Source organism: Choloepus didactylus, chromosome 11, assembly GCF_015220235.1.
Source record: "Choloepus didactylus isolate mChoDid1 chromosome 11, mChoDid1.pri, whole genome shotgun sequence".
Lineage (NCBI taxonomy): Eukaryota > Metazoa > Chordata > Mammalia > Pilosa > Megalonychidae > Choloepus > Choloepus didactylus.
The window spans coordinates 64,491,959-65,645,391 of NC_051317.1; the positions used below are offsets into that span (position 1 = coordinate 64,491,959).

The window sequence follows — 1,153,433 nt, forward strand, 5'->3', positions numbered from 1 at the left end:
GGGTGCAATACCAGGAAATACACAGGGGTTCTGCACCAGGTTTTGACAAAGTTTAGTCTTCGGGAGCCAGGAGTCACCCTCTCTTTCTTTCCCACCCAAAGCATCCATCCATTTCTTTCTCCAAGGGTTTCAGGCTACAGTGCAGAGGATAGAAGATCTCCTGGCCAATCTGAAACTTGGCTATTTAAGTTTAAGATTGGTAGAAAGTGGCAGGTTCCTTTTTACTTCTAGGGCAAGCCCTACAAAGGTGGATTTTAGTATCTATTTTAAAACAGGATTCATTACTAAGTCTCTCAGATGAGATGGTGATTTTCTTCTCCTCAATGGAAAGAGATTTTTGCCATCATATTCACAAATATAAGGGTGTTCCTCAAAGCTGAGGGACAGTAAAGAAGGAGACAAAAAAATACACTTTTTGTTGAAGGTAGTTTAAATATTATGAAACTTATTTGGAAAAGTATTTATGATTTCTTTTTTATTATGCAAAAAATGAGTCAAATGCAAAAACATAAAATACACCTATATTTAAACAACCTTTCCCCATGATGGGAAAATTATTGAGAAATGTTTATTTTTCCCTCTTGAAAAGGTTAATCCAGGTAATAACATGGTTGCAGGTGGCAAATTCATAGTGCTTCCTTCATTGTTCCTCTCCCTTAAACCCACAAATCTTTCATATCCATGTACTGAGGTGCTGGCCGTCTCTTTGATATCCAGGTCTTACAGGCCTAAGGCCTAGTGGACAAACTCTTGTCCTCTACACCGGCCACCATGTTCTCAATGGCATTCCAATCAAGCTTGCTGAGGATGCTGCCAGTGCTCTCAGACATGCTGTCCACGCCACTCACCCCAAAAGGAGGCTCCAGCTCTTCTTCCTCAGTTGATGACAAGCTCTAGTAAATCAAGAAAGATAGTAAGATGTGGTCCCAACCCAAGAAAGAAAACTGAATCTGGACTCTCAACTAAGCTTTTCAAAGGTTCTAGGGTTGTTCATTCATCAGAGGGCTGGAGGAAATATGAAGGTATCCAGGGATGTGATTCTCTAGTACATCTAGACTGGCAATGAGATAAACATCATTTGACTCAATACTTGTGCTACATTAACTGTTCCTATGCTTTTGTTGTTTTTTAGCCAAAAAGAAAACACAAAGTCAAGAAGAATTCATATAAAAAAAAAACCAAAACTCTGGAGTAAGCCAGAAGTAGAGATGCCTTGAATCACTATCCCAAACTCACTAATAATCTTACATCTCCCCCACTCCCCCAACATACAAACACATAAAACTGAACACAGAGGAATCACTAGGCAAACTGGAGTCTGGAACAATGCTTACATGCAGAAAGGAACTGTGACTCTCACGAAGAATCTTACAGACTTCTGAAGGTAACACCCAGGGACTCACCACAGTCTCCTCTCTCTCATACTCTACACACACCTGCTTGGTTTGAGGTGCAAGCCCAGCACTTGCATGTCTTCTTTTATGCTGTGGGCTATGACATGGAGCATCAGAGCCTTTTAAGAGGGAAAGAACAAAGCACATACTGAGATTTACTCATTTGTTTGTTTATTGTGATTTTTATTATCAAAGGCAAGGAAATCACATTTTACCTAATATTTGAATCATAAGGTTTGGGTGTGGTTCATGTTAGAGATCTAACAATTCCTGTTGGTGTGTGAGAGGGAAATCAAATTCTGGCCACTTCTTTTGACGTGAAAAGTAATGGAAATTTCTAGAACAAGAGAATTGAGGGAGAAGAGGCCACAGATGTAAGGGAACTGTGGAGAATCCTGACTTCGAAGTTGGGTGAACTCAGAGAGCTGGGCCTCCCTTGGCTTCTTTGGAGAGACTGTGGAAGCTTCTTAGGAGCAATGTTTAGGCACCTTCATCCCGACCTCATTCCTACAGCCCGATTTTGGGCATGGGCATCAAGTTAAGTGCAATGACAAACAAATTACAGCCGCCTTCTGTGCTGTAAACTAGTATTGGTTAAAAAGAAATTTTCATCCCAGCCAGTGCCCACAGGCAGCTTTAGCAAACGTCAACCAACAGTGCTTAGATGCACAAGGCCCTACAGGAGCCTGCCCCACCGAATACAATTTATGTTCCAAAGGCAATGCTATATAGCACATTCTACTCCTTACCAAGGTGGCCTTTTGAAGAAAACACCCAAGACATGGGATAATATGGGAAGTAAATAGATCCCTGACAAGGAGTCACCTGGCTCCCTGAAGAGGGGAAGAGGTAGCAGAATGGTGAGGTCTGGGACAATCTGACCTTTTATAGCTTTACCAACCTCATATGCTTGAAGCTGAAGAAACAAGCACCCAAAACCAACAATAATGGCACATATTTCACCATTTACTATGGGCTAAGTGCTGTGCCAAGAGCTTTACCTACATTCAGTCCCTTGATCTTACCAAAGTGCCCCAGGGTCCTTGGTTATCCTACACATCTACACCCTCCCTAGTTGACCTCATACAGTCTCATAGCTTTAAATGTCATCTGCATGCTGGCAGCTCTCAAACTTTACCTCTACCTTAATAGAGCTAACTGTTTCTTGATATCTTCACTTGGATGTCCACAAACATCTCAACCCTAACATGCCCAAAACCAAACAGTTAATTTCTACCTCTAAACTCATTACTTCAATAGACTACCCATCCGAGAAGAGTCCATCCCTAATCCCTCTCTTTTTTACACCCCTTATATCCAATCCAACAGCAAGTCCTATTTGGTCTATTTTAAAAATATACGCTGCATCTAATCAGTTCTCCTCATTTCCATTGTTAAAACCCTAGTCCAAACAATCTCTCTCCTTTTCTGCCAGCTTCTGTTCTTTTCCTTCCACATGTTCTAAAACATAAATTATATTATCTCCCTGCTTAATTCCTCCTAACGGAGTCCCACTGGATCAAGAATAAAATCCAAACTCCTTGCCTTAGCCTACAATATCTAGCCTTTCTCTCCAGCTATATCTCCGGCCACTTTGCCCTATTGATATTTTCTGTCTGTCATACCAAGTATGTTTCTATATCAAGGCTTTAAACTTAACTGTTTTCTCTGCCTGGAACTGTTCTGCCTTATCTTTACATTGCAGCCCCTTTTCCTCATTCAAAATGTTCATGCCAATGTCACCTTCTCAAAGAGACTTTCTTTAACCACCCTAATTAAAGTAGCTCCCCCTAATCCAGCCACTTTTTCTCTTATTTACATGCCATTGTCTGTGTTGCTCATGAATACTCGTGCCTGGTATATAGAAGGAGCTCAATGGATGGCTGCTAAGTGAATACTCTTCATGATAATCCTATGGATTAACCATTTTGCAAATGACGAACACGAGGCTTAGAGAGATTTGCTCAAAATGATGCAGATGTTCTAACCCCAGAGGCTGACCAAATGTATTAACTTTCTATTCTTTGGAGTTGAAGGGAAAATAGTACTCAGAGGGCTTCCCTAGGATAATGTTTAATCTATAAGTGAGAAATTGATCTATTTATTTGGTTCCCCCAAACAGAAGCTTTCCAAAAGCTTACTTCTTGAATTAGTGCCGAAGAGGGGAGGGGATGGTATAAGAAGTCTTCGGGTTTCTCTTGACTAGCCCCAAGGGTCTATAAGAGAAACCATGCTAATGTCTTAGTAGCACCTATGGTTGCCACTTAAGCATCCCATGTGAGAGCTGGGCTTTAACTTAAAGAAGTTTCCCTTTTTTCCTGCTGTTTCAAGACACTACAGAGTATTATGGCATGCCACTAAAAGTTCAGAGGTAAAATAATAATAATTTCGGAAAATTTTACTAAGGAACAGGTTTTGAAAAAAAATTATGGAAGAAAAAAATCTATGGACAATGCAAATCCACGTGTGAACAAACACTGTGGTAAAAAAGAAAGCCGTTAAAGCACAGAAAAAGAGGCTGAATGATAAAAAAGAGAAACCAACAGGTGGTTAAGCAACACGGTAACCACACAGGTAGTCTATCTCTTCAAGGTAGATGGAAACAAATGGAGGCCTGGTGCTGAAGTTGTTCCTTTATGGATTCAGGATATGACAAGGGATTAACAAAGGCTGTAAATAACAACTAATTGCACCCCCTTTTTTGCTACAATTAATTTTGTATCTAGACTTCAAGACTCTTTTATTTATATATTTTAAAAAAATTTAAGCAGTTTTATTAAGATATATTCACACCATACATTCCATCCAAAGTGTAAAATCAGTGGTTCTCAGTATAATCACAGAGTGGTGCATTCATCATCACAATCAATACTCCAAAAAGAAAAACTCCATACCATTTACACCTCAGTATTGTTGACATTTAGCATTGGTGTGGTACCCTTGTTACAAGTGAAGGGAGAATAAAACATTATTAACTACAGTCCACGGTTTGCATTTGGTGAATTTTCCACATATACCACCCTTGTAATAACATCTTATAATAGTGATGTACATTTGTTCTAGTTTGTGAAAGAACATTCTTTTATTTACACAATTAACCACAGTCATCATCCACAACACAGTTCACTGTGTTATACAGTCTCATGTTTTTTCCTCCTGCTTTCCTTCTAGTGATATAATGGACCCTAAATTTCCCCTTTCCACCACACTCACACACAATTCAGCACTGTTAATTATACTCACAATAATGTGCTGCCATCACCTCTATCCATTTCCAAACATTTATAATCAACTTAATTAGAAATCTCGTACAGATTAGGCATCAGCTCCCTATTCTCTGTCCTCATTCTATCTCCTGGTAACATATATTCTAGATTCTAATACTATAATTAGTTCATATTCATGAGATCATACAATATTTGTCCTTTTGTGTCTGACTTATTTCACTCAACATCACGTCCTCAGGGTTCATCCATGTTGTCACATGTATCAGTACATATTCCTTCTTACAGCTGAATAATATTTCATCATATGTATGTACCACATTTTGGTTCTCCATTCATTAGTTGATGGACCCTTGGGTTACTTCCACATTTTGGCAATTGTGAATAATGCCGCTGTGGACACTGTTGTGCAAATGTCTGTTCACATCCTTGCTTTTAGTTCTTCTGAGTATATACCTGGCAGTGGGGTTGCCGGATCATATGGTAATTCTATACTTAGCTTCCTAAGGAACTGTCAACTGTCTTCCACAGCAACTGCACCATTTTGCATTCCCACAAGCAGTGAATGACTATTCCCGCTTCTCCAAACACTCTGCAACACTTGCAGTTTTCTGTTTTTTCAATAGTGGCATTTCTAGTGGGTGTGAAATGATATCTCATTGTGGTTTTGATTTTCATTTCCCTAAGAGCTAATGATGTTGAGCATTTTCCATGTGTTTTTTTTAGCCAATTTGTATTTCCTTTTTGGAAAAATATCTGTTCAAGTATTTTGCCCATTTTTAAATTGGGTTGTCTTTTATTGTTGAGCTGTAAGATTTCTTTATGTATTCTGGATATGAAAACCCATATCAGATAAGTGGTTTCCAAATATGTTCTCCCATTGAGTAGACTACCTTTTCACTTTCTTGACAAAGTCCTTTGAGAATCAGAGAGTTGCGAATTTTGAGGAGGTGCCATTTATCTATTTTTTCTTTTGTTGCTTGTGCTTTGGGTGTAAAGTCTAAGAAACCAGTGCCTAACACAAGATCTCGAAGACGCTTCCCTACATTTTCATCTGGGAGTTTTATGGTACTGGCTCTTAGATTTAGGTCTTTCTTCCATTTTAGGTTAATTTTTCTATAAGGTGTGAGATAGGGGCTCTCTTTCATTCTTTTGCATATGGATATCTAGTTCTCCCAGCACCATTTGTTGAAGAGATTATTTTGTCCCAGTTAAGTGGACCTGGCAGCCTTGTCAAAAATCAATTGACCAGAGCTTCCAAAATGGAGGAATAGGGAGTAAGTGGCAGAACCTACTTCTCCCGCCAAAGCAGCAAGTAGCCAGGCAGAAACTATCTGAATCAAGTGTTTTGGAAATTCAGAGACAAGGGGGTTCAGTTCAACATCTAGGGAAGTGTGGGATGAAGAGACTGAGAAACTGTGGTCAGAGACTGACTAATTCCATCCGTGGCTCCTGGCACCCATCTCTCACAATCAAGGTAAGTAGTAGCAGGTGACTTGATTCACTGCCTGGGCATTGACTGTTGATTGGGATGGCCACAAGAATCCTCTGCTACAAGTACAGAGGGGGAAATTGGAACATAAGATTACATAGTTCCAGCCTATCCTGGTCAGAGGCCAATGATTTGAACACGTCATAGGTAGAACTGGCAAAAAGCCATAAAAGTCTGCCTTTTAGGGCTGACGGGAATAGGTAAGTGAAGAATGCAATCTCCTAGGCAGGCCAAAAAGTGTAGCCTGGTGAAGTGGAAGGAGGAAAAAAAGGAGCTTTTTGGAGTCTTTCCCAACCCTCTCCTAGGGCTCTTTGGATCTGCTCTATGCCCCATATGTGGACACCTGGCCCTGTTTTGGTTGGGAAAAATTGACAAACCAAAGGACAAAGAAGAGCCTCAATACAAACACAATTGGGAAAGAAATCTTAAACAAGAGAAAAATCGACTTCCAGAATAAAACCATCAAGAAAATCAGATGCCCAGAAGTCAGCAAAGAATCACAAGCATAATGAAACATGGTAGATATGGCACCAAGGAAAAAATTAAAAAGTTGGAGGACATAAAGAATTTGGAACTAATCAAACATGTTCAAATAAATCTAATTCAATTCAAGAAGATGGCTAAAGAGATAGAGGATATTAAAAAGACATTGGGTGGGCATAAAGAAGAATTTAAGAGCATACAAAGAAAAATAATAGATCTTCTGGAAATGAAGGACACAACAGATTAAATTAAAAATATACTAGAGACACAAGCAGATTTAAAAAGGCAGGAGAAAAGTTCATTGAAGTGGAAGACAGAGCATTTGAATCAAACTGGCAAAAGAACAGATGGAGAAAAGACTGGGAAAATTGGAGCAGGAATTCAAGGAAATGACTGACAACACAAATCACAAATGCATCATAAGTGTCCCGGAAGGAGAACAGAATAGAGAAGGGCTGGAAAGAATATTTGAGGAAATAATGGCAAAAAATTTCCCAATGCTTAGAAAAGACATAAATGTGCAAATCGAAGAAGCCCAACATGCTCCAAACAGAAAAAATCCAAACAGACCCACCCCAAGACACATACTAATCAGATTGTCAAATGCCAAAGACAAAGAGAACATTCTAAAAACAGCCAAGAGAGAAGTGATTCACCACATACAAGGAAGCCAAATAAGATTAAGCGCAGATTTTAAATCATAAACCATGGATGTGAGAAGGCAGAGGTATGATATATTTAAGACACTGAAAGAGAAAAATTGCTAGCCAAGAATTCTTTACCCAGCAAAGCTCTCCTTCAAACTGAAGGAGAGTTTAAAATTTTCACCGAAAACCACATGCTGAGAGAATTTGTTAACAAGAGACCTGCCCTACAAGAACTACTAAGAGGAGCTCTACCAGCTGAGAAAAAAAGGAAGGAAAGAGAGGTCTGGAGAAGGGCACAGAACTGAAGAGTCTTGGTAAGGGTACCTTAAAGGAAATAGAGAAAGAGTGTAAAAATAGAGTTGACAAATAAAAGCCAAAGGATAAGACTGCTGATTCAAGAACAGCCTTCACAGTAATAACATTGAATATGAATGGATTAAACTCCTCAATTAAAAGATATAAATTGGCAGAATGGATTAAATAATATGATCCATCAATCTGTTGTTTATGAGACTCATCTTAGAACTAGTGACACAAAGAAATTGAAAGTGAAAGGATGGAGAAAATATTCCATTCAAGCTACAGCCAAAAGAAAGCAGGGGTAGCAATACTAATTTCAGATATAATAGACTTTAAATCCAAGGATGTTATAAGAGACAAAGAAGGATACTATATACTAATGAAAAGGACTATTCACCAAGAAGAAATAACAATCATAAATGTTTATGCACCCAATCAAAACGCTCCAAAGTATATGAGACAAATATTGGCAAAACTGAAGTAAGCAATACATTTCCACAATAACTGTGGGAGACTTCCCACAACACAACACTCTCTCCTATACATAGATCATCTATACAGAAGACCAATAAGGAAACTGAAAACTTAAACAATGTGATAAACAAATGAGACTTAATCGAAATATATAGAACATTACATCCCAAATTACCAGGATATACATTCTTCTCTAGTGCTCATGGAACTTTCTCCATGATAGATGATATGCTGAGACAAAAAACAATCCTCAATAAATTTTAAAAAATTAAAATTATACAAAACACATTCTCTGACCATAATGGAATACAACTAGAAGTTATTAACTATCAAAGAACCAGAACACTGACAAGTATCTGGAGGTTAAACAACACACTCCTAAACAATCAGTGGGTTAAAGATAAACTGCTAAATATCTAGAGGCAAATGAAAATGAGAACACAACATATCAAAATTTATGGGATGCAGAAAAGGTGGCACTGAGAAGGAAATTTATAGCTCTAAATGCATATATTAAAAAGGAAGAGTGGAAATCAAAGAACTAATGGAAAAACTGAAGAAGATAGAAAATGATCAGCAAACTAATCCTAAAGCAAGTAAAAGAAAAGAAATAACAAGGATTAGAGCAGAAATAAATGACATGGAGAACAAAAAAACAATAGAGAGAATAGATAAAACCAAAAGTTGGTTCTTTGAGATCAACAAGATTGACAAACCTTAGCTAGACTAACAAAGTAAAAAAGACAAAATAACCAAATAAAATAATAAATGAGAGGGAGGATATTAATACAGATCCTGAAGAAATAAAAAATATTCTAAGAGGATACTATGAACAACTCTAAGCCAACACACTAGATAATTTAGAGGAAATGGATAATTTCCTGGAAACAAATGAAAAACCTAGACTGAAGAAAGAAGAAATAGAAGAACTTAATAAACCAATCACAAATAAAGAGATCCAATCAGTTATCAAAAAGCTTCCTACAAATAAAACCCCAGATGCAGATGGCTTCACAGGGGAATTCTACCAAAATTTTCAAAAAGAACTGACACCATTCCTACTGAAACTCTTGCAAAAAAAATTGAAGAAAATGGAAAACTACTTAACTCATGTTATGAAGCCAACATTGCTCTAATACCAAAACCAGATAAAGATGCTACAAGAAAGGAAAACTACAGGCCACTTTCCCTAATGAATACAGATGCAAAAATTCTCAAAAAAACACTTGCAAATCAAATTCAAAGACACATTAAAGAAATTATACTCCCTGACCAAGTGGGGTTCATCCCAGGCATGCAAGGGTGATTCAACAAGAAAATCAATCAATGCAATACAACACATTAACAAATCAGAAGGAAAATATCAAATGATCATCACAATAGATGCTGAAAAAGCATCCTTTTAGGATAAAAACACTTCAAAACTTAGGAATTGAAGGAAACATCCTCAATATGATAAAGGGCATACGTGAAAAACCCACAGGCAGTATAGTACTCAATGGTGAGGGGCTGAAAGCTTTCCCTCTAAGATCAGTGTGCTGGTTTGGCTGTATTATGTCCCCCAAAATGCCATGTTCTTTAATGCAATCTTGTGGGAGCAGATGTATTAGTGTTGATTAGGTTGGAATCCTTTGATTATTTCCATGGAGATGTGACTCAATCAACCATGAATGAAAAGTTTGATTGGATTATTTCCATGGAGATTGGACCCTGCCCATTCAGAGTGGGTCTTGATTTAATCACTGGAGTCATATAAAAGAGCTCACAAACAGAAGGACCTCAGAGTAGCTCAGAGAGACATTTTGGAGATGGCTACTGAAAGCAGACTTTTGCTGACACTTTGGGGATGCTAGCCCAGTGTTTGCTCCAGAGAAGCTAAGAGAGGACAAAACACCCAAGAGCAATATTTTGAAGAGAGCACAGGAGCTGAGAGAGGAGATGGAACACAACCCTGGATCAGCAGATGCCAGTCTTCCCAGCTAACAGAGGTTCTGGATGTCATTGGCCTTCCTTCGATTAAGGTATACTCGTGTTGATACCTTAATTTGGAAATTTTCATGGCCTTCAGACTGTAAATTTGTAATCAAAGAAACCCCCTTTATAAAAGCCAATCCATTTTTTTGGTATTTTGCATAACAGCAGCATTAGCAAACTGGAACAATCAGGAATGAGACAACAATGCTCATTGTCACCACTATCATTCAACATTGTGCTAGAAGTTCTACCCAGAACAATTCAGTAAGAAAAAGAAATAAACGGCATCCAAATTGGAAAGGAAGAAGAAAAACTCTCATTATTTGCAGATGATATCTTATTCTTGGAAAACCCTGAGAAATTGACAACACACCTACTTGAGCTAATAAACAAATTTAGCAAAGTAGGTATATAAGATTAATGCACATGTCAGTAATGCTTCTATACAATAGAAATGACATAACTGAAGAGACACTCAAGAAAAAGATTCCATTCTCAATAGCAACTAAAAAAAATTAAGTACATAGGAATAAACTTAACCAAGGATGTAAAAGACCTCTACACAGAAAATTACATAACTCTACTAAAAGAAAGAGAAGGCAACCTAAAAAGATGGAGAGATATTCCATATTCATGGATAAGAAGGATCAATGTAGTTAAGATGTCAATTCTACCCAAACTGATCTATGGATTTAATGCAATTCCCATCAAAATTCCAACAATCTACTTTGCAGACTTGGAAAAGCTATTCATCAAATTTATTTGCAAGGGAAAGATGCCTCAAATTGCTAAAAATATTATAAAAAAGAAAAACAAAGTGGGAGGACTTACATTGCCTGTCTTTGAAGCCTACTATAAAGCCAAGGTAGACAAAACAGCATGGTATTGGCACAAAGATAGACATATTCATCAAAGGAATTTAACTGAGAATTTGAAAATAGACCCCCAGATCTACAGTCTACTGATTTTTGATAAGGCCCCCAAATCCACTGAATTGGGACATAACAGACTCTTCAACAAATGGGGCAGGAGAATTGAATATCTGTATCTAAAAGAATGAAAGAGGACCCCTTCCTCACACCCTATATAAAAATTAATTCAGATCTTGGCCGAGAGGCGGGGCAAGATGGCGGACTGGTGAGCTGTATGTTTTAGTTACTCCTCCAGGAAAGTAGGTAGAAAGCCAGGAACTGCGTGGAATGGACACCACAGAGCAATCTGACTTTGGGCATACTTCATACAACACTCATGAAAACGTGGAACTGTTGAGATCAGCGAAATCTGTAAGTTTTTGCAGCCAGGGGACCCGTGCTCCTCCCTGCCAGGCTCGGTCCCGTGGAAGGAGGGGCTGTCAACTCCGGGAAGGAGAAGGGAGAACTGCAGTGGCAGCCCTTATCGGAAACTCATTCTACTGATCCAAACTCCAACCATAGATAGACTGAGACCAGACACCAGAGAATCTGAGAGCAGCCAGCCCAGCAGAGAGGAGACAGGAATAGAAAAAAAAACAACACGAAAAACTCCAAAATAAAAGCGGAGGATTTTTGGAGTTCTGGTGAACATAGAAAGGGGAAGGGCAGAGCCCAGGCCCTGAGGCGCATAGGCAAATCCCGAAGAAAAGCTGATCTCTCTGCCCTGTGGACCTTTCCTTAATGGCCCTGGCTGCTTTCTCTCTTAGCATTTCAATGGCCCATTAGATCTCTGAGGAGGGCCCTTTTTTTTTTTTTTAATCCTTTTTTCTTTTTCTAAAACAATTACTCTAAGAAGCCCAATACAGAAAGCTTCAAAGACTTGCAATTTGGGCAGGTCAAGTCAGGAGCAGAACTAAGAGAGCTCTGAGACAAAAGGCAATATTCCAGTGGCTGAGAAAATTCACTAAACACCACAACTTCCCAAGAAAAGGGGGGTGTCCGCTCACAGCCATCATCCTGCTGGACAGGAAACACTCCTGCCCATCGTCAGCCCCATAGCTCAGAGCTGCCCCAGACAACCCAGTGTTATTTGAAGTGCTTCAAATAACAGGAACAAACCACAAAACTGGGCGTGGACATAAGCCTTCCCTGCAACCTCAGCTGATTGTCCCAGAGTTGGGAAGGTGGAGCAGTGTGAATTAACAAAGCCCCATTCAGCCATCATTTCAGCAGACTGGGAGCCTCCCTACACAGCCCAGCAGCCCAGAACTGCCCTGGGGGGACGGCACTCACCTGTGACATAGCACAGTCATCCCTCAACAGAGGACCCGGGGTGCAAAGCCTGGAAGAGGGGCCCACTTGCAAATCTCAGGAGCCATACGCCAACACCAAGGACTTGTGGGTCAGTGGCAGAGACAAACTGTGGCAGGACTGAACTGAAGGATTAGACTATTGCAGCAGCTTTAAAACTCTAGGATCACCAGGGAGATTTGATTGTTAGAGCCACCTCCCCTCCCTGACTGCCCAGAAACACGCCCCATATACAGGGCAGGCAACACCAACTACACACGCAAGCTTGGTACACCAATTGAACCCCACAAGACTCACTCCCCCACTCACCAAAAAGGCTAAGCAGGGGAGAACTGGTTTGTGGAGAACAGGTGGCTCGTGGACGCTACCTGCTGGTTAGTTAGAGAAAGTGTACTCCACGAAGCTGTAGATCTGATAAATTAGAGATAAGGACTTCAATTGGTCAACAAATCCTAAAAGAACCCTATCAAGTTCAGCAAATGCCACGAGGCCAAAAACAACAGAAAATTATAAAGCATATGAAAAAACCAGACGATATGGATAACACAAGCCCAATCACCCAAATCAAAAGATCAGAAGAGACACAGCACGTAGAGCAGCTACTCAAAGAACTAAAGATGAACAATGAGACCATAGTATGGGATACAAAGGAAATCAAGAAGACCCTAGAAGAGCATAAAGAAGACATTGCAAGACTAAATAAAAAAAATGGATGATCTTATGGAAATTAAAGAAACTGTTGACCAAATTAAAAAGATTCTGGACACTCATAGTACAAGACTAGAGGAAGGTGAACAACGAATCAGTGACCTGGAAGATGACAGAATGGAAAATGAAAGCATAAAAGAAAGAATGGGGAAAAAAATTGAAAAAATCGAAATGGACCTCAGGGATGTAATAGATAATATGAAAAGTCCAAATATAAGACTCATTGGTGTCCCAGAAGGGGAAGAGAAGAGTAAAGGTCTAGGAAGAGTATTCAAAGAAATTGTTGGGGAAAACTTCCCAAATCTTCTAAACAACATAAATACACAAATCATAAATGCTCAGCGAACTCCAAATAGAATAAATCCAAATAAACCCACTCCGAGACATATTCTGATCACACTGTCAAACACAGAAGAGAAGGAGCAAGTTCTGAAAGCAGCAAGAGAAAAGCAATTCACCACATACAAAGGAAACAGCATAAGACTAAGTAGTGACTACTCAGCAGCCACCATGGAGGCGAGAAGGCAGTGGCACGATATATTTAAAATTTTGAGTGAGAAAAATTTCCAGCCAAGAATACTTTATCCAGCAAAGCTCTCCTTCAAATTTGAGGGAGAGCTTAAATTTTTCACAGACAAACAAATGCTGAGAGAATTTGCTAACAAGAGACCTGCCCTACTGGAGATACTAAAGGGAGCCCTACAGACAGAGAAACAAAGAAAGGACAGAGAGACTTGGAGAAAGGTTCAGTACTAAAGAGATTCGGTATGGGTACAATAAAGGATATTAATAGACAGAGGGGAAAAATATGACAAACATAAACCAAAGGATAAGATGGCTGATTCAAGAAATGCCTTCACGGTTATAACGTTGAATGTAAATGGATTAAACTCCCCAATTAAAAGATATAGATTCGCAGAATGGATCAAAAAAAATGAACCATCAATATGTTGCATACAAGAGACTCATCTTAGACACAGGGACACAAAGAAACTGAAAGTGAAAGGATGGAAAAAAATATTTCATGCAAGCTACAGCCAAAAGAAAGCAGGTGTAGCAATATTAATCTCAGATAAAATAGACTTCAAATGCAGGGATGTTTTGAGAGACAAAGAAGGCCACTACATACTAATAAAAGGGGCAATTCAGCAAGAAGAAATAACAATCGTAAATGTCTATGCACCCAATCAAGGTGCCACAAAATACATGAGAGAAACACTGGCAAAACTAAAGGAAGCAATTGATGTTTCCACAATAATTGTGGGAGACTTCAACACATCACTCTCTCCTATAGATAGATCAACCAGACAGAAGACCAATAAGGAAATTGAAAACCTAAACAATCTGATAAATGAATTAGATTTAACAGACATACACAGGACATTACATCCCAAATCACCAGGATACACATACTTTTCTAGTGCTCACGGAACTTTCTCCAGAATAGATCATATGCTGGGACATAAAACAAGCCTCAATAAATTTAAAAAGATTGAAATTATTCAAAGCACATTCTCTGACCACAATGGAATACAATTAGAAGTCAATAACCATCAGAGACTTAGAAAATTCACAAATACCTGGAGGTTAAACAACATACTCCTAAACAATCAGTGGGTTAAAGAAGAAATAGCAAGAGAAATTGCTAAATATATAGAGACGAATGAAAATGAGAACACAACATACCAAAACCTATGGGATGCAGCAAAAGCAGTGCTAAGGGGGAAATTCATAGCACTAAACGCATATATTAAAAAGGAAGAAAGAGCCAAAATCAAAGAACTAATGGATCAACTGAAGAAGCTAGAAAATGAACAGCAAACCAATCCTAAACCAAGTAGAAGAAAAGAAATAACAAGGATTAAAGCAGAAATAAATGACATAGAGAACAAAAAAACAATAGAGAGGATAAATATCACCAAAAGTTGGTTCTTTGAGAAGATCAACAAGATCGACAAGCCCCTGGCTAGACTGACAAAATCAAAAAGAGAGAAGACCCATATAAACAAAATAATGAATGAAAAAGGTGACATAACTGCAGATCCTGAAGATATTAAAAAAATTATAAGAGGATATTATGAACAACTGTATGGCAACAAACTGGATAATGTAGAAGAAATGGACAATTTCCTGGAAATATATGAACAACCTAGACTGACCAGAGAAGAAATAGAAGACCTCAGCCAACCCATCACAAGCAAAGAGATCCAATCAGTCATCAAAAATCTTCCCACAAATAAATGCCCAGGGCCAGATGGCTTCACAGGGGAATTCTACCAAACTTTCCAGAAAGAACTGACACCAATCTTACTCAAACTCTTTCAAAACACTGAAGAAAATGGAACACTACCTAACTCATTGTAAGAAGCTAACATCAATTTAATACCAAAACCAGGCAAAGATGCTACAAAAAAGGAAAACTACTGGCCAATCTCCCTAATGAAAATAGATGCAAAAATCCTCAACAAAATCCTTGCAAATCAAATCCAAAGACACATTAAAAAAATCATACACCATGACCAAGTGGGGTTCATTCCAAGGATGGTTCAACATAAGAAAATCAATCAATGTATTACAACACAATAACAAGTCAAAAGGGAAAATCAATTGATCATCTCAATAGATGCTGAAAAAGCATTTGACAAAATCCAACATCCCTTTTTGATAAAAACACTTCAAAAGGTAGGAATTGAAGGAAACTTCCTCAGCATCATAAAGAGCATATATGAAAAACCCACAGCCAGCATAGTACTCAATGGTGAGAGACTGAAAGCCTTCCCTCTAAGATCAGGAACAAGGCAAGGATGCCCGCTGTCACCACTGTTATTCAACATTGTGCTGGAAGTGCCAGCCAGGGCAATCCGGCAAGACAAAGAAATAAAAGGCATCCAAATTGGAAAAGAAGAAGTAAAACTGTCATTGTTTGCAGATGATATGATCTTATATCTAGAAAACCCTGAGAAATCGACGATACAGCTACTAGAGCTAATAAAGAAATTTAGCAAAGTAGCGGGATACAAGATTAATGCACATAAGTCAGTAATGTTTCTATATGCTAGAAATGAACAAACTGAAGAGACACTCAAGAAAAAGATACCATTTTCAATAGCAACTAAAAAAATCAAGTACCTAGAAATAAACTTAACCAAAGATGTAAAAGACCTATACAAAGAAAACTACATAACTCTACTAAAAGAAATAGAAGGGGACCTTCAAAGATGGAAAAATATTCCATGTTCATGGATAGGAAGGCTAAATGTCATTAAGATGTCAATTCTACCCAAACTCATCTACAGATTCAATGCAATCCCAATCAAAATTCCAACAACCTACTTTGCAGACTTGGAAAAGCTAGTTATCAAATTTATTTGGAAAGGGAAGATGCCTCGAATTGCAAAAGACACTCTAAAAAAGAAAAACGAAGTGGGAGGACTTACACTCCCTGACTTTGAAGCTTATTATAAAGCCACAGTTGCCAAAACAGCATGGTACTGGCACAAAGATAGACATATAGATCAATGGAATCGAATTGAGAACCCTGACTTTGAAGCTTATTATAAAGCCACAGTTGCCAAAACAGCATGGTACTGGCACAAAGATAGACATATAGATCAATGGAATCGAATTGAGAATTCAGAGATAGACCCTCAGATCTATGGCCAACTGATCTTTGATAAGGCCCCCAAAGTCACTGAACTGAGTCATAATGGTCTTTTCAACAAATGGGGCTGGGAGAGTTGGCTATCCATATCCAAAAGAATGAAAGAAGACCCCTACCTCACCCCCTACACAAAAATTAACTCAAAATGGACGAAAGATCTCAATATAAAAGAAAGTACCATAAAACTCCTAGAAGATAATGTAGGAAAACATCTTCAAGACCTTGTATTAGGTGGCCACTTCCTAGACTTTACACCCAAAGCACAAGCAACAAAAGAGAAAATAGATAAATGGGAACTCCTCAAGCTTAGAAGTTTCTGCACCTCAAAGGAATTTCTCAAAAAGGTAAAGAGGCAGCCAACTCAATGGGAAAAAATTTTTGGAAACCATGTATCTGACAAAAGAGTGATATCTTGCATATATAAAGAAATCCTACAACTCAATGACAATAGTACAGACAGCCCAATTATAAAATGAGCAAAAGATATGAAAAGACAGTTCTCTGAAGAGGAAATACAAATGGCCAAGAAACACATGAAAGAATGTTCAGCTTCACTAGCTATTAGAGAGATGCAAATTAAGACCACAATGAGATACCATCTAACACCGGTTAGAATGGCTGCCATTAAACAAACAGGAAACTACAAATGCTGGAGGGGATGTGGAGAAATTGGAACTCTCATTCATTGTTGGTGGGACTGTATAATGGTTCAGCCACTCTGGAAGTCAGTCTGGCAGTTCCTTAGAAAACTAGATATAGAGTTACCATTCGATCCAGCGATTGCACTTCTCGGTATATACCCGGAAGATCAGAAAGCAGTGACACGAACAGATATCTGCACGCCAATGTTCATAGCAGCATTATTCACAATTGCCAAGAGATGGAAACAACCCAAATGTCCTTCAACAGATGAGTGGATAAATAAAATGTGGTATATACACACGATGGAATACTACGCGGCAGTAAGAAGGAATGATCTCGTGAAACATATGACAACATGGATGAACCTTGAAGACATAATGCTGAGCGAAATAAGCCAGGCACAGAAAGAGAAATATTATATGCTACCACTAATGTGAACTTTGAAAAATGTAAAACAAATGGTTTATAATGTAGAATGTAGGGGAACTAGCAGTAGAGAGCAATTAAGGAAGGGGGAACAATAATCGAAGAAGAACAGATAAGCTATTTAATGTTCTGGGGATGCCCAGGAATGACTATGGTCTGTTAATTTCTGATGGATATAGTAGGAACAAGTTCACAGAAATGTTGCTATATTAGGTAACTTTCTTGGGGTAAAGTAGGAACATGTTGGAAGTTAAGCAGTTATCTTAGGTTAGTTGTCTTTTTCTTACTCCCTTGTTATGGTCTCTTTGAAATGTTCTTTTATTGTATGTTTGTTTTCTTTTTAACTTTTTTTTCATACAGTTGATTTAAAAAAGGGAAAGTTAAAAAAAAAAAAAAAAGAAAAACAAGGAAAAAAAAAATGATGTAGTGCCCTCTTGAGGAGCCTGTGGAGAATGCAGGGGTATTGGCCTACCCCACCTCCATGGCTGCTAACATGACCACAGACATAGGGGACTGGTGGTTTGATGGGTTGAGCCCTCTACCATAAGTTTTACCCTTGGGAAGACGGTTGCTGCAAAGGAGAGGCTAGGCCTCCCTATGGTTGTGCCTAAGAGCCTCCTCCCGAATGCCTCTTTGCTGCTCAGATGTGGCCCTCTCTCTCTAGCTAAGCCAACTTGAAAGGTGAAATCACTGCCCTCCCCCCTACGTGGGATCAGACACCCAGGGGAGTGAATCTCCCTGGCAACGTGGAATATGACTCCCGGGGAGGAATGTAGACCCGGCATCGTGGGACGGAGAACATCTTCTTGACCAAAAGGGGGATGTGAAAGGAAATGAAATAAGCTTCAGTGGCAGAGAGATTCCAAAAGGAGCCGAGAGGTCACTCTGGTGGGCACTCTTACGCACAATTTAGACAACCCTTTTTAGGTTCTGAAGAATTGGGGTAGCTGGTGGTGGATACCTGAAACTATCAAACTACAACCCAGAACCCATGAATCTCGAAGACAATTGTATAAAAATGTAGCTTATGAGGGGTGACAATGGGATTGGGAAAGCCATAAGGACCACACTCCACTTTGTCTAGTTTATGGATGGATGAGTAGAAAAATAGGGGAAGGAAACAAACAGACAAAGGTACCCAGTGTTCTTTTTTACTTCAATTGCTCTTTTTCACTCTAATTATTATTCTTGTTATTTTTGTGTGTGTGCTAATGAAGGTGTCAGGGATTGATTTAGGTGATGAATGTACAAGTATGTAATGGTACTGTAAACAATTGAAAGTACGATTTGTTTTGTATGACTGCGTGGTATGTGAATATATCTCAATAAAATGAAGATTAAAAAAAAATAAAAAAAAATTAATTCAGTATGATCAAAGATCTCAATATAAGAGACTGCACCATAAAGCTCCTAGAAGATAATGTAGGGAAACATCTTCAAGGCCTTGTATTAGGAGGTTGCTTCTTAGACTTCACACAAAATGCACAAGCAATGAAAGAAAAAATAAATGGGAACTCCTCAGAATTAAAAGCTTCTGTACCTCAAAGGAATTTGTCAAAAAGGTAAAGATACACCCAACTCAATGATAGGAAATATTTGGAAACGATCTATCTGATAAGAGACTGATAGCTTATATATATAAAGAAATTGTACAACTCAATTACATTAGTACAAATGACCCAATTATAAAATGGGCAAAAGATATGAAAAGATATCTCTCCAAAGAGGAAATACAAATGGCTACAAAATACACAAAAAAATGTTCATCTTCACTAATTATTAAAGAGATGCAAATCAAGACCACAATGAGATATCACCTCACACCAATAAGAACGGCTGCCATTATACAAACAGGAAACTACAAATGCTAGAGAGGATGGGGAGAAATCGGAACTCTTATTCATTGCTTGTGGGACTGTATAATGGTTCAGCCATTCTGGAAGACAGTTTGGTGGTTCCTAAGAAAACTAGGTATTGAGTTACCCTATGATTCAGCAATTTCATGTCTCGGTATTTACCCAGAGAACCTGAAAGCAGTGACATGAACAGATATTTGCACACCAATGTTCATAGTGGCATTGTTCACAATTGCCAAGAGATGGAAACAACCTAAATGTCCTTCATCCAATGAATGGATAATCAAAATGTGGTACATCCATTTGATGGAATACTATGCAGCAGTGAAAAGGAACGAGGTCGTGTAGCATATGAAAACATGGGTGAACCCTGAGGACATAACATTGAATGAAATAAGTCAGTTACAAAAGGAGAGATATTGTATGTTACCACTAATGTGAATTCTGTGAAAAATGCAAAACAAGTGTATTATATTGTAAAATATTGGGGACCTGGAGATAGACAGCAGGTAGTGAAGGGGGAATGGTAATATAAACAGATAACATATTGAGGGTAATTTTAATGATACAGGAATGCTCAGGAATAACTATGGTCCATTAATTTTCTTGTGGTATCGTAGGAGCATACTGGAAGCAATGAAGTTATTTCAGGATATTTGTTTTTCTTATTCCTTTGCTATGTTTTATTTGGAATTTTTTTTATAAAGTTAAAAAAAGCTGTTTTTAAAAATAATGAAGTTTAAAATACTCACAGATAAACAGAAGCTGAGTGAGTTCATTAACAAGAGACCTGCCCTACAAGAAATACTGAAGGAAGTTTTGCCAGCTGAAAAGACAAGACAGGTAAGAGAGACTGGGAGGGGAGTGTAGAAATGAAGATTCTCAGTAAGGAAAACTAAAAGGATAAAAAGAGAGAAAAAATATCTGATAAATAAAAACCACAGGATAAAATGATTGAAGTATTGCCTTTACAATAATAAAATTGAATGTCAATGGGTTAATCTCCCCAATCAAAAGACACAGATAATCACTTTCCCTATCTTTAGGGATGTCTAGGCAATGACCACTGTAACTTGTTCATGTTGAGAAGGGGTGTCAACATTATGGGAGAAGCAGACATGACTGGTGGATGTTTTTCTGATGTTCCTGAAGAGACTGCTGCCTCTGGGATTTGGGACACAGTTGGCATAGAAGCTCTCTGGATGATTAAGTTTCTAAGAAATTTAAATAAGTCTCAAACAGGGACCTGGGTACTCTTTAGGTTTTTCAGAACTATTATTGACTTGGGCTTATCATACTGTGGCCATTTGGGATATCTAGCTGGACAGCCTCTTGACTTGATTTGAAATCTCTTGGCCACTGAAACCTTAGCTTGTTGCCTTTCTTTTCCCCCTTTTGGTCAGAAAGGCATTCTCAAACCCTTGATGCCAGGGTAAGGCTCATTTCTGGAATCTGTGTCCCATGTCACCAGGGAGACTCACTCAGCAGGGGAATCATGGCCCATGTCAGGGCAGAGTGATGAATTTATTTGCAGAGTTGGGCTTAGAGAGAAAGTCCACATTTGAGCAACAAAATAGGTTCTCTGGAGGTGACTCCTAAGCTGAATTATAGGTGGGTGTAGCCACCCCTTTACAACCATAAGTTTCACAAGAGCAAGCCTCAAGTTCAAGGGCTTGACTTATAAAATAAGGGGTTCCTAATTTCACATACCATATGTTCTGTCCACAACAATCTATCAATATCTCACATTATCATCACTTAGTTGTACAATCCTAATCACTCTCCACTTTAAACAATTATCATGACCCAAAACACCCATAGCTCTTTTCAGCCCTTAATTATTTGTCCCTAGTATTTATGTGGTACTAATAAGGTATTCCTACTAATTACAGTCCCTAATATGCAGTAGGTATATTTTCCCATATACCACTCTGTACCAGTGTCATGCCTTAGAAGTATATCATGCAAGCACCTATCTATATCTGTGGTGCTGACTGTGGGATACATGCCTTTAAACTACCCATTTCAATCCTACTTACCTTCAATGCACCTCTGATACTTATAATCCTATTAACAAACAATTATCACCCCCATCCATTCCCATACCTTTAAATTAACCCTCATTAACATATCTGAACATATTAGGTTATCATTCCCCCTTGACTAGCTTCTGCCTATCTCTAGGTTTCCAACAGCCTACATTTTAAGACATTGATTTTACATTGTTCAGGGAGTTCATAGTAGTGTTACCACACATAATATCTCAACTATTGTATCTGACTTATTTCACTAAGCATTTTGTCTTCAAGGTTCATCCATGTTGCTATGTTTCAGGATGCTGTTCTTTCTTACTGCTGCATAGTATTCCATCATATGTTTATACCACATTTTGTTTATAAACTCGTCTGTTGAAGGACACTTGGATTGTTTCCATCTCCTGGCAATTGTGAAAATGACTCTATGAACATTGGTGTACAAATGTCTGTTCGTGTCACTGCTTTCAGATCTTCTGGTATACAGTGAGAAGCAGAATTGCTGGATCATAGGGTAATTCAATATCACGTTTTCTGAGAAACTGACAAACTGTCATCCACAGCAACTGTACCAATATACATTACCACCAGCAATGAATAAGACTTCCAATTTCTCCACAACCTTTCCAGAATTTGTTGTTTCCTGTTTGTTTAAATGGCAGTCATTCTTATTGATGTGAGATGGTATCTCATGGTTTTGATTTTCATTTCCTTAATAGCTAGTGAAGATGAACATTTCTTCATGTGACTTTTAGCCACTTGTATTTCCTCTTTGGAAAACTGCCCTTTCATACTTTTGCCCATTTTATAATTGGGCTATTTGTACTATTCTGGTTGAGTTGTAGGATTTTCTTATATATGCAAGATATCAGTATCTATCAGATATATGGTTCCCAAATATTTGCTCCCATTGAGTTGGATGCCTCTTCACCTTTTTGACAATCTTTTGAGGTACAGAAATCTATTGATTTTGAGGAGTTCCCACTTATCTATTTTTTCTTTTGTTGCTTGTGCTTTGAGTGTAAGGTCTAAGAAGCCACCTCCTATTACTAGGTCTTGAAGATGTTTCCCTACATTATCTTCTAAGAGTTTTATTGTGCATCTCTTATATTGAGCTCTTTGATCCACTTTGAGTTAATTTTTGCATAGGGTGTGAGGTAGGGGTCCTGTTACACTCTTTTGGATACGGATATCCAGTTTTCCCCACCACATTTGTTGAAGAGACTCTTCTGTCCCAGTTCAGTAGATTTGGGGGTGTGCCGGTTTGAATATATTGTGTCCCCCAAATGCCATTATCTTTGTGGTCTTTTGGGACAGACGTTTTGGTGCTGGTTAGATTTGCTTGGAATGTGCCCCACTCAGCTGTGAGTGATGATTTTGATGAGATGTTCCCATGGAGGCGTGGCCCCGCCCATTTGGGGTGGGCCTTGATCGGTGGAGCCGTATAAATGAGCTGACTCAGAGAGAGGAAACTCACTGAGTGCAGCTGGGAGTGATGTTTTGAAGAGGAGCAAGCTTGCTAGAGAGGAACATCCTGGGAGAAAGCTGTTTTGAGGCTGGAGCTTTGGAGCAGATGCCGGCTGCCTTCCCAGCTAGCAGAGGTTTTCCGGACGCCATTTGCCATCCTCTGGTGAAGGTACCCGATTGCTGAGGTGTTACCTTGGACGCTTTGTGGCCTTAAGACTGTAACTGTGTAGTGAAATAAACCCCCGTTTTATAAAAGCCTATCCATCTCTGGTGTTTTGCATTCTGCAGCATTAGCAAACTAGAACAGGGGGCCTTTTCAAAAATCAGTTGACCATAGATATGGGGGTCTATTTCCAAACTCTCAATTCTATTCCATTGATCAATGTCTACCTTTCTGCCAATACCATGCTGTTTTAACCACTGTGGCTTTATCATAGGCTTCAAAGTCTGGAAGTGTAAGTCCTCCCACTTTGTTCTTTGTTTTTAGAATGTTTCTGATAATTCGAGGCCCGTTTCCCTTCCAAATAAATTTGATAACTAATTTTTCCAAGTCTGCAAAGTAGGTTGTTGGAATTTTGATTGGAGTTGCATTGAATCTGTAGATAAGTTTGGGCAGAATTGACATCTTAATGATGTTTAGCCTTCCTATCCATGAACATGGAATATCTTTCCACTTCTTATAACAATTTGTAAATTTCTGTGTGGAGGTCTATTTCATCCTTGGTTAAATTTATTCCTAGGTACTTGATTTTTTTTAGTTGCAATTGTGAATGGATTTTTTTTTTTTTTTTTTTTTTGCTTGCCTCTTCAGTTAGATCATTCCTGATGTATAGGAACATTACTGACTTATGTGCACCAATCTTGTATCCCACCACTCTGCTGGATTTATTAGCTCAAGTAGCTTTGTTGTTGATGTCTGTGCCAGTTTGGATATATTATGTCCCCCATGTTCTTTGATGCAATCTTGTGGGGGTAGATGTATTAGTGTTAAGTTGGAATCTTTGGATTAGGTTGTTTCCATGGAGATGTGACCCACCCAACTGTGGCTAATACCTTTGATTACACTGTTTCCATGGAGATATGGACACGGCCCATTCAGCATGGGTCTTGATTTAATCACTGGAGTCCTATATAAAAAGCTCACAAACAGAAGGACCTCAGAGCAGCTGCAGCTTAGAGAGACATTTTGGAGAACACTATTTTGAAACACAACCTAGGAGCAAGCAGACACCAGCCACGTGCCTTCCCAGAGAGAAAAAACAGAGGTTTTCCAGATGCCATCAGTGTTCTTCACGGAAGGTACCCTACTGTTGAGGCCTTCGTTTGGACATTTGCTTGGCAATAAGACTGTAACTTTGTAGCCAAATAAACCCCCTTTATAAAAGCCAATCCATTTCTGGTGTTTTGTGTAATGGTAGCATTAGCAAACCAGAACAATGTCTCAGGATTTTTCAAATATAAGATCATATCATTTGCAAATAATGACAGTTTTACTTCTTCCTTTCCAATTTGGATAACCTTCATTTCTTTGTCTTGGGGAATTGATCTGGCTAGAACTTCTAGCACAATGTTGAATAATAGTGGTGACAGTGGGCATGCCTGTCTCATTCCCAGTCTCAGGGGGAAGGCTTTCAGTCTCTCAGCATTTAATATTATGCTGGCTGTGGGTTTTCCCTATATGCCCTTTACCATGTTGAGGAAGTTTCCTTCAATTCCTACATTTTAAAGTGTTTCTATCAAAAAGGGATGCTGAATTTTGTCAAATGCTTTTTCAGCATCTATTGAGATGATCACTTGATTTTTCTCTTGATTTTTTAATGTGTTATATTACATTATTTTTCTTATGTTGAACCACCCTTGCATTCCAGGAATGAACCCCACTTGGTCATTGTGTATGATTCTTTTAATGTGCCTTTGGATTTAATTTGCAAGTATTCTGTTGAGAATTTTTACAACTATATTCATTAGGGGGATTATCCTGTAGTTTTCCTTTTTTGCAGTGTCTTTACCTGGTTTTGGTATTAGAGTGATATTGCTTCATAAAATGAGTCAGGTACTGTTCCTTTTTCTTCAATTTTTTGAAAGAGTCTGAGCAGGAATGGTGTCAATTCTTTTTTGAAAGTTTGGTAAAATTACCCCATAAAGCCATTGAGCCCTGGGCTTTTATTTGTAGGCAGATTTTTGATGACTGATTGGGTCTTTTTGCTTGTGATTAGATTGTTCAAGTCTTCTATTCTTGGGTCAGTCTAGGATGTTCATGTGCTTCCAGGAAATTGTCCATTTCCTCTAAATTGTCTAGCATGTTGGCATACAGTTGTTCATAGCATCTTCTTTTTTTTTTTTATTTCTTCAGGATCTATAGTAATTACGCTGCTCTCATTTCTGATTCTGTTTGAGTCTTCTCTCTTTTTGACTTTGTCACTCTAGCCAAGGGTTTGTCAATCTTGTTGATCTTTTCAAAGAACCAACCTTTGGTTTTATTTACTGTCTCTCTCTCTCTCTCTTTTTTTTTTTTTTTTTGGTTCCCCAGTTCATTTGTTTCTGCTTTAATCTTTGTTATTTCTTTTCTTCTATTTGCTTTAGGGTTAGTTTGCTGCTCATTCTGTAGCTTCTTCAGTTGTTCAGTTCGGTCTTTGGTTTTAGCTCTTTTTTGCTTTTTGATGCATGCATTTAGAGCTATAAATTCTCTCAGCACCATCATCACTGTATCCTTTATGGTTTTTGATATGTGGTATTCTCATTTTCATTCATCTCTCAAAATTTACCAATTTCTGTTGCAATTTCCTCTTTCACACACTAGTTGTTTAGGATTGTGTTGTTTAACCTCCACATACTTGTGAAAGTTCTGGTTCTTTGGTGGTTGTTGATTTCTAGTTACATTCCATTATGGTCAGAGAATGTGTTTTGAATAATTTTAATCTTTTTAAATTATTAAGACTTGTTTTGTGCCTAGCATATGCTCCATCCCAGAGAACATTACGTGAGAGCTAGAGAAGAATGTATGTTCTGGTACTGTAGGATGTAATGATCCATATATGTCTGCTAAGTCTAATTTATATTGTTTAGGTTCTCAATTTCCTTATTGGTCCTCTCGCTAGTTGTTCTATCTACAGAACAGAGTGGTGTATTGAACTCTCCTACTATTGTACAAATGTCTATTGCTTCCTTCAGTTTAGCCAATGTTCATCTCATATATTTTGGATCTCCTTGATTAGGAGCATAACATTTATGATTGTTATTTCTTCTTGGTGCATTGTCCCTGTTATTAATATATAGTGTCCCTCTTTGTCTCTTAAGACATCTTTGCATTTAAAGTCTATTTTTGTCTGATATTAGTAGAGCAGCTTGTGTAGAATATTTTCTTCCATTCTTTCACTTTTAGTCTCTTTTTGTTACAAGGACTAAGGTACATCTCTTGTAAACAGCATATCAATGGGTCAGCTTTTAAATCCATTTTCCAAGTCTGTCTTTTAATTGGAATCCATTCACATTCAAAGTTATTACTATGAAGGGAGTTCTTGAACCAGCCATCTTATCTTTAGTTTTTAGTTGTCATATCTATTTTTCCCCTCTTTCTCTTTTTTCCTTTAAGTTACCCTTACTAATACTCTTCAGTACTGTGCCATTCTCCAAACCCCTCTTCTCCTTACTTTTTTTTCTCAGGCAGTAGAACTCCCTTTAGTATGTCTTGCAGGGAAGCTCTTTTGTTAACAAATTCTCTCAGAATTTGTTTATCTCTGAAAATTTTAAACTCTCCCTCAATTTTGAAGGAGAGCTTTGCTGGATGAAGAATTCTTGTCTGGCAAGTTATCTCTTTCAGAATCTTAAACATATCATATCACTGCCTTCTTGCCTCAATGGTTACACTGAGTAGTCAGTGCTTGGTCTTTGTTGTTTCCCTTCTATGTGGCAAATTGCTTCTCTCTTGCTGCCTTCAGAACTTTCTCCTCTTCAGCATTTGGCAGTCTGATCAGTATATGCTTGGAGTGGGTTTATTTCAATTTATTCTATTTGGAGTTAGTTTGGCATCTTTGCATATTTATGTTGTTCAGAAGGGTTGGGACATTTTCCCCCAACTATGTCTTGAAACACTATTAGCCCTTTTCTCCTTCTGTGATACTAATGATTCTTATATTTGTGTGCTTCATGTTGTTCATCGTTTCCCTTAGATCCATTTCAAATTTCATTTTTTTCATCATTTGTTCTTTTTCGTATTCACATTCAATTGCTCTGACCTCTAGTTCACTTATCCTTTATTCTGCCTCTTCAAATCTGCTGTTGTGTGTCTCCAGTATATTTTTAATTTGATCAACAGTATCTTTTATTTCCATAAGAGCTGTTTTTTTAATCTACTCTTTCAATTCTTTTTTATGCTCTTCTACGGTCTTCTTTATGTCCTTTATGTCTTTAGCCATCTCATTGAAGTTGTCCTGGAGATTTGTACTTCTGTAATTACTTGCTCCAAATTTTGCGCCTCTTTCAGCTTTTTAATTTGTTCATTTGGCTTGTCCGTATCTTCTTGTTTCTTCAGGTGCTTTATGATTTTCTGTTGGCATTTGGGGCATTTGCATATCTTGGTAAGATTTATTTTCGGAAATGTAGGATTATTTGAGAATTTATATATAATTTGGCAGACCTACAGCTTGCTAGAGTGCGTTTTTCCTGCTCTTCAGGCAGTTGATACTCTTGAGCTGCCTTGTACTCTCAAGTCAGCCTTCCCCAAACTTCTCCTGTCCACTGGACAGGGTCCAAACCATGTGCAGATCCAATCAGTAAACCAGTTCTCCATGTGCACTGGGGTCTGCCTGCCCTTGGGATGTGATATGGGCCCTGTGCAGTTTGCAGGGAATCCGCTCAAGGGCACTCTGCAGCTCAAATGTGCCCCACTCCCTGCTTGCTGTACGCTCATGAGCCTCTGGAGTGTCGGAGGGGCTCCTTATGCTTCTGGTGGAGCCCTCTTCTATCCACGCTTCTTACCCATACACCCCCTGGACTTCCATGGCAAGGAAGTAAATGCCATGTCCTCTGCCTCACGGGTTCCATCATGGGAGCTCCCAGCTGTGTAGCTGTGGAGGACTATCTCCACAGTTAATTGTTAAGGGTGCATGGGATTGGAGAGTTGCTGCTCACTACCTTGCTTGGCAGCCATCTTGCCACTGCTAGCCTGGGAGGCAGTTTGGCCACCCCATCCCTCAAGGTGCAGTATCTCTGCCTTTCCATCCATGTCCCCACCAGGTACTACAGGAGTCCCTCTATGGCCACTCACACTCCGAAACTGTGGTTCCAGGCATCCTCAAGCCCCCTCTAGTTTCCTTCACAGAGAAGCCTGCTCTGCCCCACCCACTTCACCATCTTCCTGGAAGTCCTAAACTTTCCCTCAGTTTTGAAGGATAGTTTTGCTGAATAAAGAATTCTTGACTGGCAGTTTTTCCCTTTCAGTAACTTAAATACACCACTGCCTTCTTCCCTCTATGGTTTCTGATGATAAATCAGCACTTAATCTTATTGCTTTTCCCTTGTATGTGACAAATTGCTTTTCTTCTGCTGCTTTCAGGATTCTCTCTTTATCTTTGGCATTCGACCTGATTAGTATGTCTCTGAGTAGGTCTATTTGGATTTATTCTGTTTGAAGCATGCTGCACTTCTTGGACCTGCATATTTGTCTTTCATAATAGTTGGGAAATTTGGGGCCATTAGTCCTCAAATATTCTTTCTGCTCCCTTTCCCTTCTCTTGTTCTTCTGGCACATGTATATTTGTGCACTTCAAACTGTCATGCAATTCCCTGAGACCCTGTTCAATTTTTTCCATTCTTTTCTCTATCCGTTCTTCTGTTTGTGATATTTTGAATGTCCTATATTCCAGTGCACTGAGTCTTTCTTCTGTCTGTTCAAATCTGCTGTTGTATTCCTCTAGAGTATTAAAACATTTTTTGTGCCTTCATTCCCATATGTTCTACTATGCTTCTTTTCATACTTTCAAATTCTTCTTTATGCTTCCCCAGTGTCTTCTTAATATCCTTTTATCTCTTTAGCCATATTTTCCATCATTTCCTTGAATTGATTTAGGAGACTTGTTCGAACATCTTTGATTAGCTTCTGCAAATTGTTTGTTGTTAAAAATTAGTTGTTGCAAATCAGTTGTTGCAAATCTTCTCCAACTTTTTAATTTGTTCCTTTCACTGGGCCTTATTATCTTACTGTTTCTTAGTATGGCTTGTAATTTTTTTGCTAATGTGTAGGCATCTGTTATCTTGATGAGTTTACTCTGAAGGTTAGTTTCTCTCTAGGGTTTTCTTGTGGATTGCCTTGTGTTCAGTCTCTTCTTTGACACTTGGTTCATCAATATTTCCCAGTCAAAACAGAAACAGGGACCCATGAAGGGGGCAGAGCCCAGTTCCAAAGGGCCCTGGGGAAGGGATCAAAAAGGACACCTGTGTGGTTTGGAGAATGCCTGTCTATTATGTCCTCCAGAAAAGCCAAGTTCTTTAATACAATCTTGTGGGAGCATACTTAACTCTTTGTTAGGGTGTGACCTTGTGAGTGAATGTTTCCATGGAGATTCGACCCCACCCATTAAGGATGGGTCTGGATTAGTTCTCAGCAAGCTCAAGAGCCAACACAGACCCTGATGCTTGGAGATGCCTAGATATGCAGACAGAAGGATGTTTGGAGATGCTAAGCTAAGAAATGAAACTCAGAGTTTGCCCAGAGAAGCTAAGAGAGGACCCCCAGATGCTCAGAGGGAAAAGCCTTGAGAGAAAGAAGCAAGGACACATGGGAGCTGAGAGAGAGGAGCAAAGACAGAAGGCCAGAGGCATTTTAGAGAAAGCCATTTTGAAACAGAACCCTGGAGCAAAGGACCAGCAGATGCCAGCCATGTGCCTTCCCAGCTGACAGAGGTGTTCTGGACACCAACGGCCATTCTTCAGTGAAGGTATCCTCTTATTGATGCCTTAGAATCAACACTTTTATGGTCTAAAAACTGTAAATTTGTAAACTAATAAATCCTCTTTATAAAAACCAATCCATCTCTGGTGTCTTGCATAATGGCAGCTTTAGGAAACTGGAACAATGTAAAAAAGTCTTTCTGTCAATTCCTTGAGGCTGTACTTCTTTGGCTTGCTCATCAGATGGTGCTCTTTGACAAGCTGTTCCCCATATCCTTAGAAGGCAGTGTATTTTTAAATGTCCACCACTCTGCCCTTGTCAGTGGCGGGGCTGAAACAATGGTGTGGTAGCCCCTGTCTGGGGTGGACTAAAATAGTAGGACTCAGCAGTATAAATTCACAGAGCAAAAGGTATGATCTGCACTTGGCCACACATCCCCCCACCCCCTTCTTGGGTAGGAGAGCTTCCACATCCCTCTATGTCTGAAGCACTCAGTCTGTCAATGACTGGTCCCAAGGCTGCTAGCCTTGAGAGTAGGGGATGGGTTCCAGCAGACACTGAAGAGCAAGTTACTTGCAGTTTTTCACTGCAGTTTCTCAGCCTCTTTGTCCTGCTCTTCCCTAGAAACTGCACTGTGCTCCCCTGGCCTCTGGAGACCCCACAGCAGTGGTTTCAAACAGTTTCAGCCTGTCTAATAGCTGTCCCTGGAGGAGGAGTGAGCCCTACAGCTCCCTACTCCACCATCTACCCCAGAAGTTCTAGAATTCATCTCTGATCTTGTCAAGTGAACATAAGAATTGAAAACCACCATCAAGTCTGTTGAAATTAAGGTTAACAGTCCCATATTTTGGCATAAATCTTCATCTACTGGGAATCTACATACCTTGAGAGGATTATCATTGGCTTCCTCTCACCTTGCTTTTCCCAGAGACAGCTTTGTAGTTTCCTTCTCTTAAGATCTGTGTACACTTCTCTAGGACTTATTCATGATATCTATTCTTGATATAAACATGCAATACAGGGATCCAAGACGGCAGATTAGGAGAGACAGAGCAAAATTCTCCTCCATGGAAAACACTAGATAAAAGTCAGAAAGTGCTCCAGAATAGCAGTTCCAGGGTTCCACTGGCTGGGCAGGGACTTCTATACCCACAGTGAGTGTGTACCTGGAGAAACTGAGAGACTGTGTTCAGAGATATGTGAGTGTTCATTCGGTCTGGAAAGCTGCCAGGAAAATGCAACCAGAGTCACCGTTGAGCGCAATGGAGAGAAACCGAGAGACTGTGTTTGGAGACAGGTTAGTGTAAGATCCAGAAACCCTCTGGGGAAATGGCAGCCAGAGTCACAGTCCAGTGTGGTGGGGAAAAACTGAGAGACTGTGTTCAAAGGCGGGTTAGTGGAAGACCCGAAAAGCGGCTGGGGAACTGGCAGCTGGATCTGCAGTCAAATGTGGTGGGGAGAAACTTCCATGTCTCGGGTACCTGCCTCAGTATGTGGTGTGAGTGATAAATAACCCTGTGCACACTGGTAGCTAAAGATAAGAACCCCCAAGCCAGGAATGGGCTGCTGCAGCAGGCAGACGATGGCAGAAGTGGGTAGTTTCTATGCCTTGAGCAGCAATCTTTGCAGCTGGCTGGGAAACACCCCTTCACATTGCTGTGGCCAAGGGCTTCCTTGAGGGAATTCAGGATTCAGTGGGCTTGTGATGGCACACACGCCTCCTCCAAGGAAGCCTGCGTTGTGCACAGCCTGGAGGCAGGGTTGTCACAAGGAAGTGCCAGGAGCCCTACACCAGTCCCAGGGACTTGTAGGCCTATGGCAGGGAGGGACCGTGGGGAATCTGAGTTGAAGGGTTATACACATTCTGCAGCCCCAGGATATTCCACCAAAGCCCCAGGAATGGCTGGGACTACTGGGTCTTAAAGTGGCCTCCATGCCAACCTGCATAGGGCATTCTACCCTCTCACAGGGCTGACAGTCCACACTGCACATGGAAAATTGGTGCACTGATTGGACACCCACATGGTCTAGCTCCCACTCAGTGCATAGACAAAGTTGGGGAGAACTGGCTTGAGGGTAAGAGGTAGCTTGGGAGCACCGTCTGCTGGTAGGTCAGGAAAAGTACACTCCATCAAGCTGTAGCTCTGTCAAGTTATAGATAATTGTTTAAATAACTCTGCATATCCTAAAAGAACCCTATCAAGATAAGCAAATCCAAGAGGCCAAAAATAACAGAAAATTATAAAGCACATGAAGAAACCAGAAGATCTGAAAACCCAAATGCCCAAATTAAAAAACCAGAGGAGCCACAGAACTTGGAGCAACTAATGAAAGAAGTAACCACAAATACCAATACCATGGCTCAGGATATAAAGTACATCAAGAAGACCCTAGAAGAGCAAAAAGAAGAATTTGCAAGAGTAAATAAAAAAATAGCAGCTCTTAGAATAAAAGATACTGTTGATCAAATTAAAATGATCCTTGAGAGACATAACACCAGATTTGAAGAAGTAGGTGAAAGAAACTCGAAGACAGTGTGCTGGAAAGTGAAAGCACAAAAGAACAAATGATGAAAAAAATCAAAAAATTTGAAACGGATCCCAGGGAAATGATGCACAACATGAAACACAGAAATATAAGAATCACTGGTGTTCCAGAAAGGGAAGAGAAGGGTAAAGGACTAGGAAGAGTATTCAAAGACATAGTCGGGGAAAACTTCCCAATCTTTCTAAATGACACAAATACACAAATCATAGATGCCCAACAAACTTCAAATAGAATAAATCCAAATAAACCCACTCTTCATTCTGAATTCTATGTTTGAAATTTCTAAGAGCCTCCCATCCAAGCACTAACGAGGTCCGACCTGGGAATGCTCAGGTGTGACTACGGTTCATTAATTTTCTTTTGGTATTGTAGGAGTATATTGGAAGGAATGAAGTTATTTCAGGATATTTGTTTTTCGCATTGCTTTGCTTTGTTTGGAAATTGTTTTTATTTGATAAATAAAGCAATTTTCAAATAAAAAAATTTCTGAGTAATTTATGATTTTTTTTTAAATTTAGTATTATGTCCAAGAACTTTCTATTCTTTATTAATAACTTAACCTTTTTCAAAGGTAACTGAAGACTTCAGAGTCTTTTTTATTGATGTTTTGGCTCCAACAGCTTTTTTCAGTAAGGTAAAGTTAAAATTTCTCAAACACAGGCAAACTTCTTTACTCTTCAGTATGCGTGCATGACTTTTCACATATCATACTGTAAGTTCTTTGAGAGTAGAAATGTTCTTCTGATAAACTCTGAATCCACTCACCAAGCCCTGCTGAGTGTAGGGGCCCAATAATTGATGGTTGATTTGAACTAAGAAAGCACAACAGAAGTGCAGATGAAGGAAGGGAAAACTCTACTTTGACTCTTGGTATCCTCTCATGATAGCACAACTGTGGTCCTTTTTTGAAAGATAAATGCGCCTTGCCAACATCTCTGGCAACCCAAGAGGCTGGGGACACGAGCCTATTAGCAGTAAATGCCTAGACAAAGTGCCAAGTTAAATTTTATCAAGAAAGTGATTAACTAAGGTTTCTTACAGTCAAAGGTTAATAGCAACCATTAGTGTTGTCTATTTTATGAAAAATATTTTACTTAAAATCCTCAAAAACCCTATGGGGTAGGTTTAACTGGCATTCATTAAGTGTATTTAACATATCTGAGGGCAAGGAGTAAGTAACAGAACTGGGATTTTAACACAGGTCTGCCTGATTCCAAAGCTGGAACTTTTAAAAAAAATGCCTATGATGCCTCTCAGGTGCTTATCATATAGTCTTTATATTGCTTTTTGTAAAACTAAGCACAAAATAAGCAAAGTGAGGACTTAAAGTATAACAGTTTAAAGGCAAGGCTCAAACAAATAGCCAGAAGCTACACACTGCTTTACTAAAGACAGATAGCAACATACTGTCAGGCTCACAAATATCTTCAGATGAACTCTTCTTTCATAGATGTACTGTGGTGAATTTTAAAATCTTGATGGATCCTCACCTCCACATCTGTGCCATGACTGAACTTGCCCATGTGGGCTCAGGTTATCTGTATCATTGGCTAGGGAGGGGCCTGAGATCAGTCATGCCTGGGTTTCTCTCCCATTCTTTCCAAACTCTAGGAGACCAAAAGCTTCTGAATGTAGCCAGGTGATATGGCTGGGTTCTGGATGTGGTAGAGGTCACAGTAACTTCTCTAGGCAGAGAAGCTAATGTTCACAAACCCCTCAAATTGACTCTCTTTTATTTCTTTGCCTTAATGGTCTGGGGCAATTAAGTAACAGCTTGGCTGGGCAAACAGTAAAGCATATAGTGCTATTCTCTGACACAGTCTAAATACTACAATTACAGCCATTCATATCCTTGAACAGTAATTGGTTTACAAATAGCTACCTTTAAGCTAAAAGAGCTAAACAGACATTTTTTTCATTTATCCAACTATTTAATTATTTCATTTATTCAATTGAAGGGTAATATAAATATGAGGAAGAGATAGTTGCTACTATCAAAGAATTTAGTCTAGAATTTAGTCTAGAATGGGGTATAATAAGTTTACATGTAACTACAACATAAGGACTGTTGTGGTATAGGCTTCTAAAGGGGCATAGAAACATGTGATTGAGGGTTCAGAAGACAGAAATAAAACTAACTTTTCTAACTACCATTTATCTCTAATCTTCATAACAACCATGCAAGTTAAATATCATCCTTGATTTAAAAATGAGAAAATGAGAATTAAAACATTTTATCAGGTTGGAAGAAATAAAGAATTAAGATTATGGATATCTTCAAAGACACAGAGGTGAGGCATTTGGGGTTTAAGAAAGAATTTCAACTAAGGAATGGGAGCACAAGAACATGGCATGTGGTTGAAAATACCAGTCATACAAGACAGATAATATGGAGAAAGGAAGCTAAGGAGGCAGAAGAGGAACAATGGAAGACCTCTGGAAGGGTAGTTAGGGTCTTCACTTAGCTCAACGGGTATGGGAGTCTCTGAGAGCTTTTGAGCCCAGAAGTAGCAGTGGCATCTCATCAGGCAAAAGTTCAGCAAAGGCAGATGAGATGGAATGAGGGATGGATAGATACAGGGGAAGAAATTACATATTTTCATGTAACCCAAGACTTTTTCATCTGACGTAAAGAAACCATGATTTATTCCAGTGGACCAAAATGGCAGAGTGAGATGCTCCAGAGTTCTGTTCCCCAACAGAATTTTGAATAACTAGCAAAAACTGGCAGAGCCATGTTTCTCAGAGCTCAGTGTTAAAGGGTTGTAGTAACTGGGTGAGTGTTGGATTAAAAAAAGATAACTTAAAAATGGTAAAAAAAAAAAAAAATAATCATGGTACCCTTGCTTTCCTCTCTCTCACCCACTCCTGACTAGATTGAAAGGAAAAGACATTAGACAGTAGATAAAAGTGGCATAAAGAAATAAAGATCTCTGGTAAAGGTAATGCAATGGGTAAATATAAATGCTAGTAGTACTGTATTTTGGTTTGTAACTCCACTTTTTACTTCTTACAGAATCTAAAATGCTAGTGCATAAAAAGTAAAGATAAGTCTACGGTTTTGAACACACAATGTAAGTTATGTAATTTATGACAAGAACAACATAAAGGTGGGAGGAGAGAGAGGTATAGGAACACAGTTGGTGTAAGCTAATGAAGTTAAGTTGGTATCAAATCAATTGAGATTGTTCAATGTCATAGATTTAGGATGTTAAATTTAAGTCCATGGTACCCACAAAGAAAATACCTGCAAATATACACAAAATGAAAAGAGAAGGGATTCAAAATGATTCACTACAAAAGATCAACTAAATACAAAAGGCAGAAATGGAAGAATTAAGGGACAAAAAATGTTTAAGACTTGCAAAATCCAAAAAACAAAATGGCAGAAGTCTTGCATTATCAGTAGGTACTTTAAATGTAAAGGGATTAAATTCTCCAGTGAAAAGGCAGAAACAGAGAATGAATAAAAATGCATGATGCAACTACATGATATTTACAAAAAACTCACCTTAAATTCAAAGACACAAGTAGGTGGAAAGTGAGAGAAAGGGAACAAACTATTCCAGGCAAATAGAAAGCAAAAGAGAGTTGGGGTGGCTATACTAATACCAGAAAAAATTAAAATTAATTTAAAAACTCTTACAAGGGACAAAGAAGGATATACTACACACTGACGTAAAAGGGTCAATTCAAGAAGATATAAAAATTCTAAATATATATTCACCTAACAGCAGAGCCCCAAACTATATGAAGCAAATATCAAAAGACTTTAAGGTAGAAAAAGATGGTTCTATGTTAATAGTAGGAGACTTTAATACATTACTTTCAATAATGGATAGAAGATATTCATAGAAGATGAATAAGGAAATAGAAGACTTGACAAATACTATAAATTATCTAGTCCTAACAGACATATAAAAATCATTTTACCCAGAAGAGCAGAATACATATCATTCTCTAGAGCACATGGATCATTCTCCAGGATAGACCATATGTTAGGTCAAAAATCAAGTCTCAATTTAAAAAGACTGAAATCATACAATGTGTCTTCTCTGACAACAATGAAGCTAGAAATCAATAACAGGGAGAACTTAAAATTCACAAATATGTGGAAAATAAATAATACACTCAAACAACCAATGGGTCAAAGAAGAAATCACAAGTGAAATTAAGAAATATTCTGAGATGAATGAAAATGAAAACACAACATACCAAAACTTATGGGATGCAGCGGACAGTCCTGAGAGGTAAATTTATAGCTCTAAATGCTTACATTTAAAAAAAAGATCTCAAATCAGTACCCTAACCTCACACCTGGAGGAAACAGAAAAAGAGCAAACTAAACCCAATGTGAGCAGAAGGAAGGAAAAATACAGATTACAGTGGAGATAAATGAAAATAGAGGGAAAAAACACATAATAGAATCAATGAAACAAAAAGCTGATCAAATCCAAAAGATCAATAGAACTGAAAAACATTTGTCTAGGCTGACAAAGAAGAAAAGAGGACACAAATAACTAAAACCAGAAATGACAGGAGGGACATTACTATTGGCACCATAGAAATAAAAAGGATTGCATATAAGAGGATACTACGAACTGTATGTCAGCAAGTTAGATTACCTAGATGCAATGGACAAACACACAAATTACCTAAACCAACTCAGGAAGAAATAGAAGACCCCAGTAGGCTAATAACAAATAAAGAGATTGAATCAGTAATCAAAAACCTCTCAAAAAAGAAAAGTCCAGGACCAGATGGCTTTGCTGGTGAATTTTATCAAATAGTCGAAGAAGAATTAACACCAATCCCGCTCAAACTCTTCCAAAAAATTGAAGAAGACAGAACGTTTCTGTCTCATTCTTTAAGGCCAGCATCACCCTAATATGAAAGATATAAAGATAACAGAAGAAAATAAAATTAAACAATATCCCTTAAGAACACAGATGTGAAAATCCTCAACAAAACAAAAGCAAACTGAATACAATAGCACATTTAAACGATTATACACTATTATCTAGTGGGATTTATCCCAGTAATGAAAGGGTGTGGTTCAACCTAAGAAACTCAATTAATGTAATCGGTTTGGATATATTATGTCCCCCCAAAAGCCATATTCTTCAATGCAATCTTTTTTTTTTTTTAAATATTCATTTTATTGAGATATATTCACATACCACGCGGTCATACAAAACAAATCGTACATTCAATTGTTCACAGTACCATTACATAGTGGTACATTCATCACCTAAATCAATCCCTGACACCTTCATTAACACACACACAAAAATAACAATAATAATTAAAGTGAAAAAGAGCAATTAAAGTAAAAAAGAACACTGAGTGCCTTTGTCTGCTTGTTTGTTTGTTACCTTCCCCTATTTTTCTACTCATCCATCCATAAACTAGACAAAGGGGAGTGTGGTCCTTATGGCTTTCCCAATCCCATTGTCACCCCTCATAAGCTACATTTTTATACAATTGTCTTCAAGATTCATGGGTTCTGGGTTGTAGTTTGATAGTTTTAGGTATCTACCACCAGCTACCCCAATTCTTTAGAACCTAAAATGGGTTGTCTAAATTGTGCGTAAGAGTGCCCACCAGAGTGACCTCTCGGCTCCTTTTGGAATCCCTCTGCCACTGAAGCTTATTTCATTTCCTTTCACCTCCCCCTTTTGGTCAAGAAGATGTTCTCCATCCCACGATGCTGGGTCTACATTCCTCCCTAGGAGTCATATTCCATGTTGCCAGGGAGATTCACTCCCCTGGGTGTCTGACCCCACGTAGTGGGGAGGGCAGTGATTTTACCTTTCAAGTTGGCTTAGGTAGAGAGAGAGGGCCACATCTGAGCAACAAAGAGGCATTCGGGAGGAGGCTCTTAGGCACAATTATAGGGAGGCCTAGCCTCTCCTTTGCAGCAACAGTCTTCCCAAGGGTAAATCCTGTGGTAGAGGGCTCAGCCCATCAAACCACCAGTCCCCTATGTCTGTGGTCATGTTAGCAACCATTGAGGTGGGGTAGGCCAATACCCCTGCTCAATGCAATCTTATGGGGGCAGATTTATTTAGTCTGTTGATTAGGGTGTAAAAGTTTGATTAAATTATTCCCATGGAGATGTGGACCTCACCCATTAAGGATGGGTCTTAATTAAATCACTGGATTCCTATAAGAGAGCTCACAGACAGAAGGAGCTTAGAGCAGCTGAGAGAGACTCTTAGAGAGATGTTTGCTGAAACTTTGAAATGTTTGGAGAAGTTTGGAGATGCTAGCCAAGAGTTTGCTCCAGAGAAGCTAAGAGAGGACCCCGACACTTCAATGCACAAGAGCTGAAGAAGCTGAGACACAAGCCCAGAGACATTTTGGAGAATGCCATTTTTGAAATGCAATCTGGGAGCAAAGGACAAGCAGACACCAGCCTCGTGCCTTCCCAGCTGACAGAGGTTTTCCAGATGCCATCGGCCAGTCTTCAGTGAAGGTATCCGCTTGTTGATGCCTTAGTTTGAACACTTTTATGGCCTCAGAACTATAAATTTGTGACCTAAATGACGCTTTATAAAAGCCGATCCATTTCTGGTGTTTTGCGTAATGGCAATATTAGCAAACTGGAACACCACATTAATAGAATGAAAGAAAAAAATAACATGATACTTGTCCTCACACTTGACTGCCCTCCCTGTGCTTGTGTTCTGGCATCATCTGCTTATGTCCCTGGGATCCTTATTGTTGCTGCAGATTCTATCAGGTCTGTGCATCTGTTTTTCTCAGCACTCTATTCAGCCAGAAAAACGAAGAGATAGTTGACCAGAATCCTTGCAGCACAGAAAAAGGAGGGAAATCTCAACACGGGAAAAACTCTACTATGAAAATGAAAGAAAGCTTGAAAATCAAGTAAAGGTAGAAAATGAAGAACAGCCACAGGATGAAGGAAAGCTAGAAGTAGACTGTACACTGGAAGACAAGGAAAAGTTGGAAAATGAGGGAAAGACTAAAAACAGGGGAAAAACAGAAGATGAAGAAATGCTAAAGCCAGAGAAGGAGGGAAAGTCAAAGGGCAGAGGAAAGCTAAAAGCAGCAGGAACTCCAGAGACCCAACCAAGGGCTACAGGAAGCATCCAGTGCAGCATGAAGAAAAGCAAAAAGAAAAATCAACAAAGGGCTGGCCCAGTGCCTAAAGGAATATAAGGGGGCCTTACATGATGTGCATGTGAGCAAAGATGATAATAGAAAGTGATGAGATGACTAGTATAAAGGATGAGGTGAAAAAAACAAATAAACCCAGAAATTGGAGGAATAATATGGATGCAAAAAAGTTTACAGAAACCCTCCCTCAGAGGTGGCTGTAGGACCCCACGAGGGGACTTGAAGATTCCATATGTGTCCAGCCTTTGGGCTGTCTTATATTTTGATGGATTAGAACACTGCCAACACTGCTTTCTGATTCCTTGCATTTCCCTTGAAAGCATTTGCCAGGTACTGTGCCATTCTTCAGACATTCCTCCCATTACTAGCAACCTTTTGATCCAACTGCAGTGCTCTGTGTTCCAGGAGGGGATCTTCAGCCATTGCACAGAAAAAATTTTTATGAAGCATTGTTAAATTAAAAACAAAACAAAAATAGTACCATTTATTAAAAAAAAAAAGAAGTCCATCTGATCATCTCCATTGATGTGGAAAAGGCACTTGACAAAATTTAGTACCTGTTCTTGGTAAAAACACTCATAATAAAAATAGGAATAGATGGAAACTTTCTCAACATAACAACATGACAAAGGGCATATATAAAAAACTCAAAGCTAACATCATGTTCAATGACAAAAAACTGAAAGCTTTTCCCCCCAAAATCAGGAAGAAGACAAGGATGCACACTTTCACCACTGCTACTCAACACTGTACTGGAAGTTCTAGCCAGAGCAATTAGGCAAGGAAAATAAACAAAAAGTATTCCATATTGGAAAAAAAGAAGTAATACTATCCTTATTTATAGATGACATGGTCCTATACCGAGAAAATCCCGAAGATCAACACTCAAATATCAGTGGTATTTCTATACACTAGTAATAAATATTTCAACTATATCTTGATTGAGGTGTAACAGTGACTAAGAGAATCAAATATCTAGGAATAAATTTGACTAAGGATATATAGGACAAGTATTAGGAATATTGCTGAAAGAAATGAAAGAAGATCTAAATAAATGGAAAGATAGTCTATGTTCATGGATGGGAAGACTGAATACTGTCAAGAAGTCATTTCCACCCAAAGTGACTTACAGATTCAATGTGCTCCCAATCAAAATTTCAACAGATCTCTTTGCAGAAATGGAAAAGCCAATCATCAAATTTATATAGAGGATAAGGGGCCCCAAACAGCAAAATACATCAAATACTTGAAAAACATCAAAGCTGTAGGACTCATACTTCCTGATTTTAAAACTTATTACAAAGCTACAGTTATCAGAACAGTGTAACCTACTGTTACTAAGGATAGACATACAGACCAACGGAATTGAATAGAAAGTTCAGAAATAAACCATCAGATCTAAGGCCAATTAATTTTTGACAAGAGTGCCAAACCCACTCAAGGGAGTAAGAATGGTCTCTTCAACAAATGGTGCTTGGAAACCTAGATATTCACATGCAAAAGAATGGACTTCTACCTCATAGCATATATAAAAACTAATTCAAAATGGGTCAAAGACCTAAATATAAGAACTAAAACTATAAAAATTCCTAGAAAAAAACAGTAGAACATCTTCAATCCTTGTATTAGGTAATGGATTCTTAGATTCGATTTCAAAAGTACAAGCAACAAAAGAAAAAAAATAGATAAATGGGACCATCAAAATTTAAAACTTTTTGTACATCAAAGGACATTATCAAGAAAAGACAACTTACAGAATGGGAAAAAAATATTTGAAACCCTGTATCTGATATAGGATTAATATCCAGAATATATAAATAATACTCAGCAAAAAAGACAAATAACCCAATTAAAAAATAAAGGACTTCAATAGACATTTTTCCAAAAGAAGCTATACAAATGACCAATAAGCACATGAGAAGACACTCAATATCAATAGCCATTAAGAAATGCAAATCAAAACCACGAGATACCATTTTACAACCACTAGAATGGTTATTACTTTAAAAAAAAAAAGGAAAATAACAAGTGTTGGTGAGGAGGTGGAGAAATGGGAACCATTGTGCATTTTTGGGGGGGGGGGAACTTACAAAAACTATAATTTCAACTTCTGTGGGAAATAATTTGGTGGTTTCTCAGAAAGTTAAGTATAGCGTTACCAGATTACTTGGCAATCTCACTTCTAGGTATATACTTAAAAGAACTGAAAGCAGGGACATAAACAGATATTTGCACATTGATGTTCTTAGGAGCATTATTCAGAATTGCCAAAAGGTGGAAGCAACGCAGGTGTCCATCAACAGATGATGGATAAACAAAATGAGGTATATACGTACATACATTGCAATATTATTCAACCACAAAAAAAGAAATGAAGTACTGATACATGTGACAACTCTGATGAAACTTGAAGACATCATGTCTAGTTAAATGAGCCACATATAAAAGAATAGATATGTATGATCTCACTTATATGAAATAATTAGAATTCTGTCAAAAATTAGAATACAGGATACCAGGGACAGGGGTGGGGATGGAGAATGGGGAGTTAATGCTTAATTGGTACAGAGTTTCTGTCTGGAGTGATGGAAAAGTTTTAGTAAAGGCTGTGGTGATGGTAGCACAATATTGCAAATGCAATTAACAGCACTGAATTGTATATTTTTAAGTGGTTAAAAATGGGAAAATTTTGGTGTATATGTTACCATAATAAAAATTTAAAAAGAAGCATAGACTGTACAACACACAGAGTGAACCTTAATGGAAATCATGGACTACAGTTAATAATATAGTTATAATAATATTGGTTCATCAATTGTAACAAAGGTACCACACTTACGCAAAATGTAATTATAGGGAAAACTGTGTGGGGGGTGGTATATGGGAACTCTGTACTATTTGCATGATTATTTTATAAATCTGCAGCTGCTCTAATTTAAAAAAAAAGAAAACCATAATTCACTGTTTAGAAATTTTAGTTTAAAAAGAACAGTATTTTCTTATTGTAATTTGTCAACCAGAAGCAAAAGTTAACCAAAGTATTAAAGGCTATATCTAAAGGAAATGGAATTTATGGGAATTTCAGTTCTTTAAATTGAGGCAGCATATTGAAGTATAAGTCATAAGAGTGTGGGCTCTTGACCCAGACTGGCTTTCAATTCTGACTCTACCAATTCCTTGCTCTCTCATCTTGGGTAGGTTATTAAACTTCTGCCTAGGTTTCCTTATCTTAAAATGGGAGTATAACAGTACCTTTCTCACAGGGTTCCAATTAAAGCACTTAAACAGAATCTGGAACATAAGCTGGCTTTTAACATACATTTTTACTATATATATTTATACATAATACATGATAGCTATTACTATACATATTTTAATGTGCAATCATTTTATAAAAAAGTAAAATTTACTCCAGTAACCAAAACACAAAATGACAAAATTAAAGAAATGCTACCAGAAAATAACAGATATTATACTTTTTAAGGTGGAAAAGGATGTCAAAAGAGTAAAAATGTGATATTATTTCAGTTTGAGCATCTTAGCATTCCTTTTCTGTAATATATCCATCCTCTGATCTATCAGAATGTTTGTAAAAATGTGAACATCTTAAGACAGACATACAAAAGAATTCTATTACAAAAAGCCCATTTTAAAAAAGATTCCTAGATCATCTTATTTCAAAGCAGAACAAGATCCAAGAACAGCTTGGTCTTTATCAGTGCAAGGTCTTCATCAATGCCTTGCATTTTGTTGAAATGAGAATTGCTTTTTACTAGAAATATACAGAAATATAATGAAACTCAACTTTGTGGACAAGAAGGAATAGGTCTAAATCACACAATAGAAAAAAGCAGGAAATCTTACCACGTGGCCAAGGTGAATCTGAAGGTTGCCGAAAATGTTTTCCCTTTTGGGGTGCACAACTTGATTTGTAAATATATCTGACTTTTCCAGGTTGATTTATTGAAAAATTGTGTCCATGTGGATTCTCTCTAAAGTAGAAATTACATAATTATTATATTCCCAGATCTCTTATCAGTGATAAACTTTAATATCCAAAAGTACAAATTACAGCTAAGATTAATGCATTCACTTGACACTGCTTAGATTCTGTACCTTAGTGATATGTTTAGTGTAGAATAATCCTCAACTAATTGTTCTTTGTTTCTAGTACCATGAACTTCATTCTTTTTTTCAAAAAAAAAGTTCTTCTGGTTATCTCTTAACCCATTTTAATTTCTCCATGTCTTTGACAGTAGCTTTTATTTATGCATTTATACCCTGCTTTATTCTATAAAGGATTCAAGGAGAGTCTCTGGCATTTTGATTAAACCCCAAACTATGCACACAAGTGACTGATTATGTCTGGGTTTGTTGGTAGCATTTCCTCTAGGCTCATAGTTTATGTGATTATGTTTATAATCCTAATTATTTATTTTGTCAAAAGTGGTAATTTTTACCAACAGTGTAATTTTTATCAACAGGTAATTTTTATCAACAGCCAATTCATGTTCACCTTATGGATCACCAATGGATATAACTGCGTGTTTGTTTGCCATATATAAGAAACTTTATACTTGGGTACTCTTCTTAAACAGTCTATATTTAATTAACTCCTGCCTAACAGAATCATGTCCAAATCCACTGCATTTCATTACTGGATTTAAAATTAAAATATAGAACAGATCTATAATCTAAACAGCTTAACTAGGTGGGGTGGGAGGGATAACAAAGGGAAAAGCTGTGAGCTGATGGGGACTGGCTATTTCTGCAGGAGTAGAGACAAGTGGAGAAACAGGGAGAGCAGTTAAGAGGCAAATTACAGATACATATATTAATGAAAACTACAGAAAAGAATAGTACGGAACAGATATCAAAATAGTATTAGGTACACTGAAGTGCTTTGTTATATCTTTGTTACATCTTAGGTAGAGGCTTAACACCATTTTTTGCTTTTGCCCTTGGTAATTCTAGAAATTTATAAAAACCTTGTTATTATGAGGCTATCTTTTTTCTGCATTTCATCACCATAACACTGAGCAGGGTAGACAGATACACTGAGCTTGGGTCACAAAAGCACTTCATTTCTTCTAATCAGACCTGAAGATATCTTGTCAAATGACATTCCAAACCTTGTTCTTACCCTCTTAGAGAACGGGAGCATTGCTGTCTGGAAACTTGAGCAGTTCTGGGTTTGTTAGGCAAACGTTTCCATGCAATTGCTGGTGGCTGCACTGATTCAGACAACAGCTCATTCATGAGATTATATGCCTGTGAGATTCGACGACTATAGTGGTCAGAGAGTACCAATCTTAAAAAAAAGAGTTAAACATCATTTACTAAGAGTCACTTTCAATTTACATTTCTAGAGGGAACATACTGTTTGAAGACTCTAGCATTTGCTTTCTTCAATGCTTTTTAAATGCTTCTGTACATCAACGCTCTAAAAATCATTAGGCAGGATTATTAAAAGTACTTGCCATTAGGGCTTTTGGGGCATTTGTCATTTCCCAAATGCATGTACCTGTCTAGGTTGGGAGAAGGAAGGGAACAGAAGAAATAAAAGTCATAAACATTGAATGGAAATAATTATTTGAAAACAAATTCCTTAAATGAATTCCTAATAAATCTAATTTTTTTCTTTGCAGTGATTTCTCCCATAATTTTCTATTTATCAACAAAAAAGGGACAGTCATGAAAAATGGAATTCCAAAGTCATTTTCTATGCTAGGGTAGGCAAGCTACAGAACTGCTCAAAGCAGAACTACCAAACTCACCTATCTTTTTCATGCTTCATCTTCTGTCTCAGCCTGATTTCCCTTGAAGTCATGCAAAACTGCACAAGAAATATCCAGTTAGTTCATTATTGTACAGTTTATATATTAAACAATTATGATCCATGGAAAACATGAAATCCCACTAATCAATTTTAATGGGGGGTTAAAACATAGTTTTGCTATTTAGAAAAGAGTGCAAAAACATTGTCCTATTTGATGAAGCTTACTACCCCAGCACAACACATGAAAAAGTTAAATTGAAGTATCATGTAATTAAAGCAAAATTCAATTTAGTAAATGGAATGTAAAATCTGTTTTACTAGTTAAGGTAATGTATTTTCTCAAAAGAGGAGGACACTATCAGCTGCATTTAAAATGGAAAATAGGACCATTTTAGGGATGGACACACCTACACCCAAGACTCAGTTTTGTGATTAACTTCACCAAGAGCTTGGTTGATAAAGCAGAAATACATCACAATTAAAATAATCATTTTGATATTTTATAAAGTTTAACAAAACCTACTATAGCAAGCAACTTGTAAACTCTGCAAAATTTATGTTCCATAAGGCAAATTGACAAATGTCAGATATGTATATCTTATCATTCTAGAATTTCAAGTGATACTGTTACTAATGAGTTATTAATGAGGTTAAGTCTTTTCTGAGACAATTACATATACAAAAACGGGCACTCAGAAGTGAATTCACTTTCTCAAGGTCAGATAGAGAAGCAGTCAGTAATACATTAACAGTCTTATTGATTTCTGATAGAAATTAAAAAAAAATTTTAATTACATTAACCCCTCACTAATCCCAGACATTCACTCAAATAGAAGCTGTGATCTTGAAGCAGATGTCACAACGTCTATGAATGAAATACTCCCTATGCTCTCAGAGTTAATTTATTCTAAATTTGGACACAAAATTCTAATCATGTACTTTAGTTGTCCTGAAGATCTCTACCACATCTGTCTCTGGACCTATTAAGAAATGGGTATATTACCACCAATATGCTCTCCTCAGAGACAGGTTGGTAAATTGTACACTTTTGTACCATTCGATGCTTATGTAGGACAACCTCAACTGGAAAATTCACTTATCTTATAAAACTTGCTCCCCTAATTATGCTGAAAAATGAAGTGTTATATTTTATTTCAGAGAACAAAACAAAAGATAAACTGTAATTTAAGTGTAATATAAATGTGACTTTCATAGTAATGTGATTATCAGAGTAACATTGCTTTGTTTCATCTTTCAAAGAAAAATACTGCTAACCTAGCCAAGGTGATGCCTATAGCCAGGGCTTGTAAGTTAATGCTGACAGTTTAAAAGGCATTTAAAAAAAAAAAAATCACATACACAGAAGCACCATCATTCTATTGGTAGATGACTGGACCATAAAGTTTTTTCATATTCTTTGTAGATAACTTATGGATAGAAAAGTGATTTTTTTAAATAGGAGGAAATGATTTTAATATGCACATGGTCAACTGCTCAACTGCCATTGTATCTGGTTGAAAATTAAAGGAAAAACTCTAATTGGTCACCTAATCACTCAACTTCCTCATGTGGTTAATGCTAGAGCCATAATTATCCTGGATAAGAAATATTGAAGATAGTTGAATAGAACATAGTTTGTAGAACATGCTGCTGCATTAACTTTTCCTGACCTAAGTAAAATGCTGACTTTTATATATGCCATGATTATGTTACTCCTTTTTTTGAATATTAGCCAGGAAAAAGCTACATATAATTCTATGATAATTCCATTACCCTTGTACTAAAGACTTACTTGATTGCCTGTGGGGCAGAAAGGATCATGTTCTTGCCCTCTCTTTTCTGCCAGTTGATTTAAGTACTCTCTCATTCTTTCTTTTTGTTTTCTTTTCATCCAGACTTGAATCTGTCTTCTCTCCTTCTCAGTTCTCTGTGGACATCTGCCAGAAGTATGCTGAATCCTGAGAAATTCCACAGGTAGGACATCACTTGTTTTGAAATTTGTTATGCAGATAAGTATCACAAATAAATACTGTTTATTTAGAAAGACTGAAAAGTAGTATATACTTATGATCTCTAGTCAACTCACTCCAACCTGTCCCACTGAAATTCACTGAAAATGATCTCAGAAAAATTCCCAAATGGCCTCTTCAGTCTTCATCCCACTGAATTTCTCTTAAACATCTCACACAATCAGCTTTTCCTTTACCTTAAAACTCTCTCATGGGGGCAAGATGGTAACATAGAGAGGAGTAAAATTTAGTTAGTCCCCTGCAGCAACTAATAAACAACCAGGAATGACTACTAAATAATCTGGAATAACTGCTGGGGGACAACTGTGACTGTCTACACATTGTACATGAACCTGGATTAGGAGGAATGCCTGAGATCGCAGCAAAACTCTATAAGTAAAAACTGCAGAACTGTGCCGGGAGCCCCCTCCCCCCATGGCAGGCTGAACTGAAAAACCTCACTGTGGTAGAAAGCGGCACTCTTTGAGCAAGCGAATATAGCTCAGCCCAGCTCCAGCTGGGGTTTTAATTAACAAATGGGGACTGCTGAATACAAGCTACAAAATCTAACAAGCAGACATAGGCTTTTAGTGACGACTGACCTTAAAGAGCCAGAAGACTCCTCTGTTCCAGGAGGGGAAGCCCAGAAGACCAGGTGTTGCCTCTGGCCAATGGGTGAAGCCAGGGGCTGTGGACTGGCTCTGAAAGCGGGCTTTCTGTCCCTTTTTCTCTCTCTTAACCTGAGTGGCCCAGTGGAGAGAGCCTCAGCCATTTACAGTTCACAGCACTCTGACCCAGACAGGGGTGGGATAACAGAGTCAGAGAAACAAAGGAGCTATTCAAATGCAGATAACTCCCTAGAGGGTGTATTTTCCCTAAGAGGAAAAAGGTGGGGCCCAGCTTTACTACTGGCCTTCTGATCAGTATCAGACCCCAGAGCCTAGGGGAAAACAGCCAAAACAGAAATTAAAGGGGCCACACCTCCTTACACCAGTCAGGAGCAACAGGCTGATAGGCCTCACCTACTGGGCAAGTTAGGAAAAGCACAGCAGCTAGAGACCTCACAGGAAAGTCTGTCAATCTCTAAGACACACCTGCAGCGAGACTTGAAACTGAATATAACTCCATTCTGAGATCTGAACCCATTCTGCTCTGGGAAAATCTGACTGGGGTAACAAAGGTAACCAGATGCCTAGACAACAGATAACTACAATCTACACTAGGAAAAATGAGGATATGGCACACTCAAAGGAACAAACTTACACCTCAATCAAGATATAGTTGAAATATCGTTTCACTTTAATGAAACAATCTATTAAAGATTTTCAAACAAATATGCTAAATCAAATCAAAAACCAAATCAATGAGTTCAGGGAAGATATGGCAAAAAATATGAAGGCTATAAAGAAAACACTGGGTGAACGTAAGTAGAAATCAAAAGTTTGAAAAAACAACTGGCAGAATCTATGGAAATGAGAGGCACAACTCAAGAGATGAAAGACACAATGGAGACATACAACAGCAGATCTCAAGAGGCAGAAGAAAACATTCAGGAACTAGAGAACAATACAACTAAAATCCTATGCACAAAAGGACAGACAGGAAAAAGAATGGAAAACTATGAGCAAAGTCTCAGGGAACTGAATGATAACATGAAGTGCATAAATGTACATGTCATGGGTGTGCCAGAAGGAAAAGAGAAGGGAAAAGGGGCAGAAGCAATAACAGAGGAAATAATCAATGAAAATTTCCCATCTCTTATGAAAGACACAAAATTATAGATCCAAGTGCAGTGTACCCCAAAGAGAATAGATCTGAATAGACCTATGCCAAGACACTTAACAATCAGATTATCAAACATCAAAGACAAAGAGAGAATCCTGAAAGCAGCAAGAGAAAAGCAATCCATCACATACAAGGGAAGCTTGATAAGACAATGTGCAGATTTTTCTGTAGAAACCATGGGGGCAAGAAGGAAGCAGTGTGATATATTTAAGATACTGAAAGAGAAAAACTGCCAACCAAGAATCCTATACCTGGCACAACTGTCCTTCAAATATGAGGAAGAGTTTAAAATATTCTCTGAGAAACAGAAAATGCCAGAGTTTGTGAACAAGATACCTGTTCTACAGGAAATACTAAAGGGAGCACTACAGACAGATAGGAAAAGACAGGAGTGAGACGGAACACAATTTTGGGTGATGGTAGCACAGCAATGTAAGCACACTGAACAAAGATGACTGTGAGTATGGTTGAAAGAGGAAGGTTAGGAGCATGTGGGACACCAGAAGGAAAGAGGAAAGATAAAGACTGGGACTGTATAACTCAGTGAAACCTACAGTGCTCAACAATTGTGATAAAATGTACAAATATGTCTTTACATGAGGGAGAACAAATAAATATCAACCTTGAAAGCTGTGAAAAAATAGGGTGGTATTGGGGAAAAAGTACAATCAACACAAACTAGAGACTATAGTTAACAGTAACATTGTATTATGCTTCCTTTAATGTAACAAAGGCAATATACCAAAGCTAAATGCCTATAAGAGGGGGACATAAGGGAGAGGTATGGGACTCTTGGCATTGGTGATGTTGTCTGACTCTTTTATTCTACTGTAGTTTAATTCTATCTTTCCTTTTGTTGCTTTTAGGCTATCATTTTTTTCTTTCTTTTTCTTTTGTCTCTCTACCTTCTTGGACTCTTCCTCCTTCTTTGTGCAAGAAATGGAGATGTCCTTATAGAGACAGGGGTGATGGTAGTGAATACATAAATATGTAACTATACAGGGAACCATTGATTGTTTACTTAGAATGGAATGTATGGCGGGTGAACAAAACCATCTTAAAAAAAAAAAAACAATGGGTTGATGAAGAAACCTTGAGGGCACTATATTGATTGAGTAAAATAAGTCAGACACATAAGGACAAATATTGCATGGTCTCACTGATATGAACTAATGAACTAATTATAATATGTAAACTCATAGACATGAAATTTGTTACCAGGATATAGAATGAGGCTAAAGAATGGGGAGCGGTTGCTTAGTATGAGCAGAATGTTCAACTAGGTTAAACTTAAGTGTTTGGAAATGGAAAGAGGTGACGGTAGCACGTTATTGTGAGAATAACTAACAGTGCTGAATGGTGTGTGAATGTGGTAGAAAGGGGAAGCTTAGAGTCACATATGTCACAAGAAGGAAAGTTGGAGGTTAAAAGATGGGAATGTACGAAACAGTGAATCTTGTGGTGGACAATGTCTGTGATTAACTGTACAAATATTAGAAATCCCTCTCATGAACTAGAACAAATGTATGACACTATAACTAGAAGTTAATAGAGGGGTATATAGGAAAAAAATACACCTATTGCAAACTATGTACTACAGTTAGTAGTATTTTAACATTCTTTCATCAACAGTAACAAATGTACTATACCAAAACTATGAATCAGTAATGGAGGGGGGTGGTTAAGGGTATGAGAGGATTTGAGTTTTCTTTTTTTGTCTTTATTTCCTTTCTTGAGTAATGAAAATGTTCTCAAAATTGAAAAAAATTTAATTGTGGTGATGGTACCATGGGCAACTGATTGTGCATTTTGGATCTTTGGATAATTGTATGGTATGTGAACAATCTCAATAAAATTAAATTTTTAAAAAAGACAGGTTATATTACAATCACTTAGGAAAACTTTATGTTCAAGAAGCATTTCTAGTAGCCAAAAAGTGGAAACATCCCAATCATCCATCAGCTGATGCGTGAGTAAATAAAATGTGGTACAGCCACAAAAAGCAGTCTTAATTGGCAATTAAAAAATGAAGTACGATACATGCTGCAACATGGATGAACCTTGAAAACATTATGCTAATCAAAGAAGCAGGAAACAAAGAACCACATATTATATGACTGCATTTACACGAAATGTCCAGAACAGGCAAAGCCATAGATTTGCAGGAAAATGTGAAGGGCCTGATAATGGGTATGGGTTTTCTTTCTGGGGTGATGAAAATATTCTAAAATTGATTGTGGTTATAATTACACAATTCTGTGAATATACTAAAAGCCAGTGAATTGTATACTTTAAAATGATTAATTGAATAGTATTCTAGTTTGCCAATGCTGCCAGAATGCAAAACAACAGAGATGGATTGGCTTTTATAAAAGGGGGTTTATTTGGTTACACAGTTACAGTCTTAAGGCCATAAAGTGTCCAAGGTAATGCATCAGCAATTGGGTACCTTCACTGGAGGATGGCCAATGGTGCCCGGAAAACCTCTGTTAGCTGGGAAGGCATGTGGCTGGTGTCTTTTCCAAAGTTCTGGGCTCAAAATGGCTTTCTCCCAGGATGTTCCTCTCTAGGTTGCAGTTCCTCAAAAAACGTCACTCTTAGTTGCTCTTGGGGCATTTGTCCTCTCTTAGCTTCTCTGGAGCAAAAGTCTGCTTTCAACGGCCATCTTCAAACTGTCTCTCACCTGCAACTACTCTGTCAGCTCCTATGCATTTTTCAGTGTCCCTCTTGGCTGTAGCTCCTCTTCAAAATGTCACTCTCAGCTGCACTGAGTTCCTTCTGTTTGTCAGCTCATTTATATGGCTCCAGTGATTTAATTTAGACCCACCTTTAACGGGCGGGGTAACACCTCCTGGAAATTATCCAATCAGAGTCATCACCCACAGCTGGGCAGGGCGCATCTCCACGGAAACACTCAAAGAATTCCACGGAAACACTCAAAGAATTGCAATCTAATCAACACTGATAAGTCTGACCACACAAGATTACATCAAAGATAATGGCATTTTGAGGGACATACTACATTCACACCAGCACAAATAGTATGCATATTATATCTCAATAAAGCTGTTATTAAAACAAATAAACAAAATACAAAACTCTCTCTTACCTGTGTATTTTCCTAACTCTTAAAACACTGGCTCCTTTCTTCTCTGCTCACCATTTCATTATTAGTGTCTTTCAAAGTTCTGTTTTAGACTTGTTTGTCTATAATCTATTCCCTGGACTACCTCAATCACTTTCAAAACTTGGAATGCAGAGATGACTTCCAGGCACTGCCCTTTTAGATTTACCCCCATGCCACACTTCCCACAGCAGCTCCATTCCTGCAAGACTCAGGACTCCTCTGATGGGTGACTTTGGCTGAAGGTCTCACCACTGACCTTCTGAAACATCCTTAGAACTATACTGCACTCTGAGCTCTGCCTATCCAACTCTGCTTCTTTCCCTATCTCCTTCACAGGGAAGGGCCTGACCTGTATTGTGATCTGATACCTCTCCCTACTTTCTCTGTATTTGTTTTCCTCTTTCCCCTCACAGGTATTTCCCTCAGTAAGTCTCTGTATATCTAATCCCTTATTGGCTTCTGCTTCTCAGGAGATCCTAACTAATGCAAGTTGTACTAAAAGGGTCTGAGAAAATGGGCAGTGTTAGAGAGGGATTTGGGATAGACACACTTGTCACCCTGTAGGCAAAGAGGACACCATCCTAAATGGTAGATGAGCCACAGACAGTCCCTGGTAAAAGGAAGGAAATGCCACAGCATATGCGATATTTCAGGTATTTGGAAGATACTGGGAATTTGGGGCAGGAGTGGATGGGTACTGCTAAGTTTTATTGATAACAACAGAGGAATAAAGAGAAATTGAGAGCCATTAAAACAAGCAGTTAAAGGCTAAGTGTGAGAGTCAGAAGGCCTTTTTGGAAGTTACAAAAAGACCCTTTTCCTCTGCAGTAAAAAAGCAGCAGTGAAGATCTGACAGAGCCGATGAGCTCTAGAAAAGCCTGAATGCTAGCCAAGGAGGTCTGCTATGATAAGGTCAGAGGCCTGGCAGGAAAAACTTGGGCTCCTACATAGAAAGATGACATCTGGATGGATGCCCATGTGCATGTTGACTCTGAATATCCCCCTGAAACTTCAGAGCTTGCAGAAATGCCCTTCCCTTCCCTAGTAAGAATTAGCACTTCTGCTGTGCTGGAAGATGCTCCAGAGGCCTTTCCTATGAATGGCAAAAGATATCTGTCAGGAGCTGTCCCAAACAGTCTCCTGAATTCAAGTCTAATAACTAAAGTTAAATCCCAGCATAAGCCAACTGGGGATGTGCTGGGCTTGATAAGATAGAAGAGAGACTATACACCAAAGGTGTTACAAGAATTAGCTAGCATGCACCACTAGGAGCCAGGGAGGTACCCTAGAGGTAGAAAGTAGAGTTTAAAAAAAAAAAATACAGAGGCAAAACAGAAAAAAGAGAACAGATCAAGATCCCAGAAAAGCAACAGAGGAAAATTGCACAAGTAGTACCATCTTAAAAACTTGTATGGCATACACAGGGCAAGAATCAGAAGAGCTGAAAAAATCTGATCAGTTAAACATGGACAATTCTGTAGGTCTAGAATAAATTGAACCAAGGGACAAAGAAGATCCTTAACACAAAGCAATCAACAATAAAACCCTGGGCAAAAGAGAGAAACTGACCTTCAGAGTAAATTCATATAACATAATAAGATGCCTACACATAAGCAAAAAAATTACAAGCCATATCAAGAAACAAGAAGATAGGGCCCAGTCAAAGTAACAAATTCAAACCACAGAGGAGATACAGAATTTGGAAAAACTAAAGATGCTCAAACGAATTTCCTAAATCAATTCAAAGAGATGAAGGAATACATGTCTAAAGAGATAAAGGATATTAAGAAGACACTCAGTGCAAAGAAGAATTTGAAAACATAAAAAGAAAGATAATAGAAATGATGGGAATGAAAGACAAAATAGAAGAGATTAAAAATACATTAAAGGTGCACAACAGCAGATTTGAACAGGCAGAAGAAAGAATCAGTGAACCAGAAGACAGAACAATTGAAATTCTAAAGACAGAAGAAAAGAGAGAGAAAAGAATGGAACAAATTGAGCAGGGTCTCAGGGAATTTAATGACAACATGAAGCAAATATGCACACACAATATGGGTGTTCGAGAAGGGAAAGGGGACAGAAAGACTATTTGAGGAAATAATGGCCAAAAATTTCCCAACTCTTATAAACACATAAATATATGCGTCCGAGAAGTGCAACTTTCTCCAAACAGAATCCTAACAACCTGCTGCAAGATACATATTAATCAGAATGTCATTTGCCCAAGATAAAGAAACAATCTTGAAAGCAGTAAAAGAAAAGTGATTCAACACATACAAGCAAACCACAATAAGATTAAGTGCTGATTTCTCATCAGAAACCATAGAGGTGAGAAGGCAGTGATATGATAAATTTAAGGTACTGAAAGAGAACAACTGCCAGCAAAGAATCCTTAATCTCTCAAAACTGTCCTTCCAAAATGAGAGGCCTCTTGCCTCTCACCCCTCTTTTCCTGTGAGAGTGCCCACATGTCTTTTTTTTTTTTTTTAATTCAGTTTTATTGAAATATATTCACAAACCATACAGTCATCCATGGTATACAATCAACTGTTCACAGTATGATCATATAGTTATGCGTTCATCACCACAATCTATTTCTGAACATTTTCCTTACATCAGAAAGAATCAGAATAAGAATAAAAAATAAAAGTGAAAAGAGAATACCCAAACCATCCCCCCATCCCACCCTATTTGTCATTTAGTTTTTACTCCCATTTTTCTACTGATTTTTTTTCAATTTTTTAACTTTGTTTATCAAAAAATTAAAAACAAACAGGCAAACAACAACCAAAAAAACCCCACAACATTTCAAACAAAGCAATGGATTAAGGAAAACAAATAACCTAAAATAACTACTTTGCTTCCAATATGTTCCTACCATACCCCAAGAAAATTAATAAACCATGTCCAAACAGAGGAGTAAGAAAAACAAATAATCTAAAATAACTACATTGCTTCCAACATGTTCCTACCATACCCCAAGAAAATTAACAACCCCTAAGAAAACAAAGGAATAAGAGAAAAAAAAAACCCTAAAATAACTCTATTGCTTCCAACATGATCTTACTATATCCAAGAAAGTTTACAAACCATAATCATTCCTGAGCATTCCCATAACATTGAGATTACCCTCCATAGTTTATCTGTTCTTATTAGATTATCATTCCCCCTCCACTAATTGGTATCTCTAGGTCCCCTACATTCTACCGAATAAAACACTGTACATTTTTCACAGAATTCACATTAGTGGTAACATACAATATCTCTCTTTTTGTGCCTGGCTTATTTTGCTCAGCATTATGTCTTTTTTTTTTTTTTAATCTTCATTTTATTGAGATATATTCATATACCACGCAGTCATACAAAACAAATCGTACTTTCGATTGTTCACAGTACCATTACATAGTTGTACATTCATCACCCAAATCAATCCCTGACACCTTCATTAGCACACACACAAGAATAACAAGAATAATAATTAGAGTGAAAAAGAGAAATTGAAGTAAAAAAGAACACTGGGTACCTTTGTCTGTTTGTTTCCTTCCCCTATTTTTCTACTCATCCATCCATAAACTAGACAAAGTGGAGTGTGGTCCTTATGGCTTTCCCAATCCCCTTGTCACCCCTCATAAGCTACATTTTTATACAACTGTCTTCGAGATTCATGGGTTCTGGGTTGTAGTTTGATAGTTTCAGGTATCCACCACCAGCTACCCCAATTCTTTAGAACCTAAAAAGGGTTGTCTAAAGTGTGCGTAAGAGTGCCCACCAGAGTGACCTCCCGGCTCCTTTTGGATTCTCTCTGCCACTGAAGCTTATTTCATTTCCTTTCACCTCCCCCTTTTGGTCAGAAGATGTTCTCCGTCCCACGATGCCAGGTCTACATTCCTCCCCGGGAGTCATATTCCACGTTGCCAGGGAGATTCACTCCCCTGGGTGTCTGATCCCACGTAGGGGGGAGGGCAGTGATTTCACCTTTCAAGTTGGCTTAGCTAGAGAGACAGGGCCACATCTGAGCAACAAAGAGGCATTCGGGAGGAGGCTCTTAGGCACAGCCATAGGGAGGCCTAACCTCTCCTTTGCAGCAACCGTCTTCCCAAGGGTAAAACCTGTGGTAGAGGGCCCAACCCATCAAACCACCAGTCCCCTATGTCTGTGGTCATGTTAGCAACCATGGAGGTGGGGTAGGCGAATACGCCTGCATTCTCCACAGGCTCCTCAAGGGGGCACTACACTTTTTTTCCTTGTTTTTCTTTTTTCTTTTTTTTTTTAACTTTCCCTTCTTTTTTAAATCAACTGTATGAAAAAAAAGTTAAAAAGAAAACAAACATACAATAAAAGAACATTTCAAAGAGACCATAACAAGGGAGTAAGAAAAAGACAACTAACCTAAGATAACTGCTTAACTTCCAACATGTTCCTACTTTACCCCAAGAAAGTTAGCTAATATAGCAACATTTCTGTGAACTTGCTCCTACTAAATCCATCAGAAATTAACAGACCATAGTCATTTCTCGGCATCCCCAGAACGTTAAATAGCTTATCTGTTCTTCTTGGATTATTGTTCCCCCTTCCTTAATTGCTCTCTATTGCTAGTTCCCCTACATTCTACATTATAAGCCATTTGTTTTACATTTTTCAAAGTTCACATTAGTGGTAGCATATAATATTTCTCTTTTTGTGCCTGGCTTATTTCACTTAGCATTATGTCCTCAAGGTTCATCCATGTTGTCATATGTTTCACGAGATCGTTCCTTCTTACTGCCGCGTAGTATTTCATCGTGTGTATATACCACATTTTATTTATCCACTCATCTGTTGAAGGACATTTGGGTTGTTTCCATCTCTTGGCAATTGTGAATAATGCTGCTATGAACATTGGCGTGCAGATATCTGTTCGTGTCACTGCTTTCCGATCTTCCGGGTATATACCGAGAAGTGCAATCACTGGATCGAATGGTAACTCTATATCTAGTTTTCTAAGGAACTGCCAGACTGACTTCCAGAGTGGCTGAACCATTATACAGTCCCACCAACAGTGAATAAGAGTTCCAATTTCTCCACATCCCCTCCAGCATTTGTAGTTTCCTGTTTGTTTAATGGCAGCCATTCTAACCGGTGTTAGATGGTATCTCATTGTGGTCTTAATTTGCATCTCTCTAATAGCTAGTGAAGCTGAACATTTTTTCATGTGTTTCTTGGCCATTTGTATTTCCTCTTCAGAGAACTGTCTTTTCATATCTTTTGCCCATTTTATAATTGGGCCGACTGTACTATTGTCATTGAGATGTAGGATTTCTTTATATATGCAAGATATCAGTCTTTTGTCAGATACATGGTTTCCAAAAATTTTTTCCCATTGAGTTGGCTGCCTCTTTACCTTTTTGAGAAATTCCTTTGAGGTACAGAAACTTCTAAGCTTGAGGAGTTCCCATTTATCTATTTTCTATTTGGTTGCTTGTGCTTTGGGTGTAAAGTCTAGGAAGTGGCCTCCTAATACAAGGTCTTGAAGATGTTTTCCTACATTATCTTCTAGGAGTTTTATGGTACTTTCTTTTATATTGAGATCTTTGGTCCATTTTGAGTTAATTTTTGTGTAGGGGGTGAGGTAGGGGTCCTCTTTCATTCTTTTGGATATGGATATCCAACTCTCCCAGCCCCATTTGTTGAAAAGACCATTATGATTCAGTTCAGTGACTTTGGGGGCCTTATCAAAGATCAGTCGGCCATAGATCTGAGGGTCTGTCTCCGAATTCTCAATTCGATTCCATTGATCTATATGTCTATCTTTGTGCCAGTACCATGCTGTTTTGGCAACTGTGGCTTTATAATAAGCTTCAAAGTCAGGGAGTGGAAGTCCTCCCACTTCGTTTTTCTTTTTTAGAATGTCTTTAGCAATTCGAGGCATCTTCCCTTTCCAAATAAATTTGATAACTAGCTTTTCCAAGTCTGCAAAGTAGGTTGTTGGAATTTTGATTGGGATTGCATTGAATCTGTAGATGAGTTTGGGTAGAATTGACATCTTAATGACATTTAGTCTTCCTATCCATAAACATGGAATATTTTTCCAGCTTTGAAGGTCCCCTTCTATTTCTTTTAGTAGAGTTATGTAGTTTTCTTTGTATAGGTCTTTTACATCTTTGGTTAAGTTGATTCCTAGGTACTTGATTTTTTTAGTTGCTATTGAAAATGGTATCTTTTCTTGAGTGTCTCTTCAGTTTGTTCATTTCTAGCATATAGAAACATTACTGACTTACGTGCATTAACCTTGTATCCCGCTACTTTGCTAAATTTCTTTATTAGCTCTAGTAGCTGTATTGTTGATTTCTCAGGGTTTTCTAGATATAAGATCATATCATCTGCAAACAATGACAATTTTACTTCTTCTTTTCCAATTTGGATGCCTTTTATTTCTTTGTCTTGCCGGATTGCCCTGGCTAGCACTTCCAATACAATGTTGAATAACAGTGGTGATAGCGGGCATCCTTGTCTTGTTCCTGATCTTAGAGGGAAGGCTTTCAGTCTCTCACCATTCAGTACTATGCTGGCTGTGGGTTTTTCATATATGCTCTTTATCATGTTGAGGAAGTTTCCTTCAATTCCTACCTTTTGAAGTGTTTTTATCAAAAAGGGATGTTGGATTTTGTCAAATGCTTTTTCAGCATCTTTTGAGATGATCAATTGATTTTTCCCTTTTGACTTGTTAATGTGTTGTAATACATTGATTGATTTTCTTATGTTGAACCATCCTTGCATGCATGGAATAAACCTCACTTGGACATGGTGTATGATTTTTTTAATGTGTCTTTGGATTCGATTTGCAAGTATATTGTTGAGGATTTTTGCATGTATATTCATTAGGGAGATTGGCCGGTAGGTTTCCTTTTTTGTAGCGTCTTTGCCTGGTTTTGGTATTAGATTGATGTTAGCTTCATAAAATGAGTTAGGTAGTATTCCATTTTCCTCAATGTTTTGAAAGAGTTTGAGTAAGATTGGTGTCCGTTCTTTCTGGAAAGTTTGGTAGAATTCCCCTGTGAAGCCATCTGGCCCTGGGCATTTATTTGTGGGAAGATTTTTGATGACTGATTGGATCTCTTTGCTTGTGATGGGTTGGCTGAGGTCTTCTATTTCTTCTCTGGTCCGTCTAGGTTGTTCATATGTTTCCAGGAAATTGTCCATTTCCTCTACATTATCCAGTTTGTTGCCATATAGTTGTTCATAGTATCCTCTTATAATTTTTTTTAATTTCTTCAGGATCTGCAGTTATGTCACCTTTTTCATTCATTATTTTGTTTATATGGGTCTTCTCTCTTTTTGATTTTCTCAGTCTAGCTAGGGGCTTGTCAATCTTGTTGATCTTCTCAAAGAACCAACTTTTGGTGATATTTATCCTCTCTATTGTTTTTTTGTTCTCTATGTCATTTATTTCTGCTTTAATCCTTGTTATTTCTTTTCTTCTACTTGGTTTAGGATTGGTTTGCTGTTCATTTTCTAGCTTCTTCAGTTGATCCATTAGTTCTTTGATTTTGGCTCTTTCTTCCTTTTTAATATATGCGTTTAGTGCTATAAATTTCCCCCTTAGCACTGCTTTTCCTGCATCCCATAGATTTTGGTATGTTGTGTTCTCATTTTCATTCATCTCTATATATTTAGCAATTTCTCTTGCTATTTCTACTTTAACCCACTGATTGTTTAGGAGTGTGTTGTTTAACCTCCAGGTATTTGTGAATTTTCTAAGTCTCTGATGGTTATTGACTTCTAATTGTATTCCATTGTGGTCAGAGAATGTGCTTTGAATAATTTCAATCTTTTTAAATTTATTGAGGCTTGTTTTATGTCCCAGCATATGATCTATTCTGGAGAAAGTTCCATGAGCACTAGAAAAGTATGTGTATACTGGTGATTTGGGATGTAATGTCCTGTATATGTCTGTTAAATCTAATTCATTTATCAGATTGTTTAGGTTTTCAATTTCCTTACTGGTCTTCTGTCTGGTTGATCTATCTATAGGAGAGAGTGATGTGTTGAAGTCTCCCACAATTATTGTGGAAACATCAATTGCTTCCTTTAGTTTTGCCAGTGTTTCTCTCATGTATTTTGTGGCACCTTGGTTGGGTGCATAGACATTTACGATTGTTATTTCTTCTTGCTGAATTGCCCCTTTTATTAGTATGTAGTGGCCTTCTTTGTCTCTCAAAACATCCCTGCATTTGAAGTCTATTTTATCTGAGATTAATATTGCTACACCTGCTTTCTTTTGGCTGTAGCTTGCATGAAATTTTTTTTCCATCCTTTCACTTTCAGTTTCTTTGTGTCCCTGTGTCTAAGACGAGTCTCTTGTATGCAACATATTGATGGTTCATTTTTTTTGATCCATTCTGCGAATCTATATCTTTTAATTGGGGAGTTTAATCCATTTACATTCAACGTTAAAACCGTGAAGGCATTTCTTGAATCGGCCATCTTATCCTTTGGATTATGTTTGCCATATTTTTCCCTCTCTCTATTAATATCCTTTATTGTACCCATACCGAATCTCTTTAGTACTGAACCTTTCTCCAAGTCTCTCTGTCCTGTCTTTGTTTCTCTGTCTGTAGGGCTCCCTTTAGTATCTCCAGTAGGGCAGGTCTCTTGTTAGCAAATTCTCTCAGCATTTGTTTGTCTGTGAAAAATTTAAGCTCTCCCTCAAATTTGAAGGAGAGCTTTGCTGGATAAAGTATTCTTGGCTGGAAATTCCTCTCACTCAGAATTTTAAATATATCGTGCCACTGCCTTCTCGCCTCCATGGTGGCTGCTGAGTAGTCACTACTTAGTCTTATGCTGTTTCCTTTGTATGTGGTGAATTGCTTTTCTCTTGCTGCTTTCAGAACTTGCTCCTTCTCTTCTATGTTTGACATTGTGATCAGTATATGTCTCGGAGTGGGTTTTTTTGGATTTATTCTATTTGGAGTTCGCTGAGCATTTATGATTTGTGTATTTATGTTGTTTAGAAGATTTGGGAAGTTTTCCCCAACAATTTCTTTGAATACTCTTCCTAGACCTTTACCCTTTTCTTCCCCTTCTGGGACACCAATGAGTCTTATATTCGGACGTTTCATATTATCTATCATATCCCTGAGGTCCATTTCGAGTTTTTCAATTTTTTTCCCCATTCTTTCTTTTATGCTTTCATTTTCCATTCTGTCATCTTCCAGGTCACTGATTCGTTGTTCAACTTCCTCTAGTCTTGTACTATGAGTGTCCAGAATCTTTTTAATTTGGTCAACAGTTTCTTTAATTTCCATAAGATCATCCATTTTTTTATTTAGTCTTGCAATGTCTTCTTTATGCTCTTCTAGGGTCTTCTTGATTTCCTTCATATCCCGTACTATGGTCTCATTGTTCATCTTTAGTTCTTTGAGTAGCTGCTCTAGGTGTGTCTCTTCTGGTCTTTTGATTTGGGTGCTTGGGCTTGGGTTATCCATATCATCTGGTTTTTTCATATGCTTTATAATTTTCTGTTGTTTTTGGCCTCGTGGCATTTGCTGACCTTGATAGGGTTCTTTTAGGGTTTGTAGACCAGTTGAAGTCCTTATCTCTAATTTATCAGATCTACAGCTTCGTGGAGTACACTTTCTCTAACTAACCAGCAGGTGGCGTCCACGAGCCACCTGTTCTCCACAAGCCAGATCTCCCCTGCTTAGCCTTTTTGGTGAGTGGGGGAGTGAGTCTTGTGGGGCCCAATTGGTGTCCCAAGCTTGCGTGTGTAGTTGGTGTTGCCTGCCCTGTATGTGGGGCGTGTTTCTGGGCAGTCGGGGAGGGGGGGTGGCCCTAACAATCAAATCTCCCTGATGATCCTAGAGTTTTAAAGCTACTGCAATAGTCTAATCCTTCAGTTCAGTCCTGCCACAGTTTGTCTCTGCCACTGACCCACAAGTCTTTGGTATTGGCGTATGGCTCCTGAGACTTGCAAGTGGGCCCCTCTTCCAGGCTGTGCACCCCGGGTCCTCTGTTGAGGGATGACTGTGCTATGTCACAGGTGAGTGCCGTCCCCCCAGGGCAGTTCTGGGCTGCTGGGCTGTGTTGGGAGGCTCCCAGTCTGCTCAAATGATGGCTGAATGGGGCTCTGTTAATTCACACTGCTCCCCCTTCCCAGCTCTGGGACATTCAGCTGAGGTTGCGGGGAAGGCTAATGTCCACGCCCAGTTTTGTGGTGTGTGCCTGTTATTTGAAGCACTTCCGTCACTCTGGGTTGTCTGGGGCAGCTCTGGGCCATGGGGCTGGCGATGGGCAGGAGTGTTTCCTGTCCACCAGGATGGTGGCTGTGAGCGGACACCCCCCTTTTCTTGGGAAGTTGTGTTGTTTAGTGAATTTTCTCAGCCACTGGATTATTGCCTTTTGCCTCAGAGCTCTCTTAGTTCTGCTCTTGACTTGACGTGCCCAAATTTCAATTCTTTGAAGCTTTCTGTATTGAGCTTCTTAGAGTAATTGTTTTAGAAAAAGCAAAAAGGATTTAAAAAAAAAAAAAAAAAAACGGCCCTCCTCAGAGATCTAATGGGTTATTGAAATGCTAATAGACAAAGCAACCAGGGCCATTAAGGAAAGGTGCACAGGGCAGAGAGATCAGCCTTGCTTCGGGATTTGCATATGCGCCTCAAGGCCTGATCTCCGCCCTTCCCCTTTCTGTGTTCACCAGAACTCCAAAAATCCTCTGCTTTTATTTTGGAGTTTTTCGTGTTGTTTTTTTTCTATGCCTGTCTCCTCTCTGCTGGGCTGGCTGCTCTCAGAGTCTCTGGTGTCTGATCTCAGTCTATCTATGGTTGGAGTTTGAATCAGTAGAATGAGTTTCCGATAAGAGCAGCCACTGCAATTCTCCCTTCTCCTTCCTGGAGCTGACAGCCCCTCCTCCCCCGGACTGAGCCTGGCAGGGAGGGGCGCGGGTCCCCTGGCCGCAAAAACTTACAGATTTCGCTGATCTCAGCAGTTCCACGTTTTCATGAGTGTTGTATGAAGTATGCCCAAAGACAGATTGCTCTGTGGTGTCCAGTCCACGCAGTTCCTGGCTTTTTACCTACTTTCCTGGAGGAGTAACTAAAACATACAGCTCACCAGTCTGCCATCTTGCCCCGCCTCCTTCTTTAATTTCCATAAGATCATCCATTTTTTTTTTTATTTAGTCTTGCAATGTCTTCTTTATGCTCTTCTAGGGTCTTCTTCATTTCCTTTATCTCCCGTACTATGGTCTCATTGTTCATCTTTAGTTCTTTGAGTAGCTGCTCTAGGTGCTGTGTCTCTTCTGGTCTTTTGATTTGGGTGCTTGGGCTTGGGTTATCCATATTGTCTGGTTTTTTCATATGCTTTATAATTTTCTGTTGTTTTTGGCCTCGTGGCATTTGCTGAACTTGATAGGGTTCTTTTAGGATTTGTAGACCAATTGAAGTCCTTATCTCTAATTTATCAGATCTACAGCTTCGTGGAGTACACTTTCTCTAACTAACCAGCAGGTGGCGTCCACGAGCCACCTGTTCTCCACAAGCCAGTTCTCCCCTGCTTAGCCTTTTTGGTGAGTGGGGGAGTGAGTTTTGTGGGGTCCAATTGGTGTACCAAGCTTGCGTGTGTAGTTGGTGTTGCCTGCCCTGTATATGGGGCGTGTTTCTGGGCAGTCAGGGAAGGGGGGGTGGCTCTAACAATCAAATCTCCCTGGTGATCCTAGAGTTTTAAAGCTGCTGCAATAGTCTAATCCTTCAGTTCAGTCCTGCCACAGTTTGTCTCTGCCAGTGACACACAAGTCCTTGGTATTGGCGTATGGCTCCTGAGACTTGCAAGTGGACCCCTCTTCCAGGCCGTGCACCCCGGGTCCTCTGTTGAGGGATGCCTGTGCTATGTCACAGGTGAGTGCCGTCCCCCCAGGGCAGTTCTGGGCTGCTGGGCTGTGTAGGGAGGCTCCCAGTCTGCTGAAATGATGGCTGAATGGGGCTTTGTTAATTCACACTGCTCTACCTTCCCAACTCTGGGACAATCAGCTGAGGTTGCAGGGAAGGCTAATGTCCACGCCCAGTTTTGTGGTGTGTGCCTGTTATTTGAAGCACTTCCGTCACACTGGGTTGTCTGGGGCAGTTCTGGGCTATGGGGCTGGCGATGGGCAGGAGTGTTTCCTGTCCACCAGGATGATGGCTGTGAGCGGACACCCCCCTTTTCTTGGGAAGTTGTGGTGTTTAGTGAATTTTCTCAGCCACTGTATTATTGCCTTTTGTCTCAGAGCTCTCCTAGTTCTGCTCTTGACTTGATCTGCCCAAATAGCAAGTCTTTGAAGCTTTCTGTATTGGGCTTCTTAGAGTAATTGTTTTAGAAAAAGAAAAAAGGATTAAAAAAAAAAAAAAACAAAAAAAAAAACGGGCCCTCCTCAGAGATCTAATGGGTTATTGAAATGCTAAGAGACAAAGCAACCAGGGCCATTAAGGAAAGGTCCACAGGGCAGAGAGATCAGCTTTTCTTCAGGATTTGCATATGCGCCTCAGGGTCCTTCCCCTTTCTATGTTCACCAGAACTCCAAAAAATCCTCCGCTTTTATTTTGGAGTTTTTCGTGTTGTTTTTTTTCTATGCCTGTCTCCTCTCTGCTGGGCTGGCTGCTCTCAGATTCTCTGCTGTCTGGTCTCAGTCTATCTATGGTTGGAGTTTGAATCAGTAGAATGATTTTCCGATAAGGGCTGCCACTGCAGTTCTCCCTTCTCCTTCCCGGAGATGACAGCCCCTCCTCCCCCGGGACTGAGCCTGGCAGGGAGGGGCGCGGGTCCCCTGGCCGCAAAAACTTACAGATTTCGCTGATCTCAGCAGTTCCACGTTTTCATGAGTGTTGTATGAAGTATGCCCAAAGTCAGATTGCTCTGTGGTGTCCAGTCCACGCAGTTCTTGGCTTTCTACCTACTTTCCTGGAGGAGTAACTAAAACATACAGCTCACCAGTCTGACATCTTGCCCCGCCTCCCCACATGTCTTTTCTTTTTTTTTTTTTTTTCATTTTTATTGAGATTGTACAGATACCATACAATTATTCAAAGATCCAAAGTGTACAATATTTTGCCCCTCGGTACCCTCATACAGCTGTGCATCCATCACACTTAATTTTTGTTCAATTTTTAGAAACTTTTCATTACTCCAGACAAGAAATAAAGTGAAAGATGAAAAAAGAAAAAAAGAAAAGGAAACTCTAATCCTCCCCTATCCCTAACCAACCCCCCTCAATTGTTGACTCTTAGTACATTTTGATATAGTACATTTGATAGAGTACATTTGTTACGGTTTATGAAAAAATGTTGAAATACTACTAACTGTAGTATATAGTTTGTAATAGCTATATAGTTCTTCCCTATATGCCCCTCTATTATTAACTTCTAATTGTATTGTCATACATTTGTTCTGGTTCATGGAAGTGATTTCTAGTATTTGTACAGTTGATCAGGGACATTGCCCACCATGGGATTCAGTTTTATACATTCCCATGTTTTGACCTCCAACTTTCCTTCTGGTGACATATATGACTCTGAGCTTCCCGTTTCCACCTCATTCACATGCCATTCAGCACTGTTAGTTATTCTCACATCTTGCTACCTACACCTCTGTTTATTTCCAAACATTTAAGTTCGTCCTAGTTGAACATTCTGCTCATACTAAGCAACCACTCCCCATTCTTAAGCCACGTCCTGTATCTTGGTGCCTTATATTTCATGTCTATGAGTTTACATATTATAATTAGTTCCTATCAGTGAGACCCTGCAATAATTGTCCTAATGTGTCTGGCTTATTTCACTCAGTATATTGCCCTCGAGGTTTTGTCATCAACCCATTTTTTTAAAATATGGTTTTGTTCACTCACCATACATTCCATCCCAAGTAAATATTCGATGGTTTTCTGCATGGTCATACATTTATGTGTTCACCACCTTCACCACTATCTATATAAGAACATCTACATTTCTTCCACAAGGCAGGAGGGAGAGTCAAAGAAGGTAGAGAGGCAAAAGAAAGAGGAAAACAAAATGACAGCTAGGAAGCAGCAAAAGGAAAAATAACCTTAAATCAAAGTAGAATAAAGAATCAGACAATACCACCAATGTCAAGTGTCTAACATGCCTCCCCTATCCCCCCTCTTATCTGCATTCACCTTGGTATATCACCTTTGTTACATTAAAGGAAGCATAATACAATGATTCTATTAGTTACAGTCTCTAGTTTATGCTGATTGCATCCCTCCCTCAATGCCTCCCCATTTTTAGCACCTTGCAAGGTTGACATTTGCTTGTTCTCCCTCGTAAAAGAACATATTTGTACATTTTATCACAATTGTTGAATACTCTAGATTTCACCAAGTTACAAAGTCCCAGTCTTTATCTTTCCTCCTTTCTTGTGGTCTCACATGCTCCCCACCTTCCTCTCTCAACCGTATTCATAGTTACCTTTGTTCAGTGTACTTACATTGTTGTGCTACCGTCTCCCAAAATTGTGTTCCAAACCACGCACTCCTGTCTTCTATCACCCTGTAGTGCTCCCTTTAGTATTTCCTGTAGGACAGGTGTCTTGTTCACAAAGTCTCTCATTGTTCGTTTGTCAGAAAATATTTTGAGCTCTCCCTCATATTTGAAGGACAGCTTTGCTGGATACAGGATTCTTGGTTGGCGATTTTTCTCTTTCAGTATCTTAAATATATCACATCACTTCCTTCTTGCCTCCATGGTTTCTGCTGAGAGATCTTATTAAGCTTCCTTTGTATGTAATGGATCGCTTTTCTCTTGCTGCCTTCAGGATTCTCTCTTTGTCTTTGACATTTGATAATCTGATTTTTCAGTGTCTTGGCGTAGGCCTATTCAGATCTCTTCTGTTTGGAGTACAATGCGCTTCTTGGATCTGTAATTTTATGTCTTTCATAAGAGATGGGAAATTTTCATTAATTATTTCCTCTATTATTGCTTCTGCCCCCTTTCCCTTCTCTTCTCCTTCTGGGACACCAATGATACGTACATTATTGTACTTTGTTTCATCCTTGAGTTCCTGGAGACGTTGCTCATATTTTTTCATTCTTTTCTCTATCTGCTCCTTTGCGTGTAGGCTTTCAGGTGTTTTGTTCTCCAGTTCCTGAGTGTTTTCTTCTGCCTCTTGAGACCTGCTGTTATATGTTTCCATTGTGTCTTTCATCTCTTGTGTTGTGCCTTTCATTTCCATAGAATCTACTAGCTGTTTTTTTTAACTTTTGATTTCTGCCGTATACATGCCCAGTGCTTCCATTACAGCTTCTATCTCTTTTGCAATATTTTCTCTAAACTTTTTGAACTGATTTAGCATTAGTTGTTTAAATTCCTGTATCTCAGTTGAAGTGTACGTTTGTTCCTTTGACTGGGCCATAACTTTGTTTTTCTTAGTGTAGGTTGTAATTTTCTGTTGTCTAGGTATGGTTTCCTTGGTTATCCAAATAAGGTTTTCCCAGAGCAGAACAGGCTCAGGTCCCAGAGGGAAGAAATATTCAGTATCTGGTTTCCCTGAGGGTGTGTCTTAGAAAAGTGCTCCACCTTTTGATGCCTCAGGTCACTGTGCTTTTCTGTCCAGCAGGTGACGCCTGTTAGCCTATAATTCTTGACTGGTGTGAGGAGGTATGGCTGTGTTCTCCCAGGCCCTGGGGTCTGGTTCTGAATGGAAAGGGCCCTACCCCTTTCCTCCTAGAGAAGACAGACCCCCAGGTGGAGGTCATTAGCATTTCAATGGTCTTGCTCTCTGCTTGTGCTGTCTCCACCCTTCCCCGAGTCACAGCCCTGGAAACTGAAAATGACTGGGGCTTTCTCCACTGAGCCAAAAAAGAAACAGATAGTCCCCTTCAGACCCAGTACAATGCGACCCTCCGGCTCTCCAAGGTCAGTCGTCACCCAAAGCCTCTGTCTGTTTTTTGGGACTGCGTACCTGTAGTCAGCAGTTCACACTCGCTACTTAAAACCCCAGTTGGAGCTCAGCTGAGCTATATTCGCTTGCTGGGAGAGAGCTTCTCTCTGGCACTACGAGGCTTTGCAGCTCGAGCTATGGGGGAGGGGGTCTCACGACTTGGTTCCGCAGGTTTTACTTACAGATTTTATGCTGTGTTCTCGGGCATTCCTCCCAATTCAGGTTGCTGTATGATGAGTGGATGGTCTCGTTTGTCCCCCAGCAGTTATTCTGGATTATTTACTAGTTGTTTCTGGTTTTTTGTAGTTGTTCCAGGGGGACTACTTAGCTTCCACTCCTCTCTATGCCGCCATCTTGCCCAGATGGATCCCGCATGTCTTCTTACATGCGTATTCAATAAACTTTCTATCTGCTTACTCTATGCTGTGCTGTGCCCTTGAATTCTTTCTCGCGGCATGGCTAAGAACCTAGACATGAATCCTGGTGAGCTAGCCAGGAGACACTTCTCTCAAACCATCTAGACCAGTAAGTCATGGCTATTGGCTGGGAGGCATGGGACATGCTTTTGGTTTTTCGTCTCGCTTGGCTAATTGTTATCCTCTCCTATGTCCTCAGGCAACTCTGTGTCTCTAAGAATCTAGGGGCTCTAATCTGGTTCCCCTAGGACATAAACTAGGTCCACTCTGCACCTCTGGCTCCCTCCTTGGAGGTGGCAGGAGCCCATCTCCACACTGCAGATCCAAGGAGGCTCAGGGCAGCAGGTGATACTGCCCTTGGGACCTGACTGGGGACTTCTCCCCATGTCGAGTAGGAGTCCAATGGGAGTCAAATCAAGCCCCCCCCCCCAGTTCTCCTAGACTTCCCCCCACTCTCCTTTCCTCCCCTCTGCAGATCATCTCTTGATCCTCACTTACCTAAGATTTCCTGGCCCCTCAGATCCTTCCTCCTGCTGAATCTGTTCCTCTTTTCACCTTTTCCACTGAGGTCCTCCCCCCTGCCTCCATGACAGTCTCCTTTTTCCTCTGTGTGGCTTTCAATGCCTTCTGAGACATCTCATCTTTTGTATCAAACAAGGTGTTCTCTTTAACATTCTAGGGAGTCACCTTGGTTTATGCCAATAGGAGTGTCTCCCCTCCAGGCCTTAATTGTTTAGTTTCTATTGAGACCCTCTGCAGCCAAATATAAAGTTCCCCATTGTCCTGGAATTCTGGGCAAGGGTGGGGTTAAAGTCCCTGCCCTGTGTTTGGGGATGCCCTGGAAGTGTAGGTCCAGACATCTCTCAGGAAAGGTGACCAGGGGATGCCTGGTGACTGTACTCATGTTCCCAAGAGATTGGGCTAGTAGAGAGGGAATTGCCCAGCTCTAACGTGAGTTGGGACACCATGTAGTCACACTGGTGCTAGTGAAGCTCCTCTATTTCTTTTTCCAGAGGAAAAGGGAAATGCCAACAGTCAATATAAGCTAGAAGATGGGGAAGCATAGCCCTCCAATGGGACTCTCAATTGCAATACCATCCTCCAGCTTGTAAAAGGGAAAGTAGTCAGAAATTCCCTATGCCCAGATGTTTATGGTTCTCTATCAAAACAAGGACCTGAGAAGGACTTCTCACTTGTGTTATGTCCAGGTCTCAATTTCCGTTACAGGAAAAAATCTTCTTGATGATCCCTTTTAAAAGCTGTTTGCTAAAAGGCATGAAAAAAATGTACCACCAAGCCACTTAATTATAATACACTAAAGGAGATCACTCAGGAGAAAAAGGAAAACCTGGACCCATTCCAAGGGAAGTTAGTGGAAGCCCTAAAGAAGTATAATACTAATATATGCCCAGACTCCTGGGAAAGTCAGATTTTGCTGGGCAACCATTTCATCAGCCAATCTGCCCCTGACATTTGGAGAAAGCTGCAAAAGCTCTCCATTGGCTCTCAAACTCCCAGTAATGATCTATTAGAAACTGCCTTTTATATCTTTAGCAATTGGGACAAGGCCGGGGAGGAAGAGTAGGCAATGAAAGGTAAGCAGAAGACCAAAGAACAAGTTCAGCTTATGGCAGCCACTGTTAAAAGTTCCCTGCCCCTTCTAGGTCACCCGAATTGTGGCTCCAAACCTCAAAGGCCTTGCTTCAACTGTGGGATAGAGGACCACTGGCAAAGAGAGTGCCAGAAACCTCGAGATGATCCTCACCCTTCGGACCCACTGGGGTCTTGCCCCAGGTGCCACCAACATGAGACTGGGCCCAGGGATTGTACCTTATCCTGAAGTGGGGGGGCAAGACAGCCCCCGGAGCCCAGCTCATGGCAAATGAAGAAGACTGAGGGTGCTTGAGGCTGCTTACGGCTCTGCTGACTTCACATTTGAACATCAACCTAAGGGAGTCTCAGGTGATACTCAACGTGGCAGGAAAGATTATTAATTTCTTAATTAACACTGGACCACTCTGACCTGAATTGCCATTATGGGCCTACCTCCATTCAGACTTGCCTAGTTATGGGAATAGACAAGGAAGTCAAAACTAAGACCTTCACTACCCCTCTCCTTTGTAGGTTTGAGAAATTCCACTATCCCATCAATTTCTCATTGTCCCTGAATGCCCCACCCCCTTCTAGTGAGGGATCTTCACTCCCTGGGGACCACCTTAAGACTAGCAGATGGGGCTAGTGTTTAACCCTTTGTTTGCCCAGAGGCTCCTATTGGATCAGGGCTTCTCAGCATCCCAAAGGAGATCATTGAGCAAATAGCTCCACCTGTATGGAATGAAGGCATCCCGGGCAAGCCACTGAATAGCCTGTCTGCATTCAGGTTCTCAGTCCTAGATTTTCTTTTTTCTTTATTCTTCACCTTTTTGTATTCCTTTTGTATTCCTTTTTGTATTCTCCTTCACCTTGACTTTTTTTTTGTATTTTTATCTTTTTTTTGTATTCCTCTTCACCTTTTTGTGTACCTTCTGTATTCCTTTTAGTATTCCTCTTCACCTTGACTCTCAATACTTCTTTGCTTTTAAATGGCAAGGACTTAACAATAAGATTCCCACCCAACTCACTTAGTGCTGCCCCAAGGCTTTCAAAATATTTCCTATATCTTTAAGAATGCCTTAGCAGCAAACCTTACTGACCTCCAACTGCCTCAGAACACAATCTTGCAAGGTGTTTACTTTGTGATCTGATGTATTCCTAATGTGAAAGTGAATTTTGTTTGTTGTCATTGCTAACTACAAGCCCTAGACGTAAACAAAGAGTTGTGGAAAGTTTGGAAAAGTAAATCTTGTTAAAATAATTGTTAGCCTGCTCTTAATGAAGTTATAAAACAGTATTTCTTAAACATCTGAGTAGTCTGTCTAAAAGATAAAAATTTTATATCAGAATAATATCCTTGTTAATGTTTATGTTAACCTTACCTTTTATTTCAGAAGAATGTTTATGTTAACCTTATCTTTTATTTCACTCTTAAAGGAAAAATGTTACAAAGGATTTGTTCTTTCACCTTGTAAAAGTGAAGTGCTAAAATAGTTTAACATGTTACACAGAAAGTGTTTAGGAAGTATTACCATAATTTTCTATCCTTCTGTTAAACTAAAATTTGCCATATATTTGAAAATTGTATAAAATTCCTAAAAACTTAATGTGCTGGTTTGGATATATTATGTCTCCTGAAAAGCCATGTTCTTTAATGCAATATTGTGGGGGAAGATTTATTAATCTTTTGATTAGGGTGGAAACTTTCAACTGAGTGTTTCCATGGAGATGTGACTCACCCAACTATGGGTGATACTTGTGGTTACACTATTTCCATGGAGTTGTGGTCCTGCCCATCTGGGTGAGTGTTGATTAGTTTGCTGGAGTATTTATGAGAGAAGCTAAGAGCAGACACAGACCAGATGCTTGATGACAGAGACAGCTGGAGATGCAGATAGAACTTTTGATGTTGCTAAGGTGACAGATGAAGCCCAGAGTTTGCCCGAGAGAAGCTAAGAGAGGACACCCAGACCTTAGGGAGAAACACCCTGGGAGAAAGAAGCAAGGATGCACAGGAGCTGAGGGAGAGGAACCAAGACAGATGCCCAGAGACATTTGGGAGAAAGCAAACACAACCCAGGAGCAAAGGACCAGCAGCCACCAGACATGTGCCTTCCCAGCTGACAGAGGTGTTTCAGATGCCACTGGCTGTTCTTTAGTGAAAGCATCCTCTTGATGATACCTTAGTTTGGGCAATTTTATGGACTTAGGACTGTAAAGTTGTAACTTAATAAACCCTCTTTATAAAAGCCAACCCATTTTTGGTATTTTGTATAACGGCAGCATTAGCAAACCAGAACACTTAACAATGTTCTTACTGTCCATGACATATCCTAATACTGATCTGTGAGATGTTAGATGTTGTTATTCATGGTTTTAGTTATTCTTAGAAAAGTTACAGATCATAAAAACAATCTAATGCATCCTCATTTGACATGGAACATAAAATAAAAAATAAAATCTTAACCAGAAAATTAAAAGTATTTGCAAAGTCCCTTAAAGGACAAGGAAAAATGTGAAACTATTAAAATTCCCCGTCTGGGGAATTCCAACTTGCTCTTAAGCAATAAGGGCTCCCAATTATTTAATAAGACAATTCCTTAATCTTAAAGCTTGCCCTTATGAAACTTATTTCTGCAATAGCAAAACTAAGCCTACTTATAATGAATGCCTAAGAGTTAATCCCCAGAGAACTTTTGTTGCTCAAATGAGCTCTCTCTCTCTAAACCAAAACCTACAAATAAACGGACTACCTTTCTCCCTACATGGGACATGGCTTCCAAGGATGTAAGTCTCCTTAGTAATGTGAAACAAAACTCCCAAAGATGAGCCTGGATCTTGCATCAAGCCCCATCAAACAGTGTTCCTAAAAATTCTAAAAAATACCCTGAGCTCCATCTTGCTCCTGCTTCTGTTCAGAACACATATACAATTTCTCATCCAGTTTGTTTCTTCTAGATTAAATGCCTTTGACAAATTTCTCCTTGCCAGAGGCTATGCTCATGTTCCCCATGCTCAACCAGCCACCCTCAATAGCACAGTCAAAGACTTCTATGCTCCCACAAGTAGGGCCTGTGAACCACAGAGAGCTTAAAGCAATTACAGATGGTGGACCATCAGCCCAAATTCCCTTAAAATTAAAGGAGCTAGGAGGTGGGGCAAGATGGTGGCATAGAGACTTATGGAATTTAGTTAGTTCTCTAGACCAACTAGTAAACAACCAGGAACGAGTAAATAGTCTGGAACAACTGTTGGGGGACATCCGTGACTGTTCACACACAGTGCACCAGTCAGGAATAGGTGGAATGGCTGAAATCGCAGCATAAAAACTGAAAGTAAAAACTGTGGACAGGTGCCCCTCCCTCCAACAAGGCAGGCAGAGCTGCAAAACTTCATTGACGGAGAAAGAAGCAGTCCCTGCCAGGAGCAAAGGAATGTAGCTCAACCAAGCTCCAATTACAGTTTTAATTTAACAAATTTGGACAATTGGATCAACCCACAAGCACAGACAAGCCCTGAGCAAACAGGAATCTGTGGTTCCTCCCAGCAGAGAGGAGGCAGGGCTGAATAAAAAAAAGAAAATAAAAAATATATATACATAACTAAATAAAAAAAGAGGCTTTTGGAGATGGCTGAGCTCAGAGTACTGGAAAACAGCAGTGTCCAAAAAAAGGGGCACAGAGAACTGGATATAAACTCCGGTCGACCAGCGAAACTGAGGGGCTGGAGTCTGGCTCTAAAAAGGCGCTTTTGCTCTTTTTCCTTTTTTTTTCCTCTCATTCTAAGCAGCTCATTAGAGAAAGCCTCAGGCATTTTCAATTTTCAGCTGTTGACCCAAGCAGGGATGGAATTAAGACAGTCAGAGAGACAAAGGAGGAATTCAAGTGTAGAAGAGAACTCTCTGGGGGGTTTATCTTCCCAAAAAAGGGGGGTGGGGCCCAGCTCAAGTGGCGGCCCTCCCTCAGGGAACTCAGATCCCAGGGCCTGGGGGAAAACAAACAAACCAGAAACAATTTAAGCTTGGCTTCTGACACCCTTGGCTCCAGGCCAGGACTGGGTCAACTGTGAATTAAAGGGACCACACCTCTTTATGCTGGTGGGGAGCTGTGGGCTGACAAGTGCCACCTGCTGGGCAGGACAGGAAAAGCACTGAGTCTAAGAGGCCTCATAAAAAAGTTGGACAACCTGCTCCTTCCTCCTGAGACCTGAGCCAGTCTAGTCAGGGAAAATCTGAGTGGCTTAATCAAGGAAACCAGATGCCTAGACAGCAAAAGATTTCAAATCACTAGGAAAAACAAAGATACGGCCCTGTCAAAGGGACAAACTTACACTTAACTGAGATACAGTAATTGAAACAACTAATTATTAATCAAACAAATCTCACAAATGAATCCAAAAATCAGATCAATGAGTTAAGGTAAGATATAACAACACAGATGAAGGATAGAAGGAAGATATTGGGCGAACATAGTAAGAAACCGAAAGTGTGAAAAAAAAAAGAGGCAGAGCTTATGGGAATGAAAGGCACAATACAAGAGATTAAAAAAAACACAATGAAGACACACAACAGAAGATTTAAAGGGGCAGAAGAAAAGATTCATGAACTGGAGGCCAGGACAGATGAAATCCTAGACACAGAAGAGCAGATAGGGAAAAGAATGGAAAAATATGAGCATTGTCCTAAGGAACTAAATGACAATATGAAGTACATGAATGTACATGTCATAGGTTTCCCAGAAGGAGAAGAGAATGGAAAAGGGCCAAAAGAATAATGGAGGAAATAATCACTGAAAATTCCCCATCTCTTATGAAAGACATAAAATTACAGATCCAAGAAGCACAGAGTTCCCCAAACAGAATAGGTCCAAATAGACCTATGCCAAGACACTTAATAATCAGATTATTAAATGTCAAAATCAAAGAGAGAATTCAGAAGGCAGCAAGAGAAAAGCAATCCATCACACACAAGGGAAGCTTGATAAGACTATGTGAATTTCTCAGTGGAAACCATGGAGGTGAGAAGGCAGGGGTACGATGTATTTAAGATACTGAAGGAAGGAACTACCAGACAAGAACCCTATATCTGGCGAGGCTGTTCTTCAAAAAATGAGGGAGAGTTTAAAATATTCTCAGACAGACAGACACTGAGTTTGTGAACAAGATACTTGCTCTACAGGAAATACTAAAGGGAGCACTACAGACAGATATGAAGAGACAGGAGTGAGAGGTTCGGAACACAATTTTGGGTGATGGTAGCACAACAATTTAAGTACCCTGAACAAAGTTGACTATGAGTATGGTTGAAAGAGAAAGGTTAAGAGCATGTGGGACACCAGAAGGAAAGAGGAAAGATAATGACTGGGACTGTATAACTTAGTGAAACCTAGAGTGGTCAATAATTGTTATTAAATGTACAAATATGTTTTTACATGAGGGAGAACAAATGAATGTCAACCTTGCAAGGTTGTTAAAAATAGGGTGGTATTGGAGAAAAAAAATACAATCAATGCAAACTACAGTTTACAGTTGACAGTAAAATTATAATAGGTTTCCACTAATTGTAACAAAGGCAATATACCAAAGCTAATTGTCTATAAGAGGGGGATATAAGGGAGGGGTATGGTATTCTTGGTGGTGTTGTCAGACTTTTTAATTGTATTTTATTTTAATTTAATTTTTCTTCTGTTGCTTTTTAGTTGTCACTTTTTTTTCTTTTTCTTTTTTCACCTCTTCCTCTTTCTTTGTGGAAGAAATGGAAATGTCCTCATATAGATAGTGTTGGTGAAGGCATAACTATGTGATTATATAGGGAACCACTGACTTTTTACTTAGGATGGAATGTATGGTTTGGGAATAAAACTGTCTAAAACACAGAGGAATACAAGTGCTGGAGAAAATGTGGGGAGAGTGAGGCACCTAATCACCGTTGGTGGGGAAGCAGAATGGTGCAGCCCATTTGGAAGTCAGTGTGGTAGTTTCACAGGAAGCTAAGCATGGGGTTGCCTTATGGTCCTGCAACTTGGTTACTGAGTATATACTTGGAAGAACTGAAAAGAGGGACATGAAGGGGACATTTAACAGTGGAGTTTATGGTGTCAGTATTCATGATTTGTAGCGGATGGAGGTGACCTAAGGGTACATTGATGAATAGAATGAAGATCTGTGAATGGAATGTTGAACTGCTACAAGAAGGAGTAAAGTTGTGAAGTGAATGGACATCGAGGACAGTATGTTGAGTGAAATAAACCAGAAACAAAAAGAAAAATATTATAATGCCTCACTAATATGGACTAAATATAATGTGCAAACTCTGAGAATTGAGTCTGAGAGCATGAGTTATCAGAGGAAGATTTACTGTAAATGTTCCTAGATTGTAAGTTCTTATAGCAGTTACATCTAATCCTGAGCTATAATAGTTATTTTTAAATTCTGAGATGCTGAGCTCTTTGTGTATAACCTGGTCAGTCCCTGGAAATTTGGGTATCTGTGTGACACCTGAGACTCAGAGTCAGAGTCTGGCATCTATGAATGTCAGCATTACCCCATACAGCAAACGTCTTCAAGAGTCTGAAAAAAGAGATCAGACTTCAATTAGAGATATGAATGAAATGGACTTGGTTAGGACTGAAGGATAAAGGATGATATTGATTATGTTTTTGAAGCTTGAACTTCTGTGTGGGACCAAAAGAAGAGATATTTATTAGGTGCAAGACATACTTTTTGTAACACACTATATAATTTGACTTGCATGATCAATTTATTCAAACAACATAATTACATGGAGTGTTGACTGGGGAGCGAGGTCAGGTTGGTTTGTGCAGGTTAATGTGAAGCCCCAGTACATCCCAGAACAATTGTGGCAGAGAATGAAGTTGTGTTTGCAAAGCCCCCTTGAGGGACTAGGGGAAAATGTGGAAATATTAAATTTTCCCACCCGGGGAATTAATGATATTCTCACAAGCACTGGGGGCTACCAAATTAGAAGGCTGGGCCCTTGTTCTTGGGGCTTGCCCTTATGAAGATTGTTACTGCAAGGGAGAGGCTTAGCCTACTTAAAATAGTGCCTAAGACTCACCCCTAGAGAACCTCTTTTGTTGCACAAATGTGGCCTCTCTCTCTAAGCCAACTCTGCAGGTAAACTCATTGCCCTTCCTCTACATGGTACGTGACTCTCAAGGGTGTGGAACTCCCTGGCAATGTGGGACGTGACTCACAGTGATGAGCTTGGCCCTGGCACTGTGGGATTGCGAGAGCCTTCTTGGACCAAAAGGGGGAAGCAAAATGAAACAAAGTTTCAGTAGCTGAGAGATTGCAAATAGAGTTGAGAGGTCATTATGGAGGTTATTCTTATGTATTAAATAGATATCCTTTTTAGTTTTTAGTGTACTGGAAAAGCTAGAAGGTAATACCAGAAACTATTGAACTGTAACCCAGTAGCCTTGATTCTTGAAGATGACTGTATAATTATATAGCTTACAGTGTGACTGTGTGATTATGAAAACTTTGTGGCTCTCACTCCTTCTATACAGTGTATGGATAGATGAATAGAAAAATGAGGGCAAAAATTAAATGAATGATAGTGAGGGATGGGAGGTAGGATGTTTTAGGTATTCTTTTCCACTTCAATTTTTATTCTTATTCTTTTTTATGTATGGTAATGAAAATGTTCAAAAATTGAATGTGTTGATGAATGCACAATTATATAACGATGCAGTAAACTACAGACTGCACACCGGAGATGACTGTATGGTATGTGAATATATCTCAATAAAATTAAATTAAAAAAAAAAGATTAAGGGAGCTAGAAAATTTTTGAGGGGGGAATGAGAGGTGGCTTGGCTGAGCAATGGGAAAATTCTCAGAAGAGGTCAGCCTTCAAGGAGAAAGGTATCTCTAAGAACAGTAATAAATAGCACCTGGGTACAAAATGACCCCCACCTGAGTGAGTCATTTACTGAGAGGGTGGAGCCAACTGACCCAAATGTACTATCCACGCATCTGGAGAGAAGGGAGGGTAGGAGAAAGAGCCCCAAAGAAGGGGACAGAAGAAGTAAAGCTGATCTATGAAAGTAAATTGCACCACATATTCAGGGCCTCTTGCCTCTCACCCCTCTTTTCTTGCAAGAGTGCCAGCATGTCTTTTCACATGCATTTTCAATAAACTTTCTGTCTGCTTACTCTTAAAAAAAGAAAAAAACAAAAGAGGGGGAGTTTAAAATATTCAAGGATAAGAGAAACCGAGAGAGCGCATCAATGAGAGACCTGCCCTACAAGAAATACTAAATGGAGATCTGCAGGCTGAAAGGAGAAGAAAAGAGAGAGAGGTTTGGAGGAGAGTACAGAAATGAAGATTATCAGTAAGGGTAACTAAAATGGTAAAATCAGAGACAAAAATAAGATATGACATACAAAAACCAAAGGATAAAATGGGTGAAGTATGTACTGCTGTTACAGTAATAACATCGAATGTTAATGGATTAAACTTCAGAATCAAAAGATACAGATAGAATGGACAGCAAAGTATGATCCAACTATAAGCTCTCTACAAGAGACTATCCTTAGACCCAAGGACAGAAATAGGTGAAAGGCTGAAGGTGAAAGGCTGGAAAAAGATATTCCATGCAGACCATAAAAAAAAAAAAAAAAGAGCTGGAGTGGCTATCCTAATATCATACAAAATAGACTTAAAATGCAAAACTGTTAGAAGAGTCAAAGAAGGACACTATATATTAATAAAAAGGGCTATTTACCAGGAAGAAATAAAATCATAAATATTTATGTACCTAAAGACAGTCTAAAAATACATGAGGCAAACACTGGCAAAACTGAACAGAGAAACAGATGTCTCTACAAAAACAGGTGGAGACTTCAATACAACACTCTGATCATCAGATGGAACATCTAGACAGAGGCTCATTAGGGAAATGGAAAATTTGAATAATATGATAAATGAACTAGACCTAGAAGACACATACAGAACACTGCAACCCATAACAGTAGGATATACATGTTTCTCAAGTTCTCATGCATCATTCTCCAGGAAAAGACCACAAGTTGGGTCACAAAACATGTCTCAATAAATTATAAAAGACTAAAATTATACAATTCACTTTCACCGACCATAATAGAATGAAGCCAGAAATAAAAAACAAAACAAAACAAAACAAAAACAGGCAGAGAAATGGAGAATTCACAAGGATATGGAGATTAAACAACATACTACTAAAAAATCAGTGGGTCAGAGAATAAATTGCAAGAGAAATCAGTAAATATCTCAAGATGAATGAAAATCAGCACACAACCTATCAGAACTTATGGGATGCCGACAAGGAAGTGCTGAGAGGGAAATTTATAGCCCTAAAATCCCTACATATAAAAAGAAGAAAATGCTAAAATCAAAGACCTAACTGTATGCCTGGAGGAACTAGAGAAAAAAACAGGAAACTAAACCCAAAGCAAGCAGAAGGAAAAAATAACAAAGATTAGTGCAGAAATAAATGAAATTGAGAATAAAAAAACAATAGAGAGAATTAACAACACCAAAAGTTGATTCTCTGAGAGGATCAATAAAATTGACAAACTCCAGCTAGAATGGCAAAGAAAAAAGAGAAAAGATGAAAATAAATAAAATCAGAAATGAGAGGGGGACATTACTACTGTGACCCCACAGAAATAAAAAATCATAAAAGGATACTCTGAGGCTGAGGGAAGATGGCGGATTAGGACGCAGGGCAAAAAAAGTCTCTGTGAAAAACACTACATAAAAGACAGAAAGTGTTCCAGAATACCAGTTCCAGTGTTGCAATGACTGAACAAGGTCTGCTAAATCCACAAGGACTGTGCACTTCGTGAAACTGAGAGTCTGTGTTCGGAAACAAGTGAGTGAGGCTGTTAGGGAGCCAGCAGCCGTGCCGTGGTCGGGAGAAACTGGGGGTTGGCGTTTGTAGAGGGATTAGTTTAAAAACCCCAAAACTGACTGCGGATCTGGCAGCAAGAGCCGTGCAGTCGAGCATGGGGGGAGTGCCTTCCGCACCACGGGTACCCGCCTCAGTATCTGGCATGGATGATAGCCTTTTGCATACCTGTAGCTAATTGCCCCAGAGCTAGGAAGGCAGAGCGGGAAATTACCATGCCCCATACAGCCATCTTTTCAGCCAGCTGGGAACGCACCTCTGCGGCACTGCGGCCCAGAAAAATGCTGCGCAGTCAAGTGCAGCGGGAACTGGCTTCCAAACCCAGCACCCACCTCAGTGTCTGGCATGGATAATAGGCTTTCGCACACCCACAGCTAACTGTCCTGGAGCTAGGAAGTTGGAGGTCTGCTGAAGGGGGCATTCACCACGCCCCATGCAGCCAACATCTCAGCAGACTGGGAACGTCCCTGCGAGGCACAGCAGCCCAGAGCTTCCCTTAGAGACCGCGCTCACCTGTAACGTTGCATTGTCTTCCCTCCAGGGAGGCCCTTGGAGGTGGGACCCACGTGGAAATCTCAGGGGCCCTAAACCAATACCAGGGACTTGTGGGTCAGCAGCAGAGACAGACTGTGGGGAGACTGAGCTGAATGTTTTTACTCCTGCAACAGCATTAAGTCTCCAGGAAAGCCTGGGAGATTTGATTCTTAAAGCCGCCCTTCTGCCCTAACTGCTACACACCTCCAACATTCAGGGCTGGCAGCACCAACTACACATGGAAATCTGATGCACTAATTGGACCCCGACAAGATTCGGACCCCCAATCACCATGCAGACAAAGTTGGGGAGAACTGGCTTGAGGGTAACAGGCAGCTCGTGGGCACCATCCATTAGTAACTTAGAGAAAGTGCTTACCAACAAGCCATAGCACCAACAAATTAGAGATAATTGTTCAAATAAGCCTACATATCCTAAAAGAATCCTATCAAGGTGAACAAATGCCAAGAGGCCAAAAACAACAGAAAATTTTAAAGCACATGAAGAAACCAGAAGATATGAAAAACCCAAACCCAAACACCCAAATCAAAAGATCACAGGAGACATAGTACTTGGAGCAATTAATCAAAGAACTAATGACAAACAATGAGATCATGGCACAGGATATAAAGGACATGAAGAAGACCCTAGGAGAGTATGAAGAAGAATTTGCAAGAGTAAATAAAAAAATAGATGATCTAATGGAAATAAAAGAAACTGTTGATCAAATTAAAAAGATTCTGGTACTAGAATTAGAGGAAGCTGAGGAGAGAATCAGTGAGCTGGAAGAGGCCAGAACAGACAGTGAAAGTATAAAAGAAAGAATGGGGGAAAAAATCAAAAAAATTGAAATGAACCTCAGGGATATGATGGTCAACATAAAGTGTGCAAACATAAGGATCACTGCTGTTCCAAAACAGGAAGAGAACGGTAAAAGTCTAGGAAGAGTATTCAAAGAAATTGTAGGGGAAAACTTCCCAAACCTTTTAAACAACATAAATACACAAATCGTAGATGCACAACAGGCATGAAACAGAATAAATCCAAATAAACCCACTCAGAGACAAATTCTGATCAGACTGTCAAATGCTGAAGAGAAGGAACAAGTTTTGGAAGCAGCAAGAGAAAGCAATTCACCACATACAAGGGAAACAGCATAAGATTAAGCAGGGACTACTAAGCAGCCACCATGAAGGCAGGAAGGCAGTGGTATGACATATTTAAAATTCTGAAACAGAAAAATTGCCAACCAAGAATTCTTTATCCAGCAAAGCTCTCCTTCAAATTTGAGGGATAGCTTAAGTTTTTTCACAGACAAACCAATGCTGAGAGAATTTGCTAACAAGAGACCTGCCCTAAAAGAGATAGTAAAGGGGGCCCTACTGCCAGAGGAACAAAGAAAGGAGAGAGAGGTATGGAGAAAGGTTCAGAACTAAAGAGATTTAGCAAGGGTACATAAAAGGGAATTAAGAGAGAGAAAAAATATATTTGACAAACATAAACCAAAGGATAGGATGCCTGATTCAAGAAATGCCTTCAAAGTAATAACATTGAATGTGAATGGATTAAACTCCCCAATTAAAAGATATAGATTGGCAGAATGGATTAAAAAATATGAACCATCAATATGTTGCTTACAAGAGACTCATCTTCAACATAGGAACACAAAGAAATTGAAAGTGAAATGATGGAAAATATATTTCAGGCAAGCTACAGCCAAAAGGAAGCAGGAGTAGCAATATTAATCTCAGATAAAATAGACTTTGAATGCAAAGATGTTACAAGAGACAAAGAAAGTCACTACATACTAATAAAAGGGACAATTCAACAAGAAGAAATAAAAATCATAAATGTTTATGCACCCAATCAAGGAGCTCCAAAATACGAGACAAACGCTGGCAAAACTAAAGGAAACAATAGATGTTTGCATGATAATTGTGGGAGACTTCAATACATCACTCTCTCCTATAGATAGATTAACTGGACAGAGGACCAATGAGGAAAACCTAAACAATCTGATAAATGAATTTGAATTAACAGACATATACGGAACATTACATCCCAAATCACCAGGATACACATTCTTCTCTAGTGTTCATGGCACTTTCTCAAGAATAGATAATATGCTGGGCCATAAAACAAGCCTCAATAAATTTAAAAAGACTGAAATTATTCAAAGCACATGCTCTGATCACAATGGAATACAATTAGAAGTCAATAACTAACAGAGAATTAAAAAATTCACAAATATCTGGAGGTTAAACAACATACTCCTAAATAATCAGTGGGTTAAAGAAGAAATAGCAAGAGAAAATGTTAAATACAGAGAAATGAATGAAAATGAGAACACAACATATCAAAATTTATGGGATGCAGCCAAGGTTGTATTAAGGGGGAAATTTATAGCTCTAAAAGCATACATTAAAAAGGAAGAAAGAGCTAAAATCAAAGAACTAATGGAGCAACTGAAGAAGCTAGAAATTGAACAGCAAACTAATCCTAAACCAACTAGAAGAAAAGAAACAAGGATTAAAGCAGAAATAAATGACATAGAGAACAAAAAAACAACAGAGAGAATCACACCAAAAGTTGGTTCTTTCAGAAGATCACCAAGATTGACAAGTCTCTAGCTAGAGAGACAAAATCAAAAAGGGAGAAGCCCCAAATAAACAAAATAATGAATGAGCAAGTCGACATTGCTATGGATCCCAAAGAAATTTTAAAAATTATAAGAGGATATTATGAACAACTATGCCAAAAAACTAGATAATTTAGAGGAAATGTACAATTTCCTGGAAACACATGAATAACGTAGACTGAGGAGAGAAGAAATAGAAGACCTCAACCAGCCAATCACAAGCAAAGAAATCCAATCAGTCATCAAAAAGCATCCCACAAATAAATGCCCAGAACCAGATGGCTTCACAAGGGAATTCTACCAAACATTCCAAAAAGAACTGACACCAATCTTGCTTGAACTCTTTCAAAACATGAAGAAAGTGGAACACTACTTAACATATTTTATGAAGCTAACATCACTCTCATACCAAAACCAGGTAAAGATGCTACAAGAAAGGAAAACTAAAGGCCAATCTCCCTAATGAATATAGATGCAAAAATTCTCAACAAAATACTTGCAAATCGAATGCAAAGACACATTAAAAAATCATACACCATGACCAAGTGGGGTTCATTCTGGGCATGCAAGGATGGTTCAACGTAAGAAAATCAATCAGTGTATTAAAACACATTAACAAATCAAAAGGGAAACATCAAATGATCATCTCAATAGATGCTGAAAAAGCATTCCACAAAATTCAGTATCTTTTTTTTTGATAAAAACAACTCAAAAGGTAGGAATTGAAGGAAACTTCCTCAATATGATAAAGGGCTTATATGAAAAACCCACAGCCAGCATAGTACTCAATGGCAAGAGACTGAGAGCCTTCCCTTCAAGATCAGGAATGAGACAAGGATGCACACTATCACCACTGTTATTCAACATTGTGCTGGAAGTGCTAGCCAGAGAAATCCGGCAAGACAAAGAAATAAAAGGTATCCAAATTGGAAAAGAACAAGTAAAACTGTCATAATTTGCAGATGATATGATCTTATATCTGGAAAACTCTGAGAAATAAACGACACAGCTACTTGAGCTAATAAACAATTTTAGCAGAGCAACAGGATACAAGATTAATGCACAAAAGTCAGTAATGTTCCTATATACTAGAACTGAAGAGACACTCAAGAAAAAGATACCATTTTCAATAGCAACTAATAAAATCAAGTACCTAGGAATAAACTTAACCAAAGATGTAAAAGACCTATACAAAGAAAACTATATAACTTTACTAAAAGAAATAGAAAAGGACCTAAAAAGATGGAAAAATATTCCTTGTTCATGGATAGGAAGGTTAAATGTCATTAAGATGTCAATTCTACCCAAACTAATCTACAGATCCAATGCAATTCCAATCAAAATTCCAACAACCTATTTTGCAGAGTTGGAAAAGCTAGTTATCAAATTTTTTTGGAAAGGAAAGGTGCCTCGAATTGCTAAAAACATTCTAAAATAGAAAAACAAAGCAGGAAGACCTATACTCCCTGACTTTGAAGCTTATTATAAAGCCACAGCAGTCAAAATAGCATAGTACTGGCACAAAGATAGACATATTGATCAATGGAATCAAATTGAGAATTTGGAGATAAACCCCCAGATCTATGGTCGACTGATCTTTGATAAGGCCTCCAAAAGCACTGAACTGGGACATAACAGTCTTTTCAACAACTGGGGCTGGGAGAGCTGGATATCCATATCCAAAAGAATGAAAGAGGACCCCTACCTCACACCCTACACAAAAAATTAACTCAAAATGGATTAAAGACCTCAAAATAAAAGACAGTACCATAAAACTCCTAGAAGATAATGTAGGGAAACATCTTCAGGACCTTGTATTAGGAGGTCACTTGCTAGACCTTATATGCAAAGCACAGGCAACAAAAGAAAAAAATAGATAAATGGGAACTCCTCAAAGTTAAAAGCTTCCGTACCTCAAAAGAATTTGTCAAAAAGGTGAAGAGGCAGCCAACTCAATGGGAAAAAATGTTTGGAAACCATGTATCTGACAAAAGACTGATATTTTGCATATGTAAAGAAATCCTACAACTCAAGAACAATAGTAAAGACAGCCCAATTATAAAATGGGCAAAAGATATGAAAAGACAGTTCTCTGAAGAGGAAATACAAATGACCAAAAAACACATGAAAAAATGTTCCGCTTCTCTAGCTATTAGGGAGATACAAATCAAGACCACAATGAGATACCATCTCACACCAATTAGATTGGCTGCCATTAAACAAACAGGAAACTACAAATGCTGGAGAGGATGTGGAGAAATTGGAACCTTTATTCATTGTTGGTGTGGCTGTAAAATGGTACAGCCACTCCAGAAGACAGTCTGGCAGTTCCTAGAAAACTAACAGCATATACCCGGAAGGTCTGAAAGCAATGACGCAATCAGATATCTGCACGCCAATGTTCATAGCACAATATTCACAACCCAAATGTCCTTCAACAGATGAGTGGATAAACAAAATATGGTATGTACACATGATGGTATACTATATGGCAGTAAGAAGGAACGAGGTCATGAAACATACGACAACATGGATGAACCTTGAAGACATAATGCTGAGTGAAATAAGTTAGGCACAAAAAGAAGCATATTGTATGTTACCACTAGTGTGAACATTAAAAAATGCAAAATAAATGGTTTATATTGTAGAATGTAGGGGACCTAGTGATAGACAGCAAACAGTGAAGGGGGAACGATAATCTAATAAGAACAGATAAGTTATGGAGGGTAAACTTAAAGTTCTAGGAATGCTCAGGAATGACTATGGTTTGTTAATTTTGGGGGGGAATGGTAGGAACAAGTTCGCAGAAATGTAGTTATTTTAGGCTACTTGTTTTTCTTATTCCTTTGCTGGGTTATAGCCTAAATATTCTCTTGGAGTAGAGTAGGAACATGTTGGAAGTAATGTAGTTATTATAGGTTGCTTGTCCTTATTTCTTTATTTTGCTTTTGTTTGAAATTTTTTTTATTGTCTGTTTTTTAAAATTTTTTGAAAAAGTTAATTGAAAAAAAAATACAATGAAAAAAATAATATATGCAGAGCACCCCTAAGATGCTGGGGGAAAATGCAGAGGTATTGGGCTTCCTCACCTGGATGGCTGTTGATGTTCTCACAAACATTGAGGAGGTGGTGTGATGTGCCAAGCCCTCTATCACAGGACTTGTCCTTATGAAGCTTGTTACTGCAAAGGAGAGGCTAAACCTGGTTATAATTTTGCTTGAGAGTCTCCCCCTGAATACCTCTTTGTTGCTCAGATGTGGCCCTCTCTCTCTAGGTATGCCAACTTGGCAGGTTAAAACACAGCCCTCCCCCCTATGTGGGATCTGACACCCAGGGTTGTAAATCTTCCTGGCAACATGGGACATGATTCCTGGGGATGAATCTGGACCCTATATTGTCAGATTGAGAATGTCTTGACCAAAAGGGGGATGCGAAACGAAATAATGTTTCAGTGGCTGAGAGATTCTAAATGGAGTTGAGAGGTCATTCTGGTGGGCACTCTTACACACTAATAGATAAACCTTCTTAGGATTTAATGTCCTGGAATAACTAGAAGTAAACACCTGAAACTAACAAACTGCAACCCAGTAGCCTTGACTCTTGAAGATGTATGTATAACAACGTAGCTTACAAGGGGTGACTTGGGAAAGCCTTGTGGATCACATTCCCCTTTATCCAGTGTATGGATGGATGAATAGAAAAATGGGGACAAAAAGCTAAAGAAAAAATAGGGTGGGAGGAGGGGCGCGATGTGGGTGTTGTTTTTTTACTCATTTTTTAAAAATTCTTACCTTCACTTTTTCAAGTACAAGGAAAATGTTCAAAAAATAGATTGGGGTGATGAACAAACAACTATATGATGGTGGTGTGAGCAATTGATTGTACACTTTGGATGACCATGTGCTATGTGAATATATCTCAATAAAATTGAATATAAAAAAAGGGGGATACTATGAGTAACTGTATGTTAACAAATTAGATAACCCAGATGAATAGACAAATTCTTAGAAAAACACAAATTATCTACACTGACTCTAGACATAATGGAAGACCTCAACAGACTAATTACAAGTAAAGAGATTGAACCAGTAATCAAAAACTTTCAACAAAGAAAATCCCAGGACCAGATGGCTTCACATGTGAATTCTACCAAATCATTCCAAGAGTAATTAACACCATTCCTGCTGAAACTCTTCAAAAAAAAATTAAAGAGGAGGTCTTCACAGGTGAATTCTACCAATCATTCTAAGAATAATTAACACCATTCCTGCTCAAACTCTTCCAAAAAATTTAAGAGGAGGGAATACTAACCAGTTCATTCTATCAGGCAAAAATCACCCTAATACCAAAGCCAGATAAAGATATTACAAGAAAAAAAATTACAGACTGATCCAGTCTGCTAATGCTGCTGTTATGCAAAATACTAGAAACGGATTGGCTTTTATAAAGGGGATTTATTAAGTTAAAAATTTACAGTCTTAAGGCCATAAAAGTATCCAAACTAAGACAGCAGTAAGAAGACATCTTCACTGAAGAATGGCCAATGGCTTCCAGAACATCTGTTAGCTAGGAAGGCACATGGCTGGCATCTGCTGGTCCCTGGTTGTGTTTCAGCTCCTCTCTCTCAACTCCTGTGTGTCCTTCCTTATTTCTCCCAGGGCATTTCTTTCTAAGCATCTGGAGGTCCTCTCTTAGCTTCTCTGGGGCAAACTCTGGGCTTTATCTCTTTGCTTAGCATCTCCAAATGTCCTTCTGTTTGCATCTCCAAGCATCTCTGAGCATCTCTGTCAGCTCCCAAGCATCTCTGCAAAGGTCTCCCTTAGCTGCTTGCTCTGAACTCCTTCTGTCTGTGAGCTCTTTTATAGGACTCCAGTGATTTAATTAAGGCCCACCCTGAATGGGCCGGTTCCACATCTCCATGTAAATAATTTAATCAAATGTTTCTACCCTGTTCTAGTTTGCTAATGCTGCCAGAATGCAAAACACCAGAAATGGATTGGCCTTTATAAAGGGTGTTTATTTGGTTACACAGTTACAGTCTTAAGGCCATAAAGTGTCCAAAGTAACACATCAGCAATCGGGTACCTTCACTGGAGGATGGCCAATGGCGTCCGGAAAACCTCTGTTAGCTGGGAAGGCAAGTGGCTGGCTTTCTCCTGGGACATCCCTCTCTAGGCTGCAGCTGCTCTCCAAAATGTCACTCCCAGTTGCTCTTGGGCGTTTGTCCTCTCTTAGCTTCTCTGGAGCAAAAGTCTGCTAGTTCCAGTGTGCCCTTCAAACTGTCTCTCACCTGCAACTACTCTCTCAGCTTTCTGTGCATTCTTCAAAGTGTCCCTCTTGGCTATAGCTCCTCTTCAAAATGTCACTCTCAGCTGCACTCAATTCCTTCTGTTTGCCAGCTCATTTATGTGGCTCCAGTGATTTAATTTAGACCCACCTTGAATGGGTGGGGTAACACCTCCGTGGAAATTATCCAATCAGAGTCATCACCCACAGTTGGGTGGGGTGCATCTTCACGGAAACACTCAAAGAATTACAATCTAATCAACACTGACATGTCTGCCCACACAAGATTACATCAAAGATAATGGCATTTTGGGGGACATAATACATTCAAACCGGCACACACCCTAATCAACACAGTAATCAGTCTGCCCACACAAGACTGCACTAAAGAATATGGCTTTTGGGGGACATACTATATCCAAACCAGCACACAGACCTGATTTCTCTAATGAATATGGTTGCAACAATCCTCAACAAAACACTTCCAAATAGAATCCAACAGCACATTAAAAGAATTACACACCGTGTTAAGTGGATTTACTCCCAGGTATGCAAAGGTGGTTGTTCCACACAAAAAAATCAATTAATGTAATATACCACATGAATAAGTCGAAGGGGAATACCCACATGACCATCTTGATTGATGCAGAAAAGGCATTTAACAAAACTCATTCATCAACCAATGAATGAATTAACAAAATGTGGTATATACATATACAATGGAGTATTATTCAAGGAATAAGAAGGAATGAAATCCTGAAGCATGAGGCAACATAGATGAACCTTGAAAACATTATGTTGAGTGAAATAAGCCAGATACAAAAGGACAAATATTGTATGCTCTCACTGGTTTGAACTAATTATAATAAGCAAACTCATAGAGCTAGAATTTAGATTACAGGTTATCAGGAGATAGAATGGAGGAAGAGAATGGGGAGATAATGCTTAATTTGTGCAAAATTTCTATTTAGGTTGATTATAAAAGTTTGGAAATGGATAGTGGTGATGGGTAACACATTGTGGTGTAAGTAACAGTGCTGAATTATGTTCGTGAACATTGTTGAAAGGGGACTTTTGGGCCATGTATAATACTAGAAGGAAAGATAGAAGATAAAACATGGGACTGTATAACACAGTGAACCCTGCTGTGGACCATGACTCTGGTTAATAGTACAAAGAGAAGGATGCTGTTTCATGAATTGTAATAAATGAGCATCCCTATTACAAGGTGTTAATAATAAGGAAAATAATATGGGGCAAAATACACCTGTTTTTCTTTCATCAATTGTAACAAAGGTACCACACTAATGCAAAGTGTCAACAATAGCGGCGTATATGGAAACGCTGAATTTTTTACATGACTTTTATGTAAACCTACCACTTCTCTAATTAAAAGAAAAAAATAACAATTAAAAACAAAAACAAAAAAAAGCATTATGCTAAATGAAAGAAACCAGACAAAAATTACTACATATGGTATGATTCCATTTGTATAGAATGTAAATATAAATAAATCTATAGAGACAGAATTAGATTAGTGGTTATGTAGGGCTTGGGAATGATAGAGGGATTGAGAAGCGACTGCTAAGAGGTATGTGTTTTTTCTTCTTGGAGTAATGAAAATGCTCTAAAATTGATTGTGGTGATGAATGCACAACTCTGTAATTATATTAAAGGCCACTGACTGTACACTTTGGATGGAGTATATGGTAGGTGAATATATCTCAAAAAAACAGCTTTAAAAGAGAGAGAGAGAAGCATAGCATCCTCAGTGACAGAACAGATGGGCAGCCAATAAGGGTGCTCTTAACATCTACAATCAAAAATAGGGAAGAATGTTGGAACAGGAGGTTTAGAATGGTCGCCCCAATAAAAAGTCACAATCTCTTGCTGTTTCCCATCCCTGAGACAATTTTCAGACCTGGATTCCACTGACCATAGAAGTGGCCAGGTCTCTAGAAAAAAGACTCTAAAATACTTTGACAAGAACACACTTTTATGATTCTCCTAGTACTTCTCGCAAGGGGCCTACAATTCTCAGATAACTGTAGGCTATAAAAATGGGACTGCCAGAAATTTTAAGAACTTTTGGATGCAGGGCCTGAATGATATTAGGCTCTATCACTTCCCCATTTAATTTTCCAGTTTGGCCCCTGCAAATGAAACCAGATAGATGACTGCAGACCACTGTAGCCTTAACCAAGCAGTAGCCTTGATTGCAGCTGCTGTGCTGGATGACGTATTGTTCCTAGAGTAGATTAATAAGGCCTCAGGTATCTGGTATGTGGCCACTGATTTTGTGAATGTGTTCTTTTCCATTCTGATTTAAAAAGAAGATCAAAACTACTTTGTGTTCCTGTGGGACAGACAACATCCATTTACAGTTTTACCTCAGGGCTATGTTAACTGTCCTGCTGTCTGTCACAACATAATCTGAAGAGATCTGGACAGGCTGGCATCCCACAGAACATCGCACTGATCCATGATGACTCAGGGATCAGGCGCTTCAGTAAAGTTTTTAGATGTTCAGTGGTCAGGGAAATGCCAAAATATTCCCTCCAAAATAAAAAACGAACTGCTCCATTTTGCATCCCTTACCGAAAGGAAAGAAGCACAACACCTAGTAGGCCTCTTTGGGTTCTGGAAGCAACACATTCTATACCTAGGAATACTACTCCAGACTATATAATGGATGACACAAAAGACTGCCACTCTGAAGGGGGCCCAGTGCAGGAGCGCATTCTGCAGCAGCTTCAGCTGTAGTGCAAGCAACTTTGTCAACTGGGCCTCTTTACAAGGTTGGTCTTTGGCTAGTATCTGGGAACTTTGATTTCAGAAGGGTTCCCACCATTCTCAAAACTTTTAAGAGAGGCTCACACTGTTTGTACAAACAGTGTGGTTTACTCTGAACACCTGCTTTCCTTCCAAGAATCTTGACCTGCTCCCAATAAAAACCTTGGACACTGAGTAGTCTAATGAACTTCCCAGGTATACAACATTTCATACATATTGTCATAACTCATTGCTGGAAGAATTAAGCATGTCTTGTGTGGCTCCACAGCAAGAAACTTCTTGGAAGCTTTTTCCCCAGACTTCATACCATGCCCCTTTTCCCTTTGCTGATTTTGTATTGAACCATTTCACCATAATAAATTATAGCCATGAATACTACCCTGCGCTGAGTCCTGGGGTCCTCTGACACTGGGTCAGATCCACACTGGCATTGCAGTCTGGTGACTGTCTCCACCTCCTCTGGTTGCCTCTCCTTTTCCCTCACTGGCATTTCTCCAAACAAATCTCTTATGCTTCTAAATCCTATCTTGGCAACTTCTTCCTGAAGGACCTAAAACTAACCTGCCAATGAACATTACCAACTGAATATTCTCCTGGCACTCTACAACATATCTAAAACCACATTCTCTATCTTGGTAATTAAATTATCATCCTTTCAGTCATCCAAATTGAAAAACTATCATTCTCAACTCCTCTTGATAGTTTCCTGTATTTTTGTCCTGTTACCCTTCACTCTCCATTCCAATCCACCTAATCTCTAGATTAATGAAGTAAGTCTTCTGTCTAGCTCCCATTTCTAGTCTTCAAACCCTTTGCTGACTACCTCTTCTGCTTGCCAATACAGTGAACTCACTGAGTGCCTCTGGTCCCCAATCCTCAGCCAGCATTCCCAGTTAGCACCTCTCTCCCTCAGCAACCCACAAACTCCAGCCCTATTTAACTCCTTGCTCTTCACGGTCTACACACCTCTGCATATTATATTCCTTCTGCCTACAATATCCTTTCTTCCAGTTACCAGCCACATGAATTCCTATGGATCCTTTGAGATACAGCTCAAATACCATAACTGCTGAAGGTGCCTTCTTTGTCTGACTCTCTTCCCCTAAGCTTCTGTAGCATATAACTTGGTCTTATGTCATACTATGAATTCATAGTTCCTTCTCCATTCAAGGGTAGAAACCGTGTTTTATTTTTGTTCCAATTCTTGACACTTAATATAATATTGATGAAATATCCATAAAATGATCATAAACTTCAGAAAAAGAACAATACCTATATATATGATTGAAGGTAATCAAATGTGTTTTACAAAACAGAATAGGGTCTATATGCTCTCGATATAAGGTCATAACACAGAAGATAATTCCACTAATTAAATAAAAATTGTCTTTTATTCTTTTGTATACTATATCCAGGTAGCAGTCTTATAAATTCAATTATAATACATTGCCTTTTCATTGATGTGTTAAGTAGAATTGAACTAGGAAATAAAGAAGCATAGCTGACTATCTATAGGTTTGACAATTTTATATAAGCTAGCCAAGAAGCATATATGTATTTCAGGGAAGCATCAGTAGGAGAGTAAGCCTTCAATCTATGGGGAACCAGTTCCGGGCCAAGGAAGGGAAGCAAAGAAAAACATTTCAACTTTATGTTCCAAGGAAAAGCTATTTTAAATTAATTCCAAGGGTTAATATTTAGAGTACAATACAATGACTTTAAATCACTAATTACTTCTAAGAAGAAATAAAATTAAATTTATGTTGTGCCTAGAGTGATGAGACCTTGGAAAAACTCATAGGAGTGCTGTACTAGACAAATGAACTAGTCTACACACTGCTGGCGGAGGGGAAGAAATGACACATAAACATCACAAAATGAATTTATGAAGGAAAAAAATCTGTTCTGAGCTTACAATTTGTTTCATAAAAATCACATTAAAATATGGCCAATTTTGAACATTCTCAAAACATAATCATTTTAAATGGATTAAAAACCAAGTATTCAATGATTACCTGGATATAGTCTTAGCTTGTTGTTCAGTTAACCCAAGCTCTTCACTAGAAACTCCATCTTTTGTTATAAGGTCATCAATAATATCTGCAACATCAGTCAATCCAGTCATCTGGAGTGGATCTACTGAAACACTTAATTTGCAAATGCAATTTGAGAAATATAAGTCAGCATCTACAACTTAATTACATACAGAAAAATGCATGTTACCTCTAGGAGCATAAATGAATACAAAGAGATAAACATATTTACTCTTCCTTCTATTTCTGTAATTCCATTACCTCTCAGTGGAAAAGCCTAACTAACAATGACTGATGACTTGGTAGGTGCTCTAAAAAAAGCAAACATAGGACCACAGGTGAAAATCTCTACAGGGCTTGCCCATGGAATTTTAATACATATTTAGTAAAAACAAATGTAGACCACTGTAATCTAATAACCTGTGGAAAAACAATAAGAAACACAATTCTCAGTTTCTTAGAACACCCATTTCCAATGTAATTTATTATATTCCTTCAAACCAATAGAAGATTTGTGTAGTGTAGAATTTCACATATATATTACAACAAAATTTCTAGAAAACATAATTTATATCCAACTTTAAGTAAAATTGTGAACTAAGGGTATTTACCTCTCAAATAATCCATCACTGTTATCCATACCTTAAAAAAAGAAATATTATTATTAATAAAACTTTCAGTGTAGTTTTAAAAATTATTTACAACTATTAAATTGATTTAGAAATTATATAAGCAGAAACTGAAATATTTTTAAACCTCTAAAATTGGTTTTAAAATATATATGTTTAGAGGAGGCGGGACAAGATGGCGGACTGGTGAGCTGTATGTTTTAGTTACTCCTCCAGGAAAGTAGGTAGAAAGCCAGGAACTGCGTGGACTGGACACCACAGAGCAATCTGACTTTGGGCATACTTCATACAACACTCATGAAACTGTGGAACTGCTGAGATCAGCGAAATCTGTAAGTTTTTGCGGCCAGGGGACCCGCGCCCCTCCCTGCCAGGCTCAGTCCCGGGGGAGGAGGGGCTGTCAGCTCCGGGAAGGACAAGGGACAACTGCAGTGGCAGCCCTTATCAGAAACTCATTCTACTGATCCAAACTCCAACCATAGATAGACTGAGACCAGACACTAGAGAATCTGAGAGCAGCCAGCCCAGCAGAGAGGAGACAGGCATAGAAAAAAACAGCACGAAAAACTCCAAAATAAAAGCGGAGGATTTTTGGAGTTCTGGTGAACACAGAAAGGGGAAGGGCAGAGCTCAGGCCCTCAGGCTCGTATGCAAATCCCGAAGAAAATCTGATCTCTCTGCCCTGTGGAACTTTCCTTAATGGCCCTAATTGCTTTGTCTCTTAGCATTTCAATAACCCATTAGATCTCTGAGGAGGGCCCTTTGTTTTTTTTTTTAATACTTTTTTCTTTTTCTAAAACAATTACTCTAAGAAGCCCAATACAGAAAGCTTCAAAGACTTGCAATTTGGACAGGTCAAGACAAGAGCAGAACTAAGAGAGCTCTGAGACAAAAGGCAATAATCCAGTGGCTGAGAAATTTCACTAAACACCACAACTTCCCAAGAAAAGGGGGGTGTCTGCTCACAGCCATCATCCTGGTGGACAGGAAACACTCCTGCCCATCGCCAGCCCCATAGCCCAGACCTGCCCCACACAACGCAGTGTGACGGAAGTGCTTCAAATAACAGGCACAAACCACAAAACTGGGCGTGGACATTAGCCTTCCCTGCAACCTCAGCTGATTGTCCCAGAGTTGGGAAGGTGGAGCAGTGTGAATTAACAAAGCCCCATTCAGCCATCATCTCAGCAGACTGGGAGCCTCCCTACACAGCCCAGCAGCCCAGAACCGCGCTGGGGGGAAGGCACTCACTTGTGACATAGCAGAGTCATCCCTCAACACAGGACCAGGGGGTGCACGGCCCGGAAGAGGGACCCACTTGCAAGTCTCAGGAGCCATACGCCAATACCAAGGACTTGTGGGTCAGTGGCAGAGACAAACTGTGGCAGGACTGAACTGAAGGATTAGACTATTGCAGCAGCTTTAAAACTCCAGGATCACCAAGGAGATTTGATTGTTAGAGCCACCCCCCCTCCCTGACTGCCCAGAAACACGCCCCATATACAGGGCGGGCAACACCAACTACACACGCAAGCTTGGTACACCAATTGGACCCCACAAGATTCACTCCCCCACTCACCACAAAGGTAAAGCAGGGGAGAACTGGCTTGTGGAGAACAGGTGGCTCGTGGATGCCACCTGCTGGTTAGTTAGAGAAAGTGTACTCCACGAAGCTGTAGATCTGATAAATTAGAGATAAGGACTTCAATTGGTCTACACATCCTAAAAGAACCCTATCAAGTTCAGCAAATGCCAAGAGGCCAAAAACAACAGAAAATTATAAAGCATATGAAAAAACCAGACGATATGGATAACCCAAGCCCAAGCACCCAAATCAAAAGACCAGAAGAGACACAGCACCTAGAGCAGCTACTCAAAGAACTAAAGATGAACAATGAGACCATAGTACGGAATACAAAGGATATCAAGAAGACCCTAGAAGAGCATAAAGAAGACACTGCAAGACTAAATAAAAAAAATAGATGATCTTATGGAAATTAAAGGAACTGTTGACCAAATTACAAAGATTCTGGACACTCATACTACAAGACTAGAGGAAGATGAACAACAAATCAGTGACCTGGAAGATGACAGAATGGAAAATGAAAGCATAAAAGAAAGAATGGGGAAAAAAATTGAAAAATCGAAACGGACCTCAGGGATATGATAGATAACATAAAGCGTCCTAATATAAGACTCATTGGTGTTCCAGAAGGGGAAGAAAAGGGTAAAGGTCTAGGAAGAGTATTCAAAGAAATTGTTGGGGAAAACTTCCCAAATCTTCTAAACAACATAAATACACAAATCATAAATGCTCAGCGAACTCCAAATAGAATAAAACCAAACAAACACACTCCGAGACATATTCTGATCACACTGTCAAACACGGAATAGAAGGAGCAAGTTCTGAAAGCAGCAAGAGAAAAGCAATTCACCACATACAAAGGAAACAGCATAAGACTAAGTAGTGACTACTCAGCAGCCACCATGGAGGCGAGAAGGCAGTGGCATGATATATTTAAAATTCTGAGTGAGAAAAATTTCCAGCCAAGAATACTTTATCCAGCAAAGCTCTCCTTCAAATTTGAGGGAGAGCTTAAAATTTTCACAGACAAACAAATGCTGAGAGAATTTGCTAACAAGAGACCTTCCGTACTGGAGATACTAAAGGGAGCCCTACAGACAGAGAAACAAAGAAAGGACAGAGAAACTTGGAGAAAGGTTCAGTACTAAAGAGATTCGGTATGGGTACAATAAAGGATATTAATAGAGAGAGGGGAAAAATATATATGACAAACATAAACCAAAGGATAAGATGGCTGATTCAAGAAATGCCTTCACGGTTATAACGTTGAATGTAAATGGATTAAACTCCCCAATTAAAAGATATAGATTCACAGAATGGATCAAAAAAAATGAACCATCAATATGTTGCATACAAGAGACTCATCTTAGACACAGGGACACAAAGAAATTGAAAGTGAAAGGATGGAAAAAAATATTTCATGCAAGCTACAGCCAAAAGAAAGCAGGTGCAGCAATATTAATCTCAGATAAAATAGACTTTAAATGCAGGGATGTTTTGAGAGACAAAGAAGGCCACTACATACTAATATAAGGGGTAATTCAACAAGGAGAAATAACAATCATAAATGTCTATGCACTCAATCAAGGTGCCACAAAGTCCATGACAGAAACACTGGCAAAACTAAAGGAAGCAATTGATGTTTCCACAATAATTGTGGGAGACTTCAACACATCACTCTCTCCTATAGATAGATCAACCAGACAGAGGACCAATAAGGAAACTGAAAACCTAAACAATCTGATAAATGAATTAGATTTAACAGACATATACAGAACATTACATCCCAAATCACAAGGATATACATACTTTTCTAGTGCTCACGGAACTTTCTCCAGGATAGATCATATGCTGGGACATAAAACAAGCCTCAGTAAATTTAAAAAGATTGAAATTATTCAAAGCACATTCTCTGACCACAATGGAATACAATTAGAAGTCAATAACCATCAGAGACTTAGAAAATTCACAAATACCTGGAGGTTAAACAACACACTCCTAAACAATCGGTGGGTTAAAGAAGAAATAGCAAGAGAAATTGCTAAATATATAGAGACGAATGAAAATGAGAACACAACATACCAAAACCTATGGGATGCAGCAAAAGCAGTGCTGAGGGGGAAATTTATAGCACTAAACGCATATATTAAAAAGGAAGAAAGAGCCAAAATCAAAGAACTAATGGATCAACTGAAGAAGCTAGAAAATGAACAGCAAACCAATCCTAAACCAAGTACAAGAAAAGAAATAACAAGGATTAAAGCAGAAATAAATGACATAGAGAACAAAAAAACAATAGAGAGGATAAATATCACCAAAAGTTGGTTCTTTGAGAAGATCAGCAAGATTGACAAGCCCCTAGCTACACTGACAAAATCAAAAAGAGAGAAGACCCATATAAACAAAATAATGAATGAAAAAGGTGACATAACTGCAGATCCTGAAGAAATTAAAAAAATTATAAGAGGTTACTATGAACAACTGTATGGCAACAAACTGGATAATGCAGAGGAAATGGACAATTTCCTGGAAACATATGAACAACCTAGACTGACCAGAGAAGAAATAGAAGACCTCAATCTACCCATCACAAGCAAAGAGATCCAATCAGTCATCAAAAATCTTCCCACAAATAAATGCCCAGGGCCAGATGGCTTCACAGGGGAATTCTACCAAACTTTCCAGAAAGAACGGACACCAATCTTACTCAAACTCTTTCAAAACATTGAAGAAAATGGAATACTACCTAACTCATTTTATGAAGCTAACATCAATCTAATACCAAAACCAGGCAAAGACGCTACAAAAAAGGAAACGTACCGGCCAATCTCCCTAATGAATATAGATGCAAAAATCCTCAACAAAATACTTGCAAATCGAATCCAAAGACACATTAAAAAAATCATACACCATGACCAAGTGGGATTTATTCCAGGCATGCAAGGATGGTTCATCATAAGAAAATCAATCAATGTATTACAACACATTAACAAGTCAAAAGGGAAAAATCAAATGATCATGTCAATAGATGCTGAAAAAGCATTTGACAAAATCCAGCATCCCTTTTTGATAAAAACACTTCAAAAGGTAGGAATTGAAGGAAACTTCCTCAACATGATAAAGAGCATATATGAAAAACCCACAGCCAGCATAGTACTCAATGGTGAAAGACTGAAAGCCTTCCCTCTAAGATCAGGAACAAGACAAGGATGCCCGCTGTCACCACTGTTATTCAACATTGTGCTGGAAGTGCTAGCCAGGGCAATCCGGCAAGACAAAGAAATAAAGGGCATCCAAATTGGAAAAGAAGAAGTAAAACTGTCATTGTTTGCAGATGATATGATCTTATATCTGGAAAACCCTGATAAATCGACGATACAGCTACTAGAGCTAAAAAACAAATTTAGCAAAGTAGCGGGATACAAGATTAATGCACATAAGTCAGTAATGTTTCTATATGCTAGAAATGAACAAACTGAAGAGACAGTCAAGAAAAAGATACCATTTTCAATAGCAACTAAAAAAATCAAGTACCTAGGAATAAACTTAACCAAAGATGTAAAAGACCTATACAAAGAAAACTACATAACTCTGCTAAAAGAAATAGAAGGGGACCTTAAAAGATGGAAAAATATTCCATGTTCATGGATAGGAAGGCTAAATGTCATTAAGATGTCAATTCTACCCAAACTCATCTACAGTTTCAATGCAATCCCAATCAAAATTCCAACAACCTACTTTGCAGACTTGGAAAAGCTAGTTATCAAATTTATTTGGAAAGGGAAGATGCCTCGAATTGCTAAAGACACTCTAAAAAAGAAAAACGAAGTGGGAGGACTTACACTCCCTGACTTTGAAGCTTATTATAAAGCCACAGTTGCCAAAACAGCATGGTACTGGCACAAAGATAGACATATAGATCAATGGAATCGAATTGAGAATTCAGAGATAGACCCTCAGATCTATGGCCGACTGATCTTTTCATATGCTTTATAATTTTCTGTTGTTTTTGGCCTCGTGGCATTTGCTGAACTTGATAGGGTTCTTTTAGGGTTTGTAGACCAGTTGAAGTCCTTATCTCTAATTTCTCAGATCTACAGCTTCGTGGAGTACACTTTCTCTAACTAACCAGCAGGTGGCGTCCACGAGCCACCTGTTCTCCACAAGCCAGATCTCCCCTGCTTAGCCTTTTTGGTGAGTGGGGGAGTGAGTCTTGTGGGGCCCAATTGGTGTACCAAGCTTGCGTGTGTAGTTGGTGTTGCCTGCCCTGTATGTGGGGCGTGTTTCTGGGCAGTCGGGGAGGGGGGGTGGCCCTAACAATCAAATCTCCCTGATGATCCTAGAGTTTTAAAGCTGCTGCAATAGTCTAATCCTTCAGTTCAGTCCTGCCACAGTTTGTCTCTGCCACTGACCCACAAGTCTTTGGTATTGGCGTATGGCTCCTGAGACTTGCAAGTGGGCCCCTCTTCCAGGCTGTGCACCCCGGGTCCTCTGTTGAGGGATGACTGTGCTATGTCACAGGTGAGTGCCGTCCCCCCAGGGCAGTTCTGGGCTGCTGGGCTGTGTTGGGAGGCTCCCAGTCTGCTCAAATGATGGCTGGATGGGGCTCTGTTAATTCACACTGCTCCCCCTTCCAAGCTCTGGGACATTCAGCTGAGGTTGCAGGGAAGGCTAATGTCCACGCCCAGTTTTGTGGTGTGTGCCTGTTATTTGAAGCACTTCCGTCACACTGGGTTGTCTGGGGCAGCTCTGGGCTATGGGGCTGGCGATGGGCAGGAGTGTTTCCTGTCCACCAGGATGGTGGCTGTGAGCGGACACCCCCCTTTTCTTGGGAAGTTGTGTTGTTTAGTGAATTTTCTCAGCCACTGGAATATTGCCTTTTGTCTCAGAGCTCTCTTAGTTCTGCTCTTGACTTGACGTGCCCAAATTTCAATTCTTTGAAGCTTTCTGTATTGAGCTTCTTAGAGTAATTGTTTTAGAAAAAGCAAAAAGGATTTAAAAAAAAAAAAAAAAAAACGGCCCTCCTCAGAGATCTAATGGGTTATTGAAATGCTAATAGACAAAGCAACCAGGGCCATTAAGGAAAGGTGCAGAGGGCAGAGAGATCAGCTTTGCTTCGGGATTTGCATATGCGCCTCAAGGCCTGATCTCCGCCCTTCCCCTTTCTGTGTTCACCAGAACTCGAAAAATCCTCTGCTTTTATTTTGGAGTTTTTCGTGTTGTTTTTTTTCTATGTCTGTCTCCTCTCTGCTGGGCTGGCTGCTCTCAGAGTCTCTGGTGTCTGGTCTCAGTCTATCTATGGTTGGAGTTTGAATCAGTAGAATGAGTTTCCGATAAGAGCAGCCACTGCAATTCTCCCTTCTCCTTCCCGGAGCTGACAGCCCCTCCTCCCCCGGGACTGAGCCTGGCAGGGAGGGGCAGGGGTCCCCTGGCCGCAAAAACTTACAGATTTCGCTGATCTCAGCAGTTCCACGTTTTCATGAGTGTTGTATGAAGTATGCCCAAAGACAGATTGCTCTGTGGTGTCCAGTCCACGCAGTTCCTGGCTTTTTACCTACTTTCCTGGAGGAGTAACTAAAACATACAGCTCACCAGTCTGCCATCTTGCCCCGCCCTCCTCCCGACTGATCTTTGATAAGGCCCCCAAAGTCACTGAACTGAGTCATAATGGTCTATTCAACAAATGGGGCTGGGAGAGTTGGATATCCATATCCAAAAGAATGAAAGAGGACCCCTACCTCACACCCTACACAAAAATTAACTCAAAATGGACCAAAGATCTCAATATAAAAGAAAATACCATAAAACTCCTAGAAGATAATGTAGGAAAACATCTTCAAGACCTTGTATTAGGCGGCCACTTCCTAGACTTTACACCCAAAGCACAAGCAACAAAAGAAAAGATAGATAAATGGGAACTCCTCAAGCTTAGAAGTTTCTGCACCTCAAAGGAATTTCTCAACAAGGTAAAGAGGCAGCCAACTCAATGGGAAAAAATTTTTGGAAACCATGTATCTGACAAAAGACTAATATCTTGCATATATAAAGAAATCCTACAACTCAATGACAATAGTAGACAGCCCAATTATAAAATGGGCAAAAGATATGAAAAGACAGTTCTCTGAAGAGGAAATACAAATGGCCAAGAAACACATGAAAAAATGTTCAGCTTCACTAGCTATTAGAGAGATGCAAATTAAGACCACAATGAGATACCATCTAACACCTATTAGAGTGGCTGCCATTAAACAAACAGGAAACTACAAATGCTGGAGGGGATGTGGAGAAATTGGAACTCTTATTCATTGTTGGTGGGACTGTATAATGGTTCAGCCACTCTGGAAGTCAGTCTGGCAGTTCCTTAGAAAACTAGAAATAGAGTTACCATTCAATCCAGCGATTGCACTTCTCGGTATATACCCGGAAGATCAGAAAGCAGTGACACGAACAGATATCTGCACGCCAATGTTCATAGCAGCATTATTCACAATTGCCAAGAGATGGAAACAACCCAAATGTCCTTCAACAGATGAGTGGATAAATAAAATGTGGTATATACACACGATGGAATACTACACTGCAGTAAGAAGCAACGACCTTGTGAAACATATGACAACATGGATGAACCTTGAAGACATAATGCTGAGCGAAATAAGCCAGGCACAAAAAGAGACATATTATATGCTACCACTAATGTGAACTTTGAAAAATGTAAAACGAATCGTTTATAATGTAGAATGTAGGGGAACTAGCAGTAGAGAGCAATTAAGGAAGGGGGAACAATAATCCAAGAAGAACAGATATGCTATTTAACGTTCTGGGGATGCCCAGGAATGACTATGGTCTGTTAATTTCTGATGGATATAGTAGGAGCAAGTTCACAGAAATGTTGCTGTGTTATATAACTTTCTTGGGGTAAAGTAGGAACAGATTGGAAGTAAAGCAGTTATCTTAGGTTAGTTGTCTTTTTCTTACTTCCTTGTTATGGTCTCTTTGAAATGTTCTTTTATTGTATGTTTTTCTTTTTTATTTTATTTTATTTTATTTTTTTTCCATACAGTTGATTTAAAAAGGAAAAAAAGGTTAAAAAAAAAAAAAAAAACAAGGAAAAAAATATGTAGTGCCCCCTTGAGGAGCCTGTGGAGAATGCAGGGGTATTGGCCTACCCCACCTCCATGGTTGCTAACATGACCATAGACATAGGGAACTGGTGGTTTGATGGGTTGAGCCCTCTACCGTAGGTTTTACCCTTGGGAAGACGGTTGCTGCAAAGGAGAGGCTAGGCCTCCCTATAATTGTGCCTAAGAGCCTCCTCCCAAATGCCTCTTTGTTGCTCAGATGTGGCCCTCTCTCTCTAGCTAAGCCAACTTGAAAGGTGAAATCACTGCCCTCCCCCCTACGTGGGATCAGACACCCAGGGGAGTGAATCTCTCTGGCAACGTGGAATATGACTCCCGGCGAGGAATGTAGACCTGGCATCGTGGGACAGAGAACATCTTCTTGACCAAAAGGGGGATGTGAAAGGAAATGAAATAAGCTTCAGTAGCAGAGAGATTCCAAAAGGAACTGAGAGGTCACTCTGGTGGGCACTCTTACGCACAATTTAGACAACCCTTTTTAGGTTCTAAAGAATTGGGGTAGCTGGTGGTGGAGACCTGAAACTATCAAACTACAACCCAGAACCCATGAATCTCAAAGACAATTGTATAAAAATGTAGCTTATGAGGGGTGACAATGGGATTGGGAAAGCCATAAGGACCACACTCCACTTTGTCTAGTTTATGGATGGATGAGTAGAAAAATAGGGGAAGGAAACAAACAAACAAACAGACAAAGGTACCCAGTGTTCTTTTTCACTTCAATTGCTCTTTTTCACTTTAATTATTATACTTATTATTTGTGTGTGTGTGCTAATGAAGGTGTCAGGGATTGATTTAGGTGATGAATGTACAACTAGGTAATGGTACTGTGAACAATCGAATGTACGATTTGTTTTGTATGACTGTGTGGTATGTGAATATATCTCAATAAAATGAAGATAAAAAAAGAAAAGAAAAAAAATATATATATATGTATAGCATATTTATCCTCCTCTTGAATAAGCTATTTGGTAGTGAATACTGTACACATTTTAACATTACTCTAAAGCACTCTGGATAATAAACTTCAGGAGGGACAACCTTTCTTTGCTTAGTTCACAGTTTAGAACACTGTAGTGCAATTTATGACAACAACAAACAAACAAAAAACAACAGATAAAGCCTGTGGTGATCTGAAGGTAATAAATTTGTGAAAATATCTCATTTCAATCCAAGAATCATTTACTTGGAAGAAGCTGACATAAAGAATAATTATTAAGTTGTGTCTAATACTAAATACATGTTTTTCAAGCAAAACACTGTTTTCAATTTTCTGTATGTTTAAATCTCAAGAAAATTGAGTTTAATATAGGGAAAAGTGCTCTAACATCTCCTTTCAAAAACAATGTCCTTGTTAAGATTTTTTAGACTAAGATAAAACCAACCTGTCTCTTAAGACTTACACATTCACATCTGTTTAATATTAAATAAATCTGCTCTATTAAGAACGTTTTTCTTTTAATTTATTAATCCTTAAATTTATGATTTTACATTATCTTTGTTAGCAGTCTAGTATTTGTGAGTTCTTAATAGCAATTAACTAAATTTAACTAAGGGGGAAATACTTTATATAAATCTAAAATTACAGTAATAGTACCCATACTAGCTCTTATAACCTTTTGTTCATGAAGTAAAGGAAACTACTTAGAAAAGAGAGAGTACATTAAAAAGATACATCCTTTCAGTGCTTTCGTGGCCCCTACTGGCTTATTCCGAAAAAAGCGTGTGAGTTGCCTTCCAGTACTGGCTAAGCTGCAAGACTTACCCAAACTGCATAATAGGAAGTAGGTGAGATTTGCCAAAGATAGTGCCCTCTCAGGTTAAAGGCTGAGGTGACAGTCATCAAACACAGATGAACAAGTTGCCCTCCTTCTGCAGTTAGTGTGGTTAGACCATGACCATTACACCCACAAACCTAGGCAAATATAATACTTCCCAATCACTATGGCTAAAAGAGAATTTTTTTTTTGAACTCCAGAGCACTTTGATAACAAATCAATTGAACTTTCTTCCTAAATAGCTTCATGTTTAGAAATAAACTATTTTACATAATAGAATTTAATGCCTTTGGTCCCTTTCAAAGATCATCCTCAATTTGGTTATTATAAAGAAAAGCCTCAACTACTGAAAGAAAAAAATGATAGTGGTGAAAGTATATAACAACCATATATAAAAGGTGTTACTACTAAGAAATGAAACTGATTTCTTATAAGCAGGAAAATGTTACATCAAAATAAATATCTTTAAAAGTAGTTAAACAGGGAGATTCTATCCTTACTCCATTTTAAAGCCATTTTTGAACTCTTCCTTTGGGACTCCCTTCATAGTCAATTTACTAAACACAGGTAGATAGCCTTCTTTACTTGCTAACCAGGATTCGTTATTGTTAACTCAAACAGTGAACCTCAGCCTGATCACCTACTTCATGTACCAGAAATGCCTCTGAATTTTAGCTGTTACCAAAATTAAATTCTTCCTCTGTGGATAAATAATTGACACTATTAAGAATACTCAGAAGAATCTGCTAAGAAATGAAAGTCAATTTCAAAAGAGAAAAGGGAAACTTAATTTTGAGTATGAGAAGCAAGAGAATAAACATTCAGCTTCCCAGAATGCCAACTTTGGAGAACAACAAGTCTATTAGGATATCTAAAATCTGTGCTTTGCTTAAAAGTAACAATTCGGTTTCTTTTTTTAACTTATAATCATACATTGATTACTAGAGAAAAACATTTTAATTTATCCATCTTTATATGTGTTATGCTATTTATTAACATTTCTCCTATTTGTTTGCATCTTTAATTTGAGAAGCTATTACAATATTGAATGAATCATCTCCTTAACCTGGTTCCTTCAATTTCTCTTTTTCCACTATCTTCTTTCCTTCTGCCTTCATCAACACTGAAGAGTTTGTACATCTCCCCATAATGAAATAATTTTTGCCTTCACTTCCCTTCTGTTATCTCATTTCCTTTCTTTGTTTTACTTCAGAAACCCTGGTAAGTAGCCTATACTTAGAGCTTTTTGAACATACTTTTGTCCCCAGCCTGCCTTCTCTATTCTTGTAGCAACAATGAAAGTTCTCAAAGTCTTTGGAATTCAGTCTTGACTTTCTGGTGGCACATGGAACTGTCAGCCACTTCCTCCTTGCAAATCTCTTCTCCAGATTCTGCTTATTTGTCTCCCTCACAGGGGAAGCTCCCCTTCCTTGCTCTCTAATGGGTGATAATGTAACAAAGAATTTGGTCCTGCCCAGAGAGAGGTCTGGCCTTTGCCCTCAGCTTCTGGGAGGTAATCTATGTCACACCTGATAGAAGAATACTTGCTTAGGGTGGGGGCTGCTGCATGGGATCATTGGGTGGGGCCAGCCATGATAGTCAAGTAGGGGGCTGGCCACTCCAGAAAGATCAACCATGTGATTCTGGGTTATAAATTCAACCACCTGGGCAAATCAATCAATCAATCAATCATGCCTACATAATGAAGCCCCATTAAAAACTCTAGACACCAAAGCTCATACAAGTTTCCCTGGTTTCCAGTATTCCGGGTGTACTGTCACACACTGATGCTGGGAGGATAATGTGTCCTGATTCCACAGGAGAGTACAATAGAAGCTTCACATTTCTATCTTTGGCTTATTTTAATCTGTATCCTCTCCTTGTAATAAACTGTAACTATGAGTATAATAGATATCAGTGAGTTCTATGAGTCCTTCTAGCAAATTATTGAACCTGAGGATGGTTTTGGAAACTCCCCCAAACTTGCAGTTGGTGTCACAAGTGAGAGTGGTGGTATATATGTTACCACAATAAAAATTAAAAAAAAAAAAAAAAAAAAAAATTGAAGAAGTGAGGGTGGTCTTCTATGCAAAACTATGCCTTCAACCTTTGCAGTTTGGCTGATTCTAGGCAGTGACATTTCACAAGGCTGGTTCTTGGCTTTTTGCCCTTCTTCATTTTTTTTTTTTTTTCCAGACAACAGACTTAACTATGTAATTCAATAAAAAGCTCTTACATTTCTTTTCAAGCCTACACCTAGTATCCAAGCACCATTTCCATGTCTAAAATTCTATGCTGGATATGACCACTCATATATGCTAGCATCATTTTAATCTGTTAAATTTGGTCTCAAAGTGCTCTAGAGTTTGACATCAGACCTAGTCACATGACTAGCTCTCAGAGTCTGGCAATGCTAAAAAGTCATTCATTTTCTTCCTCTTTTATGCATCTAGTAACTGAGTACTGTAAGTTACTTATTCAGAATGTCTCTTGTATCCATCTGTTCCTTTTTCTTTCCCACAATAACCAAGCCTTCATTATTTCAAAGGTGAAATTAATTTAATAGCTTAATAATTGCTTCATGCCTTCATTCTAGTCTCCTCCAAACTGTCTCATTTTTCTTTTCTGCTCAGAATTCCCCAGTGATTCCCAGGTGTAAAACAGAGTATAAACTTCTCAGATGCAATTAAAACTCTCTACAACCTAGCCCCATGAATGCTGTTTAATCTCATTTGCCAATTTTCCCCCATAGGAGAGAAGATAATTCCCAATGACCAAGAACCTACAGGAATCAAACAGGTTTTCAGATAAAAGCTTTATATATGATATTCAAATTTCACAACAACTCTGTGAAATGGAAATTATTATCCTCTTATGTTGATGACTAAAATTCAAACAGAATCTAGGAAGAATGTAGAAAGAAATTACAAGATTTCAAAACTAGCTTCTTAAAACTTTTATTTATGTGACAGCAATGCCATTTAAAAATAGCATTTTTTACTGCTTATATTTTTTTAGTAAAAAAGTAAAACACAAAGGAAAATCCTCATTATTGACCATAAATGTCTGAGGATCAAAAAATATTTCCAAGCCACTGTCAATGGTTTAAATGTTTTATTCAATATACCCTATTATTCAATGGCAAAGTATAGTCATTGGGACTAATGAATAACATTTTTAATTGCTAGCTCTAAATGAAATGGAATCTATAGTGGCACTAAACTTTAAGTCTAAACTATCTCAAATGTAAAATGAAGATAATAATGGTAGATATCTCCCAGGTCAGCCTTAAACAAAGGCCAATACATATGAAACACTGCAACAATGCCTGGCACATGGGAGAGGCTCAATAAATGACAGACATCATTGTGTTTTCAAACTGAAGCTCAAAGTTTGCAAAATGGTACAGAGTTTGGATTTTTTAATTTTAGTAAAAATGAAATATTACAGCAATTTCAGTTTCATGTTAAATATGATGCATAGTTACAGTATATCTTAGGAAGAAGACAGATGACAGTTTTTTCAGTGTGAATGGAGCAATTTTTAAATTCCCTTCCCTTGAAATTAATAAATACTGCAAAAAGGCTTCACAAACCACAGATATATTCCCAGTAAATGCCCCAGTAACATTATAATAGAAAATAAAAATATAAATGAAATAAGTGAAGAACAATACCAAAAGAAGTAGTACGCTGATCACTGGAAAGGCTGACAACTGAGTCAGCAGAAGGAAACACACAGGCCTTCTGAGGAGGATGACTGTCTATTGCAGAAAAGTCAGCTTCTGAATTCCCCACTTTGATACTTTGATCTTCCTTATCCACATGAGTCAGGAAAGACACTGATCCAGAGTATATATTACAATGAAAATAAAATAGTGGAGAAAAAAAAATCATGTGGATAGATACGTCAATTAACAGTTTCACATGGCAACATTGATATATTAGAAGTTTGCAACATATTTTGATAGCTTTCTACTGTATAATAAATTATTAAGAAATTTAAAATTAAAACTCTTCAATATTAAAAAACAATTAAATTTATTGCAGATTGAGCTAAAGAGGACAGGCTCACACTCTGGCATAAAAACACAAAAATGCTAAATTTAAAAAAACAGTTTAATATACAACCAAGCCCTCTAAATGGAGCAAAACCCTAGTGCTAGAAAAGGAAAAAAAAAAAAAACAAAAAAAAAACAACCTCAAAGCTAGAGTAATAATTGGATAATGATGTTGAGACAGCCCACAGAGGAACAAGAGGTATGATTTTTGCAGATTGCAGTGAGGGGAACTGAGCTAACTACATATAGCCTAAAGCTTTGAAGGACAGCTCTGTCAGAAAATGGGGACAACAAAAACTCTGCCCCTGAGAAGGAGCAAAGAAATTTTCCATCTGCCTGGAGAGTGGGTGGTAAGTTCATAAGTCAACTCAGAGAAATCAAAACCCTAGCCTTGCCATGAGTAGGTGTGGGGACTGAATTTATGCTATCTCTAGCACAGCAACACTAAGCCAAAAAATTTACATAAAAACCTGTCCAAAACCTTTTTTTTTTGTTTCAACGACAGCAAGAAGTAAATGCAAAACCACTCCAAAGACAAACATACACAACCCAACAGAACTCCTGCTAAAAATAAGCCCATGATAAAAAAATTACGAACACATGAAACAACAACCAACCCTGAAAGTAAGTCAGTCTGCAGATTCAACAATTGAGAATTACGAGCACAATGAAATAAAATAATCTGAAAGGGTATAAAATGTGACTACAATTACCAAATAGATAAAAAAAAAAAAAAAAAAGGAAGACAAACCATAATAAAAGAACAGGACAATACATAAAAAGAACATATAGATTTGAAAAGGAAATAAACGGAACTTCTAGAAATCAAAAATGTAGTCACCAAAATCAAAATCCTAATGAATAAGTGAAACAGCAAAGAAGACACAACAAAAGAGATAATTAGTAAACTAAAAGACAGACCTGAGGAAATCACTCTGAGTACATCATTGAGAGATAAAGAGTTGGAAATTATGAAGGAGTGGTTAAAAGAAATAGGGGAGAGGACCCTGGGACCCTACCTCACAGACTCCCCTCCCTCAATCCCTGCCTGGCCACTGCCCTTTCCCTCCTACTGCAGCAGGGCTTCCACCAACCCCCTTGGAGTCTTGTCCTTCTTGCTCCATGACCCAAGAATTTCTTGAATTGTGTCATTCTGTTTGTCTTGATTTTTGCTGGAGGATGTGGTATGGAATCATTCTGGGTGTTAAGACACTGTTGTCAGTACTTCCAACACTCCTACTATTGCTTCTGCTACTTCTACTACTTTTTCATTTTTGAAAAAACTTTTTATTTTGAAATACTTTCAAACTTAGAGGACAGTTACAAAAATAATACAAACCCCATATGGAGAACTCCAGCATATCCCTACCCCCTGACCCCCATATACCCAGATCCACCAATTTTCACATTTTACCACATTTGCCATATCATTTTATCTATCCATTTCTGAACACTTGAGTGTAGGCTGCATACAACCTACTCCTTGAACACTTAATACTGCCATGTAAATTTCCTATGAACAAGGATGCTCACTTATGTAAACACCTTAAGTTCAATGTGACCCACTAGTTTAACCTGTCGACAAATCACACAGCTTCTACAAAGCTTACAGTCTATACTCCAATTTTTTCATGTGTCCCATTAATGTCCTTTTGAGCCTTTTCTGCTCTATTATTAGATTTCATCAAGGATCATGTATTGCATTTAACTGTCATTGTCTCTTTAGGTGCTCTTTCCTTTCCTTTTTTTTTTTTTTTTTTTTAATTGTGGGAACATACATCTCAACCACTCCCAAGCATACCGTTCAGTGGGATTAATCACATATACTATGTTGAAACTTCACCACCTCCACCACCTTCCATTACTAAAACTTTCCTATCTCCCCAAACAGAAACTCTACACCCATTAGCAAAGCGTGGTTTTAAAAAAAGAATAATTAAATTGCTGGCAAGAATGAATGAGTGAGAGAACCTAGATATAAACTGTAGGAACAATAGAAATTAAAAACGTAACTATCCTAATTTCATTTTTTCAATAAGAAATGAAGAACTTGATACTTTACTGCTGCCTGGCCATTTAACCAGAATTGCATACTCTGACTTGGCTGATAACCATGCATCTGCTCAGCAATCTCAGCACAAAGCTTTGTATAATTCTCAGCAATATGTGACCAGTGACTCTAGACCACAGAAATTAAGATCCAGCCCACACTGCCCCATTCTAGTATAAAAGCCAGAGGTTATACACAGCATTGGATTCTCAGGAAAAAAAAAAAAAAAGAAAAAAGAAAAAAGGCCTTGAGATGGGACCAGTCACATAGATTATGACAAAAATAATCCTAATCTAATAATTTGGGGTTAATGACTGCAGCTCACATATGAAAACTAATTCCTAGTTCTAGCACTCCAAAAGGCAATGCTTATTTTTTCACGTCAACCAGAGCAAAGCTTCAGTCTGCCCCCTTACTGACTCCCACAAACCTTCTTCAGAAATGCTAATTGTTTTTGAAGCCAATGCTTTATCCAATTCAGGGCCAGGAGACAACTCAATGTGATCCACTGGTTTAACCTGTTGAAAAACCACACAACAAAACAACAACTATAAATTTTATACTTTGTTACTTTCAAAATATTGTGAACAATTTTATGTAAGTTTTAAATATTTGCATTAACTAAACAAATGAAAGAATGGGATTAAATTCAACATGAGCTAAACATTAGGAATTAATAAAATGGGAAGAAATTTTTAATTATTTGTATGTAGCTTAACTGATTTAACTTTTTAAAAGGCTCAGGAAAATGAACACAATGGAGACTTACCATTTCATGCCTGGGGAAATCGTGCTGAATATTTTCAGCAATGTTCTGTATTGCTAACAGCTGTTCATCAATTTTCTGAAGCTTAGAGGTAAGATGCTCTAGTCGGCAAGCTGCAGGGCTTGGTGCAGGAGATGCAGCAGAGACATCCTGCAGTAGTTTCCACGACAGATGATCTTCTGCAGGTTCTGGTTTTGTGTTCCGTTCTTTGAATTGGAACTCTGGCTTTGGCAGATCTAAATGTTATTAATAATAGCAAAATTGGAATTGATTATAATTAAGGAAAAAGTAGATCTGATGAACTCATTTTTTTTTTTTGATGATTTCATTTTAAGGCAAATTGCATTCCTTCCAAATCAGTTTTAATTTAATAAACTTGAAAATTCCATTTCAGCCTCTTGACTTCTGAGATTTGTCTTTGTTGTGAGATAAGAGTACATAACAATATTATTGTTACCACATAGCTTCAAATACAAGGCAGTTTTTCCACATACTACAAAATATACTTCATCAAAAAGCAACCTTAATATTTTTATGGTGTTTTAAAACTACTTGAAAACCAGCAATGTCATACAGTAAAAGCTAGCCAATGTAGGCTATTACTACCTTTATGTGGGATCTCAAGCAAACATTAAATATCCCAAGACAAATTTTGTCACCAATATCAAAGCCAATGACTCTCCCTACTCTTAATCTCAGTTTCCTACTTTAATCACTTCCAAGTATAGAATTCAATAGGGTTAATTACAATCACAATGTTATGCTACCATCACCACCATCCATCACCAAAACTTTTCCACCACTCAGTCGATTCTCATCTCCTCCTGTGGCTTCTGGGTCACCTCCTTCCTGTATGACTCCTCCTTCTTAGTCTTCTTGGCCTCTTCTTCCTCTATCAACCCCTCTTACCCACCAGTATTTCCTAGGGTACCAGCCTCAGCTCACTTCTTTTCTCACTCTATTTATTTTCCCTTCGTTATGTCATTGATGCACAAATGACTCCCAAATCTATACAGCATTCTTTTTGAGCTCCAGCGCTTTATATCCATCTGTATGCCCTGGACATCCCATTTAGTTTGTCCTATAAGCCTATTAAACTGAACTCTTCTCTTCTGCGTCTTCCAACTTGTTCCCTCTTCCTTATTCCTCATCTGACTGAACAGCACTATGATTTCCCCAGTTTCCCAAGGTTCCTGTCTTTCCTTCATATTCAAAGTGACACCAAATATTGATGGGGCTACCTCCTAAATATCTCCTCCATTTCTACTACAACTGCTTAGCTGAAGACTTCACAATAGACGGAAGTCAAATGGTATTACTACCTCAAATTTATTTCACTTTTATCTAGTCCATTTTCCACACAGGCCCTAAAGAGACCTTTGAAAAACACAAATCTAATCTTGTTCCTTTCAAACCTGAAATTCTTCAGGGTTTCTCCAGTGCCTTCACTTTAAAAATCCAAATGCCTTATTATGACAATGACATATATAATCTTTGCTCTGTCTATATCTAAAGTTTCATCTCTTGCTATTCCTTAAAAAACAAAACAAATAAAATATATATATACTCCATTGCTTCCAAGCATAATCAACTTTAATTTTCTCAAACTCAGCAGATTCCATCAAAGCTCTCAGTCTTTACACAACATATTCTCTGTCTGAATGCCCTTTCTCTGGCTAATTCTTACTTTCCTTTAAGAATCCATTTAGCTGTCCCTCCCCTAAATGGCCCTAGTACTGCCTGAAATGGATTAGATGGTCTCCCTGTATAAGCCAATAATATCATCCATAATGCCATCACAGCACTTACCATGCCATATCATAATCATCTCTTTGTTTTCCTTCTCCCCCATAGGCATGCCCCATAGGCAGAAGCTGGTATTATTCTCTCCTTTAGCCCTAACTTAGTATTTACTAAATGAAGAGCCAGTCAAATGAAGATTATGATATCTGCCATACCTAGCTACTAGAGGTTTTGTGGCGATCAAACTATATGACAAAGTGCTCTGAAAAATATGAATTGTTAAACAAATACGCTTATTATATTTCAGTCCCAGTCTGAGATGAGGTGAACCGTTCTGTGAGAAGACAATGGCAAATTCCAAAGTTAGAAATGGCAGTTATATAATCTTTCTCTACCTTTATTTGGCTCTACCTTTTTTCGCTTGAATCTCACAGTACTTTACCATCTATTTCTGCTTCTTAGCAGCCTAAAGAGTCTCTCTTAATTATCCTCATGAAAGAAGTAGAATTTGGTACACACAAATTTCAAGTAGAAAATATAGCAAATGAAATGGACAAGCTCAAATTCCAGAACAGTTTAGACTTATAATAAAACTTTCCTTTCTCAGAGAACCTGCCTCAGTCCCACTCACTAACAGAGAAAGTCACCTAGGAGGGTTAAACACTGAGTTCCATTCACCTTTCAGTGCTTTCTGTGGGCCCAGAGAAGCTGTGCTTGGTATTACTGATGCTCTTCCTATTGGGAGATGGTTTCTAAAACAGGAAGCCACTTTCATTCAAAGGAGTGAGCATGTCTCACTAAACAGGAATTTTTTCTGTTTATTTTTTTTTCTTGTTTTAAATATTTAAGACCCTGCCCCTCCCTTCTCCCAGTCTTGTACTACACAGATCCCACTTAACTCTAATATCTGATTATATTTTGAGTTTTTAAAATATATTAGGTGTCATGACTGACACCTAATATAAAACTTCTCCCTTTAAATTGGCATTTTTAAGTTCTTTTCTTTCATAAGAGTAGAAGGGTCCACTGACATATCTTCTTGACCAGGCAGTCTCCACAGAGAAGGATCCCCCAAATTGTTGATTATTGACCTGATCTCATTGATTAAGAAAATTAACCTGTAGTTATGGTCATTTGAAATTCTGACTCAAAATACTCAAGAGTCTCAGGGAGATGGGTCTGGTTCCAGTTTGCCAGATTTTCAGAAGTAGCCTGGTGTGAAAAATGAAGAAAAACCAACAAGGTACTTAAGTAGCCAAAGACAGTTGGTTAGATGCAACCCTCACCACTACCCTGTGAGGCTGAACTTCACAGATACCGAAGTGAGGATTAGATAAAGTTAATTTACTTGCAAAAATTATCAAAGTTGTTATGTGACAGAGCTGAAAGCCTCTTTTCACTTCCCCACATACTTTCCCAGCTGAAAAAATGCCAGGTTGATATATCCACCCTCCAGTACCCTGAACCCTAGCAGCCCCATGACAGGACAGAGAGAGAGGGCAAAGGTTTCGAACTCTGAAATGTAAGCACTGACTTGCATACACAGCTGCAATACACATGTCCTCAGGCACCCCATAGTGGACCTTCTTGTCACTTGTCCCTTCCTGGTGCCTCATATCTCCTGAGTGCCCGCATTCAACACACAGTGAACAAGTACTAATGTACATGGTATCCAAGTATCTGAACACCATATAGCTGGGTGTAGTTTTCGCAACAACTATGGAAGCCAGATGAAACATTAGATCTCTATTGCAGGAAGTCTAATTGCATATTAGATTAATCTAATCATCTATGGGATATAACAACTAGGTTTCAAATAAACAATTCTTATAAATCTTGCAAATATTTTATAATAAAGCAATCTGATTTATGACTATAAAGCTGAATATTTTACTAATAAACTGTTGGCTACTATGTCTAAATCAAAACACTCATGAACTCCCAGGATATTTACTGTTAGCCTCCATTAACTGAGAAAACACATTTGCAAAAATAGATCTGTAATCTCCTTACAAAATATCCATAGGTCCCAGCTTTGGAACCACGACTCTATCTCATTTACCTAACTGCTTCCACTCTCCACAGCAAGGAAAAATCCTTTTTCTAGTTTCTTTTGCAACTATCCAGTTTTTTGTTTTCATTTTTTAACTATCCAGTTTTACTGCTTATATCTAATATAATAGTAATTTGTAATTCAGGGAAGCAGGGTTGCTATACATCTTGGCCATTTACCTCTGTTCTGATGTACTCCTGATGGTGTAGGTGAGGTGATACCAAGATCCTTTACTTCTGTAATACCTGCTCTCCAGATTCTTCCATCCAAACAGGATGGAGAGACTTTTGCAGGTTTAAAAAATAAATCCGTGGCAGAATTGGAAGATTCTATCAAGAATATGATAGGAATACAGAGATTGATTCTAAACTTCTAAACAAAGTGATCAGGAGATTAATAGAACATTTTAGAATATGAATATAAACATATAAAAGCACAGGAGGTTTGGGGGTTTGTAGGAAGACAGATAAAAGATGCAAATTAGGATAAAAATGCTATATTACAGAATTTTTCAAAATGTATTTAATATACTTAAGAAGTAGGAAAAAATTATTACCTTGACTTCTAAAATTATATGGGGAAACAGCATTAGTAACTGAAGCTGCCATATAATGTAACTCTGCAAAAGACGGGACTTTCAGATGATCACTTTGATGTTTGGTGATATCTGAAGGCTCTTCTTTGACAGGTAATTGTTGTAGAAGAACATCAGCTTCAATGTCAGTCACATTTATGTAAGTGTGTCCAACCTCAGTCAAAACATAAAATCAAAATGTTCACATTCTTTTTACTTTATCAAATACGAAATGTTTAATTCTTATCAATAACAAGGCAAGAAGAGCTTTTATGTGCCAAACTTAAGGAAAGCTATAGGAAGTATGTGTTATACAGTCTTAGTTTATGATATTTTGGGGCATTATACTTAAATTAATTTTTTTATCTTTTTAACAAAATTACATATATTAGATTTTTAGCCTTATTTTGTCTACACAACTGCATAAAGTCTTCATGACCATAAAAATTTTTATCATAAATGCATTATTAAAACTTCTAAATAAAATACAAACCAAATTTGGTAAAATATCAGATGTAGAAGGGGAGAGAAGTTTTTCTGATATTTCAGTGGAAAAATTGAGATTTAGATATACATCTGGAGCCAACAGCTGGGGAACATCCAAAGGTTCATGTTCTGAAAATTAAGAAAAGAAAAATTAAGAATACAAAAATTGTCTGTAAATAGCTTTTAAGTTATAAACTTTATGAGGACAAGTTAGCAACAAATTAAATGTATTTGTTGAAAATCTAAGCAGAAGATTTACGGGTATAAATAAACTATTCTGTTCTAAGGGCTCTCTATTCTAGAGTAATTAAAAACTGAATGCAGACTGAATAAGATCTGCTTTTCCCATATGAATGAGGCACAAGAACAATAAATTATCTAAATTATATCAAGAAAAAGCTATAACTTCCTATTTCTTTTTAAGACATAGTAATTCATGTTTGCTTACTTTATTCAGGAGAATCTCAATAAAGCCAAATTTTAGGAACTTAACCCATAACTAAATTTCTTCACTTTCAACACTTATTTTTGGTTTTATTTATCTGTTTTTATTAACAGTTATATTGAGATATAATCTACACTCCTTAAAAGGGTCTACTGCAATGGTTTTTGTATATTTACAAAGCCCATGACCAAATTCTACCACTTAAAATGGTTTAAAATCTAAATTTTACAGAAATCATTTGCTTCTTATTCAAAAGTAAAATAAAGAGGCCTGTTATAGGAGATCAGCAGACAGCCTACTCTGTGATCTTTTGTCCTAGGAGTCTACTTATATTTTATAGTACTGAATTTTTAATACTTTTAAATTTCACATGTAAAATATAACTCACTGTCATGCTGAGTACTGGAAACTTGGTAACGAGACTTAAATTTAAACCAAATGTTAATTTAAAAGCTGGAAGAAAACAGGAAAGTGAAAATATTTAAATTATCCTTCTATCTCCATTAAACCACCTAACTGACTTAACTATTTGTTTTTATGGGGGAGTGATAACTCCTGTTTTGGCATATGTAGAAATAATCTTTAATAAATCATGTTGTTCTCATAAAAGAAGAAAAAAATCACACCTGATGTGGAAGAAATAATTTCTTGATTTTTACCACAATCAGAAACAACTTGAGAAGCAGCTTCCTTATCTTGTAATAAATTAGAAGAATTGAGGCAAAAAGAGAAAATAGAAAAAGGAAAAGAATTTCACAAACACAAGAAAAAAATAAATGCAGATAATTAGATATTTTGTACAAAAGGTAGTGGAAAAGTAGAACAACAGCTTAACAATTTAATTTTTAAACAATATGATAATTTCCTATTTTATTATTGCTTTATTCTGGGACTGATTACCTGGATGAATAACAGACTCCTAGCAAAGAGGCTGCCTTCATTCTACAAAGCAGCAAAGGTAAAGGACGTCTAAAGGCTTTCTCAAAGCCTTGCTCAGGATGAAGAGCATTTAATAATGTTTCTCAAATGCATACTCATCAATGATATCAAAAAACTCTATACGTGCACAACAAAAGGAAATAAGAACAAGATGCCTTTGTTTAATCTATCAGATTGGCAAAGATAAAAAAAAAAAGTCAGGTAAATCATAGTGAGGATAAAAAAGACTCTCATTGCAGGAAGATACTTGTTGAAGTATTATTTACAGGAGGACAATGGGAACCTACCTACTGCATTCAACAATAAGAGATTAGTTAAATATTTTATTGCATAGCCATTAGAAGGGTCATGCTTACAAAGTACTTTTTGATGACACAGGCAAATGTTTGGCATAAGTAGATGTAAAAGTGAAAAGCAAAGGATACACACTGCAGGTATCTCTTGTTAATGAAATCTAATCCATTCCTGAAACTATGTTAGAGAGTGAATTTTCAGATACCAAGAAACTTTATTGCATTATTTTAAATGGAAATAAAAGGTGTCCCATTCAATTTTCACAAATATCATTAGACTACTCTTGAATGCCTAAATGCACCAAGGATTACTACATAGTATAAAGCATTTTAAACATCAGTTTTTAATTAACATTCATTTAACTCATTATGTGCAACAATACTGAACATATCAGATATGAAATACTTTCAATACTGCAGCCAACTTGTACTATAATGTAAGTACACACTGAAATAATATGTTAATGATACAATTTAATTTCAGACTGTTCCAATGTACCCAGAAAAAAACAGATTGGAAATCAAAGGGTTAAACTTTTGGAAGAAGCTAGGGAAGTTAGCAATAATATCTGATGGTGAGTATTCAGATAATGAGGGACCCTTGTGCTATTTACTGTATCTAACTATATAAAACACAAAAAGAAAAAATTGACGTGTTATTTCTAAGTAGTGTGATTATGGTTAATTTTCATCTTCTTCATAGTTTGCTATATCATCCAAATGTTCTGATGATCCTATACTATTTTGAAAATCATTTATAAGGTTTTGTATACAGTTAAGAAAAACTGTTTACACTGTGTCATAAAAAAGTATTACTAAGACATAATGATGAATTGTATTAATGAGGAGGATTATCAGGCACATTTCCAAGTAATAAATTCTCCAAGATTTATCACCTCTACTCTTGGATACATATATATGCACCCTTCCCACACTAAACCCAATCTAGTCCTCCTCCTAATTCAACTTGACTAGCCATAGCCCCAGGCCTCTCAATCTTAGACTGTCAATCTAGAGAAGATAACTAATGGTACAGAGAATCCAACTTGAAAATGTTATTTTTATTTGGCTTAGGATGTATTCTATGGCATTTCTGAACAAAAATATCTATTATGTTTTACTCATCATGAAATTAAAAATTTTCTTTTTTAGAGAAGCCATGGGTTTACAGAACAATCATACATAAAATACAGGATTCCCATACACCACCCCACCACCAACACCTTGCATTGGTGTGGAATATTTGTTAAAACTGATGATAGCATATTTTTATAATTGTACTATTAATTGAAGTCCATGATTTAATTTTAAATGTAAAATTTCTAAAGTATGTACCAGGGTTGAGGACAAGAATTTCAGTTGAGTAACTAATATCAAAAAACTTAAAAATTCTATTTAAATCACTACATTAAAGAAAAAAGTCTAAATACCTTAAATATTGTTTTAAAGAAAAACAGCATTTTTACCTGGGTCTGTATTTGTACTTGCATCCTGACTTTCTACAGCTTTCTTTCTTAAAGAGGCCATGAAATGCAATCCAGCTGAAGAAGTAATGTCATCCTGTAGCATTTCTTAAATATAACATCAAAAATTGGAAGTGATCATTGAGAAGCCAACATAATACTGGAACCCAAAGGCAGAGTCTCAAACTCCAGGGAGGTGAAGTGTCGGGTGTTAGGGTTTTATCAATATGGACTTTCTGAAGGAGGTGGTATCCACATTGGATCTCAAAGGTTGTTCGGTAGAATCAAAACCAAAATTATGGAGGACCATATGCCCAGACTAGAAATCTAAATGTTGTCCTGGCTGATGAATACCTATTGGAAATTGTTAAGCAGAGAAGTATCTATATTGTCAGTGTATGGACAATAGATTTGAGTGGATAAAATTGAAATAAGACAATCAGTTATAACAGGTTGCTACAGCAGTTCAAATAAGGACCTAGTAATGGTGAAGGATGGAAGAGAGAGGATAAATTTAAGAATTACGAAGGACATAAAACAGATAATAAGTGTATAACAAGAGAAAAAAACTAAAGATCCCACACTTGGTCAATGATGCCTTACCCAGCCCAGGTCTTTTTTGCATACACCCATGGGCTACTAATGTCCTTTTTGGGTAATGAATATCCAAGCTGTCCCTGTCAGATAATGCACCACAAAACTCTCCATCCCACTAGCCTGGAGCCCTGTCCAGTTTCATGGTGGCTCCAAATTCAAATAAATGCTTCTCAATCATATACCTGTCTGACCAATCACTTAAGTCCCAACCCTACAATGCTGTAAAAGGCATAGTCCCCATCCACGTGAGGCTTGGTTGAGCCTCCTGCTCCTGGTGCATTCCTCCATGTGCCCTACAAATTGGGCTGCGACTCTTTCTCTAGGACCTGTGAGTATAATAAGCTTTCTTTCAAATATCTCCTATGTTTCTCCTCCTTGCAGCATCTGACCATCCATAGTAAGATCCTCGCAAAACAAAGTGGCTATTTACTGACTAGATGAGAGGGGGAGGGCACAATTCAGACTAACCCATATTTGGGGTTAGGTTGGTAGTAGCACAATGTAGACAGAGGACATAGGAGACAAATTAGTTTGTATGGGGCTGGTGCTCGGAGGAAATGAGCTCATCCTGAGTATAGCAGTATGCCTGAGGTAATTTCCACCCAAGGGGATAAGTTCAGCAGGAAGCAGAATCAAAGCCCAAAATATATTATGGGAGCTTGGGTTTAGATGTGAATTCTCCTGAGCGATCTTACCAGGAAGAGTAAGTAGAATAAGAGAGTAGTGATTAGGACATATCAACCGGATAACTAGGCAATCATTGAAAATGACACTGTAGAAGAATACTTGGTGATATAGGAAGATATCTATATCTACTGGTATGTAAATATAAGTAAGTTATAAACAAGTATAGGAGCTATCTTTTTTATTTTATAAATATCCCTACATATTTTTATCTGTATATTTGCAGAAATATACACACACACACATGCGCACAGGGATATTCATAAAATAAAGTCTGCAGGAATATTAACACTGGTTATCTCTAGGCAAAAGCAGTATGAGAGATTTTAGTTTTCTTTTTTCCTATTTGAATTTTCTAAATTTACTCCAATAAATATGTATTACCTTTACGAAGGGAAGAAATTCATTTTTAAAAATGAAAAAGCAGTTTGAAGACAAACAGGTAGGAAAGAAAAATGCCAGACAGGTTAGGAAGTTGAGAGATTGAAGCTAAGCAGAGATCTCTGGTTAGTTTAGGCATGCAGAGACCTGATGAAGGGCAGTAGCAGTGAGAAAGGAAGGGAAGACCAGGTCAAGGACTAAGTGAATGAACAGGAGAATGGAGTACAGGGGCAAATCAAGGATGAGGTAAAAATTTGGCCAATTAGGAGACTAGTGGTATCAGTAACAGTCTCCTAATTTAAAATTTAGACATGTTGAATTTAAAGTGAAAGTAGAACAGAAAGATGAGAGAACACAGGACAGTACATGTATATTTGAGTGTCATCAAAACCATTTAAGAGCTCACAATGGCTATGTTTCAGTGAAACTTAATATACAAAAACAGGCATGGGTGCAATCTGGCAGGTGGGTTTGTCAACCACAGATCTATTGGATAACCTATCATAACGCACATACATAACATCTTGCCAAAGACAACATGAAAAGAATTTAGTCTCATTTTTATATTGTCCACCTCTCTAGAACGTATCATAATGCTGAACTTAGGCATTACACGAATCACGCATATACATACCAAAAGGAATATCAAAGCCATCCAAAGACTGGGAACCACGGTGTTCTGGTTGCTCCTAAATGAATCCCCAAACGATCAATCTGTGATTAACTCAAAGACACTTATTATTTTGGAAAAAATATTCAATGTTCAATTAAAATATTCAATAGCTATGAAGATTTTTTTTAATTCTTAGGCACAGGTTCAATTCCTATAACTCTAAAAATAAGAGGACTTAAACCTCTTTATTTACTCTATCCAAGTAACTCGACAAGAGTTCACTAAATTCTTAAGTCAAATAATAAAAAACAGCATTATCAATTTAATGCAGTTACTAAATTAGTATGCAATTCTCCCATGGAGAATAGCTTTGATACTCAATTAGTACCCACATTACATCAAAATCTTTCACTGACTCAACAAACATTTTTAACATGAGCCTACAGACATTTTAAAAAAATCCTTCTAAAAACAACTACATTCTGTTCCCTTAATCTGATGTTGCAAAAACAGCTAAATAGACTGTCACCAAATTTAGAAGTAATGTTTGAAAATATCTTAATTAAAACATAGGTTATATCACAAACAAAACTCATTTTGGGAAGTCCTAGAAGCACCTCAAACAGATATGTCAAACTGTAACTGGAGAAGCCCAAATAACATACAATATGCTTTAAGGTGTTCTAGAGAGGAAGAACAAAGAATGATCTCAAATACAAAAAAGTCAAAAAGGAGACAAACTACAGTTGTTGATTTGCCACCAAGCTGCTTCTCACACTCACAACTATATATCTACTTTTCCATGGAAGGAAGCAACAGGGACATATGTATTTAGTGATGTAAAAGATTCTCCTGATCACATTCAGAAGATTCCAACAATCAGAAGACTAGATAATTCCCAAATACTTTCCAAACTCTAAACATGCAAATGAGGAAAGAATCTATAAGTAGTTTTTTTATACCTTGGGTTTCATAACTATTTCTGAATCATTATCATTAATGATGGAGTCCTTTGGTTGGAAAGACACTCTTGGTTTTCTCCTCAGTTTCTCTAAATTTTTTTCTTGCAGCTCTTTCTCAGCTCGTCTTCTTTGCCTATAAAAACAATAGTACAAAACATGTTTTTACTGCTTCTGTAACATGTTTAATCATCGTTTTATCCTATTAAGGAGACAGTTATCAAAATTATGCTATATTATTTTCAATAGCATTTAACTAAATAAACAAGATATTCCTTTATAATACAAGCAAATATAAGCAAAAAGTCAAGGAAACACGAAATTTATTTCTAGTTCCTCTACTACTAAACTACTCTGTGTTAGTCATTGGAATCTCAGATCAGGGCTATATGTTTAGGTAACTTTCAAATGCTCTTTCTTCTGCAGATTCTAAGATAGAAATGGGACCAGATCTTTCTATCTGTCTATCTGAAGAATTTAAGCACACTTAGGCATCTCAGACATATCCCAGAGCATGGTGGAAAGAGGTCCCAAAAGCTAGGGGAAGACTTACTTTGAGGAGGAAATACATGGAAAAGGTGGAAGGAAGGAACCATTTCTGGAAAGAGCACCTGGTAGTAGATTTTAGGGTTTGATAAATGTGAAATTTTAAAAGTATTTTCTAGACTTAGTAATAATCTACCAGTCAACACATGTTGTTGAATATCCATTATGAGTAAAACGTCATAATCAGAGCTCTTCATCAGAAGTCAGAGCCTTGCTTTTTTTACACATACATTTCTTAGTACCTTGTGACAATTTACATCACCTACTTTGTGCTTATAAGATTCTGGAGGATATGTTAACATGAATAACAATGATTAATTATTAGCTCAATGCACTGAATAGTATGTGGAATATTACAAGATGCCAAATATTTGTGTTACAAAAGATGGCTGTTCATCCTGTTACAGAGAAAAATGCAAAGGAGTTCTTTAGCCTATGAATGGTGGGAAAGAATTCCTTAAAAGAACTGTAAAAATAACAGTATTTGCTTCGCAATATAAAAATTTTCCTCATTACAAGATGTGTTTAAACGCATGACACTTGACAAGGAAATTGTATATGCAATTATGTGTAGGTTCAGAGACTGAATCAAATGACTTCCATTTTAATGATTTTATAATAAATAAAGTAGTTGCTGGTATGTGATATTCTCAAATAAAGTCTCATTTAACACTTGCCTTTTTTTACTGTCCTTTCCTTGTCTTTCTTCAGATGGTTCTATTTTAACCTTTAAAAGCTGAAATTGTCCAAGATCGCCTTGTTCAAATAAATTATGTGTTAGTCCCTGTTGGCTTTGTTTAAATGAAATGAGATTTTCAAGTGGGATAAGTTGTGGTTTTTTGTACTATAAGAAAGAAAAAAGCATAATAATTCAAAATTACAAACCTGAATAATGCAATATGTTAACCAAAAATTGAGAAAAATATTTGTTTAAATTAAACTAAAATGTATAAGAGAGAGAACATATCAAAGATAAATTAATTTGGACTGGTAATCTGAGCACCTCAGTCTTAAAGAATAAATGATCTTAGAGTGCTGCAAGTTTCAGCTGGGTCATTGTATTTCGGAAATTAAGCGAGAAGTATTCATCGTCTTAATTTCTTTACCATATTAAAAATCTTCCTTCTTATAATTATAAAAGAAATAATATAATGTCTAGCCTTTGATTCAAAATTATCTGAGATGGGAAGAGAGAGGTGGGGCTGAGGATAGAACAGATTAGCAAAATGCTGATATTCCTGAAGTTGGGTGATGGGAATTTGGGAGTTCATTACAATATTCCCTCTAATGAAAAATTTAAAAATCTTTCTCAGAATGTCTATTTTTCTACTCCTTTAATCCTTTCTTCTTCCATTCATAATATGCTTGTTAGAAAAGTAGGTAGGGTAAATATCTTTCCTTAAAGGAATGGACATTTCTTTTTCCAGTACCAGAGAAAGAATTACTCAACTACTTCCCTAAGACAGCATAAACTCACCTAAAAAATTAGAAGCTAAACAATTTTAATTTTATCAATCACAGATTATACCTTTAAAGAGGACTTGGTGGCTTTATAAAGATTCAATTTTGTGTTTTAAAGTACTTTAAAAAGCTACCATTTTATTACATACACAACTACTTACAGGTCTGGGTCTATTTAACAAGTGCAATCCTTCACAGATTTGAAAACAATCATATAACAATTGCCAGGAACCTCAAACTCTTTCTCTCTCCACACACACACACACACACACACACAAAATAAGAATACCTGGTAATTTAATTTACTTATTCTCTGAGAGATGATATATCTATGAAAGAGTCCAGTAAATTTTGGTATTTATGTACAAGACCTAAAACCTTTAAATATCCAACAGTTATTTTAAACCTGATTTTATACATTATTTCCTATAACAGAAGCATTCTTTTAAAAAGAAAATGTGCAAGAGCTTTTCACTGAACAAACAGTATTTATATAGTATGAATAATGCAAGACTCGGCTTTTGTATCACCCTGCAAAAATTTATTACCATGATTTCTGGAGACAGACATGAATGGAGTAATGAAAGTCTTGGGCATTTTCTTTCTTCTGTTACAGTTCTGATGGGTACTGAGTGTATTGATGCTCTTGAGGCAGATGAAAACACAAAAGGAGGTTTAAATTGCAGGTGCAATAATGGAAGCCGAAAGGAATCCTGAGGAGATATCTCAAGGGGCCCGGGTTTAACATCAAGGAGTTTTTCTGGTTTTATAAATACTGAAGAGTCCTGCTGGGGTGTCAAGTTTTCTTGCCCAACGTACTGATCTAAGTTCAGATGTTTAGGGATTTCTGTATTTACAGTTTCTGCCCATTTTTTCTGCTCAACTGCCTTTTTTGTAGCCTCAGTATTATACTGGTTCAAATTCAAATGGGATATTGAAGTAGTGTGCACTGGTCTCTGAGGCAAAGGAGGCTGGAAGGAATCAGATAATCCCCAAATCACTCTAGGTTGTGGCAGAGGCCTAAAGGAAACTTGTGGGTCTCTTCTCATAGGTAAGAAAAGGGGTTTGAATTCATGCTGAGGCTGAAACTGAAGCAAAGGAAAACCATCACCAGGACTGACAGATTTTGCAGTTGGGATAAGTCTAGGCGTCTTCTGAATGGCAGAAGATGTAGACAAAAGGGGAAGGTGAGTATCTGCAGTAGAAGCTGGAAACAATGAAGTTGGTGATAATTTTTGAGATGTTGAAGTTAGTCCTCTATTCTGGGGTTGGCCTTCTAATTGAAATAAAGGAATACTCCCATTCTGTAAGAGGAAAAAGAGATATTATGTAAGTTTCGAATATATTACAAATTCCTTATTGTGTAAATGATGTTCAGTGTTCTGTCTTGAAGGGAGTGGAAAGTTATAATTGCCAAAAATGTTATTTACTCAAGTAACAAAGAACTAACATGTGAACTAGTAGGACAACTTTAATGGTACTTTTACATGCAGTACCTGTACATTTCCATTATTGTCTTGATCAGTTTGAACAATTCCTTTATGGAAGTGTGGGCTGTTCTTGCCAGACTCTCTGGTGTACTCTCCCACGGACTGCGATTTAATGAAAAATCTGTCCTTAAGATTTCCACTGGTATCTTCAACATCACCACTCCCTCTTATGGGGTTTGATACTTGGCTTCCCACCAAAGGCACAGATTGAGATTGCTGTACAATTTGATGTATATTCGGGAGGTTAGCAAAGGATGACCCTACTATCTGCATTAGGCTCATGAAGTTAATCTGTTGCAGCTAGAATAAAACAAAAAAAATTTTTTAATCTTAAAATAAAACGAAAAGAATCTAAGGAAGCATCAACAATCATCTGAATATTCCAAAGTAGTCATACCTCTGTCTCTATTTCTGTCAGACTCATGAATGCTGAGCAGTAGGCATAGCCAGGAGAGATGTAAAAGAAAAAGTGAAAAAAGAATAGTTTCCTATTCTCAAGCAAGCTGTCCATCGAGAATATGAACATGTATTCATCAATAAGACTTGGGAATTTTTATAAAGCAGTTTACCTAAACATCCCAGGGATCACAAAAGAGTGATCTGAGGGAGTGGGATGAAGATAATCAAAGAAGGAATCTTTGAATGGTGTCTTTGGTCAGGTTTTCGGAAGAGAAAAGAACATAGAGTACCAAACAAGTAAAGAGTAAATGTTTTCCTTGGAAGTACTGATTGGATAACAGGCAAAGGCATGCACCAGTGGTTCTCAAACTTTGCTGCAGTTATAATCACGGGAGCTTTTAAAACTCTCAATGGTCTGGTCATACCCCATACCAATAAAATCAGAATATCTGGTAATGGGAGCCAAGATCAGTCGTTTCAAAAGATGTCCAGGTGATTTCAATGTGCAGAAAAACTTTGTGAATCACTAGCATACACACTGGCTTAGCCTGAACAGGAAATTTATAACAAGGATAACAAGAAGATAGATCAGTACAGAAGTTCTCAAACTTGAGCATGCATCAGAATTACCTGAAGGATCTGTTAAACCACTGTGTGCTGAGCCCTGTTACTAAAGTGTCTGACTTAATAGCTCTGAGGTCGTACCTGAGAATTTGTATATCTTACATCTAAGGGATGCTGATGCTACTGGTCCAGGAATCACACTTTGAGAACACTGGACTTGTGAGAGTATGGTAGGAAAGGAATAAAAGTAAAGGCAGGTCATGAAGCATTCAAGGCCAACAGAAGAATTTGTACTTAATAAAACAACCCAATAGGGAAATGCTGCAGGTTAAAAAAAATACAAAAGTTTCTTTCAATTATAAAATAATTATATGCTTATTATAGAAAAAAGAGAAGTATGGAAAAAGAAAATAAAAACAATCAACAATCCTATCACTAGAAACAACTAGTATTGAAATTTTGGTGTATTTTTTTTCAGTCTCTGCATTTTTAGAACAAGATGATATCATATAATATACAAATTGTACTTACAAATTTACTGAACATTTTTAAATAGGAAAACAATAGTATTAAAACAATATCTGAAAAATATCCTAGAAAATGTATATATAACAAATTTTGGAGCAAAAAACAATGGAAGTTTGAAGTGCTAAGTATCTAAGGTTGGCTTTAGCCTTAGAAATAGCAAGGCTATGCTGATATAGTGTGGGCAAAAGAATCAATGGTGCATAGTAAAACACTGGATATGGGTAGTGAAAGAAGGCAAAGATGACCCTCTAAAACAGTGATTCTTAATCATTTGTGAGCATTAGAATTACTTGGAGAACTTGTTAAATATACAAGAAGCTGCATTTTAACAAGTCCCCAGGTAATCCATAGATTACACTCTGGGAAAAACGCTTTTAAAATATGAAGCTGGCAGAACAGGTTGTGCTACTAAAATAGGAAAGAGAAAGAAGGAACTAGGAGAATAAGAAAAAAATCAGTCTTAATAAATTTCATGTGACAATGGGACATGCTAAGGAAGTATTCTCGTCAGGGTCCAGAAGTTCACAGAGAAAATCAGTGCCAAGAGTCATCACATAAAAGGATATAGAAGTGAACCTACAGCAAACTGGTAGATTAGACTTGAGGGAAATTAATGTTGAAAGGATGAAAAAGAAAGAGAAATAAGAATTGCTGCAAAAGTGCTCCTGATGGCCTTATGGATGTCCGGACAACATCGGCAAGCCATATTGCTACATGAAATCGACATCCCCTCAGTTGGCTCTATCTGGGGAACTCTGAAAGCTATTTCCTCAATATAACATAGATATATTCACTTATAAATCCCCTAATCATGATCCTTCTACTTCTTTTATTTGAACCTGTAAATTTCAATCTATGCATTAAGTTTATTTCTCAGAGATTTAAAGCCTCCAGTTGAGCCTGAAACCCAGCAGGTATGTTGTGGTCAACTCCAGTTCTTCAGACCTGCCATGGACAGCTAACAAAATGATGATGATGGATCAGCCCCAGCCTGAAAGCAAGGAGTATCTTCAACTACAAGCAAAATAATTCCATTCCTCTGACCCACAATATCTATGTCCCTCAGCCTGTAGCAGCCAGAGTGGTCATCATCCCAAATACCTCAAGATTGAGGAATGAACAAACCTAAGGGGGGATTGTAACCACTGACAACAGAGGATTTATTGTTATTGTAGTTATTATCTTGTGTTAACTGAGTAATTTGTAACATTGCTATTTAAAAAGAGAGATAAAGGGACATGATAAATGCAAACTATTCTTAAAATGTTCAGGGGAAAAATAATGTGTAAATGTTAAACACTGGTGAATTTGGGTAAAGGGTATAAAAGACTTCTTTGTAATATCCTTGCAACTTTGTAAATTTGAGTTATTTCAAAACAAAACATATAAGAGGAAAGAACTGCTGGTTGACAGAGGAAAGGCTAACCAGGCAAGAGCAATATGATGGAAATCAAAGTGAAGAATACTTTGAAACGTAGCTGACAGTTTCAAACCAAGTTCAAAATATGATTTGAAGATAAGAAATACGGCATGACATAACATGATTACCATTCCCACCCCAACCCCCAACCTCGCTTTTATAAGCAGCTCTGGATCCCAAAGAGTTCAGTAAAAAGAAGCAATTGTGAGAAATAGGTAGCTCAGCCTAGACTCCAGGCCCTAGAGTCATGAACTTTTGAATGACATGTGAAGACTGCCAAAGAAGAGAAGTACCTGCAATTTAATTTTAACTTGTCCATTTCTGGAAGGTTGTTCTTATTTGAAAACCCTACATACATCATGCATAGATTTACTTACTTATATACCAATATACTCACCTGAACTAATTTAAACATTTCATTTTGGAGCATCTGCCTAACAGAATCTGAAGAGTCGGGTAATTGAGCCCCAGGTTCATTTTTCTGGGTCTTCCGAGGTGTTGAAACCAATGTTTTTGAAGCGACACTGACTCCATTTGATTCCAGAGGTGGAAATGAGAAAGATTTATCTTTAAATGCAGAAATCTGTGCACTATATGGAAGTATATAAATAAAAAAAAACACACATTAATCAACAAAAAAACAAATTAGATGTATATGATCTCAGTATTTTGATTGTACTTTTTTCTTCTAATTCAATGGTTACTTGGGTAGTTTTCAGATTTAAATCCTAGAACTGATTTCACTAGTGGGTGGGCCAGACACGTTTGTGAGTCAGCACAGTTTTTCATCTGAATGTCTTTACTAAGGGGCACATACTGTCTTGTCATTCGTGGTCCCCTCCCTATGGTGTTACCCTCAGAACTGTTCGAATATTTATTTTACTTGCCTGGTCCCTGAGTTTGAAACCTGTGCAATTGTTCTGAATAACTCTATAGACTATGTACTTTGGTTTGGGAATAAGTTATTAAAATTCATGATACAGAATTGAGGCAGGAAAACTGGAGAAAGAATGGGTTAAAAAAAATTAATTCTAGGATCAGGAGAACTACTACCAATTATCATTAAATGTGAAACAACAGTATTGTGACTATTTCATTTCCAAACATACCACAGACTTTACTTTTATAAAAACCCCACCAACCAAAATATTATGTGCTGAATAATGTAAGTTTATTTAGCAAATACAAAAAAAAACCAGGCATTACAACTGATCTGCCTATTTTTTTGTTTGTTTTTTTTAATCTTCATTTTATTGAGATATATTCACATACCACGCAGTCATACAAAACAAATCGTACTTTCAATTGTTTACAGTATGATCTGCCTATTTTAAGACAACTTTATTGGACTTTGCTTTCAACAAGATGAAAGGAGATCAATTCTAATTGTGCAGAATTTTTCTAAATCAAAGTTGTGTTATATAATCCTCTTATATCAGCAGGACTTCTAAACACTAAACATTCAAACTGTGTTACCTCTGTTCAACCTTGGTAAAAGAAATTCGAAAGACTGAATCAGATGAATCTGCTCTATGAGAGAATTAAAAGCATTTCAAACGCTGTTAGAAATATGTCAGAGGCTGAAAATAGGCAACAGCAGTATTTTTCAGTAATACATACATTGTTTCTTTTTCTTCAGATAAGACTTTTCTAAAATAGTTCCTGTATGTCTTAAAACACAACTGTTACAGTAAAACCCTCCAAATTAACTTAAAGGTACCAGAAATGTGCACCTATGTTGTTCTTTCAATGTTTTATGTTACTTTTAGTTTATTCTCTTAGCTTTTAGTAAAATCATTTAGTAATTACTACAGAATGTTATAGCAGGCATCATTTCATTCTCTTACTTATAAAAACATAATTATTTCAAATGGTACAGTAGGCAAAAATTCTTACCTAGAAATTTCTGAACTTGTATCTACACAGAGTGAATGAGGAATGGTGTGTTCAGGACTTGAAAAGGCTTCGATCATACTATAAATAAGATTAATAAGTAATTAGGAAGTAAAATTTTCTTCACATTATTTAAGGTAGAAGTGATCTAATTCTGAGCCAACTAAGAGTTGAACATTCTCTAATTCTCTGTAATGCTTAGCTCATAATTATAATCTATTTACATCTGTCTCCATAGCAATTAGTAACAGATTCAAACAAAAGCAAAGAATACCTTTGGATGACTTAACATATTATTTGAACACTGAGTACTCAACAACAAAAAACAACAGAATATAAATTGAGGGCATATGAGTTTAGCAGGGAACTCAAATTTCACCAATGGAGAGACAGATTCTTTGCTTAGGGACAGTAAAGAATCCATTGTCACATTTGAAACTGTAGACAAGTTTTTACTAAAAGAAGCATCTAAATTACATGTAAAGGCAAATAACATTAAATATATTCTTTTTGTTAATTATCCACAGAAGAACTGAACAATATTTGTGTACAGAGAAGAGAAAGAATCCAGTTATGTTGCTTCTTTTACCCAAAGTCAATCTAAAATTCCAAAACTACTAAAATTCTAAAAATTAAGAAATCATGTTCAAATTGCAGAAAATGAAAACTTCCTTCAGCTCCCCTTGAAAAAATAATAAGTTAGCTGGCAGAGTACATTTCCACAGCCCTAACAGTGTGTAGTAATCATATGCCACAATCTTTAAGTGAAAGATTTTCGTTTATGATTCATAATTGTTCTTTATTTAATGAAATCAAAATGGAAATGGTACGGTATGGTCTATTTACAGCTATATTTTATTTTGATAAAGCTGAATGTGATAGGGAAACAAAAGTCAATTTAGGTATCATTATTTATTACACTCCGTCAAGTATAATATTTATTAAAAATCATTATTTACCAATGCTATAAAATGAAGTTACAATTTCACTTAAACACAATAGCAACATAAAATATGTATTGTAAATTATGACAAAAGATGAAAGCTTCACTTAGATAATAAACAAGCCAATAATAATTTCCATATTTTTTCTCCTTACACTTTCTGTTCAGTCGATTTTTTCTCCATATTTGTCTCCAATGGGTCTTCCCTTGGACAATGAACTTCTCCTGTGGAATGCTGTTAAAATTAATAGCACCCAACAAGAAAAGAGGTGAAACAAATAGGTATTATTGTCTTGGATATTTTGAGTTTCACATTAGCCACTTGCCTAAAATAACAATAGTCTAAAAGTAAGTGAGCAATCAAATGTTAACATACAGTCCTTGCCCTGCTCTAACAAGACCCTGAGACTATATGAATTGTCTATGACCCATCACCCTGAGCCAGTGAGCATATAAAAATACAAAGACAACATGATGTCAGTAGACTAATACATTATTACATATACTCATCACCATGTGATTATTAATTACACTGTGAAAACAGCTATAAAATTAGGTAAAAAACTAACCTTTTTTAAAAAAGAATTCTTTCAACAATTAGAAATCATTACATTCCACCTGGAAATTCAGGGCATAGTTAAAACACTGAGAGAACAATAATACATAAAAGTGCATATATATGCACAAAATCTATATTCTACTAGCTGGATTATACTTTTTGAATAAAAGATACTTTCACCACTTTTCATTAAATTAACTTACTAAGGCAATTTATGAAACGAAAATTTCATTGCCCTAAATTCTTAAATCTTAGACAGCTAATGATAGAATTTTAGTGGTAGAAAAATGCTGCACAGCATATCTCTATTCTACAGTCCACAGCACACGTTTAGATGACAGCCTTAGCTTGATGTATTCAATAACAATGAATAAAAAAGCTTAAGGATAATTTAAATACTAGACAAAATTTAAAAATAATTTTATCCACTACTCACTGACTTACTTCTGAATGCTGTGGTAAAATCTGCCTGCAGATGGGACTTTCAAGACTTCCAATAGGCTCTTTGGTGTTTTCTACAGTGAGAAAAAAGAGGAAGAGGAAACTGACCATTTAAAACATAATCTATTGATTTTTTAGAAGGTTCAGGGAAAATTACAGGAGATAAATTTAATGGCAGGCACATTTTCTACTCTTCTAACAAAAATATTTTAAAAAACACCTGAAGATTATCCTCTTTTCATCAGGTAAATCCTAGATGAGCCTTTCAGAGGCCTCATATCAGTGTGAACAACTCTATGTAAAGCCCTAAGCATTTCTGTTTTAAGGAAGACTTCCAGGGAGAGGTTCCTAGAACTGATTCACAGAAATGAAGAGATAATTACATACAGTAAGAGACCCAATAATTTTAAGAGAGCTGTAACCATAAAATTACCTATGATGTTCTTGGTTTTACTGAAAACATTTATATTTCAAATTAATAAGTTCAACATTTCATAAATATTATATTCTCTTTTAATTTTATGTTTTAGGCTGTTGTAAACATACTAACCTAGAATATAAGACTAAGTAAGTTTATGCTAGGTAACCAATATTCATTATTATCAAATTAATAAAGTCAAAGAAACAGATTATCTAAATGAACTGACCTTCATAATCTGATACATGCAAATCCACTTTTTCATGTGTGAATGTTTTTACTACTTCTAAAAGATCTGCCTCAATATCTGTAAATTCTTTTTCAGTATCCTGAGTGACAGAAATAATCTCATTATCGATTTCTTTTATTTCAGGGTTTTTTGCCTCAGTTGGCATTCTGTTGACAAAATTGGAGAAGCTAAAATTATAACTCATTCTTGGAGACAAAGGGTTTGCTTACATTTGATTCAGTTTTTCAAAACCAAAGAACTTAGTTTTCATATTTATAAAAACAGAATTTTTTTTTAATTTTTCTAGAATTTTATTTGAATTTAAAATTACTGAACAATTGATACTTAAATACAGTGTAGTTTTCTTGGTAGTAAGTAGTTTTTTTTTTTTTTCAATTCAGTTTTATTGAGATATATTCACATACCCACAATCATCCATGGTGTACAATCAACTGTTCACAGCACCATCATATAGTTGTGCATTCATCACCCCAATCTATTTTTGAACATTTTCCTTACACCAGAAAGAATAAAACTAATAATAAAAAATAAAAGTAAAAAAGAACACCCAAACCATCCCTCCATCCCACACTATTTTTCATTTAGATTTTGTCCCCACGTTTCTACTCATCCATCCATAAGTTGGATAAAGGGAGTGTGATCCACAAGGTTTTCACAATCACACTGTCACCCCTTATAAGCTACATAGTTATGTAATCATAAAAACAGAAGTTTTTTAAACCATATCTGGTTATTTTTTATCATAGTTGAAGCTCAATAAAAGGCTGCTCAATGAAAGACCAAATGTCCTAGCTTTTATTTATCTAAAGATCAGAAAAATTTCACTTATCTAAACTGTTTGCCTGCTATAAGGGCTGTGTCCTTGGTTTTAAAGATGTAAAGATACTTGTTATTTAAATACTCATAGTATTGCTTCATATATAAAATGGATAAAATTATTTGTTCAACTTCCTCTGACATTGGAAATAATAAATTAATATAAATAAAAGGAACTCACAGTAAATTAGCCATGTAAATTAACTTGTAACTTCGGAAGATACAAGTTAGACCAACAGGGAAGAACCATAATTTGCAATGAATTGTTAAAGCACTTCAGAAAGTACTTACTTCTTCCCTAGTTCAAAGAAATGCTCATTCCTTTAACTTTCAATGGGTTCAATTCTTTCCTTTAAGCTCAAATATCAACAATGCATCTCCTATTGCAAGGGAGAATATAATCAACAACTTACTTCAAGATACTTTGACAAGCTTCGTCTTGATCATTTCTTTCCTCAGTCCCATCTTGAGATGGTACTGTAGCTAAACAGATGGCATCAGTTTTGCTCTCATTCTCAATACTAGGTCCAGCCTGACACTCAGTGTAATGCTTCTCTAGCCCCTAAAAAGAACCATGTATAGTACTTAGCATTCATTACTGAACCCCTTATTTTACATTATGTTTTTTAATTATTCATAATTTCTACAAAACCTCTGATTCATTCTCTCATTCATTCATCAACTATTTACTGCATTTCTACAACTCAATATTTGCTGATGAAGCACTGAGCAAATCTTTATTCCACCTGGAAAAATCAAATCTGACTTCTTAAATAATTTTCAAAAGCAATCAGTCTTACAAATATTTAAGGTATACTGTCATTGTTTTCAGGCCACAAAACACTGGCAATAAAAATGTAACACCATTTCATTTTATTTTCTTTCCTATTATAAAGACATACAGTCTTTATTTAAAAATGTGGGCAAAAAATACTTCCAGCTAAAAATACAAGGGATATATCCCTTTTGCTTATTTATTTAGAAATTTAGGTAAAATCACCTAGAAATAACTTACAAATTTTAATGATAAAAATATCAAAGTTACAAACTATCTTAGAATAACAGAAACTGGATTTAAAAAACCCCACAAGAAAACAAAAAAATAAAACAAAATAAAATCATACACACACACCACATCCTTCAACCTAGAATAAACTACTATGGAGAGACATTTTAAAGCAGAAAAAATATTAGATATTACTGAAATTCTCCAAACATGAAAAAGTCCATTCCCTAATTATTTTACTATACACCATAAGAAAATACAGAGATTTGTTTTTCTAAGAAAGTCATCCCCATCTTTTGTTTTGTTTTTTGAGTTGGAACAGCAAAAAATACTTGCTCTTTCAAATAGCTAAATTAAAAGAGAGGCTGCTACTTGTCATTGACTAGAGAAAAGAAAGAATAACTAATGAGCACTAACTCCTCTATTGAAACCCTTTTGCCTGTATAAGTTTGGTTCTCCAATCTCTTCTGGACAGAGAGCATGAGAAAGATGATCCTCTGATGGATTTGAGTTGACACCACTGATAAAACTGGATAGCTGCCTAGTCCTTCACCTGAACCAAAATCTGAAAGTCAACAGAGTTTAAAAACCACTTTAAAAATCACTTAGAATTATCTCCTTCCCATTGTCTTTCTTATAAACATGCATAAAATCCCCAAACCCCACAGCCTCTCTGAAAGGACTGTCAACCTCTGAGATTATTTTAAAGGAAGCACCTAATGAAGAAAAAAACAAAACAAAACATTAGGTAATATAGATTATAATCAACATTGTAATTAACTTCCAGTTATTTAAGTATTTCTTTAACAAACAGGGAAAAGTAAATATGGTTTTAATCTAAAATGAAATTCACACTTGTATTTTAAAAACAAATCATGTACTTACATTAATAATGGCATTTTTTGTTTTATGTGTGGCAAAATAGGGTTCTTCCAAAAGCCATAAGGATGTAAGAATGGCAGCTGTAGAGGTCTTTACACGAATTACTGGACTGTACTCACATGATGACTCAGTGATACTAGAATCATAGAGTAGTCTTCTATCTGACCATCTTATCATCCATTCCAGTAGTCTTCCTATACTGCCATATGTGTTATTTAGTACTTGAGGAAGATCTTCTTGAGGGTTAATATCATTGCTTTGAATTGCTTTGAACATACATCTTGTTTTAACAGGTTTGGAAGCCCAAAAAATGTGGTTTGGCAATTTGTGGAATAGAGGTTTCTCTAGATTGTCATCTTGGAGTCTATAAATTGACTTTTGTTTCAAACCAAACAATCCACTCTTTCCTTCATTTTTATGGACTTCATTTAAAGAGTTTACAAAAGGTCTGATGCCTTGATTAATCATTACTGAAGCTGAAAGCGCCTGGTTTTCTAAACTTAGAGCACATTCATTTTTTAAAGAGGATGAGTTTTCAGATTCACATGACTCAGGAGCAACAACAAAGCAAGAGCCAGCTCTAAATACATTCTGGCTTTTGATTTTGCCCTGACGTCTTTTTAATGTTGTATGTACATCAAAAAGTAAAGAATTAAGTTCATGTTCTCTAAGATGTGCAGAGAAACTGGTTAGAAATGGAATTCCAGGATCACTAGAACTAAGGAGGTCTCTTTCAAGAACATAACTCAAGAAGAGATCAAGGAATTTAATATATTCATCGTCATCACGTTCAAATTCCCAAACACCTATTACAGGAACTGCATTTTGTGATAACTTTTCATGATCTTTCTTTCTTTTAGGGTTTTCTTTCTGATTATGTATTTTCTTTTCTTTGTTGGATTTGACAACCAATGCCAATTCCGTGGGATTTGGAGCATTTCTATAGCAAAAAGAAATAGAGAAAGACAAAAAAATTAAAATAATTTAATCACTAAAATTAATTGTAGAACTGACAAGAAAAAATCATCTCCAAAGATTAAGTCATGTATCTTTTGTGCCTTGATTACCTATCTTTTAAATGAGGAAACTGAATTAAATGATCTTTAAGTGTTTTTGAGAGCTGAACTTTCTATGATTCCCCAAAACTACCAACATATTAATATCAAACAGGAATATTTGTACTAAAAGAGAATAAAATGTGTTCACAGAAATTTCATTATAAAACAACACAAATCCTTTTCTGAAATAAATAAATAAATAAGGTCCTTTAATGGATCCGAATAGAGAAATACAAAAATCAATGAAAATGCAAGCCAACAATATACATCTTGCTTGTGGTTTTTCATTTTGTGAAAAAAGAACATTGATAATGCTATTAAATATGGTTTAAGCAGATGCTTGAAGTAGTTGGAATTATTTCATGTAAAAAAGATTTAGAAGACTAAATTCCATTGGAGATAATGGAATTATAAAGAAAAAAAATAGGCTTAAATCACAATAACTCAGGTTTAGATAATAAGCAAGAACTTCCCAACAATTTATGGACAAGTTTCAAAGATTAAGGTGCAATTTCCTTTCTTGGAAGTCCTTAAAAATAGCATGGCCAACCCAATAATCCCAAACTATTTAGGTCTAAAGACTACTAAAAGAACTTAAAGTTCTCTAGTGGCCTTTATAATTTTACCTACTCATTTCATTTTATAATTTCAGATGGCAAGTTATTTCCCATCTCAATAATGTTTAAATGGGATTCGCAAATGTACAGTCTCATTGTACAATCCTAACATCCTTGTGAGTAGGGAGGGTGGTGCTTATTCATATTAATAGTACAGTCAGTGAGTGCAGCTGGTAATAGAAAATAGCTCATCAATTGCATGAAAATCTTGAAAACATTTTTTTCCAAGGGAAGGGAATGCTAGCTAATAAGAAATCTCAATTGTACCTTTGACAGAAATGTATCCTACTTTTTTCTTCAACTGACAAAGCTTCGGAGAAAGTATCTACTGTATCTGCATCACTGTGAACCAGAGAATTCCCAAGTTCTGTGAGCGTACTCCTGCTCAAACTAGTCCCCAGGGAAAACCTGTCAAAACCTGGAGCATCATCTGGTTTTTCTTCTTCGACTGGTTCCCATACATTCATCTCAAACGGACCTATATTTCTCCACACACGCTTGAGGGCTTTCACCCTCATTTTATGGATAGAATGCATGATAACAGACATCATTTCCTTAGTTTGGGGACCTAAAAAAGAAAAGAATGATAAGTCTTCTAGATGGTTGATTAAAATGTTTAGATCTGAACCAAAAGGGAATCCAATTCTGGTCCCTCCTGGTGATATGAAAGTTTACTGATGACTGAAGCTGAGGCTGAGGTTCATTCCAGCATTCTTACTGATCATGGTTTCTTTAGTTTTCATTAGAAAGCTATGGTCTATATTTTAAGGGAGAACTATAAAAGCTAGTGTGGATCCATTAAAGAACAATATTAGGGATGGTGGTATAAGACACTACCAGGAATGTTTCCCCTTAAATAAAAGGGCAGATTCAACTCACTTGGAATTCTGAAGGACAACAGAGGTTGGAGAAAGACCACAAATGCTGAACTGGATGTAAAAAAAAAAAAAAAAAAAAAAAAAATCACTACATACGCAAACAAGAGGTAGGAGAGGAGCGGAAACTTGCCAGTCCAGACCCCTGCCCTCACCGAATCCCATATGGTTTAAGACACACTTCAGTGCTCCAGTTAGGACACCTCATGCCATGATTCCTGGCCACAGAGCCACCCATGGAAGTGACTCAGAGTTCCATACTCAGGCACAGAAACCCGAAGACACATAGAACCAAGGAGGTGCCCTAGTGGTTGGCATGTATGTGCATACAAAGCAGTCCCCCAGAAACAGAGTGAATTGAGCAGAACAATTGCAGCCTGTGCCCAGTCCCTAATTGCAGGTGCACCTAAACAAAGAATTGGGTGTATTTAAACACTGACTCCATCTGGCTCTGTGGGTTGGGATCTCCTAACGCAGAAGTTACTGGAAACAGAAAAGCCTCAAAAAAGGGAAAACTGAATTGTTGTAAGGCAGGACAGACTTTGGGCTGAAAGCTGGTGTGAAAAGTTGGTCCATAACACAGGAGAGGAATTGAACAAATCAAAGACACTGGGGAGGAAAATTTGTATAAAAACAAAAAGAACTACCCAGGACTCCTGGAGGAAGAACTCAGGAAAGGAAATCCTCTCCTAAAGGGGAAACAGTTGCACATAACAGAGTAATCTTAAAAGTTACCATGTATACCCCAGGTAAGAAGCACATGCAGAAAGACCAGAGGAAATCTGAACTCTTAAACATATGCTACTCTAAAGTTCAGTGTAAACTGGATCAAGCATTGAAGAAGAGCCTTATAACACAGCCAATCTACATTAAAACCCTGACAAGAGGGAGAAACTGACTTCAGAGTTAGCACATTAAAAACAATTAAATGCCAAGACATCAACAAAAGATCACAACCATTAAAACAAACAAACAAACAAAGAAAAAACCAGGAAGATACATCTCATTCAAGAGAACAAATTAAAACATCAGAGGAAGCACAGACAATGGAACAAATAATCAGAGATGTCAGTCAAATCTCCCAAATCAATTCAAAGGACTAAAAGACAATATGGATAAAAATAAACTAGGAGGCGGGGCAAGATGGCAGACTGGTGAGCTGTATGTTTTAGTTACTCCTCCAGGAAAGGAGGTAGAAAGCCAGAAACTGCATGGACTGGACACCACAGAGCAATCTGTCTTTGGGCATACTTCATACAACACTCATGAAAATGTCGAACTGCTGAGATCAGCGAAATCTGTAAGTTTTTGCGGCCAGGGGACCCGCGCCCCTCCCTGCCAGGCTCAGTCCCGGGGGAGGAGGGGCTGTCAGCTCTGGGAAGGAGAAGGCAGAACTGCAGTGGCAGCCCTTATCGGAAACTCATTCTACTGATCCAAACTCCAACCACAGATAGACTGAGACCAGACACCAGAGAATCTGAGAGCAGCCAGCCCAGCAGAGAGGAGACAGGCATAGAAAAAAAAAAAACAACACGAAAAACTCCAAAATAAAAGCAGAGGATTTTTGGAGTTCTGGTGAACACAGAAAGCGGAAGGGCGGAGCTCAGGCCATGAGGCGCATATGCAAATCCCGAAGAAAAGCTGATCTCTCTGCCCTGTGGACCTTTCCTTAATGGCCCTAGTTGCTTTGTCTATTAGCATTTCAATAACCCATTAGATCTCTGAGGAGGGCCCTTTTTTTTTTTTTTTTTTTTTTTTAATCCTTTTTTCTTTTTCTAAAACAATTACTCTAAGAAGCCCAATACAGAAAGCTTCAAAGACTTTCAATTTGGGCACGTCAAGTCAAGAGCAGAACTAAGAGAGCTCTGAGACAAAAGGCAATAATCCAGTGGCTGAGAAAATTCACTAATCACCACAACTTCCCAAGAAAAGGGGGGTGTCCGCTCACAGCCATCATCCTGGTGGACAGGAAACACTCCTGCCCATCGCCAGCCCCATAGCCCAGAGCTTCCCCAGACAACCCAGTGTGACGGAAGTGCTTCAAATAACAGGCACACACCACAAAACTGGGCGTGGACATTAGCCTTCCCTGCAACCTCAGCTGATTGTCCCAGAGTTGGGAAGGTGGAGCAGTGTGAATTAACAAAGCCCCACTCAGCCATCATTTGAGCAGACTGGGAGCCTCCCTACACAGCCCAGCAGCCCAGAACTGCCCTGGGGGGATGGCACTCACCTGTGACATAGCACAGTCATCCCTCAACAGAGGACCTGGGGTGCACAGACTGGAAGAGGGGCCCACTTGCAAATCTCAGGAGCCATACACCAATACCAAGGACTTGTGGGTCAGTGGCAGAGACAAACTGTGGCAGGACTGAACTGAAGGATTAGACTATTGCAGCAGCTTTAAAACTCTAGGATCACCAGGGAGATTTGATTGTTAGGGCCACCCCCCCCTCCCCGACTGCCCAGAAACACGCCCCACATACAGGGCAGGCAACACCAACTACACACGCAAGCTTGGTACACCAATTGGGCCCCACAAGACTCACTCCCCCACTCACCAAAAAGGCTAAGCAGGGGAGAACTGGCTTGTGGATAACAGGTGGCTCGTGGACGCCAATTGCTGGTTAGTTAGAGAAAGTGTACTCCACGAAGCTGTAGAACTGATAAATTAGAGATAAGGACTTCAATAGGTCTACAAACCCTAAAAGAACCCTATCGAGTTCAGCAAATGCCACGAGGCCAAAAACAACAGAAAATTATAGAGCATATGAAAAAACCAGACGATATGGATAACCCAAGCCCAAGCACCCAAATCAAAAGACCAGAAGAGACACAGCACCTAGAGCAGCTACTCAAAGAACTAAAGATGAACAATGAGACCACAGTATGGGATATAAAGGAAATCAAGAAGACTCTAGAAGAGCATAAAGAAGACATTGCAAGACTAAATAAAAAAATGGATGATCTTATGGAAATTAAAGAAACTGTTGACCAAATTAAAAAGACTCTGGACACTCATAGTACAAGACTAGAGGAAGCTGAACAACGAATCAGTGACCTGGAAGATGACAGAATGGAGAATGAAAGCATAAAAGAAAGAATGGGGAAAAAAATTGAAAAAATCGAAATGGACCACAGGGATATGATAGATAATATGAAACGTCCAAATATAAGACTCATTGGTGTCCCAGAAGGGGAAGAAAAGGGTAAAGGTCTAGGAAGAGTATTCAAAGAAATTGTTGGGGAAAACTTCCCAAATCTTCTAAACAACATAAATACACAAATCATAAATGCTCAGCGAACTCCAAATAGAATAAATCCAAATAAACTCACTCCGAGACATACACTGATCACACTGTCAAACACAGAAGAGAAGGAGCAAGTTCTGAAAGCAGCAAGAGAAAAGCAATTCACCACATAGAAAGGAAACAGCATAAGACTAAGTAGTGACTACTCAGCAGCCACCATGGAGGCAAGAAGGCAGTGGCACGATATATTTAAAATTCTGAGTGAGAAAAATTTCCAGCCAAGAATACTTTATCCAGCAAAGCTCTCCTTCAAATTTGAGGAAGAGCTTAAATTTTTCACACACAAACAAATGCTGAGAGAATTTGCTAACAAGAGACCTGCCCTACTGGAGATACTAAAGGAAGCCCTACAGACAGAGAAACAAAGAAAGGACAGAGAGACTTGGAGAAAGGTTCAGTACTAAAGAGATTCGGTATGGGTACAATAAAGGATATTAATAGAGAGAAGGAAAAATATGGCAAACATAAACCAAAGGATAAGATGGCCGATTCAAGAAATGCCTTCACGGTTATAACGTTGAATGTAAATGGATTAAACTCCCCAATTAAAAGATATAGATTCGCAGAACGGATCAAAAAAAATGAACCATCAATATGTTGCATACAAGAGACTCATCTTAGACACAGGGACACAAAGAAACTGAAAGTGAAAGGATGGAAAAAAATATTTCATGCAACCTACAGCCAAAAGAAAGCAGGTGTAGCAATATTAATCTCAGATAAAATAGACTTCAAATGCAGGGATGTTTTGAGAGACAAAGAAGGCCACTACATACTAATAAAAGGGGCAATTCAGCAAGAAGAAATAACAATCGTAAATGTCTATGCACCCAATCAAGGTGCCACAAAATACATGAGAGAAACATTGGCAAAACTAAAGGAAGCAATTGATGTTTCCACAATAATTGTGGGAGACTTCAACACATCACTCTCTCCTATAGATAGATCAACCAGACAGAAGACCAATAAGGAAATTGAAAACCTAAACAATCTGATAAATGAATTAGATTTAACAGACATATACAGGACATTACATCCCAAATCACCAGGATACACATACTTTTCTAGTGCTCACAGAACTTTCTCCAGAATAGATCATATGCTGGGACATAAAACAAGCCTCAATAAATTTAAAAAGATTGAAATTATTCAAAGCACATTCTCTGACCACAATGGAATACAATTAGAAGTCAATAACCATCAGAGACTTAGAAAATTCACAAATACCTGGAGGTTAAACAACACACTCCTAAACAATCAGTGGGTTAAAGAAGAAATAGCAAGAGAAATTGCTAAATATATAGAGATAAATGAAAATGAGAAAACAACATACCAAAATCTGTGGGATGCAGCAAAAGCAGTGCTAAGGGGGAAATTCATAGCACTAAACGCATATATTAAAAAGGAAGAAAGAGCCAAAATCAAAGAATTAATGGATCAACTGAAGAAGCTAGAAAATGAACAGCAAACCAATCCTAAACCAAGTAGAAGAAAAGAAATAACAAGGATTAAAGCAGAAATAAATGACATAGAGAACAAAAAAACAATAGAGAGGATAAATATCACCAAAAGTTGGTTCTTTGAGAAGATCAACAAGATTGACAAGCCCCTAGCTAGACTGACAAAATCAAAAAGAGAGAAGACCCATATAAACAAAATAATGAATGAAAAAGGTGACATAACTGCAGATCCTGAAGAAATTAAAAAAAATATAAGAGGATATTATGAACAACTGTATGGCAACAAACTGGACAATGTAGAAGAAATGGACAATTTCCTGGAAACATATGAACAACCTAGACTGACCAGAGAAGAAATAGAAGACCTCAACCAACCCATCACAAGCAAAGAGATCCAATCAGTCATCAAAAATCTTCCCACAAATAAATGCCCAGGGCCAGATGGCTTCACAGGGGAATTCTACCAAACTTTCCAGAAAGAACGGACACCAATCTTACTCAAACTCTTTCAAAACATTGAAGAAAATGGAACACTACCTAACTCATTTTATGAAGCTAACATCAATCTAATACCAATAGCAGGCAAAGATGCTACAAAAAAGGAAAACTACCGGCCAATCTCCCTAATGAATATAGATGCAAAAATCCTCAACAAAATACTTACAAATCGAATCCAAAGACACATTAAAAAAATCATACACCATGACCAAGTGGGGTTCATCCCAGGCATGCAAGGATAGTTCAACATAAGAAAAACAATCAATGTATTACAACACATTAAAAACTCGAAAGGGAAAAATCAATTGATCATCTCAATAGATGCTGAAAAAGCATTTGACAAAATCCAACATCCCTTTTTGATAAAAACACTTCAAAAGGTAGGAATTGAAGGAAACTTCCTCAACATGATAAAGAGCATATATGAAAAACCCACAGCCAGCATAGTACTCAATGGTGAGAGACTGAAAGCCTTCCCTCTAAGATCAGGAACAAGACAAGGATGCCCGCTGTCACCACTGTTATTCAACATTGTGCTGGAAGTGCTAGCCAGGGCAATCCGGCAAGACAAAGAAATAAAAGGCATCCAAATTGGAAAAGAAGAAGTAAAACTGTCATTGTTTGCAGATGATATGATCTTATATCTAGAAAACCCTGAGAAATCGACGATACAGCTACTAGAGCTAATAAACAAATTTAGCAAAGCAGCGGGATACAAGATTAATGCACATAAGTCAGTAATGTTTCTATATGCTAGAAATGAACAAACTGAAGAGACACTCAAGAAAAAGATACCATTTTCGATAGCAACTAAAAAAATCAAGTACCTAGGAATAAACTTAACCAAAGATGTAAAAGACCTATACAAAGAAAACTACATAACTCTACTAAAAGAAATAGAAGGGGACCTTAAAAGATGGAAAAATATTCCATGTTCATGGATAGGAAGGCTAAATGTCATTAAGATGTCAATTCTACCCAAACTCATCTACAGATTCAATGCAATCCCAATCAAAATTCCAACAACCTACTTTGCAGACTTGGAAAAGCTAGTTATCAAATTTATTTGGAAAGGGAAGATGCCTCGAATTGCTAAAGACACTCTAAAAAAGAAAAACGAAGGGGGAGGACTTACACTCCCTGACTTTGAAGCTTATTATAAAGCCACAGTTGCCAAAACAGCATGGTACTGGCACAAAGATAGACATATAGATCAATGGAATCGAATTGAGAATTCAGAGATAGACCCTCAGATCTATGGCCGACTGATCTTTGATAAGGCCCCCAAAGTCACTGAACTGAGCCATAATGGTCTTTTCAACAAATGGGGCTGGGAGAGTTGGATATCCATATCCAAAAGAATGAAAGAGGACCCCTACCTCACACCCTACACAAAAATTAACTCAAAATGGACCAAAGATCTCAATATAAAAGAAAATACCATAAAACTCCTAGAAGATAATGTAGGAAAACATCTTCAAGACCTTGTATTAGCCAGCCACTTCCTAGACTTTACACCCAAAGCACAAGCAACAAAAGAGAAAATAGATAAATGGGAACTCCTCAAGCTTAGAAGTTTCTGCACCTCAAAGGAATTTCTCAAAAAGGTAAAGAGGCAGCCAACTCAATGGGAAAAAATTTTTGGAAACCATGTATCTGACAAAAGACTGATATCTTGCATATACAAAGAAATCCTACAACTCAATGACAATAGTACAGACAGCCCAATTATAAAATGGGCAAAAGATATGAAAAGACAGTTCTCTGAAGAGGAAATACAAATGGCCAAGAAACACATGAAAAATGTTCAGCTTCACTAGCTATTAGAGAGATGCAAATTAAAACCACAATGAGATACCATCTAATACCGGTTAGAATGGCTGCCATTCAACAAACAGGAAACTACAAATGCTGGAGGGGATGTGGAGAAATTGGAACTCTTATTCATTGTTGGTGGGACTGTATAATGGTTCAGCCACTCTGAAAGTCAGTCTGGCAGTTCCTTAGAAAACTAGATATAGAGTTACCATTCGATCCAGCGATTGCACTTCTCGGTATATACCCGGAAGATCGGAAAGCAGTGAAACGAACAGATATCTGCACGCCAATGTTCATAGCAGCATTATTCACAATTGCCAAGAGATGGAAACAACCCAAATGTCCTTCAACAGATGAGTGGATAAATAAAATGTGGTACATACACACGATGGAATACTACGCGGCAGTAAGAAGGAACGATCTCGTGAAACATATGACAACATGGATGAACCTTGAAGACATAATGCTGAGCGAAATAAGCCAGGCACAAAAAGAGAAATATTATATGCTACCACTAATGTGAACTTTAAAAAATGTAAAACAAATGGTTTATAATGTAGAATGTAGGGGAACTAGCAGTAGAGAGCAATTAAGGAAGGGGGAACAATAATCCAAGAAGAACAGATAAGCTATTTAACGTTCTGGGGATGCCCAGAAATGACTATGGTCTGTTAAATTCTGATGGATATAGTAGGAACAAGTTCACAGAAATGTTGCTATATTATGTAACTTTCTTGGGGTAAAGTAGGAACATGTTGGAAGTTAAGCAGTTATCTTAGGTTAGTTGTCTTTTTCTTACTCCCTTGTTATGGTCTCTTTGAAATGTTCTTTTATTGTATGTTTGTTTTCTTTTTAACTTTTTTTTTCATACAGTTGATTTAAAAAAGAAGGGAAAGTAAGAAAAAAAAAAAGAAAGAAAAAAAAAGAAAGAAAAACAAGGAAAAAAAAAAGATGTAGTGCCCCCTTGAGGAGCCTGTGGAGAGTGCAGGGGTATTCGCCTAACCCACCTCCATGGTTGCTAACATGACCACAGACATAGGGGACTGGTGGTTTGATGGGTTGAGCCCTCTACCATAAGTTTTACCCTTGGGAAGACGTTTGTTGCAAAGGAGAGGCTAGGCCTCCCTATATTTGTGCCTAAGAGTCTCCTCCTGAATGCCTCTTTGTTGCTCAGATGTGGCCCTCTCTCTCTGGCTAAGCCAACTTGAAAGGTGAAATCACTGCCCTCCCCCCTACGTGGGATCAGACACCCAGGGGAGTGAATCTCCCTGGCAACGTAGAATATGACTCCTGGGGAGGAATGTAGACCCGGCATCATGGGAGGGAGAACATCTTCTTGACCAAAAGGGGGATGTGAAAGGAAATGAAATAAGCTTCAGTGGTAGAGAGATTCCAAAACGAGCCGAGAGGTCACTCTGGAGGGCACTCTTACGCACACTTTAGACAACCCTTTTTAGGTTCTAAAGAATTGGGGTAGCTGGTGGTGGATACCTGAAACTATCAAACTACAACCCAGAACCCATGAATCTCGAAGACAGTTGTATAAAAATGTAGCTTATGAGGGGTGACAATGGGATTGGGAAAGGTATAAGGACCACACTCCACTTTGTCTAGTTTATGGATGGATGAGTAGAAAAATAGGGGAAGGAAACAAACAGACAAAGGTACCCAGTGTTCTTTTTTACTTCAATTGCTCTTTTTCACTCTAATTATTATTCTTGTTATTTTTGTGTGTGTGCTAATGAAGGTGTCAGGGATTGATTTAGGTGATGAATGTACAACTATGTAATGGTACTGTAAACAATCGAAAGTACGATTTGTTTTGTATGACTGCGTGGCATATGAATATATCTCAATAAAATGATGATTAAAAAAAATAAATCTAAAAACTATTAAATAAAAATTTTATTTAAAAAAAAAAAAAGCTGAGAGATTTCAAATGGAGTCAAGAGGTCACTCTGGTGGACATTCTTATGCACTATACAGATAATCCTTTTTAGGTTTTAATGTATTGAAATAGCTAGAAGTAGATATCTGAAACTACCAAACTTCAACCCAGTAGCCTTGACTCTTGAAGACAATTGTAAAACAATGTAGCTTACAAGGGGTGACAGTGTGATTGCGAAAACCTTGTGGATCACACTCTCATTATCCAGTGTATGGATGGATAAGTAGAAAAATGGGGACAAAAACTAAATGAAAAATATGGTGGGGGAGTGATTTGGATGTTCTTTTTACTTTTATTTTTTATTCTTATTTCTACTTTTTCTGGTGTAAGGAAAATGTTCAAAAATAGATTGGGATGATGAATGCACAACTATATGATGGTACTGTGAACAGTTGATTGTACACCATGGATGATTGTATGGTATGTGAATATATCTCAATAAAACTGAATTTAAAAAATAAATAAATAAATAAAAAAAACTAAATACGGATATAGAACTAAAGGATATAAAGAAGACAATGTATTAACAAAAAGAAGAAATAGAAAGGTTAAAAAGGAACACAGCAGAATTTATGGTAATGAAAACAAAATAAACGAGATTAAAAATACACTAGAGGCATATAAAAAATAGATTCGAATAGATGGAAGAAAGAATAAGCAAACTAGATGACAGGACAACTGAAATCATATAGTTGGAAGAGCAGATAGAAAAAAGAATGAAAAAAAGTGATCAGAGCCTAAGGGACCTGTGGGACAACATAAAGCATGCCAACATTTGCATTATGGGAAACCCAGAAAGACAAAAGAAAGTAAAAAGGGCAGAAAGACTATCTGAGGAAATAATGGTCAAAAATTTCCCAAATCTTACAAAAGACATAAATCTACATGTTCAAGAAGAGCAACAAACTCCAAACAATGCTAACAGATCTAATAGACCTATCAAAAGATACATACTAATCAAAATGTCAAATGCCAAAGATAAGAGAAAATTCTGAAAGCAGCAAGAGAAAAGTGACCATACATTGTTTACAAGAGACTCATATTAGACTCCAAAACACAAACAGGTTGAAAGTGAAGGGATGAAAAAATATTCCATGCAAATATTAAACACAAAAGAGATGGAGCAGCTAAACTAATATCGGACAAAACAGCCTTTAAGTCAAAACTGTTAAATGAGAAGAATTAGCACCAGTGTTCTCAAAATCTTCCAAACAACTGAAGAGATGGGAAGTCTTCCCAAATCATTCCATAAGGTCACCATCACCCTAATACCAAATCCAGATAAAGATATCACAAAAAAAGAACATTACAGACCAATATCCCTTATGAATATAGATGCAAAACTCCAACAAAATACAAGCAAAGTGAATCCAACACACATTAAATGAAATACACCATCATCAAATGGGACTGATCCTAATTATGCAAGGTTTGTACATCATATGAATTTCAATTAAGGTAATACATCACTTAAATAAGGGGGAAAAAACACATGATCATCTCAATTGATGCAGAAAAAGCATTTGACAAAATTCCTGATTAAAAAAACACTCAGACAGTAGGAATAGAAGGAAATATCCTTAACATGATAAAGGGCATATATGAAACACCTCCAGCTAACATTATGCTCAGCTGTCAAACACTGAAAGCTTTCCTTCTAAGAACAGAATCAAGACAAGGATGCCCACTGTGACCACTGTTATTCAACACTGTACTGGAAGGTAGAGCAATTAAGCAAGAAAAAGAAATTAAAGGCATCCAAATAAGGAAGGAAGAAGTAAAAATCTCCCTATTTGCAAAGTCATGATCATAATGTGTAGGGAATACTGAAAAATCCACAACAGAGCTATAAGAGCTTATAAATGAATTCAGCAAATTGGTGGGGTACAAGAGCAACATGCAAAACTCAGTGGTGTTTCTCTCCATTAATAATGAACAATCCAAAGAGGAAATTAAGGAAAAAATGTCATTTAAAACAGCAGTTAAAAGAATCAAATATCTAGTAATAAATTTGATCAAGGACATAAAGAACTTAAACATAGTAAACTAGAAAACATGGCTGAAATTAAAGGAGACCTAAACAAATGGAAGGACACTCAACGTTCAAGGATTAGAAAACTAAATATTGTTAAGATGTCAATTCTACCCAAATTTGATGTATAGATTCAATGCAATTCCAATCAAAATTCCAATAGCCTTCTTCACAGAAATGGAAAAGCCAATCATCAGATTCACATGGGAAGATAGTGGAATAAAGACAGGCAGAACTCACTGCTCTACCAAAACACCCAGAGAACAGACAAACTGTCCAAAGCAGGGGTTCTGGGGCTTGGGAGACCAGGGAAGGATCACTGTAACATAAAAGGAAGTGATGGATGAAAAACTGGAGAAATTGCAGTGAGTTAACTTGACTGTGGCCCCTGACCCTCATCCTCCATTCCCAAAGCCAGCAGCTATGGGCTGGCCTGGATCTTGCCACTGGCTGGCATCAATGGTCTGGGAGAGGCATGGAGGCCTTCCCTTGGGAAAAGAGGTGGACGCAGAATAGTCCTGATCCAATTGTTGGCTGGTGAGAGTGACCCTCTGGGTCCCATGGCCTTGAACATTTCCACACAGAAGCCCAGGTACTAGTGGCTTCACTATTTCCAAAAACAATGAAGCTGCAGAGAGTGAATGAACTCCACCATGGTTCCTGGTGCCCATCCACCACGCCAAGGCTGGCAGCTTTGGGCATGCATGGTTCTCACCTGGTTGGCTACTGCAGTCTGGGAGAGACAGAGAGGCCCTCACCTCAGGAAAAGAGAGGGATACAGAACAGTCTTGATCCAACTGTTACCCAGTGAAATAGGACGGTGGGGTCCACAGCCTTGAACCTTTTAGGACAGGTGCCCACAGTACCTTGGGGCCATTATCTCCACTCTACATAGAAACAGAGGGATCAGAGGGCTAAAACAATAACTTACATCGCCATATTCTGGGAAGGCTAGAAAAGTGCAGTTTGAGGAACTGCTTTCCTGAACCTTTCTCTAGGGACCTCTGGAACAAGTCAGAACCACACACTTGGGATGCTGGCCCTAGTTTGGCTGCGAAATACTGATGAATCAAGTGCCAAAGGAGACCCTCAACATGTTCCCAATCAACAACAAAGTTTTAGACAAGAGTGAGAAATCAACTTTCAATATAATATTATGAGATAATCAGATACCCAGAAACAAGCAAAAAATTGCAAAGCACATTAAAAAACAAGAAAATATGGCCAAGCCAAATGATCAAATTAAAAAGTAGCAGGAGATACAGAATTTGGAACAATTAATCAAAGATATTGAAACAAACTTCTTAAATAATTTAAATGAGATGATTAAAGAGGTAAAGGATATTAAGAAAATGTTAGGACTTACGGGAATATGGCAGAATAGGAGAGGCAGAAAAAACTTCTCCGTGAAAAAACTAGAGAAAAGGCAGAAAACGCCTGGGACAGTAGTTCCAGGCTATGAGTTGCCAGAGAAGGACTTCTAAAATACATACGGGGAGTTAGATGAAAAATCAGAGAAATTACGTCTGAAAGGACAGGGTGAGCTGATTCAACCAGAAATGCCAGGGGCTGGCAGTTGCAGCACGCTGCTGAGCAGGGAAGGGAGCAGCTCTCCACTCCTGTGCACTCATCTCAGCAATTAGCTAGGGAGACAATCCTTCTCAGCCCCACAGCTGGGAGCCGCCATGAGGAAACTTGGGAAACAGAAGACCTGTGTTGACTGCACACAGAAAACTTGATGCATTAATTTCTTCCAATGCATAAGCCCACCGATCATAAGAGATACTGTTAACAACTGTATGCCAATGAACAAGATAATTTAGAGGAAACTGTCCACTTACTGGAAACACATGAATAACCTAGAATGACTGGAGAAGAAATAGAAGACCTCAACAAACCAATCACAAGTAAAGAAATCAAATTAGTCATCAAAAATCTTCCTACAAATAAAAGCCCAGGACCAGAAGCCTTCAAAGAAGAATTTTACCAAACTTTCCAAAAAGAACTGACACCATTCCTGCTCAAACTCTTTCAAAAAATTGAAGAAAAAGGAACACTTCCTAACTCATGTTATGAAGCTAACATTACTCTAACACCGAAACCAGATAAAAATACTACAAGAACGGAAAACTACAGGACAATCTCCCTAATGAATAAAGATGCAAAAATTCTCAACAGAATACTTGCAAATCGAATCCAAAGGCACATTAAAAGAATTATACATCATGACCAAGTGGGTTTCATCCCAGGCCTGCAAGGGTGGTTCAACACAAGAAAATCAATCAATGTAATCTTCATTATTAGGGAAATGCAAATGAAGACCACAATAAGATATCATCTCACACCAATAAGAAAGGCTGTCATTAAACAAACAGGAAACTACAAATGCTGGAGAGGGTGTGGAGAAATTGGAACACTTATTCATTGCTGGTGGGAATGTATAATGTTACAGCGGCTATGGAAGACAGTTTGTCGGTTCCTCAGAAAACTAAATATCGAGTTAACCTATGACCCGGCAATTCCACTACACAATACATACCCTGAAGATGTGAAAGCAGTGACACGAACAGACATTTGTACAATGATGTTCACAGCATCATTAGTTCACAATTGCCAAAAGATGGAAACAATCCAAGTGTCCTTCAACAGAAAAGTGGATAAACAAAATATGGTATACAGATACAACAGAATACTATGCAGCAGTAAGAAAGTGTGAGGTCATGAAACATGTAACAACATGGATTAACCTTGAAGACATAATGCTGAACGAAATAAGTCAGATGCAAAAGGAGAGATATTGTATGTCATCACTAATACGATTTCCTAAATAATGTAAAATTGCTACCTATCTTATAATGTGGAACATAGGGGACCTTGAGATAGAAACTAGAGAAGGAGAAATGATTGTCTAATATGTACAGATCTGTTAATGGAGTTGAACTTAAAGGTATGGGAATGGACAGGGGTGATGATGGTTTGTTAATTGGGTTATGAGTATCAGTGCCACATTGAAGGTGAACATGATTGAAAGACGATGTTTAAAGGCTTGTATCCCAAAGATTAGCACTACAAATAAAAATAAATGCTTACATGATCTACTTCTAAGGTACCACACTGGTACAAACAGTTAACAACTGAGTGGTATATGGGAAAAACTACCTATTGCATACTATGGACTATATTTAACAGGAATACCTTACTAGCACCACACTAATACTAGGGATAAATAGTTAGGGGCTGATAAAAGCTTTGGGATGTTTTGGGCTATGATAATTATTTAAAATTGAGAGTGATGATTGTACAACTACGTGAAGATAATATCAGATACTGATTGTTTATCTTGGTCAGAATACATGCTGTGTGAAATTAAGCATCGCCTAATTAATAAGTCAAGCCCTTGATGTTGAGGCTTGCTCTTGTGAAACTTATGGCTGTAAAGGGGAGGCTAAACCTACCTGTAATTATACCTAAGGGTCACCACCAGAGAACCTCTTTTGTCACTCAGATGTGGCCTTTCTCTTTCTAAGCCCAACTCTGCAAATAAATTCATTACCCTCCCCCATATGTAGGACTTGACTCTTAGGGAAGTGAGTCTCTCTGGCGACATGGGACATGACTCCCAGGAATGAGCCCAGGTGATGTGGGACATTACTCCCAGGAATGAGCCCTGGCATTGAGGGACTGAGAGTGCCTTCTTGACCAAAAGGGGAAAAAGAAAGTAACAAAATAAGGTTTCAGTGGATGAGATTTCAAATAGAGGCAAGAGGCTAACCTGGAGATAGTCTTAGGCAAGCTTCAGCTAGATATTCCAAATGGCCATAGTATGCCAAGCCCAAATCAACGATAGTCCTGAAAATACTAAAGAATACCTGGGTCACTATCTGAGACTCTATAAAAGTTTCACTCACTAAGTTTATTTTTCAGAAACTTAAAACCTCCATTTTGTTCCTATGCCAGATAAGGCCCACAACACAGGCACCAGTGTCTTCAAGAATATCAACCAACTGCATCCCCCTTCCCCATAATGTTGACAACCCTTTTCAATATGAACAAGTTATGGTGGTTACTGCCCAGACATCTCTCAAGATTGAGACAGTGATCAAACAAGAGAAAGGGGTAGCAACAGACAAGGTAGGATTTAACAAAGGATTACGAATACTGACTCTTTATATAAATATTCTAATACGATATTAGAATAGCTAGAGGGAAATGACTGAAATGGCAGAAACGTAATGCATAACACTCTTTGAAATTTATTCTATAGCTACTTATTAAATTGTACTTTGAAAGTTATCACTTTTGTGTCTATATCTTATATTTCACAATAAGGAAATAACTGAAATTGTGGAACTGTAACCGAAAACATTTGAAATCTGGTCTCTACTAGTAAAAATGTACATTTTTCTGTATTGTATACTTTTCTGTATATATGTTGTATTTCACAATTAAAAATGTAAAAATAAAATAAAGAAACATTAGGAGAGCATAAAGAAGAATTTGAAAGAATACATAGAAAAATAGCTGCAAACCAGAGGACAGACCAACTGAATTTGAACACAAAATAGAAAAAATGGAGCTAAAAATGGAAAAATTTGTGCTGAGTCTCAGGGAAATAATTGAAAACATGACGCACACAAACATAAACATAATAAGAGTCCCATAAGAAGAGAAGGGAATAGGGCCAGGGAGACTATTTGAGGAAAAAAATGGCTGAAAAATTTTCCAACCCTTTTCAAAGACATAAACATTCAAATCAAAGCCCAATATACTCCAAACAGAATAAATCTGAATACACACACTCCAGGACACATAATAATCAGACTGTCAAATGCCAAAGAAAAGGAGAGAATCCTGAAAGCAAGTTAAAAGCAATTCAACATATATAATAATGTAGATTACAAGGGGTGACAGTGTGATTGTGAAGACCTTGTGGATCACACCCCCTTTATCTAGTGTATGGATGAGTGGAGGAATGGGGATAAAAACTAAAGGACAAATGGGGTGGGATGGGGGGATGATTTGGGTGTTTTTTTTCACTTTTATTTTTTATTCTTGTTCTGGGTCTTTCTGATGTAAGGAAAATGTTCAGAGACAGATTGTGGTGATGAACACATAACTATGTTATCATACTATGGACAGTGGATTCTATATCATGGATGATTGTATGGTGTGTGAATATATTTCAATAAAACTGAATTTAATTAAAAAAAAAGAAATTAGGAAAAAAAAAAAAAAAAGCAATTCAACACATACCAGGGAAGCCACATAAGGCTAAGTGCTGACTTCTTATCAGATACCATGGAGGGAAGGTGGCAGTGGTATGATATTTTTAAGATGCTGAAAGAGAAAAATGCCAGCTAAGAATTCTTTATCCAGCAAAGCTGTCACTCAAAAGTAATGAAGAGTTCAAAATATTCACAGATAAACAAAAGCTGAGAGACTTTGTTAACAAGAGGCCTCCTGCAAGAAATGCTAAGGGAATTCTGTCACCTTAAAAAAAAAAAAAGGACAGGAGAGAAAGGATTGGAGGAGAGTATAGAAATTATGATTATCAGCAAGGGTAACTAAAAGAATAAAAAGAGAGAAAAAATAGTTCTGAGAAATAAAAACCAAAGAATAAAATGGTCAAAGTCACAGATACTTTTACAGTAATAACACTGAATATTAATGGACTAAATTCACCAAACAAAAGATGTAGGTTTGGCAGAATGGATTAAAAAATATGACCCATCTATATGCTGTTTACAGTAGACTCATTTTAGAGCCAAAGATACAAATAGGTTGAAAGTGAAAGGATGGAAAAAGACATTCCACATAAGAGTAACCAAAAAAAAAAACACCTGGAGTAGCTATACTATTATCAGACAAAATAGACTTTTAATGTAAAAATGTTAAAAGACAAAGAAGGACACTACATAGTGAAAATGGGGCAATTTACCAAGAAGAAATAAAAATCATAAACATTTATGGGCCTAATCCATGTCCCAAAGTACATAAGGCAAAAAAAGGGGGGGGGGGGGCAAAACTAAAGGGAATAGGGAATAATAGATGTCTCTACAATAACAGTGGTAGACATCAACATACTACTCTATTCAATAGATAGAACATCAAAACAGGATCAATATGGAAACAGAGAACATAAACAATATGATAAATGGACTAGACCTAACAGACATATATAGAATTATACCCCAAAATAGCAGGATATACATTCTTCTCAAGTGCTCATGGAATATTCTCCAGCATAGAATACATGCTGGGGTACAAAACAGATCTTAATAAACTTAAAAAGACTGAAATTACAAAAAACACTTTCTCAGATCATAATGCAATGAAGCTCAAAATCAATAACAACTGGAGAACCGGAAATTTCACAAATATATGGAGGTTAAACAACTCACTCCTAAACAATCAATGGGTCAAAAGAAGAAATTGCAAGGGAAATCAGTAAATATTTTGAGACGAATGAAAATGAGACGAAAAAATATCAAAAGTTGCAGGATGTGGAGAAGACAGTGCTGAGAGGGAAATTTATAGCTCTAAACATGTACATTAAAAAGGAAGAAAGAGCTAAAACCAAAGACCTAACTGAACAACCGGAGAAACTAGAGAAAGAACAGCAAACTAATCCCAAAGCAAGCAGAGGGAAATAAATAACAAAAACTAGAGCAGAAATAAATGAAATTCAGAAATAAAAAAACAATAGAGAGAACAAATAAAACCAAAAGTTGGTTTTAAAGATTAGTAAAATCAACAAACTGTTAGCTATACTGACAAAGACAAAAAGAAGAGCCAAATAAATAAAATCAGATATGAGAGGGAGTTCATTACCAGGGAACCCAAAGAAATAAAAAGACATTAAGAGGATATTATGAACAACTGTATGTCAACAAACTAGGTAACTTAGATGAAATGGACAATTTCCTAGAAGCACACAAACAACACACATTGACTCAAGAAGAAATAGAAGACCATACAAACCAATCAAAAGTAGAGATTGAATGAGTCATCACAAACCTCCCAAAAAAGAAAAGCTCAGGACCAGAAGCTCAGGCTTCACAGGTGAATCCTACCAATCATTCCAAAAAGATCTAATATCATTCCTGCTCAACTCTTCCAAGAAACTGAAGGAGAGGGAACACTACTTAACTCATTCTATGAAGCCAACATCACCCTAATACCAAAGCATAATAAATATACTACAAGAAAAGAAACTACAAAGCAATCCTTCTAAAGAATATAGATGCAAAAATCCTTAACAAAATACTTGCAAAACAAATCCAACCACACGTTAAAAGAATTATACACCATAACCAAGTAGGTTTTATTCTAGGTATGCAAGGGTTGTTCAGCATAAAAAAATAAATTAAGGCAATACAGCACATTAACAAATCAAAAGGGAAAAACCACATGATCATCTCGATTGAGGCAGCAAACGCATTTGACAAAATTCAGCATTCTTTCTTGATAAAAATACTTTGAAAGGTAGGGATCAAAGGAAACTTCCTCAATGTAAAGGGCATATATGAAAAACCCATAGCTAACATCGTACTCAATGGTGCGAGACTGAAAAGCTTTCCCTCTAACATCAGGAAAAAGACAAGAATGCCCACTGTCATCAATGTTAATCAACATTATGCTAGAAGTTCTAGCTAGGGTGATTAGGAAATAAAAAGAAACATAAGGCATCCAAGTAACAGAGGAAGAAGTACAATTTTCACTATTTGCAGATGACCTGGTCCTAAATTTAAAAAATACTGAAGAAACCATGAGAAAGCTACTTGAGCTAATAAACAAAGTCAGCCAAGTGGTGAGAAACAAGATCAACATGCAACAATCAGTAGGGTTTCTATACACTATTACTGAGCTAACTGAGAAGGTAGTCAAGAAAAAACTTCCATTTAAAATAGCAACTAAAAAGAATCAAATATCTAGGAATAAATCTTACCAAGGATGCAAAGGAACTGTACACAGAAAACTACAAAATACTGCTAAAAGAAATCAAAGAAGACATAAATAAATGAAAAGACATTCTGTGTTCATGGATTGGAAGGCTAAATATCATTAAGATGTCAATTCTATCCAAAGTGATGTACAGAATCAATGCAACATCAATCAAAATTCCAACAGACTACTTTGCAGAAATTGAAAAGCTTATTTTCAAATTTATCTGGAAGACTAATGGGCTTAAAACAGCCAAAAACATCTTGAAAAAGAAGAATGAAGGGGGAAGACATATTTCTTGTCTTAAAGCATATTATAAGGCCACAGTGGTCAAAACAGCATGTTACTAGCATAAAGACAGATATATTGATCAATAGAATTGAATTGAGAGTTCAGAAATAGACCCTCAGATCTATGGTCAATTGATTTTTAATGAGGCTTCCAAACCCACACTCAACACGGAAAGAACTGTCTCTTCAATAAATGGTGATGGGAGAACTGGATATCCATATTTAGAAGAACAAAAGAGGATCCCTATATTATACTCTACATAAAAATTAACTCAAAATGGATGAAAGACCTAAATATAAGAGCCAGTACCACAAAACTCCTAGAAGAAAATGTAGGGAAGCAACTTCAAGGTTTAGTGATGGGCATCAGTTACTTAGACTTTATATCCAAAGCACAAACAATGAAAGAAAAATAGATAAATGTGAACTCCTCGAAGCTGAGTACTTCTGTGCTTCAAGGACGTTGTTAAAATGATGAAAAGGCAGATAACCCAATGGAAGAAAATATTTGGAAACCACATATCTGTTAAGGGTTTGCTATCCAGAATATATAAAGATTTCTACAACTCAACAATAAAAAGACAACCCAATTTAAAAATTGGCAAAACACACAAATAGTCATCTTCACAAAGATGAAATACAAATGGCTAAATGGAACATGAAAAGATACTCATCTTCACTAGTTATTAGGGAAATGCAAATCAAAGCCATAATGAGGTATCATTTCATACTTACTAGAATGGCCACTATTATTCTGAGTGTAATTAACAGTGTTGAATTATTTATGTGACCATGGTTGAAAGAGGAAGTTTTGGGTCATGTAAACTACTAGAATGCAAGTCAGAAGATAAAATATGTGACTGTAAAACACAGAGCAATCAGTCAGTAGATAAAGGAGTTTAATAACAGGGTATAGTAAGGCAAAAAGTCCTTCCAAAAGCAGTCATTCCAGGGTGACTATGGGCATACCCAAGGCTACACCAATTGAGGAAAAATATCAGAGACTTAACAGGGAAGGAGGAAAGGGGAGACATACTCCACTAAAATAATCTAATCAGTCATTAAATAAATAAACAAGCATATAGCAGTAATAAGCTCTGGGGGGGGGGGGGCGGGTAGGAACCAGTACCCAGAATTGCTATAATATATTATCTAAAATGCAAATTTCCAACAAAAGAAAAATCACAAGACATACAAAGAAACAGAGTGGCATAATCCATGAGCTGGAAAAAAATATAGGCAACCAAAATTGCTTGTGACAGCAGCCAGCTGTCAGATTTAACAGACAAAGGCTTCAAAGTAGCAGTTATAAATATGTTCCCAATAACTAAAGAAAACCATGATTAAAGAAGTAAAGGAAGGTAAGATGATGATCCTACATCAAATAGAGAATATCAATATAGAAATAGAATTTATTTTAAAAAAGAACCAAATGTAAATTCTGGAGTTGAAAAGTAAAATAACTGAAATGGAAAATTCACTAGAGGGAATTCAACTAGAGTTGAACTGGCAGAAGAAAGAATTAGGAAACTTGAAGATAGATTAATAGAAATTAAGCAATTTGAAGAACAGAGGGAAAAATGGACAGAGCATGAGAGAAATGTAAGACAATATTAAGCACATCAACATATGCATAATGGGAGTATCAGAGGAGAGAAGAGAGAAAAAAGGAAGAGGAAAAATAACTGAAGAAATATGGCTGAAAAGTTTCAAATTTATTCAAAAGAAAGTAATCTACAGATCCAGGAAGCTCAACTAACTCCACGTAAAATAAACACAAAGAGAATCACAAAGAGATACATCATAGTCAAAATGCTGAAATCCAAAGACAAGAAAAGCTTGAAAGCAACAAGAGAAAAATGATTCATCACTTAAAAGAGAAAACAGTAACATTAACAGGTAATGTCTCAGCAGAAAAAAATGGAGGCCTAAGGCAGTGGGACATTTAAAGTGCTCAAAGAAAATACTATCAAACAAGAATCCAATATCCAGCAATGCTATCTTTCAAAAATGAAGGTGATTGCCCTCCCCACTACGTGGGATCAGACACCCAGGGGAGTGAATCTCCCTGGCAACGTGGAATATGACTCCCGGGGAGGAATGTAGACCTGGCATCGTGGGACAGAGAACATCTTCTTGACCAAAAGGGGGATGTGAAAGGAAATGAAATAAGCTTCAGTAGCAGAGAGATTCCAAAAGGAGCCGAGAGGTCACTCTGGTGGGCACTCTTATGCACACTTTAGACAACCCTTTTTAGGCTCTAAAGAATTGGGGTAGCTGGTGGTGGATACCTAAAACTATCAAACTACAACCCAGAACCCATGGATCTTGAAGACAGTTGTATAAAAATGTAGCTTATGAGGGGTGACAATGGGATTGGGAAAGCCATAAGGACCACACTCCACTTTGTCTAGTTTATGGATGGATGAGTAGAAAAATAGGAGAAGGAAACAAACAGACAAAGGTACCCAGTGTTCTTTTTTACTTCAATTGCTCTTTTTCACTCTAATTATTATTCTTGTTATTTTTGTGTGTGCTAATGAAGGTGTCAGGGATTGATTTAGGTGATGAATGTACAACTATGTAATGGTACTGTGAACAATCGAACGTACGATTTGTTTTGTATGACTGCGTGGTATGTGAATATATCTCAATAAAATGAAGATAAAAAAAACACTGAATTTTAAAAAGACAAAAAAAAATGAAGGTGAAATAAAGACGTCTTATAAACAAAAACTAAGATAAACTGTTGCTAATAAACTTGCCATATAAGAAATATGAAAGGAAGTTCTTCAGGCTGAAAGCAAATGACCCCAACGGTAATTCAAATACACATGAGAAAACAAAGATCATCAGTGAAGGTAAATGTAATTATAAGACAAAAAAAAAAAAAAATGCTTATCTTTCTCCTTTCTTCTAATTGATTTAAAAAGCAACTGTATAGGCAGACTATTTCCACATTGAGTTCTGAACTCGCTGCCATTCAGAGCAGCTCCTGAATCCATTCAGAGAAGCTCCTGAATTCAGGGCAATGTGACTCAACTTCCCCACCCTGTAGATAAGGCCCATATTAAAAGCTCATGTCTCAGAACATATCTAGTGCTTTCTTTAGTCCTTTGGCTACAAAAGCCCTCTTGGGCTGTGACAACTGGCATGCCAGCCTGGAGACTAAAGAAATCCCAGACACTGATGACAGGAATTTGGGGAAGGGAAAGGGGAAGTCCCCGAGTGGGATATTGGGGTGGCCTGTGACATCTATGTGGGGAAGGGTGGCTATCCTCCTAGATGAATGGGGTCTGCCGAGGGAGTATGGAGATGTGTGTGACTCCCCGGCTGGACTAATAGCCCTCCTGCAACAGGCCACAGGACTAGCAGGATTTCATGAGAAAAAGGAAAGCCGCCAGGCTGCTGCAGCAGTAATCTGGCTATTCTTGGAGGCTTGTATGTGCAGCTACAGAAAACAGCTGATGTGGCAGTCTGCTGCTTAGAAGAAGAATTGAAGTTAGAAAGGGAGACACAATTGACCCAAGCACAACTGAAAGTTTAGAAATACTGGCAAGCCAGTACACTAGAGTAAGAGGGCATAAGCTGCCCAAAGAGCAAGTTCGGCATACCCTAGCTTCCCCTGACCCTAAAGTGGAGGACCCTGTTGATTCCTCATCGAAAGATGATGAGCCTGTCTGACCGAGAAATTAAAACTGAGGAAAGTAAGCATGCACGTCCTCTGGTCCAACAAAAGTTGCCTTCTCCCAGACGCACTGTGGCAATATATCAGTATAAATTACCAGGGTCATTTAATAGCCCTGTCTGGCCAATGAAAAAAACCAATGGTACCCGGCAAATAACTATTAATTATATTGAACTTAATTTAGTAACTACTTTGTTTGCAACCTCGTCAAATATAGCTACCTTGTTGCAGGACATGAGTACTCAATTAAGCCAATTTCACTTTGTGTTAAACCTGTTAAAGCTTATTTTAGTATTTTAGATTCCTCCAGCCAGACTGCGTCCACCTTCATGTGGGAAAAACAACAATGGACATTTGCTGTGCTTCCACAAGGATACCGCCACAGTCCCACCATCTGCCATGGACTGGTACCACAGGATTTAAAGAAAAGGACACCCCCTATGTTTCACTATAATGATGATATCATGCTAACCAGTAATTCTTTTCCAGATCTAGAAATTGCCACTAGGACAGTGGTTACCCACCTTCAAAGTCGAGGATAGGTGATAAATCAAAGCAAATTACAAGAGCCTGGACATTCTATCAAGTTTTTGGGTATTGTCTGATTGGGAAAAACTAAAGCTATTCCTTTAGCTGTTGTTAAAATACAAAGTTATCCTATACTGCTAACTCCTAAACAATTTATAACTTTTCTTGGTTTATTAAATTATTAGAAACTGTTTATACTCTATTTAAAAATTTTAAAACCTTTGTACACCCTAATTAGAAAAGGAAAAGCATGGGAATGGGATTTTCCATGGTGGGTTGTGTTTATAAAAGCTAAGCGAACTATCGAGCAAGCACAGGCTTTAAAGGGGGTGGACCCAATATATCTTGTGAATTGGATGTGGCCAGTGCCAATACTGGCTTTGGGTGGGGTTGTGGCAAAGGCATCAGGCTAAATGTGTAACTATTAGATTCTGGTCCCAACTTTGGAAGGGCACAGAACTCAGATATAGCCTGCTGGAAAAGCAATTGTATGCAGCTTATAATGCTCTGTTACAAGTCGAAGGTCTAAATCAAAGGTGCCCAATGACCTTACGGGTGGCCACACTCACACAGGGGTGGACACAGGAGACTATAATTAAGCCCCATTCGGGGAGTGTTCAGCTAAGCACGCTGACCAAATGGAAAGCCTACATCCTACAATGCTGAATTTTTAACAACAGCCCTGTGAGGGCAGAGATGCATGAAGTTTTAGGACTGGTTTCCCATGTGGAAGAGCAGCATGCCCTGCCTCCTGTTGATCCTCCTGAGGTGGCTCATCCCATGCCCACCACTGACAGACAAGGGAGTATACCTGACTCTTCATGGTATACTGATGGATTGGCACTTGGGCTACATGCTATCTGGATGGCCGTGACTGTCCAGCCAAGTACTGACTTCATCTGGTGGGAGACTGGAACTTTGCAAAGCAGCCAGTGGCCTGAGCTGCAGGCTGTATGGATGGTAACTGTCCATGAACCAGGAGACACCTTGACTGTCTGCCCAGATAACGGCCATATATCGAGGCCTAACAGCATGGATGGCCACGTGGAAGCAGGAGCAATGGATGGTGGCTGACCACCCACTACGGGGAAAGAAATTGGGGGAAGACATCTGGATGGCCTGCCAGAAATGTAAGGTAACTGCTTTCCATATTTCTGCCCATAATGTTAACTCATTGCCAGTTAATGCAGAAGTGGATGCCCTAGTGAAATTCTACAACCTAATACCAACTATGCATGACGCGACTGAATGGCTGCATCAGAAAACCAGGCAGGAGTAGAAAGAATTAAAAGGAGTAGAGGACGACGGCTGAGAATGCTTCTTCATTGGACCCATCCCATCGATGGCCCCATTGGCCGAGACCAGATTCCTCTCACCTGGTGGCAAGTAGACTATGTTGGCCCCCTTCCTCTGTCCAAAGGGGCAAAATATATATTCACCACTGTAGATATGGCTACAGGACTGCTGCTGGCCTTCCAGTGGGCAAGGCCAAATAACAAGCTAACATACATAGCTTAGAAAAACTAAGTGCCTTTTTTGGGGTCCCCACACACTTGGGCAGCAATAGGGGGACCCCCTTCACCAGGCAATTAATCCAGGCCTGTGCTACAGAACAATAACGTCCTTTGGATGTTTCACTTGCCTTATAATCCCACAGCAGCTGGGTTAATTGAAAGAGTGAATGGCCTTTTAAAGGAACACTTAAAGGATAATAGAAACCCCTTACAACAACGGGCTCAACAACTGTATCAGCATTAACTCCAGACCCAAAGCCGTGGCTCCCACTCCTGTGGAAATGGTTACTGCTGGGCCCATGCAGGCCTTACGAATTCAAATAAGGGGGGCCAGCTACCCTCAAGCCACAGCAAGTCAGCAATCATCATCTGCTCTTGCCTGTGCCACAAACACTAGAAATTGGGTATTAAGGTCAATTGGCTCTGGTTCTGGCCCACGCAGCCAACCTGGTTGAGAACCCTAAGCCCATGGGGTATTATGCCAAAGGTTATTTGAATTCCCCATCTGGGACCCCCATACCCCAGGGAAATATATGCATAACTTTGCAACCCCAAATTAACTGTAGATCTGACCACAAAGGACTCCCCGCAGGGGAAGAAAATATGTCATTTAAAAACCTCCTCATCTAGAACTCTTCTATCCACTAATGAAAACTCAGCTTATATATTGTTCCTACATGTGCTATTAATTCTTGTTAAAAAAAACTGTATATTAGTTTCAATAATGCATTAAAGTGTTTTAAGTATTTAGCATTATTCTAACAAGTTTTAATTTTAGTGGTAATTGTATGCTGTAGAATGTCTACTTGAAAACAGTTTCCAAATTTATTTTGGTAACTTAAGTATAAGAGGTATACAGGATGTTTTGTATGAAAAGGAATAGGAAAGTAGTTTTGTCCTAAATGATTGGCTGTTTCAGAATGGAAAACAGAAAATGTAGGTCAAAAACCTGTATGCATATAGAAAGTTGCAGAAAGTATGCAGAAAGGGAAATTTACTTTTGTGGACAAAGTTAGGAAATGGTAAAAAACAAACAAACAAACAAAAAACTAGTTATAGAATAAAGCAGACTGCCTGGTAGTTTTATCTGTTGGCTATTTTAGCCCCAGGTGTACCTGTGCTTTAATTAATATTCAATGTTGTGTTTATGTACCCAATAACTCACAAAATGTAACACAAGCTCTTGATCACATGCCACATTATACACAAAATATTGAACATTTATCTGATGATCGTTTGTCAAATGGTTTAATTCTTTAACTTGGCCATGGTGCCACTTGTTAATAGGATTACTGTCCATATGTACTGGTTTACTGGTACTCTGCTGTTCACTGTATTGTTGTTGTGGAATGTGGATGCAATGTCTGTCTAATGGTCAACACAAATTGCTGCATGGGGGTGGATTGTGGGAACATTCCCACATTGGCCTTGAAGACTGCAAACAGCAGCTTGCGTGACCTAGGTCACTTAAGTTTGACCTATTCTCCTTGTAAAATCAGGTGCTACAGTTGTCAAAACAGCATGGTACTGGCACAAAGATAGACATATTGATCACTGGAATTGAACTGAGAATTTGGAGGTATACCCCCAGATCTATGGCCGACTGATCTTTGATAAGGCCCCCAAAGCCACTGAACTGGGACATAACAGCCTTTTCAACAAATGGGGCTGGGAAAGTTGGATATCAATATCCAAAAGAATGAAAGAGGACCCCTACCTCACATCCTACACAAAAATTAACTCAAAGTGGATCAAAGATCTCAATAGAAAAGACAGTACCATAAAACTCCTAGAAGATAATGTAGGAAAACATCTTCAAGACCTTGTATTAGGTGGCCACTTCCTAGACCTTACACCCAAAGCACAAGCAACAAAAGAAAAAATAGATAAATAGGAACTCCTCAAGCTTAGAAGTTTCTGTATCTCAAAGGAATCTGTCAAAAAGGTAAAGAGGCAGCCAACTCAATGGAAAAAAATGTTTGGAAACCATGTATCTGACAAAAGACTGATATCTTGCATATATAAAGAAATCCTACAACTCAAGCATAATAGTACAGACAGCCCAAGTATAAAATGGGCAAAAGATATGAAAAGACAGTTCTCTGAAGAGGAAATACAAATGGCCAAGAAACACATGAAAAAATGTTCAGCTTCACTAGCTATTAGAGAGATGCAAATTAAGACCACAATGAGATACCATCTCACACCAATTAGAATGGCTGCCATTAAACAAACAGGAAACTACAAATGCTGGAGAGAATGTGGAGAAACTGGAACTCTTATTCATTGTTGGTGGGACTGTATAATGGTTCAGCCACTCTGGAAGTTAAGTCTGGCAGTTCCTTAGAAAACTAGATATAGAGTTACCCTTCAATCCAGTGATTTTACTTCTTGGTATATACCCGGAAGATCTGAAAGCAGTGACACGAACAGATATCTGCACACCAATGTTCACAGCAGCATTATTCACAATTGCCAAGAGATGGAAACAACGCCAATTGCTTTCCAACAGATGAGCGGACAAATAAAATGTGGTATATACACATGATGGAATACCACGCGGCTGTAAGAAGGAACGATGTCGTGAAACATGACAACTTGGATGAAACTTGAAGATATAATGCTGAGCGAAATAAGCCAGGCATAAAAAGAGAAATATTATATGCTACCATTCATGTGAACATTAAAAATTTTAAAACAAATGGTTTATAATGTAGAATGTAGGGGAACTAGTGATAGAAAGCAATTAAGGAAGGGGGAATGATAATCCAATAAAACAGATAAGGTATCGTGGGTAAATTTAACGTTCTGGGAATGCCCAGGAATGACTGTGGTCTGCTAATTTCTGATGGGTATAGTAGGAACAAGTTCACAGAAATGTTGCTATATTAGGTTACTTTCTTGGGGTAGAGTAGGAACATGTTGGAAGTAAAGTAGTTATCTTAGGTTAACTGTCCTTTTCTTACTCCCTTGTTATGGTTTGTTTGAAATGTTTTTTTATTGTATGGTTTTAAAAAAAAAATTTTAATATAGTTAATTTAAAAAAAAGTTAATTAAAAAAAAATCTGAAAAAAATATGCAGAGTCCCCTTGAGGAGCTGGTGGAGAATGCAGAGGTATTGGGCTTCCCCACCTCGATGGTTGTTAATGTGCTCACAGACATAGGGGACTGGTGGTTTGATGGATTGAGCCCTCTACCACAGGTTTTACCCTTGGGAAGACGGTTACTGCAAAGGAGAGGCTAGGCCTCCCTATAACTGTGCCTAAGAGCCTCCTCCCGAATGCCTCTTTGTTGCTCAGATGTGGCCCTCTCTCTCTAGCTAAGCCAACTTGGCAGGTGAAATCACTGCCCTCCCCTCTACATGGGATTTGACACCCAGGGGATTGAATCTCCCTGGCAACGTAGAATTGACTCCCGGGGAGGAATGTAGACCTGGCATCATGGGATGGAGAACATCTTCTTGACCAAAAGGGGATGTGAAAGGAAATGAAATAAGCTTCAGTGGCAGAGGGATTCCAAAAGGAGCTGAGAGGTCACTCTGGTGGGCACTCTTATGCACAATATAGACAACCCTTTTTAGGTTCTAGTGAATTGGAGTAGCTAGCAGTAAATACCTAAAACTATCAAACTACAACCCAGAACCATGAAGCTTGAAGATGACTGTATAAAAATGTAGCTTATGAGGGGGTGATAATGTGATTGGGAAAGCCATAAGGACCACACTCCCCTTTGTCTAGTTTATGGATGGATGAGTAGAAAAATGGGGGAAGGAAGAAAACAAACAAACAAAGGCACCCAGTGTTGTTTTTTACTTTAATTGCTCTTTTTCACTTTATTATTCTTGTTATTTTTGTGTGTGTAGTAATGAAGGTGCCAGGGATTGATTTTGGTGATGAATGCACAACTATGTAATGGTACTGAGAACAATCGAATGTATGCTTTGTTTTGTATGACTGTGTGGTATGTGAATATATCTCAATAAAATGAATTAAAAAAAAATTCAGGTGCTAAATGTAATAAATACCCAAAACTACCTCCTCCCTGAGACTCCCTGAGATACTGTAATCTACAAGATAATCTATAATCCTCCCCTTCTGCCTGTTGACTACAATCAGTCCCTCCCTACATCACAAGACCCATGCTCTCACCTTATGCTCTCATACCCATTGAAATATTGAGTCCTTATAACCAGCTTATTCAGCACCCCTCAAAGTGTGGACTATTTCCACGTTGAGCTCTGAACTCGCTGCCATTCAGAGCAGCTGCTGAATCCATTCAGAGAAGCTCGTGAATTCATGGTGACATGACTCAACTTCCCCACCCTGTAGGTAAGCCCCATGTCTCAAAAACAACAACAACAAAAAAAGCACCTGTATAAAACAATATGTATGTACTATATTGTTAGGCCTATAACATATGGAAATGTAATGTATTTGCTAATAACAGCACAAAGCAGGTGGGTGGGAGCAAAGCTGTACTGGGCTAAGAAAATGACTCTGGATGGTAATGTGAACTCACAAGAACAAAAAAAAAGAACCAGAATGATAAATATTACAAAAGCTTTAAATATATACTTGTTCTCCTTTCTTCTCTCAGCTTCTTTAAAAGACATAAAATTTATGTAAAGTAAGAATTGAACAATGTATTACATTTATAACATCTATAGATTTAATACAAATAACAATACCACCACAAAAATGGTGGAAGGAACTAGAGCTGTATAAGATAAACATATCTATATTTCAGTGGAATTAAGTTGTATAAATTTGAAGCTGCTTCTGATAAGTTAAGATGCACATAGTAAGTCCTGGAGCAATCATTAAAGAAATTAAAATGCTACATTAGAAAATATTCACTTAATACAAAAGAAAGCAGTAAAGGAGTAATAAAAAACATGAAACATGAGACAAAGTAAATTGGCAGACATAAATCCAGCTATATCTATAATAAAGTTAAATGTAAATGGATTAAACAATCCCATCAAGGGGTAGAAACTGCCAAACTGAATTAAAAAACAAAATCCAACTATATGCTATCTACAGAAGACACACTTTAGATTCAAAGACATAAACAGATTGAAAACAAAAGGACAGAAAAATGTTTATCATACAAACAGCAACTAAAAAACATCAGAATCTTCAGCAATTTATCTATTAGATATCTAAAAAAAAGACAATACCTTTCACAACACAGTGTCTGAGTCTCTGTTGAAGAGAGTAATATTTTTCTCTTAAAGAAACCCTTATGTCCTCAGGATTGGGAAATGCTTTAATGAAAATTTCTGCTACCTTCAGAAAAATTTAAAAATGAATTTTATGAGTAACATAAAATAAAAATCCTTTAAAATCTCTTATTCTAATCTAGTTTATTTTCACATATAATAACATTACCTTGCTGATCGGTGGCAACTCTCCAATAAGACTTAAAATTGTATCTTGAATAAGTTCTTCAATATTCAAAAATCGAGAGAAAGGAAGCATTCTATAAGCCCATTCCACTGCACTGAGGCAGTGCTCAATCATACAAGAATCAAACTCCACTTCAAGGTCCTAAATGGATATTGAAAAATTTATTTCCTTTTGAGTTTAGATTGATAGGCCAGAATGAGTTCAAAGAGAAAATTTTGCTACAACAGTAAAATCTCCAATTAAGCAATAATATTCTAAGTAATGTTTTTCATTTTTCTTATTCTTGTACAGGTAAATACCTTTTTTTCTCCCACATTTTCTCTTGCTTTTTGATATTGCCTGCAACAATAGGATAACTTTTCACGGATATGCAGCATCCAACACAAAGCACAAAGTTCTCTGAAGCAACCTAAATCAGGAACACAAATATGAAATAAAATTGTATGACTATGTATGTTAATAACATCCCCACCTCAAATGATAACTTTTTTTCAAAATAAGTATCTTTATTTGACTATAAAAGAAACCACATGCTTATTGTAAACTACCTTATTAAAAAGTCAAGTAGACTCTTTCTGAATTTTATACACATTGTTAACTTACTCTACTTACTATGAGTTTACTTGCTTTATAACTTCACAGAGTATTATGGATATTTTTCAAAGCCAATACTCAGAGCTCTACTTTCTATTGTTCTATTGTACAGGTAATTTATTTGGTAACTCACTTTTTGATGGGCACTAATGTTTTAAACTTTTTAACATTAAAAACAATCATTTGAAATATTAATTCTTACATTAAAAGCAATACAAGTACATAAACATATATATAAAATCATGCCTCATATGTTGTTTTGCAGCTAGCTTTTTTTCATGTCCTAAAGGTTGGATGGGTATCTTTCCAGGGTGGTAATACAAACATATTAAGTTTTTTTATTCCCAATATAGTATTCTGTTGTGTGGATTATCATGATTTAACTATGCACACTGCAAGGGCTTTACAATCCAGCTGGCAAAACATGTTTCCATTGTCCTGCTAATCTTAAATTTAATTTCCCTTATCATGACTAAAATGTGACCCATCAAGTAAGACCCATCCTCCCTGCTCACCTGTTCTGAGGTTAATGTTTTCCTGTGGAGAGAAAAAGGCAATCCCCTAAAACTTACTTAATTTTTTTTTTAGTGACCATATTTTTATAGTAAACTAACTTTTCCTAAAACAATTTTACTAAATTAACTTACTGAAATAATTTCAGTAAAATAATGACTAATGGACATTATTTTCATTTTACTTAGAAAGCTAGCTGATACATTTTTTAAACAACTATCACAAGTTGGTAAACACAGTTCAACATTATTTAAACTGAGCAGAAAACAAATCTCTACAAACCCTACCCACCATAGGAGAGCAGATGCAGGGTGGTGAGTACATGCCCCTGGGGGTTTATCAGGACCATGTATAAGTATTTTCAAACTACACTCCTTCCCTTGACACCAGATTCTGGTGGTTTTAAGAGAATCTACAGCCCAATCTTTTGAGAAAGGTACCATTACTGATGGATATGTTTCATTATTTCATATGGCATGCTGAGAACTAAGGCTAACAATCAGAGTACAACGTAACAGGTAGCTACTTATCTTCTAAAAGGATTTTTATCTGTGTTTTTTTAACCATGTTCAAAAAGACAATACAATAGAAAATATCATGCATGCACCACACATAGTAAGGATAAGGATAATTCATTAAACTTTCATTCCAGTTTTATAGGAGTGTGTGTATGTACTGAGTCTTGATATAAAATCTGCATCTTACTATAAGTAATGGTCAAAAAGTTTGAATACCAAAAAGATATAATCAACTTAAACCAGAATGTAAGGGGTTCTACAGAACAAATGATCTGGAATCATTAATAAATAAATGGCATGAAAACAATGGGCTAAGGAAAAGTTTATAGATTGAGACTTAATATTAACCAAAATGCAGTGTCTGAAGGATCTTGTTTGAATCCAGATTTTTAAAAAACTGTAAAAAGATATTTTTGAGAAAATCAAGGAAATTTAAACAGAATAGATAATATATGATATCAAGGAATTTCTGTAAGTTTTGTTAGGCATAATAGAATCGTGCATATTTAAAAAGTCATTATCTGTTAACTACATATATTGAAGTATTTTGGGTGAAATGATAAGACTGTTTCGGATTGGCTTTCAAATGTTGACAATTGTTGCAGCTGAGTGGTAGGTACTTGAGAATTCATTATATTCTCTTTACATCTACTTAAATTTTCTATAATAATAAGCTTCAAAATTTTTGAAAGCTATGATTTCAGATGATAATCTTGGAAAGGAAACTTTTAAAATTTAGCCAAATCTCTTCTCAACAATAAAACTGCAAAACTGGGTAAAACAGTAATGAAGTAGCGGACTTCAGTTAGGGTCAAAATGAAAATGTATGTTCAAATTCTTTTTTAAAATCATTTCAAAGGACTATGTTCTATTTATAAGCAACAAACTTTTAACTGGGATTGTAAATTTAACAGATCTAGATTTTAAAGAAATATACCAGTATTGTATATATATTTCTAGTTGACACCTGCCTCTTTCTTTTGTTAGACTGAACAGAAAATTTATGAAATTAAGCTCATGTCAGAAGAGAGAAGCAACTGAAAAGCATTTTATTGCCAATACTGTTTGAAAATAGCCTGTTTGATGAAGCCCAGGACTCTCAGTATTTTACATTGGTAGTAAGGTTGAATGAGATAGAAAGGCACATTTTCATCAAAGTCTAGAGATAAGATCAGGGCTTAATATAAATGGGACTGATAAGAATTAAGGATTAAGGAGAGAAGAGTAGAATGATAATTAAAAGTTTTACTTCTTTTTAATCTTGGTATGCAGAAAAACTGGACATAAACCATGAACAGACCATTTAAAAGAAGAAATATAAATAGCAAACTAAAGTATTCATGTAACCGGAAGTCAAAAGAAAGACACATTAAAATAAAATCACCATTTTTCACCCATTATATTAATCTGAAAAAAACTATAAAATTTGACATGCAATTCAAGAGATTTAAAACAGGCATACCCATTGATCCAGCAATTCCAATTCTGAGATTCTATTTTAAGGAAATATTTTAAAGTTTAAAAAGAAATAAATATGCCAGAGGCAACTTAAATGTACAAATAAAGAAATTTATACTATTACATACTACTAAAAGCCATTAAGAATAATTGATATGAAAGTTAATACAGTGGAAAAAAGCTTAGGTGGGGCATATTGTTAGAAAAGCAGGAGACAAAATTGGTAAGTCAAGATTGAAAGGTTTAGGCCTGACTCCTTAAAGTGGTTGGCAGCACATCCGAAGGGCAGGAAAATCACCAGGGAGTGGCATTCTTGAGGGCTAAAATTCGAAATTTAAATAATAAAGAAATGGCAATAATGTCATAGTTGTAAAGATTTGTTTTAAATAATAAATTCCTACTTCAATACAACATATAATATATATGTTTATACCTAGCTGTTAAAACAGTATTTTCTTGTAAACACAAAATAAAATATAGAACATGCTATACTCTGAAGAGTAACAATGCTTACCAACTTTCCCATATTAAACGTAAAATATATCATTATTCAAATTTAGGTCTAATTTCTTAGCATTCAGTTCACTTGGGCACAAACCTATTGCTTTACTGGAAACTTCATCAAGTTTGTGGTCTCCAGTTGCTCCAGGTCTAAAGTATGCTACACCTCCTTTACAGTAATAAAGTAACGACTGAGGGAAAGGACTCAATGAAGGAAGGGAACCTTTTATTCGAATCTGAAAGTAAAGAATGACAGAAGATTATCATTAATTATCAATAGTAGAAATTATCAATAGTAGAAATAGTAGAAATTAATTTTTAAGGAGACTATAGAGCAAGTAACAAGGCATGTAAGATAAACTATATAGATGGGAAATACAGAAAGGTTCCTACACTATGCAAGTAAAATACCAATGAAATTACCTGTACTTTCAGAAACTTAGCTCACAAATTTAATTCAAGAAATTCACTAGGTTATATCTCAAAAAGAGAAAAAAAAGGTTCTAACCAAATTCTTTATCCACTCTTATTCAATTTTGACTATATATAAGAAATTAATGCTATTCATCTCCACATTTCCCCACAAGCATAAAAAACTCTCATCCAAAATAAAACTATGTGCAGTGCCTAAAAGCAAATACAAAAAACATTTATCTACATACACAACTTTTTTAAAAACTAAACTATAAGTGAAAGAACTAGAAAGTCATCATTTGGCAACCTCTAATAAAATAACGGCTCTCAGCAAGAATCATTAATAAATGCTAAATTAAGTAACAGGCTGATGGGTTGATGGGGAACTTGACAAGGATCAGATCAGGCTAACATGACTTAAACTCACTGATCAATCTTACCATCACCAAAGGTGAGATAAACAGACATATGTACCACATGATATAATACAACAACACTTAACAAAGGAATTGTGTCTAAGAAAATTTGAACCTGAATCTAATCAAACCTCTAACATCTCAATAAGTATAGATTGATTACAGCACATAAAAGGAAAGAGGAATAAGTTAAATGACACTAAATGAGGGAACGTTCAAGCAAATTCAGAATATGTTACAGGACAAATTACTCTATTTCTGTAACAAGTCAAGAATAAAAAAATAAATCAAAAGGTATGGTTATAGAACTCTAAGAGACAAATTTTTACAAGGAGTGTCTTCAGCTGTGTTTCCAATTTTAAGAGAATCCACACAGTCCTTATATGCTTTTTGAGTTAATACATATTTTTAAACAAAGTTTTCTATAACAAACATTCAGTGTCAAGGCTGTATAAATCAATAGCTCTTGAAACTATTAAAATCAGTCTTTTAATAATACAGGAAAGCTCTTTGTTTTAATTAATATATTTAAAATCCACATTGTGATGACAAGACAGAATGAGTATAGTTTTAACATATATTTTTATAGTAGCTGTTTACAAATTTCACAAACTTTACTATCTAAAAAAAGTTAAATATCAAAAATATAGTTAAACAGCTTCCCAGATTTTTGTAAAGATCCCTACTAAAAAAAAGTTGTGGCTTCTGGTATTAACCTTAATTTTAATAAGAGCCAAATGGAAGATACTTGGGGCTGATAACATTTATTTTCACCTTTCAGTGAGAGAGTCAGAGAGCAGGCCTGCAGAGGACACACCAGCAGATGTCCCATCAGACTGTGGATCAGTTAAGAATGCTGTTTCAGCTCAGCTGAAGCCAGTAAAAAACAGGATAACAGCCCCAGAATAAAACAGAATTGCATAGCTCAGAAGATAGCTAGTGGGAGATCCTGACTAGTGGAACAACTGGAAGGAAACACATAGCCAAGAACTAACACTAATCTTCCAATGCTTTGATCCCACGTGAGCTCCCACAGAATGTAGACAACACCTCAGAGAGAAGTAGGGGAAAGCCTTGAAATGACTGAGTTTGAATGATCAACAATTGTACGGGCAGAACTATCTGGTCCGTCTAGGTTGCTTATTTGCAAATAAACCTGAAGTCTATGGATTTACTGGGCAGGACTCCTTGGGAAAATGTCACAAATGTAACTACTGTGTTAACAAATATTAGTATATTTAAGTTGTTCAGTAAAGCACATAAGTGACTAAGACACTTCCATACCTTCTGCATGACTTTTCTTGCCCACCTCAACTGCAAGATGTACCACTGTGCTGCAGGAAAAGAACACCGAGCTGCCCGGAAAAGCAGGAGAATACGCTGGAGGATTCCAGACACCTTTTGGCGATATTCTTTTTCAGCTTTTAAAAGAAGATCATCACCATCTTCCTGAGGAAAAACAATAATTTTTAGTAACTAGTAATATGGAAATTTAAAATGTTAAATTGAAAATAAATACAGGCTAATGATATTCAGTGCTTCTCAAACTAGAATGTTCCTGGAGAATTGTAAGTGAAATTCTGAAGCATGGCCTCTGAGATTTCATCTACAGCTGTTTCTAGAGTCAAGGAAACACAATTCTCTTTCGGCAAACTAATGTAGACGCTAAATTGACCCCAATCCCAAAACTTCCTCCTGGAACAGTTCAAGTCCATCACTCCTGATTCCATTGGTGGAAAGTTAAAGAGAGAGCTTCTTCTATTGAGAATACCCTTTCTCTTCTGCCTGGAAAATTCTACTCTACTTCAAAGTCACCTCCTCTGTGAAGTCCTCCCCCTCTGTGCTACTATGGCACTTTGCTCATGCCTCCATTACAGCTTTTACCATTTATTCTGTAAACATCAATGTATCTGATTTATACAGTATTTTCTGTATATTTTCTCTATTTTTGTACAGTATTTTCTGTAGTAAAAATTCTCAAGAGCAAGGACCTTATCCTTCATCTTTGTATTATCATAGTGCATAAACTACTCCATCATTTATGTTGAATGCCATTCAAACTGGTTGCTAAAGATTATTTTCCTATAGAATGAGATAATGTGAGTGCTGTAAACAATCTCTTTCCCAACAACCTTATCCCCTTCCCATTTGATAACAGTTTTTTTTGGGGGTATCAGCCTCTTCCCTAATAGTCCATATGATGCAGGGAAAGCTGATCCCACATTCCTAACTTCCAGGGAAGTCCCTAATTGATTGCCAATCAGTAATTTTCATTAGCCCTAGCCAAAATGACTGATTCAGGGGCAGGTAAGTGACCACCTCAGTACTGTAAGTCAGATGATGTGACAAACACTTTTGCTGTTTTTCCCTCTCCCTCTGGACATGGACAAGGTATCCCTAAAAGCTATCGGGGGCCATTCTGCTCCCACATGGGGAGCCAGCCTTAAGCTGACGCTGACACTTGAGAAAACAACCTAGAGAGAAAAAAAGAACTCAAGTCTGGTAACATAATTGAGTCAGAAACCTGCCCTAGCAGTGGGCTTCTCAATTTTGTAAGACAATAAATGTCACTATTGTTTAAGCCATTTTGACCATGTTTTCTATTACTTGCAACACAAGGGGTTCTAATTAATAAAGAGTGGCATTTGGGAGAAATCCTACTACTGAAGGAAGCTGTACAAGAAAAAAATAATAAAAGTAAGCACTATTAAGGATAGTAATCACTCAAACTAGTATCAGCATAGGATATCCAAAAATACCTTAAATGCTATTTATGATTTCTAAACCAATATATTAAACACTCAGATATGAGAGGAAAGATGAATTACCGAGAAGTGAATGAATTATTCATTCTTCCATTTGTAATACATTCCAGTTGCAGTAGCAACAAGTGAAATATTTTTACCTATCAAAACAACTCTAAATATAATAAATGAGAGTAAAGAAAAAATTAAATGCAGAAAGAAGTTGTTAATATTTTTAAAAGTAGAAGGTTACAAACCAATACCAGACACCACTTCAGAATATTAATCAAATATTGGATAATCTAAATGTAAATAATTTACAATAACATTTTAAATCATTAAATAATTTAAATCAATAATGTTAATTTCCAGTAAGAGCTGAGGAAAATTCCTAGGAAGAATACTGTGTTGTAATTTCTCAAACAGAACTATCAGTTGAACAGTGCAGGAAAGGAAAATGTTCAAATAAAAGAAAATCAAAATAAGTCTTTCAAAAGAGGGAAAGAGAATGAGGTGAACAAAAGAGTGAAATAATGTTATAAATTCTGACATTTGTTATGTTATTTCTTACCCTAAACAAATGTCTTTTGAAAATATTCTAAATACTGAGAAATATCTCTTAATTTTGTTCAATTAGTGCAATAACTCTAGCATTTACTGAATTCTTACTATGTGTCCCAGACCCTGAGATAAAGGCATTTACAGGATATCTCACTTGATCATCACAATAATGCTATGAGATAGGTTATTAGCATGTGCATTTTACAGACAAAGAAACTTCAGCTGAGCAGTTTAGTACACTGCCAAGATTATACAGTTAGTAAAGAGCAGAGCTGGCAGGGATCCACCATTTGTCTTTAGAGCGTGCATTTTTAAGCTGCATTTTAAGTTGATTTTTAAACACTTGAGATGAAATCAACCTTAAATTAATTAAAACTTTAATACGCTAAACTTACTTCACTAAGAATAGCTGGCTGAGGACAATATAATGGAGGAGCTGGAAGATACAAGCCTACTGGCACAAAGCCGCATAGTCTCTTACTGAAGTCCTTGGCAGAGTCTATCAGAAGCTGAAATGTCTCTGAAAGAATATCTGTATCAGCCATAACTGCTGCTTTCAGTACTTCTTGCACTGAAGCAAAAAGCAGATTTGCATCTTCCTCTTCAATGGGATCTATCAAAATGTGAAATAAGGTAAAATAGTTAAAATTTACATTATCCTTCTCATCCTATATTGTAGGATAAAATTTCAAAATGGAAAAATTTGATCAACAACGAACACACTAGTTGACATGCTAAACATCCAAACTTTTAGACAGAAATTTATGAACTATTCTGCTACTTTAAGATTATAGATTACTGATTATCAGAGCATGAGACTTTTTCCAAAATTACACAAGATATTGTAATAACAACTATATAATAAAATATTCTTGCAATGTAGTCCTGAGTTAAAAAAATAAAAATTGAAAAAAAATATTAACAGGAAAAAAGGATATCAAGAAAGATAGCAAAATAACTCAAAAAATTATGTGAATGCAGTGGGAAGAGCAATCTTTTCCTTTTCTTAATATAGTGCATGATAGTACCTTTGTAATAATAAGTTAATAAAAATTACTTATTTTTGAGGCTAAGGAAACAAAATACAAAATAGTTCTATAGTATGACTGAATCTACATGAATATCTGCGTATATATATGGACAAATCCTAGAAGGCAAAATGCAAAGAGACTAAATGGTAGAACTGGAGACAGGGTTTTTTTTTTCCTTTTATGAAATATTTTAAGCATACTTAAAACTCAAGTACACTTCCCAGCCTTTGTCAAATACTATCTTCCTATACGCAATTTAGTTATGTTAAAATAAAATATCACAGAAATAGCTAAATCCCTGGTATACCAAGCATATTCCACTCCCTCTCTCCCCAGAGGTAGCCACTATCCAGAATTTGGTGCGGACCTATTGGAATTCCTATGAGACATATGCTGTGTTTTCCTGTTCTATCTTCTCCGAAGTCTAACTTCTCTTTTGTATTTTCCAAATCTTTATCTCTATGTATATATTGTATAATTTACTCAGGTCCATCTTCCAGTTCACTACAACTTTCTTAAGCCAATCTAATACTTTAACAATCTGCTGAGATTTTAAGTCAGATTTATCAAGGTACAACTTACATACCATACAATTCTTCCTTTTTAAGTGTATAGTTCAAATCTATATAGCCCTATAAGAATATTTCTATTGCCCCAAAAAGCTCTTATGCCCCTTCGTAGTTAATTTTTCAACTCCATTTCTCCCTAGGCAATCACCGATCTGTTTCCCATCCTTATAGAGTTGCTTTTAATAAAATGTGACATAAATGGCATCATACAGTGTCTAGTCTTTGTTTCTGGCTTCTTTCATAAAGCATAATATTTCTGCAATTTAGCTATATTGTTATCAGAAGTTTGCTGCTCTTTATTATTAATTATTCCCTAGTATGAATATATTGCAATTTGCATTCACCAGTTGATGGACATCTGGGTTGTTTCCGGTTTCAGGACAGCATGAAAGAGTTGCCATGACCATTCATGCATGTAAAGATTGCTGTGCGGACATATGTTTTTGAATCCCTTGAATAAATATCTAGGAGTGGAATCTACTGAGTTTTTATTTCCTATTCATTTTTGATCTCTAGGAATTTCCCTCACTTTTTTAAAGCTCAGCCTTTAAAAGGATTTTAAAGTATTTCATCTAGAAATACATCTTATCCATTTTTTTTCATTTTTATTATAAAATATACATAACATAAAAATAACTTTAACCATTTCTAACTGCACAATTCTGTGACATTAAGTATATTGACAATGTTGTATAACTTTCACCACTATTTCTAGAACATTTCCATCATCCCAAACAGAAACTAGTACCCATAAAGCAATTTCCCAATTCCCCTTTGTTCCTAGCCTCTGGTAACCAATACTCTATGTTCCATCTTTAAAAATACGCTTATTGTAAGTATTTCTTGTAAGAGAAAATATACAATACTTGTCCTTCTGTGTCTAGCTTATTTCACTCAACACATTGTCATCAAGGTTCACCTATGCTATTATGTATTAGAACTTCTCTCCTTTCTAAAGCTGAATAATATTCTGTTGCATATGTACATCACCTTTTGTTTTTCCATTCAGCTGTTTTGTCTAATACAAGGTCCTCAAGATATTTCCCTAAGCTTTCCTCTGAAAATTTTATAACAATAGCTTTTTTTCTTTAATTTGGCTTTTTTTTTTTAACAATAGCTCTTATAATTAGGTCCTTGATTTGTTTTGAATTAATTTTTGTATACGGTGTGAGATAGGGGGTCCAACTTCAATCTTTTGCATGAGATATCCAGTTGTCCTTGCACCTTCTGTTGAAGAGGCTAGTCTTTCCCCATTGAACAGAACTGGCAACCTTGTCAAAAATCAACTGGCCATAGATGAGAGGGTTAGTTCCAGACTCTCAATTCTGTTCCCTTTATTCATATGTCTATCCTTATGCCAGTACCACATTGTTTAACTACTTTAGCGTTGTAGAAAGTTTTGAAATCGGGAAGCGTGAGTTGTCCAACTTTGGTCTTCTTTCTCAAGATTGTTCTGGCTATCTAGGGCCCCTTACAATGGCATATGAATTTGATAATTGGCTTTTCCATTCCTGCAAAAGAAGTTGCTGGAACCTTGATAGGTATTTCATTGAATTTGTAGATAGCTTTAGCTAGTATTAGCCTCTTAACAATATTAAATCTTCCAATCCATGAACATGGATGTGTTGTCATTTTTCTAGAGAATGTACTTGGAATAATTTCAATCTTTTTAAATGTATTGAGGCTTGTTTTGTGGCCCAGCATAGGATCTATTCTGGAGAAAGTTCTGTGGACACTAGAGAAGAATGTATATCCTGGTGATTTGGGATGTAATGCTCTATATATGTCTGTTAAGTTGATATCATTTATCACATTGTTTAGTTTTTCAATTGCCTTACTGTTCCTCTGTCTGACTGGTCTATCTATAGAACGGAGTGATGTATTCAAGTCTCCCACAATTACTGTGAAAACGTCTATTGTTTCCTTCAGTTTTGCCAATGTTTGTCTCATGTACTTTGGGGCACCTTGATTGGGTGCATAGACATTTATGACTGTTATTTCTTCTTGTCGAATTGTCCATTTTATTAGTATATAGTGTCCTTCTTTGCCCATCTCTGACATCCTTACATTTAAAGTCTATTTTATCTGAGATTAATATTGCTATTCCTGCTTTCTTTTGGCTGTAGCTTGCATGGAATATTTTTTTCTACCCTTTCAAATGCAATTTCTTTGTGTCTCTGGGTCTAAGATGAGTCTCTTATAAGCAACATATTGATGGTTCGAATTTTTTAATCCACTCTGCCAATCTGTATCTTTTAATTTGGGAGTTTAACCTATTCACATTCAATGTTATTACTGTGAAGGCAGTTCTTGAATACTATCCTTTGGTTTTTATTTGTCAGATATGTTTTTTAGCCATTCTCTCTTTGTTTCCTTTAACGTATCCTTACTAAAACTCTTTAGTTCTGTGCCCTTCTCCATACCTCTCTCTCCTTTCTTTTTTTCTCAGCCAGTAGAGCTCCCTTTAGTATTTCTTGTAGGGCAGGTCTCTTGTTAGCAAATTCTCTCAGCATTTGTTTGCCTATGAAGATTTTAAGCTCTCCCTCAAATCTGAAGGAGAGCTTTTGCTGGATAAATAATTCTTGGTTGGCAATTTTTCTCTCTCAGAATTTTAAATATATCATACTACTGCCTTCTCACCTCCATGGTGGCTGCTGAGTAGTCACTGCTTAGTCTTATGTCGTTTCCCTTGTATGTAGTGAATTGCTTCTCTCTTGCTGCTTTCAGAACATTCTCCTTCTTTTCAGTATTTGACAATCTGATAAGATATGTCTCGGAGTGGGTTTATCTGGATTTATTCTGTTTGCAGTTCGTTAGGCATCTATGATTTGCGTATTTATGAAGGGTTTGGAAGTTCTCCCCAACAATGTCTTTGAATACTCTACTTAGTCCCTCACCCTTTTCTTCCCCTCTTAGAACACCAATGATTCTTATATTTGTGAGCTTCATGTTGTCCATCATATTCCTGAGATTCATTTTGAATTTTCTGACTTTTTTTCACCATTTGTTCTTTCGTGCTTTCACTTGCCAACATACGCTCTTCCAGTACACTTGTTCATTCCTCAGCTTCCTCTAATCTAGTATTATGTGTATCAAGAATCTTTTTAATTTGATCAACAGTTTCTTTTATTTCCACAAGATCCTCTATTTTTTTATTTACTCTTGCAAATTCTTCTTTACACTCTTCTAGGGTTTTCTTGATGTCCTTTACATCCTGAACCATGGTATTGGTGTATTTAATTACCTCTTTGATTAATTTCTCCAAGTTCTGTATCTCCTCTGATTTTTTAATTTGGGCATTGAGTTATCCATATCTTCTGGTTTCTTCATATGCTTTATAATTTTCTGTTGTCTTTGGCCTCTTGGCATTTGCTTATCTTGATAGGGTTCTTTTCGGATGTGCAGACTTATTTAAACAATTATCCATAATTTCACAGAGCTACAACTTGATGCAGTGCACTTTCCCTGATCTACTAGCAGGAGGCACTCCTGAGCCACCTCTTATCCTCAATCCAGTTCTCCCCAAATTCGTTTATACAGTGAGGGGGGGTCCAAACCATGTGGATGTCCAATCAGTGTACCAATTTTCCATGTGCAATGGGGACCACCAGCCCTGTGGGTGGGGATTGTGCCCTCTGTAGTCTGGCAGGGAAGAGGGCTTTGGCAGTACTCCTAACCCTTCCCAGGGTTGTGGCTGTGAAACCCTGGGGCTGTGGCAGGCATCCACTCCTTCAGCTCATACTCACCTCAGTCCCTCTCTGTCATGGGCCCAGAAGTCCCTGGGCTTGGTGTAGGGCCCCTGTCCCTTCCTTGCAGCTTCTCTTCCTCTTGGCTGTGTACTCTGTGGGCTTCTGCTGAGGAGGAGTTGTGCTGTCACAAGCCAGCTGAATCCCAGGTTCCCTTGAGGAAGCTCTCGGCAGCAGCGCTGTGCAGGGGTGGCTCCCAGCCCTCTTCAAACCTAGTTGCATGTGGCTTGGAAAGTACCCACTTCCGCAATCGTCCACTTCCTCCAGCAGCTTGTCCCCAACTGGGGGGCCTTCATCTGTGGGTGTGCAAAGGGCTATCATCCACAACAGTTACTGAGGCAGGTGCCCGGGGCATGGAAGGCACTCACCGCCACAATCTACTGCAGCTCCCTCTGCCATCTCCCTGGCCTCTCCCTGGGTCCCACTCTGACCCACCTCCAAACACAGCGTGAGTCCAGCTGCTCTCTTCCCGGTGACTCTCTGGATCAAAGACTAACATGATTCTGAACGCAGGCTCTTGGCTTCTCAAATGACTCAATCACTACAGATGTTTAAGCCCCTGCCCAGCTGGTGGAACCCTGGAACCAGTATTCTGGAGCACTTTCTGTCTTTTATCTAGTATTTTTCATGGAGGAGAATTTTTCTCTGTCTCTTCTAATCTGCCATCTTGGATCTCCAAGTTCTTCCTTAATTTCTTTCATTAATGTTTTGTAATTTTCAGTGTACAAGTCTTTCAACTTCTCAAATTTACTCCTAGATATTTTATTCTTTTAGATACTATTGCAAATGAAATTGTTTTCTAAATTTCCTTTTCAGATGGCTTAGTAGTGATGTACAGAAACACAACTGACTTTTGTGTTAATCTTGTATCCTGCAACCATGCTTAATTCAGTAATTAGTTCTAGGAGCCTTCTTCCGAATTATTTGGGATCTTCTATATATAAGATCAATATGGATCGTTTTACTTCTACCTTGCCAATTTGGATGCCCTTTTATTCTTTTTCTTGCCTGCTTGCTCTGGCTAACACATCAGTACAATGCTGAGTAAAAGTGGTAACAGTGACCATCCTTGTCTTGTTCCTGATCTTGGGGGAGAAACATTCAGTCTTTCACCACTAAGTACATTTGCTATGGGTTTTTCATAAATGTCCTTTATTATGTTGAGAAAGATCCCTTCTATTCCTGGTTTTATGAGTGTTTTTAAAATGAAAAGATGTTGAATTTTGTCAAATGCCTTTCTGCATCAACAGAGATGACATGAATCTTTTCCTTCCTTCTATTAATGTGGTGCATTACATTAATTAACTTTCTTATGTTGAGCCCTTGGATTCCTGGAATAAATCCCACTTGGTCATGTGTGTAATATTTTAAATATACTGTTGGATTTGGTTTGCCAGTATTTTGCATCAATGAGGATTTTTGTATTTCTATACATAAGAGATATTGGTCTGTAATTTTCTGGTGCTTTCTTTATCTGGATTTCATATCAGGTTGATGCTTGCCTCATAAATGAGTTTAGGAAGTGTTCATTCTTCTATTTTTTTAGAAGAATTTGAGAAAGATTGGTGTTAATTTTCTTTGAATGTTTGGTAGAATTCAGCAGTGAGGCCATTTGGTCCTGAACTTTTCATTATTGTTTTCTGATTACTGATTCAATCTCTACTTGTTATAGGTCTGTTGAGATTTTTTATTTCATTAGTCTATTCAGACAATTTTTGTTTCCAGGAATATGTCCATTTCATCTAGGTTTTCTAATTCAGTGATGTACAATTGTTCCTAGTATTCTCTTATAATCCTTTTATTTTTGTAAGGTTGGTAGTAGTGTACCCATTTTCATTTCTGATTTTAGTTGTGTCCTCTCTCTTTTTTTCTTTGTAAGTCTGGCTAAAGGTTCTCAATTTTGTTAATCTTTCAAAGAACCAACTTTGGCTTCATTGATTCTCTCTGTTGTTTTCCTATTCTGTATTTCATTTATTTCTGCTCTAAATTTTACTATTTCCTTCTCTCTGCTATCTTTGGGTTTAGGTTATTCCTCTTTTTCTTGTTCCTCTAGTGTGAAGTTAGGTTATTGCTTTGTGATCTTTCTCCTTTTTTAATGTAGGCATTTCCAGCAGTAAATTTCCTCCTGAGAAATGCCTTTGTTGCATCACATAGTTTTGGTATATTGTGTTTCATTTTCATTCATTTCTAAATATTTTCTAATTTCCTTTGTGATTTATTCTCTGACCCATTGGCTAAAAGTGTATTGTTTAAAAATTAAATGAAACATAGGATGGGATGGGGGGATGGAATGCTTTGAGTGTTCTTTTTTACTTTTATTTTTATTCTTTTTTTTTTTTGGAGTAAGGAAAATATTCAAAAACTGATTGTGGTGATGAATACACAACTATATGATGGTACTGTGAACAGTTCGTTGTACACTGTGGATGACTGTATGGTATGTGAATACATCTCAATAAAACTGAATTTTATAAAAAAATAGAACAAAGTAAAAAAAAGAGTGTATTGTTTAATTTCCACATATTTGCAATTTTCCAGTTTTCCTTCTGTTATTGATTTCTAGCTTCATTCCATTTTGGTCAGAGAAGATACACTGTGTGAATTCAATCTTTCTATATTTATTAGATTTGATTTGTGGCCTACAATATTGTCTATCCTAGAGAATGATCCATATACACTAGAGAAGAATGTGTATTCTGCTGTTGTTGGGTGGACAGATCTATATATATGTTCATTAGTTGTAACTGGTTTATAATGTTGTTCAAGTCCTCCATTTTCTTACTGATCTTCTTTCTGGGTATTTTAACTATTATTGAAAGCGTTGTATTGAAGTCTCCAAATATGACCATAGAACGATTTCTCACTTCAATGCTGTCAATTTTGTTTCATATATTTTGGGGCCCCATTGTTAGGCAAGTATATGTTTACAGTTTCTTTTATATCTTCTTGCTGCACTGAACTTTTAATGAAAAATGTCTTTCATTAAATTTCATTAAATGCCACTGAATATATAATGTCTTTCCTTCTCTCTTGTAAACTTTTTTGAGTTAAAGTCTATTTTGATTGATAATAATATAGTTGTTTCTGTTCTCTTCTGGTTACTGTTTGCATGGCAGACCTTTTTCCATCCTTTTACTTTCAACATCTGTGTGTCTTAGTATCTAAAGTTATCTATCTTGGTATCTATGGGTGGCTATGGATGGCATACAGATGGATCATGTTTTTTCACCTATCTTTGCCTTTTAATAAGACAGCTTAATCCATTTACATTTCAGCTAATAATTGACAAAGAAGATTTACTTCTGCCATTTAGCTATTGGGTTTTTTGTTTTGTTCCTCAATAACTACATTACTGCCTTTTAAAAAGAATTCAATTGATTTTCTTGTAGGGTATCATTTTGATTCCTTTCTTCTTTCCTCTTCACCATATTTTATTACTATTTTCTTAGTTGCTACCTTTGTGATTACAATTGTCATCTTAAGATAATGACATCTAATTTCAATAATATCAACTTAAAAGTTTCAGTAGTACACAAATGCTCTACTTCTATGTATCTGATCATTCCCCTATAATATTATTCTCTCGATTACATCCTTATACATTGCATGCCCATTAACATAGATTTGAATTATTGCTTTGTACATTTGCTTTTAAAGTCATAAGGGAGAGGGTAAGCAGTTACAAACCAAAGTACAATAATATAGTATTTTATACTTACCTACATCATTACCTTTACCAATGTTCTTTATTTCTTCTTACAGTTTTGAATGACTGCCAAGTGTCTTTTTAATTCAGCCTGAAGGATTCCCTTTAGCACTTCTTCTAGGGTAGGCCTTAGTTTTTGGTCATTTAGCTTTTGTTTATCTATAAATGCCTTAATTTCTCCTTCATTGTTGACGGATAATTTTGCCAGATATAGAATTCTTGGTTACCAGGGTTTTTGTTTTTTTTTTTTCCTTAAGGACTTTAAAAATGGCATCCCACTTCCTTTTGGCCTCTGATTTCTGATGAGAAATCACCTGTTAAAATCTAATTGTGGATCCCTTGTGATAAGTCATTTCTCTCTTGCTGCTTTCAAAATCCTCTCTCTGTTTTAGATTTGACAATTTCATAATAATATGTCTTGGTGTATATCCCTTTGAGTTTATCCTGCTTGGAGTTCATTGAGATTCTTGTATGTGTATATTCATGTCTGTCTTGGGAATTTTTCAGCCATTATGTCTTCATATACTTTTTCTGCCACTTTCTCTGTGTCCTTCTGTAACCCCCAAGATGCATATGTTGGTATGCTTAATGGTGTCCCACAGGTCCCTTGGGCTCTGTTTGATTTTCTCTATTCTGCTTCCCATACTGGATAATTCCAATTGTCTTGACTCCAAGATTGCTAATCCTTTCTTCTGCCTGTTCAAACCTGCTGATGAAACTCTCTCGTGAGTTTTTCATTTCAATTATTGCATTTTTCAGCTCCAGAACTTCTGTTTGGTTCTTTTTTAATTTCTATATATTTTGTTCAGACAACATCTTCACAATTTATTTTAGTTCTTTGTCCACGGTTTCCTTTAGCTCATTGAACATATTAAAGGCAGTTGATTTAACCTCTTTACTAAGAGGTCCAATGTATGAGCTTCCCCAGGGATGGTTTCTAATTCTTCTTTTCCTGAGAATGAGTCACACTTATCTGTTTATGTATTTTGTAATTCTTTATTGAGAAATGGACATTCTGAATATTAAGTTGTAAGTCTGGAAATCTAATTCTCCCACACCTCTGTGATCACTGGGATTATTTAGTTGTTATTGAAGGCTGCAGCCATCCATTTGTGCCTTTTCCAAACTATTCACCTCTCAAATAGGGAAAGAAAAAAAGTATGTCTCTTTAAGACTCTCTGCCATTCTGCTTGTGGGGGTTGAAACAATAGCTGCCTTCTATGCTGGCCCCATAGTGGTGAAAAGCAGCAATAAAAAGCAGTGATCAGCAGTCATACCACACACTCCTGATTTTACAGCCTTCTCTGCCATCAGCAAGACACAGCTGAATGCAGGTTGTGGTCTCCACATATACCTCAGTTAAGGAATGGCAGATGGTAGCCACTACACCAGGTGGAATTCACCAATCTTAACTGAAATTGACCAGCCTCTTAATTCAGATCTTCCATGGATGCTGCAAGTGTTTCACTAGACTTCAGAGTTCCAAAACAGCTGATTCAGACAGTTCCTGTTAGTTCAATAGCTGTTTTGGTGGACGGACTGATTCCTGGAGCTTGCTACTTCGCCATTTTCCTACAATCCATCCTTATCTATGTATTTATTGTCAGAGGATTTCAAATCATTTAAAACACCACATTGCCAGAACTGGAAGTTCAGAATTAAGATTTTTTATTCTTTTTGGCAAAAACAACTTTCATGTTGTTATATTATCTTTTCATTAATGAAAATATTTTTAAAAAGAGCTGGACAGAAAATCACCATAGAAAAGTTTCTAGACAGATTCCCAAGTCTTCTAGGTTCTTTCCACAAGAAGCAGTAGGATTAAAAAGTTCCAGGGATCCAGAGTTAGAAGACTCATTCCTTAATGAGAAAGCACCAAAAAAACTACAAGTGCCTTCACAGTAGTCATGGTTTTACCACTAAATATATGACTTTAGATAACTTACTTCATTACTTTTGTTTCTGTTTTTTCATTTGTAAAACAGACAAATTTTACAGAGCTCCTGGTTAATCTATGTAATGCATATATTATATTATTCATAAAGTTTGTAATACCATCCTGAACTTTTCAAATAAAAAACAAAACAAAACTAAGGTTTATGTACGAGGCGATAGTTGGACTAAATTACTATTAATTACCCTTCCATGCCTGATATTCTATGATCCAAATGCAGAAAAGCATACATTATTCTAAAGATATATATGGAAAATCATTCACTGTTATAGACCCTTAAATTCTGAGCTAGGATCAGTTTTGCATGCTCCCACGATTAAGAATAAATAACTTATTTTTATTTTGATAAGTTTATTCAAACTGTTGATACCTTTGTGGATATTTATAAGCATCTGAAAGACAATAACAGTTATATTAATATTAATTTATATTAGTAAATTAATTTATATTAACTAACATGACATATGTCAGCACATTTGTAGGTAACACACCTGTAAATTGTTTGTATTTTGAGCCCATTTCATTTTTTGCTTCCAAAGAGTCTGGCTGGCCTAAAAAACACTGCAGTTTTTCCTTGAAAATCTGTACTGGAGTCATTTTTAATGGTAGATTCAGATCATTTTTCTTGGACCTAAAATCACAACAAATAAAGGGAAATGAACCCAATTTTTTTTTAAAAAAAAGAACAATTCACACATCAAGAACTAAATATGAACTTTTAAGAAACAATGGACTTCTCGTCATTCATCCTATATTTAAAAGAAAAAGTTCAATGAAATTTTGTATTAGAGCCTCCATAATTAAGGTCTCAATATGTCTCCCCAATCTTACTTCCCATTGCTGCCCTGTAGACTTATTCTATCCAAAACCACTGCTGCCCTATACTTACTCTATCCAAAATGAACCAAAATTTGTTTTTTACCACCCAAGCCTTTACACACACTTGGAATGTTCTTTCTCCTTATAGCTACTCAATTGTCAAGTTACTATCTACCCTACCATGCCCATTTCAAAGCACACCTCCTACTTAAAATACTTCCTGTTCTTCCCTCTTGATATCATTTGATAATTATCACCCTACCCATTGTATCATTGGTACTTTTCTTACCATTCTATGTAAATTATAGTAATGTTTTGCCCTATTTTCTCTACTAAATGGTAAGTGTCTTAAGCATAGAAACTGTTTGCCATTTAAGTTAATACCTATAGAATACCTGGCATAGAGCTTGTTACTGAATAAATACAGTTCCTCAATAAGTCAATACATATTGAATTATCAAACTGTAAAATATACATAATGCAGCAATCCCATAATATATGGAAAGTTAAAATAGTTTGATTAGTCTAAAACTGAAAAACTATTTGAGATAGACAAACTCTCCCATTATAGACTATATATCCATTGAAAGCATTACCATATATATAAGCATTCTAAATAAACATCTTAGCATGAATCAGTAAGCTGTGAAGGTGTCCAACATAGTAACCACCAGTTGTATGTGCCTATTTAAATGTAAATTTAAATTTAATTTAATAAAATTAAGTTAAACATTCAGATCCTTGGTCACACTAGCCACATTTCATGTGCTCAATAGTCACATGTGGCTAGTGGCTACCATACTGGACAGCACAGATATAGAACATTTTTAATATTGTAGAAAGTTCTATTGAACAGTGATGAAGTAAGGATTCCACATGATATGTAAATACCAGCAACAAAATATAGAACATATTTACCATTCAGATATTATCATTATACTATATAACTTTAACTTGCCTAAACACACCTTATGAAATTGCTATCATGTTTACAGAGCAGTTGGAAACCCACACCAATTGAAACAGATGTCTTCCAGTCTCCAAGTTTATGTGTCAACCACACGGCCTCTGGAATCAGGCCACCAATAAATAATAATTCAAGTGCATATTCAACAGTCCACACATTAGAGAGTTTCTGATCTCTAACACCACCAGCCACCTTAGAGTGTTCCAGAGGAATAAGTCGAAGGGAATGCTCTGTAAGTAAATCAGAGAAGTGAATATTACATTTATATGTAATCAAAACTCAGAATTTGGAGAGTTACTAGAATGTCTCATTAAATGAAAATTTTTATCTCTTCAACTGATTACTTAGTATTTTCTACACAAAACCATAACAGGAAGGATATGGGCTTTTAAATTAATTTTTAATAATAATACTTTAAAATAATTCTTCACATATTCTAGAACACTTTTAGTTTAACACCGAAGAATGGGCCTTAAGAACAGAAAGTACAGTGTATTACATAAAATAAAAGTAAATATTATTTAATGAAACTTTGTGTCATATCTATATATACACATTTATATATTCTGGGTCACAACGTACAATTTATTACTTTGGACTGCTCTGGATGTGTTTATTTCTCAAACTAGACTATGAAAATGTGGAGGGCAAAGACAACACTTTACTGACTTTGTATTCTCCACAGTGTCATTTAATAAAAAGTAATTTGAAATAATACCCAAGCATATTAGGTGTTCAATATACTGGTGCTCAATAGAAGTAGAAAAGTGTGATTTTCAATAATCCTGACCAAATGACAAGACTCTAATCAGTCCTGGAATTTAATACAAAGGAGTAACATCTCTCTCTTCATACTTCTGTACCTTTCCCTAATTAAAGTACCCTTGACAAAGCAACTTGAAAATATGACAGAGGTATTATTAAAGAATATATATTACTAGGATTTTTACTCCCTCAAAATTTTTTTTTAAGAAATTTTATTTTGAAATAAATTCAAACTTACAGGAACAGTTGCAAAAAACAGTTCAAACCCCATACATAGAACCCTAGCATACCCTGACCCCCTCCCGATACCCCAATCCACCACCTTTAACATCCTGTCACACCACTATTTCTTTCTTTCCCTCCCTCTCTCCCTCCCTCCCTCTCAATCTATCATCCATCATCTATTGCTCTGTCCTCTGAACATACGAGAGCAAGCTGCACACATCTTTGAACAAACACTATAATTCACATATACCTTTCCCATGGACAAAAACATTCTTTTATGCAATCCCATTAAGCGTAGCTAAGAAGTTCAAGAAACTCAACATTGATACAAAGCTTACATTCTATATTTCCTTTTTTTTTTTTTTTTTTTTTCCTTATGTCCCATCTGCGTCCCTTTCAGCCTCCTCTCCTCCATCCTCAGATCCCATCCAGGATCATCCTTGGCATTTAATTGTCATCTATTTAGACTGTCTTTTTTTTTTTTCTTCAATTGTGGAAACATATACACAGCCTAAATCTTCCCATTCCACCCCCTCCCTTGCATTCCATTAGTGTGATTAATCACATTTAGAATGTTGCAGTGCTATCACGTTCCCACCATCCATTTCTAGAAGTCTCCCTTCACCCCAAACAGAAACCCTACACTCATTTCTTAACTCCCCATTGCCCCTTCCCCACTTCTCAGAAGCCCTACTCTACTTTTCATCTCTATGGTCATATTCTCTGTTACTTTCTTTGTGTTTACCGTGGGGCTTAAATTTAACATCTTAAATCTATAACAATCTTGTTTTTCTTTGATATCAACTTAACTTCAATAGGACACATAAACTATGTTCCTTTATTCCTTCATTCCCCCACCTTTATGTAGATCTTGTCAAAAATTACATATTTTACATTGAGTCCAGAACCACCAATTAATCATTACAGTTTATGTATTTTAGATCCTGTAGGAAGTAAATAGTGGAGTTACAAATCAAAAATACAGTAGTATTGGTATTTATATTTACCATGTGATCTTTACTGGTAATCTTTATTTCTTCATGTACTCTCAGTCAATTGTTTAGTGTCCCTTCCTTTCAGCCTGCTCAACCCTCTTTAGCTTTTCTTATAGGACTGAAGTGAAGTCCCTCAGCTTTTTTGATTATCCAGGAATGTTTTCATCTTCCCCTCATTTTTACCCTCCAGGTGTTTGTGATTTCTCCAAGTCTCTGATGGTTATTGACTTCTATTTGTATTCCATTGTGGTCAGAGAATGTGCTTTGAACAAATTTGTTTCCAGTTTTTTTGTTTTTTTAATTTATTGAGGCTTGTTTTTATGTCCCAGCATATGGTCCATTCTGGAGAAAGATCTGTGATCACTAGAGAAGAATGTGTGTCCCAGTGACCTGGGATGTAATGTTCTATATATGTCTGTTAAAATTCTCTATATCTCTCTATCCTTTCTTTGTTTCTCTGTTGGTAGGGCTCCTGTTAGTATCTGAAGTAGGGCAGGTCTTTTATTAGCAAAATCTCTCAGCATTTGTTTGTCTGTGAAAAATTTAAGCTCCCCCTCAAATTTGAAGGACAGTTTTGCTGGATAAAGTATTCTTGGAAATTTTTCTCTCTCAGAATTTTAAATATGTCATGCCACTGCCTTCTCGCCTCCATGGTGGCCGCTGAGTAGTCACTACTTAGTCTTATGTTGTTTCCTTTTGTATATGGTGAATTGTTTTTCTCTTGCTGCTTTCAGAACTTGCTCCTTTTCTTCAGTATTTGACAGTCTGATCAGAATATGTCTTGGAGTGGGTTTATTTGGATTTATTCTATTTGGAATTTGCTGGGCATTTATGCTTTGTGTATTTATATTGTGTAGAAGGTTTGGGAAGTTTTCCCCAACAATTTCTTTGAATACTCTTTCTAGACCTTTACTCTTCTCTTCCCCTTCTGGGACACCAATGAGTCTTAAATTTGGATGTTCTATTTTATCTATCGTATCCCTGAGATCCATTTTGATTTTTTCCATTTTTCCCCATTCTTTCTTTTGTTCTTTCATTTTCTGTTCTGTGGTCCTCGAGGAGGCTGAGTTGTTGTTCAACTTCCTCTAATCTTGTATTATGAGTATCCAGAGATTTTTTAATTTGGCGTACAGTTTCTTTTATTTCCATAATGTCTTCTATTTTTTATTTACTCTTGCAATTTCTTCTTTATGCTCTTCTAGGGTCTTCTTTATGTCCTTTATTTCCTGTGCCATGCTCTTCTTCATGTCCTTTACATCCTGTGCCATGCTCTTGTTGCTTGTCTGTAGTTCTTTGATTAATTGTGCCAAACTGTGTCTTCTGATCTTTTGATTTGGGTGTTTGGGTTTGGGTTCTCCATGTTGTCTGGTTTTATCATATGCTTTAAGATTATCTGTTGTTTTTGGCCTCTTGGCATTTGCTTTACTTGATCCCTAATTTATCAGAACTGCAGCTTGGTGGCATATACTTTCTCTAACTAACCAGCAGATGGCATCCGTGAGTCAGCTAATCCCCTCAAATCAGTTCTCCCTAACTTTGTCTTTGTGGTGTGTGGGGGTCTGATTCCTGTGGGGTCCAATTGGTGCACCAAGTTTGAGTGTGTTGTTGGTGCTGTCCGCCCTGAATGTGGGGTGTGTGGCTGGGTGGTTAGGAAGACAGGGCAGCTTTGATAATCAAACGTCCCAGGTGTCCCCGGAGATTTAAGGCTGTTGCAGGAGCCTAAGCCTCCATTTCAGTCTTTCCACAGATTGTCTCTGCCCTGACCCACAAGTCCTTGGTATTTGCATAGGGTTCCTGGGGTTTCCGAGTGGGTCCCCATTCCCAGTTGTGCTCTTCCAGGACCTCTGCTGAGGGAGGGGGGGCCGTGCCACATCACAAGTGCACACTGGCCTCCAGGGAAGCCCTGGGTTGCCGGGCCGTGCAGGGGAGTTCCCAGCCTGCTTCAAAGATGGTTGAATGGGAGGGGTTAACTTACCCCTTTTCGCACCACACCAATCAGCTGTGGGTGCACTAAAGGCCACTGTACACAGCCGATATTGTGGTGTGTGTGCAGTGCTGCAGAAAAGATTCCCCGTCACACTGGGTTTCTTGGTGCGGCTCTGGGCTGTGGGTCTGGCCCGGGCAGGAGCGTCCCTTGCCTGCTGGGGGGGTGGCTGCAAGGAATGCGGTTGTTTTCTCCTTTTGGCTCCCCTCTGCTCCCCTGGTCTCGAGACAATCAGCAGCAGGTGTGGGCAGGGGTATCCTCCATGCCAGACACCGAGGCGTTAGCTCAGCCCACTCTCGCCAAGCTTCAATGCATGGCTCTCCCCATATCTGCAGCCGCTCCCAGGCTTTTTTTTTTTAAAAAAAAGAACTAGTCCGTCTCCAAACACCAGTCCATCGTTTCCCCACACAGCAGCATGGCTGCCAGACTTTCAGCCGGTTTACTCACTCGTTTCAGAATGCAGACTCCTGGTTTCACCAAATGCACATTCCCTGTGGATTTAGCAGACCTTGTCTGGCTTGTGCTACGCTGGAAGCGGTGTTCTGGGTCACTTTCTGGTTTTTATCTAGTATTTTTCATGGAGGTGTTTTTTTGCCCTGTCTCACCTAGCCGCCATCTTAGGTTCTCTCTCCCTCAAAAATTAAATATAAGTGGTGATAATTCTATCACCTTTCTTCCTAGATTGTAATAAATATCAACCTTTTATAAGTATGTAAAGTAACCTGTAAAGATAAAGATCATAAGCAAAGGCAGCAAAATTCCTGTAAATATCATAGGATAGGAAAGACAAAAAATGGAAACAAATTTTCCAAGTACTGGGATATTATATCTATTTTTTTTTAGATTTTTCAAAGACCATATAGAGTGATACCTTTCTCCTTCAGTAAAATATGTGGAATCATGATATAATTTACTTAAAATAGGAAATCAAAATGAAACATGCTCAAGTAAAGATTAAAAAAAAGAGAGCTTGAAGATAAAACTGCTAAATATCAAACAGTATTAAATCCACAATGAAATAAGTAATAAACATCTGAGAGTCTTGGTCATAGGAAAGCATATAGGTCAGAGAAAGCAGTACATGCTATTCTCAGGGAGAAAAAGAATCTGAGATCTAGCCAGGCAGAACAGGACACAGTGGAGTGGGATGGTAGAGAGGTCCAGACCCTGGAAGAGATTGAAGCATCTGTTCTCTGCTCTCACTAACTCCCAAAAAGAAGCCATAATCAGGTCAGGACCAACTCTTCTCCCCCAGGGAAGCAGGAACTTACTAGAAAAGAAATCACAAGAGAATTTCCCTACTGATCACACCCCCACACATGACTTTCTGGAGAAAGTCACAGAGATCACTGCTATTGTAGTGGTCCAATTGGGTGAGGAAAGTCCTTTATCCCTACCTACATCCTGAGACAATAACATAAGAGTTTGAACCCACAGTTTGAAATCTATGGTTCTATAATTGATTAAATTTTCTGACCACTTGCTGCTACCTCTATGTTATATCTTATCCTACTCTAACCTATGTGTGCCTTGTACATATTTATCAGTTCATGTTATTTCCTGCTGAAAGCCCTCCAATAACTTCCCACTGTACCTTGAATACATTCAGCTTCCTTACACTGGCTTACATTATCTGGCCCCTGCCTAAATCTGACCTTATCTCAGAACACTCTCTACCTTGTCCTTTAGGCTACAGCCATACAAGTGTTTCAGTTCTTCAAGCATGCCAAGTTTCTACTTGCTTGGGGCTTTTGAACAGGCTCAGGTTAGAATGCCTTAGCCCTGATGTGTCCATAGCTGGCTCTTTATTGTCATTAAGAGGCCGGCTTAAATATCACCTCCTCAGAGAGCTCTGAATTCCCAATCCAAAATAGCCACTTCGTCACTATTACATAACCTTATGTTAATACTCTGCATAACAGTTACAGCCATCTAACATTTTTCTTGTTTATATATTCATTTATTAAATTTTCTGTCTTTAACTATTGGAATGTAAACTCCATACAAGAAGAGAAAGAAGAGATACTTTATCTGTTTTGTTCACAGCAGTTCAGATAAATCTGCTTCATATTTAAAAAAAAAAAAAAAACTACAAATATTTTCATACTGTCAATTTCATATGGTACAATCTAACATGTTCCCTGTACTTAGAACACTGCTTGGCACATAGCAGGTTCAATAAAAGTTAAAAGAATGAGTATCATAGAAATTTGTGTGCATGTTTATCTTCTTGAGGACAGGACAATAATCTAGCACAGATTAGGTGCTATGCTGACCCTAGTAAAGAAATCCTAGAGGAAAGTAAATTGCCCAAATAAAATTAAATTATAAATTTAGCAGATATAGAAAATTTGCTGAATCTTCGAATTTCTGTATATAAGGCGGCAGTCCTTTCAATTTAAAGATGGAAACTATAAAATTCAATTTGCCTAAAACTTGTGACCAAAAAATCCATATTCACTAAAAATGAATCCATGAGATTAACTTGCTCAAATCCTCTTCACTCAGTCACTGAGCACCTACTATATGTGAGGCATTAAGCTAGAATAGTATTGTTTCCATAAAATAATGGATCACTATACAATATGATTTTAAATATTAGGTATAAAAACAAAGGAGAAAATTATTTGTTTACTACATTACCTGTTTTAATATGAAGTGGAGGAAGAACATTCACATTATGAGGCGGCGGAATGTAAAGTGGCTGATTGGTGAAATAGGCAGCCATGAAACGTGCCATGGCCTGTACAACCGTCACTGCCGCCTCCGGATGAACATTTCCAGGAACTTCAAACTCATAATAAGACTTCTCAGGAACTAAGGGATATAAAGCAAATAACTAAAGGAGAGTCTGATCAAACTAACAGAAAGTAATGATACTTAAGTTCCCGACATTATACAAGAAGAAAACTATAATTTTTTTCTGAAATGAACACCCCTGGCCTACATAAGCCAATTTATAACTGTTATCTATACATTTTGAAGACAATAAGAATAAAAATAATTAGTTCATAATTAGGAGAACATACACATAGGAACTGTTCACGACTTCAACAGTTTTATTTTAAAATATGGAGGATCTATACAAAACAATAAAGCCATGATGAACTTGGAAGCTTAGCATTTCACTGTTTATTTTCCCTTCTTACTTCCCTCTCCAAATTTTTTTTTTTTTTTTTTTTTTTTTTTTTTTGACTAAAGATAGGGAGAGGTTGACTACAAAAATAATCTGGAAAACACCAGAACAGTGACTCTTAATACTTTTTTCTGTATCATGAGATGTGGGAAGTATACTCCCATTAATAGAATAGCAGTGGCTCACTACCATAATATTCTTTTGGAAAGTAGTCCAAAGCATGTGGGATGAAAGGAGAAGGCCTAATGGGGAGATTTGTAACAGAATTTCTGGAGTGATTCTGATATGCCCTTGCAGGAGCAGAAGATATGGACCATTCCTAATGGATAATAAGAATTATAATTGAAACTGGCAATTAGAAATTTGAAAATAAATTGGTTGAAAACTACTAAACATAGATAAATACTAAGTTAACATTAATAGTTTGAAATATATGGCCACAACAGAAAAGACTTTCTTTCCTAAAAAGCATTTGGTACATATTCACTAGAAACTAAGTTTTATATGGACATGGATCATTCCTGTCTTGTTCACTGTATTCCCCAGAACCTACCATTGTTCCTCTCATATTGCAGGTGCTCAAAACAGTGTTTTTTAAAAACAATCTTGAGAAATTTTACTAGCTTTCAGGCAATGTCCTCATTTGGTCACTAAAATTTTGAGTAAATTGATACCATTTATTCATATTAAGTTAAAAATACATGAATAATCAGCAGGAGCCACTGGCTTTTAAAATGAAACTGAGAATCTTCAAATTTTAAATTAATAGAGGGAAGAATATATGCAGCGGTGTAGAAGGATGAAGCTGGAGAGTGAGGTGGGGATCAGATTTTTTAAATGTTTCTGTGTCATGCTAAATGGTCTAGACTTTAACCAGAACACAGAACACAGAAGCAGATTAGATAATTCATTCAAGGAAGGTTTGAGATGAGAAGGAAGAAAGAAGAAGAACTGTTTAGGGCATTAGTAGCAATCTGAGTGAGGCATAAAAGCTTGAATGAAGGTAATGAATGTGAGAATGAAGACAAGCAGATAGATAAAGGAGAAATTAAAGTAGAATAGAAATGACTCGATGATGTAATCTATGGGGCCTGGGGGATGAGTGTGAGGAGGGAACTGAAGATGAGTGTCAGGATTCTGACATGGAAGACTGAATGGATGATGGTGCCATTTACCAATGTAACAGAAAACGGGAGGAAGTTGGCGTGGGTAGCCCAGGCAGCAGCAGAGATTAGCTTAGTTTGGGGCATGTTGCATTCCACATGCTTGGGAAGATAACCAGAGATCTGGACAATGGAGCTAACTGGAGAGGTTGATTTGATCATACGTGAGAGCTCATATTAGGTGCTCAGTAAATATTTGTTGAATTAACATTAGAGTGGCTACAGCTTTTACCCTTGGTGTCTTCTACACATGCTTTGAAAAAAATGACCTAATTTTACTCAGCAGTAGTTCCAGCAGGTGGTGCTGACCTAAGCAATGTTTAATTCACAAATGGATTCTTGATGAAAGATCACCACTTATTTCTTGAGCAGACTGCACAAAGTTGGCCTTATTTGATTATTTTAAGTATTTTCCTGATTATTAATCAGCATCCTTGGTTGTGAAAAAATTATCTGGAGAAGCCTGAAGTTCCTCTCCCTGTGAATGGGTTTGGATATGCTCTTCCCAATGCTAGGGCTAACACACAGCCATTTGAAAAAGCCTGTTTATTACCAGTGGATCTATTTTTGGACACCTTTATAGGAGCTTCTTGGACACTCAAAAGGACTGGTGAGATGAATGCCTTAGAAAGTAGCACAATATATTAATAACATATCAGCAAATTCATTTTAGGGTCCCCAGGCCCTAACACATAATAGGATGCCCAGTTAATGTTGGTTGAATTAATGAATCTGTATGGTGCTTTAGACTACAAAGTGCTTCCTGACATGTTATTTTATTTGGTCTTCACAACCTTTCTTGTCAAGCCAAGTATTATTCTCATTTTAAACATGAGGAAATTCATATACTCTTGGCAAGAATGTTTTCTGTATCTCTGATACATCTGTGGACAGAAACAGCCCTGGCTGTCATCTCTTAATAACATATTTTATGTCCTAAGTAATATTCATAATTTAGCCATTGAAAGACTTGTGACACTTTGAGATGCTCTTATTATTTCAGAATGACTTAGGAATAAAGTTGACCTGAAGTTTTTGAGTGCAGTGCATCTTTTCTTGCCCCAATAGAGTGCTGGTTTATATTCATTGCAATGTAGGCTAGTTTACAAGTTAATGAGCAGCAACAATTTTGTGACATAATACTTATAACATGATTTGAGCATGAAAATGTGTAAGCTTGTCCAAGCACATGTCATATACTCCAGGCACACCTTTGCATACCTTCTTAAAATTCCCTTTCTGTCATAAAGTTCCTATGTGGTATATAATATGCTAAAAAAAAAAAAAAATACATGAATAAGAATTTTTTTTTCCTCCAGGGTAAAACCTAATATAAGAATTATATAAAGGCAAGACCTCCAGTATTTTTAATCATACGAAACTCATTATGTAAAATTCAGGAATAAGTCCCTTAAATAGGGAGCAATCTAATTATAAAAGATATGCTCACAGAGTAAACCTGCATCAATTCATTATAAAAAGTTGAAAGGGTAATTCTATATATGGCAAATGATGATGTTAATAATGACAATCTTATGCAATAAAAATTAAACTATAACTACATACAACAATATGGTAGGAGTGCAGAAAAGAGTTAAAATAGCAACCTTGACTGTTATCCTTCAAAAGTCCTGCTTACAAGGTTGACCCTTGACTAGAGTCTGGAAACTTGATTTTTAGGAGGGCTCCCACTACCCTAACTGATAAAAGTGGCTCACTGGGCCTGAACAACTGGAACAAACAGCATGGCTTATGCTCAACACCTGCTTTTCGTCAGGAGTCTACAATTTTGTTACATGCTAGGCAAAAGGGGGCTATGTGACCAGCCCCCACTAAAAACTCTGGGAACTAAGCCTCTAATGAGATTCCCTGGTAGCTAATTATATGTGTATATAAAACACATTTATATATGTTGTTACAACTCACTACTGGGGGAGTTAAGGGCATCCTGTGTGTCTCTAATGGGAAAGGACTCTGGAAGATTGTATCTGGTTTCCCACGGACTATACCTCATGTGCCTTTTCCTTTTTCTGGTTTTTCTCTATATCCTCTCATCACAATAAATCATAGCTGTGAGTACAATTATACCCTGAGTCTTAAGAGTTCTCAAATCATCAAAGCTGTGGTTGGTCTTAGGAATCCTTAATACAGCAGGGATATGTTTAATATATTTTAAACATGGCCATTAAAAATTAAAACAAATACATTATTAAAACTTCAACTTATATTGCAAGCTAAATCATGCAGTAATAATACTGGTGGGAAAAACGAAAAAATGACCAGTCATTTAAAGAGTCATATGGAGCAGGAACCCAGAAGAGAAAGAAAATATCACCGTGTGTACTGTCATGTGACAGAAAAATCAAAGAACTGCAAAGATTGTCAGCCAGCCAAAGATACCAACAGGGGAGAAAGCAAGCTTCTAGCCTCTGAAAAAATATTTTATGAGCTGCAATATCCCCAGATAAGTCATAGTGCTATTTCAGAAGAGCAAGAGGGGAATACAGAACAGAACGGAGTAGGCGTTACATGTGAAATATTGTCAAGGACACTGAAACTCCCGGTTCTGAAAGCTGACTTCTGGAGGCTCTTTGGCAAGCTATAGAATGCATATGGCTTATGGAAATTTCTACGTTTCTCATCTGATCCTAGCTTTCTGTGGATCTTCACTACAAGGCTAAATGGAATTGAAGCATCCTCATCTAGTCCTCAGACTCAAAGTTGTGGCTTGTTGGTTTTCAAAAAACCAATCCCTGGAATGACATAATCAACATGGCAACATAAGACATCCCTGCAAAAACTTCTCCAGAGATTCAGTGAATAAAAGGACAAATCCCACTTGCTTAAAACTCTGGAGGATGGTTGAGACTGGAGGACTCCACAAATACAGATGTGAAGAAAAAGAAAAATACCAGGTAGGAAATTGCTGTCCTGGAACATAAGTCCAACTCCCTCCCCTCACTCGGTCCCACACAGTTCAGGAGTCCCTGAAGACAGAGAGGCTGGGATCCCGCCATCCCACCGCGGTTACAGACTTTAGGGCCATTCGCAGGAGCCTGCCAGAGCCCCATGCATATCCAGGCACCGTGTCCCAAGTCAGCAGAGACCCAGAGTAGAGAACAAGCCACTTGAGAGTGCTGTATGCATAAGGGCCCAAGGGAGAAAAAAGGAAAGAAACAAAAAAAAGAAGCTGCAACTGGAAAGTGGTGCACTCACTCAACCCAACTGTTGGCTGGACTTCCTAAATGCAAAATGGACATTTCTGGAGTGACCCACCTTTCTGGATTGACCCCATCTGGCTACTCAGGGCAGGACACCATAAAGGGGAAGAAACTGGAGGCAGAAAAGCCTCAGGGGGAGGAAAACAAAAGGGGCATGGAATGAAATTGAACTACTGTAAGACAGGAGGTTCCCAAAACTAAAAAGTGCAAGGAAAACAGGGCACTGAGTGAGGGAAAGAATTTGAACTAATCATAGGAGCTGGGGATAAAATCCTGATCAACAAGAAATGGAAGGGAGGAGCTAAGATGGCGGCATAGAGAGGAGTGGAAGACTGTTAGTCCCCCCCGGAACAATTCATAAATGACCAAAAAAACGAGTAAATAACCTGGAATAACAGCGGGGAGACAAACGTGACTGTCCACTCATCAAACACCAACCTGAATTGGGAGGAATGACCGAGATCACAGCATAAAATCTGTAAGTAAAACTGTGGACCCACGCTGAGAGCCAAGAGCCAAGAGCCCCTCCCTCATGGAAGCCACGCGGTGCACTCTCTCAGTCCAGCTCCAAGTGAGGTTTTAATATTAACTGCTCAATACAGACAGCAAATCCTCAACAAGGAGACAGAGGCTTTTGGAGACAACTGACCTTGGGAGAGTCGGGGGACATACCTGTCTCACGACAGGAGCCCAGAGGATCGGGTGCTGTCTCTGGCTGATGGGTGAACCTGGGAGTTTTTCTGTCCCTTTCTCTCCCTGTGGAGAAAACCTCAGCTGTTCTCAGCCCGCAGCACTTTGCAGTAAAGACAGCCTCAGACATTTTTAAATCAAAACACTTTGATCAGCAGAGTCACAGAAACAAAGAACTTATTGATATGCAAATGACATCTCTGGAGGGGGCATAGCTTCCCAAGAGGAAAGGGAGGGGCCCAGCTCTACTGTCCATCTTTCAGTCTTTCCGGAACCAGACCCCAAAGCCTGGGGAAGAAGAGCCACAGGCCACACCCTCTTACACAGGCAGCGACAGGTGCATCTGTCCAGCACAATAGCACAGGTGTCTCAATCCTCTAAGAAAAGCCATCAGGGAAACCAGATACTGAAATATTACCTCTTTCTGTGACCTGAGCCTGTTCTCATCTGGGAAAACCTGATTGGGGTAGCCTAGGAGGTGAGATGCCTAGACAACAGAAAACTACAACCTACACTAAGAAAAACAAAGCTATGACCCAGTCAAAGGAACAAACTTACACTTCAAGTGAGATATAGGAATTTAAACAACTAATGTTATATCAATTAAAAAAGTTTAGAGAATATTTCACAAAAGAGATAGAGGCTGTAAAGAAAACACTGAGCATATATAAGGCAGAAATTGAAAGTTCAAAAAAACAACCAGAATATATGGAAATGAAAGGCACAACAAAAGAGACTAAAGACACAATGGAAACATACAACGGCAGATCTCAAGAGGCAGAAGAAAACACTCAAGAACTGGAGAACAAAACACCTGAAAGCCTACACACAAAGGAGCAGATGGAGAAAAGAATGAAAAAATATGAGCAATGTCTCCGGGAACTTAAAGATGAAACGAAGTACAATAATCTACGTATCATTGGTGTCCCAGAAGGAGAAGAGAAGGGAAAAAGGGCAGAGGCAATAATAGAGGAAATAATCAATGAAAATTTCCCATCTCTTATGAAAGACATAAAATTACAGATCCAAGAAGCACAGCGTACTCCAAACAGAAGAGATCTGAATAGGCCTACGCCAAGACACTTAATAATCAGATTACCAAATGTCAAAGACAAAGAGAGAATCCTGAAAGCAGCAAGAGAAAAGCAATCCATCACAAACAAAGGAAGCTTAAAAAGACTATGTGCGGATCTCTCAGCAGAAACCATGGAGGCAAGAAGTAAGTGGTATGATATATTTAAGACACTGAAAGAGAAAAACCGCCAACCAAGAATCCTATATCCAGCAAAGCTGTCCTTCAAATATGAGGGAGAGCTCAAAATATTTTCTGACAAACAGACAATGAGAGACTTTGTGAACAAGAAACCCACCCTACAGGAAATACTAAAGGGAACACTGCAGAGTGATAAGAGAAGATGGGAGTGTGTGGTTTGGAACACAATTTTGGGAGATGGTAGCACAGCAATGTAAGTACACTGAACAAAGATAGCTATGTATATGGTTGAGAGAGGAAGACTGGGAGCATGTGAGACACCAGAAGAAAGGAGGAAAGACAAAGACTGGGATTGTGTAACTTGGTGAAATCTAGAGTGTCCAACAATTGTGATAAAATGTACAAATATGTTCTTTTACAAGGGAGAACAAGCAAATGTCAACCTTGCAAGATGTTAAAAATGGGGAGGCATTGGGGGAGGGATGCAATCAATGTAAACTAGAGACTGTAACTAACAGAATCATTGTATTATGCTTCCTTTAATGTAACAAAGGCGATATACCAAGGTAAGTGCAGATAGGAGGTGGGGATAGGGAAGGCATGTTGGACACTTGACATTGGTGGTGTTGTCTGACTCTTTACCCTACTTTGATTTGGGGTTGCTTTTCCTTTTGCTACTTCCTGGCTATCATTTTTTTCCTCTTTCTTTTCCCTCTCTACCTTCTTTGATGCTCCCTCCTGCCTTGTGGAAGAAATGTAGATGTCCTTATATAGATAGTGGTGAAGGTGGTGAACACAGAAATATGTGACCATACAGAGAATCATCGATTATTTACTTAGGATGGAATGTATGGGGTGTGAACAAAACCATCTTAAAAAAAAAAGGGGAGGTTGATGTCAAAACCTCAAGGGCAATATACTGAGTGAAATAAGCCAGACACGTAAGGACAAATATTGTAGGGTCGCACTGATAAGAACCAATTATTATATGTAAACTCATAGACATGAAATATAAGGTACCAAGATATAGGACGAGGCTTAAGAATGGGGAGCGGTTGCTTAATATGAGCAGATGTTCAACTAGGATGAATTTAAATGTTTGGAAATGAACAGAGGTGTCAGTAGCAAGATGTGAGAATAACTAACAGTGCCGAATGGCGCGTGAATGAGGTGAAAACAGGAAGCTTAGAGTCATATATGTCACCAGAAGGAAAGTTGAAGGTCAAAAGATGGGAATGTATAAAACTGAATCCTGTGATGGGCAATGTCCATGATTAACTGTACAAATATTAGAAAACTCTTCCATGAACCAGAACAAATGTATGACAATACAACTAGAAGTTAATAATAGAGGGGCATATAGGGAAGAAATATATACCTATTGCAAACTATATACTACAGTTTGTAGTATTTCAACATTCTTTCATAAACAGTAACAAATGTAATATACCAACACTACGAGCCAACAATTGAGGGGGGTTGGTTAGGGATATGGGAGGATTCGAGTTTCCTTTTCTTTCTCTTTCTTTCTTTTTTTTTTTTTTTCCATCTTTCACTTTATTTCTTGTCTGGAGTAATGAAAAAGTTCTAAAAATTGAACAAAAATTAAGTGTGGTGGTGGATGCACAGCTGTATGAGAGTACCAGGGGCAACTGATTGTACACTTTGGATCTTTGGATAATTGTATGGTACCTGAACAATCCCAATAAAAATTAAAAAAAAAAAACAAAAAAAAAAAACAAATGGAACAGATCAAGATTCACAGGTAAGGAACAAAGGAAAGAAAGCTTTCTTCTGGATGTGAAACAACTGCACAAAAAGTACAATTTCAAAAATTGAACTGTATATCTAGGGCAAGAATCAGATGATAAGATCTGAAAAAATCTGATAAGTTAAACACAGGCTATTCTAAAGGTCTAGAATAAGGTGGACTAGGCATCAAGAAGAGCCTTAATAAAAAGCCAATCAATAATAAAACCCTGGACAACAGAGAGAAGCTGACCTTCAGAGTAAACTCATTAAGGTAACAATATACATGGATATTGGCAAAAAATTGCAAGCCATACCAAGAAACAGGAAGATATGGCCCAGTAAAGGGAACAAATTAAGACTTCAGAGGAAATACAGAATTGGAACAAATCATCAAAGATGTCCAAAAAAACCTATTGAATCAATTCAAGGAGATGAAGGAAAATATGGTTAAAGATATAAAGGACATTAGGAAGACATTGTGTTAGCATAAAGAAGACCTGGAAAGTATAAACAGAGAAATAACAGAAACTATGGGGATAAAAGCACACATAGATAAGATTAAAATACACTGGAAGAATGCAACAGAAAATTTGAACTGAAGAAGAAAGAATCAGTGATCTAGAAGACAGGAAAATTGAAATCTTACAGAAGAACAGAGAGAAGAGATGGGAAAAAATTGAGCTGTATCTCAGGGATCTAAGTGACAGCATGAAGCACACAAACATATGCAACCTAAGTTCCCAGAAGGAGAAGGGAAGGGAAAAGGGGCAGAAAGAATATCTGAGGAAGTAATGGCCAAAAATGACCCAGCTCTAGGGAAGAAATAAATACATACGTTCAGAAAGCACAACATACTCCAAACAGAATAAATACCAACAGACCTACTCAGAGACATACTAATCAGAATGCCAAATGCTAAAGAAAAAGAGAGAACTCTGAAAGCAGCAAAAAAAAAGCAATTTGTCACATACTAGGGATCCCCCATAAGGGTAAGTTCTAATTACTCTTCAGAAACTATGGAGGTGAGAGGGAATGGTAGGATGTATTTAAGGTATTGAAAAAGAAAAACTGCCAATCAAGAATTCTTTACCCAGCAAAATTCTCCTTCAAAAATGAAGGAGGATGCAGGGCAAGACGGTGGCATAGAGAGGTGTGGAATTTAAGTTAGTCCTCTAGAGCAACTAGCAAATAGCCAGGAACAACCAGTAAATAATCTGGAACATTTGTTGAGGAATATCCATGACTGCTCACATGTCATACATCATTCAGATATAGGAGGAACAGCTGAGATCACAGCATAAAGTAAGTAAAAACTGCAGACCAATGCCCCTTCCCCTGGCACAGTAGGCCAAACTGCAAAATTTCTGTTGTATGAGAAAGAAGCAGTCCCTGTCGGAGCAGGGAGGGGTGGCTCAGCCAAGCTCCAACTGTGGTTTTAATTTAACTGATTTGGACTCCTGAATACCACATACAAGCTCAGATAGGCCCTGAGCAAACAGGAATCTGTGGTTACTCCTGGCAGAGAGGAGGCAGGGCTGAAGAAAAAAAAGAAATAAAAATATATACACACACACACACACACACACATACACATATATATACATAAATACATACATGTACATAACTAAATAAAAAGAGAGGCTTTTGGAGACTGCTGAGCTCAGAGAGCTGGAGAACAGCTGTGTCCATAAAAAGGGACACAGAGAACTTGGTACAAACTCCAGTCAACTGGCAAAACTGAGGGGCTAGAGACTGGCTCTGAAAAGGGGCTTTTGCTATTTTTCCTTTTTTCTTTTCGCTCTCATTCTGAGCAGCTCATTAGAGAAAGCCTCAGGCATTTTCAATTGGCAGCAGCTGACCTAGGCATGGGTGGAGTTAAGAGAGTCAGAGACAAAGGAGAAATTCAAGTGTAGGAAAGAACCCCCTGTGGGTTGTATCTTTCCTAAGAAAAGGGGGACAGGGCACAGCTCAAGTGATGGCCTTCCCTCAGGGGACTCAAAAACAAACCAACCAACCAGAGACAACTTAAGCTTGGCTTCTGACATCTTCAGCCCCTGGCCAGGACTAGGTCCACTGTGAAGTAAAGGAACTGCACCTCTTTAGACTGGTGGGGAGCTGTAGGCTGACAAGCACCACCTGCTGGGCAGGATAGGAGAAGTACTGAGTCTGACAACCTGCTGCTCAGGGCAACCTGAAACTGAGTACACTGTCCTCCTGAGACCAGGGCCCCTCTGGTCTGGGCAAATCTGACTGGGGTAATCTAGGAAATCAGATGCCTAGACAACAAAAAATTGCAAGTCATACTAGGAAAAATGAAGATACTGCCCAGTCAAAGGAACAAACTTACACTTCAAAATGAGATACAGGAGTTGAAACAACTAATTAAAGATGTTCAAAAAAATGTGCTAACCAATTCAAAAATCAAATCAACATGCTGAGGGAAGAGAAGGCTAAAGAGATGAAAGATTTAAGGAAGACACTGGGCAAATTATAAGAAGAACTCAAAAGTTTGAAAACAATTGGCAGAACTTATGGCAATAAAAGGCACAACAGAAGAGATGAAAAACACAATGGAGACATCACAACAGCAGATTTGATGAGGCAGAAGAAAGAATTCATGATTTAGAGGACAGGACATCTGAAATCATATACACAAAGAACAGAAAAGGGAAAAGAGTGGAAAAAATACCAGCAGGGTCTCAGAGAATTGAATGATAACAAGAAGTGCATTAATATATGTGTCACAGATGTCCCAGCAGGAGAAGAGAAGAGAAAAGGGGGCAGAAAGAATAATGGAGGAAATGATCACTGAAAATTTCCCATCTCTTATGAAAGACATAAAATTACAGATCCAAGAAGCACAGCGTACCCCAAACAGAATAGATCCGAATAGATCTGGGGATTGCCCTTATGATGTTTGTTACTGCAAAGGAGAGGCTAAGCCTACTTACAACTGTGCCTATGAGTCACCCCCAGAGGACATCTTTTGTTGCTAAGATGTGGCCTCTCTCTCTAAGCCAACTTGGAAGATGGACTCCCTGCCCTCCCCCCTACATGGGACATGACTCCCAGGGGTGTAAATAACCCTGGCAATGTGAGACATGACTCCTGGGGATGAGCCTGGAACTGGCATCACGGGATTGAGAAAGTCTTCTTGACCAAAAGGGGGAAGATAAATGAAACAAAGTAAAGTTTCAGGGGCTGAGAGATTTCAAATGGAATAAAGAGGTTATTCTGGAGTTTATTCTTAGGCATTATATAGATATCCCCTTTTTAGATTTTAGTGTATTAGAATAGCTAGAAGGAAATACTTGAAACTGTTGAACTGCAACCCAGTAGCCTTCATTCTTGAAGACGAGTGTACAACTATATAGCTTATATAGTATGACTGTGTGATTGTGAAAACCTTGTGACTCACACTCTCTTTATCCACTGTATAGACAGATGAGTAGAAAAATGGGGACAAAAAGTAAATGAGTCATGGGGGAGATGGGGAGATGGGTTGTTTTGGGTGTTCTTTTTTTCACTTGTATTTTTATTCTTATTTTTAATTTTTTTGGAGTAATGAAAATGTTCATAAATTGATTATGGTGATCAATGTGCACTATATGATGATACTGTGAACAACTGATTGTACACTGTGGATGACTGTATGGTATGTGAATATACCTTAATAAAACTGAATTTTTTTAAAAAAAGTAGAAGGAGGTAAAAACAAATACTTAACTTCATGTTTGGAGGAATTAGAAAAAAACTGCAAAATAATCCCAAAGCAAGCAGAAAGAAAGAAATAAGAAAGCTTAGAACACAAATAAATGATATTGAGAATAAAAACCAAACAAAAAAATATACATAGAATCACCAACATCAAATGTTGGTTCTTTGAAAAGATCAATAAAGTTGGAGGAAAAAAAAAAAGCAACCCTTAGCTAGACTAACAAAGAAAAAGAGAAAATGCAAATAACGAAAATCAGAAATGAGAGGTGGGGGACATTGCTATTAACTCCACAAAAATAAAGAAGATAATAAGAGGATAGCATCAACAAGGCTATGCCAACAAATTAAGAGAACCTAGATGAAATGGACACATTCCTAAAAACACACAAACAACCAACACCAACTCTAGAGCTCATGGAAGACCTCAACAGACCAACTACAAGTAAAGAGATTGAATCAGTCATCAAAAACCTCCCAAAAGAACAATCCAGATGTTTCTGATGATCCAGAAGTCATCAGGACCAGATAGCTTCACATTTGAATTCTACCAATCATTCCAAGAATGAATACCAATCCTGCTCAAAGTCTTCCAAAGAACTAAAGAGGAGGGAACACTAGATAACTCATAATTCTATGAGGCCAAATGCACCCTAATACCAAAGTCAGATAAAGACATTACAAGAGAAGAAAATTCATGAACAATTTCTCTTATGAATATAGATGCAAAAATCCTCAACAAAGTAATTGCAAATAGAATCCACCAGCACATTAATAGAATTATACACCACGATCAAGTAGGTTTTACTCAGGTATGCAAGGATGGCTCAACATAAGAAAATCAATTAATGTAATAATATACCTCATTAACAAACAAAAGGTAAAAACCACGATTATCTCAATTGAAGCAGAAAAAGCATGAGACAAAATTCAGCATCCTTTCTTGATAAAAACACTTAGAACACTAGGAATAGAAGGAAACTTCCTCAATATGATAAGCTACACATATGAAAAACCCACAGCTAACATCATACTCAATGGCAAAAGACTGAAAGCTTTCCTTCTAAGATCTGGAACAAGAGAAGGATGCCTACTGTCACCACTGTTACTCAGCATTGTGCTGAAAGTTCTAGCCAGAGCAGTTAGGCAAGAAAAAGAAATAAAAGGCATCCCAATTAAAAAAGAAGTAAAACTTTCACCCTTGCAGATGACAGGCTACTATATACAGAAAGTCCCAAAAAATGTACAAAAAAAGCTACTAGAGCTAATAAACGTCATCAGCTAAGTTGCCGGATCAAGCGCAAACACAAAAATTAGCAGTGTTTCTATACACTAGTAATGAGCAATCTGAGGAAGAAATCAAGAAAAAAATTCTATTCACAGTAGCAACTAAAAGAATCAAATATCTAGGAATAAATTTAACCAAGGATATAAAGGATTTATACACAGAAGCTAAAAAACATTGCTAAAAATCATCAAAAAAGACCTAAATAAACGGAAAGACATTCCATGCTCATGGACTGGGAGACAAAATAGCAGTAAAATGTCAATTCTACCCAAATTGATTTACAAATTCAATGCAATCCCAATCAAAATTCCAACAGCCTACTTTGCAGAAATGGAAAAGCTATCTGGAAGTATAAGGGGCCCCAAAATAGCCAAAAACATCTTGAAAAAAGAATAAAGTTGGAGGACTCACACTACTTACTTTAAAACATATTACAAAGCTATAGTGATCAAAACAGCATGGTACTGGCATAAGGATAGATATACTGAACAATGGAATCAAATTGAGAATTCAGAAACAGACTTTCACATCTATGGCCAATTGATATTTGACAAGGCTGCCAAGTCCACTCAATTGTTAAAGAATAGTGTTATCAACAATTGGTGCTGGGAGAACTAGATACATCCACATTCAAAAGAATGAAAGAAGACCCCTTTCTAACACCATATATAAAAATTAACTCAAAATGGACCAAAGATCTAAAGATAAGAACCAGGAATAAAAAACACCTAGAATAAAACATAGGGTAGCATCTTCAAGATCTTGTGATAGGCAATGGTTTCTGAGACTTTACACCCAAAACATAAGCAACAGAAAAAAATAGGTAAATGGGGCCTCCTCAAATTAAAAACTTTTGCACATCAAAGGTCTTTGTCACAAATGTGAAAAGACAACCTACTAAATGGGAGAAAATATTTGGAAACCGTAAGGGTTTAATATCCAGAGTATGAAGAAATCCTACAACCCAACAATAAAAAGACAACCTAATTTAAAAATGGGCTAATGACTTAAATAGACATTTGCCAAAGAGGAAATAAAAATGGCTAAAAAGCACAGGAAGATATTTAACATACTAGCTATTAGGAAAATGAAAATCAAAACCACAATGAGATATCATTTCACACCCACTAAAACAGTCACTATTAAAAAACCAGAAAACTACAAGTGTTGGAGAGTTTCTGAAGAAATAGGAATATTAGTGGGAATGTAAAATGGTGCAGCCACTGTGGATGACAGTTTGACAGTTCTTCAGAAAGCTAAGTACAGAATTACCATATTACCTGGCAATCCAGCTACTAGGTATATAGGAAGAGCTGAATATTTGCACACCGATGTTCACTGCAGCATTATTCACAATTGCCAAAAGATGGAAGCAACTCAAGTGTCCATCAACTGATGAATGGCAAACAAAATGTGGCGTTCACACACACACACACACACACACACACACACACACACACAAAGGAATGTCATTTAGCCACAAAAAGGGATGAAGTCCCAATGCATGCAATAACATGGAAGAATCCTGAGGACATTATGTTGACGGAAATAAGTAAGACACAAAAGGACAAATTAACTAATTATAATCAGCAAACTCACAGAGTTAGAATCTAGAGTATAGGTCACCAGGAGATTCACCGGGGTTAAAGGATGGGGACTTGACGCTTAACTTGTACAGAATTTCTATTTAGGTTGGTCGTAAAGACTTGGAAATGGATGGTGGTGATGTTAGCACATTATTGTGCATGTAATCAACAGCACTGAATTATAAAGGTGAATGTGGTTAATAGGGGAAACTTTAGGATGTACATATTACTAGAATAAAAAGTAAAAGATAAAACATAGGAGTGTACAACACAGTGACCCCTATTGTAGACAATGGACTATAGTTAATAGTAAAAAGAATGTTCTTTCATGAATTGTAACAAATGTACGATACAAATACAAGGTGTTAATAATAGGGCAGCATATGGGAAAAGATCCACTGTAAATTATGGATGATAGGTAATAGTACGGGTTTAATAATCTTTCATCAATTGTAACAAAGGTAACTACTGTTTTAAAAAGTAGTACAATTATAAAAAAGTCCTGCCATCATTTGTAACAAATATTCCAAACCAATGAAAGGTGTTGGGGGTGGGGTAGTGTATTTTATGCACAATTGTTTTGTAAACCCGCAACTTCCCTAATAAAAAAAATTTTAATTAAAAAAAAAAAGCCATACATAATCTTTCACTCATACATAGTTAGTGGACCTTTCTAGAGGGCAATTTGATAACAAGAATCAAACATATTTAAACTGTGGATACTCTTTGACCCAGGAACCTCATTTCTAGGAATTTATCATAAGGAAATTGTTAGTCATGTTCATAAAAATTTATGTACACTGTAGTATTATTTTAAAATAGTAAATATGTGGCAACAACATAAAATGTGCAACAATGAGGAAAAGGATTAAATTTTTAAAAGAGTACTTATTGAGATTGGAAAATATTCATCATAATATTAAATTTATAAAGATTACAAAACACAGTATTACCACTGTATATGTATAGAAATACCCCCCAAAAAAGGAATTAGAGTGATAAGTGATTTTTTTCTTTATAGTTTTCCATATTTTCAAAATTGTCTAAAATGAACAAGTAATACTTTCATAATAAAAACATAAAGTTAAAAATATATAAAAGGAATAAATAGATAAATTTTATATAAAATATTTTTAAAAGGAAAAAATCATAAACCACTATAACAGTGGTTTAAACCATAAAGAACTAAGTTAGCATGACCTCCTTTCAGAAAGTTCTGATACACTGGGTCTTTCAGACACATTCATATGCACAGTATATGACTAATAGTCTCTCACCTTAGATCTCTTATAATATAGTTTGTTTTTGTCCACATATTTTTTTCCTTCTGGTCTTTGCTTAACTTTAATATATCTTGTAAAGGGGGGAATCCAAATACTGTGTTTGTAGGCTCTTAAATAGATAAAAATCCTCAGAACACCTCAGAAAGTGAATTTTATCAATTTACTAAACAATTTTAAGCAAAACTTAACTAAAATATAAATTATATTAAGGAAAAATACTTGGGTACCTGATTGTCTAACAAATATGACTAAACAAATTACATCAATTCAGCAGGCAATTGATGCTATGCCCTGGGGATCCAGAGAGAAAAAAGACATGGCCTTGCTATTGAGAAGCTCAGAGTTCAATCGCCATCAATTTTGTGTATAAGTAATTTCATGTCTAAACCTATAAATACAAATTAATGAGATTAAATATACTAATTTTTAAAAACCATACCTGAACAATCTTCATTTTGTTTTACATGTAAGTGGGACCATCTCAGTATTTCTCTTACCAGATGATCACACAATCCTTGAGCATCATTCAAATTATAGCTATAGAGGTGGCAGTATAAGAGAGAAAGACAATAGCGTATCTGAAGAAAGCATGTCCTTCTTCCTCCTTAAACAGGAAATAATTAAGCTTATATTAAAAATATGTTAGCAAGGTAATATTCTTGATCTGAATGCCAGTGAGATGGACATGTTCAATTTGTGAAAATTCCTCAAGCTATATACTCATAATATGTGAATTTTTCTGTCTCTATTTTATGTCAATAAAAAATTAAAAAAAAAAAACAAAAAACCATCATCAGTACTTTGCTTTTTTTCTTTTTACGTTCTGAACAATTTTATTTTCTTTCATCAGGACCTAGGATGTCTAAGATTTGATTCAAAGAGAACTACAAATCTTCATCATCTTAGCACTAAGGTCCACTAAAGACTTCTATCTCAAGTGCACACTGTATACAACAGAAGGGAGTATGCCATAAACCCTCAAGAAACCATATATATATATGACTCAAAGAGACTTCCTGAAGGAGAAGAAATAACTTTCCAATAAGATAGAAGTCCCTGACAGCTGACTTCAAATATCTGAACAGTATTTAGGACAGATACTATTGAGTCTGAGTGCCTCCCTTATCCATTAATCAGAGTTAGAGAGTTCTGATTTTATTTGGGGTTACAATGTAACCAGATCACAAAGATCACAGTTTCCTGCTAGATGTGACCATTTGAAAATGTAACTAAGTTCCAAACTAAAAGATAATATTGTGTAGAACTTCCATAAAAGCTGCTTAACGAGAGATAACTCAGCTGGGAGATGCAACCGTTCTTGTCCTTCCCTCCTTTCTCCTTTCTGCTGCCTAGAATATGGATGTGACAGCTGGTGCTCCAGCAGCCATCTTAGCCCATGTAACTCCATGTTTCTCTAAGTCTCTAGAAGACAGTAAAAGATCTGATCTTAAGTTTCCCATTTAGAGACATAGTCCCTCTAAATGACAAAATCAATATTTTATTTATGATCTAAATTTCCTCATTTTTCCCATCAGCAATCAATGACAGGTTCCATCACTAACCAAAAGAGGAAAGAAGGGTCCTTATCTACAGATAGCTGAAAATATTCTTGATGCTTCAGCTTCCAAGACTAATAATAATTTTAAATAACAATTTCTGATAGTCAAGGAGCCAACCATATATATATTATGAATATATGGAAATTGTGAGCACTCTGACATCTGGAATTATTTTTAAGCTCTGCAGCAAGCTAACATATGTTCTTATCAATATTATGGCAAGTATTATTTGTTAACATTACCTTACCTTTATCTTGGGTTTCCTGTAAAGCTTTCTTCCACAGTTGAACAGACTTTTCATATGAGCCTAATAGAAAACATTCTTCACCTAAAAAGTTTTTAACCAATTATTACTCATAATTACATTCCTTGAAAAAAATTTACTTTGTTTTAAAATTCAATGATAGGCTGGCGGGGCAAGATGGCAGACTGGTGAGCTGTATGTTTTAGTTACTCCTCCAGGAAAGTAGGTAAAAAGCCAGGAACTGCGTGGACTGGACACCACAGAGCAATCTGTCTTTGGGCATACTTCATACAACACTCATGAAAACGTGGAACTGCTGAGATCAGCGAAATCTGTAAGTTTTTGCGGCCAGGGGACCCGCGCCCCTCCCTGCCAGGCTCAGTCCCGGGGGAGGAGGGGCTGTCAGCTCCAGGAAGGAGAAGGGAGAATTGCAGTGGCTGCTCTTACCGGAAACTCATTCTACTGATTCAAACTCCAACCATAGATAGACTGAGGCCAGACACCAGAGACTCTGAGAGCAGCCAGCCCAGCAGAGAGGAGACAGGCATAGAAAAAAAACAACACGAAAAACTCCAAAATAAAAGCAGAGGATTTTTGGAGTTCTGCTGAACACAGAAAGGGGAAGGGCGGAGATCAGGCCTTGAGGCGCATATGCAAATCCCGAAGCAAGGCTGATCTCTCTGCCCTGGGCACCTTTCCTTAATGGCCCTGGTTGCTTTGTCTATTAGCATTTCAATAACCCATTAGATCTCTGAGGAGGGCCGTTTTTTTTTTTTTTTTTTTTTTAAATCCTTTTTGCTTTTTCTAAAACAATTACTCTAAGAAGCTCAATACAGAAAGCTTCAAAGAATTGAAATTTGGGCACGTCAAGTCAAGAGCAGAACTAAGAGAGCTCTGAGACAAAAGGCAATAATCCAGTGGCTGAGAAAATTCACTAAACAACACAACTTCCCAAGAAAAGGGGGGTGTCCGCTCACAGCCACCATCCTGGTGGACAGGATACACTCCTGCCCATCGCCAGCCCCATAGCCCAGAGCTGCCCCAGACAACCCAGTGTGACGGAAGTGCTTCAAATAACAGGCACACACCACAAAACTGGGCGTGGACATTAGCCTTCCCTGCAACCTCAGCTGAATGTCCCAGAGCTGGGAAGGGGGAGCAGTGTGAATTAACAGAGCCCCATTCAGCCATCATTTGAGCAGACTGGGAGCCTCCCAACACAGCCCAGCAGCCCAGAACTGCCCTGGGGGGACGGCACTCACCTGTGACATAGCAGTCATCCCTCAACAGAGGACCCAAGGTGCACAGCCTGGAAGAGGGGCCCACTTGCAAGTCTCAGGAGCCATACGCCAATACCAAAGACTTGTGGGTCAGTGGCAGAGACAAACTGTGGCAGGACTGAACTGAAGGATTAGACTATTGCAGTAGCTTTAAAACTCTAGGATCATCAGGGAGATTTGATTGTTAGGGCCACCCCCCCTCCCCGACTGCCCAGAAACACGCCCCACATACAGGGCAGGCAACACCAACTACACACGCAAGCTTGGGACACCAATTGGGCCCCACAAGACTCACTCCCCCACTCACCAAAAAGGCTAAGCAGGGGAGATCTGGCTTGTGGAGAACAGGTGGCTCGTGGACGCCACCTGCTGGTTAGTTAGAGAAAGTGTACTCCACGAAGCTGTAGATCTGATAAATTAGAGATAAGGACTTCAACTGGTCTACAAACCCTAAAAGAACCCTATCAAGGTCAGCAAATGCCACGAGGCCAAAAACAACAGAAAATTATAAAGCATATGAAAAAACCAGACGATATGGATAACCCAAGCCCAAGCACCCAAATCAAAAGACCAGAAGAGACACACCTAGAGCAGCTACTCAAAGAACTAAAGATGAACAATGAGACCCTAGTACGGGATATGAAGGAAATCAAGAAGACCCTAGAAGAGCATAAAGAAGACATTGCAAGACTAAATAAAAAAATGGATGATCTTATGGAAATTAAAGAAACTGTTGACCAAATTAAAAAGATTCTGGACACTCATAGTACAAGACTAGAGGAAGTTGAACAACGAATCAGTGACCTGGAAGATGACAGAATGGAAAATGAAAACATAAAAGAAAGAATGGGGAAAAAAATTGAAAAACTCGAAATGGACCTCAGGGATATGATAGATAATATGAAACGTCCAAATATAAGACTCATTGGTGTCCCAGAAGGGGAAGAAAAGGGTAAAGGTCTAGGAAGAGTATTCAAAGAAATTGTTGGGGAAAACTTCCCAAATCTTCTAAACAACATAAATACACAAATCATAAATGCTCAGCGAACTCCAAATAGAATAAATCCAAAAAAACCCACTCCGAGACATATACTGATCACACTGTCAAACATAGAAGAGAAGGAGCAAGTTCTGAAAGCAGCAAGAGAAAAGCAATTCACCACATACAAAGGAAACAGCATAAGACTAAGTAGTGACTACTCAGCAGCCACCATGGAGGCGAGAAGGCAGTGGCACGATATATTTAAAATTCTGAGTGAGAGGAATTTCCAGCCAAGAATACTTTATCCATCAAAGCTCTCCTTCAAATTTGAGGGAGAGCTTAAATTTTTCACAGACAAAGAAATGCTGAGAGAATTTGCTAACAAGAGACCTGCCCTACTGGAGATACTAAAGGGAGCCCTACAGACAGAGAAACAAAGACAGGACAGAGAGACTTGGAGAAAGGTTCAGTACTAAAGAGATTCGGTATGGGTACAATAAAGGATATTAATAGAGAGAGGGAAAAATATGGCAAACATAATCCAAAGGATAAGATGGCCGATTCAAGAAATGCCTTCACGGTTTTAACGTTGAATGTAAATGGATTAAACTCCCCAATTAAAAGATATAGATTCGCAGAATGGATCAAAAAAAATGAACCATCAATATGTTGCATACAAGAGACTCATCTTAGACACAGGGACACAAAGAAACTGAAAGTGAAAGGATGGAAAAAAATATTTCATGCAAGCTACAGCCAAAAGAAAGCAGGTGTAGCAATATTAATCTCAGATAAAATAGACTTCAAATGCAGGGATGTTTTGAGAGACAAAGAAGGCCACTACATACTAATAAAAGGGGCAATTCAGCAAGAAGAAATAACAATCGTAAATGTCTATGCACCCAATCAAGGTGCCACAAAATACATGAGAGAAACATTGGCAAAACTAAAGGAAGCAATTGATGTTTCCACAATAATTGTGGGAGACTTCAACACATCACTCTCTCCTATAGATAGATCAACCAGACAGAAGACCAATAAGGAAATTGAAAACCTAAACAATCTGATAAATGAATTAGATTTAACAGACATCTACCGGACATTACATCCCAAATCAACAGGATACACATACTTTTCTAGTGCTCACGGAACTTTCTCCAGAATAGATCATATGCTGGGACATAAAACAAGCCTCAATAAATTTAAAAAGATTGAAATTATTCAAAACACATTCTCTGACCACAATGGAATACAATTAGAAGTCAATAACCATCAGAGATTTAGAAAATTCACAAATACCTGGAGGTTAAACAACACACTCCTAAACAATCAGTGGGTTAAAGAAGAAATAGCAAGAGAAATTGCTAAATATATAGAGACGAATGAAAATGAGAACACAACATACCAAAACCTATGGGATGCAGCAAAAGCAGTGCTGAGGGGGAAATTTATAGCACTAAACGCATATATTAAAAAGGAAGAAAGAGCCAAAATCAAAGAACTAATGGATCAACTGAAGAAGCTAGAAAATGAACAGCAAACCAATCCTAAACCAAGTACAAGAAAAGAAATAACAAGGATTAAAGCAGAAATAAATGACATAGAGAACAAAAAAACAATAGAAAGGATAAATATCACCAAAAGTTGGTTCTTTGAGAAGATCAACAAGATTGACAAGCCCCTAGCTAGACTGACAAAATCAAAAAGAGAGAAGACCCATATAAACAAAATAATGAATGAAAAAGGTGACGTAACTGCAGATCCTGAAGAAATTAAAAAAATTATAAGAGGATATTATGAACAACTGTATGGCAACAAACTGGATAATGTAGAAGAAATGGACAATTTCCTGGAAACATATGAACAACCTAGACTGACCAGAGAAGAAATAGAAGACCTCAACCAACCCATCACAAGCAAAGAGATCCAATCAGTCATCAAAAATCTTCCCACAAATAAATGCCCAGGGCCAGATGGCTTCACAGGGGAATTCTACCAAACTTTCCAGAAAGAACTGACACCAATCTTACTCAAACTCTTTCAAAACATTGAAAAAAATGGAACACTACCTAATTCATTTTATGAAGCTAACATCAATCTAATACCAAAACCAGGCAAAGATGCTACAAAAAAGGAAAACTACCGGCCAATCTCCCTAATGAATATAGATGCAAAAATCCTCAACAAAATACTTGCAAATCGAATCCAAAGACACATTAAAAAAATCATACACCATGACCAAGTGGGGTTCATTCCAGGCATGCAAGGATGGTTCAACATAAGAAAAACAATCAATGTATTACAACACATTAAAAACTCGAAAGGGAAAAACCAATTGATCATCTCAATAGATGCTGAAAAAGCATTTGACAAAATCCAACATCCGTTTTTGATAAAAACACTTCAAAAGGTAGGAATTGAAGGAAACTTCCTCAACATGATAAAGAGCATATATGAAAAACCCACAGCCAGCATAGTACTCAATGGTGAGAGACTGAAAGCCTTCCCTCTAAGATCAGGAACAAGACAAGGATGCCCGCTGTCACCACTGTTATTCAACATTGTGCTGGAAGTGCTAGCCAGGGCAATCCGGCAAGACAAAGAAATAAAAGGCATCCAAATTGGAAAAGAAGAAGTAAAACTGTCATTGTTTGCAGATGATATGATCTTATATCTAGAAAACCCTGAGAAATCAACGATACACCTACTAGAGCTAATACACAAATTTAGCAAAGTAGCGGGATACAAGATTAATGCACATAAGTCAGTAATGTTTCTATATGCTAGAAATGAACAAACTGAAGAGACACTCAAGAAAAAGATACCATTTTCAATAGCAACTAAAAAAATCAAGTACCTAGGAATAAACTTAACCAAAGATGTAAAAGACCTATACAAAGAAAACTACATAACTCTACTAAAAGAAATAGAAGGGGACCTTAAAAGATGGAAAAATATTCCATGTTCATGGATAGGAAGGCTAAATGTCATTAAGATGTCAATTCTACCCAAACTCATCTACAGATTCAATGCAATCCCAATCAAAATTCCAACAACCTACTTTGCAGACTTGGAAAAGCTAGTTATCAAATTTATTTGGAAAGGGAAGATGCCTCGAATTGCTAAAGACACTTTAAAAAAGAAAAACGAAGTGGGAGGACTTACACTCCCTGACTTTGAAGCTTATTATAAAGCCACAGTTGCCAAAACAGCATGGTACTGGCACAAAGATAGACATATAGATCAATGGAATCGAACTGAGAATTCAGAGATAGACCCTCAGATCTATGGCCGACTGATCTTTGATAAGGCCCCCAAAGTCACCGAACTGAGCCATAATGGTCTTTTCAACAAATGGGGCTGGGAGAGTTGGATATCCATATCCAAAAGAATGAAAGAGGACCCCTACCTCACCCCCTACACAAAAATTAACTCAAAATGGACCAAAGATCTCAATATAAAAGAAAGTACCATAAAACTCCTAGAAGATAATGTAGGAAAACATCTTCAAGACCTTGTATTAGGAGGCCACTTCCTAGACTTTACACCCAAAGCACAAGCAACAAAAGAGAAAATAGATAAATGGGAACTCCTCAAGCTTAGAAGTTTCTGCACCTCAAAGGAATTTCTCAAAAAGGTAAAGAGGCAGCCAACTCAATGGGAAAAAATTTTTGGAAACCATGTATCTGACAAAAGACTGATATCTTGCATATACAAAGAAATCCTACAACTCAATGACAATAGTACAGACAGCCCAATTATAAAATGGGCAAAAGATATGAAAAGACAGTTCTCTGAAGAGGAAATACAAATGGCCAAGAAACACATGAAAAAATGTTCAGCTTCACTAGCTATTAGAGAGATGCAAATTAAGACCACAATGAGATACCATCTAACACCGGTTAGAATGGCTGCCATTAAACAAACAGGAAACTACAAATGCTGGAGGGGATGTGGAGAAATTGGAACTCTTATTCATTGTTGGTGGGACTGTATAATGGTTCAGCCACTCTGGAAGTCAGTCTGGCAGTTCCTTAGAAAACTAGAGATAGAGCTACCATTCGATCCAGCGATTGCACTTCTCGGGATATACCCGGAAGATCGGAAAGCAGTGACACGAACAGATATCTGCACGCCAATGTTCATAGCAGCATTATTCACAATTGCCAAGAGATGGAAACAACCCAAATGTCCATCAACAGATGAGTGGATAAATAAAATGTGGTATATACACACGATGGAATACTACGCGGCAGTAAGAAGGAATGATCTGGTGAAACATATGACAACATGGATGAACCTTGAAGACATAATGCTGAGCGAAATAAGCCAGGCACAAAAGAGAAATATTATATGCTACCACTAATGTGAACTTTGAAAAATGTAAAACAAATGGTTTATAATGTAGAATGTAGGGGAACTAGCAGTAGAGAGCAATTAAGGAAGGGGGAACAATAATCCAAGAAGAACAGATAAGCTATTTATCGTTCTGAGGATGCCCAGAAATGACTATGGTCTGTTAATTTCTGATGGATGTAGTAGGAACAAGTTCACTGAAATGTTGCTATAGTATGTAACTTTCTTGGGGTAAAGTAGGAACATGTTGGAAGTTAAGCAGTTATCTTAGGTTAGTTGTCTTTTTCTTACTCCCTTGCTATGGTCTCTTTGAAATGTTCTTTTATTGTATGTTTGTTTTCTTTTTAACTTTTTTTTTCATACAGTTGATTTGAAAAAAGAAGGGAAAGTTAAAAAAAAAAAAAAAAAGAAAAAAGACAAACAAGGAAAAAAAAAAAAACAAAAAAAAAAACGATGTAGTGCCCCCTTGAGGAGCCTGTGGAGAATGCAGGGGTATTCGCTTACCCCACCTCCATGGTTGCTGACATGACCACGGACATAGGGGACTGGTGGTTTGATGGGTTGAGCTCTCTACCATAGGTTTTACCCTTGGGAAGACGGTTGCTGCAAAGGAGAGGCTAGGCCTCCCTGTATTTGTGCCTAAGAGTCTCCTCCTGAATGCCTCTTTGTTGCTCAGATGTGGCCCTCTCTGTCTGGCTAAGCCAACTTGAAAGGTGAAATCACTGCCCTCCCCCCTACGTGGGATCAGACACCCAGGGAAGTGAATCTCCCTGGCAACGTGGAATATGACTCCCGGGGAGGAATGTAGACCCGGCATCGTGGGATGGAGAACATCTTCTTGACCAAAAGGGGGATGTGAAAGGAAATGAAATAAGCTTCAGTGGCAGAGAGATTCCAAAACGAGCCGAGAGATCACTCTGGTGGGCACTCTTACGCACACTTTAGACAACCTTTTTTAGGTTCTAAAGAATTGGGGTAGCTGGTGGTGGATACCTGAAACTATTAAACTACAACCCAGAACCCATGAATCTCGAAGACAGTTGTATAAAAATGTAGCTTATGAGGGGTGACAGTGGGATTGGGAAAGCCATAAGGACCAAACTCCACTTTGTCTAGTTTATGGATCGATGTGTAGAAAAGTAGGGGAAGCAAACAAACAGACAAAGGTACCTAGTGTTCTTTTTTACTTCAATTGCTCTTTTTCACTCTAATTATTATTCTTGTTATTTTTGTGTGTGTGCTAATGAAGGTGTCAGGGATTGATTTAGGTGATGAATGTACAACTATGTAATGGTACTGTAAACAATCGAAAGTACAATTTGTTTTGTATGACTGCGTGGTATGTGAATATATCTCAATAAAATGATGATTAAAAAAAAAAATGCAAAAAAAAAAAAAAAAAAAATTCAATGATACATCTCTGCCAGAAATTATTTGAAAAATAATTGTAACTAATTAATAAAATCAAAGCCAATTAACTCTATTGTTTATTCATGGAGTTAGAAACAGTTTATAAGATACTTACCATTTATAGATTTAAGTTCTGAGGTTTGGCTCAAGCGATCTCCAGCAGTCTGTAAGTTAGCTTGTATATGGCATAATAGGGACGTAACAATTGATGCTTCTTGTGTCAACTTTTCGACTAACCATGTGTCACTCTTAGGAACTCTTTGACTTAATTGTGTTTGATACCATAACGTTTTTTTGTACAATACTCTCCAGAGAACAATCAATCTGCACACAAAATTAGGCGATCATTAAAACCAAATTTCAGACAAAGTATAAGAGTGAATATAGCCCCTTCTTTGCCCAATTTTTAAATCTGTATTTTCACTAATGTAATAACATATATACAAACAATCAGTTTTAAATATAGTGGAAAGTCCACTGATCAAAAATGCATAACAAATGAAGAAATTCTTCATAAATGCACTTGGGGTCATTTTTCTCTAGTGTGCACCTAAACAAAAATCTTTTAATAATATCATGGTTGCCCAAAACTAATAAATATTTGTATAATTTGACATAAATCCTAAAATATTTTTAAATAGCATAAAATCTATAAGGCTGAGTACAAATGACTACAGGATTTCTTTAGGGACACTTCAGGAATTAGGTAGTCGTAATAATTGCACAATTTGGTCAATATACTAAAAAACAACTGAATTGCATGAACACTTTAAAATGGTTCCTTTTATGGTATGTGAATTACACCTCAATTTTTAAAAGAAGGAAAAAAAATCTATGATGCTGACAGTTTCATAATATTAGAGTAAGTAAGTATACCTGTGGCTTGGCTGTTGAACAAGATTTACTACTTGAGGATGCATCTTGAAAGAGGAATCCCAAGACCACTTGTCCTGAGAACAACTGACTTGAAACATTTGAAATATGGGTACCACCAGTGAATCTTGAGCTGCTGTTCTACTTCCATCAGATGATGTTGAAATAACTTCTGGTTGAAGTTTATACATGTCATTTAAACTGTCACCTACCATTTTGAGTAAATAAAAACAGGCTAAAAGTTTCTCTGAGAATAATAGACCCTGATGCTGCTGAGTCAGCAAAAGCTTTACAGTACATGAGGTCAGCTTTATCAAATGTCCCACATCTTGTTTGTATCTCATATCCCAATACTGGATTGATAAACACTGATGAAAAAGGTGAAAGATACAAAGCAGCCATGCATTATATCTTGGATTCTTGCTTAAAAAAAGATCAAGTTTGGGGGAAGGACATTTTACAAATTGAAGAATGTAGAAAAAATGAATAATACAAACTACTGTGTAATTTAACATTAAATTTTTTTCTGCCACATTTTTTGAAATTCCGACATTCCACGCTGCAAGGAGATTTTTTTGGATAGAATGCAGTTCTAAAATGGTTTTATCTATCTTCTTGATATCATCCTTTGCATGTATTGTATCAAACATAGATGCAAAGTCCAATCTTCCTTCTTTCAGACTACTAAATAATGGTTCTGTTTTCTGGTTCCAAAAAGTGAATGAGTTCTTAGGAATATGTTTGCTTTCATTTGTTCCTTCTGCTTCAAAATCCTAAAACATGAGGGAAAAAAATTATACTTAAGAATAATTAATGTCTTTTATGTAAAGTCACTTTGATGTTCTCAAATTTCTCCTCTCTTGAACAAGAGCACTGCTACTAAGTACCTGCAAATCTGTTGTTTTTTCAATTAACTCCACTGTTTCTTCTGCCTGCAAGAATCTGGGGATAGTAGTTTCAGCTGAACTTTCATTTCCTTGGTGTTTTAACAAACTAGACTTTAGGGAATCCAGTGATTGCAAATTCAGCTGTTTGCCTATGGGCTGAAGGAGAGAAGATAAAAGATTTCCAAGAGCAAAATTTTAATCAGTAATTCTATTACATGGAATTAAAAGTTCCACAGTCAACTATATGCAATGCAAAGGCATTATTATCACTAAGGTTTTAAATTTAAAAAGAATAAGAAGCCAACTTTAAAAAGTTATTTACCCTCTGAGACACCTGAAACTCAGAGCTAGAGCTCAGCAGACATGAATGTCAGTATTAGTGCATACAGCCACTGTCAAAAAAAAAAAAAAAAGCCCAAAAAGATCCCAGACTTCAATTAGTGATATGAATGAAGCAGATCTGGTTAAGACCAGGGCAAGCCAGGCCAAAGGGTAAAGGTCGAAACTGACTGTGTTTTAAAACTTCAACTTCCATATGAAGGGAAGAGATATCTATTTGGTACAGGATCTAAATTTTCTAAATGGTACAACTCTACAGTCGGTTTGCTCAAACACCACAATTGCATGCAACTTTGAATAGGAAGTGAGATATGGTAGGTTAGTATAGGCTGGAGTGAAATAGTGACACATCCCAGAGTAATTTGGGCAGATAATGAAAAATATATTTCCAGCCTCCCCCTCCCCAGCCCTGAGGATCTGGGGGAAGGTGTGGAAGTGTTGGACTTCCTCACCTGGACTGGTGCTGATGTTGTCACAAACATTGGGACTGGCGGTTTGATGTGCTGAGCCCTCGAGCATGGGACTTGCCCTTATGAAGCTCGTTACTACAAAGGAGAGGCTAAACTTGCATGTAATTGTGCCTAAGAGTCTCCCCGAGTTTGCTCAGATGTGGCCCTCTCTCTAACTGAGCCACCTCGACAGGTGAACTCGCTGCCCTCCCCCCTACATGGGTCCCGACTCCCAGGGGTATAAATCTCCCTGGCAATGCAGAATATGACTCACGGGGATGAATGTGGACCCGGCATCACGGGACTGAGAGTATCTTCTTAACCAAAAAGGGGATGCAAAATGAGACGAAATACTTTCAGTGGCTGAGAGATTTCAAATGGGGTCGAGAGGTCACTCTGATGGACATTCTTATGCACTATATAGATAACACCTCTTAGGTTTTAATGTATTGGAATAGCTAGAAGTAAATGCCTGAAACTACCAAACTCCAACCCAGCAGTCTGGACTCCTGAAGACAATTATATAATAATGTAGATTACAAGGGGTGACAGTGTGATTGTGAAGACCTTGTGGATCACACCCCCTTTATCTAGTGTATGGATGAGTAGAAAAATGGGGATAAAAACTAAAGAACAAATGGGGTGGGATGGCGGGGATGATTTGGGTGTTCTTTTTTCACTTTTATTTTTTATTCTGGTTCTGGTTCTTTCTGATGTAAGGAAAATGTTCAGAGATAGATTGTGGTGATGAATGCATAACTATGTTATCATACTGTGGACAGTTGATTGTATACCATGGATGACTGTATGGTATGTGAATGTATTTCAATAAAACTGAATTTAATAAAAATTAAAAAAAAAAATTAAAAAAAAAAATTTATTTACCAGCTTCCAGAAGATGGCGGTTAGGAGAGACAGGGTAAAAAAAAAAAAAACTTCTCCATGAAAAACACTAGATAAAAGACAGAAAGTGACCCAGAACACCAGTTCCAGTGATGCACGAACTGGACAAGGTCTGCTAAATCCACAGGGACCATGAACTTGGTGAAACCAGGAGTCTGCATTCTGAAACGATGGCATAAGCCTGCTGAGTAATCGGAAGCCACGCTGCAGTCTGGGGAAACCAAGGGTTGGTGTTTGGAGTTGGGATAGTTTTAAAAACCCAAAAGCAGCTGCGTTATGGCAGTGAGAACCGCACAGTAAAGTGCGGCAGGAAGTGCATCCCCACAACCCCTCAATATCTGCCATGGATGATAGCCTTTCGCGCGCCTGCTGCTAATTGTCTCGGAGCTGGGAAGGCAGACGTTAGCCAAAAGGGAAAATAACCGTGCCGCTTACAGCCATCTTCCTGGCAGTCAGGGAACACTCCTGCCCGGCGCCAGTGCCACAGCCCAGAGCTGTGACAAACAAACCAGTGCGGTGGGAAGCATTTCCAGCAACACGCGTACACGCCAAAATATGTGGCATGGACAATAGCCTTTCGCGCACCTGCAGCTAACTGTGCTGGAGCTGGGAAAGTGGAGCTGTCCGAAAAGGGGGAAATTAACATGCCCCATACAACCATCCTTACAGCAGGCTGGGAACGCCCCTATACGGCCTGCTGGCCCAAAACTTCCCTTGGGGGATGCCGCTCACTTGTGATGTAGCAGCCTTCCCTCAGCAGAGGCCATAGGAGGGCATGGCTTGGAAGAGGGAAACACTCAGAAGTCCCAGGGACCATATGCCAATACCAAGGACTTGTGGGTAAACGGCAGAGACAAACTGTGGTGAGACTGAACTGAAGGTTTAGACTCTTGCAACAGCTTTAACTCTCCAGGAACACCTGGGAGGTTGGATTACGAAAGCCGCCTTCCCTCGCTAACTGCACAGACACACACCCCACATTCAAGGCAGACAGCACCAATTACACACACAAACTTGGTGCAGCGATTGGACTCCCACAAAGACTCAGACCCCCACTCACCAGAAAGACAAACTTGGGGAGAACTGGCTTGAGGGGAATAGGTGGCTCGCAGATGCCACATGCTGGTTAGTTAGAGAAAGTGCATGCAACCAAGCTATAGATCTGACAAATTAGAGACAAGTATTTGAATAACTCTACATATCCAAAAAGAACTGCATAAAGTTAAGCAAATGGAAAGAGGCCAAAAACAATAGAAATTTTAAAGCATATGAAAAAAAACAGATGATAAGGATGACCCAAACCCAAACACCCAAATCAGAAGATTAGAGGAGACACAGTACTTGTAGCAATTAATCAAAGAACTAAAGACAAACAATGAGAGCATGGTACAGGATATAAAGGACATGAAGAAGTTCCTAGAGGAGCATAAAGAAGAAATTGCGGAGGCGGGGCAAGATGGTGGACTGGTGAGCTGTATGTTTTAGTTACTCCTCCAGGAAAGTAGGTAGAAAGCCAGGAACTGTGTGGACTGGACACCACAGACCAATCTGACTTTGGGCATACTTCATACAACACTCATGAAAACGTGGAACTGCTGAGATCAGCGAAATCTGTAAGTTTTTGCGGCCAGGGGACCCACGCCCCTCCCTGACAGACTCAGTCCTGTGGGAGGAGGGGCTGTCAGCTCCGGGAAGGAGAAGGGAGAACTGCAGTGGCAGCCCTTATCGGAAACTCATTCTACTGATCCAAACTCCAACCATAGACAGACTGAGACCAGACACCAGAGAATCTGAGAGCAGCCAGCCCAGCAGAGAGGAGATAGGCATAGAAAAAAAACAACACAAAAAACTTCAAAATAAAAGCGGAGGATTTTTGGAGTTCTGGTGAACATAGAAAGGGGAAGGGCAGAGCTCAGGCCCTGAGGCGCATATGCAAATCCCGAAGAAAAGCTGATCTCTCTGCCCTGTGGACCTTTCCTTAATGGCCCTGGTTGCTTCATCCTTAGCATTTCAATAACCCATTAGATCTCTGAGGAGGGTCCTTTTTTTTTTTTTTTTTAATCCTTTTTTCTTTTTCTAAAACAATTACTCTAAGAAGCCCAATACAGAAAGCTTCAAAGACTTGCAATTTGGACAGGTCAAGTCAAGAGCAGAACTAAGAGAGCTCTGAGACAAAAGGCAATAATCCAGTGGCTGAGAAAATTCACTAAACACCACAACTTCCCAAGAAAAGGGGGGTGTCCGCTCACAGCCACCATCCTGGTGGACAGGAAACACTCCTGCCCATCGCCAACCACATAGCCCAGAGCTGCCCCAGACAACCCAGTGTGACGGAAGTGCTTCAAATAACAGGCACACACCACAAAACTGGGTGTGGACATTAGCCTTCCCTGCAACCTCAGCTGATTGTCCCAGAGTTGGGAAGGTGGAGCAGTGTGAATTAACAAAGCCCCATTCAGCCATCATTTCAGCAGACTGGGAGCCTCCCTACACAGCCCAGCAGCCCAGAACTGCCCTGGGGGGACGGCACTCACCTGTGACATAGCACAGTCATCTCTCAACAAAGGACCCGGGGTGCACAGCCTGGAAGAGGGGCCCACTTGCAAGTCTCAGGAGCCATACACCAATACCAAGGACTTGTGGGTCAGTGGCAGAGACAAACTGTGGCAGGACTGAACTGAAGGATTAGACTATTGCAGCAGCTTTAAAACTCTAGGATCAACAGGGAGATTTGATTGTTAGGGCCACCCCCCCTCCCTGACTGCCCAGAAACACGCCCCATATACAGGGCAGGCAACACCAACTACACACGCAAGCTTGGTACACCAATTGGAGCCCACAAGACTCACTCCCCCACTCACCAAAAAGGCTAAGCAGGGGAGAACTGGCTTGTGGAGAACAGGTGGCTCGTTGACGCCACCTGCTGGTTAGTTAGAGAAAGTGTACTCCACGAAGCTGTAGATCTGATAAATTAGAGATAAGGACTTCAATTGGTCTACAAATCCTAAAAGAACCCTATCAAGTTCAGCGAATGCCACAAGGCCAAAAACAACAGAAAATTATAAAGCATATGAAAAAACCAGATGATATGGATAACCCAAGCCCAAGCACCCAAATCAACAGATCAGAAGAGACACAGCACCTAGAGCAGCTACTAAAAGAACTGAAGATGAATAATGAGACCATAGTATGGGAGACAAAGGAAATCAAGAAGACCCTAGAAGAGCATAAAGAAGACATTGCAAGACTAAATAAAAAAATGGATGATATTATGGAAATTAAAGAAACTGTTGACCAAATTAAAAAGATTCCGGACACTCACAGTACAAGACTAGAGGAAGTTGAACAACGAATCAGTGACCTCGAAGATGACAGAATGGAAAATGAAAGCATAAAAGAAAGAATGGGGAAAAAAATTGAAAAAATCGAAATGGACAACAGGGATATGATAGATAATATGAAACGTCCAAATATATGACTCATTGGTGTCCCAGAAGGGGAAGAAAAGGGTAAAGGTCTAGGAAGAGTATTCAAAGAAATTGTTGGGGAAAACTTCCCAAATCTTCTAAACAACATAAATACACAAATCATAAATGCTCAGCGAACCCCAAATAGAATAAATCCAAATAAACCCACTCCGAGACATATACTGATCACACTGTGAAACACAGAAGAGAAGGAGCAAGTTCTGAAAGCAGCAAGAGAAAAGCAATTTACCACATACAAAGGAAACAGCATAAGACTAAGTACTGACTACTCAGTAGCCACCATGGAGGCGAAAAAGCAGTGGCACGATATATTTAAAATTCTGAGTGAGAAAAATTTCCAGCCAAGAATACTTTATCCAGCAAAGCTCTCCTTCAAATCTGAGGGAGAGCGTAATTTTTCACCGACAAACAAATGCTGAGAGAATTTGCTAACAAGAGACCTGCCCTACTGGAGATACTAAAGGGAGCCCTACAGACAGAGAAACAAAGAAAGGACAGAGAGACCTGGAGAAAGGTTCAGTACTAAAGAGATTCGGTATGGGTACAATAAAGGATATTAATAGACAGAGGGGAAAAATATGACAAACATAAACCAAAGGATAAGATGGCTGATTCAAGAAATGCCTTCACGGTTATAACGTTGAATGTAAATGGATTAAACTCCCCAATTAAAAGATATAGATTCGCAGAATGGATCAAAAAAAATGAACCATCAATATGTTGCATACAAGAGACTCATCTTAGACACAGGGACACAAAGAAACTGAAAGTGAAAGGATGGAAAAAAATATTTCATGCAAGCTACAGCCAAAAGAAAGCAGGTGTAGCAATATTAATCTCAGATAAAATAGACTTCAAATGCAGGGATGTTTTGAGAGACAAAGAAGGCCACTACATACTAATAAAAGGGGCAATTCAGCAAGAAGAAATAACAATCGTAAATGTCTATGCACCCAATCAAGGTGCCACAAAATACATGAGAGAAACACTGGCAAAACTAAAGGAAGCAATTGATGTTTCCACAATAATTGTGGGAGACTTCAACACATCACTCTCTCCTATAGACAGATCAACCAGACAGAAGACCAATAAGGAAACTGAAAACCTAAACAATCTGATAAATGAATTAGATTTAACAGACATATACAGGACATTACATCCCAAATCACCAGGATACACATACTTTTCTAGTGCTCATGGAACTTTCTCCACAATAGATCATATGCTGGGACATAAAACAAGCCTCAATAAATTTAAAAAGATTGAAATTATTCAAAGCACATTCTCTGACCACAATGGAATACAATTAGAAGTCAATAACCATCAGAGACTTAGAAAATTCACAAATACCTGGAGGTTAAACAACACACTCCTAAACAATCAGTGGGTTAAAAAAGAAATAGCAAGAGAAATTGCTAAATATATAGAGACGAATGAAAATGAGAACACAACATACCAAAACCTATGGGATGCAGCAAAAGCAGTGCTAAGGGGGAAATTTATAGCACTAAACGCATATATTAAAAAGGAAGAAAGAGCCAAAACCAAAGAACTAATGGATCAACTGAAGAAGCTAGAAAATGAACAGCAAACCAATCCTAAACCAAGTAGAAGAAAAGAAACAACAAGGATTAAAGCAGAAATAAATGACATAGAGAACAAAAAAACAATAGAGAGGATAAATATCACCAAAAGTTGGTTCTTTGAGAAGATCAACAAGATTGACAAGCCCCTGGCTAGACTGACAAAATCAAAAAGAGAGAAGACCCATATAAACAAAATAATGAATGAAAAAGGTGACATACCTGCAGATCCTGAAGAAATTAAAAAAATTATAAGAGGATGCTATGAACAACTGTATGGCAACAAACTGGATAATGTAGAGGAAATGGACAATTTCCTGGAAACATATGAACAACCTAGACTGACCAGAGAAGAAATAGAAGACCTCAACCAACCCATCACAAGCAAAGAGATCCAATCAGTCATCAAAAATCTTCCCACAAATAAATGCCCAGGGCCAGATGGCTTCACAGGGGAATTCTACCAAACTTTCCAGAAAGAACGGACACCAATCTTACTCAAACTCTTTCAAAACATTGAAGAAAATGGAACACTACCTAACTCATTTTATGAAGCTAACATCAATCTAATACCAAAACCAGGCAAAGATGCTACAAAAAAGGAAAACTACCGGCCAATCTCCCTAATGAATCATAGATTCAAAAATCCTCAACAAAATACTTGCAAATCGAATCCAAAGACACATTAAAAAAATCATACACCATGACCAAGTGGGGTTCATTCCAGGCATGCAAGGATGGTTCAACATAAGAAAAACAATCAATGTATTACAACACATTAAAAACTCGAAAGGGAAAAATCAATTGATCATCTCAATAGATGCTGAAAAAGCATTTGACAAAATCCAACATCCGTTTTTGATAAAAACACTTCAGAAGGTAGGAACTGAAGGAAACTTCCTCAACATGATAAAGAGCATATATGAAAAACCCACAGCCAGCATAGTACTCAATGGTGAGAGACTGAAAGCCTTCCCTCTAAGATCAGGAACAAGACAAGGATGCCCGCTGTCACCACTGTTATTCAGCATTGTGCTGGAAGTGCTAGCCAGGGCAATCCGGCAAGACAAAGAAATAAAAGGCATCCAAATTGGAAAAGAAGAAGTAAAACTGTCATTGTTTGCAGATGATATGATCTTATATCTAGAAAACCCTGAGAAATCGACGATACAGCTACTAGAGCTAATAAACAAATTTAGCAAAGTAGCGGGATACACGATTAATACACATAAGTCAGTAATATTTTTATATACTAGAAACGAACAAAGTGAAGAGATACTCAAGAAAAAGATATCATTTTTAATAGGAACTAAAAAATCAAGTACTTAGGAATAAACTTAACCAAAGATGTAAAAGACCTATACAAAGAAAACTACATAACTCTTCTAAAAGAAATAGAAAGGGACCGTAAAAGATGGAAAAATATTCCATGTTCATGGATAAGAAGGCTAAATATCATAAAGATGTCAATTGTACCCAAACTCATCTACAGATCCAATGCAATCCCAATCAAAATTCCAACAACCTACTTTGCAGACTTGGAAAAGTTAGTTATCAAATTTATTTGGAAAGGGAAGATGCCTCAAATTGCTAAAAACACTCTAAAAAGGAAAAACAAAGTGGGAGGACTTAAACTTTCTGACTTTGAAACTTATTATAAAGCCACAGTAATCAAAACAGCATGGTACTGGCACAAAGACAGACATACTGATCAATGGAATCGAATTGAGAATTCGGAGATAGACCCTCAGATCTATGGCCGACTGATCTTTGATAAGGCCCCCAAAGCCAATGAACTGGGAGATAACAGTCTTTTCAATAAATGGGCTGGGAGAGTTGGATATCTATATCCAAAAGAATGAAAGAGGACCCCTACATCACACCCTACACAAAAATTAACTCAAAGTGAGTCAAAGACCTAAATATAAAGACAGTACCGTAAAACTCCTAGAAGATGATGTAGGAAAACATCTTCAAGACCTTGTATTAGGCGGCCACTTCCTAGACCTTACATCCAAAGCACAAGCAACAAAAGAAAAAATAGATAAATGGGAACTCCTTAAATTTAGAAGTTTCTGTACCTCAAAGGAATTTGTCAAAAAGGTGAAGAGGCAGCCAACTCAATGGGAAAAAATGTTTGGAAACCATGTATCTGACAAAAGACTGATATCTTGCATATATAAAGAAATCCTACAACTCAAGTACAATAGTACAGACAGCCCAAGTATAAAAAGGGCGAAAGATATGAAAAGACAGTTCTCTGAAAGGGAAATACAAATGGCCAAGAAACACATGAAAAAATGTTCAGCTTCACTAGCTATTAAGAGAGATGCAAATTAAGACCACAATGAGATACCATCTCACACCAATTAAAATGGCTGCCGTTAAACAAACAGGAAACTACAAATGCTGGAGAGGATGTGGAGAAACTGGAACTCTTATTCATTGTTGGTGGGACTGTATAATGGTTCAGCCACTCTGGAAGTCAGTCTGGCAGTTTCTTAGAAAACTAGATATAGAGTTATGCTTTGATCCAGCAATTCCACTTCTCCATATATACCCAGAAGATCTAAAAGCAGTGACACGAACAGATATCTGCACGCCAATGTTCACAGCAGCATTATTCACAATTGCCAAGAGATGGAAACAACCCAAATGCCCTTTGACAGATGAGTGGATAAATAAAATGTGGTATATACACACGGTGGAATACTGTGTGGCAGTAAGAACAAACGATGTCATGAAACATATGACAATATGGATGAACCTTGAAGAGATAATGCTGAGCGAAATAAGCCAGGCACAAAAAGAGAAATATAATATGCTACCACTAACATGAGCATTGAAATATGTAAAATAAATGGTTTATAATGTAGAATGTAGGGGACCTAATGAAGGAGAGCAATTAGTGAAGGGGGAATGATAACGAAGTAAGAATAGATAAGCTATCATGGGTAAATTTAATGTTCTGGGAATGCCCAGGAATGACTATGGTTTGTTAATTTCTGGTGGGTATGGTAGGAACAAGTTCAGAGAAATGCTGGTATATTAGGTTATTTTCTTGGGGTAGAGTAGGAACATGTTGGAAGTAAAGTAGTTATTTTGAAAAAAAAAAAAAAAAGTTATTTACCCATAATACCAAAAACACTATACCTTAGACAATACCAAACTTTGGTATGCTTTTTCAAGCCTCTGGGTTGAATCAAGTAGAAGTGATCTCATGAGCACTGATGGGGACAGGTTATCAAGCAATCGAAGGGTTGTGACCATGTATCCATCAGAAATAACTAGGTAGGGTAACCGTGAGTGTGCTTTTATAGAAAATCTCTGTCTCATAAAGTCATTGTCAGAAGGTGATGAATCCACAGAATTATCTGAATCTTGAAATGTAAACTGCTGTGGTCTAGCAAAAAAAAACAGAATTCAATAATCAGTAAGAGAAAAAACTTAAAAGAAACAATCATATTATTTCAAAGAAAAAGGAAAATAAGTAAATGTGAGAGAGAGATGACAAACTAAGCAAATGAAACAGGAAGGAAAAAACGAAATGTGTATATAACTGTCACAAAAACATATACAACTGACTAAGTATAGGTTTATATGTTTTTTTAATTTTTCTTGAATTGTGCATTTAAACTATTTTATTTTTACTTTATATAAATACCCAAACACTAATATAGTTATGAGCTATGAATATACTCATTAATAATGGGGAGAAGAAAAGAAACTGAGAAAGATGGTGGTGAACAAAATTTTATCAGTTTATGATTGAATTTGTTTAATTGAGTAATTTTTAATTAACATTTATCTGTTCTTATAGGTCTTCTAATCATCACCAAGTTGTTTTTAATCTCAAATTTCTAAAGTAAGACCATAATCACAGGTATTAGATGTTTTTCTATCAGAATCTCTAAATGTTACTACTCAGCATATTTCTAAAAATTAGTATAGAAAAAGACAAATGAGGTAAACATAGAGTATACTGGTTTCTTTGGATAAAAAGGAAGGCAGAGGGCAATAGATAAGGCAACATAAGTAGGGTAACCAAATAATTTATCATCCAAACCAGAGCACTGAGCTTCCATATAAATATATTTATTGTTATTATGCTGTACCTACTTCTGATTTCTCAATATTACTTTATTAATTTGGTAGCTTATAAATAAGGAAAACAAATCAATGAAATCAATTTTTTTTTCTGGTTAGGAAACTATTCAAATATAGATTTTATTAGCCAAAGGGCCAACAACAATAGTTTGGCTAATTATAGAATGTCTACACTACAGAAATCTATAGAATCATTAAAAAATAATGACTGACATAGAAAGATAAGTAAGATGTACTATTAAAATAAAAAAAGCAAAATAGTAAAAAGTATATATAATTTATTTTGTTTAAAAAACACAAGAAACATTATTATTATAAATGCTATGTGAGTATTTTTTAAAACTTAGATAACCCACTAAAATGCTAAAATTGTTATCTCTGAGGAATAGGATTACAGGAGTCTTTCACTTTCTAAATTATTTAGATTTGTAACATTTGATTTGAAACTGGGGGAGAATGCAGGGTGTTGGGCTTCCCTACCTCGATGGCTGCTGATGTGCTCACAGACATTGGGGACTGGAGGTTTGATGGGTTGAGCCCTCTATCACAGGACTTGCCCTTGGGAACACTGTTACTACACAGAAGAGGCTAGGCCTCCCTATAATTGTGTCTAAGAGCCTCCTCCCAAATGCCTCTTTGTTGCTCAGATGTGGCCCTCTCTCTCTAGCTAAGCCAACTTGGTGGGTGAAATCACTGCCCTCCCCCCTATGTGGGATCTGACACCCAAGGGTGTAAATCTCCCTGGCAACATGGAATATGACTCCCAGGGAGGAATCCAGACCCAGCATCGTGGGATGGAGAACATCTTCTTGACCAAAAGGGGGATGTGAAATGTAATGAAATAAGTTTCAGTCGCTGAGAGATTCCAAAAGGAGCTGAGGGGTCACTCTGGTGGGCACACTTATGCACAATATAGATAACCCTTTTCAGGTTCTCATGAATTGGAATAGCTAGCAGTAAATACCTGAAACTATCAAACTACAACCAGAACCCTTGAATCTTGAAGACGGTTGTGCAACAATGTAGCTTATGAGGGGTGACAATGAGACTGGGAAAGCCATATGGACCACACTCCCCTTTGTCCAGGGTATGGATGGATGAGTAGAAAAACAGGGGCAAAAAAAAAAGTCACCCAGTGTTCTTTTTCACTTTAATTTTTATTCTTATTATTTTTGTGTGTATAATGAAAATGTTCAAAAATTAATTTTGGTGATGAACGCACAACTATATAATGGTACTGTGAATAACTAAATGCACACTTTGTATGACTGCATGGGATGTGAATATATCTCAATAAAATTGAATTAAAAAAAGAAAAAAGAATGAACATGTATTAGTTTTTGTGATCACAAAAAGCAATCAATTTTAAAAGGCTCCAAATATTAATTTTGGAAGAGAATGTGAGGAAATTCAAGGCAATTAAGAATTGGACCATAAGCAGTAAGTGAAAAAATACCTTCACTGAAGGGAGTGAAAATTTTTCTATTAGTATTTTCTGTTGCTAAAAGAATAAGCATTACTTTTTGCTAAACATAAGCAAAGACACAAAGGTATAAATTTATAATAATAGCAAAGTGGCTTCTTTATTTTTATTGAGTCTTGTAAAATTTGCATTAGAACTTTTAAAAAAGGTACCTGTTCACAGCACAAAATGGAGAGTGTAATTAACAAGCACTGCATTGTGTGTGATTGTGGATGAATGGGGAGGTTTAGAGTAGACTATATGACTAGAAAGAAAGCTAGACGATAAAACAGGGGACTGCATAACACAGTGAATCCTGTGGTGGATAACGACTGTGATTAATACTAGAAATATAAAAATGTTCTTTCATGAACTAAAACAAATGTATGTATTACAAGGAGTTAATAATAGAGTGGTATATAGGGAAAAATGCACCTACTGCAAACTATCAACTACAGTTAACAGGAATGTTTTAATATTCTTCCATCAACAGTAACAAATATACCATACCAATGCTAAGGGTCAATAATGGTGGGATAAGGGGTATGGGAAGTGTTGGGTTTTTTGCTTGTTTTTGAGTAATGAAAATGTTCTAAAATTGATTGTGGTGAGGAAAGCACAACTATGTGATGATACTGTGAACCATTAATTGTACACTTTGGATGGATTGTATGACACGTTAGTATGTCTCAGTAAAACTGCTAGGAAAAAAAAAACACCTGTTCATAATCTCATTTTTCTCTTAATAATAGAGTTGAGACATAGAAACCCTGGGTGCTGGTCCTGGTTTTGCCACTGCCTTACATGGTGATCTTGAGCAAGCTATCCACCCTCCCTATACCCCTTTTCAGTTTCCTTTCCATAAAAAAAAGAATTAGATTAATTTCAAAGGTCTTTTCCAACTTTTCTGTTTTGTAAACAGTTGTATATAACTATCTGTCTTGCCATAAGAGCCACATTAACAACAAGTATTTACTGAGCACCTACTTTATGCAAGAACTGTGCTAAGTGCTTAATAAATATGTATTATCCTACTTTATTCCCTCGACATAAGAGACATATCCAATCATTGTCATCCTCATTTCACAGTAAAGGAAATAGAGGCTTAAAAAATAACTTACCCAAACTCACACAACTAATAAATAGAAGAACCAAATTCGAATCAACCTGTCTGACTCCAAAACCGAACTGCTACCCCATCTTACAACTGAAAGTTAAAATGTGGCAAAATTCTAAAATACTCTATCCACTTCCAACAATTTTTTCCCTTTGGGTAAAAAGTGGATAAATTCATGTGCCGTGTTAATTTTGAATTACTGATTTACCTAAGTGCCATTCTCTGATAACAATAAATGTCATATACTTTTAACTTTCATATGAAACAAGATAAATTTTCTAGTGCTATTGAATATTTAAATAACTTATACTTACATAGTCACAATGTCAAATTTTCAGCAGGATTAAGCCACAAAAAGAAATAGAAGAGAACTATAAATAAGAAACAGATATTGAGATGACAGACTCAAAGAAAGCATATGACAATTTGAAAGATGAAATTATTTTTAAAAAAACACACAGCAAAAGTAACACCAAAAGAGAGAAAATTTTGTAAAGACATTAAAACAGCTCAAATGTCTCACCTATATGTTATTAGTGGATGAAGAGGAATAAATTCTGCTGGTCCAAATTCTATAGAGCAACCAAATGTAATTAATGTTAGCAATTCACCCAGACAACTCAATAAAACCAGGGAGCCACGTTTTAACATGCAACCCAGAAGAAGACTATCATGTGTCCAGCTGATATCACCTACCCAGTAGGACCTAGAAAAAGCAAAAGACAACATTTTAGAAAGGACTCCCTACAATGTCTTTGACAATTATAATGGGCTGTATGAAGCAGGAATCAGGGCAAAGGAGTGGATAACAGGCAATTATCATACACATTTCATGTATTTTACTTTGTAGGAAAAAGGTAAGAAAAAAGTTCATTCATAAACATTTACTCCATATAATATATCAATTAGAAATTTTATTTGGATTAATAAGCAACTGATAAAATGAAAATACTCTCTAAAGAGTTGAACTATTTATTCACTCACATTTTAATTGGAATGAATTTTAATCCTATTGGAATCCATATTCAAGATCTACTTACAGATTTCAAGGCTAATGCCATACTTTCTTTCTCTGCAGTTTTCTAGAGTTCTACTAAGCAACAGACTCTCTCTTTTACCAAAGTCATCACTGTTATTACTCCTTAACTATCTTGTAATCTTAAAATTTCATAAGACTAAAAAGTACCACTCCTCATGAAAATGAAAGACACCCTACATCAAATAGACCAATGAACTGAAACAGTAAAACTTTTGGAAAGGAATTTTTGGAGAGGAAAGAAAATGAAGAAGCAGGGCTAGACAGACTTGAAAACTTTGGAAAGTAAAAGAATAGCACAGAAAAGGGTTCAGAAAAAGAAGTAAGAGGGCTGCAAGGGGAAAATTTCCTACTCTGCAATCCCACTTAGGTCCTGATGACAGCTAACATGCCATCCAATATCATCTCCTATGTTGAGATTAACCCATACACAGAGGACGCTGGCTCTGTTTAAAAGACTATAAGTACCCAGCCTCCCTGAGAAACTGGTCTTCCCAATTCAGGCTTTTTTCATTTCAGCCTCTCAGATTAAGCCAAATATTTTTCCACCCAATCATGATTCCATTCCTCCTGGAAAAAAAAAACATAGAAAAAAATGAAAGAGAAAGGAAAATCAGCTCATGTACCTTCCAATCCACCAGACCCTCACTGCAGGTTTGGATGTATTATGGCCCTCAAAATGCCATTATCTTGGATGCAATCCTGTGGGGCAGAATGATTAACCTTTTTGATTAGGGTGTGACCTTTTGATTGGATGTTTCCATGGAGATATGACCCACCTAACTGTGGGTGATGACTTTGACTGGATAATTTCCCTGTAGGTGTTACCCCACCCATTCAGGGTGGGTCTAAATTAAATCACTGAAGCCATATAAATGAGCTGACAAACAGAAGGAATTCAGTGCAACTGTAAGTGCAATTTTGAGAGAGCAACTGAGAGTGACATTTTGGAGGAGCTGCAGCTTACAGAGACATGTTGTAGAACTGAACCCAGGAGCAAGTGGATGCCTAGAGAGGAATGTCATGGGAGAAAGCTATTTTGAAACCAGAACTCCAGAGCAGATGCCAGCCATGTGCCTTCCCAGCTAACAGAGGTTTTCTGGATGCCACTGGCCATCCTTCAGTGAAGGTACCCTATTGTTGATGGCTTACCTTGGACACTTTATGGCCTTAAGACTGTAACTGTGTAACCAAATAAACCCCCTTTATAAAAGCCAATCCATTTCTGGTGTTTTGCAAAACAGCAGCATTAGCAAACTGGAACACCCTCCTTAAAAAGTACTTAAGATTTTCCTTATATAAAGCAGCTTTTAGAACCTATCCAGCACAAATGCAGAAGGTAAGTTGCATTATCTATCTAAATGATACCTATTGAAATATCTAGGCCTTAATCTTATTAAACTAATTGGAAAAGAAAAAAAACAAAACATTATTTAGAAACACAAGAGTTCTTACCTGATTAGTGTAGCTGGAACTACTGGATTCTTGTTACTACATCCTTTAAGGCTACCACAGAGGGTAACAAAATTCATTGTGTTTATAAATAATACCTGAGTGGCCTAGAAAGAAAGAAGACAACTTATCTTACTTTAATCTTACCTACCTTACTTTAATCATTCATTTACTTATAATTCTGGATACCTAGACATCTATCATTATATCAAACTTATCTTACTTTAATCATTCATTTACTTATAATTCTGGACACCTAGACATCTATTATTATATCAATAAACTATCTGGGGGGGGGGGGTCTTGCCAAGCAAGGCAAAGCTGACCCCCTAGTAGCCTCTCCCTCTTTATACCATCCTGCTCTTCTTTCCTCCTTTCCCCTTCTCTTCCCTTTACTTCTGAGGGCCAAGTTTTGAAAATTATACCAACTAATCTAAATAAATTTACCAATTCACAGTATTAAGTAAGATTAGAAAACACCAATTGAGAGAACAAAAAAATAGTATTAAAAGACAAAAAGTATCCTCAGGGGAAAAAAAATCTCGAAACTGAACTAAACTCTTTTTCAGAAATTACTTTCCAAGACAAACTACATTTACTGACCTTTGGGTCTTTCTGATTAAGAGTTACTGCCAAGGTAAGGCCATCTCTTGAAAAGGCAGAAATTAGAGCTCCTCTTGATTTAACTGATTCACATTTAGGAATTAGACTGCACAGAAAACAGTCTTGCTGTGTCCAGTGAACACGGTATGGCAATGATCTAAGAAAGAAATGAAATAAATGAAAATAGGAAGCATAGCAACTTTTAAATTAACAGATAGCTCACTAAAAACAAACGAAAGGGATCAAGATGGTGTAGTGAGACACTTCAAGGCTCCATCCTCCAGCAGAATCCTTAAATAATCAGTAAGAACTGACAGAAACATCTTTCTCAAAGCTCCAGAAAACAGTTAAAGGACTGTAATACTAGGGCAAGTGCCAAATCAGAAAAAAGGTTATGTAAAAGAGAGAGGACTTCATGGCATCCTGACTGACCCCTTCCCCACTTTCACCAGCTCAGCACTATGACAACCCACTCTACCAGTGTAGATTCCTGGTCCTGGTACTGGAGGGAGCAGAGTATCCCTGAAGTTCTTAGTAGCGTCTTGTATGTCTGACCCAATACATCTTGAGGTGGCCTGGGGGACTCATTGTTCCAGAACTTGCCCTGCATGAAGGAGGCAGCTCACAGAGCTTTCTTACAGAACACTGTGGGGGAGCAATCAAGTCATGGTGCCTGGGAAAAAGGATTGCTGGCTGTGGGCTATACAGTGCAGTACCCAGGACCATGAGGACAGTTTCCTGGGGAAGAGGGGACATTTGTAACTCTGTAAACGGGGGAATTCCAAGGGTCACTTGCATATGCCCAAGACAAGACGCATGCACAGAAAGGATCAGGGAGGCCCCTATGCTTTGGCCAGGAGCTATTCTCTAAACTAGTGCACTGTATGGATAAGCCCTGAAGGACAGCACTTGCACAGGTTAGTCTGCAAAGACTGTGAAAGGTGTTTTCTTCGTTCCTTTTTTTTTTTTTTTCCATTAGACCCTGACATTCAAGAAAGTTGTCATGACACTAGCTGGATACAAGCTTAAGGAACTCGAGGTCTCAATTTCAGTGATAACACATAAAATATCAAACTTCCAGGTTTCAATAAAATATTACAAAACACAAAGAAACAGGAAGTGATGGCTCAGGAAAAGAAGAAGATTAAAGTAAAAGAAACCATCAATGAGGAGGACCAAACCTAGGACATATGAGAAAAAGACTTTAGAAAAATGGTCTTGAATATGCTTTCCAAGTTTAACAAAAGACATGAATATATACATCCAAGATACTCAAAAAACTCCAAATAGGATACACCCCAAAACACCCATGCTGCAGCATGTTGCAATCAAACTGTCGAATGCTAAAGATAAAGAGAGACTTGTGAAAGCTGCAAGAAAGAAGCAACGTGTCACATACAAGGGAGCTTCAATAAGATTAAATGCTGACTTCACATCAGAAACTATGCAGTCAAGAAGGCAGTGGGATGACACATTTAAAGTGCTGAAAGCAAAAAACTGCCAACCAAGAATTCCATACCCAGCAAAAATGTCTTTCAAAATGAGAGATTAAGACGTTCACAGATAAACAAAAATTAAGGGAGTTTGTCACCACTACACTATACCTACAGGAGATGCAGGTTGAAAAGGAAGTACAATAGACAACAGAAGCCACATGAATAATGATCTCTGATGAGGGTAATGACATGGATAAATATAAATGCCAGTACTTTTGTATTTTTGGTTTGTAACTCCACTTTTTACTTCCTACAGGATCTAAAAGGCAAATGCATAAAATGCAATGATAAATCAGTAGTTTTGGACTCAATGTATAAACATATAATTTGTGACAAGAGCTACATAAACTGGGGGAACAAAGGGGTATAGGAACATAGTCTGTATATACTATTGAAGTCAAGTTAGTGCCAAAGAGATGGGAGGGAAGGGGAGGGAAGAGGAGGAGATGGACTGTAACATGGGAGGAGAAAAGGATCAAAGGGACATTACTGAGACACACGAAAAATTAAAACATAGACTATAAGCTTTTTATCAATGTTAAATTTCTTGAAATGGGTAACTACTTAAAGTGGTTACATAAATAAATATTCTTGTTATTAGTAAATGTACATGGCTGCATTAATTGTTCAAGGAGCATAATGTATACAGTCTATTCTCAAGTGTTCAGAAAAGGAACTGATGGATGGATGCATGGGTGGGTGGGTGGATGGATGAATAGATTAGACAGATAGACAGATACATACATACATAAAATGATAGGGCAAATGTGGCAAAATGTTAAAATTGGTAAATCTGGGTATCTTGGAGGTAGGGCTATGTTGGTCTTCTCTGTATGTGGTATTTCTGTAATTGTCTTGTAAGTTTGAAAGTAATTCAAAATAAAAAGTTAGTGCCATGTTTCCCAGCCAATGCCAAGTATACCTGTTTTTACTAAAGGTTTAGATACACATATTGCTACAACAATAGCAAAGATTTTTACAGGGATTAAAAAGGTACAGAAAAGGAAACTGTTTTATATTAAACCTGAGTGATGGTTGCACATGTGCATATATTTATCAAAATCCATCTAGTTGTACTTTAAAGATTTGTTCACTTTAATTTATGTAATTATACCTCAAGAAAGTATTGTCAGCATAAAAAAAAAGAAAACATAAAAAACAGCCAAATTTCTTAAATTATCCTAAGGCAATATATGCTTTTAATGCATTTTTTTCCTAATTTATTGGGCTTTTAAAAATAAATAGATATTTTTAACAGCAAGCACCTGAGCATATAAAAGGTACAATGGTGATTAAGCTCAAATAAATTATGCCCCTTTTAAATTTCAACTGGATTGTTTTTCAAAATAGTTATTTTTATAGTCTCAAGACAAGAAAGAGTTCAGCCTGCCTTATATTTCACATGTTCTTATTTCCAGGAAGAGAAACAAAACAAAAAGAAGACTTTCTAGATTAAACATTTAGAAATAAAAGCTGAAGAAATAGAGCAATAATTAAGGGAAGGATTTATAAAGCCTCAAAAATTGAAGTTCACATTGACATTTACCAAACTTATGTATATATTAGCCAAACAGTAATTTCTTTCAAAAGGAATAAAAGTAAAGAAGGAGGGAACATTTACCTTACCTTACAGGTGTAAATACATTCTCATGCCACCGAATTGCCAGAAATGTTAACTTCAGGTATTCCCCAGAATAAAAAGCAAATGAACACAAGCAGCAGTCTCCAAATAACTATAGATAAATTTAATATACTTTAGTATATTAATATAATTAAACAAAAAATAAATCTAGATATATAAACCATTTAAATATCCTTCTCATAGATGAAAAATATTGTAATTTTCCTTGTGATTTTATTCTTAACATTAAGTTAAAGACTAAGTATTTTTATTCTAAGCCAGAAGTATGTCCCAAATAGGAAATCAGATGGTATTTTACTTCCCTAAGAAAATACTGCTATTTACCATGGATATAATTGGAAATATTCTTACATATTTATTTTTCTTTTCTTATAAAGTTACATATTATTTAGAGTACCACTCTTTTGGGAGAGGAAGGGGGAAACAATAAAATTTCAAAATACAATTTCTAACAACAGTGGATTAGGTAAAAAAAAATCTTGGTCCATCCATCCATAGAGTACAAATCAGTAATTCAAAATGTTTTTAAACTACTCAATGAATTATTTCCAGGTAGTTAAATGGCTTACTTAACATCACCAATTCTAGCTTGTTAAACTGCAAAGCAAGTTATATTTTAAAACCAGGTAAAGAGAAAGGAAGCTCTAAATTCAAACCACTTTTAAGAAACATTAAAAAAAATGTAACCAAGAAATATAAAAATATCTTTTCCATTCAATAATTTCACAATTACTATGACGATTAATGATGAACTAAAATACAAAGCTATTTCTTACACACTGCAAAATAACTTCACAGATAAAGCTGTTCTTACAGTGTGAGATCACAACTCTTATAATACCTTGGCTGATTTAGATTTTACCTCATTTTTTATAAAAACAGCATGCACTGCAGCTTCTTTATCTTCAGTGGAAGGCAAAACAGCTGCTTCTTCAGGTATGATGTGGGACCACTGGCCCCCCAATGATGGGCTTTTAGAAGATATGATATTCTTGCATTCCAAATTCTCCCAAAGAAATATGCATCCGGAAGAAGTTGTAAGCAGAACTCTTTTCCCATTTCCAGATACATACAAGTACAGTCTCAAAGAGTTTGCTAAAAAAATAAAAGTAATTAAACCTCTGAAGTCTGAATTCTCTCCAGAAAGCCCATAATGCACTACTCTGACAATAAGAAACATCTAGGATATTAAAGCTAAGGCACTAGCAATAAATTACAAGTACAAATAATAGCAACACTTATAAAGCACTTATGTGATATTAGGAGCCCATCGTAAACAGATATGTTAGGCATCCCAAACTTTTCTTCTGCAAAATTAATCTAGGTATCACAGATAAATACCATCAAAAAAAAAAAAAAAAAAAAACACTCAACCCATATATATGTGCATACATGTATATATCTATATATTCTCATATATATTTATATACACAAATACATTTTTCAAATAGTAATAGAAAATGTTGCAACCTCTTTTCCTCCTTTTTATCAAGTAAAACCAATTTAAAAAATTAAAACATTCCCACACACTCAAAGAACATAAGGACAAATACTGAATGATATTAGAAATAGCAAATTTGTATAGCTATAAAGTAGATTATAGGTTGCCCAGGGATGAGAGGAGGGTGAAAGGGGATATTTGTTGCTTGATGGGTAGAGAATGTTAATAAATTTTGCAAATTTTTAAATAAAATTTTTTAATTATTAAAAAAATATACCCACCTACTGCAACTGTAATCATTTTCTTAGCCTCTTCAGTTGCTCGTATGGTCTTCAAACAATCTTGATCTTTGTTCCAAAGAAAAATCTCCCCTGTAGTGAGTACCCCAGCCAGCCAGGCATCTGTTTCCAAAAAAGAAATGTAATCCTTACAATCTACTACTTCCCTTAACCTATACCCCAATTATTAAAAAGTATAGTTAATATACCAATTTGAAATATCAGTACTACTTAACCATTATTGGACGTTGTTAGGACAATAACATCCTTCAACAAAGGCTGCAGACTGGGAATTTTCTTCTTTGTCCTTCCTGACAGCAAATTAATTTCATTTATGAATTTATCATCCAGAAGAAAAACAGCTTCATTTTTCTAAGGGAAGAAACATGGCAATGGCTTAAGAGGTGCCAAAATTCAATTCAACCTCTTCTCTAAGTAAATATCTCAGAAAGAAAAACAAAGCAACAACATTTTAAAAGATGATAGACATATATCACAGATGATAAAATGAATATTAAGGCTGTTACCCTAAAGAATGCAAAGATTTTTCATTCTATTTTAAAATACCTCTTATTAGAATTATAGGTAAGATGATCTAATGGTTGCATTTAAATTTCTTTGAAATTTAAAGTTATACAAGTGTCTTCCATTTCTGCTAGCCAAAATTGAGTTTTCTGCTGTTTAATTTCTTGCCCAATCTAATAAGAACAGACAAGATATGGAGGGTGAGCTTAATGATATGGGAATGCTCAGGTGTGACTATGGTTTGTTAATTTTCTTTGGTATGGTAGGAGCATATTGGAAGGAACGAAGTTATTTCAGGGTATCTGTTTTTCCCATTGCTTTGCTTTATTTTGTTTGGAAGTATTTTTTATTTGATAAATAAAGCAATTTTTTAAAAATCTCATCAATTTTAACAGCAGTATCGGCAAGTTTTAAAATTATATAATTAGATTAAAATGTAATGGTTTCTGAAACTAATAAACCTCTAACTTATCATTTTTTATCTAGAAAAAGAAGTTGCTTTAAATTAGCCTGTTTTCATATACTCTAATGCAGTGGTTTTCAAAGGTCAGTCACTGAATTGGAAGCATCAGCAATATATTTGAACTTGTTAGAAATGTAAATTTTCCAACTCAACTCCAGACCCACTGAATCAGAAATTTTGGGAATGGGGCCCAGTACTGCTCTATAAGTAAATTAATGGTATAATTTCTCACAGGAAATTTGATGTTTACTTTTTAATTTTAATAGTTATTATAAATTCTAAAAGGATTTTATAGATTTGCCACTTTCCCTAAGGTAAGGATATCTATCCCATATATTATGAATGGCATTTCTGTATTGTTAATGTATTACAGCTTATCTCTGCTACTCTAGCTCTAACAGACACTTTATAGCACACTCAAGGAAACTACAATTGGAGGAAACATGCCACTGACAGCTCTGATATGGAGGAGTTCTGGAGATTAAATATTCCCTTTTGATATATGTCATATCAACCTACTTAAACATAATATGAAAAAAAAATTAAGTAAAAGCTCTCTCCTAGACAGACCACTTAACTTTCTAGAAAAAATAACTTGCTAATTATAATAAAAAGAAAACACCCCCACAAAACTCTGTTCAGTGGGCAGGTGACCCTTCTAAAAATATTTTCTTTCTTTAAAGCCATATAACATTTCTAGATCTTAGAAGCAAAACACATATTTAATATGTGCTTAATACTATATATTATAAAGAAAAACTTACCTGTCCCAACCAGGAGACTCGTGGCCAGGGTTTCTTCTGCCTGATACTTGTTGATGTCAAAACTTCTAATTTTATCTCCATGATTATCAAGATAATCATTGACCAGTTAGTAAAAAACAAGTCACAAGAAACTGTAAATAATGATAATAACAAAGACAAATATGATATGGTCTCACATATGAAATTCCTAGAATAAGCAAATTCATAGAGAGAGAAAGCATATAACAGGTTATCTGAGGCTGGGCAGGAGAGTAAGGGAATTACTGCTCAACAGGTACAGAGTTTCTGTTTGAAGTGATGAAAAAGTTTAAGTAATGAATGTTGGTGATGGCAGCACAATATTGTGAATTTAATTAATACCACTGAATAGTGCACTTGAAAATGGTTACAATGTGAAATTTTGAATTGTTTATATGTTAATATAATAAAAAATCAGAAAAAAAAAAAAAGTTCTGAGACAACAGGAAGTGAGAGATGCCTGGCAAGCCTCTATACTGAATGTGGCAAAAAAAAAGTAGTGTCAGAGCCCTAGAAGGGTGAAAAGGATGTCACAAGGGTGGCCACAGTCCAGCATGGCGAGTCAGACCTCAAGCAGGGTGGGGAGAGTATAATCTTAGAAGAATGGCCCAGTGTGGGCTGTCAGAGCCCAAGGAAGGTAAGGAGGATGTTCATGCAGTGGGATAGTCTCGTAGTAGAGTGCACTGGTATAACCCATGGAATAAAATAGAAAACCATGAATCCATACAATGATACATAAATAAATGAATAAATTGAATAATGAGAATTGAGATATTTACATAGTTCAAAGTATCTCCCTAAGAATAACTTTACAGTAAAGAATCCAAGCAGAATCCATTTTAATCAAGTGGTTAAGATGAACATCATCAGAAATATGACAAACGGAAACTATGTGCCACCTGATAGGCGAAATGAGAACACAGAATCACTACTGTGACATATGTGCTATAGATACATAATCTCAACTGAATCATAAGGAAATATCAGACAAACCCAGACTGAGGGACATTCCACTAAATCACTGATCTGTAACGTTCAAAAATGTCAAGGTCAAGGATCAAGAAAAGACTGGAACCAAGCTGAAGACCCGACAACTAAACAAATGACCAATTGTGAACTTTATCTAGGAAATGTTTATATTTGTTCAGTGTAATTAATAACATCTTTAACAAAAATAAAGTTTTTAATATAGTAAGAATAAGCTTTAAATGAAAGACTACTCAAAAGCAGCACACAATGACCTATTAAGAGGCTACCTATTTGCATATTTTATAATGTTTTCCAATTGCTCAGAATCCTGATATTCTGAATGACAATTTCCATAGAAACTAATTATTTTTATAGCTATGAAAATTTAAAATTAAATATAAATATTATATACAAAAATTAAAAATAAAACATAATTTTAAAAAACAGCTAACCAAATGCAAAAGGAATGACAGAATTAGAAAAGCATCATTCTGCAGTCCATAATAAAAACTGATGTAGTCAATAGTATCAGTGTCTGCTACAACTATTAGGTGAAAGTAGGTGGGGAACTTTATAATCGATGGACCAAACCCACTGATCAATCTTAACATTACTAACAGTGAGACAGATACAAATTATATTCTTCCTGATACAATGCTGTGTACCTAGGAAGTACACAGAGCTATCTATGAAATATTCTTACAAAGATAAAAAATTAAAAACTGAACCTGAATTTATCTCTAAATCTGACCACCAGTTTACAGGAAATAAAGGGAATGAAGGAACATTTTAAACATACCAGGAGCATATGATCAACCAAACTGTAATGTGAGAAATTCTACATTTTGACAATAAAACTGAACTGAAAATAAGAAAAAGAAAGTTAGGGCCAAGATTGTAATCTCTTATTGCAGTCACATTTATTCCTGAGTTTTAAGTATTATTTATAAATTTTCAGATGCTGTGATCTATATGTATAATCTCGTATTTCCTTGGAATTTTGGGTACCTGTGTGACACTTAAGACTCAGTGTTAGAGTTCTGCAGCTCAGAAAGTCAGCATTACTCCATATAGCAAATGTTAAAGAGACAAAAACGAGATCAGACCTCAGTTAGAGATATGAACAAAGCTGATCTGGTTGGGACTAAGATAAATCAGAACACAGGGTAAAAGGCGATATTGTCTGTATTTTAGAAATTCACCTTTTGTGTAAGACCAAAGGAAGAGATGTTTACTATGTCCAAAATTTAAATTTTCTGTAGCACACAATCTAACTTAACCTGTGTAGCCAGTTTATTTAAACAACCTAAACACATGGAACCTAGACTAGGGAATGAAATCCTGTGTATCTGTGTAGTTTAATGTAATACCGATAAGTTCCAGATATTGTTGGGCAGATAATAAAAAATATTTGTAAAATCCCTTGAGGGACTAGAGAACAAAATATGGAACTTTTAAACTTCTCCACCTGGGAAATTTCTGATACCTTGTCAAGCATTAGGGGCTTTCTCTTATGAAACTTATTTCTGTAACGGAAAGATAAGTCTACCTATAGTTATGTCTAAGAGTCACTACCAGAGAACCTCTTTTGTTGCTCAAATACAGCCTCTCTCTCTCTAAGCTCAAACCTGCAAATAAACTCACTGCCCTCCACCCTACATGGGACATGACTCCCAGGTGTATAAATCTCCCTGGCAACATGGGACATAACTCCCAGAGATGCACCTGGTCTGGCATCATGGGAATGAGAAAGCCTTCCTGACCAAAAGTGGGAAAAGAAAGGTCATAAAATAAGGTTTCAGTGGCTAAGAGATTTCAAATAGATTTGAAAGGCCATTCTAGAGGTTACTCTTAACCCAAGTTTAAGCTAGATATTGCAATTTGCCATGGTATGTCATGCCCCAACCAACAGTATTCCTGAAAACCCTAAAGAATACCCAGGGCTATATTTGTGACTCCAAAAAGTTTCACTCACTAACTCTATTTTTCAGAAACTTACAATTTCCAGTTTGTTCCTATACCAGGTAAGTCCCAAAACCCAGGGGTATTGGTCTCTCCAAGAACATCAGCCAGTTGCATCCCCCTACCCCATAATGTCAATGCCCCTTCTCAAAATGAAGAAGTTAGAATGGTCATTGCCCAAATATCCTTAAAGATTGAAAAAATGGTCAAATGTGAGGGAGAAGATGTAACAGAGAAGACAGGATTTAATAAATGATTATGACTACTGAATCATTATATAGATATTTCTTTTTAGTCTCTAGTGTAATAGAACAGCTAGAAGGAAATAATTGAAATTGTGGAACTATAACCTATACCATACTTTGAAATTTGCTCTATAACTACTAGTTAAATTGTACTTTGAAAGTTATCTCTTTTCTGCATGTATGATGTATTTCACAATAAACAGTGTTAAATAAATATATATATATATATATATATATATATATATATATATATATATATATTACTGCTCATTGACAATGCATCGGTTACCCAAGAGATCTGATGGAGACATACAATAAGATGAATGTTTTCATGCCTGCTAACACAACATCAATTCTGCAGCCCATGGATCAGGAATCATTTTGACTTTCAAGTCTTTTATTTAAGAAATACATTTTGTAAGGTTATAGCTGCCATACCTAACGATTCCTCTGATGGATCTGGGAAAATTCAATTTAAAACCTTCTAGAAATGGTTCACAGTTCTAAATATCATTATGAATACTCATGATTCATGCCAGGAGGTCAAAATATCAACATTAACAGCTGTTTGGAAAACGCTGATTACACCCTGTGGAAGTCCTGGACCCAGGGCCTCCCTAAGAGCCTTGAAGACTGTGCACACAGCAGCTTGCATGACCTAGGTCAGTTAAGGTTTAACCTACCCTCCTTGTACAACTAGGCCTCCTGCAGCAAATGTAATCTATAGCTTACCTCCTTCCTGAACTCCCTGAGATACTATCACTAGTGTTATTATCTACAAGGTAACCTATAATCCTCCCCTCTTTCCTACTGAATACAATCAATCCTTCCTTATGCCACAAGATCCCCGTTCCCGCACTTATGCTCTCATACTCATTGGAATGTCTCTGTCTCAAGTCCCTATAACTGGCTTGACCAATTGCCCCCAAAGTGTGGCATACTTTCACACTGAGCTCTGAACTGGCCACCATTCAGAGCAACTTCACTGACGTCCTGCTCCATTCCGGTAAGTAAACCCCAAATAAAAGCTCATGTCTCAGACTGTGCCTGGTGCCTTCTTTAGTTCTTCCACTGCAAAAGCCCCCTTGGGCCAAGAGAAACCCTCACAGATGGCTTTGAGGGGTTCAAGACTTCCACGGAGCAAGTAACTGCAGATGTGGTGGAAATAGCAAAGGGAACTAAAATTAAAAGTGAGCTTGAAGATGTGACTGAATTGCTGCAGTCTCATGATGAAACTTGAAAGAAGAAGTAATTGCTTTTTTATGGATGAGGAAAGAAAGTGGTTTCTTGAGATGGAATCTACTCCTGGTGAAGATGCTGTGTACTTTGTTGAAAAGACAACAAAGGATTTGGACTATTACACAAATTTAGTCAATAAGGCAGCAGCAGGGTTTCAGAAGATTGACTCCAATTAGAAAGAAGTTCTACTGAGGCTAAAATGCTACCAAACAGCATTACATGCTACAGAGAAATCTTTCATGAAAGGAAGAGTTCATTGATGTGGCAAGCTTCATTGTCTTATTTAAGAAATTGCCACAATCACCCCAATCTTCAGTAACCACCATCCTGATCAGTCAGCAGCCATCAACATCAAGGCAAGAAACTCCACCAGCAAAAAGATTATGACTTAATGAAGGATCATATAATGGCTAGCATTTTTTAGCTATAAAATATTTTAAATTAAGGTAGGTACACTGTTTTTTAGACATAATGCTATTATTGCACACTTAATAGTCTACAGTACAGTGTAAACATAACTATTATTTGCACTGAGAAACCAAAAAATTCATTTGATGTGTTTTATTGCGATACTGTTTCTTGCAGTAATCTGGAACTGAACCTACAATATCTCTAAGGTATGCCTATATAGTATTCCAGTCAAAAAATGCAACTCTGAATCTAGCCACAAAGAAACATACAAATTGAGGATACTTCTACAAAATAACAGGCCGCTTCTCCTTAAAAACATCAATGTCATGAGAAACAAATGCTCAGCAGTTGTTTCAGATTAAAGATTAATACGACATAACAACCAAATGCAATATAATATCCTGAACTGTAACTGTACCAAAAAAGAAAATTTGCCATACAGAGTACTACTGAACAACTGGCAATACCTTACGGAGTATTAAGAAGTAAAGGGACATGATGTAGGCAACCTACTCTCAAATTGCACAGGAAAAATGTGTGTGCATGAGTGCATGTGTATAAAGAGAGGGACAGGGCAAACTGGCCAAAATATAAACAACTAGTCAACTGAGTAAAGGGTACAGGAGTTTTTTATGTTATTCTTGTAACTTTTCTGTACATTTGAAATTATTTCAAAATTTTAAAGACAGTCAAGAAAAATTTAACATGACTGGATATTACATGATATTAAGGAGTTAATATTAACTTAAGTATTATTTGGTAATTCTATCATGTCATGTTTTTAAAAAAAAAGTCCTTACCATTCTGAGACATGAGAAATATATACTTAAGTATTTACTGATGAAATGAAGTATTTGCTTTAAAATACTCCAGATGTACACTTATATATAACTTTTGCCATTAAAATATAAAGAATAAAGACCTGAAAGCTCTACAAGATTTTATGATGGATAGTCTTCGCACTGTTTAGAACTTTAAAACAAGTACTTTCCATTATGTAACAAAAGGTTATTTCTGCCACATACTGAACTGGCCTTAAAAACACTAACAGTGGATAATAATAAACATCAGGAAACAAGTAAAATTCATTAGTGGAAGAAATGGAAATAACCTCAATTACGCTCACAAAATACGTTAGGAGGAGTTAAGTCAATAAAATAAAAAAAAGTACCTTTATTTAAAAAGAATTGGCGAATGCAATTTCAAGAGAATTATCCAAGTCCTTCTGTGGCTTCCCCCACCGACGAGTCTTTAAGAACAGCGTTGACTCCTCAGTGCTGAATTTATCACCAACTAACGTCAAACAAATTTCGCCATGACCACCTCGGCCCAGTCAGGCCGAGGGACCCATCTGGGGTTTTCAGATGGATCCTGTGGGCAGGCTTGGCAGGGAGGGCCGCCTCGTAGCCCACCACTGCTTCTAGGTGCTGGAGGGGGGTGGAGACCACCACGGCGCCTGGGCCGGAGGAGCTGCAGGGCCGGGGCCGGGGCCGGGCCAGAGATCTGGCCCGAACCTGACCTCGTCCCACCGCCGCCGGGGCTGAGGATGCAGCGGCGAGTCGGGGACGCTTGGGAGACTGGGGAGGGCCCAGGAGCGAGAAGGACGCGCCAGGGCGGGGGGCAGTCGGAATGGCAAAAAGGGCTGGGTGCCGCGGCGGACGGCGACCGCTGAGGGAGGTCGCGGCGAGCAAGCTCAGGGGTGTTGGGAGAGGGCGCGGGAGGCCGGAGGGCGGGCGGCAGGCTGGGGCCAGAGCGGGAAGGAATCTGCGGGCTTTTACCTCCGCTGGGAGCAGGCCCATCAGGGCGGAGAAGGCGCGGCGAGGTCGAGGGCGAGGCGGCAGCGCGGCGGTGAAGTGAGGAGGCACAGGCGGCGACGGCGGCGGCGACGGCGCCTCAGGGGGCCCTGACGCGAGCCTGCGCCCTGGCGACCGCGGAGGGCGGGGAGGAAGGCGGGCGGCGCCAAGGCGCCTGCTCCGGGCCGGCGGGGAGCACGGGCGGGACGCTCCCAAGCGTAGTCGCCGTCTTCTTTCTTCCGCCAGTCTCTCGAAGCTCAGTCCCTCGGCCGCCTGCCCTCCTGGAGTTCCAGGCTCCATCCTCTCCTCTCGCACCACTCTCTCCTCCTCAGGTTGGTCTGTCCTATATTCACTCTCTCCACCATGGCGTCACTCAGACAGGTCTTTTGAATCTACTGTGCCAGGCTTTGCAGGGGAATCGTTTAGTAACCGACTAATAGGTAATTCACGAGTTGCATTCTCCCTGGTGGAGACCTTCACAAACCCGAAAATAAAGGAGTGGTATGATGCCTCCACAGAACAGGCAGGCATCTTACAACACTAATGAAAGTGTTTTCTGTACTCGCTATCCTTCTGACTTGTTTATTTACAACATTGTTTTCGCCTTGTCCTAGTCCAGCTGACGGACTTGGTAAATGAGTCACGAACTGACAGACCAAGACCATGTTTGGCCTGGAAAAGCATTTTTCTGTAGCTTAAATATGAATGCCTTAGAAGGTGGCATGCACTCTTCTTCTCTACCTGCCCTCCTCTTCACAAGTTTATTTTACTGGCCTGGTTTGGGGAAGTCTTTTTTGCTTGTTACCCTTGGTTAGGTATTTATCCTGTAAATGACCGCAACCCTGTCAATCGCAGAGCTATTGGTTTATTTTAGCAAACAATGGATACAGAGCAAAGAGGATTTCCCACACGGCATCATAACCACCCCTATCCCTGCGTCTCATAGTGTATCTGATTCTGATGTGGAAGCTCAACACCATTTATCCCAAAGGATATAGAACTGCGGTGGCTTAAGTCCGCCTGAAGTCATGAATCTCAAAGAATTAGCACAAAAACCCTCAAACAGAAAAAATTCAGGAACTAAGAAATCCTCACCTATTCCCACAATTCCATGTTCCCGTGGTAAAATATGCTAATAATGGGAAAACAGTGGCTGATCTTGCTTTGTGACCATCAGACCTACAGCTATTGGTGTAATTCTGGAGGCCACTCTCCACCCATCTATTTTTTAAAAACTATGGGAGTGACACAATTCACTAAAATAAAAATTACTGAACATCTGTTATGTGTCAGACACTATGTTAGGTATGAAGAGGGCAAGATGATGTGGTCCCTAAAGGAAAGAAATTCACAGACACTTTAATTAAGTGCGCTGATAAATACCATGATAGCAGTATGCACAGAGTACATTTTCTCTGTCTGGGAGATAGGGAGGTCAGAAACATCTAAGTGAGGTTCTGAATGCACATCCATTTTGTGGTGCCTGTGGGTGTCCAGGTAGAAATGTCTAGTAAACTATTAAGTATATGGTTCAAAAACGCAACAAAATGGCTTTAAATGTAGGATATATAACCCAACTATCAATTTTCCCTTCACCGTGCCCTGCACTTTGAAGAGTCACCTCTCTTTAATATATTTTGGGAAATAGATTTTGTGAAGAATATCAAATCTTATCAGAATGTCAGAGGGTTGGAAAAGAACCTGGAGAGTGGTGTCATGGAAGTCTAGGAAGAAAGAGTAAGATTTTCCACATGATAAACCAGAGTTAGGGCAAATAAAAATGTCTTGGAATTCTCCTATCAGATATGGTATTTCATGTTTATAGTAATAGTGCCAGATAAACAATAATTGAAGTCCCTTAGGAAGCAGATGACAAAATCAAATATGATTACCTTATGCAAGTAAGGGAAAATATTGTAAAGATTTTGGAGTATCACACATAATCACAAGAAGGGTTCCAACAACCAAGTCTTGGTAAGTGCTGGAACCAATGGATATTTTCCTAGAATGCTATCCAATAGAAATTTCTGTGATGATGAAAATATTTGATAGCTCCTCTGTTCAATATGGTAGCCATTAGTCACAAGTGACATTGAGCATCTGAAATGTTGCTAATATAACTGAGATACTTTTTATTTTATGTTAATTAAATTTAAGTAGCCACTTGCAGCTTCTTGCTCCTGTATTGTCAGTGCATTTTTAGAGCCTCGCCATTAATATGATTGAACTTTGGTTATTCTCTGTCTCTACCTGAGTCCAAAATTTCTAATTTTTTGGAGAGAAAAGCAAATGGGTAAGGGATCAGTTCCTGGATCAGTCAGCTATGGCCAGGATCACCTAGTACAGAATTGGCTGCTGAGGGCATGTGTGTCTGAAGCAATTCTTCCTCCAAAAAGGGAAATAATTAATTATAAGCTGAGTTCTGTTATAAGTTGGAGCAATGTATCATTTAGGGAAAGACTAAGCTTCTGTAACAAAAAGCTCCTACAATAAATCAGTGGCTTAAACAACATAAACATTTATTTCTCTCTTGGGTAACTATCACAAGGCGAGTGATTCATTTTGATGGAGTAGTTCTTCTCCACACAATTAGTCAGAGATCTGGGTTCCTTCCAGATAGTTGCTCTACCATTCCCCAGTGTCTTATGGCATGATTAAGACTGGGTCATATGGGTTGGGAAATGTAGATTAGCAATGTTCCCAGTAAGACAGAGAATTATTTTGGTTGACAATTAACAGTCTTCATCACAAGTAAGTAGAATACAAAAAAATAATAATGCATATATCCTGCCTTCAAGGATATCCCAGACTTGGCGGGAAGACATGAGTATTCAACTAGCAATGAATAAGGAACACGCTGTAAGAATCCAAAGAAAGGAATGACTTAGAAAAATGTTTGTCAGACTTTAATATGAATGTAAATCACCTAAGGATCTTGTTAAAATATTGAATCTGGGATGGGGCCTTGAAATCTGTATCCTTCCAGGTGATGCTGATGCTGCTCTTCAGGGACCATACTTTGAGAAGCAAGTGGTTGCAGATTCAGCAAACACCACAGAGGGAATGGCATTTGAGCTACACCTTTCTTTGTAATATGGTGTAGTGATTAAGAGCTCAGCTTTTCATGTTAGACATCCTATGTTCAAATCCCCGACTCTATGTATTACTGGTTGATTTAAATTGCTTTATATCTTCAAGCCTCAAGTTTTTCATTTGTAAAGTAGGGATAATAATAATGTTTACCTCATAGAGTTGTCATGAAAATTAAATGACAATGGATATGAAACAATTTAGTATAGTATCTGTCACACGGTAAACTGTTAACTAGCATTAGTAGACATCGTTCAAAAGATGTATTTCAAGTGTTTGCTACATACACGCAATATCCATTAGGATACTTTTGGTGGCAATAGAAAACCCCACACAAACTGACTTTAACAATAAAAGAAGTTGATTGGCTCATCAAAGCTGAGGTTGGGCAATTTCATGCAAGGTAAGCAGAGCTTTACTTCTATTTCTCTCTTATTCTCATGAATCTGCCCTTTGTCTTCAGGCTGGCTTCTTTTCTGGTAGAGTGAGAAGGTGGCAATTTTACACATGTTTTACAAAAGAAATGGAATTTGAAATTTTTTCTATAATTGAAACTTCTTAATAATCCTCCATATGTGTAGCAGGAAAAGTCTTTACTTTGACAATTAATGGTATCTCCATTTCTTTTTTGATAGTTAAGTCTCATTCAAATAAATGCTCTATCTTGCAGGTTTTCTTCCTTTCATTCTACTCATTCTACAGGGTGGATTCATGCTGATAGTAGAAGGAGTTATGTGACCTCACTGCAGTAGAGAAAAGAGTCCTGTATTTAAACTCTGTTTTCCATATTCTTTCCCATCACTGATTCAGTTGTCTGATGTTTGCTCGCAAGTCCCTTGCAATGGTATTTGCTGTGGTATAGCTAATAAACCTCTACTTTCCTTCTCGATGATGCTATAGTACCCACCAAGGATCAGCTGTATCTTTCGTCCCGCCTGTAGGTAAGCTTTCCATTCTGTTGCCTCTACAGTGGGATTATCTTACCCTTTGCTCTATGGTAGGTTCCTTGGCTCTTAACTACCAAAGGACACATGACAACTTCAGGTCCCTTGAATTTGGCATAGGAGTCAAGAGAAAATGAGAAATAACTCAGTTCCTTTCCTTATTTAAGCATCACATGCTTTCATGTTTTATTCTGTTGAAATCACCCCAAGTTGGGAGTGGTGGAGGGAGCATCCTTGGAGACAATTTTTTCCAATAACTGGGCAGAAGCTCCTCTGCTTTCAACTCTTTCCTCTAAACCTCATCTCTGACCCGGCATCGTGGGACGGAGAACATCTTCTTGACCAAAAGGGGGATGTGAAAGGAAATGAAATAAGCTTCAGTGGCAGATTCCAAAACGAGCTGAGAGGTCACTCTGGTGGGCACTCTTACGCACACTTTAGACAACCCTTTTTAGGTTCTAAAGAATTGGGGTAGCTGGTGGTGGATACCTGAAACTATCAAACTACAACCCAGAACCCATGAATCTCGAAGACAGTTGTATAAAAATGTAGCTTATGAGGGGTGACAGTGGGATTGGGAAAGCCATAAGGACCACACTCCACTTTGTCTAGTCTATGGATGGATGAGTAGAAAAATAGGGGAAGGAAACAAACAGACAAAGGTACCCAGTGTTCTTTTTTACTTCAATTGCTCTTTTTCACTCTAATTATTATTCTTGTTATTTTTGTGTGTGTGCTAATGAAGGTGTCAGGGATTGATTTAGGTGATGAATGTACAACTATGTAATGGTACTGTAAACAATTGAAAGTACAATTTGTTTTGTATGACTGCGTGGTATGTGAATATATCTCAATAAAATGATGATTAAAAAAAAAAAAAAAAAAAAAAACCTCATCTCTATGAGGTTTTACCTTGCAAAGCATGCATATATGACCTCTTGTTTCCGCTAAGCCAGAAAACACTTCCTCCTTCCTCTTCTTGCCTGGATGGTATCCTCCTACATGTATTCTGAGTCCTCTCTAGAATACCTCTTCATTGTGGCTTATGGTAAAACACTGTTCAGATTTCTATACTTTGAATTTTTTAATGCATTTTTTATTGTGGACTTTAACATGTATGCATAACAGTGATAGCTTTCAAAGTACAGTTTAACAAGTAGAGATCCATGCTTTTAATTTGATATATAACTTAAGAAATTTAGAGTGTTCTTTTCTCCATGAATAAAGCTGTACTGTCAAAATAGTTGTCTCAATAAACAAACAATCAAACAATAATTCTTCTTGGAGACTTAAAGCTGAAAATAAAACCTCTGTTCTAGGTGGCATCTATCTTCTATATAAAGGGGTGAATGTCACTGATTTGTTGAGTGGGTAGTGTGTAGTATGGTGGCTTTGTAATGTGTCAACTTGGCTAAGCTGAACTACATTTTCCAGAATTCCCTTTCCTGTATGTTTCTGGTTAGAGTGGGCCATGAGAGAGATTCTTTTGGGAGGTTGGAAGGGCAGAAGTGAAGCAGCAGCCGTGTTGTAGCTTACATATATGGTCATTTATTTACTGGCTAACCTCATTGTTGTGAGGCAGTGGCAAGGTTTGTATCTGCTCTTCCTTCCCTCGGATCCTCCTTCAGAGCCTCTAACTCCTGGGCTAGGTGTTAAGTGTTAGTTCTATGAGGGAGGACTCCAGCTCTGTGGTACCACCAAGGATAGAAGCAACAAGAACTGACATTAGTTTTGGTTCCTTCTCATGAGCTCCAGTTTGTGCTGTGGGTCTCTGCTTGTCCTTTGTGCTGGTTTGAATGTATTATGTCCCCCAGAAAAAGCCATATTCTTTGATTCAATCTTGTGGGGCAGACATTTTGGTGCTGATTAGATTTGCATGGAAATGCGCCCCACCCAGCTGTGGGTGATGACTCTGATTGGATATTTCCATGGAGGTGTGGCCCCACCCATTTAGGGTAGTCCTTGATCAGTGGAACCATATAAATGAGCTGACAGGCAGAGGGAAATCAGTGCAGCTGGGAGTGACATTCTGAAGAAGAGCAAGCTTGCTAGAGAGGAACGTCCTGAGAGAAAGCCATTTTGAAACCAGAACTTTGGAGCAGACGCCAGCCACGTGCCTTCCCAGCTAACAGAGGTTTTCCGGACACCATTGGCCATCCTCCAGTGAAGGTACCCAATTACTGATGTGTTACCTTGGACACTTTATGGCCTTAAGACTGTAACTGTGTAGCCAAATAAACCCCCTTTTTATAAAAGCCGATCCGTCTCTGGTGTTTTGCATTCCGCAGCGTTAGCAAACTAGAACATCCTTGTTTTCCTCTACTTTGCAGTTACCTTCCCTTGCTGCCTGACTGTTCTATGAACATCAAGCTGCAGCCGCAGACACAAAGACAACAGCCTTAAGGAGACTGCTTAAACTAGCACCCACAATTGCATAAGGTCAAATCCCTGTAAAAATCCATACACACACACACATTTTTTTTATTGCACCCTGGTATAGATAATGTGCAAGGCCACAATAAAGGATATGAAATTACTTCTCATAATATTCTTGAGAACTATCATCTCTGTTATTGTAACAAAAGTGATATAACCTTTGTTATGGTAACAAAAGGGTTGGAGCAAGCAGATGCCAGCCATGTACCTTCCCAGCTATCAGAGGTTTCCGGATGCCATTGCCATCCTCCAGTGAAGGTACCTGGTGTTGATGATGCCTTACCATGGACACTTTATGGCCTTAAGACTGTAACTTTGTAACCAAATAAACCCCCTTTGTAAAAGCCAATCCAGTTCTGGTATTTTGCATTAACGGCAGCATTACCAAACCAGAACACTGTCCTTTTGTTGATTTCACTCAATATAATGTCTACCATCTAAAAATCCATACACACACACACATTTTTTTTATTGCACCCTGATATAGATAATGTGCAAGGCCACAATAAAGGATATGAAATTACTTCTCATAATATTCTTGAGAACTATCATCTCTGTTATTGTAACAAAAGTGTTATAACCTTTGTTATGGTAACAAAAGGGTTGGAGCAAGCAGACACCAGCCATGTACCTTCCCAGCTAACAGAGGTTTCCGGATGCCATTGGCCATCCTCCAGTGAAGGTACCTGGTGTTGATGATGCCTTACCATGGACCCCTTTTTTGGGGGGGGGTTTATGTTTTTTGGATTTTTTATGTTGTGCCAGTTTGTATGTTATTATGTCCCCCAGAAAAAGGCCATGTTCTTTGATGCAATCTTGTGGGGGCAGATGTATTAGTGTTCATAAAGTTGGAACCTATTGACAGTGTTTCCATGGAGATGTGACTCAGTCAACTATGGGCAAGACCTCTGATTGGGTAATTTCCATGGATAAACAGAAGGAACTCGGGACAACTGAGAGCGATATTTTGGAAGAGCTGCAGCTAAGAGCAGACAAAACACCCCAAGAGCAACACTGAGGAATGCCATTTTTTTATTGTATGTTATTTATTGTAAGATAATTTACAAATATCTTACTGTCTTTAGTAATTTTAAACAATGAACCAACTGTTTCTTCTGACAAGGACAGCAGTAAGCTAAACAAAATCAGCTGGCTTAATTTCTCTTCTTTACCTCTTTTCTGAGGATGAAACTTGATTTTCATTAATCCAGAGCTGCCGCACCAGAGATTATTTCAATCAACCCTTTCGTGATGACAGCTTGGCGGGTGCTATTGAATGTCAAAGGCAATTTGTCAGTCATTTCAGAAGCATTCTTGCTAGCATTGTCCATGGCCGTCATCTGTGCACTTTGCTCGCTAGTGGTGAACTCCTTTAGAGAGTAGTAGATGATGTTTGCGAGACTGTATTCTTGGTAATTTTGCAGCACATCAACATCAATATCATCATAGATACTCATGCTCTCAGCACTTGCAGTGGTATTAAGAGAAAAAAATGGGCTTTTCTTCTGTCTTATAGGAGATGACAGATCTGAATTTATTAAAGGTGATAGATCCTTCATTAAATTCATATCCAGAGTTTAATAATTCAAGGGTAATGACTGATGCATCTCCAAATATAGGGGGTTTCCTTCCCACCTCTTTGAATGTCACCAGAAACTGGTCAGAATGAGTCCTATGAAGTATGCCCCTGATCTTATCACCAACTCCAACAATCATAATGTCTTTTCTAGCTGCTGTGAGTGCGGCCACCTCACTTTTCATCTGTTTAGTAACTGAGGAATGAGTAGCACCACAAAGTCCTTGATCCAAGGATACACCAATGATCAGGTGTTTTTTCTTATCTTCAGGCCCCTTAATATCAGCTTTTTCATACAGAGCCAAAGATCTTACTATATACTCGAGCCGGTTTCAGTCCCCTCTCAGCTCGAGCATATTTTGCTTCTGCTACCATTTTCATAGACTTGGTAATTTTCTGAATGTTTTTGATTGACTTTAGTCACCTGATAATGTCTTTCAAAGTTGCCATATTTCGAACATGGGTCCATTGCGGTTGCAGGGCCCAGGCCGAGACCCCAGTGAGGGTTGCCCGACGGAACAAGGTGGTAGCCGCCTTGCTGGAGGTCGGTCAGATGGGGAGAATGCCATTTTGAAATGCAACCTGGGAGCAAGCAGATGCCAGCCACGTGCCTTCCCAGCTAACAGAGGTTTTCTGGACACCAGTGGCCTTTCTCCCGTGAAGGTACCCTATTGTTGATGCTTTACCTTGGATACTTTATGGCCTTAAGACTGTAACTTTGTAACCAAGTAAACCCCCTTTATAAAAGCCAATCCATGTCTGGTGTTTTGCAAAATGGCAGGATTAGCAAAGCAGAACATATGTCATGTTATTATTTTATTATTATTTTTTACCCTTACTAATAGTCTTCATTTCTACACTCTTCTTGAAACCTCTCCTTCTTGTCTTTTCCTATCTGCCTGTGGTGCTCTTGTTCACAAACTCTCTCATTGTCTGTCTGAAAATATTTCAAACTCCCCTTCATTTTTTTTAGGTATACAGGTTGTCCATTTATTAAATAAGGAATAGTGTTTTCTTTCTGAAATAATATTTTCATAGACATTATCTTATTAAATCTCCCATTAATTGTGTGATGTAGCTATCATTAGTTATCACATTGTGGATAAGAAATTTAGGCAGGACTTCGGCCTATGGAAGTCTTTAAAGTCTTCTTACTTTAAAATCCCATCTTCTGTGAATTACATCTTAATTGGTGGAACCTCCAGTCTAAATTTTGTATGCAAGGTTGAGTTCATAGAAATCCCTTAATTTTTAAGACTTTCTATTACAAGAATTTAGTTTGCATTGGTATTTTTATTTCCAGAGTGCTGTAATAAAGCTCCTGCTTCATTCCAAATAACTACCTTGACTACTATTGTTGAAAATTTTACAATTACAGGTTTTTTTTCAGTCAGTTTTATTTAGATATATTCACATATCATACAGTCATCTGTGGTGTACAATCAGCTGTTCATAGTGATATCATATAGTTGTGCATTCATCACCCCAATCTATTTTTTTAACATTTTCCTTGTACCAGAAAAAGTAAAAATAAGAATAAAAAATAAAAGTAGAAAAGAACACTGAAATCATCCCCCCCCACCCTATTTTTCATTTGGTTTTTGTCCCCATTTTCTACTCATCCATCCATACACTGGATAAAAGAAGTGTGATCCACAAGGCTTTCACAATCACACTGTCACCCCTTGTAAGCTACATTGTTATACAGTTGTCTTCAAGATAGTTTCAGGTATTAACTTCTAGCTATTCTAGTACATTAAAATCTAAAAAGGGTTATCTATATAGTGCATAAGAATGTCCACCAGAGTGACCTCTAGACTCCATTTGGAATCTCTCTTCCTCATTTTTTTTAATTAAATTCAATTTTATTGCGATATATTCACATACCAATCATCTATAGTGTACAATCAGCTGTTCACAGTACCATCATATAGTTGTGCATTCATCACCCCAATCTATTTTTGACCCCTCTCCTTACACCAGAAAGAATCAGAATAAGAATAAGAAATCAAAGTAAAAAAGAACACCCAAATCATCCTCCACATCCCACCCTATTTTTCATTCAGTCTTTGTCCCCATTCTTCTACTCATCCATCCATACACTGGATAAAGGGAGTGTGATCCACAAGGTTTTCACAATCATACTGTCACCCCTTGTAAGCTATACTGTTATACAATTGTCTTCAAGAGTCCAGACTACTGGGTTGGAGTTTGATAGTTTCAGATATTTACTTCTAGCTATTCCAATACATTAAAACCTAAAAAGTGTTATCTATATAGTGCATAAGAATGTCCATCAGAGTGACCTCTTGAGTCCATTTGAAATCTCTCAGCCACTGAAGCTTTATTTCGTTTCATTTCACATCCCCCTTTTGCTCAAGACGATGTTCTCAATACCACATGCCAGGTCTGTATTCATCCCCAGTTGTCATATCCAATGTTGCCAGGGAGATTTATACCCCACATATGGGGGAGGGCAGCAAGATCACCCGCCAAGGTGGCTTAGCTAGAGAGAGAGGGCCACATCTGAGCAACAAAGAGGCATTCAGGGGGAGACTCTAAGGCACAATTATAAACATTTCCCTGTTAGGCTGTACTCTAAGATTCAATTCTGAGTTTACACGTTGTAGTTAGTCCATGTTGGTGAGGCATTATAGTGGTTGCCTTGGTTTCTGGCGTACTTCACTCAAAATGATGTCTACGGGATCCATTCACCTCGTGGCGTGTCTCACAGCTTCACTCCTTCTCGTAGTTGCTCAGTATTCCATTATACACATACACCACAGTTCACCATTCTGTTCCTCAGTCGGTGTACCCTTAGGCCACCTCCACCCATTGCAAATCATGAACACTGCCTCTACAAACACCACTGTGCAGTTGTCCATCCATGTCCCTGCTCTCAGTTCTTCTCAGTACACACCCCATAATGAGATTGCAGGACCCCATGGCCCCCACAAACTTAGCTTCCTGTGGAACCACCACACTGACCCCCAGAAAGGCTACACCATTCTGCCTCTTCAACAGTAAATGGGTATATCCCTCTCTCCACGTTTTCTCCAGCACTTTTACCTGTATTTATAATTTTTCCTACAATTTTATAGAGATATATTCACATGACATACAGTTATCCACAGTGTATAGTCAGTTGTTCACTGTATCATCATATATTCATACATTTATCACCACAGTCAGCACTAGAACATATTGTTTACTATGAAAAAGTATTTTTTTAGCAAATAATAAAAAAGATAATACAAAGAAAAATAAAACATCATACAATACAATATAATAGTAAGGATAGAAAACAACACTACTACCGAGAATCCCATATCCCTCCCTCATATCCCCTCTCATAAACATTTAACTTTGGTGTATTGCCTTTGTTACATTTAATGGAAGCATATTACAATGTTACTGTTGACCATAGACTCCAGTTTGCCTTGATTATGTTTTTTCCCAAATACCATCCCTTTTTCAACACTCTGCATGATTGACCTTCATTTGTTCTCCCACATGTAAAGACATTTTTATATTTGTACATTTAGCAACAGTCATTTGCCACTCCAGTTTTTGCCAAGTTATACAGTCCCAGTCTTTATCATCTATCTTTACCTCTGGTGTCATACATTCCCCTATCCCACCTCTTTCAGCTTTATTCACAGACATCTTTGTTCAGTGTACTTACATTATTGTGTTAACCATCATACAGTATTAAGCTATCTATTTCTGGATCTGTGCAAGCAATCCTGCCAAACATTCTGTAGTCCTTCAGCATCAAATGCCTGATCTCTACCCTCTTTCTATGTCCTGGTAGCCTGTGTTATCAGCTTTTAACTCTCAAAGTTTGCTCCTTAATGTTAGTCCATATTAGTGACACCATACAGTATTTGTCCTTTTGTTTCTGGCTAACTTCTCTCAACATAATGTCCTCAAGGTTCATCCACCTTATTATATGTTCCATGTCTTTGTTCTGTCTTACAGCTACATAATATTCCATCATGTGTATGTACCACAGTTTTTTTATCCCCTCGTCCGTTGATGGACATTTGGGCTGTTTCCATCTCTTGGGAATCATGAATAGTGCCACAATAAACATCAGTTTACAAATGTCCGTTTGTCTTAACTTTCAGTTCCTTTGAGTATATACCTAGCAATGGAATAGCTGGGTCATATGGCAAATCTATACTTAGCTACGTGAGGAACCTTCATGCTGTCTTCCAGAGTGGTTGCACCACTCTACATTCCTGCCAACAATGAATAAGTGTGCCTCCTTCTCCACATCCTCTCCAGCACCTGTAATTTTCTGTTTTTTGGATAATGGCCATTCTCGTAGGTGTGAGATGGTATCTCATCGTGGGTTTGATTTGCATTTCCCTAATAGCCAGTGAAGTTGAGCATTTTTTCATGTTTTTGAGCCATTTGTATTTCCTCTTCAGAAAAGTGTCTGTCCATGTCTTTTGCCCATTTTTAAATTGGGTTGTTTGTCTTTGCATTGTTGAGTTGTAGGATTGCTTTATATATTTGGAATATTAAACCCTTATCTGATATGTGGTTTCCAAATATTGTCTCCCATTGTGTCAGTTGCCTTTTTACTTTTCTAACAAAGTCCTTTGATGTACAAAAGTGTTTGATTTTGAGGAGATCCCATTTTTCTATTTGTTCTTTGGTTGCTTGTGCTTTCAGTGTAAGATCTAGGAAACCACCTCCTATCACAAGATCTTTAAGATCTTGCCCTGCGTTTTCTTCTAAGAGTCTTATGGCCTTAGCGCTTATGTTTAGGTCTTCGATCCAATTGGAGTTAATTTTTGTATAAGGTGTGAGAAAGGGGTCCTCTTTCATTCTTTTGGAAACAGATATCCAGTTCTCCAAACACCATTAATTGAAGAGGCTAATCTGTCCCCATTGCTTTGGCTTGACTGCCTTATCAAAGATCGATTGTCCGTAGATGTGAGAGTCTATATATGAACACTCAATTCAGTTCCATTGGTCGGTATCTCTGTCCTTATGCCAGTATCATGCTGTTTTGAGCACTGTAGTTTTGTAGTATGCTTCAAAGTCAAGTAGTATGAGACTTCCCATTTTCTTCCTCTTTCTCAAGATATTTTTGGCTATTTGGGCACCTTGCCCTTCCAAATAAATTTGGTTATTGATTTTTCTATTTCTGAAAAGTAAGTTGTTGGGATTTTAATTGGTATTGCATTGAATCTATGAATCAGTTTAGGTAGAGTTGACATCTTAATTATATTTAGTCTTCCAGTCCATGAACATGATATGTTCTTCCATTTTTTTTTTAGTCCTGTTAAATTTCTTTTATCAATTTCTTGTAGTTTTCTTTTAATAGGTCTTTTGTGTCCTTGGATAAGTTTATTCCCAAATACTTTATTCTTTTGGTTGCTATTATAAATGCCATTTTTTGTATTTCTTCTTATTATTGCACATCACTTGTGTATAAGAACACTACAGATTTTTGTGTGTTGATCTTATAGCCTGCCACTTTGCTGTATTCATTTTTAGCTCTAATATCTTTGCTGTAGATTTTTCTGAATTTTCTACATATAGAATCATGTCATCTGCAAACAGTGAAAGTTTCGCTTCCTCCTCTCCAATTTGGATCCCTTTTATTTCTTTTTCTTGCCTATTGCTCTAGCTAGAACTTCCAGCACAATGTTGAATAACAGTGGTGACAGTGGGCATCCCTGTCTTGTTCCTGATCTTAGAGGGAAAGCCTTCAGTCTCCTCCCATTGAGTACAATGTTAGCTGTGGGTTTTTCATATATTGCCTTTATCATATTGAGAAAATTCCCTTCTATTCCTATCCTTTGAAGTGTTTTCATCAAGAAAGGATGTTGAATTTTGTCACATGCCTTGTCTGCATCAATTGAGATGATCATGTGGTTCTTTTGCTTTGATTTATTGATGTGGTATATTACATTAATTGATTTTTTTGTGTTGAACCAGCCTTGCATACCTGGAATAAACCCCACTTGGTCATGGTATATAATTCTCTTAATGTGGATTTGATTTGCAACTATTTTGTTGAGGATTTTTGCATCTATATTCATTAAAGAGATTGATCTATAATTTTTTTTTGTAGTATCTTTGTCTGATTTTGGTATTAGGGTGATGTTGGCTTCATAGAATAAGCTGGGTAGCTTTCCCTCCTCTTCAATTTTTTTGAAGAGTTTGAGCAGGATTGGTATTAATTCTTTCTTGAATGCTTGGTAGAATTCACATGTGAAGCCATCTGGTCCTGGGCTTTTCTTTTTGAGGAGCTTTTTGATGACTGACTCAATCTCTTTACTTGTGATTGATTTGTTGAGGTCATCTATTTCTTCTTGACACAATGTTGGTTGTTCATGCTTTTCTAGAAAGCTGTCCATTTTGTGTAAGTTTTCCAGTTTATTAATGTATAGTTGCTCATAGTATCTTCTCATTATCTCCTTTGTTTCTGCAGGGTCAGTAGTTATGTTCCCTTTCTCATTTCTTATTGCATTTATTTGCATCCACTCTCTCTTTTTTTCTGTTAGCCTAGCTAGGGGTCCATCAATTTTGTTGATTTTCTCAAAGAACCAGCTTCTGGTTTTGTTGATTCTCTCTATTGTTTTCCTGTTCTCAGTTTCATTTATTTCTGCTCTAATCTTTGTTATTTCTTTCCTTCTGTTTGCTTTGGGGTTAGTTTACTGTTCTTTCTCTAGTTCCTCCAGGTGGACAGTTAATTCCTCAATTTTTGCTCTCTCTTCTCTTTTAATATAGGCATTTAGGACAATAAATTTCCCTCTCAGCACTGCCTTTGCTGTATACCAAAAGTTTTGATATGTTCTGTTTTCGTTGCCATTTGCCTTGAAGTATTTACTAATTTCATTTGTAATTTCTTCCTTTACCCACTAGTTTTCTAAAAGTGTGTTGTATAGTTTCCATATATTTGTGAATTTTGCAATTTTCTGCCTGTTGTTTATTTCCAACTTCATTCCATTATGATCTGAGATAGTGTTTTTTATAATATCAATATTTTTAAATTTGTTGAGACTTGCTTTGTGACACAGCGTGTTGTCTACCTTAGAGAATGTTCTATGAGCACTTGAGAAAAACGTGTATCCTGCTGTTGTGGGGTGTAGTGTTCTATAAATGTCTGTCAAGTCTAGTTCATTTATCATACAATTCAACATCTCTGTTTCCTTGTTGATCCTCTGTCTAGATGTTCTGTCTATTGATGAGAGTGGTGTATTGAAGTCTCCAACTATTATTGTGGAGTTATCTCCTTCTCCTTTCAGTGTTCTCACTGTTTGCCTCATGAATTTTGGGGCACTCTGGCTTGGTGCATAAATATTTATGATTGTTATGTTTTCCTGATGAATTGACCCTTTTGTTAATACATAAATGTCCTTCTTTGTCTCTTTTAATTGTTTTACTTTTGAAGTCTAATGTTGTCCAATATTAACATAGCTACTCCTGCTGTTTTCTGGTTGCTGTTCGCATGAAATGTCTTTCTCCAACCTTTCACTTTCAGCCTATTATTGTCATTGTGTCTAAAGTGAGTTTCTTGTAGACAGCATATACATGGTCTTGTTTTTTAATCCATTCTGCCAGTCTGTGTCTTTTTATTGGGGAGTTTAATCCATTGACATTTAGTGTTATTACTGTAAGGGCAGTACTTTCTTCTGTCATTTTGTCTTCTGGATTTTATGTCATGTCTTATTTTTCCTCACTCTCTTTTTACCCTTCCTGATAATCTTCATTTCTACACTCTTCTCCAAACCTCTTTCTCCTGTCTTTTCCTATCAACCTGTAGCACTGTCTTTAGTATTTCTTGTAGCGTTGGTCTCTTATTCACAAACTCTCTCAGTGTGTGTTTGTCTGAAAATACTTTAATCTCTCCCTCATTTTTGAAGGACAGTTTTGCTGGATATAGAATTCTTGGTTGGCAGCTTTTCTCTTTCAGTAACTTAAATATATCATACCATTGCCTTCTCACCTCCATGTTTTCTACTGAGAAATCCACACATAGTCTTATTGAGTTTCCTTTTTATGTGATGGATCACTTTTCTCTTGCTGCTTTCAGAATTCTCTCTGTCTTTGACATTTGATAATTTGATTATTAAGTATCTTGGAGTCTGTCTATTCAAATCTATTCTGTTTGGGGTGCACTGTGCTTCTTGATCTGTAATTTTATGTCTTTCATAACAGATGGGAAATTTTCATTGATAATTTCCTCCATTATTCTTTCTGCCCATTTTCCCTTCTCTTCTCCTTCTGGGTCACCCATGACACATATATTCATAAGCTTCATTAGTGTCACTCAGTTCATGAGCTGAGACTGTGCTCATAGTTTTCCATTCTTTCCCCTGTTCTTTGGTTTGTAGGATTTCAGCTGTCCTGTCCTCCAGTTCATGAATCCTTTCTTTTGTCTCTTTAAATCTTCTGTTGTATGTCTCTATTGTGTTTTTCATCTCTTCTGTTGTAACTTTTATTCCCATAAGTTGTGCCAATTGCTTTTCCAAACTTTGGAGTTCTTCCTTATATTTGTCCAATGTCTTCTTTTTTTTAATTTTAATTTTTATTGAGATTGTTCACATACCATGCAATTATCCAGAGATCCAAAGTGTACAGTCAGTTCCCCCGGTACCCTCATACAGCTGTGCATCCATCACCACACTTAATTTTTGTTCAATTTTTAGAACCTTTTAATTACTCCAGACAAAAAGACAAAGAAGTAAGTGAAAAGAAAAAGAAAGAAAGAAAAGGAAAGGAAAGGAAAGGAAAGGAAGGAAAACAAAAGAAAACAAAAGAAAACAAAAGAAAAAGAAAGGAAAGGAAACTCAAATCCTCCCATATCCCTAACCAACCCCCTCCATTGTTGACTCATGGTATTGGTATAGTACATTTGTTACTGTTTATGAAAGAACGTTGAAATATTACTAACTGTAGTATATAGCTTGCAATAGGTATATATTTTTTCCCTATATGCCCCTCTATTATTAACTTCTAGTTGTAGTGTCATACATTTGTTCTGGTTCATGAAAGAGATTTTTAATATTTGTATAGTTAATCACGGACATTGCCCACCATAGGATTCAGTCTTATACATTTCCATCTTTTGTCCTCCAACTTTACTTCTGGTGGCATATATGACTCTGAGCTTCCCCTTTCCGCCTCTTTCATGCACCATTCAGCACTGTTAGTTATTCTCACAATGTGCTACTGACACCTCTGCTCATTTCCAAATGTTTAGATTCATCCTAGTTGAACATTCTGCTCATACTAAGCAACCACTCCCCATTCTTTAGCCTCGTTCTATATCTTGGTATCTTATATTTCATGTCTATGAGTTTACATATTATAATTAGTTCCTATCAGTGAGACCCTGCAATATTTGTCCTTACATGTCTGGCTTATTTCACTCAGTATATTGCCCTCAAAGTTTCATCATCAACACATTTTTTTTTAAGATGGTTTTGTTCACATGCCATATATTCCATCCTAAGTAAACAATTGATGGTTCCCTGTATAGTCACATATTTATGTGTTCACCACACTCACGACTATCTATATAAGGGCATCTACATTTCTTCCACAAAGCAGGAGGAAGAGTCAAAGAAAGTAGAGAGGCAAAAGAAAAAGAAAAAAGGGGAAAAAATGACAGCCTGGAAGCAGCAAAAGGAAAGATAACCTTAAATCAAAGTAGAATAAAGAGTCAGACAACACCACCAAGTCAAGTGTCTCACACCCCTCTCCTATCCCCCTGCCATCTGCATTTTCCTTGGTATGTTGCCTTTGTTATATTAAAGGAAGCAAAATACAATGATTCTGTTAATTATAGTCTCTAGTTTACGCTGATTGCATCCCTCCCGCAATGTCTCCCCATTTTTAACACCTTGCAAAGTTGACATTCACTTGTTTTCCCTTGTGAAAGAACATATTTGTAAATTTTTTTACAATTGTTGAACACTTTTAGTTTCACCAAGTTACACAGTCCCAGTCTTTATCCTTCTTCCTTTTGTCTGGTGTCCCAAATGCTCCCAACCTTCCTCTCTCAACCGTATTCATAGTTATCTTTGTTCCGCATACTTACATTGTTGTGCTACCATCTCCCAAAATTGTGTTCCAAACCTCTCATTCCTGTCTTCTCCTATCACTCTGTAGTGCTCCCTTTAGTATTTCCTGTAGGACGGGTATGTAGTTCACAAAGTCTCTCATTGTCTGTTTGACAGAAAATATTTTGAGCTCTCCCTCATATTTGAAGGACAGTTTTGCTGGATATAGAATTATTGGTTGGTGGTTTTTCTCTTTCAGTATTTTAAATATATCACATCACTTCCTTCTTGCCTCCATGGTTTCTGCTGAGAGATCCGCACATAGTCTTATTAAGCTTCCTTTGTATGTGATGGATCGCTTTTCTCTTGCTACTTTCAGGATTCTCTTTTTGTCTTTGAAATTTAATAATCTGATTATTAAGTGTCTTGGCATAGGCCTATTCAGATCTATTCTGTATGGAGTATGCTGCGCTTCTTGGATCTGTAATTTTATGTCTTTCTTAAGAGATGGGAAATTTTCATTGATTATTTCCTCTATTATTGTTTCTGCCCCTTTTCCCTTCTCTTCTCCTTCTGGGACACCAGTGATATGTACATTCTTGTATTTCATTTCATCCTTAAGTTCCCTGAGATGTTGCTAATATTTTTCCATTCTTTTCTCCATCTGCTCCTTTGTATGTAGGCTTTCAGGTGTTTTGTTCTCCAGATCCTGAGTTTTTTCTTCTGCCTCTTGAGATCTGCTGTTGTATGTTTCCATTGTCTTTAGTCTCTTGTGTTGTGCCTTTCATTTCCATAGATTCTGCCAGTTGTTTTTTTTTTTTTTTGAACTTTCTATTTCTGCCTTATGTCTGCCTGTGTTTTCTTTATAGCCTTTATCTCTTCTGCCATATCTTCTCTGAACTTTTTGAATTGATTTAGCATTAGTTGTTAGTTGTTTAAATTCCTGTATCTCAGTTGAAGTTTACGTTTGTTCCTTTGACTGGGCCATAACTTTGTTTTTCTTAGTGTAGGTTGTAGTTTTCTGTTGTCTAGGCATCTGATCTCCTATGCCACCCCAGTCAGGTTTTCCCAGATGAGAACAAGCTCAGGTCACAGAAGGACAAAGTATTCAGTATCCAGTTTCCCTGATGGTGTGTCTTAGAGGATTGACACACCCTGTGCTTTTCTGCCCAGCAGGTGGTGCCTGTCAGCTTGTCATTGGCTGGTGTAAGGGAGTGTGTCCCATGGCTCTCCTTCCCCAGGCTCTAGGGTCTCTTTCTGAATGTAATGTGGGTAGTAGAGCTGGGCCCCTCCTCTTTCCTCTTGGGAAGCTATGCCCCTTAGAGAGAGGTCATTTGCATATAAATAGATTCTTTGTTTCTCTGACTCTGCTTTTGCCACCCTTGTCTGGGTCAGGGTGCTGCAATTTTTAAATGGCTGAGGACCTTGGTGCCAGGCCTCCACTGATGGTGCAAGCAAAGGCCCCTAGGCTGCAGAAATGGAAGCAAGTAGTAGCCAAGCCCTGGAGACCCCAACCCTCTTATTGAGGGTCCAATCTGCTAGTTGCTGATGTGTTTCAGGTGGAGTCCTGAGATGTTATTTTAGCTACTGGGCAGAGCCCTATTGGTGACTGCAGTGCCATAGAGAGCTGCAAACCTCTACTGTGCCTAACTTTGGGTTGATCCTTGGGAAGCAGCAAGAGATGGAGATGGAGCTGCTGCCAAACAACATGCTTCCAGGTCTCACATTCCACAGCTTCCACCTGTCCCCAGCTTACTGATGGGTCACTTATGTTTGTTCACACTTGCCCAGTCTGTTAGAAGACAGATTTATATAAGATGAGAAAGGCAGCTTGATGAAACTTGCTTCAATTGTGGAACAGAAATACCAGCTCCTTGATAAGATCAGTTTTCTCACAGGGCTTTGCAGAGACTGTGGCATCTTTAGATGTCAGACTAGAAAGAGACTTTAAAAATACCCAGCCTTGTTGATACCTATAGAAATACAAAGAGAATGAAAGTGATGGTGATGAGATTAACTTCCCTGGCACAAAAACTAAAGGAAGAGACAACCAAATGCTCTAAACTAAAAGAGGTGATAATGGAAATACTAAATACATGAAGTCTCTCAAAGGGGTCATGAGAACCACCACAGCATAAGACACTTTCCAAATCCAATGTGTGAGCTTATGTACCCTCTGAAGGCCCTTCCCCCAGGAGTGGGTCTGGGAGTTAAAGCAGTGCTGTCCCCTCCCCTCCACTCCACTCAGACCACAGGAGCCTCCAGACTGCGTTCACCCACCCACTCCTTCTGAAGCTCCTTGAGGGCAGTGGATACAACAGAACCCCTCCACTGGCTTAAGTTTCTCCACCTTCTCATCCTGGCTACAGCCATGGTCAATTCATCTTAGATGAAAAGACCATCAACTTAAACAAAAATACCAGGAAGTGTTGGACTTTCTTTTTTTTTTTTTTTTTTAATCTTCATTTTATTGAGATATATTCACATACCACGCAGTCATACAAAACAAATTGTACTTTTGATTGTTTACAGTACCATTACATAGTTGTACATTCATCACCTAAATCAATCCCTGACACCTTCAGTACCACACACACAAAAATAACAAGAATAATAATTAGAGTGAAAAAGAGCAATTGAAGTAAAAAAGAACACTGGGTACCTTTGTCTGTTTGTTTCCTTCCCCTACTTTTCTACACATCCATCCATAAACTAGACAAAGTGGAGTTTGGTCCTTATGGCTTTCCCAATCCCATTGTCACCCCTCATAAGCTACATTTTTATACAACTGTCTTCGAGATTCATGGGTTCTGGGTTGTAGTTTGATAGTTTCAGGTATCCACCACCAGCTACCCCAATTCTTTGGAACCTAAAAAGGGTTGTCTAAAGTGTGCGTAAGAGTGCCCACCAGAGTGATCTCTCGGCTCGTTTTGGAATCTCTCTGCCACTGAAGCTTATTTCATTTCCTTTCACATCCCCCTTTTGGTCAAGAAGATGTTCTCCGTCCCACGATGCCGGGTCTACATTCCTCCCCGGGAGTCATATTCCACGTTGCCAGGGAGATTCACTCCCCTGGGTGTCTGATCCCACGTAGGGGGGAGGGCAGTGATTTCACCTTTCAAGTTGGCTTAGCCAGAGAGAGAGGGCCACATCTGAGCAACAAAGAGGCATTCAGGAGGAGACTCTTAGGCACAAATATAGGGAGGCCTAGCCTCTCCTTTGCAGCAACCATCTTCCCAAGGGTATGGACTTTCTTTTGAAAGAAAGTTTGAAGTATCTCCAAATAGTGGAAAAAACTGCCACAATTTAAACATTTAATCAAATGGAAACTGGATCAAATTACATTTCCCAAAACAGTATTTTATAAGTATTATTTCTATATTGGTTATATTAATCATAAGTGAACTATTTATATTTTATTATTCTACTTACGTATTTTAAGTGTTGTATTGTAAGTTTAAAATATATATTGTTTAGCCATAAGTGACATTTAAAAATCAGCAACAATATTGTTTCGCAGAATTGATTTCCTAGTACAGTCACTCTTGAAGGCAGTTTGGCAGTTCCTCAGAAAATGAGATACCAAGTTACCCTACCATCAAGCAATTTCACTTCTCAGTATATACCCAGAAAATCTGAAAACAGTGACGTGAACAGATATTTGCACATCAGTGTTCACAGCAGCATTGTTCACAATTGATAAGAGATGGAAATAATCAAAACGTCCTTCAACAGATGAGCTGATAAACAAAATGTGGTATATACATACATGGAATACTGTGCATCAGAAAGAAGGAATGAGGTTGTTAAACATATGACAGAATGTTTTAACCTTGAAGACATAATGCTGAATGAAATAAACTAGACACAAAAGGAGAGATTTTGTATGTTACCACTAACGTGAACTCCATGAAAAATGTTAAATAAGTGTGTTATAATTTAGAATATAGGGGACCTAGAGATAGGCAGAAGCTAATGAAGGGATCATGATAATCTAATATGTACAGATACAATAATGAGGTTGAACTTAATGGTATGGGAATGGTTAGGTATGATTGTGGTTCGTTAATGGGATTATAAGTATCAGTGATGCATTGAAGATGAAAATGTTCATAAATGGCTGTTTAAGGGCATATAACCCAATGACTAGCACCACAAACCTTAATAACTGTTAGCATGATATACTTATAAGCTATGACACTGGTGCAGAGAGTTAGGAACAGAACAATATATGGAAAACTACCCATTATATATTAAAGACAATATTTAATAGGAATATTGTGTTGGTTAGGTTCATGTGTCAACTTGGCCAGGTGATAGTACCCAGCTGTCTGGTCAAGCAAACACTGGCCTAACAATTGCTGTGAGGATGTTTGTGGCTGGTTAATAAACCAACAGGCCGGTTTATTAAATCATCAGTCAATTGACTGCAGCTGTGACTGATGACTCACCAAAGGGTGTGTCTTCCACAATGAGAGAATGCAATTGGCTGGATTTAATCCAATTAATCAGTTGAAGACTTATAAGCCAGACAGATAGAGGACCTTCACTTCTTCTTCAGCTGCCCAGTAAAGCGTTCCCTGAGGAGTTCATTGAAGTTGCCAGTTTGTTTCCTGAGGAGTTCATCAAACACGTTTGTCGAAGATCCCAGTTCATTTCCTGAGGAGTTTGTCAAAGTTGCCGGTTCATTTCCTGAGGAGTTCATCAGATATCTTCCTTGGAGTTGATGGTTTGCTGACTGCTCTACAGAATTTGGACTCGTGCATACCCACAGTTACGTGAGTCACTTTTACAAATTTGATAGTCAGAGACACCTCTCATTGATTTTGTTTCCCTAGAGAACTGTAACTAATACAAATATCTTACCAACACTACACTAATACTAGGAGTGAATAATTAGCAGCTTATAAGCATATTATGTTAGGATAATTGTTTAAAATTGAGAGTGATGATGATTGTACAATTAAGTGAAGATAATTTAAGAAACTGGTCATTTAGAGGAGCTAAGATGGTGGCATAGAGAAGAGTGGAAGACTGTTAGTCCCCCCCGGAACAATTCATAAATGACCAAAAAGCTAGTAAATAACCTGAAATAACTGCGGGGATACAAACGTGACTGTCCACTCATCATCCACCAACCTGAATTGGGAGAAATGCCCGAGATCATGGCATAAAATCTGTAAGTAAAACTGCAGACCCGCACTGAGAGCCAAGAGCCGAGAGCCCCTCCCTCATGGAAGCCTTGTGGTGCTAGAGAGCAGCACTCTCTCAGCTCAGCTCCAACCGGGGTTTTAATGCTAACTGCTCAATACAGACAGCAAATCCTCAACAAGCAGACAGAAGCTTTTGGTGACAACTGACCTTGGGAGAGTCGGGGGACATATCTGTCTCAGGATGGGGAGACCAGAGGATCAGGTGCTATTTCTGGCTGACAGGTGAATCTGGGAGCTTTTCTGTCCCTTTCTCTCTCTGTGGAGAAAACCTCAGCCATTTTCAGCCCATAGCACTTTGCAGTAAAGACAGCATGAGCCATTTTTAAATCAAAACACTTTGATCAGCAGAGTCAGAGAAACAAAGAACTTATTGATATGCAGATGACATCTCTGGAGGGGGCATAGCTTCCCAAGAAGAAAGGGAGGGGCCCAGCTCTACTGCCCACCTTTCTGGAACCAGACCCCAAAGCCTGGGGGAGGAGAGCCACAGGCCACACCCTCTTACAAAGGCACTGACAGGCTGACAGGTGCACCTGCTGGGCAGAAAAGCACAGGTGCATCAATCCTCTAAGGAAAACCATCAGGGAAACCAGATACTGAATATTCCCTCCTTCTGTGACCTGAGCCTGTTCTCATCTGGGAAAACCTGATTGGGGTGGCCTAAGAGGTCAGATGCCTAGACAACAGAAAACTACAACCTACACTAAGAAAAATGAAGCTATGGCCCAGTCAAAGGAACAAATATACAATTCAACTGAGATACGGGAATTTAAACGACTAATGCTAAATCAATTCAAAAAGTTTAGAGACTATTTCGCAAAAGAGATAGAGGCTGTAAAGAAAACACTGGGCATACATAAGACAGAAATCAAAAGTTCAAAAAAACAACTAATAGAATCTATGGAAATGAAAGGCACAACACAAGAGACGAAAGGACATAATGGAAACATACAACAGTAGATCTCAAGAGGTAGAAGAAAACACTCAAGAACTGGAGAACAAAACACCTGAAAGCCTACACGCAAAGGAGCAGATGGAGAAAAGAATGAAAAAATATGAGCAATGTCTCTGGGAACTTAAAGATGAAACAAAGTACAAGAATGTACATATCATTGGAGTCCCAGAAGGAGAAGAAAAGGGAAAAGGGGCAGAGGCAATAATAGAGGAAATAATCAATGAAAATTTCCCATCTCTTAAGAAAGACATAAAATTACAGATCTGAGAAGTGCAGTATACTTCAAACAGAATAGATCTGAATAGGCCTATGCCAAGACACTTAATAATCAGATTATCAAATGTCAAAGACAGATAATCCTGAAAGCAGCAAGAGAAAAGCGATCCATTACATACAAAGGAAGCTTAATAAGACTATGTGCGGATCTCTCAGCAGAAACCATGGAGGCAAGAAGGAAGTGGTGTGATATATTTAAGATACTGAAAGAGAAAAACTTCAAAGCTGTCCTTCAAATATGAGGGAGAGCTCAGAATATTTTCTGACACATAATGAGAGACTTTGTGAACAAGACACCTGCCCTACGGGAAATACTAAAGGGAGCAAGCACTACAGAGTGATAGGAGAAGACAGGAGTGCATGGTTTGGAACACAATTTTGGGAGATGGTAGCACAGCAATGTAAGTACATGGAACAAAGAAAATTATGAATACGGTTGAGAGAGGAAGGTTGGGAGCATGTGAGACACCAGAAGAAAGGAAGAAAGATAAAGACTGGGACTGTGTAACTTGGTGAAATCTAGAGTGTTCAACAATTGTGATAAAATGTACAAATATGTTCTTTTACGGGGGAGAACAAGCAAATGTCAACCTTGCAAGGTACGGGGAGGCATTGGGGGAGGGATGCAATCAACGTAAACTAGAGACTGTAACTAACAGAATCATTGTATTTTGCTTCCTTTAATATAACAAAGGTGATATACCAAGGTAAATGCAGATAAGAGGGGGAATAGGGGAGGCATGTTAGACACTTGACATTGGTAATGTTGTCTGACTCTTTACTCTAGTTTGATTTAAGGTTACTTTTCCTTTTGCTACTTCCTAGCTGTCATTTTTTTTCCTCTTTGTTTTGCCTCTCTACCTTCTGGGACTCTCCCTCCTGCCTTGTGGAAGAAATGTAGATGCCCTTATATAGATAGTGGTGAGTGTGGTGAACACATAAATATGTGAACATACAGAGAACCATCGATTGTTTACTTAGGATGGAATGCATGGTGTGTGCACAAAACCATCTTAAAAAAAAATGGGTTGATGACAAAACCTCAAGGGCAATATACTGAGTGAAATAAGCCAGACACATAAGGACAAATATTGCAGGGTCTCACTGATAGGAACTAATTATAATATGTAAACTCATAGACATGAAATATAAGGTACCAAGATATAGGATGAGGATTAAGAATGAGGAGTGGTTGCTTAGTATGAGCAGAATGTTCAACTAGATGAACTTAAATGTTTGGAAATGAACAGAGGTGTTGGTAGCAAGATGTGAGAATAACTAACAGTGCTGAATGGCATGTGAATGAGGTAGAAAGGGGAAGCTCAGAGTCATATACGTAACCAGAAGGAAAGTTGGAGGTCAAAAGATGGGAAGGTATAAAACTGAATCCTGTGGTGGGCAATGTCCATGATTAACTATACAAATATTAGAAATCTCTTCCATGAACCAGAACAACAACTGTATGACAATACAACTAGAAGTTAATAATAGAGGGGCATATAGGGATGAAATATATACATATTGCAAACTATATACTACTGTTAGTAGTATTTCAACATTCTTTCATAAACAGTAGAAAATGTACTGTACCAACACTTCGAGTCAACAATGGAGGGGGTTTGGTTAGAGATATGGGAGGATTTGAGTTTCCTTTTTTTTTTTTTTTTTTTTTTTTATTTTTACATCTTTCACTTTATTTCTTGTCTGGAGTAATGAAAAGTTTCTAAAAATTGAACAAAAATTAAGTGCAGTGATGGATGCACAGCTATATGAGGGTACCAGGGGCAACTGATTGTACACTTTGGGTCTTTGGATAATTGTATGGTATCTGAACAATCCCAATAAAAAATTTAAAAAAAAGATAAAAAGAAAAGAAACTGGTAATTTATATTGGGATAGAATTTACATTAGTGAAATTAGTAACCCACTATTTAATAAATCAGGTTCTTGACTTGAGATTTGCTCTTGTGAAACTTAGGGATGTAAATGGGAGGTTGAGCCTTCTTGTAATTTTGCCTGGGAGGCACCTCCACAGAGCCTCTTTTGTTGCTCAGATGTGGCCTTTCTCTCTCTAAGCCCAACTCAGCAAATAAATTCATTAACTTCTCCCCACTCCTGAGAGACATGTCTCCCAGGAAATTAATCTTCCTGGTGATGTGGGGCATGACTCCTAGGAATGAGCCTGGCCCTGGCAGCAAGGGATTGAAAATGCCTACTTGTCCAAATTTGGGAAAATAGAAAGGTAACAAGCTGAGTTTATAATGGCTGAAAGATCCCAAATAGAGTCAAGAGACTACCCTGGAGGTTTCTCTTTTGCAAGCTCCAGCTAGACACCCCAAATATCCACAGTAGGCCATGCCCTTGCCAAGGGTAACCCCCAAATACCTGGGTCCCATCTTGAGATTCTATGGGAGATTTGCTCACTAGGTTTTTTCTCTTGGAAACTTAAGTCCACCAGAGTGTTCCAATGTCAGACAGGTCCTAAAACCCTGAGTCAACAGCCTCTTTAAGAATGACAAACAGATGCAGCCCCCTTCCCAATATTGTCAACACCCTTTCACTATGAACAAGCTAGGGTGATCACTGCCTAGACACCCTTGAAGATAGAGAAAGAGATTAAGTGAGAGAATGGGTTAGCAACAAGATAAGATTTAACAAGTGAAACTTTATATATATATATATGATACTGGGGTGTTGGAATAGCTGGAAGGAGGTAAATGACATGGTGGTACTGTAACCTCTAACATTCTTTGAAATTTGTGCTAAAGCTACTTGTGTACTCATTGAATTGTGCTTTGAAAGTCTTTACCTATCTGTATATAACATACATTGTGTAATAAGGAAAGAACTAAAACTGTGGAATTTTAACCCAAAACAATTTGTGATATTAACTATATATCTGCTTGTTGTGTTGTATATCAAAAGTTAACACCTTTATGTATGTCTGTTATTTTTTACAATAATGGAAATAGCTGAAGTTGTGGAACTGTGATTTGAGACATTCTTTGAAATTTGCTCTCTATTTGTTGAATTATACTTTGAAAATTGTCACTGCTATGTACATATATTAAAGTTCACAATAAAAATTTAAAAAAAATTTAAAAATTATCAATTGAAAAAAAAATGACTGAGGCTTCCTCTACTGCAAAGCACTGCGAGCTGAAAATGGCTGAGGCTTTCTCCACTGAGCCACCCAGGTTGACAGAGAGAGAAAGGGACAGAAAGCTCCCAGATTCACCCATCGGCCAGAGATAGCACCCGATCCTCTGGGCTCCCCATCCTGAGACAGATATGTCCCCTGACTCTCCCAAGGTGAGTCGTCACCAAAAGCCTTTGTCTGCTTGTTGGGGATTCGCTGTCTGTATCGAGCAGTTAACATTAAAACCCCAGTTGGACCTGGGCTGAAGTACACTTGCTTGTTGAGAGTGCTGCTCTCTAGCACCATGAGGCTTCTGTAAGGGAGGGGCTCTCAGCTCTTGGCATGGGTCCACAGTTTTTACTTACAGATTTTATGCTGCATCTTGGGCATTCCTCCCAATTCCCCAGGTTGGTGTATGATGAGTGGACAGTCACGTTTGTCTCCCCGTAATTATTCCAGGTTATTTACTAATTTTTCTGTCGTTTATGAATTGTTCCAGGGAGACTAACTTCCACTCCTCTCTATGCTGCCATCTTAGCTCCTCGCCCAAAGTCATCTTTATATCCTTTATCTATTTTTCCATAGCTTCCCTCAACTAATTGATTTGATTTTTTCATTGATTTAGGAGATTTGTTTATTAATAATTGCTTGTTTCAATTCCTGTATCTCAGTTGAAATGTAAGTTTGTTCCTCTGACTGGGCTATATCTTTGTTTTTCCTTCTGTGATTTGTAATTTTTTGTTGTCTCAGCATCTGGTTTCCTTGATTACCTCAATCAGATTTTCCCAGACCACATGGGCCTAGCTCAGGAGGAGTCTGTATTTAGTATCAGATTTCCCTGAGGGTGAGTCCTAGAAGATTTTCAGACTTACCTGTGAGGACTCTAGACTCTGCTTTTCCTATCCTGCCCAGCAGGTGACACTTGTCAGCTCAGAGCTCCCCATGGGTGTGAAGAGGTGTGGTGTATTTAATTCTCAGTGAACCCTGTCCTGGCCAGTGACTGAGAGTGTCAGATGCTAAGCACAGGCTGTTTTTGTTCCCCTGGTGTGCCCGGGGGTCTGAGATCTCTGAGGGAGGGCCACCTCTTGATCTGGGCCCTGCCCCTCCCCCTTTCTCATGAAAGATAAGCCCTTAGGGAATTGTCTCCTACAACTGAATTTTTCCTTTGGCTCTTTGAATATCTTAACTGCACACTTGCCTGGGTCAGTGCTGACAATTGAAACTGCCTGAAAATTTCTCAAATGGGATACTTCTGATGGGGCCTTGAGCAGAAATGATGAATGTGTTGTTGTGAACTGGAAGAAAGGCAATCCTTGTTTTAAAGTGGCAGAGAATTTGGCAAAATTGAGTCCTGGTGTTGGATGGAAGGAAGAATTTGAACGTGACCAGCTGGGATACTTGGCTGATGAAATTTCAAAACTAAAAGTTTTAGATATAGCATGGCTTCTCCTTGTAGCTTATAGTAAAATGTGAGAAGACAGAGATAAGCTGAGAACTCAACTTTTGGTTTCAAAGAAAGCAGAAATTGATGACCTGGAAAATTCTGAGCTTCCAGGGGGTGGAACCCTAGAAGTTACAGCCCCACATGAAGATTTAACCAAACATGGAAACTGACTGCCATTTAGTACAAGCCAAGATTGGAAATGGAGTTATCCAGAAAGGATTTGTGGAAAGTCCTATTGTCTGACAGCTTTGAAACTTGTGTGCTTCATGCAAACCCAACAGAATTTTTGTGAGATCTTTATAGTCAGAGCTGCTGCTGGTCTGGACTGGAGGAGACAGACAAGGATCAAATTGAAAGAAAAATTTCTTCCATGGAGGTTGAAGTCTGGAGTCAAGAGGTCTTGGGCTGGGACAGCAGTGACCCACATGCATTGAAAGAGTGAGTTTGCCCTGTAAGTTGAGGGTTGGCCTTCCACCTTGATGTTCAGGAAGAGTGTTGCCACCTCAGGCCTCAGAGAGGGTGGAGCACATTCCCACGGGACTGGGGGGAGCCTGGCCACAACACTACTGTTCTGAGGTTGAGCATGTACCCCAGAGATGGAAGAGAATCCGGATGCTGCCCTGATGTTTGAGGAGGGTGGGGCTGAGAAGGTGGTTTCCTCAATGTGTGGATATCTTGGAACACTCACCCCAGCATTTGGAGAGGAAAGGGCTGCCACAAAGGCCCTTGGGAAGGGTTAGACTCCTGCTCTCTCAAGCCACAAGGATGCAATGTCGTTCTGTAAATGATCTCAGACTTTGAAATCTAATGGAGTTTGCCCTGCAGGTTTTAGAAATTGTTTTGGTCTCTTAACCCTGTTTTCCTTTCAGTTTCTCCTTATGGCAATGGGAATGTTTATACTATGAATGTCCCACCTTTGTATATTGGAAGCAGATAACTAACTTGTTATGAGTTTCACAGGTACAGAGCCAGAGGGGGATTTTGCTTTTGGACAGGTCATGCTGGTAACTGATTTTTATGGGATCTTGTACTTCCTATTGTTACTGAAATGATTTAAGTTTTTGTGATATTGTGATGGATGAATGTATTTTGAATGTATGGAGAGATCATGTCATTTTGGGGTCCAAGGGGTGGAATGTGCCAGTTTGAATTTATTATATCCCCCAAAATGCCATCATCTTTGATGCAATCTTGTATTGGCAGACATATTAGTGTGGATTAGATTGTAATTCTTTGAGTGTTTCCATGGAGATGTGACCCACCCATGAGTGATAACTCTGACTGGATGATTTCCATGGAGGTGTGGCCCCACCCATTTAGCATAGGCCTTGGTTAGTTTACTAGAGCACTATATAAGCTATAGGAGCGAGCTTGCTACAGCCAAGAGGGACACTTTGAAGAATGCACATGAGCTGAGAGAGGGGCTGCAGACGAGAGACAGTTGAAGACAGCCGTTGAAAGCTGACTCTGGCTCTGGAGAAGCTAAGAAAGGACAAATGTCCCAAGAGCAACTTAGAGTGACATTTTGAAGAGGAGCTGTAGCCTAGACCGGAATGTCCTGGGAGAAAGCCATTTTGAAAACAGAATTTGGAGCAGATGCCAGCTACATGCCTTCCTAGCTAACAGAGGTTTTCTAGATGCCATTAGCCATCCTCCAGTGAAGGTACCCAACTGTTGATGAGTTACCTTGGACACTTTATGGCCTTAAGACTGTAACTGTGTAACCAAATAAACCCCCTTTATAAAAGCAATCTGGTGAGAACCTAAGATGGCGGCTAGGTGAGACAGGGCAAAATAACACCTCCTTGAAAAATACTAGATAAAAACCAGAAGGTGACCCAGAATACTGGTTTCAGTGATGCACCAGCTGGACAAGGTCTGCTAGAACCACAGGGGCCGTACACTTGGTGAAAATGGGAGTCTTCATTCTGAAACGAGTGAGTAAGCCAGCTGAAAGACTCGCAGGTGCACTGTGGTGTGGGGAAGCCAGGGCATTTGGATACAGACTGGTTCTTTTTTTTTTTAAAAAAAAAGGGAAAAACCAAGGAGCGGCTGCAGTTGTGACGGTGGAAACCGCGCAGTGAAGCATGGCAGGAGCAGTCTGAGCCAGCCTCTCAGTGTCCGGCATGGAGGATAGCCCACTCCAGATTCCCACAAGGCCAGGGGAGTGGAGGTGGGAGCTGGAAGGAGAAAGAAACCCCATGGCTTGCAGCCGCTCCCTGGCAGGCTAGAGATACTCCTGCCCAGGGCCATGCCCACAGCCCAGAGCTGCGCCAGTAGTCCTGGAGCTGGGAAGGAGGAACTGTACGAGGAGGGGTGGGTGGAGATGACCCATTCACCCATGTTTGCATCAGGCTGAGAGCACCCCTGCACAGCCCAGTGGCCCGGGGCTTCCCTTGAGGGACGGCACGCTCCTGTGATGTAGCATAGCCTTCCCTCAGCAGAGGTCCTGGAAGATCACAGCTGAGAAGGGGGGCCCGCTCGGAAATCCCAGGGACGCTACGTCAATGCCAGTGGTTTGTGGGTCAGCGTCAGAAAGAATCAGGAGCAGAAGTGAAATAAAAGCTTAGACTCTTGCAACAACCCTGACTCTCCGGGAACCCCTGGGAGGTTTGAATATTAAAGCTGACCTGCCTCCCTAGCCACCCAGCCACATACCCCACATTCAGGGCGGATGGCTCCAGCAACACACCCAAACTGAGTTCACCAACTGAACCCCACAAGAATCATTTCCCCACACACCACGGGGACAAGGTTGAAGAGAACTGGCTTGAGTGGAATAGGTGACTCGCAGATGCCATCTGCTGGTTACTTATAGAAAGTGTACTCCACCAACTTGTGTTTCTGAAAAATTAGATTGTTATCTTTTTTTTACAACTTGAAAGAACCCTATCAAGCAAAGCAAATCCCAAGAGGCCAAAAACAACAGAAAATCTTAATGCATATGATAAAACCAGATGATATGGAGAACTCAATTCCAAACACACAAATCAAAATATCAGAAGAGACACAGTACTTGGCACAATTAATCAAAGAACTACAATCAAGGAATGAAAACATGGCAAAGGATTTAAAGGACATCAAGAAGACCATGGCCCAGGATATAAGTGACATAAAGAAGACCCTAGAAGAGCATAAAGAAGACGTTGCAAGAGTAAATAAAAAAAATAGAAGATCTTATGGAAATAAAAGAAATTGTTGGCCAAATTAAAAAGACTCTAGATACTCACAATACAAGATTAGAGGAAGTTGAACAATGTCTCAGTGTCCTAGAAGTCCACAGAACAGAAAATGAAAGAACAAAAGAAAGAATGGAAAAAAAATCGAAAAAATTGAAATGGATCTCAGGGATACGATAGATAAAATAAAACGTCCAAACTTAAGACTCATTGGTGTCCCAGAAGGGGAAGAGAAGGGTAAAGGTCTAGAAAGAGTATTCAAAGAAATTGTTGGGGAAAACTTCCCAAACCTTCTACACAATATAAAAACACAAAGCATAAATGCCCAGAGAACTCCAAATAGAATAAATCCAAATAAACCCACTCCAAGACATATTCTGATCAGACTCTCAAATACTGAAGAGAAGGAGCAAATTCTGAAAGCAGCAAGAGAAAAGCAATTCAGCACATACAAAGGAAACAACATAAGACTAAGTAGTGACTACTCAGCAGCCACCATGGAGGCGAGAAGGCAGTGGCATGACATATTTAAAATTCTGAGAGAGAAAAACTTCCAACCAAGAATACTTTATCCAGCAAAACTCTCCTTCAAATTTGAGGGAGAGCTTAAATTTTCACAGACAAAAAAATGCTGAGAGAGTTTGTCAATAAAAGACCTGCCCTACTTCAGATACTAAAGGAGCCCTACCGACAGAGAAGCAAAGGAAGGAGGAAGAGATATAGAGAAGTTTAGCAGACATATATAGAACCTTACATCCCAAATCACCAGGACACTCATTTTTCTCTAATGATCACAGATCTTTCTCCAGAAGGGACCATAAGCTGGGACATAAAACAATCCTCAAGAAATTAAAAAAAAAAAAAATTGAATATATTCAAAGCACATTATCTGACCTCAATGGAATACAAATAGAAGACAATAATCTTTGAATTGTAACTCCACTATTTACTTCCTACATGATATAAAATACACAAACTCTAATGACAAATCAGTGGTTTTGAATTCAACGTAAAATATGTAATTTTAGACAACTATAAAAAGGTGGGGGAATGGAGGAGTATAGGAACATAGTTTATGTGTCCTATTGAAGTGAAGGTGGTACCAAAGAAAAACAAGATTTTTAATGATTTAAGAGGTTAAGATTTTTAAGGATTTAAGAAGTTAAGATTTTTAAGGATTTAAGAGGTTAATTTTAAGCCTAACAGTAAACACAAAGAAATTATCAGAGAATATGATCATAGAGATGAAAAGTAGAGTATGGGTTAAGAGAAATGGGGGAAGGGGCAATGGGGAGTTAAAAAATGAGTGTAGGGTTGCTGTTTGAGGTGAAGGGAAATTTCTAGTAATGGATGGTGGGGAAGAGCATTACAACATTCTAAATATGATTATTCCCACTAATGGAATGCTAGGGAGGGGGTGGAATGGGAAGATGTAGGCTGTATATGTGTTTCCACGATTGAAAAAAAAATGAAATAAAAAAGGCAGTCTAAATAGATGACAATTGAATGCTAAGGATGAACCTGGATGGGATCGGAGGATGGAGGACAGGAGGTTCAAAGGGACACAGTTGAGACATAAGGAAAAGGAAATATAGAATTTAAGCTTTGTATCATTGTTGAATCTCTTGTACTTCTTAGCTGTGCTTAATGGGATTGCATAAAAGAATGTTCTTGTTCATGGGAAGTGTATGTGAATTATAGTGTTTGTTCAAGGATGTGTGCAGCTAGCTATCATATGTTCAGAAGACAGCAATAGATGATGGATGATAGAAAGGGAGGGAAGGAGGGAGGGAAAGAAACAGTGATGTGACAGCCTGTCAAAGTTGGTGGATTGGGTATCGGGGAGAGGGGTCAAGGTATGCTGGAGTTCTGTGTATGGGGTTTGTATTATTTTTGCAACTGTTCCTATAACTTTGAATTTATTTCCAAAAAAGAAAAAGCCAATCCATTTCTTGTGTTTTGCAATCTGGCAGCATTGGCAAACTGAAACACTTAGAATGAGAGGGGGAAAAAAGGGAAAAAGCAAGAAGCCGCTTTTCAGAGCCAGTCCCCAGCCCTCCAGTTCACCAGGCAAGAACTGGAGTTAGTACCCAGTTCTGTGTGCCCCTTTTCTTGAGATACAGCCCTTTTCCAGTATTCCAGCCAACTCCAAAAGCCTCTGTTTTTATTTATTTATGTATTTTTTCTCATTAGCCCTGCCTCCTCTCTGCCAGGATAAACCTCCAAGTTCCTTTCTGCTTGCTCCGGGTTTATCTGTGCTTGTAGCATGTATTCAAGTAGCCTAAATTTGTTAATTAAAACCACAATTGGAGCTTAGTTGAGCTACATTCCCTTGCTCCCAGCAGGAACTGCTTTTTTCCACAGAGAAATTTTCCAACACAGCCTGCCTTGGTGGTGGAGGGTGCCAGCTCCGCAGTTTGGAGAGCTTTACTTACACTTCTATGCTGCAATCTCAGCTGTTCCACCCATTCCTGACTGGTGTATGATGTTGTCCAGTCATGGATGTCCCCCTATCAGATGTTTCAGACTATATTTTCATTGTTCCTAGCTATTTACTAGTTGACCTAGGGGACTAACTAAATTCCACACCTCCCTCTGCCGCCATCTTGCCACGCCTCCCCAATATTCTTACATTATAAGACATTGATTTTACATTGTTCAGATAGTTCATAGAAGTGGTAACATACAATATCTCTCCTTTTGTGTCTTGATTATTTCACTCAATATTATATCTTCAAGGTTCTTCCATATTGCCATATGTTTGAAGACCCTGTTACTTCTTACTGCTGCAAAGTATTCCATTGTATGCATATACATTTTGTTTATGCACTTCTCTGTTGAAAAACACTTGGGTTGTTTCCATCTCTTGGCAATTGTGAACAATGCTGCTATGAACATTGGTGTACAAATGTCTGTTTGTGTCACTTCTTTCAAATCTTCTTAGTATATACTGAGAAGTGGAATTGCCATATTATAGGGTAATTCAATATCTAGTTTTCAGAGAAAACACTTATTTTCTAGAGTGGCTGTACTGTCATACAGTCCCACCAGCAATGAATAAGAGTTCCATTTTCTCCACATCCTCTCCAGCATTTGTAGTTTCTTGTTTGTTGGGTGGCAGCCATTCTTATTGGTGTGAGATTATATCTCATTGTGGTATTGATTTGTATCTCCCTAATAGCTAGTGAAGATGAATAATTTTTCATGTGATTTTTAGTAATTTGTACTTCCTCTTTAGAGAGATGTCTTTTCACATCTTTTGCCCATTTCATAATTGGGATGCTTATACGACTTTCATTGAGTTGTAGGATTTCTTTATATATGCAAGATATTAGTCTTTCATAAGATACATGATTTCCAAATATTTTCTCCCATTGAGTTGGATGCCTCTTCACCTTCTTGGAAAATTCCTTTGAGGTATAGAAGCTTTTAATTTTGAGGAGTTTCCATTTATGTAGTTTTTCTTTCATTGCTTGTGCTTTGGGTGTAAGGTTGAAGAAATTACCTCCTAAATCTAGGTTTTGAAGATGTTTCCCCACATTATCTTCTAGGAGTTTTATGGTTCTGTCTCTTATATTGAGATCTTTCATCTACTTTCAGTTAATTTTTTTATAGGGTGTGAGGTAGGAGTCCTCTTTCATTCTTTTTGTTATGGCTATCCAGTTCTCCCAACCCCATTTGTTGAAGAGACTGTTCTGTCTCAGTTCAGTAGATTTGGAGGCCTTATCAAAAATCAGTCAATTGTATATCCAGAGGTCTGTTTCTGAGCTCTCAATTCAATTCCACTGATCAATATGTTTATCTTTATGCCAATACGATGCTGTTTTGACGACTGTAGCTTTACAGTAGGCTTCAAAGTCTGGAAGTGAAAGTCCTCCCATTTTGTTCTTCATTTTTAGGATGTTTTTAGCAATTTAGGGCCTGTTTCCCTTCCAAATAAATTTGATAACTGCCTTTTCCAATTCTGCAAAGTAGGTTGTTGGAATTTGGATTGGGATTGTGTTGAATCTGTAGATCAGTTTGGGTAGAATTGACAACTTAGCAATTTTTAGCCTTACTGTCCATGAGCATGGAATATTTTTTTGCCTATTTAGGTCCTTTTTTATTTCTTTTAGTAAAATTTTGTAATTTTCTGTGTAGAGTTCTTTTATGTCCTTTGTTAAGTTTATTCCTAGCTACTTGATTTTTTTAGTTGCTGTTGTGAGTGGAATTTTTTTGATTGCCCCTTTAGTTATGTCATTACTATTGTATGCAAACATTACTGATTTATGTACATTAACCTTATATCCATCATTCTGCTGAATTTGTTTATTAGCTCACGTAGCTTTGTGGTCGAATTCCCAGAATTTTTCAAATATAAGATCATATCATCTGCAAATAATGACAGTTTTACTTCTTCATTTCCAATTTGTATATCTTTTATATCTTTATCTTGGTGAATTGCTTTGGCTAGAACTTCTAGTACAATGTTGAATAATAGAGGTGACAGTGGGCATCCTTGTATCATTCCCAATCTTAGGGAGAAGGCTTTCAGCCTCTCAGCATTAAGTACTGTGATAGCAAGGGGTTTTTTGTATATGTCCTTTATCATATTGAGGAATTGTTCTTCAATTCCTACCTTTTGAAATGTTTTTATCAAAATGGGATGTTGAATTTTGTCTAATGCTTTTTCAGCATCTATCAAGATGATCATTTGATTTTTCCCTTTTGATCTGTTAATGTGTTAAATTACATTAATTGATATTCTTATATTGAACCACCCTTGCATGCCAGGATGAACTCCACTTAGTTGTGGTGTATAATTCTTTTAATGTGCCTTTGGATTCAATTTGCAATGTTTTTGTTTTGTTTTGTTTTGTTTTTAGAATTTTTGCATCTGTATTCATTAGGGAGATTGGCCTATAGTTTTCCTTTTTTGTAGTGTCTCTCTGGCTTTGGCAGCAGAGTCATATTAGCTTCATAAAATGAGTTAGGTAGTGTTCCTTTTTCTTCAATTTTTGAAAGATTTTGAGCAGAAATGGTGTTGATTCTTTTTGGAAAGTTTGCTAAAATTCCCCTGTGAAGCCATCTGACCCTGGGCTTGTATTTGTAGGTAGACTTTTGATGACTGATTGGATCTCTTTATTTCTGATTGGGTTGTTGAGGTCTTATTTTTCTTCTTGGGTCAGTCTAGGTTGTTCATGTGTTTCCAGGAAGTTGTCCATCTCCTCTAAATTGTCTAGCTTGTTGGCATGCAGTTGTTCATAGTATCCTCTTATGATTTTTTTTTATTTATTCAGGATCTGTAGTAATTATCTCCTCATTTTCTGATTCTGTTTATTTGGGTCTTCTCTCTTTTTGACATTGTCAGTCTAGCTAAGGGTCTGTCAATCTTGTTGATGTTCTCAAAGAAACAACTTTTTATTTATGCTATTGCTTTTTGTTCTCCTGCTCATTTATTTCTGCTTTAATCTTTGTTATTTCTTTTTGTCTACTTGCTTTAGCATTAGTTTGGTGATCATTCTCTAGCCTCTTCAGTTGTTCAGGTAGGTCTTTAGTTTTAGCTCTCTCTTGCTTTTTGATATATGCATTAGAGCTATAAATTTCTCTCTCAGCACTGCCTTTGTTGCATCCCGTAGGTTTTATGTTGTGTTCTCATTTTCATTCATCTCTATATATTTGCCAATTTCTGTTGCAATTTCTTTTTTGACCCACTGGTTGTTTAGGAGTGTGTTGTTTAACATCCATATATATGTAGAAGATCTTGTTCCTTGGTGGTTGTTGATTTCTAGTTGCATTCCTTTGTGGTCTGAGAATGTGCTTGGAATAATTTCAATCTTTTTAAATTTATTAAGACATTTTTTGTGCACCAATGTATGATCTATCATGGAAAACATCCCATGGCCACTAGAGAAGAATGTATATCCTGGTACTTTAGGATGAAACAATCTATATATGTCAATTAAGTCTAATTCATTTACCATATTGTTTAGGTTTTCAATTTCCTTATTGGTCCTCTGTCTAGTTCTATCTATAGAAGAGAGTGGTATATTTAAGGCTCCCACTATTATTGTAGATGTATCTATTACTCCCTTCAGTTTAGCTAATTTTTGTCTCATGTATTTTGAAGATTCTTGATTGGTGCATAAAGATTTATAATTGTTATTTCTTCTTGGTGAATTATCCCTTCTTTTTAAATATTCATTTTATTGAGATATATTCATATACCACGCAGTCATACAAAACAAATCATACATTCGATTGTTCACAGTACCATTACATAGTTGTACATTCATCACCTAAATCAATCCCTGACACCTTTATTACCACACACACAAAAATAACAAGAATAATAATTCATGTGAAAAAGAGCAATTAAAGTAAAACAGAACACTGGGTGCCTTTGTCTGTTTATTTTTTGTTTTTTTTTTCCCTTCCCCCCTTTTTCTACTCATCCATCCATAAACTAGACAAAGGGGAGTATGGTCCATATGGCTTTCCCAATCCCGTAGTCACCCCTCATAAGCTACATTTTTATACAATCGTCTTCAGGATTCATGGGTTCTGGGTTGTAGTTTGATAGTTTCAGGTATCTACCACCAGCTACCCCAATTCATTAGAACCTAAAAAGGGTTGTCTACATTGTACGTAAGAGTGCCCACCAGAGTGACCTCTCGGCTCCTTTTGGAATCTCTCTGCCACTGAAGTTTATTTCATTTCCATTCACATCCCCCTTTTGTATCCCTTTTATTAATATTTAGTGTCCTTCTTTATCTTTTATGACATCTTTGCATTTAAAGTCTATTTTGTCCAATATTAGTGTAGCTATCCCACCTTTCTTTTGATTGCAGTTTGCTTGGAATATTTTTTTTCCCCATCCTTTCACTTTTAGTCTCTTTGTGTCACAGGGTCTAAGATGAGTCTCTTGTAAACAGCATATCACTGGGTCTTATTTTTTAATCCATGCTACCAGTCTGTATCTTTTAATTGGAGGGTTTAAGCCATTCACATTCAAAGTTAATACTGTGAAGGGAGTTTTTGAACCACTCATCTTATCCTTTGCTTTTTAGTTGTTAGATCTATTTTTTCTCTTTTTTTCCTTTTAGTTACCCTTACTAATAACTCTTCACTTCTGTGCCCTTCTCCAGACGTTTCTCTCTGTTCTTTTTTTCTCAGCTGGTAGATTTCCCTTTAGAATTTCTTGCAGGGCAGGTCTCTTGTTAACAAATTCTCTCAGTGTTTTTTTGTCTGTGAAAATTTTAAACTCTCCCTCAATTTTGAAGGAGAGCTTTGCTGGATAAAGAATTCTTGTCTGGCAATTTTTCTCATTCAGAATCTGAAATATGTCATACTACTGCCTTCTGGCCTCCATGGTGCCTGCTAATTTGTCAGTACTTGGTCTTACATTGTTTCCCTTGTATCTGGTGAATTGCTTCTCTCTTGATGCTTTCAGAAGTCTCTCCTTCTCTTTAGCATTTGACAATCTAATCAATATATAAGTTTATTTCGACTTATTCTTTTTGGAGTTCATTGGGCATCTTTAATTTGAATATTTATGTCATTTTTATGGGTTGGGAAGTTTTCTCCAACAATTTCTTCAAATATGCTTCCTAGCCCTTTACTCTTCTTTTCCCCTTCTGGAACACCATTGATTCTTATATTTGTGTGCTTCATATTGTCCATCATTTCCCTGAGAACCATTTCAAATTTTTTTTATTTTTTTCATCATTCATTCATTCTTTTGTGCTTTCACTTTCCATCAACCTATCTTTGAGGTCACTAATTCATTCCTCTACTCCTTCAAATCTGGTGTTATGTGTCTCAAGTATATTTTAAGTTTGATAAATAGTATCTTTTATTTCCATAAAATCTGCTAATTTTTTATTTACTCTTGCAAATTCTTCTTTATATTTTCTAGGGTCTTCATGTCCTTTATATCTTAAGCCATAATATTGATATTTGTGAGTACCTCTTTGACTAATTGTTCCAAATTTTGTTTCTCTTCTGGCTTTTTAATTTTTTCATTTGGCTTGTCCATATCTTCTGTATCGTTCAATTGCTTTGTAATTTTCTGCTGGCTTCAGGGTATTTGCTTGTCTTTATTGGGTTATTTTGGGAAGTGCAGAATTAATTGAGTATTTCTATATGATTTGGTTTGCTGGGAGTATATTTTCCCAAGTCTACCAGCAGGTAGAGCTCTTGAAGAACAGTTTTCTGGAGTGCAGTTTCCCAATTCTACCAGGAGATGACATTCTCAAGTAGGTCTTCCCTGAATTTCTCCAGTGTGGTGGGGGAATCCATACCAGGTGGGGAACCAATCAGTGCACTGGATCTCTGTGTGCTCTGGGGAATCCCTTTTCCTGGGGCTGCAACATGGACCTTGAGTAGGCAGGCAGGGAGTTTGATCAAGGGCACCCCACAGGTGAGACATGAGCCTGCCTGCCAGTTCTCTGCATGCCCTGCACCGCCAATCACCAATATTGCACCTCTCCCTTCCCTGTTTCTCACCACTGCACCCCCTGGACTTCCATGGGAAGAGAGAAAATGCAGTCCATCAGGTTCTCTCATGGGAGCTCCCCTTGTCTGGCTGTTTAGGATCACCCCTAGGAAACTGTCAAGGTAGGTGAACGGGAGCAGAGAGCCACTGCTCAGACTCTTGTCTGGCAGTGGTTTTGCTGCTGCTGGCCTATTGGGGGGGGGTGGTCTGGTCAGGAATGACTCACCCCATTCCTTGAGCCTCCATCTCTCCTCTGTTTTGTTGTGTTTCTCCTCCATGTACTGTGGGGGTCCCTCTTTGGCCAGTCACACCCTGGAACCATGGTCCCTGGTGTTCTCTGTCCCCTTTCTAGTTACTCTGATGGAGGAGAAGCTCTCTGCCTCACCTACTCCATCTTCCCAGCTTGTTCCTCCTTCTTTGTCTCTTATAACAGCTTTGGACTTATATCTATTTTGTCTGATTTTATTATGGTTACTCCAGGTCTTTTTTGGTTACTATTTGCATGGAATATCTTTTTTCGTCCTTTCACTCTCAACCTATTTGTGTCTTTGTGTCTGAGGTGAATCTCTTAAAACAGTATATAGTTGGATCATACTTTTTTATCCATCCTGCAAATGGTTTGATTGGGGAGTTTAATCCATTAACATTCAGTATTATTCCTATAAAGGCAGTATTTATTCCAGCCATTTTGTCCTTTGGTTTTTGTCATTTTTTGGTCTTTCTTTTCCTTTATTGTAACCTCCTTTTCTGTATAGTTGATCTTTGGTGGCCTATCTGACTGATTTCTTTTTCATTTGTTTCTGCATATTTTTAAATACTTCCTTTGTGGTTACCCTGAGATTTGTATTATAAAATCTGCATCTATTACCTACTAATTTGAAAAGATACCAACATAGCTTCAATAGCATCATGTTCTCTGCTCCCATATCCCTCATTTCCTCTCTTTATGTTGTTTTTGTGCCACATTACCTCTTTATATTTTGTTTGTCCATTATCAGGAAATATTCCTTTTTCTTGTTCAATGTGTTATGACCCCTATAGTAATTAAAGAGTAGAATTGTATACTGAGGATATAGTACTATTGAATTTTGCATTTACCCTTTTAGTTTCCTTTATTGAAGAACTTCATTTCTTCACACCACTCTACGCCACTCTCTCCTGCTTTTTGCAAGTTCAGCAGCACCAGCAGCACCCCACTCCTGGTACCAAAATCTGTTCCAATTTGCTAATGCTGCCAGAATGCAAAACTCCAGAAATGGATTGGCTTTTATAAAAGGGATCATTTTGGTTACACAGTTACTGTCTTAAGGTCATAAAGTGTCCAGGGTAAGGCATCAAGAATTGGGGTATCTTCACTGGAAAATGGCCAATGGCATCTGGAAAACCTCTGTTAGCTGGGAAGGCCTGTGGCTGGCATCTGCTCCGGAGTTCTGATTTCAAAATGGCTTTCTTCCAGGATGTTCCTCTCTAGGCTGCAGCTTTCCTTTTCAAAGGAAATGTCACTCACAGCTGCTCTCTGTTCCTGCTGTTTGTCAGCTTTTTATATGGCTCCAGTGATTTAATTCAGACCTACCCTGAATGGGTGGTGTAACACCTCTATGGAAATCATCCAATCAAAGGTCTTTCCCACAGTTGATTGAGTCACATCTCCATGGAAACATTCAATCAGTAGGTTCCAACCTAATCAACGCTAATACGTCTGCCCCCCAACAAGATTGCATTGAAGAACATGGAGTTTGGGGACCTAATACATCCAAATTGGCACATACATTTAGTATTACTGAGGATCCCTTGTATGTGACTAATTGCTTTTCTGTTGCTGTTTTTGGAATTCTCTCTTTATCTTTTGGCCTTTGACACTCTGATTAGTATTTGTCTCAGAATAGGTGTATTAGGATTCATTATGTTTGGAGTATGTTGTACTCCTTGGACATGTATATTTATGCCTTATGTCCATAAGAGTTGGAAAGTTTCTGGAGTTATATACCAAAAAACACAATACAATATTACTGGCATTTATAATTACTCATATGGTTAATTTTATCATAGGTCTTTTTTTTCTTTATGCCACTTGGCTCTACTATCCAGCATCCTTTCCTTTTATTCTGAAGAACTCTCTTTAGCATTGCTTGTAGGGCAGGCCTAGTGGTAATGAACTCTCCCAGCTTTTGTTTATCTCAGAGTGTCTTAATCACTCACTCATTTTTGAAAGAATGTCTTCCTGGATATAAAATTTGGGGTTGGCATTTTTTTCTCTCAGGACTTCAAGTATTTCAACACACTGCCTTCTTGCCTCCATGTTTTCTGATGAGAAAGCAGCACTTAGTCTAGTTGAGACTCCCTTGTAAATAGCACATTACTTTTTTCTTGCAGCATTCAGGACTCTGTCCTTGTCTTTTGCATTAGTCATTTGGACCACAATGTCTATGGATATATTTCTCTTCAGGTTTCTCCTGTTTGGTGTTTGTTGGGCTTCTTGGAATGTATATATTCATGTTTTTCCTAAGTTTGTGAAGTTTTCTGTCATTATTTCTTTGAATATTCCTATTGCTCCTTTCTCTACTTCTCCCTCTGGGACTCCTATATGTAATTTGATATGCTTGATGGTGTCCCACAGGTCTCTTAGGATATTTTCACTTTCTAATTATTTTTTTCTTTATGTTCCTCTGCCTGACTCATGTCAACTGTCTTGTCTTTGAGTTCACAGATCCTTTATTCTGCCAGTTCTGATATGCTATTGAAACGCTCCTGGGAACTTTTCACTATGGTTATTGTGGTCTTCAACTCCAATAGTTTTTTGTTCTTTTAAACATCTCGTTTTCAAAATTCTCTTATTGTTCATTCATTTCTTCCGTGGTATCCTTTAGTCCTTTCTCTAAGTTTTTCTTCATCTCCTGGAGCATATTGAAGCTCATATCTTAAAAAATTCTTTGTCTGGCATGTCCACATTCTGGTCTTCTTTGTTGATGTTTTCTGCATTTTTACCCTCTTCCTTTGGAAGGGTCATAATTTCCTTTTTCTTTATCTTGTAATCATTTTTTTGCATACTGTACATTTTAATATTTTAAAGTGTTAACTTTGGGATTTAGTCCTTGAGCTCTCTGTTAATCTTGAATTTGCATCCAGCTAGTGATGTGATAGAGATTTTCTGTGCCAGGAGCTAACAGAACCAAACAAACCATTGCAAAAAAATATCTTTTACAGTCTTTGCAATGGCTTTATTTTGGCTAGTGCTCATCTTTATAGTTCAGTCCTCCTATGAAGAAGTTCAAACAAGGTGAATGCAAAGTGCAGGGTCTTCCTTGTCTTTTCTGAGTCTGTCTTGTCCTGGGCTTGTGCTTCCTAGTGGCCTTAAGAGTTCCCCTGTTGACTGGAATTGGAATGTCACCTCTACTCCTTAAGAACTGACCTTCTCCCTCTCCTGCAGGACTTAAAGCAGTAAGCTTTTGCCCCAGGAGCCTGACACAAGTGTTTCCTACACAGCTTTTGCTGTCCCAATCTGCTTTTGCCTGGAGAGCAAATTCTGGGTGGTGTGGGGCAAACTGGAGAGGAGTTTCCTATGTCAGCCATTCCCAACTGGAAGAAGTCCAGGGACTCACAAAGGGAGTGCCAGGTGGCTCCATAATGCCCTGGGGAGGGAGTGTGGACGTGGCCAGCATGGGTGCCAGTAGTTTCTCCTATAGCTTTTTCTTTATTTGGCACTTGTGCAGTAAATGCAGCCTTTAACTGTTTTCTGTACTTTGGAGGAAGTGTACTGTCTTTAAAACTCCTCTGTTATTTTTGCTCAAGGTGAATTGGAACAACACCCCCACCCCTCAAGCTGGACCCCAGCAATCTGAAGTAGCTGATCAAAAGCAGTGATCAGTGATCAAACTGCACACCCCTTGATCTTGGGGAACTAGGTCTTTATATCCCGCTGTGGCACCAGCAAGCTGCCCTAGGAATTGGGGCTGAGTATCTTACTGCTGCCTGCCATGAAGCTGGAGGATGGGTGATGATAGCTATTGCACGGAGAGTAAAATTCACTGGTCTTTATTGCAACTTCCCAGAATCTTCCTCCTGCTCTTCCCTGGATGCTGCACAGTGTTGTACTAGATTCTGGAGTTTCAAAATAATTGGCTCATACAGTTCCTGCCTATTTAATAGTTTTTCTGGTGGAGGGGGAATACTGGAAATTCCTACTGTCATCTTCCCACAATCCTCTCAAAAAGACTTTTCTCCCACTGAATTATCTTGGCACCTTTGTTGGAAATCAATTGTCTATACATGTGTGAGTCTATTTTGGTTTCTTTGATCAATGTCTTTTCTTATACCAATACATTATGATTACTCTACTTTATATCTTGGTATCAGTAGTATATATTCTCCAATTTTTATTCTTCCTCTTCAAAATTGTTTTGGTTAGTCTAGGACCTCTTATTTCCATATAAATTTTAGAATCAGCTCATCAATTTCTACCAAAGTGTCTGCTGGAAATTTGAGTGGGATTGCATTGAATCTATTAACCAATATGGCGAGAATTGATTATTAATAATGTTCAGATCTGTATATTTTTCATTTCAGACTACTTTAAATTTTTTCCAATATTGTTTTGTAGTTTTTGTTGTACAGGTCTTATACATATTTTGTTAAAATTAATCTTAGATTTTTTAAATGTCTTTTGATGCTATTTTATGATTTTAATTTCTGATTGTTTTAAGTGTATAGAAATGGTTTTGCTTTTTGTACATTGATCTTGCAAGACTAACTTATGAGTTGTAGTTTTAGTTAGTAATTCTAGTTTTCTGTATATTCTATAGGATTTTCTACATACATCACCTCTGTGAATAGACACATTTACTTCTGCTATTTTAATTTGTATGTCTTACATTTATTTTGTTTGCTATATTGCACTGGTCAAGACCTCCAATACTGTGTTGAAGTGGTGAATGGAGACATCCTTGTTTTGTTCCCAACTTTACAGAAGAGTCTTTTACCATTTAGCGTGATTTATCTCTTTGTTTGTTTTTAATAGGTGTCCTTCATCAGGCTGAAGAAGTTCCTTTTTAGGAAATGAAATAAGCTTCAGTGGCAGAGAGATTCCAAAAGGAGCCGAGAGGTCACTCTGGTGGGCACTCTTGCGCACACTTTAGACAACCCTTTTTAGGTTCTAAAGAATTGGGGTAGTTGGTGGTGGATACCTGAAACTATCAAACTGCAACCCAGAACCCATGAATCTCGAAGACAGTTGTATAAAAATGTAGCTTATGAGGGGTGACAATGGGATTGGGAAAGCCATAAGGACCACACTCCACTTTGTCTAGTTTATGGATGGATGAGTAGAAACATAGGGGAAGGAAACAAACAGACAAAGGTACCCAGTGTTCTTTTTTACTTCAATTGCTCTTTTTCACTCTAATTATTATTCTTGTTATTTTTGTGTGTGTGGTACTGAAGGTGTCAGGGATTGATTTAGGTGATGAATGTACAACTATGTAATGGTACTGTAAACAATCGAAAGTACGATTTGTTTTGTATGACTGCGTGGTATGTGAATATATCTCAATAAAATGAAGATTAAAAAAAAGTACACCTCGAAAAAAAAAAAAGTTCCTTTTTATACCTACTTTGCTGAGAATTTGATTATTATGTGCTTTGTTACGATCTTGTGTTGATTCTGTTCGGGTTATGGAACTTCTTGGGTTTGCGGGTTTACAATTTTCACCAAAGCACAGCAGGATGAGTGGTAAGTGATGCAGATGTAGGTATAGTGGACTGACATTGTGTGCACTGTATCTAATTCTTTAGGAAAGAAATTCTTTCCTGTTCTTTATGGTTTTGGTGATGTTCTTGTACTACTAAGCCTCAGGATTCGGTCCATGACTTGGGCTGGGTCAATGAGAGCCCCTTCGAGGACTTTTTTGTTGACATCTCTGAGAACTAACAGGATAAGGTAATTTGACACTGCACTTTCTCCAGAGTTATGGAGGAAACTGTGCAAAAAGATACAAAGAGAGAACAAAATGAAAAGCAGAACCCAACTAGAGAAAGCCTTGAAGATAATGAGGCTCTGGATCTAGCCATGTGGAAGTAGTGCTATACTTGGACTTCTTAGTTTTGAGGGCCAAAACCCAATTCTTTTGCTTAATTAAACTGGAGATATTTGTTATTTTAACTTTTGCTGAACTGCAATGGACTCCTTATAAGCCATGAAAAGAATGTGAAGTTTCTCCTGAGGGAAAAGTTGAGGGAATAACATTAAGATTTACATTTTTAAAAGACCACACTGACCTCAATGAGGAAAAAGGAATAGAGGGGTGAAATTAGAGGTAGAACACCACTTAGACACTATTATAATTATCCAAGTGAAATAGGACGGTGTGAATAAAACCTAAAGTAGTGAGACAATTGGACACATGGGGAATAAAAATGGCTTGCTTAGAAATTGCTGACAGACTGGATTTGGAGGGAGAGGGAAGAACTGAAAGATGACACCTGTATTTCTGATTTGGGTTACTGGATGACAAAGACTGAGCTAGAAAAGAAAGGAGGATGAATGTGGGTGAGCAGAGAGCCAGAAGATAGGATGAGTTCAAATTTCATGTTGTTTGGACTGAGGTGCTTTGGGGGGTGTCATCCAAGTGAAATGTCCACTAGACAGGTGGACATTTAAGTGTGGGTTGGAGATATGATATGGGTGAAGGTCCTGGCTGCCACATGGTAAATTAAGTTTAGAGTTAGTCTTCCTGCAGTTGGTTGATAAGAGCTGTCAAAATGCAAAAAGCATGACTGAGAGTTTTAAAACAAATATTTAACTTCAGACATACCATAATGCTCTAGAAATGTTTACTTGAATTAAAAAGAAAAAATAATGGTATTGTAACTACTCTGGTATTTGAAAGAGAATAACAAAACTGAATAAAAAATACATTCCTCTAGTTCTTACTAAACTGTGGGTTTATATATGAGAATAATAAAACTTAGAAAAGTTTAAACGATTTATTATAGAACTTAAAGATTGCAGTGCTTGGAAAAAAGTTTCATTATTAAGGAAATTTAAATAAGGACATTGATAGAAATTGAAAGGAAATTATGAGCCCTTTCAAGACCCAAGGATTGACTATTCTAGTTCTTTTATTTCCTTGGTATGACTGTATCACTATTGTCATTTTTCCCTCATGAACAGGAAGAAAAAAAGATGGAGATGGGAGAGCATCATGAGGAAGTGGATGAGTATACATCTGTGAAGAAAGTATCTGAAATGAAATTAACCACAAAACATACAAAAGTAGAGGAAGGTTAGTAGTCAGGTGTTCAAATGACCACATCTTTAGTAAATCAGCTGTTATAACTCACGGAATGCTGAACATATGTCACATACATCTCTGGGTCAATATCCTATATTCTGCAGTTATTCAAATTATATTTTTCTCTTCTTCCTATTTCCCATGCTAAAATGATCTACCAAAAAACAAAGACATTCAGTGACTTCCCACTGCCTACAATAAATGTGCTGTTTCACAGACTAATTATTCTACTAATTATTCATTGCCTATATATGTTTAATGGTCACAATACAGAAATAATGTATTGAATGAACACCAAGTATGAAGTATACTAACAGAGTGGATAAATGTGCTAGAGGCATACTAATCAAAGTTTGATCCATTAACTATTAGGAATCTTACCCTCCAAAGAGTATTGCAAATATCTGCTGTGGGGTTGGAGGTCTGAAACCTTCTCAAAAGATGTTATGTGAATAAAAGGGACAGTGTTCAGATTTCTGGTTCTTAGAGACCATTTAACAATGCTAGGTTACAGTCCCTTTAAACATGTAATTTAAGTATTGTGAGTTAAAAGTATATTTCACAAATTAATATGCTTGTATGTAAATGTCCTTAAAACAAAAATGAATATGTATATATCTAACAGAATTAGAATTAAACCTAAGCGATAGCATTTAAGCAAAACCTTCATTTTAAGTAGTCATGACAATATGTGGCATACATTCACTTTACATATTCAAAAAAGCTAACCTTAAGGAATGGAAAACTGAAAAATAGGAGAGGTAGTGGTACCTAGTGAGTGATGTTTTGACTTTCTGTTAAATATTTATTATACACTGAAGATTATAGGAGAAAGGTAGCTAAGTTCTAAGAGAAAAAATGTGGAGAGGACAATTCTTTGGTCTTTGGAAAAGATAAAACTGAGGAAAAGTATTTTCAAAATGTATTTTCAAAATTACTGTGTGAAGGGGCAAGATGGCGGCATAGATAGGAGTGGAAGCTAAGTAGTCCCCCTGGAACAACTACAAAAAACCAGAAACAACTAGTAGATAATCCAGAATAACTGCGGGAGGACAAACGAGACCATCCACTCATCATACACCAACCTGAATTGGGAGGAATGCCCGAGAACACAGCATAAAATCTGTAAGTGAAACCTGCGGCTCCAAATCGTGAGACCCCCTCCCCCATAGCCCGAGCTGTAAAGCCTCATGGTGCCAAAGAGAAGCTCTCTCCCAGCAAGCGAATATAGCTCAGCTGAGCTCCAACTGGGGTTTTAAGTAGCAAGTGTGAACTGCTCACTACAGGTACGCATCCCCAAAAAAGAGGCTTTGGGTGACGACTGACCTTGGAGAGCCGGAGGGTCACCTTGGACTGGGTCTGAAGGGGACTATCTGTTTCTTTTTTGGCTCAGTGGAGAAAGCCCCAGTCATTTTCAGTTTCCAGGGCTGTGACTCGGGGAAGGGTGGAGACAGCACAAGCAGAGAGAGAGACCATTGAAATGCTAATGACCTACACCTGGGGGGTCTGTCTTCTCTAGGAGGAAAGGGGTGGGGCCCTTTCCATTCAGAACCAGACCCCAGAGCCTGGGGGAACACAGCCATACCTCCTCACACCAGTCAAGAATTATAGGCTAACAGGCATCACCTGCTGGGCAGAAAAGCACAGTGACCTGAGGCATCAAAGGGTGGAGCAATTTTCTAAGACACACCCTCAGGGAAACCAGATCCTGAATATTTCTTCCCTCTGGGACCTGAGCCTGTTCTGCTCTGGGAAAACCTGATTTGGATAACCAAGGAAACCATGCCTAGACAACAGAAAATTACAACCTACACTAAGAAAAACAGTTATGGCCCAGTCAAGGGAACAAATGTATACTTCAACTGAGATACAGGAATTTAAACAACTAATGCTAAATCAATTCAAAAAGTTCAGAGAAGATACTGCAAAAGAGATAGAGGCTGTTAAGGAAACACTGGGCATATATACAGCAGAAATCAAAAGTTCAAAAAAACAACTAGTAGAATCTATGGAAATGAAAGGCACAACACAAGAGATGAAAGACACAATGGAAACATACAACAGCAGATCTCAAGAGGCAGAAGAAAACACTCAGGAACTGGAGAACAAAACACCTGAAAGCCTACATGCAAAGGAGCAGATGGAGAAAAGAATGAAAAAATATGAGCAACGTCTCTGGGAACTCAAGGATGAAACAAAGTACAATAATGTACGTATCATTGGTGTCCCAGAAGGAGAAGAGAAGGGAAAGGGGGCAGAAGCAATAATAGAGGAAATAATTAATGAAAATTTCCCATCTCTTATGAAAGACATAAAATTACAGATCCAAGAAGCGCAGCGTACTCCAAACAGAAGAGATATGAAGAGGCCTACGCCAAGACACTTAATAATCAGATTATCAAATGTCAAAGACAGAGAGAATCCTGAAAGCAGCAAGAGAAAAGCAATCCATTGCATACAAAGGAAGCTTAATAAGACTATGTGCGGATCTCTCAGCAGAAACCATGGAGGCAAGAAGGAAGTGGTGTGATATATTTAAGGTACTGAAAGAGAAAAACCACCAACCAAGAATCCTGTATCCACCAAAGCTGTCCTTCAAATATGAGGGAGAGCTCAAAATATTTTCTGACAAACAGACAATGAGAGACTTTGTGAACAAGACACCTGCCCTACAGGAAATACTAAAGGGAGCACTACAGGGTGATAGAAGACAGGAGTGCGTGGTTTGGAACACAATTTTGGGAGACGGTAGCACAACAATGTAAGTACACTGAACAAAGGTAACTATGAATACGGTTGAGAGAGGAAGGTGGGGAGCATGTGAGACACCACAAGAAAGGAGGAAAGATAAAGACTGGGACTGTGTAACTTGGTGAAATCTAGAGTGTTCAACAATTGTGATAAAATGTACAAATATGTTCTTTTACGAGGGAGAACAAGCAAATGTCAACCTTGCAAGGTGTTAAAAATGGGGAGGCATTGGGGGAGGGATGCAATCAACATAAACCAGAGACTGTAACTAATAGAATCATTGTGTTATGCTTCCTTTAATGTAACCAAGGTGATATTCCAAGGTAAATGCAGATAAGAGGGGGGGATAGGGGAGGCATGTTAGACACTTGACATTGGTGGTATTGTCTGACTCTTTATTCTACTTTGATTTAAGGTTATTTTTCCTTTTGCTGCTTCCTAGCTGTCATTTTTTTCCCTCTTTCTTTTGCCTCTCTACCTTCTTTGACTCTCCCTCCTGCCTTGTGGAAGAAATGTAGATGCCCTTATATAGATAGTGGTGAAGGTGGTGAACACATAAGTGTACGACCATGCAGAGAACCATCGATTATTTACTTCGGATGGAATGTATGGTGAGTGAACAAAACCGTATTAAAAAAAAAAATGGGTTGATGAGAAAACCTCGAGGGCAATATACTGAGTGAAATAAGCCAGACACATAAGGACAAGTATTGCAGGGTCTCACTGATAGGAATTAATTATAATATGTAAACTCATAGACATGAAATATAAGGTACCAAGATATAGGATGAGGCTTAAGAATGGGGAGTGGTTGCTTAGTATGAGCAGAATGTTCAATTAGGATGAACTTAAATGTTTGGAAATGAACAGGGGTGTTGGTAGCAAGATGTGAGAATAACTAACAGCGCCGAATGGTGTGTGAATGAGGTGGAAAGGGGAAGCTCAGAGTCATATATGTCACCAGAAGGAAAGCTGGAGGTCAAAAGATGGGAATGTATAAAACTGAATCCTATGGTGGGCAATGTCCCTGGTCAACTGTACAAATACTAGAAATCACTTCCATGAACCAGAACAAATGTATGACAATACAATTAGAAGTTAATAATAGAGGGGCATATAGGGAAGAACTATATACTACAGTTAGTAGTATTTCAACATTTTTTCATAAACAGTAACAAATGTACTGTATCAATACTACGAGTCAACAATTGAGGGGGGTTGGTTAGGGATAGGGGAGGTTTAGAGTTTCCTTTTCTTTTTTTCTTTTTTCATCTTTCACTTTATTTCTTGTCTGGAGTAATGAAAAGTTTCTAAAAATTGGACAAAAATTAAGTGTGATGGATGCACAGCTGTATGAGGGTACCCAGGGGCAAGTGATTGTACACTTTGGATCTTTGGATAATTGTATGGTATCTGAACAATCTCAATAAAAATGAAAAAAAAAATTACTGTGAGGCATGCAAATAGGTGAATGAACCTTGAGAACACTGTTGAGTGAAATGAACCAGAAATGAAAGGACAAATATTATAAGGCCCCACTAAAATAAAATAAATAAAGTAAAATGAGCAAATGCTGAGAACTGAATTCCAGATCATAAGTTATCAGAGGATAGAACATGGGCAGAGATTGAGTAATCAATGATACAGGAGTACAGAATGTGCAATAAGACTTATTGAAAAAGTTCCTAGATTGTAAGCTCTTACAGCAGTCACATCTGTTTCTGAGTTTTAATTGTTATTTAAGAGATGTTAATGTCACAAAATTTATATTCTCTGTAGCACACTATCTAATTTAACATGTGTGGTAAGTATATTTAAACAACATAGTTACATGAAATCTAGAATAGGGAATGAGATCCTGTAATTCTGTACAGGTTAATGCAATAGCCCAATACATCCCACAGTACTTTGGACAAAAAATAAAGTATTTGTCAAGTCCCCTTGAGGGACTGGGGAAAAATATGGAAGTATTAAACTTCCCCACTTGGAGAATTCCTGATATTCTTGCAAGCATTAGGGACTACCAATTTAATAACTCAAGGCCTCAATCTTAGGGCTTGCCCTTATGAAACGTATTCCTGCAAAGGAGATGCTAAGCCTACTTATAACTATGCCTAAAGGTCACCCCCAGAGAACCTCTTTTGTTTTTCAGATGTGGCCTCTCTCTCTCTCAGCCAACCTGCAAATAAACTCAATACCCTCCTCCCTGCGAGGGACATGACTCCCAGGGGTATAAGTCTCCCTGGTAACATGGGACATGATTCCCAGGGATGAGCCTGGCCCTGCATCATGGGATTGAGTGCCTTCTTGACCAAAAAGGGGAAGAGAAATAAACAAAATAATGTTTCAGTGGCTAAGAGATTTCAAACAGAGTTGAGAGGTCATTCTGGAGGTTATTCTTATGCATGATATAAATACACCTTTTTAGTTTCTAGTGTATTAGAATAGCTAGAAGGAAATACCTGAATCTGTTGAACTGTAATCCAGTAGACTTGATTCTTGATGAGGACTGTATAACTATATAGCTTTTATGGTCGGACCATGTGATTGTGAAAACTTTGTGACTGACACTCCCTTTATCCATTGTATGGGCAGATGAGTAATAAAAAAAAGACAAAAAGATCTATAAATATTAGGCAGGGATTAGGGCTATGGGATGTTTTCGGTGTTCTTTTTTATTTTTTTATTTCGGAGTAATGAAAATGTTCTAAAATTGCAGCGAATAATGCACAACTATATGATACTATAAGCCACTGACTGTATTCTTTGGATGGATTATATGATGTGTGAATGTATCTCAATGAAATTGCATTAAAAATATTAGGCATGCATTAGTGAATATAGATAGAAAGTAATTACTTTTGGTAGCATGAAAAGGGAAAGGGAAGAATTCCATGTTTTTTCTTTTTTGTTAGCTCTTGTCATTTCCAGACTTTTCTCCTCCTTCATTGTTGCCATGCCTTTGTAACACTTACTTTAGTCTCTCCAATTTTGTTAAAGACTAATTAAAACTACATTATTTAATTTTGCTTTATATATTTTGTTCTGGTTAAAACTCATCTGTTGTGGTTATTGGTGGAGGGTGGAACAGGAATCAGATAAGAGAGCTCAATTCATAAACCATATAAGGCAGTGTCCTCTAATACAGTGGAGTTCTCAAACTTGATATGCATCAGTATCCCCTAGATAGCTGATTAAAACATAGATTGCTGGAGGCTCACAGAAACTCTGTAAAGAAGGGAAGATATGATTACCTTCATTGTTTAGATGAGTAAGCTGAGGTTTAGAATATTTAGTGATTTTACACAAGATCTAGGTGGTCAAATATATGTGATCAAATGACAGGGGTTTATACATTCTAGGTTTTTGCTTTTCTTAGTATCTCACTAGCTAGTTCATAAATACTTTATCATTAACCAGAGATAGTCTCAATTTCAAATGCAAAGAAAAATCAACTTGTAAATACACAAAAATTCCAAGAACTAACAAGGAGAGCAGATTTGGGGCTATATAAAAAGAAGTGAAATTTTATGTTGGGACAAAAATGTAGAAGAATTAATGAAGATTAAAAGATGCCAAATGTACAAAGCTTTTCTCCCTTCCCTATTCTTGCTCACAAAGAACATTTTCTGAGTTTAATTTTACACTGCATGTTATCAGTATCTTTCTTTATAATAAAAAATGAGTTTTTAGAAGTGAAAAAACAAAAACAAAAACACAGATTGCTGGGCCTGACCCCCCAAACTTTTGATTCAGTAGGTTTGACATGGGGCCCAAGAAGTTATGCATCTAACAAATTCTCAGGTGATGCTGATGCTGCTACTTGATGTGTGCATCTTGAGAATCACTGCTTCTAATGAAAGCAGTAGTCACGAGGCCACAGAATAGCTGACAGTAAGGGAAAATAGTACCTCCCTGTGTAGGTTTGCAGGACCCAGAATGTTACTTATAAGTTTATTACCTGTTCAAAACAACCAGGTATGTATATAACTTAAAGGCTTGTAACTTTAACTGGCAGAAATTTTTTCCCAAAAATGAACCTTTTTTTTTTTTAAAAAAAAGAGACAGTGTTTATTGGCCTAGTCAGGAACTGCTGTTCAGCTAATCTAACCTATATGTTTTCATACCAATATCTTTGGACTAACCTGAAAATGAATTACATAAATTTAAAAATGATTTATGTATTTAAAAATTTTAATTTCTACCTGCAGTAAAATATTAAAAATGAGAGCTTTAAAATATTTTTTATCCTTGTGGTTACTTAGAGCATCATCTTATTTCAGTGGTTTTTTAACCTGATTATTAAAAACAAAATAGCAGTAAGATAAAATAATTCATTTGGCAAATGTACTGTTTGAAGATACTAACTACTTATTAAAAACACATTTCTGTTAAAATAGTTCTTAAATTCTTAGATTCAGAGCACCTGATATGTGGACCCAGCTGAGCTTTTATTTTACAGATCAAAATGCATAGATGAAAATACATTAAAACTAATGAAGCCGTTCTAATTTAGCTTGAAGACACTTAAAATTCCCCGTGATGGCTTGTACTGCTACTGAAGAGCTCATTGACTGGAGCTCAACCAGATAACCACAAACAGCATCCAAGCAGAGATTTGTAAATCTTCTTCTGTAAAGGAAAAGACACCTAATTAACTATTTATATATCCAGAAACATTTCCTATAGGCTTCTTCCCAACTCCTGTTAACCTTACTAACAGTCCCACAGAAAAGCAAAGGGATCCCATGATTAAATAAATGGCAAATAAAGGAAAACAGAGAAGGAAATTTAGCGAGTAGGTGTATTACCATATAACCACCATTTTCCATTTGAAGATTATTACAATGAGGAGACAGTGAGGGATGTTTCCTATTAATATTAAATTATTAAAATTATTTTGGCTTTTTCAAAAGAATATCCTTTAAAATGGCCAATAGTGTCAGAAAGGCTTAATTAGAACTGACTTGGTTCAATGTCACTAACCCAAAGCAAGAATTTAGAACTAATTAATAAATTATATTCTCACTTGTAGAAAGGATTCAGGACAAGCAATGCAAATGGAAAAAAAGCCCAACCTTTCATATATGCTGATAGATATCATTCAGATAGTTATTGCTAACGTACACAAGAGATTAAATATCATATACCTCTTTAAAATTTCTGTATCTTTCCCTATTTTCTCCAAATTTGTTACTTAGAAGCATTTAAGAGCTTTTGATATAAATCTATGTATAGTTACCTCTCACAATTTAAAACTTGGCTAGGATTCTCAACATATCTTGTCAATAGAACATGTATACAATCTAGAAGGTGCAGTGGCTTCTTCATTCTGTTCCAGAATGGATCCTATAAAGAAAATACACAACATAAATTGTAAGGCAAACTGTGTCAATTGATTTTTCAGTCATTTATGTTAATTTGAAAGCAGTTATCAGAGTCCAAGGTGAAATTCATTGCTATTAAAAAGCATTAAGTATCATTTGGTTACTAAATTATGTATCTGGTTATGGTAAATATTTGACTAAGTGAAAATTGCATTGGATATTATTTAGGAAGAATGTTTCATGTATTAATCAACTTTGTACAGCGGGTAAATTACCTGCTTTAAGAACCTGGATGTAACACCAGAGGAGAGAAAAATCCATCTCTCTCTATGGGCTGTGACACAACTTTTACTTTGATCTTATGCAGAATTAGTCTGATATAGTAAAGAGACTAAACTCATAGTCAAAGAATCACCAGTTACTAGCCATGTGACTTGAGCAAGTTATTTAACATTCTCTGCCATTTTTCTAATATGAGATGGGAATACTACAACTTGCTCATTTCCATTATAGGTTTATGTGAGGCTTAAATGAGATAAAGACATAAAAGTGCCTTGGAAAGCATTATATGAATGTTTTGATTATGCTACTATAAAAGATACAATCTAGTTCAACAAGATTTTATTTGGATCTTTTATCCCAAGGACAAAAATTACAAAATATATTCTACTAAGTTTCATATGGTGAGAACTATCTTTAAGCACTGATAATTTAGATGAGGTTAAAGTGAATAGATACACTGTTATTTTGTTCTTTTAAAATAAATGGTGATTCTTAATGTAATGTGATTAGCCCTTGTTTTGGGTTAGCCTATTCCACCAAGAGTAAAGCATATATAATTACATTTATTAATATTTTAAAATGATACCATTTCATTTTTATCATGCTAATATAGCAAATCTCTTACTTTTAAATTGATGTATGATCATTTCTGAAAAAATATTCAGCCAATAAGGCAGATCTCTGCTACAACTGTATTAGAATAAGTGATGAGATACTTATAAGCATGCAATCAAAATACTCTGCTCCTAGACCTAGATGAAATTAATTTTAACTAAATAATTTTATTTTACTTAATATTTCCTTACCCGTGATTTGAACAACTGATCATATACTTCCAGTAGTCTAGGTAATGGCACTCCAATTTCATTCATTGTCTGTATTACAAAGCCCACATCCCAGTTCAAAGTACAGACTTGTTGCTCTAAGAACTGTACAATAAAATCTGGGGAAGGAAAAAGATTGGAAATTAGGATTTTTACTCTTGATACTAAAAGGTAGACCTTAGTCATATCTGAGTAGTTTCCAGGGAGAAATCTTTTGATGACCAATTTTCTTTTCTTTCTCTTTCTTTTTTTATTTTTTTAAGAAAAGAAAGACATCAGAATAGGAAAATCTATAGGGAAAGAAAGTAGATTAGTGCTTGCTTAGGGCTGGAGGGTGGGGAATATAGGGAGTGACTGCTAATGGGAATGGGGTTTCTTTTTCAGGTGATAAAAATGCTCTAAAATTAGATTTTGATGATGCTTGCAAAACTGTGGATTTGTTAAAACCACTGAGTTGTACACTTTAAGTGGGTGAATTGTATGGTATATGAATTATATCTTGATAAAGCTACTGAGGAAAAAAGTATGACAACAGGTATTTTAGACAATGTGGAAAATACAGGGAAGTACAATAAGAAAACAGAATACTCACAATCCCACTCTTGGAGAAAACCCCTTGATGTTTTAATATTATAATATACTGTATCCTCAATTTCATAGCTTTTCAGAAATTTAATGTTATATTCTGAACAATTTCATGGTTTTCAATATTTTTCAATAACATAGTAGTGCTTACTATTCCACTATATGAATGTATTTATGTTGCTTCTATTTATTTTACAACTGAAGAAAATGTAGGTTGGCAAATGGCTCATATTTAAAAAATTACAGAGTCATCTAATAATTACAATCAGTATTTTTGGTTAAGAAAGGGATTCAAATAATTACATTTCTTAACACAATTATTTGTTATTTTAAAGAAAATTATACCTTCAATATAACAGAGAACAGCTAAACCATAGATTATCCATATACAGAAAAGCCATAATTTTTTTCTCTTCACAAATTTGTGTAAGGTTACAGGGTCTGTTAGTAAGCACTGCCCCAAGAGAGACACATAAACTTACAAGGCTACTCAGTATGTTTCATACCCAACATTCATCAGAAGTAATGCTATTCTTTGGTGATAGCAATTTCTGGAAAGGTATAATTAAACTTCTGAGCTAACTAGCAAAAATAAACTCTTAATTTCACTATAAAAAGTCATTATTTTTCCTTTGTCAATGAAGAAAACCATCAGAACAGAGAAAAGAAAACATGATAGCACCTAAGGTTACTACTTACCTAAAGGAAAGAAGCGAGGTGTGCCAGCATAAATTTTGCCAAGAAGCACAATCTTGAGACTAAGAGCATGCATTCTATCTGCAGAGCTCATCGTCACACTATCATTCAATTCTGAAAGAGACAAATCATTAGAATGCCAAATTATTTTTAATGTGAAAAGTTTAAACTGACAATTTTCATTCTGTTTCAAGGTTCAAAATACCCTACTGCTGATATTTGCATTAATAAAATTAACAGATTATAAGTTTCTGTTAGAGTATAATATACTCTCTCACTTTACCATCACAGCAGTTATAAGCTTCTGAGGGAAGTGTCCCAATATCCCTTATTAAGCAGAACAAACCACACACAAAAATGGCACATCCTTTTCACCGAGAGTCCTTCCAAAGTCCTTCACTGGGTTCATTCTCCACAAGGTGACCCTCCACCATATCCTAGTTTCTTCCACTTACCTTCTACTTAGGTATACACAATTTTCATGGAACTTAGATATATGAACCACTAACAGTTTGCATACCTCCACCAAGTCTTTAAAGAACTTATGCTAATATACCTATAATCAAATACATACCTTTCTCTATGATATCTTGCCAAAGTGTCTGCACCAATATAGGGTCTGAATAACCAGCACAATGAATTATTGCAAGTTTACACTCTGCAAGTTTAAATGGATCAGCAAATTCCCCATAAAGCTGTGGAAGAAAATCCCAAAATTAAACATCCAACTAGAGGTCAGCATTCAGAGATTAATATTGAAGCATGCCTTGAAAGTTAAAAATATGAAAAGTTTTTATCTAAAGTTTCTAAAATATGATATAAAGTTGGGATGGTATGTAGCTGTCATAACTCTCAATTAAAAAGGTGAATACACTCAAATAGGTTTCAGCATGTGTGCCTTTTGTGTGTGTGTGTGGGGGGGAACAGAATTGCTGCAATGACATTTCTTTTATAATTAGTGTTGTTTAAATGGGTGTTTAAAGAATCACAGAAATACTGACAAATCTCAGGGTGCTTTGGAGTACTTGGAGTTGGTACAAGAATAATTGAAGAGGAAGGAACTGCTCAGAAAAGGTAAAGCAAGAGACAGTGACTTTTTTTCAAGATAAAAAGCAAGGCCCATAAATTAGCTGTCATGGGTTTTCATATCACCTCCACGTGAGGCTGATAGCTTCCTGATAGCTGCTGGCCTAGACAGAGCAGCTCAGTCCTTTCTGGGAATCCAGTGTAGCAGTGGTAATTTGTCAGTCCAGTGACATGCTACCAAGGATGGTTATCTTATTTTGTAGACATAGATTAATCTTTTTGATGAAACAAAAAGCAAAATGTAAAAGAGAGAAGGTATTTCTACACTTTAGGTGACCACTACAGGAATTGTGCTCTTTTATTACCTTAGTTATGTCCATTAGCTCAGAATCCAGCTGAGAAATTGCATCCTGTACAGAAGAATGATGGGAATACTGCCTTTGTAGTGTCTCTTGTATCTGAAGTTGGATCCTAGCAACCTAATTTGGACAGAAAAAACTGAAGTCTTAATTTCTTTAAGATTGATGAACAGGTATTAGTAAGACTCCTAGTATTTGACTTGAAGCTTGTTAAAATAAAAATAATGTATAAAATAATGTTCTGTATCATAATTAACTAGTAACCTTTCATCACAACATAATAGATTCTTAGGAATTACATTGTGGCAGATTGTCCTTTCTGTCCACCAATATTCATTGTCTCCATAATTGTAACCAGACAAATGGCTAGACTGTATTTCTCAGTTAACCTGGCAGGAAGGAATGGCTACATGACTAAGTTTACTCCAAAGGAATGTCAGTGGTAGTAAAGGATACCGTTTCTGGGCTGGGGTTTTTAAGAAAGTAAATGCACTTCTTATAAGGTCTATTTTCCCTTCTTCCCTCTAAAAGATAAAGATAAGGTCCTCGTAAATGACAGAGCCAGAAAGTAGAAAAACTTGACTCTAAATCAACAATGTGGAGGAAAGCCACTTGCCAATCAGGAAATCCATTCTGGATTTATGTGAATGAGCAAGTTTTGCATTTTGGGCTATACCTTTTGGGGTCTCTTAGTTAAGGCAGTTTAGCCTATTCTAATTTATATCTACTTACTAGCTTCCAGAATAAAGGATGAGCATGATGTAGTCAGCTTGGGGTTGAACAGTTGGAAAAAACCTTTAGAAATGCCATGGAAATACTTTTAAACTACAGCAATGTCTCTATGACCCAAGGATTTGAGTACTTAAAAGTTAAAAAAAAAAAAAGAAAAAAACAAACAAAACTACACATGAAAATAAAGATGGGAATCAATAATAATGACTGCCATAGACCCATTATTTATCAAGGGAGTAAGGGAACATGGAAAACTATGTGGATACATTTAATATGGCATAGTACTAGTGTCTTTAGCACTTACTTCCATTTTTTCTTCTAATTCATGAAGGAATTCACCATCTGCAGCTATTGATGAAATAGCAGTGGAACTTTTGGCACTAAGAATGGCTCGAGCAATATACTCTAAGCGCTGCTGAAGTGAAATTTCTGTGCTAATGGGGGAAAAAACCTTATTTTTAGTTATTTTCAAATATGTCAATTAGGATGCACTATTTTACACCATATGAATATAAAATGACACTTAAAACTTGAAACAATTCAAATTTAGTATGCTTCTTATTAGTATTCACTATTTTAAACTTAAACTACTACTTTATATCTAGCACTGTACCTTTAAGATGTACGGAAGGACACAGTTTAAGATATGGCCGTGATCTCAAATATGACACTTATATAGGGGTTTAAAAATGGTTCACTGTTTAGAACTTAGGAATCTATTTTCAGGTTGACAGTAGTCAGGAAAGCATTCCTATAAGAAGGTAGGTATATAACACAATACATTTATTCATACTTTTTCAATCTCCTATTAACAGAGTAGCACAAATTATTAGAGGATTTCTAATAAAAGAGAGCCATAATTTAAGGCAACATATAAAGAAATGCTTATGTTCAGGTTAAAAAAATAAAGTAACTTCGATTATAAAACTTTAGTTGCAGTCAACCACTCAGTATATTAGAATGTGCATTCTTCTAAAATTAAATTAAGAAAAACATTCTTTATTACTCATCACATTCCTCACTTCTCTACCTTAGTTCAGCTAATACTAAATTTCATCTTCCACATAGTAACTAATCACTTTAAAAGCAAAAATCAGATTATATCATATGCTTTCTCAGAATTCTCCAATAGCCTCAACCTACTTCTTTAACCTCATCTCTCTCCACTTGCTCTCTTGTTCACTATCTCCAGCACCACTGACTTTCTTTTTGTACGCAATACATGATAAACTTGTACCTGATATGTGCCCTTGCATAGTCTGTTCTTTGTGTTCAGACCACTTTTCCTACAGTGCTTTACCTAGTGGCCTACTTGTCATTCAAGTCTTAAACCTAATAAACATATTTCTGAGGCCTTCTCCAATCAATCCTAACTAAAGAAACCCACTCCAAGGCAATTTCTACTATATTAACCTATTTTGAACTTATTCATAGATCCTGTACTCATTTATTTGTGTAGGTGTTTAGTTTTGGTCTTAACCTACCAGAATGTGAGCTTCTTTGGAGCAGGGATGCTGTCTATCCTGTTCACTGCTGCTCTGAACATAATAGATGCTCAAAAACTATTTGCTGGCTGATTGACTGACAGGTGTGAGAAAGCCCCAAGTAAGCATCCACCTCCATGATGCAGTCCTTTCTAATCCCCTCATTCGAGCAGACATGATCTTATAGAGTAGCTTGGCCTTAGAAACAAACTCATTTACTTGTTGGCAACCTCTCAGATTAACTAGTATGAAATTTACTTTTTGATCCACCAATTAATTTCAACCTGCATCAGAAAAAAAAAAAAACTGGCTTTCTTCTACTTTCAGAGAAACCTTACTTAAACTGCCCTTCTCTGTAGCTATGGTTCCTCTGTTTTTCTCCTCCCCACTACCCAAATCCCCCCTCCCCCCCAAAAAAAAACAAAAATCAAAAAACAAAAGAAAAAAGAATTAACTCTTTCTTTCTACTGTTTGACCTTTGAAAGTACAGGTATATATTACAGTTAATTAGCAGTACTCAGCTAATAAGGTTAAACATAAAGTACTCTGTATATTTAGGAGCCCTGTTTCTAAAAGGGCTTTTCCTCTTTTTCCTTCTGAAATATAAAAATCCCTACTTGAACCAAAAGTTTAAAAATTCACTAACATGTGCAAGTTATTTAAGATATAACATTCTATTGCTGACAATATATTTGGTGCAAACCTATATATGCAATATGCAATGCAAGAGCTGGAAAAAAATTTATTGCAGAAAAAAAGTAAGCTGAGAGCTGACATTGGATAGACAGGGTATCAAGCCTGAGAAGTAAATAGAATGAGAAAATTAGGTTGTATGTGTGTGTGAAGTGGATACAGATAATGGAGGCTCTTAAAAGAGAATTTCTAAATATTTTACAGTAAGAATATAATAATTTCTTATAACAAGAATAAAAGGTATACAAATATTAAAGGAATGGGTTTATATTTGAACTGATGGGCAATTAGGAGCCACTTTAAAATTTTTCAGCAATAACAGCATGATAAAATGGTTTACAATGATTTGTATGATAATGGTATATATGACAAAATAGGGGTAAAATGACAAGAGTAATCCAGAAATGGGATATTGAATGCTTGGATTAGAGCAGTCCATATGTACACCTAACAGAGTACAGTACATAATAGATGCTCAAACAGTGGATAAAAAAATGAATTAATCTTAAGATATATATAGTAACATGAAATATTTAATAATGCTGTCAGTTATTAATTATACAAACTATGAATTAACCAAAGTTTTTATTAGAAACCTACCTTTTAGGCCTTTAACAGCTTAATTTCCTCTTGTTAACCAAAGACAGAAATTAATGTCACTTACATACAGAACATCTGCATGTGAAGGGAACTGGCTTTAGAGTTCTTTTCAAGTAATTATTATAACCAAGTGGGAGGGAGGAGCAGCCAAGAAGACCTTAAAAGCAATCAACACACTCACACAAGCATGCACACATATCACATACACACACACACACCCCTATTAGTCATATCTGATTTCTTTAACCAACCATTCTGATCAACTTTGTTAAATAACAGCTCTGCCTCAGTTACCTTCTCTTCCTATGACCAATCCCCAGTTTTTAGGAATAGCACCTGTATTGTTTTGGCAAAGAAAATTCCTTATGAAAACAGAGGAACAAATTATGATCTGTCCAAGAATTTTAACTTGTATTTTGATATAATAATCTAATATACTCTAAAACTTCTCAGTAATTTAAGCCAGTGAGGGAGTAGATGTAATTAGTTTGGAATTAGTACAACATTTTAAATTATATATACTTTGAGAAGTAAATCTTGTCCTGCTAATTAAGAATTGTGATTAACTCCTGTTACTAGGAAAGAATTTAAGACACACTTCAAAGAAAAGAATTTAGAAGATCATTTGAATAGGAAGAGCCTAGTGAGTATTCTTTTAGTACCTCCAAACATTATTTAAAAACAAACACAAAGACATGGGGGTGCACGGCCTGGAAGAGGGAACCACTCGCAAGTCTCAGGGGCCATACGCCAATACCAAGGACATGTGGGTAAGTGGCAGAGAGAAACTGTGGCAAGACTGAAATGAAGGATTAGACTACTGCAGCAGCTTTAAATCTCCAGGAACACCAGGGAGATTTGATTGTTAGAGCTGCCCCCCCCCTCCCCGAAAGCCCAGACATGCGCCCCATATACAGGGCGGGCAACACCAACTACACACGCAAGCTTGGTACATCAATTGGACCCTTCAAGTCTCACACCCCCACTCACCACAAAGACAAAGTGGGGGAGAACTGGCTTGAGGGGAATAGGAGGCTCATGGACGCCACCTGCTGGTTAGTTAGAGTGTACGCCACGAAGCTGTAGATCTGACAAATTAGAGGTAAGGGTTTTAATAGGTTTACAAATTCTAAAAGAACCCTATCAAGTTAAGCAAATGCCAAGAGGCCAAAAACAACAGAAAATTTTAAAGCATATGAATAAACCAGATGATATGGATAATGCAAGCTCAAGCACCCAAATCAAAAGATCAGAGGAGACACAATACTTGGAGCAATTAATCAAAGAACTGAAGATGAACAACGAGACCATGGCACAGGATATAAAGGACATGAAGAAGACCCTAGAAGAGCATAAAGAAGAAATTGCAAGAGTAAATAAACAAATAGACAATCTTATGGAAATTAAAGAAACTGTTGACCAAATTAAAAAGATTCTGGATACTCATAGTACAACACTAGAGGAAGCTGAACAACAAATCAGTGACCTGGAAGACAACAGAATGGAAAATGAAAGAACAAAAGAAAGAATGAGGAAAAAAATAAAAAAAATCGAAATGGATGTCAGGTATATGATAGATACATAAAATGTCCAAATATAAGACCCACTGGTGTTCCAGACGGGGAAGAGAAGGGTAAAGGTCTAGAAAGGGTATTCAAAGAAATTGTTGGGGAAAACTTCCCAAATCTTCTAAACACCATAAATACACAAATCATAAATGCCCAGAGAATTCCAAATAGAATAAATCCAAATAAACCCACTCTGAGACATATTCTGATCAGATTGTCAAACACTGAAGAGAAGGAGCAAGTTCTGAAAGCAGCAAGAGAAAAGCAATTCACCACAAAGGAAACAGCATAAGACTAAGCAGTGACTACTCAGCAGCCACCACGGAGGCGAGAAGGCAGTAGCATGCCATATTTAAAATTCTGAGAGAGAAAAATTACCAACCAAGAATTCTTTATCCAGCAAAGCTCCCCTTCAAATTTGAGGGAGAGCTTAAATTTTTCACAGACAAACAAATGCTGAGAGATTTTGCTAACAAGAGACCTGTCCTACTTGAGATACTAAAGGGAGCCCTACCAACAGAGAAACAAAGAAAGGAGAGAGAGACTTGGAGAAAGGTTGAGTACTAAAGAGATTCAGTATGGGTATGTTAAAGGACATTAATAGAGAGAGGGAAAAAATACATCTGACAAACATAAACCAAAGGATAAGATGGCTGATTCAAGAAATGCCTTCATGGTTATAATGTTGAATGTAAAGGGATTAAACTCCCCAGTTAAAAGATACAGATTCACAGAATGGATGAAAAAAAAAAAAATGAACCATCAATATGTTGCATACAAGAGACTCATCTTAGACACAGGGACACAAAGAAATTGAAACTGAAAGGATGGAAAAAAAGATTTCATGCAAGCTACAGCCAAAAGAAAGCAGAAGTAGCAATATTAATCTCAGATAAAATAGACTTTAAATGAAAAGATGTTAAGACAGACAAAGAAGGCCACTACATTCTAATAAAAGGGGCAATTCAACAAGAAGAAATAACAATCATAAATGTTTATGCACCCCATCAAGGTGCCACAAAATACATGAGAGAAACACTGGCAAAACTAAAGGAAGCAATTGATGTTCCAACAATAATTGTGGAAGACTTCAACACATCACTGTCTCCTATAGATAAATCAACCAGATAGAAGACCAATAAGGAATTGAAAACCTAAACAATCTGATAAATGAATTGGATTTAACAGACATATATAGAACATGACATCCCAAATCACCAGGATACACATCCTTCTCTAGTGTTTACAGAATGTTCTCCAGAACAGATCATATGCTGGGACATAAAACAAGCCTCAGTAAATTTAAAAAAATTGATATTATTTAAAGCACATTCTCTGATGACAGTGGAATACAATTAGAAGTCAATAACCATCAGAGACTTAGAAAATTCACAAATACCTGGAGGTTAAACAACATGCTCCTAAACAATCAGTGGGTTAAAGAAGAAATAGCAAGAGAAATTGCTAAATATATAGAGACAAATGAAAATGAGAACAAAACATACCAAAACCTATGGGATGCAGCAAAAGCGGTACTGAGGGAGAAATTTATAGCACTAAATGCATATATTAAAAAGGAAGAAAGAGCCAAAATCAAAGAATTAGTGGATCAACTGAAGAAGCTAGAAGATGAACAGCAAACCAATCCTAAACCAAGTAGAAGAAAAGAAATAACAAGTATTAAAGCAGAAATAAATGACACAGAGAACAAAAAAACAATAGAGAGGATAAATAACACCAAAAGTTGGTTCTTTGAGAAGATCAACAAGATTGACAAGCCCCTAGCTAGACTGACAAAATCAAAAAGAGAGAAGACCCATATAAACAAAATAATGAATGAGAAAGGTGACATTACTGCAGATCTCAAAGAAATTAAAAAAATTATAAGAGGATACTATGAACAACTGTATGCCAACAAACTGGATATGTAGAGGAAATGGACAATTTCCTGGAAACATATGAACAATCTAGACTGATCAGAGAAGAAACAGAAGACCTCAACCAACCAATCACAAGCAAAGAAACATCAAAAATCTTCCCACAAATAAATGCCCAGGGCCAGATGGCTTCACAGGGGAATTCCACCAAACTTTCCAAAAAGAACTGACACCAATCTTACTTAAACTCTTTCAGAACATCGAAGAAAATGGAACACTACCTAACTCATTTTACAAAGCTAACATCAATCTAATACCAAAACCAGGCAAAGATGCTACAAAAAAAGAAAACTACAGGCCTATCTCCCTAATGAATATAGATGCAAAAATTCTCAACAAAATACTTGCAAATCAAATCCAAAGACACATTAAAAAAATCATACACCATGACCAAGTGGTGTTCAATCCAGGCATGCAAGGATGGTTCAACATAAGAAAATCAATCAATGTATTACAACACATTAACAAATCAAAAGGGAAAAATCAAATGATCATCTCAATAGATGCTGAAAAAGCATTTGACAAAATCCAACATCCCTTTTTGATAAAAACACTTCAAAAGGTAGGAATTGAAGGAAACTTCCTCAATATGATAAAGAGCATATATGAAAAACCCACAGCCAGCATAGTACTCAATGGTGAGAGACTGAAAGCCTTGACCCTAAGATCAGGAACAAGAAAAGGATGCCCGCTATCACCACTGTTATTCAACACTGTGCTGGAAGTGCTAGCCAGGGCAATCTGGCAAGACAAAGAAATAAAAGGCATCCAAATTGGAAAGGCAGAAGTAAAACTGTCACTTTGCAGATAATATGATCTTATATTTGGAAAATCCTGAAAAACTGACGATATAGCTACTGGAGCTAATAAACAAATTTAGCAAAGTAGCAGGATACAAGATTAATGCACATAAGTCAGAAATGTTTCTATATGCTAGAAATGAACAAACTGAAGAGACACTCAAGAAAAAGATATCATTTTCAATAGCAACTAAAAAAATCAAGTACCTAGGAATAAACTTAACCAAAGATGTAAAAAGACCTATACAAAGAAAACTACATAACTCTACTAAAAGAAATAGAAAGGGACCTAAAAAGATGGAAAAATATTCCGTGTTCATGGATAGGAAGGCTAAATGTCATTAAGATGTCAATTCTACCCAAACTCATCTACAGATCCAATGCAATCCCAACCAAAATTCCAACAACCTAATTTGCAGACTTGGAAAAGCTAGCAATGAAATTTATTTGGAAAGGGAAGATGCTTCGAATTGCTAAAGACACTCTACAAAAGAAAAACAAAGTGGGAGGACTTACACTCCCTGACTTTGAAGCTTATTATAAAGCCACAGTTGTCAAAACAGCATGGTACTGGCACAAAGACAGACATACAGATCAATGGAATCGAATTGAAAATTCGGAGATAGTCCCCCAGATATGGCTGACTAATCTTTGATAAGGTCCCCAAAGCCACTGAACTGGGACATAACAGTCTTTTCAACAAATGGAGCTGGGAGAGTTGGATATCCATATCCAAAAGAATGAAAGAGGACCCCTACCTCACATCCTACACAAAAATTAACTCCAAGTGGATCAAAGATCTCAATGTAAAAGTACCATAAAACTCCTAGAAGATAATGTAGGGAAACATCTTCAAGACCTTGTATTAGGTGGCCACTTTCTAGACTTTACACCCAAAGCAGAAGCAACAAAATAAAAAAATAGATAAATGGGAACTCCTCAAACTTAGAAGTTTGTATACCTCAAAGGAATTTGTTAAAAAGGTAGAGGCAGCCAACTCAATGGGAAAAAATTTTTGGAAACCATGTATCTGACAAAAGACTGGTATCTTGCATATATAAAGAAATCCTACAACTCAGCGACAACAGTACAGACAGCCCAAGTATAAAATGGGCAAAAGATATGAAAAGATGGTTCTCTGAAGAAGAAATACAAATGGCCAAGAAACACATGAAAAAATGTTCAGCTTCACTAGCTATTAGAGAGATGCAAATTAAGACCACAATGAGATACCATCTCACACCAATTAGAATGGCTGCCATTAAACAAACAGGAAACTACAAATGCTGGAGAGGATGTGGAGAAGCTGGAACTCTTATTCACTGTTGGTGGGACTGTATAATGGTTCAGCCACTCTGAAAGTCAGTCTGGCAGTTCCTTAGAAAACTACATATAGAGTTATGCTTTGATCCAGCAATTCCACTTCTCCATATATACCCAGAAGACACGAACAGATATCTGCACGCCAGTGTTCACAGCAGCATTATTCACAATTGCCAAGAGATGGAAACAACCCAAATGCCCTTCAACAAATGAGTGGATAAATAAAATGTGGTATATACACATGATGGAATACTGTGCGGCAGAAAGAAGGAACGATGTCGTGAAACATAGGACAACATGGATGAACCTTGAAGACAATGCTGAGCAAAATAAGCCAGGCACAAAAAGAAAAATATAATATGCTACCACTAATGTGAACTTTTAAAAATGTAAAACAAATGGTTTATAATGTAGAATGTAGGGGAACTAATGACAGAGAGCAATTAAGGAAGGGGGAATGATAATCCAATAAGAACAGAAAAGCTATCGGGGGTAAATTTAACGTTCTGGGAATGCCCAGGAAAGACTATGGTCTGTTAATTTCTGATGGGTATAGCAGGAACAAGTTCACAGAAATGCTGCTATATTAGGTTACTTTCTTGGGGTAGAGTAGGAACATGTTGGAAGTAAAGTAGTTATCTTAGGTTAGTTGTCCTTTTCTTACTCCCTTGTTATGGTTTGTTTGAAATGTTTTTTTATTGTATTTTAAAAAAAAATTTTTTTTTGATATAGTTGATTTAAAAAAAAAGAGTTAATTAAAAAAAACAATGGGAAAAAAAGAAAACTGTATTTCTAAGTAAATTGAAGTAAATGCCTAACAAATTCCATATAGGTATAACCTGAGGGAAATTTTATTTAATCTCCGAAATCTGGATATAAGTATCTCAGTTACCAATCATTCTTCACAATAACAATATCATGATTTTTCATACCTATGCATATCAGCCAATTTGGACAGGACACGAGCTGCATTACTAAAACTTCTGTTCTTCTCATAATATCTCCAGAGTAAATCCATATAACGGACTTTGTTTTGATCAACTTTGGCCATTCGGACTAGATGTGGCTCCAGAAATGGGGAAGTGATCTGGAAATTGTACACTTATTCAGAAACATTTTCTGACCACCTACTTGCTCTTTATGCAGTAAATACATTTTTTTAAATGCAATTTTATTGAGACATATTCATATGCCATATAATCCATCCAAAGTATACAATCAGTGGCTCAGAGTATCATCACATAGTTGTGTACTCATTGCCACAATCAATTTTAGAACCAGTAAATACATTTTTAAGACAAATACAGGTGCACCTTGCTTTTTGAAATAACAGGTCAATTATAATCTAAAATTAGTAGAAAAAAGAGAGGGAAAATTTTTCTCATTCTCTCATTACAAATGACTTTCTTCTATGGCAGTTCATTAGGGTGATAAAAATGATTTACTATAAACCGATAACAAATATTTTAATAAACACTGAGAACATGCTTATTGATTCCTAGACTGTAAGCTCAAAAAGGTTCCATGAAATTATCAAGTGCCATGTATTTCTTTTACAGACTGAGGAACACTGAGACTCAGGGTACTGAAAAGACATGTTTGAGGTCACAAAGTAAATTAGTGGCAGAGCTAAGATAAAGTTGAAGTCTCCTACTTCATAATCCAGTGATTTTTCACCCCACCATATAAGCTATCCCAATCAGCTTCTAAATAATAAGAAAATTAGAGGAATAGACTACTTTGTCCACCAGGAAAAGATACTGAATTACTTAGCTTTACACGAACATCTACTGAGTTTCCTAGACTATACATGTGCTTAACTCATTGAGTTATACTACTTATAAAATATTTAAAAGGATTTTTACCTGTAGCAGTTTATCTGCAAGGTCAGCTTGAATTAGCCAATTATAAAGGGCAATATTAAAGAGCTCATCTTTGGATCGCTGAGCCAATTTAAGCATTTGTTCAAACTAAAATAAAGAAAACAGTACAAATTGGCATGGTTAAAAGCTCTATTGCTGGGCATCACAACCCCATAGCCCTACAAACCACTGATAAGAAATCAAGAATCCTTAAATGATGACTTCTAAGAGATATTATCTTTCCCAAGATAATTATACCACCAGTACCCCAAAGAACACAATGTGCTTTAGAATGAAAAATATGTTATGTTCCTTACATGATGCCCTGCTTCTTCATTACTCAACATATTGGGATCAGATGACAACACTGGAGGACCAGGCTTTTTGGGTACACTAGGAGACTGAGGCGCAGCCTTACTTTGATTTACCAGTTCTTGGAGAGTGTCTGTTATGCATTTGTAGCTATTTATTCTGAAAATGAATGGAAAAGGAGGAATTATGTTATTTAATTACATAGCAATTAGTTTACCTTATTTAATTTAAATACATACAAGAATTTGCAGACTATTTGGAGAAAACATGTATACACTTGGTATTAAAAATAATGCAAATCATCTAACTTTTCAGACCAAGAGGGTTTGAGAAAAGTTTTGTTAAACATAATAAGTAAAGCCATAAAAATGAGTTAACAACAACAAAAAAGTGTCTTCAGTTACTTATTTCTTTTCTGAACATACATTTTTTTTCTCTTTAACAGTCTCTACTACTTTATTAGTAGAACCAGAAATGGGAGGAAAAAAACCAGTTAATTTTGTTTTCAAGAAGTGATTCCATTTAAAAATAATGTTCAAAAAGTTTCAGAGAAATCATAGAGACAGGTTCAAAAGCATTTTTAAGTCTTTAAGAATTTCTCACCCCATCTTTTTTCATCCTTAGGCTTACAATTAGAATCCTGATGGCCTCTGATAATACAAGAAGTCATTTTTAAGTAAAGGCATAATTCAATTTTATAAGGATTGCATGTGCAATATTTCCCTAACACTACTAATCAAAACTTTACACAAAGAAAAGAAAAGTCTGTATCCATAAAACTGACAATCTTCTAAGGTAATGTAACTTGCCTTTCTTGGAAAGCCTGAAATCCTACTATGTCCTCTTCTGGCTCTCCATGTTTATAGAAATGAAGTCCAAGACCCTGAGGATCTTTTTTCTCTGCAGCAGTGAGAGACAGCTCTACCACACCCTCATAAAAACGCACTAATAGGAAGGAAACAGGATAAAGACTTAAAGTTTATTAATAAGCTGGATACTCTCTTCCCTAACTGGTAAATACAAATACTGATCAAAATTATTGTGTCTCTTAAATGGTGCCTTCTAAGAGATATTAGAATGACTCTACATTGGTCACCATGGTGAAATTATCATATGAAATATTTCCATTGAGCCCACCAAAGAATAAAGTCCTAGTATGCATAGAAGGCAGCTTTTAAATATTTTCTTCACTGGGAATAATTAGAAATAAATGTAACCCAGAGAGCAATTTGATATCTATAGTAGCTTAATTAGATTAAAACTCCAGTCTTAAAAAATGAAGTATTTCAAGATGTAAAAAAGCATTATAGCTTTTGCAGAGGCCACTATAATAGCCATCAAATACTGAAACACAAAGAATGAAGTTCCTATGTCATATCACTTGGGCCACTGAAGTTGAAGGAAAACTCACCTCTCAGAAGATGCTCTCCATCATTTACTTCTTCTATTCATACACTGTCATTTGTTTCTTGAGTTAGGAAGATACGAAAACATTGTTTCTTACCTTGTCTGTACTGGACACAAACATTGGAAAGATCTACTTGATTGCTGATTTTTTGATACTCTTTTAATGATTCCCTTAACATTCTTTCTTTTTCAGTCTTATTTTGAACTTGTCGGGAACGCTGGAGCAACTCATTTGCCTAGCAGAGACAACAAGAATTTAAAAAGATATAAAATCAAGTAGATAGATAATTCTCACAGCATAATTTTTAGTCTATGTCTAATTTACATCTGATTTATTACCATTAAGAATAAAAACAACTCTACAAATTTACTTCTTCTTAATTTTAGGCAGAAAAGCTTTTGACCAAAAATATCCTAGCTATTCTTAATTCCTTTCACAAATATTTTAACCAACATAGCTTTTCTCTGGTAAATCTCTTGCCTAGTCAATACATTACTGGTCAGCAGACAGTCCATGCAACACTGATTTATTTATTTTTTTCACCTGTAGGAAAGGATCAATAAAAATTGCTCCATTAACTCTAATTCATTACAGACTTATTTAAAGTTTTAGTAATTTTCCTTAATTTCTAAGGAGAGTGGCATATTTAATCCTTGCCTTTTTAAAATACAGCCTAGAAATACTATCAAAGAGTCATATGCCTAATTTACAATTACAAAATCTTGGGTATATAAGGATTTCAAGAAAGTATGAATTCAAACCCCTTTTTTATAAAGGTGAGGAATCTGAGGTCAGGAGACATTAACAGACTACTGAAGGTCAGATATTTAGTAAAAGAAATAGGTTCTTGATTCTCATTTTAGAGTTCTTTTTATCATATCATGATACCTCCTGTAAGAATCATAGACATAGGTTAAAAAAAAAAAAATCATCGCACCTTTGAACAAACTGCATCATCAGTGCTATACAGAAGTGGACAGATATCCTGTAAGTGTAAGCTTATGCCATCAACAGCAGCATTATCTCTGATGTAGCAGTTGATAAGAGAAGAAATTAATGCCCCAGTCAATTCTTTGTCTCTGATTACCAGATCTTTAAAGGTGGTGATCTTCAATTGCTCTTGAAATTCCTGGAAGTATAAGAGAAAATCTTTTCTTTCTATCAAAAATACAGCAATACCATATTTCCACAAAGAATGAAATTTCTTTAATAATTAATCTATAAATCAATAGACTATAATACAAAAGCAAAAATATACCAAACTATACAAAGTAACAAATTTTTGCAAACTCACGTAGAATCATATAAACTTGAAAAAGAACCCATAGAAGGTCTAGTCCAAATCTACCATTTTATAAATGAGGAAAGTAAAGCCCAGGTAGACCAAGGTCTTCTAATTTCTTTTGTTATAAGCAGGGACTAAAAATCAATTATTTAAGGCTTTCTAACATTGGACTTTGTTTTGCATTGTGAAGAAACCTGCTTATTAAAATGGAGTTCCAAAGTACTGAGGCAATTTATACAAGAGTGAAATATTCTGTTTAGTGATCTGACTGCTATTTTATTTTTCTAAGTTTCAGTAAATATCCAATTAGTGTTCAAATTCTGGGGCTGATATTTAGTTTGCATTCCTTGAACACACAATCATTAAGAGATACAGCAAAGGAAGCTTGGAAGGTGGATCACAAAAGATGTTTGGGTTAAAAATGTATTGCTCTATAAAACTGAAAATCATTTTCCTACATAGCCTGGGAAACAGTTTTTATAATTAAACATATTAGCTTCAGTCTTTTATAAAGAAACCACCACCACCACCACCAACAACAAAAAACCCAAAATGAAACACTGGACACTACTAGAAAGAACTTGGGATCAATTCCTAATTCTGAAAAATGCTACTTAAAAGTAAAGAATTAAGCATTACAGGGTAATCAAATGGCCCTAAATGATAAGGGGAAACTTTTTTTCACAGAATTGCAGCTAATAAATATGGAAAGAATAAATAGAACCATTTCCTAATCCCAAAGGAAACAACTGGTTCAGGCAATCATTGGCAGTAGATGAAAGCTTGATAAAAGTGATGGAGAATTTGATAATGGAAGGACTGAACTTCCACTTGAACCCAGCGATCAATCTTAATATCACTACATGTGGAACAAATAAACATTGTGTGCCTCCTGATATGATATAGTCTGAAACAAATGCCACTACCTATAAAGTATTTTATTCTTCCTTAAGGAAATGATCTGAACCTAATCAAGCCTTTAAAACATGACTTCCATTTTACAGGGAATACGGAAGATAAAGGAACAAATTCAATGATGTTACAAGTAAGGTAAAACACAACTTCAGGATGTGGAATAGCAATAACAGTGATGACCACCTTCCATAAAGCAAAAGCAGGGGGAAAAAAGAAGGGAGGATTGCTTTAGATTAAAAGAGATTAAAAGAACAACAACTGAATTCAATGAGTGAACCAAGTGCTTAACATACTGATTTGAACAAAGCAATGTTAAAAGACATTTTGAAAAAAATCAGACAAATGTCATTATCAATTAGATTTTAGATCCTACCAGAGAATTACTGTTTATTTTGTTAAGTGTGGTAATGATATTGTCACTCAAGAAAATGTCCACCTTCCCTCAGAAATACATACTAAAGTATGCAGAAGTGAAATTACATGCCTGGGATTCCCTTTGAAATAATTCAGCAAAAAAGAAAAAAGATAGACTAAGTAAATATGGCAAAATCTGAATATAAGTAACGTGTATAAGGGCTAATGGTAGTATTTGCTCTACTTTTGTGCATGTCTGAAGATGTTCACAACTAAATAAAGGTAGGAATACATTACACCTAAATGTCATGGGTAACTTTTAAATGAATATCAATTACCATTATCCTTAGAGAGAACTGAAATGAGGATAGCGCATTGAAGAAACCATTCCTTTCCAACAATGGTAAATATCTTTCTTTAAAGAAGGAGTGTTTTTTAGTTGCTGGACATGCAGCATTCTCACATTTGCACAAATTTTGGTTGAAAGTACATGCAAAAATATTTGAATATGTACCTGTATGCATTTTTTTTTGAGGGTATGAAGGCATATTGCTTTCAGCATATTCCCAATGGAATCTGTAGCTCAAATAAACTGTTTTAAAAAATATTTTTGGTAAACTAAGATTGCATTCATATGCCACTATAAAGTTCTCATATACTGCAGAAACTTGTGGCTTTGACAAAATGGTACCCTGAAATTACCACTACACTCTTGTGCAATTTTCCTATAACATACTAACTTTATCATCACAACCTAAATGTCTCCCAAAATAATGCCCTCCCAAATCTAAGTTAAGATTAACACCCATTCAAAATGATCACTAGGCACTGTATTAACAGTATGGTCTTAAGAAAAAGAAAAAATTCCTACCTTCTGAAGTTCTCCTACAATGACAGTGAATTGATGTTCACAAAGAAGTTTCCATAAAGCCAGAGCCTGGTATGATTTTCGAACCAACTGCTGGATTGCTTGAAGTGAAACTTTTTCACTCAATTGAGCCTCTAATAACCAAACACAACTAATGAAGTTTTATAAAATGACATAATTGGTTTATTTCAAGTAAAACAAAATATTATAGATAAAGTCTAAGTCTCCATTGTTCCTCTTTCTTCTTCCACCATCAGCAATCATAATCATGAGTTGTAGTCATGTTTTTATCTTTTTATTACATATATTTTTGTGTTTGAATGTGTGTACACATACTAAAAAAAATTGCTATGTGTTTCTAACAATTTACACCTATTCTGAAAATTGCTTTTTCCACTCATGTTTTTGTAGATTACCCATACTGATAAATATAAATCTACTATATTTATTTTAATTGCTGCTTGTTCCTTCATGTAAATATAACAAAACTTAATTTGTTCATTTTCCACCTGAAGGACAAATTATTTCCAATGTTCTACTACTATAATGTTGCAATAAATATCTTTAATAAGGAATCCTGGAAAACATGGTCAAGTTCCTCTAAGACAGTTTCTCAAACCCTGCATTAAGATCCAATACAGCTTTTTCCTTTTTTTTAAATAAAAAAGGAAAGATATATTAGAGTGTAAAACATGTAGAGTTATTTCATGAAGCGTTGTTTCAATTGTGTGTGTATGCTTAATACATCTGGGACATAATGTAAAATGTATTTCTTCCCATGGAGGAAAAGAAATCTGATAAAGATAATTCTAGAATGTATAATTAACAGTGAAACTGCTGGCTTTAAGAATATATATTAACTTTTGAACTTTTACTAGCTGTTATCAAATTGCTTTTCAAAGTGGAAGTTTCAGTATATACTACCAAAAATTTGAATTTTCACATTTGCACAAATCACTGCTAATATTTGGTATTGTCAGGCTTAAGGCTTTACTAAAGTATTGTTAGCAGTTTTGAAAGCAGTAACAAAATGATGAACAGAAAACTAGGGCCAGCAGGAAGGGGAGAAAGAAGATTGGGACAGAAGTAAATAGCTGAGTCTTAATTAGAAAACACCTATCAGCCAAAATACTTTGTTCAAATAATATAAAACAAAAGAACTTAAAAAAGTTGAATGGCAGGTGAAATTTATCCAAGAATTTATTAATCCAATTCATATCTGGAGTAAGTAAAGATTGTGAGAATTTTTGAGCTCTCCTATCCTCTTTCCTTAGTTATTACTATTTATAATAGACAAAAAACGCAACCAAATATTTAGTTCACAATTGTAGCTCTATAAAAAGGTGTATGTTGTGTTTTCTGATGGGGGAAGGGGCAAAAATTTATGGGTTGAAAGAATTTTGAAAATACATGAAAAAGTACAAGGAAAGATTATCATTGTCTTATATGGCTTCCCGATATCCCTACTGTCGTATTTCCCAATCACACTGACAGTATTTTAATAAAAAATGTCAGTGTAATCATACCAACTAGATCTCACTGAGAAGCCTAATGTTATCTATTCATTTATTACAAAATCTACACTGGAGTCATGTGTATTTAACTGATTAGAAGCAATCATTACCATGAAACTTCCTCTGTAGCTCTTGTTGCATTTGCTGGGTATTTCCATTTTCAGGACGCATGAATCCTATCAGCCGTTGCTGCACTTTGGCAGTAGTACTAAAACAGAAATTCCAGAAGTTGTTTTCTTTAAGAGAATTTTTTTTCATTGATACATAATTCACACCCATACAATTCAACCTGTGAAAGTACACAATTCTTGGAGGATTGTATGTTATGTGAATATATCTCAATAAAATTATATTTAAAGAAAAAAGAAAAAAAGAAAGCACACAATTCAATGTTTTAAAATGTAGTCACAGAATAGGGTGGTATAGGGGAACTCTGCATCTTGTGCATGATTTTTCTGTAAACCTACAACTTCTCTAATAAAGAAAAAATATATATATTCATAGGATTGTGCAATCATAACCAAAATTTAATTTTAGAATATTTTCCTCTCCCTAACCAATTAGCAGTCAATCTCTGTTCTTTCCCCTTCCTTACCCCTACCTTAAGCAACCACTAATCGACTGTCTACAAATTTGCTTAATATAGACCTATCGCATAAATGTACTAGAATATGTTATAAATATTTTTCTCTTTAGACTTGTGAAATGGTCAATGACAAATCAAGATAACAATTTAAAATCTGAAGCATTTTCATCTCTCAGATGTTTCAAGTTTCAGTGAGAATAGATGGATAAAAGTAATAGCTTCCTTTCATTAAGCAATTGCTTTTTGCCTATATTGGTGAGGTATTAACTTCATGTAATACAACAGATCTGCAAGTTAAGTATTATTAATAATCCCATTTTACAGATGAAGAAACTTCAGGACACAAGTTAAAAGGAAAGATTCTGCTGTAAGAAAATACTGGCCAGCCTGAGGCAGTGGCAGTATTGCAGCCAATGAGGTTTATCTGAGGCACTTATTGTTTAAAAAAAAAAAAGAAATAGTGGCCACTGAGAGAAATGAGCAAATTAAAGAACGTGGTGAAAATCTGATCCTTTCGGTGGTTAACACAACTTCAGAAATGCTAGGAAAGAAATTATAAACTTTTATGAGAAAATTATGTCTGGTAACTGACATTTAGTAAAATATAAATTAAAATTACAATTTTAAAAGAATATGTTGCAAGCAATAGCTATTTAAAAAAAAAAGTATATGACAAAGGTAATCACTTTGGCACCACATATAATAAAACTGTAACATTACAGAGAAGATTAGCATAGCCCCTGAGCAAGGATGACATGCAAATCTATAAAGAGTTCCATATTTTTCAACTGAGCTAAAGTTGGTATCTTTTCAAATTAGTAGGTTATAGTCTTAGTTTGTGTAATATAAACCCCACGGTAACCATAAAGTATTTAAAAGATACAGAAATGGAATTGAGAAAGGGGTCATAAGATGAATCACAATAGATCAAATTACATAAAAGAAAACTTCAATAAAGGAAAAAAAAAAAGAGACAAAAAAGATAAAAGACATATAAAAACCAAAGGACAAAAGAGCTGAAGTAAGTATTGCCTTTACAATACTGAATGCTAATGGATTAAACTCCCTAATCAAAAGACACAGATTGCTACAATGAATAAAAAACATGATCCAAATATGTTGTTTATAAGAAACTCACTTGAGACACACAAGACACTAACAGGCTGAAAGTGAAAGGATGGAAAAAGATAATCCATGCAAATAGAAACCAAAAGAAAGCCGGGGTAAGCATACTAATATTAGGCAAAATAGACTTTTGTCAAAAGCTGTTACAAGAGACAAAAAGGACAATATATATTAAAAAGGGTCAATTCACAAAGAAGACAAAACAATCATACATATTTATGAACCTAACCACTGTGCCCAAAACACATGAAGCAAACACGGGCAAAACTGAGGGGAAAAATAGATGTCTCAACCATAATACTTGGAGACGTCAACACTTTCATCAATGGATAGACATCTAGACAAAAAGATTAAAAAAGAAACAAGAACTAGAATAATATGATAAATGAACTAGATCTAACAGACATATACAGATCATTGCACCCCAAAACAGCAGTGTGCCAGTTTGAATGTATTATGTCCCCCAAATGCCATTATCTTTGATGTAATCTTGTGTGGGTAGACCTATCAGTGTTAATTAGACTGTAAGTCTTTCAGTGTTTCCATGGAGATGTGCCCCACCCAAATGTAGGTAATAACTCTGATGAGATATTTCCATGGAGGCATGGCCCCACCCATTCAGGATGGGCCTTGATCAGTGAAGCCATATAAATGAGCTGACAAACAGAAGGGACTCAGTGCAGCTGTGAGTGACATTTTGAAGAGGAGCTACAGCCAAGAGGGACACTTTGAAGAAAGCACAGGAGCTGCACATGAGAGACAGTTTGAAGATGGTCGTTGAAAGCAGACTGTTGCTCCAGAGAAGCTGAGAGAGGACAAATACCCCAAGTGCCACTAAGAGTGACATTTCTGAGGAACTGCAGGCTGGAGAGGAACGTCCTGGGAGAAAGCCATTTTGAAACCAGAACTTTGGAGCAGACGCCAGCCACGTGCATTCCCAGCTAAGAGGTTTTCCGGACACCACTGGCCATACTCCAGTGAAGGTACCCGATTGTTGATGTCTTACTTTGGACACTTCATGGCCTTAAGACTGTAACTGTGTAACCAAATAAACCCCCTTTTATAAAAGCCAATCCATCTCTGGTGTTTTGCATTCCAGCAGCATTAGGAAACTAGAACAAGCAGGATATACATTCTTCTAAATGCACATGGATCATTCTCCAGAATAGACTACACGTTGGGTTACAAAACAAATCTCAATAAATTTAAAAAGAATGAAATTATACAACATATCTTCTCTGACCATAATGGAATGAAGCTAGAAATCAATAACAGGCGCAACAACTGGAAAATTCACAAATATGTGGAAGTTAAACAATACACTTTTAAACAATCACTGGGTCAAAGAAGAAATTGCAAGGGAAATTAGTAAGTATATTCAACAAAAGAATATATGAAGGAAAATGTGAACACAATATATCCAAAACTTATGGAATGTGGCAAAGGCAGTGCTGAAAGGGAAATTCATAGCACTTACATTAAAAAAATTTTAGCACTTACATTAAAATATTTAAACACTTACAGTAAAAAAGAAGAGCTAAAATCAAAGACCTTACTCCACATCTTTCTAGTTGTCTTTAAAATCAAAGACCAACTAGAAAAAGAATAGCAACTGAGCTCAAAGCAAGAAGGAAAGAAATTAAGATTAGAGCAGAAATAAATGAAATAGAGAATAAAAAACCAGAGAGCATTAACAAAACCAAAAGTTGGTTCTTTGAAAAGATCAATAAAATTGACAAACCCTTAGCTAGACTGACAAAGAAAAAAGGAAAAAAGATGCAAATAAATAAAATCAGAAATGGGGGGGAGGGGGACAGACATTGCTTGTGACCCCACAGAAATAAAAAGGATCATAAGAGGATACTAAGAACAACTGTATGCCAGAATATTAGCAACCTAGACAAAATGGACAAATTCCTAGAAACATATAAACAACCTACACTGACCCTAAAAGAAAAAGAAGATCTCAACAGACCAATTACAAGTATAGAGACTGAATCTGTCACCAAAGACTTCCCAATAAAATGAAGCCCAGGACCAGATGGCATCACAAGTGAATTATACCAAACATTCCAAGTATTAATACCAATACTGCTCAAACTCTTCCAAAGAACTGAAGAGGAGGGAACACTGCCAACTCATTCCATGAGGCTAACATCACCCTAACACCAAAACCAGATAAAGATACTAAAAGAAAAAATATTACAGACCAATATCTATTATGAATATAGATTAAAAAATCCTCAACAAAATACTTGCAAATAGAATCTAACAGCACATTAAAAGAATTATACACCATAATCAAGTGGGTTTTATCCAGTGGGATTGCAAGGATGGTTTAACATAGAAAATCAATTAATGTAATATACCAGATTAACAAAATGAAAGGGAAAAAAATAAACGATCATCTCGATTGAGGCATGTTCTACTTTGCTAACGCTGCCGGAATGCAAAACACCAGAAATGGATTGGCTTTTATAAAGGGGGTTTATTTGGTTACACAGTTACACTCTGAAGGCCATAAAGTGTCCAAGGTAGGTCATCAACAAATGGGTACCTTCACTGGAGGATGGCCAATGGTGTCTGGAAAACCTGTTAGCTGGAGAGGCACGTGGCTGGCGTCTGCTCCAAGTTCTGGTTTCAAAATGGCTTTCTCCCAGGATGTTCCTCTCTAGGCTCCAGTTCCTCAAAAATGTCACTCTTAGTTGCACTTGGGATATTTGTCCTCTCTCAGCTTCTCCAGAGCAAGAGTCTGCTTTCAATGCTGTCTTCAAACTATCTCTCATGTGCAGCTCCTGTGCTTTCTTCAAAGTGTCCCTCTTGGCTGTAGCTCCTCTTCAAAACATCACTCACAGCTGCACTGGGTTCCCTCTGTCCATCAGCTTCTTTATATGGCTTCAGTGACTCAACTTAGACCCATCCCGAATGGGCGAAGCAACACCTCCATGGAAATTATCCAATCAGAGTCATCACCCACAGCTGGGTGGGGCACATTCCAAAGAAACACTCAAAGAATTACAATCTAATCAACACTGATAACATCTGCCCACATAAGATTACATCAAAGATAATGGCGTTTGGGGGACACAATATATTCAAACTGGCACAAGGCAGAAAAGGCATCTGACAAGATACAGCAACCTTTCTTGATACAAACACTGTGAACCCTAGCAACAGAAGGAAAGTTCCTCATGATAAAGGGCATATATGAAAAATCCACAGCTAACATCATACTCTATGGTGAAAGACCAAAAACTTTCTGTCTGAGATCTGGAACAAAAAAAGGATGCCCACTGTCACCACTGTTATTCAACACTGTACTGGAAGTTCTACCCAGAGCAATTAGGCAAGAAAACGAAATAAAAGGTATTTGAATTTGAAAGGAAGAAGTAAAACTTCCCTTAACTGCAGGTGACATAATCCTATGCAAGTCCCAAAAAATCTAAAACAAAGCTACTAGAACTAAGTGGGGGTGAGGTGGGGAGGGGTACAAGATCAACACACAAAAATCAGTAATGTTCCTATACACTAGTAATGAGCAATCTAAGGAGGAAACTGAGAAAAAAATTTCTATTCACAATAACAACTAAAAGAATCAAAGATCTAGGAATAAATTTAAGCAAGGATATAAAGGACCTACACATGGAAAATGATAAAACTTTGCTAAAAGATATCAAAGATCTAAATAAATGGAAGGAAATTCCATAACCATGGATTGGAAGACTAAATATTGTTAAGATGTCAATCTACCCAAAATGTTTTATGGACTCAATGCAATTCCAAACAAAATTCCAACAGCTTATCTGCAGAAATGGAAAAGCCAATTATCAAATTGGAAGGGTAAGGGGACCTGAATAGTGAAAACAATCTTGAAAAGGAAGAACTAAGTTGAAGGACTCACAGTTCCTCACTTTTAAACTTTATTACAAACCTACAGTGGTCAAAAGAGCATGGTATTGGCACAAGGATAGTTACACAGAACTAATGGAATCAAATTCAGAATTCAGAAATAGACCCTCACATCTATGGCCAACTGAGTTTTGACAAGGCTGCCAAGTCCACTCAATTGGGAAAAAAACAGTCTCTTGAACAAATGGTGCAGGAGAATTGGGTATCTATATGTGTAAGAATGAAGGAAGAATGCTTTGTATAATTTCAATCTTTTTAAATATACTGAGACCAACATCTGGTTTTTCCTGGAGAATGATCCATGTGTACTTAAGAAGAACGTATATCCTACTGTTTGGGGGTGCAGTGTTCTGTATAAGTTTGTTAGATCTAATTCATTTATCATTATTCAAGTCTCTGTTTCCTTACTGATCCTCTGCCTAGATGTTGTATGGATGAGAGTGGTGTAAAGTCTCCAACGATTATGGTTGAGATGTCTGTTTCTCCCTTCAATTTTGTCAGTGTTTGCCTCATGTATTTCTGGGCAACCTTGTTAGGTACATAAATATTTATGATTGTTATTCCTTTTTGGCGGATTGCCCCCTTTATTAATATATAGTGTTCTCCTTTGTCTCTTTTAACAGTTTTGCATTTAAAGTCTATTTTGTCTGATATTTGCATAGCTGTCAACTTATTTTGGCTACTGTTTGCAAGGAACATCTTTCTCCAACTTTTCACTTTCAATCTATTTGTTTCCTGGGGTTTAAGGTGAGACTTGTAGATAGCATATAGATGGATCATATATTTTAACCCATTCTACCAGTCTACATCTTTTGATTGGGAAGTTTAATACATTAAAATTCAATGATATCACTATATAGGCAGTAATTATTTCAACCACTTTATCCTTTGTTTTTTACATGTCATCTTATTTCTGTCTCTCCTTTTACCCTTTTAGTTACGTTACTGATAAATTTCATTTCTACACTCTCCTCCAAACCTCTCTCCTGTCTTTTCCTTTCAGCCTGCAGAACTCCCTTTCATATTTCTTGTAGGGCAATCTATGGAGGAAATCAAGAAAAAGTTTGTCTTTTTGACAAACTGTTTCTGTTTATCTGTGACTATTTTAAACTCTCCCTCACTTTTTTTTAAAATCAGTTTTATTGAGATACAGTCACATAACACACAGTCACCCACAGTGTACAATCAACTGTTCATAGTACCATCATATAGTTGTGCATTCATCACACCAATGTATTTTCGAACATTTTCCTTACACCAGCAAGTATAAAAATAAGAGTAAAAAATAAAGGTAAAAAGGAACACCCAAATCGCCCCCTCATCCCACCCTATTTTTCATTTAGTTTTTGTCCCCGTTTTTCTACTCATCCATCCATATACTGGATAAAGGAAGTGCAATCCACAAGGTTTTCACAATCACAGTGTCACCCCTTGTAAACTACATTGTTTATACAACTGTCTTCAAGAGTCAAGGCTACTGGGTTGGAGTTTGATAGTTTCAGGTATTTACTTCCAGCTATTCCAATACATTAAAACTTAAAAAGGATATCTATATAGTCCATAAGAATGCCCACCAGAGTGACCTCTTGACTCCATTTGAAATCTCTCAGCCACTGAAATTTTACTGTTTCATTTCGCATCCCCTTTTGGTCAAGAATATGTTCTCAATTTCATGATACTGGGTCCAGATTCATCCACAGGAGTCATACTCTGCGTTGCCAGGGAGATTTACACCCCTGGGAATCAGGTCCCACGTAGAGGGGAGAGCAGTGAGTTCACCTGCCGAGATGGCTTAGCTAGAGAGAGAGGGCCACATCTGAGCAGCAAAGAGGCACTCCGGGGGATACTCTTAGGCACAATAAGCAGGTTTAGCCTCTCCTTTTGCAGTAACGAGCTTCATAAGGGCAAGCCCCAAGATAGAGGGCTCAGCACACCAAACTGTCAGTCCTCAATGTTTGTGAGAACATCAGCAACAACCCAGGTGAGGAAGTCCAACACTTGCGCATTTCCCCCCAGTTCCTCAGGGGGGCCCTGCATATATATCTCCCTCATTTTTGAAGGACAGCTTTGCCATATAAAAGAATTCTTGACTGCCAGTTTTTCTCTCTCAGTACCTATTCTGCTTGGCTAAAGCTGCTGGAATGCAAAGTAACAGAAATGGACAGGCTTTTATAAAGGGGATCTATCAAGATACAAATTTACAGTTCTGAGGTCATAAAAGTGTCCAAACTAAGGTATCAACAAGATGATACCTTTACTGAAGAATGGCTGATAGGAACCGGAACACCTCTGTCAGCTGGGAAGGCATGTGGTGACGTCTGCTGTTCCTTTGCTCCCAGGTTGCGTTTCAAAATGGCTTTCTCCAAAATGTCTTTGGGTCTCCCTTCACTTCTTCAGCTCCTATGCATCTAAGAGTCAGGGTCCTCTCTTAGCTTCTCTGGAGCAAACTCTGGGCTAACATCTCCAAACATCTCCAAGCTTCTCCAAGTGTCAGTGTCAGCTCTTAGCTTCTCTCCAAAGTGTCCCTCTCACATGCTCTGAGCTCCTGTTTGTGAACTCTTTTATAGGACTCCAGCGATTAAATCAAGACCCACCCTGAATGGGTGGGGTCCATTTCTCCATGGAAATAATTTAATCAAATATTTCACCTATAGTTGACTGAGTCATATCTAAATGGAAACAATCAAAAGATTTGAACCTAATCAATAGTAATACACCTGCCCCACAAGACTGCATTAAAGAATATGGCTTTTGGGGGGACATAATATATCCAAACTGGCACAGTACCTTAAATACATCATACCACTGCTTTTTCACCTCCATGATTTCTGATGATAAATTAGAACTTAGCCTTACTGGGTTTCCCACGTATATGACAAACTGCTTTTCTTTTGCTGCTTTCAAGATTCCCTTTCCATTTTTGGTGTTCTGGAATTCTGATTAGTATGTGTCTTGGACAAGGTTATTAAGATTTATACTGTTGGAAGTATGGTACACTTCTTGAACATTTATATTATGTGCTTCATAAGAGTTGGAAAATTATCCAGCCATTATTTTCTCAAATATTCTTTTTCCCCTTTTCTCTTCTGGGACACCCATGTGTATGTCTGTGTGCTTTGTGCTATGATTAAAATTCCCAGAGACCCTGCTCAAATTATCCTATTCTTTTCTCTATCTGTTCTTTTGTTAAGATTTCAATTGTCCTGTCTTTTAGCTCACTGATTCTTCCTTCTGCCTTTCAAATTTGCTGTTGTGTACCTCTAGTGTATTTTTAATCTCCTCTATTTTCTTTCACTCCCATCATTTCTGTTTTTTATGTTTTCACATTCTTCTTTGTGTTCACACAGTGTCTTCTTAGTATCCTTTATCTCTCTAGTCATATTTTCCTTCATCTTCTCGAATTCATTTAGGAGACTGGTTTGAAATCTCTGAACAGTTGTTCCAATTCTGTGATTCTATGAAGTTTTAATGTTCCTTTGGGCCACATTTTAAAAGTTTCTTAGTATGACTTGTAACTTTTTTGCTGGGGTCTACGCATCTGGTTACCTTGGTGAGTTTGCTCTGGAGGTCCGGTAATCTCCCTTTCCTAGGGATTTCATGTTGATTGACTTTGGGCTAAGTCACTTCTTTGACACTTCATTCAACTTTTTATAGACTTTAGAATAGCTTGTGTTTAACTCATCAGATTTTTTTCAGCTGTATTCATCTGATTCTTGCTCTTATTTATGGTACAATTTTTGAGATGGCACTATATGTGTAATTGTTTTGCCCCCCAGGAGAAGGCTTCCTTTCCATTCTTTCTCCTAGAATGTTGATATTTTCTATTTGTTTTCTATTTGTCTCTACAGTTTTTTAACACTCCTTCCATTTCTCTAGCTGCTTTTGGCTGGAGAGCAAATTCTGGGCAGAGGGACACCCCAGAGAGGACTTTCTAAGTCAGTATTTCCCAGTCAAAACTGGGCCAGGATTGTGGGATTGAGAAAGTCTTCTTGACCAAAAGGGGGAGGAGAAATGAAACAAAATAAAATTTCAATGGCTGAGAGATTTCAAATGGAGTTGAGAGATCATTCTGGAGGTTATTCTTATGTGTTATACAGATATCCCTTTCTAATTTTTAGTGTGTTGAAACAGCTAGAAAGAAACACCTGATACTGTCGAACTGCAACCCAGCAGACTTGATTCTTGAAGATGATTGTATAACTGTGTAGCTTACATGGTGTGCCTGTATGATTGTGAAAATCTTGTGGCTCATACTCCCTCTATCCAGTGTATGGATAGATGAGTAGAAAAATGGGAACAAAAATTAAATGAATAATAGGGGGGATGGAGGGACGGGATGTTTGGGGTGTTCTTCTTTACTTGTATTTTTATTCTTATTCTTATTTTTATTTTTATTTTTTGGAATAATGAAATATTCAAAAACTGAATTTGGTGATTGATACACAACTATATGATGGTACTGTAAACAACTGGTTATATACACTGTTGATGATTGTAGGGTATGTGAATATATCTCAATAAAACTGAAATAAAATTTTAAAAATTAAACCAGAATAAACAAAACAAAAAAACAGGGCCAGGGACCCATGAAGGGGGCAGAGATCAATTCCAAAGTACCCTTGGGAGGAGACCCAGAAGTGTGCTTTCCTGGCCTTCCCAGCAGATGGTGGCCTTCAGCCAACCGTTTCTGCAATCCCAGTGTGGTATTATTCACAATTGCCAAAAGATGGAAGCAACCCAATTTCCATCAACCAATGAATGCATAAGCAAAATGTGGTATATACATACAATAGAATATTATTCAGCAATAAGAAGGAATGAAATCCCGATGCATACAACAACATGGGTGAACTCTGCAGACACTGTGTTGAGTGAAATAAGCCAGTTACAAAAGGACAAATATTGTATGATTTCACTAATATGATCTAATTATAATTATAAGGAAGCTCATACGTTTACAATCTAGAATATAGGTAGATAGCTATGAGGGAGAGAATGGGGACATGATGCTTAATTTGTGCAGAATTTTTAATTAGGTTGATTGTAAATGTCTGGAGATGGATAGAGGTGATTGATGGCAGCACATTATTGAGTGTAATGAAAGCGCTGAATTATGCATGTGAATGCATGTGAATATGGCTGAAAGGGGAAGTTAAGGGATGTGTGTGTGTCACTAGAAGGAAAGCTAGAGGATAAAACATGGGACTATATAACATAGTGAACTTTGTTGTGGATAATGACTGTGGTTGTAACGAAGGTACCTCACCAATGTTAATTGCCAATAATAAGGAGTTATAAGGGGTGTGACGTTCTTCTTTTTGGAGTAATGAAAATGTTCTAAAATCGATTGTTGTGATGAATATACAACTCTAAATATACTGCGATCCATGGATTGTACACTTTGGATGGATTGTGTGATGTGTGAATGTATCTCAATAAAACTTTTTTTTTAAAAAAATAAAGAGAATGAAGGGGAATCCCTATCTCACACCATATACACATATTCACTAACAATGGATCAAAGAAATAAATACAAGTACCAGAACTATAAAATTATAAGAAATGTAGGGAAGTATCTTCAGGATCTTGTGTTAGGCAATAGTTTCTCAGACTTTAGCTCAAAGAACAAGCAACAAAAGAAAAAATAGATAAACAAAATCTTCTCAGAATTATAAACTTTTGTGCATGAAAGAACTTTGTCAAAGCGAAAAGACCACCTACTCAATAGGAGAAAGTATTTGTAAAGCGCATATCTCTTAAGGATTTGATATCCAAAAGAAATCCTACAACTTAACAATAAAAAGATAAGTAGCTTAATTAAACAATAAATGGGCAAAAGACTTGAATAGACATTTGTCCAAAGAGGATATACAAATGGCTAAAAAGCATATGAAAAGATGCTCAACATCAGTAGCTATTAGGGAATGCAAATCAGAACCATGAGATACCATTACATACCCATTAGAATGGCTACTATTAAAAAAATAGAAAACTACAAGTACTGGAGAGGATGTGGAGAAATAGGAACACTTATTTATTGTTGGTGGGAATGTAAAACGGCACAGCCACTGTGGAATACAGTTTGGCTAAATATAGAATTACCATATGACCCAACTGACTCTCTACTGTGTTATACCCAAAAGAACTGAAAGCAGGGACTTGACCAGATATTTTCATAGTGATGTTCATAGCGGCGTTATTCACAACTGCCAAAAATGGAAGCAACCCAAGTGTCCCTCAGTCCATGAATGGATAAACAAAATGTAGTATATACAGAGAATAGAATTTTATTCAGCAGTAAAAAGGAATGAAGTATTGGTTCACATGACAACAGGGGTGAACCTTGAAGAGGTTATGCTCTTATGCTGAGTGAAATAAGCCAAACACAAAAGGACAAATATTGTGTGATCTCACTGTTATGAAATTAGAATAAGCAACTCACTGAGTAAGAATCTAGAATATAGGTTACCGGGAGTTGGGTTGGGGGAAGGGAATGGAGAGTTAATGCTTAACTTATACAGAATTTCTATTTGGGTTGATTGTAAACTTTTGGAAATGGATGGTGGTGATAGTAGCATAAGATTGTGAGTGTAATTAAGAGCACTTAAGTATATATGTGAATGTGCTTAAAAGGGAAATTTTTTAGGTCATATATACATTACTAGTATAAAAATTAAAAGGTCAAACATAGGACTGTACAACACAGTGAACTCACTGTAAATGATGGACTACAGTAAATAGTACAATTATAATATTCTTCGATGAACTGTAACAAAGGTACCACACTAATGCAAACTATTAATAATGGGGGTAGGGAGATAAGGGAATGTTGTGTTTTTTACATGATTTTTCTGAAAACCTAAAACTTCTCCAATTAAAGAATTAAAAAAAAATTGTCCAAAAAATATCAGTAAAATACAGAAAATAAAACAACTGTTGAATCAAAAAACAGATTTCCAAATATCATGCTGAAGTGCTGTCTAGTCCTTCCAAGTGAAAGAAGGGTGTGATGTACCTTTGTGTGTTCTATAAGCTTCCTTCAGGCATGAGTTACAGTGCTGTCTGCTATGAATTCAATGTAAATGAATCAATACTTTATTTTATGAAATCCAATTACTTGTACTCTAATGTGATTTATGATTAAAATTGCTTGAAGTTCCCCCCCAAAGGTGAATTTTATACATGTGAATTACCTCTTAGAAAAAGAATACAATGAAAAGAAAAGAAATGAGTAAATAAACCCTACGTATTCTTACTTTGGATTTCCTAGTGGTCCTCCTGCAAATTGGGAGTTTCTGTCCAGAAATTCTTGCAAACCTTTTAGTTCTTGTAGCACTGACTCCAGCAGTTGAGAGGGAACACTACTTTCAATCTGTAAGAAAGGAAGACTTTTGAAAAGTTTAAAAACACTGAAAAGTATGTATATAAAAGAAATGTACTCTATCTACAATTCAATATAAACAGTTTTTATTTGGAGGTGCACTAACTTCATAAACAATAAAGTTATTTCTTTATTCTATCATTTAACATTTAGTAACCAGAAAAAAGGGTTAGATCCCTACATCTTCCCCCTCTGTTTGACTGAGGTATAATTTACAGAGAATAAAATACAGGCAAGTGAACATCTTGATAATTTTTTTACATTTGTATACAGCCACCACCCAGGCCACAACATTTTAGATTTCCAACATCTGAGAAAATTCCCTAAGGCTCCGTTCTAGTCATTAGCTATCCTATCTCTGATATAACTATTTTTCTTACTTCGATCACTATAGATTAGTTAGCCTGTTCTTGAACTTCATATAAATGGAATCATACATTATGTTAGATGAATATAGTCTTTATTTTAGAAATCTGAACTTAAAAAGAGTAGAGTTAAAAAGATATTTGGTATTTTTTTAATTTTAAGAAATAAAAAGCTTAAAATACATTGCATTCACATTCTAGATTTTTAAAAATAACTTATATCTGAATTTGTGATAATACAAAACAAAATTCTACAAGATATGTTTTTTTAAAGCAGTCTGGAAAGTATGGTAATGCATGGAAATTAGTATGTGGTCCAAAGAATATTGATACATATAAGCCAAAGCATTAAATAACTTGGAGATATATTAAGTATTAGGACTGGCTCTATTCCATCCCCACAACAACCTTACGACGGAGATATATTAATATACCCATTTTGTAGTGAGGTACCGGCTCTTAAAATGTTAAGAAATTTATTCAAGATCAAACTGCTATTAAGTGACAGAGCTTAGATTCAACCCAGAGGGTAGACAGTTTTTTAGACAACACACAAACATATACAGAGAAGACTAATCATTGCATGTTATTTATAACATCAAGAAATGTAAAACAAGCTAATTATTCATCAATGCCATAAACTGGTTATATACAAATAGTGAAATAATATATACACTTACTGCAGTGATCTCTCTGTTCCCACTCTTGAATACTCTCTCGACAACTAAACTAGCATCCCAAATGTTTCTGGAACAAAAAACATTTTAATGAGTGTGCTGTAAATGAATAAAAACAATTATAATACATAGTAAATTCCTTTCTACAGGAACTTGAGTGTTTATTCAGTTTTCAAAACTTAGCAATGATTTCATTTAATATTTTAGTAAGTCATCTAGAAGAATAGAAAATAGGAAAATTTCCAAATCTGATATAACCAAGTTATTTCAGATAATAAAACACTGCGGAAAAAAAGGCTCTAGGTAATGAATTATAAACAAGGGAGCCTATAAAGCTATATGTATTACATAAGATGTATTACAAAGAGGCTCTGAACTTTTTAACATTTTTAAGCAAATGAGTCAAATGAAGATATACATCTCTAACCTAAGAAAAATACATACTAGGCATGACAATTAGATACTTCGGTAGAGTGACTGCAAAGAGGGTGCAGTTCTTTACTCCTCTCTATACTTATCTACTTTGCAAGGGGGCTTTGATGTATTTCCCTTAAAGAAGTGGAGTCTATTTCGCCATCTTCTGAATCTAGGTAGGCCTCGAGAATTTCCTCTGGCCAAGCGAATGAGGAAAAAACAGTCATCTGCGAGTTCTGAGCCTAGGTATCAAGAGGCTTTGCATATTTATCCTCTCTCTCATGGAACCCTACCTTCACCAAAGTGATTAAGACCTGGGTAGCCTGTTGGATGATAAAGAGACCATGTGGAAAGCCCAGTGGTCCCAGCTGAGGCCACTCTAGACCCGCACATGTGTGAGTCCAGTTAAATGAGGAGAGCTCCCTCCCATCATATAGCTAACTAATACACATTAGTAAGTGCAGCATGACCAGAACTGCCCAGCTGACTTGTAGACTTGTTTCACTGACATATGGGGTAGTTTGTTACACCATATAATAATATGTATAAAGATGTATTTTGAAGAAATATATATGTAACAAGACACAGGATACAGGTGATTAGATAACAAAAAGGCTGAACGATAGAAAACAATCTCATCAATGGACAAGTAACCTAAAACTAAAAGTAAAATTTAAAAGGGATAAATAAGGTCCCAAATTTAGAGTTAAAAATATTCAACTGCTCAGTATAGGATGAGATGAGGATCAGTTAATTGTTTCGTGAAAAACTTACCCCATGATTCGAGAAAAGTAAATACAAATACCATTATGCTTTCCAGAGTACACAATCTCTGGTCCAGCCATACAACCCATACTTGTGGCCTGAGTTGTTGGGGTTCCTGCTGCATACACTGGTGTTGACATGGCAGGAGGCTGTAAACCTTGTACACATACAAGAAAAACAAAATTCAGAATTCCAATAACCCAAGTTTCTTGTATCTGGACCCATATTTAAGAATATTTACAACAATACTGGAATAAATAGATGTTTAATTTGGTTTTTCTTGACAAGAGAAACTCAGACTTGGATGGGTAAACCCTGGGGGAGTTTCAAGTGTCTGTCATGATAAGAAAAGGAAAGGAAACCTGAAATCTTTATTCCTACTAATCAGAGTGATCTCAGAGCCCAATTAAAAGTTTTGTACTCAAATAACGGGCTTTCTGGGCACATCACTGAAGGAGTCCCCATATAAAGGTACTCACGGTCAAATGACAATACTTGTTTGGATGTCACTTCTGTTAAAGGACATTATTTTCAAGGGAATAGGCCAAGTTAATGTTTCACACTAAGCACTAAGAATAATAACTCACATTATTATCTCTTCAAAAAGAACAGCAGGGGCAATCTAAAACAAAGAAATTAAAATAGGTACCTTGAGATGGTGTTCCCAAAAAGGTTGGATTTGGATATGGACTACCACTAGGAACAGGAGAACCTAAAAAGGAAAGAAGAATATAAAGATTTATAAAATAACCTTCCATTCTTTAGAATCTGATAAAAATTAGACATAGAAGTGGTTTCTAAGTATAAGATGAGGAGTAGCACCACCCATAATATATTCAAGAATTAGGGACTTAATTTCCCAGTAACTTTCTAACATTCCACATTTTGGAAAGTACTGATGTGGTAGTTTACTTCTTATTAAATTGCTGATCTCTCTTCCTTTGAATAATAAAAAAAATGAGTCCTATAAATACTATTGGTTACATCCTATTTTGCTCCCTAGTGAACGTGAAGGATACAATATTAACAGATAATCACTTTCAAGAGTCACGTTTATAGAATTATTCATCAAAAATACAGTAGCAACAACTTCTCTAAAAATAAAAAAAAGAAAATACAGTAGCAGTAAATAATACATAATAAAAAGTTTTATCCATTGAAATGTGCTAAAAAGTTTCTAAAAATCAAGCTGTATTAGAAACAATTTTCATTTCAATGTTTTTCATACTCACTAGAATAGACAGGAGACCCCAAGAGGGGACCAACATTACTCGGAGGGGGAAGAGTGGCTGGAAATCTCATCTGCGCTTCACCACCGTACCTATTTTTATGACAACAGAAACCGCATTTATTCACTAGAACTATCCATTATAAGAGCTGGAATTGTTCCAAATCCTGCTTAACTTCAAAGTAAATGCTTTAAACATTAGTCTTTAATGTATTATGTTGACAGTGAAATAGACATAGAGAATACATAATAAATACTTGTTCTGTAAATGCTGACTTGAAACTGTTATCGGAAAGAATTTGAACAGACTCTGGCAATTGCTAAAAAAAGATGGGCAATGCATAGGATTTACTTAATGATTAATGGTTAGACAGTACTTAAAAAATTTTTTTCTTTCACAAAATCACATTTCAATACTTATTCTTGGCAAAATATTTTCCAACTGAAAATATCTCTTTGAAACCAACTTTCCTTAAACTGATTCAGAATCCCTCAATACCAATGATAAACATAAAGCAAAATTGGTATAGTGTTTGAAGAAGTAAAGATGATAGAAGAGATGATAACTGAGGTAGAAAGAGGTATAGAAAGGGAGGCTAGATAGCAGAAGTTGGAGAAGAGAATCCAGAGAAAGGATAATAATGCAGGAGCTGCTATCAGGAATTATGCTAATCCGTATGCTTTCCAGATTTCACCTGTTTGCAAATAAATTTTAGGAACTTCGTATGTAATCACTCAACAATTTGTCAAGGCCTTACTACTACCAAATTGGCCAATGTAACCACTTAAAAAAGTGGCCAAATAAAGAAGAAAACTGACATATACCTGAAGAAAGCCCGAGTAGCCCAAGCAGATACTTCTCTATCACAGGCAGCAGTGGAGCAAGCAAGGATAAGACAAGTTGCACAAGCCTGGTCTTCCTGTAAAAAAGAGATTATCTTCTCTTATATCAAAGACAAACAATTTAAAAGTTTTGTTGACTGCTTTATCCAGTGTTCAGATGTGTACCAAGCACAGAGTTGGTGCTCAATAAATATTTTCTGACTGAATGAAATCAGTTGGTACTAAAAAGGAGAAGTGAACAGTACTAGTTTTAAATTTTATCACCCAGGCATTGGTATTAAAGGATGCTCTCTCTTTTCTTTTTATACTAAGATGCTAAACTAGTTTCTCATTTATCTCTTCAATTTTTATCTTGTAGTTTTCTTCTAACTTTTAGAACATAACAATGATAGCTAATATTTAATGAATACTTACCATGTACCAGCACTATTTTCAGAATTTAACATTTATTAATCCTCATACCATATAGTATTATAATGTAATGTATATTTTACATAAGAAGAAACTGAAGCCCTGGGGTTTCTAACACAGGTGGTTTGAATCCAAAATTTGTACCTGATATTCTTGTTTTTAAAAGAAAGTATTTCTGGTTTTACGTGATCTTTTCTAGTTATGGCTTTAAAATACCAATGTCTCCATCATCACTGCCTTGTTTTTTCCTTAGATCATTGTGCCAGTTTGGATATATTATGTCTCCCAGAAAAAGCCATGTTCTTTAATGCAATCTTGTAGGGGCAGATGTATTAGTGTTGATTAGGTTGGAACCCTTTGACTGATTCCATGGAGCTGTGACTAGTAACACCTTTGATTAGGGTGTGAACTGTTGATGGGATGGTTTCCATGGAGGTGTGGCCCCACCCATTTAGCTTGGGTCTTGATTTAATTACTGGAGCCCTATAAAAGCTGAGAAATAGAAGGACTTCAGAAGAGCTGTGGCTAAGAGAGGACAAAATGCCCCAAGAGCAACATTTTGGAGAATGCCATTTTGAAATGCAACCTGGGAGCAAGCGGATGTCAGCCATGTGTGTTCCAAGCTAAAAGAAGTTTTCCAGATGCCAATGGCCATCCTTCAGTGAAGGTACCTGTTGTTGATGCCTTACCTTGGACACTTTATGGCCTTAAGACTGTAACTTTGTAACCAAATAAACCCCCTTTCTGATGTTTTGAAAAATGGAAGCATTGGCAAACTGAAACAATAATTATGCAAAAAAAAAAAAAAAAAAGGATCTATCCATAATGTCTTCTGCTAATACAACTGCAATTATCATATAATGTGAACATCAGACTCTTGCTAATATATTTTAATGATAACAATAGAAAATAAAAATCTGAGTCTACTACAAACCTAATAATTTACATATTAAGCCTGCTTCTGAGTATCAGTATATATATAGTGATGTAAGTAAAGAAAGGAAGATTGGTAAGATTAACTGTATACTGTTTATTGCAGTATTTAACTGCCACTCCCAATGTTTCCTCGTTAAAAATATCATCACATTAAAAAAAAGCATAAATAATTACATATTAAAAAAAAAGTATAAATAATTACCTGGTGTAATTTAAAAAATCTTTCAATCTCTTCTCCATCTCCACCTACATTACTCACAAGTAGATGCCTCAACTGATCTACAGGTCTGAGTTTATGAAACATAAGACTTCCCTAAGAAATAAAAAAGAAAGAAAAAACATGAATAATAGATTGACCAAGTTTGGCCAGTGGGAATTGACACTGTTACCTTAGTTAATAAAATCTAAGAAAGAAAAATGAACTTCAAAAATAGAAGTAAACTGGTAAAAAAGACCATCTACATTTCAACTCCCAACCTACACCAGATTTATATAACCAGAGAGAATATTTAATAAGAAAACACTGTCCTCTCCCCACAGAAAAGTAGAAGCATACTGTCAGACTGAAGCATTTTATAAACCTTTATGTTATACATGGTAACAGCAAATGAATAGAGTTGGTTCAATGGAACAAAATAGAAAATTCTGATGTATGCTTAAATAAATACTGGAATTTAGTATATGACAAAAGCCACCATTCAAACCAAAGGGTTATAGTGAGATTATTCATTAATCATGTTGACACAACATATAGCCATTTAGAAAAATATGAAGCTAGAGCCATACTCATACTTTATTCCAGGATAAATTACAAACACAGCAAAGATTTAAAGGACAAAATAAAGCCATAAAAGTACTTAAAGAAGCTATAGATGGATTCTTTGATAAATCTCAGAATGGGGAAGGTTTTTAACTATCACGTAAATCTCAAAAAACAACCAATATTTCAACTAATAAAATAGTTTGCATGGGAAAAATCTCAATAAACAAAGTGAAGTAACACACCAGGAAAAAATACTGTCAACTAAAATCACAAGAATTTAGCTTACCTAATACATAAACAGTGTCTATAAATCATAAAGAAAACAGACAATTCAAAAAAAAAAAAAAAAAAAAGGTATGTATAGAATAGGAATAGATAGTTCACAGAAAACATATCCAAAAGTCAATCTAATGCTTATAGCATACTGTGCTGGGAGAGAGTGTGAGGGAACAGGTACTTAGAATCTTAATGAATGCAGAGAGGGAAATCTGGCAGTATCTGTCAAAATTATAAATGCACCTACCCTTTTACCAACAAGGGGCATTTCTACAGTTCTACTCACACACATGCAAAATGATATATGCACAAGGTTGTAGCATTATTTTCAATAGCAGAAGACAATCCATTTCTAGTTAAATATAGAAAATTCATACTCAGGAATACCTTTCAAATTTAAACAAAAAATGAGAAAGTACTTTATATGCTGATATGGAAAGATCTATAAAGTATACTATTCAAGTATAAAAAGCAAGGTATAGAACAGTGTATACAGTATGCTCCCATTTGTTTAAGAATTTATTTGTACTGTTTGCATATCCATAACACATCACTGAAAGTATGCACAAAATTATGGTTACATGGCTGTCTATGGGGAGAGCATCTGGACTGGAAGGGAACTTTTATATTACACTATACATTATATCATAAAATATACTATACCTTTTGAATTTTGTCAATGCATTACTTTTTTGGGTTTTGCTTGTTTTTTTATTATTATTTTTTCTACAGTTGGTCAAGCATGGTTGTTGGGGGAAACAATGCTAAACAGTTTAATAATAACTCACAACCCTCAGACCAACCAATGCATTACTTTTTAAAAACAGATGTTAAGAAAATGTTTTTTAACAAGATAAGTGAGAACAATAAATATTTTATTCCATTGTCCTTAGACATAAAACTTAGCTCATAGTATATTTTATGTTGCTGAACAATAGTGATAGAAATTCTACTTCAGAAACAGTGTAACACTTCTAAACAGCTAGTTCTTTTTTAGCATTTTTGGTATTTACAAACTACTCCTTAGGAACGCAGTAAGGGTAAACATTCGTAAGTACCTAAGTAAATGACTCTATGAAGTGACTACTGCAGAGTACTTGATAAAAACACTAATGATTGTTTCTCTTCTTTTGTTCTCCATTGTAACCAAGTATGTGCATACCTGTGCTGAGAGGAGAATAAATTTCTTTGGAGGCAACATGTGCTGCTGCACAACAACTGGTGAGTCAGTTATTGGAATATGATCCTTGTTTAATGGTGTAATTATCTTATCCACTTTCAATTCATCTATTGCAGAAAGAGCCCAGGAATGACCATCAACACGGATTGTCATCTAAATAAAAGAAATATATATACAGCTTTTTGAAGTTTCATAAGAAAAAGACCTACTCCCTAAGTAAACACTGAATTTAATAAATAATATATTAATCTGAAATACTGTCAAAAGTCAGTATTTAATTTTCTATTCCTCTATTATTTTAATCATCTCCTTTACTAATTAATAATGTTTTCATATTAGAGAACAAAGGAAAAATTTCCTCAAGATACATTGTAAATATTCTTTATTAGAATTATAATTCTCTCTGAAACTAAAGACTGGCTACTTTCTACCATATTCCCAACATAGGTCAACTGACATCCCTAGGTTTAGTGGTCATACTTTAAGTGCTTACAATTTGCTGGAATAGGTTTTTCTCTTCGGAAGTTAGATTTGCTTTCAAAGCTAAGATACTCTTTTTAAAAGTGTTTCAGTATTCTAAAATATTTTACAAAAAATTTCAAGCATACAGAAATCTTGAAAAGAACAGTAAATATCCATAAACCAAATACCCAGATTCAACAATTGTTAGCATTTACAATACATGTTTTCTCTTTCTATATATTGTTTCTTTACTGAACCATTTGGATGTAAGTTATAGACATCATGCTACATCACCACTAAATACTTCTGCATACATAACATAGAAATAAGGAAATTCTCTTACATAACCACTGTACTAGTATAACTTAGAGAATATTAACAGTAAGTCCCTAATAAAACATAATGCCCAACCAACATAAAATTTCCCCTATTGTCCCAATGTCTTTTATAGCTCTTAGCTTTTGGGATTTGCTTAAAGTCCATGCATTACATTTGGTGGTTATGTTTTTAAAGTAGTACTTTACTTTCAACTCAAGTATTATATAAATAAAATGATATGTCTGGTATTTGCTTTTAAAATATTAACTGTGTTGTGTGTTGTTATGTTTGCATACATATATGAAGGAGAGAGAAATGAAATAAGATAGGAAAAATGATGGTGATTCTTAAATAGGGGTTTCAATTTACTATTTCTTCTATTCTGATGTATGTTTGAAAATTTCTGTGATTTTAAAAATAAAAACTTAAAAATGTAGGCAAAACAACAAATTAAAGAGAACTTTAGAATACTATTCTTAGCCATAACTATAATTGATGGCCTCATAATTAAATCACTAAAAATACAATAGATTTAAATGGGAAAAAGATAATTTCAGAAGAGATGTATGCATTTCCAGATACTTTTTATAAAAACATCCTAAAAGAGTTCCAATATTTTCTTTAAAAGATGTTTTTTGTGATTACTACAAATATTTCTAACCAGACAGAAGGAAAAAAAAAAGGAATAACAGTATACACTTCTTTTCCATATGATTTCTAATCATAGAAAGATCATCAGAAGCAAGCCATAATAAATCAGAAGTTCCTTAACATACAATTCTTCACTTAAAATTATACACAAAAATATCTTCACAATTCTCAGGATAACTTACTTGGGTTTCCATCATTGGCTTTTGGAAAGGAAATGTATCATGGTTGATACACCACATAATATCATTGTCTTCATTTTCTGAGGCTGTCATCAATAGAATGCCTAAAAGTTCAACACACAAAATCTTATTATATGATATCGAACAGTACGCAACCCCAATAACCTTAATAAGATTAATTATTAATACGCAGCACATACTCAAAAAAAGCAAACACGTTACCAAATAAGCAAAAAGTAAATCCCCTTAAGGGATTTACAATCGTTGCTTGCATGCAATCATTAAATGTTCCAGATCTTATACCGTATTTTTTCAGGTAACACTTATTTTTTCACATTTTAACATTTCTGAAGTTAAGATATATTGCAATTAACAGGTTTATTAATTCAATTAAGAACTTTAAAAAATTATTAGCACATAAAATAATGTTTTGACTCACAATCAATGGTATCTAATAATCAGTGAAGTAGAATTTATATACTAGTTAATTCAAACATACCATGAATAAAAATGATGAGGGTGCTAGTGGAATGAAGAGATAAATGTACTATAAAAGGGGTAACTCAGCAAAACTAGATACTACTATTTGAATTTGAAATATACTCTCCTGTGCTCAATTCCAGCTCCTTTCTCTAACTTGCCTCCTTTCTACTGACTTTATTGTTACCAGTCTTGAACTCATTAGATGGTTTAAGCTGATGGGATGATAATTAATTCATAGAACATATAACTGGCTTGTGAATAACTGAGAGTAAGTTATATATATCAAGGTGGCAGAAAATGTTTCTTAGTTTTTAGCATATGAATGTTTGGAAACCTGTAATTTGATTAATTTGTGCTAATTAAAACCACAGATAAATTTTCCTCAATGACTTTCTAGCTTTATAATTTAATTCAAAAAGAATAAAATACTTAGGAATAAACTAAACAAAATTTAGGAATAAATTTTACAAACGAAGTGTAAAACTTGTACGTTGACAACTATAAACATTGTTGAAAGAAATTTAAAGGACTAAATAAATGGAAAGACTTGCATGTTCATGGATTCAAAGACTTAATATAAGATGGTAATCTACTCCAAATTGATGTATAGATTTACCTATCAAAATCTCAACTGCTTTTGTTTGTTTTTGCAGTGATCGACAAGCTGACGCTAAAATTCATAAGGAAATTTAAGAGATACAGAATAGTTAAAACAGTCTTGAAAATAAAAATGAGCAAAGTTGGAGGAGTCATACTTCCCAACTTCAAAATTTACTACAAAGTAACAGTAATTAAGACTGTGTGTTACTGATATGAGGACAGACATATATATAAACAGAATAGTACAGGAAACCAGAAATAAACTCATCCATTTATGAGCAATTAATTTTATACAGTGGTGCCAACACAATTCAATGGGAAAAGGATATTCTTTTCAACAAATGGTGCTGGGTCAACTGGATATACTCACACAAAAGAAAGAAGTCAGAGTCTTACCTCACATGATATACACAAATTAACTCAAAATGAATCAAAGACCTAAATGTAAGAGTGAAAAACTATAAAATTCTTGGAGTAAAACACAGGAGTAAATCTTTGGGGCCTCAGGTTAGGCAATGGCTTCTTAAATATGAAACCAAAACAACAGCAACAAAAGAAAAATTATAGAACTTTTGTGCTTCAAAGGACATCACCAGAAAGTGAAAAGACAACTACAAAATGGGAGAAAATATTTTCAAATCATATACCTGATAAGGGGCTTGTGTCTGGAATATACAAAGAACTCTTTATTATTTAATCGTAAAAAACCAAATAGCCCAATTTAAAAAAAAGCAATGGATCTGAAGTCATTTCTCCAAAGAAGAAGTATAATAGGCCAATAAACCACAAAATGATGCTCAACATCATTAGCTACCAGGGCAATGCAAATCAAATCCACAATGAGGCACTCAACTTATACTAATTAAGCTGGATATAATCAGACAGATAAAAAGATAACAAGTGTTGCAAGGATGTGGAGAAAACTGGAACTCTCATACACTGCTGGTGATAATGTAAAATGATGCAGTTGCTTTGGAAAACAGTGTGGCAGTTCCTCAGAAGGCTAAATATAGTTACCACCTGATCTAGCAATTCTACTCCTAGGTATATACCAAGATAAAGATATATGCCCATAAAAAACTTGTACATGAAGGTTCACAGCAGCATTATTCATAATAGCATAAAAGTGGAAACAACCTACATGTCCATCACTGATGAATACATAAACAAATGTGGTATATCTATTAAAGGAATATTATTTGGCCATAAAAAAAAAAGAATGAAGTGCTTGTACATGCTATAACATGGATGAACCATGAAAATATATTATGCTGAGTGATAAAGGCTGCATACTGCATTATTCCATTAATATGAAAATGTTCAGAATAGGCAAATCTTTAGAGATAAGGAGTAGGTTAGTGATTTCCTGGGGCTGAGAGAATGGGAAAATGGGGAGTGATGGAAACAGGGTTTCTTTCTGGGGTGATAAAAATATTCTGGAATTATATAGTGGTGATGGTTGCACAACTCTCTGAAAATACTGAAAACCTCTGAATTATACACTTTAAAAGGGTAATTTTATGTTATATGAATTGTATCTCAATAAATATGTTTTTTTGTTTTAACTTAATTATGAATCCAAAAGAGTTTGCCATGAAAATTGTGTATTGCTGGGCACAAAACTCCCCATAACTATATAGACAATGTCACAGCAGGCAAGAGTTAGCAGTCACTTGAGTCTAACTGTTCTGAAAGAAAAGAGTTCACAATCCATTATAATGGAAATTACACTGTGATAATGTCAAATGAGTTCATGTACAAGGCTGAAACTAAACAAAACATTACTTTGATATTTTGACAATACTATAGCTTTTATATATATGCAAACTGAATTGTTTGAAATACTATGTTAACATAAAAATATATTAAAAAACAGAGTACCTGGATATAAAAATAAAATAGTCTAATTGTTATTGGAAAACTTTTTGATGTTATTTTCAAATGCCTCAAAATGCCTTAAAATACCTTCCTAACAGTTTTAAGAAATTGATCTTAAATCTGACAGTATTTTAGGACTTACCTTTACTATAAAGAGCTTTATGCACTTTTGAAGGTTTTTCCACTGTTGACGATGCTGAGAATCCAGGAGGTAAGCGGACGTGAACCAGCATCAGTGTATTAGGCCTTGCTAACGGCTGTCTGAATGGACAACTGCTGAAATATAATCTTATACCTGAAGAAGGGGTAAAATTATACATCAGTCATAGAAAACAAAGGACCTGAGGTATATGTGTTATTGATGCAATTCCATATAGAAACATAGAACTCTATGAAAGCCATACATCAGTTTCCTGACTGGTCTTAAACCATCATATAGACTACTAGCTGAAATGAATTTCTAATAAAATATTACACAGGATTAAGAGGTCAATCAATACATTTCAGTAGGAAGAACTTGCAAGTATAAGCAAAGGGAGCTCGTATACCAATACAAGCTCTGTCACTGAATGTTAGCCACTTTACCTTTCAGGCCTAGTTTTACATCTATAAAATAAGTACACAGAAATGGAGAAATCTTCAAACTTTCAAAATTCTTAACTTTATAAATTATTAATATGGCTTGATACAGAAGTAAAAATGCATTTCTAATATCTTTCCAAATCAAAGAATGATAAACATTATTAAAAAAAATGGCAGATATATAAATAAAACAAACCTGCATGTGTGACAGCCAATAACTGACAGTCCAGTGATTCAGAATTTTCAATCACTGCTATTTGAACAATTGGCTTAAAAACAGAACGATCTATAGTCCTAAAAGAAAGGAGAAAAACTAAAGTGCATTTTAAAGATGTTTATTATATTATAAGGAACATTTTCCATCAGCACTTCTACATGTCTAAAACAACCTAAAACTAGCTTCTTAGCAAAGTGATAAAATAGCATCAAGAACTGGCAAGAACTCTTAAGCGTGTGTTATTTACATTAATCTTGTTAAGAGTAACCAACGCTTTTTTTCAAACAGAGATCATGAAAGGAGGCTAAATCTATTGGGTAAATGGTTGATGGGGTATGAGTTATTCTCACAACATCAAAATACCACTGTAAAGATTACCACTAATTAAAAAGGCAAATAATGAACCTTTCTAATGGAGAGATTTGGTGAACATAAATTTAACCAAGGGTTCAGTAGCGGGACAAATTGATATTATATGTCTTCTGATATAAAGCAGCAAGAAGTTTTCATCACTTATGTAATACTGGCTAAAAAAAGGTTACTCTGTATCTAATTATACAGAAAAAGACAAATCCAAAAATTGGGATAACCTATAAACAACTCTCCTGCCCCTCCTTCACTCCCAAATGCCAACAAGAAAAAGAAAAGAAGGAAGGAGTGCTGATCTACATTAAAAGAGACTAATGACCAATGTTAATTCATGAGCTCTGCAATCCTGGGGAAATTGCAACAAAAAACAAACAGCCATAGATTTTTTGGAAGTATTGGGTAATTTTAAAATTGACTATGGAAATACCAGATAACATTACAGACTTATTGGTAGTTTTCTTAGGGGTGGAAATATATCATGGTTATGTAACAGACTTAGGAGATAGAAGACGAAGAATTTAGGGTGTGATACCTGTAAATTACTCTCAAGTGACTCATAAGAAAGTGAATGAGCAAATAAGGCAAAATGTTAATGGGTGAATTCAGATAGAAGGTACATCAGTTTTTACCATAATGTTCTTTTAATTTTTCTGTGGATTTGAAAAAATTTCAAAAAAAAAGTTGAGGGAAGAAAAAAGAAACCATTAGTTTTAGATTGTCTCCCTTGAGATTTCCTTTTGTCTTTAAAGTCAATGAAAACATGTTGCTTTTCACTAGCATATCTGATTCTTAGCAATGACCAGATAACAAAAGCTGAAATTCTGAGTTCCTTGTTATGCAAAGGGAGTTTCTGGAGCTAAGTCAGTAGCGGTATATGCACGATATATGCGAACAGCATTGCACAGTATCTGAAAACTTGGTTTCAAGATTAAGTTCCAGCACTTACTTGGGAGTCAGAACTCAGGCAAATCTTAATGTTCCTGAGTTTCACTTTCCTCATGCATAAAATGAAGCTAATACAACTGTAAAATTCTGTATTCTCAAGTGGCACTTATATCAATTATAGATCAACCAAACTTGTATCAGGGAGGTCTGTTAAAAGGGAGGGGTGGTATAAGTGTGGGAACTTTGAGATGTGTAGCTTCCTAGTCACAGCACCTGTAATGCCTGTAACAGACCACCTGACTTAAAGTTCCAAGGAAAAACATGTCATGCTGTATTTTAGACTATAAAATTTGCCTGCCTTATGTTTCAAGCCATCAAAGATAAGAACATTGGCTAAGTAAAATGAAGTCTCTAGCAGCTCTGCTTCAAATATAACCCATGACCTATGAGCAGTTTCTTTCAACATACCTAACCTTTCAGAAATACTCTGAGGGAACAATATTAGTATACTGCATATAAACACTACAATGATACATACAAATGAAATGTCTGACAATAAATTACATATTACCTAGCAATGTTTCCAGCAGCAGAGACAATAGAATTCTGTGAAACAGAGGCAACTCTGCTCATTCCTTGTCCATCTTGGCCCAAATCATACACCTGTGAATAAAAATTGTATTCAAATACAATTATATACTGTATACATTTTATTAAACAACTTTTCCTGGTTAGGGATTTTTTATTTTGGTACTTAAAACAGACACAGAAACATGCAGAGATTGGAAATCTCATAAAAAGGAACCCTAAGAAGTAGTCTGGGGGTCCTTTTAACAAGCACAAGAGAATTCTGAAAAGTAATTGAATCTTATTCCTTTATAACAAAAATTTGCTCCCCCTCCCCAAATGGTGACATAATATTAATACTCACCTGTATTACACCTTTCTCCGATCGTGTATATAAAATATTCCTTGAATTATCAATTGCAATTTGAACAATAGGATCTAAAATTAAGGCAATGAATGAATGAATGAATAAATAAATGGCAAAAACAAAAAAGCCAAGAACACAACAATGAAGATTAACAAGTCAAACATAGGAGTCACAAAAAAATTTTTAAAAAGATGTTAAATACTATGTTTGGGTTAAGAGCAGCTTCACAAATAAGTTATTTAGTCCTCTACGTGACTTTTAGGGCAACCCAAAACAAGTTCTAGCTTACTTCTCATTCAACAAACATTCACTGAATGCTTACTATGTTTAAGGAACACATAGAAGAATTATATCTGGCCCTTTTCTTTAAGAGGCTTTCAGTTTAGTTTAAAAGTCATTGTATGAAGGGAAATAATACTAAAAAATCAGTCATATTATGATTTTGTAAGTGTACGTATCTTAACTTTAAAAAGCATTTAAAAATTGTTTCCCCTGTCTAAATCTCTCAGTGCATTCAAAACTCAGATATATTCATTTTATACTAGGAATCTGTAATAGAACAGACAAAACACATATTAGATACCTGAATGTCTCTCTCTCAATCTCTCTCTCTCTCTTTCACACACACACACACACACACACACACACACACACACACATTTTGGTTTAAGTATGTTTAGCTATTTTGGACACGTTATCTGATGCCATATTTATAGGAAATAAGTAACCTGAGAATAAAACGCATGCTGTCTCTATGTTATATAACCCCTTTTTTTCCTTTAAGAAACCTTATGAATGTATAACAAATACTATTTAACATGACTATTTAACATTTCAATTAACAATGACAAATTCTGGAGAAGATGTTAAGTCAAGGATATGTAAAAATTTGTTTACCAAATTTATTGCTTACTACTTACCATCTTCTGAGAATGTGAATTGTAACAAGGAAGGAACAAGGAAAGAAAGAGAGCTCTTTGAGTGGTTTATTTTCCTGCATCTTTGGCTAAACCAGCCTGCTTCTGCCTTAAATGAAAAAAAAAGAAAAAACAAAAAGACATAACTCCTTAATAGCAACTACTGTATATCATGTTTACAAGAATCCCAAAATTTTCATGAAACGCCAATGATTATTAATTAAGCAAGATATACTATTCAAAAGTAAGTATTGAGTTCAGCCCTGTAATTAAAAATAGAATATGCATTCAGACATAATCTAATCAATGCTCAATGAAATCAATGATGTCTGTTCTAGCAACCTCGGAAGTGCTGAGTTAGTGAACTTATATTTAAATTATTTCAAAAACTCATATTTGAAAGTAGTAAGGAAAATAATAAGCACAGTTTATAAGTGTCACAGGTATACTGGATGGAGTTACTTTGTCTCCAATTGTAACAGCAGCTACAACCACCACCACTCAACAATCTCTTCTCTCAATGATTGAGTTGTGGCATACTTTAATTTGTAGCAAAACTATTTTTTGTAGTGAACAAAGCCAAGAGAAACTGGGCAAGCAAGAGGTACAATGTAATATAAAAAGCAAGGCAGAAAGTTTGGTGATGATAGCATGACATTGTGAAAGTAATTAATAGCACTAAATTGTATATCTGAAAGTGGTTAAAACGGTAAATTTTAGGTTGTATATATGTTATCAGAGAAAAAATTTTAAAACCATAGAATTGTACAACAAAAAGAGTGAAACTTAATGTAAAATATGGACTATGGTTAACAGTAAAATTATAATAATATTGTAATATAAATTGTAACAAAGATACTACACTAATGCAAAGTGTTAATAATAGAAAAAACTGTGTGTTGGGGGGAGAGTGTATATGGGAACTTGGTACTTTCTGCATGATTTTTCTGTAAACCTTTTCTAATTGAAAAAAAAATGAGAAAATTAAAGGTGTTAAAAAAAAAAAGCAAGGCCAAATTGGGTTCTAACTTAGCTCTGCCACTAATTAGCAGTGTGACAAAGAAGTTTTTATTCTGTGAATCTCAATTTCCTAATTTTTGCCTATGAAAAAGGCAACAATGCAATGGGGGAAAAACAGGCAAAGAACACAAAAGGGCAATTTGGAGAAGACAAAATACAAATGACAAATAATTATATGAAAAGTAGCTAACCTACCAGCAATCAAAGAAAAACAATTTCTCTCCATCTGATTGGCAAAATTAATATAGTAAGTTTGATAATATCAATTTTAGTGAGAGTGGGGGGATAAGAGATAATATATTCATAGATGGCTGTCATCTATGAGGAGAATATGAGGATGGTTGAATGCATTAAATATAATTTTAAATGCATATACTCCATAATACAGCAATTAGAATTCTAGGTCTCTATAGAGAAATTATTTACATGTGCACAAGGAGACTAGCAAAAGAATATACATTATAGCATTATTTTTAAAAGGGAAAAATTGAAAACAACCTAGAAGTCTATCAAGAGAGGAAGTGCTAAATCACCATGTACATGCATAATATGGATTATTATACAGCAATCACAAAACATAACATATATCTACTAGATACTGGCAAGGAAAGACTTTCAAGACAAACTCTTTTAAGTGAAAAGCAAGTTGTAAAACAAAGTATAAGCAATGATACAAGTAAAAACATATACAAAAGTATATTATGTATACATACATACATCAATGTATGTATCATGTTCTACAGGGACATAAACGAACTGAAGTAGCTTTTACCTGGGAAGAAAATTGGGTTTTGTGGGGATGGTGAAATCATAGGACTATAGCCTTAACTATATGTGTGAATATTTTCCATCAAGAATTTATTAATGTACTGCAACCCAGTAACCTTAATTCTTGAAGACAAAGGTATAACAATGTAGCTTACATGATGTGACTGTGTGATTGTGAAAACCTTGTGGCTCACACTCCCTTTATCCAATGTATTAACAGAGGAGTAGAAAAATGGGGACAAAAATTAAATGAAATATAGGGTGCGATGGGGGGATGGAATGCTTTAGGTGTTCTTTTTTACTTTTATTTTTATTCTTAATTTTATTTTTTTTTTTGGAATAAGGAAAAATGTTCAAAAATTGATTTGTGATGATGAATGCACAACTATATGATAGTACTGTGAACAACTGATTATACACTGTGGATGATTGTATGGTATGTGCATATATCTCAATAAAACTGAATTTAAAAAAAAGAATCTATTAATGTGCTATTACAGCAAGAAAATAAAAATCAAATCCTATCTAACCCTACTCCATCAAAGAGAGGATAGAATGTTTGTAAATGCCAGACTTACTTGGTATGCTACTTCATATAAACAGCCATCTTTTCCAGCCAAGAAAATTCTGCCATTATCAGTGGAAGTTATTGTTAAAAGGTAAGTATTATCAGTGGGAAGAGAATATAAGGGATCGGGAAGCAACTGCATTCCACCAGACATACTGTCATTAAGAACTCCAGAACCTATTTTTTTATTTTTAAAGAAAGAATACAGAAATCAGTTTATCAGCTTTTTAATGTTTAAAACAATTCTGGCAGTATCTATAGAATTGATTTTCTTACTGAATTCTTATTGATATACTCAATTATTATAAAAAGTCTGAGATACAACCAATCTGATAACTCAAATCAAATAGAACCTATAGTATACACTAGAAAGCTATATAAATATATTGTGTAGCAAAACATCAAACAAATAAAGAACTAACCCAAATTATTAAATTTTGAAAAATGGCCTAAGGATGTAGGATAATCATGAAACTGAGTCATTGAATTCAACATTATTTTATCCAAAACAGATTGCCAGAATACAAAAGAAACCATTGAATCTGCTTGTAATAAATTGAGGACATCTTACTTTAAGGGATAGAATGGATAATGCATTATATTTCAGTGTTCTATGTGTTAAAATGGCCATTAAAAAAATGAGAGACAAGGAAACTGATAGCATTATTTAAAAACTCAACAGTGTTCAGTTATTTCTCTTCTACAACTTTCCATTTATTTTTGATGTTTAAGAACTACAAATTAACATGGTAAATATATCCAAAATAGTTTTTTTTTTTTGTAAACCAACTATTTCTGTAGGGAAATATTATTCTCCTGAGCAACTAGCCTGGAAAGTTAACTTAGTGAAACATACTACGTTTTAATTATGATATTAAATTGGCCAACATATCTTTATTTTAAAAAAGACAGCGTGAAGGTTACCATACCTGCCTGTAAATTAGTATAGCTGAGTCCAAGAATCACTATATCCACAGGGGTCGCCAAAACCAGGAGGTGTCGTACATGAGGTTGAAAAATGCCTAAGATAAGCAGATGTGGGATAGGAATTATTATCAGAAAAATAACCAGCATTTAAGCATTATTAGATTATGGATTTATCATTAAAATGAGTTACTGGTATACGAAAATATCTAATCCAGTTTAGCTAAATTTAATAAAACATTTAAAAATAAAGCAGTTATCTTAGGTTAGTTGTCTTTTTCTTACTCCCTTGTTATGGTCTCTTTGAAATGTTCTTTTATTGTATGTTTTTCTTTTTTGTTTTTTTTTTTTAATTTTTTTTTCATACAGTTGATTTAAAAAGGAAAACAAGGTTAAAAAAAAAAAGAAAAAAAAAAAAAAAAACAAGGAAAAAAATATGTAGTGCCCCCCTTAAGGAGCCTGTGGAGAATGCAGGGGTATTGGCCTACCCCACCTCGATGGTTGCTGACATGACCACAGACATAGGGAACTGGTGGTTTGATGGGTTGAGCCCTCTACCGTAGGTTTTACCCTTGGGAAGACGGTTGCTGCAAAGGAGAGGCTAGGCCTCCCTATAATTGTGCCTAAGAGCCTCCTCCCGAATGCCTCTTTGTTGCTCAAATGTGGCCCTCTCTCTCTAGCTAAGCCAACTTGAAAGGTGAAATCACTGCCCTCCCCCCTACGTGGGATCAGACACCCAGGGGAGTGAATCTCCCTGGCAACGTGGAATATGACTCCCAGGGAGGAATGTAGACCTGGCATCGTGGGACAGAGAACATCTTCTTGACCAAAAGGGGGATGTGAAAGGAGATGAAATAAGCTTCAGTGGCAGAGAGATTCCAAAAGGAGCCGAGAGGTCACTCTGGTGGGCACTCTTACGTACACTTTAGACAACCCTTTTTAGGTTCTAAAGAATTGGGGTAGCTGGTGGTGGATACCTGAAACTATCAAACTACAACCCAGAACCCATGAATCTCGAAGACAATTGTATAAAAATGTAGCTTATGAGGGGTGACAATGGGATTGGGAAAGCCATAAGGACCACACTCCACTTTGTCTAGTTTATGGATGGATGAGTAGAAAAATAGGGGAAGGAAACAAACAGACAAAGGTACCCAGTGTTCTTTTTTACTTCAATTGCTCTTTTTCACTTTAATTATTATTCTTGTTATTTTTGTGTGTGTGCTAATGAAGGTGTCAGGGATTGATTTAGGTGATGAATGTACAACTGTGTAATGGTACTGTGAACAATCGAATGTACGATTTGTTTTGTATGACTGCGTGGTATGTGAATATATCTCAATAAAATGAAGATAAAAAAATAAAAAAAATTAAAAAAATAAAACATTTAAAAATACATGATGTTAAAAAATTTACCACCTGTGATCATTTAAATAATGTTAGTAGAAAACAATCTCCTTTGGAGACAATCATTTCAGTATTTAATCCCTTTTAAAATCAGTGTTACATTACAAAATAATTTAAGTTTATAAAAATATAAAGATTTCATCTTGGAAATGGGGTGAGAGAAAATAAAATTTAGACTTATAATTATCTCCTGGGGAAATGTTAGCACTTTCATAGAATCTAGAGGGAAATTTATACAGAATCTACAGGGAAATTCATATACAGGTGCTCACCTTTTAGAAAAGATTGGCTGCTTCTCGCAAATGAATTTATGTATCAAAACCAGATAACCTGGGAGTTTCAGATGGGATATTAAACGAAGTACAAATATGTTTTTCCTGTTATTTTGAATATTCTTTAAAAAAACTTTTTTTATGCCAAGTTATTGTTTAACTTTAAAAAGTGTGGAGTGGTATGAAATGATATGTGCAATTCTCACTATCATGTTATGACATCCCAAAATAGTGACTCTGATAGAGGTAAAAAAGGGAAATACACCTCAGTATTTTGATTATGATTGGTGTGATTACATTTGGCCTACTTAAGGCTATTAAATGTCATAGAAAACACAACGAAGCTTATATTATCATTTGGTTTTATCCTCACTGATTACTATCAAGGGGCCCAAAAGCCCGTTTAGTGTATGAAGCTGAACATACACTTTCTACCTTAATCATGTTAACATACATATGATTTTCTATAAGTTCAATTAGAAAGTTTGAACTGTATGAAAACTTAAGATTTTCCTCAACAAACATCTTACTTTGAAGCACTTGGTCATACTACTACACGAAAGAAGTCACCTTTGATTCTAGAAACCTCAGTGGGTTAGAATCTTATTAACAGTAGAGCTGGTTTATGGCTTAAAGTAATTTAAGTAAAACAATGCCTCTGTCAAATGATGTCATCTTTTTCAAGATCTCTCATGATTTATTCAAATATTTTAAAATAGGCGATGGTAAAATTGGAAGCCAATTCCTTTCAAGGCTGACATTTCTCTGTTTCGACAACTCTCCTCATTGATCAAGTTCACGTTTTATAATCACCTTTCGGAAACTTCTATAATTGCATAGGTTTTTGAAATGGTAAAAATTTCATTGATGAATAAAATTTCAAAAAGAAAGTTTAGTACTTCTGTACAAATACGAACATGTATGATGCTTTGCAACACATCTATCTGTTAGTGCTACTTTAATGAAGAAATTCAACACAACCACTAACTTGTTGCTTTTTACAAAAGCATGCTCTGGCAACAAAAACTTGGCCAATGACATGTTCAATTTAAAGACAAGTCAATGAATTGGTGCCTTTTCAAGAGGTTTTGTGAAGAAATAGAAAAATACGAAGTTCTTCTCTTCTATTATGAATTTTACAGGATTTCTAGAAGTAGTTGACTAAACTTTAGGTAGGAGGTTTATTTTTCTGGCAAGACAGGGAAAGACCATTCTGAGAATAACCAGCAGGAAGGAATTTATACATGCTTTGACTTAGATGGCAGCTTTATTGTGTCATACCATAAGATACATCTTTTCACTCATGATGATATAATCACTATAACGGATATTGCCAAAAAAATGACATACTCTTTCGGCTAAATTATCTCTCTGAAAGATGAGATTAGAAACAGATAGCTATGTGAATCTTCTAGAAAATGAGAAATGCTTCTTAGAGCTGGAAAGTATGATTAAGCCTTGTCAATTCCTCTGTGGACAAAAACCTGCAAATGCTAGAAAACACTAAGGATTTCTTGTATTTTGCCCAATCATAATATTGAAACATGGACTCATTATCTACTTGCTTACATAGAAAGCATCAATATAGCAGATTCTTGCAAAAAAGCTTAAATGACTTGGAAAAAGATGAATTCAACTTGAATAATAATATTCCCTTGCACAAGATAAAGTAAGATATGGACTTTATTAGCTATATTTTTGAGAGTTAAAATTTTCAGCACTTGTTGACAGCAAACATTGTAATTGTTTAGTTATCAAAGGTGACATCTTCACTGCCATGTCAAAGACTATGACAAAATTTCAATTTTGCACTGAAATTTATATTTGAGCAGAATGAGATTTTATTACTTATTTTAGATGGGAAATTTGTATCTATTACAATAGGGGGACAAGAATAGCCACTGACTCTTATATGAATAAACTTATAAATGAAGAAACAAGACAGAGATACATTTATCATGATATTAAGACTGCTTTTAGATTCCATGTAAGGGAAATACATTTCTAGTGTATGCAAATAAATAGTGTCTAAAACTGCATGTTTGTACTGATGGGAATTGTTAGAGGGCTATGATCCTTTAATCCTTGCAAAAAACCCCAGAATATTATCTATTATTTGCTCTTGTAGGAAGACACATTAAATGTATCTATTTTAAATTTAAATCCATCAATTCTTCCTGTCAATAGCTCTAATAAAAGATCTGGCATAATAAAGTTGAAACAAAAGCTCTGACTTCTCCAAGATATATTCTGCACTGATCCCTACTTCCATAGGGTATGAAGACTTAAAAAATGCTGAGTCAAAAAAATTTTTTTACATTACATTTAGTAATTGATGAAAAAATCTATACTGCAAAAAACTTGGGATAAATCAAGAAAGAGCAGTACAAAGTAACCCAGATAAAATACAAGAATTATAGTTAACATTTTAAAATTCAGACTCACCTTTTCTATTAAAGTGGGTAAATTATGTTAAATATTCCTGATTATATTATGCAGTTCTAATGAGGATAAATTCAGAACACAACTTCAATCGGAAATTCAACTACTTAAAATGTGTTACTATGCAGTCCTAAAACATTTGGAGTCTCTGTATATACAAATAAAATCTCATCCTTATTTTTATTGCTTACCAGCTTTTGGTTTCACAAGCCCCACAGCCAGAATAGTCTCACTAAGTCCATCAAAATAGGCAAGGTCTCCACTGTCAATAGTTGAAGAAAAACATGTACATATATTAAAAAAAAACAACAAGGTTTTATCTTACAGTACTCTACTAAATAAATTTAGACTATAGAATATAATGAAAAAATAAGCCAGCAAACAAAAACTGTTTCAAATTTGAGATCCACAGACACAATGCTTGCCTATGGGTGAGCATGAACTAAGTCAACAGGAAATGCTGCTCCTCATTTGAAACATCCTTTTACCAGGCTGCAAGTATCAATTATCAAATAATAGTGATCTACTACCGGGGCTGGGGCAAGAGTATGGAGAAGACCCTCTCTGAAGCATAGACACAAAAGGAAAGTCTAGGACAGGGTATAACAGGAACATTAAGAAAAAATCTCTAGCAACCCAACCTGTTCCCTAGGGCAAGGTCATGTTAAAGGAAGCTGAAGGCTGTGGTGCACTGAGGGTAGTAACCACAGCAACAACAAAACCCAACTCAACTCCTCCTCTGGAAAAGTTACCCTCCCCATGCCCCACCCCCAAAAAAGGCCTACTTGCTAGCACTAGCAGCAGAAGAAGCATATACCCATTTCCAAGGAAATTTACCATTTACTGCAATCTCTATTGCCCTACACATGGTGCCTGGCTTTCAAACAAAAATTACAAGACACAAAAAAAAGCAAGGAAAAAAAAACCTACTGTCAAGAAACAAAACATACAATAACCAGAATCAGCTATGATCTACATGTTGGAACTATCAGACAGGGAATTTAAAATAACTATGATCAATATAGTAAAGGCTATAATAGAAAACATGGACTATATGCATGAACAGGTAAGGAATTTCAGCAGAGAGATGGAAATAATAAGAATTCAATGCAAATGTTAGGAATAAAAAGCACATTAATAGAGAAAAAGAAAGTCTGAAAAGGAATTGTCAGTAGGCTTGAGGAAAGAATCAGTAAACCTAAAGTTAGGTAAATATAAATTGCCTAAATTGAAACAGAGAAAAAAAGAGAGTGGAAACACAACAAAGCAGAATATCCAAAATCTGTTGGACAATATCAAACAGTCTATCAAAAATATAACTGAAATCTCAGAAGAGAGAAGAATGGGACAGACAAAATATTTGAAAATGATTGAAATAAATTTCCAAAAAATATGAAAGACATTCAATCAGCGATTCAAGAAGTTCAAATAACACCAAGAAGATAAATACCAAGGAGGGAAAAATGTGACCTAGACTTTAAAGAAAGCTTCTGGTTGTTCTGAAATGATTGTGTAAATAGGAAGAAAACACCTAAATGGCAACTAAATGTGGGCCAAGTTGCCTCATTCTCCTATGACCCAGTGTTACATAGGTCACTTTGATAACTGGCACAGTCACCCTAAGACTCAATACCTAAAAAGTTAGGGGTTAGAGAACAACAAATTGAACAAGATGGTTTGTACCATTCAGATGGAATTAGGACATAAAATGGAAAGTTAATTGAATAATTGAAACTAAGCCTAGTTAGTTTTTGCAGAATTGAATTTGTGGATTTATACCTTGTATGTGTGCCTTGATTTTTTTCAGTAAACATATTCTTCAGATAATTTTCCTTTAAGTGAGTTCTAGTTTGAATGAATGCAGTTGGACTGTAATGTTTCATGTGGGTAGGGACCGTGTTTTTCTCATTTAGTACTGTTCCTCACAAGGAACAGTGTCTGACACACAAGAGGCTCAATAAATATTTGTTAAATGAATAAATAACCTATATGTTAATGGAAATGTTAAAAAAAGGTAAAAAAATCTTTATAAAGATTCTCACAATTATCTATTCTGCAATTTTTTTTTTATTGGGTTTTCTTTAAGAGATACAAGCTTAAATGAAGAAGTTTTATTCTTTAGTATGTTATGGAAAAACAAACTCGGGCAAGGTGATTAAAGTTCAGATACATGAAGAACAATCACAAACATATATTACTGCTATTATGACTGCAAGATCATTATAATATTTCAACAATAAAAATAGCTTACGGAAACTCCTAGTAAAAAAATCACAATACAGAAATAATTTCCTATAAGCCATAAGTACAAGTTCACATTTAGTCCCAATTTTGAGTTAATGATACAATCTTTTCTGGGTACATTCCTAAGAATTGCATCAATTACTCGGGGCAAGAATAACATCTTAACTATGTGAGGCTTGCTATTGTTAGCTTACACCCCACCTAAGGATAATATGATGGAGAAGTGGAAGTAAATAAAATTTACCTCCTAAAACCAAGAGGGAGATTACCAAGTCAATATGCTTTATTTAAGGAACAGACTTTGGGACATCACTCAGACTCTGTAATAAATCTTTAATTTACATGCAAGGTCAAGTACACAGAATGATAACAAAATTGTAACGTTACTTCAATTAACTGTCAGACTGCCATATCACAGAAATGTCCAAACATCTTTCAAAGAGTTACTGATATATTATCTTTACTACAGGATTAAACCTTGGGACCTAGATTCTTGCTACTCAGAGTGATACCCAAATCAGCAGTACTGCCTGGGAACACGTTAAACCTGGGTCTCGCTCAGAACTACTGAAACAGAATCCACATTTTATCAAGATTTCCAGGTGACTGGCATGCATATTAATTGAGAAGCACTGACTCACATGTTAGAGGAATGAAAGATAAAGCAGGCAGTTTGTAATGAGTAGAACACTAGATGTGCTAAAGTTCATCTGAATTCTAAATTCTAACCATGCTAAAGCAAACCAGCCTTAATTACATACCCATCTTCATAGTTCCACATGAATATGTCACTGTCAATTGTGAGCCATGCTCTGCTGATTGGAGGGAACCACACCCATCATGCAGTTAACACTGCATATCTGAGGTAGTGTGGATGTAAGGTAGATCTTTGTTAACTTTTGAATTAAAATGCATGATTAAAAATCATAATTTGTTCACTCTTTAATATAAGACAAATGAAATATCTGAAGGAAAAATGTAATGTTCTTACCATTACCAACCTAAAAAAGAATACAAATTATTAATAACACCAACTGAGATTAAAACACTATCTTTTAAAAAATAACAACTTTTCCTGAACCATTTTCTATAACGTATAGGAGAAAGAGTAACAAAAAGCACATGGCATGCTGAAGTCACAGCCAGGTGACAATCTGTAGGCCTCTTATAAATAGTGTAATTGAATAATAGACAGAGAACTATGTTATGTAATTATAAGACAATGAAGCAACCACGGAAACAAAACCTTTTCCTAATTGAAGGAAATGTCTCTTCCATAGTATTATGAAAGGATTAAAGAAGAACATTAAGAAGAGAAGAAAGAGTAGAGCATGGGATAAAGTGTACTATATATCTACTAATATTAGTTTAGAAAGGCTCAGAAAAACACAAAGTTTTAGAGAAAAATATTCATTAGATTTTGCTAATTTTCCAACTTATTGCATAAGCATGTTTTGGAATTTTCCATTTGATTTTTTTTCTAAATCACTCTATTAAAATATGTACCACTTTACTCTTTAAATATTTACACATATTTTAAAAGTCTCGGATTAAATTTTTGCTTAATTAAAGTTTTTGCTTAATATCTTGATCTCTTTATGAGAGCTGTAGATTAATATAAATGCTTTCCAGCAAATAGCTACAAATTTGGTGCTTTAATAAGGCGTGCCACACTTTTTAGCTGTGTAGTCTAGGAATATGCCATTAGTAATCTACTTCCTTATACTTTTAAATACAAATTCTTATTGTGATCCTTAGGAATAAAACCACTTATAAACTTCATCAATTCCAAGTCTCCAGTATGTAAAATGCACACCATCAACTTTTTTTGGGGGGGGAGGGGACATGGCAGTTTTTTGTTTGTTGTGAACATTTTTAGAGCTGTATTCCAGCTTTAAAATGACAAAATATGGGAAAAACCAAAAATGAAAACATGAATCTTTGAACTAAGAAACTGTGGTAGTAAAAATTTCCTCATAAATAACCTAATTGGAAAGTAATACTTTGTAATAAATTATTCAAAAATGCAGAGTTCATTTTAAACAATTCACTCTCTTAGAAGTCCCCAAGGAATTAAAATGTGATTCAATTTCCAAAATCCAATTTTATAAGAAATTTTCTAGGTATAATCCAAATACCTAGACTCATGGACTTCAATATAGTTTAAATACAACCCTTAATTGTGTATATGTTCCCAATTATAAAACACTTATAATGAAAATACCAATTTTAACATTTTCTAAACAGTTAAATCCAAAGTAATGGGATACGTCCAAACTGTTCAACAAGCTCAGGTGGGAGAGGAACTCTTCGGATGGAACTGATCTCTGGAAGGTTGGGTACAGACAGCAAACCAGGTCCTTGTAGAGGATAATCCATATCTGACATGCCAGAAACAGTAGGATTATCTATAAAACAGTAAAAGCATTTATTTAAAACAAGACATTACTTATCAAGTGGGCATTTAGAAGCATTACAAGCTACAAAACAGTTATGTGTCTGGCAGTTCTAAAGGTACAAAGAGAATAAAGTAGTTCTGGCCTGACATAACATAGACCTGAGAAATTCCATGTTAGAGTACAACAGTTACTGGTTTCAGCCCTGAGTGGCAGGTTATCTTTCAAAAAGACTTACTCCATAACAAAGAAAATGTTTAGTTCAATAATTCAGTTTTTTTCTATCTATTTTACTAATCTTAAATAGGAAAATAAAACCATTTGGGATTTTCAGATAAAACAAAATTTTGACTGGTGAGACAAATATAACAACTAACTTACCCTATACCCACCCCTCATTTAAACAGCTATACAGTAAAACAATCTATGCCTTTTTTCCCCATTAGAATTCTTCCCCAGATCCTTACTCTAATTTTACCAGCCAATGTTCTTTAATCAGATAATACTGCATAAGCAATATTTTATTGGGGAAGAAAGTCACCTAGTAGTCTATAAAGTGTTCTCATTTGGGCAGCCTTTCTCTTCCTCTAAGACCCAGGTCACTAAAGGCAGGAGAGTGCTGGCTACTCAGTCTGTCCTGTCTGGTGCTGAACAATGCATTCATTAGACATGACTGATGGCCCATTTATCCCAGGCATCTCTTCAGACTTTCCAGAGTACAGAAGTGTTGGGGGGTGGGGAGTGAATTTACATATATAACAACTTAATAATTTATTATGGAAACTTAAAATATATATTGTGCTGGTTTGAATGTTATGTACCCCATAAAAGGCCATGTTCTCTCTTTTTTTAAATTCAATTTTATTTAGATATATACACATACTAGGCAGTCATAGAAAGCATAGATTAAGTTGTTCACAATACCATTATATAGTTGTGCATTCATCACCAAAATTAATTTTTGAACATTTTCATTACCACACACACAAAAATAATGAGAATAAAAATTAAAGTGAAAAAGAACAATTAAAGTAAAAAAGAATACTGGGTGCCTTCCTCCCCCCCCCCCCCCCCATTTTTCTACACTGGACAAAGGGGTGTGTGGTCCATATGGCTTTCCCAATTACATTGTCACCTCTCGTAAGCTACATTTTTATACAATCGTCTTCAAGATTCATGGCTTCTGGGTTGTAGTTTGATAGCTTCAGGTATTTACTGCTAGCTATTCCAATTCATTAGAACTAAAAAGGGTTATCTATAGTGTGCGTAAGAGTGCCCAACAGAGTGACCTCTCGGCTCCTTTTGGAATCTCTCTACCACTGAGCCTCATTTCATTTCCTTTCACATCCCCCTTTTGGTCAAGAAGATGTTCTCCATCCCACAAAGGCCATGTTCTCTTAATCCATCCCTGTGGGGACAGACCTATTGTTGGGTGGGACCTTTTGATTAGGTTATTTCCATGGAGATGGGATCCACCCAATTCAAGGTGGGTCTTAATCCTTTACTGGAGTCCTTTAAAAGAGCTCATGGAGAGAGAGAGTTGAGAAAGAAAATGCCCTGGAAGAAGCAAGAAGGACCAGACAAGCTGAAGGAGAAAAGCCCAGACACATTTGGAGACAGCCATTGAAACCAAAAGCCGGGAGAGAAGAATCAGCAGAAGTTTGCGTCTTCCCATGTGACACAAGAACCCTGGAAGCCATCGACCTTTCTTCAGAGAAGGTATCATCCTGTTGATGCCTTAATTGGGACATTTTCAGGGCCTTAGAACTGTAAATTTGTAACCGAATAAAACTCCATTGAAAAAGCCAATCCATTTCTGGTATATTGCATTCTAACAGCTTTAGCAAACCTAAACATATATACAAGTAGAGAAAAAAATATAATCAATCTCTATGCACTGATTACCCAGTTCCATGAATTACCAACACATGCCCAATCATCTTTTGTTAGTATCACTATTCACACTTTTTCCTTGGATTATTTTGAAGCAAATCCTAGACACCTCAGTTAATCCTGAAACATAATTTTAATAGAATATTGAAACATAAAGGATGATATTGATAACTTTGGTGAGGATGGGAATGGTTAAGATAGGCTTCACAAAGAAGGTGATATTTAAGGGACTCTGGAATAATAGTTTGTCAGGCAAAGACATAAGAAAGAAGATTCCAGGAACAATAATGAGCACACATAAAATGATGATTTCTTGAAGAGGGTGGCCTCTCATGGAAAACGTTAAGTTTAATGTGACTGGAGCAAGGGGGATGAGAAGATGGAGAAAATGGGGAGAGGATTAGGTTGAAGAGGTAGGTGTATGGAGAATAGGGTCAGGTATGAGGAAGGCCTTACTTCCAAACCTAAGCCCAAGTGAATAATGCTGTTCAAGATGATAGTTGCTAAGAGGCCACTCACTTCTTACAGGACAAGCCCACTGGTAAGTAACTACCAGGAACAAATACTATCCTCACTCTGTTTCTATCTTCTTTTTGATGACATGTCTACTGAATTACTGATTTTTATAAACTGCCAGAAATGTCCTGGTTATCCTGGTTAGATTATCTTGGTTCTTTGCACCGAAAATCTTGCCTCTATCTTACTTATGCTCTCTCTTTTTTTCCAATTTCCATCTCACTCACAAAGGGGGTATGTTTTTCTTGCTAACTTAAGTAATTCAGTAAGCCTTGAGGAGCCAGGTCACAATTTAAAATCGTTAAATGAAGTACTTTCCAGTCACCTCTCATTCCTTGGCACATACTATACTTTATCCTTCCTGCTCATCAGGACTACTGATTTCTCTGTCCTCTTCCTTTATTGTCCCAGCACTTCGTATTACACTGTCTACACACAATAAAGCATTTATTTGAGGGAAAATGGTAAGTTTCTAATTTAACTTCATTTGCTCCTCCGTCCTAGTCAAACATTAAAATGAGGAATGAATAAGGATAGGTCTTGAATCAGAAAAAAAAAAAAGAATTCAAACACTATCTCATCTGCCCTTAGCGATAAACACTTGGCAGTAATGAGGACCTTATTAGAGTTGGGTCCTAGCGTCCTTCTGCTTCAACTGAGGGCTTGCTCTTCACTTTGCTGCAATGAGGAAAGAGAGAACAGGTAAAAATGAAAATCGGCTCTTTCCAGCTCTTCAAAAATGCAGCAATAAACGCCCTAAATCACAGGATGTCTTTGCCGGAACCAGCACTGAGGACCAAGTTAGGAGTCAGACGCGAGGTCTTTTGGCTGAGAAAGCAGGGACACCAGATGGGCACCGATCACTCACTTGGTGCAGACCCCATGAGCAGCTCGCAAAGGTCCGGATACATGCGGTCTTCTAGCAACTGACGGTCGATGAGCCGCCCAGCATTTTCCAGAGCTTCCTGCAGGGCTGCGGCCGCGGCCGGAGTGGGGGCCGGTGTCGCCGGGCCCAGTACAAAAGACGGCATCTCGAAAACCAGAGACACAACAGAAGCTGTTCGAGAAACCAGTTTCCGGAAAAGGGCAAAAAAAGAGGAGAAATAAGAGAAGATCCGAGACCCAAGCTCAGATCCGCGGCTTAGGGCCCGCGCGCCAAACGAGGGCTTCGGCGATTCGAAATGACGCATTTCCGGTTCATCTGGTGGGGAATTTGAAGATGCCGTTTTGAAGCCGAAGAGGGAAAGCGGTTGAGGGAGCTTGACGTTAGCGGCTGGACAAAGGAGCGAGGGGGCTTTCTGGAGGTTGCAGAATGTTTGGGGATGGGGTGGGGTGGTAGAAACCGAAGAGGAGATTAGGGGCAAGAGAAGGGACCGTGGAGGGAGAGGGACGGGGAAGGGCGGAGTGGGGAAGGAAGAGGGAGCAGGGAGGTGGGACAGGGTAGGTGGGAGCCGGGTAAGTGCCGCGGACGGCGTTGGCTGCTCTGGGTGGGGTCGATTTAAGCGCGCGCTGGATCTTGGGCCTCGAGCTTCTCAGATCCCGAATCCTACGACTGCGTTAAAAGCGCGCGCCTCAATCTCCTTGGTGCTCCAAGTAACTTCTTTTCTGCGAGGGGTTAGGAGTTGGTAGCTGTTGTTAGAAACAAGTTACATATGAAACAGGACTTCACTACTTTCCTCCTCTATAGGCTTCGGTGTAAATTAAAAGTATCCGACTTTTCCACTTTGTGTGTCGCTACCGTTTGGTTTCATGGCCCGTTAATGTGAACAATTAGTTTTTTCTCAGGAGGCATTCGCTGTGTGCCTGGGCATTGCTGCCATTCTTTGTTTCCCATTATTGCAGAGAGGGATTCTAATTCATCTTTCCACTCCAAGCACATAGTACAGGGATGGGTATAAAGTAGACACCCAGTGTATCATCTAATCTTTGAACAGATACTGAATACCTAGTTCTTTTCAGACATTGAGCCTGATGCTGTGGCTACCAAATTGAGAAAACATTCCCTGTCCTAAAATTGCTTTGTGCGGAGACAGACAAAGCAAACCGTTAGAGTGAGTGCATCACTGTAATTTCTGTAATGGGTATGTATAGAAGGATAGGAGAAAGGAGTAAGGGTAGGCTGGAAAGGCTTCATCTCATACAGAAGGCAACCAGTGGATGAATCAAGGCTTTCTTTTTGGAAGAACTGTCCTTATTTAGAATGTCACATAAGTAAGCTTCATCAGTTATTTTATTTATAATTACTCTAAATTGGTCTTTTTGCCATTTCAATTACCTTTTACCTCTGTCATATAAGGAGTTGGCTAAATTTCTGACTATTCAAGGATCATGGATTTATATTGGTAACTTAAGACCTCATAGCAAATACCAGAAAAATTAGGTTAACTATTTTTGGTGTATGAATTGGCAGATGGATCTCCAGTTGTTAACTTACTTTTATTTGCTAGATTGCAGATTGAAAACAGATGACCTGGCAGAGAAATGTATGATTAGGAGTTGTCCTCTTGAACAATTGGATGATCTAGCAATACTGGTCTAATATTCCTGCATAACAACGTTACCAGGGATGTAGATCTGGCAACTCCTCTTCTTTAAGCATTATTTATGTCTGCTTTTGTACTGCATACCCCAAGTTGAGTAGTTGCTGCACAGACCAGAAGGGCTGGTTTATTAAACCACCACAAAATGTCCTTGCAGTAATGGTTAGGCCAGATTTGTTTGATCAGACAGCTGAGCACCGTCACCTGGCCAAGTTGACACATGAACCTTACCATCTCAGTGACTTATTTGGAAATATGGTCACTGCAAATGTAATTAGTTAAGGTAAGGTCATACTGGGTTCAAGTGGGCTCTAATTCCAATAACAGATGTCCTTGCAAGAAGAGGACAGGACACAAAAGAGACACAGAGATACACTCAGAGGGAAGAAGTCCATGTGAAGACAGGCAGAGATAGGACTGGTGTAGCTTCAAACCAAGGAATGCTAAGTATGATCAGGAGCCACCAGAGCTAGGAAGAGGAAAAAAAGATTCTTCCCATAGAGCCTTCAGAGAGAGTATGGCCCAGCTGACACTTTGATTTCAGGGTTCTGGCTTCCAGGATTGTGAGAGAATAAATTTCTGTTGTTTTAAGCCACCAAGTATGTGGTACTTTTTTACAGCTGCCCTAGGAAACTAATACAGCATCACAAGTGCTTTATGTATACTTCTCACTTTGTCACACTGAGTATTAAAAAGACATGTACTCAAGGGTCAAGGTTTAATAAAATTGATAATGTTTATGGCTCTATCAAGGACATTTTTAAGGGCAGCTGGTTTTGTTTGCAGTGGATGCATAGCAGTGAAGAACATAGTGACTACTACAGTAGTTTGCTTGCCACTGCCTTCATTTGTACTGAAGTGCCAGCACTTTTACCCACCATTGCTTTTGCATCATCAGTACAATTATCAGAAGAGTGAAAAAGGCAAATGATGTCTTAGTATTATTATGAAAAGTTTGTTCTCATGGGCCCCTTAAAAGCTGTCTGTGGACCACACTTTGATCAAGAACTACTGCTCAAGTAGCTTCCTTTGTTTCTGACAATTCAACTATCTATCCCTCATAAATATTTAAGGTTTTTAAAATGTCGTCATTAGAATAGAAACTCCATGAGGTCAGGGATTGTTTCATGTCTTCATTCTCATCACCAACTAGCAGTCAGCATTGGCCAACATTCATTGGGTATGTAATATATGCCAGGTACTCTTCTAATTGCTTTATGAGAAGTCATTCAATCACCAGAAAAACCTATGAGGTGATAGATATTTCTATCCTATCTATATCCTGTTATTATCATATCCACTTATGAGATGAGGAAACAGGCAAATAGAGGCTAAATAACTCATCCAACATTACACTGTCAGAGACAGGAAACGAACCCAGATATTCTGGTTCTAAAATTAATTTGCTTGACACTATGCTATACTGCCTCCCAAATTTATTTGATTAATGAATAAATTCATTTTGCTCCAAGAATTTCCCTGGTACACTTAACAGTTATTATTATGAAGCTGTTTCATGCCTACTGTTATAGTTTGATAATGCTGCCAGAATGCAAAACACCAGAAATGGATTGGCTTTTATAAAAGGGGGTTTATTTGGTTACACAGTTACAGTCTTAAGGGTATAAAGTGTCCAAGGTAACACATCAACAATCAGGTACCTTCACTGGAGGATGGCCAATGGTGTCTGGAAAACCTCTGTTAGCTGGGAAGGCATGTGGCCGGCGTCTGCTCCAAGTTCTAGTTTCAAAATGGCTTTCTCCCAGGACCTTCCTCTCTAGACTTCAGCTCCTCAAAAATGTCGCTCTTAGTTGCTCTTGGGGCATTTGTCCTCTCAAAAGTCTGCTTTCAAAGGCCGTCTCCAAAATGTCTCTGTAAGCTGAAGCTCCTCTCTCAGCTTATGTGCAATCTTCAAAGTGTCCCTCTTGGCTGTAGCTCTTTTTCAAAATGTCACTCTCAGCTGCACTGAGTTCCATTTGTCAGCTCATTTATATGGCTCCAGTGATTTAATTTAGACCCACCCTGAATTGGTGGGGTAACATCTCCATGGAAATTATCCAATCAGAGTCATCACCCACAGTTGGGTGGGGTGCATCTCCATGGAAACACTCAAAGAATTACAATCTAATCAACACAGATACCTCTGCCCACACAAGTACGTCAAAGATAATGGAGTTTTGGGGGACATAATACATTACCGGCACACAAAGTTTCAAAGACGTTTTTAAATTTGTCTGCTTAAGCCCTTCATTTTACCTGCCCTCTCTAGACCTCCCATCCCCCGAACCATTTGCTGGAGGTGTGAATTCATCATATGCTAGAGCTTCTACTGCTATCTGGAGAACTTTGGGCAAAAAACACCCTAATTCAAAAGTTTGAACTTGATACCCACTAATATGTCATCAAAGAACATGGCTTTTTCTGGGGGAGATAATATATACAAACTGGTATACCTGCCCAAACAAAAAAGTAGTTTAATATAGCAGTCACCTCTAGTGCAGTTATAGCCTCCATCCTTTATCAAGCGCAAATACATTTTCCTGTGATTTTTTTCTCTAATGACCGTGATTATTTGCTTCCACTGGTTGGTATCTATAATTTTTCTTTCTTTTTTTTTCAATATTTCATATTTTAAAATTTTAAATGTCATTAAGCTCTTAACAACAGGTCATTGACTACTGAGGAGCTAAAATAGGTATATATAATCTTAGAGTATGGGTTATATGGTGAACTATATTCGTAAAGTCTGTTCTAGTACTCAAAATGCTTATCTTTACTCAGGAGAGACAATGGCATTCATAATACCTGATTTCATCAGAGGCACAATGAACTAGACTTATTGATTGGAGTTCACATGACTTTCATGGTTTAATAACCTTTTGGGATGAAACCAAACCTTGTTATCCCAAGTTATACAACTTCTTGCACATAAGGGGAGTAGATTTTGCCTTCACAATTTCTCTCTAGTATTCACTCAATATTTCATTCACTCAATAAATACTGAGTACCTACCCAGCTAGGTATTGTTCTAGGAAGGAGATGTACTAGAGTACTTGATAGACAGAGGGTTTAACTTAGTTGGAGAAGGTCTATAGAGGTCTGTAAATGCTTACAAGAGCAAGTGAAGTTTAATTTGAGAGCTGAAGGATGACTAAAGCAAAATGAAGGTCATGGGGATTGGTGAAAAGTTAGAGGTTTCAGGACATCATATTCTGAGGCTGCTTGTAGAAATGAAAGAAGGCTGCAATAACTGGATAATTGGAAAAATGCTCAATAGAATCCTTTAGCTGGAAAATGCTTAGTATAGTCTTTGGTAGCTAGAAATGTTTATTATAATCATTTCATTCAAGCATCTTTGATTTATGTCAAGCCTAAAAGCCCTTGCTGGCATAGTTTGCTATACTAATAACATCAAAACTTTACTCTCTGCTCCTGGTTCCATTAATGAGACCTCCCAGCTCTGCTTTCAGGGATAAAGATAACATCCAAAGTGGGATGAAACACCATACGGACTAATAAATCAGCACCTTCCTCCTCTGAAGGACAAGATCAAAGGCTGAATAGTCAGCAAAGGGAGGAGATCCTATAATATAACAGGATATGCTGACCAAACAAAATGAAGCAGGCATCGATTGCTCAATTTTAATGAATTCTGTGACTCATATTTAGATTTTTTTCTTTCTTATTTTCTGTTTTCCTTTGGCTTCTTGCCATTTGTTTCCTTGTACTATAAAAGTTAAAATCACCTCCTGCTTCAAACTGGACTTGGAAAGTTTTCCTCCAGTTCCTTGTGAATGCGCTCAATAAGATTCACCTTCTCACCAAGACAAAGAGAATTGTTTGTCTGTTTAATGTGGGATCAGGCAGGCCTAACTATTAAAGACCGTGTTTTCTGATGGTGACACATGGTGTGGTGGAGAATAGAAACAAGACGAAGTGGGAAAGGAGGGAAAGTCTTTGGAGCCCATGTTAATATTTTATTCTAAGAGCAATTTAAGCAATGTTAGACTTGATCATTGTCATTTAGGGTGTTTAGATAAAGTAAACATTGAAATAGACTGAGGTTAGCAGTGGGTCTACTGAGTAACTTTATGAAAATATTTTTATTCAGCAACATTTATTAGTACTAGGAATGGTTTTACTAAACTTCAGAGATATAAAGACAACGTGCCATCTCTTCATTGCATAGATAAGGATTCAAGTTTTAAAGAAATTTAAACCAATATGGATTGACAAACAGAAAAGTGAACAAACAGCTGTGGGAACGCTTCCTGTGGGCTGGGAAGCTTTATAACCAAGCATGGTTAGTGCTCAGTGGGAACTTCGGGCTAAAGAGCATGAGCTCTAGAGCATTTTTCTGACAACTTTTTTTTTTTTTTTTTTAACCTATTCAGATCTTTGTGGGTGCTTTTGAGTCATGTAGTAGATACTTTTTGTTTCCTCCTTAAAATATACTCAAAGAGTGGATAACTGGGGTATTTCTTCATATGGAAGGATAAAACACAGAGAGAGGCTCTTAACTTCTCCATAGAATTCTGTGAGGAATAAGCGTCACCTTGGCAGTAAACACGTCTTAAGAAGTAAAGGGTGTTCAAAAGGAGTTGAGAGGTCACTCTGGAGGGCATTCTTATGCCCTATAGAGACATTCCTTTTTAGTTTTCAGTGTACTGGAATAGCTAGAAAGTTCAACCTGAAATTGTCGAACTGCAACTCAGTAGCCTTGATTCTTTTTTATGCTTTATCAAAAAATTAAAAAAAATTTTCAAACAAACAAAAAAACACAAAGGAATAAGGAAAACAACCTAAAATAACTACATTGCTTCCAGTAGCCTTGATTCTTGAAGACAATTGCATAACCATGTAGCTTACATAGTGTGACTGTGTGATTGTGAAAACCTTGTGGCTCGCACTCCCTTTATTCAGAGTTTGGACAGATGAGTAGAAAAATGCGGGCAAAAACTAAATGAAAATAGGGTGGGATGGGGGGATGGGATGTTTTAGGTTTTAGGTTTTCTTTTTTACGTTTTTTTGGAATAAGGAAAATGTTGAAAAATTGGTTCTGGTTTGAATGCACAACTATATGATGGTACTGTGAATAATTGGTTGTACGCTGTGGATGATTGCACGGTATGTGAATATATCTCAATAAAACTGTATTAAAAAAAAAAAGAGTGGATTCAGTTAGGAGGCAGCCTCGTGGGCGCTTTTTCCCCCGCCAGCCCGCTAGGGCGGCGCTGCGTCCGGAGCCACTGTCGGTCTGCGGGAGGAAACGCTCTTGGCGCTGGAGGAGGTGCTGAAGTTCTGAGGAGACAACTTCCTTCCGGTTTGCCGGGAGTCTTCAGCTGTTACTGGAACTGTGACTCGTTTTGCAGCCAGTGGCCCCTCATGGAGCGCCCGGGGCCCAGCGAAGGTGGGTTCTGTGTGGCGAGTCCCGGCGGGCTGGGCCGGCCGGGGCGCCACTGGCGCTGCACTAACGAGGTCTCTTCTCTCCTCTCTTCCTGACCCGTGACAGGTTCAGATACGTCGGGACCCGACCCGCAGCTGGCGGTCACCATGGGTTTCACGGGTTTCGGTGAGTAATTACGCCAGGCAGAGTCCCGACTCCTTTAACAGAGGTTTTAGTAGCGGTAGGTGGGGAGGGGAAACCGAGCTGACACTCCTGCCCCATGGCTTACTCTGCACCACCTCGGAATAACTTTACCTTACGTTTACACCTTTTAGTAATTTGACATCCTCTTTCCTATCTGTCCTCTAACTCTTGCTTTTAGAATGAGACCAGCTCAGATGACACTTTTGGGAAGTCTTGAGAGAGAGATTGCTTTTAACTCACTGGGAGAAAGGTGTTCGTTGATGGAGAGAGTTGTCCCTTTGCTCCCTGAGACCAAGAAAGCTAAGATCTGACAGTAGTCCTTAAAGTTGGTAGCAAAAGGGCCATTAAATGATGTGATAATATAAATAGTTATTCAATCTTTTTTGATTGAAGTCTTCTTCTCCAGAATCTTCATTTCAGTGTTCCTGAAGACACAAGTCATAGCATGTTATGTAAGATAAGAAAATGATCTCAAACTGAGATGTAGTCACCTGTCAAAAACTTTTTCTGTCAGCAAAAACCAAATGTAAATTGTTTCCCCACTTCTGTTGGATTGAAGAGATTACATGTCAAGCTAATGTATCTAGGACTTTTGTTCATTTATTCATTCATTCATTCATTTATTAAGCTTGTCTCTTGAGCCATCCATTTAGTATTTTCTAAGTGTTCACGTCTACAAAAGAGTAATCTCATTATAGTACTTAATTTTGTTTCAGTTGTTTAAGTAGCTTTTCCTCCTAATTTCAAAAGCAGCACTTATTAATAGCAGAAAATCTAGATAACATAAGTTATGAGGAAGAATGCAAAATTTCTTATAATCTCATGATCCAGAAATCAAGATTTAAAATTTTGTTTTTCAGTCTTTTCTGTGTGCATTTAAGAAAATTAAGTTCATATGTATATAGTTTATATTATTTTTAAACCTAATATTGTGAAGATTTCCCTATATTATAAAATGTTCTTCCAAAATGTGGTTTTTAATGCCTGAATAGTAACCCATCTTATAAAAATACTATAATTTGTATTATTTTAAGCTTCCCTTTATGTAGTTTCTAATTTTAACTTTTATAAATAATACTATGATGGACATTTTTATAAGTATTTCCTCTTGTATGGGGTCATCTTATGTATATAGTCCATCCTCATTATTAGCAGATTCTGTATTTGCAAATTCACCTACTCACTAATATTTATATTTTACATCATAATCAATACTGGCAGTGTTTTCACGGTCATTTTTGGACATGCACAGAAGCACAAAATAAAGTAGCTGATGTGCACATTGCCAGCTGAGGTTGAACAAGGTGATGCTCTGCTTTCTTGTTTCAGTTCTCACATGGTAAAGAAATGTTCTTTTTGTGGTATATTTAATGCCTTTTATTTATTTATTTATTTATTTTTATTTTGCCTTTTTGTGGTAGCTTAACTGTTTAAAATGGCCCCCAGGCATACTGCTGAAGTACTGTCTAGTTTCCTTGGCACTAGAAGAATGTGATGTGCCTTATAGAAAATATGTGTTAGATGAGATTCATTCAGGCTCAGTGAGTTCAATGTTAACACATCAGCACCTTGTTTAATGAGCTTCAATTACCTGCCTTCCATTGTGATTTATGATTAAACTTGCTTAAATTTATATTCAGAGGCTTTGTTTAAATGTTGCTCTAAAATGTTCGGAAAGTCTTGTTATTATTTCTAGATGGTGTTAATGGGAGCAACCTCTAAAAAGCTGGTGAAACAAAGAGTCTCTCAGGGAAACGTTGTATACAAATTTAGGGAGGAAGCAAAAGATATACAATGTCTTTAAACACATATAAGCACACATAAAACAAGGTCATGTATTGATCAATAACTTAGCCTTGTATTCCCCCTAGCAGGAATAATAAGTATTTGCTTAATTCAGTGTTCCTAGCTGCTTTTTAGAACATAACTACTGCAAATAATTAGAACTGACTATATTTCCATAGGGTAGATTTTTAAAGGAGAGATTACTTCATCCAGAAATATACATGTTGAAAGAAAAAAAAAAAAAAAAACTAAAAAATTTGGGTGTGTACCTTTTGAAAATTATTGAATTATTTTAATTATACCAAGGTCAACAGTATGTAAAAAGGCCATTCTTAACTTATCTCAACCAATATTGAGTAGGTATTTTTGTTTAAAGCAATTATAACAAAATTTTGCCAAGCAGATCCATGAAACATGCTTTCTCATTATTTTGCGTTGAAAAATTGTTAGTGGTATTCATTCAAACATTGGGATTTTTCCTGATTTCCATGATCTTTTTCTCAAGGTCTTGATGTCCTGTCTTGGCAACTATTATTACCTACTGGTAGTAATTAAACATTGCTTTTACGTGTTTGAGGCCTAAGACCTGCTGGCCTTGTGTTGTGTTCACATATACTTAGGTTTATAGTCTTTAAATCCTTCATTACAGTAACTCATTTCCATTTCAGAGTTTTACTAGTTTTGACAAAGTTACTGGGGACTGGCTCCAGTTTCTGCTGCTTTACTTCCCACATTTAGTTTTTGGTTCTTTGGGAGTTTCAATATTACATTTAAGATAAATTGCTAAAATAAAGTTGCCATTTATATTAGTTTTCTGTTGCTGTTGTAACAAATTATTACAAATTTAGTAGCTTGAAACAACACAAATTTATTATCTCAGTTAGGTATGTCAGAAGTCCAGGTGGTCTTGGTTGGTTTCTCTGCTCCATGTCTTTCAAGGCTGAAATCAACTTGCAGGCAGGCCTAAGTGCCTATCTGGAGACTTTGAGGAGAAAATTTGCTCCTAAGCTCATTCAGGTTGTTGGCAGAATTCAGTTGCTTATGGCTGTGGGACTAAGATCCCTGTTCTCTTGCTGGTTGTCAGCTGGGAACCTTCTAGCTTCTTAAGGCCACCTGCTGCATTCCTCATCATGTTACCCCCTCCATCTTCAAACCAACAACAGGATATCCAGCCCTTCTCATCCTGCAAGTCTGACTTCTGCTGAGTCTTTTTCATCCTTTAATTCTCTCTGATTTCTGTATCTCTTCTACCTCTTTGCTTTTAAGGACTCATGTGGTTAGATTGGGCCCACCAGGGTGATCTTCCTATTATAAAGTCTGTAACCTTAATTCCATCTGCAAAGTCCCTTTTGCCATGTAGTATAAGATATCACAGGTTCCAGGGATTATGGTATGGGCATTCTTCCTACCACACACATGTAATTTTAAGGGGTAAGGCTTTAGATGAATTAGAGGAGGATGGGAAAATTGGCTAGTTAATGGTACTTTGTGATGACATCGTTTTTAAAAAGCTTCCTGTGAAATAAACTTCCCTGGTATTTTGTGGTTATCTTAGAGCTATGCTATTAACTAGCATACCTAAGTGGTTATTGATCAATGAGTAATTATTAAGTACCTAAAGTTTGCCCAACTTAGTGCACAAGAGTCACAGGCTACCACTTGTTCCTGTTTTAGGAAAAAAGGCCCGCACATTTGACTTGGAAGCAATGTTTGAACAAACTCGAAGAACAGCTGTGGAAAGAAGTCGGAAAACACTGGGTAAGAAGTTGAGATCTCTGCCCTTTTATTGGCTTAAATGATGTCTGTACTGTATACAAGTATGTTGACAGTTATTACAAGACTGAAAAAATTTTGAAGTTGTTGAAAAAACCACTGCGAAGCAGGACTTGAGGGCTTTCTTTTCTTTTTTTCAACAAGGTAAAACTTGCATGTAAGTCGGTTAAGAAGGTATGATACTAAAATCTTTTAAAAGTGTGTCCTATGGATAAACAAGGATTCTAAGTTAATCTATAGAAATCAGAATACATTTCTTTATTACCTCTCCTCCCACCTTTGTCTGAGTCTCCTGTCATTTTTTCTTTTCTTGCTTACGGTGGAACCAGTATTTGGTAATTCTTGGCCAGAGGTGGGCTCTTGTAACCGTGTACACCACTGATTGTTGACACAGACAGTATAGAAAATTGTAGATGTACAGAAAGTGTGGGTTCTGCTGTTGAATCCCTGTATAAGACACTTAATGTTAAGATCTTAATTTTCAGACTGTCTGGTTTGATACCAGATAAGTGGCAATTTTAGGTGCTACTTCAGCGTTTTCAGAGGAGGACTGACTCTTATTAGCATTCTTTGGATCTATTTCAGATCATTCATATACTAGAGAAGGATAGCTGCAGCCTGATAGAGCAGAAGGGGCTAGGAATGGGAGACAGACAGTACTTCCAGAAAAATTTAATTTAAATTAATGTTGTTAAGGTACTTGTCGTTATTGATTTTAAAATGGTAAAAATGCCATAGCATTGTTATATAAATAAGCCAAAGATGACCTCTGTACAGTGGCGCTGTGTGTTGTTTACTTCTTCACAACACCCTGGGTCCCTTAAGAAACCAATTGATGCCAAATTCGAATTCTTACATAACCAGATGTTTAAGAAAATAGCCCAAATAATTTTTTTTTTTTTTTGCCTTTGAGGTAACCTGCTTTGATTGGGTAAGACTCTGCACTTATAAGGCCCCATTCTGCTTTAGCCCCTGGGAGCTCTTTGAAGCCCAGAGGCTCCCTACCATGCTGACTGTTTGGACATGTAAGCTCTCTTCCCTCCCTTTCTCCTCTCCTTTGGGAGTTTAGAAGTTTTCCCTTGTCCTGCTTCCCTTCTTGTGGCTCCCTGGCTGACCTCTGGAAGGTTACCAGCTATAAGGGACCTCCTCTCACCTGTACCTGTCAATGCAGTAGTCCCCCAGGAAGTAGCTTGTGTGTTACTGCCATCTAGTGGTCAAATTTTTTTAATTTGTCAATTCCAAAATCTTCAACACTCACAAGCAGTTGTATCGAATATTTAGACAGTGAGCTTGACACGAAATATTTTTGGTCTACAAAAGGAAAACAGTTTTTCTTTGTGGTGAGAAGACAGTTGTCCATGTACACTTTTTTTTTTTCCAGCACAGTACTCTATTTTTAGGAACATATACAAACCAAGCAATGATGTATGATAAAAGCATGATATGAATTATCAAAAGAAGAATCCTTTCCTTTCACAAATTTCAGAGACTAATGGCATCAAACGCCTTGAGAAGCATCACATATGCAAAAGAGAAATTAAATTTTAAAGAACTAGATGCTGATATATAACCTTTACTAACTTCTGAATTCTTATAGTCATACCAATTATCAGATCCTAGCCTATTGTCTTCTTTATATCACAGTTAACTAAATGATGGTCATATTGGTTTGAATATGCCTAAAACTAGCAACAATGTAAATCCATATTTTTGCAAGAACTTCCCTCCTTTTCCATCCCATATTTTTTAAGTTAATTAGCTTTATTGAGATATATTCACATACCATATAATCATCCAAGGTGTACAATCAACTGTTCGTAGTACCATCGTATAGTTGTGCATTCATCACCCCAATCTATTTTTGAACATTTTTCTTACAACAGAAAGAATCAGAATAAGAATTAAAAAAAAGTAAAAAGAACACCCAAATCATCCCCCTGTTCCCACCCTATTTTTCATTTAGTTTTTGTCCCCACTTTTCTACTCATCCATCCATACACTGGATAAAGGGAGTGCGATCCACAAGGTTTTCACAATCACACTGTTACCCCTTGTGAGGTACATTGTTATACAATCATCTTCAAAAGTCAAGGCTACTGGGTTGGAATTTGATAGTTTCATGTATTTATTTCTAGCTATTCCAATATATTAAAACCTAAAAAGAGTTATCTATGTAGTGCGTAAGAATGTCCACCAGAGTGACCTCTTGACTCCATTTGAAATCTCTCAACCAGTGAAACTTTATTTTGTTTCATTTCACATCCCCCTTTTGGTCAAGAAGATATTCTCAATCCCACGATGCTGGGTCCAGATTCATCCCCGGGAGTTATATCCTGCGTTGCCAGGGAGATTTACATCCCTAGGAGTCAGGTCCCACGTAGGTCACTTTTTTTTTTTTTTTAAATCTTCATTCTTATAGGAAATTTCAAACACATACAAAAGTACAGTAATGAACTCTCATGTACCTTTCGCTGAGTCATGACTAGTCTTATCTTTCCATCTATGTCCCCTCTCTCCAATTATTTTAAAACAAATCCTATATATATCATTTCATCCATAAATATGTTTGTATGTGTTTTTAAGAGATAAGGATTTTTTAAAAAAACGTAACCAAAATATCACACCTAAAAGGCTTATTTACGTTTTAAACAATTTATAAACATTTCGATGAATGCTATACTTTTAAGCACTTTATGCATGTGTTACAAAATGTTTTGAATATGCATTGTCTTGTTCAGCTATGTAAATTTTACAGTCCCTAGCACCATTTCTCAAGACCATGTTCTCCTTTTGATGTTTGTGAATGAATTAAATGTGTTGACCTTCCTTGATTTAGTATTATATCCTTGGACTTGGACGGCTGTTTCTATCCCAGCCTAAACATGGGATTTCAAATTGACCATCTCTTTGAAACATTTACTTAGCTAATAGTGGAAAGCACTATTGGGATAATTACTGGGAAGAATATAATAGTATTTATTTATGGTAAATTATTCATTGTAGGGATTTTTTTTTTTTTTTTTTTTTTTGGTCTTCTCTCAAGCTTGGCAATGAAATTACTTTAGACTATGGAATTGAAAGTTGATGTACAGTTTGACTCATTTTTCTTTAAAAGAAAAATTAAAAAATTCTGATAATGGCCTGATTTGTCTATTGAAATCTTACCCTGGACATTGACAGACTTGGGGACAGTAAGACTTTTTATCTTTTTAACTGGTAGTTCAGTTGTCTGAATGAACAATATATATGAACTGTTTTAGTTGCTAAATGCTCTGTTAGAAGAATGGATTACTATAAAACCTCAATAAAATATGCTTTGTGTAAATGTTAGGAAATAATGTTAAAATTTTTTTTTTAATGTTTCTTATGTTCCCAAAAGATATAAGTATTTTTATGATATAAGAAAGACATGGAACCTTTCAGAACCCATGCTAAGAGGAGATAAACTGGGAAGAAAATTTTTGTTTTATTCAAATGCTGGTACAACTGTGGTTTGGAGGACTATGGCCCTTCTCTGTAGCATGATTTGGAAAAAAATGATTTAAAGTAGGATTTGAATATTATCTTGACAATGATTTGATGACCCTGAGAAGAAAAATTATATTAGAAATTTTAGAAATTGGAAAAGCTTTAATTTTTTCTTTTTATTTTACTTGACACATTCTTCCTTGCTAGTTAAATCCTACCTCGTCATTTGAGGCCTGATTCACAGTTTACCTTTTCTAGGAATTGTTTCAAAACCTCTTTAGGAATAATAATTGTTCCTTGTCTGGGTTTCCATAATACTTTAAAACATATACATTTTTTATGAATATTACTCTTCATTTTTTGTATATAAATGCCTAGCACAGAGCTTTGTCCTAGTAAATACAACCCTAAATATTTAATAAAGTAACTTATGTTGTTAAGGTGTTCTCATGTAATTTTTATACTTCCTGGCATCTTCATATTAAATGAACAGGTTTTATGTAAATTTTTATGAAATTGGTACTTTTTGAGGCTAGAGAATCAATAAAGTAAGAACAACAAATGAAACATTTTAACAAGATTTAAGTCCTATGGATTAAAAGAATATCATGATTGGGTATGGTGGGAACAAGTTCACAGAAATGTTGATATATTAGGTTATTTTCTTGGGGTAGAGTAGGGACATGTTGGAAGTAAAATAGTTATCTTAGGTTAGGTGTCTTTTTCTTACTCCCTTGTTATGGTTTGTTTGAAATGTTTTTTAAAAAATTTTTGTTAAATATAGTTGATTTAAAAAAAAGGAGTTAATTAAAAAAAAAAATGGAAAAAATATGCAGAGCCCCCTTGAGGAGCTGGTGGAGAATGCAGGGGTGTTGGGCTTCTCCGCCTCGATGGTTGCTGTTGTGCTCACAGACATAGGGGACTGATGGTTTGATGGGTTGAGCCCTCTACCATAGGACTTGCCCTTGGGAAGACTGTAGCTGCAAAGGAGAGGCTAGGCCTCCCCATAACTGTGTCTGAGAGCCTCCTCCTGAATGCCTCCTTGTTGCTCAGATGTGGCCCTCTCTCTCTAGCTAAGCCAACTTGGCAGGTGAAATCACTGCCCTCCCCCCTACATGGGATCTGACACCCAGGGGAGTGAATCTCCCTGACAACATGGAATATGACTCCCAGGGAGGAATCTAGACCCAGCATTGTGGAATGGAGAACATCTTCTTGACCAAAAGGGGGATGTGAAAGGAAATGAAATAAGCTTCAGTAGCAGAGAGATTCCAAAAGGAGCTGAGAGTTCACTCTGGTGGGCACTCTTATGCACAATATAGACAACCTTTTTAGGTTCTAATGAATTGGAATAGCTAGCAGTAAATACCTGAAACTATCAGACTACAACCCAGAACCCATGAATCTCGAAGACGATTGTATAAAAATGTAGCTTATGAGGGATGACAATGTGATTGGGAAAGCCATATGGACCACACACCCCTTTGTCTAGTTTATGGGTGGATGAGTAGAAAAATGGGGGAAGAAAAAAAAAAGGCACCCAGTGTTCTTTTTTACTTCAATTGTTCTTTTTCACTTTAATTTTTATTCTTATTATTTTTGTGTGTGTGGTAATGAAAATGTCAAAAATTAATTTTGGTGATGAATGCACGACTATATAATGGTACTGTAAACAATTGAATGTATGCTTTGTTTTGTATGACTGCATGGTATGTGAATATATCTCAATAAAAATGAATTAAAGAAAAGAATATATCATGATTATAAAACATTTACCATAAGTTATGTTTCTAGTGATTTTATTTCCTTAACATTTTGTTTATCTTCACTCTTATTTCTTCCTGATTAAGTAGTTATAGTGATTGACTCTGAAATATTTAGGTGCCAAATTAAATGAATTTGAATCTGCAATTTGTATGAACCAGTCCAGATGGGACATAGTAGTTGTTTTAGTTTACTTACTAGGCTGTTTAAGTAAATACCATGCAATGGGTTGGCTTAAACAATGGGAATTTATTCACTGATGGCTTTGAGGCCAGGAAATTGTCCAAATAAAAGCATCATCAGGGCGATGCTTTTCCCCTGAAGACTGGTGTTCTGGGGTTGGCTGCTGGTGATTGTTGGGTCCTCTGTCACATGGCAAGGCACATAGTGGCGTTTCCTGGTCTTTTCCTTCTCTTATGGGCACTGTTTCAGCTTCTTGCTTCCTGTGGCTTTCTCTCTCTCTCTGTTTGAATTTCATTCTCTTAGGAGGACTCCAGTAGTAGGATTAAGACTTGTCCTGATTGAGGTGGCCACACCTTAATTGAAGAAACCTCACTTCACCCTTTGAACCCCCCAAATGCACATTATTTCTATTTGCAACATACATTCATTCCTTCATAATATCTCAAAAGCCTTAAGTCATTTCAGAAACAATGCTTAGTTGTTGACATTGCCCCAAGACTGCTGGCACCTGGGACATGTCTGTCACATGGGAAGGCACATGGCCAGCATCTGCTGGTCCTTCTCTCCCCGGTTTCATTGCTTTCAGGTTCTGGCTTCAGTGGCTCTTTCAACTTCTGTGGGTCCTTGCCTGTTTCTCCAGGGCTTTTCTCTCTAAGCTCTCTTGGCTTTTTCTGTCTTTTATCCTCTCCTAAAGGACTCTGGTGAAAGAAGACAATCCACCTTGAATGAGGTGGCTCACATCTCAATTGAAATAACATAACCAAAGGGTTCCACCTATACTAGGTCTGCACCCAAGGAATGTATTAAAAGAACGTGTCCTTTTCTGAAGTACTAGTTTGAAGCTAGTTTGAAGGTACTAGTTTGAAGCTTTTCTGAGGTACTAGTTTTCTGAGGTACTAGTTTGAAGCTAGTTTGAAGATACTAGTTTGAAGCTTTTCTGAGGTACTAGTTTCCTGAGGTACTAGTTTGAAGCTGAGGTACAGCTTCAAACTAGCATGGAGTGCATAACCTAAACCAACATGCTATTAGATATGTAGAGAAAGTTGTGGTTTTCTTAGCAAGGAAAAAAGGAGGAAATGGCTGTTGGGTAGACACTAGTAATGTCTGCCTCAATATCATTTCTTCGCTAGCTGAGCTAGTGTCCAAATACCCCTGCTAGAGGGTATGGAAGGATTGACTGGAGAAGCAGGGTAGAGGTAGGAGTCAAGCAGACTCACTCTTAAATCTGGATTCTATGCTTCTTTTTTTTTCTTCTTTATTTCTTCCAACCTCTTCTGGCATCAGAGTGTATAATTGTTGATTCCCAACGTATCTCAGTCCAGTGGAGAGGACAAAACAAAAACAGGAGCTGGCTCTATATCATTTGTCTTACTTCTGCCTGGAGAGTTACATCTCTCAAGTTTGAAATGAAAGACCTATGTCGTTCCTTGTTGACACTTGCTGGTTATGTCCTTCTTCCTCATCTTCCATATCCTAGCAACAAAAGACCCCAACTTTCCAATTAATAATTGCCATTTTTTTACTATTTCAACTTAGGATAATTAGTTTTCATTATTAAATGAAGGAAAGAACATTAAAGATTATCTCAGGTTACTGAGGATGGTGGTGATTCAGAACCAGACTGTTGAACACAATTCTTTCCCTTCTTATGGGCTCCCAATTGTATAGAAAGATTATCAGAGGAAAATAATGGAATTTTCTTGGATAACTTTTTTTTTGGTTTTTTCAAGGTCATCAACTCCCAGAAACCTAAAGTAGTCAAAATTTTCTCATGATTTCAGTAAATGGTTTCTCACCAAAATTCCAATGTTTGAAATTTGGAAGAGAATGAAGTGCTGAATTTCTAGTTAAAAATGTGAAAATAAAGTGAAATTACCCCAAATTTTATCTTCAAATACTTTCTCTTTTAAATATCACCTTCCACATCTTTTTCACAGTGCAATCGTGCTTCATTATTGCTTTATTTTGCTGTTTTTGCTTAGCATGTGCATTACATTTTCCCACATATCTGTATTCTTATCACTATTTTTGACTGTATTTTGTATTATGTTGATATACAGCAATCTTTGTCAATTATTTTCCTAATGTTAGATATGAAAAACTGTCTTGTATTCATGGATTGGAAGACTTTGTTAAGATGGCCGTGTCTGTAAATTCAATGTAATCCCTATTAGATTGATAATTTTTTTGCTGTTATACATAGTACAAATGGACATCTTGTGCTCATTTGTGTATCTTTATGTTAATATTCACCTTTTTAATGCTGATAAAATTTGAGGTCTAACTGTTGGAAAAACTTTTTAATCTATTTTCAGAAGCAAGAGAAAAAGAGGAAGAAATGAACAGAGAGAAAGAATTAAGAAGGCAAAATGAAGATACTGAACCAACACCGTCAAGTTCAAATGTAGTCAGAGATTGCTCGAAATCATCATCCAGGTGCCTGATTTTCTCAAAAGAATTCTATTAAACCATCATTTTCCACATGTTTATAACACAATTTTAAGCACAGTTCCTGATATTAAAAGTTTGCATAATTTCTCCTATTTTAGGCAATTGTAGATGCCCAGAGTCACGAAAAGTCCTATGTCATGCTATAGGACAATTTAGTTTTTCTAATGTGTTCTAGATATATTATTAAAAATCTGTGGCTTTTGGCTTCAGAGTGTAATTATATAAAGTTGGAAGATACTGACAGTTTATAATTTTTGCAGTTGTTTTTGTATTATCTTATATTTACATCTTTCATCACTTTTCCAAAAATTCTGTGTTCATGATAACATTTTTGGTTGGATCCTTTGTGGAAATGGATAATAGGAAAAATATGAATAGAGGTACATTATAGAGTTTCCTGAGCTATAGGAGAAAGCAGCCATTAAAATTCCTTTAAAGTGAAATTTAGCAAGCTGTAACTTAATTCATTACTAAGAACTTCAGAAAGTATAAACAGGTATATAGGTATTAAGCCTGGATGGAATAATAAAAGGAATCTAATGTAACTTAGGTGTATTTTTAATTATGAAATTAGTTCCATGAACTATACATTGGTCAAATATAATATCTTGGGAAAAATCTACCATTGGATCTACATTTCTTCTGTTTTTGGTGGAAAAAAAATGAAAACATAAATTCTCAAAATATCACTTACACTGTGTAATTTCATTTTTTGGTCATCTATTCCCTGGTGCAGATCTTTGGTGTCTCAGTCAAGAGCTTGTCCATGTTTTGAGCAGAATCTTGCTTTGTAATAAACTTGGTCTTTTTATTTTATAGCTTCTCTTTGTAGGGAAGGGGAATACCTAGATAGGCCTATAAGACTGGTTCTGGTTCTCTCTCTTTCTTTTCATAACAATGCAGTCCTAATGCCTGTTTGTTTAATCTCTAAAGCATATGGGTATGTATGTATATATAGGTATGTGTGTGTGTGTGTGTGTGTGTGTATGTCATGTACTATAAAAACTTCTGTAGTGTTTTCACAGATTCATTTTATTGCTATCATTTGACAAAAAATGATTCCACTAATTGAAATTATAAAAATTTTAATAGTTTTGTTGATTTTGTATTTTGCTGCAATACTTAACTTTAAAACAATAAGATAAAGAACATTCAGTAGTAGTATTTGGAAAATGTTTTACTGCTTTGACAAAACCCAAACATTACTTTTGCCCTTAGTGATTACAATTGCAGAACTACTTTTGACGTCATGCAAAATTATAAAATGCAAAGATGAGAATGATCACCAAAAGGGATATCATACAACTTTATCACTGCATTTTCATTGATCAAAGAATGGAGGTTTACTTACTGATATTTCAGAGGGTCTCAGATTAATTGTTCATAGCAGATGAATAGGCCTATCAAAAGGTCAGTTGGAAATATATTAATATGAGATATTTAATGTATATTTCTATATCCATTACTGGAGTCTTTAAGCTGTTTCTATGTATTGAATCATGTTACTATAAAAATAACTTCACTGTGGCTCAATTTAATTTAAACCTTGTTTGACGTCTATTTAATAAAAGACATTTCAAGAATGTCTGTATTACTTTACAATGCAATTCAAGATGTTGTCTACTACATTAGAATGCATATTATAAATTATTTCTAGAATCTAGCACCAGTATAAAAAATTCCCCTTCTTCTATAAATATATCCTTTTTTAAGACAAATAGAACACCATTGCCCCTTTGGCACCTAGGAATCTTGGAGCTCAATTTAGTACTATTTTATGATTATTTGAATCTAGTACTTCCGTTTGTGGAAAAACTTGAATGATAACTTTCAGCTAGGAATGAGAGGGTGTTCTTGTAATTGTTGGAACCACCTGACTGCAGATGAATGTTTATTTACCTGATATCTTTAGACTTTTACTTCCACTATTCAAAGTATTAATCAATGCTCCTAACATTTTCCATATTAAGGAAATACTTGGAAATGTCAAGAAATCAAGTAATTTTTATAAGGCCATAGAAATAAAATGACAGAATTGGTTATGAACTCAAACAAAATGTTGCTTTTCTTTTTTTTTTCTGCCCAGGAATTCTTTTTTAAGAAACATTTGTGAAGTATGTCCTATGGCCTAGGCACTGTTCTAGATTCTGGAGAAACAAAGACAGGTTTCTTATCATAAGAATATAACATACTAGTAATTCTTTATATTGCTGTGATTAGATCACTTTTATTCTTTTATGCAAATATTTTCTCCCATAAAAATTGCAAAGGATTGTCTTTTTACTCTCTTGATAAGGTCCATTGATGCATCAAAGTTTTGAATTTGATGAAGTCCAATTTATCCAGTTTTTTCTTGTGGTGTTTATGTTTTGGATGTTTATCTAAGAAACTGTTGCCTAATATAGTGTCCTGAGGATGTTTCTCTATGATTTCTTCTAAGGGTTTTTATAGGTTTAGTTCTTATATTTAGGCTTTGGTCCAGTTAATTTTTGTATATAGTTTGAGGTAAGGGTCCAACTTCATTCTTTGTCTGTAAATATCCAGTTGTCCCAGTACCATTTGTTGAAGAGACTGTTCTTTCTTCATTGAATGGGCTTGTCATTCTTGTCAAAAATCAACTGGGCAAAAAAAAATAAAAAAAAAATCAACTGGCCATAGATGTGAGAATTTATTTCTAAACTCTCAAATCTATTCTACTGATCCCTATATCTATCCTTATGCCAGTACCACACTGATTTGCTTAGTAAAGCTTTGTAGTAAGTTTTGAAATGGGAAGCTTGAGTCCTCCAACTTGTTCTTTTTTCAGATTGTTTTGTCTCTTTGGAGCCCCTTGCAGTTCCATAGGAATTTGAGGATCAGCTTTTCCATTTCTGCAAAAGAGGCTGTTGGAATTTAAACAGGGATTGCAGTGAATCTTGTGGATTGCCTGTGTTAGTACTGCCATGTTAACAATATTAAATTTTCTAAATCTATGAACATGAAATGTCTTTCCATTTATTTAGGTCTTTAATCTCTTTCAGTTTTCAGTGTACAAGTTTTGTTTTTCTCTGATTAAATTTAGTTCTAGGTATTTAATTCTTTTGGATGCTGTCGTAAATGGAGTTGTTTTCCTAATTTCCTATTCATGTTTATTGTATGGAAATACAACTGATCTTTGTGTTTTGATCTTGTAATCTACAATTTTGCTGAATTCATTTACTAGCTTTAATAGTTTTTTTTTTTTTTTGTGTGTGTGTGTGTGTGTGGATTCTTTAGAATTTGCTTTATATAAGATCATGTCTTCTGTGAACAGAGATAGTTTTACTTCTTCCTTTTCTGTTTGATTGCCTTTTGTTTCTGTTTCTTGCTCAATTGCTTTGGCTGGAACTTCTAGTACAATGTTGAATAGAAGTGGCAAAAGTGAGCATCTTGTCTTGTTCCTGATCTTAGGGGGAAGGCTTTCAGTCTTTCACCATTGGATGTGATTTTAGCTGTGGGTTTTCCAAAATTACCTTTTATCATGTTGAGAAAGTTCCCATGTATTCCTAGTTTTCTGAGTGTTTTTATCATGAAAGGATTTAGATTTTGTCAGATGCCTTTTCTGCATCAATTCAGATGATCATGTGTTTTTTTCCCCTGTGTTTTATTACTGTGGTGTCTTAGTTTCCCTGCTGGTAAAACAAATAACATACCATGGGTTGACTTAAACAATGGGAATTTATTGATTTTTGGCCGGGAGAAGTTTTGAGGCTGGGAGAAGTCCAAAATCAAGGTGTCAGCAGACGATGCTTTCTCTCTCAAGATCATGGCATTCTGGGGCTAGCAGCTGGCAATCCTTGGTTGTTGGCTTTTTGTCACATGGCAGTGCACATGGTGGTGTGTTCTCCTTTCTCATTGGGATTCTGTTGATTTCTGGCTGCTTCCCATGGCTTTTTTTATGTCTGAATTTCATTCTGTTCATAAAACACGAGTAATCCAGATAAAAGGCCACACTTTAACTGAAGTAACATCTTCGGGTGATCCAATTTACAAAGGGTCCATACCCTCTAGAGTGCAAAGACCAAGAATGTGTCCAAACTGTGGTATTCAATTCAGTCCACACATATGCTATATATTACATAGATTTGGTTTTCCTCTGTTGATCCACTCTTGCATTCCTGGGATAAATCCCATTTGATCACGGTGTATAATTCCCCAGCCCTTTTATTTTTAATTTTTTATCAGAGTAATACACAGTACAAAGTCAAACATTACAAAGCCCTTTAAAATTTATTTGCTTCTATATTTCTAAATTATATCACTTTATTACTGTCTTCATTTTATACTTTTATCTGTTGACTTCCTACACATACCTACTTTTCCTTGTGCAACATACACGTCTCTCCTACCCTCTGTTTCCTTCATTTTTTTTTGTCTTTTCATTTGATTTAGTGTCTTTCATGTTAGAGTTCTTCCTCAGTGATCCTCAATGGTTCTTGGTTTTTTGTATTTAAAAAGATTAAGGAACTAAAAAAGATCTGTGAAAACTTTGTCATTTATCCTTTTTCCAGCTTCTAAAATTTTGATGTTGCTTTTCTGGTTTGCCCTCTCCTTCTCTGTTTTCTTTGTTCCTGTAAAATATTTTATATTTACCGTTTCCATTGCACTTTATTCCTTCCTGAAGATTTGAGTTTCTATTTGTTTTTACTCTAACCTGAAAAACTTTTTTTTTTTAGCCATTCTTATAGTGCAGATCTCTTAGCAACAAATTCTTTTAGTTTTCATTTTCAGAAAATAATTTTATTTTGCCTTTATCCTTGAAAGAATATATCACCAGAAATATAATTCTGAGTCAATAGTCCTTTTATTTTTGACACTTTATAAATGTCATTCCACTGTGTTCTTGGCTTCTGTTGTTTTGGAAGAGAAGTTGGACATCATTTGTATGTGTAATGTGTGACTTTTCTTTGGATGCTTTCAAGATATTCTCTTTGTCTTTGGTTTTCAGCAGCTTGACTATGAAATGCTGAAGTGTAGTTCTCTTTGTATTTATAGTGCTTGGGGTTCACTGAGCTTTTTGAATTTATGTCCTTCACCAAATTTGGGGAATTTTCACCATTATTTCTTCAAATTCTTTTTCTGCCTCTTTCTTTTTTCTTGCTCTTGAATTACACATATCTTAGACCTTTTGATGTTGTCTTACAAGTCAAAGAGGCAGTATTATTTTTTGTTGTTGTTCTTTAAGTCTTTTTCTTTCTGTTTTTTTAGATTAATTTCTGTTGACCTATTTTGTAGTTTAATGACTTCTGCCAATTCAAGAGTGTTGTTAAGTCCATCCCTTTAATTTTTTAAAAATTTAAGATATTTTCAGTTATACTTCATAGTTGTATTTCTCTGCTGAGATATCCTTTCTGTTTTTTCATTATGAGCATATTTACTTTATGCCCTTAAGTATAATAACTGTTTTAAACTCTTTGTTTGCTCATTTCAATGTCTAGGTTTTTTCAGGATTGGTATCCATTGATGGCTTTTAAAATTGAACATGGCTCACATTTTTCTGTTTCATTGTGTGTCTAATGATTTTAGATCGTATCATGGACATTGTGGTTGATATGTTGTAGAGACTGGATTTCATTCTGTTCTCATCAAGGATAATGATTTTTTCTTTTAACAAACAGGCAGTTAATTTAACTGAGCTAAAACTTCATACTCTGTTTCCTCTGTAGTGGGCAGCAGTTGAAATTGAAATCTCTGTTCAGTTCTTTTAACCTTACCTGGATGTGTGGAGTCTGCCTTACGCATGTGTGTTTTAGGAATCAACTAGAGATTTGGGTAGAGTTTTACGCAAAATTTTCCTCCTCTTCCTTTGTAGCTTCCTCCTTTCAGGGATTTTCCTCCTCATTTTCCATCCTCAGCTCTGATTCAGACAGTAGGTTTCTATCCACGTTTTAGCTACCTAGCACAATTGGGGCCTGCTCTCAAGAGGAAAAACACTAAAAAAGGGACATTCACTCGGTGTCATTCTTTTGTTACAAGTGTCGTAATTCAGTTTCTGCCTGCTATTGTTTTATATTTTGCCCAGAATTTATAAGTGTTATCTGTGAGAGGGTTTTTTTTCCTATACCATATTTTTGGCTGTTATTGTAAGTGGAACTCATGTGATGTCTTTACAAAAATCTCTTTACCATCATCTGGTACAGTTGTAGAAGTAAAGTGATATAAATATGTTTGTTCAATTTGCTATGTTAAACTGGAAGCCTAGTTTTTTTACTTTTTGGTGGTTTAGTTCTTTGTTCCATTTTAGTGATTCTGATGTATAATGTAAGGTTTGATATCAAGGTAGTTTTCTATTTTATTTTATGAATGTTCCAGTACTTTCTTACCTTTTTAATGCATACTCATTATATATAAATTGTTTTTTTAGTAATCTGAATTCCTTTCTGGAATGCTCTTCTGCTCTCTTGGTTGTATTTCATTCAGTGCTATACATTTTAAATAACTCTGCAGTTTATTTTTTTCCTTACAAAACATACAAACAATTTTAAAAAATCTATGTTTTTTAATTTGGCTTAGAGAAAGATCTAATACTACCACTTTTATTGGTTTTAAACAAAAATTATATGGATTTAAGTTGCCATTCAAAAATGAAATGCTGGTAAAAAAAATATGTCATTTAACTGATCTACTCCAAATTTGTAAGGTAGGAATCATTTAGGTATTTACGTTTCCTTTTTAATCATTAATACTAGAACAGTGAATTTTACTTACGAATTTAGCTCCTAAGTTGGAATTGTGCAACTATACACCTCATTTAATGATTAGCTAAAATAAATCTCTTTGAAAAAATCAACTGCCTGACAAAAAAATTAGGGTTGACTCTAAACTATTTCTCTCATCCAATAAATGTTGTTTCTCAGCTCTGGTTCGTGTTTTGGCATTATATTGAATCAAGGCATATTTTAAACATGGAATGTACTCTGTTTTGTTTCAAGGACATTTTTGGACATAATTTCATGGACTTTGTTTTTCAGGATATTGAAGATATGTTAAAAATTCTTTATTTTTTTGGCTTTGCACATTTGAAGCAAAAAGCCAGAAATGGAATTAGAAGCGCCACAGAAACTGATGCATTCTGTCCAGATTCATATGGGTTTATGCCTTGATAATCAGCCATGAAATTAATGTGGATCCGTTTAGTTTTCAGTTCAAATGCTGACTTCTGAACTACTTTACAAAGTTAAAGCTTGGGTGCTAAGGATTATCATTTCAATTTTTAACTTTCTGTGGCCTGAATAATTTTGCATTACAAAAAAAGTTTGTGATTTCTAAACCCATATAACTGGAAATTTGTGCTTTAATTACAAAGGAGAAAATTTGAGAGCATGAATGGCTTAATAAAAACTTAATCAACTAGTATTTATTGAGCATCTGCTGTGGGTTAGCACTGTTTTGGGCACTGGGGATGCAATATTAGCAAGCCAGATTAGATCTTTTTTCTCAGTGAGCTCACATTGTAGTGGGGATATTTGAGAGACTGCATAGCAGATTATAAACAAGTAAATTTCTAATCAAGCAAGATAGTTTAGCTCAATGATTGTCTTAGTTTGTTAGGGCTTCTATGACAGAAACCACACACTGGTTGACTTAAACAACAGGAATTTATTGTCTTACAGTTTTGGAGGCTAGAAGTCCAAAGTCAAAGTATCACCAGGCCATGCTTTTTCCTGGAGTCTGTAGTATTCCGGTTATGATTTGCCAGCAATCCTTGACATTCTTTAGCTTTTAGGTGCATCTTTACATCTGTCACATAGCCATCACTTTCTCCTTCTCTGGTTTCTCCTAATTGTGTCAAATTTTCTCTGTTTGTAAGGACTTCAGCCATATTGGATTAAGGCCCACCTTGATTCAATTTGGCCTCATCCAACTAGTGTCTTCGACGGTCCTATTTACAAGTGAGTTCATACTCACAGGACCAGTGGTTAGAACTTAAACATGTCTTTGTTGGAGACATGATTCAATCTTTAACAATGATATGTTTAATAAAAATAAAACAAAGTAAGGTAATTATGTAATAGTGACTAATGTGTGTGTGGGGGGTGAAAGTTTAGAAAGAGTGGGCCCTGAAGGCCTCTTTGAGGAGGTAACGTTTGATCTGACCTGAACGATAGGAAAGAGACCACGTAATGATCTATGGGAAGAGTGATGCAGCAGAGGGAACTACAAGTGCACTGACTCATGCTGAACCAAGATTGGCCTATTCAGTTTTTAAGAAGTGGGACTGGGACACAGTGAGCTAGAAACTGGAAAACAAACAGAAACTGAAATCTTTTTGTTGATAGCCCCTACCTTTGTATAAGGTGTATGTAAGAATGTATTCCTTTCAATATTGAACCTAGATAAAAATAAAAGAAAAATTCCATTTTTTCCTTCAACAGATATTGAGTACCTACTATGTCATTCATAGTTTAGGTGCTGGGGACACAGCAATGAAAAAAGCAGACAAATTTCATGTATCAGAGATACTTCATTAGAAGGCAGCAACACTTCGAATCCTGCAAAATATTTGACAGACTGATTCATACAATTAGGAATGCAATTCTCACCCCTTTTGGGCAGGGTATGGGTGGTGGGAATGGATGGTGATAACTGTGACTTTCAGAATGCCTAGAAGTGTTTGATAACAGTTTAGTGGGAGTGTGTAATAGTCCTCAGTTGTGTTGGATAGAAAAACCGTTGAAAATCACTATGATATGCCTCATGTTTAGGCATTTTTAAAATCCAGGAATGCCACATTTAATGTTTTAGTAACTCAGCAAACTTGGATCAGCACTTCAAAAAAATTTGTATTTCAAATATATGTTGAAACATTTTGGTAATAATATTTACTTCCTTCTGTGACTGGCTTTATTTGTTCTTGTGGCAAACAGTGATCAGATTCAAATATAGTTAATAGAGGCATTGGTTATCTCACTGGTTTTATTTCTATGGATGTAGTATTTTTTAGTTTTTCTTCCATATTCCAGCTGTTCTACTGGTTCTTTGTGAGTGATAGTGATCTAAGCAACTTTGTATAGTTGTTGTGTCCTTTTAACTTTAATTTTTGTTTAAATAAGGTAAATTAGCTAAAAGAAGCATTTTGCTTTCTTAAGCTAAAATATTTGAGATTTGAATTTAATGTTTGAGTTATAAATACAAAAACATGCTTAAAAACTCAGTTTTTATTAAAAGGAGTGGCAGGGTTTTCTGAGAAATTAATACTATCTCTAGGGTTTGTTACCTGTTGCAGCAAAGAGTTTCTGTTTTTGTGTTTTCAGGAACACAAGCAGCAGTGAAAGTGAACAGAGTTCCAATTCTTCTGATGATGAGTTAATTGGCCCTCCCTTACCCCTCAAAATGACGGAAGAACCATTTAATCTTGAGGAAGATATCCTTGGTCCTTTACCCCCGCCTCTTTGTGAGGAAGAAGAAGAAGACGATGATGATGATGATTTGGAAGAGGAGGAAGTAAGTATTTTAGTGGTAATTTCAGAACTCATTGGAGTAATATCTTTAAAGTAGTGTAAAGATCAGTTCCTTGCTAAACTATCATACATGAATGAGAGCAAATTAAAAACCAACAACAAAATAAAAATAATCTAAGTGAGTTTACTACTGACAGTTCTTGCTAAAAGGACTATAAAGGACATACTTCAGGAGGAAGGAAACAACTCATAAATAGTAAATGGAGTTCAGGGTACAAATGTTAAGAAGGATACTGATAAACATTTTGTTAAACCTACATATCATAAGCATCGAGTGTAAAAAATAATGATGAATAATTTTAGGGGGATTTAAAAACAAAGTGGATCTAAAATTATGATCAACAATAATGTGAAACATGGGAGAATGGAATCAGAGTTCATTCATTTTGAGGTCCTTTTATTATTTGGGAGGAGGTCAGAGATTGTAATAAACATTAGATTAATTTGAGTCAAGTATGCAAGTTACAATTTTAAGTGTAACTTCACAAAGAATAGAAATAAAATATATGACCTCCAAAATAGTAAAAGGAAAAAAACGATAAAACAAAAACGCAGACTGATGATGTACTATGTGTATTTGATACTTGGAGTTGATAATTTTTTAATACCACCCTCCTCTATATGACAGATTATTTTCAGTAATAATTATGAAATGAAATAAATAATAATAATGGTTAGAAAAGAAACAGACAGCTTTTCCAAATCTGTCAATGACTTTGTCAAAATAGATCTTAGCATGTTCATGTTCAGTATATAGTGTACCAAATTTGTCAGTCTTTGCTCATAATTGATTAAAGAAAACTTAATTTTGAAAACTTCTTTCACATGAAACAATACATATATAATATATGTGCTCACATATACACACACATACATGTACATATAAAAAATTAAGAAAAGACAAATGTAAGGATAAATTTGGCAGTTTCATTAAAAATATTTCACAATAAATTGTAGAAATTGCATTGTTGACCATATCTTTTTTTCCCTTTGAAATCAATTCTATTGGCTTTTAAATATTTCTGTAATTAAAATATTTCCACTAAAATCTCTTCACCAGAAAATTAATCATTTTCTCTTATATTTTGTAACAACTTCTAAAGTTTTCTTCTTTAAAAATTAGAGAAAATAGCTTATGATAGCAAACATTGTCATTAAATGATCTATTGCTTTAGAACTAAGGTCCCCTTTTGGATAACAGTTGAGGCATTCAGACATTGCCCTTTTTAGTTCTTCTGGTAATTAAGTCCAGCATCTTTTGCTGTTTCTCCTCTCCTAGCATTCATAGAATGACAGAATTGAAGTTAAGTTTTGTTTCTTTGTCTTTTATAATCATGATTTGTTTTGAATCTACTGCTTAAGTGCAGAAATGTGTAGTATGACAGGGGTTGCAGATATGAAACTACATGAAGTATGCTTGAATTATTCTGAACCATTAAAAACATGATCTGGAAATGTGTATAGCTGAGTGTGTGTGTGTGTGTGTGTGTGGTGCAGGCTGTATAACTGGGAGTTCTCGAAATTAGCTACATGTAGAATACAATGTTTATTAAAGGATAGGCAATAAAAAGTTCTAATTTGAAGCTTACATATATATTAATACTCAACAGTAACCGTCCCAAAACCAACAAAAGCCATTTTTATACAGGAGTATTTTATCACTGACACTGATTAGAATTGCCAGTATATGGTAATAATAAAACACAGATGGATTTTTAGTTGATTTTATTATTGTTTTGAAGTTCTCTGTAGAAAATGTATCTTCTTAGTTCCTATACCTAGGGTGGACTGCTTCCACTGCATTGTACTTGATATGCCATTGAAGAAAATGCAGTCATTCCAATAAAAGCCAGGAAAGGAGAAAAAAGAAGTATAGGAAAATGTTGATAGCTAGATATCACAAAATATTATGATAGACATGAATACAAAGATATCAGTATTCACTATAAATGTAAATGGACCGAACTTGCCACTTAGAAATGCTCAGATTGGGTTAAATAATTCCAGCATATTCTCTTTATAAGTGATATACCTAAAATGCAATGACATGAAAGTAAAGGAATAGAAAAGATTATGGCAGGAAAATACTAACCAGAAGATAGCTGGCCAGTGTTAAAAAAATTTATATCAGACCAATATTCTTTAAGTCATAATCCTGTTTAGTAATGACAGTATTATTACTTAAAAGGATCAATTTATTTTCTAGAATATTTGGCAGTATTTAACCTCTGTGCATTTAACATAATATACTCAAAGTGTTTAAAGCAAAAATTGACAGTTGCAAGGAGAAATGAACAAATGCACAGTCATAATGAGAGATTCAGAAATTAAGACAGAATATAGATTTGAGCATACAAATGAACAAGTTTGATCTCTTGAACATATACAGAACTTTTACCCAGCATTTTCTCTTCAACGACACATGGACAACTAAAAACAACAACAACAACAACAATAAACACACATTTAGGCCCCCAAAATGCTATGGAAACATTAACTTTTATGGAAACATGATGAGGAAGACATACTAGTGTTGACTAGATTTTGGAATCCTTTGGGTGTTTCCATAGAGATGTGATTCAGGTAACTGTGGACAAGACCTTTGGTTGGCTAATTTCCATGGAGGTGTTGCCCCACCTATTCAGGGTGGGTCTGAATTAAATTACTGGAGCACTATATAAGCTCAGACAGAAGGAGCAAGCTTGCTACAGCCAAGAGGGACACTGAAGAATGCACAGAAGCTGAGAGAGTAGCTGCAGATGAGACAGTTTGAAGATGGCTTTTGAAAGCAGACTTCTGCTCTGGAGAAGCTAAGAGAGGACAGACGCTACAAGAGCAACTGAGAGTGACATTTTTGAGGAACTGTAGCCTAGAGAGGAATGTCCTGGGGGAAAGCCATTTTGAAACCAGAATTTGGAACAGACGCCAGCCACATGCCTTCCCAGCTAGCAGAGGTTTTCCGGACACCATTGGCCATCCTCCAGTGAAGGTACCCGATTGTTGATGCGTTACCTTGGACACTTTATGGCCTTAAGACTAACTTTGTAACCAAATAAACCTCTTTTATAAAAGCCAATCCATTTCTGGTGTTTTGCTTAATGTCAGCATTAGCAAACTAGAATAATGTGGTTAATTATTCTGGGTGGTTCAGAAAAGGTAATATTTTGGTTGAACTATGATATATGAGGATGGATTTGCAAGCTGACAAGGGGTTGGGGGACAGAAAGAGAAGAAGGAGGGGTGTTGCAAGAAAAAATTGCTGTAGTGAAGGCCCACATGTACACAAGTGAATGATGTGGTGAAAAAGCATGTGATTAGTGTATGACTGAGCTTTCTTACTAGAGGGAAGTGGAAAAGAGGAGGCTGATGAGATCAAATCCAAAGGCATGAAGAAAGACTTTCTGGCAGAGGTTGAATTTGAGTGAGCCTTGTAAGTTTACATTTTGATGGGGGTAGGGCACATCTTGTTTGATAAAAGTGAATGGCAGGAGAGAAGGTATTGGGTACAAGATTAGGTTCAAGATGGTAGGAAAATAGGCTCATCTAAAACAGAGACTTTGTAAAGAATACCAGACTTAAAACTGATGTATGAGTAAACCCAGAAGGCAGAGAAGTAAAAATTTGGCTGGGTAAGAGTCTCATTTATAGGTTTAGGCTTTCACAGCTGTAATTATAGTTATATCAGGAAACTGAATAATAAGCAGCTTTCTGGTTTTTATAAAATTATATGCATTGGTTCTTTTGGAAGCAAGTTTTTATGGTTGTGTGTTTTTTTTTGCAAATATGGTTAAAAATATTGCCACTAAACTAATATGCAGGTCAAGACAAGGCTGTTGGTGATATGTGTGTGCCAACTGCCTCAGTTTTCAAGTCTGCACTAACTGATAATGCGTAGTTAATTAGCAGTATTAGTGTGTGTATTAGGGTTCTCTAGGAAAACAGAATCAACAAGAGATATCTATAAATATAAGATTTTGTAAAAGTGTCTAATGTAACTGTGGGAATGCATGAGTCCAAATTCCGTAGGGGAGACAGCAAACCGGCAACTCCAATGAAGATGTTTGATGAACTCCTCAGACAGCGAACTGGCAACTTCGATGAATGTGTTTGATGAACTCCTCAGGAAATGCTTCACTGTTAGCCAAAGAAGAAGTGAAGGTCCTCTATCTGTCTCACTTAAAAGTCTTCAACTGATTGGATTAAATCCATCTGATTACATTCTCTTATTGTGGAAGACATGCCCTTTGTTGATGTGATCAGCCTTCTGGTTTATTAACCAGCTACAGATGTCCTTGCAGTAACGGTAGGTCAGTGCTTGCTTGACCAGACACTTGGGTACCGTCACCTGGCCAAGTTGACACATGAACCTAACCATCACAGTCTACCCCTTGTCAACTTGGCAGTTATACACATCACCTTAAACCATACTTTATCTCTAAGTAGAGAACAGTAACAGACATATATTTCGCCTAACAATACTCCGCCGTCCTGTGTACAACCAGAAACGCACTAAATCTCTCCAGAATAGGGTACAAGTCCTTGGGTGATATCAACTCTTAAAATTGATTTCCTTTAACTTAAATACTGCAAAATGAACAATACCGCTTATGTCGTATGATAAGGGGATAAAATAGAGAAGAAAGCAAAGGTATTTGCTTTATAGACAAATGCATACATGCTTATAACAAAACAAGGAGGAAATATTCATGCCGTCATAGTCCTCATTTCTGTAAGTGGTCATGTGGTCATAGTTCATATTTATCACTACCTTCTTCCACTACCCATTCCATGTTCCCTTTACCTTCAGCAAGCACTTGAACTGGCCGTGGTACTTTGCCTGGTGGGGTGACCCAAACCTTCATTCCTGAAGTTTCTTGGCCATTGGTAGTCCTGCCTGGATTGGATTGCTGTGGTTTTCCATTGACTTTAATCACAGGGCATGGTAGTACTAAGAGACACCTTAGGGGGTCTCCTGTATGCTAGGAAAACTCTTCCTTACCTCCACTGTGTAGCTGCAGGGCTATTTCCCCTTGATAGCCAGTATAGTAATCCCCTTCCTTGCCTGTTGCTTCAGAGACATGAGAAGCCCAAAGTGGCCAGGTGGCAGTCTTAACTTCCAGTTCAATGGAATTATCGTTGTGTTTCCTGGTGGAAGTACTCCTTCTTTTGGAACAAAGATTTGTAGACCAGCAGAGCTTAAGCTTGCAGGGACAGGAAGCAAAAATTTACTTAGTGGATCACTAGGAGTGGTAGTGAGTGTTGCCACTCCTGTTTCCACCCCTTGATTTCCTGGACCCGTGAATTCTGTCTATGGGAGAAACAGCACCACAGAGAGGATGCTGATTCAGAGCATACACAGGCTCCTGGAGAACAGCCCCAGCCCTGCAAGGTATTGCCACCTAGTTGGCGCCGTAATTGAGTCTTCAATAGGCCATTCCACCGTTCTATCAACCCAGCTGCCTCTGGATAATGGGGAACATGGTAAGACCAGAGAATTCCATGAGCATGTGCCCATTCCCTCAGTTCATTTTCTGTGAAGTGGGTTCCTTGGTTAGAAGCAGTGCTGTGTGGAATACCATGATGGTGGATAAGGCATTTTGTAAAGTCCACAGATGGTAGTTTTGGCAGAAGCATTGCATCCAGGGAAGGCAAACCCATAACCAGAGTATGTGTCTATTTCAGTAAGAACAAATTGCTGCCCCTTCCATGATGGAATTGGTCCAATGTAATCAACCTACCAGGTAGCAGGCTGATCCTCTCAGGGAATGGTGCCATATCGGGGACTGAGTGTGGGTCTCTGCTGCTGGCAGATTGGGCAATCAACAGTGGCTGTGGCCAGGTTGGCCTTGGTGAGTGGAAGTCCATGTTGCTGAGCCCATGCATAACCCCCATCCCTACCACCATGACCACTTTGCTCATGAGCCCATTGGGCAATGACAGGAGTGGCTGGGGAAAGAGGCTGACTGATATCCACCAAACGGGTCATCTTATCCACTTGATTGTTAAAATCTTCCTCTGCTGAAGTCACCCTCTGGTGAGCATTCACATGGGACACAAATATGTTTTTTGCCCACTCAGAAAGTTCCATCCACCTACCCCTTCCCCAGACTTCTTTGTTACCAATTTTCCAATCATGTTCCTTCCAAGTCCCTGACCATGCAGCCAAACCATTAGCAACAGCCTATGAATCAGTATACAGACGCACCTCTGGCCAGTTCTCCTTCCGAAAAAAGTGAACAACCAGGTGCACTGCTCGAAGTTCTGCCCACTGGGAGAATTTCCCCTCACCACTGTCTTTCAGGGACATCCCAGAAAGGGGCTGTAGTGCTGTAGCTGTCCATTTTCTGGTGGTGCCTGCATATCATGCAGATCCATCTGTAAACCAGGCCCGAGAGTTTTGTCTTCCTCAGTCAACTGATTGTAAGGAATTCCCCAAGACGCCATAGCTGTGGGCTGGGAAAGAGAAGGTAATATGGAAGGAGTGGGGGCTATGGGCATTTAGGCCACTTTCTCATGTCACTTATTTGTGTTTTCAGGACCTGCTTGCGCTCTGTCTCGTGTATGATGGGGTGCTGCTGTGCATGCCCAACTTTATGGCTTGGCATGTTGCTCAACACCCCGCTCATGATAAGTAACTCAGATCTCATGGTAACTGGGGCCCATGGTTAAGCATTCTGTCTCTACTAATGCTCAATAGTGGGCCAAAAGCTGTTTCTCAAATGGAGAATAGTTATCTGCAGAGGATGGTAAGGCTTTACTCCAAAATTCTAAGGGCCTGCGTTGTGATTTTCCTATAGGAGCCTGCCAAAGGCTCCAAACAGCATCTCTGTTTGCCACTGACACTAACAGCACCATTGGATCAGCCGGATCATATGGTCCAAGTGGCAGAGCAGCTTGCACAGCAGCCTAGACCTGTCGCAGAGCCTCATCTTGTTCTAGTCCCCACTCAAAACTAGGAGCTTTCCTGGTCACTTGGTAAATGGGCCAGAGTAGCACACCCAAATGAGGACTATGTTGTCTCCAAAATCCAATGAGGCCAACTAAGTGTTGTGCCTATTTTTTGGTCATAGGAAGGTCCAGATGTAACAGCTTATCCTTTGCCTTGGAAGGGATATTGTGACATGCCCCACACCACTGGGTAGAGTAGAAATTTTACTGAGGTGGAAGACCCCTGTGTTTTTGTTGGATTTATCTCCCATCTTCTGCCATGCAAATACCTTACCAACAAATCTAGAGTAGTTGCTACTTCTTGCTCACTAGGTCCAATCAACATGATATCATCAATATAATGGACCAGTGTGATGTCTTGTGGGAGGTAGAAACGATCAAGATCCCAGTAGACAATGTTATGACATATGGCTGGAGAATTGATATATCCCTGAGGTAGCACAGTAAATGTATACTGCTGGCTTTGCCAGCTGAATGCAAACTATTTCTGGTGGTCCTTACTAACAGTTGAGAAAAAAGCATTTGCCAGATCAATAGCTGCATACCAGGTACCAGGGGATGTGTTGATTTGCTCAAGCAATGAGACCACATCTGGAACAGCGCTGCAATTGGAGTCACTACCTGGTTAAGCGTACGATAATGCACTGTCATCCTCCAAGACCCATCTGTTTTCTGCACAGGCCAAATAGAGTTGAATAGGGATGTGTTGGGAATCACCACCCCTGCATCGTTCAAGCCCTTAAGAGTGGCATTAATCTCTGCAATCCCTCCAGGAATCCGGTATTGCTTCTAGTTGACTATTGTGCTAGGTGGGAGCAGTTCTAGCAGCTTCCACCTGGCCTTTCCCATCATAGTAGCCCTTACTCCACAAGTCAGTGAACCAGTGTGAGGATTCTGCCTGTTGCTGAGTATGTGTATTCTAATTATGCATGCCGGAACTGGGGAAATAACCACAGAATGGATCCAGGGACCCACTGGACCCACTGTGAAGTGGACCTGAGCTAAAACTCCATCAATCACCTGACCTCCATAAGCCCTAACTTTGGTGGACCAGAGTGATGTTTTGGGTCTCCTGGAATTAATGTCACTTCTGAACCAGTGTCTAATAATCCCACAAATATCTGATAGTTTCCTTTTCCCCAATGCACAGTTACCCTGGTAAGTAGGTCCCCCTGGGGAGGGCTGGTAGCCACGCCCACCTTGTGTTTGATAGTTAACTGCTGCCACATGGCTTCTCTGCCAACTTGAGATCCAATTATCCCCATTGTGTTTAAGGATTCAAGCTCAACGACAGCAGTTTCCACAGTAATATCTGACCTGCAGAGAAGGACAACTACAGAGCTCTTCAAGGGGCAACGGAGCTAGTCTCTCAAATTTATTCTTCACAGTCCTGGTAAAAGGTGTGTCCTCTGGACATTCCAGGGGTGTGTGAGCAGGTCTTCCTTGATAAATCTACCCTAACATTCCAATCTCTCTAAGCCTTTGAATCCCCTCCTTTACACTATACTAGGGCAGTTCTGGCGTTTTGACCTCAAGTAATGTCAGCCACCTTTTGATCCATGTTTCGGGCAACCACCCAAACTGTTAACGCCCTTTCTAAGCCCTCAAGCTACAACACTGAACGCAGAGTCTCTGCTTAGTGGGCCCATACTGGTAAATTCAGCCTGATCCAACTTTGTATTCCTTCCACCATTATCCCACACTCTTAATATCTATTCCCACAGTATTCTCATCATTTCTGTCTGTATAAGTTGGAAAACTCATACGGTTCTTTTGGATATACCGTATTTCTTCATGGGTCACACTTTGTACCTCACCCTTCGGGGCCTGTTGGGACTTTAGTCTAGTTATAGGTCTTGAAGCAAAGACTGGTGGTGGGATGGGTCATGAAAGGAATTAGAAGTATCCCTCAAGCCATTTACCTCTACATTCTGTTGCAGTTTCATCTCTTGAAACAGGATTAATCTCTCCAGATAGAGGAGTGAGGGCTGCTTCCTCAGGGGAGGTGATTACAGGTTTAAGAGGCACTGAAGGGTTAGTCTCTTTAGGTGAAGTTTGGATGGTAGGCTCCTCTTGGCAGACTGGAGGTTGGGAAGCTGTTTCCTTAGGGCAGACCAGTGCAGGTATATCTAACAAAGACTCAGCAGAATCCAGGGTTCCAGTGTCCTCACTGCCATTATTATCATTCCATATGTCCCCATTCCAAGTTTCAGGATCCCATTCTTTTCCAATCAATGCTTTTACTTTAACAGCAGATACCCTGTGAGGTTGAGATTTTAGTTAACGTTGTAAATCTGCTACTCGCACAATGAAACTCTGTGTCTGGTTTTCAGAAATCTCAAGTCTGTGGCCACAGGAAATAAGATTTTCTTTCAGGGCACACATAGAAACCATTACATCTGTCATACAGTGCTTAAGTTTGAAATTTGAAACCTTTAGCTTGTCCCTTCCTCTTACAACTCTATCCAGCATATCTAAGAGCAACCAGGCAACATCATTATACTTCTTAACTCTGCAAAACTCTGTTAACGTGTCAAAAACACTGTCACCCAGAGCATTGCTTTGTACAAGAGTATGATTAGGAGAATCAAATGGCTATATTTTGCATCTCTCCATTGCCAACTCACGAATTGAATCATTAGTGCCTTTGAATCTACTCTACAGAGTAGAAAACCAATTGTAAAAGCCCATTTTAAGATTCTCTTTCTCAAGAACCACTCCTGGTACCAAGTTGTATTAGTTAGCATTCTCTAGGGAAACAGAATCAACAAGAGATAAATATAAATATAAGATTTTGTAAAAGTGTCTCATGTAACTGTGGGTATGCACAAGTCCAAATTCCGTAGTGCAGGTAGCAAACTGGCAACTCCAATGAAGTGTTCTTTGAACTGCTCAGGCAGTGAACTAGCAACTTCGATGAACATGTTTGATGAACTCCTCAGGAAATGAACTGGCAACTTTGATTAACTCCTCAGGAAACACTTCTCTGGTTAGCTGAAGAAGAAGTGAAGGTCCTCCATCTGTCTTGCTTAAAAGTCTTCAACTGATTGGATTAAATCCAGCTGATTACATTCTGTCTGTGTGGAAGACATGCCCTTTGTTGATGTGATCAGTCACAGCTGCAGCCAATTGACTGATGATTTAATAAACCAGCCTTCTGGCTTATTTACCAGCTACAAATATCCTTGCAGTAACAGGCCAATGCTTGCTTGACCAGACACCTGGGTACCATCACCTGGCCAAGTTGACACATGAACCTAACCATCACAGTGTGTTAACTCTGAAACCTTTAGAAGGGAGAGAAAACAGGAGTGGGGACCTCCTTATTTCTTTTCCAGTTTTCCTTCTGTTTCTCTTTTTACCTTATAGTATAATCAGATATCCAAGTTTAAGGCAGAGATGGTGGGTGAAGCTGATACCTTGGAAATTTGAAAATGTTTTCAGTGTGGCTTTGTGGTGGCCTTCCTGGATTCCAATCAATTATATTGGCCTTAACGTGGAGGCTTTAAGTTTTCACTCCTTGTGGGTGGTACCTTCAGTCTGCTTTTCAGGTTCTGAATGAGAACACAACTTTTCTTTGTTATATTCTCATGCTGATTCAGATGTGTGGGATATTGGCAGCCTTCTAGATAAAACAATAATAGGGTTTAGGATATTAGGCAAAGGAGATCCCCTGATAAATATCTTGAATGTATATGTTATTGTGGGATCTAGACTGACAAGTTGGCATGATTTATTTCATGTAATTTGCACAGCAGTGTTTGACCTGTGGTTTAACTTTGAACTTGAAATATTTCTGACTTTTGAAGGAATTTTGTTTCTGTGGTTGTTTAAAATTAGCATCTGGTAGTTCTTTACTTGTTGATTCAGAAACTGAATTTAGTTGCAGTTTGAGGTAATGCTAAGCAAAATTATAAGAGATTGCATTACATATCAGAATGTTAATTATATGTTTACAGTTTGGTATATATCAGAATTGTCCCATCTACTTTTCAACATTTAACTGTTCTGTAGGTATCCTTGATTCACTCTCCTTTTTTCTCTCATATTTGGATTAATCACCAGCAACCCTTTGTGTGTTTTGTTTCTTCTTATCCTTTCACCTTTTTCCTTTCTACTTGCTTGAGGCTCTAAGCTTGCCAACACACTAAAATTTTCTTTTAATTTGGTTTCCCCTCCAAGCTACTATCTGACTTCCTTCTTTCTCTTTATTACCAAATATCTTGAAAGCAGTATCTATATTTGCCACCTCTACTTCATCACCATACATTTTCTCCTTCCTTCTTTGTTTTCACCGTCTGCTGTCACCATCCACTGCAACTCTTCTCATAGAGCTCCCCAGTAACCCAGTCCAAATATCTAAATTGAAAGGCCCTTTCTTAGTTCTCATTCTGCAATCTCTGCAGTATTTGACACTGTTGACATTTACCCTTTCTTGAAATTTTTCTTTGCCATTTCTTATTATTCTTGATTTGCTGCTTATCTCTTTGACTATTTATTCAACAAATATTTATTAAGCACCTGTTATGGGTCAGGCACTGTTCTAGGTGCTGGTGATACAGCAATGAATCAAGCAGACTAAAAAATCCTTGTTCTTATGGTGTTTATGTTTCTGTACTGTCTTTTTTTTGTAGTTTATATTTCCTTGCATTTCTTCAATCACAAGCATTCCCTAAGGAGTGCCTACCTTAACATTTCATATTTGGCCCAGGTGGACTTTCATACATCTTCCTTTCCTCATGACTTCTATTCAGTCAGTGCAACTGAAGACATTGTCCTGTCTCATTGAACTTGAGATCCAACTTTCTAACCACTCATGAATCATGTCCATACTTAAGCCCGAGCAATATTTTGAATTCAATATATCTAAGATCAAACCCAAGTTCTTATTTTGTCCTACTTGAACTTTTGTTGTAGTCACTTAGCTGGTTTTTGTCTATAGGATCTTCCATTTCAATTCCTTTTCCTCACTGCTACAAGATAAAACTATCCATAACACAATTCACATTGCAAATAATATTACTCATTCCCTAAATGAGGAAAACAAACCACTTCATAAAGCAGGTCTCCAGCTGGGGATTCCAGAATGCAGTTTGAGTTATATGTTGCTCAGAAACTTGCAAAGCACTGTTTTTCAGAGGGATATTCTGCTTAATATAAAGTAGCCAAGTTCACATACTTGAGAGGCAAAATATTTCAGCAAGTATTATTGAAGTGGAATACTGTTTTCAAAGCTAACTATTCTTTAATCCAGTGGTTCTTAGTTTGAATGTAAGAATCACCTTTGGTGCAATTAAAAAATACATATGCTTGGATCTCTGTAATCTGGTGATTGATTTAGGACTGGGGTTGATCCTGCCCCAATTCCTACAATCTGTGTTGTAACAAAAGATTCCACAGATAATTCTGATGCCCCTTCCCTCAGTCCAATTATGGCTCTTTACCTAAGTAGTCACTGTAGAGGGTCATAGGTTAACTATATTAGAGTATATCCATATGATCTGTGTCATGCTTCATAGGTACTTAAGGAAATGAGATACTACTTAGAAAGAAATGTGTCTTAAAAAGAGTGTTATGCAAACACTGCCTTTTTCTCTATGACAGTGAAATCTCTTTGAAGTTTTCGTATAAATCTTATAAGGATATTGTTTTCTCCAAAATACTTCAGAGGTAATATTTTTTTTTGATCATCATTTTATGAAAAATACTTCTTCCATAATATATGAAAGTAGATGTTTCTAGAGGTGTTAGTATTTAATTGCTTCTGAAGGTGACAGGGGAGAGGCTGTAAGCTCCTGGCCTATTGACTTTCAGTCAGTATCCTTTTAGTTCCTGGCCAGGTATTCAATAAATGTCTTGAATTATACCTTCATACTCTGTGAAGACTTATGAACAGGTAGATGCCCTAGGATAAAATCAACAACTCTGACAGTTACTGTTTTTCATTTTATTGAAACTTAATTACGAAGTATCAAGAGCTTTAAAAATGTTCATTTTCTTTAACCCAGTTATATCACTTCTAAGAATCTAAGAAATAATAAAAATTTGGAAAAATATCGATCCACAAAGATATCACAGCACTCCTTATAATAGTGGTTTTTTATAACACTATTGGGGATGGGGTGGGATTGGGTCCTTTATAACTATTTTCAAGCATGTCAGCTCTGTTTTGTGTTAGGCTTCCTCAGTGCTTTCTCTTGATGGAAGGGTTCCAAGAAAAATGCTTGAAAATATCTGACACATAAAATGCAGAATAATTGGAAATAATGTAAATAGATATTAGCAGAGAGAAGAATAATTGTGATGTAGTCATATAAAGATATTGTAGAATCATTAAATGCGTTTACTAAGGGATTTCAGTAGAACTGGGGAAAGGATGTAAAACTGTATAAACAGTATGATTTTAACAATTTAAAAGATACATACGAGTAGAAAAATGTACTCCTATTGCTCGTCTTTGGATTGTGGGAGTGAGGGTAATGTTTTTTTCTGCTGTATACTTTTCTATATTTTTCCAGTTTCCACACTGATCATAAGCTGTGCCTATAATTAGAAACAAATAATAGGATTACAAACAGTTAACAGTCTTCTTTGTAATGGAAATAACCTCAACTCAAAAATCTAGAAAACAGAGAAAAACCTGAAATAGAACAATATCAAACATGAATATAGAATTAGTCTTAAGTACTAATTAGTAAACTTATTTATTTATATTTTACCTTTTCCAGAAAGTATTTAATGAAGTGAAATGCTCTAAGAAAACTTAAATTAGGAGAAATGAAAAAGGAAAACTAAGGAACATGAAGTTAATATAAAGCATGGGAAATATTTTCCTAATACTCGCTATGGGTAGGTTATAAAACCTAGATGCCATCATTGATTCCTCTTTCCCTTGTGCCCCATATCTCATCTCTTAATCTACTAGAGAGTCTCATTGGTTTTATCTCCTGAGCCTATACCAGGTCTTTCTGCATTTATCTGGCTCTGCTGCTACCAGCTTAGTCTAATCCATTGTCACTTCAACGTCATTAGGCACTTTACCAGTGTCCCAGCTTCCACTCTTGATTGGACTACTGTAATATTATTCCAGGCAATAAAAAGTAGCAAAATACAGACACAGGGAGGCAATATAGAGTAGCGATTAAGAAAGCGTGGGTTCTGGAACCAGACTGAAATGTTTCACTTTCATGCTGTGTGACTATCGGCATATAACTTAACCTCTCTATACCCTTCTTTCCTCCTGTAAAATGGGGCTAAAAAAATATTCAACTCAAGTTGTGTGATAATTAGTCCATAGAATGATGCCTAATATTTAAAGTGCTTAATTAATGTTAGCTGTTACTATTATGGTCATGTATTTCAATGGATGGGAAAAAGGGAATTAAAACATTTAATACTGATTTCTCATAATAACATTTAAAAATGAAACTGAAAGGAAACTTTGATACATGTTAAATCATTTATTTCTGCTTCATACCAGCAGTCAGTGTTATACATAATTAAGGATCAACAGAGGTATTCCCTTTAAAATCAGGAAAACAACAACAACAAAAATAGTCATATTAGCCAGTTGAATGTATCAGACTGAAATAATAAAGACTACATAGTAGAAAGGAAGAGGTGAGAATATTGTTGTTGATATGACTATCTCTGAACGAAACAGGAATGAATCAAAATTGTAATAACAATTTAAATCAAATAATAAACAATAATAAAGTTTAATAGCATCCAGTTTAATGAGTTAAAAATGAAAAAAAAAAAGTTACCTGTTTTGCAACAGGAACAACAACAACATATTAGGAGTAAGGATAGAGAGAAATATGCCGGAATATAAAGAATACTATAAAGCTCTTCAATACATAAAAGAATTTGAATTCTTACAATAAGTAAGAATTTGAATAATTGGTGAATATTTCTCATTTTTCTTCCGCAGAGGTTAAATAATTCGCCCAATTGTATTTGCCCACTTATCTGGCTAGTAAGTGGTAGAGCTGTAATTCCAATCCAGGCTGTCTATACTCTTATCATTACTATGCTGCCTCCCATACTTGGAAGCCTGTAGAGTTGAGCCTTGAGCCCATTTTATGTGGTCCACCCACATACCAGTTGGTATGTTATTAATTTGGCTGCTGGGGACAAAAATGGAAAATAACAGTGGATTAAAAAAGATAGAAGTCTTTTTTCTGTCTCACATAAATGAAATCAGGAACTCAATGGACCAGAGCTGGTTTGCAGGTCCAAGATTCACAGATGCAGGATGCTTCTATCTTTTTGTTTGGCCATCCTCAGTACATGGGCTTCAAGATGCACATTCAAGCTCTAGCCATCATTTTTGTACTTTGGCCAGCAGATGGGTAAAAGGGAGAAAGAAGGCTACTCATTTTGAATTTCATATTGCTCTTTCACAGAAGAAATGTATTGTTTTACGTAGCCAGAATGCTAGCTAAAATTCCCTGTTTCCATTATAAAGGAGACAATTGATAATAAGGGCAATTAGCATCTTTGAGGTGAGCATAAATTTATACTCAGTGTTTGGTACTTTCATGACAGGTTATTTATTTACTTTGGATTTTTGAGTCTTTTTAGCATCGTAAATAGTCCTTTAATATTGTGTGATATCCATGTATATAATACCATGCTTATTTGACTTAATCTCATATATACTTATCTCATACATTGTGAATCTTAAATGTCTTTCTCCAAAGGAACAAAGACTCTCAAAGTTTATGGATACTAATGTAGTCCTTAAACTATTTTTTGGCGGTTTTATTGAGATATATGTCCTTAAACTTTTAGCATTTGGTTATTATGTCAGCATGTATCAAGTTCATTTGAATTTCTTTGTGTCCATTTGGTACTGCTCTTTAGTCATTGTGCTGGTTTTATTTCTTCAGAAATGAGATGCAGTCTTTTAATGCATTTTGATAAGAAAAGATTCAATAAAACTAACCTGGCTAAGATTTTGGCCAAGCTCAACTATATATTTCTGAAGTTCATTTATATCGAGCATAATTGAAACACTCAGCAGTACTGTGCTACCATCACCGAGTATTGTGCTAGCCATTTCTGGATCTATACACTGAATCCTCTTGAACATTCTATACTCCTTCAGCATAAAATGTCTGATTGCTACCCTCTTTCTATCTCTATGATATCTTCATTTCCATACTCTTCTCCAAACCTCTCTCTCCTGTCTTTTCCTATAGTCTGTAGCACTTTCTTTAGTATTTCTTGTAGAGGAGGCCTCCTGGTCATGAACTCTCTCAGTGTGTATTTATCTGTAAATATTTTAAACTCATTTTTGAAGGACAGTTTTGCTGCATATAGGATTCTTGGTTGGCAGTTTTTCTCTTTTAGTATCTTGAATATATCATACCATTGCCTTCTTGCCTCCATGGTTTCTGCTGAGAGATCCACACTTAGTCTTATCAAGCTTCCCATGTATGTGATGGATTGCATTTCTCTTTCTGCTTTCAGAATTCTCTCTTTGTCTTTGACATCTGACAATCTGTTTAGTGTCTTGGAGTAGGTCTGTTTGGATAAATTCTGTTTAGGATACGCTGCACTTCTTGGACCTGTAATTTTATGTCTTTCATAACAGTTGGGAAGTTTTCATTGATTATTTCCTCTATTATTCTTTCTGCCCCCTTTCCCTTCTCTTCTCCTTCTGGGACACCTGTATGTCACATATACTCGTGTCCTTCATGTTATCATTCAGTTCCCTGAAACCCTGCTCATATTTTTCCATTCTTTTCCCTATGTGTTCTTTTGTGTGTAGGACTTCAGATGTCTTGTCCTCTAGTTCACTAATCCTTTCTTCTGCCTCTCCAAATCTGCTGTTGTATGTCTCCATTGTGTTTTTCATCTCTTGTATTGTTCCTTTCATTCCCATAAGTTCTGCCATTTGTATTTTCAAGCTTATGAATTCTTCCTTGTAGTCACCCAGTGTCTTTCTTATATTCTTCATCTCTTTTGTCACATTTTCTTTCAACTCATTGATTTGATTTATAAGATTTTTTGAAATCTTTAATTAGTTGTTTCACCTCCTGAATCTCAGTTGAGGTATTAGTTTGTTCCTATGACTGGGCCATGTCTTCAAGTTTCCCGATGTGGCTCGTTATGTTTTGCTGTCTAGGCATCTGATTTTCTGGATTAGTTTATTCTGGAGGTTGTTTTCTCTCTTTTGCCTAGGGTTTTCTTGTTGATTGTCTTTGGTCTCTATCTTTTCTTTGTTTCTGTTGCTGGCCAGTTGTCAGATTGGCTCTGCCCCCAATCTTCCCCACCCCCCAAATTGAGCACCTACCATGGTCTGCCACAGGGATGGGAAGTAGGCACTGGGCACCCCAGGAAGTTCACTGTGTATGGTAATACAAATCTGCTGGCTTCCAGTGGTGCTCTTTTTTCTGCTGGCCAGCAAGATGTGGGTTAGTTTTAGGGCCCTGCTATAACAGTTGGGTCTTCCATATTTCTCAGCCAAAACAGGGCTGGATTCCTGTGTGGAGAGTGTAGAGCAGCTCCTGTGGTACTAAGAAAGGGTCTGAAGCATCTTTTTAAAAGTGTTTCAATTCCCTTGCACCTTCCAGACTGTCCAGCAGATGATGCTTTTCAGTAACTTAATATTCCTCAGAAATTGCTTTCCTCAGAAACAGGCTGTGTCTACACAGGTGAGCTGAAACTGTGGGATTCCTATGCCCTCGCTTTGCCGGCCTAACTCTGGCTTGATGTGGGGCTCCACCTGTGGCGGAGTACTCCCTCAGGTGACCCAGTACTCCAGCCATCCCCAAGGCAAGGAAATGGCCACTGGTTGCTGTTTTCAAGTGTGGAGGAAGGGCTTTCAGACCCAGGACTGGAAACAGTCTGTGTCCACATTTTCTTAGTCTCTTTGTCCCTCACTGAAATGTCCTCCCTTGTATCCCAGGTCTTCAAACAGTGGGGGTATGTCTCACTGTTGTGAGAGATTTTACAGTCTGTGTCCATGGTGGGAGGGGTCCCATCTGCTGATTTTGTGCCTTTCCCACATCCGTTAAGAATTCTTACCAGAGAAAGTGCATTTTAAATTCTATACTTTAGGCAATGTGCCTGTTTATTGAAACAAACTATAACTGTCAACAAAATAATTTCCCCTCAATTGAGTTTGTGGTTATCATATTGCTTAAAGGAGTTTTATCTCCCTTACCCCTTATTATTTTCCATAACAAATACATTATTCATTCCACAGTTTGCACTGGCTCTATCAGTAAATTCAGGAGATTTTTTTCCAGGACATGCTAATCTTTCGTCAGAGTAAGTTACTATATGGAAGGCCTGATTCATGAATGTTGCAGATCTCACCAATCCCTATTTGTCTGTTAATTCTCTCTGACAAAGGTGTCTGCTAGTTTTGAGTTAATACTGATGGAAATTTAATTCTTTCTTCTCATTCCTCCTGTTTCTTCTTGTTAAAATTCTGTCCAGCCTGTAGGACCATTTCAAATGCAGTTTCTTCCAAGCAGCCTCTCCATATCCCAACTGTATGTGCTACTTCCCTCCACCAGGCTTGGCTTCTGCCTCCTGTGGCAAGCTTGTTAAATCATTATTGGTATGGTTGTCTTAACTCCTCTACCTCCCCTATATAATCATATGTAAACATCTCAAGTACAGAGACTTGCTTTAAAAGGAATAGTAATTTTTAAAAACTCCTGCAGCTTCTAGTTCAGTGCTTTATATATATAGTATGTACAGAGTAAATATTTAAGTGGAATTGAATGTAGCTTTTTTTTGTTATTGAAAAGTTCCTTTTATGACTTTTGAGAGTGTTTTTTCTTTATGACATGCCAATCCTAAATTTTTACATGAAAAATGAAAGCAGGGATAGAAGACTGATAAATAGATCTTAGTGAACAGAGGAAATGTGAGTTTTGAAAGGTAAATGAACACCTGTTTCTGTAAGAACAATTATATGTGCCTTGTCCTAAGCTTATAATTTAGTTACATAGTAATTTAACAATTGTAAGAGCTGTCCCCAGATAGAGTGAGGTTAATGAGTTAAATTAATTGTGTAGATTATAACTGTGTATGAATTTACCTAGCAAATGAGACAGTAAAGTTGTAGTTTTCCCTTCTTAAAGCAGTCTCACAAAATTTTTTATAAAGTGATTGTTTTCAGTTATAATTTTTATATAATGTGCGTAGACATTAAGTATTTACTTTGATAAGTTTTGACAGTTGCATACACTGTATAACTACCACCCAAAATAGGATTTAGTATATTTCTGTCACCCAGATAGTTCCTTTTGCCCCCTTCCAGTCACAAAACTTTTAAAAAATGAGTTTTTGATAGCTCTAGAATTGGAAGGAAAATTACCAGAGTAGGTACATTATGAGCTAAACTGCCTGATTGTGAGTTAAAAAAAAAATAATGCATTTTACTTCACTTGTTGGTTAGATTACCTTGTTTTTTTTTGAATTTTATTTTGAAATAAATTCAAACTTACAGGAACAGTTGAAAAAACAATAGAAACCCCATACGCAGAACTCCAGCATACCCCAACCCCCCTCCACCGATACCCCAGATCCACCAACTTTAACATCCCATCACTCTACCATTTCTTTCTTTCCCTCCCTCCCTCTCTGTCATCCATCATCTATTGCTCTGTCTTCTGAACATATGAGAGCTAGCTGCATACATCCTTGAACAAACAATATAATTCACATATACATTTCCCATGAACAAGAACATCCATTTATGCAATCACATTAAGCACAGCTAAGAAGTTCAAGAAATTCAACATTGATACAAAGCTTACATTCTGTATTTCATTTTTTCCTTATGTCCCAACCGTGTCCCTTTGAGCCTCCTCTCCTCCATCCTTAGATCCCATCCAGGATCATCCTTGGCATTTAATTGTCATTATCTATTCATCCTTGGCATTTAATTGTCATTATCTATTTCGACTTTTTTTTTTTCAGTAGTGGAAACATATATACAGCATAACTCTTCCCATTCCAGCCCCTCCCAAGCATTCCATTAGTGGGATTAATCACAATCACATTGTTGCAATGCCATCATTTTCCATCATCCATTACTAGAAATTTCCCCTCACCCCAAACAAAAACCCTACGCTCATTTCTTATTAACTCCCCAACGTCCCTTCCCCCACTTCTCATAACCCATGCTCTACTTTTCATCTCTATGATCATATTCTCTGATACCTTCTTTGTGTTTACCATGGGGCTTAAATTTAACATCTTAAATCTATAACAATCTTGTTTTCTTTGATACCAACTTAACTTCAATAGGACACATAAACTATGTCCCTATACTCCTCCATTTCCCCACTATTATTTAGTTCTTATCAAAAATTACACATATTTTATATTGAGTCCAAAACCATTGATTTATCATTATAATTTATGTCTTTTAGATCCCGTAGGAAGTAAATAGTGGAGTTACAAATCAAAAATACAGTAGTGTTGGTATTTATATTTACCATGTGATCTTTACTGGAAATCCTTATTTCTTCCTGTGGTTTCAGTCAGCTGTTTAGTGTCCCTTCCTTTCAGCCTACAGTATTCCCTTTAGCATTTCTTATAGGACCCATCTACTGGTGATGAAGTTCCTCAGCTTTTGATTATCTGGGAATGTTTTCATCTCCCCCTCATTTTTAACCTCCAGGTGTTTGTGAATTTTCTAAGTCTCTGATGGTTATTGACTTCTATTTGTATTCCATTGTGGTCAGAGAATGTGCTTTGAGTAAATTCAATTTTTTTAAATTTATTGAGGCTTGTTTTATGTCCCAGCATATGGTCTATTCTGGAGAAAGTTCCGTGATCACTAGAGAAGAATGTGTATCCTGGTGATTTGTGATGTAATGTTCTATATATGTCTGTTAAATTTCTGTATATCTCTCTTTTCTTTGTTTCTCCATTGGTAGGGCTCCCTGTAGTATCTGAAGTAGGGTAGGTCTTTTATTAGCAGAGTCTCTCAGCATTTGTCTGTGAAAAATTTAAGCTCTCCCTCAAATTTGAAGGACAGTTTTGCTAGATAAAGTATTCTTGGTTGGAAATTTTTCTCTCTCAGAATTTTAAATATGTCATGCCAATGCCTTCTCGCCTCCATGGTGGCCGCTGAGTAGTCACTACTTAGTCTTATGTTGTTTCCTTTGTATGTGGTGAATTGCTTTTCTCTTGCTGCTTTCAGAACTTGGTCCTTCTCTTCAGTATTTGACAGTCTGATCAGAATATGTCTTGGAGTGGGTTTATTTGGATTTATTCTATTTGGAGCTTGCTGGGCATTTATGCTTTGTGTATTTATATTGTGTAGAAGGTTTGGGAAGTTTTCCCCAACAATTTCTTTGAATACTCTTTCTAGACCTTTACCCTTCTCTTCCCCTTCTGAGACACCAATGAGTCTTAAATTTGGGCATTTTATTTTATCTATCATATCCCTGAGATCCATTTTGATTTTTTCTATTTTTTTCTCCATTCTTTCTTTTGTTCTTTCATTTTCTGTTCTGTGTTTCTCGTGGTTGCTGAGTCATTGTTCAGCTTCCTCTAGTCTTGTGCTATGAGTATCCAGAGTCTTTTTAATTTGGTGAACAGTTTCTTTTATTTCCATAAGATCATCTATTTTTTTATTTACTCTTGCAATTTCTTCTGTATGCTCTTCTAGGGTCTTCTTTAAGTCCTTTATATCCTGTGCCATGCTCTTCTTCATGTCCTTTATATCCTGTGCCATGCTCTCATTGTTTGCCTCTAGTTCTTTCATTAATTGCTCCAAGTGCTGTCTCCCCTCTGATCTTTTGATTTGAGTGTTATCCATATCGTCTGGTTTTATCATACGCTTTAAAATTTTCTGTTGTTTTTGGCTTCTTGGCATTTACTTTACTTGATAGGGTTCTTTTAGGATATGAAGGATTATTGAAACACCAGACTCTAATTTGTCAGATCTACAGGTTGGTGGCGTACACTCTCTCTAACTAACCAGCAGATGGCATCCGTGAGTCACCTGTTCCCCTCAAGTCAGTTCTCCCCAACTTTGTCTTTGTGGTGTGTGGGGGTCTTGTTCTTGTGGGGTCCAGTTGGTGCACCAAGTTTGGGTGTGTTGTTGGTGCTGTCTACCCTGAATGTGGGGTGTGCGTCTGAGCCGTTAGGGAGGCAGGGCAGCTTTAATAATCAAACCTCCTGGGTGTTCCTGGAGATTTAAGGCTATTCCAAGAGTCTAAACCTTCAGTTCAGTCTCGCCACAGATTGCCTCTGCCTCTGACCCACAAGTCCTTGGTGTTGGCATATGGTCCTTGGGATTTCTGAATGGGTCTCTTTTCCCAGCCGTGCCCTTCTTAGGGCCTCTGCTGAGGGACGGCTGTGCTATGTCACAAGTGCGTGCAGTCCCTCAAGGGGAATTCTGGGCCGCCAGGCCATGCAGGGGCATTTCCAGCCCGCTGCAAGGATGGCTGAATGGAGCGTGTTAATTTCCCCCTTTTCACACAGCTCCGCCTTCCCAGCTCCAGGACAATTAGCTGTGGGTGCACCATGCCCTATATTGTGGCCTGTGCTCATGCTGCTGGAAACACTTTCTGTAACACTGGGTCCCTTGGCATGTCTCTGGGCTGTGGTGCCTATGCCAGGTAGGAGTGTTCCCAACCTGCTGGGAAGAAGGCCGCAAGGGGCATGGTTTTTTTCCTCTTTTGACTAACCTCTATCTTCCTCGTTCCAAGACAGTTAGCAGCGGGTGTACAAAAGGCTATCTTCCATGCCAGATATTGAGGCGTTTGCAAAGCCTCTTCCTGCTGTGCTTCACTGTGTGGTTCTTGCTGCCATATCTACAGCCGCTTTTAGGTGTTTTTTAAAAAAGAACTAGTCCGTCTCCAAATGCCAACCCATGGTTTCCCCACACTGCAGCACGGCCGCTGGACATTCAGCCGGCTTGCTCACTCGTTTCCGAACGCAGACTCCTGGTTTCACCAAGTGCATGGTCCCTGTGGATTTAGCAGAACTTGTCCAGCTGGTGCATCACTGGAACTGATGATTTGGGTGACTTTCTGGCTTTTATCTAGTATTTTTCACCGAGGTGTTTTTTTGCCCTGTCTCACCTAGCTGCCATCTTAGGTTCTCCCAGTTAGATTACCTTTTGGGTCTAGTGTTACTGCTGAAGTGACTGGATTGTAAATGTTAATGTTGTGCATTATAATTTCTTCTGATGACAGACTTGATTAGCACTCATTCTTCCTTTATTCCATTTTATCTATAATAGTAATAAAATTGCTCTTTCAAATAGAATGTAAATGAAAGTGGTATGCAAATGATTACTAAACTTTATCAAACTATACCAACTCGTAAATGTTCAGAAGCATTTACTGAGTATTAGAAGTTTTATTATTATTATTTCTCATCTTTGAACTGCTTCATTAGACAAAAATTCAGGTGAGTAGGGTTAGAGAAAAGAGGTGAAAGATCATTTTTCCCAAATGTTTCTATTACTTGTACATGTTTCAGATTTTTTATGGTAAAGAAGGTTGTAACTCATAATTAAGTGGAAACTTTGTGATTATTGAGTTTCCTTATTCTTGCTATCCTGTTTCCCAGTACTACAGAAAACTGGAAGTTGAATTTTTATGAGTGTAACTAAAGGCTAGATGTAACAGTGACTTTTTAGTTGTCAGCACCTGTTTTCTGTGAACTTTGTCTGACTCCCTGACTGGCACGTTCTGTAGTGGAGAGTCCAAGTTTGGGCTACCAGTGTGCTTCTCTGTTTGCTGGTCTTAGGCTTCTTATCCCCTTGGCCTTGATCACTGTCAACCACCTGTATCAGTCACTCTTTTTCCCTAACACATAGGAAAAGTTTGGAGAATTAAAAGTGAAAACAAAACAAAACAAAACAAAACCATGGAATGCTCTTTTAGTTCTCAGGAATTGTATGAGAATGATATGATTCATGCAGACACTTAACAGAGGGCTTGGCAGAGACTAAGCACTCAAAATTATCATCATTACCAACCTTTGGTTAATGACCACTTTTGATTAAATTGAAACTGACTGGGAAGACACGTTTTTAAAAAGCAATGGTGAGGAAGTTTAATGATTTTAACTTTAGAGGAAAATTAGTACTCTTTAAAACTGAACAAGTTAATTACTTCTGAAAGATTCTGTCGGCAGGGGATGCTAGAAGCTCTATTCCAAAATTCAGTCATGGGAGTTGGGTGTTCAAACTGCTGATGTGTGAAAGTCTTCATTCTTTAAAGTGGGCACTAGGGGGCAATGAAGGCATTTTGGCAGGAATCCAGTTTTTTCCAAATGTCTCCTGCCTAGAGTAGAAGGAAAAAAAATCTTTTATAATGTCTTCCACAAATTGGAACAAGTAAGATTTGTTAAGATTGATATTAATGCTAGAATAATAGCTTTTTTTGAAGAGCAATGCAATAAATTTTTTCTGTTCTTTTTTGCTTTGACAGTATTGTCATGTAAATATATGTAAAGTTTCTTACCTTGAAAAAAGTCCCCATATAGTAGGGACTTCAAGAAATATTTGTTGAATGAATGATGGAATGAATGGCTGTCCTAGGCTTTGGTGATGGTTACTCTCTTCCCCCTAAACATTTCATTGGCTCAAAGATAGCTTCTGGTCTACTCAACAGTTATCCTGTAGAAACTCAGGAGCCAATACTTCACCCTCATGTTTCCAGGCTGATCTTGTGCCAGCTCCTTTGCCAAAAGTATGTAGTCCTTTTTAAGTTCCCATTGCCAGGTGGGTTTTCGTATCCTCTCAAGTAGTTGCCAGAACAGTCTTAGTATGGACCGTTTGTGCCTCTGAGCAGTGGTTTTTATTAGGTTCAAATATTTTGTGCATCTGCTGTGTGACATTGTTAGTAATGGGAAAGACAGATAAGTTTATGCAGATAATACAAAGCATAATTTAAATGCCATGTGGAAGGTGGAGGGATACTTTTTATCTAAGTTTTTGATTGTAGATTCTTCAGTTACAAGTTGTTTTAACACAGAAGTACTCAACATTAAGCTTTTATAAACTTCTGGCAATAATAATGTATACTCGCAAATTTTGCTAAAGATGCAGAATTTCATTAAGTCTGTGGAAGTGATGTTTAAAGAAGTCTTCCATTCCCCCTAAAGTCATTTTCAAATGAGCATCTGGTTGAGTTAGACCAGATCCTAAATGAAAAGGAGAAAATTGACAAGGATGATAAATGATTTGAATATCATAGGTTAAAGACTCTTTTAGAAAATTGATATTTTTTGTAAAACAGCCCACTTAATAATAACTCAGGATGCCATGTTTTGCTTTCATAAAATTCAGTTGGGAAAATTACCTCATAATTCCTGTAAAATAATACCCAATTCATTCTTTGAATTCTAAGATTTAGAATAACTGATATTTGTTACAATAATAACTTAAATTTTGTTAAATATAAAATAAACTTCCATCTAAAAATTCAAATTTCATTTTCAGATATTTTACTCAAAATACTTTGTCACTCTCCCTTTTCCATAAAAGTGTGAATCTCCTTTTAAATTGATGACTTCCTTTGTAAACATGCAATAATGGTCTATTCTCTCTTGTATCCTTTAACCCTTCTCATAGCCATATTCCCTTCCTTCTAGATTCACAGAACTCTTGTTCCTGTCTCCAGAAATTACTTCACACATCTACTTTCTCAAAACTATTTCCCTTTGCCAAGGATACTTTCTAATAGTACTTTCTAGAAAGTAATGGAATCCTCTTCCTTTTTATCCTTTACTATAACTTCTCTTTTCCTCTTCCTGTTCCTTACTTCTTCCAACATATAACTCACTTCTTGTCTCTGCTTCACTCATGTCTCATTTTTCCTTATAGTTTTCTTTTCTTTTCTTTTCTTTCTCCTAAATTCAGTATAGTGAAAATCTCCCCCAATTTCTTTCTCTTCATTTATTTATTTATTTATTTTTAAATTTACTTTGGGCTGGTTAATTTATTGATCTCATTTTGCTGTATGCCTTCCCATGTAGAAAGTATTCTTAAGAACAGGGTCATGTAATCATTTTATGCGTTCCTCCAAAATGCAGTACTGTATACACAGGTATTCAAAAACATGCTTAAATTTTCTCAGTGTTAATGAAGACAGCCATAGAAACAGATACATATTTTTCAGTTTAGTAGGTAAAAACACAGTATTTGAAAGTAAAATACTTCACCCCTTCTATTTACATGGGGTAAATTTTGCATGGGGAAAAATTTCATGCGTCATTTTGAAAAGAAGATTTCTTAATGCTTTGGTCATTTTTTTGTTGTTGTTGTTGCTAAATAGCTTTATACAATCACTATCATAGATCAGGGCTACTGGATTACAGTTCCACAACTTCAGGTATTCCTTTCTGACTATTCTAAAATACTAGACACTAAAAAGAAATATCTATATAATGAGTCAGTATTTGCAGTCATTTGTTAAATCCTAATTTCTCAGTTATACCTCCTCCCTCCCATTTCATCTTTCTCTCAGTCTTTAGGGTTATCTGGGCATTGACCATTTTAACTTCTTCTTGTTGGGAAGGGGTGTTGACCTTATGGGATAGAGGCATGAAACTGGCTGATATTCTTGGAGAGATTGGTACCTCTGGGGGTCAGGGCTAATCTGGCATAGGATCAATCTGGAGACTTTACGTTTCTGAAAAAAATATTCTTACTAAGAAAACTTTTATAGAGACTTAGATAGAGCCCAGTTCACTTCCTAAGGTTTTCAGGAATACTGTTGGTTGGGGCTTGGCATACAGTTATAGTTTGCAAAATCTGGCTAAAGCTTGCATAAGAGTAACCTCTAGAATGACCTTTCAACTCTATTTGAAATCTCTTAACCACTGAAATTTTATGTTGTTCCATTTCTTTTCCCCCTTTTGGTCCAGAAGGCATTTTCAATCCCGTGATGCCAGGACCAGGCTCACCTTGGGAGTCATGTCCCACTTCGCCAGGGAGACTTACACCCCTGAGAGTCATGTCACATGTAGCGGGGAGTGTAGTGAGTTTATTTGCAGAGTTGGCTTAAAGGGAGAGGCCACGTATAAGCAACAAAAGAGGCTCTCTGGGGATGACTCTTAGGCATAATTACCTGGAGGCCTAGCTTCCCCATTGCAGAAATAAGCTTCATAAAGGCAATCATAAAGATTGAGGGCTTGGCTTATTAAATTGTGTGTTCCTAGTGCCTGAGAATATCAGGGATTCCCCAGGTAGGGTAGTTCAATAGTTGCACATTTTTCCCCAGTCCTAAAAGGAGACTTCGCAAATACATTTTTATTTTCTCCCCAGAATACTCAGGAATGAATCCGGGTATTACATTAACCTGTACAGAATAATAGGATCTCATTCCCTATTCTAGGTTCCATGTACTTAAGGTTGTTTTAAATAAAACTGACTAGACAGGTTACATTAAATAGTATGCTACAGAAAATTTAAAATTTGGACCAAATAAGCATCTCTTCCTTTGGTCTCACACAGAAGTTGAAGTTTTAAAATACAGACAATATCATCCTTTACCCTATATTCTGATTTACCTTAGTCCTAACAAGGTCCATTTCATTCATATCTTTAATTGGAGTCTGATCTCTTATTCAGCTTCTTTATCAGTTACTATATGGAGTAATGCTGACTTTCAGAGCTGCAGAATGCTAACTCTGAGTCTCAGGTTTCACATAGACACCCAATGTTCCAGGGAACTACCAGGTTATACAAAGAGCACAGCATCTCAGAATTTAGAAATAACAGTTAAAATTCAGGAATGGGTATGCATATATAAGAGCTTACACTCTAGGAACCTTTACAATGAGCCTTATTTGAATATTCTGTACTTTTTAATCATTGATTGACCAATATCTGCCCACTTTCTATCCCCTGATAATCTGTGCATTTGAATTCAATTCTCAAAGTTTGCTCATTATATTTAGTTTATATCAGTGAGACCATACATTATTTGTTCTTTTGCTTCTGGCTTATTTCATGCAGCATAATGTCCTCAAGGTTCATTTACCTGGTTGCATGCCACACGACTTCATTCCATCCTGCAATCGCTCCTCTGTTCCGTCATATGCATACACCTTGATTTGCCTTTCCGTTCATCAGACGATGTACCCTTAGGTCACCTCCATCCATTGCAAATTGTGAATAATGCCACCATAAACACTGGTGTGCGAATGCCTATTCGTGTCCCTGCTTTCAGGGACAGTCTCAAAGACTTTCCAAAAGACTTCCTTCCAAGTCTTTGTCTAATAACAGGGTTGTAGGATCATGTGGCAACCTTATACTTAACTCCTGTGGAACCACCACACTGCCCTCCAGAGGGACTGCACCATTTTTACTTCCTCACCAACAGTAAATAGGTACATCTCTCTTCACATCATCTCTGGCACTTGTATCCTTCTGTTTATTTTTTAAACAGTTTTATCCACACACTATAGAATCCATCCCAAGTGCACAATTAATGGTTCCTGGTATAATCACATAGTCATTCATTCACCATCACAATCTATATGACATTTCCATTTCTTCCGCAAAGAAAGAAGATGAGAAAAGAAAAAGAAAAAAGAAAGAAAAAACAAGAATCCCATACCCCTCCCTTAAATCCCCCATCTTATTGGCATTTAGCTTTGGTAAATTGCCTTTGTTACAATTAAAGAATACTACGATGTTACTGTTAACCATAGAACCCAGTTTGTATTAATTGTATTTTTTCCATATACCATCCCATTTTTAACACTTTGCAATGGTGACATTCAATTGTTCTCCCTCAAGTAAAAACTTTCATTTATTTGTACAGTTAATCACCATCCTTGTCCACTCCAGGTTTCACTATGTTATACAGTCCCAGTTTTTATCCTCTATCTTTCCTTCTGGTGTCATACATACCCCTAGCTTTCCTCTTTCAACCATACTCATATCCAGCTTTGTTCATTATACTTACAGTATTGTGCAACCATCACATAGTACTTTGCTATCCATTTCTGGATCTTTACAGTCAATCCTGCTGAACATTCTGTACTCCTTCAGCATCAAGTACCCAAGTTCTACCCTTTTTATATTCTCGACTTTAACTCTCAGAGTTTGCTCATTATATTTAGTTCATATTAGTGAGACCATACAGTATTTTTCCTTTGTTTCTGGCTTCTTTCATTCAACATAATGTCCTCAAGTTTCATCTAAGTTGTTGCATGCTTTGTGACTTTATTCTGTCTTACAGCTACGTAATATTCCTTTGTATGTTTATACCACAGTCTGTTTATCCACTCGTCTGTTGACAGACCTTTGGGCTGTTTCCATCTCTTGGCAACTGTGAATACCGCTATAAACATCAGTGTGCAAATGTCTGTTTGTGACCCTGCATTCATTTCCTCTGGGTATAACCTTGTAATGATATTGCTGGATCACATGGCAATTCTATGCTTAGCTTCCTGAGGAACCGCAAAACTGCCTTCCGGGGCGGTTGCACCATTCTACATTCTACCAATAGTGAATGAGTGTACCTCTTTCTTTACATCCTCTCCAACACTTGTAGTTTTCTGTTGTTTTGATAAAGACCATTTAAGTAGGTGTGAGATGGTATCTTATTGTGGTTTTGATTTGTGTTTTGTATTTCCCTAATCACTAATTGGTCATATGTTTTTGAGCAATTTGTATTTCCTCTTTCAAAAAGTTTCTATCCTTGTCTTTTGCCCATTTTTGAATTGGAAGTCTTTTTGTTGTTTAATCATAGTATCTCTTTATATATTCTAGATATTAAACCCTTATCTGATATGTGGTTTCTAAATAGTGTTTCCCATTGCATAGGCTGCCTTTTAATTTTCCTGTCAAAGTCCTTTGCTGGAGAAAAGTGCTCAATTTTGAAGAAGTCCCATTTTTCTATTTCTCCTTTCATTGCTTTTGCTTTGGGTGTAAGGTCAAGGAAACCACCTCTTATTACAAGATTCTTAAGGTATTTCCCTACATTTTCTTCTACATGTTTTATAGTTTTAGTTCTGAGGTTAGGTCTTTGCTCCATTTTGAGTTATTTTTTGTATAAGTTGTGAGATAGGGTCCTCTTTCATTCTTTTGGGTATGGATAGCCAGTTCTCTAAGCACCATTTGTTGAAGAGGATGCTTTGTCCCAGTTGAGTTGACTTGACCGCCTTATCAAAGATCAACTGTCCATAGATGAGAGTGTCTACCTCTGACACTCAATTAGATTACATTGGTCAGTACATCTATCTTTATGCCAGTACCATGCTGTTTTGACCACTGTAGCTTTGTAATATGCTGTAAAGTCAGGTAGTATGAGACATCCTACTTCATTTTACTTTCTCCGGATATTTTTAGCTTTTTTGGGCACCCTGCCTTTCCAAATAAATCTGATTATTGGTTTTTCTATTTCTGCAAAGTAAGTTGTTGAAATTTTAATTGGTATTCATTGAATCTATAAATCAGTTTGGGTAGAATTGATATCTTAACTATATTTAGTCTTCCATTCCATAAACACAGTATGCCTTTCCATTTATTTAGGTCTTTCTTGATTTATTTTAGCAATGTTTTGTAGTTTTCTATGAATAGGTCTTTTATGTCTTTGGTTAAATTTATTCCAAAATATTTTATTCTTTTGGTTGCTATTGTGAATAGAATTTTTTTTCTTGATTTCCTCTTCTCATTTCTCTTTACTAGTGTATAGAAATACTACTGATTTTTGCTTGTTGATCTTATATCCTGCCACTTTGTTTATTAGCTCTAGTAGCTTTACTGTAGATTTTTTTGGATTTTCTACATATAGGATCATTTCATCTGCAAACAGTGAAAGTTTCATTTCTTCCTGTCCAATTTTGATGCTTTTTGTTTCTTTTTCTTCCTGTAATTGCTCTAGCTAGAACTTCTAGCACAATGTTGAATACCAGTGGTGACAGTAGGCATACTTGTCTTGTTCCTGATGTTAGAGAGAAAGTGTTCAGTCTTACCACATTGAGTACGATGTTAGCTGTGGGTTGTTCCTATATTCCCATTGTCATAGTTTCCTTCTAGTCCTATCCTCTGAAGTGTTTTCATCAAGAAAGTTGCTGAATTTTGTCAAATGCCTTTTCTGAGTCAATCGAGATGATCATGTGGTTTTTCCTCTTTAATTTATTGAGGTGGTGTATTACATTAATTGATTTTCTTATGTTGAACCACCATTACATACTTCGAACAAAACCCACTTGGTCATGGTGTTTTATTTATTTATTTATTTATTTTTTATTGAGATTCTTCACATACTATACAATTATCCAAAGATCCAAAGTGTACAATCAGTTGCCCATGGTACCATTATACAGTTGTGCATCCATCACCACAATTAATTTTTTTTCAATTTTTATATCATTTTCATTACTCCGGAAAAGAAATAAAGACAAAAAAAGGAAACTGAAATCCTCCTACACCCCTAACTAGTCCCCCCTCCATTACTGATTCATAGTATTGGTATAGTACATTTGTTACTGTTGACGAAAGAACATTAAAATATTACTAACTGTAGTATATGGTTTGCAGTAGGTATTTTTTTCCCTATATGCCCCTCTATTATTAACTTCCAGTTATAGTGTCATACATTTGTTCTAGTTCATGAGAGAGATTTCTAATATTCGTACAGTTAATCATGGACATTGTCCTCCACAAGATTCACCGTTTTATGCATTCCCATCTTTTAGCCTCCACCTTTCCTTCTGGTGTCATATGTGACTCTGAGCTTACCCTTTCCACCACATTCACACACCATTCAGCACTGTTAGTTATTCTCACAATGTGCTACCATCAACTCTATCCATTTCCAAATGTTTAAGTTCACCCTAGTTGAACATTCTGCTCATAATAAGCAACCGTTACCCATTCTTTAGTCTCGTTCTATATCCTGGTAACATATTTCATGTCTATGAGTTTACATATTATACTTAGTTCATATCAGTGAGACCTTGCAATATTTGTCCTTATGTGTCTGTCTTATTTCACTCAATATAGTGCCCTCAAGTTTCTTCATCAACCCATTTTTTTAAAGATGGTTTTGTTCAGACACCATACATTCCATCCTAAGTAAACAGTCGATGGTTCCCTGTATAGTCACATATTTAAGTATTCACCACCATCACCACTATCTATATAAGGACATCTCCATTTCTTCCACAAAGAGGGAGGAAGAGTCAAAGAAGGCAGAGAGACAAAAGAGAAAGAAAAAGAGAGAGAGGGAAAACACGTAACAGTTAGGAAGCACCAAAAGGAAAGATAGCATTAAACTAAAGTAGAATGAAGAGTCAGGTAACATCATCAATGCCAAGAGTCCCCATACCCTTCTCACTTGCCCCCCGCACTGCCCAATATGCATTTAGCTTTGGTATTTTGCCTTTATTATATTACAGGAAGCATAATACAATGTTTCTGTTAATTATAGTCTCTAGTTTTCATTGATTGTATTTTTCCCCCAATGCCACCCTATTTTTAACACCTTGCAATGTTGACATTCATTTGTTCTACCTCATGTAAAAATATATTTGTACCTTTTATCACAATTGTTGAGCACCGTAGATTTCACTGAGTTACACAGTCCCAGTCTCTATTTCCTCTTTCCTTCTGGTGTCCCACATTCTCTTAACCTTCCTCCTTTAACCATACTCAGTCATCTTTGTTCAGTGTACCCACATTGCTGCGCTGTTATCTCCCAAAATTGTGTTCCAAACCTTTCACTCCTGTCTTTTCCTTTCAGTTTGTAGTGCTCCCTTTAGTGTTGCCTGTAGAGTAGGTATCTTGTTCACAAACTCTGTCATTGTCTGTTTCTCAGAGAATATTTTAAGCTCTCCCTCATATTTGAAGGACAGTTTTGCCGGATATAGGATTCTTGGTTGGTGGTTTTTCTCTTTCAATATCTTAAATATATCACACCACTTCCTTCTTGTCTCCATGGTTTCTATTGAGAAATCTGCACACGGTCTTATCAAACTTCCTTTGTATGTGATGGATCGCTTTTCTCTTGCTGCTTTCAGGATTCTCTGTCTTTGACATTTGATAATCTGATTATTAAGCATCTTGGTGTAGATCTATTAAAATCTATTCTGTCTGGGGTACACTGCACTTCTTGGATCTGTAATTTTATGTCTTTCATAAGAGATGGGAACTTTTCATTGATTATTTCCTCTAGGGAAGTTTTCATTGATTATTTCCCTTATTATTGCTTCTGCCTCTTTTCCCTTCTCTTCTCCTTCTGGGACACCCATGAAACATGCATTTCGTGTAGTCATTCAGTTCCCGGAGATGTTGCTCATATTTTTCCATTCTTTTCTCTATCTTTTCTTCTGTGTGTAGGCTTTCAGGTGTCTTGTTCTCTGATTCCTGCCTGTTTTCTTCTGCCTCTTGAGATCTGCTGTTGTATGTTTCCATTGTGTCTCTCATCTCCTATGTTGTGCCTTTCATTTCCATAAATTCTGCCAGTTATTTTTTTGAACTTTCTATTTCTACCTTATGTGCGACCAGTGTTTCCATTATACGCTTCATCTCTTTTGCCATATCTTCCCTAAACTTTTTGAATTGATTTAGTATTAGTTGTTTAAATTCCTGTATCTCAGTTGAAGTGTAAGTTTGTTCCTTTCATTGGGCCCTAACTTTGTTTTTGTTAGCATAGGTTGTAGTTTTCTATTGTCTAGGCATCTGGTTTTCTTGGTTACCCCAATCAGGTTTTCCCTGACCAGAACGGGCTCAGGTCTAGAAGGAGGCAATATTCAGTATCCGGTTTCTCTGAGGGTGTCTTAGATTGATGCACCGTGTTAGACCTCAAGTCACTGTGCTTTTCTGCCCAGCAGGTGGCGCCTGTCAGTCTGCAGCTCCAGACTTTTAAGGAGGTGTGGCCTGTGGCTGTTTTCCCCCAGCCTCTGGGTTCTGGTTCTGAATGGAAGGCAGGTGTTAGAGCTGGGCCCCACCATCTTCCTCTTAGGAAGATACACCCCGTAGGGAGAGATCATTAGCATTTGAATAGTGTCTCTGCCTGTGCTGTCTCCACCTTTGTCTGGGTCAGAGTGCTAGGAACTGAAAATGGCTGAGGCTTTCTCCACTGAGCTGGAAAAGGGACAGAAACCCCCCCTTCAAGGCCAAGTTCATGGCCACTCTCAGTTTCACCCATTGGCCAGAGACAGCACCCAGTCCTCTGGGCTCCCCCTCCTTCCAAGGGAGGTCATCTGGCTCTCCAAGGTCAGTCATCACCAAAAGCCTCTGTCTGCTTGTTCATGAGCTCTCTCAGTATCTGTTTACCTGTAAATATTTTAAACGCTCTCCAATTTTTGAAGGACAGTTTTGTCAGATACAGAATTCTTGGCTGGCAGTTTTTCTTTTTTAGTATCTTAAATATATCATATCACTGCCTTCTTGCCTCTACAGTTTCTGCTGAGAGGTCCACACTTAGTGTTAGTCAGCTTCTCTTGTGTGTGATGGCTTGCTTTTGTCTTGCTGTTTTCAGAATTATCCCTTTGTCTTTGACATTTGATAATCTGATGAGTAAGTGTCTTAGAGTAGTTCTTTTTGGATCTCTGCTGTTTGGGGTACATTGTGCTCTTTGGACCTGTAATTTTTTGTCTTTCATAAGAGTTGGGAAATTTTCAGTCATTATTTCCTCTATTTTTCTTTCTGCCCTTTTCCTTCTATTCTCCTTCTGTGATACCCATAATATATATATATATTTATGCTTATGTCATTCAGTTCCTTGAGACCCTACTTATGTTTTTCTATTCTTTTCCCTATCTGTATTTTGTATAAAGGATTACAGATGTCTTCCAGTTCACTAATCCTTTCTTCTGCCTCTTCAAATCTGCTTTTGCGTCTCCATTGTGCCTTTCATTCCCATAAGTTTCGTCATTTGTTTTTTCAAGGTTTCACTTTCTTCTTTATGGACACCGTGTGTCTTCTATATGTCCTTCATCTCTTTTGCACATTTTCCTTCAACTCACTGATTTGATTTAGAAGATTTGTTTGAACATCTTAATTAGTTGTTTCAATTTCTATATATCAGTTGAGGTGTTACTTTGTTCCTTTGGCTGGGCCATATCTTCATTCTTCCTGGTGTGTGTGGTGATTTTTTGCTGTTGTCTAGGCATCTGATTTTCTTGCTTAGTTTATTTTGGAGGTCGTTTTCGGTTTTTGTGCCTAGGTTTTTCTTGTTGGTTGACTTTCTTCTCTATCTGTTCTTGGTCTCTCTTGCCATCCAGTTATCAGTTTGGCTCTGCTTCCCAGTCTTCCCCCAAAACTATCCACGTTGCCTGCTTCAGGGATTGGAGGCAAGCACTGGGCACCACAGCATGGCTCTGTGAGTGCGTAAAAAAGTCTGCTGGCTCCTAGTGGTGCTCTGTTTTTTGCTGGCCAGCAAAACCTGGGTTTGTTTTAGGACACTGCTTTAACAGTTGGGTCATTTGTATTTCCAAGCCAAAACAAGGGCGGATTCTTGTACAGGGGGTCTAGACCAACTCCAGTGGTACTGAAATAATGTCTGAATGGTCTACGCAGAGCCCTTCATTTTCCCTTGCACTTTCTCATCTGTCCAGCAGATGGTGCTGTTTGGTAACTTAATCATCTGCGTTTGCCTCAGAGTCCATGCTGCCTTTGATTGGGAGGGCTGAAACTGCAGGTTTCCCTCACTTTGTTGGCCAAAATCTGGCTCAGTGTGGGACTGTGTCCCCCATTTATTTGTGGCAGAGGACTCCCCCAGGTGTATCAGTTTTCAGCTGTCCCCCAGGCAAGGATCTGGCTACCTTGCTGCTGTTTCAGGTGTGGGAGAATGGCTTTTGGACTCATGGCTGGAATAACAGTTTTTGTCCACATTTTCTCAGACTCTGTTGCTCACTGAACTGGGTCTTGAAATGACGTCCCCTATCCCCTGGGTCTCTGAACAGTGGGGGATCTATCTCACTGCTGTGAGAGAATTTATATTCTGTGTGCCCTGTGGGGAGGGGTGGGGAGCAGCTGCTCTTTCTGTGCCCTTCCTGAGCAGTGAGAGACTGAGTGAGGTTGAGAAGGGAGAGGAGCAGCCTGTCTGTGATGGGATTTTCCTACCTGATATTTATCTCTTCAATTCAGCATTTGTAGAGACCTTCTCCAGTCTATATCTTCCTCCAGAGTTCTGAACAATTCAAAATTGTCCCTTTTTTTCCATTGATTCTCTGGGAAAAGATCTTCAGTAGCTGTTTACATTGCCATGTTGACGATGTCACCCCCCTCAATGCTTTAGTCTTATAATTTAAAAAAAAGTACTTTTAGTGGAATTAGGTATTTTCCTCTTATCATAATTATATTTGAATAAATTTTATATTTTTAAGTGCCAAATTGGTATGCAAGTACAAGTATACAAGTACACGTCAAAGCAACCACAACAGAGTTGACATTTTTTGTTCTTTTATAGACCTTGGTCCTTATTTAGAAAGACATTTTGTTCATAGTATTTGTGCTGAGTGCTGAAAGTGCAGCAAATTGTGAATTTGAAATGAGACAAAGACCACCAAGTTGATTCACACAGCCTTGCAGGCAGCTGTTGGATTGTAATTTTGCCTTTCCACTCGTGATCTGGATTGGAATTGGAGAGTCTTTATTCACTTTTGTATCCCACAATGCCTTGCACACTGTAAATAGGGGTTAATTTTTTAAAAAAAATTTTTATGATTAAATAGAGAAGTTTGTGGAATAGTCTTGGTTTTTACTATCATAAAAAGAGATGCTTCAACATACCATGAATTCACTTTTAAGCCACATTTACTATACTGTTAGGGTACCTACTATATTCTAACGGAATTTGAATGATGCCTTGCCACCTCTTGTTGTTAAACTCAGTAGAGTTTGTGCATCTATAGCTAAATATAAAAAGACTGAAGTGATAGCTCTCTCCTTTTATTTAAGTGGCTATGAAATCTTAACTCAAAATACTACGGTATATAACTCATGTTTGCACTAATTCTGTACTGCATCTCTAAGATTCTAAAACTTGGTAAAACTTTGTCTAGCTGAAGTCTTTTTATATCTGGTCTCAAACATTTAAAAAAATGTGTATTTTCTAGGTAAAACATTTGTAGTCATAGGCTCATAAAAATCTTACTTTTAATGATTGATAATTATGAAATATTTTCTCATATTAACTCATTTGATCATCACGTAACACTGTGATGCTAACAGGGCAGATATTACTATTGAGGTATTATGATTAATAACACAGTCTTTGGTGCCAGACTTCTAAGCTCAAATTTGGTCATTAAACAGTTATGTGACCTTGGGCAAATTATTTAACCTTCTTTTTCCTCAATTTCCTCATTAAACAACCCTTCTATAGGGTTGTTTTGGGGATTAATTTACTTATATGTGGTGCTTAGAGCAGTGCCTGGCACATAGTATGCACCATATGTGCTAGCTACTGCTGTTATTATTTGTTTCTAGTCGATGGAAGAGGAAGTAGAGGGTCTGAGAAGAAAGGGTTTTCAGTCCTACCACTAGTAAGTAACAGACCCAGTTCTTGTCTTGTTTTTGCCCTGACTTTTTAATACTCTATGAATTTTTATTAAGTGGCTGTTGAATGGATTGTTGCAAGAACTGAAAAAAAAATTCCATGTTACCTATTAGTGTTGGAAATTTGAATTGTGGAGTAAGCTTTTTGCTGAGTAAAATTGACTTCCAGGATTTCAGAGTAGAATATCTTTCTTAGATTTTGGAAATTAACTCAAGGTGTGAGATGTAGCTCAGACAATATACTACCAAGCTCTTATAATAAGATTGGTAAACTTGCATTGCAGTAAGTGGCGATCTCAGGAAACCTTTGCTTCTGTAACTTTAATGTATGTACAGATCTCCTAAGGACCTTGTTAAAAAGCATATTCTGGTTTCGTCAGTCTAGAGTGAGCCCTAAAATTCTGCATTTCTAACAGGCTTCCAAGTGATGTCCATGCTGCTGCTCTTGTGGGTAACATCTTGAGTAACAAAACATTAGAGAACATTTTTAGCTTCTATGAGACTGTGGGAGCTATCAGGCTGAGGCTTGTGTTAATCTTTACTCCATTTGTAAAAAGATGCTTTTTTCCCCTAATGAATAAATCAATAAATACTTACTCTCTGTAGACAGAAGGCTATGGACTTGAAGCTTTGAGGGGGAATAATTAATTCAAGTTTTGAAGTTGTGAGAATGGTGTATAGTTGTTGCCGTGGTTACAGTTGAAGTGAGCCTAAGGGTAAAACCCCAGGGACCCAGTCTGAGGAGGATGAAATCCTCCACCCTTTATGGTGGTAAAAAAAAGCCTTCTATTTAGAGGGAGGGAGGGAAGGAGAGAGGAGTTTCATTACGGGGGTCCCAGAAAGCCAGTTTGCTACTTCTTAATTGCTGAGGACAGGCCTGCCTGTCCCTGGCAAGCTCAACTCCTCTGTTTTTCCATTCTTTTCTGGAATGGTTGATACTGTGGGTAAGGGTGGGCCCTTAATACATACGTTAATAAGTAATAAATGAAAAATAAATAGTGGCGCACATGATAGGAATATCGCTAAGCTTTTTAGTGATTAGTATCTTATTAGGGAAAAATGATCTATTAAATTATGTATGAAACTTCTTAAACTTTTTTTTAACTTGGAGCAGTATTTTATTCAAATGTGGAAAACTTTCTAAAATAAAAACATATGAATGCTGTGAAATTGCTACTAAAGGCAGTGGAGAGCCATTTAAGATTTTCAATGAAAAATGTTCTAGGAGGAACAATCTTGTGGTAGTGAGCATTGTAAAGAGAAGTGGGGAGGACTGAAGTCAGAGAATGACTTTTCAGTGACAGCACTGTGTTCACAGTTCAAGATGTGAAGAAGTTTAAGGTAAATCACATCATCATAGAATGTCACAAATTACCTAGTCGAACTCTTTCACTTTTATAAGTGAAAAAGCTGAGGTTCTACCCAGTTAAATGACTTACTGAAGTTTACAAGTGGAGTTAACTGCAGAATCCTGTCTATAGTCCAGACCTAACTTAACAGAACAAATAAGAGCAAGAGCTGAAATGTTCATAAAATTATAGGGTGTTAGGAAATGATAAGGCATATGCTTATGGTAGCATTTGAAATAAATGCTTTGTTTACATAAATTCTGCTGACTTTTTACCTGCCATTGTTATATGATACATAAACATAGGAAAGTTGTCATCTTGTGTTTTTGATAATGCCACACAGTTCTTTTTAAAAGAATATACTATCTAATAAAATATAAGAATGAGAACTATCCTACTTGTACACTAATGTTTGTAGCACATTACATTCACAATAGCCAGAAGGTGGAACAGCTCAAATGCCCATCAACAGAGGAGTAGATAAGCAAAATGTGGTATATTCATACAATGGGACACTATTCAGCTATAAAAAGGAATGAACTGATACATGCTACAACAGTGACGGACCTTGAAAATATTATGCTAAATGAAATAAAACAAATAAAAAAGGACAAATATTGTATGATTCCACTTACATGAAATATTTAGTATAAACAAATTCATATAGACAGAAAGTAGACCAGAGGTTAAAGGGGCTGGGAAGAAGGGGAATGTGTAATGGGTAAAAACTTTCTATTTTGGCAAATGAAAAAGTTCTGATAATGAATGGTGGTGATATTATCAAAACTAATTATATTTACATATTGTAAATATAATTAGCGCCTTTTAATTGTACACTTAAAAATGGTTAAAATGGGAACATTTATGTTATATATATATATATATATATATATATATATATATGGTACCACAATACAAATTTTGAAAAATGATTAGAAAGGAATGAGCTATCCTTTTTTACTTTCTTAGACTTCACACAGTATAGTAAAAGTTATTTAACTACGTATCTCAAGTCGTGTTACTGGGAAATGTGCTCCAGGGTTAAAGCTCACAAAAGGGAATAGATAGTATGAAGGTAATTTAGAGGTGACTTAGAAAAACTAATTGAAGGATTGGAACCAGCTGTGAGGTCTAGATAGGAAATTATTTTTTCTTCCTTCAATTTTTATAGATGTGTAACTTAACATTTTTAGAATAATATTTAAACATTTGGAGACTGATTTGTTTTGAAGCTTAACTAAAGTTTATTAGAGCTTTTAGAAATATATTTTCAGTCTAAATATTACACATCTTTTTAATCTTTTGCATCTAACATGTATCAACCTTTGTGGAAGAAAACAGCCAAACATACTTTTGTTGAACCTTTGGGTATGGAGTGAGTAGAATGAATTCATCAAAATGTTTAGCTTGATATTCATTTTATCTTTTTGTGCCCATAGCACTTGGTACAGTGTCTTGTAGATCATAGGCATTCAAGAAGTTTTATGGAGTAGCTATATAATAATAGGGTCTATCTCTTAAGAGAGGATTCTTGAGGATTAAGTAAGAAAATTCATTTAAAGAACGTAATATACTTTCAGATGCTGTCTTAGTTTGCTAATGCTGCAGAATGCAAAACACCAGAGATGGATTGGCTTTTATAAAACGGGGATTTATTTCGCTACACAGTTACAGTCTTAAGGCCACAAAGCGTCCAAGGCAACACATCAGCAATCGGGTACCCTCACCGGAGGATGGCCAATGGCCTCCGGAAAACCTCTGTTAGCTAGGAAGGCAGCTGGCATCTGCTCCAAAGCTCCGGCCTCAAAACGGCTTTCTCCCAGGACGTTCCTCTCTAGCAAGCTTGCTCCTCTTCAAAACATCACTCCCAGCTGCACTCTCTTTCTTCCCCCCAAGTCAGCTCATTTATATAGCTCCACTGATCAAGGCCCACCCCGAATGGGCGGGGCCACGCCTCCATGGGAACATCTCATCAGAATTATCTCCCACAGCTGGGTGGGGCACACTCCAAGCAAATCTAACCAACACCAAAACTTCTGCCCCACACAAGACTATAAAGATAATGGCATTTGGGGGACACAATACACTCAAACTGGCACATTCCACCCCCTGGAACCCAAAATGGCATTATCTTTCCAAATACAAAATACATTCATTTCACAAAAACTTAAATCATTTCAGTAACAAAAGTTAAGTACAAAATCCCATCAAAATCAGTTTAGGCTTGGTCAGTTCTAAGGCATAATTCCCCTCTAGCTGTGGATCTGTGAACCTAGAACAAGTTATGTGCTTCCAATACACAAAGGAGAGACATTCATAGGATGAACATTTCCATTGCCATAAGGAGAAACAGTAAGGAAAACAGGGTTAACAGGAGCAAAACAGTTCCTAAAACCCACAGGACAAAGTCCATTAGATTTCAAAGTCCGAGAGTCATTTCCTTGGGGCTTGAGAGAGTGGGAGCCTAACCCTTCCCAAGGGCCTTTTCGGCAGCCGTTCCTCTCCAAACACTTAGGTGAGTGCTCCAACATTTCCACACATTGGGGAGACCACCTTCTCGGCCCCACCCTCCTCAAACATCGGGGCAGCTCCCGGATTCCCTTCCATCTCCGGGGCACACGCTCAACCCCTTCCGAACAGTGTGGTGGCAGCCAGGCTCTCCCCAATTCCCTGGAAATGTGCTCCACCCTCTTTGGGACCTGAGGTGGCAAAACTCTTCCAGAGCATCCAGGCGGAAAGCCCGCCCTCAACCTCCAGGGCAAACTCACCCTTTCCATGCATGTGGGCTGCTCCGCTCTCCCAGCCCCAAACCTCTTGACTCCAGACCTCAACCTCCATGGCTCTGTCTTTGAAGAAGTTTTTCCTTTAATTTTTTCCTTGTCTGTCTCCTCCAGTCCAGACCGGCAATGGCTCCGTCTATAAAGATCTCGCAAAAATTCTGTTGGCTTTGCATGAAGCATGCAGGGGTCAAAGCCATCAGACAATAGGAGTTTCCACAAATCCTTTCTGCTTAACTCCTTATCCAATCTTGGCTTGTCCTCAGGTTGGGCTGTAGCTTCTGGGATTCTACCCACTGGAAGCCCGTAATTTTCCAAGCCATCAACTTCTGGTTTCTTTGAACCCAAGAGTTCAGTTCTAAGTTTATCTCTCTCTGCTCGCATTTTACTATAAGCTGCAAGGAGAAGCCAGGATACGTCCTCCACACGTAGTCTGGAGATCTCCTCAGCTAAGTATTCCAAGTTGTTGCTTCCAGATTCTTCCTTCCATCTGACACCAGGACTCAATTTTGCCAAATTCTCTGCCACTTTAAAACAAGGATCGCCTTTCTTCCAGTTTACAACACATTCATCATTTCTGTTCAAGTCCTCATCAGAAGTATCTTTAGAGTCCATATTTCCACAAACAGTCTCTTTAAAGCAGTTTTGGCCTTTTCTATCAAGCTCCTCACAACTCTTCCAGAAATTCCCCCTTATCCATTTAAAAAGCCATTCCAACATGTTTGGTATTTGCAAACTCAGCAGCAAAAGCACCCCACTCCTGGTACCAAAATCTGTCTTAGTTTGCTAATGCTGCAGAATGCAAAACACCAGAGATGGATTGGCTTTTATAAAACGGGGATTTATTTCGCTACACAGTTACAGTCTTAAGGCCACAAAGCGTCCAAGGCAACACATCAGCAATCGGGTACCCTCACCGGAGGATGGCCAATGGCCTCCGGAAAACCTCTGTTAGCTAGGAAGGCAGCTGGCATCTGCTCCAAAGCTCCGGCCTCAAAACGGCTTTCTCCCAGGACGTTCCTCTCTAGCAAGCTTGCTCCTCTTCAAAACATCACTCCCAGCTGCACTCTCTTTCTTCCCCCCAAGTCAGCTCATTTATATAGCTCCACTGATCAAGGCCCACCCCGAATGGGCGGGGCCACGCCTCCATGGGAACATCTCATCAGAATTATCTCCCACAGCTGGGTGGGGCACACTCCAAGCAAATCTAACCAACACCAAAACTTCTGCCCCACACAAGACTATAAAGATAATGGCATTTGGGGGACACAATACACTCAAACTGGCACAGATGCTTAAGATACATTATCTCATTTATCTTTTTTTCATGTAATCAGATCTATCAATTATTTCATTTATGAAATTTGCATTTTGCATCTTGCTTAGACAAGCTTTTTCTACCTGAGCATAAAAATTATAGATCTTTCTGATGCTGTTCCAGTTTTATTACTATTAAAATCATTGTCATGTATAGAATGTATGTTTCAGTAAGAGGTATAGTAAAATTATTTGTTTCCAAAATACATGATTTTTTCCCCCAAATGGCTATCTTGTTGTTCCACTACCATTTATTGGATAATTTAATCTTGCCCCCACTGATTTGAAAGTCCACTGTTGTCAGATAATAACTTTTCATGTATTCATGAAAATTGATATTTGTTCTGCTCCTACTATTCTTTTCTGTTGCCTTATTTATTCCTGAACTAATGCTAAATGTTTGATACAGTTTTATAACACATTTTAAAATAATATATTTTAATATCTGGAAGAGGTAGTTGCTCTGATTTATGTCCATTAATATTTTTAAAGTTTTCTCCATATAGGTCCTGCATATTTTAACCACATTTATTTTTATTTTAAAAATGATTGCTTCCATTATATTTTTAAATAGTTATTTTAGGAACTCTGTTGATTTTGGTTTATTTGTGTTCAGCTACCTTGTTAAATTTCTTTTTTATAGTTCTTAATAATGAATTTTCAGTTGCTTATCTTGAGTTTTCCAAACAAATACAACCAAAATATCTGCAAATGATGTTTTTTCCTCCTGCTTTCCAATATTTGTACCTCTATTACCTGTTTTTGCTTAATTGCCTACTGCTTCCACAACAGTGCCAAATAGCGCTGGTGATAGAGGGTGTCCTTGTCCTTTTGCTGGTATTAATGGCAGTGCTTCAAGGCTTCTGAGTGATTTCATCATTTAATCTGAGCCTAGCTTTGGCTTCAGAAATAAATATTTGTGATAATTTGTAACTATCCATCTAATCCTATTTTATTTGTATTTTTGTGTTAGGAATATATGATTGTGATTTTCTTAGAATGCTTTTTTTTTGAGCACCTATTACCATGATCATAGAGTTTTTCTTCCTTAATGTCTAATGTGATTATTAATAGATTTGCTAACAGGTGGTTATTAATAGATTTGCTAAAATAGAAACATTTTTATACACCTAAATTTAGTACACCGTTGAATTCCATGCAGTACTTTTTTCCCCAGAGTTTTACCTTGTTATTCATGAGTGAAGCTAGTGTAGTTTTATTTTCTTAATGCTGTCTTGTGATTTTTTTGTGTGATAGCTTTATTTTATTTTATTTTATTTTATTTTATTTTAATTTTTTTATTTTATTTTGAAATAAATTCAAAGTTATAGGAACAGTTGCAAAAACAATACAAACCCCATACACGGAACTCCAGCATACCCTGACCCCCCTCCCCCGATATCCCGATCCACCAACTTTAACATGCTGTCACACCACCATTTCTCTTTCCCTCCCTTCCTCCTTCCCTCCCTCCTTCCCTCCCTATCTGTCATCCATCATCTATTGCTCTGTCTTCTGAACATATGAGAGCAAGCTGCACACATCCTTGAGCAAACAATGTAATTCACATATACAATTCCCATGAACAAGAACATTCTTTTATGCAATCCCATTAAGTACAGCTAAGAAGTTCAAGAAATTCAACATTGATACAAAGCTTACATTCTATATTTCCTTTTTTTTTTTTTTCTTATGTCTCAACTGTGTCCGTTTGAGCCTCCTGTCTTCCATCTTCAGATCCTGTTCTAGTTTGCTAATGCTGCCAGAATGCGAAACACCAGAGATGGACTGGCTTTTACAAAAGAGGGTTTATTTGGTTACACAGTTCCAGTCTTAAGGCCATAAAGTGTCCGAGGTAACAACACATCAGCAATTGGGTACCTTCACTGCAGGATGGCCAATGGTGTCCAGAAAACCTCTGTTATCTGGGAAGGCACGTGGCTGGCGTCTGCTCCAAAGTTCTAGTTTCAAAATGGCTTTCTCCTGGGATGTTCCTCTCTAGGCTGCAGTTCCTCAAAAATGTCGCTCTTACTTGCACTTGGGGTATTTATCCTCTCTTAGCTTCTCCGAAGCAAGAGTCTGCTTTCGACGGCCGTCTTCAAACTGTCTCTCATCTGCAGCTCCTGTGCTTTCTTTAAAGTGTCCCTCTTGGCTGTAGCTCCTCTTCAAAATGTCACTCACGCCTGCACTGAGTTCCCTCTGTTTGTCAGCCCGTTTATATGGCTCCACTGATCAAGGCCCACCCCAAATGGGTGGAGCAACACCTCCATGGAAATTATCCAATCAGAGTCATCACCCACAGCTGGGTGGGACACATCTCCACAGAAACACTCAAAGAATTACAATCTAATCAACACTGATAACGTCTGCCCACACAAGATTACATCAAAGATAATGGCGTTTGGGGGACACAATACATTCAAACAGGCACAGATCCCATCCAGGATCATCCTTGGCATTGAATTGTCATCTATTTAGACTGTCTTTTTTTTTTTTTTTTTTTTCCAATTGTGGAAACATATATACAGCCTAAATCTTCCCATTCCACCCCCTCCCTAGCATTCCATTAGTGGGATTAATCACATTTAGAATGTTGTAATGCTATCACCTTCCCACCATCCATTACTAGAAGTTTCCCTTCACCTCAAACAGCAACCCTACACTCATTTCTTAACACCCCATTGCCTCTTCCCCCACTTCTTTTTTTTTTTTTTTTTTTTTTTTTTTTATCATCATTTTATTGAGATATATTCACATACCACGCAGACATACAAAACAAATTGTACTTTCGATTGTTTACAGTACCATTACATAGTTGTACATTCATCACCTAAATCAATCCCTGACACCTTCATTAGCACACACACAAAAATAACAAGAATAATAATTAGAGTGAAAAAGAGCAATTGAAGTAAAAAAGAACACTAGGTACCTTTGTCTGTTTGTTTGCTTCCCCTACTTTTCTACACATCGATCCATAAACTAGACAAAGTGGAGTTTGGTCCTTATGGCATTCCCAATCCCACTGTCACCCCTCATAAGCTACATTTTTATACAACTGTCTTCAAGATTCATGGGTTCTGGGTTGTAGTTTAATAGTTTCAGGTATCCACCACCAGCTACCCCAATTCTTTAGAACCTAAAAAAGGTTGTCTATATTGTGCGTAACAGTGCCCACCAGAGTGATCTCTCGGCTCGTTTTGGAATCTCTCTGCCACTGAATCTTATTTCATTTCCTTTCACATCCCCCTTTTGGTCAAGAAGATGTTCTCCATCCCACGATGCCGGGTCTACATTCCTCCCCGGGAGTCATATTCCACGTTGCCAGGGAGATTCACTTCCCTGGGTGTCTGATCCCACGTAGGGGGGAGGGCAGTGATTTCACCTTTCAAGTTGGCTTAGCCAGAGAGAGAGGGCCACATCTGAGCAACAAAGAGGCATTCAGGAGGAGACTCTTAGGCACAAATACAGGGAGGCCTAGCCTCTCCTTTGCAGCAACCGTCTTCCCAAGGGTAAAACTTATGGTAGAGGGCTCAACCCATCAAACCACCAGTCCCCTATGTCTGTGGTCATGTTAGCAACCATGGAGGTGGGGTAGGCGAATACCCCTGCATTCTCCACAGGCTCCTCAAGGGGGCACTACATCGTTTTTTGTTTTTTGTTTTTTTTTTATCCTTGTTTGTCTTTTTTCTTTTTTTTTTTTTTTTTTTTAACTTTCCCTTCTTTTTTCAAATCAACTGTATGAAAAAAAAAGTTAAAAAGAAAACAAACATACAATAAAAGAACATTTCAAAGAGACCATAGCAAGGGAGTAAGAAAAAGACAACTAACCTAAGATAACTGCTTAACTTCCAACATGTTCCTACTTTACCCCAAGAAAGTTACATACTATAGCAGCATTTCAGTGAATTTGTTCCTACTACATCCATCAGAAATTAACAGACCATAGTCATTTCTGGGCATCCCCAGAACGTTAAATAGCTTATCTGTTCTTCTTGGATTATTGTTCCCCCTTCCTTAATTGCTCTCTACTGCTAGTTCCCCTACATTCTACATTATAAACCATTTGTTTTACATTTTTCAAAGTTCACATTAGTGGTAGCATATAATATTTCTCTTTTTGTGCCTGGCTTATTTCGCTCAGCATTATGTCTTCAAGGTTCATCCATGTTGTCATATGTTTCACCAGATCGTTCCTTCTTACTGCCGCGTAGTATTCCATCGTGTGTATATACCACATTTTATTTATCCACTCATCTGTTGATGGACATTTGGGTTGTTTCCATCTCTTGGCAATTGTGAATAATGCTGCTATGAACATTGGCGTGCAGATATCTGTTCGTGTCACTGCTTTCCGATCTTCCGGGTATATCCCGAGAAGTGCAATCGCTGGATCGAATGGTAGCTCTATATCTAGTTTTCTAAGGAACTGCCAGACTGACTTCCAGAGTGGCTGAACCATTACGCAGTCCCACCAACAATGAATAAGAGTTCCAATTTCTCCACATCCCCTCCAGCATTTGTAGTTTCCTGTTTGTTTAATGGCAGCCATTCTAACCGGTGTTAGATGGTATCTCATTGTGGTCTTAATTTGCATCTCTCTAATAGCTAGTGAAGCTGAACATTTTTTCATGTGTTTCTTGGCCATTTGTATTTCCTCTTCAGAGAACTGTCTTTTCATATCTTTTGCCCATTTTATAATTGGGCTGTCTGTACTATTGTCATTGAGTTGTAGGATTTCTTTGTATATGCAAGATATCAGTCTTTTGTCAGATACATGGTTTCCAAAAATTTTTTCCCATTGAGTTGGCTGCCTCTTTACCTTTTTGAGAAATTCCTTTGAGGTGCAGAAACTTCTAAGCTTGAGGAGTTCCCATTTATCTATTTTCTCTTTTGTTGCTTGTGCTTTGGGTGTAAAGTCTAGGAAGTGGCCTCCTAATACAAGGTCTTGAAGATGTTTTCCTACATTATCTTCTAGGAGTTTAATGGTACTTTCTTTTATATTGAGATCTTTGGTCCATTTTGAGTTAATTTTTGTGTAGGGGGTGAGGTAGGGGTCCTCTTTCATTCTTTTGGATATGGATATCCAACTCTCCCAGCCCCATTTGTTGAAAAGACCATTATGGCTCAGTTCGGTGACTTTGGGGGCCTTATCAAAGATCAGTCGGCCATAGATCTGAGGGTCTATCTCTGAATTCTCAATTCGATTCCATTGATCTATATGTCTATCTTTGTGCCAGTACCATGCTGTTTTGGCAACTGTGGCTTTATAATAAGCTTCAAAGTCAGGGAGTGTAAGTCCTCCCACTTCGTTTTTCTTTTTTAAAGTGTCTTTAGCAATTCGAGGCATCTTCCCTTTCCAAATAAATTTGATAACTAGCTTTTCCAAGTCTGCAAAGTAGGTTGTTGGAATTTTGATTGGGATTGCATTGAATCTGTAGATGAGTTTGGGTAGAATTGACATCTTAATGACATTTAGCCTTCCTATCCATGAACATGGAATATTTTTCCATCTTTTAAGGTCCCCTTCTATTTCTTTTAGTAGAGTTATGTAGTTTTCTTTGTATAGGTCTTTTACATCTTTGGTTAAGTTTATTCCTAGGTACTTGATTTTTTTAGTTGCTATTGAAAATGGTATCTTTTTCTTGAGTGTCTCTTCAGTTTGTTCATTTCTAGCATATAGAAACATTACTGACTTATGTGCATTAATCTTGTATCCCGCTACTTTGCTAAATTTGTTTATTAGCTCTAGTAGGTGTATCATTGATTTCTCAGGGTTTTCTAGATATAAGATCATATCATCTGCAAACAATGACAGTTTTACTTCTTCTTTTCCAATTTGGATGCCTTTTATTTCTTTGTCTTGCCGGATTGCCCTGGCTAGCACTTCCAGCACAATGTTGAATAACAGTGGTGACAGCGGGCATCCTTGTCTTGTTCCTGATCTTAGAGGGAAGGCTTTCAGTCTCTCACCATTGAGTACTATGCTGGCTGTGGGTTTTTCATATATGCTCTTTATCATGTTGAGGAAGTTTCCTTCAATTCCTACCTTTTGAAGTGTTTTTATCAAAAACGGATGTTGGATTTTGTCAAATGCTTTTTCAGCATCTATTGAGATGATCAATTGATTTTTCCCTTTCGAGTTTTTAATGTGTTGTAATACATTGATTGTTTTTCTTATGTTGAACCATCCTTGCATGCCTGGAATGAACCCCACTTGGTCATGGTGTATGATTTTTTTAATGTGTCTTTGGATTCGATTTGCAAGTATTTTGTTGAGGATTTTTGCATCTATATTCATTAGGGAGATTGGCCGGTAGTTTTCCTTTTTTGTAGCATCTTTGCCTGGTTTTGGTATTAGATTGATGTTAGCTTCATAAAATGAATTAGGTAGTGTTCCATTTTTTTCAATGTTTTGAAAGAGTTTGAGTAAGATTGGTGTCAGTTCTTTCTGGAAAGTTTGGTAGAATTCCCCTGTGAAGCCATCTGGCCCTGGGCATTTATTTGTGGGAAGATTTTTGATGACTGATTGGATCTCTTTGCTTGTGATGGGTTGGTTGAGGTCTTCTATTTCTTCTCTGGTCAGTCTAGGTTGTTCATATGTTTCCAGGAAATTGTCCATTTCTTCTACATTATCCAGTTTGTTGCCAAACAGTTGTTCATAATATCCTCTTATAATTTTTTTAATTTCTTCAGGATCTGCAGTTATGTCACCTTTTTCATTCATTATTTTGTTTATATGGGTCTTCTCTCTTTTTGATTTTGTCAGTCTAGCTAGGGGCTTGTCAATCTTGTTGATCTTCTCAAAGAACCAACTTTTGGTGATATTTATCCTTTCTATTGTTTTTTTGTTCTCTATTTCATTTATTTCTGCTTTAATCCTTGTTATTTCTTTTCTTGTACTTGGTTTAGGATTGGTTTGCTGTTCATTTTCTAGCTTCTTCAGTTGATCCATTAGTTCTTTGATTTTGGCTCTTTCTTCCTTTTTAATATATGCGTTTAGTGCTATAAATTTCCCCCTTAGCACTGCTTTTGCTGCATCCCATAGGTTTTGGTATGTTGTGTTCTCATTTTCATTCGTCTCTATATATTTAGCAATTTCTCTTGCTATTTCTTCTTTAACCCACTGATTGTTTAGGAGTGTGTTGTTTAACCTCCAGGTATTTGTGAATTTTCTAAGTCTCTGATGGTTATTGACTTCTAATTGTATTCCATTGTGGTCAGAGAATGTGCTTTGAATAATTTCAATCTTTTTAAATTTATTGAGGCTTGTTTTATGTCCCAGCATATGATCTATTCTGGAGAAAGTTCCGTGAGCACTAGAAAAGTATGTGTATCCTGTTGATTTGGGATGTAATGTCCTGTAGATGTCTGTTAAATCTAATTCATTTATCAGATTGTTTAGGTTTTCAATTTCCTTATTGGTCTTCTGTCTGGTTGATCTATCTATAGGAGAGAGTGATGTGTTGAAGTCTCCCACAATTATTGTGGAAACATCAATTGCTTCCTTTAGTTTTGCCAATGTTTCTCTCATGTATTTTGTGGCACCTTGATTGGGTGCATAGACATTTACGATTGTTATTTCTTCTTGCTGAATTGCCCCTTTTATTAGTATGTAGTGGCCTTCTTTGTCTCTCAAAACATCCCTGCATTTGAAGTCTATTTTATCTGAGATTAATATTGCTACACCTGCTTTCTTTTGGCTGTAGCTTGCATGAAATATTTTTTTCCATCCTTTCACTTTCAGTTTCTTTGTGTCCCTGTGTCTAAGATGAGTCTCTTGTATGCAACATATTGATGGTTCATTTTTTTGATCCATTCTGCGAATCTATATCTTTTAATTGGGGAGTTTAATCCATTTACATTCAACGTTAAAACCGTGAAGGCATTTCTTGAATCGGCCATCTTATCCTTTGGATTATGTTTGCCATATTTTTCCCTCTCTCTATTAATATCCTTTATTGTACCCATACCGAATCTCTTTAGTACTGAACCTTTCTCCAAGTCTCTCTGTCCTGTCTTTGTTTCTCTGTCTGTAGGGCTCCCTTTAGTATCTCCAGTAGGGCAGGTCTCTTGTTAGCAAATTCTCTCAGCATTTCTTTGTCTGTGAAAAATTTAAGCTCTCCCTCAAATTTGAAGGAGAGCTTTGCTGGATAAAGTATTCTTGGCTGGAAATTCCTCTCACTCAGAATTTTAAATATATCGTGCCACTGCCTTCTCGCCTCCATGGTGGCTGCTGAGTAGTCACTACTTAGTCTTATGCTGTTTCCTTTGTATGTGGTGAATTGCTTTTCTCTTGCTGCTTTCAGAACTTGCTCCTTCTCTTCTATGTTTGACAGTGTGATCAGTATATGTCTCGGAGTGGGTTTTTTTGGATTTATTCTATTTGGAGTTCGCTGAGCATTTATGATTTGTGTATTTATGTTGTTTAGAAGATTTGGGAAGTTTTCCCCAACAATTTCTTTGAATACTCTTCCTAGACCTTTACCCTTTTCTTCCCCTTCTGGGACACCAATGAGTCTTATATTCGGACGTTTCATATTATCTATCATATCCCTGAGGTCCATTTCGAGTTTTTCAATTTTTTTCCCCATTCTTTCTTTTATGCTTTCATTTTCCATTCTGTCATCTTCCAGGTCACTGATTCGTTGTTCAACTTCCTCTAGTCTTGTACTATGAGTGTCCAGAATCTTTTTAATTTGGTCAACAGTTTCTTTAATTTCCATAAGATCATCCATTTTTTTATTTAGTCTTGCAATGTCTTCTTTATGCTCTTCTAGGGTCTTCTTGATTTCCTTCATATCCCGTACTAGGGTCTCATTGTTCATCTTTAGTTCTTTGAGTAGCTGCTCTAGGTGTGTCTCTTCTGGTCTTTTGATTTGGGTGCTTGGGCTTGGGTTATCCATATCGTCTGGTTTTTTCATATGCTTTATAATTTTCTGTTGTTTTTGGCCTCGTGGCATTTGCTGACCTTGATAGGGTTCTTTTAGGGTTTGTAGACCAGTTGAAGTCCTTATCTCTAATTTATCAGATCTACAGCTTCGTGGAGTACACTTTCTCTAACTAACCAGCAGGTGGCGTCCACGAGCCACCTGTTCTCCACAAGCCAGATCTCCCCTGCTTAGCCTTTTTGGTGAGTGGGGGAGTGAGTCTTGTGGGGCCCAATTGGTGTCCCAAGCTTGCGTGTGTAGTTGGTGTTGCCTGCCCTGTATGTGGGGCGTGTTTCTGGGCAGTCGGGGAGGGGGGGTGGCCCTAACAATCAAATCTCCCTGATGATCCTAGAGTTTTAAAGCTACTGCAATAGTCTAATCCTTCAGTTCAGTCCTGCCACAGTTTGTCTCTGCCACTGACCCACAAGTCTTTGGTATTGGCGAATGGCTCCTGAGACTTGCAAGTGGGCCCCTCTTCCAGGCTGTGCACCCCGGGTCCTCTGTTGAGGGATGACTGTGCTATGTCACAGGTGAGTGCCGTCCCCCCAGGGCAGTTCTGGGCTGCTGGGCTGTGTTGGGAGGCTCCCAGTCTGCTCAAATGATGGCTGAATGGGGCTCTGTTAATTCACACTGCTCCCCCTTCCCAGCTCTGGGACATTCAGCTGAGGTTGCAGGGAAGGCTAATGTCCACGCCCAGTTTTGTGGTGTGTGCCTGTTATTTGAAGCACTTCCGTCACACTGGGTTGTCTGGGGCAGCTCTGGGCTATGGGGCTGGCGATGGGCAGGAGTGTTTCCTGTCCACCAGGATGGTGGCTGTGAGCGGACACCCCCCTTTTCTTGGGAAGTTGTGTTGTTTAGTGAATTTTCTCAGCCACTGGATTATTGCCTTTTGTCTCAGAGCTCTCTTAGTTCTGCTCTTGACTTGACGTGCCCAAATTTCAATTCTTTGAAGCTTTCTGTATTGAGCTTCTTAGAGTAATTGTTTTAGAAAAAGCAAAAAGGATTTTAAAAAAAAAAAAAAAAAAACGGCCCTCCTCAGAGATCTAATGGGTTATTGAAATGCTAATAGACAAAGCAACCAGGGCCATTAAGGAAAAGTGCCCAGGGCAGAGAGATCAGCCTTGCTTCGGGATTTGCATATGCGCCTCAAGGCCTGATCTCCGCCCTTCCCCTTTCTGTGTTCACCAGAACTCCAAAAATCCTCTGCTTTTATTTTGGAGTTTTTCGTGTTGTTTTTTTTCTATGCCTGTCTCCTCTCTGCTGGGCTGGCTGCTCTCAGAGTCTCTGGTGTCTGGCCTCAGTCTATCTATGGTTGGAGTTTGAATCAGTAGAATGAGTTTCCGGTAAGAGCAGCCACTGCAATTCTCCCTTCTCCTTCCTGGAGCTGACAGCCCCTCCTCCCCCGGGACTGAGCCTGGCAGGGAGGGGCGCGGGTCCCCTGGCCGCAAAAACTTACAGATTTCGCTGATCTCAGCAGTTCCACGTTTTCATGAGTGTTGTATGAAGTATGCCCAAAGACAGATTGCTCTGTGGTGTCCAGTCCACGCAGTTCCTGGCTTTTTACCTACTTTCCTGGAGGAGTAACTAAAACATACAGCTCACCAGTCTGCCATCTTGCCCCGCCTCTCTTCCCCCACTTCTTGTAACCCATATTCTACTTTTCATCCCTATGGTCATATTCTTTTATAATTTCTTTGTGTTTACTGTGGGGCTTAAATTTAACCTCTTAAATCCATAACAATCTTGTTTTTCTTTGATACCAACTTAACTTCAATAGGACACGTAAACTATGTTCCTATATGCCTCCATTCCCCCACCTTTATATAGTTCTTGTCAAAAACCACATATTTTACATTGAGTCCAAAACTACTGATTTGTCATTAGAGTTTGTATATTTTATATCATGTAGGAAGTAAATAGTGGAGTTACAAATCAAAAATTATTGACTTCTATTTGTATTCCATTGTGGTCAGAGAATATGCTTTGAATATGTTCAATTTTTTTTTTTAATTTATTGAGGCTTGTTTTATGTCCCAGCATATGGTCTATTCTGGAGAAAGATCCATGATCACTAGAGAAAAATGTGTGTCCTGGTGATTTGGGATGTAAAGTTCTATATATGTCTGTTAAAATTCTCTCTCTCTCTCTCTCTCCTTTCTTTGTTTCTCTGTCGGTAGGGCTCCCTTTAGTATCTGAAGAGGGTAGGTCTTTTATTGGCAAAATCTCTCAGCGTTTGTTTGTCTGTGAAAAATTTAAGTTCTCCCTCAAATTTGAAGGAGAGTTTTGCTGGATAAAGTATTCTTGGTTGGAAATTTTTCTCTCTCAGAATTTTCAATATGTCATGCCACTGCCTTCTCACCTCCATGGTGGCCACTGAGTAGTCACTTTTTAGTCTTATGTTGTTTCCTTTGTATGTGCTGAATTGCTTTTCTCTTGCTGCTTTCAGAACGTGCTCCTTCTCTTCAGTATTGGCTGTCTGATCAGAGTATGTCTTGGAGTGGGTTTATTTGGATTTACTCTATTTGGAGTTCACTGGGCATTTATGCTTTGTGTAGAAGGTTTGGGAAGTTTTCCCCAACAATTTCTTTGAATACTCTTTCTAGATCTTTACCCTTCTCTTCCCCTTCTGGGACACCAATGAGTCTTAAGTTTGGACGTTTTATTTTATCTATCGTATCCCTGAGATCCATTTTGATTTTTTCGATTTTATTCTCCATTCTTTCTATTGTTCTTTCATTTTCTGTTCTGTGGTCCTCTAGGACACTGAGTCATTGTTCAGCTTCCTCTAATCTTGTATTATGAGTATCCAGAGTCTTTTTAATTTCTTTTATTTCCATAAGATTATCTATGTTTTTATTTACTCTTGCAATATCATCTTTTTGCTCTTCTAGGGTCTTCTTTATGTCCTTTATATCCTGTGCCATGTTCTTCTTCATGTCCTTTATATCCTGTGCCATGTTCTTCTTCATGTCCTTTATATCCTGTGCAATACTCTCATTCTTTGATTGTAGTCCTTTGATTAATTGCTCCAAGTACTGTGTGTCTTCTGATATTTTGATTTGGGTGTTTGGGATTGGGTTCTCCATATCATCTGGTTTTATCATATGCTTTAAGATTTTCTGTTGTTTTTGGCCTCTTGGCATTTGCTTTGCTTGATAGGGTTCTTTCAAGTTGTAAAAATACCAATCTAATTTTTCAGATCTACAACTTGGTGGCGTACGCTTTCTCTAACTAACCAGCAGATGGCACCTATTCTCCTCAAGTCAGTTCTCCTCAACTTTGTCTTTGTGGTGTGTGGGGAAATGATTCTTGTGGGGTTCAGTTGGTGAACTCAGTTTGGGTTTGTTGTTGGTGCTGTCCACCTTGAATGTGGGGAGTGTGTCTGGGTGGTTAGGGAGGCAGGGCAGCTTTAATAATCAAACCTCCCAGGTGTTCCTGGAGATTCAAGGATGTTGCAAGAGTCTAAGCCTTCATTTCAGTTTTGCCCCAGATTTTCTCTGCCGCTGACCCACAAGCCCCGGTATTGATGTAGCATCCCTAGGTTTTCTGAGCGGGCCCCCCTTCTCAGCTGTGATCTTCCAGGACCTCTGCTGAGGGAAGGCTGTGCTATGTCACAAGTGTGTGCTGTCCCTCAAGGGAAGCCCTGGGCCACTGGGCCATGCAGGGGCTCTCCCAGCCTGATGCAAAGATGGCTGAATGGGGCGTCTCAACCACCAACCCCTTTTCGCACAGCTCCGCCTTCCCAACTCTGGGACAACTAGCTGTTTTTGCACCCAAGGCCACTGTCTATGGCTGATATTGTGGCTTGTGTGCAGTGCTGTGGGATACACTCCCCGTCACACTGAGTTTCCTGGCGCGGCTCTGGGCTGTGGGTACAGCCCCGGGCAGGAGTGTCTCCAGCCCGCAGGGAAGCCGGCTGCAAGCAGCGTGGTTTCTTTCTCTTCTTGGCTCTCCCCTCTGCCCCCTCGCTCTGAGGGAATCAGCAGCAGTCTGTCCTCCACGCCAGACACTGAGAGGTTGGCACAGCCTGCTCCTGCCGTGCTTCACTGTGCGGTTCTCACTGTCGTAACTGCAGCCACTCCTGGGTTTTTTTTTTTTTTTTTTAAAGAACTAGTCCGTCTAAGAACACCAACCCCCGGTTTCTCTACACTGCAGCACGGCCGCGGGAGTTTCAGCTGGCTTACTCACTCGTTTCAGAATGTAGACTCCTGATTTCACCAAGTGCACGGTCCCTGTGGTTTTAGCAGACCTTGTCCAGCTGGTGCATCGCTGAAACTGGTGTTCTTGGTCACTTTCTGGTTTTTATCTAGTATTTTTCACGGAGGTGTTTTTTTGCCCTGTCTCACCTAGCCGCCATCTTAGGTTCTCTGTGATAGCTTTTTTTTTTTTTTTTTTTTTTTCTTCATACAAAACAAATTGTACTTTCGATTGTTTACAGTACCATTACATAGTTGTACATTCATCACCTAAATCAATCCCTGACACCTTCATTAGCACACACACAAAAATAACAAGAATAATAATTAGAGTGAAAAAGAGCAATTGAAGTAAAAAAGAACACTAGGTACCTTTGTCTGTTTGTTTGCTTCCCCTACTTTTCTACACATCCATCCATAAACTAGACAAAGTGGAGTTTGGTCCTTATGGCATTCCCAATCCCACTGTCACCCCTCATAAGCTACATTTTTATACAACTGTCTTCGAGATTCATGGGTTCTGGGTTGTAGTTTAATAGTTTCAGGTATCCACCACCAGCTACCCCAATTCTTTAGAACCTAAAAAGGTTGTCTAAAGTGTGCGTAAGAGTGCCCACCAGAGTGATCTCTCGGCTCGTTTTGGAATCTCTCTGCCACTGAAGCTTATTTCATTTCCTTTCACATCCCCCTTTTGGTCAAGAAGATGTTCTCCATCCCACGATGCCGGGTCTACATTCCTCCCCGGGAGTCATATTCCACGTTGCCAGGGAGATTCACTCCCCTGGGTGTCTGATCCCATGTAGGGGGGAGGGCAGTGATTTCACCTTTCAAGTTGGCTTAGCCAGAGAGAGAGGGCCACATCTGAGCAACAAAGAGGCATTCAGGAGGAGACTCTTAGGCACAAATACAGGGAGGCCTAGCCTCTCCTTTGCAGCAACCGTCTTCCCAAGGGTAAAACTTATGGTAGAGGGCTCAACCCATCAAACCACCAGTCCCCTATGTCTGTGGTCATGTTAGCAACCATGGAGGTGGGGTAGGTGAATACCCCTGCATTCTCCACAGGCTCCTCAAGGGGGCACTACATCTTTTTTTTTTTTTTTTTACCTTGTTTGTCTTTTTTCTTTCTTTTTTTTTTTTTTAACTTTCCCTTCTTTTTTCAAATCAACTGTATGAAAAAAAAAGTTAAAAAGAAAACAAACATACAATAAAAAAACATTTCAAAGAGACCATAGCAAGGGAGTAAGAAAAAGACAACTAACCTAAGATAACTGCTTAACTTCCAACATGTTCCTACTTTACCCCAAGAAAGTTACATAATATAGCAACATTTCAGTGAACTTGTTCCTACTACATCCATCAGAAATTAACAGACCATAGTCATTTCTGGGCATCCCCAGAACGTTAAATAGCTTATCTGTTCTTCTTGGATTATTGTTCCCTCTTCCTTAATTGCTCTCTACTGCTAGTTCCCCTACATTCTACATTATAAACCATTTGTTTTACATTTTTCAAAGTTCACATTAGTGGTAGCATATAATATTTCTCTTTTTGTGCCTGGCTTATTTCGCTCAGCATTATGTCTTCAAGGTTCATCCATGTTGTCATATGTTTCACCAGATCGTTCCTTCTTACTGCCGCGTAGTATTCCATCGTGTGTATATACCACATTTTATTTATCCACTCATCTGTTGAAGGACATTTGGGTTGTTTCCATCTCTTGGCAATTGTGAATAATGCTGCTATGAACATTGGCGTGCAGATATCTGTTCGTGTCACTGCTTTCCGATCTTCTGGGTATATACCGAGAAGTGCAATCGCTGGATCAAATGGTAGCTCTATATCTAGTTTTCTAAGGAACTGCCAGACTGACTTCCAGAGTGGCTGAACCATTATACAGTCCCACCAACAGTGAATAAGAGTTCCAATTTCTCCACATCCCCTCCAGCATCTGTAGTTTCCTGTTTGTTTAATGGCAGCCATTCTAACCGGTGTTAGATGGTATCTCATTGTGGTCTTAATTTGCATCTCTCTAATAGCTAGTGAAGCTGAACATTTTTTCATGTGTTTCTTGGCCATTTGTATTTCCTCTTCAGAGAACTGTCTTTTCATATCTTTTGCCCATTTTATAATTGGGCTGTCTGTACTATTGTCATTGAGTTGTAGGATTTCTTTGTATATGCAAGATATCAGTCTTTTGTCAGATACATGGTTTCCAAAAATTTTTTCCCATTGAGTTGGCTGCCTCTTTACCTTTTTGAGAAATTCCTTTGAGGTGCAGAAACTTCTAAGCTTGAGGAGTTCCCATTTATCTATTTTCTCTTTTGTTGCTTGTGCTTTGGGTGTAAAGTCTAGGAAGTGGCCTCCTAATACAAGGTCTTGAAGATGTTTTCCTACATTATCTTCTAGGAGTTTTATGGTACTTTCTTTTATATTGAGATCTTTGGTCCATTTTGAGTTAATTTTTGTGTAGGGGGTGAGGTAGGGGTCCTCTTTCATTCTTTTGGATATGGATATCCAACTCTCCCAGCCGCATTTGTTGAAAAGACCATTATGGCTCAGTTCGGTGAGTTTGGGGGCCTTATCAAAGATCAGTCGGCCATAGATCTGAGGGTCTATCTCCGAATTCTCAATTCGATTCCATTGATCTATATGTCTATCTTTGTGCCAGTACCATGCTGTTTTGGCAACTGTGGCTTTATAATAAGCTTCAAAGTCAGGGAGTGTAAGTCCTCCCACTTCGTTTTTCTTTTTTAGAGTGTCTTTAGCAATTCGAGGCATCTTCCCTTTCCAAATAAATTTGATAACTAGCTTTTCCAAGTCTGCAAAGTAGGTTGTTGGAATTTTGATTGGGATTGCATTGAATCTGTAGATGAGTTTGGGTAGAATTGACATCTTAATGACATTTAGCCTTCCTATCCATGAACATGGAATATTTTTCCATCTTTTAAGGTCCCCTTCTATTTCTTTTAGTAGAGTTATGTAGTTTTCTTTGTATAGGTCTTTTACATCTTTGGTTAAGTTTATTCCTAGGTACTTGATTTTTTTAGTTGCTATTGAAAATGGTATCTTTTTCTTGAGTGTCTCTTCAGTTTGTTCATTTCTAGCATATAGAAACATTACTGACTTATGTGCATTAATCTTGTATCCCGCTACTTTGCTAAATTTGTTTATTAGCTCTAGTAGGTGTATCGTTGATTTCTCAGGGTTTTCTAGATATAAGATCATATCATCTGCAAACAATGACAGTTTTACTTCTTCTTTTCCAATTTGGATGCCTTTTATTTCTTTGTCTTGCCGGATTGCCCTGGCTAGCACTTCCAGCACAATGTTGAATAACAGTGGTGATAGCGGGCATCCTTGTCTTGTTCCTGATCTTAGAGGGAAGGCTTTCAGTCTCTCACCATTGAGTACTATGCTGGCTGTGGGTTTTTTCATATATGCTCTTTATCATGTTGAGGAAGTTTCCTTCAATTCCTACCTTTTGAAGTGTTTTTATCAAAAAGGGATGTTGGATTTTGTCAAATGCTTTTTCAGCATCTATTGAGATGATCAATTGATTTTTCCCTTTCGAGTTTTTAATGTGTTGTAATACATTGATTGTTTTTCTTATGTTGAACCATCCTTGCATGCCTGGAATGAACCCCACTTGGTCATGGTGTATGATTTTTTTAATGTGTCTTTGGATTCGATTTGCAAGTATTTTGTTGAGGATTTTTGCATTTATATTCATTAGGGAGATTGGCCGGTAGTTTTCCTTTTTTGTAGCATCTTTGCCTGGTTTTGGTATTAGATTGATGTTAGCTTCATAAAATGAGTTAGGTAGTGTTCCATTTTTTTCAATGTTTTGAAAGAGTTTGAGTAAGATTGGTGTCAGTTCTTTCTGGAAAGTTTGGTAGAATTCCCCTGTGAAGCCATCTGGTCCTGGGCATTTATTTGTGGGAAGATTTTTGATGACTGATTGGATCTCTTTGCTTGTGATGGGTTGGTTGAGGTCTTCTATTTCTTCTCTGGTCAGTCTAGGTTGTTCATATGTTTCTAGGAAATTGTCCATTTCTTCTACATTATCCAGTTTGTTGCCATACAGTTGTTCATAATATCCTCTTATAATTTTTTTAATTTCTTCAGGATCTGCAGTTATGTCACCTTTTTCATTCATTATTTTGTTTATATGGGTCTTCTCTCTTTTTGATTTTTTCAGTCTAGCTAGGGGCTTGTCAATCTTGTTGATCTTCTCAAAGAACCAACTTTTGGTGATATTTATCCTTTCTATTGTTTTTTTGTTCTCTATGTCATTTATTTCTGCTTTAATCCTTGTTATTTCTTTTCTTGTACTTGGTTTAGGATTGGTTTGCTGTTCATTTTCTAGCTTCTTCAGTTGATCCATTAGTTCTTTGATTTTGGCTCTTTCTTCCTTTTTAATATATGCGTTTAGTGCTATAAATTTCCCCCTTAGCACTGCTTTTGCTGCATCCCATAGGTTTTGGTATGTTGTGTTCTCATTTTCATTCGTCTCTATATATTTAGCAATTTCTCTTGCTATTTCTTCTTTAACCCACTGATTGTTTAGGAGTGTGTTGTTTAACCTCCAGGTATTTGTGAATTTTCTAAGTCTCTGATGGTTATTGACTTCTAATTGTATTCCATTGTGGTCAGAGAATGTGCTTTGAATAATTTCAATCTTTTTAAATTTATTGAGGCTTGTTTTATGTCCCAGCATATGATCTATTCTGGAGAAAGTTCCGTGAGCACTAGAAAAGTATGTGTATCCTGGTTATTTGGGATGTAATGTCCTGTAGATGTCTGTTAAATCTAACTCATTTATCAGATTGTTTAGGTTTTCAATTTCCTTATTGGTCTTCTGTCTGGTTGATCTATCTATAGGAGAGAGTGATGTGTTGAAGTCTCCCACAATTATTGTGGAAACATCAATTGCTTCCTTTAGTTTTGCCAGTGTTTCTCTCATGTATTTTGTGGCACCTTGATTGGGTGCATAGACATTTACGATTGTTATTTCTTCTTGCTGAATTGCCCCTTTTATTAGTATGTAGTGGCCTTCTTTGTCTCTCAAAACATCCCTGCATTTGAAGTCTATTTTATCTGAGATTAATATTGCTACACCTGCTTTCTTTTGGCTGTAGCTTGCATGAAATATTTTTTTCCATCCTTTCACTTTCAGTTTCTTTGTGTCCCTGTGTCTAAGATGAGTCTCTTGTATGCAACATATTGATGGTTCATTTTTTTGATCCATTCTGCGAATCTATATCTTTTAATTGGGGAGTTTAATCCATTTACATTCAACGTTAAAACCATGAAGGCATTTCTTGAATCGGCCATCTTATCCTTTGGATTATGTTTCCCATATTTTTCCCTCTCTCTATTAATATCCTTTATTGTACCCATACCGAATCTCTTTAGTACTGAACCTTTCTCCAAGTCTCTCTGTCCTGTCTTTGTTTCTCTGTCTGTAGGGCTCCCTTTAGTATCTCCAGTAGGGCAGGTCTCTTGTTAGCAAATTCTCTCAGCATTTGTTTGTCTGTGAAAAATTTAAGCTCTCCCTCAAATTTGAAGGAGAGCTTTGCTGGATAAAGTATTCTTGGCTGGAAATTCCTCTCACTCAGAATTTTAAATATATCGTGCCACTGCCTTCTCGCCTCCATGGTGGCTGCTGAGTAGTCACTACTTAGTCTTATGCTGTTTCCTTTGTATGTGGTGAATTGCTTTTCTCTTGCTGCTTTCAGAACTTGCTCCTTCTCTTCTATGTTTGACAGTGTGATCAGTATATGTCTCGGAGTGGGTTTTTTTGGATTTATTCTATTTGGAGTTCGCTGAGCATTTATGATTTGTGTATTTATGTTGTTTAGAAGATTTGGGAAGTTTTCCCCAACAATTTCTTTCAATACTCTTCCTAGACCTTTACCCTTTTCTTCCCCTTCTGGGACACCAATGAGTCTTATATTCGGACGTTTCATATTATCTATCATATCCCTGAGGTCCATTTCGAGTTTTTCAATTTTTTTCCCCATTCTTTCTTTTATGCTTTCATTTTCCATTCTGTCATCTTCCAGGTCACTGATTCGTTGTTCAACTTCCTCTAGTCTTGTACTATGAGTGTCCAGAATCTTTTTAATTTGGTCAACAGTTTCTTTAATTTCCATAAGATCATCCATTTTTTTATTTAGTCTTGCAATGTCTTCTTTATGCTCTTCTAGGGTCTTCTTGATTTCCTTCATATCCCGTACTAGGGTCTCATTGTTCATCTTTAGTTCTTTGAGTAGCTGCTCTAGGTGTGTCTCTTCTGGTCTTTTGATTTGGGTGCTTGGGCTTGGGTTATCCATATCGTCTGTTTTTTTCATATGCTTTATAATTTTCTGTTGTTTTTGGCCTCGTGGCATTTGCTGACCTTGATAGGGTTCTTTTAGGGTTTGTAGACCAGTTGAAGTCCTTATCTCTAATTTATCAGATCTACAGCTTCGTGGAGTACACTTTCTCTAACTAACCAGCAGGTGGCGTCCACGAGCCACCTGTTCTCCACAAGCCAGATCTCCCCTGCTTAGCCTTTTTGGTGAGTGGGGGAGTGAGTCTTGTGGGGCCCAATTGGTGTACCAAGCTTGCGTGTGTAGTTGGTGTTGCCTGCCCTGTATGTGGGGCGTGTTTCTGGGCAGTCGGGGAGGGGGGGTGGCCCTAACAATCAAATCTCCCTGATGATCCTAGAGTTTTAAAGCTACTGCAATAGTCTAATCCTTCAGTTCAGTCCTGCCACAGTTTGTCTCTGCCACTGACCCACAAGTCTTTGGTATTGGCGTATGGCTCCTGAGACTTGCAAGTGGGCCCCTCTTCCAGGCTGTGCACCCCGGGTCCTCTGTTGAGGGATGACTGTGCTATGTCACAGGTGAGTGCCGTCCCCCCAGGGCAGTTCTGGGCTGCTGGGCTGTGTTGGGAGGCTCCCAGTCTGCTCAAATGATGGCTGAATGGGGCTCTGTTAATTCACACTGCTGCCCCTTCCCAGCTCTGGGACATTCAGCTGAGGTTGCAGGGAAGGCTAATGTCCACACCCAGTTTTGTGGTGTGTGCCTGTTATTTGAAGCACTTCCGTCACACTGGGTTGTCTGGGGCAGCTCTGGGCTATGGGGCTGGTGATGGGCAGGAGTGTTTCCTGTCCACCAGGATGGTGGCTGTGAGCGGACACCCCCCTTTTCTTGGGAAGTTGTGTTGTTTAGTGAATTTTCTCAGCCACTGGATTATTGCCTTTTGTCTCAGAGCTCTCTTAGTTCTGCTCTTGACTTGACGTGCCCAAATTTCAATTCTTTGAAGCTTTCTGTATTGAGCTTCTTAGAGTAATTGTTTTAGAAAAAGCAAAAAGGATTTAAAAAAAAAAAAAAAAAAAAAACGGCCCTCCTCAGAGATCTAATGGGTTATTGAAATGCTAATAGACAAAGCAACCAGGGCCATTAAGGAAAGGTGCCCAGGGCAGAGATATCAGCCTTGCTTCGGGATTTGCATATGCGCCTCAAGGCCTGATCTCCGCCCTTCCCCTTTCTGTGTTCACCAGAACCCCAAAAATCCTCTGCTTTTATTTTGGAGTTTTTCGTGTTGTTTTTTTTTCTATGCCTGTCTCCTCTCTGCTGGGCTGGCTGCTCTCAGAGTCTCTGGTGTCTGGTCTCAGTCTATCTATGGTTGGAGTTTTAATCAGTAGAATGAGTTTCCGATAAGAGCAGCCACTGCAATTCTCCCTTCTGCTTCCTGGAGCTGACAGCCCCTCCTCCCCCGGGACTGAGCCTGGCAGGGAGGGGCGCGGGTCCCCTGGCCGCAAAAACTTACAGATTTCGCTGATCTCAGCAGTTCCACGTTTTCATGAGTGTTGTATGAAGTATGCCCAAAGACAGATTGCTCTGTGGTGTCCAGTCCACGCAGTTCCTGGCTTTTTACCTACTTTCCTGGAGGAGTAACTAAAACATACAGCTCACCAGTCTGCCATCTTGCCCCGCCCTTCTGTGATAGCTTTTTAATATCATTATTAGGCTGGATTTATAAAACAAGATTTGGGAGCTTTTCTTCTTTCTTTCTGATATGGAATCATTTATGCTGCATAAAAATGATCTAGTCCTTAGAAATTTGATACAGTTCTCCTAGGAAACTGCCTGAATCTGATAATTTGATAGGGTGTAGGTCTATAATAACTTTTCCAATTTCTTCATGGTAATTGTTCTTTTTAGATTTTCTGTCCTTTCTGGGACCCATTTTGATAACTTACATATTCTCAGATTTTAAAACTTATTTTCATGGAGTTGAGAAGTGTTTCTATTATATAATTTTTCCTTCTGTATCTGTGGATAGTTCTCCATTCTAATTTCTAATTTGTGTGTTTGTGATTCTCCCTCTTTTTTTCTCTTTTAAAGTTTAGTTTAGCAAATGATTTATCTTAGACTTAATTATTGGTTCTGTTGTTTTGCTTTTTAATTCTTTAGTCTTTATTTTTATACCAATTTCTTCTATCTTTTTCTTTAGTGTATTTTCTATTTTCTTGAGTACTTGCATTTTCAGATGGCTGGGCTTTGGTGTTCTTGACTCCGGAATCTCTCTACTGCTTTAACATTTTTAAATTCAGTGTAATATATGCATATGTTTAACGAATGTTGAATAATACATTAGGGCTACTAATGAAGTACTCTTTCCTACTTTGATTCTTGATCCTTAGAGAAAGCCACTTATAGTTCTTAGAACTGTTTCTTCTGATATTGACCAGTCACATCTCTAAATAAATATACTTAAATTGTCATCTCTTGATTACTCAGTTTTGAACTATCTTGAGTTTATGTCATGATAGGTGGGGATTTAATCTGCTTACACCACTTCCTATCTCTCTTCTTGTCCTTGCATTATTATTATATCATTATTTTTAGTTCATTTCTTGTTTACTTTTGTAATTTTAAGTAATATTTCCTGTTCCATGTTTGGGAATCCTCTTTAATTGCTCCCTATAAATTCAATATAAGGTACATCCCAACATTTTCCTTGAGCTTTCCTCTACATCTTCCCAAATTCTAATATTTGAATTTAAGTCTTTTATGCTTAGTTGGTAAGCTTATTCTGAAAGTTGAAAATCAATAAGCAGTTCAATATATTTTCTTGAAGTTTTAGACATTTTTCATTACACAGTCAAGTATTATTCTCTAATTAAATTTCCTTTGTTGTAAATCTTTTTTTCTTCATTTTCGTTTCTTTTTTCCCTTGCATTCTTTTATGTTGTCATATCCCAGATTTTCCCCAAATCCCCTCTATTCAGCTAATTCCCTCTGTATTTACTTTACTCGCACTCCTTCCTGGAATACTCCATCTTTCTTTTCCAATATGGACTGGCTGGTCTCCAAGGTTGCTATAAAACTTTTATTCTGAAGTTTTCCTTCACTACTTTCCAGAATTGGTTTTACTATATGCTGTTTCTAGCTTCCTGGTTTTGGGAGGTCACATTCATTTTCTGTGGCATATCTTCAGTTAACTTTCAAAGAAAGAGTGTTTTTAGGATGCCTTTTTTGAGTATTAGAATGTTGGAAATATCATTATTCCAATCCTACCCTGATGGATAGTTTTGCTAGATAGAAGCTGTGTTACCTTCCACACAATTTTTCCATTATAATTTAGAAGGCATTTTTTCGTTATATCTAATATTCAGTGTTGATAATAAGTCACAAGATACCTGATTCTCATTCCTTTGTGACTCTCTCCCCCTTACCCTTGCTCAAGGAGCTTTTAGAATCTTTTAACCCTTTGTGTTCTGAAATTGCACAGTGTTCTGCCTACATATGGATCCTTTCTCTTTTGTTTTACTGGTTTTGTTTTACTTCCTGGAATGTTTTCTTGACTTCATTTTCAAACTGCTTATTGAACTTTTTTTTGTTTCAGCAACCATTATGAATGTTGAAAATCAACAAACGGTGCTTTCTGTTTTCCACAGTTTGTTGAAATCATGGATCAGTTGACGGCTCTACTATCTATTTCATCACTGTTGTGGATTTATATCTTTTTGTCCCCCCTTTGCTACCATTCTTGTTGAATGTGGTGAAGGAGAAACAAGAGATGCTTGTGGTTTACCCTGCCATTTTAGATTTGAAGTCTGTTTGTGTTAAGGGACTCAGAGACTTGTCTTCCATTTCTGTAGACAGTGGAAAATAGATCCACATCTAGAGTATATATATGTATTGGAATTCCCTGTTTATATGGATACAAATGTCTCCTCTTCCCTAGGAAATGGTTCCTTATACTGTATCCTCATACTGCACTGTATGTCCCATTGCCAGCAGTCCCTTGCCCCAAGCAGCATGACTTGACTGTTGTCTGCCACAGCATCCATTAAAAATGATGATTGGTGGCTATAAATCCCCCCTTCCTGCTTTTTGTTGCATCTGTATATTGTTCATAAGATAACTCAAAACACTGTATTCTTCATGTTGCTTCACAGTTAAATGGTTTTACATTGGTGTTTTAGTTTGCTAAAGCTGACGAAATGCAATATACCAGAAGTGAGTTGGCTTTTACAATGGGGTTTTATTAACTTACAAGTTTACAGTTCTGAGACCATGAAAAATGTCCAAATCAAGGCATCAGCAGAATGTTACCTTCTTCCGGAAGAAAGGCTGCTGGTGATCCAGGACTCCTCTGTCACATGGAAGGCACATGATGGCGGCTGCTGGTACTTCTCTCCTGGATTTTGTTGCTTTCAGCTTCTCTGGCTTTTCTCTGTCAGCTTCTTTGGGGCTTTTTTCTGTATTTCATCTCTTATAAAGGGCTCCAGAAAGAGGATTAAGACCTGCTCTAAATGAGGTGGGTCACATCTCATGTTAAAATCCTATTCACCAAAAGATCTTAAGTACAAGGGGTCAACACCCGTAAGAATGGTTTAACTTAAGAACATACTTTTTTGGGGTACATATAGTCTCAAATCATCACACATGGTGTCCCATTTTCTGGTATAGTGTTTCTTAAAATGGAGTTCCCTGATGATTTGGAGTCATTGAACATGGGTACTTCTTCAACTGTAGCTGGCTGATGAGGCAATGATAAACTTAATATATATAATGTGTGTTTCTGCTAAGTAAGGCCAAGAGTATTATTGCTGTATACATAAATAAGTGTTTTATAGTAGTTGAGTCAGAATCGAATCAATGCAAAGCATCCAAAATCTGTATGCATAACTTCAATTTAGTTCAGCATACAGATTTATAAGAGAAGTAAGTTCCATTAGGGCAAAGATAATGATGCGTCAGAATGTACTTTGTGACATTTAGTTTCAATAGAACATGATCCATCACATTAACTTGATGTTAATTTGCATTTTATTAGTTTTGTAGTTACATTTGTATTTAATATTTAAATATGTCCTCATTTTGTTATTCATCCACTCAACAAATATTTGTGTATGTGTCTGTGCATGTGCGTTCCTACTATAAGCTAAACACTGTTCTAGGTGCTAGGATATGTCAGAGGACAAAACAGCCAAAAAATCTTTGCCCTCATGGAACTTCCTTTCTTATAGGGAAGCATAGACAATAAACATAAGAAATTAGAAAATTGCAATTAAAAATAGAGCAGCCAGGGTAGGCCTCCTTGAGAAGGCAACATTTGAGTAGACTTGAAGGGATGAGAAAGTTAACCATCTGGGAGAAGAGTATTTCAAGCATAGAGAACAACTAATACTAAGGCCTGAAGTCAGGAGCATGCCTGGAATGTTCGATTAAAAAACAGGAGGCTGGTATGACTGGAATAGAGTGAGTGAGGGGAAGAGAAGTAGATTATATCTGGCCTTGTAGAACATTCTAGGTCTTTTCCTTTTATGGCTGAGTTAGCCATTGGAAGTTTTTGAGCTGAGTAGTGGCATCATTCAAAAGTGGCATCATTCAAGAGATGTTTTTGAGAAAGATCTGGTAATTGATTTTATATGTGTGGCGTGAGGGGGAGATGAAGATTTTTAGTTTTTGAAGTTGGTAGATAGAAGTGCTAGTCCCCGAGATAGGGAAAACTGGATGAACAGGATTTGGTGGTTGAGTGATGTGGAAGGTAATACATTCAATTTTGGACAAATCAAGTTGAGATGCCTTTGAGGCATCCAGGTAAAGTCATGCTGACAAAAGCTGGAAACATGGGTTTGCTGTTGAGGAGAAACATTTATTCTGGGATCATAGATTTTAGAATCATGAGCATATGGGTGGTTATCAAAGCCCTGAAAATGAATGAGAAAACATAGGGAGAGTGTTTCAATTGAGATGAACATAAAGCCTTGGACAGAGCCCTGAGGGCAAATAGAAAAGGAAGATTCTATAAAGGCAGTTGAGAAAGAATTAGGAGGAAAACCAGAGCAAGGGATCATGGAAGCCAAAAGATGATTGTGTGGGAAAAAAACCGTGGTCAAAAGTGTCAAAATTGTAGAGAGATAGAGTACAATGAGGATTGAAATGTCTCTGTTGGATTTAATGACAAAGTAGGTGTAATCATTGTAGCTTTAAGAGATAATTTAGAGAATATGAGATTATTTTCATAGTTTGCTTTTTAGCCAAGTCAAAACCATCTATTGTCTTAGTTATCTATTTATACCTAAAAAAAATCTCCCTAAAACTTACCTGGCTTAAAACAATAACCATTTTATTATTTCTCATGACTCTGTGGGTTGACTGGAGTTTAGCTTCTTCTGCTGGTCTTGCATTGGAATCTCTTCTCTGTGCCAAATAGCTTCAGTCATTTGGCACAGAGAAGGTCCATCATGGCTTCTGTCATATATCTGATGCCTTGCTGGAACAGCTGAAAGGGTATGAAAGCTGGGGCTGTCTCTTTTTCTCCATGTAATTTCTCCAACAGAGGGGTATCCATACTTCTTACACTGTGGTTCAGGGCCCCCCAAAGTGGAAAAAGCATAAGCTACCAGGCCTTATTAAGTTAGAACTTAGACTCAAAATTGGCATGTTTCCCATCTCATTCTTTCTATTAAAGCTGGTCACAGGGCAAACTCAAATTAAATCAGGAGCAAACAATAGGAAGGTACAAATACTGGGAGGTGTGATTTATTGAGGTCATTTTGGAGAGTAGTTATCATACCCATGTAAAAATAGCTGCTTTAAAACCTATTATCTAAATCAGTCATCAAAAAGCTCCAAAAAAAGAAAAGTCTGGGACCAGATAGCTTCATGTGAATTCTATCAAATATTCAAGAAAGAATTAGTACCAGTCCTGTTCAAAATCTTCAAAAAAAATTGAAGAGGAGGTGTTCCGATTTGCTGATGCTGTCTGAATGCAAAATACTGGAAATGGATTGGCTTTTATAAAGGGGGTTTATTTGGTTACACAGTTAAATCTTATGGCCATAAAGTGTCTGAGGTAAGACATAGGTACCTTCACTGGAGAAAGGCTATTGGCATCCAGAAAACCTCTGTTAGCTCAGAAGGCACATGGCTGGCGTCTGCTTGCTCCCAGATTGTGTTTCAAAATGGCATCCTCCAAAATGTCAGCGTCAGCTTCCAATGGCTGTTTTCAAAATGTGTCTGTCTCAGCTGCAGCTCCTCTACAAAATGTGTTTCTCAGTTGCTCTGAGTTCCTTCTGTTTGCCAGCTTTCTATATGGCTCCAGTGATTTAATTCAGACCCACCCTGAATGGGTGGGGTAACACCTCCATGGAAATTATCCAATCAGAGATCTTGCTCACAGTTGATTGAGTCACATCTCCAAGGAAACACTCAAAGAATTACAATCTAATCAATGCTAATAAATCTGCCCCCACAAGATTGCATCAAAGACCATAGCGTTTTGGGGGACATAATACATCCAAACTGGCACATGAGGGAAAGCTACATAACTCATTCTATGAAGCCAACATCACCCTAATACCAAAGCCATGCAAAGATACTGCAAGAAAAGAAAATTATAGACCACTCTGTTTAATGAATATAGATGCAAAATTCCTCAACAAAATACTTGCAAATTGAATCCAGCAGCACATTAAAAGAATTATACACCATGACCAAGTGGAATTTATTCCAGGTATGCAAACCTCGTTCAACACAAGAAAATAAATTAATGTGATACACCACATCAATATATCAAAGTGGAAAACAACATGATCATCTCGATTGAAGCAGAAAAGGCATTTGACAAAGTTTAACATCCTTTCTTGATAAAAACACTCAAAAGGATGGGAATAGAAGGAACTTCCTCAATATAATAAAGGCAATATATGAAAAACCCACAGCTAACATCATAATCATCGGGGGAAGACTGAAAGCTTTCCCTCTAAGATCAAGGACAAGACAAGAATGCCCACTGTCACAATGTTATTAAACATTGTTCCAGAAGTTCTAGATAGAGCAATTAGGCAAGAAAAAGAAATGAAAGGCATCGACATTGGAGAGGAAGAAATAAAACTTTTGCTGTTTGCAGATGACATGATCCTATATGTAGAAAATCCTGAAAAATCTACAGCAAGGCTACTAGAACTAATAAATGAATACAGCAGAGTGGCAGGGTACAAGATCAACATTCAAAAATCAGTAGTGTTTCTAGATACTAGTAAGGAGTAATCTGAGGAGGAAATCAAGAAAAAAATCCATTTACAAAAGCAACCAAAAGAATCAAATATTTAGTAATAACTTTAACCAAGGACTCAAAAGACCCATACACAGAAAACTACAAGAAATTGCTAAAATTAATCATAGAAGACCTAAATAAATGGAAGGACATACCATGTTCATGGAGTGGAAGACTAAATATAGTTAAGATTCAGTTCTACCTAAATTGATTTATAGATTCAGCACAATACCAATTAAAATTCCAACAACACTCTTTGCATAAATAGAAAAACAAATAACCAAATTTATTTGGAGGGGCAAGGTGCCCCAAATAGTAAAAAATATCTTGAGAAAAAGAAGTGAAGTGGGAGGTCTCACACTGCCTGACTTTGAATCATATTACAAAGCTACAGTGGTCAAAACAGCATGGTACTGGCATAATGATAGATATACTGAACAACGGAATCGAATTGAGTGTTCAGAAATAGATCCTCTCATCTATGGACAATTGGTCCTTGGTAAGGCAGTCAAGCCAACACAACTGGGACAGAGCAGCCTCTTCAATAAATGGTGTTTGGAGAACTGGATAGCCATATCCAAAAGAATGAAAGAGGATTCCTATCTCACATCTTATACAAAAATTAACTCAAAATGGATCAAAGACTTAAACAATAGAGCTAAAACCATAAAACTCCTAGAAGAAAATGTAGGGAAATACCTTAAAGATCTTGTGATAGAAGGCGGTTTCCTAGACCTTACATCCAAAGCACGAGGAATGAAAGAAGAAATAGATAAATAGGATCTCCTCAAAACTGGGCACTTTTGTGTCTCAAGGACTTTGCCAGAAAAGTAAAAAGGCAGCCTATAAAATTGGAGACAATGTTTGGAAACCACATATCAGATAAGGTTATTTTTTTTTAAATTCACTTTTATTAAGATATATTCACATACCATGCAGTCATACAAAGCGTACAAACAGTTGTTCATAGTACCATTATATAGTTGTGCGTTAATCACCAAAATTAATTTTTGAACATTTTCATTACCACACAAAGAAAAGTAATAAGAATAAAAATTAAAGTGAAAAAGAACAATTAAAGTAAAAAGGAACACTGAGCGCCTTTTTTTTTTTTGCCCCCATTTTTCTACTCATCCATCCATATGCTAGACAAAGGGGAGTGTGATCCACACGGCTTTCCTAATCACACTGTCACCCCTCATAAGCTACATTGTTATACAATCATCTTCAAGATTCAGGGGTTCTGGGTTGTAGTTTCAGGTATTTATTGCTAGCTATTCCAGGTCATTAGAACCTAAAAAGGGTTATCTATATTTTGTGTAAGAGTGCCCATCAGAGTGACTTCTTGGCTCCTTTTGGAATCTCTCAGCCACTAAAACTTACTTCATTTCATTTCACATCTCCTTTTTGGGTAAGAAGTTGTTCTCTATCCCACAATGCCAGGTCTAGATTCCTCCCCAGGAGTCATATTCCACTTTGCCAGGAGGGTTTACACCCCTGGGATCAGATAAAGTTTTAATATCCAGAATATGTAAAGAGATCCTACAACTCAACAACAAAAAGACAAACAGCCCAATTAAAAAATGGGCAAAAGACATGGAAAGACACTTTCCAAAGCACACTCGGCAGGTAAACTTGCTTGCCTCCCCCCTAAGTGGGACATGACTCCCAGGGGTATAAATCTCCCTGGCAACATGGGACATGACTCCTGGGGACGAGTCTGGACCTGGTATTGTGAGATTGAGGAAACCTTCTTGAACAAAAGGGGGAAGAGAAATAAAAGAATGTAAAGTTTCAGTGGCTGAGAGTTTTCAAATGGAGTCGAGAGTTCATTCTGGAGCTTAATCTTATGCGTTATATAGATATCCCTTTTTAGTTTTTTGGGTGTTTAAATAGCTAGAAGGAAATAAATGAAACTGTTGAACTACAACCTAGTAACCTTTATTCTTGAAGACAAGTATATAACTATATAGCTTATACTGTGTGACTGCATGATTGTGAAAACCTTGTGACCCATATTTCCTTTATCTGGTATATGGACAGATGAGTAGAAAAAAGGGCACAAAAAGTAAATGAATAATGGGGTGAGAGGGAGTATGTGATGTTTGGGTGCTCTTTTTTACTTTTATTTTTATTCTTGGAGTAATGAAAATGTCCAAAAAATTGATTGTGGTGCTGAATGCACAACTATATGATGATACTGTGAACAATTGATTGTATACTTTGGATGATTGTATGGTATGAATAAAATTGCAAGCGAAAAAATAAAACCTATTATCTAGGCTTTTGAGCACTGTTAGAGGATGTATACTCATTCATTCATTCATACACATAGATGTATGTTCTGGACAGTGGTATGTAAGTGCAAGAGTCTAAGACAATTTCTGGGAAGTAAATTAATGGGAGGTGATACATACTCCTCTTTCATTTTTTTTCTTTTTTTGTTTCTTTTTTCCTGCTGTCTGGAAACAGACACAGCTATCGTGGATCATGACATAGGCTTGTTGAATTTATAAGGGCAACTATCTGGATCCTTGATGACTAGTCCTGATACCAGTTAGGACTTTATATTGGGTTTTCTGTCGCTCATAGCCAAACTTATTCTAACAGATTTTTGATGTTGCATTTTCAAAACTTTTAAAATTAACTTTATTGAGGTATAGTTTACATACAATAAAATGCACCACTTGGAGTGTACAGTTTAATAAGTTTTGATAGATGTGTATACCTGAGTAACCACCACTACAGTCATGATATAGGACATTTCCAAAAAGTTTGCAATCTTTCCACTTTTACTCCAGAAGCCCTGGGCAACCATTGGTTTGCTTTCTGTCACTATAGGCTAATTTAGGCTGTTCTAGAATTTCATGTAAATGGAAATAAGCTGTATATACTCTTTTGTGCCTGATTTCTTTCGCTTAAGGTGTTTGTGAGTCTCATCCATTTTATTTCATGTATCAGTACTTTGTTCCTTTTTGTTGCTGAGCCATAGTCTGCTTCTTTTGTGAGGTGTCTGTTCCAGTCTTTTTCTATTTTAAAAATTATTTTTTTTACTTGATTATGGAGTTCTTTATAAATTCTGAATATAAGTATTGCCTTAGGAGCATATATTGAGTATATCTTTTTCTAGTCTGAGTCTTTTTTTAAATTTTTCTTGTGGTGTTTATTGATAAACAGAAATTTTAAATTTTGATGCAATCCAGTTTGTCAAATATTTTCCCTTTTGGCAGGTGTTTTTTGTTTGCCATCTAAGAATTCTCTGCCTAGCGGTGCAAAGATTTTCTCCTTATAGATTGATAACTTTTAGTTTTTATGTTTATGATCTATTTCAAGTTAATTTTTGTGTATGTTTTATTTTTCCAAGTTGATATTCAGTTTTTCAAGTACCATTTGTTTACAAGATTTCCCTGTTTGAATTATCTTGGCACCTTTGTTGAAAATCAATTCATCATAAATATGAGGGTCTATTTCTGGTTTCTCTTTTTTTTCCATTGATATGTTTAGCCATTCTTATACCACTCTGTCTTGATTACTGTAGCTTTATAATAAATCTTGAAATCAGGTAGCGTAAATCCTCTGACTTTGTTTTCAAAATAGTTTTGGATAGTCTAAATCATTTACATTTACATATAAATTTTATAATCAGCCTGTAAATTTCTACAGAAATGCCTGCTGGAATTTTGATTGGGATTACATTGAATCTGTAGATCAGTATTGAGAAAATTGCCTTCCTAACAATAATTTTTCCAATCCACAAATATTATATATCTCTCCCTTTATTTTCTTCCTCTCTAATTTTTCTCAGTAATATTTTGTAGTATTAAGTAAAAAGGTCTGGCACATATTATGTAAATATATCCCTAAGTATTTAATATTTTTTGATATTGTTGTAAAAGGTATTGTTTTTAAATTTCATTTGTGAATTTTCTAATTATTCCTATCTAATATAGCCCTTAGAGGTAAATCTAATTCAAATACACTTTTATAAAACATCTTTTTTTCAGGATGTAAAGTTAAAGGAATGATTTGCTAAAATGAAAATAAAGTGGTTGTCTACCAATGAATTAGAAATGATGGCATAATTCAATGAATCATAAAGAGAAGACTGTTTTAGTCAGAAATTTGGATTTCTGAGTTGATGTTTTTAGAGGCAGAGCAGTTGATGAGTCCCAGGATCATACATGATCATACATGAGAGTACATGGCTAGCTGAAGAATGATAAAGAAAATACAAGATCAGGATATTAAATGGGGTGTCCAAATGGATTTAAAATTACTCTGTACTATTTTGCTTCTTACTATTGTAATTAATTAATACTTTGTGTATAGATTTTGAAAATTTTCTCACTGGATTGCATGCTCCTTGAAGGTAGGAACTTTCTGTCTTGATCGGAGTGACTTTGTTGCCTTTTACAGTGCTAGGCACAGTCAGTGCTGAATAAATGTTTATGAAATAATTAACTACAAGAATGATAGCAGGGCTGTTGGTAGAGGGAAATGGGAAACTATCTTTGTTTCTTCTCTTTTCATAATTCCAAATATAACTTGTTGACTTTAGCTATCCACATCTGAGTTCTTCTCTTAAATAACACCTTTTTTATTTTTCTATTCTCACTGTGGTATCAGTTCAGCTCCCATCTGGACAATTGCAAGAATATTTTAATAGGCCTCCCTGTCCTTAAACTGGTAATTTTGTAGTCCAGCCTCAACAGTACAGCCATGGTGAGTTTTTAAAAACTCAAATCTTATCAAATTATTCTCTGTGACTCACAGCTTAAATTCTAAATTCTTGGCATTGTATACAATCTGATTCCTAACTACCTCTTTGGTTTAATACTTTTTAAAACACAAACACACATGCTTGCACACACATATACACACACCACATACCCTTGTCCTTTCTCCTGCCTAGTAATTTAAACTCCAGCCAGGCAAAAATATTTGTAGTTCAGAAAATGTCAAGATTCATGTTATTCGCTTCAATTTACCCTGAACATTCTTTTTTCAGAAGGCATTTCAAACATCTCTTTTATGCAGCCTTTTCTTAGCATGCACCCTTCCCCAGCACAAGAGAATTGAACACGAAACCCTGTATCGACATCTGTCATAATGTGAAACATTTTAGTTTGCCTGTTTATCTGCCTGTTTTGCTTCACTGGACTGACAGTTCCTTGTGAGCAGTTTTCATTATCTTTAACTGTAGTACCTGGTAGATAGTATGTAGTTAAATACTTATAATAAATGTTTTTTAAGGGAATGGGTGAGTGAGTGAATGAATAAATGAATTAATATTGTCATTCTTATTGGATTTATCGAGTTACACAAGAATAGACTTTTAATTCTAGTTGCCTGTGGTCCTTCACTGCTAAGCTGTAACCCAACTAGTTTCTGAGAGAAAGTAGCACTAATTTTCAAACTTCTGGTTAGCAATTCCCACTGCCACTTTATGGCAGATCTTTTTTACTGTGTAAACTGTATTTTATGGTTTATTGTCCCATACGTATACAACTTTATTAACTCATGACTTTACCCCAGAAGGGTTGTTTCTAATTTGTAAATCTTTTGAAACCATTGTAAAGATGGAATTGCATGTTATTCCAGCTATGTGTCTAGTCACCATTGTTATTGGGGATAGACCAGATAGCCTGGGAAGTAATCCTTTAGTTGATATTTCAAACCAAACCAAAACAAAAATTGATGGTATCTTTTTTCCCCTTCCATTAAGACCATAGCTCTTGTTATGAATTTTGGCAATAAGTGATTTCATTGAAATCTTGTGGTCTTTTATGTCCCCTGGCAAGAAGATCTTGAAAATATTTTACTGTTGAAGCAAATTCACACAAAGCCATATTTCAAAAAGTCATCAGTAAAAGTTCTGGAAAAAGAACAGTCACCATCGAGTGGTATGTTACCAAAAGATAGATTGCTACTATTTTAGATTATTTAGCAGTGCCAATTGTATGGGCTTTTTATGAGTTATGCCCTACATGATTTCTAGTAAAACATTGATTTTAAATGTAAACAACATTTATTTAAACATTTAATTCACTCCTAAAATAAATATTAAGTTGCTCTGTGTTCTTGCACATTTTTTCTTTAAATGTCAGAAATTGTCTATATATAGACACATTCTGCATTGAATTAAACAAAATAATTTTTATCTCAGCTTTTTGGTGACAGTGTTTCTATTTGCTGAGTGATGAAAAAGTTACTAGCTATGAAATGAGACACAGACTGTAATAGACTTCTCTAAGTGAAACGTTTAACTGTTCTTCTCGTTCTTGCAAGAGTGTTTAGTAATTATACATGAATTTTCTTTTAACTTTTTATTTTGAAATACTTTTATATTCAAATTGTATTACAAAAATAATACAAACCCCATACAGTGAATGTTCACATAACCCTATCCCCCGAGATCCCCAGATCCACCAATTTTAACATTTTGCTACATTTGTCATATCATTCTAGCTATCTATCGCTCATTCTCTCAATTCATCTGTCTATGTATGTATCTCTATATGTCTATCAATCCATTTTCAGAACACTTTAGTATAGATTGTATACATCTATACTAACACTGCCATGTACATTTCCTAAAAACAAGGCTATTCACTTACGTATGCACCTTAAGTGCAGTTATCAAGTTCAAGAAATTTAACATTGATATAAAGCTTACTTTCTATATTCCATTTTTTTCGTATGTCCCAATAATGTCCTTTTGAACCTTCTTTCCTCCCTTGTTAGGTTCTGTCCAGGAGCGTATATTGCCTTTAACTATCATTGCCCCTTTAATTGCTCCTTTTTTCTTTCTTTTTTAATTGTGGAAACATATACAGCAAAAACTTGCCCATCTCAAGCACTCCCAAGCATCCATTCAGTGGGCTTAATACATTTATTATGTTGTAGCACCCTCACCACCTTCCACTTCCAAAACTTTCCCATCTCCCCAAATAGAAACCTTACACCCATTTTGAATTAATTCCCTGTTCTCACTGTCCCCCACCTCTACCAACCTGTACTCTAATTTCTGTCTCTATGAGTATGCATATTTTTTTAGTAGTTACCTGTGGGTCTAAATTTGTAACAGTCTTGTTTGCTTTGATACCTACTTTAGTAGTATACACAAATCATGTTCCTATATCTCTCTGTGACCCCACTTTTATGTAGTTCTTGTCACAAATTACATGTTTATACGTTCAGTCCAAAACCACTGATGTATCATTACATTTTATGCATTGTCTTTTAGATCCTGTAGGAAGTAAAAAGTGGAGTTACAAATATACAATAATACTGGCATTTATATTTACCCAGAGATCTTCATGCATATTTCAACCCGCCGAACTCTCTTGAGCATCTCTTGTAGAGCTGGTATAGTGATAACAAAGTCCTTCAGTTTTCGTTTATCTAGGAATGTCTTAATCTCCCCCCCGTTTTTTTTTTTTTATTATTTTGAAATAAATTCAAAATTACATGAATAGTTGCAAAAACAATACTAGCCCCATACACAGAATTCCATCATACCCTGACCCCCCTCCCCGGATAGCTCAATCCACCAACTTTAACATGCTGTCACATTGCTATTTCTTTCCCTCCCTCCCTCCCTATCTATCATCCATCATATATTTCTCTGTCTTCTGAACATATGAGAGTTAGCTGCACACATCCTTGAACATACACTATAATTCACGTATGTACTTTCCATGAACAAGAACATTCTTTTATGTAATTCCATTAAGCGCAGCTAAGAAGTATAAGAGATTCAACAATGATACAATGCTTGCATTCTTTATTTCCTTTTCCTTATGTCTCAACTGTGTCCCTTCAAGCCACCTGTCCTCCACCCTCCAATCCCATCCAAATTCATCCTTAGCATTCAATTGTCGTCTAGTTAGACTTTTTTTTTTTTTTCTTCAATTGTGGAAACATACATATAGCCTAAATCTTCTGATTCCACCCCCTCCCTAGCCTTACCATTAGTGGGATTAATCACATTTAGAATGATGTTATGCTCTTTCTCACCATCCATTACTAGAAATTTCCCTTCACCTCAAACAGCAACCCTACACTCCTTTCTTAACTCCCCATTGCCCCTTCCCGCATTTCTCTTAACCCAAACTCTACTTTTCTTCTCTATGGTTATATTCTCTGATAATTTCTTTGTGTTTACTGTGGGGCTGAAAATTAATCTCTTAAATCCATATCAATCTTGTTTTTCTTTGATACCACCTTCACTTCAATTGGGCACATAAACTATGTTCCTATACTCCTTCATTCCCCCACCTTTATATAGTTGTCTAAAATTACATATTTTACATTGAGTTCAAAACCACTGATTTGTCCTTAGAGTTTGTGTATTTTTTATCATGTAGGAAGTAAATAGTGGAGTTATAGTTCAAAAATTATTGACTTCTATTTGTATTCCATTGTGTTTGGAGAATGTTCTTTTGAGTATATTCAATTTTTTTTTTTTTTTTTTTTTTTTAATTTCTTGAGGTTTGTTTTATGTCCCAGCTTATGGTCCCTTCTGGAGAAAGATCTGTGATCACTAGAGAAAAATGAGTGTCCTGGTGATTTGGGATGTAAGGTACTATATATGCCTGTTAAAATTCTCTATATCTCTTTCTCCTTTATTTGTCTCTCTGTTGGTAGGGCTTCCTTTAGAATCTGAAGTAGGGCAGGTCTTTTATTGGCAAAGTCTCTCAGCATTTGTTTGTCTGTGAAAAATTTAAGCTTTCCCTCAAATTTGAAGGAGAGTTTTGCTGGATAAAGTATTCTTGGCTGGAAATTTTTTTCTCTCAGAATTTTAAATATATCATGCCACTGCCTTCTCACCTGCATGGTGGACGCTGAGTAGTCACTGCTTAGTCTTATATTGTTTCCTTTGTATGTGGTGAATTGCTTTTCTCTTGCTGCTTTCAGAACTTGCTCCTTCTCTTCAGTATTTGAGAGTCTGATCAGAATATGTCTTGGGGTGGGTTTATTTGGATTTATTCTATTTGGAGTTCGCTGGGCATTTATGCTTTGTGTATTTATATTGTGTAGAAGGTTTGGGAAGTTTTCCCCAACAATTTCTTTGAATACTCTTTCTAGACCTTTACCCTTCTCTTCCCCTTCTGGGACACCAATGAGTCTTAAGTTTGGACGTTTTATTTTATCTATTGTATCCCTGAGATCCACTGTGATTTTTTCAATTTTTTTCTCCATTCTTTCTTTTGTTCTTTCATTTTCTATTCTGTGGATTTCTAGGACATTGAGATATTGTTCAGCTTCCTCTAGTCTTGTATTGTGAATATCCAGAGTCTTTTTAATTTGGCCAACAGTTTCTTTTATTTCCATAAGATCTTCTATTTTTTTATTTACTCTTGCAATGTCTTCTTTATGCTCTTCTAGGGTCTTCTTTATGGCACTTATATCCTGGGCCATGGTCCTCTTGATGTCCTTTAAATCCTTTGCCATGTTTTCGTTCTTTGATTGTAGTTCTTTAATTAATTTTGCGAGGTACAGGTTTCTTCCGAAATCTTGATTTGTGTGTTTGGAGCTGGATTCTCCATATTGTCTGGTTTTATCTTAAGCATTAAGATTTTCTGTTGTTTTTGGGCTCTTGGCATTTGTTTTGTTTGATAGTGTTCTTTCAAGTTGTATCAAAAAAAAGGATATCGATCTAATTTTTCAGAGACACAGTTTGGTGACGTACACTTTCTCTTACTAACCAGCAGATGGCCTCTGTGAGTCTTTAATTTGTTAGAATTGCAGCTTGGTGACATACGCTTTCTATAACTAACCAGCAGATGGTGTCCGTGAGTTACTTATTCCCCTCAGGTCAGTTCTCCCCAACTTTGTGGTATGTGGGGATCTGATTCTTTTGGGGTCCAATTGGTGCACTTAATTTGGGTGTGTTGTCGGTGCTGTCTGCCCTCAATGAGGGGTGTGTGCCTGAGTGGTTAGGGAGGAAGGTCAGGTCTAACAATCAGATCTCCCAGGTGTTCCCTGAGATTTGAGGCTGTTCTCTGACGCTGACACAAAAGTCCTTGGTATTGGTGTAGGTTCCCTGGGATTTCCAAGCAGATCGCCCCTCCCTGCTGTGCTTTTCCAGGACCTGTGTTGAGGAGTGGCGGGCTGTGCCATGTCACAAGTGAGCGCTGGCCTCCAGGGAAGCCCTGGGCCACCGGGCTGTGTAGGGACATTCCCAGCCCGCTTCAAAGATGGTTGAATGGGACGCGTTACCTTCCCCCTTTCTGCACAGCTCCGCTCTCCCAGCTCCGGGACAATCAGCTGTGGGTGTATTCAAGGCCACTGTCCACGGCCGATATTGTGTCGTGCGAGCAATGCTGCGGGAAAGACTCCCTGTCAGGCTGGGTTTCTTGTCTCAGGTCTGTGCTGTGTGTTCAGCTGGGCAGGAGTAGCCCCGCCCGCTGGGGAGACAGCTGGGAGGCTGGGCCTCCTGGCTCGGCTCTGTGCCGTGTGCTTGGCCCCGGGCAGGAGCAGCCCCGCCCACTGGAGCGACGGCTGTGAGGCTGGGCCTCTCGGCTCAGCTCTGCGCTGTGTGTTCGGCCTGGGCAGGAATAGCCCCGCCCACTGGGGAGACTGTTGCAAGTTGTGTGTCTCCCCTTTGTTTTCCTGGACCTGAGACAATCAGCAGTGGGTGTGGGAAGGGGTATCCTCCACCTCAGACACCGAGACACTAGTCCAGACTGCTCCCGTCTTATCTGCAGCTGTTCTCGGGCTGCTTTTATTTTTTTAAAAAGTCCAATCCACCGTTTCCCCCCAACACAGCGTGGCCGAGGGATTCAGCCTACTCACTCACTTGTTTCAGAATGCAGACTCCTGGTTTCACCAAACGCACGTTCCCTGTGGCTTTAGCAGAACTTGTCCAGCTGATGCTACTTTGGAAGTGGTGTTCTGGGTCCTTTCTGGTTTTTTATCTAGTGTTTTCCACGGAGGTGTTTTTTCCTCTGTCTCACCTAGTTTCCATCTTAGGTTCCTCTTCCCCCCCATTTTTGAAAGACACTTTTGCTGGATATAGAGTTCTTGTTTGGCAATTTTTTTTTCTTTCAGCAGTTTAAATGTGTCATCCCATTGCTTGCTTTCTTCCATGGTTTTCAATGAGAAATTGGCACTGAATTTTATTGAGGTGCCTTTGTTTGTGATATGTTGCTTCTTTCTTATGGCTTTTGGAATTCTCTCTTTGTCTTTGGCATTGGATAGTTTGATTAGAATATGCTGTTTTTTGGGTTTATTTGGGTTTATCCTGTTTGGTTTATCATTGAGCAACTTGGATGTGTATATTCATGCCTTTCTGCCCCTTTCTTTCTTTCTTCTCCTTCTAAGATTTCCCAGGGCATATATTGGTATGTTTGATGGTGACCCACAGGATCCTCTGTCTCTGTTCACTTTTCTTCATTCTTTTTTCTTTCGTGTTACTGTGTTCTTCCTTTCTGTTTGGTTTCTTTTCATAATTTCCATCTCTCTATTGATGTTCTCTTTGTATATAACTCTTGTTTTCCTTATTTTCTTTAGTTCTTTGTCCAGGTTTTCCTTTAATTCTTTGAACATATTTAGGATTTTTTTTTTTTTTTTTGGCTTTTATAAAGGGGGTTTATTTGGTTACACAGTTATAGTCTTAAGGCCACAAAGTGTCCAGGTAACACATCAGTAATCAGGTACCTTCACTGGAGGATGGCCAATGGTGTCCAGAAAATCTCTGTTAGCTGGGAAGGCATGTGGCTGGCGTCTGCTCCAAGGTTCTGGGTTTGAAATGGCTTTTTCCCAGGATGTTCCTCTCTAGGCTGCAGTTCCTCAAAAATGCCACTCTCAGTTGCTCTTAAGGCATTTGTCCTTTCTTAGCTTCTCCAGAGCAAAAGTCTGTTTTCAACGGCCATCTTCAAACTTTCTCTCATCTGCAGCTACTCTCTTAGCTTCTGTGCATTCTTCAAAGTGTTCATCTTAGCTGTAGCTCCCCTTCAGAATGTCACTCTCAGCTGCACTCTAGGATTTGTTTTGAAAGTCCTTGTCTAGAATGTACCATCTCTGGTCCTCCTCAGTGGTTGTTTCTAATGTTTCAATTTCCTGTTTTGCCTGGCAATCACTTCTTATTTCTTTGTATGTTTTCTATTGTTTTGTTGAAACCTGGATTTTTTGATATTTTAATGTGTTATCCATCCTGGGAATTTAGACTCTGAGGCATCTGTTCCTTAAGCTTGTGTCCAACTAGTATTATGACAGAACTTTCCTTGAATGCCAGGAGCTAACAAAGACAGAATGAGAAGAAGAAAAAAAAGAAAACACTTTTCCCAGTCTTTGCAGATTGACTTGTGCATGTGCTTTCCTTCAGGTCTTATCCATACATTGATTTTAGAGAATAGCTCCAGGCTATAGCATTAGGGATCTTCCTGATCCTTTCTGTGCATCATGTTTTTGTCTTAGACATGCAGGTGAGGCCCTAGGAATTCCTCTTTTATATAGATACAGATATCTTCTATTCTGTAGAAAACAGTTCCTCACACCATATCCTCACATTGCAGTATATGGCCTGTTGCTAGCAGTCCTTGCCCAAGGCAGAATGACTGGACTACTTTCCAACAGCATTCTGTAGGAGAGTCCATGAACCGCCTTTTCCATGCAGGGCAGGTTCTGGAATGATGAGTCCCTCAGGCCACCATTAGACAAATTGGGCCAGACAGACATGCGCCCAATACATGCCCAAGGGTTACTCTGCTCCCTTGGGACTGGGACCAGGGATTGCAGTCGGAGTGCAGGTTGGCCCCATGCTTAGCTGGTGAGGGTTGGGGGTGGGTCCAGCTAGGGCACTAGGAGACACTACTGCTTTTAAGTAGACTTATTCTTGATTAGACCTTTGCTCTGTTAATGCAGTCTGAAGCTTTATTTATTTTCTGGAGCTTTGAGAAAGATGTGTCTGCCAGTTCTTGTGGTTGTTCAAAGCTTCTGTGGGGGACAGAGTTCAGAAACATGTCACTCTGCTATCTTGATCAAAGCTTGAACTATGTGTGAGTTTTTATTCCTTACAAATATTTTCAACTGCAAAGAGAGCAGTGGCTTACATAATTTCACATAAAGGTAGTCCAGAATTCATTTTTTAACTTTTAAAGTTATTTTTGATGTGTGTTAGAATATTGATATCTTTAAATATGTATGTGCAGCATTTTCCACAACATAGTATACCTTACAGAAGTATCTTGTACTTGAAATAAACTGAAAACTCACTAGTTTTTTCTTTATTCCTGTTCAAGCCTTCTTTTCTCCTAATCTACTTTTTCCACTTATCTGTGATAGTAATGGACTGCAGTAATCTCTCAGATGCAAACAGTCTAAAACAAAACTGCCCTTTTTTCTCTATCCTTGCAACTTTATATCTGCTTTTAGTCTGGGAGATAATCACTTGGTCTTAAAAGGTTTTCAGTTTTTTGGAAGTCATCAATTATCCCTTGCCCAAGGCAGTCCTCATTCACCAGACTGACCTGATGGATAGCACCTGCTCTTATTGATGGATCTAGCTCTCAATCTAAAGTTTGAGGATAAATTAAAAATTGCAATTTAATATGATCAACAAGATAGACATTGGGCCATTTATTCATTCCCAAACTTGTTTTGTGTGCCTGCCACTCACCATTATTTGGACTGTGGAATCAGAGATGATAGACATATACCCAGTCCTTGAGAAGTATACATTTTGCTGTTTGGTTAAGGGGTGATAGGGAGGGTAACAGGTCAAAATTACAGTGCAGTGTGATAAATTCTGTGGTGATAAGTTCATAGCAGGGGAGAGATTGAAGATACTGTAGGAAGAACTGGTGACTATTGATTCGTTAAGTATCCTGAAGACTAAGGGGAAATGGGGACCAATGTCTCTTGGAATACATATATTTAATTAAGCAGATTGTAAGATGATCCAACATGAAATTGTAATGGGTGGAGATTTTTAATATGATTACCCTGCTCTTGGATAATGGAGACTTGACTACATAATGGAACCTCTTATTCAAATGATCACTGTGAACCCTTTTGTCTGCTTTTTGCATTCCTTTTCTCTATCCCTCCATTATTATATCCATAACCCTGTCTGTCATAGCATATATTGTATTGAGTTAGACCACATGCCCCTTGGAAGGAGGATGAGCAGAGACTATGTCTGATGCTACCTAGCATTTGGTACAATCTCACTTGAATAAATGCTTATTGAATCAATGAATCAGGGAATGACTCTGAGTTACTTATGAACAACAGATTTTTTTTTAACCTTTTAAGGGTTAAAAAAGTGTTAAAATATGTAGATTTTGGTCTCTGTTGTAAATTAAGTACATAACACTTTTAGGTGTACCCCAATTTAAACAAAAAAAGGCCTCCTAATATTTTAGATCCTGCAAGGACCTTTTTAGTTATTTTTAAGGAAATCTATAATGACTATTTTACACAGAGCTTACAATACTTTACAAAATATAATTTTTGATATTAAAGTGTGATAAACAGTATTCCAATTTATCCGTTTCCTTCATTTAATGATTAACTGAAATTTGAGAGATTCTTCTCTGAGGCTCAGTAGGAAAGAAAAATAAAGGATTGTATTTTAGTAATATGTAACCAAATTTTGATGTAAATTATGGTTCTCTTTTCCTGTGTATTAGCAGAACAGTGTTTTAAAAACATTATTTGTTTAAAGTTTATCAGCAGTCTTAATTGTTAGGGTGTTTTTAAATGCCAGTTTCAAGTAATAATAATGATTTAGTCTTTTTTTTTCCTGTGTTTGTTATATTCTCTTTGATTATTTATAATATAGAATTTTTAAAATTACCGAGAATAAGTTCTGTGGCTTGTTCACCTTAAACATCAAAGCACAATTAGTCATTTTAAAAAATATGGAGAATCTTTTAACTTTATTCCTTTTTTATACAGGTTTTTGATACTCCCTCTCAATTTTATGTGATTCGGAGGAACAACAAATTCCTAATTTTTCATTATGAATTATATTATTATTAACTATTGATTTTTTAATCTTTGGATTAGATTAAAATTTTAATTTAGGTTAAGAATTGGAAATTTCATGTAATGAGGAGCATTTATTAAGTTTATATTTTAGGAGATGTGAAATAAATTAATCAGATTTTCAAAGCGACCAATTGTAGTCTGTCTAGAAGTGCAGAAATAACAAAATACGTTTATACTATTTTTTTTTAAGGTTTATGTGAAAAAGCCAGTGATACAATTTTTTTAAAATTGTATTACTTGTCAATGTGGTATGTAGTTACTTCTCAAATAAACTATTTTATTTACTGATGTTACTGAATTTTCTTACTCCAGAATCCTGTCCACAAGATTCCTGACTCTCATGAGATAACACTGAAGCATGGCACTAAAACAGTAAGTTTTTAAACTTTGGTTATTTTCTCCAAATAACGGAGCATTTGTGGAAAACTGAACTAATAAGCCACGTTTGTTTTAAGGCTAATTATAAAATTAACTGATGTCATAAAAGCTGTAGATAATTAAAGTAATAGAAATAGAAAAATTACTTTTTTTTGTCTAGTCCAAATAGCCACTGCCTTTCATTTAAAATAGGAACACTTATTATTGTCATTGCTATTGTTGGCTTTAAAACCTCTTTTTCTTTGACTTAGGAACATTATAAATGGAAGAAAGATTTGAAACTCAAATACAGTTTTGTTTTTGTGCTGTGGGAAAATTTCTTCCCACCTTTAGCTTTCTTTCTACATCAATAAAAGGCCTTAGTTTGTTCATTTTTCAGATGAATGTTGAGATAAGAAGTAAACATTAAATAGTCACTATTGCTCTAAGATTATTAAAAACTTACATTTATAGATAATATTCTTCCATAGTGTTATTAACTTATGTTATTTAAAGGTGAATAATATAAATTTTTTGACATATGAGATGTTTGTATTTTATTGAAAAACTATTAAAATGCTATTGAATGAATGAAAAGAGCATATGAATAATTGAAAGAATGAACTTGTCTTCCTTTCTCTTTTTACTGTAACTCCCCTTTTTTAGATTAGTTAATAAGGGTAAGATAATTTTAGTGGGACATCAGTTAACAAAAGTTGAATTTCTGTCTCATGAAGAATGCTGTTTTCCATATTTGTAGGCCATAGAGTATGCAAATTTTCCAGAAAAGGGACTGTAGAATTTATTTAGATTTTCCCGGCTTTAAAAATGGTTGGGTACAGTTTTATTTGGGCAAAATATGACTTATATAAAGTTAATATAAGTAATTAGTTGCTAGAACCTAGGTTTCATGGTTCTAAAGCAGTGTTTTTCCTACCAGACCACACTCTTTTCTGTACATTTTATAAAACAGACAATAATTAAAAAAAAAACTTTTCCCACTAAGTGGAATCTTATAGTCTTGTAACAAAATTAGTATCTTGTAATTCTAGCCATTTGTGGAATCTCTTGCTTAATTTCTAATTATGAAATATTTTGAGATTGGATTAAGAGTTTCATCTTATTCAGTTCACTCAAAAATTACTCAAAGTGACAGAAAAATTTGGAAGAATTCACAACAGTGCTGAGAAACAAAAAAGAATGTGCTTAGGGAATCAAAAGTTAGCAAGCATTTCTAAAAGATCTGAGGTGATTAGAATTGTATTGAAAGAGGAGTCCATAGCTTAAAAGCCAAATAGAAGACTGTTGTAAAAGATGGGAGGGGACTCGGGGTATCCAACCTTGGAGACAGTGGATGTAAGCTTCACAGGGGCCATGGGAATGCATTGGCTCTTCCCACCATGAGTTATGTCCTGCGGTTGCAAGAAACCAAGAAGTTTTGAATGTTGGCCCAGAAGCCCCCATTTTCCAAAAGACTGGGGTGTGTTAACTTTCCCTCATAGTCACTAAAGAAGGTAGTTTGCAGAAACAAATGTGGAGCTTACACACTTGGTGAAAAAAGAATCTTAAAGATAAGAACAAGGATAATAATCAGTTCACAACAGAGGAGAATGAAATTTCAACATTTTGAAGGAGAGGATACAAATACAAGAAGAAGAAGAATCAACATAGAAGGATGACAAGTTAATAAAACTTGGCAGCAGAGTTCTCAGGCAGCCAGAAGGCGGATTCTGGTCCACAAAGCCTTGTGTGGTTTTCACAGTGTTGATTTTCTTAGTGTTTTTGTACAAGTAAAAAGTATAAGAAAATTATGTTCACAACTTCATAGTAGGTGCATCCATCTTATACGGTGAAGAGAAAGTAAATCCATAACAAATGATGATACATTTGCTTACATCAAAATTAAAATCTCTCTCAAAACTAAGATATGAGACAAATAACAGACTAGGAGGAAATATTTACAACATATAATTCCAGATTAATATGCTGACTATTTAAAGAACTCTTACAAATCAATAAGAAAAGGCACATAACCAACAGAAAAAAATCAAATAATATGAATAGGGAATTTTTGGAAAAACACATAAAATTTGCCAATAAACTTAATATGTTTATCCCTGCTAGTCATCAGGGAAATATGATTTAAAATAACAAGATAACAGATTTTTCCCATTAAATTAGAATTTAAAAATTAATAATATCAAAAGTGCCCAAATGGATGATTTCATACCCTGTTGATGGAGTATAACTAATAATTGGTAGTCTTTTTGGAGGGCGTTTTGGAAATATCTATTAAAAATTATAATGCACATTCCTTTCAACCCAGTCATTATAGTTCCCAGAAGTACCCAAAATATGCACATATATAGGGAGGGGCATGTATGTGTTTATTTCAACATTATACTTACAGTAAAAATTAGAAATCCAGTTGACTAAATAAGTTTTATTAACTTGCCATCCTTCTATGTTGATTCTTCTTCTTCTTGTATTTGTATCCTCTCCTTCAAAATGTTGAAATTTCATTTTCCTCTGTTGTGAACTGATTATTATCCTTGTTCTTATCTTTAAGATTCTTTTTTCACCAAGTGTGTAAATAAACTACAGGGTAAATAAACTACAGAATTGTGAAATATTATGGAATACCCTGCAATGATTGAAAAGAATAAAGTTTATGTCATATCTATATAATATATCAAAAAAGCAAATTATGTAATAATACTTAAACAATTTTTTTAAAAGATAGAAAAAAACTACATGTTATTACATGTTTAAATATGTAAAATCAGATTTTAAAAGCATTCTAGAAGGATATAAACCAAACTGATAATACTGGTTATGTCTGGGGATAGGAGTAGGAGTATATTTGGTGATGAAGGTGACTTTAGGCTTTCATTTTATCTATTGTTAGAACTTGTTACAATGAGAATGTGTTCATGTATGTATGAGATTATAAAGTATAACAAACAAAAAGAAAACAGTTGATCACATTATCAGTTTAGTGTATTCCTGTGAGAAAGATGTTGGGAGTTAGAGGAAATAATGGATTCAATGATCATATAAGTCATAATAGAAGTTGAAGTTATTTATGGGTAAAGTGTGAATTTATTTTGAGGCTATTCCTTTCTTGTTTTTATATATGAAATCAAGAACTGATATAAAATACGTCTTTGTACTTTCCATATGTGTTGGTTCCTCTTGTATTTAGAGGAGGCCTAAAGGTTGCTAATCCTATTCAAATGTGTTAGGACAATATTCTTCACTCTGTCAATTTCACCAAAAATCAACTCATTTGAATTTAAAGACTAAATATGTGTTATGTAATGTATTAGGGAAGGGAGAATTATAGAATCAAATGATGTTAGGGTAACCCTAATATCCAAAGATTAGAAATAAATTGCCTTTTTGTTTGACTTTTGGGTTTATAAGTTAGCATATTCTCTTCTGGAAACTCAATTTAAATCAGAAAATTTATTGGATCAGGGACTTATAGAAAATTCAAGAGAATGATTTTCTAATAACATTTCATTCTGGCCGTATCAAAGCTTGTAATGAAAATACAGTTTTTAATAAAAATATTTGTTATAATATAATGGCTTTATTATTTTAAGTGAAATGACAAATAACTATTTAAAACTATTTAATATCTGGTATGGTGAATGGTGATAACTATAACTCACATAAACAAAAGTTCTTTGGAGTCCTCAATTGACTTTTTAAGAGTGTAAAGGGTCCTGCAACCAAAATATTTGAGAACTACTGCCTTAAAATTTTTTTTTCATCTAATTCTTATGAGATTATCTGTTTTTTTTTTATTAAATCAGACTTTTGATCTTTTTATTTTGAAACTGTGATAGAATTCTACTAATTTTCATGTTTCTAAGTAAATACAGAAGGGACTTACAAACTGAAGCTTTCCTGCCATTTAGTTTAGAGATTTTACAAATTGAGGGATAATTCATGGATTTCTCATGTTCGATTTAAATATTTCTTTTAAATCAAACTTTATCTTAAAAACATAATTTAAAAAATAATCTATGCTGGTTTGTATACATTATGTCCCCCAGAAAAAGCCATATTCTTTGGTGCATTCTTATGGGGGTAGACATATTGGTGTGGTTTGGGTTGAAACCTGTTGGTTCAGTGTCCATGGAGATGTGACCCACTCAGCTGTGGGAGATGACTCTGATTGGATGGTTTCCTTGGAGGCGTGGCCCCGCCTGTTCAGCTTGGGCTTTGTTTGGTTTGCTGGAGCACTATATAAGCTCAGACAGGAGGAGCTCATAGTGAGCTGGAGCTGATGTAGACATCTTGGAGAATGCCATTTTGAAACGCAACCTGGGAGCAAGCAGATGCCAGCCACGTGCTTCTCAGCTAACAGAGGTTTTCCGGACACCATTGGCCATCCTCCCGTGAAGGTACCTGATTGTTGATGCGTTACCTTGGACACTTTATGGACTTAAGACTATAACTGTGTAACCAAATAAACCCCCTTTTATAAAAGCCAATCCATTTCTGGTGTTTTGCATTCTGCCAGCATTAGCAAACTAGAACATACTCTAACTTATTTTATACATTGAAAATCAACTAGAGCTTCTAATTGTATTGTTAGGTTAACTAATTTTTTCTTGCAGTCCAGTCTTTGTCATGTATTAATTTCAACTTCTTATAAATATATCAGTAATTAGGAAGGTGATTCTTCTTTCTGGTCTTTTTTTTTTTTTTTTTAAATCTTTTATGGTAAAAATAAACATTCACAAAACTATAGACAATAATGAAAAGAACCCCCACATATTCACCTCTTGAGTTTTAACAATTATCTACATAGGACAATCTTATTTCATATATACTTTACATTTCTAGTCCTCCCCTCTCCCCATCCTATGGGATCATTTAAAAGCAAATTCCAGACATCATAATATTTCATCTGTAAATATTTCAGTATGAATCTCTAGGAGATGAGATGCCTTTTCTCATGCGTTCTTGCTCTCTTTCACATCATCAGAACATCATTACAGCTAAGATTTTTCAATAATTATTTAATATCATGTACTATCCTGTTACTGTTCAAATTTTTCCTATTTTCCCAAACATATTTTCATCATTAGTTTGTTCAAATCAGTATCTAAACAATGTCTGACTCCCTCTTAAGAGAGTCACAATTGTATTTGTTTATGTATGTTAATCTATAATGTTGTTTTCTCTTTTTTCTTCCTTGCTATTGAAAAATAAATCCATTTGGTGAATATACTTATTATGGCATGATAGTCAGCTGAAAAGTTCTAAGTGAATATGATAACATAGTTAGATTTTATAGACTTTTATAATCTATCACATGAAATGGGAACAGTTGTCAGTAGTGATTCAATTTATTTTTAGTACATTCTTTTATTAAAATGGTATCTTGAACACTGAGATATGTGATTTTAGTCTGCTCACAGTTACTCTAATACATATGGTCAAAGCAGCAATTACATCAGTTCATTACAGAAAGCGCTCATACACCAAGTACCACTTTGGTAAATTATAAAACAAAAAGTACGCAAGAGCACTTCAGTACAAATTAATTTGTGATACAACAATCTGCTCAGTTCTGTTCCAGAATCCAATGGCCCATGAGTCAGTTTTAAAGGTGGAGGAAGTCCATGGTTTCACCAGCCCAGAACACTCAGTCTCGCCATCAGTGGACCATTTAAAACATCCAGTAACCAGTGGAGGACACCAAAGAGTCAATCAGTCTCAAGTGATTTAATTTTGAAAGACTACTTTTCTCCTTTTCGTATTCTCAATTAGTTTAATTGAACAGTGTGATAAGATTGGAGAGTCAGCCTTAAGAAAAAAGCAAAAACAAACTCTTATTGTTTAAAAATACTTGTGCGCATCAGCATTTTCTCAATATTATAGACCAATAACGTCAAGAACTATATTGAGTGTTAGGTTTATATGAAAATGCTGCTGTTATCTAATGCTCCAATTTTAAATTTGTATGGTTATCAAGATAGTCTCACTGTTCTTATTAATTAAGTTTGTAATAACTATAGATAGGCAGCCCTGATTTACACAGTACCCTGTTAACAGAAACCCTGTATATTGGAACTATGTCCTAACATTGCCTGGTTCCGATATGCATGAATTTCAGTTAACATGGTACAGTGCAAAGAGAATTTTTGACTATATTAAAAATAAACTTATGAAATATATTGTTACTAATGGCAAAAATCAATTGACCAAAAATATAAGGTTTTATTTTTAGACTCGTTATTTTACTGCATTCATCTATATATGTCTATGCTTATACCAGTACCACACTGTCATTATTACTGAAGCTTTGTAACCGAGAACTTAGGATTTAAGGGTTGATTATGATTACTGAATCATTATACAGATATTCCTCTTTACTTTCTGGTATATTAGAGTAGACAGAAGGAAATACCTGAAATCTCTGAACTGTAATCCCGCTGCCTTGATCTCTGGTAATGATTGTGTGTTTATCTTGTGCCCTTATGATTGTAAAAACCTTGTGACTAACCTCGACTTGTACCCATTTAACCAGTTTTTCAATGATCACTAAAGACAGCCCCTAATGTTTATTGTTGAAGGGTTTTGGGTCAGCCCAGAACTAACCCACCCCAAGTCCAAAGTTATCTTGATAACCAAAGCTGGATCTAAACAAAATGGGCCCACCTGACATGCACAGTAGCTTAAACTTTAATCTACAAGTCACCTATACCTCATTATAATAATACTAAAAATCATTCCCATCATCATATTAAGGCTGCTATTTTCTTACATATATTCTGTGACTAAGCATGTAATCAATCTGCTCATGCCTAATAATTAAATCACCTCTAATTACATCATCTGGGGCCATTATGCTCATTATTCTAAATCCTGCTTATCTGTTTTTGTTTTTTTTTTTTTTTACTAGAAAAATATCTATTTAATACCAAAGAAGACGGTAATGGAGAAATAGAGAGACAAAGACAGACACCAGACACATAGAAAACAAATAGCAAAATGGCAGACATAAATCACACCTTATCAGTAACTACATTAAATGTAAATAAATTAAACACATATATCAAGTGGCAGAGATTGGCAGAATGGATTAAAAATAAAAACAAAAACATGATCCAACTATATACTCTCCACAAGGTTTGCCCTAGATTCAAAGATTCAACAAAGCCAAAATGAAAGGATGGAAAAAACACACCAGGCAAAGAGCAACCAAAGGAGACCTAGAGTGGTTATACTGATATTGGACAAAACAGACTTTAAGATAAAAATTGTTACTAGAGACAAGGAAGGACATTTCAAAATGACAAAAGGGTCAATCATCAAACTTTCAGCATGCACCAGAATCCCTTAGAGGGTGTGCAGACAGGTTGCTGGGTCTGCCAGAGTTTTTTGATTTGATAAGTTGGGGTGCCACCTAAGAATCTGCATTTCTAATTAGTTCCCAGGGGATGTTTGCTGCTGGTGTAGGTGCCATACCTTACCACTGTCCCATGGGGAAGGTGGCTTTTGAAGACTGAGTGTGGAACAGGAGAATAAGGAGCTGTTTTGGCCAGGGGCCACCTACCTTACCCCCCCACAGACAGAAACAGCCACATTCAGTACATGACAGGGCCATCTGGTCGCCCTTCTCCTCTACACATCCACACCAATCAGGAGGCTGGCAAAACAATATCACAGTCTCACCTCCATCAAGCGCTTGCTGGTTACGCTCAGGAATTACATCAAAGCCTCAATGTGGTTCTTTTTTCATTCCCACTTTACAGAAGGGGAAATGGAGGTTGAGAAAGAGTCAGGAACTTGCCCAGGGTGACTCTGCCAGTGGGAAATGGAGCTGGGATTTGAACCCGGGTGATCTGGCTTCAGGGCCCTCCCTCTAAGACCCACCATGGAGATATGGTCCAAGACACATGAAACTTATGATCCAGGTAAAGAGACAAGTACTCACACCAGTGGTAGAGCAGAGAAAGCATGTGTTCCTGGAATTGGCTAAGCAGGACAAGGAACTTTCTCTTCTCTCTTCCTAACCTCCAGCCAAGTTCCAATCTGAATTCAAAACTTACTAACCATGTGTGGGCAGCAGAACAATGGCTTCCAAAGTCCTCCTTTCCGTAATCCCCATGACCTGTGAACATCTTACTTGACATGGAAAAGGTGCTTGCTTGCAGGTGTGGTTATGTTAAGGACCTAGAAATGGAAAGAGTATCCTGAATTATCGGGGATTATCCTGGATTACCCTGGTGGGTTTGGTGGCATCGTGAGGGGCCTTGTGAGGTAAAGAGCAAGGCAGGAGGTTCAGAGGAGACGTGATGATGGAATGACGTGACTGCTGGCTTTGAAGATGGAAGAGGGGGCCACAAGCCAAGGAATGCAGGCAACTACTGGAAGTTGGAGGAGACAAGAAAGGGAGCCACCTCTAGAGCCTCAGGGGGTAATGCAGGCTTGCCAGCACCTCGATTTTAGCCCAGGGAGACTTCTGACCTCCAGAGCTAAGATGGAGACGCTCCTGGTCACAGAAGATAGCTGGAGACTTCGCCCTCTCTCTAGATGGCCACATCTTCTCTCCAAATTCTGACCTGTTGGACCAGCTGCCTCTATCCTCTGCATTACTGAGGCTCAGGTTGAATCTGGGAGGCCTGGCCAAGCCTTTCGGGATGACCAAGCTGCTGGAGAAGCCCCCCAGGTCAACAGCACAGGAAGTTTCCCAGGTAAGAATCTACTCAGTGCAGAACCAGCCTCACCAGTGGTACCAAGGAGGCTGCAGAAGTCTCCTGACCGAGAGGGGAAGGTTGCAGAATGACAGTGACCATTCTGGAACAAGGAATTCTGGTCCAGGAGCTTTGCAATCTCAAATTTGCTTTCTGGTTTTTATGTTTTTCTTCCCCCATGTGCCAGGAAGCTGCTTCATTTGGGGGAGAAAATGCAACCTCTATTGCTAATGTGTGCTTTCCTTTGCTCATTTAAAGCTCATTTACAGCTATTACACTCATTACCCCAAGTCCTGCTCATCTTTTGATACTATAAAACTACTTGAATTACTGCAGTTTGGGAGACAGTTTTTAGGCCAATAGACTATCTGCTGTCCTGCTTTGTGCCTAGCAGTAAAACTCTTCGTTTTTTTGAAACGCCAGTGTCTGAGGAATTGGTCATGTGAGTGCATTGGGCAAAAAATCCACCGCCTTTGTCCGGTAACAGCTTTGTAGTAAGCTTTGAAATTGCAAGGTGAAAGACCTCCAACTTTTTTCTTCATTTCCAAGATTTTTTTTAGCTTTTCTGGATCCTTTGCATTTCTATATGCTTTTCTGGATATCTTTTTCAATTTCTTCAAAATGGCCAGTTGTGCTTTTGATAGGAATTGTTTGAATCTGTAGGTCAATTTGTGGATTATTATATCTTAATGGTATTAAATTTTATTATCCATGGACATAGAATGTCTTTCCATTTATTTAGATCTTCTTTAGTTTTTTAACAATGTTTTGTAATTTTCAGTGTAGAAGTCTTTTTTATCAAGTTTATTCCTGAGTTAAATTCTTTTTGATGTTATTGTTAATGGAATTTTCTTAATTTCATATTTTGATTGTTCATTGGTAGTGTTCAGAAACAAAACTGATGTTTTTATATTGATCTTATTTCTTAAAAACATTGTGAACACATTTATTGGTTCTAATAGGTTTTTAGTGGATTCCTTGGGATTTTTTTATATACAAGATCATTCTTGTGAATCCAGATAATTTTGCTTCTTCCTTTTCTTTTTCTTGAACTGGCTGGGACCTGAAATACAGTGTTGAATAGAAATGGCAAGTATGTACATCCTTGTCTTGTTCCTGATATTAGGGGAAATGCATTCATTTCTTCATCAAGTATGATGTTAGTTTTAAGTTTTTCATGGATGCTCTTTATCAGATTGAGGAAGTTTCCTTCTATTCCTTGTTTGTTATTGTTTTTTTTTAAATTAAATTCAGTTTTATTGAAATATATTCACATACCATAGAATCATCCATGGTGTACAATCAGCTGTTCACGGTACCATCATATAGTTATGCATTCATTACCCCAACCTATTTTTTGAACATTTTCCTTATACGGGAAAGAATCAGAATCAGAATAAAAAATGAAAGAAAAAAGAACACCAAAATCACCCCCCCACCCTATTTTTCATTTAGTTTTTTTGTCCCCATTCTTCTACTCATCCATCCATACACTGGATAAAGGCAGTGCGATCCACGATGTTTTCACAATCACACTGTCACCCCTGGTAAGCTACATTGTTTTACAGTTGTCTTCAATAGTCCAGGCTACTGGGTTGGAGTTTGATAGTTTCAGGTATTTACTTCTAGCTATTCCACTACATTAAAATGTAAAAAGTGTTATCTATGTAGTGTGTAAGAATGTCCACCACAGTGACCTCTTGACTCCATTTGAAATCTCTCAGCCACTGAAACTTTATTTTGTTTCATTTTGCATCCCCCTTTTGGTCAAGAAGATGTTCTCAATCCCATGATGCCGGGTCCAGATTCATCCCTGGGAGTCATATCCTGCGTTGCCAGAGAGATTTACACCCGTGGGAGTCAGGTCCTACGTCGAGAGGAGGGCAGTGAGTTCACCTGCCAAGATGGCTTAGCTAGAGAGAGAGGGCCACATCTGAGCAACAAGAGAGGCACTCAGGAGGGGTCTCTTAGGCATAATTATATGCAGGTTTAGCCTCTCCTTTGCAGTAACGAGCTTTATAAGGGCGAGTCCCGTGATACAGGGCTCGGCACATCAAACCGCCAGTCCTCAGTGTTTGTGAGAACATCAGCAACAATCCTGGTGAGGAAGTCCAACACTTCTGCATTTTCCCCCGGCTCCTCAGGGGGGCCCTGCATATATATTTTTATTCTCTGTCCAAATTACTTTGGTGTGTGTACCTATTTCATTCTAACCTATACAAACCTACCATATCTCACTTCCTATTCAAAGACCCATGTAATTGTGGTGTTTGAACAAACTGTAGAAGTTACACTGGTTAGAAAATATAGATCCTGCACCAAATGGACATGTCTTCCTTTGGTCTCACATGGAAGTTGAAGTTTTAACACACAGTCGGTTTCAGTCTTTACGCCTTGGCCCGATTTGCCCTAGTATTAACCATATCTGCTTCATTCATATCTCTAATTGAAGTCTGGGCTCTTTTTCAGCTTTTTTTCTTTTTTTTTTTTTTGAACAGTGGCTGTATGCACTGACGTTCATAACTGCTGAGCTCTAGCTCTGAGTTTCAGGTGTCACACAGATACCCAGTGTTCCAGAGACCAATTAGGCTATACACAAAGGGATCAGCATCTCAGAATTTGGAGATAGCCATTACAATTCAGGAATAGATTTGACTGCTGTAAGAGCTCACAGTATAGAGACCATTACAGTCTGTTAGGCTGTGCTCTAAGATTCAATTTTCAGTTTACACATTGTAGTTAGTCCATATTGGTGAGGCATTATAGTGTTTGCCTTGGTTTCTGGAGTACTTCACTCAAAATGCTGTCTACAGGATCCATTCACCTCGTTGCATGTCTCACAGCTTCACTCCTTCTTGTAGTTGCTCAATATTCCTTTGTATGCATACACCACAGTTTACCATTCTGTTCATCAATCAATGAACCCGTAAGCCACCTCCACCCATTGCAAATGATGAATATTACCCCCATGAACACCAATGTGTAAATGTCTATACATATCTCTGCACTCAGATCTTCCAAGTATGTACCCCGTAATGAGGTTGCAGGACCTTATGGCCCCCAGATACTTAGCTTCTTTTTTTTTTTTTTTAGCTTTTAATTTTTATTGAGATTATTCACATACCATACAATTATCCAAAGATTAAAAGTGGACAAATCAGTTGCCCCCAGTACCCTCATATAGCTCTGCATCTGTCACCACACTTAATTTTTGTTCAATTTTTAGAACCTTTTCATTACTCCAGACAAGAAAAAAAGCAAAAGAAGAAAAAAAAAAAAAAGAGAGAAAAGGAAACTCAAATCCTCCTGTGCCAGTTTGAATATATTATGTCCCCCAAATGCCATTATCTTTGATGTAATCTTTTGTGGGCAGACCTATCAGTGTTAATTAGATGGTAATTCTTTGAGTGTTTCCATGGAGATGCGCCTCACCCAACTGTGGGTGATGACTCTGATTGGATAATTTCCATGGAGGTGTTGGCCCGCCCATTCATGGTGGGTCTGAATTAAATTACTGGAGCACTATGTAAGATCAGACAGAAGGAACAAGCTGCTACAGCCAAGAGGGACACTTTGAAAAATGCGCAGAAGCTGAGAGAGTAGCTGCAGATGAGAGACAGTTTGAAGACGGCTGTTGAAAGCAGACTCTTGTTCTGGAGAAGCTAAGAGAGTACACACACCCCAAGAGCAACTTTTGAGGAACTGCAGCCTAGAGAGGAATGTCCTGGGAGAAAGCCATTTTGAAACCAGAACTTTGGAGCAGACGCCAGCCACATGCCTTCCCAACTAACAGAGGTTTTCCGGACGCCATTGGCCGTCCTCCAGTGAAGGTACCCGATTGTTGATGTGTTACCGTGGACACTTTATGGCCTTAAGACTGTAACTGTGTAACCAAATAAACCCCCTTTATAAAAGGCAATCCATTTCTGGTGTTTTGCATTCCGGCAGCAATAGCAAACTAGAACACCTCCCATATCCCTAACCAACCCCCCTCCATTGTTGACTCATAGTATTGGTATAGTACACTTGTTACTGTTTATGAATGAATTTTCAAATATGACTAACTGTAGTATATAGTTTGCAATAGGTATATATTTTTTCCCTATATGCCTCTGTATTATTAACTTCTAATTATAGTGTCATACATTTGTTCTGGTTCATGAAAGAGATTTCTAATATTTGTACAGTTAATCACGGACATTGCCCACCACAGGATTCAGTTTTATACATTCCCATCTTTTGACCTCCAACTTTCCTTCTGGTGACATATGTGACTCTGAGCTTACCCTTTACACCACCTTCATACACCTTTCAGCACTGTTAGTTATTCTCACATCTTGCTCCCGATACCTCTGTTCATTTCCAAACATTTAAGTTCATCCTAGGTGAACATTCTGTTGATACTAAGCAGCCGCTCCCCATTCTTTAGCCTTGTTCTATATCTTGGTACCTTACATTTCATGTCTATGAGTTTACATATTATAATTAGTTCCTATCAGTGAGACCCTGCAATATTTGTCCTTATGTGTCTGGCTTATTTCACTCAGTGTATTGCCCTCAAGGTTTCATCATCAACCCATTTTTTTTTTTTTTAAGATGGTTTTGTTCACATGCCACACATTCCAACCTAAGTAAACAATTGGTGGTTCCCTGTATAGTCACATATTTATGTGTTCACAACCCTCACCACTATCTGTATAAGGGCATCTACATTTCTTCCACAAGGCAGGAGGGAGAGTCAAAGAAGGTAGGGAGGCAAAAAAGAAAATAAGAAAAAAGAAAGAAGAAGAAAAAAAATGACAGCTAGGAAGCAACAAAAGGAAAGATAACCTTAAATCAAAGTAGAATAAGGAGTCAGAAAACACCACCAATGTCAAGTATTTCACACCCCTCCCCTATCCCCGCCTCTTATCTGCATTTACCTTGATATATCGCCTTTGTTACATTAAAGGAAGCATAATACAATGATTCTGTTACTTACAGTCTCTAGTTTATGTTGATTGCATCTCTCCCCTAATGCCTCCTCATTTTTAACACCTTGCAAGGTTGACATTCGCTTGTTCTCCATTGTGAAAGAACATATTTATACATTTTATCAAAATTGTTGAACACTCTAGATTTCACCGAGTTACACAGTCCCAGTCTTTATCTTTCCTTCTTTCTTCTGGTGTCCCACATGCTTCCAACCCTCCTCTCTCAACCATATTCATAGTTATCTTTGTTCAATGTACATACCTTGCTATGCTGCCATCTCCCAAAAAAAATTGTGTTCCAAACCTCTCACTCCTGTCTTCTCCTATCACTCTGTAGTGCTCCCTTTAGTATTTTCTGTAGGGCAGGTGTCTTGTTCACAAAGTCTCTCATTGTCTGTTTGTCAGAAAATATTTTGAGATCTCCCTCATATTTGAAGGACAGCTTTGCTGGATACAGGTTTCTTGGTTGGCGGTTTTTCTCTTTCAGTATCTTAAATATATCACACCACTTCCTTCTTGCCTCCATGGTTTCTGCTGAGAGATCCGCACATAGTCTTATGAAGCTTCCTTTGTATGTAATGGATCGCTTTTCTCTTGCTGCTTTCAGGATTCTCTCTTTGTCTTTGACGTTTGATAATCTGATTATTAAGTGTCTTGGTGCAGGCCTATTCAGATCTATTCTGTTTGGAGTACACTGTGCTTCTTCGATCTGTAATTTTATTTCTTTCATAAAAGAAGGGAAATTTTCATTGATTATTTCCTCTATTATTGCTTCTGCCCCTTTTCCTTTCTCTTCTCCTTCTGGGACACCAGTGATACATACATTCTTGTATTTCATTTCATCCTTAAGTTCCCAGAGATGTTGCTCATATTTTTTCATTGTTTTTTTCTTCTGCCTCTTGAGATCTGCTGTTGTATGTTTCCACTGTGTCTTTTGTCTCTTGTGTTGTGCCTTTCATTTCCATAGATTCTGCTGGTTGTTTTTCTAAGCTTTCAATTTCTACCTTATGTATGCCCAGTGTTTTCTTTACGGCCTCTATCTCTTTTGCCATATCTTCTCTAAACTTTTTGAATAGGTTTAGCATTAGTTGTTTCAATTCCCTGTATCTCAGTTGAAGTGTAAGTTTTGTTCCTTTGACTGGGCCATAACTTCGTTTTTCCTAGTGTAGGTTGCAGTTTTTTGTTGTCTAGGCATATGATCTCTTAGGGCACCCCAATCAGGTTTTCCCAGAGAACAGGCTCAGGTCACAGAAGGAGGAGATATTCAGTGTCCGGTTTCCTTGATGGTTTTTCTTAGAGGATTGACACACCCCGTGTTTTTCTGCCCAGCAGTTGCACCTGTCAGCCTGTCATGGGCTGGTGCAAGGGGGTGTGGGCCACAGCTCTCCTCCCCCAGGCTTTGGGGTCTGGTTCTGATAAGGCAGGTAGTAGAGCTGGGCCCCTCCCTTTCCTCTTGGGAAGCTATGCCCCCTCCAGGGAGGTCATTTGCATATAAATACATTCTTTGTTTCTCTGACTCAGAGTGCTGAGATTTTAAAATGCTGAGGCTTTGTCTACTGGGAAGAGCTGTGAGCTGAAAATGGCTGAGGCTTTCTCCTCTGAGCTGCCCAGGTTGAGAGAGAGAGAAAGGGACAGAAAGCTCCCAGATTCACCTATCAGCCAGAGATAGCACCCGATCCTCTGGGCTCCCTACCCTGAGACAGATATGTCCCCTGATTCTCCCAAGTCAGTTGTCTCTAAAAGCTTCTGTCTGCTTGTTGGGGATTCTCAGTCTGTATTGAGCAGTTAACATTAAAACCCCAGTTGGAGCTTGGCTGAGGTACACTAACTTATTTGGAGAGTGCTGCTCTCTAGCACCACTTCTGTGAAGGAGGGGCTCTCGGCTCTCGGCTTGGGTCTGCAGTTTTTACTTACAGATTTTATGCTGTGATCTCGGGCATTCCTTCCAATTCAGGTTGGTGTATGATGAATGGACAGTCACGTTTGTCTCCCCACAGTTATTCCAGGTTGTTTACTAGTTTTTTGGTAGTTTATGAATTGTTCCATGGGCACTAGCTGGCTTCCACTCCTCTCTATACTGCCATCTTAGCTCCTCTGAGTCCATACTTAGCTTCTTGTGGAACTATCACACTGACCTCCATAAAGGCTATTCCATCCTGCCTCCTCACCAACAGTAGATAGATACAGCCCTCTCTCCATGTTTTCTCTAGCACTTTTACCCTATTTATATTTTCCTACAATTCTATAGAGATATATTCATATACCATACATTTATCTACAGTGTACAGTTGTTCACCTATCATCATAAAGTTGTACATTTATCACCACAATCAGCACTTGAACATATTGATTGCTACAAAAAAAAGTTTTTTTTAAAGTGAATAATAAAAAGGATAATAGAAATAAAAATAAAATGTCATGAATAGACAGAAAAACAACAACACTTCCAAGAATCCCATATGCCTCCCTTATATCCCCTCTCATACATAATTAGCTTTGGTATATTGCCTTTGTTACATTTAATGGAAGTGTATTACAATGTTACTGTTGATCATAGACTCCAGTTTGCTTTGATTATGTTTTTTTTCCCAAATACCATCCCTTTTTCAACACTCTGCATGGTTGACATTCATTTGTTCTCCCACATGTAAAAACATTTTAATATTTGTACATTTAGTAACAGTCATTGACCACTCCAATTTTTGCCAAGTTATACAGTCCCAGTCTTTTATCATCTGTCTTTACCTCTGGTGTCATACATTCCCCTATCCCACCTTTTTCAGCTTTGCTCACAGACATCTTTGTTCAGTATAGTTACAGTATTGTGCTACCATCACATTACGCTATCTGCTTCTGAATCTGTACAATCGATCCTGCTGAACATTCTGTAGTCCTTCAGCATCAAATGCCCAATCTCTACCCTCTCCCTATCTCCTTGTAGCCTGTGTTATCAGCTTTTAAAACTCAAAGTTTGCTCCTTAATGTTAGTTCATATTAGTGAGACCATACAGTATTTGTCCTTTTGTTTCTGGCTAACTTTTCTCAACATAATGTCCTCAAGGTTCATGCACATTACTACGTGTTCTATGTCTTTATTCTGTCTTACAGCTGTATAATATTCCGTCATGTGTATATACCACAGTTTGTTTATCCACTCATCTGTTGATGGACACTTGGGTTGTTTCCATCTATTGGCAGTCATGAATAGTGCTGCAATAAACATCAGTTTACAAATGTCCATTTGTGTCTTAACTTTCAGTTCCTCTGAGTATATACCTAGCAGTGGAATAGCTGGGTCATATGGCAAATCTATACTTAGCTTCCTGGGAAACATCCACACTGTCTTCCAGAGTGGTTGCACCATTCTACATTCCCACCAACAATGAATAAGTGTGATTCTTTCTCCACATCCTATCCAGCACTTGTAATTTTCTGTTTTTTTGGATAATGGCCATTCTGGTAGGTGTGAGATGATATCTCATTGTGGTTTTGATTTGCATTTCCCTAATAGTCAGTGAAGTTGAACTTTTTTTCATGTTTTTGAGCCATTTGTATTTCCTCTTCAGAAGTATCTGTCCATGGTTTTTGCCCATTTTTAAATTGGATTGTCTTTTTGTTGTCGAGTTGTAGGGTCACTTTATATATTCAGGATATGATACCCTTATCTGATATGTCATTTCCAAATATCATCTCCCATTGCATAGGGTGCCTAGGCTGCCTTTTTACTTCTCTGACAAAGTCCTTTGATGAACAAATGTGTTTAATTTTGAGGAGATCTTATTGTCTATTTGTTCTTTGGTTGCTCATCCCTGGAGTGTGAGGTCTAGGAGACCACGTCCTATCGCAAGATCTTTAAGATATTGCCCTACCTTTTCTTCTAAGAGTCTTATGGTCTTACCACTAACGTTGAAGTCTTTGATCCATTTCAAGATAACTTTTGTATAAGGTGTGAGATAGGAGTCCTCTTTCATTTTTTTGGAAATGGCTATCCAGTTCTCCAAACACCATTTATTGAAGAGGCTGCTCTGTCCCAGTTGCTTTGGCTTGACTGCCTTATCAAAGATCAATTGTCTGTAGATGTGAAGGTCTATTTCTGAACACTCTATTTACTCAGTATATCTATCCTTATGCCAGTACCATGCTGTTTTGACCACTGAAGCTTGGTAATGTTTCAAAGTCAGGTAGTATGAAACCTCCCACTTGGTTCCTCTTTCTCAAGATATTTTTGGCTATTTGGGGCACCTTGCCCTTCCAAATAAATTTGGTTATTGGTTTTTCTATTTCTACAAAGTAAGTAGTTGGGATTTTAATTGGTATTGCATTGAATCTATTAATCAGTTTAGGTAAAATTGCCATCTTAGCTATATTTAGTCTTCAATCCATGAGCATGGTATGTTTTTCCATTGTTTTAAGTCCTGTTTGATTTCTTTTAGCAGTTTCTTGTAGTTTTCTGTGTAAAGGTCTTTTGTGTCCTTGGTTAAGTTTACTCCTAAATATTTGATTCTTTTGGTTCCAGCCTTGCATACCTGGAATAAATCCCAACTGGTTGTGGTGTATAATTCTTTTAGTGTGTTGCTGGATTCAATTTACGAGTATTTTGTTGAGGATTTTGTGTCTATATTCATTAAAGATATTGGTCTATAATTTTCTTTTTTTGTAGTATCTTTGTCTGATTTGGTATTAGGGTGATGTTGGTGTGCCAGATTGAATGTATTGTGTCCCCCAAATGCCATTATCTTTGATGTAATCTTGTGTGGGCAGACGTTATCAGTGTTGGTTAGATTGTAATTCTTTGAGTGTTTCTGTGGAGATGTGCCCCACGCAGCTGTGGGTGATAACTCTGATGAGATAAATTTCCATGGAGGTGTGGCCCCACCCATTCAGTGTGGGCCCTGATCAGTGGAGCCATATAAATGAGCTGACAAACAGAAGGAACTCAGTGCAGCTGTGAGTGACATTTTGAAGAGGAGCTACAGCCAAGAGGGACACTTTGAAGAAAGCAAAAGAGCTGCAGATGAGAGACAGTTTGAAGACGGCCATTGAAAGGAGACTCTTGCTCCAGAGAAGCTAAGAGAGGACAAATATCCCAAGTGCAACTAAGAGTGACATTTCTGAGGAACTGCAGCCTAGAGAGGTACATCCTGGGAGAAAGCCATTTTGAAACAAAACCTTGGAGCAGACGCCAGCCACTTGCCTTCCCAGCTAACAGGTTTTCCGGATACCATTGACCCAATTGCTGATGTGTTACCTTGGACACTTTATGGCCACTTTATGTAACCAAATAAACCCCCTTTTATAAAAGCCAATCCATCTCTGGTGTTTTGCATTTTGGCAGCATTAGCAAACTAGAACAGTTGGCTTCATAGAATGAGTTAGGTAGCTTTCCCTCTTTAATTTTTTATTGAACAGTTTGAGCTGGATTGGTACTAATTCTTTCTTGAATGCTTGGTAGAATTAACATGTCAAGCCATCTGGTCCTGGGCTTTTCCTTTTGGGGAGCTTTTTGATGACTGACTCAGTCTCTTTACTTGTGATTGGTTTGTTGAGGTCATTTATTTCTTCTTGAGTCAGTATTTTTTGTTTATGCTTTTCTAGGAAGTTGTACATTTCATATAAGTTGTCTAGTTTATTTGCATATAGTTGCTCATAATATCTTCTCATTATCTCCTTTATTTCTGCAGGGTCAGTAGTTATGTCACCTTTCCCATTTCTGACTGTATTTATCTGCATCTGGTCTCTCTCTCTCTCTCTCTCTCTCTCTCTCTCTTTATTTTTTGGTTAGCCTAGCTAGTGGTTCATCAATTTTATTGATTTTCTCAAAGAACCAACTTCTGGTTTTGTTGATTCTCTCTATTATTTTCCTGTTGTCAAATTCATTTATTTCTGCTCTAATCTTTGTTATTTCTTCCCTTCAGTTTGCTTTGGTGTTAGTTTGCTATTCTTTCTCTAGTTCCTCCAGGTGAACAGTTAATTCCTCAATTTTTGTTCTCTCTTCTCTTTTAATATAGGCATTTCAGGCAATAAATTTCCCTCTCACCACCGCCTTTGGTGCATCCCGTAAGTTTTGATATGTTGTGTTTTCATTGTCATTTGCATCGAGATATTTACCCATTTCTCTTGTAATTTCTTCCTTTTCCTACTGGTTTCCTAAAAGTGTGTTGTTTAGTCTCCATATATTTGTGAATTCTACAATCTTCTGCCTGTTATTTATTCCCAACTTCATTCCATTATGGTCTGAGAAAGTGTTTTTTATAATATCAATATTTTCAAATTTGTTGAGACTTGCTTTGTGACCCAACATATGGTCTATCCTAGAGAATATTCCATGACCACTTGAGAAAAAAGTGCATCCTGCTGTTGCTGGATGTAGTGTCCTATAAATGTCTAATTTGTCTGATATTAATATAGCTACTCCCACTTTTTTTTTGGTTGTTGTTTACATGAAATATGTTTTACCAACCTTTCACTTTCAGTCTCTTTTTGTCCTTGTGTCTAAAGTGAGTTTCTTGTAGACAGCATATAGATGGGTCCTGTTTTTTCATCCATTCTGCCAGTCTGTGTCTTTTTATAGAAGAGTGTAATCCACTAATATTTAGTGTTATTACTGTAAGGGCAGTACTTTCTTCTACCATTTCATATGTCATATCTTATTTTTTCCTCTCTCTCCTTTTACATTTCCAGATAATGTTAATTTCTGCACTCTTCTCCAACTCTCTATCTCCTGTCTTTTCCTATTAGTCTGTAGCACTCCCTGTAGTATGTCTTGTAGTACTGGTTGCTTATTCACAAACTCTCTCAATGTCTTTTTGTCTGAAAATATTTTAATCTCTACCTCATTTTTGAAGGATAGTTTTGCCAGATATAGAATTCTTGATTGGCAGTCTTTCTCTTTCAGTATCTTAAATATATCATGCCACTGTTTTCTCTCCTCTATGGTTTCTGCAGAGAAATCTGTACATCATCTTATGGAGCTTCCCTTGCATGTGATGGATTGCTTTTCTATTGTTGCTTTCAGAATTCTCTCTTTGTCTTTGACATTGGAGAATCTGATCAGTAAGTGGCTTGGAGTAGGTCTATTGGGATCTATTCTGTTTGCGTTTCAGTGGACTTCTTGAATCTGTAATTTTCTGTCTTTCATAAGTATTGGGAAATTTTCAGTGAATATTTCTTCTATTGTTCTTTCTGCCCCCTTTCCCCTCTCTTCTCCTTCCAGGAATCTCATAACATGTATTTTTGTGCACTTCATGCTGACACTCAGCTCCCTAGGACCCTGCTCATATTTTTCCATTTTTTCACCATCTATTCTTTTGTGTGTATGAATTCAAGCATCTTATCTTCCAGTTCACTGATCCTTTCTTCTGCCTGTTCAAATCTACTTTTGTGTCCCTCCATTGTGTTTTTCATCTCCTGTATTGTGGCCTTCATTCCCATAAGTTCTGTCATTTGTTTTTTCAAGTTTACGAATTCTTCTTTATGGTCGTCCAGTGTCTTCTTTATATTCTTCGTCTCTTTTGCCATATCTTCCCTCAGTTCACTGAATTGATTTAGCATTAGTTGCCTCAACTCCTGTATCTCAGTTCAACTATTAGTTTGTTCCTTTGGTTGATCCTTATTTTTGTTTTTCCATTATGGTTCATAATCTTAAGTTGTCTAGGCATCTCATTTTCTTGATTAGTTTATTCTGGAGCTTGTTTTCACTCTTTTACTTAGGGGTTTCTTGTTGTTGACTTTGTTCTCTAACCTTTGTTGTTCAGTTCAGCTTATTCTAGACCTCTAACTTAGGTTCTATTTAGTTGATCAGAATTTTTCACCTCTTGTTTTTCTGTTTCTCGCCTTGCCTCTATGTAGTCTTTTTGTGAGTGGTCTCCTCAGATATGGTCTTCCCCAGTCAGGTTTTCCCAGTCTAGAGAGGCCCAGGTCTCATGAGTGGGATATGGAGTTTCCCTGAAAATGAGACCCTCTTGTGAGGCCTCTAGACTTGGTGCTTTTCCTATTCTGTCCAGCAGGTGACACTTGCCAGCCCCCAGATCCCCCACCAGTGTAAGGAGGGGAAGTGCCTTTAATTCTCTACAGAGTCTGAGCCTGTTGGGGGTGTGGCTGACTGCAACTCGAATCTGAATTCCAACCCCTGGGGTCTGAGTTCCCAGAAGGAGGTCTGCCAGTTGAACTGGACCTCTCTCCACTCTCCCAGTCCTAGGAACTCCAGCTGTCTCCTAGGGGCACTATTCCTTTCTCCTCTCTCTTCTGTGGGGTAACTCCAGCTTAATTCCTTGGCCAGCTTGATTTGCCAATTAAAGATGGGTGGCGACCTTCTTCAGAAGTGAATCTGAAATTCAAAGAAGTTCTGGGTACTCTGTCTTCCCCCAAGAGCAGGCTAGATCTTCAACTTGGGCTGTGAGATAGAAAATAACCACATACGTTACTTTTAGATTAAAGAAAGGAAAACAAAAAGAAAAAAGAATAAAAAGTCCCTTTTAAAAGCCTTTCCCCAGCCTGGAAGTTTTGTCAGTGTCAGAATAGAGCATTTAAAGATGTACTCTGGGCTACTGTCTGATTTTTGCTCCCCAGCAGCTCAATTCCACCCCCCTGGTGAGGGCTACTGATGTGCAAAAAGATAAGGAGTCAGGGAGAAAGGAGAAGGGACAAAATGTAGGGAAAGAAAAACAAAAAGCTTTTTTGGAACCAGAGAATGGGTGCCCAGTTTTATATGCTCCCCCTTCTTGGAGCCCAGCCCTTCTTTCATACTCCCAGCTCCAAAAATTAGTTAATTAATTTGTTAATTAATTCTGCAGTTGAGGCTGGGTTGAGTTGCCCTTCTTGCCCTCAGCAGATTGTTGTGTTTTTTTTTTCCTTTTACGGAGCCAGCTGCAAGACAGTCCGTGGAGTCTGGGTGGGAAGGGGCGCCAGACCCCTGGTTGGGGGAACTTACAGAATTCACTGTGATCTCAGCTTTTCCCTTGGTTCCAAACTTGTGTACGATGTGTGACTGGTCACTGGAGACCCTGAAAACACGGTTTCATACAGTTCTGGGTAATTACTAGCTGCTCAAGACGAGAGACTATATTCCACCCCTCACCACTCCACCATCTTGCCCTGCCCCTCTGTTACTGTTGTTTTAAGTCATAAATTGCTATTGGATTTTGGCATATGCTTTTTCTGTGTCTGTTGAGCTAATTTTATAGTTTTTCTCCTTTATCTTATTTATATTAAATACTACAATAATGGGCTTTCAGAAGTTTAATTAACCTTGCATTCCTGGGATAAATGTCACTTGGTCATGGTGTATAATACTTTTTATATAATGCTTCATTCAGTTTGCTACTCTTTTGTTGAGGATTTTTATGTTTATATTTGTAACGGATATATGTATCTTTGTTTTCTTGAGATGTCTTTCTCTGGCTTTGGTGTCAGGGTAACACTGGCCTTGTCGAATGAGGTGAGAAGAGTTTCTTCCTCTGTTTTCTGGAAGAGTTTCTGAAGGATTAAATTAATTCTTTTTTTTTTTTTTTTACATTTTATTTTGAAATAAATTCAGTTATAGGAACAGTTGCAAAAACAATACAAACCCCATATACAGAACTCCAGCATTCCCTGACCCCCCGATACCCCAATCCACTAAGTTTAACATGTTGTCACACCGCTATTTCTTTCCCTCCCTCCCTCCCTCTCTCCCTATCTATCCTCCATCATCTATTGCTCTGTCTTCTGAATATATTGAGAGCTAGCTGCACACATCCTTGAACAAACACTATAATTCACATATACAATTCCCATGAACAAGAACACTCTTTTATGCAATCCCATTAAGCGCAGCTAAGAAGTACAAGAGATTCAACAATGATCCAAAGCTTACATTCTATATTTCCTTTTCCTTATGTCTCAACTATGTCCCTTTGAGCCTCCTGTTCTCCATCCTCAGATCCCATCCAGGGTCATCCTTGGCATTCAATTGTCATCTATTTAGACTGTCTTTTTTTTTTTTTTTTTCAATTGTGGAAACATGTATACAGCCTAAATCTTCCCATTCTACCCCCTCCCTAGCATTCCATTAGTGGGATTAATCACATTTAGAATGTTGTAATGCTATCACCTTCCCACCATCCATTACTAGAAGTTTCCCTTCACCTCAAACAGAAACCCTGTTACACTCATTTCTTTACTCCCCCTTGCCCCCTCCACCATTTCTCTTGACCCATACTCTACTTTTCATCTCTATGGTCATATTCTCTTATAATTTCTTTCTGTTTACTGTGGGGCTTAAAATTAAACTCTTAAATCCATAACAATCTTGTTTTTCTTTGATACCAACTTAATTTCAATAGGACACATAAACTATGTACCTATACTCCTCCATTCCTCCACCTTTATATAGTTTTTGTCAAAAATTACATATTTTACATTGAGTTCAAAACCACTGATTTGTCATTAGAGTTTGTGTATTTTATATCATGTAGGAAGTAAATAGTGGAGTTACAATTCAAAAATTATTGACTTCTAATTGTATTCCATTGTGGTCAGAGAATGTGCTTTGAATATGTTCAATTTTTTTTTTTTAATTTATTGAGGCTTGTTTTATGTCCCAGCATATGGTCCATTCTGGAGAAAGATCCATGATCACTAGAGAAAAATGTGTGTCCTGGTGATTTGGGATGTAAGGTGCTATATATGTCTGTTAAAATTCTCTATATCTCTTTCTCCTTTCTTTGTTTCTCTGTCAGTAGAGCTCTCTTTAGTATCTGAAGTAGGGCAGGTCTTTTATTGGCAAAATCTCTCAGCATTTCTTTGTCTGTGAAAAATTTAAGCTCTCCCTCAAATTTGAAGGAGAGTTTTGCTGGGTAAAGTTTTCTTGGTTGGAAATTTTTCTCTCTCAGAATTTTAAATATGTCATGCCACTGCCTTCTCACCTCCATGGTGGCACTGAGTAGTCACAACTTATTCTTATGTTGTTTCCTTTGTATGTGGTGAATTGCTTTTCTCTTGCTGCTTTCAGAACTTGCTCCTTCTCTTCAGTATTTGACAGTCTGATCAGAATATGTCTTGGAGTGAGTTGATTTGGATTTATTCTGTTTGGAGTTCGCTGGGCATTTATGCTTTGTGTATTTATATTGTGTAGGAGGTTTGGGAAGTTTTCCCCAACAATGTCTTTGAATACTCTTTCTAGAGCTTTACCCTTCTCTTCCCCGTCTCGGACACCAGTGAGTCTTAAATTTGGACATTTTATTTTATCTATCGTATCCCTGAGATCCTTTTCGATTTTTTTGATTTTATTCTCCATTCTTTCTTTTGTTCTTTCATTTTCTGTTCTGTGGTCCTCTAGGACACTGAGTCATTGTTCAGCTTCCTCTAATCTTGTATTATGAGTATCCAGAGTCTTTTTAATTTGGCCAACAATTTCTTTTACTTCCATAAGATCTTCTGTTTTTTTATTTAATCTTGCCATTTCTTCATGTTCTTCTAGGGTCTTCTTTATGTCCTTTTTATCCTGCTCCATGGTCTTCTTCATGTCTTTTATATCCTGTGCCATGTTTTCATTCCTCAATTGTAATTGTTTGATTAATTGTGCCAAGTACTGTGTCTCTTCTGATATTTTGATTTGGATGTTTGGGATCAGGTTCTCCATATTGTCTGGTTTTATCATATGCATTAAGATTTTCTGTTGTTTTTGGCCTCTTGGCATTTGCTTTGCTTGATAGGGTTCTTTCAAGTTGTAAAAAAAAAATACCAATCTAATTTTTCAGAAATACAAGTTGGTGGCTCCAGCTAACCAGCAGATGGCATCTGTGAGTCACCTATACCCCTCAAGTCAGTTCTCCCCAACTCTGTCTCTGTGGTGTGTGGGGAAATGATTTTTGTCGGGTTCAGTTGGTGAACTCAGTTTGGGTTTTTTGTTGGAGCTGTCCGTTGTCTGGGTGGTTAGGGGGGCAGGGCTGCTTTAATATTCAATCCTCCCAGGTATTCCCTGAGATTCAAGGCTGTTGCAAGAGTCTAAGCCTTCATTTCAGTTTTGCCCCAGTGTTTCTCTGTCGCTGACCTACAAACCACCGGCATTGATGTAGCGTCCCTGGGTTTTCCGAGCGGGCCCCCCTTCTCAGCTGTGATCTTCCAGGACCTCTGCTGAGGGAAGGCTGTGCTATGTCACTAGTGCACGTTGTCCCTCAAGAGAAGCCCCGGACCGCCAGGCTGTGCGGAGGCGCTCTCTGCCTGATGCAAAGATTAGCCTATAATTCTTGACTGGTGTAAGTTCTGAATGAAAGGCAAGTAGTAGAGCTGGGCCCTACCCCTTTCCTCTTAGAGAAGATAGATGCCTTATGGGGAAGTCATTAGCATTTCAATGGTCTCTCTCTGCCTGTGCCACACCCCTGTCTGGGTCACAGAATTGGGAACTGAAAATGGCTGAGGCTTTCTCCACTGAGTCGAAAAAGGAACAGAGCTAGTCCGAGGCAACCCTCCAGCTTTCCAAGGTCAGTTGTCACCCAAAGCCTTTGTCTACTTGTTGGGGATTCATACCTTGTAGTGAGCAGTTCACACTCGCTAATTAAAACCCCAGTTGGAGCTCAGCTGAGCTATATTTGCTTGCTGGGAGAGAGCTTCTCTCTGGCACCACGCGGCTTTGTAGCTCGGGTTGTGGGGGAGGGGTCTCCTGATTTGGATCCGCAGTTCTTACTTACAGATTTTATGCTGTGATCTCGGGCAATCCTCCCAATTCAGGTTAGCGTATGATGAGTGGATGGTAACGTTTGTCCCCTTGCAGTTATTCTGGATTATTTACTAGTTGTTACTGGTTTCTTTTCAGTTGTTCCATGGGGACTATTTAGCTTCCACTCCTCTCTGTGCCGCCGTCTTGGATCCTCCCTAAATTAATTCTTATTTATATGTTTGGTAGAAGTCACTAGTGAGGACATAATGGGTTTGGGCTTTTCTTTGTGGGAAGATTTTGATTATTAATTTAAATTCTTTGCTTGTTGTAATTCTTTTTCTTCTTGAGTCAGTTTTGATAATTAATTTGTGTCTTCATAGGAATTTGTCCAGTTCATCTATGTTAATTGAATTGGTTGACAAACAGTTTTTCACAGGAATTCCTTGTCATCATTTTAATTTTTTGAAGGTCGGAAATGAGTCCCCTCTTTCATTCCTGATTTTGGTAATTTGTGTGTTCTTTCAGTTTTGGTTGTTCAGTCTAGTTAAAAATTTATGAATTTTGTTGGAATTTGCAAAGAACAAATTTTTGGTTTTGTTGGTTTTTCTCTTTTTCAGATTCTCTATTTCATGGCTTTCTGCTCTAATATTTATTATTTCCTCCTATCTGCTTTGAATTTAGTTTGCTCTTCTATATTTCTTAAGGGGAAAGATTATCAATTCAAGGTTGTTTTTCATTTCTAATATAGATGTTCGTAGTCATAAATTTCCCCCAAATCATGCCTGTTTTTATATATTGCTCAAATTTACTTCTGCCTTTATTTCTGACAGTAGCAAACATGGGCCATTCTGGGCATCTCACAAAAAAGACTGCAAAATTAATGAATGGGAAGTATGCAGAGTATTCTTTTAAAGTTTTAGACTAAAAACATTGGAAAATCAGTGGTTTATAGTGAGTTGAAAATAATTCTTTACTAATGTTCCCTGTGTAAGCAAGGCTTGAGGGTAGACCATAGTTTTGAAACTATTTAAAATATTTTTAAAAATTTGCTAAGCAATTTATAATCAGAGGAAAAACTGTAACTAAATCAGCATTTATACAGTTAATGTGCTATGAGATCAAATAAATTTAAAATTGAATTGCCTTTTAAACCAAAGTCTCAGCTTCTTGGAAGAAGGAGAGGGAAATAGAAATTAATTTCCTTGTATTTAAAGGTAAAAACTGAAAATGTACCTCTTCTCAAGTTGGATAAGGTAATTGTTTTTATATGAGCTGACATTTCATATAAGAAACATCAAAACAAAAAGTTTAAAGTTTTTTATTTCTTGATCAAAGAGTATAGATCACCCAAAGTAATTTGGTGTCACTTTTTTTAGGCTTTTTTAGGTGGTTTAAAATAATTTTTCCTTCAACTCTATTGTAAAGAACTTACATGTTTTAGACCAGCTTTGAATTTAGTCTGCTCTTTTGTATTTCTTAAGGGGAAAGATTATCAATTCAAGGTTGTTTTTCATTTCTAATATAGATATTCATAGTCCTAAATTTCCCCCTGCATAATTCCCATTTATTAATTTTTCAGTCTTTTTTGTGCGATGTCCAAAATGGCCCATTTTTGCTATTGTCAGAAATAAAGGCAGAAGTAAATTTGAGCAATATATAAAAACAGACATGATTTCCATGATTAAAATGCACCTGATAATTAGACTTTCTGCATTGCTCAATTCTTTGAGAAATAGAAATTAGATTAATTTAGCAGATTCTATCAATGGACATGTATTCTCTAACTGTGAGAGAGTATTTTCTACTTCAGACCTCTGTTTTCTGTCTTACTAATTACTTTTCGTAACCTTTTGGTAGCCAGTGAATGATTTAAATCAGCAGCAGAGAGCTTGGCACTTTAGAATGCTAGCATTGAAATCTTATTTTTTCACTTTGCTATGAAAGTTGCCATCTTCTGCCCTTAGCTAGGTAAGTAGTCAACCTTGCAGTCTATTCTGTTGTTCTTTCTTTATAGAGATTTATTAATCTCACATCTGTTGGATTGCTTTTTGTTTGTGTTGCAAAAATTTTAATTTTTAGTGTTCCTTCCTACTTTTAAACAGATATATTAGAGTGCTTATTTTGTGTCAAGCACAGTGGTAGACCCAAAAGTGATCTTTGCCCATCTGGATTTTGCACTCAGGAGCAGGAGGACAGACATAGACCAGCTAAACCACAAATGAATATGTTGTTTCAAATTTTATTGTAGTGGTATGCAAATTGGAGGAGATGGACACCTCTTTAATTGTGATAAGAGGGATGAAAGAAAGAGGTGTCATAGACAGAAAGTATATGAGTGGTTAATTATATTTGTATATGGTAGTGTTTGCAGGTAGTAATTGAAATGATTATAAATTATTTTGTCAGTATCTGGTTTTAATTACATTAATTATATTACATTTAATCACATTTCAGGTCTATTTATTAGGAGAATATATATATATATATAGTACTTTCCTTTATATACAACTTTGATCCTTTTACCCACTCATATATATGGTAATACATTAAATATTTCTAATGTACTTCTTTTCTTCTAAGAGGGTAGTAGATCTAGGGACTTCCTGTTTTGACAGAATGTTAAATGTAGCTCAAGAACAGTGAGTTATAGACTGGATATTCACATGTGAATTGGACTAAGGAAAGTTCACAGGAAAAACAGTATTTTATGGAACCAATATAAATGCTATTATGATGTGGTTAGTCATTTATAAAGCAGTTCTTAAAATAATTAAGGTGACCACACTGAGTCATTTAGCAACACACAAAACATAATAATTTCCTTTATGTACTTTCCTTTATGCGCTTTTGTTCCTTTATATAATTTCCTTTATGTACTTTGTTAAATAGAATTCTTTTTTTATTTATAATTATTTTTTATCAGAGAAGTTGTAGGTTTACATTAAAATCATCCAGAAAATACAGAGTTTTCATATACTACTCCCCTCATGTTAATATCACTTTGCATTAATGTGGTATCTTTGCTACAATTGATGAAAGAATATTATTATAATTGTACTATTAACTATAGTCCATAGTTTACATTAGAGTTTACTGTTTGTGTTGTACACTCCTGTGAAGTTTTTAAAAAAATTTTATTCTACTACAGTATATACAAACTAAATTTTCATTGTTAGCCACATTCAAATATATAATTCAGTGATGATAATGACATTCACAATTGTGACTGTTCCGGTTTGCTAATGCTGCTGTTATGCAAAATACCAGAAATGGGTTGGCTTTTTCAAGGGGATTTATTTGGTTACAAATTTAAAGTTCTGGGTCCATAAAAATGTCCAAGCTAAGGCATCAATTGAAGGAAGGCTGATGGTGTCCAGAATACCTCTGTCAGTTGGAAAGGCACGTGGCTGGTGTCTGCTCATCCTTTGTTCCTGGGTTGTATTTCAAAATGGTTCTCCAAAATGTCTCTGGGCATCTGTCTTGGTCCCTCTCTCACAGCTCCTGTGTGTCCTTGCTTCTTTCTCCCAGGACATTTCTCTCCAAGCTTCTTGGGGTCCTTGCTTAGCTTCTCTGGGGCAAACTCTGGGCTTCATCTCTTAGCTTAGCATCTCCAAACATCTTTCTGTCTGCATCTCCAAGCATCTTTGCTGCTCTAGCTCCAGAACTCTCTTAAGTAGTCCAGTGAACTAATCAAGACCCACTCTGAATGGGTGGGGTCCACACCTCCATGGAAATAATTTAATCAGCGGTTCCACCCTAATCAATGCACTAATCAGTATTCCCCAAAAGATTGCATTAAATAATTTGACTTTTCGGGGGACATAATATATCCAAACTGGCACAATGACCAACATTCATTACCAAAACTTTTCCATTACTGCAAACAGAAATTCTTCCCAATTAAACATTTATTCCCATTCTCTACCCAACCCAGCCCCTGGTAACCTGTATTCTAGTTTCCGACTTTATGAATTTGCTTATTCTAATTTTTTCATGTCTGTGAGCTCATACAATATTTATCCTTTTGTGGCTGGCTTATTTCTTTCTACATGATGTCTTCAGGTTCATCCATGTCGAATGTATCAGAGCTGCATTCCTCTTTATGGCTGACTTATAATCCATTGTAAGCACATACCATTTTGTTTATGCATTCCTCTGTTGGTGGACACTTGGGTTGCTTCCATCTCTTGGCAGTTGTGAATAATGCCACTGTGAACATCAGTGTGCAAATATCTGTTTGAGTCCCAGCTTTTAATTCTCTTGGGTATATACCAAAAAGTGGGATTGCCAGGTCATATAATAATTCCATACTTAACTTTCTCAGGAACCAACTGTGGTGGTTTGGATATATTGTGTCCCCCAAAATGCCATTATCTTTGATGCAGTCTTGTGTGGTGTTGATTGTGTTGGAGACTTTTGATTGGATGTTTCCGTGGAGATGTGATCACTCAACTGTGGGTGAGATCTTTCACTGGATAATTTCCATGGAGATGTGGCCCCACCCATTCAGCAAGGGCCTTGATTGGTTTACTTGAGCACTATATTAGCTCAGACAGAAGGAGCAAGCTTGCTACAGCCAACAGGGACACTTCGAAGAATGCACAGGAGCTGAGAGAGGAGCTGCAGATGAGAGACAGTTTGAAGACAGCCATTGAAAGCAGACTTTTGCTCCAGAGAAACTAAGAGAGGACAAACACTCCAAGAGCAACTAAGAGTGACATTTTTGAGGAACTGCAGCCTAGAGAGGAATGTCCTTGGAGAAGGCCATTTTGAAATAAGAACTCTGGAGCAGATGGCAGCCACGTGCCTTCCCAGCTAACAGAGGTTTTCAGGACACTGTTGGCCATCCTCCAGTGAAGGTCCTGATTGTTGATGACTTACCTTGGACACTTTGTGGCCTTAAGACTGTAACATTGTAACCAAATAAACCCCCTTTATAAAAGTTGATCCATTTCTGGTATTTTACAATCTGGCAACATTAGCAAACTAGAACACCAAACATATTGTCTTCCGCAAGAGCTTCACTATCTTACATTCCCACCAACAATGACCTAGTGTTCCTATTTCTTCACATCCTCTCCAACACTTATTTTATGTATTTTTAATAGTAGTCATTCTAGGGGTGTAAAATGGTATCTCACTGTGGTTTTTATTTGCATTTCCCTAATGGCGAATGATGTTGAGCATCTTTTCATGTGCTTTTTGGCCATTTGTATATCTTCTTTGGAGAAATGTCTATTCAAGTTATTGGCCCAATATTAAATCAGGTTCTTTGTCTTTTAGTTATTGAGTTACAGGATTTCGTTAAATATTCTGGATGTTAAACTCTTATCAGATATGTAGTTTCCAAATATTTTCTCCCATTGTGTATACATTGTTGTTTTACTTTCATGATGAAGTCCTTGATTTTATTGAGGTCCCATCTGTCTGTTTTTTCTTTTGTTATTTGTACTTTGGGTGTAAAGTCTAAAAACCATTGCCTAATACAAGATCCTGAAGATTCTTCCCTATATTTTCTTCTGGGATTTTTATAGTCCTGGTGCTTATATTTAGATCTTTGATCCATTTTGCATATGGTGTGAGGTAGGATCTCTTTGCAAATGGAGATCCAGTTTCACAGAACCATTTGTTGAAGAGACTAATTTTTTCCGATTGAGTGATCTTTGCCCCCATGTCAAAATCAGTTGGCTATGAATGTGAGAGTTGAATTCTGAACACTCAATTCAATTCTGTTGCTCTCTGTGTTTGCTCTTTTGCCAGTACCATGCTGTTTGGGTTACTGTGGTTTTGTAGTACGTTTCAGTATTAGGAAGTGTGAGTCCTCCAACTTTGTTCTTATTTTTCAAGATGTCTCTGGCTTTGTGGAACCCCTTACTCTTCATGTACATTGGATGACTGGCTTTTCCGTTTCTGCAAAGAAGGTTGTTGGAATTGGGATTGCATTGAATTTATAAATCACTTGGGGTAGAATTGTCATCTTAACAATATTTAGGATGCCCCTTCATTTATTTTGGTCTTCTTTGAATTCTTTCAGAGTGTTTTATAGTTTTCCATGTATAAGTCCTTTATACCCTTGCTTAAATTTGTTCATCTATATTTGATTCTTTTAATTGCTATTGTAAATGGAGTTTTTTCTTGATTTCCTCTTCAGATTGCTTATTATTAGTTTATAGAAACACAACTGAATTTTGCATGTTGGTCTTATATGCACCCACTTTGGTTAAGTCATTAATAAATCATTTAAATCATTTATTAGCTCTAGTAGCGTTGCTGTGGATTTTTTTTCAGGATTTTCTATAAATAGGATCATGTCATCCGAAAATAGGGAAAATTTTATTTCTTCCGTTCCAATTTGGAGGCCTTTATTTATTTTGCTTCCCTAATTGCTCTGGTTAAATCATCCAGTACCATGTTGATTAACAGCAGTGACTTGGGCATCCTAGTTTTGTTCCCGATCTTTGAGGGAAACGTTGTAGTCTCTTACTGTTGAGTATGATGTTAGTTGTGGGTTTTTCATATATGCCCTTTATCATGTTGAGGAAATTTCCTTTTATTCCTAGTTTTATGAGTTTTTGTTTCTGTTTTTCTTTTTTTTTAAATCAAGAAGGGGTGCTGGACTTTGTCAAATGCCCTTTCCTCATCAGTTGAGATGACTGTGGTTTTTCCTTTTCATTCTATTAATGTGCTGTATTACATTTAAGTGATTTTCATATGTTGAACCACCTTTACACACTTGAGGGGGTAAATCCCGCTTGATAATGGGGTGTAATTCTTTTACTATCCTATAGGATTTGGTTTGCTAGTATTTTGTGGGTTTTCGCATCTATAATCACAGGGATATTGGTCTGTAATTTTCTTTTCTTGTGGTTTTCTTCATCTGGCTTTGGTATGAGGGTGATGTAGGCTTCATAGAATGAGCGAGGGAGTTTTCCCTCCTCTTCAGTTTTTTGGGAAAGTTTCAACAGGACTGGTGTTAATTCTTCTTGGAACATTTGGTAAAAGTGATCAGTGAAGTCATCTGGGTTTGAGGAGATTTTTGGTTACTGATTCAATCTCTTTACTTGTTATTGGTATATTGAGAAGTTTTAATTTTTTCTGGAGTCAGTGTAGGTAATTTGTGTGCCTGTAGGAATTTGTCCATTTCATTTACATTTTTAAATTTGTTGGTATACAATTGTTCAAAGTATCCACTTAAATTCCTTTCGTATTTCTGAGCATTTGGTAGGGATATTGCCCCTTTGTTTCTGATTTTAGTTATTAGCATTCTTTCTGGTTTTTTGTTTTTTTTTTTTTTGTTTGTTTGTTTTTTGGTCATTTAGCTAAAGGTTTGCTGATTTTATTGATCTTTTCAAAGAACCAACTTTTGGCTTTGTTAGTCCCTCTAATTTTTTTTTAAGTCTTTATTTTATTTACTTCTGCTATAATCTTTATTTCCTTCCTTATGCTTGCTTTTTGTTTTGTTTATTCTTCTTTTTCTAGTTCCTCTAGGTGTGAGTATAGATATGAAATCTTTCTTGTTTTTTAATTAAAGCATTTGAGAGCTATAAATTTCCCTCCCAGCACTGCCTTTTCTGCATCCCTTAAATTTTTTTCCAATTCAGTTTTATTGAGATATAGTCACATACCCTACAGTCATTCACAGTGTACAATCAGTTGTTCATAGTACCATCATATAGTTGTGCATTCATCACCAAAATCAATTTTTGAACATTTGTATTACTACAAAAAATAAAAAAATAAAAATAAGACGAAAAATACAAGTAAAGAATACCCAAAACCTCCCATACTCCCCATCCCCCCATTATTCATTTAATTTTTGTTCTCATTTTTCTACTCATCTGTCTGTACAATGGATAAAGGGAATGTGAGCCACAAGGTGTTCACAATCACACAGTCACACCGTGTAAACTACATAGTTCAACAGTTGTCTTCAAGAATGAAGGCCACTGAGTTGCAGTTCAACAGTTTCAGGTATTTCCTTCTAGCTATTCCATTACACTAAAAACTAAAAAGGAATATCTATATAACACATAAGATTAATGTCCAGAATGACCTCACAACTCCATTTGAAATCTCTCAGCCACTGAAACTTTGTTTCCTTTCTCTTCCCTCTTTTGGTCAAGATTACTTTCTCAATCCCACAATGCTGTATCCAGGCTCATCTCTAGGAGTCATGTCCCATGTTGTCAGGGAGATTTACACCCCTGGGAGTCATGTCCCATGCCAGGGGGAGGGCAGTGAGTTTACCTGCAGAGTATCCCTTAAGTTGTGATGTCTTGTTTTTGTTTTCATTTGCCTCAAGTTATTTCATAATTTCTCTTGTTATTTCTTCTTTGATCCATTGGTTGTTTGAGTGTGTTGTTTAAATTTCCCCATATATGTGAATTTTCCAGATCTTTCTCTGTTATTTATTTCTAGTTTCTTTCCATTGTGGGCTGAGAAGATATGTTGTAAGCTTTCAATTTTTAAATTTATTGAGACTTTTTTTCTGACCTAACATATGGTCTAACCTGGAAAATAATTCAGGTGCACTTGAGAAAAATGTGTATTCTGTTGTTGTTGGGTAAATGTTCTATATGTCTGTTAGATCTAGTTGGTTTAGAGTATTGTTCAAGTCTTCTATTTCCTTATTGATCTTCTGTCTGGATGTTCTAACCTTATTGAAAGTAGTATATTATATTGATGTCCTCAACTATTACTTTGGAACCACCTATTTCTCCCTTAAACTGTGTCAGTAATTGCTTCATGTATTTTGGGTCTCTCCTTTTAAGTTCATATATATTTATAATTATGTCTTCTTGTTGAGTTGACTCCTTTGCAGTACATTGTGACTTTCTTTGTCCTCATAGCTTTTTTTGAGTTAAAGTCTATTTTATCCCATATTAGTACAACTATCCCAGAGCTCTTTTGGGTTTGAATGGTACTTTTTTCTTTTCTGCATTCTTTCACTTTCAACCTACTTATGTATTTGAATTTAAGGTAGTCTCTTTTAACCAATATATAGGTGTCTCATTGCTTTTTTATCCATTCTACCAATCTGTTCTTTTTGATAGGAAAGTTTAATCCATTTACAGTTAAATTAACTACTGATAATGCATCACTTTCTTCAGCCATTTTACTATTTGGTCTTTTTTTTTTTTTTAATGTGATTTTACTGAGATATATTCACATATAATACAATCCATTCAAAGTATACAATCAGTGGTTCACAGTATCATCACATATTTGTGTATTCATCACCGTGATCATTTTTAGAACATTTGCATTACTCCAGAAAAAGAAATAAAAAGAATAAAGAAGATGCCAAACATCCCATGCCCCTTACCCCTCCCTCCTATATATCACTAGTATTGCACTCTACCCAATTTTAAGACTTACAATAGAGGTAGATTAACTAAGACAGTATAGTATTGTCACAAATAGATTTATAGGTCAGTTGAACAGAGCAAAATATCCAGAAGTAGATCCATACAAACATGGGCAACCGACTTTTTTGTTTTCTTTTCTATGTAGTTATACAGTCATTATCAAAGATAAAGGCTGCTGGATTACAGTTCATCAACTGCAGGTATTTATGGCTATTCTAAAATGCTAGACACTAAAAAGCTATATCTATATAATGTGTCAGTAGTCACAGTCATTTGTTAAATCCTAATTTCACAGTTACACCTCTCCCCTCTCATTTGATCTTTCTCTCAATCTTCAGGATATCTGGGCAATGGCCATTTTAACTTCTTTGTGTTGGAAGGGTTTTGATTTTATGGGGTAGAGGCATGATACTGGCTGATGTTCTTGGAGAGACTGGTGCCTCTGAGTTTCAGGGCTTATCTGGCAATAGATCAATCTGGTGGACTTAATTTTCTTGGAAAATAATCTTACTAAGAAACAATTTTATAGAAACTTAAATAGAGCCCACTACACTCCTTAGGATTTTCAGGAATACTGTTGGTTGGATCTTGGGATACTGTTGTAGTTTGCAATATCTGGCTAAAGCTTGCATAAGAGTTACCTCCAGAATGGTTAAATCCTGACACATCCCAGAGTGGTATGGGCAGAGAGTGTAAGTGTATTTGTGGGGCCCCCTGAGGAGCTGGGGAGAAATGTGGAAGTGTTGGACGTCCCCACCTGGGCTGTTGCTGATTTTCTCACAGACGTTGAGGACTGCCAGTTTAGTGGGCCGAGCCCTTGATCTGGGGACTTTCCTATGTGAGGCCAGTTGCTGCAAGGGATAGGCGAAGCCCACTTACAATTGTGCCTAGGAGTTCTCCTGCCAGAGAACCTCTTTGTTGCTCAGATGTGGCCCTCTCTCTCTCTAAGGCCACTCGGCAGGTGAATTCACTGCACTCCCCTCTATGTGGGTCATGATTCCCAGGGGTGTGAATCCCCCTGGAAACGCAGGAAATGACTCCTGGAGATGAGCCTGGACCCAACATTGTGGGATTGAGAGGATCTTCTTGACCAAAAGGGGGAAGAGAGATTAAACAAAATAAAGTTCCAATGGTTGAGAGGTTTCAAATGGAGTCGAGAGGTCACTCTGGAGGGTATTCTTAGGTGCTATATGGATATCACATTTTAGTCTTTAGTGTGTTGGAATGGCTAGAGGGAAATACCTGAAGCTGTCAAACTGCAACCCAGTGACCTTGATTCTTTTATTTATTTATTTATTTATTTATTTATTTATTTATTTATTTATTTATTTTTTCTTGATTCTTGAAGACGATTATATAACTATGTAGATTGCATAGTGTGACTGTGTGACTGTGAAAACCTGTGGCCCACACTCCCTTTATCCAGTGTATGGGCAGCTGAGTGGAAAATGGGGACAAAAATTAGGTGAAGAATAGAGTGAGATGGAGGGGATGGAAAGATTTAGGTGTTCTTTTTTGCTTTTATTCTAATTTTGGAGTAAGGAAAAGGTTCAAAAATTGATTCTAGCGATGAATGCACAACTGTATGATGGTGCTGTGAATAACTGATTGTATACTGTAGATGACTGTAGGATGTGTGAATATATCTCAATTAAACTATATTAAAAAAGTTAATGAACAATGGGGGCAGGGAGAGAATGGGATGTTTTTGGATGTTCTTTTTTTCTCTTAATTTTTATTTTATTTTTTGGAGTAATGAAATGTTCAAATTTGATTTTGGTGATGAAAGCACAACTATTTGATGATACTATGAACAACTGATTGCACACTTTTAATGATTGTATGTTATGCAATTGTATCTCAATAAAATTGCATTTAAAAAAAGAGTGACCTCTAGAATGACCTCTCGACTCTATTTGAAATCTCTTAGCCACTGAAACTCTATTTTGTTCCATTTCTTTTCCCCCTTTTGTTCCAAGAGGCATTTTCACTCCCATGATGCCTGGGCCATGCTCACGGTAGGAGTCATATCCCACATTGCCATGGATACTTACACCCCTGGGAGTCATGTTCCAGGTAGGGGGGAGTTGTGATGGTTGGGTTCATGTGTCAACTTGGCTAGGTGACCCAGCTGTCTGGTTAAGCGGGCACTGGCCTGACGATTGCTGTGAGGATATTTGAGGCTGGTTAATAAACCAGCGGGCTGGTTTGTTGAATCATCAGTCAGTTGACTGCAGCTGACTGTTGACTCATCAAGGGGCGTGCCTTCCACAATGGGAGAATGCAATTGGCTGGATTTGGTCCAGGTGATCAGTTGAAGGCTTATAAGCGGGACGGTTAGAGAACCTTCACTTCTTCTTTGGCTGCCCAGTGAAGCATTTCCTGGGGAGCTCGTTGAAGTTGCCGGTTCATTTCCTGAGGAGTTCATCTAGCACGTTCGTCAGAAATCCCAGTTCATTTCCTGAGGAGTTCGTCAAAGTTGTCAGTTCGTTTCCTGAGGAGTTCGTCGGACATCTTCCTTGGAGTTGACAGTTTATTGACGGCTCTGCAGAATTTGGACTCGTGCATACCCACAGCTGCGTGAGTCACTTTTACAATTTGATAATCAGAGACATCTCTCATTGATTCTGTTTCCCAAGAGAACCCTAACTAATACAGGAGTGTAGTGTGTTTATTTGCAAAGTTGGCTTAAAGAGAGAGGCCACATCTTAGCAACAAAAGATGCTCTCTGGGGATGACTCTTAGACATAATTACATGCAGGCCTAGCTTCACCATTGCAGAAACAAGTTTCATAAAAGCAAGCCTCAAGATTGAGGGCTTGTCTTAATTATTTGGTCTTTGAGTAATAGCTTTTTGTCCCTCAGTTCTTCCATTGATTCCTATTTTCATATTTATTTGATTTTTTGCATTGTACCATTTTGAGTCTTTTCTTGTTCCTTTCCAGAAATACTTTTCATATACTGTTACCAAGGTACTAAAATTTATCATTCTAAATATGTAATAATCATGTTTGATTTTATACCAACTTAATTTCAATAGCATACACATACACTATTCCTATACTTCTGTGTCTCACCGTCTTTTTGTTGTACTTGTTACAAGTTATATCTTCATACATTGTATGTCAAAATCATAGATTTATCATTACTTTTTTCTGCATTTGCATTTTAGTGATGCAAGAAGTGTAAAGTGGAGTTGCATACCAAAACATACAATATGGTAGTACTGGCATTTATAATTATCCATGTGGTTACCTTTACCAGAGACCTGTATTTATTTATGTTGCTACAGTCCACTGTAGTGTCCTTTCTTTTTAGTGTAAAGAAATCTCTTAGCATTGCTTGTAGGGCAGGCTTTGTCTTGATGAACTCCCTCAGCTTTTGTTTATCTGGGAATGTTTCAATCTTCCCCTCATTTTTTTAAGTTAATTTTTTTAGAGAAGTTGTAGGTTTACAGAAATATCATGTATAAAATCCATAAAATACAGAAGTTCCCATATACCATCCTGTTATTAACATGTTGCATTAGTGTGGTATACTTGTTATAATTCATGAAAGAACATTTTATAATTGTACTATGAACTGTAGTCCATCATTTACAGTAGGGTTTACTGTATTGTACATCCTTTTTTTTTTTTAACTTTATTCTAGTGTCATATATACAACCTAAAATTTCCCATTTTAACTACATTCAAGTATGTAATTCAGGGCTGTTAGTTACATTCACAAAGCTGTGCTACCATCACCACCACCCATTTATAATCAAGCCAAATGGAATCTCTGTACAATTTAAGCATCAACTCCCCATTCCCTACTGGCAACCCAGCCCCTGGTAACCTATATTCTAGATTCTGACTCTATGACTTTGCTTATTCTAATCTCTTATCAGTAAGATCATAAAATATTTTTCCTTTTGTGTCTGGTTGTTTCGCTCACCATGATGATTTGAAGGTTCATCTGTGTTGTTGCATGAACCAGACCTTCATTCTTTTTTTTTTAACATTTTAAATTGTTTAATATAACATATATACAGAAAATTGGTAATTTTCAAAGTATGATTTAACAAGTAGTTGTAGAACAAATTTCAGAGAATGTTATGGGTTGCAGTTCCACAATTTCAGTTATTTCCTTCTTGTAATATATAGCATATATACAGCAAAGTAGTATCTTTCAAAATAATGATTTAACAAGTAGTTATAGAGCAAATTTCCAAGAATTTTATGTGTTACAGTTCTCCCATTCAGTTATCTCCTTCTAGCTGCTCTAATACTCTAGAGACCTAAAAAAAAATTATGTAAAAATTCTGTGTTTGTAATCCTTTGTTAAATCCTATCTTGTTGCTACTCCTCCCTCTTGTTTGATCACTGTTTCAGTCTTCAGGGGTGTCTGGGCAGTGACCACCCTAACTTGTTTATACTGACAAGGGGTATTGACATTATGGTGAAGGGGGATGCATCTGGCTGATGTTCTTAAAGAGGCTGTTGCCTCTGGTTTTGAGACTTGTCTGGCATAGGAACACTCTGGAGGAATTAAGTTTCTGAGAAATAAACTTAGTGAGTGAAACTTTTTATAGAGTCTCTGATAGGGACATGGATATTGTTTAGGATTTTGGGGGCTACTGTTGATTTGGGTTTGGCATTCTGTGGCCATTTGGAATATCTAGCTGAAGCTTGCATAAGAGTAACCTCCAGGATAGCCTCTTGACTTTATTTGAAATCTCTTAGCCATTGAAACCTTATTTTGTTACCTTTTTTTTCTCTCTTTTGGCAAGAAGTCACTCTTAATCCCTCAGTGCCTGGGCCAGGCTCATTCCTGGTAGTCATGTCGCATGTAGAGGGATGGGTAATGAATTTATTTGCAGAGTTGGGCTTAGAGAGGGAAAGGCCACATCTGAGCAACAAAAGAGATTTTCTGGAGGTGACTCTCAGGCATTTTTATAGGTAGGCTTAGCTTCCCCTCTGCAGCCATAAGTTTCATAAGAGCAATCCTCAAGATTAAGGCCCTGACTTATTAAAGAGAGGGTTCCTAATTTCACATAGCATATATTCTGTCCTAGATAGACAATCAATGTCTCACACCATCTTCAGTTAGTTGTACAATTATCACTCTCAATTTTGAACAATTATCATAAACCAAACACCCCAAAGCTCTTTTCAGCCCCCTAATTATTTATCTCTAGTATTAGTGTGGTACTAGTAAGGTATTCCTATTAAATATAACCCATAGTATGCAATAGGTCATTTTTACCATTTACCACTCTGTTGTTAACTCTTTATGCTAGTGTCATACCTTAGAAGTAGATCCTGCAAGCACTTATATTTGTAGTATTAATCTGTGTGATTAGGTATATCCCTTTCTCCACATTTTCTCTAGCACTTGTATCCCTCTGTTTATTTTTTAGATGGTTTTATTCACATACCATACAGTCCTTCCTATGTAAATAAGTGATAGATTTCTTAAAGCTCCTTTCAGTGTTCCTCATTTTGGTAATTTTAGGTTCATGTGATCTTCATTAAGTGGTAATCTATCTAAAAATGTTTCCTTGTGATCATTCATTGGAAAAGCTGAATTATTTGTGCAATGTCTACTTATATACTAAATTAGCTTAGTTTAGGTAATTGAATTGCAGTGGTTGCTGATCTGAGTACATGGTTGATACGTTGGGAAAGCTGAAAATTAACAAATTTTTCGTTTCTTTATTTCAAAGGAAATCATGCTTGTAGCAAGTCAGTTACTCTCTAATCCCACTTTTCAGAGGTAACAACAGTTAGTAGTTTATACTTCCAGTGCCTATAAGATAGAGGATGCTGTTAGAGAAAGATATAGGATTATAATGAACTATAGTTGCTTTTCTCCAATTAATTATTTTTCTTTGCCTTTTTTTTTTTTTTTAAACTAGGTTTCTGCATTGGGTCTGGATCCTTCAGGTGCCCGTTTGGTGACTGGAGGATATGATTATGATGTTAAGTTTTGGGATTTTGCTGGAATGGATGCTTCTTTTAAGGCATTTCGTTCCCTTCAGCCCTGTGAATGGTATGTATTTAGTGACTTTAGTATCTTCATATTTGAAGACAGAGTGGTTTTGTCATTTGAATCCCATCTGTAATGATTTGTAACAAAGTACAATAAGTTTACGTGACTATATATACCTTCATTATTAAAATGAAGGTAAAATGAACCTTAAATTTCTTTGCTTTAGTTTCATTAACCAGTGTTTTAAAGGCAGTTTCTATATTTTGTTATTTTCTTTAATATTTTTATTTAGAAATTGTTGCCTTGTCTTATTTTTAAACTCTCCGGTAAATATTGTGATATTATGTATGTGACTTGTGTTAAGCCAATACTAAATGCTAAACCAAATGTCCACCTGTGAACTCTGCATTTTGTCGACTACATGGAGAACCTTCTTGTCTCCGCACTATTGGTTGTTTGCTTCCAGTTCAAGTGTTGCAAGTATTGACTGGAGCACCTAAAAGGCTAGAGAGCTAGGATTTTTCTCAAACCTGCAGTACATGTCATACGAATTTTTTTGCTTACCTACTAGTAAATGTTTAGTTAATAAGTATTTGCATGTGGATCTGAATTGGGTTTGAGACCTGAAATTAATCTTGCAGCTACAGTCATATAGCAAAATAACCTAAAAGTTGTATATCACTATAGTGGTTTAAGTCAGTTTGTCACAGAAATCTTATGATTTATAAATTTGAAAGTCAGAACTCAAGCTATCTTTGGTAAATATTTTGAGTATTCCCTAAATGAATATAGGAGATCTCTGATTAATTAGAGAGGGGAAAGACTTAATCTGATGGTTATATTTAAAAGTTCCACGATATAAAAAGGCAGCGTGTCTTGAATTAGTATGATGACCTTTAAAAATATACTTAAAATATGTAATTATATTCCTTTTTCCACATGATTGTTTCTTGATTTATATAGAAGTTGTGCTCTTTTTCTACCTTTTCAACTATAAACTGACTTGTTTAGGATTATTCAGTGTTCTATTAATGAACAGCTCTGACTAGGATATATGTTTCATGATTCTCAAGCCACTGTTCTTTCTATAATGGAATCATATCATTTATTAGACTGTTGTAATTGAAAAATGCCAAAAAAGCTCAAAGAATATGCTTAGTCTCCCATAATTAAATTGTTGCCATCTATACATATTAGTGAGCTATGAAAGAGTAGATGAGAATTAACAGAATTCTTGAAAAGCTATATAAAAATAATATAAACTCTGATACTGAAAATTTGGATATGAATATTAGTATTTAGATCATGAAAACTATTTATTAAACTTTTGTTTGATAATCATTTTAAAGTTATAGGACAGTTGCAAAACAATACAAATCCCATATAAAGAACTCCAACATATCCCTACCCTCCCAGATACCAGATTCACCAATTTTAACATTTTGCTACCTTAGTCGTATGAGTTGGTCTGTTATCCATCTTGCTCTCTGTGTCTGTCTCTCTATAATGAGAACTATTTTGACTTTAGCCATTATTAGCCCTTAATCTCCAAATAATGTGACTCTACTTTTTATGACAATGATTTTTTTGGACTCAACGTATGTTTTACAGGTCTCTCTCTATATATCTAGCTAGCTAGGTAGGTAGCTAGCTATATTGTATACCTATACCTATTTCTGTATATCTACATGTAATTCACTTTTTATTGTAAAAATTTTCAAACATAGGTTAAAGTAGAAGTATTAATATAATAGTCATCTATCCTTTACCTAGATTTAAGATGTATAAACATTTCGATCAAATTTTTTTATTTATTGAAGTATATAAAGTAAATCATAGATATAATTTTTTACCTCTGTAGATTTAATATGAAGCTTTAAAAAATACAGACATTTTCTTATATAAACATAGTTCCATTATTACTGCTAACAAAATTATTAAGAATTCCTTAGGTATTTCTAATACCCATATTTAAATTTCCCCTTTTGTTCCCAAAATGTGTTTTATGCTGGTTTGTTTAAACATGAATCCAATCAAGTACTACACATTGCATTCGGTCGTTACCTCTCTTACATATTTTATAATCTTGAACAGTTTCCCTCTCCATCTTTTTTTCCCCCATGGCTTTGTTAAATATGCCCAGTTGTCCTGTATATGATTTTCCTTTCCCAAGTGCCTTCTTATGGTGTCATTTAAGTTTTTCTTTATTTCCAGTATTTCTTATAGAGGATCCAATGGCTTAATCATACTTCATAGGTGATGCTGTACCCTTCATATTATATCACATCAGGTAGCATGAACAGTCTGATTGTTCCACTGTTAGTGAATAGTGATTAAAATTGATCCTTGGATTAAGTTAGTGACATCTGATTGCTCCACTGAAAGTTAATATTTTATGTTGGAGATTGGTAAGAAATTTGTGGGGAGATAATTTTTTTACCATGTAAATATCTAGATACTCATCATCTTTTAACCCAGTGAATTAGGGTCTGTTGATGATTCATACCTGAATTAGATATTTCAATGGAGAATGCAAGTTGGTAATTTTCCAATTCAGTTATCTGAATCTACATTTATTTGCTGGCATTATACTACAAGAACCTTTCTTCATTGTCCAACATCATTTGGTTACTCTGAAATATAGTTCCCACTGGAAAAGCAGGATAGATGCTCAACTATTTCATTTTAATTATCCCTATTCAGTATAAGGGTTGGTGATGATTAATGAGTTGTTGATGGTGGTGGTGATGGCGGGTTTTTTTTTTTTGTTTTTTTGTTTTTAGTTTTTCTTTTTTTAGCTTTTTTGTTTTTGAATATCAGTATCTATGAGTTTTATATTTTCATTGTATTTCAGTCAGTTGCAGCCATTACTCTATGACTTTGTTTATTCTAAATATCTCATATCAGTAAGATCATAAAATTATAGTATAGTTACAAAAATAATACACCCCATACAGAGAACTTGACAAACCCTCCTCCTCCCAGGTACTTGGGTCCACCAATTTCAACATTTGCTACATTTGCCATATCATTGTATCTATCGATCTGTGTCCATCCATTTGTCTATCTATTTATCAATCCATTTTCTGGACACTTGAAGTAAAAATGAAGTTACAAATATACAATTGTGCTGGCATTTATATTTACCATAGTCATTACCTTCACTGGAGATCTTTATTATTTCATGCATCTTTGATCTGTTGTCTATTGTCTTTTCCTTTCAACCTGCAGAACTCTGTTTAGCATCTCTTATAGAGCTGATTTCATGGTGACAGAGTCCCTCAGCTTTTGTTTATCTGGGAATGTCTTAATCCCTCTCTTATTTTTGAAAGACAGTATTGCCAGATATAGAATTCTTGGTTGGCAGTGTTTTACTTTCAGCACTTTAAATATGTCATCCCACTGCCTTCTTGCCTCCATGGTTTCTGATGAGAAATCAGCAATGAGTCTTACTGAGGCTCCCTTGTACATGACACATTGCTTCTCTCTTGTGGCTTTCAGAATTGTCTCTTTATTTTGGCATTCAACAGTTTGGTTATAATCTGCAGTGTGTCTATTTCGGGTTATGCTGTTTGGAGTTCACGGAGCATCTTGCATGTGTATATTCATTTCTTTTATTAAATTTGGGAAGTTTTCAGCAATTATTCTCTGAATAGTCTCTCTGCCCCTGTTTTCTGTTCTCCTTCTGAGAATCCCACAATGCGTATAAAGGTATACTTGATGGTGTCCCACAGGTTCCTCAGGCTCTGTTTACTTTTATTCATTCATTTTCTGTTTTTTCATCAGACTGGATGATTTCAATTCTCTTCAAGTTCTCTAATTCTTCTGCCAGTTTTAGTCTGCTGTTGAACCTGTTTCCTGTCTTAGGTGGATTAAAGCAGATACCGTGAAATGGGTTGGCTTAACCAGTACGAATTTATTAGCTCACAGTTTGAGGCTGAGAAAATATCCAAATCAAGGCATTATCAAGGTGATGCTTTCTTCCTGAAGACTGGCTGTCAGTGATCCTTGACTTGTCTGCCATAGAGCAAGGCACATGTTGGTATCTGCTGGTCTCTCCCTTCTTTCCTGGTTTTGTTGCTTTCAGCTTCATGTTTCCCTGGCTTTCTCTGTGTTTTTTTTGTTTGTTTTTTGTTTGTTTTTTGTTTTTTGGTCTGAGTTCCATTTTTTTTATTAAGAACTCCAGGAATAGGATTAAGGTCCATCTTGATGAGGTGGATGACACCTTAACTGAAGTAGCGTTATCAAAAGATCCCACATACAATGGGTTCACACACACAGGAATGGATTAGATTCAAGAACTTACTTTGCTGGGGCACTGTTCTGGTTTGCTAATGTTGCCAGAATGCAAAACACCAGAGATGGATTGGCTTTTATAAAAGGGGGTTTATTTGGTTATACAGTTAGTCTTAAGGCCATAAAGTGTCCAAGGTAAGTCATCAACAACCAAGTACCTTCACTGGAGGATGGCCGATGGTGTCCGGAAAAACCTTAACTGTTAGCTGGGAAGGCACATAGCTGGTGTCTGCTCCAAAGTTCTGGGTTCAAAATGGCTTTCTCCCAGGATGTTCTTCTCTGGGCTGCAGTTCCTCAAAAATGTCACTCTTAGTTGCACTTGGGATATTTGTCCTCTCTTAGCTTCTCTGGAGCAAGAGTCTGCTTTCAATGGCTGTCTTCAAACTGTCTCTCATCTGCAGCTTCTGTGCTTTCTTCAAAGTGTCCCTGAGTTCCTTCTGTTTGTCAGCTCATTTATATGGCTCCACTGATCAAGGCCCACCCTGAATGGGTGGGGCCATGCCTCCATGGAAATCATCCCATCAAAGTTACCACCTACAGTTGGGTGGGGCGCACCTCAGTGCAAACAACCCAAATCCAAACGTTCCAACTTAATCCCCACTAATATGTCTGCCCCACAAGATTGCATCAAAGGGTATGGCTTTTTCTGGGGAACATAATATATACAAAATGGCACAGGTACATAACGCGTCAACCTATCACACTCCATTCTCTGGACCCCAAAAAGACATTTTCTTCCTAAATGCAAAATATGTTCATTCCATCACAGTATCTCCAAAGCCTTAAGTTAGTTTAATAACAATACCAAGTGCAAAGTCTCATAAAAATTGGTTATGGATGTGTTCTATCCTGGGACACAATTTCCCTCTGTTTGTGGACCTGTGAAATGTAGAAAACAAATTAGCTGCTTCCAATATATAAAGGAGTGACAGGCATAGGATAAACATTTCCATTCCAAAAGGAAAAAACTGGAAGGAAAATAGGGGCCATGGGTCCCAAACAGTTCAGATGTCTAATTGGTTGGCACATCTGTGTTTTGTCAACTACTGTATTAACTCTTGAATATCCTTTTGAGCTGAAAATGGATTATGATAACAGTTTCCTAAGGATAGCCCTGCCACTTTTAGAAAGTGCTCCTCTAGTACTTTATGATTTCTGGGTTATTTTCACATTTCTGTGAGGTGTTTTTCTAATCATTCTAGTCCTTTCCCAATAGAAATTTTTGGATAGTTTCCACATTTTAATAGTTCTTTTGTTTTCCAATCAGAGGACGCTCCCTATTTTTACATTTTTTTTCTAGATTATTTCTTTTGTCATTTGGAATAGGGGAGCCTTCTATGTTCCTCAAGCAGCTATTTTTCCTTAGATGTCTTCTGTTATATTAGCTATTTTTCCAGTTCTTTAGGACCCTATATTTATATTCTTTGTGCACCATCTGCAGTATCTCCCCTCCATTTTTTTGTTTTAGATGCTTGGGTGACCTTCATAATTCCTTAATTTCTAAAGTCTTAAGTTTATATTCTTCTGTTGAATTTTATAGGACTTTTATAGTCATCATACTTATTTCTTATTAGTTCACAATGTGAAAGCTTCATTGCCGTCAAGTCAGCATCCCCACACTCTTCCCTCATCCCCCATTACTAGGCTCTTTTCTCCCATTCATTTATTCGTTATACTTTCCTTTTCCCTCTCCAAACTCTTGAAAACCCTTCCTTCATGGTTCTACTCAAGGGTCTTTGCTTAAATTTTACCTAGAGTACTGCAGCAGTTTCCTTACTGTCTGCCCCTACCCCCTCATCCCCCACTATTCCATTCTAAATTCCTTATTTTCTTTCTTGATGCACTTTGTATAAAACCTGAATGCCTTGTCATGGTTTATAAAGTCCTTTATGATCTGGCCTCTGTGAATTTATTCCCTTTTCTTATTATCCTGTAGCACAATGACCTCAAGAGTTTTGCACAGTATGTTTTTATCTAGTTGGAGTACAATTTTATAACTCCTCCTACACCCCGCCTTGCCCACACAAGAAGATTAGCTCCTCCTTATCCTTAAGTCTACACTTAAACGTCAGTTCCCCAGAGAAGCTTTCTAAAGAAGGATCCTTTCTATTCTTTTCTCCATAAACACTTTCTTTTAGTCATTGTTAAATGCTGAACCTGTTGCTTTGCTGCCAGAATTGACTCAAGGGTTATTCTGAACATCAGTATTATCATAAAGGAAACTATAGAAAATAATTAGAACCAAGAACTTAGCTTTCCTCAGTTATTCTTCCTCATTGGTTGGCTGTCCTTGATACTATTTCTCTAATCCATCGAAGATATTAAAATATATTGTTTAGGTATTGTATTATTTTCTAGGGCTGCCATAACAAAGAACCAGAAACTTGGTGACTTAAAACAACAGAAATTTATTCTCTCACAGTTCCAGAGGCCAGAAGTCCAAAATCACAGTGTTAATAGGTTAGTTCCTTCTGGAGGCTCTGAGGCAGAATCTGCTTCATTCCTCTCTCCTGACTTCTGGTGAATGTTGGCAGTGTACCTTGGCTGTGGTAGATGCATCACTACAATCTTTACTTCCATCTTCACAATGACCTTCTCCCCTGTTTCTCTGTGTCTTCTCCTTTTCTGTCCCTTATAAGGATACCCATTATTTGATTTAGGGCCCATACTAATTCAGGAGGATCTCATCTTGAGATCCTTACCTTAATTACCCTTCAAGTCCCCCTTTTCCAAATAATGTTATATTCACAGATACTCAGGGTTGTGACTTGGAGATATCTTTTTTGCGGGAAGGGGCACAATTCAACTCAGTACAGTTATTTGGGACCCTTGCTTTGTGGACCTATTATCCTAATTTAGCATAGAATTTGTGAAAACATATCAGGTTTACTAATCTGTACCTTTCTAAACAAGAATGTGTATTTTAATGGAATAGAAGAGTTATGGATTGGGTTTAGTAAAATTGTATATAATCCTGGAATAAAAATTGCTCTAAAATTTTCTAGGAGTAATATTTTTGGAAAAATGTCTGTGGCTTTAGTTTTGTTTGACAGATATATTGGTTGTACTAGCTTGCTAACATTTAATTTTGCATTTGAAATCTATTCTCAAATTTAAAAGCTAATATATTGAAGTAGCTGAAGATTTATTTTGGCATGGAATAAATTAGGTACGTATTTTCCTCTCTTCTCCTACAGAAACCTTTAGTGGTTGTAATTCATGCCTCTTGCCTTCTTCGTCTCTTCCCAGCACTAGATAATACATATTTCAATCTGGAAGGAACATATAATTTCATCAAATACCATAGGAAGATGGCATGCAAATCTGAAACTATATTTTGTCTAATCATTATTGCCTTTCATTTCGAAGAAGATAGTACTCATACTTTACACAATCCTTGATTTTTTTTGTTTGGGTGCAGAAAATCAGATAAGATGTAATAACATTTCTCTTGAGTATTTTGGTTAGTAATGGTTGAAATATGGGTTACGTGTATGCTAATTTAACTTGTGATAAACTTGGAAATTTCGTTGCATTTGGCTACCAAGATGTTATACCCCTTAAATAATCTTAAAGAGACCTTGGAAATAAAAATACTACTACTTGCTGCAAGGTGCCTATATATATATATTTATATATATATATTATTTTTAATCCTTGTATTGTTTCTCCTATCCCCCCTCCCCCCCCTTCAGTGGAGGAAACCAGGACTCTGTAAAGTTATAAAGCTAGTATATGAACTCTGTGTCTCAGGGAGTCTCTGTATAGTGCTGCCATCTGGTCACATCAACTAGTTTTCCAAATATTGAGACTGAGTCTAGTGAAGCCACAGGATTTGCTCATCATTACACAGTGAGTAGGTGGCAGAGTGAGGACTTAGATCCATGGAGTCCTGACTTGCATTCCAGTGTGCTTTTCACTGTATCAGGACACCTTGGCTCTTGAGCCACAAGTGACAGCCGCAACAGCTGTGTATATCTGTCTTGCATGTCCCAGCTTGTTTTGCTAGTTGAGCAAAAACTACTTAAAAGGATCCTCAATCTTTACCTTCCTACTCCCCTCCACTTACATTTGTATTCTCCCACTTGCCACATGAATAACTTCACAGAAAGAATTGTGCAATGTCACTAAGCCTTCCTCTGGTGTCAGAGTTACTCCCTGAGAGGACATTCACTTCCTCATGACTCCCAAATACTGTCAGATTGGCTTTCCCTCCCTTCTCTTTGATTGGAATCTTAGTTGTTTAGGCAGGAATTTGAGGAACAGATGTTATACCCCTTGAACAAACGCTTTAATTCTCCTTGGTACTGTGTCTAATGACTCTTAATCTTACCCTTTTAACTCTGTGGCTGGCAGAATTAAGAGCGAAGTGGGATGGGAATGAGCAGCTTGATGCTGAACATTTTATTTTAATGTTGGCAAAGGAGACTTTAGAGAGCTCATGAAAAACAGTGAGACAGAGGGAAATTGTTAAAATGTTCCTGTATGGCTAAAAAGCAAAGTGAGTGTAAGTGTGAAATAGCTAAGATACTGCATTTCCTTCCACATGTAAATAGAGGAATTTAGTAAAATGTATGTAGGTATGTATGTATGTAAAATCGAACTAAGCGGCCTATAATGTTCTCAGTTTCTGATTAATTGCCTGATGTTTAGTGTATTAATTAGGGTTCTATTAGAGAGAAATTACTTTAATTTGAACAGAAGTTTAATGTAAAGAAATACTAACTATAACAGGAATTGGAGTGATGAGACTTGGCTAATAAAAAGTATTAGCTAATAAAAGAGAACTCCAAAGTGTACAGGAATTGCAGATATAAGGAGCAGCCACTACCTGGGGATTGAGATAGAGTATTCAATAAAGAAGCCTCCAGGACTGAGATCCAGACCTTATGTCAGAGGGCATGAACTCACTCAATGGCAGAGAAGTTGTCATGGTTGTGCACTCCAGAACTTGCCAGAAATCCCTCTTCCTGGGTGCTAGGGGAAGCTGTTCCCAGGGAAGTGTCTCATCAGAGGCAGTCTGTTACAAAACTGCTCAAGGGGGATGTTGGGAGAGACTGTTGGGGTCTGTTGACCACCATTTACTTCAGGATCTAGACTGTAGAGAAGCCGTGAATGTTGCAAGAGTTGAACACTGGAGAACTGTGTGCACGGAAGGAGCAAATGCTGAAGAAGCTAGCTACGTGGGGCAGGGGACTGCCAGAAGGAATATAACAGAACCAGGAAGGAAAACCCCTCTTTTCTGCAATGTCTCTCTAGTGCCCTCTACCGACAAAATTTAACATCATGCCAGTTGGCAAAGCAAAAATATTTAAAAAGCCCAAATCATTTTTTGCAAAACAGGTAGTGAAGGGTGAATTTGGATTTGAGAGACTCATACTTTACACAATCCTTGATTTTTTTGTGTGTGGATCTAATGTAACTTCAGTAGCGTACGTTATGTTCCTGTACCCTCTTTGCCCCATCTTTATGTAGTTCCTTCACCAATTACGTATTTATACATTATGAGTCCCAAACCACTGATTTATCATGGCATTTCATGCATTTGCCTTTTAGATACTGTAGAAAGTAAAAAGTGGCATTACAAACAAAAAATACAATAGTATTGCCATTTATGTTTATCTATGTCATTATCTTTACCAGAAATCTTTATTCATGTGGCTTTAGTCAATTCTCTATTTTCCTTTCCTTTCAACCTGTAGAACTCCCTGATCTAGTGGAGATGATTCTCTCAGCTTTTGTTTAATTGGGAATGTCTTACTCTTTCCTTCGCTTTTTTTTTTTTTTTTTTTTAAGGTCTCCTCCGTGGTACATTGTGCTCTTTACCAGTGTATTCTTTTTTTTTTTTTATCTTCATTTTATTGAGATATATTCACATACCACACAGTCATACAAAACAAATCGTACTTTCGATTGTTTACAGTACCATTACATAGTTGTACATTCATCACCTAAATCAATCCCTGACACCTTCATTAGCACACACACAAAAATAACAAGAATAATAATTAGAGTGAAAAAGAGCAATTGAAGTAAAAAAGAACACTGGGTACCTTTGTCTTTTTGTTTCCTTCCCCTATTTTTCTACTCATCCATCCATAAACTAGACAAAGTGGAGTGTGGTCCTTATGGCTTTCCCAATCCCATTGTCACCCCTCATAAGCTACATTTTCATACAATTGTCTTCGAGATTCATGGGTTCTGGGTTGTAGTTTGATAGTTTCAGGTATCCACCACCAGCTACCCCAATTCTTTAGAACCTAAAAAGGGTTGTCTAAAGTGTGCGTAAGAGTGCCCACCAGAATGACCTCTCGGCTCCTTTTGGAATCTCTCTGCTACTGAAGCTTATTTCATTTCCTTTCACATCCCCCTTTTGGTCAAGAAGATGTTCTCCGTCCCACGATGCCAGGTCTACATTCCTCCCCGGGAGTCATATTCCACGTCGCCAGGGAGATTCACTCCCCTGGGTGTCTGATCCCACGTAGGGGGGAGGGCAGTGATTTCACCTTTCAAGTTGGCTTAGCCAGAGAGAGAGGGCCACATCTGAGCAACAAAGAGGCATTCGGGAGGACGCTCTTAGGCACAACCATAGGGAGGCCTAGCCTCTCCTTTGCAGCAACCGTCTTCCCAAGGGTAAAACCTACGGTAGAGGGCTCAACCCATCAAACCACCAGTCCCCTATGTCTGTGGTCATGTTAGCAACCATGGAGGTGGGGTACGCGAATACCCCTGCATTCTCCACAGGCTCCTCAAGGGGGCACTACATCTTTTTTTTTTCCCTTGTTTTTCTTTTTTTTTTTTTAACTTTCCCTTCTTTTTTAAATCAACTGTATGAAAAAAAAGTTAAAAAGAAAACAAACATACAATAAAAGAACATTTCAAAGAGACCATAACAAGGGAGTAAGAAAAAGACAACTAACCTAAGATAACTGCTTAACTTCCAACATGTTCCTGCTTTACCCCAAGAAAGTTACATAATATAGCAACATTTCTGTGAACTTGTTCCTACTATATCCATCAGAAATTAACAGACCATAGTCATTCCTGGGCATCCCCAGAACGTTAAATAGCTTATCTATTCTTCTTGGATTATTGTTCCCCCTTCCTTAATTGCTCTCTATTGCTAGTTCCCCTACATTCTACATTATAAACCATTTATTTTACATTTTTCAAAGTTCACATTAGTGGTAGCATATAATATTTCTCTTTTTGTGCCTGGCTTATTTCACTCAGCATTATATCTTCAAGGTTCATCCATGTTGTCATATGTTTCACGAGATTGTTCCTTCTTACTGCCGCGTAGTATTCCATCGTGTGTATATACCACATTTTATTTATACAGTCATCTGTTGAAGGACATTTGGGTTTTTCCCATCTCTTGGCAATTGTGAATAATGCTGCTATGAACATTGGCATGCAGATATCTGTTCAAGTCACTGTTTTCCGATCTTCCGGGTATATACCGAGAAGTGCAATCGCTGGATCGAATGGTAACTCTATATCTAGTTTTCTAAGGAACTGCCAGACTGACTTCCAGAGTGGCTGAACCATTATACAGTGCCACCAACAATGAATAAGAGTTCCAATTTCTCCACATCCCCTCCAGCATTTGTAGTTTCCTGTTTGTTTAATGGCAGCCATTCTAACCGGTGTTACATGGTATCTCATTGTGGTCTTAATTTGCATCTCTATAATAGCTAGTGAAGCTGAACATTTTTCATGTGTTTCTTGGCCATTTGTATTTCCTCTTCAGAGAACTGTCTTTTCATATCTTTTGCCCATTTTATAATTGGGCTGTCTGTACTATTGTCATTGAGTTGTAGGATTTCTTTATGTATGCAAGATATCAGTCTTTTGTCAGATACATGGTTTCCAAAAATTTTTTCCCATTGAGTTGGCTGCCTCTTTACCTTTTTGAGAAATTCCTTTGAGGTGCAGAAACTTCTAAGCTTGAGGAGTTCCCATTTATCTATTTTCTCTTTTGTTGCTTGTGCTTTGGGTGTAAAGTCTAGGAAGTGGCCGCCTAATACAAGGTCTTGAAGATGTTTTCCTACATTATCTTCTAGGAGTTTTATGGTACTTTCTTTTATATTGAGATCTTTGGTCCATTTTGAGTTAATTTTTGTGTAGGGGGTGAGGTAGGGGTCCTCTTTCATTCTTTTGGATATGGATATCCAACTCTCCCAGCCCCATTTGTTGAAAAGACCATTATGACTCAGTTCAGTGACTTTGGGGGCCTTATCAAAGATCAGTTGGCCATAGATCTGAGGGTCTATCTCTGAATTCTGAATTCGATTCCATTGATCTATATGTCTATCTTTGTGCCAGTACCATGCTGTTTTGGCAACTGTGGCTTTATAATAAGCTTCAAAGTCAGGGAGTGGAAGTCCTCCCACTTCGTTTTTCTTTTTTAGAGTGTCTTTAGCAATTCGAGGCATCTTCCCTTTCCAAATAAATTTGATAACTAGCTTTTCCAAGTCTGCAAAGTAGGTTGTTGGAATTTTGATTGGGATTGCATTGAATCTGTAGATGACTTTGGGTAGAATTGACATCTTAATGACATTTAGCCTTCCTATCCATGAACATGGAATATTTTTCCATCTTTTAAGGTCCCCTTCTATTTCTTTTAGTAGAGTTATGTAGTTTTCTTTGTATAGGTCTTTTTTTTTTTTTTTTTTTTATCATCATTTTATTGAGATATATTCACATACCACGCAGTCATACAAAACAAATTGTACTTTCGATTGTTTACAGTACCATTACATAGTTGTACATTCATCACCTAAATCAATCCCTGACACCTTCATTAGCACACACACAAAAATAACAAGAATAATAATTAGAGTGAAAAAAAGCAATTGAAGTAAAAAAGAACACTGGGTACCTTTGTCTGTTTGTTTGCTTCCCCTACTTTTCTACACATCGATCCATAAACTAGACAAAGTGGAGTTTGGTCCTTATGGCATTCCCAATCCCACTTTCACCCCTCATAAGCTACATTTTTATACAACTGTCTTCGAGATTCATGGGTTCTGGGTTGTAGTTTAATAGTTTCAGGTATCCACCACCAGCTACCCCAATTCTTTAGAACCTAAAAAAGGTTGTCTAAAGTGTGCGTAAGAGTGCCCACCAGAGTGATCTCTCGGCTCGTTTTGGAATCTCTCTGCCACTGAAGCTTATTTCATTTCCTTTCACATCCCCCTTTTGGTCAAGAAGATGTTCTCCATCCCACGATGCCGGGTCTACATTCCTCCCCGGGAGTCATATTCCACGTTGCCAGGGAGATTCACTTCCCTGGGTGTCTGATCCCACGTAGGGGGGAGGGCAGTGATTTCACCTTTCAAGTTGGCTTAGCCAGAGAGAGAGGGCCACATCTGAGCAACAAAGAGGCATTCAGGAGGAGACTCTTAGGCACAAATACAGGGAGGCCTAGCCTCTCCTTTGCAGCAACTGTCTTCCCAAGGGTAAAACTTATGGTAGAGGGCTCAACCCATCAAACCACCAGTCCCCTATGTCTGTGGTCATGTTAGCAACCATGGAGGTGGGGTAGGCGAATACCCCTGCATTCTCCACAGGCTCCTCAAGGGGGCACTACATCTTTTTTTTTTTTTTTTCTCCTTGTTTGTCTTTTTTCTTTTTTTTTTTTTTTTTAACTTTCCCTTCTTTTTTCAAATCAACTGTATGAAAAAAAAGTTAAAAAGAAAACAAACATACAATACAAGAACATTTCAAAGAGACCATAGCAAGGGAGTAAGAAAAAGACAACTAACCTAAGATAACTGCTTAACTTCCAACATGTTCCTACTTTACCCCAAGAAAGTTACATACTATAGCAACATTTCAGTGAACTTGTTCCTACTACATCCATCAGAAATTAACAGACCATAGTCATTTCTGGGCATCCCCAGAACGTTAAATAGCTTATCTGTTCTTCTTGGATTATTGTTCCCCCTTCCTTAATTGCTCTCTACTGCTAGTTCCCCTACATTCTACATTATAAACCATTTGTTTTACATTTTTCAAAGTTCACATTAGTGGTAGCATATAATATTTCTCTTTTTGTGCCTGGCTTATTTCGCTCAGCATTATGTCTTCAAGGTTCATCCATGTTGTCATATGTTTCACCAGATCGTTCCTTCTTACTGCCGCGTAGTATTCCATCGTGTGTATATACCACATTTTATTTATCCACTCATCTGTTGAAGGACATTTGGGTTGTTTCCATCTCTTGGCAATTGTGAATAATGCTGCTATGAACATTGGCGTGCAGATATCTGTTCGTGTCACTGCTTTCCGATCTTCCGGGTATATACCGAGAAGTGCAATCGCTGGATCGAATGGTAGCTCTATCTCTAGTTTTCTAAGGAACTGCCAGACTGACTTCCAGAGTGGCTGAACCATTATACAGTCCCACCAACAATGAATAAGAGTTCCAATTTCTCCACATCCCCTCCAGCATTTGTAGTTTCCTGTTTGTTTAATGGCAGCCATTCTAACCGGTGTTAGATGGTATCTCATTGTGGTCTTAATTTGCATCTCTCTAATAGCTAGTGAAGCTGAACATTTTTTCATGTGTTTCTTGGCCATTTGTATTTCCTCTTCAGAGAACTGTCTTTTCATATCTTTTGCCCATTTTATAATTGGGCTGTCTGTACTATTGTCATTGAGTTGTAGGATTTCTTTGTATATGCAAGATATCAGTCTTTGTCAGATACATGGTTTCCAAAAATTTTTTCCCATTGAGTTGGCTGCCTCTTTACCTTTTTGAGAAATTCCTTTGAGGTGCAGAAACTTCTAAGCTTGAGGAGTTCCCATTTATCTATTTTCTCTTTTGTTGCTTGTGCTTTGGGTGTAAAGTCTAGGAAGTGGCCTCCTAATACAAGGTCTTGAAGATGTTTTCCTACATTATCTTCTAGGAGTTTAATGGTACTTTCTTTTATATTGAGATCTTTGGTCCATTTTGAGTTAATTTTTGTGTAGGGGGTGAGGTAGGGGTCCTCTTTCATTCTTTTGGATATGGATATCCAACTCTCCCAGCCCCATTTGTTGAAAAGACCATTATGGCTCAGTTCGGTGACTTTGGGGGCCTTATCAAAGATCAGTCGGCCATAGATCTGAGGGTCTATCTCTGAATTCTCAATTCGATTCCATTGATCTATATGTCTATCTTTGTGCCAGTACCATGCTGTTTTGGCAACTGTGGCTTTATAATAAGCTTCAAAGTCAGGGAGTGTAAGTCCTCCCACTTCGTTTTTCTTTTTTAGAGTGTCTTTAGCAATTCGAGGCATCTTCCCTTTCCAAATAAATTTGATAACTAGCTTTTCCAAGTCTGCAAAGTAGGTTGTTGGAATTTTGATTGGGATTGCATTGAATCTGTAGATGAGTTTGGGTAGAATTGACATCTTAATGACATTTAGCCTTCCTATCCATGAACATGGAATATTTTTCCATCTTTTAAGGTCCCCTTCTATTTCTTTTAGTAGAGTTATGTAGTTTTCTTTGTATAGGTCTTTTACATCTTTGGTTAAGTTTATTCCTAGGTACTTGATTTTTTAGTTGCTATTGAAAATGGTATCTTTTTCTTGAGTGTCTCTTCAGTTTGTTCATTTCTAGCATATAGAAACATTACTGACTTATGTGCATTAATCTTGTATCCCGCTACTTTGCTAAATTTGTTTATTAGCTCTAGTAGGTGTATCGTCGATTTCTCAGGGTTTTCTAGATATAAGATCATATCATCTGCAAACAATGACAGTTTTACTTCTTCTTTTCCAATTTGGATGCCTTTTATTTCTTTGTCTTGCCGGATTGCCCTGGCTAGCACTTCCAGCACAATGTTGAATAACAGTGGTGACAGCGGGCATCCTTGTCTTGTTCCTGATCTTAGAGGGAAGGCTTTCAGTCTCTCACCATTGAGTACTATGCTGGCTGTGGGTTTTTCATATATGCTCTTTATCATGTTGAGGAAGTTTCCTTCAATTCCTACCTTTTGAAGTGTTTTTATCAAAAACGGATGTTGGATTTTGTCAAATGCTTTTCAGCATCTATTGAGATGATCAATTGATTTTTCCCTTTCGAGTTTTCAATGTGTTGTAATACATTGATTGTTTTTCTTATGTTGAACCATCCTTGCATGCCTGGAATGAACCCCACTTGGTCATGGTGTATGATTTTTTTAATGTGTCTTTGGATTCGATTTGCAAGTATTTTGTTGAGGATTTTTGCATCTATATTCATTAGGGAGATTGGCCGGTAGTTTTCCTTTTTTGTAGCATCTTTGCCTGGTTTTGGTATTAGATTGATGTTAGCTTCATAAAATGAGTTAGGTAGTGTTCCATTTTTTTCAATGTTTTGAAAGAGTTTGAGTAAGATTGGTGTCAGTTCTTTCTGGAAAGTTTGGTAGAATTCCCCTGTGAAGCCATCTGGCCCTGGGCATTTATTTGTGGGAAGATTTTTGATGACTGATTGGATCTCTTTGCTTGTGATGGGTTGGTTGAGGTCTTCTATTTCTTCTCTGGTCAGTCTAGGTTGTTCATATGTTTCCAGGAAATTGTCCATTTCTTCTACATTATCCAGTTTGTTGCCATACAGTTGTTCATAATATCCTCTTATAATTTTTTTAATTTCTTCAGGATCTGCAGTTATGTCACCTTTTTCATTCATTATTTTGTTTATATGGGTCTTCTCTCTTTTTGATTTTGTCAGTCTAGCTAGGGGCTTGTCAATCTTGTTGATCTTCTCAAAGAACCAACTTTTGGTGATATTTATCCTTTCTATTGTTTTTTTGTTCTCTATGTCATTTATTTCTGCTTTAATCCTTGTTATTTCTTTTCTTGTACTTGGTTTAGGATTGGTTTGCTGTTCATTTTCTAGCTTCTTCAGTTGATCCATTAGTTCTTTGATTTTGGCTCTTTCTTCCTTTTTAATATATGCGTTTAGTGCTATAAATTTCCCCCTTAGCACTGCTTTTGCTGCATCCCATAGGTTTTGGTATGTTGTGTTCTCATTTTCATTCGTCTCTATATATTTAGCAATTTCTCTTGCTATTTCTTCTTTAACCCACTGATTGTTTAGGAGTGTGTTGTTTAACCTCCAGGTATTTGTGAATTTTCTAAGTCTCTGATGGTTATTGACTTCTAATTGTATTCCATTGTGGTCAGAGAATGTGCTTTGAATAATTTCAATCTTTTTAAATTTATTGAGGCTTGTTTTATGTCCCAGCATATGATCTATTCTGGAGAAAGTTCCGTGAGCACTAGAAAAGTATGTGTATCCTGTTGATTTGGGATGTAATGTCCTGTAGATGTCTGTTAAATCTAATTCATTTATCAGATTGTTTAGGTTTTCAATTTCCTTATTGGTCTTCTGTCTGGTTGATCTATCTATAGGAGAGAGTGATGTGTTGAAGTCTCCCACAATTATTGTGGAAACATCAATTGCTTCCTTTAGTTTTGCCAATGTTTCTCTCATGTATTTTGTGGCACCTTGATTGGGTGCATAGACATTTACGATTGTTATTTCTTCTTGCTGAATTGCCCCTTTTATTAGTATGTAGTGGCCTTCTTTGTCTCTCAAAACATCCCTGCATTTGAAGTCTATTTTATCTGAGATTAATATTGCTACACCTGCTTTCTTTTGGCTGTAGCTTGCATGAAATATTTTTTTCCATCCTTTCACTTTCAGTTTCTTTGTGTCCCTGTGTCTAAGATGAGTCTCTTGTATGCAACATATTGATGGTTCATTTTTTTTGATCCATTCTGCGAATCTATATCTTTTAATTGGGGAGTTTAATCCATTTACATTCAACGTTAAAACCGTGAAGGCATTTCTTGAATCGGCCATCTTATCCTTTGGATTATGTTTGCCATATTTTTCCCTCTCTCTATTAATATCCTTTATTGTACCCATACCGAATCTCTTTAGTACTGAACCTTTCTCCAAGTCTCTCTGTCCTGTCTTTGTTTCTCTGTCTGTAGGGCTCCCTTTAGTATCTCCAGTAGGGCAGGTCTCTTGTTAGCAAATTCTCTCAGCATTTCTTTGTCTGTGAAAAATTTAAGCTCTCCCTCAAATTTGAAGGAGAGCTTTGCTGGATAAAGTATTCTTGGCTGGAAATTCCTCTCACTCAGAATTTTAAATATATTGTGCCACTGCCTTCTCGCCTCCATGGTGGCTGCTGAGTAGTCACTACTTAGTCTTATGCTGTTTCCTTTGTATGTGGTGAATTGCTTTTCTCTTGCTGCTTTCAGAACTTGCTCCTTCTCTTCTATGTTTGCCAGTGTGATCAGTATATGTCTCGGAGTGGGTTTATTTGGATTTATTCTATTTGGAGTTCGCTGAGCATTTATGATTTGTGTATTTATGTTGTTTAGAAGATTTGGGAAGTTTTCCCCAACAATTTCTTTGAATACTCTTCCTAGACCTTTACCCTTTTCTTCCCCTTCTGGGACACCAATGAGTCTTATATTCGGACGTTTCATATTATCTATCATATCCCTGAGGTCCATTTCGAGTTTTTCAATTTTTTTCCCCATTGTTTCTTTTATGCTTTCATTTTCCATTCTGTCATGTTCCAGGTCACTGATTCGTTGTTCAACTTCCTCTAGTCTTGTACTATGAGTGTCCAGAATCTTTTTAATTTGGTCAACAGTTTCTTTAATTTCCATAAGATCATCCATTTTTTTATTTAGTCTTGCAATGTCTTCTTTATGCTCTTCTAGGGTCTTCTTGATTTCCTTCATATCCCGTACTAGGGTCTCATTGTTCATCTTTAGTTCTTTGAGTAGCTGCTCTAGGTGTGTCTCTTCTGGTCTTTTGATTTGGGTGCTTGGGCTTGGGTTATCCATATCGTCTGGTTTTTTCATATGCTTTATAATTTTCTGTTGTTTTTGGCCTCGTGGCATTTGCTGACCTTGATAGGGTTCTTTTAGGGTTTGTAGACCAGTTGAAGTCCTTATCTCTAATTTATCAGAGCTACAGCTTCGTGGAGTACACTTTCTCTAACTAACCAGCAGGTGGCGTCCACGAGCCACCTGTTCTCCACAAGCCAGATCTCCCCTGCTTAGCCTTTTTGGTGAGTGGGGGAGTGAGTCTTGTGGGGCCCAATTGGTGTCCCAAGCTTGCGTGTGTAGTTGGTGTTGCCTGCCCTGTATGTGGGGCGTGTTTCTGGGCAGTCGGGGAGGGGGGGTGGCCCTAAGAATCAAATCTCCCTGATGATCCTAGAGTTTTAAAGCTACTGCAATAGTCTAATCCTTCAGTTCAGTCCTGCCACAGTTTGTCTCTGCCACTGACCCACAAGTCTTTGGTATTGGCGTATGGCTCCTGAGACTTGCAAGTGGGCCCCTCTTCCAGGCTGTGCACCCCAGGTCCTCTGTTGAGGGATGACTGTGCTATGTCACAGGTGAGTGCCGTCCCCCCAGGGCAGTTCTGGGCTGCTGGGCTGTGTTGGGAGGCTCCCAGTCTGCTCAAATGATGGCCGAATGGGGCTCTGTTAATTCACACTGCTCCCCCTTCCCAGCTCTGGGACATTCAGCTGAGGTTGCAGGGAAGGCTAATGTCCACGCCCAGTTTTGTGGTGTGTGCCTGTTATTTGAAGCACTTCCGTCACACTGGGTTGTCTGGGGCAGCTCTGGGCTATGGGGCTGGCGATGGGCAGGAGTGTTTCCTGTCCACCAGGATGGTGGCTGTGAGCGGACACCCCCCTTTTCTTGGGAAGTTGTGTTGTTTAGTGAATTTTCTCAGCCACTGGATTATTGCCTTTTGTCTCAGAGCTCTCTTAGTTCTGCTCTTGACTTGACGTGCCCAAATTTCAATTCTTTGAAGCTTTCTGTATTGAGCTTCTTAGAGTAATTGTTTTAGAAAAAGCAAAAAGGATTTAAAAAAAAAAAAAAAAAAAAAAAAAAAAACGGCCCTCCTCAGAGATCTAATGGGTTATTGAAATGCTAATAGACAAAGCAACCAGGGCCATTAAGGAAAAGTGCCCAGGGCAGAGAGATCAGCCTTGCTTCGGGATTTGCATATGCGCCTCAAGGCCTGATCTCCGCCCTTCCCCTTTCTGTGTTCACCAGAACTCCAAAAATCCTCTGCTTTTATTTTGGAGTTTTTCGTGTTGTTTTTTTTCTATGCCTGTCTCCTCTCTGCTGGGTTGGCTGCTCTCAGAGTCTCTGGTGTCTGGCCTCAGTCTGTCTATGGTTGGAGTTTGAATCAGTAGAATGAGTTTCCGATGAGAGCAACCACTGCAATTCTCCGTTCTCCTTCCCGGAGCTGACAGCCCCTCCTCCCCCGGGACTGAGCCTGGCAGGGAGGGGCGCGGGTCCCCTGGCCGCAAAAACTTACAGATTTCGCTGATCTCAGCAGTTCCACGTTTTCATGAGTGTTGTATGAAGTATGCCCAAAGACAGATTGCTCTGTGGTGTCCAGTCCACGCAGTTCCTGGCTTTTTACCTACTTTCCTGGAGGAGTAACTGAAACATACAGCTCACCAGTCCGCCATCTTGCCCCGCCTCTGTATAGGTCTTTTACATCTTTGGTTAAGTTTATTCCGAGGTACTTGATTTTTTTACTTGCTATTGAAAATGGTATCTTTTTCTTGAGTGTCTCTTCAGTTTGTTCATTTCTAGCATATACAAACATTACTTATGTGCATTAATCTTGTATCCCGCTACTTTGCTAAATTTGTTTATTAGCTCTAGTAGCTGTATCGTCGATTTCTCAGGGTTTTCTAGATATAAGATCATATCATCTGCAAACAATGACAGTTTTACTTCTTCTTTTCCAATTTGGATGCCCTTTATTTCTTTGTCTTGCCGGATTGCCCTGGCTAGCACTTCCAGCACAATGTTGAATAACAGTGGTGACAGCGGGCATCCTTGTCTTGTTCCTGATCTTAGAGGGAAGGCTTTCAGTCTCTCACCATTGAATACTATGCTGGCTGTGGGTTTTTCATATATGCTCTTTATCATGTTGAGGAAGTTTCCTTCTATTCCTACCTTTTGAAGTGTTTTTATCAAAAAGGGATGTTGGTCCCTTAGATCTATGGCCAACTGATCTTTGATAAGGCCCCCAAAGTCACTGAACTGAGTCATAATGGTCTTTTCAACAAATGGGGCTGGGAGAGTTGGATATCCATATCCAAAAGAATGAAAGAGGACCCCTACCTCACCCCCTACACAAAAATTAACTCAAAATGGACCAAAGATCTCAATATAAAAGAAAGTACCATAAAACTCCTAGAAGATAATGTAGGAAAACATCTTCAAGACCTTGTATTAGGCGGCCACTTCCTAGACTTTATACCCAAAGCACAAGCAACAAAAGAGAAAATAGATAAATGGGAACTCCTCAAGCTTAGAAGTTTCTGCACCTCAAAGGAATTTCTCAAAAAGGTAAAGAGGCAGCCAACTCAATGGGAAAAAATTTTTGGAAACCATGTATCTGACAAAAGACTGATATCTTGCATATATAAAGAAACCCTACAACTCAATGACAATAGTACAGAGAGCCCAATTATGAAATGGGCAAAAGATATGAAAAGACAGTTCTCTGAAGAGGAAATACAAATGGCCAAGAAACACATGAAAAAATGTTCAGCTTCACTAGCTATTAGAGAGATGCAAATTAAGACCACAATGAGATACCATGTAACACCGGTTAGAATGGCTGCTATTAAACAAACAGGAAACTACAAATGCTGGAGGGGATGTAGAGAAATTGGAACTCTTATTCATTGTTGGTGGGACTGTATAATGGTTCAGCCACTCTGGAAGTCAGTCTGGCAGTTCCTTAGAAAACTAGATATAGAGTTACCATTCGATCCAGCGATTGCACTTCTCGGTATATACCCGGAAGGTCGGAAAGCAGTGACACGAACAGATATCTGCACGCCAATGTTCATAGCAGCATTATTCACAATTGCCAAGAGATGGAAACAACCCAAATGTCTTTCAACAGATGACTGGATAAATAAAATGTAGTATATACACACGATGAAATACTACACGGCAGTAAGAAGGTACAATCTCGTGAAACATATGACAATATGGATGAACCTTGAAGACATAATGCTGAGCGAAATAAGCCAGGCACAAAAAGAGAAATATTATATGCTACCTCTAATGTGAACTTTGAAAAATGTAAAACAAATGGTTTATAATGTAGAATGTAGGGGAACTAGCAATAGAGAGCAATTAAGGAAGGGGGAACAATAATCCAAGAAGAACAGATAAGCTATTTAACGTTCTGGGGATGCCCAGGAAGGACTATGGTCTGTTAATTTCTGATGGATATAGTAGGAACAAGTTCACAGAAATGTTGCTATATTATGTAACTTTCTTGGGGTAAAGCAGGAACATGTTGGAAGTTAAGCAGTTATCTTAGGTTAGTTGTCTTTTTCTTACTCCCTTGTTATGGTCTCTTTGAAATGTTCTTTTATTGTATGTTTGTTTTCTTTTTAACTTTTTTTTCATACAGTTGATTGAAAAAAGAAGGGAAAGTTAAGAAAAAAAAAAAAAGAAAAACAAGGAAAAAAAAAGATGTAGTGCCTCCTTGAGGAGCCTGTGGAGAATGCAGGGGTATTCGCCTACCCCACCTCCATGGTTGCTAACATGACCACAGACATAGGGGACTGGTGGCTTGATGGGTTGAGCCCTCTACCATAGGTTTTACCCTTGGGAAGACGGTTGCTGCAAAGGAGAGGCTAGGCCTCCCTATAATTGTGCCTAAGAGCCTCCTCCTGAATGCCTCTTTGTTGCTCAGATGTGGCCCTCTCTCTCTAGCAAAGCCAACTTGAAAGGTGAAATCACTGCCCTCCCCCCTACATGGGATCAGACACCCAGGGGAGTGAATCTCCCTGGCAACGTGGAATATGACTCCCGGGGAGGAATGTAGACCTGGCATCGTGGGACGGAGAACATCTTCTTGACCAAAAGAGGGATGTGAAAGGAAATGAAATAAGCTTCAGTGGCAGAGAGATTCCAAAAGGAGCCGAGAGGTCATTCTGGTGGGCACTCTTACGCACACTTTAGACAACCCTTTTTAGGTTCTAAAGAATTGGGGTAGCTGGTGGTGGATACCTGAAACTATTAAACTACAACCCAGAACCCATGAATCTCGAAGACAGTTGTATAAAAATGTAGCTTATGAGGGGTGACAATGGGATTGGGAAAGCCATAAGGACCACACTCCACTTTGTCTAGTTTATAGATGGATGAGTAGAAAAATAGGGGAAGGAAACAAACAGACAAAGGTACCCAGTGTTCTTTTTTACTTCAATTGCTCTTTTTGACTCTAATTATTATTCTTGTTATTTTTGTGTGTGTGCTAATGAAGGTGTGAGGGATTGATTTAGGTGATGAATGTACAACTATGTAATGGTACTGTAAACAATCGAAAGTACGATTTGTTTTGAATGACTGCGTGGTATGTGAATATATCTCAATAAAATGAAGATAAAAAAAGGGATGTTGGATTTTGTGAAATGCTTTTTCAGCATCTATTGAGATGATCAATTGATTTTTCCCTTTTGACTTGTTAATGTGTTGTAATACATTGATTGATTTTCTTACGTTGAACCATCCTTCATGCCTGGAATGAACCCCACTTGGTCATGGTGTATGATGTTTTTAATGTGTCTTTGGATTCGATTTGCAAGTATTTTGTCGAGGATTTTTGCATCTATATTCATTAGGGAGATTGGCCGGTAGTTTTCCTTTTTTGTAGCATCTTTGCCTGGTTTTGGTATTAGATTGATGTTAGCTTCATAGAATGAGTTAGGTAGTGTTCCATTTTCTTCAATGTTTTGAAAGAGTTTGAGTAAGATTGGTGTCAGTTCTTTCTGGAAAGTTTGGTAGAATTCCCCTGTGAAGCCATCTGGCCCTGGGCATTTATTTGCGGGAAGATTTTTGATGACTGACTGATCTCTTTGCTTGTGATGGGTTGGTTGAGGTCTTCTATTTCTTCTCTGGTCAGTCTAGGTTGTTCATATGTTTCCAGGAAATTGTCCATTTCTTCTTCATTATCCAGTTTGTTGCCATACAGTAGTTCATAATATCCTCTTATACTTTTTTTAATTTCTTCAGGATCTGCAGTTATGTCACCTTTTTCATTCATTATTTTGTTTATATGGGTCTTCTCTCTTTTTGATTTTGTCAGTCTAGCTAGGGGCTTGTCGATCTTGTTGCTCTTCTCAAAGAACCAACTTTTGGTGATATTTATCCTCTTTGTTGTTTTTTTGTTCTCTATGTCATTTATTTCTGCTTTAATCCTTGTTATTTCTTTTCTTCTACTTGGTTTAGGATTGGTTTGCTGTTCATTTTCTAGCTTCTTCAGTTGATCCATTAGTTCTTTGATTTTGGCTCTTTCTTCCTTTTTAATATATGCGTTTAGTGCTATAAATTTCCCCCTGAGCACTGCTTTTGCTGCATCCCATAGGTTTTTGTATGTTGTGTTCTCATTTTCATTCGTCTCTATATATTTAGCAATTTCTCTTGCTATTTCTTCTTTAACCCAGTGATTGTTTAGGAGTGTGTTGTTTAACCTCCAGGTATTTGTGAATTTTATAAGTCTCTGATGGGTATTGACTTCTAATTGTATTCCATTGTGGTCAGAGAATGTGCTTTGAATAATTTCAATCTTTTTAAATTTATTGAGGATTGTTTTATGTCCCAGCATATGATCTATTCTGGAGAAAGTTCCGTGAGCACTAGAAAAGTATGTGTATCCTGGTGATTTGGGATGTAATGTTCTGTATATGTCTGTTAAATCTAATTCATTTATCAGATTGTTTAGGTTTTCAATTTCCTTATTGGTCTTCTGTCTGGTTGATCTATCTATAGGAGAGAGTGATGTGTTGAAGTCTCCCACAATTATTGTGGAAACATCAGTTGCTTCCTTTAGTTTTGCCAGTGTTTCTCTCATGTATTTTGTGGCACCTTGATTGGGTGCATAGACATTTACGATTGTTATTTCTTCTTGTTGAATTGCCCCTTTTATTAGTACGTAGTGGCCTTCTTTGTCTCTCAAAACATCCCTGCATTTGAAGTCTATTTTATCTGAGATTAATATTGCTACACCTGCTTTCTTTTGGCTGTAGCTTGCATGAAATATTTTTTTCCATCCTTTCACTTTCAGTTTCTTTGTGTCCCTGTGTCTAAGATGAGTCTCTTGTATGCAACATATTGATGGTTCATTTTTTTTGATCCATTCTGCGAATCTATATCTTTTAATTGGGGAGTTTAATCCATTTACATTCAACATTATAACCGTGAAGGCATTTCTTGAATCAGCCATCTTATCCTTTGGTTTATGTTTGTCATATTTTTCCCCTCTGTCTATTAATATCCTTTATTGTACCCATACCGAATCTCTTTAGTACTGAACCTTTCTCCAAGTCTCTCTGTCCTTTCTTTGTTTCTCTGTCTGTAGGGTTCCCTTAATATCTCCAGTAGGGAGGTCTCTTGTTAGCAAATTCTCTCAGCATTTGTTTGTCTGTGAAAAATTTAAGCTCTCCCTCAAATTTGAAGGAGAGCTTTGCTGGATAAAGTATTCTTGGCTGGAAATTTTTCTCACTCAGAATTTTAAATATATCGTGCCACTGCCTTCTCGCCTCCATGGTGGCTGCGGAGTAGTCACTACTTAGTCTTATGTTGTTTCCTTTGTATGTGGTGAATTGATTTTCTCTTGCTGGTTTCAGAACTTGCTCCTTCTCTTCTGTGTTTGACAGTGTGATCAGTATATGTCTTGGGGTGGGTTTATTTGGATTTATTCTATTTGGAGTTCGCTGAGCATTTATGATTTGTGTATTTATGTTGTTTAGAAGATTTGGGAAGTTTTCCCCAAGAATTTCTTTGAATACTCTTCCTAGACCTTTACCCTTTTCTTCTCCTTCTGGGACACCAATGAGTCTTTTTTTTTTTTTTTTTTTTTTTTTAAATGCAGTTTTATTGAGATATATTCACACAACATACAGTCCTTCAAAGTCCACAATCCAATGAGTCTTATATTCGGACGTTTCATATTATCTATCATATCCCTGAGGTCCATTTCGATTTTTTCAATTTTTTTCCCCATTCTTTCTTTTATGCTTTCATTTTCCATTCTGTCATCTTCCAGGTCACTGATTCGTTGTTCAACTTCCTCTAGTCTTGTACTATGAGTGTCCAGAATCTTTTTAATTTGGTCAACAGTTTCTTTCATTTCCATACGATCATCCATTTTTTTTATTTCGTCTTGCAATGTCTTCTTTATGCTCTTCTAGGGTCTTCTTGATTTCCTTTGTATCCCGTACTACAGTCTCATTGTCCATCTTTAGTTCTTTGAGTAGCTGCTCTAGGTGCTGTGTCTCTTCTGATCTTTTGATTTGGGTGCTTGGGCTTGGGTTATCCATATTGTCTGGTTTTTTCATATGCTTTATAATTTTCTGTTGTTTTTGGCCTCGTGGCATTTGCTGAACTTGATAGGGTTCTTTTAGGATTTGTAGACCAATTGAAGTCCTTATCTCTAATTTATCAGATCTACAGCTTCGTGTAGTACACTTTCTCTAACTAACCAGCAGGCGGCGTCCACGAGCCAGCTGTTCTCCACAAGCCAGTTCTCCCGTGCTTAGCCTTTTTGGTGAGTGGGGGAGTGAGTCTTGTGGGGTCCAATTGGTGTACCAAGCTTGCGTGTGTAGTTGGTGTTGCCCGCCCTGTATATGGGGCGTGTTTCTGGGCAGTCAGGGAGGGGGTGGTGGCCCTAACAATCAAATCTCCCTGGTGATCCTAGAGTTTTAAAGCTGCTGCAATAGTCTAATCCTTCAGTTCAGTCCTGCCACAGTTTGTCTCTGCCACTGACCCACAAGTCCTTGGTATTGGCGTATGGCTCCTGAGACGTGCAATTGGGCCCCTCTTCCAGGCTGTGCACCCCAGGTCCTCTGTTGAGGGATGACTGTGCTATGTCACTGGTGAGTGCCGTCCCCCCAGGGCAGTTCTGGGCTGCTGGGCTGTGTAGGGAGGCTCCCAGTCTGCTGAAATGATGGCTGAATGGGGCTTTGTTAATTCACACTGCTCCACCTTCCCAACTCTGGGACAATCAGCTGAGGTTGCAGGGAAGGCTAATGTCCACGCCCAGTTTTGTGGTGTGTGCCTGTTATTTGAAGCACTTCCGTCACACTGGGTTGTCTGGGGCAGCTCTGGGCTATGGGGCTGGCGATGGTCAGGAGTGTTTCCTGTCCACCAGGATGATGGCTGTGAGCGGACACCCCCCTTTTCTTGGGAAGTTGTGGTGTTTAGTGAATTTTCTCAGCCACTGGATTATTGCGTTTTGTATCAGAGCTCTCCTAGTTCTGCTCTTGACTTGACCTGCCCAAATTGCAAGTCTTTGAAGCTTTCTGTATTGGGCTTCTTAGAGTAATTGTTTTAGAAAAAGAAAAAAGGATTAAAAAAAAAAGGGCCCTCCTCAGAGATCTAATGGGTTATTGAAATGCTAAGAGACAAAGCAACCAGGGCTATTAAGGAAAGGTCCACAGGGCAGAGAGGTCAGCTTTTCTTCGGGATTTGCATATGTGCCTCAGCGCCTGAACTCTGCCCTTCCCCTTTCTATGTTCACCAGAACTCCAAAAATCCTCCGCTTTTATTTTGGAGATTTCGTGTTGTTTTTTTTCTATGCCTGTCTCCTCTCTGCTGGGCTGGCTGCTCTCAGATTCTCTGGTGTCTGGTCTCAGTCTATCTATGGTTGGAGTTTGGATCAGTAGAATGAGTTTCCGATAAGGGCTGCCACTGTAGTTCTCCCTTCTCCTTCCCGGAGCTGACAGCCCATCCTCCCATGGGACTGAGCCTGTCAGGGAGGGGCACGGGTCCCCTGGCCGCAAAAACTTACAGATTTCGCTGATCTCAGCAGTTCCATGTTTTCATGAGTGTTGTATGAAGTATGCCCAAAGTCAGATTGCTCTGTGGTGTCCAGTCCACGCAGTTCCTGGCTTTCTACCTACTTTCCTGGAGGAGTAACTAAAACATACAGCTCACCAGTCTGCCATCTTGCCCCGCCTCTCTCTTTCCTTCGCTTTTGAAAGACAGTATTGCTGAATAAAAATTCTTGGTTGGTAATTATTTCCTTTCAACACTTTAAATATGTCTTCCCATTGCCTTCTTGCTTCCATGATTTCTGATGAGAAATCAGCACTTAATCTTGCTGAGGGACCCTTGTACATGACAACTTTTGTGTCTCTTGTGTGGCTTTTGGAATTCTCTCTATCTTTGTCATTCAACAGGTTGATTATACCATGGCACGGTGTGGGTACATTTGGGTTTATCCTACTTGGAGTTTGTTGAGCATCTTGGATGTGTATATATGTGTATACATTTCTTCTTAAATTTGGGAAGATGTCAGCTATTATTTCCTTGAATATTCTCTATGCCTTTTCTCTTTTTCTTCTCCTTTTGGGACTCCCACAATGTGTATATTGGTATACTCATTGTTTCTTCTTTCTACTCCTCAGCCTGAGTGATCTTAATTGCCTTTTCTTCAAGTTTCTGATTCTTTCTTCTGCTAGCTCCAATCTGCTATTGAACCCCTCTAGGGAATGTTTCATATCTGTTACTGTGGTCTTCACTTTGTTTGGTTCTTTTTCATAATTTCCTTCTTTCTATTGGTTTTCTTTGTGTTCACCTGTTGTTTTCCTGATTTCCTTTAATTCTTTATCCTTGTTTTCCTTTAGGTCTTTGTGCATATTTAGAACTATTTAAAAATATTTTTGTCTGGGATGTCCCGGGTCTGACCTCCTTGTTGATAGTTTCTAATGCTTTAATCTACTCCTTTGCCTCGGCCATCACTTTCTGTTTCTTTGTATGTATTGTAATTGTTGGTTTTTCCTGGACATTTTGATATTCTAATGTGTTATTGCTGGAATTTAGACTCTCAGTCATCTGTTCCTTAAGCTTGTATCCAACTAGTGTTATGACTGAGTTTCCTTGAATGCCAAGAGCTAAAATAAATAAATAAATAAACAAATAAATAAAAAACAAAAAACAAAACAAAACAAAACAAAAAACCCAAAGAAGAAGAAAAAGAAGCAAACAATGAAAACACTTTTCCCAGCCTTTGCAGGTGGACTTGTGCAAGTGCTTTACTTCAGGGCTTAGCTATAAAATGAGTTTAGAGAATAGTTCCAAGCTAAAGTGGGGGGCCTCCCTGATCCTTTCTATGCGAGTGTTTTGTCTTGGGCATGCATGTTTGGCCTTAGGGATTCCCCCATTTATACAGATATGAATTTCCTTTCTTCCCTAGGAAACAGTTTCCTCACAGTCCTGGGAACTACAGTGTAGGACCTAAAGTCAGCAATCTCTTGCCCACGGTAGCCATTTGATTGCCCTCCCATGGTATTCTGCAGGAGAGCTCAGTGAGCTGCCTTCTCCATGTGGGGAAAGTTCTGGCACAGCAAGTCCCTTAAGTCACCACCAGACATATTGGACTAGATACATGCTCCCAGTATGTACACAAGGGTTACTCTGTTCCTTCTGGAACCAGGACCAAGGACTCTCACTGGGAATGTGGTTGGCGCCTTGCAGAGCCAGTAAGAGGAGGGGGAGGGGCCAGCCAGGTGCCAGAGGTGTTACTGCTCTTAAGTGCCCTTTTTCTTGATTTGGTGCTCGCTGGGTTACTGCAATACTGTAACTGTTTTCTGGTGCTTTGAGAAAGATGTTTCTGCCAGTTCTTATTGGTTGTTCAAAGCTTCTTTGGTGGGGATGAAGCCGAAGCTTCTCTGTGATCTTAATCTGGGTGTTGGAATTTTTCAAATGTGACTTTTTAAATACTGTTTGTTTTTATTGTACAAGTAAAGTTTTATAGATTTCATTAAGTTTTCTTTTTAAAAAATATTTTACTTAATTTTTGTGAAACAATAAGAATCTTTTGTTCCAAAGTTGAGACTATTTTATGTTATTTATATTTATTTCATATTGTCTACAGTGGCACTGTCCAATACAGTAGTCACTAGCTGCATGTGGCTATTTAAATTTAATTTAAATTAAATGAAAATAAAAATTAAGTTCCTCATTGCACTAACCATCTTTCATGGGGTTGCTAGACACATGTGACTAGTAGCTACCATTCTGGACAGCACAGATATAGAATATTTCTGTCAACAGAGAATGCTTTATTGAACAGTGCTGATGTATAGTATGTAAGATTCAAATATGAATACTGATTTCTTACTTTTCCTGGTAGTAATTTGTCAGGTTCTGTGAGAATTTTATGACTTACTCTTTCTGCTTAAAGTAATATATAATTTACTTTGCCCTATAAATTATATATTTATTTTTCAAAGTTACATATTTCTGCCACATGGAGGTAACTACTATTAACACCTTGGTATTTGTTCTACTCTTTTGTAGTAAGATCTATAAATACTTTTATTTTGTAAAACTGGAACCATTTTGTGCATTTTTTTTTTCTGCATTCTACAATATAAACCATTTATTTTGTATTTTTCACAGTGTTCACATTAGTGGTAATATACAATAGTTCTCTTTTTCCGCCTGGCTTATATCGCTCAGCATTATGTCTTCAAGTTTCATCCATGTTGTCATGTTTCATGTAGTATTCCATCATGAATATATATCTCATTTTGTTTATTCAGTCATCTGTTGAAGGACATTTGGGTTGTTCCCATCTCTTGGCAATTGTGGATAGTGCTGCTATGAACATTGGTGTGCAGATATCTGTTTGTCACTGCTTTCAGATCTTATGGGTATATACTGAGAAGTGCAATTGCTGGATTCAAAGGTAACTGTATCTACTTTTCTAAGGCACCACCAGACTGACTTCCAGAGTGGCTGTACCATTATACAGTCCCATCAACAATGAATAAGAGTTCCAGTTTCTCCAAATCCTCTCCAACAATTGTAGTTTCCTGTTTGTTTAATGGCAGCCAGTTTAATTGGTGTGAGATGATATCTCATTGTGGTCTTGATTTGCATTTCCCTAATAGCTAGTGAGGCTGAACATTTTTTCATGTGTTTTATGGCCATTCGTATTTCCTCTTCAGACAACTGTGTTTTCATATTTTTGCCCATTTTATAATTGGGTTGTCTGTACTATTGTCGTTGAGTTGTAGGATTTCTTTATATATGCAAGATATCAGTCTTTTGTCAGATACATGGTTTCCAAATATTTTTTCCAATTGAGTTGGCTGCCTCTTCACCTTTTTGAGGTACAAAAGCTTTTAATTTTGAGGAGTTCTCATTTATCTATTTTTTCCTCTGTTGCTTCTGCTTTGGGTGTAAGGCCTAGGAAGTGACCTCCTAATCCAAGGTCTTGAAGATGTTTCCCTACATTATCTTCTAGGAGTTTTATGGTACTGTTTTTATATTGAGGTCTTTAATCCATTTTGAGTTAATTTTTGTATAGGATGTGAGGTAGGGGTCCTCTTTCATTTTTTTGGATATTGATATCCAGCTCTCCCAGCTCCATTTTGTTGAAAAGACTGTTATGTTGAAGTTCAGTGGTTTTTTGGGGGCCTTATCAGAGGTCAGTCGACCATAGATTGGGGGTCTATCTCCGAATTCTCAATTTGATTCCATTGATCAATATGTCTATCTCTGTGCTAGTACCATGCTGTTTTGACTACTGTGGCTTTATTATAAGCCTCAAAGTCAGGAAATGTAAGTCTTCGTGCTTAGTTTTTCTTTTTTAGAATGTTTTTAGCAAATCAGGTCATCTTCTGCTTCCAAATAAATTTGATAGCTAGCTTTTCCAAGTCTGCAAAGTAGGTTGTTGGAATTTTGATAGGAACTGAATTGAATCTGTAGATGAGTTTGGGTAGAATTGACATCTTAATGACATTTAGCCTTCCTATCCATGAACAAGGAATCTTTTCCCATCTTTTTAGGTCCCCTTCTATTTCTTTTAGTAAAGTTATGTAGTTTTCTATGTATATGTCTTTTACATCCTTGCTTAAGTTTATTCCTAGGTACATGATTTTTTTAGTTACTATTGAGAATGTTATCTTTTTCTTCAGTGTCTCTTCAGTTAGGTCATTTCTAGTGTATAGGAACATTACTGACTTATGTGCATTAATTTTGTATACCGCTACTTTGTTAAATTTGCTTATTAGCTCTAGTAGCTGTGTCATTGATTTCTCAGGGTTTTCCAGCTATAAGATTATATCATCTGCAAATGATGACAGTTTTACTTCTTCCTTTCCAATTTAGATGCCTTTTATTTCTTTGTCTTGCCGGATTGCTCTGGGTAGCACTTCTAGCACAATGTTGAATAACAGTGGTGACAGCAGGCATCCTTGTCTCATTCCTGATCTTGGAGGGAAGGCTTTCAGTCTCTTGCCATTGAGTGCTATGATGGCTGTGGGTTTTTCATATATGCCCTTTATTATATTGAGGAAGTTTCCTTCAACTCCTACCTTTTGAAGTGTTTTTATCAAAAAAGGATGCTGGATTTTGTCATATGCTTTTTCAGCATCTATTGAGATAATCATTTGATTTTTCCCTTTTGATTTGTTAATGTGTTACATTACACTGATTGATTTTCTTAAGTTGAACCATCCTTGCATGCCTGGAATGAACCCTACTTGGTCATAGTGTGTGATTTTTTAATGTGTCTTTTGTCAATTTGCAAGTATTTTGTTGAGAATTTTTGCATCTGTATTCATTAGGGAGATTGGCCCGTGGTTTTCCTTTCTTGTAGCATCTTTAACTGGTTTTTGTAATAGAGTGATGTTAGCTTCATAAAATGATTTAGGTAGTGTTCAGTTTTCTTCAGTGTTTTGAAAGAGTTTAAGTCAGTTCTTTTTGGAAAGTTTGGCAGAATCCCCCTGTGAAGCCATCTGGCCCTGGGCATTTATTTGTGGGAAGCTTTTTGATGTCTCTTTGCTTGTGATTGGTTGGTTGAGGTCTTCTGTTTCTTCTCTGATCAGTCTAGGTTGTTCATGTGTTTCCAGGAAATTATCCATTTCCTCTACATTATCTAGTTTGTTGCCATACAGTTGTTCAGAGTATTCTCTTATTATTTTTAAATTTCTTCAGTATCTTCAGTAATGTTGCCTCTCTCATTTATTATTTTGTTTATTTGGGTCTTCTCTCTTTTTGATTTTGTCAGTCTAGCTAGGGGCTTGTCAATCTTGTTGATCTTCTCAAAGAACCAACTTTTGGTGTTATTTATTCTATTTTTTGTTGTTGTTGTTCTCTATGTCATGTATTTCTGCTTTAATCCTTGTTATTTCTTTTCTTCTGCTTGGTTTAGGATTAGTTTGCTGTTCATGTTCTAGCTTCTTCAGTTGTTCCATCAGTTCTTTGATTTTAGCTCCTACTTTTTAATATATGCATTTAGAGCTATAAATTTCCCCCTCAATACTGCCTTTGCTGCATCACATAAATTTTGATATGTTTTGTTCTCATTTTCATTCATCTCTCTGTATTTAGCAATTTCTCTTGCTACTTCTTCTTTAACCCACTGATTGTTTAGGAGTGTGTTGTTTAGCCTCCAGATATTTGTGAATTTTCTAAGTCTCTGAAGGTTATTGACTTCTAATTGTATTCCATTGTGATCAAAGCATGTGCCTTGAATAATTGCAATCTTTTTAAATTTATTGAGGCTTGTTTTATGGCCTAGCATATGATTTCTTCTGGAGAAATTTCATGAGCACTAGAGAAGAATGTGTATCCTGGTGATTTGGGAAGAAATGTTCTATGTATGTCTGTTAAATCCAATTTATTTATCAGATTGTTCAGGTTTTCAATTTCCTTATTAGTCTTCTTTCTGGTTGATCTATCTATAGGAGAGAGTGATGTGTTGAAGTCTCCCACAATTATTGTGGAAACTTCAGTGCTTCCTTTAGTTTTGCCAGTGTTTGTCTCATGTATTTTGTGGCGCCTTCATTGGGTGCATAAACATTATGATTGTAATTTCTTTTTGTTGAATTGCCCCTTTTATTAGTATGTAGTGGCCTTCTTTGTCTCTCATAACATCCTTGCATTTAAAGTCTATTTTATCTGAGATTAATATTGCTACTCCTGCTTTCTTTTGGCTTTAGTTTGCATGGAATATCTTTTTCCATCCTTTCAGTTTGAAGTTCTTTGTGTCCCTGTGTCTAAGATGAGTCTCTTTTTTTTTTATTAAATTCAGTTTCATTGAAATACATTCACACACCATACAATCATCCATGATATACAATCCACTGTCCACAGTATGATAACATAGTTATGTGTTCATCACCACAGTCTCTCTCTGAACATTTTCCTTACATCAGAAAGAACCAGAACAAGAATAAAAAATAAAAGTGAAAAAAACACCCAAATCATCCCCCCATCCCACCCCATTTGTCCTTTAGTTTTTATCCCCATTCCTCCACTCATCCATACACTAGATAAAGGGGGTGTGATCCACAAGGTCTTCACAATCACACTGTCACCCCTTGTAATCTACATTATTATATAATTGTCTTCAGGAGTCCAGACTGCTGGGTTGGAGTTTGGTAGTTTCAGGTATTTACTTCTAGCTGTTCCAATACATTAAAGCCTAAAAGGTGTTATCTATATAGTGCATAAGAATGTCCAGCAGAGTGACCTCTCGATTCCATTTGGAATCTCTCAGCCACTGAAACTGTTTCGTCTCATTTTGCATCCCCCTTTTGGTCAAGAAGATACTCTCAGTCCCACGATGCCGGGTCCACATTCATCCCAGATGAGTCTCTTATAAGCAACATATTGATAATTCATATTTTTAAATCCATTCTGCCAATGTATATCTTTTAATTGGGGAGTTTAATCCATTTACATTCAGTGTTATTAGTATGAAGGCATTTCTTGAATCAGCCATCCTATCCTTTGGTTTTTGTTAGTCAGATATTTTTTCTCCCCTCTCTCTTTATTTACTTTAATGTACCCTTACTAAATCTCTTTATTTCTGAACCCTTCTCCATACCACTCTCTCCTTTATTTCTCTGCTGGTAGGGTTCCCTTTAGTATCTCTTGTAGGGCAGGACTCTTCTTAACAAATTCTCTCAGCATTTGTTTGTCTGTGAAGATTTTAAGCTCTCCCTCAAATTTGAAGGAGAGCTTTGCTGGATAAAGAATTCTTGGTTGGCAGTTTTCTCTTTCAGAATTTTAAATATGTTATACTACTGCCTTCTTGCCTCCATGGTGGCCTCTGAGTAGTCACTGCTTAGTCTTGTGTTGTTTCCCTTGTATGTTGTGAATTGCTTCTTTCTTGCAGCTTTAAGAACTTGCTCCTTCTTTTCAGCAGTTGACAGTCGAAACAGAATATGTGTCAGAGTGGGTTTATTTGCATTTATTCTGTTTGGAATTTGTTGGGCGTCTATGATTTGCACATTTATGTTGTTGAGAAGGGCTGGGAAGTTTTCCCCAACAATGTCTTTGAATACTCTTCTTAGACCTTTACCCTTCTCTTCCCCTTCTGGAACACCAGTGATTCTTATGATCCTCATATTTGTGCAGTTTATGTTGTCCATCATATCCCTGAGGTCCATTTCAAATTTTTTTATTTTTTTCTCCATTCTTTCTTTTGTCCTTTCACTTTCAAGCCTGCACCCTTCCAGTTCGCTTATTCTTTCCTCAGCTTCCTCTGATCTAGTACTGTGTATATCCAGAATCTTTTTAATTTGATCAACAGTTTCTTTTATTTCCATGAGATCATCTGTTTTTGTTTGTTTGTTTGTTTTGTTTTGTTTAATTTACTCTTGCATATTCTTCTTTATGCTCTTCTAGGGTCTTTTTCATGTCCTTCATATCCTGTGCCATGATCTTATTGTTTGTGATTACTTCTTTGATTAATTGCTCCAAATACTGTGTCTCCTCTGAGCTTTTGATTTGGTGCTTGGGTTTGGGTTATCCATATCTTCTGGTTTCTTCATATGCTTTAAAATTTTGTGTTGTTTTTGGCCTCTTGGCATTTTCTTACCTTGATAGGGTTCTTTTAGGATATTCAGGCTTATTTGAACAATTATGTATAATTTGTCAGAGCTAGTTTGGTGGAGTGCACTTTCCCTGACTTTCCAGCAGATAGCACCCCCGAGCCACCTATTACCCTCAAGCCAGTTCTCCCCAAGTTCGTCTGTGTGGCAAGTGGGGGCCCAAATCTTGTGGGGTCCAATCAGTGCACCAAATTTTCATGTGCAGTTGATGCATCCAGCCATGAAGGTGAGGGGCGTGCCCTGTGCAGTTAGGGAGGGAAGGTGGCTTTAAGACTCAGATCTCCCAGCCTTCCTGGAGACTTAAAGCTGTTGCATGAGTCCATCCCTTTCGCTCAGACTCCCCGCAGACTCTCTCTGCTGCAGGCCGCAAATCCCTGAGATTGGTGTAGGGCCCGTGGGACTTCATGTGGGACCCCACCTCCAAGCCGTGCACTCCACGGGCCTCTGCAGAGGAATACTGAACAACATCACAGGCGAGTGGAAACCCCAAGGGAAGTGCTCAGCTGTGCCACCATATAGGGGTGTTCCCAGTCCACTGAAAAGATGGCTGTATGGGGTGTGGTAGTTTCCCACTTCCATGGACCTCTGCCTTCCTAGCTCCGGAACAGTTAGCTGTGGGTATGTGAAAGGCTATCGTCCATGCCAGATACTGAGGCGGATGCCCAGGGCTTGGAAGGCACTTCCCACCAGGCTCGACTTCACGGCTCTCACTGCTGGATCCCCATACACTTTTGGGGTTTTTAAACTAATCTGTCTCCAAACGCCGACCACAGGTTTCTCCCCACTGCGGCATGGCTGCTGTTTCCCCAGCAGCCTCACTCGTTTCTGAACACAGACTCTCGGTTTCATGAAGTGCACAGTCACTGTGGATGTAGCAGACCTTGTCCAGCTGGTACAACCCTGGAACTGGTATTCTAAATCACTTTCTGTCTTCTGTCTAGCGTTTTTCATGGAGAAGTAGTTTGCTCTATCTCTCCTAATCCACCATCTTGGATCCTCCTGTGCATATTGTTTTATAGCCTCCTTTTTAATGTTTACACATATCATGAACAGATACATATGGTAGTCTTCTAAAACATTATTTTTCATGTTGTGTGTTATTCTATCATTTTCTTTTCTTCTATTTGACAAGTATTTGTATAGCACCTACTATGTGTCAGGTATTGTTTTAGGTTCTGCACACAGAACACAAAATAAGTATAGTTTTTTTTGCCTTGGAGTTTCTTTCCAGTGAGAGGGAAACCAAATATAAACAAAAACATAGTAGCAGGTGGTGATAAGTGCTGTGGAGGAATAACAGAGTAAGGTGAGTTACACAGTTCCATTCTTGGAAGCCTTCCAGTGCCTTTCTTAGTTTATGCTTCTGAAGGTTTCTTTTTGTTTCCTTAATTATATTGACTCTGCCACTTGGTCATGGCTGGGGTAGGGATAGGCTCTATTCCAAAGCAGCTTGTTGATAGACTGGTTTCAAGCCTGAAAGGAAGCCTAATGGTCTTGTCCCTCCTAACTGTGGTCCCCTATGCTATCTGATGATTGATGCATCTTTTTGTCATATTTATTTGGGACTTTGAATGTGTATTTTAGTTTCCTAGGCTTTTCAAAGAAATACTATACAGTGGCTCAGCTTAAAAAAATGGAATTTATTTGCTCACAATTCTGAGGCTAAGAGAATGTTCAAATCAAGATGTCATCAAGGCGATGCTTTCTTTCCAAAGATTGTGGCATTCCGGGGATGGTGCCAGCTATGCTTGGTCCTTAGCTTACCACATGGCAAGGCACATGGTGGTATCTCCTGCTCTCTCCCTTCTATTCTGCATCCTGTTGATGTTCAACTTTTGGCTGCCTCGTCTGTGGCTTTCTCTCTTTCTGACTCAATTTCTTTCCATTTATAAAGGACTCCAGGCATAGAATTAAGACCCATCTTGATTCAGGCTGTGCCACACTTTAACTGAAGTAACCTCATCAAAAGGTCTGGCTTACAATGGATTCACACCCACAAGTTTGAATTAAATTTAAAAACATGCTTTTCTGGGGTACATACAGCTTCAAATCACAACAATACGCAATGCAGAAGCAAAGATGTATAAACAGAAAACAGTATTGATTGGCTGAATTAAAGTCACAAGGCACCAGAAAGCTTAAATAAGCCAAGAGTTAGCTTGAAGAATGGAGGGAAGTTAATTGGGAGTAGCAGAAACAGAGACAAAAGAGTTGTCACATAACAGCAAAATGGAGTGGGAGGGGAAGCAACAATAATAAAAAGTAGTTTCAGAATTACCACCTTGGATCAACAAAGCAGTTGTCAGATTACTAAAGCTACTGAGTGAAGATGGCTTCTCTGTGAGGCCTGACTGAACAGCTTTTGCTGGTATTCTGTACAATTGCATTTGCCCTTGTAACAAACTTGTACCCACTAAGGAAACCTAGTTTTTTTTCTCTTATTAATTGCTTGAAAGAGCCACAATAAATGCTTTTATTTCTTGGGATTTGAGTTGTCTCCAGTATTTAGTTATTACAGTACTGTGATGAACGTTCTCTGCTTCCATACATTTTTGGTTAAATTACCCTTTAATGAGAGAACATTCACTTTTTTTTGCATAAAATTGTCTTAGATTAATTTATGCAGCCGAATTTATTTAGCAATAGATAAGTAGAATTTTTCACCTAAGTTGGAAATTGAAATATGCCCATTTAAGCATCAAAAGAAAACAATTTAAACCACAAAAAAAATTACGTGTAATTTGATTTCTGAACTTATTCTGAGAATTTTCTATCTAGCCCTTCAGGATTAAATTACATTGTAAAATAATGGTGGTATCCTTGTTTAATGTCCTTATTGGTGAATTATGGGTCTTTATGTAACATTTCCTCAGGTATTTGTTTTTTTAAATAATAATGTTTAAATTATAATGGAATATAATAGAAAAATACATTAATCTTAAGGGTATATAACCTGATAATTAATCATAATATGAACACATGCCTGTTATCACCACACAGATCAAAGAAAAAGAATATTACAAGCACCAGAAGCTCCTTTCTCAGATACTATCCCCACCCTCCTCATTCTGACTTCTTATTACTATAGATTAATTTTACCTTTATTTAAATGGAATAACATTGCATATATTCTTTTTTAATGCTATTTTTTTTGAGATATCTTCACACACCATACAGTCCATCCAAAGTGTATAATCATTGACTCACCATATCATCACATGGTAGTGTATTCATCACCACAAAAAAAGAAAATGAAAAAAAAGAAAACCCCAAACATCCCATATTCCTTATCCCACCCTATTACTGTTCTCTAGTATTGGTGTGGTACATTTGTTACCATTGATGAAAGAATATTAAGATATTACTGTTAACAGATATTACTGATTAACGTACAAGTATAAAAAAGTCCTTTCATGAACTAGAATAAATGTACGACACTATTACAAGGAGTTAATGGTAGAGTGGTATATGGGAAAAATGTACCTGTTGCAAGTACGGACTATTGCATGTATTCGTTTTAGTCTGACATCCTACACTTGATTATATTTGTAAAATTTATCCATGTTGGGTATAGCAGAAATTTGTTTAATTGCTGTATACTGTTCTTTATGAATATCCGTCTATTTATTTTTGTTTTCCTTTTCTGGACATTTGGATTGTTTCCAGTTTTTAGCTATTATGAATAGTTCTGCTGTGAATATTCTTGCAGATGTGTTTTGGCCACCATGAATGCATTTCTGTTGGATATATACATAGGAATGAAATTGATGCTTCATAGGTTTTACGTGTATTGAGCTTTAGTAGATACTGCTAGTTTTTAAAATGATTGTACCATTTTACTCTCCTACCAATAATTGGTGAGTCACTCCACATCTTGACAATACTGTGTATCTTTAACCTTTTAAATTTTAGCCATTTTGGTGGTTGTATAGTGATATCTCATTATAGTTTTATTTTGAATTTTACAGATGAATGATGATATTGTGCAACTTTTCATAACATCATTGGTATTTGAATATCTTTTGTCAAGTGTCTTTTTAAATCTTTTGCTTATTTTCCAATTGGTTGTCTGTATTTTTCTTATAGTTTTATAAGTTATTTATATATTATGTACATGAGGACTTGTTATTGGTTAAATATGTGGCACATTTTCACTCCTGTACTGTGGCTTGTCTTTTCATTGTCTTAGTGATGTCTTTTGATGAACAGAATTTCCTGGTTTTGATGAAGATAAATTTACAATCTTTTCCTTTATGGTTATAGTTTTTTTGTGCCCTGTTTAAGTAATCTTTCCCTAATACAAGGAAAAGTATTCTTCAGAGTTACCTTCTATAAGTGTAATTGTATTAACTATTTTAAATTAAGGCATACACTATACCTGGAATTGATTTTTATGTATGGTGTAAAATAGGGACCAAGATTTATATATTTGTTTTTACTGTATGGAAATTTACTTGACCCAGAACAATTCATTGAAAAGACTGTCCTTTTCTCATCAACTTCATCATTAGTTGTTTTTTTCCTTGCCATATTGCATTGGCTAGTACTACTTTTTATAATGTTGAATAGTGGTGCTAATAGGCTTCCTGTGTTGTTCTTGATAACAGAGAGAAGGCTTTTAACATTTCAACAGTAAGAGGGATGTTTTGCTATAGGGTTTTCTTAATGATACTCTTTGACAGATTAAGAATGTTCTCTTCTATTCCTAATTTGCCAGAAGATTTTTAAAATTTATTAGTGGGTGTTTAATTTTCAAAACTAAAGATAATTTTATTGGAGCATAACTTAAAAACATATAATGTTTTGCAGTTCTTAAGGGTTTGGCTTGATAGGTTTTGATAGTTACACTTGTGTAACCACAACTCAAAAGGAGATAGAGAATATGTTCATCATCCTAGAAAGTTCTCTTGTTCCTCTTTGTAATCAGTGTAATCCCCATCAAAACAAGCACTTTCTGATTTTTATTGCCAGAGTATTTGCCTATTTGAGTTTGTATAAATGGAATTATATCATATGTAGTTTTTATCTGTTTTATTAATTTTTTTGGCCATAAAGAATACAACTGTTGTGAATACTCTTGTACAACTCTTTTGGTGGACTTGGAACATACCTAGGAATAGAACTAGTAGGTCATAGGATAGATGCATATTTATCCTTATATGAAACTGCCATACAATTTTCCAACATTGTTATATTGTCTTGCACTCTCACCAGCAATAGGTGAAAATGCTAATTGCTCCTCATTCTTGACAACATTTGGTTTTATCAGTCTCTTTAATTTTAACCATTTTTATGAGTATGGAATGATTTCATGTGGTTTTTGTATTTTACAGATGATGAATGATATTGGTCACCTTTTCCTGTTTTTATCGGACGTTTTCATATCTTTATTTGTGAAGTATCTACTCTTTTATTCACCTTTTAGTAGTTGTTTGCCTTTGTATCGGGTTGCTTTATTATTATTATTTTTTTTTAGGACTTCTTTATATATTTGAGATAAGAATCCATTGTCAGATACATCGGATAGTGAATATTTTTTCACAGTCTCTGGCATGGCCCATTCATATTCTTAATATTGTGTTTTAATACGTTTTATCAAATACTTGCATTTTATTCTTCCTTTATTCTGTTATTATAGAAAGTCACATTAATTGGCTTGAATGTCAAACTCATCTTGCCTTCCTGGAATAAACCTTAACTTGACTGTGATGTATTTTTGTTTTTATATATCCTTAGATTCAGTCTGTGTTTATGAGAGACACTGGCCTATTATCTTCTTTTCTTATAAAGTTCTGGTCAGGTTTTTGTATATGGTTTTGCTGTCCTCGTGAAAAGAACTAGAAATCATTCCTTTTGGTCTCTGGAGGTATTTGTATAAGATTAGTACTATTTTTTGTAAATCTTTAGGGAATTAAGTGATGAAACCTGCTGGGCCTAGGTTTTTCTTGTGTGTGTATGTGTGAGATTCTGTTAATTTATATATTCAATTTCTTTAATAATTCCAAGACTACTCAGATTTTCTACTTCTTGTGGATATCTTAGGTAAGTTGTATTCTAGGATTTGTCTGTTTTGTCTAAATTTTCAAATATGTTGGGTCCAAAGTTAATAATTTCCTCTTATAGGCTTTTTAATGTCTGTAGGTTCTATAGTAAAGTGTCCCTCTTTATTCCTGATATTAATTATTTGTGCCTTATTAATTTATCCTTTTTTAAGGATTTTTAAAAGAAACAACTTTTGGCTTTGTTGACCCTCAGATTTTTTCCCTATTTCATTAGTTTCCATTCTTTTACCATTTCCTTCTTTTTACATTGTTTGCATTTAGTTTGCTTGTTTTTTTTTTTTTCCTGGCTTTTTGTAATGGATGCTTAGGTTGGTAACTCTTTAAAACTATTTTTTAATATATGCATTTAAGTCTATAAATTTTTTTCTAAGCATGGCTTTAGCTGCATGTCAGAAGTTCTAATCCACTGTATTTTCATTATCATTCAATTCAAATTATTTTCTAATTTCTATTGTGTTTTCTTGACCTATGGATTATTTACAAGTATATCGATTAATTTAAAAAAAAAATGGCAGTTTTTGAATTAATTTTTAAAATTTCTTTCTAACTTAATTCCACTAGGATTAGAGAGAACATTCTGTATGTCTTTGGACGTTTGGCATTTATTGAGACTTTCTATACAGACCAGCCTGTCAATTGTTTATACGTTATTTGTACACTTGAATGTGTTTTTATTGTTGTTGGGTACAATATATGCAAATTAGTCAGATAAAGTAATCATGTTGTTCAAATCTTCTCTTTCCTTGTTGATTTTTAAAAATTCGTTTTATTTCTCCTTGACTGTTCTTCCTTGTCTTTTCTTTCAGAATACTTACTTTTATTATGTTTTCTCCCCTCTTAGCTTGTTAGTTTATTTTCCTTTTGCTGTTCTTTCAGTGGTCACCCTAAAAGATTACAATATATATTCTTATAAAAGACTTAATACAGTCTATTATAAATTAGTATTTTTACCACTTTCCAGTCAATGCAAAGACCTTAGAACATTTATTACATGTAAACATATTTACTCCAAACAACTTTTTTGCAATTGTTGTCATGTATTTCAATTTTATACATGTGGGAGGTGTGTATGTGCATTTTAAATCCGATCATATGTTGTTTTATACAGTGTTCATTCAGGTTTATCTACATTATCTCTCCTATTATTCTTCATAGCATACTATGTATCTGAGCTATTTAGAATCATTTCCATTCTTCCTGAAGAACTCTAAATGGTATTTCTTTTAGTGCAAGTCTGCTGCTGGTAGATTCTTTTAGTTTTAATTTTTCTGAAAACCTCTTTATTTTTAGTTATTGTATAATTCTAACTAGGCAGTTATTTTCATTTAGCAATTTGAAGATATCATTGCTTTACTTCTGGCTTGTTTGTTTCTATGGCAAAAAACACCTGTTTTAATGTTTACTCTTTTGAAGGAATATGTGTTTTTTCCCTCTGACTGTTTTTAAGGTTTATTTTTGTCTTTAATTTTCCAAACTTTTACTATGATATACCTAGGAGTAGTTTTCTGCTACTCTTTCGGAGTTTGTAGTATTTAAATCTTTGGGTTGCAATCTTTCATTATTAAAAAAAAAGTCTTCACCATCACTTCTTTAAATATTTCTTGTCTCTCCTTCCATTCTGTAATTCCAGTGTTAGGCCTTTTTCCATGTTTCATATGTATCTTACGTTGTTTTCTGCATTTTCTATCTTTTCTCATCAGACTTCAATCAGGCATTTTCTTCCAACCAATCTTGTGGTTCAGATTTTCTTTTCATTTGTTTCTCTGCTATTAAACCCAGCCATTGGTTCCCAATAATTATTTTAAATTCTATGGTCTGCTAAGTTCAGCATTTGGATCTCCTGTGGTTATATTTATTATTTTGGTTTTCAGTCAGTTTTTATCTTTCTGTGTGTCTTGTTATTTTTTTTTTTCATTTTTATTGAGATTCTTCAGATACCATACAATTATCCAAAGATCCAAAGTGTACAATCACTTGCCCCTGGGTACCCTCATACAGCTGTGCATCCATCACACTTAATTTTTGTTCAATTTTTAGAAACTTTTCATTACTCCAGACAAGAAATAAAGTGAAAGATGAAAAAAGAAAAAAAGAAAAGGAAACTCTAATCCTCCCTATCCCTAACCAACCCCCCTCAATTGTTGACTCCTAGTATTGATATAGTACGTTGGTTACTGTTTATGAAAAAATGTTGAAATACTACTAACTGTAGTATATAGTTTGTAGTAGGTATATAGTTCTTCCCTATATGCCCCTCTATTATTAACTTCTAATTGTATTGTCATACATTTGTTCTGGTTCATGAAGTGATTTCTAGTATTTGTACAGTTGATCATGGACATTGCCCACCATAGGATTCAGTTTTATTCATTTCCATCTTTTGACCTCCAACTTTCCTTCTGGTGACATATATGACTCTGAGCTTCCCCTTTCCACCTCATTCACACACCATTCGGCGCTGTTAGTTATTCTCACATCTTGCTACCAACACCCCTGTTCATTTCCAAACATTTAAGTTCATCCTAATTGAACATTCTGCTCATACTAAGCAACCACTCCCCATTCTTAAGCCTCGTCCTATATCTTGGTACCTTATATTTCATGTCTAGGAGTTTACATATTGTAATTAGTTCCTATCAGTGAGACCCTGCAATAATTGTCCTAATGTGTCTGGTTTATTTCACTCAGTATATTGCCCTCGAGGTTTTGTCATCAACCCATTTTTTTTAATATGGTTTTGTTCACTCACCATACATTCCATCCCAAGTAAATATTCGATGGTTTTCTACATGGTCATACATTTATGTGTTCACCACCTTCACCACTATCTATATAAGAGCATCTACATTTCTTCCACAAGGCAGGAGGGAGAGTCAAAGAAGGTAGAGAGGCAAAAGAAAGAGGAAAAAAAAAAAGACAGCTAGGAAGCAGCAAAAGGAAAAATAACCTTAAATCAAAGTAGAATAAAGAGTCAGACAATACCACCAATGTCAAGTGTCTAACATGCCTCCCCTATCCCCCCCTCTTATCTGCATTCACCTTGGTATATCACCTTTGTTACATTAAAGGAAGCATAATACAATGATTCTATTAGTTACAGTCTCTGGTTTATGCTGATTGCATCCCTCCCCCAATGCCTCCCCATTTTTAACACCTTGCAAGGTTGACATTTGCTTGTTCTTCCTCGTAAAAGAACATATTTGTACATTTTATCACAATTGCTGAATACTCTAGATTTCACCAAGTTACACAGTCCCAGTCTTTGTCTTTCCTCCTTTCTTGTGGTGTCTCACATGCTCCCCATCTTCCTCTCTCAACCGTATTCATAGTTACCTTTGTTCAGTGTACTTAAATTGTTGTGCTACCATCTCCCCAAATTGTGTTCCAAACCACGCACTCCTGTCTTCTGTCGCCCTGTAGTGCTCCCTTTAGTATTTCCTGTAGGACAGGTGTCTTGTTCACAAAGTCTCTCATTGTCTGTTTGTCAGAAAATATTTTGAGCTCTCCCTCATATTTGAAGGACAGCTTTGCTGGATACAGGATTCTTGGTTGGCGGTTTTTCTCTTTCAGTATCTTAAATATATCACACCACTTCCTTCTTGCCTCCACGGTTTCTGCTGAGAGATCCGCACATAGTCTTATTAAGCTTCCTTTGTATGTAATGGATCGCTTTTCTCTTGCTGCTTTCAGGATTCTCTCTTTGTCTTTGACATTTGATAATCTGATTATTAAGTGTCTTGGCGTAGGCCTATTCAGATCTCTGTTTGGAGTACGCTGCACTTCTTGGATGTGTAGTTTTATGTCTTTCATAAGAGATGGGAAATTTTCATTAATTATTTCCTCTATTATTGCTTCTGCCCCCTTTCCCTTCTCTTCTCCTTCTGGGACACCAATGATAACGTACATTATTGTACTTTGTTTCATCCTTGAGTTCCCGGAGACGTTGCTCATATTTTTTCATTCTTTTCTCCATCTGCTCCTTTGCGTGTAGGTTTTCAGGTGTTTTGTTCTCCAGTTCCTGAGTATTTTCTTCTGCCTCTTGAGATCTGCTGTTGTATGTTTCCATTGTGTCTTTCATTTCTTGTGTTGTGCCTTTCATTTCCATAGATTCTACTAGTTGTTTTTTTGAACTTTTGATTTCTGCCGTATACATGCCCAGTGCTTCCTTTACAGCCTCTATCTCTTTTGCAGTATCTTCTATAAACTTTTTGATTTGATTTAGCATTAGTTGTTTAAATTCCTGTATCTCAGTTGAAGTGTACGTTTGTTCCTTTGACTGGGCCATAACTTTGTTTTTCTTAGTGTAGGTTGTAATTTTCTGTTGTCTAGGCATGGTTTCCTTGGTTATCCAAATCAGGTTTTCCCAGACCAGAACAGGCTCAGGTCCCAGAGGGAAGAAATATTCAGTGTCTGGTTTCCCTGTGGGTGTGTCTTAGAAAATTGCTCCACCCTTTGATGCCTCGGGTCACTGTGCTTTTCTGCCCAGCAGGTGACGCCTGTTAGCCTATAATTCTTGACTGGTGTGAGGAGGTATGGCTGTGTTCCCCCAGGCTCTGGGGTCTGGTTCTGAATGGAAAGGGCCTCACCCCTTTCCTCCTAGAGAAGACAGACCCCTCAGGTGGAGGTCATTAGCATTTCAATGGTCTTGCTCTCTGCTTGTGGTGTCTCCACCCTTCCCAGAGTCACAGCCCTGGCTACTGAAAATGACTGGGGCTTTCTCCACTGGGCCAAAAAAGAAACAGATAGTCCCCTTCAGACCCAGTCCAAGGCGACCCTCCGGCTCTCCAAGGTCAGTCGTCACCCAAAGCCTCTGTCTGTTTTTTGGGACTGCGTACCTGTAGTGAGCAGTTCACACTCGCTACTTAAAACCCCAGTTGGAGCTCAGCTGAGCTATATTCGCTTGCTGGGAGGGAGCTTCTCTCTGGTACCACGTGGCTCCGCAGCTCGGGCTATGGGGGAGGGGGTCTCCCAACCTGGTTCCGCAGGTTTTACTTACAGATTTTATGCTGTGTTCTTGGACATTCCTCCCAATTCAGGTTGGTGTATGATGAATGGATGGTCTCATTTGTCCCCCCGCAGTTACTCTGGATTATTTACTAGTTGTTTCTGTTTTTTTGTAGTTGTTCCAGGGGGACTACTTAGCTTCCACTGCTCTCTATGCCGCCATCTTGCCCGAGTCCTGTCTTGTTATTTTTAATTATAAAGATAATTTGAGGCTATGTTTGATGTTAACTTGACTCATTAGAGTTCTGTGAAATAGGATGAAATAAAACCAGCATCTTTTTAGTTTTATCTTAGGTAACCCCTAAGTACCATTTAGCATTTCCTTTAATTAATAATGGTAGGCAACAGTGTCACGGTGTACCTGTGGCTTTGTTAACAATGGAAATCTTGAATGCTTTCATATCATAATACCATTATCGCAGACATACTGAAATGTTATTTATACTCATTGGTATTTCAAAATTGTAGTTGTTATTAGACCTGCCTTTAGGCGTAGTTATTTAATGCATTAGTGTGGAAGTGCACATATTATGCCACAATTTCAAAAAATATTTTTATAGCCATTTCATTATAACAAGTTTCCTCTGTATGCCTAATGTATTTTTTTAATTTGTTTAAAATATACTCAGAAGGAATCAACAGACTTTAGAGTGGAAAGCATTTGAGGTAAAAAAAAAAAAATAAAGTGATTCTGAACAATACAGGTCAAATTTTGTCATTCATTAGCTCAAAACTCTTCAGTGGGTTCTTTCCATTTTTCTCATAGAGTCCTTTCAGTGACTTAAATGGCCCCCATGATGTGCATTTCCCCACCTGTCACATTCTGACCTAATCTATTCCTGTTCCCTTTGCTCACTCTGCTCAAGCTACTTTGGGAAAATGCCAGGAACACCCTTGCTGCAGATGTTTTCTAGTAGCTGTTCTTCCTTCTTGGAATACTCTTCATCTAAATATCTTCATAGTCTACCCCTCACTTACTACCTGGCCACCTTATCTAAAATATCTTATCTCTGTTCCCCTCGGCACACACTAGTTTCTTCTCTATTTTTCCTGATACACTTATAATATTATTTAGTTTTAGATATATTACTTATTTGTTTATTACTGATTTTGGTGACTCACCTTTGGCTTCTCTTACTGGCAGGTTGAATCTTCAGCAGCAGCAATAGTTTGATCTACATTGGAGAGTTGCTGTTGGGCCCATGCATAGCCTCCATGCCTGCCACCATAGCTATTTCATTCACAAGTCTCTTACATTAGCATTGGGGTGGATGATGACAGAGGGTAGAGAATGTAAAGTGAATTGACCAGATCACTTTGCATGATTTTTCAGTGCCTCTTTTTCATTTGATTCTCTCTGTGCATTAACATGTTATACAAAGAGATTGGTGTCCACTTTTGTCTGTCTGTCCATGTACATCTTCCCCATATCTCCTTGTTTCAGATCCTTGATCTTTTCTAGAGTTAATCTCTCACCTTCTGGAGAGGATTTATCTCACCAGTCTATTTACCACTTCTTGTTCACCTGATTGAATTCACATGGTGCCATCAATATAATGGACCATTGTATATTCTTTGGATTTTCCAGAGGGTCCAGGTCCCTTGGGACTATTGTAAGACATAGAGGAGGAAAGTTGACATAGCAAATGGATTCTGCTGTCAGTCCCATATGAATGTGAACTTCTATTGGCCTTCTTTCCTAATAGGGGTAGAAGAAGATGCCTTACCAGGTTAATAACCATACGGGTACCTTATTATATATTGATAAAGAAGGCCTTTGGGTTTCACACTATGGTCTTTATTTGTGATTAATCACCTTATGCTTTCATTCTTTCTCCATTGAATTGATTGCCCCTAGAAACAGTTATCCAAATCCATAGTCCTTATAATTACTACCCCTCCTGTAATTCTCAAATGCGTGAAATGTTGCATCTGCCAGTGCCTTCCCTTTCACCTGTAAAAGTTTTAGCAATGGCAATTGCACTGACAGAGCATGTCAGGGACTTCTGTGATTAGTGACGGGGTCCTCATTGCTAGAGAGCCAGTGGTCCTGGCTTCCTGAGACCAATTTAACTTTTTTTTTTTTTTTTTTAGTTTTTATTGTGGTAACATATATACAACATAAAAGTTCCCATTTCAACCAGTTTCAAATACACAATTCAGTGGTATTTACAATATTGTGCTACCATCACCACCATCCATTACCAAAATTTTCCATCACCCCAAACAGAAACTCTGTACCACTTAAGCATTAATCTCCCTCTCCGCCACTAACCCCCAGGCTCCTGATAACCTGTACTCTATGAATTAACATATTCTACTTATTTTGTGTAAGTGAAATCATACAATATTTGTCCTTTTGTGTCTGGCTTATTTCACTCAACCTGATGTCTTTGAGGTTCATCTATGTTCTGGCATGTATCGTAACTTCATTTCTTTTTATGGCTGAATGATTCCATTGTATGGATATACTACATTTTGTTTATCCATTCATCTGCTAATTGACATTTGGGTTGCTTCCACTTTTTATCTCTAGTGAATAGTACTGCAGTGGAAATGGTGTACAAATATTTGGCTGAGTCCCTGCTTTCATTTCTTTTGGGTATACACCTAGAAGTGGGATTGCTGGGTCATATGTTAGTTTTATGTTTAACTTTTTGAGGAACTGCCAAACTTTTCCACAGCAAATACACCATTTTACATTCCCACCAGCAATGTACTAAAGTTCCTATTTCTCTGCATCTTTGGCAGCACCTGTTATTTCCATTTTTAAAATAATACTTAGTATAGGTTATGGAGTGGTATCTCATTGTAGTTTTGATTTGCATTTCCCTAATGGCTAATGATGTTGAGCATCTTTTCATGTGCTTAGTGGCCATTTGTATATCTTCTTTGGAGAAATGTCTATTCAAATCCTTGGCCCATTTTTTAACTGTATTAATTTTCTGTTGTTGAGTTATAGGAGTTCTTTATATATTCTAGATGTTAAACCATTATCAGTTCTATGATTTTCCAAATATTTTCTTACTATTTTTCTCACTTTCTTGCTATATATGCAAGATATTAGTCTCTTATCAGATATGTGGTTTCCAAATATTTTCTCCCATTGAGTTGGCTGCCTCTTCACCTTTTTGACAAATTCCTTTGAGGTACAGAAACTTTTGATTTTAAGGAGTTCCTGTTTACCTATTTTTTCTTTCGTTGCTTGTGCTTTGGGTATAAAGTCTAAGAAGCGACCTCCTAATGCTAGGTTTTGAAGATGTCTCCCTATATTATCTTCTAGGAGTTTTATGGTATTGTTACCTATATTGAGGTCTTTGATCCACTTTGAGTTAATTTTTGTATAGGGTATGAGGTAGGGGTCCTTTTTCATTCTTTTTGTTATGGTTATTCATTTCTCCCAGCCCCATTTGTCCCAGTATAGTGGATTTGGTTGCCTTATCAAAAATCAGTTGAAGGAGAACCTAAGATGGTGTCTAGGAGAGACAGGGCAAAAAAACACCTCCGTAAAAATACTAGATAAAAGCCAGAAAGTTACCCAGAACACCAGTTGCAGCGATGCTTCAGCTGGACAAGGTCTGCTAGATCCACAGGGACCATGCACTTGGTGAAACCGGGAGTCTGCATTCTGAAATGAGTAAACTTGCTGAATATCTGGCAGCCATGCTGCAGTGTGGGGAAACCATGGGTTGGCATTTGGAGGCAGACTAGTTCTTTTTTAAAAAACCCAAAAGTGGCTGCAGATATGGCAGTGAGAACTGCACAGTGAAGTGTGGCAGGAACGGGCTGTGCGAACGCCTCAATATCTAGTGTGGAAGATAGTCTTTCGTAACACTGCTAATTGTCTTGAAGCAAGGAAGGCAGAGGTGAGCCAAAAGGGGAAAAAAACCATGCCCCTTGCAGCCATATTCCCAGCAGGCTGGGAATGCTCCTGCCTGGTGCTGATGCCACAGCCCAGAGCCGCGTCAAAAAACCCAGTGTGACAGTAATTGTTTCCAGCAACACGCACATACGCCACAATATCGGGCATGGACAATAGCCTTTCGTGCACCCACAGCTAATTGTCCCAGAGCTGGGAAGGCAGAGCTGTGCAAAAAGAGGGAAGTTAACACGCCCCATAGAGCCAAAAGGGGAAAAAAAACCATGCCCCTTGCAGCCATATTCCCAGCAGGCTGGGAACACCCCTACATAGTCCGGCGGCCCAGAACTTCCCTTGAGGGATGGCGCACACTTGTGATGTAGCACAACCTTCCCTCAGCAGAGGCCCTAGAAAGGCACGGCTTGGAACAGGGAACCACTTGGAAATCCCAGGGACCATACGGCAATACCAAGGACTTGTGGGTCAGCAGCAGAGACAATCCATGGTGAGACTGAAAGGAAGGTTTAGACACTTGCAACAGCCTTAAATCTCCAGGAACACCTGGGACATTTGATTATTAAAGCTGCCCTCCCTCCCTAACTCCTCAGACACATGCCCCACATTCACGGCAGACAGCACCAACAACAGACCCAAACATGGTGCACCAATTAGACCCCACAAGAATCAGACCCCCACACACCACAAAGAAAAAGTTGGGGAGAACTGACTTGAGAGGAATAGGTGACTCGCTGATGCCATCTGCTGGTTAGTTAGAGAAAGTGTACGCCACCAAGCTGTAGATCTAGAAGATCAGAGATCAGTCTTTGAATAATCCTACATATCCTAAAAGAATCCTGTCAAATAAAGCAAATGCCAAGAGGCCAAAAACAACAGAAAAATTTAAAGCATATGAAAAACCAGACGATATGGAGAGCCCAATCCCAAACACCCAAATCAAAAGATCAGAGGAGACATAGTACTTGGAGAAATTAATCAAAGAACTAAAGACAAGCAATGAGAGCATGGCACAGGATATAAAGGACATGAAGAAGACCCTAGAAGAGCATAAAGAATAAATTGCAAGAGTAAATTAAAAAAATAGATGATCTTATGGAAATAAACTGTTGACCAAATTAAAAAGATTCTGGATACTCATAGTACAAGACTAGAGGAAGTTGAACAATGAATCAGCGACCTTGAGGACCACAGAATGGATAATGAAAGAACAAAAGAAAGAATGTGGAAAAAAATCAAAAAAATAGAAATGGACCTCAGGGATATGATAAATAAAATAAAACATCCAAATATAAGACTCATTGGTGTCCCAGAAGGGGAAGGTCTAGAAAGAGTATTCAAAGAAATTGTTGGGGAAAACTTCCCAAACCTTCTACACAATATAAATCCACAAAGCATAAATGCCCAGCGAGCTCCAAATAGAATAAATCCAAATAAATCCACTCCAAGACATATTCTGATCAGAGTGGCAAATACTGAAGAGAAGGAGCAAGTTCTGAAAGCAACAAGAGAAAAGCAATTCATCACATACAAAGGAAACAACATAACACTAAGTAGTGACTACTCAGCAGCCACCATGGAGGTGGGAAGGCAGTGGCATGACGTATTTAAAATTCTGAGAGAAAATAACAAGAATACTTTATCCAGCAAAGCTCTGCTTCCAATTTGAGGGAGAGCTTACATTTTTCACAAACAAATGCTGAAAGATTTTGCTAATAAAAGACCTACCCTACTTCAGATACTAAAGGGAGCCCTACTGACAGAGAAACAAAGAAAGGAGAGATAGGTATAGAGAAAGGTTCAGAACTAAAGAGATTCAATATTGGTTCATTAAAGGACAATAAGAGAGAGAGGGAAAAAATATATCTGACAACATAAACCAAAGGATAGGATGGCTGATTCAAGAAATGCCTTCATAGTAAAAAGGTTGAATGTAAATTGATTAAAGTCCCCAATTAAAAGATATAGATTGGCAGAATGGATTGAAAAATATGAACCATCAATATGTTGCATGGAAGAGACTCATCTTAGACACAGGGACACAAAGAAATTGAAAGTGAAAGGATGGAAAAAATATTTCGTGCAAGCTACAGCCAAAAGCAAGCAAGAGTAGCAATATTAATCTCAGATAAAATAGACTTTAAATGCAAGGATGTTACGAGAGACAAAAAAGGCCACTACATACTAGTAAAAGGGGCAATTCAACAAGAAGAAATAACAATCCCAAATGTTTATGCACCCAATCATGGTGCCACAAAATACATGAGACAGACACTGGCAAAACTAAAGGAAGCAATAAGGAAGACCAATAAGGAAATTGAAAACCTGAACAATCTGATAAATGAATTGGATTTAACAGACGTACATAGAACATTACATCCCAAATCACCAGGATAAGATTCTTCTCTAGTGATCACGGAACTTTCTCCAGAATAGACCATATGCTGGGACATAAAACAAGCCTCAATAAATTAAAAAAAAAAAAATTGAAATTATTTAAAGCATATTCTCTGACCACAGTGGAATACAATTAGAAGTCACTAACCATCAGAGACTTAGAAAATTCACAAACACCTGGAGGTTAAACTACATACTCCTAAAATAAATGGCTTATAATGTAGAATGTAGGGGAACTAGTGATAGAGAGCAATTAATGAAGGGGGAAAGATAACCCCATAGGAACAGATATGCTATCATGGGTAAATTTAATGTTCTGGGAATGCCCAGGAATGACTATGGTTTGTTAACTTCTGATGGGTATGGTAGGATCAAGTTCACAGAAATGTTGCTAAAGTAGTTAATTTAGGTTAGTTGTTTTCTTCTTACTCCCTTGTTATGGTTTGTTTGAAATGTTTTTTTTTTATTGTATATCTTGAAAAAAAATTTTTTGATATAGTTTTTTAAAAAAAATTAATTAAAACAAACAATGAAGAAAATATGCAGAGTCCCCTTGAGGAGCTGGTGGAGAATGCAGGGGTGTTGAGCTTCCCCACCTTAATGATTGCTGATGTGCTCACAGACATAGGGTGCTGGTGGTTTGATGGGCTAAGCCCTCTACCACAGGACTTGCCCTTGGCAAGACTGTTGCTGCAAAGGATAGGCTTGGCCTGCATATAATTGTGCTTAAGAGCCTCCTCCCGATTGCCTCTTTGTTGCTCAGATGTGGCCCTCTCTCTCCAGCTAAGCCAACTTGGCAGGTGAAATCACTGCCCTTCCCCCTACATGGAATCTGACACCCAGGGGAGTGAATCTCCCTGGCAACGTGGAATATGACTCCCGGGGAGGAATCTAGACCTGGCATTGTGGGATGGAGAACATCTTCTTGACCAAAAGGGGGATGTGAAAGGAAATGAAATAAGCTTCAGTGACAGAGAGATTCCAAAAAGAGCTGAGAGGTCACTCTGGTGGGCACTCTTACACACAATATAGACAATCCTTTTTAGGTTCTAATGAATTGAAATAGCTAGCAGTAAATACCTGAAACTATCAAACTACAACCCAGAACCCATGAATCTTGTAGATGATTGTATAAAAATGTAGTATATGAGGGGTGACAATTGGAATGGGAAAGCCATATGGACCACACTCCCCTTTGTCCAGTTTATGGATGGAGGAGTAGAACAAGGGAGGGAGGAGGAAAAAAAAAAAAAAAAGGAAGGCATCCAGTGTTCTTTATTACTTTGGTTCTTTTTCACTTTGGTTTTTATTCTTATTATTTTTGTGTGTGTGATAATGAAAATGTCAAAAATTAATTTTGGTATTGAATGTACAAGTATATAATGGTAATGTAAACAATTAAATGTACACTTTGTTTTGTATGACTGCATGGTATGTGAATATATCTCAATAGAAATGAATTTTAAAAAACAATCAGTTGACCATGTGTCTGGGGGTCAATTTCTGAATTCTCAGTTCATTTCCGTTGATGAGTACGTCTATCTTTATGCCAATACCGTGCTGTTTTGATGACTGTAGCGTTACAGTAGGCTTCAAACTCTGGAAGTGTAAGTCCTTCCACTTTGTTCTTCCTTTTTAGGGTGTTTTTGGCAATTTGAGGCCCCTTTCCCTCCAAATAAATTTGATAACTAGCTTTTCTACGTCTGCAAAGTAGGTTGTTGGAATTTGGGTTGGGATTGTTTTGAATCTGTAGGTCAGTTTGGGTAGAACTGACGTCTTTAATAATATTTAGTCTTCCTATCCATGCTCATGGAATATTTTCTACCTATTTGGGTCCTTTTTTATTTCTTTTAGTAAAATTTTATAAGTTTCTGTGTAGAGGCCTTTTACATCCTTGGTTAAGTTATTCCTAGGTACTTGATTTCTTTAGTTGCTACTGTGAATGGAATTTGTTTTTTTTTTGCTTGCCTTTTCAGTTAGGTCTTTGCTAGTGTATAGGAACATTACCAGCTTATGTGCATTAATCTTATATCCAGCCACTCTGATGAATTTATTAGCTCAAGTAGCTTTGTGGTCGAATTCTCAGGATTTTTCAAATATAAGACCATATCATCTGCAAATAATGACAATTTTACTTCTTCCTTTCCAATTTGGATACCTTTTATATCTTGGCAGATTGCTCTGGCTAGAACTTCTAGCACAATGTTGAATAATAGAGGTGAAAGTGCGCATCCTTATCTCATTCACGATTTTAGGGGGAACGCTTTCAGCCTCTCACCATTGAGTAGTATGCTGGCTGTGGGTTTTTCATGTATCCCTTTATCATATTGAGGAAGTTTCCTTCAATTCCTACCTTTTGAAGTGTTTTTGTCAAATGGGATGTTGAATTTTGTAAAATGCTTTTTCAGCATCTATTGAGATTATCATTTTATTTTTCCCTTTTAATTTTTTAACGTGTTGAATTACATTAATTGATTTTCTTGAACCACCCTTGCATGCCAGGAATGAACCCCACTTGGTCGTGGTGTATAATTCTTTTAATGTGCCTTTGGATTCGATTTGCATGTATTTTGGTTAGGATTTTTGCATCTATATTCATTAGGGAAATTGGCCTATAGCTTTCCTTTTACATGGTATCTTTATCTGGTTTTGGTATCAGAGTGATTTTGACTTCATAAAATGAGTTATGCAGTATTCCTTTTGCTTCAATTCTTTGAAAGATTTTGAGCAGGAATGGTGTCAATTCTTTTTGTAAAACTTGGTAAAATTCCCCTGTGATACCATCTGGCCCTGGGCTTTATTTATAGGTAGATTTTTGATGACTGATTGGATTTCTTTGCTTGTGATTGGTTTGTTGAGGTCTTCTGGTTCTTTTGGGTCAGTCTAGGTTGTTCACGTGTTTCGTTTCCTCTAAATTGTTTAGCTTGTCGGCATACAGTTGTTCATAGTGTCCTTTTATGATTTTTTTGTTTGTTTCTTCAGGGTCTATAGTAATTATCCCCTTCTCATTTCTGTTTCTGTTTATTTGGGTCTCCTCTCTTTTTTGACTTTGTCCGTCTAGCTAAGGGTTTGTCAATCTTGTTGATCTTCTCAAAGAACCAACTTTTGGTTTTATTTATTCTATTATTTTTTGTTTTTTGTTTTTCTCCAGCTCATTTATTTCTGCTGCTTTAATCTTTGTTATTTCTTTTTGTCTACTTGCCTTAGGGTTAGTTTGCTGATCATTCTTTAGCCTCTTTAGTTGTTCAGCTACATCTTTTTTTTTTTTTTTTTAGCTCTTTCTTGCTTTGTGATATTTTCATTTAGAGCTATAAATTTCTCATTCAGCACTGCTTTCACTGCATCCCACAGGTTTTGATATGTTGTGTTCTCATTTTCATGCATCTCTAAATATTTACCAATTTTTCTTGCAATTTCTTCTTTGACCCACTGGTTGTTTAGGAGTATGTTGTTTAACCTCCATATATTTGTGAAAGATCTGGTTCTTTGGTGGTTGTTGATTTCTAGTTGCATTCCATTGTGGTCACAGAATGTGCTTTGAATAATTTCAGTCTCTTAAAATTTTTTAAGACTTGTTTTGTGCCCCAGCATATGACCTATCCTGGAAAATGTTCCATGGGCACTAGAGAAGAATGTACATCCTAGTTCTTGGGGATGAATGATCTATATATGTGTATTAAGTCTAATTCATTTATCATGTTGTTTAGTTTCTCAGTTTTCTTATTGGTCTTCTATCTAGTTGTTCTAGCTATAGAAGACAGTGGTGTATTGAAGTCTCCCATTATTTTTGTAAACATGTCTATTGCTCCCTTCAGTTTAGCCAATGTTTTGTCTCATGTATTTTGGAGCTCCTTGATTGGATGCATAAAGATTTATAATTGTTATTTCTTCTTGGTGAATTACCACTTTTATTAACATATAATGTCCTTCTTTATCTCTTATGACGTCTTTGAATTTAAAGTCTATTTTGTATGATATCACTTTAGCTACCCCAGCTTTCTTTTGATTGTGGTTTGCATGGAATTTTTTTTCCCATCCTTTCATTTTCAGTCTCTTTGTGTCACAGGGTCTAAGATGAGACTCTGGTAAACAGCATATCACTGGGTCATATTTTTAATCCATTCTACCAGTCTGCATTTTTTAATTGGACAGCTTAATCCATTCACATTCAGAATTATTACTGTGAAGGGAGTTCTTGAACCAGCCATCTTATCCTTTGGTTTTTAGTTGTTAGAGCTATTTTTTTTCCCCTCTCTCTTCTTTTCCTTTAGGTTACCCTTACTAATAACTCCTGTTCTGTGCTTTTCTCCAGACCTCTCTCTTTATTCTCTTTTTTTTTTCTCAGCTGGTAGAGCTCCCTTTAGAGTTTCTTGCAGGACTGTTCTCTTGTTAAAAATTATCTCAGTGTTTGTTTGTGAAAATTTTAAACTCTCCATTATGGTCATTTTTGAAGGAGAGCTTTGCTGGATAAAGAATTCTTGGCTGACAATTTTTCTCTTGCAGAAATCTGAAATATGTCATACCACTGCCTTCTTGCCTCCATGGTGCCTGCTGAGTAATCACTACTTAGTCTTATGTTGGTTCCCTTGTGTGTGGTAAATCACTTCTCTCTTGATGCTTTCATAAATCCCTCCTGTCTTCAGCATTTGACAATCTAATCAGTATATGTCTTGGAAAAGGTTTATTTTGATTTATTCTTTTTGGAGTTTGTTGGGCATCTTTAATTTGTATATTTATGTCATTTAAAAGGGTTTGGAAGTTTTCCCCAACAATTTCTTCAAATACTCTTCCTAGCCCTTTTTTTAAAAAAATTCAGTTTTCTTTAGATATATTCACATATCATATAGTCATCCATGGTGTACCATCAGCTGTTCACAATGCCATCATATAGTTGTGCATTCATCACCCCAATCTATTTTTTGGACATTTTCCTTGTACCAGAAAAGGTAAAAATAGGAATAAAAAATAAAAGTAAAAAGAACACCCAACTGATCCCCCACTTCCACTCTATTTTTCATTTAGTTTTTGTCCCCATTTTTCTACTCATCTATCCATACACTGCTTAAAGGGAGTGTTTAAGCAACAAGGCTTTCACAGTCACACTCTCACCCCTTATAAGCTACATTGCTATACAGTTGTCTTCAAGAGTCAGGGCTACTGGGTTGCAGTTTGATGGTTTCAGTTATTTACTTCTAGCTATTCTAATGCATTAAAACCTAAAAAGGGTTATCTATATAGTACATAAGAATGCCCACCAGGGTGACCTCTCGACTCCATATGGAATCACTCAGCCATTGAAACTTTATTTTATTTCATTTTGCACCCCCCTTTTGGTCAAGAAGGTGTTCTCAATCCCATGATGCCAGGTCCAGATTCATCCCCAGGAGTTGCCAGGGAGATGTACACCCCTGGGAGTCAGGTCCCACGTATGGGGGAGGGCAGTGAGTTCATCTGCTTAGTTGGGTTAGCTAGAGAGAGAGAGCCACATCTGACCAACAAAGAGGTACTCAGGGGGAGACTCTTAGACACAATTATAAGCAGGTTTAGCCTCTCCTTTGCAGTAATGAGCTTCATGAGGGCAACTCCTGAGATGGAGGGCGTGGCATACCAAACTGCCAGTCCTCAATGTTGGTGAGGACATCAGCAACAATCCGGATGAGGAAGCCCTAGCCCTTTACTCTTCTGTTCCCCTTTTGGAACACCAGTGATTCTTATATTTGTGTGTTTCGTGTTGTCCATCATTCCCTGAGATCCATTTCAAATTTTTTTATTTTTTTCACCATTCTTTTGTTTATGTTTTCAGTTTCCATAATGCTATCTATGAGGTTGCTAATTTGTTCCTTTACTTCCTCAAATCTGGTGTTATGTGTCTCAAGAATAATTTTAATTCATTTATTTTTATTTGATCAACAGTATTTTTCATTTTCATTAAATCTGCTATTTTTTTAATTTACTCTTCAAATTCTTCTTTATATTCTTCTAGAGTCTTCTTTGTGTCCTTTATATCCTGAGACATAATACTGATATTCGTGTATACTTCTTTGATTAATTGTTCCAAATTTTGTGTCTCTTCTGGCTTTTTAATTTGTTCATTTGGCTTGTCCATATCTTCTATATCCTACAAGTGCTTTGTAATTTTCTTCTAGCTTTGGGGTATTTGCTTGTCTTGATAAGTTATTTTGGGAAGTGCAGAATGAATTGAGCCTTTATATATAATTTGGTTTGCTGGAGGGTAGTTTCCCAGTTCTACCAGCAGGGGGAACTCTTGGGTACATCTTGCTGGAGTACAGTTTCCGTAACCTACCAGCAAATGGCATTGTCAAGTAGGTCTTCCCCAAACCCACTTTAGGTTTTTTATTTTTGTACTTTTTAAAAAGTAGATTAAGTTGTAGGTTTATAGAAAAAAAATTGCAGAAAATACAGATATACCCCTTCTCCCCCACACACTTTTCTGTATTATTAGCACTTTGCATTAATGTGGTACCTTTGTTACAATTGATGAAACAATATTATTCTAATACATTATTAAGTAAAGTCCATAGTTTACATTAGGTTCACTGTTGTACAGTCTTACAGTTTTTAAAAATTTGTATTCTATTAACATATATACACCCTAAAATTTACCTTTTATTCACATTCAAGTATATCAGTAGTGTTAATTACATTCACATTGTTGTGCTACCATCACCAACATCCATTACCAAAACTTTTCCATCATCCCAAACAGAAACTCTGTACCAATTAAGCATTAAGTCCCGATTCCCTAAATCCAACCCAGCCACTAGTAACCAGTATTCTAGTTTCTGACTCTATGGAATTGCTTATTCTAATGTTTTCATATCAATGAGATCATACAGTATTTGTGCTTTTGTGTCTTGCTTATTTCTCAGTATGACGTCTTCAGTGTTCATTCATGTATGTATGTATATATTAGAACTTCCTTCCTTTTTACGACTGAATAACATTCCATTGTATATATATACCACATTTTACCCATTATTTGTTGATGGACACTTGTGTTGCTTCCATGTTTTGACTTTTGTGAATAATGCCACTGTGAACATTAGTTTGCAAATATTTGCTTGCATCTCTGCTTTCAGTTATTTTGAGTATCTGCCTAGAAATGGGATTTGAATCATATGGTAATAATATACTTAACTTTCTGAGGAAGTACATGGAATCTTTTGGAACTGTTTCAGGTCAGATTCCCAGAAGACACACTGAAACTTCAGGTTTTGCATGTAGATTTATTGGGGCATGCTTTTGGTATCAAACCCTGTGAGAAGGGTGCAAGGAAAACAGCACTATGAAGATGGAGAAATTAAGTTGCTATGTAGTTGCTCCCAGAAGGTGCTCTGAAGCCAAAATAGCCCTTCAGAAATGTCCCAGATTGAGGCATAAGGGCTGGACCATTTTACCCCTGAATCCAAATTGAATGTGGGATGCTTTAGTATGGTGACATAATCTTGGATGAGGCAGCTCTCTGTAACTCAGGGAAATTCTTGAGAGTTCAGCTGTTAGTCACCAGCAGATAATACCCAGGAAGCTGGAGGATGAGTTCCTGAGTCCTAAAGAGGGAGATCTAAGTGGCATACACCACATTCAGTCATCATGGCAAGATCAGTTTTAGTGGAGTGGTGAGGGTTGAAAGGAGTCTGTAGTGCTAGAGCAGTGAAAGGGGAAATGAGGAGAGTTGAAAACTTGTTCAGACAGCTTAGCTGTGAAAGGGAGGAGAGAGAGGATATTCTATAGAAGTTCCTGGAAGACTGGAAGGGTGCGATTTATAATATGAATAGTAAGATTTGCCATGGGCAGGAGGCACTTCATTTCTACCATTGTAATGGAAGAGAGAAGTTCAGGTACAGCTGAGTTTATAGCATTAATGTGAGGAAGTTGAAGCAGTTCTTAGCAGTTTCTTCTGAGAAAGAGTAGAAAGAACCAACCTCAGATAAAGAAAGATTTGGTTGGGTTGAATATTTAAGGTGAGTAGAAAAGGTTTTAAGAGATTGCTGTGGAGAGTGAGAGAAGAGAGCTAACAGGATAGCCAGTAGGTGTTGAGGGCCCATTTAAGGTTGAAGTTTCTGATTTTGTAGAATTAATTTGTGGAGTTGTACATTATTTTTCCTGACAGTGCTTAATGTAATTAAAATATGAAAGTTAATGCTCTGTATCTCACCAGAGTACTTTTTTTTTTCTTTTTCTTTTTTCAATAGCCACCAGATCAAGTCGCTACAGTATAGTAACACAGGGGACATGATTCTTGTTGTATCTGGAAGCTCTCAGGCCAAGGTGATTGATAGAGATGGTTTTGAAGTAATGGAATGTATTAAGGGTGACCAGTATATTGTGGACATGGCCAATACCAAGGTAAGCATTAAACAGAATATTTTATTGAATTTAATTAACTCAGCACATTTATTAACAGTTTGTTTCAGTTGTCTGTTGCTATGTAATAATCCACTCCCAAAAGTAGTGTCTTAAACAAAAATAATTTTGCCTCAAAGTTCTGTTGATTGACTGGCAGGTTCTTGTGATTCATATATAGTGTCAGCTGGAGCACTAGAATGACTGTAAGGTCCCAGATGGCCTCACTCACATGGCTAACAGTTGGTACTCTGCAATTGCTTCTCTCTCTTTCTCTGTCCACATGTCTAGTTTAAGCCTTCTCATGGTATGGTTGTCTCAGTGGGGTTTGACTTCTTACTTAATGGCTGGGTTCCAAGAGGGGTATCTTACTTTGCCAGGTTTCTGTGACAAATACCACACAATTGGTTGGTTTAACAACAGGAATTTATTGTCTCACGGCTTCAGAAACAAGAGATAAAAAATCAAGGCATTGGCAAAATCGTGCTCTCTCTTGAAGTCTGTAGCATTCTGTTCCTAGCTTACTGCAGTCCTTGGGGTTCTTCAGCTTGTGTCTTTACCTCCCCTGACAAGGTGATTTTTTTTCTCTCTCCTTATGTCTGCTTTTCCAGGTATTGCTGACTTCCATCTTCTCCCTGTGCCCTTCTCTGACTCATTGTGTCCAAATTTCTTCTGCTTATAATGGACTCCAGTGATGTGGATTAAGGCCCACCTTGATTCAGTTGGGCCACATTTTAACTAAAAGTAACATCTTCCAAAGGTCCTATTTATAAATGGTTTCACACTCACAGCAGTACAGATTAAGATTAAGAATATGTCTTTGTTGGGGTACATAATTCAGTCTACTACAAGGGATGAACATGGAAGCTACATATTTCTTAAGGTCTGGTCTCAAATCTTACACAGTATCATAGGACCAGCCCAAATTCAGGGTAGGAGAAGACACTACCATTTGATGGGCGAGTGGCATGGTCATACTGTAAAAAACATGTGTGATAGAGGATATAGTTGCAGCCATGTTCAGAAACACAAACTGCCCTATACTTACTATGTGCTAGGCTTTAGAACAAGAAGGAAAGAATGTCTTATCAACCTTTTTATGTAAAGATTTTTAATTGGATGATGCTATTTTAAAATTAATGTATAAGTTGGTGTGTTAAATATCAGTTAACTATAGTCACAGTAAAGCTACAGAACTTAATGGTGTGAAACAACAATTATATATTCTTTTCTAAAAAAGTTACTTTTTTTTTTAAACTAGAGATTTGTATGTTTACTGAAAAGTCATGTACAGCATTCCCATATATTCCCCTATTATTGACCCTTTACATTAGTGTGGCACCTTTGTTATAATTGATGAAAGAATATTAAAATATTATTGTTAACCATAGTCCATAGTTGACATTAGGTGTACTTTTTCCCACATACCACCCCATTGTTAACATCTTGTAATAATGTCATACATTTGTTATAATTCATGAAAGAACATTCTTTTATTTGTAGTATTGACCATAATCCATAATCCACAGCAGGGTTCACTGTGTTTAAGAGTGTCATGTTTTATCCTTTAATTGTCCTTCCAGTAACATACACAACCCAAAACTTCCCCTTTCAACGAAATTCATCAACATACTACAGTGCTGTTAATTGAACTCACAAGAATGTGCTGCCGTCACCACCATCCATTTCCAAGCATTTACAGTCAACCTAAATAGAAATTCTGTACAAATTAAGCATCAACTCCCCTTTCTCTATGCCGATTCTATCCCCTGGTAGCCTATATTCTAGATTCTAACTCTATGAGTTTGCTTATTATAATTAGTTCATATTAGTGAGAGCATACAATATTTGTCCTTTTGTGTCTGGCTTATTTCACTCAACATAATGTCCTCAAGGTTCATCCATGTTGTCGCATGCATCAGGACTTCATTCCTTTTTACAATTGAATAATATTTCATCGTATGTATATACCATATTTTGTTTATCCATTCATTGATTGGTGGACACTTGGGTTGCTTCCATCTTTTGGCAATTGCAAATAATGCACTATGAACATCAGTGTGCAAATGTCTGTTCATGTCCCTGCTTTTGGTTCTTCTGGGTATATACCAGCAGTGGATTAATTGATCATATGGCAATTCTATTCTTAGTTTCTTGAGGAACTGCCACACTGTATTCCACATTTTACATTCCCATCCCAGTGAATGAGTGTTCCTATTTCTCTGTGTCCTCTCCAACACTTGTAGTTTACTGTTTTTTTAATATTGGCCAATGTAGGTGTGAAATGATATCTCATTGTGGTTTTGATTTGCGTTTCCCTAATAGCTGTGATGTTGAGCATCTTTTCATGTGCTTTCTGGCCATTTGTACATCCTCTTTGGAGAACTGTCTATTCAAATCATTTGCTCAATTTTTAATTGGATTGTTTGTGTTTTTATTGTAGAGTTATAGGGTTTCTTTACATATTCTGGTTAATAAACGATTGTCAGATATGTGGTTTCCAAATATTTTCTCCCATTGTATAGGTTGCCTTTTCACTTTCTTGACTTTCAAAGCACAAAAGTTTCTAAATTTAAGGAGGTCCCATTTATTTATTTCTTCTTCCGTTGCTTGTGCTTTGGGTGTAATGTCTAAGAAGAAACCATTGCCTACCACAAGATCTTGAAGATGCTTCCCTACATCTTCTTCTTGGAGTTTTATTGTTCTGGTTCTTTTTTTTAGGTATTTGATCCATTTTGAGTTAATTTTTGTATATGTTGTGAGATAAGGGTTCTCTTTCATTCTTTTGTATACGGATATCCAGTTTTCCCAACACCATTTGTTGAAGAGACTCTTTTCCAATTAAATTGACTTGGCAGCCTTGTCAAAAATCAGTTGACCGTAGATGTGAGGGTCTATATCTGAACCCTCAAATTGAGTCCATTGTTCAATATATATACCTTTATGACAGTACTATGTGTTTTTACACTGTAGTTTTGTAATATGCTTTAAAGTAAGGAGGTTTGAATCCTCCAACTTCATTCTTCTTTTTCACAATGTTTTGGAATTTATAATTGGCTTTTCCATTTCTGCAAAGTAGGCCATTGGAATTTTGTTTGGGAATGTGTGGAATCTGTAAATCAAGTTGGGTAGAATTGACTTCTTAACAATGTTTGGTCCTCCAATCCATGAACATGGAATGTCTTTCCATTTATTTAGGTCTTCTCTGATTTTTTTTTTTTTTTTCCCTGAATGACATACAATTTTATTTCAGGAAAATAACTGTCATAATTGCAGATTAACTGGAAAATTCCTTTCTAAAAATATAACTCCACAAGGATAGAAAAATACCACAGAGTACTTGTGCATCAAAGGAAATTGCTACTTTCATCTAACCTACACAGGAGCATTTAAAGACAGTAAGTACATTTCTGTCTAAATTAGAAATAAGGAAGGGGAAAGGAACTAACACGTAATTTGCTTTCCTTGGGTATAAAGTTGTTTCATTTTTATTCATTCATTTCATTCACTCACTCACTTATCCATTCAACAGTTTAAAGAGTAGCAAAATATTAGTTTAGACACAGAGAATATAAGGATGAACAAGACACAGTCCTTGCCCTCAATATGTTCTCTGTCTAGAGGAAGAAACATACAGATACCTTCATACACATATACACATACTCCCACACACATATACACCATACACACATATATACAATCACACACATACATATTCACATGCAAACACACATGCACAGATGTACTCACATACACACACTCACACAAATACATGGTTGGGAGCTAATAAAGTGATGACAGTGAATTGAGTACATTTTGAAGTTGAAAGGGGAAAAAGCGATACAGGAATGGCAACAATCCTGTGAGACAGCTATTTATAGAAGCTCTGTGAGGTTAAGGAAGTCAGTATTTGTAGAGTTGTTAAATCCTAGGGAATTAGGTTTACGAAGATTCAAATTCCAGCCTCTGATTTCTTTTAGCAATGTTTTGTAGTTTTCTGTGTAAATTTATTCCTAGGTAGCTGATTCTTTTAGTTCCTATTGTAAATAGGAATGTGGTACAATTTTTAAGATTATACTGTTTGTGCAATTATTTCAATCCCAGAGGAAAGCTTCCTTTCCTTTCTCCTTTCTCTGGGAATCTTGATCATTTATGTTTGGTTTTCTTTTGCCTCTGCTTTTTTCTTTTAACTCTCCTTTCTTTTCCTCTTCCTGCTTTTGCCTGGAGGGCCAATTCTTGGAGGAGGGTCACTGGAGATGACTGGCCCAAGTCTATATTGCCCAGCCAAACAGGCCAGGCACCCACGAAGGAGGCACAGCCACGGAAAGGGGTTCAGGAAAGACCCTAAAAAACCTTTTTGACAACTCCCCAAGGTGCACTTACCTTGTGTGTACAGCAGATGGTGGTTTTCTACAAAATTTCTCCCTCACTAGTAAGTGGGCCTTGTGACTTTCTGTTTCCACCACCTTGCCCATGTTGGGTATGGAGTTGAAACAGTTGGCAGCAGTACTTGTATGGGGTGGGCTAAAACTGAGGCTGAAAGCCTGAATCTAGTGATAACAATTTGCTGATCAAAAGTCGTGGCCCCCGTGTTCTTGGGGAAGTGTGCTTTCACACCACTCTCTGTGACGGGTACTGGACTGAGGCTGCGAATCTCGAGAGTGGTGGCTATATGCTGGCAGTTGCCACCGAGTGCTTTACTCACAGTTTTTTTTTTTACTGTATTGGCTTAGCCTTTTTGTCCTGCTCTTCCCTATATCCTCTATAATGCTCCTCTGGCCTCTGGAGCTTGAGAACAGTTGTTTCAGATGATTTTTGCCTGTCCCCTAGCTGTTTTTGGCAGACTGAGTGAGTCCTGCAGCTCCCTTCTGTGCCATCTTCCACCAAAGTCCAGCAATTATATATTCTTGCTCTTATACCTGTGAGTTGGCTGCTCTTGCCTGGGCTTGACTCCAAGATGAAGATAGAATCTAGGACTATTTCTTGGTTCTCTGGTCCTCCTTTAACCTTTGGACTGCTTGTGGACATGTTTTTCTTATGGTGATGGCAGAAACAAAAGACAGAAATCATCTGTGGAAGTACATTTTAAGACTTTGCTCATACCATGTTCACTACATTCCACCGGCCAAAGCAAATCACATGGTCATGGCTGACATCAATAGGTTCGAGAAATATACCCAGTCAGCAGTGAGAGGAACTGAAGAGTCACTGGGCATAGGGTTTGGATACAAGGAGGGTTGATGGATGGTGAACAGTCATGAAGTTTACCACAGATACAATACAGTCTCGGTAGTTAGGACTGATACAGAATTTTTGAACCTTCATTTGAATTCTGATTTTTACTCTGTTCCCTCCTCTGTCAATAGAGTATCTTCAAATACTTATCTTCGTGGTTTGTGCTTCAATCAGAATCTTGTGGAAGATGTGATTATCTAAGAAAACAACTTGTTTTAGGTGCTCTAGTTGAGCTATTGGATTCAATTAATATAGTATTTTTTTCAAACTGCTCTCCTTTGAATCCTAGGGAAGTATCTCTCAACCCTAAATAAAACATTTGGGGCTCCATCTCACCCTCCTTATCTTCAATCTGAATAGTACTGTTTTTATCTGTTTTTTTATGAAGCTCTCAGGATCCAAAATTTTATTTAAACAACTTGTTTGTGGAAACAAAAGTTTTAAATTCCTATCTATATTTCCTATAGAAATATAGGAAATTAAAATATTAAGTTAGTTACTAATATAACAAAAACTACAGTATACTATAACACAGTATAGTATACTATAACTATATGTTACAACTCCCCTCACCCTGCCAAATATATCTCCATTTTGATTTCAAAATCATTGTTTATATTTATTCCCTCCATTTCCCAGAGGCAATATAGTTGATTGATAACTTACTTGTGTGGGAAATGTTACTGATATCTTAATTATAGTCTTTGGTTTGAATGGTGGGCTTTGGTAATGCAAGAATGATTATTCAAAAGTACTAAATTTCTTGGGAAACTTTCAAATTTTATTATTTTTACTTTTTGACCTCCTTTCTGATTCCAAGAGTAATTAGTAAATTGTGGCTTTAATGGAAAATTCAGTGAATAGGACAGTAAAGAAAACATACTAAATATATCTGATCTATTTGATAGCATATTATATACTTCAATATGAATGGTTCTTTCTGATTATATTGTTAAATTGTTGTTTTCTTGAATTTGTATCTCTAATCTTTACCTCCTTCCATATGTGTGTGTGCACATGTAGGTGTATTTAAGAGTACTTATAATTGTACAAAAATGTTTTCTTTCTGTTAGATATAATAACACAGTGCATTACAGTGAGACTAATTATACAGGTACTTTTCAAAAATAAAGTTGATTAATTTCTGTAAGTAATTCCTGTTTATTATAGAAAATTTGGAAAAAAAATAGATGAAAATATTACTCATAGTTCCATAATGAAATATAATCACTAACATTTTAACTGATTCACTGTGTCTCTTTATTTCCTTAATGCGTCTGTGAAAAACTGTTTTCCAGGCACATTAGAATCTTTACACCAGTATTATCTGGAGCCATGTTTTGCATGTTCTACAGAGTCTTGGAATCGTGTGCAAGTGCCTTAGGGGTTGCAGTCAGTGGGGTGGAATGAGAGGCCTGGAGATGGAAGTAAGGGGCAGGAAGGTCTCCCACTGTTCTGTTAACTAAAGCTGCCATTATGCTAAATACCATAATGGGTTGTCTTTTATAAAGGCGATTTATTAGGTTACAGATTAATAGTTCTAAAGCCATAGAAGTGTCCAAACTAAGGCATCAACAAGAGCATACTTTCACTGAAGAAAGGCCGAAGGCGTCCAGAACATATTTTTTGTCAGCTGGAAAGACACATAGCTGGTGTCTGCTTGTCCTTTGCTTTTGGGTCCTGGTTTCAAAATGGCTTTCTCCAAAATGTCTCTGGACTTCTGTCTCTCTTAGCTTCTCTGTCTCAGCCTCTGTGTATCCTTGATTGTTCTCCCAGGGCATTTCTCTCTAAGTGTTTGGAGCTCCTGTCTTACCTTCTCCAGGGCAAACTCTGGGCTTCACTTCTTAGCTTAGTATCTCCAAATGTTTTTCTGTCTGCATCTCCAAGTATCTCCAAGTGTTTGGGTCATTTGCGCTCTCAACTCTCACAAGGACTCTAGTGATCTAATTTAAGACCCACTGCAGTGGGTGGCTCACATCTCCGTGGACACAACCCAATCAAAAGGTCCACCCATAATAAGTCACCACAAGACTGGATTAAAAAAATATGGCCTTTCCTGGGGTATAATAGTCTCAAACCGGCACACCCACTTTAGACAGAGACACTTGTTTTGTCTGTTTTATATGTTTCAAAACATGGCCTTTGAAAATCATATTCTGCTGCTGCTGTAAAATATGAAGATGAATCATTTGAAGTTCATGGAATGTAATTATTTACTATTTTCCCCCCTTTTAAAATACTTTATATTTTGATGTGCACTCAAACTTACAGAACTGGTACAAAAATAATACAAATCCCATACTGAGAACTCCAGCATACCCCTCGGCCCCCAGAAATCAGATTCATCAATTTAAACTTTTTGCTACCTTTGCCACTTTAATTTCTTTTTTTCTCTTTCTCTCCCTCCCTCCCTCTTCTAGCTACCTACCTACCTATTTTCCTGTCAGTCTATTTTCTGAACACTTCATTGTAGGTTGTATACATCATGCTTCTTGAATACTTAATACTGCCTTGTGCATTTCCTAAGAACAAGGATATTTACTCCTATAACCACCTTAAGTGCATTTATCAAGTTGAGAAGTTTAACAGTGACATAAAGCTTATAGTCTATATTCCAATAGTTTCATATGTCCCAGTAATGTCCCTTTGAGCCTTTTCTCCTCTTTGGCTGGATCCCATCCAGGGTCATGTATTGCATTTAAATGACATTGTTACTTTAGTTGCTCTTTCTTTTATTTTTTGATTGTGGGAAAACATATACAATATAAGCTTTCCCATCTTAACCACTCCCAAGCATACCATTCATTGGGATTAGTCACATTCACAATATTGTGATACGTTCTTCACCTTCCAGTCTGCCATTACTAAAACTTTACCATTTCCCCAAACAAAAAACCCACACCCATTTTGCATTAACTCCCTGCTCCCCCCAGCTCTTGGCAACCTGTACTCTAAATTTCTGTCTCTATGAGTTTGCATATCCTCTGATATTTTCTTTGTAGTTACCATGGGGCTTAAATTTAACATCCTAAATCTATAAAAACCCATTTACCTTGATACCAACTTCAATAGTTGTATTAGTTAGGGTTCTCTACGGAAACAGAACCGACAAGAGATATCTGTAAATGTAAGATGTTATAAGAGTGTCTCATGCAGCTGTGGGGATGCATGAGTCCGCATTCTTTAGGGCAGGATGCATGAGTTCAAATTCCACAGGGCAGGATGCAGGAGTCCAAATTCCATAGGGCAGGCAGTGAACTGACAATTCCGATGAAGGTGTTCAGTGAACTCCGTAGGAGACACTGGCTAGCTGAAGAAGTGAAGGCTCTCTTTCTTTCTCCCTTAGAAGTCTTCAACTGATTGGATTAAATCCAGCTAACTGAATTCTCTCATTGCTGAAGACACGCCCTTTGTTGATGTAATCAGTCACAGGTGCAGTCAGTTGACTGAAGATTTAATAAACCAGCCTTCTGGTTTATTAACCAGCCACAAATGTCCTTGCAGTAACAGGCCAGTGTTTGCTTGACCAGACACCTGGGTACCATCACCTGGCCAAGTTGACACACGAACCTAACCATCACTGTAGTATACTGAAACTGTGTTCCTATGACTCCTCCATTCTCCCACCTTTGTGTAGTTCATGTCACAAATTACATGTTTATACATTATGAGTCCAAAACCAGTGATTTCTTATTACATTTTATGCATTTACTTTTTAGATCCTGTGTGTTCTAGTTTGCTAATGCTGCCAGAATGCAAAACACCAGAAATGGATTGGCTTTTGTAAAAGGGGGTTTATTTGGTTACACAGTTACCGTCTTAAGGCCCTAAAGTGTCCAAGGTAATGCATCAACAATTAGGTACCTTCACTGGAGGATGGCCAATGGTGCCTGGGAAACCTCTGTTAGCTGGGGAGGCACGTGGCCAGCATCTGCTCCAAGTTGTGGTTTCAAAATGGCTTTCTCCCGGGACATTCCTCTCTAGGCTTTAGCGCCTCAAAAATGTCACTCTTAGTTGCTCTTTTGGCGTTTGTTCTCTCTTAGCTTCTCCGGAGCAGAAGTCTGCTTTCAAAGGCCATCTCCATAATGTCTCTGTAAGCCGAAGCTCCTCTCTCAGTTTCAGTGCATTCTTCAAAGTGTCCCTCTTGGCTGTAGCTCCTCTTCAAAATGTCAGTCTCAGCTGCACTGAGTTCCTTCTGTTTGTCAGCTCATTTATATGGCTCCAGTGATTTAATTTAGACCCACCCTGAATGGGTGGGGTAACACCTCCGTGGAAATTATCCAATCAGAGTCATCACCCATAGTTGGGCGGGTTGCATTTTCGTGCAAACAACCTAATCCAAACGTTCCAACTTAATCCCCACTAGTATGTCTGCTCCTACAAGATTGCATCAAAGAACATGGCTTTTTCTGGGGGACATAATATATACAAACTGGTACACTGTGGAAATAAAAAGTGGAGTTACAAATATACAATAGTACTGGCATTTATATTTACCCCAGTTGTTAACCTCAGCAGTCTTTGTTATTTCAGCGTCTTCAATCTGTTATCTATTTTCCTTTCCTTACAACCTGCAGAACTCTCTTTAGCATCTCTTATAGAGCCAATTTAATGGTGACAATGTCCCTCAGCTTTTGTTTATCTGGGAATGTCTTAATCTTGCTCTCATTTTTGAAAGACAGTTCTGCCAGATATAGAATTCTTGGTTGGCAGTGATTTGGTTTCAGCACCTCAAATACGGTATCCCACTGCTCTCTTGCCTCCATGATTTCCAATGAGAAATTGGCACATAATCTTATATATGTGATGCATGCTTCTTTCTTGCAGCTTTCACAATTCTCTTTTTATCTCTGGCATTCAACAGTCGGATTATTATATGTCTTGGCCTGGGTCTATTTGGGTTTATCCTGCTTGGGGTGGAGTTTGTTGAACATCTTGGATGTGTATATTCATGTCTTTCATTAAATTTGGGAAGTTTTCAGTCATTATTTCCTTAAATATTCTCTCTGCTCCTTTCTCTCTTTCTTCTCTTTTTGGGACTCCCATGATGTATAGCTTGTCATGCTTGATGGCGACCCACAGGTTCTCCAGGCTCAGTTCTCTTTTCTTCATTCTCTCTTCTTTCTACTCCTCAGACTGAATGATTAAATTGCCTTGTCTTCAAGTTCTCTTTCTTCTGCCAGCTCCAATCTTTTGTTGAATACCTTTAGGGAATTTTTACTTTCTGTATGTCATCTTCAGCTCTCTTTGGTTCCTTTTCAAAATTTTTATCTCTTTAGTGATATTCTCTTTGTGTTCATCTGTTATTTTTCTGATTTCCTTTAGATCGTTGTCCATATTTTCCTTTCTTTCTCTAAGTATACTTAGGACTGCTTTTTTAGTCTTCGTCTGTTATGTCCTAGGTCTGATCCTCCTCACCAATGGTTTCTAATGCTTCAGTGTTTTCCTTTGCCTTGGCTATTGCTTTCTCTTTCTTTGTATGTTGTGTAATACTTTGTTGAAACCTGGGCATTTTGATATTTTAATTTGTTAATGCTGAAATTTAGACTCCGAGGCATTTGTTCCTTAAGCTTGTATCCTACTAGTATTATGACCAAGTTTCCTTTAATGCCGGGAGCTAACACACACACACACACACACACACACAAAGGAGGAGTAAAACCTTTTGCCAGTCTTTGCAGATTGATCTTTGCAAGTGTTCTCTCTCAGAGTTAATCCATACAATCAGTTTAGAGAATAGCTCCAGGACAAAGAATAGGGGCCTCTCTGATCCTCTCTGTGCATGCTTCTTGTCTGGGGCATGCACATCTGGCCCTAGGAATTCCCTCATTTACACATTTACAAATGTCCCCTCTTCCCTAGGAAACAGGTTCTTCACCATCCTGGGCACTGCACTTTGTGTCCTAGAACCAGCAATCCATTGCCCCAGGAAGTATGACTTGACCACTCTCCCACAGCATTCTGTAGGACAGCTCTCTGAGCTGCCTTCTATACTCAGGGCAAGTTCTGGTACAGTAAGTCCTTCAGGCCATCACCAGACATATTGCATTGGGACAGACATACATGCTCCCAGAAAATGCACGAGGGCTACCCTGCTCCCTCTGGAACTGGGATCAGAGATCTACACTGGGAGTGTTGCTGGTACATGCCAAGGGGGTGAGAGGTGGGGAGGGGCCAGCCAAAGTGTCATGAGATCCTACTGCTTTTAAGAAGCTTTTTCTTGATTCAGTACTCGCCCTGTTACTGCAGTCCTTTACCTGTTTTCTGGAGCCCTGAGACAGATGTTTCTGCTAGTTCTTACTGGTTTTTCAAAGCTTCTGTGAGGGATGGAGTCCTGAACTTCATTACTCTGCCATCTTGATTGGTTATTTTATCTGGGAAATGGTATATTACTTTTTCTGGTTCAGGTGATTAGGAAGGTAGGACAAAGATAAACAGTAAATAACCTTTAAACCATTCAAAAGCGTACTTTAAAAATTGTAGTTATTTTCTCATTTAAAATTAATTTATTTTAAACCAGTGTTTTGGTACATTGCTTCCAGGCTGGAAATGTTTTCCTCAATTACTTTGAACTGTTAGACATACACCTTGCCTGAGATTCAGATAGGGCCCTTTGCTGAGGCGCTCACAAATTTGTGACGATTAAATTTCTAAACTGCACTGAGAAATGTTGCTTCATATCAAAATTCCATAACAAATCAGTATTATGTTAAGTTCAAAGATGTTTTATTAGGTTATTAGTAAGTGAATGTCTGTGGTAATAGTCTTATAATCTCATTATTAACCTTTCTTTTATCAATTCATTTAGAGTTGATATTGTTAAGTATATTATCCAGGGATTGTCTTCCACCCTTTTTTTTTCCAGAAAGCCTGGAATGCTTGGACCTTTTAGTGGGATATCTCTCTTGATGAGTGGACCTTCATTAAAGAAATTAGAAGTTTTGTAATAAATTTCAGAATAATGTATTGTTCCCCAACTACTTCATTACATGTGGCCATTATGATATCAAGTTACTCTAAAACATTTCCCTTATTTTTTGGACATAAAATATTAGTCTCCAAATAATATACTGCTTGTAAATTATGTTTCCTAAGGAATAAAAGATTCTGAAAGATTAATTTTGAGGTATAATTTTAAATGTTTCCTAAGGAATAAAATATTTTGAATGATTAATATTTTAGGTATAATTTTATTTCTTTAAGCAGACTTAACTGATGGTTTTAAGCACAGAAATAAAATCTAATAAGTACATTGAATTTCTGTCCATTTTCTGAAAATTTTCAGGACTTTTTACCTAATTTGAAACTCCCTAACATTGGTTCATGTTTCTTTTGACACATCTACATCATTTTTTGGGTACTTTCTTACATTTTGACACAACAAAATGGTCCAGGCTCATCGTGTACTATTTTTGCCTTGATATAATGTATTTCTTTAGTTATCAGTGGTTCCTTTGAATGGAGAAGGGTATTTAGAAAGCAGTTATCTGTGTGCAGCATGTGTTCATTGCTGCTGTAGTGTCATTTTTTTGTGGGCTGTTTCAGAAGACAGAGCTGGGAGCATGAGATAAGCAGCTAACTAAGAAATAAAATAAAAAATCATGAGTTCATACTGACATATCCAATTCAACTTCCTAGCCTTTCCCCATTCCATGTTTTTATTTCCCTTCTCCAACAGTGGGAAACCTGCTCTCAACATCATCGTTATATTTATGCTTGTGTTTAGTGCCACAGTACATAGATAGTAGTTTCAGAATTGCTATATCCACAGTCCTTGTTATAGGCAGAGTAGCCTCAAGATTCTCAGTCTCTTCTCTTGAGTGTGTGTGTGAATTGTGAGTATGATGGGATGATCACCCCCATTAGTAGGTTATGTAAAATGGGTCAGTTAACTTAAAGAAAGTGAGATTATCCTCAGTGAATCTCACCTAATCAAATGAGCTCTTAAAAGGATACGGCTCTAAAGAGATTTGATGTGTGAGAGGTATTTGACTATGTGGAGGTTCTCTAATTCTCTTTTGCTGGCTTTGAAGATTGAAGCAGAACTTGTAAGCTTTGAATTCAGATACATAACTAAAAGAATTTCCAAGCAAAGTTTTAAAGGTGCTACCGGGTTTCTTCTTGCTGCTTATAGTAAAATGTGAGAGGAGAAAAATATGAAGAACTTTTACAGTGCAATAGCAAAAGAACAACCCAAATAAAAAATGGGCAAGGGACTTGAATAGACATTTTTCCAAAGAAGATATATAAATGGCCAATAAGCTTATGAAAAGATGCTCCTGAACATCATTAGTCATTAGGGAAATGCAAATCAAATGTAGATGATGGCTACTATTATTTTATAAAAAAGGAGAAATTGGAACTCTAGTACATAGATGTTGGGAATGTAATATGGTGTAGTCACTGTGGAAAGTAGTATGGCAGTTCCTTAGAAAGATAAGTACAGAATTACCATATGATCTGACAATTCCTCTTCTAGGTGTATACTGGACAAAAAATGAAAACAAGGTCTCAAATAGATACTTATATACTAATGTTTATGGCAGCATTATTCACAGTAGTCAAAAGGTGGAAGTAACTCAAGTGTTCATCCACAAATGAGTGGATAAACAAGATGTGGTACATACACATGATAGATCATTAATTGGCCATAAGAATCAATGAAGTTGTGAGACATGCTGTAACAAGGAAGAATCTTGAAAACATTATGCACAATGAAATAAGCATGGCACATAAGAACAAATACTGTATGATATAGCGTACAAGAGATGACAAGAAATAACGAATTAACAGAGATAGAAAGAAGATTATAAGTTACCAGGGAAGGAGGAGTCAGGGGGGTGGGTGGGTGGTGTTTGGGAAGATAAAAAATTAAAAAAAGAAAAGAAATTAAGTAAACGAAATAAGCCAAACACAAAAGGACAAATATTGTATGATGCCATTTATATGAAATATCTACAATAAGCAAATTCATACAGACAGAAAGTAGATTGGAAGTTTCAAGGTGCTGGGGATAGGTGAATGAGGAGGTGTTGCTTAATGGATACAGAGTTTCTGTTTTGGGTGATGAAAAAAATGTTAGTAATGGATGGTGATGATGGTGGTCTGGTAGTCCAACATTGCAAATATAATTAATGCCACTGAATTGTACACTTAACAATGGTTATCATGGTAAATCTTATGTATATGTTACCAGAATAAAAAATTTTAAAAAGAAATTAAAAGTATACCTCACAGATCTTCCCAACCAAACCAGAGTACCTCTAGGAACCTTAAGCATGATGACCCTTAGCCATCTCAGTAAGAGTCATAGGTAAAGAAGGGGTTATCTTGACAAGATTTGTGGGCATGGCCTTTGTTTAATGGAGATTAGAAGTGTGAGAGGGATTCAATATGAAAAAGATTCTCTTGCTGATTTTGAAGTTGGAGGGGGCTGTGTATCAAGGAATGGATGTGGTTTATAGAAACTGATATCTAGAAGCTATCTGGCAGACAGATATCAAGGACATGGGGATCTTAGTCCTACTGTGGTAAAGAAATAGAAATCTCCCCAAAACCTAAATGAGCTTAGAAGCAGAATCTTCCAGCCTCCAGAAAGGAACAGAGCCTAACCAATATTACACCCAGTTTGTGAGATCCTGAGCAGAGAGTCTGGCCATGTTGTAATCCTGCCATGTAAATCCTGCCACCAAGTTTGTGGTAATTTGTTACACAGCAATAGAAAACTAATTCAGTTTTGCAAAAACCAAACCTAAGTAATGATGAAAGTCCTTGATGAGGTGGAAGGGATTATGATTAAGCAAAAGAGGAGGAGTTAGCTTTGGGTAAGAGGAGGGAATATTTTTGCATTGGGTATGAAAGGGATAAAGATGGACTCAAATGCAGATATGTTTATAGGTGGTGGGCCTTGCATAAGAAATTGAAATTGTCACCATCTACTGGCAAGGTTATTTCTTAGTTTTGTATTGGGAGATGTTGAGATGGTGCCTTCAGTAGGATAGTAAAGACTTATAACAGCTATTGATGGTTGTGAGAGAAAAATTACTTGACTTGTTGGAGCATTAATGGCTGCAGAATGTAAATTTGTGGAAACACTCATTCTGCATGTTCATATGAAATTCCTAAGTCCTATTCAGGAGTCTCAGTGTTTAATTGAGTATAACTATTGAGAGGAGGGGAGGTATTCTGGAGTGAAAGTTGTTCATTGTAGGTACAGCCAAAGGGCACTAGGGGTTGTTATGCTGAGAGAATGGTTTAAGTTTACAGAAAACTGGAAGATAGAAAGTTGTTTGACCAGTACATGGGATATTTAGAGCTTAGAACATATTACGCAGTAAATATTTGTTAAATCAATAAATTTTGGGAGTTTATGGTTTCTAAAGAGGAATCTTGTGGGTGAAGGCAGGGTTAGCCATCATTGGGGCTGCTGAAATATTGGAAGAGTTATTGGAGTTGAGTAGGTCAAGGAAGAAAGAATTTTGGGTGCTCCTTGATGTTTTCAAGAGTGTGATGGATTACAGCAGGATTTGGCAAACTGTGGCTGGTGAGGCAGGTCCAGCCTGTAGCCTGTTTTTGTAAGTAAAAAAGTTTTACCGGAACACAGTCGTGCCCAACATTATGGCTGCTTTTGCACTACAATGGTATAGTTGAATAATCTCAACAAAGACCTATGTGGCCTATGAAGTTCATATAGTTATTATATAGTCCTTTGGAGAAAATACTTGCCAACTCTTGAATTAAAACTATTAATATTCTCTCCAGCAAAGGTACTCATGAAAATTTTGCTGTCAATGTCAGGAGGTTTGGTGATTCCTGAAAGCATGTAGATGGACTCTGGTTAAGAACTTTTGGATTGGAGTTCTCAGTATGTTCCCTGCAGCATTTCATTTCTTCATAGTAATTGGCTTTGTTAGTTAGCTCACTTTGCCAAAGAGTACTTTCATTTTGTGGGTCACGGAGCCTCACCTCATTCAGTGGCTACAAACAGCACCCCAGTAGGGCAGCTGTTTTACATCTGTATCATTTTGGGAGCCACAGGAGTGTGGGCAGATTAGTACAGATCAGCTCACCTCTGTGTGTGTGTGTGTGTGTGTGTGTGTGTGTGTGTGTGTGTGTGTGTGTAAGGGAAATCAAAACTGGTCATGGTTAGTAATGTCCTCTCTCTGTGCAAAGTACAGAATGTTATAAGAAATGAATATTTGCTTAATTCTTCTATGTTCTTTTTAGTTAAAGCCATTAAATAAAGGAAGGGAATCTTTCAGGAGAGCATATGTTTAAATAAAGGGGAAAGAGAGAAAAACTAGTTATTTGATGAAAATGTGTTTTAGTCACTAATTGTTCTTTAATAAGTGTCACTTAAATTCTCCCTCTCTCCTCCCTACTATTAGTCGTGGTGCTGAATCTGTTTAGATCCATTTTAAGAATCCTTAGTTGAACTTCATTTTGTTATGACTAAGGGCACTTAACATTCCCATTGCCTTTGTCATGCTCCCATCTTTACAAACAAGAAACAACATTCAAAGTCTTTTAGATTTTTTTCAGTTTAACCTGCTTTTCGTGTTCTTTTTTTGGGTACTCAATAGCTAAGGTGATCATGTTTATAAATAAAGATGCTATAAACATTTGTGGGTATGGTTTTGTGCGAACATAAATTTTAGAATTAGTTGGGTAAATACCTAGGAGCACAGTTGCTGGATCATATAATTAGACTATGTTTATTTACCCTTGTAAGAAATTGCCAAACTGTCTTCCAAAGTGACTGTACCATTTTGCATTCCCACTAGCAATAAATAAGAGTTCCTGTTGCTCTTCATCCTCACCAGCAATTGGTATTGTCAATTTTCTGGATTTTAGCTATTCAAATAGGTGTGTAGTGAGATCTTGTTATTGTTTTAATTTGCATTTCCTAATGACTAATGATGTTGAACATCTTTTTATGTTTGTCTTCCTTATGTCTTTTTTGTTGAAATGCCTGTTCATATTATTTTACCCATTTTGGGGGATGCTTTTTTCTTATTGTTTGTTTTGAAAAATATTTTATGTATTGTAGATACAAGTCCGTTGTCAAATATGTATTTTACAAATATTTTCTCCTACTCTGTGGCTTTTCTTTTGATTCTCTTAACAGTGTCCTACCCAAAGCAAAAGATTTTTAATTTTGATGAAGTCCAATTTATCAGTTTTTTTCTTTGATGGATCATGGTTTTTTTTTTTTTTTGTTTGTTTGTTTTTTAACACTTTTTTGTTGTGAAATATAACATATACAGAAAAGAGATAACTTTCAAAGTATGATTTGTCAAGTAGTTAGAGAGCAAATGTCAAAGAATGTTATGAGTTACAGTTCTACCATTTCAGTTATTTCCCTCTAGCTATTCTAGTACCCTAGAAACTAAAAAAATTACTTTTGACTTTTAAACTCTCCCTCGTATTTGAAGGACAGTTTTGCTAGGTATAGACTTCTTGGCTGGCAGTTTTTCTCTTTCAGTGTCTTAAATATATCATTCCACTGCCTTCTCCCCTCCATGGTTTCTGATGAGAAATCCATATTTAGTCTTATTAAGCTTCCCTTTTATGTGATGGATCACTTTCTCTTGCTGCTTTCAGAATTATCTCTATCTTTGGCATTTGTCAGTCTGATTAGTAAGTGTTTTGGAGTAGGTCTATTCGGGTATTTTCTGTTTGGGGTACCTTGTACTTCTTGGACCTTAAATTGATGTTTTTCAAAAGAGTTGGGAAATTTTAGGCTATTATTTTCTCAAATATTCTTTGTGCTCCTCTTCCCTTCTCTTCTCTTGGGACACCCATGACACTTATGTTTATGTGCTTCATGCTGTCATTCAATTCCTGGGCGTACTTTTGCATGCGGCACTCTTCAGCCACTGTGTTCAGCCCTGGGTTTATGTGGATTTGGATTCCTGTGCCTGTATCTACATGGGGTTCTGTCTCCCTGATGTGAGTGGGTATATATGGTCTTCATCCGTGGCAGGAGGGAGACTGGCCATGCTGCCTCTGTGTGAGTCTTAAGCTGCTTGGGACCAGGTGAGGCAGACGGATCCGGACTGATGGGTATGTGCCATAAATCTCATACCAGATGTTTCTTTATTTCTTTTTCTTTGATTCAATGTTTATGGAAACCTTTTCCAATCTCTGTTGTCCTCCAGGGTTCCAAGCAAGTGAGATTTGTTGTTTTATTAATTGATTCTGAGTAGAGAGTTTTCTAGTGTATGTCTTATGTTGCCATATTGATGACATCTCCCCTCTTATAATTTGCTCACTTTTTAATTGTGTTGTCTTCTTGATATTCAGACTTCTTTATATATTCTGGATACAGCACCCTTATCAGACATAGGATTTGCAAAATTTTCCCTCAATCTTTGGGTTGTCATTTCTGTTTCTTAAAGGTGTCTTTTGAAGCACAAAGATTTAAATTTTGATGATGTCCAATTTATCTATTTTTTTTTTTTTCTTTTGTTGCCTTTGCTTTTTGTATCATCTTAAAGAAACATTTTCTAGATCCAGGAATATGGAAGTGTTTTATTCTAAGAGTTTAACAGTTTTAGCTTTTACATTTAGGTCTATAATCCATTTTGAGTTCAGTATGATATGAGATTTCCAGTTTCGTTCTTTTGCATGAAGATATCCAGTTGTGCCAGCATCCTTTGGTAAAAAGACTATTCTTTCCCCATTGAATTGTCTTAACCCCATTGTAAAAAATGACTTCACCTAAATGTGTGGTTTATTTCTGAACTATCATTTCTCTTTCATTGATCCCTATGTCTATCCCTATTCCAGTACTACCCTGTCTTGATTATTTGATTACTGTAATCTTTCAAAATGTAGTAATAGGTGGTTTCTTCATTCTATGAAGACTCATTTGTTGGAGAACTCCCTAAAACACAAAATGGGTGAAGTTGTCTGTGGCCAGAATGAATGACATATATTTGCTATAGTCACTCCATTCATGTAGTTGCTCAATTCAATAGCCATGCATTCATAAGTCATTATCGCCCAGCTACAATTCCTTAGTGAATCCTGTTGTCTCTGTCTTTAAAATATATCCCAATTATATTCATGTCTCAACACTTCACTGGTGCTCCGTAGTCAAACCCAGTGTCATCTTTCCCATGATCCACTCACATCAGTATCTTTCCCTTGTCCCGGTTGCTTCTTCTTTTGTCTTTTGTCTTTCTCTTATGTCTTTTCACAGAGCAGGCAGAATTTTTTTTTAAGTATTTATTTTGATATGATTTCAAACTCAAAGAAAAGTTATAAGAATAGTAGAAAGAGTTTCATCATACCCTTTTTTTCAGATAAACCAATTTCTGGCAGTCTATCCCATTGCTTTATCTTCCCTTCACTCCTTCTGCTACTTTTCTTCCCTTTCTTCCTCAACTAACTCTCCCTCTCTCCCTCCTCCTTCTTCTCTCTGTCTCTCTCTCTCCCTCCTCTCTCTCTCTCTGTCTGTAAGAGTGTATGAAATGTATGTACAGTCATTTCTCATTATTCATGGAGTTATTTTCTGTAAAGTTCCCATGAGCAGTGAATTAGCAAATAACTGAACCATTTTCTCAGGGGAAATACAGAGTTTATAGCCTCTGGTCAAATTTTTTCAATTGATCAATACATAACCTGGTTTTATGTGTGTTTTTCTTAAAGGATACCTTATTTAATATAAATTATTGATCCAGTAATATTGAATTCATGGCCAACAGCAATATAAACTCATGCCTGAATAGTTTATCTAACACACGTATTTTCTTTCCAGGGCACATCACATACAGTGTTTTAGAACACTAAACAGCACTCCAGCATTACACTAGGGGCCATTTTAACAGTAAAATCACCAAAAGAAAGTACAAAAATATGAAAAACATGTAACTAAATATACCACAAAAAGGACGCTCTTTTTATGTCCAGGAGTGACTGTAAAAGTGCAGTGAGTTTTGATTTGGGGGTTACAAATAGATTGCATTGAGAAGATGAATTTGCAAATAATGGAATCTGTGAATAATGAGGATCTACTGTATATGTATCCATATATGTGTGCATGTTTGTATATACATATATAAACACAACATATAAAGTACATATATATGTTTAAATTTTCCCTATTTAAAAGTAAGTTGCAAACCTCATGCTCATTTGCTCTAAGTCCTTCAGTGTATTTTCCCCCAATAACATTGCTTTGTCTTGCACACCCGCTATATAGTTATGAAAATCGTTAAATTTAAAATTAATAAAATGCTGTTACCTAAGCCATAGTCCAAATTCAGGTATCATCAGTTGTCTCAATAATCTTCTTTTTAACTCTTTTCCCCTCAGGTCCAGGCTTCTATGAAGACTATACATTGCATTTAGTTGTCATGTATTTTTGTTCCCATTAATTGGTTATGACTCCTCTTTATCTTTTTTTTTTAACTCAATTTTACTGTGATATATTCACATACATTAAGTCAACCACAGTGTAGAATCAGTTGTTCACAGTACGATTATATAGTTGTACATTCATCACCACAATCAATTTTTGAACATTTTCATTACCACATGCAAAAAATAATATGAATAAAAGTTAAAGTAAAAAAGAACACCCAAAACATCTCATATCCCCCATCCCTCCCTATTGTTCACTTATTTTCTGTCCTCGTTTTTCTATTCATCTGTCCATACACTGTATAAAGGGAGTGGGAGCCACAAAGTTTTCACAATCACATGGTCATACAGTGTAAGCTATATAGTTATATAGTTGTCTTCATTAATAAAGGCTACTGGGTTGCAGTTCAATAGTTTCTGGTATTTCCTTCTAGCTATTTCAATACAGTTGAAACTAAAAAGGGGTACGTATATAATGCATAAGAATAATCTGCAGAATGACCTCTCGACTCTATTTGAGATCTCTCAGCTACTGAGACTTTATTTTGTTTCATTTCTCTTCTCCCTTTTGGTCCAAGAAGGCTTTCTCAATCCCATGATGAGAGGGCCAAGCTTATCTTCATGAGTCTTGTCCCATGTTGCCAGGGAGATTTACATCCCTGGGAGTCAAGTCCTTCATAGGGCGGAGGGCAATGAGTTTACCTGCAGAGTTAGCTTAGAGAGAGAGGCCACATCTGAGCAACAAAAGAGGTTCTCTGGGGGTGACTCTTAGGCACAGTTTTTAGTAGGTTTAGCCTCTCCTTTGCAGCACAGGGGTAAGCCCTAAGATTGAGGGCTTGGCCTTCTAAATTCGTAGCCCCCAGTGCTAATGAGAATATCATTAATTCCCCAGGTAGGGAAATTTAATATTTCCACATTTTCCCCCAGTCCCTCAAGGGAGCTTTGCAAATACATTTTCATTCTCTGCCCAAATTACTCTGTGATGTATTGGGGCTTCACACTAACCTGTATAAAACAACCATATTTCACTCCCTATTCAACATTCCATGTCATTATAGTGTTTGAATAAACTGACCATACAAGTTAAATTATATAATGTGTTAGAAAAAAGTACAGATTTTCCACCTAATGAACATCTGTTCCTTTGGTCTCACAAAGAAGTTGAACTTTTAAAAACGCGGTCACTATTGTTCCTTACCCTTTAGTCTGACTTACTTTAATCCTAACCAAGTCCATTTCATTCATATCGTTAATTGAAGTCTGATCTTTTTTTTCAGACTCCTTAACGTTTTCTATATGGGGTAATGCTGACATTCATAGCTGCCAGACTCTGGCTCTGAGTCTTAGATGTCACACAGATCCTAAAGTTCTAGGGACTGACCCGGTTATACACAAAGAGCTCAGTGATTCAGAATTTAGAAATAACCGTTAGAACTCAGGAATAGATGAACTGTTATAAGAGCTTACAATCTAGGAACCTGTTCTAGTTTGCTAATGCTGCCGGAATGCAAAACACCAGAGATGGATTGGCTTTTATAAATGGGGGTTTATTTGGCTACACAGTTACAGTCTTAAGGCCATAAAGTGTCCAAGGTAACACATCAGTAATCGGGTACCTTCACTGGAGGATGGCCAATGGCGTCCGGAAAACCTCTGTTAGCTGGGAAGACATGTGGCTGGCGTCTGCTCCAAAGTTCTGGTTTCAAAATGGCTTCCTCCCAGGAAGTTCCTCTTTAGGCTGCAGTTCTTCAAAAATGTCACTCTTAGTTGAACTTGGGATATTTGTCCTCTCTCGGCTTCTCTGGAGCAAGAGTCTGCTTTCAACGGCTGTCTTCAAACTGTCTCTCATCTGCAGCTCCTGTGCTTTCTTCAAAGTGTCCCCCTTGGCTGTAGCTCCTTGTCAAAACATCACTCACAGCTGCACTGAGTTCCTTCTGTTATGTCAGGTCATTTATATAGTTCCACTGATCAAGGCCCACCCTGAAAGGGTGGGGCCATGACTCCATGGAAATATCCCATCAGAGTCATCACCCACAGCTGGGTGGGGCACATTCCAAAGAAACACTCAAAGAAATCTAATCAAAACTGATAATGTCTGCCCATACAAGATTACATCAAAGATAATGGCTTTGGGGGACACAATACATTCAAACTGGCACAGAACCTTTACAGTAAGCCTTCCCCTGATAACCTATGCTCTCAGACTCAATTCTCAGAGTTTGCACATTATAGTTAGTCCATATTAGTAAGGTTATAATGTTTTCTTTCCATTTCTGGTTTATTTCACTCAACATACTGTCGTCAATGTCCATTCACCTCACAACTTCACTCATTCTTGTCGCAGCTCAATATTCCATTGTATGTATATACCACAGTTCTCCATTCCATTCATTGGTTGATGTACTCTTAGGCCACCTCTGTCTACTGCAAATCATGAATACTGCCACCATTAACCCCACTGTGCACCTGTCCATTTGTGTCCCTCTTTTCAGTTCTTCCAAGTATATACCCAGTAACAGGGTTGCAGGACCATGTGGCAACCCCATGCTTAGCTTCCTGTGGAATCACTGCACTGCCCTCCAGCATCAGTGAATTGGTACAACCTTTCTCCACATTTTCTCCAGCACTTGTCTCCCTCTGTTTATTTTTTAGGTGGTTTTATTCACACACCATACATTCCATCTTAAGAAAACAATCAGTAGTTCCCTGTATAGTCACATAGCTATGCATTCACCACCACTATCTATATAGGGATATTTCCATTTCTTCCACAAAGAAAGAGGAAGAGACAAAAAAAGTAAAACAAAAAAAGAAAGAGAAAAAAAGACAACTATAAAAGCAACTAAAGAAAAAATAAAATAAAATACAATTTAAAAAGTCAGACACCACCACCAATGCCAAGAATCCCATAACTCTGCCTTACATTCCCAGCTTATAGACATTTAGCTTTGGTATACTGCCTTTGTCACAATTAATGAAGCATATCACGCTGTTACTGTTAACTATAGACTCTAGTTTGCATTGATTATGTATTTTTCCCAATACCACCCCATTTTTAAAACCTTAGAAAGCTGACACTCATTTGTTCTCCCTCATGTAAAATCATATGTGTACGTTTAATCACAGTCATTGACCACTCTAGATTTCACTAAGTTATACAGTCCTAGTCTTTATCTTCTACCTTTCCTTCTGGTGTCCTATGTGCCCCTAACCTTCCTCTGAGATGGGTGTGCTGGAGTGGAAAGCTGCTCCCTGCCTTGTGGTGTGGCCAGCGGTTGTTCTGGTTGAATAAACTCACCACGTTCTTTCAGACGTAATTTCTCCGCTTTTTCATCCAAGTCCCCACTGTGTATTGTAGCGGTCCCTCTTTTGGCTGCCTGTACCCTGAAACTGCTGTCCTGGGTGTTTTCTGCCTTTTCTCTGTATTTTTTTCATGGAGGGGAAGTTTGCTCTGCCTCACCTATTCTGCCATCTTCCCGGAAGTCCACATTCTATCTCCTGAGGGTTCCCCCATATAGTTTTAATTACAGTGTTTTTATATCTTGTGCTATATTTAGTAGGGTATTTTCTGGAGTAGTTTTTTCCCTTTTCTCATATATTTATTCTTACATATGTATTATGGAATCAAGATTTTTGACACATTTTTAGGAAATAGGGCTTTGTTTCCCTCAGCTCTTTGTTTGTGCCTTGCTCGTTTGTAAATGCTTTCCATTCTTCTAAATTGTTTTCCATTGAAGAAAAGACTCGTGATCCTTGAGGAAGCTGTATCTGTCTTTCTTACTATGGTTTTGCTTTTTATTTCTTTCCTAAAGAGAGAATGCCATTTTTCCCTCCACACTTCTTAAGCACCTATTATATATAAGCTCTATGTTATTTGAAGTGGGATACAAAAGTAAGTTAAACATTTAAGTCCCCTTTTAGACAGCTTATAATGTACAAATGTTCAAAAATTATATAACAATGTAGGAAGTACTTCAGTACAGTATTCATGATATTGAATGGAAACACATAGTAAGACATCATTGCTATTGGAGTTGCTTCTGAGGAACCTTCAGGGAAGAAGTGATGTTTGAAATAAGTCATGAAGGTGGAGTTTGTCTTTTCCATGTGAACAAGGCAGAGAAAACTGAACCTACAAAGATAGAGAACTCTGAGAGCACATAGTACATAAAATGGCAGACGTTGATTATATATGGCTCTGACGATTCATGAGCAGTCATTTGTGATACACTCAAGGCTCAAGTCTCTGTGGCTAATTATTGAAAATGAGTCTATATTTGTCTTATTCCTCTACTTTTCTATGCAGTGCATAGTAATATTTGTGAATTTGGGGGTTTGGAAGCTTCCTTGCAGATGTCCGGAATCTATGGTAGTTCACATGCCTAGAGTGTGTAGGGCATGCACATGTGGCTTTCATAATGGGAGATGAAGCCAGTAGGCAAGCACCAGATTATGAAGAACTCTAAAGACTAACTAAAATAGAGCTGGGATTTTTATCTTATAGGGAGCACTGATTTATTCAAAATGTCTTAGCAGAGGAATAATGTGATCCTGTTTGTATTTTAGAAAGCTCATAGTCTATTGATTTGTTTTTAAGATAGGATATTTAAGAAAATACGTAAGAGAGGACTCAAAAATTCTTTGTTAGAAGTTTAAAAAATTCAATTTTTCTGCTTTTTCTTTCAGTGTCACTGGCCTTTTCTTGCAGCTAGGTATTATGTTTTGTAGATGATGTCATTATCATTGAAGTTAAGATTTTGATGAGAAAAATTTGGTTTAACTGAAAAATAATATATTTTTAATACTACTTTTCATTTTCAAAAGATAATCTGCCCATCTATGTGTTAATTACATTTGACAGATATTTCATAAGCACCTTTAAGTATGGGTTTGTGTCCTGAGTTCTTCTCTAGGTATATAAAGATGCATTAATTCATCCAGCATTTACTGAATGTCTAATATATCCCAGTCACAATTCTAAATATATTGAGAATAGAGCAGTGAAGAACTCATGCAACTGTCCTCGCTCTTGTGGAGCTTACATTTTAGAATGCAGGGAAGAATTTAAAAAATTATAATACATAAATGAACAAGATCATTGAAAGAGTAGCAAATCTGTGGAGGCAGTGAAAAAGAGTAATGAGATAGCGAATGGAGGAGCTACTGAAGATTGGGTACCAGGGAAGGCCTCTCTTTTTTTTAAATATAATTTTATTGAGATATATTCACACATCATGCAGTCCATCCAAAGTATACAATCAGTGGTTCACAGTATCATCACATATTTGTGTATACATCACCATGATCATTTTTGGAACATTTGCATTACTCCAGGAAAAAGAAATAAAAATAATGAAGAGGACCCTAAACATTCCATACCCCTTACCGCTCCCTTGAATTGATCACTGGTATTGCACTCTACCCAGTTTTAAGATTTACAATAGAGGTGGGTTAGCTAAGACAGTGTAGCATTGTGAGAGGATTGGTGGAATCAAACAAAACATCCAGAAGTAGATCCATATAAACATGGACATAGACTTTTTTTTTTTTTTTTTTGCTATATAGTTACACAATCATTATCAAAGATCAAGGCTACTGGATTACAATTCAACAACTTCAGGTATTTCCTTCTGGCTGTTCTAAAATGCTAGACATGAAAAAGAAATATCTATATAATGTGTCAGTATTTGTAGTCATTTGTTAAATCCAAATTTCTCAGTTACACCTCCTCCTTCTCATTTGATATTTCTCTCAGATATCTGGGCAATGACTATTTTAACTTCTTTGTGTTGGAAAGGGGTGTTGACCTTATGGGGTAGAGGCATGGAACTGGTTGATGTTCTTGGAGAAACTAAAACCTCTGGGTTTCAGGGCTTATCTGGCATGGGATCAATCTGGAGGCCTTAAATTTCTGAAGAAATAATCTTACTAAGAAACACTTTTGTAGAGACTTAGATAGAGCCCAGTGCACTCCTTAAGGTTTTCAGGAATAGTGTTGGTTGCGGCATTGCATACTGTTGTAGTTTGCAATGTCTGGCTAAAGCTTGCATAAGAGTAACTTTCAGAATGACCTCTCACTCTATTTGAAATCTTTTAGCCACTGAAATGTTATTTTGTTCCATTTCTTTTCCCTCTTTTGGTTCAGAGGGCATTTTCCGTCCCATGATGCCAGGGCCAGGCTTGCCTTGGGAGTCATGTCTCATGTTGCTGGGGAGACTTAAACCACTCGGAGTCATGACCCACATGGTGGGGGGGTGGGTTATTTGCAGGTTTGGCTTAAAGAGAGAGACCTCATCTGAGCAACAAAAGTGGCTCTGTGGGGGGTGACTCTTAGGCATAATTACATGCAGACCTAGCATCACTGTTGCAGAAATAAGTTTCATAAAGGCAAGCCTCAAGATTGAGGGTTTGGCTTCATCAATTGTGAGTCCCTACTGCCTGAGAGACTATCAGGAATCTCCAGGTAGGGAAGTTTAATAGTTCCACATTTTTTTCCAGTCTCTCAAGTAGACTTTGCAAATTCTTTTTTATTTTCTGCCCAAAGTACTATGCAATGTATCTGAGTATTACATCAACCTGTACAGAATAGTATGATCTCATTCCCTATTCTAGGTTCCATGTACTTTGGTTGTTTAAATAAACTGACCAGACAGGTTAAATTAGATAGTGTGCTACAGAAAATTTAAATTTTGGACCAAATATACATCTCTTCCTTTGGTCTCACACAGAAGTTGAAGTTTTAAAATACAGACTATATCATTCTTCACCCTGTAGTCTAATTTGCCTTAGTCCTATCCAGGTCTGTTTCATTGATATTTCAAATTGGAGTCTCATCTCTTATTCATCTTCTTTAATGGTTGCTGTATGGAGTAATGCTGACTTCAGAGCTGCAGAATTCTAACTCTGAGTCTCAGATTTCACACAGGTACCCAATGTTCCAGGGAACTGCCAGGTTATACACAAAGAGCACAGCATCTCAGAATTTAGAAATAACAGTTAAAACTCATGAATAGATGTAACTGCTATAAGAGCTTACAATCTAGGAACCTTTACAATGAGCCTTGTTTGAACATTATGTACTTCTTAATCATCAGTTGCCCATTCTCTGCCCTCTTTCTATCCCTCGAGAACCTGTGCACTAGAATTCAATTCTCAGAGTTTTTCAATTATAATAAGTTTATATTAGTGAGACCATACATTATTTGTCCTTTTGTTTCTGGCTTGTTTCACTCAACATAATGTCATCAAGTTTCGTTCATCTTAGTTGCATGCCACACATCTTCATTCCTTCCAGCTGCCGCTCAATATTCCATTCTATGTGTACACCATGATTCACCCTTTCGTTCATCAGTCAGTGTACCCTTAGGCCACCTCCATCCATTGCAAATCATGAATAATGCAGCCATAAACACTAGCATGCAAATGCCTATTCATGTCCCTGCTTTCACTTCTTCCAAGTCTTTGTCTAATACGGGGTTGTAGGATCATGTAGCAACCCTATATGTAGTCTCCTGTGGACCACCACACTGCCCTCCAGAGGAGCTGCACTATTTCACTTCCTCACCAACAGTGAATAGGTGCATTTCTCTCTTCACCTCTTCTCCAGCACTTGTATCTGTCTGTTTTTTTTTTAAACAGGTTTATTCACACACTGTACAATCCATTCTAAGTATACAAGCAGTGGTTCCTGGTATAATCACATAGTTATGCATTCACCACTACAATCTATGTGAGAAAATTTCCATTTCTTCTGCAAAGAAAGAAGACAATGACTAAAGAGAAAAAAGAAACAAAAACAACAACAAGAATCCCATACCCCCCCCCCCTTAAATCTTCTTCTTATTGACGTTTAGCTTTGGTATATTGCCTTTGTCACAATTACTGAAAGAACACTACAATGTTACTGTTAACCATAGACCTTAGTTTGCATTAAATGTATTTTTTCCATATACCATCCCATTTTTAACACCTTGCAATGGTGACATTCAATTTTTCCCCCTCAAGTAAAAACTTTCTTGCATTTGTATATTTAATCACCATCCTTGTCCACTCTATATTTCACTATTTTATATAGTCCTAGTTTTTATCATCTATCTTTCCTTCTGTTGTCATACATGTCCCTAGCTTCTCTCTTTCAACCATAGTGACATCTGCTTTGTTCATTAATCTTACAATATTGTACAACCGTCACATAGTATTGTGCTGTCCATTTCTGGATCTTTAAAACCAATCCTGTTGAACATTCTGTACTCCTTCAGCATCAATTGTATAAACTCTACCCTCTTTCTAATTCCTAATAACCTGTGTTCTCAACGTTAACTCTCAGAGTTTGTTCATTATCGTTAGCTCATATTAGTGGGACCATACAGTTTTGTCCTTTTGTTTCTGGCTTATTTTGCTCAACGTAATGTCCTTAGGGTTCATCCATACTTCATGACTTTATTCTGTCTTACAGCTGTGTAATATTCCATTGTATGTATATTCATTCATCTGTTGAGGGACATTTGTGCTATTTCCTTCTCTCGGCAATTGTGAATAATGCCGCTATAAACATTGGTATGCAAATGTCCATTTGTGTCCCAGCTTTCATTTCCTCTGGATATATACCTAGTAATGGGATTGCTGGATCCTACAGTAATTCTATAGTTAGCTTCCTGTGGAACCGCCAAATGTCAGGGAAGTCCTCTTTTTATTTGAACTTATCCTTGAATGGTAAGAAGGAGCCAGGCAGATAAAGATCTGGGTGCAGAATCCTGGCACAGGGAATAGCAGGTACAAAGAATCCAAGATAGGAACAAAGTTGGCATGAAGGAGAAATATGGGGCTTAGGGAGTAAAAAATGGAAAGCAGCCCTTTTTTCTAAGGATCTCAGGATCTAATAATGGAAATTAGAGTGGAGGAGCGTGTTACGAGATAAAATGAGGATAAAATAAGGTGAATTTGTAATTAAAATAAGTATGCATTTTGGGTGACTAACAAGTTTTATTCTTAAAAATGTCAGTTTCTGCTTAGTTTATTTTTTATCTATTTTTTAAAATCTTTTTTTCTTTGTCTTCTTTTTTTAAGGGTCACACAGCAATGCTTCATACTGGTTCATGGCATCCCAAAATAAAGGGAGAATTTGTGACTTGCTCAAATGATGCGTGAGTATTGTTGATCATCCATCTAATACATTCTATCTTCAAATATTTTCTTTAACATTTGTATTTTAACATGCCTGGCAGCAAAGTAGGAAATAGAGTATTAGGAATCCTCATTTTTATATATTCTTGTTCTTAACTCTGATTTTGGCTGATAATGTAAGGTTGATTGAATAAATATGGGAACTACAAAAATGAGACCTGGCATATATTCCAGTAGAGTTTATCAGGAAACATGTGGATCGGATTGATGCTACTAAGTAGATTCAAATGGCTTTGAAGTGGTGACTAATAATTTGATATTTTTTTTATGGTATGTGTGAAGTAAAACTGATTTTCATGTGACTCAAATAGCTAATGTAAGCTTATTGGTTAAGTGATTATTTTTCGAAAGTAATAAGCTTCCAAATAGATTTAAATTGCTATTAAGTTGCTATTAAGAAGACAGTTTAGCATTTTATATGTTGGTCTAGGACTCAAGAATATTACAGATAATAACTGAACAGCTTTTTCTTGCATTGTTATATTGTATGATTCATTTTAGATATTAAGAGTAGTTCACAAGAATGCACTATCTATAATATTACAGAGAAAATTAACATGAAAAATCTTGATAAATTGAAAAATGTGGATGCTGTTATTTATGTTAAGTAGTATTATATTTTATATAAAAGAATGTTTTTGTTCTCAGGCTATTTTGTTTTTCATCTTTTAGCTCTCTGATATTTATAAATGCCTCATTAGCATTCAGAATTACTGTTCATATTCTTGGATATTTTATGTTTTCTGAAATTAATTTTTAGTGTAAGAGACAAAATACATAATTTCACTTCCATAGTGGAGTTAAAAAATTAACTTGATTTAAAAGGAATGGAAATTTGGTAATCTATACAAATAAGAATGTGACTGAAAATAAGAGTACATTTGATTAAAATTTCTGGTAAATAGAATTATTCAGTGTTGATTCTTTTTTTATTTTATCTTAGTCTTATTAGCAGCATAATTATCTTTACAAATACTTAAACTATGTCAGTTTAAAGTTACATTTATTCAGCATTAGGAAATCAAATTTAAGAGCTAATTACATTAATAGTGTACCACTACCAAGTAAGGAGTATTCTAGGAGTTCAAGGATATTTTACCACTAGGAAATATTACCATTAGATAATTTATCAATATAATTAGTTATTTAACAATGAATGATGAAAAATCATATGACTTTAACATGCAATAAAAGTAACATTTGATAAAATTTAGTAGTCTTTCCCAATAAATGTTCTATTATGAATAGGAAGAAATTACTTACATCTGATAAAAGGTATCTGCCAAAATTGAAAGTAAACATGTTAAGTATTGGAGTACATGAAGCTACCTGCATTTATCTGGAAACAAAACAGGGATGTCTACAAGTATTATGCAGCGTAAGTTTAGAGACTTTATAGAATGCAGTAAGATAAGAAAATGAATAATTGATATCAATATTGTAAGAAAAGAAATAACACTATTAAAGCACAGGGAAATCTAAGCTACTCTGGTTAAAAACTTAACTGAATAAAGCAGTTGGAGAAAACATTTGGTTCTCAGAAATATTTAAGAATGAGTCTGAATGGTGGGTTCTCATACTTGCTAACTCACTAACTTTTATGGGCTCTATAGCAGCTTTCCCACATTGCCAGACTAGTGATCCCCAGGAAACATTTGACCTTTTCTTGGCTTCTGACACTGGATAGTAATTAGTTATGAGCTAAGCTGTGGGAGAACAGCCCATTCACTCAAAAAATATAGCATGCTCACTGTGCAATTTACATCTCCGCCCTCATGGGGCTTATATTCCAGTGGAGGTTGGTGCTGGGAGACAGAGAAGGCACAGACATACCAGTAAATAAACAGTTTTCTGTAGTAATATATGTTAAATAAATATAAAATAAAGCTGACAAGAGAATAGGAGAGAAGCATGTACTGCACATAGAGTAATCATGGAAAACCTTTGAGGAAGTGATTTTTTTTTTTTCTTAGAAATAGTTTATTTCTTTGTAAAAAATCTTCCCTTTTAGTTGAGACCTAAATCATGCAGAGGAAGCAGCCACAGGAGAAAGAGATTTCCAGGCCAAAAGAACAGCTTATTTAAGGACCCTGGAATGGGAATGCAGCATGTCATATTTCAGGACAGAAAGACCAGCATAGTTGGAACTTACTAGTTGGTGGAAAAAAATGAGAATGGTAGGAAATGAATTTGGAGAGGAAGGCAGGGACAGATCATGTAAGGTGGTGTAGGCCAAGGTATAAAGGGATAGGATTTTAATATAATTAGAAAGGTAAGCCATTGAAGAGTCCATAATCAGTACCATAATATTACTGAAAAGTCAAAGGCTATTAATAGAAATAGTCTCTTCACAGGGTGTTAAAATCTTCCAGTGAGACAACATATTTTGAGCATTTACTGTGTGCCAGTGCTGTGCAATGCACTTTACACGTGCTAAGCCCTTTGTTTTGTCTTATGTTTTCCTCACAGCAGTGAGGTAGTTAGCAATATTATTATATATTTCAAATGAAGAAACTGGTTGTGAGTGTTGTGACCCTCTCAAGAACAAGATGATTTTAAGTGACTGAGGCAGCATGTGAACCCACTGTTTCAGGTACTTTGTGAGTGGTTGTCACAAAGATGGTGATTCATTAACAGATACAGACACAGGTTACAAATCCTCCTGCCCCTTTTTAAAAATGCAATTTTATTGAGATATATTCACACAGCATAGAAACCATCCAAAGTATACAATCACTGATTCACAGTATCATCACATAGTTGTGCAGACCCATGACCAAATTTAGAACATTTTCATTACTCCAGAAAAGAAATAAAAATAAAAAAGAAAACCCTATTCCTCCCATACTCCTTATCCCCATATTATTGACCCATAGAATTGGTGTGGTACATTATAAGTCCCTTTTTCATAAGGAAATAATAACAGGAACTCACCTCATAAAGAACCCCTGCAGTATTTTCCTTTGAAAAGAAAAATTCCCCTGGCCTTGAAGTTTCCAAGAAAGCTAATCATTAGTACACCCCAGTGATGATGCTACTGCATGGTCTGACTGTGGTGAGAATCACAACAGGTGCTTTACCTTTAGGGCTGGGTCTTTACACCTCTGAGCGAGCCCTAGTTGTTCTTTGAGGCTTGGAGCCCTTCTGACTATGCAGGAGGAGTGACCTGATGTAGCCAGGGGTAAAGGAGATTGAGTCTTGAGACTATTTCCTCAGTCTCTCTTACCAACTTGGAAGTCGATGTGGGTACCCACACAACCGTAAGCAAGAACCAAACAAGTAAACCTGTTGTGGATTAAATCCAAGATCTGATCAGCATAAATAGGACTGGGTTTCACTGTATTCCCATAGTTTCTTAGAAATTTGGTATTTCTTTTACATGAGCTACATGTATGTCCCCCTTCTGTGTAAATAGGGAAGATAGTATTGAAAATAGTTATTTATTAAATATTTACTATAAATCAGACAAATTACTTTATATGCATTTTCTTTAATCCTCATAATATCCCATAGGATATTATTACCCTTATTTTATAGACTAGCAAGCTAAAGCTCAGAGGTGTTAAGTGACTTCCCAGAGCATATCGTTGGCCAGGATTTGAACCCAGGTGTGTTTCGTTCTACTGATACTCAGAAGACAAGCCTGTTTCTCCATGCCTTCCATGTGGTTTGCTAATCCAGATACAGAGTTGCCTTTAAAGACTGGGAAAGGGCTCCAGATCAGCTCTTCTAAAGCAGATACTTCTGTTTCCAATAGATATTCCCCCGTATCTATCTGTTTTAGTGATACTAACCCCCTAGGGGGGGAAATCACCTCGTACAGTTACTTTGGCATACATTTTACAGGGAGTTGATTTTACATACAGGACAGAAAGCAGTATTGCCTAAAGCTAAGTAATACATATGTTTTTATTTAATAATTGGGATTTTTTTTTAATGGCCAAGTTTGGGGTCTAGTTATTCCAACCTAAAAATCACCATCATGGAGTAGAATTCGGAACCTTGCTTGTCCATTTATTTATTGTTCACTGGATATTTTCAAAACAGTCTTATAAGGGAGAATATTTCCTGACTTTGAGCAAAGTGGTGGGCTGGCTGCTCCGCCTGCCCCAGATTCTTGTACTCGGGGCTGTTATCTCTGTGTTAGTCAAGAAAAGCTAACTGCTTTAAAAAACGACCCACAATTATAGTGATTTAGCACAGTGAAGTTTTTTTTTTTTTAATTAGAGAAGTTGTGGATTTACAGAACAATCATGCATAAAATACAGGATTTCCATATGCTACTCTGTTATTCACTGTGAAGGTTTAATTCTCTTTCATGTCATAATACAATGTAGATTGGAGGGACATGTCTTCCTTTGCCAGGGTTGTTATAACAAAGTACCACACACACTTCTAGGTTAAACAATAGGAATTCATTGGAGGCTACAAGTTCAAAATTAAGGTGTCAGCAGGATCCTGCTTTTCCTGAAGGTTGTAGCATTCTAGTGGTGAATTACTGGCAATCCATAAGTAGTTTCTGCCTCTGTCAACTGGCCATCTATCTTCTTCTGTCCCCTCCTTCTGTGTCCAAATTTCCTTTGCTTATAAAGATTCCAGTCATATTGGAGTAAGGCCTACCCTGATTCAGTTTGGTCTCATATTAATATGATCTTTGAAGAGCCTGTTTACAAATGACTTCACATGCACAGGACTCAGGGTTAGGAATTGAACATGTCTTGGTGGGAGACATGATTCAAACCAGAACAGGATTGGAATTCACTCCAGAAGCTCTGAATTCACAATTCAGAGACTCATATTTGTAGAATCATTTCATAGCTCTGACAATCTCCTGAGACCTTGGAGTCCTTTTTTGGATCATTTACCTCCAATTAGTAGACAAGGTGAGAAAGTGGATGTGGAGGATTTGCAGGGGAGGTTTTAGGTGCCAGACTTGGAAGTAGTGTATATCATTTCCATCTATATTTTGATGGCTAGAACTGTTGTATGTCCCCATCAACTGGGAAATAGAGTCTAGCTATGTGCCTGGGAAAAGAGTTAGGTGAACATGTAGCATTATCTCTGTCATATTTGCACCATTTTTTACAAAAAGTTAAGTTTACCTTAAGCTTAACTTCTCTTTAAAACATTTGGGCTTATGTTTAATTGGCAAGAATAGCTACACTCCTGGAAATTTCTGGGGACCACAATCTTGAGCTTTTGCTTTCTGATATCTACTACTAATAGTAGGTTTGATTGAGAAGTACTATTTGGGAAAATGGTTTGAAGGTTATATAGTGCATTCATTCTTCTGGATGCTTTAAATCTGTCTTCTGATTAAGTCATACTAGGAGAGAGCTATTTGTTCATTGCTGTGTCACTGCCCCTTTACCATTCCCTTTAGAATAAATTAATTGAACTTTGCTCTGGTGCCACCACCCTAAAAGAGCTATCTTAAGAGATAGTCAAGTGTTCTTTATTTCTCCTATCTTTTACTTCTCTGCTTAGACACGCCATAGTGCAACTGATGTCAACTTATTTAGCTCCATATTTCTAAATAATAATCTTCTGCTATTTCTTGATTTATTAGTTTTGGATAATTTCTTTGAAGATTTAGCTACTTACTACTTCCCTTTTATTATAAGTATTTTTTTTTATATATTGTGACAAGTGGCATTCTAAAAGTGTTTCCATTCTTATACAACTTGTTTTTTTTTTTTTATTATCATTTTATTTTTTTTTTATTTTTATTTTTTTTAATTCAGTTTTATTGAAATACATTCATAAACCATACAGTCATCCATGGTATACAATCAACTGTTCACAGTATGATCATATAGTTATGCGTTCATCACCACAATCTATTTCTGAACATTTTCCTTACATCAGAAAGAATCAGAATAAGAATAAAAAATAAAAGTGAAAAGAGAATACCCAAACCATCCCCCCATCCCACCCTATTTGTCATTTAGTTTTTACTCCCATTTTTCTACTGATTTTTTTTCAATTTTTTAACTTTGTTTATCAAAAAATTAAAAACAAACAGGCAAACAACAACCAAAAAAACCCCACGACATTTCAAACAAAGCAATGGATTAAGGAAAACAAATAACCTAAAATAACTACTTTGCTTCCAATATGTTCCTACCATACCCCAAGAAAATTAATAAACCATGTCCAAACAGAGGAGTAAGAGAAACAAATAATCTAAAATAACTACATTGCTTCCAACATGTTCCTACCATACCCCAAGAAAATTAACAACCCCTAAGAAAACAAAGGAATAAGAGAAAAAAAAAACCTAAAATAACTCTAATGCTTCCAACATGATCTTACTATATCCAAGAAAGTTCACAAACCATAATCATTCCTGAGCATCCCCACAACATTGAGATTACCCTCCATAGTTTATCTGTTCTTATTAGACCATCATTCCCCCTCCAGTAATTGGTATCTCTAGGTCCCCTACATTCCACAGCACAAAACATTGTACAATTTTCACAGAATTCACACCAGTGGCAACATACAATATCTCTCCCTCTGTGCCTGGCCTATTTTGCCCAGCATCATGTCTTTTTTTTTTTTTTTTTTTTTTTTAATCTTCATTTTATTGAGATATATTCATATACCACGCAGTCATACAAAACAAATCGTACTTTCGATTGTTCACAGTACCATTACATAGTTGTACATTCATCACCCAAATCAATCCCTGACACCTTCATTAGCACACACACAAGAATAACAAGAATAATAATTAGAGTGAAAAAGAGCAATTGAAGTAAAAAAGAACACTGGGTACCTTTGTCTGTTTGTTTCCTTCCCCTATTTTTCTACTCATCCATCCATAAACTAGACGAAGTGGAGTGTGGTCCTTATGGCTTTCCCAATCCCCTTGTCACCCCTCATAAGCTACATTTTTATACAACTGTCTTCGAGATTCATGGGTTCTGGGTTGTAGTTTGATAGTTTCAGGTATCCACCACCAGCTACCCCAATTCTTTAGAACCTAAAAAGGGTTGTCTGAAGTGTGCGTAAGAGTGCCCACCAGAGTGACCTCTCGGCTCCTTTTGGATTCTCTCTGCCACTGAAGCTTATTTCATTTCCTTTCACATCCCCCTTTTGGTCAAGAAGATGTTCTCCGTCCCACGATGCCAGGTCTACATTCCTCCCCGGGAGTCATATTCCACGTTGCCAGGGAGATTCACTCCCCTGGGTGTCTGATCCCATGTAGGGGGGAGGGCAGTGATTTCACCTTTCAAGTTGGCTTAGCTAGAGAGACAGGGCCACATCTGAGCAACAAAGAGGCATTCGGGAGGAGGCTCTTAGGCACAACCATAGGGAGGCCTAGCCTCTCCTTTGCAGCAACCGTCTTCCCAAAGGTAAAACCTGTGGTAGAGGGCCCAACCCATCAAACCACCAGTCCCCCATGTCTGTGGTCATGTTAGCAACCATGGAGGTGGGGTAGGCGAATACCCCTGCATTCTCCACAGGCTCCTCAAGGGGGCACTACATCTTTTTTTTTTCCTTGTTTTTTTTTTTTTTTTTAACTTTCCCTTCTTTTTTAAATCAACTGTATGAAAAAAAAGTTAAAAAGAAAACAAACATACAATAAAAGAACATTTCAAAGAGACCATAACAAGGGAGTAAGAAAAAGACAACTAACCCAAGACAACTGCTTAACTTCCAACATGTTCCTACTTTACCCCAAGAAAGTTACCTAATATAGCAACATTTCTGTGAACTTGCTCCTACTATATCCATCAGAAATTAACAGACCATAGTCATTCCTGGGCATCCCCAGAACATTAAATAGCTTATCTGTTCTTCTTGGATTATTGTTCCCCCTTCCTTAATTGCTCTCTATTGCTAGTTCCCCTACATTCTGCATTATAAGCCATTTGTTTTACATTTTTCAAAGTTCACATTAGTGGTAGCATATAATATTTCTCTTTTTGTGCCTGGCTTATTTCGCTTAGCATTATGTCCTCAAGGTTCATCCATGTTGTCATATGTTTGACGAGATCGTTCCTTCTTACTGCCGCGTAGTATTCCATCGTGTGTATATACCACATTTTATTTATCCACTCATCTGTTGAAGGACATTTGGGTTGTTTCCATCTCTTGGCAATTGTGAATAATGCTGCTATGAACATTGGCGTGCAGATATCTGTTCGTGTCACTGCTTTCCGATCTTCCGGGTATATACCGAGAAGTGCAATCGCTGGATCGAATGGTAACTCTATATCTAGTTTTCTAAGGAACTGCCAGACTGACTTCCAGAGTGGCTGAACCATTATACAGTCCCACCAACAGTGAATAAGAGTTCCAATTTCTCCACATCCCCTCCAGCATCTGTAGTTTCCTGTTTGTTTAATGGCAGACATTCTAACCGGTGTTAGATGGTATCTCATTGTGGTCTTAATTTGCATCTCTATAATAGCTAGTGAAGCTGAACATTTTTTCATGTGTTTCTTGGCCATTTGTATTTCCTCTTCAGAGAACTGTCTTTTCATATCTTTTGCCCATTTTATAATTGGGCTGTCTGTACTATTGTCATTGAGTTGTAGGATTTCTTTATATATGCAAGATATCAGTCTTTTGTCAGATACATGGTTTCCAAAACTTTTTTCCCATTGAGTTGGCTGCCTCTTTACCTTTTTGAGAAATTCCTTTGAGGTGCAGAAACTTCTAAGCTTGAGGAGTTCCCATTTATCTATTTTCTCTTTTGTTGCTTGTGCTTTGGGTGTAAAGTCTAGGAAGTGGCCGCCTAATACAAGGTCTTGAAGATGTTTTCCTACATTATCTTCTAGGAGTTTTATGGTACTTTCTTTTATATTGAGATCTTTGGTCCATTTTGAGTTAATTTTTGTGTAGGGGGTGAGGTAGGGGTCCTCTTTCATTCTTTTGGATATGGATATCCAACTCTCCCAGCCCCATTTGTTGAAAAGGCCATTATGACTCAGTTCAGTAACTTTGGGGGCCTTATCAAAGATCAGTCGGCCATAGATCTGAGGGTCTGTCTCCGAATTCTCAATTCGATTCCATTGATCTATGTGTCTATCTTTGTGCCAGTACCATGCTGTTTTGGCAACTGTGGCTTTATAATAAGCTTCAAAGTCAGGGAGTGTAAGTCCTCCCACTTCGTTTTTCTTTTTTAGAGTGTCTTTAGCAATTCGAGGCATCTTCCCTTTCCAAATAAATTTGATAACTAGCTTTTCCAAGTCTGCAAAGTAGGTTGTTGGAATTTTGATTGGGATTGCATTGAATCTGTAGATGAGTTTGGGTAGAATTGACATCTTAATGACATTTAGCCTTCCTATCCATGAACATGGAATATTTTTCCATCTTTTAAGGTCCCCTTCTATTTCTTTTAGTAGAGTTATGTAGTTTTCTTTGTATAGGTCTTTTACATCTTTGGTTAAGTTTATTCCTAGGTACTTGATTTTTTAGTTGCTATTGAAAATGGTATCTTTTTCTTGAGTGTCTCTTCAGTTTGTTCATTTCTAGCATATAGAAACATTACTGACTTATGTGCATTAATCTTGTATCCCGCTACTTTGCTAAATTTGTTTATTAGCTCTAGTAGGTGTATCGTTGATTTCTCAGGGTTTTCTAGATATAAGATCATATCATCTGCGAACAATGACAGTTTTACTTCTTCTTTTCCAATTTGGATGCCTTTTATTTCTTTGTCTTGCCGGATTGCCCTGGCTAGCACTTCCAGCACAATGTTGAATAACAGTGGTGATAGCGGGCATCCTTGTCTTGTTCCTGATCTTAGAGGGAAGGCTTTCAGTCTCTCACCATTGAGTACTATGCTGGCTGTGGGTTTTTCATATATGCTCTTTATCATGTTGAGGAAGTTTCCTTCAATTCCTACCTTTTGAAGTGTTTTTATCAAAAAGGGATGTTGGATTTTGTCAAATGCTTTTTCAGCATCTATTGAGATGATCAATTGATTTTTCCCTTTCGAGTTTTTAATGTGTTGTAATACATTGATTGTTTTTCTTATGTTGAACCATCCTTGCATGCGTGGAATGAACCCCACTTGGTCATGGTGTATGATTTTTTTAATGTGTCTTTGGATTCGATTTGCAAGTATTTTGTTGAGGATTTTTGCATCTATATTCATTAGGGAGATTGGCCGGTAGTTTTCCTTTTTTGTAGCATCTTTGCCTGGTTTTGGTATTAGATTGATGTTAGCTTCATAAAATGAGTTAGGTAGTGTTCCATTTTTTTCAATGTTTTGAAAGAGTTTGAGTAAGATTGGTGTCAGTTCTTTCTGGAAAGTTTGGTAGAATTCCCCTGTGAAGCCATCTGGCCCTGGGCATTTATTTGTGGGAAGATTTTTGATGACTGATTGGATCTCTTTGCTTGTGATGGGTTGGTTGAGGTCTTCTATTTCTTCTCTGGTCAGTCTAGGTTGTTCATATGTTTCCAGGAAATTGTCCATTTCTTCTACATTATCCAGTTTGTTGCCATGCAGTTGTTCATAATATCCTCTTATAATTTTTTTAATTTCTTCAGGATCTGCAGTTATGTCACCTTTTTCATTCATTTTTTTGTTTATATGGGTCTTCTCTCTTTTTGATTTTGTCAGTCTAGCCAGGGGCTTGTCGATCTTGTTGATATTCTCAAAGAACCAACTTTTGGTGATATTTATCCTCTCTATTGTTTTTTTGTTCTCTATGTCATTTATTTCTGCTTTAATCCTTGTTATTTCTTTTCTTCTACTTGGTTTAGGATTGGTTTGCTGTTCATTTTCTAGCTTCTTCAGTTGATCCATTAGTTCTTTGATTTTGGCTCTTTCTTCCTTTTTAATATATGTGTTTAGTGCTATAAATTTCCCCCTTAGTACTGCTTTTGCTGCATCCCATAGGTTTTGGTATGTTGTGTTCTCATTTTCATTCGTCTCTATATATTTAGCAATTTCTCTTGCTATTTCTTCTTTAACCCACTGATTGTTTAGGAGTGTGTTGTTTAACCTCCAGGTATTTGTGAATTTTCTAAGTCTCTGATGGTTATTGACTTCTAATTGTATTCCATTGTGGTCAGAGAATGTGCTTTGAATAATTTCAATCTTTTTAAATTTATTGAGGCTTGTTTTATGTCCCAGCATATGATCTATTCTGGAGAAAGTTCCGTGAGCACTAGAAAAGTATGTGTATCCTGGTGATTTGGGATGTAATGTCCTGTATATGTCTGTTAAATCTAATTCATTTATCAGATTGTTTAGGTTTTCAATTTCCTTATTGGTCTTCTGTCTGGTTGATCTATCTATAGGAGAGAGTGATGTGTTGAAGTCTCCCACAATTATTGTGGAAACATCAATTGCTTCCTTTAGTTTTGCCAGTGTTTCTCTCATGTATTTTGTGGCACCTTGGTTGGGTGCATAGACATTTATGATTGTTATTTCTTCTTGCTGAATTGCCCCTTTTATTAGTATGTAGTGGCCTTCTTTGTCTCTCAAAACATCCCTGCATTTGAAGTCTATTTTATCTGAGATTAATATTGCTACACCTGCTTTCTTTTGGCTGTAGCTTGCATGAAATATTTTTTTCCATCCTTTCACTTTCAGTTTCTTTGTGTCCCTGTGTCTAAGATGAGTCTCTTGTATGCAACATATTGATGGTTCATTTTTTTATCCATTCTGCGAATCTATATCTTTTAATTGGGGAGTTTAATCCATTTACATTCAACGTTATAACCGTGAAGGCATTTCTTGAATCAGCCATCTTATCCTTTGGTTTATGTTTGTCATATTTTTCCCCTCTGTCTATTAATATCCTTTATTGCACCCATACCGAATCTCTTTAGTACTGAACCTTTCTCCAAGTCTCTCTGTCCTTTCTTTGTTTCTCTGTCTGTAGGGCTCCCTTGAATATCTCCAGTAGGGCAGGTCTCTTGTTAGCAAATTCTCTCAGCATTTGTTTGTCTGTGAAAAATTTAAGCTCTCCCTCAAATTTGAAGGAGAGCTTTGCTGGATAAAGTATTCTTGGCTGGAAATTTTTCTCACTCAGAATTTTAAATATATCGTGCCACTGCCTTCTCGCCTCCATGGTGGCTGCTGAGTAGTCACTACTTAGTCTTATGCTGTTTCCTTTGTATGTGGTGAATTGCTTTTCTCTTGCTGCTTTCAGAACTTGCTCCTTCTCTTCTGTGTTTGACAGTGTGATCAGTATATGTCTCGGAGTGGGTTTATTTGGATTTATTCTATTTGGAGTTCGCTGAGCATTTATGATTTGTGTATTTATGTTGTTTAGAAGATTTGGGAAGTTTTCCCCAACAATTTCTTTGAATACTCTTCCTAGACCTTTACCCTTTTCTTCCCCTTCTGGGACACCAATGAGTCTTATATTTGGACTTTTCATATTATCTATCATATCCCTGTGGTCTATTTCGATTTTTTCAATTTTTTTCCCCATTCTTTCTTTTATGCTTTCATTTTCCATTCTGTCATCTTCCAGGTCACTGATTCGTTGTTCAGCTTCCTCTAGTCTTGTACAATGAGTGTCCAGAATCTTTTTAATTTGGTCAACAGTTTCTTTAATTTCCATAAGATCATCCATTTTTTTATTTAGTCTTGCAATGTCTTCTTTATGCTCTTCTAGGGTCTTCTTGATTTCCTTTATCTCCCGTGCTATGGTCTCATTGTTCATCTTTAGTTCTTTGAGTAGTTGCTCTAGGTGCTGTGTCTCTTCTGGTCTTTTGATTTGGGTGCTTGGGCTTGGGTTATCCATATCGTCTGGTTTTTTCATATGCTTTATAATTTTCTGTTGTTTTTGGCCTCGTAGCATTTGCTGAACTTGATAGGGTTCTTTTAGGATTTGTAGACCAATTGAAGTCCTTATCTCTAATTTATCAGATCTGCAGCTTCGTGGAGTACACTTTCTCTAACTAACCAGCAGGTGGCGTCCACGAGCCACCTGTTCTCCACAAGCCAGTTCTCCCCTGCTTAGCCTTTTTGGTGAGTGGGGGAGTGAGTCTTGTGGGGTCCAGTTGGTGTACCAAGCTTGCGTGTGTAGTTGGTGTTGCCTGCCCTGTATATGGGGCGTGTTTCTGGGCAGTCAGAGAGGGGGGGTGGCTCTAACAATCAAATCTCCCTGGTGATCCTAGAGTTTTCAAGCTGCTGTAATAGTCTAATCCTTCAGTTCAGTCCTGCCACAGTTTGTCTCTGCCACTGACCCACAAGTCCTTGGTATTGGCGTATGGCTCCTGAGACTTGCAAGTGGGCCCCTCTTCCAGGCCGTGCACCCTGGGTCCTGTGTTGAGGGATGACTGTGCTATGTCACTGGTGAGTGCCGTCCCCTCAGGGCAGTTCTGGGCTGCTGGGCTGTGTAGGGAGGCTCCCAGTCTGCTGAAATGATGGCTGAATGGGGCTTTGTTAATTCACACTGCTCCACCTTCCCAACTCTGGGACAATCAGCTGAGGTTGCAGGGAAGGCTAATGTCCACGCCCAGTTTTGTGGTGTGTGCCTTTTATTTGAAGCACTTCCGTCACACTGGGTTGTCTGGGGCAGTTCTGGGCTATGGGGCTGGCGATGGGCAGGAGTGTTTCCTGTCCACCAGGATGATGGCTGTGAGCGGACACCCCCCTTTTCTTGGGAAGTTGTGGTGTTTAGTGAATTTTCTCAGCCACTGGATTATTGCGTTTTGTCTCAGAGCTCTCCTAGTTCTGCTCTTGACTTGACCTGCCCAAATAGCAAGTCTTTGAAGCTTTCTGTATTGAGCTTCTTAGAGTAATTGTTTTAGAAATAGAAAAAAGGATTAAAAAAACAAACAAACAAACAAACAAAACAAAAAAAAAAAAAAAACGGGCCCTCCTCAGAGATCTAATGGGTTACTGAAATGCTAAGAGACAAAGCAACCAGGGCCATTAAGGAAAGGTCCACAGGGCAGAGAGATCAGCTTTTCTTCAGGATTTGCATATGCGCCTCAGGGCCCTTCCCCTTTCTATGTTCACCAGAACTCCAAAAATCCTCCGGGTTTATTTTGGAGTTTTTCGTGTTGTTTTTTTTCTATGCCTGTCTCCTCTCTGCTGGGCTGGCTGCTCTCAGATTCTCTGGTGTCTGGTCTCAGTCTATCTATGGTTGGAGTTTGAATCAGTAGAATGAGTTTCCGATAAGGGCTGCCACTGCAGTTCTCCCTTCTCCTTCCGGGAGCTGACAGCCCCTCCTCCCCCGCAACTGAGCCTGGCAGGGAGGGGCGCGGGTCCCCTGGCCTCAAAAACTTACAGATTTCGCTGATCTCAGCAGTTCCACGTTTTCATGAGTGTTGTATGAAGTATGCCCAAAGTCAGATTGCTCTGTGGTGTCCAGTCCACGCAGTTCCTGGCTTTCTACCTACTTTCCTGGAGGAGTAACTAAAACATACACCTCACCAGTCTGCCATCTTGCCCCGCCCCCTACAACTTGTTTTTATTGGAGCTAATAATTGTCTTCCTCCTATTTAAAAATTTTTTTGGTTCTTAATTTTTCCCACCCTCTAGCACCCACTTAATGTATGACATGGTCAAATTTAGATCTATCTGTCTTAGAGCCCTGTGTCTTCCTGTTCCATTTTGGACTGGTTCCTGAATAGGCTAGCTGCCCAGATATCCCAGGGGTTTCTTTTATCACTGTCTTGGGATTTCCCTTCATTTCTCTTCTGCGCTGCAGCCCTTCTTTTCTGGATCCATCTTAGTTTGCCAGGCTTCATGGCAAATACCACACAATGGATTGGCTTAACAACAAATTTATTGGCTCATGTTTTAGAAGTCTAGAAGTCCATAATCAAGGCATCAGCCAGGACATGCTTCCTTCCCAAAATCTTTAGCATTCTAGTCCTGGCTTGCTGCAATCCTTGGGGTTTCTTGGCTTGCATTTCTGCCTCCCATTACATGGTGATCTCTCTCCTTGTATCTGCTCTTCTCATTTCCGCTGATTTTTGGCGTTTGGCTCCTCCCTGTGGCTTTCTTTGACTAACTGTGTCTGAATTTCTTCTGCTTAGAAGGGACTCTAGTAATACGTATTAAAGCCCACCCTGATTCAGTTGGGCAATACATGAATCATCTTCAAAGGGTCCTATTTACAATGGGTTCATACCCACAGGAATGCAAATTAAGATTAATAACATGTCTTTCTTTGGGGTGCATAATTCGACTTACCACAGGATCTTTAGCATTTTTTTGTTTACCCCCTTATTTTGGCAAAGCATATCCTGTAGAAACTTTTAAAGAAAAGATGGATGTGGGGTTAATATTTTGAGACTTTTGCATATCTGTAAATGTCTTCTTTCTCCTTTCAAGTTTTATTGATAATTTGCCTTGGTAACAAATTCTAGTTTGGAAGTCATTTTCTTTCAGAATTGTGAAGCCATTGTTCCATTGTCTTGAGCATCTAAGATTTTTGTTAAGAAGTCTAATGTCTTTCAAATTTTTTTCCAGTGTGTTTATCTCTGTGGAACTTTTAGGTTCTTCTCTTTATACCTGCTATTTTGAAACTTGTAATGATGTGCCATGGTGTGTATCTGTTTTACAGAGTGTAGATGTACAACTGTTTATTCCCAGTTGAGGGACCTTTGGGTTGTTTCCAGTTTTTAGTGATTACTAATATAGCTGTTAGAAATATCTGCCTACAGATTTGTGTGTGTATGAATATAGATTTTCATTTCATTTGGGTAAATACCCAGGAGTGAGATTCCTAAGCCAAATGGTAACCGTATGCTGAAAATATAAGAAACTGCTAAACTGTTTTCCATAGTGATTCTGCTATTTCGCATTTTCCCCAGCAATGCATGATAATTTCAGTGCTCCATGCTTAATTTTTAATTTAGACCATTTTTTTCCCTTATGTTTTATATCTTGTTTAAGAAGTCCTTCTCTATCTGAAGGTCCCAGATATATTCTTCCATTGGCATTTTAGTTTTTTCTTTGATTTAGGTATTTAATTGATCTAGTCTTTGTATTTTGTTTTTAATAGGTATTTGACTTAAATTTTCTTCATATAATAAGCCAGTTTCCCCTGTATCATCTTCCAAACAATCTCTCTTCTTCCCAATCGTTCCACCTTTACGTATTTCAAGTTCTCACATATTTGTATACCTGTTTCTGAACTCTATTCTATTCTATTTATCTGTTTGGGGGGTTTCTCCCCTAGTACTGTCTATTTCTTTTATTAGTTTAGTTTTTTAATATTAAGATCTGGTGAAGATAACCTTTGCCTATTGACTTTATTAAAATTGACTTCCACGTTTTTGTACCTTTATTGTTACAAGTAAATTTTTGAATAAGTTGGCCAAATTTCTCAAAAAAATCTTGATGTTTTAATTGACAGTGCATTGAGTTTACAGATCAGATTGGGGAGAATTGACATTTTTTCAGTGTAAGTCCTTCTCTATGAACATGGCATATCCCTGTATTTTTTTTACCTCCTTAAAATGTTCTTTATAGTATAATTTTAAAATGTTCTCAGTTATTTGCTGTGGAGAGGAACACAAGTTTATGAATTTGTCTTACGTTTGATAATTATATTGAATTCTCTTATTGGTTCCAATAGTTTATATGTTGATTTTCTTGTGTTTTCATTGTTGATAATGAAATGCTTCTCACATAAAAACACCTTGTCACTTTCTTTCCAACCCTTACACATCTTCTTATTTTTAAATATTTTTCCTTGCTGTGTTGGCCAAACCTCCACTACTATGTTGAACCATCAGGGCAGTTAGCAGACATCTTGGGATTTTGAAGAGAATGATTTTTTCCCCCTATAAATATGATGTGTTTGGTGTATAACTTTATTAAAGTAAAAAAATTTCAGTTCTAATTTTATCATAGATGTTGAATCTTATCAAATGCTTTTACTGAATATTTTTATATAATCATTTTTCCTTTTGGTCTGTTAATGTGAAGTATATTGGTACATTTTCTGATAGTAAACCCTTCTTGCATTCCTTTAATAAACCCTGTTTGATCACCTTGTAATTTTAAAAAATATATTGCTTCATTCAGGGAACTTTTATTAAGGGTTTCAATTTTATATTAAATGAAATGGGACTTTTTTTTTCTTCTTGCATTGTTTTTATTGGGTTTTGCAATCAAGATTATACTAGCCTCTTAAACTAAGGTAGTTTGCTCTCTTTTTCTATTAGCTGGAACCTATGTTGAAATTCCCTGTTTCTACAGAAGATAGATTTTATAACCTTGTCTGTGAACAAAAACTTCACTGTACCTCCAAGGTCATCCAACATTTTCAATTAAAGTACAAACCCTGGGTTCTTACATAGAAATTATTTTCTTAGCTTTGCTTTATTTTTAACTATAGTTGCTCAGATTTTTTTCTGAGAAAAATACATTTATTAAATTAAGAAATTTTATAAGTAAGCAGGAGTAATTTAGAAGAAAGTACTTTACATAACAACTTTTAAAAGGAAAATATCTGTGATATAAGGTTAAATGTAGTCATATTGCATCTTGGCTGAGTTCTCCCATAAAGGAAAGATGAGTAGAGCAGCACATTTAAACATAGGAAGTGGGAAGAAGAGGCAAAGGAGCACAGGAAAGTGGTCTAGGAGCCTGCAAATATAACCAAGTATAGGTAACAGAAGTTTAGAATGATCTGTTTTCTTTTTTGCCATTTAAAGTTTAGACATAAGCCAATGTGAATATAGCTGGCTAATAACCAACAGTTGATTATAATCTACAGCCTCAGGATAAAACATACTAAAGTATATTAAAGACTCAGGACCCAGAACAAATAAACTTGAGTGATTGAAAGTATGCTTGTGTGTTTGGCCCTAAATCTATGAATTTTCATTCTTCTCATAATTGAGAATGTTGGCTCTCACTTAAATCTCAAGTTCTAGACCTATCCTACAGTTGATATATCATCCATTTTCTACAATAATTATTTTTTTTAAAACAGCAAAATGGATTGGATTGACCATCATTTTATAGATTTTTTATATATCCTTTTACATAATTTTGAGTTGTTTTCAAAAACAGTTCCTGTCTAGAACTTAGAAAAGAAAGGTGCTTCATGATGCCTTTTGTAATGAAGATGATATCATACCAATCAAGTGGTTGGTTCTCTGTCCGATGCACTGAAATGACCAATTTTTGAGACACCAGGGTTTCAAAGATAGAATTTATTGCTACACATGAAGCAGGAGATCAGATGGCCTATTAACCTAAAAATCTGACTCCCCAAACTGCAGTATCTCTGATAGTTTTATAGTACCAAAAGATAGGCAGGTTTTAGCACAATGAGAACAATGGTTCCAAATTACGAAGTAAGAGATGATTCACTCTTTGTGAATAGGTATGTTACATGCGTTGCTGTTTTCTTTTAAAAAATCCATTTAATAATTTATTAGGCACCAGATGTTACTTAAAATATATAAAATCCAGCCCAGAAATTTTTTCCACTTGTTTGTTTGGTAATATAGTCATTAATTCAGCTGATTATTATTGAACACCTTCTTTGTGCAGGTAGAAATCATAGAATTTTAGAAATGAAAAAGGGTTTTAAGTACCACCCAGCCCATTGCCTCACTTTCCAAAAAGAGAAACTTAGTTGCCTATGCTTGTTCACCTTATTTGTGGCAGAGTGGTTCCTTCACTCTGACCAACTTAATTCCTGTTCATTCTGCTTCTCATTTCATGGTCTTCTTACTTGTGTGGGTGTCCTGGAGAAGCAGTCCTTTACAGTTAATAACTTGTGAATGATTTTTTTCTATTAATGAAAGATTAATCAGTAAAAAGTTCAATGGTGGGGAATTGCTTTTTTTTTTGGTGGGGGAAAGGGAGAAGCTATGAAAAAAGTCTCCAACTATTTGCATTTCAGAAAAGTTCTTGAATAATATATATATTACATTTGTGAATTTTTGTCATCTCCCCAGTTTTTGTTATTCTTGCCTAATCCTGTGTATTTTTCTGCAGTAATTCACTGTAAAATATCTGCATATTTCATAGGCTTTAAGGAGTAGGAAAGAGCAGGAAAATAATGTCTCTTTCCATACACAGGAGAGAGGAACTATGAAGAAATAGGTGGACAGCGAGCAGCAGGGCCCATGGTAATAAAAAAAAAGGTGGGGGGGTGCATAGAGAAAGCAAGTCTAGGCTGGAGTATAAGAGGAGGAAAACTAGTGAATGTCACAAAATAACCACGGGACTCATTTATGAGCACTTGTGAAAAATGACCCCCAAGTACTGAATAAGTCTCTGAGGGCTAGAATCCTGCAAACCTGGTGGAAGTGAGGACCAGAGACATTTTGTTTTTGATCAAACTGAGACCAGTTTTTACCTTAGCCTGTAATAGTCTAGGGAAAGTTAGGCTGCACATGCAATATTAAAAACCTTTATTGGCAATGGCAACAGATAGGTAGAGAGATCATATAGGAAGGGGTGCCTATAATTCCTACTTGGGAGAATCAGGTTAAGCTTCACACAGGAGTTTGAAATATGCGTGTAGATATAAATTCCTTTTGTGGAAAAGTAGGGAAGTGATGAGACCTAATTTAGATCCTCAATGATGTTACCATCTAGAATATGCAGACTATAGAATGAACCCTCATTAGCTGATTTTACCTATATGAGAAAATCGTTTCATATTTAGTCTTTATTTTATAGACTGTAAGATGACTATTTGGAGACAGTAAAATCTAGTCAATTTGGTTTTCTTTTAGAAAACCAAATGAATGTCATGAAATGTCAATATCATGGAAGAGACGAAAAAGTAGGGAGCTGTTCTAGATTAAAGGAGCCTAAAGATTCATAGCAACCAAGTATAATTTGTGAACACTGATTTGATCTCATCGCCCCTACCTCCAAAAAAAAAAAAAAAAATGAAAAGAAGAAGAAATAACCAAAAAACAGTTATAAAGAGAAATCTGGGGAGCAACTGGGGAAATGTGAATATTAGGTGATATGGCAGATGTATTACAAACATGGTCAAAATTCTTCATCCTTCCTTGTAGCCATGCCCTTTGCAATGTGACTTTGCAGTTCCTCCCATTAAGATGTGGAGCTATTTCCCCACCTAGTGGATCTGGGCTGGCCAACAGAATGTGGCAAAAATGTGGTTTACCACTTCTGAGCTTACACCTCTTAGGAATTTGCATGCTCTGATCTCTTTGGGAATCCTGCCATCACCATCTGATCAAGCCCTGGCTGTCCTGCTGGAGGATGAAATACAGTCGGAGGAGAGCTAGTTGTCCCAACTAAGAGATCCTAGAGTAACCTATAGCCTCCAACTCCCAAAATTGTGAGAGAGCCCTGATCATAGACACATGAGTGTGTGATCAAAGTAAAGAGTATATGGGTGATTTTGTATTGTTGATTTAACTTCCTTGAAGTTTTTCAAAATAAAATGTTGGTGGGGGATTTTTTAAATTGTTGTTTATTTGATGTCATTTGCTCCCTCCCTGCTTTTTTTTCTTTAGAAGTTGAACATTAAGTGTAGAAAAAAATGGTCCATGAAGATTATTGCTAATTGCATTCCATTTAATCAAGTTTTTTCTAGGATATGTTTTCAGTGTATTTTAAGTTTCTTCACGTCAGTGCCTGTTTAGATTGTGAGAGCCTAGAGATCAGGAACTGTCTGCACTGGATTATACCATTGAGATTTCCTCAGCATGTGCTCTTGAAGTGCTAGTACCCTTAGGATGTCTGTGGAGAAAGAGTTCCATAGTCCTCCTCTTGGAGAGTCACAGTGCAGAAGAGTACGTACATTAAAATGCTGAAAAATCTGTTAAAGAAACCAGCATTCTCCATACATATCCATACATTCCCTCTCCCCCAAGGCCAGTAACTCCTGTTGTACTTTGGGTTTAATGTTCCTAGAAATACAGTTCAGAAAATGGAGATTGTCACTAGTAAATACTTTTGATGGTGGAGCTCAGTAAATTATAAATGTTTTGTTTTTATTTGTTTGCATCTTGTAAAAATGAAGAATTATACAGTTAAAAATTTTGGCATGCCATAATATAAAACATATGAACTTTATAGTACAAAACAAAGGAAGTTGGGTTTGAATCCATATTCCAGCACACTAGCCATGAATTTGAACAAGAATTTACCGCTGAGTTTGATTCCTATAAAATGCAATAATACTTGCTTCACAAAATTGTGATCTTGATTAAATGTGTAAAGCCTTGCACATGGTTGGTGTTCATGCATGAAACTTGCCATGATTTGTTGTAGATTGGATTAAAGGCTGCATATAGTTTCAGGCTTCAGTTTAGAGTTTCTCTCACATCTTGATGAGCATCTCCTATTTGAGAGAATGTGTGGGACATGTATCTCACAGGCATTTGCTGGAAGGCTGCTAAACAGATTCCATTTGATTTTTGTAATCCATAGATTATGTAAATATAATTAAAAAATTCTCTGTGGAATGTTGATTCATATAAATGGATCCCAGAAAAGTAAACTTTTGTATAACTGAAAGTTTTTTTGTATGTTCTATTTTAAGTAGTTTTTTTTTGGGGGGGGGGGTGGAGGGTGAAATATGGTGGTTTCCTACATTATTCATGTTTTGGATAGAATTTAACATCTAAATAATTTATAAAATGCTATATTATGGTGTAATATGTCCCAGAAATATCTTGGCACATGTAGGTCTATTTACAGCTTTCTGAGTTCTTGACTGCTAGTTTTATTTTTTGGTTTCCCCTTTCTGTTAATGGTTACTTCTTGCTGCTGCTATTGGTGTGATAGTCTAAAGAAGTAATTCAGTCTCTCGCCTTCATTTTTCTGTTTCTTATAAGCTGTGAACTGGAGTGGGGGAAGGGGAACCAAGCTTTTTAGAATTGATGTAGAAGAAGGAATAAGCCTTTAGTATAGTGTATGATTTTTTTAGCCCATGGAGTTTCGCTGTCCTCTTTGGCTGTTAAGAAAGCTTTTTCTTGCTAACTTCCTGATTCTGGGCAGAGTTTTGTACTGTTTGGGCTGCCAAATAAGTGAGGTGGTGTTATATTCATAATGGTTCTTTTTTGGTGAAGCCCTCATAGAATCAGAAAATGTACTGTTTAGATCATGTTCCTGCAGTATCTGATCTAGCTTTTATCAAATTTAATTCTTTAGGAAAACATAATCTCATAGCTTTTCATTTTAAAACCATAAAGATGCTTATAAATATACTATCTGTTTAAAAAGCTACCAGCACTTAAAAAATCAATAGCTTTGATTTTATTTTCGTTGTATATATATAATTAAAAATGAATCTATACATTTTAAAAGCATTTGTTAATAGAAGTTTCACATGAAAAAGATATCTTTGGTGAAAATTAGTTAGAATTAAAGAGGCAGTAGCATATTTTTATCCTGAAAATTTTCCCACTCATACTTCCTGGTTGTGGTAAAATATGCTGATAAGACAAAATTTGCTCTGACACTCTTTAAAGATACTTTACTTCATGAGGTCTGGCAGTAATGAGAATCTATTATCAAATAACTGCTATAATTGAGATGTGCACATTTTGGTGTTTGTTTTAGCTTAAAACTATCTTTTTTATGGTCTTGAATGTAAGAAAGATGCAGATCTTTTAATTTTATCATAAGCTCATTTGGGTATATAACTTCATTCTTGTCAAGTAATTTACTTTTATTCAGGTCTATTTTATTTCTACTGTATTGCAATTCACACTGTAAGTGAAAAGTCTGTAAAGATTAAAAAGATAATAACCCATTGTAGAGTTACCAGGACAAATTCTTTAAAAGGTCAGGTTTAGAAATTACAATTAATTAGCATTTATGGTTATGGTTGTCTGAGAAATCTCATCTTTCAGGTTAACATGTCAGTATCATAGTTTTAAGTCTCTGCCTTTAATTCAGAGAATCTTTTTTAAGTTATTGTCTGAATTGTAGTGTTTGATTAAATATAGAAGTGTTTTTATTTGTTAATTCTTTGTGGGTTAATTTGTCACATAGAAGACTGAAGCTGTATTTTGTGTTTATTTTGTTTGTAATCTTTTATATTTAATGGAAAAATGTTAACACTTTCAGTTTCTGTTATGAAACACATTACTATGGAATTCAAAATCCTGAAAAGGTATCATTTTAATTGGAAATGAAATTGACAGTTATTGAGAATGGTGCAGTATTTGGAACTCTAGAATTAGTTTTCCCTCAGAGATGGGTAAGAGCACAAAATAGGGCTGTATGTAATCAGTCATTCTGAAGTCATTTAAAAACAATGAATCAAAAACAACTTGAAGTTTCATTAATTATATTTTAGTTTTTTGTGATTTAAAGTAATTAAATGGTGCTAGTTACTAGATGCTAGTCTGAAGTAGTAAAGGCACTAGAGGCAAGAGGAAGATGATTTTCATTTGTGAGTTTAGAGATCAATTGTATATCACTGAGCTTACTGGTGATGTAATTTGACTCACTAAAACCTTATACATAATATCTTAAAAATGTGATTTTATAATGTTATTAAAGAAACAGATGCCTAATTATTACTGTCATTTATATCCTGTAACTCAAAATAAGCTAACCACATATTATGGGGGAGTATAATTTACTAAACAGGCAAGAGATATTTATATTTAAGCATGTTAATTTTATGTACATAGTTGTTCCTGTTATGTTTGAATAGTTTTTGTTTAATTTATAATTGTCCTAGTAATGTCAACTTACTGTTATATATTTTTATCATATGTTTATAAGGTAAAACTTCATATTGTTAGGAATTATGTAAAATGTCATTAATCTTCATTTACTTTTAGTGTAATTTTTATACAAAAGATTGCTCATTGTACCATATTGCCGTATGTAACAAGGGAAAGATGTTCACAGCTTTAAAACTGTTCAGTTTGATGAAATCCTAGTTTGCTATGCTTTACAGTATTTATACAGTTTTCACACTGGTTAATGACGGATTTATTTTATCTGTAGTCTGAACAATAGTTCCTATGTAGGAATTATAAGCTATGGGAAAGTTTATTTAGTCATTGTTTTCTTCATTTATCTTGAACTCCATATGAAAAACCATCAATATCATTATTAATATGCCTCTAAGTGTTATATCAATTTGATTTTTAAAAATCTATTTATTTATTCATGTATATATTTATTTTTAAAAAAGAATGTGGAAGTCTCCAAAGAGTTGGAGAGTATACTTGTTTACTGGCATCCCTAAGTTAGCAGAGGATTTGATGAAGGGTAGTTTGAATTTCTTCTGGGGATTTCTAGGTCAGGCAAGGTAGCATCAGTCCAACCAGTCCACCCCTGCATGACTCAGTGAATCTGTATGTGTGACTAATACACCAGTACTCTTGTGGTGTGTGGTGACCCTGTTGGCAATTTATGGATTAGTAGTATATGAAGAAGAATGTTATTCCTGTGAATGAACTTAGTGAAAAGGAAGGGAATAAAAGGTATTTCCATATTGTGGACTTTGCAATTAATGAAATTTGCAATTAAAATTAAAATATTCCTTTGTTTTCACTCTCTTTTCCTAAAGACTTGGATATAATAAGTGGTTTTTCTTTTTAAATTATCTTTTTCATTTCTTTCCTGAGTAAATTTCCATGACCCCATGGCAATTTTATATCTGTACTATTTCTGAATCCCTTCTTTTCTATTATACCTTTTCAGTCTGTTCAATCCATTCCAAGCTTTGAAAAAAATTGTCACCTCATCTTTTCAGTTTCATGTTAACAAAGATGATGAAGTTAGGGTGGCAAGTTAACAGGCACTTTGCAAGAAGTGTGAAAAATTAGTTGTCCTTTTCCGTTGCCTCTTTCTAAAGCTCGTAAATTTACATGACTTGGTAAAACTATTTCTGTCTTATAAACTATCCTTCTTTGTGTTAATACTTCTAAAATTTGTCTTGATGCAAATGTTAGCTTTTGTTACTACTTTTTAAAAAGTGCTCCAAGTGAAAATAGTTTATTCTTCCCTTGATAACACTTTTCTGTTATTGTAATAGTAGTAAAATAAAGTAGACTATAAAATAGAAAGATCTCATAAATTATTAATTACAGGCTTCGTTTGATATGTGTTTTCTTAATGGGCTGGATTCTATTATTAGAATAGAGCAATTGATCTTTTTTGAAAGCTGTATTAATCCAACAACAAGCACCCCAGCACAGACTTGTTTAATGACACCTTGAGTATCTTTCAAGTCCTGCAATATCATTGAACAGCTGTGTCTTCCTGAAGGAAGTAAGGCTCAGTGATGATACTCTTTCCAACAAAAAACTGGCTACATAGGTTTTTATCTACAGAGAATTACTGAAGAGATAGGCCAACTTCTTGTTTATACCACACAACTATGTAGTGGTTATAGTTCTTAATCTTATTCTGGCAGTTCTACTTTTATGCTCCAAATAGGCTGAAGATTATAATTCTTTTCCATAATAATAATTTATTACTTTTCAAAGAAAGATATATCTTTTCCAGATACCCAACTTTCAACTTTCTTAATGCCATTTTTTTTAAATTCAGTTTTATTGAAATACATTCACACACCATACAATCATCCATGATATACAATCCACTGTCCACAGTATGATAACATAGTTATGCGTTCATCACCACAGTCTATCTCTGAACATTTTCCTTACATCAGAAAGAACCAGAACAAGAATAAAAAATAAAAGTGAAAAAAAACACCCAAATCATCCCCCCATCCCACCCCATTGGTCCTTTAGTTTTTATCCCCATTCCTCCACTCATCCATACACTAGATAAAGGGGGTGTGATCCACAAGGTCTTCACAATCACACTGTCACCCCTTGTAATCTACATTTTTATATAATTGTCTTCAGGAGTCCAGACTGCTGGGTTGGAGTTTGGTAGTTTCAGGTATTTACTTCTAGCTATTCCAACACATTAAAGCCTAAGAGATGTTATCTATATAGTGTATAAGAATGTCCACCAGAGTGACCTCTCGACTCCATTTGGAATCTCTCAGCCACTGAAACTATTTCGTCTCATTTTGCATCCCCCTTTTGGTCAAGAAGATACTCTCAGTCCCATGCTGCCGGGTCCACACTCATCCCTGGGAGTCATACTCTGCGTTGCCAGGGAGATCCACAACCCTGGGAGTCTCTTAATGCCATTTTGTTCTTCTTGTAAAACCATTTTGTCTGCCAGTCAGCGAGTATTTATTTACAATCTGCTATGCACCTGGTCTGAGGATAAAGTGAAATGACTTTTGCTCTCAGGAAATTTATAATCTAGTAGAGGAGACAGACCTTTAAAAATATGCATGGATAATTAAGTAAATAAGTATATGAGGCAGATCTGGAGAGTGAATAAAAGTTCCTCTGAGAAAGTGATATTTAAGCTGTGATGTGAAAGTTTAGTAGTTATTGGTAGGCAGAGAAAGGAGAATTCCATCCCAGAGGGAGGAAAACAGCACGTATAGAGACCTGTTTTGGAAACTGAGAGGAATCTAGCATTACTCAGGCTGAGAGCGCAAGATGGAGAGCAGCATGAGATATATTTGCTGAAATAGGCAGGGGTCGGATCATGCAGGGCTTTATAACCATGTTGAACATATTTGGATTTTATTCCAAGGGCAACTATAGGAGGGTAAAGCATTTTAAGTAGCGGAATGACATAATCAGATTTATATTTTAAAAAATTACATTAGCATCTATATAGGGAATAAATTGGATGGGTGAAGAGGGGCATTTGTAATCATATTCAAGGATTTTATAATTGCTTTGCTATTGTAGGCCAATGCTTCTTTTTCCTGCCTGTCGACTTTTCACATATGAAAAACACTCCCATTAGTAACACTTGCTGTGAATCTCAGCGCCATCCATATGCTCCTATCCCTGAGCTGGCAATCACTAAGCTAGTCTGACTCTTACCTAGTTTCATGATAGTAAAACTGACACTGGGAGAAGAGACTTACCCAAGGTCACACATAGTCAGTGGCAGACAGAACAAGTGCTTCAATTCACAAGAAAATCTTCTGGCGCCCTTTACACATCAGTACAAGTTTGCGTTCATTTATTTTTATTTTTTTATTTTTTCCTCCAACCAATTGCATTTAAAATATAAAAGACCAAGCTTGCTAATACTGTAATTAATAGAGTTCTGGTCCTTTCAAGAAATACTAGTTAACTATGTGAAGAACAACTCTAAAATTACAAAGATGCAAGCCTTTTTTGGTTCATGATCGGCATTAGGAAGGAAGAGTGAGAGCAATGAGTTGTATAAAAGTGAACTACCAGAGAACTACCTACTATGGACATGCAGGAAGAAGAGGCATAAAAGGAGTCTTGCAGAAATGGAACATATGATACAGATTTACACTTGGAGACCTTCTCTCCACTGGCCAGAGCTGAAAAAATTTTCAGTTAAGTTCAGCAAACATTTATTTTATATCTCTTGTTGTGGGTCAGGTTCTACATTGGATGAATACAGTATGCTCCTTACTCTCCAGTATGCTTCCCAATCTCCTGGGGATCATTGGGCACCCATAACTTTTATAGCAAAGAGGTGAGGGTGGCTTATTCTGGACTGTCTCTTCAGAGGAAAATGAAGCCCTATTTTCAAAGAGCCATGAATCCCATAAGGTAAGAGCAGAGTTTTCTTCTATGTACCTTTCAGCCTTCCAGGAGTTGGCAGTTTTTTCTTAGGCTCAGACTCACCTGGGAAAGAAAAAGTTCATTCAAAACAGTATGGTGCTTGAGTGATCAGTAAGTCATAGTATCAATTCCTAGTTTTTCTCCCATTCTAAAATAACCCCAGCCTCTGCTTTTACCTACTTTAAAGCAACAGGATAAAGTTGGAGAGTTGGTTTTGGAGGAAAGAAATAGCCCTCTCTTTATATGTGAGCTTTCTATACTTCCCCATCACTTAATCCTCACAGCATTGACTCAGAGAAGGAACAAATTTACTAGGTCACACAGCTATTTAGGGGTGGGGTAGGGATTGGAGCTCTTGTTTGGCTACACTACACTACATTCTTTCCCCACAGTTACAACCATCTGAATCCTGTTTCCTACATCCTTCAACTCTTCCTTCAGAATAGATGGTTGCAAAATAAATCTAATCCTAAGATAGTAGTATTTTCCAACTTGCTTTGAGACCCTTTTTTGGGTCATGATCAGCTTTTTTTTTTTGCCAAAAAAGGGAGTAGGAATTATCAAATGATATCACAATTAGTAAGAGTAAGTACTGTTTCCTGAAAGTTTTGTTTTAGCTGTATATATGTGTACTAGGTCTTGGTAAAATGTATATTCTACTAGGTTAAAGTCACTCTCATTTTTGAGTATAAGACATCATCACAAATTCAACATTGTTTCTTATCTCCTGATTTTGAAAACATGCCATATTTTTTTCAGTTAAAAGGCAGTATAATGTAGTGGTTCTGAGCATAGACTATGGAACCAGACTATCTAGATTTGAATCCAGGCTCTGCCACTTACTAGCTGTGTAACCTTTGCTAAGTTATTTGATGTTGCTGTGTCACTGTTTTGTCTTCTGTAAAATGGAATTGTGTGAGCATGAAATGAGTTTATATGCCTAAAGTGCTTAGAATATTATCTGTCACTTAGAAGCATTCCATAAAAGTTAGTAGCTATTATTGTTGTTATTGTTACGGGGTTCACATCTCTCTTACAGGAATATGGACATATTGCTTTAACAGTGCCTTTTTATAGCAGAGGCAGTTGATTCATTTGTTTAATTTGTTGCAAATTTCTCCTTTGTTATAAGAATGCTAACTTTCTCATTGGTTTAGTGCACTCAAATTGTTCCTACTTGGCCAACCTCACCAAAGACAGCTACTATATCATGTATCTGTTTTAAGACTTACTATAAAAAATTGTGAGGTTGATTCTGCTAATTCTCTACCTCTGAAGAACTGACTAGTTTTATAGTTTGATAGGCCATAGCTTGGCCCAGCATTGTCCACTCATTAAATACATGTGTATGTCCTGGTCCACTGTGTTATAGAAGGCTAAATAAGCATTATGCCTAGGTCTATCTGATTCAAGCCCTGTGAGGTTCGAGGAAGATCAGGGGAGGCTTGACAGAAGAAATAACATTTAAGATTGGGGTTTAAGATGAAACCCCAAGATGCCAATAAAGTAGCAAAAGGAAAATAATTCAAGACACTGGTAAGATTTCATACCAAGCTTTGAAGCCTGGAAGTCTTCAAATAGTTATTTTAGGCATCTAGGCAAGATATGAATAAGCAGAAACAGTGGACACCCGAAACTCTAGGCTATCATCCTTTAGGACACTTTTGTAAGCACTTGGTAGAGAAAAAACAAAGGTTAAATATGTGATTTAACTATGTTTTAGAGAATTATTTGTGCATATTTCTTTTAATTAGGTTTCTTATGTAGCCAGTCATCTCTTACAGTGAATAGTAAGCTATGTTTTATTATGATGATTATTGATGAAATACTGTTTTGTTTCCAGGCATATCTTAGAGATATTGCGGGTTTGGTTCCAGACCACCGCAATAAGGCGAGTATAGCAATAAAGCGAGTCACACAACTTTTTTTGATTTCCCAGTGCATATAAAAGTTATGTTTACACTACACTGTAGTCTTATTAAGTGTGCAATAGCATTATGTCAAAAAAATGTATATACTTTCATTAAAAATAGTTTATTGTTTAAAAGTACTAACCATCATCTGAGCCTTCCAAAAGTTGTAATCTTTTTACTGGTAGAGGGTCTTTCCTCAATGTTGATGGCTGCTGACTGATCAGTGTGGTGATTGCTGAAGGTTGGGGTGGCTGTGGCAGTGTCTTAAATAACACAATGAAGTTTGCTGCATCAGTTCTTTCTTTCACAAAAGATTTCTCTGTAACATGGGATTCTGTTTGATAGCATTTTACACATAGTAGAACTTCTTTCCAAATTGGAGTCAACCCTCTCAAACTCTGCTGCTGCTTTATCAACTAAGTTTGTGCAATATTTGTCATTTCAACAGTGTTCATAGCAGCTTCACCAAGAGTGGAATCCTTCTCAAGAAACCACTTTATTTGCTTATCCATAAGAAGCAGCTATTCATCCATTCAAGTTTTATTATGAGACTGCAGCAATTCAGTCACATCTTAAAGCTCATTTCTAATTCTAGTTCTCTTGCTATTTCCACCACAGCTGCAGTAACATACTCCATGGAAGTCTTGAATTCCTCAAAGCTATCCATGAATGTTGGAATCAACTTCTTCCAAACTCCTGTTGATGTTGATATTTTGACCTCCCCCCATGAATCGTGAATGTTCTTAATGGCATCTGGAGTGGGGAATCCTTTCCAGAATGTTTTCAATGGTCTTTGTCCAGATACACCAGAAGAATCACTATCTGTGGCAGCTATATAGCCTTGCAAAATGTATTTCTTAGATAATAAGACTTGAAAGTAGAAATACTGCTTGATCCATGGGCTGCAGAATGGATGTTGTATTAGCAGCCACATAAACAACATTAATCTCATTGTACATCTCCATCAGCACTCTTGGATGACCAGGTGCCTTATCAAGGAGCAGTAATATTTTGAAAGGAATCTTTTTTCCTGAGCAATAGGTCTCAACAATGGGCTTAAAATATTCATTAAAACGTGTTGTAAACAGATGTGCTGTCGTCCAGGCTGTTTTCCATTTGTAGAGCACAGGTAGTAGATATAGCATAATTCTTAAGGCCCAGGGTTTTTGGAATGGTAAATGAGCTTTGGCTTCAATTTAAAGCCACCAGCTGCATTAGCTTCTAACAAGAAAAGTCAGCCTGTCCTTTGACACTTTGAAGCCAGGCATTGTCTTCTCCTCTCTAGCTATGAAGGTCCTAGATGGCATCTTCTTCCAATAGAATGCTATTTTATCTACTGTTCTCGTTTGCTAATGCTGCAGAATGCAAAACACCAGAGATGGATAGGCTTTTATAAAACGGGGATTTATTTCGCTACACAGCTACAGTCTTAAAGCCACAAGCGTCCAAGGTAACACACCAGCAATCAGGCACCTTCACCGGAGGATGGCCAATGGCCTCTGGAAAACCTCTGCTAGCTAGGAAGGCAGCCGGCATCTGCTTCAAAGCTCTGGCCTCAAAACGGCTTTCTCCCGGGACTCTCCTCTCTAGCAAGCTTGCTCCTCTTCAAAACATCACTCCCAGCTGCACTCCATTCCCCACCCCCCAGTCAGCTCATTTATATAGCTCCACTGATCAAGGCCCACCCTGAATGGGCGGGGCCACGCCTCCATGGGAACATCTCATCAGAATCATTACCCACAGCTGGGTGGGGCACATTCCAAGCAAATCCAACCATCACCAAAACATCTGCCCCACAAAACTACAAAGACAATGGCATTTGAGGGACACAACACATTCAAACCGGCACATTCCACCCCCTGGACCCCAAAATGACATTATCTTTCCAAATACAAAATACATCCATCCCACAACAACATCACAGAAACTTACATCATCTCAGTAACAATAGTCAAGTACAAAATCCCATCAAAATCAATTTAGGCGTGGTCAGTCCTAAGGCATAATTCCTCTTTAGCTGTGGATCTGTGAACTTAGAACAAGTTATGTGCTCCCAATATACAAAGGAGAGACCTTCATAGGATAAACATTTCCATTGCCATAAGGAGAAACAGTAAGGAAAACGGGGTTAAAAGGAGCAAAACAGTTCCTAAAACCCGCAGAACAAACTCCATTAGATTTCAAAGTCTGAGAGTCATTAACAGAACAACATTGCATCCTTGGGGCTTGAGAGAGCGGGAGCCTAACCCTTCCCAAGGGCCTTTTTGGCAGCTGTTTCCTCTCCAAATGCTTGGGTGAGTGCTCCAACATATCCACACATTGGGGAGACCACCTTCTCGGCCCTACCCTCCTCAAACCTTGGGGCAGCTCCCAGATTCCTTTTCATCTCCGGGGCACACGCTCAACCCCTTCAGAACAGTGGGGTGACACCCAGGCTCTCCCCAATTCCCTGGGAATGTGCTCCACCCTCTTTGGGACCTCGGGTGGCAAAACTCTTCCAGAGCATCGAGGTGGAATGCCCACCCTCGACCTCTGGGGCAAACTCACCCTTTCCATGCATGTGGGCTGCTCCACTCTCCCAGCCCTAAACCTCTTGACTCCAGACCTCAACCTCCATGGCTCTGTCTTTGAAGAAATTTTTCCTTCAATTTGTTCCTTGTCTGTCTCCTCCAGTCCAGACTGGCAATGGCTCTGTCTATAAAGATCTCGCAAAAATTCTGTTGGCTTTGCATGAAGCATACAGGGGTCAAAGCCATCAGACAATAGGACTTTCCACAAATCCTTTCTGGATAATTCCATCTCCAATCTTGGCTTGTACTGAAATGGTGGCTGGGTTCCATGTTTGGTTACATCCTCATGTTGGGCTATAGCTTCAGGAATTCCACCCCCTGGAAGCTCATAATTTTCCAAGTGATCAGCTTCTGGTCTCTTTGAACCCAAGAGTTCAGTTCTAAGTTTATCTCTTTCCTCTCGCATTTTACTATAAGCTGCAAGGAGAAGCCAGGATACATCCTCCACACGTAGTCTGCAGATCTCCTCAGCTAAGTATTCCAGGTCGTTGCTTTCAAATTCCTCCTTCCATCTGACACCAGGACTCAATTTTGCCAAATACTCTGCCACTTTAAAACAAGGATCGCCTTTCTTCCAGTTTGCAACAGCACATTCATCATTTCTGTTGAAGGCCTCATCAGAAGTATCTTTAGAGTCCATATTTCCACAAACAGTCTCTTTAAAGCAGTTTTGGCCTTTTCTATCAAGCTCCTCACAATTCTTCCAGAAACTCCCCATTATCCATTTAAAAAGCCGCTCCAAGATGTTTGGTATTTGCGAACTCAGCAGCAAAAGCACCCCACTTCTCTGGTACCAAATTGTATTAGTTAGGTTTCTCCTTGGAAACAGAATCAATGAGAGATGTCTCTGAACAATGAGAGATGTCTCTGCAACAGGTCCAGGCTGCTGTGCAAGCTGCTCTGCCGCTTGGACCATATGATCCAGCTGACCCAATGGTGCTGGAAGTGTCAGTGGCAAATAGAGATGCTGTTTGGAGACTTTGGCAGGCTCCTATAGGAGAATCACAACGCAGACCCTTAGGATTTTGGAGTAAAGCTTTACCATCCTCTGCAGATAACTACTCTCCATTTGAGAAACAGCTGTTGGCCTGCTACTGGGCCTTAGTAGAGACAGAATGCTTAACCATGGGCCACCAAGTTACCATGAGACCTGAGTTACCTATCATGAGCTGGGTGTTGTCTGACCCACCAAGCCATAAAATTGGGCGTGCACAGCAGCACTCCATCATAAAATGGAAATGGTATATATGAGATAGAGCTCGAGCAGGTCCTGAAGGTACAAGTAAGTTACATGAGGAAGTGGCCCAAATGCCCATGGCCTCCACTCCTTCCACCTTACCTTCTCTTTCCCAGCCCACAGCTGTGGCATCTTGGGGAGTTCCTTACAGTCAGTTGACTGAGGAAGAGAAGACTCGGGCCTGGTTTACAGATGGTTCTGCACGATGTGCAGGCACCACCCAAAAGTGGACAGCTGCAGCACCGCAGCCCCTTTCTGGGATATCCCTGAAGGACGGTGAGGGGAAATCCTCCCAGTGGGCAGAACTTCGAGCAGTGCACCTGGTTGTTCACTTTGCTTGGAAGGAGAACTGGCCAGAGGTGCGTCTGTATACTGATTCCTGGGCTGTTGCTAATGGTTTGGCTGGATGGTCAGGGACTTGGAAGGAACATGATTGGAAGATTGGTGACAAAGAAGTCTGGGGAAGGGGTATGTGGATAGATCTTTCTGAGTGGGCAAACAACATGAAGATATTTGTGTCCCATGTGAATGCTCACCAGAGGGTGACTTCAGCAGAAGAAGGTTTTAATAACCAAGTGGATAAAATGACCCGTTTGGTGGATACCAATCAGCCTCTTTCCCCAGCAACTCCTGTCATTGCCCAATGGGCTCATGAACAAAGTGGTCATGGTGGTAGGGATGGAGGTTATGCATGGGCTCAGCAACATGGACTTCCACTCACCAAGGCTGACCTGGCCACAGCCACTGCTGAGTGTCCAATTTGCCAGCAGCAGAGACCCACACTCAGTCCCCAATATGGCACCATTCCTCGGGGTGATCAGCCTGCTACCTGGTGGCAGGTTGATTACATCGGACCACTTCCATCATGGAAAGGGCAGCGATTTGTTCTTACTGGAATAGACACATACTCCGGATATGGGTTTGCCTTCCCTGCACGACATGCTTCTGCCAAAACTAAAGATACATGGACTTACAGAATGCCTCATCCACCGTCATGGTATTCCACACAGCATTGCTTTGGACCAAGGAACCCACTTCACAGCAGATGAAGTGAGGGGATGGGCACATGCTCATGGAATTCTGTGGTCTTACCATGTTCCCCATCATCCAGAAGCAGCTGGGTTGATAGAAGGGTGGAATGGCCTATTGAAGACTCAATTACGGCTCCAACTAGGTGGCAATACCTTGCAGGGTTGGGGCAGTGTTCTCCAGGAGGCTGTGTATGCTCTGAATCAGCGTCCACTCTATGGTGCTGTTTCTCCCATAGCCAGGATTCATGGGTCCAGGAATCAAGGGGTGGAAACAGGAGTAGCACCACTCACTATCACTCCTAGTGATCCACTAGGGAAATTTTTGCTTCCTGTCCCTGCAAGTTTAAGCTCTGCTGGTCTACAAGTCTTGGTTCCAAAAGGAAGAGTGCTTCCACCAGGAAACACAACAATAATCCCATTGAACTGGAAGTTAAGTCTGCCACCTGGCCACTTTGGGCTTCTTATGCCTCTGAATCAACAGGCAAGTAAGGGGATTACTGTACTGGCTGGGGTGATTGATCCTGATTATCAAGGGGAAATAGCACTGCAACTACACAATGGAAGTAAAGAAGAGTTTTCCTGGAATACAGGACATCCCCTAGGGTGTGTCTTAGTACTACCATGCCCCGTGATTCAAGTCAATGGAAAACTGCAACAACCCAATCCAGGCAGGACTACCAACGGCCAAGAAACTTCAGGAATGAAGGTTTGGTCACCCCAACAGGCAAAGAACCACGGCCAGCTGAAGTGCTTGCTGAGGGTAAAGGGAACATGCAATGGGTAGTGGAAGAAGGTCATGATAAATATGAACTATGGCCACGTGACCAGTTACAGAAACAAGGACTATGATGACATGAATATTTCCTCCTCATTTTGTTATGATTATGTTTGTATTTGTCTGTAAAGCAAATATTTTTGCTTTCTTCTCTGTCTTATCCCCTTATTATATGGCATAAGCTGTAACGTTCATTTTGAAGGTATGGTTTTAGGTGATGTGTACAACTGCCAAGTTGACAAGGGGTGGACTGTGATGGTTGGGTTCATGTGTCAACTTGGCTAGGTGGCCTAGCTGTCTGGTCAAGTGGGCACTGGCCTGACAATTGCTGTGAGGCTATTTGAGGCTGGTTAATAAACCAGCGGGCTGGTTTGTCGGATCATCAGTCAATTGACTGCAGCTGACTGATGACTCATCAAGGGGCGTGCTTCCACAGTGAGAGAATGCAATTGGCTGGATTTGGTCTGGGTGATCAGCCGGTTTGTTGGATCATCAGTTAATTGACTGCGGCTAACTGATAACTCATCAAGGGGTGTGCCTTCCACAATGAGAGAATGCAATTGGCTGGATTTGGTCCGGGTGATCAGCCAGAGGCTTATAAGCCGGACGGTTAGAGAGCCTTCACTTCTTCTTCGGCTGCTCAGTGAAGCATTTCCTGAGGAGCTCGTTGAAGTTGCCGGTTCGTTTCCTGAAGAGTTCGTCAAAGTTGTCGGTTCGTTTCCTGAGGACTTCGTCAGACATCTTCCTTGGAGTTGACAGTTTGTTGACGGCTCTGCAGAATTTGGACTCATGCGTGCCCGCAGTTGCGTGAGTCACTTTTACAATTTGATAATCAGAGACATCTCTCATTGATTCTGTTTCCAAGGAGAACCCTAACTAATACATCTACATCAAAAATCTGTTGCCCAGCAAAGCCCCCTTCATCAATGATCTTAGCTAGATCTTCTGGATAACTTGTGTAGCTTCCAAATCAGCACTTGCTGCTTCACCTTGCACTGTGTTATGGAAACAGCTTCTTTCCTTAAACTTCTGCTACCTTCAAACTTTTCTTCTGCAGTGTCCTGTCTTAGCCTTCCTAGAATTGAAGAGAGTTAAGGCCTTGCTCTGGATTAGGTATTGGCTTAAGGGAATATTGTGGTCGGTTTGATCTTCTTTCCAAACCACTACAACTTTCTCAGTCTCAGCAATAAGGCTGGTTCACTTTCTTATCATTTGTGTGTTCAATGGAATAGTATTTTTAATCTTTCAAGAACTTTTCCTTTGCATTCACAACTTGGGTATCTGTTTAGTGCAAGACGCCTAGCTTTCCACTATCTCAGACATGCCTTCTCACTAAGCCTGATCACTTCTAGGTTTTGATTTAAAGTGGAAGACTTGCATCTCTTCTTTTCATTTGAACACTTTGATGCCATTTTAGGGTTATTAGTTGGAGTAGTCTCAGGGAATAGAGAGGCCTGAAAAGAGGGAAAGAGACAAGGAATGGCTGGTCAATAGAGCAGTCAGAACCAACACAAATTTATAGATTAAATTTGCCATCTTATATGGCATGGTTTGTGGCATCCCCAAACTATTACAATAGAAACATCAGAGATCACTGATCACAGATCAGCATAACAGATATAATAGTAATGAAAAAGTTTGACTTATTGTGAGAATTACCAAAATGTGACACAGAAACATGAAGTGAGCACATAATGTTGGGAAAATAGCCCTGGTAGTGTTGCTCAATGCAGGGTTGCCACAAACCTTCAATTCGTAAAAAACACAATATCTGCAAAGCTCAGTAAAGCAAAGCCCAATAAAATGAGGTATGTCTCTATTAGCTCATTTAATTCTCTCACAAGATGGGTTGGATAATTGCCAAGATTCTTCCTTTCCCTTCTCTTCCTCAGTGACTCCTTGTGTAGAAATCTAAAATCATCACTTTTTAAAGGGAAGAAGAGTGTCTCTCTCACTTGACAAAAGGTGGGAGGTGCTATAGCTTTAGTGGTGAGAGGAAAGTTTCAAAAATTTCAAAGTTTGAAAGTTGCAAAGAGTCAGTAGTCTTTGCTAACTATATAGTTTCAAATATTAGGCATCTTCTAATAAGAACATTTAACTCAGGCTCATGTTAATTCTAAATATCTTGTTTTAAAATGTTATATTTTCCTTGGTAATCCATGAGTCAGTCTACCCTGCCAGATGATTTTGAGTTGACTATATTAAAAAAAACGAGCTTTTTAGATTCTGCATTGTGTTAACATCTAAGTTACATTTCCTCTGGGAATATATCTTTGATAGAATATGAAACTAATACTAGTTTATTAAAGAATATGACATTTCCTACAAGAGCTAACATGACTGCTATTTCACTCCGAATCTTTCAACTGCCTTGGCTAAAGTTCTATTAGTAGTAACATTCTATAAGAATTTCCATTGTTTTTAGTTGCAGAGAAAGCCCTTGTGAATGTCACATTTAAAAGGGATACCACATTTGTTTACAAATACTTACTGCCTAAATTTTCTGACGTATTTTATTGTTTATTTTGCAAAGATGCTGGATTGCATGTAGTTGCCATGTTAGTATTTGTTGACCCTAAACTTTTTACTTCAATTGAGCATATTTAACATTTTTCTTTGACTCATAAATATCTTCTTGGTGCAAGTTTATTTTCCTTTTCTGCATTATCTACCAGCCATGTATATTATTTGTAGAGATGTTTTAATTCCTCTGTAGAGAAAAACAGGGGTTGCACAGCGATCCCATTCTTAGGCCAGTAGGCCTAGTTTTATTGCGTTTTTCTTACTTATACCCACCCTCCCCCCATCTTAGCTAAAATGGTAATAGTTTATCTTCCCTTTATACTTATCCTCATAATTATGTGTATTTTTACCATATGTTTTTTCTCATCTTTAAGCAAGACTTATCGAATTTTTCTCCTATTTTGACCAGTCATCACTTAACATTTCTCATTTATTCTTCCTTCTTTCCTGTCTTAATTTCATGGGCTGCTCAACCACATACATGAAATGGGTTGGGTTAAACAATAGGAATTTATTTGCTCATGGTTTGAGGTTGGGAAAAAGTCCAAATCAAGGTGTCATCAAGGCAATGTTATCTTCCTGAAAACCAGCATTCTGAGGCTGGCTGCCAGCAATCCTTGGCTCCTCTTTAACATGGCAATGGACATGCCATCATCTCCTGATCTCTTTCTTCTCTTCTGGATTCTGTTTCAGCTTCTTGCTTCCTGTGGCTTTTTCTCTGGCATTTCATTCTCTTCTAAAGGACCCCAGTAATAGGAATAAGACCTCTCCTGACTGAGTTGGGCTATACCTTAACTGACATAGTAACCTGTTCAGTTGGTCCTACTTACAATGGGTTCACACCCACTGGGATGAGTTAACTTTAAGATCATTTTTTTTTTTCTGGAGGACATACAGTTCCAAATCACCACATGCTCTTCCCTGTTGTCTTAGTTTCCTAGGCTACTTAAAGCAGATACCATGAAATGTGTGGTTTAAACAATGGGAATTTATTATTGTACAGTTTGAGACCATGAAAATGTCCAGATCAAGGACATGCTTTCTTCCAAGGACTGGCTGCTGGAGGTCCTTGGCTCCTCTACCACATGGCAAGGCACATGGCAGTGTCTGCTGGTCTCTCCCTTCTCTTACAGGTTTCCATGATTTCAGCTTCTTGCTTCCATGGCTTACTGTTTCTCTCTCTGTATTTGTTCTGTTTATACAGGACTCTAGTAAGAGTCGTCCTTACTGGACCCATCCTGAATGAGGCAGGTCACACCTTAACTGAAGTAGCCTCATCAAAAGATCCTACTTACAGTGGGTTCACATCCACAGGAATTGATTAGCTTTAAGAACATGATTTTCTGGGGTACAAACAGTTCCAAACCACCAGACTCCTCTCCCACTTCTTCTCATCCTCTTCCTCCTCCTCCTTCTCTTCTTCTTTCTGTTTTGTCTTCTTTCTCTTTCATATATCCTCTTCCTTCTCTGTTTCTCAGCACCAAATATTAATCCAGAGCATAATCCTAAAAGCTTGTAGAGAAATATTGATTTATATATGTATTAGTTGATTGCCAGAAATGTGTTAGAAGAAATACAAAAGTTTTTTGAAAGCCTTGGGGAATTATGGGTTGATTCCTCTTGTTATACCTTAATAATGTTAATATCTTTTTATTTTTCTTACATTTAAAAGTTTCACTTCTCTTGCTTATGTGTTTTGTTTTGGTTTAACTAATGAACTCAATTTCATTGTGTTTATTGGCTATGCTTATAACTTTCGGAAGATATCTTTTATAGCTTTTTCTTATACTTTATTTTTGATAGTAGAACAAACTTTTGATATTTCAATTAGCCAACTTAAGCACAAGTGGCTATTTTGATATTTTAATTAGCCAACTTAAGCAAGAGTTATGAGGAAATTTTAAAACCAAGGAATGCTGTTAATAACCGAGTGTTCCCAAAGTAGCTTGAATTGCGAGTTTATATAATTCAAAAGAGAGTATTAAAGACGCCACATTTATTTATTTATTTATTTATTTTATTTTGAAATCAATTCAAACTTACAGAAACAGTTGCAAAAATAGTACAAACCCCATACACAGAACTCCAGCATACCCCAACCCCCCTCCACCAATACCCTGATCTACCAACTTTAATATTTTGTCACTTGACCATTTCTTTCTTTCCCTCCCTATCTATCATCCATTATCTATTGCTCTGTCTTCTGAACATATAACAGCAAGTTGCACACATCCTTGAACAAATAATATAATTCACATATACATTTCCTGTGAACAAGAATATTCATTTATGTAATCACATTAAGTGTAGTTAAGAAGTTCAAGAAATTTAACATTGATATAAAGCTTACATTCTGTATTTCATTTTTTTCCTTATGTCCCACTTGTGCCCTTTTGAGCCTTTTCTCCTCTATTCTTAGATCTTGTCCAGGATCATCTATGGCATTTAATTGTCATTATCTATTTAGACTGTCTTTTTTTTTCAATTGTGGGAACATACCTACAGCATAAATCTTCCTGTTCCAACCCCTCCCAAACATTCCATTTAGTGGGATTAATCACATTCACAATGTTGCAATGCCATCACCTTCCCACCATCCGTTACTAGAAATTTCCCTTCACACCGAACAGAAACCCTACACTCATTTCTTATTAACTCCCCGTTGCCCCTTCCCCCACTTCTCGTAACCCATACTCTACTTTTCATCTCTGATACTTTCTTTGTGTTTACCATGGGGCTTAAATTTAACATCTTAAGTCTATAACAATCTTGTTTTCTTTGATACCAACTTAACTTCAATAGGGCACATAAACTATGTCTCTATACTCCTCCGTTCCCCCACCTTTATGTAGTTCTTGTCAAAAATTATATATTTTACATTGAGTCCAAAACCACTGGTTTATCATTACACTTTATGTATTTTGGATCCTGTAGGAAGTAAATAGTGGAATTACAAATCAAAAATACAGTAGTAATGGTATCTGTATTTACCATGTGATCTTTACTGGAAATCTTTATTTCTTCATGTGATTTCAGTCAGTTGTTTACTGTCCCTTCCTTTCAGCCTGCACAATTCCCTTTTGCATTTCTTATAGGACTGATCTACTGGTGATGAAGTCCCTCAGCTTTTGATTATCTGGGAATGGTTTCATCTCCCCTCATTTTTAACCTCCAGGAATTTATGAACTCTCCAAGTCTCCGATGGTCACTGACTTCCACTTGTATTACACTGTGTTCAGAGAATGTGCCCCGAACAATCTCAATTTTTCCAAATTTATTGAGGCTTGTATGTCCCAGCCTGTGGTCTATTCCGGAGAAAGTTCCGTGATCACCAGAGAAGAATGTGCACCCTGGCGAACTGGGCTGCAGTGTTCTACATGTATCTGCCAAATTTCTCTCTCTCTCTCTCCTTTCTTTGTTTCTCTGTTGGTAGGGCTCCCTTTAGTATCTGAAGTAGGGCAGGTCTTTTATTAGCAAAATCTCTCAGCATTTGTTTGTCTGTGAAAAATTTAAGCTCTCCCCCAAATTTGAAGGAGAGTTTTGCTGGATGAAGTATTCTTGGTTGGAAGTTTTTTTCTCTCAGTATTTTAAATATGTCATGCCACTGCCTTTTCGCCTTCATGGTGGCCACTGAGTGGTCACTATTTAGTCTTACATTGTTTCCTTTGTATGTGCTGAATTGCTTTTCTCTTGCTGCTTTCAGAACGTGCTCCTTCTCTTCAGTATTGGCAGTCTGATCAGAATATGTCTTGGAGTGGGTTTATTTGGATTTATTCTATTTGGAGTTCGCTGGGCATTTATGCTTTGCGTATTTATATTGTGTAGAAGGTTTGGGAAGTTTTCCCCAACAATTTGTTTGAATACTCTTTCTAGACCTTTACCCTACTCTTCCCCTTCTGGGACACCAATGAGTCTTATATTTGGACGTTTTATTTTATCTATCATATCCCTGAGGTCCATTTCAATTTTAAAAATTTTTTTCTCCATTCTTTCTTTTGTTCTTTCATTTTCTGTTCTGTGGTTCTCGAGGTTGCTGAGCCTTTGTTCAGCTTCCTCTACTCTTGTATTATGAGTATCCAGAATCTTTTTAATTTGGTCAACAGTTTCTTTTATTTCCATAAGGTCATCTATCTTTTTATTTACTCTTGGAATTTCTTCTTTATGCTCTTCTAGGGTCTTCTTGTCCTTTATATCCTGTGCCATGCTCTCATTGTTTGTCTTTAGTTCTTTGATTAATTGCTCCAAGTACTGTGTCTCCTCTGATCTTTTGATTTGGGTGTTTGGGTTTGGGTTATCCATATCAGCTGATTTTATCATATGCTTTAAAATTTTCTGTTGTTTTTGCCCTCCCCAACTTTGTCTTTGTGGTGTGTGGGGGTCTGGTTCTTGTGGGGTCCAGTTGGTGCATCAAGTTGTGTGTTGTTGGTGCTGTCCACCCTGAATGTGGGGCTTGTGTCTGAGCAGTTAAGGAGTGAGGGCAGCTTTAATAATCAAACCTCCCAGGTGTTCCTGGAGATTTAAGGCTGTTGCAAGAGTCTAAACCTTCATTTCAGTCTTGCCACAGATTGTCTCTGCTGCTGACCCACAAGTCCTTGGTATTGGCGTAGGGTCCCTGGGATTTCTGAGTGGGTCCCTCTTCCCACCCATGCCCTTCCAGGGCGTCTGCTGGGGGAAGGCTGTTCTATGTCACAAGTGCATGCCGTCCCTCAAGGGAAGCCCTGGGCCGCCAGGCTGTGCAGGGGCATTCTCAGCCTGTTGTAAAGATGGCTGAACGGGGCATGTTAACCTCCCCTTTTTTGCACAGCTCTGCCTTCCCAGCTCCAGGACAACCAGTTGTGGGAACGTGAAAGGCCACTGTCCACGTCTGATATTGTGACATGTGCACGGTGTTGTGGGAAACACTTCCCGTCACACTGGGTCCCTTGGCATAGCTCTGGTCCGGGGTTCCAGCACCAGGCAGGAGCGTTCCCAGCCTGCCGGGAAGATGGCTGCAAGGGGCGTGTTTTTTTCTCCTTTTGGCTCACCTCTGCCCTCCCTGCTCTGAGACAATTATCAGTGAGTCCACGAAAGGCTATCTTCCATGCCAGATAATGAGGCGTTTGCATAGCCCGTTCCTGCTGCGCTTCACTGTGTGGTTCTCGTTGCCGTATCTGCAGCCGCTCCTGGGTTTTTTTTTAAAAAAGAACTAGTCCACCTCCAAACGCCAACCCACGGTTTCCCCACACCACAGCATGGCTGCCGGACATTCAGCAGGTTCACTCACTCGTTTCAGAATGCAGACTCCCAGTTTCACCAAGTGCACGGTCCCTGTGGATTTAGCAGACCTTGTCCAGCTGGTGCATTGCTGGAACTGGTGTTCTGGGTCACTCTCTGGCTTTTATCTAGTATTTTTCATGGAGGTTTTTTTTTTTGCCCTGTGTCTCCTAGCTGCCATCTTAGGTTCTCTCCGCATTTATTTTTGATGCAAATATTGTAAAATGCTAATATTTTAGTGGTTTGGGGGACTAAGTCCGAGGAAAATATTCTTCTTAATCATTATAGACTAAGCAGTGCTGTTCAGTGAATCATTTTCTTTCTGTTCTACCAGAAGGCATCTCTCTGCCTGTTCTGCTCATTTTTTCCCCTTAGTTAAAGTTGTACAGTTTTATTTTGCTAGATCATCTAGTTCAGTTCCTTCTGTTAAGATGTGCAGTTTATAAGGTACAGTATACCCACCTTCCTAGAATTCCCAGTTTAGCTTTAAATGAGTCTACATCAGATTGGCAATTCTCCTTATTATTTTTGATGCTGTTTCAAATTTATAAAACACATGACCTTTGCTGGCTGAACATGAATTTGTATTTCTTGTTATTGCTAGTTCCCATAATAATTTATATTTCTTAGTTATTGCTGAGTATTACAGTAATTTATTTAAACTATGCAGCTGCCTGTCTCAAATTATATATGAACCTCTTTTATGTGCTTCAATACTTCATTGTAAGCCAAAAAGACAACAACAACAGCAACAAAAAACTCCAGGAACTAGGTCTATTTGTTATAAGATTTGTGACTATTGGCACCACTTGGCCTTCCCAGGACATACCAACAGACACTCATCATTTTTTTATTACATGAATGAAGCTTAAAGAAACCAATCCTTAAAAAAACACAAGTCAAAGCAGTTTATCTAGTTAGGCATTGCCTTTGTCTAAGCCAGCCGTGTGGTACACCTAGGACTGGCAAACTCATGTATATGTTCACTATTAGTATATCAACTGTGTTCTTTCTTTAATTCCATGAAACAAGTGGCCTATAATGCATACTGTGGGATAAAAGCTGCTAGGAAGGATGGCTATGAGTGACTTTTACAAACTTGCCATATCTCACATTGGTGAAACACCATTAGTCTATTGTACCATCCACTTAAATGTTTTCTAATTATTTTTATCCATGTTAATGTTATCTCCTTAAGTAATATTTTATGTGCAGTGAAGACAAAGATGTTTTGTACTGCCTTGAACTTCCTTTGTAGCCTGTTTCAAAGCTCTAGAAAAATGTAGAAAACTAATGTATAGAATATAGAAAAACTTATATAAATATAGAAAACTAATATAGAAAACTGGAGGATAAGATTTTTTTGGTCAACTCATGAATTTCCATTTTTGAATTCTGTTATAAAATCTTCCTCACTGATATGACAGAGATGACATACATTGCTCTAAAACATCTGTTTACTTAAAATTATATTAAATATTTGATTAAGATACATGGTCAAAACACATGGCAGCAACAGATAGTGTTAGCTATCTACCTTGCTGGGGAAATAGACTGAAGGTTCTCCAGAAACAAGAATTCATTTTTGGCAGCTGTTATGTTGGCATGGTGCAAAGGCTTGTTATGTCCCCAACAAGGACATGATCTGCTGTGGGAGGGTCTTGGCAACAGGCCATATCATTATGAGGGTTATTTTTATAAAGCAAGCTCATTGTATTAGCAAAGCTTAATCCTTTGGGAAGTAGAGTCCCTTTTATTATAGTTTATATTATAACATACTATTTTTTGGTAGTGGATGAGAAAAGTTCTCTGTTGATTTAACATAAAGATAGCATCTGAAGTTCTAAGCACATTGGCTATTTACATATATAAAAATTGTTCCATGTGTTAGTGTAGAAAAGGAAGGAAGATGGCGTGGATTTAGAATTAAGGCTGGAGGAGACAGTAGCAAGAAAAAAGAGGCATTTGGAGGAAATGGGACAAAACAAGTGCTCCAGGTAACCCTTATGCAGTCACCCCAAATGCGCTTTGGTCCTAGGGTCTGCATGTGAGTAGCTGACACCAAAGACATATTCACATTTTGTGGAAATGGAACTTTTTCTTTGTTATCTTAATTGACATTCTAGAAAAATCAGAAGACTTGGGTTTGAAACTTACAAGTTACATAATGTCTTTGGGGCTCAATTTCTTTATCTCTCAAATGTGGGCAGGTTAGCTAGCTTTGGAGGAAACTTAGCTCTTTAGGCTAGAAGTAGAAAAAAATTCCCTTTGTTTCTGGAGATGAAATTGTGGGGCTCCATTTGGTATGATAAGTGTGTGGAAATTTGATAGAATTTATGATATAAAACAGAACAAGGTTATCTGTTTTTTTTTTCTAGTAAAAGTTTTCAGTAATAATTCTACCTTTTTCATTGAAGTGTTTCTGAATTATGGTCTTGGAAAAGATTTTTTTCTATTGATGTTAATTGACATTTTTCTCATTCTGTTAGTTATATTTCAAAGGCATATACATTTGCAGTAACTTATGTAATTAAAATTAAAAACAAAGTAAACTATTTTGTCTAGAGCCCTTTAGAAATGCTGTCACACCATAAAGAGGAACCATTTTATATGATATTTTATATGCTAGCGCAAGATGGTGATCTTATAGCTCTTGCTCTCTCTTGATGTCCCAATTATGGCCAATTGACTTTGATATTATATTAATGGTATCAATAAAAAGGAACTAAAACTAAAAATAGCTTTAGTGTTGGTATGTTTGAAATATCTGCATATGGTTTACAACTAAGGAGAATTTTATTGTGGTGTTAGCACAATTCAGAGATATTCAGCTGGGTACCTAAAACTAAATCTAAATAAAAGTTACAAAGACATTTAAAATCTTGACCAGTGATGTCTTTTAAGAATCTCTTCTCGATATTTTTTCTTTCCTTTTTTTTCTGCTGCTTCATGCAAGACTGCTTTGTGTCTTTCGTTACTGAGCTGGTGAAATAGCTTAGCTGGTAGGCATATTTTGCTGCAAAAGTCATTTCCTTTTGATCTTAACAAGATGAGCTGTAGTCATTTATTGTTAGAGGCTGTTATCTTGATGAAAGAAGAACCTTGAGTAGATTTATTTTATTACATATCAGCTTGATGTGTGAAATTACTTATGTTGTCTGTATTTACAACTGTTAATTCCCAGGAAAACAGGTGTCTTTACATTATGTAGCCTGCTGGAAATTAACCTTTTTTTAAAGAGTCTGTTAAGATGTCAAAAGTCTTCAATATTTAGTGCCATTTTAATGTTTTGAATAGTTGTTAGAAGCCTATAGATGTTTAGGTCTTTAGGAGGATAATTTTCTACAAATAGTAGACAAAGTAGTTGAGATATAGAGGATTTGAATGTAATAATTTTTTTCTTTTTAGGAATTCAGATAATGTTTATTTTAGCATTACTTGATTTTTTATAACAGTTTTATTGTGATATAATTCACTTATAAAATTAGCTTTGTAAACTGTGCGATTCTGTGGTTTTTAGTATATTCAGAGTTGTGCAACCATCACTCTAATTTTTGAGCATTTTTATTACCCTAAGAAGAAACCCCAAACCCATTAGTAGTCATTCCGCAATTTCCCCTTTCCCCAGTGCCTGGAAGACACTAATTTTAGAATGATACCTTGAAAGTGGAATAAATAATAGTTTAGTACCACCTAACCTTCATTTTAATGAAATTATGTAATGAAATGGTATATGCATTAAATATTTATAGCAATGTGTTATTAAAGTTTATTTTCCTCTCGTCAACCATAGTTTACATCATTATCTACTTTAATTAGGCATGGTAGCATATTGCTAATTACCTATTATTATTTAGTAAAATCTTGTTGAATCTGCTTCTTTTGTTTTTGTTTTTAAAAATTTGAGATAAATGTTGCTTTCTTTCAACCCCCAAATCAGAATAACTGCAAACAAGTTGATTGTATTTATCTTTGCTAAAATATCTTTCCTTCATGATAAAAATAAATATTTAGATAGAACTTATAATAAGAGTATTGTTTAAAATACTTTAAAATAAACTTTGCAGTTTTTCTCAGTCTTAGAACCACCTCTTTCCTGTACACAAACAATAGGCATTTTTAACAGATTCTCATTATTCAGCAGAGCAAACTCTTAAGAGCCTAGCTAACGACTAGGCCACCTGATCGAATAATCAGTGGGTTAGTAATCACAAATATGTTTTTATTTTAAAAGGTTAGTCTAGTTTTTCCTGATTTAATAAAAGGGTTAAGAGTTACAGGCGGAGATCATTGTTTTTGAAGTTAGCAATTATACTGAGGTTTCCTTTAGAGACCTGCTTTATAGTTCACTTGGGATTTAATTCAGCTCAGGACTGTCAGACTAATCCTAGGACTGTTATATTATGTAAAACCCCAATATGTATGTAGAGTGAAGAGGATGTTGTGAAGTTGATTATATAAGAATTCTGGGATAAAGGCATGTTTCAGGAACATCACTGTAAGGCTTCTTTCACTCTTCTTGGAAATGATCACAGATTCTGGGGTCTCCAAAAGTTGACATTAGTTGTTGAGACTATTCCTGTAGTAGATGTTTTTCACTGTCTCTGCAGTGATAAGCAATGGCAAAAACCTTCAACAACTAAAATACTAGAAGAACCCACAGGCTGAATCGGTACTCCATTCCTAAATTCATGCTTCAGTTTCTCCTCTGGATATAAAAATAAAAACATTATTTTTGAATTGTGAATAAACAAGAGAGTTAAAACATTTTCATTGCTGGTTATTGAACAAGACATGTTTGGAGCCTACATCATGTGGGCAGGTGCAAAATGTGTAGCATCACACTAAAATTTTATTGTGGCACTCAAAATTATAACCTAAATCCATGGTCTCAAGAGCATGCTTATATATAGAAACACATGTTGGATTTTATAATAGCTCTCAGAGGAAGAATGGGTCTCACTTTACAAAACTTTGCTCTGCCTACAGAATTTTAAGAATAAATCTCTTGTGTAACTTGGTGCTCTTATGTAAAATTAAAAAAAAAAAGTAAAGTTTAAAGCGGTGCTGCTTAAAAATCACAGAATAGGGCTTGGTAAGAAATACTAGCAATATAATTAGCTTCTGAGTTTTTAAAGTTTATGTTCAAAACTTTTTTTCCATGGCAAATTAGCTACTACTGCATGTGCAGCTCCCGAAAGAAGCATTATATTGCTGCTGCAAGCACTTTTTCCATTGAGTTTGAACAGTTAGTTTTGTCCATGCGTACAGAAAACTTCCTTTCACTGCTCCCAGTTATCATGCCTGGCTTGAGCAGTTTGTAGTCATCAGAAAAAAAAGGGGGCGGGGGGATTTTTTTTAAGCTTTGAAAATGATATCCTTTTCAGCTTGGCAGGTCTCAGTGTTCTATCTTTGTCTCTAAAATCCACATCGGAAATGCTAAGAGTTCCCATGCTGGAGTTAGAAGAGGTCGTTGTCAGGAGGATCCTGTAGCACTTTTCAGAAATTAGAGGGACATCCAGCAAAACTAGGCCACATAGTCCAAGGATCAGGTGCACCCTGTAATACCACTTGGATTTTTAGATCTGCATGCTTTTAAGCTTATCCGTTATTTGGTCTGTTTTCTATTTACCTAGTCAAACCCAACAGTTTTTGTTGTTGCTGAAAAATCCTTACTAGTATCAGTTTCCACATATAAAAACACGTTTCCATTTTCATCTAGTTTTTTTTCCAGTAGGTTGCCAGGTTGATGTGTATTTGCCATAAAAACTCCTCATTTAGACCAACCCACTCACTCACCTTGTTTCTTCTTGTGACACAAAGTATACTGAGTGATTCCATGAATGATTTTAGAGATTTTATCTCTGTGTAACAAGAGTTTGCAAAGGGAGTCTGTCTCCTGGTCCTTTTTCTGAATTATATAAATACAAGTTTTCTGTTCATTAATAAGGTCTAACTTTAGTTTAGCCCCTGTTTACTTTAATTGAATCATTTCACCAGAGACATAATGGACTGACCTATTACTTTCTCAAGTCTTACTAGCTGTCATAGTGAACAAGTGGAACACCCTGCAGTAAAAACACAATTCTCTGAAATCAGTGATGAATGACATCGCAATAAAATGAGTTATGTAGTGCAAATCTTTTAACCTTAGTTCAGATCATGGAAACCTTTCAGCAACATACTTCTCTGCCTTCCTAAACAACATTCTAATTGTTATTAAACTCTTAACTGAATCACAATCTTCATTATGATATCATATACTGACTGTATTACTCACAAGTAGATGCCTGTATAAGGCCAAATACATATTGATCCATGCAGTGTTTGGGAGATTGATTGCAAAAAATGACTTGATTATTCCCTCTCTGTATCTGTCCCTGTGGTAATGTGACTTTGCAAGGATAGAGCCTATTTCTTCACCCCCTGAATCTGGGCTGGCTTTATAACTTGCTTTGGCTAATAGATATTGCAGACACTATAGTGTGTCAATTGCAGAGTTAACCCTCAAGATGCCTTGTACATTTGTGCTCTTGGGACCTGGTTTAGCAGCCCTAAGAATAAACTTGGGCTAGCCTGCTATATGTGGCTCCATCAACCCTTCACCCCATCCAACAGCTAGCCAACCCACAAGGCATGTGAGGGAGTCATGCCAGATAAACCAGTCTTAGCCAAACTGTCAGAGTAATGCAGAATTGTGAGAGCACCAGACCAAGAAGGAATTGCCTCACTGACCTGTAGACTTAAGAGCAATAGATGTTTATTGTTTTAAGCCACTGATTTTGGAGTAGTTTTTTATACAACTGTATACGACTTTTACACAATGGTTGGTCTTAGGAGATGTTTCTTTGAGCAAAACAAAACAAAACAAACCAAAACAAAAAACTTCAGTTTACTTTTTGATCATTTTGTTGCTTTCTCAGAAAATTTTCCTGAATGATATTTCTGCAAAATTAGTGAATAAAAGACAAAAGAAACTTTGCTGTTGGCTCCCCCTAAATGTTTGTTGAATTGAATTGCTCTTTTACAAATAATCTTTTCCATTGTTGTTGTTGGTGGTGTTCTTTGACAACAGTACTGCATATATTATCTAATCCCTTGACCTTATTAGAAGGAAAGCCACAGGAAGTCCCATGTCAACCTATACCCATTTTTCTATCCTATGTGTGCTCAGTTTTTCAATGAAGTGTGTTAAGGATTTCTTCCTCATTCCTTTGATCATAACAGATAGTTTTTGAGCACTAATAATACATGTAGGCACTGTGCCAAGACTTACAGTCTAGGAAGATACTGACTAGTAAACAGCAAATTAAAATGTAGTGTGGAAAGAGTTATGAAATATAGTGTAATAGGACTTCCTCTGATAGGAACCCATGGGGGAAGCATTTGGGAGATCAGAGGCTCCCCTGAGTCAATGACATATAATTTGAGATAGATCTAAAGGATGATTAGGAATTAGCCATGAAAAGGGAACAGAAATAGCATTTCATACATGGGAAGTGTAAATAGAAAGACCTAAGGCAAGAGAGAAGGTTGAATTTGGCTGTAAATAGTCTATGTAGGGACCAGTGACAAGAGATGAATCCAGAGTATAAATAGGAACTAGATAATGCAAGATGCTATAAGACATATTATCATGCTGTAGGATAGATTGGAGGAAAACAAGACTAGAGGCAGGGAGGCTGATTAGAAAGATGGTATTTTAGTAATTCATGCTTGATCTAATTGGACCCTACATTAAGAAAATGGCAGGTGGAATGAAGAAAAGTAGGTGACTTCAAGTAAAAGTTAAAATGGTCAGTATATAGTGACTTATTGAAGGATGAGTGTAATGGGGAAAGGGTCAAGGATGATGTCCAGGTTTTCACCTTGCACAGCTGGCAGTGTCCAACTGGAGATGCAACATTTAAAATTCCATCTTTAGAGTCACTTCAGAACCAAAATTTCTAAATAGTGCTGCCGGTTGCATGAACTTTGTCATATACTCTTTCCTCTAATAACATTCACAATACAAATTACTTCCTATTCCGTAATATGCATTATTAATATAACATTGGAGAAGGGGTAGATAGATAGTATTTTCTATAATTGGCCAAGAATAGACTAACTTTGTTCTCTCTAGTAAACATCTAGATCCAAAACAATCTTTCAGGAAGGTGCCAAAATATATGAGTCAGTGAAAGAATGTATTCTTGCTTAGAAGTTAGGAATAAATTTGATAACTTCTGGAGGATTATTTTAAGTTCGTGTATCCTTTTGGAGTAAGTACCTGTGAGTCTGCATGCAACCTTACATTTTTGGTTGTAAATTTGAAAATTTTACACCTCTCCCCACCAGTCATTTAAGTGTACTTTATTTTACTCAAATCCTTATATATTACACCTTTTCTGATATTTTAAGGATAATATGGATTTGATTATTTGTTGTGCTTCTATGTAAAGGCCGTTCAGTACAGGAGCAAAAAGAGTGACCTCTGCAATGAAAAACAAAAAGCTTAGAATTGTTAAGATCTGACTTATGGAGTTTGATGATTATTCTAAATAAAAGGAGAAAGCAGGAGATGCCTTGATTTGGCAAGAACTTCTAATTCCCAAGAAAAGCCAAAAGGAGAAGTCAGTGATAACAACTTCAGAAACTGCCCATAAATAAATTTCAGGGCTAAGGGATTATGGCCTTCACTGAAATATGTGAAAAATTATATGTAAAGGTCAAGAGAGCAGCATTAATTTGTAAGACCAGATTCCAACCCTAGTAGGCAATTCCCTCAGGCATATAATAAGATGGTTGAACACTGTAGGAGAAATATGCTGTGTAAGCCTGTGTTGTGTAATTCATTTGAAGTTACAATTGTTGGGGTGGGACTGGTAAAGACTTGGTATACTACAAGAAAAGGAGCTTCTGCATATATGTGTATATAGTTTATGGGGCCTCTAAAAAATTGATACACCTATGTTGAACATCATAACCAGTTCCTCTCAGGTGACTGACCCAGAGTCCTAGGAATTTTCCTTGATAATTCTTTTATCAACACCTTCACCAGGCCTGTTGATTCCATCTCTAAAATTATACATTGATTCCATTTGCTTCTCTCATTTATTAAATATTGTGTGAGTGAATGAATGAATGCAGCTACCCAAGTTCAAACCACCATAATCTTGCACCAAGATCTTTCATTTATGTTTTTTGCCCCACTTCAAACCCAGTGATATTTTCTAAAAATCACAATTCATATCTTGTACCTCTATAACATAAAACCTCTGTGCTTTCAGCTAATTTCCCAAATTGTTATCACTTCCCAAATAACCTTGCATAATCTGGTCCTTGCTCTGTTTAGTTCACCCTCATCAACTGTTTTTCTAGTCCTCCAAAAACTCAAACTCTTTCCCATTTCTTGTCTTTAGAACCTACTGTTCCCTCTTCCTGGAATGCTCTTATTTCCAGTCTTCTTCTGGAGGACTTTTACTTCCTCGGAGACACCCAGTCAAAATTAGGTTCCCCGTTTATACTCTTAGAGATCCTTGTACTCTTAGCTAATTGGTGAATCTTTTCTTCTCCTTTTTCCAAATCCATCATCCTTCTTTACTGGCTCATTTCAAACAGCATATTAATATCCTTCAGTATTCCCATTAAAAACAACAAAAGACCCCCTTTCACCCTATGTCCTCTTTCAGTTACTGCCTAATTTTGTATATTTTCTTTGCTCCCTTCTCTGCCCAACCTCACAAAGTTAGAATGTGCCATGGTTTGATCCTGGACTCTCTTCTCATATGTACCTTCTCCCTGAGTCCTCTGACTTTAAATACCATCTCCATGCCCAACACCTTGCTCCACAGAAATAGTTCTGATTTCTCCACTGACCTCATAAATCCTCCAGCCTATTAAATAATGCCTCTTTGGATGTCTAATACATACCATACCCCTAATATGGCCAAAATAGAACTTGGTTTTTCTTCCCGGTAACTGCACCCCTCCTGTTTTTCCTCATTTTGGTAAATAGCATTACACCCATCAATGCAGTTTTCTGAACCAGAATATAAGTCATTCTCAAATTTCTCTTTCTTTTATCCTTTCACACTGAATTGCTAATTGAGTCCTGTCTATTTGTGGTACTCCAAAGTATAACCCATATTTGTCATTTCTTTCTCTTTCCGCTATAACCAATCTTGTCCAAACCATCATAATTTCTCATATGGACTCTACCATAGTCAATTAATTGTACTCCCTTTTTTTTGGGGGGGGGAGCTGAAGGGGTGGGGAGATGGGGGACTTCCCCAGAATTCTCTAGCATGAGAGTTCCATGAAGATACCTGTCTTGTGCACTGCTGTATCCACAGTGCCCAGAATAGTACCTGGTGGACACTTAGTAAATTATTTGTTGAATGAAGGAATGAAAGAATGAGTGAATGGATGAATCAATTTTCCACCTGGAATTTATAATGTAAATCAGATTATGTCCCTTCCTTGCTTAAAACCCTCTCCAGTGGTTTACCTATTTAAAATGAAATCCAGACTGCAAGACTCTACATATCCCAGTATGCTTCAGCCGCACCACCCTTCTCTCCATTTCTCACACCTGGTTCTTTCCCACATTAAGACCTTCTTTGTTGAACCCTCTTGCTGGTATCCTCTAAACCAAGATATAGCTCCCTAGCATTCAGGTCTTCAGAATGTCACAGACTCAGAAATACCTTCCCCGGCCATTGTGTGTAATTTAGCACCTCTCCCTCCAATTCTGGCACATAAGTGTATTTTATTTCTTTATGCTACTTAATTCTTCTAGCTATTTAGTCTAAAATTTATTTTGACTTAGGTCATTAGAACAACTGGGTGTTTCCATTAAAAAGAATAATTATTAGCTAGTCCTTCCTTTCAGCTTTATTTACCAGTCTGTTTTTGCCCTCTGGTTATATGAAATAAAGGCCAGAGTAAAGGCTCTGGATTAGAGCATAGAAAGTTGAGAGTAGATTGTTACCACTCCTGTAAGTATTTGGAACTTTTTGTCTCTAGCATTCCAAACCCATCAGAAGCTTTTCCTCAGGAGAGTAACATCATCAAATTTACCTAGACAACAGATAATGGTGGCAAGTTGGTGGAAAAGTGGGGACAGATGTAGAGGCATATTTCAGAATGAGATATATCAGAACTTATCGGATTAGGTATTCATTCAGTCACAAATTATTGGCACCTACTCTGTGTTGCACCCTAGACTTGGTCCTGGGGACCTTGGTGAACAAGACAGCTCTCAGTCTAATGGGAAAGAAAGACAATAATGAATTCCTAGTTGTGGTTTGTAAAAAGTCTGTTGAAGAAAATGGACAGGGTGAAATGTTATAGAATAATAGGGATGTCTTACATTGCCAGGACTGCAATGACAAATACCACACAATAGGTGGTTTAAACAATAGGAATTTATTGTCTCATGATTTTGGAGGTGAGAAGTCCAAAATCAGGGTATCAAAAGGCTATGCTTTGTCCCGGATCCTATTGCATTCTGGTACTGACTTGTTGCAATCCTTGGGATCCTTGGCTTTCATCTCTACCTCTGTCACATCGTGATCTGTCTTGCTCTCTGGCTTCTATTTCTGGTTGCTTTTTCTATATCCAGTTTCCTTTGCTTATAAGGACTTCCCCCATACTGAATTAAAGGCCTGCCTTCATTCTGTTTGGTCATTCCTTAACTAATAACATCTTTGAAGGTACTTTGTACAAATGGGTTCATACCCACAGGACTGGGGGTTGGGACTTGAACATGTCTTTTGTGGAGGACGTGCTTCAATCCACAACAGGAGATGTACGTCGAGGTCAGGGAAGACTCACCTCCCAAGGAGATGAAATTTTAGATGAGAACAAAGGAGGAGAAACAACTGTGAGGCAAGATGATATTCCAGACAGAAGGAGCATGTGCAAGTGCTTTGTGAGTATGGGGATGGAGAGGAAGGAGTCCAGGATTTAGACCACTTTCTTGAGCAGTTGCATTAATACCAGTTCTCCCAAGTAAGACAAGAAAGGAGAAGCAGGTTTGAGGGGGAAGACATTGCATTCTATTTTGGACATGTTAAGTTTTAGGTGCCCTCAAGAAAACCACATGTGTGGTTGGTAGCTGGAAATGTAGAGTTGCAGCCCAAGCAATAGATAGGTAAAGGCTAGTAAAATTAATCATGAGAGTTATTCTATAAGTGATGGTTGAAGCCATGGGGATTTGTATAATTACCTCAGAATGCTGAGGAACACCAGCTTTTTTAAGGCACAGATCATACATGGTTCTGGAAGAGACTGGAAAATTCAAGGGCAGAGGAGGCTTCAAGGAAAAGACAGGTTAAGGAATAGACAGGTTAAGGACGCATATAAATATTGTATTTAGCAGCCGTCGAGTCATTGCTGACCTCTCAGAAGTTAGTTTCAGTAAAGTGGCAGAGACAAAAAGCAAGGAAGGCTACATGGAAAACATGAAAGAGGTGTTGATGGAGAAGGCAAGGAGAGACATGAGAGGTGGTGATATATGGATGTAGGCAGAGTAGAGAGTGAGTGAAACTAATGATTTGAATAATTCTAAATATGCCAGTAGTTTTGGATTTTGTTTTTGCATTCTTGCAGGCACTGTACCAGGGCATTGTTTTATTTTATGGTTCTAAATGTAACAAACCTACCATTACTAGAAGTCATATGAATGTCAACAAGTTGCAGAGTAGCAATGCAATCAACCTGTGGAAGCAGTCATTCCTCTAGTTAACCATTCAACTGGAATTGTGCTCTCTTTATGAAATGTGAATAACACACACTTACTGATTTCTTGGCTGTATACCTAATGGTTCTTAATTTTATTGAAGATCAAAACAAGTTTTTTTTTTTAAATTTAATAATTAAGACATGTTAGGATAATTTTTTCTTATAGTTAAATGCTATCTATTCAAAAAATATTTGAGCTTATTTGCAAGGCACAGTTCTTAGTGCTAGGGATACAAAGATGTACAGGACTGGACTCTGTCCTTAAGGAGTTCAAAGTCTAATGAAGGAGAGAGAAATTCAGTGTAAAATACAATGTGATATGACAAGTTTTATATAAGGAGTGTAACACACTCAGCCCTGTGGAAACACAGAAAGAATGATAAATTTAGCCTGGGGAAGTCAGGGGATGATGCTTCAGCAGGCCTGAATTGAACTGAACCTGATCTGTGTCTCTTCAACAGTGACCCATGGCTCTTCTAAACAGTTTATTTGAAATTTTTCTTTACCTGAATAATGTTAACTCTGATGCTGCTATTAAATTTTGTTTCTCTAGTTCCTAATGTAAGTGTTTCTCCAAACTCTGTGTTCCTTGAAGGCATACAATATTGGATATTACAATTATAATGAAGGAACAAACAAACGAGCCAGAGCATATCACTAGAACAACAGCTTCACAAGGAGCAAGGGGGTGAGGTGGGGGGAGGGAGGTGTCTGTTTTGTTCAGTGGTATATCTTCAGTACCTAGAACAGTGCTTGGCATATCCGTATGTGCTTCATAAATACTTGTTGACTAAATGGAAAGAAGAGGGAAGGAGGGATTTAGAATAGTTTGATTATAGTTTGAAAGGAATTTGAATCTCAGTGTATTTAACTTTTACTTGTTAATAATTTAGCATGAAATCAGTTTCTTTGTTAAATTTTTGAATAGACTGGGTACCCACATTGGAATTTTTGAGATGTACAACAGCTTTTAAACATAAGAAGTCTCCAAAACATTTTATAGTATGTTTTTCTTTAGGTCATCTCCACTTTGTCTCATAGTTTCTCTCTTGTATTTCCTTAACACTCCATATTAATTTTGCTGTCTTAGGATTTTCCAACAATATGCTTAAAAATTATTGGATTAATTTTATTGTGGACTCTGTAGAGGTCATACTTTCCTTTTTGGAAAAACATTTGCTTCTCAAAATTAGTATCTTATCTGTTGTATGCCTAAGACAATATACAGTTTCTTGTAAGAATGGAATTATAGTGTGTATATATAAACTGATATCAATATATGTGGTAGTGAAAGTGCTTTGTAATTCAATTTATTTAATCAGTTCACTTAATTTTTTTCTGCTGCCCTGTTTTTATTTTCTACTCCCCACATGTGAATTAAATTAAGATAGTTTATTTAGAAGCTGTATTGCCAAGCAGCTAAGGAAAGCTTCTCTGGCTTACATTTTAATTTTTTTCCCTTTGTCTTTGGCCAACAGCTCACTCCTTTAGTCTCCCATCTGCTTAACACACGGCAGCTATGGCACATTTCCATTCATCTGGGTCACAAAATAAAGAAGCCTTTAATGTCAGCTTGAATATTACCTGCCACTGCCCTGGGTCCAATATAGTTAAGGAGGAAACTTTTTTTGTTTCTGGTTTTGTTTTCCCCAGGAATTGATGCAATTAAGCCCATTCCTGTGAATTTGTAGCTTCTTTTTGAAATGTTCCTCATTGAATTCTGGAAGTTACAGGCCTACCTCCTTTTATTGCTCTTCACTTTATTATGCTCATAGATACTGCATTTTTTTTCACAAATTGAAGGTTTGTGGCAACCCAGCATTGAGCACGTCTATCAGTGCCATTTTTCCAACAGCATGTGCCCACTTTGTGTCTCTGTGTCACATTTTAATTAAGGTACGTACATCTTTTTTTTTTTTTTTTTAGACATAATGCTAATGCACACTTAATAGACTACAGTATAATGTAAATGTAACTTTTATAGGTACTGGGAAATAAAAAATTTATCGTGACTCAGTTGCAATATTCACTTTATTGAAGTGGTCTGGAAATGAACTTGCAATATTTCCGAGTAATGCCTGTACTTAATTTTTAGAACATACAAGCATTTGCTTAAAAGGAATAGTATATTGCTAACACCCATTACTTCATCACTCTTCATGCTAAGATCTCACAATCATACCAGTGATTTGTTTTGCTTTTTGATTGATGACTTTAATTTAACTTTTCTTTGAGAACCTAAACTGGTTGAGGGAAGATCCTACTTTTTTTTTTGAAATTGTTCACATACCATACAACTATCCAGAGATCCAAAGGGTACAATCAGTTGCCCATGATACCATTATACAGCTGTGCATCCATCACCACAATTAATTTTTTTTTCAATTTTTAGAACATTTTCATTACTCCAGAAAAGAAATAAAGACAATGAAAGGAAACTCAAATCCTCCTATACCCCTAACCATGCCCCCCTCCATTATTGATTAATAGTTTTGGTATTGCACATTTGTTGCTGTTGATGAAAGAATGTTAAAATACTACTAACTGTAGTATATAGTTTGCAATAGGTATATTTTTTTCCCCTATATTCCTCTCTATTATTAACTTCTAGTTATAGTGTCATACATTTGTTCTAGTCCGTGAGAGAGATTTCTAATATTTGTATAGTTAATCACAGACATTGTCCACCACAAGATTCACTGTTTTATACATTCCCATCTTTTAACCTCCAATTTTCCTTCCGATGACTTACGTGACTCTGAGCTTACCCTTTCCACCACCTTTACACACCTTTCAGCACTGTTAGTTATTCTCACAACATGCTGCTATCACCCCTGTCCATTTCCAAATGTTTAAGTTCACTCTAGTTGAACATTCTGCTCATAATAAGTAAACACTCCCCCTTCTTTATCCTCATTTCTGTATCCTGGTAACTTATATTTCATGTCTATGAGTTTACATATTATAATTAGTTCATATCAGTGAGATCCTGCAATATTTGCCTTTATGTGTCTTATTTCACTCGATATAGTGCCCTCAAGGTTTCTTCATCAACCCCTTTCTTTTAAGATGTTTTTGTTCACATACCATACATTCCATCCTAAGTAAACAATTGGTTCCCTGTATAGTCACGTATTTATGTATTCAGCACCATTGCCACTATCTATATAAGGACATTGCCATTTCTTCCCCAAAGAGGAGGAAGAGTCAAAGAAGGCAGAGAGACAAAAGAAAAATAGAGAGAAATAAAACAACAGCAGCAAAAAACATGACTGGTAGAAAGCAACAAAAGGAAAGATAGCATTAACCTAAAGTAGGAAAAAGAGTCAGACAATATCACCAATGCCAGGAGTCCCATATCCCCGCCCCCCCCCCCACATCCCCCATATGCATTTAGCTTTGGTAAACTGCCTTTGTTATATTAAAGAAAGCATAATACAATGTTTCCATTAATTATAGTCTCTAGTTTGCATTGATTGTATTTTTCCCCCAATCCCACTCTATTTTTAACACCTTGCAATGTTGACATTCATTTTTTCTACCTCATATAAAAACATATTTGTACTTTTTATTACAATCGAGCACCCTAGGTTTCCCTGGGTTACACAGTCCCAGTCTTTACCCTTTGTTGTTTGTTCTGGTGTCCCACATGGTCCCAACTTTCCTCTTTCAACCCTACTCACAGTCATCTTTGTTCAGTGTACTTACATTGCTGTGCTACTATTCTCCCAAAATTGTGTTCCAAACCTCTCTTTCCTGTCTTTTCCTTTCTGTCTGCAGTGCTTCCTTTAGTGTTTCCTGTAGAGCAGGTATCTTGTTCACAAACTTTGTCATTGTCTGTTTGTCTGGGAATATTTTAAGCTCTCCCTTGTATTTGAAGGACAGTTTTGCCGGATTTAGGATTCTTGGTTGGCAGTTTTTCTCTTTTAGTATTTTAAATATATCACCCCACTTCCTTCTTGCCTCCATGGTTTCTATTGAGAAATCTGCACATAGTCTTATCGAGCTTCCTTTGTATGTGATGGATCGCTTTTATCTTGCTGCTTTCAGGATTGTCCCTTTATCTTTGACATTTGATAATCTGATTATTAAGTGTCTTGGTGTGGGCCTATTCAGATTTATTGTGTTTGGGGTACACTGCACTTCTTCGATCTGTAATTTTATGTTTTTCATAAGAGATGGGAAATTTTCATTGATTATTTCCTCTATTATTGCTTCTGCCCCTTTTCCCTTCTCTTCTCCTTTGGGGACACCAATGACACATACATTCTGGATTTTCGTTTTGTCGATAAGTTCCCGGAAACGTTGCTAGTATTTTTCCATTCTTTTCTCTATCTGTTCTTTTGTGTGTAGGCTTTCAGGTGCCTTATTATCCAGTTCCTGAGTGTTTCTTCTGCCTCTTGAGATCTGCTATTGTATGTTTCCATTGTGTCTTTCATCTCTTTTGTTGTGCCTTTCATTTCCATAAATTCTGCCAGTTGGTTTCTCAGTCTTTCGATTTCTAACTTATGTACCCAGTGTTTTCATTATATGGTCCATCTCTTTGGCCATATCCTCCCTAAACTTTTTGAATTGGCTTAGTGTTAGTTGTTTAAGTTCCTGTATCTCAGTTGAAGTGTAAGTTTGTTTCTTTGACTGGGCCATAACTTCATTTCTCTTAGTGTAGGTTGTAGTTTTCTGTTGTCTAGGCATGGTTTCCTTGGTTACCCCAATCAGGTTTTCCCATACCAAAACAGGCTCCGGACCCAGAAGGAAGAACTATTCAGTATCCGGTTTCCCTGAGGGTGTGTCTTAGAAAATTGGTACACCCTGTGATGCCTCAGGTCACTGTGCTTTTCTGCCCAGCAGGTGACACCTGTCAGCCTGTAGCTCTGACTGGTGTGGGGACGTGTGGCCCGTGGCTGCTTTCCCCCAGGCTCTGAGGTGTGGTTCTCAATGGAAGGTGGGTAGTAGAGCTGGGCCCCATGCCTTTCCTCATAGGTTAGATAAACCCCTAGGGAGAGGTCATTAGCATTTCATTGGTCTCTCTCTGCTTGTGCTGTCTCCACCCTTGTCTGGGTCGGAGAGCTGGGAACAGAAAATGGCTGAGGCCTTCTCCGCTGAGCCAAAACAGGAACAGAAAGCCCGCTTCAGGGCCAGTCTGGCTCTCCAAGGTCAGTCTTCACCCAAAGCCTCTGTCTGCTTGTTGGGGATTCATATGGAGCAGTCCACAGTTGTTAATTAAAACCCCGGTTGGAGCTCAGCTGTGATATATTCGCTAGCTCAGAGAGAGCTGCTCTTTGATTCCACAAGCCTTTGCAGCTCGGGCCATGGGGGGAGGGGGCTCCCTGCTTGGATCCGCAGTTTTTACTTACAGATTTTATGCTGTGATCTTAGGCATTCCTCCCAGTTCAGGTTGGTGTATGATGAGTGGATGGTCATATTTGTCCTCCCGCAGTTTTTCCAGATTATTTACTAACTGTTCCTGGTTGCTTATTACTTGTTCCAGGGAGACTAACTAGTTTCCACTCCTCTCTATGCCGCCATCTTAGATCTCTCCCCTGGGAACATCCTACTTTTGAAGAATTACATTTTTCCCCTGATTCTGTAGCCAATAAACTCATGAATTAGGAAAGTAACTTCTCCTCCCTACCCCCAAATATCATCAATTAAAAAACAGCAGTATTTATTTTTTCTATTTTTAATGCATCTTACTTCATTCCAAAAAATGAATTTGAAGGTGGTCAAAATAATGCATGTCATACAACATTATTGAAAATAAAGTGTCAAGGGCCATGGGAAAGTAAAGGTAATTGAGGAAAGTTTACAAAAATTTTTAGGAGAAAGCCTTGCTGTTCAATGGTTAAAGCTGAGTTGCACATTTGTCTCTAAACTTGTTAGTGACCAGAACAAAGGTAGTTAGTTAAAAGAATCCCAGGATCCTCAAGATAAAAGCGTAGAGCTGAGGGCGGGGCAAGATGGCGGATTGGTGAGGTGTATGTTTTAGTTACTCCTCCAGGAAAGTAGGTAGAAAGCCAGGAACTGTGTGGACTGGACACCACAGAGCAATTTGACTTTGGGCATACTTCATACAACACTCATGAACACGTCAAACTGCCGAGATCAGCAAAATCTATAAGTTTTTGGGGCCAGGGGCCTGTGCTCCTCCCTGCCAGGCTCAGTCCCATGGGAGGAGAGGCTGTCAGCGCCAGGAACGAGGAAGGACAACTGCAGTGGCGGCTCTTAACGGAAACTCATTCTACTGATCCAAACTCCAATCATAGATAGACTGAGACCAGACACCAGAGTATCTGAGAGCAGCCAGCCCAGCAGAGAGGAGATAGGGATAGCAAGAAACAGCAAGAAAAGCCCAAAAAGAAAAGCAGAGGTTTTTTGGAGTGCTGGTGAACATAGAAAGGGGAAGGGCAGAGCTCAGGCCCTGAGGCTCATAATGCAAATCCCGAAGAAAAACTGATCTCTCTGCCCCCTGGACTTTTCCTTAATGGCCCTAATTGCTTTGTCTCTTAGCATTTCAATAACCCATTAGATCTGTGAGGAGGGCCCTTTTTTTTTTTTTTAATCTTTTTTTTCTTTTTCTAAAACAATTACTCTAAGAAGCCCAATACAGAAAGCCTCAAAGACTTGCAGTTTGGGCAGGTCAAGACAAGAGCAGAACTAAGAGAGCTCTGAGACAAAAGGCAATAATCCAGTGGCTGAGAAAATTCACTAAACACCACAACTTCCCAAGAAAAGGGGAGTGTCAGCTCAACAGACTGGGAGCCTCCCTACACAGCCCTGCAGCCCAGAACCGCCCTGGGGGGATGGCACTCACCTGTGACATAGCATAGTCATCCCTCAACAGAGGACCAGGGGGTTCACAGCCTGGAAGAGGGATCCATTCGCAAGACTCAGGGGCCATACCAAGGACTTGTGGGTCAGTGGCAGAGACGAACTGTGGGAGGACTGAACTAAAAGATTAGACTATTGCAGCAGCTTTAAAACTCCAGGAAAACCAGGGAGATTTGATTGTTGGAGCCACACCCCATCCCTGACTGCTCAGACACATGCCCCATATACAGGGCGGGCAATATGAACTACACACGCAAGCTTGGTACACCAATTGGACCCCACAAGATTCACTTCCTCACTCACCACAAAGGCAAAGCAGGGGAGAACTGGCTTGAGGGGAACAGGTGGTGCGTGGAAGCCACCTGCTGGTTAGTTAGAGAAACTGTACTCCACGAAGCTGTAGATCAGACAAATTAGAGATAAGGATTTCAATTGGTCTACAAATCCTAAGAGAGCCCTATCAAGTTAAGCAAAAGCCAAGAGGCCAAAAACAACAGAAAATTTTAAAGCATATGAAAAAATCAGACGAGATGGATAAACCAAGCCCAAGCATCCAAATCAAAAGATCAGAGGAGACACAGTACTTAGAGCAACTAACCAAACAACTAAAGATGACCGACGAGACCATGGCACAGGATATAAAGGACATGAAGAAGAGCATGGCACAGGATATAAAGGACATCAAGAAGACCCTAGAAGAGCATAAAGAAGACATTGCAAGACTAAATAAAAAAATAGATGATCTTATGGAAATTAAAGAAACTGTTGACTGAATTAAAAAGATTCTGGATACTCATAGTACAAGACTAGAGAAAGTTGAACAATGAATCAGTGACCTGGAAGATGACAGAATGGAAAATGAAAGCACAAAAGAAAGAATGGGGAAAAAAATAGAAAAAATCAAAATGGACCTCAGGGATATGATAGATACATAGATACATACAAAGGAAACAGCATAAGACTAAGTAGTGACTACTCAGCAGCCACCATGGAGGTGACAAAGCAGTGGCATGACATATTTAAAATTCTGAGTGAGAAAAATTCCCAACCAAGAATACTTTATCCAGCAAAGCTCTCCTTCAAATTTGAGGGAGAGCTTAAATTTTTCACACACAAACAAATGCTGAGAGAATTTGCTAACAAGAGACCTACCCTACTTCAGATACTAAAGGGAGCCCTACAGACAGAGAAACAAAGAAAGGACAGAGAGACATGGAGAAAGGTTGAGTACTAAAGAGATTCGGTATGGGTACATTAAAGGATATTAATAGAGAGAGGAAAAAATATATATGACAAACATAAACCAAAGGATAAGATGGCTGATTCAAGAAATGCCTTCATGGTTATAACGTTGAATGTAAATGGATTAAACTCCCCAATTAAAAGATATAGATTGGCAGAATGGATCAAAACAAATGAGCCATCAATATGTTGCATACAAGAGACTCAACTTAGACACAGGGACACAAAGAAATTGAAAGTGAAAGGATGAAAAAAAATATTTCATGCCAGCTACAGCCAAAAGAAAGCAGGTGTAGCGATATTAATCTCAGATGAAATAGACTTTAAATGCAGGGATGTTTTCAGAGACAAAAAAGGCCACTACATACTAATAAAAGGGGCAATTCAACAAAAAGAAATAAAAATCATAAATGTTCATGCACCCAATCAAGGTGCCACAAAATACATGTGAGAAACACTGGCAAACTAAAGGAAGCAATTGATGTTTCCACAATAATTGTGGGAGAATTCAACACATCACTCTCTCCTATAGATAGGTCAACTAGACAGAAGACCAATAAGGAAATTGAAAACCTAAACAATCTGATAAATGAATTGGATTTAACAGACATATACAGAACATTACATCCCAGATCACCAGGATACACATTCTTCTCTAGTGCTCATAGAACTTTCTCGAGAATAGATCATATGCTGGGGCATAAAACAAGGCTCAATAAATTTAAAAAGACTGAAATTATTCAAAGCACATTCTCTGACCACAATGGAATACAATTAGAAGTCAATAACCATCAAAGACTTAGAAAATTCACAAATACCTGGAGGTTAAACAACACACTCCTAAACAATCAGTGGGTTAAAGAAGAAATAGAAAGAGAAATTGCTAAATATATAGAGGCGAATGAAAATGAGAACACAACATACCAAAACCTATGGGATGCAGCAAAAGCGGTACTGAGGGGGAAATTTATAGCACTAAATGCATATATTAAAAAAGGAAGAAAGAGCCAAAATCAAAGAACTAATGGATCCATTGAAGAAGCTAGAAAATGAACAGCAAACCAATCCGAAACCAAGTAGAAGAAAAGAAATAACAAGGATTAAAGCAGAAATAAATGACATAGAGAACAACAACAACAAAAAAAAAACGATAGAGAGGATAAATAACACCAAAAGTTGGTTCTTTGAGAAGATCAACAAGATTGACAAGCCCCTAGCTAGACTGACAATATCAAAAAGAGAGAAGACCCATATAAACAAAATAATGAATGAGAAAGGTGACATAACTGGAGATCCTGAAGAAATTAAAAAAATTGTAAGAGGATACTATGAACAACTGTATGCCAACAAACTGGATAATGTAGAGGAAATGAACAATTTCCTGAAAACATATGAACAACCTAGACTGACCAGAGAATAAATACAAGACCTCAGCCAACCCATCACAAGCAAAGATGTCCAATCAGTCATCAAAAATCTTCCCACAAATAAATGCCCAAGGCCAGATGGCTTCACAGGGGAGTTCTACCAAACTTTCCAGAAAGAACTGACACCAGTCTTACTCAAACTCTTTCAAAACATTGAAGAAAATGGAACACTACCTAACTCATTTTATGAAGCTAACCATCAATCTAATACCAAAACCAGGCAAAGATGCTACAAAAAAGGAAAACTACCAACCAATCTCCCTAATGAATATAGATGCAAAAATCCTCAACAAAATACTTGCAAATCGAATCCAAAAAAGACACATTAAAAAAATCATACACCATGACCAAGTGGGGTTCATTCCAGGCATGCAGGGATGGTTCAACATAAGAAAATCAGTGTATTACAACACAGGAACAAATCAAAAGGGAAAAATCAAATGATCATCTCAATAGACGCTGAAAAGCATTCAACAAAATCCAACATCCGTTTTTGATAAAAACACTTGAAAAGGTAGGAATTGAAGGAAACTTCCTCAATATGATAAAGAACATATATGAAAAACCCACAGCCAGCATAGTACTCAAGGGTGAGAGACTGAGAGCCTTCCCTCTAAGATCAAGAACAAGACAAGGATGCCCTCTATCACCACTGTTATTCAACAATATGCTGGAGTGCTAGCCAGGGCAATCCGGCAAGACAAAGAAATAAAAGGCATCCAAATTGGAAAGGAAGAAGTAAAACTGTCATTGTTTGCAGATGATATGATCTTATACCTGGAAAACCCCGAGAAATTGATGATACAGCTACTAGAGCTAATAAACAAATTTAGCAAAGTAGCAGGATGTAAGGTTAATGCACATAAGTCAGTAATATTTGTATATGCTAGAAATGAACAAACTGAAGAAACACTCAAGAAAAAGATACCATTTTCAATAGCAACTAAAAAAATCAAGTACCTAGGAATAAACTTAACCAAAGATATAAAAAGACCTATACAAAGAAAACTACATAACTCTACTAAAAGAAATACAAGGGGACCTTAAAAGATGGAAAAATATTCCATGTTCTGGATAGGAAGCTAAATGTCATTAAGATGCCAATTGTACCCAAACTCATCTACAGATTCAATGCAATCCCATTCAAAATTCCATCAACTTACTTTGCAGACTTGGAAAAGCTAGTTATCAAATTTATTTGGAAAGGGAAGATGCCTCGAATTGCTAAAGACACTCTAAAAAAGAAAAACAAAGTGGGAGGACTTACACTCCCTGACTTTGAAGCTTATTATAAAGCCACAGTTGTCAAAACAGCATGGTACTGGCACAAAGATAGACATATAGATCAATGGAATTGAATTGAGAATTCGGAGATAGACCCCCAGATCTATGGCCGACTGATCTTTGATAAGGCCTCCAAAGTCACTGAATTGGGTCATAATGGTCTTTTCAACAAATGGGGCTGGGAGAGTTGGATATCCATATCCAATGGAATGAAAGAGGACCCCTACATCACACCCTACACAGAAATTAACTCAAAATGGACCAAAGATCTCAATATAAAAGACAGTACCATAAAACTCCTAGAAGATAATGTAGGGAAACATCTTCAAGACCTTGTATTAGGCGGCCACTTCCTAGACTTTACACCCAAAGCACAAGCAACAAAAGAAGAAAATAGATAAATGGGAACTCCTCAAGCTTAGAAGTTTCTGCACCTCAAAAGAATTTCTCAAAAAGGTAAAGAGGCAGCCAACTCAATGGGAAAAAATGTTTGGAAACCATGTATCTGACAAAAGACTGATATCTTGCATATATAAAGAAATCCTACAACTCAATGACGATAGTTCAGACAGCCCAATTATAAAATGGGCAAAAGATATGAAAAGACACTTCTCTGAGGAGGAAATACAAATGGCCAAGAAACACATGAAAAAATGTTCAGCTTCACTAGCTATTAGATGCAAATTAAGACCACAATGAGATACCATCTCACACAAATTAGAATGGCTGCCATTAAACAAACAGGAAACTACAAATGCTGGAGGGGATGTGGAGAAATTGGAACTCTTATTCATTGTTGGTGGGACTGTATAATGGTTCAGCCACTCTGGAAGTCAGTCTGGCAGTTCCTTAGAAAACTAGATACAGAGTTACCATTCAATCCAGTGATTGCACTTCTCGGTATATACCCGGAAGATCGGAAAGTAGTGACACGAACAGATATCTGCATGCCAATGTTCATAGCAGCATTATTCACAATTGCCAAGAGATGGAAACAACCCAAATGTCCTTCAGCAGATGAGTGGATAAATGAAATGTGGTATATACACACGATGGAATACTACACGGCAGTAAGAAGGAACGATGTGAAACATACGACAACATGGATGAACCTTGAAGACATAATGCTGAGCGAAATAAGCCAGGCACAAAAAGAGAAATATTATATGCTACCACTAATGTGAACTTTGAAAAATGTAAAACAAATGGTTTTTAATGTAGAATGTAGGGGAACTAGTGATAGAGAGTAATTAAGGAAGGGGGAACAATAATCCAGTAAGAACATATAAGCTATCGCGGCTAAATTTAATGTTCTGGGAATGCCCATGAATGACTATGGTCTGTTAAGTTCTGATGGTTATAGTAGGAACAAGTTCACAGAAATGTTGCTATATTAGGTTACTTTCTTGGGGTAGAGTAGTAATATGTTGGAAGTAAAGTAGTTAGCTTAGGTTAGTTGTCTTTTTATTACTCCCTTGTTATGGTCTCTTTGAAATGTTCTTTTATTGTATGTTTTTAAATTTTTTTTTATTTTTTTTTATTTTTCATACAGTTGATTTAAGAAAAAAAGTTAAAAAAAAAAAAACAAAAAAAAAACAAGGAAAAAATATGCAGAGCCCCCTTGATGAGCTTCGGAGAATGCAGGGGTATTGGCCTGCCCCACCTCGATGGTTGGTAACGTGCCCAAAGAAATAGGGGACTGGTGGTTTGATGGGTTGAGCCCTCTACCACAGGATTTGCCCTTGGGAAGGCTGTTGCTGCAAAGGAGAGGTTAGGCCTCCCTATAATTGTGCCTAAGAGCTTCCTCCCGAATGCCTCTTTGTTGCTCAGATGTGGCCCTCCCTCTCTAGCTGAGCCAACTTGAAAGGTGAAATCACTGTCCTCCCCCCATGTCAGATCAGACACCCAGGGGAGTGAATCTTCCTGGCAACATGGAATATGACTCCTTGGCAGGAATGTAGACCCGGCATCGTGGGATGGAGAACGTCTTCTTGACCAAAAGGGGGATGTGAATGGAAATGAAATAAACTTCAGTGGCAGAGAGATTCCAAAAGGAGCCGAGAGGTCACTCTGGTGGGCACTCTTACACACCATATAGACAACCCTTTTTAGGTTCCAATGAATTGGGGTAGCTGGTGGTGGATACCTGAAACTATCAAACTACAACCCAGAACCCATGAATCTTGAAGACAATTGTATAAAAATGTAGCTTATGAGGGGTGACAATGGGATTGGGAAAGCCATAAGGACCACACTTCCCTTTGTCTAGTTTATGGATGGATGAGTAGAAAAATGGGGGAAGGAAGGAAACAAACAAACAGACAAAGGCACCCAGTGTTCTTTTTTACTTTAATTGCTCTTTTGCACTTTAATTATTATTCTTGTTATTTTTGTGTGTGTGGTACTGAAGGTGTCAGGGATTGATTTAGGTGATGAATGTACAACTATGTAATGGTACTGTGAACAATCGAATGTACGATTTGTTTTGTATGACTGCGTGGTATGTGAATATATCTCAGTAAAATGAATATTAGAAAAACAATAATTTGTGATTTTTTATTCTGATTGTAAAAAGATTACATTCTTATAGTTTTAGAAAATATATCAATATTTAAGAAAGGTAAATTTATTTGTCAACTCATGAACTAAAGATAAACATTTTCATGTATTTCCTTGTCTTTTTATGCATATGCACATGTATTTACATATTTGTGATCACACTGATATAAAATTATGAATTCTAAAAAAAAAAAAAAAAATGTAGAGCTGTTTCTATCAATAGAGTTTGAGGGAATAACTTTTCCCAGAGACCTTCAGATAGGAAACACTGGTTGATGTGGACAATATCCTTAGAGTAAACTGGGCAAGACACTCTGTCAAGTGCTTTATGTATATTTTTCCATTTGATTCCTTAAAATAACTCTGTAAAGTAAGTTTCATTTTCGTATTATGAAACTGAGACTCTGAGAGTTTAAATGACTTGTCTAAGATCACTTAGTGGAGAGAGAGGATTTGAAAACAGCCAATCTGACTTTATTCTCCTCACCCTTAAGTATTTTTGTAAGCTATATTCACATTGCTATTTTTTATTGCACTCTTAAGTACAAGTCAAAGGAAGACTTTAAAATGTAATTCAAGAAAAACCATTTTTAAAAGGAGGTCAAAGTAATACAGTCAACTCTCTGAAGGTAGAACATGAGCCTGGGGTAAAATTTAGATTACATAGTGTTGTGTTCATCTTTGTTGAATCTCTTTGATGATCAAGGGGAGGCCACAGACCTCCCCAAGAAGTACACATACATACTATTGTAGGAAATTCACCGGACTGCTCCACCCCCAAACAAAATAAAACAAAACGAAGAACTATCCATAGCTCTAAAAGAGGAATAGAAGAACAGCAGAGAGCCTAAGGCTATAAACTCTGATAAGAACCTCTTGAATATGTGCTGTCACATGGGAACAGATCCTTAAGCTTTAATTGGCAACTGAACGTTAGGTGACATGTACCTTCTTAAAGCATAAGCCAGGAGATACTGGATTCTAAGTTCTAGTTCTGGTAATACTTTAGCCATATCCCCAGGGTGTAGAGGAGGTATAAAAACTTTTTTTTATTTTTAAACTACCGAAGCAGTCTTACTAGGATATTTGACATCCTAGGGAACAGTTATAGGATGGGTCAGTTTTAGCAGTTATACTCTAGTCCTCATTTCTCCTGGAGTAAATTTGTGTTGTGCTGTCTACTTTATTCAGTCAAATTAACTGTAGGGATATGTGAAAGCCAAATTATGGAATCAAACCTTTTGATGTTCCAGGGAGACATTTAGTAAATTAAAGTCCCTGGAAACTTTATCAGATACCTAGCAATATAAACCAAGAATACTCTGCTTGCTGAGCAGTGTCTGGCCCAATATTATACAATGATTATACAACCAAAGATCTACACACAATTATTGTTTAGGTATTAAGGTAGAGGTAAGTGCTCCAAGTTGACCTGGATTAAAATCCTAATTCTGCCATTTGCTATGTGACCATGGATATATTATGTAGAGGCTTGTGCCTCATCTTTAATAGATAATAACAGCTAATAAAGATACCTACCTCACAATGTTGACCTTAAAATGAGATAAAGCTCTTAGTGTAGTGCAGATATAATACAGACTTAATATAATTGTTTAGCTTCTATCAATATTATCATACCTGATAGTAATGCTGCAAACTGAATATTTTTCTGTGTTTGTTGGGGTAGCTATAAAGGCGGTAGGTTACCTGGAAGCGTTTGGAAAGTGTGCTGAATGTCAACCTTTGTTTTCAGCATGATCTGTCCTTATGTGTAGCTTATATTTATCATGGTTTCCACCATGACAGTCAACCTGTTTCTGTTGGCAAAATGCGATTGGGTGGTTCCATCTGCTACAATAAGTCAAGTAATTCATAGCCTCTGTGCAAGTTGTTAAACTATATTATGATGAGTTTAAAAACTTTCCCTCAATCCACCTTGCATATTCCCCATTTGAACTCTGTACCAGCTGCTGCCAATTTTTTTCCTACCTGCTGTTCCTCTTCCCTATGCTCAGAAAATTTATCCCCCTCTAGGTATTTTTTTTAGAGAGAACAGAACTCATTCAGGGGGAAAATTCCTGGCTTAGAAACAAATGTGTCACAGCTGAGAGGGTGGGGAAAGTGTGAGGGCTGAGAGCAGAGATAGACAATTATGGCAGGTAGTATTGTATCCCTTGCACTTGTGACCTTTTGAAAGTGTTTCTCATTGACGATCTTCATTAGAAGAAAAGTTGGTTTTGATTTTGTTAAATAGTAAGGACTATATTTCTGTAACATAATGTCCTTTACAGTTGTGGCCTTTTAAAGTAGCTGCTTATTCCTAAAAGATGCAAAATATAAATTATTATTGAGCTTTATTGTTATAGGTGTAAAATTAGTTTTATAGGTATAAAAAATTTCTTTTTTAGATAAAAATATTACTTGAACCATCAATACTGATAGCTTATCAACCAAAAGTTATGGCTTTACCCGTTTTTATTGGTCCAAAATAGACAAGACTATGAAACTTAAAGTTTATAGATGTGCTTAGACAGCAGTTACACTGATTGCTCCACTTAACAGAATTTTGACATTATTTCTTAATCCTTTTGTACCTTAGTTTTCCTCTGTAAAATAGAGATAATAATAGCACCTTCTTCATAGAGTTATGAGGATTAAATGAAAAAGCACTTAGAACAGTGCCTGTTTCATTGTAAACACTTAAATTTTAGCTCTTTTTATCATGATTATTATTCCAAATATTAGTTCTTATTAAGATTATTAGTCCAATATTCTGAATTCATTATCAAACACATTTTGGCATTTCATGATTTCTGGGAATAATCTTTCAAGTACAAGAGTTCTGTTGTAGACTAATTTGTTTGAGATAATGAAAATGTTCAATATTTTTCGTGTAAATTTATAAAGTAAAAGTACTTCACTACTTATTTCTATAAGTTGGTTAAGCATTGTTTAACTTTCAGTTAGGAAAAGCCACCCATTCCCTTTCAAAATAAGACTTTTTATCTCATTTTCAAATTTGCACTGAATCACTCTTTGGCATATAAAATTTTATCTTTAGAATCTGTTTTGCAGATGTAGAGCCTGCTGCTTTAAAACTCGTTCGGTTGATTGAGAATTTTGTATATGTATTACAATACAAGGGCATTGTTTTTTACAGGGGCATTTTAAAACATAAAAAATAAATGGCTATAGTCATGTTAAACATAGGGGGCTTGTTGGAAAGCCTGCCTGCACCTCCTAATATCCAGGGAAAAGTAGTCTAGAAGTACTAGAGAGCTTTGGCATCAGTCTGGGTAGAGGGGTGTGGTGGCAGGCAAAGAGGCTTCACCTTGATTTCTCTAAGATTTGTTATACACTGTATACTGTGCTGGCCACCATTATCTCCTTCCAATTCCCCCATTCCCTACCTTCCCCCCACCCCCCAATTCCATCCCCTATGCTCAGTCTTGATCATATTGGGAGGTATTAATATGCATTACTTTTTTTTTTACTTTAGTTGCTATAGACTTTCTTTATGAGACCAATTAAAAAAATCACAATTTCACTATAATTTTCCACTAACTTTTTATTTTGAAGAATTTTAAACTTAGAGAAAAGTGGAAAGAATAGTACAATGAACACTTTTGTACTCTTCAACTAAATTCGCCAATTGTTAACATTCTCTTTCATTTACTTTCTCTACACAAGCATGCACACACTCGCAGAAACCTAAATAACTCAGATTTTCTTGAGATCTGAAAATATTCAGTCTGTCTGTCTTTATCATTTTCCACTTATCCATTTCTAAGAATGTGGCCTATTTCTATTTTTTAAAAAACCCTTTGAAAGTAAGTTGCAGATATCTTACTTTTCAGCATGCACTTCTTAACAATAGGACACTTTCCTTCAGCAACCTATGATCATCATACGTAAGAAAATTTTCTAATAATTCCATAATGTTATCTCATATCCAGTTCGTATTCAAACTGTATTCAATTTCCCCAATTGCCTCAAAAATATGTGTTTTGTTGTTCTTGCACTGGTCACTTTTTTCTTTTATTGAATTTTGTTTTTCAATTTTATTGAGATATATTGGCACATCACACAAACCATCCAAAGTATACAATCACTGGCTCACACTTGCCTAGTTGTGCATAATACCTGTGATCAATTTTAAAACATTTTCATTATTCCAGAACAGAAATAAGAATAGAAAAATCCAAATCCTCCCATACCTCTTATCCCCTGCTATTTGACCCATAGTATTGGTGTAGTAAATGTGTGACTGTTGATGAAAGAATATTAAAATATTACTGTTAACTGTAGTCCATAGTTTGCAATAGCTATGTTTTTTCCCATTTTCCCCTCTATTTTTTTTACATTTGTAGTAGTTCATGCAAGAACTTATTTACATTTGCAATGTTAATCTGTGACATACATGACTTTAAACAACCCCTTTCAATAAAATTCACCTACAATATAGCACTATTATTTGTAATCCCAATAAAGAGCTACCATCACCGCTATGCATTCCCAAACATTTAAGTCCAAATTCATTAACAATTCTGTACATATTAGATAACTACTCCCCCAATAGCTAATGAAGATGAACATCTTTTCATGTTCTTTTTAGCCATTTCTATTTCCTCTTTGAAAAAGTGTCTATTCATGTCTTTTGCACATTTTATAATTGGGGTTTGTCCTTCTGTTGTTGAGTTGTAGGATTTCTCTATATATACTGGATTCAAACCCTTATCAGATATATGGTTTTCCAATATTCTCACCCATTGAATAATACTGCCTCTTCACTTCTTAAAAAAAATTTTATTGAGATATATTCACATTCCATACAATCATCCAAAGTGTACAATTAATTGTTCACAGTATCATCATATAATTGTACATTCATCACCACAATTTTTAAACATTTTCATTACTCCAAAAATAAAAATAAGAATGAAAGTAAAAAGAAAAAAAACACCCAAAACATCCCATACTTCTCCTACCCCATATTATTCATTTGCTTTTTGTCCCCATTTTTCTACTCATCTGTCCATACACTGGATAAAAGATAATGAGAGCCACAAGGTTTTCACAATCACATGGTCACACCATATAAGCTATATAGTTGTACAGTGGCCTTCAAGAATCAATGATACTGGGTTGCAGTTCAACAGTTTCAGGTATTTCCTTCCAGCTATTCTAATACACTAAAAACCAAAAAGGGATATCTATATAATACATAAGAATAATCTCCAGAATGACCTCTTGACTCATTTGAAATCTCTCAGAAACTGAAACTCTATTTTGTTTCATTACTCTTCCCCCATTTGGTTCAGAAGGATTTCTCAATCCCATGATGCTAGGTCCAGGTTCATCCCTTGGAGTCATGTCCCATGTTGCCAGAGAGATTTACACCCCTGGAGTCACGTCCAATGTAGAGGGGAGGACGGCAAGTCCACCTGCCAAGTTGGCTTAGAGAGAGAGGCCACATCTGAGCAACAAAAGAGATTCTCTTGGAGTGACTCTCAGGCACAATTATAAGTAGGCTTACCCTCTCCATTGCAGTAATAAGCTTCATAAGGGCAAGCCCCAAGATTGAGGGCCCAGGCTACTAAACTGATAGTCCCCAGTGCTTGCGAGAAACAATATCAGGAATTCCCCAGGTGGGGAAGTTTAATATTTCCACTTCCCCACCGTGTCCTTCAAGAGGGGCTTTGCAAATCCTTTTTATTCTCTGTCCAAATTACTCTAGGATATATCAGGGCTTCTCATTAATGTGTACAAACCAACAGATCTCACTCCATATTCAAGGTTCCATGAAATTATGTTGTTTGAATAAGCTGACCATACAAGGTAGATATTGTGCTACAGAAAATATAGATTTGGCACCAAATAAACATCTCTTCCTTTGGTCTTACACAGAAGTTGAAGTTTTAAAACACAGTCAATATCATCCTTTATCCTTCAGTCTTATTTTCCTTAGTCCTAACCAAGTCCGTTTAGTTTCTATCTCTAATTGAAGTCTGATTTCTTTTTCAGCTTCTTTGACTGTTGCTGCATGGGGTAATGCTGACATGCATAGCTGCTGAACTCTGGCTCTGAGTCTCAGGTGTAACATAGATACCCAAAATTCCAGGGACTGACTAGGTTATACACAAACAGCTCAGCATCTCAGAATTTAGAAATAACCGTTAAAATTCATGAATAGCTGTGACTGCTGTAAGAGCTTACAGTCTAGGAACCTTTACAATAAGCCTTCCCCTGACAACCTGTGCTTTCAGATTCAATTCTCAGAGTTTGCACATTATAGTTAGTCTATAGTAGTGAGGAGTTATAATGTTTGTCTTTTCATTTCTGGCTTATTTCACTCAACATTCTGTCCTCAAGGTCCATTCACCTAGTTGCATATCTCACAACTTCATTCCTTCTCGTTGGCAATCAATATTCCATTGTATATATACATAACAGTTCACCATTCCTTTTATCATGAAGAGGAGAAAAAAAATGAAGAATAAAAAAATAAAAGATGCAAGAAAAAATGAAAATAAAATAAAATACAAAGAGGTGGTCAGACAAAAATAACAACACCAAGAATCCCATACAACTCCCTTATATCCCCCTCTTAAAGACATTTAGCTTTGGTATGTTGTCTTTCTTTACAATTAATGGAAACATATTACATTGTTAGTTTTAACTATAGACTCTAGTTTGTGTTGATTGTATTTTTACCCTGTACCATCCAATTTTCAACATCTTGCAATGTCGACATTCATTTATTCCCCCTCATGTAAAAACATTCTTATATTTGTATATTTAATTACCATCATTGACCACTCTAGGTTTCGCTAAGTTATACAATACCAGTCTTTATCTTCTCTGTCTTTCCTTCCGGTGTCATAAATGCCCCTGGTCTCCTCTTTCAACCATTCTCACACTTGTCTTTGTTCAGAGTACTTACAGTATTGTGCCACCATCACACAATATTGTGCTATCCATTTCTAGATCTATACAATCAATCCTGTTAACATCCTTTATTCCTTCAGCATCAAATACCTGATCTCTACCCTCTTCCTATCTCCTGATAACCTGTGTTCTCATCTTTAACTCTCACAGTTTGCTCATTAATATTAGTTCATATCATTGAGACCCTACAGTATTTTTCATTTTGTTTCTGGCTAATTTTACTCAATGTAATGTGTACTGTCTACCATGTTGTCTTTTGGATTTTATGTCATATCTTATTTTATTTTATATATTTCTTTTTTTTTTTACCCTTACTGATAGTCTTCATTTCAAACCTCTCTCTCCTGTTTTCCTATCTGCCTGCAGTGCTCCCTTTATTATTTCTTGTAGAGCAGGTATCTTGTTCACAAACTTTCTAGGTGTCTGTTTTTCTGAAAATGTTTTATACTCTCCCTCATTTTTGAAGGCCAGTTTGGCTGTATATAGAATTCTTGGTTGGCAGTTTTTCTCTTTCAGTATCTTAAATATATCATACCACTGCTTTCTTGCCTCCATGGTTTCTACTGAGAAATCCACACATAGTCTGATCAATTTTCCCTTGTATGTGATGGTTCACTTTTCTCTTGTTGCTTTCAGAATTCTCTCTTTGTCTTTGACACTTTATAATCTGATTATTAAGTTTTTTTGGAGTAGGTCTATTCAGATCTATTCTGCTTGGAGTACACTGTGCTTCTTGGATCTATAATTTTATGTCTTTCATTACATATAGGGTGTAATCAGTTTTAAGTTTCCCTAAGGATGAGACCCAGCAGGTATCAGACTTTCCTGTGATGCCTCTATACTCTGTGCTTTTTCTGTCCTGCCCAGCAGTGGCGCTTGTCAGGCCGCTGCTGCCCACTGGTGTAAAGTGCTACGGTGCCTTTAATTCTCAGAAGACCCTGTCCCTGCCAGTGATTATTTCCTCCATTACTGTTTCTGCCCCTTTTCCCTTCTCTTCTCCTTCTGGGACCCCCATAACACATATATTTGCATGCTTCATGTTGTCATTCAGTTCCCTGAGATGCTCAGATTTTTCCATTCTTTTCCCTTTCTGTTCTTTTGTGTGTAGGATTTCAGATGTCTTATCCTCTACTTTATGAGTTCTTTCTTCTGCCTCTTCATATCTACTGTTGTATATCTCCACTGTGTTTTTCATCTCTTCTATTAAGCCTTTCATTTCCATAAGTTCTGCCAATTGCTTTTTCAAACTTTCAAGTATATCCTTATGTTCACCCAATGTCTTCTTTATATCCTTCATCTCTTTTGCTATATCTGCTGTCAACTTGTTGATTTGATTTTTTTTTCTTCACTTAATTTCTTTAATCACCGATTTAACATTGTTTCATATTCCTTGTATAATAAGGTTTTCTTTAACAATTTTAAATTTGTTTTAAAAAATGTCAGTTTCTTTAATTATTCTTGTAGTATTTCCCTTAAGAACACACAGTCCCTTATGTATTCACAGGAACATTATCACAATCATTAAATTAACCTGGTTGTAGTAAAAGTATCTCATCAAGGGGCCTGGACCCAACCTCAAAAATTACCCAATCATGTCCTATCAAACAAGCAAAACATTAATACTGATAATAATGATAGAAATGCAGAAAGGCACAAAAGAAAAATAGGGTCCAGTCTCATATCAAACATGGCATTTCTTTTTCAGGTTTACTTATTCTCTTTCAACTGTATATATCTCAATTATTTCCTTCATCTGGACATCTTAGAAAACTGCTGAACCACCCTTTTAAAGAATGTTACTCAAATTGTGTTTTTTTTTTCAGAGGTTCTTCCTGATGAAATTGAGTTTATGAAATTTAGGCTGTATTGGCAGAAAATTATTGTGCCCTCATGGTGATCTTTTTTTAAATGTTAAGTTCAATTTTTATTTCTTTCATTGTATTGAATACATTTTAAACATTATCTATAAGCTACAACAACCCACAAGTAACAAATCACCACTTTATAATAAAGCAAAACAAAGTCTCAGGAAAGCTAGTAACCTGAAATTACTTCTCTGCTTCTGACATTGCACAAGTCTGCATTAATGGGTTATCTTCAAGGTAATTGATTAAAATTTCTAATATTCTACACAGTACTCTTTATACAGTCCATGTATCTTGGGGTATTGTTTATTGCTGCACAGTCCTAGTTTTCCTGTTTTCCCTCTTGTCATCTGTTTCCAGTTACATGAGGACACATCCCTCATATACAGTTTTAAATAGAGGCTTCTCTGCTGAGTCTTCCATGCATAATGAGCTACACACCATACAATGTGTTTCTGAGTCTTTCCCATAACTCCAAATAGGAATCTCTTTACCCAGGAGTGTCAATTATACAGCAGGAAATCCCAAGTTAAGAATCCACATGGAAAAAATCCGACTGGGGTCAAACTTGTGAAGGAGATTGAGTCAGCTGAGGTTCCAAAGCAGCCTAGAATTCTGGCTGGTTCTTGAATGTGCATGCACAAATTATGCTGACCCTCACCTGCTTCACAGTTGGCATCAGGTTGCTAAGCAACAGGCCACTATCCACAAGGCTGCCCTCTGTTCTTGAAAAATAAGGGGCTCCCCAATTGTGCAGGGGATGGTGGAGGTGTTGTGGCCTGTGCAGTTTGTATTGGGCATGTGGGGATGATTTTGGAGCCCCAAGGATCACCTGCAATCCCAATGGATGGCGAGGTTTTGACTCTCCCTGGAGGATGTTATAAGTGAAAGCCCAAGAGCAAATTCCAATTGAGTGTGTGGTAGGCAGGGCTTTAATGAAGTGCCCCTGGCCAAGCTTGGGGCTACCTTTCTTTTCCAATGGCACAGAAATTACTGCTGGATCTAATACATGCAGCTCAGCATCCTGGATGTTCACTTAGCAGAGCTCACCATGAGGCATGTCCATGTGCATTCAGTGAACCAACTTGAAGACAGGGAAATTTGGACAATTTTGATGTGTCTGCCCTTTCCACTGTTTATAGCTGTCATGAGGACTGGCTCATGGCTCTCTTAGTGGTGGGAATTCTTGCTCTATTTGTGCTTGCAAGATGTCTAATTTGGGGCCTAAATGCTGAGTGACAGTCAAGGTTGTCCTGTGATGCAGAGGCCACATAATATGTGGACAGGCTGATATTTTTTGTGTTGAGTGGGTTGGAGGCATGATTGAGAACAGGGATTGAGACTCCCAGAGGACAGGCAGGATGGTGTACACTGAATATCATTTGTTCTTTGGTCCAGGGTGCCCTGAGGAAAATCCCTGTTCAGGAAACACATCCTGTCTCTGTCAGTGGAAATTATCCACAGGTAAGTGTGAATGACACCACAGTACTTACACATGGTGCTGGACTTGGAAGAAATTAACCAAAAGAGATTAACCAAAAATGTGGCACATAATTTATTCCAGATCTGAAAGAATGTTTATTAGCAAAGGAAGAAGGCTTCCCTGAACTCTTTTTCCCAAATTTGCTGAAGCCCAAAGGAATAGACCCAAGTGGCACTGACTGTGACCATTCTTCTCATATCCCATGAAAGCAGGCCAGTGTAATCTCACCCTGATCTGACCATGTGTCTTCATGAGGAGGGAAACCAACATACGTGAAGTGCATTTATGTAATTTAATTTTTCACTGAGTTAACATTGTTTCCTATTCCTTGTATAATAAGGTTTTCTTTTACAATAGGAAATTTTTTTTTAATCTTCATTTTATTGAGATATATTCACATACCACGCAGTCATACAAAACAAATCGTACTTTCGATTGTTTACAGTACCATTACATAGTTGTACATTCATCACCTAAATCAATCCCTGACACCTTCATTAGCACACACACAAAAATAACAAGAATAATAATTAGAGTGAAAAAGAGCAATTGAAGTAAGAAAGAACATTGGGTACCTTTGTCTGTTTGTTTCCTTCCCCTATTTTTCTACTCATCCATCCATAAACTAGACAAAGTGGAGTGTGGTCCTTATGGCTTTCCCAATCCCATTGTCACCCCTCATAAGCTACATTTTTATACAATTGTCTTCGAGATTCATGGGTTCTGGGTTGTAGTTTGATAGTTTCAGGTATCCACCACCAGCTACCCCAATTCTTTAGAACCTAAAAAGGGTTGTCTAAAGCGTGCATAAGAGTGCCCACCAGAGTGACCTCTCGGCTCCTTTTGGAATCTCTCTGCCACTGAAGCTTATTTCATTTCCTTTCACATCCCCCTTTTGGTCAAGAAGATGTTCTCCGTCCCACGATGCCGGGTCTACATTCCTCCCCGGGAGTCATATTCCACGTTGCCAGGGAGATTCACTCCCCTGGGTGTCTGATCCCACGTAGAGGGGAGGGCAGTGATTTCACCTTTCAAGTTGGCTTAGCCAGAGAGAGAGGGCCACATCTGAGCAACAAAGAGGCATTCGGGAGGAGGCTCTTAGGCACAACCATAGGGAGGCCTAGCCTCTCCTTTGCAGCAACCGTCTTCCCAAGGGTAAAACTTATGGTAGAGGGCTCAACCCACCAAACCACCAGTCCCCTATGTCTGTGGTCATGTTAGCAACCATCGAGGTGGGGTAGGCCAATACCCCTGCATTGTCCACAGGCTCCTCAAGGGGGCACTACATCTTTTTTATTTCTTTGTTTTTCTTTTTTTTTTTTTTTTTTTTAACTTTCCCTTCTTTTTTAAATCAACTGTATGAAAAAAAGTTAAAAAGAAAACAAACATACAATAAAAGAACATTTCAAAGAGACCATAACAAGGGAGTAAGAAAAAGACAACTAACCTAAGATAACTGCTTAACTTCCAACATGTTCCTACTTTACCCCAAGAAAGTTACGTAATATAGCAACATTTCTGTGAACTTGCTCCTACTATATCCATCAGAAATTAACAGACCATAGTCATTCCTGGGCATCCCCAGAACGTTAAATAGCTTATCTGTTCTTCTTGGATTATTGTTCCCCCTTCCTTAATTGCTCTCTATTGCTAGTTCCCCTACATTCTACATTATAAACCATTTGTTTTACATTTTTCAAAGTTCACATTAGTGGTAGCATATAATATTTCTCTTTTTGTGCCTGGCTTATTTCACTCAGCATTATGTCTTCAAGGTTCATCCATGTTGTCATATGTTTCACGAGATCGTTCTTTCTTACTGCCGCGTAGTATTCCATCGTGTGTATATACCACATTTTATTTATCCACTCATCTGTTGAAGGACATTTGGGTTGTTTCCATCTCTTGGCAATTGTGAATAATGCTGCTATGAACATTGGCATGCAGATATCTGTTCGTGTCACTGCTTTCCGACCTTCCGGTTATATACCGAGAAGTGCAATCGCTGGATCGAATGGTAACTCTATATCTAGTTTTCTAAGGAACTGCCAGACTGACTTCCAGAGTGGCTGAACCATTATACAGTCCCACCAACAATGAATAAGAGTTCCAATTTCTCCACATCCCCTCCAGCATTTGTAGTTTCCTGTTTGTTTAATGGCAGCCATTCTAACTGGTGTTAGATGGTATCTCATTGTGGTCTTAATTTGCATCTCTCTAATAGCTAGTGAAGCTGAACATTTTTTCATGTGTTTCTTGGCCATTTGTATTTCCTCTTCAGAGAACTGTCTTTTCATATCTTTTGCCCATTTTATAATTGGGCTGTCTGTACTATTGTCATTGAGTTGTAGGATTTCTTTATATATGCAAGATATCAATCTTTTGTCAGATACATGGTTTCCAAAAATTTATTCCCATTGAGTTGGCTGCCTCTTTACCTTTTTGAGAAATTCCTTTGAGGTGCAGAAACTTCTAAGCTTGAGGAGTTCCCATTTATCTATTTTCTCTTTTGTTGCTTGTGCTTTGGGTGTAAAGTCTAGGAAGTGGCCGCCTAATACAAGGTCTTGAAGATGTTTTCCTACATTATCTTCTAGGAGTTTTATGGTACTTTCTTTTATATTGAGATCTTTGGTCCATTTTGAGTTAATTTTTGTGTAGGGGGTGAGGTAGGGGTCCTCTTTCATTCTTTTGGATATGGATATCCAACTCTCCCAGCCCCATTTGTTGAAAAGACCATTATGACTCAGTTCAGTGACTTTGGGGGCCTTATCAAAGATCAGTCGACCATAGATCTGAGGGTCTATCTCTGAATTATCAATTCGATTCCATTGATCTATATGTCTATCTTTGTGCCAGTACCATGCTGTTTTGGCAACTGTGGCTTTATAATAAGCTTCAAAGTCAGGGAGTGTAAGTCCTCCCACTTCGTTTTTCTTTTTTAGAGTGTCTTTAGCAATTCGAGGCATCTTCCCTTTCCAAATAAATTTGATCACTAGCTTTTCCAAGTCTGCAAAGTAGGTTGTTGGAATTTTGATTGGGATTGCATTGAATCTGTAGATGAGTTTGGGTAGAATTGACATTTTAATGACATTTAGCCTTCCATCTTTTTTTTTCCATGGAATATTCCATGGAATATTTTACCATCTTTTAAGGTCCCCTTCTATTTCTTTTACTAGAGTTATGTAGTTTTCTTTGTATAGGTCTTTTACATCTTTGGTTAAGTTTATTCCTAGGTACTTAATTTTTTTAGTTGCTATTGAAAATGGTATCTTTTTCTTGAGTGTCTCTTCAGTTTGTTCATTTCTAGCATATAGAAACATTACTGACTTATGTGCATTAATCTTGTATCCCGCTACTTTGCTGAATTTGTTTATTAGCTCTAGTAGCTGTATCGTCGATTTCTCAGGGTTTTCTAGATATAAGATCATATCATCTGCAAACAATGACAGTTTTACTTCTTCTTTTCCAATTTGGATGCCTTTTATTTCTTTGTCTTGCCGGATTGCCCTGGCTAGCACTTCCAGCACAATGTTGAATAACAGTGGTGACAGCGGGCATCCTTGTCTTGTTCCTGATCTTAGAGGGAAGGCTTTCAGTCTCTCACCATTGAGTACTATGCTGGCTGTGGGTTTTTCATATATGCTCTTTATGATGCTGAGGAAGTTTCCTTCAATTCCTACCTTTTGAAGTGTTTTTATCAAAAAGGGATGTTGGATTTTGTCAAATGCTTTTTCAGCATCTATTGAGATGATCAATTGATTTTTCCCTTTTGACTTGTTAATGTGTTGTAATACATTGATTGATTTTCTTATGTTGAACCATCCTTGCATGCCTGGAATGAACCCCACTTGGTCATGGTGTATGATTTTTTTAATGTGTCTTTGGATTCGATTTGCAAGAATTTTGTTGAGGATTTTTGCATCTATATTCATTAGGGAGATTGGCCGGTAGTTTTCCTTTTTTGTAGCATCTTTGCCTGGTTTTGGTATTAGATTGATGTTAGCTTCATAAAATGAATTAGGTAGTGTTCCATTTTCTTCAATGTTTTGAAAGAGTTTGAGTAAGATTGGTGTCAGTTCTTTCTGGAAAGTTTGGTAGAATTCCCCTGTGAAGCCATCTGGCCCTGGGCATTTATTTGTGGGAAGATTTTTGATGACTGATTGGATGTCTTTGCTTGTGATGGGTTGGTTGAGGTCTTCTATTTCTTCTCTGGTCAGTCTAGATTGTTCATTTGTTTCCAGGAAATTGTCCATTTCCTCTACATTATCCAGTTTGTTGCCATACAGTTGTTCATAGTATCCTCTTATAATTTTTTTAATTTCTTCAGGATCTGCAGTTATGTCACCTTTTTCATTCATTATTTTGTTTATATGGGTCTTCTCTCTTTTTGATTTTGTCAGTCTAGCTAGGGGCTTGTCAATCTTGTTTACCTTCTCAAAGAACCAACTTTTGGTGATATTTATCCTGTCTATTGTTTTTTTGTTCTCTATGTCATTTATTTCTGCTTTAATCCTTGTTATTTCTTTTCTTGTACTTGGTTTAGGATTGGTTTGTTGTTCATTTTCTAGCTTCTTCAGTTGATCCATTAGTCCTTTGATTTTGGCTCTTTCTTCCTTTTTAATATATGCGTTTAGTGCTATAAATTTCCCCCTCAGCACTGCTTTTGCTGCATGCCATAGGTTTTGGTATGTTGTGTTCTCATTTTCATTCGTCTCTATATATTTAGCAATTTCTCTTGCTATTTCGTCTTTAACCCACTGATTGTTTAGGAGTGTGTTGTTTAACCTCCAGGTATTTGTGAATTTTCTAAGTCTCTGATGGTTATTGACTTCTAATTGTATTCCATTGTGGTCAGAGAATGTGCTTTGAATAATTTCAATCTTTTTTAATTTATTGAGGCTTGTTTTATGTCCCAGCATATGATCTATTCTGGAGAAAGTTCCGTGAGCACTAGAAAAGTATGTGTATCCTTGTGATTTGGGATGTAATGTCCTGTATATGTCTGTTAAATCTAATTCATTTATCAGATTGTTTAGGTTTTCAGTTTCCTTATTGGTCTTCTGTCTGGTTGATTCTATCTATAGGAGAGAGTGATGTATTGAAGTCTCCCACAATTATTGTGGAAACATCAATTGCTTCCTTTAGTTTTGCCAGTGTTTCTCTCATGTATTTTGTGGCACCTTGATTGGGTGCATAGACATTTACGATTGTTATTTCTTCTTGCTGAATTGCCCCTTTTATTAGTACGTAGTGGCCTTCTTTGTCTCTCAAAACATCCCTGCATTTGAAGTCTATTTTATCTGAGATTAATATTGCTACACCTGCTTTCTTTTGGCTGTAGCTTGCATGAAATATTTTTTTCCATCCTTTCACTTTCAGTTTCTTTGTGTCCCTGTGTCTAAGATGAGTCTCTTGTATGCAACATATTGATGGTTCATTTTTTTTTATCCATTCTGCGAATCTATATCTTTTAATTGGGGAGTTTAATCCATTTACATTCAACGTTATAACCGTGAAGGCATTTCTTGAATCAGCCATCTTATCCTTTGGTTTATGTTTGTCATATTTTTCCCCTCTGTCTATTAATATCCTTTATTGCACCCATACCAAATCTCTTTAGTACTGAACCTTTCTCCAAGTCTCTCTGTCCTTTCTTTGTTTCTCTGTCTGTAGGGCTCCCTTGAATATCTCCAGTAGGGCAGGTCTCTTGTTAGCAAATTCTCTCAGCATTTGTTTGTCTGTGAAAAATTTAAGCTCTCCCTCAAATTTGAAGGAGAGCTTTGCTGGATAAAGTATTCTTGGCTGGAAATTTTTCTCACTCAGAATTTTAAATATATCGTGCCACTGCCTTCTCGCCTCCATGGTGGCTGCTGAGTAGTCACTACTTAGTCTTATGATGTTTCCTTTGTATGTGGTGAATTGCTTTTCTCTTGCTGCTTTCAGAACTTGCTCCTTCTCTTCTGTGTTTGACAGTGTGATCAGTATATGTCTCGGGGTGGGTTTATTTGGATTTATTCTATTTGGAGTTCGCTGAGCATTTATGATTTGTGTATTTATGTTGTTTAGAAGATTTGGGAAGTTTTCCCCAACAATTTCTTTGAATACTCTTCCTAGACCTTTACCCTTTTCTTCCCCTTCTGGGACACCAATGAGTCTTATATTTGGACGTTTCATATTATCTATCATATCCCTGAGGTCCATTTCGATTTTTTCAATTTTTTTCCCCATTCTTTCTTTTATGCTTTCATTTTCCATTCTGTCATCTTCCAGGTCACTGATTCAATGTTCAACTTCCTCTAGTCTTGTACTGTGAGTGTCCAGAATCTTTTTAATTTGGTCAACAGTTTCTTTAATTTCCATAAGATCATCCATTTTTTTATTTAGTCTTGCAATGTCTTCTTTATGCTCTTCTAGTGTCTTCTTGATTTCCTTTGTATCCCATACTACGGTCTCATTGTTCATCTTTAGTTCTTTGAGTAGGTGCTCTAGGTGCTGTGTCTCTTCTGAACTTTTGATTTGGGTGCTTGGGCTTGGGTTATCCATATCGTCTGGTTTTTTCATATGCTTTATAATTTTCTCTTGTTTTTGGCCTCGTGGCATTTGCTGAACTTGATAGGGTCCTTTTAGGATTTGTAGACCAATTGAAGTCCTTATCTCTAATTTATCAGATCTACAGCTTCTTGGAGTACACTTTCTCTAACTAACCTTCAGGTGGCGTCCACGAGCCACCTGTTCTCCACAAGCCAGTTCTCCCCTGCTTAGCCTTTTTGGTGAGTGGGGGAGTGATTCTTGTGGGGTCCAATTGGTGTACCAAGCTTGCGTGTGTAGTTGGTGTTGCCTGCCCTGTATATGGGGCGTGTTTCTGGGCAGTCAGGGAGGGGAGGTGGCTCTAACAATCAAATCTCCCTGGTGATCCTAGAGTTTTAAAGCTGCTGCAATAGTCTAATCCTTCAGTTCAGTCCTGCCACAGTTTGTCTCTGCCAGTGACCCACAAGTCCTTGGTATTGGCTTATGGCTCCTGAGACTTGCAAGTGTGCCCCTCTTCCAGGCTGTGCACCCCGGGTCCTCTGTTGAGGGATGACTGTGCTATGTCATAGGTGAGTGCCGTCCCCCCAGGGCAGTTCTGGGCTGCTGGGCTGTGTTGGGAGGCTCCCAGTCTGCTGAAATGATGGCTGAATGGGGCTTTGTTAATTCACACTGCTCCGCCTTCCCAACTCTGGGACAATCAGCTGAGGTTGCAGGGAAGGCTTATGTACATGCCCAGTTTTGTGGTGTGTGCCTGTTATTTGAAGTACTTCCGTGACACTGGGTTGTCTGGGGCAGCTCTGGGCTATGGGGCTGGCGATGGGCAGGAGTGTTTCCTATCCACCAGGATGGTGGCTGTGAGCGGACACCCCCCTTTTCTTGGGAAGTTGTGGTGTTTAGTGAATTTTCTCAGCCACTGGATTATTGCCTTGTGTCTCAGAGCTCTCTTAGTTCTGCTCTTGACTTGACCTGCCCAAATTGCAAGTCTTTGAAGTTTTCTGCATTGGGCTTCTTAGAGTAATTGTTTTAGAAAAAGAAAAAAGGATTAAAAAAAAAAAAGGGGGCCCTCCTCAGAGATCTAATGGGTTATTGAAATGCTAAGAGACAAAGCAACCAGGGCCATTAAGGAAAGGTCCACAGGGCAGAGAGATCAGCTTTTCTTCGGGATTTGCATATGTGCCTCAGCGCCTGAACTCTGCCCTTCCCCTTTCTATGTTCACCAGAACTCCAAAAATCCTCCGCTTTTATTTTGGAGATTTCGTGTGTTTTTTTTTTTCTATGCCTGCTCTCCTCTCTGCTGGGCTGGCTGCTCTCAGATTCTCTGGTGTCTGGTCTCAGTCTATCTATGGTTGGTGTTTGGATCAGTAGAATGAGTTTCCGATAAGGGCTGCCACTGCAGTTCTCCCTTCTCCTTCCCGGAGCTGACAGCCCCTCCTCCCACGGGACTGAGCCTGGCAGGGAGGGGCATGGGTCCCCTGTCCACAAAAACTTACAGATTTCGCTGATCTCAGCAGTTCCACGTTTTCATGAGTATTGTATGAAGTATGCCCAAAGTCAGATTGCTCTGTGGTGTCCAGTCCACGCAGTTCCTGGCTTTTCTACCTACTTTCCTGGAGGAGTAACTAAAAACATACAGCTCACCAGTCCGCCATCTTTGCCCCGCCTCTCCGTGGGTTAGGATGTCGGCACTTCTGTTCAACTCAGGGCACTAAGGACGCAGCTTCCACCCGCAGGATCCTGACCTCGGAGGACTCAGGGGTTCGCAGGGTGGGGTCGCAGAGAGGGCGCCGTGTCCAGGGGCTCCGGCGGGAAGCGGCCGACTCCTTCCATACCGAAACCCAACTCTAACAGCTCCACAAACTGCCAAGCGCATCCGCGGCGTCCCGGCCCCTCCCTGATTTGATTTTTGAATTGATTTAACATATTTGTTTTGAACATCTTTAAGCAGTTGTTTCAACTCCTGTGTCTCATTTGAAGTGTAAGTTTGTTCCTTTGGCCCATATTTTTGTGTTTTTCTAGTGTGAATCATAATTTTTTGTTGTCTAGATATCTTGTTTCTTTGATTACCCCAATTAGTTTTCCCAGACCAGACGGACCCAGGTCTCAGGAGGAGGGTGTAATCAGTTTCAAGTTTCTGTGAGGATGAGACCCAGCAGGTTATCAGACTTTCCTGAGAGGCCTCTATGCTCTGTGCTTTTCCTATCTTGCCCAGTAGATGGTGCTTGTCAGGCTGCAGCTGCCCATCAGTGTAAAGAGCTGTGGTGCCTTTAATTCTCAGAAGACTCTGTCCTTGCAGGGACCAAGGATGAATCAGAAACCAAGAAGCTATTTCTGTTTTGTTCCCCCCCACACACTCCCTGAGTTCTGAATTCTTTGAGAGAAGGCCACCACTTGAGCAGGGCCCTGCCTCCTCTTTTCTTAGGGATGTTAAACTCTTTAGGAAATTAACTCCTTCACTTGACTTCTTCCTTTGTCTCTGACTATCTTAACTCCACCCTTGACTGGGTCAGAGCTGAAAGTTGAAAATGCCTGAGGATTCCTCTAATTAGCTACTTAGAATGAGAGAAAAATAGAAAAAAGAAAGAAATCCCCTTTTCAGAGTCAGTTCCCAGCCCCCAGTTTCACCAGTCAAGAGTTGGAGTTGGTACCTGGTTCTGTGTGCCCCTTTTCTTGAGACACAGCCCTTTTCCAGTATTCTGAACTCAGCCAACTCCAAAAGCTTCTGTTTTTATTTATTTATTATTATTTTTTTACCCCTCAGCCCTGCCACCTGTCTGCTGGGAGAGACCTCAAGGTTTCTTTCCTGCTTTCTTGAGGCTTATTTGTGTTTGTAGCTTGTATTCATAGTGTAAATTTGTTGATTAAAACCATAATTGGACCTTGGTTGAGCTCCCTTCCCTTGCTACTAGTAGAAACTGCTTCATTTCCCCACTTGCCATGCCAGTGAGGGAGGGGCACCAGCCTCTGCTGTTTGGGGGGCTTTAATTACAGTTCTGTGCTGCATTTTCAGCCCTTCTAAACATTCCACACTGGTGTATGATGCGTGTCCGGTCACGTATATTCCCCAAACAGTTGTTCCAGATTATTTGCTAGTTGTTCCTGGCTATTTACCAGTTGCTCTAGAGGACTAACTAAATTCCATAACTCCCTATGCTGCCATCTTGCTCCACCTCTCTCTTCACTTTTTTGACAACATTCTTTGAAGCACAGAAGTGTTCTATCTTGAGGAATTCCCATTTATCCATTTTTTCTTTTGTTGCTGTGCTTTGGGTGCAAGGTCTATGAATCTACCTCCTGTCACTAGAACTTGAAGATGTTTCCTTAAATTTTCTTTTAGGAGTTTTTTGTACTGGCTCTTACATTTAGGTCTTAAATCCACTTTAATAATTTTTGTATAGGCTATAAGGTAGGGTTCCTCTTTAATTCCTTTGGATATGGATATTCAGTTCTCCCATACCTTTTTATTGAAGAGACTATTCTGACCCAGTTCAGTGGATTGGGGTGGGGGGAGGGCTTGTCAAAAATCAATTGACCATAGATCTGAGGATCTATTTCTGAACTGTCAATTCAGTTTCATTGATCAATAAGTCTATCTTTATGCCAATACCATGGCTTTATAGTAGGCTTTAAAGTAAGGAAGTGTAAGTCCTCCCAATTTATCCTTTTTTTTAAGGATGGTTTTGGCAATTTGAAGGCCCTTTCCCTTCCAAATAAATTTGATAACTAGCTTTACAAAGTCTGCAAAGTAGGTTGTTGGAATTTTTATTGGTATTGCTTTGAATCTGAGATCAATTTGGGTAGAATTGACATCTTAATGATATTTGGCCTTCCTATCCATAAACACAGGATGTCTTTCCACCATTTAGGTCTCCTCTGATTTCTTTTTATAATGTTTTATAGTTTTCTATAAACAGATCCTGTACATCCTTGGTTAAGTTTATTCTTAGATACTTGATTCTTGTAGCTGCTATTGTGAATGGAATTTTTTTAAATTGCTTTTCGGTTAGGTCATTACTAGTGTATAAAATACTACTTATTTTTGCTCATTAATCTTGTATCTCACCACTTTGCTGAATTTTGTTTATTAGCTCAGGTATCTTTGTTGTAGATTTCTTGGGATTTTTCCAGATACAGGATCATGTCATCTGCAAATAATGAGTTTTAGTTCTTTCTTTCTCATTTTGATGACTTTCATTTCTTTACTTTTTTTTTTTTTTTTGCCTAATTGCTCTAGTTAGAACATCTAGCATAATTTTGAATAACAGTGGTGAGAATAGACATCTTTGTCTTGTTCCTAATCTTAAGGGGAAGACTTTCAGTTCATACCATTGAGTACAGTGTTGCTGTGGTTTTTTCATATATGCCTTTTACTATGTTGAGGAAGTTTTCTTCACTTCCTATCTTTTGAAGTGTCTTTATCAGGGAAGGATGCTGAATTTTGTCAAGTGCCTTTTCAGCATCAATCAAGATGACCATGTGATTTTTCCCTTTCAGTTTTTTGATGTGTTGTATTACATTGATTGATTTTCTTTTATTGAACTACTTTTGCATGCCTAGAATAAAGCCCACTTGGCTGTGGTGTATAATTCTTTTAATTTGCTGTTGGATTCCATTTATAAGATTTTGTTGAGAATTTTTGGATCTGTATTCATTAGAGAGATTGGCCTATAGTTTTCCTTTCTTATAGTATCTTTATCAGGTTTTGGTATTAGAGTGATGTCAGCTTCAGAGAATGATTTAGGTAGTGGGTTCCTTTTCTTCAATTTTTTGGGAAGGATTTGAGCAGGAATGGTGTTAGTTCTTTATGGAATGTTTGGTGAAGCCATCTGGCCCTGCAGTTATTTTTGTAGGAAGGTTTTTGATGACTGATTGAATCTCTTTACTTGTGATTCATTTTTGAGGTCTTCTGTTTCTTCTTGAGTCAGTGTAGGTTGTTTGTGTTTTTCTAGCTAATTGTCCATTTCATCTAAGTTGTCTAGTTTGTTGGCATACAGTTGTTCTTGGTATCCTCTTATATATATATTTTTTTTAATTTCTTTTGGATCCATGGTAATGGACACCCTCTAATTTCTGATTTTGTTTATTTGTTTCTTCTCTTTTACTTCATCAGTTTAGTTAAGGGTATATGTCAACCTTGTGGATCTTCTCAAAATACCAACTTTTGGTTTTATTGATTCTGTTGTTTTTGTTCTCCAATTCATTTTTTCTGCTTTAGTCTTTGTTATTTCTTTTCTTCTTCTTGCTTTAGGTTTTGTTTGATGCTCTTTCCCTGGTTTTTTCAGTTGTTCAGTTAGGTCTTTGGCTTTAGCTCTTTCTTCCTTTTTAATGTAGGTGTTTAGAGCTACAGATTTTACTCTCAGCACTGCCTTCGCTGTATCCCATATGTTTTCATTCATTTCATTTTCATTCATTTTCATATACTTACTGATTTCTCTCTCAGTTTCTTCTGTGACCCACTGATTGTTTAAGAATGTTTTGTTTAACCTCCATATATTTGTGAAAGTTCTGGTTCTTTGGTGGTTATTCATTTCCAGGTTCATTCCATTATGGTCAAAGAAAGTGCTTTGAATAATTTCAGTGTTTTTAAAATTATGAAGACCTGTTTTGTATCCCACCGTATGATCTACCCTGGAGAATGATCCATGAGCATTTGAGAAGAATGTATAGCCTCATATTTTGGGGTCTAATGATCTATGTATGTCTTTTAGGTCTAATTCATTTATCATGTTGTTTAGTTTCTCCATTTCCTGATTGATTCTCTGTCTAGTTGTTCTATCTATAGAAGAGAGTCATGTATTGTTTTGCCAGTGTTTGCTTCTTGTACTTTGGATCTCCTTATTTGGGTGCATAAACATTTATGATTGTTTTTTCTTCCTGGTAGATTGCCCCTTTTATTAATATTTAGTGTCCTTCTATGTATCTGTATTAGTTGGGGTTCTCTAGGGAAACAGAATCAACAAGAGATATCTATAAATATAAGATTTTATAAAAGTGTCTCACACAACTGTGGGTATGCACAAGTCCAAATTCCTTAGGGCAAGCAGCTGACTGGCAACTCCAATGAAGATGTTCAGTGAACTCCTCAGGCAGTGAACTGGCAACTTTGATAAATGTGTTTAATGAACTCCTCAGGAAATGAACTGGAAACTCTGACTTAACTCCTCAGGAAACACTTCTCTGGCTAGCCAAAGAAGAAGTGAAGGTCTTCTATCTGTCTCTCTTAAAAGTCTTCAACTGATTGGATTAAATCCAGCTGATTGAATTCTCTCATTGTGGAAGACATGCCCTTTGTTGATGTAATCAGTTACAGCTGCAGCCAGTTGGCTGGTGATTTAATAAACCAGCCTTCTGTTTCATTAACCAGCCACAAATGTCCTTGCAGTAATGGTTAGGCCAGTGCTTGCTTAACCAGACACCTGGACACCATCACCTGGCCAAGTTGACACATGAACCTAACTGTCACAGTATCTTATGACTTCTTTCCATTTAAAATCTATTTTATCTAATATTAGTGTAGCTACTCCTGCTTTCTTTTGGTTATTACTTGTGTAATTTTCAACCTATTTGTATCTTTGGGTCTAAGATGAGTCTCTTGTAAACAACATATAGATGGACCATATTTTTTAATCCATTGTGCCAATCTGTGTCTTTTAATTGGGGAATTTAATCCATTAACATTCAAAGTTATGTTAAACTTATGTTAACTGTAAAGGCAGTTCTTTATTTTACCATCTTATCATGCAGTTTCTATTTGTCAGATCTATTTTTTTTCTCTCTCCCTCCTTTTATCCTTTAAGTTACCCTTATTAATACCTGTTCTAGTTTGCTAATGCTGCAGAATGCAAAACACCAGAGATGGATAGGCTTTTATAAAAAGGGGGTTTATTTGTCTATACAGTTATAGTCTTAAGGCCATAAAGTGTCCAAGGTAACACATCAGTAATCAGGTACCTTCACTGCAGGATGGAAAATGGCATCCGGAAAATCTCTGTTAGCTGGGAAGGCACGTGGCTGGCGTCTGCTCCAAAGTTCTGGTTTCAAAATGGCTTTCTCCCAGGACATTCCTCTCTAGCAAGCTTGCTCTTCTTCAAAACGTCACTCACAGCTGCACTCCCTTTCTTCCCCCCGAGTCAACTCATTTATATAGCTCCACCGATAAGGGCCCACCCTGAATGGGCGGGGCCATGCCTCCATGAGAACATCTCATCAGAATCATAGCCCACAGCTGGGTGGGGCACATTCCAAGCAAATCCAACCATCACCAAAACACCTGCCCCACACAAGACCACAAAGATAATGGCATTTGGGGGACACAATACACTCAAACCAGCACAATACCCTTCAATTCTGTGCCCGCCTTCAGACCTCTCTCTCATGTCTTTTTTTTTTCAGCCAATGGAACTCTCTTTAGTATTCCTTGCAAGGCAGGTTTCTTGTTAATACAGTCTCTCAGCACTTGTTTATCTGTGAAAATTTTAAACTCTCACTTTTGAAGGGTAGCTTTGCTGGATAAAGAATTCTTAGTTGGCAACTTTTCTCTTTCAGAATCTTATATATATCGTGCCACTGTCTTTTTGTCTCCCAGGGTGCCCTTTAAGTAATCTTCACTTAGTCTTATGTGGCTCCCCTTAAATGTGGTAAATCTCTTTTCTCTTGATGCTTTCAGGACTCTCTCCTCTTCAGCATTTGACAATCAATTAGTATGTGTCTTATAGTGGGTCTGTTTCGATTTATTCTATTTGGAGTTTGTTGGGCTTCTTTAATTTGCATATTTATGTCTTTTATAAGGGTTGGGAAGTTTCCCCCAATTATCTTCTTAAATAGTCTTCCTAGCCCATTACTCTCCTCCTTCTGGGACACAAATGATTCTGATATTTGTGTACTTCACATTGTCCATCATTTCCCTGAGATCCAATTCAAATTTTTCTATCCTTTTCACCATTTGTTCTTTTGTGCATTCAAATTCAGTTGCTCTGGCCTCTAGTTTGCTTATTCTTTCTTCTGCCTCTTCAAATCTGTTGTTGTGTCTCTAGTATACTTTTGACTTGACCTACAGTATCTTTCATTTCCATAAGATCTGCTATTTTTCTGTTTATTCTTTCAAATTCTTCTTTATGCCCTTCTAGTGTCTTCTTGATATCCTTTACATCATTAGCCAACCTACTGAAGTTATTCAGGAGATTTGTTTGAACATCTTTGACTAGTTGTTCCAAATTCTGTATTTCCTGTAGCTTTTTCATTTGGTCTTTTAGCTTGGCCATATGTTCTTGCAGATTCATGTGCTTTGTGATTTTTTTTTTTTGTTATTGGTTCTTGACATTTGACTAACTTGATAAAATTATTTTCAAAGTTGATTTCCCTTGCTCTTCTAAGATTTTGTATTTGCTTGGGTTTGCTTTGAAGGTCTCCATTGGCACTTGGTTTGTCAGTAATTCCCAGCCAAACCAAGGCTGAGGCCTCACTCAGGAGGTGCAACCATTGTTGGAAGTCTGTTAAAGGCTGGGCAGAAAAGCAGTTTGCCAGGGTGTACTTTCCCTGCCTTCCCAGGAGATGGTGCTGTTGGGCTACCTTTTCCCCACATCCCTGCTTTTCCCTGACTGCAGCAGCCCATTGGCCTGGAATCCAACCAGGCAACAGTCCAGTCAAGGCCACAGGTATCCATGCACACTGGAAGCCACCAGCTCTGGTGGTAGGGTGTGGGCACTGTGCACCTTAGCTGAGACCCTGTGTGTGGACACAATTGTCTGGTGATTCCCAGGCTCCTGTGTGGAATGATCTTGGGCTGCAGGACTGAGAGTTTTGACTTCCCCAGCCCGCAGCCATCCCAGGAGTTCCCTGCTTTTCTCTGGCATGCCAGACACAGGCTGGTGTGAACCCATGGGCCTTCTGGTGGGGGGCAGGGCAGACAGGCTTCTGGCACTGCAATGCAGCTCCCTTCCTTTTCCCCATCTCTACATCTGTGCATAAAGTGAGTGCTCTGAGCCTCAGTGGAGAAAAAATGGAGGCAGCAGGACCCAGACTGTCTGTCCGGCCTGCCAATTGTCAGATCAGCTCTGTTCTGTGTACTCTCTCTCCTCTTGAGTGGAGGGCCCCCCAGACTCCCCCCAAACCAGGTTCCCACAGAGGCCTGCTTCAGGGTTGGGGGGTAGGCACTGGGCATCACAGCAAGGTCACTATATGTTGATAAAATGAGTCTGCTGGCTCCTGAGTTCCTGTGTGGGAACTCTAAGCTACAGGAGTGAGAGGGATGATCCCCCTAACTGGTAGCAGAAGTGGGTCCATGCCACTCCTCCACTGCCCAATCTGGGTGGCACATAGCAGTTGGCCCCAGGTGTAGTCATGATTGAGCAAACTTGCCCCAACCTCCCAGTCATAGTTTCTTTGCTTTTTCATCTATGTCCTCCCTATATAAAGTAGACATCCCTCTCTGGTCACCCATACCCTGGAACTGCTGTCCTGGTTGTTTTCTGCCTTTTCTCTAGTTTTCCCATAGTGGAGAGTGAGCTATGCCTATACTGTTCCACGGTCAAGGGTGAGTTCTGCCTATCCTATATCCTATCTTCCCAGAAGTTTGCATTACTTCTTAACACAAATCAAGTGGCCATCCCTAATTATAGGCACACTGCATCCTTCTCTGCATTTGAAGGCCAAATGTACATATGATTTCTTATCTTTATATAGGTTGTAAGAGTTATTAATTAGTGAGAAAGCACTGAGTGATTTGCTTTATGTGCCAGATGGATTCATTGTGAGTTTATTGCTTCCCAATCAAATACATCAAAAAGCAGTGGGAGAATTACAGAATTCTTCTGTCTGTTCTAGGTTCCTGCTTCAGAAGAGTCGATTTCTATCAGGGACCTCATTTTCATTTCCATTTGGTCAGAAATGTGTACCATCAAAAGCACCGGGTGCATAATTAATTTCATTTTCTAATGTATCTCTCTTCTTCTTGGTTTCTCCATTTATATTAATATCAGCATCATTTTTCTGTTGGTCCAGAACCTTTGTCTTGTTCACTGTCTTTATCCCTTCTTGGCTCCCTACTTTTCAGCCATGAATTAAGCCCTGTTCCTGGAGCACCAGTCCAAGCAGACTTTGGGTCTCCTTGCTTGCCCAGGAGGGGAGTTCAGGCCTGCCTTTCATGGGCTCAAACCTCTTATTGGTGTTGACTGCCTTTTGCCTTCCCAAAGCATACAGAGTATTGTACACACTCCCTAACTTTGCTTGCAAGGCCTTTCCCAGTCTAGTCCTATCCTCTTTCCATCATCATCTCCATACATACATATGTGCACACACTCACAGGTGCTGTGATATTCTCTGTCAGACTCTTCACCATTGCTCTCAGTATGTTTTCTTACGGTATTCCTTCTGCCCTTAACTTCCTCCTTATCACCTTATCACTTAGGAGCCAAATTGAATGTTATATCCTCTCCACAAGGGTTCTTCCTCAGTTCTATTCTTTTTTATCACAGGGAGGTTTTGTTGATTCCTATCTGTATTTAAATGGCATTTTATGCATGAGCATTCTTCACTTACTCTCTACCACTTTACCTACCACTCTCTATTCCATGGCATTCTGACTTCTGCCGCCATCATTATATTAAAATTGTTCTTGTAGAGGTTGTACATGACTTCTTATCCGTTAAATCCAATGAAGGCTTTTCACTCCTTGTTTCCCTTAATATGTCTGTGGAATTTCACACTCCTGATTACACCCTCCTTTTAACTCTCTCCTTTGGCACTCCTAACATCACCCTCTCCTGTCTCTCCTCATACTTCCTTTTTATCTCCTTTCTGGCTCTTTTTCCTTTTTGCTGCCTGCATTTAGCACTTCCCATGGTTTTATCTTTGTCCATCTTCGAATGACTCCCAATTTTATTCCTTTCACTCAGAACCTGTACAAGATTCTCCACCTGTATGTCATGTAGGTATCTGAACCATAACCTGCCATTACCTTCTCTAGGCAAATCATTATTTTTTATTTTATACTATACCCTCCACAGCTCTGCCTCCCTGAATGGACACACCCTCCTAGCCCTTCTCAGTGCTATTTTTCCTTCATATGCCATCCTCCTCCGTTGCATCTCTCACCTGTATTATCCAGCCTGCAGACTTGTTCCCTTTAGGCAGCCTCTCCCAGCGCCACCCACAATGATTTTTCTAAAATTAAGGTCTGGTTATGTAACTTAATTCAGTCCTCTACAATGGTGGCTTCATAATCTTATACAGTATAAAGCCCACAATCCTAATACATCTCATAAATCCTTCACAATCATATCCTTGCCAATATTTGTTGCAGTTATGTCTATTGTGCACCTCATCCTCTTGTCAAGCCAACCTACTTGTCATTCCTTTGCATTTCTACACAAATTTCTAGGATTCACTCCCTACCCTTACCATCTGTGAATTTCACTGATATATCTCAGCTCTTCTCAAAAGTCACACCTCTGTGGAACTGTTCCCAGACCTTTCCCAGTGAGGCACCTCCTTCTCTTCTCCATGTGGCTGCCTCATTATGTGATGACTTTTTTTCCAGTTTTCCTCCCCCATTAGATTATGAGTTCTTGGAGAGCAAGCATCTTTGTATCCCTGTGTGTCCACCAAGGTGGTCTATAGAAAGCATTTAATATATATTTGTTGAATTGTTGCCCTATGGCCTGTTGCTTGTAAGTCATTTTCATCAGCCAGATTGTGATTTCCATGGAGGCAAAGGCCCTATCCTAGTCATCCTTGTTTCCTCAGGGCCAGGAACAGTACTTAGCTCATGCCTCAACAAAGTTTATTGAAGTAAATTATTTTCAAGAACATTTCAGAAGAACTTAAGAGTAGAGCAGTACTGATTATATATACATGTATATGTGTTTAATTATACATATTTTTAATTATATATAAGTGGCACAGTATTTTCATTCTGTTGAAAGCCTATTATGAGCACAAAACTATGGTAAATATTAAGAAAATAAAAGACCTCAAAACTTCTTTGTCTTCAAAGTCAAAGTCTCCTTGGAAGATTTTAATTTGGCATTTTGTAAAGTATATAAAGTTCTCCATAATCATAATCTTGAGCAAAACCGTTCTTGGCATCTACCTGCCTGTGTTCTCTCCCAACACACTGCATTACATTTCTCATGGGCTTTGCAGTAGGTTAAAAGATTTAGAGGGAAAAAGAAACCTACACTTCAACAAATTTGGATGTACATCTGAGTATATACTTTTCCTTCCTTACCTCCCTCCCCCACCTCTACTTAAGATCACTTATTGAGATAAAGATTAGATCAATATATAATACATATTGATATACCTATATATACTGAATATTTTTCATTCTGTGCACAAACAGGCGATGGAACACTTGATGTGGGATTTTAATTTAACATTGGTAGGAAGCTGTTGAAAATTACAGCACTTGCAGTAGTACAGTAGGTCACTTCAACTGAAACTCTCTAGGTAGTGTATGCTCCCTCACTCATTAATCTGTATATCAGCTATATCAGATCCTGATTTCACTTACTGTATGATTCAATGAAATAAAATATTTAAAAAGTGCTTTGTAAAGAGCTTTAGGGTTATTTGATTTACAAGGGCAAGGAGTGATTTTTGTCTGATAATATTGATATAGTTTAAATTAGGAATCACTTCCAATTCCATTTGATCAGTCTTCTCCATCTGAGGTTTCATAAAGTGTCACTCAGAAATGTTTAATTAATATATATTAGTCTTTCCTGGGAATTTAATAGGACTTCGTTCAGTTTTGCTGAAGCTGCTGTTATGCAAAATACCAGAAATGGGTTAGCTTTTATAAAGGGGATTTATCAGGTTACAAATTTACAGTTCCAAGGCCATTAAAGTGTCCAGACTAAGGCATCAACAAGAGGATACCTTCACTGAAGAGAGGCCAATGGTGTCCAGAACACCTCCATCAGCTGGGAAGGCATATGGCTGGAGTCTGCTGGTCCTTTTCTTCCGGGTTGCATTTCAAAATGGATTTCTCCAAAATGTCTCTCTGTTTCTGTGTCTCGTAGCTTCTCTCAACTCTCTGCTTGAGAGTCTCCTGGGGTGTTTCTCTCTAAGCATCTGAGAGTCCTCTCTAAGCTTCTCTGGGGCAAACCCTGGGCTTCATCTCTTAGCTTAGCATCTCCAAACATCCTTCTTTCTGCGTCTCCCAGCATCTCCAAGTGTAGGTGTCTATATTGTCTCTTAGTTTCACTTGGGGGAAAACTTCAAAATGTCTCTCTCAGCTTCTCTGAGCTCCTTGTTTCCATGGTCTCTCTTGAAGGACTTCAGTGATCTAATTAAGACCCACCTGGAATGGGTGGGGTCATATCTCCATGAAAATAATTTAATCAAAGTTCTCACCTACAATTGGGTAAGTCCCATTTCCATAGAAACACTCAATCAAAAGGTACCATCTAACAAGATTGTATTGAAAGATCATGGCTCTTCTGGGGTCCAGAGCAGTTCAAACTGGCACAGAATTTCAGCTGTACTTATTTAGCTGAAACTATTAGAAGATAGGGGAAGTCAGTGATTTTTAGTATATTTGCATAGTTGTACAAACATCATGATTATCTAATTTAGAACATTTCCATCCTCCCGAAAGAAACCATTTGCAGTCATTCCCCATTTCTACCCCCAGCCCTAGGCAGCCATTAATCTGCCTTTTATGGATATTTCATATAAATGGAATCAAACAAATGTGATTTTCTGTGTCTGTCTTATTTCATTTAGCATAGGTTTATTGAGGTTCACCCATGTTGCATATAGTGGGTTGAGTGCTGATTCTCCAAAACATATGTCCACATTCTAAACCCTAGAGCCTGTATATGTGACCTTATTTGGAAAAAGAGTCTTTACATGTGTAATTAAGTAAGGAATTTTGAGATGAGATCTTCTAAATTATCAAGGTGGGACCTAAATCTGATGACAAGTGTCCTTAAAAGAGAAAGAAGAGGAGAAGACATAACAGAGGGGAAGGACATGTGAAGATGGAGGCAGAGATTGGAGTGATATGGCCACAAGCCAAGGAGCCAAGGAATGCCAACAGCCAACAGTCAAGGAGGGATTCTCCCCTAGAGCCTACAGAGGGAGTACAGTCCTACTGCCACCTTGATTTCAGACTTCTGGCCTCCAGAAGTACGAGAGAATATATTTCTGTTGTTTTAAACCATGTAGTTTGTCATAATTTCTTTTGGCAGCCTCAGGAAACTAATACATGAGCATGTATCAGTACCTTGTTCCTTCTTATTGCCAAATAATATTCCATCGTATGGCTATATTACATTTTTATTTATCCATTCACCAGTTGATGGACATTTGGGTTGTTTCCAGTTTTTGTCCATTATGAATGATGCTTTTTGAACATTCGTGTACAATATTTTGTGTGGTCATGTCTTCAGTTCTCTTGGGTACATGCCTAGGAGTAGAATTATTGGGTCATGGTAAATCTCTTTTTAACATTTTACAAAACTGTCAAACCATTTTCCAAAGTGGTTTGCACAATTTTACATTCCTATAGGCAATGTATGAGGGTTCCAGTTTCTCTCCTTCCTCACCAAGACTTATTATTGTCTGTGTTTTTTGATTAAAGCCATTCCAGTGGATATGAAGTGCTATCTCACTGTAATTTTGATTTGCATTTCCCTAATGACTAATGATGTCAAGAATCTTTTCATATGCTTATTGGTATATCTTCTTTAAAGAAATGTCTATTAAAATGTTTTGCTCACTTAAAAATTCGTTTATTATTGAGTTGTAAAAATTCTTTAAATATTCTGGATACCAGTTCAGATATATACAATTTGAGGATATTTTCTCTTTATCAAATATATGTTTTGCAGATAGTTTCTCCAAGTCTTTGATTTGACTATTCACTTTCTTAATGGCATCTTTTGAAAAGCATAGATTTTGAATTTTAACAAAGTCCAGTTTACCTTTCTTTTTTCTCTTTTGTTGCTTGTGCTTTTGGTATTATATCTAAGAAATCATTCTTTACAGCAAGATTACAAAGATTTACTCCTGTAATTTCTTCTAAGAGTCTCACATTTAGGCCTGTGATCCATTTTGAATTAATTATTGCATGGTATGAAGCGAGGGTCCAAATTCATCGTTTTTCATGTGGGTATCTAGTTGTACCAACATCATTTGTTAAAAAGACTATTCTTTTAACATTGAATTACTTTGGCACCTTTGTTGGAAATTAGTTGAGTATAAGTGTAAGGGTGTGAGTGGTTTTTTAATATAGCATTCATTTCTTACTCTAACTCTAGATTTCATAAAGCCTTTTTACTTTTTAAAAACCCTTTGATTTAAAAGACTATTCTGAGAGTTTGTTCCAGAACCACACAAATATTTAGCAAATGTAAGTTTAAAATAGCATCAAATACATGTTTCCTAATTTCTTCCTGTATATGTGAATACATTTATAGAGTATGTATATATACTGTGAGTTTATATAGAAGCTAGAACATTTCCCCCACTTCTGTGGAACTTCAATATTTTAATATTGGGGAATTTTTTTAAAAGAAGGTCTTTCTTGTTGGGTTTGTTCTGTCAGAAGAGCCAACAAATTTCAAATACTTTCATCACTGAAGTTACTTATGTAGTCTTTTGAGAAAAATTAAACCAAGATCTCTTAAAAGTGATTTCCATGCAAAATTAATGCTTCCCTTGACTTTTGCCAAATACTGAGATGCATTTATGCAGCAGATGCCAGAAAGTTTAGAACTTGTATCTGGAAAGAATTCAGAATTTTAAGACAGAAAGCATTTGTGCCTGGGGCAATGTAATGACCCCACCTGTGTCTTTTTCTTGTCTTCTGGGTGTTTTCATTGTGTCCAGAAAGGCTTAGGCAGATCCGTCTTCTATTTTTAAATCATTTTTATGAAACAGTTTGAGTTTTACAAGACCAGAACTCACTCCAAGTTTCAGAATATGTGTTCTTCAGCATATCGTGTTTTGACAGATGCCTAATGGCCTAGCACTTTAGTGTCCATTTTTTAAAGGAATGAGTTCAGAGATTCAGAACCACAAAACCATAGTATAATTATTCACCATCAGATGCTACCTAAATTTATACTTCATATGTCTATACACAAGGTTAGCTGGGTTTTCTTCTTTCCATTATTTTGATAACTAGCTCAACCTGTTAATATACCACTCAAATAAATGGAACGTACTTAGATTTTTTATTTATTAGCTTTGCTATCGTATTTGTGGTCTAAGAAGAAGAGCAAAAAGAAACTAATGTTTATTGATTGTCTACTGTGTTCCAGGTACTGCCCTAGACACATTTACATCCTAATCTCATTTAATCCTCAAAACCTTTCATTGTTGGTATTATTATCCAAGTTTTAGAGGTGAAAAACTTTAAACAAGCCAGATAATGATAATGATACTTTTGTGGGGCTTTTCATATTATAATTGTAAAGTATCATTTGATATTGAAAGCTGTGCAGTTATAAAAGAGAGAAACTGACTATCGTAATTTATCCCCACCGTTACATAGCTGAATGTAGAAAGAAAAGCCTCATGCAGGATTCCTCAGTTTTCTTTGTGTACTAACAATGGGAAGCATAGTGAATGGAGATAAGAGACTTGTAAGCAATACAGAATACATTCAATAGGGGGAAGGTTCTATAATGCTCAGCTACAAATGGTGCTGTAACAATTAGATATCCAGATATACAACAATAAGCCTTGATCCATACTTCACAAACAGAAGCTAGAACATTTCCTCCACTAAAAACTAATTCAAAGGAATCATAGACCTAATTGTAAAGCCTAAAACTATAAACTTCTAAAAGAAAACATAGGGAAATTTCTTTGTAACATTGAGTTAGGCAAAGATTTCTTAGATATGATATCCAAAGTACCATCCATAAAAGAAAATATTGATGAATTGGACGTTATCAAAGTTTCAAGCATTTGCTGTTCAAAAGATTGTTTAAAAATGCAAAGACATGCTACAGACTTTGAGTATTTATTTGCCAAACATATCTCTGATAAAGAACTTATATTTAGAATGTCTAAAGAACTCTCCAAATTCAATAATAAGAAAATAACTCAATTTTTAAAACTAGCAAGGGAATAGAACAGACACAACCCCAAGGAAGATAAACGGGTGGTAAGTATATGGAAAAATGCTCAACATTACTAGTCACTTAGGAAACACGAATTAAAAACACAGTGAGATATCACTAAACACCTATTACTTGAATCCCTTAAAAAAAAAAACTGATATTATCAAGTTCTGACAAGAATATAGAGCAATTAGATCTCTAATACATTCTTGGTGCGAATGCAAAATGGAACAACTGCTTTGGAAAACAGTTTGGTTGTTTCCTATGAAGTTAAATATAACGCTTCCCCCTATGACCAGCTATCCCATCTCCCTAGGTTATTTATCCAAAAGAAATGAAAAGTTACTTTTACAAAAACCAAAAAGTTTGTACATGAATGTTTGTTGTAGCTTTGTTCATAATTATTCCAAACTGGAAACAACCCAAATTTCCTTCATCTGGTGAATGGATAAACAAATTGTAGTACATCCATACAGTGAAATCTTATTCAATCATAAAAAGGAATGAACTAAGACATGTAACAACATGGATGATTCTCAGATACATTATGCTAAGTTAAATAAGCCAGACTCAAAAGCCTACTTACTGTATGATTCCAGTTCTATAAACATTCTGTAAAAAGCAAAACTGTAGGGACAGAAAGCAGGCCAATAGAACTCACAGGTTACAGGTGAGAAGGGAAGGATTTCTAGAAAGGAGCAACGCAAGGGAAGTTTGAGGGATGATAGAACACTTAGGAAAACTCACAGAACTGTGCATTTAAAAAGAATTTTATTGTATGTATGTTATACGCTGATAAACCTGGCTTAAATATGTGTGTACGTGTGTGTGTGTGTGTGTGTGTGTGTGTGTGTGTGTGTGTGTGTGTGTGTCTGTCTTAGCCTGAGCACTGCTAGCACTAATACCGCAAACTAATGTTTTAGCTTCATTGTATGTAAACTGTTCCTCGGTAAAGCTGATTTTTAAAATGCTTTGATCAGCAGTGATATTATTTCTTTCATTCATTTGTTAAACATTTATTGAGAAGTTGGTAAGTTTTATCTTCTTTTATATTCAAGAGTTGGTGGAGGCCTTGGGCATACAAAGATTTAAAAAAAAAAGAGCTCAAGGAACTCTTCTTGTAGAAGGAATAGATGTTAATATGTAATTAGAACTTACATAATTGGTGTCAAAATGAAGATGTCGAAGGTAGTATGGGAAGCTAGGTAGACTGAGATATCTAGCGTCATTCCTCTTTTTCAAATTGTTTTTGCTATTCTAAATTGTTTGCATTTCCATATAAACTGTAGAATCAGCTTATCCAATTTCTACAAAAACTCTGCTGGACTTCTGATTGAGATTCGGTTGAGTCTGTGGATCAATTTGGGGCGAATTGTAATCTTCACAAAGTTTTAGCCTTCCTACCATGAATACAGTATGTCTTCTCATTTATGTAAATATTCTTTCATTATGCTCCGAAGTATTTTGTGGTTTTCAGTGTAAAAATATTACACATATTTTGTCAGATTGATCCCTAAGTATTTCATGTGTATTCATGCTGTTGTAAATGGTATTATCTTCCTAATTTCAATATCAAATTGTTTGTTGCTAGTCTACAGAAATAAAAACGATTAATGATTATTGACCTTGTAAGCCATGACGAGTGAAATCTTTTTTTTGACTTGATCAACTAAAAAAAAGCATTTCCAAACAAAACAAAGCAAAGCAATGGGAAAAACAAATATCCTGAAATAACTTAATTCCTTCCAATATACTCCTTCCATACCAAAAGCAAATTAACAAACCATAGTCACTTCTGAGCATTCCCATATCAAGATCACCCTCATTATCTTGTCTGCTCTTAATAGATTATTGTTCCCCTTTTACTAGCTGCTGTCTGTCTCTAGGTCCCCTATATTCTACAATATAAGACACTTCTTTTACATTTTTCACAGAGTTCACGTGAGAGGTAACATAAAATTATCTCTCCTTTTGTCTCTGGCTTATTTCACTCAGCATTATGTCTTCAAGATTCATCCATGTTGTAATATGTTTCACGACCTCATTCTTTCTTACTGATGTGTAGTATTCCATTGTGTGTTTTATTTATCCACTCATCTGATGAAGGGCATTTAGGTTGTTTCCATCTCTTGACAATTGCGAACAGTGCTGCTGTGAACATCAGTATACAAATATCTGTTCATGTCACTGCCTTCACAGCCTATGGGTAAATACTGAGAAGTGAAATTGCTGGATCGTAGGGTAACTTAATATCTAGTTTTCTGAGGAACGGCCAAAATGTCTTCCAGAGTGGCTGAACCGTTATACAGTCCCACCAGCAATGAATAAGAGTTCCAATTTTTCCACATCCTCTCCAGCATTTGTAGTTTCCTGTTTGTTTAATGGCAGCCATTCTTATTGTTGTGAGATGATACCTGTGCTGGTTTGTATATTTATGTCCCCCAGAAAAAGCCATGTTCTTTAATGCATTCTTGTGGGGGCAGATGTATTAGTGTGGATTGGGTTGGAACCTATTTGTTCAGTGTCCGTGGAGATGTGACTCACCCAACTGTAAGTGATAACTCTGATTGTTTTCCTTTTTTTATTTCATCACTCCAGCTAGAGGTTTATTACTTTTATTCACCTTCTGAAACCTTTTGGTTTCTTTAGTGTTTTTCTATCTTTGTATTATCCATTTAGACCCTTGTTTTTATTATTTCCTTCCTTCTGGTTGCTTCAAATTTAGTTTTCTCTTGTTCTCTTTTTTTTTTCCTCCTAGTTTCTTAAGGTTGAATCTTAAGATAATTGACGTGAGGCCACAAACCCCAAACATACGCATTTAATGCTAGATTTTCTCTCCAACCTTTGCTTTAGCTGAATCACTGGAATCTTGACATGTTGTGTTTTCATGTTTATTAGATTCCAAGTATTTTCTAATATCCCTAGTGATTTTGTTCTCTGTCTCATAGATTACTTAGAAGTATTCCTTAATTCTCTTAATATTTGCGGAAAAGATTTATTTCTTTCATTATTTCCAGATATATTTCTGTTATTGATTCCTAATTTCATTTCATTTGTTAATACTGTACACACTTTGTATGATTTCAGCCCTTTTTAATTTGTTTAGATTTATTTTATGGCCTAGAATATAGTCTGTCTTGATGAATATTCAATATACACATGAAAGAATATACATTCAGGTGTTGGATGAAGCATTTTTCAGGACTTCAATTTCTTTTGGGGGGCCAGGGTAGGATTACTTGTTCTGTCAATTACTGAGCAAGCAGTGTTGAAACGTTAAAGGAGTATAAATGTGGATTTGCTATTTCTCCTCTTGTTTATATTAATTTTGCTATGCTTATTTTGAAGCTCTAGTGTTAAGGGCATACACATTTACGGTTATTTATGTCTTCTTGATTAAATGACTATTGTTATGAAATTTTCCTCTTTGTCTGGATATATTCCTTGTTCTGAAATTTACTTGGTTTGACATTGATATAGTCACTCAACTGTGCTTTTGATTATGCTTCCTTTTACTCTTAACCTATCTAAGCCTTTATATAATAAAGTGTGTGTGTGTATGTGTTAGACAGAATCTATCTGGGTCTTCTTTTTTTTTTTAATATTCATTTTATTGAGATATATTCACATACCACACAGTCATACAGAACAAATCGTACATTCGATTGTTCACAGTACCATTACAGAGTTGTACATTCATCACCTAAATCAATCCCTGACACCTTCAGTACCACACACACAAAAATAACAAGAATAATAATTAAAGTGCAAAAGAGCAATTAAAGTAAAAAAGAACACTGGGTGCCTTTGTCTGTTTGTTTGTTTCCTTCCTTCCCCCATTTTTCTACTCATCCATCCATAAACTAGACAAAGGGAAGTGTGGTCCTTATGGCTTTCCCAATCCCATTGTCACCCCTCATAAGCTACATTTTTATACAATTGTCTTCAAGATTCATGGGTTCTGGGTTGTAGTTTGATAGTTTCAGGTATCCACCACCAGCTACCCCAATTCATTAGAACCTTAAAAGGGTTATCTACATTGTGTGTAAGAGTGCCCACCAGAGTGACCTCTCGGCTCCCTTTGGAATCTCTCTGCCACTGAAGCTTATTTCATTTCCTTTCACATCCCCCTTTTGGTCAATATGTTCTTCATCCCACGATGCCAAGTCTACATTCCTCCCCAGGAATCATATTCCACGTTGCCAGGGAGATTCACTCCCCTGGGTGTCTGATCCCACGTAGGGGAGAGGGCAGTGATTTCACCTTTCAAGTTGGCTCAGCTAGAGAGGGAGGGCCACATCTGAGCAACAAAGAGGTATTAGGGAGGAGGCTCTTAGGCACAGTTACAGGGAGGCCTAGCCTCTCCTTTGCAGCAACAGTCTTCTCAAGGGCAAATCCTGTGGTAGAGGGCTCAACCCATCAAACCACCAGTCCCCTATATCTGTGGTCATGTTAGCAACCATCGAGGTGGGGCAGGCCAATACCCCTGCATTCTCCGCCAGCTCCTCTAGGGGGCTCTGCATATTTTTTTCCGTTTTTTTTGTTTTTTAAATCAACTGTATGAAACATAAAAAAAATAAAAAAATTTAAAGAAACATACAATAAAGTAACATTTCAAAGAGACCATAACAAGGAGTAGTAAAAAAAGACAACTAACCAAAGATAACTACTTTACTTCCAACATGTTCCTACTCTACCCCAAGAAAGTAACCTAATATAGCAACATTTCTGTGAAACTTGTTCCGACTATACCCATGAAAAACTAACAGACCCTTAGTCATTCCTGGGCATTCCCAGAACATTAAATTTACCCACGATAGCTTATCTGTTCTTATTGGCTTATTGTTCCCCCTTCCTTAATTACTCTTTATTGCTAGGTTCCCCTACATTCTACATTTATAAACCATTTGTTTTACATTTTTCAAAGTTCACATTTAGTGGTAGCATATAATATTTGTCTTTTTGTGCCTGGCTTATTTCGCTCAGCATTATGTCTTCAAGGTTCATCCATGTTGTCATATGTTTCACGACGCTTGTTCCCTCTTACTGCCGCATAGTATTCCATCTTGTGTATATACCACATTTTTGTTTATCTACTCATCTGTGTGTAGGACATTTGGGTTGTTTCCATCTCTTGGCAATTGTGACTAATGCTGCTATGAACATTGGCGTGCAGATATCTGTTCGTGTCACTGCTTTCCGATCTTCCGGGTATTACTACCGAGAAGTGCAATCGCTGGATCGAAGGGTAACTCTGTATCTAGTTTTCTAAGGAACTGCCAGACTGACTTCCAGAGTGGCTGAACCATTAGACAGTCCCACCAACAATGAATAAGAGTTCCAATTTCTCCACATCCCCTCCAGCATTTGTAGTTTCCTGTTTGTTTAATGGCAGCCATTCTAATTTGTGTGAGATGGTATCTCATTGTGGTCTTAATTTGCATCTCTCTAATAGCTAGTGAAGCTGAACATTTTTTCATGTGTTTCTTGGCCATTTGTATTTCCTCTTCAGAGAAGTGTCTTTTTATATCTTTTGCCCATTTTATAATTGGGCTGTCTGAACTATCATCATTGAGTTGTAGGATTTCTTTATATATGCAAAATATCAGTCTTTTGTGATACATGGTTCCCCCAAATTTTTCCCATTGAGTTGGCTGCCTCTTTACCTTTTTAAGAAATTCTTTTGAGGTGCAGAAACTTCTAAGCTTGAGGAGTTTCTCATGTATCTGTTTTTTTCTTTTGTTGCTTGTGCTTTGGGTGTGTAAAGTCTAGAAAGTGGCCTCCTAATACAAGGTCTTGAAGATGTTTCCCTACATTATCTTCTAGGAGTTTTATGGTACTCTTTTATATTGAGATCTTTGGTCCATTTTGAGTTAATTTTTGTTGTAGGGTGTGAGGTAGGGGGTCCTTTTTCATTCTTTTGGATATGGATATCCAACTCTCCCAGCCCCATTTGTTGAAAAGACCATTATGACCCAGTTCAGTGACTTTGGGGGCCTTATCAAAGACCAGTCAGCCATAGATCTGGGGGTCTATCTCCAAATTCTCAATTCAATTCCATTGATCTATATGTCTATCTTTGTGCCAGTACCATGCTATTTTGACAACTGTGGCCTTTATAATAAGCTTCAAAGTCAGGGAGTGTAAGTCCTCCCACTTCGTTTTTCTTTTTTAGAGTGTCTTTAGCACCATTCGAGGCATCATCCCTTTCCAAATAAATTTGATAACTAGCTTTTCCAAGTCTGCAACTTAGGTTGTTGGAATTTTGATTGGGATCTGCATTGAATCTGTAGATGAGTTTGGGTATTAGAATTGACATCTTAATGACATTTAGCCTTCCTATCCATGAACATGGAATATTTTTCCATCTTTTAAGGTCCCCCTTCTATTTCTTTTAGTAGAGTTATGTAGTTTTCTTTGTATAGGTCTTTTATATAAGTTTATTCCTGGGTACTTGACTTTTTTAGTTGCTATTGAAAATGGTATCTTTTTCTTGAGTGTCTCTTCAGTTTGTTCATTTCTAGCATATAGAAACATTACTGATTTATGTGCATTAATCTTGTATCCCGCTACTTTGCTTAATTTGTTTATTAGCTCTAGTAGCTGTATCGTCGATTTCTTGGGGTTTTCCAGATATAAGATCATATCATCTGCAAACAATGACAGTTTTACTTCTTCCTTTCCAATTTGGATACCTTTTATTTCTTTGTCTTGTCAGATTGCCCTGGCCAGCACTTGCAGCACAATGTTGAATAACAGTGGTGACAGCGGGCATCCTTGTCTTGTTCCTGATCTTAGAGGGAAGGCTTTCAGTCTCTCACCCTTGAGTACTATGCTGGCTGTGGGTTTTTCATATATGTTCTTTATCATATTGAGGAAGTTTCCTTCAATTCCTACCTTTTGAAGTGTTTTTATCAAGAAGGGATGTTGGATTTTTTTGAATGCTTTTTCAGCATCTATTGACATGATCATTTGATTTTTCCCTTTTGATTTGTTAATGTGTTGTAATACATTGATTGATTTTCTTATGTTGAACCATCCTTGCATGCCTGGAATGAACCCCACTTGGTCATGGTGTATGATTTTTTTAATGTGTCTTTGGATTCGATTTGCAAGTATTTTGTTGAGGATTTTTGCATCTATATTCATTAGGGAGATTGGCCGGTAGTTTTCCTTTTTTGTAGCATCTTTGCCTGGTTTTGGTATTAGATTGATGTTAGCTTCATAAAATGAGTTAGGTAGTGTTCCATTTTTTTCAATGTTTTGAAAGAGTTTGAGTAAGATTGGTGTCAGTTCTTTCTGGAAAGGTTTGGTAGAATTCCCCTGTGAAGGCCATCTGGCCCTGGGCATTTATTTGTGGGAAGATTTTTGATGACATGATTGGATCTCTTTTGCTTGTGATGGGTTGGTTGAGGTCTTCTATTTCTTCTCTGGTCAGTCTAGGTTGTTCATATGTTTCCAGGAAATTGTCCATTTCTTCTACATTATCCAGTTTGTTGGCATACAGTTGTTCATAGTATCCTCTTATAATTTTTTTAATTTCTTCAGGATCTGCAGTTATGTCACCTTTTTCATTCATTATTTTGTTTATATGGGTCTTCTCTCTTTTTGATTTTGTCAGTCTAGCTAGGGGCTTGTCAATCTTGTTGATCTTCTCAAAGAACCAACTTTTGGTGTTCTTTATCCTCTCAATTTTTTTTTATTCTCTATGTCATTTATTTCTGCTTTAATCCTTGTTATTTCTTTTCTTCTACTTGGTTTTGGATTGGTTTGCTGTTCATTTTCTAGCTTCTTCAATGGATCCATTAATTCTTTGATTTTGGCTCTTTCTTCCTTTTTTAATATATGCATTTAGTGGTATAAATTTCCCCCTCAGTACCGCTTTTGCTGCATCCCATAGGTTTTGGTATGTTGTGTTTTCGTTTTCATTTGTCTCTATATATTTAGCAATTTCTCCTTTAACCCACTGATTGTTTAGGAGTGTGTTGTTTAACCTCCAGGTATTTGTGAGTTTTCTAAGTCTCTGATGGTTATTGACTTCTAATTGTATTCCATTGTGGTCAGAGAATGTGCTTTGAATAATTTCAGTCTTTTTAAATTTATTGAGGCTTGTTTTATGTCCCAGCATATGATCTATTCTGGAGAAAGTTCCGTGAGCACTAGAGAGGAATGTGTATCTGGTGATTTGGGATGTAATGTTCTGTATATGTGTGTTAAATCCAATTCATTTATCAGATTGTTTAGGTTTTCAGTTTCCTTATTTGTCTTCTGTCTGGTTGATCTATCTATAGGAGAGAGTGATTTGTTGAAGTCTCCCACAATTATTGTGGAAACATGAATTGCTTCCTTTACTTTTGCCAGTGTTTCTCTCATGTATTTTGTGGCACCTTGATTGGGTGCATAAACATTTATGACTGTTATTTCTTCTTGTTGAATTGCCCCTTATATTAGTATGTAGTGGCCTTCTTTGTCTCTCAAAACATCCCTGCATTTAAAGTCTATTTCATCTGAGATTAATCTTGTTACACCTGCTTTCTTTTGGCTGTAGCTGGCATGAAATATTTTTTTCCATCCTTTCACTTTCAATTTCTTTGTGTCCCTGTGTCTAAGATGAGTCTCTTGTACACAACATGTTGATAGCTCATTTTTTTTGATACATTCTGCGAATCTATATCTTTTAATTGGGGAGTTTAATCCATTTACATTCAACGTTATGACCGTGAAGGCATTTCTTGAATCAGCCGTCTTTTCCTTTGGTTTATGTTTGTCATATATATTTTCCCTCTTTCTATTAATATCCTTTAATGTACCCATACCAAATCTCTTTAGTACTGAACCTTTCTCCATGTCTCTCTCTCCTTTCTTTGTTTCTCTGTCTGTAGGGCTCCCTTTAGTATCTGAAGTAAGGTAGGTCTCTTGTTCACAAATTCTCTCAGCATTTGTGTGTGTGTGAAAAATTTAAGCTCTCCCTCAAATTTGAAGGAGAGCTTTGCTGGATAAAGTATTCTTGGTTGTGAATTTTTCTCACTCAGAATTTTAAATATGTCATGCCACTGCCTTCTCGCCTCCATGGTGGCTGCTGAGTAGTCACTACTTAGTCTTATGCTATTTCCTTTGTATGTGGTGAATTGCTTTTCTCTTGCTGCTTTCAGAACTTGCTCTTTCTCTTCTGTATTTGACAGTGTGATCAGAATATTTCTCAGAGTGGGTTTATTTGGATTTATTCTATTTGGAGTTCACTGGGCATTTATGATTTGTGTATTTATGGTGTTTAGAAGATTGGGAAGTTTTCCCCAGCAATTTCTTTGAATACTCTTCCTGGACCTTTACCCTTTTCTTCTCCTTCTGGAACACCAATGAGTCTTATATTTGGACGTTTTATTTTATCTATCATATCCCTGAGGTCCATTTCGATTTTTTCAATTTTTTCCCCATTCTTTCTTTTGTGCTTTCATTTTCCATTCTGTCATCTTCCAGGTCACTGATTCATTGTTCAGCTTCCTCTAGTATTGTACTGTGAGTATCCAGAATCTTTTTAATTTAATCAGCAGTTTCTTTAATTTCCATAAGATCATCATTTTTTTTATTTAGTCTTGCAATGTCTTCTTTATGCTCTTCTAGGGTCTTCTTGATGTTCTTTATATCCTGTGCTGTGCTTTTCTTCATGTCCTTTATATCCCATGCCATGGTCTTGTCAGTCATCTTTAGTTCTTTGATTAATTGCTCTAGGTACTGTGTCTCCTCTGATCTTTTGATTTGGGTACTTGGGCTTAGGTTATCCATATCGTCTGGTTTTTTCATATGCTTTAAAATTTTGTGTTGTTTTTGGCCTCTTGGCATTTGCTTAACTTGATAGGGTTCTTTTAGGATTTGTAGACCAATTGAAATCCTTATCTCTAATTTGTCTGATCTACAGCTTCGTAGAATACACTTTCTCTAAGTAACCAGCAGATGGCATCCACAAGCCACCTATTCCCCTCAGGCCAGTTCTCCCCTGCTTTGCCTTTGTGGTGAGTGGGGAAGTGAGTCTTTTGGGGTCCAATTGGTGTACCAAGCTTGCGTGTGTAGTTGGTGTTGCCCGCCCTGTATATGGGGTGTGTGTCTGGGCGGTCAGGGATGGGGGGGCAGCTCTAACAATCAAATCTCTCTGGTGATTCTGGAGTTTTAAAGCTGCTGCAATAGTCTAATCCTTCCATTCAGTCCTGCCACAGTTTGTCTCTGCCACTGACCCACAAGTCCTTGGTATTGGCGTATGGCCCCTGAGACTTCAAAGTGGGTCCCTCTTCCAGGCCCTGCACCCATTGGTCCTCTGTTGAGGGATGACTGTGCTATGTCACAGGTGAGTGTTGCCCCCCCAGGGTGGTTCTGGGCTGCAGGGCTGTGTAGGGAGGCTCCCAGTCTGCTGAAATAATGGGTGAATGGGGCTTGTTAATTCACACTGCTCCACCTTCCCAACTCTGGGATAAACAGCTGAGGGTGCAGGGAAGGCTAATGTCCATGCCCAATTTTGTGGTGTATGCGTGTTATTGGAAGCACTTCCATCACACTTGTTTGTCTGGGGCAGCTCTGGGCTATGGGGCCGGCGACAGGCAGGAGTATTTCCTGTCCACCAGGATGATGGCTGTGAGAGGACATCCCCTTTTCTTGTGAAGTTGTGGTGTTTAGTGAATTTTCTTAGCCACTGGATTATTGCCTTTTGTCTCAGAGCTCTCTTAGTTCTGCTCTTGTATTGACCTGCCCAAATTGCAAGTCTTTGAGGCTTTCTGTATTGAGCTTCTTAGAGTAATTGTTTAGGAAAAGAAAAAAAGGTAAAAAAAAAAAAAAAAAAAAAGGGCCCTCCTGGCAGATCTAATGGGTTATTGAAATGCTAAGAGACAAAGCAATTAGGGCCGTTAAGGAAAGGTCCAGGGGGCAGAGAGATCAGTTTTTCTTTGGGATTTCCATATGAGCCTCAGGGCCTGAGCTCTGCCCTTCCCCTTTCTGTGTTCACTGGAACTCCAAAAAGCCTCCGCTTTTATTTTTGGGTTTTTCTTGCTGTTTTTTGCTATCCTTGTCTCCTCTGTGCTGGGCTGGCTGCTCTCAGATTCTCTGGTGTCTGGTCTCAGTCTATCTATGATTGGAGTTTGAATCAGTAGAATGAGTTTCTGATAAGAGCTGCCACTGCAGTTCTCCCTTCTTGTTCCCAGTGCTGACGGCCCCTCCTCCCACGGGACTGAGCCTGGCAGGGAGGGGCGCGGGTCCCCTGGCTGCAAAAACTTACAGATTTCGCTGATCTCAACAGTTCCACATGTTCATGAGTGTTGTATGAAGTATGCCCAAAGTCAGATTGCTCTGTGGTGTCCAGTCCACGCAGTTCCTGGCTTTCTACCTACTTCCCTGGAGGAGTAACTAAAACATACACCTCACCAATCCGCTATCTTGCCCCGCCCTCTCTGGGTCTTCTTTTTAAAAAAATTCGTTCTGTCTATCTCTGCCTTTTAAGTAGAAATCATAAGTTAAGTATAGTTTTTAAAGATTGAGTTTGCAGATCTCTAGAATAATGAGTATCCTGCATTTTTAATTTTGTAAGAAACAAAGCGATTTGCAATTAATGTAATTACTGATCAGGCTAAATTTAAATCTTCCATATTGCTATTTATTTTATATTTGTCCCATCTCATCTTTCCTTGTTTTTGATAAGATTATTTCTGTTTTAATTTTATCTACATTATTACTTATTCATTATTTTTAAAAGATTCTTCAAAAAATTGTGTTGGGAGTGTTCTAGGATTTATAATAACCATCTTTAATGTATCAATGTGTCTCTTCAAATAATATTATATCATTTCAAGTATATTATACAACTATATATTTCCATTCCTCCCTCCCAACCTTCGTGCTGTTAGTTTTCATATATTTTAGTTGAATATACATTATAAATCTCATGATACATTGTGACTAGTTTTACTTTATAGTCATTTACCGTTTAAAGTTATTTAAACAGTTTTAAATTGTTTTTTACATTTACCCTCATTGTTACCATATTCAGCACTCTTCATTTCTTTGTATGGATCCAAATTTCTGTTTTGTGTCATATTCTGCTGGAAGAGTCCTCCTTTGACATTTCTATATAGTATATGTTTATTTGAAAATGTCTTTATTTCACCTTACTTTTGAGTTTTTTGCTGGGTATAGAATAATGGATTGATATTTTTTTTCTTTCAAAACTTTAAAGATGTGGCTTCCATAGTGTTTTTGATTGCATAGTTTCTGCCAAGAAGTATCTGATCTTCTGATCTTTATTTTTGTTTTGTGTTTTATGTCTTTATTTTATGTTATTCACCACTCTGGGTATTATGGCTTTAATTCTGCCTTTCCTCAGTGGCATTGCTTCTTTTTCTCCACTCTGACTATGAGGGAGTTCTGCCTCCTCCCCACACCTTGACTGCAGTTGCTTGTTACTTAGGAATAAAACTCAGAGGCAGATAGTATTTCTACTTCTTTCCAAGAGGCATGAGGTCTTTGTCTAGGCCCTCATGATGGGGCATCATTTTTTTAAACTTAGTTTTTCAGTGTATTTTCTGATGTATATTATATAATAATGTATTAACACACTTAAGTAATACACAAATTACTGTTTGTATGTAGGGAGTATATGTTCAACAGTCTTTACCTGTTAGGGTATATAGTTGGAACAATTTGGAGGCCACTGTTTAGAGGGTCGGAACTAACTACTCTGACAGATTGAAAGTAGAGTATGCCACTTGCTGTTTGATGACAACATGATTCGGATGGTTTACTTTATTTAGTTATTTCAGTGAACAACTCCGTTTTGGAATGGAGAATGGTTTACACTGCACATTGTTTTATTTTTAAATAATAATTATATTTATATGCTTAAAAGGTGAGGCAATCTTTATGGGCTCCTCCCTAATTTAAACTCCTTTCTGAAAATCTCCTCATTCTTTTTAGGACTGTGAGGACATGGGAAGTTGACAATCCAAAGAAGCAAAAAAGTGTATTTAAACCACGGACGATACAGGGTAAAAAAGTAATTCCTACCACGTGCACATATAATAGAGATGGAAACCTCATAGCAGCTGCCTGCCAGAATGGAAGCATACAGATCTGGGATCGAAATTTGACCGTAAGTCAAGGCATTTAAGTCTTCTTCCCTTACAAGACAACCACCTTGATAAAGACAAACATCTTGTTAAATATTATGAAGGTCAATTTCCTGAGTTTAGACCTAATTTAAACTTCAGTGTTAGTTGATCAAACATTGAGACTTTTGCTGTAAACAGCATTTTAACAAACATTTCAGCTCAGTTTTTTTCACTGCGAACTGTGTTTTAAAAAGATAAATAAATTAGATCCTTCTGATTTAAAATTTAAAAAGCACAGTGAAGTTTACTATCTGGTGTCTCAATTTCCTTGGTTTTGAAAGTGAAAGGTTTGACATAATATAAAACAAGACTAAGCAGACAACTTGAAAATATCCTGTGAAATGCTTAAGAGAACCATTAAATGGCCAGGATTCTGCACCAATTGTTTTGTAATTATTTCTGTAGTAATTTAAGTGATATTTTGTTCTAACATTTCATGACATTACATTTGAATAGGTTTTAGGTTTTTCCTTTACAGTTTTAGGTCATTATTAGAATATATAATTTTTGGAATTGGAAGGGATTATAGAATTCTATAACCGTAGAAATAATGAATATGAAAGCCATTGGCTAATTCAAGAATCTTTAAAAAGTCTTTGTGGTATGAATGTTTGATAAGTAGGATGATTCTGGATTACCATTGTTAAGAAGAAAATCTATAGTGAAGTTACAATTGCAATTTAGATATATAAAAGGTCCTGGTTATTCATTCACTGAACAACTCTTTATTGAGTTCCTACTATGTTGAAGGCACAGGCACTATTTTAGGCACTAGGAATACCATGAATTACCAAACATTTCTGCTTCCATGGAGTTTACATTCTGGTTTTTAAATAAATTATAAAAATAATATTCAATTCAACTCTGCCCATCAGTTGCATTTTTGAAAGGGATCCTAGGAAACTTAGCTGTCTTTTCAAGCAGATGAGTTAAAGCCAGTTGTTTCAGAATAAGGTAAAAAGAAATAATAGGAAAAGAAAATCCGTGTTGATAATGTTGGAAATATCTTTGGTATTTTCTGTTTGTCAGATCTTTTTATTTCTGTTGTCATCTCCACTATAAACTCCATAAAGCTTCATAATGGCACAGAGATTTTAAAACTCCTCTAAATTGTAAACTGAATTTTAACCAAGCAATAAATTTTTAGTAACTGGCTTTCATCGTCTCTGGATGTTGTTCATTTAAACATAGACACTCTAAAACATGAAAGCTTCTTGTGTAGCTTTAATGGTAGTATGTTTGATATGGCACATATTATTGTGCCTTTCCTTTAGAAACCGTAAGTTTTTAAAAAGTTAAGTATAGTTTTAAAGATTTATTTTTCGTATCTCTGGAATAATGAGTATCCCTCATTTTTAATTTTGTAGGAAACAAAGCCATTTGATTGCCAGTTTCCAAAAAGAATATCTTAAGTCACTCTGCTAATCATAGTATTAAATTTTATTTTGTTAGAGTTTAGTATTACGTGAATGTATCATTTATTATACCACATCCCATTTGTTATATTTTATTCATATTTTTACTTTTGCATGTAAATGTGTGTCAAATGAAGACAAACTGGGAAGAAAAAACTTGCTAGGAAGAAGCACAGCTTGATTTAAAAACAGATTTTTTAAAAAATCTCTTAACTCATTACTTCTAAGTTAATAAACCTCCCACAGGGAAACACTAAAGCTGAATTAAGAAAGCCTAATAACAATAGTTCCATTTAGTAGCCAAAGAATTACATGGTAGCTAATGGCTAATACGTATTTTTTTGTGATGGTCAAGTGAAGCTATCATAATTACCACATTTTATCATAAAATTCATATTAGACCAACTTGAACTTTTACAAATTAAATGCTTTTGGGAAGTAAGGTTTATCTCTATCAATGATAAATTCCTGTGTTTTCAAGACTTACCCTTTCTTGGGAGCTATGCTAGATAGAACAGTATAGCCACTAGCCATATTTGACTATTTCAATTTAAATTAATTAAAAGAAAAATACAATTAAAATGTCAGTTCCTCAGTTCCAGTAGCCACATTTCAGGTGGTCAATAGCTACATGTAACTAGTGGCTACCTTCTTGTACAGTGCAGACAGAGAACATGTCCATTATTGCAGGAAGTTTTTTTGGACAGTGCTGCTCAAGAGGAATGGTTGTTGCCAGAGGTCCCTTTCAGCATATGATAATGGTCAGTTTGAGTAGGCGGAGCTTCCATAGGTCTGTACTGCCTCTCTGGCTTCCTACCCTCCATTTAGCAGCATGTATTTCAGCAATAGCAGAGAGGCTAGTGCCTGATTGCAGTAAAATGAGAAAGGGACAGAATAGTGTGAGATAGCTTCAGAATAGAGATGATGTGAGCATGCTCCCTGACTGAGGACCTTTGAACATGTTGAACTCCTCAGCCTGCAACACTCTCTTCTCCAGGATATTCATATGACTCTTCCTCTTACCTCGTTCAGTCCTTTGCTTGAATTTCCCCTTCTCAGCAAGGCCATCCCTGCCCCACTCTATTTAACCTTCTCCCTACTAGTGGCCTTCTCTATCCCTCCTATTTTCTTCCATAGTGCTGATCAACAAATGTCATACTATGTATTTCACGTGTTTGTTTATTTGCTGTTTTCCTCTAGTAGAATATTGATTACATGAAGGAAAAAATTGTTCTCTGTCTTACTCCTTGCTGTATTTTCAGAGCAAAGAACAGTGCCTAATATATTGCAGATCCTCAGTAACTACTTTGTTCAATGAATGAATGACTGAATGAATGTATTCTGAAAAGGTAAAATAAAATGAGGTTGTCATTTTGCTTCTAAGAGGACATTAAAAAATAGTACATTTAAAAAACAGTATCCCAATCCCAGTTATGTAAAAGCATGAGATAGAACAACAGTCAAATAAACATTGAGCTAATAGGGCATGTTCATAATAAGAAACACATTTTTGCATATCCATGATATATATAATTATACAATCTATATATATTGCTGGTTTTGGATTAGCTAAAAACAGGTGCATTTTTAAAAACTATTTTTATGCCTCTGTCAAATATAATTTCTGGCTTTTAAAATAGTTTAATATGTATACTCTTATGAACACCTGATGATCTGTTCTGTTTGTATAAAAACAACCATGAAATTCTTTGGACTTATTTTGCTCAAGGCAATGTTTCTTCTCTTTAATACTTACCAAGAATCTATAATATGTTGGACTTTACCAAAAGAACATGCTATCTTTACTTGTATCATAATTACTATTTGTAGACTGAGTTTGGGGCAGGAAAATAGGGATCCTTCATATTCATGGAGTTTTGCCTTCCCTAGAAACACATGGTAGGAGGGAATAATATTTAAAGTTGTTTGATTTGGCAATAGTACACTACCAGCAACTTGACCCACTCTTCTCCTGACTGCCTCCTACTGCTCCTTTGGCCTGCAATCCCTGCCCAGATTCTGGGCCTGTCCCTTTTGGGAAAATGACCATACCGCATAACCTTTTATCAGACAAGTCCCAACCTACTAGATTCCGCAAGGACATTCCTCCAGTTTCCAGTTCAGCACTTCATTAGTGCCTACACTCTCTCAGGCATGCAAGAGAATTGTTGGTGTAGATCAGAGAATAGCTTGGTCAAGGATTAGTAATTACATCAGGAGATAAATTTCTGGGCAAATGAAGCCACTGTTGAATAAAAGAGTAGGTGTGAGGGAGAGACAATACTGGAAGGAGGGGCACTAGCAGAAGCTTATGTCCAGTACACCAGAAATCTGTAAATGTCTTTACCTACCACCAGATAACCGCATTAAAAGGTTGATTTATGTCCAGTCACACCTTTTTTGTATTTCATATGTATATACACAGTTATATAAATTAAAAGGTTTTGTCATTTTCTATTTAGAATTTGCAATTTGAAAGCATAACATGTACAACCCTATAAGTGAGTACATATAACTCTAATTCTTTGATTTTTTTCAAAATTTCTTTATTTTAAATGGGATCTTCTGTAATTTTACGAAAATGAAAGTATGGGTAATTTTTAAAATTGTAGTTTTTGTGTTTTTTTATTGTTAATATTATTATTCTCATATCTTTACCCATTATGCTTGTAAATAACTTGGTATGTTATCCTTTAGTACTATTCTCCGTATCTATCTCTGTCTGTCTATTTACAAGAACATTTCATCTGGTATTTTTGAGCACCTCCCACCTCCCTGAGTGTGAGATAGAGAAATTTAAATCTATAAGCAGCTTGTAAAAAAAGTTGGGAAATAATCTGTAAGATAATTTGTGAACAGATGGCTGTCTTGTATGGTGCCTAGAATATGGAAGAGCTTGGGAAGGCAGAACTCAAGTTAAATGGTCATAGTCAGGGCCTCTAGAAGGTGTAGAATATAGGTAAGCAGCAGGATCAGCTGGGATTGCAGAGTAATTTGGTTTATAATAATGTAATAATAAATTTGATATATTATACAAAGCAAAACCCTACAAGGATATTCTGCACCAAACCAGCCACAATGAAAGGCTCTTTTGAGGCTGTTAACTTTTCAAAACATTTTTGAATCTTCTCTTTTAGAATCACCATCAAGCTCATTTCAGATAATGACAAATATTACAAAGAAAACGAAAGCAAAAGAGAGAGAGAGAGAGAGAGAGAGAGAGAGAGAGAGAATGTTTTGTGGGAGGAGAGGTGTTATTTGAATACCTGGGTGCCTTCAAGTCGATTAAGTCTTGCAGAAGTCACTCATTATTGGACACTATCTGCTGTGTTTTATCATATTTGAAACATACATTTCTAGATTAAAAATATGCTTTTGCAAGTGTTTTCTGTTAAATTTTCATAATATAGCTTTGATCCTTCTTCCCTCACACCTCAGGTAAACTAATTTGAGGCAACTTCTCATTCTATTTGTTAACTTACTTCTGAAGTGATTTTATGGGTAAAGCTTTTTGCTTTTCTTTGGATGTTTTTATGAAGCTGTCATAGACACTGAAAAGGAAAGCAGTATTTACTGTCATGGAGTTTCAGACTTAACCTCTGTATATATGTGTAATAGAGAGACTATTAGCAAGAAGGAAAAATCTTATGAAGGAGGACTCAATGCTGTAATGGATTCAATGCTGTAGATTTGCCTCTGAGCACTGATTTTGCTGCATCCTGCAAATTTTGTTGTATTTTCCTCTTCATTTAGTTCAAAATATTTTAAAATTTCTCTTGAGACTTCTTTTTTGACCCATGTGATTTTAGGAGTATGTTGTTTAATCTCCAAATAGTTTGCAATTTTTAAGCAACCTTTCTGTTAATGAGTTCTGGCTTAATTCCATTGTGGGCTGAGACCATACTTTGTATGATCTCTGTTCTTTCATATGTGTCAAGATGTGCTTTATGGCTAAGAATGTGGTCTATCTTAGTGAATCTTCTGTGTGAGCTTGAGAAGAATATGTATTCTGCTGTTACTGGATGAAGTATTCTATAAATGTGAATTAGGTACATTTGATTGATGGTGCTGTTCAACTCAGCTATATTCGGACTGATTTTCTACCTGGATCTGCCAATTACTGATAGAGATGTGTTGAAGTCACATTAAGGATTGTTATGTCTGCTTGGAAAATTTACCCCTTTATCATTCCGTAATTCCCCTGTTTGTCCCTGATAATTTTCCTGTTCTGAAGTCTGCTTTATCTGAAATTAATATACCTACTCCAGCTTTCTTTTGATTTGTATTAGCAAAGTATGTATTTCCCAACTTCTTTATATTTTTTTTTTATTAGAGAAGTTGTGGGTTTACAGAACAATCATGCATAAAATACAGGATTCCCATATATCAACCTATTATTAGCACCATGCATTATATGCAGTACATTTGCTAAAATTGATGAAAGCATATTTTTATAATTGTACTATTAACTGTAATTCCATGGTTTAATTTAGGGTTAACTGTTTCTGTTGTACAGTTGCATGGATTTTTTAAAAAATTTTATTCTAGTAATACGTGTACAACCTAAAATTTCCTCTTTTAACTACATTAAAATATATAATTCATTACTGTTGTGTTCACAATGTTGTGTTACCATCACCACCATTCCCTACTAAAACCTTTCCACCATCCCAAATAGAAACTATACATTTTAAGTCTTAATTCCCTATTTTCAAACCCATGCCACCCCCTGGTAACCTATGTTCTAGATTATGACTCTATGCATTTGTTTATTTTTTCATATCAGTAAGATCATACAAGTTTGTCCTTTTGTATCTGGCTTATTTCACAACATGATGTCTTCAGGTTCATCCATGTTGTCACATGTATCAGAACTTCATTTTTTTTTTACAGCTGAGTAATATTCCACTGTATATATAAACCCCATTTTGTTTACCTACTCATCGGTTGCTGGACATTTAGGTTGCTTCCATCTTTTTGGCATTTGCGAAGAATGCTACTATGAGCATCAGTGTGCAAATATCTGTTTGAGTCCCTGCTTTCAATTCTTTGGAGTATATACTTAGAAGTGGGGTTGCTGGGTCATATGGTAATTCTATATTTAACTTTCCAAGGAACTGCCAAACTATATTCCACAGCAGCTGCACCATTTTACATTCCCACCAGCAATGAAGAAGTGTTCCTATTTCCCTGCATCCTCTCCAACTCTTGTAATTTTCTGTTGTTTTTTTTATAGTATCCATTCTAATGAGTGTGAAATTTTTATCTCATTGTGGTTTTCATTTGCTTTTCCCTGAAGGCTAATGATGTTGAGCATCTTTTCATGTGCTTCCTGGTCAATTGTGTGTCTTCTTTGGAGAGGTCTCTTCAAGTCTTTTGCCCATTTCTAAATTAGGTGTTTGTGTCCCATCCTGCCACCAGCACACTGCACCAAGGGTCAGGTTTGAGAACTTCACTGTTGCCACCCATGAAATTGTGGGAGTTCAATTCACTGTATTGATCACAATTTAACAGCTTCTTCCTCCTGCTCTTCCCTGGATGCTGCACAGTGTTCTACTGAACTCTGGAGTTTCAAAATAGTTGATTCAGACAGTTCTTGAATATTTTGTTGTTGTTCTGGTGGAGGGACCAATTGCTTGTGCTTCCCATTCCACCACATCCCCACAAACCTCTGGTTCCTATCCACCCCTTTACTTTTAATCTATATGTGTCTTATATTTAAAGTAGGTTTCTTGTGAACAATATGGAGTTGATCTTTTTTTTAATCCACTCTAATAATCTCTGTCTTTTAATTGATATATTTAGACCATTCATATTTAAAGAGATTATCGATATAGTTAGGTTAATATTTACCATATTGTATTTGTTTTCTATTCCTTGCCCTTTTTCTTTGTTTCTTTTTTGTCTTTCATTCCTTTTTTTTCTTGCCTCCTCTTGTTTTAATTGTGTATTTTACCTGATTCCCTTTTATCCTGATTATTTTTTCTCCTTTTAGCATATCAATGATTCTTCTTTTAAAATGGTTTTAGGGTTGCCCTAAAGTTTGCAATAACATTTACAACTAATCTAAGTCCAACCATGTGCCACTTTGCAGTTAGTGCAGGTACCTTATGACACAGTATTCCCAATTCTTTCCTCCCATCCCTACATTGCTTATCATTAAGCGCTAATCATCCAATATATTACTCCCATTATTATATTGAACAACTCTTTTCTGTTAGATCAGTTAAGAATAAGGAAAGTAAAGATTATATTTTATGTTCATTCTTTTGCTCCCGAACACTCTTCCTTTCTTTATGTTAAATCTGGTTTCTGACCTATATCACTTCCCTTCTCACTGAAGAACTTTTTAACATTTCTTGCAAGGCAGGCCTACTGGTGATTGACAGATTCCTTCCATTTTTCTTTGTCTGAGAAAGTATTTCTCCTTCATTTCTGAAGGATAGTTTTGCTGAATATAGAATTCTAGGTTGGTAATTTTTTTTTCTTTCAACATTTTAGATATTTCATTTCGCTTTCTTCTTGCTTGCATGATTTTTATAGAGAAGTCTGATGTCATTCTTATCTTCATTCCTTTAAAGGTAAAGGGCCCCGCAACCCCAACTTCTTTCAAGATTTTCTTGAAAACTTGCCGTTTGGATATGGTATGCTTAGGTGAAGATTTTTTAGTGTTTATCCTGCTTGGTTTTCTTTGAGCTCCCTAGATCTATCCTTTGATATCTGTCAATAATTGGAAAATTCATGGCAAATATTACTTCAAACATTTCTGTTCATTCTCTCTTTTCCTTCCAATATTCCCATGATATATATGTTATACCTTTTATTATTGCCCCACAGTTCTCAGATTCTGTTCCATTTTTCATCAGTCCTTTTTTTTTTTTTTTTTCCTTTGCTTTTCAGTTTTGTAAGATTTTATTGAGAAATATTCATGCTCACTGATTCTTGTCTTGGCTGTGTGCAGTCTTCTGATGAGACCATCAAAGGCATTCTTCATTTCTGTTACTTTTTTTGATTTCTAGTATTTCTTTTTGATTCTTTCTTATGGTTTCCATCTCTCTGCTTACATTATCCATCTGTTCTTACATGTTGTCCATTGCCATTTTATATTAATAAGGATGCATTGCATATTAATCATAGTTATTGAAAATTTATGATCTGATAAGTCCAAAATCTGTCCTGTCATAGTCTGGCTCTGATGCTTCCCCTGTCTCTTCAGACTGTATTGTTTGCCTTTTAGCCTATCTTGTTATTTTTTTGTTGAAAGCCAGACATGGTATACTGTGTAGACCTTTAGTGTGAGATTTTATGTTTATCAGGCTTGGAGTGAAGCTATGTTTACTGTTTCCTATAGATGTTAGATGCTAAAATTTCCTAATGTGCCCTTGATTTTGTCTCCCCTGTTGCCTTTGGATTTCCCTAGAGACTCTTTTTTTTTTTAATTAAATTCAGTTTTATTTAAATATATTCACATGCCATGCAGTCATTCATGGTGTACAATCAACTGTTCACAGTACCATCAGATAGTCATGAATTCATCACCCCAATCTATTTTTGAACATTTTCTTTACATCAGAAAGAATCAGAATAAGAATAAAAAATAAAAGTAGAAAAGAACACCCAAATCATCCCCCCCATCCCACCCTATTTTTCATTTAGGTTTTGTCCCCATTTTTCTACTCATCCATCCATACACTAGATAAAAGGAGTGCAATCCACAAGGTTTTCATAATCACACTGTCACCCCTTATAAGCTACATTGTTATACAGTCGTCTTCAGGAGTCCAGACTACTGGGTTGGAGTTTGATAGTTTCAGGTATTTACTTCTAGCTATTCCAATACATTAAACCTAAGAGGTGTTATCTATATAGTGCATAAGAATGTCCGCCAGAGTGACCTCTTGACTCCATTTGGAATCTCTCAGCCACTGAAACTTTATTTCATTTCATTTCACATCCCCCTTTTGGTCAAGAAGATATTCTCAATCCCATGGTGCCAGATCCAGATTCATTCCCAGGGGTCATATCCTGCGTTGCTAGGGAGATTTCCACCCCTGGGGGTCAGGTCCCACGTAGTAGGGAGGGCAGTGAGTTCACCTGCTGAGGTGGCTTAGTTAGAGAGAAAGAGAGGGCCATATCTGAGCAACAAAGAGGTACTCAGGGGGAGACTCTTAGGCACAATTATATGCAAGTCTAGCCTCTCCCTTGCGAGACTCTTTCTTAAATATGGTCTGAGCCTTGCATTTCTTTTCAGCTCTAATTCTCTGTTATATATGGAGCCTTATTGATGTGGTGATAAGATGTGGGTTGAGGGGAAACTTTTCTATCTTCCTCAGATTCAGTTTGTCTTCTAGTGAGTCTGTATTCCTGGATTGTGACCATCACAAGTGCTTCTCAGTTTTATTTTGTTTTGTTTTGTTTTTCACTCCTTGTGTGAGATAGGAAGGCTAGAGGGACCTGGAGTTGGACATTTCCTTTCCCCAATGTCAAATGCTATAGGGTGCTGAAATTGGGTTTTTCCATTCTCACATGTCAAAGACTAGAGGGTACTAGGGTTGGGTATTTCCCTTCTCCCTCATCTGTTAGGCTCTGGCAAATAGTTTCACTTGATAGCATGCCTTTGGTAAGGAGAATAGAACAATCTGAGTGGGAAACATGAGGGGATTTTTTTCTGATCTTCATCCTGAGAACCTAGTGGGGCTTCTGGAGGCAAAACTCCTGAAGGCTGGTCTTCTAAGAGTTTTGAATCTCGTAAGCTAGTCCACACTCAAGCTCCAGCAAATAATCAATTACCTTGCAAGTATTCCTATCAGTTGCTGGCTTGGGCATTGCTTTCTGCTCCTTATAAACTGTGATTCTCTGTATCTGCCTTTCTCTCCAGTTTTAGTTGGAGTGGTTTGCCCTGTGACTTATGTTCTCTGTGGTTCTAAGAAGAATTGTTGATTTTAAGTTTTTCATTTTTTTTTCTTGCTGTGAGGATGGTAGTAATGACTTCCAAGATCTTTACATATTCTACTAGAAGTCAGAAGCGTCATGAAAGGGGTCTCTTAGTATCTATCTCATATTTCTCATTTGTATCAAGTGAAACATCCTAAGCTTCCCTTCAGTAGGGGGCAAACCTGTTGATATTAAAGATTTTGGATGATTTAAAAAGTATAATGTTCAAAATATTTTTAGCATGTAATATTTTGTCCTTTTTTCCAAACTCTTTGGTACATTTGTCATCTGTTGCACAATTTTAATGAGTCGCATAACTTTGATTTAGGACACATTTTATTAAATAGCTTTTAATTATTTATTGCCATCTACAAATATGAAGAATTCATATTTCCTTTAAAATTTCTCTTTGAGAAGATTTCAACAAAAAACAGTATTGCTTTCAGCTTTGTTATTTTATTTCTGTGACATACCACTTTAGCTATCAAATTTGGAAATAATCTTATGGAGAACTTTCGGAAAATGTATTGCTTTCTAGCCTTTGAGTGTCTGTTTTCTTCCCAATGGTGATATCATCAAAGGGATTTCATTGTTTAAACATGACCTCCAATAGCTAGTACTGTGTTTGCAGTCCAGGGTAATGCTCTCTTTTCCCTTCTTTTCCCAAAGACTGATTACTTAACAATAATTCCTAGATTTTACCCAGTCATAGGATTTAAAGTTAAAGGAGCTAAATATTGATTATAGGGAGGAGAGAAGTACATTTTAGAGGAAGAAACACTATTTTACTTGTGATCTTTTTAAAAGTCAAGTGATTCTGATAAAGCTTCTAGCATCTTCCTTTGAGAAAATAAATGGGATCTCCCTATAAAAACTGTAAAGAACAATGTTTAAAATTCAAATATACTTTTTGTTTCTTCATTAAGCCTAATACTGGTAGTCTAGAAAAAAATATATATGGACATCTGAGGCTAGCTAGTATATAAAAGTTAGAATACTATGCTCTTAGATTTTATTAAATATAGATAAATTATTAGAGTTTTTGTTTGTATATCTAGTGTTTCGGTATTAATGAATAAACAATAAATTTTTTAACTTGTTAAATAATTTGCAAGTGATTTTGTGAATCTTTTGTATTATAGCAAAAATTCTTAAGTTTTTTAGTGACGAAGATGAAAGTTAAGGTTACTTTTCTTGACATGGTTTTATAGTTAATGTACTATGTTTATTAATATTTTCCATTGGTTGAAAGATTTTGAAATAAGTAATTACTTACAAGTACACATTATTCATTAAATTTTTTCCCATAATTTTTTTCCAATGTGGGAAAAGTCAACCTATCTGATAGTTTATTTTTTAATCATACTTTTTATTGTAACATATAACATATATGTATAGAAGTGATAACTTTTCAAGTGCAATTTAACAAGTAGTTAGAGAGCAAATTTAAAAGAATATTATGGGTTACAGTTCCACAGTTTCAATTATTTCCTTATTGTGAAATATAACATATATACAAAAAAAAAATCTTTCAAAGTATGATTTTACAAGTAGTTATATAGGAAATTTCCAGAGTTGTTGTCAGTGACATTACCATAGTTTTGTTATTTTCCTTATTGTGAAATATAACATATATACACAAAGGTGATAGCTTTCAAATGAAAATTTAACAAGTAGCTATAGAACAAATTTCAAAGGATGCCATGGGTTATAGTTCCATCATTTCAATTCTTTCCTTCTAGCTATTCTAATACCCTAGCAACTAAGAAAAAGAAGATTGTATAGGGATTCAGTATTCATCATCCTTTGTTAAATTCCATCTTGTGTGTTTCTGCCCCTTCCTCTAGTTTAATCACTTTCCCAATCTCAGGGATGTCTAGGCAGTGACCATCCTGACTTATTCATGTTGACAAGGGGTGTCTACTTTATGAGAAACGGGAGATACAACTTTGAAGAGACTATTGCCTCTGGGTTTTGGGACTTAGCACCCCCATCCATTCCCATACCTTTGAATTCACCATCATTAACAGATACTTTGAATTGTCAAACAGTTGAAGTAATATACACTGGAAAGCATTTTCTCAGCTTCCCACCCTCTTCTGAAATTAGTGAATGGAGTTGAACTGTCATGTGTTATGTAATCAAAATTAGATGAAATAAGTGATTTTGTGAGTCTAAAAATATTAAAGAAGCAATATGTGTGTATATACATATATATGTACATGAGCGTACATACATATACACTTAATTACTCTTTCTTTTTTTTTTTTTTCATTTTATTGAGATATATTCACATACCACTCAGTCATACAAAACAAATCGTACTTTCGATTGTTTACAGTACCATTACATAGTGGTACATTCATCACCCAAATCAATCCCTGGCACCTTCATTAGCACACACACAAAAATAACAAGAATAATAATTAGAGTGAAAAAGAGCAATAGAAGTAAAAAAGAACACTGGGTACCTTTGTCTGTTTGTTTCCTTCCCCTATTTTTCTACTCATCCATCCATAAACTAGACAAAGTGGAGTGTGGTCCTTATGGCTTTCCCAATCCCATTGTCACCCCTCATAAGCTACATTTTTATACAACTGTCTTCGAGATTCATGGGTTCTGGGTTGTAGTTTGATAGTTTCAGGTATCCACCACCAGCTACCCCAATTCTTTAGAACCTAAAAAGGGTTGTCTAAAGTGTGCATAAGAGTGCCCACCAGAGTGACCTCTTGGCTCCTTTTGGAATCTCTCTGCCACTGAAGCTTATTTCATTTCTTTCACATCCCCCTTTTGGTCAAGAAGATGTTCTCCGTCCCACGATGCCAGGTCTACATTCCTCCCCGGGAGTCGTATTCCACGTTGCCAGGGAGATTCACTCCCCTGGGTATCTGATCCCACGTACGGGGGAGGGCAGTGATTTCACCTTTCAAGTTGGCTTAGGTAGAGAGACAGGGCCACATCTGAGCAACGAAGAGGCATTCGGGAGGAGGCTCTTAGGCACAACCATAGGGAGGCCTAGCCTCTCCTTTGCAGCAACCGTCTTCCCAAGGGTAAAACCTGTGGTAGAGGGCTCAACCCATCAAACCACCAGTCCCCTATGTCTGTGGTCATGTTAGCAACCGTGGAAGTGGGGTAGGCGAATACCCCTGCATTCTCCACAGGCTCCTCAAGGGGGCACTACATCTTTTTTTTTTTCCCTTCTTTTTCTTTTCTTTTTTTTTTTTTTAACTTTCCCTTCTTTTTTAAATCAACTGTATGAAAAAAAAAATTACAAAGAAAACAAACATACAATAAAAGAACATTTCAAAGAGACCATAACAAGGGAGTAAGAAAAAGACAACTAACCTAAGATAACTGCTTAACTTCCAACATGTTCCTACTTTACCCCAAGAAAGTTACCTAATATAGCAACATTTCTGTGAACTTGCTCCTTCTATATCCATCAGAAATTAACAGACCATAGTCATTCCAGGGCATCCCCAGAACATTAAATAGCTTATCTGTTCTTCTTGGATTATTGTTCCCCCTTCCTTAATTGCTCTCTACTGCTAGTTCCCCTACATTCTACATTATAAACCATTTGTTTTACATTTTTCAAAGTTCACATTAGTGGTAGCATATAATATTTCTCTTTTTGTGCCTGGCTTATTTCGCTCAGCATTATGTCTTCAAGGTTCATCCATGTTGTCATATGTTTCACGAGATCGTTCCTTCTTACTGCCGCGTAGTATTCCATCGTGTGTATATACCACATTTTATTTATCCACTCATCTGTTGAAGGACATTTGGGTTGTTTCCATCTCTTGGCAATTGTGAATAATGCTGCTATGAACATTGGCGTGCAGATATCTGTTCGTGTCACTGCTTTCCGATCTTCCAGATATATACCGAGAAGTGCAATCGCTGAATCGAATGGTAACTCTATATCTAGTTTTCTAAGGAACTGCCAGACTGACTTCCAGAGTGGCTGAACCATTATACAGTCCCACCAACAATGAATAAGAGTTCCAATTTCTCCACATCCCCTCCAGCATTTGTAGTTTCCTGTTTGTTTAATGGCAGCCATTCTAACCGGTGTTAGATGGTATCTCATTGTGGTCTTAATTTGCATCTAATAGCTAGTGAAGCTGAACATTTTTTCATGTGTTTCTTGGCCATTTGTATTTCCTCTTCAGAGAACTGTCTTTTCATATCTTTTGCCCATTTTATAATTGGGCCGACTGTACTATTGTCATTGAGTTGTAGGATTTCTTTATATATGCAAGATATCAGTCTTTTGTCAGATACATGGTTTCCAAAAATTTTTTCCCATTGAGTTGGCTGCCTCTTTACCTTTTTCAGAAATTCCTTTGAGGTGCAGAAACTTCTAAGCTTGAGGAGTTCCCATTTATCTATTTTCTCTTTTGTTGCTTGTGCTTTGGGTGTAAAGTCTAGGAAGTGGCCGCCTAGTACAAGGTCTTGAAGATGTTTTCCTACATTATCTTCTAGGAGTTTTATGGTACTTTCTTTTATATTGAGATCTTTGGTCCATTTTGAGTTAATTTTTGTGTGGGGGGTGAGGTAGGGGTCCTCTTTCATTATTTTGGATATGGATATCCAACTCTCCCAGCCCCATTTGTTGAAAAGACCATTATGACTCAGTTCAGTGACTTTGGGGGCCTTATCAAAGATCAGTCGGCCATAGATCTGAGGGTCTGTCTCCGAATTCTCAATTCGATTCCATTGATCTATGTGTCTATCTTTGTGCCAGTACCATGCTGTTTTGGCAACTGTGGCTTTATAATAAGCTTCAAAGTCAGGGAGTGGAAGTCCTCCCACTTCGTTTTTCTTTTTTAGAGTGTCTTTAGCAATTCGAGGCATCTTCCCTTTCCAAATAAATTTGATAACTAGCTTTTCCAAGTCTGCAAAGTAGGTTGTTGGAATTTTGATTGGGATTGCATTGAATCTGTAGATGAGTTTGGGTAGAATTGACATCTTAATGACATTTAGTCTTCCTATCCATGAACATGGAATATTTTTCCATCTTTTAAGGTCCCCTTCTATTTCTTTTAGTAGAGTTATGTAGTTTTCTTTGTATAGGTCTTTTACATCTTTGGTTAAGTTTATTCCTAGGTACTTGATTGTTTTAGTTGCTATTGAAAATGGTATCTTTTTCTTGAGTGTCTCTTCAGTTTGTTCATTTCTAGCATATAGAAACATTACTGATTTATGTGCATTAACCTTGTATCCCACTACTTTGCTAAATTTGTTTATGAGCTCTAGTAGCTGTATCGTCGATTTCTCAGGGTTTTCTAGATATAAGATCATATCATCTGCAAACAATGACAGTTTTACTTCTTCTTTTCCAATTTGGATGCCTTTTATTTCTTTGTCTTGCCAGATTGCCCTGGCTAGCACTTCCAGCACAATGTTGAATAACAGTGGTGACAGCGGGCATCCTTGTCTTGTTCCTGATCTTAGAGGGAAGGCTTTCAGTCTCTCACCATTGAGTACTATGCTGGCTGTGGGTTTTTCATATATGCTCTATATCATGTTGAGGAAGTTTCCTTCAATTCCTACCTTTTGAAGTGTTTTTATCAAAAACGGATGTTGGATTTTGTCATGCTTTTTCAGCATCTATTGAGATGATCAATTGATTTTTCCCTTTTGACTTGTTAATGTGTTGTAATACATTGATTGATTTTCTTATGTTGAACCATCGTTGCATGCCTGGAATAAACCCCACTTGGTCATGGTGTGTGATTTTTTTAATGTGTCTTTGGATTCGATTTGCAAGAATTTTGTTGAGGATTTTTGCATCTATATTCATTAGGGAGATTGGCCGGTAGTTTTCCTTTTTTGTAGCATCTTTGCCTGGTTTTGGTATTAGATTGATGTTAGCTTCATAGAATGAGTTAGGTAGTGTTCCATTTTCTTCAATGTTTTGAAAGAGTTTGAGTAAGATTGGTGTCAGTTCTTTCTGGAAAGTTTGGTAGAATTCCCCTGTGAAGCCATCTGGCCCTGGGCATTTATTTGTGGGAAGATTTTTGATGACTGATTGGATCTCTTTGATTGTGATGGGTTGGTTGAGGTCTTCTATTTCTTCTCTGGTCAGTCTAGGTTGTTCATATGTTTCCAGGAAATTGTCCATTTCCTCTACATTATCCAGTTTGTTGCCATACAGTTGTTCATAGTATCCTCTTATAATTTTTTTAATTTCTTCAGGATCTGCAGTTATGTCACCTTTTTCATTCATTATTTTGTTTATATGGGTCTTCTCTCTTTTTGATTTTGTCAGTCTAGCTAGGGGCTTGTCAATCTTGTTGATCTTCTCAAAGAACCAACTTTTGGTGATATTTATCCTCTCTATTGTTTTTTTGTTCTCTATGTCATTTATTTCTGCTTTAATCCTTGTTATTTCTTTTCTTGTACTTGGTTTAGGATTGGTTTGCTGTTCATTTTCTAGCTTCTTCAGTTGATCCATTAGTTCTTTGATTTTGGCTCTTTCTTCCTTTTTAATATATGCGTTTAGTGCTATAAATTTCCCCCTCAGCACTGCTTTTGCTGCATCCCATAGGTTTTGGTATGTTGTGTTCTCATTTTCATTCGTCTCTATGTATTTAGCAATTTCTCTTGCTATTTCTTCTTTAACCCACTGATTGTTTAGGAGTGTGTTGTTTAACCTCCAGGTATTTGTGAATTTTCTAAGTCTCTGATGGTTATTGACTTCTAATTGTATTCCATTGTGGTCAGAGAATGTGCTTTGAATAATTTCAATCTTTTTTAATTTATTGAGGCTTGTTTTATGTCCCAGCATATGATCTATTCTGGAGAAAGTTCCGTGAGCACTAGAAAAGTATGTGTATCCTGGTGATTTGGGATGTAATGTCCTGTATATGTCTGTTAATTCTAATTCATTTATCAGATTCTTTAGGTTTTCAATGTCCTTATTGGTCTTCTGTCTGGTTGATTCTATCTATAGGAGAGAGTGATGTGTTGAAGTCTCCCACAATTATTGTGGAAACATCAATTGCTTCCTTTAGTTTTGCCAGTGTTTCTCTCATGTATTTTGTGGCACCTTGATTGGGTGCATAGACATTTACGATTGTTATTTCTTCTTGCTGAATTGCCCCTTTTATTAGTATGTAGTGGCCTTCTTTGTCTCTCAAAACATCCCTGCATTTGAAGTCTATTTTATCTGAGATTAATATTGCTACACCTGCTTTCTTTTGGCTGTAGCTTGCATGAAATATTTTTTTCCATCCTTTCACTTTCAGTTTCTTTGTGTCCCTGTGTCTAAGATGAGTCTCTTGTATGCAACATATTGATGGTTCATTTTTTTTGATCCATTCTGTGAATCTATATCTTTTAATTGGGGAGTTTAATCCATTTACATTCAACGTTATAACCGTGAAGGCATTTCTTGAATCAGCCATCTTATCCTTTGGTTTATGTTTGTCATATTTTTCCCCTCTGTCTATTAATATCCTTTATTGCACCCATACCGAATCTCTTTAGTACTGAACCTTTCTCCAAGTCTCTCTGTCCTTTCTTTGTTTCTCTGTCTGTAGGGCTTCCTTTAGTATCTCCAGTAGGGCAGGTCTCTTGTTAGCAAATTCTCTCAGCATTTGTTTGTCTGTGAAAAATTTAAGCTCTCCCTCAAATTTGAAGGAGAGCTTTGCTGGATAAAGTATTCTTGGCTGGAAATTTTTCTCACTCAGAATTTTAAATATATCGTGCCACTGCCTTCTCGCCTCCATGGTGGCTGCTGAGTAGTCACTACTTAGTCTTATGCTGTTTCCTTTGTATGTGGTCAATTGCTTTTCTGTTGCTGGTTTCAGAACTTGCTCCTTCTCTTCCATGTTTGGCAGTGTGATCAGAATATGTCTTGCAGTGGGTTTATTTGGATTTATTCTATTTGGGGTTCGCTGAGCATTTATGATTTGTGTATTTATGTTGTTTAGAAGATTTGGGAAGTTTTCCCTAACAATTTCTTTGAATACTCTTCCTAGACCTTTACCCTTTTCTTCCCCTTTTGGGACACCAATGAGTCTTATATTTGGACGTTTCATATTATCTATCATATCCCTGAGGTCTATTTCGATTTTTTCAATTTTTTTCCCCATTCTTTCTTTTGTGCTTTCATTTTCCATTCTGTCATCTTCGAGGTCACTGATTCGTTGTTCAACTTCCTCTAGTCTTGTACTATGAGTGTCCAGAATCTTTAATTTCCATAAGATCATCCATTTTTTTATTTAGTCTTGCAATGTCTTCTTTATGCTCTTCTAGGGTCTTCTTGATTTCCTTTGTCTCCCGTACTATGGTCTCATTGTTCATCTTTAGTTCTTTGAGTAGCTGCTCTAGGTGCTGTGTCTCTTCTGGTCTTTTGATTTGGGTGCTTGGGCTTGGGTTATCCATATCGTCTGGTTTTTTCATATGCTTTATAATTTTCTCTTGTTTTTGGCCTCGTGGCATTTGCTGAACTTGATAGGGTTCTTTTAGGATTTGTAGACCAATTGAAGTCCTTATCTCTAATTTATCAGATCTGCAGCTTCGTGGAGTACACTTTCTCTAACTAACCAGCAGGTGGCATCCACGAGCCACCTGTTCTCCACAAGCCAGTTCTCCCCTGCTTAGCCTTTTGGTGAGTGGGGGAATGAGTCTTGTGGGGTCCAATTGGTGTACCAAGCTTGCGTGTGTAGTTGGTGTTGCCTGCCCTGTATATGGGGCGTGTTTCTGGGCAGTCAGAGAGGGGGGGGTGGCTCTAACAATCAAATCTCCCTGGTGATCCTAGAGTTTTAAGGCTGCTGCAATAGTCTAATCCTTCAGTTCAGTCCTGCCACAGTTTGTCTCTGCCACTGACCCACAAGTCCTTGGTATTAGCGTATGGCTCCTGAGACTTGCAAGTGGGCCCCTCTTCCAGGCCGTGCACCCCCTGGTCCTCTGTTGAGGGATGACTGTGCTATGTCACAGGTGAGTGCCGTCCCCCCAGGGCAGTTCTGGGCTGCTGGGCTGTGTAGGGAGGCTCCCAGTCTGCTGAAATGATGGCTGATTGGGGCTTTGTTAATTCACACTGCTCTACCTTCCCAACTCTGGGACAATCAGTTGAGGTTGCAGGGAAGGCTAATGTCCACGCCCAGTTTTGTGGTGTGTGCCTGTTATTTGAAGCACTTCCGTCACACTGGGTTGTCTGGGGCAGCTCTGGGCTATGGGGCTGGCGATGGGCAGGAGTGTTTCCTGTCCACCAGGATGATGGCTGTGAGCGGACACCCCCCTTTTCTTGGGAAGTTGTGGTGTTTAGTGAATTTTCTCAGCCACTGGATTATTGTGTTTTGTCTCAGAGCTCTCCTAGTTCTGCTCTTGACTTGACCTGTCCAAATTGCAGGTCTTTGAACCTTTCTGTATTGGGCTTCTTAGAGTAATTGTTTTAGAAAAAGAAAAAAGGATTAAAAAAAAAAAAAAAAAAGGGCCCTCCTCAGAGATCTAATGGGTTATTGAAATGCTAAGAGACAAAGCAACCAGGGCCATTAAGGAAAGGTCCACAGGGCAGAGAGATCAGCTTTTCTTCGGGATTTGCATATGCGCCTCAGGGCCTGGGCTCCGGCCTGAGCTCTGCCCTTCCCCCTTCTATGTTCACCAGAACTCCAAAAATCCTCCGCTTTTATTTTGGGGTTTTTCGTGTTGTTTTTTTTTCTATGCCTGTCTCCTCTCTGCTGGGCTGGCTGCTCTCAGATTCTCTGGTGTCTGGTCTCCGTCTATCTATGGTTGGAGTTTGGATCAGCAGAATGAGTTTCCGATAAGGGCTGCCACTGCAGTTCTCCCTTCTTCCGGGAGCTGACAGCCCCTCCTCCCACGGGACTGAGCCTGGCAGGGAGGGGTGCGGGTCCCCTGGCCGCAAAAACTTACAGATTTCGCTGATCTCAGCAGTTCCACGTTTTCATGAGTGTTGTATGAAGTATGCCCAAAGTCAGATTGCTCTGTGGTGTCCAGTCCACGCATTTCCTGGCTTTCTACCTACTTTCCTGGACGAGTAACTAAAACATACAGCTCACCAGTCTGCCATCTTGCCCCGCCTCCCTTCATTACTCTTTCTTTAAATTAAAATATTGACAGGTGAGAATGGAGTTGGTCATTCCTGAGTTTCCTAGGTTATCTAAACCTTGTTTTCTTATTCATGAAATGATGGCATGATGACCCCACCTTGTCAGATTATCTTGAAGATTACATTAGGTAAGTTGTTTAAAACGTCTGCATTGAGACTTGCACATAACAGATTCTTAATAATTGTTGGTCCTCTGACCCTCCTTCTCCCACTTTTTTAAGCTCTGAGGCTATTCACAGGTTTTGTAAAATGATACAGTTAGACCTCAGTTTGTTACTTAACTCTGGATGTAAAAGTTTCAAGACTGAGTTTGATGAATTATTTGGTTACTACGGCATGGATTAGAAAGATAAAGAGGGGTCCCTTGCTATAGCCAGTCATTCATTGCATGAAAATACAACCAACATCAATAAATTAGAATGCTATACACCCAATTTTTAGTTGTGCCAGAGTAGATATGTATGAAGTATAAATATCTTACAAAGATTTAAGACAAAATATCTGACACATGCAAACTGTTCTTTTTTTTTCTTTAAACTGTTTATTTTGAAATTTGTATTGTTTTCGACATGCATATTTTTAACAGATTACTTTTCAAAAAAGCATGTGTCATTGATTCAGAATACAAATAACAGTCCAAATTGTGCTGAATTACTTACAGGCCCTAAAGTTAAGTTCTAATTTGTCAATTATTTAAATGAAAGCTTTAAAGTTTTAGTATCAGTGCTCTTGCAAAGTGTCACATACTTTCGGAAGCTGTATTTGTTAAAGAGAAAATACTTTTGAAAAAGTTGGGTTAAAAAATTTTATTTTAAAAATAGGATTATTCTTGTTTTTTGAGGCCAGGAATAATGTAATAATTGAAATTAAGTCTGCCATTTTAAAAAGCCAGTAAAGCACATTCATTCAGCTCTGTTCCCTGTTGAAACTGCACTACAATGACAGGAAAGACTTTTTCAAAAGCGTAAACCTACACAGAGGAAGATAATTAGAGAGGAGATTCCAGTGGACAGGAGATGTCAGAATACTTATAGAAGGTGGAAACCAGATGCTTGAATGATAATTAACTTAGCCAAGAAGAGAAAGCTGAAACCTTAGCCATGGTGGGGGAAGCCTTTAAGAGATGAGCTGATATCCTGCGATTCCCTCCCATACCCCATGCAGCCTGACAACTGCTTCCCTCACCTAACAGAACACTAGAGAATTAGTTTTCATGGGAGGTCTGTTACAGAGACAGTTTTCCAAGGAAAGCTGAGATAAGGTTAAAATCTTCATATAGAAATGTGCTTCCTCTCTGCCTTCTCCCCATTATTAAAGTAATAATAGCATTTACTGAGCATTTACTGTGAGCTAAGCAATATTTTTATGCCATTTGTTTAAGAGAAGTTGTGGGTTTATGGGACAATCATGCATAAAATACAGGATTCCTATGTATCACCCCACTACCAACATCTTACATTGGTGTGGAACATTTGTTACAATTGATAACACATTTTTATAATTGTACTATTAATTAACGTCTATGGTTTAACTTAGGGTTCACTGTTGTATACTGTAGTTCCATGGATTTTTAAAATTTTTTTATTGCTATCATATATACAATCTAACATTTCCCCTTTTAATCATATTCAGATATATTTCAGTGCCGACCTATCCTGTCCCTTGGTAACCTATATTCTAGTTTCTAAATTGTTGATTTTGCTTATTCTAATTGTTTCAAAACAGTGAAATCATATAATGTTTGTCCTTTTGTGTCTGGCTTATTCAACTCAACATGATGTCTTCAAGATTCATCCATGTTGTCACATCTATCAGGACTTCATTCCTTTTTACAGCTGAATGATATTACATTATATGTATAGAGCACATTTTACTTATCCATTCATTGGTTGATGGACACTTGGGTTGCTTCCATCTTTTGGCAATTGTGAATAATGCCGCTGTAAAAAACAATATATAAACATCTGTTTGAGTCCCTGCTTTCAATTCTTTGGGGTATGTATATACCAAGTAGTGGGATTGTAGGCTCATATGGTAGTTCTGTACTTAGCTTTCTCAGGAACCTCCAAACCTCTTCCACAGCGGCGGCCCCATTTTATATTGCGACCAGCAATGAGTAGGTATTCCTATTCCTCCGCATCATCTCCAGCACTTGTTATTTTCTACTTTTGAAAATAGCAGCCATTCTAATGGGTGTGAAATGGTATCTCATTGTGGTTTTGATTTGCTTTTCCCTGATGGCTAATGATGTTAAGCGTCTTTTCATATGCTTTCTTGGCCCTTTGTATATCTTTTTTTTTTTTGAGAGAGATATCCCTTCAAATCTTTTACCATTTTTAAATTGGGTTGTTTGGTTTTTTTGTCGTTAAGTTGGAGGATTTCTTTATATATTCTGGATATTAATCCTTTATTGGATATGTGGTTTCCAAATATATTCTCCCATTGTGATTCTTTTTTTTTTTTTTTTTCCATGATAAACTTTCATGATAAAGTCTTTTGAGGGACAAAAGTTTTTCATTTTGATGAGGTCCCATTTGTCTTTTTTATCTTTTGTTGCTTATACTTTGGGTATAAAGTCTAAGAAATCATTGCCTGACACAGAGTCCTGAAGATGCTTCCCTACATTTTCTTCTAGGAGTTTGATAGTTCTAGCTCTTATATTGAAGTCTTAGATCCATTTTGAGTTAATTTTTGTATATGGTGTGATGTAAAGGTTCTACTACTTTTTTTTTTGCAAATGGAGATTCAGTTTCCCCAACACCATTACTTGAAGATACCGTTCCTTCCCAATTGAGTAGTCTTTGCCAGCTTGTCAAAAATCAATTGGCCGTAAGTGTGAGGGTTGATTTCTGAGCTCTCAATTATATTCCGTTTGCCTGTAAGTCTGTTCTTGTGCCAGTACCATGCTGTTTTGATTACTGACGCTTTGTAGTAAGTTTTAAAATCGGGAACTGTGAGTTTTCCAACTTCATTCTTCTTTTTCAAGATGGTTTTAGCTATTCAGGGACCTTATCCTTCCATATAAATTTGATGATTGGTTATTTCATTTCTGTAAAGAAGATTGTTGAAATTTTGTCTGGGATTGTATTGACTCTATAAATTGTTTTCGGTAGTATTGACATCTTAATGATTTTTAGTCTTCTAATCCAGGAACATAGTGTATCCTCCATTTATTTTAGGATTTCTTTAATTTCTCATAGCAATATTCTGTAGTTTTTTGTGTCCAAGTCCTTTACATCCTTGGTTAGATTTATTCCTATGTATACGATTCTTTTAGTTGCTATTGGGAATGGAATTTTTTCTTGATTTCTTCTTCTAATTGTTCTTTTCTTGTGTTTGGAAACTCTGCTAATTTTTGGGTATTGATCTTGTACCCTGCTATTTTGCTGAATTCATTTATTAACTCTGAGAGCTTTCTTGTGGATTTTTCAAGATTGTCTGCATATAGGATCATATCATCTTCAAATAGGGAAAGTTTTACTTCTTCCTTTCTATTTGGATGCCTTTTATTTCTGTTTCTTGCCTAATTGCTCTGTCAAGAACTTCCAGTACAATGTTAAATAACAGTGGCTTCCTTGTCTTGTTACTGATTTTAGAGGGAAAGCTTTTCAATCTTTCTTCATTAATAGGATATTAGTTATAGGCTTTTCATTTATGTCCTTTGTCATGTTAAGGAAGCTTCCTTCTATTCCTAGTGTTATCAGTGTTTTTATCAAGAAAGGGTGATGTATTTTGTCAGATGCCTTTTCTGCACTGATTGAGATGATCATGTGTTTTTTTTTCTCTTCTTTCTGTTAACGTGTATTACATAAATTAATTGTTTTATTTTGAATTATCTTTGCATACTAGGGATAAATCCCACTTGATCGTGGTGTATAATTCTTCTAATATGCTGTTGGACTTGGTTTGCTAGTATTTTGTTGAGGATTTTTGCATCTATATTCATAACAGATATTGGCCTGTAGTTTTCTTTTCTTGAGGTATCTTTATCCAGCAGTAGTATGAGGGTGATGTTGACCTCATAGAATGAGTTAGGGAGTATTCCCTCCTCTTCAATTTTTTGGAAGAGTTTGAGCAGAATTGAAGTTAACTCGTCTTAGAATATTTGGTAGAATTTCCCTGTGAAACTTATCTGGTCCTGGGCTTTGCTTTTTGGGGAGGTTTTTCAGACTAACTCTATCTTTTCACTAGTAATTGGTTTGTTGAGATCTTGACTTAGGGTAGTTGTTTGTGTGTTTCTAAGAATTTGTCCATTTCATCTGTGTTATCTAATTTATTGACATACAGCTGTTCATTGTAACCACTTATAGTCCTTTTTATTTCAGCAGGGTCTGTAGTAATGTGTCCCTTTTCATTTCTGATTTTTGTTACTTGTATCCTCTTTTATTCTTTGTCAGTCTAGCTAAAGGTTTGTCAATTTTGTTGATCTTTTCAAAGAACCTACTTTTGGTTTTGTTGATTCTCTCTGTTGTTTTGTTTGTTTTCCATGTCATTTGTCTCCTTTCTAATCTTTGTTATTTCCTTCTTTCTGCTTGATTTGGGTTTAGTTTGCTCTTCTTTTTCTAGTTCTTCCAGTTTTGATGTTAGTTTTCTGATGTGAAGTCTTCCTTCTTTTTTTTTAATGCAAGCATATAAATTTCCCTCTCAGCACTGCCTTCACTGCATCCTATAAGTTTTGGTTTGTTGTATTTTCAGTTTCATTTGCCTCAATATATCTACTACTGTTTCATTTCCACATATTTGTGAATATTCCTTTTCCTTCTGTTATTGATATTTTACAAAGTTGCGTTTGATTGTGGTTGGAGAATATACATTGTATGATTTCAGTATTTTTGAATGTATTGTGACTTGTTTTGTGACCCACCATATGGTCTATCCTGAAGAGTGACCCATGTGCATTTGAGAAGAATGTGTATTCTGATTTTGTTGGGTGCAGTGTTCTATAGATGTCTTTAGGTCTAGTTAGTTTAGTATATCATTCAAGTCTTATACTTCCTTTTTGTTCTTCTGACTAGATTTTCTATCCATTATTAGTGTAGTATGTTAACCTACCCTAATGTTAATATAAAACTGTCAATATCTCCCTTCCAGTCTGTCAGTATTTGCTTTATGTATTTGGGAGCTCTGTTGTTAGGTCCATCTATATTTATAGTTGTGACATCTTGCCTTTGAAATAGTGGCCCAACATGTGTTTTCATGTGGTCAGCCAGATAAGAGTGCTTTTTACGTGTTTCAGTGGTTATAATTGTTTTCTATGCCTGATGTAAGAAATTACCACAAGCTTAGTCCTAAAGCAACACAGATTTAGTGTTTTACTGTTGGTTTTGTTCCTTTCTGGAGGCTCTAGGGTAGAATCCATTTCCTTGCCCTTTCCAGTTGCTAGAGACTGTCCACATTCCTTGGATTGTGCCCACTTCCTCCACCTTCAAAGCCAACAACAGTGGGTTTAGTCCACTTAAATCACATCAGTGTGACCTTCTTTTCTACCTCCCACTCCCACTTTTAAAGAACCTTGTGATTACATTTTTTCCCATCTGGATAATCCATGATAATCTATTTTGAGGTCAGGTAACCTTAATTTGATCTGCAACCTTAATTCCCCTTTTCCATGTGTTTTAGTTTCCTAGGTTGCTCCTAGCAACTACATGAAATGGGTTGGATTAAACAATGCGAATTTATTAACTTACAGTTTTGAGTCCATGAAAGTGTCCAAATTAAAAAGTGTCCACTATCAGGGTGATGCTTTCCTCCCAAAGACTGGCTGCTGGCTGTTCTTGGTTCCTCTGTCACGTTTCAAGGCACATGGCAGCATCTCCTTGTCTCTTCCTTCTCTTCTGGCTTTTGCTGATTTCAGCTTTCTTGCTTTCTCTCTCTGTGTTGTAATTTCATTCTCTTATAAAGGACTCCAGCAATAGGATTAAGACCCATTCTGAATGAGGTGGGTCACATCTTAACTGAAGTAGCCTCATCAAAAAATCCTACTTAAAATCCACAGGAATGGATCAACTTTATGAGTATGTTTTTCTGGGGTATAAACAGCTTCAAATCACCACACCATGTAAGGTATATGTTCACAGGTCCCAAGGATTAGGAAGTGAACATCTAAGGGAGGCATTATTCTGCCTAACAATGTAGTTTAAAAAAAAATCAAAATAAAAAATTTTGGCACATGAAAATTATATGAAATTCAGACTTCAGAGTTCTTATATGAAGCTTTATTAGAACAGCCTTGCTCCTTGTTTATGTATTATCCATGGCTGATTTTGTGCTACATTAGTGGAGTTGAGTAGTTGTGACAGAGACCATATGGCCCTCAAAATCTAAAAGATTTACTATATGGCCCTTTACAGAAAAAGCTTTTAACCCCTGATGGAGGACTTCTAATAAAGTTGTTTGTATCTTACTCTTAAATATTAATGGATATTCTAGGATTCAAGACATTTGAAGAATTCCTCTAATATGATGTGTTGGGACTAAAACAAACAGAATAAGCTAGAGTAAGGAGACAATGTAGGAAACAGAATAAAATTTCAAGAAAAAAATTCCCTGTACTATTCTAAGAGAGTAAAGAAAGAATCTTGCAACCCAGAAACCAAAGCAGGATACTACCAAAAAAAAAAAACAAAAAAAAAAAAAAAACAAAACATACATTTAGAGATCAAGAGTTCTTAGAAAATAAGTAGATGATAGTAAAGGAAAAATATCAGTAGGAATATTGAAAATTATAGACAAGGAAGTCTCTCAGAAAGTAGAATAAAACAGAGAGAGAAAGGAGACAAAGGATCAGTTCAGGATCCATCATTTGACTAGAAGTTCTGGAATGAGAAAATGTAGGGCAGGGGGATGGAATAATGTAAGATTTACTCCTTCCTTTTCCCAATTCAGCTGTGTTTTTTCAGTCCTTGTTTTCCTCACTGACAGTACCACACTCTGAAACAAACCTCTTCTCCTATCAACTCCCCTCTTGTTTTCTCTAAATTCAAGACAACTAGGCATACTTGACTGTGTGACTATACCTCCTTGTTATTGTTCTCATCCTCCTTCACTGGCTGTGTTTCCCACTGTCTCCATATTAGTGTGTGTAAAGGGACCTCATCATCCCATTTTTTTTTTCAGGGAGATGAACTATTTTAAGTTCAGTTATCACTACTTTCAGAGACTGTTGAGAGTGTTTTTTTTAATTCCATCCTCTATATTCTTTTGTACTCCAGAAGTAGAATCAGCTGCCTGTGGAAAAACCACACTAGGATGATATACCAGCATTTAACTGCAATATACCCAAAATACAAATGCTCATCTCCTTTAGAACCTCCTCTTCCTGACTTTGCTGTTTTTCTTAATAATTTCTCCATTTAGAAATTTGGAATATTCTCTACCTCCTATAACCAATAAATCTTACAAATTCTGTGTCTTAGTGTCACTCACATCTGTCTCCTCAATTTCATCTCCATTTCCTTTCCTCTGCTTCAGATCCTCATCATCTCTCACTTATGATTTGGATATCACCACTCTTCTCTGTCCATGGCTTTCATATACCCAGGCATAACTTAAATCATATTTCATGCAAAACTCACTGTTTCATCCTTACCACATACTGAATAAAGTTCACTTTCCTCAGACTGACAGCTTTCAGCTTATGTCTTTCACCTACTTTTGAGTCTCTCTCACAACTCTCTCCATAAATAGAAAAACTTCTTTTTAAACCAGACTAGATTATACTCTTTCCTCATGAACATTCTCTACTTTATTGCCTTTCCCTATACTGACCACTCTGCCCCCTATGCCTCTCCTGTGAGTCCCTTCCACTGATGGAAATCTCATCCATTAGAGGAGGCCACATCAGTTGCCATTCCCTCCAGGAGACTCTAGAACAGTCACCATGTTTTATTTATACCACAGAAGATTAATTATCCAGAAGTTTAACCCCTGAAAACATTCAAATAACAGGATTAATTCAAGTATTTTTTTTAAGCAGTCTTCCATTTTAAAATCTTTCTTTCAAATAAGCTGAGAATGGTTTGCCATACTGTGGCTCATGGTAATGGTGAGTTTCCTTTCCAGTTAGCAGTGTAACTTAGGCTCAAACTGTCGGATAGGGAAGGGATGATTCCAATAGTGAAATAATGCAATGATCTGGTGTCTGGCTATCTCTTCAACCTCGCGTTCTACTGGTCTCCCTAGTGTTCACTAAACTCCAGGCTAGCTGGCCTCTTTCTGCTCATCAAATACTATGAGTCTTTATCCCACCTAGGGGCCTTTGGACTTACTACTCTTGTTGCCTGTAGGCTGTTACCCTAGGTATTCAACATGCCTATCAACTTCTCATTCTGGCCTCTGCTGAAATATCATCTCAAACACCCTCAAAGCAGTGTGGAAGAAAAGCATAGAAATTAAGAAGGCTGGTTCTCAAGCCAGACTGTTTTGCTAGAATACTGCCGTTCCTTTTCCCAGCTCTGTATTTCTGTTACATTGCCTTGTTTTATTGTCTTCTTAGCACTTATAACTGGGTAATTATTTTATTTCATTTTATCAGCAGTATTTTCAGTCTATTATTTTCCAATAGCTAGATCCTAAAGCATGTGATAATAATAGCTAATATTTATTTAGCACTCACTTTGTGCTGGGGACTGTTCTCAGTGTTTTGTGTATATATATATATGTTCATTCCTTTGACCCTCAAAACAGTACTGTGATGTAAGTACTGCCGTTAACCACATATTTTAAATGAGGAAATTAAAGTGCAGCAGAGAAAGGCTTAACAACTTGCCCAAGGTCACACAGCTAGTGAATATGGAGCCAGGCAGTCTCACTCCAGAATCTGCATTCCTAATCACTGTGCTGTACTGCTTTATGTTCAAGAATGAATGATCCTGATGAAAATGTTCTAAACTGGTTGTGGTAATGGTCACAGCTCTCAAGTTTTTGAAAAATCACTGAATTAATTATACACTTAAAACACATATTTTTTATGGTATTAAATTATTCTTCAGTAAAGCTGTCAAAAAAATCCATATTCTTATTAGCATTGATTATATTTAATCTTTTCAAAATTGCTTGTACAGTGAAACTTCTAATCCTGAGTTTTCTTGTCACTGGAATGTGAGAATAGATGAAGTAGGTGATCTTTGGCCCTGTGTTAGTTGGCTGAGGACAAAGGCATTTATGTATCACTCTTAATAAGCTCTTTGAGGCATGAATTTTTTTATCTTTGGATCTACTGTAATGTGAAACATATGTAGTAGAGACTTGATAAGTATTTGTTGAATTAAATTTCAAGGGTTTAATTTACCTGCATGTAAGCATTTGAATCATACCCCAAAAATCCTTGCTTGTATACTTTAATTTGGAATGTAGACCTTGTGTGGTATCCTTAAAAAGGTACAACTCATACACTGCCTAGACGCATAGACATTCATGTGTAGAAGAAAAAAAAAATTAACTGATGAAAACAATGTGTGAAAAAATTCTTAGATTTAGATGACTATAGTGATCAAAGTTGCTTGAGAAAGCCTGAAGAAAAAGCAGAAATTGTGGTAACATAAGCGTTTACTTCTAAATATCTTTAAAAGTATTATTTCAGGATATTTGTTTTTCCCATTGCTTTGTTTTGTTTGGAAATGTTTTTTTTAATTTGATAAATAAATTAATTTTAAAATTAAAAGAGATGAAAACCTCCAGCTGATTAAAAAAAAAAGTATTCTTAAAACATTTTAACTTGTAAATATGGGTAGGAGAATTAGAATTTTCCCTGAAACATAGTAGGAGTATAAATTTTTATGAATATTTATGGGTGTATATTGATATTCAGGATAGAAAAATTAGAAATAAGTCATGAATCAAAAATCTCCAATTAAAAATATATGAACAATAGTTGCTATTACAGTCAAATATCTTACATAAACATTATAAGTAAACACTATAGTCTTTTTCTATTCGTTACATTGAGTAAAAAGACCAAAGGGACGTGTAGATTCAAGAGAATTACATGCTTTTTTTTTTTCACTATTTGGTAACTTGAATTTAGATAAAATATAAAAGTAAAAGAAAAATAATCATGAAATATCAGCAAGATAAGCATATTTTTGTTTGCATTGCTTATAGTTATGATTAATCATTTTTAACTCTCTTCAGCTTATTAGTGTCTCAATAATCAACTTTTAAAATATTTAAAGAAAATTTTAAATATAATATGATACAAGTTTAAAGAAGCATTAATGAACCCCATTTCCTATATTTCATAAGAATTCAAGTAAAAAAGGAGATAGAAATCAATAGATTGAGCAACTATTAACACACATTATGAACAGAGAAAGTATCCTCCATAACACAAAACCAAAGGTAACTTTAGAGGTAAAGCTTCTATATCCAGCTGCCTATTCAACATTTGTTAGTTGTCACGTAGACACTTTAAAATAATGTGCCTTTTCAAAATAGAACCCATGATTTCCCCTGAAAACGTGGTCCCAAGTTTTGCCTTATTTAATGGCCCCCAGAAAGTTACTATTGGCTCTTTTTTTCTGATTATAAAATTAATATTTGTATAAAAGTATTTTTAAAAATTTTCATCTAAAATGGAAAAGATGAAGAAAATATGTCTTCTGAAATAATACCATCCAGGGATCAGCACTCTTAACACTTGTAGACTTTTATCTGTACTCACATAGAAAGTGTGCGTGCCTTGCATGTGTGTAAGTTTCAGTGTATTGGAGTCTTCAGTAGCCCTAAACTGGGTTCTGAAAAAATTGCAAAATAAAACTAAAGCATGACAGATGAAGGCCAGTATCCACCTTTATTACTGATAGATGTGGAGGATTAAAGCCAAAAGTGCCTGCTGACTAACTTGTGGAATTAGACAGACTTGCCTACCCAGGACAGCTGATACTGATTCCAGCCAGGCCTGTTCCAGGAAGATCTAGGGAATGGAGCAGAGAATTACTCCCAAAGGGCAGCTTGCACACAAGAAGAAAAAAGAAGAGCTGAACCAAGCATTCTCAGTTAATCCTTCCCAATTCACAAATCGGATTAATAAGTCTCCCCTCCTCCCGTAGGGAAGAGGGAATAAGGAAGTGGGAAAAGGTTGGCGTGGGAGGGTATCCAATCAAGCGGGGCCTTATAGGCTATGTGAAGGAGTTTAGATACTATTCTGAGGGTAACGGAAAGGCATTAGAGAATTTTTAGGAGAGGGATAACATGATCCAAATTACATTTTAAAGAATCACTCTGTATGTTTTCCATGGAGAAAAACTATATGAGGAGAAAAGTGGAAGCAGGGAGACTGGTTGGGGACTACTGCAGACATCCAGATAATTGCCTGGATTACGGTAGTAGTGTTGGAGATGATGCTTGGATGTTTGTATTCTGAAGAGTTTTGGAAGGTAAAGTTGACAAATTGGTGTTTAACATAAACCTTATGAAGGCTTAAAGCTCATTTAAGAGTTGTGCACTGGTGCAAAATTGAGAATTTAAAAAATGATTGAATTTAGTTATTTACTCTCACTGGTTACAGATTTACAAATCTGTATGATAAATTGTCCAGTTCCATAAGACACATTTGATCATTCCGTTTCATGGTACTTAATTTTCTAATGGTATTGAGGCTATTGGGAGTTGGGAATTTGGATGATAAGGTTTATATGCTTTGATTTAGTGTTATTTTAGCTAATATTGAACAGTTAATTTTATTTTCATTATTATCTTGTCGGTTGGCAATATGGGTCTCCAGAGATACAGGATTAGTCAGGGTTCTCCAGAGAAACAGAACTGACAGGATGGAGGTATGTGTTGTGTGTGTGTGTAAATATTAAGAAATTTATTATAGGAATTGGCTTACATGACCAAGGGGATTGGCAAGTCGAAATTCTGATGGTTAGGCCACGAATTGATTGCTCCAATGTAGATGATGATGAATTCCCAATGAGAAGCTGGCTGGCTGAAGTAGAAATAGAAATTCTTCTTTCTAAATGCTGAAATCCTCATTTCTCACTTTAAGGCCTCCAGCTGATTGAATGAGACCTCTCTTGTAGCTGAAGACAATCTCCTTTGTTTATTGTAGGTATAATCATCCATAGGTGCTATCGACTGACTAATGATTTAGATCCATGAAATACCTTCACAGTAACAATCAGGCCAGTGCTTGTTTGATTAACAACTGGACACCATAACCTAGCTGAGCTGGCACATGAAATTAACTATCATATGGGATAAGTGTTCCCTAGTTCTTGGAAAAAAAAAAAAAAAGTAGGTTTTGGTGTCTAATAAAGACTTCTTAGGAGTGAAGTCATCTTCAGTTGTCTAATTAGGGCTGTTATGTCATCTGAAATGGTCAGACTCTGTGCAGGGTGATTATAATCTCTAGAAAGCCTATAAAAGGGATGCTTCTCCCTAGTAGAGATATTTCCTGAGCCATGTTTCTCAGCTTCAGGGCAGCTATGATTTATTTTGTAAGCTGATAAGGCCAAACATTACAGTTTTAACCATTATAAACAAAATAGTAAATTTTAAATATTCACTCAGTAGAGCCACTAGTAGGGCTTTTGTATACAGAAAGTAAAGTCTGAGCCCAAATGTGAAACTGTTCTTTGGTCTGTGTGCATTCTCTTTTAACTTACTGTTTGATTCATTAAAACCGGAGAAGTGATGCAACCAGTGATGATTTAAGCTCTAAAACTTTTAGTGCCACAGTGAATCTCCCCTGTGTTTTCTACTAATTATCCAAGCTTTAGTAATTCACCACATTTCTTGAAACTTTTCAGAAACTTTTATGTTAGACACCAATTAAAGAGCCTTTACAAGATTCTGCTAAAATTAAACAATTCAGAGTTTTAAAATACTTACTAGTTTTCTTCCTTATCAGAGTTTTTGTGGCCTTCAATTATGTCCTACAAAGTGATGCAAGGATCAAATCCTAATTCAGTGTTTAAAAATTAAGTAAACAATAAGGTGGTGAATAGATAGGGCAAGAATTATGAGAGTAGTATGCAGACGAATGAAGTTTGCAAAACTGGACTGGATTGTTATGGATGGGAGGTACAGAGGGTGAACTGTAGGAAAGTGATGAGTAGAGCCTTGCAGCCTACTTTAGTAGCTTTTTAAGACACTAGCAACCAAGTACATTCTAACCCGATGTGGCATACCAGATGTTTTCAAGGGCTTAGGCAAAACTTCTCTTTAGAATAGCTGTCTCTGCAGCTATTCTTCCTCTCCCTCAAACTCAAATGGCTGCTGTCCTCATGATGACTTCTGGTCATCTTAGGCCCCAAACCATTTCTTCTTTCTCCTATTCTTCAGTCACAGCTTCTGTTTTCTAAGTGTAGGCTTCAGCTACGTTTTGACAGAATTAACATTAGCCTTGCCTCCCTCACAAGGTTTTTGTGAAGACAAAATCATATTTGGGGCGTTCTTTAGAATTCTTTTTTTAAACTCTGAATTCCAACTCATTAGTGGATCATAACATATAGTTTTCTTAATATGTTGTATAACTGCAGCAAGAGCCTTTGCCCAAAGAAGTGAGTTACTTTGTTCTGATGTGACCTATAGAATGTGATCAGAAAATTCATCTCTTTCTCACTCTTATCTACTTCAGCAATAATAATGGTGGTGTTGGTAGAACAGTAATAGTAATGCAATAGCACCTAATACTGTACACCAATTATGCTCCAGGAATTTTTCTAAAATTTTAGAATTTTAAGGATGCCCTTACTGAAATTGATAACTTATCTAAGGACACACAGAAAGAGATAGAGCTGGGATTTGACTGCAGGCAGTCTGACTGCCAAGTTCACACTTAACCACAATCTCAAAGGCCTCTCAGAGAGTGGGATCCCATTCATCCACCGTAACTACCAGCAAGGGAGCGACTCTGGAGGGTTCATTCTCTTTTACAGATCATTTGAAAGCCATGAAATACATATTATCAAGGGAAAAATTGTCTGAAAGGATCTGGCCCACATTGAAAAGATCCAACTTCTCCAGCAGAGCTAGGTGAGTGGGGAGTAGAAACAAGAGAGAAGGAAAGGATGGGGGACATAATGAAAAAGGGAATTTCCTGGGTCCTTCTATCATAGGTAATGAAGATCAAAGTGGAATAGTGGTTGAAGAAAAAGAGATCAGCTGCAGTCTCAAGTAATTAGGCAAGACTGCCAGAGCCTTTTCCCATAGCTGTATTTCCATGTGCTGTTGCCTAAATTGACTGCATTAGGAGCACTTCTAAATTTTAGATCTATTACCCTTGATGAAAATAATGTGTGGAGTCCACATACATTGAAGGAAATAATTAATTCTGTACTGATGTTTATGCTTTATGTATTTTATTACTGAGATAGTGAACCAAGATTATAGAAATGGCATAAAATTAAAACATTTTGCTAAGTTTAAATGGCCATAATTTAAATGATTTTTTTTTTTTTGTCATTTACTGGATCTAGTAGCCTGATGACATTTTGCTATTTTTATTTTTAAACTTAGGAAGATTTGCCTATAAACCATTTAGTAGCAGAGCAAGCTTTCAAAATGCTGTATGAATTAAAACATATGGAGGTACTAAAGACACTTCGATGGGGCTTGAATGTTTTCCCACACACAAAATTTGTATCTCAAAGAGGGAAAGCTATTTTGAACATTTCACTGTAGTACTAGTTTGAAGTTATAGCAAAATACATGATAGCCATTATTTTTTATATTGAGAAATTGAGACTACTTATGTCAGATAAGGTATGATAAGCCAAAAAAAAAAAAAAAAAAAAAATTCTTTACTCCATCCCTAAGTCCACATTCTTAGAAAATGATACTCCTTTAGAAACCTAAAGCTAATTTATGTTTTATTGTGAGAGTGTGTGTGTGTTTGAGTTTGATAGTGATTGCCTGATTACAAAGATATGCTTGGACCAGGTGCTTTTATTTTATCTTGTAGGAGAGTAGTTTACAGTTCTTTAAGAACTAATACATATTCTGTTTTCCAATTGATTAAGAAGATTTTGTTCAGCTTTACTTTCTGTACTGTGCAGTACGAAAAGTATTTCAAACTACTCTTTATCCCTATACTACACAGTGATTTGGGCATGCCCCTTTTGGGCATTGAAGTGGGTTGGTGTTGAGAGGGAAGACTGTTTTCTTCATTTCAGTAAATGACTTTAGGCAAGAGAGATGCAAGGTCAGACTTATGTTTTTGAAGACTCATTTTGTGGTTTATGTGGAAGATAGATTGTATAAAGTTAAGGCAAGAGCCAGGGGGTCAGTTAAGAGGTCTTGGGTTAGTCCAGTCCCAAATGAGAGATGATGAGGATCTCACCCAAGTATGCAGGTTAAGAATGGAGAACAGAGAGTAGATTAGAGAGATATTTAGAATGTAAGACACATATATCTTAGTAAATGTTTGTGTGTAAGGAATGAAGTATGAGTGGCTGACTAGAGTGAGTGACTGGAGACCCAGGCCACCTGAAAAGGTAGGGAAATTGCCTGCGAGAGTGAAGAGAGAAAGGAAGGCTGTAATGAGCTCAGTTTTGGATGGGTTGAGTCACAAAAATCCTAAAGTCCATATCCAACTCAATTGAATAAATGAATGAATGAATGAATTGACTAATTATTGATGCTTGTGTCCCTGCCCGTTACTCTTTCTGCCTGGATCCTGACCGCAATATGCTCAAACATTTTTTCTTGGGGCTGGTCTTCTGTTCCCAAAACCTGACTGAGATCTGATTTTTTTTCTCCATGGTCCACTAGCCTAATTTCCTTGTTTCTGGTGATTGAATATCCATGCCTTGACTTTTGCCTTTTGTACCTGTATTAACACTTTGCTTAGGACCTCTGGTCCATGTTTAAATATGATCCTTACCAGCTCCCTTCCTGCCTTACTTATCTTTGGATCACAAACCCTTCTAGATGCATATCCTTGGGAGAGATGGCACAGTGAGTCTTATTATAGATGTGTTTCTCAGTGTCCCTGAGGATTAATTTTGATAGGGAGAGAAAGAGAACACAGCATTGTAAAGTAAGGGAAGAGAACTGTACTAGATCTTATGCCATTGCTGCCCCTAAAGAGTCATTTAATTAAAGTAAATTGCTTAACCTTTCCATGCTTCAATCTCTTCACTTGCAAAATGAATACATAGGGCTAAAGGACCTCTAAATTCTAATTATAGGTGTAAAAATTCTTCAGAATTCTCTTATGTAATAAATGACTTTGGAGAAGAACTGTACCACAGAAGGGAATGTGGCCCCAATGGATTTTTTAAAATAGATAAATTAAATCTTTGTTCTTGAAGTTAAATGGGATCCTGACCATGAAGACTGTGCAAGATGCTTGAGGGTTCCATCCTCCCACAGAACTTTTGAATAACAGACAAAAAGATTACAGAACATCTTTTTCAGAGCTCTAGAAGACAGCAAAGGGTTGCAGTAAATGGGTAGCACTGAATCATGAAAAAGACAACTTAAAAACATTAGGAAAACTGTGTGGTGGCACCTTTGCTGGTTCTTTCCCCAACCCCTCCCTGGCTTGGTGCAGTCAGCTCATGCTTCCAGTTCATATCCCTGTTCCAATTCCTGAGGGAGCAGAGAATTCTTATGCGCATTTTGGAGTGAATGTAAATCTATAGCAGTATATCTGGTGGCAGCCTTAAGGCTTGAACTAGGACATTTGTCTCTGCTTGTCCCAGAATTTGCTATAGACATAGAAATAGCTAGCAATGCAGCTAAAATGCTGTCAGAAAATAATCACACTACAGCTGAGCTGTCTGGGGTAAAGGATCGCCATCTTTAAGGCATGTAATAGAGCAACAGAGCACCAGACCAGAGGAAAGATTGCAAATTTCTGGGGGACAGGAACATTTGGAGTTTCTGTATAAATAGGATTTCATGTGTATGCCTAGGACAGGGGGCATGCTCAGAGAAGATCAGAGAGGCTCCTTTGCTTTTGCTCTGGCTGTTCATTAGACTCATTGTAGGGCTGGCTAAGCTCTGAAGGAGAGCACTTGCACAGAGCAAATCTGCCAAGATGGGCAATGTCTTTCCTTTCTTTTTGTTTCTCTTACCTTTCTCCCTCCCCCCTCCCTTTCTTCCTTCCTTTCTTTCTTTTCCCCTCTCTGTTTCTCCCTCTCTGTCTCCTTCCTTCCTTCCATTCAAGGAAATCTCTGTCATAACACTAACTGGTTACAAGCTAAAGGAACAGACATTTTAGTGATTAAATTCCAGTGTTTCAGTGTGCAACAAAAATTACAAAGCATACAAAGAAATGGGAAATTGTGGCCCATTCAAAGGAACAATATAAAATGTCAGCAGCCATCAATAAGGAAGCCCAGACTTTGGATATACCAGACAAAGACTTAAAACAACAACAACAACAAACTGTCTTACATATTCTCAAAGAGCTAAAGGAAAACATGGACAAAGAATTAAAGGAAACCAGAAATATGATTTATGAACAAAATGAGAATTTGAATGAACAGATAGAAATCATAGAATGGAACCTACTGGAGCTGAAGACCACAATAATTGAAATAAAAAGTAAAATTAAAAATTAAAAATTCCCTGTAGAGATTCAACAGCAGAAGGAACTGGCAGAAGAGTCGGTGAATTTAATGATAAGACAATTGAAGTTATTCAGTCAGAGGAACAGAAAGAAAAAAGAATATTGATAAGTGAACAGAACCTAAGAGGCCTTTGGGACATCATCAAGCATACCAATATACACATTATGGGAGTCCCAGAAGTAAAAGAGAGAAAAGGGCTATAATAAGACATATCAACATCATATAATTCCTGATATGATGCATGAGAAGGTTCAACATTACTTCTGTTACATTCTTGCCGATAATGTATAACCTCAACCTAATGATAAGAAAACATCAGACAAACGCAAACTGAGGGAACTGACCAGAATTCTTCAAAAGTGTCAAAATCATGAACTGTCCCAGCTTAGATGAGACTAAGAAAACGTGACAGCCTAATATTACCTGAGATCCTGGATTCAATCTGGACCAGGAAAAAGACATTAGTGGAAAAACTGGTGAAATTGGAATAAGGTCTGTAAGTCAGTTATTATTCTATCAGTATTAATTTCCTCCTTTTTCAATAATGGTATGATGGTTATGGAAGATATTAACATTCAAACAAGCTGGATGAAGGTATGTGGGAACTCTCTGTAATACTTCTATAACTTTTTTGTAAGTCTGTAATTATTTTTAAGTAAATATTTAAAATTTGTATTTTAACAAAACATTATTTCGAAATATCTTTATTGTCAACATGGCAAGGTCAGATCAGCTCACACCCACCCAAAACATGCACACACACTAAACCTCAAAATGCTAAAATTAATGGGTATCTTGAAAATTTTGAAAGAGATAATTTTAGGATAGCAGAAAGGTCTCCTTAATAAAGGGAGAGAGAAACACTTGATCTTTAACATCCCTAAAGAGTAGTAAAAGCTTAAAATAAAAATATATTCAAGAAGCATGTATAAGTGTGTTACCTTCTGCAGGTGACCTTCTGGAGGACAGTTTAGTCTCCCAGTGCTGTTAAATAGGTCATGGATCTCGTGAGTCATAGTGGGAGGCAGGGTACAGCTCCCACCCAAAAGCCGAAAAGGCCAAATGTTCACTTTCCTGTTCTCCTTTGTTACTAGGGTGCGATTATTCAATCTAGACTCGGCCAATCCAATTCACCCACCTTGGGCTTTAAATCAAAAATTAGCGACAGGGGAGAATTCTTTATGGGGTGGTAGTAGTAGTAGTGGTGGTAACACCCAGTTTTCAGAGGTAGCAGTGCCACTGATGATGTTATATCCATCATTCTGAAGTGGCAGTGGCATCCTCCAGGCTGGTTGAGTCCTGCATCTGGCCAAGCCTCCCTTGTTCTTCCCATGAATTTTCTGAGTCTGGTTCTGTAGCTTCCCTTGCAGTTCTGCAGTCTACTTTATATCCCTTTAGTAAATTCATTTTCTGCTACAATTGAGAACTCTGACTGATATATGAATGTGTAGACACATACACACACACACACACACACACACACACACACACACACTGATGTTTAATCTAATGGTAGTCAAAATATCAGAAGTTAGAAGCCTGTAGCATCAGATTTTAATGAATCAATAACTTTCTCCAGTGATTAATAGAAAGCTATCTTTAAAACTATCTTTAGTAGTGGAACTTTAAAACTATCTCCCATCTTTGTTATCTTTGTCTCTTACAACACTTGAATGTTGCAAGAATTGTTGTGAGGCATGTATTTTTCTCAGCACTTCAAGTTTTAACATGCTTTTATATATATTAGCTCCCTTGAGTTAGTGAGTTGAATTTGAGAGGCATTGTAATGTAATGGTTAATAATGTGGACTCGGGAAGTTTGCCTGGAATTCAAATCCAGGCTCCGCTACTTATTAACTGAATGACAGTTTCTCGAGTTATAAAATGGGGATAATAATATCACCTACCCCAAGGGCTTGTTATGAGTTCCAAATGAGTATGTAGATGTAAAGTGCTTAGAACCATATTTGGCAGGTAGTAAGTTCTGTAAGACTGTTAGTTATTGTTGTTTTGATTCTTGCATCAGCTCAGAAGTTTATTTCTGATTTTGATATGTTAAGTCCTTAAACATCCTTTGTGGCAACAGCACCTTTCCTATAGTATGTGCCTTATAGGAAAAAGTTTGTACCAATCCTGAGATCTGAGATTTTGTAAATTAACATATTACTGAGTCGGCTCTGTTCTTGACAGTTATTGAAATCTATACAGAATCATAATTTTTAGATGAACTGTTTATAAAAAAAAGTGATAAGTGATACCCAGAGTGTTCAGATATAAATTAATTTGGTATTTTCAAGAGCGGGATCAGATATATTAGCCGCAATTAATTACTTACAACTATTTCTAGAATAATTTAATATGCATGACACTTAAAAGGGAAAAAAAAATAACTTAATTGAATGGTTTTTTATAAGCCTGATGAACAAAATTAAGCTGTTCACTGACTACCCAAGGGATGAGTAAGTTAGAACATTCAGAAGAAATGAGGAACATAAAAACAAACCCTGAGAGAGTACTCATTTAAATAATGAACAACACCATCATTGTGTTGAAGTTTTAAAATTCTTTCCCTAGTTGTCTATTGAAGTAAGTTTTCCTTAAAGAATTACCATAACAATGTGATGGAAAAAACCCTAAAATTTCCCTCCACAACTTCACACCTTCTGATCATGTGAGTTAGATTCACTGAAGTGCTTTTAATCATTATAATAATACTGTGTGATCCTTTCCTAGTAGTTATGGACATCATTATCCATCCCTGAAGACTCTACAAAACTTTGCTGAAAGTTTTATTGTAGTTAGCAGTCAGTTAAAGGAAACCTGTAGAGCTCACTGGGAATGCAAGTGAGACAGGAAGTTACAAATTAACCTTTCTCTACACTTTTTCTTCCTCATTTGTGTGTCCAGGAACTCTGATATGTGAAGCTTATTTATACATGAGTGTCTGTAAGTCTTAATTTCTTCACTTTTTTGGCTCTTAAGATTTTTCTGGTCTAAATTTGTTGTACAGTTCTCTGTCACTGACTCCAGCCTTTTACTTGTTTGTTTTTGCTATTGTCATCTGTTTTGGATTATAAACTCCTTGAAGGCAGTGAGTCTCTTTTGTCTTGGATTCTGTAATGTCCTTTGATGGTGATCATGGCAACTGATTTGCTCCTTTGATTTGAAAATATTCTTGACTTCTGATTAGCATATTCCAAGAATTAGTAATATGGTACCTATTTATCAATATTCATCTACCTTCCAATTGCCGGTGTTACATCAAAATAAAATAACTGTCATTTGTTGAACATTTACTTCTCAGAAATGTTATTGAGCACTTTACACTTATTATTTAGGTTCATCTAATTCTCACCACAAATCACTAAAATTGGTAGTGTTTTTATTATTATTATTTTCATTTTACAGATGAGAAAACTAACGCTTAAAGAGGTTAAGTAGCTTGCCTGTTGTGGTGCAACTAGAAATATAGCCAAGAAACCCGGGTTTGTCTGATTCCAAAACCATTGCTTTTAACCACTGTATCATGGTTTTCTTTGTATCCTCATGGACATTTGCTTTGCTGTTGATTTTTTTATGTCTCTGAAATCCATATTTTAAAAATATTTTCTTACAGAGTTATGATCATAATAGCATAGCATGGTAAAAGAAGAGTTGTATTTCACTGATTTGTCTTCATTTAACGGGAAAAATCTTATAAAACTTCTCAAACACCTGTTTATATATCTAACAGAAAAACCTGTTATTTTAATTTTTAATGTAATTTTGAATGTGGGAGCTAACATTCCTGACAGTAGCTGTCATTGCTGATACATTTTGTATTTTCATGATAATTCTTCTATAGATATGTTTTAATGCTCTCTGATGTAGTATTCACTAGTCTCTGATAAATAGAGGCTATTGTGTGGCTTTTCTTCATTGAGAGAATATGGAGTTAAAAATAATCACAATAATAATTTTAAAAGAACATGCTGACATTTAGATCTAAAGACTTACTCCTCTAGGCTATAAAGGCTTAAAGCAGGTCATAATTTGGGTTTAAACTCTGAACAGATACTTGCTGTCTGTATTAGTTTACTTTTTGATCCTAAAGCAGCATTTTTCTTGACTTCAGTGAGTTTTAAATTGTCCTTCCAAATTTGGAAATGCTATGTGAAATGAAAAATCATCAGTCATTTAAAGGAGAAAATTAGAGAAACAGTTTGGCACTTTTCTGTCCGCTTGAAGAATCAGTACTTTTTTTCTATCAGTGATCTAAGCTAGAAATATGAGACAGTTAAAAAACACGGAAGTCTATGCTCACTTAAATAAAATTGAGATATAGGGAAGCATCCTTAATATTCTCTGTGGGATTACCTTTCATTGCTAGAAGATAGTAGAGAGTGTTTGTAGGCTATGTCCCAAACACAGCCTGCCTCACTGAGTTAGCATAATTGGCAATTCACTTGCTTACCAATACTCTATTCATTAAAAGAAAATCACTTTGAGTCTTTTGAACTATTTTCCTTCAGTTCTATCACCACCACAAACCACTGCAGAACATGACCTTCAGCCTTTTCTCTTTTATTTCCCTGATTCTTAGCACAATCTCTTAGACTTAGAATTTCTCCTCAGAGTCTTCTGTCCTAAACTGAGTAGTTCCAATAATTATAAACATCAGACTCACTTCTCAGCTATAGACACTGATTACAGAAACATTTTTTTTTTTGCAAACTGATTATTGTTGTTCTTTAAGAGCACAAACTATTTTAGATGTCAGCTATTTTAGAAATGCTTGTTCTATGGCCAGAGAAGGTTGGGGGAGGGAGAAGTCTTTCAAGGTTTCATTTAAATGTTCTGCATTGGTAACTTTCAATATAATATTTGATTTAAATGTACCTCTAGAAGTTTTGAAAAGTTGGCTGCTTAAAGTGTGATACCTGTTTACATAAAGTTAAGTATTCCTTTATTAGTCCCAAATCCCTGCAATTATGTAAGTTAGCAGTATTTATTTCAAGATCAACTAACTGGTGATGATTCATTTCACATTATCATTCTCTTAGCCTACAGTTGCCCACCCCACTCCCCACTCCAAGTATTACTTCATCTGTTCTCCTGCTACTCTACATATTAACTCTCTTCTTTCCTCTCAGATGCTTAGCAGAGTTCTTTCTTTTCTTTCTTCCTCCATGTCTTCTTATTTCCTGAAAATAAGAGTGACTTAACTTCTTTGTTTAGAAAATAATAATTATATTTTTCTTATTGTTATTGATATTTGCATTTGACATTGTGATCTTGATCTCTGTTGCCAAGGTTTAGATCAGAAGCAGCAAGACAGTTAAAAATTCCCTAAAAATGAGTATATTGATTACAGTCCTTTATCCAGATATTTAAAGGTCTAATTTAAGATGATCTAGAAAACAATATTTCCAGCATGCAACTGTCCAAATCATACACATACCATGTGCTATATTATTAGACAACCAGAAAATGGGAAAGTATAATTAGAATCAGAAAAGAAAGCCCTGAGGGAGTCACAATGCCCAGGAGTGCACAGTGAACATCCATTTTATACTGGCTCACTAAATACAGAAAGTGAGAAGGCTATCCCTTGTCTGCTTATCATATCAAAGGAAGTAGCCAGGAAGAGTGGCATAAAAAAAAAAAATGAAGAGCATAAGGAGATAGCAATAGCAACACATCCTGAAGATGTTTTTTCATGTGTTCAGGATTTCAATAGTTTGTTTTCTTTCTTCCAGCTTCTAATTAATTTCATCAGAAGCTCATAAATGATTCATCATCCTCACTCAAGTAATATTTATTGCATAATTACTATGGCTAGGCCCATTATCTTCATAAGATTATGATCCAGGTGAAAGGATGAAAGTAATTTAAAACTGACCAAAATTATTTCATATTCATTTGTTTGATTTTTGTGTGTTTTTTTGATGAGCAGTAAGTAGGTTGTTGAGATAAGCAGTAAAACATTGGGTTTCAAAAAATTGACAGGCTTCAAATTTTCATGACTTCATTAAGCTTTAGGGGGAATAATTATGAGATTTTCTAAATATTTTTACCTTTACCCAAAATAAAAAAAAAAAATAAGGAGAAACAATTCTCTTTCCTTCTTTTCATATGGAAAGATTAGAGCTTTATATCAGTAGTTGTAGCTACTAAACAGTTTTCAGAAAAGAAATAGGTAGGGTCTTTTCCAGCTGCATTTATATGAGGTACAACTATTGTGACACTATACAGACTGTAACCAGATATATTCAGGGAAAGCCTGCCTCCCTGGACCTTGTGAAATTTCTAATGAAGTCTGGAACCAAAGTTGATGTTTTCTTTTCTAGATGGCTTATAATTCATAAAAGAAAAACAACAGCTCTGCTTTTTGATAACCCGTGGTTATTTCAGCCTGACTACATAAACTATGTCCTGTGCTGAAATGAATTTAGGAATAACTGACATTGAAAAAAAACACATTAACCGTCAGTAAAATAAATTTGATGTTCTCTTCTGTATTGTGTCTGTGACGGTTGATACTGTCCTACATCAACTATATTATCCAGACGTCCATGTATTAACTGTATGGCATGAAAAGTTAAATGTTAATGCTTTTAACATGAAAAGAAGCTATATTTTAGCAATGAGTGTTCTCCTAGAAGTTTTAGGAACTTCCTGAGTGTTTTTATCAGAAGGGTTGCATGGAATTTGGTTTTACTTTATTTTCTGTAACATCAAGGGATTTATTTCTTAATGTATTCCTTAATTTCCAGTTTTTATCATTTGTTCTTGCATTCTTTTAAGAGGGTACCTTTTTTTCAGTTTATTTACTCTTATGCCCCCATTACCATAGAATACACATTTTGAAATGTTTGTCTTAAATTTGACTTCCTTGATATCTTTATAATATTCTGTAACTGGAATTTCATAGCCTCATTGTCTGGTAAGCAGTAATAATGATGCATTCCTGGATGATCTGGTTTTGGCAGAGCTATGTGTACATATCATTAGGCAGTTTGTAAATTGAAATTTCCTTTAAACATCTTTATTTAAAACAATCATTTGTAAGTGTTGACCTGTGTGGACTAAGATTGCAAACCAGGTAAACTAGAAATCAAAATTTTAAACCTATAAGTGAATTTTTAAGATAAACGTATCTTCTTTTAAGCCCTAAACTGTCTTGTCTAATGTTTGTAGAACATGGTTTTGAAAAAAATAGACACAATTTCCGGTCTTCTTATATAGTACTGGGAATATGGTTTGACCAATACTGGATGTTTCAGAGTGAATCTAATGACACCAGTCTGTACTAATGCCCAAATGCTTTGATGCCATGGGCATTGGGACAGTGAAAAGCAGAGCATCCTTCATGAGGTCTAGGATAATTGGTGGGTTGATGGTGTGAATGTGACACTATTGCCTCTTCTGAAAAAAGTACTTCATAGCAATTTTTCTCAGTGCCGGCATCCATTTTTTGCTTATTACTGTGTTTTTTGTGGTTTACTGAGATTGCTTGAACTCTGACCTCTAGCTAGGTAGCAGCGTATTTAAATGTGCACATTATTGAGTATAGTGTGAAATTTACTTTTTAAAGCATTTGTTTTTAATTAGAGCAGTTTTAAGTTAGAAAAAATCAAGAAGAAAACAGAGTTCCCATATACCTCCCCTCACATATGCAGTTTTCTCTATTATTAACAATTTGCAGTATTGTGGTAACATTCTTACAATTAATGAACAAATATTATTATAATTATACTATTAATTGCAGTTCATAGTTTTCATTAGTGTTCACTGTTTGTGTTGTATGGTTCATATGTTTTCTAAATTTTTATTCTGGTAGCATATATACAACCTAAAAATTTTCCATTATATCCACTTTCAATTATACAATTCAGTGGTGTTAATTATGTTCACAATGTTGTGCCCCCATCACACCATCCATTACCAAAACTTTTCCATTACACCCAACAAAAACTCTGTACCAGTTAAGTATTAACTCCCTATTCTACATCCCCACCAGGTAGGTCTTGTAACCCGCATTTTTGTTTCTGACTTTATGGATTTGCATACTCAAATAATTTCATAATTATTGAGTAATTTTAATTTCATAAATACTGAGCTCATACAATAAATATTTGTCAATTTGTTTCTGGCTTATTTCACTCAACATAATGCATGCATCAGAATTTAATTCCCTTTAAAGTGCAAATAATATTCCATTGTACATATATACTATATTTTGTTTATCCATTCATCAGTTGATGGGCACTTGGTTTGCTTCCATCTTTTGGCAAGTGTGTATAATGCTGCTATGAACATTTGATGTGCAACATCTGTTTGAGTCCTTGCTTTCAATTCTTTTGGGTATATACCTAGAAGTGGAATTGCCAGGTTATATGGTGTGATGGTTAGGTTCTTGTGTCAACTTGGCCAGGTGATGGTGCCCAGTTGTATGGTCAAGTAAGCACTGGCCTATCTGTTGCTGCGAGGATATTTCGTGGAATTAAATCATCAGTTTGCTGGTTGCATCTATGGCTGATTACATCTGCAGTTGGCTGAGAGTGTCTTCCACAATGGGAGATATTTAATTTAATCAGTTGAAAGCTTTTAAGGCAGGGAGGTGATAGCTTCAGCAGTCAGACGAGAGAACCTTCGTCTCTGTTTCAGCCAGCCAACATCTCTTGGGGAATTCATTGAAGACCTTCATCAAAGTGCCAGGTTGCAGCCTGCCCTACAGAATTGGGACTTGTGCATCCCCACAAGTGCATGAGACAGTTTTATAAAATCCCATACGATTTACAGATATCTCCTGTTGGTTCTGTTTCCCTAGAGAACCCTAATACATATGGTAATTCTATACTTAGCTTTCTGGGGAACCAACGAACCGTTTTCCACAGGGGCTGCACCATTTTACATTCCCACAAATAGTAAATGAGGATTCCAATTCCTTTACATCCTGTCCAACCCTTATTTTCCGTTTTTAAAATAAGAGCCATTCTAGTAGGTGTGAATGGTATCTTGCCGTGGTTTTGATTAGCATTTCCCTAATGGCTAATGATATGCTTTTTTTTTTCATATGCTTTTTTGGCCATTTTTATATCTTCTTTGGAGAAATATTTATTCAAGTCTTTTGCCTATTTTTAAATCATGTCTTTTTGTTTATAAGAGTACTTTATATATTCTGTATATTAAACCCTTATCAGATACATTGTTTCCAAATATTTTCCCCTTTCTGTAGGTTGTCTTTTCTCTTTCTTGATAATGTACTTTGATGTACAAAAGTTTTTAATTTTGAGGAAGCGCCATTTATTTTTTTAATCTTTTGCTCCTCTTGTTTTTTGGTGTAAAGTCTAGGAAACCATTGCCTAATTCAAAATCCTGAAGAGGTTTCCTTATGTTTTCCTCTAGGAGTTTTATAGTTTTAGTTCTTATTTATAGATCTTTAATCCATTTTGAGTTAGTTTTTCTACATGGTGTAAGGTAGGGGTCCACCTTCATTCTTTTACATATTATTACCCAGATTTCCTGGCAACATTTGTTGAAGAGACTATTTTTTTCCCAGTTGCATGGACCTGGTACCTTTTCAAAAATCAGGTAGCCATATGTGAAGGTTTATTTCTGAACTCTAAATTTGATTCCACTGGTTTTTATGTCTGTCATTGTGCCAGCACCATGCTGTTTTGAATTCTGTAACTTTGTAACAAGTTTTTAAATTGTGAAGTGTGAGTCCTCTGACTTTGTTCTTCCTTTTCAAAATGGTTTTAGCTATTTGAACCCCTTACCCTTCCATGTAAATTGGATGATTGACTTTTCCATTTCTGGAATTTGGAGCTTTGGTTGGGATTGTGATGAATCTGCAAATTGCTTTGGGTAGAAATGACATTTTAACAATATTTAGCCTTCCAATTCATGAACCTGGAATGTCCTTCTATTTATTTAGGTCATCTTTGATTTCTTTCACCAATGTTTTATGGTTTTCCATGTGCAAGTCCTTTACATCTTTGGTTAAATTTATTCCTACATAATTGATTCCTTTAGTCACTATGTAAATGGAGTTTTTTCTTGATTTCCTCTTCATATTGTTCCTTGCTAGTATATAGAAACACCACTGATTTTTGTGCATTAGTCTTGTACCCTGTCATTGCTGAATTCATTTATTAAAATATCGTATCTTTGTTGTGGATTTTTTCAGGATTTTCTTTATATAAGATTGTATCTTCTGTAAATAAGGAAAGTGTTTCTGCTTCCTTTCTAGTTTGGATGCCTTATCTTCCTTTTTCTTGCCTAATTTCAGTGGCTGCAACTTCCAGTACAATATTGAATAACATTGGTGACGGTGAGCATCCTTATCTTGTTCCTGATCTTAAAGGAAAGGGTTTCAGTCTTTCACCACTCAGTACATGTGTATGAGACTTACAAAGACCAAATTTAAAAATGGCATAAGAAAGCCAGGCGTTGTCAGTAATTAATTTAAATGTAATAAATTAAACATTTTCACATTCACCCTTTACCTTATTGAGAAAGTTTCCTTCTATTACTAGTTTTCTAAGTGATTTTTTTTTTTAATCAAGAAAAGGTGCTAGATTTTTTGAAATGCCTTTTCTTCATCGATTGATCTGACCATGTTGTTTTATCCATTATTCTATTATTGCTGTGTAATACATTAATTGGTTTTCTTATGTGAACCACCCGTGCATTCCTGGTCTAAATACCACTTGTTCATGATATATAAATTTTTTTAATGTGCTAATGGATTCAGTTTGCTAGTATTTTGGTGAGAATTTTTGCATCTGTATTCATAAGTGATACTGGTCTGTAATTATATTTTCTTGAGATATTTTTATCTGGTCTTGCTATGAGGGTGATGTTGGCATCAAAGAATGAATGATGAAGAGTTTTCTCCTCTTAGAATATCTGAAAGAGTTTGAGCAGGATTGTGTTAATTCTTGGAATGTCTGTAAAATTTCAGTGAAGCTATCTGGTCCTGGGCTTTCCTTTGTTGGGAGATTTTTGATTACTGATTCAATCTCTTTTACTAGTTATTGATTTGTTGGTTTGTTAAGGTCTATTTCTTGTTGAGTCAGAGTAGCTGTGTGTTTCTCAGAATTTATTCATCTAGGTTATCTAACTTCTTGGTACAGTTGTTCATAGTATCCTCATATAATAATGTGCCCCCCTCCATTTCTGATTTTAGTTATTTGTGTCTTCTCTCTTTTTTCCCCTCTGTCAGACTAGCTAAAGTTTTGCAAATTTTATTGATCTTTTTAAAGAACCAACATTTGGTTTAGTTGATCTTCTCTATTTTTTAAAAATTCTCTGTTTCATTTATCTCCTCTCTAAACTTTGCTATTTCTTTCCTTCTGCTCAGTTTCAGCTGAGTTTGCTCTTCTTCTTCTAGTTCCTCCAGGTATGAACTTGGCCTCTCATTTGAGGTCTTTCTACTTTTTTAATGTTTGTTAGCATTTAGAAAGCTATAAATTTCCCTCTCAGCACTATCTTTGCTGTATCCCATATGTTTTGGTATGTTGTGCTTTTATTTTCATTTACCTCACGATATTTCCTGATTTCTCTTGTGATTTCTCATTTGACCCATTGATTGTTTAAAAGTATGTTTTGTTTTGTTTTTTAACTTTCCACATATTTGTGAGTTTTCCAGTTCTCCCTCTGTTATTGATATCTAGCTTCATTCCACTGTGGTTAAAGAAGATATACTGTATGATTTGAATCTTTTTTAATTTATTGAGATTCATTTTGTTACCTAACATATGGTCATCCTGGAGAATGACCCATGTGCACTAGAGAACAATATTCTGCTGCTGTTGAGTGAAGTGTTCTATGTAAGTCTGTTAGGTCTAGATGGTTTACAGTGTTGCTCAAGTCTTCTATTTCCTTATTGATCCTCTGTGCGGATTGTCTATCCATTATGTAAAGTGGTATATTAAAGTGTCTCCTACTATTAATGTAGAACTATTTCTCCCATGAAATGTGTCAATATTTGCTTCATATATTTTGGTGCTCTGCCATTAGGTGCATAACAATTTATAATTATCTTTCTTACCATTTGCATGTTTTTTCCATCTTTTCACTTTCATCCTACTTGTATCTTTGAATTTCAGGTGAGTCTCTTATATAAAACACCATGTAATTGAGTTATTTTTTTAATCCATTTTTCCAATCTCTGCTTTTTGATTGTTGAGTTTAATTTATTACATTTAGATTAGTTATTGACAATGCCTGGCTTTCTTATGCCATTTTTAAATTTGCTCTTTTTATGTCTTATACCTTTTTGTACCTCAATTCTTCTGTTAATGTCTACTTTGATATCTATTTGACTTTTTTATGTGTGGTGTACCATTTTGAGTCCCTTCTCAGTGTATATTTTTCATATATTTTCTTTAGGGTTACCATGGAGCCTAAATTTATTATCCCAAATCTATAACAATCATGTGATTTCATACTAACTCAATTTTAATAGCATATACAGTGTTCCTATACCCCTCTGTCACCCCACCTTTTTGTTTTACTTGTTACAGATTATATGTTTATATAGTTTATGTGTGAAACCATATATTTATCATTACTTTTTTTGCATTTGTAGTTTAGAACCTGTAAGAAGTTAAAAAGTAGAGTTATATACTACAAAATATAATGCAATAGTACTGGCTTTTATAATTATCAATATGGTTACCTTTACCAAGGTCTTTATTTGTCTTTGCCACTTCAATCCACTGTCTAGTGTCTTTTCCTTTCAGACTGATGAACTCCCTTTAGCATTGTTTATAGGGCAAGTCATATGATGACAAACTCCCTCAGGTTTTGTTTATCTGTGATATCTCAATCTCTTCCTCATTTTTGAAAGACAGTCTCTTCTCTCCAATTATAAAATTCTTGGTTGACAATTGCTGATCATTGTTTTCCTCAGCATTTAATTTTTGTCCCACTGCCTTCTCACCTCCATGGTTTCTGATGAGAAAGCAGCACATAATTTTATTTGGGCTATTTTGTACATAAGATGTTACTGATCTCTTATAGCTTTCAGAACTCTTTCCTTGTCCTTGGCACTTGACAGTTTGACTACAATGTGTTTGGGCATAGATTTTTTTGAGAACTTGGCTGGGGTTCATTGGGCTTCCTGATTGTATATTCATGCCTTTTGTTAAATTTGGAAACTTTTCTACCATTATTTCTTTGAACGTTCCCCATGCCCCTTTCTCTTTTTCTTTTCCTTCTGAGACCCCCACAGTGAGTATATTAGTATGCTTGATGGTGTCCCACATGTCTCTTAGGCTCTGTTCACTTTTCTTTATTCTTTGTTCTTTCTGCTCCTTAGCCTGAATCATTTCAGTTGTCTTATCTTTGAGTACCGATTCTTCCTTCTCCCAACTCTAGTTGGCTATTGAAACCCCTCAAGAAAGTTTTTATTTCTGTTATTGTGGTCCTCAACTCCATTATTTCTGCTTGGTTTCTTGTTATAATTTCTATGTATTGAGTTTCTCATTTTGTTCATTTATTGTTTTCCTGTTATGCTTTATTTCTTTTTCTGTTTCCCTTTACCTCTTTGAAGATACTGAAGATCATTTTTTAAAGTCTTTATCTGGTATGTCAGAAATCTGGTATTCTTTGTTAATGGTTTCTGAATTTTTGTCCTGTTTCTTTGAATGGACCATCGTTTCCTGTTTCTTTGTCTTGTAAACTTTTGTTGTATACTATCATAATTTAATGTTTCAGCTCTGAAGTTAATCTGTGAGCTATCTGTTTCTTAAATTTATATCCAGCTAGTGATATGACAGAGATTTCCCTCAGTGCCAGGATCTAACAAAACAACCCAGTGGAGGGGAATGCCTTTCATAGTCTTTGTAAATTGCTTTGTGTTGGCTGGTGCTCCCCTTCAGAAGTTAGCCCTCATATCAAGAAGATCAGCACAAGGTGAAAGCAAGAAGTCCTCTGCAGTCTTTTCTGAGCACATATCCTGCCCTGGTCATGAGCCTCCGGCCTTAGGAATTCCTCAGTATACAGGGATAGGAATATCCTCTCTGTTCACTTTGAAATAGACTTTCTTCCCCTCTGGGGTGCTCTATTTTAAGTGTGAAAGCCCATAATTCTTTCCCCCAGGATACTTCAATTTGATTTTCTTACACTTCTTTAATTGTTCTCAAGCTACTTCGGTTTGCAGTCATGTTCTGGGAAGGGGAGCCACAGAGTAGTCTCCTGATTCACTCCTTCATGCTGCCGCCTGATAGATCGGCACCAATGTGCAGGCACCACCACCACCCACCCACCAACCCCGCCCCCCCGTATTCACGTATTCCTCCCTCTGGAACAGGGCCACTGACCCACACAGAGGATGTGGGCTATCTGCACACCATGGCAGGGTTGGTGGGAGTGAGGCTAGCAAGGGAGGCAGAACTTTTCCTACTGTTTTTAACTGTGTTTTCTTCATTGGGTACTCCTCTTGGTATTGCAACTCACTGACTGTTTTCCAGAGCTACAAGGAAGATGACTCTGTCAGTTTTTGCTAATCATTCCAAGAGAACATTCTGGAACATTCTGCTTCCAGGGAAACAAAACCCTGGAAATTCTTACACTGCCATTTTGGTCAGCTGCAAGTTTGAAATTTATTTTGAAACAAAGCTAACTAATATTTTTACTTTAAAACGTTGGCAATAACATTGTTGTGATTAGTAAGAACTTGAAAATAGTCTAATAATCTATAGAGTTCTGGCCAAATTAAGTACAATACATCCATACATTTGTAGCCTTAAAATGAATAGGGGAGATTTCCATGATGTGGAAAAATATTTGAAATATATTATTGAGTGAAAAAGTAGATTCTAAAATGATGTGTATAATATAATCTCAATTATATAGAAATATGCATGCATGAGTTTGTATGAGTGGAGGATTTCAGAAAGGATGGCCAGCAGAATAACTATGCATGTCTCTTGGTAGTGAAATTCAGCTGATTTTTACTTTCTCAAATATTGTTTAAATATTTATGTGTATATCAAATTTTTGAAAGAAAAAACAGTAAATCTGGGTTTTTTAAAGTAAATTAAAAAGTAGTTACATTATCATATTTGATTAATATTAGGAGAAAGATTCTAAAATAATCACTTAGGATTCTGTTATATCATCATGTAGGAATCACATGGTATTTGTTTTATCCATGTCCTTTATCTTTGGCAGAAAAGGTCTTTCAGGGCTGCAGGGCCTGGTTGTTTTCCGTTTGGTAAATCTAATTCAAGTAATGCCCATAGTTGTGCCAGGTATTTAATGTATTTCTCTTCCAAATTATAAGACCCATTACTTGAAGCTGTGCTATGAGCTTCTTAAGAATAGGGACCTTGTCTGTCTTGTCCCTGTTCTATCCCCTGCTCTAAGCACAGTGCACTGGACAAAGGACGCACTCAATAAATATTATTGACAGACTTTTGAAATATGAGTTAAAGCAAGGATGTTTCAAAAATATAAAATAATTATTTCATGTAAAAACGTTAATTTTCCTTTTCTTCCCCTACCAAGAACAACCTTATCTCTAAAACTAAACAAAAGCTCATCAGTAAATTTTTAGAAGGATTAAATGAAAAATGTTTATTTTGAGAGAACCTACCTAGTAAATACTCTCCATCTGTATCTTTTCTTCCTTTACTTGCTTGACTAAGGTGGTGATAATTTCTACAATGTGACAAGAGCTTTTGGGTTCTATTCCTGAAAGATATCATGCCATGTCTTTCAGACATGTCGAATTTTCTTCAGTTTTCATGATCAATTTTCTTCTATTTTCATCTAAATTTATGAAGCCACTCCACTATTTAGAGTGATGCCGTAACTTTAGAATCTCACAATGGTTAATTCCAATATTGACTTGAGCTAGTTAAGAACTTTTTAATTTTAGGATAGTATTTTTCATAGAAAGAGAGCTATTCCTTCAGTGGTAGTCTGTGGATAGCTAAACTGTCAGAAGGCACTATACAAATAAAACATCAACAAAGATGCTCAAGACTCTTCACTGAAATTTAGTACTTCCCACATCTGCATACATTGTTCTTGATAGGACGTTGCATTGTAGCTCAAATAGGTGTGTCTTCTTCATTTTATGAGAAGTAACTTGATTTTCCAAATATGAAGATTTGATTTCATATATAAAAATGTTAATTTGGAGCAAGAATTTTCTGTCATTTTTAATTTTTATCTCTTCTAAATTGTATTGATCCTGATAAGTTTTGCTTCTTAGTTACTTTTTTTAATGCATTTTTTTATTGTGAACTTTAACATATATACATAGCAGTGATAACTTTCAAAGTACGATTTAACAAGTAGTTAGATAGCAAATTTCAGAGAATGTTGTGGACCACAGCTCCACAACTTCAGGTGTTTCCATTATTGTAAAATACAGCATACATACATAAAAGTGTTAATTTTCGATATACAGCTCAACAAGCAGTTATATAGGTAATTTAAAAAATTATTATGGGTTACAGTTGCACAGTTTCAGTTCTTTCCTTATTATGAAATATAGGATATATACAGAAAGGTGAAGACTTTCAAAGCACAATTCAATGAGTAGCTATAGAGCAAATGTCAAAGAATGTTATAGGTTACTGTTCCACTAAGTCATTTACCTCCTTTCAGCTATTCCATCACCTCAGCATCAAATATATATAAAGTTTCAGTATTCATAGTCCTTTGTTAAATCTTATCTTGTTTGTTGCTACCCCTTCCTTTCATTTAATCGCTTTCTCCGTCTTCAGGGGTGTCTAGGCCGTGACCACCCTAACTTGTTCATATTGATAGGGGTTGTCAACAGTATGGGGAAGGGGATGGCATCTGATTGTTCTTAAAGAGGCTTTTGCCTCTGGGTTTTAGGACTTGTCTGGCATAGGAACACTCTGGTGGATTTAAGTTTCTGGGAGATAAAACTTAGTGAGTGAATCTTTGGTAGAATGTCAGGTAGGGACCTAGGTATTTGGGGACTACTTTTGATAAGGGCATTGCATACTGTGGCATTTGGGATGTCTAGCTGGAGATTGCATAAGAGAAGCCTCCAGGATAGCCTCTCAACTCTCTTTGGGATCTCTCAGCCTCTGTAACCTCAGCTTGTTACCTTTCTTTTTTCACCTTTTGGTGAAGTAGGTATTTTCAATCCCTTGCTGCCAGGACCAGGCTCATTCCTAGGAATCATGTCCCACATCACCAGGGAGATTCATTCCCCTGGAAGCCATGTCCCTTGTAGGGGAGTTGTTAATGAATTGGACTTAGAGAGAGAAAGGCTACATCTGAGCAACAAAAGAGGTTTCCTGAAGTTCCTCTTAGGCATAACCATAGGAAGGCTCAGCTTCGCATTTATAGCCCGAAGTTTCACAAGTGCAACCCTCAAGTCAAGGGCCTGATTTATTAAGTAGTGGGTTCCTAATTTCACTTAGCATATTCTATCCCAAGATAAATGGTCAGTTTCTTACATTATCTTCACTTAGTTGTACAATCATCATTACTCCCAAATTTAAACAACTATCATAACATAATACATCCCAGAGCTCTTATCAGCTCCTAATTATTCATCACTAATTATTCATTAGTGTAGTGTTGGTAAGGTATTCCTATTAAATATAGTCTATATTATGTAGAGAGTAGTTTTTCCATATACCATTCTGCTGTTAACTCTCTGCACCAGTGTCATACCTTATAAGTATATCATGCTAACACTTATTTAGCTTTATGGTACTACTTTGTGGGTTACATGCCTTTAAACAGCTATTTACGAACATGTTCACCTTCAATGCACCACTGGTACTTATAACCCAGTAACAAACCACAGTCATTCCTGACCATTCCCAAACCATTAAGTTCACCCTCATTATCATGTCTGTATATATTAGATTATCATTCCCCCTTCACTAGCATTTGTCTATCTCTAGGTCCCCCTTAGTTACTTTTAAGATATTAATTTATTTTCATTAATAAAATCATTAGTGGACTCAAAATGATCTTAGAAATGATCTTTAGAAATCATTTAGAAATGACATGACTAAACAATGTAAATTTTCATTAAGTTCCCTGAAAGCATATTTTTCTTCCTAACTTTATCAAATTTTTAAAAAGGTATTTTTTGAAAGAGTATGCTGTATACCCCAGAAAAGCTTTGCATAAGAAAAGGTATCCGGACTTAGACCTATGGGATAACTACAGGGCAGGCAGAGAGGGTTGTCAAAGAAGGGTTGTCAAAGAACAGCTTAGGCAAAGATGGAAGTCTTTCCAAGACACAGTTACCTTTCAAGTTTATCAGAGCAAAGAATTCTTATTAGAGGTAACAGGAATTAAGACTGGGAAGCTAGGTTGGGACTAGACCGTGGAGGAGCACGAATACTGTTGTGCCTAGTTTTATTTTGTAGTGGCAATTCATGATATTCTGTGCATGTAGAAGTAGTATCAACAAAGAATTTTAGGAAGATTTTGGTGGCAGCATACAAGATGGATGGGATGAGAGCAGGAGTCCTACAATAACCTTGGGTTATTGTAACAATTGGGTTGAAGCTAGGAAGCATCATGAGAATTCTGACTTGTAATCTTTAGAATGTCAGTCAGTTAACCTTCTTGTTCATGGTTTTTGCATCTGAACATTGGATGTAATAAAAATATCTCTCTTGATTGCCTCAGTGGGTTATTGTGAGCCTGAAATGTAATAGGAAACAAAAAAAGTGCTTTGTAAACTGTGGAACTCATACATTTAGGCTGCTATTATCATCTTTATCAACACTTATTGACAACTCAGGGGTATGGGCAGTTATACTGGTTACTGAAAGGAGGTATTGGATGTGAGAGATGAGTGATGTTAAGGAATAATTAATTATGGGTCAAAGATGACTTAGTAACTGAGAAAAGTGTGATGCAGTGAAGAAAATAAGGAAGTCAGGACCGAGAGCAAGTTTGGGAGTAAAAACTGAGAAGTTTAGTTCTGGGAATATTGGTTGGAGGAGAAGATAGTACATCTAAGTGGAGATGTCCAAAATCATTAGATTAAAAAGCTTTGCTTGAGAAAGAGATAGGGGATAGAGTTGATTTAAATTTGAGAATCTATTTGCATAGATAATTGAAGCCCTGTGCATTCATGACCTCTTAGGACAGAGGGTGTGGAGAGAAAAGCAGACATCTGAGGGCAGAACCACTTGTGCATGTGTTTGCTCCCTTATACTCTCCCTCATATGCTCTTTTCCCTGGAGTAGGAAAAGAAGAAACTGTCCTTTATAATTCCCCCCACTGTCCATCTACCCACACTTTTTTTTTTCTTGCCTTGAAACAGCAACACTTCCTTCAATAGAACTTCCTTGAGGGCTTTCAGGCATCAATCAACAGAATGTTCTTTATTTTTATAGGGGCAAAGCATTAGGGAGTTAACTGGCTATTCATGACTAGCTTTGAAAGGGGAAATAGAAAGAGTCTTTTATTTCTGGATACATCCCTCTCCCCTTCATTTCTTGTACTGATTTGGATAGTCTGGTACTCAACTTGGCTAAGAACCATTTAACTGACATGGCCCATGGGAGATAAAGCTTTTGTTGGAGTCCACATCTCTTAGGTCTGGTGTTTAAGTAGGACCAGATGGTAGGACTGACTATGCAGATGGTGCCCTGCTGTTAAGGCTCTTTATAATCTGACCGCAGTAAGTCTTCTCTGCCTTGCCTTCTACATTTTGGTATTCAAGCCAGGCAAGTCTATGTAAAACATGCCATGTACTTTCCTACCTCCATGCCTTTGATTAGGCAGTTTCCTAATCTTTTCTGCCATCGTTGGCCATGAAAACCACTCCCCCTTCAAGATCCAATTTAAAAGGTGTCTCTGTGAAACCTTAATCAGTCTACTAAGAGAGAAATAGTTGTCCTTTTCTCTGCTTTCCCCATTTTGAATCAGGTATAGAGAAGGGGTTCAAACTCGGGAGTCAAACTGCATAGTTGTAAATCCCAGCTCTTATTACCTCAGTTTCCTCATTTTTAAAATGAGGATTTTTATGAAGATAAGATAATATAAGTAAGTGCTTAGCTTGGGCCTGGCACATAGTAAGTGCTTAATAAATGCTGTTCTAATGACTTTTATATCTTGTAATCATAGTGTTGGTTTCATTCTGTCTTATTCATAGTCATATGCATGTTTGTCTCCTTTGCAAGATTGGGAGATCTTGGGGAGTTGGGGAGCCTGTCATAGTTACTTTGGTCCCCAGAGGGCCTAGCCTAGTGCCTCGCCTACAGTAGAAACTTAGTAAATGTCTGATGATATGAAGTGAGGAGCCATTGAGTATTGTTCTGGAGCAAAAGCAGCTGTCTGGTCTGTCTGCCACTGGAACCATAGCATCTTCAAATCCAAGTTTAAAAGGTTAACAGTTTGTTTTACTTCCTTTATAAATTATTGCCTACTTGTGCTCTGATACCCTCCCTCTTACAAATACCCTAGCATATTAATCAGGTTGCACATAAACTCTTCACTGTAATTACATAATTAATATGTGTATACCCACATGATAACTTCAAAAAGGAATAGAACTAAAAATTATGAGGAGAAATGACAGGAAACCCAAACTTGTTAACCTTTTGTTCCTTAGATGAGTAATTGCCTTTAAGTAAATATGGGTAAGAGTCCCTAAATTCTGAAAGTTGATTACTGAGGTTTTAAATAAGTATTCTTTATCTCTGTTTTGCAAAGAAAATGGAAATATTTAGGTACATATATTCTCATTTTCCCACCAAATATTTTAGATAGTACTTAAATAGGATTTTACACATTCATAGAAGATTCTTTTTACAGTAGAAATTCGAGTATAACCAACTTTCTAATCCTAGAGAGAAGGGGCAGTATATTAGTCTACCAAACAATTGCTTGCCATCTCTAAACATGCAATGCCCTTTCACACCCTTTGCCATAGAAAATAATGTTCCCTCTACCTAGAGTATACTTTGCCCCTTTCTCTGCCTAGTGGGCTTTTAGTCTATCCTTCAAAACCTGCCTTAAATGTTATCACCTCTGTAAAGACATCCTCAGCCCCACTAGGCTGAATAAGTCACTTCTTCCTTTCTGTCTTCACCGCACGTTGAGTCTGCCTGTTAGAGCACTTAGAGCTCTTCTTCCACACAATGCTGGGAGCTCCGCCTGAATAAGTGCGCCGCTTCATAAGGGCTTGGGTGTTCCATAAATGTTTAGAGAATGGATGAATTAGTGAATGAGTTAATGAGTAAAATTAAAATCCACAAATGTTCAGAAGTCTAGGTTTTTAACAAGACTGGTAGCCTAGCAGCCTTCTCCTGTCCTCAACCATTTGCCAGCCCTGGTTTGTTTTGTTTTGTTTTTAAGGCAAAAATAAATGTTTGAAGTTTTATTTTCAATTTTTAACTTCTCATGTTTTGCTGGAGGAAATTTACATACAGACAAGAGACTGAGGAAGGGACCGAGGCAGTCTGCATTTGGACTAATCAATTCCTGATCACTATGCCGGAAAATTTCCTTTCATAGTAATTGTATTTTTTACCTGTAGGAGGAGTCTTAATGTTCTGGACACATTTTGTTCCATCATTTTCTCTTCAGCCAGTTCTTAGAAAATGATTTAGAAGCAGACTATTATTATTTTAGTCTCTAGCGGGGGAGAAAATCGTGTTCTAACTACTCAATGGCAATTATAGAGATTTTAAGATAGATTCTTCTATAGTCAGAAAACAGATAGTACTCCTTAGATGTTATGATGTACTGCAATCAAGTATTAGCACTGACATTTTTATCTTGATTAATCTCTGTTTTATTAACCACAGTAGTCACAGTTTAATGAGATTCTTGTTTGATTTTCATGTTTTGATACTATTGTAAATAGTATTTTTATTTCAATTTCCAATTATTCATTGATTTTTCACTATTTTTTTGTTTACTATTTTATTCATTCCTACTCGTACCTTTTTAGTTTTTTCCTTCTTATTTGCTTTTTCTAATTTCTTAGAGTAGAAGCTTAGAACATTTATTTTAGACTCTCTTCTTTTCTAATATATACATTAAATGCTTTAAATTCCCCTGTAAGCACTGTTTTAGTTGTATTCCCCCCAAATTTGATAATCTCTATTTGCATTTTCATTAAATTTAAAATATTTTCTAATTTCCATTGTGATTTATTTTTGGAACCATGATTTATTTGGAAGTGTGTGGTATAATGTCCAAATAATGTAATTTTCTACCTTTCTGTTAACTTTCTGCTTTAATTCCTTTGCAGTCTGAGAATATAATGTGTATGATTTTAATACGTCTAAATTTATTGTAATTTGTACTCTGTTCCAGAGTATAGTCTATCTCTGTAAATATTCCATATGCACTTGAAAAGAATGTGTTTTCTGCTGTTTTGGACTAATGTGTTCTATAAATGTCAGTTAGGTCAAGTTGGCTGTAGTATTGATCATGTCACTTCTATCTTGACTGATTCTTTGTCCACTTATTTTATCAGTTCCTGATAGAGGAACGTCGAAGTCTGCAACTATAATTGTGCATGTGTCTACTTCTCTTTCTCTTTCTTTTTTCCTGTATGTATTTTGAAGCACTTTTATTGTGTGCATACACATTTAGTATTGTTACATTTTCTTTCTAAATTGGATCTTTCATTATTATGTAATGTATCTCTTTATTGGTACTGTTTCTTGTTCTTCAGAATATGTACTTCATAGCTACTCCAGGTTTCTTTTCCATTCTTTTACTTTTAACCTTGTGTAAAGTGAGTTTCTTGTAAATAGTATATAGTTGAATTTGCTTTTTTATCTCATATAACAATCTCTGCCTTTCAATTGGAGTATTTAGACCTTTACAGTCCTATACATGTAACTATTTAAATTTAAATTGATAATTAAATAAAATTTAAAATTCAGTTTCTTAGTCATAGCAACCATATTTCAAGATCTCAATAGCTATACATGAGCAAGTAGCTACCCTGTTGGACAGTGCAGGTCTAGAACACAGCCAGATTACCTGCCCTTGCCTTCTTGGCAGCCAAACTCTGCCTTGTATCTATGGGGTAGCCTAGGTAATAACAAGTGTCCTGCCCTTTGCCTTTATCAGTGACAGCTGTCTTTTGCCTACTAGGAGGAGGCAGGAGTATGAGAATTCCCTGCCCTTCCATCAGCAGTAGATGGTTTTTGCTTCATGTCAAAGTAGGGTCTGGCCCACTGTACTGGGGATTTCTTGCTTTTCTCTCTCATGGATGTGGATGGGTTTACTCCTGTCCTACAGCAGCAGCTCACCTTTGTACTCCTCCAGGGTGTGGAGCATGGATGAACCTCCACCCTCAAACCTTATCAGCCCTTGAATTCCTATGATACTTTCAATCTCTTATTTCCTATGATTCTTTCAATCTCTTGCCCTATTGCCATTGTTTTTCATGACCATTCAGTGGAAACCTGTGGAAAAAAGGTTGACAAATACATACAGACTCCATTTGTGTCTGGGTCTCTCAGAGAATCTCATCTGTCATGCTAGACCACACTCTACCTTTGAAAGTCTGTGAAAATGACCACTGTTTTCTTCTGGCCGATTTCTTTCCTCATACAAATGCTGTCAAAGGTAAAACAGTTTGTTTGTTCCTGCTCTCTTTGGAGGGTGTACCAGTTTGTATATATTATGTCCCTTAGAAAAAGTCATATTCTTTAATGCAATCTTGTGGGGACAGATTGATTAATCTTTTTGATTAGGGTATAACTTCTTGATTGAATGTTTCCATGGAGATGTGACTCAATCAACTGTGGACGAGACCTTTGATTAAATCCTCTCCATGGAGATATGGGCCCCACCCATTCAGCCTGGGTCTTAATTAAATCACTGGAGCCCTATAAGAGCCCACAGACAGAGCTCAGAGCAGCTGAGAGATACTTCTGGAAAGACACTTGCTGATACTTTGAGATGCTAGCCCAGAGTTTGGTCTGGAGAAGCTAAGAGAGGACAAAATGCCCCAAGAGGAGCTGAGAGAGACATTTTGGAGACAGCTGTTGAAAGCAGAAGCTTGTAGATATTTGAAGATGCTAAGCTAAGGACACACAAGAGCTGAGAGAGGAGCTGAAACACAACCTGGGACAGCATTCCCAGCTGACAGAGGTGTTGTGGACACCATTGGCCATCCTTCAGTGATGGCATCATCTTGTTTGATGCCTTAGTTTGAACACTTTTATGGCTGTAGAACTGTAAATTTGTAACTTAATAAATCCCCTTTATAAAAGCTAATCCATTTCTGGTATTTTGCATAACGGTCCCATTAGCAAACCAGAACAGAGGGTCTTGTCTCCCTTTGTAATTCAGTTCACCTGATTTCTATGTTAATTCAGAGCTCAAATGGTCTCAAAAAAAATTAAGATTTTATAGATTATCCAGGATCTTTTTCATTGTTAGGGAGGAAACAGCATTCTTTGGTGGCTTTCTTCATTATAAGTGAAAGCAATACCCATATTTACTTTTAGATGTATGTGGTAAAATATAAATAACATTAATTTGCCATTTTAATGATATTTAAGTGTATAATTCATTGGTATTAATTGCATTTACAGTGTTGTGTTACCATCACCCCATCCCTTACCAACATTTTTCATCACCCCTAATAGAAACTCATCTATTAAGCAACAACTCTCCATATTCCCTGTCTTCAGTCCCTTATAATTGCTAATCTACTTTCTGTCTCTGTGAATTTGCTTATTCTAGATTGTTCATATAAATGGAGTCATATAACATTTGCCCTTTTGTGTCTGGCTTATTTCACTTACCATAGTGTTTTCAAGGTTCATCCATGTTGTAACATGTATCAGAACTTCATTACTTTTTAGGATGGAATAATATTCCTTTGTTATGTATATAACATATTTTGTTTATCCATTTATTTGTTGATGGACACTTGGGTTGCTGTCACCTTTTGACTATTGTGAATAATGCTGCTATGAAAATTGGGGTACAAGTATCTGACTCCCTGCTTTTAATTCTTTTGGGTTTATACTTAGAGGTGGAAATATAAAACACTGAACTGTTTTCCACAGCAATTGCACTGTTTTACATTTCCATCATCAGTGCATAAGGCTTCCAGTTTCTCCACATCCTCACCAGCACTTGTTATTTTACATTTTTAAATTACAGCTGTGCTAGTGAGTATGAAATGGTATCTCGGTGTGGTTTTGATTTGCATTTCCCTAAAGGCTAATGATGTCAAGCAACTTTTCATGCACTTACTGGCCATTTGTATATTTTATCTGGAGAAACATTTCCAAGCCCTTTGCCCATTTTTAAATTGGGTTGTCTTTTTGTTGTTGACTTGTATCCATTTTTAATATATTCTAGATATTAAACCTTTATCAGATAATGATTTGTAACTATTTTCTCCTGTTCTATAGGATATCTTTTCAACTTCTTGATAATGTTCTTTGATGCACAAAAGCCTTAAATTTTGATGACATCCAATTTATCTATTTTTTCTTTTGTTGCTTATGCTTTTGGTGTTATATTTAAGAATCCATTGCTCCATCCTTACTTGCTAACATTTATCTAATAGACATTTTTTATTTAGATGTATTGTAACTTTGTTTCACAGAACTGGTTTAGTTTTAGAAGGTGAGAATCATGTTTAGAAAAATATCTGGGAATCGCTAAATCACAATGAAGATTGATTTATTGATTGATTGGATAATTAAATGTAAATCTTGCCCTTTTTTCCCCAGCAGGAGCTGAGACAACTTATACAGTGATATAAAAGGGAAAAGCAGAGAAACAGGCAAAAAAAAAAAAAAAAAAAAAAGAAAACCCTAATTTTGCAACCTTAAAAGTCAGGATAGTTCGTGGAGTACATCATCATAAAGCTTGGTTTTATGCTTCCTCTGCCCCAGAGCAAAGAGACAAAGGAGAACTGACTTGTTTTCTCTAATAGAAATTTATCATGGACTTATAGTTAGAATTGTTTGAAACTTTATATAGAAACTCTTCCATTTACGAACATTCATAGAATATAAATGAAGCTACATGCTATGGCTAAAGTTCATCACCTATGCTTGCCACCAAGAGATGGCAGGATCATTAGCAAATGTAAAAAAGTTTTTAACAAGGGAAAAAAAAAGTTATTAAAACACTTAGAGAGGCAGTGCTTCAGGAGGCGGGGCAAGATGGCAGACTGGTGAGCTGTAAGTTTTAGTTACTCCTCCAGGAAAGTAGGTAAAAAGCCAGGAACTGCGTGGACTGGACACCACAGAGCAATCTGACTTTGGGCATACTTCATACAACACTCATGAAAACGTGGAACTGCTGAGATCAGCGAAATCTGTAAGTTTTTGCGGCCGGGGGACCCGCGCCCCTCCCTGCCAGGCTCAGTCCCGTGGGAGGAGGGGCTGTCAGCTCCGGGAAGGAGAAGGGAGAACGGCAGTGGCTGCTCTTATCGGAAACTCATTCTACTGATTCAAACTCCAACCATAGATAGACTGAGACCAGACACCAGAGACTCTGAGAGCAGCCAGCCCAGCAGAGAGGAGACAGGCATAGAAAAAAAACAACACGAAAAACTCCAAAATAAAAGCGGAAGATTTTTGGAGTTCTGGTGAACATAGAAGGGGGAAGGGCAGAGCTCAAGCCCGAGCTCAGGCCCTGAGGCGCATATGCAAATCCCGAAGAAAAGCTGATCTCTCTGCCCTGTGGACCTTTCCTTAATGACCCTGGTTGCTTTGTCTATTAGCATTTCAATAACCCATTAGATCTCTGAGAAGGGCCGTTTTTTGTTTTTTTTTTTTTTTTAAATCCTTTTTTCTTTTTCTAAAACAATTACTCTAAGAAGCCCAATACAGAAAGCTTCAAAGAATTGCAATTTGGGCACGTCAAGTCAAGAGCAGAACTAAGAGAGCTCTGAGACAAAAGGCAATAATCCAGTGGCTGAGAAAATTCAATAAACAACACAACTTCCCAAGAAAAGGGGGGTGTCCACTCACAGCCACCATCCTGGTGGACAGGAAACACTCCTGCCCATCGCCAGCCCCATAGCCCAGAGCTGCCCCAGACAACCCAGTGTGACGGAAGTGCTTCAAATAACAGGCACACACCACAAAACTGGGCGTGGACATTAGCCTTCCCTGCAACCTCAGCTGAATGTCCCAGAGCGGGGAAGGTGGAGCAGTGTGAATTAACAAAGCCCCATTCAGCCATCATTTGAGCAGACTGGGAGCCTCCCTACACAGCCCAGCAGCCCAGAACTGCCCTGGGGGGACGGCACTCACCTGTGACATAGCACAGTCATCCCTCAACAGAGGACCCGGGGTGCACAGCCTGGAAGAGGGGCCCACTTGCAAGTCTCAGGAGCCATACGCCAATACCAAAGACTTGTGGGTCAGTGGCAGAGACAAACTGTGGCAGGACTGAACTGAAGGATTAGACTATTGCACCAGCTTTAAAACTCTAGGATCATCAGGGAGATTTGATTGTTAGGGCCACCCCCCCTCCCCGACTGCCCAGAAACACGCCCACATACAGGGCAGGCAACACCAACTACACACGCAAGCTGGGTACACCAATTGGGCCCCACAAGACTCACTCCCCCACTCACCAAAAAGGCTAAGCAGGGGAGAACTGGCTTGTGGAGAACAGGTGGCTCGTGGACGCCACCTACTGGTTAGTTAGAGAAAGTGTACTCCACGAAGCTGTAGATCTGATAAATTAGAGATAAGGACTTCAGTAGGTCTACAAACCCTAAAAGAACCCTATCAAGTTCAGCAAATGCCACGAGGCCAAAAACAACAGAAAATTATAAAGCATATGAAAAAACCAGACGATATGAATAACCCAAGCCCAAGCACCCAAATCAAAAGACCAGAAGAGACACAGCACCTAGAGCAGCTACTCAAAGAACTAAAGATGAACAATGAGACCATAGTACGGGATATGAAGGAAATCAAGAAGACCCTAGAAGAGCATAAAGAAGACATTGCAAGACTAAATAAAAAAATGGACGATCTTATGGAAATTAAAGAAACTGTTGACCAAATTAGATTCTGGACACTCATAGTACAAGACTAGAGGAAGTTGAACAACGAATCAGTGACCTGGAAGATGATAGAATGGAAAATGAAAGCATAAAAGAAAGAATGGGGAAAAAAATTGAAAAAATCGAAATGGACCTCAGGGATATGATAGATAACATAAAGCGTCCTAATATAAGACTCATTGGTGTTCCAGAAGGGGAAGAAAAGGGTAAAGGTCTAGGAAGAGTATTCAAAGAAATTGTTGGGGAAAACTTCCCAAATCTTCTAAACAACATAAATACACAAATCATAAATGCTCAGCGAACTCCAAATAGAATAAATCCAAAAAAACCCACTCCGAGACATATACTGATCACACTGTCAAACATAGAAGAGAAGGAGCAAGTTCTGAAAGCAGCAAGAGAAAAGCAATTCACCACATACAAAGGAAACAGCATAAGACTAAGTAGTGACTACTCAGCAGCCACCATGGAGGCAAGAAGGCAGTGGCACGATATATTTAAAATTCTGAGTGAGAGGAATTTCCAGCCAAGAATACTTTATCCAGCAAAGCTCTCCTTCAAATTTGAGGGAGAGCTTAAATTTTTCACAGACAAACAAATGCTGAGAGAATTTGCTAACAAGAGACCTGCCCTACTGGAGATACTAAAGGGAGCCCTACAGACAGAGAAACAAAGACAGGACAGAGAGACTTGGAGAAAGGTTCAGTACTAAAGAGATTCGGTATGGGTACAATAAAGGATATTAATAGAGAGAGGGAAAAATATGGCAAACATAAACCAAAGGATAAGATGGCCGATTCAAGAAATGCCTTCACGGTTTTAACGTTGAATGTAAATGGATTAAACTCCCCAATTAAAAGATATAGATTCGCAGAATGGATCAAAAAAAATGAACCATCAATATGTTGCATACAAGAGACTCATCTTAGACACAGGGACACAAAGAAACTGAAAGTGAAAGGATGGAAAAAAATATTTCATGCAAGCTACAGCCAAAAGAAAGCAGGTGTAGCAATATTAATCTCAGATAAAATAGACTTCAAATGCAGGGATGTTTTGAGAGACAAAGAAGGCCACTACATACTAATAAAAGGGGCAATTCAGCAAGAAGAAATAACAATCGTAAATGTCTATGCACCCAATCAAGGTGCCACAAAATACATGAGAGAAACACTGGCAAAACTAAAGGAAGCAATTGATGTTTCCACAATAATTGTGGGAGACTTCAACACATCACTCTCTCCTATAGATAGATCAACCAGACAGAAGACCAATAAGGAAATTGAAAACCTAAACAATCTGATAAATGAGTTAGATTTAACAGACATCTACAGGACATTACATCCCAAATCACCAGGATACACATACTTTTCTAGTGCTCACGGAACTTTCTCCAGAATAGATCATATGCTGGGACATAAAACAAGCCTCAATAAATTTAAAAAGATTGAAATTATTCAAAGCACATTCTCTGACCACAATGGAATACAATTAGAAGTCAATAACCATCAGAGACTTAGAAAATTCACAAATACCTGGAGGTTAAACAACACACTCCTAAACAATCAGTGGGTTAAAGAAGAGATAGCAAGAGAAATTGCTAAATATATAGAGATGAATGAAAATGAGAACACAACATACCAAAACCTATGGGATGCAGCAAAAGCAGTGCTAAGGGGGAAATTTATAGCACTAAACGCATATATTAAAAAGGAAGAAAGAGCCAAAATCAAAGAACTAATGGATCAACTGAAGAAGCTAGAAAATGAACAGCAAACCAATCCCAAACCAAGTACAAGAAAAGAAATAACAAGGATTAAAGCAGAAATAAATGACATAGAGAACAAAAAAACAATAGAGAGGATAAATATCACCAAAAGTTGGTTCTTTGAGAAGATCAACAAGATTGACAAGCCCCTAGCTAGACTGACAAAATCAAAAAGAGAGAAGACCCATATAAACAAAATAATGAATGAAAAAGGTGACATAACTGCAGATCCTGAAGAAATTAAAAAATTATAAGAGGATATTATGAACAACTGTATGGCAACAAACTGGATAACGTAGAAGAAATGGACAATTTCCTGGAAACATATGAACAACCTAGACTGACCAGAGAAGAAATAGAAGACCTCAACCAACCCATCACAAGCAAAGAGATCCAATCAGTCATCAAAAATCTTCCCACAAATAAATGCCCAGGGCCAGATGGCTTCACAGGAAAATTCTACCAAACTTTCCAGAAAGAACTGACACCAATCTTACTCAAACTCTTTCAAAACATTGAAAAAAATGGAACACTACCTAACTCATTTTATGAAGCTAACATCAATCTAATACCAAAACCAGGCAAAGATGCTACAAAAAAGGAAAACTACCGGCCAATCTCCCTAATGAATATAGATGCAAAAATCCTCAACAAAATACTTGCAAATCAAATCCAAAGACACATTAAAAAAGTCATACACCATGACCAAGTGGGGTTCATTCCACGCATGCAAGGATGGTTCAACATAAGAAAAACAATCAATGTATTACAACACATTAACAAGTCAAAAGGGAAAAATCAATTGATCATCTCAATAGATGCTGAAAAAGCATTTGACAAAATCCAACATCCCTTTTTGATAAAAACACTTCAAAAGGTAGGAATTGAAGGAAACTTCCTCAACATGATAAAGAGCATATATGAAAAACCCACAGCCAGCATAGTACTCAATGGTGAGAGACTGAAAGCCTTCCCTCTAAGATCAGGAACAAGACAAGGATGCCCGCTGTCACAACTGTTATTCAACATTGTGCTGGAAGTGCTAGCCAGGGCAATCCGGCAAGACAAAGAAATAAAAGGCATCCAAATTGGAAAAGAAGAAGTAAAACTGTCATTGTTTGCAGATGATATGATCTTATATCTAGAAAACCCTGAGAAATCAACGATACACCTACTAGAGCTAATAAAGAAATTTAGCAAAGTAGCGGGATACAAGATTAATGCACATAAGTCAGTAATGTTTCTATATGCTAGAAATGAACAAACTGAAGAGACACTCAAGAAAAAGATACCATTTTCAATAGCAACTAAAAAAATCAAGTACCTAGGAATAAACTTAACCAAAGATGTAAAAGACCTATACAAAGAAAACTACATAACTCTACTAAAAGAAATAGAAGGGGACCTTAAAAGATGGAAAAATATTCCATGTTCATGGATAGGAAGGCTAAATGTCATTAAGATGTCAATTCTACCCAAACTCATCTACAGATTCAATGCAATCCCAATCAAAATTCCAACAACCTACTTTGCAGACTTGGAAAAGCTAGTTATCAAATTTATTTGGAAAGGGAAGATGCCTCGAATTGCTAAAGACACTCTAAAAAAGAAAAACGAAGTGGGAGGACTTACACTCCCTGACTTTGAAGCTTATTATAAAGCCACAGTTGCCAAAACAGCATGGTACTGGCACAAAGATAGACATATAGATCAATGGAATCGAATTGAGAATTCAGAGATAGACCCTCAGATCTATGGCCGACTGATCTTTGATAAGGCCCCCAAACTCACCGAACTGAGCCATAATGGTCTTTTCAACAAATGCGGCTGGGAGAGTTGGATATCCATATCCAAAAGAATGAAAGAGGACCCCTACATCACCCCGTACACAAAAATTAACTCAAAATGGACCAAAGATCTCAATATAAAAGAAAGTACCATAAAACTCCTAGAAGATAATGTAGGAAAACATCTTCAAGACCTTGTATTAGGAGGCCACTTCCTAGACTTTACACCCAAAGCACAAGCAACAAAAGAGAAAATAGATAAATGGGAACTCCTCAAGCTTAGAAGTTTCTGCTCCTCAAAGGAATTTCTCAAAAAGGTAAAGAGGCAGCCAACTCAATGGGAATAAATTTTTGGAAACCATGTATCTGACAAAAGACTGATATCTTGCATATACAAAGAAATCCTACAACTCAAGTACAATAGTACAGACAGCCCAATTATAAAATGGGCAAAAGATATGAAAAGACAGTTCTCTGAAGAGGAAATACAAATGGCCAAGAAACACATGAAAAAATGTTCAGCTTCACTAGCTATTAGAGAGATGCAAATTAAGACCACAATGAGATACCATCTAACACCGGTTAGAATGGCTGCCATTAAACAAACAGGAAACTACAAATGCTGGAGGGGATGTGGAGAAATTGGAACACTTATTCATTGTTGGTGGGACTGTATAATGGTTCAGCCACTCTGGAAGTCAGTCTGGCAGTTCCTTAGAAAACTAGATATAGAGCTACCATTCGATCCAGCGATTGCAATTCTCGGTATATACCCGGAAGATCGGAAAGCAGTGACACGAACAGATATCTGCACGCCAATGTTCATAGCAGCATTATTCACAATTGCCAAGAGATGGGAAAAACCCAAATGTCCTTCAACAGATGACTGTATAAATAAAATGTGGTATATACACACGATGGAATACTACGCGGCAGTAAGAAGGAACGATCTGGTGAAACATATGACAACATGGATGAACCTTGAAGACATAATGCTGAGCAAAATAAGCCAGGCACAAAAAGAGAAATATTATATGCTACCACTAATGTGAACTTTGAAAAATGTAAAACAAATGGTTTATAATGTAGAATGTAGGGGAACTAGCATTAGAGAGCAATTAAGGAAGGGGGAACAATAATCCAAGAAAAACAGATAAGCTATTTAACGTTCTGGGGATGCCCAGAAATGACTATGGTCTGTTAATTTCTGATGGATGTAGTAGGAACAAGTTCACTGAAATGTTGCTATATTATGTAACTTTCTTGGGGTAAAGTAGGAACATGTTGGAAGTTAAGCAGTTATCTTAGGTTAGTTGTCTTTTTCTTACTCCCTTGTTATGGTCTCTTTGAAATGTTCTTTTATTGTATGTTTGTTTTCTTTTTAACTTTTTTTTTCATACAGTTGATTTAAAAAAGAAGGGAAAGTTAAAAAAAAAAAAAAGAAAGAAAAAAGACAAAGAAGGAAAAAAAAAAAAAAGATGTAGTGCCCCCTTGAGGAGCCTGTGGAGAATGCGGGGGTATTCGCCTACCCCACCTCCATGGTTGCTGGCATGACCACAGACATAGGGGACTGGTGGTTTGATGGGTTGAGCCCTCTACCATAAGTTTTACCCTTGGGAAGACGGTTGCTGCAAAGGAGAGGCTAGGCCTCCCTATATTTGTGCCTAAGAGTCTCCTCCTGAATGCCTCTTTGTTGCTCAGATGTGGCCCTCTCTCTCTGGCTAAGCCAACTTGAAAGGTGAAATCACTGCCCTCCCCCCTACGTGGGACCAGACACCCAGGGGAGTGAATCTCCCTGGCAACGTGGAATATGACTCCCGGAGAGGAATGTAGACCCGGCATCGTGGGATGGAGAACATCTTCTTGACCAAAAGGGGGATGTGAAAGGAAATGAAATAAGCTTCAGTGGCAGAGAGATTCCAAAACGAGCCGAGAGATCACTCTGGTGGGCACTCTTACGCACACTTTAGACAACCCTTTTTAGGTTCTAAAGAATTGGGGTAGCTGGTGGTGGATACCTGAAACTATTAAACTACAACCCAGAACCCATGAATCTCGAAGACAGTTGTATAAAAATGTAGGTTATGAGGGGTGACAGTGGGATTGGGAATGCCATAAGGACCAAACTCCACTTTGTCTAGTTTATGGATGGATGTGTAGAAAAGTAGGGGAAGGAAACAAACAGACAAAGGTACCCAGTGTTCTTTTTTACTCCAATTGCTCTTTTTCACTCTAATTATTATTCTTGTTATTTCTGTGTGTGTGCTAATGAAGGTGTCAGGGATTGATTTAGGTGATGAATGTACAACTATGTAATGGTACTGTAAACAATCGAAAGTACAATTTGTTTTGTATGACTGCGTGGTATGTGAATATATCTCAATAAAATGATGATTAAAAAAAAAAAAAAAACACTTAGAATCTGGATAAGAATGTAATCTCGAAGGCAGAGAATCTACTATTTTGCATCTGTTTCCACAAGCATGGCACAATGTCAGAGACCTAGAAAACAACTAATAAATGTTTGCTTCAAATTGATTTTGTAAGTAAGCCAAATTGGAATTCCTGCTTTATTGAAATAAATTAATGCAATGCTTAGAATAAGCAAAATACTGTGGTACTATCATCTGTAGTTGCTGGGAAGGAATTTTCTATAACAAAGTTAACATTTTTCTTTAAAAAGTGGATAAAGTTATTTTTGTAATAGAGCTGCCAGGTTAGGTTGCATCAGCCTTTGACCTCAACTTTGACTTTGGGGGCAAAATGCATGTTTAAACCAGTTAACTCTGAGACATAGTCCTTGGAGAAAGGCAAAAGATCATTTTACTTCTGCAATATAAATTTTACCAGGATTTTAAAGTGTGTTTTATTTTATTTTCTACCTTGCAACTCCAGAAGTATGGGGTTGCTTTGCTTCTTTGCTCTAGCTCTATGTGCAGTGCAGTTTTGCAGGTTGGTGCCATTCCAAATTTATGTTATAAATTTTCTGGTGAATTACTGCCTTCAGTAATTCCTTTCTTTTTCCTTATCCAGTTTTCTCTGTCATTTATCTTATTGCTTATTTTCAAGCTATCCCAGCTCCTCTGGTCCACCTTACAACCCTTCACTCCCTATTCAAATATGGAGAATAAGAACACTGGGCTGGAATTCTGTCAGACTTTCCACCTTCATATCTATAAATGTGTTTCTCTGTTCATACTTCCTTGGTTTCCCAGCCTCTTTTCCCGCAGTCTCCAAGGAAGATGTCTTTCTCTTCTAGCTCCTCACTAATCCTTCCACCTGTGTGTTTGATCGCATTCTTCCTGCTTCTCTGAGACCTAATTCTATCAGCTATTCCCTTTCTTGTATTTTTATCCATTTCATTCCTATTGGCTTCTAGAAAATATGCTTATTTGTAGTTTTTATTTATTTCATTTTGTAAAAGCCTTCTCCAACTCTCCTTTCATTTCCAGGTTTCTACCCAGAGTAGACTAGATTCATTGTGTCCACTTCTTCACAAATTCACTGAAACTGCCCATACCAAAGTCTCTGACTATAACTTAAATTGTTCTCATACATGTTCCTCCATTGCCCACCTTCAAGGCCTCACCTGAGCTGCTGCAGTTGCTTCTTAACTCATCCCCCTGCCTTCAGACTTCCCTTTCCCAAGTTCTGTTTCCCACTGCTGCATGGTGATCTTTCTAAATAGAGATCTGATTATATTACCCTCTCACCTTAAAACCCTTCAGAGGCTCAACATTGCCCAAAAGGTAAAAACTCAAACTTTGTGGAAGGGAATATGAGGCCACTAATGATTTGACCTCTGGCTCTCCAGTCTTGTCTGCTATTGGTCTGTTCTTGAGTCCCACCTATAGTTCCAAAAGTACTGTGCTGTTTTTCCACACTTCTGAGTCTTTTATTTTCTGGGACTCTACTGGAGTAACTTTTCCTTGTATCCCTGGCAATTTCCTACTTAAGCTTCAAAGACCACAATCAAGCATCCTCACCAGGCTTTACGTGGTTTCTCTTTCCTCTCCTCCCATCCTCCCGCCATTATATTACTATGATAGAATTGACCATATGGATAATGCCATTATTTATTGCACAATAGATTGTAAATATTTATTTTTATGTTTTCCTCCCTTTCTAGACAAAGCACATTGAGGGTAATGAATCATTTTGTTAATATTGGTATCTGCAGCACCTAACATAGTGCCTCACATAAATATTTGTGGCATGAACAGTTGGACTAATTTCAATAGACATTATTTGTGTATAGTCTATAGGATTAGCATTATATTTTTAAATTTGAATAATAAATTTTGAATTATATGTGTTTAATATTTAATGCTGGCTTCTGTGTTTGTTTCAAGAAGATCTAAAGAGCAGGGAAGGTATGTTGAAGCTAGTGACTTTAAAAAAGATCTTAATATTCAGGCTTTTTCCTTATATTTTAATGGTACATTGTAGAAGCTCATCCATGCATTCCCTCTCTAGTTAAATTGTACAAAACTAGAGAAAAAAATTCATGAAGTTTATGCTAATTTTTCTGCCGGCTTCTAACCTACCTCTCCTTCATCTTCACATAGTTGCCAGAGCACTTCATCTGAAATGCAAATCTGATGACTTACTCTTCTGCTCATGACCCTTTAGTTCTTCCTTTCCATTCTCCTATATTTTAGTCACTTTCATAGGCTCCTACTTTATGAAATCTGAAATCTGATTCTTGGTTAGGCTTCCTTTGAAAGTTCATCTCAAACAAAACTGTATTGCATACCTTTTGCACCTGCAGCTGATAATACTCATTATTCTCCCTCCAACAAGCATATGGTTCAATGGGATAAACATAACAACACATTGATAATATTTTTGGCAAATGCACCAGTCTTCTCCAAGCATCTGCTGCACAGGCGCAGAAACAGAAAAGTTGTTTTAGCTATTGGCTGCCAGGGGAACAGAGGGTTGCCACAACAAAGTCAGCAAACAACCCCCAAAAGTCTCCAAGAAGTGTAAACTCATGCCTCTGGAAAATCAAAATCAGTAATGGACTGTACGTTTTTGCTACTTGACCTTAGCTTTGTTCCCTACATCCCTATGTAGACTTTGGACTGTTTTCTGCAGCCAACTGGGCCAACTTTAGAAGAGACATTCGCTCCGCATTTGAAAGAAAGTGTATTTGAAATCTCTTCAGTCACTCGAAAGTTGCTTTGTAGTGTAGTTGGATTGTGAGCTTGGGAGTTTGGTCACTTGACCGACTTTGATAAGGTCTGCTGCAAGAAACCAGCATCCTCTTTGCTCTGGCGCCATGGGGCCCTACCCTCCTCCTCCCACCACTCCCTCTTTCTCACCCTCCCTTCTCCACTGCCTCTCTCTCCCTCACTTGAACTGGCTGCCAGAGTTCACAGACAGCTGGGCAGAGAGTGGCTAAATCTGCCCAGCTGCCTGGGAAGCTTGGCGGCCAGGCTGGGGGAAGGAAGCATCGGCTCTCTTTGAAGGTTGGCTGCCAGTGAATCTCAGGCAGCTGGACTTCAAAGGGGGAACTGCCGGGCTTTCCCTCCCGTCTAAGCAGGTCATTCCACGGCACCCGGCACCGTGCTTCCGGTGTTGGCATGGTGTCTTTCAAGTTCCTCTTCAATTAAGGAACTGAATTGGGAGTTGCACTTGTGTTCACATTTGTGTTTCTTATATGATACAGACAGTCCAAGATCCCACTCCCTATTTCCCCAAATTTAAGAGTAAAGATAAAGGAGAAAAGGTAACATCATGTGAAGTGCAGCTAAGGAGGTCCATAGTAGTTAGTGTGATTTCCTTGTTGCCAGTTTGTAACTTATACTACTTGCCCATACCAAGTTTTAAATTACTTCAGGGACTCTTGGTGTGATCTTGGATAAAGACTAATCAGCCTATGCTTATGAACTGAACTTAGCCAGTGACCTGGAATTGGATTAAGCCATGTCTGATGATTTTACTCATTTCTAGAACCTGATTGTTCACCCACTATCCCACACTTAACTCTTTGCTGCACTTCCCCACTTTTCACCTTCCACTTCCATTAGTGGTTGGGCAGAGGACTGGCCTATTAGGGAAGAAAAAGGGCACTGCAAAAACAGAGACCATCCTTACCTTGTTTGCAAATGGCATTCATAGCAGAGGGAAGTTGGAATCAGAAGAGCCATGAGTATGTGCCATGTATAGTGGTGGTTACAGGCACAGGCCAGGCAGCCAGGGTGCCTGGTTCAAATCCTAGCTGTCACCTACTAACCACATGGTCTTGGCAACTAACTTTACCTTTCTGGCTCCCATACCCTCACTAGAAAGTGGAGATAATAGTACCTATCTTATAGGTTTGTTGAGAAGATTTAAGGAGTTAATACCATGGATTTAGGATAGTACCTAGCCCATAATAAGTGCCCAATAAATGTTAACTATTGTTATTATGTACCAGCTCCCATTGACTAGAACTACAGTGAAGTAAAAAATGACTGGTTTGTGATTTTTGCTGCATAAAAGACTGTTAGCTTCTGCCTTAGATTGAATTTATAGTAGAAATTTTTGGGAAATCTCTAATAGTATAAAAAGTGTATTATGTAATTTGAAGGAAGAAAAATGTACTTCATATTATCTATCCCTCTCTTTTCACTGCCCTTCCCTGGAGATACAAAGAGATGCAATTCATTGAGGGCCATTACTGTAAGAGTCTATGATCAACATCCAAAAGAAGCTTGGTAAAATATGGCAGCTTATAAATCTTTATAAAAGAAGTGTTTTAGTGAAGAATGTGTTTTCTAGAGTTAGAATGACAGTTTGAATTTTTGCTTGACAATTTGCTAGTCATATGTCATTGGTAAGTTACCTCACTTGGCCTTAATTTCCTTGTTTGTAATATGAGGATGATAATTACATACACTTTAGAAAGCTTGTTTTAAGGATGAAATTAGAAAATTTGTGTTTTACTGCACAAAGGAACAACATTTTCAATAAATGTTGTCTTATTGCTATTATTACCACTTCCATTAGTTGTTACAACTTTAAATTATGATAATTTGGCAAATAGAGTGTTTTTTCCTAAGGCTTTTGTTCTCTCTGGATCCAGAGGTCAACAAACTATGGCCTGTGGACAAAATCCAGCCTGCCACCTCTTTTTGTAAATAAAGTTTTATTGGAATACACCTATATCCATTTGTTTATATATTGTCTGTAGCTGCCTTTGCTCTACAGTGGCAAAAGTGAATAGTTGCGACCACATTGTCCTCAAAGCCTAAAATATTAACTGTATGACCCTTTACATAAAAGGTTTGCCAACCCTTGCTCTAAATATGTGTCTCCTATGTTTGTAAGTGCTATCTGTAAAAAAGGTTCCAATAAACTTTGGAAATGTTGAAGAGGTTGATTTATTCTAGGAGTACTACTTAAAAAACTCTGGCTTTTAATATACTGATATGCTTTGTGAATCTTAAAGACAAAGCCATGGTATACAAATAAACTCTAGTTTCTCAGGCTTATTTTGCTATAGAAACACCAATATGATGGTGTTACACAAAACATTCCCTGGGAAACCGCGATCTTTGGTTCTCCCTCTTAAATTGTTCCTCTTGGAGATTTAGGTGATATCTCTGTTTGGAGACCTATTGAATATCATATGAGATTTCTGTATTAGTTACCTCATTTTTATCCCAGTAAAATTTATACTTCTGTAAAATCAGAACAAAAAATGTATTTAAATTATCTAACCAAGCTTTGACATCTCAAAGCCCAAGAAAGAGAGGATGTTTCATTTCATGCCTTCTTGGAATCCCAAAAGCATAGCTCTTTTATGCGGCTTTAAAAATTTTTTTGCATCCAGATTTCTCTAACATAAATCTTGAGCACCTAACTGGTACACCAATTGATCTCAGCTAGGGTTTATAAGAAGAGAGATTAATATGAAGGTAATTTGTGCCCTAGCCATAGGAGGTTTGTTTTATAGACTAAAGTAAACCCCTTGAATTTCATGTTGCCAGCACATGGGGAGCCAGAAGATTCCAGAGCTGTGGCGTCATGTTCTGCTTGTGACTCACCCATCTTAGTGGCTGAGCTTTCTCCCATAGCTGCAGCTTCCAGCTGGCCGTCAGATAGAGTCATAGGTAGTCACACATGGCAGTCACCTGGTTTGAGACAGGCTTGTAATTGCCACATAGTCCAGTTATGAATGAAAGCTGGGTTGTCTCTTTGCCAAATACAGAAAAAAAATAAATGCCAAGTCATAGCTAGTTTCTGAAATACCAGTGATTGCAGCAGTGAACCTGGACTGAGGGTAGAGAACCCTGCTGTCAAGTTCAGCTCTGATCATAAATGGCACTCTCTCTTTCCTTCTCACCTGTGAGTTTCCGCATTATGACAGTAGTCAATTCTTAGTCATTTTTGTGCCCTCTAAACTTGATGCAATACCTGGCTTATGGTGGATGCAGTAAATGTTTTATGAAAGAATGGAAGTTTTAATGTTTTTCCCCTTTCCCAACTTGCAGATCTTTCAAGAAAACTCCACATCTTCTCTTCATTTTATCTATTTCAGTGTTGTGTGTATAATGGGTGTATAACTACATTTATAATGTAAACGTGTTTGACAGTGTAAATGTGGATGCTAAAAATTTCATTATCTCACTTTTTATTTTTTGGAGGGTCATGAATGGACTTTTTAGAAACATTTGTTAGAAGATCTCACTGTCTTTTGTCTTTAAATTATTTATTTAAAAGGAAGGAAGAAAGGAAGGAGGGAGAGCAGGAGAATGATATGGGAAAGGAAGGAAGTAAGGGAAAAAGTCTTCACTGGAACATAATTACCTTTTAAAAAATACTTAAAAACTTGGAAAACTATCAGCTTATAATGAAACAAATTTTTTCCTTGAAGCATGCTCAGAAGTTCAGAGTTTCATTTGTTATATTTATTAAGTTTGTTCCTCTTGAAAGTACCATAATGTGTGAAGTATAACATATTATACTGTACTCTGAGGCTCTCATTGTGGTTCCTCGAGTTCAGATAGTATGCCCAGGAAAGAAATCATCTGAGCCTGACCAACACCAAAGGACTAGCTATATGGGGAAAGAGCTTTCATCTAGCACCGTAAGAAAAGCAACTGAAGCACAATCATCCTTCCTTCTATATCCTTTAAGAATGAGCTTATTTCCAAGTATTCTCTTCCTTCACTTCAATGGTATCTGCTGAAATCATTGTCTTACTCTGTGTCAGAGAATATATAAAAGAAATAAATATCTGCAACTGGTTGGATAAGGACCACAGCTACTTAGGGGAAATAGTGTTCCCAAACCAACCACAACAAGGATTAAGAAACACTGCAAGAGAGAATTCTTGCTTTCACAGGCAGATGCAAACAGGCAAGGAGGGAGTGTGATTATATCAAGTACAAAACATGGTAAACTTGAATAAATTGGAATTATAGGGTATCAGTAGATAATGATATTATATTATTATTGGTATTATAATGATATTATTTTGTAGAATGTAAAGGTTAGGAAAAATAATCAACCTTCTTAAAAAGTTTATTATAAGTGTTCTCATAATCTCACCTGACTTATAGTAATTGCAAAAACTCATGTAATATTTACTGTGTGTCAGGCCCTCTGTACCAGGTTCACATGCTTCATATGTTGCGTCAATTAGATTTGCTGTGTAACAAACTGCCCTGAAACTTAGTGACTTACAATACTTAGTGACTCATTATTTCTCATGATTTTGTGGGTCATTTGGGAGGTACTTCTTATCTGAACTGGCCTGGCTGATTTTTACTGGACTCTCTATTGTATATGCAGTTAACTAACAGCTAAGCTGGGGCTGGATGGTGCAGGATGGCCTCATAAGCATGTCTGGCAGTTGGCTAGGTCAGCATGAGCTATGAGGGTGACTGGGCACATGTCTCTGATCATCCAGGAGACCAGCCCAAGTTTTTTCACATTGTGCATGCCTCCGATGTGCATGCCCTTACAAATCCTCTGCTTGTGTCTTGTTTGCTAATGCTCTGTGTTAGTTTAGGTTCTATGAGAAGTAGATGCCAAAGCAAGATTAGATGCGTAAAAGACATTGCAGAAATGCCTGTGAGGGAAAAGTGGATAGGGAGCCAGAGAAGACTAGGAGAATCATCAGATGGTGATGAAGGTGTGACAACTGTGAAGGAAAGAAGAAGGGAAGGAATCTCAGATTGCAGCACATATCTGGAAAAGCTTCAGCCAGGACAATCTGAATCCTCAAGCCAAGTCACCTAAAGGCTTTAGTAATCTGCTCTAGCTATGGTATCCTGTTCAGCACAGCAGCTGCAATTGGGGCTATTACACGATGAAGCCTGAAGTAGTGTACCCTATTCATGAAGGGACTAGGGGAATTATCACAAGTATATTTGCTTCAGTGAGTCCTTCCCTTAGGAATCTGGCCACCTCGAGACAGTCAATAAGTTCCCGACCTGAAAATTGACCGAGATATGGGAACAGAGCAAGGGATCACGACTTATTATCGGGGTGACTTATTCAGCCTCTTGCTTCATTGATCTCTCTTTTTTTGGTTGTAGATGTTAAGCAACACCATGTTGACTGCCCATTTATTCTGCCCCTAGGGATGCTATGCTGTGTCTACCAGTCTGCAACTCCCCAGAAGTCTGCTTAGCTGCCTCTTTGATCTTGACAGTGATTATACTAATTGCTAGCCTCTTTGCTTCTGGCAGTTAAACACCTTGACCTGGCTTTTATTATGTCATGGCTGCATTTCCCCATGAAATGAATATTAATGACCGAGTTCCGAGCTGCAGAGGAGAGGCACCACAGAACTTCTTGGTGATAATGGTACCCTCTCAAAAGCGCATTCTCAATGGCCTTGGTGAATGGTATTTCCTCTGGGCCTTCTTATGAAAAATAATATTCTGCTTTTTCTGGCTGTACATAGTATATTCATTCCAGCATGTGTACTTCCTCTGGCTCTCCCACTTAGTCTTTAAACTGTTAATGGTCCCCAGTTTCTCATTGCTCCTCTGCAGGTTGTCAATACCACTTACCAATAACCAGTCAACACTATTGTCTTTGTAAGCATTATTTCCTCCCATGTCTTTTTTTTTGTTAAGATTTATTCACACAACATACAGTCATCCAAAGTATACAATCAGTTGTTCACATTACCATCATATAAAGTTGTTCATTCATCACCCCAATCTATTTTTGAACATTTTCCTTGTACCAGAAAAAGTGAAAATAAGAATAAAAAATAAGAGTGAAAAAAGAACACCCAAATCATCCCCCCTCCCTCCTGCCCTATTTTTCCTTTAGTTTTTTGCCCCCATTTTTCTACTCATCCATCCATACACTGGATAAAGGGGAGTGTGATTCACAAGGCTTTCACAATCACATTGTCACCTCTTGTAAGCTACAGTGTTATACAATTGTCTTCAAGCTTCAAGTCTACTGGGTTGTAGTTTGGTAGTTTCAGGTATTTACTACTAGTTATTCCAATTCATTAAAACCTAAAAAGAGTTATCTTTATTGTACATAAGAGTGCGTACCAGATTGACCTCTCGACTCCATTTGGAATCTCTTATCCACAGAAACTTTATTTCTTCTCATTTCACATACCCTTTTGGTCAAGAAGATGTTCTCCATCCCATGATGCCAGGTCCAGATTCCTCCCCAGGAGTCATATTCCACGTTGCCAGGGAGATTTACACCCCTGGGTGACAGATCCCACATAGTGGGGAGGGCAGTGATTTCACCTGCCAAGTTTGCTTCGCTAAAGAGAGAAGGCCACATCTGAGCAACAAAGAGGGATTCAGGGGAAAACCCTTAGGCACAAGTATAAGCAGGCCTAGCCTCTCCGTTGCAGTAACAGGCTTCTTAACAGCAAGTCCTGTGATAGAGGGTTCGACACATCAAACTGACAGTCCTAAATGTTTGTGAGAACATCAGCAACCATCCAGTTGAGGAAGCCCAACACCTCTGCATTTCCCCCCAGCTCCCCAGGGGTGCTCTGCATATTTTTTTCATTTTTTGTTAAATTAACTTTTATCAAAAAAATTTTTTAAAAAAGGCAATAAAACATTTCAAACAAAACCAAAACAAAGGATTAAGAAAAAACAAATAACCTAAAATAATATTACTTCCAAGATGTTCCTACTCTATCCCAAGAAAATATATAGACTATAACCCAGCAGAGGAATAAGATAATCTAAGATAACTACATTTCTGTGAACTTGTTCCTACCATACCCACCAGAAATTAACAAACCGTAGTCATTCCTGAGCATTCCCAGAACATTAAGTTTACCCATGATACCTTATCTGTTCTTATTAGGTTATCATTCCCCCTTCACTAATTGCTATCTATTGCTGGTCCCCTATATTCTATGTTATAAACCATTTATTTTACATTTTTCAGTGTTCACATTAGTGGTAACATATAATATTTCACTTTTTGTGCCTGGCTCATTTCGCTCAGCATTATGTCTTCAAGTTTCATCCATGTTGTCATATTTTTCACGACATTGTTCTTTCTTAATTGCCGCGTAGTAGTCCATCGTGTGTATATACCACATTTTGTTTATCCAATCATCTGTTGAAGGCATTTGGGTTGTTTCCATCTCTTGGCAATTGTGAATATTGCTGCTATGAACATTGGCGTGCAGATATCTGTTCTTGTTACTGCTTTCAGATCTTCCGGGTATATACCAAGAAGTGCGATTGCTGAATAGAAGGGTAACTCTGTATCTAGTTTTCTAAGGAACTGCCAGACTGTCTTTCAGAGTGACTGAACCATTATACAGTCCCACCAACAATGAATAAGAGTTCTGATTTCTCCACATGCTCTCCAGCATTTGTAGTTACCTGTTTCTTTAATGACAGCCATTCTATTTGGTGTGAGACGGTATCTCATTGTGGTCTTAATTTGCATCTCCCTAATAGCTAGTGAAGCTGAACATTTTTTCCTGTGTTTTTTGGCCATTTGTATTTCCTCTTCAGAGAACCATCTTTTCATATCTTTTGCCCATTTTATAATTGGGCTGTCTATACTACTGTTGTTGAGTTGTAGGATTTCTTTATATATGCAAGATATCAGGTTTTTGTCAGATACGTGGTTTCCAAACATTTTTTCCCATTGAGTTGGCTGCCTTTTCACCTTTTTGAGAAATTCCTTTGAGGTACAGAAACTTCTAAGTTTGAGGAATTCCCATTTTTCTATTTTTTCTTTTGTTGCTTGTGCTTTGGGTGTAAAGTCTAGGAAGTGGCCGCCTAATACAAGGTCTTGAAGATGTTTTCTTACATTATCTTCTAGGAGTTTTATGTTACTATCTCTTATGTTGAGGTCTTTAACCCATTTTGAGTTACTTTTTGTGTAGGGTGTGAGGTAGGGGTCTTCTTTCATTCTTTTGGATATGGATATCCAACTCTCCCAGCCCCTTTTGTTGACTAGAATGTTATGTCCCAGTTCAGTGGCTTTGGGGACCTTATCAAAGATCAGTCAGCTGTAGATCTTGGGGTCAACCTCTGAATTCTCAATTCGATTCCATTGATCAATATGTCTTATCTTTGTGCCAGTACCATGCTGTTTTGACTACTGTGGCTTTATAATAAGCTTCAAAGTCAGGGAGTATAAGTCCTCCTGCTTCATTTTTCTGTTTTAGAATGTTTTTAGCAATTTGAGGCGTCTTCTCTTTCCAAATAAATTTGATAACTAGCTTTTCCAAGTCTGTGAAGTAGGTTGTTGGAATTTTGATAGGGATTGCATTGAATCTGTAGATGAGTTTGGGTAGAATTGTCATCTTAATGACATTCAGCCTCCCTATCCATGAACAAGGAATATTTTTCCTTCTGTTTAGGTCCCTTTCTATTTCTTTTAGTAAAGTTATGTAGTTTTCTTTGTATAGGTCTTCTACATCTTTGGTTAAGTTTATTCCTAGTTACTTGACTTTTTTAGTTGCTATTGAAAATGGAATTATTTTGTTGAGTGTCTCTTCAGTTTGGTCATTTCTAGTGTATAGGAACATTACTGACTTAATGTGCATTAATCTTGTATCCTGCTACTTTGCTAAAGTTTATTAGCTCTAGTAGCTGTATTGTCGATTTCTCAGGGTTTTCCAGATATAAGATCATATCATCTGCAAATAATGACAGTTTTACTTCTTCCTTTCCAATTTGGGTGCCTTTTATTTCTTTGTCATGCTGGATTGCTCTGGCTAGCACTTCTAGCATAATGTTGAATAACAGTGGTGACAGCAGGCATCCTTGTCTCGTTTCTGATCTTAGAGGGAAAGCTTTCAGTCTCTCGCCACTGAGTACTCTGATGGCTGTGGGTTTTTCATATATGCTCTTTATCATATTGAGGAAGTTTCCATCAATTCCTACCTTTTGAAGTTTTTATCAAAAAGAGATTCTGGATTTTGTCAAATGCTTTTTCAGCGTCTATTGAGATGATCATTTGATTTTTCCCTTTTGATTTGTTAATGAGTTGCAATACATTGATTGATTTTCTCATGTTGAAACATCCTTGCATGCCTGGGATGAACCCCACTTGGTCATGGTCTGTGATTTTTTAATGTGTCTTTGGATTCAATTTGCAAGTATTTTGTTGAGAATTTTTGCATGTATATTCATTAGGGAGATTGGTTGGTAGTTTTCCTTTCTTGTAGCATTTTTACCTGGTTTTGGTATTAAAGTGATGTTAGCTTCATAAAAAGTGTTAAGTAGTGTTCCATTTTCTTCAATGTTCTGAAAGAGTTTAAGTAGGATTGGTGTCAGTTCTTTTTGGAAAGTTTGGTAGAATTCCCCTGTGAAGCCATCTGGCCCTGGGCATTTATTTGTGGTAAGCTTTGTGATGACTGATTGGATCTCCGCTTGTGATTGGTTGGTTGAGGTCTTCTGTTTCTTCTCTGCTCAGTCTGAGTTGTTCATGTGTTTCCAGGAAATTATCCATTTCCTCTCCATTATCTAGTTTGTTCACATACAGTTGTTCATAATATCCTCTTATAATTTTTTTAATTTCTTTGGGATCCACAGTTATGTCACTTTGTTATTCATTATTTTGTTTACTGGGTCTTCTCTCTTTTTAATTTTGTCAGTCAAGCTAGGGGCTTGTCAATCTTGTTGATCTTCTCAAAGAACCAACTTTTTGTATTATTTATCTCTTTATTGTTTTTTTTTTTCCCTCTGTTTCATTTATTTCTGCTTTAATCCTTGTTATTTCTTTTCTTCTACTTGGTTTAGAATTAGTTTGCTGTTCATGTTCTAGCTTTCTCAGTTGCTCCATTAGTTCTTTGATTTTAGCTCTTTTTCCTCTTTAATGTATGCATTTAGAGCTATAAAATTTCCCCTCATTGATGCTTTTGCTGCATCCCATAGGTTTTGATATGTTGTCTTCTCATTTTTGTTCGTCTCTATATGTTTAGCAATTTCTCTTGCTATTTCTTCTTTAACCCACTGATTATTTAGGAGTGTGTTGTTTAACCTCCAGGTATTCATGAATTTTCTAAGTCTCTGATGGTTATTGACTTCTGATTTTATTCCACTGTGATCAGAGAATGTGCTTAGAATAATTTCAGTCTTTTTAAATTTACTGAGGCTTGTTTTATGGCCCAGCATATGATTTATTCTGGAGAAAGTTCCATGAGCACTAGAGAAGAATGTGTATCCTGGTGATTTGGGATATAATATTCTATATATGTCTTTTAATTCAAATTCATTTATCCAATTGTTTAGGTTTACAATTTCCTTACTGGTGTTCTGTCTGTTGATCTATCTATAGGAGAGAGTGATGTATTGAAGTCTCCCACAATTATTGTGGAAACTTCTATTGCTTCCTTTAGTTTTGCCAATGTTTATCTCGTATTTTTGGGCACATTGATTGGGTGCATAAACATTTATGATTGTTATTTCTTCTTGTTGAATTGTCCCTTTTGTTAGTATGTAGTGACCTTCTTTGTCTCTCATAACATCCTTGCATTTAAAGTCTATTTTATCTGAGATTAATATTGCTATTCCTGCTTTCTTTTGGCTGTAGCTTGCATGAAAAATTTTTTCCATCCTTTCAGTTTCAATTTCTTTGCGTCCCTGTGTCTAAGATGAGTCTCTTGTATGCAACATATTGATGGTTCATATTTTTTAATCTGTTCTGCTAATCTGTATTTTTTAATTGGGGAGTTTAATGCATTTACATTCGGTGTTATTACTGTGAAGGCATTTCTTGAATCAGCCATCCTGTCATTTGGTTTATGTTTGTCAGATATATTTTTCCCCTCTCTCTCTTAATGTCTGTTGTAGTTTGCTAATGCTCCCAGAATGCAAAACGTGAGAGATGGACTGGCTTTTATAAAAGGGGGTTTATTTGGTTACACAGTTACAGTCTCAAGGCCGTAAAGTGTCCAAGGCAACACATCAGCAGGATGGCCAATGGTGTCCAGAAAACCTCTGTTATCTGGGAAGGCATGTGGCTAGCGTCTGCTCCAAAGTTCTGGTTTCAAAATGGCTTTCTCCCAGGATTTTCCTCTCTAGGCTGCAGTTCCTCAAAAATGTCACTCTTAGTTGCACTTGGGATATTTGTCCTCTCTCAGCTTCTCCGGAGCAAGGGTCTGCTTTCAAAGGCTGTCTTCAAAATGTCTCTCATCTGCAGCAGGGACACTTTCTTCAAAGTGTCCCTCTTGGCTGTAGCTCCTCTTCAAAACATCACTCACAGCTGCACTGAGTTCCCTCTGCCCATCAGCTCATTTGTATTGCTCCACTGATCAAGGCCCACCCAATGGATGGGCCAGCACTCCATGGAAATTATCCAATTAGAATCATTACCCACAGTTGGGTGGGGCGCATCTCCACAGAACACTCAAAGAATTTCAGTCTAATCAACACTGATAACGTCTGCCCACAGAAGATTATATCAAAGATAATGTCATTTGAGGGACACAATACATTCAAACTGGTACAATGTCCTTAAATTTAGTTCTGAGATTTTCTCCACAACTCTCTATCCTTTCTTTGTTTCTCTGTTGGTAGGGCTCCCTTTAGTATCTCAAGTAGGGCAGGTCTCTTGTTAGTAAATTCTCTCAGCATTTGTTTGTTTGTGAAAAATTTAAGTTCTCCCTCAAATTTGAAGGAGAGCTTTGCTGGATAAAGAATTCTTGGTTGGCAATTTTTCTGTTTCAGAATTTTAAATATGTCATGCTACTGCCTTCTCGCCTCCATGGTGGCCGCTGGGTAGTCACTGCTTAGTCTTATGCTATTTCCCTTTTAAGTGGTGAATTGCTTCTCTCTTGCTGCTTCCAGGACTTGTTCCTTTTCTTTGGCATTTGACAGTATGTCTTAGAGTGGGTTTATTTGGATTGATTCTGTTTGGAGTTCGTTGGGCATCTATGATTTGTGTATTTATGTTGTTTAGAAGGTTTGAGAAGTTTTCCCCAACAATTTCTTTGAATACTCTTCCTAGACCTTTACCCTTCTCTTCCCCTTCTGGAACACCAATGATTCTTACATTTGTGCATTTTGTGTTGTCCATGATATCCCTGAGATCCATTTCAATTTTTTCAGTTTTTTCCCCATTCTTTCATTTGTTCCTTCACTTTCCGTTCTGTCCTCTTCAGGCTCACTGATTCACTGCTCAGCTTCCTGTAATCTAGTAGTATGAGTATCCAGAATCTTTAATTTGATCAACAGTTTATTTTATTTCCATAAGATTTTCTATTTTTTTATTTACTCTTGCAAATTCTTCTTTATGCTCTTATAGGGTCTTTTTAATGTCCTTTATATCCTGTGCCATGATCTTGTTGATTGTCATTAGCTCTTTGATTAATTGCTCCAAGTACTGTGTCTTCTCTGATCTTTTGATTTGGGTGTTTGAGTTTGGGTTATCTGTATCTTCTGGTTTCTTCATATGCTTTAAAATTTTCAGTTGTCTTTGGCCTCTTGGCATTTGCTTATCTTGTTAGGGTTCTTTTAGGACATGCAGACTTATTTGAACAATTATCTTTAATTTGTCAGAGCTACAGGTTAGTAGAGTGCACTTTCTCTAACTAATCAGTAGGTATGCATGGGTTATGAGAAGCCCTTCCTGCTGCACTGGGCTGTGTGGTTCTCGCTCCTGAATCCGCAGCCGCTTATGGCTTTTTTAAACTAATCCATCTCCAAACACCATCCTATCCCTACCACGACTGTCCAGCAGGCTCACTCACTTGTTTCAGGACACAGACTCTCGATTTCACCAAGTGTGCGGTCCCTGTGGATTTAGCAGACCTTGTCCAGCCAGTGCATCACTGGAACTGGTATCCTGGATCACTTTCTGTCTTTTATCTAGTGTTTTTCATGGAGACTTTTTTTTTTTTTTTTTTTTTTTTTGCCCTGTCTCTCCTAATCCACCATCTTAAAACTCTCCATGTCTTTTAAGTGCCTAAAACATTGCACCCACAAGGATAGTCTCCTCTACCAGGATGGTTTCCCAGGTCACCTCCAGTGAAATCTGTAGCAGTTGGGCCATGACCATGTGCTAGGGACTGTCCATGTCCCACATACCACTTAGGATGGCATCCTCTTTATCTACCAGGCAGTGAATGAAGCAGTACCATTTTCATCGTATGGCCTATGGTCTTCCGGCAATACTGGTTTAAGTCTGGGTTCATTGAGAAACAGACAGCAAGACAAGATTAGATGTACAAGACATTTGATGGGGAAATGACTGCGAGGGGAAATGGGGAAGGAATCAGAGAAGGCTGGAGAGAATCACCATAATGTAGGTATGAACCCTATGAAGTAGAGAGGGAAGAAAGGAGGGTTGAATGTCTATCAGCTGATGAATGGATAATAATAAAATGTGATACATCCATACATTGCAATATTCCTTGGCAATAATAAGAAAATGAAGTAATGATACATGATACAATATGGATGACCTGGAAAGCATTATGCTAAGTGAAAAAGCCAGTGACAAAAGGCAGCATATTTTATGACCTCATTTATGTGAAATATTCAGAACAGGCAAATCTGTAGAGATAGAAAGTAGATTAGTGATTGCCCAGGGCTGAAGGATTGGGGGAAAATGGTAAGTGACTGCTAATGAACATGAGATTTTTTTTTTGATGATGAAAATGTTCTAAAATCGATTGTGGTTGTGTCAGTCAAGGTTTGCCAGAGAAAAGGAACCAATACTGTGGATATATTGAGAGATTTATTTTAAGGAATTAGCTCTTGTGTTATGGTGGCTGGCAAATCCAAAATATACAGGGCTTCATGCTGAAGTTTTGAAACAGAGTTCCTTCTCCTGGAAACTTCACTTGTTGCTTTTAAGGCCATCAACTGATTGGATGAGGCCCACCTACATTTTCAAGAGTAATCTCCATTACTTGTAGTCAATTGATTGTAGATGTCAACTACGTCTACAAAATACCTTCACAGCAACACCTGGTTTAGTGTTTGATTAAATGACTGGGTACTGTAGCCTAACCAAAATGACATATAAGACTAAACATCACAGTGGTGATGGTTGCACAAGTCTTTGAATATACTCAAAACTATTGTATTATACTTTACATGGGCATATTATATGGTATCTGAATTATATCTCAATAAAGCATATTTAAAAAAAGGGGTTGGGATATGCAGAAAGAGTCTTAGACTGCAGCACAATTCTAAGAAAGTTTCAGTTAGGTTAATTGGGAGTCTTTGCATCCTTTGTGCTCAGTCATTGGCTGGGAGCAGCCCGTAGAAAGCATGGTAGTCGCCAGGTGGCGAGGATGTCAGTCAGTTATTCTCTCATAGTAGGAGATCTGAGAGGCACATTTTCAAGACTAAATGTCTCACCAGCCAAAACAAGTTGCATATCCACACCCACATTCAAGGTATGGAGAAATAAACTCCTCATCTTGATGAAAATAATAGCAAAGTTATATTGAAAATGGTGTGCCACACTTGCATTAACTCAACTCCTGCTAACAGGTTCTGAAGTGGATTCTATTATTAGTCTCACTTAATAGATGAGGAAACAGAGGCACAGGAGATGAGTAATTAGCCAGGATTTGAACTAGGCAGCTAGGCTCCACAGTCTGTGCTCTTTACTATTATGCCATACTGCATTTCATACAGTATATCAATTTGAATATCACAGAATTGATTAGAGATGTTTTTTTGTCCACTTCCCCTTACCAAAATGAAAGCTCCGTGAGAAGGACTTTGTTTTGTTCATGGCTGTATCTCCAGTGCCTTGAATAATATTTGGCATGTAAATTTAGTTAAATTAATATGTATTTGCTAAGCACCTTTTAAAGGACAGTTTCTATGCTTTCATATACATTATCCCATTATCTTTACTAAAAGTCTCCAAAATCAGAGACACAGAAGGAAATTATACTCAGCCTATACCTATATTTATTATATTTTTTAAATCTTGGCATTAAAAAAAAATCCTGGCATATTTTTAATCCTGGTAAGTAACCCTCACGTGTGATTAAAAATGTAGAATTGATTGGAATTGTTTGCTTATCACTAACCTTGAAAAATATAATCCCAAAGAGGAAGAAAAATTAACATCTATTGAGGGGTCCTAGCAGATTTAAGAATACAGTCAAATGTTAATACACTCATTTTGTTAGGTGGCACACTGTTTGCTTCATCTGATTCTAGGAATTTGTGTTTTGGCAGCATAGTTGCATTTCAGTACCTTTCTGAAAGGAAGTATCCACTTCAGAAATTTAATAAACTGGTGATACTGAAATAAGGTAAGGAGATGGTAGGTTAAATGTAGCTCAGTCTCTTTGGGAGTTGGGGGAGAAGGACAAGGGTACAGAGATGTAGGACATGTGTTGTCTTTGAAACATAGAGGCTTAGTAAAATACTTTATAAGTTCAACTTCAGTTATTATATTCCTACTTTTCAGATTAATAAACTAAGAAACAGAAAGATTAGGCTGCTTAGCCAGAGTCTAACTTTAAATGTAGTAAGATGAAATTTTATGATAAATCTGCTAGGCTCTAGGACAAGTATCTTTTCCATTAAATTTTACTCTATTTTTGGCTCAGTAAATCATTTAAATTCTTTCATTTTAAATAATTTATTCCTCTTTTCTATCTATTACAAAAGGTGTTTTGATCATTTGAGGTCTGTTCTTCCTCCTGCACTGATTGATAGACACATACTGGAGTATTAAGGAGACACTGGGATCTAGGCAACCACTGAATGTACCACTGACCACTGGTACCATCATAGTATATTTGGATTATTTAGGATTTCAGGCTGTGGTATATTTAAGACTTATGGAAGACATTATATTTTTCTTTGAGAATTTTGGAGATTGTATCAAGGAAAAAAAAATACAGTTTCAATATAGCAACAAAAGGCAGGACCAGGACCATTGAGTGAAAGGACATTAGAAGGATAGCCTTGGAACTTAATTAAGAAAGTTGTTGCCAGTTAGAGCCACCCAGAAGTGGATGATGTTCTTGTGATGTAACGAATTCTGCACTACCAGAGGCTCCATGACCAGCTGCTAAGAAGGGATATAGGGTCAGTTTTAGCATTGGGGATGTATACTGTATGATCTCAAAGAAAACCTTTAAAAATTTAGGTTTTTGTGCTTGCATTTTCTATCACTATGAATATTTGAATCTTGATAATATGAAAATTTGACATAAGCCACTCCTAACGATAAGAAATCTATGTAAGGGAATTAATAATCTCAATTTCCCTTAAGAAACTAGGGAGATTATTAAAGCAGTCGAAGGACAAGTTGCGGTTTTAGATTCCCCACATTATGCTGGGAGTGTTTTTCATTCAGGTTTATTTTGTTTTCAAAGTGTGAGTGTAATTTGCCACCCTGGACTGTCCAAGTGTTAAGGTTTTATGCAAGTTTGAGATCACCTCCATCTGTCTATTTTATTTGTTACTGATTAAGGTAGAGTTAATAATCGACGAGCATTTTTTGGCATAAAATCTGTGAGCCATTGATCTCAAGTGAAAACATTTTGCCTCTTTATTAGGATTGTTAAAAGAGGAAATTGATTGATTATTTTGAGTGCAATCCCTCCAACTCTTCTGAAATCTTATTCATATGCAGCTATTTGTTAATTTAAAAGGATGTTGCACCAAGACATAAATCTATGTGGCAATAGAAAATATGGGAAGTCAGAAGGACAAGGTGGGGACTTGTCTTATGACATGTAAAGACTCCTTGTGCATTATAAATAATGAATTGTAAAAGTTTCAGAACATCCTAATTCCAGATTAAGATGGCATTGCCTATAGTCAAAAATCCCTTAAATTCCGGTTCAGTTTATTGTATTGTAGTTACACTATTATCTGTTAGATCCAGCAGAAATTTTTCTTAAAGGTTGAAACAGATCATTTTTTCTTTACTTATGCACCAGATGATTATATTTCTTTAAACCCTAGAATCCCACTCGGGGTAGTTAAAAGCACTGGGAAAGCAAGACAAATTTACAGAGCAGCAGATTCACAATCCTCTGTCATTCCTTCTCTGGAATTCACACATATGAGGATTAGAATGTCAAATAGAACACCAGAGCATCAAGCTGAAATTTATATGATGTTATTCTATTGGATTTCATACCTTTTAAGGTTCTTTTTCCCACTTTACTGGTATATGTACACATCTGTATATATGTGTATATATTTATTTTTCAAATGTTGGCATTCAGGGTCTATTTTGTCTTAGTAATAATAAAAGGTACATATTGATCATTTAATCTAATTATAATAGTATGTGTTTACCAGTTTTGGCATCTCCTTATGAGTTATAGACCTGTAAGTGACCTTAGAAATCATCTAGTTCAATCCATTTATTTTATAGAAGATAGAACTGTGAACCCGATAGGTAAGTAACTTGTCCTGGGTCACCCTGCTAGTTTTTGACTGAACTAAGTCTAGATTTCATGCCTCCTGGTTCCTGACCCAGTGCTCTTTTTACTATACCACACTGCCTTTCCACTAACGGAGTGATATGTTCTCCCTTCTCTTTAGATGTATATATGTATTTATCAGCATTAAAAACAAACAAAACATTAAAAAAAAAAAAAAAAACAACCTAAGTTAAATTCATCACATGGCCAAACATAAATATAAGACTTTTTGGCAAACTGTTACCACAGTTTGCAATATCTGCTGAAAATTTTTTTTAGCATTTAGTAGTTGATGGGATATAACCACATGGCAAATTTTCCTTATTGAGATTGGTAACAGAGTTTTGTTTCTCTGAAGGACAGAATATTCCCAGTCATTCTGCATGTGTTCAGAATGATCTTTTTAAAATAAGCAAATCCAGTCATGTTACTTCTCCACTTAAACTTCGTTAGCAGTTCTCTTTTGCCTTCATGACCAAATCTAAGCTCCTTCACATGGCCAACAGGGCCCTGATGATCTGGGTTCAGCTCACATCATTCCCCCCACATCTCCTTTCTTTTAGTTCCTTGAATGCAACAAGTTCTTCTACCTTCAGACCTTTGAATATGCATGTGTTAGTTTTCCATAGTTGAGTAAAAAATTACCACAGATTAGTGCCTTAAAACAATACCAATATATTATCTCACAATCTCAGTAAATTACAAGTACAGCATGATATGGCTGAATTCTCTTCTGAGGTCTCACCAGGCTAAAATCGAAGTATGGATTGACCAGGGCTGTAGTTCTCATCAGGGGCTCAGAGTCCTCTTTCAGGTTCACTGGTTGTTGGCAAAATTTAGTTCCTTGCAGTTGAAGGACTAAGGTCCTCATTTCCTTGACACATGGCCCCCCTCATCTTCAGTCCAACAGTGGTGCATCAAATACTTTCCATGCTTGAAATCTCTCTGACTTCCTTTTCTGCCCCAAGCCAAGAGAAAGCTCTGCTTTTGAGGATTCATATGACTACTTTGACTATACCTGTATAATCCAGGATAATCTCCCTATTTTAAGATAAACTGATTAGTAATCTTAATAACGTCTGCAAAGTTACTTTTGCTGTGTAATGTAGCCTATTCATGGACATGACACCAGGAGGCAAAGGACATGTGGGGTGTCAAAATTCATCCCACCACAATGCAGTGCCCTCTGACTGGGATACTCTTTCCTTCCCCTGCCTTTTGCCCCTTCACCTACTTTCACTTTTTCTGTTTTGTTTCTCATTTTTTCTTTTCACCCCTCTTCATTCACCCATCCCCAAGTTTGGGTTAGGAGCCCCTCGTCAGTGCTCATATATTGCTCTGTACTTCCCCATTGTAGCACTTGCCACACCGTGTGCTTATCCTTATCTCTTCAGGGGACCATCTGTCAACTCTTTGAGGGGTGAAGCCATGTTTATCTCTGTATTTGTATTTCTCCTGCTTAGCATAATGCCTGGCATACAGTTGATGTCCAATTAAAAAAATGTTGAATCAAAAAATCAATGAATTTTTTTGTATTCATGAAAGGTAGAAGCATGATGACTGTCTTTAATAAAAGTAACTATCTTTAATAAAAATTTCTAAGACTGTCTCCCAGAAGAACTGAAAGGGGTCAATTCTGACTCAGTATATACAGTTGTTTAAAAAAATATATAAGAACTGGCCTGCTGTTGTTTGGTAGTGGGTTCCTCATTACTAGAATCTTTTACATATAAGTTCAGTGACTGGATGTCAGGATATAGATAGGGGAGTTAGAGTGCATGAGCTTTATTTTGTGACTCCTTTGTTAGGGTTGCTCCAAAACCAATGCAGATGGAATCGTTTGCATTTCTATACCTGTGGCTCTCGGGAGACACCCATATATTGTTATCATTAGCAGTGTATCTGTGCATTCATTTTGGAATTTACCTAGGAAAGCTGGTAATGGTCCAGAACCATTGGGCAATTGCCAAGCATAGCAATACATCCCTGCACAAGCATGCATTTATACACACAGACACCCACCCCCACATATACACACAGAATTCTGGCTATCATAGGGAGTACTCTGTTAGTGATAGCTATGGGGACAAGGTTCTTAATGGACTAAATATCTTGTTTATCTAGGCCCATACTTTTTGGGATAATTGAATTCCTAGCACTTTGGCCTCTGCCGGTTACAGAATCATAACTGAGTGGCAAGATTAGTGTAATAGAGTTCCTTTTATAAGTCATTAACTGTACAGAAGTGACAGAAGTTAAAAAAAAAGAAAGTATTAACATACATCAGCAAGAGAGGGGATTAATGTAGTGTTTAAGAGTGGGCTTTGAGGGCCGAAAGTCCCAGCTCTACAACTTACTAGCTGTATGACCTTGGATAAGGTAGTTAAATCTCTGTGCCTCAGTTTCTTCATCTGTAAAATGGGGGATAATGGTAGAATAACTTGTAGGGTAATTGTGAGGATTGAGTAGGCAAGATAGTGAAGGATACAGGATATAGTGCCTAGAATATAGTAAGCACTGTGTAAGCGTTAGCTGCTCATGTTATTTTTATTGTTGTTATTATTATTGCACAGGTAGAGTAAAGATAGTTCAAAACCTATAACCACATGTACAGCATATACTAGGAACACAGTAAATATTTTTTTGTTAATAAATAATGTTCATTTGTAATTTAAAAAATTTTTGTTTTTCAGATAAATATAGGAAATGATTCCAATAACTGTATAATAAGAACTGAATACATTGCTCAGACCTTGCTAAGGCAGTTGTCTCTTGCTAGGACATACCTTATCTCTTCTTTCCTCTTATGAAAGCCATTGAATATTTTTTAAAGCATTTTGAATTTTTTTCAGAAGGAAAACAAACTATATTCAGATGAAATTAGTGTTTTACCTGTATGTGCATATCATTTTCTGAATGATAAAGTGAAATATTCTTGCTACACAAATGTTCTCATCTGAATTGAGATGAGATGTTAACACTTTGCTTGTTTCAAACAGGTTCACCCTAAATTCCACTACAAACAGGCTCATGAGCCAGGCACAGACACTTCTTGTGTGGCCTTTTCCTATGATGGTAACATCCTTGCCTCTCGTGGAGGTAGGTTAAATTATTTCTTTTTGATGTATTACTGCATATGAAACAATCATATTTAACTCTAACAACTGTAACACTAATTTCCTAGCACTTTAGTAAAACTTAGCTGTGTTTTTATTAATGTACCTTTACCAGTCTCATTTTTTTCATTAAAATGAATTTCCAACTTGGCAACATTTTTTGTATTAAAAGTTATCAAGAAAAAATTTAGAAAATATGTACTTTTTTGCCCAAGTTTTTATTATAGCTTAAAATTCAATAAGAGTTTGATGCCTCCAAGGATGAGTTCTGCCTCTACCTCAGGAATTTTGTAAATGATGATCTATAGTCTTTCTATAGTATTTTATAATTCTGGGTCTGGTATTTCAGTTGTTGACCACTGATTTTTTTTTTTTTTTTTCCCAGTTCAAATGCTAACTCAGCTCAAAAAAGTTATGTACCTGGATGTTATTTTTTTAATAGCTATGTAGTCCTCTTTTTGTATTGTAAATTTACATACCCACATTCATGTAATCAGATACAGATTGTTTCTAATATTTTTGTGAGATCTTTCTCATATGGATAGGCTGTGTGTTGCTAGAAGGATGGAGAACAGTGAGGGTAGCTTATGAGCAAAGCATTATGGGAAGGTATGGACCATGACTGAGGATCTTCCAGTAGGCCCATTTGTGGGGAGACCAAAAAAATAGCTGGGTAAGTATCTTGGAGCCATGTTACAGAGGGCCTTAAGTATCAATAAAAGATCTAGTTATTATTCTGTAGGCCAAAGAAGGAGCTACACTTTAGGCAGATAAATTTAGCAACACTGTATTTAGGCATTCATTTACTCAGTCAGCTGTGTATATTGAGCACCTTCTCTGAGCTAGGCATTGTGCTGGGGTGCTAGGTATAAATTGTGAACCTCATAGATGGGGTCCCTTTGCTGAAAGAATTTACGATGTAGTGAATAGGGTAGTGGAAATGAAGAGAGAGGAAGAGACTTGGCACAGCTTTCCCCTCAGTTTAATAGTCTATGTCCTTTTATCCTTGTGAATTCCATTCTGGTTCTCTTTCCTGCAAAGAAACCTTCTGTACTACATCTAAACTACCTTCACTTCCATAGTAAAACAGTCAAAGCACATGTACATATGTTTTCTATTTATGCATGGCAAATATGGATATGTATAGAATATGTGTTTTGGTTCACTAATTATAACCTGCTACTTGAGTCTAGAAATGACTCCTAATTAAAACTACATGTATTCTTTACTTAACATTGTTTTTCACCCAAGAGTGTATTTGAATTCTCCAAGGAGATTTTCAAATGACAAATGCTCCACTTAGAAATTCTCACATGTACCCTTACATCTTTAGGGTGGTATACCCAAATCTCTGAGATGGAGTGGGAGAGAAGATGGAGTTGAGAGGGGTGTGTAGTTTGAAAATTCTTCCCAAGGATTCTGAAATAGGTTGGCCTCCACTTAGTTGTTACTACTACCATAGAAGTACAGTACCAAATACATGTCCAGTCCACTTTCAATCAAAACCATTTTGGTGATAATTCTTACCTCCCCCTTCCATCCTATAATAGCTGTTGGGTTACTTGATTGGTCAGTACAACATGTATACTGCATTCCATCACTTTCCTTCTTGGATGTATAGAATATGGCAGATAGAAGTCTATTCAACAAATAGTCCATATGTTATTGTAAGGTTCTCCTGTTTGCTCCAGAGCTTGGTGGTTTAGCTGAACTTTTAAATGCAGATTAATGTTTTCCTATGTTGTTTGAGGATTATGGCCTCATATGTAACCTTTTTAAAGGCAAAAAGCAATAGGTAACATTCCAAAGATGAATCTTACAAAGGTCTCCCAGTATAAGCATGTGTGAGTCCAGCCAGTTGTAGATCAGTACACCAGCCAAAAACTGGGTTTCAGAGGAGGGGTCATCAGGAAGGGATTGGGGATTTTTGTTGAATTCTCTCCACTCACCTCGCTTAAACCTGATACTGATTCCTTGTTGGAGTTGAGGGATGGAGACAGGTTTCAGCTGTGGACACTGGGGAGCAAGGACAATAAAGATGTTACTCATATGAGCTTGGCTGTTGTTCTAGTCAGGAATTAGTTAGTAGCCCTATAGAAATATTCAAAAGTGATTTTTAAAAGAATATTCATTTTTCTTTAAATGGCCTGGAAAAGCTGTACTCCCCAGCAAAGTAAAGAATAAGCCACAGGTCGAGTTACACTGAAGGGAAGGGACTCACATGTCTCACTCTGTTAATGTTAATCAACAGCTTTACCCACACATTAGTGGGAAAGAATACTGTTGTGAATTGAACTATTTTTGGTCCTGTTGGTTATTAGATTAAGATCTTCTTGAGAAGTCAGGTTATGCTCAACTTTACCACTGGGGAATTACACTACCATCTGCTCTCAAATCACACTTTAGAGTAGATTCTCCAGGGTTCCTTTTAGCCTACAAATTGCTATATCAATATGGTAAGTTTTAGTAGACCAATTCATTATCAGATAGCTTTCCACTCTTCTTGTAACTACTGATTTCAAGCTCCCTGAGCAGTTAAAAAAGTAAAACATATTTATGTGTATTTTCTTTGTCTTTCTTTATTTTTAAATAGATATCCACTGCTTTTAGCAAACTCTAAAGTTGGAAGAGTTCTTTTTGCACAACTCACTTTTCTGCCTTTTTTTCCTCTCTCATTATTCATCAGGTGATGATACCTTAAAAATATGGGATATCCGACAGTTTAACAAGCCACTTTTTTCAGCCTCTGGTCTTCCCACCATGTTCCCAATGTAAGTATCATATTTTTAATATGTGATCAGTATAAAAGAATGGAAAAGAAATTTCTTCACCTTAATGTTAATTTATATCTTATTTCTTTTGTATCTTCTAAGAAAGGGACTTGAGAGAGTGATTGAAATATGTTTTTTGAAAGACACTTTTTATTTTTCCTTTTTATTTTTCACATCCTTCAAACAATAAAAAGTTCTTTTGAAGTTAAAATGACAAGTATGTGTGTTTGTGTGTGTGGATGTACTGTTTGCACACATAAGTCTTGAGACAGTAAAAATTATTTTGAGATTTAATTATTCTTTTAATAGTGTATGAATGACAGAATAGGCCTACACGTTTGTAGTCTTTTAAAATTTGAACCCACATGCCATCAAAGCAATTGTTAATTTTAGTTGAACATTTCTAGCACAGCTCATTTTCTTGATTTTTTAATATTATCATTCCAATCAGTAACTCAGTATCCTTCAATCGTTCAGACCACTTTGCTCTGGGTAGCTGAATGGTTTTATCTTCCTTCTACCAAGTTGGCAATTGAAACTTTAAAAAATTTTTCTGAGGTTGTTCACAAGTGGGCAGCTGAGGTGAGATTTGATCTCTGAGCCTTGCATTGGTGCCTTAGGCAAATTTGTCTATTTTGGTACAAATAAAGCTTTACGTCTTTGTTAAATAATGACCAACAAAGAGTATAAAGGAAATGGAAGCATCAAATGGGTAAAGCTATATAGTAATTCATGCTCTAATTCTAGCACAATCCACTGCCCATGACATTTATTTGTACAAACAAACAAACATGAATTTGTAGCTCATGCAAATTTTTTGGGCTGTTATGCTGGCTTAAAGTAACGCTAAGTTACATAACTTGTTTGGGTCATGTCTTAGATTATTCACAGTGTGTTATAAGTGATGGAGGCATTCGGAACTCTAATAATGAGATTCTGTGGTGCATCCTTCATGATGCTTGACTTGACCTAATACAAATTAGCTGGGGTAGATTCTGGGTAGTGGTGGAGGTAGTAAAAAAAAAATGGTTCAAAAAATGACCAAAATAATTACTACTTAGAAATTAGTCATATGAGAGTTTGAGTTTTTGCCATTCCCTTTACATTAAAGAAATATTATAAGGTACAATTTAAAAGCACAGTTTCTGGAATCGGACTGCCTAAGTTTGAATCTTTGCTATACCACTTATTTGTGTGATCTTGGACAAGATTTAACTTTTCCCTGCCTCAGTTTCCTCATCTGTGAAATGAGGATAATAATAATATCTGTCTCATAGGATAATTGTGAAGATTAAAGGCATTCATATAAGTAAGTGCTTGACTCATGAGCCCTATAGAACAGTTAGCATTTACTACAATGATGTTGCTTGTATTTTATTTAACTCACTCATTATTACTGCACTGTTGTAGTGTTATAAACTTGTACTTATAAACTCATTTTGTCCTTAGGACTGATTGCTGTTTCAGTCCAGATGATAAACTCCTGTTCACTGGTACATCTGTTCAAAGGGGATGTGGCAGTGGCAAACTTGTTTTCTTTGAGCGCAGAACTTTCCAAAGAGTTTATGAAATAGACATCACAGATGCGGTATGTATATTCTTACCTCCCAGCGTGGGAATGAAGTGAAGTTAGTGTATTAGCTATGTATTCTTTTTGTTTTTTTAATAGCCATGACAGCACAATGGTAGCTGCTTTTTTGTCCAACATAGGAATTACCAGTATGTTGCAGACTGGCTGATCTACCTCTTCCCTTCCCCCTGAACTAATATTTGCTATGGCCCTCACTATAGTGAGAATTTCTCTCTGCTAACCAGTTTGAAGAAGGCAAGCTGATCGTCATGCAGAATTACAGAATAGAGCTTCCCACAGTGTGCATATTTGTGATGATTGGGGGGTTTTGGAAGAAGTGAAAGATTATGCCCTAGGAAAATAACGACGTTTATCATTGCTTCCTAAACTGAATACTTTGACATGATTCTGCTTGTCAGCGTTGTAGTAATTGAAGTAAAACTCAGCTTCCACTGAGTTTAATTTCTAGGTAGTTATTTGGAAATTTAAAACATTTCAGACACAACTTCTACATCTTAAAAAAAAAAAACCCTTGGTTTTCTTTCCAGATTTATATGAGCACTAGAACACCAGCAGTCGTTCATTTGTTAGTTCGTTTTTTCTTCCTTTCATTCATTCATTTGTTCATTCATGTCCTGAGACTGGAGCCAAATGTAATACAGTAATTGTGAAAATTCTTAGAGGAAAATCTGAATTCATTTAATGTCTTTTAAAGTATGTATTATTATTTAGACTATAAGGCAAATCATTGTGATTTTCTGAGTGTGAAACAAACCAATTAATGTCTTCATAAATTTCCTTTGGTTCATTGTCAAACCCTTGTAATATCCTGTAGCTTAAAAAGCGCTCTTATGTAGATTTCTCCATTTGTTTCAGCTCTTTTTAAATGTACTTAAGTGACTCAGACAATTGAACAGCTGTTTTTAAATCACCAGCAAAAAGCTCCTGTTTCTAATGCTCTAGTATTACTATGGAGTCTTAATTTGTAGGTCCTAAATTTGAAAACATGGTATAGTTAGTTTAAGTATTGTAGAGACAATGAAATAACAAAGAAACTAATTCTACATGAGTACTTAAGTTTTATAGATGCTAATCGCATGACATAATTTGAAATGTGCCAGCACTAATAATACTCTTATGATATATTCAGGAGCCAGTTCAAACATTAGAATTAAAGAAAAACACTCTTGATCAACTTTAATCTCAAGAAGCAAAATCACTATAATTGGTTGGTCCAGAAGAAGTAAGCTGTGTTCTGATAATCGCCTCTCAGCAACTGTGCATTTCAGTATTTATTCTTGGTGTCGTTTTTTAAATTGTAATTTAAGTTGAATTGTAAATAAATTAAAGGATGTTGAAGTATGGTTGCACTTTTAAAGACATGCTGGGTTTCTGTCTTTTCTAGAAAGAACATGCTGTTTGCTGGAAAAATCAATGTCTTATAATGTGATAAACTTATGTTCTGGGTGTTGCTTTTCTAGCTAGATCTTTTTCTGACAGATTTGGGTGTTTAGAATTAGCACTTTCTACTCATTAGAAAACTCTAACAGAGCTCAGCATTAAATATAAAGTAACTGAGAAACTTGATGTCTGGATTCCAGAATCATTACTTGTCTCTGAACCTTGCCTGTGGCCCAGTGCTGCTGAATCTTCCATTGAGTACCTCATGCGCATTTCTCTTTGTGCTTCTTCCTTTACTTCTGCTTTGTAACTCCATCTTCTTGGAATTTTCCTCTTCATGGGAAGGCTGTGCTGGAATATGTTATTTGTAATAATAGAGTTAGAATAATATTATTTGTGCTGTTGATAAACTTAGAATGCCAAATAATTAACTCCACCCATCAAAATAGTTCGCTCTTACACCTTCTCCCAACTAATACAAGCAACATACTTTCCTTACCAGAAAGTGACTACGTTATTCTTAGTCAAGGGGGAACTAGTATGGGTCTTACGATGATCACAGCAGAAGGAAAATAGGCCTAATGACTCAAGCTAGCTTGTGCCTTTAGTCCATTATCCAGTAAGTAGGAAGATTCAGGAAAGCTTAAAATTATTGTTTAAGATAGGGGGACATGATTTTCCTGCATGCACTCCAAGCCTCCAAGCTTTTTGTGGCTCTGCTGCTACTAGAACTGAAGCATTACTTCACAGGAATATACAGTAGTCTTTTTCAAGATTCATAGGGGGTTGGGAAGGATGTGTCCATCATGTTATCTGCACTGTGGTAATCTGTACACATATTGGTAATATTTGTGATATGTAGCACGCCAGATATTTATGTAGAAAATGAATATGCATCCTAGTGATAGTCTTACAATTTACACACTGTTGAAACTGACCTGTGTAACTGATTTCCTTTTTTTTTTTAAACCATGGAAGTACTGATTGTAAAGGAAGAGACAGTTATAAACCAGACCTGTTAGTACTCAGGTGTTGGGGATTAAATCATGTCCCCCACAAAAGGCATGTTCAGGTCTCAACCTCTGGTTTGAAGATGTTATTAGTTAAGGTGTGCCCAAACTGAATGAGGATGAGCCTTAATCCAATATGGCTCAAGTCCTTATAAAAGAAGGAAATTGGACATGGAAGGAGAAGCCAAAGGGAGCAGCCAGAGCTGAAAGTCCAGAGAAACCAGAAGAGAAAGGAAAAGATGCTGCTATGTGCATTGCCATGTGACAGAAAAGCCTTGTATATTAGTCAGGGTTCTCTGGGGAAACAGAACCGATAGGAGATATCTGTAAATATTATGAGATTTTATACGAATTGTCTCATGCAACTGTGGAGATGCACAAGTCCAAATTCTGTAGGGCAGGCTGCAACCTGGGAACGCTGATGAAGGTGTTCAATGAATTAAGCTGGCCCGCTTAAGCAGAGATGAAAATTCTTTCTTCTGATTGCTGAAATCATCACTTCTCCTTTCAAAGCCTTCAACTGAATGAACGAGAGTTCTGTCATTGTAGAAAAAATCTCCTTAGTTGATTATAGATGTAATTAGCCATAGATACAGTCAACTTACTGATGATTTAAGTCCATGAAGTGTCCTCACAATAACAATTAGGCCAGTGCTTGCTTGGCCAAACAACTGGGCACCATTACCTGGCCAAGTTGACAAATGAACCCAACCATCACCTTGGGGAACCCTGGAGATTGCCGGCCTGCCAGAAGATATTGACTCCAGGAGGAAACAAGCCTTCTACCTCTAAAACCATAAGCCAGTAAATTCCTTTTGTTAAGCAAACCCATTTTATGGTACAGTATTTGAGAAACTAAAACACTATATAATCAGAAAGTTAGAAATAACAATTAAAAAATCTCAGTACTGTTTTATGTATATTTATATCTATTTAGTTTTGCATTATCGTTAGGCCTTGGACATGTAGCAGTTACAGGGACAAATTATATGAAGTAAATGGGCAATGCCCACATTCTTGCTCCTTTTTAGGTTCCAAAGAATTGGGGTAGCTGGTGGTGGATATCTGAAACTATCAAACTACAACCCAGAACCCATGAATCTCGAAGACAGTTGTATAAAAATGTAGCTTATGAGGGGTGGCAATGGGATTGGGAAAGCCATAAGGACCACACTCCACTTTGTCTAGTTTATGGATGGATGAGTAGAAAAATAGGGGAAGGAAACAAACAGACAAAGGTACCCAGTGTTCTTTTTTACTTCAATTGCTCTTTTTCACTCTAATTATTATTCTTGTTATTTTTGTGTGTGTGCTAATGAAGGTGTCAGGGATTGATTTGGGTGATGAATGTACCACTATGTAATGGTACTGTAAACAATTGAAAGTACGATTTGTTTTGTATGACTGCATGGTATGTGAATATATCTCAATAAAATGAAGATTAAAAAAAAAAAAAAAAAAGGGAACTGAAGCTTGCCATTGATAAGAATTTGGCAAAAAAGCCCATGGCTATTCAAGTTCAATACTTTTGATTCGAAGAATATTAGTATAGGTTTGATTTCTAAAAATGTTCTCATTGGCATACTAATTTTGCATGACATTTAATGGGATCTGAGGAAAATAGTTTAAAAAAATGCTGGGTTAAACAGTTCTTTTCATGGTGGTCTCAGAGCCTGAATATAGAAAAGGGAGCTAGAGTGTTCAATGATCTCCAAACTGATTTTGCTGAATCAATTTACAGGGCCAATGTGTTGGGTAGGGGAGTAAATATATGTATGTATTATATACTTATAATTGTAGAACCACTACTGATACTATCTGAAAAATTATGAAGATGGAGAGATGCCTGAGGACTAAACAGAACAAAAAATGTATCCATATTTCAAAAAGTATGAGGAAGATGAATTATTGCATCTGTAGACATAAATGTGGCATGGCAATATGCAGCAACAATTTCGAATGGATTATTCAATTGATTTTTCAGGAGAGCATGAAAAAATGGTAATCATGAGTCAATACAATTTTTTGAGTCATTTCAAACTGACATTTCCTTTATGTTAGTCTACTGGAATGGCAGACCAAGGCAAACTGATTTCATTAAGGTTTTTGAAAAACTGTCTTAAAATATTCTTATGGACAGAATAAAAATTCATTGATTATTAAAAAAAAAAAATATGAGTGAATTTTCCATACTTATTTTTTAAGCAGTTTAAAAAAGAACGAAACTTGTTTTAATCCATACTCTTAGTTGTCATATGTTCTGAAAATTTTTCTTTCTCTATTGAGTGTGTATGGTAGGAACTCTAAACTCTTTTCACTAGGAGCTGACAGATGTTTGTTTAATATTTACCATTTTTACTGTATGATGTTTGCATACATTTTACAATTCTTCTAAAATTATTTTTATAAAATTTCTTATAAAATTTTATAAAATTAAAATTTTTTCATTTTATTAAAATTTAAAAATTTTTATAAAATTTTATGATTTTTATACTTTTCCTCAAGTTTAAAAAAACACATATTCCCCATTTATTATCTAATTCTTTGATTTGAGTTCTGTGCTTGGCAGCATTTCTAAGATGCATTCCAGAATATAACTTGAATTTTGAGTTTACAAACTCACTTTTTGCATAAGACAGTACAATAGGCTTTTTTTTTTTTTTTTTTTTAATAGCTTATCCATGTGATTGTAAAAACCTTGTGGCTCACATTCCCTTTATCCAGTGTATGGACAGATTAGTAGAAAAATGAGGACGAAAAGTAAATGAAAAATAGAGAGGGATGGGGGGGTATGAGATGCTCTGGGTGTTCCTTTCTACTCTGATTTCCATTCTTAGTCTTTTTTTGTGTGTGGTAATGAAAATGTTCAAAAAATTGACTGTGGTGATGAATGCACAACTTTATAATGGTACTGTGAACAGTTGATTGTACACTGTGGATAACTGCATGGGTTGTGAATGTATCTCAATAAAATTTAACCTAGAAAAAAAGTCAAATGGAGAAAAATTCCTGGGTGTTCTTTGGTGCTCCAGTCACTGATTCTATTCCTGAGGTTCTGGAGCCTCTTAGATTCTATTAATTAATTACCTTCCACAAATCCACACTTTTTATTTTTAAACTTTAGCTAGTTTGAGTTGGACTTCTGTTCCTTGAGCCAAAAAATAAAATTCCTAATACTCTTTTATTAAATAAATTTTTATTTATTTAATATTTAAATACAAATTATTTCTAGTTTAGCCTGTTCTACTTCTTAAAGATATAAATTTCACAAGTTTTTAACTAATTTTTTTTCTTTTTTTTTTAAATGCAATTATTTTGAGATATATTCACATAACATACAATCCTTCAAAGTAGTACAATGGGCTTTTTACATATTGTATATAACGTTTCCATTATACTCCTATGCTCAATAAATGCATAGGAGGAAAAGAATGGATAAAAGATGATTTGGAGATTCCATTTCAATTTTAAAAAAAAAAAATTTTTAATAATCATGTTTAGAAGAAATCATAGAACTTTTTTAATCTTTTAAAAATAGTAATTACTACTCTGAGTTTAGATTATAAAATAATATTAGCTTAGTGAGTTTTCATCAAACTATAACTTATTGCCACCTAACTAATAGAATTTCCTTTTTAACTAATTTACATCAGGGGACATGGTTTGTACAATTATACAAGCATATTACCAATTTATACTCTTTAACCCACCCATAATGAAATTAAGTTGTTTTGACATGTTATTATTTAGAATGGTGGTCTCTTTACCTCACTTCCTTCTGGCAATAATTTAAAAGAGATAGCAGGCATTCCCTTTGGTAAAGAGAAGAAGAGTAGAAAGGAAAAAAGCCAGAAATTTCACCCTTGAGTCTGAATCTCTTGTTTGTTTGTTTGTTTGTTTGTTTGTTTAGGTACTTGATGAGGCACCTTTATTTTTGCAAACACTGACTGAAAGCAGTGAGGACAGAAAAAAACTAAACCTTTATTTTTAAACACTGTGTTCACATCTAGTACAGCTAAACTATCTACCATATGGCCTCTGAACGAAAGAAAATTAAAATTTGTTTTGATACTTTCACCCATACTGCATTAGTCATTTCATGGTTGATTGAGAATCTAGTACCAACATAAGAAATATAATAGTAAATGACTTTTCAGGAAGGAAAAATTTCATTTGTGATTATCTAAAGAACATTTAATTATTTCTCTTTTTTTTTTAATTCCTGGAAAGAATAGATGGCAAAGGACAATGATCATCTTAGACTTTTGCTTCTCTTTACCACCACTTATTCTCCAGAATATCCTCTTACTGTGAGAAATGAAATTTAGATCATGTACACCTTATTCATGCTCTTTGAAGAAAACACAGATTGTGGTGTATTAGGTATCTTCTGTTAGTTGGGAATCTTGTTTATTTCATGATGCTAATGCTACAGTTTGAGAAATTATATATTCTGAATCTGCCCCAGATTTGCCTTCCTGGAATCTATCAATTATTTTCATCTTCATTGAATAGAGGAAAGTGAAGTCAAAATGATAATATTTATTATTATATTAACTCTGATCATCCCCAAAAGAGAGAACTTGAAATTTTTCTACAGAGATTTGAGAATTATTCATTTGTGTATTTATTTAGTGTAATATGTATCCCTGCTGCTTATTTATTAAAAAATAGTTCATTATTGCTTAAACTATGTTAATTACAGTTTGTATATTTACGGAAAGAAGGGGAAACAATCTTATTTAGACCCATATCTCTGATTATAGAGTAAGTCTACCACATATACTGAAGAGAAAGTAAGGTCCCTATTATGTAAAAATGATTTCTTTGGAAACAGTTTTTCCCTGAAAATGCCAACCATTTTTTGTTGTTCATTTATTTATGTGAAGTGTTGAAGACAACTTAAATTCAAATTGCATTTCACTACCTTGCAAGATCTGATTCTTCATATATTCATTTCAGTGAGGACTTTGTAAGATTAACTGAAGGTATTTTATTGTATTTTTCTGATTACAAATATAGTACATAGTAAATCTAAAACATAGACAAATGTATAAAAGATAACTAAGAAGGCAAATATCTAATCCCACTAATGATAATCTCAGACATATGACATTTAAGTTAATAAATTTTGATGTCTAAGAGAAGTGTTCCATGTGTTAACTTGTTACCACTTTCATGCCATATAAAAAATGTTTGTGTTTGTATTAGAAGAGATTGATATTTTAAACCTAACGTGATTGAAGGGGAAGGATAAATGAATATAAAAGTCCATGAAATAATAAATCCTTTATGAAGATAGCTATTTATCTTGATTTATAAGTGTAAGGGACATGCTGACCATTCAGATTACAATCACCTTCCATATTTTGTACATATGGAGGACAGAAGAAAGGTAATTCAAATTAATGGATATTCCAGAAGTCCTCAGAATTGGCTTTGGAATGTATCTTTGTTCTTAGATTTGAATATAGATATATCTGATCTGGGAATTCACTTCCAACAAAATAATAAAGCTGTACCTGTGAAAGCTTGACTCTGAAGGAGTTGAGGAACTCATCTGTTCTGTTTAGTACTGGGAATAGACTATCTATCTTACTGATATTAAGTATCAGTTCAAGGAAAATTGCACCTCCTTAAAAGTTTTCTAGAATTAAGCAGTCAAGCAGTATGTTTGCCCAGGCAGGCTACATACAAGAAATAGTACATAGAGGGAACTTGAGCTATCAGTAGAGCAGAGAAAATGTCAACTGCAAATAAACTGGAAAGAAAGATTATATTTAGCATTTATCTGCCTTCTAAAATATGAAAACTTACTTAATGTGAAACACTAGGAGATGGAAAAAATGGGCTTTGAATTAACTAGCTTTCCATTATCTGATTTTTATTAAAGAACAATCAGGCACCTGGTTGACTAGGGAATAGCAGTTGCTTTGAATTAAGTATTATTTCGAATGAAGTGATATCAGCTTAATGAGGTTTTACTATAATTCACTTTCTTAGGATGATTTAAACAATGCAGATCCTGAATAGAGCCTGGTTAACATATTTATGTTTAATAAAATACATATATTTGCCCATAGCCAAGTGATAGGACAGTATATTCAACACAAGTGTAAGGAGATGTGTTCTCTGTGAACAGAAAGGCAGAGTATGCAAGCAATAGTTTTTTTCTGGTTTTCTGAGATGTGTGAATATTCAATAGGAAAACTGGGAATAATGAGCAGTTGATGATTGAATTTTAGTGTAAATCTTACAATACAGTAGTTATATGTTTCTTTCTCTAGCACTACCTTTTCCAGGACCAAGAGTTAAGTTCTTCTACAAATGGTCAGTCAGTACTACTTTCTTTAGGAGTATACTCTTTAATCACTGAAGAAAGAGAGGCCAATGGGATATGGTGAAAAACAAGTTGGATTTTTGCTGACTTCATGGTTTGGATAATGAGGCCACTATGAAGGACAACCCTTTCTTGGGATTTCCTGGAACATGTAGCTAGAACTCAGCCGGAGTCACCTACTAAGTTAGCTCCCCACTACCTAGGGGAAACTCAATTAATTATTTCTCTGTTCTTGTTGCAAGGGTATCATTTGAAAGTTCCAGGCCAGTAGTTGTCAGTATTTGAAGAGCCAAGTTGAGTGCTCATGGATCTGTAGGCTTGTGAGTTGAGAGAGAAAAGAAACCACCAACTTCATGGTGGTTTAACTGCTAATGTCTTCCTTATTAAGTCTTAGAATGTTTAGGTAGGGAAAATGACAGGAACTAGTTTCATGCTGATTCTTTTTTTTTTAATTTATTTTTTAATTACTACACAGTAAAATTGACCTCTTTTAAAAGTGCACAATTCTGTGAATTTTGACACTTTCATAGATTATTGTAACCACCAGCAATGCAATGAAGATATAGAACAGTTTCATGACCTCAAAAAAACACCTTAGTGCTATCGTTTTATACTTAGAAACTTCCCTCTACCTTCAAGCCCTGGCATCCACTGATCTGTTCTCCATCACTGTAGTTTTGTCTTTTCAAGAATATCATATAAAAGGAATCATATAGTATATAACTTGCTTTCATTTAGCAGAATGCTTTTTGGATTTGTTTAGATTGTTGTGTATATCAACAGTTGGTTACATTTTATTGCTGAGCAATATTCCATTGTGTGGTTATACCACAGTTTGTTTATCCATTAAAGGTCTTTTGATTGTTTCCAGTTTTTGGCAGTTATGGATAGAGCCACTATAAACAGTTATATGTATGTGTGTGAACATAAGTTTTCATTTCTGTAGGGTAAATACCCAAAAGCCCATTGTTGGGTAAGTGTATGTTTATTTTTTACAAGAAACTGCCAAACTGTTTTCAGAGTATCTGTATCCTTTTGCATTCCCATCAACAGTGTATAAGTGTTCTAGTTGCTCCACGTTCTCACCAGCATGTTGTATTGTGAGCGTTTTTTATTTTAGCCACTCTAATAGGTGTGAAATTGTATCTAGTCATGGTTTTAATTGCATTTCCCTAATAGCTAATGATGTTGAATATCTCATATGCTCTGTTAAATCTTTTGCCCATTTTTAAATTGGGTTGTTTGTTTTCTTACTGTTACATTTTGAGGGTTCTTTATATATTCTAGATACCAGATTCTTTGTTGGGTATATGATTTGCAAATATTTTCCCCTAGTTGGCTGCTTGTCTTTTTAATTTCTTAATAGTGTCTTTCAGAGAGCAAAAGTTTTTAATTTTGATGAGGTCTAATTTATCATCATTTTTTGTGCAGATTCCAGTTTTCTGTGGGGCACTGAATTTAGGGGGGTACCAAAAAAACTCAATAACGAAGAAAAATATTTTAACACAACATTATAAAAAACCAAAATTAATGCCAAAAGTTCATGATGAACAAAATATAAAAATTTTAAATAAAGATGGGAATCAGTAACTGCTGTGCCTTACCATAGAGGAACCTGAGGCAAAAGAAAAAATCAGCTGTATTGATCCTGTCTTTATTTAAAATTTTGATATGTTGTTCAGCATAGTTGCTTTTGTTTGCTTGTTTTTGGTAGCAGATCAGAGCGTGGAAAATGGTAAACGCACTTCTGCTTCGAATTCTGAACTTCTTTCCCAATCCACCTATTACAATTTACTTTTCAGAGTTCCATGTCTTCTGTTCAGATTTTATAACTGCATTCAGTGGGACAGACTGAGTGGAGAATGTTTGCTCTATCTACCCAGAACGAAAATCTGGCTGATTTTTTTTTTTAAGTTAAAAAAATTACCATGGCGATGGAAAACAACAAATGAAGCAAATGTGCCTAGGAGGAAGCGTCTAAGTTAGCTGCACATTTGGAGGGACATTCAGACAGTAGGAAATAAAAGTAATGTCAGTGTGACCCTAGTGTGAGTCATGTCTCTTACACTGGTGGTCTGTTCCCTTGACATATTTCACCACAGGCAAAGCTACTTGACTTTTACTTAATTAGCTGCCATCTGGTATCGAGCATACTTTGCTCAGTTTTTCAGTATTATCCTCTAGAGACCAGTCTTGCCTACCTGGACAACTAAGGCTTAATCCTGTATGAAAATTGGACTGACTTTTGACAGAAGATTTGACAACCTCCCTGAAGAGTTTGTTCCTGTGTATGAATGCCTTACCACCAGATCATTTTCATCCTTACTTCTAACCTTACATTCTCATGTTTAGAGCCCACATCCTTTATTCTAGTCCTCAAGGATTTGGAAACAGCTGGTCAACATCTTCTATTTCTTTGAAAATTATTAAGTTCTGTGCAGTTTTCTCTCGTCTAAGTGAACAAAGCCTAGTTTTTTCTTTGTTTTTAACATTTCCTTGTGGGTCACAGTCTCTCAACATTTCTATTGTCTTTGATACTCTTAGCCATTTCTAAATTCTCTAGTGAACAAATTGCAATCAGTGTCTCCTTGAGGCTGAAGGTGCCATATGGGTGGTAAGGGCATTATATGATAGCTTTGCTTGCCATTATATTCCCAACAGTTAGCATAATACATGGCACATAGTAGGTGTTTGGTAAAAAATGCATTTATAAATTTTGCTTTACCTTTTATTAATTTTCTTCCAGTATGTCCTTATTGAGACTTGCTATAATGGCCCATTCTCTACCATCCTTTCTTCTTCTTGTTTTTATTTCTTTTTTGCTGATTTTTTTCCCTAATTACTCTGGAATTTTGAAGCATAATATGTTTTCTTTCAGATTAGATGAAAGAAGTGCATGTTTCATTTTATCTGCTTCTTTAAAACTTGAGATGATACTTTTTCAGACTTACTAAAAATAGCTGTGTTTAAGTTTACAGTGAAGGAAATACAGATTTACTATGGATGCTTAAAATACTGATAATTTAAAACTCCAATGTATATGATTTGTTTAGGTTTGTTATACTATTAATTAATGTGATATTTTCCATAGATTTGTTTTGCAAAACACCATCAGCTTTGAAGTAAAAATTATTTGTTGCAATTTGATGCTGTACTTTATTGAAAATCTATTTTTATTCTTTAGAAGACAAATTCTGATGTACTTATCATTTCATTTCTTTTCTTATCTCCATTCTCTCTTAAAAGAACAACTTTATAAATTTAACCAGTAGACTCTTAATTCAGGTGTAGTTCTTTACATTCTCAATTCAGCCTTCTCTTCTTTGAAATAATGATTCCTGTAAGAATCCAGGCAGATCTTTCTGATTCAAACCCTATAATTAATTATCTTTTCCTATGATTATCTCTTTGACTGTGATCCCATTTGGGTGTTACGAGATGAAGGACCAACTACATGCTTCCTAGGGCTCTGTGAATCATTCAAGGCAAGAAAATGAGAGCAAAAGGAGGCCTTTTCCAATTTAATAGTTTTCTAATGTTTTTTGACCAGGTAACAAGGTATATTAAAAAGCACTGCTATTACTGGTATCAACCGTTTCAAGATGTTTTCTATTTACCGTTTTGCTTCCATTTCTAGTCCTTCAGAACAGTAAAAACAGTCTGTATTTCCATTTCAATTAAATAGAAATTATTTCCCCTCTCTACACAAGAGTTTGATGTTTTATTTAACTGGTATTTAAACTTGTCTGTATTTCCTTCTATAGACATGATTGCCATGAATGGCAAAACTGGATAAACCATCAGTCACTGGATAATACAGTCCTAAGGGAGGAAAACATGCTTAATGCCTATATAAAATGTCAAAAAAAAAGGAGAACCTGATTTTGTGGATGTTTAAAGATGTTCAAAATAGCACACTATTCTTTATGTAATATGTAAAAATATAATACAATAATGACCAGTGCTCTTTTGTCTAACCCCAACATCATATTGCATCCCACTGATGAGCCAAGTTGAGGACTTTAATGTCTAATAGGATTTTCTCTGACAGCTTTTCCTTTTGCAACCTGAATCTGATGAGTGTTCTTTGGTAACAACTTTTCCAGCTGTTCTGTTACAGTTTTTGGCAAACTTTTACAATTATATGTAGTGTGGGGAAGAAAGAGATCTGCAATTAACAAACATCCCAAGATATTTATTTTCCTTCTTTTAGGATGATGGTACTGTGTTTTGTGGGAGCAAGAACTATGAGACTTCCAAAGCACTAAATGAAAAGTGCTTAATTTTTAAAACATCTTTACCTATTATATATTAAGATAAAGAATGTTTTATGTATCCTTTACAGTTTGTCTTTGAAGATTTAACTTCCCCTGTATTCTCTGGTTTTACACACTTGAAGTCTTCCCAGGTCTGCTCATAGAAGTAATTTCTTATCTAGTGTTTAGAGATTTAATAGTTTTATCCATTCATGATTTGTTTGCCCATGTAAACATAGGATTGATGGTTATTATCTTTATGTCCATTTCTGTTTGTTGATAAATGAAGAAGAGTAAAGGGGCCTGCATCTTTGTAGAATTAGATTGAGAGAGATGGCCATAGGTTGTGTTTCCCAAGCTTTTTCACAACATGGTCCACATAATAAATGATAATGTGTTTATCATATATTATCATATATAATAAATGATAATGATAAACAGATAAGACTACTACTCTCTGTTAGAAGTGACTAACCTGAGGATCTGGTGTCCTGGACCCCACTCAGGCCACAGGGCTGAGTGCACCATATCTTAGTACACCTATTATCCATTCTATGCTCGCCAGTGGGAGCGTCTACTAGAATTTTGGGAGTGTGCCTCCAGTAAGTTTTGCTTCTAAGTGGATTACCATGGTATGGGCTTCTGTGATATTTGCCTTACAGGACCGACCACCAGTGTCACTCACCCTGTTGACTCCCAGCTTCCAGCTATCCTTTTTTTTTCTGCTCCCAGACTTTGGTTAATAAGAATAATTACCAGACTTCCTTCAATCATTATTTGTGCTTTTTTTGCCTTTGTAAATTCTCAGATAACAGGATTGGAGCAAGCTAACATTTAGTATTTTGCATTAGATGAAAAAACTGGTATTTAATTTTCTTACCTTAGAGACCTTCCATTTTCTCTAAGAACTTTTTGTTGTGATGACATTCTGTAGGCAAATTTATTATCAGATACAGATGTGATTCATTTAGTGCCAAGGACAAAAATCTGGAACTTTGTAAGTTTCCAGATTTTTGCTGCTTAAATGGTTACCTTAATTTTACAGCATAGACTGTAAATGAATTGATTTTAATAAATGCAGTTTCCACAAGTTTGATTGGAATTAATTTGATAATTATATGCCAATTTTAAAAAAGCCTAATCCTTTCATCTGTACCTAACATTTATGGCACATACAGAGCAACTTTCCCTTGTTTGATTTTTCTGCAGCAACCTCTCCATTTATAAAAGTTCTCGTGGTAGATTTGTTGTCGTTGTTGTTTTCTTTTACCATTGGGCTTCTATCTGGTTTATCAGAGAGGGAGTTCATTGGGGAAATGAAGAGGGGAAATAGAGAAGATTCCCCACAAAGAATGACAATTGCCACATGGTAGAACTTCCATGGAGTTAGAGAGTATAGAAGAGGAAAAAAAGGATAGACATGTGCTTACTAAGAAAAAAGATCAGGGAGAATGTCTGTCTTTAATCTTTTCCATTCAACAGGTGTCCCATGGAGATCAGGTGGATGTAGAGGAATCTTCGTTATTGGAGACTTAGGCTTACTCCCCAGGTCTGCCTCCTGAACTTTAGAGGGATGAGGCCAAGCTCCATGGCCCTTTGCATACTGCAAAGCCATCCCAAGACTTTAGGGGAGAGTGAAGAGAATAAGGACAGGACAAACAGACTGGAAAAGTTGAAATCATTCTTTCTCTACCTCCCTCGCCCAGTATTTTAATGTGGAAAACAATTTTTCTTTCTCTGTGAAATAAAACTTGGGCTTGTGGAAATCTGAAGAAAGTTCTTTCCCCCGTACCTTCTCATTTTCATCTGCCTTCTTTTTGTTTATTTTGGATTCACATCTTGATCTGTGTTCCTAGTGTTGGGGATCAACATGCACAGGATCATTCTAATGTATTGGACAGTCTGAGGATGTCCATAACTCTAAGGCTGCCTCTATACAAATCTTCAAAATTGTGTGACAGTCTCCTTCACAAACAGGTGTAAGGCTCTTTATTTACAAAATCTGAAAAAATGCCCGTTCTTCCAAGGAATCGGTGAGTTAGCTTATTCATTCTTATACTGTCTGACAAAAACCAAACATGAAAAGACCAGATGGAGTTTGGTTTACAGTGTAGATCAGCAGCTGGGAAGCATCAGGAAATGGAGTTTCAGCATAATCATGTTTAAGGTATAAAATTATGAAGGATGTTGGGCTTCTTTTCCCTTAACCTATAAAGTAGAATAAGGGTGATGTTTGAATATGTGCATTACAGACACCTAAGATGTTGCACAGGAATTGATTTCTTTTATAGTAACATTTGTGAACTGGTACTAGTGGACTTTTTCCTTTGTGGTTTTAGTAAAGCCATCTGCTTTTTAATGTAAACTTACTAAGATTTCTACTTCTGGATTAGGTGGATTTGGAAATGATTAAAAATCTCCCACCTCTGTTCCTCCCCCATCTTCCAGAACAGGGCTTTGCGTGTTTAAGTAGTATAAGAACACAGAATTGGGGTTTGAAAAACCTGCCGTCTGATTCCAACCCTTTTAGGTACAAGTTAAGTGCTTGGGAAAGTTACCCACCCTTCTTCAGCTTCACTTTGTTCATCTGTGAAATATGGATGAGATTATGAATTTTGCAGTATTGTGACAATTCAATTACATTAAATAATATAGAATTCCAGATGCCTAAAAGTTCCCTTCCTATCATACATACCTTAAAATATAAATTCATTTCTCTCTTTGGCTTCCTCTCCCTCCTCTGTTTATTTGCTCCCATAATTTCATTTAAAGTAAACCAAAAACCACAGAAATAAATTATTTGTAATTTTTTGTAACCTTTTCACTTTTGCTAAAGGGTAATCCCAAAATTCCTGTTTTGGAATCTTGACACTGCAAGTTGTACACAGTGTTCTATTCTCCCACAGCTTAGCCCTTTTTTATTTTTTTATTTTTTAAGCACATTCACTTCTAGTCATCTTGCTTATGATCTCCATCCCTAGTTATCATCCCTTAGTGACTGCTTGAGCTAAGTATATTTTGGCCAGTTTGTGGTTACACTGCACTGCCAAATTATAATGCTAAAATGGAAGTGGGCTTTGGTTAAAAGACTAAAACCTAATTTTGGGCTAAGTAGAGTTCAGCTTAGGCAGCTGAAAGAAGCCATTAGTGGACCCACATGTTTTAAGATGAAGTAGATTAGTGAAGAAATACTTCATCAATTTAATGAAGCAAATCAGTATTTTGGAATATGCAGACTAATTTCAGAATCTAATTTTTTACACTGCTGAGTGGTCTTCTACAATTTGAATCTCATGATACAATGTGACGGCTTTCGTTTTGAACTTTGCAGATCACGTCTCAACTTTTTCCTCTTATTACATGTGTTTTTATTCACATATGCTCTCTACCTTTTGTTTACTGCTCAAGTAAATCTGCAAGTCTGAGTGTGCCATGCCCCCAGCTAAAGAAGCAGTTCTTCAAGAACAGAGAATGGAGGAAGTCTTGGATGGATGATTGATTGAGTAAATGCACTCTTTCTAAGTATTTATAGCTCATTTGTCTTCTGATGGTTCTGTGGGCTTCTCACAGGCACGTGTCCTACTGTTATTAAGTAAAGCCGGGTATGTATGTTTGACAAGTTAGCAGCGTGGCAGCTCTGCTTGCTCCCCAGCCTTGCCGCTAGTCTCAGGGATTGTTTGGCTTGGCAGATAGCCAGCTCTCTGCTGTAGGATGCATTTCCTTGACAGGACAAAGTGTGGAGCCACATTAGCTGCAAAGTTTACAAAGGTTAGCTAAACACACACAATAAATATTAATAAACAAAAAAGGCCCATCACCTTTGACCTTGACTTCTGTGTGTGTGTGTGTGTTTATCATTGCATGTTTTGAAATTCCTGTAGTATTTGATTAATAACCAGTCTTAAGGTAATTGAGCCTTAAGTATCCTTTATCTAAATCAGTCTGTTCACAGGCCCCTCATTGGCTACTTTGGTGACTCATCACAGTCTGGAATGACTGTTTAGTTCAGGGGTCTTATTTGCCTTCTCCCTAATTTAGTATGAAAAGAAAGCTAAATGTGCTTCCATAAGACTTTAGGCTGACCAGCCATATGTTTGTCTAAGAGCTCTGGAGGGGAAAGGATGCAAACAAGAATAGAAGCACAGTGCCCTGGAAAGCAATCAGACATTGCTCTGTTGGCCTGGGCAGTTGGTTCTCTCTAACATTTATACCCTCACCGTAGGGAGAGACAGGAACAGTAACCTGCTGCTCCTGGAAACTGCCTCTTTGGCTGGGTGTCTTGGAATTTATCAGGCCTACATTGTGGATCTTTTCCAATTTTGCACCATGCTTACTTGAAAACGTATTCTTGAACCAGTAATCTTAGACTGCTTAGCCAGACCTCTAGAAAACGAAGGAAAAGAAATAACTCTAATACTAAGTCCTTAAGGTTGTTCTGGGACCGTTTGTGGGTTGCTGATATTTCTGAATAGCAAAACCCCTCTTGCTATTCCCCAGATTTCTGTCGTCTCTTGTTCTCTGGTTCATGCTCATCCCTTTCTAGGACATTTGGAGGAAACTAATTCTGCCACATTTGTAGGATACCTGAGTATAATAATGACATAGAGAAATCAAAGTATTCTTCGTGAATAGTAATATTAACTTGAAAATTATCTCTAATTCTATCTGGCAAAGCAATCCATTTAGGTACTTGTGAACTGTAACTTCTAATCTACTCCTGCATTTATTGAGTACCAGACACTAATCTAGGTACTTGGAACACGCAGCAAACAAAACAGACCAAGATCTCTGTCCATCTGGAACATACTTTCTAGGCGGGAGACAGACAATGAATATAGTTAATAAACAAATTATATATTATGTTAAAAAGTGATATATGCCATGGGAAAAAAAAAAGAAATCAAAGCAGAGTAAGGGGAGTATGAGAGTGCAGTTCTAAACAGGGTGAACTGGATAGCTCATAGAGAAGATAGCATTTAAGCAAAGACTTGAAGATGAATCTTGGCTCAGATGAACTTCTTTTAGGTAAGTCTTATGAAAGTGTGTTTGCAACTCTCCTTACATTTCGGTATACCTGACTGTGACCATCTGGAAATTTCAAGTGGTCTAGGCATGATTCTCAAATTAGTCTCAGTGGCCGAGCACCTGGAAGTCAGGCCATGCTTTGCAGACTGCAAACTATTGCCATGCTTAACTGCATCTTACCAATCAGGGGCAGTTTTGTTTGGAGAAAATGTGACTCATATATGCATATGTGTTATAAAGTAGTTTACATGAGCATAAGCAAAACAACTACCACAGAAAACTGCCATCAAACTAAATTTGATTTACTATATTCAAGGTTTTCTGCTAATATTTACTTACCATTGTAAATGTATTACTTACTTTTAGCACTTGTTGGCCAGACTTTGGGCAGCAGGGACCATAGATTTAAGAAAGATTGTAAAACTGTGAAAACCTAGCCTTTAATTTAATTCCCCCCCTACAGTCTGGGAAAACCTAATCACTATTATTTGATTTTAGCAGTAGAACACCTCAGTCCTCTTCAGCAGTGTGTAGCTTGAGAACTGTTCTTCTAGGGGTTTGTCAGATATGAATTAGAGAAGTCCTGCAAACTCTTCTAAGTTTCCTCCCTGATTCCTTAGGAATCTCAGAGAAGGATTTGTAGCCATTTAACATATGCATATATCTTGCCAGTCAGGTGGGAGTGAAAATTTTTATCAAGAGGGATCTCAGAGATTTCTAGATATTCTGTCATAACAAAAAAAAAGTGAGATTAGGAGAAGGAGCAAAGAAATTAAGCCCAGGGTAGAGTTTGGAGACAGAAGTTCCTTTATTTTCATTTTACCATTGCAACTGTGAACTAACAATATCTTACTGTACCATTTTTGCCTTAGTGCTTAGCACATTGCTTGGCACGTAATAGATTCCTAAAAAATGTTGAATTAATGTTTCCACTCATTTCTCATTCTATGAGAATGAGTTCTTCGGAACCTAGTACCTTAGCTTCATCTCATGATTTAATTCTATCCCTACGTTCCCTCCCACCTCTATCCTCTTGTTGCGGACAAAAATTAGAAACAGGTTGTAGTTCTCGCTGAGAACTCATGGTTCTTTTTGAACCCAAAGCATCACTTATTTTCCTCACTAGTAATGAATTCAGAGGAACATAACTAACAGGGAAGCTTCTCTTAAACAGCTTTTCATTCAGGTTAATGTCAAGTCTTTCTATTCTGTACCTCTTGTTTTACTTCTGCTATTGTACTGCTGTTTTACCTCATAGATAGGGAAGTGTTATCAAATACCTGTAAATATGTGTTATTCCTGAAAAAGCTTTATGAGATCTGGATCTCTTTGAACTAAAAACCATAACCACGTGACTTCAATCCACTGTCCAGAAGGACATATTATGTGTATAAAAGCATGAAACACTGAGATCTAAATCTGCTTCAGTGGTAGGCATAACTGAGTTATGTGGATTCCACATTTCAAAATGCCAGCCTCACATGGTAATGGAGTTAGGAAAGCCTGACTTTGTGGTTTCAAGGCTGTCAGGAAAGGCAGGGTTGGGGGAGGGTGGATATGGATGTCACTATGGGAGCATCTTTATTTCTATAGGGTATCACACAGAGTATAAGTAATGAAATGGAACATAACCTCAGGAACACAAAGTTAAGGTTCAGAAAAAAATGTCCTAAATTACAGGTTACCATCAGGATGACATTAGATTTGTTGAACTAGCCATCAAAGTACAAGCAGGATTTTTTTTCAATTTTTATTTGGCTTCTTTAGTTAACCATTATGCCTTTCCTTTTAAGAGTGTTGTCCGCTGCCTGTGGCATCCAAAGCTGAACCAGATCATGGTTGGAACAGGAAATGGATTGGCTAAAGTATATTATGACCCCAACAAGAGTCAGAGGTATTTCATAAGTATTGCCTGTTTTAGATGGATGACAATAGCTAGGGGATAGGGGGTCTTCTTTTCACCTCTGCTTTTTGTTTCTGCCTTTGATGGGGATCTACCCTTTTAGGAAACACAGCTGGTACAGAATAAAGCCTCAGACCCCTAGTATTGTGCTTCAGAGAGAATTTGGATATTGTCCTTGATCCATACAGAATTCAAAGTGAAAGTTTCCTGGGGATTTGCAGTTCTTTAGCTGAAATGTTGAGTGCAAGAGGGAAAACAAGTCCTGCCGTCTTTGCATACTACCCTGGACAGTGGCATTAGCAGTGATGCATATAAGGGATTAACAAAGCAGGGAACTGTACCACTTACAGGAAATGAAAACAGCTTGTCCATTTTACTCCCTTTCTCTTTTGGCTTTCATCAGTTACTAGATGTCTGCCAGCAGAAAGGGACAACACAAATACTTTCCCCCACCCCCCGCATGCCCAATCCAAATGTCAAACTTAAGCATACCAATGTGTTCCAAAGCTCCAAAAACTTCACTAGTCAATCCTTCAATTATTTCCATTTTCCTAAGATTTGGATCTCAGTGAACTAAAAACCATAACCACATGCCCTCAATCTGCTGTCCAGAGGGACATATGTGTGTAAAAGCATGAAACAACGGTGAAAAGGTGTCACCAACCAAAAATAGATTTTTTTCCCCTCTCTATTCAGGTATAGTGACTGACAGAGTAAGCCTTGGTTAGTATTAAGGTTCACATGCTAAATTCACTGGAATCCTGCATAAACCTTCTTGAAGGCCCACATCCTTTCTAAGGAAAGGAAAGCCATCCTCTACTAATGAATATTCATTAACCTTAATATTGACTCTGAATAGAAGCAAACAGCCTTATCTTCCTTCAGAGCTTTCTGGACTAGGGTTGGAACCTTATATAACCTAATAAAGGTATATATTAAGGTATATAGGAATAAATGGGGTTTTGTTTTTTTAATAGAGAAATTGAAAATGCTAACGTAATTAGGATGAAAGAGAGTCTGTTTCACTTGAGAAAATTATGAAACCCATTTGAGAGCAACCGTTTATTTATATTTGCTCCTCTTGAAAGGGATAGATAAAGACTGCAAAGGAAAAGAAATGTTCTGGGCACACTTTTGGTCAATAACCTTCCTAGACTTGTAGCTCCTTGGAAACGTTGGCAACAGACTTAGGTCCAGATGCTTGTATTCTTTATTTGAATTGTAGACAAATGCCACTTGGGATATAGCCTACCCAGTTTGCTTTCATCTAGGATATAAACTAAAATTTTGAATCCTGTGATCTGTAGGGTGAAAATGCTGGTTAATTTTATTAATGTCTCTTTAAGACCTTAAAACTTTTAAGGTATATATCTATAGACTTTTTTGTGTGTGTGTGTAACTAGAGTTCTGTTGCCATGTTATCTCCCCAGTCTTTGTATTTGGTAGTAACTACTGAATGGCAGGTTTGCTTTTCCATAAATTTAATCCCTTATCATTGAGACCCCATCTGTTGCCATCTCTTAGAAAGTCAAGGACTTGTCAAGATGGTTTGCTCAGAGTGTATTCCAAGCAGTATCTAATGCTTTTTACAGACTTTCTGTTATTAAGAACAAATAAAGAAAATAATTTGTTTTTACCCTCCTCAGGGGAGCAAAATTATGTGTTGTTAAAACACAGCGTAAGGCGAAACAAGCTGAGACTCTAACCCAGGACTACATCATCACCCGTAAGTTGTTAGCATGGCTTCTCAATCATGCATGTCTCTCCTATGTCATATGGTGTTGATTGCATGGATTTAGAGACAGTAAAAGTTGTTGGAGTTCAGACATATATTACAAAATATCCTATTCATGCAGACAGAACAGCCAGTCATGTAACAGCAAACCCCTTTGGCTTCTGTGACTCATCATAGAGACAGGGTTACTTTGTGTAACTTTCAACTCAAAAGGGAAAAGCCTATTTGAGCCTGACGCATTGCACCATAGCAGCCTTTTAAAGAATAACAATCTATTCTAAGAATAAACTAGAGAGAGTGCTGGTCTTGTAATCAAGAGACCTGGGTTTGTCCAGTTCTACCACTGGCTGGCAGTGTGACTTTGAACAACTGAAATTCATCAGGAAAGTGAGGAGATGGGATGAAAGGTCTCTTCCAGTTTTCTCTGAAAGTCTATGACTGATCCAGGGATATTTATATATATAAAATTAACTATATGGGCTATGATAAGAAATCTGCCAGAGTAGAGTGGCTTTTCTCAGATTTGTCACACAACCTTATTAATCTGGCAGATTTGTGTTTCCCCAAGCCACACTGTCTGAGACCTGTAACAGATAATGGCTAGGAAGGAAATTTTGGATGCCGTAACAATTGTCATTAGCAGATGCCCCTGCAGACTTTATCAGTGTCTAAGTCTAAAGGCCAAAGAGCCCTGTACTGCTGGGTTTCCTCCCTAATGGTGGGTCTCATATAAGATCAAGTCCCTTGGAGCTTATGATCAGTAAGGAGAGCCCATGACATTTTTTGCAAGAGTAGAAGTGTTAAAGTTGGTGTCATAACCAGTCTAGCTCATGTAATTACATACAACCTACTTAAATTCCTCTAGCTATTTGAAGTGAAAAGCTATTTTTCCCCCTCCTAAAAATACTGTTAGTCATGTTGCCCAACAAAGTGATGTGTAGCTGTGTTTCTCAGCTCCCCTGATTCATGACAGGCATGTTTTACTGGTGAGTGATGTGCTCCTGGCCCCAGCTGACAAAAGGGGTAGAGAGTGGGGTTAGGGTGAGAGAGAGAGAGACTGGCAGAGTTTTTGAGGTGTTGCAGACTTTCTGGCATTCGTATTATATAAACTCCCGTAAACACTGTTATTCCTTGACCCTCCCTGCCCCAGTACCCTGGAAAAAGTTTTCTTTTTTAAAGGAGGTTTTAACCTGCATGTAATGACTGAAATAACTCGAGTACTTTTTTCAGTCAAAAAAAAAAAAAAAAAGATGTTTATTTTAATATTTCCCCAAAACCCTCTCCTCCAAATATTACATTGTTTCCCTCTTATATTCTGACATTTATTTCTGACATTGAGCAAACAACTAACAGCGAGTGGACAAATATTACTTTGATTTTTATTCTCTCATTTTGTCCACCATATAGAAGTAGGGATTGGTCCCCATCAAGTCACCATGCCAAGAAATTCAGGATCCCCACCCCCCACCCCCCATGAGCATTCAAGGCAACCTTTATCCCAGTTTCAGTGGGATAAGTGTTCCTCCCTTCCGGTTACTCAGTGTTGTCACACTCCTCCTGAGAGGTGGTCACGTTTCAGAAACATGTGAAGTGATTCCAGTGTTTATGAGCCATCCGAGGAAACTTCAAGGCTGACAGGCAGGCTGTTGGCCATATAACTTGTCATTATTCACATTTGAGTCCTGTGAAAAAGTAAGAGCAGTCTCATTAAGTGTTTCTTTTCAAAACCACAGAAATTAAGTTTTAACTGCTACCCATGGTTTGGGAAATGGGGAGCCTTACCAGTGTTTCCTTGGCAGTATTTGACAGTATTTCCTGAGTGCTATTAGCTGCCAGGAGAGGTGCACTATAAGTCTGTTCTCAAAAAATTAGCTAATTGGTTACAGTAAGATTGTCTTTTATTATTAGATGAAGGCTGTCATTATGACTTTTATTTCATCTTTCAGTTAGTCATGCTTTAGCTATGTTTTGGATGGAAGGGTTATTATAATAATGAAAAATTTCAAATGTGACTTCTTGTAGCTCATGCCTTGCCTATGTTCCGTGAGCCCCGCCAGCGGAGTACAAGGAAACAGCTGGAGAAGGACAGACTGGATCCTCTGAAGTCTCACAAACCTGAACCTCCTGTAGCAGGCCCAGGTGACTACGGCAGTCTAGCTAGTAACCTACAAAGGGGCATGCGTGGTGGGGTGGGGAATTGATATAGAATTGGGAAGGTATTTCAAGCTTGGATACTTTGTCTTCAGAGAGATTTTTCTAGATAGTGGTTTCCAAGAGTTTTATTTTTATTAGTAGAACTTTTTGCTTAAACAAAAATCTGATGCAGAATCCCAATGTATAAAACTGATAAAAATGGAGCTGCTATGCTGAAGTGAGGAGGAAGCCTGGAGCCCTATTTGCTCAGTCTCCACTTGAGCCCTTCCAGTGACTGCAGTGGAACTTCGGGGCTCCTTGGTACCCAGTTTTAAAAGCAGTGCTCTCAATATTGGCTTAATATACAACTTTGGGCACTTTGACCAGAATCCAAGCTTTAGATTTCACATAAGGCAGAAAATGGCCACCATTTAGTTCTGTGTTGATAAAGTGGAGCTGTCCATTACTCTAGAAAATAAATGAAAAGTCTTCAGAGTTTTTAAGAAAATGGGTATCAGAAGAAAGCAAGGAAGCATCAGCTATAGTATAGCACATACCTGCACTAGAATTCCATTTTCTGTTATCACCTGTGTAGATTCCATTTGTCCCAAGCTCCCAAGTCTACAACTTTTGACATGTTAATTCATCTGAGCCTGAATTCTGGCCTTGCATCTGTGGCCTGCCTCTTCAGTGATGAAAACATCTTACATATCTAAATTTTGTTTTTCATTTTCTCCACTACAATACTTATCAAAGTTCCTAAATAATATTCTTGCCTGGATTTTTGCAAAACTCTTCTAACTAGATACCTTATCTTAAGTCACTCCCTCTCCTCCCCACTGCTTCCATTCATCTTGCACATAGCTTTTATCTGTACCTCCTCTACCTTTCATGTTGTTACTGTCCCCAAACCTTCATAAGCTTCCCGTTGTCCCATTGCAGATTCAAGGTTCTCTACAGTCTGACTCTAACCCACCCTTGTAGCTTTACACTTCACTTCTCTCCTACTCTGATTTTCTGGTGTAACTATTGGTTCACTCCTGTCCCCAAATACCTATTGAACTTTCTGCATTCTACACTTGTACTTAAACCATTCTGCTCACTGAAAATAACCTTCTCTCTCTGTTGAACTTTTCAAAACTACATCCAGTTCAAAAACCATCTCTTCCATAAAGACGCTGTTTTGGTTTGCTAAAGCTGCTGAATGCAATATACCAGAAATGGGTTAGTTTTTACAATGGGATTTACTAACTTACAATTTGCAGTTCTTAGGCTATGAAAATGTCCAAATTAAATCATCAACAGGATGATACCTTCTCCAAAGACCGGCTACTGGCAAACTTGGGCTCCTCTGTCAGATAGCAAGGCAAATGGAGACATCTGCTGATCCCGGGTTTCATTGCTTCCAGCTTTTGGCTTCAATGGCTTCTTCTCTGTTTTCTGTGGGTTCTCTATTAGCTTCTCCAGGGGGCTTTTTCTACGAAATTTTCTTGGTTTCATCTCTTTGTGTTTTATCCTCTTATAAAGGACTCCAGTAAGAGGATTAAGACCCATCTTGAATGGGGAGTGTCACATCTCAATTGAAATAACCTAATCAGAAGGTCCCACCCTCAATAGGTCTACACCCACATGAATAGATTAAAAGAACATGACCATTTTTGGAGTACATACAACTTCAAAACTACCACAGACCCCCTCAACCACTTCAGCCCAAAATGTTCTCTCCTTCCTCTAAGTACTGTAATAAGTACAGGCCACACAACTTATTTGGTCATTAATTACTTCCTGCCTTATTTAATCTTTCCTTATCTTGGATTATGAAATTGATCTTTTAGTGCTATTTGGCTTTTCATGTATTTAGTTTTTCTTCCTAAAAACTATACATTCTTTGAGTACTAGGCCACTGTGGTAGCTGTTGGGGGATCCAATGGGGGAAAAATCCCTGTCCCTAAGGAATTTCCTGTCTACTAGGGCAATTAGAGTAAAATAATGTGAATCAGTACATTCAGCTTAACTTGTTTTCTCATAATACTCAGGAAAATGGCAAGCCTAAATGTACTTGGAAGATGGCAAGCCCTAAAGTATGTTTGTTTAAAACTAAAATATCATCTAATGAATAATTTGTTATTTTTATTAATTGAATTACAAATGTTCATGCCTGAGGAATTTTTTAAGGCATATACATGGCAAACTATTTATAATTTTTATAATTCCTCCTACATTGGCACTGTTATGTAAATTAAGCAGCTGACTCATACCAGTTAAAAACTGCCTCTTCCTATTTAGGAATGTTTTGGGGAAGTTGAGGTTTGGTGATTTCTTACTTTGGTTGTGATTATCATAAATGAAAGCTGAAAGGATCATACTCAAGTGCTCTTGAAATTTGTATGCTTCAGATCAATGTCTGAGGAAGCCCCAGAGTACTCAAAACCTTGATTACATAGGAAATGATAAAAATTAAGTAAACCTCAAGCTCTGGCCCCACTCTGTCAGTTCACATGTCCATTTAACAGGCCACTTTTGAAGCCAATGCTGAGGGATTCTCAACCTTGCCAGATAAGTATGATATATATATATATATATATATATATAGTAATATTTATTCAGGATCTGATTAGATTTTTCCTTTGAAACAGGTCGTGGTGGCCGGGTTGGAACCCACGGGGGCACTCTGTCATCCTACATTGTGAAGAACATTGCTTTGGACAAGACTGATGACAGCAATCCCCGGGAAGCCATTTTGAGGCATGCCAAAGCAGCTGAAGACAACCCATATTGGGTTTCTCCAGCTTATTCCAAGTAAGTAAATACCTTTTTAAAATAGAAAAATTGTTGTGTTTAATGAATTGAGAAGAACATAGCAATGACTGCTTGGGGATTCTAACTTTTCCCTTTCTTATTTCATTCTTGAGCTTGAAAAATAGGTCATGTGCTCATAGACTGGAAACTTAGGCTTTTGTTGTATCTTAAGACTCTAAAATGGTGAATTTTTAAACAAGACCAGTTACATCAGAGTTATAGCCTAATGTAAATCACTATGTGAAGCCCATCCTACCAATGAAAAAAAATTACTGACTATATGCATTATCTTAGTAGAGGAAAGTTAAAAGCAAATGAAGAGGAGCAATTTATAGATACATGATTAAGGACTAACTTTTATTTATAGAGCTGTATATGTAAGTTACAGTGCAGAGTAGATCTGCCTGCTCAGATTCCCTCAGATAATGGTTCGTAAAACCACTGAATCAGCTGCATGATGTACAGGAACCCTATACATCTTAAGACTTAATTTCCCATTCCCTATCCCTACCACTTCCCATTCCTTATCCCCACCTACATTCTAGTTTCTGGCTCTATGAGTTGGCTTATTCTAAATGTTTCAAAACAGTGAAATCATATAATATTTGTCCTTTTGTTTCTGGCTTATTTCACTCAATGTGATGTCTTCACAGTTCATTCATCTTGTCACATGTATCAGGACCTCGTTCCTTTTTACAGCTAAGTAATATTCCATTGTATGTACATAGCACGTCTTATTTATCCGTTCATCAGTTGATGGACTCTTGGGTTGCTTCCTTCTTTTGGCAATCATAAATAATGCTGCTATAAACATTGGTGTGCAAACATCTGTTCAAGCCCCTGCTTTCAATTCTTTTGGGTATATACCTAGTAGTGGGACTGCTGGATCGTATGGTAGTTCTATACTTTGCTTTCTGAGGAGTTGCCAAACTGTTTTCCACAGCAACTGCACCATTTTACATTGCCACCAGCAATGAATGAGTATTCCTATTTCTTTGTATCCTCTCCAAGACTTCTCCATTTTTTTAATAGCAGCCATTCTAATGGGTGTGAAATGGTATCTCATTATGGTTTTGATTTGCATTTCCCTGATGGTTATTGATGTTGAGCATCTTTTCATTTGCTTTCTGCCCATTTGTGTATCTTCTTTGGAGAGATGTCTTTTCAAGTCTTTTGCACATTTTTTAAATGGATTGTTTGTCTTTTTGTTGTTAAGTTGGAGGATTTCTTTATATATCCTGTATATTAATCCCTTATTGGATTTGTGGCTTCCAAATATTTTCTCCCATTGTGTAGGTTATCTTTTTATTTTCATGATAAAATCCTTTGAGGAACAAAAGTTTTTTTATTTTGATGGGTCCTATTTATCTGTTTTTTCTTTTGTTGTTTATGCTTTGGGTATAAAGTCTGAGAAATCATTGCTTAACATGAGGTCCTGAAAATCCTTTTTCTTCTAGAAGGTTGATAGTTCTAGTTCTAGCTCTTATATTTAGGTATTCGATACATTTTGAGTTTATTTTTATGTACAGTATGAGGTAGGAAGTAGGGGTCCTCCTCCCCCCCCGTTTTTTTTTTTTTTTTTTTTTACAAACAAATGAAGATCCAGTTTTCCCAGCACCATTTGTTAAAAAGACTATTTGTGCCAGTTTGAATATATTGTGTCCCCCAAATGCCATTATCTTTGATGTAATCTTGTGTGGGCAGATGTTATCAGTGTATATTAGATTGTAATTCTTTGAGTGTTTCTTTGGAATGTGCCCCACCCAGCTGTGGGTGATGACTCTGATTGGATGATTTCTTGTGGTGGTGTTGCTCCACCCATTCGGGTTGGGTCTAAGTTGATCAGTGGAGCCATATAAATGACCTGACATAACCGAAGGAACTTAGTGCAGCTGTGAGTGATGTTTTGAAGAGGAGCTACAGCCAAGAGGGATACTTTGAGGAAGGCACAGAAGCTGCAGTTGAGAGACAGTTTGAAGACACCCGTTGAAAGCAGACTTTTGCTCTGGAGAAGCTAAGAGAGGACAAATACCCCAAGTGCAACTAAGAGTGACATTTTTGAGGTGCTGAAGCCTAGAGAGGAACGTCCTGCGAGAAAGCCATTTGAAACCAGAACTATGGAGCAGACGCCAGCCACGTGCCTTTCCAGCTAACAGAGGTTTTCCAGACACCATTGGCCATCCTCCAGTGAAGGATGTGTTACCTTGGACACTTTATGGCCTTAAGACTGTAACTGTGTAACCAAATAAACCCCCTTTTATAAAAGCGAATCCATCTCTGGTGTTTTGCATTCTGGCAGCATTAGCAAACTAGAACACTATTCTTTCCCAATTGAGTGATCTTTGTCACCTTGTCAAAAATCAGTTGGCCGTAAATGTGAGGGTTGATTTCTGAGCTCTCAATTCTATTCCAATGGTCTGTATATCTGTCCTTGTACCAGGAACATGCTGTTTTGATTACTTTGTAGTAAGTTTTAAGAATGGGAACTGTGAGTCCTCCAACTTCATTCTTCTTTTTCAAGGTGGTTTTAGCTATTCGGGGCCCTTACCCTTCCATATAAATTCCATAAATTCCATTTCTGCAAAGAAGGTTGTTGGAATTTTGATTGAGATTGCATTGAGTCTATATATTGCTTTGGGTAGTATATAATACTTAATAATACTTAGTCTTCTAATGCATGAACACAGAATATCCTTCCATTTATTTAGATCTTTAATTTCTTGTAGCTATGCTGTGTATAAACAAGTCTTTACATCTACGGTTAGATTTATTCCTAGACAATTGATTCTTTTAGTTGCTATTGTGAATGGAATTTTTTTTTCTTGATTTCTTCTTTGAATTTTTCATTGCTTGTGTATTTAAACACTGTTGATTTTTGGGTGTTGATCTTGTATTCTGCCACTTCGCTGAATTCATTTATTAGCTCTACGAACTTTGTTGTAAATTTTTCAGGATTGCCTGCATATAGGATTATATCATCTGCAAATTGGGAAAAATTGGGAAGAGTTTACTTCTTCCTTTCTACTTGGATGCCTTTTACTTCTTTTTCTTGCCTAATTGCTATGACAAGAACTTCCAGTACAATGTTGAATAACTCTGGTTATAGTGGGTATCCTTGTCTTGCTCCAGATCTTAGAAGGAAAACTTTCAATCTTTCACCGTAAGTAGGGTGTTAGCTGTGGGCTTTTCGTGTATGTGTTTTATGATATTGAGGAAGTTTCCTTCTATTCCTGGTGTTCTAAGTGTTTTTATCAAGAAGAGGTGTTGTATTTTGTCATATTGCCTTTTCTGCATTGATTGAGAGGATCATATGGTTTTCTTCCTTCACTCTGTTAAGTGATGTTTTACCTTAATTCATTTCCTTATGTTGAACCAGCCTTGCATACCAGGGATAAATCCCACTTGATCATAGTATATAATTCCTTTAATATGCTGTTGAATTTGGTTTGCAAGTATTTTGTTGAGGATTTTTGCATGAATATTCATAAGAGATATTGAACCATAGTTTTCTTTTCTTGTGGTATCTTTATCTGGCTTTGGTATCGAGGGTGATTTTGGCCTTGTAGAATGAGTTAGGGAATGTTCCTTTCTCTGCAGTCTTCTGGAAGAGTTTGAGCATAACTGGAGTTAAATATTTTTGGAATGTTTGATATAATTCCCCTGTGAAACCATCTTGTCCTGTGCTATTGTTTTTTGTGACGTTTTTGATGACTGATTCAGTCTCTTTACTAGTAATTGATTTGTTGAGATCTTCTGTTTCTTCTTGACTCAAAGTAGATAGTTTGTGTGTTTCTAAGAATTTTCCCATTTCATGTAGGTTTTCTAATTTATTGTCCTACACTTGTTCATAGTATCCACTTACAGTCTTTTTTATTTCTTCAGGGTCTGGAGTAATGTCCCTTTTTTCATTTCTGATTTTCATTCTTTGGGTCCTCTCTCTTTTATTCTTTGTCAGTCTAGCTAAAGGTTTGTCAAGCTTGTTGATCTTTTCAAAGAACCTATTTTTGGTTTTGTTGATTCTATTTTTTTTTTTTTTCCTATTTCCTTTATTGCTGCTGTAACCTTTGTAATCCTTCCTTTTACTTGCTTTGGGTTTAGTTTGCTCTTCTTTTTCTCATTCTTCCAATTTTAATGTTAGGTCTCCAATTTGAAGTCTTTCTTCTTTTTTAATGCATTCATTTAGAGCTATGAATTTCCCTCTCAGCACTACCTTGGCTACATCCTATAAGTTTTGGTATGTTGTATTTTCAATTGCATTTGCCTCAAGATATTTCTTAATTTAGTTTCTGATTTCTTCTTTAACCCATTGGTTGTTTAAGAGTATGTTGTTTAATTTCCATGTTTGTGAATTTTCTCTTTCTCCCTCTATTATTGATTTTTAGCTTCATTCTGTTACGCTCAAAGAGTATACATTGTATGATTTTAATTTTTTAAACTTATTGAGGCTTGTTTTGTGACCCAACATATGGTCTGTCCTGGAAAATTATCCATATACACTTGAGAAGAGTGGGTATTCTGTTTTTGTTGGGTGCAATGTTCTATATATGTCTGTTAAGTCTAGTTTCTTTAGTGTATCATTCAAATCCTACTTCTTTATTTATCTTCTGACTAGATGTTCTATCCATTATTGAGAATGGTGTGTTAAGGTCTCCTACTATTATTGTAAAGTCCTCAATTTCTCCCTTCTAATCTGTCAGTATTTGCTTCAAATATTTTGGGACTCTGTTAGGTGCATATATATTTATTATTGTTACATCTTCCTGAATTGAATTGTCCCCTTTATCAGTATATAATGACCATCTTAGTCCCTTGTAACTGCTTTTGACTTAAAGCCTATTTATCCAATTGAGTATAGTCACCCCAGCTCTCTTTTGGTTACTATTTGCATGGCATATTTTTTTTTCCCCCTTTACTGTCAACCTGCTTGTATCTTTGACTTTAAGGTGAGTCTCTTGCAGATGGCATATAGTTGGGCCATGCCTTTTCATCCATTCTGTCGATCTCTGCCTTTTGACTGGAGAGTTTAATCCATTTACATTTAAAGTCATTACTGATAAACAGGTCTTTCTTCTTCCATCTTGCTATTTAGGTTTTGTAAGTCAAACTTTTTTGTTCTTTACTTCCATTATAGCCTTCTTTTATGTTTATTTGTTTTCTTGTATTGTACTATATTGAGTGCCTTCTTATTTCCATCTGGATATATTTTTCATCTGTTTTACTTGTACTTATTATAGGGTTAAAATTTAGCATCCTAAATATATAACGATTATACTTGGTTTGATACCAACTTAACATCAGTAGCATGCACATATACTTTTCCTATACCCCTCTGTCTCCCCACCATGTTTTTATACTTGTACTATTTATATCTTTGTACATCATATGTCCAAAAACCGAGGTTTATCATTAATTTTTTTGCATTTGCATTTTAGCATCTGAAGAAAGTTAGAAATGGATTTAGATACCAAATGATGCAATACAATAATGCTGGCATTTATAATTACTGAAATAGTTACCTTTACTGCAGGTCTTTATTTCTTTATGCTGCTTTGAACCACGGTCTAGTGTCCTTTCCTTTCAATCTGAAGAACTCCATTTACAGTGCTAGCAGGGAAAGTTTAGTGATGATGTACTCCTTCAACTTTTGTTTACCAGACAGTGTCTTAATCTCTCCCTCATTTTTGAAAGAGAGTCTCACCAGGTGTACAATTCTTGGCTAGCATTTGTTTTCCTTTAGAACTTTAAGTATTTCAACCCACTGCCTTCTTGCCTCTATGGTTTCTAATGAGTAATTGGCACTCAATCTTATTGGGATTCCCTTGTATATAACATGTTGCTTTTCTCTTTCGGCCTTCAGAACTCTTTCCTTGTCTTTTGCATTTGATAGTGTAATCAATATATGATAGGTTGTGTTTTTCTTCATGTTTTTCCTGTTTGGTGTTCTCTGAGCTGCTTGGATGTGCATATTCATGTCTTTTGCTAAGTTTGGGAATTTCTCTGTCATTATTTCATTGACTATTCCTTCTACCCCTTTTTCTCTTTCTTCTCCTTCTGGGTCTCCCATAATGTTCATATTTGTGCACTTGATGGTATCCCATAGCTGAGTTAGACTATTTTTGCTTTCAGTACTTTTTTTTCTTTCTGCTCCTCACCCTGACTCATTTCCAGTGTCTTGTCTTCAAATTAATTGATTCTTTCTTCTGCCAGCTCCATTCTGTTCTTGAAACCCTCCTGGGAAGTTTTCATTTCCATTGTTGTGGTTTTCAACTTCGTTAGTTCTATTTAGTTCCTTTTTAAAATTTCTGTCTCTTTTTTTAGACTCTTACATTGCTTATTCATTGTTTTCCTCATATCCTTTAGTTCTTTCTCTGTACTTTACTTCATCTCCTTAAGCATTTTTAAGATCATTTTTTTAAAGGCTTTTTTCAGTATGTCCACATTCTTGTCTTCTTCATTGGTGTTCTCCTTTTTTTGTCTTCTTCCTTTGAATGGGCCATCATTCCCTATTTCTTTGTCTTGGACTCTTTTTTTGCACACTGTACATTTTAATATTTTAAAATGTTAACTTTGGTGTTTATTTCTTGGGATGTCTGTTTCCTGGATTTGTAACTAGCTGGTGATAAGACAGAGATTTTCTTGAGCTTTAGCCTTCCTAGGAAGGTCTGCCCTAGGTAAATCCATTGTGCTTTGTTTGCCTTGTCTTACTGAGCCTCTGTCTTGTCCTAGGCTTTCGCTTATTAGTTGTTCTGGAGTTGCCCTGTTTACAGGAGTTTGGTTGTCCTGTTTCCCAGGGGACAAACCTCCATCTTCCAGGTATCTGAATCCAGCAGGCCTTTATCCCAAACTGTTACCCTCTATAGTTTTTTACACTCTTTTTGTTGTCTTATGCCGCTTTTGCATTGAGGGCAAATTCTGGGATAAGTGTTACCCCAGGTAGGACTTTCCCAATTTGGTCTTTTCCAGCCAAAACAGGGCCCAGGGACCCAGGAAGGGGGCACAGACTGGCTCCAGCGTGCCCTGTGGAGCAGATCAGGAAGGGTGCCAAAATCTTCTCCAACAGTGCCCCAAAGCTGAGCTTTCCTGGCCTGCCCAGCTTCAGCTAACTATCCCCTGCAGTTCTGTGGAAACACTGCCTCCTTACCTCTCCACCGCCTCTGCTCCTGTCCAAGGTGAGTTGAAACAATGGTTACCACCACCTTTGTTGGGGTCAGGTTGAAACAATGGTTGCTTCTGCCTTTTGTCCAGGACAGGTTGAAACATTAACTGCCCTCAGAGCTGGACTCAGCAATCCAAATTCACTTATCAAAAGCCATGATCAGCAATCGGCCTTGCACACCCCTGTTCTTGCAGAAGAGGATTTTTATTCCCTTTCTCTCAGCAGCAGCTATCCAGGGCCCGGTCCCCATGGCTACCTGTCACAACAGTGGGCAGTGGGATCCTGTAGCCACCACATGGAGAGAGCAATTTACATTTCTTTACCATAATTTATCAACCTCTTCCTCCTGTTCATCCTTGGATGCTGTACAGTGTTCTTCTGATCCCTGGAGTTTCAAAATAGTTGTTTCAGATAGTTCCTGCCTCTTGAACAGTTTTGGTGGAAGGACTGAGTCCTGGAGCTCGCTGTTCCACCATTGTGTGCCGGTTTGAATGTATTATGTCCCCCAAAACACCATTATCTTTGATGTAATCTTGTGTGGGCAGACGTATCAGTGTTAATTAGATTGTAATTCTTTGAGTGTTTCCATGGAGATTCACCCCGCCCAACTGTGGGTGATGACTCTGATTGGATAATTTCCATGGAGATGTTACCTCACCCATTCAGGGTGGGTCTAAATTAAATCACTGGAGCCATATAAATGAGCTGACAAACAGAAGGAACTCAGTGCAGCTGAGAGTGACATTTTGAAGAGGAGCTACAGCCAACAGGGACACTTTGAAGAAGCTGAGAGAGAGTAGCTACAGATGAAAGGCAGTTTGAAGACAGCAGTTGAAAGCAGACTGTTGCTCCGGAGAAGCTAAGAGAGGACAAATGCCCCAAGAGTAACCAAGAGTGACATTTTGAAGAGGAGCTGTGGCCTGGAGAGGAACATCCTGGGAGAAAGTCATTTTGGAACCAGAACTTGGAGCAGACACCAGCCACATGCCTTCCCAGGTAACAGAGGTTTTCCAGACACCATTGGCCATCCTCCAGTGAAGGTACACTTTGTTGATGGACACTTTATGGCCTTAAGATTGTAACCGTATAACCAAATAAACCCCTTTTTATAAAAGCCAATCCATTTCTGGTATTTTGCATTCCAGCAGCTTTAGCAAACTAGAACAACCATCTTCCCCGGAAGTCCCCTACTTGCGTATTTTCATATATCACCTTCTTTCTTTCATGCAAAGTGTAAATATTCTTCTGGGCTTTGCTTTTTTCAGTGAATAGTATGCCTGGAAATCATTCTACATCTGTTCATAGAGATTTGTTCTTATTCTTTTTTTCAGCTACATAGTCCTCCATTGCATGGCTGCTTCACAGTTTATTCAAACATTTTTCTATGTATGAGTATTTAGATGAACCTGCTGGATAACAACATTATGGCTAGAACTCCAGCTAGGAACCTGTCCTTAGAATTTCCCAGTTATTGTTCTGATGCCTAACAATTGCAATTATTTTGATGAGGGATCAACTTCAATTTAATATATAATTTTCATGTATGAATTTTTAAATAATACATGCACACAGTACCAAAAAAAAAGTTCAGCTGTATTAATAGGTAAACAATAAGAAAGCCTCCCTTTCAGTTAACCTGCCAGTTCATTTGTTCAACTGCTCAGAAATATCCACCATCGATGGGTTCTTGTATATTCTCTGAGTCCATATAGAAGTGAGCAGATGTGTGTGTAGCTGATTGTTTAAAAATACAGGTGTATAGAATGTTTTACAAGCCATGGCGTGTGTGTGAGTATGTGTGTTGTTGTTTGGTTTTTGTTTTGTTTTTTACTTGGGAATCAGGTCACATCTATCCATACATATATATCCATCTTATCCTTTACGCTTTATATATTCCATTGTATGGATATATATACTTTTCTAAAACAATATCCTGTTAAAGGATATTTACATTGTTCTCAGTCTTTTACTTTCATAAATTATATAATATAGAAATCAGTATATTTGCACATACTTGCCTACCCGTGCAAAACTAGAAATAGAATTGCCAATAGAGTTTAAAAATTACATTTTGAGGTTTATAAAGATAATGCCAAATTTTCCTCTGAAGAAACTTTTTAACCAACTTATCCAATGTCTGAGTATCTCCTTCCTCTCATCCTTGCTAAGTGAATATGTTACATTTTTATCTTTGCCAACTTGATACATGAAAACTTTTAACTCATTGTAGTTTTCACATTTTTAAACTGAGCATCTTATCATAGTTAAAACGCTCTTTTTCCTGTTAACTTTTGATTCCTATCTTTTGCCCATTTGTCTGTTAGTTGATTGGTCTTTTCTTATAGATTTGTAAATTCTTTTAATTAAGGATATTAACACTCTGTCATATATTGCAGATATTTTTTCAAAAAAAAAAAAACCTAATGTAGTCAGTTTTAGAAATTTTTTCTTTTTTGGCTTTTTAGGTTAAATTCTCCCATATTTCAATTTGATACTTACATGGTTTCATTTTTTAGAGTTAAATCTTTGATTCACCTTGAACTATTTTAGTGAAAGGAGTAAAGTACATATATTGGTTTCCTAGGGCTCCCGAACAAATGACCACAAATGTGGTGGCCTAAAAGAACAGAAATTTATTCTCTCAGAGTTTTGGAGGTCAGAATTACAAAATCAAGGTGTGGGCAGGGTCATAGTCCCTACATGGCTCTAGGGGAGAATCCATTCCATGCCTCTTCTTACTTCTGGTAGTTGTCAGCTTCCTTGGCTTGTGGCTATAAGCCTATGTCTGCACATCACCTTCTCCTCTGTGTCTCTCTTCTCCTTATTTCTCTTATAGGGATACTTATGATGACATTTAGGGCTTAACTGAGATAATCCAGGTTTACCCTCTTGTCCTAGTTTGCTAATGCTGCAGAATGCAAAACACCAGAGATGAATAGGCTTTTATAAAACGGGGGTTTATTTTGCTACACAGTTACAGTCTTAAGGCCACAAAGCATCCAAGGTAACACACCAGCAATCGGGTACCTTCACCAGAGGATGGCCAGTGGTGTCCGGAAAACCTCTGCTAGCTAGGAAGGCAGCCGGCATCTGCTCCAAAGCTCTGGCCTCAAAACGGCTTTCTCCCAGGACGTTCCTCTCTAGCAAGCTTGCTCCTCTTCAAAACCTCACTCCCAGCTGCACTCACTTTTCTGTCTTTGAGTCAGCTCATTTATATAGCTCCACCAATCAAGGCCCACCCCGAATGGGTGGGGCCACGCCTCCATGGGAACATCTCATCAAAATTATCTCCCACAGCTGGGTGGGGCACACTCCAAGCAAATCTAACCAACACCAAAACTTCTGCCCCACACAAGACTACAAAGATAATGGCATTTGGGGGACACAATACACTCAAACCGGCACACCTCTCATCTCAAGATCCTTAATCATACCTGCAAAGAACTTTTTTCCCAGTAAGGTAACAAATACAGGTTCCAGGAATTTGCCATGGATAACTTTTGGGAGCCGTTTTTCAACCTGATATAGTAGGGCTCTAACTTAGTTTTTTTGCAGTTGGTTAGCCAATTGTTGCAACACTTTCATTGGATAATCAATTTTTTCTCATTGAATTGAAATGCCACCTTTATTTTACATACCACCATTCCATATATATTTTAGTCAATACTAAGTTCTTTATTCTCTTCTATTAATCTTTCTAGTCAAGTATCATTACCACACAGGTTTCACTACAGTAGGGCTCCCTACCCTCATTATTCATCCTATGAGATTTTTTCTGTCTTTTGCAGTTTTCCATGACTTTACTGTAAGTTATCTAGTAACCTGCCTAAGCACCCCCCCTCAAATTATTAGTGCTATTCTTAATTTAGGTAGAATTTTACAATATTGATTCTTTCAAACCAAGAGTAGGGTATGTCTTTTGGTTTAGTTACATCTCTGTATCCCTCAATGGTGTATTTAAGTTTTCTTCATATAGATCTTTCACATTTCCTTTTAAATCTATTTCTAGTTATTTTGTCTTTTTGTGCTATAGTAAATAAGATCTTTTCCTTCCAGTGAATTTATAACTCTTGTATATCAGAAAGCTATATGGCTACATATATATATAGTAGAAATACATATATTTATATATTTTGTATTCATCTGTTTATTGTATTCTATTGTTTACAATAATTTTTAGCTGATTTGCTTGAGTTTTCCATATATAATATCTTCTGCAAATAATGATGTTTACCTCCTCCTTTCCAATTTGTATACCTATCATTTCTTTTTCTTATGTAATTGCATTGAGTAGTACCACCGGAATAACATAAAATAGTATCAATGATTCATGCACATCCTTTTCACATTTTGAATCTTAACAGGAATGATTCTGTTAGGTTGAACCATATGAAATTGCCCTTTTTGTAAATCAAAAATAATCAAATAGCGACAATTTCATATTCTTCAATCTAATGGTATTTCCTAATAAAGCATGATAACTTTCAAAAACACACAGACACAAGATGTTAAGAAAGAGTCCATCTCTCCTTTATTTGCTCATTCAACAAAGATTTACTGAACACCCACAATGTGTCAGTACTCTTCTAGGATGTGGGTATATAAAGCATATATTTTAATGGCAGGGACAGACAATAAATAAATCCATAAATGTCAGGTGGCAGCAAATACTAAGAAGAAAACTAAAATATGGATAAAGGAACATACAGTAACCAGGGAAAGAAAAGGATGCTATTTTAGATATGGTGGTCAGGGTCTGGCTCATTTCACTCAAAAGGATGTCTTCAGGGTTCACCCATATTGTAGCATGTATCAGAACTTCATTCCTTTTGTGAATATACCACATTTTGTTTATCCGTTCATCTAAAGTGATCTTTGACCTGAATGAAAACAAGGGAGTGGGCCATGTAGATATTTAGAAAACACCATGCAAAGGCCAGAGGCATGTTCAATAGGAATAGATGCAGGAAATTCAACAGGAATTTTATTGAATCCCTTTATCATATCTCTATGGAAGTAATCATATGATTTTTCTATTTTAATATATGAATATGATGAATTACATTACTGGGTTTCCTAATGCTTGTACCATCCTTGCATTTTTGGTATGATGCTCATATGGCTGTGGTGTATTCTCTGTCAGGTGTTGGGCTGGCTTCATTAAGTATTTCATATGCATTTCTTCTCTTACATATTCTCTCAAACTGTTTGATTACTATTAAATTTATCTTTCTGTAAAGATTTGATAGAGTTCACCTGTGAAACTGCCAGATTCTTGCACTTTTATGGTATGGAGGTGAGTAATAAATCCTTAATAACTTTCTCTCTTTCCCATCCCTTCATGGTAGTCTATTTTGATTTTCTGACTCTTCTGAAGCTACTCAGTAACTTCAGTTATGTAATATAATATGATATGATATAGTATAATATAATATCATTTTATAATATAAATATTTCAAGTAATATTTTCTTGAAAAAATATATATTCATATAGATTTTTGACTTTATTTAATTAGAATTTATTAAAGCTGAAAGTGTTTTTGTTCATTTGTTTCCACCACCTGAAGATATTTTTCTGCATTGTAGGTGATTTAGTTATATTTACAATAAAATATTGTGCTAGTTTAATATCAGTCTTGCCAGGTAAGTAGAATAGTTATTGTCATATCCTCACCTTATATTTGAGGGGATTGAAGTTTAGAGACTTGCAACCGATAGTGACTGAAACTAGAACTAGATTTCAGTTCTCCTGATCTCTAATTTAAGGAGCTTTTGGGAAGAACATGCTCTCTCTTAACATTTACCTTTCTGTTGCTGCATTTTGTGTCCATTCCTTTCCTTCCACCCAATTTCATTACCTTATATTTATTGCACTAAGTTCATGGCACTGTCTGTGGCATGTAATTTGATAGCCAGTATTGCAGTGCTGTTTCTCCTGTGTTCACCTGCTAGAGTATACTGCTTACTGCCAAGTGGCAAAGTGTTTGAAGGGAAGCTAATATTTAAAAGGATCTTTTCATAAAGGTCACTGTAATTGAGAATGTGTGTCTGGTTGTTTTTCTTCACTGCAGTTGACTTCTGTCAGAGATGAAATGAAGATTTACTATATCTCACTTTATCATAGAAAAGCACAGTTAGACATTACCCACATCTCCCTGCCTGTACATGACACACCACACACTCAGCCTTCATTCTCCAATGATAACAAAGAGTCTTTGAGCTCTTTACATTCATTGATTAGGTATTTAAGTTTCATTCCTGGCATTAGCAACGTAGTAGCAATGCAAGTTTTAAAACACAGCAGGATCACAGAAGACTCTCATTCAGTCACATGCAGACAGATTCAGTTACAATTTCTTGTAAAAACATGTTGCTGGAGGGAGGGGAAAGGAGCTGGCTGGGGAGTGGGCAGGATGTAGATCCAGAATGCTATTAGTTTACACATCAGACAGGGATAGATGTGTGTGGGAGCCTGGACTCTGGCCAACAGCCTGACAACCTGACAACTCTGTCAACCGTTGTCATTTTTCTTGCCAGATAAACTGCCTTTATTGCTGGTTCAGTCAATTTCATTTTCAGTGTGCATGTCTTGTCTGATACAAGATACATAGATGTGTCTATATTAAATATCATTCCCACCTATAAAAAGGATCTATTTAAATTATATCCAGTTAGTAGGCAAGGTTTAAAGAAGTCATCCCATCAATGAGTGAAGATTTATATACTGTTTGTGTCAAGAAGAGACTACAACTTTTTTCCTTAAGTAAGATTTAGGTGACTGGTTATCACTGTCCACCATATTCCTATGTAGAGGCCAGTGTTTCTCAAAGTGGTTTTCTGAACTCCCTTTGTCAGAATCAGAAGACATTGGTTTTTAGAAAAGGCAGGTTTCCAGATTCTACTCCATACCAACTCAGACTCTGGGATTGGGTCTGGGAATCTGCATTTTAAAAGTGTTCCAGGTCAACAAGGGACATGACTCCCAGGGATAAGTCTGGCCCTGGCATTGTGGGACTGAGAATGCCTTCTTGACCAGAAGGGGGAAAAGATATATAATACAATAAAGTTTCAGTGGCTAAGAGATTTCAAATAGAGTTGAGAGGTCATTCTGGAGATTATTCTTACACATTATATAGATATTCCTTTTTAGTTTCTAGTGTATTAGAATAGCTAGAAGGAAATACCTGAAACTATTGAATTGTAATGCAGTAGCCTTGATTCTCAATGGTGGTTATATAATTATATAGTTTGACCATGTAATTGTGAAAAGCTTGTGACTGACATTACCTGGATTCAGTGTATGGGTAGATGAGTAATAAAATAAAGACAAAAAAAAAAAAAATATACACACACACACACACACACACACAATGGGGGCGGGGTTAAGGGGTATGGGATGTTTTGGGTGTTCTTTTTTATCTTTATTATTTCTGGAGGAGAATAATGAAAATTTTCTAAAATTGAAAAAAAATGTGCCAGGTGATTATTTTGCTCACTGTAGTTTGGTAATAAGTACAAAAGTAGTTACTTAAAATACACCACTACTAATTTCCCCCCTTATGGAAATTCAGATTTACAGAATAGATTGTCTAGATTATAGAGATTCACCCTGAAGAAAACATTTACATAACAAAGGACTTTCCCCCAGCATTAAAAAAAATAGCAAACTGCTATGTTGTATTTAATATACAAATATATTTGCCAACTGTATTCTGCATACTTTTTGAAAATATGCTTAGCATGTAAAGTAAGGAACTCCTGATATCCAAAGCAATGTAGGGTATATAATATAATTTATATTAAAATTTATGCCAGATTTGTTTAAAAGCTTTTTTTTTATTATTCATTTAACCCTCACAACAACCTTATGAGGTAAGTAGTATTACTGTCCTCATATTACACGTGAGGAAACCGAAGCTTATATCGTGATCAAAGCCACACAAGTAGCAAGTGGCAGAGCTAGGATTTGAATGCAGGTGGTCTGGCTTCAAAGTCAAACCAGTGCTCAAACCACAGTGTCAAACCACAACAATGTAGTGCTTCTGATCACAAAGCAACTGTTAGTAGTTATTAGAAAAGTTGAATAATAGTGAACCTGAAAAGATTATTGTGTGAACCAGCATGGCATGGCAGAAGGAACACTGGACTAAGAATCTAGTCCTGGTTGAGTTCCAGCTCTACCACTGACTGGTGAATCACTTACATTCACTGAGACTGTCTCCTCACCCATGAAGTAAAAGGGTAGGGCTATACTAACTCCCAGCTTTTATATATGTTTTTGAATAGAAATTGCAGCATGCCAGTTCATATTTTAGGTATGTGTGTGTGTGTGTGTGTGTGTGTGTGTGTGTGTGTGTGTATATATATATATAGGCTTAGAGAGGACATTGATATGTGTGTGTATATATATATATATATATATATATATATATATAGGCTTAGAGAGGACATTGATGATTTCTTGGCTATCTCAGGCCTGTGTGTTCTTCAAAAGTTTTATCATTCTAACTTATTTACCCAGTTGGTGATAAGGTCACTAATGGCAGTTTTTAGGGTTTTTTCTTTTTCCCTTTTCTCCTCCCCCTCCCTTTTTTTTGGTTTCCACAAGTTCCTTAGATCTCATATGTAGCCCCTTTTCCACCCTCACCCAGTCTTTGAACTCTCATGCATAGCATTATGAGTTAGTGTGCCCTATTTTATGAGTCTAATTTATGTTTATCTATTTTCCAAAATATTATGTATTCATTTTCTGAAGAAAATAGAAAATTCTTTATCTAGAAACATACTGTTGCCTTTTCTCTTCTATGTGTCCCTTAATATTAAAAGAAAATTATCTTTGATTACCTCTTCACCAGAAAGAAGGGACCATTTTTAAGCAGAATCTTTTGGTCAAGCCCTTTATTTAATCCTAATAATTCTGCATTTGTGATGACTGTGTCAGAGTTCATCTGGGCTTTATTCATTCTAACAGGGTTAACAACTATGTCAGATTATCATGTCATGGCTATAATTGACTTTGGCTTTGAGGTTTTCCTTCATAATAAACAATGGGCCCTAAGCCAAAATGCTTGTGGTTTATACTCACATACTAATGACTAAATAATACAAGTGATTTTCCCTCATATTTGTTCCCTTACCCAGGAGCTGGCTTTTTGCTTTTTGAATGAACTATATCATAAGAATATCTGTAATTTAAAAGAATTTTCATTGCAGCTGAAAACATTTTGAAGACATTACTCAGACCCATGTGCTAGAGAAAAGAGTGTAGAAGACATGGGTTAAAGCTTAGTCAGAAGAGAAAGGACAATCCTGGCTAATGCTTTTAAATCCCTCACACAGTGTACCCAAAAATGCTCTTTTAAAAGATTGCTGGAAGAAACTTTATTATTTACTGGATTTCTACACAGAATTTCTCTAGATGGAAACACTGAAATGAAGGTGGGACTTAGTTTCTCTTGGGCTTCTTTCATTTTTATGCACACAGTTCCTAGAAAAGTCTCATTTTGTACAAATAACCTGAAGGACTCAAGTTAAAAAAAAAAAAAATGTTGAGGGGAAAACTAATCATCACAAAGTATTAGATGATCAGAATTTATAGATTTGAGACAGACACTTGTTTAAACTTTTATATTTGTTCCATGGAATCATATTAACTATTAGCAAATGCAGAGTTTATTGAAGCTAAAAGAAAATAAAACAAAAAACCCTTCAGCCCTCCTCTGATTACTTTATTTAATGTAGCAATAACTATGTTGATACATAATCTACTCTCCTTTTCTTGCTAACTCTGGTAAACAAGCTGACAAGTGAAAATGTTTACTATTCCTCAAATAAGTTAATCAAATTGGAAAACACAAGTTTTATATCAACCCCTCTCAGTTTGGGTTTTAAATTAACACTGAAAACAATGGGTATATGCATGGACCATAAACCAGTAATTGGAAGAAATATTCTGGATAAAGCCAGTTTCTATAAATTGGATACATTACTGGTTTTCCAGTGAGATTTACTTTATCCTCATACGCTGAACACCCACAGTTGATTATACATTTGACTGAATGGAATGTTCTTCTGACCTCTTTTTTCCTCGAGGAGATTCTTTTATAGGCTTTGTGGGGAGGAAGGAAGAGAGATTTGCCATCCAGCTGTAAGTTTGAGTTGATAACTTCCTGGTTCTTGAAAAATAAGATGTAGAATTCTGGAAGAATTAATTAAATAGAAGACTAGGAATGGATGAGCAATGGAAATGCTTCCTCAAAGCAGTGGAAGATATTTCTTGTATATTTATTTATATTTTTGTTATCTCCTGAGTTGCTACAATGTCTTCAGTGTCTATTTGGTTTGATTTGTTCTAGTCCTCTTTATGGAAGCACCTAACAGACTCTATGTTAAAATCAGTGTGCAAATTCCATTTCTTCAAGGAGCCCAGAAAAGAAGCCATTTTATGGTAAAAGACAGTGTTAGTAAGGACCTAGAAAAGTTTCTGTTGGCTTTATAACAAGAATTTCTGGACCAACTTTTAAGTGTTTTCAAATCCATTTGCATTTTCTCTTTTGCATGTGCCGTTTTACTCCTGCTTGACATTGTTGCTTTATTTTTTATTATTTTTAATGCAATTTTATTGAGATATATTCACATACCATACAAGCATCCAAAGTGTACAATCAGTTGTTCACAGTATCATAACGTAATTGTGCATTCATCACCACAATCAATTTTTTGAGCATTTTCATTACTCCAAATAATAAGACTAAGAATAAGAATAAAAATAAAGATTTAAAAAAAAAAAACCCAAAACATCTCAAAGTCCTTCTCCCCCCAATTATTCATTTCCTTTTCCCCCCTTTTTTCTAATCATTTGTCCATACACTAGATAAAGGGAGTGTGAGCCAACAAGGTTTTCGCAATCACACAGTCACACCATATAAGCTATATAGTTACACGATTGTCTTCAAGAATCAAGGATGCTGGATTGCAGTTCAACAGTTTCAGGTATTTCCTTATAGCTATTCTAGTACACTAAAAACTGAAAAGGGATATCGATATAATGCATAAGAATAACCTTCAGAATGACCTCTCATCTCCATTTGAGACCTCTCAGCCACTGAAACTTTATTTTATTTAATTTCTCTTCCCCCTTTTGGTCAGGAAGGCTTTCTCAATCCCACGATGCCAAGTCCAGGCTCATCCCTGGGAGTCTTGTCCCACATTGCTAGGGAGATTTGTACCCCTGGGAGTCATGTCCTACACAGGGGGAAGGGCAGTGAGTTTACCTGCCGGGTGAGCTAGAGAGAGGCCACATCTGAGCAACAAGAGAGGATCTCTAGGGGAGACTCTTAGGCACAAGTATAAGTAGGCTTAGCCTCTCCTTTGCAGTAACAAGCTTGATAAGGGCAAGATCGAGTACTTGGCCTACTACAATGGTATTCCCCAATGCTTACGAAAATATCAGGGATTCTGCAGGTGGAGAAGTTTAATGTTTCCACATTTTTCCCCAGGCCTTCAAGGGGACTTTGCAAATACTTTTTATTCTCTGCCCAAATTACTCTGGGATGTATCAGGATTTCATGCTACCCTGTACAAACCAACCAGATATCATCCCCTATTCAAGGTTCCATGTAATTATGATGGTTGAATAAACTGACCATGCAAATTAAATTATATAGCATGCTACAGAAAGTATATATTTTGCACCAGATAAACATCTTCCTTTGATCTCACACAGAAGTTAAAGTTTTAAAACACAGTCAATATCATCCTTTTCCCTTTAGTGTGGTTTACCTTACTTCTAATCAAGTCAATTTTGTTCATATCTCTAATTGAAGTCCAGTCTCTTTTTCAGCTTTTTTAACATTTGCTGTATAGAGTAATGCTTACATTCATAGTTGCCGAACTCTGGCTCTGAGTCTCAGGTGTCACGCAGATACCCGAAGTTACAGGAACCAAACAGGTTATATACAAACAGCTCATCATCTCAGAATTTAGAGATAACCATTAAAACTCATGAACAGATGTGACTGCTATAAGAACTTACATTCTAGGAACTTTTACCATGAGCCTTCCCGACAACCTATGCTCTCAGGTTCAATTCTCAGAGTTTGCACATTATAGTTAAGTCCATATTAGTGAAGTGTTACAATGTTTGTCTTTTCAGTTCTGGCTTATTTCACTCAACATACTGTCCTCCAAGTCCATTCACCTAGGTGCATACCTCCCAACTTCATTTCTTCTTGCTGCCACTCGGTATTCCATTGTATGTATACACCACAGTTCACCATTCCGTTTATCAATCGATTTACCCTTAGGCCACCTCCATCCATTGTGAATTATAAATATGGCTGCCATAAACACCAGTGTGCATTGTCTCCTAATGTCCTTGATCTCAGTTCTTCCAAATATATACCCAGTAATGGGGTTACAGGACCATATGGCAACCCCATAGTTAGCTTCCTATGGAACCACTGCACTGCCCTCCAGCTGGGCTGCACCATTCTAATTCCCTACCAACGGAATAGGTACGTACCTCTCCACATTTTCCCCAGCACTTGTATACCTCTGTTTATTTTTTTAACAGTTTTATTCACATACCATACAATCCACGCTAAGTAAACAATCAATGATTCCCAGTATAATCATAATTATGCATTCACCACCACAATCTATATGAGGACATTTCCATCCTTCCCCAAAGAAAGAGGACAAGGAGAGAAAAAAAATGAAGAATAGAAGTACAAAAGATAGAAGAAAAATAAAAATAAAATACAATGAAAAGGTCAGAAAACATCACCACCACCAAGAATCCTGTATCACTCCCTTATATCCCCTTATAGACATTTAGCTTTGGTATATTGCCTTTGTTACAATTAATGGAAGCATATTTCAGTGTTACCATTAACTATAGACTCTAGTTTGCATTGATTATATTTTTCCCATATACCATCCAATTTTCAACACCTTGCAATTTTGACATTCATTTGCTCTCCCTCATTTAAAAACATGCGTATATTTGTATAGTTACTCATCATCATTGATCACTCTAGGTTTTGCTAAGTTATAAATCCCAGTCTTTATCTTCTTTCTGGTGTCATACATTCCCCTAGCCCTCTTCTTTCAACTGAATGATACAGTTCTTCTTTCAACTGTACTCACACTCATCTTTGTTCAGAGTACTGACAGTATTGTGCTACGGTCACACAGTATTGTGCTATCCATTTCTGGCTCTGTACAATCAATCCTGTTGAACCTCTGTTCTTCAGCATCTGTCTGATCTCTAACCTCTGTCTATCTCCTGATAACCTGTGTTCTCAACTCTCAAATTTTCCTCGTCATTGTTACTCCATATTAGTGAGACGATACAGTATCCATCCTTTTGTTTCTGGGTAATTTCACGCAATGTAATGTTTACTGTCTACCATTTTGTCTTTTGGGTTTTATATGTCATATCTTACTTTATTTTTATTTCCCTCCTCTCTGTATTCACCCTTACTGATAGTTTCGCTTCTGTGCTCTTCTCCAAACCTCTCTCTCCTGTCTTTTCCTATCTGCCTTTAGTGCTCCCTTTAGTATTTCTTGTAGAGCAGGTATCTTGTTCACAAACTCTCTCAGCATGTGTTTGTCTGAAAATATTTTAAACTCTCCCTCATTTTTGAAGGACAGTTTTGCCAGATATAGAATTCTTGGTTGGCAAGTTTTTCTCTTCAGTATCTTAAATATATCATACCATTGCCTTCTTGCCTCCATGATTTCTACTGAGAAATCCACACATAGACTTATGGAGCTTCCTTTGTATGGGATGGATCACTTTTCTCTTGCTGCTTACAGAATTCTCTCTTTGTCTCTGACATTTGATAATATGATTATTAAGTGTCTTGAAGTCAGTCTATTAGGATCTGTTCTGTTTGGGGTACACTGTGCCTCTTGGATCTGTAATTTTATGTCTTTCATAACAGATGGGAAATTTTCAGTGACTATTTCCTCCATTATTCTTTCTGCCCCTTTTCCCTTCTCCTTCTGAGACACCCGTGACGTGTATATTTGTGCATTTCATGTTATCATTCAGTTCCCTGAGACTCTCCTCATATTTTTCCATTCTTTTCCCTATCTGTTCCTTTGTGTGTAGGATTTCAGATTTCCTATTGTCCAGTTCATGAGTCCTTTCTTCTGCCTCTTCAAATCTGCTGTTGTATGTCTCCATTGTGTTTTTCATCTCTTCTATTGTGCCTTTCCTTCCCATAAATTCTGCCAATTGTTTTTTTCAAACTTTCAAGTTCTTCTTTATGGCTGCCCATTAACTTCTTTATTTCCTTCATCTCTTTTGCCATATCTTCCTTCAACTCATTGATTGATTTTTACATTGATTTAGGAGATTTGTTTGATACTTAGTTGTTTCAATTCCTATATCTCAGTCTGAAGTGTAAGTTTGTTCCTTTGATGGGCCATATCTTCATTTTTCCTAGTGTGATTTGTAATTTTTTGTTGTTTAGGCATCTTGTTTCCTTGATTACCCCAATCAGGTTTTTCCAGACCTGACAGGCCCAGTTCTCAGGAGGAGGCTGTATTTAGTATCAGGTTTCCCTGAGGGTGAGACCCAGCAGATTGTGAGACTTTCCTATGAGGCTTCTTGACTCTACACTTTTCCTATCCTGCCCAGCAGGTGATGCTTGTCAGCCTGCAGCTCCCCACCAGCATAAAAAGGTATGTTATATTTTATTCTCTGTGGGCCCTGTCCCAGCCAGGGACCCAGCGTCAGAAGCCAAGCCTAAGCTGCTTCTGTGCCACCCAGGGTCTGAGCTTTCTGAGGGAAGGCTGCTACATGAGCTGGGCCCTGCTCCCCTCTTTTCTTAGGGATGATAAGCCCTTTAGGGAATTGTCTCCCAAACTTGTGCTTTTCCTTTGAATCTCTGACTATCTTAACACTACCCTTACATGGGTCAGTACTGACAACTGAAAATGCCTGAGGCTTTCTCCAGTGAGCTACTTTGAATGAGAGGAAAAAGCGGGGGTGGGGTGGGGGGGTGGAGCAAGAATTCCCCTCTTCAGAGCCAGTTCCCAGCCCTTCAGTTCACTAGGCAAGAACCAGAATTGGTAACCAGTTCTGTTTGCCCCTTTTCTAGTATTCTGATTTCAGTGGACTCCAAAAGCCTCTGTTTTTATTTATTTATGTATTTTTTTTTCCATCAGCTCTGCCCCCTCTCTGCCAGGATAAACTTCCGGGTTCCATTCCTGCTTGCTCTGGGTTTATCGGTGCTCATAACTTGTATTCAATAGTCCAAATTTGTTTATTAAAACCACAATTGGAGCTTGCTTGAGCTACATTTCCTTGCTCCTGGCAGGGACTGCTTCTTTTCCCCACAGCAAAGTTTTGCAACTCAGCCTGCCTTGCTGGTGGGGGAGGTATGCCAGCTCCACAGTTTGGGGAACTTTATTGACAGTTTTGTGCTGCGATCTCAGCTGTTCCACACATTCCTGACTGGTATACAATTTTGTCCAGTCATGGATGTCCCCCCATCAGTTGTTCCAGACTATTTTTTAGTTATTCTTGGCTATTTACTAGTTGTTCTAGGGGACTAACTTAATTCCACACCTCCCTATGCTGCCATCTTGCCCCACTTCTGTTGATTTATTTTTATAGTAGTTTTCTATACCAAGAGCAAATTAGGCCATCCCTCAGGGAAGAAATCTCCTGGTTCTATTCCTACCTCTGCTAGAGGTCCCAAAATCACCTCTTATTATCTTGATGAAATGGTGACTAAAGAAACCCATTTAAAATGACTTTTATAAATCACTCTCATGTGGATTTCCAAAATTTTTCAAAAGAATGCCTATTGGAAATAAACTCAAGGATAAAAAATTGCTGTAAAGAAAGAATAGCTCCAAGGTTTAAAGCTGCGATTCTCTCACTGTGTTCCTACAAAACATAGACGGAGAGATGTTTAGTGTGTTGAGGTTGAATAATCTTTTTGAGGAACCTGGTCTTAATTCAGCAAATAGCATATATCTCTTATTGAAGGTTTTGACCTATGCTTAATTTGGGGGGTTAGATGGATTGGAATGAGGGAAACTTCCTTCTATGGGCCACCCTCTGCTTCACCTTCCCATCCCTAACTCCCAAGAGTTAAACATTGCCCTTTAAAGAGTGAGCCTCTGACAACGTGGGGCATGGATTCCTGGAATGAGACTGGCCTTGGCATTGAGGGATTGGGAGGGCCTTTTTGACCAAAAAGAGGAGAAGAAAGTCAACAAAATAAGGTTTTTGTTGCTAAGAGAGTTCGAATAGTCAAGAGGCTGTCCTGGAGGTTAGTCCTATGCAAGTTTCACCTAGATATGCCAAATGATCACAATATGATAAGCCCAAGTCAACAGTAGTCCTGAAAACCTTAAAGAATAACTGGATCCCTATCTGAGACTTGATAAAAGTTCCACTCGCTAAGTTTATTCATCAGAAACTTAAATCCTTCAGAGTGCTCTTATGCCAACTAAGTCCCAAAACCCAGAAGCAATAGCATCTTCAAGTACATCAACTAGATGTGTCCCCTTTGCTCATAAAGTTGACACCCCTTTTTAACATGAACAGGTTAGGGTGGTCACTGCCTAGACATCCTGAAGATTGGAAAAGTGATTAAACTAGAGGAAGGGGTAGCAACAGACAAGATGGAATTTAACAGAGGATTATGAATACTGAATCTTTATATAATTTTCTTAGTTGTTAGGGTACTAGAATAGCTAGAAGGAAAGAATTGAACTGGTAGATCTATAACACATAGCATCCTTGGAAATTTGTTCTATAGCTACTTGATAAATTTTAATTTGAAAGCTATACCTTTTTTGTATATATGTTATATTTCACAATAAGGAAATAACTGAAACTATGGTACTGTAACTCATAACAACTTTGGAAATTTCCTATATATCTGTGTGTTGAATCATACTTTGAAAGATGTTACCTTTTTGTATATGTGTTATATTTCATAATAAGAAAATAGTTGAAACTGTGGAACTGTAACCCATAATATTTTTCAAAATTTTCTCTCTAACTACTTGTTAAATTGCACTTCAAAAGTTATCACTTCTATGTATACATGTTATAGTCAACAATAAAAAAATATGGTTAAAAAAAAAGAGTGGGCCTTTGAGAGTGCAGCCCCAAATTTCTTTCTTTCACCAAGCCTTCAGTTGCATCTTACAGGGCCGAATTCTCCACAAAGGGGAAAAATATTTTCCCACAATTTGAGGACACTCATCTTGGAAAAATTTATATTAAGAAGACAAATTCTTACTCACAGCCCGGGTTCAGAGCCCTGCTTTTCTCATGCAAGCTAGGGTAGGGATGGTGCTCTCTACAGGTGCTACTCCTAGTGGGGGCCAGCAACTAGTGCTAATGAGGTAAGTGGAGAAATTGAGAATAAGCACTTTGAAAATTTTACTGCAATTTGATATGTCTGTTGAATCAGATAATACAAAATTGCGTTTTCTTATTTTGTAGTCTTTTATATTTTATTTTTCTAGTAATGCAATACTTGTTCCCAAGACATTGGAAATTAGAAATGGAAGACAGGCCCTGTACCCCAAATGGTTTGAGAAACACTTCTCTGCCCAGCCCCAGATTCAAAGCTAAGACTCACCCCCAAGGTGCCTCCCTTTTTTCCCAGGCAGGGAACTTGTTCTCCTTATTCCCAAGCCAGAAAGCCTAGTGCTCAATGGTCAGTTATTCCCTAGCTGGTCAACCTAACTCAATTATAGCAGTCTTCCAGTCATTAGAAAAATTAAGCTTATGGATAAAGAATTATTTCAATTTAAATATTACTTCCTCAAATTTTTTTTAAAACATAAAATATTTGCCCCTATAGCTGCTTGTCTGCTAGGTATGGTAACAAGCAACAAAATGAAAGAACAAATAGTAAACAAATATTGCTAGGAAAAATTGGACACTGACTTTTGCCTTGATTTTGGTAATTTGGGGAAGAGGGCATGACTTACTTGAAAGCTAAAAGTGGTGATTTTATATTGCATACCCATAATCTGGCCATTTTGCTTGCAACATTGTTATTGAAAAAGTAGTATTTAAAATAAATTCCATGGAGTTTTGCAAAGAGGACCATGATGCTGAGATGTTCTACCTTCTAAGAAACAGATCCACTAAATTTGAATACCTGGTGAGGAAACAATTATGGTCTGGTAATTGGAAGTGACAGTCTAAATGACCTTGATGTAAAAATCTATTCAGTGAATTTTGCTGAGTTCAGTGCTAGGGTAAAAACGTATCACTTTTGAAAAACTGATATTTGTGTCTTCTGTTTTGGCTGCTGGGAAATTCATTGTTGATTTTTTTGTTCAGTTATATACCATTCGGTCCCTAGTTCATTTGCTTTGTTTTGATTTTCTTTGCAAGTCAATTTTATTGATGTATACATTTACATACAATAAAAAACAAAAATGCACCCATTTCAAGTGTTAAGTTTGCGTTTTGACAAGCATAAACACCTGTGTACCACCATTCCAATCAAGATTATAGACTATAACGTTTCCTCATGCCTCTTTTCAATCATTACTCCCTTTCTACCCATTTAAAAATCGTTCTATTGATTCTGTGCCCTTTAATATTAACCATCAACCTTCTACAAATACTTTTAGAAGTAGGTGGACTAGTAAAAAAAAAATGTAATTATATAACCTTTCAAGCTCCATGCTTTCTGTGATCTTTCATTCAATTTCTCTTTTTTATCCCCAAAAAAAAAAAAAAAAAAAAAAAAAGCAGCATTGCAGCTTCCTAGTATTTAAATCTCATTGCAACCAACATGAATGAGCTGGAGTCTTTTGAAGCATTGCCAGGTTAGCTTTGGAAGACGAGGTTCTTTTTTTCTGTTAGAAATTAAATATCTAATTCAAAGATATTTTTAAACCAGACAGGTTTGTTCCTGTACACATTTGTCCATACCTACCTGGTCAATCAACATTCTTGCCCCCAATGTATTAATTATGTAACAAGTGCCAGTTGCCATGTTGTAGCACATTTAAAAGCCAGTGGTTCCGCTTTCTAGTAATTCAGCAACTCTCGTGGTATATGACAATCTACAGCTGCTTTTTGAAATTTTAGAGCTATAGTAGATGTCATAACAGTGTCTTGAAATGTCAATGAGAAGTTTAACCCACTGGATTGTGTGTGGGAACAGCTTGGGCTCTAGGTAGACGTGAGGTAACTGGAGAGACAGGAATTGTGATTAACTTACACAGGAGGAATTCTGGTACATGACTCATGTCAGAACAACATCAGCATGATTATGGATGGTTTATTCTTCTTCCCCAGAATAATAAAGAAACAACAAGAAGTATTATAAAGTTTTAACCCTCTTTTCCCATGCCAGATAAAAGGAATTATTGTTGTTGTCATAATTTTTACCATTCTGGAAGTACTGTTATATAATAAACTCTAAATGAAGATGTGAGCTAAAACAAATAATCTTCAGATATCATGCTTTAATGTTTTTTCATAATGCTATGGAGCTGTTTTTGAAAGGAAATTAACAGCATGACAAAAAGGGGCATAAATTATAACCATTTGACATTTTCTTGGAAATACTTTCTGAGAGAACGGTGCGAAAAAGAACTGAACTAGATATGTTTGCAAAGCACAAAAAGTCCTTATACAAAGATTGCTTGATGTACTATGTGGCAGTATTACAGTAATGTTACTCAGTGATGTATCCTAAAATGTGTGGTATTTCTGGGTATTGGGGGGAAGAGGGTTGGTTGGTTGGTTTGGTTTTTTACTGTATATAAATTATCTATTATTTTAAACTTATAGATAAGAAAACTATTAACTAAAATTCTCCTATTAGTCTGCAGTATAATCACTTACATCTGGACTATTAAGCCTAGGGAACAACCCAGGTAGATACAGATTAAGATCATGTGGATTCTTGCTTGGTGAATACAGTTTGGACTTCCAAATGATCCCAGTTAGCCTAAATCTGAGGTGGAGAAGGGTTAGGGACAGTAAGATTCCAATGAATATGAAGCATTTTCATTTTATTTAAGGAAAGGACACGCAGTCTGCCAGAGAGAGAAAAACTTGAACAGAATCTTTGACTCTTTTTGTGCACATAAATTTCCATTATTATTTTCTTTGCCAGAAGTTTAATCATTGACATTTAATAATTGATATATAATAATTGATTCCCCAAATTTGCTACCACTTGATGAAAGAAGCAGAGTCACTTGCTGACTAAATTTTTCCTCTGTTTTTTTTTTAACTTTTCTTTTAGGACTCAGCCCAAAACCATGTTTGCCCAAGTTGAATCTGATGACGAGGAATCAAAGAATGAGCCAGAATGGAAGAAACGTAAAATTTGAAGAATCTCTTTTGAGAGCTGTTTACATGAGGAGGAGGAAATGGTACAGGTTTTTTTTTTTTCTTAATGCTTATGAAATTTAAAAATACATTTTTCAACAGATTTTGTCCTTTGCATTATTGAACCATTCAATTGGGCTTTCATTTTCTTACCTACAATTAAACTGTATTAAATAAGCAAGAAACAGATACTTCGCCTATGATGATCAAGTCCTTTAGATTTTCGGAAACTTTATTCAAGCCTTGTTGGTCTTGTGCATATTTTCATAACTTTAGGTGGGGGTGGGGGGATGCGCATTGAGATGTACATCTGTCTTGTGCAATTCTAGGGAACATAGACATCAAAAAGTTTAATATTTCTGTATAATTTCAGAACAGTTGTTTACATGACTATAAATAATTGGACTGAGTTCAAACTAAAAGCATTGGCATACCAGGAAAGAACGTGTATGTGATTATCCTTCAGTAGCAGAATAGAGTGGTTAGGAAGAGCAGGCTTTGAGTTTAGACCAAAGTGAGTTCAAATCCCAGCTCTGCTTTTTACTGTGTGAGTCACCTTGGGTGAATTATTTAACTTCTGTCTTCAAGCCTCAGATGGAGGTTTCCTGTGAGGATTAAATGAGACACTCCTGTGGAGCATTTAGCACACTCCCTGGCACACAGGAAATGCACACTAAATATTTGTTATTTTAAAGTAGGTCTAATGATACCTATGTTGCCTACTGTTTTATCAGGAATAAAGTAGAAAGGTATAGAAATGCTTTGTACATATACAGAGCCGTTAAGTAGAAGACATTTAAAAATCGTCCTAAAAGGCCCTTGTGGTTTTGTGACTAGAAAGTTAAAATAAAAGATAGCAGTTTGTCCAGAGTAATAATGAGTCAATAGAATAAAATGCTGTGAACTGATTTCACATAGCCATGGGGTAGTTTTTCCCTACCATAAGGCAGGTCCTATTCTAACCTTTTGTATTAGCTTATTTAGTCCTCACAAAAACACCTATGAGTTGGTACAGTTGCTAAACCCATTTTACAGATGAGGCAAAAGAGGTTCACAAAGTCAAGTAATCTGAAGTGCCAGCTAGGGAGTGCTGTCTGAAGATACCCAGGGTCTCCTGAACATCAGTAGTCAATAAATTGCCCAAGTTTCCTATTCCTGTTGAGATACACGTTATCCAGAATCAATTACAGACCAATATGTTGTTCCATCTGCTTAGGATTTGTAAATTTATTGCTTCTTGGATAAAAGTTACTGAAAACATCTCACATTTTCCCCCATCTCACCATAAACATTGCCCCATGTGGAAATATTTATCTTGTACAGCCAAAAGTTGCAGTGAAGGGAGGACAGGGTGGAGTGGGGGGAATAACAACTTGATTATAGTGGTCTTGGTGAAGTCAGCTATGATGTAAGGGGAGAGAAAGGCAAATTTAGCACGAAGATGATTTCCTTATTGTTACTGACAACACAAGTGGGCCTTTTCATGTTTGAGATGATTGATCAGACTCTAGAGTTTTATGGGAAATTTTTTCTACAGGAAATTGGCAAAGTAGTTACACATAAGAATTTCTGTCTCAGTTTTGGTGAGGGAGGACCTTGGAACCAAGACTGGACAAATAATAGATGCTCATTTCACCTGTAGTCCCATCATCAGGGTGGACATCTCCAGTTGGTCATCCCACAGGCCCTCACACTCTTCATTCCCCTCAAGCCTCATTATCTTTCTCCATACAACCTTGTAATTCCTGTCTTAGCCTACTATATTTCTAGTTCCTCAAACAAGGAACCTGGAAGTCATAACAATAATTATTCCTCTCTCACTCCCACTCCTACCCCTTCTAATCAGCTATCAATTTCTGCCTGTGCTATCCTCTGAATTTCTCATATTTGCCCTTCTCTGTCACTATGTCCCCGGCAAAATTTAGACCCTCTTTTATCCCTCACTTGGACCACCACATGAGCCTCCCTTCCAACTAATCTGTTTTTCATTTGGTCTTCATCTAATCCAACTTTTATCCTACCATTGGAATTAGCATTCTAAACCCAAAGTCTGTCATTCTGTTCCTCTGCTTAGAGCCTTCCAGAGGCTCCATGCCAGTAGCTTTAATTCATTGTGTGACACTTAAGGACATCCAGGATTCTGCCTCCCCCTGTTTTTCTTGCTTTTACTCCTACTGATCTTGCACATGCTACTGAGGTTCAAGCACACTGAGCCCAGAAGGTACCATGTTCTTTGGCACCTGAAGACCTTTGCACATGCTGTCTCTTAATACCTTTGCCTTTCTTCCTCCTTTGTCTGCCTGGAATATTCCTACTCTTTTGGAGATGGGGATCAATTTCACCTTTCCTGAGCAGCCTTCAATGACCCACACAAGGCAAGCAATTGATTTGTTGCTCCCTCCTCCGTTCCCGTAGCTGCTTATATTACTTTCCACTGTAGCCTTCCTTTATGCTGCATTCTAAGTGTACGTACGTGGCTTGTGTGCCTGTGTATCTCCCCTACTCAAATGTAGACTTTAAAACTAAAGAACATCAGGTTCAGTAAATATTCAGTGAATCTGTTGAATGAATGAGGGCAGCCATGTTTTATTCACGATGGTATTCCTAGATCCTAGCTCTGAGTTTACCTGCACTGTTGACTTAGAGGCCACATCTGAGCAATGAAAGAGGTTCTCTGGGGGTGACTGTTAGGCACAAGTATAAGTAGGCTTAGCCTCTCCTTTGCAGTAACAAGCTTCATAAGGGCAAGCTCCAAGACTGAGGGCTCAGCCTACTACAATGGTAGTCCCCAGTGCTTGCAAGAACATCAGGAATTTCCAGGTGTGAAAGTATAATATTTCCAATTTTTCACCAGTCCCACAAGGGGGCTTTGCAAATACAATTTTTATTCTCTGCCCAAATTACTCTGGGATCAGGGTTTCACACTAACCTGTACAAACCAACCAGATCTCACCCCCTATTCAAGGTTCCATGTAATTATGGTGTTTGAATAAACAAACTGACCATACAAGTTAAATTGTATAGCATGCTACAGAAAAGATAGATTTTTCACCGATTAAACATGTCTTCCTTTGTTCTTACATAGAAGTTGAAGTTTCAAAACACAGTCAATACCATTCTTTTCCCTTTAGTCTGGTTTACTTTAGTCCTAACCAAGTGCAGTTTGTTCGTATTACTAATTAAAGTCTGTTCCAGTATGCTAATACTGCCATTTTGCAAAACATCAGAAATGGATTGGCTTTTTTATAAAGAGGGTTTATTTGGTTACAAAGTTACAGTCTGGCAGCCATAAAGTGTCCAAGGTAAGGCATCAACAATAGGGTTACTTCACTGGAGAAAGGCCATTTGTATCTGGAAAACCTGTCAGCTTGGAAGGCACCTGCGTGGCTGGCATCCGCTTGCTCTCAGGTTGCGGTTCAAAATGGCATTCTCTAAAATGCCTGCATCATCTTCCAACGGCTGTCTTTAAAATGTCTGTCTCAGCTGCAGCTCCCTCCTTCTGTCTGTGAACACTTTTATAGGACTCCAGTGATCCAGTTAAGACCCACCCTGCATGGCTGGGGTAACACTTCCACAGAAATTATCAAATCTGAGGTCTCGCCCACATCTCCATGGAAACACTCAGTCAAAGGATTCCAACTTAATCAACACTAATACGTCTGCCCCCACAGGATTTCATCAAAGAACATGGTGTTTGGGGGGACATAATACATCTAAACTGGCACAAAGTCTGATCTCTTTTTCACCTTCTTTAACATTTGCTGTATGGGTTAATACTTACATTCATAGTTGCTGAACTCTGGCTCTGAGTCTCAGGTGTCACACATACACACGAAGTTACAGGAACTGAACAGGTTATACACAAACAGCTCATCATCTCAGAATTTAGAAATAATCATTACAACTCATGAATAGATGTGACTGCTGTAAGAGCTTACAATCTAGGAACCTTTACTGTAAGCCTTCCCCTGATAACTTGTCCTCTCAGATTCAGTTCTCAGAGTTTGCACATTATAGTTAGTCCATATTAGTGAGGCATTGTAATGTTTGTCTTTTCAATTCTGGCTTATTTCATTCAACATACTGTTCCCAAGGTCTGTTCACCTACTTGCATACCTCACAACTACATTTCTTCTTGCTGCTGCTCAATATTACATTGAATGTATATACCACAGTACACCATTCCACTTATTGGTTGATATACCCTTAGGTCACCACCAACTGTTGCGAATCATGAATACTGCTGCCTTAACACACTAGTGTAAAATGTCCATTCATATCCCTGCTCTCAGTTCTTCCAAGTAGATGCCCAATAACGGGGTTGCAGGACCATATGACAACCCCATGCTTAGCTTCCTGTGGAGCCACCACACTACCCTCCAGATGGGCTGCACCATCTACATTCCTACCAACAGAGAACAGGTACATCCCCCTCTCCACATTTTCTTCAGCACTTGTATCCCTCTGTTTATTTCTTAAACAGTTTTATTCACTCACATAGCATACAATCCATTCTGTGTAAACAATCAATGATTCACATAGTTGTACATTCACCCCCGCAACCTATATGAGGACATTTCCATTTCTTCTGCATAGAAAGAGGTAAAAGAGAAAAAGTGTGAAGAATAAAAATATAAAAGATAGAAGAAAAAGTAAAATACAATGAAAACCTCAGACAACACCACCACCAAGAATCCGGTATCACTCCCTTATAACCCCCTCTTACAGACATTTAGCTTTGATATATTGCCATTCTTTACAACTAATGGAAGCATCTTACAATGTTACCATAACTATAGACTTTAGTTTTCATTGATTGTATTTTTTCCCTTATGCCATCCAATTTTCAACACCTTGCAATGTTGACATTCATTTGTTCTCCCTCTTTTAAAAATATTCTTAATATTTGTGCATTTTGCACCATCACTGAGCACTCTAGGTTTCACTAAGTCTTTATCTTCTTTCTTTCCTTCTAGTGTCATACATACCCATACCATTCCTCTTTCAACTGTACTCATACTCATCTTTGTTCAGAGTACTTACAATATTGTGCTACTATCAGACAGTATTATGCTATCCATTTTTGGATCTATACAATCAATCCATCCTGTTTACCCTTATGTAATCCTTCAATATCAAATGCCCAACTTGGAATATGACTCCCGGGGAGGAATCTAGACTTGGCATCGTGGGATGGAGAACATCTTGAACAAAAGGGTGATGTGAAAGGAAATGAAATAAGCTTCAGTGGCAGAGAGATTCCAGAAGGAGCCAAGAGGTCACTCTGGTGGGCACTCTTACGCACAATATAGATAACCTTTTATAGTTTGTAATGAATTGGAATAGCTAGCAGTAAGTACCTGAAACTGTCAAACTACAACCCAGAACCCTTGAATTTTGAAGATGATTGTATAAAAATGTAGCTTATGAGGGGTGACAATGTGATTGGGAAAGCCATATGGACCACACTCCCCTTTGTCCATTGTATGGATGGATGAGTAGAAAAATGGGGGCAAAGAAAAAAAAAAAGCACCCAATGTTCTTTTTTACTTTAATAGTTCTTCTTCACTTCAATCTTTATTCTTATTATTTTTGTGTGTGTGGTAAGTAAAACGTTCAAAAATTAATTTTGGTGATGAAGGACAACTATACAATGGTACTGTGAACAGCTGAATGTATGCTTTGTGTGACTGCATGGTATGTGAATATATCTCAATAAAATTGAATTAAAAATATAAATAAATAAATATATATATATATATCAAATGCCTAATTTCTAACCTCTTTCTATCTCCTGATATCCTATCAACTATAAATGTCAAATTTCACTCATCAATTTTAGTTGATATTAGTGAGTCCACAGAGTACCCGTCCTTTTGTTACTGGCTACTTTCACTCATCATAGTGTCTACCGTCTACCATGTTGACTTTTGGAATTTATATGTCTTTATTTTATTTCATTTCATTTTTTATTTTATTTTATATTCCCTCTCTCTTTTTGTTCTCACTGATTGTCTTCATTTCTTTTCTCTTCTCCAAACCTCTCTCCCCTGTCTTTTCCTGACTGTAGTGCTCCCTTTAGTATTTCCTATAGAGCAGGTATCTCGATCACAAACTCTGTAAGTGTCTGTTTGTCTGAAAATATTTAAAACTCTCCCTCATTTTTGAAGGACAGTTTTGCGAGATATAGAATTCTTGGATGGCAAGTTTTTCTCTTTCAGTATCTTAAATATATTATGCCACTGCCTTATTGCCTCCATGGTTTCTATTGAGAAATCTTCACATAGGTTTATCAAGCTTCCTTTGTATGTGATGGATTGCTTTTCTCTTGCTGCTTTCAGAATTCTTTGTCTTTGACATTTGATAATATGACTATTAAGTCTTGGCATAGATCTCTTCTCTTTGGGGTACGCTGCACTTCATGGATCTGCAGTTTTATGTCTTTCATAAGAGATAGGAAATTTTCAGTGATTATTTCCTCCATTATTGTTTCTTTTCCCTTCTCCTTCTGGAATACCCATGACATCTGTATTCATGCACTTCATGTTGTCATTCGTCTCCCTGAGACCCTGCTCATATTTTTACATTCTTTTCCCTATATGTTCTTTTTTGTGTAGGATTTGAGATGTTCATGAATCCTTTCTTCCACCTCTTCAAGTCTGCTGTTGTATGCCTCCATTGTGTTTTTCATCTCTTCTGTTGTGCCTTTCATTCCCTTAAGTTCTGTCAATTGTTTTTTCAAACTTTCAGGTTCTTCCTTATGTTCACCCAGTGTCTTTCATTTCCTTCATCTCTTTTGCCATATCTTCCCTCAAGTCATTGATTTGATTTTTGAATTATTTAGCCTATTTATTTGAAGATCTTTAGTTGTTTCAACTCCTGTATCTCAGTTGAAGTGTAAGTTTGTTCCTTTAACTGGGCTATAGCTTCATTTTTTTCTAGTGTCATTCATAATTTTTTGTTGTCTAGGCATCTGATTTCGTTGATTACCCCAGTCAGATTTTCCCAGTCCAGATGGGCCCAGTCTCAGGAAGAGCGTGTAATCAGTATCAAGTTTCCCTGAGAATGGGACCCAGAAAGTTGTCAGACTTTCCTATGAGGCTTCTAGATGCTGTGCTTTTCCTATCCTGCCCAGCAGGTAGCGCTTGTCAGCCCACAGCTCCCCACTGACATAAAGAGCTGCATTGCCTTTAATTCTCAGTAGACCCTTTCCCTGCCAGAGGCTTAGAGTGGCTGAAGCCAAGCTTATCTCCCACCCCCAGGCCCTAGGGTCTGAGTTCTCTGAGGGAGGGTAGCCACTTGAGCTGAGCCCTTCCCTTCCTTCACTCCTTTTCTTAGGGAAGATAAGCCCTTTAGGGATTTATCTCCTACATTTGACTTCTTCCTTTGTCTCTTTATCTTAACTCCACTGTTGCCTGGGTCAGCACTGACAATTGAAAATGCCTAAGACTTTCTCTAATTAGCTAGTTAGAATAAGAGAAAAAGAAGAAAAAAGAAAGACATCCCCTTTTCAGAGCCAGTCACCATCCCCCCAGTTACCAGCCAAGAACCAGAGATGGTGCCCGGTTCTATGTGCACCTTTTCTTGGCACACAGCCCTTTTTCAGTATTCTGCACTCAGCCAACTCCAAAAGCTTCTGTTTTTATTTATGTATTTTTTTCCCATCAGCCCCAGCTCCCCTCTGCTGGGAGAAACCTCCGGGTTCCTTTCCAGCTTGCTCTGGGTTTATCTGTAATTTTAGCTTGTGTTCAGTAGCCCAAGTTTATTAACTAAAACTGCAGTTGTAGCTTGTTTGAGCTACCTTCCCTTCCTCCTAGTAGACTGCTTATTTTTCCCACAGATAAGTGTTTCTCTCAGCCTGCCCTACTGGTGGGGGAGGAGCACCAGCTCTGCAGTTTGGGGAGCTTTACTTACAGTTCTTATGCTATGATCTCAGCTGTTCCACCCATTCCAGACTGGTATATAATATATGTCTGGTCACAGATGTCCCCCAACAGTTGTTCCAGACTATTTACTAGTTGTTCCTGGCTATGTGCTAGTTATTCCAGAGGACTAACTAAATTCCACACCTCCCTATGCTGCCTTCTTGCCCCACATCCTATTATAATACTTTTAAGGAAAATTTGGAAAATGTTCACTGCTAATAGTAAATTAAAAATGGCCACAAGTTTTTTGACACTCTTCCCATCTTGAGTTGGGTCTGTATCCCCAGCCCTTAAATCTGGGCATGCTCTGTAACAGCTTGATCAGTAGAAAATGGCAGATGTTGGTGCTGTGCTAGTTATCTGATCCAGGCCTTGAAAGACTTGTGGCTTCTACTTCCTGTCTCTTGGAACACTTGTTCTTGAAACTCAGCTGCCATTTTATGAGGAAGCCCAAGTGGCCCCATGGAAGACAACCACCTAAAGAGGAACTGAGACACCTGTCCAGCAAACCCAACTGAGCTCAACTGGAAATAGGCAATGCCAGCACCAAAATGTTACTGAGCCATTTTGGAAAGCAGATCCTCCAACCCTAGTTGAGTTGCAGCAGCTGTTGCCCCATGAAGCAGAGATGAGTCAGTCCTAACAAGCCCTGCCTAAATTGCCTATTAATTAGAAAACTAAATGATTATTGCTGTTTTAAGCCACTAAGTTGTGAGATTATTTACTATGCAGAAATATTAAGAACAACCTAGAAGATAAAAAGAAACCATTCAACCACTCAAATACAAACAGTGCTAATATTTTGATGAATTACCTCCCAATTTTTTTCTTTTATATACAGTTTGGGGATATATCTTCCCTTCTTTTCAAAACATAATTATATTCATATTTATGAACAATATAATCCTTTTTTCTGTTAAATAAGGATGTAAAGTTTTCACATTATTACAAACTTCATATATAATTTTAGTGGTTGTTTAGTAGACCATTAGAAGGATATATCTTCTGTACATAACCCTTCTATTATTAGGAATATAGATTATATTTTAAAGTTTTCTATTATAAATAATGCTTCTTTGACTAGCTGTATGCCTAAAATTCTTTATGTATGTAGGGTTCTTTTCTTAGAATTCATTACCAAAAGTGGAATTATGGGGGTTAAAAAGAATGACTCATACTTGCTAGATAAGATCATTGTAATATTGACTTACTTTGCCCAATTGGAGTGGACAATGATGGTTTGCGACAATATTCCTGGTGATAGGATATGTGGAGTGGTTGGAACCAGGTGGGTGCTTTCACAAAGGCTGCTTACCTGAGGGTATACATCACAGCCCACTAAGGCTCAGGTAAAGAAAGAAAATCACAGAAAAGGCCCCAAGATCCAACATCCAAGTTTTGAATTCTTCCATATCCCCCCACATGGACTTTGGTTATTATAGTTATGGGAAATGGGTGAATTAGGAGGGGATTATGAATGATTTTCCTTTGTACAGAGGTTGGGCATTATATTACTGGTGAAAATTTATTTCTTTTACAAAGGTTTGTAATATTGTACTGCCTATTTCTATGATATCAGAGTGTGTCATGAGTTAAATAAAAACCTAAGCTCCACAAACTAAGCTAGTCCACCTCTTTCACTTCCTTGCTCTGGCCACTCCAGGGAGGACAGGTTCAAAGGACTGCAGATTCATTGCTTGTCCTAGAAGGTGACGAGTGTCTAAGGTTTCTTTTCTCAAATCCTGTCTGGTCCCTTCCTTCTCATTGGTTGGGAGCCCAGAGTCTTCACAGACTTTTGCTAGCCTATTTTTCTCCCTTTAAAAGAAAAAGTAGACACACAAAATCAATATTACCCCATTATGAATTAGTTTAATATGTTATCCCTTCTAGAAATACATTGGCCTCTGATACCATATGACTGTGTCATGATGTCTTACAAGTTTAAGCAAAGTTTGAAAGAGGATGTCCTTTAAGCCTCTCTATTTTCCATATTCTGTCGCACTCTTCACTTTTATGCAGTTGCCTCTGTAGGAGGCAGCTTCTAAAATGACTCCCTATGATCTTGCCTCCTGGTATTCGTGTCCTGGGTAATCCCCTTTCCTTGTGTGTGGGCTGGACTCAGTGATTTGCTTCTAAAGAATAAAATATGACGAAAGTAATGGGATGTCACTTCTAAGATTTGGTTATAAAAGATGGTAACTTCTATCTTACTCTCACTCACTTGCTGGCTCTTTTCACTTGCTGCTGTGATGAAGCAAGCTGCCATCTTGTGAGGCTACCTTATGTCAACCAGTCACCACGCAATGAGTAAGTAATGCTCTCAGTCTGGCAGCCTTCCAGGAACTGAATTCTGCCAACAACTGTGTGAAAGATCATGGAAGCAAATCCTTCCACACAAGCCTGGAGATGACTGTTGTCTCTAGAGACACCTTTACTGCAGACTTGTGAGAGACCCTGAGCCAGGGGATACAGTTATACTGTGCCAGGATTCCTGATCCACAGAAACTGTAAGATAATAAATGTTGTTTTAAGCCACTGAGTTAAGGGGTAATTTGTTACACAGCAAATGCAACAAATGTGGAAGCCATAACAGTAATTAGACAACTAATACAATTACTAGTGCAGCTAATTCATCCTACAATTTGAGTTTTTAACCATCAGTTTTCAAAGTGACTTCCTGTTTGTTCTTCTGAGGGTGGACTCATTAAGAATTTATCTTACAAAAGGTCAATAAGGTCACTTTGCTTTTCTTGATGGAATGGAGGTGAGAGGACAGATTTTATTCTATAGAATAGGAAGACTGTCATGAACCAATTGGGACAAGCCCAGAGATTATAGCTAAAGGAAATAATTGTAATATTTTTCTCTCAGTTCCTTTGAGTCAACAGAACTGCTGCATCCTTCCCTGTTTTCCCTCAGTTGACTTGCCTGGCAGTGGTTCTTTTTTATTATTATTATTATTTAGTTATGTATTACTTATTCTCTTTTCTATCAAATTTCTTCATAGTTCTACATTACACATATCTGTATTTTCAAGTAAAATGTTTACCTCTCCAAGTGAATTGCAAGTTCCATGAAAGCTCACAGTTCAAGAAACATATTCTTTTTTCAATGAATATATAATACCGTAAAACTATTTTTGTAAATCAGTTGATTTAAGAGATGTTATATGATCTTTCAAAAATTAAGTCAATGTACAATGCATTTGAATTGCAGTATTAACAGAAGTAAAACTTCTAAGTCATTATTTTTGAAGTAAAACTGTGAGTTTTACTGGAAAATACATTTGTACACAGGATAATTTCTTTCTTGCTCTCTGCCTTCCTGGAAGGTTAGAAAGAATGTTTCTTAGGCTCTTATGTACAGATGCCTCAGTTGTGAAAACGAGAACTTCTAACCCTTCCCACAGGAGTTCTTGTGAAAAGAGAAGATACATCCTTTTATCCTTGATAAGGGATTTTCTGCCCTTTTTATACAAAACTTACTTTTAATGGAATCCCTCATATTTTATCATTTAATCCATGGCAGTCTAAAGCAACAGTCTTTTGTCATAGTGGAATTTGTAAGGATAACTATTCAGATGCAAGAAACAGAGTAGTTTAATTCCTTCTGGAGTCTATTTACCTGTCTGATTCTTTTTTTTAACTAATTAATTATTTATTTTTCCATGCATATCTGTTTTATTACTCATCTAACCGTACACTGGATAAAGGGGCTGTCAGTCACAAGGTCTTTAAAATCACATGGTATAAGATAAAAGCCAAACAGTTACACAATCATTTCAAAGATCAAGGCTTATGTTTCAGTAGTCATAATCATTTGTTAAATCTGAACTTCTCAGTTACAACCCCTCCCTCTCATTTGATCATTCTCTCAATTTTCAGGGATATCTGACAATTATAACTTCTTCATGATGAAAAATTATGTCAACATTATGGAGCAGAGGAATGAAACTGGTTGATATTCTTGGAGAAACTGGTAACTCTGGGTTTTAGGGCTTATCTGGCATTGGAACTATCTGGAGGCTTTACATTTCTGAAAAAAATAAACTTAATAAGTAAAATTTTTATAGAGTCTTAGAACTCTTTAGGGTTTTCAGGAATACTGTTATGGCTTCCACACTATCCTCAGAATGGACAGACATCCAGCATTATAGCCTCCTAATCCGAAGTACCCATGTGGTTGCAACTCTATGAGTAAGTCTTGTTGATTGGAACTTGGCATACTGTGGCAATTTGCAATAGCTGGCTGAAGTTTGCATAAGAGTAACCTCCAGAATGACCTTTCAACTCTATTTGAAATCTCTTAGCCACTAAAACTTTCTTCTGTTTCATTTCTTTTTGCCATGTTGCCAGGGAGACTTACACCCCTGGGAGTCATGTCCCACACAGGGGGAAAGATAGTGAGTTTATTGGCAGAGTTTCACTTAGAGAGAGAGAGGCTACATCTGAGCAACAGAAGAGGTTCTCTGGGGGTGACTCTTAGGCATAATTATAAGTAGGCTTAACTTTGCCATTACAGAAATAAGTTCCACAAACACAAGCCTCAGGATTGAGGGCTTGGCTTATTAAATTGGGAGTCACTAATGCTTTTGAGAATATCAGGAATTCCCCAGGTGGGGCTGTCAATGGTTCTTGAGTTACTATGGCTTCCACACTATCTCAGGATGAACAGACATCCAGCATTATAGCCTCCTAATCCAGAGTACCCATGTGGTTGCAAATCTATGAGTAAGTCTTGCTCACAGCCTCTTTTATTTTGAGACATAATAATGGTTTTGCTGTTTATAAGTCACTGGAGAGTGTGGGTGACTAAGAACAACCGGACTCTCCTCATATCTGCCTGACAAAGCTGACGTGACCAGATGTGTGGTGCAGCTTCTTGGATATCTGAAGTTTATCAGCCATAGCAAAGGATAAACTTATGATGGAATATTATTTACTACATTAATAAAGGAGTCTTAATCACTGGTATGGCTGTTATCTTGGAAGTAGCAAGAACATAAAGTCAGAAATTTGGGGTTCATATTCCTCCTTTGTTGTTTAGTAATTTAGTGAGTTTAGGAAAGTCACATAAACTGTGAGCCTCAGTTTTCTCATCTGTAGAATGGAGTAAATATTAGCCACCCAATGTTTTATGGTTCAATAAGAGAGATTGTTTGTGAAAGAGCTTTGCAAACAATGAAATGCTATGTACAGTTGTTGGCTCTTGAGATTATTCATTAGCAGCATCTAGTGAATGTACACCAAATGCATTTCTTAGAAAACAAGCCCAGGTCTGTATCAGCCACATAATTAAGAGACAAAATCATGGCAGGTTGGAAGCTCTATTGACGGGGCAAATTTGATTCTGCATGTTTGAGTGGTGCCATCCAGTGTGGAGATTAGCTAAGATTTGGCTAAGGTTGTCTTTTGGTAGGCTCTGGTCCTGGTTGATTCAGCTTCTCTTGAGCCAGTTGGGACCCTGACCTATTGGGATCCTCTTGGCCTCACTGTCAGTCATGTCCAACACAATGGCTCTCATATTGCTGGCTGTGACAGCATCTGAAGGCTTTCCAAATTTACAGTAATGGAAAAGTGGTCTTGTGTGTGCATTTCTCATAGGCTACTTTGATATTCCTTTTTATTTTCTTTTTTGCCCTTGTGTTCTCCCCAGTATTAAAAAGTATTGTGTTCTCTTCTTTGAATGTCCTGTGGTCTTTCCATTTGACTCTATTGCCTCTTGTTAATGAAAAATAGCAAGTTAACCATGACAAATGGCCAGCAGCAATCTTGCCTCCAAAGTACAGAGGCTTTTTCTTCCCCTTATTTTGTTTTAGAAATAAGATAATGTTTTTCCTGTGGAGAAAAATCTTATTATTCAGAGATATATAGTATAGAGAAAAAGCTTTGGAGTCAGGAGACCGGAGTTCAAAACCCAACTTAGACAAGTTAGTGATTCTCAGGGTTGCTGTGAGGATCAAAGTGTGAAAGCACTTTGAAACAATACAATGCTATACAAGTGTTCTTATTACTCCTCTTTTTAGAAGCACTCTGGCTGAGTAGGCAGGCTTTTCAGAGATGCTGAATCAGGATATTTCTTGGAAATGATTTATCATGTCATATTTGCATTTGATCTGAAACAGGAAAGTCCTAAGCACATGTTGCAGTTCTATTTCTTCTTCTCAAAAATTCGCCAACCTACTTTTGAAATTCAGCCCTATCTGCTTGGGGCCTACACACACACAGTTATGGCCCCTTTCTGGCAGTGGAGACTATGACCCATGCACTGAGACTTTCTCGTTTTGATCTCCCCCAGTGGGCATGTTTTCTATTTCTTCCAGATCCAAGGCTAGCTGAACTCCAAAAGACGGTCATGCTTGATGACCTTCTGTTTTACCTGACCATGTGTGACTTTGGAGGTGAGACTCATGTGCTGCAGGGTTAGATGTGAGTCCTAAGCTAGCTATGACTGGATTCACTTGCATCTTCCAAGATCTTGGTCATTAGAAACTGTCAACAACAATCAATATTATTATTTTAATTCATGTTGTGCTAGTTTGAATCTGTTATGTACCTCATAAAAGACTATGTTATTTTAATCCACTCTTTTGTGGGGGCAGACCTATTGTGGGTGGGACCTTTTAATTAGATTGTTTACATGGAGATGTAACGCCGCTCATTCAAGGTGGGTCTTAATCCTTTACTGGAGTCCTTTAAGAGAGCTCACAGAGAGAAAGAGAGCTCAGAGAAGCTGAGAGAGACATTTTGGAGAGAAGCTAAGACATGTTGTGCTGGTTTGGATATATTATGTCCCCCAAAAAGCCAATGCATCTTGTGGGGGCAGACTGATTGGTTTGTTGATTAGGGTGGAAACATTTGATTAAATCATTTCCATGAAGATGGGAATTATTAAGACCCACAATTCAGGGTGGGTCTTAATTAGATCATGGGAGTCGTTTAAAGAGAGCTCACACAGAGCAGTTGAGAGGGAAATTTTGGAGAGAATCTAAGAGCTGACACTGACACTGACACTGACACTTGGAGACGTTTGGAGACGTTTGGAGATGCTAGCTCAGAATTTGCTCCATAGAAGCTAAGAGACAAGCCCAGAGACGTATTGGAGAAAGCCATTTTGAAACCAAAACTCTGGAGCAGAAGATCAGCAGACGCCAGCCACATTCCTTCCCAGCTAACAGAGTTTTTCTGGATGCCATCGGCCATTCTCCAGTGAAGGTAGCCTCTCGTTGATGCCTTGGTTTGGACACTTTTATGGCCTTAGAACTTTAAATTTGTACCCAAATAAATCCCCTTTATAAAAGCCAACCCATTTCTGGTATTTGCATAGTGGCAGCTCTAGAAAACCGGAACACATTTGAAGTCAGGTTTTGATTTTTCCTCATTACTTAGCATCACAGAACTAAATGGTGAGAAGAGGGGATCACACAAAATGCAAATGCTATTGCTTTTATCTCTGGAGATGCTTGACAAGCATCCCTCACCTTTGCCTCAATGTGTTCTTGGAAACTGCATCATAACATGTGCTGTGGCAAAACAGACACTTGTCATGCAGATTGTATTTTACCCATAAGGACACTGTTATAATTGGGAGACTGAGGAGATCAAGGAATAAGCAATCCTAGAAATCATAGTTATGACCAACCACAGGTTCTAAAATCCAGAGAAAGCAGCAAACATTCTCTAGAATAAAGTGAAAGAGCAAAGCTATAATTAGAGACTATTCAAATAATCTAGAAAGGATAAGAGATCATCTACTCTTAGCCCGTTTTACAGATGAGCAAACTGGAGACCTGAGAGTCAAGCCACTTACCCAGGACACAAAGATAATGGTAGAGCTGGGGTCATAAAAAGTATCTCTGACCTTGGGCTGGTGTTCTTTCAGATCTGCCATATTTGGGGGTCAATGTCCTGTAATCAATAATTGGAATAAGGCAGATATAGGCTGGAATCCAAGCTCTGCATGTATTTTTGTGTCCTTGGGCAAGATATTTAACTTCATTGAGCCTCAATGTCCTCATCTATAAATCTGAGATTCTAATACTTAACTCCTGGGGTTGTCCCCAAGATTAAATCAGATAAGTAAAAGACTTAATCAATGACCAACACACAATAAATGCTCAGTAAGTGACAGTTATGGTTATTCAAAGGGTCAGTTTACCATGAAGTGCGCATAAATTTCTCTACCATGCCATAAATTTGGCCTAACAGGAATGAATTTGCCGGCAATTCTAAACTAATCCCCCAGTTTTTGCGCAGGTCAATTTGCTTTCTGTAGTCTTTGAATAACTTGGGTAGATCCAGATCGTTTACTGATACATCTTTCAAATCTCATCCACAGCAACTGAAATCAGTTTCTTTATTTTATCTCGTTTCCCTTCTCAGTCCTAATTCATCACACATGGAGTCCTTTCATTAATCTTAGACCTCTACTTAAAATTCATATGGTTCTTTTAAAAATAGACATCAGAGAATCCAAATATTTAGAGGCCTCACTGAAAATTTTAGATTTTCAGTATTTTTTGAACATAGGCCATCTTGAATCTAGTCTTCTTGATCTCTCTCCTTGTCCTCTTTTCAAACCACCAACAATTTCATGGCTTCTTTGAAAGGAGAAAAGGTGAAATGAGGAAACATCCCAGGGCCACCTGAGAGGGAACTGCAGAAGGCTGGAAGAAGGGGCAGGCCTGCTGGTTGCCTTGGCGGCTACATACAAAGACATGGCTGTTGCAGCAGAAATTGCTGAAGTTGCCTCCTTGCCCCTTGCTGTCCAGCCACTCCCTGTCAACAGTGAATCATCATGGGCTAAAGGCACTGAGTGGGGAAATGGGAGTATTACATTTGAGTGTGCTGAATGAGTGGAGCAGTGAAAAGCCAAGTGCTGGAGTGCTGGCAGACCTTGCATATGATTAGGAGGGGCAGGTGGCTTCCCTTTGAATCCATTCCCTGAATGTGCTGCCTAGCAAGGCCCAGGAGCATACCCTGTAGTAGACAGAATCTATTTTGGCTTTCAGACCAGGTGGCACGTAAATCCCAGTATATAATCCACACAGAGGCAACTGAGGGTGAGCTGTGATTTCTCTTTTGTACCACTCAGCTTTCTGCAAATCCTGCCTCTTTATCCTGCCCATTCCCCTTAAAGCAGGGGAACAAAAGAGTTTCCATTTTGTTTCTAGAGAAAGCAAGGTACAGAGAAGTAAACTGGCAAGTATGACTGAGCCGACACTGGGATCGAGAGTTTCTCTTGCCACAATGTGGCATTTTCTAGACATTGTTCATGAATATCCTGTAAACCCTCAAGTGTAGGGAAAATGATCATCTTACAAGAATGCCAGACCAAAGACCCCCACAAAAGTCAAATCCATGACTGTGGTGGAAGTCATGCACATGGGCAACATCTGTCTGGGTGGTGCATAATTGTGGTCATTGCTGCGTTACTAACCTCCCACTCAGCCTTTTGTTGTAGCAGTTGTTCTTTGGGAAATGGGAGTTGGACCCTGCCCCTGGTAAAATCCAAAATGCCATCAGTGATATCCTTCTCCATACAGGCCAATTCTAATGGCTGTGGTGTCTTACAAGTTGCTGAAAGAATGTTGCCTGGAGGGGGGTTCTCTGGGTAAAAACATGTTGTGGATTCAAACTTCTGATGAATGGTCTGAATATAAAAGGGTGATCCAATACCAGAAGAAACTGATTCTAAAATTTTAGGCTGTATCATAATCATCTGAGGACAGCTATTAGAAACACCAAAGCCTGAGCTGTATCCCCAGTCGTTCAGAGTCCATAAGTTCCTGGGTCAGGACCCAGGAATCTGCATTTGTAACAGATGTCCTGGATGACTGAAACAGGAAGTGTCCCAAGTCACTCTGAAACGAAGATTGCAGACCATTCTTTAAGAAACACTGCTCAAGACAATACAGAGTATCCATATTCGTTTTGCTTCTGAATTTCAGTAAATCTGGGAAACTTGGTTTCTCAGGTTTGCTCAAGACCTTGATAATAATATGGCTTAGTGGAGAAAGTGACTGCCTGATCTGAAGATCTGAATGTTTCAGCCTTGGCTGGCCCCACTGCAACCTCTTGATCCTCTGTTTTTCTGCCGGTAAAATGGAGGACCCCAAATGCTGAGCTATTAAAAGGAAAGGTGCAGTATGATAATGGAGGTAATGGTGATAAAAAAAAAAATGTGCTACCTTAAACACTTAAACACTACAACTTAACAACTTTTACTTTCTTTTCTGATATTCACAATAACCTCAGGAGAATTGTACAATAAATCACTTCACTCATCAACAAACTGATGCCCCAAATATTTTCTAGAGCCAACAATGACATCCAACATCAGTCCATTGACTGTAAAGCTGAACTTAAGGTTGGGGCCCTGCTCTTCAAACTGGCCACTAGAGAATCTACATACTTGAAGGTCTCACCAAGGAGTGTGGTTGTGGTGTCTGGCCATGAGGGGTCTCTTTAATCAGGTCCTGACATTCATTTCTTTGTTCTGGTCCCTGCCCGTATTCTCGCAGCGCTAGACCTGGGACTGGAACACAAACCAGTCACCATGGTGGCAGTCTTCCTGAAAGGTCCTCCTGCCTTTGCATACAAAATCCATGGAGTCTCATGTGGCTATTGGTACTGATTATCAGGTAAAGGAATTGCCACTGTTACCATGATCCAGAGAGTTTCAAAAAAGACATTTAAAATGACAAGAAAAAACTTCTAAATGACCAGACTTTTCTTCCTGAAACTGGACCAGCTATAGCTTAATAGTCTACCTCCATTCTCTTACTGCAGGTATCTCAGGCTTACATTAGATTGTGGTGATCAGGAAACCTGAGTTCTTGTCCAATTGGCTTGGCCAATAATTTGCTATGAGCTTGGGAAATTTACTAATCTTCAGGGGTCTAAGTTTCCTCATATATAAAAGTCAAGTTTTCTCTTGACTCTAAGCTCCCTTATGGGTCTAATATCCTTCAACCTAACTCCCACCCAGTCACTGGGCATGTTAGGGAGATATAAATGTGTGCCTTCCCCTGAACCCCAGCCTGGGGATAAGAGAGCACTGCTTCTTGGTGAATTTCCATGGGTACAGAAAGCAGAAGGCCCACAGCTTGGGAAAAACATGGGAATGGTGCATGTTTACATTTTCTTACCCATTGAGCATATACAGATGCTCGCTGCTGTCACTATTCATTTTGCCTTCAGCTTTTGTTTTGCCCCCTGAGGGAAGCCCAGAACCTCTTGCAGTCAGAGCAGGATCTGGCAAGGAGAAAACTAATGAGGAGACATTGGATGCTTTCATATTTGGCAGTAGGTAAGACAGTGGTGGAAATCTCTAGCTATAGGCAGCCTTGGGGCTCCCCTGAGATCACGTGGCCTCATGAGCAGGCATGGAAATATTGCCAAGGACTGATGAATCATAAAGAAGGTGGGCTTTAGCAGGCATCTACTCCACTTCCAACCCCAAATACATTGGAAGTACACTCCACTAGAATCTGAATTTAGAGTAAGTCAAGGGCAGAGATTATGCTTTAATGATATTCTCAGAGCCTCAGTAATAGGCACGTAGTAAATGTCTACTGCATGAATGAACATCCCTGGCAGAATGGGCTCATAGAAACTAAAAATAAATCCCTGGGCACAACTCTTCCCAGGAATGGACCACAGAATTTCAGGTTCCAAGGTGTGGGTCCCATATCAATTTCTCTCTCTGTCCTTCTTTATCTTAAATTGGTGCCAGGTTTCCCCACTATAGGGGTCTCTAAGAAGGATGGCGGCTGAGGACTATGTCTTTTTAAGAGTATTGAGACCCCCAAAATACATGAATTTTCAGGAATAAAGTGTTTTAAGAGAAAAGGCTATAGACCTGTGTGACAGTTTGAATGAATTATGTCCCCGAAAACGCGAAGTTCTTTAATGCAGTCTTGTGGATGCTGATGTCTTAGTGTTGATAAGGTTGGAATCTTTGGATTAGGCTGTTTCCATGGAGCTGTGACCCACCCAACTGTGGGCAATACTTTTGATTGTATTATTTCCGTGAAGGTGTGGTCCTGCCTGTTCAGCGTGGGTCTGGATTAGTTTACCAGAGCCCTATAAAAACTCAGACAGAAGGAGCTCAGTGCTGCTGCAGCTTAGAGAGACATTTTGAAGACAGCCAATGAAAGCTGATGCTGACATTTTGGAGAACGCCATTTTGAAATGCAACCTGGGAGTAAGCAGACAGCAGCTACATGCTTTCCCAGGTAACAGAGGTTTTCCGGATACCATCAGCAGTCCTTCAGTGAAGGTACCCTATTGCTGATGCCTTTGTTTGGACATTTTTATGGCCTTAGGACTATAACTTTGTACCCAGATAAACTCCCTTTATAAAAGCCAACCCATTTCTGGTATTTGCATAACAGCAGCATTAGCAAACCAGAACAACCTGCTTTCTAAAATTTAAATGCTATTTCCTAAAAAAATTATTAAATAATTGAAGCTATGTTCTTATGAGAAAAAAATCCTTCGAGAGTTTGAGTTGAAAAGTGTTGAAGAAAGGGTTAACATGGTGGCCATGACTATTGCAGATGCTTTTGCTGCTTCTTTCAATTTGGGGCTCTTTCTTCTGATAAGAAATCTTTAGATAATACATTCTTATTATTTCCTCATTAGTTAAGTGAGCATCTTTTTCATCAAATAAAGCTGGGTTGCAATACCACATATCACCATTAGGTGCTGCTGTTAACATGAAAATTATTGAACAAAACTTTCTCTGTGTTCTAGTTTGCCAATGCTGCCAGAATGCACAACACCGGAAATGGATCAGCTTTTATAAAAGGGGTTTATTTGGTTACACAGTTACAGTCTTAAGGCCGTAAAGTGTCCAAGGTAATGCATCAGCAATCAAGTACCTTCACTGGAGGATGACCAATGGCATCTGGAAAACCTCTGTTAGCTGGGAAGGCATGTGGCTGGCATCTACTCCAAGTTCTGGTTTCAAAATGGCTTTCTGCCAGGAAATTCCTCTCTAGGCTTCAGCTTCTCTCCAAAATGTCACTCTCAGTTGCTATTGGGGTGTTTGTCCTCTCTTAGCTTCTCCAGAGCTAAAGTCTGCTTTCAAAGGCCGTCTCCAAAATGTCTCCATAAACTGCAGTTCCTCTCTCAGCTCCTGTGCATTCTTCAAAGTGTCCCTCTTGTCTGTAGCAAGCTCGCTCCTTCAGTCTGAGCTTATATAGTGCTCTAGTAAACTAATCAAGGCCTGTGCTGAATGGGCAGGGCCACACGTCCATAGAAATTATCCAGTCAGAATTATCACCCACAGTTGGGTGGGGCACATTTCCATGGAAACAACCTAATCCAAACGTTCCAACTTAATCCCCATTAATATGTCTGCCCCCACAATTGCATCAAAAAACATGGCTTTTTCTGGGGGACATAATATATACAAACTGGTACATTATATTTTTGTGCCTACTGGGTGCCAAGCTCAATGCTAGGCCTTGCAGAGACAGCAAAGAACAAGGCAAAGCCTCTGGAAGAAACAGAGAAGTCATTACAATAGGGGGTGGTAAATTTAGAAGAGGAGTATGTCCCTGATGCTGTGGAAGCACCAGTTTGGAGGCTGTACTGGTAATTCAGGTGAGGCATGAGATGGCCTGAACCAGGGCAAGGGCTATGGAGAGGGATAGAAATTTTGGCTTTTGGAAAAACTCAATGGGTTCATGTTTATATGGAGGCCATGAATCCAGGTGGCCCTGGTCCCCCTTGATCACTGGTCTTACACTGTCCACCAGAGGTTGTAAAATGGTCACCTACAGACCTGTTTGGTTGGACTCACGTGGTATTGTTTTTTTGTTTGTTTGTTTGTTTACATGAATTACTTGGCAAAATGAAACCCAGATTTTTTAGCTTCTCATAAAAAATCAGAAGACCTATAGCAATTGGCTGGAACCATGTCATGGCTACCCCCTTAGTCAAGACATCAACCCCTCAGCCAACTTGTTTCCCTCATTTGGGTTCCTGCCTGGCCCTTTGGGGCAGAGCCAATATTTAGTGGGCATCTACTAGTATAGTTATACCAATTCTTAAATTGGTGAAATATTTCTTTTCTGACTGGTAAACAGCTTCCCTGAGTTCCCTTAGTGTCCCCATGCCCCAGGTCATCCCCCAACACCACCCTTTCTCCCCCACATCCCTACAATCTGGTTATAAAGAGGTTCATCTGGCAAGGCAGGTCCTCCAGCTCCCTCCTCCAGAGCTAAGTCAGACATCAACTTTCTGGTTGGTCTGGGCCCTGAGCCATAATGGTTGTTAAATATTTTGAATATCATCCCTGCCTTTAGGCAAGAAGTTTGTGACCTCTGGGCTGGACCATTCTTGCCTCCTGCAGCAGGGAAATACAAGACATGGGTCAGGCAATGTGTTCAATCGCAGATGCCTTCCGATTTGTTTTTTGTTATGTTTTGAACTCTTAATTATAAAAGCTGTTTTATTTTCAGAAGTGTTTACATTTCTGTAACATGTTGCTGCATGTGATCAATCTGGAGAGGATTAGGCAAATTTTTAAAACCTAAAGGTGATAGGGAATTTTTTTGTTTTTGGGTAGTTCCAACACATTAAAATAACATTTTTTCGTCTATTGAATACCATTCCAGAAGACATATTTAAGTGGGTTTTTTTTTGTCTTGAGCTAAAATTATCATCATACTCAGCATTATCTGCATCATCATCATCTATTTGTACTTTCTAAAACCAGCCTGTTTTCCTTTTCTTCACAAACAAAATAGCTCATCTGTGTGAAACCTGAAGGCCAGCCTTAGAGGAACCTGTTGTTTTTCCTCCAAGAAATCATTCTGTGTCTAGAGAAACACTTTCTCCATTTTAATTATAAACCAGTTGGGTACTGGGCTAGCTGGCTGGCTGCGATGTGCAGCCTGTAAACGAGGAGGCTGAGTGCAGGCCAGGGTGTGTGAGCATATCTTCAGGGTGGGTAGCTGATCGCCAGTCCTCCAATTAGAGAAGAATTTCTGGGTGGCAGGAGCTAAGGATGGACACTGAGTTGAGTGGGGTGAGGAAGGAGAAGGGCCAGGCCCGGTCTACGTCAGCTGGGAGGAGGCCAGCTTGGCCTCTCCTCGGGGTGTATCTGAAGTGGAACTAAATGTGGCTAAATTATTGTGGGATTTCAGGTGGAGCTCTTCTTCACTGTTTACAGCTCTCTCCTCATACTCACCTGCACAAGCCCACACAGGCTAATGGGCCAACTTAACTGCCACCTCCCTCTGGATCTTCCTCAGACAGTGGAATTGAGGGAAAGGCAGCCTCTTCCTAAATGTCCATCCTTGGGAGTTGAACAGTTGGAGGCAAATTTACCAGAAAGATAGCAGTATGCCAAGATGAGGGGAAGAGAGAAGTTTGGGTGGGTAAGGGAGGAAGCGGAACTCTGAGTTATCAAACCCTTGCTATGTGCCATGTGCTATGTGGGACTATCCAAGTGTTGGCTCTTTACAACTACTTCATAAGAATCCTGTAGGAAAAGTCTTAATAAAACTAATTTTGCAAATGAGGAAACTGAAGTCAGAGAAGAGGCTTGCCCAAGGACACAGAGATAATAGGAGGCGGAAAAGGTTTGAACCCAAATATACATAAATCCTAAAACCCCCTGCCATTTCTGTTCTGAGGCTGCCTCCTAGCATTTAATGGTTCTGTGATTATTCTTGTTTATAATGACTTCTGTTGTTTTCCCTGTGATCACAAGGCAATGTATGTTCATTGTAAACAATTCAGAATTATAAGTAAACAAAAAGAAAAAAAATCATACTTGGACTCTCATAACTTGGAGATGACCACCAATAATGTTTTTTGAACATTCTTCCAATTTTTTCCTTCTATATACGTGTTAGTGTGTGTGTGTGTGTGTAATATTTTAAAACATGAATATAGCACCCACAGGATTTGAAATGAGATACCCAGACTATACAAGGAGTTGTAGCACTAGACTGATATTATGATATCTTCACTCTAGGTTAGGAAGATATAAGAGCCATGTTAGAAATAAGGTACTCTTTCTCCAGAATCCAAAGAAGAAAAGATGTCCAAACCTAGATTTTCCCTTCTTCCTATGCATTGGTTGCTAACCCATCAACCCTTGCCACTGTCCTTCACTGCTAACAGAAACCTGCTTTTGTCCAGGACTTGAGCAGTGGTGTGCTTCAGAGGAGGCTGATCTTCTCTGCAGGTCAGGAGATGAATTATGATTGCCCTGAGCCAATTGCAGTGGTCCATTCTCCTTGCCAGTGATCAATTCAGGAATGAGCATGTGACACAATTCTGGCCAATTCGTTCTGAGGGGAATTCTGCTGAGGGTGAGGTGGGAGGTATGGCTTTTGGGGAATTTCCCCTGGCTTTTAAAAAGGGACTCGAGAAAAGGACGTGCCTAGTTCCTCTCTTCTAGCCTTTGTACACTTTGCCAGGATATGATTCTTGGATCGGCTGAGGCCATCTTGTGATACCGTGAGGGTACAGCCTAGAGATAAAACCCAATGGGCTGAGCATGGCAAAGAGGAAATAGGTACAGAACCCAGTCCTTGATGGGGTCATTAAGTTGCTGTCTTCTGTTCTTGCATCAGAGAATGCTGATTTCATGAACAACGGGCAAATAAGTACAATGGTGGATATCAGAGATTTCTTCATAATTAGTAATCAAACATGTCACTCCCTGACTTAAAAGCCATTGATGTCTCCCCAGTTCCAAAGAATAAAATCTAAATTCCTTAAAATGGCATTCCAGGCCCCTTGAGTCTTCTTTTGCAACTGCATCTCCCAATAGCCCCTCTCCTCTAACATGCCCTACATCTAGCGTCACACAGGATTTCTCATCATTTCCCAAACCCACTGCACATTCTCATGGTTCTTTGCCTTTGTGTGGAACTCTGTCTGCAAGACACTTTCCTTCCTTTCCTACCATGCAAACCGTCCCACCCCTCAAAGCCCAGATCTGAAGTCACCTCCCTTCTGTTGCCTTCCTGAGAACCCCTCCCTCTGAAGCAAAGAGAGTAGCTCCCTCTACCACCCCCCAGCCCCACCATATTTGGCCTTCACTGCTTTTATAGCTCTTATTACATCGCATCCTAATTAGAGTTTCCATGCCCATCTCCCTGAGTAGAGTGTGAGCACTGTGATGGTAATGACCATACCTTACACTTTTTGTAAAGCCATTATCTAGTGCCTTATGTGGAACAAATACATGTTCAATAAATGTCAAGCAAAAGAAGGCAAAATTCATATACGTTAGAGACAGCACTGAGATCGTTGCTTGTATTTCTCAGAACTACACTGCTTTCAAGGATCCAAAGAATAGTAACACCTGGAAGTACTTGGAGAAACACAAAGAAAGAATGAGTCATATGGGGAGACTGGAGCGAAGCAAATATGATCAGTAAAATTTTAGTCCATGAATTGTTTAAAAATTTGGAAATTGGTTGTTGCTTTATGTTAAATAATAATGGAAATAAATCTGTAACCCTCATATCTCAGTCTCAGCCATTCTAAATAAATCATTGTATACTATTTGTATCATCTGATATTCATTTTAATTTTGAAGTTTTCATGTACTCTATTGCCATTCTACTGTAATTAGCAGCTACCATTTGTTGAGGTCTCGCCATGAGCCAAGCCACATTCAGGTCACTTTATATGTGTCAACCCTCGTAGCAGCTCTGTGAGCCAGAGGCTCTTCATTTTACAGTGGAGGAACTTGAGGTTCAGACTGGTTGTGAGGCAGTGTGGCACTGCATCCAGAGAACTCAGTTTCCAAACTCTGCCACTTCTAATTTTGGGACTTTGGGCAAGTTAGTTAACTTCAGTCACTGAAACCAGAATATTTAGGGAAAAAAAAATCAACATTCAGCCAAATCACACTGGGTTAGTGCAGATATGGGAGCAATGGGACATGAATGCTTTGTTGCATGTCATATATGCACATATTTATGTGAACTTTGTGACCTCTTTGTTTCCTCTCTTTGGAATGTGGGGAGAGAAAGCACTAAGGTCAGGCATACTTGTAATTGTGCTAGCTCCAGAGTTTGGAAGAGCCTGTTCAATTAGAAGGCTAGTTAGGCCTTTCTCTTGCATGTGAAAGACTTAAGACCTATTCAGCCAAAAGCCCCACCACAAAAACTTCATTGAGCTTGTTACACATTATCCTCCAAATATCAACTCAGATTAAAAAGCCCTTCTGGCCCATTGACCATTATTCATTGGTTTCTGTACAGTGTATTATTGTATGGTGCTTCCTCAGGAACTATAATTAGGTGATTGTGTAAGGAGTCCACAGTGCACATTTGAATGGTGACTCAATTTGGCTAATGATGTCACTTGCTCACTCTAGTCCCTTCTCATCATATGGCCTTAGTTGAGGAATGGTTGGAATTCAATACACATGAAATCAGACCTTTGTTGAGTTTTCTATGAACTAATAATAGCACTTAGGATGAATCACTTGGGACCAGATCCTTTACATACCTTAAATGATTATGGTGTAAGAGCCGGGCGTTCTGTGGAATTCCAGTTTCTAGCTATGCAACCTGGACAAGTCACTCAGCCTCTCAGAGACTTTATTTGCTCACTTGGAAATTGGGGCTGTGGTATGAACAACCACTGTGGGTTACAATCTATAGTGTATCAATTACCTCGCTCTTCCTCCTCTCCCACAAAATTAATGACCACATCCTGAGCATTCCACTTCTTAAGCAGCTCTCAGCTCCTTCCATATGTCTCTCTTTGCATGGCCAACTTTCCTCTCTTGCCTTAGACCATTGCATTAGCCTTGTCTGGTTTCCATGCCCTCATTCTTGTGTTCACGGTGATCTTTCTGGATGATCATTCAGAATACATTCTCCAGCTTCCAGCTGTCCACCAGCATCGTTGCACTCAAAATATAAAGGCCTGCAAGACCCTTCATGGTCTGTCCCTGTCTACATCTTGATGCTCATGTCATTCCACCCCTTCCCTCACTGTCAGCACTCCAACCAAATCGGCTTATTTTCAGTAGTTCAAATACTTCAGGAACTCTCCTCTTTAAAAGACTTTTGCTCTGGAATTTCCTTCTGCCTGTAATAATCTGCACTCCGTCCTCAGCCCTCTCCTGCCCTGTTAACTCCAGATCATCCTTCAAGAACGTTTGAAATGCCACTTCCTTAGGAAATCCTCCTGTGATCTCCCATTATATCATCTCCAGATATACAATCCTACTTCTTCATAGCACATGTCACAACTCCAATTTAAAAATTACCTGGATAGGTATATGTTTAAGGTGTCTCCTCTTCAGGACTGTTTCTTGAACCCAGTCTTATTCCCTGCACACTATATGTGGGTCATGAAGTTCATCAATCTACATTGTGGAGGGAATGAAGTTTATTGTTCCTCTTTGAACTTAATTCTGTTGGGATTTTTTGCAGTTGAACATCTTCAAGAGGCATGTTTGCTATTTCATCTCCAGCCTCCTCTTGATTGAGACAGCTCTCTGGGAGGGGACCCGATCTCTGGGAGGGGCCCTATCTCTAGAAGGGGACCCCATCTCTGAGTTTACTTAGCCACCAAAGCCTCATTGGGAAGGGTGGTAGGAGTCAGGAAGGGTCCTCAATGTCATAGCTAGGAAGAAGCTTAGGAGTCAACCAACTCCATGGCCACATTTTACAGATGGGGAGACTGAAGCTGAAAAGAGGTGACTGTCATGTCTGAGAGCATAGCCAAGGAATGGATTCAACATCTCAGTGTTCTTTCCACAGGCATACATATTTTGTAGAAAACTTTGTAATTTTCATTTCTCTTGCCTTCATTGATCCCCATTCCAGCTCAAGAAGAAAGCAAGACAAGCATTGCTTATGTCTCATTTTGCAGAGGAGGGAACAAGAACACAACATATGGGCGACTCATCAAGGTCCCTCAGTCCCTGAACTTCTGGTTCTTGGCTGAAATGTTTTTCCCATTCTACCTCTTGGTAGCTCTTACAAATAAATACCTGAGCAACTACACTTCTAGTAAGAAATACATTGCATGGGGAGCCACGACGGCCACAGCTGTGAGCAAAGAAAAGTTTTGCTTTGTTTTCTCCCTCATCACTTGGTAGCTGTGATTTCTATAACCTACCTTTCCATCAGTTAAAGGGGATGAAAAAACGGGCCAAGTGAAACTGCGTAAAGGCAGAGAGGCGTGATGGGGAGGGAGAGATTCACCTGAGTTTAAATGCCATCTCTGCCACCTGCCTACTGTGTGGTCCTGGCCAGATTAATCAGAACCTCTCTGAGCCATAGGTTTCCCATCTGTAAAATGCAGGTACTAATCACCTTCCCCTAGGTTTGTCTAGGATGAAATGAAGCAGTGCACATAAGATACAGAGAAAACAGAAGGTACTCCATAAACTCTAATTATCCTACTGATCAAAGGCTTCTGAGCATCAGAGTTGAGAAGATAAATGTAGAAAAGGCCATCCATTAGGTGGAAGTACAGGGAGACTTCGGGACAAAATGAAGCCTAGAAGCATGGCTAAAAGGGAAGCAGTCTGATGTGGACTGTCCTTTGGCTGCAGGTTGCAGTGGCTGCCTCCTGAGCTCAGGGATGAGTCATGCCCAGAGTGTACTGGTGAGGTAGGTGGGAGCAAGGGGGAGGCCCCAGCAGCTCCATCTCACTCCCAGCAGCATTGACACATTTTTGCACAAGTTTCCCATCTCTGCATTTGGATGGGGAATGTTAAAAAGAAAAGAAATGGGCAAATGTTTGTATATTAATCTGGTTGCCAATTTGAAAATGGTTTAATTCTTAAAGCCATCTGGGATCTTTTGTTTTTCTAAACTGACTGCATAAAATATACCCAGAAAAGGTACTCCAAGGACCTTACACAACTGAGCTGTGAACACTGCAATTGTATGAAAGAGTACCTTTTATTTTTCCAGTCTGTAAATCGACATCTAAAAACCCTATCCCTAAAAGTCGCTTTTCATGATCAACATTTAAATGGAAATTTCATTGCAGACTCAAGGCAAGGAGGAGGGATTATGGAAAGAGGTGGGAGGCGATCAAAACAGAGAGACCCACTTAAAAAATAAAGAAGTGCCCAGGTCATAGCCTGGGGAAATGTAAATGATCATGGGAGGCTGTCTGCTCCACAGTGGCCTCTCAAGCAGGCACATGCCCCTGGGGAATTCACTAGGTCCAAGGGCTGTACCTCAGCCCCCAGGTTCTGTCACTGCATTTTGTCCACAGAGCAAGGGCAAGTCCAGAGACAGACCCATCCTCCCCAAGCTCCCCAGACCGAGATGAAAGCAAAAGCTGGATTAGTTAACTTCCAGCGAGAAATCGCCGTGGCAAAGTCCAGAATCCCACATTGGCATCGCAAGCTCGCTCTTTCTGCACAGCAGGCAGACACAGGGAAGCAAGTTGGAGTCAGGAGTCAGAGGAATCGAATGTCCAACGGGGAGAATGACAGAGCAACTGATTCAGCCCAGCCACCAGAGCCCAAGGGCATGAAGTCCCCAACCCAGGCTCTTTCTTCCCTTGAAGGACATTGCCCACATCCGCGTCCCCAGTGCTCTCTTCCATTCCCACTGCTAACAAACTCCCTTTTGAGAAACATAGTCCCTTTTCAAATCAATATATTTGATCAAAAATACTTTCAGCCTGGAGTGAACCTGACCCAGCAAACAACTGCTTGGGAATCTTTGGTTGGTGATTTTTAAAGTTCAACTCTCAGAGGGCAAGCTTACTTCTCTGGTGTCTAAATTTAGTGAGGACTCTAAAGCCCATCGAACACTGTGCCCTAGTATTGGTTCTTTTTTTTCTTTTCTTCTTTTTTTTTTTTTTTCATTTAAGGAAGCATTTATTTGAGGTTTAACATGAAATCTTACAAAAAAATTTGTACAAACACAAATCCATACTGAGGCATAACACAGCAAAGGACAAAGTAAAAACAAAGAAAACTAATTGACAGCTACATACAGTTGGACAGTTGTGTCTTTTTTTTTTGGCTTTTATAAAGGGGCTTTATTTGGTTACAAAGTTATAGTCCTAAGGCCATAAAACTGTCCAAACAAAGGCATCTACAACAGGGTACATTCACTGAAGAACACTGATGGCATCCGGAAAACCTCTGTCAGCTGGGAAGGCACAGGCACATGGCTGGTGTCTGCTCCGGAGTTCTGTTTTCAAAATGGCTTTCTCCTAGGACGTTTCTCTCTCAACGCCTGGGAGTATTCTCTTAGTTTCTCTTAGGCAAACTCTGGACAAGCAAAAGTCTACTTTCAGTGGCTGTCTCCAAAATGTCACTCTCAGCTTCTCTGAGTCCTTCTCTTTGTGAGCTCTTTTATAGGACTCCAGTGATTAAATCAAGACCCACCCTGAATGGGCGGGGTCCATATCACCATGGAAATAATCCAATCAAAGGTCTTGCCCACAGTTGATTGATTCACATGTCTATGGAAACACTCAGTCAATAGGTTCCAACCTAATCATCACTAAATACATCTGCCCCCACAAGACTGCATTAAAGAGCATGGCTTCTTCTGGGGGACATAATATATACAAACTCACAAAATATCCTTATGTTTTCAGCTTTTATGTAACTATTCATTCAATCAACACATAAGTACTGAATCATCTTTTGTGGGCCAGGTATTATTCTAACCCCTGGGATACAACAGTGAACAAAGCAGGCAAAAATTTCTGCTCTCATGGATCTTACATTCGATTGGGTGGAGATAGAAATAAATAAGTAAAAAAATATGGCAATTCAGATGGTGCTATGGGGAAAAATAAAGCAGAGCAGGGGGATAGGGAGTGCTGGTGCTGGTGGTGGGTTGGAATTTTAATTAGGATGATGAGGGAACATCTTACTGGTAAGTCTTTTGCCCATTTTTAAATTGGGTTGTTTGTCTTTTTATTGTTGAGTTCTAAGATTTCTTTACATTTATTAAACCTTTATTGGGTATGTGGTTTCCAAATATTTTCTCCCATTGAGTAGGTTTCCTTTTCAATTTCTTGACAAAGTGCTTTGAAAGACAAAAGTTTTTAGTTTTGAGGAGGTCCCTTTTATCTATTTCCTCTTTCATGCTTGTGCTTTGGGTGTAAAATATAAGAAACCATTGCCTACCACAAGATCCTAAAGACGCTTCCCTGCATTGTCCTCTAGGATTTTTATGGTCCCATTTCTTTATTTAGGTCTTTGATCCATTTTGAGTTAATTTTTGTATAAAGGGTGAGATAAGGGTTCTCTTTCATTCTTACTGGTAAGAGGACTTTTTTTTTTTTTATAAAGGGGGTTTATCTGGTTACACAGTTACAGTCTTAAGGCCCTAAGTGTCCAAGGTAACACATCAACAATCAGAATCCTTCACTGGAGGATGGACAATGGTATCCGGAAAACCTCTGTTAGCTGGGAAGGCACGTGGCTGGCATCTGCTCCAAGTTCTGGTTTCAAAATGGCTTTCTCCCAGGACATTCCTCTCTAGGCTGCAGTTCCTCAAAAATGTCACTCTTACTTGCTCTTGGGGCATTCTTCCTCTCTTAGCTTCTCCGGAGCAAAAGTCTGCTTTCAACAGCTGTCTTCAAACTGTCTCTCATCTACAGCTACTCTCTCAGCTTCTGTGCATTCTTTAAGGTGTCCCTCTTGGCTGTAACAAGCTCACACTTAACATCTCCAAACGTCCTTCTGTCTGCATCTCCAAGCTTCTCTAAGCATCAGCAAGCATCTAGGTCTGGGTTTGCTCTTCCGCTCTCTTAAATACTCCAGTGAATTAATCAAGATCCACCCTGAATGGCAGGGTCCACACCTCCCAGAGATATGTCCATTTTTTGCTCCTCATGGAAGAGTGTAGAGAACTGTGATCGATAAGCTTCTGCCTCTTGGTCCACGAAATCCACTGTCACATGGACTGTGATGGCTTCTGAATGTGGCAATATCACCAACTAGTTCACACAGGGCACAGGGATAAAGAATAGCTTCTGGTGGAGCAACTCAGGACCTGCTCCTTTCTGGGCTCTTCCGCCTCTGCTCTGCAGCTGTGCTGAATGGTCTCTAACCAGAGAGACTGTTCTTCCAGGTGGGACTCCTGTCCACGGGGCTCTGTCCTTCGTGCCCCACAAGAGATGCTTTATTCCGGAGAGGCTAAGACCTAGGCCGCCGCCGGCATGGGCTGTTTTCCCTGTTCCTGCTGCAGCCTGGGCGGTGCACAAGGTCTCACACACCAGGACCAAGAATGAGCACTGAATCCTGACGAGGACATACTTCAATGATTTCAGTTTCCATGAGGAATCAGGTTTCAGGACTTCCCTCTTCGCCTCCTGGTCACAAGCCCTCTCCTCTATACTAATCCCGCAGCAGCGCGGGCTTCGATATCCAGCGCTCTCATCTGAGCAGCAGATCCTCCGGCCCCCGTCGGGAGAGAGCGGAAGCCGGACAGTTGTGTCTTGTACACTAGAAAATCTACTACAAAATAGCCATCCGAGATTAACAGAAGACCAATCTTCAAGATGCAAGATGGGTTACTTTAGCATCTCCTCTTTTCTCCAATGCCCTCCTTTAGTATGGCTGGTAATTGTTTTGGTGATTGCCACCCCCTCAAGATGCCTCTTCTCGATGCCTTAGTTTGGACACTTTTATGGCCTTAGAACTGTAAATTTGTGAACTAATAAACCCCATTGTAAAAACCAATCCATTTCTAGTATTTTGCATTGCAGCGGCTTTAGCAAACCAGAACAACGACCCCTAGTGCCACCTGGCCCAGCAGCTGCAACCCCTCTTCCTCCTCTCTGTTGTTGCTGTTGCTGCCTGTATACCTCTTTGGGTTGTGCAACTTTGATTTCACACTTCTGTTACTGAATCAAGGCAGTGGATTCTTTTGTCCGATGTGCTCAAATGACCAATTCCTGAGACACCAGGGTTTCAAAGAGAGAGAGTTTATTGCTGGGCGTGAAGCAGGAGAACAGATGGACAATCAGTCCAAAATCCGTCTCCCTGAACTGCAGTAATTCTGATAGTTTTATAGCATCAAAAGATGGGCAGGTTTAGGATAATGAGTATGATGGCCCCAGATGATGGGATTAGAAGTGATCTAATTATTGAGCATGTGCAGATTGATCACAGAATGTGTATAAGAAAACGGCAGCTTTAATATGATCGGTGTGATTTTTAGTATTATAATAGGGTATAGGTTACTTGTAGGTTAAGTCTAAGCTACTGTGCATGTAAGGCGGGCCATTTTGGTTAGATCCAGCTTCTGTTACCAAGATAACTTTGGACTTGGGGTGGGTTAGTTCCAGGCTGACCCCAAACCCTTCATTAATAAACATTAGGGGCTGTCTTTGGTGATCATAAGATTTTAAAGTAGAAAAACTGGATAAATGGGTACAAGTGAAGGTTAGTCACAAAGTTTTTACAATCACAAGGGCACAAGATAAAGACTATACAATCATTATCAGATATCAAGGCAGCTGGATTACAGTTTGGGTTTCAGGTATTTCCCTCTGTCTACTCTACTATACCAGAAAGTAAAAAGGATTATCTATATAATGATTCAGTCATCATAATCAATCCTTAAATCCTAACTTCTTGATTACACTTCCCAGAACCAATTTGATGGTATCTGCTTTCTAATAATTTCTTTACTGGCTCTTCATCTGTGTATGTGATAAAGCAAAATTCTCTTCTTTCATTTGTTTTTGTATCCATGGGAAGTTCAATATTTTCGATCTCTCCAAATGCTCCAAAATATTCTTTTAATTGCTCTTCAGAAGTATCTGGGCTCAATACATCTACAAAAACTTTTTGGGGTGGAGGGAGTCCTTTCCCATTTAAAGCCTTCACCATTTTGGAGTCTATCAATTTGCCATCCAGTTTGTGTTCTCTCAGTTTCAAAACCTTATCAACACTAGCAGCATCTTTGAAAAGCACAAATCCAAATCCTCTTGATCTTCCAGTGATTGGATCTGTTTTAACTGTGCAGTCTACATCCTCCCCAAATCAAGACAAATACCCAGATCTTTCTTGCTTGTATCCCAGCTCAAGCCTCCAATAAACATGTTAGTGTCATCCTGCTGATTCTTGCTCACGTTGACCCCGGATCCCTCTGCGAATTCCTCTATGTTGCGGTACTGCGTGCACGTCCTTCACGGCGGGGCAGGTGTCGGCAGCAGGGTGCCAGCGCGCAGACGGAGCCGGGGAGCAGCGGCAGCGGAGCGTCGTCCGGAGCTGGATTTAAAAAGGCGGCGGCGGCGAAGACGTAGTGTTGGTTCTTAATTACACTATTTTGCCCCTCGGTTCTTTAAGATCTGTTTTGCTTATAATCCACCCGCCGGCTCCCCATCAGTATTCCATGGGCACGCCCCAGGGATATACAGTTGAGGGGGTAACTGGGAGCTGAAATCCGGCCCACACTGAACTCACCATATTATTTGCCTTTAGGATTTTAAAGAGCCAGACTGTATGGTCTAAGGAGAAGGCAAAACTTTCTCTCCACAAAGTTGTGTACTCATATATCCCCAAAGATTGAAATGATGAATTCATGTTAATGAGTGAGATGTTCTGGAGCGGCAAAGAGATTGATGCATTTACATATTACTTGAAACATCTTCTATGTGTAAAGGAAAAGAAAGCAAGTGATAATATTACTACATGGGGGAAAGCAAGGAATAATATTACTACATGGGGGGAACGGCCAGAGAAAAGGAAGGTGGTCTCTAACCTAGAAAATTGAACACTGACTCACTTTGGTCAGCTAAGTCATTGAGAAAAAGGAGCCAAGGAGTATCTAAGTGGATGGGGGAAGGCACTGTGGTGGGTCAGGATGATTGAAGGTTGGTGTCTCAGGGCTGTCCACAGGCCTCTTCTCCCCTTTTTCTACCCACATCTTTTGGCTCTTCTCTACTCTCCTTGATAAGAGATCACAGGGTGCTGGTGACCTTTAATTCTCCATCATCCTCCCTTCTCTCCTGGGCTTGGGACTCAACCATGTACTGTACATCTTTGCCTTCCTGTTCCATAGGCATCTTAAATACAACACATCCAACAAGGAGAACACATCACCAAGCAGTGGCGCCTACTATGACCAGCCCCTCTGGCCCTAGGACTTCCAAAACAAATTACCACAAACTAGTGGCTTAAAACAGCAAAAAATGTATTTTCTTACAGTTCTGGAGGCTGGAAGTCCAAAATCAAGGCTTAGGCAGGGCCATGTTTCCTCTGCAGGCCCTGTGGGGGGTGGGGGTGGGGGGTGGGGAGGATCCTTCCTTGCCTCTTCCTTGGCATTCCTTGGCAATCTCTGCCTTCATCTTCATATGGTCTTCTTTGCTATGTGTGTCTGTCTGTCTTGGTTTCTCTTCTTATAAGGGCACCAATCACTGGATTAAGGTCCACCCTAACTCAGTACGACCTCATCTTAACTAATTACATCTTATAAAGATCTTATTTCCCAATAAGTTCATATTCAGAAGTTCCAGGTGTATATAATTTTGGAGGGACACTATTGAAGCCAAACATCCTCCATTGATCAGTCATTCAAATGTAAACCTAGTAGTGAGTAACAACTCTGCCTTTTCCATTGGTCTTCAAATCTGATAATTACCAAATCTGACATTATTTCTTCTTTGCATTTGTTGTACTGGTCTTCTCCTTTCCTTCCCACCTCAACTATTACTGCCTTGGTACAGATCTTCATCCGTATCCTTCTCCTGGGCTACTGCAGTTGCCCCTATCTTGTCCCCCTGCCTCTACTCATATCTACCACAAACCACCCTCCACGCTGCTGCCACAGTGATCTTTCTTCAGCACAAATATAGTTCCAATACTACCCTCTAAAGGCTTCACGTTGCCTACAAGGTAAACTCCAAACTCTACTGAGTCAGGCAAAGCTTTCCTCGGTCTGGGCCATGCCTATCTCTCCAGCTGTCTTTTATCTCACCTCTCTAACCTCTTCACTCCATACATATTTCTTGGGTGTCTACAATGTGCCTGGTGCTGTGTAGGTGCTGAGGATAGAATGGAAAACGGAAGTGTCGTCTTGCACCTTACCATCCATCTACTCTAAAGCACCTGCGGTTCCCTGGCCACAAGGCTGTTCCAGCCTTAGTGCTTTTGCTCATCTATTTGGTTTTCTCTGCTCCTCTGCTGGAACTGTGTCCTTAACCTGTATTTGCTGGTGGATCCCCACTCATCTTTTAAGACTTAGCTTAGGGGCCCCCTCCTTTATAAAACTGTCCTGGCTTCTCTATCCTCCGTGTTCCCACTGCTACCTGCATATAGGCCTTTATTCATGAACTCAAAGTCTTCCACAGCAGGCCCCATCACACCTGTGTGATTGTGGTAATCTATTTCTCCTGAGATACTGCCTTAATTTCCCCGTCATTTCATATCCCACAGCCAGTTTCATGCCCCACCCACTTCCCCATACCAAGCCTGAAATTCTAGAGTGTCAGACCAGGTCAGAGACCTCAGGTCAAAGTCCCTGTTTTTGCCTGAGAAAGAAATTTGGACAGGCTTCATAATATGCTATGTTCATTCATTCACTTTTCTGTATCTTTGCTTAAGGACTTTGCTAAGTCCTTTTTATCCCATTGGCCCATGATTGTAAGTTCTAGCTGAAACCACGTCACTTGCCTGAAGCCCTTTCTAAGATATCAAAAGTACCAAGGCTACCCTGCTCCTTCCTACCTCCAACTTCTAAGAACATTTGTCTGTACCTATGATTTGGACACTGAATCCTATAGACTTTTTTTTTTAATTTTTATTGAGATTGTTCACATACCATACAGTTATCCAAAGATCCAAAGTGTACAATCAGTTGCACCTGGTACCCTTATATAGCTGTGCATCCATCACCACACTTAATTTTTGTTCAATTTTTAGAAACTTTTCATTACTCCAGACAAGAAATAAAGTGAAACATGAAAGAAAAAAAAAAAAAAAAAGAAAAGGAAACTCAAATCCTCCCATATCCCTAACCAACCCCCCTCCATTGTTAACTTGTAGTATCGGTATAGTACATTTGTTACTTTTTATGAAAGAACGTTGAAATACTACTAACTGTAGTATATAGTTTACAATAGGTATATATTTTTTCCCTATACGCCCCCTCTATTATTAACTTCTAGTTGTAGTGTCATACATTTGTTCTGGTTCATGGAAGAGATTTCTAATATTTATACAGTTAATCAAGGACATTGCCCACCATAGGATTCAGTTTTATATATTCCCATCTTTTGACCTCAAACTTTCCTTCTGGTGACATATATGGCTCTGAGCTTCCCCTTTCCACCTCATTCACACACCATTCGGCGCTGTTAATTATTCTCACATCTTGCTACTAACACCTCTGTTCGTTTCCAAACATTTAAGTTCATCCTAGTTGAACATTCTGCTCATACTAAGCAACCACTCCCCATTCTTTAGCCTTGTCCTAGATCTTGATACCTTATATTTCATTTCTATGAGTTAACATATTATAATTAGTTCCTATCAGTGAGACCCTGCAATATTTGTCCTTATGTGTCTGGCTTATTTCACTCAGTATATTGCACTCAAGTTTTCGTCATCAACCCATTTTTTTTTAAGATGTTTTTGTTCACATGCCATACATTCCATCCTAAGAAAACAATCGATGGTTACCTGTATAGTCACATATTTATGAGTTCACCACCTTCACCACTATCTAAATAAGGGCATCTACATTTCTTCCACAAGGCAGGAGAGAGAGTCAAAGAAGGTAGAGAGGCAAAAGAAAAAGAAAAAAGAAAGAGGAAAAAAAAATGACAGCTAGGAAGCAGCAAAAGGAAAGATAACCTTAAATCAAAGTAGAATAAAGAGTCAGACAACACCACCAATGTCAAGTGTCTCACACGCCTCCCCTATCCCCTCCTCTTATCTGCATTTACCTTGCTATATTGTCTTTGTTACATTAAAGGAAGCATAATACAATGATTCTGTTAGTTACAGTCTCTAGTTTATGTTGATTGCATCCCTCCCTCAATGCCTCCCCATTTTAAACACCTTGCAAGGTTGACATTTGCTTGTTCTCCCTCGTGAAAAAACGTATTTGTACATTTTATCACAACTGTTGAACACTCTAGATTTCACCAAGTTACACAGTCCCAGTCTTTATCTTTCCTCCTTTCTTCTGGTGTCTCACATGCTCCCAACTTTCCTCTCTTAACCATATTCATAGTTATCTTTGTTCTGTGTACTTGCATTGCTGTGCTACCATCTCCCAAAATTATGTTCCAAACCTTTCACTCCTGTCTTCTCCTATCACTCTGTAGTGCTCCCTTTAGTATTTCCCGTAGGGATGCTGTCTTGTTCACAAAGTCACTCATTGTCTGTTTGTTGGAAAATATTTTGAGCTCTCCCTCATATTTGAAGGACAGTTTTGCTGGATATAGGATTCTTGGTTGGCAGTTTTTCTCTTTCAGTATCTTAAATATATCACAGCACTTCCTTCTTGTCTCCATAGTTTCTGCTGAGAGATCTGCACATAGTCTTATTAAGCTTCCTTTGTATGTGATGGATCACTTTTCTCTTGCTGCTTTCAGGATTCTCTTTTTGTCTTTGACATTTGATAATCTGATTATTAAGTGTCTTGGTGTAGACTTATTCAGATATATTCTGTTTGGAGTACACTGTGCTTCTTGGATCTGTGATTTTATGTCTTTCATAAGAGAAGGGAAATTTTCATTGATTATTTCTTCTATTGTTGCTTCTGCCTCTTTTCCCTTCTCTTCTCCTTCTGGGACGCCAATGATATGTACATTGTTGTACTTCATTTTGTCCTTAAGTTCCTGGAGATGTTGCTCATATGTTTTCAATCTTTTCTCCATCTGCTTCTTTGTGTGTAGGCTTTCAAGTGTTTTGTTCTCCAGTTCCTGAGTGTTTTCCTCTGCCTCTTGAGATCTGTTGTTGTATGTTCCCATTGTGTCTTTCATCTCTTGTGTTGTGCCTTTCATTTCCATAGATTCTGCTATCTTTTTTTTAGAACTTTCTATTTCTGCCTTATGTATGCCCAGTGTTTTTCTTTATAGCCTTTATCTCTTTGCCATATCTTCTCTAAACTTTTTGAATTGATTTAGCATTAGTTGTTTAAATTCCTGTATCTCAGTTGAAGTGTAAGTTTGTTCCTTTGACTGGGCCATAACTTCATTTTTCTTAGTGTAGGTTGTAGTTTTCTGTTGTCTAGGCATCTGACCTCCTAGGCCGCCCCAATCAGGTTTTCCCAGATGAGAACAGGCTCAGGTCACAGGAGGAGGAAATATTCAGTATCTGGTTTCCCTGATGGTTTTTCTTAGAGGATTGACATACCTTGTGCTTCTCTGCCCAGCAGGTGCGCCTGTCAGCCTGTCACTGGCTGGTGTAAGGGGGTGTGGCCTGTGGCTCTCCTCCCCCAGGCTCTGGGGTCTGGTTCTAAATGTAAGGCAGGTGGTAGAAGAGCTGGGCCCCTCCCTTTCCTCTTGGGAAGCTATGCCCCCTCCAGAGAGGTCATTTGAATATCAATAAGTTGTTTGTTTCTCTGACTCTGCTGGTCAGAGTGCTGTGATTTTAAAATGGCTGAGGCTTTCTTTGCTGCAAAGTTCTGCAGGCTAAAAACGGTTGAGGCTTTCTCCACTGAGCTGCCCAGGTTGAGAGAGAGAGAAAGGCACAGAAAGCTCCCAGATTCACCCTTGGGCCAGAAATAGCACCCGATCATCTGGGCTCTCCGTCCTGAGACAGATATGTCCCCTGACTGTCCCAAGGTCAGTCACCAAAAGCCTTTGTCTGCTTGTTGGGGATTCACTGTCTGTTTTGAGCAGTTAACATTAAAACCCCAGTTGGATGTGGGCTGAGGTACACTAGCTTGTTCAGAGAGTTCTGTTCATTAGCACTGCAAGGCTTCCGTGAGGGAGAGGCTCTTGGCTCTTGGCACGGGTCCACGGTTTCTACTTACAGATTTTATGCTGCAGTCTCGGGCATTCCTCCCAATTCAGGTTGGTGTGTGATGACTGGACAGTCACGTTTGTCTCCCTGCAGTTATTCCAGGTTATTTACTAGTTTTTTGGTTGTTTATGAATTGTTCCGGGGGACTAACAGTCTTCCGCTCCTCTCTATGCCGCCATCTTAGCTCCTCCCCTTGAATCCTATAGACTTTTGTACTGTGGTGGCAACTGGTTTATAAGCTTTCTAAGAACATACACCATATTCTTTTAGTTTCGAAACAATGTTAGACTTATAGAAAAGTTGTAAAAATAGTAAAAGAGACGAGCTCCCATGTGCCCTTCACTCAGCTTACCCTAACATTAATATCTTCTATAACCACAGCACAATGATCAAACCAAGAAACTAACATTGGTACAATACTATTAGCTAAACTGCAGACCTTATTTGGATCTCCACTTATGTTCTTTTCCTGTTCCAGGATCCAATCTTGGATCCCACCATGCATTTAGTTGTCATGTTTTCTTAGTCTTCTCCAATCTGGTAACAGTTCCTCAGTCTTTCCTTATTTCTCATGACCTTGACATGTTAACAGTGCTGGTCAGTTATTTTGAAGTATGTGCCTCAATTTAGATATGTTGGTGTTTTCTCAAGACTAGATGGAGCTTATACAGTTTTGTCAAAAATAATACAGGAGTGATGCTGTGTCCTTCTCAGTACATCATTATATCAGGGCAAATATAGTATTGATGTCTTATTACTAGCAATGTTAGCCTCGATCATTTGTTTAAGGTGGTGTCTGCTGGGTTTCTCCATTGTGAAGTGATTATTTTTTTTCTTTGGAATTAATAAATACCTTGAGGGAGATACTTTGAGGTTAAGCAAATATCTTTTTTTCCTCAAACATTTTCTAACTAATTTTTACATCCACTAGTGGATCTGCCTGCAAAAATTATTACCGTGGCATATATTATGTATATGTTCATACACACTCAACTGTGTAAGATAAATAAACCCCTATTTAAGTCACTGCAAAACAGTTTTCTATTATTTTAAACTTCTATGAACTTTCTTCATAAGGGGGTCTATTGTAACAGCATTTTAACCCCTAATTGGCACAATCAAATAGATAAAATACTCCTTCATTCATCCATCTCTCTGTCCATCCATCCATCTATCCATTCAACCGATGCTTTTTATCTGTAAAAAAAACATGAGGTTCTAATACTCATGTCTCCCAATTATGCTCTAATTGTGCCTGCTACTCCCTGCTGTTCTAATTGTTATGTGACCTTGCTTTTATGGCCAAACCAGTCAGCCAACATGTCAAAGACGGTCTGAAAAAAGAGATACCATTTTACTGAAATGTGGCAACATGGAAAAATTTTGAAATAATTTTTCATAGACATCTGTTGCTTTTGCTGCCCAGCATCTCTTATCCCTTCTTTAGGTCCAGCACCCAAATTTCTGTTACAAAATCTCATGTCCATGCTTTTAGACCATGTAGTTTAGATGGGGTGAGCCCACATTTGGGCATCAAAGGTGGACATGCATCCTAGGGCGAGGCAGAACTCTCCTTCCCCGGCCGTGGTGATTGCTTGAGAAATTGGTGTCTGTCCCTAACTGGCCAATCAGAAGCTCTTCCAGGATTCTTGCTGGAATTATCAAGTCAGAAATTCACTCTTTCTACAGGGCTGGCTAAGAGAGTAGGTTCTTAACGTGTAGCTTCCATTGAACACATTTGCTACCACATAGGGAAAGATTGTGAGTGAAACCAACCAGAGGAAGGCAGTGAAGGGGGAAGAAATGAGAGGAAGCTATTCTTCATAATATCAATTGATAACCTGAACCTAACTTTTTCTACCCCCAGCACTTTTCAGTTGCAGAAATCAAAAAATTGTCTTCTATTGTTTAAGGCAGTTGAGTTTCTATTATTTTTAACACAAAGTTCTGACAAATAAAGATGTTTTTTGAGCATTTTCTCTATGAGAGGCACATGCTCAGGACTCTAGGATTCAAAGATGAGCCAGACATCACCCCTTATGTAAAGAACATAAGACCAATCACAAATATCTATAATCAAAGATGTCCATTTCATCAGCCTGATCTATACACTAAGAGCTTTTTTTAAATGCAATTTTATTGATATTATTACCTACCATATAGTCAATCAAAAGTATACAATCAGTGGCTCACAGTGTCATCATATAATTGTGCATTCATCACCACAATCAATTTTAGAACATTTCATTACTCCAAAAAACTAAAAAAATAAAAAAAAAAAACAAAAATCCCATACCCCTTATCTTCCCCTATTATTTTTTTTGTCTTTGTTACTCATCTACCCATACACTGAATAAATCGAGTGTCAGTCACAAGGTTTTCACAATCACACAGTCACATAAAAGCTATATAGTCATACAATCATCATCAAGGATCAAGGCTACTGGATTACACAGTTCAACAGTTTCAAATATTTCCTTCTAGCTATTCTAATACACTAGAAACTAAAAAGAAATATCTACATAATACATAAGAATAACCTCCAGAATGACCTCTCAACTCTATTTGACATCTCTTAGCCACTGAAACTTTATTTTGTTTCATTTCTTTTCTCCCTTTTGGTCAAGAAGACTTTCTCAATCTCACGATGCCAGGGCCAGGCTCATCCCTGGGAGTCATGTCCCACATAGGGGGGAGGGCACACACGCTAAGAGCTTTGACTGTAGGATTGCAGGAAAGTGAGTGATAATTTGTAGTTGGGGAGAATTTGGAGAATTGAAGATGTGAGGGGCAGAATTCCCTGCAGAGGGAATAGCTAGAACAAGGATACAATGGTGGGAAAAGTTCATGGTATATTTTAAGGATCTGTTGGTCATCTATAGTGACCAAGGGTAGGATTTAGGTTAAAAGGAAGATTCCAGAGGAAAAAAAAATAAGCTAGAGGAATGATTTATTTGGAGGCTTCTACTGCAGTCTGAGTGACTTGACTGGCAACAGGAAAGTATGGAGGGGTTTTGAGCAGAGAAGTATTGAAGAAGATTCATTTGGCAGCAGCGAGTACAGTTGAAGGGGAAGAGATGGCAGGCAGGAAGACCTGTTAGCTGGCCAAGGTGATTGTCCAGTTGAAATTTTGTGCAGGGCTGGGAAGGACTGTATGGAAATAGAAGGCTGGAGGCGGATGGAATCCAGCCTCTGAGACTATTCTGCAGAGAGGCTTTGGCCATATTTGTTCAAGAATCTTCCTTGTGGTATCATTTTAAAGCCATAGTTCTTATTTCATGCTAAACATTGTCAGAGGGAGCAGTGGCAGATTCATCCCGGAATGTGAGCCAACCCGCCTGGCATGTTCACTTTTAATGGCATTCCAAACCTTGGGGCCTGGCAGACTCTCCCAGAACCAGCTCCCGCCTTGCTCAGAGTTAGGATGTTGAGAGGGAGCTTCTATCCTTATACTAGAATGTCTGGGAGCTGAGACTGCAATCCTCCCACACATGAGATGGGTACAGCTCTAACCTTAGAGATACTACTGCATTGACTTTGGACTTGGTGCTGTTCCAATCACACCTTAACTCCTCCAGCTCTCTTGCCCTCCTGACACCCAATCCTTGTTCAAGGCCTGTTGTCAGCACCACCGTTGCTACTCCCCAGCCCTAGCCACCACCGTCTCTCATGAGAGCTATTGCAGTGGCCTCCTAGCTGGAGGTCTTCTTGCTTCTATTCTTGCCCCTCTACAGTCTATATTTAACAAAGCAGCTAAAATGATCCTTTAAAAACACAATTCAGATCCTGTCACCCCTCTTCTTAAAAACTTCTGACAGCTTCCTGTCTGATTCAGAGTGAAATCCTAAATCCCTACCATGGTCTAAAAGACTCTACATGATCTGACCCTTGGCTCTCTTCAGTTTTATTTCTTAACACCATGCCCCCAACCCCATCCCTTTGAGTCTTTACACTTGCTATTCTCCCCACCTCTGCTTGATTGCTGTACGTCTCTTCAGGGTTTATAATATACCTCATCATAATAAAAGCTTGTATCTCTCAGGATAGGCTAAGTTATGCTGCAGTAACAACCAGCCTCCAAATCTCAAATTTCAGTGGCTCAAAATCATCAAGGTTTATTTCTCATCTACCACACCATATGTGTCATAGGTTGGCTGGTCATCATCACTCAAAGTTGACTGAACAGACACCACCATCTTGAATGTTGTTGGTTACCATCCTAGAGGAAAAGAAAGAGACTTTGGAGGGTCTCAAAATAACAATTAAATGTGAGACCCAGAAATGACAAGCATCTCTTCTGCTAACTGCTCTTCAGTCACTGGCCTCAGCCTGTTACAAGGGAACCCAAGCATGTAATCCTACCCATTTGCCTGGGATATGTAATTATTTGGTGAATAGCACTAACGACAACCACAATGGATGATTTTTTGTATGTGAGCATGGACAGAGGATAACACAGTTCCCTTCCACGTTGTTGCCTCTCAAGTCTCATTCTCACAAGGCCTTGTCTACTCTGTTTCTTTCTCCCCCAAAAAGCCCCTCTTGGGGACATTTACTTTCCATAGAGGACTCATAGAGGATTAGACCCCTTGGAGTGTCTTCCAACCCAGCAACTGTGAACTCTGGCAGGGTCAGCCAAGTGGGGTTAGGGTAAAGGGTGGGAGGAGAGTTGGTTTAAACAAAATTAAATGTTTTTTTCCTCCACAGGCCTGCTCAGAGCCTTATTTAATATGCTATTGTGTGTTGTCACTCCCTGAGAGGAACTGAAGTATGCAGCATCTCCCCAGTTTTTAAAACAAGGAACTCCTGCCTCCATGAATGACTCCTGAACATTCAACTGGGCAGTTTGGGAAATGCTGGTCTGGAAGCCTTTTGAGTCATTTTGAGTTCTCTATGGAAAGTAAATGTCCCCAAGAGGGGCTTTTTGTGGGAGAAAGAAACTGAGTAGATAGGCTTTGTGAGAATGGGACTCGAGAGGTGGCTTTGGGGAAAGCAGAGGGTCTGAAAGGGAGAGAGCAGGTGTGAGGATTCAAAAGTGATTCTGTTGCCAAGGATGGACCCTGCCCTGGAGCCTGGCAGAAAAGACCTCTGTCTACCCCCAGCCCCTCACCAACCCCCAGCCTTGCTGCTGGTCTCTGCAGGAAAGAGGCTTCTTCTCCCTCTCCTGTCCAATGACGCTCTTTAGTTCTGCATCCCAAAGCTCTGGCCCGGCTTCCCCTTTGTCTCTGTCACCTCTCCCAGCTCCACCTTCCCAAGCCAACGGTGTACCAGGCAGTTTTAGTCTTCATGACTTAGCTCTTGCAATCCCTCCTACCCGGATGCTCTCTTCCCCCACCCCCCACCCCCATCTCCACTACTGTCTGGGAAATTCCTCCTCTTCTTTTGAAGTCTGTGTAGGCTGCCACCTCCAGGAGGTAGTTCCTCCTGTCTTTCCTGCACCCTCTAGTCTCAGCTGTATATTCTCCCTCCTGAAGCTCCCGGAACATGCTGAGCATCTTTATCTCGGCCCCTCACATTGTATTTGAATGTTCTGTTTCTGTGTCTCTAATGTGGAGCCCACTGAGGGCAGGTACTATCAAATTTACATCCTCACCTGGCAGCAAACAGATGTCTGGTAATCAATTGAGACCCAGGCACAAAGCAGGAAATGGGTTAAAGTCCCCTACATATACCACTCTAAAGACATTCCCAGATTAAAATAATCTCTTCCACGTTTAAAAACCTCATCCTTGCTTGTCATTGCCACCTTGACTGGCTCACTGGTTTCCTGGAGCCTGGAGTCTTCTCTCTACCTCTCTCGCCACCCTCCAATCCTCCTTCTGCATGACCTGTTCTGCCCTCCTAGCCTTTTCCTGGTCGCCATTCATTTGACCGTCATAGACTCTAGTGCCAGGACTGCTCCAAGACACCTCATTCATGTTGTCCTTTCAGAAAAATTTTGAAGGAGTCTTCAAATATTAATTGCCTGCCCTGAGGTTTACGTTTCCTGAAGTAGGAAGTCAATGCATCTTCCAGCTTGAGAAGACAATCTAACTTGAATTGGGAAGAAGGTGATCTTTAAGACCAGGCTGGCTTTATAATGATGAAGTGAGGAATAGAAAACGGAAGCAGAGAATACAGAAAGTGTTGTCAGCAGCCCACCCAGGGACATATCATGACTTCTGTGGCCCTTGGCACTTTTGCCTTTGTGGTCCCTTTCTCCATTAAAAAAAATATATATATATATATATCAAAAATTGTATTTTACACCTGTGTTGGTACAAAGGTCCACTCCTGGGGATGGGGCCACATCAGACCATCAGGGACTGGTGAATGGACTCCTAATTCAGTGCTCCCACACCATCTTGGCAGCAAGGAATTCAGGGCGAGGCTCCTCTGAGGGTCACTGTGAGGCAGAAAAAAAACCTCAAGCCTGTGATGAGGCAACATACCAGCCTCTCTAAACACCACCCAGGGACATATCACTGGTAAGGATTTTCGGTAAGCATGGCGAAAGTTCCCTTTTTTATTGCTGCCAAGAATTGCCCAGCTTTCAACACTTTCTCCCTTTCAAGTTGAATGCTGGTTAATCATGTTGTTACTCATACTGAGCAAGTAACCACATTGCCCCAATGTCCAGAGTCTGTGTGTGTTTGTGGGAGGTGTCCTTCCAGTGGGGAGATGCCCAGGGGTTGCTGCCTCTTACTGATGCGGCTCCCAGCTCCCTCCGGTGCTTGCAGGAGCAGGCAGCACTTCCCAAAGTGCTTTCATGGGGAGGTCAACAGGTGTTAGGAGAAAGAAAACAAAACAATAAAAGAATTTGCAGTCAAACCCATTTGGGAAATTCTGACTCTATGTCCCTCTTGGATGGCCACGAAGTTCATTAGTCTAATAAGGCTCTGACCCATTCTATAGCTATGGTTTTAACTTAAAAAAAAAAACAAAAAACAAAAAACAAAAAACAAACCCACCAAAACTGATGTTATTTAACTCAGTGTTTTTCAAACTTACTTGATCAAAGAAACCATCCTCTCTCTCCCTCTCTCTCCCTCTCTCAGCATCTCACCTGGTTAGTAATCCTGGGAACACTTCAAATGCCTTGAAAAAGCAAGTGGCGATAAACGTGCAATCTTTGCATCCCCTCTCCAAGTCACTTCCTCTCGTACCAGAGGTCTGGATACAGAAAATATGGCTGGACTCGCACCTGCCCTGGGCTGCTTCCAGCCAGACCTGGCACCAGGATTATCCGGAGCCTGCAAGTTGCAACAGTGACGCCATGGAGTATAGATGCGAGGGACAGGGTGCACTGGGGAGGGAGGGCGTTTCAGGCACAGCCCAGCCCTGCGCTCACACTGCCTGCGACAGAGCAGGGGCTGGTGGTGACGCAAAGTAACCGGAGCTCCAGAGTTTCCTTCTGGGCCCCAACACCACGCCCTGGGGAGTCAGTCACGAGGCTGCCTGTGACATAACCCAGGGTGGGTGTGTCATCCAAGGAGGAGGCATGCTCTCCTCTCCCACCCCAGGGCAGGCACATTTCCACTCTTTATCATGTTTTTCTGGTCACCAGAAGTCACCACATGCTCAGTGTCACCATTTGCACGACCTCCAGATTCCTCTACATTGGCACATAGAAGTGACATAGATGGTGTCACCCAGAGCTGTGCTGGCTCTTGCCTGCCTCTGGGTTTTGCAGAAGATGCGTTTTCTGCTGGGGATGCTTCTTATTGAGGTGCCACTATCTATTCCTTAAACTCAGCTTCAATGTCAACCTCTAATTAAATCAGGCCTCTGGGTTGTTTTCTATTATAGTGTGCTGTTTCTATTCTTCACAGCATTTGCATTTATCATCACCGGGAATACTGTTTTACTTTTTTGAATATTGTCTGTCTCCCCCAAAAAGTATCAACTCCATGAGGGCCACTGTTGGATCCCGGGTGCCTCGAACAGTGCCTGGGACACCATAAAGATTTGTTGAATAAATGAACAACTTTGCAAGTTTTTTTCCCACCAGGCTGGTGATTAGTTGTGGGGGGGTTGATGGGCAATGCCACTGACCAACCAGTGGGCAGTGTGGTGGTGAAGGGGCGGGCCTTCTAACCCAGAGTTGCCTCACATAAATGCTTGAGGATGGGTGGCTGGTCCCGTCCCGGTCCACAGGCACACAAGAAAGCACAGAAGGACAGAGGGCGATAGAAATGAGTTTTTATTTGTAAAAAGTTACAAAATGATATTGTACAAAAATAAAGTCTGTAGAGAACTTTGGTTGTATAACACAAATGACCGAGACAGATCAGAGAAGTCAGAACTTCCAAAGAAGTGCACTCCTTACTACATCAGATGGTAAGGGCAATGATATAGAAAAATCACAAACTTTACCCTTTTGTAGATTTGGTGGAGCAATAAATTGCTTATGTTAAAATCTGCCCATGGTGTGTAGGTGATGCCCGGAACAGGCTGTCAACACCCACTGGACTCCTCTAGCCCTGAGAGCAGGGACTCTCCTTGGGTTGCTGGGGGCGACTGAGGTTGAAACCTGGGAGCATCAGCCACCAAATCTGCCATTATCAGACAGACAATCCTGGGGCTTCGTGCCTCATGAGTGACCAGATGGCGGCTTTGTCACTGTGGGAGGCAGTGGCAGGCTATTTTGGCTCCAGGTGAGGGTATGTGGGAGACCCTCTTCCTCAATTTCTGAGTCAAGCAAGGGGAGCAGAGACAGAGGGGCAGAGTGATGGAGAACTTAGGGTCTTTGGGGGTGGGTGGGGCCAAGGGTGAGGGGTGGGAGACAGTAACTTTCTTCTTGGTTATTTTGTATAATAAACATGATTATTTGCGGGGGGGGGTGGCAGGAGGGGGGCAGCGGGTCACTTAATTGCTGAATCTGTCACACCTGTGTGGTGAATTAGCCACTAAGGCAGCAACAGATACAGATCATCTCCTTGATAAAAATCCCTTTTATGAAATCTGTAACAAGTGTTAATGGAGGGCCCAATGCACCGTGCATGTGTTGGCTGCCAGACAAATCCACAATGTGGGGCACTTGGGAGATGGCTGCTCGAGCCTACACTTCCCCTCTACACCCTTTCATCGTAAAGGTGGTGCACTCTACACGCGCGTGTGCAAACCGTGGCCAGCCCAGACACGGCCACCCTCCTCAGCCACCTTCTTCCACGGGACTGGGTCTACAGCCAAGAGGCTTTTGTGGGCACCAGGCAGCCCCCGCTTCTGGAAGGCCATCGGTGAGTTCCTGGGCCCGCACTAGCCAGCCAGAGCGCTGCTCAGGAAGGTGGAGGGTGAGCAGGGGTGGAGGAAGAGTTTCAACCAGGTAGGGTGAAATGATGGTGACCTGAGGGACATTTTTACTTCACTTTTAGGTCAACAGGAAATCCAGGACTACCTACGAAAAGGAATTCAGCCTTTTACATATAAGGTTATGCATATATTATAGACAGATATATGTGGAGGGGAAATAAAGGCTTAAATACAATGGAAAGTGGAGCTCATGGCATATTTGTTTAGTGATGGAGCAATGATGAAATAAAGCCTAGTGTCAAGGGTCTCTGGACACTGCTCCCGAGAAGGGGGCCAGGTAGAGATGCTCCTTCCAACATTTTTTTTTTTTAAATAAAAATATGGAAGATATTGAAATCTGGGGAAACTAACCAGGGATTTTCTTAAAAAGGTAAAGTAAGTGATTTTCGGTTAGCAAACAAAACAGAACAAAACTTAATACTTTAAAAAGCATGGACTCTTGTTCCCAATTAAAATTTTCCTTGTCACCTTTCTTTGTGTTTTGCAAGCACATGTACTTCGGCACCTTTGAAGAGAAATTTTAATAAATAAGGGAGAAAAGAGAAACTCATTAGTGAATGGTAATAAATAACAATAACTTAAATATCAATAAATATCTTCTCTATATTTCTGTATCTGAAACAGATGCATTGCATCAAGTAGCTTCTCTGGTCACTGGTGACCACGCATAAACAGAGCTGGGGAGTGGGTAATGTGTCTCTCTGTGAACCGCCTGGCACCCGGCACGTCTCCCTGCCCTGGTGCAGCTGGGGTCCTTCCCGCTCACTCTCCTACAAGAATGCCTCTGAAAACCGCAACTGGCTTCCTGTTTCCAAGGGGCTAAAGGAAATACCTTCAGGTTTGTTTTCAGTCATGAGGACAGCCTTTTTGGTTCCTATCCAACTTCTCCCCACCTCACACACCATGTTCAAAAGCAGTCATCAACCGTTCACAAAAACGCTGATTGTGGTAAACCTCAGGCCTCAGCTTTCAAATTCAAAGGTTATTAGCGCCTCTGTCTTTCCTTTCTTTTTTTTGGTTTAATTTTTTTTTTTTTTTTTTTAGTATTTCTTCTTTTCGGGGTATGTCTCAACTGAGGGACAGAAAAATAAACCTTTCTTGCTTTCAGCAGTAAAACGCAATGACAAGTGGGCTCGCACCACCTTGCTGTTTCTCCAGTGTCTTCAAACACGTGGAAAACAAACCTCAGGAGACACACTGCTTTGGTTCTTCATGTGCATCCGCAACTGCACCAGTGACCGGTGACGGTGGACTGTATCGGATGAAAGGATGGCGACACCCAACCAGGGACACCAGCCCTGAGCTCCTGATGGGATCGGCTGCCGCCCTGGAGAGACCGGATGGCCATCTGCTCTCTCTCCTGTCCAGTTTTCTGTAGCTGGATCTCCCTCTACCAGGCTCCCATGACGGCTGCCTTTCTCTTCTCCTCTTCCTCCGCCTCCTTGGTCCTCATCTTCCATTCTGGGCAAACATTTCCTGGGAACCTTGGTCCCTTTCTTTGCACTGTAGCAGGAATGCAATACACAGCAGTCTCTGGAGCCGGAGTCAGATACATCCACACCTTTTAGCGGAATGCTTTCTTAGAATATGGTAAACCAGGTTATCATCTAAAAACGACAGGTCATCATCGAAGGCGATGGGTCTGCAACATGCCTGCCCTACTTTGTCACTCACCAGTCTTCTATTTTTGGATAAGTTTTTTAATATTTTGTCATACATTGTCTCAGCTGCATCGCAGGAGCCGCTGCAGTACCTAAAAATCAGTTCCTCCTTGGTTTCATAGCCCAAGCCCAAGTCAGTGACATTTAAATGTATCGCAGTTAAGACACAACCCCGATTCTTGCCTCTCTGGCCTCTCCGACCTTTCCCTCTGGAATTCTCCGGGTTGGCAGCTGCAGACTGTCGATTCCGCTCTCTTCTAGGGAGCACCGCCATTTGTTTATCTGGCGACCTTTTCAGTCTTTTAATGGTGGCTTGAATAAAATCCATGACATCGTCAAACTGATCAGGATAATCCTCTGGCATATTTGCTGTTCAACAAGAAAAGAGAAAACGTCACATGAGACACCACCGATGATCACTATGAGTGGTCTTCTAGATCAAAGCACCCGCTAAAGTCAGCCAAAACTGGACCCGTGGTGAAACTCTCAGCCGGTTAAGCCAAGGAACCACTGTAATCCCCCAAGAACAGAGGCTAAAAGCACCCTCCAAAACTTTGCAGATCAAAGAGGAGACTAGGGGTGGGAAACATACTTCCTGGTAGAAAACAAATCCTTAAAAGCACATTTTTCATTTGAATAACATCTGCAGTGTTTTAAAAAGTCTACAGAGACATAGCTGTGAGCAGGCAACTCTTGGGCTTTTTCTTCCTGGTAATGTGACCTAGTGGTTCTCAAACTAGAGTGTGCGTGAGAACACCCTGGGACACCGAATGAAATGCAGACTCTTGGCCTGGGGCAATGGGGGGGAGGGGTGTGTTAAGAAATCTACATTTTTCGAGTCCCTGAGTAATTCTGATGGAGATGAGCCACTGTCTCAGCATGTTGGTTGCAAACAGGACAAGAGATGCAGTCTCTAGCAAAATCACAGCCGGGGAATGACAAGGTGAAACTTCTAAGATATTAGAGATTTTGGGGTAAAAAATACGAATTAGTGGTGTTTTCCACAGTGTTTCAGTATTTATTTGGCTGGTCAAGTAAGAGAAAAGTAACTATGTGAACCTCTTAATTTATAAAAGATGAAAGCAATTTGAATTCCTATTTTTAGGAAGCGGACCTTTTATGTTTCCTTATGCATTTTCAGGTAATTTAGTATTTTTAGAATTATCAGTGGCTTAGAAAAATATACCTTAATTAATTTTACACTAATAGAATTGTTAGCAAGAATGATTTTTTTTCGCCAAGACCATGTTAAAACTTAAACCTCAGGCCTAACTCATGACAATTTGTTTTGTCATAAACCTTTCCTACTTAATTGTTAAAACAGATATCAGGTGTCCTGGTTAAGGCGTCTTGGTATATAATAATACAAAGTGCGGGGATTGCGTGGAATCCCCAGAACACCCTGTTGCTTGCTATCTGAAATTTAGTGCTGGATGGTTTGGTGCCCAGAAGTCATGTAGCTGCTTCTGTTCTGGTCCAAGCCCCCATCCTCTCTTGCCTGCAACAGCCCCCAAACTGGTCTTGCTTCTTGCACCCTTCCCCCTTCAGTCTGTTTTCCACCCAGCAGCCAGAGAAATATTTCATCTTAAAATGTGAAGTCTGACTGTATTCCTCCTCTGCTCAAAACTCTCCAATGGCTCCCCATTTCTCTTTGAGTAATTTGAGTAAAAGCCCAAGTCCACTCTGGTCTAAAGGTTCTACCTCACGTGGCCACCCCTAGCAAACCCCCACCTTTGTCACCTCTGATGGCCTCTCCTACTTGCCTCCTCCTTACACCCTCCTCTCTAGCCACCCTGGCTTCTTTGCTGTTCCTCCGACACAACCTTGGCATTGGTTTCTCATCCTTGGCCCTGGTGACATTTTGGGCCAGATCATTCTCTGTTGTGGGAGGTTGTCCTCTGTATTCTAGAATGTTTAGCAGCATTCCTGGCTTCTATCTACTAAATGCCAGTAGCAACACACCCCTCCCCAGACATAAACTAAACTGTCTCCAGACATTGCTAATGGCTGGGGTAGGAGGTGAGGGAGACCAAAATTGTCCATGGTTGAGAACCACAGCTCAAAAGCAGCTGGGGACTCAGGGCCTCCACACTGGCTGTTCCCTCTGCCTGGAATGCTGTTCCTGCAGAAGCCCCCGGCTCACTCCCGCACTTTCTTCACATCATGTCACTGTGATCAAGGCCCACCCTGACCTTGATTTATTAGATTTGTTACTAATCGTCTGTCTTCTCTGATAGAACGTCACCATGAGGGCTGTCTCATTCCCTGATGGATCTCAGGACCTTAGAAAGAGGGTTTGAGCCCTGGAGCCCGTCAATAAATACTTGTTGAATGAATTAGGTCACTTGAAGCGGACGAAAGAAAGAGTCCTTAGTTCTCAAGGGGAGACTTGGACTTCAGCTGAGAACGGCTCCAAAATAAATAGCCCCCAGCACACAGGAAAGCTGGGGGGCTCTGAAAAGCAGAGTCCTGGCCCACCTGAGAGGTGACTGTCTCCAAACTGACTTTCCCTTGGCAGCTTCCTGCAGCCTTCAAAACCTTAGCTCTCCAGGCCCAGCTCGTCCCGGGTCTTCCAAGAGGCCTCACACTCCCCGGGAATGATTTTTAACCAGAGACTGAAAGAGTGGAAAAGTATTTAGTTCATTTCCACTGAACCACTTTCTAAGTGGACTTCTTAGGAAGTTTTTTTTTTTTTAAAAGCCTTTAAATCACTGATTTTAAAGGCATGAACGACTTTTATTTTAAAAAATGAGCAGCTATTTTTGGCTATTTGTGATTGTTCGATAATAAGCTATGAAAGAGGAAATAAATACAGGCATGCCCAGTTTCAAAAAACCATGCGCATACAGAAATCTGAACCTCTGAAACTGATATATTAGGGGCAATTAATCAAAATATAAAAGCCTTCAAATTCCAAAAAAGACTCTTTGTTATAAAAGGACTCACACTATGGGGTCCCAGGCTCTATTTTAAGAATCCCTGAATCAATCATTAACTTAAGAACCTGGGAACACAGAAAGTCAAAATCGATTAAAAATAACTTACAACTGAAGATTAATCAGAAGTGAGGATGAAACAGTACTGAAATGTTAACATAAGCTAATGGGAAAACACTGCATTACAAAAAAAAATTCAGGTCACACTCGTTTAAAGACTCATTAATTTATATAATATGATAAACCAGATATATTTTATTTTTACCCCTTTTAAAGCCATTTTGAATGCATGACTTTGTCAAAAACTTTGGAACAGGGTTGCCAGATGAAATACAGAATGCTCTATTAAATATGAATTTCAGAAATAGCAAGTATTTGTTAGTGTATGTCTCAGTTACTGCAATAATTATGATTATACTTCATTTATGAGAGCATTTGTCTGTCTTACCTTTTTTTAAACTCCATTTGGCCTTTTCAAGGAACTGTGTGTAGCAATGTGAATGCACAAACCATTTGTGTTTTTGGCTGATGTGAACAGATTATTAACCCTGAATTAAAAAGCTGCTGGCATCTGGGAAGCACTTAATAAATAAATGTTCACTGTGCTCAACCGAAGGGGGCTGTTAATGAGGCCCTCTCCTTTTAAAGGGAAAATCTCCCTCCTACCTTGTGAATGTTAATATGTTTATTTAAGCTCCAAGTTCAGTCATAGGTGACTCACTGAGCTAAAGGTTTTTTTTTTTTCCTCATTGTTGAAAAATAGAACAAACAAATATTTACCCTGAAAATTTTACATGGACATGAATTTTAGAGACCAGGAAAGGGAAACATATTTTTCATACCACAGAGCAAATTGGCCTGTCTTTCCCAACTAGATTCCAAATTCCAGACCTTTTGATGGCAATTGAGTTAATTCTTAGAGAGAGCCTCAATTTATCAGTGCTCAGCCTTGGGGGGCATTTGGAACCACACACCTCTGCAGAGCTGTGCTGGGAAACCTCACTGGGCCTGCCCTTAAAATTCTGCAGAGGCCTCTAGCCTAATCCCAGCAAGAAACTCCCTGTGACAGACTGACTGAGAAGCCACGACCACACCAATCGTCCAGAAATTCACTGAGCTGAGGGGAGAAACAGGGGCTTGGGTTTGGATTCGTTCCTTGAATTAAGACGCTTAATGGAGTATCACTTTCTTCATCCCGTAAAGGGCTTGGGAGAACGTCAGATACACAAACGGCCCTCATTAGTATTAACTTTGATAGTAAAATGCTTGCAAACCATGGAAGAGGAGCCTCATTTTTTTTTTTTTAAAAAAAAAAAGGTCAAACACTTGCTCAATTCCCAGACCCACTTGGAAAACATGCCCATCTAAAAGCTAAAGTTTTTGAAATATCAAAATGCTAACATGCATTGGAGTCATCATTCAGAGTGCAACCAAATATTTTGGCATTATTCTATTTAAAATATTTTAACTTTGATGCATCCTTTGTATAAACAGTGTTATTTAAACAAATGAAATGTACTGGGGCATGACTCTGGAAACAAACCGTTCACTGCAGAGACTTTGCCTCCCTTGATTGGGGGAAAAAATAGTAACCGTCACCTCAGGAACAAAGACTGGAATATTGACCTTTTCGTAAAGTTAACTGCACTTTCACAGAAACAATGGGCCGATGTGAACAGATTATTAACCCTGAATTAAAAAGCTGCTGGCATCTGGGAAGCACTTAATAAATAAATGTTCACTGTGCTCAACCGAAGGGGGCTGTTAACGAGGCCCTCTCCTTTTAGGTGCTCCCTGTAACAGCTGAACTAAAAAACTTGCATAATTCAAAATGCTATCTTGGTTAAACTGGTATGAAACGTCGGATTTCTCTTAAAAACATTTTGACTCATTAAATTACAATTAAGGTTGGAATTATCACATGCCCTCAATCTAATGTATTTCTAGCATTTGTCATTCAGGTTTAATATATTTTAATCAAAGGGGTCATTTTTATACTCACACTGGGCTGTACCCCACATCATCCCAGCCAAGCTGGGGTCTAAGCCAGCCTTTTGCCTAAGTCTTCAAACAGTAGGCTCAAGAAGGGGGCAGCAAAATGTCCACAAAGTGGAGGGGAGGTCATCCATTACCCAGAGAGGGAGTGGGCTCTGAAGGTTGGGGGAAGACGCTCTGAGGCTCGGAGCTTTCCAAGAAAGATGGCCGGAGCCTGGTCCCCACGGGGCCCTTCTGCTGGAGGCGGCCCCTTGCAGGCCCAGCTGGAGGGGCCCGGGAGAGCAGGCCCGGGTGTTCCCAGCTCTGGCGATGGCAGCCTCAGTGCTTCACTGTAAACGGGCCCAGCTTTTGTTTCAGCGGGAGCAAGGGTTATACTTGCTGAGGTCTGCAGGGCTGCGCTACTACTGCCTTCGCCAAGGCCACGCAGGGGAGAGGCAAGTCTGAAACCGGCGTCTGCGGGGCGCCCTCACTGCCGGTGGGTGGGGCTGGATGCTGGGTGCTAGGTGTGAGGCCGGGGAGGGCGGCCCCGAGACCTACTATGCTGGGCAGCGCGACCCGAAACATAGAGCCTCTGGGACGGCTGTCCCCACAGAGGGGGAAACAGAAAAACCATGCGTGTGTGTGTCAATCAGGTGTTTGCCTGCCTGTACCCCACGTAAAGTACAAATTGCTCTCAAGTACCAATTGCTCTATGAAAAACAGAGGTTCCTCACTCTCTCTGTCTCTCTCTCCCCATATATATATACATATGCATATTTATATATACTACATACATATATATATGTATGAAAACAAAATATCTGCCTAAAACTGAAAAAATCAAGACAATTCCCAACTAATGCCATTTGGGGGAAATAAGTGGTTTTTACATTTCAAAAAGGTGCAGACATGATTGTCTTTCACTAATATTGAGATGTTATAAGAACCACACGGCTGAGTCTTACTTATTTTAAGGAAAATCATCTATCAAATTTATAAATAAAAATAATTTAAGGAAAAGCTCCTCACTTTACAAAATTTCATCACCCTGTACCTTAAATAGCAGCTTCTTTGATGTACTTAAAAATATTACCAAAGATAAAAGTGGGACAGATGCCTCCTTGTGTCAGGCTCGTCCACACATCATTAACTTTAAACCCAACAACATCCCTGCAAGGTTGGGATCACATGCTTTTGCTGCTTTACAGATGGGGAAATTGAGGCTCAGGAAGACACACATTTGGCCAAGGCCACTGAGCTAGTAAATGTGGACCCATCAGTTAGATTTCAAAGTTTAAACTTGTTCTAGTACTCCATGCTCCCTTTTATTTTTAAGCAAAAAATCCACTTCCATGCAGCTTTTCAGGACTTACTGCATATGGTCATTTACTCCAGCACAAGGTTTTACCTGCATATGTTGACCAAATTCAGAACCTGAAGTGAGAAATATATTTTCTGTTGGAAAATTCACTATAAACTTCAGGTACCTGAAGTAGCTTCTAAAATCAGGCCGCCACGGGCCATAGAATACAGTAAACTGTCTTGCAGAAGAGGAAAGCCGTGCCTCCAGGGGCATCTCTCCCATGTCCTGGTTCCCGCATATCACTCTAAGACAGATCTGGCAATTTCCCAGTAAAAGCCGGAAAACCAGCAGCCAACGGCGGCAGATTCAGACACAGAGGCCCCGTCTCCGGAAGCTCCTCAAACTCACTCTGGCACTGAATGACACGCTCTCACTGCAGAGCTGGAGAGGACACAACCCTGGATTCCAGTCCCAGGTCAGCCCCTGACCAGCCGCATGACCTTGGCCTGGTCATTTCACCCTTCTGAGGTTAACTTAGCACTCTCTGGGGCCCTCCCTGGCTTCAGAACCCTGAGGTGCAGAGATTGTAAGTCTTGGCCGGAAAATGCTGCCAGACCTTAGTTTTCAGTCACCTCATTCAGGAAGAAGCCCACCTCTGGCCACTGCCCGACGAGCATTCAGCTCAACCCCCACTACCAGGGGCCCCATAAAACCCAGCAGGACGTGTTTGAGGATCCAGCAGTTCTCCTCCTTATGCCTCTTGGCTTGATGTCTCAGCTAATTTTAAAATAATCACCACCAATCCTCTCTCAAATCACCAAGTCATCGTCCTTGTGCCCTACTTAAGAGGGGTGAGAAGAGGTATTGAAAGAATCTGGATGGAGTTTTGAAACACCTGGGTTCTAGTGTGAGGCATCCTTAAGCCTCAATTTCTTCATCTGTAAAAAGAGATGGACCAATGGCCCCTGAGAAGACATATCATGGCAACAGGACATAATCCCTTTAGTCTTCGTCACAAAGAGTCAAACACTGAATGCCGTTTTCTTAAAATTCTCTCACTGTTTTATTCATTTCTGTTTTTGCTGGTTCAGGCATGTTTAGTCATAACTAGCTTCTGGTTCCAAGGCTAGAATTACCCTCTGCGACTGGTACAAAATGGATTCTGAGGGCCACGCAGCTTGTCTTTGAAGCTGATCTCTGGACTCTCCACCCTTGTTCCTATTTGACCTTCAGTGACTTCTGAAATCTGTAATGTTAGTCCATGAGAATGTTCCAGTTCTCTGAAATATTCTGCGAAGTTCTGTCATTGATTACTATTTAAAAGTGTTGTTTTGCCACTTATTTGAACTAATTAAAAGGAAGAAAAGCCCATAGGTCACTAAGCACCAGAATGCTGATGCATTTTGCATTAGTAAATGACCATATCTGTTTTCCTCTTTTGAACAGAATACTCATCTAGCATTGGATAGACTGTCCTGGTCATAGGCTATTCTTGGGTTAACTTCAAGAAGGGTGCACAGCATCTATTTTCCTAAGAACAATCACCATCTGAAGCAATTTACTAAGACTTCGTGACCATTTCCAGAGCTACCACTGCCTTCTCTCCATGACCAGTGGTTTGCTGACAGTAAGGCATGACATGGGTTTATTTGAAAAGTATTTGTGTCGTGAAAACACCGGTGTTTTGTTGTTTTAAAAAAGCATTTCTGGATTCTCTCAAGGCAGGAGAAAAAGATTAACCAGAAAGTCAGTTACATCAGAATATAGAAAAAGGAGCTCTAGAATATTTTGAAAGCCATTGTATTCACCAATTCCACCCACTTTGACCAAAATTGCACATATCTACGAGTTATATCATATCTTGAACTGTTATCCTGTAATTCAACTAAGAAAACGTGTAAAAAATGTACTGGAAATTACTCTGTGAATTCAAATAACCAAACATCCCAATCAGGGAGAGACATACATTCATTTCTTCACTCAGATTCTTAGTTCCCTGCTCTGATTTCCAAGTATGTGGGCGATACTTTTATTATAGCTATGCTAATTATTTTATAGTAATACAGTATAGCTCCCCTGGGGCAGAAAGTGTCTATTCTCCTGTTTTCAAGTCAGAAAAACACCCAACAGGGGCCCACTTGTTGGCTAATACGCGAACACCTGGTGTGAGCTAAAAGCACTCCACAGTCAGTAGTAAACACCCTGTGCTGATGAGCACACACCAGGGGCTCTGCAAATGCCCTTGTAAAAAACTTAATGGGGAAGGGCGAGAAAGTTAGCCCATAATGTTAAGCGCACAGAAAGCCACTGGGAAAAATAATCCCTTGTGGTGTTATCAGAGGCAGGTGCCCCAAGAAACGGGTACAAAGGCTTGGTTTCTTCCTTCCCACAAAGCCCTTTCTGCAGCCTGAGGGGGCTGCAGGATTCCACTGGGATTCTGCACTAAATGCCCCTCAGCTCTTCCCAGAAGACCAAGGGAGCGCGAGTTAAAAGGGAAGTGAGGCCCTAGGGACTCGGATGACTAGGAGGGACTAAGACAAGATGAAAGGAAAAGAAAGGGGCAGAAGAAAAGTGTTCTTTGTCATTCGAGCCTGTCTGATAGATTCCAGTGGTCATAAGGGAGGCTGCGCTTTCTACCCCCAGTGAATGTTTCCTAGGATTTCAGACTCCTCAGATACAGGTGTCATTCTAAAACTGCTGCATTTGCAGAACCCCAATGCCTGATTTTTCTCCTCACTGACTTTTTCTTTGGTCCATTTTCATTTGGAAATAATTTCAAATTTATAAGCAGTTGCAAAACTAAAAGCAGTACAAAGAACACCATGTGCCCTTTGTCCAGATTCACCAACTCTCTCCTTTCTGAAGTTTCGATGAGCCAGAGTTGCATGCAAGCATCGCACGGCGACAGGAGTCTCAGGCTGCCCTGGGTTCAGAACCCTGCTAAACTGCTTAATCCTGGGGCTCCCCAAGTTCCCCATCTTTAAAATGTGGAGAGACACAGCCACCCTACAGGTAAAGATTAATACATAATGCATGAAAGCATTCATACACACAGTGCCTGGCCCACAGCACGCATTTAACACATGGCACCTAAGTAAGGCAATATGGTTTTCACGTCTGCAATTATTCTTCAGCCATGTTTTCACGGGGGCAGGATAAGGATCAATTCTAATGGCCTAGACAAAGCCAGATTACTCCAAAGGAATCTAGACACCAGTCCCTAGTTAGCCTAGCGTCTTCTACAGTGGAGGGGCTCTGACCAGGGCCCCGGAGGTGGCCTGTGGGCTGGTGAGCAGAATGTACAGAGCTGTCTTCAGAACCTGCACTGCCTTTTCTGTGGGGCTGGTGAGCAGAATGTACAGAGCTGTCTTCAGAACCTGCACTGCCTTTTCTGTGAACCTTGAAATGACTGCTAATTAACCACACAAACATCAAGTGATTCCACAGCCCATGAACGATACTTTTGTGTCCATTATGGCTTTGACCAGTGTCTTCACACTGGGGCACAGACCCCTCTGAAGGTATATGAAGACTTTCCAATCAATTTCTGTTTTCTCGTCTTGCACTCACACGTGTGCTATGTCTTAAAACTGGTCCACATGAGACCACTCCTGCTGCTGGGTCTTTCTCATGTTCCTTCTTATAGTCACCCCTATTTACTGAGAGATGCGGTACTTCTTACCCATTTTACTCGTTTTACTGGGGGCATGGTCCTGGGTATAAATAAAAACCTTCAAGTGCCATATCAGGACATGCATAACTCCTTGGGACAAACTGATATCACGGGCCTCCCAATGTGAGGCCAATGAGGCCACATCATCCCCGACAGAGTATTCCAAGGATGCTACCTGAACTTAACCATGTGGAAACAACCAGACAAACCCAAACTGAAAGACAGTCGGGGAAACAGTAGGAAAGATAGCCTTGGGCTCTTCAAAAATGTTAGCATCATGAATTAAAACAAACAAAAGGCTTGGGAACTATTGTAGATTAAAGGAGACCATAGAGGTACAACAACCTTGACTGGATCCTAAATTGAGAAAATAACTACAAAGGACATTATTGTGAAACTGGGGAAGTCTGAATATGGACTATAATATTGGATAACAGCATTAGGTCAAGGTTAATTTCCTAAGAGTGATCACTGAATATAAGCCAGTGTCCCTGTTCTTAGAAGATACATGCTGAAGTACTTAAAGTTATAATGTTTGCAGCTAACTCTCAAATGGTTCTGGAAAAAAAAGGCAAAATGTTACTGAGGTTAAATCTTGGTGAAGGGTATATGGGTGTTCATTGAGCTAAGAACACTCCATATGCTTTTGTATGACTGCATGGTATGTGAATATATCTCAATAAAATTGAATTAAAAAAAAAGAACACTCTCACGAGGAAGAGTCTCATACAAACAAACTAAAATATTGAAGGGGGTAGTTCCTTATTTCATCCTAGCCAGCTCACAGCAAGGCTAAAAGCTTTGTCTGCCTGTCTTTCCATCCACCCATCCATCTACTCACCTTATAATTAGAAAACAGAAGTGTGGTGGTTATCGTGGGGTGTGTATTAATGTGTATTTGAATTGAAAAATGCAGTCAGACCTTTTTAGACTAAAAAATCATTATATTTGGGTTGATTTGTTTGGTAGTTTTCCATGAATTGAATGAGCTTATAAATTTGCAGCTCCAAGGTTTTGCCAAAAAAATAAAGTTAAAGCACATATTATAGTTCCAAAATGGGCTGGAAATGACATCTGGTACAACTATATAAACTTATGAGGGAAAATTTTAGATGTCAACGTAAAAATATGCAAAAGTTTGTCGGCATTCTTTTCGCAGGTCCACAAGCAAAAAAGTTTGAAGACCATGAACTTTTAAAGCCAGTTTTCCACTTCATTTATCTTAATAAATTCATACAAGAGTGGTTTTGCTTCTACTGAGCTAAGCAGTTGTTTCCCAGTGGTGACCCAAACTCTGCCTACGCAAACCCAAATTAAGCTCAAGACCAACTCCTTTTCCCACTACAGCAATCCCTCTGAGTCTGCCTTTGTTTCCCCCTTGAAGCCCTCTTTCCCCAGGCAGAATGGGAGTGATCTGAGAACAAGTTTCTCCCATGAGGCCTCCCAAATGCTTTCTGTATATTAGGTACTTGAAGAAACCTCACTTTATCCCAAAGAGTTAGGAAAGGCGTCCCTCCTTGTGAAAGCCTCAATCTTATCAGAGTACTTAGAGCAATTCATATTTATCTCCTTAAAACTTCACCATCTGGGCTTTGAAGTAGCTATTAATAATACTAGCCTAGGCCTACTGTGGCCAAATGGAAATTTGAAAAAAGGTCCTAAAGGAAATGCAATATTCCCTGTTTCTCCTTTTTATTAGGCTGCTAGCTTAGTTTCCTGGATATCTATGTTTCAGTGTTGGTGAACTGTCTTTTCAGCAAGCCAATGTTTGTGTTTTCTTAATCTACTAATATGAGAGCAGAGTCTGTGTTAAGCCAAAAAATACTGGCTTTGGGACCAGAATTCTGGCTTCACCACTTACGAGATTTGTGACCTTGAACAATAATCCATGTCTCATTTCTTCAGCTGTAAAATGCAGATAATAGTATCTCCTCTTGTCCACCAGAGCTCAAATTTACTTAAATTTAGGAGAAGATATAAAACCCATTTGTTCCAAACTGGGTTAACCATGTGGATAGTTAAGAAGTTCTACAATACTAACTCTAATATTAAGTTTTTGTTTGTAGCTATTCACACTTACTTGAGGATAAACAGGCTGATTCAGTTGTGCCTATGCCTAGAAGCTTTTTTAAAAAAAATGCATAAGACTTTCAAAATGAAAAATACACTTACTATATAGGCCTTTTCTCATGAGCAGCCTGGGTATTTGAGTAACATTTGCTACAAGACAGCAGCTCCACCTGCTGCTACCTGTCTGCTCCAGATGTCCCAGTGGCATCTCACTGGCACTGAAAGAGAAGCAAACACCTTCTTTGCCTGGCTTTTACAGAGCCTCATAGTCTGGGTACACTTACCAAGAAATCTTAACTTTCAGACCACTTCTCACCACCTCTTCCTAGTCTGGTTTCCTCTTTGTACCCACCACCTGCCCTTTCCCCATATCACGGTCATGAACTTGGCCATGACTCTCCCTCATCTGAAATGACCCCCTTTCCCTTCCCCTTCTCTTTCTAACACCCATCTTTCAGTACCAGTTCAAATCCTCCCTCTTCCCTGAATCCTTTCCTGATTTGAGCCCCAAACCCAATGGCCTCTTTGCTAGGAATTCCTTCTGTGACTACAGCTAATGCACAACCTCCTCATATCTGTCTGTCTATCTGCCTAACCATCCACCCACCCATCTATCCATTTGCCCATCTATAATTTATAATCAGATCACAAGCTATTTAAGATCACAATTTTGCCTTTCTCTTGCCACACAGCACCTAGCACATGAAAAATTCTTAATACTTGCTGCTTGATTGAACTCAAGTGGTTAAAGACTAAGTATTGTCTTAATCAAATGAAGGTGTTATAGACTGTAAGTGCTGAATAAAGAAGAAAGAAAGGGAAATTAGCAGGGGAAAATGCCAGATAGCTTTTAGATCAGCCTAAGATCCTATGACCGGCCCATTCAAATTAAGCAACTTCTTGATTCCAAGAGCCCCTTCCCAAGAGGCAGAGCCTTTCTAGCCTTAGGTAGTTGTGTAGTTGCTTTATTATAGTATTGCTCATTCATAAACTCCCTAAAGTGATGAGAATTAATGGATGGATGGTCCTTATTTATTCAGAATTTTATATCACAGAACATTACATTTGAAAGCTTAACATTTAACCAGCTTGTTGAGCTAGAAGCTGCTTTATCTATATAATGGTGGGCAGAAAGCTAGGGCCCTTTCCCCTAATAAATGTATCTTGCTGGACTTACAAAACACCTTAAATTAAATATTCAGCTGGGAACATTTAAAACAGAAACACACTTTCTCAATACATGTACCCTCCAACTAACAACCCCTCATCACTCCCATAAGGATCTGATTCTGCTTTGACTTCCTTATCCCCCACTGGGAGAAGCAAGTCTCTCTTGGACATGGCCATGGAAGCCTGGTAGGAAAATTCCATAGGAAATATGTGGGCTCAGAAAGTTGGAAAGGGAAGGAGCTGGGAAACCTGGGAAGAACCAGGGAGAGCTGACCTGAGGGCAGAACGCAGGCAAGGCTGTCCTGCCCATGTGCTAACTAGCTGATAGTGGGGCTCAGAATAGGCTCCCCACAAGGCCTGGTACCAACCCTAGCAGATGCTACAGTGAAGGGCTATGACAGGAGATGGGCATTCACTGGGTGCCCAGGGAGGGGCCATTGGGAGTAGGATGGCAAACAGCAACCTACTGATGGGGCTTGGGTTTCGCAAAGCATTGTCACATTAAATCCTCACGTCAACCCCACAGGGTAGGTACTTCTATTATCCCTCTTTCACAGATGAGGAAACTGAGGTTTAAGAGATGTTAAGTGACAGCTGGTTAAATGGCTGGGCTGGGATCCAAACCATACTCAGATTTGAATGTGTTAACCTGAGCTCTTGCTTGCCAAATCTCCCTGATTTCTTGTTCTGTGCCTTCTTTCTGCAAATTATGGGTCTTGGCACCCTGGGCAGAGACTCTGGCCTAATAATATTGTGAATTATAGCTTAATTATATCACGGTTTAGACATAGTTTTGTGGGCTAGCCTGGTAACTCGATAGCTTGACTTATAAGATTGTTTCATTGGGAAGTTTTGTGGCCTGCTACCAAATGGGTGGGATATAATCCCATTATATTACAGTAAATTGAGGACTACTTGTAATTATAATTTAACAATTTTCAATGTCTTCTGGTTGGCCTCCAGTCAGAAGATAAGCCTACCTTATCAGCCCTTCATATTTAGTTTTTTGGGTGTATGCACTAGGTACATTTGCTAGAATAGGGATGTTTGTCTATTATGTGACCTAAGCATCTAGGACAGTGCCTGGCACATAGAGGTGCTCATTAAATATTTGCTGAATGGATATATGCTTTTAGATTGCAAAAATTTTAAGCCAAATACACTTTATGCATTTACTTGTGAAACACATTTAGAGCTGTCACATACCGCTGAAATCTGGAATATGACTGTAATTAACCAAAAGTCCATAAATTCAGATGACCCTGCCACTGTTTTATTCATTTGTTGAATACTTTATTCCCATATGAAGTCTTTTCCCCCAGGGAGCAAAACTAGACAGTCTGCAGGTCAAGTTGCTTTACTTCTTTAGGTCTTAGGACTGTAAGGGATTTCTTTTCAGCTCTAAAATGCTATGACATCTTTAAGTTTTACCTTCTACTTTCCTCACACTTGTTCTAATCACCCTTTGGAGAAGATACTGGTAAAAAGTGAAATAAATGAACAAAGATAATTAAAGGCAAAAGTCTTGGATGTCCCAGAAGAAAAACGTTAAGTCTTTGCACTTAGACAAGACAGAAGTTGCTATAGGAGGTAGCCATGGCCCATTTACTGGACAGTTAACTTCTAGGCAAGCAAGTTAGCCAATTAATAAATGTATTTGGTTAGTTCATCCTGTGATAATGCTAGGAATAGAATACTGACAGGTTCATTTATATTGTAATAGCAGAACACAGCCAACCTTAAGGGTGAGCATGTGGATGGGGTACAGTTCCCATTCGAATAGCACGAAGCCATTCTTTTATCCAACATTAAGTTATAAACATTTGAAGGAAACTAGAGGGACCAGAATTGATAGTACTTTCTATTTTCAAATGCAACCCAGTGACTTAATGTTTTTCTACATAAGCCTTAACCAGTTGCACTGTGTGCAGTGCAGGATATAAACGTCAGCATGGTGACGGGACGTGTTGACACTGGTTGAGTGTTCAAAGTCTGCACACTGTCATTATTCTGCCTTGCCTACACTGACAGTTTGCTACTGAGTTGAACATACCTGGAAAGAAGTCAATTTGGCTTAGAATGCAGCCTAGTTTCTCTTTGGAAACGTTTCTCATTCACGTTTCCTCTAGGATCTATTGGGGCTTCCCATAGATAAAACAGAAGTGGGTGTGTTCTGCTGGTTCAGATATAGTCAGGATCTTTCCCATTGATCATTGATGACTTAGGATCAGTTTGGAAAAGAGAAGTAAACCTCCATCCCCAACTTTAATGCTGACTTGCTTGCTTTGTGTCTGGCTGTACCTTCTATGAGCCAGTGATGCCTCCAGCATTTTTTTTTTAAGTTTTTATTGTGCTAATATATATATAACTAGAAATGTTTCATTTTAACCAGTTTCAAGTATACAATTTAGTGGTATTAATTACCTTCACAGTGTTGTGCTACCATCATCATCATCCATTACCCAAAGTTTTTCATCACCCCAAAGAGAAACTCTGCATCCATTAAGCAATAACCACTCCCCAACCCTGGCCCCAAGGAACCTGCAATCTACTTTCAATAGCAACTCTGATTTGTGACTTTTTAAGGGTATCATCAAGTCACATCGATTTAACCCTTGCCGCACATTAGACTCAGCTGAGGAACATCTAAAAATCCAGATGCCCAGGCCATACTCCAAAACAATTACATCAGCATCTTCAGGGGTCGGGCCCAGCAAAAGTATTTTTAAAAGCTCCTCAGATGATTCCAGTGATACGAGTCTCTTCCCAAAGGATGGTTAGGGCAGGAGCGTGAAGGCCACGGGGCAAATCTCGCAGCCACTGGCATTTTGGAGTGGAAAGTCCTCCCTTTACTGTACAGTTGTAAACTGTTCACTGAGTTCTAAAGTAAGTAAATAACTTGTCCAAAGTCAGAGTTGATTGAAGGCAGAGAGCCAGAACTGGGAGCCAGCACTGAATAAGCAAAGGTAGATGGGATACTGACATGCCAATTAAATCTCTGTGAATTAATCTGCTTCATAATCTGATAAATCATTTTCTCTCTTGAATGTCTTGGTTACAGACCTATTATCTGCTACTGTATTCCCATCCCTTCCAGCCTAGGTTGTTCAAATTAATGAAAATCCAGTGACGCATCTCTCCCGAGTACTGCCCTAAAAACAGCATTGAGGGACATTTTAATTTATTTCTATTGGAGTAACATTCCCATACACTAAGACGGAAATTCGTGATTGAAACCCAAGCCTTTAAAACTAATTTTACACAATTAATTTTTGACAGAAACTCTGGCAACAGGTACTTTAACTTCAAGAGATCATCCACATTTTCTTTCTAACCTTAAGTCAATCTTGAAGTCTTAATTTGCCATAGAAAATGCACCTTTTCTCCTTCTTGGGGCTTCTGAAAAGAGATGTTTCTGTTGCTGTAATTAGGCAAATAATAAGCACATCACTTTTCATGGGCTGTTTCCTAGCTCAAGGTGGGTTTTAGCACTTGGCGGAATTATGTTGGACTGCTTGTACTGTGGTTATGAACTCAGGATGCAAGATAGCTAAAGGGGCAATTCTGGGTTTAAAAATAGAAGAAAAGGATTAGAAAGGGAAATATCCTGGCTACAGCTCACTACTGCTTTATTTTGGGGTTGTATGTCAAATTTTCTACTGTTACCAATTTTACCTATATACCTCCCCAGTAGACCCTACACCATGTAACTGGTATAGCTCACTTTATGCAACAGTTAGAATTCTGAAGAATGGGGGGTAAATGACATCAAGTCACAGTTGACACGCCCTTAATAGAACTTGCTATTTAAAACATGTCAGTTTTTGAGAGCTAAATCATAGATTTATTCTCTAATATGAATAATCAGGCCTTTTCTTCAGTTAGCACTGTAATGTGTGGAGTGCAGTACCGCCTTCTCTCCCCAGGGCCAGCCAGCACTATTTACCATGAAGTCTTTCTAGCTCCGGAACTTTTCTGAACAGATTTGACACTGTCCAGATGCTTTTTTTTTTGGAAATTGAGGCCCTTCTGTGTTTCCTCTGTCTCTGTCTTGGTTTTTGTAAAATCTCTGGCCTGTCCCCTTGCAGGGACAATTTAGGATGGAAGTTCAATAGTTTTCAGAATTAAGCAGTCAGGCACAGCAAAACAGAGGAAGGGCTTTGGAAGAAAGAAAAAAAAAGGCCATGTGTATATATGATGGAGATGTAGAGAAAAGGGGACAACTGTGTGTTTTCCTGTGGTGGTGGAAATAATATCTGTTCATCCTAATGCTACAAGTGCAACATAAAAATTCGATACCCTCAGTGCTGGGCAAACCTGTGTGTATCATTTACAGGCAGACGTTCCGGGGCCCTTGGGCCTCAGCGCCACGCCGTTGTGCCCACTGGTTCAGGGAGGCCACCCTGCCGCCCGGGCTGGCTTGGGGTGCGTGCCGGCAGCGGCTGGGGCGCGGGGGTGCGTGGGGGTCCGCCGGCGGCCCGCCCGCGGGGAGGGAACGGTTCTTACAGTCACTGCTCAGCGCCAAGGGCGCGCGGCGGCGGCCGAGGGAGCGGTCTTCGGCGGAAGCCTCGGGAGGCATCTTACCGGCGGGCAGCGGGAAGGCGGACACGGTGTGGAGCAGCACCAGGCAGACAGCCACGACATCCCATAACTTCATCTTAGAGTCCCGTCCGGCGGCGGCACCTGCGCGGGCCGGCGGGCCGCGGGAGAGAGAACCCGAGACTGCACTTTAGGCCTGGGCGCGCCATCCCTGCGCTCCCCTCCAACCTCGTCACCGCCCTCCCTGTGCACGTCTGCAGCCCAGCGGTTCTCGGGGCGATCCCTGTCCCACCCTCACCGCTCCCAGTCCTCTGCTCGCCCTTCCTGTCGTGGCCGCAGCTACTCTCCTCTTCCTCCTCCCCCAGCTGGCCCCACGGGTCGCATTTTAAAGGAGGGTCGCTGTCCTCGTAGGTAAATTCCCCAACACCGCTGGCACTGGGACTCCAGGCTGGTCCCTTCTACCAGCGTGACACTCCCCCCCCCCCCACTTCCCTGGGGGCGACGCGACAGCCCTCACTCTGTGTCCCCCACCCCAGCCAGAGATCTCCCCTTCCCGCCCGACAGCTCCCACGGGCTCTGGGAACCAACCCAAGCAGGAGGCAGGCCTTTTATTTTAGGAATAAAATCCAGCGCACCCCCCTGCCGGCGGGTCCTGACTCTGCTCCACGTGCCAGATGAGGGGGGCAGGCTCCGCCGCACTTCATTCTCCCCACCCGAATGAGCATTTTGTTACCGGAACGAGAAGTTAGTAGGAATTGGAGACCTTAAGCCCGCAAGGGAATAACTGCGTTACTTAACTTCTTTAAGTATCGATTCGGCTTTAAATACTAGTGTTCGTAAGGTTATGAACATTAAATAATGCATGCAAAGGGTCTAGCAAGGCATACAATAAGCTCTCAAATGCTTTACCGTTACTGTTAGGCAGAGATTGCATTTGCCTTAAAATTTTTATTCCTCCGTGGTATGCCCGAAAACCCCCTTTATTTTACTTTTGCAACTTTTTCGGATTCTGGCCCTAAGTCCCTTCCCTCCCCCGAGAGCCACAAGCTCCCCGCGCCCAGTCATGGTAACGCCTGGACGACTGATTGCTCCCGGTCCCGGCCCCTGCGAGGTGCGCGGGCACCGGAAGGCCTAGACGGCGCGGGGTGGGGACTCGGCTTTCTTAGAAGGAAGAGGGGAGTATGGGGGCTCTGTTTGGCTTCTCACCCCTCATATCCCTAAAGAGGGTCCTGCAGCCGGGGGTGGACAACATGTTCCAGTCTCCAACGTCGTGGGAGAGAATTCTCAAGCGGAATCTACTCGAGATTCCTAGGAAAACCACCTTGAACTTTTAAATTTTCCGGGAGGGCAGTTTCCAGGTAAATGCCAAAACTTTAGCGCCTCTCTTCTCGATTAGTTCCCTGCTGCACCCGCGTCCCCTCCAGAACCCCGGCCTCCGGCCAGGCCACCCGGGGAAGCGTTTAATTCGGCCGTCACTTCCCACCGCTCGGGGAAGGATGCATTTTCCATTCTTTGGGCATTTGTTTGCTTGCTACGCAGCTGTTGGCTTGGGGAGTCCGTAGACACAAACAACTCGCAGCGACCCAAAGTTCCCGGCGCCTCATGCCGCGCGGGCTAGTTTGCACACCCGGGGGAAAAAAAAGCGCGGCTCTGTGTCCGGGAGCACCGGCCTTGGCACAACTGCACCCAGGCCGTGCAAAATGAGCGCAGCGAGGCGTTTTGGCAGCCAGGATTGGGTAAACGCAGGGCCTCTCGACCTTTTAGTGCCAGCTCCCGGGTGCGTGTGAAATGGCTGGCGGTCCCGCGGAGCAGCGAGGCGCGGGGTTAATGCGCCATTCCAAATCGCGGTGCCCGCCAGCAGGAAGCAACACAGGCACTAGATTTCCCTTCCGCATTAAGAGGATTTTTCCCTTTTTTCCTGCTTGGCCGACGGTGGGTTTTAAAATTGGTCGTGGAGATCCTCAATTAAAAGTGTGGCGGAGCTGGCAAAAGAGGCAGCGGAAAACTCCCCGCCTCGTCAGAGGAGGCTCCCGACTCCCGTTCCCGCCCTCCGCCGGACGCGGCCCAGGCCCCGAAAGAACTCCTCCACCTCGCCCAGGACGGGGAGGGCGCATTCCTGCCCCAAGCGTTGCCCGGGTCGACTCCAATTGGAGCGGTTTTTAGTTCCCGGCATTTGCTGGGCGGGGGTGGGGATGGGGGTGAGAGCTAGGCACACAGCCGTCTACCCGGACGCGTTTCTCAGAGTCCAAGTCCACTTCTCCCCACCCCCACCCCCACCCCCTACAGCGGGTCCCCTGTTGCTCTCTATCGCTTTTCCAAAGCACATCTGCCCGACGTGTCAACCCCAGCAGTCAACCGCTTTTTCTGCGCGCGCGAACTGCTTAACACGCTACTACGTGCAGAAACCAAGCTCTCTTCCTTTATTCGGTTCCACCAGCTGTCCCCACACCCTTTCTTGTGTTCGGGACGCAGAGGGGGACCAGCGAGCCCCAGCGCGGCAAAACGGGCACACCACTAACGGAAAGGACGCCCGGGACAGCCCGAGGAGTGTTCGCAGAAGCCGCCGCTCGCCGCGGGGCGCTTCTGGGTTCCCGGCACCAGGGGGCACCAGAAGCCGCCCGAGTTCTGCAGCGCCCACACGGCCGGGAGGCTGCGTTGTCATTTTAAGTATAAAACGGAAGGAGAAAAACCACTCCTCCTACAATCCTTCTCAAATCTGAGTTAGCCTTGGAACTTCTGGATGTCCTTACCAGTGTCCCTGCTTTTCAGTCGTAGCCCTTCATCCTCTCATTTTTCTCCTCTACCTCACCTCACCTGAGCTGGTTTCCTGGCAACCTGCCGTCTCCCTCCCTCTCTTCCCCCCATTCCTGTAGTCACAGTGACATCTTCGCGGCGGGTGAGCGTTCCCGCCGCCAGTGCCCCCGCACCTTCTTGTGCCTGGCAGGTTGGGAGGTTTGTTTGGGCTTTGCCTTCAAGATCCAGCTCTCGGGGAGAGGAATGGGAGGCGGTGGGGCGGGGGAAGGAGGTTGGCTGTAAACTCGGGAGTTTTCTTATGGGATGGGGAAAGAAGTTGCTAAAAGAGCTTGCTTTTTTTTTTAACTGTGCCTCGTGTCCTTGACTTTGGGAGGCTCTATTCTCCCTCCACTTCCGTAACTGTTGAGCCCAAGAGAGGGAGGAAAACGAATGCGGGACGCTTCCCGCAGGCATGCAGGGACAGGGAGCGGGGAGAGCGGGTGTCTGTTACAAGACTCGAGGTCGGGTCCCATGCCTGGGTGCGGAATGGGCTGGGAACGCGGCGTGTTAGGTGGGCACCGACGCTTATGACTTGTTGAAAAGGCAGCACCGCCGGCTACCTAGCCAAAGCCCAGACGCCGCCTACCAGTGAAGGGGAGATCAGGTCCCGGCCCGAGCGGAAGTAGCTCCCACTTTGAGGGCTTCGCGGAACAGAGTGCGTGCATTGAGGTTGGAAGCAGTATCCCTTCCTTGGGATACTTACATGTGTATTCAAAATACTGGGGAAGAGTCGAGCGCGCTCTAATATATTCGCGGCAGGGGCCGGAAGAGTTGTGCTTGTCCCGGCCAATGAGCAAAAACGTTTCGGAGCCGGGGGCTGGGCAGCCGCGGTGGGCACGCGCATCCTCTCTGCGGGCGGAATCTGCTACATCCGAAATTAGGGAGGCGCCTGGAGGCTGGGGAGCCGGAGAAAGTCCATTCCCGGCCACGGTGAGGGTTCGTTTTCACCCAGTGGGGCTGGAAATCAAACCCCCGGAATGAGCCCCAAGGTGGTTGCAAGGTAGTGGTGGGGGTGTTATTGGGGAGCACGCACAGAGAAGAGGGGAAGAGAGATCTTGAAAATAATTACCTGGATGGCCTACAGGAGACTTCCAAGAGTCCCAAGAGTCTGTTCAAGGCGAAGACCCGAGTCCGGGACTGCCAAGGGAGCCCCTCTCCTAACCTCGACGGGGAATTGGGGTTGAGGGCATTAGGGTAGTGCAAGCAACCCGGTTCCGATCGGGGCGAGGAAGGTATCTTTGCCAGGCGGGGGCCGCAGGAGGTGAGGTCTCTATTTTTAGGTTTCAGCACCCTTACAGCAGGCTGGGGCCTGCATTTTCCCTCAGAACAGACCAAAGCAAACTCAATAGTAAGTTACATTCTCAGCAATGATACTGTCTGCAGCTGCATGTCGGGAGAGGACCCTCTCTGGCTGCGGTGGGCTTGAAGACCCCAGCCCCGCACCATACGGGAACTTCACAGAAGTCCGGGAGGGAAACAGCCCCTCCCGGGCATTCCGGGGATCCAGACATCGGGGGCTCCACAGATCTTTGTTCACGCGGAAAAGGCAACCTGCCTCTCCGCAAGACCAGCCTCTCTCAGGCTCAACTTCTCTCTCTTTCTGTCCTCCCGGTACCTAGGTTCCCCTAGTCTTTCCTCTTTCCAATCTCATCGCTTGCCTCTGAGGCCCTGCAGCGCGCGCCCCTCTGTCTCGGGCACTCCGCAGCCCGCCGCACCCGCTAGCGACGCAGGACCAGCCGCCCCCTCCAATCCGACCCGCTCCCCCACTTACCTCGGATCCGGTCTCTGCAGACCCCCAGTTGGACATTAACTCCAGGAACCCCGAGTCCCAGCCAGCAGAAGCATAAGGGCCAAGGGCAAGAGCGCAGAGCCCCGCCTAACAGGTCGGGGGCAAGAGTTCGCAATCCTGGGGCCGCGCGGTGCAGCAAGGGCGCGCGGGAGGCTGCGGCCAAATCTCCCGCCGCCGCGAGGAGGGCGAGGGCTGCCGACAGCTCCCCCGCCGGCGCCCCGTACCCCCAAAACAGAGGTCCGAGCAGCCGCCGCTGCCTTGGGTCGGGGGCGACACAGTTGCGCGCACCGCGCTCTTGGCGGGGGCTTGCGCGGGCCCCGGGCGCGGTAGGCGGTTCAGCGGCGGCGGTCGCGCTCTGCGCCTCCTCGGGGCGCAGCGCCTGGAAGCAGGAGACGGGCCGGGCTGATGCTGCCGCCGGAGCTGAGGTCTTGCCTGGAAATCCGAACAAGACACCGCGTCAACCAGCGCGGGGAGTCCCGTGAAGACATGAGGGCGCCAGGAGCGCAGGCTGGTCCTGGAGAGCCCGGGCCAGGGGGCCGGGATGGGGGAGGGGAAGTGCGGGGCCCCGGGAGGGGAGGGGTCCGGAGGCAGCAGCGGGGCCGGGCGGTGGAGGAAGGAAAAGAGAGCTACGAGGAGGCGTCGGAGCTCCCGAGGCGGGGGCGCGGGGTGTGAGTGGGTGACGCCAGGTGCTCCTCCCCGGGGTGCAGGGAGAGCGCTCAGCGCGGGGAGACTCCACAGGGCTCGCGCCTCCTCCTCGTGGGGTAGATCCGGAGGAATGTGCCGTACTCCGCGCAGGCCAACCGAGGTGGGCAATCCGAACTTGACCGCGGCGGCGCCCGCGCGGGGCGTAGGTCCCGCGCCCCGCGCTCGGAGGGAGGTGTTCTGCGGGATGGAGGGCTAACTGGTCTTCCCTCGCGCCTGTCGAAGGTTTCCGTTCTTTCTGGGTCTCGCTCTCTCGCTTTTCTGCAGGGCAGAAAGAAAGCAGCGGCGAGGAGGGGAGTTCTGCTAACACCACGGAGAGATGTGGAGCGGCCCAGTGAGGGAAGCCAAGTGTTTGCCAGGGGCACTGCGAGTGGGAATGAATTTATAGGACTCTCACTCTGTGACGTGCCCTCCAGTGGCTTTTCTGATTCGCGTTCTGACCTAAACACACATTAGTTTAGTCCCCATGCTAGGGCCAACACTGTCTCCAAATAACTGCTGGCTTAAATCAGAGGCTTTGCATTCATGTATTACAAGGCAGGCAATGAAGAAGGCTTGTGAGGCTGGCCGGCTGCTCAGTCCTAGAATCCATTTTCATGCGGTTGTCATATAATACCAGACGTAGGGTAGGCGTACACATTCAAAAAACCCCAATTCCAGAAGTGAAAGATCGCTTTATCAGGAACAGATCAGGGGAGGTTAAGGCTAAGCCTGCCTTTATTCACAGTTTTGGAAATGCAGATGGGAAACCCAAGCAAGCACCCCTGTGGGTGCTGAGTTTCCAGCGAGCAGGAACCCAGCCCCCCATCCCAGAGTTCTGTGAAGGGGAGAGGTGAGACCTTTTAGGCGTTCCTTTTGTTGGTTAGCTCACCACCAGAAGAAGTCAGAGCCTTTTTTTGTAGAGCACAGGAGGGAAAGGGCTTCTACTTCCTGGGTATGGCTAGAACCGTAAATACGTTTGGTTCACATGGGTCATGAAATGTGCTCCACCTTTAAAATAATGTACTAAGTAAGGTTTGTCTTTGCTAAGCAGAAACCTGCTTTCCGGAAGCACTGAACCTCAATTCAGTGGGGCCTCTTTTCTTTTATTAGCTGGGGCCAGAGAAAGCATAAACAGGCTCAGTTTACATCCATGTACCTCTTATTTTATGACTCATCCGGTTGTTGGGGAGTATGTGTTCTTCAAGTAGCTGATACAGACAATAGACAGGGAAATATGTGTGGCAGTGTGGGGGGTAGATCACCTATTATTCAACTTCTTAAAAGTCGAAGATCAGCTACTTTGGAGGTTTGTCAGTGAAGCTAGTGTGGGAGGAAAATTGTTCTTACTAACATTACTGTGATTTAGGATTAAGTGAAGTGAAATCAGGGTGTTCTCTGCAGTTCTGCGGAATGTGATGTTGGCTTCTTTGATAGATTTATGGTAGAAACAGATGGATTTGGAAACAGGCAGGCAAAATATACTTAGAATATTTTTCCTTGTTTAGTATGGCTTTTGGAATTTGAAGATGACCCTAGTCTGACTGTGTTCTGCCTCAAAATGATTTCTTCCTTCCAGAAGGCTTTTCCCTGGCACGGTCATGCCCTTCAAGCACCTGCAATTGTTCAGACCTTGTTATGTGCCAGGCAAAGTGCTAGAACCTGGGAATTGTGCTGATTGGGCTTCTAGGGGTTGCAAGAATAGATACCACTGGGTTTACCCTAAGTAATGAGAGTTCACTGGGGAAGGAAGGCAGACCGGAATCTCTACCGCTCAGCCACGTGTCTCAGAAAAGAGTTCCGGAAAGGCCACCCAGCCAGGCCTCACGAACACTGGATTGAAGTTCAGGAACTGGAAGGTCATTCAGGATACAGCTCTGTGACTGGGTTATCTTGCTGTCCCCTAAGCAGCGGGCATCTGCCGATCCCTACTAATGGGCTTAGCCACCAAGGGGACTGAGCGCCTGCCTCTCACTGGTTTTCTCTGGGAGGCCTTTGGCTTCTGCTCTTGTTACCAACTGCTCAGCTCTCTGTTGCTCTCATAGTTAAAGTCCTGTGAAAGAATCCAGTTGGCTCCGCTGGGCACTGACTAGGTGCTTGAGCTGGATGGAGCTTTTGTATCAGGCCTCCTGAGGGACTGCTGGACTCCTGTAGATAGGTGGACATTGGGTCAGGTGACTATCTCTGGGCCAATCACCCATGTCCAGCTTGTCCCAGGTCACATGGTACAGAGCCTGACCAGTTTTGCTTAAGAAACTTCCTAGGGTTCCTCTCCTCCTTCCCTCCACAGAGGGTGTCCTCCAGAAGTGGCTGTGGTGGCGGCAGGCACTTGGAGTTTAATGAATCTCTCTGTCTGATACAAGACTCACCGATGAAAAAGATACAACTCCCTGCCCTCCTTAACTCACCATCTATAAGGAGAGGGAGATGGGCATGCAGGTAAGTGTAGCACGAAGTGATAAATGCTCAAAGAGAGACATGTACCAGCATGTCCATGTTCTCGAGTTTGAGCTTCATGTGGCCAGTGAAACAGTGGGGAGATTAACAAAAAGTATCCGTGCCCAGGCTCTGTCCGAGCTCAATAAATGAGAATCTCTGGGGGTTGGAGCCCAGGAATTGGTATTTTTTAAATCCTCCTTCCAGGTCCTTCTTAATGCAGCTAGAGTTATCAGTTAGCTTTTTTTACCCCAAATGTTTGTGATCATTTTATGATTCTTTTTGAAAGCAAAACTACAAGAGTAACCATAGTTTGATAAGTTCTAGGACTAAGGCTCTCCTTTTATAATAAATTTGTCTTAAGTATTACTAATTATCTGCAAACATTAATGAAGAGGAAGATGTAAAATTTAACTTAGAATTAAAGCAAATACATCTTTATTTTGAAAGAACATTTATATACACAATTACAACATTCTGATGAATGCAGAAGAGATGACACAATCTAAAAATTTCAAGACTCCATTACTACAAAGCCCAACATTTAAATGTACTATTATTGATAATGACAAAATTCTGCAGACTCAACTTTATGGACAATGAAAAACAAAGTAGTCCCTTCTGAAGTGCCTGTCTCAAATAGGTAAGCCAGAAAGCAAACCTTTGGCCTGATGTCACTGTCCAAGTCCCCAAAAGCTACAAGTAGGGAGCTCCACAGCTCGGAGGCTCTGTCATCTCCATTCTCCAGGAATAGATGTTTGATTTGAAGCGGTTCCTCAGCAAAGTCCAGAAGAGAACAATTTGTGACACCACTTTTGCTCTCAATAAGCAGATGGTCTCCTGGTAAAGGAATAATGACAACAAACTGCTAATAATTCTCATGTCACCCCTAGATCTCAGCCTTTCCTCTAGAAAACACTGCTGGAGAATCAGAAAGAAGCGAGTATTGTTCAAGCATCTTATCATCTCTTGGAAAAAAAGGTTCAAAGTGCTACTGATTTCCCATTTCACCGTTTGCCACCAGCTTCATCAGAATTCACTGTAATCCCTATGAAAGATGTATGTAATGATCAGTGCTCTTGGCCCTCAAGGATCTCACAGTCCTTGGGAAAAGAGGACACAAACATAAAATGAGAAAAAGAAAATAATACAGGGGCCATGGGCCTCAAGTATTACCACGTTTGGAATTCAGACAAGGACTTGGTTGGGGTAGATGAGCAGAGAGGAGGGGGGTGGGCGAGCAGGGCATTCCAGTCAAGGTGAAAGGGATCTCTGGAGACTTAATGCTAATTGCTGACACTTTCATGCTCAGCCTCTGTGGGCTTGTAGCGGCTGTGGGGCAGGTGGGTCGGCCTTTGGCCATTCACAAAGAATCCTTGGCGAGCTCCCAGTGGGTCTTTGCAGCTGCTTTGCCTCTAAGGGCCAGGACCCAGGTCTTTGGACTCCCTCATAACTTGGGTCACGACGGTTGAAACAGAATCCATCACTTGAGCAGGGCAATTTCCTTTTCAAAGTCACCACTTTATTGGGCAGGGATTTGTTCCATGCTTGCTCGCTTTTTAAGAGTCATTTTCACCACCAGTACTATTACTCATAAAGAAAAGATAAATTTGCGATCCTTCAGGCCACTTAAAAAAAAAAAAAGAAAAAGAAAAAAGAAAGCAAAGGGTGGAAAAAACCAGACTGAAACAGCCTCTTTGCAAGGCAGTAGGAAGAGACAAATTCTTCGGAGCAAATTGCTTCCCATAAGAAATCAATCCTAACTCTGGCAATGTAGATTTATCACTGATTTCCAGCAGTTTCTTTCCTAAGGACCAGTCTGTCTAATCATCCATTGATTTTGTTTTTGGTCCCTGAGATTACTTTATGAGACTCCTGTTTTCCAGGAATAAAACTTACACTTCAATCAGGTAAGAGTGTCATAACATACTTTGTGACTATGCTGGTGGGCCAGTGGCTTAGATCTGGGGTTAGCAAACTTTTCTGTAAAGGGTCAGAGTAAGTATTTTTATGCTGCAATAAAATGCAGCTACTCAGCTCTACTCTCATATCGCAAAAGCAGCCACATTCAGTATATAAATGAATGGGCTGGCTGTATTCCAACAAAACTTTATTTATGGACACCGAAATTTGAATTTCATATAATTTTCACGTGTCATGAAATATTCTTTTGATTTTTCCCCCAACCATTAAACAATGTGAAAACCGTTCCTAGCTTGCGTGCTGTACAAAAGCAGCTAGTGGGCAGGGTTTGGCCCTCAGGGGCTAATTTGCTGACCCCAGGTTAAGTTAAAAATTGTAACTTTGAGGCCATGTGTCGGCTCTAGAATTATGAAATCCCAGAACTGGAAAGGGCCTCAGACTTCTAGTCCAATATCCTCATTTTACTGGGAGATAAACTGAGGCAGAGTGGTTAAGTGACTTGCCCAACGTCACTCTTTGAGTCAGTGACACTCCTCTACCATCTAAGTAAACGTGGAATCAGATTTCTTCACTGGTGTGTGTGTGTGTGTGGAGTACGTTGTGTCATCTTTTCAAGGGTGGGGCAAGAAATGAGGGTCTGAATACAGAGAAATTGATTGGAATTTTTATTGATGGCGGATGCTGGTGGCAGGCTGAAGGGGAGCAGACTTTGAAAGGAAGTCGATTGCTGCCTTTTTTGAGCAGAGCAGAGGTCCCTGGCTAAGCAGAGCATTAAATAGATTTTTTGCTTTTCTCCTTACAAGGCAAATGGAGACATTATTTTATATTTCTATGATTGGCTTTTAGATAACAGATACACTACATGAGATCTCCTCACAAAGGCACAGAGATATATTTTTTAAAAAAGAGACTTGAGTGGGGAACCAAGATGCCTGTATCATTCTTTTGCAGACCATCTAGGTGCCTGTAGCAGAGTTTGTGGAGCCTTCCTAAAAAACTGAGATTCGTCGGCCAATCATTAAAGAACACTGCTATAGTGGATAATTGATTCCGGGACAGGGACTTAATATTTGGACCTTCAAGCTAAAACATTCCAAAGGGCCTCTTTGCCATGTATCAACTGCACAATAAACAGACGTCAGTGTAGACATTTCTCCCCTACCTCCACTAGATGAGCTAGTTGACCATTTCCAACTATGACAGCAGAAAAATGCAACAATCTCTTCCCCACTCTTAGTCCCGCTCCCCTTCCCCCAACACTCTGCCATTACCTTCTCCACTTTTCCTCGATAGAAACTAAGTAATCAACTCATCACTCCTTATCAAACCTAGCATCTCTTCATTTTTATTGGGGGCTTAATAGAAGTAAGTACTAAATTTAAGTATGGACTTTGTGGTAGTTTCAGGCAGTTTACCCAAATATCCCTCATTGAATTAGCAGCAAGACCAGGGTGAAGTGAGTGAGGTACCTAATTTTTCCTACCCTCATTAGCTGAAACTGCAAGTTGAGAGCCCCAAATCCTGAAGCCTCTAATTGGGAAGACGACGCACTGATGACCAGGCAATTTGAACTGGAGCTCTACACCTTACAAGCTGTGGGAGATTGGGAGCTTGGGAAACTTCTAGTATCCCCAGCTTCACCTTTTTTTTTTTTTTTTTTTTTTAACCCATTTTTCTCTTCTTGCTCCCTCTCTCCCTCACTGGGATACTTGGTGAATAGATGAGATAATAAACCAGATTTTCTGAGTTCATAAATTACTCCCTGGGAATAATTTATATTGCACATATACTTTCAGGCCACTGGGGTACTATTTGGTAAATTACTGCACTCCTGCAGTGCACTAAGTGGAACCCTAGTGACCTGAAAGAGTTAATGCCTCCCTTCAAGCAATTAACTTACTCCTGGGGCATAATTTACACTCCAGGAAGATCTGGCCCACCATATGTGAAGCTGGAGTTCTTTGAGAGAAAGTCGGCTCTAGAAATGTCAAAAATTAATATTACGCAAAATGCATTTGCAGACCATTCTTCAGTGAATTGTCTTGAACTTTCCCCAGAACAATCCTGTAAGGTAGGTCACTGTTAATCTTTCCAGAGTCATTCTCTAGCCAATGAAAGTTTAGTCCGAAATATACCCAATGGGAAGTTTGGGAAGAACGTATTTGTAGAATGACTTCACCATTTGAAAAATAGTGGGTGAATCATAAGGAAATTCATTTTAGAAATCTAGGTTAAAAAAACACCAAAACAACAAATAGTAGTTTTTATTACATATTAAATATAATAAAGTGTCTGCTTTACAATTTTGAACTGTGGGAGGTATGACCTAAATGCAATGGGCCCAATTTCTTATACAAACACAGGAGCACTTACATATTAGAATGTGGCATCCTTTTCAGAGAGGTCACCTGAGCATATCCTAATATGCTGCTATACTCAAAACACTTTTATAACATGTATTTGTTCATTCATCCAACCAATATCCTTAGGCATCTCCCTGCATGGGGACTTGTGTTAGAAGTTTCAAGGGACATAAAGAAGCATGATAGCATCGTTATAATCAGTCAGTGGTGGCAATTATCTGGATTTTGAGGAAGGGTTTAATTTGGGACAAAGAACAAACCACTTGAAATCAATTCTCATAAAAGTTGTAGGTTAAAACCAAGAGAAAGTAATTTAGGGTGTGCTCTTCTGCTATGGCTTGGTACATTGCAACATGGCCTCAATTCTTCACCCTTCCCTCTATGCATGCCCTTTACCATGTGACTTTGCAGTTCCTCTTCCTAAAAAGGTAGCATCTATTTCCCTCTCCCTTGATTCTGAAATAGCATTGTGACTTGCTTTGGTCAGTGCTACTTTTGAGTGTGCTAGTTTTGAGCCTAGGACTCAAGAGGCTTACGTGTTTCCATTTTGCTCGCTCAAACTCCTGCCACTGCCGTGAGATCACGCTGGGCCTAGCCTGCAGGAGAATGGGAGACGTGGAACAGAGTTCCCAGATGTGCAAGTGAACCCAGTAAAGATGCAGAGCTGCCTTGCTGACCACTTCAGATACAAGAACAATAAATACTTACTGTCGTATGCTACTGAGATTTGGTGATTTTTATGTAGCATTATTGATGCAACAGATAACTGTTACAGCTTGTAAACTGATTTCAAAATAGGAACTCCAGATGTTGAACAATAACAACATTCTTGGAGTAAGTGAATGGTGTCTCCAGGTGACTGTTAGGAGGCTGTGACATACATTTGGGAATATGCATCCCAATATGTTTATTGGGCACCCTTCTTCTGTTTCTGCTGCACTTTGTATTCACTGTCTGCAATTGCTTGTGAGCATATCCAAATATTCTGCAAGGGCAGAAACGATATCTTTTACCTTTGCATCCTAAGTATGTAGCACATAATAGTATTTGTTAAGTGAATGAAAGAATGAAGAATCTCCTGAGAAGTCATGCCTTATGTTGTGTGTTTTAGGTAACTGTGTTCTACTCACAACATGTTTGGTGTGTAATATGTAATCTTAAAACCGTCATTAAGTAATGCAGTTCCTTGACCAGCTTATGCATGAATGTGTTACACCTTTCAAAAGGTGTGCAAGCATTTTCAGTGATAAGCAGTTCTCTCTCTCATGCCGTCTTCTAGCCACCCACTTCCCAAGTAGCACAATTACCAGTTTCTTATCAATTCCTCCAGAGAATATGCAGTCATTAAAATAAAGCTTTTGTCTAGGAAAGAAAGGACACTGTCAACCATTATTTTTAAAAAGTCAACACATTTTCCAGTTCTTTTGCTTTTGTATCGTGGCCCTATTGAATGCAGCCCTTTAGGCTCTTTGCTAGAATGTTGTGACAGCTACACCCCCCTGAGTTTGTTCCCTTTTGATTCAGCAACTTTTCCTCAGCATGTTTAAGGTTTGAATGCTGCTGGAATTAACACAGCTGTTTGTGTTTATTTCTTTGCTTGTGTACTTTTATCACATGAGATGTCAGCACAGCTCTGGGAGCCTGATAATTACCACCGAGCCAGGCAGAAGAGGGAGCAGATAAACTCAAAACATTGAGTTCTCTAGGTGACGGGGAGCCAGGAGTTCTGAAGCCCTAAAAAGAACCTTTTACAATGGAGAGCCCAGGCCTCTATTTGAGTATGATATTGGGGTGAGTACAATTTTAATATAATACTCTTAAAGGAATGGTTACAGACCAGCATGTTTCTGTTTTACAACCATGACAAAGATTTATAAACTGTGGCAAACTATGTTGGCTTGTTCTGGAATAAAACTGGCATTGTGTATTTCAAGGCATGTTTTTGGTGTACTAGGAAGTACCAAAGCCACAAAAATGAGAAAAAAAATTATTTTCAGTTGAACCTGATTCCTAGCATTTATATACTAAAGATGCATACTTTTTTTCCTACTTTGCTAATGAAGTAGATTAAAAAATATTCTTCCTAGTGGTTCATGGAATTTTTAATGAGCACAGAATATGTACCAGGTATTGTATTAAATATTTTTATGTGTATTTTCTCACCCAGTGAAATACATTGTTCATTAATGTTATGTTATAAAGATCAAACCAAGGAAACTTCCTTTATTTAGGAAAAAAAATGATTTGTGTGTTTTATATCTGCTTTTTATGGTTTGCATACTCTTGGTTTGCCTAATATGGTTGCCCATTATCTCTCTATAGAGGAAGTCTTTTGTAGGGTTTACATCAGACTTAGCAGGATTGATTTACATTCATAAACTGGTAAATCTCAGAGAAGAAAAACTCCTGTAGCATGGCATGCATGGGATGTTAGTTTTTTCTTTTTGATTGAGGGACTGTTTCATCAAAACACTCTTTCAAACAGATGTATTCTGGTGTTCACTGAGGGGAGAATTCAAGGCAGACTGATTAATTAGCAGTCAGTCAAGATGTTTCCCTGCCCCTATGTGGGTAGTCTGGGGATTATGAAACTGTCAGAAGGTCATATTCAGATGTTGACAAAAATGACAAACAGCAAATCAAATCTCAGATCACTCTGCTAGGGTGTAAAATATGGGGTCCTAACCAACTACCACTCTACATTGTTTTTATTGAAACATGATTTTTTTTTCTTTCTTTTGGTATGAGCATGATGTCCCCTCAGTAAACATTTTCTGTAAAGGGCCAGTGAATAAATATTTTAGGCTTTGTGGGCCACATTGTTTCTGAAAAAAACTATTCAGTTTTGCCATTGTAGCTCTACAGTAGACAATGTTGTAAATGAATGAGCATGATTGAGTTCCAGTAAAACTTTATTTATGGACACTACAACTTTGGTCACAAACTTTTCACATGTCATGAAGTATTATTATTATTTTGATTTTTTCTTCAACTGTTTAAAAATGTAAAAAATATTCTTGGCTTGCCAGCCATTCATTTGGCCTGTGGATTGTAGTTTGCCAACCCCTGGACCAAAGCAAAGAATCTGGAATCAGTTCTAGTCCTGGTTTTCACCCCCCCACCCCCCACCCCCTCAGTTCTTTTTTAATTTTTATGCAAGACTAATTTTTTTCTAAATCTTGGTGTCTATTTTTGTAAAGTGAGGGATAGTAGTAGTTACACTCTCTCTTCCCAGGATTATTGGAAGGATTAAATGAGATAATGGGAGTGAAAGGGTTTCTGCAGAATGCAAAGTGCTATGCTGATATAAGATATCAATTATATTATTAATTGTGTCAGAAATAGGTTTGGTTACAAGTAGCCGAAAACTGGATCAATGGTGGCTTAACCATAAAGACAATTATTATTTGCTTACTTGGATGCACAAGGTCCTGGGTGGCTCAATACTCCATGTTAGCTCTTTCCAGTCTGCTGATCTCTGTATGTGGGTGTTATTCCTTTCATGATGCAAGAGGTATGTTACAACTCCAAGAATCATGTCCTTACCTGGCAGCATCCCTAAAAGAAGGAAGGAGGAGTTGGAGAGGAAAGGGATCCCCTTTCAACCATTTCTCCTTTTTTTCTGGGAGGAAAATCTTTCCCAGCAGCCTACCAGCCAACTTCCTTTCACATTCCCATCTTAGACCAGTCACTGGAAAAGGGGAAGAGGATTGATATGACTGGCTTGTAGACCGCCCCTGAGCCAGCTTCTGCAGCTGGGCACTATGCTACCTGGACAGTCAAAGTTCTGCCAGCAAGGAAGATGCGGGAACAACTAATGGTGTCTGCTGCATTATTTTTCTTCCCTATTCCAAGTTGTGTGGCTGGCGTCAAGCTGGGAGAATAGCTGATGAACTCATTGTCCAAGAATGCTCAGGGGTGAATTCTCCAGGTGCCATACATGCTGTCCTCGTAGGGACATACAGATACAGACCACGGTAGTCAGCTTACAAGGTCAGGCTCTGAGTTAAGACAGCATCAGGGTGGAATCACCACATCAAGCTGCACTAACCTGAGAAGGAAGCAGAAGAGAGGAATGTGAGGGATGCCTCCATTTGGCTTCTTAAGCATACTAGAGAGAACCAATTTAATCCCCAAATATTATTGTATATGAAGATAAAATGCCCTACAGTCATTTTTCTGAGGAATCTCTACATTGTGAAATCTGATACTGGAGATAACTTTCCAGGTTGTCTCTTTCTAAGAAAACTCAGATTAAAAATCTAGACTCATAAAATTCACATTAGGGGTCAAATATTCTAAAGTTTAAAAGTCTTCATTTTATAAAAAAAAATTACCTTGCTGTTGCTTTAAATAATGAAGTACTTTGGTGTACTTTAAATTATTTCCTTGATGAAAATATTTTCACATAATTTAGTAAGTATAGATTGCATTGAGCTAGGTAGACCTATAAATTGTTTAATTGGAAAAACATGAGTAAAATAATCTTTCAGAATAAAATGTGCACTAGTGTGAACTAAATTAAGCATCTCAGGGTTTCAGAGTACCACAACAAAGGACATTTGCCAAGGAATTTAACATCTACGCCAAAAAAGAAACTCTTACACAATTTTTACACTTTTTGTTTATGTAGGTCAATGCAGAGATTCCTATATTCTGTGGTAGAGTCAAAGGTCCTTCAAAATGACAAGATACAGTTGCTCTGTGAATACCATTTGATCTTGAAAATCTTTTCTTTTTTAAAAATTTTTTTTCTATTAGAGGTGTTGTGGATTTACAGATCAATCATGCATAAAACACAGGATAGTGATACACCGAACATTGTTACATATGATAATAGCACTTTTTTTGTAATTGTACTAATGTTTCTTACGTAGTTTCCTTTGTTAAAATTGATGAAAAATTATTAAAATAGTACTATTGTCCATAGTTTACATTAGGTGTGGTTTTTTTTCCACATACCACCCTATATTAACACCTTGTATAAGTGTCATACATTTGTTGTAATTCATGAAAGAACATTCTTATACTTGTACTGTTACTTATAGTCCATTGTCTACAATAGGGTTCACTGTGTTATGTAGTCCCATATTTTATCTTTTAATTTTTATTCTAGTAACATGTGGCCTAAAGTTTCCTCTTTTAACCACATTCACCTGTATAATTCTGTGCTGTTAATTACACTCAATAATGTGCTACCATCACCATCAACCATTGGAAGATCCTTTCTTTTCTTAAATACTGCAGTTCTATAATTACAGTAGAAACATCTTTATAACCAAGCTCCAAACCTGTAGCTGGCTGTTCATACATTCACCTACCCATTCATTTATTTGTTCATTTTTTAGCTCGTACATGGTCCCTACTTTCATGGAAATTATGGCCAAGATGGGGAGATGAACATTATGCAACACACTGATGAATGCATAAATACACACAGATTAATGTTCTGAAGAAAGGAACATGGTGCTATTACAGGATATAATGAAGGGAGCTGATTTTTACTGGGGATCAGAGAAGCTTCTCTGAGGAAGCAATGCTTACTTGCACTGAGAACTAAAGGACAAACAGGAGTTAAGTAGGTGACAGGGGTAGAGCGGGATGGGAAGAACATTCCTAACAGAGGAGCAGCATGATGGTTTGCCTGTCCTTCTGTCCCATCCATCCATCCATCCATCCCATTTTACAAAGCAGTACAATACCAAGTGGTCATGGAAATAAAAAAGGTAGAAATTGTCTCTGTTTTCTAAAAGTCTGTAAGTCCATTTGGGGAAACCAGTATCCCAGAAAATGTTAGGTTATTTTAAGTAACAGTAGATACAAGGTCATTTCAGTGCTTGTTCTGATAGAAATGGGATTTGTCTGTGTGAGCATCCAGAGGCAGTTCTCCTGGGGGTCGCCTTTTTGCTCCATGGGGAAGGTGCAGAGTGCAGAGAAAGACTCACATGCCAGCCCCGTAACAATTCTTCCATGGGAACAGCAATTTGCAGTCAAAAATTGAAGCAAAATCCTGTATTAACAGAGAAATGTCTCTAATTTCACAATGAATTACTTTTTCTTGGTGCTTTTAGGATCAATCAAAAAAGAAAAAATCAACATTAATAAAAAATGGGAATTAAACTGGAATCTGTTCTACATAATAAGATTTTATCATGTCATATGGCTTCTCCTATTGAAATCCAGGTGTAATTTGGGGGCTCATTGTTTTAGTGATTAGCAAATTTCCCATTTACAGCTGTTGTTAATGGTTAATGTTGATGGTTAACATTCCACTGAGTTCACAGAATTTGGCATTAAATTTATACCTGGAAATGAGCTTACAGATCTAGTATAACTCTCGTTTTACACAAGAAACTGAAAGCCAGATAGGTTAAGTGGCTTGTTCAAGCCACTTAAAAACTTATGTACTACCTCACCCCACAGATTTTTGCAGTGGCTGTGCAAGTTGAATAAAAGCTGGAACTAGGATCTTCTAACTCCTGGTTCAGTATGAGGACCTTTGGAATCAGACTCTGCACTCAAATCCCTGCTATTTACTGGATTTGTGAACCTTGGAAAAATTGCTTAACTTCTCTAAGCCTCAGTTTCCTCACCTATGAAAGGGGTAATAATGATACCCACCTCAAAATTGTTATGAGTCAGGCCTATAATAAATGCTCAGTGTGCCGGTTCGTATTTATTATGCCTCCCAGAAAAAAAGCCATATTGTTTAATGCAATCTTGTGGGGGCAGATTGATTAATCTTTGTGATTGGAGTGTGACCTCTTAATTGGATGTTTCCATGGAGATATGACCCCACCCATTCAGGGTAGGTCTTGATTAGTTTACTGGAGTCCTTTAAATGGAGCTCACACAGAGAAAGCAAAGAGATGAAAACACCCCAGGATGTGCTAAGCCAAGGCCCAGATGCCTGCGGATGCTTGGAGATGCAGACAGAAGGACGTTCGGAGTTGCTGACGCTTTGGAGATGCTAGCCCAGTTTGCTGCGGAGAAGCTAAGAGAGACAAGCCCAGAGACATTTTGGAGAAAGCCATTTTGAAATCAGAACCCTGGAGCAGATGCCAGCCACGTGCCTTCCCAGCTAATGGGTTTTCCTAATGCCATTGGCCATTCTTCAGTGAAAGTATCCTTTTGTTGATACCGTAGTTTGGACACTTTTATGGCCATAGAACTATAAATTTGTAACCTAATAAATCTCCTTTGTAAAAGCCAATCCATTTCTGGTATTTTGCATAATGGCAGCTCTAGCAAACCAGAGCACTCAGTAAATGCTTACCACATGCCTTGCTTTGGCCAACAGAGAAAGGACAGAAGTGACTGTGTCAGTTCTGAGTAAGAGACTCCAATAGGCATGGCAAGTTCCTCTGCCCTCCTGTGCTCCTGGACTCCACCGTGAGAAAACCGTGCTCCAAGTAGTCAGCTGCCCCAGGGAAAGGAGACATGTGGAACGAACCTGAACTATTATGACTAATGTCATCATGAACATTGCTGTACAAGTCTTTTTGTGGACATATACCTTTATTTCTTTTAAGTATATTCCCTGTAGTAGAATTACATTGAAAACAGTCACTGTTTTCTAAGGTGGTTGTATCATTTTACACTCTCATTAGCAATAATATGAGAGTTCCAGTTGCTCCACATCCTCCCCAACATTTGATATTGATATTGTCAATTGTTTTAATTCTAGCCATTCTCCTGGGTATCTCATCGTTGGAAGCCTATTGAATTGAAAAACATTTCTCGCTTATTTTAAAGCTTCTCCTAATACTAGCTCCTAGGTCCTGTGTTTTACCCACTAGGATGGCTGGACAAAATGTTTCACTAAGCCCAGGCCCACACCTGCCTCAGCCTTGCTTGCCTGCACCACCAACTGGGAATAGGCCAAACATCCACGTACCCCAAAAACAACCAGCGAGTTCCCTGTGCAGTTGGGGAGCCTCCCAGGCAGTCCCACTGCTTAGTTGTCAAAGCTCTCTTCTCCTAAGTGGCACATGTGCCTGTCTGTGATGTAGACATATTGACTGTTTTTTCTAAACACCTTCCTTGTATTTAATGAACAGCAAAAGGTCATTGTTTTTGATGAACTAAATTCATGTGGTTCTTTTGTGGCTCATACAGGAGGAACCTACTCAGGATTTTGTCAGAGATGGAGCACAGGGATGTTAACACAGTGAATACAGGAAACTTTTAAAATCTTCTTTATCTCCCTCGGCCTCCTTTCTACTTCTTCCTTACCCCCTTCCTCCTCCTTTCTCTCCCTTTTTTTTCTCCTTATCTTTTCTACTACTTGTTTTTCTCCTTTCATCAACTGAACAGGCATTGAACAGAATTTGAAATCATTAGAAAAACTCAAACTCCTGAAACATCATGTATATGCCCTAACTCCTGAATTAATTACTATACCAGATTTATGTCATGTATAATTTTCATGTGAATAGTTAAGTGTTCTACTTTGTCCTGTTATCATGACTTCATGTAGTCACTTACATGTTTCTAGAAAACTCTCATAATTGTGATTCCTAATTGCAGTATGATGTCCATTGTATTAACGTGCTGAGCCACTTCATCTAAGGGCCACACACTATTCCAGTATATGGAAGTCTGACCAGTTGGTACTGCAGAAACTTAAGTCTAGTCTGCAGCTTTAAGCTTCCTGTGGAGGTATAAAAAGACTTAGGCTTTTATTATTTAAGAACCTGCCAAAAAGAGTTTTTCTGCCATACGCAAAGACAGGCAAGGTGCATGTTTCTCTGTGTCTATGTGAGGGTGTGTGTGTGTGTGCATGAACTTCTGAAGAAACCACATCCCCAGTGGAAAATTATGCCCCCTTTAAACAAGCTGAAAAGATCTTGATATAAGGTAACATGGTCCTGCTATTCTGTTTACAGCTGAATCCTTTTATGCAGGTGTGATATATCGAAGATTTAAACTGTTCAGATCCTTTATGCCAACAGACCATTTGTCTTAGATTTTCCAGGTTGTCTTCAAGGAGCCCACCATTGACTCTGAAATTTGCTGTTGGGTGGACAGATTTATTACCTGCCCCTAAATTATCAGTTTGCGGGAACTTGTCATTTCAATACTTTAATGGAGTCTAGCTCTCTTTCAGGCTTCCTTTCTGTCCTGAGAATGTGACATAGACAATTTTGATCTCTTTTTGATTCCAGATGTCAGAGCCTCTGCTCCTTTTCCTTGATTTTCTTTAGTGTCAATATTTCCAGCAATTCTTTTCTAGTTATCTTCCTCTTTGTTTCTGTGATACTTTCAAACCTTGGATCTTCCTGTCAGGGAAAAAGGACACTTGTTAACTAGTGAGTTATGGATTTTGAGGAGCTAACACACTTTGGATGCTGGTGTGTGTGTGTGTGTGTGTGTGTGTGTGTGTGTGTGTGACCTCTACCATCGCAGTAAAGAAGTAATATGTGTGATATCTTTCTTTTAATTAAAGCAAGTTAAAGTCTTGTTTAGAGAATGTTTGAGAACTTCCCTGAAGAGGTGTCCCAGTTGGCACCAACCAACCAGGTTTGGGCATTACTTTCTTGGAAGCACTCTGGGATGAAAAATTTTCTCCTTCTTGTAGCCTAGTATCTAATAGTTTATCATCTGCATCCGAATCACAAAGATGGTAATTAGTATACAGATTCCCAGGCCCTGTCTACAGAGTCTGAGCCTTTTGGGGCCAGGACTCAGGAATCACCATCTTTAATAGGTTACAGTTTTAGAATCCCTCCCTCCTGGCAGCTCTCCTATCTGTATCTCTTAAATAAGTTTCTTACCTCACCCGCAACATGCCACTGATGACTCTGCCTCAGAGCCAAGGACTGGAGGGAAGCAAGATATGCCCCTGTCTCTCCTTACAGAACTCTCCTATGTGGCTGGGCCTCATGTCTGCTAATGAAAGGATCATGCAGGAAAGTAAATGAGCAAGACTTAGGAAGTGCACAAAGGATGAAGCACTGAGAAGTTAGGGCCACTTCTGATCGAGGGTTATGGAACCAAGCACCATTTAGTTTTTCACTCGTTAGTCCACCAATATTTATTAAGTGTTTACCACGTGCCAGGTACCATTCTAGGTGCATTCCACCAAACTTTACGCCCCCCATCTTCTTGTGAAAAATGAAACTGAGATGTAAGTTCCATGTTATCCCTGAGTAGGTAGCACCAGCAAAATAATTAGAGGAATTAAGGCAATTGTCTCCCTCTCTCTGAGTGTGTCTTTGTACATGCACACATGTATGTGGGTCAGGGACTTTTGCATGTGCTTTGCAAGTATACATGTATAATTAATTCATTTAGTAAATATTCATTCATTTGCTCATTCATTCAACTAATATCTATCGTGGGCCTGCTGTATGCCACTCACTGTCCTAGGGATGCAGTGATGAAGAAGGCAAAGTTCTTGCCCTCATGGATCTTCGATTTCAGAGTAGAGAATGCTCTTATATGCTCTATTGAATAAATAAATTTTATTTTACAATTTGCTCTCTTAGTAGAGAAAATTGCTTTCCTTCTGCCTGGCTTTACAAATGTTCTTTTCAGCAAAAGTGCCTTCCCAGACATTGCACTACATGTTTCAAATGTTTATACACATGGCTGGGGAAAATGAATGAAAATTGTGAATGCTACCTGGCGCTTAAATCAAAAAAGGAAGTTAAATGTTCAGTTGTGGATTTTGACTGGGTTCCCTTAGGGAAACCCCTTTCAAGCAAAACCTTCATGGAGCAACACACTTCAAAGAGGTTCCCAGAAATGCTGTGTTTAAAACTTGTTAATTGTACCTAATTGCAAACAGCTGCCCTGTTTAGCTTCTGTTTGGGTTGGCATTCACCCACCCTAGAGCTAGGTCATCTTTTTTTGTTACATTACACTTAGATTGGGCTCTTCCTATATTTATTAGAATCTCAGAATTTGTTGCCATCCAAGGGATTATGAGATAATAAATAAAAACATGGAGACAACATATTTGTCAAGCCTTGAAGTCATAGCCAAGTACAGAAGTATTTAAGAGCAGATACCCTTTTTGACGTCGTGTGTGGGGCCATGGTACCACACTTAAAACATACAGAAAATTTTCCAACAAAAAAATCTGTGGTGTTTGTTGGCTTTTGTATGTGGGTGGAGGCATCGAATGATCTTTTATTGTCTATTCTCCACCCCCTCAACTTAACAATTGAATTTTAATGACACACATTGTAGGAAGAAGGAAAAAATTATTTAATGTAAATAATAAATACTAACATTTATTAGTTTATTAGGTGAAATTACTATTGGATCTAGTTTATAGAATATTCATGTTTCCCAGCAGTAATTGTGGTGGTAGTATAACTGGTAAAATACAAAGAGGTGATTTTCAAAATATTTAGCAAGCAGTAAGTCATGGGCACGAGCAATTAAAAGGGACACTGGCCATAGAAACTGGCATGGCCGTACTTGGGCATACTCGTGGGTATGTCTGGACAAATCTATATAACATATTTAGCCTAGATTCTAAATTCTAGAGTTGTTTTAGTGTTTCCCAAAAAGCAGGTCCTGCCTGACACAAAATTCAAGTGCAAGTTGTTTCTTTGAGAGGTGATCCCAAGAAACATGGGTAGGGAAGTGGGGATGTGAAAGGAAAGAAAGGCGGCAGCCAGAGGGCTCGTTATCAAGCAGGTTGTCACTGAGGGTCACCGGAGCGTGGTCCCGCTGGGATGCAGCATGACAGTCACAGGAGTGAGAGCGCTTCTGGGATCCTTCCCCGTATCTTTCATTGGTTGAAGGCTGCTCTTGGGTGTAATTCCCTTCATTTTCGTCCTCATGCTGTGGCAAAGTGGGCGCCACAGGTCTGGCAATGCTCTTATGCAAAGGAATGTGGAGCTGGCCACTGGACATCGGGCTGCTGAGTTTTGAAGTGGTCGGTGCCAGGGTGTATGGGTGGGAACCGGCAGCACCCTTATGGGGGTTAGGACATCCCGGGATGTTGGTGGGGCTGAAATGAGCTCATGAAGGATATCTTTCTCTTCGTTGGGCACATCACTAGCAATAACCTTCCAAAGGTTGTTTGAAACAAGTTGGTCTTCAACATATGACTTATATCTTAAGTGGGATTGAGGAGGTGGTGTATATTATGAAAACAAAGATAGTAATGATAATATATAAGTAGTTAGTGATCATTTGTTCCCACTATCTGATAGGCATGGCTTCCCCATTTTCTAGATGAAGAAACTGAGAATTAGAAATGTCAAATCACTTGCCTAAGGACTCTCAGGTGGAGTGGTAGAGTCGGGATTTGAATTCTGGCCTCTCTGACTCCATATCACAAGCTCCTGAAAGTGTGAAAGGTTTAACCCAAATTCCTCCCTCCCTCCTTCCTTCCTTTTTCTTTCAACAAATATTTATTGAGTACTTACTATGTGCCAGACACTGTTTTGAGCACCTCACAGCAAAGAAAAAATTTTGGTTCTCCTAAACCCTCCCTTATAAAACAATTTCCCTTCCCCAGGGCCTCCCCTCATTTTAGGGGGATTTGGCAGCCTTAAAAATGGAGGCTCATACACCCTATGTGTAAATATTTAAAAATTTTTTAAGCTTTAAATTACTGCATTTTTTATAAGAGAAGTTGTAGGATTGCAGAAAAATCAGGCAGAAAGTACAGAGTTCCCATATACCCACCCTATCATTTATACCTTGCTTTAGTATAATATATTTGCTACAATTGATGGAGTACTATAATTGTACTATTAACTATAGTCCGTTGTTTACATTAGAGTTCACTCTTTGTACACTCATGGTTTTTAAAAAGGTTTATTCTAGTAACATATATACAACCTAAAATTTCTCCTTATAGCCACATTCAAATATATGTCAGTGCTGTTAATTATGTTCATGATTGTTGTGCTACTATTATCACTATCCATTACCAAGACTTTTCCATTATCCCAAAATAGAAACTGTATAATTTAAGTATTAACTCTCCCTTCCCTATTCCCTGCCCAGGCTCCTTATAACCTGTATTCTAGTTTCTGACTCTATGAATTTGCTCATTCTAATTATTTTATATTAGTGAGATCATACAATATTTGTCCTTTTGTGTCTGGCTTATTTCACTCAACATGATGTCTTCAAGGTTCATCCATGCTGTTATATGTATTGGAACTTTCTTCCTTTTCATGGCTGAAAAATATTGCATTGTATAGTTATACCGTATTTTTTTAATCCATTGGAAACTTGGGTTGATGGACACTTGGGTTGCTTCCACCTTTTTGCAATTGTGTATAATACTGCTGTGAACATTGGTGTGCAAATATCTGTTTTAGTCCTTGCTTTCAGCTTTTTGGGTGTATACCTAGAAGTGGGATTGCTGGATCATATGGTAATTTTATATTTAACATTTTGAGGAACCGCCAAACTGTCTTTCAAAGCGGCTGCACCATTTTACATTGCCACCAGCAATGAATGACTCTTCCTTTATCTCCACATCCTCTCCAACACTTGTTATTTTCCTGTTTTAAAAACATGGTAGCCACTCTAGTGTGTGTGAAATGATATTTAACTGTAATTTTAATTTGCATTTCTTTAATGGCTATGAGGTTGAGCATCTTTTCATGTGCTTTTTGGCCATTTGTATATCTTTGGAAAATGTCTATTCAAGTCTTTCATTGGGTTGTTTGTCTTTTCATTGTTGAGTTGTAGGATTTCTTTATACATTCTGGGTATTAAACCCTTATTGGATACCTGGTTTCCAAATACTTTCTTCCATTGTATGGGTTGTCTTTTTATACTTTTATGATAAAGTCCTTGAATGCAACATTTTTTATTTTATTGAAGTCTCATTTTATCTACTTTTTCTTTTGTTGCTTGTGCTTTGAGGTAAAGTCTAAGAAACTACCATCTATCACTAGATCTAGAAGATGATTCTCTACATTTTCTTCTAGGAGTTTTATGATCCTGGCTCTTGTATTTAAGTGTTTGATCTATTTTGAGTTGATTTTTTATCTGTTATGAGATAGGATCCATGTTCTTTTGCATATGGACATCCGGTTTTCCCAGCACCATTTGTTAAAGAGACTCTTCTTTCCTAATTGAGTGGACTTGGCACTCCTTGTCAAAAATCAGTTGGCCATAAGTGTGAGGATTGATTTCTGAACTCTTGATTAGATTCCATTGGTTTAATATGTCTGTCCTTGTGCCACTACCATGCTGTTTTGTTTTTGCTAGCCAGGGATATGTGGTGGAACTGACTTTTACTGATTCACAAGAGCCAATTGTCAAATTTTCAGGAATCTGGGAAGCCAGTAGTTAAACATAGCCACTATTAAAAATTAAGTATATAACTTTACAATTAAAGTAAATTTATTAAAAAACATAGGTAATAATACTTAAACTCTTCACTTCCTCATTATTTTACTATTACCTACGCTTTTGAGGTTATTTACTTCTATTACAAATGTATAGTGAGAATACTATGTAAGAGGGTGCTAGTGTGCTTCTCTTCCCAACTCTGCATTCAGTGACATCCCATGCTTGAAATCAGCATGGTTGGAATATTTACACCATGGAAATTGGTGAACCCTACAAATCAGGGCTCCTCCCTTCCCTGGAGAACCACGTGTTAAACATTTATCAGCACCACAGTCTCTAGCTCTTATTTTCCGTAGGCTTGACCTTGGTGTTCTCAGCATTTTGGGCAGGCCGATTCTTCATTGTGGGAGCTGTCCTGTGCATTATAGGATATTTAGTGGCATCTCTGGCCTCTACCTGCTAGATGCCAGGAGCACCCCCTCCTCAGTTGTTATAGCCAAAAATGTTTCCAGACATTGCCAAATACTCCCTGTGGGCAAAATGCCCCTAGTTGAGAACTACTGCCTTAGACAAATCAAACTTCAATGTCAATCGCTTACTCTTCCCCCTTGTTAATGTGCATCTGAGAAATATTTATTAAATGCTTCTTCTGCATGCAGATATAATGATAAGTAAGATAGATGCTATCCCTGCCATCAGGGAACTTCAGTTTAAAATCAGGAACTAAGCTGGAAATTTATTGAGCATCAGCTAGGACCAGAGCACATGCTGATGTGTTTGTTCAGTAGATGATAATGATCTTTGTTGATTTAGTTAGTGGTAATTGCAGGTCTGTTTGTGTTGCCCCTTCAGGTGATTATTGCTTTCTGGTACGGGTAACTGCCTGTAGGTGGTACCTCTCAGAAATCAGTAATTAGATCTAGGATAGTGAGTGGCTTATTTAATATGCCAACTTCATTGAAGTGTAGTGGCTGGAGGGGGCTGTACGATGGGATGACATTGGGATGTACATCCCAGCTCATTGGGCAAGAATGCTGTGAGCAACATGGCTGATAAACTTACCAGGGGGTCCCCACCATGGGGATTCTCCCAGATGGAGATCAAGTAGGGGATATATTCAGGCTTCAGGACGACATAAAGCTCCTCTAAGGACCGAAGTGGAGCTGAGTCAGCAGGGAGAATGACCAAGCCCTGGCCAAGAAAACACATGGCAGATATTGATCAGCTACAGGCTTCAGCATTGAGCCCTTCCAGGATGGAAACCAGAGGAGTTGGAGGATGGTGTAGGGCTTGCACATGTGAATTGTGTGGATCACGGATACACCTCCTCTCTCCTACCACCACGAGGTAAAGTAACTCTTCTCTCACATGCCATCCTGGAGAGGAACAGAGAAAGGGATGGGGAAGAAAAGCAAAAGATTGAAATACCTAGGAGATTGTTTAAATTATTGGATTGGAAAAAATTTAATTTTCCTTATCTTCTTAGAAAGTTGAGAGGCTCAGGAGAAAGATTTGTCAGTTATAGAAAATAAGTACCTTTTCTTTGTGTAACTAAGTGTAGGATAAATAAATTTTGAGCTTGTTTTAATTGTTTTTGCCTTATATCAGTCCACACACACACACACACACACACTTGTCTCTTCTATGGGTGTTTCTTTGCCACCATCTCCCCCCAAGAATCTACATGCACAAAATCATTAGTGAGAAATGTAGACTTTAGTGAAGATTTCAAAGGGGAGATGAAAGAGAAGTTTCATTGCACACCCCATAGCAAACAGGTTCACAATCCCCCTTCAATAACTTATTTCGTCATTTCTAAGATGTGTCTTTTCCAGATTTAAATTTTTGATAAATCAGAATGTGTCTTACTGTGATGGTGTATCATAGTATAATTGGCACCATTTTTCCTTTTGAAGTGGTACATATAATAATGGTACGTCTCAACCTGGGGGCTTCTTCGTTTGATGAAATTCCTTGGAGTCTTCTGGTTCACTGCCCTTCTTCAGCTGTGACTGAAGGCTTAGCTACTGAGGCCATTGAGTAGAGTGTTTCAAAGCAGAGATTCTAGAGTCAGACCATCATTACTCCACCATTCACTAGCCAGGTGACCCTAGGCAAGTTACCGAACCTCTCTGGGCCTTTGTTTCCCCATCTGTAAAATGGAGATAACATTAGTAACTCCTAGGGTTGTTGTAAGAGTAAAATGAGTTGGCACACGGAAAGAGCTTAGAACAGCACACAATACTAACTACTAGAGAAATAGTTAGTCTTGTTGTCATTACCTCTTTGACTCCCTACACATAGACCCAGCCCATTCTGTTTTCCTTCCTTCTTCTTTTAGCAGTAGTAGTTCAATGACCCCTGTTTACTATTTGAACATATCCTTGATATCTCACCTCTCCTCCCCAAGTGGCTTATCAAAGTATTTTTCTTCCAAACAAATTTTATGTTCTCTTATAGAGGAATTCTGATAAGTAAAAATTACTTTATCTGGTAATGCATCTTTATAATTATTTTTGAGGCAGCTGTGGTGAATACAATTGAAGTATAAGCCTAACTGGAGCAGAGGAGGATTTGGGGGAGCTTTAGGGGGTAGGATGGGAAAAACAGGTTGGGGCCAGATGGCCACTTAAAGGATTAAAATGCTAATTCTCCAAGACCTCTCCAAGTAGCCTTTGTCCTTTGACAGTGGCCTTCTGTGCTCTGGACACCCAGTCAGACTGGCCAGCCCATACCGGGTGGAGACAAGTTTCCCACTGTCTTCAAATCACTCTGCAAGGGTGGTGGCTGCTTCCTCCCATGTATAAGGGTGGCTCTAGGAGACAACCCAGTGGATGTGAACTGTGAGATTAATTTAGGCTCAGGTGAAAAGGAAGGGACTCAGGAACAAAATTTCAGATATAAGAGTCCTAGAGAAAGATAGACAAAAACAAAAAGACTCCCAGAACATCTGGGTTCAAGGTCTGTCACAGGCCCGCACGCCCTTGCAAGATTTTCCAGACCGTTGGAGCTGTCCTTTGAATGGCTACAGCCGTGGAGCTCTCTTCAATGACGCTGGACAAAATAATCAACTCCTGCACACGGAAAATTTCTGCTGTGTGGGGTTAACGCTTCCAGCTCCAGAAATCAGACGTGCTGAAAGCAGCATGTGACCAGTACCCCAAGTGGTCAGTACTCCACCCTGCTAGTTCATTCTGCTGGGACCTCGTTTGCAAGAACAAATAGCTTTCTAGCTCGTCACCTCTGGAACAAAGTTGGAGTTTTTGAATGGGGATTAAAATTTTTGGGGGGGTTGTTTTGGGTTTAATGAGTCAACACTTTGTTTCACTCTGAGTGTTTATAACCAAACCTAAATGTGCGTAGGGTCTTGAATCTCCCCCCTCAGCTATTTCCTATTTGTTCCCAGAAAAATTCCAATGCCAGATTTTGCCATAGCAACCAGAGGCAAATATCAAGACAGCAATAAAGAGCAAACGCAGTAAAGGGTTTCTCCCCAATATGGCTTGAGTTTCTGCAGGGCGTCCATCTTCTGTGCGAAGCTCTGGAAGGCGAGAGGAGACCACATGGTTCTCGGGGGGTTCTGGTGGAATCCGACTTTGGTGACTTCTGGTGCCTTCTGGGAAATGCATCTCTCTGTCCAACCATCCAGCTGCAGAATCATGGACTCACCTCCTCCTCAGGCTCTGCATGTGTTGTGTGATGATATTTATTTTTCTATGTCAAGTTTTCAAAATTAAATGCATTGAATCCATCATGCCTTTCCTTTGAGGTGTTTAATAAACAAGCCTGTTGTTTATTTCCTAAACTGTCACCTCAAATGCTCTTTGGAAGGAGGCAGGGTATAGATGAGTAAGCACACAAGCCAACAAGACATGAGAGTCTTCAAATACCTACCCGCGCTGTGTGCTGTTCCCTTCCTCTTGGTCACTGTTTTCATGGTAATGCTATGAGGTCAGATTCCTTGGCCAAGGGTAAAATCATCATTGGTTTCCCTACAGTACAGCACTCTTTCTGAAAGCACTTTGGGGTTTTGAATCAGTTGTTCTGAGTGTAGATTCTGAGCAGTGGTACGCTGGTAAATGTTTAACAACCAGCTCTCAGAAATAAACTGGCCTAGATTTGTAATAATAATAATATAGAAGGGAAGCTTCATATTTGGCCACAGTGGGTTTCAATAGAGACTGATTTCCATGGTTTAAATTCTCCCACCATGGCTGTTTCAGGCTACCAAAATGACCTCAGGACTGTGAAGCTGGGAAGAGATGCACACAGTTGACTCTGGTGAGCTGGTGGGAGCTGGCTACACCACACCACTGGCTGTTTGGAGCCAGAACAGTGTTTCTCAACCTCAGAATGATTGACATCTTGGGCCAGATAATTCCTTAATATGGGGGGCTATCCTATGCACTGTAGGATGTTTAGTGGCATCTCTGGCCTTTGCTAACTAGATGCCAGTAGCACATTCACCACTCCTCCAAGCTATAACAAACAAAAGTGTCTTCAGACATTGGCAAATATCCTCTGAGGGCCAAAACCACCCCATGCTCTGGGCCATTCTACATGACTGTATTGAGAAGGTCCATTTAGCAGATAGTTGGCCTTCAACCATTTCCCTGAGTCATCCCAAACATGTATCTGGAGAGCTTCTCTCTTGGCATTCTGAACATGGTATTTTGAAAAATCAAAAATGTGCTACCCTGAGAGGTCTCGGGGAATAGTGTTGTCATAAAGAAAGAAGGCACCAAAGCACGGCCCCATGGGAGATTCGGGGCAATTTCATGGCTTGGATTTAAGAACTCGATAGATCATGATGGACTGTAGAGGGCCCCTTTTTTTTGTACCAATGAGAAATGAGCCTCAGAGGCAAGGAGTGACTTGTCCAAGGGCACAGAACAAGCTGTAGTTGACAGTGCTTGGGAGAGGCACAGAAGTAACATGGGAAATCTATGAAACACCTGGGCATTGGGACTGACTCCAACTTGTAGCAATATGTGTTTTGTAAGCTTTGCAATGTTAGGTTTTTTTATGTTCATGTTTTGACATCTCCTTGTCCTCCCCCCTCACCTCAGAAATATCTGCTTATTGAAACCACATTATGATGGGAGACAGAGTTATTTCCATCAACTTCAAGACTGAGGCATTTATTCAAATGTTCTATTGAGGAGGGTCGAGCTGCTTGTCATTAAATAATAGATATTGAAGATTGTCATCGATTCCTCTCTCCTCCCTCCTGCGTCTTCTCTGGGCCTTCTCATTGGTGAGATATGTTAAGCCATTTCCAAAATGACCTAAAGAAGGGATTTATACAAGAAATTGACTTTCTATGAGAAAAGTTAAAAAGGCAAGATTGATACGATAGTAGCTAAGAAAGCCCTTCCTAGTTTGCATCAAAATGTGGTTTTTTGTTTTTTTTTTTCTTTCTTTCTTTGCTATCACCAGTCAGAAAGGAAATATTAGGGAAGGATTATTTTCATCAGTAGAATTCCTTGGCCTTGGAGGTTCCAGCATAATTAGGGCAATCACATGCTAGTAAGTCGATACATTTCAAACACCAATAAATTGGGCTTAATGAGGAGAGCAAGTCTGAAGTCTGCTTTTATTAGGTGATTAAATAAATGTGAAAAGAGTGCTTTGAATCATGGGGCTTCAAAACGCACATGCTTCAACTTTTAAAAAGAATTAAGATTTGATGATTTTGTATGGAATAATTTATCACTTTACTCCAGATTAGTTTCTTACCATAGCAAGTGCTGGCTCTGGAGAAAGTTTGGCATAACCAAAGTTATCTTCAGTGCCTGGTCCTTCCCACGTTGTCCTTTGCCACACCTCCTGTGGGTCCACAGTTATCATGCCCCTCTCCATTTTCTTCTTGCAAGGTCTACCTTATACGTTTTCTTTTTTGGCCCTCTGGTCAATGTGGGCAAGTTGGAGTTATCTTATTTTCTTAGATGACAATTAGTTCCCATTACTGCCTCAGCATCTTAATCTAAAGAGGTCAATATTGCAAGGGTGTCAGGCATTGTATTGGGATAAGAAGGAGAGGTATTTTGAGTTGTGGGGGGCATTTAATGCGCCTCTGTACAACACTTCCTAGTCAGTGATGTACAGGCCATACAGTCCAAGAAGGAAAGATCTCAAGGGAGTTGGAAAAAATTCTCTTTCCTTGATGTGGATTTTGAGTTGATCTAATCTTGCTACTTTTTTATATATATAATGAAATTGCACAGTGACTATTGATTTTTTTTTCCTCAGAGTGCAAAAGGCAGAAGCAACAGCTTTTGATTCTAAGGAAAGATCCTTCTAATCTTCATAGCCCCAGGAACTAGGAGATAAAGGTGGGGAGAAAATAGAGTAAAGAAAGGGGGCTATAGTACTTGCTCTTGAGCCAAAATCTGAAATTTGCCAAGCTTAGCATTGCACTCTTGCAATATTGCACACACTGTGAGGGCAGTACCAAGAGATGTCAAGAGATGAGTGGTATTGGTCCTTAGAAACAACAGACTCCAAAGAGCTGTCTTTGTGGATAGTAAAAGTTTTCAGTTATCTGGAACACCCACTTAATCAATAAGTGAAAAACTCACTTGTCCTCCAACAATCCTAGGTAAATGAAAGAACAGATTGAATTGAGACTGGAACTCAGGTCTCCTAATGTCTTATCCAAAGTGCTTTCCCTTCTGCCATGTGGCCCATCAGGATTGCCATAGAGAGACAGACAACCTGAGCAGATGTCAGCAAAAAGAAAATATCCCACAGTCAGACCATTGGCCATGGAAGGGAAGCATGTGAACCCAAACCGCCTGCAAGATGGTTGAGTTTTTGTTGGTATTTTTATCTTCCTAGCGACTCAAGAGTTATTTTGCAATTGTTGTAAAAACCACTGGGGTTTTCAGAGGCACTTTCTTTCTGGCTTATATTTATATATTGTGGTGGAAGAGTCAGAAGATTTCAAGCTTCAAAAGTGAATCCTGTTTCAACTTATGAAAATGGCAAGATATGTGGTGCAGTTCAACACATGTCATCTCAGAAGCTAGGATTTGCCTGGCTTCATCTCCAAGTTTGACTGCTATTCTTTGCAGTCAGGGATGCAGAAATCTCTTTGGCTTTTCCTGTTGTTATGTGTGCCAGTTTGAATGTATTGTGTCCCCCAAACGCCATTATCTTTGATGTAATCTTGTGGGGCAGAGTAATCTTTGGTGCTGATTAGATTTGCTTGGAATGTGCCCCACCCAGCTGTGGGTGATGACTCTGATGAGGTATTCCCATGGAGTCCTGGCCCCACCCATTCAGGGTGGGCCTTGATCAGTGGAGCCATATAAATGAGCTGACTCAAAGAGAAGGAACTCAGTGCAGCTGTGAGTGACGTTTTGAAGAGGAGCAAGCTTGCTAGAGTGGAACGTCCTGAGAGAATGCCATTTTGAAACCAGAACTTTGGAGCAGACGCCAGCCACGTGCCTTCCCAGCTAACAGAGGTTTTCCGGATGCCATTGGCCATCCTCCAGTGAAGGTACCCGATTACTGATGTGTTACCTTGGACACTTTATGGCCTTAAGACTGTAACTGTGTAGCCAAATAAACCCCCTTTTCGTAAAAGCCAATCCGTCTCTGGTGTTTTGCATTCTGCAGCATTAGCAAACTAGAACATTATGCTTGCAGCTATGGACTCATTTCCACCCTCTGGAACGAAACATTATTTCAAGGGCAATTTCTGATGGTAAAAAGTCCACGCATTCCAGAGGAAACCCAGATGCACATTTGCTTACATGTGTTAATTTATTACACTTCTCCCCTTCAGTGGTATTCTCATAATTTGTTGTAAGATGATGAGTCACATGCAACATATCACACATACAGATACATGGTCCATCAACCAGGCTTGAAGGTGACTAATTTTTTTTAAGAAGATAATTCAAAACAAAGTAAATAAAAATTCTCAGCACATTTGTGGAATTTTTAGCAAAATCAAATTACTTGTAATTGTTAATCACACCATATTATTTGAAACTAACCCTACTTAACCCACATCCCCTCATAGTTGCTTGCCTGATGAACTCTTATTCCTCCTACAAAACTTAGTTCCTATGATACGGCCTTTGTGCTATTTCTGAACATTGACTATTATAGAACAAATCCTATGGAATATTTATTGCATGTCCACGCCCCCATTTGGCTGTAAAGTTCTTAAAGATAGGATATATAAGGTAGATCAGCAGACCCGTGCATATAGCAGGTGTAGCAGGCAGAATTCTAAGATGGCCCCAAGATTCCCGCTCCCTGGAGTGCACACCCTGTAAAATCCCCTCTCCTTGAATGATGGATGTCATTCTCCTGGTTAGGTTATGCTCTATGACAAAGGTAAAGGGATTTTTGCATATGTAATTAAGATCCAAAATACATTGATTTCAAATTAATCAAAAGGGACATTTTACTGAGGGCCTTATCTGAAGGAAGAGATTCCCCTGCTGGCTTTGAAGTCAGGTGCCATCCTGTAAGAAGGCCTGTGGAGGGCGCCACCCAGCAAGGGCCTGAGTGTGGCCTCTAGGAGTTGAGAGCAGTTCCCAGCCAATGACTAGCAAAAGAATGGGGAGCTCAGTCCTACAGCCCATGGAAATGAATTCTTCCAACAACCCGAATGAGCCTGGATTCTTCTCCAGTCAGATCTTCAGAGGGGATTTCAGCCCCATCAACTCCTTAATTGCAACCTTATGATACCCTGAATAGAGGAACCAGCCAGACTCCTGACCCATGGAAACTTCAAGATAATAAATGTGTACAGCACACATTTATTAAGCCACTAAGGTTGTGGCAATTGTAATTTGTTATGCAACAATAGAAAGCTAATACAGTAGGCAGGTCTTAACTGTTTGTTGAATTTAATTTAATCTGGGAAATTGAATACTTAAAATGTATCTTTACTAAAGTTTTGGCCAATTTGAAGAATGTAGACATCTTAAAGAGTTGCTGTCCTCCTTTGGTTATCCAGCCATGCAGTCAATTTCACACACTTCCAGAGTTTCCATAAATACCAGCTTCTGATTGTCTGGAAATAGGAAGTGAGATTTTCTCCAGTCATCATTCAGCATTCTTGGGAGATAAAATGTATGAAAAGTGACTTTGAAATGAGACCACCATCATTTTTCAGTCTGCTCTCCACGTACAGAGTTTAGGATGATTAGAAAATGTAAAACACATGTGAATTGCTAAAACCACTTTAGTTAAATCACATTTACATAGATCAGTTTTCCCAGGGGACATACAGTTAGCTGAATTTAAGCAATTAAAAAAAAAATCAAAAGTAGGACCTTTTACTAAAGCCAGAAAACATGGATGAGTTAAACCATCTCAGATGTAATGGCGTGTTTTGAGAAATGTTTGCTTGGTTGCCTGTATGTGTACATGTTTTGTTTTTGTTTTTTGTTTTTGTTTGTTTGTTTTTAAGGCAGATAAAAACGCAGAACTTGCAAGATCTTTAGCTGCTGAGGTAGAAACCCAGTATGCTGGGTTTAGTTCCACCACGGCAGTTGATACCATCAGGATCACCGATGACCCAGGCCAGGGAATTGCAGCTTGCTCTGCATTACATCCCTGGGCCACCTCAGCAGCCGTGGCAGAGGGACTGCAAACATGGCTGAAAAAAAAAAACAAAAAAACTGGGCCCAATCCTGGGCTTGGTGTAGCACCGAGAGCAAGTTTCCAGGACCCTGATACACCACCTCCAGGAGGACCCTCCTTGCTTTTCTGCCATGCTGAGAACAAGAACAAACTTTTTGGTTCCAGGACCTCTTTCCACTCACTGCCAACATTTTCAATTTCATTTGCCCTTGGCTAAACGTAGCTTCCTGTTTCTAAGAAAAGAGGCTGAAAGTGCCTTTAGAAGGCTTTGCAGACAGTCTCGGAAGGCTTCACGGGCAGCAGACAACTCTTAGCACACAACAATTTGATGAGTTAAGTGTAAACGCATCAGAGACATATGGATTACATTTTTGGGGAAATACACATGGGCTTACAATGTAAAGTGGGGCAGTTTGAGGGGGTGGGGTGGGGAAGGGAATGCTTGGAAAAATGTGGTTTGGGTCTTGCCAATTGCAAAATGTTTGAAACAAATAATTTGAGCTGTTTGCTCAACCTAGAGCATGGTGGAATCACCCTTTCCTTCTAATTTTGTGACATTTTCAGACTTTGCACACATGCAATGTTGGTTTGGATCTTGGGTAGATTTTTTAAAATGTATTTATATTGAAGGATTATAGCATGTGACTTCCATGTAGCCTCTGAGAGTGAAGGATGGGGTGGTGTTGAAGAGCTGGGCATTTAGAAGCATATCTCTGCCTCTAGGCCAAACGGTTCCTAAGCCCCTATGGTTTATTCCAACTGTGAGGTTCCAAATCCAGGCTGTGGTACTGAGAAGATGCATTAGCTAGAGAAAGTTGCTTAGCCTCAGTCTGCCTACCTGTAAAATGGAGACAGTAATACCTACCCAGGACCCACGGGGGTTGGGATGGGGCATGGTATAGTGTTAGGAGTGTGGACTCTGAAGCCATAGTCTTGGGATAAAAATCCCAGCCCACATATACATGTGAACTCAGGCAAGTCCCTTATTCCTTCTGGGCTTCAGTTTCTTCATCTGTATAATGGGGAAGATGTTAGGAACCACCATATCTGTATCATACCAAAATCTGTATCAGGATTCTCCAGAGAACAGAACTGACAGGGTTGTGTGTGTGTGAGAGTGTGTGTGTGTGTGTGTGTGTGTGTGTGTGTACAGAGATTTATTTTGTGTAACTGGCTCACCTGACTGTGGGGCTGGCAAGTCTGAGATCTTAGGGGTAGGTTGGCAGCCTGGAAATTACAAGGGGAGTTGACGTTGTAGTCCATCTTGAGAATTGGAAGAGTTAATACATATAAAGAACTTAGCACGGTACCCGGCACATAATAAATGTTCAGCAAATGCTAGCAATTATCATTGTCGTGTATAGTATCTTTTATCCCATTAAGTCTGTAGAAAATAAGGCAATGTCACCCCTAGGCTGGGAAAAGAGCAGCCCTCTTACCCAATCTGAGGGGTCTCCTCCAGTTTGCATTCCTTTTCTTACTGCTCCAGCCTGTAGGTTAATTCATTACTCCCAGACAAAAAGCAGATCAATTCCTTGATTTAAAATTAGTCTCATCTTTTACTCCATTCTGGAAAGTATTTTCACTTATCCACTTTACCACCATCTAGCACCCAGGGTCCCTTAGTTCGAGAGCCCAACTAAATCATACTAGAGTGTGAGGGAATTTTGGATGCTCAGATGGAAGGAAATCAGCTAAGAGATACACTGGTTTAAAATATTGTTTCTCAATCCTTCCTTCTTATGAAGATGAACCGGGAGCATTCAAATACAATAGAAGTTTTGAGGATGGGGCCCAAGCATTGGTTAGTTTTAAAGCTCCACTGGTGATTCTACTGTGCAGCCAGAGTAGAGAGCCACTCGGGCTGAGGTGTCCAGTAGGCACTGCAGACGATTCCTATGGTAATTTGTGACCCTCTTTCCTTTTAACTCACTGGCCCTTCCTTCTGGGACTAGTTAGAACCCTGATTTCTATCCTCCATGCAGTGGGTGAGTTTTCCATTACAGCTCAGCAGGATCAAGGCCACTTTCTCTGGGAGCCTCAGGCAGGCTTTGGGTCAGCACTGCCACCCAAGTGGTTGGCGGGATTCCCTGATCTCTGCTCTGAGGATCTTTTCTGAGCCCATCCCTTTTTTGTCCTCCTGATGCCTTCTAACTACCGTTTTTCTCTGCCTCCTTTCTGATCAGCACAGTTTGCTTCTTTCTGTCCTTTTTGCAGATTGACCACTACCCTTTTTTGCTCCGTTAAACACAGTTTCAGAGGCTGTGTGGTGTAGTGAAAGAACAGGGGGTTTGGACCTGGGTTAAAATCTCTCCTCAGCTGCTGACAAGTTACTTAATCTTGCTGGGCCTTAGTTTCTCATTTATAAAATGGGAATAATCTTATCTGGCTGATAACACTGCTGTGAGAATTAAAGGAGATAAAGTAGGGGTGATGGCAGCAGTGGTGGTACTGGTGTTGGTGGCATAGTAATGGAAGTGGTGGTGATGGTGGTGGTGGATGGTGGTGGTGGTGATGGAGATGGTGGATGGTGGTGGCAGTGATGGAGATGGTGATGGTGGATGGTGGTGATGGAGATGGTGATGGTGGTGGTGGTGGTGATGGAGATGGTGATGGTGATGGAGATGGTGGTGATAGTGGTGATAAATGTTCAATCAAGAAGGCAGAAGGCTGGAGAACATCAATTTTCTGACCAGAGGGACCATATGGGAAGCTAAGACAGAAGGGTCTTTGTTTCATTTGCTAAGGCAATGAGAATAGCTGGTTGTATCAGTCAGCTTTTGATCATGAAAGCAGAGCTATCCCGAGTGCCATGAAATGAGACTTACAAGGATTAGACCTTATACAATTATGAAAACTAGTGGAGAAGTCTAGCCTCCGTATCTGGTGTTGGGCCTGAATTTTCTGCAGGGGAGCAGGGCCTACAGATGGGACAGAAAGCTGGATGTGAAGCAGGGGAGAGCAAGAACTGGAACCCATCAGGACAGACTGGAGCCTGTGTCTGATTCTCACAGCCTCCTACATTGGTAACATGGATGACCTGAGGGAAAAGCTAGTGCCCATCATTGTAGAGACGCACATGCATTTGGACCAGGACTCAGAATAGCTTTAGGAGATCCAGTGGGAGCTGGAGATCCTGCAGGCCCAGCTACCCACACCAGCAAGGTGAGCCAACAGATCAGAGACAATGTGCGTGAGCTGCAGTTGTACCTCGCACCCTAATGCAACCTTCTGAATGTAATGGTTTCTGCTTTACTTCTGCCTTCTAAATCTTGTACAAATGCTTCGTGTGTCCAAACCTAATCCAGAACCCTACAGTGAGGTGACTCTGGGAAAGGCAGATCCTGTTTAGCTCTTGTAACACAGCACAACATCACCACACCACTGGGGTTCTCATGTAGAGTTCATCAACTAAAAACTTTAATACCTTGACTGGCCTGTGCCTTATACTCACTTCTAAGATTTCAAGCTTTGAGAGGCAAGGGTAACTAGAGCTGAGCTGAGGAGCCTGCCAAAGGACTCCATAAGGGAGCCCTTTATACTCTCAGATCAAGGTAATTAGCCAAGCGGTTTCATCTCACCCACAGAAGTTAGGGTGTTTTGGTACCCTCTTTCCCCCACAGCCACCCCAACCACTGAGGGAGCCCATCTCTTGTACCAATCCTTGACTTTGGAATGGTGGGCTGGGTAAGACTGGAAACACCTGGTCTACCTTGTCCATAATGGACCATTCACTTGGGCTTAACCTCCAGCTGATCTGGGTGTGCCTCTAGCTTCACTCTGCCTTCTCTTTAAATGGCTATGTTTCTTGATGTTGGTCCTCCCCTCTATTTCTGATGTCTGTTTTTGCTAAATCCTCTAGCGTGACCTAATAGGTTTCTGGTGGCCAACATTCTTAGACCTGGGCACTCCTCTAGTACCTCTAGCACTCGTGAATTATGCTCTTGTGAAAGCTTCCACCCTCTGCCTAAAACTCTGGCTTTGAATGACTTCATTATCAACAAATGGACCCATAATCTCATTTTTATTCTTTCATGAAGAAAGATGAAATTTTCTTCATCAAAGATGCATTTAGAATTTAGCTCAACTATGTTCTCTCCCGTTTTGTTTGTCCCTGCTCTAACCTACATCAAATCATGGTTGGGTGGTGGGAATGGAAGAAGTTGATTCTGAATTTTGTCCTGTGAAATGAGTAGTTTGGTAGTCATAATTTTATTCTTCATTCCCTCTTCTTTCTCTGTTTACTATGCTATCTGATGTGTGAACATTTTTCCAGCTGCAAGCAATTTACACAAATCTATAACTATGGCTGGAAACTGGAAAATGACCTTTTGTCATCAGATTTGAAAACTTGTAGAAAGGGTCCTCTCATTTGTGGTCTGATTGTGGATAAGTTATTATAATTATTTGTAACTCAGTTATCTGTAAAATGGGAAGATTGCTTTGGATTTCATGCTGTGCTCTTTGAAGACTTGGGGGTTGCCAGGGGACTCGTTGGGAATTTGGGGGAGGGAAGAGCATGATGTCTAAGTTCCTCTTATCCCTTTGTTCAACTAGCAAAGATCTACTTATGTCTGTTTCTCTCATTTGGTTTCTGTGAGAGATTGGAATATTGGTCAGCAAATAATCACCCCCTTTCCTCTCTTCCTTACAGCAGACTGCACTTTTCTGTTCCGCTGACTTTGGGCTTGGCCACGTGACTTTTAGCCAGTGGACTGTGAGAGGATGTGATGTGAGTAGAGGCTTTCAATGTGCTTGTGTGGTAGAGGCTGTAAATAGCTTGCCTCTTGTCCTCTTCTATTTGCTATAAGAATGGGTCCCCGGTAGACACTGGTACAAGGAGGAAGTGAATAATGTGTTCTGTAAACCCAGTAAACCCAACCTGTGGTCTGAAGCTGAGATGCCCCAGCCGAGCCCCACTTAGATCAGCTTCTAGGCAACCTGCCAATCTGTGAGCATGAGACTAAATGCTGGTATAAGCCACTTTGGGGTGGTTTGTTACACGGCATTGTTGCAGTCGTAACTGTCTAGTACAGCTTACAAATAAGTTGTGTTCAATGATAAGATGCTTGATTAAAAAAAATTGAAAAGCACTGGGTTTGCCGATTTTCCAAGTCCCCCACTCAACTTTATATCTTATAGATTTTTCTCTGAGTTCATATGGGAGAAAGAGGTATATAGAGAGGCGTTGGGAAACAAGAAAATGTTGTGGAAATAAAACATAAGAGAGACCGAGGGAAGGGGTCAGGGGCAGTGTGAGGTGTGTGCCTGCATAGTGAAAGTATGCATTGTTTTTTTCCTTTAAATCTTTAAGTAAATAGATTTCCCCACTGGCATTATTTTGCACTGTTCACATTGTTTTTGCGGGTTTTAGTGTTCCATTTGGACCACCTCTGCAATTCCAGGAAGAAGGTGAAAGAATAACATTGCATGGAGCCTGGGGCTGTGCTGTGTTTATTCCATGGTGGACCATTCATTTGGGCTTAACCTCAGATTGACCTTTTTGATTCCAGAGAAGACAACAAAGCTTTACTAACAGATTCAAAATCATACTTTCAAGAAACAGAAACTGCTTACTTCCCCAGCCAAGGATATTTCGCATTCTCATTATCTGTGTCTGTGGTCCCAAATGAGGTGCTAGGAGGTAATTTTTAGCAGTTCCTGGAGTACTTTACTGTTGAAACACCCGAGGGATACCCTGACATCTTCAACAATGGGTGCTCCACCCCACACTCTGGATATGTTAGTTGCAGGATGGAGAGAGGGAGGAAAGGTAAGGAAGGTCTTAAGCCATTTTCAAGCCCTTTCTGCTTCAGTGTTTTCCAACATGGTTTCATTTTATTCTTAAAATTCTGAGAACATCTCAAATGTAAATATAAAATAATTTCCCAAAGCCAAGAATCCATGCTATTTGGGTGCCCTCTATTCCAATGAATATTTAAAGGGTTACCATGTCATGTTGGATGGTGGCCTCTTCAAGGGTGAACAACATTTCTGATCTGTTGTGGATGGGCTGTTTCTGTGCGAGGCCAGCACTGGGCAGGCGGGCCTTTGAGTAGGGCAGCGGCTGGGTTTGAGGCCATCGCCGCCATCAGCCTGTGCTCAGGTTGGGTCCTAACCTGATGGCCATCTGAATATGGGTATCAAGTGATTGACCTGCTTCCTTGTACTGGATTGAACTCCTTTGAGGACAACAGAAGCTGCTTAATATTTTAGAGCCAGAACTTGGCACTGACTATGCACAGGACATCCTACTGTCATGCTCTGGGGTCCTGAGTCTATGGTCCATAGTGCCATATTGGGAGAAGAGGGTTCTAGGAGATGATTTAGTTTAGGTTGACTAATATCTAGCAACATGGGCCAATAGTTGTATTTATCAAGTGCCAGGAGATTCTATAATTGAAGCCCTTTTCTGAGAACCACTAAAAAAGAATAAAAGAATGTATACCTACCAAAGTATTAGAGGGGGAAACTGAATTTTTTAAAAAAAGTCAAAGTCTATTGAAAGCAAGAAAAAAAGAGAAAAAGGAACATAAAACAGGCTGGACAAATATTAAGGTAGTATATTTAGTTCCAAATGAGTCAATTATTACAGTAAAAGTTAATGAACTAAATATTACAATTGGGAGGTAAAGGTTGTCAGACTGAATAAAAAATAAAAAACAAAACCAAAGTGTATGCATCTTACAAGTGACATACCTTAAATTAAGAATATGCAAACTCTTTATCTGTGTCTATAAATGGACACAACACTTTCCAAAAGCAATGTGGCAGTATGTACCAAGAGTTATCAGCTTGTTCTTATCCTTTTATCTCATAAGTCATGTTAATAATTAAGAGCTCAGAGTCAGGGGTCAGATAAACCTTAGTCCAAATCTCATCTCTGCCATGTACAAGCTCTGCGACCTTGGGCAAATGATTCAGTCCTTCATTCCATCATCTGTAAAATAAGGATAATTAGTGCTTTCCTGGCAGGACTGTTGTGAGGAGTCAATGAGCACGTAGTAGCTGCTCAGTAAATATCAGCTGTTATAATGGCTGCTGCTGCTGTTTTTATTAGTCTAATCCTGGGAATCTGTATCAGGGGATAATTAAACCAAAGAAATATATGTTGTGCATTGTGCCAGTTTGGCTGTATTATGTCTCTCCAAATGCCATGTTCTTTGATGCAGTCTTATGGGGGCAGATGTATTAGTGTTGATTAGATTGGAACCTATTGGTTCAGTGTTTCCATGGAGATTATGACTCAATCATCTGTGGGTGAATCCTTTCATTGGATTATTTCCATGAAGGTGTTGTCTTACCCGTTCAGGGTGGGTCTTTATTGAATCACTAGAGTACTTTTAAAAGAGCCACACAGGCCTGGACACAGAGCCACTTAGAGAGACATTTTGAAGATGGCCACTGAAAGCTGACATTTTGGAGAACGCCATTTTGAAATGCAACCTGGGAGCAAGCAGATGCTAGCCACGCGCATTCCCAGCTAACAAAGGTTTTCCGGATGCCAGTGGCCTTTCTCCAGCAAAGGTACCCTATTCTTGATGCCTTACCTTGGATTCTTTATGGCCTTAAGACTGTAACTTTGTAACCAAATAAACCACCTTTATAAAAGCCAATCCATTTCTGGTGTTTTGCAAAATGGCAGGATTAGCAAACTGGAACATGCATCAAGATGTTTATTGAATACTTTCAATAACAGTAAGAAATTAGAAACAATTTAAGTTTCTCATTCATGCACTCATTCAACAAATATTTATTGAGCTCCTACTATGTGACAGGTGTTTGGAAGATATTAGTGAACAAGTCAGAGACAGATCCCTGCCTTTGTGATGAGGAATTCCAGCTAAAAGACAGAGCAATAACTCAATGAAATGTTACTATTAAAACATTATTATTAAAACAATAATAATGAAAACATGGAAAATTTTCTGTCATATCGTGTAAAATCAAAAACGATGAGGACGAAAACACAGGGGCTTTGAAATACATATGTGGGTAAACAGAGGCTACAACGGAACATTTGGAAATGAAAATGGTTATTAAAGTAGTTATTAAAGTGGTGAGGTTGTGTGTTTTGTTTTTCAACAATTTGCATAATAGTTTTACAATGAAATGAACAAATACATACATGCACAGGTAATTGAGAAAAGTGTATTGGCACAAAGAAAAGTTTCTTATGTTTAAGGGATCAAAGTAAGCCCTGCAGGCGGGAGAGGAAATTGTCTATGTAACAGGGAAGGAAAAATTGCTATTTCAAAACAGAAATGATGGTCATAGCTTCCCCATGCACGGAAGCAGAAACTCATGCCAGGAGAAGGTGTTCTTTGTTAACGAAATCTTATTAAGCAGATGAGTTTAAAAGGCCCCAAAGCCCCTGGAAAGGGGGCAGTTCAGACTTTAACATGCCCACACAATAATGTAAATCTTCCAATTTCTTTTAGCAGCTTTGGGGCCTCAGGGACTTGGAGGCTGGAGAACTGGGAGAAGATGAGAAAAGAGGAAAAGACCCAGTTACAGAAAGCGAGAGTGGTAGAGATGGCACCACAACTATAAGAACTCTGATGACTAATATTCAATCTTAAGCTAATTTCCCAAACTTCAGTAAAAATATGGCTGTGCTCAGGAGTGATTCTCCATTCATTCAGGGAATGAAGTGCATGTGTGTGTTGAAGGTGGGTAGCTTCCAGGGGGCTGGGAGGTGCAAACTGGTGCCTAGAGAGGGCCAGAGCTGAAGAGGAGAATTGAGGAGCAGAGCTGACGAAGTCCAGGGAAGGGAGAATTTAAGTGCAAGGGTGTCAGGTGACATTAGGCCATAGGACATTCAGGATTCACATACACAGGGTGACCTGAGGGGTCCTGACCAGAGAGAAGCCTTTCCCTGTTGGCCCTTCTTTGAAGTCTCCAGTCACTTCGTTGCCACCATCAGCAACACAGTCTTTTGGAAACAGACACCACTCTTTCTAGGAATCCTGCTTTTTTAGGTGTAGCTAAATCTGGGAGAAGCCATGCCTTTCCGTAAAGGCCTTGGGGATAATGAGTCTGGCAGATCATTCAGCCATCCTCCTTAGGCAGGAGAGGCTGGGCTAAAAAAATTTTTAATTCAATTTTATTGAGATATATTCACATACCATACAGTCATCCAAAGTGTACAATCAGTTGTTCACAGTTGTGCATTCATCACCCCTATCTATTTTTTGAATTTTCCTTGTACCAGAAAAAGTGAAAATAAGAATAAAAAATAAAAGTAAAAAAGAACACCCAAATCATCCCCCCCACCAACCTATTTTTCATTTAGTTTTTTGTACCCGTTTTTCTACTCATCTGTCCATACACTGGATGAAGGGAGTGTGATCCACAAGACTTTCACAATCACACTGTCACCTCTCATAAGCTACATTGCTATACAATCGTTTTCAAGAGTGAAGGCTACTGGTTTGATAGTTTCAGGTATTAACTTCTAGCTATTCCAATGCATTAAAAGCTAAAAACGGATATCTATGTAGTGCATAAGAATGCCCAGCAGAGTGACCTCTTGACTCCATTTGGAATCTCTCAGCCCCTGAAACTTTATTTTGTTTCATTTGCATCCCCCTTTTGGTCAAGAAGATGTTCTCAATCCCACGATGCTGGGTCCAGATTCATCCCCAGGAGTCATATCCTGCATTACCAGGGAGTTTTACACCCCTGGGAGTCAGGTCCCACGTAGGGGGGAGGACAGTGAGTTCATCTGCTGAGGCGGCTTAGCTAGAGAGAGAGAGAGGGCCACATCTGAGCAACAAAGAGGCACTCATGGGGAGACTCGTAGGCACAGTTATAAGCAGGTTTAGGCCGGGCGAATCTTGATGGGTGATGGGGTGGAGCGAGAAGGGAACAAGTATACCCAGGAAGAGTGCTACCAGGGCACTGAGTCCCAGTGGTCTGGGGTTGGGTGGGTGGCAGTTTTGCATGATGCAGTCTCTTACGACAACTGGAGAATGGTCTCTAGATCCTCACTCCTGCTCCCATACGACCTTGTGGCAGTGATTTTTTTAGGACTGGTGCTCTACTTAAAGGTTATTAGAATAGCAACCCCTGGAGCAGCTACCCCATGTGGCTGTGACATACCAAGGTGAGGGCTGAGTGGGAGCTGTAGAAAATTTAAAAACAGTAATAAAACAGACTAAAATAACCTGCTTTTTATTATCACCAAGTGCCAACAATTGTAAGCAACATCAGTGATAAAATACCTCTCCTGGGGCAGGTGGTTCCCGAATGCCCCATCCCTCGATCCACTGCTGCTGTGGGCTGGAGAACAGCCCTCAGCGGGGAATCCAGAAGGAGCACATGTAGAAAGGAAATCAAATTCCTCAAACTGGTAAATAAGAGGCTTCTCAGGACTGAACTTGAAAAACATGAGCGTGGCCAAGGGCAGAACAAAAAAAAATCCTCTGAAGACTACAGCTGAGCCAAGGTTAAGCGAATGTCAGTGCCAAGCCAGTGGCAGCTTGGTAAACAGACGGCTCACATCCTCGGCAAGCACTCAAGATTAGTGTCTCTTCATAGAAAAGAAAAGGCCTAATTTCAGCTGTGGCGGGAAGAGAGACCTAACGCCTCTTTTGTGAAAGATTGTGACCCCAGCAGTAGTTGGGAAAGAAGAGCTCGAGGGAGCGTTTTAAGGAAAGCTGGAAAAGGTGCACTGGGCAGTCCCACAGAGCTCGGGACCCTCCACAGGCCAGCAGGTGGAGGGAGCCCAGATCCATCCTAAATCCTAGGACATTTCGGGCTTTCAGGCCAGAGGTTCCCAAAGTGTGTTCCCCGGACCAGCCCCATTAGCATCAGCTGGGAACTTGTTAGAAATGCAAAGTTCTGCCCCTTCCCCCAGTAAATCAGAAACCCTGAGGCTGGTGCCCAGAAATCTGTGTTTTCACAAGTCCTGGTGATTCTGATGCCAGCTAAAGTTCAGGAACCACTGGTTCAGATTAGATGCTGGGATTTGGCTCTCTCTGAGAGATGTTGGTAGCTAACCTCCCCTTGCCTCTCCCCATTCCAGGCACCCCAGAGGGTGGGCCTGAGAGGGTGAGTGTTGTAGGTTGAATTATGCGCCCCGACTCAGATATATTCTTAATCTTAATCCACATCCCTGTGGGTGTGATCTCATTGTGAGTAGGACCTCTTGAAGTTGTTATTTTTCCTTAAGATGTGGTCCAGCTGAAGCACAGTACATCTTAGTCCTAAGGAAAAGGACACAGGGAGAAGCCAGAGGTTGATGGGAACCAGAAAAAGCAGGGAGAAAGGAGAGGACATCGCCATGTGACAGGAAAGCCAAGGAACCCCAAAGATTGCTGGCAAGCCGGCACCATAATGCTACTGGCCCTAAAGAAAGCAAGCCTTCTAGCCTCCGAAATAGTGAAACAATAAATTCCCATTGTTTACAACAACTCATTGTGGGATATTTGTCATAGCATCCATGGAAAACTCTGACAGAAAGTGATAGGACAGAGCCAGTATGTAAAACAAAGATCATCTTTATTTCTTTTCTTTCTTTCTTTCTTTTTTTTTTTTTTTTGTATTTCTGGAGCAATTTGTGCATGGCATTAATCTCTGTGTCTGTGGACTGTATTGTGAAAGATTTCAAGGAAAGACAGCTCAATAACCTTGTTCCAGTGTTTCGTTTTTTTTTATGCTTAGGAAATTTAATCCAGTGGTTAAATCCTATCCTAAATGTTTGGGCAAGTGCTTCCAATAGTCCCACCCAAATCCCTTCTACGGCACATGAATATCTTGAGGGAATGCAGACCTAGAAATGACAGTTTCCTTCACAGTGTTGCCGGTTTCATCGTTCACTGAAAGAACGAGGGAAAAGGCTGCCGGAAATCCTGTCCCATTGGCTGGGCGGGGGCATCCCCCAGTCTGACAGACCCTCCTGGTCACCTGGCAGGGCGCTGGGACCTGCATAATGGCCCATTTCGTTATACTGTGCTGGGGGGGGGGGTTGTCTGTATAATGAGGCAGAAAGTGTGTCGGTTTGAGTCAGATTGGGCTAAAACACCTATTAGCTCTATGACCTTGGGCTTTAAATACTCTGAGTCTCAGTTTACTCATCTAAAACCTGGGGTTCACTCACTAGAGCAGTATGGCAAATCTTGGAGGGGCGTGTGGCATGGTTGGTCATGATGACTGAAGCAAAGTGCCAGAGGGGATGCCGAAGGGGAGGACAGGGGCCAGAGGCTGAGGAAGCTCATAATACCTCCCCTCCCCATACCATCTTCCAGAGTTATTTTGTACTCTGAACAGTTTGAGTTTTCCCCCAGTGCTCCACAGGGTGAGGAGATACTTCATCCATTGATTTAGACTCATGAGAGCCCAGGGTGGGATGGCACAGTATTTGCAATATCTCAGTGTTTGCAAACTTGGCACCACAAGTGGTGTTTGCCCCTGCTGGCAGGCTGAGGGTCACCGTGGTGGGTGAGGGCAGCCCACGCTCTACTGAGGGTGGGTATTAAGGTGAGGGAGTTGTGGCCAGGAGGGTTATGTTTAACAGTCAATGATCAGACAGAAGGCAGATGTGAGTAATCTAAGGTTACTGGGTTTAAAGGCATTTGAGAGAGGCCATGCAATGGGGCAAGTCTGGCACTCATTCATTCATCAGACCCCTCTAACTGCCTCGTAGGTGTCAGATGCTGGTTAATGACACAGAGGCAGCCCCTGACCTCAGCTTGCTCACAGTCCAAGGCAGCCTCAGATTAGAGCTGTAAACACGTCTGCCCCTCTGTGACCTGAGGAGGAGTTTCTGGCTTTGTGGGGTGTGGTGTGCTGAACAGTGCTCTCCACATCCACATCCCAATCCCTGGAACCTGTGAATATGTTCCCTTCATTGGCTAAAGGGACTTTGCACCTTGAGATGGGGAGATTATCCTAGATTATCTGCATGGCCCAATGTAATCACAACGGGTCCTTCAAAGTGAAAGATGAGGCAGGAGGGAGTCAGAGGGCGAGGTGACTATGGAAGAGGTCAAAGTGGTTGAAGTGAGGACTCAACCGCTGTTGCTGGCTTTGGAGCTGGAGGAAGGGAACCAGGAGCCAAGGACTGTAGGCGGCCTCTGGAAACTAGAAAAGGTAAAAAATAGGTTTTCTGCTACAGCCTCCAGAAATGAACACAACCCTACTGATACCTTGGTTTTAGCCCAGTGAGACACATTTTGTATTTCTGACCTCCAGAACTGTAGGATAATAAATTGTTGTTTTAAGCCACTAAGTTTGTGGTAATGTTACAGCAGCAACAGGAAACTCATACACAAGGTCTTAGGTCTGTAGTCATCATAAGAGTACCCATTTGTTCCCAACTTCAGGAAGCGCCCTGTTTTGGTTTGCTAATGCTACCATTATGCAAAATACCAGAAATGAATTGGCTTTTATAAAGGGAATTTATTAAGTTACAAATTTACAGTTCTAAGGCTGTAAAAGTGTCAAACTAAGGCATCAACAGATGATACCTTCACTGAAGGATGGCCGATGGTGTCTGGAAAAACTTTCTCACCTGGGAGGGCACGTGGCTGGCATCTGTTGATCCCAGATTATGTTCCAGCTCCTCTCTCAGCTCCTGTGTGTTCTTGATTCTTTCTTCCAGGACATTTTTCTCTCAAAGTGCCTGGGGGTCCTGTCTTAGCATATCCCAGGACAGCCTCTGGGCTTCATCTCGTAGCTAACCATCCTTCTGTCTGCATTTCCAAGTATCTCTAAGTGTCAGTGTCAGCAAAAGTTTGCTTTCAACGGCCATCTCCAAAATGTCTTTCTCAGCTGCAGCACTGAGCTCCTTTTGTTTGTGAGCTCTTTTAAAGGACTCCAGTAAACTAATCAAGACCTCCCTTGAATGGACAGGGCAAAATCTTGATGGAAACTTTCAATCAAGAGGTTGCACCCTCATCGAAAAGATTAATCAATCTGCCCCCACAAGATTGCCATTAAAGAATCTGGCTTTTGGAGGACATAATAGATCCAAACCAGCACACACCCTTCAGTCTCTGTACCTGGGGTCTTGGGTTGGAATGTGGGGCTGGCTTTCTTTGAGAAACTGGTTGACTTGAAAGAAATCTCTGAAGGCCTGGGCTAGGTGTGGCAAGAAGTCCAGATTCAGGAAGCAGGGATGCTTGTAGCCACTTGAGAGGATGGTCTCAGTGTGTGCACAGAAAGCCTGTGCCTCAACATGGCAGGCGGCACGGACGGATTTGGCCTTGGTGGAACCTGCCAGGTCTGACACAGTAACAACTGAGGCAGGAAAGGCTTATCCTCTCCTTTTAGGTACTGCATCTTTCTTGTGTCTTGGACATCACTTGCTATCATGGAAAGAGCACAAGGTTTAGACTTGGTTCTATCCCAGCCAAATCACTTATATGTTGTCCTACTTGGGGCAAATTACTTGACTGTTCCTGGCCTCAGTTTCCCCATTTATAAGTACGTACTTTCCTATGTTGTTAACAAAGAATAAGACAATATATAAAGCATAATTGGCCCGTAATTGGATAGTGAAACTCTACTTTGCTCCCTCTGGAAGGACAGTTTTGGGCTTCGCTCCAGCTTGGTGAGTGGTCGTAGAACCAAGAGTGATTACCTTCTGCTGACTCACCTGGGAGCTATGGTCATCAGAGACTTAGGGCTGCAGGGAATGCAACCAGGAAGCAATCTACTTCCCAGCCCTTTGAAATAAGGTGCATAGCTGGTCTAGGTTTGAGGGAAGGGATATGAGGCAGGAGGTCGCATAGCCCATCATTGCTGGGCCTGGGTCCTTCAGGCTCTGGCAGGGAAGAAGAGCAGAAGAGCCTGGTGAGCCCTGGAGAAAACACATCCATACCCCCTGGCCAGTGAGTCAGCAGGAGGCCATTTTTAACCTCCCAACAGGTCCCCTTTTTTACTGGCACTACCAAGGAGTCTCCACGCTTGATCTCTTCCTGACATGAGCATCCTTCCAGAGCTGTGTGCTCCTGGAGTTTCTGGGAGGCAGATGAGTTGCAGCCCAACCCTGAGTCTAGGCCGTTCACCCTGGAGTGGCAGGAGCTCCCCTTCCCACACTGGAGTACTATGAAAGCTACTCGTTTGGAATCCAGCTCTGGAAAAGTAGAATTGCCAGGTGAGCCTCCCTCTTTGGCTTCCACCTACTTCTTCCCCACCCCAAACCCCTGGCCCAGGCTATCAAAGGCCCTCACTCTGGACCCTCATTCTGAGGGCTCCTCCTGGAAGTGCTCCTGAGCAAGGCAAAGTTTACAGTAGACCCTTGGCATTCCAGAGGACTACACTGCAGACCTTTCTGGGTCCCCAAATTTGAAAATGAAGTGAGAATAAGAGAATGTTTGTACTGGTTCTTGGTTTTCTCTTAATTCACAGTTCCACTGAGAGTCCGTTTCTGTGCTATTCCTCTCATTGCTCATTAACCAGAGTAAGTGCCTTTCCAACTTTCCCTTAAGTTTTCTCTCTCACTTGATGGCTATTTTTTCACATTAAAAAAATTCATTTGGCAGAATTACTTACTGTGTGTCTACAGTGAGTAGAGAACAGTGGAACTAAGTCCAGCTGTGATGCTGCTCAGTTGGCTGGGCTCCTCAGCCTCAAATGGGTACCTGAACAGAATTACAAATTGCTACATTCTGTACACTTTCGGAGTTGCTTCCAACTAGGAGTTTAAAATGAGTTGAAACCAGGAATGTTAAGTGCCAAGGATCTATTTTTCCTCTCTACCCCACTTACCTACTTCCTCCTATTACATACTGCTAGGTGCACGATCAGAAAGTGAGCTGATTGAGCTAATCCAAACTAATCCATCTCAGGGGTTTGCTCATAATGCAAATGAATTTAACTTGGTAAAGCATCAAATGTGAGTGAAACCTTTTTCATCGGGGGGGATTTTTTTTAATTCTACATTTGTGCAATTTGTATATTCTTCAGGATATTATTTTTAAAAAGGAGAACTACAATGGCCATTAGGAAGAGAAAATTTACTACACACTAGAAGTAAGAAAATAAAAAATGTGAAAGTTAACCTGAAGCAATATTTATTGTAACAATAAATAATAAATATTAATTATATTAATTCATAGAAAGATGGAATATAATATATATATATTTTTTTCATACCAAGTACTCTGCTAGGTACTGGAGAATGCAATGGTGAATAAAACAGGCATCAGATTTTTTCTTTAAATCTCTAGGTCTTTCCAGTTTCCTCACTATTAACACAAATATGTCATGCAGCTCAATAATGATCATGTAGAGCCCTGAACCAGTGTCATATTAACTTTGCTCTAAATGAGTGGTTCTTCAATGGGGGTGATTTTCCTCTCCAGGGTACATTTGACAATCTGTATAACTGAACAAGATGCTACTTGCATCCAGTGGATAGAGGTCAGGGATGCTGCAAACCAGTTGACAATGTACAGGACAACTTTGTCACCCTCCCCCAACAAAGAATCATCGATAGTGCTGAGGTTGAGAAATCCTGCTCTAAATCATGGACTCTCAATGTTCAAGAGCTAACGGACAATGCGAATGTTTCTGATGTGAGCGTACTGAGCTTGGGACCACAGTGGAGGCAGGAGGATTTGAGACTCTTTTCTTCTAAATTGTAATTACAACACCAAACTCTGTAATACTGTACTGTCTTTAGAGATGTGACTCATGGTCATTTGCTGGCATTTTAAAAAGACTAAAATCATTGGTTCTGTTTCTTCTACTGAATAGCTATGTGACCTTGGATAGGTCATTTAAACTCTGGATTTTGGTTTCCTTGTATAAAATGCTAATTTGCAATATGTCATCTCTAAGGTAACTTCTAGTGCTCATAGTCTAATGCCATGTAAGTGAACGAAACCCGCAAAAGTCACCCTTCTTGTTGTCTGTGTGCTTATGGTCCAAGCCTCCTGCTCTGCCAGTCCTTCAAATCAGTGTGGCCTTCCCTCTCTCCCTCCCTGTTTTAGTTTGCTAATGCTGCAGAATGCAAAACACCAGAGATGGATAGGCTTTTATAAAATGGGGGTTTATTTCACTACACAGTTACAGTCTTAAGGCCACAAAACGTCCAAGGTAACAGATCAGTAATCAGGTACCTTCACTGGAGATGGCCAATGGCGTCCGGAAAACCTCTGTTAGCTAGGAAGGCACATGGCTGGCGTCTGCTCCAAAGTTCTGGTTTCAAAATGGCTTTCTCCCGGGATGTTCCTCTCTAGCAAGCTTGCTCCTCTTAAAAACGTCACTCATAGCTGCACTCCCTTTTCTCTCCGAGTCAGCTCATTTATGTAGCTCCACTGATCAAGGCCCACCCCGAATGGGTGGGGCCACGCCTCCATGAGAACATCTCATCAGAATCATTGCCCACAGCTGGGTGGGGCACATTCCAAGCAAATCCAACCATCACCAAAACGCCTGCCCCACACAAAACCACAAAGATAATGGCATTTGGGGGACACAATACACTCAAACCGGCACACTCCCCTTATCTGATCAATTTATGGGTCCATTTTTATAAAGATGATCCAATTCTTAAGGCCCTGGGGTTTCAAATGGCTCTTGGTAAATTAGAGCTCAATAAATATTTCATAGTTAAACCTAAAATAGCAACCTGACTCCTCCCTAGTATTAAACAGATTGGAAAAGTCTCCACAGTGAGAAGTGGTGGGAAAAGAACATCTTAGCAATTGAAGACATATGTGGTTATGGCAGTTTTACTCTCCTGGCTCTATCCAAGAGACAGACTCCTAAAGTGTATTCAGGAATGACCTCCCAATGTCAGCACTTCATCCAGACAAATGGCAAGGAAGGCCTGGAGTGAGGAGTAAAGTTTGTATTTTAGGAGGGAGAGAGGCTGTATCTTCCTTCTCCTTGTTTTGGCTATGTCCAAAGAAGAGAGAATACTAGGCCCCTTAATAAATGAGGGCTCAGTTATAAGAAATGTCTAAATAAGTTTAATTACCATCTCAGCCTTGTCCAAGGCAGAGGACTGGAAATGGTTGAAACCAGTCCCTTCTGTAAGAGATAAAATTTGTAAAATAAAAATACACTTAAGAGAAGTTAACAGCCTTTTAGATTACATCTAGTCACTGGAGACATCAATAAAGACAGAGCTCTAAAAAGCCAACAAATTACTGACCTTTCCTGTACAAGTTTGCTCTTCTATTATGTATTTGCTAATGGTTCATTAACCCTGGGCACTTCAATAATGATCAAAGGTGGACAGAGAAGAACAGAGAGCGATGGAAGCTGGATTGGATAGAAGGAGGGGAGGGTTTAGAAAGTCCTGGGTTGGGCCTGGTCCCATTGGCCATTGCCCATCCAGGACCCCATCAGATTATTCTGGGCAGGCCTTCCTCAATCTGGCCTGTTATGAAGAACTCCAAGGCAAAGCTGGCACTTAGAAACCCCAGTTTTATGAATGTGTCTCAGTTGCAGATTTCTGATCTTAATTATGGGACTGGAGAAGCGATGTGTGTCTTCTAAGGTTAGCTTTTGTACCAGCTACTGTGACTGGCTAAGCTCGAGCTCTTACAGAAGCAGCCTGGCAACTAGAGAGAAATGGCTTGACATGATGGAGCAAAAAGTCATCTGAGGTTTGGGGAAGTCTTTTATAGAAATTCTTTTTATTGTGTAGTTTATGTCCACTGGCTATGGATTTTTGACTTGGAAAGGAGAAAGGGAAGTAATTGACAGCAGTAGGTCAGTTACATTTTTAAGAGTTTGGAAGTTAATGATTTCATGATCCATTCTGAGAACTGTTACAGCATAGGGACTGTTACATTGAGACATCTCCTTCATCTAGCCCATGCTACTGAGCACTTGTGCCTGTCCCTGTGCTGCGCCAAGAGGATACAGCTGGTGAACCACCCAACATTCTCTCTGCGCTCATGGACCAGGCTAGTCTTTGCCCTGTCATTTTCACTGCAAATTGTTGCTATCCAGTACAGTTGTACTTTTGGTGCTTGTATTGTTTATCCATTGCCACAATAATGCTGAGTAACAAAACACCCTAAACTCAGCGGTGGTAAACACTTAGTGTTTATTAAGCCTGGGAGCCTGCAGTTTATTAAGGCTGGGCTTATTTGGGCAGTTCTTCTACCCTTGGTTGGGCTCACTAACAGGTCTGATGGTGGCCAAGTTTTGACTGATCCAGGATGGACTCAGCTGGGAGGTTCTTCTGCTCAGCTGGGCTGTCTCACAAGCCTGGCAGATGATGGGCTGCAGGCTGCAGCAATTTGGGTCCCTGGGCCATGTGTTTCGCATCCTCCATCAGGCCAGCCAGGTCATGCTCTCTAAACAATTGCAGAAGAGCAACAGCCAAAGTGGAAACACATGAGTGCTTTTCTAAGCCTCAACTTGTGTCAAGTCTGCCCATCAGTCAAAGCAAGTCACAAACAGAGGATGAAGGCGTGGGGTAATATATTCCACCTCTTGATAGGTAGAGCTGCCAAGTCATATCAACGGTCAAGGATCCAAAGAGGGATGAAGAATTGAAGCCATTAGTGAAACCACATTCGTGATACCACATTAGTGATTACATATTAGTGTATCACATCAGTGTATCATGGTGCTTACTGCTAATATGGTTAGCATTGTCTTTTTATTAGTAGAAAAGAAAATTATTTGTATCTATGTTTATTTAACTATGTTCTTGTTTCAGTTTAAGATGAAACACTAATTATTGTCCTCCATAAGAAAAAATAATAGCCATGAGTTTTGAGTGAATACCATTTAATGAAGAAAAAAAGTAAGCACACAAAGTAGGGGTGGCTTTAGAAAGTTTTGGGACAGTGAGTGGACTTGCTAACCATGAAAAATAATTTGTTCTGGAGTGGGGTAGGGAGAGCGCAATAAGGTTAGAAAGTTAGGTTGGAAACATTGTGAACGGCCTTGACTTCCAAGCAGAGGATTCTGGACTTAAAAAAAAGATGTAAGCAATAGGGAAATATTAAAATAATCTGAGAACAGGGTGAAAGTTAAAACTGAATTGGATTTAAATAAAGCAGAATTCCCTGAAAAGCAGGAATACTTGTCTAACTGCCTGTTTGTTTTCTGCTTTTTTGAAACACTGGTGTCAATGAGTAGATGGAAATGTGGGGGTTCAGCTGGCTCAAGTACAGTTTATGTGATGCAAAGCCCTCAATTCAGTCCCCTCATGCATCCAATGGCTTTTCTCTTTTCTGTAGCTGTTTGCATACCGATGTCACAAGCTACCCTGCAGATTGTGCTTTTCTTTGCAAGGAGGACCAGATAAGTAAGTGTGGTTAAGATGGACTGGTAATAATCTGCTCTCAACTGCAGGAAAAACACTTTTAAAACACATATTTTACCACCAATACCAGGAAGATGGGTATAATCTCTATCTACCTCTAGAAAATGAGGCTATGTCTGAATGTTCAGTAGTATATTTGTATTTCATAAAAGTTATTTTTAAGGGTTGAGGCTCGGTTTCTGCAAAGCTTTCTGGTATTGATATTTGTAATTGAGACAAAAGATTTTTTTCTTTTCCAACTGGCAAGAGTAAAATCCACTGCAATGGAGCTATGGTTCTTAACCTTGGCTGCCCATAAGAATTATCTGGGGGAGCTTAAAAAAAAATGCCAGTGCCTAGAATCTCTGATGTTGGGGTCCAAGTATCAGGATTTTGAAAAACTCCCCAGGTGATTCCAATGGGCAGCCAAAGTGAGAAACCAGTGCAATGGACATAGAAACAGAACCCCAGCTTGTAAACTTCTCTGTTGTGGGCATTTTCTTGGTTGGGCTTTTAGCTTTAACAGTGCATTCCCTGCTGATGCTTCCGTGCTGGGAGAACCACACCACCCCTGATTGCTAATCCTCTCCATAGCTGTGGTTTTCCTAGGAAGCCACCACAAGCAAAACAAACTCCATGCAACTGAGCTTCGTATTACCCTCCTTTGGTGTCTGCTGCCCACCTAGTGGCTTTCTGCTTGGCCTTGGCTCACTCGTTATCCACATGTGCAGTTGTGACACGGAGCAATGTCCTGTTCTTTCAGGAGGCACCAGACTGGGTGCCGTGGCTTGGTACTGATGAGCATGTACTCAGATCTCTCTTCAGGCAGGTTTACAGTGAAGTCCAACCTTCTAGGGTGTTGTGAGGAACAAACAGGATAATGCATGTGTAAACAGTGAATCAAATGAGCTGGACTCAGTGGGTGGAAGCAGAAAGCCACATTATTCTTGCTCACCATTGCTTTTCACACAGGTTCTTTTGGCTTTTCCTTCCCTGTCCTTGGCGTATTCCATAGATTTTTGATCACTTCCAGGTATTTTAGTCTTGCTTTCTAACATTAAAAAGTTATGATATGAATCAATATTTCATTTTTTTCCCCGATTCAGAACTTCCAGGTCTGATCCATGCTTGGAAACTTGCAGTGGAGAAGGATGAATTGTGCCTTGTTCTTTCTCTCTTTTGCTTCCTTGTTTTTTTCATCACACTTCTGCCTTTCATTATGCAGCTGTTGGCTCTTTGCAGTTCTAGTCTGATAGTATTGCAGTTGTTTTCTGGGGTTGATGCACTGTGGGCATCAGATACTCAAATACTGACTTTCTTTGTTTTGGGATGCTTCTGTAGGTTCTTAGGGGATTTCCTTTCCCTAAAGGGATGTCGGGCACTGCAACCTGCCCCATTCCCTAACTGGGGAGATGCACCCTCCCACTGACCACTTATATTCCCCACTCCTTGCTTACAACCCACCTCCCCAACCCCACCCTCCACCCCCAGCCTCTTGCTGCTGGGATCACCTTGCCCCACCAGACAGTCCTTTGGGGGTTGGATCCTCTTGAGGTTAATCAAGTATAACTATCCTCTGTGGTGTCCATATCCGCTGGGAAATATTTGGTATTCTCTCACCACCCAACTCTGGGAGGGCAGGCTGTGCGGAAACCTTTTTTGTGCTCTGCTCTAGTTGCAATGCTGAGTGGCTGTATGAGTTATTGCAGCTTAGCAAGCATCAAGATGGGGAACAAAATGTGGGCCTCTCCTTCAGAAAGACATACCCACATTGTCAGTGGTTCTTTTGAAGTCCCTCTCACCCATGGTTTGAGTGTGGATGGGGACTATCTCTTCCCTGTCCCCAAAAGAAATGAACAAGATTCCCCAAATACCACACCCTTCAAAGAAATCTTTTCTCCTCAGTCTTCCCTCAATCATTTCTGTTTTCCCTTATGTACTGGCTAAAGGTAAGTGATAGACTAGAGATCACAAAACTAGCCATTTACTCTCTTTCAATTCTGAAACAATCCCAAACTTTCAAAAAAGATTGGAAGAACAGTATAAAGAACTTTTTCTCCATGAACCTTTTGCGAGTAAAATGCCAGCTTGTATCCTACCACTCTGGCATATTTTAGAGAGGATTTCCTACAAAAAATGGCATTTTCCTACGTAACCACAATTCAGCCACCAAAATCAGGAAATTGACATTGGTGTCCACCTCTCTCTCTAAGTCCACTCAGCAGGTGGACTCACTGCCCTCCCCGCTATGTGGGACATGACTCCCAGGGGTGTGAATCCCCCTGGCAATGTGGGAAATGACTCCTAGAGATGAGCCTGGACCCAGCACTATGGGACTGAAAGGATCTTCTTGACCAAAAGGGGGAAGAGAGATGAAACAAAATAAGGTTCCAGTGGCTGAGAGGTTTCAAATGGAGTCGAGAGGTCGCTCTGGAAGGTATTCTTATGCGCTATATAGATATCACTTTTTAGTCTTTAGTGTGTTGGGATGGCTAGAGAGAAGTACTTGAAGCTGTCACACTGCAACCCAGTGACCTTGATTCTTGAAGACGATTGTATAACTATGTGATTGCATAGTGTGACTGTGTGACTGTGAAAACCTTGTGGCTCACACTCGCTTTATCCAGTGTATGGGCAGCTGAGTGGAAAAATGGGGACAAAAATTAGATGAAGAATAGGGTGGGATGGAGGGGATGGAAAGATTTAGGTGTTCTTTTTTGCTTTTATTTTTATTTTGGAGTAAGGGAAAGGTTCAAAAATTGGTTCTGGTGATGAACACACAACTGTATGGTGGTGCTATGGATAATTGATTATATACTGTGGATGACTGTAGGGTGTGTGAATATATCTCAATTGAACTGTATTAAAAAAGTAAATGAACAATTGGGGGGAGGAGGGGAATGGGATATTGTAGATGTTCTTTTTTATCTTAATTTTTATTTTATTTTTTGGAGTAATGAAAATGTTCAAAGTTTGTGGTGATGAAAGCACAATTATATGGCGATACTGTGAATAACTGTACACTTTGAATGATTGTATGTTATGTGATTATATCTCAATAAAGTTGCATTAAAAAATAAACATTGGTGCCTTATTATTGTCTAATCCTTACATTCCATTAAAGTTTTGCCAATTGTCTCAATAATGTCCTTTTTAGCAGAAGGATTCAATTCAGAATCACGGACTGTGTTTAGTGGTCAGGTTTCTTAGGCCTCCTTCAGTCTGGAACGTTTCTTGATTTTTAGCACCTTGATAATATGAAGATTATAGTCCAATTATTTTGTAGTAAATGCCTCAATTTAGATTTGTCTGATGTTTCCTCATGATTAAAATCAAATTATGCCTTTTTGGCAGGAGTATCACGGAAGTGAGGTTATGTTGTTTTCATTGCATCCTACCAAGTGAAACATGATGTGTCTTTATAACATCATCAGTGATGTTAACTTTGATCACTTGATTAAATTGGTGTCTTTAGGCTTTCCCACTGTAAAATTACTCTTTTTCCCATGTAATTGATATCCATTTTGAGGGAAGGTATTTTCAAATGGTATAAGTATCTTATTCCTTATTAAGCATCAATCTATTCATCTATTTATTTATATCTATGTAGACTCATGGTTTCCTATTATATTGAATGAATTTTAATTCTAATTATCATTATTTATTCTGATGCTCAAATTGTCTCTGGTTTGGCCAGTAGGATCCCATTCAAGCTGGCTTCTGTATTCCTTTCACATGAACCCCATCATTCTTTGAGTACTTCCTTGCTTTCTGACATGACAAGATTGTCTAGGTTCATTTGTATGTTCTGGGCTCCAGCCCTAGAATCAGATGGTTCTCTCAGGAGTCCTAGTTTCTTCAAGGAGAGATTGGTATTTAGAAGCCATGATTTGATCATCAGGTATATTTCTTGCTACTGGGTTGTTGCTGCTCCTGGGCTCTCTCAATGGACAGAGCTAGGGGATATATACACACACATATTAACACACCCCAACTGTCTCGCCTCGCCTCGCCCCACCCCGCCCCGCCCCACCCCGCCCTCCAGCTATGGAACCATGAGTTCGCACAGATGTCTCCAATTCTAATCCAACACCTGGGCTCATTCTAGTTTTTACTTTCTGTATTTGTAACTATATTTGCTTTCTGTTGTTACTGGAACATAATACTGAGGAAACTTGCTTCCATTGTCCTTAATATATTTATTGATTTGATCAGTGCCCCTGTATATAATCTGTCTCCCATATCTGCTGCCACATCCTCCCTGTAGGGATGCCCTCCTCACCTGGCTTGAAGTCTGATACCCCACTCTGAGCCACCTCAGTTTCCCCCTCTCCCTGTCACAGAACTTCCTTGCTCTGCCCTAGGTAGTGGCTTTAGGACTGAATTGTTCAGGAGGGGAAGACAAGTGCAAGGGGCCCCTTGCTAACAAGGGGCCACCTGTTAGCAGTTTCAGATAGAGACTGTGGCACGAGGTTCTTAACATGTCTGAGGTTCACAGGTCCCCAATGGGGTTCTGTGATCTTGGATGGGAAATAAATTATATCTTTATTATCTCTAACTTCTGACTGAATTTTACCATATCCTTCAATTATGTATGTGGTAACAAACCACAATAGCATTAGCAGTGCCTGTGACTTTGTCAACAATAGAAATTATGGATATTTTCTTATCATATCACAGTTGTAGATATTTCAAACAATTATTTATGCTCATCACTTCTTCAAAATTACGGTAGTTTATGAGTCTCTCCTCAAGATCTTGTTATTTAACACGTTAATAAAGAAGTCTATATATTATGATATCATAAAATTATTTTTAAATTATTTTGATATTTGTATTTCAACATTGTTCCGGTTTGCTAATGCTGCTGGAATGCAAAATACCAGAAATGGATTGGCTTTTATAAAGGGGGTTTATTTAAGTTACATCTTAAGGCCATGAAAATGTCCAAATGAAGGCATCAACACAAGTATACTGTGCTGGTTTGAATCTATTGTGTCCCCCAGAAAAAGCCATGTTCTTTGATGCAATCCTGTGGGGCAGGCAGATTGGTGGGGATTGAGTTGGAACGTTTGGGTTAGGTTGTTTGCATGGAAATGAGCCCCACCCAACTGTAAGGTGATAACTCTGATGAGATAATTTCTATGGAGGCATGGCCCATCCATTTAGGGTGGGCCTTGATCAGTGGAGCCATATAAATGAGCTGACAAACAGAAGGAACTCAATGCAGCTGTGAGTGACATTTTGAAGTGCAGCTGAGAGGGACTCTTTGAAGAATGCAGAGAAGCTAAGAGAATAGCTGCAGATGAGAGACAGTTTGATGATGGCTGTTGAATGTAGACTCTTGCTCCAGAGAAGCTAAGAGAGGAAAAACGCCCCAAGTGCAACTGAGAGTGACATTTTGATGAGGAGCTGTGGTCTAGAGAGGAACGTCCTGGGAGAAAGCCATTTTGAAACCAGAACTTGGAGCAGATGCCAGCCACGTGCCTTCCCAGCTAACAAAGGTTCTCCGGACGCCATTGGCCATCCTCCAGTGAAGGTACTTGATTGTTGATGCGTTACCTTGGACACTTTATGGCCAATCCATTTCTGGTGTTTTGTATTCCGGCAGCACTAGCAAACTAGAACATGTACCTTCACCAAAGGAAGGCCAATGGTATCCCTGAATAAGTGGAGTAACACTTCCATGGAAATTATCCAATCAAAGGTCTTGCCCACAGTTGATTGAGTCACATCTTCATGGAAATAGTCAATCAATAGGTTCCAGCCTAATCAACACTAATACATCTGCCCCCACAAGATTGCATTAAAGAACATGGCATTTTGGGGGACATAATACATCCAAACTGGCACAAACATATTTAGTGCCCCTTATAATCCTATGTTTTTTATTTTGTGCATTAAAAAAATATCTTGAGAAAGATCCACAGTCTTCACCAAACTGCCAAAGGAGTCCAAGGACCAAAAATAGTTAAAACCCCCACCTTGCATTTCTCTTTCAAATATGAAAGTATTTTTCCCTATTATTCTAAAATTTGGGGTCTGAACTAGGCAAGAAACTTTCCTATTAATCTCCTATTACATGTTTAAACTGCTTAGCACTGTACCTAGTACACAATAAGTCCTTAACAAACAATAGCTATTGTCTCATCATCATTATTTTTAAAAATTTTCATTATGCTTTTATATATACAATAAAATTTGCCATTTTAACCATTTTTAAGTGGCACTAATTACATTCACAATGTTGCGCTACCATCACCACCATCCATTACCAAAACTTTTTCATCACACCAAATAGAAACTCTGTATTCATTAAGCAACAACCCCCTTCTCCTGTCCCCAGGTAACTCTAATCTACTTTCTGTCTCTGTGAATTTTCTTATTCCGGATATTTCACATAAGTGGAATCATTCAATATTTGTCCTTTCATGTCTGGGTTATTTCACTTAGAACAATGTTTTCACATCATTACTTTTTTTTATTACTGCCTTGTTGCAGTGAATTGAGGGAGCAGCTGCAGGCTGCTGTGCCCTGCAGAATGGGCACTTCCCAGAGAAATCCTCAGAAACAGGACCATATCCTGGTACCTGTTCTTTTGTTCCCTGGGAAGTCTGCTTCGAATGCATCTCCCACAGAAGCATCACCTGCAGAAGCTTTTCCCAGTCCCCAGAAGCTTGGTGTTGGAGAAATTGCAGTGGAGAAGTCCTACACAGTGAGGGAAGAAATCTGAATTCTAGTCTTTGCTCCAACACTAAGTCTGTGAGCTTAAGCAAGTCACCTTCTGGGTTTCCCCTAAAAGCAGGCCTAGAGAGAGGGATTTGTGTGCAAGAAGTCTATTTGGAAGGTAATCTCAGCAAGCATATGGTGGTGGGTGGGTTGCATTAATGGCCCCAGCTTTTCCCTCCTCCCTGTATCTGTGCCCCTGGTTAGGCCCTCCCATACCGGCCTTGGACTTGGCCTCATGACTTGTTTTGGCTAATGAGATATTAGCAAATGCCAGTCAAGAAGAGGCTTGATAAAGCACTTGTGTGTTTCTGGTTCCTCTCCTGCTACTTGACAATTGCTCTGAGAATATGCCTGGGCTAGCCTGGAACTTATCTAGGCTACTGGTTGGAGGAATATGAGAGCCAAGTAGACATGAGAGGCCCATGGAGGAGAGCCAAGTCATCCCAGCAGAGAGCAGTCTAGACCCTTTTGCCCCAGATGACCTAGTTGACATAGGTCTGCCAGCTGGCCACAGACGCATGACAAACCCAACAGAGATCAGTTGAGCCAGGCCCAGATCAGCAGAGCCTCTTGGCTGACCCGTGGATGTGAGAAATCCTAACTCACTGCTGTTTTAAGCAATGGAGTGATTTGTTAGTTCCATGGTGTGCTAGTAAATGTTTAGTAACTGGCTCTCTGGGAAAAAAAGTATGTCTGTAAGTTTGCTATAAATTATATTGATATAAAGGATGTGTAGCGTACAATTTACAAATAATATTAAAATGAATAATATGCTTTATTGTAAATTCCATCTAACCATTAGAGTCTGACAGAATGTTTTTGTTGATTTTTGCTGAACTCTGTATCCATAGCAATTGATGAACAAGTGTAGTTTAGACATGAATGTTTGGCATTTTTGTTTATGTTAATGAGTATGATGAAACTGAAACAACTAAGATGTATATCAGAACTTCACTCTTTTGTCAATGATGTGACTTCTTTGCAGAATTGGATAATAGTTTTCGAAAGCTGGAAGAATATTTATTGCATTATGCTATTCACGATGTAATGGTTAAAGACTTAACACACTCTAAAGTCTAACCTACACTTTTAACACTTTCTCTACCGTTTTCTTAAGTCTAAAAGAACAATAAATCAAGCTCTGACTTGTGGCATTTGCTGATTTCTATGTTGTATATATTTCCGCTATGACTAATTTCAAGCTTCCCACGTGAAGTTGCTAACTGTGGAACTGGGAAGAGATACTCAGTATATAGTATTTCCATCATACAACACAAAAAACGTAAATAACTTCAAAAGCATAGGCAGGCAATAGTAAGATGTTGGAAGTAAAATAAATAGGAATTGATGAATTTTGAGTATTACCTTGGCTTTAAATATAACTTAATCATAAGTATATAATTCAATTTTTAATAATGTTTGTGTTTAACAACTAGCTCACAAAATTCCTGAAAATGAAACAGTTGGCTCTTGTGAGCTGTTGTGAACTTGCTCCAGTGTACCCCAGGATTATACAGCATATCAAGGCAACAGACAACTGATACACCTGATGGAGGAGGGCAGTGTGAAGGGGCAGGGAGGAGGACTAAGGAAGGGTATGCTAAGGAGCAGGTTTACCTCCGTGGTTAACTGGAACTCAATCCCGCTGTGCGAAATGCACCTTAGATTATCTGCCCTGCCCCCATGGAGGGTGAGGGTCACTTCGGGCATGGTAATTCTCTGGCACACCTGGCCTGTCCTGCCTGAGGGCTGAGCATGTTCCTGAGGCCAGAGGACAACTTCAGGCAGAGAAATGCAGGAAGTCATTGGTGGGTAGGAGAACTGCCGGCAGGGATCTCTGGGTGGGCTGAGGGGAAAGAAGTGGCCTCCAATTGCGTTTCCCACACCTGCACCCATATCCTTCTCTCTGGGTCTTAGCAACTTGCTCTGTAGAAGGAGGAGGGACAGTCTCTATGGCCCCTCCTTAGGCTTCTAATACACTTTGAAAAATATGCTTGACCCTGGAGAAGGGTGGAGGGCACAGCTGGAGAGGAAGAGCTGTATGCTTTGCATCTTCTCAGAGTGGCAGGGTTGCATGGATCACTCCGGGCCTCCCCTATATCTTCTCCCCCTCTTCCCTGAGCTGCTAAAGGAGAGGAGAGAAGAGGAAGGCCACAGAGCTCTAATGGGGTGGCTAGTGGCCAGACCATTTGGGGGATGAGACTCCCCCTCCTCTCCTTTCCCTGGGCCCCAGAAAGTCTGTTCTGCAAACGAGCTGTCCCGTCTCCGGTTGCTACTCCCCAGATTGGGTTTCTAGACTTTCATGACACTCAGGTTCCTGCTCAGTCGGGTTCAGGGTATCACTTTCTGTGACATCCTCTTCATAAAGCCTCCTCGGCACTCTCTCCCCAGAGGTTCTTGACCCAGATACTCAGAGAACACAGCTCTCCTTGGCAGAAAGCAACAAAAAGTGAGTCGCTGAAGCCTAAGATCTCCAAGGGCCTTTTAGCTCTGCTGCTGGGACTCCGTAGCACCAAGAAATGTGTCAGGACTTTTGCAGCCAAGTGGGTTCACATTGGGAGAACCGCTGCTTAAAACATGGCTGTCACTCACTCGCTCACTCTTTTCTTCCTTCCTTCCTTCTTTTTTTGGTCCCAGAATTGTTTTGCTGGGCTGGTTTATGAACCACAGAAGCAAAAATGGAACCATTCACAGTTCATTATCTTCCCATCTTGCTTTGGAGCAGAGTCACTATTACCCGTTTTATTTACTAGGCTTTGGTCCAGGTGGTTTTCTGATTATTTCCAAAAGTTGAATTCACCCACCAAGGTTGAAAATAACAGATACTATCCACAGAGTACATTCTGTATTCCAGGCACTGTACTGAACACGCTACATGCATTTTCTCCTCTACAGTCCCGTGAAGTAGTTACATTTATTATTTCCATTTTATAGTTAAGAAACTTGCTTGGCATCACACAGTCAGTGAAAGGTGAAGGTAAGAGTCAAACCCAGCAGGAAGACTGGACTCTTAACTATTGATGAACTTCTTATTAATCAATTAGTTTATCCATTTAATATTACATGCCAGGCACTGTTCTTAGCACTGAAGATTCATCAGTGGATGAGATAGACAAAAATTCTTGCCCTTGTGGCACTTAAATTCTAGTGGTGGAGACAGAAAAAAAGAATAGCATACTACATATGTAAACTGCATACTATTTTAGAATGTGATTTAGGAAAAAAAAAGCAGAATAAGACTGAGTGCAATATAAATAACACTATTGTGGAAGATTTGAAATAGAGCAACAACAAGTTTAGTGGATCCTTTCAATGAAAAATTAGGCATTCCCTAAGCATACTCTCAGTTTACTGCAAATGATTCCTGTTTACAGATGGGCAAATGAATATTGTCCCATTATCATACAATGATTCCCTACCTACACCTTTTGGAATAAGCTAGCTTATTAATTAATTAATTTCAGCAGTTATGCCACCTTAATGGTTTGCTCATTAATTAATGAGTTAAATAAAATCTTTGATATGCATTCACTTACAGAAACAGACAGAGTGGATGGCTAGGTGGAAGCTGAGATGGTAAATGGGGTGGTCCATATAGGACATCTGAGCAAAGACTTGAAGGAATATTAGGGGGAGTGAACCATATGTTATCTGGGAGAAGACTACTCAGGCAGAGGAAAGACTACTCAGTGCAAAGGCCCTGAGACAGGAGCATACCTGGTGTGTTTGAGAAACACAGGAGACCACCACGGCTGGAGTGGAGGGAGCAAGGGAGAGAAGAGTAGGACATGGGGCCAAAGGGGTAGCTGGGGTTGAGGTGCAGCTTGTGCAGGATCTTCTAGGCCATTGTGTGGACTTTGGCTTTTTCCCTGAGATGAATGGGAGAGAAATTGGAAGATTTTGAGCACAGATGTGACATATCAGACTTCTACTTGAACAGGATCACAGTTATGGAGAATAACTGTAGGGAGGGGTGTGTTGGTTTGAATCTATTATGTCTACCACAAAAGCCACGTTCTTTAATGCAATCTTGTGGGGGCAGGCTTATTAGCCTTTTGATTAGGGTGGGACATTTGATTAGGTTGTTTTCATGGAGATGTAACACTCCCAAGTGTAGGTGAGACCTTTTGATTAGATTATTTCCATGGAGGGTGGCCCCGCCCATTCATGGGGGTTCTTGATTAGTTTACTGGAGTACTTAAGAGAGCTCAAAAGCTGACACAGATGCTGATGCTTGGAGACGCTTGGAGATGCAGGTAGGAAGACATTTGGAGATGTTAAGCTAAGAGATGAAGCCCAGGTTTTGTACCAGAAAAGCTAAGAGAGGACCCCCAGCTTAGACTGGGTCTACCAAAGGTCGAGAGAGGACCTGAATCAGGCTACAAGTTGCAACTTTGGAAGGTGGAGAAAAATGCAGAATAGGGAGAGCTTGTAAACTCATGAAGATTTATTTTTCATTATTCTGTTCTCCCAGAAATGCCCTGGGAGAACAAGCAAAGATGCACAGGAATTAAGAGAGAGCAGATAAGAGAGACAGAAGCCCAGAGACATTTTGGAGAAAGCCATTTTGAAAAGCAACCTGGGAGCAAAGAACCAGGAGACACTGGCCACGTGCCTTCCCAGCTGACAGAGGTGTTCCAGACATCATTGGCCTTCCTTCAGTGACAATATCCTTTTGTTGATGCCTTAGTTTGGACACTTTTATGGACTTAGAACTGTAAATTTGTAACTTAATAAATCCCCTTTCTAAAAGCCAATCCATTTCTGGCATTTTGCATAACAGCAGCATTAGCAAACACAAACAGGAGGTAAAGGTAGTTATCTGTTATGATAGACAGAGTGAGGCTCTCTTACAGGTATCCAGGTGAGAGATGATGGTGGTTCAGACCAGGCTTGGAAGGCACATCTATGCATCCTGCAGTTGCATTAGAAGTTGCGACCAGGTGTGCTATTTTCTTTCAGATTTGGAGAAGCCTAAGTAAAGAGAATTTGGAAGTCTTGCCCATGTCTCTCTATAATAACAGATTTAGATGCAGCCAGACAAGCAAGAGAACATGGTTGGCAGAGAAAAAGTCACCAGTGTGGCTGCTCAGAAGCAGCCAAGGAAACCTGAACAATAGTTCTGTGAGAGGAGAATCTAGACTTGGACTGATCTACCAAAGGTCGAGAGAGGACCTGAATCAGGTTACAGGTTGCAACTTTGGAAGGTGGAGAAAAATGCAGAATAGGGAGAGCTTGTAAACTCATGAAGATTTATTTTTCATTATACACTTCTTCTCTTTCACTGTATCTTCCCTAAACTTTTTGAATTGATTTAGTATTAGTTGTTTCAATTTATGTATCTCAGTTGAAGTGTAAGTTTGTTCCTTTGACTGGGCCATAACTTTATTTTTCTTAGTGTAGATTGTAGTTTTCTGTTGTCTAGGCATCTGGTTTCCTTGACTACCCCAATCAGGTTTTCCAAGATCAGAACGGGCTCAGGTCTCGGAAGGATGAAATAGCATCCATTTTCCCTGAGGGTATCTTAGAAGATTGGTACACCATGTGAGGCCTCAAGTCACTGTGCTTTTCTGCCCAGCAGGTGGCGCCTGTCAGCCTGTAGCTCCAGACTGGTGTAGGAAGGTGTGGCCCGTGGCTGCTTTCCTTCAGGCTCTGGGGTCTGGTTTTGAATGGAAGGAGGATAGTAGAGCTTGGCACCACCTTCTTCCTCTTAGGGAAGATACAGCCCCTAGGGAGAGGTCATTTACATTTGAATAGTCTCTCTGCTTGTGCTAGCTCCACCCTTGTCTGGGTCAGAGTGCTGGGAACTGAAAATGGCTGAGGCTTTCTCCACTGAGCCAAACAAGGAATAAAAAGCCCCCTTCAGGGCCAGCCCGTGGCCACCCTCCAGCTCTCCAAGGTCCGTCATCACCAAAAGCCTCTGTCTGCTTGTTGGGGATTCACAGCTTGTATCGAGCAGTCCATGTTTGCTAATTAAAACCCTAGTTGGAGCTCAGCTGAGCTATATTCGCATGCTCAAAGAGTGCTGCTCTCTAGCACTGCGAGGCTTTGCCGTTCGGGCCAGGGGGGTGGGGGTTCCCGGCTTGTATCTGCAGTTTTTACTTACAGATTTTATGCTATGATCTCAGGCATTCCTCCCAACTCAGGTTGGTGTTTGATGAGTGGACAGTCACACTTGTCCCCCCACAGTTATTCCAGATTATTTATTAGTTGTTCCTGTTTGTTTATTAGTTGTTCCAGGGGATGAACTAGCTTCCACTCCTCTCTATGCTGCCATCTTCTTCCCTCAAGTGCTTTTGTTGAGCAGTGGGAAGTTCAGAAGGATGCCCCACGTTGGGATGAGCACCTTCCCCTTCCACCCCCCACCCTGGGCTTTGTGGCTGGTCCATGCCTGGGGCCCCCAATGCCCATACCAGCCACCAGCCTTAGGTAGAGGACTGCCACGGCCAGCGCATGGTTAGGGTGGCTCCTCCTCCTCCTCCCTGTGAAGATTTATTTTTGCTGAGAACTTGGTTTCTTTGATTCCATCAGAGGCTAATGTTAATGTACCCACAGTAGTTGAGGCCCATGTCAGGGAAGGGGCAGGGGCAGAGACAGAGTGTGGCCAGGGACTCATGGCCAGAGATCCTTCCCAGTCAAGAAGATGGAGTAGAAAACTAGCGTAGTGTTTGGACATGGAATGGGGCTTGGGATTCCAGGTTTGTAGAAATGGGTAGAGTGCAGCCATCAGCAGTATATCTGGGTTATGATAGTCAAGCTCAGGGCTCTGGTCACTGTTCTTGTTCTCAGGAGCTTTCCTCTGGGCATGGGCTAACTTTCAGTAGGAGGCACAGGATTCTACAGAATTGTAGTAGTAATGCTACAACTCTAGCCCAACCCAGCCTAAATTCAGAGGTTTTGAAACATTCCTAGGATGGAATTCTGGTTCTTGTTAGCAGCTCAGAACTAATTTAACTAATGACTAACATGGGGTTTTGGGTTATCTCTTGGTTTCTTTTTCCTGTGATCTCTCTTTCCTGTTAGCATTGAGAGAGGAAAGTTCAGGGTAGCTTTTGGGCTCGGGAATGTCAAATGTAGAATCAGGAGATCCAGAGATCACAGAACTCTTGGCAGAATAACAGCCATCACAGAACTCACTCCAGGGTTCCTTCTTGGACATGGGTCTGGAAGAAGCAAAGAGGAAAAGAGAATTAAAATCATGCACTGTATTGTCAAGAGGATAGCAGATTTAATCATTTCAAGTGCAAAGATGATCTGGCTTATTGCATATAAGTCACATGCCAAACCTTGAGTAATGAGAACAGACATGAAGAAAAAGAAAGAGGAGGACTGAAGATGTCTCACCAAGTAGTAGGACCCCAACATATAGCCTTGGAAAACTAGAGACACCTGGTACATGCTGGGTGCTAGAGTGGGGGTGATGTGGTAGCTGTGGGAGTAAGCCCAACATGCTCTGCCTGATGATGTTAATACATCTTCATTTACTGGTGTGAGCCTTAGGCACTGGGGGGAGCCCCCCTTTTGAGGACTATGCCGAAAATGTTTCTTCAGTTCAGAGGGCTTTGTACACCACTTTCTTCTGGTTTTGTTGGTTCCACCTCACCTGAGAGCATCAAGGAACATCATCATTGTCACAGAATGTTTGAGCTGGAAGGGACCTTGGAGAACTTCTCATCCAAATCTCTTGTGATCTTGATGATTCTCCAGAGGCCTGAGAACCAGAGACGCCCAATGGCTTATCCAAGGTTCCACAGCTTGATGGTCCCAGAACATATACTAGAACTCATGTTTAGCATTATGCTTGCGTGTGTGTGTGTGTGTGTGTATGTGTGTGTGTGTGTGTGTGTTTGTAAATGTAACTTATCCTGGTTTTCCTTTTAGCAAACATTCACTGAAGATGTATTAGGTGCTTGTTTTGTGCTGGGCATGGTGGCAAACAAGCCAAAGTTCCTGCCCTCAAAGGGCTAACAATCTGGTGGGAATGACAGACGTTAACCAAATAAATCCTTAAGTAGAGCAATTTCAGGTGGTGACCAGAGCTCTGAGGAGGGTAAACAGGAAGAAGAGATAGGGAATGACTGAGAGATGTAGGCTAACTCTTTATAGAGGAAATTCAGTAATGGCCTCCTCCTACAACCCCCTTTCTCTGTCTTCCCAGGACTGTAGAGGACACCACCCAGCTGGTGGCTCAGTCTCTAAACCTAGGAGTCAGCCTCCATGTCTCTTTCTACCTCACCACCCACATCCATTGCATCAAAGCCTGGCAACTCTCCTTAGAGCAATTATCCTGCAACCAGCCCCTTCTTCCCACCTCCTCTGCAACCAGCACTCTAGCCCAAACCACCATCATCAATTGCCTGATGTTGCCCTTGCACCCTACAATTCCTTCTCCACACTGGAGCCAAACAGATCTTCTGAAACCTGAGTCAGATCTTGTCACTCGCCCAGGTAACCCCCCAAATGGCTCTTCCTCACACCTGAAGGGAAGTTTGAGTTCCTGCTGGCCTCCAGCCTCATGTTTCCCACTCTCTCCCTCCCCATCTCTGCTGCAGCCACGATGACCTTCCTAGGGTCCCTCATGTGCTCCAAGCTTGTTCAACTTATAGTGCCTGGAAAATAATAACAAAGGCATTTCCTTTTTAATGCCTTATTCTTCATCTGTAACTAGCAATTAAATAGGGCAACTATATGGCCTGGTTGCCTGGGCCAGGATTACTACCCCCTTTTACTCTCAAAGTTGTCCCAGTTTGGACAATAAATTATATGGTCATCCTGTCATTAAGGTGTTGAGAGCAATCTGTATATGGTTTCCTACCTCTTTTTTCCTCTTCCCTTCCAACATATTTAGACTAGCTACTAGGTACAAGACATGTACCTATGTTCTAGAAGATGGAGACATCTGAAAATAAGTAAACCCTGGTTATGCCCTCAAAGAAATTTCAAACATCTGCACAAATACTGAAAATGAGAACAAATTCACAATGATGTGACCTAGACATTTTCAAATTAGATGTTTGCTATTCTATAGACAAAATGACCAGCTGTTGGCTTAAACATTGTACAGTTTACCCAGATGTTTGGCACCACCTAGACATGGCCTGATTTCCATCTCCCGCTAGTCGCTCTCAGCCCTCCCTCTCTTTTCTCCCTTGTTTGTTCCCATTACTCAAGGTTTGGCAGGTTTCATGTATGCACCACGCCAGAACTTCTTCACGTGGAACATGATGAAGACCAAGGCCTTGGGTCTTTCCTGCCGTCTGACAATTCACTACGTAATTTTCTTGTTCTTTCCAGACCCAAGTCAGCCAGGCAGATCTAAATTAGCTTCTTGATGGCCCTTGTATTCCTGCCAAAAATGTTTCTGATTGCTTGGCCTCCGAGTTCCATCTACTCTGCTCCTCACTGGTGCCCTTGGGGAAGCACACTGAGGCTTTCTGGCCCCTGGAGAGCTGTTTGTCTGCTGGACTCCCCTACCGCAGGGTGAGGAAGCCCACCCTCCACGTGGGAGCAGAGACAGTCTCCATGTGTGGCTCTGAGAGAGGTCAGCGGTGGGGGCAAGGATCAGGAACACTTAACCTAATCTTTTTTGGAGAAGTGCTGTCCAGTGGCCATCTCTCCCTCCTCCTGGCTTTGCTGGGGAGGCAGTTGGTGACCTCTTAACGTGGGATGACATAAGAGAGACAAAGTATCACTTTACCCTCAAATGACTCCCCTTCAGCCTAAATTGGACACCTCCAACTCCACCTCTGCCTTCAGTTCTTGTGGATTTTCTTCTTGAAAAGGGATAACCCCTTAGCTAACTAAGGCATCAGATGATAATTAAATTAGCTGAGTAAAATGTCATCTTCAATCTCTTCTAGGGAAATAGGACTCAGGAGACTGATACGGTTTTGAAGGGAGTGGAGAAGTTTTAAGGAGCATTCAGAATCACAGGGCTCCATTAGGCAGGGGTTGCCTCTGGGCTGAGGCTGAGTGAGATTGTGATGAGGGTCCTGGAAGATATGTGAGAGTGCAGAATGGAATGGTGGAGGCACTGTAAGGACAGACTGCCTATAGCAAGATGTAGATGAATTTGGGGTATCCAGCTGATCTGTCTTCACAGCATGCTAGAGATGGGGCATTGGTGCTATCGGCTGGAAAATTCATTCTTCCCTTTGTTTCTCAAGAAGCTGAGGAAGTGGGATAATGTGGAACTGGGGTTTTGAGATGGCACTTCACCCTCTGTGCTCAGGATATATCCCCCAGGTTAAAGAAGGATGGAGAATCTGGGCAAGACAGAAGGTGCATCTGGTCTCCAGGGCCAGTAGGAGAATGGTCTTAACCCTTTCACAGCATAGAGAATTTTCTACATTTTCCCCTGAGGACAGCAGAACCATGCTGTAAAGTCAGAGTGTGAATTCAGTACCCTCTTAGGAGACTCTGTAATGCAAGAAGACAGAAGACTTTCACCAAGATCATAGGGGATATGATTTGATCCCTGGCTACAGCAGATAACTACAGGACATTACCAAGTACAGACATCAAGTGTCCCACCTGCATGAGCCTTCCCACCCAAATCTCCACTCCCCTGTGCCAGGGAAAGACCCCTGGAGGAAGGAATTGGGATCAACAGAGACAATCACCAAGGGCTAGGATATGGCTGCCCTGGGATGTCCACAGAGTAGGAGGGTGTGAGTCATGGTCCTGCAAGAGTGGGAAGGACTTGGAGTTCCCATTAATGGCAGGTGATCTGGCAAGGAGGAGGGAAGGAGCTGGAAGTTCAGCATTTCTTTACTAGAGGAAGGAAACAACCAGGGGATAATAAACTAGATAAATGGAAAACACATTTCCCAAAACAAGGCCATATGCCAGCTAAAGACAGGGCTTATGAGACTAATTCTTTTGTGAGAATGAAGCTTCACAAGAACACACACATATATTGTGCACATATGTTAATTGCTCACACACATGTATTGTTCATACATGTGTATTTTTCAAGGTCCAGCTATGTACATACGCACATACATGTATATCCTTGTACATAGAAATATATACACATTAATCCCACATTTATATATCCACATGAATGTGTACTCACATATATACTTATGTATGCATTTGCATATTTATAATATTGGAGTTCATTTCCAATATATATGTACACACACATATGCATGTAATATGGAGACATGCATATGATAATCCAACTCCCAACTATGCTCCAGGTTATTAGCCACTCTTTTATCCAGCATGCAATTTTACTGTAATTGCCATTTTTTAAAAAAGATAAGAATTCTTGAACTGCAAAAGAAAAGAACAAGATATCCTGATCCAAGGCCAACCTATGTTATTTATTCTAACATCAAATAAAAATGTAGTTTGGAGAAATATGCTATTTGAATTTATCTGCATCTTCCTGATTATTGGTATCCATACTTGTAAGTTGACTGGGTTTTAACTGATACTTGAAAGTCCTTTTTCCTTCCTGGCATGGATAAACTGACTCGTACAAGTAGGGAGCATCCCTGACATGACAGGCCTAGCTAGATGTGGGGCAGGTAATCCTCATACCTGTTGTTGTGTGTGCATGTATGTGCAACACACACACTCACACACACACCATTCACTTGTGGTCTTAATCCTTGGACATGTATAGTGAAAGCCCCTGGTGACAGAGTGTTGTCCTTGGTGATGGACTTTGCTAAAAGTCCCTGAACTTAGGGTTGGTGATTGGCACCGGTGCTTCATTTTTAGTGCCAGAAATGGCCTCTTTTTGGGATGTGTGTTCTATCCCTCTAGATGGTTGGGAACATAACAAGTGGAAACTCTCTGCTGTTATTTCTAGAAAGAAATCCGTATTTCCTGAATATGGGAACCCTGAAGTCAATGAACAATATAACCTCAGTGAACCCCAGGGTGTGGGTTTTTACTGGTAGTATTCTGGTTTACTGTAGGTAAAAGAGAAACTCTTTTTGACTCAACAACTGTGTTTGAATAGCTTAATCAAATGTGTCAATGCCCTTCCTGGTAAGTCCATCACCTTAACTGGTTCTTTCTTTTATTACTGAGGCTCCCATAGAAGGAAAGATCTGTGCATGTGATCCACAGGAGTTGAGGCTGTAGAAGAAAGTTCAGGAGATTCTTTCTGCAACTGGGATTCTTCCTTTCTTTCTAAATTCCAGATATCTATTTGTTTCCTTGTGGTGATGACGATGATGACGACGATGATGAAGACAATGACGGTGATAATGACTATGAAGACTTCTGTTACTATCACTGCCACTTGTTATTTCCTGAATGCTCCCTCTGCCTAGGGCTGAACTGAGATCTCGACCCACCACACCTCATTTTAAATTTTACAACAGTCCCATTTTACAGCTAAAGAAACTGAAGCACATGGAGGTTAAGCTACTTGCTCAAGGTCTCATAGTTGTAGCTTGTGGAATAGGATTGAATTCATGTCTGACATCTAAACTTGGGCTCTTAACCACTGCGGCTTTGCTTTTTCCTAAAGGGAGAAAGTAGAGGTTTTGGCCAAATCGAGTTAATTGATGCTTTACTGGAGATTTAGATATAGATACGGATATTTTGTGTTTAGACTCATCAAGTATAACCCAAGTATTTTACTGAGCTCTTTTACTTGCCCCATTAAAATGTAAAAATACCTGGAGAGGTTATATACCTACAAGGATTTTACACCCCTCCACCCAAGAAAACAAGTCAAGAGAAGGGCCAGAGAGAGAATACTTGCTCTCTTACTACTTCTGTTTGACTCACTTTTTTTCCATTCTGTTTCCAGTAACCTCCTGAAATTTTTTGAGTCAGCAGCTTTTGCAATACCTATAAGTCTTTTTGCTTAAGAGTGAATTTTGGCAACTTAAGGACTACCAAGCAGATATTTAAAGTTTCTCTCAATGTCTTTGGAAATAGCAGGAGAATTAAAAATAATATATGAAATTTCCGTCTCCCCTTGGTGGCTATTTTCTATAGGAAACCCAACCTCTGCCAATCCTTGCCAAGAATAAATACCTTGCCAAAAAATTTTTGTCTACCATTGTCCTTGAATTCAGGCAGTCTCCTCTGGCCCCAGGGTATAAATAGAGACACAGGAGAGACTGGCAGAGATCTTGCTGACAGCACTTCAAACTTCCAGAAAAGATGAATTGCTGCCTTTAGGAAAGTATGTCTCATGACTGGGCAGCTCCTCTGTCTCCTGTAGATGAAGATGCCTTTTCATAGCAGTGGTCCCTTTGAGTTCTCCTGGAATTTTAGTGTCTGTGCAGCCTCTGTTTACTTAGTGAGTATTTATTAGGTAAAAAGTGAATGAGATTTACTTCTTGCCTTCTAGGAGCTCCCAGTTTACTTGGGAAACAAACACATAACTAGATGACAATATGATTGTAGTTCTCAGGGAATATGCATGAAGGCCTTGGGAGCACAGGGGAAGGAGCCATGGACTCTACCTGGGAGAGCGCAGGGAGGCCTCACAGAGGAGGTGACATTTCAACTGTGTTCTGAGGGATGAGAAGGAGTGTACGAGATAGAGGGAACAGCACAGGCAAGAGCCCAGATTTGCTAACCCGACTATTGTATTTGCAGAAGGGTGACCTGGTGATACAACTGATTCATTTCTCATCCATTTCCATGAAATGCATAACTTGTGTTCTTGGGTGAGAAGAGAGATAAGAGAAACAGAGAATTCCCTCTCCCGCCTAGTTTGGCAGCATAGCCCTGCTCTCTTGTTGAAAGCATTGAATTTATTTGCTTCCCCCATCTGGACTTCCAGGCTGAAGCCCTAAATGTTTCTTCTCTCTCTCTCTCTCTCTCTCTCTCTCTCTCTCTCTCTCTCTCTCTCTCTCTCTCTCTCTCTCTCTCTCTCTCTCTCTCTCTCTCTCTCTCTCTCTCTCTCTTTATCTACATTTTTATTTTGGAAAGCTGATTTTGGGAATTTAAAAGACAAAGCTTCCATTCTACTTACTTTCCTTAATCAAAAGCCTCTGCCACCACTGGCAGTTCAGCATTTCTTCCTTTCCTGTTTCCCCCAGAGATATACTTGGAGATGGGAGCTGGGCCGGAAGTATCTGTAGTATGAGAAGTGGAGGCTGAGATTGGCTTCCCTGGGCCAGTTCTAGTTCCTTTACTGGCTGTGTCTATCAGAGTATATCAGGAAGCACATCCTATGGGGGCTCCCCCTTGACTGGGGCTCTGCTTCTTAGTGAAGCTTTTCTGTAAACTTGTACTCCTCATACTCCTTGGAGACAGTTATTTTCTGGATCTTTGCCCTTCCATTGGCCACTAACCCTTGCCAGTAATGTTTGGTTGGGAGCCATGTGAAAGTCCAGGGTTTTTGAAGAGTGCTACCCGTGAGTTCTGTTGGGTTATGGGCAGACCATAAAACCAGGAAACTAAACTCAGGTGTGGGCATTGGAAAAGGCTAGACTTCCGTATCAACCTGACCCTACATCCTAGACATGATGCTCTACTTTGGGTACCTCACTTGTTCACTTGGCCCAGGCTTGTTTTTTCAGGTTGTCTTTATCAAGATGTTTAACCAGCCATATGATGAGTTACAAGCAACAACAGCTATGTCTGCCACCTTATGGAAACACAGCCGTGGGCTGTACAGGTGGTCTTAGCAGTGGGTGCCAAAGTGAGACTCCTATGATACAAGTCCCCCATGTTAGCAGACATGGAATATCAGGAGGATGAGTGAGCCTAGCGACCCTCCATCCTAACCCCTGCAAGTCCATGTTGTTCAATGGCTTTCCCAAGAACATATTAAATGGTGACTTGAATCTGGACTTACTAGTTCCTAGCACTGGGCTTTTTCCCACCCCACTGAGTTGCCACAATAGGTGGGCAATAACCACCAAGTGACCAGGTTAATTGTAATTAGCTGCTCATGACTCGAACTTCTAGTAAACTGGTTCTCAATCCTGGTCACATGAATCTACTGGGGAGCTTTTAAAAAATGCCCACACCCGGATCTAACCCCAGGCCAACTGAAACTCTCTTGGAGGAGGACCTGAGCATGAACTTTCTCCAGCTGATTCTGAAATGCAGAGAGGATTTTTAAAACTCTCTTCCAGTGTGGAAGAAGAAAAAAAGCTTTTCCTAAGAATCTTTAATTTGCTTACTGGACAACAGAATTTGCTAATGCAAACCTGATGTCATTCATTGACCTGAGAAAACATTTCTCTCTACAAGTAGGTTAAAGCCTAGAGCAAATTTCTTTCTCACTCCTAATTTGCAAGTGATTTAGGTATTCTCTGATTAATTCATAAAGGGAGACTACAAATATAGAGAATGTATTTTTTCTTCCTTTAAAAAATGACTTGGAGAACAATCAGTAGGAATAGGGATCCCATCCTCCCCTGTCCTGCTCTACCCCCCTATAAAATTTGAGAATAAATTTGTTTTGCATTAGAGATAATTAATGTCAGATCTTGGATCTTTGTGTTACAACAAGGCAGCTGTTTATAATAGAAATGCCTCATGCTTTCTCACAACCTGTTTTCTCAAAATCCCTGCAAAGGTGTTTAAAGGGGAACAACCTAAAGCCATCCTCTCCCCTTCTAAACTTGCTCCTGTCCCTCCTCTTTCTCTCTGTGGTACAGGGCTTCATCTGCTTTGTTTGATGCTGTATCCTCAGTGCTTAGAAGACATATAGCCTGCAACAAACATTTATTGATTGAATGAATGAAAGTTGGTGAGGGTATGTGTCAAGTAAGTGCCTAAATGCTTTAAAAAGAGAGTGTGTGTATGTTGCATGTGTGTGTGTCTATATATCAAAGCATATGAAATTGCCAATTCTAATATTCAGCCACTTTTGGTGGTTGTTGTTACTGCACGGTAACTCCTTGTGCCAATTTGCCCCCCAAAATGCCATGTTCTTTGATGCAATCTTGTGGGGGCAGACATATGTGTTGATTAGGTTGGAACTTATTGAGTGTTTCCATGGAGATGTGACTCAATCAACTGTGGGCAAGATCTTTGATTGGATAATTTCCTTGGAGTTGTTACCCCACCCATTGAGGGTGGGTCTGAATTAAATCACTGGAACCATGTAAAAAGATGACAACCAGAAGGAACTCGGAGGAACTGAGTGTGATATTTTGGAGAGAAGCTGCAGCTGAGAGACACATTTTGAAGACAGCTATTGGGAGCTGACACTGACATTTTGGAGAACGCCATTTTGAAACGCAACCCAGGAGCAAGCAGACGCCAGCCACATGCTAACAGAGGTTTCCGGATGCCGATGGCCTTTCTTCAGAGAGGGTACCCTATTGCTGATGTCTTACCTTGGACACTTTATGGCCTTAAGACTGTAACTGTGTAACCAAATAAACCCCCTTTATAAAAGCTGATCCATCTCTGGTGTTTTGCAAACGGCAGCATTAGTAAACCGAACACGCCTCATTTTACAGATGAGGACTTTGAGACCAGAAAGGGCAGATGACTTGCTCTAGGAACAGTCAGTGATGGGAACATATTTTCCTTTTATAAGAAAAATGTTTTTGAAAGCAGAACACCCAGATAATGTCAGTCAGCAGTGCATGGGATATTGGTCCTTTCCATGTGTTATGGCTTTTGTCTTCATCTTTGAGCAGGTTGGAAGAAATGCTTTCAAAGAGACTTTCATCCCCTTTGGGTAGGATAATGCTTTCCAGAACGCTCTTAGAGAAGGCCCCTAGCTGCTCCTGCAGCCCTGTCAACAGGGTGTTCCATACCCGAGACTGAGACTGGGCAGGAAGTGCCTTCAGCTTACTACTTTGGGCCTCTGGCAAAAAGCTTGAGACTTGCTCTGTGCCTTCATGAGTCAGCTGTGAAATCTGGACTTAACTACAGGTCTTGAGCAAAGAACATTTAAAGCCTGGCTGAAGCCACATGGCTTTTTAATGCAGAGATCTCAGCTCTGCAAGCATTTCACTCCATAGCTGTGCCAAGACCCCTTCCTGGGAGAGTCACGTCCAGGGGGAAAGAATCTCAGCGGCCTCCCTATCAAAAAATGTGATGGGGAATATTAATTTTGTTGGGATAGTGAATTTGACTGGTTTCATCTGAAGTTTCCCAATGAATATGTTTGATGTGAATTTATTGCTTAATAAAATGAACGAGAAGGGAGAGGGGCTAGTGCAGAGATACGTGGGTTGAATTTCAAACGAATCAGTTTTTTAGGAACAATTCAGGATGAGGCTGTGTCGATGCTAAAAAAAACAGCGGAAGTAGTTTTCAACAAAACTTGTAGTTCTTTTTATGTGTTTCTCTGATTATCCAAAGATGCATTTGGCTTCTTCTGGAAAGTTCTTTGCCCTCAGAGTAAAATTTAACTATAGATTTGCATATCCAGATTTAGGTTGTTGTGTAAAGAATTTTCCTTAAGAATGGAAACACCCCCCCCTCCCAAATGACATGCTCAATTTATTGGAATATATTTCACAAATTTTCTCCTTGAATGTTGTACCACTAGACTCTTTAAAGCTTTTTCCAATTTAAAGCTACGATGTCAGGATAAGTAACCTTGCAGGATATCTGTATTGAAAGCCCAGGTTATGTCTGCAGAAGTATAGAAAGGTTTGCTAAACTCATCCTGTGCTCACAAGTTGTGGTAAGAGACTTTCATTAAGTCTTACTCAGTAGCTGTGCCTGTACCTGTATGCCTGGCTACAGAATTTCCTGTCAGGATTTTCACCTTTTGTAGGAGCTGGGAATTTGTGTGTGGATTCACATCCTTGGTCAATTCCCATACCCTCCCTTTGAATGGGCTATAATAATATATTCTTTATAAAGGCTGGACTGCTTCCCAGCCTGGAGAACTGCCACAGTGAGTGATCTGTGTTCCTCACGCTACAGTTCAGTTATTGAGTGCAGGCTCTGGAGCCTGGCTGCCTGGGTTCAAACCCCAGCTCTGTCCGCCTTAGGACTTTGGTGCAAGTTACGTATCTTCTCCTTGCCTCAGTTTTCTCATCTGTCAAATGGGATTAATAACAATAATACTTTCTACGTTGCAGGGTTTTCGTGGGGATTGAATGAGCTAATGTGTTTATAGCCCAATGCATAGCAAGCCCTCAATAGATACCATTACGATTGTAATACTATCTTGACTCGCCTGCATTTAACCAGCTTCCCTCAATAATCAGCAACTCTCCCTGCTGCGTCTGCTTCTCCGTCTGTCAGGCTGAATCATTCATATGTGTCTCTGGTATGGCCTTCATTTCATAAGCGCTTATGTGATGGCATTTCCTTGAATGTTCATACATTCTTTCTGGCTCACTCAGTCGTCTATATGGAAGTGCTGTCACGGCCTGCCTGTCCCACTGTCTTTCTTCCTGCCCTAAAGAATTAATGCTTTCTATTTCCAATTAGAAATGAATGTATTTATTAAAATGCCCATGGCCATATTATCTAGCTGAAAAGCAGTTTAACTGGGGTATGTGCACAGACCAGCTGTGCCAGTTTGCATGTATTATGTCCCCCAAATGCCATTATCTTTGATGTAATCTTGTGTGAGCAGGCCTAGCAGTGTTGATTAGATTGGAATTCTTTGAGTGTTTCCATGGAGATGTGCCCCACCCAACTGTAGGTGATAACTCTGATTGGATAATTTCCATGGAGGTGTGACCCCACCCATTCAGGGTGGCCTTGATTACCAGAGCACTATATAAGATCAGAGAGAAGGAGCGAGCTTGCCACAGCCAAGAGGGACACTTTGAAGACACACAGAAGCTGAGATAGGAGCTGCAGATGAGAGATAGTTTGAAGACAGCTGTTGAAAGCAGACTCTTGCTTCAGAGAAGCTAAGAGAGGATGCCCCAAGAGCAACCAAGAGTAACATTTTGAAGAGGAGCTGTGGCCTACAGAGGAACATCCTGGGGGAAAGCCATTTTGAAACCAGAACTTGGAGCAGACGCCAGCCACGTGCCTTCCCAGGTAACAGAGGTTTCCGGACACCAATGGCCATCCTCCAGTGAAGGCACCCGATTGTTGATGACTTACCTTGGATACTTTATGGCCTTAAGACTGTAACTTTGTAACCAAATAAACCGCCCTCATAAAAGCCAATCCATCTCTGGTGTTTTGCATTCCAGCAGCATTAGCAAACTAGAACACAAGCCTTCTAAGCATTGGGCTGGTATTATCTCAGGGAAGGGGAAGCTGTATCTGTTTAGTGAACTATTCCTGTCATGTTTTGGCAGAAGGTGGGAGCAGTAAGCCTTAAAATCCAAAAGAAGGTGGAGGACACTTAGGTGCCAAGAGAATGTCAGATCCAGTTCAAGAGGCAAAGGGCAGAGTCACAGGATGAAGCAAGCATCAGGATGTCTGGATGGATCCCATGGACAGCCAGGGAAGGAGAGTCCTGGAATCCTACCCTTGAAGCAGGAACCCAAGGCCATGGGCTTACAGGGCAGGGAAGGCAAGGCAGACGGGAGACAGGCAGTCTGGAAAGGGCTGGGGCAGTTGAACAATTTCTGATAGACTTTGTTGGCTTTAGCTGCTTTCCAAAGGCCAGCTATGAACTTACCTACTCTGACAGTTCAACGACAAAAAACTTCTGCTCAATATTTAATAATTCCAGAAATACCTTTAGGTCTTGGCCTGCCTGTATGAAGGGTAATTATAAATGGGTGTAAGCATATGTGCTACCTCAATAAATGTTCCATCCCACATTTGACTTGACAGCAGACAAGAACTTAGTTAATTCTTCCCTCCCTGGTTTCCATAGAATACTTTCTTCTGGTTCTTCTCCTACCTCTTTGGTTTTGCTTTTTCAGTTATCTTTGTTTGCAGGCTCCTCTTTTTCTTTTCCTTTTAAATGTGGGTGCTCATCAGAGTTCTTAAGACCCTCTCTTCTCAGTCTTCTTTTCCTCCCTGTATGATTTTATTTATGCTTATTGCCCCCCATGTTTCTAAAAAAAATAAAATAAAAAAAAATTCTACTTAAAAAACATAGTTCTGAAAGACTAAAATGAGAAAAGAATCCTTCTACACCAGTTAGTCCTGTCCTACGTTCATTCCCACTCAAGGAAAACAACTATTTTTAACTGTTCAGCAGTGTCTTTTGAAAGTTGCCCCCTTATTTCTATAATATACTTATACTATTGATTTTTCATTTATAAATTTCAGACAATGTCTATTAACTTCTTACCATGGTAGATGAAGAAAGAAGAAGAAGATTTAATTCTCATATATCCCCGCACTTCCCTCCCTGATCCTCCTAAGTTATATTTTTTGTTAAACCAATTATCTGTGTTTATAGTATTATAACTATATTTTGGACACAAGTAGAAGATTATATTTACTTTCTAGGGTCATTTTTATTTCTCCTGGAGAAATAATTGCTCCTAATTATCACTTGCAGATTCTTCAATATGGCTATTCATCATTTCTTTTTTTTTTTTTCTGAATGTTGCATTATATCTGCCACACACTTACTAGTATTTTTTTTAAATTCTGTCTGATTACATTTTGATTCTCCCCTTTTCCTTTTTCTGAAAACTTTCCACCATAGTCCTTCCTCCTCCTATTCTGGTCAGATCCCTTGATCCCTGGATCCCCTGGGTGTTCCCTTGCTTTGGTGGTGAATACTTCTGAAATCTTCCCAAGAAAGGGTGCCTGGAAGTTAAATTTTTTTGGATCTTTGCTTATCTGCAAAAGACTTTAATTTACCTCCACCTTTGATTGGAAGTTTGGATGGGTCTGGAGTTCTAGATTCAAAACCATTTTCCTGCAGAATTTTGAAGGCATCTTTTTATGGCATTGTTGCTTTGAGAAGTCTAATGCCTTTTTTCCCCTTTTTTCTTATTTCCTTTTCTTTTTTTTTCAAAAATCAAGGTACAATCTTGTGAAATGTCAAATGTAAAATGAGAAATCTTAAATATATAGCCTGAATGGATTTTTACACATGTATTTACCCATGTAACACCACTCAGATTTGCAACCTGGAAAGTTCCTTGGTGCCTGTTCTGTGTCAACACAGCCTCCTTCCTCCCCAGAGGTAATTACTTTTCTCACTTCCATCTCAGTAGATTAGCTTTAACTGTTCTTGGACTTCATCTATGAACTTATACAATGTTTTTCTGGGTCTGCCTTCTTCTGCTCGGTAAAATATCTCTGAATTCACCCATGTAGTTTTATTAGCCATTCATTAAAAAAAATTCCACCTGGGAGTGGAGTTGCTAGATACTAGGGTCATAGTTACTATTGGAGAGTTTTACAGCTTCCCAAAGTAGATGAACAATCTTCACAAAGTGTGAAGCTCCAGTTTCTTCATATCTTCCGTAACGTGGTTATTTTTAACCTTTTAAATTTTAGCTATCTGCGAGAGTGTGTAGTGGTATCTTGAAGTTGCCATTTGCATTTTTCTGATGAGTATTCATGTTAAAACATTTTCTCATATGTTTATTACCCATTTAGATATCCTCTTTTGTGAAGTGCTTATTCAAGTGTTTTGCCCATTAAAAATGGGCTTCTTTGTCCTTTTCTTATTAATTTGAAAGAATTCTTTATAGAAGAGAATATCTTCTTATAACCATGACTTGCTTATTCACTTAATTAATGATTTATTTAATTTTACTAAAGTCCAATTTATTCACTTTTTTAGTTAGTGAATTTTACATTCTGTTTACAAAATCTTTGTGAACCCCAAGTTCACAAAAGTATTCTCCTATGTTTTTTCCTGGAATCTTTATTGTTTTATTGTTCATTAAGTTAAGTCTAAGATCCACCTTGTGATGTCATTCCAATTCTCATTCCTGTGTGTATGTATATGTATAGGTATAGGTATATGCATAGGTATATGTATATGTATATATGTATATTAATATGAGCTTAGGTTTTTTCCTCCCTGGAATATCTTGGTTTTATGTTTTAACCTAAGTGTTTTGAAATTCACCATTATGTGCTTTGATGTAGGCCTATTTTGGGTCACTGTGTAGTGGGTACTTGGAAGGTCCTTTCAATCTGGAAATTTGTCCTTCAATTCTGCATTTTTTAGTGCTATTTTTTTTGACAAGTGCTTCCATTCCTGCAGTCTAATCTCTTTCCAGAATTCCTATTAGTCAGCAGTTTTACCTCCAGGATTGATTATCCAAATCTTGTGTCTTTATTTATTATTATTATTTTCTAAATCTTTGCCTTTCAATACTACCTTCTGGGAGTTTTCTTGCATTTTGTTGTCCTACTTTCCTATTGATTATTTTATTAGTTATCATGTTTAATTTCCAAGAGCACTTTCTTTTCTTAAGTGTTCTTTGGAGTGTGAGTCACCTCTGCAAGTACTTTAGATTGAGCCTTTTCATTTGTGAGATCTTAGCATTCCTCCAACCACTTTGTTGACTGTTTTGTTCACTGCTATCCCCTTTTCTGTTCACTTTGTCATTATGTTTTTACATTTTCTTAAGTACCCTAGTATCATATTATTGGAGTCTTGGGAAGGAGAGGGGTTAGACTCATCATCAGTCTAGAAACTCTTACATGATTTCGGTTCCCTTCTGTTTCTTCCCAAATATATATATTTTTTCACTCTATAGCCAATCCATGATCTGCAGATAAATCAACCTTTTTATGAGAAAAACACCAACTCAAACTCAACACACCCATGACAAAACCCATCACCTCTTCTAATCTGTTCTTCCTTCTGAATTTGCCCTCTGGGTGAATGGTACTGAAATTCATCTAGTTGTCAAAGCAGGAAACCCTGGAGTCATCCTTAACTCTTCCCACTCCCTTACTCTTGTGTTGAATTGGTCTCCAAGTTCTGCTGATTCTTTCAAAAGTCTCCTTTATCTGTCCCTTTCCCTTCACTGTCACTGCTGTAGTCTAGACCCATGTTCTTACTCATCTATACTATTGCATTAGTTCTTCCTTGGTTTCTTTGCTTCTCCTCTCAACCACCCCCTTCTAGTCCATTCCCTATACACCAATATATCATTAACTCCTAGAACAGTGCCCTGCACTTATAAGGCACTTGAGAAAAATGTTTGTTGGTTGATGTGCCGGTTTGAGTGTATTGTGTCCCCCAAATGCCATTATCTTTGTGGTCTTGTGTGGGGCAGGCGTTTTGGTGATGGTTGGATTTGCTTGGAATGTGCCCCACCCAGCTGTGGGCAATGATTCTGATGAGATGTTCTCATGGAGGCGTGGCCCCGCCCATTCAGGGTGGGCCTTGATCGGTGGAGCTATATAAATGAGCTGACTCGGGGGGGAAGAAACAGAGTGCATCTGGGAGTGATGTTTTGAAGAGAAGCAAGCTTGCTAGAAAGGAACGTCCTGGGAGAAAGCCGTTTTGAGGCCGGAGCTTTGGAGCAGACGCCAGCTGCCTTCCTAGCTAACAGAGGTTTCCCGGACACCACTGGCCGTCCTCCGGTTAAGGTACCCGACTGCTGAGGTGTTACCTTGGATGCTTTGTGGCCTTAAGACTATAACTGTGTAGTGAAATAAACCCCCATTTTATAAAAGCCTGTCCATCTCTGGTGTTTTGCATTCTGCAGCATTAGCAGACTAGAACAGTTGAATAAATGAGAAAGTAAATCTGGTCCTATCACTTTTTTTGCTCAGGACCTTTCAATGCTTCTGCTCCCTGCATCTCCTGCAAGGTAAAATATGAACTCCTTATCATGACGTGATCTATCACTGGTACAACTCCATTTCCAACCTCTTCCCAAGTTACCTTTTTTTCCCCCCATTAACACTGAATTATTAGTTCCCAGAGAGCACCATTCCCTCTCAGGGTTCCAGGCCTCTTCACATGCTAGTCCCTTTGTTTCAGACTCCCTCCTTTTCCTTGGCCTACCTGTCAAGTTACTATTCATTTTTAGAGTTCCATCACAAGAGTTACCTTCCTGAAAGGGGCCCTTCTGGGCACTTAAGATAACCTTAGGTCTTCTTTCTTTATGAGTTCATTTTACATTATATCCTTCTATAGAAAATATGAATACTTTCATCAGGCTCTGGTTCAACTCTATACTTTCCTGTCCTCTTGAAATCATGTATAGCCACGTGACTGTCTCTGGCCAATGAAATAAAGCTGGAGTTGATGTGCTGAAGTTTATTTAACAGCTTCAAAGTGCAAATCTCCATCTCCTCCTCCCTCTGTCAGGGAAGCTACATTCCATGCATAGTGTAGTCTCTGGTAGCCTGTGTCTCTGAGTGAGGGTGAAGTAGAGCAGAGCAACTATTCTGCTCATGATGGACATATAATATGAGCAAGAAACAAACCTTGATTGTTTTAAGCCTCGGAGATGTTGGGGTTGTTTGTCATTGAAGTATAAGCTAATCTATTCTAATGCACTTACCTGATCTCTTAACAACAACAGCTTACCATTTCTTTGAGGTCAAGGACCATATCTGTGTGTGTGTGTGTGTGTGTGTGTGTGTGTTTAATAGTGTAGGCACTTTATAAAAAATGTAACAAAAATTGTGTTAGGCCTAGTACTAGTCTAGGAAGCACTTGTATCTGGTACTGTGATGAGGACTTAACCTGGTTATATCATTTAATCTTCACAACAGCCCTATGAGGTAGGTATGATTATTCCCATTTAACCGAAGGGGAAAAGACTCAGAGAGGTTTAAGTGACTCGATCAGTGACACACAGCTGGTGAGAAGCAGAGCCAGCAATCAAACCCAAGTAGACCTGACTCCGAAGCCCTCACTCATTCCGCTGCACGCTGCCTTGTAGAAACAGATGAAGGATGTTCTGCCAGCTGGGAGGCTCCCATCAGAGTAGACATTCCTGTCATGAGCCTTGTAAAGGACAACTAAACAAGCATTGAACAAACACAAGGGTCAAGTAAATAAATAAACAAAATTGGAGACATGCTTTTAGTATCTAGTGGGAAATGGAGAATTCGTCATATAATTTTCTAGTTCTTGAGGAAAAGCCAATCACATACTGGGCATTCACCAAAACTCCTGTCCACAGTCCAGAATGAAAGCCAACCCAGTGCACTGTTGGCTCGGCCAGGTTCTGGTTGGCATGGCTGAATTCTAGTGATCAATGACAAGGCATGGGCACACCATCAAGCTTCAAGCCCTGGTGTTCTAGTTTCTGCTCAAGTCCTCATCAGAAGTATCTTTAGAGTCCATATTTCCACAAACAGTCTCTTTAAAGCAGTTTTGGCCTTTTCTATCAAGCTCCTCACAACTCTTCCAGAGTCTTCCCCTTATCCATTTGAAAAGCCGTTCCAACATGTATGGTATTTGCAAACACAGCAGCAAAAGCACCCCACTTCTCTGGTACCAAAATCTGTCCTAGTTTGCTAATGCTGGAGAATGCAAAACACCAGAGATGGATAGGCTTTTATAAAACGAGGGTTTATTTCACTACACAGTTATAGTCTTAAGGCCACAAAGCGTCCAAGGTAACACCTCAGCAATCGGGTACCTTCACCGGAGGATGGCCATGGCGTCCAGAAAACCTCTGCTAGCTTGGAAGTCAGCTGGCATCTGCTCCAAAGCTCCGGCCTCAAAACGGCTTTCTCCCAGGACGTTCCTTTCTAGCAAGCTTGCTTCTCTTCAAAACATCACTCCCAGCTGCACTCTGTTTCTTCCCCCTGAGTCAGCTCATTTATACAGCTCCACCGATCAAGGCCCACCCCGAATGGGCGGGGCCACGCCTCCATGGGAACATCTCATCAGAATCATTGCCCACAGCTGGGTGGGGCACACTCCAAGCAAATCCAACCATCACCAAAACGCCTGCCCCACACAAGACCACAAAGATAATGGCATTTGGGGGACACAATACACTCAAACTGGCACACCTGGTGTGGCATTCTCAGAAACACATTCCCTCATGGATAAGCCAGCCGGACACTCAGGCAGCTGTTAGATGGTGGGCTGCAATGGGCTGACAGTGGAATAAAGACATGCTCCAAATTTCATGGATGTATGTGGCAGCACCGTGGCCCTTGAGGGAATAGCCACAGCTGAAGGGCTGGTTCCTCAGGCTTCAGAGAGCTTTTAAGAAGGAGGCAATAGCAGCCTGAGAAGCAAAGAGGCTGAATTCCAGCAACTGCCAAGTGGAGGGTTTCCATTAGTGTAGGAAGTCCACAGGAGTGAATTTCCAGAAAGTACCGCAAAGGAGTATTTCCTGACTTATGTGTACCTCAGAGTTGGGGTTGGATCCAACTCCAGCTTGACTCTTCATTGAATTTTATTTGCCATAACGGTGCTTTCTTACTACTCTGAACTCCATAAGCATAATATATAACATAATGAGCATAATATATAACACTCATTCGGTAGTTCCATGTATATATTTGGGGAAATTGTATCTCATTTGCATCCCCTGTTTATAAATTCTTTGAAGGCAGGGAATGGGGCTTATATACCTTTGTGTAAGTATCTCACATGTGTACCTCTGTTGACTGATTGCGTTTGGGCCTCCTCTTTGGGGAAACAACTGCTTGTCACCAAAAGCATCTTCTATCCTGAGGATATTAAGGACTCAGAATACATAGGTATACTTTACTAATAAAGGTAACTTTATTTACCAAATAACTGAATTTATTTGGTTCCTTGTTTGGACAGCAAGTTTTCTAAAGCTGTTTGATTTCTGAATTTCGATAATGAATTGATAGTGGGTAGTGAAGGCTACCTGAACTTTCTTCTTTCAGGACTGGATTAGAAAATTCTACAGCCTGCCTTCATTTACTCTTCCCAAGAATACTATGAAGTAGGTTTTATCATCCCTATTTTACAGAGGAAGAAACTGAAGCATCTTGCCTGAGGCATCAAAGCTGGCAGCTAAAGCTGGCAGCTTATGGATTAGGGACTCAATCTTAAATTTGCCCCTGCACCTTGGGGGCTTATTACAGCCCACAGAGGAGGCAGTTTTGTTTTGCCTGCCACTTGAGGCAGGACTGCAGTTGTTTACGCACTTGGGATAGGAATGGCAGTAATTAGGCCTCAAAGCTTAGCAGCCCCCTAAGCAGAGGAAAGGAGTTTGTGTCTGGACTAGCACTCACAGGCCCTGCTTTCATTATTCAATTTTGGTGTCAGCTGGAAGGGCAGAATTTTTTTTTTTTTTTGCCCTTAAGTTAAGCTTCCACTTTGGACACACACCAAAATCCCAGGTGAGGCCTGAAATGTGGGGCGTCTGAAGATGGAACATGTTTGTCGTTGCTCAAGGCTGCTTGAAGGGCAGCAGACAGGGTTACGGGGGTGGGGGGGTGGAGTCTGGGGGGGGGTTGCCAGTCTGTGCCATAGCTGGACACTTGAGGCAAACCCAGTGGAGAGTGGCCTGGGGACAGGCAGCCAGCTCCCCTGGGGGATAATTGGCTCAAGAGGGAGTGAGCAGAGATTGAATCTCTGTTTCTTTCCTTCCCCACAAGGACTATTCCCAACCTGTGCTGTGTCTTGGTAACACATGCATGGACTCAAAACTTTGACGTCTGTTTTAGAATGCTTGTGTGAACATGAGGATATTAGAAATATAATGTTTGTTTAAATGGCTGCTCAGGACATACCTTTAAATTCCAAAGAGGGTGCCTCTGAGTGGTACAAGGCCCAGCCAAGCAGGGGTGCTCTTTGGGAGTGGGATATGCTACATTGGCCAGAGTAAAGTAGGTTTCTGTCATGGACTGCTGCCCTTTAGACCCTGGCACTGCCACTTCCTGACTGTGCAATCTTGAGCAAATGACTTAATAATAGGAGCGAATACTTGACAGCCTTGTCATTTGCCTGGTACTGTTTCTAAGCCTTCTGCATAGAGTAACCCATTTAGTCCTCAAAATCACCCTATGAGGAAGGTACATGTATTACCCCATTTTGTGAGTAGGAACCTGACGCACAGGGAGCATAAGTAACAGGCCAAGGTCCGACACCTGAAGTGGTAGAACTGGGATCAAATCCATGCAGTTTGGCTTCTGAGTCCGAGGTCTACCCTTGCACCTGCTGCATGCTATCATAATAATCCCCACTGCATGGGGTTGCGGAGGGAGTCGCTGAGATGATACAAAGACACAGTTTGGCACACAGTAAGTGCTTAACAAATGTTTGCTCTTACTATTATTCTTTGTTAGCCGTGGTTTCCTCTTCTCTCTTTATGCCGGTTGTTTTTCCTTGTGCCCTCTCTTTGAGGTCACAGGAAGTGGATGGGACTGAAAGGCTTATTTTCTTTGGAAAATAAGAGCATATAAACTGCATCAATGTGCTGTTGATTGACCCTGGTAAGCCTCTGATGGTGGCCGCATCCCACTTTTCAACCATGCTTGATACACCCCTGTTGTAAAACCAACAAAAGGTTTCACCAGCCATGCTCACTCCTGGGCCTGAGGACTCGCAGCTAACAGGTTAAATCAAAGAGCTCTGGCTTGACCTTTCGTGACGTGACCTGTGATGGCTCCCAGGCTTTGAGGAGGAGCGGGGGCCTTCTCTCTGGCCAGGGACACTGTTTGGGTTGGGTCTGCCCACACTCGTGCCTCTGAGCTTCCTTGGCTGTGCATTAGTTCAGCAGGAGGGAGGGTGGGAAGATTTATCTGGGTGGGTTCTGTGCACGGGAGGGGGCAGGAATTGAGGCAATTATCCTGGCTAATATGCTGGAATTGTTCCAATAATCTAGGCAAATACCTTACCTCTCTCTTAGCCTCATCCCCATCCCCACCTTTTTTCTTCCCTCAGTTACTCAAAACAGGTGAAACAGATTTATGTCACTGTAAGAAAGAGTTTAATGAAATGTAAGGGAGAATTCTTGTCCGTAAGAGTGATTAAAAGGTAATGAGGTGATGAAAAATCCCCATCCATGAAGACTTTCAAACCTTTAAGAAAACCGTTTTCCCTATTAAAAGAAGATACACACACTCCTATTTTGAAAATATAAGAAAATATCAGTCATGTCTACTTTTGTTTTCTGAAACAATCTTCTGTACCATTTTGAAGTCTTTTTAAAGATTTATTAGAAGTTGTGCACAAAATTGGGATTATTCTGTATTATAGAATATTACTCTCTTTACATATTATAGTTTATCATAATAATTCTCTCTCCCATTAAGTGTATTTTTTAGAAACACGTGGACACTTTAATAGTATGCAGTCACTGGTCCTGGGCGCTTTACAATACAGAGGCAAGAATGTTGGATAAGGAAAGCTTGTGAGGAAATAATCTCTCTCTTTACTTGAAATTGTCAGTATTAAACCGTTTGTATAAAGCAACTTCCCAAGATAAAATTCTAGTATCAGTTTTGGGAGATAATTTCTGAGTGTGAGCAGGGTAGGAAAGGCAAAGAAGCAGAGAGAATTGAATCGAGAAGGAAGGCTGCGAGTGCACGCTGTGGAGAGTCAGAGGACCCGGGGAAGTGGGGAGAATTCATTGGTGACCTGATCCAGACAAGGTTTGACAATTCTCTGGGCTTGAGGTGGATTGGGCAGCTTCGCAGGTGAAGCTTTTGTCCTCATTAAATTTCATGATTCCTCTGATGACCTGAACTTGTGGTGATTATCAGTGCTAGTCAACAGAGATTCCCAGAACTTCCAACGTCCCGGACCCCTTGTGGTTCATGGCCAAGTGAAAAACTTTGGGCAATGAAGTGTGAGTGGAAGGGACGGATGTCACTTTCAGGCCGAAGCCTTAAGAGTCAGTGTGTGATCTGCCCCTGCTTGATCTTTCCCTCTGCACAAGGACTGACTGGGCTCCGGAGGGTGGCAGAACCATCTGGGTGCCAGAGAAGGACATCACAGACCAGAGCCCCAACTGTTCTGTAGTGGACAGCCTTCCTCTGAAGCAGGAAGCAGAGGATGCTCATGGGTTCTTGCAGGGAGCTGACTTGGAGTCAGACAGGCTCTCTGAAAAATGGCATTTGCCCCTGTGGATCTAGATATTCATTTGGGATAAAAAATGACGAGACGGAGCCTCGTGAGGTACTAGAACCAAGAGGACCAGAAGGTAGTAGGCAACTTCCAAGAGCCACAAAGAATGGACCTGATGGGGGCCAAAGTGGTAATTACCACATTAATGCAACTGTGGGCCCTGGGGGTGAGCCCCAAGAGCAGCACTGGAAAAGAAATTCCAGCCTGGGGCCAGAGGAGTGGCCTAGGATCCCACCTCTAGGAACAAGATGTGCAAACTGGTTCTTAAGGAGACTTGCAAAAATCCCGCCAGGCCTGGCAGTGGTACTGAAGCGTCACCTCAGGTTAATATTGGAAAAGTTGTCAGTACTCAGGCAGGGTGGGGGGTGGGGTGCCCATTCCCAAGAGACAGAGTAGGGCATGTGAAAGTAGGGAGTTAGTTACTCAGTGGGCAGGGGGGAGGGAGGCCTAGTGTCTCACAGCTACCAACCCCCACCCCACCTTTTTTTTTTTTTTTTTTTATGTTGACACAGAAAGATCTTATTTAAAATTTTTATACTAGAAGCAATCAACACAATAGTCTTAAAAGGGTACCACATACAACATTAAATGAAAAGCTTTATCGTTTTTTTCCTTCCCAAATAATTATGAACCAAGGGATTAATGACAAGAAATAAAAATGAATTTCAGGAAAACGGACCCACCATAAAAAGTAAGCCTATTTGTAAAATGCAATGTTTTGAATAATTTCTACTGGAGGATTCTAAAATATGGTAAAGTGTATTTTGTAAAAACGATGGACAAACAGGAAGATACCAACTCTTAAATGTAGTGTTTTAATTTTTTTTCAAGTAAATCAGGCACATAGGAATTCACAATTTTTGAACTGTCAGAGATTCCCGCTTCTTATTTTAAAAAATTATTTTCCATAGCTCTGCAACTCTCTCAATGCCCATTTTCAGTAACTCTCATACTCCTAGAGTTATTCAGTAGGACTTTTTGAAAAACAAAAGAGATACATGTGCATATTAGGGAGCAGCCCCTTGCAGAGACATTGGGGAGATTCTACCCTGCCCTGCAGAGGGCTCTGGGGGCAGAGGAGCCCAGCTCCTGGGCCCCAGGGGCAGTGGGCGCCAGGAAGCCCACTCTCTGGCTACTGAATGATAAAGCCCTATTCCAATGACAGAGCAGCTGAGCTTTCCAAAACCCCATTTTGCCACACTTCTCATTCGCCTCAAACCTTCCGTCAGAGCCATTAACCAAAAGCCAAGTTGATCTTCAGGGATTTTTTTTTTTCAGCCTTTGAGAAAACCTTTTCCTATCCAAAAGCCATTCCATATGTGTAGGAAGGAGCTATCAGCTTGAGTTCACATTCCTGCTATCATGTTCCTGGGAGGGGGGGGTAGACCACAGGACAGAAAAACACATCTTCATGGATGTTTTCCTTGGAAACCAAGTGGAACTTTTCAGGGAGCTCAATTCTGCCAACGTGTTTTCTGTTGAAGGTAAAGTTGTGAAATGGGCCTATTTTGTACTTGGCTCCTCTTTTGGGGACCTCTATGTGCCACCTTCCTTACATGTCTCCCCCAGGTCCTCCCTCTCTCTTCCCCCTGACCCCTGCCCATACCCCTTTGTGCCCTCAGCTTGCCTGTAATCAGTCCCTGCCTGCCCACCCTGGTCTGGACAATGCCCGCCCAAGCTCAGACATTTCCTTCTCGAGCCATCCACCTTTCCTTGACTCTGGTCCCAGTCCCATCGTGTGGCACCTTGAAGTTTGTGACAGTGATGAATAAATGCACCCTTGCTAATGTGCTAGTTTGCCTCAGCTAACTCAGGGTACCTAACTGCATTAAAAGCCTTGTTCCTTACCAACAGATGGGGAGCCGGGATCAAAGCAGTCACTTCTCAAATTCCACTCATCCAGTCGTTTACAGGAGCTAGCTCATACTGTAAACCTCTTGTTAAACTGTTGGCAGTTTGAAATCAGCCATAGTGTGAGACTGTGGAAATTATCCCATGGAAACTGGCAAACACCACGTATCAGGGCTTTTTAATTTTTCTTTTCTTTTTAAGTTTTATTTTTTTTCGGAGAACCAGCTTACCAGCATGTCACTGCATTTATCTCTCTTCACCGGCTATAATGTGTCCAAGGCTTGACACATAAAATGTCACAAAAAACTTCATCAGACACAAGGTGTGGGGTGTGAGTTGGAAGTTGGGAGGAGAATCTTCTTACCTGCTCTGTAGACAAGAAACCCTTTTATCACTTTTTCCTTTTGTCCTCATTAAATTTCATGATTCCTTTGATGACTTGAATTTATCATTATGAACTGTAATGTATTTTTTGTTTGAATAACCCTTTAATTGTTTTATTTTCTGCCTGGATTAGAATCTCCTTTGAGAATGTGATATGTTTTATAACAAGAGAAACATTTCAGGAGCAACTTACCACGATTAAAATGAATATGCCAGGGGAACCTTGGAATGCCGATGGTGACATGTTTTGATTTGTTGAACGTTACCTGGGGCTGAAGGAAGCAACTAAAAGATTAGAATGAGCCCGGAACACGTGCTTATTGAGCACTGGAAGAGAAATATTCTGAGGCGGTGAGAGACTCAGGCCAATTCTTTATTTTTAGTCTCCTAGAATATTAAAAATGGAGAAATCGAGTTCTTAAAAAGGATGAGAAATTGAATTCTGAAGAAGATGCGCCTTTTCTAGAAACCACCATGGTTGAAACATGGAAATAATGACACTTTGTAGTGTAACTGTTTGTCTGCCTTCCTCTTCCCCAGACCCTGGGCTCCCTGAGGACTAAGACTGGGTATTTCCACGTCTGTATCACCAATCTCGGATACAATGCCAGGCACCCTATGGGTGCCTCCATAAATCGTGGTTTAATGAAAGGTGTGAGTGAGAACAAAGGGCAAGAGATTTCATGTGGTCATGAAGCTACAGAAGTCTACCTTCTCCAGCCAGGGGTTCCTACACTTTGAATATGACATATGAGTAAAATTTTCAAATAATTTTAAGGATGAACATAGGGTTGCCATACTTCTTATTTTGCCAAATAATATCCCTGAAAACAAATCAACAGCTACTATCTCCTAGGACCAACAATTATAGAGAAAAGATATTTTAACATGTAAAATCAGGAGGAGTAATGGTCACTACTTTCCAAAAAGTGAGATGGCAACTTTCTATTATCAGATACACTGATGGATGCATTAATATCTTTCCATATGGTATATACATACATATGCGCACACACACACACACACACGCACACACACATTTATCCTTGCCATATATCCTTGCTAGGTGTTGGAGAACTTGAGTTCTGAGGATTTCATTGGAGTCCAAAGAAAATTTTTAGATAAACTTTACATCTTATTGGGAAAGCAAAGAGAAAATTTAGGTAATAATCACAGGTACCATATATTGTCACCTATTAAGTGGCTATAGATCATTCGGTAATTCATTTGACATATGAAGCAACAGATATGGAAGCCATTCAATGAGATGCATGCCTGGGTCTGGGGCACTCCTTCAGCATCTGCCAATCAGAACTTGTCTAACCTTGTGTTCTGCTTCTTATCCCCACTTTGGGTTTACACTAGGATGACATGACCTTGAATAATCCCAAATTTGGAGATTTCTCAGGGTCTTCAGGATCAAGCATGACACATAGCTGGAATGGCAAAACTAGAGGCTCCTCAGGGACACCATGGGCTAGATTTTGGGTCTTTAATTATCTATAAGTGTGAGAGTTTAACTTAGAGATCACTAATGTCTATAAGATTGATATAGACTAAATTCCAGGGATTTGGCTCACACTGGGCCAGCCTTAGGAACATAGTGCATCTGTAGATCAGCTGTTTATTTCATTAGAGAGAAAACTGTTCCTACATTTGAAAATGTATTTTGGATTTCTTTGTCTGGAAATCTTAGTTTCTCAAACATTATCAATAGATTTATGTTGAATAACCCAAAAAGGTAAGTGGCAGATGCTATAGGGAACATACCAAAGTAGGAGGTGTTTTCCCTATGTCCCCTCTGCCATTGAAGCTTTCAGCGTAGTGGGAGAACTAGGGTGGATAGATATTATTTCAAAAAATTTTAAATCAAACAAATAACTCAAAACTTCCTCCAACAAATTAGTACATGAAAATGACAAAGACTAGAAGCAAGAAGAACTATAGGTAGAGATTTTTAGCTGGAATGTTTAGGAAGGGCTTCAAGGAGAAGGTGAGCATTGAACTGGACCTTGAATGTTAAGACAAAATTGCAAAGGTAGTGATGTCTCAGATAGGGAATGTACAAAGGGTTCACAGGTACACATGGGGAATAGAGGTTAAAGTAGCTCGGTCCTGGCTAGGGAGCGGTAGGAGGTAAGTCTCGGACAGCTGGCCAAAGTCACTTTGTAGAGTGGAATACTGAGCTAATGAGAATGGTCTAAAGTTCTCCAAAGAAATGGAGCCACCAAAATGTTTCTTTTATTCCTTTTTAAAACAAAATGGCAACACGATGAATGAAAGTGATTCCACTTTGTAAGGTGGCAGCCACCTAATGAGATGGTGCCCATTTCCTTCAGATCTGAGGGTACGCATGTGGATCACCATGGAGAATGGGATGGATTAGCTGGAATTCTTTGGCCACTGAGTTCATGCATGTTGGAGTTTGGGGGCCTGGGTGTAATTTCCTTTGGAGAGAAAGGATCTCTTTGAGCCTCCTCTACTCAACTTGTTTATAAAAATCCTGGAGATTTATTTTCCATACTGTGGGTGGGGGAAGCCAGTATGTTTTATAATGATTGCATAAACAAATGAAGATGCTTTTGGCAATAGGAGCAGACTAAGTGAAATTATTTTTTTTGAGTTAAAGAAACTGTTAATTTCTGGGCTGGCGGAGGCAGAAACAGTTTGCATCCTCCTATGCTGACTTTCTTTTCCAAGAAGAATATTGCTTTTCTTTACTGGAAACCCTTAAGAGTTTCTCATTGCAAACTCAATGTATCTATTAACTGATACCTCATGGTTCTTGCAGGAGTTCAGATCCCCTTGAGTGAAGTACAGGAGGGAAAAGACAAAAAGCAAAGACAGCCTTCATTTCACCAGACAATGTCATGAACATATATCAGAACTGCACTTCACAGATGGCCTGTGATTTTGAATCTAAGTGTCTCATTAATATGATCAGTTTGAGAAACTATAGACCATCAAACCTCCATTTATTTTTTAAAAATTACTATTTCCTTTTATTCTGCTTTAGAACAACAACTGGCATATTTTATTTGAAAATCCTGCCTTGTCAGGTGGTCCTAATATGAGCCAAGTGGTCACAGGTAGCACTGACTTTCTCACAGGTGGACAGAAGGTTGTGCTCTAAAGGCAACACTGCCTGATGCCTGAAATTCATCATGTCCAGAAGATCACGGTTTAAATGCGGTTTGATCTGGAACCCTTGACCCATCATTGGACAAGCAGAATGTGTGGAGGGATAGAGGGGGAAGACTCTGAGGACAGCACAGCTGAGAGGACTGAGCGGCTCTCCTCTGAGTGCTAGAGACACAAGAGGGCCAAGCGGGGTCAGAGAAGAGGGCTGTGGCCCATCAGAAATTCTTGAGGAAGTTCCCATTCAGTTCTGCCACTTGCAGAAAACACCTCAATCTACATCTGCTCTCTTATTATTTCTCTTAGATAGTGATGAAGTAAGTTGGCCAGATTTGTTATCAGATTCGTAGAAGTAAGGGTAGCAAGATGTGGGTCAGGTGGGTTCCGAAGGGGAAGCAAAGAAGGAAAGTCTGAGTCACTTTGCTAGAGGACTGAAATAATTCATCATTCTTGGCAATAAACATTTAGACTTTACCCATAGGATGCCAAGTTCGTGATCTAGTTTTAAGCCCGTTTTTATCTACACATCTAACCATGTGCCAGGCCCAGCAATGTGGCTTTCACAAAACATGGAATTCTAAACAGAGCAAGAAAATGCGTAGCAATCATTTGGTCTAGAGGCATTTGAAATTTTTTTTTTTTAAAGATGTGCATTCCTTTCTTCAAAAGAAACCAAACCAAGAAGTCCAACATAAAATAGTAAAAGTGGAGTAGCTCTGGTTAACCCCAGATGTTCTTCTGAAGCAGCAGGGCAGAGAGATGAGGTGATTTGCACAGTCACTGAAGCCAGGGAGCCTTTTAACAGGAGCCAGAACCCAATCTGCTGTTCACTGTACCACGCGGTGTTAAATACAGAGCTGACAAAACAATCCACAAAGCTGAGGCTGGAGAACCACTGACAGTGAAGGAGTGACAGGGTGCTGCTATTGTAAAGATATGGAATATTTAGTCATGTAATGTTTTTTGAAGTCAGAGGTGGGAAAAGATGAGACCTGGGATGGTGAAGTTTCTTGTAGACCTGATTCTGGGGACACTGAGAAGACAGGAAGGAGTTTCACTGTGCCTTGAGTCTCTTTTGTTGGTTTGCATGCATATCTTTGTTTTTTTATTTATCATGTATATAAAAGAGTGTGTATGACCTATGCATACAGTTTAATACTAAAAAATGAACACCCATGAATCTACTCCCTGATTAAGAATGAGAATATTTCCAATACTATTGAACCCTCTATGGGTTCCCTACTCCTGCTGTCTCCCTTCTTCCTCTAACCACCAGTCTGAAACGTGTGTATATTTGCTTTTTGCTGTAGTTTTACCACCGTGTATATGTCTCTAATTGATATATTGTTAAGTTTTATCTGTGTTTAACTTTATAGCTATGGACTCATTTCTTGTCTTGCTTCTTTTGCTCCACACCATGCTCTAGAACATTTTTATCACTTCAGGAAGTTCTATTGGATTGCACATCTCAAGATGTTCATCAGTGATGCTGAGTGGAGATTCATCCATGATAATTATCCATTAGTATTCATTCTGTATAATGTTCTACCAGCATGCATTAATTTATTTTACAATGGCTGGGTATTTGGTTTAAGTTTTTCTGTTTTTTGTTTTTTTGGTTTTTTTTTGCTCCAATAGTTTTTTTTTTTTTTTTTTTTTTCCCTACTGTGAATATTGTACTTTGATGCAAGAGCTTCTCTAGGGTATATACTTAAGTGTAGATGTCCTGGCTGAAGGGGGTGGGAATATGTTCAATTTTACCAGGTAATAACTAATTCATTTTCCTCCCTCACCTGCTCCCTCCCTCCCCATTTCCTTCCTTCCTTCCTTCCTACCTTCCTTCCTTCCATCCATCTTTGGACTTCAGGTGCTTAATCCAATTGGATTAAACAGTCCTTGACTCTTGACACATTACCTTCATTAGGCCATGCAACGCCTTCTTTCCCTCTCTCTGTTTCCTTCTTCCTTCCTTCCTTCCTTCCTTCCTTCCTTCCTTCCTTTCTCTCTCTCTCTCTTTCTTTCTTTCTCTTTCTTTTTTCTTTTCTTCCTCTCTATCTCTATCTCTCTCTTTCTTTCTTTCATCTAATCATCTACCCATCTGTCATCTTTCTATCCATTTATCCATGCACCCATCCACCAACATATTAATAAATATACCATCCAACCTTGAAGTAAATCTTTACTAATTATTTAACAATTATTTGTGCTCTCTTATCCTATCATATCCTTTTCCCTACTCTGTAGAGGTAATCACTATCCTGAATTTTTAATTTATCATTTCTTTGCTTTTTAAAGAATTATTTCCATATACATATATGCTGTGATAGTTCTCTATTTTGGTGTAACAAATTACCCTAAACCCTAGTGGCCTAAAACAACAGTTATCATTTATTATCTTTTAGTTTCTGTGGATCAGTTCAGAGAGGGTAGAGTAGGAGTGTCTTGTCTCTGATCTATGTCTGAGGTCTCAGCTGGAAAACTCAAAGCCTGGGATCTGGAATCATCTAAAGGCTTGAGTGAGGCTGGAGGATCTACCTACAAGGTGGCTCATGCACATGGCTGGCCAGGTGGGCTGGCAAGGTGGTTCCTCTGTACCTGGGCCTCTGCCCATGTGGGCTTCCCCACAGGGCTGTTGGTGTCTCCATGACACCAACAGGGAGTTCAGCCTTTATTTCTTCTAGCCTGAATGCCATCTCATGGTGTAACATGATATATAACATAACATCTCTTCGTTTTCTTGTTAAAAATATATAAAGGTCTTGCATTTGTGGGAAAACAGTCTAAACTATTCAGGTGGAATAGTAGCTCTGGATTATCAGGTATGACTTAGAAAGGGTATGTGGGAACGAATGAAGACACTGACTGCAAAAGCCAACAAATCCTGGTCAATATTTGAGAGTATTGGAAACTAAACAAAAAGTATAGTTTTACCATTGTGGATGAGAGAGATGGGTTCACCCTGGAATATTCTCTGTTGTGTTTGAGCCCAGGCACTGAACCACAAGAAAGAAAAGAAGCATCCAGAAAAGATGGGAAGAGAAATAAAATCTAAGTATAAGCATGGGAGGGTGAGGAGATGGAAGGGGTAAGGTGAGGCAGGGATGGCTATTTATGAAAACAGAGTGAAAGGGTCACTATTTTTCACCTAGAAAGGTAAAGGTTGAAAGGATGTAACCATGAAGGGTTCACAAGTCCTGGCTTTCTAAAGATGTCTGCTTTGAAACATAAACTGAACGTTAATATATGGTTGTCCCACTTCATACTGTAGGAAATATAATTTTGTATCTAATTACTTAATAATTGAGGCAAGTTCTGAAAACATACATTTACAAAGGTTAACTGTTAGCAGTTGATAGAGCAGGCTATAGAGGGAACTGAGAGATTTTTATTTTTCTGAGTTCTGACCTAAATTTTTGAGTTTGCATCAAAGAGGACAGCTGTGCCCTTCCATAAGAGGCTTCTTGGGGTCTCTGTCACAGCCAGAATCCTGATCCCAAAGAGCAGCTCTTCTGTTCTTAAAGAATTCTGCACTTCTTCAGCATCTTTTGATTTCCCAGTATTGGGTATGTAGGAGAATTTGTAGATGATGCTAGCACTTGAGGCCTATCATAATTTTGCTAAAAAGTAGAAGGAGGGAAGCCAGCATTCACTGGTTGGCAGGGGCCACAGAGAGTATTATGGGCTCACAAATTACTCCTGGTGTCCAGCGATACCACCAAGTTTGAACTCTGTGTTCATGGAATAAACCTTGAGACATAGAGTAAGAAAGAAAAAAATGCATCACATTAATTAATCCCCTCTTGGACACCTGTTCAGACATTTCCATTAAAAAACAAAACAAAATCAATACAAATGACATTCTTTTATGTATTTAACATGCAGCATACAGAAAATCCAGCAATTATTTGATCTTGAATTTATTAGCTTCCTTCTCTAAAATAAGACATAATATCATTTAACCATCTGAGTCAAGGATCCCGATGCATTCCAATCCAACAAGCAAATTTCCCTAAATTAGTTTATCAGTGATAGAAGCATCTGGATTTTATTGGTTCAGGATCATCTGAATATAGATGAGTTGATGTTTTAATGGAGTCTCTAAGCCCCAGGAGGGCAGTACTGTGTCTAGTTCATCATTGCGTTCTGGGACCTAGCGTAGTGCTGGCACATAATATGTGCGCAAAATGATTGTTGGATTGATAATAAGTAATACAAGAGTGGCTTAGGGGTTTTCTTTCTATTTGCAGTTACGTGTATTAAGTGGAGCTATTGGGTTTTTATTTATTAATTTGTCAATACCCATCTTATGGTTATTTAACTCTCGGATATTGTTCAGCATGGTCTGGTTTGTTCCTTAAAGAAAAGAAAATAAAGCCCAGGCTAGGCAATTTTGATGGAAATGGGCATCTGGGGAGATGGAATTGGATTCTTAATTGGAGGCTCTAAGAACATTCATGCTTGAATTCTTCTGGGGTGAGAGAATATCACCCTCCAGATCTTAAGAGTTCTTAAAAGGGAGGTATACTATTTCAAGAACAACCCTTTCAAGCCTTGATGCCTTTCATCAAAGGCTTTTAAAGCACTTTGACTTTAGCAGGGCCCATGCCTACCTCCTGCCCAGCTTGCACATATGCCTCCCTTTGAGGTCAGTAGAGGCTAATAGTGCTGAAAAAACAAGAGAATGTATGTAGTGGATGCTGGAACCTAGCCGTATTTCAGTCTTGCACATGAGTGCACACCTGAGACTTCAAAGAAGTCAGTGTAGGCCAAAATGAAATTAAGCCTAGGATCTAAAGAAAACCAGCAGCAAGATGGAAGGACCTTAGCTTAACAACTGAGCCCTTTCAAACTGGAATCGTTTGCCACAGGTGGTAGTGAGGTCCTCGTCATTGAGGATATTCAAGCTGAGGCTGAGCAACCACTTGGTGGCAATGCTGGGAGGGTGAGTGGGGGAGCAGGACTGACACTCAAGATGGAGGAACCAGCTTTATGGTCTTTAAGACTTTCCCTTACCCTATGTCTATGAGTCTGTGAAATCAAGTGTGCTTCTCCTTCCTGGAATGGGGCATCATCAAGCCTGGATTTACCTGGACCATCAGCTATCCACATTTCCCCCTGATACTCAAGATTAATGAGAAGGAGGCAAATGTTATCCACCCCCGCCCCCTCCCCCTCAAAAAAAATACCAAAAGTCTAGTTGGAATCAGGAATGAATTCAAAAGGGGAGCTCCCAGGATAGGCTTTGGGACTAGGGCTCATGGCTCACTGGTGCTCCAAATGAGGACCATGAACCCAGACGGAGTTTCAATCATGGATGATTTGGTTGCATTTCCTAGTCTATGCTTGTCAAGGCAGGACATGGGACTGGTAAATTTTAGCATGGTTAATCAAGTCATTAATTGTCACTGTTGAGTTTTTATGGAGATCTGTGCCTGTTTGCTTCAGGGAAATAATTGTGATTGCTTAGTCTAGTGAGTGGTTCTCAAACTTTAGAATGCATCAGAATCACCTGGAGGATGGGTTTAAAGACAGACTGCTGGGCCCCACCCACAGATTTTCTAATTCATAGAGTCAGGGAGTGCCCCAAGAATTTGCATTTTTAACACGTTTCCAGGGATACGAAATAGTTTTCTATTTCTGCTGTAACGAATTACTACAAATTTTGTGTCTTACAACAAGAGAGATTATCTTTCAGTTCTGGAGGTCAGAAGTCTGAAATGGGTCTCACTGGGCTAAAATCAAAGTGTCAGCAGAGGTGTGTTACTTCCTGAGGACTCTAGGGTAGAATCTGTGTTCTTGCCTTCTGAGTTTCTAGTGGCTGCCTGTGTTCCTTGGTTCACAGTTCTTCCATATTCAAAGCCAGCAATGGCCAGTGGAGTCTTTCTCAAGATGTCGTTTCTCTGGTTTTGACTCTTCTGCCACCCTCTTCCCCATTTAAGGACCCTTGTGATTCCATTGGACCCACTCAGATAACCACCTTAATTCCATCTGCAACCTTAATTCTCCCTTCCCAGTAACATAATATATTCACAGGTTCCATGGATTAGGACATGTATATCTTTGGGGAACTGGTCTACCCACCACACCAGCTGTTGCCGCTGCTGTTCTGGGGAGTCACACTTTGAGACCCTCTGGCTTAGTGGTTTGAAGATCTGTTGGGGGCTGCCTAGTTATGGGGAGGATTGTGTGTCAATAAAAGTGGACAGGAACATGTATGTCTTACGGAAAAACTGGCATTCTGTGTGGCTTGAGATTTTATCTATTATGCAAAATACTACTTTGTAAAATATCAATCCCAAGATCCTTCTGGACATCCACATGGAAGGATCTTGCAAAGGCCTATTTCTCAGGACCCCCCTTTCCGGCTCTCTGCCCTGCCTCCAGCATCTAAGCCACTCTTGGCACCTGCATTGTCTTGCTCCTGTCACATTCACTATCCCCTTCTCTTTACTATATAGACTTCTTTTTCTTTTCTTTTCTTTTTTTCATTAGAGAGATTGTAGGTTTACAGAAAAATCACACAGAAAATACAGAGTTCCCAAAAACCTCACCTGTTATTATCACCTTGCAGCAGTGTGGTGCATTTTGTCACAAGAGATGAAAGGGTATTGTTTTAAAACTCAATTTGGAGCCTCTTTCTGCAGTGATGACTTTATTAACTGCTGTATCTAAAGTTATCTTTTCTGCTCACTTACCAGATACCCTCACACACAATCTCATTTGTTCCTCATACCAGTGCCCGAGGTGGGCAGCCTCTCCACTGTGCAGACGGAGAGAACAAGGCAACTCCAAGTTTAGTGAGCTGCTCAAGTTGAACCAGCACTGGCAGGTCTGAGACTCAGTCTCCAAGGTTGTGACTCCAAGGTCAAGCTTGTCCAGTGCTGTGATGAAGCATGGGTGTTTTGGAATTCACAGCTGGTGGGTTCCAGGTTGACTGGCCAAATCTTGGCCTCAGGTGAGCAGATCTGTTTGGAGGACCTGACCTTCAGGTTCTTCTCTTGTCATTTGACGTCAAAGGAAAATTGTCTCTTGTTAAGCTATTCTTTATCGGGTGAGATTTTGTGTTAAACTCTTGTAAATGGAAATAGAGTTCCTTTCTTGGAGCTTTAACTTGTCAAATAGAAATGCCGTCACGATAATTATGATGTGTGACTGAGATGAGCTCTGTCGTCCGCAGCTTCGTTCCTGGAGTTTCAAAGAAAGAGATGGTTGGAGTGATGAGAATCACAGATTCAGGGCGAAGGATTTGAAAAATGAAACACTAACAGCAATGTGTCTTCTGGCATCTGTAAACTTTGTGTTTCACAGCATAGGTAGTCATTTTTTTTTCCCTTTCACTTTAAAAAAAATCTTGATCAACCAGCCCATGATTCTGATCTGGGTGAAAGATTATATGATTAGACTAGCTCCCAGGATAGGAGAGAGAAGAGAAGGGGGTGAAGCAGATGAAAAATTATAACCCTAGGGTACTGATTTTGTAAAACCAATGTATGAATAGATGATGATAAGGCTCCAGTCCTTTTTTATTTATTACTTTTTAAAGCAAGTGTTTCTTTTATTGTTAGAGAGTAGGAGGGAAAGACCAGTGGATAAACATGGGATTAAGACATAGACCCTAATGCCTTAATGCCTCCTTCTGATCTTTGCCACTACTGGTCATCCTTGAAAACTCCCAGGACCCTCTGTATTTATTTCCCTGAGGATGTGGATGGATAGGCTGGGACTGATGTTTACCAGCCTGTCAGAAGGCTCGTTGGGTCAGTTCCCCTGAATGGTCATGAGACAGTGCCCAGCCCAGCAGGTGTGTCCCTGAAGTGCCTCTGTCATCAGAAAGGGAATTCCTCTTCGTTGCAAATGAAGTGTGATTGCTTGTCAGGTGAGTGAGTGCCCGCGAGCCATGGGTCCTTGCCAAGCTTGTGTGGGTTCGGTTGCTAGAAGTATTCTGGGATGTAAAGGAACATTCCATTGTAAACCCAGGGAGTGAAATGTCACTAATACAATTAATACCATGATGAAAGATGCATCCGCTTCACATTCTTAACATCCAGATGAAATTTTAAATTCATTGATTAAAATATCAAAATTCAACAGAAGTGCTTAATGCGTTCTGCCATGTCCTGGAATGCTGTCAGGACATGAAATTAACATGTTAAATTACCTCCTGAATAAAAGCATCTACAAAAAAGGCTTCTTAATTTTTAACTGGTTACCAAATCAAGATATTTTTAGAGTAAAAAACCTAGTTACAGGATCAATGATAATAGTACTTTAGGAGATGGTGCCCTCATTCTGCCATGGTGATATGATGATGATGAAGAAAGTGATAATAATTAACATTTATGGAGTGCTATGTACATGTATTATCATACTTAATCCTTATGACAACCCAATGGGTAAGTGGTATAATAATCCTCATTTTACTGATGAGGAAACTGGGGTCTAGAAAGCTTAATGAACTTTCCCAAGGTGACATAGCTAGTAGGTTCCAGAATTGAATTTCAAACTAATGATTCTGGTTCCAGGAACTGTTCTTTATTTACTGAGTCTCCTCGTATTTCCAGGGATACTCCCTCCCTCTTTTTTTTTTTTTTGTACTGACTCCTTTCTTTCCCACCTCTGTTCATTCTTCTTCATATTGATTAATTCTGCAAACGTTGAATACACATTTTCTATGTGTTAGGCATAATGTTAGGAGGCAAGGATTCAAAGATGAGCAAGACTGAGTTTCTACCTGCAAGGAGCTTGCAGGTATCTTTGCTTCTTTATGGCTACTCTCTCTTTCTCCTCTTCCTCCTCCTCTTTCATCCTCTTCATCTTCCTCCTCCTTGGCAAATGTAGCGGATGAATGGGGCTACTCTACCAAGAGCTTCTTAATAATTTTTCCTCTGAGTGAACTTTATCTGCTGAAGGTAGAAAAAACTGGAAGGTAACTTTCCCCTGGCCAGGGGAATACTGAGAGAAGGGCAGACCTGAAAGGAAACAGTGCTAAAAACGCCACCAAGCTGTGACAGACTGACAGCCCGAGTCTCAGAATGAGACATTGCCAAGCTGGAGAAGGTGAAAGTAACATTTGGTCCATGATCACTCCCAGGGCGATAGTGATCTGTTTTTATGTGTCTACAGGGTGTGTGTACACAGGAAATGAGGCGGTTGCACAGAGCTCTTCAGATTAATCTGCCAGAAAGATTAACAGAGGTAGGGAGGGGAGGAAAGAAAATGACTGATTGCAATTCTAAATAGATTTTTTTTTTTCCTGGTAGACTTTACATGCCATTTTAAACTCTGGGCTTGCTCATGAAAACCAAGGGAAAATGTTCTGATTTGAACTATTTTTAGACACTCAATTTGCTTTTAATATCAGTGTAATGAATGGAGTCTTTTAAAAACATACTGCCCAGGGATATAGAGAAACTCCTACGAAATCATATAGTCTCCAATGGCACAACCCAACTTGCTCCTCTTGATGTTTTATTCCATTTATTTCAATGACCAGAATTTAATGAAAGTTGAGCTCATGACTATATTCCCGAGAGCTTGAAATCATGAATGTAAAAGCATTTTCTAACAGATTTAAAAATTTGTCATGAAATTACTTTACCGCCAAAATCTTATCCTTTGGATATTGTCTTCAAATGGTCTGTTAGGAGCTTGTATTTGTAATTAGAAGCTATACAAAGACTCCAAGATGAGGGCTAAAATGAGGTTTCTGCATTGGAAAGTTTCTGCTCTTTTGGGTTGTCCCCGACGCTTCTTCCATAGAGAGGCCTCCTGAGAATGTGTAAGTTTCCCAGCAGGGCATGCTCCACCAGAGGGGCTGCAATTCTTGGATGTCCAGTTCTAGCGGCTCTGGGGATCAAGTCCAGAGAAGAGGGATGATAAGGCCTGTCTGAGAACTAAAGTCACACCCATGTTGTGTGCTTATGGGAACCCAACTGACTTGATTGTGGCCTCTTGTGAGGTGACAGCATGGATTTATATACCTAAATTGCAGAATGTTCGAGGTGAAGGTCTTCAGAGGCAGCACCTCTGCTAACCCATTTGACATTTTGCCTAAATTAGAAAATGGCTCCATTCCTCTGTGTAGATGCAGCCCCTAGCCAGGATGCATGACTTTTGAGCCCTGGATTTCATCCCCCACTTGATACTGTACCCAGGTATCCTTATGCAGCCAATAACCCTCCCAACTGTATGCACTGGCCTTGCTCTGGGAGAACTAAGCCATATTTTATAGGTGAGAAGCTGACCCCAGAAAGTGAAACTGAACTTGCTGTAACTAGAACCTGGGTGACCTGACCTCACCTTCTTTAATGCTTGGGTGAGGGAGTCAGAGGAGATGAGCACAGGAAAGAGCCTTCCTCCCCAAAAGTCCCCTCTCCCCATCTGTCAGCTCACCAATTTCAAAATTACTTAATCTTATTATAAAATTAAAATGCCACCCCCCCCCAGGACACTGCTTCCTTCACCTGTTAGCATGGATTGTTTTTTATGGGGGTGATGATAATAATTCTTTACATCTAAAAATCACTTAATGGTTTTCAAATTCACACAGTAGTTTATTCACAAGGAAACAAGGATGTCATGGCTGTTTAGGACTCCTTCAAGAAACTCATGGTTAATGACTTAAAGAAGCATTAAAAACTTGTTTTCTAAGCATACTTTTTATTGAAGTAGAATCACATGCAGAAAAGTGCACAAATACTAATTGTTCAAACTCAATGAATTCTCACAAACTGAATATACCTATGTAAGACCCACCTAGATCAAGAGTATTACCAGTACCCCAGAAGACCCCTCCTATAAAAACTTTTGATGCTAAACTCTTCCTAAAGACCCAGTCCCAAAGAGATCAAAACTCCAAAATAAGGTCTCAAGGGAAGAAGAACTTTTCTTGTCAAACCTATGGGTGAGACCAGACTCAGAGTAATTTGTGGTTGGCAAATTAAGCATGAATGAGAAAGGAACTAAATGGTCCTGAGCCTTTACTTCATCTAAATTGTCTCTAAACATTAAAAATGTTTATATCCTTTAACCCAATGATTTTGTTTTTTAAAATCTTTCAGGGATTCAGAAAGATTTCTGGAGAAGATGAAAAATTAGATTTAATGTAAGTATTCCTTAATAAGGGTTTGGTTAAGTCAATTATACCCAGACTAATAATACATGATTATACTATGATTTAAAAAATCAGAATCCCTGCTTAAATGCTCACGACATAATGTGAATGAAGAATGAGAATGAAAAAGGCAAGATGTAAGAAATGTATATATATATATAGAAATATGATCTCAACTTTGGTTTAAAATATTTGTCTGGAAAACTAGAAGGAAATACATGAAAACATGAGCAATGGTGGTCTCTAGGTATGGAGTTTTAGGCTATTTTAATTTTATTTTCATACTTTTTCCTAATGCAATTTTATTGAGATACATTCACACACCATACAATCATATGAAGTGTACAATCAGTTGTTCAAAGTACCATCATAGTTATGCATTCGTCACCACAATCAATTTTTCAACATTTTCATTACTCCAAAAATAAAAATAAAAGTAAAAAAGAACACCCAAAATATCTCATAGCCCCCCTCCCCCATTATTCATTTACTTTTTGTCTCCATTTTTCTATTCATCTGTCCATACACTGGATAAAGGGACTGTAAGCCACAAGGTTTTCACAATCACACAGTCATACTATGTAAGCTATATAGTTATACAATCATCTTCAAGAATCAAGGATACTGGGTTGTATTTCAACAGTTTTAGGTATTTCCTTCTAGCTATTCTAATACACTAAAAACTTAAAAGGGAAATCTATATAATGTATAAGAATAACCTCCAGAATGACCTCTTGACTGCATTTGAAATCTCTTAGTCATTGAAACTTATTTTGTTTCATTTCTCTTCCCCCTTTTGGTCCAGAAGGCTTTCTCAGTCCTACCATGCTGGGTCTGGGCTCATCCCTGAGAGTCATGTCCCATGTTGCCAGGGAGATTTACACCCCTGGGAGTTGTGTCCCATGTAGGGGAGAGGGCAGTGAGTTTACCTGCTGAGTTCAATTAGAGAGAGAGGCCACATCTGAGCAACAAAAGAGGTTTTCTGGGGGTGACACTTAGGCACAATTATAAATAGGCTTAGCCTCTCCTTTGCAGTAACAAGTTTTATAAGAGCAAGCCCTAAGATCAAGGGCTTAGCCTACTAAACTGGTAGCCCCCAATGCTTGCAAGAATATCAATAATTCCCCATGTAGGGAAGTTTAATATCTCCACATTTTCCCCCAGTCCCTCAAGGGGGCTTTGCAAACACTTTTTATTCTCTGCCAAAAATTACTCTGGATTGTATCGGGGCTTCACGCTAACCTGTACAAACCAAATCAGAACTCACCCCCTATTCAAGGTTCCATGTAATTATGGTTTTGAATAAACTGATGGTACAAGTTAAATTATACGGTGTGCTACAGAAAATACAGATTTTGTACCAAATAAACATCTCTTCCTTTGGTCTCACATAGAAGTTGAAAAACACAGTCAATATAATCCTTTACCCTTTAGTCTGATTTATCCTAGTCCCAATCAAGTCCGTTCGTTCATATCTCTAGTTGAAGTCTGATCTCTTTTTCACCTTCTTTAACAATTGCCATATGGGATAATGCTGACATGCATAGCTGTTGAACTCTGGCTCTGAGACTCAGGTGTCACACAGATACCCGAAGTTCCAGGGACCAACCAGATTATACATAAACAGCTCAGCATCTCAGAATTTAGAGATAACTGTTTCAACTCTTGAGTGGATGTGACTGCTGTAAGAGCTTACAATCTAGGAACCTTTACCATAAGCCTTCTCCTGATAACCTATGCACTCAGATTCAGTTCTCAGAGTTTGTACATTATAGTTAGTCCATATTAGTGAGGCATTATAATGTTTGTCTTTTTGATTTTGGCTTATTTCATGCAACATACTGTCCTAAAGTTCCATTCACCCAGTTGCATACCTAACAACTCTATTCCTTCTTGCACCACTCAATATTCAATTGTATGTATACACCACAGTATACCATACTGTTTACCAGTTGGTGTGTTAGGTCACCTCCATCCATTGCGAATCGTGAATACTGCTGCCATAAACACCAGTGTGCAAATGTCCATTCATGTCCCTGCTCTCAGTTCTTCCAAGTATATATGCAATAACAGGGTTGTAGGACTTATGGCAACCCCATTCTTAGCTTCCTGTGGAACCACCAAACTGCTTCCAGACAGTCTGCACCATTCTACCCCCTACCCCTACCCCTGCCAACAGGGAATAGGTATATCCCTCTCTCCACATTTTCTCCAGCACTTGTATCCCCCTGTTTATTTTTTAAACAGTTTTATTCACACACCATACATTCCATCCTAAGTAAACAATCAATGATTCCCAGTATAATCACATGGTTATGCATGCACCACCACAATCTATATGAGGATATTTCCATTTCTTCTGTAAAGAAAGAGAAAGAGGAAAAAAAAATGAAGAATAAAAAAATAAAAGATAGAAGAAAAATATAATAAAGTACAATGAAAATTCTCCATACTTTTAAAAATAACTTTTCCATAATTTAAAAATTTCTTAAAGTATATGTTACTTTAGGAAAAAAATAAAACATTTATAACTTCGTTGTAAAACTATTTACCTTTGATGGCTGTACAATTATTAAATGCCTCTATGTTCATCAAAAATAAGTAAAAGGAAGAATGACATGCTTATTTTCTCACCAAGAAAAGGTACAGCAATAATTTATTTTCTTAAATTCTACAGCCTTGATGGCACTTGCAGCTTCAGTGAAATTACACACTTAGCTCCTTTGAATACGATATAAATCTCCTGAAACTGAAACTGTAAATGACACAGAGCAAATCCAAGCCAGGCATTCTTGTTATTTTGCCATCGTGAAATGCCTTTGGAACCATCAAGAAAATATTCACTTATCTGCAGTATGGTTTTCAAAGTCTGAGGGCTTTACCGTTTTCTAATTCTTAAAAATTTATCACCCAATATGACCCATGTGCGGTAATTCTCAATCAGAACACTCCATTCCCAACTATTTTTCTATTTTTATTATATAGAAAAAAGCGTTTAGATTTATTGTTCCTTTGTGCTTGGAACCTCCCACTCAGTGTGTGTGTGTGTGTGTGTGTGTGTGTGTGTAGTAGTATATAACCACTACAAGCTGAGCATATCTCCACTTGTTCAAATGGGGTGGGGGGTTGCCATGTACCAGGAGATGTGTTTTGCAACTTTGCAACCCTGAGAAAGAGATCAGACTTCTTTGTGCCTTGGTTTGTCTCTAGGAAATGTAAGCCCAGAGACATGCCAATTTTTAAGAGCTGAGCCACAAACATTTGGATCAGATGTGTTAGTAGAGGGAGGAAAGGACAAGAAAGGCTGGGCTGGGGATGCTGCTCCAGAGGGCAGTGTGGGACGGGAGGGTCTCAGGTGCAGGAGGGAAAGAGGCCTCTGGGCAGAGCAGACAATGCTTAGGACAGATGGCAGGCATAAAAGGCAAGTGTTTTCTTCTTACAATCGTGGAATTCTAAGAGTACCCAGTGATTACCTAGACCAGCAAACTCATTTTAAATGTGGGGAAAGCCAAATAGGGGGCAGGAAACCAGTTAGCAACAGAGGCAGGGTTTGAACCAGGTCTTCAGTTTCCAGACCCAGCATTCTTTCTCCTTTCTGCTGTCTTTGACCAGGTTCCCAACTGAATGACTCTTCATAGGTGCCAGGGGGAAAAGAGCTTCTTTTCCCTAACCAGATATTCTATCAAGTGTCACGGGCTGTCCTTGAGAGCTGCAGCCCAGCTGCTTTCAGGTTCACTTGCTTACTCCTTGGGGTTTCCCAGGCCAGTCCCCTGCCTTTATTACATAACCAGACAAAGAATAAGAGATTGGTCGTTGAGAAATATAAGGTTTGAGGGATATACCATGGGGTCTTGGTTTAGGTTTCTCCAGGGAAACCTGAGTTTCCCTGGGTTTGAGGGCAAGTAGTTCATTTGGGCGGTGAGACAAGGACAGGAAGAAAGCCAATAAAAAAGGTATGTTATCAACCATTTACCCGGGTGGGCAACTGGAGCTCAGTTCTCTCGGGGAACTCTAGGAGACTGTGTAGAATGTACACCTTAGAACAGGGTTTGTCAGCCTCAGCACTGTTGACATTTTGAGCCGGGTAATTTGTTGTTGGTGATGGGATGTTTAGCAGCATCTATGGCCTCTACCCACTAAATGCCAGTAGCCTGCACACCCTGTCCCAGTTGTGACAACCAAAAATCTCTAGACATTGCCAATGCCTCTTGGGGACCAAAATCCTCCCCTACTCCCACTGTTGGAAGTCAATGCCTTAGAGTTATCCCAACCAAGCGGGGAGGAAGCTGGGGTATATACTTATCCTCAACTCCCTATCACTGATGGAGGGCAGGTTCTGGGGAAATGAACTCTCTGGAACTCATTGGCCAAGCATGCTATCCTGGTCAGGGAAAAAGCCCTCAGGCAGAAATTTGCAGGTGTTAATGGTTTTTGTCATTTAAAGGTGAGTTCTGAGAGTATATGGGTGGGGCACAGACAGCGTCTACACTTGTCTCCTGGAGATCTGCTTTATCATTCATTCATTCATTTAGTTATCATTTCTTCATTCTTTCTATATATGTTTATCAACAACCTATGTGTGCGAGGCACCAACCATGGCACAGAGGATTCAGTGGTGAGCAAAAAATGGACAGAGTTCCTGCCCTTTTGCCTTTAGAATTAACAGCCTAGAGGAGCAATGAGCAGTCATCAGATAACACATGAACATTTTAAACTGCAACCTGATAAGTGCTATGTCAGGATACACAGTGCTGAAAGAAATCATAAAATGATGGCTCTTCTGCCAACATTCCTCATTCGGGGCTTTTACACTTGCTGTTCCCTCTACATGGAACCTTCTTCTTCCAGAGAGCACAGCTCATTGTTCACTTAATTTAGGGCTCTGTTAAAGGTAACCTCTTCAGAGAGGTCCCTGATCACTCTATCTAAAATAGTACTTCTGCTCTTTAGCCTTTACCCTGCTTATTTGTTGTTCACAGCACCTATCATACCTGATAGAGTCTATATTTTTTATTTATTGCCCTTCTCTGCCACTTTGTTTTTGTTTCCTTTATATCCCCAGCAACTAGGACAATTCACGACACTTAGTAGGTATTCAATAAATATTCATTGTATGAATATTGTAGAGAGATTGACTTGGTTAGGAAGGTCAAGGAAAACTTTTTTCAGGCAATGGCAATAAGCCAAGATCTAAGGAGAGAAGGAATCACCTGGAAAAAGAGGGCAATGACTGTGAATGGGAGGGAGTATGAGGAGCCTGAAGAACTGAAGTAAGGCCAAGAGTACCTGGAGCAGAGGGGGCAAGGAGCTGTTAGTTAGGATTTTTATCTTTAAAGTATAAGCAATGGGAAGCCATTGAGGTCTTTTAAACAATGGAAAGTTCCTGGGGGGGAGTTGAAGCAGGGGCAGACAAACACAACTTGATTTGTATTTTAAAAAGATCATCCTGCTTCCAGGGTCTAGAATACTGAAGAGGCCCAAGAGCGGACCCCATCTTGGTGATGCATTTCATCTTCAGAATCCTAGGCCCATCTGGTTGAATATTTGTGGGTGCATGGAAATTTTTAGGTTGTTTGCTAAAAGGGACTCATGCATATATTTAAGTGAAAAGCATTTTTCTCACTGCAAAGAACTTCCAGAGAGCTATTCTGGCCTGCGTCCTCATAGGTGTCCACATCTTTAGGTGGTCTCTAGTTTTGATTGAGGAATGAGGAGCTGTGGTCATCTCCCTTTTACCTGATGATTCACCTTCTGGGAGTCGATCCTAATTCCTTAACTAATTTGGGTGAACTAAGATCTGTTCTGCAGCCTGGGTCCTTGTGGAGGACTGTATGACTGATCACAAATATTTGGTGCCATTTCCGTGGGAGGATTATCTATCCCTGCTTGTTGAAATTGGGCATGGCCAGTGACTTACTCTGGTGAATGAACTCTGAGCAGAAAGGATGTGTTGCTTCTGAGACAGAAGTTTTCAGAGCCCGGCTATGGTTGTCCCTGTTTTCTTTTGCCTCTGCAGGCACACAAAGTTTGTTGAAAAAAACAAATGAAAGGAACGGGTCCCAGTTAGAAATTAGGATAGTCAAGACCTATTACTGGGGTTTCCACTAACTAGCTAAAGGGTAATCATTTTGCTGTCCTAGTGGTCATACATAGTTCTAAAAAGCCTTTCATTCTGAACACCCTGGACAGATGCTGTTTAAGTAAAATGATGATTTTTGGATGCTTTATTGGAAGTGTTGCCCCCTGCTGGCTCATGGGGTGGGGGAGTCTTGAAAGCAGGTGGAGAACATTGATAGGCAACGTATTTTGAGATTTTAACACACAAAAAAATCTCTCTTCAGGGTTGTGCACTACTCCCAGGTCTTCTCTGGAAGCTATGTTCCAACACCCTTTCTTAGACTTTTCCCCAGTGAGGAGATCAGAGGAAGAAGGACCAGCAAATACCAATTCTCTCTCAGAGAGGAGCCCCAACACTCTTCCCCGAGACCAGGAAATGAGAGGACTATTCCTACAAATTGCTGTCAAAATTTATTCTTAATATTTGTTCTTTGTAGTCACTGTTTTGGTGACCTCAGTCCCTGGAGGCGTCTGGGGGACGAAAGGATGTCTTGAGCAGGAGTTGACAGGCCTGGGTTGTGTCTGAAGTATGGGGGTGGGAGGCATGGCTATCTCCGCCGGAGCCAGATGTTTTCCAAGCCTTCAACCTGCGTTGGTTTCTTAGCGCAACGTCTCCAATCAGAGTCTCCAACAACACCCAATGCCGTCTTGCCGGTGAGCTGTGCTTTCGCCCCACGGTTGCGCCACAGGGAAAAGTGTTCTTCGTAGAAGAGGAAGTGAACGTCACAATTTATTTCAGCAGGTTAAAGCTGAAATGTGCTGAAAGGAATGGGATGGAGTGAAAGGGACACACGCATATGTCCCAGAAGGCCCGTTGCACAGCAGTCTTTCAGCTGCGCTTGTCCTTTCTGCAGTTCAGATGCCGCACTCAGGTCTGCGCACGCGCACAAGTGCTGCCTCCGCCGGCTGGGTGGTGTGTTACCTGAAACCAGGCGCTGACCTCCAGGTCAGGAACTCTTGAGTTTTTAATCTCTCTGCTGTTTATGGCTAGCTGGGTGGCCTCTGAAATATTATTTAATGTTCCTGGGTTCTGATTTCCTCAATTGTGTAGTACCCAGTGACCTCACTGTGACTTTTCACTACCTATGAAAAATGGCGCCATCGAATGTTTAGTCTTTATCCGGGAGAGTGTAACGAGGGGTTTCTTGCCAGGGGTGATCCTATGGACCTAAGGTCACAGTTTATCTTCCCAATTTGAACGGGGTTTATAACCGCAGAAGGTTATACCTCAGAAAACAAGAGTTATGAACCATATATTTCTCATTTTTTCCTGACTGCTCAGAGCCAAATATTAAAATTTAATAGGCAATTATGTTAACCCTTATTGTTAGTATGTTTTCATTTTCCTTTTTCCCCTTGGTCATAATTTTCTATTTTATTAGCTTCATTGATTTGACAGGGTGTAAATATATTCAATAACTAAATAAACACATGCATAGCTTGAGGGACCCTTAGGGACGGTTAAACCCAACTGTATAGTTTACAGATTAAGCAATGAGGGTCCAAAGAGAAGGGACTGGACCACTCAGCTTGTTAGTTATAGAGTTGGGCCTGGAAAGCACCATTTCATGATGACCATTCATCTTAGAAAGTGGACCTTACCTAGGACAAGGGGGACAAAGCAAAACAATAGTCTTTGCTTGAGTTTCAGGAATGTGTTACAAGGAGTTCAGTTAATTTGTGCTGGTTAGAAAGGACTTTGTTCTTACCTAATGGTTATGCTTGTGATTCCAGGTTTTGGGTTCTCCTGGGGGTCATCTGAACCTGGTGGGCATTTCTGACTGGATGAAAATTACCAACAGTTCATCTCAGCTTAATTGCCACAGTGTGCAGATGTGACAGTAAATATGTTTTCATTCATGTAGTTGGATTATTTATGCAATGCCTATTACAAAGCTAGTACTAGGGCCTAAATAAATGTACCATATAATGTATATGGGTTAAAGATGTTTTTATGCTCATGTGGGAAAATGTAATATTAATATATTATGTTTATATGGGTAAATGTAATATATTTTGTATATAGATCCATGAGTGTAGAATATCAAACATAGATCTCTTATTTGTGTATGCATATTGGTGGAGGAGAATTCTGTTGCTAGATTCTCACATTCTCTTTCCGTCTTTCCTGACTCACTGTTTTCTTCTAAAGTAGCATAAGGGCAGCCATGTATGAAGGAGCAGGTTGTGCACAGTTCATTTCTAGGGGGGCTCTTTCCTATCTGTACAGCTGTAAGTAGCAGCCTTGCAGTACAAAGTTTAAAGTCACCACCCACTGATATCTTGCCATCCCAACTGAAGGCAAAGCTTTAGGTAAAATAAACCATCTTTTGTGAGCTGATGCTGCAAATAATTACCAAAAATTGCGATTAGAAACAAAATTGAATCAAACTAATTGTTAATTTTTTTCCTCTAGTATTTGGCAAAGTGACAAGACAGTCTCCAGGAAAGACACTCTACTTTCCCTTTGTGCTGCCTTGTGGGGACATTCTGTGACGTTATGGTGTAGGAATGATCGTGTTGGGTTGAAATTCTTAACAGTTCTCACAGATCTGGAAAGAATTCTAAATGGATCCCAAGTTCTACTTTATCGTTTGGAAAATTAATTGGAGAAGACACTAAGAATTTTTCAGATAATCCCTCTCAACGGTAGTATTGTAAATATTTAAGAATGGTTAACCATATTTAAGTATGGTTAACTTAATAGTGATACCACATATTTATATATCATCCTATCTCCTGGAAGCTCCAAGTAATTTATAAATTGTTTTAAAAAATCAATTATAGCTTCTGGATTCTCTGGGAAGCAAGTAGGGACAGGTTCTGTGAGTACTGTTTAAATTCAAGGAATTTGAGATTCATTGAGCGGCAAATCCAGACTCATCCAGCACGTCAGTGTCTGAATTAGACAACTTTGGCATCATGTCCTTCCTGTTTTGTTGCTTTCATGGGGGCCTAGGGTCTTTGTTCTATTTAATCATTTGTCTTTATTCTAGAAAGTTAGCTACCATTCATCTAGCTTCCTAAACCCATCACACCACATCTACTGCGTGAATTCAGGGCAATCTGTGCTATTTTAGTGAGTGAGGATTGAAACCTCCTTCTGGGTTCCCAGGAAATTTTTGCCAAAAACCAATGTCTTTATTATTTTGTGAGTGGCAAAGAATAAATAAGAGTATTGAGGATTTTAGAATTTTACGACTTAAAGGGAGGTGGTGTGGTGCAGTGAATGGAACGCTTGGCTGGAATCAGCCCTTAGCCCTGAGGTACCTGTAGGAGTCAGACCTTTGACAGAGGCTTGTGAGCTGAGCTGGAGTCATGACAGTCTTACCTAGGAGATGGGGCTTCAGGAAGTGAGCTTCATTTACAAGAGAAGGTATAACTGAGGACTTTTAGCACCCTTTCCTTTGTGTAAACTCACAGTCTTTTCCTTTTCTGTCACTATCACAGACATTCGGAAGTTTAAAAATACACGGACAGACTTAGTAATAATTGCAACCCTTCTTGAGGTCTTCACTAGTGCACAGTCATTATTCCCATTCATCCTATGAGCTAGGTTTTAGCTGTCCAATCTTGGACAAGTGAATTAACCACTTTGGGTCTCAGTGTCATCGAGTGTAATAAAGAAAGGGTTTGACTAGATCTAGTGGTTTTAAAATTGGGTCTTGTGTATTTCTAGGAATCAGGGAAGGTCCATAGAAGTTGCTGAAAGCATCAAAGAGGAAGCTACATAGGCAGGTTTCCTCATTACTAATTCTTCCCCCCACCTTCAATTTCAGGAGATTTGTTACATAGTGGAATTATTTTGATAAAAAGTCTTATGCACTAAAAAAAGATGTACTTCAGTCAAGATGTAGTAGAAGAAAATGGATTTGCCCTTCCATCTGAAACAAAACAAAACAAAACAAAAACCACAGAAACAAAACCAAAAACCAGACATAATATATGAAACATTGGTTTTTAAGACTGAGGACATCACCTATGCATATGAGGAAACTATACAAGACTGGGGAAAGAAGCACCCAAAAATATTATGGGGAATAATATTCAGTGCTCACACAGGACCAGGAATAGTGCCTGTTACCAGTAGCCAGATTGGAGAGCCTCAGAGTTCATGGAACACTGGGGAAAGTACTCAGAAAAGTCTTGCCTCAGCGATGGGACATAATTAGCCCTAGGGTAAACATGGCTCTAGTCCTGCCTAACAAATCTTAAAAGCAAGAACCAAAAAAGACCAAACTATTTCCTTTAATTTAATGTATCCCATAATAAATTTCAATAATATTTATAGGAATAAAAAACATCCAGTGTCAAACAAGGTAAAATTCACAGTAACTGGAATCCAGTAAAAAATTAACAGGCCTGCAAAAAAGTAGCATACCACAACCCATAAGGAGGAGAAAAAACAGTCAGAACCAACCTAGAACTCACACAGATGTTAGAATTAGAAGACAGGGACATTAAAACAATCATTATAACTGTATTCTGTGAAAGAAGGGAGCCAACTCCGTCTCTGTGTTCATGCAAAAGAAACTTTATTCTACTCATTCCTACAGGTTTTTATAGCATACAAGGTAGTCTCCTATGTGACTGTTCTTAGGTGTCTCAGGGAGGGTGCATTTTTTCTAAAGCCAGGAGGATGTGACAGTATGTGTGTACAAGGACAAGACGGTAAACATAAGGGACAATCTGTTTGGGGCTGGGCAGGAGATAGGATCGCAGAAGGAGCCCAGCATCCTTATCCTTATCTAAGTGGCCTGCCTTTAGGCACACAAAATCTTGGCCTTTTCACAACCTTTTGTGAGGTGGCCTCCCTGTATAACTTATCAAGCCAGGGAACCTTCCATGTCTCCACATCTCCCCCCTTTTTGTTACAATTATGTGTAATGGTATAGATGTCATGGGGGTTTTTTGAGGGAGTGCAGCATCTTCTTAAGCTGTTCTACCTGCACCAGAGTTAGCTTCGGGAGGTATTTTCTTTGTACAGTTGTTATAGTGCAGCATCATTAGTCCTCTGGGAAACAGGACAGTGGGCTCCAGGGTTCCATTGGGCTGTTTTGTGACAGATAACTTTTTAAAAATAACTGAAATTATAATTAGCAGTATTACATTGTTGTTTGATGTTATGCACATCAGTAACCAAAAGAAGGTTAGAAGTTTTTAGTTTTTATAACATTGTCTAAACACTTCTTCTGCAATTTATAACATATTACATGAATTTAATCATTTTTAGTAGTTTATTTATTTATTTATTTATTTATTTTTTCTATGGTAAAAGAACAAATTTTTCTAACTGTTGGGAATAAAAAGATATTTTTTAGGGTTTGACCTTGAGAAAGTAAAATGTTAAGAGTTATTAGGTTTGAAACGGTATATATATATTTCTTATTTAGTTAAAGTTAAGGAAAAGACAGCTCTTTTAAAAGTGAGAAGACAATATTTTTAAACAACCAAGGACATGATGAATTTAACATATGTTGAGTGCAAGAAGTTATTTTGATAAAAGAGACTTTTTGCATTCTACATTGATTACTCAGAAAAACACTTTTACAACCTTTTATTAAGAAATAATGCCTCAATAATTTAAGGCAACTTTTTTCTTAATAAAAACAGCAGGAGACAGTAACGTGAGGAGCTTGCAGTACATGAGGAATGTTTATATTTTGTGAATTATTAGGCACATACCCACAACATTGAATATTAATTACTGCTTTGGGTGGTGGTTAAAATATTTAATGCTATTTTGTTTTCTAAAACCACTTTTTTCTTTAAGTTCTGAGGTTCTATTGTTAAGCAGTGTTATTACTAGTTTTTACCATTTTTTAACTTTGACCACAGAAATAATTGTTTTCACAAACTTTTTACAGCTTTCTGTATCTATCTTTCAACCTTGACTACAGAAATAAATTTTCCACTCTACAAACCTTCTGCAACTTGCTGTATCCATCTACGCTTCATGCCACGTTCCTATCCATCCAGGCTTTATCTCACATTCCTAAACAATCAGTCATTTAGGACAAAGCTACTTTCCTTTTCCCCTTAATTAGAAAAATATTCTTGATACCTTTTATACGACATGCTATTACCACCAAAATCAAACTTATTAGAATGATGCTAAATATTTAAAACAAAACATTCTTTACAGAGAGAGGGAGTCAAAGTTCTCATTATCAGATTCCTTAGTAGAGATATTATTTTATGACACTGGTTTGACAATTTGCACTTTTGCTGATTTTTAAATTGTATTACCCTTTTGACTAGGTCTTTTTGACTTCTTAATTTTAAAAACTGATGGGCTAGCACATTTACATTATTATTTGTTTTATTTAATTGCTTTGGAAGTCTTTATATTAAAGCAGAGGTGGAAGTCCACATATTTTTTTAAACTGTAGCTTTTCTTTTAACTTACAGATTTCTTTGTCTTTCTTGAGACAGTTTGCTATAGCTAGCCATACCACACAGAAAGGCCAGTTGGCTGCAGCTGTAGCTCATTAACAATTTTAATGACACTTTCTAAATTGACACCAATTATTAGGAATAGTTTTTTAAGGGAGATGTAATTGGCATGTTTTGAGAGTTTTCCATGGCTGAGCAATAGTGAAAGTAATTATAAAGACAGAACATAGGAGTAGGAGCTGTTTAAATGTAACTGGTTTTTCACACAAATGCAAACTGTGCAAACTGCACAAAATTTAAAAGGAGAACTACAAGTCTAGGGCTATGGTTAGTGGGGCTTAAACCCACTGAGTTTGCATGCATGACCCTTGGATCAACTTAATTAGCTTTACTACACAATAGACTAATTGAAACAAAAGAAAGCAAAGTGAACACAATAAACAAAAAATTACACACTTACCCAGCACAGGGGAAGTCCAAATTGCAAAACTACCTTAACTCAGATGTGTTTGGTGTTTGTCTGTGTGGGCGCTTTCACCTGGACTTCCCAGTCCTGGTACTCTAGGAAAAATTTCTGGGCAGCTAGTTAAGCATAATGGGGCAAACAAGATCGCTGGCTAATGCCACCTTGAGAAGACAGCATTGCAAAATTGGTGCAGTACCTCTAGGGAGGGAAGGCGGTGGTGGTGGCGATAAGGGAGGAAGGGGAGGGAGCGAGGCTATAGTCATTTCCCCGCTGACTTTATTGGCTGGCGGTATGAGAGCCGAGGGCTTGGGCGGCGGAAGACCTTCATCGGAGAGAGTGGTGGTCTCTCTCTTAGGTACCTTAGTTTCCAAAGCCTCGGTCTCGGCAATATGAAGAGGGGCCAGGGCAGTGCAAACAAGAGCCCATGTAGTAAATGTTTTAGAGGAAACTTTCTGTCCTTGCTCAAAGTGGTGCTTTAAATTTCATCCAATGCACTCCCACACATCTAAGTCTAATGTGCCTTCCTCAGGAAACCAAGGGTTGTGTTGAACACCATCATGCAATAAAGAATACAAATTATCTTCTGAAACAGAAGCTCCACTAGCCTGCAGCAGCCATTGTAAAGTTAAAACATACCGGCACTGGGGAACAGAGAGACTGACCCATATCATTGAGTGACTGAGACTACTGAACGACCACGAGAGAACTCGCTTGTACTTACTGCACTGCTTCCAAACGTCCTGGTCAGGACTGGGACTCCTCACATGGGGCACCAATTGTGAAAGAAAGGAGCCAACTCTGTCTCTATGTTCATGCAAAAGCAACTTTATTCTACTCATTCCTACAGGTTTTTATAGCATACAAAATAGTCTCCTATGTGACTGTTCTCAGGTGTCTCAGGGAGGGTGCATTTTTTCTAAAGTCAGGAGGATGTGACAGTATGTGTGTACAAGGACAAGATGGTAAACATAAGGGACAATCTCTTTGGGGCTGGGCAGGAGATAGGATCGCTGAAGGAGCCCAGCATCCTTATCCTTATCTAAGTAGCCTGCCTTCAGGCACACAAAATCTCGGCCTTCTCACAACCTTTTGTGAGGTGGCCTCCCTGTATAACTTATCAAGCCAGGGAACCTTCTGTGTCTCCACAGTATTCTACATGTTCAAACAGTTAAGGAGATTTGTGGAAGATATTTTAAAAGAAGATATAAATCAAACTTCTGGAGGTGAAAACTACAATTCCTGGGTGAAAATATATGGGATTAATGGCAGATTAGACATTTCAGTAGAAAAGATTAGTAAATTTGAAGACATAGCAATAGACACTATCAGGGAGAAAGATGGTGGCATAGGGAGGTGTGGAATATAGTTAGTCCCCTAGAGAAACTAGTAAATATCCAGGAACAACTAGAAAATAGTCTGGAACAGCTGATGGGGGAACATCTGTGACCAGACAACATCGCATACCAGTCAAGAATGGGTGGAATGACTGATATCACAGCATAGAACTGTAAGTAAAGCTCCCCAAACTGTGGATCTGGCACTGCTCCCCCATCAGCATGGCATGCTGACTTGCAAAACTTTGCTGTGGGGAAAGAAGCAGTCCCTGCCGGGAGTAAGGAAATGTAGCTCAACCAAGCTCCAGCTGAGGTTTTAGTTAACAAATTTGGAAGACTGAATACATGCTATGATCACACATAAACCTGGAGCAAGCAGGAAAGGAACCCAGAGGTTTATCCTGGCAGAGAGGAGGCAGGGCTAATGTAGAAAAGATAAATAAAAACAGAAGCTTTTGGATTCCACTTAGCTCAGAATACTGGAAAAGAGCTGTGTCCCAAGAAAAGGGGCACAAAGAACCAGGTACCAACTGTGGTTCTTGCCTGGTGAACTGGAGGGCTGGGGATTGGCTCTGAACAGGGGACTTCTTGCTTTTTCCTTTTTTTCCTCTCTCATTCTAAATAGCTATTAGAGAAAGCCTCAGGCATTTTCAACTGTCAGCACTGACCCAGGCAATGGTGGAGTTAAGATAGAGAGTCAAAGAAAAGACTCAAGTGTAGGAGACCATTCCCTAAAGGGCTTATCTTAAGAGCAGGGCCCAGATCAAGTGGCCCCCTCCCTCATAGGACTCAGACCCCAGGGCCTGGGGGGAAGAAAGAAAAACAAAAGAAAAACAGCTCAAGCTTGGTTCCTGGCCAGGACAGGGTCCACTGAGAATTAAATACATTGTACCTCTTTACACTGGTAGGGAGCTGCAGGCTGACAAGTGCCACCTGCTGGGCAGGATAGGAAAAGCACAGCATCTAGAGGCCTCACAGGAAAGTCTGATAATTGGCTGGGTCTCACCCTCAGGGAAACCTGATACTGAATACACCCTCCTCCTGAGATTTGGGCTTGTCTGGACTGGGAAAATCTGATTGGGGTAATCAAGGAAATCAAATTCCTAGACAAGAGAAAATTACAGGTCACACTAGGAAGAGCAAAGATATGGCCCAATCAAAGGAACAAATTTGCAACTTCAATTGCACATTGAAACAGCTGATTATTAATCAAACAAATCTCCCAAATCAATTCAAAAATCAAATCAATGAGTTGAGGGAAGATATGGCAAAAGAGATGAAGGAAACAAAGAATACATTGGGCAAACAATTGAAAAAACAATTGGCAGAACTTATGGGAATGAAAGGCACAATACAAGAGATGAAAAACACAATGGAGACATAAAACAGCAGATTTGTAGAGGCAGAAAAAAGGATTCATGAACTGGAGAACAGACATCTGAAATCCTACACACAAAAGAACAGATAGGAAAAAGAATGGAGAAATATGAGCAGAGTCTTAGGGAACTGAAAGACAACATGAAGTGCATGCATTTCATGTTCCAGAAGGAGAAGAGAAGGGAAAAGGGGCAGAAAGAATAATAGAGGAAATAATCACTGAAAATTTCCCATCTGTTATGAAAGACTTAAAATTACAGATCCAAGAAGCTCAGCGTACCCCAAACAGAATAGATCTGAGTGGACCAACTCCAATACACTTAATGATCAGATTATCAAATGTCAAAGACAAAGAGAGAATTCTGAAAGCAGTAAGAGAAAAGTGATCCATCACATACAGAGGAAGCTCGATAAGGCTATGTGTGGATTTCCCAGTAGAAACCATGGAGGCAAGAAGGCAATGGTATGATATATGTAAGATTCTGAAAGAGAAAAACCACCAACTAAGAATTCTTTTTCTGCAACACTGTCCTTCAAAAATGAGGGTGAGTTTAAAATATTTCACACAAACAAACACTGAGAGAGTTTGTGAACAAGATACTGCCTCTAAAAGAAATACTAAAGGGAGCGCTACAGGCAGATAGGAAAAGATGAGAGAGGTTTGGAGAAGAGTGTAGAAATGAAGACTATCAGTAAGGGTAAAAAGAGAGAGAGAGGAAAAATTAAAAATAAAATAAGATATGACATATAAACTCCAAAAGACAAAATGGTAGACAGTAGACATTACATAGAGTGAAATTAGCCAGAATTAAAAGGATGGATACTGTATGGACTCACTAATATGGACCAACAATGATGGGTGAAATTTGAGAGTTGGGAACACAGGTTATCAGGAGAGAGAAAGAGGTTAAAGATCAGGCATTTGATGTTGAGGAAGTACAGAAGGTTCAACAGGATTGATTGTATAGATTCAGAAATGGAATAGATAGGATAATAGTGTGTGATGGTAACACAGTATTATAAGTACTCTGAAAAAACATGAGTTTGAGTACTTATTTTTTTCTCCTATTTGTATTTTTTCCTACAATTTTATAGAGTTATATTCACATACCATACATTTATCCACAGTGTACAGTCAGTTGTTCTTGGTATCATCGTAAAGTTGAGTACTCATTTTTGTTGAAAGAGGAAGGCTAAGGGCATGTATGATACCAGAAGGAAAGATAGAAGATAAAGACTGGGATTGAATAACTTAGCTAAACCTAGGGTGGCCAGGGATGGTGATCGAATGTACAAATAAAAGAATGTTTTAAAATGAGGGAAAACAAATGAATGTAAACATTGCAAGGTGTTGAAAATTGGATGGTATGGGGGGAAATACAATCAATGCAAACCAGAGTTTATAGTTAACAGTAACATGATAATATGCTTCTATTAATTGTAACAAAGTCAATATACCAAAGCCAAATGTCTGTAAGAGGGGGATATGGTATTTTTGGTGGTGGTGATGTTTTCTGACCTTTTCATGTATTTTATTTTTATTTTTCTTCTATCTTTTGTATTTTTATTCTCCATTTTTTTCCTCCTTTTCCTCTTTCTCTGGGGAAGAGATGGAAATGTCCCCATATAGACTGTGGTGGTGAATGCATAATTATGTGATTATACTGGGAATCATTGATTGTTTACTTAGGGTGATTGTATGGGGTGTGAATAAACTGTTAAAAAATAAACAGAGGGATACAAGTGCTGGAGAAAATGTGGAGAGAGGAATATAACTTTTCCCTGTTGGTAGGGGTGTAGAATGGCTCAGCCTAGTTGGAGGGCAGTGTGGTAGCTCCACAGGAAACAAACTATGAGCTTGCCATATGGTCCTGTAACCCCGTTATTGGACCCCATTATTAGATATGTACTTGGAAGAACTGAGAGCAGGGACATAAGTGGACACTGCACACTGGTGTTTATGGCAGCCATATTCACGATCCACAATGGATGGAGGTGGCCTAAGGGTACGTCAACTGATAAATGGGATGGTGAACTGTGGTGTAAACAAAAAATGGACTACCAAGTGGTGGCACAGAGAAATGAAGTTGTGAGGGTGAATAGGTAAATGGACTTTGAGGACAACATGTTGTGTGAAATAAGCCAGAATCAAAAAGACGAACATTATAATGCCTCACTAATATGGACTAACTATAATGTGCAACCTCTGACAACTAAATCTGAGAGCCCAGATTATCAGGGGAAGGCTTATGGTAAAGTTTCCTAGGTTGTAAGCTCTTACAGCAGTCACATCTATTCATGAGTTGTAGTGGTTATCTCTAAATTCTGAGATGCTGAGTTTTTACGTATAAGCTTGTTGGTCCCTGGAACTTTGGGTATCTAAGTGACACCTGAGACTCAGAGCCAGAGTTCACCATCTATGAATGTCAGCATTACGCATACAGCAAATGTTAAAGAAGCTGGAAAAGGAATGAAATGAACTTAATCAGAGCTAAGGTAAACCAGGATAAAGCGTAAAGGATGATATTGACTGTACTTAAAACCTCAACTTCTGTGTGAGACCAAAGGAAGAGATGTTTATTTGGTGCAAAATCTGTATTTTGTGTAGCACACTATATAATTTAATTATGGTCAAACACCATAATTACACCATAATTGAATAGGGGGTGAGAACTGGTTGGTTTGTACAGGTTAGCCTGAAACCCCGATATATCCCAGCATAATTTGGGCAGAGAGTATGGAGTATTTGCAACGCCCCTTGAGGGACTAGGGAAAAATGTGAAAACATTAAATTTCCCCTTGGGGAATTCCTGATATTCTCACAAGCACTGGGGACTACCAGTTTAGTAGCCTGAGCCCTCAGTCTTGGGGCTTGCCCTTATGAAGTTTGTTACTGCAAAGGACAGGCTAAGCCTACTTATAATGGTGCCTAAGAGTCACCCCCAGAGAACCTCTTTTGTTGCTCTGATGTGTCCTGGCTCTCTCTAAGCCCACTCAGCAGGTAAACTCACTTCCCCCCACCCACCCCATGTGGGACATGACTCCCAGGTGGGTAAATCTCCCTGGCAACATGGGCCATGACTGCTGGGGATGAGCCTGGACCCTGAATCATGGGATTTGAGAAAATCTCCCTGACCAAAAAGGGGAACAGAAATGAAACAAAATAAAATTTCAGTGCCTGAGAGACCTCAAATGGAGACAAGAGGTCATTCGGGAGGTTATTCATATCCCTTTTTAGTTTTTAGTGTACTAGAATAGATAGAAGGAAATACCTGAAACTGTTGAAGTGCAATCCAGTATCCTCGATTCTTGAAGATGAATGTGTAACTGTATAGCTTATGTGGTGTGGCTCTGTGTTTCTGAAAACCTTGTGGCTTACACTCCCTTTATCCAGTGTATGGGCAAATATGTAGAAGAAAGGGGGACAAAAGTAAATGAATAATAGGGGAGAAAAAGGAGTATGAAATATTTTGGCTATTCTTTTGTACTTTTAATTTTTATTCTTATTCTTATTTTTTGGAGTAATGAAAGTGTTCAAAAAATTGATTGTGGTGATAAATGCACAACTATGGGATTATACTGTGAAAAATTGATTATACACTTTCGATGATTGCATGGTATGTGAACATTCTCAATAAAGTTGCATTTAAAAAAACACTACAAAAATGAAATGCATGTAGAAAAAAATTTAAGAAAATAACAGAGCATCAGTGAGCTATCTATAAAAAAAAACACAAAACTTCAAGGGGTCTGATATCTTTGTAATTAGAGTTCCTGAAGGAGAAGATGGGAGGACAAAAAAAAAAACCTTGAAGAAAGATGACTGAAAATTTTCCAAATTGATGAAAACCATAAACTCACATGTATTAGTTTCTTATTGATACTGTAACAAATAACCACAAACATGGAGCCTTAAAACAACACAAATTTACTATCATATGGTTCTGGAGATCAGAAATCCAAAATTGGTCTCATAGGGCTAAAATCGAAGTGCAGGACAACTGCATTATTTCTGGAACCACTAGAAGAGAATCATTTGTTACCTTTTCCAGCTTCTAGAGGTTTCCTGAATTACCTGGCTTTTGGCTGCATTACTCATACCTCTGCTTCTATTTCACATTTCCTTCTCTAACTCTGATCCTCCTGTCTCCCTCGTATAAGGACCCTTGTGATTGCATTGGGCTTATCTGGATAATCCAGAATAATATTCCAATATCCTTAATCACGTATACAAAGTCCCTTTTGCCATTCAAGTTTAACATATTCACAGATTTGGGGGATATACATGGCAATCTTTCGGTGGCTATTATTCTACCTACCACAGATCCTAGAAGCTCAGGAAACCCAAGCCTAAGAAACATTGAGAAAATTACACCAAGGCACATCAAAATTAAATTGATCAAAAATTACTGTTAAAGAGAAAATCATAAAAGGAGCCAAAGGAAATGTCACCTTATGTATAGAGGAATAAAGGTAGACATAACAGCAGATTTCTCATCAGAAACAAAGCAAGTTAGAAGAGAGTGGAACAACATTTTTAAAGTATTGACGGATAAAAACCGACAACCTCAAATTCTGTATCCTGTGAACATAAAAAAAAAAAAAAAATATGGAAGGCAAAACATAGACTTTTTCATACATACCAAAGCTGAAAGCATTCATTACCAGCAGACCTGAACTACAAGAAATGTTAAAAGGTGTCCTTCAAGCTGAAAGAAAAATGATACCAGATTGAAATCTTAATCTACACTAAGGAAAGAAGAGCACTGGAAAAGGTAACTACATGGGTAAATGCATAAGAATTTTCCCTTATTATTTAATCTTTTACAAAGATAATTGACATTTAAAAAATAAAAACAATATCATTATTACATTATAAAATACATAAAAGTAAAATGAATGACAACAAAAGGCACAAAGGCTAGGAGGGGAAAATTCGAAGTATACTGTCATTAAGGTCTTTATACTATGTGTGAAGTGGTATAATTTCACTTGAAGTTTAGCCTGTGATGAGTTAAGAATGTATATATTCTCATGCAAACACTAAAATAGCAAAAGTTGTAGCTAATAAGCCAATAAAGAAGATACAAGGGAATAAAAAAAATATTCAGTTAATCCCAGAGAAGTGAGAAAAAACAGAATGAATAAATTGTGGTATATCTATACAGTGGAATACTACTTCACAGTAAATAGGAGTAAAGCGTTGATCCATGCAACAACATAGATGAATCTCAAAATAATTCTGCTAAATGAAAGATCAGACAAAAGAGGGTACCAACTGTATGATTCCACTTATATAAAATTCTAGAACATGAAAATTGATCTACAGTGACAGAAACCAGAGCAGTCATAACCTGAGGAAGGGAAAGATTACAAAGGAGTGTGTGGGAACTTTTGGGGGTGTTGGCTATGTTCACTCTCCTGATTGTGGTGAAGGTTTCATGGGTCTATACATATGTAGAACATTTAATTATATACTTTAAATAGGTGCTGTTTATTGTATGTCAGTTATATCTTTATAAACCTGTCTTTTTTTTTTTTTAAGAACTTGATGTCTTGATATCTAATTTCTTTTTCTGTTCTAAACAATGGGCAAAATTTCTGATGAGGTAATTGCTGGTGATTGTGTAAATTATTAAATCCTTTAAGGAAGCAATTTGGTAATATGTGTTAAGGTCCTTAAAAATGCTCATATGCTTTGCCTCAATCCCATTTTGATAATCTTAGCTAAAGGAATAAATTGAAAAGACAGAACAAATATCATGGAAATTCATGCAACCTTGCCCTCCCACCCTAAATCCATAAAAATGGAAAAGTTATTGTTTTTAAATTATGTTGGAAAACAATAAAGGAGTCTTCAGTTGGCCAAAAAATGTTTTATGAATTTCAGAAAGACGGGAGATGGGATCAGATAGAAGAAGGAAATCACAGCATAGAAACCATGCAGGAGAGGAGAGAGAACACTTACAAAAGTGGGTGTGGCTCCAAAGATGCTTCTAGTCCAATGATTGGTAACTTCCTGGAGCAGGAGGTCTCTGGGGCAACTGACAGGTGATTGGTTGGGATTCTGTAGCAGAAGCGTCCAGGTCTGTCGACTGTCTGTACCCTGCCTTGCCTCCGACTCTCCCACTCCTAGAGATGAGCAGCCAGGATGTCTGCCATCAGGCAGGAACAGGCAGGGAGGAGGGGCTGGGTGGTGCCGTTGGTGGCTGTGACACCCAGGTGACACACTGAGCCCCCACATTGGGAGACTAATAAAAGCATACCCTGAGGGAGAGCGTGTTCTGTTCCTCACCATAATCACTAGATAGAGTTCACACTGCACAGAACAGCAAGTACTGCCCTCTCCCACAAGCAGACTGAAGACAAATAAAGGTTGAGATGAAAGGAATGGAAAAATACATATAACAGGAAAATACTAACTAAAATAGAGTAAACATGGCAATACTAATATCGGACAAAAGAGAATTCAAGGCAGAAATTTTAAAAAGGTCAAAGGAATATTTCAGAATAATAAATGGATATGTCAATTAAATAAACCTTTATGACCCTGACAACATAGCTTCCAAATAAATAAAGCAAAAGCAAATAGAAAATATAAGGATAGATTGATAGATCCATAATCAGTGGACTTGAACATACATTTTTTTTTAGAAACCAACAAATCAAATATTCCAAAAATAAATAAGGATATAAAGATTTGAATAGCACCATGAAGAAATTTGACTATATATATAATCTGTGTAGCCAACAACAGCATACATTTTTTTCAAGAGCAATTAAACATTCAGAAAAAAATTGATCATGTATTAGAAAACTTTAACAAATTCCAAAAATGAAATCATATGGCCACATTCACTGATTATGATGCATTAAAATTAGAAACTGAGATGAAAAAATGCCAGCAAAAAACCCCACCCTTAAACAATGAAACATACTCCTTGAAATGAAAAACAAAAACAAAACAAAACAAGCCACAACTTTTTGGAACACTTGGGTTAAAGAGGAAATTAACTATTTACAAATGCAATATTATATTAAAAAAAAGTACAAAATCTTAAAATCAATGTTATGCCTAAGATGGTACTCAGAGAAATATTTATTACTTAAATTTTACTTATTAGAAAAAATGAGGAAGACAAAAAAATAATTGACTAGTCTTTGAAATCGAGAAGCTGGATTCATATAAAAAAACCAAACTGAAAGAATATGGAGTGAAGGGTTTTATTAAAGATAAAAATAAAAATTAATTATGTAGGTATTTAAAAATGAGCAAAGAAACAGTAGAGTTGGCTCTATAAAACTAAATGTTGGTTCTTTGCAAAGGTCTTTGCATTCTGGTCCTGTATTACAGAGCTTTCTCCTTCTGAATCCCATCCTTCCTTGTTCCACTCCCTGTCAGTCACAGATATTAACAGGGAATCCCAGTGGACCATAACTACTAGATCCCACTACATTTCTACTTAATATATTTACTTATATTTAATATACTTTGGCAGGTGATATTTATCGGGTTGTTTTATTGGAGTCTACATGAGACCAGTGAGGAGATTTGAATGCAGCCTGCAGAATTAGGCACAAGAGACTGTGCAAACCGAGCAGTCTGGACCCTTTCCTATTATACTATCAAGAATCAATCTGGTACTTACAAATCCATAGTTTCTTCCTTGGGGAAGAAATACTTCTCTTGTGAGCAAGGCTGGAAGAAGAATGCATCTTTACTTCAGAATCTATGAAGCCCAGCCATGTGTTTAGGTGGTTAGGTGAGGGGAACACTCCTGCTTTCATTTTCATCCTATGTACTTTGTTTCTGACCTCAACTTCAGGCTCTATAAAACAGCTGGCCTTGGGAAAATTTGTGAAGGTCACTGTTGCATACATTGTCACATTCTAGCCCTGTTCAGCACCATCAGAGTGCTCAGTACTTCCCTTTTTGGAGTCCAGCTGATCTAGATGGGTACCCCAAACTCTACTTCCTCCTCCATCCACCTTATTAGTCCCATGTCCTTATATCTTTACTATATCCAAGCGCTGGTAACTAAATAGATACAATGCCTTGAATTTAGAACTAGATCTAAAAAGAGTCTTAGACATCACCAAATCCACTATTCTCAACTACTTTAGAGTCATGCTTCCCACAGGCCTTTCTCACTTGCATCTTTGGATTTTCCTTTCAGCCAAATAGCTTTTGTTGAGCTTTATTTTTTGTAGTGTGTGTGATTAAATTAATAAGAATGTTGGCATGCTCCTACCCCCATTCTGATGTGCTCTGCGGGACACTGATTACGTGCTTCAACTTGGCGGGCCTGGGCCAGGGGACCGGATCCGCCCCTGGGGAGGGTGGTGGGCACGGGCGACAGCGCCCTCCACAGCCCCCCGGGCCTGGGAAAGTGAGGCCGGAGGCAGGCCCCATTTCCTCACCCAAAATACCACTGTTGGGGGAGGCTTGCCGGAGGGAACCGCCTTTTCCCCACCCCCTTGTCCTGCTCGGACACTCCTCGTTGATCAACCTCTGCACCCTCTCTGAACCAATCCAAGCCTTTGACCTCTACAGCTACCCCGCCCCCTAATCACCCAATATAAGCTGGTGCTCTCCCCTAATAAAGCTCTCTCTCTCTCTCTCTCTCTCTCTCTCGCTCTCTCGCTCTCTCGCTCTCTCGCTCTCTCGCTCTCTCTCGCTCTCTCTCGCTCTCTCTCGCTCTCTCTCGCTCTCTCTCGCTCTCTCTCTCTCTCTCTCTTGGTTTCATCATCCCTAAAAGAACCGTGTCCCGCCTGCTCCTTCTCGCCGCCCTCCTTGCACGCCTCCGCCGGGGACTAGGGCCCAGTCCCCCGCCTCGCCCTCGCCTCCGGGAAAGAGCCCCCGCTGCCGGTACCCTCCGAGCAACGCCGAGAGCCGAGGGTTCAGCAACCGGCCGCCCCCCCCCCCAGACAAATCAACTGCGACCGCAACTGGTGCCCCGTGTGAGGAATTCTCCACACGACGGTTTAGCAGGTCGCCCGCTCGCCCGGACGCCTCTCCAGCTTCCCTTCTCCTCGCCTGCAAGGTAAGGGCCGCCTCTCCTTCGCCGCTCCCGGAGCCGCTTTTCCCTCGCCGCTCCGCGTTAGGGGCCGCCTCTCCCTCGCCGCTCCGCGTTAGGGGCCGCCTCTCCCTCGCCGCTCCGGAGCCGCTCCTCCCTTCCCCCATTATCCCGGCTGCCTCTCCTTCTTTTCTTCTATAACCCCCATTCCTCCTAACGCTCTCCCTCTTTCCCTCCATTACTTTGCTGTAGTCCTTTGTGGGTTTCTTTCTTTGTTTGGCGCCGTGTACCTCTTTGCAACCGCCCCCCCCAGACTGCTCCAAAATGGCGAACTTCCTCCTTCTTCTTCTACTAAGGGGAGGAAGTGCTCTAGTGATGACGTCAGCCCTAAGCCGGGCCGGAAACCGCATGCGCTTTACCCCGCCCTTTCACAGGGCGGAGCTAGTCCGCCATCTTATGCCTTAGGCCCCTCCCTTTCACAGGGCGGAGCTAGTCCGCCATCTTATGCCTTAGACCCCGCCCTTTCACAGGGCGGAGTTAGTCCGCCATCTTACGCCTTAGGCCCTGCCCTTTCATAGGGCGGAGTTAGTCCACCATCTTATGCCTTAAACCCCGCCCTTTCACAGGGCGGAGCTAGTCCGCCATCTTGTGCCTTGGACCCCGCCCTTTCACAGGGCGGAGCTAGTCCGCCATCTTGTGCCTTGGACCCCGCCCTTTCACAGGGCGGGGCTGGTCCACCATCTTGTGTCTTGGCCACGCCTACCGCGCCGCCATCTTGCGACGCTTGGGGCCTCCCACTTCCGCCTCCCCCTTCGACAAGCTCCCCCTCGGAGCCGCTACCGGCAGTTGCCGCTACTCCTCCCACCCTGCCGACTGACAACCCCTAGCTGCCTTCTACACTTCAAGGCAACCCTTAGGACAGCGCTGCCCCTACCCCCACTCCCATGCCAGGCCCTCTACTTTGGGTGCACCCTGCTAAAAGCCGGCTTAGGAAAATTTGCCCCGCAGTGCGGCTCTGGATCAGCCTAGCTTCAGATCTAGTCACCCTGGCTGTTCATGTATTCGGAGAGCCGCCGGAAAAAATTATCTGGCCCCTGGACGCAGGCCAAACTCGCCTGCTTATACGTGATAACCCAGACATGCAAATCCTCTTAGAAGGATTTCAGGGAGAATTCAGCTGTCATTATCCTAGCCATCGACTGTTACAGGGGCTCGCCAAGCTTCCCTTCCGCAGCCCCTTCCATCCTTTCCCCTCCTCTGCACCCATCCCGGGTGCCACTACCGTCTTCACTGACGCCTCCAAAACCCGTTTTGCCTTCCTCTCTTATTCCCAGGACCACCCTGAACCCCGCCTATTCAGTTATGTTAACCTTCATTCAGTCCAAGTGGGGGAAATTCTGGCAGCGTCATACGCGCTAAACGCCCACTGCAACCACCCAGTAAACATTTTCACAGACAGCCTCTACACGTATCAGGTCTGCCGAGTCCTCGCGTTTTCCACCTTTTTCCCGGGAGACTCGGCCATTGATAAAGCACTTTCTGACCTCAGAAGCATCCTGGAGCATCGACAGGATCCTTGGTTCATTAGCCACATTCGTAGTCACTCAGGCCTTCCGGGGCCCCTGGCTAATGGCAATAGTATAGTAGACCAAGCGGTCTCAGCTCAGACTACCCAAGCTATGCTAACCCACACGGCAGCCCCTCCGGGGGATGCTGTTAACCAGGCCAAGTTATTGCATTCCAGGTTTCACTTTTCGGCTACGTCATTGCATCATTTATGTGGCCTCCCCCTAGATACCTGTAAACATCTTGTCCGCAATTGTGCAACTTGTGCGCCCTTTGCGCCGCTTGGCCCCCTGCAACCTCAGGGAGTCAACCCACGAGGCCTAAAACCCAATTCTAGATGGCAAATGGATGTAACTCACGTTCCGTCCTTTGGACGCCTCAAATATGTGCATGTAATAATTGACACCTTCTCGGCCATGTGTTATGCAGTCCCCCTTGCCGGGGAAACGGCCAAACACTGTATCAAGGCCCTAAGACAAGGAATTCTCTTCATGGGAGTTCCCTGGGACCTAAAAACAGACAATGGGCCTGCCTATCGCAGTGCCTCCTTTGCGGCCTTCCTTCAGTTATATAACATCACCCATCATTTCGGCATCCCCTATAATCCTCAGGGTCAAGCCATTGTGGAAGCCGTCCATCGCTGCTTAAAAACACAAATTGAAAAAGAAAGGGCAATGCTCCCCCAGGCAACTCCAGGGGACCTTATCATAGCAGCCCTTATTCACCTTAATCTACTCACATTCAATAAGGATGGACTTTCGCCCCTACATAAACATTGGGGGCCCTCGTATAGGCCCACCCAGGCCCCGATGGTTTACTGGAAGGACCCAGAGAATAATGCCTGGAAGGGTCCCTCCCCACTCCTCGCCCAGGGGCGCGGGTTTGCTTGTGTTTTCCCAGATGATGCAGCACAACCAATCTGGATCCCAGGAAGGGCAATCCGGCCTGCCACCAGCAACCACGCGTCTAATGAGACGAGAATGCCGTCGTCTCTGCAACCTAGTGCACCAGATGACAACAGTACACCTGGGCCTAGACCCCAGTCCGAGTGAACCCCCTTTTTCCACAGCCCTCCAGCCGCACCTCAGCTCCAACCAGCGGCACCTCAGCTGCAAACAACGCATCGCCAACCCCACCACCCCAACCTTTTCTGCCCCCCTCTCATTACTCCTCTCCCCTCCTCGACCTTATCCAAGCAGCCTTCACCTCAGTGAATTCCTCCCACCCCTATCTTACCTCCTCTTGTTGGCTTTGCCTCTCCACTTCTTCCCCCCTGTATGAGCCAGTTGCCTCCAACCTCTCCTTTTCAGAAAACACAGAGGACAGCCCCTCGAAATGCAATTGGAATACCTCTGCCGTCCCCCTAACCTTTCATTCAGTCTCCTTTACAGGAAAGTGCATCCGTCCTCGCTCAAGTAACTCTCTCAGCCTCACAGCTTGTGCCAACTACTCCTCTCCCAGCAGCTCTGCCAAGTTTCTTATTCCCCACAACTCCTCCCAATGGCTCTGCTCCTCTACAGGACTTACCCCCTGCCTTAATGTACAAACCCTCAATACAACTCATGAAACTTGCCTCCTAATTGTCCTCATCCCTAGGGTCTTATACCACAGCGAGGAAGACTTCTTCCTCCGCCTGGAAAGAACTGCAGATCCTGCCCTTCTACAAAAGCGAGAGCCCATCACCGCCCTCACAATTGCCTCCCTCCTAGGTCTTGCAGGCGCTGGCACCGGAATCGCTGCATTAGCCAGTCAAAGCTCCGCCCTAACTCACCTCCGGGCGGCTGTTGACGAGGACATTCGTCACCTACAAGACGCTATTTCCCATCTTAAAAATTCTGTCAATTCCCTCTCTGAGGTAGTGCTCCAAAACCGCCGAGGTCTCGACCTTCTCCTCCTCAAAGAAGGAGGCCTCTGTGCCGCCCTAGGAGAAGAGTGTTGTGTTTATGCCAATTCCACAGGTCTCGCCGAAGACAGCCTAAAAAAGGTCCGAGAGGGACTGGAACAACGTAAAAGAGACCGTGAAGCCACCAACTATTGGTCCCACATCTTTACACCCCTCCTCCCATACCTCCTCCCTCTCCTTGGCCCCCTACTAATGATCATTCTAGCTCTCACCTTAGGACCCTGCATTATCCGCAGAATTGTCCAACTTGTAAGGAAACAAACGGATGCTATTTTTTCCTCGTTCGTGCAAGTCCAGTACCAGCGACTCGCCACCTCTGACGCTGCCTACTCCAAGATGACAACCAACCCTCAGCGACCTCGCCGCCACCGGTCAACCCGTCGACCGCGAGGCCCTTCTCAATCGCCTGAACCTCGTATCAACCCCGAGCTCCAGCTTCTCTAAACTTTCGCCCAGCCCGCTACCAGCAAGGCCCTTGTCGAGCGCCCGGGCGCCACACCAACGCTGAGCTCCAGCCTTGCTGAGCCACCGTCTACCCCTTTTTCCCCTCCCCAACCGTCCCCTTCCCTCATCCCTTGGCGGACCTCTCCGGTAGGCTTCTCCCTTTAATTTGAAAAGAAGGGGGAAATGCGGGACACTGATTACGTGCTTCAACTTGGCGGGCCTGGGCCAGGGGACCGGATCCGCCCCTGGGGAGGGTGGTGGGCACGGGCGACAGCGCCCTCCACAGCCCCCCGGGCCTGGGAAAGTGAGGCCGGAGGCAGGCCCCATTTCCTCACCCAAAATACCACTGTTGGGGGAGGCTTGCCGGAGGGAACCGCCTTTTCCCCACCCCCTTGTCCTGCTCGGACACTCCTCGTTGATCAACCTCTGCACCCTCTCTGAACCAATCCAAGCCTTTGACCTCTACAGCTACCCCGCCCCCTAATCACCCAATATAAGCTGGTGCTCTCCCCTAATAAAGCTCTCTCTCTCTCTCTCTCTCTCTCTCTCGCTCTCTCTCTCTCGCTCTCGCTCTCTCGCTCTCTCTCGCTCTCTCTCGCTCTCTCTCGCTCTCTCTCTCTCTCTCTCTTGGTTTCATCATCCCTAAAAGAACCGTGTCCCGCCTGCTCCTTCTCGCCGCCCTCCTTGCACGCCTCCGCCGGGGACTAGGGCCCAGTCCCCCGCCTCGCCCTCGCCTCCGGGAAAGAGCCCCCGCCGCCGGTACCCTCCGAGCAACGCCGAGAGCCGAGGGTTCAGCAACCGGCCGCCCCCCCCCCCCCAGACAAATCAACTGCGACCGCAGTGCTCCTCCTTTGGAGGTGTATTCTCTTATGGAGAATCACTGATACATAGCGCAAGTGTTGAGTTTGCATTTGGTTCCATACGACAGAAGGATAAATGCAATGGCTTAACTAAATAAGGCTTTGCTGAATTCTCATGTAATAAGAAGTCCAGAGGCAGAGAGTCAGGCTAGGACAGCTGCTCAAGGAAATCACCAAGGGGCTCAATTCCTCACCTAGGTACATTGCTCTCTAAACTAAATAGGGGTTCTGCTACTATGGAAGAGGGGAAGAATGGATATCTGGTAGGAATTAGCAGTACCTGCTGCATAGCCTGTCCTCCCCATTTTATAGATAAAGAAACTGAGATCCATACAATTTAAGTGACTTGTCTAAGGTCAGAAAGCTATTCAGTAATAAAGATGAGATTAGAACTCAGGACTTAAAACCTCTCTTACATTGTGTTCTTGCAGTCCTCCAGATTTGCCATGCTGGCTTATGCTTCTTTGCATTTTGAACATGCCATTCCCTTTACTTGGGATGTCAGGCCAACATGCCTGCCAATTTTGACCATCTGGAACCCCTTGCTTATCCCTACTCAGCCCTTCTGAAGTTTTCTTTTCCCTGACCTTGCCCCAGGCTCAGACGTAAGTGATCACTGCCTGCTTGATGCCAAATCTTGTATCGTGAACACATCTATTATGGAAATTGGATTTCTGTTATGTGATAATATATTCCTGGTCTATCTTCCAGCTTGATTATATGAGATATGTCATATATGTAAAGCTTCTATGGGATATACTAGGCTTTTAGGAAATGGTAGTAGTTGGTGACACAATTCTTATTAGATTGCCTCCTTGAAGGCTGAGGCTGGATGTTCATCTTTTTTTATCTTCAGATCAAGTGGTGTAGTTCAGGGACACACCAAAGCAGGGAGGTGATGGGAATGGCTTGCCAGGGCAGGATAGAATATTTTATCACTGATACTATTTTGAATTGTTTGTGCATGGTGATTAAAAAAAAAACCAACAAAAAAACAGAACCCTTATTGCCTGTACTTTGGGTGATCCCCCATGATACCTCCCTTAATACAACACTGCCATAGTATACAAATATATGTTTGAGAAATGGATCAGAGTTGGCTCATGAGCCCTCCTCCCACTTCTACATCTTTCATTAAATAGGATAACAACTAATATTCCTTAGGGACTGATGTGAGGGTAGCAATTTCAAGCATACTGGGAGAGCATTAGGGATCAGGGTGTTGTATTTGGCCTGAGGGTTAAAATCCTCAAACCATATATCTCTTAAGCCTTTTAGAATTCGGCATTAATGTAGTGATAGTCCCTCCTCATCCACCTCACCGTCTCCTTTCTACCCATCCACCATTCCCTTTCCACTGCCCACCAGGATCTGCTTTGCTTCTTGCACTCTGTGAAGTAGAGGTGCCTTTGGATCCCATCTTCCACTGCACTCTCCATTCTTATACCTCAGCCTCCAGGGGGTAAATTAGAGGAGTTGTTTGGGGTCGTTATTCTTGTGGGACTCACAAATCCCTCATGGAATTTAAGTATTGCCAGTACAGAGCCCCTTGTTTTCTCATCTTTGAATTTCCCATTGCACTTTGCACAGATATTCACAGATAGTAATTCCTTAATACATATTTGTTGGAAGAATGGCTTTTTGGAAAACTTCTAGGAGTAAGATCTGGGCACTTGTAGAGATGTGCCTTGCCTAGTGTTTGGTGTGATGTCTGTAACTACTCTCAAATATTTCAGCATAGATAGAGTGATAGTATACCTATCTAAGTGTTGGTTTAAGCTAAGCTACACTCCAGAGATGCTCTAAATAGGAATATAAATTCTAGGATAGTCAGCTTGCATTTCATAAGAAAAGCCACCCTTCAAAGGCATCTTCAATAAGCCATCTCCTATCAATATTAGAAGCTTTATTAATAAAATAATGAATGTTATGTTAGTAAAGATAGTGTTATTCCACATAAGTGGGTAGCTGAAATATTTTTTGAGGTATCTCCCATTCTCTTGTGAGCAGGCTGTAAGAAACTAGTAAATTCTCAGGGATGATGCCATTGATGTGCTGGTAAATGTTTTACAAAGACTCTCAAGAGAAAACAAATCCTAACTTGTAGCATTTGCTGATTTCTGTGATGTAAATACACCCATCATGGCCATGCTACCAACATGACAATATTGAGTGAGGCACTGGGAAGAGATGTGCACAATTGGCTCTAGCCACTTCAGGTAGGAGCCTGAATGAGCCAGGTCCAACACACCTAATTGTTGCTCCTAAATGGTCCTATGTCTGGCCACTGGTTTTGAGGGTTCTTGCTGCCTTGCTCTAATTAGCTGAATGCTGCTATGGAATGCCATCCCATTTAACTCAAGTGAATGTTGCACGCAAGGTGTGAACAGTGCTCTTAAAAGTACAGGAAGTTGGGATCTCTTTGAATTTACAGATCAGATTATTTTCTGATTCCTTGGTAACAAATGTCTATTTGTGTGGCAGAATTTGGTCTGAGATTGGAGTTCACTAAAACCTGCTAGAGATGTCATGTGGGAGCAGCTAACTCTTCTTTTGTCTATGGCCTGATACTGAGATCTACTAGAAGGAACCCAGTAACTGTAGGTACAAAATGGTTTAGGTCAGTTTACAATGCCTTTAATAAACATTTGTTGAAGGAATAAATGCTCTCAATCCTTGGAAATCAACCGTATGGTTAGAAGTGCTTTTTCAGACCTTAATAGGCCCTTACGCTATTGTTATTTGGGGACGTTTTTGCCATGTGGTTGAATCTGGACACCAGATTCTCACCCTGAGTAACTTTACATAACATGGAGTTATACAAATATAAATGGAGCTATATAAAATGGAGTTGCAAAAAGCAGGTGTCTTAGTTTGAGTTCCTCCAATAGCAGACTATGAGACAAGGATTGGATATTAGTTTATTTGGGAGGCAATCCCAAAAGGATGAGGAAGTGGAAAGAGAGACAAAAAAAGGGAGAAATGCAAATAAAAGGGATATTAATGAGTGTGTTACTCTCACTGTGGGCTCTTCAGTCCTTCTGCAGACCCTTTGAGATACTGAGTAGACCACAACCAAGAATTGTCCCACCAAGGGGCAAGAAAGATCAGGTATTCATTCACCAACCTCCATCCCTCAGTGATTGCAAGGGCCAGGTACGCTCCTGAGCCCAGAGACCTTAGGCAGAGAGAGATGCAGGTAGGAAGGTTTTGGCATGTTTTGGAACTCTCCACTGAAACTGCAGATGACTTCTAAGTGGGCTTAAGGGAATATGGGTGGCCCCAGCTTATGGTAGGGAAGGCTGGCTGGCTCATGACAGTAGAACCTTCTGTACATCAGGGTAGAGTACAAGGGCTTCTCTCCTGCCAGGACCATGGAGGGAATGGACAGGAGGTCAGCATCCCCACTTGACCCGGCTCTTTGGTGACCAACCTTGAATTGGTTGGAGGTGGGAGCTGGATCCCAAGGTATGGGGGACTGAAGGGAATAGTTTTACCTCTTGGTTGAGACTACCTTTCTTACTATGCTACCAGTGGAGTTGCCTGAGTCCTCATCACCACTCACTTTCTCTCCATGGGAAAGAACAACCCAGGTGTGTTCCCAGAAATCTCCCCAAACTCTTAAACATTCTTCTTTGTAACAGGGAAGCTTGTTGCTCCATTAAATTCCAAATGATGCTGCTGCAAATCCTTTCTCACACCTACATCAGTGACAGTGAAGAGCATTGAACTTTATGGAGAGCAGGTATGTAGTCCATGTAGCCTGCCAGTATGCTTTGCCTTTTTAAGGAATATTTGTCAGTTCTTTATCTAAGCTGGTGGTGCCCTCAGGTTATTGAAGGGCAAGATGCCATCTTTAAAAACTCTCCAAAATAAAAGAAATTCTTTGGCAAATCCAGAAAGCTTGATGGTTGGCTGAGGTCAAATTATTATATGAACATCAGCTTCTCCATCATGAAGAAAAATCACCAACTGGAAATTAAATCAGCCTAATAATAACCATTTGTTTCTCCTTTTGCACATACTGGTTAGCAAAACTGCTGTCTGCTTCCAACCAATACATTTTATTCATTTCTGGTTGCATTCTTGTCATCCCAGTTCAAGATGGAGATTTTTGTGCTGGAATTAACTAATTTCAGCTGATACTTATTCAGCATCAAATTTTTTTTGAAGTTAGATGCTAATAGATTAGTTAGTTGATGTGCTTGAGTACCTTTTTGCCTGTATAAATTTTGTGACATCCTTATTTTCTACTTTTTCTACATTTTTCTAAAGAAAGTGAAAAAGAAAAGAACCCAAGTCTTATGAAATTTGTCTGCATCACAGGACAAGCACTTCACAGGAAAAATGAGAAAAAGATTATTTGCCATCTCTGAAGGAGGTGTATGGCTTTATTTCTACTGCAGGAATATGTTTGATGGATGAAAAAATCCTGTTTGGATTTGCAAAAATTTTTTGGAAAGAAGTCCTGTTTGGACCCTGTTTGTAGCTGACAGCTTGAGGTTTCAGCACTGGAGACCCTTTAAAAGTTGTCAGTGTTAATTAAAAAAAAAAGTTGTGCTGATATGGTTTTGGTGTACTGTGCGCAAGCATGTGCTATTCCTAATGTTTGGTGAAAAAGAGACTATAATATGGAATGCATTACAGAGTAGAGCCAAAAATAACGTCTGTCTCACAAATAAGGGAAATGATCTTATTTCATATCTCTCCTTATTTGACAGAATCTTCTTTTTCTTTGCTTGAAAATTATAGTTTTGTGTAGTTTACAGAAAATCACATTTAAACATCACATGTGATTTTAAACTCAAATGGGATCTACTTAATAAAACACACAAGCAATTAGAGAACTTTGTTGTAATCAATTCTGAAAATCCCACAAGGTTCACATTTTCTGGGCTGTGTTACTGTCTTCCCAGCCTCTCTTATTTCGGAAGCTTAGTAGAGGAAATCACCACTGCCCACATTGTGTATACAGATCATCTTTACCTAGCAGTACAGATGTTTTTGAACTTCATGCTGCTACTGCTTGGGCAGATTTCTTATTTTCTAGAATGAAAATTATATTCTCTAGGGATTACAGTTTCGTGGACGCAGCAGTTAAGCACATTTGGCAACTCATCCCAGAGATCTTCTTAGGGATGAAAGAATGATTGGGAGAGAAAACCCAGTGTTCTGTTTTTAATTTTATGTAACAGAGGAGTTACCTGTTTCAACTGTAAGATAAGCCCATCTACTTATGTTTTTTACCCTTTCAAATATATGCACTCTTCTTCAAGTCCAAAACGTGCTTATGTGAAAGTGGCTATTTTGGCAAATGTCTCATGACAACCATGTTATTTTCATTCAGATTTGTCTTGCTCTTGGATCTTGTTCTATGCTTCAGCAGTTTTGATCAGATGGAGCTGGTACTCTCTGCTGTTGTGATTGTGCTTGATTTGTTACCAACCTTCATTTATTATAATCATTGTTGGGTTAGAAATCACAATCTTGGCTTCAGTGCCTTTATTTCTTGGTTGAGTCATCTCTTGGATGTCAAGGAAAATTCTATTTGGGTAGCTGGATTTTCCAACTTTTAAGTAATTCTGATAGTCTGTAGTGGGCATACTGAGGGGAAGAGATGGTGGTGGGGTTAGTGATGGTGGTAGCAGTAGTGGAGGTGATGGTGGTGGTGACAGAGATAGTGGTAGTGATGGTAGTGAAAGTGGTGATGATGGTGGTGGTGGTAGAGGTGGTGGTGGTAGTGGTGGTGGCACTGTTTTCCTAGGCTTGATCTTTGGAGAGAGTAGAGTTTCACATCAGAGGCACTGCTGACTTCCTATTAGTGATGGTGGGGTGGTCAAAAATAACTAAGTGTGGTTCATAGACCAGTGGCATTGGCCAACACCCTGGAGTTTGTTAGAAATGTAAAAATCTCAGGCTCTATCTCAGACCAACTGAATCAAAAACTACATTTTAACAATATTCTCAGATAATTCATGTGCATGTTAAAATTCTAGAAGCACTGGTCTAAAAGAGAAATAGCTACAAACATCAGTCACCCTTGTGGGACCCATAATCCTATCTTGTCTCCTCCCCATGAGAAAATCTCAGCCCTCCCTTCCTTATAAAGGTAAGGGAGGGAAATGTTTGACCTATATTCCAGAGGCTAGAGTCAGATTTAAGCAGGAATCCAAAAGAAAGGTGTCTGTGCCCTAAAATTTGAGATTCCCCTTCTAAATATAGCTTCTCTAAAGATCTCCATGGTGTCTGGAATTCTCATCACTGTCACTTTTTAATAAGCCTAGCCTTTGAACTGGAATAAGACATTTAGGTGCCACATTGAAGCACTGATTGCTTTATCTGGTTAATAAATTAGCACACAGAGAATTTGAGGACTGATATCCACTCCATGTAGTTTCCTTGGAGAAGTCAGCCAAGCGCTTACCTATCTTACTTGCTATACAGTAGGAACCCATGGCATAGTAAAATGCATGTACACTCACGTGCCTGCACACACACACACAATAAGTACATTAGCAGAAATTCCTGTGTGGTGTTAGTGATGTGTGTGTCAATTGTGTGAGGGGAGACAAAGTTGATGATTGATGTCTACACGCATATTATGGTTATCTATTGCCATATAACAAGTTATCCCAATACTTAGTGGTTTAAAAACAGCAATCATCATTTATTTTATTTATAAATCTGTAGCAAAGCTGGGCTTAGTGAGGACAGCTTGTCTCTCCTCCACAAAGTGTCACCTGGGTTGGCCTGATGAGGACTGGAGTATACACTTCCAAATGACTCACTCACTTTGCTGGCAAGCTGGTTTTCACTGTTGGCTGGGAGCTCAGCAAGGCTGTTAACCAGGGCCTTGGTTCCTCTCCATGAGAGTTGCTTGGGCTTCCTCGGAGCATGGTGGTTGGGTTCCAAGAGATCTGGGCAAAAGCTGTAAGGCTTCTCATAACCTAGTCTCCAAAGTCTCAGATATCACTTCCTGTTTGTGAGTACCTTGACTTTGTGTGCCCATGTATCATATGTATCTAATACCTATACATCACAGTGGCTGATGTATTTGGGGGGCAGCTCTTGTGTGGCAGTCAGTAAATGAATCTTCCTCAGCATTAATGCTATATGAGAATTTCTAACCTGGACTGCAACAACTTGCCCAGAAATAGTAAAATGAGAAAAAAAACAAAAGAAGCCCTGTACAAATAATGAATAAATAGGTTAAGCTACAGCATACTCTAAAAAGAAGGCTGGACTGTGAGGAATAGGTTAGTCTGAGACCAAGAGAAGAGGGAAAGTAATAACTGACCCACCGTATTTCCCATAATTCCCCAACATTCTTGGCCAGCACTCTCTCTACAAAGCCCATCATGCTTTCTTGTCGTTGCTTGTGCTGTTCCTCCAGCCAGAAAAACTCTCTCTGACTTTTCCACCTAATCAAATCATACTCCTTCAAGGTGTAGTTCTCATTCTCCTTCTTCCACAGAGCCTTTTCTGACCACTCTAGTCACCAGGGAGAACTTTGTTCTCTAAACTCTAATAGCCCTACCATCAGTGTAAAGGATGACCCCAACCTCCTGCAACCTTTCATTTCCATCACTTGGAAGGATTTCCGTCCTCCCTCTTCCCTATTCTCGGTGCTTAATTTTCCTCTTGCTTTTCTCACTATTAGCCCCAATCAAAACACTATTATAAGAAAGGCCTGATAAATATATTCAAGTGTGGGTGGTTAATGATCTGAAAAGCTTAAAGCATTATCTTCCTCAGGGACGTTTGCCTTTTAACTAGCGATTGTACCCTTGTTTGACCTAAATCAAATCAACATATATTTGTTGAGCACCTACTATGTGCAAGGCAGTGTGAGAGGCTGTGAAGGGGCCAAAGCAACATTAGACATGACTTGCCCTGAAGGAACCTAAAGCGAAGCTGGAGTGAGGAGCTTAATATACAAATAAAACAATAACATATTAGTTAGTGCTAAACTGTTGATTTCAAACACAGTCTCTAATGAAGGTAAACATTACCAGAATGAAATATAAGGGGCAGCTGGAAGGTTATCTTCTGTCACTATGCTGGGCTCCCCTAGGTACTTAGTAAACACTCCCTGTTGTTCTGCTTGTGTGATGGAAATTGGTGCAAGGACTCGGGAAGGCTGTGACCCAGAGAGCTTCTGAAGGTGGAGGTATCGGGGTGGGGGGAGACCAGTGGGAATTTTAACTCTTCATGCCTGTAGAAGCATAATGAGTTAGAAATTACAAAGGATATATGAGGATATGGGAGATGTCATTGCACTATATTTTAGTTCAACAGCCTGTTTTCTCAGGTTTCTTTGCCAAGGTGATATACTACCTCTTCAATTGGTATTGCTAATGTTTGGAAGAAATGGCCGCTTTGATTTTCAGAGAATGACAAGCTGGCTTTGAGTCATGCTCAGAAACTTCCAGAAAGCATATCTCCCTTTTGGCTCTTTAGAGGGAAACTGTATTTTGTGGTAGGTTGGGAAATGAGGAAGAAAAAAGTAGGATGGGGAATGGAAATAAGGAAAAACAGATCTAGAGAAAATGGAAGAGAGCTGAAAACTGGCAGAAGCATGTGGTAAACATTTAAATGAGACAAGTTTCCTATCTTAAAAAAAAAAAAAATCCTACTCTTCATAATACAGGGAGACCACACAGTGTTTGTCATACAATTCAGCAGGGATTTATTTCTGGAGTTTCTCCACTCTCTCCTTCTCCCACATACACTCCCCCCTCAAAGAAACAAAAAGGGAAACAAGTTTGGGGGGTGGGGGTTGTAGGCTACATAACTACAGAAGAATACCACCAGCTTAATGTAGAACTGGAATTGTGGCATTTAATTCTCGGCCAGTCCTGCATTGGAAAGCAAATGCATACCCAATGTTTTAGCTAAAGTTAACCCTGAAACAGAGTCCATTAGTGATGTGTAGATCATTACTCTTATTGGTAGAGTTACTACTTCATCTGGAGCTAGGTAGGGAGAATTTAGGGAAGCTTATTTATATCATTAGCTAGCTGCTCATTCATTCATTATTTCATTTGTTTCTCTAGTCACATTCTTTGTGCTAGACTGGCACTCTGTACATATTTTTCTTAGAGCATTATCACATTGTATTGTTAGCCTCACCAAATCTTGTTTATTTCCTTCTTGGTTACACAGCTAGACTAAATTTCCCTGCCTCCTTTGCCATCAGGTGTAGCCATATTACTAAGTTCTATCTAAAGGAATGTGAGCAGACATAGTATATCTCAAATATAAACCTGGCCCATATGAAAGCCTCTCATGTAAAATCCTCTATGCTTTTTTTTTCTCTTCCACTTACCTGGAATGCGGATAATACCCAGTGAAACTTTATAATTTTTTTAAAATAATATCTTTGTTTATTTTTGACATTAGGGTTATGCTAGTTTCACTAAATGAGTTGAGAAGTGTTCCCTCCTCCTCTGTTTTCTAAAAGAGATTGGGTAAACTGGAGTTATTTCTTCCATAAATATTTAATAGAATTCACCAGTAAATCACCCTGGGCCTGAAGTTTTCTTTGTGGGAAGCTTTTTGATAATATTCTATTTGTTTAATGGCTGTGGGAGTATTCAAGTTTTCTGCTTCATTTTGTGTCAGTTTTGGTAAGCTGTATTTTTCAAGAATTTGTTCATTTAATCTAAGTTGTGGAATTTGTTGGCATAATGTTTTTCATAATATTCATTTATTATCTTTTTTTTTTTAAAAAGCAGGCATTCATTTTATTTCAATTGACATAAGAGAGTAAAACCTCTTTAACCCCATTACATTTTTTTAAATTAAATTTAGTTTTATTGAGATATATTCACATACCATACAATCATCCATAGTGTACAATCAAGTGTTCACAGTACCATCATATAGTTGTGCATTCATCACCCCAGTCTATTTTTGAACATTTTCTTTACACCAGAATCAGAATCAGAACAAAAAATAAAAGTAAAAAAGAACACTCAAATCATCCCCCTCCATCCCACGCTATTTCTCATTTAGTTTTTGTTCCCATTCTTTCTTGAATGCCTGGTGGAATTCACATGTGAAACCATCTGGTCCTGGGCTTCTCTTTTTTGGGAGCTTTTTGATGACTGACTGAATCTCTTTACTTGTGATTGGTTTGTTGAGGTTGTCTGTTTCTTCTCAATTCAATGTTGGTTGTTTATGCTTTTCTAGGAAGTTGTCCATTTCATCCAAGCTGTCTACTTTATTAGCATATAGTTGCTCATAGTATCTTCTCATTATCTCCTTTATTTCTGCAGGGTCAGTAGTTATGTTTTCTTTCCCATTTCTGAATGCATTTATTTGCATCTGCTCTTTCTTTTTCTTTTCTTTCTTTTTTTGTTAGCCTAGCTAGGGGTCCATCAATTTTGTTGATTTTCTCAAAGAACCAGCTTCTGGTTTAGTTGATTCTCTCTATTGTTTCCCTGTCCTCAGTTTCATTTATTTCTGCTCTAATCTTTGTTGTTTCTTTCCTTCTGTTTGCTTTGGGGTTAGTTTGCTGTTCTTTCTCTAGTTCCTCCAGGTGGACAGTTAATTCATCAATTTTTGCTATCTCTTCTCTTTTAATATAGGTGTTTAGGGCAATAAATTTCCCTTTCAGCACTGCCTTTGCTGCACCCCTTAAGTTTTGATATATTGTGTTTTCATTGTCATTTGCCTTGAGGTATTTACTAATTTCTCTAGCAATTTCTTCCTTTACCCATTGGTTTTCTAAGAGTGTGTTGTTTAGTCTCCATATATTTGTGAATTTTACCATCTTCCGCCTGTTATTTATTTACAACTTCATTCCATTATGATCTGAGAAAGTGTTTTTTATAATACCAATATTTTTAAATTTGTTGAGACTTGCTGTGAGACCCAACATGTGGTCTATCCTAGAGAATGTTACATGAACACTTGAGAAAAATGTGTATCCTGCTGTTGTGGGGTATAGTGTTCTATAAATGTCTGTCGAGACTAGTTCATTTATCATACAACTCAGCATCTCTGTTTCCTTATTGATCCTCTGTCTAGATGTTCTATCCATTGATGAGAGTGGTGTATTGAAGTCTCCCACTATTATTGTGGAGTTATCTACTTCTCCTTTCAGTGTTCTCAGTATTTGCCTCATGAATTTTGGGGCACTCTTGCTTGGTGCATAAATATTTATAATTGTTATGTTCTCTTGATGAATTGACCCTTTTATTAGTATATAGTGCTCTCTTTTGTCTCTTTTAATTGTTTTAGTTTTGATGTCTAATTTATCTGACATTAATATAGCTACTCCCACTTTTTTATGTTTGCTGTTTGCATGAAATATCTTTTTCTAACCTTTCACTTTCAGCCCATTTTTGTCCTTGTGTCTAAAGTGAGTTTCTTGTAGACAGCATGTAGATGGGTCTTGTTTTTTAATCCATTCTGCCAGTCTGTGTCTTTTTATTGGGGAGTTTAATCCATTAACATTTAGTGTTGTAACTATAGGGGCAGTACTTTCTGCTACCATTTTGTCTTTTGGGATTTATGTCATGTCTTATTTTTTCCTCTCTCTCCATTTACCCTTCCTGATAATCTTCATTTCTATACTCTTCTCCAAACCTCTTTCTCCTGTCTTTTCCTATCAACCTGTAGCACTACCTTTAGTATTTCTTGTAGAGCTGGTCTCTTATTCACAAACTCTTTCAGTATCTGTTTGTCTGAAAATATTTTAATCTCTTCCTTATTTTTGAAGGACAATTTTGCTGGGTATAGAATTCTTGGTTGACAGTTCTTCTCTTTCAGTATCTTAAATATATCATACCACTATCTTCTTGCCTCCATGGTTTCTGCAGAGAAAGCTGTACATAGTCTTACTGAGCTTGCCTTGTATGTGATGGATCGCTTTTCTCTTGCTGCTTTCAGAATTCTCTTTTTGTCTTTGACATTGGACAAACTGATCAATAAGTGTCTTGGAGTAGGTCTGTAGGGGTCTATTCTGTTTGGGGTGTGCTGTACTTCTTGAATCTGTAATTTTCTGTCTGTCATAAGAGTTGGGAAATTTTCGGTGATTATTTCTTCTATTATTCTTTCTGCCCCCTTTCTCCTCTCTTCTCCCTCTGGGACACCCTTAACACATATATTTGTGTGCTTCATGTTGTCATTCAGCTCCCTAAGACCCTGCTCATATTTTTCCATTCTTTTCACCATCTGTTCTTCTGTGTGTATGAATTAAAATGTCTGGTCTTCCAATTCACTGATCCTTTCTTCTACCTGTTAAAATCTACTGTTGTATCCTTCCATTGTGTTTTTCATCTCCTCAATTAGGCCCTTCATTCCCGTAAGTTCTGCCATTTGTTTTTTCAAGTGTATGACTTCTTCTTTATGGTCATCCAGTGTCTTCCTTATATCCTTCATCTCTTTTGCTTATCCTTCCCTCAGTTCATTGACATGATTTTTGAATTCATTTAGGAAATTTGTTTGAACATCTTTAATTAGTTATTCCTTCAGCTCATTGAATTGATTTAGCATTAGTTGCCTCAACTCTTGTATCTTGATTGAACTATTAGTTTGTTCCTTTGGCTGGTCCATATTTTCATGTTTCCCAGTATGGCTCGTTATCTTGAGCTCTCTAGACATCTGACTTTCTTGATTAGTTTATTCTGGAGCTAATTTTCACTCTTTTACCTAGGGTTTTCTTGTTAGAACTTTACAATATATGCTAAATATATATCAAATCACTTAATCCTCATGATACCCTATGAGATAAATACTATTTTTATTCCCTATTTTACAGATGAGAAAACTCGGCTTCTAAGTGGTTTGTCCAAGGCTTCAAGTTTGTAAATAGTATCTATTCTACACATTCAAATACTTCTAGTTGAAAAATCATCCTACTGTTCATAGTAATACATACTATATCTCTTTTGCTATATTAAGATAATATCAAGATGGTTATCTTATCCCCAAGTGCCAGCTACATAACAAGACACTACTAGTATATTTTGGAGTTGTACTTATGTTAATAGCAAAAACGTTTTGCTAATACCCTAAAATAATGATATCTTTTTTCTTTAATCCAGAAATACAAGCTCTAGGTTCTGAATTTGATGGAGTATTTTACAAATTAAATTTGAAGCTACCAGTATCATCATTATGGCCATCAGGATTGATTCTCTTTTATAACCAGGTTGTTCTCACTTAGTAAAGTACAGTATTACAAAATTTGTAATTTTCACTAGCAGAATCCAGGTTGTAAAATAAAAAATCTTGAGCCCTGCAGATACAAAATGGATGATATTAGAGATAATTGGGCTAAAGGAAAGTTGACACCTATAACTCACTGCTCTGTCTTCTTTGAGGAGTATTGTGAAGGTTGAATGTAAAAATACATGTGTTGTCTTTTAAAAATGGTAGAGCCCTAATCAAATATTAATAATTTAACTTTTGTTTGTATTTTATTAAGCATCTATAATGCACTTTCAGGCATATTAATTTGTCATGGGCTCATGGAGATTTTGATACATATTTGTTGAAAGAATTCATTTTTCAAGTTTAATTCTGCCATCTCTATAATTCTGAGTATCTGTTTGGTATATTATTTGCATTGATGGCCCCAATTCTTCAACATTTTGTCCCAACCCTGGGGTCAGCCACGTGACTTGCTTTGAGCAATGGGAAGTTAACAATTGTGATGTGAAGCATGCACTTTGGTATTCAATCTCTTGAAACTATTGCTTTTTCTCCATAATCATGAGAACATGGCCAGGCTATCAGGCTAAAAGACTATGAGAAACACACAGAGGAGATTCAGATCAGTGGAGGCTCTCTAAGACCAGCCAGCCTCCAGCCAGCCTACCAGCAGACCACAGATACACAAGTGAGCCTAGCCAAGACCAGCTAAACATACCTTTCAACAGAACACCTAGCTGATCTATGAACTACTGAGAAATATTAAATCATTTTTGTGTTAAGCCATTGTGCTTTGGGATGTTTTGTTACATAGCAATAGCTAGCTGATACAACCTCAGTTCTAATAATAACTGTAATTATTACTATTTATGAATTCTCATTTATTGACTGTGTACTGAAGCATCTCAGCATAGTGGTTTAGGGCTTAGAACCTGAGTGACTGGGTTCAAATCCCAGTTTGTTTTTTAACTTACTTATAATAGTGCCTGGCACATAGAATCACTTTAAGCATGTTAAATCAAGTGGTCCGTGGACAGCTCTATGGTGAGTGTACACAATCTCTTTCTATCCTCTTAAGAACTCTGTGACATAGATAACATTTCCCATTTAGTAGGTGCGGCTACCAAGGCTCAGAGAGGTTAAGTAACTTGCACAATATCATACTTAGCAGGTGGCAGAACCAAGATTATAAACCAAGTCTGGCCATGCTTGTAACCACTATATTACATTGCCATAGAATCTTGACCGTTTTGGCCTTCTTTGGGTGTTTGGCCCCAACTTCAATCTTCTTCCTCAAGTAGACTTTACAAAAATGAATATAGAAATCAGAACTACTAGTGGAGAAAGAGAGGATGTAATGGTGAAAATTCAGCCTGTTCTGAGCACTGGCTATCTTCTTTAATTTGCCAAAGGCATCGTGACATTAAAATCCTGTTTAAACATCAGTTTTGGTCATGAGCAATGAAGATAAATGAAAACCACATTGGCTAAATTTCATCTATTTAACACAGTAAACACTTCATTAAACCAGACTAATTGCTGGATATGGGAATGGGATTTGGGAATAAATCTAAATTAACTTGTGGCATCTGAATTATGGGTTTAGTTTCTGAAATACAGTTTTTTTCTTAAGTAAATAACATTTCCATGGCAAATACTCCTGTTTATTGTCCTTATATGATAATAATTGATATTTGGCTCTCTCCTCTTCCCCATCCCCTTGCTAACTACACGTAATATGCTTGAATAAATTGCTTAAACACATTTTCCAGTCTTTTTTACATTATTAGTTTCCTTGGAAAGACAACAATGATAGGACAGTAATAAATTCTGGATTGGCAATGTCTGCATTACTGAGATTTTATAATCTCTTCATTCCTCTGTATTTCCCCATATAACTGTTGGCCATTGTGACCAACAAGCGATGGAAAGAACATGCTGAGCTTGTCCCATTCTTGTGCATATGCCAAAAAGTCATAAACAAGCAAACAAATAATAAGTAAATAAATAAGCCATTGGAGCCCGTTCCTTGGGAGCAGAGTTCTGAAAAAGTGGCCTGTACAATCCATAGTCTAGATAATATACCTCAGAATTCTGGATCCTATATTGAATGTACTTTTCAGAGTGCAGTTTCTGTTTTCCTTTACTCTAGCCAGGAGAGGAGAATCAGACTGTCATTTCAGTTTATGCATGGAATCACTCTCAAATGACCCATGTTTTTCTCTCTTTTATCCTGCACAGCAGAATCATAATGTGCCTCCACCAAATGTTTGAGAGATGTAATTCACCATGGGAGCGAGGACCAGTAACTTCCTGTATATGGTGACAAGTGCCTCAGCTGAGACTGATGGACAGACTTCTAGTTGGGGCTTTCCTTACTGAGAATCAGCTGCTGTTGCATGCACCAAAAACCCCATCCCTAGGGCCTAGACCAGGACCAAGTTCAGACTCATGGACAGGCAATTATTGTAGTAAAGTAACTTCAAAGGAAGAGTGAATTCTGTGACCGTGAGATCACGGCACATCTGAGTGCATGCAACTTTTGCAGCATTTCATTAGTTTTTTCCTAGACCAATCCAGGAAGTGGCATGCATGAGGCTGTCTGGCTCACAGTTTTGCTGTGCTTCTGGCTGAAAAATTATTGAAATCTTAAGAAATACGTTTATTGTGCCCATATCTTAAGAAGCTTTTTTACTTGATCTTGGCAAGGCAAGCCGCTGTTCAAACAATTGAAAACATCTTTTTTAACTGTTTCCAGAAGGCATTAGCAAACACCCCTAAGTAAGGTTACATATTTGCAATTCGGTTCTAAGCCTCAATTAAGGCTGTTGTACAGCGTTTGCTGCCTCTAATAGCCTGACACCATAATGATATTATACAGTATTCTGAGATAATGAAAAGAATGTCTAACATCTGCTTATACTCAGAGAACAAAGGAGGATGGAAAGATGGGTCCTGCAACACTTACAAAGCAGTGCCTTTGCTTGCTGGTGACACAGTGTGGATTTTCCCAGAGATTGTTTCTTTGCTATCCAGGATGGTGGAACAATGTTCTAGAAGAGGTTGGAGAAAGCTTCCCATAGGTAGATCTCTCAGTCTGTGGGCCCTGCAAAACTAACCTAGGGAACCATTTCTGAGCCCTGGGAAAATAAAGATTGTTGTTTTAAATTAGCTTACTAAAATAAGAGGGGGTGGTCTCTAGATCCTGGAGGATACTCTGGAGACACTGGATCTTTCTGACTTAGGTCTTTGCTCTAATGATGGGGAATGATGTCAAATATGCTCTTCTGATACTTTCAGCAATAGCTCCACTTGGAAACAGGTTTAAGGTGGATGACTTAGGCTCTGTGCTACTTGCTTCGGATCAAACTCTATGGAGACAAGGAACATCATTTTCAGTCTTCATCAACTAGGAACTTAAAGTGCAGAGAAGGGAAGCATCTTGCAAATAGCAATGCTGCAGGGAGAAAAGGGAATAGGAAAAATGGAACCCAGCATGTATACTTCCTGGCCTGCTGTGCTGCTATCTGCTGAACAAAATTATAGGGAAAGAAACATGACCAGCTAATTAATTAATTAATTGGAAAGGAGGAAACAGTAGTTGGCTGCAGTGAGGCATTTATTGGTTGCCTTTCCAGTATCCATTCCCCCTTTCTCTTCCCTAGCAGAACTCTGAATTTCTTCCCTTGCAATTTGTTGGGTATTGTCCTGGTTTGGATATCCCCAGAAGCAAACTTGACACAAGGATTTAAGTGAAAAGTAGTTTATTTGGGGAGTTAAATCCAAGGAGCACTGGTAGGGGAGTAGGGAAGAGAAACTGGGAAGAGTGTTAACCAACCACTGCTGGCAACTAGAGCTCAGTTTCTCTGGGGAACTCTGGGAGACTCTATAGAACACATCTTAGAGTTATCCCAACTGAGGGATGAGGATCCTGGAATATTTATCCACCAATTCTCTGTCCATTGTTGGTTGAGGGATACTGGTGGGAGCATTCGTTCTGGAATTTCTAGCTTTCCCTGTGCATGGGCCAAACTTGCTCCTGTGGTCAGAAAAAAAATAAAAGGCCCTCAGGCAGAGAGAAGCAGGTGTTCTCAGTAAGCAACTTTGGTTGAATGATTAACGGCTGAGGAGATGTGGGAGGGTAGGGAGCACCAAATGTGACTGCCATAGGATTTAAGTCCTCCCCCATCTCAAATGGTGGGCCTTGATTGGTTAAGCCAGTCAGCCCATTCCATTCCCCTGGACACTGTGGTTGAATTGGTATTTGTGTGCTAAGGCTCATAGCACTATGCCAGGAATGAAACACAAATCCAGGATCTTAGTTGGCTGTTGCAAAAGCCAACTTTCTCCTCCCCACTAAACATGAACAAAGAAGCATGAAACCCAGGAAATAGCTGGTGGTCCTCTTGGGAGCACAGTGGAGGAACCCCCTGAGCCTGAGAACCTGCAGCCAAGACTACAGACAGAGAAACAGGGTCCTGATCATAGGATTTGAGTGTTACATCAAGTCTTACGTGAAGTGAAACCTATTTCCAGAACATTGAGTATGATAGGATGAAAATTCCCTTTTTGACAATAATGTGTTACTTACTGATTGCTTGGCCTGTGTCTATGGATGAGACAAAACATAAAACAAAAGCAAGTGGGGGCTTTCTGTTTCCATGTTTATATAACTGACACTATCAGAATGTATGAGCAAACACCAGGACCAAAATATGTACTATTGAGGTGCTCCATAAAGTTTTTCTAAAAAGCCCTCATTCATTGATTCAACAAGTATTTTCTGAACCCCCATTCCATGTACCAGGTACTGTCTAGGCATTGGGAATATAGCACTAAAGAAAAAAGACATCCTTCCTTGCCCTCATGGAGCTTATATTCTAGTAGGGAAGACAGAATACTCAAGAAAAATGAGTAAAATGTAGAGTATATTAGATAATACTACAGAGAGAGGGAGTATCAGGAAGGCTTGAATTTTAGATAGAGTGGGCAGAGTAAGCCTCCCTGGAAAGATGACATTTGCATCAAGACCCAAGGGAAGAGATGCAGTTATTAATATAGATATAGGAATATGGTATCCATTCTGGAAACTAACTGGAAATATAAGTGAGTTAAAGGCAAGAAAAGCTTATCTCTAGAAGAAAGGCTTTCTGTCTCTTCTGGGGCAATATAGGGAGCTGATTTTGTGTTTTTAAAGGAATTTGGTTTATTTCCACCTGGCTCATCTTGGACACCTGGAGAGCTCTACAAACCACTGAGTCTGTTTGCAGGAAATTAGTTGTGGCAAAGGTTGAATCCAACTCCTAGTCCATGACAGGCCAATGTGTCTTTAAAAGCTTTAAAAGCTCAGATTATCCTTGCTAGCCATTATGAGTATCACTTATTATCTCTGCCTTCAAAAATTTAGTATTATGAAAAAGAGAAACATTAAGTCTGTTGTAATGCCCCCTGGGATTTATTATTCTTATTAGCAAAATATTGACTTTCTAAAACATCCACATATGCAAGGTGTAACTTGAAGGCTCAGGACTGATTTCACAAGTACCCCATGAAAATCAGTTATTTTCCTTCTAGTTACAGCCTCACAAGGTCTTATGGGTGGATAATGGATACTGTACAATGCTTTGGACCTAGTTCAATATGCTATATACTCTCCATGCTCCTAAATGTTAAGAAAGGACAATTTGTCACTTTGCAATTTGTACCACTTAGAACACAAACTGTTTTTCAACCCCAAATTAAGACAGAAGCCATCAGTTAAGTAAACAAAGCATTTACCATAGCACAGATGGTAAACATAGTTGTATTGGACTAAATTGTTTACTATGGCTGGATAGTAGTCACATAAATAGTAAATGATTGTGTGTTCTCTATATTCATGATGATAGTGATGATAAATATTTGGATACTTGAATAGGGAACTTCAAAATTTAGGCAAAATTAATATGGGGGTTTGCAATTGATGGGAATTATTAGTTAAGGTTCAAGTTAAGATGTTAAAACAAAGAAGCATCAAAATTCAGAGGCATAAATGAGAGACAAGTTTGGTTCTCTCTGCTGTAACATCCAGAGGCAGATGAGTCATCCAGGGCCGAGACAGGTGGTTCTGCTTTCTAAGGTCACCCAGGACCTGGATGTCTTCTAGCTTGTGGTTCTGCCATTTCCCTGGCTGAAGCTGACTCACTGCCACCATGTCTGCTTTCCAGCCTTTAGGAAGGGGGAAGAGTAGATGATGGAGAAGCAGCTTCCTTTTTAGTGACATCACCTGGAAGTTGCACTATCTCTTTAGCTCACATCTGGATGGCCAGGGCCTAGCTGCAAGGGAAGCTGGAAACATGGCTAGCTGTGTGGCCATGTTCCCTGCTGAGCCTCCTGTGGTTCTATTACCGAAAGAATGAAGGTGAGAATGGATACTAGGGGACAGTTTAAGTGAAGGTGCTGGGGGTTCTCTCATGAGAAGAAATGAGATTTGGACTCTAAGGGCTGATTAGACAATGAGAGACATTCATTAATGTAACAAGCCAACATGTACTGAGAAAATGATATTTTCTTCATGGTCTTACAGTCCAGTGGGAAAGATGGGCAATTACACAGAAATGAATAAGAAAATGTGAGGGCCTCATGATTAGAGAGAGACAAAGTTCCATGAGAACACAGAGCAGAAAAACCTAACTTAGTCTAGGGACAGAGGAACATTGTGATGGGTTCATGGGTGATCAAGGCTGGGCTGAGACCCCTGAGGAAGGACCTATTTGGTAGAAAGTGGAAAGTATTCCAAGGGTGGGGATCAGAGACACATAACTTTATCCAGTGAATCTTCTGAAGGCAAAAGTTGCGAGAAATCGTAACCCAAGGAAGGAGCAAAGGGGAAGCTATGCAGAATTTATCCAGAAAGGAAGGAGCTTTACTGAGCCGGGAGGAAATTTTCTTGGCAGCAGTCTTGTAGCAAAGTATAGAATCATGATGAGCGCCAGATTCTGGGTCATCTGCAGTGATTTGAAACATGGACCTGGTTATTGTTTGGCAGCAAGCACCAATAAATCAATCAAGCTTTTCAACAAGAATTAGAATATTCCTATAATTCCCCATTAATCACATCTTTTGGAAAGGTAGGAAGTGGTAGGAATCACATCTGTTTGGTTGTTTGGCACCAAAGTATTAGCTTTCCTAGTGTTTATCTGGTGTTTCTTTACTAAAAAATGTTGTAAGTTTGAATCATGATGAAATCTATTTTATGTGTAGAGTTTGAGAATGGATAGAAATTCATTGAAAAAAATCAGGAAAGAATATTACAAGATAACAATTTGATAGGAGTGGGGAAACTTACTTGAAAGTTCTTTTCTAGTTTGGAACAAAATGTCTCATTTTTTCCTACTCTTTGGAACAAAATATCTACTTTTTAGTATATATTTTATTAGGTTTTGATTTGAGTGCATGTTCTGAGCTGCTTCGTGCTTTTAATTTTACTTTTCTTAAGAATATTCATTTATAAGCACTTATTGGATGCCTAAGGTAGATATTGCTAGATATTGCCAGGAGGTGCTAGGCTCTGGGTACTGCTAGGTGCTAGGTGCTAGGTTAGGACAGTGAAAAAGGCAGACTCAGCTCATGCCAGAAAGAGCACAGTGCTGGAATCTAGGTGTCCCACACAGCAGCTGACCTCTGAAATGCTGTGTGTCTTTGGCTCTGTTACTCAACCTCTCCCTTCTATTCTAAATTCCATACCTATAGTGAGGATGATGACAGTACTGTTCTTTCTCCCTTCACCTTTCACTCCTACTCTCTGGTACCATTTCCAGACTTTCACTATGACCTGGACATGATTTATCTTTGAAGAATCCAAGTATTGGACACACCAAGAGTTTCCATTCCAGGGCTGTTTTTTGAGAAAGTGACTGGGGAAGTATTTCCTGGAAGGAGGTTGGTTTCCCCATGCAGGCCCTCCTGTCCTACTTTGATTCACAAGATACCAGCTTAGGCTCCTCTTGGAATTCAGTGTCAAGATGAGGCCATTTCCATTGTCCCTTGTTCATCAGAGGTAAACTAGATGGAAGAATGGAATGCAGGAAGGTAATTTCTCCTAAAATTTGACAGTAACAGCAGGTGAGGTTCTTAACTTTTAATGAGTATTGCTAGGTGCTAGGCACTGTGTCTCATGTATTACCCATTTAACATAAGGAACTCCCAATGATGAAGCATTATTATTCCTATTACACAGATGAGGATGTTGAGGTTCATAGAGGCTAAGTAATAGCTGATAGAGCGCAGAGGAAGGATCCAGTCCCACTTCTGTGAGACTCCAATGTCCATGCTGTTTCTTATTAACAATCTCTTGCCTTGAGTCAATGAAATCCAGAGGCCTTGCTAGTCTGGTTGGGTGAAATTCCTCTTTTCAGGAAATTCAGGTGATGTCCAGCTGTCTGGAAGACAAACCCCTCCAAGTCTAGGGCAAACTAAGGCAGATTTGAGCTGAGAGAGGAACTTGGCTGAAATATTATTGCTCAAGCTGTTGTCTTACTGGCAAGAACGGATCATTTTTGTTTAGAAAAATGACTGGAGGTCATCATCATTTCCTTCCTTCAGTTGGGCCTCAAAGATACCAATAAAACATTAAAAAAAAATCTGGGGTTTAGAAAACTTGTTCCAAATTTAGTTATACGGAGAACGTGTGTGATCACCATACATGCAGCAGAAGTTGTCTTGCCTTGAACACTGTGTTTTAATGATCCCTCTCCCCTGTAGTCTGTGGGCTTCCAGAGGACAGGGAATGCATCTTATTCATTGTGGAATTGCCACCACCAAACAGTGTCTGGCACATGGCTCAGCAAATGTCTGCTGGAATTAACTGGTATCCTAATATTTCTTGTCTGTAGCTAGAGGAGTCAAGTTTAAATGCAACAGAATGATTAGGTCATAGACTCTCTGTGCATCCCCGGGTGGTCCACCAAGGACTTTGACAAGAGGGTAGTAACATTTGTAACATGTCCATTTTATCTGTGACTATCACTGCCAAATTTTCCAAGTGTAAAAGGAAATTTGGAGAGAAATTAGGGGAAGCCCATAATAGTCTTGAAATATACTGTTTGGAGAGCTGCTTGGAAAATGGTTAGCTTTTCACTAGCACAGGAAGAGCAGAGGGCAGTGCCTGAAGGAGGGCAGCTGCTCTGTGGGCTGAGTGGGTCTATTTGCATTTTTGCTCTTAGAGTTGCTATGACCTTTTTAACTAATGCTGGTAATGCACGGGTCGCTAGTTTCAATGATTTTCTTTATTGTGACTTGCAGATCAATCTCCTACATGGCTGCTCCATTTAACCTGTATTCCCCAGATTACTTCTTGAAGCAATTTGTTGAACATTATCCTAAATTGAACTGCATTTACTGTCCCCTGACCCAATTACTTAAATGGGCTGCATCCATTTGATTTTGATCTGGGGCTCTCCTGCTGTTTGCTTTCCCTCTAATTTTACTATCAGTTGCAGAAGAGACTGTTTTGCTCTGGGGTGCCTTCCTTCTCAAACCACTCTCCAACTGTTTGAGCAACACAACTCATCAAGGCAGCTCTTGTAATTTGAAAAATCTGATGCCTTCCCTTTGAGTGTGGTTTATTTCAGCAATTTAATTTGACAAAGATTAATGGAGTGGCTACATTGTGATAGGACTAAGCTAAGAGCTGTGTGGTTAGCCCCTTTCTCCTTTGGCGTGACTTTGCTAGCCGGAAGTCTCCGATCTTGAGCAGGGTGTCTTAGTTCTGGATCTGGTCAGATGGTTTTCCACCATCCATTTCAACTCCTCTCGGTGCCTCTCAACACTTCTCTCCCAGAGCACAGCAAGTGTCCAGCAGGTTAGATGGCTGCTGTCATTTGTGTGTTGCTGACTTTCAATTCATGAGCATGTCCCAGGTGTTCCCCATCACAGTCCTAAAAATAGTTTCTACTCTTTGTCTAATAATAGCCACAAAATATGCTTGGTCCTGGTTTATGTCTTGAGTTATTAATAAAAAAGGTAGTGTTAATACAATTTGTCACTTCCCTTCCTTATGATTTTCTCTTTAAAATTTTGACCTCAAGGAAGACTTACCATTTTCCTTCATTTCTCCTAACCCTTATCAACCAAATGTGTTTTTACTGGCTTTCAGACTTGTTTAAGTAGAGCTAGTGGTGAGAATGGAAATGATTTTCTCTGGGAAACCCAATTATTTATACTGCATGAGTGAAGACATCTTTAAACAGGGCTCACTTTTGGTCTTTTCCCATTTCTACCCTGGTGTTAAAGTGACATTTTGTTAAGCTTTTCCATTATTTGCTAATTCCCACGTCCATCCTGTGAGGTCAATGCTGCTATCACCAATTTGCTGTTTAAATCCCTTACAGCCAGTTCTTCCTGTAACCAACAAAGACCCCAGTCATGGGGGGGTGGGGTGGGGTGAGGTGGGGTGGGTGGTGGGTGGGTGGGTGGTTTCCCTGCCTGTGGTGTCCGACCCTACTGGGCCCTTGTCAGTGCAAGCAGGGTATGACCTGTTCTCATGAGGCAAAGGAAAGAACTTGTCTAAAGCCACTTAGTAGCTCAATGGCTGAAAATCCAGAAATTCCAGATTTGAGGATATTTGCCCTGATCAGTCAACCATGCCATAGTTCAAGCTTCTGGTTATATTCTGAGTGACAGCAATTTGATTCAACCATGACATTGAACAGGAGATTGAATTACCACGGTGTCGAATTTACTGAAGGAAAAGACAAAACAAAGTAGGAGAAATGGTGGCAATGGAAAGAGGCAGAATTTGGTGGCAAATGGAAGGAAATGGAATTAGTCTGTTATCTGAAAGGGCTGAGACTGAGGGGTTTATACTGATGGGTTTAAGAAGTGGTGTTTTTTTTTTTTTTTTTAAACTATGCGTACTTTTGGTCCTCTGTGAAATGCTTTCTTGTGTTACAGCAAAAAGAAGATCCTGCTTCCTGCTTCTTAGCCAAAAAGAAAAAAAAAAGGCACATTACAAAAGACACAGACCTAAATGTTTGAAAATATGACCTTTGGTCTTAGAAATGCTTCTCCATTTCTTTTATTTGGATTTGTTCTATGGAAAATGGAAGCGAAGGGTTTGATTACCCCATTTCATCCCTCCGCACTGCTGGGTGATGTCTGGATTCCAGCAAGACTCTTTCTTAATGGTGTGAGGATATGGTCATTTGGCAGGTAACTGGAGGAAATATGACATTTTTGTTTGTAGCTGTATTGTATTCCAAAAGGAAATGTGGTTCTATTACAAGTTTGCTATCATCTTAAATGTCTGGGCTTTGATACAACTCTGCACTTATAAAAGGGGAGCCCAGGCAGGGTCTTTTGAACATTTGGAACAAAATGTTCTTTCTATGGAATGTGCTGTTTTTCCCCATTCGAGACTCAAAACTTTGTGTAAAACCATGCTTCTCCTCTGAAGGATGGCTTTTCTTTCTCTCAAGAATTAAGGAGGAATATCTATGTAAACATGTAGTCTGGTGTGAAAAGTTTCATCTTTGGTTGTAAGAAGCAGTAAAAAAAATAGGTCCATTTGAAGGTTTTAAATGTATTTTATGTGCAAAATACAACATTTCAGGGCTTCCCAACCCGCACACCTGGATACAGTATATTTGACAATAGGAGATCAATTTTCTCTGTTCACTCAGTCAACTTAAACACATTTCTTCTTCGGTCTATTTGTTTCAAATAGAACGAGACTGGCTACTTTTGGCATTTGGCATTCATTAAAGTAGTAGCTTGTATTTTTTCCAGATGACTTTGGTGTATATGTCAGCACTATGTACATAGAACTCTATTTAAAAAAAAAAAAAAAAGCAGAATTCAGTCTAACCCTTTTATATATGAAAAAATGGAGCCATATGGAAGGAATTCATTTTTCAAATGTACTTTTAGCAGACAGAAAATTTAAATTCTGCCCTGGTAGAAAGCAGGTTGAGTTTGTTTCGCGTCAGTCCCACTGTTGACTCTGGGTTTGAAGAGCATTGCTCTGACTCTGGGCTTCGCTTGATACACAGCATATCATATCTATCCTTATGTTTAGACAGATGTGAAGAGTAAGCGGGACTTGGGTAGATATTTTGGACAGGCAGACGAAGTCAAACATTCTTGGAGACTGATGCAATCTAGGTTTCAGGAAAGATTGTAAAACCCAAATGACCTTTATCTGTTCCACAGCGGTGTGTTGGGTTGGGATGGAGAGGGGGTCGGGGAGCGGAACTTGAGCCAAGCAATGGCATCTGCAGCCCCCGATGGGTCGACATTTACAAGCCAGCTAAAATGGAAAACGCTTTCCCAGGATAGCTGGACTGTCTTCATTTGGCGATCTTACCACTTTGTAGAATTTGAAGAAAATTCCCCTGGTATCCCAGAATAAAGATGTCAGCCAAGAAATGTCCTGGAAGACATCTGCCCTATAGATGTGTGAAACAGTGTGCTGTTTGAAAAACAAAAACCATATGCAATGTAGCTTATAGATCTATTTTGCTTGAGAAAGATAATGGTTGTGAGCAAAAATATATCTGAGTCTCTTTAAAATTCCAAGCACCACACTCATTTATGAATGTGTAATCTTTGATTGTGATCAGCCCTGGTTAGGTGGCAACTCCTTCAACCTCCAGTATGGGCTGGAGCAACTGGGAGATTCTGAGGGCAGATTGGTATAGATGGAAGCTCCGAGGGAAAAAGCAGATTCCGATAAGGAAGGCTGGTTGAAAAGGCACAACCATAAAGGGGAGATTTGGAGGGAATTTTCTACACCAGCGAACAGCTCCTGGCTATTCTAGTAAGAGACTGGTGCCTTGGACGCTATGGAAAATGCTAGCTAAGCATATTCAAAACTGTGTTTCTTCACAAAGTGATTGGCAATAAGTATAGATTAATATGAAAGTTTCAATAAAAAACTTGAATTGAAAGCAGCTGTAAAGTTATTAAAAATCAAGTAAGGAGAGAGTATATTCTTATTTTTGGCTATTTTATTTTTTCTGGTTTCTTTATATTTTGGCGGTGTCTAATGACTCATAAATATAGATTTTGTGTTTTCTATTTTATTGCTGTATATAAAAATGTAAATATTTTGGTATGTCATAATATGTCTTTCCTTGGTGTTCTCAATATCTGACCTAGTGCATTTCAAATTGTGGGTTGCGAGCCATCAGTGAATAGGAAACTTAGTGGATAGGGGCCAGTATTTTTTCTTAATTTTTATTTAAAGATAATACGCAAACAGAAAAGCACACAGTTTGATACATTTTCACAAATTGAACACACCCATGTAACCAGCACCCAGATCAAGAAACGCATTGTGGCCAGCTCCTAAGCGTCCCCTCATGACCTTCCAAATCCCTACCCTTTCAAAGGTAACCACTGTCCTTACGTGTAACAGCATGGACTAGTTTTGACCATTTTTGAATTACAAATAGAATTATACAGTATGAACACTTTTGTGTCTAACATGATGCTTAGGAGATAAATCCACATTACAGTTGTAGATTGTTAATTCTCATTCTGTAGTGTTCCACTGTGTGAATGTACCATACTTTATTTGTCTCTTCTCCTGTTGATGAGCCTTTGGATGGTTTCTAATACTTGGCTTTACGAATATTGCTTCTGTGAACAATTCTAGAACAAGTTTAATGGTGGGCAGATGCAGTCATTTCCCTTGGGGATACACCTAAGAGTGAAATTACCAGGTCATGGGATATACATATGTTCAGCTTTGGTAGATCCTGCCAAAGAGTTTCCCAAAATGGTTGTGCCATTTCAGAGTCTAACATAATAGAATGAATAGAAAGTGAATAGAATGGAATGGAAAAGAAAATGGAAGCCTGCATCACTTGATATAGTGGTAATTATTGTTTCTTTACTCTTTTGTTTCATTTATATAGATGTTTAGGTTTGTACTAGATCTTAGTATGAAAATATTATTCTTTTTCTGAGTTACAATAAAAAAGTTTAGGAAACCCTTTTTGAATCTTCAGGCTCAAGTTCAAACAATTATATTGACTGTGTTGATTTAACGAGCAAGGGAATTTGTCCTGGTGCTTGTGAGTAACAGAAAAAGTATCATCTAGCGTAAGGGAATCATAAGCTCTTTCAGGATCAACTTTCAACAATATTTATATTTAAATACATGCTGCAGTGGGAGTTACAGAGAGAAATGAAAGCATCATGGTTAATAGTCATTTGTGATTTTTAGACCGTCTAAAAAGCAACATGGGAATTCTGCATTATCATTTCTGATGCATGTGGAGTGGCCCTTTTAAAGCTACTCACCCCAGTCATTCCTCAGCCACTGGAATCAGCTGCTCCTCAAGACCAAGGCAAAAAGGTAATTCCATCATAATAAGGAAAACACAAGCAAAACACATTTGTATGAGTTTCCTGATGAATCACCCAGAATGATTAGGACTCCATAGAGAATGCAGTGGGTGTCATTAGGGAAATGTGATGTAGGAGACTGCCTTGGATCGTATCCTGGCTCCACTACTTACTACTTTTGTGACCTGTGCCTCAGTTGACTCATCTGTGCAACAGAATAATCACAGGACCTTCCTCAAAGAGTTATTTGAGTATTAAATGAGATAATATAAGAGCACATGAAACAATGCCTATAATATTAAATGCTCAATAATGTTAGCTATTATTATATAGATTTCATCTGTTCACAGATGGGCCAATTCTGACCCTTGTTGTGGTGTTTAAAAGATGCATAATAATCTGTCTTTGGGTATAGCAGTCTTCTATTAAAATTCAAATATTATCAGGGGGAATTGAGCCCTTATTAGATATTAATTCTTTGGCATTTACCAATGTGTCCTCTATGCAGCCCTGCTCCCATGGGGATGTTAATAGGTGTAATATGAGAAAAAAGGGAGGGAATCAAGTAAGTTTGGGAAATACTACCAAATTTATAGAACCTATAAAAATAAATAGGTTTCTTTACTGCAGGACTTCTCAGAGCCTTTAATAATGCTAGTGTTACATGCAAAACTCCAACAAAGGAAGACGGGATGCATTGTATTTCAAACTTATTTGATTTCAAGCACCCTCTCTCCCATATCTGCCCCCCCCTTTTCTTTTTACAGAATTAACAACGGCTTTAAGTGATCGGATTACTTGAGCAGTCAACCTCACAATATTTTCAAATGTATGACATCAGAGGTAGTCTCAAATAGTCCCAAATAGAGATTGCAAACTCCAGAATCACAGGGGCCAGGCAGGCAATGCAAACGTGTAGAGGCCAGAGGTGACAAAACAGGGCATGATGGGGACTGTGGCAAACTGGAAGGTCATGCTCCGTTTAAGACATTCAACTGAAAAAAGAATACTCACACCTGGGTTGGGCAAATAAATACATCTGCTGTCTGTTAGGCTAGAACATGACCTGCCTGGAGTACCCCAAGATTACTGAAAAATATAATGAAGGTGGTTAGAAAGGGGTCCTACTGGGGAAATGAGGGCTACTAAGATGGACATACAGTTTGTCTCAAGCCAGCGCTCCTCCATATCAGGACACAGGAATGGAAGACTTCACATTTTTGGACCCACAGGATACTTGTTTATAAATGGATGTGGAATTGCAGACATTTTGTCTTTGACTTTGGGTAACAGGGCTACCAAAGCTTGTGCATGCCAATTTCATCTGTTGATAGGGGTAACTTCATTCTGCCTATTAGAGGACTCATGAGTGTTAACTTTTCCCGCAAGTAAAAATAAGGCAAAGAAAATGAGTGGTTACTAATTTTTTCTCCCTTTCCCTTCCTTCCTTCCTTCCTTCCTTCCTTCCTTCTCTTCCTTCCTTTCTATCTTTTTTTCTGTTAAAGTTCTGATTATAGCACCTATTGCCTAATGTGGTTCTATCTTTTAGGCTCATGGTTCTAATGAAACAGCAAATTGGATCATGTCATTCCCTTTTTAAATATTCTTCAATGTATCTATAGCCTTTGTGGAAACTTCTTCATGTGGCTCACAAGTGTCTGTGCTCTCTGGCCCCTTTCTTCCGCTCCTGGCCTGTCAATTGCTGCCCCCTTGCTCTCAGCCATATTGAACTCTCTTTGGCTCTCTGAATGCACCAGGCTCTCTCTATTTAAGGGCTTGCCATGGGATATTCCCTTTCTCTCTTTTGTGCCTGGCTAATTCCTGCTCATTTTTCAGGGCATATCTTAGATGACATTTTCTCCAGGAAGCTTCCCCAAAGCGTGAATTATGTGACTTTATTCCTATTGATTCTTATTCTTTTTAAAATTGAGTAATGGTCATGCTATATTGTATTTACTTATTTAATTTTCTTCCCCATTGGATGTTGGCTCCATAAGAGCAAAGATAGTGTCTTTCTCCTTCATCTTTGTATCTTAAAACAGTGCTTACCAAGTCGGTCACAGAACATGGGGGTAGTCTCTGAAGGATGAAATAGCAGATGACATTTTATTATTTTTTTCTTTATCTGTTGTTACTAATTTTTCTACAGTAAGCATGCATTGCCATTGCTGTAAAATGATGAAAGTTTTGAAATAAGCTAAATATCAAAAAGTAAATAAAATTAAAAAAAAGAAAAAAAACCCAGGAGGACTGTAGGAAAAGGATGAATGAGTTTATTATCCATGGCTGGTTTAACAGTGATAGAAGTCAGGACCCCTGAATGCCCCATCCCCAAACTCATATTTTTTTCATAGGATTTAGAGTTCAGTGATTTTGGGGTCTGGCCTATTAAAGACAGGTGGAATTGAACAAATGAGTGTGGTTAAAGAGGGGGGAGGGTCATTTAGGGGAGACAGATGGGACCAGCTGTGAAAGTTCTTTGGCAAGCTGGAAGAAAATTAAAAGGTTACAAGTAGAAGAAAAATACAAGCTGCAGAACCAGGAAATGTAAGAAAAGTCATGAGGAATAAGAAGTACAAAGTGTAGTGGAGAGAGAAAAGAGGGACAAAGGAAAGAAAAAGAAAAGAAGAAAGGAGTAATTCTCAGCAGGGGAAAAATGTATCAGAAAGCTATTTTAGGGAGCAGGTCTACTGAGCACAGGACATCTGGTCTCCTGCAGGTAGTAGATCTGCCTCATTCAGTCCTCCGGGTGCAGCCATCATATTCTTAGGTCTTTCAGGGATGGCTGAAAAGTCCCCTTTGGGTCACTCATTTCTTTGCGAGGTTTTGTCTTCCAAACTTAAGTGCACTGGGCCTCTGGTGTGAGCCATTTATTTACATTTTGAAATGTGAGCATTCAACGTGAACTTTCCCTAGCCTGATGTTTCTGTGTGCCTGGGACAAAAGACATGACTTAGCTGTCAGTGCATTGAAGTATGCAGCCTGCCTTGTAGGTCAGGTCACAAAGCAAAGCTGTTTAAAAAGTATGGGGCTCCTCTTGGGAGACAGCTGTGTGTCCGCGCAGCATTTGTCAGCTGTGCTAAAGATGGGATTGAGGACAGAAAGGAACATCTAAAAGAACACTATACGAATGAAGGTCATCATAAAGTGTTTTAAACAGTTGTGAAGTTGGGTTTAAAGTGTTGAGGTCATAGGGCAAACACTCTTTACCCTTGTGCCTAAGTCAAACAGATTTCCAGAAAACTGTATGCTATAGGTACAAAATGACTGCATTGAGTCTTCCCACAAGTTCACCAAGATGACTTGGGTTTTCAAATTGGTTTTAACTCAACTACCAACTCTGACTGATTGACAGAAACTCTTTGGGGCATTGTTTTGAAAAAGATTCTAGGTCAAAGTCCAGTGGTGTTCATGGTTTAGGAAGGTATAGTGGTGATACCATACCATTTATCTTCTAATCCTGACATAGACTGTACTTTTAACCAGGGACAATTGGTCTTGGAAATGCATACCCTTTGGCCACTGTCTAGTGAGTCTGACTAATGAAATTGATCTTGAAGCTAAGGCAGTTAAATTGTGTCTATTATTCCAGGGGAAGAACTTAACCATCATAAGATGATTGAAATCAATATATGGAACAACAGGGGGGTGAATAAAGCAAAAATTGCTAAATTGCTTTGCATTGTGGCCTTGAATTTATTTATGAGGCTATAGAGATTATTGTTGAATCTGATTGTTAAATTTGTAAACAATCACAGAATGTAGAGTTAGAAAGATGTCCACTGGCTCCCAGGACAGATTGCAGGCAACTTTCTACTTTTGGTATTGCTCTACTACTGGAATGATTAATATCTAGTACTACATACTCCAGTCCAGAGTATGAGTGTAATATTTTATGACCCACTATGGAAGCTTCTGTGTACAGGTATTCTTGGGCATATGGAAAATACCAAGGCCCATTCATGTTTCTGTCTTCTGAAAACAACTGTGATGTGGAAATGGTACTGACAAGGGAGTGAGATGGTTCTGCCTTCACATCTGGGCTCTGTCACATGCTCACTGGAAAGCCTTGGACAAGTTATTTAATGTTACAGCTTCAGTTTCCTAACCTGTAAGTACAAGAATAATAATACCTACTCTTACCATTGTTTTGAATGGTAAAAAACAAAATGTCTATCTGTTAGTGTTCTTAGTTGCAAGCAACAGAATTTGCTTTAGCTAATTTTAGCAGAAAGGTATTTATTAAAGGACATTAGCCCACAGAATCATTGGGAGTGCAGAAGAAATGGCCCCTAAGGCTGAGATTCCAGGAATTACATGCAGAACTAGCCTGCTAAAAGAGCTGTGAGTCCCACCAGCTGCCTCTGCCATGATCAGAAAATTGGTAAATAACAAGCTGTCACGACTGCTGCCAGTTCCAGAAGAGCCAAATGGCCCTACCTCCATGCTTACCAGAAAATTTGGACTCTTCTGTGTGGCTTCCACATCTTACTGTGCATGTACCTTTCTTCTCCTCTCCTCCATCCTTAAATGCTCCTCTTGGAATGGTTATGATCCTTTCTATGAAGATGACATCCAGATGCCTTGCATTTGGCCCCCTGTTCTTTTGTTATGACCTTGCTACTCAGAATGTCTTCCCTCCTGCTCTCCATTCATCAAAATCCTAGTGACCTTACAGACACAGCTCAACTTCTCCTGTTCCAAGGATCACAGAATTAAGTCACTTCACCATCTTTTAAATTTTTAAATGATCCCTGTTTGACTGATTGCCCTTATTTCATCTAGTGTTGTCTTCACCTGCTATTTAAAAACTTTATTGCATAATTTTAATGCATTTTTATCTTCCCTCCTCAACTAAACTATAAGTTTCATGATAGCAAGGAGATATATATAAAATTTGGTGGTTTTTGTAGTACTTAGCCATGCTATATACTCAATAAGTGTTGGATGATAACAAGCCAACTGGAATATTAACATACTTAGAACTGGCTCCATTAGCCACCCAGATTCCCCTTCAAGACTGAAGGACTTATTTCCCCAGTTGCTTTACCTCAAATGGGACATCTCTGAAGGGCCATCCTGGCTTTGAGCTCCCTTCAGGGTTGGCTGAGGACTTCGTCGAGACTGCATCACAGCTCAGCCTCTCCTTCTCCATCCTGCTTCTGCCTCTTTCTTTCTGCAGGTGTTGATCCCGAGACCAACTTCCTCCATGTTAATCCAAGGATGTGCTTCCTGGGAATTCCAACTTGTAATTGGAAACTTGTGATATGATTAAAAAGCAATGAACAATTTGAAAGTTCTTAGCTTGATGTATTTGAAAGAAAAAAACTGATTCAAATTTTAGCAAGGTTTTTATGTCTGCATATTTGAAATTAGAGACTCATTTTAAAATGAGGATCCTAAAAAATTAATGACTTAGGTGTGCGTTTGCATTCAGGCATGATCTGTATCACCTTTTTCAAAGGGTAATGTTCCCACAAAGAGGGCAACTTTAACAGGTGTGTTAGTCTAATATACAGACTATATTTGAAAGGTTGCTGGTGGGTCCTCTATGATGTAATAAATAAATCATAATGCTAATAAAAGATGATTTCTTGGTTTTTCAAATAAGTTCAAAAACAAATGAGACCAAAATAGAAATTATAATAGCAAAATAAATGTTTAAAAATTAATTGAATTTTCAAAGATTCACAAATTTAATTACAAATTGTATTTATTGCCCTTATTATTTTGCAATGAGAATTGGGCATTTGGGAAGACCCCAACAGTTATTTTGCAATGGCAGTTCTATTTACAAATTAAACTGTGTTTCTTATGGACTTTGTAATTACACTAAATGTGTGACATGGCTGGCCCCTTTGCCCCCTTGAAAATTGTTCACGTGGCTAGAAAAAATAATAGATTTCATGCCGTCAGTCTATGTCTCATATAAAGATAGGGAGGATGAAAAAATATATCCAGAGTCAAGATCCATCTCATGGCTTTGCCAGACACTTAATCCAGGACCTTCAAATTCCATCCATTGTGTGTCCCTGAATCTGTTTTTTTGGGGGGATTATCTATGTAAATCATCTTTCACTCTTGGCTGAAGGATGATTCTTCTTAGTTGCATTTTTTTATGCCATGCCAAGCAATCTGGAGCCTTCACAGATCAGAGCATCTGAATTCCATAAAAATAACAAAAACCCAAATAAGTTTAATTTGGTCAAGTGATTGGTTTACTTGGCCTCCATGATGCCAAGCAGGCAAGTTGACTAAAATATTTACCTCTCAAATTACTATTCTACTTGCTATAATGACTCATGTTCTCTTGACGTGAACAAATAGGTAGAAGATGGGGGCAGGACAATATCCTCTTCCACTTTATCTATAACTGAGTTCAACTCAAAGGCTGGGAAATAAAAGGAAGTGCATTTCTGAAATGTCTCCTGCTCCACCCCTACAAATCAGTTCTATGCATCAGCCTTGCTTTCTCAGAAAGATGTGAACTTGTTCTTCTTCCTTGAGGTGGGGAGCTGGAAAATGCTGGTTGGCCATGAAGTTTATGGGGCTGTGCTTTTAGATTTGTTTACAAACTTGGAATAGTTCTTCAGTCTTCTAATGGGGAGAAGTGTATCTATAAAGTTAACCTGGAACCAAAGACTGAACCTGTAATAACAGGCCCAAATAAAGTAGAGATTTAGCTTTTATTTTGCTAATTTGCTTCTCCATAAACAGCCAAACGGTCATCATAAAGTAAAGTAAATCTTCTGGACATATTTGGTTGTCTTTGTGAATCAAATCTACCATGTACTGGCTCTGTTTCCTCTAGAGAGGTGAGGGCTAGCCAGAGCTGTTATCCTGCAATTTTTATTACTAAACCAACCAACCAAGCAATTTTTAAAGCCCTTATCTGTAAGCAGAAAAAGAAAGGAAAATAGAAATTATGAATCTATGCACCCGTTTGAAGAATAAACCTGATCTTCTGCTCAAATGAGGATGAGTACTAAATTCCTGTGTCAGAGTTTATGACACATTTTGGACAAGTGGTTTCTTGGTTGACTTCTTCAATCCCAAAGAGGACATCTTGCTTGGTTTCCAGATCCCAATCCCTTAGTCAACTCTTATATAGCACAATTATTTCTTTAAAGTGGAATAAAATGTCAGCTTGAAATTTTGCAAGTGCAACCTGTTTTGAGTTGCCTAATTCTCACATTATGATGTTTATAATTATTCTCATTTCCTAACAGACATTGATTATTCATAGATGGATCATCCCTAATATGGCAGCCAGAGTGTTCGTGGGTCTTTCTAAGCAGATATTCCTTTTGCCAAATGTAGTTTTCAAAGTACCAACTTTTACCAGTACTGCTTCAAGGAATATCACTGAGCCTGGTAGGATTTTGTACTTGAGAGCCTCCATGTTAAACAAATCACATATTTCATTATTTTTTTGAAGCCAGGGCTGTATTATTACCATGATTAATACTAAAATGGCCGTTTATTGAAAGTTTACCATGTGCTAGACACTGTGTTAGAGGTTTTATACATATTATATTTAATCCTTTCTGTAACATTGCAAGTTAGATGTCATTAGATCCATTTACATATGAAAAACTAAGGCTAGGAGAAGTGAAATAAGTTACCTGGGAATCCACAGCTGGTTTATATCAGACTTGGAATTCAAAGCTAGTTCTGTCTGGGTCCAAGCTCTTGGTTTTTCATTTTTCCCACATGGAAAATAACATCTGTGCAGTGCAAATGATTTGGAAATGAATTAACCTGCACATTTTCTGTATAATAGTTTAATATAGAAATACTCTCCATTTCATCTTTGCTTTTTTTCATAAGTGCTATGTGTCACCCCCTTTGTCTGTGGAACTATGTGGTGGTGACACTACTTAAAATCCCAAGGTATCTATGGTAATGGTAAAGAATGTCTGGGTTTGAATCCCATCTCAGCCACTCACTAGGTAAGTTACTCAGCCTGATCCCACAGGTTGCTCTGGAGCATAAATTACACCTTGATGTTTGTCCTGACTTGGGGCAAGAGAGCTGGGCTTTCATGCGACCTCACCAGTCCATCATTGGCTAAGGGCCAGGAAATGGAGCAGAGAACAGAGGATGCTGAATTCCAGGCAATTTCAGCTCTCGGCACATGTGACAAAGTGGTGCTGCCTGTGTTAGCCACAAAAGCACAAAGAAGGTGGAGGTGCAGGGACACACAGAGCCAGTACAGGTACACTGGGAGCAAGGGCTTTGCCTGGGGCACTGACAGGATCCCCTGCGATGTGTGAACCATTTCACTGTTTATCTAACACACTGTAGGAATGGCCTGAGTGTAGGAATGGCCTGAGCGTAGGAATGGCTGTCTGGCAAGTCTGCCCAGTGTGGACACTTGCTGCTCTAGTATGGGCCCAGAGCTGTTTCCCCATCATTCCTGAGGCACCTGGCTTCCTCTCCTTGCTCCTTGCTCTTCCTTCTATAGTAAGCAGAGCCTCACCCTGGGGGCCTGCTGTGGAAACCAGGGTGTACAAAGAGGAGTAAGGCAGAATCTCTGCTGGCACAGAACTCAACATGTTTTGAAGGAGGCAGCCATCAATTGGCTAAAATAATCCCTCAAGACAATGAATTTGGGGGGATGAGGAGATAAAAACATGATGCTAAGGGAACACAAGGGAAGGAGTAGACGATTCAAATAGGGACTTCATGGGAAAACATCTGGAAGTGGTGACATTTCAGCTAAGCCTTCAAGGATAAATATAAGTAAGATGTTGATATGGGAAAGAAAGGGGAGGGCATTACAGATTGAGGGAATGACATGAGTAAATCCTGTGAGTGATGAAAGCACATAGTGTGCTCAGGCGCTAATGACCATTCCACTTGCTATAGGGGGTACCTTAGTGGGAAGCGAGTCTGGAGAAGCAGAGCCTCATTGCTGTGGTAACTCTTCATGTAAGGATAGTGTTGTCAATAGTGTCCAGGTTCTGTAGCATGGTACTGTTAGCACTGGGGTTCAGTGGACTTACATTGAAGGTGGCCTTTGGTGAAATACACTCATAACTCATTGTAACAGGGTTCAAATGGAAGTTTCTATGGAGGCTCAAAGACACCTGTAGAAATTGAAATAACATTCCAAACTGAAGTGTCAGATCAGGATTTACAAAGCAGGTGACTGAAAACGTAAACCTCAAACCCTTCATCCGTAATGAGTGTGTGAGGTTGTTGAGGGGAGGAATAACTTTTTTTTCTTGCAATCTTATTGAGATATAGTCACATACCATATAATCATCCAAAGTGTACAATCAGTTGTTCACAGTATCATCATACAGTTGTGCATTCATCACCAATTTTTGAACATTTTCATTATTCCAAAAAAAATAAAAATGAAAATAAGAATAAAAAATAAAAGTAAAAAAGAACACCTAAAACGACCTATCTCCCCCATCCCCCCTATTATTTATTTATTTATTTTGTCCCCATTTTTCTACTCATCTGTCCATACACTGGATAAAGGGAGTGTGAGCCACAAGGCTTTCTCCAATCACACATTCACACCATATAAAGTATATACTTATACACTCGTCTTCAAGAAACAAGGCTACTGGGTTGCAGTTCAGCAGTTTCAGGTATTTGGGAGGAGTACTTTTGAAGCGAGTTTATGGAGAGGATTTTTGGAGAGGGTGGGTTCCAACCCAAAGGAGTCCCCCAAAGGAGTTGTTCCCCATTGTATTAGTCAGGGTTCTCAAGGGAGACAGAACCAACAGGAGATATCTGTAAATAGTATGAGATTTTATAAAGGTGTCTCATGCAACTGTGGGGAGGCACGAGTCCAAATTCCTTAGGGCAGGCTGCAAGCTGGCACTCCAATGAAGGTCTTCAGTGAATTCCCCAGGAGATGCTGGCTGGCTGAAGTAGAGATTAAAGTTCTCTCTTCTGGCTGCTGAAGCTATCACCTCCCCCTTAAAAGCCTTCAACTGATTAGATTAAACATCTCTCATTGCAGAAGACACTCCCCTTAGCTGACTGCAGATGTAATCAGTCATAAATGCAATCAACGCACTGATGATTTAAGTCCACAAAATGTCCTCACAGCAACAGATAGGCTAGTGCTTGTTTGACCAGACAACTGGACACCGTCACCTGGCCAAGTTGACGCATGAACCTAACCATGACACCCATTATCATCAAATAAAGAGAAAGCGGCTTCTAAGATCCACTTGGAGTTGTATATCCTTTGACTCATGACAAAGATACCACCTGGAAAGTCCAAAAGACAAGAAAGTCCAAAAGATTAACTAGATTGCTAGTTAATCTGACCTCAGGAGTGAAGGAGAGATTTCTGTGGCCATGGGATCGACTTTGCTCTCAGATTTTACTGGGGATGAAAACACATGTTACAGCAAGGGATAGCTGGTGTGGGGTCTTCTTAAGTCATATCTGACAGGGCCTCATGGAGGGGAACTCAGACTTCAACAGAGGAAGCTGGAGATGCAGTTGGACTTTTTTAGGGTTGAGGAAGGAAAAAGCCACCAGCTAGAATAGAGACACATTGTGCTGGTGGTAGATTCATAGTTACGGAACATCTCCATAGAGCACAGAAAAGTGCCCACAAGAGATCCATCCTTAGACACTGGCTAGTTCCAAAGAGTGGCAGTGCTCAAATTTCACAATAATGTCAATCAAGGAAGTATGTACTCACCCTATTTTCCTTTACTTCTTCTAAGAGTTCTAATCTAGAGGGGTCAGTAAGCACATTTAGCACATCGAGGGAAGAGGAATAAAAGCACTGGGCCATGGAAGAGGAAGAAATTGTCTTTAGTCCATTTCCTGACCTCAGTCTTCTCACCTTGATAGTAGAACCTAACTTGGGTTAAGAGTGGGGATGAGGGAAGAAGTCTCAACTTTAGGCAAGATTGAGATTTACATGAGACTGGACATTTAAATTAATATATTGAGAGTATTCATGTTTTCTAAGGCTTATTAGAAAAATCATGGGACTGCCCAAATTTTCACCTAGGGTTAATGGCCATTAAGCCACACTGAATAAGTTGTTTTATGGACAAAATCCCGTGAGCTATGCTTGTTTAGTATAATGGTTATACTACCAATTATTCATAAAATTATTTCCATGGGAAATACTCATCCAGGACCCACAAGATGGAATACAGTACAAAACTCCTTATTTGCCCATGTAAGATCATAATACTATGATGATCATAGTATTAAGGACCAGATAAGAGACTTCTGGGCTCCTAGATTTACACCTAATCTTGAGTAGAATAAACTGTACTCAATTGATTTGCTTAAAGTTGTACCAGCATCAGATATATGGGATCTTGCCCCTAGGGAGAAGCCCTCACTTTTCTGCCTCCATGCTGAGTCACAACCTCCTTTTGGCTCACCAGATCCCACCACACCCCTAACAAGTTCTCAGTCAAAGGCAAGGAGAGAGTGGGGTTCTGATAGGCTACAGGACTTGAACTAGAACACCCCAAATGCTAATGCTCAGGGAGTGACTGCATTTTCTGAGCTCTTCCAAGGCCTATGTGCTAAGTATTTCTCAAAGAACCTGCATGCTCTAATGCAGCTTAAGGGTTTTGTGGAGCAAAGTTTTCTTTTAAACCAGGGACCCTCTGCCTGTTTTAATGTAGCCTATGAGCTAATAATGGTTTTCTCATTTTTAAATGTTTGGGCAAAAATGTCAAAAGAAGAAGAATATTTTGTGATGTGTGAAAATGATATAAAATTCGTATTTCAAATTCATAAAACTCATTCATTTATATATTGTCTTTGGCTGCTTTCATACTACAATGGTGGAGTTGCATCTTGCGACAGAGACGGTATGAACTGCAAAACTTAAACTATTTACTATCTGGCCCTTTACAGAGGAAGTTTGCTAAGCCCTGATCTAAACTATTACACTACCTCTTTTTGTCTTGATCCAAAAAGGTTCCCTTTTCCATGCATTAACCACTTTATATTTGACTGTAACCTTCAGGTTGCAGAACTGATGGGGTGGCTGATTTAGAAAACAAATCTTCCTCCGCTAGTAGATTTCAATGTAATATAGAAGGAAAAAGCACACAACAGATAGTTAAGTTAGGACACATGGGGTTTAGACTTGTGTATACCACGATCTTGGAGACCCCAGGCAAATCATTTCATCTCTTTGAGCTTTAGTTTCCTCAACTGTGAGATGAACTATTTCATGGGTTTTAAACCTGTGCGTTGAAGAGTTCTAGTTGTCTTCGAGTCCTTGCAGTCCTACACCCCAACATGATCTCCAACTATGGGTGGACTTTACATGTTGGACTTTTGCATGCAATTTTATTGGATAAAATGAATTGGCTGCTAAGCATTTTTTGAAAAACCAGAAAACCAGATCATTGCCAAGGTCCCTCACAGCCCCAAGAGGCTAAGAGGAAGGAAGAGCTTTTGGGTATGATACTACTCAGAGGTATATGCCATAGGCAGGAGATGCTAACCTTAAAATTCTAAATCCAGCTCTGTGGCATGTTATATAATGGTCCACCTGTTTCAGTTTTCCCATCTGGATGACAGAAGCAGCATATGACTGGACGAAACATATGCTGGTTATGGCAATGTACATTATTTGAAGAAGAAATGGAGGCCTGGCTAGCTTATTATAATTTTTGGTTGCTAAAAACTCACAAATGTGGACTCTACCAGGGAAGCCGAAAGATAAAGTGCATCTCTCTTCTTTAGCCTGTCAACCCCAGGGAATGACAGAGCTTTGGTAACCGTATCTCTTAAAAACAATTTTAACTGCATGTTGATTTTATACTCTGAAAGGCAAAACATTTTGGTTTCGATTGGTGAAGTTCATTAGAAAGCCTAAAAGGGGTGAAAATAGTAAGCCATAGTTTTTCCTTACTCCCTAATGTAGACATGACTGGATATTTTTAGGGGCATTATCTTTGACTTGATAAACATTTCCAGCTATTATCTTAAGAAGGCAAGCTTAACTGAATTCCCAGTCTACATTTCCCTGTGTTTTATACTCATTTGCAAATGACCATTCATCTGCCCACTTGAAGTGATTAATGATAGACGGCAGGCAAATTGCTTAAGATACAGATTTGATTTATTTTTAATTAATAATGCTTAATGGTGGGTACATTGGGGAGATGGTACGGATAATTTTTCTGCAAGTCTCAAGAGTACAATGAGTGAATTTTTCTGCAAGTTTCAAGAGTACAAGTGAGTGAAAAGGGATAGAAGGGATATTCAAAGAGACAATGAAAAGTCAACTAACTTTTACTTTAGATAGGTACACTTAATTTATTCAATAAAAGTTTATTGACCACTATGTGCCAAGTGCTGTGGGGGATACAACAATGAATTAAGCAGATACCTGCTTCCAAGGATCGTACTGTCTGTAGAGGCATTCAGAGGCAAATAGCTGATCTCTGCTTAACTCAGACAACCCCACCCTTTCCTGGCCCACTGATCATTAGTATTTGGGAACCTAGCTGGTGGTGGCCAGTGGAGAGGGCCAGCTTGATGGAAACAGTGTGTTAGATGGACAATCCTCTCTCATTCTTCCCAATGCTCTTTCTCAGCCTCCAGTTTTGACAGCATTGATTTATGTTTTAAATTGTCTTCAGCTAAGAGATTTGAAGAGGCTGCATGGGCTTATAATCCCATCAGTTCAGTATGAAGTTTGGAGCAGTGTCTACAATGTGACATTTGGGAATAGAATTATGGTAGCTCTGAATCCAAATCTTCCAACTGTGATGTTTTACTTCTTAGGGTTCCCAGGGAAAGTCTGGGGTCCCACCCCTGGTCAGGAGTTGAGACTGAAATTGTTGGCTCTGCCTCCAGTGTCTCTCTCTATCACTTCTGGCTGATTATTTGATTCCCTCCTCAGGTTCTTGGAGAGAACTGGTGGTGATTGGGGGTGGAAAGCTAGCCCTTCCTGGATCCTCTCTCCCCCATAGCATTGTTGTGGTAATTCGCCAGGAGATAGCTCTTAAACACTTGGCTTTCACTGGAGGGAGAGCTTCGGTGAACATATGTGATGAAGACAGAGAGGGCATGGTAGAATGAAGTATCCGGAGATTTACAGTCACCTTGGGGTGGCTGCAGAGGTGGAGGATGTATTTCAAAGCCTGGTTGAATCTCTCCTGAGTTGGGAACTTTGAAAGGAACTTGGGCTTTTGAGGGTTCAAATTTGTTAGTTCTTGGCCAAACACAACTTTCCATTCCTAAGGAAGAGGTCTATAAAAAGGCCATTTGAACTTCAAAGAGATGATATTTTGATGCGTTAAGTGTACATATGAATCAGAAACATGTGGATTAAATTTCCCGTTCAAACACACGTGGCTTTGAAAATTTCAGGGGAAAGTGTCTGGAAAAGTGTGCATGAGATTTGTCTGAGACAGAGCTTTTTTTCACATTTGAGAAGTTTTATCTTCTTCCACATGCCCCCGTGTGATATGACTGACATACCGCCAGTGTAAAACCGGAGGGTGGCGGGGAAAAAAAATCACCTTCTGATGAATACATATTGAGTTTACTAACGGGGAAGCGGATATGGACCTTTGTTAGAAGGGTCACTGGAGTTTACAAAAACCTCAAACCCAACCAAACAGTTTTTCCCAGAATAAGGGCATGGGAAAGCAAGACACCAATTACACTGGCGACATGTGCTCTGGGAGAGCTGGCTCTGCTTCAATGACTGGTGTCCTGCCTTCTCGGTCCAAGGCCACCGTCAACATTAGCGTGACCTTTGCTAGGCAGCCCTTAGAGAGCTAGGGAGGAAAACCCACTCTTCTGAGGTTGGCTACCAAGGCACAGATCTTCGCCCAAACTTTGGGCATAGTGTTCATCTGCAGTTCACTGCCTAAAGTATCTTTAGGATGCCTTCCTGGGTTCCTCTGAAAGAGACTGGCTGTGTGCAAGAGGAGCTCTAAAACTGCACTGATGTCAGCTTCAGTGCAACCCTCCAAAGTGAATGGATGATGAGCTTTCACTCAAATACAGAAGTTGAGCAGGGTCCTTCACCTGTCCTTGGGAAGGACATGGAGCCCAAATCATTGCGTGGTTGAAAGTTAGGCACAACAATTCTTTCTTTTCAATTGTTCCATGATAATGTATTTTCCTCTGAATACAAGTTATTGTGACTTGTAGAAAATTGGAAAGATACAAATAAAAATCACCATTATCCAGTAACTCAATCACCACTAACATGGACATGTTTCCATGCCATTAAGTATTTTTCAAAAACGTGACTTTTAACTGCTCTTTAAAATTCCACAGTAAGAATGTTTCATAATGTTTTTTACCAATCTGCAGTTGTAGATATTTAGTTTACTTCCTTTTTTTTTTTTTTTGCTATCATGAAAAATGCTGTGACAAACATTCCTGAATATAAATCTATGTTCCCATCTCTGATTATTTTCTTGAGGCAGATCCCTAGCAGGGAGATTATTGACTTAGAGTGTGTGAACATTTTTATACATTTCAATACATTAAGCCAAGTAGGTTTCCAGGAAGTTTGCATTAATTTATACTCCCACCTGCAGTGTGTTGGAGAGCCTCATCTGTTCTTTGAAGCCATTACAGCAGTAGAAAGCACCCTTTTTACTCATGCACAGTCTCAAGGATGGGAACATTTAAGAGCCCTTTGCTGAGTGAACCTTCTGGTAGGAATGGCAGTGACCACGGATGCTGACCACTGAGCCATGGAAGAGGTGAAAGCACTTGAGAGCATTTAGACAGGTCTTGGCAAATTTAAATTGTATAGGCTAAACTTTTCTTCTCCCACTGCCCATCGGGACTCCAATTGTTTTCTCTTTTCTCTGAGTTGTTTTAGGAATCTGCATGTTCGCTTCCCTATAAGCACCCTACAAATTGGGTCTAGGTTGGGTGCATGGGGTGAAGATCTTCCAACCCTATGGTAGGGTTTATTTCCCAAAGACATGGGGACCATACCCTTGGCTTCCCCACCCAAAGGGGCCAAATGGGAGCTAGGATCTGGGTCAAATAGCCAGTGTATGGCCCCAAAACCTGGGTGTTCACTGCAGTGGCCAGGGAATGTTACTCACACTTTGATTACTAATCTAGAGCTGCCTGTACTGTATTGTCTTCTCAATCCTTCTTGGCCCTCAAAGCCAATGGGTATCCTTAGCATCATCTCCCCGATTAAGTGCCTTCCAGGGTCCATAGTCTCAACCCACCTTTCCTACACCACTTAGGCCCCTGTATCATCTCCTCCCTTACCCCATGGCTACTGTGTTCTAGACGTGCAAAGTGGCATTAATATTAGGTTAAGTAGCACACTTTGGGAGAGTAAATTTTTTATTGAACAAGCCACCAATTAACAAATTGCAAAGCCAAACACACAGATTTTGCGGTTTTCCGTTGTGTGGATTATCCTTGAGCCAAAAAAAAAAAAAAAAAAAAAAAGAAAACACTTCCTTCATTAATCAAGTACTTACAGTAGAGTCTGTGAAAATATTATAAAAACAATATTTTAAAAACATGCTAAAGGAACATTTTTAAAATAAAAAGACACCCTAAGAAATTTCCATTTACTTTAGTCCACATAGCATCCTGACAGGCATAATTAATGATATAATTTCCTGCGTGTACGTACGACCTGTCTTTTTTTTTTTTTTTAAACCATATAACACACACATGTAACAAAAAACCAAACAGGTAATTAAAGTGCTTCCCATTTTTAATGAGTAAAGCCTTTAGAAACCTGGCAGGCAGCAGCTGGCCCCACCTCCCACTCTTTATTAACTGACATGTCAAAGAAGAAAGCCATATCATTTTTATGTTCCCATGGTGCAGAAACTAATTTTGGGTATTTTAGGCCAGGGAGATTTATAGATCAGCGTCAGAAACTTCTCTTAGATTCCTTAGAGAGTAGTAACATTCCAGGAGTTGGATGGATTTAGTGTCCGCCCTGGTTAATATATGGGTTCCTGTCAAACCTATGGGTATCCCTGAGTAACCTTCCATTATGGTCCAGCTGTTCCTTAAAAGAAGCCATGGAAAATGTCAGGACACTTTGGCGGGTCTCTCCGCCTTTGCTGGGTCACCTTGGGGAGGATATGGTTGAGCAGCTATTCTGCAGGAGTGTTCTGAAACTCTCAGAAGAATCACCTGCCAAAGGCTATTGATGGTGGCTCTTGAGATTGAGCATTTAGTGGAAAGGGAGAGAAAGGGCACCTGGGAATCAGCATTTGGAGGAAATACCAGGTCTTTCTCTAGATCGGCCTTCTCAAGGGAACCTCAGGTGGGAGGAAATTTCTGTGTCAAGTACAAATGAAAAATTCACATAAGGTTAAATAGAAGAGCCATTTGTTTAAGTGGTTGGTGTTAAACAGGACAAATACTTATTGTCTATTTGTTGGCCAAGCAGAAATAAAGGTGCAACACTCATTGGGCTGGATGAACCACTTTTTGATAGCCACAAGAGGGAACTGTTTAAGCCTCACATCCATCTGCAACATTTTGCTCTTTCTTCTAATGAGGGTGATGAAAAATACTTCTTCCTTAAGGCCTGGGTGCAACAGTACACCTGGGTCTTCAAGGAACACTTTGTAGAGTAGGTGGCTTTGGAATCTGAGAGGCTTGGATCTGAATCCTTCCAAGCTGTGTGACCTTTGGTCAAATTTAACCTCTCTGGGCTTGGTTCCCTAGCCTCCGAGTAAGGATAATCACACTGACTTTACAAGTTTGATTTGAGGATTCAATGAATTAATGCACATGATGTGTGTAGCATGGTGTCTGGCACATGGTGAGCCCTCCATAAACTGAAGCCTTGAGGGTAATTTTTAGGGAAGCACCAGTAGGACTGGAAATGGGTGACTGACTGAATATAACATATGAAGGCTAAAAGCAAGGATGCAGGAACTGCCACCATTTGCTCTATAAAGAAATTTTAGAGCCTGGTGAACACTGTGAGAACAGGTATTGCATCTTGTTTTGCTCCCCATTGCATTTCCAGAGCCTAGTAGAGCACCTGGCATAAAGTGATACATAGGGTGTGAATATTTGGTGAATGAATGAATGAATGAATGAATGAACTCTAAGTCTCAGTTCAAATTCCTTGTTCTCTATGGAGATTTCTGTAATCCGTTCTGACCCCTCTTTTCTCTTAATTTCACTGCCTGACCTATTCTTTGGGAACTTCATCACATTCTGTCTCATGCTGTTATTTAATGGTATTTAATGTGTCTCAGCCAGACTATAAGTAGATTATAAACTCTGAAAGGTGGGAACTTTGCTCTATGTTTCTCATAAGTTTTCCCCTAGTCTCCTCTCACCAGTACAGACACCTCACAAAAACACCATAACTAGGTGCGTCTCAGTGCCTAAATACATACACACTGAATTGACTCAAAATTCTTCAGTTCCTTGGTAAAGGGGAAAAAGCAAATGAAATTATGGATTTGTGGATATTCACACTGTCTGTAAATTGGGCTGACTTGTATACATTCCCCTAATCATTTCAGGAGTCTCAGGACTTGGCATATGCTGGCTTGTCTTTTTCTGCAGAATATTTCCACCAATCCAAGCAAGGTTGTCATGTGGTTAAATTTCCCTTATTGACTTTCCATGAAATTCATATTCTCAGAAAGCCTCAGATTTAACTTTGGTTGACGCCAGCTTACATATCTATGCCAACAGAGAAAATCCTTGCTGCTTTGCAATCACTAACTCTTTAAATAGGCAATCTGGGGATAAATTCATTTGTTTCTCCAGGACTGTGGTTTCAAAGTTAAACAGGTAAGGAATATGACTCCTGTATGATCATATTTCATGGCCACCACAAGTGGCTGCTAAGAGATTTTGCTTATGGCTGCAGCTGGGGCTAGTTGGGTTCCTGCCAAGAGCCAGGGCATGATATATTTGTGTGGTGTACATGGATGTCTGTTTTCATTGATATAATATTCATATATATTGCTTTGGGGATAGAGGGGAAGGTTGTGACTACTCTGTTCTCCCTACAGGGGTCAGAGTTTGATTCTCCTTTCTCCCCACTTGGCTTCCAACAAGGACCTGAAGATGACAAATTCTCAGAAAAGGCCAGTAGTTGATAGTGGTGGATTCAAGGAGGAAAATTATGCACGCCTTTCACAAGGCTAGGGTAGATATTAGGCACAGAGGTATTAAGACTTGTTCATACACATTTAAGTCAAGCTCTATTTTCACCCATCCCCTCACTCATCATGTGACCTAACATCTCAATTTGCCCGTTTGAATTAAGGGAAGGCCTTCTAGAAGATTTCCAACATCCTCTCCCTTCCCCATCCCCCCTTACTAAGGAAGAGCCTATAGAGAAGATAGGATTTCAGGAACTGTGTGAGTAAAGGAAAAGAGAGATCTTTGTAACTCAAGCTCTCCATTCAACTGTATTTCCCAATTCTTCAATATAAACTTTGAGGCCATCTTTCAAGCAACTGATATAGTGTCTAGTTCAGTGCTTTGTATACATTGTGCGCTCATTATATATATTTGTCAGTCTTCATAGATTTTACTAACAAAGCATACTGTGTGTTATCCGGAGGTGGAGTTTTTTCTTTTCAGAAACTGGGGGATAGAAGACAGAGGAAAGAGATTGTGCATGTGTGTGTGTGGGGGGGTGGGGTGGGTGGGGGGGTGGGCTTAGCCTGTGAGAAAACTGTATGGATAAAGAAGACAATAATAGCCACAGCATACTGACTGAGATCCTACAACATGCCAGACACTGTACTATGGGCTTTGCAGGCATCACTTCATCTAGCTCTCAAATTCTCACAATAGCCATGAGACAAGCACTACTACAAATCTCATTTTACAATGAGAAACTCAAGAGGGGAAGCAACTTGCTCAAGGATACACAGCTACTAAGTGGCAAAGGCAGGATTTGAACTCAGGTCTTTCTGACGCTAGAGTTCAGGCTCTTAGTAGTATGCTGTCTTGAGGACTCAGATTAAAAAACAAAACAAAACAAAACAAGACAAAACAATTATAAGGATTCAGGACCTTTCTCTGAGCTGTATATATTTGATAAGCAAATCTTGGCACTGAAAGCCCAAATGAAGCACATTTGGGGACTCTAAAATTCAGGCTTTATAAGTGGAGTGGACTTACAAATCCTACCAGTAGCTGGGATCAGGGTGCCATTTCTCAGTCCATTGGGCATGACTTACAAAGATGTTTGTGAGCTCACGAGCCATGTGGTTCTCTGGTGCTCCTCTCCTGACCAATCAGCAGGGAGCAGTCCCATCTCAGATTCCTGGACCCAGATAGTGGCAACCAGCTGTAAGCTTGGGCATCCTGGATATCTCCTTGTCTGTGGATCTCCCTCATCCTGAAGCTGCCCTAACTGTTGCTGGAGGGACTGTATACACCCTTTAAGCAGGAGGCCTCCTGATTGTTTTTGAAAGATGTACATCATCTGTTGTGGATGGCGTGCTATTTGCCTGACAGTGTGCTCTTTCTGGTCTTGTCTCCTTCACTTTCTCCTCACAATATCTACTGCACATCTTGATCTTTTCTGAAGATTGGGTCTGTGGCCATTGGACCATTCACTATTACTATCACTGTCCCTAATCATCTTAGAAATGGACCTGGGATTTGGTTCTTATGTCCAGCCAAGGAGCAGGAAGCCAGCTTAAATATCTCAAAGAATAGCTATCAAATGATTAAAGAAACACTTTGCAAACTGAGATCAATATCCTAATCTCCACCCTCACTTAGAGTCCAACCATCAATATAGTCAATTTCAGTAGGCATTATCCTGCTCCATCAAGGAGAATCAAGTCATGATGTCTTCATGTGGGCTGCATACATGATGCATATTAGGGATTTAAGTGAGTGAAATCTCAAAGAGAAGAGGAATTCCATGAATAGCTCATCAGTCAAATACGACAATAAAATGTTGACTAGCTTAATGGAGTTGGTCGCCTGCTACTTCCAGGAAGCTGGCTAATTCAATTTGTCAGCTCCAAGCAGACGCTGGGGACTGGGGCTCCTCCTTAGAACTCATAAGGAGCTGTATTGAATTCCGATGTCTTTAGTTTCTGACTCCCTTTCAGCAGCATATACAAGATCCATTGGCCCTGAAAATGTAAGGTGTTATGAGAAGGCTGCTCTGAACTAGTAAAGAATAAACTCATTGCTGAAGAAAACTGGTCAGGCGATGGTCTGACATGGGCTAAGCTTGCCTCCCTCCTCCAGTCCTGGAGCTCTGTGTTTGCCTTAGAAGACCTTTGAGATATGTCCTACTACGAAGCCACCAAGAAGTGAAGCAAACCGACCTTGTTGTTTACTTTTGTATACAGAACTAAAGAGTCGTCTTGCCCATAATTGAAAACCATTTTCTTTTGTGTGTACCTAAATTCCTCATTAAATCTTCCTTGATTGTGGCAGAAGAGGTAGTAAATTCCCTCTAAATGTACCCGTTTGCAACAAAAATAACTCCCCTGACTCTTCAATCATCCCGTGACAGTTAATGCTCACTTAGAAATTTGCCTCTGTGGGACATTGTGCTTGTATGGATGCTATTCAAAGATGTTTAGAAGATACAGAAATACAAACACACAAACAACGACAACAACAACAAAAACCAGGCAATATAGCTTGATTTAGAACCTGGACACTAGAAGAACTGGAGGGTAAGTGCACGGTTCCCATTTTAAGGGAAGATACCAATGCGAAAGCAGGCATGGACTGACTTTCCTACCCCAAAAGCAAACGTTCAGGAGAGCAGGATTACTTCTGGGAATGTGCAAATCATTAGAGAACATCTTGTCTTTTGTGAATGACCTAATTAGAGTTCTTGGGACTACAGAGCAACAAGCAATGGTCCTAAAAAGGTAGCTCTGAGTGCTTACAACAAGCAGGGTTATTTCAGAACTTTCTGGGGACCCTGGCACTATTGAATATAAATAGTCAGTTCCAGGCGGGGACTGAGGGCAGGGTACGGTTACAGGAGTGAGCCAGGCCTGCCACCCCAGCAATCTGCTTGGGTAAACAACCTCTAAACTTCACAGGTTTTCAACATGTGGCACTCCACACATATTGTAGGGCATTTGAATTGGCTGGTAATTTTGAATAAGCAGGATTTCTTGTTGAGTTCACTAAAATTACCCTGTCATCTGTTTTTGATTTTCCAAGCAGTGAACCAGGAGGCCCAGAGCTTCCAGTATTAGGGAACCAAATCTGAACAATGTCAAAGACCAACTAAGATCTGAGAAAATTAAATAATCTTTGCAACACAGGTAATGCTTATCACTTTAGAAGGCGAAAGTCTTACTGGGGGACTTTTGTGCAAAGTTAATTGGATCCAGCTGCTGCTCTCCTCCGTCTGGATGTCTGGATTTGAGACAATCTTGGTAGTAGTTATATTTCTTTCTGTTCCACAAGATTTTTGTTTTAACCTCATTTTAGAAAATCCTGTTTTGCTGTTATCTTGTCCTTACCTTCATGCCTCCCATTCCCAAGTTAAAAAGAAAGAAATCAATCTCTTCTAGATTAGCATAATGATCCCCCTATATGTTTAGAGTTAGTGTTAGTCAAATTTGAAGGTGAATCCAAAGGTCTTGAAACCAGGTCAAGGGAGATAGGGAGGACTTAAAATTTTCCCGCAGTGTATGAAATAAACAATGAGCTTGGAACAACTCCTGAAGGCACTGTAGGATGGGACAAATGATTCTACAAGTCCTTGTCTCCTACCAAACACATCTTAGAATCCATAAAGGGCCTCCCCCACCTTTTCTTACACAACTTAATTCATGTAGCTATACCAATCTCCCCCTCTAGAATCAAGTGGGAACTTCTGTAGTCCATTACAATTTAGAACTTATACCATTCTGTGAATTGTTTTGCTATGTTAATCCAGAAATGAGGATGACCCATATCTGTCACTACTTTTCTAAAGCCTACAGGATCAAGCATACTTCTGAGTACGTAATGATGTATAATATATATTGATTAACTTGATTTTTATATTATATAGTGGGAAGAGACTAGCACCAGCAGAGGCTTGAGTTTTGGTACTTATATTTCAGTTTTTTCGTCGATCGAATGAAGGTGATTAGATTCAGTGGTTTTCAAACTTTTCATTTAACAATTTAAATAAAATTTTAAAAAATTGGCAAGTGAAGTCTTATTTTATCTGAACTACAAATAGGCAATAACATTAAAAATTCTATTTTAAAAGTTTAAATACATCGTGGTTACTTTTTTTAACTTTTTATTTTGATATAATTTCACACTTATAGGAGAGTTACAAAAATAATCCAAACCCCATACAGAGAACTCCAATATACATCACCACCCAGACACCCAGATCCACCAACATTTAACATTTGCTGGATCAGTCTATCAATCCATCTATCTATCCTCTTTGTATCTTAGGATTTTTTATTTAACCTGTTTGATGTTACATCTGTATCTGTCTTCTACACTGAGAATCCTGGTTCTTAAAGAAGGGATAATAGAATTAGAATATCTTATAATTACTCACTGCTCTGTCTTACATTATACATATGGCAGTCTCAGAATGGCAGTGTTACCACTGCTAATATAATTACTTAAAACAATTTAAACATTTTTGTGTGTGTACTCTCATCATTCTCTCCCTATTATTTTTTAAATTCAATTTTATTGCGATATATTCACATACCATACAATCATCCATGTTGTATAATCAATTGTTCACAGCACCATTATATAGTTGTGCATTCATCACCACAATCAACTATTGAACATTTTCATTACAACACACAAAAAAGAATAAGAATAAAAGTTAAAGTAAAAAAGAACACTCAAAACCTCCCATCTCCCATCTCTCCCTATTATTCATTTACTTTTTGTTCTCATTTTTCTATTCATCTGTCCATACACTGTATAAAGGGATTAGGAGCCACAAAGTTTTCACAATCACCCGGTCACACAGTGTAAGCTATATAGTTTTATGATCATCTTCAAGAATAAAGGCTACTGGGTTGCAGTTCAACAGTTTCAGGTATTTCCTTCTAGCTATTCCAATACACTAAAAACTGAAAAGGGACATCTGTATAATGCATAAGAATAACCTCCAGAATCACCCTCTCAACTCTATTTGAGATCTCTTAGCCACTGAAACTTTATTTTGTTTCATTTCTCTTCCCCCTTTTGGTCAAAGAAGGCTTTCCCAATCCCACGATGCCAGGGCCAACCTCATCCGCATGAGTCATGTCCCATGTTGCCAGGGAGCTTTACACCCCTTGGAGTCATGTCCCATGTAGTGGGGAGGGCAGTGAGTTTACCTGCAGAGTTGGCTTAGAGAGAGAGGCCTCATCTGAGCAATAAAAAGGGTTCTCTGGGGGAGACTCTTAGGCACAATTATAAGTAGGCTTACCCTCTCCTTTGCAGTAACAAACTTCATAAGGGCAAGCCCCAAGATTGAGGGCTTGGCCTTCTAAATTTGTAGCCCCCAATGCTTGTGAGAATATCATTAATTCCACAATTGGGGAAATTTAGTATTTCCACATTTTACCCCAATCCCTCAAGGGGGCTTTGCAAATACATTTTTTTCTCTCTGCCCACATTACTCTGGGATGTATTGGGGCTTCAAGCTAACCTGTACAAACCAACCAGATTTCACTCTTTATTCAACGTTCCTTGTAATTATTTGGAAAAACTGACCTTACAAGTTAAAATACATAGTGTGTTACAAAAAAATATAGATTTTGCACCTAATAAACATCTCTTCCTTTGGTCTCACACAGAATTTGAAGTTTTAAAAACACCATCTCTATCATCCTTTTCCCTTTAGTCTGGCTTACTTTAGTCCTAATCAAGTCTGTTTCATTCATATCTCTAGTTGAAGTGTGATCTCTTTTTTCAGACTCCTTAACATTTGTTGTATGGGGTAATGCTGACATTCATAGCTGCCAAACTCTGACTCTGAGTCTCAGGTGTCACACAGATACCCAAAGTCCAAGGGATTGACCAGGCTGTACACAAAGAGTTCAGCATCTCAAAATTTAGAAATAACCATTACAACTCAGGAATAGATGTAACTGCTGCAAGAGCTTACAGTCTAGGAACCTTTACATTAAGCCTTCCCCTGATAATCTGTGCTCTCAGACTAAATTCTCAGAGCTTGCACATTATAGTTAGTCCTATTAGTGAGGTATTGTAATGTTTTTCTTTTCATTTCTGATTTATTTCAGACAACATACTGTCCTAAATATCCATTCACCTCACAATTTCACTCCTTCTTGTAGCAGCTCAATATTCCATTGTATGTATGTGGTGGGGTTCATGTATCAACTTGGCCAGGTGATGATACCCAGGTGTCTGGTCAAGCAAGCTTTGGCCTAA

At 38.2% G+C, this 1,153,433-nt stretch overlaps 4 protein-coding genes, 1 non-coding gene and 1 pseudogene across 15 annotated transcripts; 2 read left to right on the forward strand and 4 right to left on the reverse strand.

Moving 5' to 3' along the window:
• Positions 1–448: 448 nt before the first annotated feature.
• Positions 449–254,631, reverse strand: CPLANE1 (ciliogenesis and planar polarity effector 1). 9 transcript variants are annotated; one of them, XM_037799359.1, is made up of 54 exons: positions 254,125–254,627; positions 253,518–253,639; positions 247,503–247,633; positions 245,987–246,122; positions 245,754–245,873; positions 244,894–245,126; positions 244,016–244,122; positions 240,894–241,050; positions 240,294–240,397; positions 238,326–238,508; positions 234,270–234,519; positions 224,355–224,510; positions 223,471–224,240; positions 222,710–222,918; positions 214,570–214,650; positions 213,203–213,367; positions 196,361–196,534; positions 189,750–189,978; positions 188,454–188,593; positions 177,352–177,569; positions 174,936–175,100; positions 172,919–173,057; positions 169,537–169,646; positions 169,220–169,378; positions 169,009–169,117; positions 138,191–138,491; positions 136,252–137,188; positions 134,774–134,922; positions 133,524–133,690; positions 132,880–132,950; positions 132,032–132,111; positions 130,937–131,014; positions 129,438–129,630; positions 126,136–126,429; positions 125,188–125,943; positions 123,856–124,022; positions 122,636–122,768; positions 121,695–121,749; positions 119,402–119,506; positions 117,330–117,398; positions 116,266–116,387; positions 115,755–115,953; positions 115,378–115,527; positions 111,406–111,638; positions 111,067–111,154; positions 108,203–108,367; positions 94,007–94,037; positions 93,378–93,509; positions 47,154–47,319; positions 45,360–45,418; positions 44,726–44,893; positions 43,447–43,574; positions 1,404–1,513; positions 449–893 (listed from the first exon to the last, which is right to left on the reverse strand). In XM_037799359.1, the coding sequence occupies exons 3-54, from the start codon at positions 247,599–247,601 to the stop codon at positions 729–731; spliced, it is 9,684 nt and encodes a 3,227-aa protein (XP_037655287.1). In that variant the 5' UTR covers positions 247,602–247,633; positions 253,518–253,639; positions 254,125–254,627; the 3' UTR covers positions 449–728. The 9 variants fall into 9 exon arrangements, 8 of the variants coding, with proteins under 8 accessions (XP_037655287.1, XP_037655285.1, XP_037655284.1 ...); XM_037799357.1 differs by having other exon boundaries at positions 1,335–1,513; positions 115,755–115,947; positions 254,125–254,626; XM_037799356.1 differs by having other exon boundaries at positions 1,335–1,513; positions 254,125–254,626.
• A 7,058-nt stretch (positions 254,632–261,689) lies between these two features.
• On the reverse strand, positions 261,690–262,662 carry LOC119506351 (annotated as a pseudogene).
• Positions 262,663–309,367: 46,705 nt separating this feature from the next.
• NUP155 (nucleoporin 155) lies at positions 309,368–376,639 on the reverse strand. Its single transcript, XM_037799364.1, is given in 37 exon segments — positions 309,368–309,567; positions 310,178–310,284; positions 311,351–311,487; positions 312,653–312,763; positions 313,224–313,344; positions 314,041–314,154; positions 315,071–315,200; positions 324,104–324,258; positions 325,037–325,141; positions 325,351–325,504; positions 326,155–326,290; positions 326,850–326,988; positions 327,691–327,882; positions 330,179–330,309; positions 331,800–331,897; positions 344,566–344,681; positions 345,736–345,802; positions 346,921–347,068; positions 347,561–347,623; positions 348,144–348,232; positions 348,965–349,059; positions 350,532–350,642; positions 352,531–352,701; positions 354,162–354,262; positions 357,262–357,414; positions 357,898–357,995; positions 359,744–359,835; positions 360,104–360,177; positions 361,027–361,132; positions 363,390–363,556; positions 364,309–364,401; positions 368,616–368,686; positions 371,430–371,497; positions 371,499–371,516; positions 371,518–371,528; positions 372,939–373,076; positions 376,342–376,639. Coding segments are annotated over 37 exon segments (4,182 nt in total). The 5' UTR covers positions 376,505–376,639; the 3' UTR covers positions 309,368–309,428.
• LOC119506605 lies at positions 332,954–333,060 on the forward strand. The gene has a single exon (XR_005211019.1). It is a non-coding gene; the product is annotated as a U6 spliceosomal RNA (small nuclear RNA).
• Positions 376,640–383,319: 6,680 nt separating the features above from the next.
• On the forward strand, positions 383,320–941,361 carry WDR70 (WD repeat domain 70). 2 transcript variants are annotated; one of them, XM_037799489.1, is made up of 19 exons: positions 383,320–383,423; positions 383,526–383,585; positions 387,063–387,146; positions 394,892–395,012; positions 404,300–404,489; positions 490,367–490,426; positions 532,009–532,142; positions 593,841–593,994; positions 623,662–623,738; positions 739,507–739,681; positions 835,019–835,118; positions 837,822–837,906; positions 839,356–839,494; positions 859,302–859,402; positions 861,058–861,137; positions 863,169–863,285; positions 865,916–866,078; positions 893,496–893,625; positions 940,461–941,361. In XM_037799489.1, exons 1-18 carry the CDS (start codon positions 383,399–383,401, stop codon positions 893,581–893,583), a joined length of 1,953 nt encoding a protein of 650 aa, XP_037655417.1. In that variant the 5' UTR covers positions 383,320–383,398; the 3' UTR covers positions 893,584–893,625; positions 940,461–941,361. The 2 variants fall into 2 exon arrangements, with proteins under 2 accessions (XP_037655417.1, XP_037655418.1); XM_037799490.1 differs by lacking the exon at positions 940,461–941,361 and adding an exon at positions 918,806–918,998.
• A 1,842-nt stretch (positions 941,362–943,203) lies between these two features.
• On the reverse strand, positions 943,204–962,974 carry GDNF (glial cell derived neurotrophic factor). 2 transcript variants are annotated; one of them, XM_037799492.1, is made up of 3 exons: positions 962,950–962,974; positions 962,086–962,184; positions 943,204–944,744 (listed from the first exon to the last, which is right to left on the reverse strand). In XM_037799492.1, exons 1-3 carry the CDS (start codon positions 962,972–962,974, stop codon positions 944,260–944,262), a joined length of 609 nt encoding a protein of 202 aa, XP_037655420.1. In that variant the 3' UTR covers positions 943,204–944,259. The 2 variants fall into 2 exon arrangements, with proteins under 2 accessions (XP_037655420.1, XP_037655419.1); XM_037799491.1 differs by having other exon boundaries at positions 962,008–962,184.
• Positions 962,975–1,153,433: the final 190,459 nt, after the last annotated feature.

Coding starts and splice junctions, on each gene's coding strand:
- CPLANE1 (XM_037799356.1), bottom strand. CDS start 247,601: ATGATTATCTTGATAATCATGGAGATAAAATTAGAAGTTTTGACATCA. Junction 245,874..245,986: donor CCTAACAACGTCCAATAATG/GTTAAGTAGTAC, acceptor TTTTGGAAACAG/ATGCCTGGCTGGCTGGGGTA. Junction 137,189..138,190: donor AGGATACATTTCTGTCAAAG/GTACAATTGAGA, acceptor TTTTTGCTATAG/AAATGCTCCAAATCCCACGG.
- WDR70 (XM_037799489.1), top strand. CDS start 383,399: ATGGAGCGCCCGGGGCCCAGCGAAG. Junction 387,147..394,891: donor AAGAAGTCGGAAAACACTGG/GTAAGAAGTTGA, acceptor ATCTATTTTCAG/AAGCAAGAGAAAAAGAGGAA. Junction 623,739..739,506: donor GTGACTTGCTCAAATGATGC/GTGAGTATTGTT, acceptor CATTCTTTTTAG/GACTGTGAGGACATGGGAAG.
- GDNF (XM_037799491.1), bottom strand. CDS start 962,974: ATGCAATCTCTGCCTAACAGTAACG. Junction 962,185..962,949: donor ATCTCTGCCTAACAGTAACG/GTAAAGCATTTG, acceptor CGGCCCGCGCAG/GTGCCGCCGCCGGACGGGAC. Junction 944,745..962,007: donor CTTGGCGCTGAGCAGTGACT/GTAAGAACCGTT, acceptor CTTGTTGAACAG/CAAATATGCCAGAGGATTAT.